Raw genomic sequence first — 1,153,433 nt, forward strand, 5'->3', positions numbered from 1 at the left:
GCCAAGTGTGAATGACGCGCCCCCTGGGCCATGTTCAAGGGATTACCCGGAGCCGGATCTGGATAGGGGTAGTAGTCCTTGTGGCGGTGACCCGGTCCGTGCCCAGGGTGTCAAACTAAGCGGCAGTCTATGGCAGTAGATGTTAACTTGATCGACTACGCCACCCGTTGAGTGCGGCTTTGAAGCCGCCGCTGCAGAACAGTCCACTAAGGCCAGGTGTATGAGGATGTGCAGCGTGGTGGTATAACCCCCAACGGGAGGGGTATGGCCTCAGGGCAGCAGATGAAGATGATAGGGGTTGTGACGGTGCAGTAAGAAGAGTCAGAGTCAGGAGATGCAGTTTCAGGGGTTTTACTCACAAGTTTTCTCTCAGTCACTCTGGCCTTGAGTGACCACCCGAGCCGTGCTGCGTCCACCAGGTCCTGGACTCGGCTAACCCCAAGGCAGTTCTGGAGCGTGGTCCTGAGCTCCCTTCTCCCTCTCTGTCTCTGGCCATTCCCACCAGGGATCCACCTTTAGCCGGCTCCCTCGGGTCTCTTAGTGGTCAAACCTCCTCTGGGTTCCCTGACCCTATGCTTGGTGTGCCTTTCTGGTGGATTTGGTGAGGGTCGTGGCAAATCTTGACCACGACCTCTGGTTCCTGGCTGAGGATAAGTGGCCTCCACCAGTTCGGGTTCCGGTACCCATGTCCGCCAACCCTTCACCCTTTTTGGTCTGATTCTGGGTTCTTAGGGTTCCCTCTGATCTTCCACTCTGGGCCTTTCTTTCTCCTCTCTCCTCTGCAGGCTTGGCTCTGGAGCTGGGCCCAGCCGGAGCCACAGCTCCCTGTCAGCCCTCCTGGCTAAGCTCCTCTGCTCTGCTCCTCCTCAGACTGACTGACCCTGTCCTAAGATGGTGCCCACCTTATATACTCCCTCTATGTGTGAGCCCAGGTGACTAGCACCCAATGAGCTCCTAGCTTTACCCAGAGTACTCCCCCTATCTGCCCCTACACTACTGGGATGTTCCACCCCCCTCCCACTCCAGCCAGGGACAGACGCTGTCGTACCTGCACATATACTTGGTGGGAGTACCGTAGTTCTGTCCCCCGGAAATGGGATGTATGTAGTGCATGCAGCCTACTGAGCTCAGTCCCACACTCCATCCTTACCCGGGAGTGGAATACCACACCTCTGGGTCGAGGTGCAATACCCCTGTAGCAGCCGAGTCCTCAGGGTGCTACATGAATACTTTAGCAAACCACTGTATCAGGATCTTCTACCACACAGAGGTTGAAAGTGTGTTGTTTGGTGTACTAATTTTATGGTATGTGCCTGCATATCATTTGTTTAGCTGTATAGTAAAGAGCAGCAGACTACACTTTTATATATACACATGGACAAAATAGTTGGTACCCTTCTGCTAAAATAAGAAAAACCCATAGTGGTCACTGAAATAATTTGAAATTGACAAAAGTAATTTTAAATTTAAATTTACTCAATATTAACTGATGAAAATAAGACCAATGTTTTTGAATTATGGTTCAACAAAAAAAAAAATGAAAATATCCTGGCCCTTAACTTAATGTTTTGTTGCACAACCTTTTGAGGCAATAACTGCAAATAAAAGTTTTCTGTAAATCTCAATGAGACTTTTGCACCTGTCCACAAGTATTTTGGCCCACTCCTCATAAGCAAACTGCTCCAGCTGTCTCAGGTGTGAAGGGTGCCTTCTCCAGACTGCATGCGTCTTCTTGTTCCACAGATGTTCAATAATAGTTAGATCAAGGCTCAAAGTAGGCCATTTCAGAATAGTCCAATTCTTTGCTCTTAACCATTCTTAGATGTTTTAGCTGTTTTTGGGTCAATGTCCTGTTCAGCAGCACATTTCTGCCAAAATGCCTTAATAGTCTTGAGATTTCACTGTACACTGTATAGATCCAAGACATTGTGCCAGATGCAGCAAAACAGCTCCAAAACATAACTGAACCTCTCCATGCTTCACAGAAGCTACAATGTTCTTTTCTTAGTATGCTTTATTTTTGCATCTGTGAACATAGAGCTGATGTGACTTGCCAAAAAGCTCCAGTCTTGTCTGGAAGATGGTCCAAAGAACATTCTCCCAGAAGCTTTGTGGCTTGCCAATATGCATTTTGACAAATTCCAGTCTCGCTTTTTTATGATTTGGTTTCAACAGTTTTCCACTCATTGGTCATCTTCCATGAAGTCCACTTCATTCAAGACAGAGATGGATGGTGCGAACTGACACTGATTTACCTGCACTTTGGATTTCACTTCTAATCTTTTTGAAAGATGTATTGGGCTCTTTGGTTACCTTTCGTATTATCCATTTCTTTAATTTTTCATTAATTTTCTTCTTGTGACCACGTCCAGGGAGGTTGGCTACAGTCCCATAGACTTTAAACTTCTGAATAATATGTGTAGGGAAAATATATATTCTTGTACCGCGTTAGCCAGTAGATAGAAAAATATTTAGATTTGAGAGTCCTCAGTGGTTGATACCTTTAAATGGCTAGCCGAAAAGATGGTAACAAATTGCAAGCTTTCGAGACTACTCAGGTCTCTTCATCAGGCATAGTATACCACAATATTTGAAGAGTCACATATTTATACACAATTCATATAGACAAAAATGATGTAAACGAACATATTCTATTCAAAAAGCTGTTAAATTTATTAGTACATATTAGTAAAAAGACAAGATATTCATTAGGAAAGTAGCACAACTACATAAATAATGAGTCATAACAAGGATGCCGGCGCTGACACAACTACACAACAAATAAATATATATAGCAGATAGAAAAATATGTATGTATGTATATACGTATATAAATATATAGGTCGCAAACCTCAACCCACCCATACAATACAAGCACAAAGCTAGAGCTATAAATATAAAAGTGCACAGTGCACATCCAAACAGAGAATATGATGGAAGTAGGTGTAGGTCTAAATATATAACTCACATGTCCCCATCCCAACTATAAGTATATATACCAAGGCATCAAACTTTCCAACTACCAGTAGAAAAACAAAAAGGCTTTAAAATAAGCCCTAAGATGCATGAAGACTGCTCCAAGAGGTCAGGTTTGTTAGACACCTAAGGTCCTATATAATAGTTAAGTGGGGATAGAGCATTACTCACTTATTGTAGTGTTATGTCAGCACAGGCGTCCTCAACCCTACGCGCGTTTCGGCGCTGTGCCTTCTTCTGGGGGAAACTTTTTTTCGGCAGCAGGGACAGGAAAATGGTTTGAGTTGCGGGGAAGATGGATGGTGCAAAATAAAGGAATCTTCTTGAGTAAATCCTGTTTCAGTCTGTCAGTTATTTGAGACTGGGACCAACGTTCACCCTCCAACAAGGCAATAACCCAAAGCATACTGCTAAAGCAACACTCATGTGCCTTAAGGGGAAACATGTAAATATTTTGGAGTGGCCTAGACAAAGCCCAGACCTTAATCTAATTGAGAATCTGTGGTCAGACTTGAAGATAGCTGTTCACCAGAGGAAATCATCTAACTTGAAGAAGCTGAAGCAGTTGTGCCTTGAGGAATGGACAAAAATCCCAGTGGCAATGTGTAGTAAGCTCATAGACACCTATCCAAAGCGACTTGCAACTGAAATTGCTGTAAGAGGAGGCTTTACAAAGTACTAACTTTAGGTGGGTGAATAGTTTTCAGTTTTTTTTGTCCTATTTGTTGTTTGCTTCACAAAAAAAAAGAAAACTAAATGTTCACAGTTGTAGGCATGTTCTTTACATGAACTGATGCAAACCCTCAAAAAAAACAGTAAAATTCCAGGTTGGGAGGTAGCAAAACACGAAAATGCCAAGTGTGAATACTTTAGCAAACCACTGTATCAGGAACTTCTACCACACAGAGGTTGAAAGTGTGTTGTTTGGTGTTCTAATTTTCTGGTATGTGCCTGCATATCATTTGTTTAGCTGTATAGTAAAGAGCAGCAGACTACACTTTTATATATACACATGGACAAAATAGTTGGTACCCTTCTGTTAAAAAAAGAAAAACCCATAGTGGTCACTGAAATAATTTGAAATTGACAAAAGTAATTTTAAATTTAAATTTACTCAATATTAACTGATGAAAATAAGACCAATGTTTTTGAATTATGGTTCAACAGCAAAAAAAAATGATGAAAATATCCTGGCCCTTAACTTAATGTTTTGTTGCACAACCTTTAGAGGAAATAACTGCAAATAAAAGTTTTCTGTAAATCTCAATGAGACTTTTGCACCTGTCCACAAGTATTTTGGCCCACTCCTCATAAGCAAACTGCTCCAGCTGTCTCAGGTGTGAAGGGTGCCTTCTCCAGACTGCATGCGTCTTCTTGTTCCACAGATGTTCAATAATAGTTAGATCAAGGCTCAAAGTAGGCCATTTCAGAATAGTCCAATTCTTTGCTCTTAACCATTCTTAGATGTTTTAGCTGTTTTTGGGTCAATGTCCTGTTCAGCAGCACATTTCTGCCAAAATGCCTTAATAGTCTTGAGATTTCACGGTACACTGTATAGATCCAAGACATTGTGCCAGATGCAGCAAAACAGCTCCAAAACATAACTGAACCTCTCCATGTTTCCCAGAAGCTACAATGTTCTTTTCTTAGTATGCTTTATTTTTGCATCTGTGAACATAGAGCTGATGTGACTTGCCAAAAAGCTCCAGTCTTGTCTGGAAGATGGTCCAAAGAACATTCTCCCAGAAGCTTTGTGGCTTGCCAATATGCATTTTGACAAATTCCAGTCTCGCTTTTTTATTATTTGGTTTCAACAGTTTTCCACTCATTGGTCATCTTCCATGAAGTCCACTTCATTCAAGACAGAGATGAATGGTGCGAACTGACACTGATTTACCTGCACTTTGGATTTCACTTCTAATCTTTTTGAAAGATGTATTGGGCTCTTTGGTTACCTTTCGTATTATCCATTTCTTTAATTTTTCATTAATTTTCTTCTTGTGACCACGTCCAGGGAGGTTGGCTACAGTCCCATAGACTTTAAACTTCTGAATAATATGTGTAGGGAAAATATATATTCTTGTACCGTGTTAGCCAGTAGATAGAAAAATATTTAGATTTGAGAGTCCTCAGGGGTTGATACCTTTTAATGGCTAGCCGAAAAGATGGTAACAAATTGCAAGCTTTCGAGACTACTCAGGTCTCTTCATCAGGCATAGTATACCACAAAATTTGAAGAGTCACATATTTATACACAATAAGACACAAAAATAATGCAAGGTAAGACAGGTGATGGAAAGCAGAGTTATTATGTAAGAGATAAACAGTTCTGGCTATAAATATTTTAGCAGTTAATAGATAAGGAGTGTGAAGGTTTTATAACTGAACTTTAAAACCTTCACACTCCTTATCTATTAACTGCTAAAATATTTATAGCCAGAACTGTTTATCTCTTCCATAATAACTCTGCTTTCCATCACCTGTCTTACCTATTGCATTATTTTTGTGTCTTATTGTGTATAAATATGTGACTCTTCAAATTTTGTGGTATACTATGCCTGATGAAGAGACTTGAGTAGTCTCGAAAGCTTGCAATTTGTTACCATCTTTTCGGCTAGCCATTAAAAGGTATCAACCACTGAGGACTCTCAAATCTAAATATTTTTGAATAATATGTGCAACTGTAGTAACAAGAAAATCAAGCTATTTTGAGGTGGTCATATAGCCTTTACCTGTAACAAGTTTGTATATAATTTTATACATATTCTTATATATAATCTCTTGAGACAACTCTCTTCTTAGCTTTCTTTTGTCCCTGTTCAGTTTGGTACATGCCATGATAAACTGCACAATGACTACTTTTCACCCTTTAAATAGTCTGACTGACTGATCACAAGTAGTGATGGGCGAGCACTAAAATTCTCGGGTGCTCGTTGCTTGGGTCGACCACATTGGCATACTTTGGTGCCCGACCCAAGCAACGAACTCAATGTAAGTCTATGGGAAACTCGAGCATTTTTCAGACGGCTCCCACCGGTGGTCTGCAGAGGGCCTAAAAATTGCCCAAATCGATGGGAACAGTGCCCAAATGACATGGGAACAGAATGGGGAAGACCCCTGAAAGCATTTCTGACTCCCAGGTCACTGCTGTCAACAATGTTGTCAGAGGTATTACGCCACTTTTACGGACTCACAATAAAACATAGAAAAACGAAACCAAAATGAATTTTCCTGGGAAATATGTTAAGGAACATCCTTTCCAGGGTAATGACTTGTACATAAGGCAAAATAAATAAACCAAAACAAAAATATTCCTCCACACCTTGCACTATGTTCACACGTAGCGTTTTTGATGCATTTTTGCACTTTTGCATTGCTTTCAACCGTGACCAATGCATTCACCGGGAAATGTAATTTTAACATTTTACAACCTTATTTGGCCTTGTGGTGTGTGAGACATGATCAGGCACATCGTGTTTCATTTATGAAGGAGGGACTCTGAAAGTCACAAAGCCTATTTTTATAGGGCCATCAGACGGCCTTTACTATTCTTAGAGAGCCATCAGCTGGCTATGCTTTGTTGTTCCCATTACTAAAGAGTGCGTCTCCTATACTGTTATTACATATACAGTGAGTGGCAGGGCTGCCCAAAATTTGGATGCACCCCAATACCACTTTCAAAAGTTGGAGGCACTCCAATGCCCCTTGGAAGAGACGTGGAGGTCAAAGAGCCTCTTGAAAACAATGTTCCCATTATTAGGAAGTGGGTCTCCCATTGTGTTTGCCTATGCAGTGAATGCAAGGGCTGCCAAAAATTTGGAGGCACTCCAATGCCCATTGGAAGAGACGTGGAGGTCAGATGGCCTTTTAAAAACAATGTTCCCATTATTAGGAAGTGGGTCTCCCATTGTGTTTGCCTATGCAGTGAATGCAAGGGTTGCCAAAAATTTGGAGGCACTCCAGTGCCCCTTGGAAGAGACGTGGAGGTCAGAGGGCTTCTTGAAAACAGTGTTCCCTTTATTAGGAAGTGGGTCTCCCATAGTGTTTGCCTATGCAGTGAATGAAAGGGGTTCCAAAAATTGGGAGGCACTCCAATGCCCCTTGGAAGAGACGTGGAGGAGGGCCTCATAAAAAAATGTTCCCATTAGAAAGGAGCGGGTCTCCTATACTTGTAATGCCAATGCACTAAGTGTATGGGCTGACAAACTTTTACCCCTGGGGGGTATACATGAACATACTGTATAAAAAAATTTTTTTATGGGCATCATAAACACCCTTTAAAAAAATTATGTGGGTGTTCCATCACGGACCACGGTCACCCTGGTGATATGGTGGTGGAGGATGAGGATGAGGAGAAGGAGGAGGATAAGAGCAAAAAGCCAAACTCAGGAAGTGTATACCCATGTGTGGGGGGGGTGAAAAGGTGCATGGGAATACACCTCCCAAAAAAAGACACTGGATTTGAGTTTATGCTATGCTGCTATCATTTGGTGGTGTTGAGAAGTCTGGCCCAATCAAGCCCTTGTTCATTTATATAAGAGTCAGCCTGTCAGCATTTTCAGTTGACAGGTGGATGCGCTTATCAGTTATAATTCTCCCAGTGGCACTAAAAACCCGCTCTGATAAAACGCTAGCGGCAGGGCAGGCCAGGACCTCAAAGGTGTAGAGAGCCAGTTCATTCCACGTATCCAGCTTGGATACCCAATAATTATAAGGCACAGAGGAGTCACGGAGGATGTTGGTACGGTCGGCAAGGTACTCAGCATCTTCCCAAACTTTGCATTCCTTGTGAGAGTATCCCGTGTCTCAGGGCCTGTGCGATGGGAGGGGCTGAGAAAATTCTCCCAGAACTTTGACAGTGTTCCCCTAACTCTGCTGGATTGGAGTTGTGTCTCTCTTGCCTGTAGTCCTTGGTTGTCCAACGAACTGTGACCTCTGTCGCCAGCATTTACAGATTGGAATTTTTTTAATAGTTCCGCAACAATGGCCTTCTTTAACAGCCCCATTTTTGTAGACCTGTCCGCCTCAGGAATAAGAGATAGAAAGTTCTCCTTGTAGAGTGGGTCTAGAAGTGTCACCAACCAGTAATGACTGTCACCCAAAACACACACCAGTCTGTGAGCCGGAAGCTGCAAACGCTGCTAAAATATGGCAAGGGCGGTGGAAGCTGTAGGTGACTTTCTAAAATGGCACACAGGCGGCGTACTTTAACAAGCAGATCCGGCTGCTCTTGGTAGGATTTGAGAAACCGCTGAACCACGAGGTTAAGCACATGGGCCAGGAATGGTACATGTGTGAGCTCGCCTTGCCTGAGAGCCGCCACTATGTTCCAACCACTGTCACACATGACCATGCCTGGCTGTAGATTCATAGGTGTGAGCCACAGATATGTCTGCAATTTCAGAGCTGTCCACAACTCTTCAGCATTGTGCGGTTTGTCACCTACGCATATTAGCTTCAGCACAGCCTGTTGCTGCTTGACCGAGGCAGTGCTGCAGTGCTTCCAGCTTGTGACTGATGTGGTCATTTTGGAGATGGAGGCTGAAGAGGAGTCTGATGAGGATGAGGTGTAGGAGCTGTAGATCGTGGGGGCAACCCTGATTGACCTAGGGCCCGCAATCCTTGGCGTCAGGAGGACCTGTTCTGTCCCAAGGTCCGACTGGGTACCGGCTTCCACTATGTTAACCCAGTGTGCCGTCCGTGAGATGTACCATCCCAGCCCAGAATCACTTGTCCACGTGTCCGTGATTAGGTGGACTTTCCCGGTAACAACGTTGTTGAGGGCACGGCTAATGATTTGGGACACGTGCTTGTGTAATGCGGGGACGGCACACCAGGAGAAATAGTGGCGACTGGGGACCAAGTACCGAGGGACGGCCGCCGCCATCAGGTTGCGGAATGCTTCCGTCTCCACGAGCCTTAAAGGCAACATTTCAAGCGCAAGCAGTAGTGAAATGTGGGAATTTAGTAGTGTGGCCTGTGGGGCGTTGGCTGCGCTTGCATTCCAAGGACTGGGGTATGGACAACTGAACGCTGCGCTGGGACAAGGACGTGCTTCCTGATGCTTCTAGTTGAGCAACGACACTTGCAGGGCAGAAGGCATCTTCGCATGCACCATGGACAGGGGATTGGCTTTCATGCACAACAGCAGAAGATGCAGTGGTGCCACCCGCAGACAGTGTTCCTGGACCCTGGGGTTCAGCCCACAAAGTCGGGTGCTTTGCTGCCATGTGCCTGATTATGGTGGTGGTCAGGCTGGTCGTTTTGCCACCCCTGCTGATGCTGGCCTAGCAGGCAGTGCAAATGGCCTTTTTGGGGTTATCGGCAGAGTCTTTAAAAAACAACCAGACTCGGGAAGACCTAACAGTTGTACTAGCAATTTCCTTCATGATGTTATTACGGGGAATGGTTGCCTGCTTTCTGTCTGCGGTCACCACACTGCTTCTTCCTGCCTGTTGGGGTGCTCTGCCTCCCTCCCCCTGTGTGCTGCTGTCCTCGCTCTGCTTGTCCTCCTGCCAGGTTGGGTCAGTTACTATATCATCCACCACCTCATCTTCCACTTCCGCACCCTGGTCCTCCTCCTGACTTTCTGGCAATTGTGTCTCATCATCGTCCACCTTTTGTGACACTTTCACACCGTCGCCTTTGTGTGACCGTGGCTGCTCAAATATTTGTGCGTCGTTTCATGCGATCTCCTTTTGCCCCGCTTCAAGTGGACCAGGCGAGAGGCCCGAACCTATAAATTGAAAAGTGAACAGCTCTTCGGAGTGTCCAAGTGTGGGATCAGTTGTCTGTGGGCACTCGGCATGGTGGGAGGAAGGAAGTTCAGGGTGAGGAATATGCGGTCCAGATTCACGGCTACTGAGACTTGACCGTGTGGAAAACAGGATGGTGGTGGTGGTGGCTAAGTGACTGTAAGCATTATCTGCTATCCAAAAAATAACCTTTTCACACTGCTCTGTGTTCAATAGTGGTGTGCTGCTGTCCCCTACAAATTGGGACAGGATGTTCGGGTGAGAAGATGTGGGTGTTTGTTGTGGCACAATTTCAGCTTGCCCATGGGACAGGATGTTCGGGTGAGAAGATGTGGGTGTTTGTTGCGGCACAATTTCAGTTTGCCCATGGCCTCGGCCTCTGCTTGCACCATCACCATAACATCCAGTTCCCCATCCCGTGCCTTGCCTATTTTAAATGGAGGACAATATCTTCCACGCTCACTACTAATGGCTGAATTTGGAGCGAACTTATATGTGATCCGTGTGACGGAGAAAACACAGTTTTAAATACCTGGCCTGTAGGTAACTAGTTTGAACAGCAAACAGGTGTCAATAGCTTCACTGACACACTGAAATTTTTTTTAATATAGGCCAGAAATGGCAGTATTTTCTGAAAACATATATGTGATCCATGTGACGGAGAAAACACAGTTTTAAATACCTGGCCTGTAGGTAACTGTTTTGAACATCAAACTGGTGTCAATAGCTTCACTGACACACTGAAACAAAATTTCAATTGAGGCCTGAAATGGCAATATTTTCAGCACAATTATATGTGATCCGTGTGACGGACAAACCAAAGTTTTAAATAGCTGGATTTTTAGCGCTGTAATATGGAAAGGACCTGGCTGTATTCTGCATTGCCAACAAGCAAATGGCGCAGAAAAACTGTGTTCTCTGGATTGCTTTTTAAGAAAATAATGAGGATTAAGATCCAAAAAAATGATTCCTGGCCCCTTAGACCTGGGCCGGCCTATGTCTAGAAATATCTAACAGCAGCAGCAGCAGCAGACAAAACTGGAATGGAGCCTCTTATGCTATATGCACTGCAGTCTGCTATATGCCCTGCCTGCATGCCTATATACACTGCCTGCTTGATATCTCTGCAGATGGATTAGTCCTCAGAAGGACTGTTTGTTGAGATGAATATGTGTCTCTAATATATTATGGTATACCTACACTAACTAGAAACAAGCAAATCTCTCCCTAGCTCAGCAGCACCTCTCCCTACACTGCCTGATTCTGGAGTGACTATGACGAGCACAGCCGCGGCCAGGTCTGATATAGACCTGATGACGCCATGCAGCCAGCCAATCACTGTAATGCCACAACCAACATGGCTGCGGCACTACAGTGAGTGGCAGACAATCCCTGCATGTTCATTGGCACTGTAAAGAGCGCCAAGCATACAGGGAGGGGACCAGAGCTCCCGCCGAGCAATCCCGGAAATACTCGGCTAGTGCCTAGCATCCTGTGCAGTGAGATGCTCGGGTGAGCTCCGAGCAGTAGCGAGCATGCTCGCTCATCACTAATCACAAGTTGTAGACACCTGAGATGCTAATTATATTACTAGTTTAACATGTCCATATGGTCAAAATATTTTCAGTCTTTTCTAGCGGTACCCTCCAGATCATTTCGATTATTTTTTTTCTGTTAAGCCACAATACAAAAGCAATGTCTGATTTTCATTACTTGGTATTCAATCAATTTAAATTGAAAATTACTTTAGTCAGTTTTAAATTATTTCAGTTGCCATTGTGAGTTTTTCCTACTTTAACAGAAAGGTAGCAACAATTTTGTCCATGTGTGTAGATGACCACTGAAAAGAAATGTATGCCATGTGGTAAAGGTTTCTTTACATTCAGTCACTATGGCGAACAAGTTCATTGGTGTCCCATCCTTACAGTGGACACTGTCGGGCACATACCTCCTGATTGTTTGATTTTATGAACCCTTCACATGACCACACAGCTCCAGAACTTATGCCTCCAGAACCACCCCACACCAAATGCTCTAAAAGACTAAGAGTTTATCCTCTGAACTCATCCCTCTCTACAGGTGTTTAATCAACCTAACGCTAAACATGGCTGATTAACCCCTCTTTACACTTCGTATGCTGGAACATTTTTTCTATGTTTATTTTACTGGAGCTATCAATCTGAAAGATATCTCCCCTCCAGTATTTTGACAGTGACTTTGTCACTTATCCCTCCCTCTGCCCAAAGTCATAGAGCTAGCACCTTCAGTCACCAAACAGGGGAGTCTAAACAGGGCATCTGCATTACCGTGCAGCTTCACAGTCTCCAGATGAAAGTTGAGGAACCGTGAGGACTCTTGACGATGGGTTGTGAGCTTACGTATTTTGGCCATAATATTAACTAATGCACTTTTTTTTATCTGTCAGGGCGCAGCCAGGTCCGTTAATGGTGACTTTGTGAGTTGGGGCTTCGCACCTCTGCAATGCACGGATAGGGTGCCGGGCATCCCGCCTAATCAAATAGTAGGGGCGTGTAATAGGTTGCTGACTAGGCACGGTGCCGCGAGTGTGTGAATTGCACCCTACTGCAAGTTTCATCTGTGTGCAGCTTTAGTGCTAGGCAGTCGCTCCTCCAGTTAGAGTGGGTGAGAGTGATTGTTCATCAGCATTCTGCACCTGTATTACCTCCTTCTAACAAAAGGGGTCCGGCTGCGTCCTGGTGTGCATTTTTCTTGAAACCTTGGCTGGTGAGTACCATTGCCTTTTGCTATTTTCTAATTTGACTTTGGGATTTTTAAAAAAATTCTGTTTATTGTTCTGGCTATGCTGTCTGTTTTTAATGTTAGAGTAGGGACTCGCAAAACCGTGAGGAACCTTGACGATGGGTTGCGAGCTCACGTATTTTGGCCAAAATATTAACTAATATATGATATTTTTGCACTTTTTTTATCTGCCAGGGCGCAGCCAGGCCCATTAATGGTGACCTTGTGAGTTGGGGCTTCGCACCTCTGCGATGCATGGATAGGGTGCCGGGCATCCCGTCTAATCGAATAGTAGGGGCGTGTAATAGGATGCTGATTAGTCACGGTGCTGCGAGTGTGTGAATTGCACCCTACTGCAAGTTTCTTCTGTGTGCAGCTTTAGTGCTAGGCAGTTGCTCCTCCAGTGAGAGTGGGTGAGCGTGATTGTTCATCAGCATTCTGCACCTGTGTTACCTCCTTCTAACAAAAGGGGGCCAGCTGCGTCCTGGTGTGCATTTTTCTTGAAACCTTGGCTGGTGAGTACCATTGCCTTTTGCTATTTTCCAACCCATTTCTTACCCAAGCAATCAAGATTTCCACCCCTCTCCCACAAGTCCCACAAACAACACAAAGTCCTGACCTATGATAACTGGGTTTCAATAAATCCTGGACCACGCCGACATCATGGGACTCAGTGCCTCGAGCCGTTTCAATGATAAATTTGGCCACTGGATAGTCTTTAGCATCCTCGTGAATGCAGCGGACGCCCACCTTCTTCCTGGGGATCAATTGGAGAGGGAATGTGGCCCTCACGAGGGTCACCAAACTCCCTGAGTCTAGTAGTCCTTTCATTTGCAGGCCATTTGTTTTTACAGGCCAAGTTTGGGGCCCTTTTCCGGATAGACAGGCCACACTGCAAGCTGGATATGCATAGAATGAACACCGGCTTCCCATGCTATAGTCCATTTGCTCGGTGGTCAGGGGACAATGGGCAGCTATATTTCCTAAGCAAAAAAGGACAGGGGGGTTCCAGCATCCGCTTAATACATGGGGTTAAAACATGACTTTCTATCCTGAAAACTGCCTTGTACCTCCATGCAATGCTCTGCAGCCTATCACTGGTATATATTTCTCACTCCTATGTGTGATCTATCCTGAAAACTGCCTTGTACCTCCATGCAATGCTCTGCAGCCTATCACTGGTATATATTTCTCACTCCTATGTGTGATTTATCCTGAAAACTGCCTTGTACCTCCATGCAATGCTCTGCAGCCTATCACTGGTATATATTTCTCACTCCTCTACATTGTTTAATCCATGATACTTTAAGGTCATCACACTTACTTTAACATTTTATGATCCATGTAGAGTTGCCAGTCTGTTTTTTTTTCTGCAGTTTTATGGTCTCCTGTTGTCTTAAGCTAGTTGATTGATTGCTAACGAGTTAAATCTGTGTAGATCTAAGCAGATATGTCCCTATATATTGAGACATAGTCAAGGGGCAGCATTTATGTGGGGGCATTTATGCATATAGCATTTATGCATACTTTATCGTAGTGCCATAATTTATCAAAGTGCCGCGGCAGATAGAAAATGGCAGTTGGACAGGGCTGGAGACAGGTAAGACATGCAAGACAATTAAACAAACTTGCTTCCAGGTCATCTGTTTTGCAAACAGTATTCATGATTTGTATCTGTGCCATTTATATTCTGGCTGCTACAATCATCCACATTCACCGTTCTCCCACAAATTCGGAACACTTCATCCATATTAACCCCTCTCTCCTCTCTTCTCCTATGTACAGTTGTCATGCTCTCTTCACAATGTTATACCACGCAGATCCATTCATTCCCACCATACAACACAGGAAACGCTCTCACAAATCACTCAACCATCTCCTCACTCTCTGTATCTTCTTTCTATTAGTCGCAGGTGATATTTCTCCCAACCCAGGACCCTCCAGTAATAATAACACTAACTCTTTCCCTGTTACATTCAGAAACACTGCTAATCTCATTAATATTCCCTGCATATCTTCTGTCTCATTCAACTGTGCCCTTTGGAATGCGCTCTCAGCTTGTAATAAACTCTCTTACATCCATGACTTTTTTCTCTCTAATTCCCTCAACCTTCTGGCTCTCACTGAAACCTGGATCCAGCAGTCGGACACCACCGCCGCTGCAGCTCTTTTCTATGGTGGTCTACATTTCTCTCATACCCCGCGACCTGAAAACAGATCAGGGAGAGGTGTTGGTCTGCTTCTTTCAACAAAATGTACTTTTCAGGTTATCCCCCCTGTATCCTCCCTTATCTTCCCGTCTTTTGAGGCCCACACAGTCAGACTCTACCGGCCCTTCTCCCTGCAAGTGGCGGTTGTCTATCGCCCTCCAGGTCCCCCTCCGTCAATTCCTGGATCACTTTGCTGCCTGGCTTCCAAATTTTCTATCCTGCGACATCCCCACAATAATCATGGGAGATTTTAACATCCCAATTGGCGATTCTCTTTCCCCATCTGCCACGCATCTTTTATCACTAACCTCCTCCTTCGGCCTTTCACAGCTTGCTAATTCTCCTATCCATGAAGACGGGAACACATTGGACCTGATCTTCTCCCGGCTTTGCTCAGTACATGACTTTACTAACTCTCCCCTTCCACTCTCTGACCATAATCTTCTTTCATTCTCTATCAAGAACTGTGACTCTACTCAAGACACTCCCACCGTCCACACTTATAGAAATTTACGCGCCATTAACACCCAGAAATTTATAAAAAGGTTGCAATCATCATTGGCCCCAATCTCCTCCCTCTCATGTCCCGACTCTGCATTGAAGCATTATAACAAAATAATGCTATGCGCCCTGGATGAAGCCACACCTCCTACACAAAGAAAAATTCAGCATAGACGGCGACAACCCTGGCACACCCTCAAACACGTCTTCTCCAGAGGTACTCCAGGTGCGCTGAACAGCTGTGGAGAAAATCAAATCGGCCCCAAGATTTCCTCCATTATAAATTTATGCTGAAAACATATAATTCTGCCCTTCACCTCTCCAAACAAACCTACTTTAACAACCTTATCATCTCACTTTCCAATAATCCTAAACGACTCTTTGACACGTTTCATTCTCTCCTCAATAAAACAACACAGGCCCCGACCACCGACCTCAGTGCTGAGGATCTGGCCAATTATTTCAAAGAAAAAATTGACCATATCTGACAGGAAATTTTCTCCCAAACCCTAAATGTTATGCATGCTCTCCCCCGCCACATTGTATCTTGCTCACTTTCTGACTTCGAACCAGTCACGGAAGATGAAGTGATCAGGCTCCTTGCATCTTCTCGCCTTACCACCTGCACCAGTGACCCTATGCCCTCACTTCTCCTTCAGTCCCTTTCTCCAGCTGTCACCACTCACCTAACTAAAATTTTCAACCTTTCCCTCTCATCTGGTATCTTTCCCTCTTCTTTTAAACACACCTGCATACAACCATTACTTAAAAAAACATCCCTTGACCAGAACTGCACGGCCAACTACAGACCTGTTTCCAATCTTCCCTTTATCTCTAAACTACTGGAACGCCTGGTCCACTCCTGTCTCATCCGCTATCTCTCAGACAACTATCTTCTTCACCCTTTACAATCTGGTTTCCGCTCTTTACATTCTACTGAAACTGCCCTCACTAAAGTCTCTAATGATTTACTAACAGCTAAATCTAATGGTCACTACTCCCTGCTGATTCTCCTGGATCTCTCTGCAGCATTCGACACTGTGGATCACCAGCTCCTCCTCACTATGCTCCGCACTATTGGCCTCAAGGACACTGTTCTCTCCTGGTTCTCCTCCTATCTCTCTGACCGCTCCTTCTCCGTGTCTTTTGCCGGCTCCTCCTCCTCCCTACTTCCCCTTACTGTCGGGGTTCTTCAAGGATCAGTCCTAGGCCCCCTTCATTTCTCCTTATTCACCGCTCCTATTGGACAAACAATCAGTAGATTCGGTTTTCAGTACTATCTCTATGCTGATGACACCCAATTATACACCTCTGCTCCGGACATCACCCCTGCATTACTACAAAAGACCAGTGATTGTCTTTCTGCTGTGTCTAACATTATGTCCTCCCTCTACCTAAAACTGAATCTGTCAAAAACTGAACTACTCGTCTTTCCTCCCTCCACTAACCTATCTGTGCCCGATATTGCCATTTCCGTCTGTGGCTCAACCATTACTCCCTGGCAACAAGCCCGCTGTCTTGGGGTCATTTTTGATTCAGATCTTTCTTTCACTCCTCACATCAAATCACTCGCTCGTTCATGTCATCTACACCTCAAAAACATCTCAAGAATCAGGACTTTTCTCACCTTTGAGAAAAAACTCTTACTGTAGCTCTTATTCATTCTCGTCTTGACTATTGCAACGCTCTACTAATCGGTCTCCCTCTTACTAAACTCTCCCCTCTCCAATCCGTCCTTAACGCAGCAGCCAGGATCATATTCCTCGCCAACCACTACACCGATGCCTCTTCCCTGTGCCAGTCATTGCATTGGTTGCCCATCCAATATAGAGTTCAATTTAAACTTATCACACTTACCCACAAAGTGCTCCATGCTTCAGTACCCCCCTACATCTCCACTCTTGTCTCAGTCTACCACCCTACACGTGCCCTCCGTTCTGCAAATGACTTAAAACTAAAATCCTCCATAATCCGAACTTCCCATTCCCGTCTCCAAGATTTCTCGCATGCTGCGCCAATTCTTTGGAATGCACTACCCAGGACAGTTCGATTAATTCCCAATACCCACAGTTTCAAGCGAACCCTAAAAACAGATTTCTTTAGACTGGCGTATCGCCTAAACACACTCTGTCCGTCCCAGTTTTCCCCCATATTAAAAACCTTCTTCAACTTCAGGTTCCTACCAACCATGCACTTAATAGCCTCTGTCAGAACTGTACACATACTGGCTGGCGACCAGTCCATGTATTATTATTTATCCTATTTAGTATATCAAGGCTGCATTATACAATATATGTACTTTTTACCTTTTGTGTCTCCCCCATTTCCTCATAGACTGTAAGCTTGCGAGCAGGGCCCTCACTCCTTTCGATATGAGATATGCTTATTCTGTACTGTCTGTATATGTCCCCCCTAAAATTTGTAAAGTGCTGCGGAATATGTTGGCACTATAAAAATAAAAACTATTATTATTATTATTATTAATTACAAAAGATTAAAAATCCACAAGCAAACACATGCCAAAAAATGGTAGGGAAAAAAGTGGATGGGTATACATGGGAAGGGGGGAAAGTAAAAGGACACCGATCTACGCGTTTCAATCTGTAAAGCTCTTAGTCATGTTTTAACTCCATATATTAAGCGGATGCTGGAACCCCTCTTTCTTTTTTCCTGTGATTATTGCCCAGCCGACGGTCTGAAGTCCGTGCACCTCATTCTCTTGATGAAGGCTTCAATTTTGCTGCACTTGGTGAGCTGAATATTCCCTCTCCCCTTCCTTGTTTTAACTCTAACTATATGACCTAGGCCTTGACATCTCCAGCAAATTACATCCCCCGATGAGGCCTTGACATGACCTCTGCCGCCCCCTTGGACTTTGGACACCCCACCCGCTTTTTAACCTCTGTTCCCCAGTGTGGAATGGGTTGTCTCCCTAAGGACCCGTCGACACCCAGATAACTTTTCGACCAGTCCAACCAAGTCATCGGCGCTCCTGGGATCTCCCTGAGCAAACCAAGTCTGCATCAAACTCAGAAGGGAGTGCACAAACTGGTCCATTACAACTCGCTTTACCATTCGCGCTGGTCTAGAGAACTCCGGCTGTAAACGCTTTTGGACGAGGTGCAGTAGATCAACATTTGGGAGTAAGAGGGTTTGTCACTGTGATTTAATAGCTGTGTTCCTCTTGTTCTGTAAACCGCACCCCTGAAGCCATACACTACCTTTAATGGGTTTCCAATCAGCCTTTGTAAAAGATTCGTGTTGGGTAGAGATGGGCAAACACAAACAGTAAAGTTCAGGGTCCGTACTAAACGTCTACTGTTCGGCACGGATCCCAAACACTGAATTCTTCAGGAAGTCCATGTTGCTATTTGGGTGTTTCCTGCACTGGCATCTGTGTGACATCGCCGTAAACAGGGTCTTCGATCGGTGGGTCAGAGCACTGCTGGATCACGCTGTCAGATGACAGTGTGATCCCGCAGCTGTGAGAGTGACCCATGGTAAAAAGCTTACCGCGGTTGACAAGCGCCGGCTGATGAGACTACTACCCCATCAGCCGGTGCCTGTTGTCACTGTAAATAACAAGCGCATGTGCTGCTGGATGGGAGCAGTAGTCTCTCATCTGCTGGCTCCTGTGCTGAAAATAAAAAAATGTTAAAATGAATAAAAAAAACAAAAAAAACAAAAACAACACATTATACTTATCCACACCTAGTCCCCGATGCCCTTGTCCCCTGAAAAAAAGTAAAAATAATAAACCACCATAAACCTCACCTATTTGCCATAATCCTGAATGTCCCAAGCAGATCTCATTAATAGAACAGCCACATCGTTAGATGTGACCGCTCTATTCAGCAGCCAGGGATACACTGACAGGAGCATAATCGCTCCCGCAGTGTATAACGCTGAGCTGCCAGGAGTGAGGTCACAGCAGTTCATCAGCTGATGAAGCTCCGGTGACCTCACTTATGGCATCACCCCTGCGTGAGAAAATTCAGTAACCTCACTCCGGGCAGCTCAGTGCTACACGCTGACACAGGAGTGATTACACTGCTGCGTCAGTGTATAATGCCCAAGGCCCACACCGCCTGCTCCTGAACATCTTCATACTCAGAGTTTAGCAACTGGATAAAGATTGGCACAGCTCCTGCTTCTATCGAAATCTTCACAGCCTCGTCCATTCCTCATTAGTCAATTGCATAACTGCCCTGACAACTAGAGGCAATACAGTGCATATATATATATATATATATATATATATATATATATATATATATATAGTAGGGTTTTACTCACTCAGTTGCTTTCGAGATAGGCACAGGAAACAGTTTCTTTAAAATGTCCAAGGTAGGTGTTAGGTGTTTTCTGGATCTGAAATGGGTTCAAAATCATCAGTGGATTCTGTGGTCTCCCATTCCAGTCCAGCCAGGGCAGATGCTGCTCAGCATCATTGTCAGTCCCAACGCCTAGCTGGTGCACGAGATGTACAAGTTGTCTCTTGGGTCTTTGTTCCTAGCAATGTGAAGGATAGGTTGTGGAGGGAAACAGGGCTGCCACAGCCTAAGTCCAGGATTCACTGCACTGAGCATGCACGTGATATGGTGGACCGTGATTGGTGGTTTGGCAGTCAGCTGATCCGGTGACCTGGCACCGCCTGATTGGTCGCGGGTGACATCACCAATAATGCGATGGTGGGCAGGGCTTAATCTTTAAATAGCCCACCCACAAACCTGGTGGCGCGCTCTGATCATTGAGCTGTGATAGTGGTTTTGTGTGGACGCTTGGTCGTTTGCGCTCCACGTGTGCTATTGCTGTTATAGCTTCTGACAGGCAGGTTTAGCGGGGGATAGGCAGCCTTAGATGGAGGGAGGCAGGTAGCTTCATCTAACAGTCTGGCTCTGACAAGTGGGTCGCCATACACCCCGAGCAGATTGCAGATTCCGTATTCCCGGCACCGCCTGTTAGCCACGTGGAGAGATACGCCTCAGTCCGGTAGCACGCCGGCTGGGAGCACGTATACGCCAGTGTGAATCACACATGCATCCTAGCACCTGCTGCGTAGTCCCTGTGCAGTAAACAGGGCTACGGATACATTATTTGTCGCACACCTCTCGTGCAGTTAACGGAGATAGTGCGAATCCCTATTCCCGTTCCAGTGTGCAGTAACACGGAAGGGATTGTTATTTCAGTTGGTTGTTTTACCTTCTTACCTGGAAGGTGTTCGGCCGCAGTCCTCCAGGCTGCATCGCGGACCCCGGCTTCGGTGGCTTTCCATTATTAATAAAGTAGTTTGCAACCGTCCCCTTAACAGCAGGTTTATTATAACTTCATACACCGCACTTTAGAAGTAAACAAAACACAGCCTTGTCCGGCACAAAGTAACAAAACAGAAAACAAACAGTCCATACAATAGTGTGGGTTCGCCCGCTCATGGTCAGTGTCCTTTAGCACAAACAAACTGGAGGTCTCCACTCCTCCAGCCACAGACACTGAATGAGACACTTGGTCTCCATTTCCTTAACAAAAAAACGTAAAAAAAAAAAAAGTAAAACCGGGAAAGCATGCTCCAGCACACATAGTGCTGAGAGGGTTAATAGGGTGTATCAGGGCCGGTTTTTACAAGCAATCATAAGAGATGGGTGGGAGTGGCTGCTCACATATCCCCACCCCGGGACATGGTTTGTTGCAAATAAAATGGAGGCCAAGTGTCTCATTTGGTGTCTGTGTCTGGAGACATGTGGATCTCCAGTGAGTTGGTCTGTGCTAAAGCTGTAAGAACTGGACACTGACCTGTAGTGGGTGAACCCGCACCATTGCATGGACATTTTGCTTGTGTTTTCCCTTTATGCAGGAAAAGGCTGTCTTTTTGTTTGCCTATGCTAAGCGGTTTATGAAGCCCGAGTAAACCTGCCTGAACATTTTTATGGAAACGTTTCCTGTTCCTACCTGAACCACAGCTAAGTGAGTATCAAACCCCTACAATATATATATATATATATATAATTATATATATACATATATATATATATATATATATATATATATATATATATATATATACAGTGCTGGCCAAAAGTATTGGCACCCCTGCAATTCTGTCAGATAATACTCAGTTTCTTCCTGAAAATGATTGCACTCACAAATTCTTTGGTATTATTCTCTTCATTTAGTTTGCTTGCAAGGAAAAAACACAAAAGAGAATGAAGCAAAAATCAAGTCATTGATCATTTCACACAAAACTCCAAAAAAGGGCCGGACAAAAGTATTGGCACCCTCAGCCTAATACTTGGTTGCACAACCTTTAGCCAAAATAACTGCGAACAACCGCTTCCGGTAACCATCAATGAGTTTCGTACAATGCTCTGCTGGAATTGTAGGCCATTCTTCTTTGGCAAACTGCTCCAGGTCCCTGATATTTGAAGGTGCCTTCTCCAAACTGCCATTTTGAGATCTCTCCACAGGTGTTCTATGGGATTCTGGTCTGGACTCATTGCTGGCCACCTTAGAAGTCTCCAGTGCTTTCTCTAAAACCATTTTATAGTGCTTTTGGAAGTGTGTTTTGGGTCATTGTCCTGCTGGAAGACCCATGACCTCTGAGGGAGACCCAGCTTTCTCACACTGGGCCCTACATTATGCTGCAAAATTTGTTAGTAGTCTTCAGACTTCATAACGCCATGCACACGGTCAAGCATTCCAGTGCCAGAGGCAGCAAAGCAACCCCAAAACATCAGGGAACCTCCGCCATGTTCGACTGTAGGGACAGTGTTCTTTTCTTTGAATGCCTCTTTTTTTTTCCTGTACACTCTATGTTGATGCTTTTTCCCAAAAAGTTCTACTTTTGTCTCATCTGACCAGAGAGCATTCTTCCAAAACGTTTTAGGCTTTCTCAGGTAAGTTTTGGCAAACTCCAGCCTGGCTTTTTTATGTCTCGGGGTAAGAAGTGGGGTCTTCCTGGGTATCCTACCATACAGTCCCTTTTCATTCAGACGCTGACGGATAGTACGGGTTGACACTGTTCTACCCTCGGACTGCAGGACAGCTTGAACTTGTTTGGATGTTAGTCGAGGTTCTTTATCCACCATGTGCACAATCTTGCGTTGAAATCTCTTGTCAATTTTTCTTTTCCGTCCACATCTAGGGAGGTTAGCCAGAGTGCCATGGGCTTTAAACTTCTTGATGACACTGCGCACGGAAGACACAGGAACATTCAGGTCTTTGGAGATGGACTTGTAGCCTTGAGATTGCTCATGCTTCCTCACAATTTGGTTTCTCAAGTCCTCAGACAGTTCTTTGGTCTTCTTTCTTTTCTCCATGCTCAGTGTGGTACACACAAGGACACAGGACAGAGGTTGAGTCAACTTTAATCCATGTTAACTCGCTGCAAGTGTGATTTAGTTGTTGCCAACACCTGTTAGGTGCCACAGGTAAGTTACAGGTGCTGTTAATTACACGAATTAGAGAAGCATCACATGATTTTTCAAAGGACGCCAATACTTTTGTCCACCCCCTTTTTTAGGTTTGGTGTGGAATTATATCCAATTTGGCTTTAGGACAATTCTTTTTGTGTGTTTTTTATTGAAGACAAATTAAATGAAGAGAATAATACCAAAGAATTTGTGATTGCAATCATTTTCAAGCAGAAACTGAGTATTATCTGACAGAATTGCAGGGGTGCCAATACTTTTGGCCAGCACTGTATATATATATAAACATATTCATATACATATACACGTACATAATAGAAGTCAGCGTCTCTTGAAAATTGCGCTCATAAGCAGCTGAAGATCAGGAAACAGTTTCACAGTAGTGTAAAATAATGCATTTTCAGGAGATTAAATAATAAGATATTAATTTACAATGCAATAAACAGCAAGGATTGCTGCAGTTTCTGTTACTCTAACTTTCCTATCTCAATCACCCTTTTGTTTCTGTTACTTACATTTTTTATTATTACATATGGTTTCAAATGCAGATGTTCAGATGTTATATAAAACATGTTTTTAAACAGGTCCTACATGTACATCTGGGTTAGGTGTAAAATTGTATTCATTCTTCTAAGTGCCAGATGGGCTGATGGATCATACTGCCTCTGTAAATTTTAATGTTTGGCCTAGTACATATAAAGAGTCATAGCGTTGTCATTCTTGAAAAGATAAAAATAAATGCATCTGATTCTTTGCTATATCTCGTCCATATTTGAAAAGCCTCAAAGTAGTTTTCTATATGGGTAAAAGCATACTTTAAGATTGTGCAGACATACATCAAAGGACCAGAAACATTCTTTACGTGTTGGTAAAAGGCAATTTCAGCAGTCAAACAGGAATGGGTTCCTTACAGTTAGAGTAGTTATACTGTGAAATGTCCTACCGCAAAAGGTAGTAATGGCAGACACTATGGTCCTCAATTCATCACTTGCAGTCCTTTTGAAATCATTCTCCTTTTTTCTCTTGTAGTATTAGTTGCTGTTTTTACATATTCTTCAAAATGGTGCATGCAATTAATGGATTTGGTGCAATGTCAAAAATGCTTTTTTATTGTCTTGAACTGATTTTGCAACTATTTGATACCAAAAGTTGCACATTTCACAAAAGGCATAAAAATTGTGCTAAAGTACTGGTGTACTCAAATATACACAGGATAGAGTAGAGTTGCACCAAATTTTGTGACCCTGAACCCCTTCACGACCGATGACGTATAGATAGATCATCGTTCGCATCCCTGCATTTCATGAGGGCTCTGGCACTGAGCCCACATCTCTCCCTGCACATGACAGCTGATTTGATCTGCTTGCTGTCATGTGCATCTAACAGCCGTGGGTGGATTCGCGATCCACCCGCATCAGCTCTCACACCAACTGCCTGTTTTTGGAAGACACTTTCTTCAAGCAGTAGTTCTGGAAAAAGTCTGTATCTTTCAAGAAATCCAGCATTTTTATGCAGGACAAAGCTTCATCGCATGCATGGAAGTACTCCACTGCTCAGCTAGCTAGTAAAGGCACTATAGATGAAAGAATAATGACATGGCCCCTTCCCCACCTGACCAAACCCTATTGAGAACTTGGGGTTCTTCTTGTATGGGACATTTAGCGTGAAGGTAAAACAGTACACCTCTCTGAGTAGTGTCTGGGAGGCTGTGGTTGGAGCTGCCCAAAAAGTTGAATATCAACATATTAAGAAACTGACAGACCCCATGAATGAAGGATTATAACTGTTATTGAAAAGAAGGGTCATTGATATATATTTTTTAAAATGTCAGAAAAGTATTTTTGGACATTTTGAGTTGTTTGGTTATTATTGTCACTTTAACAGATATAAATAAACAATTGAGATGGGACAATTTACCTTTTTCATTTAATTGTTTAATAATTTTTCAAACTAATAGCTGCCCAATATTTCTAGATATTGTCTTAGAAAGACAAAGCCTCATTATTACTTCCTTAAATATTCAGGCTTATTACCCTTTTGTATTGACTGACAGCATTGTAGTTGTTCAATAATAAAAATGAACAACAATGATACAAATTGCCTAAAAATTATGCACATGGCGCAGTATTTTCTTTAGGTTAAAATCACACAATGAGTTTTTTTGCGTTTTTGCCAAATTTTGCAGCGTCTTACAGTTCTGACAAAAATGTATAGGATTTATAGAAATCTCACGCTTTTTTTTTTTTATGCAGTGTTAACTGACCTGCGGTGCGCGTTTCAAATCTGCAACATATCAATTTCTCTTGCAAGTGTGCTGAGTTATATTTACACATTTTTACCATAAAATTACATTAGATGTGGAAAATCTGCTGAGAAAAACGCATGTGCGTTTTTTGTGCATTTCTGTTTCGGAAAAGGAGTAAAAATGCATGTAATCCTCACATGACTGTATCAATAAAGTTTTATCAATGTTAAGTACCAAGAAGTATGAAAAACAAGGCAGCTTTATTTAAGACCTGACATACCAAAAAGAGACAAAAATCATAGCGTCAAAAACGAGATAAAAACTTATGTAAGAAAAACGCAATGAAAATAATGCAAGTAACCTAATTTACCTAGCAGGTGCAGAAATGCTAAAGATAATCTGCAACATTAAAAACTTTCCAAGTACTCATCATGGGAATGTAGCCTTAAAAGGTTTGCAGGCTTTTTTAATCATTGCAATTCAAGAACTATATTATTACAATAATACTCACGTGTACTCGATCCTCAAGGAACCAAACATTAAAGCAGCAAGTGGAAATATACACCCCTGTAGGTATATATGAAAACAAAGATTGTAGAAAAAGGCAAAATTACCACTGCGCTGAAAAAGCTATAGGTACACACTAGTGATGAGCTAACGTGCTTGGATAATGTGTTATCCGAGCATGCTCAGGTGTTATCTGAGTATCTTTGGTGTGCTCGTCTAATATGTTTGACTCCCTGTAGCTGCATGTTTTCCAGCGGTAGACAGATGCAACACATGCAGGGATTGCCTGTTTGTTAGGCAATCCCTGCATATGTTTCATCTTTCTATATCTGCAAAACATGCAGCCGCAGGGAGTCAAACATATTAGACGAGCACACCGAAGATACTCAGATAACACCCGAGCATGCTCGGATAACAGGTTATCCAAGCACGTTCGAGCAGCACTAGTACACATACTCACCCAATAAAAAGAAACTGCTCAAATGGACACTGAGGGAGCAAGCAACCAATAATTGATAAAATTACAGAAAAGTGAAACACTGTGTTTCAGTGTATTTTAATTATACTGCTAGCACTGGCAAAACTGGATGAACGCTCGCAACTGAATATTATTGTTTCACTTTTCTGTAATTTTATCAATTATCGGTTGCTTGTTCCCTCAGTGTCTATTTGAGCAATTTATTTATTGGGTGTGTACCTATAGCTCTTTCAGCGTAGTGATAAACTCTTTTTTTATTACATCGTTGATATAGCCTGTGAAGGCATGTTTTTAAGTGGGAAAAGATGTATTTTTTAATGGCACCATTTTGGCCTGCACATAACATAACTTCTGGGGAAAAATATAAAGAAAAACAATTATAGCACTTTATTATAGCGCCTGAAAATATGGATAAATATTACAGCGGGAGCATAACCAAAAAAATATGGGCTCTATTTTAAATAAGGGTGAGACTAAACCACAATATTAATTCAGAGCCCTGATCGGATCCCAAAATTTATTTAGATCTCAGAAAAAAAACTAAAATAATCAAATTCCATTACAGACTAGTACATTGGTTCACACCTCCAAACAGATACATGAATCAATTCAGATCCCAGACTAGACCCCCAAATAATTTCAGACCTTAAAACAGTCCTCTAAATATATGCACCAGGCTCAAAAATAATTCAGACATCAGAGCAAACCTTTGATCAATACTCTTTTTCTCTTGCTCTCTTGCACAGACAGCTCAGCCATGTCCTAACTCTATCAAAAAACTGCCTCCATTGCCTCCTATCTCACACAAACTTCTTCTCCATGCCAACCCTCTAGTAGACTGCTTCACATGGACCCCTTCTTTTACACAGCCTGGTCTTTATTGCCCCCTTCGCATAGATACCGCCAATGCCCTCCTACAACTTCAATAGACTTCTCATCATGCCCTCATCTCTAACCAGGACTGCATTCACAAGCTACTGATTGAACTCTTTTTGACACTGAATGGTATAGACAGGAAGCTGTCAATCAATGGTGAGGGGTAGGTGGAACTAGAGCTCCTACGTACTTAGGACTTCCCAACACACACTCATCAATGAGCAGACAAGCAATACAGCAGCATATAAAACAGTATTTTTTTTTATAAAAAGTACTTTAAGAACAAGCCCAATAAGTGCTAGATATAAAATTTGGGACTTGTCCTTGTTTTATGAAGACCTCAGATTAAGCAGCATGAACCTAGTGGCAGATTTACTTTAGTTAATAACTCCAGCTCAAATTTATAAAGCAAGTGGGAAGGCGAGAAAGATGGCTTGTGTTCTGTCCCTATTTCTAAGAAGCTTTAGCAAGCAGAACCCAATCTTCCAATTTCACTGTAGATTAGTTTTTACTCTTCAGGACTGAACACACCAGGCCCCTCTACAGACTTCAGAACAGCCAATCTTCCTCTACACGTCTGCGTACTACATGCAGTCATTACATGCTATCTCAAGGTCAATACATGGGTACATACTCTTTATATTTACACATACCTTACTAAATTGCTTATTGAATGTAGTAGTCTGTGGGAATTTAGAAAAGTTTTCGAGTAGAGGACAACCACTTCAAGGATGGGTTTACACTTTAAGATTATGTAATTCCTGTAAACTTACTAATGCAAATTATTTGGGCCTCATAAACAAGTGACATAAATCTAATATTCTTTTCATATGCATTAATCCACAGGTCATATGTGGGAATAACACTTTGTGCCTGGTGAAAAGATATTCATCATACAGAGCCAGCAAAATGGGCTTGATGTGGCACACAAGCCACAGTATGTCATTGTGTACCTTAAGCCCATCAAGCTGACTGGTAGTGAACGTAGGAAACTGATTGTTCCTCTCTCTTCCACCTGGCGCTCATCCGTTTCACTTTTTCCAAACACAACATGACCGAGTCTTGTGATATAATGCTTTTTGGGGCACACCTATTAAGCTAGTGCCCCAAAAATGCTATGGTACTATATGTCCCTGTGTGCTTTGTTATCTGAGGCTTGAGAGGGCTATATTCTGAGAAGTAGCAGTCCCTCACCTGTACGTAACATGCGAGACTTAGGGTTAGTGAGTTAGGGGTTAGTATGCGAGGCTAAGGGTTAGTAGTATGTGTGAAGGTATAGAGATGATTCAGCATCCAGCCAGAGGCCACAGTCACATACATCAAGCATATATTGAGGATGAGGAGGAGCACACAGACACTCATTGTGAGTAAATGAAACTCTAAAATATACAGTGGGGAAAATTAGTATTTGATACACTGTCGATTTTGCAAGTTTTCCCACCTACAAAGAATGGAGAGGTCTGTAATTTTTATCATAGGAATGTGGCGCCCCTGAGGGTTCAGTCGCCACAGAGGTACTGCACCTCACCCCAGGGGTGTGGTGTCTCCCTTCTCTCAGGTAAGGAGGGAGTGCTGCACGGGACCCCAACACCAACATCCAACACTACACTACCCAAGGCCAGCAGGAGGGGCAAGACTCAATGTAGTCTTCTGCTGAGCCCTGACCCTGGCTGTGGTGGGGGGAACCCAAAGTTAAGGGGGAACCAGTAGTGGGTGTGGGTGGAGGAAGTAGTTTATGGGAGCACTCATATAGTAGATATATAAAAGGTAGACATCTTAGAACAGGGGTGAGTCGAGGAGTGTGGTTCAGAGGAACAGTCTGGGAGCAGAGTCTCTGTCAGAGCTCTGCTCCACTACAAGGGCCCAGGACTGTGGCCCAGGAGGGGAGCAGGGAGTAGGCTCCGTTATGTAAAAGGGATCCTAGGGGAGTACGGCGAATGCAGGTGGCACCCGTACACCCTGAACCTGCCAAGTGTCAAGAGGATCTAGACCACAAGAAGGGGACCGGCCCCTGACCCAGTCATGCAGCTTCAGGCCTCGGCTGGAAAAACCGGAGGCTTCTGACTTCTATAGCCAGGAGCCAAACCCCCACTTCAATCCAAGTAAGGTCAAGTCGGTCTGTGCAACTCCGACGGACAGAGGGGGGACCTCGCAGCACCCAAACAGGATTCACAGTGGGAAGCGCAGGGCAGGAGGGAGTAAAAGACCCAGCGTGAAGTCAGTCTAGTGAGGTACATAAGAAAGTGGGGTTCTGCCAGGTACACCCGAACTGCCTGAGGAAGGACTGAACCCCTGCTCGGTGAACGCAGCGTGACGCGGGAGGCTTGCACCAGTACAGTGCACCTGTGGACTGTCTAAGAACTGTGAGTAAATCTTGGATGACTGCACTGAGCTGCCTCCGCTCCATTATTTCGCTGGTGCCATTTCCCTCCCTGAACTACAACGCCCAGCGCACCCCTCCATTCATCTTCACTGCCCTGAGGCCCGCTCAACCTGTGGGGAGCCATTCCATCACAAGCTGCCCTACCATCTGCCTCAGAGGACTGTTGCAGCGCTGGTGATCCTCACCAGACACCACAGGTGGCATCACGAAAAATCCCAAAAACCCCAAATAGAAGTTTCCCCTTTTCACTGACCGCCCTCGGTCACGGACCGGGCCAGCCACCGTGATATCCCCCGGCAACCAGAGGCCCAGCTGCCGAGTACCCCACGGCCCTGGGGGTGAGTCAGGTACACTTCAACTGTGAGAGACAGAATCTAAAATTAAAAAACAGAAAATCCCATTGTATGATTTTTACATAATTAATTTGCATTTTATTGCATGAAACAAGTATTTGATACAATAGAAAAACAGAACTTAATATTTGGCACAGAAAACTTGCAATTACAGAGGTCAGATGTTTTCTGTAGTTTTTAACAAAGTTTACACACACTACAAAAGGGATTTTGGCCCACTCCTCCATACAGTTCTCCTCCATACAGCCTTCTCACCAAGCTGCTTGCATATTGTCATGTAGCCCATCCCAGCCTTGTGCAGGTCTACAATTTTGTCCCTGGTGTCCTTAGACAGCTCTTTGGATTTGACCATGATGGAGAGGTTGGAATGTGACTGATTAATTGTGTGGATAGATGTCTTTTATACAGGTAATGAGTTCAAACAGGTGCAATTAATACAAGTAATGAGTGCAGAGTAGTAGGGCTTCTTAAAGAAAAATAACAGGTCTGTGAGAGCCAGAATTCCTGCTGGTTGGTAGGTGATCAAATACTTATTTAATGCAATAAAATGCTATTCAATTATTTACATTTGTCTGATTTCCATCCAGTAAAAAAACTGATGATTTTTCATCTGTATTGTCATCCAAATGCAATCTGCAGGGCATTCGCTTTTGTACATCAGCAGTGAATAACATTTTACAAGACAAAAATTATTTTTTTATGTTAAGAATTTCAATGTATCTATTAAAATCGGATGTTATATGATTGATCTGTACGGGATCCAATTTTTTTGCGCAGCATCAACTTGAATAGGCGAGTCTCATTTGACTAACTAGTAAGTAACTAATGTATGCTGCAATCTATTTCATGCATACTTTCAGTCTGTGTTAAAAAAAAAAAAAAAAAAAACATCATCTGAATTGTCCAATTGAATAAATTGTCCCAAGAGCTGTCATTTCCAGACCAAATATACAATTGCGTGAATGTAGCCTTACAGTCATTGGCAAAGATAGCATATTGAGTAAAATAATGAAATGTAGGTATTTTATTTGCATTCATTTACTTATAAATGAATTTAATCCATAATGGGTAAGGTGTATGTATATATGTACAGCAGTGTGAAAAAGTGTTTGCCCCTTCCTGATTTCTTATTCTTTTGCATGTTTGTCACACTTAAATGTTTCAGATCATAAAGCAAATCTTTAGTAGATCTTTTGGTCTACTTCACTTTGTCAGGCAGGTCCTATTTAAGCGATTTCTGGATTGAGAACAGGTGTGGCAGTAGTCAGGCCTGTGTGTGGCTAGGAAAATTGAACTCAGATTCACAAAGATGTGATAAACCACAGTTAATTTATGTTTTAAGAGAGGGGGTGATCACTTTTTCACACAGGGCACTGCAGGTTTGGATTTCTTTTTCCCTTAATAATTAAGACCTTCATTTAAAAACTGCATTTTGCATTTACTTGTTTTATCTTTGTCTAATATTTAAATTTGTTTTGTGATCTGAAACATTTATGTGTGACAAACATGCTAAAGAATAAGAAATCAGGAAGGGGGCAAACACTTTTTCACACCACTGTATATATAAAGATAAAGACTGAAGATTACCATGGCTAAAGATGACAGTGCCTGATATTGAGCGTCCATTGTTGAAAAAAAAAATCAAAATATCAGATTCAATGCATTGGACATTCCTTTGATCTAGGCACAAGACTGATAATGATGAACCTGCATTTTCATTCAGTTTTTTTTTTGTGATTCATGGGCATTACATTCAGATCATGTCATGGAGGTAGATTTATTAAAATGGATAGAGTTTATGCCCATAAATTTTTTGTCTATCCATGATATTTAGTCATGTTGTCCCAAAAAAATTGAAGAGTAGGTTGGCAACTTTGATCTATTGGTGCAGGGCATGAGAATAAGCTGAACAGTATCTAAATAGATCTCCTCATGCTGCAGGTCCTGTAAAAGCTTAGGACCAAAAGCGCAGCAGGGCAGATCAAAGGTTCTAACTAGATTTGATTGAATCTTTTGAAATTCAAATTCACCAACTTTGCAAAATTTTCCCAAACGTTTGGATTGGAGGTGAATAAATTTGCACAAAGCTCAATACTGGAAACTTCTAATTGCTCAGAAAATACAGGCAGGGAAGAGGAGAGACAAAAACAACCTCAGTGACTATAAGAACACTTTATAAGAGGGAGAGATGACCTCACTGATAATGAAAAGCTTACACTCTACAGTTTAGAGACAGCGAAGACCCCGGTAATTATAAGAACTTACACGCTAAAGGAAAGAGGACTATATTGACCATAGAAGCTTACACTCTATTAGAGACAGTGACGACCTTGGTGATCATAAAAGTTTACACTCTACAGGGGAGAGAGAACCCTGATTAACCATAAGAGCTTACACTCTACAGAAGAAACGTAACCAGTGACTCTGAGATGGAAATGATTCTGTCATACAAACTGTGCTTCACTTGGAACATGCAAAATAAAAAGAACAGTCCAGCTCGCCCAGTTTGAAGTAGCCAGCCATCCTTGGCACGGATAAGCACCACTCCCGCTTTTATGTGGTGAGAATTAGCATAAAAAAGAGAAATCTAGATGTTTTCTGTATAAAAAAAATGCAAACAGCTTTAATCCAAAATAGATTAAAAAATAGGCAATCCCGATACTGCATAATTGTAAGAATAAATCCCAAGTGTTTCAGACTAAAACGTAGTCCTTATTCATGGATTCCAGCCTTCTCAGTTTAAATGTCCCTTGCTTTGCAGGATCCATCTTCTTCCCCCCATAGCCTAGGTCATTGTGTCTGTAATCCACAATCTCCCGATCTAATCATTTTTTACATTATAGCTGTTAATATTTCTTTTTCTTTGTTAATTTATTAACAGTTTCCTAAGGAATTCAATTTCATGCAAATTGCAGCGGCTTTCATTATGAGAAAGTTTGATTGAGGAAGCAGACGCGCATACCAGGATCGGTGTTGGCATATTGCTTCTGGCCTCTTTGAGTTCGCTTATTTTTATGTTTGCCCATCTCCTATGGTTAGAAGTAAAGCTTTTATCGACTTCCGTGTCTTTTTTTTCTGTGCATGGGGCAAAGGAGTATGCCATGGTTGCTAGGTCTGCACAGTCTGTATGCTGCATAAAAACACTTACTTTTAACTATTGCTTTCCTGTTTACCCTTAGAGCAGTGGTCTCAAACACACGGCCCATGGGCCGTGTGCGGCCCCTCCGGCTGCTTCTTGCGGCCCGCAGGCACAGACCCCGTAGTGATTGCGGCTCTCTCCAGCAGCCGCCGACACCAGAGCTGTAATGCAGTGTATTGCTGTGCAGAGACTGGCAATACCAGTGTCAGCCGCCGGCCTATCAGAGGCCAGCAGCTGACATCTGCGTCCCAGCACAGCGGCGTATGATGTCACTGCCATGCACAGAGGTCAGCTGCTGGCCTGATAGGCCGGCGGCTGACACTGGTACTGCTGCACAGAGACGGTCTCGGCGCAGCAATACACTGCATTACAGCGCTGATGTCGGCGGCTGCTGGAGAAAGCCGCGATCATTACGCGGTCTATGTGCCTGCGGGCCACAGGTCCAGAAAGGACACCGAGGGAACGGAGGACAGGTGAGAATCCTTTTTTTTTTTTTTTTTTTCTCTGTCATGTGAAATACAGCACAGGGGACCTGTGCTCAGTATATGGGGGGGGGGCACTGTGCACAGTATGGGGGATGGGGACCCTGAGCGCAGTATGGGGGGACGGGGACCCTGAGCGCAGTATGGGGGGACAGGGACCCTGAGCACAGTATGGGGGGACGGGGACCCTAAGCGGAGTATGGGGGAGGATGGGGACCCTGAGCACAGTATGGGGAGGGGGACGGGGACCCTGAGCGCAGTATGGGGGGGGCGGGGACCCTGAGTGCTGTATGGGGGGGATCCTGAGCGCAGTATGGGGGGGATGGGGACCCTGAGCACAGTATAGGGGGACGGACCCTGAGCGCAGTATTGGAGGATGGGGACCCTGTGCGCAGTATGGGGGGATGGGGACCCTGTGCGCAGTATGGGGGGGGCGGCCTGGGGTACATGTCTGCAACATGTGGGGGACCTAGATGGGGGACATGTCTGCAATATGGGGGACCTGGAGGGGAAACCATGTCTGCAATATGGGGGACCTGGATGGGGGATCATGTCTGCAATATGGGGGACCTGGATGGGGACCATGTCTGCAATATGGGGGACCTGGATGGGGGACCATGTCTGCAATATGGGGGACCTGGATGGGGGACCATGTCTGCAATATGGGGGACCTGGATGGGGGACCATGTCTGCAACATGGGGACCTGGATGGGGGACATGTCTGCAACATGGGAAACCTGGAGGGGACACCATGTCTGCAACATGGGAAACCTGGAGGGGACACCATGTCTGCAATATGGGGGACCTGGAGGGGAGACCATGTCTGCAATATGGGGGACCATGTCTGCAATATGGGGGACCATGTCTGCAATATGGGGACCATGTCTGCAATATGAAGACCATGTCTGCAATATGGGGGACCATGTCTGCAATATGGGGGACCTGGATGGGAGACCATGTCTGCAATATGGGGGACCTGGATGGCGGACCATGTCTGCAATATGGGGGACCTGGATGGGGGACCATGTCTGCAATATGGGGGACCTGGATGGGGGACCATGTCTGCAATATGGGGGACCTGGATGGAGGACCATGTCTGCAATATGGGGGACCTGGAGGGGAGACCATGTCTGCAATATGGGGGACCTGGAGGGGAGACCATGTCTGCAATATGGGGGACCTGGATGGGGGACCATGTCTGCAATATGGGGGACCTGGATGGGGGACATGTCTGCAACATGGGAAACCTGGAGGGGACACCATGTCTGCAACATGGGAAACCTGGAGGGGACACCATGTCTGCAATATGGGGGACCTGGAGGGGAGACCATGTCTGCAATATGGGGGACCATGTCTGCAATATGGGGGACCATGTCTGCAATATGGGGACCATGTCTGCAATATGAAGACCATGTCTGCAATATGGGGGACCATGTCTGCAATATGGGGGACCTGGATGGGAGACCATGTCTGCAATATGAGGGACCTGGATGGCGGACCATGTCTGCAATATGGGGGACCTGGATGGGGGACCATGTCTGCAATATGGGGGACCTGGATGGGGGACCATGTCTGCAATATGGGGGACCTGGATGGAGGACCATGTCTGCAATATGGGGGACCTGGAGGGGAGACCAAGTCTGCAATATGGGGGACCTGGAGGGGAGACCATGTCTGCAATATGGGGGACCTGGAGGGGAGACCATGTCTGCAATATGGGGGAGTGGGAGGGGAGACCATGTGACGCGCCCCCTGGGCCAGTGTTGTTGGGGATACCCGGAGCCGGATCAGATGGGGGTTGTAGTCTCCGAGTGGCTGTGACCCGGTCCGTGCCCAGGGTGTCAAGCTCAGTGTGTGGCAGTCCTTACTGATGTTACTAAAGTTCTTTATGTCGACTACGCCACCCGTTGAATTGCGGTCACTACGGCCGCCGCTGCAGCAGGGTCCGCTGAGGCTGATGGTGTTTGTGCAGCTTAGGTAGTATAACCCCCAACGGGAGGGGTATAGCCTCAGGGGGTCAGGTGCAGAGGATGGTGGTTGTGGAAGTGCAGGGAAGATGGTAATGAGAGTCAGAGTCGGGTTGTGCAGTTCAGGGTTCTTTACTTACTGCTGTTCTTGTACCGGTCACTCCGGCCTTGAGTGACCACCCGAGCCGCGCTGCGTCCACCAGGTCCTGGACTCGGCCAACCCCCAAGTAGTTCTGGAGCGTGGTTCTGAGCTCCCTTTCTGTCCTGTCCTCGTCTCTGGCCTTCCCCACCAGGGATCCACCTATGTCCGGCTCCCTCGGGCCTCTTGTTGGTGAACCCTTGTCTCTGGGTTCCCTGACCCTATGCGTGGTCTGCCTTCCGGGTGGATTTAGTGGGTGGTCGTGGCAGATCCTGCCCACGACCTCCGGTTCCTGGCTAAGGTGTGCTGTAGCCTCTGCCAGTTTGGGATCCGGTACCCTGTTGCCAACTCTTCACCCTCTGGTCTAATTTGGGCTCTTGGAGTTCCTTCTTTCTCCCCCTCTGGGTCTTTCTTTCTCCTCTCTCTCTCTGGGCCTTGGGGCTGCTCTGCTCCTCTGCTTTCCTCCACTCCTCTGCAAAGACTTACTGACTGACTTCTCACAGACTGACCCTGATCTTAGATGGTGCCCACCTTAAATACTCCCTCTATGTGTGAGCTCAGGTGACCAGCACCCAATGAGCTCCTAGCTTTACCCAGGCTGCTCCCCCTATCTGCCCCTACACTACTGGGATGTACCACCCCCCCTCCCACTCCAGCCAAGGACAGACTCGGTCGTACCTGCACATTATTAAGTGGGAGTACCATTGGTCTGTCCTCCGGAAATGAGATGTGTGTAGTGCATGCAGCTAACTGAGCTCAGTTCCACACTCCATCCTTACCCGGGAGTGGAATATCACACCTCTGGGTTGAGGTGCAATACCCCTGTAGCAGCCGAATCCTCAGGGTGCTACATTCCCCCCTGGTAAATCACAGCACGTCCTCGGGCTGTAAGATATAAACATCCACAAACATACATTTTTTTTTCATAAACATAAACATGTAAAACATATAAAACATCATCAGCAGCAATAAACTTTTCATATAAACATTCTTGTCTTCTGGTTCCTCCGGTCACGGTGCAACTTGTGACCGGGCAAAGTGCGACAGTCTCTTGAAGAAACATGGTTTCCTATAAAACCGGTAGGGGGCGCTTTAGGAAGCGCAACTATATACAAGGGAAGGTGGCCGCTCTCAGTCCTCGGCCAGGTATTAGGGAGGATTGACCGCTCTCAGTCCTCGGTCAGTGGGGAAATGGGACACACTGGAACAGTTCACACTTGTCTGGTCCCAACGGGGACTATATTTAAATTAGCAGCATGGCATATACCCTAACGGGTAACTTTATACAGTCTCTTTCTACCGTACTCAACGACGGCGTCCTCCTGCTCCTTCTTTGTGGACAGTTTCAGTTTCAGACCCGTCCGGGTCCTCTTGCTCCTCCTCACACCGCAGCTCCTCCTCCGTCAGGCGATGCACATGGAGGGCGTAGGGTCCTTTGGCACACTTGTGCCGGGTGAAGGTGACCTCGTCCCCTAAATACAGGTCACGACCTCTGTGTCCCTCCGGTAGGTGGGACTCAACGTCTCTCCTGGTCACGAAGACGTCGCCTGGGGTGCGGTGATCCCTGATGAAACCCCACCCATGCTGCAGATTGAACTTTATCACAGTCCCGATGGTACGGGGACCATGCGCTGCACGGGGGTTTCTCCTGGTCCGGCTCTTCTGCTCCGCGCTCCTTATTTGGGCTTGTTGTTCCCGGACCCGCCTCTCTCTCCGCTCCCTCTCAAAGACCTCGAGCTGCTGGCGGCAGCACTCTGCACGCTCCGCTGCGGCTGCCCGAGTCTCCTGAGTGAACCCCATGAGGTCTTCTCCGGTGGGATCCCACTCAAACTGGGTCTCTTCTAGCGGGGGCGAGATCCTCTTCATGGGCTTTGGAGCCGGGATCAGGGGTTCGCACATGGCCCTTTCTTTTTGCAGCTCCAGCTGGATGTATTCCTGGGGCCATACGAAGGGCTGCCCATCCGGGCACGTATGCTGGGCGAACAGGTCTTCACCCAGGTGCGGCACTCTTGTTCTTATGGGCGCAGTGGTGGTAGCGGCGCCCGGGTTGCCCAGGCCTTGCGACCAGGCTTGGGGCACCTTAAAAGTAAAGGGCACCGTAAGAACGGCGGCGCCCTGTGTTACTTGGCCCTGCGACCAGGCCGGGGGCTCCGCGGAGGTAGGGGGCGCTGTTGGTATTGCGTCGCCCGGGGGTACTAGGCCTTGCGACCAGGCCGATGGTACTTCCTGCTTGGCCACGCTCGAGGTCGAGGCGTGTGACGTCACAGGGGTCGCGGCTTCCGTTTGAGGCCTAGTCTGCGGCGGTGACGTTGCAGCGACGGGCACGGCAGGGAGTACTTCGGGCTCTGCGACGGGGAGCTGGGGCAGGCACGCGGTTTCTCGGATCGGGGTAGTGACGTCCCCTTTACCTGCCTCCATTCGTTCGGCTCCCTTCTCGGCGCCGTCTCCGGCCTTCAGTCCTCCTGCGCCATCCTCAGAGGCGGTCTGTCTCCTCATCTCAGGTGGCGTGCTCCGCTGATGAGTCTCGGTCTGCTGGGCCATCTCTCGGCTCCACTCCGCCAACGTCTCCCGCTGCACCCGGGCCAACCTCTGTGCGAGGCTCTCCAACGCGGTCTGTGCACACTCCCGGTCTCGGGGGAGCTGTGTTAGGATCTCCAGCAGGCCTTCTGGAGTGGCGACCTGCAACAGGCTCCTGACCACTGGGTCGGTGCTGCCTGGAGTGGCGGCCCGCATCAGGCTCCTGACCACTGGGTCGGTGCTGCCTGGCTCTTCCTCCATCTCCGGGTGTGCTTTCTCTGGACTCTTCTCCAGGCTTCTCGTCTCCGGGTGCGCTCTCTCCAGACTGCTCCAGGCGACACCCATCTTTGTTCTCTTCTTCTGTCTCCGCCCACATCGAGGGTGGTCCCGGGGCAACTTTGTGATTGTCAGTTCCAGGGGCAGTTCTCTTACGCTGATGGACACTTCCAGCATCACAGTCTCTGTTGGTGGGCGCGGTTTCCGCTTTTGGCGCCATTCTTCGACCTGGCCCACGATGGGAGGTGGCCTCTTGCCACCCTCTGGCACGCCCATAATGGCGTCCGCTCTTCCAAGGCGGGAAATCTTCGGAAATGGCGGGAATCGTCTCCCAGTGGCGGGAAACTCCATGGATGGCGGGAAAAAGCTGCAAATGGCGGACAACCGGCGGGAAACGACCTGTGATGGGGCCCGATGGCGGGGACCCTCCGGAACCGGCAGGAGACTTCTTTTTAAGGTAACGATGAACTTTTCTTCAGGCACGCAGTACCCGGTTGTTGCGGGCACGTAATCCTGACGACTACGCCAAAGTTGACGCGCCCCCTGGGCCAGTGTTGTTGGGGATACCCGGAGCCGGATCAGATGGGGGTTGTAGTCTCCGAGTGGCTGTGACCCGGTCCGTGCCCAGGGTGTCAAGCTCAGTGTGTGGCAGTCCTTACTGATGTTACTAAAGTTCTTTATGTCGACTACGCCACCCGTTGAATTGCGGTCACTACGGCCGCCGCTGCAGCAGGGTCCGCTGAGGCTGATGGTGTTTGTGCAGCTTAGGTAGTATAACCCCCAACGGGAGGGGTATAGCCTCAGGGGGTCAGGTGCAGAGGATGGTGGTTGTGTAAGTGCAGGGAAGATGGTAATGAGAGTCAGAGTCGGGTTGTGCAGTTCAGGGTTCTTTACTTACTGCTGTTCTTGTACCGGTCACTCCGGCCTTGAGTGACCACCCGAGCCGCGCTGCGTCCACCAGGTCCTGGACTCGGCCAACCCCCAAGTAGTTCTGGAGCGTGGTTCTGAGCTCCCTTTCTGTCCTGTCCTCGTCTCTGGCCTTCCCCACCAGGGATCCACCTATGTCCGGCTCCCTCGGGCCTCTTGTTGGTGAACCCTTGTCTCTGGGTTCCCTGACCCTATGCGTGGTCTGCCTTCCGGGTGGATTTAGTGGGTGGTCGTGGCAGATCCTGCCCACGACCTCCGGTTCCTGGCTAAGGTGTGCTGTAGCCTCTGCCAGCTTGGGATCCGGTACCCTGTTGCCAACTCTTCACCCTCTGGTCTAATTTGGGCTCTTGGAGTTCCTTCTTTCTCCCCCTCTGGGTCTTTCTTTCTCCTCTCTCTCTCTGGGCCTTGGGGCTGCTCTGCTCCTCTGCTTTCCTCCACTCCTCTGCAAAGACTTACTGACTGACTTCTCACAGACTGACCCTGATCTTAGATGGTGCCCACCTTAAATACTCCCTCTATGTGTGAGCTCAGGTGACCAGCACCCAATGAGCTCCTAGCTTTACCCAGGCTGCTCCCCCTATCTGCCCCTACACTACTGGGATGTACCACCCCCCCTCCCACTCCAGCCAAGGACAGACTCGGTCGTACCTGCACATTATTAAGTGGGAGTACCATTGGTCTGTCCTCCGGAAATGGGATGTGTGTAGTGCATGCAGCTAACTGAGCTCAGTTCCACACTCCATCCTTACCCGGGAGTGGAATAACACACCTCTGGGTTGAGGTGCAATACCCCTGTAGCAGCCGAATCCTCAGGGTGCTACACATGTCTACAAGATGAGGACCAGTTCAAAAGGTGTATAGAAAATAAAATGGTATCACTAAAAATGTCACTTTGTCATGCAAATAATGCGGCCCCCCAAATTAAATGTTATTCCGTGTGCGGCCCATATGCCCAGCTGAGTTTGAGACCCCTGCCTTAGAGGATGAAAATTCATGGAATTCACCCCTCCACTAATTTACACCACCAATGAAATTTTAATTAGTAGGAAACATGTGTTCCTATCTTCAGATATCTAAATCTGGGTTGCGTCTTAAGGTAAGATGTCAATGGTTAAGAGTTCAGTGTTGTAGCTTGAAATGTATCTTTTATATGAAACCACACTGTTTAGCGTTTCAGCAGAAGTTACTTAAGTAAAATTTTAATTAAGTCAAATTTTAAAGGATATCTGGAAAGCTGGCCATTTTACTTTGTTTTGCATCTAGTAGTAGGGTATGTCCCATAGCCTGAAAAATATGTTAAAGGAAACCTATCAGCAAGTTTTCCCATTATAAACTAAAGCCACCTCCTTTATCTGCTCTATTACAGCAGTCAAAATATACCTTTTATACTTCTCAGATACTATGCAGTTCAGTTTGATTGCCATTTTTTTCCTTTTAGCTCCTCCTCTATGTGCCAAATCACTGTCCTCCTGGCTTGATTGATGTAGATGACGATTCCTACATCATACATAGATCACCGTGAATCTTGTACCTGTTAAGTTGAAGCATGAGCCTCTGCAGGTGCACTTTCCTCTGACCCACTAAGGGAAGAGAGAAATCCTGTATTGCACATGCAACAGCATCTACTTCACATCCGGGTTGATAGGTGCCAGCACTGGCACATTATAGGACTCTGCTCTGTCCTTAGTAGCAGATCAGAACATAGAGCACCTGTATAAACCTACACTTCGACTGCGCAGGTACAAAATTTAGGGCGAACTATGGATGATCTAGGATGCATCATCCACATCATTCAAAGCAGTAGGCCGGTGATTCTGCACATAGAAGAGGCACCAAGAAAAGACGCCCATCAGACTGGGCTGCGCAGTATGACAGAAGTATACAAGCTATTTTTTGCCATATGCTGGGAGAGTTCAGGGCTTAGATTTAAATCGATAAACTACAGTAATAGAGCAAATAGCGGTAGTGGGTTCAGTTTATTTTGGGAAAACCTGGTGACAGGTTCCCTTTAATTCATAAATCTTTGTTTTATCAGTCCAGTTTATAGCATTCATACTGTGATTATTTTTTCTTCATTTTGTTCCTTGCATATCACTAAAATATTTACAATGTAGCAATGAATGTCTGTAATAATAGTACTGAATATATTGCAAAAAAATGTGTATGTTACTGTGAAATTATTCCAGGCTCTACAGTGACTTGGACGCCAGGAGTCTGACTAGTCGAACTGATGGACTCTGATTATTTTTGTACTTTGTTTGACAGACACTTCTGGAAATATCTTCTTGTTTTACATCGTCAGCACAGCTTCCAGGCAGAGTTCCTTACGTGTCTTTAAATACTGCTAAGCTAATTGGCATTTACTCGCCCCCTCTGTATAAGAATCATAGGTTCTGCCTTGGCAGGGGCAGTTACTTTTTTTTTAACAGAACAGCTGACATCAACTAATTTGCTTTATAAATACTAATAAGCAGAAATAATAGACTAGCATTTGCCAATCTAAGGACATTTGATGTCTTCTGGGCTGGTGTTTACACAATGAGTTTACTTGCTTACATGGCTCTTAGACTTGTGTTCTTTTTTTATGCGGCATATGTTCTCTGCCAAGTTCTCGCTTGGACGTGCTGCGAGTGGTTTTTGGATCAGCAGTAGCTCCTTCTATTTTAGGCTGTGACACAGCTTGAAGTTTCAATTTATTTTGATGATCCTGTCAATCACGTTGCGACAGTTCTTGTTTCTGCTTAAGAACATTTTCTAGCAGAGGAAATCACAGTAGATTTAGTGGTGTCATAACATTAGGCTGTAATGAATCTTTCAGTGGACAGGAGAGCATCACACATTATCGCTTTCTCTGCAAGATTTATTATTTTATTTTTATTAACTAGCTCTGTACATAAGACAAGAGGGAGCTCATCTAGAGAAGCAAACAATAACTAAAATCAATTGTTACTTAATTCCAACAGTGTTTAAAATATGAAAATTAATAGAGCATAATGGTAATAAATTGCACTACCTTTTCATCAAAGGAAAATATTTATCATTTAAATGCTAAGAGGTTAAATGGGGAAACTGCTATGATAACCTCAGATTTCAGAAAACCCATTGTTTCACCAAATTTTTGTTGTTTGTTTGCAAATAACCATTAATCCAGGAAATAATTCCGGTGGTCGCACATTGTTCAGTATCCTGCTCTAGGAACCAATAACAGAATTATGTAGACTGCGGTGTTACGAATTCTTAATTAATTATAGTGATCACATTGATGCAAAATTGTGACCCCCTTCAGATTTTTTTTTTGTTTACTGGAGGACCAAGTGAGCAAGGGTTAAAATATCAAAAGGTATGTTTTTGTAAAAAAAATAAAAATAAAAAGGACATTGCTGAAAATTTTGTACAATTCTGTCTCAATTTGTGATCATACAGTTCTGCTTATTGTTATTGGTACCCATGAAGTTTAAGTGCATAATGTGAAATATCTCCTGAAAAAAATGAATCAAGTGAAACTATTTTTTTGTATAGAGCACTCGTGTTAAGTGCAAAAGAGCAAATCATAAGTAATAATTTAAAACGAAAGACAATGGGAAGGAAAAATAGAAAAATATAAACCTTGCAGTGTCACTGATAGTCACCCTTTACATTAATTTAGTATGGAAACAAATTTTGACTCGTCTGTGGTAATTCACAAAAGAGATTCTCCTGTAATTAATTGTTGTGCCCATGTGACATGAATTAGCCAATGAATGATGACTTCAGTGTTTTAAAAAGCCACATGGTAAGCCCTGTTACTTTGTTGCGATGGTAAAGACAAATAAACTGTCTGAGGACATCAGAATTGGTATTATTAGTAAACACAAGACTTCCAAAGGGTATAAGGCCATCTCCAAAGACCTTAGTATCCCAGTTTCAACAGTGTGCAATGATATTAAGAAGTTTGCCAAGCATTGAACTGTCAAGAACCTCCCTGGATGAGGGGGAAAGTGGAAAATTGACAAGCAATGTCTTCGAAGGTTGGTGCAAATGGTGGAAAACACACCACATCAAACATCCAAAGGCTTGAAGGCCTACCTGGAACAGTCTGGGGTCATGGTTTCAAAAAGTACCACACTCTGCACACTAAACCAAGCAGAGCTTTATGGGCGGAGGCATAGGAGGAAACCATTGCTTAAGAAAAGAAATGAAAAGGAAAGACTAATCTTTGCCAAAGAGTGCCTTGACAAACCACAATCCTTCTGGGAAAATGTTCTGTGGACAGATAAAACAAAAATAGAACATTTTGGCAATATAAAGCAACAGTTTATTTACAGAAGGCGCAATGAAGCTTATAAGAAAAAGAACACCTTACCGAAAGTTAAGCATGGTGTAGGAGCCATAATGCTGTGAGGTTGTGACGCACCCCTGGGCCTGTGTCGCGCATCGTTGCGCACGCGGGAGCTTACCCGGAGCCGGATCTGTTGAGGGTTGTAGTCTCGTGGCGGTGACCCGGTCCGTGCCCAGGGAGTCAGACTACATGGCGCTGTATTAGCGGTAGATTTTGGACGACTACGCCACCCGTTGAATGCAGCGAAGGAGCTGCCGCTGCAGGGCAGACCACTGAGGCCGGTGGTATGATTGTGCAGCGTGATAGTATCACCCCCAACGGGAGGGGTATGGCCTCAGGGCAGCCGACGTGGATGATGGGGGTAGCAGGAATCACTCAGAGACGATGCGGTGTAATTCAGGGTCTTTACTGGTGATAAAGATAGACCCTCCCGGAGTACTGGCTAGCGATCGGGGCCTGGTCAGTCCTTGAGCAGATGGGATCTCCCCTGGCCAGGCGGAGTTGTAGGCCTCCCAAACTGACTGTACTCTTCTGGCTACCTTGCTGGAGGCGGGTATAAGTAGCCCACGTCCCTGAGTGTACCGTGTGGTGCTCACCCGTGTGGCCGGTGACTCGGGGCCTTCTAGTGGCGTCCGCTCCACGACGGCGGTGCTGGTCCCACGCGTGCGACCGTGCCTTCGGGTTTCTTGGCCAGAGGACCTGAAATCCCCTGCCGGGCGGTTTCTGCTGCTGGGTAAAGATTAGTCCCCACAGCCTCGGACTCCGGGTCCGGTGATAGCTTCTCAGTCAGGGCGAGCTCTGCAGCTGCCAGCCCCTGACTCCTTATAGCACTGCTCCCACAGAGCTCCTGATGTTCTTTTCCTAGATCTGCTTCTCTTCTCTGTCTCTACTTCTTCTCTACTCTAACCCTGCCTCAGCCCTAGGTTTATATAGGGGAAGTTCTTCCCCTCCCAGGACTGGGCAGGAGGTGTGGCATGCACAGGATCCCTGACCAAGAGACCTCCCACCTGCTCTCAGACATAACATTGCTGTTACTGTGGAAACCAGACCCCTGGGGTGCCACATTCCCCCCTAGTGAAATTTAGTACTCCGGGACTAAACATATTTTTAGAAAAACATAACAAGGTATAAACAATAATAATAGTACAATAAGAAAAACATATAAAGATGGTCACGGCGTGTCCGCAACCGGGTGCAGTTTTTGAAGCAAAGCAAGGTGTCCATTTCACCAAAACAGGGAGACGTAACCAGGTAGGGGTCTGTCCTGCCCCGAGTCCTTAACAGTCTTTAGTCCGTCCTGGGTTACGCTCCAACTATACACAAAGGATTCCCGGTAAATCCACCAAAGACTCCTGTAAATAACTAGAAACACAAAATTATACACAAGCAACAATAACAGATAAACATTAATAAAATAACTTAAACACTTAGATCCTCCAACGTGCGGGTAACTGGCCTCTAGTGGCCCTAGTGGACCTACGGAGCTGACTGTCTAGCCCTGAACTACAGGGTGTAGGAGCTGTCAAGGGTAAACTGGGCAGCTGTCTACCGGCTCTTTGGCTCACTAGGGGTACGGCAGGCTCATTATAAGCAGAGGGTTGATCCTCCTGTTCTGCTTGTGTGGAGTCTTCTGCCTCCTGGACCGGCTGCTCTTCCAGCTCTACCTGTTGCTCCGTAGGCACTTGGGATGCTGGTTGGAGGAACGTGAGGACGGGTACCACAACTGCACCATTGACTTGAGTCCAGGACCGAGGGAAGTCTCCGAGCACAGTACTAACCATATCTTCCCTTTCCTCTACGGGTCGATGGTCTTCTTGTTCCTCTTCAGGGTTCCGTAGCTGTTCAGGACACTTCTTCAGGTGATCCCGGGATACAATGGCTATGGTCTCCCCTCCGTCTTTACTGATGGTACAGACTTTCGGGTTCTCGTGGCTTGAGGGCAGTACGGTGTACGGGTCCTTCTCCCACTGGTCGTCCAACTTGTGGAGCCGTCTTTTCCTCTTCAAGACCTGCTCTCCGGGTACCAGGGGAACAGCGGGAGCATACTGGTTGTAAGTTTTCTCTTGTCTTTCCCTAGCCTGACAGAGACTTCGCTCCACGCTCTCCTGTACTTTCCGGCACTGCTGCTGCCTCTCTGTGTCCCAGTCTGCCTCTGGTGAAGTGTCCTCGGGTGTCAGGACTCCCATTTCCAGGTCAACAGGTAACTTACCAGGTCTCGCCCTCATTAGGTAAGCCGGGGTACAGTTGGTGGAACCTACCGGGATGTGGTTGTATAGGTCCACCAGATCGGGCAGCTTCTCAGGCCACAGACTGCGTTCTTCCAGGGGCAACGTTTTCAGGAGATCCATTACCACCTGGTTCATTTTCTCACAAAGTCCATTAGTTTGCGGATGATAGGGTGTCGTCCTTATCTTCCGGCAGCCATACAGATTGCAGAATTCCTGGAAGACCTCCGCTTCAAAGGCAGGTCCCTGGTCCGTCAGCACTTGGTCCGGGTACCCGTGTGGACGGCAGAAGTGCTGCTGGAAGGCTCTAGCTGCTGTTTGAGCCGTTAAGTCCTTAACGGGGACGACAACCAAGAACCGGGAGTAATGATCCACAATGGTTAACGCGTAGACGTAGCCACTTCTGCTTGGGGTCAGTTTTACATGATCCAAGGCTACCAGTTCCAACGGCTGCCGGGTGACGATGGACTGCAGGGGAGTCTTCTGGCTGGCACGGTCCTTCCTTCTTAGGTTGCACGGGCCACAGTCTCTGCACCACCTCTCGATGGTTCCCCTCATGCCTACCCAGTGGAACCGCCCACGCAGCTGGAACTCCAGCTTCTTCCATCCGAAGTGTCCAGCCCCGTCGTGGTATGCCTCCATCACCATGGCTGCGTCTCTCCGTGGCACCACTGCTTGCCAGATTAGTTCATGCGTCCGGGAGTTAACCATTCTGCGGCACAACTTCCCCTTGTAAAGGAACAGTCGACTCTTCTCAGCCCACAGTTGCTTGGCTTCCTCCGGAGCGTCTGGGTCAAGGCGAGCCTCTGGCCGAGTCAGCATCTCCTTTACCAGCCGGACGGCAGGGTCACTGTCTTGCGTTTCCTCCCAGTTGTAGTGAGGCAAGGGGTTAAACGTAGCGGCTTGCTTACTCCTTACCCGATGGGAATACTGGATAGTCCCATGACGGTGGAACGCGGGGAGTTCGACTTCTTCCAGTCCCTCTGGATCTTCTCCTACGTCCGGTAGGTTTGGCATCCTGGACAGGGCGTCCGCGTTGGTATTGGAGCGTCCTGCCCGGTATTTGATTGTGAACTCGTAGTTGGACAGACGGGCCATCCATCTCTGCTCTAGGGCACCGAGTCTTGCCGTGTCCAGGTGTGTCAACGGGTTGTTATCCGTGTACACGGTGAACCGGGAAGAAGCGAGGTAGTGCTTAAAGCGTTCAGTGACTGCCCACACCACTGCCAGGAACTCTAGCTTAAATGAGCTGTAATTCCCAGGGTTTCTTTCGGTGGGTCGCAGTTTTCGGCTAGCGTAAGCGATTACTTGTTCTTTCCCCTGCTGGATCTGGGACAGTACGGCTCCTAGCCCGATGTTACTTGCGTCGGTGTAGAGGATAAAGGGCTGGCTGTAATCAGGGTACGCCAGGATTTCATCCCCCGTGAGGGCCATCTTCAGCTGGCGGAAGGACTCTTCTTCTAACTTCTCCCATTTGAAGGGCGGCTTCTGGTTCTTGGCCTTCCGGGACTGGCCTATCAGGAGGTCCTGCATAGGAGCTGCTTTTTTGGTGAAACCGGGGATGAATCTGCGGTAATAGCCTACCAACCCGAGGAACTGCCGCACTTCCTTTACACTGGAGGGACTTGGCCATTCCTTAATTGCGGTGATCTTATCAGGGTCGGGAGCCACTCCGTCAGCGCTCACCACGTGTCCCAGGTACTGCACCTTTGGTTTCAAGAGATGACACTTGGAGGGTTTTACCTTTAAGCCGTAGCTTGCCAGAGCTTCGAACACTTCCGCCAGGTGTTTCAGGTGGTCCTCATAAGTCTTGGAATATACGATGACATCGTCCAGGTACAACAGGACCGTCTCGAAGTTTCTGTGGCCCAGACAGCACTCCATTAATCGTTGGAAGGTTCCCGGTGCGTTGCAGAGTCCGAACGGCATGGAGGTAAACTCGCTAAGTCCCATCGGGGTGGTGAATGCGGTCTTCTCCCGGTCCGCCTCTGCTACAGGAACCTGCCAGTACCCGCTAGTGAGATCCAAGGTAGAGAAGAAGTTAGCAGATCTTAAAGCAGCCAAAGACTCCTCTATCCTTGGTAAGGGGTACGCATCCTTGTGTGTGATACGGTTAATTTTCCGGTAATCTACACACATCCTCATGGTGTTGTCTTTCTTTTTGACTAAGACTAGTGGAGCTGCCCAGGGGCTACAGCTATCCCTGATCACCCCAGCCTCCTTCATGTCCCTAAGCATCCCCTTGGCGTGTTGGTAGTGTGCAGGGGGTACGGGTCGATACCTCTCTTTTATGGGAAGATGGTCTCCCGTGGGGATGTGGTGTTCTACCCCTTTGACTCGCCCGAAGTCTAACTGGTGTTTACTAAACACTCTCTCGTACTCTTGAACCACCCGATAGACTCCCTGTTTCTGGTGTGAGGGAGTGGAGTCAGTACCCAAATGTAGTTGCTGACACCAGTCCTCCATTGTTTCCTTAGAGCCGTTACCTTCCTCCGGGGAAGATGGAGGCAAGGGTTCTACGGACTGTATGGAATTTTGATTGATGGTATACAATTTGGCTAGCGTGGCATACCGGGGCAGGTACACTTCCCTCTTCCCGATATTTATTATGCGAACGGGCACCCTCCCATGGCGTACATTGACCACCCCCCGTGCTGTCAAAATGGTGGGCCTACTGTCTGAGTAAACTGGTTCTACCATTGCCTGGTAATCTCTACCTCTCAGACCAATAGCTGCCCGGCACCAAATCATCATTTCACTTTTTGGGGGCATGGCAATAGGGAAAGGGTCACACATTCTTACGCTACCAATCACACCACCGGAGAGTTCTATCTGTTGCCGTCGCATCAGTGCCCGGATCTCTTTCTGGAGCACTCGCTGCTGGCCGGAGCTGGCGTTCTTGGCAACCTGTTGTAAAAGGAAAATCACCTCTGCAAGACAATTTTCAATTACATTAGTTCCTAGAATTATCTTTGGGTGACTCTCGTGTTTGTCAATGTCTACAATGATCAGTCCCTGTGCTGCCAGTTCGACTCTACCAATTTTAATGGTCACCTCTTTAAATCCAATCTGTGGCACGGGCTGACCATTGCTGGCGATGATACTCAAGTCGTCGTCAGGGTAGCGGGTGATATCCGAGTCATTCCAGTACTGCTTGAAGAGCACGTACGGGATAGTGGTGACCTGTGACCCGGTGTCCAATAGGGCACTCATAGGGATGCCATCCAGTACCACAGGCAAGACTGGACGTCCTCCCACATATCTGTCGCGCCAGTTCGATGGGCCTGATGATCTTTTTCCTGGGGGTTGGCCCTCTACCCCAGGTTGTGCCAGTTTAAAGGACAGTACCTTGCCATATGTCCGGGTTGATTGCAGCGGCGGCAGATGGGTTGTCCGTCCTCGTTGTATCGGTCGCTGGGTCTTCCTCTGGCCGGTGGGGTCCTCTTTGGTCGACGCCACGGGATGTCCTCCGGTCCGGATGCCAGCTGGATCTTCCCTGGAGTGGAAACCTGTAAAGACTGCACAGTTCGGGTTAGCGCAGCAACGCTTTTAGCTAGCTCTTGGACCTGATGGTGCAGGTCTGGAGCCGGGTCATTGTTCAAAGCCTGCGCATCAGCTCCCACAGGCCCTGCCGACAAGGGCGCCGCCTCCTGGTGGTAAGTGGTAGTGGGGCGTCTGTGGGTCACAACACCACCTGGTGCTGGTTCTCGGAGCACCCGGATGGCTCTGTCCTTGAACTGTGCAAATCCCAGATGAGGGTCCTGTAAGGCCATTGCCCGCAACTGGGTTCGGTGGGCATTGCAATATAAACCCTCTATAAATTGTTCAGTCAACAGCCTGTACTCGTCTCCCACGCCATCAGGGTCGGTCTGCTTAATGGCTCTCAGGGCCTCTTGTAGGTTCAGGGCATAGTCCCTTATACTCTCATGTGCCCGCTGTTTGCACCCGTAGAATCTAAGCTTGATCTCGGCTGAGGTGCGGGTATCAAAGGTGTCCCTCAGCCGGGTTAGTATCTCTGCGACAGTCCTCCTCCCAGGTGTCCAGGACTTTACCTCCCTTTGGGCTGCCCCGGTTAATTAGGCCACCAGGATGCTCACTTTTTGCTCCTCTGTGAGGGGATACACCTGGAAGAGGCTATCCAGCTTTTCTCTAAAGTCATGCAGGGTATGTGACTCCCCTGAGTACTGGGGTAGCCAGGCTGCCCCCGGGATATAGGGCATGGTGAAAGGCATGACCGCAACAGCGGTGGCGCTGGCGGGGGTTGAAGCGGTGAAGCTCTCCTCCGTATCCGACATCCTTCTCCCCCCTAGTGGACCGTGGCCTACCTTGCGATGATCCTCTTCCGTAGGCCGCGGCTCCGCAGTGGATCGTCAGGGTTGAGGACCTTCCGTCGCGCTCCTGTGACGTCGGCGTCTGCTGGGCTCCTTCCAGGACCTTACGCAACGTCCAGACGTGAGGCGGGGCTTCAGTTCTCGCGAGCTTTCGGAGTCCACGCCCCTCTTCTTCCCGCGCGGCGTCCTCAAGATGGCGTCCAATGGCGGGAAAACTCCACGGCTGGCGGGAAGAAGGCCGAAGATGGCGCCGAATGGCGGGAAAACTCCACCGATGGCGGGAAGGAAGCGGAAGATGGCGCCGGATGGCGGGAATCTTCACCACAGGTAAGTTTGAACAGTCTTTTTCAGGCACGCAGTACCCGGTGGTTGCGGGCACGAGATCCTGCCGACTACGCCAAAAGTTGACGCACCCCTGGGCCTGTGTCGCGCAGCGTTGCGCACGCGGGAGCTTACCCGGAGCCGGATCTGTTGAGGGTTGTAGTCTCGTGGCGGTGACCCGGTCCGTGCCCAGGGAGTCAGACTACGTGGCGCTGTATTAGCGGTAGATGTTGGACGACTACGCCACCCGTTGAATGCAGCGAAGGAGCTGCCGCTGCAGGGCAGACCGCTGAGGCCGGTGGTAGGATTGTGCAGCGTGATAGTATCACCCCCAACGGGAGGGGTATGGCCTCAGGGCAGCCGACGTGGATGATGGGGGTAGCAGGAATCACTCAGAGACGATGCGGTGTAATTCAGGGTCTTTACTGGTGATAAAGATAGACCCTCCCAGAGTACTGGCTAGCGATCGGGGCCTGGTCAGTCCTTGAGCAGATGGGATCTCCCCTGGCCAGGCGGAGTTGTAGGCCTCCCAAACTGACTGTACTCTTCTGGCTACCTTGCTAGAGGCGGGTATAAGTAGCCCACGTCCCTGAGTGTACCGTGTGGTGCTCACCCGTATGGCCGGTGACTCGGGGCCTTCTAGTGGCGTCCGCTCCACGACGGCGGTGCTGGTCCCACGCGTGCGACCGTGCCTTCGGGTTTCTTGGCCAGAGGACCTGAAATCCCCTGCCGGGCGGTTTCTGCTGCTGGGTAAAGATTAGTCCCCACAGCCTCGGACTCCGGGTCCGGTGATAGCTTATCAGTCAGGGCGAGCTCTGCAGCTACCAGCCCCTGACTCCTTATAGCACTGCTCCCACAGAGCTCCTGATGTTCTTTTCCTAGATCTGCTTCTCTTCTCTGTCTCTACTTATTCTCTACTCTAACCCTGCCTCAGCCCTAGGTTTATATAGGGGAAGTTCTTCCCCTCCCAGGACTGGGCAGGAGGTGTGGCATGCACAGGATCCCTGACCAAGAGACCTCCCACCTGCTCTCAGACATAACATTGCTGTTACTGTGGAAACCAGACCCCTGGGGTGCCACAGTTGCATTACTGCTTCTGGTACTAGAAGCCTAGACTGTATCACATGAATTATGAAATCAGAGAATTATCAAGAGATTTTAAATGGAAATGTCCTACCCAGTGTAAGAAAACTTGGTTTGAGTCGAAGATCATGGGTCCTCCAGCAAGACAATGATCCAAAGTTAACAGGAATGGTTGAAAAAGAAAAAAAAAGACTTTTAAAATGGCCAGCAAAGAGTTCTGACCTCAATCCTTTTGAAAATCTTTGGGATGAGCTGAAATCTGCCATTAGGAAAAAGAACCCTGCAAACATTCAAGAGCTTGAACAAACTGCAAAGGAAGAGTGGAAGAAACTTTCAGCTAAGAAGTGCAAGAAGCTTATAGATGGCTACAAGAAATGTTTGGAGGCTGTCCACAATGCCAAAGGGTGTGCAACCACGTATTAATTAGGGGTGCCTTTATTGCTGCACACATGCTGTTGATTCTGTTTCTTCTTTGAAATTGCAACATGGAAGTTGAAAAACAATGTTTTATTGTTGCATTACATAGTAACATAGGTTGAATAAAGACCTAAGTCCTTCAAGTTCAACCTTTCTCCCCCAATTGTACTCCCTACACTAACACTACACTAACTTACTAACTTACTGGGACTAGGCCTCACAAATGTATTGCCATTTTTATTATTACTGCACTATTACAATTACAAATGAACCAGTTTATAATTTTTTTAATTAGTTTTATTTTTGTATTAATTTTATGATTCTAAAATGGTATTAGTAAAATCTATATACCTAAATCTGTTGATCCAGAATAAGACAAAAATCCCAGGACACATTCAATCAATTTGCATCATGGGGAAAAATTCCTTCTTGACCCCGAGAAAAGGCGATCAGTACAAGAACCCTAGATCAAATGTACTTCTATAGGTGTAACATTTTGTCTAATTTAACTGTAACCCACAATGTTACCTGTATCGAGGAAATCGTCCAGAACTTTTTTGAAAGCTGTTATAATGTCTGCCATTACTACCTCTTGTGGTAGGGCATTACACATTCCGACTGCTCTGACTATAAAGAACCATTTCCTGTTTAGGAGCCGGAATCGCCTTACTTCCACCTGTAATGAATGTCCCCTGGACTTTAGTATAGTCTTTGGAAGCAATAAGTCATGTGTTAGTCCTTTGTACTGACAACGCATATATTTATACATGTAAATGAGATCCCCTCTGAGGCATATTAAACAAGCTCAACTTTTCCAACCTCTCATCATGTGAGAGGCCTTCCATCCCTTGTAATAATCTAGTTGCCGCCTTTGAACTGACTCTAACTTCTGAATATCCTTTTTAAAATGTGGAGCCCAAAACTGGATCCCATATTCCAGATGTGGTCTCGCTAGTGATTTATGAAGGGGTATTAATATGTTGGGATCAGAGGATTTTATTTCTCTTTTTATACATCCTAAAATCTTGTTTGCTTTTGCGGCTGCTGCTTGACATTGAGTACTGCTGCTCAGCTTACTTGTAACCAGAATACCCAAGTCCTTCTCCTGTTCTCTAGTCCCGAATATACACCCATTTAATGTATATGCAGCCATCGGATTACTCCGTCCTAGGTTCATTACTCTACATTTATCTACATTAAACCTCATCTGCCAAGTGTTTCCCATTCAGTCATCTTATCCAGATCGTTCTGCAATATCGTAATGTCAAAATCAGATTTTATTATCCTACATTGTTTGGTATCGTTAACAAAGACTGACACTTTACTCTCAATCCCGTGCTCAAGGTCATTAATAAAGAGGTTAAATAGAATCGGTCCTAGCACAGATCCCTGCGGCCTCCACTGCTGACTATGTCCCATTTAGAGAATGTACCATTTATGACAACTTTGCTTCGTGGTATGGTACAGTATCAAATGCCTTTGCAAAGTCCAGATAAATCACATCAGCCACATTACCAACATCCAGATTTGAACTTACCTTCTCATAGAACACCACTTACTTTGAAACACTAATTAAAAACTCCTGAAGATATAACTTTGGTACATTTCCATTTATTTCTGAAGATATTGTGCAGTCTATGAAAAAAATGAAGCGGTGCCAATAATGGTGAGCAGCACTGTACATTCCATGTGACAAATTTATTATATATTTTTGCACCTCACTAGACAGTTTTTCTAGGAGTCTGCAAAAGGGACCTGGCATAAAATGTAGCAAAACTAGGTCAAAACTGCATTAAAATTTGGCATAAAATATTGATGTGAAGTAAACCAATGAAGGGATAGAATAAGGAAGTGGAAAGATTGTAACTGTCTGTCTAGCAAGATGTGCCAAATCTATCACACAAATATATTTGGACCACAAATTGATCCAGGCCTTCTTCTGCAAATTCCTATGCTAACATGTTATGGATTTCAAGACCAGAAGTTGATCCTTCAACTAATATGCAGCTCGTCTTAGAGTGCCTCCTGCATATATTGCTTTTGAAAAGTCACCTCTAGTTACTCCAATTTGGGGAACAACTTCAAAAAAATCTTTGATTAATTGTGTTAAGATTCTTTGATTGTTTTCAAGCCCCTTGCACCTCATACAAAACCAACAAATCATTAGACAATATGGAGTAGAAGTTTACTCTAAAGCATAAATTAGGAGGAACAATAAAGTCCTTAGTACAATCTTTTGGCAAATCCAGAGTTGATTAAGGGTAGCCAGAGCATTGGGTAGTTCAGACTGTGGGCCCCCTTGTTACGTTATTTGTCACCTGATCATAAAACCCTCTAGAAAAAGTGTCATGCATTGCCCTACATACCGAATCTTACCACTCTAAATGAATACAGATCATTCCCAAGATTAATGAAAAGCATCCAACGAGGCATTAATTACTATTTTCAGTAAGGGAAGACCCCATATAATGACATTATAATTGATAAGGGATGGCACTCAGAGAAGAAATTATGTAGCAAGGGAAGGTGCTGTGCATAATAAAAGAGGACACAATGTAATAAAAGACGGCTCTAAAAATAAGGCAGGATATTATGTCATAAATCACCGTGCTATACATAATGAGAGAGGATGCTATGTAATAACGGACAATGCTAAATATAATAAGAGGTTACATTAAGTAATAAAGGATGGTGCTATACATAAAAAGAAAAGCACTACTTCATAAAGGGTGGCACTATACAAAATAAGAGAGGACACTGTACTAATATATATATGTGTATTTTTTTACTAAAATACAAATAAAATACAAAGGAAATGTGTCATCTTTAACTTTAGACCTTTTAGAGATCATTTCATCTTCAACTTGCTTAACTGTTCACAATAACAGTAATTGGGGTGCCAAACTTTTACATGCCACTGTATGGGAGTATTTTGCAGTATGATAACCCATAAAAAATGTTTAGAGTATTCTGTGTACTAAGGAATAATGCTATACATAAATACATGAGTTCATAATATATAAAGGTTGGCACTATACATAATAAGGGAGTTTTTCTCGAATAATCTCTCTACAAGTCATGCAAAGTAAATGTTTACATCCAGTTACTTACATCTCATATGATACATTTTCATTTGCTTTTTCTTCATCTGCTCAGACTGTAATGTTGACATGTTCCAATCATGACTCATTTTATAGCATTGATCACAATAGCCCTGAAAATAATAAGATCACGTTTATCATAAAAATGCTTTTGGCTTCTGAACAAAAAATCTCCCACACCAGGTCTCTGAATATAAATATGTACCACCGCAAAAATGTTTGATTAGCCATGCACCATTCAACATAAAATATTAATAAGCGGCCTTGTGCCCCTTATTAATTCTAATTAGCCACATCTACGCCCCCAGTAATTTTAAATTAATAAGCCACTGCGACTTTCTCATTAAATTCATTACAAATCACTATCTTGTGTCCTCTCTCCCAGCATTCCAATTTTTTATAAGTCTCTGTCCTTTGTCCTTTCTCCCACTTCACAATTTCTTATAAGTCAGTGTATTATGTCCTTTCTCACACCCCCAATTAATTTTAAATCCCTATGCTGTTTCCCTTTTCCCACCCCCTACTTTGATATAAATCTCTGTATAGTGTTCTCTCCTCACCTCCACAATTCAATATAAGTCTCTGTATATTTTCCTTTCTCCCATCCCAATTTATCATAAGTCACTGTATTATGTCCACTCACACACCCCCAATTCAATATGTTTCTTTCCCTTCTCCCCATTATGCTCTCCCCCAACTGTATTGTTAGATAAATAAAGAATAATGACTCACTTCTGTAAATGATTCTCCATAGCTCCGCTGCCTTCCTTTTCTCGACTTGCACCTGCCAGATGATACAGGTGGTGCAATAACATCATCGCACCAGCTAAGAGAGAAAGCATTGGGGTGGAAGATGACAACAGTTTCCTGCAGCTTCACTTGTTTTTTTTCTGTTGCCAGCAGTGGAGTTGAATAAATGCTGTTTGCCCAGTAATGCTGCCCGCAGTGGTGAGGTAAAAGAGCATGATGAGGGCAATATGGCCTTTGGCCTCCTTAGCCTTGAGTACTGAGTGGTAGGCCAGATTGCCTTCATAATAATCTGCCCCTGCATACCTATCATGGGCCTCCTTCCACCTCTTGGCCTATGTGCAGCTGAATTGGCTGCATCATTGGTATGTCTGCTTTCGGTGATACTGTTTTTTGACTTAAACCAATACATTTTTAGCAGCACAATTGCCTGCTTATGGATAATTACCTTGACAGCACTCCTGTGGCATATAGAAGCAGATGAGATTAGTAGGCATCCAACACTCAGCACCCCCAATCTGTCGGCTGGTATCTGCTTTGGGAGCAGACAGATGTATGGAATGTATGCCGCAACTCCGCACATTGTTTATAGGCTGTGGCCAAATACTGCAGTTTATCTCCCATTCAACTGTAACTTAGAACAATGGCTTATGGGCTAGAGTGAGCTGCAGTGACATGAGCAGGTGTGACAATCTTCCACGAATAAAACATTTATGATTTTATTTTTTATTCTGGACAATCCTTTTAATATATTGCATAACTTTTGACACTAGTGTATATATGTCAAACTTTGGCCCATGGTTTTATTTGACCCTCGACACCAGAACCACTACCCCTATGTGGGGCCCATTATTCTGTATGGAGGACTATGTGGTGCCCATAATACTGTATGGAGGACTATGTGGGGCTCATTATTATGTATGGAGGACTATGTGGTGCCCATAATACTGTGTGGAGGACTATGTGGGGCCCATTATTTTGTATGGAGGACCTTATGGGGCCCATTATACTGTATGGATGACTATGTGGAGCCCATTGTACTGTATACTGGTTGGCCCACGACTTTGTCCAAGTTTTTCATTTTGGCCCTCTGTGTGTTTCAGTTTGACATCTCTGCACTAGTGCATTGAGCTATCTGTTAGTCCCTGCTCTCTGAAGTTAGAACTAAAATGGCGTTGCCATAAATAGTAGATCCCATAAACCTAGGTCCTAAATATTCTTAAATAAGCAAGAAAGTAGCTACCTTGGTGGGCTAAGCAACTTGTGCAGTCAATTGATAGCAAAGGTCTGCAATGCATGATATTCTCTATTGTTGATAATATTATGGATATGTTGTGGAGGGTGACTTAGTGGTTTAATAAAAGTATGCATTTTCTGTTAAATCGCAAACACACCTTCACTATATTAGAATATTTCACGAACCCACATGCACTGTCTGTTTATTACTCTATATAAATCTAAGCAGAAGTGCGGTAACTATATTATGAAATTATTATTTTTTTAGTTTTCCCAGTTATTGTAAATATAATATTCCAGTAATTAAGTTTTGTATTTTTATTTGCAGAGTGGCATTAAAAATATTGCTGGAAATGTATAGCTAAGGCAATGTTTTAATGGAAGCAAATAAGTTACTTTAGAAAAAAACTATGAAGAAAAATTATTAAATCTCATGATCCATTATGTTTGACCATGCACAGAGATTAAATAACATTTTTGTTGAAAGACAAAAGCAAAGGTCTTGGTGCCAAGAGGAAATGATCTCTCAGAAAGGAAATGATACATTGAATAGCTGCAGTTGTACTTTCACCTTTGGGAACTTGGTTTAAAGCCATCGTTGCTCTACTTGACAAGTAAAAGAATCCATTGAGAGTGAAAACTACTGTGGGACTGTTGTGGTATTAGCTCATATCCTAAAGGGGTAACTAGACACATGAAGAAATGCACAACACAGACACTGTGAATTGACATCTCTAAATGCAGTGTGTATTTCAGCTCGATGCATTCTTACCTACTTTTTTTAGTTTTATATTTTTTATTATAGTTTGTGTGTTAAATTGCATTATACATTTCCTTTAAAAATTAAAAGAGATTGTTAGAAAAATACTAGATGAAATTGAATTCAAAAGGGTGATTTCAGAAGATAACTTTCCATTTGCACTATTACTTCTTGTTGATGAGACGGGGATGCACTGCTTGATATCCTCCCGTGCCAGGTCAAAAGTTACCAGATTTCCCTTTTATTTTATTCCCACTTCTCACAGGTATTTTTTTTTCTATAAATTCACCAAATAATACACCAAAAAATATGGCCTTTTTAGTTAGTTCTGATTTTTATGGTTTTTACCAAGGGGGCGGTTCTCTCAGGATTCTCTTGGGTATGACTTTAGACTGCTTTGCATAATTACCGGGTGAGTACTAATGCAACCTTTGTAACGACCACAAATATTAGCACAGAATGAAAATTACCAAATTTCTGAAACTGTATGGTAGATTTAAAAAAATGGGATACTCGGGAGCAGCGAGAATAAAACAAGAAGAACAAACAGCAATTGTTTTGTCAAAATGCTGCTCAGCATTTTGTTTGAGTGCGCACATGTACTACAATATTTCCTGCAGCAGGGGAAACGTATGGCGCTACAAGGCTTCATCTGATGATAACAGCTAATCACAAGGGATCAGAGAGGCCAGACCCATGGTGATCAACTGGTCACTTGGCTGGTTTCTATTTAAAATATTCTATGTATGATAACTTTTTCATCTCAGGCTAGCTATAATTGTAGATTCTATGCCATTTTTCTTAGTGTTGAAGAAATGTCTTATGACTTCTTACAGGAGTTGTCATACACATTAATTATGGGGGGACACTCATATGTAAGTTTATTCATATTGTCTTGCACAATAACTCAATGTTACTATAATGACATAGAGTTATCATTTATCCTTTATGATGGAATTTTATCTTGAAACTAATAAATACCTTTTTAAAGGATTTCTCACTCAAAAATATTCAGGACAATGTGCAATTTGATTAGAGTTTTTCTAAGGTCATTTAATACGAGCTTTAAGTCCTTGAGCTGTGGTACACTTAGAAAAGCACTCCCATAAATGTTCTATTCCCTAAAACTGTGAAAATGTGTATGTAATGCAGTGTTAGGGCAGGGACACAGGGCCGTATGACTCATGCGATGATAGCATCGCACTGAATGGACTGGCCCAACACCTCTCCTGACCTGAGCATGACAACATGATGGATTTCTATGGAGCTGTCAAAGGCAGGTCAGGAGAGGTGCCAGCCAGTATGAGGTTTACCATGCGATCCTCTCAGACATGAAATACGGCAGTGTGTCCCTGGCCTTAGTGTGTTAATATACCCACACTGAATGCGGTCTTATCTGGTTTCCTGCACAGTGCAGGATCACACTGGGTCTATGCTTGAGCCAGAAGTCACTTTTACAGTGTAAGCCTATGGAGCTTCAGAATGTGACTCCTTGGGCTTTCATTGTAAAAGCTCACATGTAAAACCTACTGTGATCGAGCAAGTCAAAATTACAGTCAGGTGAGTCAGAAGACTTGATTGGCACTGGAAAGCAGAGAAAATGTCGATTAGTGAGTATATTAACATAATTACACCACATTACTTTCACATTTACACAGGTTTAGGCTGCGTGCCCACAATGCGTTTTTTATGCATTTTCGCCGCGGAATTTCCGCAGCGGAAACGCATCAAAAACGCTTGGTAATCCGCACCCCATGGTCCCCAATGGCATTCCGCAATGTCAATGCACATACTGCGGATTTTTCCGCAGCGTTTCTGCAGCGCTCATAAATCCGCAGCATGTTCATTAATTTTGCGGAAGCTCAGCGGAAGCGCCGCCATTGACTTGCAGTGAGACGCATATAATCCGTGTCTGTACATTTGTATTAGCGGATTTTATGCGTCTCTATGTGCGGATGGTACCCAGTTCTGGAGGAGAGGAGACTCTCATCCAGACCTGGGTACCATTGTACCTGTAAAAGAAAGAATAAAATAATAATTAAAGTTTATATTCACCTCTCCGGCGGCCCCTGCAGCGCTTCTCCTTCCAGGACCTGAGATGTCGTCGCGGTCTTGTGACCGCAGGCTGTCTCGCGAGATGCCGGCAACCCGGAAGAAGCCAGGACGAGCGCGAAAACACACGCGGCGGGGGATCGGGGGTAAGTATAGCTTTATTTTTTTATTTTTACGGTCACACTATATAAATCCATGCTGTTTGCATGGATTTATACAGTGTGACCTAGTTGTCAAGCACTTTCCAAGTGATGCTATCGCCTGGAAAGTGCTTGTCAGTCCACATGCGGAAACACATGCGTTAACGCATGTGGATACGCATGTGAATCCGCATGTATTCCTCATGTATTCTGCAGGAAAAATGCATGCACAATCTGCATGCGTTTTTTATGCCAGGGAGATGCAGAAATGCTGCAGAAATTTTCTGCTTCATTTCTGCATCGTGGGCACATAGCCTAAGGGAATAAAAGATTTGATGGGAGTGCTACTTTAAGAAGAGTCAATTAAAAAATGGAGTGAAGCAAATAATCAGCTGTTAGACCATTCTGGCAGCAGTTAAGCAGCTAATTTCTTGTGGGAACAAAGGATCAAGCATGTTGAAATAAATTGTGCTTGTTCCCTGTTTCCTGAGACATCTGTGATTAGGGGATGGTTGAGAAGCTACTATGCAAACGAGATTATTGCCCAATCTATGGTTGGGTTGGTGACTCAGGATTTATTACTCGGCTTATAGTGGTGCACCATCCTTAATAATAGGGTGAAGAAAAGTTTCTGACGCGCCCCCTGGGCCGTGGGGCACCCGGAGCTGGGCCAGTAGACGCTGGGGGTTGTAGTCAAAGTGGCGGTGACCCGGTCCGTGACCCTGAGCGGTCAATCCACGGGGTTATTTGTATATTTGGGTTTTATAATGTCCGACTACGCCACCTGTGGAGTGCGGCCAATGAGGCCGCCGCTGCGGAACAGCCCTCTGAAGCTCATGGTTTGGCAGCATGGGTGGTATAACTCCCCACAGGAAGAGTGTAGCTTCAGGGCAGTGTGTGTGGATGATGGTGGTTGAAGTGCAGGGAGTCAGTAATGAACACAGAGTCCGTATGATGCAGTCCCAAGATCTTTACTCACAGTTATTGCAGTTCTGGTTACAGGGACCCGTGTAACGGCCCTCGTCGTCCTGTGCTCACTCAGTGAGGGGTTCAGCCGACCCCCAGGTAACTCCAGAGTATTTAGCAGGACCCCCTTCTGTGTGTCCTTTCTCTAGCCTTCTCCCTGCACATCACACCCAGTGACACTTCTATCCGGTATCCTCGGGCCTTGGCGGGCAACGTGTGTTCCGTCCCCTGGGTCCTATGTGGCTACCTTCTTAGTGACACTGGTGTGGACTTTGGCCTGCAGTACATGAAATGCTGCAGCCTCCGGTTTCTAGTTGAGCCTTGCTGTTTCTCCACTAGTTGAGGGACCGGTTCCCCTTATCTGGCCTGACCCCTCTACCTCCTGGTAGCAGCGGGCGTACGGGTGACCTTCTGCACGGCCCGTACCCCTAGGGTCCCTTCGGTTCCTGGAGCCTTCTTGCTCCCACTCCTCTCTTCTCTCCTTCAGTCCTGGGCCTCACAGGCTAGGCCCGCCTCCGGAGCAGAGCTCATGCAGAGCCTCTGCTCCTGTCACTTCTCCTCCTCTGACTGGACTGACTGAACTCCACCTTGATCTAAGATGGTATCTCTATTTTATACTTCCTTCTGAAGTGCTCCCTTGATCTACGTCCTCCACCCCATCCACTACATGGTTCCCCCTCTCTAGGTGATTCCCTCCACTCTAGCCAGGGACCAGGGACTGTGCTCTCCCGTAGGAGCAATCTCGCCCTGTCCCCCGGAAATGTGGTGTAATGAATGCTGGTGTTAGGGTCCTGAGCCATACTCCTTCCTTACCTGAGAGTGAGATACCACACCTCTGGGTGAGATGCAGTACCTCTGTGGCGACTGAACCCTCAGGGGCGCCACATTTCCATAAATTCACACTGACCCATTTTAAAAAATTAAGGCCCAATTCTTTGGTTTATTGTTAATTTAGAATGCCCACTGATCATATAAAAATGGACTATTCTTAGAAATACCCTTTAAAGAGCAGTAAAATGATCTAATTTTGAATATTTTTAAATAAGACTTGTTTAGACAAACTAATAAAATTGGAGCACATTACAAAGCAAATATACCTAGAATAAATGTATCTCTTTTACTAAAAAAAGAAACAAAACAAAAGCAAACTAAAGTTTCATGTACCAGAAGATCAGACTAAAGAGGTTGTCCAAGTATATCACAAATGTCTGCTGTCAATCTCTGTGACTGCAGACTTGAGGATCCTCACATCACACGCAGAGTGCTCTGCAATTATTCTCTGGTGCCTGCCGCGAAACCAAGAGGTGTCCCAGCCACATTTCAACTAGAAGTGCATGGCCTTTCTCAATTTTTTCTCATGCTGCACATAACAGATCTGCATCTCTGGCTGCTATGGGCATAAAAGGGGACAAACTTATGGTGTGGCACCCATGCTCCCCTGACCTCAACCCCATTGAGAACCTCTGGAGCATCATCAAAAGGAGTGTCTATGATGGCGGGAGGCAGTTCACATCTAAGCAACAGCTCTGGGAGGGTATTCTGTCCTCATGCAAAACAATTGGAAACAGAAGCCATCCAAAACCTGACAAATTCAATGGACGAGAGAGTTCAGAAGCTCCTTTCGAACAAGCGGTCCTATGTGCAAATGTAACATCACCTAGAATAAAGTTTTGAGTTGAAAACTGTTTGATTTCAGTTTGTAATAACCTGCTAATGTGTGAAGCCCAGCTGTGCTTGGTATCACAAATCCCAGAAGGGTGTATTGAAGGATTCCTCCACAAGAGGCCCCCTTAACTATTCACACATCTCCACCTTCCACCTCAGACCACCAGAGGGAGCCCGTTAGGGAGATATAAAAGGGAAGGTGGAGCCAGGCAGCAGTTAGTCTGTTGATGAGTTCCTGCAGAGAGAGAACCAGAAACAGGTCAGTCTGCAGTGGAGCTCAGTGACTTAGCAATTCCTCTGAGAGTTCAGTTGGTGCAAGCCTGAATACAGAGTGGAGTCCAGACTCCGTGTAGCTCAGAGAGGTGAGCTTTAGGTGTGCCGGTGCCATAAGATCGGTGAAACGCGGCACGCTGCCGTTAGTGTGAGTAGCCTATTGAGGGTCCGAGTAGGCCGAAGGCGAAGGAGTAGAGAGTTAGCTCATAGGGGGCAGAGGAGCTTAATTAGCTCACCCCGAAGAAGAAGCAGTTACCGGACACCGGGTCCGAAGCTTGCCGGGATCTCCACGACCCAGTAAGATAAACTGGAATCCCTGGAGAACTACAGGTCCCAGGATCGCTAAAGTGCTGATACGTACCAGAGCCAGGAGACACATAGGCCCCGTAGGTCGGGAGCGTGCACTCCAAGAAAAGGCCCTACCACAAGGTCAGCCAGCACAGGACAGAGACAAAGTTAGGCCTAGCTCCAGGCAGGTCAGAAAATTATTACGCTGCAGCAAGAACCAGGAGGCCCAAAACCTGCTCATTGGGGAGGATCCGGACATACACCCTACAGTGCTCCGGGGAGTGCCTGAAGGTACTGAAGTGACTTTTGTGTCCATCCCTGTTCTTGCTCTGACCTGGCAGGGTCTTCTTGTCCTGCATCCCTGTTCTTATACTGCCCTGAGGCCCAGCTCCACCTGTGGGGAGCTATACCATCTAGCTGCCTTATCACCGGCCTCAGTGGACTGCGCAGCGCTGGTGAATATCATCAGAAACCATAGGTGGCGTCACGAACATTTTTATAAACTTAACATCTATCAACGCCTTTTTAAAGAGTGACCCCAGAGTACGGGCCCGGGAGCCGACCACCGCGACCTCCTTAAGGCTAAAGGCCTAGGTAACCGAGTCATCCCCTTCCCCTGGGCTTGTCATCTCTTCTGGCGTCACGAACAGGATTGCGTGCCCGCTGCAACGACGAAGTGTTTTGCCTGTTGCCACCAAGTACTGTTCGTCTTTATTTTGAGCTGTGTACGTAAAGTTGTGGTGAAGATAGCCGCCATTGTTGGGCCGTTGAGCGAGAAGAAGGGCATAACCGCGGGAAAATAAGGGGCATACCTGCAAAAGAGCGCGAAGTCCCGGACACGCCCCACACCTCGACGTCAAATCAGGAAGCGCCAGGTCCTGTACGGAGCGTCGCTGAACGCTATGGCGTAGGACGCAAGCGACGCAAGGTCCTGATGACAACCGTCACCTGCGGAGCTGCGGCCTACCGGAAGAAAAACCAGAAGGTAGGCCACGGTTAACTAGGGGGGGCGCTAAGATGTCCGTCGAACAGCAGAACGCCGACCTGCCGGTCAACGTCCCTGAAGTTCAGCCCGCACCCGATAATGAGCAGGCCGAAGCCGCCGCTCCACCGGCAGCTCCTGTAACACCTGTAATTCTTATGACTTTACCGTACATTCCTGGAGCAAAGTGGCTCCCTCAGTACAACGGCAAACCAGATACCCAGTCTGAATTCAAGCGGAAGATATGTGGTATCTTAGACATGTACTCTATGACCGGCAAACAAAGAGCTGCCGTTGTATTAGGACAACTGACCGGTGCTGCGGAGCGGGAAGTGGAAACATGGTCAGCCGCAGACCAAGAGTCAGTGTCCGCCATATTCCAAAAACTACAGACTGTATTTGAGGACCGTACTGAAGCGGACCTCCGAATAAGGTTTTACAGCTGCTCCCAACAACCAGAGGACAATGTTCGGGACTACGCCTGGCGTCTCCAAGGGGCCCTGCGGGCTCTGAACCAGGTTAGTCCAACCAGCGTTGAGAATGAGAACAGAATGCTGAAGGAACAGTTTGTCCGGGGACTGAAGTCTCCAGAGGAGAGCAGGACTGTGTGTTGGTGGTCCCTGGATCATCCAGATGCCACCTTTGACAATCTTAAGGACATGGCTATAAAAGGACTGCAGCCCCTGGAGACAAATGCCATCCAACGTTACCAGGGTGGGGCTACTTCAGTGCCTGCTACACCCACCTTATCCCCAGTGGCAGCTGAAGTTAAAGTCCCAGCAACGTCCCCTAAAGAACTGGACAGTCTGCGCTCTGAGGTGCGTCAGTTGAGCAAAACTCTGACCACCGTGCTGAATGCTCTTCAGCTGCGGACGGAGCCCGAGGAAGGAGGGAAGATCCTGCTAGCTGATAGCCCTGAGGATGTCCCCTGGATGCTGAGGAGGAGGAGGCCAACACCACCCTCGCCAAGGACCAGTGACCAGCGCCGCCCATCAAGGGAACCAACCTGCTACCGATGCCGTAAGACCGGACACCTCGCCCAGAAGTGTCCTTTAAACGAGAAAACCCTGGGTCCAAGGGCCGACACCCAGGAGTAGACTCACCAGGCCCATCAGACTGGTACAACAGGTTCGTCGGAGGAAGACCTTTCCTGTCCATTGTATTGGACGGGATCCCGACGCATGCCCTGCTGGACTCAGGATCTCAGGTAACCATCATGCCTGAAGTCCTCTACAAGAGGTTCTGGTCCATGGACGATCTACGTCCACCAGCTCCAAATTTGTCTGTATATGCTTCAAATGGGCTCCCCCGTAACCTACTCGGGGTTAAGAATGTGACTGTAAAGGTGGGGAGGGTGGAGCTGAGGGACCAGGGACTAATTGTAATGGAGACTAACCCTGATGACAGCAACCCATATATGGTACTAGGCACTAATGTTGTTGGTAACTGTTTGGGAGAGGCTGAGTTCTTGCTCTAACAGATTGCTGACACTGCCAGACCGAGACAGAGGAGGGCGCTGCAGAGAGAGATCTGCGTCCTGATGTATCAACAGCAAGTAAAGTTAACAGATGGTGAAATCGGTAACGTGAGGGTAACAGACCCAATACCCATTGTCGTACCCCCAATGAGTGAAATGCTCATCTGGTGTAGAGCTGCCATAGGTCTTAGAGGACAGAGCTACCAGGCGGTAGTAGAACCCCTTTGCTCCGAGCATAGACCCACGCTCTTAACCGCCAGGGGAGTGGTAGATGTACGTAATGGGAGGGTGCCCGTCCGTCTTCTTAACCTAGGGGAAGAGGAGGTTAAACTGCCACGTTATGCCACTGTTGCCAAATTACATGCTGTCAATAATAACTGCATTCATGAGGCGGAGTCCTTTACCTCACCAGATGAAGTAGAGGATAATGACCCTGCAACCCAGGTGGAGGATTGGTGTCAACAGCTCCATGTTGGGACCGACACCACTCCTGCCCATCAAAAACAGGGTGTACACCTGGTGGTTCAGGAATACTCGCTGGTGTTCAGTAACCATCCACTAGACTTCGGGAGGATTAAGGGGGTTCAACATCATATCCCCACAGGCAGCCATTCCCCAATCAAAGAACGCTATAGGCCTATACCCCCAGCTCACTACCAGAAGGCAAAAGAAATGCTGCATGACATGAGGAAGGCGGGAGTGATAAGGGATAGTTGTAGTCCTTGGGCGGCTCCCCTAGAGCTGGTTAGGAAAAAGGACGGGAGCATGAGAATGTGTGTAGATTACGGTCAAGTAAATCGCATTACACATAAGGATGCATACCCTTTACCACGCATAGAGGAGTCCCTAGCTGCCTTAAAGTCTGCAAATTACTTTTCCACCCTTGACCTCACTAGTGGATACTGGCAAGTAGCTGTGGCTGAGGAGAATCGGGAGAAGACGGCCTTCACCACCCCGATGGGACTCTGCGAGTTCAACAGAATGCTGTTTGGACTCTGCAATGCCCCCGGAACATTCCAGAGATTGATGGAGTGCTGCCTGGGACACCGCAACTTCGAGACTGTGTTACTTTACCTGGACGATGTAATTGTGTACTCCAGAACGTACGAGGACCACTTGAAACACCTGGCAGAGGTATTTGAGTCACTGTCCCGGTACGGGATGAAGTTGAAGCCCTCAAAGTGCCACCTGCTCAAGAAAAAGGTACAGTACCTGGGGCACATTGTCAGTCCAGAAGGGGTAGCACCAGACCCGGAGAAAATCACAGCCATCCAGAAGTGTCTGGAGCCGAAGAACCTCAAGGAGGTGCGTCAGTTCTTGGGACTAGTAGGATATTACCGGAGGTTCGTAAAGGACTACACGAAGAAAGCAACTCCTCTGCAAGACCTCCTGGTAGGGCAGTCCCCCAAAGGCAAAAACCCTCCATTCCACTGGGGTAAGGAGCAAGCAGAGTCGTTTCAGGAAATGAAGGAGATCCTGACAGGTGGTAAGATCCTAGCCTACCCTGACTACAGCCAACCGTTCCTGCTGTATACGGATGCCAGCAACGAAGGCCTGGGCGCTGTCTTAAGTCAGAAGCAGAATGGGCAAGAGAAAGTCATCACATACGCAAGCAGGAAGCTCCGTCCGACTGAGAGGAACCCAGAGAAATATAGCAGCTTCAAGTTGGAGTTCCTGGCCTTGGTCTGGGCCATCACTGAAAGATTCAAGCACTATCTTGCCTCCAGCAAGTTCACTGCCTTTACTGATAACAACCCCTTGACCCATCTTGAAACAGCTAAGTTGGGGGCTCTGGAACAACGATGGATGGCGCGGCTGTCAAACTACCAATTTACAATTAAATACCGGGCGGGCCGCAAGAATTCCAACGCCGATGCCCTGTCTAGGATGCCTCACCAGGCAGACACAGAAGAAGAAGTGGATGACCTGGAAGAGATAGAGCTACCTGCCTTTCATTGGAGTGGGATGATCCATGAGCAACGAGCCTCCAGGAAGCAGCATGGAAAGACGTTAAACCCCCTGCCTCACCACAGCTGGAAAGAGACCCAGGACAGTGACCCGGTTGTCAGCCGCATCAAACAGCTGATAACCCAAGAAGGTGCCTCCCTGGAGAAAGATGCGTCTCTGCAAGCAAAGCAGCTGTGGAATGAGAGAAGCCGGCTGTTTATCTACCCTGAGAAGCTGTGCCGGAGGTACGTTAATCCAAGAACCCATGAGATGGTATGGCAGATAGTGGTCCCGAACACAGACATCCAGATGGTATTGGAAGCTTATCACGATCAAGCGGGGCACTTTGGCTGGAAAAAGCTAGAGACCCTGCTGAAGTGTCGATTCTACTGGGTAGGAATGCGCAGCTCCATTGAAAGGTGGTGCAGGGACTGTGGACCCTGCGGCCTAAGAAGGAAAGACTTCAGCAGCCAGAAGGCACCCCTGCAGCCCATCAAGACGACTCGGCCCCAGGAGATCGTGGCCCTGGACCATGTCAAGCTCTCCCCCAGCAGGTCAGGGTACTCCTATGCTCTGACTATGGTGGATCACTACTCACGTTTCCTGGTGGTCGCCCTCGTCAAAGACCTGTCGGCAGAGACAGCAGCAAAAACGTTCCAAGCGTATTTCTGCAGACCCCATGGCTACCCTGAGCAGGTGCTGACGGACCAAGGCCCGGCCTTTGAGGCTGAGTTGTTTAAGGAGTTCTGCCATCTCTACGGGTGTAAAAAGATAAGAACTACACCTTACCACCCACAAACAAACGGTCTCTGCGAAAAGATGAACAACATCATCATCGACCTGCTAAAGACCATACCACTTGAAGAGAGAAACCAGTGGCCAGACCTACTACCAGACCTAGTGGATCTGTACAATCATATACCAGTCAGTTCCACCAATTGCACTCCGGCATATCTCATGCGGGCAAGGCCAGGAAAGCTGCCCATGGATTTGGAGCTAGATGTTGTTGAACCTGAAGCTGATATGACCACTGAGGACTGGGACACCACCAGACAAGAGCAGTACAGAAGGGTACAAGCTTGTGTCAAGGACAGTCTTACTCGGGTGAGAGAAAAGCAGGAAATGCACTACAACAAAAACGCACCAGCAGAACCCTTTACACCTGGTGAGACAGTATTGAAAAGGAAAAGACGCAACCACAAACTCGATGACCAGTGGGAAAAAGACCCTTACACTGTGTTACCGTCAAGATTTGACAACAAAAAGACCTGCATAATCAGTCGTGATGGAGGAAAAACATCTGCTACAGTGTCCAGGGACCACTTAAAGTTGTGTCCAGAATTACTGAAACCCCAAGAAAAAGTGCCTCTCACAACCCAGGAGGAACCTAAAGAAACAGTGATCCACACTGACCTAGGAGACTTCCCAGCGGATTGGCCTGAAATAGGAGGTGCAGTAATCATTCCAGTACTCCAATTCTATGCACAGCCAGAAAACCCTCCACAGCAAGTTGAACCTGTAAGTGCTGCAGAAGAGCCAGCTCAAGAAGTATCCCCGGATGAAGGATCCCTGGCAGGAGCAGAGCAAGAAGGCCCAGCCAATGGTAGACTTGCCAGTCCAAGAGAGAGGTTAAGACAGTTTTACAACATGGTCACACGTAGAACTGATAGAGTAACTGAGGATACAGATACTGACACTCCACCAACCACAGCACTACGCAGATCAGTACGCAGCACGAGAGGTAAACCTCCTGCTAGGTACACTGAGCAAAGTAGCAAAATTTCAGAGAGTGTAGATAGTTACCCCTGGGGTATTGTATATTAAATTGTAATGTACTGCATAATTGTGTATTTTCATGCATGTTTATCAATTTGTGCTTTACCTCATTAATTACTGTCTTATTTACCAAAGGACTTCGTGGCTGAGGACTGTGTGCAGCCCAAAAACTTTTATTGTATATAATTGCACTCCCTGGAGTGCCCTTTAGGTGACCTCAGAAGGAAAACCTGTCTGGAGTGGCATGTGTGGAGTAGAGATGAGCGTTGTTCTACTCGAACTGTTCGCCAATCTCAAATTCGAGCTGTTTTGGGCGGTGTTCGAGCCGTTCGGCGAACACGAACAATTTGAGAAAAATTCGGCTGTTCGAAGTTATGTTCGATAACTGTTCGTGCACCAAAATCATAACTGGATTTTTTCTCAGTAATGATGAAAATTAATGTTAATACGCAGTTTGAGTGTACAGCGGGGTGGGGGGAGGGGCAGGGGATGGATCTCTGCAGGAACAATGAAGATCTCCATTTTTTTTTCTCTTTCCCGCATTTGCAGTGGGGAGGTGCAATCTGTCAGCCTATCAGCAGCGCACACACGGAGCGAAGTGCTTTTTTTCACACAAGCAAGGGCATGTGTCATTGGCAGTGTATGTCACATGTCCTTGCCCTATAAGACCAAGCCATTTTCCCCGTCGCCTCCATTTTCTCACTGCTGCAGCTGCGTGTTAGACGGCACCGCTGTTGCTGTGTGCGCTATACCTTGTTAATTTCAAGCCAATTTTCGCACAAATATACAGATAGCTTGGGAGTAGGGAATAGTTGTGATTGCAGTCCTTTTAAGGACTAGGTTACAGCATTTCCTATGACTTTTATCAGGGAGGTCTGTGCTCTTAAATAGATAGATTGTGGGAGTAAAGACTAATTGTAATTGGAGTCCTTTTCAGGACTAGGTTACATCAGTTCCTATCAGTTTTTGCCAGGCAGGTCTGTGCCAGTGCTGTGCAAGTTTTTTTCACAGCATTTGGCTGAATCTAGCAAAGCTAATCCTTTTTGGCCTATTCCAGAGTGTGTTAGTCAGTGGAGTAGCCTATCTGTGTTGCAAGATATACCACCTGTGTATAGAATACCAATTTTTTTACTGCACCTAGTGAAGTAAAATCTTTTGGGCATAGCATCATTCTATTAGTCCATCTACACTGACCTCCATCAGGTTGCAAACTGAATATAATTTTTTTCTGCATCTAGCTCTGAAAAAATATTTGGCCTTCTAGCAGTGTGTCGGACTTTCTCTATTAGTCCATCTATACTGACCTCCATCAGGTTGCAAATTAAAAATAATTTTTATCTGCATCTACAGTACCTCTGAAAAAATATTTGGGCTTCTAGCTGTGTGTGGGACTTGTTGTATTAGTCCATCTATACTGACCTCCATCAGGTTGCAAACTGAATATATTTTTTTCTGCATCTACCTCTGAAAAAATATTGGGCTTCTAGCTGTGTGTGGGACTTGTTGTATTAGTCCATCTATACTGACCTCCATCAGGTTGCAAACTGAATATATTTTTTTCTGCATCTACCTCTGAAAAAATATTGGGCTTCTAGCTGTGTGTGGAACTTGTTGTATTAATCCATCTATACTGACCTCCATCAGGTTGCAAACTGAATATATTTTTTTCTGCATCTACCTCTGAAAAAATATTGGGCTTCTAGCTGTGTGTGGGACTTGTTGTATTAGTCCATCTATACTGACCTCCATCAGGTTGCAAACTGAATATATTTTTTTCTGCATCTACCTCTGAAAAAATATTGGGCTTCTAGCTGTGTGTGGGACTTGTTGTATTAGTCAATCTATACTGACCTCCATCAGGTTGCAAACTGAATATATTTTTTTCTGCATCTACCTCTGAAAAAATATTGGGCTTCTAGCTGTGTGTGGGTCTTGTTCTATTAATCCATCTATACAGACCTCCATCAGGTTGCAAACTGAATATAATTTTTTTCTGCATCTAGCTCTAAAAAAATATTTGGCCTTCTAGCAGTGTGTGGGACTTTCTCTGTTAGTCCATCTATACTGACCTCCATCAGGTTGCAAACTGAATATAATTTTTTTCTGCATCTAGCTCTGAAAGAATATTTGGCCTTCTAGCAGTGTGTCGGACTTTCTCTATTAGTCCATCTATACTGACCTCCATCAGGTTGCAAATTAAAAATAATTTTTATCTGCATCTACAGTACCTCTGAAAAAATATTTGGGCTTCTAGCTGTGTGTGGGACTTGTTGTATTAGTCCATCTATACTGACCTCCATCAGGTTGAAAACTGAATATATTTTTTTCTGCATCTACCTCTGAAAAAATATTGGGCTTCTAGCTGTGTGTGGGTCTTGTTCTATTAATCCATCTATACAGACCTCCATCAGGTTGCAAACTAAATATAATTTTTTTCTGCATCTAGCTCTGAAAAAATATTTGGCCTTCTAGCAGTGTGTGGGACTTTCTCTGTTAGTCCATCTATACTGACCTCCATCAGGTTGCAAACTGAATATAATTTTTTTCTGCATCTAGCTCTGAAAAAATATTTGGCCTTCTAGCAGTGTGTCGGACTTTCTCTATTAGTCCATCTATACTGACCTCCATCAGGTTGCAAATTAAAAATAATTTTTATCTGCATCTACAGTACCTCTGAAAAAATATTTGGGCTTCTAGCTGTGTGTGGGACTTGTTGTATTAGTCCATCTATACTGACCTCCATCAGGTTGCAAACTGAATATATTTTTTTCTGCATCTACCTCTGAAAAAATATTGGGCTTCTAGCTGTGTGTTGGACTTGTTGTATTAGTCCATCTATACAGACCTCCATCAGGTTGCAAATTGAATATAATTATTTTCTGCATCTAACCCAGCCAATAGTTTTGGCCTAATACCACAGTTTGGCCACTCAGCTCTGCTCGGTTACTATCCATTGTTTTTTTGTGCAAACAACTCCAGAGTTGTGAATTAGTTAACCACCAAAATGAGTGGAAAAAGGCCTGCTGCTGGTGGAAAGGGGAATAGGCGTGTTGGGAAGGGGAAAAAAGGTTGTGTCCGTGGGGTAGGTGTTAAAGCAACAGTAACATCTGCAGAAGAAAGACCATCTTCCAGCCAAACTAAAATGTCTACTTCTTTTAGCGGACAATGTGATAAGATCCCTTTCTTACGGCCACGCCAATCGCTACAAATTCCAGATGAGGCACAAAAACAGCAGGTGCTTCAACGGATATCAAGTGCTCCTTTAAGTGGGCTCTCCTCCACATCAACTTCAACATCACAAATACTCCAGTCCTCAAAGGTGTCACCCCAATCGCACTTGCTTCCTCACAGCTCCCAAATCTCCAGCTGCCTGTCTGAGTATGAGGTAGAACAGATGGTTGAGTCTGCAGAGCTGTTTACTCATACTATAGCCTGGGAATCAGAGGTCGACTCCAGCGCTTCTGTGAATCCAGACGAGGAAATGATCTGCACTGATGCCCAGAATCTTTATGAGTCGGATCCAGGACCAGACGCAGAAGGTTCTGACCATAATGTAGACCCTCATTCCCAAACTGTAACTCCTGTTGGTGGAGACAATGAGGAAGACGATGATAAGACTCAAATACCTGATTGGAGCGACAACTTTAGTTTTTTGTCAGGGCAGGAACAGGTTGGCACTGAGGACGACGGGTGTGATAACGCACAGGGTGATGATGATGAGGTTGGAGATCCCACTTACTGTCAACCCACAGTCAGCCAAGAGATGAGGTCAGCAGAGGAGGTGGAGGAAGATGCTAGTGACGACGAGGTCAGGTTGCGCCTTCCTGGACAGAGACGTAGTACTGGAAGCACGTCAACAACTGCATCCACAAACACAACTCTGCCTCTCACCACAAGTCGTGGTGGCTCTTCAGGTCGCATGGGTGCTAAGCCTTGCATAGCCTGGGCATTTTTTCAGATCGATAAAGATGACCCAACTCGTGTTATCTGTAACATTTGTCAGCAAAAGCTAAGTAGAGGCCAAAAAATACATAGTTTGAGTACTTCATGCATGAACCGGCACCTGGACATGAAGCATAAGTTGCAGTGGGAAGCTCAGTGTGCTACAATGCGGCCTAGCCGGCCGGGCCAACCACCGTCTGCCATATCTTGTGCATCCGCGGCCTCTTCATCCTCTGTGACTGGGGGGACAGCAGTCACACCTGTTTTGGGGCGCAGACCTGCCACCTCTTTACCCGCAACAGCCAGCGTGATTGGCAGGTCATCATTTTCTTTGGAGGTGGGAACACCAGCTGGTGTTTAGCGCTGTCCGACATCGATAGCACCACCTTTGGATCAAGGCAACCTAACATGTCCGCCTGCATCTTCCTCACAGACCGGCAGTTTGCCGGGGACACCCTTATCAACCCCGTCTAAGCACAATAGCCAGCCCTCGGTCCCTCAGATGTGGACAAGTAAAAGACCATTTCCTCCTAGCCATGAGAAAGCTAAGAGGTTGAATTTCACCATCTGCAAGCTCTTGGCTACAGAAATGCTGCCTTTCCGCCTGGTGGACACAGAGGATTTTCGAGACCTTATGTCCGTCGCAGTGCCCCAGTACCAGATGCCCAGTCGGCACTACTTCTCAAAGAAAGGTGTGCCTGCGCTCCACCAGCATGTCGCACACAACATCACCGCTTCTTTGAGAAACTCTGTGTGTGACAGGGTGCATTTCACCACAGACACTTGGACGAGTAGGCATGGACAGGGGCGTTACATGTCGCTGACTGGGCACTGGGTAACTATGGTGACAGCAGGACAAGGGGCTGCTGTCCAAGTCTTGCCGTCCCCACGAGTTGTGCGTCAATCCTCTTTATGTCAAAGTTCCTCCACTGCTTCTGCCTCCTCAACCTCCTCTCGGTCTTCCACCTGCACCCAAAGCCTGTCTGGTCATGCTACAAGCTTTCTAACTGTGCAGAAGGGATCCTGCACACCTCCTTACTATGCTGGCAGTAGGGCTCAACGTCATCAGGCGGTTTTTACATTGAAATGTCTGGGAAATGTGAGTCACACAGCTGAGGAGTTGTGGTCAGCTCTGGAGAACCAATTTCATGAATGGTTGTCTCCACTGGACCTGAAACCAGGGAAGACCGTGTGCGACAATGCTGCAAACCTGGGTGCGGCCCTTCGCCGGGGCAATGTCACACACGTGCCTTGTATGGCTCACGTGTTGAACCTGGTTGTCCAGCAATTTTTAGCCCACTATCCCAGACTAGATGGCCTTCTGCAGAGGGCACGGTCGCTGTGTGCTCACTTCCGCCGTTCGCATCCCGCAGCTCAGCGACTTACATCTCTACAGAAGTCGTTGGGCCTGCCACTTCACCGGCTAAAATGCGATGTGCCTACCCGGTGGAATTCAACTCTGCACATGTTGCAGCGACTGTGGCAGCACCGACAAGCCCTGGTGCAATACGTTCTGACGTATAGCCTGGGCCAACGAGATTCAGAGGTGGGGCAAATCACGCTGGAGGAGTGGTCTCAGATCAGGGACCTATGCACCCTTCTGCACAGTTTTGAAATGGCGACGAAGATGTTTAGTGCTGACGATGCCATTATCAGCATGACTATTCCGGTGATTTACATGCTGGAGCACATGTTAAACAGAATTCGGAGTCAGGTGGTGGCACAAGAGGAGGTGGAGGAAGTAGAGGAGGAGGAGTTATATGCGGAAGGGCTAACATCTGCAAGGTCCAGACGGTCGGCAGCACCAAGGCGGCAGGCATGTGAGGGTGGGGGAGATGGTTTTACCAGGGCGCATGGTAGCAGCCAAACTAGTGAGGAAGGTGCAGGAGCCCAGGAAGAAGTGGAGGACGAACTGATGGAAGACTCATCAGATGAGCGAGACCTTGATCACATTTCTGTTGTGCGAGGTTGGGGGGAGAGGACAGAGGAAGAAAGCATGATTGTTACCTCGCCACCAACACAACAGGGACTTGGTGCTCCTGGATGCGCAACACACATGAGTGCCTTCTTGCTGCACTACCTGCAACATGACCCTCGAATTGTGAGAATTAGAAATAATCCTGACTACTGGGTTGCCACACTGTTAGATCCCCGGTACAAAAGTAAATTTGCAGAAATTATTCCTGCCATAGAAAGGGATGCACGCATGCAGGAGTATCAGCAGAGACTGTTGCAGAATCTTACATGTGCTTTTCCACAAAATACCAGTGGTGCACGTAGTGAATCTCACAGTTCCAACTTGCCAACCGTGGGACCGTCAAGTGTTCAGCACTCAAACCGTAACAGAACCACAGTATCTGCTGGTAACATCAATTTTGCGGAATCATTTCACCACTTTTTTAGCCCATCCTTTGCAAGGCCACAGGAGACAAGAAGTCTGACACATAGTCAACGCCTAGAGACGATGGTACAGGAGTATCTCCAAGTAAACATTGAAGCCACGACTGTGTCACTGGACCCTTGCTCTTTTTGGGCTTCCAATCTGGATAAATGGCCGGAGCTAGCCACTTACGCCCTGGAGATCTTGTCATGCCCCGCAGCCAGCGTTCTGTCTGAACGTGTGTTCAGCGCTGCTGGTGGTGTGCTGACAGATAAGCGCACACGGCTCTCCACTGATAATGTAGACAGACTCACGTTCATAAAGATGAACAAATCATGGATCCGAAACGACTTTTCTACCCCTGTGTCATCCTGGGGAGAGTAAAAGCTTGATGATTGGTTAAAATCACCCTACCAACCATTTTAAGCTTTCAAATTACTAATCATGTTTATCTGTATCTTGACTGGAAAATAATTTGGGCTTTGTAGCAGTGTGCAGCACTGATCCTATTAGGCCATCTATACTAAAGCTTCACCAGATTTAAAATTAAAAATAATTTTTAGCTGCATCTAGCCCGGAAAATAATTTTGGGGCTCCGAGATGCGCAAGACACATAAGTGCCTTCTTGCTGCACTACCTGCAGCATGACCCTCATATTGTCAGAATTCGAAGTAATCATGACTACTGGGTTGCCACACTCTTAGATCCCCCAAACTTTTCGATCAACCTTTTCATTTTAATAAAGACCAAAAAAATGGTCATTTTTGAAATTATAAGCATTAGCAGGTTGTTAGAAACTGAAATCAAACAGTTTTCAACTCAAAACTTTATTCTAGGTGATGTTACATTTTCACATAGGACCCCTTGTTCGAAAGGAGCTTCTGAACTCTCTCGTCCATTGAATTTGTCAGGTTTTGGATGGTTTCTGCTTCAATTGTTTTGCATGAGGACAGAATACCCTCCCAGAGCTGTTGCTTAGATGTGAACTGCCTCCCGCCATCATAGACACTCCTTTTAATGATGCTCCAAAGGTTCTGAATGGGGTAGAGGTCAGGGGAGCATGGGGGTCACACCATAAGTTTGTCCCCTTTTATGCCCATATCAGCCAGAGATGCAGATGTTTTATGTGCAGCATGAGATGGTGCATTATCATGCAGAAAAATGATCTTGCTGTGAAATACACGGTTCTTCTTCTTGAACCATGGCAGGAAGTGCTGTTTGAGAAAATCCACATACATTATGGAGTTCATCTTTAGCGCCTTCAGGGATCCTAAAGGGGCCGACAATCTCTCTCCCCATGATTCCAGCCCAAAACATTACTCCACCTCCTCCTTGTTGGCGCTGTAGCCGTGTTTGTGTGGGGTGTCCATCAACCAGCCATCCTCCACTCCATCCATCTGGACCATCGAGCGCTGCACGGCACTCATCCGTGAACAAAACTGTTTTGAAATCAGTCTTCATGTAATGTTTGGCCCACTGGAGCCGTTTCTGCTTGTGTGAAGTGGATAGAGGAGGTCGACAGGATGGCGTATGCACAGCTGCAAACCTCTGAAGGACCCTGCATCTTGTTGTTCGGGGGACGTTGGAGGCACAAGCAGCTTCAAAAACTTGTCTGCTGCTATGACAAGGCTTTTTTGCCGCTGCTCTTTCAACCTGACGTAATTGCCTGTAGGAAAGAGTCCTCAATTTGCCCTTATCAGCACGCACACGTGTGTACTGTGAATCAGCTACATACTTCTTGATTGCCAAGACACTTCATCCTGATCATCGCACAATGTTGATTGTAGTCATGCCTTGACCTAAACACTCCACAATTTGTTGCTTCTCAGCAGCCGACACATCCTTTTTCTTTCCCATTTTGGCAGAAAATGTAGGCTGCTTAATAATGTGAGAGAGCCTTCTTAAGTAGTCTTGCCTTTCATTGGACACACCTGCCAAACTAATTAGCACAGGTGTCTGCAATTGCTTACAGTGATATAAAGAGCCCTGACACACATCACCATCAATGAGTTTAACTGACAAACAAACAAATTCTTCCCTTATCACTCCTAAACACTTTTTGCATAATAATTTGGAACGCAGTGTACATGTGCTTTTCCACAAAACACCAGCGGTTCACGTAGTGAATCTTACAGTTCTAACTTGCCAACCTTGGTCTGTATGGAGTTGTTCAATAAAGGGCCCAAAATTAAGATAACATAGATGGGAGAGGTCTCTATGAATAGGAATTCCTAAGTATTTGATACCCTGTGAGGGCCAGGCAAAGGGAAAGTTGGACTGGATGGAATCCTATATGGATTTGGGGAGGGAGACATCGAGGGCCTCAGACTTCGCTGCATTGATTTTAAAATTTGACCATGTAACAAAGTAATCTATTTCAGCCATAACAGCATGGATGGATATATGTGATTGAGTGATATATACTAGGACATCATCAGCAAATAGAGAGCACTTGTACTCGGTGCCTCCCACCTCAATCCACCTAATATTGGGGTTATGGCGAATTGATGAGAGCAGGTGCTCCGTCACTAGGATGTATAAGAGAGGGGACAGAGGACATCCCTGCCTTGTCCCATTGGTGATTGTGAAAGGTGATGAAAATGTTCTGACGCACCCCCTGGGCCTTGGGACACCCGGAGACGGACCCTTTTTGGTGGATGCTGGTGGGTGTAGTCTTCGTGGCGGCGACCCGGTTCCGTGGCTCAAGGCGGTCAAACCAGTGGCGGAACTATTTATGTGGTTTTGATGTTTAAATGTACGACTACACCACCCGTGGATTGCGGTCAGAGTGAACTGCCGCTACAGGGCAGACCGCTGAGGCTGGTGTTGTGGGTGCAGCAGAGCGTAGCATAACTCCCCACGGGAGGAGTATAGCCTCAGGGCAGTGTATGCGGAGGATGGGGGTGATGGTGCAGGGCAGCAGCAGTAACGAGACGGAGTCAGTGATGCAGTTCAGGGCCTTTACTCACAGTTCTTATTATCTAGACCACGTCTGCAGGTAACGGCTGCCCACGTCGTACTGTGCTCACCAGGTGAGGGGCTCAGACAACTCCCAGATAACTTTGGAGCACTTCACAGGACCCCCTTTGTGTGTCCTTTGTCTGGCCTTTCTTACCAACACTTCTGTCCGGCTGCCTCGGGCCTCCTCTTGGTAAACTTGGCGCCAGTTTCCCTGACCCTATGTGGTGCCTTCCTAGCGGGTGTAGCGAGGGGCTGCGCCACATAAAATGTCAGAGCCTCCGGTTTCTAGCTGAGGGTCGTTTCCTGCCTCCACTAGTTTGGGGACCGGTCTCCCCCTTTGGCCTGACCCCTCCACGCAGGTGGATTCGGGCGTGCGGTGGCGACTCGCCCGTCCGCACCCCTGGGATCCCTTCATTCATCGTTCCTGGAGCCTTCTCCGCTCCTCTTCCTTCCTTCTCCCTCTTCCAGGCCTGGGCCTCTGTTACTAGGCCCGCCTCCGGAGCAGAGCTCATGCAGAGCCCCTGCTCCCTGCCACTTCTGCTCAGACTTCTCTGCACTGAACTAAGATGGTGCCCACCTTTTATACTCCCTTCTCAATGCACCCAGGAACTGCTTCCTCCCTGCTCCTGCACTACAGGGTTCCCCTTCCTCAGTGTTCCCTCCCCCCACTCCAGCCAGGGACAGGGACTGTCGTGCCCATCTCAGGGGCATATTGGTCGCCCTGCCCCACCGCAATGTGGTGTAATGCATGCAGGTGTCGGGTCCTGATCCACACTCCATCCTTACCTGAGAGTGAGATATCACACCTCTGGGTGAGGTGCAATACGTCTGTAGCAACCGAGCCCTCAGGGTGCTACAGTTCCATTTATCTTCAGCCTAGGTGACGTATTGTGATACAGGGCCGTGATTTTGGCTATAAAAGGGTCCCCTAGACCCCTACCCCAAGCTTTTTAAGAGAATCATATATGGCGTGCCAGGAGACTCTATGGAATGCTTTCTCAGCATCCAACGAGAGTATCTAATTACAAATTTTTAACTGCATCTAGCCCAGGAAATACTTTGCGCCTAGTAGCAGTGTCTGCTAGTCAGCGGATTATCCCGGCTGTTAAGCAAGCTACACCACCTGTAGTTTAGACACTTAATTTTTTCAAAGGAAATGCTTCGGGACCATGGGATACTTAGTGAAGAGCATCAGGAGGCACCCCAAGGCATAGGGGCTGGGACTGGCAGTAGGATGCCTTGCGGTGGACAGCCGAGCTCGATCCTTATAAAAGCTTTTTAACTGCAGCAGCTTTAGTGGACGCTACTGGAGCTGGAATTACGCGGCTGCTGGCATGAGACTTGCCCTCCAATAGATCCTTGTAAATGGATTTAAAGTGTATTCATTCAAATTAGAGAGACAATTTAAATTAAAAAGCTTAGAGCTGCCTCCACCACAGGGGGGCTCGCTCGACCCACCAGCGGACAGGCACCAGTATTGGGAGAGGGGGGCTGGCCATCAGGGTTCACCGCAGCTCTGGCACAAACCCGGCGACACGGAGGTGGCACGGGCAGGAGCGGACTGGCCGTGTCGGCTTCTCACTTTTTGGATTTTAGAAGGGCATGACATGCCTATATCTGTGTCTCCCCCTCCTTTTACTCCTCCACCTCTTTTATTTTCGCATGACTATATGTACTTGTCACTTTTCCATGTGTTAGTTATGTCTTCTGAGCAGTTTGTCAGCTTTTGGACACCTTTGAAGGTGTTTTCTATGTGTTTCTATGTGTTTTTGTTTGCCTGCCATTGGTTTTAACGGTGTTCGAAGGTGTTCGACGAACAGTTCGACGAACAGTTCAGCGAACACACGGGTGTTCGACGAACCGAACCGAACTCGAACACTACGGGGGTGGCTCAACACTAGTGTGGAGGTCCAACACGGGATCTTCATGCCCTGCAGTCACCCCAGGACCTATGTAGAGGGTTTAGGACAGGTCCGTCAAAAACACCAAGTACTCTACTTTGTGAGATGGACATCCTTTTTGGGAACCTCACCACCAGAGACTTGGATTCTGAGGACACTCTGTATTAGTTTAATTGTTTTGTTATGAAAAGTTTAAGCTTCGTGCCTCCCATAAAGGGAAGATTGTTTAGTATTGCTTATGTTTCCTATTGTTACTGTTTTAATAAAATGTACTTCAGCCCGGGAGTGCTGAGTTTAACTAGGGGGGAATGTGAAGCCCAGCTGTGCTTGGTATCTCAAATCCCAGAAGGGTGTATTGAAGGATTCCTCCACAAGAGGCCCCCTTAACCATTCACACATCTCCACCTTCCACCTCAGGCCACCAGAGGGAGCCCATTAGGGAGATATAAAAGGGAAGGTGGAGCCAGGCAGCAGTTAGTCTGTTGATGAGTTCCTGCAGAGAGAGACCCAGAAACACGTCAGTCTGCAGTGGAGCTCAGTGACTCAGCAATTCCTCTGAGAGTTCAGTTGGTGCAAGCCTGAATATAGAGTGGAGTCCAGACTCCATGTAGCTCAGAGAGGTGAGCTTTAGGTGTGCCGGCGCCATAAGAGCGGTGAAACGCGGCACGCTGCCGTTAGTGTGAGTAGCCTATTGAGGGTCCGAGTAGGCCGAAGGCGAAGGAGTAGAGAGTTAGCTCATAGGGGGCAGAGGAGCTTAATTAGCTCACCCCGAAGAAGAAGCAGTTACCGGACACCGGGTCCGAAGCTTGCCGGGATCTCCACGACCCAGTAAGATAAACCGGAATCCCTGGAGAACTACAGGTCCCAGGATCGCTAAAGTGCTGATACGTACAAGAGCCAGGAGACACATAGGCCCTGTAGGTCGGGAGCGTGCACTCCAAGAGAAGGCCCTACCACAAGGTCAGCCAGCGCAGGACAGAGACAAAGTTAGGCCTAGCTCCAGGCAGGTCAGAAACTTATTACGTTGCAGCAAGAACCAGGAGGCCCAAAACCTGCTCATTGGGGAGGATCCGGTCATGCACCCTTCACCCTACAGTGCTCCGGGGAGTGCCTGAATTTCCATCAGTAAAAGGTACTGAAGTGACTTTTGTGTCCGTCCCTGTTCTTGCTCCGACCCGGCAGGGTCTCCTTGTCCTGCATCCCCGTTCTTATACTGCCCTGAGGCCCAGCTCCACCTGTGGGGAGCTATACCATCTAGCTGCCTTATCACCGGCCTCAGTGGACTGCGCAGCGCTGGTGAATATCATCAGAAACCATAGGTGGCGTCACGAACATTTTTATAAACTTAACATCTATCAATGCCTTTTTAAAGAGTGACCGCAGAGTACGGGCCCGGGAGCCGACCACCGCGACCTCCTTAAGGCTAAAGGCCCGGGTAACCGAGTCATCCCCATCCCCAGGGCTTGTCAAATGCTTATAATTTCAAAAATGACCATTTTTTGTTCTTTTTTAAAATGAAAAGGTTGAAAACTCTGCTGTGCATAATAATTTGGAACATGCATTTTGAGTGCAGTTTGAGTTTTTTATTTTTTAAAAAATATACTGTTATCATAGGCAGTTTGTACAAAAACTTTTCAATTGTACTCTATAGTTATTTGGCTGGAAAATTACAATGACTGCAATTCATATAGGTAATTTGGGAAAATCTGAGAAAATATTATTTGCATAATAATTTGGAACACAGTGTAGTGCTAAAGGACTTTTGGCCCACTCCTCTTTACAGTTCTGTTAAGGTCCTGCCACAGCATTATAATTGGTTAGCGTCTGGACTCTGACTGGGCCATTGGTTCTTTTCTCAGCTATTCTGATGTAGATTTGCTGGTGTGCTATGGGACATTGTCCTGTTGACACACTTTCGGACAAGCTTCAGTTTTTGGATAGATAGCCTCATTTTTGGCTCTGCAGTCTGCAATATTTTGTATAGAGGAGTTCATGGTCAACTGCAGGGTGCTCATGTCCTGTGGCGGAAAAAACAATCCCAAACCATCATCTGTCCTCCACTGTGCTTGACAGCTGGTATGAGCTGTTTAAGCTGAAATGATGTAATTTGTTTTAACCAAACATGGTGCAAGGAGTTATGACCAAACATCTCCATTTTGATCTCATCTGTCCAAAGGACATTCTTACAGGGATCTTGTGGTTCATTCAAATACAACTTTGAAACCTTTAGCAGTGCTGCCATATTCTTTTTAGAGAGAAGAGGCTTTCTCCTGGCAACAAAAACAAGTCTTACTTGTTCGCTAATTATCCTAATTCTATTGTCATAAACTTGAAACTTTAACATGCTGAGTCATTTAGACTCTGAGCTGTGGTCTTGTGTGTTTTGCAGTATTTTTGACTATTTTATGCTCTGATATTGGGGTGAATTTGTTTGGAAGATTGTCAACTGTCTTGTATGTTTTCCAGTTGTAAATAATCTTTCTCACTGTAAAATTATGGAATACAGATAGTTTGAAAATGGCCCTGTAAACCACGTATTCACATGCGTTTCCGCATGCAGATTGACAAGCGCTTTCCAGGCGATAGCATCACTTGGAAAGTGCTTGACAACTGGGTCACACTATATAAATCCATGCAAACAGCATGGATTTATATAGTGTGACCGTAAACAATGCTTAAAATAAAGCTATACTCACCCCCGATGCCCAGGCGTGTGCTGCAGCGCTCGTTCCTGTCTGGTTCCTGGCTGCCGGCATATCGCGAGACACAGCGGTGAAGGGCCTGTGGTCACACGACTGTGACGTCACCGAAGGTCCTTCAGCGCTGCCGGCATGCAGAGAGAGCCGTCGGAAAGGTGAATATAAACTTTATTTGTTATTTTATTCTTTTTTTTACAGGTACAATGGTACCCAGGTCTGGATGTGAGTCTTCTCTCCTCCAGACCTGGGTACCATCCGCACATTGAATCGCATATTATCCGCATGTACAAATGTACAGACACGGAATCTATGAGTCTCAATGCAAGTCAATGGCGGCGCTTCCGCTGCGCTTACGCAAAATTAATGAACATGCTGCGAATTTATGAGCACTGCAGAAAATCTGCGGAAAAATCCGCAGCATGTGCATTGACATTGCGGAATGCCATTGGGGACCATGGGGTGAGGATTACCATGCGTTTTTGATGCGTTTCCGCTGCGAAGAAATCAACTGTGGGAGCAATAATTAGAAAATGATAGACATACAAGACCACTGTTAATCTCCCCCCGATCTGGGGCTCCACACAAGATCTCACCCCGTGGGGTCAAAATGATGTCAAGAATAGTGATGAGCAAGTACCGTAATATTCATAATCGCTATACTCGTAACGAGTACTTTGCAATAATCGCGTATTCATTCCGAATAGCGAGTACAATGTAAGTCAATGGGAAATGCAAGTAATTTTCTGCTGGACCCTGCAAAGGGCTCTGGGGGCCTGAGGAAAAGGCTGAAATGCATGGGAAAGTGATGGATGAAACAGAATGGGAAAAGTTTGGAGAAAGTGCCTGCATGCATTTTGGACTCACATATGGTTTCTGGGAATAAGTTTGTCGCAGTATTACGCCACTTTTACAGACACACAAGAACAACTACCAAACCTTACCTAAATTGCATTTAACAGGCCAAAAAGGTTAAGAAACAGTTTTTCCTGTATAATCACTTGTATATAAGGCTAAATAAACCAGAGAAACACCAAAAATATCCCTTTTTAGCCTTTGCTCATACATACTGTTGCGGCTTTTTTACAATCGCCTTTTACAATTGGGAGGGCCCTGACATACATTTTGTAGGTCCCTCTGTCATACATCATTTTTAGTTCACTATTGCCCAGCACTTTACACAGCTAGAAATCACTAGTAGGTATGTTGATCTTTGACCTGAGAGTCCTCAGTTGGCTCTGTAACATGCGTTTTGGAGGGACAGCTGTTACTTAGACATTGCCCACAAGCAGCGGTTGCTCACACACAACAAACATAAACCACATCCACTTCCTTGTGCCAGCAAAGCGTCCAATTGTCCATGCCTGAGAGCTTGGAAAGAAAGCGTAAATACCCACCCACGCACCCACAGGCACAAATACTAAACTCGCACATTGCCAAATTGCTGGCTGTGGAGATGTTGCCGTTTAGGCTTGTGGGAGCACAGTCTTCCGTGATCTCTTGGCTGTGGCTGCCCCACGATACAGTGTTCCCAGCTGCCACTATTTTGCCTGGTGTGCCGTCCCTGCATTACACAAGCACGTGTTAAACAATCTGAACCGTGCTCTCACCAACACCGTAACCCGGAAGGTCCACCTAACAGACACCTGGACAAATTGTTGTGTACAGGGACAATACATTTCTGTCATGGCACACTGGTGGAACCTGGTGGAGGGTGGGACAAATGGGCAAACTGGAACATCGCACATCACACCCATGCTAAGAATAGCGGGCCCAACTTCTGTCAGGGTTTCCAATTCTTCATATTCCACTTCCTCTCTCCCCTTCTCCTGTTCCTCATACTGAATTACCCTGCCCAAGCTGGGACCTGTGCAGCAGCACATCGGCAAAGTGACAAGACACTCTGCTGAAGCTGATCTGCTTAGGTCAGAAAGCACACATTACAGCAGAGCTGTGGCAAGCTTTAAAACAACAGACCAATCAGTGGCTCTCCTCCAACCCGGTCTGGTCATCTGCGATAATGGGTGTAACCTGGTGGCGGCTTTAAAGATCGGCAAGCTGGTACACGTGCCATGCATGGCTCACTTGCTGAACCTAGTTGTTTAGAAATTTCTGAAAACTTTCCGTGACTTGCCGGACCAACTTGAGAAGGTGCGCCGTGTTAGCACCCATTTCCACCATTCCTCTACTGATTTTGCAGCTTTTACAGTGCTGCAAAAGCGCTTGAATTTGCCAAGTCACCGACTCATTTGCGACCAGCCCACATGGTGGAACTCCATCTATCATATGTTGGCGACAGGGTCGGACTGGGGTGTCTGGGGCCCACAGGGAGAACTGACTCTAGGGGCCTACCTACAGCCATATGCAAATATCTGTTATCTGCTATCCCTGTTATAGTGGAGCATTGACTGGCAGCTCCTGCACATCTACTGTGCGAAACTAACTGGGATGTACAATTACGGTAGTTTGCATTAAAGGGCTTCTTTGGTTAAAACAAGTTATCACCGATCCATGGGCTCTAGAGGATAGGTGATAACTTATTGATCGTTTGGGTCCGAACATTGGAAAACGCACCTATCGGAAGAATGGGGAAGTTTTATCCCTGACAGGACACTTATCCCCATTTTAAAATGCAGCGACAGCTGGGACGTCTGACCGCAGCTCCATTCATTCTCTTGGGGGCTTCCAAAACAGAGCAGCGCTCACAGTCACTGAGGGAATGAATGGATCAGTGGTCGCATCTCACATGCTGCTCCAGTCTAATGGGGAGAAAAGCTCCACATTCTGCCGATTGTGTCCCAGCAGTCAGGCCCCCACCAATCAATATTATCACTGATCTTGTGGAGAGGTGATTACTTGTTTTCACCGGAGAACCCCTGTAAGTGCATCTCTGCTGCTCTAGTCCAAGTATTTAAACTCTAAAGCCACGGCCCCACTATCAGTATTTGGTCAGTATCTGGTCAGTATTTTTTTTCAGGAGTGGGAGCCAAAACCAGGTGAGGAACAATCAGAGAAAAGGTAGAATAGAAACAAGTCACCAATTCTGCATTTATCACCCACTACTTGTTTTGGCAGCGACTCCTGAGAAAAAATACTAACCAAATACTAATGGTGGGGCTGTGGCCTAATGGAAAAAAATCTTTTCCTAGTTAATATCAGCAAGAGCAAAATGACCGCCATACACAACACAGTTCACTATATCAAGACCAATAATACCACATACAAAAGGGACAAATATCGCCACACCATGACTAGATCACATATTACCACCACATAGTGACCGAATAATACCACATACAAGGAACAAATACGGCCACACCATTACCAGACCACATACTACAATACTGATCATGAATACAAACCACAATACTAACAACACTGTTATTACCACCTGCAACATTATACACAGGAGCTCTGTATATAGTGTCAGTGTACAGGTAACACAGTGATCACCAGTGACATTATACACAGGAGCTCTGCATATAGTGTCATTGTACAGGTAATACAGTGATCACCAGTGATATTATACACAGGAGCTCTGTATATAGTGTCAGTGTACAGGTAACACAGTGATCACCAGTGACATTATACAAAGAAGCTCTGTATATAGTGTATACGTAATACAGTGATCACCAGTGACATACACAGGAGCTCTGTATATACTATATACACACGTGGTCAGAATTGTTTGTACCCCTCGTTTAATGAAAGAAAAACCCACAATGGCCACAGAAATAACTTGAATCTGACAAAAGTAATAATAAATTAAAAATCTATGAAAATGAAGAAATGAAAGTCAGACTTTGCTTTTCTGCTTCCACAGAATTTAAAAAAAATTAAACTCATGAAACAGGCCTGGAAAGAAATTATTGTACCCCTGAAAATAATGTGACAAAAGGGACATGTTAAATCAAGTTGTGTCCACTAATTAGCATCACAGGTGTCTACAATCTTGTAATCAGTCAGTGGGCCTGTATATAGGGCTACAGATACTCACTGTGCTGTTTGGTGGCATGGTGTGTACCACACTTAACATGGACCAGAGGAAGCAAAGGAAAGAGTTGTCTCAGGAGATTAGAAAGAAAATTATAGAAAATCATGTTAAAGGTAAAGGTTATAAGACCATCCCCAAGCAGCTTTATGTTCCTTTGACTACAGTGTCACATATTATTCAGAAACTTAAGATCCATAGGACTGTAGCCAACCTCCCTGGACGTGGCCGCAGGAGGAAAATTGATGACAAATCAAAGAGACGGATAATATGAATGGTAACAGAAGAGTCCAGGAAAACTTCTAAAGAGATTAAAGGTGAACTTCAAGCTCAAGGAACATCAGTGTCAGATCGTACTATCCATCGTTGTTTGATCCAAAGTGGACTTCATGAGAGACGATCAAGGAGAACACCATTGTTGAAAAAAATAATAATAAAAAAGCCAGACTGGAATTTGCCAAACTACATGTTGACAAGCCACAAAGCTTCTGGGAGAATGTACTATGGACAGATGAGACAAAAATGGAAGTTTTTGGCAAGGCACATCAGCTCTATGTTCACAGACGGAAAAATGAAGCATATCAAGAAAAGAACACTGTCCCTACTGTGAAACATGGGGGAAGCTGTTATGTTCTGGGGCTGCTCTGCTGCATCTGGCACAAGGTGTCTTGAATCTGTGCAGGGTACAATGAAATCTCAAGACTATCAAGGGATTCTGTGTCACCCCAGGCCTGGATGCCACAAACTTGTAAGGCTGTGTCTGAGAGCAGGAGGGAGCTTCTCTGGTCATGGACCATTTGCATGCCGCACCTCCTGTCCCAGGCCAGTAGGTGGAGCAGGCTGCCCCTATAAAAACTGGTACTGAGGGCAGGGTTAGAGAGACCAGGACCCGCTTCTGAAGTCTGCAGAAGGGTTCCCAGAAGCAGAGGGACAGGTCAGCCGCAGCTGAGGAGTCCAGGAGGCATAGGAGGAACACCAAGCCAGGGACAGAGGCGACGAGAGCTGGTCCTGGCAGAGAGGAAACTGCATACCGGACACTGGGGTCCGAGGCTATCAGGATTGCAAGTCCTGCAGCAGATCATCTACCTGCGAGGGATTTTAGGTCCCTTGGCCTAAGAAGCCTGGAGGCTCCGCCACACAGAGGGACCGGTACAGCACGGAGAAGCTACAGGTACCTAAGGCCCGAGTCGCAAGCCATACAGGCGTAGTACACGGCAGGCTCAGGGACGTGGGCTATCATACCACTAAAGGGGGAGATAGTCAGCAAGGGCAGAGAGAGAACGGTAGGCCTACCCACTCACCCTGACCAGCGGAGCTCGCCTGAATGCCCTCAGACACCCAGGTCCATTCCTACCCTGTACTCCTGTTGGGTCTATGATAAGATCAGTAAAAGACCCTGGACTGCATTATTGGACTCTGTGTGGTTACTGCTGCGCCTGCACCATCACCCCCAGCATCCTATTACCTGCCCTGAGGCTACACTCCTCCCGTGGGGAGTCGTACTATTCCCTGCTGCATCCCTAACACCAGCCTCAGCGGTCTCCCTGACCGCAATCCACGGGTGGCGTAGTCGGACATTACCTACAGCACATCATAGACTACCACTGGTCTGACCACCCTGAGCCATGGGACCGGGTCGCCACTACTACTGCCAGCATTGCCCTGAAGTCCGGTCTCGAGTGCCCCACAGCCCAGGGGGCGAGTCAATTCTAGTGAGAAATGTGCTGCCCAGAGTCAGAAAGCTTGGTCTCAGTCGCAGGTCATGGGTCTTGCAACAGGATAATGACCCAATAATGGCTAAGAGGAAAACATTGGACTATTCTGAAGTGGCCTTCTATGAGCCGTGACCTAAATCCTATTGAGCATCTTTGGAAAGAGCTGAAACATGATGTCTGGAAAAGGCAATCTTCAAACACGAGACAATTGGAGCAGTTTGCTCATGAGGAGTCGGCCAAAATACCTGTTGAGAGGTGCAGAAGTCTCACTGACAGCTACAGGAATCAATTGATTGCAGTGATCGCCTCAAAAGGTTGTTCAACAAAATATTAAGTTAAGAAGAACCATCATTTCTGTCCCGGCCTATTTCATGAGGTTAATTTTTTTTAAATTCTGTGGAAGCAGAAAAGCAATGTCTGAAAATTTGTAATTTATCAGATTCAAGTTATTTGTGTGACCATTGTGGGTTTTTCTTTCATGAAACAAGGGGTACCAACAATTTTGACCACGTGTGTAGTGTAAGTGTACATGTAATACACTGACTCACCAGTGGCATCTCTAGGTGAAGTCCTTCATCTTCGCTTCTGGTACAGACGACCATCACTTCTTCCAGCCAGGAATCGTCTCTGCAGAAAATAACTCACAGTTACCAATAACTGATCTCTTCTAGAGAATATTCCCACTCCCCCCCCCCAGACTTCTACACTATACCAGTTGAAGAAAAAAAGCAACATAGTGCCTTCCTACACAGTAACAGGACTCCTCTTTTGTGCCACCCCATGGAAAACAGTTTCCTAAAAAGTAAATTATATTGCAGAAGTAATAATGTAATAATAATAATTGGAATCTAAAGTAATAATGTTCCCCACTGGCCACCATAAACTAATAAAGTATGTTCCTCAATCTGGCCCCCAAGCAGTAATTAAGTCCCTTGTCCAGCCAGGCACCCCCATATGTCCCTTCTGGCCCCATATGTCCAGGGTGGCCTCTCCATATATTTATCCTAGCCCACATGTATCAAGCCTGCCCTCCCCCCCATATATCCATCCTAGACCCCCATGTGGCCAGTCTGCCCCCCACATATCCATCCTTGCCTCCATGTTTCCAGCCTGCCCCCCCATATATCCATCCTGGACTCATGTATCCATCCTGACACCCCCCTGCATATATCCCTTCTGGCCCCCATTTGTCCAGTGTGACCCCTCCATATATTTATCCTAGCGCACGTGTATCGAGCCTGCCCCCTCCCATATACCCATCCTAGCCCCCCATGTGGCCAGCCTGCCCCCCCCCACATATCCATCCTTGCCTCCATGTTTCCAGCCTGCCCCCCCATATATCCATCCTGGACTCCATGTGTCCAGCCTCCCCCCATATATCCATCCTGCCCTTCCCCCCTGCATATATCCATCCTGACACCCCCCCATATATCCATCCTGGACTCCATGGGTCCTGCCTGCCCCACCCATATATCCATCCTGGCCTCGATGTGTCCAGCCTGCTCCCCCTACATATCCATCCTGGCCTCCATGTGTCCAGCCAGCCCCCCCTATATCCATCCTGGCCTCCATGTGTCCAGGCTGCTCCCCATACATATCCATCCTGGCCTCCATGTGTCCATCCTGCCTCCTCAAATATCCATCCTGCCCTTACCCCCTGCATATATCCATCCTGACACCGCCCATATATCCAGCGTGCCCCTCCATATATTTATGTTAGCCCATGTGCATCGAGCCTGCCCCTCCACATATCAATCCTAGCCCCCAATGTGTCCAGCCTGCCCCCCCCATATATCCATCCTGGCCTCCATGTGTTCAGCCTGCCCCCCCCATATATCCATCCTGGCCTCCATGTGTTCAGGCTGCCCCCGCAATAGATCCATCCTGGCCTCCATGTGTCCAGCCTACTCCCTCCCATATATCCATCCTGGCCTCCATGAGTCCAGCCTACCCCCCCATATATCCATCCTGTCCTCCATATGTCCAGCCTGCCCCCCATATATCCATCCTGGCCTCCATGAGTCCAACCTGCTCCCCCATATATCCATCCTGGCCTCCATGTGTCCAGCCTGCCCCCCATATATCCGTCCTGGCCTCTATGTGTCCAGCATGCCCCCCCATATATCCATCCTGACCTCCATGTGTCCAGCATGCCCCCCATATATCCATCCTGACCTCCATGTGTCAAGCCTGCCCCCCCATATATCCATCCTGGCCTCCATGTGTCCAGCCTGCCCCCCCCATTTATCCATCCTGGCCTCCATGTGTCCAGCCTGCCCCCCATATACCCATCCTGCCCACCCCCCTTTGCCTGGGTCCAGCCAGGGTCCCCCCTTGTGTGTCCAGCCAGGGCTCCCCCTTGTGTGTCCAGCCTGGGCCCCCCCTTGTGTGCCCAGCCAAGGCCCCCCCTTGTGTGTCCATCCAGGCCCCCCTCTTGTGTGTCCAGCCAGGGTTCCCCCTTGCGTGTCCAGCCAGGGCCACCCTTGTGTATCCAGCCAGGGCTCCCGCCTCGTGTATCCAGCCAGGGCTCCCCCCTCGTGTGTCCAGCTTGGCACCCCCTCGTGTGTCCAGTTTGGCCCCCCCTCGTGTGTCCAGCTTGGCCCCCCTCATGTGTCCAGCTTGGCCCCACCTCATGTGTCCAGCCAGGGTTCCCCCTCGTGTGTCCAGCTGGGCCCCTCTTGTGTGTCCAGCCAGGGTTCCCCCCTTGTGTGTCCAGACAAGACCCCCCCTTTTGTGTCCAGTTGGCTCCCCCTTGTGTGTCCAGCCTGGATACCCCCTTGTGTGTCCAGCTGGGCCCCCCTTGTGTGTCCAGCCAGGGTTCCCCCTTGTGTGTCCAGCCAGGGTTCCCTCCCTGTGTGTCCAGCCAGGGTTCCCTCCCTGTGTGTCCAGCCAGGGTTCCCTCCCTGTGTGTCCAGCCAGGACCCCCCCTTTTGTGTCCAGTCGGCTAACCCCTTGTGTGTCCAGCCAGGCTACCCCCTTGTGTCTGTCCAGCTGGGCCCCCCTTGTGTGTCCAGCTGGGCTTCCCCTTGTGTGTCCAGCTGGGCCCCCCCTTGTATGTCCAGCCAGGGGCCCAGACCATTACACACACACACACCTCTTACTTTCCTGCGCTCCCGTGCGGTGTCCTCCTTCTCCTGAGTTGCGCGCCTCCTTCACAGCAGGTGCATGACGATGACATCATACGCCGGCCGGCGAAGGGAGACGCGCAGCTTCAGGTGCTTCACTGGGACGTGCGCCGCGATGGTTCAGGTAATGAACGCCGCGTGCGCGCATCCCTGTATACACTGTGCCTGCGCTTTTAAAGGGCCCGTGCCCCTTAAAGCCGCAGGATTTTTTTTTTTGCTCTCTTCTCCCCCCTCTCCTCTGCAGCAGGGTGCGGGGCCCACCGGGAAAATTCCGGGTATCCCGCCAGCCCAGACCAACCCTGGTTGGTGAGGATTAGTGAACAGCAGAGGGCTGTAGCTGAATACCAGTTTCAGCATGCCGGTCAGACTGAGAGTCAACCACCACACATAACAACTATCGAGTGGGTGTGAATCGCTGACATTTGTGAGATTCTTGAGAACTTTGAGTACTGCACCAACCTTGTGAGCGGTGATCAGGCTATTATCAGCGTAACCATCCCGCTGCTGTGTCTCTTGAAACAATCACTGCATAAAATCAAAGAGGAAGCTTTGAATGCCCAGCATGTTGGTTATGGAGCCAGATTTCCCAATGGGTGATACTACCCAGCATAGCCAATAGCAACATTGGGTGATGAGGCAACATTGGGTGATGAGGAGGAAGATGAGGAGGGAGAGGACTAGTTTTTCTGTGCTACCGAGGGGACTCGTAATGCTACAGAAGGGACACCCAACCCAAGCTTCATGTCTGTGCAACCTGGATGGGTTGGAGAGGAGGAGGAGGAGGCAAGACAGCGTGAGGAGAGGATGGGTACTGTTTCTACTGTTGGGGACACAGAACATTTGCCTTTTTGCAGCTTGGCCCACATGGCACCATTCATGTGTAAGTGTCTGTGGCAAGACCCTCTTGTGATACACATTTTATCCAACAGTAATAATAATAATAATTTTATTTATATAGTGCCAACATATTCCGCAGCACTTTACAATTAAGCGGAGACATGCACATACAATAAATTCAGTTTAAACAGTTACATTAGGAGTGAGGTCCCTGCTCGCAAGCTTATATTCAACAAGGCAATGGGTGGACACAATAGATGAAAAGTGCTTGTTGTTTCAGGTCAGGCAATTATAATAAGTAGGGATTTTCATATAAGACTGCATGATCCGGTCATCAGCCAGTATGTTTAAGTGCAATAATCAAGTATCGAGTGTAGTTATCGTGTGCATGGAGGGTGTGGAGACAGATGAATAGTAGGGTGCAGATTCAGAATAATATTTAAAAGGAGGGAACAGAGGAAAGTTAGTTTACTGAGTAGTTGAGGTGGTAGGCTTGTTTAAAGAGATGGGTTTTTAAAGCGCGCTTGAAGACGTGGTGGCTAGGCATCAGTCGGATCGTCTGGGGTAGAGCATTCCAGAGAACTGGTGCAGCCCAAGAGAAGTCTTGGAGACGGAGGTGCGAGGTTTGGATTATGAGGGATGTTAATCTTAGGTCATTTGTAGAACAGAGGGCATGTGTAGGGTGATAGACAGAGATGAGAGAGGAGATATAGGACGGTGCAGAACTGTGGAGAGCTTTGTGGGTTAGAGTGATGAGTTTATATTGGCCCATGTAGCAAATGGGCAACCAGTGTAACGACTGGCACAAGATCGGTGAAATGGCCACATCGGTGAAGCAGCTGGACAGAAATACGACCCTGGCTGCCAACGACCCTCGCTGCCGCATTGAGGATGGATTGAAGTGAAGAAAGTTATGTAAGAGGGAGACTGATCAGAAGAGAGTTGCAGTAGTCCAGACGAGATTTAATAAGACCGACAGTAAGAGTGAGAAAAGGTCGGATTCTGGAGATATTTTTAAGGTGCTGGTGACAACAGTGACCTATACTGGTTGGCCACCTTTCTCGATCCACGGTACAAGGAGAAATTTCCTTCTCTCCTTTTGGAGTCAACAAAGAGTTTTACAATGGAATCGTTCAAGAGGGCTGTTGTAGATCAGTTGCTGAAAACATCACCCTCAGACAATGCTGGTGGCAGAGGTACCGGCTCTTTTCAACAACAAGGGATAATAGGGAGAGACAAGAACACCAGCTCCAACAGAGGTGGGGGGAAAATGTGCACAAATTGGGCTATTTTCAATAGAACAGCACAAGAGTAAAGGCTATCTGTGCCTGTAACAATGCCAAGGAGGGATAAATTGCAGAACATGGTCAAGGGGTACTTAAGTGACCATACGTGCATTCTTTCTGACACTTCAGTTCCCTTTAATTATTGGGTGTCTAAGCAGAACAGTTGGCCTGACCTCTCCTTATATGCCTTGGGGGTGCTGGCCTGCCCGGCTGCTAGTGTGGTGTCTGAGCGTGTTTTCAGTTCCGTTGGGGCAATCGTCACTGATATTCGCACACGCCTCTCCACAGAAAATGCAGACAGACTTACTCTGATTAAATTCAACAAGGACTGGGTATCTCCACAGTTTGTAATCCCTCCAGATGAGAGCAGGCCAACCTAAATTCACCAAAAATGCAGATTCATGCTACTGCTATTAACCTCTGGCTTAAATGAGTCTGTTAGCTTCAAGTCCTTTTTATAATTCTTCTATAATTCCCTAGTATACTACTGTTATCAAAAAATTCATGATGGGCACCTATATACTCGGTTTTTAAATTTATTTTTGTTTTCTTATTTTATCTATGTCTAATGTTACGTCTTCTGATATCTTTAGTATGCTCGATCTCTACTGGCTGTCATCCTACTGCTGCACCCATCTATCTCCATCTGAAGATCTGATATCTTATTAAGCTCCAGAATAATTGCTATGTAATTTCTGAGGAAACTGCATCATTATGGATCTCCTATCAAGAATCGGATCTATCTTTATTCGTCTATATTTATTATTGAATATTATTTCCTGCTATGGTTATATGTGCATATCTATCGTACTGTATAGATTTTTTGTTTTTCTATTAGTCCACTATTATTAGCAGGATATATTGATAACGAATTGTCGAACTTATATGGGGGTCTATATATTGTTATGATGTACGAGATTTTTGTCATTAATGTTGTATAATATATCAACAATTACTGCTGGTCTATTATCCTTTAAGAAGTCTTGTTATATCCCTTTCTTCCCTCTATTCATCTTGAGTTGTCCTCATTGTTGGCGCGGGACTGGCCACCCCCCGTCCTCATTGACGCCACTTACGGGAATAGCTTATTTGGCTCTGCAACTCTTTCATCCATCCGGACTTCCCCTCTTCTTATGTGGACGCGCTCTCTCCCGTGCACTGCGGTGCCCTAGTGGCGTCGCGGCCTGTGCGTCGTTGCCCGGGTGATGGGGGGGATGACGTTGTTCCTCCTCCTCATCCCGCGGGCTGCACGCCGGGCCACGCCGTCACGGGGGGCGTGGCATCGCGGGAGTTTGCGCACCGATTGGTGCTTTACACATCTCACTCACATAAATAGGACCCATTACTAAGTATAACCACGCCTCCTGACGAAGCTGAGGCGAAACGCGCGTCGAGGCATCAGACAGGCTCTTTTTGCCAGTCCGCAGCCACTATGACTCAAGGTATTCATGCTGACCTCACTGGGTAGTCTCTTTAGGGTCTGCTTGGATATGCCTGGTCAACCGTTATTATAGGTCCCCGGTCTCTTATTGTGACCGTAGGTACTCACACCACGACTAAACGAGCAGACTATATCACCAGATGATCACTTGATATTCATTGACACATGGTGTTATGAGCCCCATTATGGAGCATTAATTTTGTATAATTATCTTATTGCTCATTCTGTGATCTCTACCCACAGCTTGACTTTTATTGTGATCACTTTACTTAATATTATTACATCATCAGTGAACTATCATTTATTTATGTCTGGGGACTGTTTTTATGGCCCTGTTGTTGTCTGTTGGGACTATTATATCTTGCTCTCCTTACTGCTCTAGCTACTTTCTCCCCATTACCTACTATGTAATGTTTATATAGCATAATAATTTCTGAATAAAATTATATTTTATTTATATCTCCGATGTGTCCTGGGTATCCATTTCTATCTCTTTTTGGGTATATTTTTACTTATATAGTGACCTCGTGATACCTAGTAGACGTTAGTGTGGTTTTGTTGTTTATTTATTTGGAGATGGCATCTCACCTTGTGTGATTTGTCCTTGGTTAGGCTGTTACTGCTATTAACGTTAACCTCTTCCCATAAGAACCCGTTTCCTTCCTGCGTCAACCATGACTCAGCCCATAGGGCTAATTTTTAGAAACCATATGCACATTGTGCAGTGGACAAACCAGGACAGTATTCCTACTCCAGCCTAACAACTATTTGTGATTGGAGGCCCTTGGGATGGTGTCTTCCTGCGTCATCCATGACTCAGCCCATAGGGCTAATTTTTACAAACCCTACGCAGATTGTGTAGTGGAAAAACCAGGACAGTATTTCTACTCCAGCCTAACTGTTATTTGTGATTGGTGGCCCTTGGGATGATGGCTTCCAAAATAGTGGTTAAAATGGCCTGGTGCTTACTTTGTAGCAGGCAATAGGAAATGTTTGGACTACTGTTTTGTACAGGGCAATCAAAGATTTTTTACGTAGACTAATACAGACAGAAGGCATGCTGACACCCCAAAATAGTGATTAAAATGGCCTGGTGCTTTTTTGTAGCAGGCAGTAGGAAATGTTTGGACTACTGCTTTGTGCAGGGCAATCAAAGATTTTTTACGTAGACTAATATGGACAGAAGGCAGGCTCTGACCCCTAAAACAGCAGGGGAAATATACCAGTGCTAAAAAAAAGGCAGCACACACTGCTAATTCTGTGTGTGCAGGAAAAATATTGCTTTGCCTCTGACAAGAGCTGTTTTAAGATGAACACTGGAAGAATATTTTATCCTCTCCCTAGCTAATACACAAGCTCTCCCCTGTACTTTAACTTTGTTGTGAGTCTTCAGCTTTGAAAAAAGCTATTTTTTGGTGGTATTATGGAGCTAGTGAGCGGCTCCTTTAAACACAGAACTAGCACACACTGCACGTAGCCCTTACAAGGGCTTTTGTTTGATCAAGAGGCCTAAAAACTTTCCGTAGCAGCTCAGCGATCTCTCCCTATGCTTATAGAATGCAGGCTCCAGACGCAATGTGCACAAAATGGCGACGGCAGGGCTTAAATAGACATGTCTGCGGCATTACTGTGATTGGTTAAGAAGCCCAGCATGTTTAGTGGCTGAAAAAGAGGCAGTAAAACTGCAGGGCAGGACATCCGAATATAACGAGGCGAGTACACAAATACTCACCGAATAACGATTAACCCGAATACCGTAGTATTCAAGCGAATAGCAACGAATAGACTCGCTCATCACTACTTAAGAACGGTGAGCAAAAATCCCTGAAACACATGGGGGGACCTAGTGAATGACCTGCAGAGAGCTGGGACCAACGGTACACAGGCTACCATCAGTAACACACTGCGCCACCAGGGACTCAGATCCTGCAGTACCAGACGTATCCCCCTGCTTAAGCCATTACATGTCCGGGCCCATCTGAAGTTTGCTAGAGAGCATTTGGATGATCCAGAAGAGTATTGGGAGAATGTCATATGGTCAGATGAAACCAAAGTATAACTGTTTGGTAGAAACATAACTCGTCGTGTTTGGAGGAGAAAAAATGCTGAGTTGCATCCAAAGAATACCATACCTACTGTGAAGCATGAGGGTGGCAACATCATGCTTTGGGGCTGTTTCTCTGCCAAGGGACCAGGACTGACTGATCGGTGTACATGAAAGAATGAATGGGGCCATGTATCGTGAGATTTTGAGTGCAAACTTCCTTCCATCAGCAAGGGCATTGAAAATGAAACGTGGCTGGGTCTTTCAGCATGACAATAATCCCAAGCAAATCACCAGGGCAACGAAAGAGTGGCTTCGTAAGAAGCATTTCAAGGTCCTGGAGTGGCCTAGTCTGTCTCCAGATCTAAACCCTATAGAAAACCTTTGGAGGGAGTTGCCCAGCGACTGCCCCAAAACATCACTGCTCAAGAGGAGATCTGCATGGAGGAATGGGCCAACATACCAGCAACAGTGTGTGTCAACCTTGTGAAGACTTACAGAAAACTTTTGACCTCTGTCATTGCCAACAAAGGATATATAACAACGTATTGAGATGAACTTTTGTAATTGACCAAATACTTATTTTCCACCAAAATTTGAAAATTTCTTTCCAAATCAGTCAATGTGATTTTCAGGATTTGTTTTCTCATTTTGTCTCTCATAGTTGAGGTCTACCTATGATGTCAATTACAGGCCTCTCTCATCTCTTTAAGTGGGAGAACTTGCACAATTGGTGGCTGACTAAATACTTTTTTTCCCCAATGTATACTGGGGACTACAGAACAGTAAAATAACTTGGGCCTTCTGGTTGCAAGTAAGCTGAGCAGCAGTATTCCATGATCCCAATGTATTGTTAGCCCTCCATAAATCACTTATAAGAGGACATCTAGAATTAAGGATACAGTTTTGGGTTCCAAATGATAAAAAAGTTATTGGAAATTTAGTCAGTTAAAATGTGGGCAATTAGATTATTACATGGGTTAGAAGACCTCTCCATTATGAGAGGTTAGAAAAGTTGGGATTGTTTAGTTTAGAAAAAAGATGCCTCATAGGAGATCTCATTTATATGTGTAAATACTAGTGATGAGTGCGCACTAAAATGCTCGGGTACTCGTTGTTCGAGTCAAGCAAATTTCAATGCTCGAGTGCTCGATCCGAGCAACGAGCCCAATGTAAGTCTATGGAAAACTCGAGCATTTTTCTGGCACCCACCCTCTCCCCCCAGAGTTCTGCAGAAGGTCTAAAAATTGCCCAAATTGATGGGAACAATGCTCAAATGACAATTGGAACAGCATGGGAAAGACCCCTGGAAGCATCTCTGACTCCCAGGTCACTGCTGTCAACAATGTTGTCAGAGTATTACGCCACTTTTATGGACTGACAATAAAACATACAAAACTAAACCAAAATGGATTTTCCTTGGAAAAATGTTAAGGAACACCCTTTCCAGGGTAATGACATATATAAGGCAAAATAAAATATAAAAAAATAAAAATGTTCCTCCACACCTTGGGCTATGTTCACACGTAGCGTTTTTGATGTGTATTTGCACTTTGGCATTGCTTTCAACCATGAAAAATACATTTACCAGTAAAAGGCATTTTAACATTTTACTACCTTTTCTTCCCATGTGGTGTGTGAGACATGATCAGACACATCCAAACAGTGCTGAAAGGTCATGGGAACAGCATGGGTAAGAACAATGGAAGCACTTCACACTCCCAGGTCACTGCCTAAAACTGTGGTCATCAGACGTGATCCTATATTACTGTGGTAATAATACAGACATGTTTGGCAACGTGACAAATATTAAACTCCATTTGAAATGGGCAAGGTGTGTGGCATGGGATGGGGAAGTAGATGTTAAGGTGATGGCACACAGAGACCGAGGCCGTGGCCAAGATGAAACTGTGCTTGCTGAGGGAGCACAACAAACACCCACATCATGTCGAATTACCTTTCTGTCCAAAATTGGTGGGGGGCCAAGAAGCACCATTATTAAAGCCAGAACAGTGTGAAAAGGTTGTTGGTTGCATAGCAGATAATGCTTCAAGTCAGTTTGCCACTACCCCCACCCTGTCTTCCACATGGTCCAGTCTCATGAGTCTGGACCAAATTATTATTAGTACTTTAGCCCAATTTATTCCATGGCGCTTTACATGTAATAAAGGGGTATACATCGCAAAAACAATTACAATGATCTTGAACAAAAATATGACAGCGACTGGTACAGGAGAGGAGAGAACCCTGCACGCGAGGGCTTACACTGTACAAGGGATGAGTGAGGATAGAGTAGGTGAGGATAGAGCTGGACGTTCAGCGGTATGGTGGAGTGAAGGTTACTGCAAGTTGTCCGCTTGTGGGAAGAGGTGGGTCTTCAGGTGCCTTTTGAAGGTTTCAACAGTAAGCGAGAGTCAGAAATGTGGGGGTAGAGAGTTCCAGAAAGAGGGGTATGCACGGGAGAAATCTTGTATGCGATTGTGGGAAGAGGAGATGAAAGGGGAGTAGAGAAGGAGATCTTGTGAGGATCAGAGGTTGCGTGCAGGTAAGTACCGGGAGACTAGGTATCAGATGTATGGAAGAGACAGGTTATGGATGGCTTTGCATGTCAAGGTTAGAGTTTTGAACTGGAGTCTCATGGCAATGGGGAGCCAGTGAAGGGATTGCCAGAGAGGAGAGGCCAGGGAATAGCAAGGGGACAGGTGGATTAGTCGGGCAACAAAGTTTAGGATAAATTGGAGGAATGCGAGAGGTTGCAGGAAGTTGCAGTCACCGAGACGGGAGATGATGAGGGCGTGCACTAGTGGTTTTTTTATGTTCTTGGTTGAGGATTGTGCGGATCCGAGAGATTTTTTTTACTTGGAGTCGGCATCCTCCTCACCCTGATCCTCCTCCTTCTTCCTGCCATTCTAGTGCCCTGAGACAACTGATCCCATGCTTGTGAGGCGCCCCCTGGGCCGTGGGGCGCCCGGGACCGGACTTCAGGGCAATGCTGGGAGTAGTAGTGGCGACCCGGTCCCGTGGCTCAGGGTGGCCAGACCAATATTGTGGCAGTCTCTGTATCAGTATAATGCAATGTCCGACTACGCCACCCGTGGATTGCGGTCAATAAGAACTGCCGCTGCTGAGCAGACCTCTGAGGCTGATGTTGGGAGGGCAGCAGAGTGTGGTATAACTCCCCACGGGAGGAGTATAGCCTCAGGGTAGTGAGCGTGGATGATGGGAGTGATTGTGCATGAGCGCAGCAGGAACGACTCGGAGGCTTTGCAGTGCAGTTCAGGGTCTTTACTGATGATGATAAGGCAGACCCTCCCGGGAGTACTGGCTAGCATAAGAGGCCTGGTCAGTCTGTGAGCAAACTGGAGTTCCCCTGGCCAGGTGGAGTTGTAGGCCTCCCCGTCTATCTGCACTCTTCCTGGCTACCTTGCTGTAAGCGAGTGGAAGTAGCCCACGTCCCTGAGTGTACCGTGTGGTGCTCACCCGTATGGCTGGTGACTTGGGGCCTTCTGATAGCCCCCGCTCCTCGATGGCAGTGCTGGTCCCTTGCTCGTGACTGAGCCTCCGGGCTTCTATGGCCAGAGGACCTGAAATCCCCTGCCGGCGGGTTTCTGCTGCTGGGTATATATGAGTCCCCGCAGCCTCGGACTCCTGTGTCTGGTTTTTAGCGTCTTCTGCCAGGACGAACTCCGCTTAGCTCAAGACCCTGGTCTTCAGCTCCTGCTCCTACAGAGCTCCTCGCTGTTACTTTCCCTGTGTCTGGAACAAACTCCAGGCTCTGACTCTACTAACCCCGCCCCATTTCCTCCCCTATCTGGTCGGGGACAGGAGGTGTCGCATGTTTAAGGGCTCCTGACCAGGAGACCTCCCACTTGCTCTCAGACGTAATATTTCTATTACTGTGGTAACCAGACCCCTGGGGTGCCACATTCCCCCCTAGTGAAAATTAGTACTCCGGGACTAAACACATTTTTAAGAAAAACACAAATACAAGGGTATAAATAATAACAGGAAAAAGTACGTTTTGTCTTGATGGTCACGACATTTCCGTAACCGGGTGTCCATATCACCCAAGGTGAAGTCGTAGAACAGAGTAGGGGACCTGTCCAAAGCAAACCCCAAACGTTGGCTCTGGGCGTGGCTGCAAGGCGAAGCAAACTATTTTGAACCACACGGGACCACGCCAGACAGGTTTTTCTTCCGTGGCCGTCTTCGCAAGAGGCACCAAGTGCAACTATCTACAATGTAGTTCCGGTTATTCAACGTCCGTAACCTGTCAGTCCAAATAAACCTGCAGGGTAACTAGAGAAACATAATCAATAAACAGGCAACAAAAACATAAACTATTTTCAACATTTGTTGTTTACAGGTAAATTCACATTATAGTTTAAGTTCTCCAGCGAGCAGGCATCTGTCCTCTAGTGCTCCTGGTGGACCTACGTAACCCACTATCTGGTTCTGCACTACAGGGTGTAGGAGGTGTTGCGGGTAGGCCTGGCAGCTTTCTGCGTACTCTTTGGCTTACTAGGGGCACGGCAGGCTCACTACTAGCAGAGGGATGATTCTCCTGGGCTGCTGGTATGCATTCTTCTGCCTCCTGGGCCGGCTGCTCTTCTGACACTCCCTGCTCTTCTGTAGGCCCTTGAGGGGTTGGCTGGAGAATGGTGAGGACGGGTACCATGACTGCGTTGTTGATTGGAGTCCAGGACCGGGGAAAGTTTCCGAGTACGGTACTGATCATTTCTTCCCTTTCCTCTGCGGGTTGAGGGTTCTCTTGATCTTCGTCAGGGCTTTGCAGCTGCTCGGGACACTTTTTCAGGTGGTCTCTGGAGACAATGACTGTAGTCTCTCCTCCATCCTTACTGATTACACAGACTTTTGGATTATCATGACTTGAAGGCAGTACTGTGTACGGGTCCTTCTCCCACTGGTTGTCCAACTTGTGGAGCCGCCTCTTTCTTTTCAAGACCTGCTCTCCAGGTACCAGGGGAGCAGCGGGAGCATGCTGGTTATAAGTCTTCTCTTGCCTTTCTCTTGCTTGAGACAGATTTCGCTCGACGCTCTCCTGTACTTTCCGATACTGCTGCTGCCGTTCTGAATCCCAGTCTGCCTCTGGCGAGGTGTCCTTGGGTGTCAGGACTCCCATATACAGGTCAATAGGCAGCTTACCAGGTCTTGCTCTCATTAGGTAAGCCGGGGTACAGTTGGTGGAACCTACGGGGATGTGATTATACAAGTCCACCAGATCAGGCAGTTTTTCAGGCCACAGACTGCATTCTTCCAGGGGCAACGTTTTTAGCAAGTCTATCACCACCTGGTTCATTTTCTCACATAGTCCGTTGGTCTGAGGGTGATAGGGCATTGTTCTTATGTTCCTGCAGCCATACAGATTGCAGAACTCTTGGAAGACCTCCGCTTCGAAGGCTGGCCCTTGGTCAGTCAACACTTGCTCCGGATACCCGTGTGGATGGCAGAAGTGCTGCTGGAAGGCTCTAGCTGCTGTTTGAGCCGTTAAGTCCTTGACAGGGACCACCACCAGGAACCGGGAGTAGTGATCTACGATGGTGAGGGCGTAGACGTACCCAGATTTGCTTGGAGCCAGCTTCACATGGTCCAGGGCTACCAGTTCCAGTTGCTGCCTGGTGATGATGGGCTGCAGGGGAGTCTTCTGACTGGCACGGTCTCTTCTCCTAAGGCTGCACGGGCCACAGTCTCTGCACCACCTCTCGATGGCTCCTCTCATGCCTACCGAGTAGAACCGTCCACGCAACAAGAACTCCAGCTTCTTCCATCCGAAGTGTCCTGCTCCGTCGTGGTATGCCTCCAGAACCATAGCCGCGTCTCGTCTTGGGACCACTACCTGCCAGGTCAGCTCATGTGTTCTAGAGTTGACCATTCTCCGGCACAGCTTCTTTTTTGTAAAGAAACAGTTTACTTTTCTCCTTCCACAGTTGCTTGGTCTCCTCCGGAGCGTCTGGGTCAAGACGGGCATCAGCCTGTGTCAGCATTTCCTTCACCAGACGGACTGCGGGATCACTGTCTTGTGTCTCCGCCCAGCTGTAGTGGGGTAAGGGATTGAACGTAGCAGAGCGCCTGTCCCTTACACGGTGGGAATACAGGGTAATCCCATGATGGTGGAACGCAGGGAGTTCGACTTCTTCCAGTTCTTATGGATCTTCCCCTACGTCCGGTAAGTTTGGCATTCTGGACAGGGCTTCCGCGTTGGCATTTGAGCGTCCCGCCCGGTATTTGATGGTGAATTCATAGTTGGACAGGCGGGCCATCCATCTCTGCTCCAGGGCACCAAGTTTTGCAGTGTCCAGGTGTGTCAACGGGTTGTTATCCGTGTACACGGTGAACTTGGAAGAGGCAAGGTAATGCTTGAAACGTTCGGTCACTGCCCACACCACTGCCAGGAACTCTAGCTTGAATGAGCTATAATTTTCAAGGTTTCTCTCTGTGGGCCGTAGTTTTCGGCTGACGTAAGCGATTACCCGTTCTTTCTCCTGCTGGATCTGGGACAGTACGGCTCCTAGCCCGATGTTGCTCGCGTCCGTGTGGAGGATAAAGGGCTGGCCGTAGTCAGGGTACGCCAGGATTTCATCCCCCGTGAGGGCCATCTTCAGCTGGCGAAAGGACTCCTCTTCCAGCTTTTCCCACCTGAAGGGCGGCTTCTGGTTATTAGCCTTCCTGGATTGACCTATCAGGAGGTCTGCATAGGAACTGCCATTTTGGTGAAACCGAGAATGAATCTTGGGTAGTAGCCTACCAACCAGAGAAACTGCCGCACTTCCTTTATGCTGGAGGGTCTTAGCCAGTCTTTAATCACGGTGATCTTATCGGGGTCGGGAGCCACTCCGTCAGCACTCCCCATGTGTCCCAGGTACTGCACCTTTGGTTTCAGCAGGTGACACTTGGAGGGTTTCACTTTTAGGCCGTAGCTTGTCAGGGCGTCAAACACTTCTGCCAGGTGTTTCAGATGGTCCTCGTAGGTTTTGGAATAAACGATGACTTCGTCCAGGTATAACAGGACCGTCTCGAAATTCCGGTGTCCCAGACAGCATTCCATCAACCGCTGGAAAGTTCCTGGTGCGTTGCAGAGCCCGAACAGCATACAGTTGAATTCGCTGAGACCCATCGGGGTGGTGAATGCAGTCTTCTCCTTGTCTGCCTCTGCTACAGGAACCTGCCAGTACCCTCTAGTAAGATCCAAAGTGGAGAAGAAGTTAGCAGATTTTAATGCAGCTAAAGATTCTTCTATTCTAGGTAACGGGTACGCATCTTTGTGTGTGATACGGTTGACCTTTCTGTAGTCTACACACATTCTCAGTGTGTTGTCCTTCTTTTTCACTAGAACTAGTGGAGCTGCCCAGGGGCTACAGCTGTACCTGATTACCCCAGCCTCCTTCATGTCCCCCAACATCCCCTTTGCATGCTGATAGTGTGCAGGGGGTACAGGTCGGTATCTTTCCTTTATGGGTGGATGGTCTCCCGTGGGGATGTGATGTTCTACCCCCTTTACTCGCCCGAAGTCTAGCGGGTGTTTACTAAAGACTCTTTCGTACTCCTGAACCACCCGGTAGACTCCCTGTTTTTGGTGTGAGGGAGTGGAGTCAGTACCCAAATGCAGTTGCTGACACCAGTCCTCCATTTGTTTCTTAGAGCCATTACCTTCCTCTGGTTGAGATGGAGGCAAGGGTTCCACTGCCCTTACAGAATTTTGGTTTATGGTGAACAATTTGGCTAGCGTGGTATACCGGGGCAGGTATACTTCTCTCTCCCCGATAATTATGATGCGGACAGGTACCCTCCCATGGCGTACATCGACCACCCCCCGTGCTGTCAAAATGGTGGGCCTATTGTCTGAGTAAACGGGTTCCACCATTGCCTCTACCTCTTAGACCAATAGCTACCCGGCACCAGATCATCATCTCACTTTTCGGGGGCATGGCAATAGGGAACGGGTCACACATTCTCATGCTACCAATCTCACCACCAGATAGTTCCACCTGTTGCCGTTTCATCAATGCCTGGATCTCCTTTTGTAGGACACGCTGCTGGCTGGAACTGGCGTTCATGGCAACCTGCTGTAAAATGAGAATTATATCTGCAAGACAATTTTCAATCACGTTAGTACCCAAGGTTATTTTAGGGTGACTCTCACGACGGTCAATGTCCACAATAATCAGTCCTTGTGCCGTCAGTTCAACTTTACCAATTTTAATGGTCACCTCTTTGAATCCCACCTGCAGCATGGGCTGACCATTGCTGGCGATGATACTCAGGTCGTCATCTGGGTAGCGGGTTATGTCCGAGTCATTCCAGTACTGCTTAAAGAGCACATAAGGGATGGTAGTTACCTGTGACCCGGTGTCTAGTAGGGCACTCATTGGAATACCATCCAGTACCACAGGCATGACTGGACGTCCCCCTACATATTTATCACGCCAGTTTGAGGGGCCTGATGATCTTATGCCTGGGGGTTGGCCCTCTGCCCCAGGTTGTGCCCGTTTAAATGACAGTACCTTGCCATATGTCCGGGTTGATTGCAGTGGCGGCAGATGGGTTGTCCGCCCTCATTGTATCTGTCGCTGGGTCTTCCTCTGGACGTTGGGATCCTCCTCTGTCGGCGGCACGGTACGTCCTCCGGTCCGGACGCCAGCTGTGTCTTTCCTGGAGGAGAGACCTGTAAAGACTGCACAGTTCTGGTTAGCGTGGCTATGCTTTTAGTCAGCTCTTGGACCTGATAGTGCAGGTCTGTAGCCGGGTTGTTGTCCAAAGCCTTCGCACCAGCTACTACAGACTCTGTAGACAAGGGCGCCGGTGGGTTACAGCGCTACCCGGTGCCGGTTCTCGGAGCACCCGGATGACCCTGTCTTTGAACTTTGCAAAGTCTAAACCAGGGTTCTGCAAGGCCATTGCACGTAACTGGGTTCGGTGGGCGTTGGACAGCAGACCCTCAATGAATTGCTCAGTTAACAGTTCATCTGCATTCCACACACTGTCAGGTTCTGCCTGTTTAATGGCTCCCAGGGCCTCTTGCAAACTCAAAGCATAGTCTCTTATACTGTCTTGGGCCCGCTGCTTGCACCCATAAAATCTCATTTTGATCTCGGCTGAGGTGCGGGTATCAAAAGTGTCCTTCAGACGGGCCAAGATCTCCTTTACGGTCTCCTTGTCCTGGACTGACCAGGACTTTACTTCACGCTGGGCTGCGCCGGTTAACTGGAATATCAATATGCTCACTTTCTGTCCCTTCGTCAGGGGGTATACTTTAAATAGGCTGTACAGTCTCTCTTTAAAGTCGCTTAGGGTATGCAGCCAGGCCGCTCCGGGGATGTATGGCATTGTGAACGGCATTACTGCGGCAGTGGCCGCGCTGGTGGTAGAGGTTCCCTCCGTATCCGTCATCTTCCTCCCCCCTAGTTAAGTGTGGCCTACCTTCCGTCGATCCTCTTCCGTAGGCCACGGCTCCGCTGGTGCTGCTCCGGGCGAGGACCTTGCATCTCGTCCTGGTGACGTCAGCGTCACTCTCTCTCCTTCCAGGACCTTGCACAGCATTGCTGCGTAGGGCGGGGCTTCAGGTCTTGTGCGGTTTGAAGTCCATGCCCCTCTTCTTCCCGCGTGGCATCCCGAAGATGGCGCCCGATGGCGGGAAAGCGGCCGAGGATGGCGGGAAAGCGGCTGAAGATGGCTGGAAACGGCTCCGGACGGCGGGAAAACTCTTTTTCAGGTAAGTATGAAGTCCTTTTCAGGCACGCAATACCCGTTTGTGGCGGGTTGGTCACAATCCTGCTGACTACGCCATAAAGCTGACGCGCCTCCTGGGCTGTGGGGCACCCGGGACCGGACTTCAGGGCAATGCTGGGAGTAGTAGTGGCGACCCGGTCCCGTGGCTCAGGGTGGCCAGACAAATACTGTGGCAGTCCCTGTATCAGTATAATGCAATGTCCGACTACGCTACCCGTGGATTGCGGTCAATAAGAGCCGCCGCTGCTGAGCAGACCTCTGAGGCTGATGTTGGGAGGGCAGCAGAGTGTGGTATAACTCCCCACGGGAGGAGTATAGCCTCAGGGTAGTACATAGTGTGCACCCCCGGCACTGACTGACAGCCGGCTTAGCACTCATGCACTATAGAGCTGGCTGTCAGTCAGTGCTCGGGATGTGGTTACAGCCACTGCTTCATATGAACTGAGCGGTTACTGACACCACACCGGACGCACCTCTATAAATTAGAGCGCAAGGCCATAGGGAGGATTAAAGTTAATTTCCTTCTAGTAACCGGGCTTTCAGTGCGACGGCCACACAGCTTCAGAACACTATTAACCTACAGATTAACCTGACATCTGTAGGTAAATAGCGTTTTTTCACATGGCAAGTTCCATTTAACCTTCTGACTCTCTCTATCAACTAAATTTATATTATTCTCTTTTCCTCACAGACTAATCTTCACTGCAGTGCTGTCACACACTATCTGTATGGTTTGTTTAGTGTTTAATGGTTTTCTCTCCCTTTCTTTGTGGCTAAGCTGATAATTGTGATGTCTTCTCACCATACAGATTCACCACAAAATGGCTAATGCATTTTCTGCTTTTATAAAGTCTATCCTAGTCCATCCTGATTGACAGTGATATACCATGTGATCTAAGGGGTAACATTTCTCCTTGTGGAGAGTGACAAGCCAGGCCTGGCATGTCAGAGTGAGGAGACTAATATACATCATGCATGTTCCTCTGGGAAATTAAATATGCAACTTGTCTCTTCAGAGAGGAAGAGAACTAGGAGTCTAGTGCCACCTATTGGAAGTAGCAATCATATAAGTCAACATCGACCTTTTAACGAGTCTTACCATGAAACCAGAATCTTAATTTGCAGACACAGTGTTTTGGGGTATTGCCCCTCGTCCGTGATGTGGTAGCTGCAAGGAATTATGGGGAAAGCCCACCCTACATTGCCTGATGTTATATGATCCTTCATTGGCTGATGCAATCTTCTGCAATGCGTAAAATAGTGGTGACCATTTTAGTCAATTAGCACAAAAGCAATTTGCAAATTGTTCAAAATTGAGGATATTTCAAACTGAGTAGACAGGTCACTGAAAAACAATGACTTGTTATTTACAGACCGGAGGCAGGCAGATGAATCACAAAAAGGGAGGAGAAGACTCAGTGTAGAGTCCAGCCCCTGTGCACCGAAATCTAAGGAGCAGAAAATTTCAAATGGTGAATAAAGAAGAACCACAAAGATGGTTTCTTCACCAAAGGTATCAATTTAATCTGTATCACAGCGCCAATACAGCCATGTCTTTACTTTACAAAATTGTGTTGAAAGGTTCTCGTTAAGCTAAAACTCTACTGGTATTATAAACTTGTAAAATTACGAATTTTATATGCGGAAAATCTGCATAAAAAATTTACATCAAATAAGCAATGTGTGAACTCAGCCTTGTTCAGATATCTGGATCTTTGTTTTTAGAATCTCTATACCTTTTATATTATTACTGTAATCTATACAACTATTTAGAAACCCACATTTATTTAATAGAAGTTTCACCCCTAAATTTAATTTCTGAGTTAACCACACTATTTAATAAATGAATAATGACCTTGTTCTTTGAAAAGAAAATTAAAATATATATATTTTTTACTGCAGATCTGAACAATGTACTAACCACAACCATCTAAGTAAAAACTATATATATACAGAATTTAAGTGGGGGCAGCTTTAATTCAAATTCCTAAGTTTATGCTGTTTTTGTTTCCATGATCCACTGTCACATATGTGAGGTAAAGTTCACTGTTTTGGGGAGGTATTCATATATAATAAAGTTAAAGATAAATAGCCAATATAAAATTATTTTACAAACACTAAGGCAGAAGGCCAACCTATAGTGGTTAATGTCTGAGAAACACCCACAACATAAACTAGCCAGAAAGGCAGTCTGTTAAATAAAGTATTCTAAAATATGTTTGAATATTCAGAATGAGGTCACAAGTCTTGGGAAATTGCTCCAAAATGAAATGTGTACTTGTCAGTGATCATAACTGATCAAATAGGTTACAAACACAAGCAAATTAGCTTGGAATGCAATCAAGTGTATTTATTAAAAAAGAAGAATGTGCAATTTATCTATACGTATAAATAACCCCCAAAGGACCTTGCTTTTTTCTGCTTAAAGACTCATTTGGAATTTGGTATCATAGAATTTCTTTTGTGTTTAGAATATTTCTGTTAACCCATTTTCCCCTCACCGGTTCTAGATATTTTATAGTTCGGATGTTTTATCTTCTTGGGGAAATTGAAAATGTAGGAATTATTGTCCATATAGATTTAATTAAACAAATATATTTTGCATCTTTTTTTCCCTATTTTGTTACATTTTAGTGATATATAGGGGCTGTGGGGTTTGGTACTCACTTAGCCGCGTTAGAGGCAGGCACTGGACACTGTCTCTTTAAAATGTCCAAGGCAGGTTTATTATGCTGCATAAACCGCACATTCAGCAGTAAGGCACTGTGCCTTGTCCGGCACAGTGTAACAAAAGCAGAAAATAAACAGTCCAATACAATATGGCGGGTTCACCTGCTCACGGTCACGGTCAGTGTCTTTTTGGCACAAACACTCTGGAGGTCTCCACATCTCCAGCCACAGACACTGAATAAGACACTTGGTCTCCATTTTATACACACGCCCTGGGGGTGGGGATATGTGAGCAGCCAATCCCCCCCATCCATTATGACTGCTCGAAAAAAACAGCCCTAATACACCTAATTAACCCTCTCAGCACTACTTGTGCTGGAGCATGCTTTTCTGGTTTTACATCACTGAAGTTGCCAACCTCAGTGATACATATCTCCCTTCAAGGACATATCTGGTGGCCATTTTACAGGGCTTTAGTTTTTATTCTAATTTTCTTAATTAACAATATATTAATGCAATACTTCTATATGACAACATATTGCTCCAGTGCTTAGAAATATGCAGAATAACTTATTACTCTAGATGTAGGATCTAACTGGCATTTACAAAAATGTGTAACATTGGACATTTTCAGATGCTTGACTCGCTGCAGTGACAAAAAGTTAGAAATTGTATATATTAAATAACTATCATCAGGAACTTTTTAGAAACTATTCTAAGGCTCGACTTAAGTTCATTTTTGGGGAAATATAATGGAGTCATACAGTGGGGAAAAAAGTATTTAGTCAGCCACCGATTGTGCAAGTTCTCCCACTTAAAAAGATGAGAGAGGCCTGTAATTGACATCATAGGTAGACCTCAACTATGAGATACAAAATGAGAAAACAAATCCTGAAAATCACATTCTTTGATTTGGAAAGAAATTTTTTTCAAATTTTGGTGGAAATTAAGTATTTGGTCAATTACAAACCAGCAACATTTCTGGCTCTCACAGACCTGTTACTTCTTCTTTAAGAGGCTCCTCTGTCCTCCACTCATTACCTGTAGTACTGGCACCTGTTTGAACTTGTTATTAGTATAAAAGACACCTGTCCGCAACCTCAAACAGTCACACTCCAAACTCTATGGTGAAGACCAAAGAGCTGTCGAATGACACCAGAAACAAAATTGTAGCCCTGCACCAGGCTGGGAAGACTGAATCTGCAATGGTCAAGTAGCTTGATGTGAAGAAATCAACTGTGGGAGCAATAATTAGAAAATGGAAGACATACAAGACCACTGATAATCTCCCTCTATCTGGGGCTCTACACAAGATCTCACCCCGTTGGGTCAAAATTATCTCAAGAACGGTGAGCAAAAATCCCAGAACGACACGGGGGGACCTAGTGAATGACCTGCAGAGACCTGGGACCAAAGTTACACAGGCTACCATCAGTAACACACTACGCTGCCAGGGACTCAGTTCCTGCAGTACCAGACGTGTCCCCCTGCTTAAGCCATTACATGTCCGGGCCCATCTGAAGTTTGCTAGAGAGCATTTGGATGATCCAGAAGAGTATTCGGAGAATGTCATATGGTCAGATAAAACCAAAGTAGACTTGTTTGGCAGAAACACAACTCGGCGTGCTTGGAGAAGAAAGAATGCTGAGTTGCATCCAAAGAACACCATACCTACTGTGAAGTATGGGCGTGGCAACATCATGCTTTGGGTCTGTTTCTCTGCCAAGGGACCAGGAAGACTGATCTGTGTACAGTACAGACCAAAAGTTTGGACACACCTTCTCATTTAAAGATTTTTCTGTATTTTCTTGACTATGAAAATTGTACATTCACACTGAAGGCATCAAAACTATGAATTAACACATGTGGAATTATATACTTAAAAAAAAAGTGTGAAACAACTGAAAATATGTCTTATATTCTAGGTTCTTCAAAGTAGCCACCTTTTGCTTTGATGATTTCTTTGCACAATCTTGGCATTCTGTTGATGAGCTGCAAGAGGTAGTCACTGGAAATGGTTTTCACTTCACAGGTGTGCCCTGTCTGGTTTAATAAGTGGGATTTCTTGCCTTATAAATGGGGTTGGGACCATCAGTTGTGTTGTGCAGAAGTCAGGTGGATACACAGCTGATAGTCCTACTGAATAGACTGTTAGAATTTGTATTATGGTATTATGTATTATGGCAAGAAAAAAAGCAGCTAAGTAAAGAAAAACGAGTGGCCATCATTACTTTAAGAGATGAAGGTCAGTCAGTCCGAAAAATTGGGCAAACTTTGAACGTGTCCCCAAGTGCAGTTGCAAAAACCATCAAGCGCTACAAAGAAACTGACTCACATGAGGACCGCCCCAGGAAAGGAAGACCAAGAGTCACCTCTGCTTCTGAGGATAAGTTTATCCGAGTCACCAGCCTCAGAAATCGCAGGTTAACAGCAGCTCAGATTAGAGGCGAAGTCAATGCCACACAGAGTTCTAGCAGCAGACACATCTCTACAACAACTGTTAAGAGGAGACTTTGTGCAGCAGGCCTTCATGGTAAAATAGCTGCTAGGAAACCACTGCTAAGGACAGGCAGCAAGCAGAAGAGACTTGTTTGGTCTAAAGAACACAAGGAATGGACATTAGACCAGTGGAAATCTGTGCTTTGGTCTGATGAGTCCAAATTTGAGATCTTTGGTTCCAACCACCGTGTCTTTGTGCGATGCAGAAAAGGTGAACGGATGGGCTCTACAATGATCCCAAGCACACCACCAGGGCAATGAAGGAGTGGCTTCGTAAGAAGCATTTCAATGTCCTGGAGTGGCCTAGCCAGTCTCCAAATCTAAACCCTATAGAAAACCTTTGGAGGGAGTTGAAAGTCGGTGTTGCCCAGCGACTGCCCCAAAACATCACTGCTCTAGAGGAGATCTGCATGGAGGAATGGGCCAACATACCAGCAACAGTGCGTGCCAACCTTGTGCAGACTTACAGAAAACGTTTCACCTCTGTGATTGCCAATAAAGGATATATAACAAAGTATTGAGATGAACTTTTGTAATTGACCAAATACTTATTTTCCACCAAAATTTGAAAAAAAATTCTTTCCAAATCAGACAATGTGATTTTTAGGATTTGTTTTCTCATTTTGTCTCTCATAGTTGAGGTCTACCTATGATGTCAATTACAGGCCTCTCTCATCTTTTTAAGTGGGAGAACTTGCCCAATTGGTGGCTGACTAAATACTTTTTTTCCCCACTGTATATAAATGTGTGTCTTTCATTTATGATGATCTCGGACATTGTTCCAAATTATTGGTATATTCTTCGTAAGACAATAATAGGCATATATTTTTTCAATATCCATCTATTTTATGTTCAGTGCAGAAACTAATAGTTTTGTGAATAGGAGGAAAACAATCTATCTTACTAGACACATTTTCTGCTACTGGTATATTAAAAATCCAGAAGTGGTGCTACAGATCCGGGAGGTGGAACCTCTGTGCTGTGATACAAGGAGGGACCAGAGGGGCGTAACTAAGTGACTACCCGGACCAATCCAGGCCTCACGGCGGCTTAGTCGAGCTTTGTCGACTACGTGAACCAAGGAGGGACCGGGAAGGTGAATCAGGTGTCACTCTGGCACCAACCTTGTGTGAAAGCAGGCGACTCCCACGGGACTGATGGCCGAGGCTGACAGGCACAGCAGAAGAGCACGGCTGGTAGACAGGCAGGTGATGCGGGTAGACACGCATGGCCGATAGGCAGGCTGGTGGGCACGGCTGATAGACAGACAGGCGGGCACAGCTGATAGACAGGCAGGCGTGCACGGCCGAAAGACAGGCTGGCGGGCACTGGAACCTGAGGACTGAGGAGAGTGTTAGCACACAAATAACAATCTTGCACAGGCACCTCCATTTTGGAGGACGTGCCTTATATAGGGGAAGTACTCCGGCCATTGGCCGGGGACTCTTTAGGATGGTGCGCACGGCCCCTTTAAGAGGGAGGGAGCGCACGTGTGCACGCCCTAAGCACAGTGCCTGGGGAACTGCATGCTGTGCGCGCACCCCGGGCAGACGCAGGAGGGAAGCCGGAGGACGCTGGACCGGGACTGCGGCGGTGAGGGGATCAGCGTCTCTGCCCGGCCGGAGGCAGGAACGCCAATGCTACAAGTGGTAGATGGAGAGATTTGTCACTGGAAACCTTAGAAATCTGGATTTTACAGCAAATTAACAATTTATGATGATAATTATCCTCAAATGAAAGCTACATATTAACAAAAATTATATTTTGCTAAATTTATACCCTGTCCTAAAACACTTGGTACCTCTCCCAAAGAACATAGAAACATTGTTGCTAGGGCAAACATTGCTTAAGCACTGGCTCTTTTTTTCTCTGCTTGCCAGTTTACAAGATTTCTCCAGGTGAGATATACATTCAGAGAAGATAATTTTGGCCAAAAATTTTTCTTTACTCTAGCGATATGGACAAGCCTAAAGGCCCCGTCACACATAACGAGATCGCTAGCGAGATCATTAGTGCGTCACGGTTTTGGGATCGCTGGAGAGTCGTTTCGTGATCGCTGGGGAGATGTCAGACATGCAGAACTTACCAACGATTTCGGCCGCCCCAGTGATCTAACTAACAATCTCGGCGGTTGTTGGGACGCTTTCACACAGCAGCTATTTCAACGATCCACACCTTGATAGGGACTGTACTGTGTCACAAAGGCGTGCATAAAATTACTTTTCCGCGCCCCCTCATCTCCCATTGGTGGACGCTACTGCGTTCTGATTGGGCGTCCTTGGTTTAACATCGCTACTGCGCATCCGGTCAGACGGGAACACTGGTGTGTGCATTGTTCCTGTACAGATGTATGGATGTCCATATATTTATATGAATATATATGGAGGGATGTAAATGGCCATTTATGTGTATGCATATCTGTATGTTTGAGAGTATGTATGTGTATATATAGTTATCTGTATACGTATGTGTATATGAGTATGTGTGTATATATTTATGTACTTAAAAATATGTATGAGTACATGGATGAATCTGCTTACATACGAGTACACAAATGTATATGTATGTGTGTATGTATGTATGTATGTATCTGTATACGCATGTGTATATATATATATATATATATATATATATATATATATATATATATATATGGACTGCTTACTGCGGTGACTACTGCTACTACTGAAAGAATGAGAAACAAAGCTTTTGCATAGTAGAACACACAGTTTATTAGACACATCAGTACAGAAATGTCAGTAGTGTAGAAACATGAATAGTTGCCCACTATAGGTTCTGATGCTGCCAAGGAACAGCACCAGGACCGTTAAAATACTGGCTGTCTTCGCATCATGGGTGTTTCTGCCATGTCCCACTGGTTGAAGGCCTGCAATTGCAGGATCATTTGCACGCCATTCACCGAGCTCCACTTCCCCATTGGCTCGGTCCACAGAGTCCACGAAGCCAGGCGGACAGTACGTAATTGCATCACGTCGACGAAGAAAGTTGTGAAGCGTGCAACAGGCCAAAGCTACAGTCTATTGATTTAAGCTTCATGTTAATTGGCGTGTGAAAAACTCTGAAGCGGTTGGCCAGGACAGCGTGTCAGAAAACGTGCTGTGTGGGTGTGTGTGCACGAGACCCCTAAAATATCTGCCCATGCAAAAGCATATATATACAGATAGAAGCCAAGCCCTCCCTCCCTGAAGAGCAATGATAGCAGATAATTGGTAGATGTCCTATAAATGAATTAAAAAATGGAAACTCATTTGAGACCCCAAACAATATCTACCTCACTAAAGATGTCTGATTTCTTCAAAGTGGAGTCACAGCCAGAGAACGCTGGTGGGATCCGATAAACAAGGACGCAGTAGTGACCACCAATCGGGGACGAGGGGCGCGGAAAAGTCCAATTTATGCACGCCTACGTTTCTCAGTTCTGAATCGCTAACAAGGTCGTTGATAAGGTGTCAAATACAGCGATACACACTGCCCAGCGGGAGCGCAATGACCCAGGAATGGTCCAGAAAGCTTTGTAACGATCAGCAATCTCACAGCAGGGGCCTGATCGTTGCTACCTGTCAGACATAACGAGGTCACTGGCGAGATCGCTATTGCGTCACGAAAACCGTGACGCATCAACAATCTCGCTAGCGATCTCGTTATGTGTGATGGGGCCTTAAAGGTAGAGAGATTCCAAATATGTTTGCTGGAAGAATTACCATTAGGTAGGCTTTTCTAACTAGTGGAGGTGAAATCTTTATCAATTGACCAAAATAGCCAAGTAATCGGCTATACTTTTCAAGAAGCATCTTTATTACTTAAAACATATAAAACTTAAAAGCTGCAACGTTTGAGACACACAAGGCCTTTTACAAGCCATAAATTGGAAACATTTTCCAAATTATGACTCATAAAAGTCAATGTGTGGCCAAAATGTTGTCGCTTTTAGGTTTTCTATGTTGTAAACAATATAGGAGCTTCTTGAAAAATATACCTGGTGCCTTGGATACTTTTATTTGGATTTACTAGCAATAGTGTGAATTGTTGACTCACGAAAGCACAGGTCTGATATAGTGGTGCATGGAATTCCTTTACAATGAACTGCCCTTTATCAGTTGGGTAGAGGGAGAAAAACTGGGTATTTACCAGTCAGAGCATGGCATACTTAAAGGGGTTTTCCCACAAACAAAATTTTGTTTTAATCAATAGATCTTGTAATGATAATAACTTCCACAATTGGATGTATTTAAATAAAATATTCCTGTGCTGAGATAATCTTATAAATGTGCCCCTGCTGTGTACTGTGTTATGGCTGTGTCTGACCGTGCAGGAACATGGTCTGATCATACCACAGCTCCAGGGCAGGGGGGACGCAGAGGACTATACAGACATTATAGCACAGGGTCACAGCTGATTCTTTTTGTGAGGTAAAACATTTCCCTGTCTGATTTGAAATAATATTTTACTTCAAAGAAAGAATCATCTGTGATCCTGTGCTCTCCTGTCTGTATACTCTTCTGCTTCCTCCCCTGCCCAGGAGCTGTGGTATGATCAGACCATGTCCTTGTACGGTCAGACACCGCCATTACACAGTACACAGCGCGGGCACATTTATAAGATTATCTCAGCACAGGGACATTTTATTTAAACACACCCAATTGTGGAACTTATGAGTATTCCAAGATCTATTGATTAAAATGAAATTTTGGAGGGAAAACCTCTTTAATATTCAAGAGTTATTCTATTTTCTTTGCAATATGTTTTATTGAAGCAAAAAAGAAGAAAAAATAAACAGTATTATTGTTTTCAGAGCTAATGGCTTACGAGTGGTCACCTCATCAATGAACATATTTTGGATTATGTGCATCATTAGAAGCAGATAGTTCCCTCAAAATCCTAGTACTTGCCTTTGGATACATTGGCAATAAACATAGTTACATAGGTTGAATAAAGACTGGGGTCCATCAAATTTAACCTTCGTCCATCATTTGTACAACATAGAAAGATATACCAGCAGATTAATTTTAAAACAATGGACAGGCAAAAAAAATTGATGTTATATTTACTTGTTGGAGAATTGTGCTTGTCCTCATGTGGAAACAATTGCCATTTTGATGCTTACAAATAATTCCCCTTCATTATTTGAAAACTCGCTGCTTCTACATTTTCCACACAGCTCTATAGACATACCTAAGGATAAATTGGTTGGCCCATAATGCACTAAAGTACATTTTAATTAAAATAAATGTGCACATCCAGCGCTAACAAAAGTTAATGAGTGTTTTAATGCCTTTAAGTAGTGTACTGTGGTAGTAGCTATAGCTGCATTAAGTCACTCTGGTTATGACTTGTATTATTCTCTGCTCTAACTGAAGTAACCTTAAGTGCTTATTGTAGGATAAGTTACCATATGGACATAATTGTGTTATAATGCAAGAGCATTCAAGAGCCACTAAGTGACTATTGGATTCCTTGACTAATTGATTGCTTGGCTGTATGAATAGGTTTTTAAAATGTATATATTTACAGGGACACTAAATATAAATTATGCCATATCTTCATTTACCATACTGATGATTACAATCCATGGTTATTCCATAACTAGCCATTTCAAGTTGGAGCCAGGCTGTAGTAGGGGATTCCACAAAGTATGTCCGCATTCCCGATGACTATGCTATCTTAGTTAGCAGCTGGGGTAAGAAGTAATTGTAGAAGCCCTAGTAAAGTACATTGTAATACTGCTTGTAGAGGATTCTTAATAGAAAATTAGCCAATGGATGGAGTACATATCCAAAATATGGAATAAGAGAGACCAACATGTTTAACTGCTCCACTTTGCAGTATATTTCATTGGATAGACCCCCACATTTTGCAAATGTAGTAGATGCTCAAAAACAAGAAATAATATTTTACAGCTTTGCATATTCTCCCAAATCCTGTTTCTAAGTATATTAGCTTTTTTATTATGAATATATTGGGTAAATATATTAAATCATAATAAAGAAAACACTAAAGACTTATTTGAAAATTAAAAGGGTTTTACATAAATTTTAGCTGTACTAATATAATACAAACTCAAACACCACTCCCAATTGACTATCTGGTACTTATGGTTAGTGACTCTCCAATAAGACCATCACTTCCATATGACCATTATGGTTAGTGACTCTCCAATTTATCTACCACCCTGGTGATGTCACAATTGGTTTCCTAAGTGGTGAGACCTAGTCATATGAATAGGTCTAGCATTTATATATCAGCCTTAGCTACATGGTCACAGGTTCAGTCAAACAGGCCAGTCCAATATTTGCAGAATAGTTTTACCAGCTAAATAATCTCCTTTCCAGAGGGTTTGTTATTGCTCATGTCACCTATTATACTTTTATTAGATAAAAAATGTGACTGTCTACTACATATTGATTGTTTATGCTCATTATTATTGTTACTTAACTAACCAATTATTAAAACTGCACATGCATTGTTTTCCATAGTGTGTGCATTATTGTTTTGAATTGTCTCTAGTTGTGAATATCTACATGTGTAAAGTTATATGGGCTTTTAATCTAAGATCCGAGGAAGGCCACATTTAGCTTTCAACAGTTCTAAGTGTCCTTACAAGCAATTCATTTTCAGCTGTTTGATACGATTGTTAAAACTTCTTTGCAGTGAAGTTTCTTGAAGGAATAGTAATGCACATCAGACTGAATTTTATTTCCATTTCCGCACTGGCATCTAGTGGAGAGGAAAGAAAGGTAAATGTTCTACAATAACGTTCTACAGATAAAATGACTTATTTGTATCACACGGCTGCAGATGTGAGCACACAAGAACATATAGCAGTGTAAAGAGCAGGGCAGAGAGCTGTGCACTGTCACAGGCTGGTAATGTGAGAGACCATCAGTAGAAAAAGAAGCAGAAAGGGGGAAGGAGGGCGAGAGAATTCCTGAGGACTTGTACTTGGTGTGCTGCACTCAGACTCTGTGTGGGAAGAAAAAACACCAGTGTAAACCTGACCAGAAGGAACTACTCTACTTAAACACATGCTACACACAGCAAAGGAGCCAATGACAACCGGCAGCTATCTCCTCTGAAGACCAACATGAGCTCATCAGAGTCTTCAACACCAGCAGAAACACCTCTGTGCTGAGCAGCATTTCACGTGGGATTCTACCCAAACCCTTGAGTTCTCAGTGGTCTCTTTCCTTCTGATAACTTTATGTTCTGCAATCTTCTTGAAGTGAATACTGCTGGAGTAGAACTGGAGCTGCTGCTCTTCTGATTGCTTATGTGATCTGAAACTGTTGCATAGGGGAAAGTCACTCTCAGTAGTGGGAACTTGAACTTCAAGGAGCCACCTCCAGTAACTGTCAGGAGGAGCAAGGATAAGGTAGCAGGATTGTAACAGAAGGTGAGTTATTCTATCCCAGACTAGCTCTCGTCCAGCAAAAGAAAACTAGAAAATGTGCTGGTTGCTATCAGATCACCAGTTATGGGTGGTGTGTGGGTTAAGGGATCAATCAGTGACAGAAGTCTGGGAAGGAGCCTCCTAATGTCAAGAAGGAAAAGTTTTAGGGGGAGGTGTCCTGTTTGTTTGGGGTCATCTCTGCCTCCTGTGCTTTTTTTCTTTTTAAATCACAGCATTGTGTTTCTCACTGTACTATTCTGCTGTATTACCACTTTGCGCAGTTTAATAAAGGAAGTTGTTGTCAATGATATTACTATGGTTAATGGAATTTCATAGGAACTTTTACACTTATATCTCATAGGTTTAGTATTCTATAGATTTAATTTTAGTTTAAGATATGTTATAGTTTATTCATTTATAATTCTTATTTTAAACTAAAATATATTATTATTTTATTACATTCCCATTATAGTGTTAAGTATTTTGTTTTTCAAGGAATTGCAATAAAAATGATGATATATATATATCTATGCAGATATACATAATATATGTTTTACATATTTACATGTACTTCTGTTAACGACACACTTCAATACCTATAGATATATATATTTTAAATTGTATCCCATGTTGTTAACAGAAGTATACGTTACCATAAAAAATGCATATATACATTATTTTCATATATATATATATTAGACATGTATCATAACACATATATATATATATATATATATATATATATATATATACACAGACACACACACACATATATATATATATATATATATATATATATATATATGTATATATTATAACCCTTTTTGCTGTTCTCCTTTGGATTCTTTCCTAAATGTCTGAGGCTTCCTCTTCCTTGATAGAGACACTAAGCATTGCTCCTGGCTCTTGTGTTTTGGTATGGAGACAGTTCCACGTGGAGACTGTGTGTGTATGTGTTTGCATTCGATCAGTGTGAAGGCAACAAGATTCTCTGTTTTCAAACCAAATGGGCTTTCGGCCATATGTTTGCCGATCTGGCCGTCTTTCTCAGCTCTTCGAAAACTTGATACCCTAAGAAAAATGCTTTAGCTTGAATTTCACACATTGGCCCTAAATACTTAACACTTCTGCTTGTCACATCATTGTACTTTCAATAATAAACACTTTATTATCAAATACCATGAGGATACACAGATGGAGTTGTTTTTAGATTTTTGTACAATTTAGCAATTAACATTATTTCTTTCACTTTTTAAGAGATACCGTTCAGAATAGTTTGGATTATGTATGCGATTTCTTTATCTAGTTACAGCACATATAACTATAAAAATATTAACAGTAGCAGAAATTATTAATAATGCAAACAATACATAGAAAAACATTAATAAAACATCATTAATCTAAAATATTGTGCAGAAAACGAGCACTAAATAAAACTGAATATTAAAGTTATTCGTGCAGCGTTATTATACGCTACAGACAATAATATGGCCTTTGGCAGAAGTAGGAAAAATTGATTAATGATAACAGGCAGTTACATTAGTGTGATATAGTTCCTATATAAGTTACTATTTATACAGGTGAATAAAATTGATTGCATTTAGTGCATGGCCTTCATATAAAAATTATATAATTATGTATTTGTGATATTAGGTAATTTTGTGTTGTGACTTTTTTTTACACAAAGGTATTAATTATTATACTAAACAGTGGTGTCGTCCTTCCTTTTTTTCATTATAGTAATATTTTGGCATTACTCCATACAAGTACTGTACTTATTTAGTATCTCACTTGTATCAATGTGGTCAATTGTGGTCTTTTTATACACTTTGTGTTTTGATCAAATTTTATGCAATCTTGCAATTAATTTATATTTATGTGTAGTATTGTCTGTAGATCTACAATACATGGTACAAATAATACAAGCTAAAATATAATTATTATTACCATAATGATATTTCTCTACCATCACCATGTTGTCTATCTATTATAGAACAGGGAATATACTAATAATAATAATAATAATAATAATAATTGTATGCTTATTCTGGCAAGTGAACATATAAAATATTATATAGTGTAAACCCCAATTTAATTATGATCTATAAAATGCGAGTGTCAGTAAATGTTGAAGGTTCATGTTAAGGATCAGAATGGCCTGTTCGTCAGAGAGAGATTGTCTCATTCTGCATGATGCCTGAATAGCTGTGATGCATTCAGCATACTTCTGTGTTGCAGCTGCTGATCGTATTTCATAGAACTGGTAAAGCACTTAAAAACTAAAATTAGGCACTGTCTGGTTGTAAATATTTCAGATTGCAACATGAAGAACTAAACAGGGAGGCTTTCCCAATGAAGCAGAATATGTCAGGTTCTAGCTGCTTCTATAATTGTTTTTGTGAGGCCATTTCATGTCTACACTAAAACATGCTGTTACCTAGAAATGTACTTTTAAGTGAATTTATAGGGATTTTAAAGTCACTGCTTTCATTGCTTCTACACAAATATTACCGATAAACCCGTAGTCATTTACAAGATCTTACTGATACAAAATATTCATATTATTGCAATAAATCATTCAATTATACATAACTTTTTGTCACTCTGTTGTTTTCTGTTGTGTTTATTGCTTTGCTTTTGGGGAATCCTATAGTCATTAATATAATAAAGCAACCCTATTCCCTTTATTTTATTAAAAGGCCTAAGCATTTTCAAACCATAATTATTATTTTTTAAATTATAATTATATATTTCTTTTTTTTTTACTTTATTTAGTGTATTATTAGTCACTAATGTACAATATACAGTTTATTGGTTTATTGTAGAGTGTTGTCCCTATTGTTACTATTTGCAGTTACATATCTACATAGGGTACTATTATAGCTGGAAAATGCAGCGTTAAATAGATTTACAGGGCTTCCTAATCAGTCCCTTTTCATATTTTACATATAATACTTTTTCAGAATTTTTGCCATCCTCAGTGAAACAAAATCCTATAAATTAAAAAAAAAAAACGCAGATGAACAGGCTCTTAGACTAAATAATTATTCTCGCTCATCAATGAAAGCTTTAAAGGGCACTTGGTTGAGGTTCTTGCACTTCTCATGTTATGGTTTCTAAATCTGAAAAAGTGTAAAATAAACTAAAACAAGATTAACATTTTGGAAGTTTGTTAGAGACAATTCTATGCGCTGTGTAGGTTCTCAGGGGCTCGCTGCTCTCTTGAAACCACATTTTGTCACAAGGGATGTGATATAAATGAGCCTGACTGTAACCTTTCATGTCATTGAAATGTGCTAATTGATCGCAGAGACCCTGACAGAATAGCATAGTTTGATATTTGAAACCTTTCAGCATTGGCATGGCTCTGTTGCCCCAGAGATTTCGGGGCAAGGTTTCGCCGATGAAGTAAAATATTTTACTACTGTTGAAGTGCAAAGGAAAGGAGCTTATGAAAAATAAACATTATTAATGTAGGTGAACATACTCTGATACTATTTGCGGACAGCTCTCTATTTTGATTGGCATACACTTTTTCTGAAAATTTACTTTTTAATGTTAATTTGCTTTTACAGACACAGAAGTCTATTTAGAAATTACTTATTTTTTATCATATATCATAGTATCTGGCTATGCGACAGATGTACATTTTGGTTAACTCAGATCGATTTTTTTTCTAATTTGTAGGTGCCAAATACCTGATATCGATGTTTTGTTAATAAAATGTAGTCAGTATCGTAAAGAAATACTGCAATTAATAATTATATTAATTATTAAATATAATTAATTATAAACTATTTTATTCTAGGTTTTTTAAAAAAAAAACACAAAATGTCAAAACATAATTTTAGTAAATATTGCGACGCTCATAACTCAAATAAATTTTGAGCTAAATTGTAAAAGTTGCAAAATTATGTTTGCACATGCAGAATACTGTAAGGTGATGAATGTATGTATATTAATGTATGTGATCATTGTCATTTTCGTTTAACATTGATTATACGCTCACAAATTATGCTAATGCAATTAAGCAAATAACAGAAAAAATATACCCCCTCCCAAGAAAAACTGGTGTTTGCTTCAACATAGGTATGGTAGTAAGGTAGCTATACTCATATGTGATAATGGAGTGTGACAGAATTGCATGAACTTCTATATACCCGCGTGTATGCTGTGTAAGTGGAGCAAAGTTTATCAAACGGACTATTTACATGCGGCAAAAATAACGACCTGTGACTACGTCATGTAATGTATCAGATGGGTTTGTGCCCTGCCTCTCTCGATATACATTTTCTATGATTTAACATTTTGGCATTAATTACAGCCAAAGTCAATGTAAATACAATCTAATCTATAAAGTAATATGATTATATTACATTGCATATTCGTGCAGTGATGATTTTGTAGAACGATTATGTCACATGAATTAAATGGCACTTATGTATGTTATGGTTGCAACATAACCATTTTCTTAAAAAAAGTTTGAAAATATATATTTATTTTAACTTTATAAACTTAAATTCATAGGATACATTTGGGTTGGGTGTTATTGTCTAAGAAATTTCCCAGGACAGATTGCTGTATTGCATTTAGTTTTTTTATTTATTTTGTTTTTTTCTGAAATTAATAATGCTACATTAGGAATGTGACATCCATGCATGTCCATGCACAGTTTTAATGTCAGGGCACTGTCAAATCACAAGACCATAATTGTTATAAATTAGATTTTTGCTGCTTATATTGCCTGCAGTGTGCAGGTTTATGCATGTGGACTATGGTTTCTTAGTGAAGCAAATTCACTCAATGTGCCAACAGCTGTCAAACACTGAACTAGACATTTAGAGACACTTAAGCCACGTTCACACGTTCAGTATTTGGTCAGTTTTTTATCTCAGTATTTGTAAGCCAAAACCAGGAGTGGGTGATAAATACAGAAGTGGTGACGTGTTTCTATTATACTTTTCCTCTGATTGTTCCACCCCTGATTTCGGATTACAAATACTGATGTAAAAAACTAACCAAATACTGAACATGTGAACATGGTTTTTTAGGACTACTTTCCCTATTATGCATTCTTTGCTTAATGATATTATCAATTACAATTACATTTTTGGTTTTTGAAACTTCATCTCCAAGGATGTAATGAGTAACCATGGAGTCCCGTAGCAAAACTTATGTTGGGCCTTTTCTCAAAAGAACAAGAAAGATGTATGATTTTTTCGCTCTCCAAAAGGTCTCCCATGTTATTTCCCATTTTTTTGGCTTTCATCATCCATCGCTATCTTCAAGTGGACTTTACTTTTTTGGGGGCCTTGTAGCACCTGCTATGTCAGCTACACATGATTAGAATTGATCAAATCACAAAGATTCGAAGTAGCTAAATTCCATGGATTTTACAGGGAAATTCAAATTGCATTGAACTTATTTACTGTGAATTGATTGTTCCTTTTTATGGTCTGGAGTCTCTCCAGACCCCAGACCACAATAAACAGAGGATGTGAAAAAAAAAACAATATTCACCTCTCCGCTCGCCAATCCAACCATTAAACTGTCCGTCTGCTCCTGGAGCCTGTCATCTGTTTCTCCATGACTCTTTCTCCTCACAAACATCCTCTTTAGCATGTTTTACTCTATGCTGGGTCTTCAGAGTGACTAGGCCTCTGATGTCACTGTGTGCCATGTCGTAACATCATGATATTACAATGTGCGTTGCTGAAGACATATTCAGTGTACAGTAACATCAGAGGCCTCCTAGGTGCCAGAATACCCAGCATAGAGTAAAACAGGCCAAACAGGATGCGGGTGATGGAGGAAGACAAAAAGAAGAGTCCCGGAGGACCGGTCTGCCGGGGCAGCAAGACAGGTGTGCGGTGAGGTGTTATTCTTTTTTTTTTTTTTAACCTTTTGCCAGCCCTCTACAGTTCATCAAAATGGTGAACACAGCTAGAGCCATATTGCTGAATTCACGAGGCGAAAATGACAAAAAAAAATTGCTTTCTGGAGAAATCATTTTTTGTGAGATTGAAGGAGAATTAACTTTCCACTCAAATACATTTGCTCATCTCCATTCATGATTATGCAAATATTATGTTGATCTTGTCACAGTATGTTGTCAAACAGAAAGGTTGCTAGGAACATGAGGATTATGTATTTCAGTGACAATTATGGCTTCTGTCACAACCATCAGTACATTGTACAACCATCAATAGTACATTTCCAAAACTATCAAATGTCATTGTTTTGTTCCCCTATAATATTTTGCATGGGAATATATCACATGTAAGATAAAATGAAGCATCATCCACAAACCTTTCCCAATAATATCTGTAGGGATACACTCTCTTTGGCAGACAGTAGCATACACAGGCAATGCCTCTCATCCAACAAGGCAAGGTTTATTGTCTCCATAAACTTCCACAGGACTCAAAACAAGAAAGCAGTCTTATTCGGCACAAATGTAAATAAAAGGAAAACAGCCCATACACTGGGGGACAATGTCCAGCAATGCAGCAATATTAAATCAAAGTCCAGCTCATTCAGAAAGTGGCCAAGTCTGTAAAACACTAGAGGGCTCTCCTCCTCCCAAATGCAGACATCTCTGAGAAAACTCAGCTGCAATAAATAGGATCTGGAAAACCTGGACTGGATCATTGGGAGCGACCCTTCCCTTCTAAGCTCTTATGGTCATTCCTAATAGCCTAAAATCTGGTCCCATTAAAAACTTCTCAGTAACCTTCTGTTGCTGGCACCTTTCATCTGCCGGACTTACCTCACCAAAGCTAACCACCTCAGTGACACATAGCTTAGGACCTTACCAGCTGCTTTTCTACACATCATAGCTTAAATATCAGCATTGATTATGGCCAATCCAAGTAAGATAGTCCACACCATACCACAATATTACTGTCAGCATGATTCAATGTCTTAAACAAGCCACAATAAAAAGTGACAGTAATGTATCACTGCTCCCGTTTGCCTTGGATGGGTGCCTCTATTCTGCTTTCTCTGTTTAAGCATTTGCCACAGACAACACACACTGTCTCTTAAGCCTCATTCAGAGCCATTTTTGACATACGTGTTCTATCTGTGGTTTTCAAGGTTAGAACACGTATCCATTATAGTCTAGGGGGCTATGTCCGCGTGTTTTTTGTGGAAAGTGTATCTGTGCAAAATCAGGGAGACATGTCCATTTTTTATTGGCATCACAAAGTAGCAATACAAGTATATGGGTCCAGGAAAATCGAGAACAGCACACAGATGGCATCAGTTTGAAGTCCGTGTGCCATTCCTGATAACGTTGAATTGGTAGAAGAAGATTTATAATTTATTTATTATCCTATACATGAAAAATACTGCAGAACACTTCTGATAAAACCACTGACCAAACACTGATGAAACTCGGATACTAAACACTGATGACACTTGTCCCACTTTTTTGATTACGTGAACTAACATTGAGGTCTGAATGGGGCAATAAGCTTACTATGAAAACCTTCAGATGCCTAACATCCTCAAAAAGCAAAGTATCTCATAAGGCTTTAATACACATCAGTATTTTTGATCAGTATTTGTATGCCAAAACCAGGGGTTTCTACAAAACACAGAACAGTTTTCGTTCTTTTATTAGGCTATGTGCCCACGATGCAGAAATAAAGCAGAAAATTTCTGCAGCATTTCTGCATCTCCCTGGCAGAAAAAACGCATGCAGATTGTGCATGCGTTTTTCCTGCAGAATACATGCGGATTCACATGCGTATCCACATGCGTTAACGCATGTGTTTCCGCATGCAGACTGACAAGCACTTTCCAGGCGATAGCATCACTTGGAAAGTGCTTGACAACTAGGTCACACTATATAAATCTATGCAAACAGCATGGATTTATACAGTGTGACCGTAAAAATAAAAAAATAAAAGCTATACTTTCCTCTGATGCCGCCGCGTGTGCCGTCGCGCTCCTTCCTGGTTCCTTCCAGGCTTGCCGGCATCTCGCGAGACAGCCTGCGGTCTCATGACCGCGACGTCATCTCAGGTCCTGGAAGGAGAAGCGCTGCAGGGGCCGCCGGACAGGTGAATATAATCTTTATTTATTATTTTATTCTTTTTTTCACAGGTATAATGGTACCCAGGTCTGGATGAGAGTCTCCTCTCCTCCAGACTTGGGTACCATACGCACATTGAACCGCATAAAATCCGCTTGTACATATGTACAGACACGGATTCTATGCGTCTCAATGCAAGTCAATGGCGGCGCTTCCGCAAAATTAATGAACATGCTGCGGATTTATGAGCGCTGCAGAAACGCTGCGGAAAAATCCGCAGCATGTGCATTGACATTGCGGAATGCCATTGGGGACCATGGGGTGCGGATTACAATGCGCTTTGATGCGTTTCCGCTGCGGAAATTCCGCAGCATAAATGCATGAAAAACGCATCGTGTGCACGCAGCCTTATAGTTTCTCTCTGTAAGTTAAAATCCTGGTTTTGGCATTTGGCAAACACTGATAAAAATACTGACCAAATACTGACTTGTGAATAAGCCCTAAGACAAAGTCTTTTGATCTCAATCTACACTAATGCCAGGAAAACCATGAGTGTAAAAGGACACATTGCGTGGTTCCGGATTATTTTGCTACTGACTTTATTACACTCACTATGCTGATTCTAGTTTCAGAACATTAAAAATCATAGATGATGCCTGACTAGTTTCACCTCCCAGAATTGCCACTTTCTTTTGTGGTTCTGTAAGATATTGATTAAAGGGGTCATCCGGGACTTACTGTACATATTGATGACCTATCCCAGAGTCATAAATATGTATGTCCCAAAAAAAACCTTAATGAATACAGACTGATTTTTTTTAGAATAATGTGGTAGACTATCCTACTTGAATAGAATCAATGCTGATATTTAAGCTGTGATATATATTTTGAAAAGATTTGTTGATATTTTCTTTTTATGGTATATATGACTTTATTAATGCTATTTTTATGGAATATTACAGGGGAAAATTAGAATAGCAATGAATAACTCTGGGAACCTACTTGAACTCCATTACTTATCCATATGTGGAGAATGGATTTATCCTATTGTAACTTAGCGGATAAACTTTGCACTACTTATTAAAATATATATAGGCACACTGTGGCATCATCCCTAACCCCTATGTGGCTGCAATGTGATATTATAATTACAGTTATTTCCTGCTTGTATTGCTGACTATACAGAAGGGCGTTGGGGCATCACTAGGAAAGAGAAGAAGGAAGAATTAATTGTTAGTGCAGATTAGTTTCCCTCTCATTAGCCGTCTCTCTTGTTTGCATTTAATGCACAAAGTTCACCCAAAGCAGAAGGGAACAGAAATGCTATGCTGTTTTTTTAGAAAGGACATGACATAAAGAAAAATATATACCTAATACAGTAATAAATCATAGGGTGAGCTCTGTGAAGAAACATTATATTAAAAAAATCATTTGAGTTGACAGACTTGATCTCTGTGGGCAGAGACATAACTAAAAGCTCCTATACCCCAGTGAAAATTCTGTAACAAGGGCCGCCCAAGGCTACCATGTGCCATTTATAATACTAATGTTTTGTTTTATTGCCCTCTGTCTCTCCCACGGCCAGGTGTGATAGCTACATTTTCAGCACTATTGCTCCCCTTCCTCATGTGTATTGACTTTAAAAGTCCTTTATACAAATATTGAATTAGTAAATTAAAATTTGATTTCAATTTATTTTTATTGATGTGCAGTAATTGAATAGACAAGACCAGTGTGGACAGAATCTTAGGGTCCTGCAAAAAAAATAAAATAAATAAATAATAAAGTAACATATATTTACATTACTTTATTCTTTAGTTTTTGAAATCAGTTTGTTTCAAATGTAAGAAAAATTAAGTTTAGAAAGCTACAAAAGGTGATGATAAAAACATTATTGAGAGACCAGCTTCACTTGTGCATGTTTGGTTAAACTACAGTATAACTAGAGATGGGCAAACCCGAACTGTAAAGTTCGGGGTCCATACCAAACACCTACTGTTTGGGCACCGACCCCGAATGTGGACTTCACCAGGAAGTCCATGTTACTGTTTGGGTTCAGCACCCCAAACGCACTGTCATCTGCATGACAGCATGAGAAACACCGGCGTATCTGATTGGTTTTAAAATTAATACCACGGGTCAGAGCGCTGCGGTTTCAATGCTGTCAGATGACATTGTGGGAAAGGGGGGCCCGAAAATCGGGTGTTCACCATGCTTTCATGTGCATGACAGCGCAGGAAACACTGCCTATGATCGGTGGTAAGATTAATACCACCAGTCAGAGGGCTTCGGTTCCCACGCTGTCAGATGACAGTGTGAGCCAGCAGATGTGACCAGAGTTAAAAAGTTTACCTCCGGTCACAGGCATTGGCAGATGGGACTACAACACCCATCAGCCTATGCCTGCTGTCACAGATAAAAGCAAGGGCAGGCACGGCTGATGGGAGTATTTGTCTGTCAGTGCCTGTGCTATAAATAAATAAAAAATACCTGCAACCCTCAGCTGTCAGCTTTAGACAGGTTATATATCAAGTATAGAGGGGTCCCCACGCCGTTTTTTAAATTAACTAAATAAATAATTTAAAAAAAAGGTGTGGGGTCCTCCCCATTTTTGACAACTTGCCAAGCTAAAGCAGTCAGCTGGGGGTTGGTATTCTCAGGCTGGTAATATTTGTGGGGTTGATATCCTATACTATATCCTATACTAATCCTATAGTTGTACTGTAAATAAAAACAAACACCCACATGTAATTTTCATGGGTAATTGTCATGCTAGGTATGGGAAGCACCCATCATACGACGAGGAGAAAAGGAGAGGAAGCCCAGCAACTAGGAAAAGGGAGAATGGAGACTCCTAGTTAAATCTTACTACACCCTGGCTTCCCTATTGCCAAGCAGGATACCTTAGCCCTGACTGACCCTGGAGCTAGGCCCTAGGTAGGAAGGGGGAAGGGTGAGCACTAGTCAACCCCACTGCAACTAAAGACAAACAAGATAAACAGACAAGGGGATACACTTAGCTTTGAGAAGACACCAGAGCGATCATGACAACGATCCAAGAAGAAACAAGTTGACTGCTAGAACTCCAGACCAGGACAGAGGAATATACTTCTATCATCAGTGATTCTCTGGAGAGACTGGGTGTTATTTAAAGGTCCAGCAAGGGTGTGTTAATTAGCTGCAAAAAGTGGAGCTCACTGCTGGGTCATAGAGAGGGAAGTATGGTGAAAGGATCAAGAAGGTGTCTGCACCTTCTACAGCCGGATCCAGAATGACTGTCTGTCACACCTGACACACCCGTGACAGTAATTTTCATAACTACTACTAGTACAGGGAAATTACTAGCCAGTGAAAGGGCCATTAGCTTAAAATGTTCCCTGGCTATTAATAACAACTCACAGATGTTTGATTAGCCTTTACTGGCTAGATTACAGGGGGACCCCATAAAATCTAACCAGCAAAGGCTAAACAGACAGCTGTGAGCTGATATTAATAGTCAGGGAAGGGGCCATTGATGTTGGCCTCCATCGAGGCTAATAATATCAGCCCTCAGCGGCCCCAAAAATTGTGCTAAATGTACCAAATCTGGCACTTAGCCTTGCTCTTCCCACTTGTCCTGTGGTGGTAGCAAGTGGGGTAATAAGGTTGGGGTTCCTTTCAGCCTTGTATTGGAAGCTAACATGAAGCCCAGGTTAGTAATGGAGAGGGACACCCCCATTACTAAACCCATAGTCAAATTGTAAAAAAAAAACACCCAGAATAAAGTACTTTATTTGAAATAATGACACAGATTCCTTTATTTATGATTCTTTATTTACACATTTAATTTTACCTAACAGCCACTCCACTGAAGCCAATGTCTTATGTAAAAAAAACAAAAATAAAAAACAACAATATCCCTCACCTGTCCAAAGTTTAGTTCCACACCGTAAGCCAAGTCTGGGATAAATTGTTTTCAACCTGGACAGTGCCAAGATGCGACCGTCCCCGCTGTAAAGCACTGAGGAATGCACGTACCTGCTGCCAGCTCAGCCTTAGTGACTAGCAGTGACATCACAGAGTTCACCAATGGTCATTGAGGCTGCGTTCCCAGCGGGACAATGAACACTGGTAACCTCAGAGAGATCACCACTAGCGGCCCGGCTAGGAACGCAGCTTCAATGACTGGCGGTAAATTGAAGGCCTGCTATTTAAAACTGTGGTTCTCTGTCAGACATATCACCTATAGTGTTCCAAAATCAGACATTTCTTCCATTTTCATTTTGTTGCGGTGTGTCGGTCAAGCTATTCATACTAGGTCTCTGTGTAGAATAATATTAGTAAATTACTGGCCTGCTATTTAAAATCGTTATTCTCTGTCAGACGTATCACATATAACTGCATTCCAAAATCAGCCATTTCTCGTGAATGTGGAAAATATTGTCCTCCATTTAAAATGGGCAAGGTGCGTGGAAGGGACGGGGAAGTGCATGTTATGGTGATGGTGCATGCAGAGGCCAAGGTCGATGATGTGGCCATGGGCAATCTGAAATTGTGCCACAACAAACAACCACATCTTGTCACTCGACCTTTCTGTCCAAATTACTAGGGGACCGCAGAACACCACTATTGAACACAGAGCAGTGTAAAAAGGTTGTTGGTTGGATAGCAGATAATGCTTCCAGTCACTTTACTACCACCACCACCATCACCCTGTCTTCCACACGGTCAAGTCTCAGTAGCCGTGAGTGTAGAACGCATATTCCTCACCCTGATCCTCCTTCCTCCCACCATGCCTAGTGCCCAGAGACAACTGATCCCACACTTGGACACTCAGAAGAGCTGTTCACTTTTCCATTTGTAGATTCGGGCCTCTCGCCCAGCCAGCTTCAAGCGAGTAAAGAGGAGAACGCTTGTAGCAATGCCCAAATAATGGAGCAGCTATGGTCACACAAAGGTGACAATGGGAAAGTGAAATTACTGTCGCAAGAGGTGGATGATGATGAGACACAATTGCCAGAAAGTCAGGAGGAGGACCAGGATGCGCAATTGGAAGATGAGGTGGTGGATAATATAGTAACTCCCCCAACCTGGCAGAGGGACAAACAGAGTGCGGACAGCAGCATACAGGGGGAGGGAGGCATAGCAACACAACAGACAGGAAGAAGCAGCATGGTGGCCGCAGACACAAGGCGGGAAAGCGTTCCTCATAACGCCAACACAACGGAAGTTGCCAGTACAACTGTTAGGTCTTCCCGAATTGCAGATAACCCCAAAAAGGCCATTTGCACCACCTGCCAAGCCAGAATCCGTAGAGGTGTCAAAACAGGCAGCCTGACCACCACCACCATGATCAGGCACATGGCAGCAAAGCACCCGACTAAGTGGGCCAAATCCCAGGGTCCAGAAACAGTGTCTGTGGGTGACACCACTACTTGTTCCACTGTTGTGCGTGCACGCCAATCCCCTGTCAATGGTCGTGCCCATGCCAAGATGCCTCCCGCCCTGAACCTGTTGTTGAACACTCTCAACTAGCACCATCAGCAAGCACGTCCACATCCTTGTCCCAGCGCAGTGTTCAGTTGTCCCTACCCCAGTCCTTGGAACGCAAGCGCAAATACGCAGCCAATGTCCCAATGGCCACACTACTAAATTCACACATTTCACGAATGCTTGCACTCGAAATGTTGCCTTTTAGGCTCGTGGAGAAGGAAGCTTTCCACAACCTGATGGCGGCGGCCATCCCTCGGTACTCGGCCCCCAGCCCCCATTATTTCTACCAGTGTGTCGTCCCCACATTACACGAGTACATGTCCCACAACATTAGACGTGACCTCAACAATGCAGTTACTGGGAAAGTCCACCTAACCACGGACACGTGGACAAGTGCTTGTGGGCTGGGATGGTGCATCTTGCTGACAGCACACTGGGTTAATATAGTGGAAGCCTGGACCCAGTCGGACCTTGGGATGGAACACGTTCTCCCGACACTGAGGATTACGGGCCCAGGGTCAATCAGGGTTGCCCCCACATTCTACAGCTCCAGCACTTCCTCCTCTTCAGCCTCCTTCTCCAAAATGACCACATCAGTCGCAAGCTGGAAGCACTGCAGCACTGCCTCGGCCAAGCGGCAACAGGCTGTGCTGAAGCTAATATGCTTAGCTGACAAACCGCACAACGCTGAAGAGATGTGGACAGCTCTGAAAGAGCAGGCAGATCTGTGGCTGATACTGCTGACCCTACAGCAAGGCATGGTCGTGTGTGACAATGGCCGGAACATGATGGCAGCTCTGAGGCGAGGCGAGCTCACTCACGTACCATGTCTGGCCTATGTGTTTAACCTCGTGTTTCAGTGGTTTTTCAAAACCTACCCGGATCTGCCAGATCTGCTTGTCAAAGTACGCTGCCTGTGTGCCCATTTTAGAAAGTCAGCTACAGCTTCCACCGCTCTTGCCGTGCTTCAGCAGCGTTTGCAGTTTCCAGCTCGCCGACTGATCTGTGATGTCCCCACGCATTGGATCTCTACATTGCAGATGTTGGGAAGGGTTTGTGAGCAGAAGAGGGCAGTTGCTGACTACCAGAATCAACAAGGCCGTCTATATTTTTTCAGACTCCACACATAAGACCTCAGGAGTGGACATGAATGTCAGACAAATGTACCATCCTCCAAAACTTTGAGGACTCCACCAAGATGGTGAGCGGTGAAGACGCCATAATTAGTGTCACCATCCCGCTTCTCTGTCTTCTGAAACGCTCTCTGCTCACAATTAAAGAGGATGCATAGCAGGCGGAGTATGATGAGATGGAGCAAGGAACCATACAGGGTGATTCCATACAGCCCAGCCTCATCTCATCCTAACGTGGATTGGGTGACAATGAGGAAGAGGAGGAGGAGGAGGAAGATCAATAGCTAGTTTCCTGCGCTATAGACGGTACTACCTGCACAGCTGTCATACCCTCTGTTCAGCATGGATGGCCTGAGGACAGGGAGAAGGAGGAACAGGAGGAGGAGGAGAGCATGGTCAGTCTTTCTGTTGGGAAGGACACAGAAGTCTTGCCTCTTTGCAGTTTGGCACACATGGCTGAGTTTATGTTACGCTGCCTTTCCTGTTAACCCTCGCGTTGTCCAAATTTTGGGTGACAGTCATTATTGGTTGGTGACACTTCTAGACCCACGCTACAAGAAGAACTTTCTGTCTCTTATTCTCGTGCAGGACAGGCCTAATAAAATGGGGCAGTATGAGAAGGCCCTTGTTGCAGAATTATTAAAAAAATTCACATCTGAAAACGCTGGCGGCAGAGGTCACAGTTCGTTGGACAACCAAGGAGTATTGATGAGCGAGTATGTTTGGTTAACCCTTTCGCCGAGTATACTTGGCCGTGCACCGAGTATTTATAGAATGCTCGGGCTTTAAGTTTTCGTCGCTCCGTGAACATGATTTGCAACTGTTTGACAGATTTAATACATGTGAGGAATGCTGGAAAAACAGGCATTCCTCACATGTATTAAATCTGTCAAACAGTCGCAAATCATGTTCAAGGAGCGACGAAAACTTAGAGCCCGAGCATTCTATAAATACTCGGTGCTCGGCCGAGTATACTCGGCGAAAGTGTTAACCGAGCATACTCGCTCATCAATACCAAGGAGCACTGGTGAGAGAGACACAAATGCAATCCAGCAGAGGCAGAGGAACACTGTCAAAGTTCTGGGACAGTCTTCTTAGGTCCTCCCATCGCACAAGTCCTGATGCGTGGGGTACTCTCCCAAGGAGGAAAAAGTTGCGGAGCTGCTGAGGGAGTACCTTGCCGACCGTACCAACGTCCTCCGTGATTCCTCTGTGCCTTACAATAATTGCGTATCCAAGATGGACACGTGGCATGAACTGGCTCTTTACGCCTTGGCGGTCCTGGCCTGCCCAGCCGCTAGCGTTTTGTCAGAGCGGGTTTTCAGTGCTGCTGGTGGAATTAAAACCGATAGGCGCATGCACCTGTCAACTGCAAATGCTGACAGACTGACTCTTATAAAAATGAACAAGGGCTGGATTGCGCCAGATTTCTCAACACCACCGAATGATAGCAGCATAACATAAACTCAAATACAGTGTCTTTTTTTGGGAGGCCTAACTCTATTCCCATGCACCTCTGTCTTCACACCCAGACATGGGTATATGCTTCCTGATTTTGTTTATTTTCTTTTGTCCTCCTCCTTCTCCGCATCCTCATCCTCCACCACATCACCACCATATATACCATAGCAACATATCTACGTCTCTTGCAAGAGGCATTGGAGTTCCTCCAAATTTTTGGCAGCCGTTTGCCTATGCTTTGCTGCATAGGCAAATAGTATGGGAGACCCACTGCCTAATAATGGGAACATTGTTTTCAGGAGGCCCTCTGACCTCTACATCTCTTGCAAGGGACATTGGAGTGCCTCCAAACTTTTGACAGCCATTGCATTCATTGCATAGACATACAATATGAGAAACCCTCTCCTTTCTAACAGAATATGTCATTACTGAGGCCCACCTCTATGTGTCTTTAAATTGTTAGTGGGGTTTTTCCTAAATTTTGGCAGCTGTTGGACTCCCTGAATATCCTATAACTGAATAGCAGACCCTCTCCTTTCTAATGGGAACATGTCATTGCTGTGGCCTAGCTCTATGTGTCTTTAAATTGTTAGTAGGATTTTTCCTAAATTTTTGCAGCCGTTGCACTCACCGCATACCCTATAACTGAATAGCAGACCCTCTCCTTTCTAATGGGAACATGTTGTACTCGTTACTGTGGCCAAACTGTCTGTGACTTACCCTCTCCTTTCTAATGGGAACATGTCGTTACTGTGGCCCTGCTCTATGTGTCTTTAAATTGTTAGTAGGGTTTTTCCTAAATTTTGGCAGCCGTTGCACTCACTGCATACCCTATAACTGAATAGCAGACCCTCTCCTTTCTAATGGGAACATGTCATACTCATTACTGTGGCCCAGCTCTATGTGTCTTTAAATTGTTACAGCATGGGCATTACAACTATAGGAGACCCGCTCCTTTATAATGGGAACATTTTTTCTACTGAGACCCTCCTCTATGTCTCTTCAAAGGGGTATTGGGTTGCCTCCAAATTTTTGGCAGCCATTGCAGTCACTGCATGCACAATAACAGTATAGGGGACCGACTTGTTAATAATGGGAACAACAAAGCATAGCTCTCTAACAATAGTAAGGGCCGCCTGATGGCCCTATAAAAATAAGCTTTGTGACTTTCAGAGTCCCTCCATCATAAATGAACAGGATGTGTCTGATGATGTATCACACACCACATGGCCAGATAAGGCAGTAAAATGTTAAAATTACATTTCCTTGTGAATGCATTTTTCACTGTTGAAAGCAATGCAAAAGTGCAAGAATGCAACAAAATCGCTACATGCGAACATAGCCCAAGGTGTAGAGGAGCATTTTTGTTTTTGGTTATTTATTTTGCCTTATATACAAGACATTATCCTGGAAAGGATGTTCCTTAACATATTTCCCAGGAAAATCCATTTTGGTTTCTTTTTTGTATGTTTTATTGTGAGTCCGTAAAAGTGGCATAATACCTCTGACAACGCTGTTGACAGCAGTGACCTGGAAGTCAGGAATGCTTCCAGAGGTCTTCCCCATGCTGTTCCAATGTCATTTGAGCACTGTTCCATTTGAGTTGGGTAATTTTTAGGCCCTCTGCAGACCGCCAGGGGGAGCCGCCGGAAAAATGCTCGAGTTTCCCATAGACTTACATTGGGCTCATTACTCGGACCTAGCACTCGAGCATTCCAATTTGCTCGACTCGAACAACGAGTACCCGAGAATTTTAGTGCTCGCTCATCACTAGGCGTAATGCCTCTGACAACATTGTTGACAGAATTGACCTGGGAGTACCCGAGCATTTTAGTGCTCGCTAATCACTAGTGGCCACATTTTTGAAACTACACCCCTTAAAGAATTTGTCTGGATGTGTGCTGAGCACTTGGAATCACAGGTGATTCACAGAATTTTATAATGTTGAGCCCTGAAAATGAAAGAATCACATTTTCTCACAAAAATGTTGCTTTAGTCCCAATTTTTTTATTTTCATAAAGGATAAAAGAAGAAATACCCCATATGTGGTAGAAAACTACTGTTTGAGTGCACGGCACTACTTGGAAGGGAAGGGAATCCATTTTGAAAATACGTTGCGGACGCCATGTCACATTTAAAGAGCCCCTGACATGTCAAAGCGGCAGATACCCCCACAAATGACCCCATTTTGGAAATTACACGTCTCGAAGAATTAATCTAGGAGAGTAGTGAGTTTTTTTAATCTTCAGGCGATTCGCAGAATTGTATAATTTTGGGCTGAGTAATTTAAATATTAACATTTTTTCCACTAAAATGTTTCTTTGGCCTCAAGTTTGTAATTTTCAAAAGAGGTAATTGGAGAAAATGAATAGTATAATTTGCTGTGCAATTTCTTCTGAGTACGTCAATACCCCATAAGTGGTCAAAAATTACTTTTGAGGAAGAGTGCAAAGCATAGAAGGGAAGGAGCCCCATATTGGAGTGCTGATTTTGCTGTTATCGTTTGAGAGTGCCATGTCACATTGGCAGAACCCCTGAGGTCCCAGAACAGCAGAAACTCCCATAAGTGACCTTATTTTACAAACTACACATCTCAATTAATTTATCTAGGAGTGCAGTGATCATATTGACACCTCTGGTGTAAAAAAAAGAATTTAATTTTTTCAACAAAAAAAAGTTTTAGCCCCAGATTTTACATTCTCACAAGGGGAAATAGCAAAAAATGTAATTAGACAACTTGATTCTCCGGGTAGGTGCGATTACCGTGATACCAGATTTATATTGTTTTTTTTTATGTTTGACTGCTATCATACGCTAAAAAACGCTTTTTATACAAAAAAAAAGGTTTTGCATTGCCGTATTTTGAGAGCTATAATTTTTCTATATTTCAGCCACCAGAGTCATGTGAGATCTTGTTTCTTGCGGGATGAGTTGTCATTTTTATTGGTACCATTTTCAGGTACATTACATTTTTTGATCGCTTTATCGCTTTCTATTCCGATTTTTGGGAGGCAGATTGAACAAAAAACAGCAATTCAGGATTTGTTTCTTGAGGGTTTTTTAATGCTGTTCACTGTGTTGTGAAAATGATCAGGCAGCTTTATTTTTCGAGTGAGTACGATTACAGCGATACGACATTTATATATTTTTTATGCTCTGGCGCTTTTATACAATAAAGACTATTTTATAAAAGAAAGAATTATTTTTGCACCACTAAATTAAGAGCTATAATTTTCTAATTTTTCCGCTGATGGGAGCTGTATGGCAGCTTTTTTTAAGGGATAAGATGACCAGTTTCACTTACCGTATTTTTCGGACTATAAGACACACTGGACCATAAGACGCACCTAGGTGTTAGAGGAGGAAAATAGAAAAAAAAATGTAAGCAAAAAATATGGTCATGATGCACTGTTAAGGGAAAGGGGGTCTGCTGCTGACACTGTTATAGGGGTGGGTCTGCTGCTAACACTGTTATAGGGGTAATGTCCCCCAATTCTGTTGATATCCCGATCCTGGTATATATGACCCCCTCCTTCCTATTATACGTGGCCGCCATCCCCATCCTGGTATGCATGGCACCCCTGATCCCCATCCTGTTATACATGGAACCTCTTATCCCCATTCTGTTATGCATAGCACCCCTGATCTCCATCCTAGTATGCATGGCACCCCTCCATTCTGGTATGCATGGCACCCCTCATCCCCATCCTGTTATGCATGGCACCCCTCATCCTTATCCTGGTATGCATGGCACCCCTGATCCCCATCCTGTTATGCATGGCACCCCTGATCTCCATCCTGGAATGCATGGCATCCCTCCATCCCGTTATGCATGGCCCCCTCATCCTTATCCTGGTATGCATGGCACCCCTGATCTCCATCCTGGTATGCAAGGCACCCCTCATCATTATCCTGGTATGCATGGCCCCCTTCATCCCTATCCTGGTATGCATGGCACCGCTCATCCTTATCCTGGTATGCATGGCACCCCTGATCCCCATCCTGTTATGCATGGCACCCCTGATCCCCATCCTGTTATGCATGGCACCCCTGATCTCCATCCTGGAATGCATGGCACCCCTCCATCCCGGTATTCATCGCACCCCTGATCCCCATCCTGGTATGCGTGGCACCCCTGATCTCCATCCTGGTATGCATGGCACCCCTGATCTCCATCTTGGTATGCATGAGACCCCTGATACCCATCCTGGTATGCATGGCACCCCTGATCCCCAATCCTGCTATGCATGGCACCCCTCATCCCCAATCCTGGTATGCATGGAACCCCTCATCCCCAATCCTGGTATGCATGGCACCCCTGATCCCCATCCTTGTATGCATGGCACCCCTGATCCCCATCCTTGTATGCATGGCACCCCTGATCCCCATCCTGGTATGCATGGCACCCCTCATCCTGGTGTGCATGGCACCCCTCATCCTAGTATGCATGGCACCCCTCCTTCTAGTATGCATGGCACCCCTGATCCCCATCCTGGTATGCATGGCACCTGTGATCTCCATCCTGGTATGCAAAGTATCCCTCATCCTTATCCTGGTATGCATGGCCCCCCTCATCCCTCTTCCTGGTAAGCATCTTCCTGGGATGCATGACACCCCCATCCTGGAATGCATGGCCCCCCTAATCCCTATCATGCTGCACACAAAAAAAACACGTCTACTCACCTTTCTTCCCTCTGCTCCAGCACTGCGTCCCATTCTGCTGCCAGCACTGATCTCACCTTGTGAGCCACGCATGACGTTACTGCCATGCGCCCTCACAAGGTGAGATGATCTGTCGGAATAATTACTGCACCCCACGCCAGGACTGTGTGCGTGGGGAGCAGTGACATCACTCACCTTAATAGCTGGCACACAGTGTAACCGCAGCACCCACTATTAAAAAGCATGAATATTCACCCTTCTCCATGCTCATGGGAGTGGAGAGGGGGTGAATATTCATGCTCTATAATAGCGGGCAGAAGCGATCGCCCGGCGGCAGCAGCACGAGCCACGCTGCCGCTACACTGTGTGCCTGCTATTAAGGAAAATGAATATTCACTATTCCACACGCCTATGGGCATGGGGAGCAGCGAACATTCATTTTCTTTAGCAGCGGGCACATGCAGGAGCTGCAGCAGCGCTCCTGCTTCCTATGCCCCACTCATCCGCCGCTGCCTCTCCCCCCACACCACCCACCAGCCACAGTGTGTGTGTGTGTGTGTGTGTGTGTGTGTGTGTGTGTGTGTGTGTGTATATATATATATATATATATATATATATATATATATATATATATATATATATATATACAGTGGTGGCCAAAAGTATTGGCACCCCAGCAATTCTGTCAGATAATATTCAGTTTCTTCCTGAAAATGATTGCAATCACAAATTCTTTGATATTATTATCTTCATTTAATTTGTCTTCAATGAAAAAAACACAAAAAGAATTGTCCTAAAGCCAAATTGGATATAATTCCACACCAAACCTTAAAAAGGGGGTGGACAAAAGTATTGGCACTGTTTGAAAAATCATGTGATGCTTCTCTAATTCGTGTAATTAACAGCACCTGTAACTTACCTGTGGCACCTAACAGGTGTTGGCAATAACTAAATGACACTTGCAGCCAGTTAACATGGATTAAAGTTGACTCAACCTCTGTCCTGTGTCCTTGTGTGTACCACATTGAGCACGGAGAAAAGAAAGAAGACCAATGAACTGTCTGAGGACTTGAGAAACCAAATTGTGAGGAAGCATGAGCAATCACAAGGCTACAAGTCCATCTCCAAAGACCTGAATGTTCCTGTGTCTTCCGTGCGCAGTGTCATCAAGAAGTTTAAAGCCCATGGCACTGTGGCTAACCTCCCTAGATGTGGCCGGAAAAGAAAAATTGACGAGAGATTTCAAAGCAAGATTGTGAAGATGGTGGATAAAGAACCTCGACTAACATTCAAACAATTTCAAGCTGCCCTGCAGTCCGAGGGTACAACAGTGTCAACCCGTACTATCTGTCGGCGTCTGAATGAAAAGGGACTGTATGCTAGGATACCCAGGAAGACCCCACTTCTTACCCCGAGACATAAAAAAGCCAGGCTGGAGTTTGCCAAAACTTTCCTGAGAAAGCCTAAAACGTTTTTGAAGAATGTTCTCTGGTCAGATGAGACAAAAGTAGAGCTTTTTGGGAAAAAGCATCAACATAGAGTGTACAGGAAAAAAAAAGAGGCATTCAAAGAAAAGAACACGGTCCCTACAGTCAAACATGGCGGAGGTTCCCTGGTGTTTTGGGGTTGCTTTGCTGCCTCTGGCACTGGATTGCTTGACCGTGTGCATGTTATTATGAAGTCTGAAGACTACCAACAAATTTTGCAGCATAATGTAGGGCCCAGTGTGAGAAAGCTGGGTCTCTCTCAGAGGTCATGGGTCTTCCAGCAGGACAATGACCCAAAACACACTTCCAAAAGCACTATAAAATGGTTTGAGAGAAAGCACTGGAGACTTCTAAGGTCGCCAGCAATGAGTCCAGACCTGAATCCCATAGAACACCTGTGGAGAGATCTCAAAATAGCAGTTTGGAGAAGGCACCCTTCAAATATCAGGGACCTGGAGCAGTTTGCCAAAGAAAAATGGTCTACAATTCCAGCAGAGCATTGTAAGAAACTCATTGATGGTTACCGGAAGTGGTTGTTCGCAGTTATTTTGGCTAAAGGTTGTGCAACCAAGTATTAGGCTGAGGGTGCCAATACTTTTGTCTGGCCCATTTTTGGAGTTTTGTGTGAAATGATCAATGACTTGATTTTTGCTTCATTCTCCTTTGTGTTTTTTCCTTGCAAGCAAATTAAATGAAGATAATAATACCAAAGAATTTGTGATTGCAATCATTTTCAGGAAGAAACTAAGTATTATCTGACAGAATTGCAAGGGTGCCAATACTTTTGGCCACCACTGTATATATATATATATATATATATATATATATATATATATATATATATATATATATATATACTGCTCAAAAAAATAAAGGGAACACTTAAACAACAGAATATAACTCCAAGTAAATAGAACTTCTGTGAAATCAAACTGTCCACATAGGAAGCAACACTGATTGACAATCAATTTCACATGCTGTTGTGCAAATGGAATAGACAATAGATGGAAACTATTGGCAATTATCAATACACCCTCAATAAAGGAGTTTTTATGCAGATGGGGACCGCAGACCACATCTCAGTACCAATGCTTTCTGGCTGAGGTTTTGGTCACTTTTGAATGTTGGTTGTCCTTTCACACTCGTGGTAGCATGAGACGGACTCTACAACCCACGGAAGTTGCTCAGGTAGTGCAGCTCATCCAGGATGACACATGAATGCGAGCTGTGGCAAGAAGGTTTGCTGTGTCTGTCAGCATAGTGTCCAGGGGCTGGAAGCGCTACCAGGAGACAGACCAGTACACCAGAAGATGTGGAGGGGGCCGTAGGAGGGTAACAGCCAAGCAGCGGGACCGCTAGCTCCGCCTTTGTGCAAGGAGGAACAGGAGGAACACTGCCAGCGCCCTGCAAAATGACCTCCAGCAGGCCACAAATGTGAATGTGTCTGCACAAACGGTTAGAAACCGACTCCATGAGGGTGGTATGAGGGCCCGACGTCCACAGATGGGGGTTGTGCTCACAGCCCAACACCGTGCAGGACGCTTGGCATTTGCCACAGAACACCAAAATTGGCAAAGTCGCCACTGGTGCCCTGTGCTCTTCACAGATGAAAGCAGGTTCACACTGAGCACATGTGACAGACGTAACAGAGACTGGAGATGCCATGGAGAGCGATCTGCTGCCTGCAACATCCTTCAGCATGACCGGTTTGGCAGTGGGTCAGTAATGGTGTGGGGTGGCATTTCTTTGGAGGGCCGTACAGCCCTCCATGTGCTCACCAGAGGTAGCCTGACTGCCATTAGGTACCGAGATGAGATCCTCAGACCCCTTGTGAGACCATATGCTGGTGTGGTTGGCTCTGGGTTCCTCCTAATGCAGGACAATGCCAGACCTCATGAGGCTGGAGTGTGTCAGCAGTTCCTGCAAGATGAAGGTGTGGCGCACAGTTGCGCTTGGTACCACAGATCCTAGAGGGGTGCATTACCAGATTTATCCAAAAGAGGCCCCCACAGCATACACACACCTCCACCTTCCAGCTCAGACCACCAGAGGGAGCCCGATAGGGATATAAATAGGGAAGGTGGAGCTAGGCAGCTCAGTGATTCAGCAGTTCCTGCAGAGTGAGACACAGAAACAGGTCAGTCTGCAGTGGAGCTCAGTCTAGTTTAGAGAACTCAGCTAATAGTTCAGCAGTGGAGTACGAGGCTCCTGCTAGCTAGATTCAGGGAACTCGGTCAGAGTTAAAGGTGTGCCGGCGCCATAAGATCGGTGAAGCGCGGCAAGCTGCCGTTAGTGTGAGTAACCTAGTGAGGGCCCGAGCGTGGCCGAAGGCGAGTGGAAAGTGAGTAGCAGTGGGGGCAGAGGAGCTTACCCAGCTCACCCCGAAACATATACCGGACACCGGGTCCGAGCTTACCGGGATCTCTACGACCCAGTAAGGCATAACCAGAATCTCTGGAGAACTACAGATCCCAGGTTCACCAGAGAGCTGATACGTAACAGAGCCAGGAGACACATAGGCCCCGTAAGTTGGGAGCGAGCACTCCAAGAGAAGGCCCTACCACAACGTCAGCCGGTGCAGGACAGAGATAAAGTTAGGCCTGGCTTCAGGCAGGTCAGAAACTTACTACGCAGAGGCATGAAACAGGAGGCCCTACATCCGCTCATTGGGGAGGATCCTGATATGCACCCTTCACCCTACAGTGCTCCGGGATGTGCCTGAATTTCCATCAGTAAAAGGTACTGAAGTGACTACCGTGTCCGTCCCCGTTCTAGCTCTGACCCGGCTGGGTCTCACTTGTCCTGCATCGCCCCCTCTCCGTACGCTGCCCTGAGGCCTAGCTCCACCTGTGGGGACCTATACCATCGAGCTACCTTTTCACCAGCCTCAATGGACTGCCGCAGCGCAGGTGGCATCACGAACTTTCAAAGAGTTAACAAATAATCCCCTTTTAAAAGCTGACCCCAGGATATGGGCCCGGGAGCCGACCACCGCGACATCCCCAACGCCAGGCAAAGGCCCGGGTACGGAGTCGTCCCCATCACCCTGGGTTAGTCAAAGGCATTGAAGCTATGGACTGGCCCACCCATTCCCCAGACCTGAATTCGATTGAGCACATCTGGGACATCATGTCTCGCTCCATCCACCAACGTCACGTTGCACCACAGACTGTCCAGTTGGCGGATGCTTTAGTCCAGGTCTGGGAGGAGATCCCACAGGAGACCATCCGCAACCTCATCAGGAGCATGCCCAGGCATTGTAGAGAGGTCATACAGGAACATGGAGGCCACACACAATACTGAGCCTCATTTTGACTTGTTTTAAGGACATTACATCAAAGTTGGATCAGCCAGTAGTGTGTTTTTCCACTTTAATTTTGGGGGTGGCTCCAAATCCAGGCCTCCAGTGGTTAATAAATTTGATTTCCATTGATGATTTTTGTGTAATTTTGTTGTCAGCACATTCAATTTTGTACAGAACAAAGTATTCAATGAGAATATTTCATTCATTCAGATCTAGGATGTGTTCTTTGAGTGTTCCCTTTATCTTTTTGAGTAGTGTGTATATATATATATATATATATATATATATATATATATATATATATATATACACCCACACATCACATTCGGACTATAAGACGCACCTCCCATTTTCCTCCAAATTTTTGGAGGAAAAAAGTGCGTCTTATAGTCCGAAAAATATGGTACGTTTGTCTTTGTAATCGTGTTTTATTCCACTTTTTTGCTAGGCAGTATGATAAAAAAATTGTTTTTTACCACTTTCCTTATGGTGTTCACTGAAAAGGTTAAGTTGTGTGTCGTTCTGGATGTTGTGATACCATATATGTGTACTTTTTTTTGTTTATTTTTGTTTTTACTTAACTATACTTATTTATTGGTTTCATATTTTTTCATTTTATTTTATTTATTTTGTGATTTTTTTAAATAGTTTTACATTACATTTAGTTTTTTTAACAATTTTATTTAGTTCTTCTATGGGACTTCAAATTTTATTTCTCTGATCGCTGGTCTCATGCATTTCAATACATACTGTGTGTACTGCAATACATGGGAACTGTCAACTTTACACTGAGAGAGCGCCTGTTAGACCCTGCTGCTAACTGGGTCTAGCAGGCCACTGTAGCTGGCAGATCTGGAGGTCATCATTTGACCTCCAGCTGCCATACCAACCCTTGGCTCCCACGTGATCATGTCACGGGGGTGGCGGTGGGGTGAGAGAAGGAGCCCTCTCTCATACATTTCTAAATGTCGCAATCGCTATTGATCACGGCATGTAGAAGTTAACACAGGGTTAATATCATTGTGACCTGAGCCAATCAGGTCCCTATTATGTCGCCGGTCAGAGATATCACTCTGCATCGGAATCCCAGCACGTGCACGATTCTGGGGATCCTGAGCACTATAAGACCGCCTACCATAGAGAAATGTCAGAGCTGTACAAAGCCCAGTAAATGTCAACATTTATCTACCATCGGCGATCGTGAAGGGGTTAAAGTACCATCTATTCAAAAGAATTGCTGTCCATAGGACCTATAGTATTAAAACATATGGACATCATAGATATTAGTTAGTAATTCATGCGCTCATTTTGTTAGAGACTGTTAGATGCCTCCAATTATGACAACTGATTAAGAATTTTAAAGTCAGCAATCAGATTTAAAGGGGGTGTTCAAGAAAATAAAATTTTGCCCAGTGGATGAGATATGTAAAAATGATCAATCTCAGCCATTCTCACCTATTTGCACTCACCTGGATCCAGTGCATGCTGCTTCTTAATCTGCACAAAGACAGGAATTGGTGATGTCACCCTTCCACCAGACACCGGACCACTGATATTTGTGATTTGCTGCAACAGTGAGGTTACTTTAAATAACACAATATTATATAATAGTCAATAATAAGCTGCTCAAGTCTGGTGCAGCCTGTCAAGGGTCGCAAGTGAGTATGGCTGAATTTCTTATTTTTTACATATTCCGTCCTCTGGGCAAAGTTTTATTTTGCCCGGATATCTCCCTTATTCATCATGCTAGATTAGATTTTCAGCAGTTTTGGTCAATTTTGTCAATTTTTTTCGTCAGTGATTCATCAGTGTTGCTCATATTCCATAAAAGATGAAAATTTCTCATGCATCTTTTACTAAACAGTCAATGGAAAGCTGACCCATTCACTTGAATCTGTGAGTTTGAGCCAAAAATCGGATCAAAATTAGACATATTTCCATTTTTTTATGGGTTATGGGTCTGAATAGAATGGAAATGTGAACAAACCCAAAATCTATGATACGCAAGAAAATAAAATGACATCTGCATGGAGCCTAAATATTAACACCACTTATACGAGCTTGAATGGGGCTGTATTACTTCATTAACTTCTTCATAACCTTGCAATTTTCCGGTTTTGCGCTTTCATTTTTTCATCTCCTTCCAATAGCCATAACCTTTTTATTTTTCTGTCAATATAGCTGAATAAGAGCTTGTTTTTTTGCGGGACGAATTCTACTTTTCACTGACACCATTAATTTTACCATCTAGTGTACTGGAAAACAGGAAAAAAATTCTAATTTCAAAAAAGTGCAATTACACAATGGTTTTTTGGGATTTTTATTTACCGTGGTAACTATATGGTAAAACTGACATGACAATTTGATTCCCCAGGTCAGTATAAGTATGCAGATAACAAACATGTATAGTTTTTTTTTAACTTAAGTTGTGAAAAAAAAATCTGAAATTTGAAAAGAAAAAAAGAGTTTGCTTATGTCACCATAACCCATAGCGTTTCATTTTTTGGGATCTGGGCTTGAGTGATGGCTTATTTTTTTAGCCCTGAGCTGACATTTTTATTGATACCATTTTGTGGTAGATACAATGTTTTGATTGTCTCTAATTGCATTTTATTGCAATGTTGCTGATGCAGATCTCCGCCTGTCATGACAACCCACTGGTGCCACGAGATTCCGTGACATGGGTGCTGATGGAAGGGATTTGTGATGTGCTTCTGGCTGGCTCATGTAAAATCACGCTGTCAGTGATTAACGCCCATCATGTCCCTGACTGTGATGCGGGATCAGCGTATGAGCCCGCATCACAGTCAGGGACATGATGGGCGTTAATATACATCAAAGGTCTGAACTGGTTAAAGGGTTGGTCCATGATCCAAAGTAATTTTCATCCTAAATCCCAATCTATTTAGTGGGATAATCTGAACTCATTTCTAATATACTTCAATGAAAAATTCATTGATCAGCAGTAGAGAGACGGCAACAGGATGCACTATCAGTGTGCGGTGTCAGAATACCCAGCGTGCAGAGACCAGTGTCCTCACTTGCAGGGGTGACGCTTTGCAGGGGTGATGCTGGTCTTCGCACTCAGCTTTGACAGCTAGCAGTCGTCCCCATGTTATTCTATGAGTCCGCGCACATGTCCATTTCAGCATGCACGATTTGCATCCGATTATTGGATTGGACTCAGCCACTCAGATCTATGGGTCAGTGAAAAAAAATTGGTCAGCACTCCGAGTGCGGTTTAATTTTCACAGGCTACCATAATAGAGAAGATGGAGACTTTCATTCTCCTCATCCAAGAAAATCGCATCATACTCTAATTACACTCTGATCAAACTCTGAATTGATTTTGTCAGGTGTGAAATAAATGGTCATGCTACCGTAGCCTAAGGAAAGTTCATTTTCCGAAGGAAGCTGCATAGGGCTAATTGGAGACGCTAGCAGAGAGACAAGTTTGCCCAACAGGAGACCACACTCGTAATGTTTCAGGGATGTCCCCCTTTCTCAAGCATGTGCTCTGTACTCAGTGCATTGAATATATACAGGTAACAATTAGCCACATCAAGTAAATCAAATGAGAAGCAAAACAGCATGACAATATAGATTATATTCACAATAGAACACATATATCAACTATAATACTTTTCAATGCACTTAATATAATATTTAAAATATTATATTGTACCATTAACAACATTATCAAGTAGAAATATTAGACTATATTTGATCTAGCACCTGTAGATAAAAATGGTGCATAAACAGAATTAGTATGTTCAGACAAAGAATGGATGCTGCGAGCTCACACATGCACTACTCACAAAAAGTTAGGCATATTTGGCTTTCGGGTGAAATTTATGGACCTTAAATCCCTATCTGTTTAGTGGCATAATCTGAACTAATTTCTAATATACTTGAGTGAAAACTCTTTGCACTGATTGGGGGCTGCACCCCAAAGCAGTGTCTGCAAATTGAGTTTCTGGTTCTGGCTTGTATCCTAAGTCATGTGATAAGGCTCATAAAAGGGTCACTATTGACTGTTAGGATTGCTACTTGCTGTAGGTGGCACTAGAGTTCAGGTACCTCTCTGAAGAGACAATTTGCAAGTAGAAGCATGCAAAGGTGATTTCGTCATCTCAAACAATTTATTGAAACAAAAGCCAACACCAGTGGTGGGTATATCCTCCCAAAGAATGTCAATGTCTCAATAACTTGTCACGTGGCCTTGAGCATTAATTACAGCTTGACAACGATGTCTCATGCTGTTCACAAGTTGAGTTATTGTCTGCTGAGGAATGGCATCCTACTCTTTTTGAAGGGCGGCCCTCAGGTCATTGAGGTTCTGGGGTACATTGTTACGAGCCTCTACACAGCAACTCAGCTGATCCCATAGGTTTTCTATGGGATTCAGGTCTGGAAAAAGTGCAGGTCACTCCATTTGAGGTACCCCAGTCTCCAGTTGCCCTTCCCTAATGATGCAACTTCAATGAGCTAGGGCGTTGTTGTCCATGAAGATGAAATTAAGCCTGTGTTGTTCATGCAAAGGTACAATGACTGGATTAATGATGTTATTCAAGTAGTAGGGGCTTGTCACTGTACCATTCCCAAAGTGTAGGGCAGTTTTGTATTGACTGGACACACTTGCCCACACTGTAACACCACCACCACCACCAAAGGCTCATCTGTTGATAACATTGGCTGATGCAAAGTGATCTTCTTGACATCTCCAACCCATCATTTCTGCTCAGCGTGGATCGACTTTCATCAGTGAACAGCACTGAACCTCACCGATCTCCCTCATCCAGCGTAGATGCTCCCTGGCCCATGCAAGACATTGGTGGTGTGGTCAGGTACGCTTGCATATCATCTAGCACGCAGACCACACTGATGTAAATATATCGAATGGTCTAAGGTGACACTTGGGTGCCTCTCACCTCCTTTAAATGTGCCTGGAGTTGTGTGGCATCCATCATCCGGTTCCTAAGATCATTGTTCACAGTGAAGCAGTCATCAGTGCAAGATGTGGCCAAAGGACATCGACTTCTCTGCCTTTCTCTTACTCTTCCAGTCTCTCTATCTCTGTTGCAACCTGTTGTTGACACTTTGTGACACTCAAAGCTCAGTTGGCACTTCCGCCTGAGAACATCCTGCTTGAAGCCACGCAATGACGAGGTACTGTTAATCAATTGTTAGGTGTCATCTTGGTCTCATGATGTCAAAATGTAAACAGTATGATGAGGAGGGCTGTTTTAATACCAATGCTAATTGAATCCCGAAATGTATTGCGGCGATTTATGGATAAAACACTTGTAGTGAATTTTTCCATTAAATTCCTTGTTAAAGAATAGCATGTTGTGCAAAAAGTACTGAAACATTGAATATTTGGACATATGTATTCAAAAGTTTAGAGATGATCACATTAGTTTCACCTGAAAAAGTTAGAGAAAATTACAATATTTATTTAATACCACAGGACATAAAGTACCCAGTGTAGATGTCCAAAATACTTCACGTTGAGGTAACCTATTTTTAAAGTTTTCACTATTGGTGCTCTCACTTCCTCCAAATTAAGACTTCAATTGAAGTTTTCCTGAATGTGTTGTTTTCTAGATCTTGTTTCTTTATAGCATGTTTTTTTTTATCACTGCTACTCTTTTCCCTAATTTTCTTTTTATAAAAACCAAATAGCCAATTTATGTTAATCTATTCATATTTTGCATGCTCGTGAGGTTTGGCTCACATAAGCTTTCCCACATGGACATTTCAAAAGATAAACAACGTTGGGTGTCTAACAGGTGAAAACTAAATCTTTCATATCAATAGAGAAGCCCTTACTATGATGCTGTTCTGTTTCACCTTTAATAATAGCTATTCAATTCTAGCACATTAAGTACAGAAACTTACCATTTTTTTCTTGTCTGTAAAAACATCTGTTTAGACATTTTTTTCTGTTTTAATGTGAATATTTTCATTCTGTTTTACATTTTATTTGATTTACTTGATTTGGCTAATTGTTATCTGTATATATTCAACACACTGAGTCCAGTGCACATTTTTGAAAATGTCTCTTGCCGGACCCAACTGTGCCTATACTAGCGCCTTCACTTAGTCCTGTGCAACTTCTTTCAGAAAGAGGACTTTTCTTACTTCCACTAACTGATGATGGATGCAAAATATGTATAAGTAATTCACTATTTTGATATGCAAAATTGGCTGTTATATTCAAGTTCATAGGGGAAAATATATACAACAAAATTTAAATAGTGCCATGTCCTTGCATTTTTTTCTTTTTTAACTCCTCTCATATAAGTCAGCTATATCCAGTTCATTGATTTCTATATAGCAATTAGCTACTCACTTCCCTCACCTTCTCTCTCTGCTCCTGACATGGTGCTGTTATAAATCTTGCAAAATCACTAGCCTGCAGCATTGGCTTCTCCCAGATCAGGTCTCTTATCCCGAGCTGTGTGCTTCTTCAAACGCCCTGCTATTTCTCTTTGTAACTATAGTGATAGCAGAGTACAGGACTCCAGGACAAACCACTGCTATCTGTATGTGTTATAGCTGAACTTGTGCTGAGCTTTATAGTTCTACTAATACTACAGCTCTACTTATTACCTGAACTGTCAATCAAGGAGAAGAGACCGCCTGTCAGAAACCAGGGAATAAAGAAACTGCAGAATTGTGAGCTGCTGAAGGGAACACTTGAAAACACATTATTCAAAGAAAAAAAATAGGGCTGTCTCTAATAGTGGTGGCAGTTTAGAGATCATGAAAGTTTCCCTTTAAAAATAGAGGCAGTTTTTTATTGACTCATTATCAAGCCTCATTATATTACATTGAGTAAAGATAATCCCAGTCTGCAATTATTGTCTACACATAAGTTTGTGTTTAGAGAATGTCCAAACAGCTCATGTGAATATCAAGAGACGTGAATGCAGTATGTTTGAATGTTTTATCTTCATGATTATAACATGCTTTGTATAGTTTTGGCAAAGTTTTCGGCTACCTGTCAAGTGCTTCCATCTGTCAGATCCAGGTGTCAGAAACTTCTTACATGTATGGATGCCACCAAACTTAGATATCTAAAAATTACCTCATGCTCTCTCTAGGTCAACAGGAAAGTAGCAGAGTCAGCATTTAGCTCACTTTGTTTGCTAATTATTTTAACAGACTTATATGTTTAAATGAACATTTTAGGCTTATTTGTTGTTACTTTCAGATTATGTCTCTCTCTCACAGTTGAAGTGTATCTACGATAAAAAAATTACAGACCTCTCCTTTCTTTGCAGGTGAGAAAACTTGCAAAATCAGCAGTGTATCAAATACTTATTTTCCACACTGTATATACAGTACAGACCAAAAGTTTGGACACACCTTCTCATTTAAAGATTTTTCTGTATTTTCATGACTATGAAAATTGTACATTCACACTGAAGTCATCAAAACTATGAATTAACACATGTAGAATTATATACTTAACAAAAAAGTGTGAAGCAACTGAATATATGTCTTATGTTCTAGGTTCTTCAAAGTAGCTACCTTTTGCTTTGATGACTGCTTTCCACACTCTTGGCATTCTCTTGATGAGCTTCAAGACGTAGTCACCAGAAATGGTTTTCACTTCACAGGTGTGCTCTATCAGGTTTAATAATTGGGATTTCTTGCCTTATAAATGGGGTTGGGACCATCAGTTGTGTTGTGCAGAAGTCTGGTGGATACACAGCTGATAGTCCTACTGTATAGACTGTTAGAATTTGTATTATGGCAAGAAAAAAGCAGCTAAGTAAAGAAAAATTAGTGGCCATCATTACTTTAAGAAATGAAGGTCAGTCAGTCCGAAAAATTTGGAAAACTTTGAAAGTGTCCCCAAGTGCAGTTGCAAAAACCATCAAGCGCAACAAAGAAACTGGCTCACATGAGGACCGCCCCAGGAAAGGAAGACCAAAAGTCACCTCTGCTTCTGAGGATAAGTTTATCCGAGTCACCAGCCTCAGAAATCGCAGGTTAACAGCAGCTCATATTAGAGACCAGGTCAATGCCACACAGAGTTCTAGCAGCAGACACATCTCTACAACAACTGTTAAGAGGAGACTTTGTGCAGCAGGCCTTCATGGTAAAATAGCTGCTAGGAAACCACTGCTAAGGGCAGGCAGCAAGCAGAAGAGACTTGTTTGGACTAAAGAGCACAATGAATGGACATTAGACCAGTGGAAATCTGTGCTTTGGTCTGATGAGTCCAAATTTGAGATCTTTGGTTCCAACCACCGTGTCTTTGTGCAATGCAGAAAAGGTGAACAGATGGACTCTACATGACTGGTTCCCACCGAGAAGCATGGAGGAGGAGGTGTGATGGTGTGGGGGTGCTTTGCTGGTGACACTGTTGGGGATTTATTCAAAATTGAAGGCATACTGAACCAGCATGGCTACCACAGCATCTTGCAGCGGCATGCTATTCCATCCGGTTTGCGTTTAGTTGGACCATCATTTATTTTTCAACAGGACAATGACCCCAAACACACCTCCAGGCTGTGTAAGGGCTATTTGACCAAGAATGAGAGTGATAGGGTGCTACGCCAGATGACCTGGCCTCCACAGTCACCAGACCTGACCCCAATCGAGATGGTTTGGGGTGAGCTGGACCGCAGAGTGAAGGCAAAAGGGCCAACAAGTGCTAAGCATCTCTGGGAACTCCTTCAAGATTGTTGGAAGACCATTTCCGGTGACTACCTCTTGAAGCTCATCAAGAGAATGCCAAGAGTGTGCAAAGCAGTCATCAAAGCAAAAGGTGGCTACTTTGAAGAACCTAGAATATAAGACATATTTTCAGTTGTTTCACACTTTTTGTTAAGTATATACCGTAATTCCACATGTGTTAATTCATAGTTTTGATGCCTTTAGTGTGAATGTACAATTTTCATAGTCATGAAAATACAGAAAAATCTTTAAATGAGAAGGTGTGTCCAAACGTTTGGTCTGTACTGTAAATGTTATATAATAAGACATATAATATGATATATAATATATATAAGACCTTTTCACCTTTGTGGACTATATGCAAATAAAATCTTTCACTCAGCTTCAAAAAGTATTGGAATTATTCAAAATTCAATCTGTTGACCAGTACAAATTGCCAACATATCTTTAAAGAATGATGCAACATATTAGTCACTAGGATGCTTACAGTCCTCCTCATTGTTATTGGCACCCATGAAGTTTAAGTACATAATGTGGTATATCTTCTGAAAAAAATGAATCAAGCGAAACCTTTTTTTGTATAGAGCACTAGTGATAAATAAAAAAGAGCAAATGATAAACAATAATTAAAAAAAAAAATGGGAGGGAAAAGTAGAAAAACCTATAGCTTGCTGTGTCACTGGTATTGGCACCCTTTATATTAATTTAGTATGGAAACACATTTTTACTTGCCTGTGGTAAATCACAAAACAGGTTCACCTGTGATTAATTGTCGATGCCCATGTGACATGAATTAGCCAATGAATGATGACTTCAGTTTTTAAAAAGCCACATGGTAGACCTAATTCCTTTGTCACAATGGTTAAGTCAAAGGAGCTGTCTGGTGACATCAGATCTGCTATTAGCAAACACAAGACTTCCAAAGGGTATAAGGCCATTTCCAAAGACCTTGGTATCCCAGTATCAACAGTGCACAATATTATTAAGAAGTTTTCCAAGCAAGAAGCCGTCAAAAACCTCCCAGGATGTGGGTGAAAGTGGAAAATTGACAACAGATGTCTTCAAAGGTTGGTGCGAATGGTGGGAAAAGCACCACGTCAAACATTCAAAGACCTGAAGGCCAACTTGGAACAGTCTGGGGTCATGGTTTCAAAAAGTACCATATGCCGCACACTAAACAAAGCAGAGCTTTATGAGAGCAAGCCAAGGAAGAAACCATTACTGAAGAAAATACATAAAAAGGAAGGACTGATCTTTGCCAAAGAGTACCTTGAAAAACCACAATCCTTTTGGAAAAATGTTCTGTGGGCAGATAAAACATAAATAGAGCTTTTTGGCCATGCAAAGCAACAGTTTATTTCCAGATGGCACAATGAAGCTGATAAAGAAAAGAGCACCTTACCAACAGTTAAGCATGGTGGAGGATCCATAATGCTGTATGGTTGCTTGGCTGTGTCTGATACTGGAGGCCTTGACTGTATCACAGGAATCATGAAATCTGAGAATTAAGAGATTTTAGAGTGAAATGTCCTACCCAGTGTAAGAATACTTGGTTTAAGTCGAAGATAATGGGTCCTCCAGCAAGACAATGACCCAAAAGCACACATCCAAAAGTACACAAGAATGGTTGAAAAAGAAAACATGGACTGTTTTAAAATGCCCAGCAATGAGTCCTGACCTCAATCCCATTTAAAATCTTTGTGGTGAGCTGAAATTTTCCATTGGGAAAAAGAACCTTGCAAGCATTCAAGAGCTTGACCAAACTGCAAAGGAAGAGTGGGAGAAAATTCAAGCTGAGAAGTGCAAAAAGCTTATAGATGACTACAAGAGATGTTTGTAGGCTGTCAGCAATGCCAAAGGGTGTGCAACCAAGTATTAATTAGGGGTGCCTTTATTGCTGCACATGCTATTCATTCTGTTTCTTCTTTGAAATTGCAACATGAAAGTTGAAAAACAATGCTTTATTGTTGTATTACTTTGGACCACTAATTAAAAAATTCCGAGGATATAACTTTGGTACATTTCCATTTATTTCTGAAGATATTGTACAGTCTGGGAAAAAAATGAAGGGGTGCCAATAATGGTGAGCAGCACTGTAGTGTTAGCATATTGGGTAAGGTATGACTATAATTGGCAAAAAAATGAGATTTGAATAAATAAAAGAGCATATCTATGACCAATCTTTATTGAAGAAAAACGGTCACCAGATTTTTGCTACTACATCTGAGAGCAGCATAAAGTAGGAAAAAGAGACGCTGAATCCAATGATGTATCACCTAGTTTACTGGGTGCAGCAGTTGTGACACAATCAGAGTTTTTAGATGTAGCATGAAGCAGAGCTCAGAAAGCTAATCCCACCCACACCATGCTCTTATGTGAGCTGCTTATCAGAGGAGGGGGCAGAGTCAAATCAGGGCTTGTGTCAAGGCAGTGATAATCCCCTGGTGATAAAACCTTCATTATAAGTAAACAAGAACACACAGCCTAATAAGTTACACATGCCTGAATTCTGTGTCTCAGCTGCTCCATTATACTGTCTTCAGATTACATAGCAAAAACCTGCTGACAATTTCCCTTTAATGGTGTCCCATTATTTATGCTAGCCTTGAAAAACAAAATCTGAATTGTGAAATAAGTGACTTTAGTGTAGCATCTCAGTGTAGGCAAATTTATTGTCCATGGACAACATTTTAAACTGTATGTTTTGATATTGTGCTCTCATACCAGTCATTTTTTCTTAGAATATAATTTTAGACTTTACAAATACAGCAACATTCTTATACATTACTGAGACGCAGATACACACAGATGTCAGCTGGAAAGTTTCTCTTATAACCTAGTTCTGTGACGAGAAACCACTAATGCATTATTTGAGCACTATACTACTTCACACCATATTAAATACAGACCCAGGAGTCAACATAGTGCCAAATTTAGTTTAACTTGATGAGATGTTGTTCCTAAACCTGTTGATATATGTATACAGCATACAAAGCTGTTTTATGTATATGGCTAGACCAGATCTGATCAAATTGTCTACGTGAGATGTAAATGCATTATATATGAACCAGTACATTGTACTAGACAAGTATCAGCAGTGAGTTAATGTATGTTTCCAGGTTCAAAAGAAGTCTCAATAAACGGCTGGCTTTTAATTATGCTTTTAAGATGTCAGTGGAAAATATAAGAAAATCTAATAGCCATCAAATCAAATGCTAGCATTTCACAGGAGAGGATGCTCAGCTTGGGTCACTTATAAAGACAGTGAAATCATTCAGCATAGAAATATGCAACCAATTAATTAAAATGACATTATATCCACTGTTATTGCATTGACCAGGAGGTACAAATTGAAAAAGCAGGACAACAGCTCAACTTTACACTGTATGAACTGCTTATGTAAATATGTATATATCTGATTATATTATTTCATTTTTGTATGAACTACAGAAAATGAGGCAAATAGGCTGCTGTATCCAGAATCCCAACCTTTTTAAGTTCTGTTTCATCAGAGCTGAAATGGAATTTACTAGAGATGAGCGGATCAGGCAAAATTTGACTTTGTCTGTTAGCGCAGATTTCTTTGGGAAATATGACTTGCAGAGAAGATTTAGTTTCACTCATTATGCTCTGCGATCTCTGCAGACCCCAAAGCATAATAATTGGAAGATGTAAAAAATGAAAAAATTACTTATGCTCACCTTACTGCTCAACTCTCTGGTCCCTCTGCCCCCTACCACCACCCGGCTGGTCCTTTTTATATCATCTGATTACAACTGGTCATGCTGAAATCTGAGAGGGTTCTGCGCAAGCATGCAAAAGATTAAGACATCAAGACGTTGCTATGGATGTGTCAGGTTTGACAGACAGTCATATGGGGTCTGGCTGTAGAAGGTCGCTGCATTTGGCCTTGCAAACATCTTCCTGATCCTTTCATGATCCCTCTCTCTCTAGGACCCAGTGGTGATCCTCACCTTGCTTGGGGATTATACATTTAGGACCCAGCGATGATCCTCGCCTTCTGCTGCTAATTATCACATGCTTGCTGTATCCTTAAATGCACTCAGTTTCTCCAGAGAGTTGCTGGTGATAGAGTGTTCTTCTTGTTCTTCTTCTATTCAGTCCTTCAATTCTAGTAGTCAGCTAGAATTTCCTTGGAGTTTCTTTCTGGATTGTTGTTGTGTTCTCTCTGGTGTCATCGTAAGGCTAAGTATATTCCCTTGTTTGCTTCCCTTGTGTGTACTTTAGTTTGCAGTGGGGCTTGCTAGTGCTCACCCCTCCCACTCCCTACCTAGTGCCTTGCTTTAGGGTTAGCTAGGGCCAGATTTCCTGCTTGGCGATAGGTGAATAACTTATATAGGGTCCATAGAGGAGTCAGGGTTTGTCGTTTGAGCTGTCTAGGGGTCTCCACTCCTCCTTTCCCTACTTGTAGGGCATCCTTCCCTTTTCCTGTTTTTATATGCTGGTTTCTACCCATATCCAGCGTGACAGACGTGCACTTTGACCTTACACGTACATGCACAAAACCATATCAGCGATGATGATAAGAAGATACGGAGAGGACCGGACGGGTGACAATGAGGAGTGAAAGGCCAAAGGGGTGAACATTGAGGTGAGTACAAGGATTTTTTAAGAAATATTTTAACCTGCCTTTTTATGGTTAAGAAAATTGCTGGCCAGCGATTTCCATATTGCTGTATCTGTGTGGAAGCAGATCACACAAAAAAAATCCACATTTTGGCAAATACAGATATTTTTAAAATTAGAATAAAATTCAATTAGACTGTAGTATATTTGCTCAACTCTTATCTTTACAGTTGAAACCAGAAGTTTACATACACTATATAAAAAGACACATCTGCAGGTTTTTCTCAATATCTGACATGAAATCAGAATAAACCTTTCCCGTTTTAGGTCAATTAGGATTACCATAATTTTTAATATTTGCCAAATGCCAGAATAATGAGAGAGAATGTTTTAAGGCATTTTTATTACTTACAGCAAAGTCAAAAGTTTACATACACTAAGATTACTATGCCTTTAAACAATTCTAGACTGCCCATATGACGATGTCATGTGCTTGGAAGCTTCTGATAGGTTCTTTGGCAACATCTGAGTTAATTAGAGACACACCTGTGGATGTATTTTAATACAACCCTGAAACACACTGCTTCTTTGTGTAGCATCATGGGAAAGTAAAGAAATCAGCCAAGATACCAGAAAGAGAATTGTGGACTTGCACAAGTCTGGCTCATCCTTGGGTACAATTTCAAGAAACCTGAAGGTGCCTCGTTCATCTGCACAAAAAATTATACGCAAGTACAAACAAGATGGGAATGTCCAGCCATCATACCGCTCAGGAAGGAGATGGATTCTATGCCCCAGAGATGAATGTGCTTTGGTCCAACATGTGCATATCAACCCAAGGACAAAAGAAAAACACCTTGTGATGATGGTGGAAGCTGGTAAGATTGTGTCAATAACCACAGAGAAACGAGTACTGCATCAACATGGGCTGAAAGGCCACTCTGCCAGGAAGACACCGTTACTCCAAAAGAAACTTAAAAAATTAAAGTTTGCAGATGTACACAGGAACGCAGACCTTAATTTTTGGAGACATGTCCTGTGGTCTGATGAAACTAAAATTTAACTTTTTGGCCATAAGGAACATTGTTACATTTGGAGGAAAAAAGGGAGAAGCTTGGAAGCCTAAGAACACCATCTCAACTGTGAAACATGGGGGTGGCAGCATCATGTTGTGGGGTTGATTGCTGCAGGAGGGACTGGTGCACTTCACAAAATAGATGGCATCATGAAAAATGAATATTATGTGGCAATACTGAGGCAACATCTCAAGACATCAGCCAGGAAAGTTAAAGCTTTGATGGAAATGGGTCTTCCAAATGGACAATGACCCGAAGCATACTGTCAAAATGGTAACAAAGTGGCTTAAAGATAACATAGTCAATGTTTTGGAGTGGCCATCACAAAGCCCTGATCTCAATCCTATTGAAAATTTATGGGCAAAGCTTAAAAGGCAGGTGTGAGCAAGGCAACCTACAAACATGGATAAGTTACACCAGTTTTGTCAGGAGGAATGGGTCCAAATTCCGACCAACTATTGTGAGACGCTTGTGGAAGTATATCCCAAATGTTTGAACCAAGTCATTCAGTTTAAGGGCAATGGTACCAAATACTAATGAAATGTATGTAAGCTTTTGACTTTGCAGTAATAGAAAATGCCTTAAAACATTCTCTCTCTCATTATTCTGGCATTTGGCAAATATTAAAAATTATGGTAATCCTAATTGACCTAAAACGGGAAAGGTTTATTCTGATTTCATGTCAGATATTGAGAAAAACATGCATATGTGTCTTTTTATATAGTGTATGTAGACTTTTGTTTTCAACTGTATCTAGCAAAATACTAGCTTGCTCGCTTTAGTCCTGTAAAGCCATTGTCATTGTTTTCAATATATTAGCTAGTTATATTCATTAACTAATTTTCACATGCTGGACATTTTATTCTGCAGCTCAAATCTCTTCACCCAGTGCCTCAGTGGGTAGGATGTTTTGACAGTATATAGACACTATTTTGTCAGGTAAAGAAATTTATCAGTCTGCCTCCATTGAGAAAATTTTAAGCAGCTCTTCTGAGCTCATTCTCAGCAATCAGGGCACAAAAGATCAGCTTTCTAAACTCCTATATTACTTAGGAGGAGGGGGATATTAAAGGGGCTATCTGGGGCTAACATACTGATGATCAATATAAGATCAGTTGGGGTCCTGCATCGACATCCCCACATCTGGAATCAGTTGTTATCTGCGTTTGTGGTAGCTGGATAGGAACAATGTACAGAGCCAGAACAACACAGCTCCATACATTGTTTAGCGGCCACTCCCAGGTACTGCCAATCAGCAATGCATTGTTCTGTACATTGTTTTCATCCAGCAAACCCAGATCAAAGCAGAAAGCAGTTGATTGGTGGGGGTGTCAGGCATTGGACCCCCACAGTTATAACATTGCTGAATAATTAAGAAGATGAGTCATCAATATATAGGCTCCAGACAACCAATTTAAGTTTGTCAAATCAAAGCTTCATATTGTAGGGCACTGTGTGGGTGTGTGTGCTTCAATATAGGAGAGCACAGGGGCCTATATTTTCATTGTAACTATTGGCCTACCGCAACATTCATCCTACAGCGATTCTTCCCGTCTCCCCCATACATATGTATGCTTGTCTCATTATGTATGTTTTCTAAGTGGGGAACAAGGAATAGGCCACTGCTATATGTGTTAACAAAAAATTATTCATGTTAAAGCCCAACATGCTGAATCCCCTAACATTTGACATGGGATACCCCCATAAACAAAAGCTTTAAAACAGGAAGCTTCTCTTACTTTCCCGTAATGTGTATAGGCACATTTACTCTTATGTTAAGAGTTCATTGCAAGGTCCTTCCAGCACTCATGTGCTTGCTATTAGGCCTTTGTGGTAATCTCTGAATTATCGCTAAAGAATTTCATTTGATTGGACACATCATAATTGTTACAGTGTACTTCACATGTAAAGAAGAAATTATAAGAACCAAACTTTAAATATTTAACTGGATTGCCAGCAAATTGCTCTGTTTTAACCTTTATGTCCAATTAAGGCAATACAGTCTCTTCAAGAAACATATTTAATATCAAGTGATTCATTAAATTGATCTCCATTGAGCCTTCATTATATCTGTAGTCAAGTAAAATTAAAAAAAAATGTTACAATAAACTTTTTTTTATGTCAATAGCATTTTCAGAGAAAAAGAGGATAGAAAATCTACTGCCATCTATTGAAATTAACAATCCTAAAAGTCAATATTGACCCTTTGCCATGTTACTTAGGAAAGGAAACATACAGGAAACTTAATTTGCAGATATGTGTTTCAGGGTGTTTGCATCTCATCAGTGCAAAGCAGGAGAACTGATTTGTCTGGGATAGAGGCATCTGACATGGGGTCAGAGCAAAGGTTTCTTCATATAGAGACTGCCATGCTGACGTCAGGAAACTTATAAACCATGCAATGCTGCTCTGGGAATTTAAATATGTAAATGGCCTTTTCAGAGAGGAAGAGGAAAGGAACCCTAGAGCCATCTATTGGAAGTGGCAATCCTAAAATGTTAATATTGACCCTGCCATGAGGCTTTGGATAAAAAGCCAAACCAGAAATTCCATTTGTAGACATGTTTCATGTTGTTTGCCCCGATCAGTAAATATATTTTTTTTTGTAATGCTCTCGAACTTCTAATTGTATTTTTAATAAAAGTTTTCTAAAATTTGGAATTCAGTGAAGCAGATTTTGCCTTTTGTAGCTCAAATAACTGGTCATTGTTGCTTTTTAAATGTTTTCATTTTCTCTTATCGCAATGATTGTAAACCTTTGTTTTTTTCCATTGCAAAACCCTTTACTGATGAACTCTGCCTCTGTGAGGGAAAATATGCAGTTTCTGCTTCGTAAATCTAAGACTAATGAAAAAGTGGTAACTTTTCATATCAGGAGACCATTATATGATGGGTTCTGCTGTACTTAAAGGATCTGGAACAGATTTTGCACGGCTACAGGTAGCCCATCTGTTCTTCATATTCTTGTATAATGTATTTTGAAGCCTATATTTAGTTCAGTAATCATTGTAGGCTTAATAGTCCCTTTGTTCAAAAATTGTATTACTTTATTTATTTCATAAAGAAGATGTGTATAAAATTAACATTAAAATATTTGCTTCATTGCTGTCATTATAATGAGAACATTGGTGATATACTGCATTGATGCGTAAGCATTTTCTAGTGTAGTTATGTATATCCATCTCAAGCACTCTTCAACTCTTTTGACTTTTTTCGCTACTCAATTATTAATTTTTCTATCCTTCTCTAAGTGTATTGCTTGTTTTCTCATGTTGCTGTACAGAGTAAAAATTAGGAAAAACGCTGATAAATCTAAATATTTTTATTTATTAGGTTTTAACAGTTAAAATGGTTGTGGTTTCAATGAACTTTGCATAATCAATGGTAAAAGCAAAAATTAGAAACTCTTTGTTAGCAGAGAAATATTCTTTCTCTACTTCCATGACACTTTAAGTGCTCATTCACTAAAATACAACTAAAATCCATCTTGCTAAAGAAAAGCTGAATTGCCATCTCACTTAGGGATCAGATGACACCTGCATCTGATCTTGAAACCTGTTGACAGGGATAAGGTCGAGTAGGGAGGAGCAGTGTTAGAGAAAGGCAGAAAAATTGTGATGAAGAGGTTTATCTCACCCCAGAGTTGGATTCAAAGCTACTCTGCTCAGTACTGCTAAATAATATTCTCCATGCTGAAGTATATTGCCTTGTATACTACTATTGCTTCTGAACATATATTACATAGAGGAAGAAGAACAGGAACCTTTCAGGACTCTGCAGTGCATATGAGAGATCATAGTAGCTAGCATTCCCCCACTAGCTCAGAAAACTGAGACTGAGCCTCAGAAGACAAAACTGGTAGGAAATGCAAGATGCAAGTCGTGTAGTGACCAGAAATATGGTTATTCCTCAAATAGAAACACTTGATAGCTTATTCTGAAAGTCAGCTGAATAGACACGTACATTTTAATAAGGGCTTTCTTACAAAGAAATTTCAGCTACCCATTTTTTTTTTCAAATCAACAACAAATGGAGACAGTGGGTAGAAAAGACGAAAGGTTGCAGGACAACAGTTTATTGGTTGGAATGATTCAACCAAGCTGATATTGCAACAAGGGATGCTAGAGGTAGTATGGAGGGTAGATTAATGAGTAATAATGAATGATAAAACTGTAACACAAGGTTTCAAAGTTTTTAATATGTGGTGTTAGCTGTGAGAGGGTTTCATTTTATTTATCATTAGAGATGAGCGAACCTGAACTTAAAAGTTCGGGGTTCATTCCGGACAGTTAGTGTCCGGTGCTAAACTCCAAACACAGACTTCTCTCACAAGTCCATTGCAATGTTCAGAGTTCCCGGGGCAGTCCTTTGCAGAGAGAGAGATTTTTCCCAGCTCAAAAGTTAGGGTCCCCATTATATTCAACAGGTTTTGGATTCAGATTCAAGTACAGGGACATTTCTGGTACCTGAACCTAACTTTGGAATGAAGTTTGAGTCGGTTACCAGAACTCGAACTTCCCTGGGTCCGCTCATCCCTATTTATCATTTACTAAAATATTACCCACAGAGTGAAAATACCGATAAGATTGTTGAAAAGGTTAATGTAAGAACTTTACCTCAAGAAAGGGTGTCTCTTTGTAGATTTTTCTCTATTAATCCAATAATAGTGCCTGATAATAGAAATAAATACATAAAATACATACATTGACACTTCCCACCCATCTGGCTCTAAGCTTCTATCCCTCACTTCCTCCTTTGGCCTTGCTCAATGGTCTTCAGCCCCCACTCACAAAGATGGCCATACTCTGGACCTCATCTTCACCTGCCTCTGTTCCCTATACAACCTCTAACTCTCCTCTCCCTCTTTCTGACCACAACTTACTTACATTCTCTCCCCTCTCCTCTCCAGGTCCACAATCCCCCATCCAGAAACTTGCACACCCTTGCAGAAATCTAAACCTACACTCACTCTCTGAATCCCTCCTCCCTCTTACAGACATAAATTCCTTAAACAACGCAGATGCTGCTGCCGCCTTATATAACACCACAACAGCTGTAGCTCTTAAATCAGTCTCCCCACTCATACATACCAAAGCACGCACAATCAACAGGCAACCCTGGCACATCAGCTTGACTAAAGAACTGAGACGGGCTTCCAGGGTTGCTGAGAAGAGATGGAAAAGGTCCCACTCCAACGAGCACTTCATCGCATTCAAATAAGCCCTCACTACTTTCAGGTCCACACTCACTGCAGCAAAACAAACATACTTCTCATCTCTTATATCCTCCCTGTCTCACAACCCTAAACAACTATTCAGTACTTTCAATTCCCTCCTCCATCCCCCAGCATCTTCTACCTCTCCACTCATCTCAGCCGATGACTTTGCCTCATTTTTCAAGCAGAAGATTGACACCATCAGACAAAGCTTTTGCCTTAAGTCCCCACAGTCCCTCCTCATATCTACTCAACTCTCCTCCACCAAAACCAGCTTCTCCACCATCACGAAAGATCAACTTTCCTCTTTACTCTCCAAGTCACATCTCACCACCTGCGAATTTGACCCAATCCCATCCCACCTTATACCAAACCTTAGCGCACTCTTCATCCCAACCCTAACCCACCTCTTCAACCTGTCACTAGCAACTGGTGTCTTCCCCTCATGCTTCAAACATGCCTCGATCACACCCATCCTCAAAAAGCCCTCCCTTGACCCATCCTCTCTGTCTAGCTATCGCCCCATATCACTTCTCCCCTATGCCTCAAAACTACTGGAACAACACGTTCATCTTGAGCTATCCTCCCACCTCTCCTTCTTTGTCCACCTATAATCTGGCTTCCAACCCCACCATTCTACTGAAACTGCCCTGATTAAAGTCACCAACGACCTACTGATCGCCAAATCCAAGTGACACTACTCTGTCCTTTTTCTGGAACTGTCATCTGCCTTTGACAAAATAGAGTCTATTGAATAGACCATTCCTTCCTACCACAGATTCTCTCATCTCTCGCCATCACAGATTTGGCCCTATCTTGGATTTCATCATACCTAATAGACCGGACATTCAGCGCATCCCACTCACACCACCTCCTCTCCTCGCCCCCTATCTGTCAGTGTTCCCCAAGGCTCAGTTCTAGAACCCCTGCTCTTCTCCATCTACACCTTTGGTTTGGGACAGCTCATAGAGTCTCACGGCTTCCAGTATCACCTCTATGCTGATGACACACAGATCTACCTCTCTGGACCTGATATCACCTCCTTACTAACCAGAATTTCTCACTGCCTGTCCGATATTTCATCTTTCTTCTCTGCTAGATTCCTAAAACTTAATATGGATAAAACTGAATTCATCATCTTTCCACCATCTCACTCAACTCCCCCCATCTGACCTATCTATCAAAGTCAATGGCTGTCCACTCTCCCCAGTCTTGTAAGCTCACTGCCTCGGGGTAACCCTTGACTCTGATCTCTCCTTCAAACCTCATATTCAAGTCCTTTCCACTTCCTGTCGACTCCAGCTCAAAAAATATTTCCCAGATCTGCACATTCCTCAACCACACATCTGCAAAATCACTAGTGCATGCCCTCATCATCTCCCGCCTCGACTACTGCAACCTCCTGCTCTGTGGCCTCCCTTCTACCACTCTCGCACCTCTCCAATCTATCCTAAACTCTGCTGCCTGACTAATCCACCTGTCTCCTCCATACATCTGCGACCTAGTCTCCCGGTACTTTCCTGCATGCAACCTCCTTCTCTACTCCCCTCATATCTCCTCTTCCCACAATCGCATACAAGATTTCTCCCATGCATCCCCCCTACTCTGGAACTCTCTACCCCAACACATCAGACTCTCGCCTACCATGGAAACCTTCAAAAGGAACCTGAAGACCCACCTCTTCCGACAAGCCTACAACCTGCAGTAACCCTCGCTCCACCATACTGCTGCATGACCAGCTCTACTCTCACCTACTGTATCCTCACCCATCCCTTGTAGATTGTGATCCCTCGCGGGCAGGGTCCTCTCTCTTCCTGTACCAGTCGCTGACTTGTTTTTGTTCAAATTATTGTACTTGTTTTTTGCTATGTATACCCCTTTTAAACATGTAAAGCGCCATGGAATTAATAGCGCTATAATAATAAATAATTCTTAAAATTACTGAGAAGCTATTTTTTATGCATTTTGTATATTAGCTTGCAAGTGCCAAATAGTTGTTTGCAAGCAAGGGAAGAGCATTAACTCTGGCTCTATGACTCCTCTTTGTGTTTACCGACTAGTCCAGCATTTGTTGTAGCACTGACCCAACATTTTGGAGGAAGTTCATTAGCAGTGACTTTCTCAGTTTCAAGAAATTGCCACACTATCACACATGCCAATAGACTGCATGATGTAGCCACAAGATTTCAGGGTATAAAATGAAGGCAAAGTTTCCTAGTTTATATATCACTTTAGGGTTCACTATCCTGCCTGTGCCCTAATCGCCCCAATGAGGTAGTAGAAACAGTACCATGGCCCGATTTAATAAACCTGAGATTTTGCAACTTGAGGTTTTTTTGGAATATCCCTTTTAATCTACCAACACTGTTATTGGTTCAGTGAAAAATCTACTGACAGACTGCATTTAATATTTCATATATTGATTGAATTATGTGCAGACTATTCAGTTTTACACAGCTGCAGCTTCCAAGATCACAGTGATAATGTATTTTAGATACTTGAGGCACAAGTTTACTTGCACAAGGTCACAGTTATTTCGATGACAGGAATAAAATATTAGAAAAGAAGAACGCACAATACTTTTTGCAGTAGATTAAAAAAAAACAGAAGAACTCTGAAAATAGTAATTACTTGATATAATACACAATTTAACACACTATACAATATAATTATGTACTCATATAGAATAAATAAATTTTTCTTTTGCTAAAATAAATTTTTAAATCAGGGGAAAACAGGCTTATAACAAACATGTCCCAAATACGGTCACCATGACGTGGTGGGGTGGCTTTGACTTTTTTGATCAAAATTATGTTAACCAAATACCTTACATTATTTTCATGCACTATTGCTATTCATTTATTTACAGCCGGGTATTTGCTCATTTTGTTTTTATTTTAGGTTTTGTCTGTTTAGTGGCCAGTGCGAACATGCGCCTACACGCTGCATGCATACCAACTTATATTCCAGTTAATTGCTTTTGTTTTTTGTTTCAATTTTTATACTCTGCGCAAATAAGGGCATGGCCTCCCTTTTATTTGAGCTGGACATTATGTTTTTTAGCTCCCATCTGCTGGGTGTCCATTAGTCTTGGTTTCGGTCCTTCTCAGCCCTTATTCACATTTACGCCATTAGAGACATGGTAAGCTTTTAATACTAGAGGTTAGGACTGTACCGAATAGGGTCATTGTGACGTTGTGGAATGGCTTTTACGTTTTTTTGATCAAAATTATTTTAACCAAGTACCCTACAGTGGGGTGAAAAAGTGTTTGTCCCCTTCCTGATTTCTTATTCTTTTGCATGTTTGTCACACTTAAATGTTTCAGATCACAAACCAAATTTAAATATTAGACAAAGATAACACAAGTAAACACAAAATGCAGTTTTTAAATGAAGGTCTTAATTATTAAGCGAAAAAGAAATCCAAACCTACAGGGCCCTGTGTGAAAAAGCGATTGCCCCCTAAACCTAATAACTGGTTGGGCCACCCTTAGCATCAACAACTGCAATCAAGCATTTACAATAACTGGCAATGAGTCTTTTACAATGCTCTAGAGGAATTTTGGCCCATTCATCTTTGCAAAATTGTTGTAATTCAGCCACATTGGAGGGTTTCCAAGCATGAACCACCTTTTTAAGGTTATGGCACAGCATCCCAATCGGATTAAGGTCAGGACTTTAACTAGGCCATTCCAAAGTCTTAATTTCATTTTTCTTAAGCCATTCAGAGGTGGACTTGATGTGTTTTGGATCATTATCCTGCTGCATAACCCAAGTGCGCTTCAACTTGAGGTCACAAAGAGATGGCTGGAAATTCTCCTCCAGTACTTTTTGGTAGACAGCAGAATTCATGGTTCCATTTACCACAGCAAGTCTTCCAGGTCCTGAAGCAGCAAAACAGCCCCAGACAATCACACTACCATCATCACTATGTTTTACTGTTGGTATGATGTTCGTTTTCTGAAATGCTGTGTTACTTCTAAGCCAGATGTATTGGGACATACACCTTCCAAAAAGTTCAACTATTGTGTCATCAGTCCACAAAGTATTATCCCAAAAGTCTTGGCGATCATCAAGATGCTTTTTGGCAAAACTGAGATGAGCCTTTATGTTCCTTTTCCTCAGCCGTGGTTTTCATCTTGGAACTCTGCCATGCATGCCATTTTTACCCAGTTTCTTTTTTATGGTGGAGTCACAAATATTGACCTTAACTGAGGCAAGTGAGGCCTGCAGTTCTTTGGATGTTGTTGTGGGATCTTTTGTGACGTCTTGGATGAGTCGTTGCTGTGCTCTTGGGGTAATTTTGGTTAGCCAGCCACTCCTGGGAAGGTTCACCACTGTTCCATGTTTTCGCCATTTGTGGATAATGGCTCTCACTGTGGTTTGCTGGAGTCTCAAAGCTTTAGAAATGGCTTTATAACCTTTTCCAGACTGATAGATCTCAATTACTTTGTTTCTCATTTGTTCCTGAATTTCTTTGGTAGACATCATGATGTCTAGCTTTTGAGGATCTTTTGGCCTACTTCATTTTGTCAGACAGGTCCTATTTAAGTGATTTCTTCATTGAGAATAGGTGCGGCAGTAATCAGGCCTGTGTCTGGCTAGGGAAATTGAACTCAGCTTCCCAAAGATGTGATAAACCACAGTTAATTTATGTTTCATGGTAGGGGGCAATCACTCTTTCGCACAGGGCCCTATAGTTTTGGAATTCTTTTTCCCTTAATAATATTTAAATTTGTTTTGTGATTGAAACATTTAAGTGTGACAAACATGCAAAAGTATAGTAAATCAGGAAGGGGGCAAACACTTTCACACCACTGTATTATTTTCATGCACTATTGCTATTTTTTATTACTGCAGGGTATTTGCTAATTTTGTTTTTATCTTAGGTTTTGTATGTCTATTTATAAGCCTGTTTTGTATATACAGAACTATGCAAAAGTTTTAGGCAGGTGTGGAAAAAGTGCTGCAAAGCAAGAATGCTTTTAAAAATAGAAGTGTTACTATAATAGCAAATGTACAAAAAAAGAAATCTAAATCAAGTCAATCATACATTGAGACCAACATTTGCCTTCAAAACAGGATCAAATAATCACTTTTTTGGGTACATTTGCAAACCGCTTTTGGAGAAATTCAGCACGGAGGTTGTTCCAAACATCTTGGAAAACTAACCACAGATCGTCTGTTGACGTAGGCTTGTGCACATCCTTCTGTCGCCATGTGATTATAACAAATTCAGTGAATTTGACATTAGTGCTCTGTGGAGGATATTCCATCATTTTCAAAGATTCTTGTTCTTCTTTGCACTGAAGATAGTTTTTAAATACATTGGGTGTGTTTTTGGGGTCATTGTTCTTTTGAGAAATAAAGTTGGAGCCAATTAGATGCATCCTTCATGTTATTGCATGGTGGATAAGTATCTGCCTGTGTTTCTCAGCATTCAGTACACCAAGAAATGGGCAATATTGAAAATTGTAGATGCAATGTCTGACAAAAGAAACTTTGTATAGCAGATGATAGACTCACCATTACTTCCCTTTGATGATATCCTGCAGTGCCATCAACTAAAAACAGACAACAACCAGCGGGACCCAGCTACACCCATCTACAGTTTGATGATGTACATTGTATATCAATATCCCTTATTCTCTTGGATTTTTCTAGAAAATTAATGTCTTTTATTATGATCTGGGGTCAATCCATACCTAAGAGCAAGATAAATGCAATATGTAAAAAATAAACAACAGAAAATCTTATAATCACCTCACCAGTCTCTCCTTTCCCCACTAAAACCCATCCGGTCCTTGTCATATGTTCTGATCTCCACTGCTCTTGCCTTAAACCCTGGGCCTCTTACCCTGAGACAGGACTTTTGGCTCTAATGATTCCAGGGAGGGTTTTGCACAAGCAAGAAAGAGTCATGACATCATAATGTCACGATGTGTGCTGTAACCATATGCATGCATGGGCAAAACCATCCCAAGCCTCATCAGAGCCAGAAGTCCCAGCTGTAGCATCGGCGTCTCTGCCTCCTGCCGAGCAGAGATGCCGTTTACCAGGTGGTCTCTCATCAGAGATCCCAGCAGGAGACTATCCTGTCCTATCTGCGGACAGTCAACTCCCGCCTGGACATGCTGTCTACTCCGATGGTGTCCGTCTCTAATCGAGCGGCACCCACCCCGGTGGTACCCACTCCAGCGGCACCTCAACCCTGTGGCGCTGTGGCACCCGGCTTTGGACCCCGGCTTTCTGCGCCTCCACGTTTCGATGGTGACCGTGTCCTATGTCGGGGCTTCATAAATCAGTGCACGCTGCACTTTGAACTTCTGGCACACCAGTTCATCTCTGACCGGGCCAAGGTGGCATTCATCATGTCTCACCTCACCGGAGAGGCATTGGCGTGGCTTAACCCTCTGTGGGAGAGAGGGGATCCTCTGGTGTCCGATCTCCAGGCCTTCCTCGCAGCTTTCCAGAAGGTGTTCGATGAACCTGGACGAAGATCTTCTACTGCTTCCTCACTTCTCTGACTCCATCGTTGGAGCCTTTCTGTGGAATGGTATGCAGTGCGTTTCCGCACCCATGCATCTGAACTGGCCTGGAATAACGAGGCACTGGTGTCCACCTTTTGGGAGGGCCTTTCTGGACGGATCAAGGATGAGCTAGCCTGCCGAGACATACCTCCCACCCTGGACGACCTGGTGTCTTTAGCTACCCGGATCGACATCCACTTTCTGGAGCGTGCTAAGGAGACGACCCGGGAGAGAAGACCTCCGCGTCTCGCTCCAACCTTCCAAAGGCCAGTCTTGCAACCAGCAATCTCCCGGGTGTCTTCTCCAGAGCCAATGCAAATTGACCAAGCCAAGATGGTCAAGTCTCGCCAGGAGACACGGCGCGCCGAGGGGAATTGCTTCTACTGTAGCAGTATAGAGCATCTGATCCATTCCTGCCCGGAGAGACCGGGAAACTCCAGTGTCTAGGACCACTCGGAGAGGTCGTCCTAGGCAAGTGTTCTTCCTCTCCGTCCGTTTCTGTCACCAGTGGTGAGACCCACTTCTTCGAGACTGCCTTTCTGGATTCCGGAGCCGCTGGGAATCTCATTCAACAGGCCGTTGTGGAACGTTATCAGATTCCTACCATACGTCAGGCTGAACCTTTGGAGGTTTCGTCAGTGGATGGGAAGCTTATTCCAGAAACCATCTTGCTGGTCACTGAGCCTGTAACTCTTCAGATGGGAATGCTGCACTCGGAGAACATCTTCTTACATGTGCTGTCCGGCCTCTCTCATCCCCTCTTGCTTGGTCTGCCCTGGTTACAGAGACATGAGCCCGTCCTGAATTGGAGATCTGGTGAAGTGCTCCTTTGGGGTCAGGAATGCCATGAATCCTGTCTGGTTCCAGTTCATCCTGCTCGACCCCCGTCTACATCGGCTAACCTACCTGGCTTGCCGTACCCTATTGGTCCTATGTGGACGTCTTTGACAAAAAGGAGGCTGAGATACTACAACCTCATAGGCTGTATGATTGCCCCTTCGACCTAATACCTGGTGCCTCACCTCCTCGTGGGCGAATCTATCCCCTGTCATTCCCCGAGACCCGCGATATGTCTGAGTACATTGAGGAGTATCTTGCTAGGGGATTTATCTGGAAATCCACCTCTCCGGCTGGAGCAGGATCCTTCTTCGTCAAGAAGAAAGACGACTCGCTTCGTCCTTGTATTGACTATAGGGGTCTAAACCAGATTACCATCAAAAATAAGTACCCCCTGCCTCTCATCTCGGAGTTGTTTGACCACCTAAAAGGCACGAAGATCTTCACCAAGCTTGATCTTCGGGGGGCGTACAATCTGGTCCGGATTCGACAGGGAGATGAGTGGAAGACGGCATTCAACACCCGGGACGGTCACTATGAATACCGCATGATGCCCTTCAATCTCTGTAATGCTACAGCCGTCTTCCAGGAGCTAGTTAATGACATCTTCCCAGATCTCCTGTATTCCTGCGTGGTGGTGTACCTTGACGACATCATGGTGTTCTCCCTGGATCTGTCTTCACACCGGAGGGATGTTCGTCAGGTTCTGCTGAGGCTCCGGAAGAATTGCCTGTATGCTAAATATGAGAAATGCCTCTTTAAGCAGACCTCTTTGCCGTTTCTTGGTTACATAATTTCTGAGACCAGTTTGCGCATGGATCCCGAGAAGGTGTCAGCCGTCTTAAAGTGGCCCGACCGGAGGGATTGAAGGCTATTCAACGGTTTCTGGGCTTCGCGAACTATTACCGCCTCTTCATTCCTCATTTTTCCTCCCAGACTGCTCCCATCTCTGCTCTCACCCATAAAGGAGCAAATTCCAGGGAGTGGTCTTCCGAGGTGGAGAAAGCATTCGCCTCCCTAAAACAAGCCTTCTCCTCCGCTCCAGTGCTATACCGTCCGGATTGCAACAAGCAGTTCATCCTGGAGGTTGGTGCCTCCTCCTCCGGGGCAGGAGCATTGCTCACCCAGAAATTCTCGTCCGGGAAAATGGTAACCTGCGGCTTCTTCTCCAAGCTCTTCTCCTCGTTCAGGAAAATGGCAGACAGGATTTACAAATTACTATTAATCCACATTGTGGTTAAAGCAGATCTTTTTAAAATTAAAGAAGTAGTAAATTCCACTCAAATGTATACACTCATCTCTAGACAGAAGTAACCTTTATTGAAGTATTGTGGACAAAAAACATAGCATTGACAGAGAAACAAAGCACTATACACGAAACATGAAAATATGAATTGATTAGATTGCAGAAAAATGCAGGTGCTCTAGACTGATGAGTCAAAATGATGTATAAGGATATACGTCGCTCTGTGTAATGCGGTGCTCAGATAGGACACCACGCCAAAAACAGTGTAGGAATGCTATCTGGCACTCGTATGATGCAAGTGGAAAATGTGATTTATAAGAAATCCTTTGGGCTGCTACTCTCTTAATATTGTGCTATTTTCACTGGAGTCTTTACTCCCTTAGCTATCCATTGGATGAAGCTCTAAGATACAGACCGAAATGTCACGTTTGTTGAATTGAATTTACTAATAAATAATTTTCCACTTGCATCATACGAATGCCAGATTGCATTTCTACATTCAAAATGTCAAATACTTGTTCACTGTAGGGCTGGAGAGTGGTACAATATTGAATGTCTGCAGGCAACAATGAATCATGGTGGAGGTTCATTCAAAGTTTGGGTCGGCATTTCTGCAAATCGTGTTGGGGATGTGTTCAGGATCAATGGTGTCTTCAATGCTGAAAAATACATGCAGATACTTATCAATCGTGCAATACCATCAGGAGGCATCTGATTGGCTCCAAACTTATTCTACAGCAGTACAATGACTCCACACATACAGCTAATTTCATTACGAGCTACCTACAGTGTAATGAGGAACAATGGGCCCTTGTCATGATGATATGACCCACATTGAGCCCTGATCTCAACTTCATCAGGTCTGTCTGTGATTAGAGAGTTTTCCACAAGCCTACCTTCACGGGACATCTGTGGTTAGTTTTCCAAGATGTTTGGAACAACCTCTCTGCCTAGTTCCTGCAAAAATGTATGCAAGTGTTCCAAAAAAAACTGATACTTTGCTGCTGTTTTGAAGGTAAAGGTGGTCATTAGAGATGAGCGTTGTTCTACTCGAACTGTTCGCCAATCTCAAATTCGAGCTGTTTTGGGCGGTGTTCGAGCCGTTCGGCGAACACGAACAATTTGAGAAAAATTCGGCTGTTCGAGGTTATGTTCGATAACTGTTCGTGCACCAAAATCATAACTGGATTTTTTCTCAGTAATGATGAAAATTAATGTTAATACGCAGTTTGAGTGTACAGCGGGGTGGGGGGAGGGGCAGGGGATGGATCTCTGCAGGAACAATGAAGATCTCCATTTTTTTTTCTCTTTCCCGCATTTACAGTGGGGAGGTGCAATCTGTCAGCCTATCAGCAGCGCACACACGGAGCGAAGTGCTTTTTTTCACACAAGCAAGGGCATGTGTCATTGGCAGTGTATGTCACATGTCCTTGCCCTATAAGACCAAGCCATTTTCCCCGTCGCCACCATTTTCTCACTGCTGCAGCTGCGTGTTAGACGGCACCGCTGTTGCTGTGTGCGCTATACCTTGTTAATTTCAAGCCAATTTTCGCACAAATATACAGATAGCTTGGGAGTAGGGAATAGTTGTGATTGCAGTCCTTTTAAGGACTAGGTTACAGCATTTCCTACGACTTTTATCAGGCAGGTCTGTGCTCTTAGATAGGTTGTGGGAGTAAAGACTAATTGTAATTGGAGTCCTTTTCAGGACTAGGTTACATCAGTTCCTATCAGTTTTTGCCAGGCAGGTCTGTGCCAGTGCTGTGCAAGTTTTTTTCACAGCATTTGGCTGAATCTAGCAAAGCTAATCCTTTTTGGCCTATTGCAGAGTGTGTTAGTCAGTGGATTAGCCTATCTGTGTTGCAAGATATACCACCTGTGTATAGAATACCAATTTTTTTACTGCACCTAGTGAAGTAAAATCTTTTGGGCATAGCATCATTCTATTAGTCCATCTATACTGACCTCCATCAGGTTGCAAACTGAATCTAATTTTTTTCTGCATCTAGCTCTGAAAATATATTGGGCTTCTAGCTGTGTGTGGGTCTTGTTCTATTAATCCATCTATACTGACCTCCATCAGGTTGCAAACTGAATATAATTTTTTTCTGCATCTAGCTCTGAAAAAATATTGGGCTTCTAGCTGTGTGTGGGTCTTGTTCTATTAATCCATCTATACTGACCTCCATCAGGTTGCAAACTGAATATATTTTTTTCTGCATCTACCTCTGAAAAAATATTGGGCTTCTAGCTGTGTGTGGGACTTGTTGTATTAGTCCATCTATACTGACCTCCATCAGGTTGCAAACTGAATATATTTTTTTCTGCATCTACCTCTGAAAAAATATTGGGCTTCTAGCTGTGTGTGGGTCTTGTTCTATTAATCCATCTATACTGACCTCCATCAGGTTGCAAACTGAATATAATTTTTTTCTGCATCTAGCTCTGAAAAAATATTGGGCTTCTAGCTGTGTGTGGGTCTTGTTCTATTAATCCATCTATACTGACCTCCATCAGGTTGCAAACTGAATATAATTTTTTTTGCATCTAGCTCGGAAAAAATATTTGGCCTTCTAGCAGTGTGTGGGACTTGTTCTATTAGTCCACCTATACTGACCTCCATCAGGTTGCAAACTGAATATATTTTTTTCTGCATCTACCTCTGAAAAAAATATTGGGCTTCTAGCTGTGTGTGGGTCTTGTTCTATTAATCCATCTATACAGACCTCCATCAGGTTGCAAACTGAATATAATTTTTTTCTGCATCTAGCTCTGAAAAAATATTTGGCCTTCTAGTAGTGTGTCGGACTTTCTCTATTAGTCCATCTATACTGACCTCCATCAGGTTGCAAATTAAAAATAATTTTTATCTGCATCTACAGTACCTCTGAAAAAATATTTGGGCTTCTAGCTGTGTGTGGGACTTGTTGTATTAGTCCATCTATACTGACCTCCATCAGGTTGCAAACTGAATATATTTTTTTCTGCATCTACCTCTGAAAAAATATTGGGCTTCTAGCTGTGTGTGGGTCTTGTTCTATTAATCCATCTATACTGACCTCCATCAGGTTGCAAACTGAATATAATTTTTTTCTGCATCTAGCTCTGAAAAAATATTGGGCTTCTAGCTGTGTGTGGGTCTTGTTCTATTAATCCATCTATACTGACCTCCATCAGGTTGCAAACTGAATATAATTTTTTTTGCATCTAGCTCGGAAAAAATATTTGGCCTTCTAGCAGTGTGTGGGACTTGTTCTATTAGTCCACCTATACTGACCTCCATCAGGTTGCAAACTGAATATATTTTTTTCTGCATCTACCTCTGAAAAAATATTGGGCTTCTAGCTGTGTGTGGGACTTGTTGTATTAGTCCATCTATACTGACCTCCATCAGGTTGCAAACTGAATATATTTTTTTCTGCATCTACCTCTGAAAAAATATTGGGCTTCTAGCTGTGTGTGGGTCTTGTTCTATTAATCCATCTATACAGACCTCCATCAGGTTGCAAACTGAATATAATTTTTTTCTGCATCTAGCTCTGAAAAAATATTTGGCCTTCTAGTAGTGTGTCGGACTTTCTCTATTAGTCCATCTATACTGACCTCCATCAGGTTGCAAATTAAAAATAATTTTTATCTGCATCTACAGTACCTCTGAAAAAATATTTGGGCTTCTAGCTGTGTGTGGGACTTGTTGTATTAGTCCATCTATACTGACCTCCATCAGGTTGCAAACTGAATATATTTTTTTCTGCATCTACCTCTGAAAAAATATTGGGCTTCTAGCTGTGTGTGGGTCTTGTTCTATTAATCCATCTATACTGACCTCCATCAGGTTGCAAACTGAATATAATTTTTTTCTGCATCTACCTCTGAAAAAATATTGGGCTTCTAGCTGTGTGTGGGTCTTGTTCTATTAATCCATCTATACTGACCTCCATCAGGTTGCAAACTGAATATAATTTTTTTCTGCATCTACCTCTGAAAAAATATTTGGCCTTCTAGCAGTGTGTGGGACTTGTTCTATTAGTCCACCTATACTGACCTCCATCAGGTTGCAAACTGAATATATTTTTTTCTGCATCTACCTCTGAAAAAATATTGGGCTTCTAGCTGTGTGTGGGACTTGTTGTATTAGTCCATCTATACTGACCTCCATCAGGTTGCAAATTGAATATAATTTTTTTCTGCATCTAACCCAGCCAATAGTTTTGGCCTAATACCACAGTTTGGCCACTCAGCTCTCCTCGGTTACCATCCATTGTTTTTTTGTGCAAACAACTCCAGAGTTGTGAATTAGTTAACCACCAAAATGAGTGGAAAAAGGCCTGCTGCTGGTGGAAAGGGGAATAGGCGTGTTGGGAAGGGGAAAAAAGGTTGTGTCCGTGGGGTAGGTGTTAAAGCAACAGTAACATCTGCAGAAGAAAGACCATCTTCCAGCCAAACTAAAATGTCTACTTCTTTTAGCGGACAATGTGATAAGATCCCTTTCTTACGGCCACGCCAATCGCTACAAATTCCAGATGAGGCACAAAAACAGCAGGTGCTTCAACGGATATCAAGTGCTCCTTTAAGTGGGCTCTCCTCCACATCAACTTCAACATCACAAATACTCCAGTCCTCAAAGGTGTCACCCAAATCGCACTTGCTTCCTCACAGCTCCCAAATCTCCAGCTGCCCGTCTGAGTATGAGGTAGAACAGATGGTTGAGTCTGCAGAGCTGTTTACTCATACTATAGCCTGGGAATCAGAGGTCGACTCCAGCGCTTCTGTGAATCCAGACGAGGAAATGATCTGCACTGATGCCCAGAATCTTTATGAGTCGGATCCAGGACCAGACGCAGAAGGTTCTGACCATAATGTAGACCCTCATTCCCAAACTGTAACTCCTGTTGGTGGAGACAATGAGGAAGACGAAGATAAGACTCAAATACCTGATTGGAGCGACAACTTTAGTTTTTTGTCAGGGCAGGAACAGGTTGGCTCTGAGGACGACGGGTGTGATAACGCACAGGGTGATGATGATGAGGTTGGAGATCCCACTTACTGTCAACCCACAGTCAGCCAAGAGATGAGGTCAGCAGAGGAGGTGGGGGAAGATGCTAGTGACGACGAGGTCAGGTTGCGCCTTCCTGGACAGAGACGTAGTACTGGAAGCACGTCAACAACTGCATCCTCAAACACAACTCTGCCTCTCACCACAAGTCGTGGTGGCTCTTCAGGTCGCATGGGTGCTAAGCCTTGCATAGCCTGGGCATTTTTTCAGATCGATAAAGATGACCCAACTCGTGTTATCTGTAACATTTGTCAGCAAAAGCTAAGTAGAGGCCAAAAAATACATAGTTTGAGTACTTCATGCATGAACCGGCACATGGACATGAAGCATAAGTTGCAGTGGGAAGCTCAGTGTGCTAAAATGCGGCCTAGCCGGCCGGGCCAACCACCGTCTGCCATATCTTGTGCATCCGCGGCCTCTTCATCCTCTGTGACTGGGGGGACAGCAGTCACACCTGTTTTGGGGCGCAGACCTGCCACCTCTTTACCCGCAACAGCCAGCGTGATTGGCAGGTCATCATTTTCTTTGGAGGTGGGAACACCAGCTGGTGTTGAGCGCTGTCCGACATCGATAGCACCACCTTTGGATCAAGGCAACCTAACATGTCCGCCTGCATCTTCCTCACAGACCGGCAGCTTGCCGGGGACACCCTTATCAACCCCGTCTAAGCACAATAGCCAGCCCGCGGTCCCTCAGATGTGGACAAGTAAAAGACCATTTCCTCCTAGCCATGAGAAAGCTAAGAGGTTGAATTTCACCATCTGCAAGCTCTTGGCTACAGAAATGCTGCCTTTCCGCCTGGTGGACACAGAGGATTTTCGAGACCTTATGTCCGTCGCAGTGCCCCAGTACCAGATGCCCAGTCGGCACTACTTCTCAAAGAAAGGTGTGCCTGCGCTCCACCAGCATGTCGCACACAACATCACCGCTTCTTTGAGAAACTCTGTGTGTGACAGGGTGCATTTCACCACAGACACTTGGACGAGTAGGCATGGACAGGGGCGTTACATATCGCTGACTGGGCACTGGTAACTATGGTTACAGCAGGACAAGGGGCTGCTGTCCAAGTCTTGCCGTCCCCACGAGTTGTGCGTCAATCCTCTTTATGTCAAAGTTCCTCCACTGCTTCTGCCTCCTCAACCTCCTTTCGGTCTTCCACCTGCACCCAAAGCCTGTCTGGTCATGCCACAAGCTTTCTAACTGCGCAGAAGGGATCCTGCACACCTCCTTACTATGCTGGCAGTAGGGCTCAACGTCATCAGGCGGTTTTTACATTGAAATGTCTGGGAAATGTGAGTCACACAGCTGAGGAGTTGTGGTCAGCTCTGGAGAACCAATTTCATGAATGGTTGTCTCCACTGGACCTGAAACCAGGGAAGGCCGTGTGCGACAATGCTGCAAACCTGGGTGCGGCCCTTCGCTGGGGCAATGTCACACACGTGCCTTGTATGGCTCACGTGTTGAACCTGGTTGTCCAGCAATTTTTAGCCCACTATCCCAGACTAGATGGCCTTCTGCAGAGGGCACGGTCGCTGTGTGCTCACTTCCGCTGTTCGCATCCCGCAGCTCAGCGACTTACATCTCTACAGAAGTCGTTGGGCCTGCCACTTCACCGGCTAAAATGCGATGTGCCTACCCGGTGGAATTCAACTCTGCACATGTTGCAGCAACTGTGGCAGCACCGACAAGCCCTGGTGCAATACGTTCTGACGTATAGCCTGGGCCAACGAGATTCAGAGGTGGGGCAAATCACGCTGGAGGAGTGGTCTCAGATCAGGGACCTATGCACCCTTCTGCACAGTTTTGAAATGGCGACGAAGATGTTTAGTGCTGACGATGCCATTATCAGCATGACTATTCCGGTGATTTACATGCTGGAGCACATGTTAAACAGAATTCGGAGTGAGGTGGTGGCACAAGAGGAGGTGGAGGAAGTAGAGGAGGAGGAGTTGTATGCGGAAGGGCTAACATCTGCAAGGTCCAGACGGTCGGCAGCACCAAGGCGGCAGGCATGTGAGGGTGGGGGAGATGGTTTTACCAGGGCGCATGGTAGCAGCCAAACTAGTGAGGAAGGTGCAGGAGCCCAGGAAGAAGTGGAGGACGAACTGATGGAAGACTCATCAGATGAGGGAGACCTTGATCACATTTCTGTTGTGCGAGGTTGGGAGGAGAGGACAGAGGAAGGAAGCATGATTGTTACCTCACCACCAACACAACAGGGACTTGGTGCTCCTGGATGCGCAACACACATGAGTGCCTTCTTGCTGCACTACCTGCAACATGACCCTCGAATTGTGAGAATTAGAAATAATCCTGACTACTGGGTTGCCACACTGTTAGATCCCCGGTACAAAAGTAAATTTGCAGAAATTATTCCTGCCATAGAAAGGGATGCACGCATGCAGGAGTATCAGCAGAGACTGTTGCAGAATCTTACATGTGCTTTTCCACAAAATACCAGTGGTGCACGTAGTGAATCTCACAGTTCCAACTTGCCAACCGTGGGACCGTCAAGTGTTCAGCACTCAAACCGTAACAGAACCACAGTATCTGCTGGTAACATCAATTTTGCGGAATCATTTCACCACTTTTTTAGCCCATCCTTTGCAAGGCCACAGGAGACAAGAAGTCTGACACATAGTCAACGCCTAGAGACGATGGTACAGGAGTATCTCCAAGTAAACATTGAAGCCACGACTGTGTCACTGGACCCTTGCTCTTTTTGGGCTTCCAATCTGGATAAATGGCCGGAGCTAGCCACTTACGCCTTGGAGATCTTGTCATGCCCCGCAGCCAGCGTTCTGTTTGAACGTGTGTTCAGCGCTGCTGGTGGTGTGCTGACAGATAAGCGCACGCGGCTCTCCACTGATAATGTAGACAGACTCACGTTCATAAAGATGAATAAATCATGGATCCGAAACGACTTTTCTACCCCTGTGTCATCCTGGGGAGAGTAAAAGCTTGATGATTGGTTAAAATCACCCTACCAACCGTTTTAAGCTTTCAAATTACTAATCATGTTTATCTGTATCTTGACTGAAAAATAATTTGGGCTTTGTAGCAGTGTGCAGCACTGATCCTATTAGGCCATCTATACTAAAGCTTCACCAGATTTAAAATTAAAAATAATTTTTAGCTGCATCTAGCCCGGAAAATAATTTTGGGGCTCCGAGATGCGCAAGACACATAAGTGCCTTCTTCACTACCTGCAGCATGACCCTCATATTGTCAGAATTCGAAGTAATCATGACTACTGGGTTGCCACACTCTTAGATCCCCCAAACTTTTCGATCAACCTTTTCATTTTAATAAAGACCAAAAAAATGGTCATTTTTGAAATTATAAGCATTAGCAGGTTGTTAGAAACTGAAATCAAACAGTTTTCAACTCAAAACTTTATTCTAGGTGATGTTACATTTTCACATAGGACCCCTTGTTCGAAAGGAGCTTCTGAACTCTCTCGTCCATTGAATTTGTCAGGTTTTGGATGGTTTCTGCTTCAATTGTTTTGCATGAGGACAGAATACCCTCCCAGAGCTGTTGCTTAGATGTGAACTGCCTCCCGCCATCATAGACACTCCTTTTAATGATGCTCCAAAGGTTCTGAATGGGGTAGAGGTCAGGGGAGCATGGGGGTCACACCATAAGTTTGTCCCCTTTTATGCCCAAATCAGCCAGAGATGCAGATGTTTTATGTGCAGCATGAGATGGTGCATTATCATGCAGAAAAATGATCTTGCTGTGAAATACACGGTTCTTCTTCTTGAACCATGGCAGGAAGTGCTGTTTGAGAAAATCCACATACATTATGGAGTTCATCTTTAGCGCCTTCAGGGATCCTAAAGGGGCCGACAATCTCTCTCCCCATGATTCCAGCCCAAAACATTACTCCACCTCCTCCTTGTTGGCGCTGTAGCCGTGTTTGCGTGGGGTGTCCATCAACCAGCCATCCTCCACTCCATCCATCTGGACCATCGAGCGCTGCACGGCACTCATCCGTGAACAAAACTGTTTTGAAATCAGTCTTCATGTAATGTTTGGCCCACTGGAGCCGTTTCTGCTTGTGTGAAGTGGATAGAGGAGGTCGACAGGATGGCGTATGCACAGCTGCAAACCTCTGAAGGACTCTGCATCTTGTTGTTCGGGGGACGTTGGAGGCACAAGCAGCTTCAAAAACTTGTCTGCTGCTATGACAAGACTTTTTTGCCGCTGCTCTTTCAACCTGACGTAATTGCCTGTAGGAAAGAGTCCTCAATTTGCCCTTATCAGCACGCACACGTGTGTACTGTGAATCAGCTACATACTTCTTGATTGCCAAGACACTTCATCCTGATCATCGCACAATGTTGATTGTAGTCATGCCTTGACCTAAACACTCCACAATTTGTTGCTTCTCAGCAGCCGACACATCCTTTTTCTTTCCCATTTTGGCAGAAAATGTAGGCTGCTTAAAAATGTGAGAGAGCCTTCTTAAGTAGTCTTGCCTTTCATTGGACACACCTGCCAAACTAATTAGCACAGGTGTCTGCAATTGCTTACAGTGATATAAAGAGCCCTGACACACATCACCATCAATGAGTTTAACTGACAAACAAACAAATTCTTCCCTTATCACTCCTAAACACTTTTTGCATAATAATTTGGAACGCAGTGTACATGTGCTTTTCCACAAAACACCAGCGGTTCACGTAGTGAATCTTACAGTTCTAACTTGCCAATCGTGGTCTGTATGGAGTTGTTCAATAAAGGGCCCAAAATTAAGATAACATAGATGGGAGAGGTCTCTATGAATAGGAATTCCTAAGTATTTGATACCCTGTGAGGGACAGGCAAAGGGAAAGTTGGACTGGATGGAATCCTATATGGATTTGGGGAGGGAGACATCGAGGGCCTCAGACTTCGCTGCATTGATTTTAAAATTTGACCATGTAACAAAGTGATCTATTTCAGCCATAACAGCAGGGATGGATATATGTGATTGAGTGATATATACTAGGACATCATCAGCAAATAGAGAGCACTTGTACTCGGTGCCTCCCACCTCAATCCACCTAATATTGGGGTTATGGCGAATTGATGAGAGCAGGTGCTCCGTCACTAGGATGTATAAGAGAGGGGACAGAGGACATCCCTGCCTTGTCCCATTGGTGATTGTGAAAGGTGATGAAAATGTTCTGACGCACCCCCTGGGCCTTGGGACACCCGGAGCCGGACACTTTTTGGTGGATGCTGGTGGTTATAGTCTTCGTGGCGGCGACCCGTTTCCATGGCTCAGGGCGGTCAAACCAGTGGCGGAACTATTTATGTGGTTTTGATGTTTAAATGTCCGACTACGCCACCCGTGGATTGCGGTCAGTGTGAACCGCTGCTACAGGGCAGACCGCTGAGGCTGGTGTTGTCGGTGCAGCAGAGCGTAGCATAACTCCCCACGGGAGGAGTATAGCCTCAGGGCAGTGTATGCGGAGGATGGGGGTGATGGTGCAGGGCAGCAGCAGTAACGACACGGAGTCAGTGATGCAGTCCAGGGCCTTTACTCACAGTTCTTATTATCCAGACCACGTCTGCAGGTAACGGCTGCCCACGTCGTACTGTGCTCACCAGGTGAGGGGCTCAGACAACTCCCAGATAACTTTGGAGCACTTCACAGGACCCCCTTTGTGTGTCCTTTGTCTGGCCTTTCTTACCAACACTTCTGTCCGGCTGCCTCGGGCCTCCTCTTGGTAAACTTGGCGCCAGTTTCCCTGACCCTATGTGGTGCCTTCCTAGCGGGTGTAGCGAGGGGCTGCGCCACATAAAATGTCAGAGCCTCCGGTTTCTAGCTGAGGGTCGTTTCCTGCCTCCACTAGTTCGGGGACCGGTGTCCCCCTTTGGCCTGACCCCTCCACGCAGGTGGATTCGGGCGTGCGGTGGCGACTCGCCCGTCTGCACCCCTGGGATCCCTTCATTCCTCGTTCCTGGAGCCTTCTCCACTCCTCTTCCTTCCTTCTCCCTCTTCCAGGCCTGGGCCTCTGTTACTAGGCCCGCCTCCGGAGCAGAGCTCATGCAGAGCCCCTGCTCCCTGCCACTTCTGCTCAGACTTCTCTGCACTGAACTAAGATGGTGCCCACCTTTTATACTCCCTTCTCAATGCACCCAGGAACTGCTTCCTCCCTGCTCCAGCACTACAGGGTTCCCCTTCCTCAGTGTTCCCTCCCCCCACTCCAGCCAGGGACAGGGACTGTCGTGCCCATCTCAGGGGCATATTGGTCGCCCTGCCCCACGGCAATGTGGTGTAATGCATGCAGATGTCGGGTCCTGATCCACACTCCATCCTTACCTGAGAGTGAGATATCACACCTCTGGGTGAGGTGCAATACGTCTGTAGCAACCGAGCCCTCAGGGTGCTACAGTTCCATTTATCTTCAGCCTAGGTTATGTATTGCGATACAGGGCCGTGATTTTGGCTATAAAAGGGTCCCCTAGACCCCTACCCCAAGCTTTTTAAGAGAATCATATATGGCGTGCCAGGAGACTCTATGGAATGCTTTCTCAGCATCCAACGAGAGTATCTAATTACAAATTTTTAACTGCATCTAGCCCAGGAAATACTTTGTGCCTAGTAGCAGTGTCTGCTAGTCAGCGGATTATCCCGGCTGTTAAGCAAGCTACACCACCTGTAGTTTAGACACTTAATTTTTTCAAAGGAAATGATTCGGGACCATGGGATACTTAGTGAAGAGCATCAGGAGGCACCCCAAGGCATAGGGGCTGGGACTGGCAGTAGGATGCCTTGCGGTGGACAGCCGAGCTCGATCCTTATAAAAGCTTTTTAACTGCAGCAGCTTTAGTGGACGCTACTGGAGCTGGAATTACGCGGCTGCTGGCATGAGACTTGCCCTCCAATAGATCCTTGTAAATGGATTTAAAGTGTATTCATTCAAATTAGAGAGACAATTTAAATTAAAAAGCTTAGAGCTGCCTCCACCACAGGGGGGCTCGCTCGACCCACCAGCGGACAGGCACCAGTATTGGGAGAGGGGGGCTGGCCGTCAGGGTTCACCGCGGCTCTGGCACAAACCCGGCGACACGGAGGTGGCACGGGCAGGAGCGGACTGGCCGTGTCGGCTTCTCACTTTTTGGATTTTAGAAGAGCATGACATGCCTATATCTGTGTCTCCCCCTCCTTTTACTCCTCCACCTCTTTTCTTTTCGCATGACTATATGTACTTGTCACTTTTCCATGTGTTAGTTATGTCTTCTGAGCAGTTTGTCAGCTTTTGGACACCTTTGAAGGTGTTTTCTATGTGTTTCTATGTGTTTTTGTTTGCCTGCCATTGGTTTTAACGGTGTTCGAAGGTGTTCGACGAACAGTTCGACGAACAGTTCGGCGAACACACGGGTGTTCGACGAACCGAACCGAACTCGAACACTACGGGGGTGGCTCAACACTAGTCATATCCCATATTGATTTGATTTAGATTTCTCTTGTGTTTCCTCACTTTGAATTTTGTTGATAGAAATAACCTACTAACTCTTTTACTTATATTTTTTAAAGCATTTTTTATTTGCAGCAGTTTTTTCACTCCCGCATAAAACTTTTGCACACATCAGGATTTGCCACTTTATCAGGATATGGCATTATCAGGAATGTGCTTTTTTATCTCAATAGTATATTATGTAGTGTTCATGGCAGTAAGAAACATTAGATAGAATACATATAAATTGGAATAACGGACAATATACTTTGAATTCCACTGTGCATCTGGTTCAAAGCTTAGAATATACAGCACATTTATATATAATATTCATTATTTATGCCGCTGAGTTGATGAACCTAAATAAATGGTCCATAAGTCTACCTATATGGAAAGACAGATATGAGAGCAATATGACCCTTAAAATTTATATCTATACTATGCTTTTAAGAAACACAAAACATTAAGAAATATAATATATAAATTTACAAGAAATTGTGGTGAATTATGGGGGGAAAAATTTTGCAGAAAGTTTATTTAATTTCCAGTGAGAAATATTTCCCTGCAGAGAGGTGCACTACACTGCACAATTATTAGAACACTGTGAATTATTGTAAAACTCTAATAGCATTGCTTGTTGTTTTAATGGATTGCTCTTATAAAAACAGCTTTGGAGGCCCACTTAAAAACGGAACTTTCCAAAGAGCAGAATGTTTTTATTATACAAATTGCTTCCATGGGAAGGAACAAATTTAAGATTTATAAGTGGAATGTACTTATAGCAAAAATTAAAGTTTGTTAAAACAAGGTATAAAAGAACACTTCAATGAGCCTGTTTAAACATACTATGATACATTGCATAATATGTACAATACTTTGGTGTATATACTGCAGATGAACAAAGTTCTGACCAAATTAAAGAAGTTTGCCTATAAATATGCTCGTAAAATACAGCATGAGAAAAATTTTATTTATATATCAGGCAATATGAAATCAATTTCTTCTGTTATGATCCATTCCCTTCTGGTCAACAGATGCTCAGGGTATAGCTATAATGGGTGAAGGGGTTACAGTTGCATTTGGGGTCTCTAAAGTCTAGAGAGGGGGATCAAAATATCTTTTTGGCCCATAGAAGAAGACTAATACTATTACTAAGAGGTTGTCTGGAACTTTAAGATTGATAGCCTATCATTAGGATAGGTCATCAATGTCTGATCAGTGGGGTGCGACACCCGGCACCCCGGCAATCAGGTGTTCCCGCTGTCAGCTGTAACTGTTCAGTTACAGTGCTGCACAGCTCCATCAACTGTATAGTTTCCGCAGCCGGGTATTTCACATCCGCCAAAAGAATAATGGGTGGATGTGCAGCATCCATCTGCGGACACTATTCTGCTGACTGAGCTATGCAGCTCTGTAACTGAGCAGTTCCAGCCACCATCGACACCGGGGACAAGAGTGCCAGGTGTCACACCTCCAATGATCAGACATTGTTGACCTATTCTAACGAAAGGCCTCAATGTTAAAGTCCTGGACAACCCCTTTAAATACTTGTGATTGTTGGGAAACCTATTGGAGATTTTGCAATAGAGCCCAAATGCTCCAAGTTGGTACACTACAGATATTCCCGTTGAGGTGATCGGCCATACCCTACCTATGACCCCCAAGCATACATATTACATGAAGGAATGGAAACAGACATATATGGGCCCGTGCACAAGAACACTATATGTTCCCTGTGCAACCATTATGCACCCCTATACCTGTCTGTGACATAAGTTGGTTGCTTACTTAGAGGTGAAAGTGGGTTATTTTACTATTTGTCCCAAGTGTGACTGCACAGGTAGCAACAATAGTATCTCTGTCCCTGATTGTATGCTAACACTGTAGTTTTTCAGAAAAGAGAGAGTTCCGCACTCCAATTGTTCAATTTTAAGGACTTTGTTACCAACTTGGAATGGACTCCATCTTTTGAAGGGCACTGCATAAGTGTACATTTTGGCTTAAAGTAATTATTTTAATTCTCCAATTGAACTTAGAAAGTCATACAGAGTATCTAAATATTTAGCAGGCAATGAGAGCAAGAGAATGCTTCCAAGGAGTAAAAATAATTCTGAAGGCATGGTATATCCAGGGGCAAGATGGGAGCGCACTTCAGTGTATCAAATGTCTAAACTAAGTATTTAATGCATATTCCGGTTTCAACAAATCAAAGAAGTTATACTCCAAAGACATACTGATAGGGAATGTAGCTTGTGAGCCCCAATGGGGACAGTGCTGATAACATCTGAAAGTCCATTTAAATGGATTAAGTGCAGTGAGCAATCTCTGGTCAATGCAGTTAAAGGCAGATGCTGGCTATGCTGCACATATGAATCATGCTCCATTCCTGAGCTGGCTACATACACCCCTTAGCCAGATCTGACAAAAATGTATGTAATGAGTTATTAAGTGGTTACATTTTTTGATGCTGATTTTGAAGTGGTTTGGATACGGTTTATGAAGCATTCCTTTCCCATACATTTTTTGCATTCTTTTTAGGTGAAAATATTAAAGGTAATTGTCAATAGGATCAACCCTCCTGAGCTGTCTATATGGTCACGCAGGTCATAAAAAATTGAAAAAATTACACCATGATATCTGCAATCTGATGTCTTACTACCTAGAAATCCATGTTTTTCTTGAATATAAAAATGAGCTGTTAAGATCCATGGGCCAGACATAAATCGCCCTGAGAATTTACCTCCCGAGCTTATTTTAAATGAAAGGGGGCATTAACAGTGTAAGCCCCCCAAGCAATATAATGTCCCAACAGTCTATCACACAGTAAAATATATCCACATACCCACACACAGTATAGTAACACCTACAAATATTATGATGTTCCCACAGCTCCCCTCACAGTATAGTGCCCTCATAGTTCCACACACAATATCATGTACTCAAAGCCCCCAACACAGTATGATTCTCCCACACAATATGCTATTCCTACAGCTTCTTACAAAGAATGATGACATCCACAGCCCCTCCATAGAAAGTATGATCCCAACAGCCCTAACACGCACACAGTATGATGCCACCAGCCCTACCACGCACACAGTATGTTGCCACCACAGCCCCTCCAGGCAGTATGATCCACAACAGGAACCCAAACACTATATTCCTCAACAGCCCCCAAACAGTGTGATAAACCCCACATCTCTAGTAATATTCCACCGACACGCTGCTCCAGTCAGTACTGTCTGTGGACTGAGGCTCTGCAAAGAAGGCGCTGGTGATGTCATTGCACCTGCTGTGCTGGGATTCAGACGCACAGGCCGAATGGTAAAAAAGGGAGCACATGGCTTTATTTTACCAATGTTGAAATCCAGGCACCTAATGTTGGGACTATAGTGGGCTCCCCAATCTCACCGGATGTATGCCACTGTTTCCAGCCTTTTGGCTGTCCTGATCTGGTTCACAAGATTGATTTACTCATCTCAACATATTACTTTTGTTGTGCTCTATACTGCAGTTCCATAGGTAAACTCAATTAGCTGTGTCATAAAAAGTCTCTATAATGGAGGAAAAATGGAAGAACTCTGTAAATGACCCAGAATTGACGTTTCTGTATAATTATTTTGTAAAATACACGGAAAGAAGATAAATCATTTAAAAATTATGTGACACAAAGATAATATCTTATTTGATGACTTCTTTAGATGACGACAGAGTCTTGTGAACTAAACTGTCCTATACTGTACAGTACACTAGAAATGAATTGATAAATCCGCTAAGAATCTTCCCAGTAAAGTCAGGCAATTTGTTATTCGAATCACAAAAAAAAAAGGTTCAAGCACCATTTCTCACATTGCTGAAGATTACATCAGCCAGAGAACAGGCTCATAACATTAGTCGTGGCACTGTTGGCTTCACCATAATGCCTTGCATGCTATCACATCACATGTTCCAGCAGAGCCAATCAGGAGGGACGATCATAGGGACTATAATGATGAGGGGAAGGAAAGCAACAGACATTTTAGGATTTTACAGCCCATGGATAGGATATTGAAGTGCAGAGAAAGGCCTAAATCTAATTGTGGTATACTACTGCAGCACTAAAAAATAGCAATGATAGTCTCAGTCTGTGAATAATAATACAAAGATTCAATTGATAGGAAGGTGTAGCACCTGAAGTGTCACTGTGACTTTGAATTCATGGTACATGAAGTTCTACAGTAAAGCACCTTAATATTATAACTTATTTTTTCTTGATGCACTGAAACATGGAGTGCAGTTTAATTATCACTCTGTCCTTAATTTGCAACCCTAATTTTGCTTATTCTTTTGTTACCTATTTTTTGAGGAACAATACTGCTGGCAGTTGCTGCAACCTTTTTACTGTGCATGCCTAGCAAAGTAATTGTTTAGGGTTATAGAATTTTTGTTAAAGGGGTGGGAGCGTCTTTAAAACAAAAAAATAGACATAAGAAATAAAATAAAGTTATGTTTTTGCATAACTGTATTACTAGTACAATTTAACAAGTATAAGTAACACAGTACTATTGGCTGTTGCTGCAACTTCCTTTTTGTTAATGTACCTACCAACCAACATAACATTCGAGGTTACATTATTTTGTTCTGGGGGGGAGGTGGTGTAATAATGTTTTAAAATATATTTATATGTTTTAAATGTTATACACATTTTACTTTTTGCATATCTGTTTCAATATTTCAATTTGTCAACTGTACACCCCACATATACTGTGGGGTGTTGCAGCATTGCAGCATTTTTATGCCATGTTCCTAACGCCTTACATTTGTTGGTATGTCATTCTTTTTGGGCTGTGAGAATTAATCTACTTAATAAAAACTTTTTAAATATATTATTACACTAAATGGTCTGTTTTGCAATACCTGTTTAAGTTGACAAATTGGAGACACACCATATCAATATTACAGGTAGCTTTTGTTGCTTTAGCCTCTTTGGCTGTCACAAATAACCCTACCTAACATTTCTCATTGATTCCATACTTTTCTAGTATTGGGTAAGTGTGGCAAAAATATTTTAAACATTATAATTGCATCTGAAGGGTATGTTAAATGAAAAAGTGCCACTGGTAACGGCTTTGGTAGTATGACAATAATATACATATGTTATTTTAAGCAATTTCCCTATCCATATTTGTTTGCGCGGCAATTGTCCTGCGCTTACCCCCATGTTGCTTCCTTTTTCAGCCCCCTAGCCCTTACCACAAACATTTCACAGCCATTTAACAGCACCAAAGTTTGGGCCTCAACTGACTTCTATAGGGTTTGGGTTCAAGTTCAGGTAGAGTTCTGATACCCGAACTGAACTTTGGATGGCAAACCCGAACATCAATGGGTCCGATCATCCATAAATGTACTGTTTATTTTTCACTGATTGCCCAGAACCAAACAAAACCATGAAGATAAATCCCTAGCCTTGTCCAGGCACTAAATAAACAACAGAGACCCTGGTTACTCATACATGGCTGAGCTAGTACCAATCCGATCAAATAAAACAGCTATCGTCCATAACCATCAATTATACAGTACTTGCAGTTTGGTGCACATGGCCTGTGCAGCCTCTTCTCAGAGAGTTTCTGGCTTTTCTCTCTCTATATCTCCAACACAAATCCACTCTGGTCAACTTTTCCAAGCTGACTGATTAATGTTAACACCTAACCTGGTTTTAAGCAGAGCCAGCCATGTGAAATAATCAGAGCCTGTAGAGCTAGGATTTAATCCTAGCCTTCCTAGCTTTGCTACACTTAGCAAGCAGAAATTAATAATTTAATGCATTAATACAATATAATTTAACAAACTTCCTCTTAGTAGGATAAGCAGTGTTCTTTACTCAATGAAATTAAAACTGTAGACCTGCTAGCTGCATATCTGACCCCTCTCCACTACTTGAAGGGTCAATGCTCCCCAGTATGTGTCAGCACTACAACAACAAATGACCGAGACAGGAGGTGCAATTGCAGTATACAATGAGGAAAATAAGTTTAATACACTGCCGAGTTTGCAAGTTTTCCTACCTACAAAGAATGGAGTGGTCTGTAATTTTTATTGTTCATTTCAACTGTGAGAGACAGAATCGAAACATTTTCCAGAAAGTCATATGGTATGATTTTTAAATAATTACTTAGCATTTTATTGCATGATATAAGTATTTGATCACCTACCAACCAGCAATTCTCGCTCTCACAGACCTGTTAGTTTTTCTTTAAGGAGCCCTACTACTCTATACTCATTACCTGTATTAATTGGACCTGTTAGAACTCATTACCTGTGTAAAAGACACCTGTCCACACACTCAATCAATCACAGGCCAAACTCTCCACCATCGTCAAGACCAAAGAGCTGTCTAAGGACACCAGGGAAAAAATTGTAGACTAGCACAAGGCTGGCATGGGCTATGGGACAATAGGCAAGCAGCTTGTTGAGAAGGCAACAACTGTTGGTGCAATTATTAGAAAATGGAAGAAACACAAGATGACTGTCAATCTTCTTTGGTCTGGGGTTCCATGTAAGATCTCGCCTCATGGGGTAAGAATGATTCTGAGAAAGGTCAGGAATCAGAACTACGTGGGAGGACCTGGTCAATGAGAAAAGAGCTGGGACAACAGTCTCAAACATCACCTTTAATTACACACTATGCCGCTATGGATTAAAATATTGCAGGGCACGCAAGGTCCCCCTGCTCATGCCCGCACATGTCCAGGCCCATTTGAAGTTTGCCAATGACCATCTAGATGTTCCAGAAGAGGCATGAGAGAAGGTCATGTAGTCATATGAGACCGAAATAGAACTTTTTGGTATCAACTCCACTCACTGTGTTTGGAGGAAGAAGAAGGATGAGGACAACCCCGAGAACACTGTCCCAACCATGAAGCATGGTGAGGGAAACATTATACAATAAGGGTGCTTTTCTGCAAAGAGGACAGGGTGACTGCACAGTGTTGAAAGGAGGATGGATGGGGTCATGTATCGCAAGATTTTGATCAACAAACACCTTCCCTCAGTAAGAGCATTCAAGATGGGTCATGGCTGGATCTTCCAGCATGACAATGACCTGAAACACACAGCCAGGGCAACTAAAGAGTGGCTCCTTAAGAAGCATTTCAAGGTCATAGAGTGGCCTATCCAGTCTCCAGACCTGAACCCAATAGAAAATCTTTTGAGGGAGCTGAAACTCATTGTTGCCCAGAAAAACCCCAAAACCTGAAAGATCTGGAGAAGATCTGTATGGGGAAGGAGAGAGCCAAAATCCCTGTTGCAGTATGTGCAATCTTGGTCAAGAACTACAGGTAACATCTGACCTCTGTAATTATTAACAAAGGTTTCTGTACCAAATATTAAGTTCTGTTTTTCTATTATATCAAATACTTATTTCATGCAATAAAATGCAAATTAATTATGTAAAAAATCATACAATGTGATTTTTTGGATTTTTTTAGATTGTCTCTCACAATTGAAGTATATCTATGATAAAAATTACAGACCTCTCCATTCTTTGTAGGTGGGAAAACTTGCAAAATCGTCAGTGTATCAAATACTCATTTTCCCACTGTATATGACATGATAGACCATTTATTTTACCTGCCACTACACCAACCTGATGCACATCAGGAAAAAGAGTCTCAATGCCTGAAAAGTGAGGTTCACTCATACATGGACTGTGTCTTTCTCCAACAGATACCCCAAGCCCAAATCCCATGGACTTTTTGATCAACAAACAGGACTAATGAAAAAACAAGTCCAGTTTGTTATCAGGCACAGATCAGTGCTGTCTTTCATTTACCTAAGTCTTATTCCAATTATTATATTGGCTGTACGATCTGCCTGTCCATTGTCTGAGATGTACACTGTACTGCTGCTGCCTGAACTGCTGTTGTTAGCCCGACACTGCCAGATACATCCTTCACTGCTCCGTCTCTTCTTCTGCTGCCACTGCCTCTGCACAGCCATGCTGGCCACACAAATCCTGCCTGCACACTGTGCTTTATAATGCTATATTGTTCTGCCACTGAATTGGCTTTCATTGTTGGCCCTACACTGCCAGACACCTAATTGCCTATGCCATAAGATATTTATACTGTGTGGCTTCTGCTGCCCTGCCACTTCACAACCGTGCCAGCCACACATCTCCTGGCTGCACCCCCTATTTTATAGTGCTATACGTTTCTGCTGTCGCTGTTGGCCTTCACTGCCAGACTTTTCCTTGCCTGCCAAACCAAATTTGTATACTGCTAGACACCCACACACACATATGCAGCGCTTATCCAGTGTGTTGTATAGTTGCTAGGAAGCATACCCTCTTCACTATGCACAAACATGAAATGGTTCCCAAAATAGAGATAATATCACTGGCAACCCATCTCCACCTCATCCTCAAATCCTGATCCAGTTGCTTTGCTCCTCCCCCCACCAGGGGCTTTACAGTGATGCAGAATTGTAATTCTAGTGATGACTCACACAGGAAAAAAAGACCTCCTGTTTCTATATAGAGCTTAGAAGGATTCAGCTAATCTCTTTTTAATCACCTGCTATAGACCTTATGGAAAAGAGAATAATTAACTGGGTAAAAGGGCAAAATGAGCAATTATAAGTACACAGTGCTATATAATATGATGAATACAATATATTAAGAGGATAAAAACTTTGATGGGAGGGCTTCTTTAATTCTTCTGCAGAAAGTCACAAAAAAATTCAGATTCGTATGAGCCAAGTTTTGGGGAAAATTCAAGATGAATTTCATTCACCTTGAAATTATTTTCTCATCTCTACTCAAGAACTAAAATGTGTATCATGTGACATTTGTACTAATGTATTCTTAAGTACCATTCAGCAGGATCTATGTACTAAAAAAAGCACCGTTGGTCATAATTGTCTAACCACAAAATCCTTCTAGTTTTATTTCTTGTAAGCTGAATGTTGACTGATCGGCTATAAACAACCACTGCATTTCCATCCTTTTACTCAAGGTGTTTTGCAGAGAAGTAATAAGTAGCCAAAGTAATGCACATATTCTTATTGGAATTGCACCATATCAGAGATGAAGATCAATGTCTTTGTTTGCTTTATTTATTTTTTAAATAATGTACAGTACAGACCAAAAGTTTGGACACACCTTCTCATTTAAAGATTTTTCTGTATTTTCATGACTTTGAAAATTGTACATTCACACTGAAGGCATCAAAACTATGAATTAACACATGTGGAATTATATACTTAACAAAAAAGAGTGAAACAACTGAAAATATGTCTTATATTCTTAGTTCTTCAAAGTAGCCACCTTTTGCTTTGATGACTGCTTTGCACACTCTTGGCATTCTCTTGATGAGCTTCAAGAGGTAGTCACCGGAAATGGTTTTCACTTCACAGGTGTGCCTTGTCAGGTTTAATAAGTGGGATTTCTTGCCTTATAAATGGGGTTGGGACTAGTGTTGAGCCACCCCCGTAGTGTTCGAGTTCGGTTCGGTTCGTCGAACACCCGTGTGTTCGCCGAACTGTTCGTCGAACTGTTCGTCGAACACCTTCGAACACCGTTAAAACCAGTGGCAGGCAAACAAAAACACATAGAAACACATACAAAACACCTTCAAAGGTGTCCAAAAGCTGACAAACTGCTCAGAAGACATAACTAACACATGGAAAAGTGACAAGTACATATAGTCATGCGAAAAGAAAAGAGGTGGAGGAGTAAAAGGAGGGGGAGACACAGATATAGGCATGTCATGCCCTTCTAAAATCCAAAAAGTGAGAAGCCGACACGGCCAGTCCGCTCCTGCCCGTGCCACCTCCGTGTCGCCGGGTTTGTGCCAGAGCCGCGGTGAACCCTGATGGCCAGCCCCCCTCTCCCAATACTGGTGCCTGTCCGCTGGTGGGTCGAGCGAGCCCCCCTGTGGTGGAGGCAGCTCTAAGCTTTTTAATTTAAATTGTCTCTCTAATTTGAATGAATACACTTTAAATCCATTTACAAGGATCTACTGGAGGGCAAGTCTCATGCCAGCAGCCGCGTAATTCCAGCTCCAGTGGCGTCCACTAAAGCTGCTGCAGTTAAAAAGCTTTTATAAGGATCGAGCTCGGCTGTCCACCGCAAGGCATCCTACTGCCAGTCCCAGCCCCTATGCCTTGGGGTGCCTCCTGATGCTCTTCACTAAGTATCCCATGGTCCCGAAGCATTTCCTTTGAAAAAATTAAGTGTCTAAACTACAGGTGGTGTAGCTTGCTTAACAGCCGGGATAATCCGCTGACTAGCAGACACTGCTACTAGGCACAAAGTATTTCCTGGGCTAGATGCAGTTAAAAATTTGTAATTAGATACTCTCGTTGGATGCTGAGAAAGCATTCCATAGAGTCTCCTGGCACGCCATATATGATTCTCTTAAAAAGCTTGGGGTAGGGGTCTAGGGGACCCTTTTATAGCCAAAATCACGGCCCTGTATCGCAATACGTCACCTAGGCTGAAGATAAATGGAACTGTAGCACCCTGAGGGCTCGGTTGCTACAGACGTATTGCACCTCACCCAGAGGTGTGATATCTCACTCTCAGGTAAGGATGGAGTGTGGATCAGGACCCGACAACTGCATGCATTACACCACATTGCCGTGGGGCAGGGCGACCAATATGCCCCTGAGATGGGCACGACAGTCCCTGTCCCTGGCTGGAGTGGGGGGAGGGAACACTGAGGAAGGGGAACCCTGTAGTGCTGGAGCAGGGAGGAAGCAGTTCCTGGGTGCATTGAGAAGGGAGTATAAAAGGTGGGCACCATCTTAGTTCAGTGCAGAGAAGTCTGAGCAGAAGTGGCAGGGAGCAGGGGCTCTGCATGAGCTCTGCTCCGGAGGCGGGCCTAGTAACAGAGGCCCAGGCCTGGAAGAGGGAGAAGGAAGGAAGAGGAGCGGAGAAGGCTCCAGGAACGAGGAATGAAGGGATCCCAGTGGTGCGGACGGGCGAGTCGCCACCGCACGCCCGAATCCACCTGCGTGGAGGGGTCAGGCCAAAGGGGGACACCGGTCCCCGAACTAGTGGAGGCAGGAAACAACCCTCAGCTAGAAACCGGAGGCTCTGACATTTTATGTGGCGCAGCCCCTCGCTACACCCGCTAGGAAGGCACCACATAGGGTCAGGGAAACTGGCGCCAAGTTTACCAAGAGGAGGCCCGAGGCAGCCGGACAGAAGTGTTGGTAAGAAAGGCCAGACAAAGGACACACAAAGGGGGTCCTGTGAAGTGCTCCAAAGTTATCTGGGAGTTGTCTGAGCCCCTCACCTGGTGAACACAGTACGACGTGGGCAGCCGTTACCTGCAGACGTGGTCTGGATAATAAGAACTGTGAGTAAAGGCCCTGGACTGCATCACTGACTCCGTGTCGTTACTGCTGCTGCCCTGCACCATCACCCTCATCCTCCGCATACACTGCCCTGAGGCTATACTCCTCCCGTGGGGAGTTATGCTACGCTCTGCTGCACCCACAACACCAGCCTCAGCGGTCTGCCCTGTAGCGGCGGTTCACTCTGACCGCAATCCACGGGTGGCGTAGTCGGACATTTAAACATCAAAACCACATAAATAGTTCCGCCACTGGTTTGACCGCCCTGAGCCACGGAACCGGGTCGCCGCCACGAAGACTACAACCACCAGCATCCACCAAAAAGGGTCCGGCTCCGGGTGTCCCAAGGCCCAGGGGGTGCGTCAGAACATTTTCATCACCTTTCACAATCACCAATGGGACAAGGCAGGGATGTCCTCTGTCCCCTCTCTTATACATCCTAGTGACGGAGCACCTGCTCTCATCAATTCGCCATAACCCCAATATTAGGTGGATTGAGGTGGGAGGCACCGAGTACAAGTGCTCTCTATTTGCTGATGATATCCTAGTATATATCACTCAATCACATATATCCATCCCTGCTGTTATGGCTGAAATAGATCACTTTGTTACATGGTAAAATTTTAAAATCAATGCAGCGAAGTCTGAGGCCCTCGATGTCTCCCTCCCCAAATCCATATAGGATTCCATCCAGTCCAACTTTCCCTTTGCCTGGCCCTCACAGGGTATCAAATACTTAGGAATTCCTATTCATAGAGACCTCTCCCATCTATGTTATCTTAATTTTGGGCCCTTTACTGAACAATTCCATACAGACCACGGTTGGCAAGTTAGAACTGTAAGATTCACTACGTGAACCACTGGTGTTTTGTGGAAAAGCACATGTACACTGTGTTCCAAATTATTATGCAAAAAGTGTTTAGGAGTGATAAGGGAAGAATTTGTTTGTTTGTCAGTTAAACTCATTGATGGTGATGTGTGTCAGGGCTCTTTATATCACTGTAAGCAATTCCAGACACCTGTGCTAATTAGTTTGGCAGGTGTGTCCAATGAAAGGCAAGACTACTTAAGAAGGCTCTCTCACATTATTAAGAAGCCTACATTTTCTGCCAAAATGGGAAAGAAAAAGGATGTGTCGGCTGCTGAGAACCAACAAATTGTGGAGTGTTTAGGTCAAGGCATGACTACAATCAACATTGTGCGATGATCAGGATGAAGTGTCTTGGCAATCAAGAAGTATGTAGCTGATTCACAGTACACACGTGTGCGTGCTGATAAGGGCAAATTGAGGACTCTTTCCTACAGGCAATTACGTCAGGTTGAAAGAGCAGCGGCAAAAAAGCCTTGTCATAGCAGCAGACAAGTTTTTGAAGCTGCTTGTGCCTCCAACGTCCCCCGAACAACAAGATGCAGGGTCCTTCAGAGGTTTGCAGCTGTGCATACGCCATCCTGTCGACCTCCTCTATCCACTTCACACAAGCAGAAACGGCTCCAGTGGGCCAAACATTACATGAAGACTGATTTCAAAACTGTTTTGTTCACGGATGAGTGCCGTGCAGCGCTCGATGGTCCAGATGGATGGAGTTGAGGATGGCTGGTTGATGGACACCCCACGCAAACACGGCTACAGCGCCAACAAGGAGAAGGTGGAGTAATGTTTTGGGCTGGAATCATGGGGAGAGAGATTGTCGGCCCCTTTAGGATCCCTGAAGGCGCTAAAGATGAACTCCATAATGTATGTGGATTTTCTCAAACAGCACTTCCTGCCATGGTTCAAGAAGAAGAACCGTGTATTTCACAGCAAGATCATTTTTCTACATGATAATGCACCATCTCATGCTGCACATAAAACATCTGCATCTCTGGCTGATATGGGCATAAAAGGGGACAAACTTATGGTGTGACCCCCATGCTCCCCTGACCTCTACCCCATTCAGAACCTTTGGAGCATCATTAAAAGGAGTGTCTATGATGGCGGGAGGCAGTTCACATCTAAGCAACAGCTCTGGGAGGGTATTCTGTCCTCATGCAAAACACTTGAAGCAGAAACCATCCAAAACCTGACAAATTCAATGGACGAGAGAGTTCAGAAGCTCCTTTCGAACAAGGGGTCCTATGTGAAAATGTAACATCACCTAGAATAAAGTTTTGAGTTGAAAACTGTTTGATTTCAGTTTCTAACAACCTGTTAATGCTTATAATTTCAAAAATGACCATTTTTTTGGTCTTTATTAAAATGAAAAGGTTGATCGAAAAGTTTGGGGGATCTAAGAGTGTGGCAACCCAGTAGTCATGATTACTTCGAATTCTGACAATATGAGGGTCATGCTGCAGGTAGTGCAGCAAGAAGGCACTTATGTGTCTTGCGCATCTCGGAGCCCCAAAATTATTTTCCGGGCTAGATGCAGCTAAAAATTATTTTTAATTTTAAATCTGGTGGAGCTTATTATAGATGGCCTAATAGGATCAGTGCTGCACACTGCTACAAAGCCCAAATTATTTTCCAGTCAAGATACAGATAAACATGATTAGTAATTTGAAAGCTTAAAACGGTTGGTAGGGTGATTTTAACCAATCATCAAGCTTTTACTCTCCCCAGGATGACACAGGGGTAGAAAAGTCGTTTCGGATCCATGATTTGTTCATCTTTATGAACGTGAGTCTGTCTACATTATCAGTGGAGAGCCGCGTGCGCTTATCTGTCAGCACACCACCAGCAGCGCTGAACACACGTTCAGACAGAACGCTGGCTGCGGGGCATGACAAGATCTCCAAGGCGTAAGTGGCTAGCTCCGGCCATTTATCCAGATTGGAAGCCCAAAAAGAGCAAGGGTCCAGTGACACAGTCGTGGCTTCAATGTTTACTTGGAGATACTCCTGTACCATCGTCTCTAGGCGTTGATTATGTGTCAGACTTCTTGTCTCCTGTGGCCTTGCAAAGGATGGGCTAAAAAAGTGGTGAAATGATTCCGCAAAATTGATGTTACCAGCAGATACTGTGGTTCTGTTACGGTTTGAGTGCTGAACACTTGACGGTTCCACGGTTGGCAAGTTGGAACTGTGAGATTCACTACGTGCACCACTGGTGTTTTGTGGAAAAGCACATGTAAGATTCTGCAACATTCTCTGCTGATACTCCTGCATGCGTGCATCCCTTTCTATGGCAGGAATAATTTCGGCAAATTTACTTTTGTACCGGGGATCTAACAGTGTGGCAACCCAGTAGTCAGGATTATTTCTAATTCTCACAATTCGAGGGTCATGTTGCAGGTAGTGCAGCAAGAAGGCACTCATGTGTGTTGCGCATCCAGGAGCACCAAGTCCCTGTTGTGTTGGTGGCGAGGTAACAATCATGCTTCCTTCCTCTGTCCTCTCCCCCCAACCTCGCACAACAGAAATGTGATCAAGGTCTCCCTCATCTGATGAGTCTTCCATCAGTTCGTCCTCCACTTCTTCCTGGGCTCCTGCACCTTCCTCACTAGTTTGGCTGCTACCATGCGCCCTGGTAAAACCATCTCCCCCACCCTCACATGCCTGCCGCCTTGGTGCTGCCGACCGTCTGGACCTTGCAGATGTTAGCCCTTCCGCATACAACTCCTCCTCCTCTACTTCCTCCACCTCCTCTTGTGCCACCACCTGACTCCGAATTCTGTTTAACATGTGCTCCAGCATGTAAATCAGCGGAATAGTCATGCTGATAATGGCATCATCAGCACTAAACATCTTCGTCGCCATTTCAAAACTGTGCAGAAGGGTGCATAGGTCCCTGATCTGAGACCACTCCTCCAGCGTGATTTGCCCCACCTCTGGATCTCGTTGGCCCAGGCTATACGTCAGAATGTATTGCACCAAGGCTTGTCGGTGCTGCCACAGTCGCTGCAACATGTGCAGAGTTGAATTCCACCGGGTAGGCACATCGCATTTTAGCCGGTGAAGTGGCAGGCCCAACGACTTCTGTAGAGATGTAAGTCGCTGAGCTGCGGGATGCGAACGGCGGAAGTGAGCACACAGCGACCGTGCCCTCTGCAGAAGGCCATCTAGTCTGGGATAGTGGGCTAAAAATTGCTGGACAACCAGGTTCAACACGTGAGCCATACAAGGCACGTGTGTGACATTGCCCCGGCGAAGGGCCGCACCCAGGTTTGCAGCATTGTCGCACACGGCCTTCCCTGGTTTCAGGTCCAGTGGAGACAGCCATTCATGAAATTGGTTCTCCAGAGCTGACCACAACTCCTCAGCTGTGTGACTCACATTTCCCAGACATTTCAAAGTAAAAACCGCCTGATGACGTTGAGCCCTACTGCCAGCATATTAAGGAGGTGTGCAGGATCCCTTCTGCGCAGTTAGAAAGCTTGTGGCATGACCAGACAGGCTTTGGGTGCAGGTGGAAGACCGAGAGGAGGTTGAGGAGGCAGAAGCAGTGGAGGAACTTTGACATAAAGAGGATTGACGCACAACTCGTGGGGATGGCAAGACTTGGACAGCAGCCCCTTGTCCTGCTGTCACCATAGTTACCCAGTGCCCAGTCAGCGACATGTAACGCCCCTGTCCATGCCTACTCGTCCAAGTGTCTGTGGTGAAATGCACCCTGTCACACACAGAGTTTCTCAAAGAAGCGGTGATGTTGTGTGCGACATGCTGGTGGAGCGCAGGCACACCTTTCTTTGAGAAGTAGTGCCGACTGGGCATCTGGTACTGGGGCACTGCGACGAACATAAGGTCTCGAAAATCCTCTGTGTCCACCAGGCGGAAAGGCAGCATTTCTGTAGCCAAGAGCTTGCAGATGGTGAAATTCAACCTCTTAGCTTTCTCATGGCTAGGAGGAAATGGTCTTTTACTTGTCCACATCTGAGGGACCGAGGGCTGGCTATTGTGCTTAGACGGGGTTGATAAGGGTGTCCCCGGCAAACTGCCGGTCTGTGAGGAAGATGCAGGCGGACATGTTAGGTTGCCTTGATCCAAAGGTGGTGCTATCGATGTCGGACAGCGCTCAACACCAGCTGGTGTTACCACCTCCAAAGAAAATGATGACCTGCCAATCACGCTGGCTGTTGCGGGTAAAGAGGTGGCAGGTCTGCGCCCCAAAACAGGTGTGACTGCTGTCCCCCCAGTCACAGAGGATGAAGAGGCCGCGGATGCACAAGATATGGCAGACGGTGGTTGGCTCGGCCGGCTAGGCCGCATTGTAGCACACTGAGCTTCCCACTGCAACTTATGCTTCATGTCCATGTGCCGATTCATGCATGAAGTACTCAAACTATGTATTTTTTGGCCTCTACTTAGCTTTTGCTGACAAATGTTACAGATAACACGAGTTGGGTCATCTTTATCGATCTGAAAAAATGCCCAGGCTATGCAAGGCTTAGCACCCATGCGACCTGAAGAGCCACCACGACTTGTGGTGAGAGGCAGAGTTGTGTTTGAGGATGCAGTTGTTGACGTGCTTCCAGTACTACGTCTCTGTCCAGGAAGGCGCAACCTGACCTCGTCGTCACTAGCATCTTCCTCCACCTCCTCTGCTGACCTCATCTCTTGGCTGACTGTGGGTTGACAGTAAGTGGGATCTCCAACCTCATCATCATCACCCTGTGTGTTATCACACCCGTCGTCCTCAGAGCCAACCTGTTCCTGCCCTGACAAAAAACTAAAGTTGTCGCTCCAATCAGGTATTTGAGTCTTATCATCGTCTTCCTCATTGTCTCCACCAACAGGAGTTACAGTTTGGGAATGAGAGTCTATATTATGGTCAGAACCTTCTGCGTCTGGTCCTGGATCCGACTCATAAAGATTCTGGGCATCAGTGCAGATCATTTCCTCGTCTGGATTCACAGAAGCGCTGGAGTCGACCTCTGATTCCCAGGCTATAGTATGAGTAAACAACTCTGCAGACTCAACCATCTGTTCTACCTCATACTCAGACGGGCAGCTGGAGATTTGGGAGCTGTGAGGAAGCAAGTGCGATTTGGGTGACACCTTTGAGGACTGGAGTAATTGTGATGTTGAAGTTGATGTGGAGGAGAGCCCACTTAAAGGAGCACTTGATATCCGTTGAAGCACCTGCTGTTTTTGTGCCTCATCTGGAATTTGTAGCGATTGGCGTGGCCGTAAGAAAGGGATCTTATCACATTGTCCGCTAAAAGAAGTAGACATTTTAGTTTGGCTGGAAGATGGTCTTTCTTCTGCAGATGTTACTGTTGCTTTAACACCTACCCCACGGACACAACCTTTTTTCCCCTTCCCAACACGCCTATTCCCCTTTCCACCAGCAGCAGGCCTTTTTCCACTCATTTTGGTGGTTAACTAATTCACAACTCTGGAGTTGTTTGCACAAAAAAACAATGGATGGTAACCGAGCAGAGCTGAGTGGCCAAACTGTGGTATTAGGCCAAAACTATTGGCTGGGTTAGATGCAGAAAAAAATTATTTTCAATTTGCAACCTGATGGAGGTCAGTATAGATGGACTAATACAACAAGTCCCACACACAGCTAGAAGCCCAATATTTTTTCAGAGGTAGATGCAGAAAAAAATATATTCAGTTTGCAACCTGATGGAGGTCAGTATAGATGGACTAACAGAGAAAGTCCCACACACTACTAGAAGGCCAAATATTTTTTCAGAGCTAGATGCAGAAAAAAATTATATTCAGTTTGCAACCTGATGGAGGTCTGTATAGATGGATTAATAGAACAAGACCCACACACAGCTAGAAGCCCAATATTTTTTCAGAGGTAGATGCAGAAAAAAATGTATTCAGTTTGCAACCTGATGGAGGTCAGTATAGATGGACTAATACAACAAGTCCCACACACAGCTAGAAGCCCAAATATTTTTTCAGAGGTACTGTAGATGCAGATAAAAATTATTTTTAATTTGCAACCTGATGGAGGTCAGTATAGATGGACTAATAGAGAAAGTCCGACACACTACTAGAAGGCCAAATATTTTTTCAGTGGTAGATGCAGAAAAAAATATATTCAGTTTGCAACCTGATGGAGGTCAGTATAGATGGACTAATACAACAAGTCCCACACACAGCTAGAAGCCCAAATATTTTTTCAGAGGTACTGTAGATGCAGATAAAAATTATTTTTAATTTGCAACCTGATGGAGGTCAGTATAGATGGACTAATAGAGAAAGTCCGACACACTACTAGAAGGCCAAATATTTTTTCAGAGCTAGATGCAGAAAAAAATTATATTCAGTTTGCAACCTGATGGAGGTCAGTATAGATGGATTAATAGAACAAGACCCACACACAGCTAGAAGCCCAATATTTTTTCAGAGGTAGATGCAGAAAAAAATATATTCAGTTTGCAACCTGATGGAGGTCAGTATAGATGGACTAACAGAGAAAGTCCCAGACACTACTAGAAGGCCAAATATTTTTTCAGAGCTAGATGCAGAAAAAAATTATATTCAGTTTGCAACCTGATGGAGGTCTATATAGATGGATTAATAGAACAAGACCCACACACAGCTAGAAGCCCAATATTTTTTCAGAGGTAGATGCAGAAAAAAATATATTCAGTTTGCAACCTGATGGAGGTCAGTATAGATGGACTAATACAACAAGTCCCACACACAGCTAGAAGCCCAATATTTTTTCAGAGGTAGATGCAGAAAAAAATATATTCAGTTTGCAACCTGATGGAGGTCAGTGTAGGTGGACTAATAGAACAAGTCCCACACACTGCTAGAAGGCCAAATATTTTTTCAGAGCTAGATGCAGAAAAAAATTATATTCAGTTTGCAACCTGATGGAGGTCAGTATAGATGGATTAATAGAACAAGACCCACACACAGCTAGAAGCCCAATATTTTTTCAGAGGTAGATGCAGAAAAAAATTATATTCAGTTTGCAACCTGATGGAGGTCAGTATAGATGGATTAATAGAACAAGACCCACACACAGCTAGAAGCCCAATATTTTTTCAGAGCTAGATGCAGAAAAAAATTATATTCAGTTTGCAACCTGATGGAGGTCAGTATAGATGGATTAATAGAACAAGACCCACACACAGCTAGAAGCCCAATATTTTTTCAGAGCTAGATGCAGAAAAAAATTAGATTCAGTTTGCAACCTGATGGAGGTCAGTATAGATGGACTAATAGAATGATGCTATGCCCAAAAGATTTTACTTCACTAGGTGCAGTAAAAAAATTGGTATTCTAAACACAGGTGGCATATCTTGCAACACAGATAGGCTACTCCACTGACTAACACACTCTGCAATAGGCCAAAAAGGATTAGCTTTGCTAGATTCAGCCAAATGCTGTGAAAAAAACTTGCACAGCACTGGCACAGACCTGCCTGGCAAAAACTGATAGGAACTGATGTAACCTAGTCCTGAAAAGGACTCCAATTACAATTAGTCTTTACTCCCACAACCTCTCTATTTAAGAGCACAGACCTGCCTGATAAAAGTCGTAGGAAATGCTGTAACCTAGTCCTTAAAAGGACTGCAATCACAACTATTCCCTACTCCCAAGCTATCTGTATATTTGTGCAAAAATTGGCTTGAAATTAACAAGGTATAGCGCACACAGCAACAGCGGTGCCGTCTAACACGCAGCTGCAGCAGTGAGAAAATGGTGGCGACGGGGAAAATGGCTTGGTCTTATAGGGCAAGGACATGTGACATACACTGCCAATGACACATGCCCTTGCTTGTGTGAAAAAAAGCACTTCGCTCCGTGTGTGCGCTGCTGATAGGCTGACAGATTGCACCTCCCCACTGTAAATGCGGGAAAGAGAAAAAAAATGGAGATCTTCATTGTTCCTGCAGAGATCCATCCCCTGCCCCTCCCCCCACCCCGCTGTACACTCAAACTGCGTATTAACATTAATTTTCATCAGTACTGAGAAAAAATCCAGTTATGATTTTGGTGCACGAACAGTTATCGAACATAACCTCGAACAGCCGAATTTTTCTCAAATTGTTCGTGTTCGCCGAACGGCTCGAACACCGCCCAAAACAGCTCGAATTTGAGATTGGCGAACAGTTCGAGTAGAACAACGCTCATCTCTAGTTGGGACTAGTGTTGAGCCACCCCCGTAGTGTTCGAGTTCGGTTCGGTTCGTCGAACACCCGTGTGTTCGCCGAACTGTTCGTCGAACTGTTCGTCGAACACCTTCGAACACCATTAAAACCAATGGCAGGCAAACAAAAACACATAGAAACACATAGAAAACACCTTCAAAGGTGTCCAAAAGCTGACAAACTGCTCAGAAGACACAACTAACACATGGAAAAGTGACAAGTACATATAGTCATGCGAAAAGAAAACAGGTGGAGGAGTAAAAGGAGGGGGAGACACAGATATAGGCATGTCATGCCCTTCTAAAATCCAAAAAGTGAGAAGCCGACACATTCAGTCCGCTCCTGCTCGTGCCACCTCCGCGTCTCCGGGTTTGTGCCAGAGCCGCGGTGAACCCTGACGGCCAGCCCCCCTCTCCCAATACTGGTGCCTGTCCGCTGGTGGGTCGAGCGAGCCCCCCTGTGGTGGAGGCAGCTTTAAGCTTTTTAATTTAAATTGTCTCTCTAATTTGAATGAATACACTTTAAATCCATTTACAAGGATCTATTGGAGGGCAAGTCTCATGCCAGCAGCCACGTAATTCCAGCTCCAGTAGCGTCCACTAAAGCTGCTGCAGTTAGAAAGTTTTTATAAGGATCGAGCTCGGCTGTCCACCGCAAGGCATCCTACTGCCAGTCCCAGCCCCTATGCCTTGGGGTGCCTCCTGATGCTCTTCACTGAGTATCCCGTGGTCCCGAAGCATTTCCTTTGAAAAAATTAAGTGTCCAAACTACAGGTGGTGTAGCTTGCTTAACAGCCGGGATAATCCGCTGACTAGCAGACACTGCTACTAGGCACAAAGTATTTCCTGGGCTAGATGCAGTTAAAAATTTGTAATTAGATACTCTCGTTGGATGCTGAGAAAGCATTCCATAGAGTCTCCTGGCACGCCATATATGATTCTCTTAAAAAGCTTGGGGTAGGGGTCTAGGGGACCCTTTTATAGCCAAAATCACGGCCCTGTATCGCAATACGTCACCTAGGCTGAAGATAAATGGAACTGTAGCACCCTGAGGGCTCGGTTGCTACAGAGGTATTGCACCTCACCCAGAGGTGTGATATCTCACTCTCAGGTAAGGATGTAGTGTGGATCAGGACCCGACACCTGCATGCATTACACCACATTGCCGTGGGGCAGGGCGACCAATATGCCCCTGAGATGGGCACGACAGTCCCTGTCCCTGGCTGGAGTGGGGGGAGGGAACACTGAGGAAGGGGAACCCTGTAGTGCAGGAGCAGGGAGGAAGCAGTTCCTGGGTGCATTGAGAAGGGAGTATAAAAGGTGGGCACCATCTTAGTTCAGTGCAGAGAAGTCTGAGCAGAAGTGGCAGGGAGCAGGGGCTCTGCATGAGCTCTGCTCCGGAGGCGGGCCTAGTAACAGAGGCCCAGGCCTGGAAGAGGGAGAAGGAAGGAAGAGGAGCGTCGAAGGCTCCAGGAACGAGGAACGAAGGGATCCCAGGGGCGCGGACGGGCGAGTCGCCACCGCACGCCCGAATCCACCTGCGTGGAGGGGTCAGGCCAAAGGGGGAGACCGGTCCCCGAAACTAGTGGAGGCAGGAAACGACAGTCAGCTAGAAACAGGAGGCTGTGACATTTTATGTGGCGCAGCCCCTTGCTACACCCGCTAGGAAGGCACCACATAGGGTCAGGGAAACTGGCGCCAAGTTTACCAAGAGAAGGCCCGAGGCAACCGGACAGAAGGGTTGGAAAGAAAGGCCAGAAAAAGGACACACAAAGGGGGTCCTGTGAAGCGCTCCAAAGTTATCTGGGAGTTGTCTGAGCCCCTCACCTGGTGAGCACAGTACGACGTGGGCAGCCGTTACCTGCAGACGTGGTCTGGATAATAAGAACTGTGAGTAAAGGCCCTGGACTGCATCACTGACTCCGTGTCGTTACTGCTGCTGCCCTGCACCATCACCCCCATCCTCCGCATACACTGCCTTGAGGCTATACTCCTCCCGTGGAGAGTAATGCTACGCTCTGCTGTACCCACAACACCAGCCTCAGCGGTCTGCCCTGGAGCGGCGGTTCACTCTGACCGCAATCCACGGGTGGCGTAGTCGGACATTTAAACATCAAAACCACATAAATAGTTCCGCCACTGGTTTGACCGCCCTGAGCCACGGAACCGGGTCGCCGCCACGGAGACTACAACCACCAGCATCCACCAAAAAGGGTCCGGCTCCGGGTGTCCCAAGGCCCAGGGGGCGCGTCAGAACATTTTCATCACCTTTCACAATCACCAATGGGACAAGGCAGGGATGTTCTCTGACCCCTCTCTTATACATCCTAGTGACGGAGCACCTGCTCTCATCAATTCGCCATAACCCCAATATTAGGTGGATTGAGGTGGGAGGCACCGAGTACAAGTGCTCTCTATTTGCTGATGATGTCCTGGTATATATCACTCAATCACATATATCCATCCATGCTGTTATGGCTGAAATAGATCACTTTGTTACATGGTCAAATTTTAAAATCAATGCAGCGAAGTCTGAGGCCCTCGATGTCTCCCTCCCCAAATCCATATATGATTCCATCCAGTCCAACTTTCCCTTTGCCTGGCCCTCACAGGGTATCAAATACTTAGGAATTCCTATTCATAGAGACCTCTCCCATCTATGTTATCTTAATTTTGGGCCCTTTATTGAACAACTCCATACAGACCACGGTTGGCAAGTTAGAACTGTAAGATTCACTACGTGAACCACTGGTGTTTTGTGGAAAAGCACATGTACACTGTGTTCCAAATTATTATGCAAAAAGTGTTTAGGAGTGATAAGGGAAGAATTTGTTTGTTTGTCAGTTAAACTCATTGATGGTGATGTGTGTCAGGGCTCTTTATATCACTGTAAGCAATTGCAGACACCTGTGCTAATTAGTTTGGCAGGTGTGTCCAATGAAAGGCAAGACTACTTAAGAAGGCTGTCTCACATTATTAAGCAGCCTACATTTTCTGCCAAAATGGGAAAGAAAAAGGATGTGTCGGCTGCTGAGAAGCAACAAATTGTGGAGTGTTTAGGTCAAGGCATGACTACAATCAACATTGTGCGATGATCAGGATGAAGTGTCTTGGCAATCAAGAAGTATGTAGCTGATTCACAGTACACACGTGTGCGTGCTGATAAGGGCAAATTGAGGACTCTTTCCTACAGGCAATTACGTCAAGTTGAAAGAGCAGCGGCAAAAAAGCCTTGTCATAGCAGCAGACAAGTTTTTGAAGCTGCTGGTGCCTCCAACGTCCCCCGAACAACAAGATGTAGGGTCCTTCAGAGGTTTGCAGCTGTGCATACGCCATCCTGTCGACCTCCTCTATCCACTTCACACAAGCAGAAACGGCTCCAGTGGGCCAAACATTACATGAAGACTGATTTCAAAACTGTTTTGTTCACGGATGAGTGCCGTGCAGCGCTCGATGGTCCAGATGGATGGAGTGGAGGATGGCTGGTTGATGGACACCCCACGCAAACACGGCTACAACGCCAACAAGGAGGAGGTGGAGTAATGTTTTGGGCTGGAATCATGGGGAGAGAGATTGTCGGCCCCTTTAGGATCCCTGAAGGCGCTAAAGATGAACTCCATAATGTATGTGGATTTTCTCAAACAGCACTTCCTGCCATGGTTCAAGAAGAAGAACCGTGTATTTCACAGCAAGATCATTTTTTTGCATGATAATGCACCATCTCATGCTGCACATAAAACATCTGCATCTCTGGCTGATATGGGCATAAAAGGGGACAAACTTATGGTGTGACCCCCATGCTCCCCAGACCTCTACCCCATTCAGAACCTTTGGAGCATCATTAAAAGGAGTGTCTATGATGGCGGGAGGCAGTTCACATCTAAGCAACAGCTCTGGGAGGGTATTCTGTCCTCATGCAAAACAATTGAAGCAGAAACCATCCAAAACCTGACAAATTCAATGGACGAGAGAGTTCAGAAGCTCCTTTCGAACAAGGGGTCCTATGTGAAAATGTAACATCACCTAGAATAAAGTTTTGAGTTGAAAACTGTTTGATTTCAGTTTCTAACAACCTGCTAATGCTTATAATTTCAAAAATGACCATTTTTTTGGTCTTTATTAAAATGAAAAGGTTGATCGAAAAGTTTGGGGGATCTAAGAGTGTGGCAACCCAGTAGTCATGATTACTTCGAATTCTGACAATATGAGGGTCATGCTGCAGGTAGTGCAGCAAGAAGGCACTTATGTGTCTTGCGCATCTCGGAGCCCCAAAATTATTTTCCGGGCTAGATGCAGCTAAAAATTATTATTAATTTTAAATCTGGTGAAGCTTTAGTATAGATGGCCTAATAGGATCAGTGCTGCACACTGCTACAAAGCCCAAATTATTTTCCAGTCAAGATACAGATAAACATGATTAGTAATTTTAAATCTGGTGGAGCTTATTATAGATGGCCTAATAGAATCAGTGCTGCACACTGCTACAAAGCCCAAATTATTTTCCAGCCAAGATACAGATAAACATGATTAGTAATTTGAAAGCTTAAAACGGTTGGTAGGGTGATTTTAACCAATCATCAAGCTTTTACTCTCCCCAGGATGACACAGGGGTAGAAAAGTCGTTTCGGATCCATGATTTGTTCATCTTTATGAACGTGAGTCTGTCTACATTATCAGTGGAGAGCCGCGTGCGCTTATCTGTCAGCACACCACCAGCAGCGCTGAACACACGTTCAGACAGAATGCTGGCTGCGGGGCATAACAAGATCTCCAAGGCATAAGTGGCTAGCTCCGGCCATTTATCCAGATTGGAAGCCCAAAAAGAGCAAGGGTCCAGTGACACAGTCATGGCTTCAATGTTTACTTGGAGATACTCCTGTACCATCGTCTCTAGGCGTTGACTATGTGTCAGACTTCTTGTCTCCTGTGGCCTTGCAAAGGATGGGCTAAAAAAGTGGTGAAATGATTCCGCAAAATTGATGTTACCAGCAGATACTGTGGTTCTGTTACGGTTTGAGTGCTGAACACTTGACGGTCCCACGGTTGGCAAGTTGGAACTGTGAGATTCACTACGTGCACCACTGGTATTTTGTGGAAAAGCACATGTAAGATTCTGCAACAGTCTCTGCTGATACTCCTGCATGCGTGCATCCCTTTCTATGGCAGGAATAATTTCTGCAAATTTACTTTTGTACCGGGGATCTAACAGTGTGGCAACCCAGTAGTCAGGATTATTTCTAATTCTCACAATTCGAGGGTCATGTTGCAGGTAGTGCAGCAAGAAGGCACTCATGTGTGTTGTGCATCCAGGAGCACCAAGTCCCTGTTGTGTTGGTGGCGAGGTAACAATCATGCTTCCTTCCTCGGTCCTCTCCCCCCAACCTCGCACAACAGAAATGTGATCAAGGTCTCCCTCATCTGATGAGTCTTCCATCAGTTTGTCCTCCACTTCTTCCAGGGCTCCTGCACCTTCCTCACTAGTTTGGCTGCTACCATGCGCCCTGGTAAAACCATCTCCCCCACCCTCACATGCCTGCCGCCTTGGTGCTGCCGACCATCTGGACCTTGCAGATGTTAGACCTTCCGCATACAACTCTTCCTCCTCTACTCCCTCCACCTCCTCTTGTGCCACCACCTGACTCCGAATTCTGTTTAACATGTGCTCCAGCATGTAAATCACCGGAATAGTCATGCTGATAATGGCATCGTCAGCACTAAACATCTTCGTCGCCATTTCAAAACTGTGCAGAAGGGTGCATAGGTCCCTGATCTGAGACCACTCCTCCAGCGTGATTTGCCCCACCTCTGGATCTCGTTGGCCCAGGCTATACGTCAGAACGTATTGCACCAGGGCTTGTCGGTGCTGCCACAGTCGCTGCAACATGTGCAGAGTTGAATTCCACCGGGTAGGCACATCGCATTTTAGCCGGTGAAGTGGCAGGCCCAACGACTTCTGTAGAGATGTAAGTCACTGAGCTGCGGGATGCGAACGGCGGAAGTGAGCACACAGCGACCGTGCCCTCTCCAGAAGGCCATCTAGTCTGGGATAGTGGGCTAAAAATTGCTGGACAACCAGGTTCAACACGTGAGCCATACAAGGCACGTGTGTGACATTGCCCCGGCGAAGGGCCGCACCCAGGTTTGCAGCATTGTCGCACACGGCCTTCCCTGGTTTCAGGTCCAGTGGAGACAACCATTCATGAAATTGGTTCTCCAGAGCTGACCACAACTCCTCAGCTGTGTGACTCACATTTCCCAGACATTTCAATGTAAAAACCGCCTGATGACGTTGAGCCCTACTGCCAGCATAGTAAGGAGGTGTGCAGGATCCCTTCTGCGCAGTTAGAAAGCTTGTGGCATGACCAGACAGGCTTTGGGTGCAGGTGGAAGACCGAGAGGCGGTTGAGGAGGCAGAAGCAGTGGAGGAACTTTGACATAAAGAGGATTGACGCACAACTCGTGGGGACGGCAACACTTGGGCAGCAGCCCCTTGTCCTGCTGTCACCATAGTTACCCAGTGCCCAGTCAGCGACATGTAACGCCCCTGTCCATGCCTACTCGTCCAAGTGTCTGTGGTGAAATGCACCCTGTCACACACAGAGTTTCTCAAAGAAGCGGTGATGTTGTGTGCGACATGCTGGTGGAGCGCAGGCACACCTTTCTTTGAGAAGTAGTGCCGACTGGGCATCTGGTACTGGGGCACTGCGACGGACATAAGGTCTCAAAAATCCTCTGCGTCCACCAGGCGGAAAGGCAGCATTTCTGTAGCCAAGAGCTTGCAGATGGTGAAATTCAACCTCTTAGCTTTCTCATGGCTAGGAGGAAATGGTCTTTTACTTGTCCACATCTGAGGGACCGAGGGCTGGCTATTGTGCTTAGACGGGGTTGATAAGGGTGTCCCCGGCAAACTGCCGGTCTGTGAGGAAGATGCAGGCGGACATGTTAGGTTGCCTTGATCCAAAGGTGGTGCTATCGATGTCGGACAGCGCTCAACACCAGCTGGTGTTACCACCTCCAAAGAAAATGATGACCTGCCAATCACGCTGGCTGTTGCGGGTAAAGAGGTGGCAGGTCTGCGCCCCAAAACAGGTGTGACTGCTGTCCCCCCAGTCACAGAGGATGAAGAGGCCGCGGATGCACAAGATATGGCAGACGGTGGTTGGCCCGGCTGGCTAGGCCGCATTGTAACACACTGAGCTTCCCACTGCAACTTATGCTTCATGTCCATGTGCCGGTTCATGCATGAAGTACTCAAACTATGTATTTTTTGGCCTCTACTTAGCTTTTGCTGACAAATGTTACACATAACACGAGTTGGGTCATCTTTATCGATCTGAAAAAATGCCCAGGCTATGCAAGGCTTAGCACCCATGCGACCTGAAGAGCCACCACGACTTGTGGTGAGAGGCAGAGTTGTGTTTGAGGATGCAGTTGTTGACGTGCTTCCAGTACTACGTCTCTGTCCAGGAAGGCGCAACCTGACCTCGTCGTCACTAGCATCTTCCTCCACCTCCTCTGCTGACCTCATCTCTTGGCTGACTGTGGGTTGACAGTAAGTGGGATCTCCAACCTCATCATCATCACCCTGTGCGTTATCACACCCGTCGTCCTCAGAGCCAACCTGTTCCTGCCCTGACAAAAAACTAAAGTTGTCGCTCCAATCAGGTATTTGAGTCTTATCATCGTCTTCCTCATTGTCTCCACCAACAGGAGTTACAGTTTGGGAATGAGGGTCTACATTATGGTCAGAACCTTCTGCGTCTGGTCCTGGATCCGACTTATAAAGATTCTGGGCATCAGTGCAGATCATTTCCTCGTCTGCATTCACAGAAGCGCTGGAGTCGACCTCTGATTCCCAGGCTATAGTATGAGTAAACAGCTCTGCAGACTCAACCATCTGTTCTACCTCATACTCAGACGGGCAGCTGGAGATTTGGGAGCTGTGAGGAAGCACCTTTGAGGACTGGAGTATTTGTGATGTTGAAGTTGATGTGGAGGAGAGCCCACTTAAAGGAGCACTTGATATCCGTTGAAGCACCTGCTGTTTTTGTGCCTCATCTGGAATTTGTAGCGATTGGCGTGGCCGTAAGAAAGGGATCTTATCACATTGTCCGCTAAAAGAAGTAGACATTTTAGTTTGGCTGGAAGATGGTCTTTCTTCTGCAGATGTTACTGTTGCTTTAACACCTACCCCACGGACACAACCTTTTTTCCCCTTCCCAACACGCCTATTCCCCTTTCCACCAGCAGCAGGCCTTTTTCCACTCATTTTGGTGGTTAACTAATTCACAACTCTGGAGTTGTTTGCACAAAAAATCAATTGATGGGAACCGAGCAGAGCTGAGTGGCCAAAACTATTGGCTGGGTTAGATGCAGAAAAAAATTATATTCAATTTGCAACCTGATGGAGGTCAGTATAGATGGACTAATAGAACAAGTCCCACACACAGCTAGAAGCCCAAATATTTTTTCAGAGCTAGATGCAGATAAAAATTATTTTTAATTTGCAACCTGATGGATGTCAGTATAGATGGACTAATAGAGAAAGTCCCACACACTGCTAGAAGGCCAAATATTTTTTCAGAGCTAGATGCAGATAAAAATTAAATTCAATTTGCAACCTGATGGAGGTCAGTATAGATGGACAAATAGAACAAGTCCCACACACAGCTAAAAGCCCAAATATTTTTTCAGAGGTACTGTAGATGCAGATAAAAATTATTTTTAATTTGCAACCTGATGGAGGTCAGTATAGATGGACTAATACAACAAGTCCCACACACAGCTAGATGCCCAATATTTTTCCAGAGGTAGATGCAGAAAAAAATATATTCAGTTTGCAACCTGATGGAGGTCAGTATAGATGGAGTAATAGAACAAGTCCCACACACAGCTAAAAGCTCAAATATTTTTTCAGAGGTACTGTAGATGCAGATAAAAATTATTTTTAATTTGCAACCTGATGGAGGTCAGTATAGATGGACTAATAGAGAAAGTCCCACACACTGCTAGAAGGCCAAATATTTTTTCAGAGCTAGATGCAGAAAAAAATTATATTCAGTTTGCAACCTGATGGAGGTCAGTATAGATGGACTAATAGAGAAAGTCCCACACACTGCTAGAAGGCCACATATTTTTTCAGAGGTAGATGCAGAAAAAAATATATTCAGTTTGCAACGTGATGTAGGTCTGTATAGATGAATTAATAGAACAAGTCCCACACACAGCTAGAAGCCCAATATTTTTTCAGAGGTAGATGCAGAAAAAAATATATTCAGTTTGCAACCTGATGGAGGTCAGTATAGATGGACTAATACAACAAGTCCCACACACAGCTAGAAGCCCAATATTTTTTCAGAGGTAGATGCAGAAAAAAATATATTCAGTTTGCAACCTGATGGAGGTCAGTATAGATGGAAAAATACAACAAGTCCCACACACAGCTAGAAGCCCAATATTTTTTCAGAGGTAGATGCAGAAAAAAATATATTCAGTTTGCAACCTGATGGAGGTCTGTATAGATGGATTAATAGAACAAGTCCCACACACAGCTAGAAGCCCAATATTTTTTCAGAGGTAGATGCAGAAAAAAATATATATTCAGTTTGCAATCTGATGGAGGTCAGTATAGATGGACTAATACAACAAGTCCCACACACTGCTAGAAGCCCAATATTTTTTCAGAGCTAGATGCAGAAAAAAATTATATTCAATTTGCAACCTGATGGAGGTCAGTATAGATGGACTAATACAACAAGTCCCACACACAGCTAGAAGCCCAATATTTTTTCAGAGGTAGATGCAGAAAAAAATATATTCAATTTGCAACCTGATGGAGGTCTGTATAGATGGATTAATAGAACAAGTCCCACACACAGCTAGAGCCCAATATTTTTTCAGAGGTAGATGCAGAAAAAAATATATTCAGTTTGCAACCTGATGGAGGTCAGTATAGATGGACTAATACAAGTCCCACACACTGCTAGAAGCCCAATATTTTTTCAGAGCTAGATGCAGAAAAAAATTATATTCAATTTGCAACCTGATGGAGGTCAGTATAGATGGACTAATACGACAAGTCCCACACACAGCTAGAAGCCCAATATTTTTTCAGAGGTAGATGCAGAAAAAAATATATTCAGTTGTCAACCTGATGGAGGTCTGTATAGATGGATTAATAGAACAAGTCCCACACACAGCTAGAAGCCCAATATTTTTTCAGAGGTAGATGCAGAAAAAAATATATTCAGTTTGCAACCTGATGGAGGTCTGTATAGATGGATTAATAGAACAAGTCCCACACACAGCTAGAAGCCCAATATTTTTTCAGAGGTAGATGCAGAAAAAAATATATTCAGTTTGCAACCTGATGGAGGTCAGTATAGATGGACTAATACAACACGTCCCATACACAGCTAGAAGCCCAATATTTTTTCAGAGGTAGATGCAGAAAAAAATATATTCAGTTTTCAACCTGATGGAGGTCTGTATAGATGGATTAATAGAACAAGTCCCACACACAGCTAGAAGCCCAATATTTTTTCAGAGGTAGATGCAGAAAAAAATATATTCAGTTTGCAACCTGATGGAGGTCAGTATAGATGGACTAATACAACAAGTCCCACACACTGCTAGAAGCCCAATATTTTTTCAGAGCTAGATGCAGAAAAAAATTATATTCAATTTGCAACCTGATGGATGTCAGTATAGATGGACTAATACAACAAGTCCCACACACAGCTAGAAGCCCAATATTTTTTCAGAGGTAGATGCAGAAAAAAATATATTCAGTTTGCAACCTGATGGAGGTCTGTATAGATGGATTAATAGAACAAGTCCCACACACAGCTAGAAGCCCAATATTTTTTCAGAGGTAGATGCAGAAAAAAATATATTCAGTTGGCAACCTGATGGAGGTCTGTATAGATGGATTAATAGAACAAGTCCCACACACAGCTAGAAGCCCAATATTTTTTCAGAGGTAGATGCAGAAAAAAATATATTCAGTTTGCAACCTGATGGAGGTCAGTATAGATGGACTAATACAACACGTCCCATACACAGCTAGAAGCCCAATATTTTTTCAGAGGTAGATGCAGAAAAAAATATATTCAGTTTGCAACCTGATGGAGGTCTGTATAGATGGATTAATAGAACAAGTCCCACACACAGCTAGAAGCCCAATATTTTTTCAGAGGTAGATGCAGAAAAAAATATATTCAGTTTGCAACCTGATGGAGGTCAGTATAGATGGACTAATACAACAAGTCCCACACACTGCTAGAAGCCCAATATTTTTTCAGAGCTAGATGCAGAAAAAAATTATATTCAATTTGCAACCTGATGGAGGTCAGTATAGATGGACTAATAGAATGATGCTATGCCCAAAAGATTTTACTTCACTAGGTGCAGTAAAAGAATTGGAATTCTATACACAGGTGGTATATCTTGCAACACAGATAGGCTAATCCACTGACTAACACACTCTGCAATAGGCCAAAAAGGATTAGCTTTGCTAGATTCAGCCAAATGCTGTGAAAAAAACTTGCACAGCACTGGCACAGACCTGCCTGGCAAAAACTGATAGGAACTGATGTAACCTAGTCCTGAAAAGGACTCCAATTACAATTAGTCTTTACTCCCACAATCTATCTATTTAAGAGCACAGACCTGCCTGATAAAAGTCGTAGGAAATGCTGTAACCTAGTCCTTAAAAGGACTGCAATCACAACTATTCCCTACTCCCAAGCTATCTGTAGATTTGTGCGAAAATTGGCTTGAAATTAACAAGGTATAGCGCACACAGCAACAGCGGTGCCGTCTAACACGCAGCTGCAGCAGTGAGAAAATGGTGGCGACGGGGAAAATGGCTTGGTCTTATAGGGCAAGGACATGTGACGTACACTGCCAATGACACATGCCCTTGCTTGTGTGAAAAAAAGCACTTCGCTCCGTGTGTGCGCTGCTGATAGGCTGACAGATTGCACCTCCCCACTGTAAATGCGGGAAAGAGAAAAAAAAAATGGAGATCTTCATTGTTCCTGCAGAGATCCATCCCCTGCCCCTCCCCCCACCCCGCTGTACACTCAAACTGCGTATTAACATTAATTTTCATCATTACTGAGAAAAAATCCAGTTATGATTTTGGTGCACGAACAGTTATCGAACATAACCTCGAACAGCCGAATTTTTCTCAAATTGTTCGTGTTCGCCGAACGGCTCGAATACCGCCCAAAACAGCTCGAATTTGAGTTTGGCGAACAGTTCGAGTAGAACAACGCTCATCTCTAGTTGGGACCATCAGTTGTGTTGTGCAGAAGTCTGGGGGATACAGACTTCTACTGAATAGACTGTTAGACTGTTAGAATCTGTATTATGGCAAGAAAAAAGCAGCTAAGTAAAGAAAAACAAGTGGCTATCATAACTTTAAGAAATGAAGGTCAGTCAGTCCGAAAAATTGGGCAAACTTTGAATGTGTCCCCAAGTGCAGTTGCAAAAACCATCAAGCGCTGAAAAGAAACTGGCTCACATGAGGACCGCCCCAGGAAAGGAAGACCAAGAGTCACCTCTGCTTCTGAGGATAAGTTTATCCGAGTCACCAGCCTCAGAAATCGCAGGGTAAAAGCAGCTCAGATTAGAGACCAGGTCAATGCCACACAGAGTTCTAGCAGCAGACACATCTCTACAACAACTGTTAAGAGGAGACTTTGTGCAGCAGGCCTTCATGGTAAAATATCTGCTAGGAAACCACTGCTAAGGACAGGCAACAAGCAGAAGAGACTTGTTTGGGCTAAAGAACACAAGGAATGGACATTAGACCAGTGGAAATCTGTGCTTTGGTCTGATGAGTCCAAATTTGAGATCTTTGGTTCCAAAGACCGTGTCTTTGTGCGACGCAGAAAAGTGAACGGATGGACTCTACATGCCTGGTTCCCACCTTGAAGCATGGAGGAGGAGGTGTGATGGTGTGGGGGTGCTTTGCTGGTGACACTGTTGGGGATTTATTCAAAATTGAAGGCATACTGAACCAGCATGGCTACCACAGCATCTAGCAGCGGGCATGCTATTCCATCCGGTTTGCGTTTAGTTGGACCATCATTTATTTTTCAACAGGACAATGACCCCAAACACACCTCCAGCCTGTGTAAGGGCTATTTGACCAAGTAGGAGAGTGATGGGGTGCTACGCCAGATGACCTGGCCTCCACAGTCACCAGACCTGAACCCAATCGAGATGGTTTGGGATGAGCTGGACCGCAGAGTGAAGGCAAAAGTGCCAACAAGTGCTAAGCATCTCTGGGAACTCCTTCAAGATTGTTGGAAGACCATTTCCGGTGACTACCTCTTGAAGCTCATCAAGAGAATATCAAGAGTGTGCAAAGCAGTCATCAAAGCAAAAGGTGGCTACTTTGAAGAACCTAGAATATAAGACATATTTTCAGTTGTTTCACACTTTTTTGTTAAGTATATAATTCCACATGTGTTAATTCATAGTTTTGATGCCTTCAGTGTGAATGTACAATTTTCATAGTCATGAAAATACAGAAAAATCTTTAAATGAGAAGGTGTGTCCAAACTTTTGGTCTGTACTGTATATTAGTGGAGAACATATAGGCCCTGATTCATCAAGATTGGTGATTTTGTCACAGGTCTTGAGTAGGGGCATTGTTGGAGTCAGATTCTCCTGATTCATTAAGAGGCACATGACTTAATGAATCAGTAACGTCTGATGAATGGTGGGCACCTCCGTGCACCTCGTCACAAGTCTTACTCCATTCAGGGACTGGAGTAAGTTTTTTGGTGAAAAGGACGCCGCAGCTCATCATGATTAGAAAAGCAATGGTGTTATATCTCCATGGTGCCCTCATCCCGCCAAGGCTCCTTTTAGTAGGAAAGTTGAATTTTCTTTTGCAACCCCAAATTGGGCAAACATTTTGTGACTTTTTAAAAGTATTTACACCAGAATTCTGAGATAAATGCTTTGATGATTTGGGGCCTTAATGTTTAATGACTTCAATGAAAAGGAAGCATGGCTGCTTACTAAATAATACACAAATAACAGTTATTCTTTTTTGGTCACCCTGTAATATTAGACTTCACTGCTGAGCAAAATTTATTTTCTTGTCCTCTCTCATTGCAGGAATTATATTGTGTTTACAAGGTGAGATCACTTAAAAATTTGGACCTTATAGAGAAACCTTAATGGACGACGCTCAAGACTTGAATGAGCAATCAGTAAGTACTCATCTACAAATGCTACATATTTCAGTACTGTTAATTTGTAATTCTTGACATCAGCAGAAAATATTTTTTCCCGGTGCTTATTCTTTAGAATCCATATTGAATATTTTGTATTTTTCTAGGCACTATTTTTATGCATTGGCCTGAAAATGTTTAACAATTTATACCTCTAGGATTTGTTGACTCTTTTCACTAATTCTATAAATCCAGCAATGCAAGACACTATAAGATACTACAGCATGCTCGAAAAGTTCTAGGGATGATTTTTTTATTTAATTACCCAAAGGATTTCAACAGCCTAGTGGGCAAGTGGGTAACAGAGCACTAGTCCTCAGCACTGGATGTAGAGGGACAAGGCATCCAGTAGGGAACCAAATATGTCCATGCCATGTTCTTCTTTTAATTTGCACTGTATTTATAAAATATCTTATGATAAGCATCTGAAGCATATTCTATTTAGAAATGGGATATTAAGAAAAAATTTTCAACTAAATTAATTTGTGGCCATTTTTTTGCATTTGGTACATAAATATTTAATAGGAAGAAAATATTAAATTGTTTGCTGTATCTAAACTCATTAACCATAACCATGTTGGTCCTCACCATGCCTCCTTCATAAAAAGAAGTATGTACTAATATTAAAGATGTTGCCCACTACTTTCACATTGATGTCCTTTCCTTGGGATAGGGCATCAATGTATGATCGGCCGGGGTCCAGCATCCGGCACCCATGCCAATCAGCTGTTATCGGTGCCAGCGGCAGCAGCTGTGGGCCAAAGTCCTTACCTGCGGTGCTTGGCCGTCAAGTTGTAGTGGCCTGCGCTTGTTACTGCACATCCACCTCCTATTCAATTCAATGGGAGGCGGATGTGTAGTACCCTGCGGCGGCCACCACAGATGGATGGCCAAGCACCGCAGGTATGCACTTCCGGATAGGGCATCAATGTGAAAGTAGTGGACAACTCCTTCAAGTAGCAACTAGTGATGATCGAGGATGCTTGTTGCTCGAGATATATGAGCATGCTCGGGCGAGCACATATTATCTTCAGCGTGCTTGGACTTTAAGTTTTCGTCCCTCCGTGAATATGATTTGCGACTGTTTGACAACTTTAATACATGTGAGGAATGCTGGAAAAACAGGCATTCCTCACATGCATTAAAGCTGTCAAACAGTCGCAAATCATGTTCACGGAGTGACGAAAACTTAACACCCGAGCACGCTGAAGATAATAGGTGCTCGCCCTAGCATGCTCGTATATCTCGAGCAATGAGCATGCTTGATCATCACTATTAGCAACATATGAAAGGACTGGTTAGCCAAATATTGATTTAATTTTTCCATCTTCCCATGGTTCCTGACATTAAGTTTTCCAACAGAAGGCATTTTAATACATGGACTCCCAAATTCCAAATTCTAAGAGCCCTAAGATCCATTCTGCTAGTGGAACCTGCAAAGTGAAAAACAACTGTCTACATGTTACAACCTCATGTGAAGGTCATACTTGGTATTTTGCTATCACATGAATTTTTAGGTTTTGCAAAAGTTTCCAAAAATTATAAGAACAAAGTATAACGTGTAAGAACTGCTGCAGTTGTGAAATGAATTTGAATTTCTTTTAATGAGACAAAACGCTATAAAATATGTTATATAAGGTTCTCAGATGTGGTTTCTGGGAACTGTACTGGGAACATCAATTTGGTGGTTGATTACAACAGTTATCACAACCAATATGCAATTTTACTGCTGCTAGACTGCGCAAAATGTGATTCCAGTTGTACCAGTTGCATAATAAATGTATTTTATTGTGAAAGTGATTAGGTATACTCACCTCCTATTTTTATTGGTTGAGTTGCAGCCTTTTTTTACGCTGTTTGTTTTCTTGGGATTAACTTGGAGCAATTTCTGTAGATTGTATGTTCTGTATATCAATGGTATTTCTATTGCCCAAACATAGTCCCTTTGAGTTTTGTACTATTGTAATACAAGATTAAGATTTGATAAATCCCCACCTTGAGTCGGTGATGGCTTGACAGGTTGTTGTAGTTTCCTGGTGTAATTTCATCCTGTGAATCTCTTGTACTTAGAGCTGTGTTTTTTGTTTATTGTGGCGTTAAGAAAGCATTAAACAATGGACTAAACAGATGGCACTAAAATATTTGGTTTAGTTTATAAAAACGAATACATCGTCCAAAGAGGGATTATCTTCTCCTTCATTAAATAATGCAAAAGCTTTTAACCCACTTTACTGGTGGTACTGCAATTACAATGTAACCCCTACTACAAGAACGATCCCACTGAATGTCGCTTGAAAGTTGTTAATATGATATTTGTGATTTATTCTTAATTTTATTTGTAGTCAGAAGAAAATTTATGATGAAGTGACTTTTTTAAAATTTTACTTTGATTTTAGTCAGTTAAAACTTTCATCCTTAAGTATAGGGGGTTGCAGGCTCTCAATGAGGAAATCCAAGTGGTTTATGTGACTTAAAGGTCACCAAAGCATCATGCCAGAATTATGTCATAAAAACTTTGAAAAGTCGGAAAATTTAGGCTCATTTTGGAGTTGTGCCAAAATGTTTCAACTTTTGGCGTCTTTACTCAAGTTTCTTCCGGCTCCACCAAAATGGTGTGCGGCAGGGGCATGGATTTATATAGTGTGACCTTAAAGAATGGTAAAAAATAAAAAATAAATATATACTTACCTTTGATGCCCCCACAGTCTTTATTCGCTCCGTCCTGGCTTGCCGGCAGCTCGTGGTACACTGAAGGACCTGCCGTCACATGACTAAATGATGTCAGCGCAGGTCCTTCAGTCCACCACGATCTGCTGGCAAGCGAAGACAAGGAGTCCGGGGGCCATCAGAAGGTAAGTATAATATTTATTTTTTATTTTGTTCTTTTTTTTACAGGTTCTATGGTACCAGGGTCCGGGGGAGAGTCTCCTCTCATCCAGACCCGGGTACCATCCACACATTGAAAAGCTTGGATTCTGCATGTACAGATCCAGTAATGCGGAATCCAAGCGTTCCAATGCAAGTCAATGGCGGCGAAAATGCAGTGCTTCCGCAAAATAGTTGGTAGTGCTGCGTTTTTTCCGCAATGATAATCGGCAGCGGAAATTTCCACAGCATGTGCACAGCACATGCGGATTATCATTGGGGAACATGGCAGACCTTCTACCATGCATTTTTTAAGCATTTCTGCAGCGTTTTTGCCGCTGCGGAAACGCTTAAAAAACGCATCGTGGGCACACAGCCTAAATCTGGCTGTGGTGTGCTACAGCAATCCTGAAAAATATGGATGAACAATGGGAATGGTAGTCTCATTCTGTGAATAATAATACAAAGATTCAAGAGACAGGGAGGTGTAGGACCTTGAGGGTCAGCGTGACTGTGAATTGATTGATCTGTGAGATACAGCACCTTAATGACAACATTATTTTCTTTGTTGACACACTGCAAACAAGGAGGGTAGTTTAATACCCCTCTGTCCTAATTTTGTGTTTGTATTATAGAGCTCAAATGGGTTTAACAAGTTATCAGGATACCTTAGAGTGTTATATATGTGTTTTCCAGGCAACTCGAGGCTTTGCAATATTGAGATTCAAATTGATTTTTTGGGTAAAATTGAGTGAAGGTGGCAAATTTGAGTTTCAAGAGATCCCTTTATCTCCAGTGGCCAATAATTGATTATACTGGGATGATCATATGGCGTCTAAAAGAGACAGAAATTGTGTTGTTTGAATTGGAAATGTAGAGCATTTTGTAGTATGAAAATGTCATGCAGTGAATTATTAATTCTTTTGCTGGTTTAATATGTTAACAATGATTAATACCCATGTCTTTGTTAGTGTATAGCTTAGGTATATTGCATGTCATTTCTAGAAGGTTGCATATCGGAAGGAATAGCTGGGAAGCAGACCTCCATGTCTAGACTGCGACAGATTTGGCTTGCAGCCCAGAAAATCTAGACTTTAGTTATGAGAGCAAATGTGTAATTAGAAAAAAACTATTTATCAACATAGGTTTACTCATACATTGTCAGCTGTGTCTATATTTCCATATCCAATTTGATTATGCCTTATATTTAATTAGCCCCTAAGGTTTTCCTTTTATTGTTTAATTATTTATTTCCCAAGGTCTGTTTCCTTCCTTTCCTGCCGTCTCCCAAGTTCCTCAGATATACTTGCTGGAACAGGAATTTGTCCCCCATTCAGCTTTCCACTTTCAGTATATGCCAGATGTTGGAAGCAAATTTTACAATACAGCGCAGAATAAGCCACACATCTGAATGGAGTGGATAAGTGGCGGTTTCATATTCATTTAATGCAATAATAAGTCACTGTTATAAAATGTTTTGGTTCATTTGGGAAAAGGGTTAAGTGTAGGATCCAAATGATGCTTAACACTTGTGCACCCTGCCACAAATTATTGGAACATAATTAGTACCTTTTTATGTATCCCAGATGGATTGTCGAGAAGGTTTTAAGTAACTGACTGTGATGAACATTGGACGCTCCATATAACCGGTCACTGTTTTCAATTCTTGTTTAATGTGGCAGTATAGCACTTTATGATGCACACGTGTATCTCGAAGCTTCCTGTGGCTCTGCTTTGGTGCTGCAAAGGAACAAAACAAAAATGTAATTATTTTGACTTACTGGAATAATCACTTCAAAATGGAACACAAACTTTGAAGCTTCTTTGCTGAATATTAAATAGCAATTTGTTTAGAATCTGGTAGATTTTATGTATTTATTTTTTACTAAAACTAAGTATTCCAAATAAGTTATTGTTAGTTTCTTTCTCTTGGAAGCAATATATATGATCATGGTGTGTCTCAGCAGCCAATCAGCCCAGAGTTGGTGCATTTTTACTCCAAACATAAAGAGTGTTATTGATTCACAAAAAAATAATAAGAATTCAATTTGAAATTAACTGAATGATTACACAATTGCCTAGCTATTCCATGCATGTGCATAAAGTAAAAAAAACAAGCACATATGTTCTTTATAGTTAAAGAACTTATGTAACAGTATGCCTATACTGCGTCATACAAGTGTTAGGCTAACCAGGTTAGGTGGACCCACTAAGCTCAGGTTCGGGTGGGTACACTGTCCCTGGGCATTGGTGCAGCTGGCAGTATGGCATATGAGGAGAGAGGAGGAGGCACACTCAGGAATCTGCAGGGCAGCAAAGTCCGCAAGGCAGCAGAGGTAGCAGAAAACAGGAGAGGACCAGGAAAGAAAACAAACTAAGGTCTTGAAAAACAATCCAAATACACAGAAGTGTGTCCTAATGATTATTAAGTAGGTCTAGGGAGTTGATGTCACACACTGAGCAACCTGCAAGCCCACAGGGAACACAACACAGTTTGACAGACCAGGGTGAAGGGAGCAAAGCCTGAGCCCGGGACAAGTGTACAACAGCATTGATAGCCTTCCATTGGTGGTATATGTTCTGAAATCCTACTGATGTATACCTCTAAATAAAAGCAAAGACAAATTTTAAATGAGGATCTGACATATATATAATTTACAGGAGCTTTTTAACCTACAGATGTAGGTTCTGATTCATCAACGCAGAAAACTGACGTAAATAGATACAACATTTTTACACAATGCGAGGTTCTGCAAACTTTTAGCAACTCTTGATGTTTTCACACCATCTTTATCCAGCTCCAAAAGAGTGAGCATAACTGGGGTGGGAAGGGGGGTGTGATGAGATGTGGTAAGATTTGTGGCGGGGCGCACATAGAGGCACATGCCACTTTGCGCCTCACCTCATTCATTAAGAGGCACCTCGCACTATACTCCGCCCGCTCATCAAGACCTATGAGAAAAGCGTCTGTCTTGATGAATCGGAGTCAGATTTTGCCAGAAAGTGAGTGATGGGTATAGTAGTGTTGCATCACAGTTTTTAGTTGCCATTAACTTTTGGTCTAAAATATTACACCCTAATATAGCCGACAGAGACTAGTTTCAAGTCAGTAACCGAAAGCAAGAAAATTCTTTGGAACAAACCAATGACATTGCAAAAGAAAATCTGGACAGAATTACTGCACATAAAGAATTAGGAGCTCAGTCAAATGTTCAATTTTGGCCGGAGGTATACTCCACCCGTAACAGTACACGTCTAACGAAGTGATTGCAACCTCAATGTTCTTCTGACGGTAAACTTATTACAACTGATCCATCAAAGCACAGGACAGGAAGGGTAAAGTGAACATTGTATGTTATAATACTTATAAAGTATCATTTGTTTCAATGTATATCATTTGTAATGAAAATAAAAGCATTTAAGCAGAAAGTGAACAGAATGAGGTCCATACATTTCAGTTACATCTTGGCATATGGCTTTCCCACAAATTATGGATTGCACGACATGGGACCAGTCTGCCCAATGTGGTATGAATAGTGCAAAAATAAATTTTTTGCTTGAAAAGAATTCCCAACCAGACTACATTACTTTATGCAAATAATTCTCACATGCCACCTTTCAGGAACTGATCACAAGCTACAGTATAAATGGGAATATTTCCATTACTCTCCATCCTGATCACATGCACTCATGAACAAAGTGGGAGGACTATATTAACAGGAGCAGGGTTAATAGCAATATAAAAAATAACATGTACACACATATTAGACTGGCATCCCTTCATTGTATTCAGTGTATCCCCAACAGTCTTCTGGTTTCCTCTTCTGGTGGAGATATCAGGCAACACACCACATCGAATCTGTGACCGCAGACTGCCGCACTTGACACCACCTGCCAAAACAGGAAGCCAGGAGAATAGCAGTTGGCATAGTATGGAATACAGAGGATTGGCACCAGTCTGGTAGGAGAGTATGGGTTATTTTTTATTTTAACAACTTCCTGGGCCCGTTAAGATATTAATCAAATGTGGTGTACAAACCTTTAGCTTTTCTTTTTAACCCTGTTTCATAATAGGCAAACATTTTTTAATTAATAATTATTTTTTTACCACCAACATTTATGTCGACTTTATGAGGACTTTTTATTTATGGGACAAAATGCATTTTTAATGGCAAAAATTATTGTAAAATATAAATGTATTGAAAACCTGTGTTTGCCTGTATAAGGTTTATTTGTAGAGTGCAATCTGTAGCTTTTATTGGTACCTTTTTGTTGCACATATAACTTTTATTATATTTTTGGGGGAGAAACAATCCTGGTATTTTTATAGCATTCACATGCGATATGGAATAAAGAATCCACTTCTATCTGCTGCTCCAGGAATAAGTGAATATTACTACTGGTTACACAGGCTTCAGAGGAAGCTGGGAAGGCAAAACTTGGCTCAGGCTGCTTATAATGTTTGTTACATGAATTTTATTGACTGAAAAACTTTTTTAACTTTGCATTTGTCAATAAAAATAAATAACCAGGAAATAACTTTACTAGTACAAGACATTATTGTACTAGTACAAGACATTATTGCCATATGTCCTTATGTTTTATCTCCTGTACCTAAAAGTGAGAAAAATTACATAGTTACATAGTTACATAGTTTATAATGCAGAAAAAAGACAAGCGTCCATCCAGTTCAGCCTATTTCTTGTGCACTGCAGCTATTCCACAGCGTTGATCCAGGGGAAGGCAAAAAAAAACCCATGCGGTATAGGCCAATTTACATCATTGAGGAAAAATTCACTTCCCGACTCCTATCTGGCAGTCAGATTAAATCCCTGGATTAATTAACTATCACTAAGCATAAGATGTAATTTTATTGTTCTCAAGAAAGGCACCCAGGCCTCTCTTGAACTCATTAAGTGAGTTGGACATCACCACTTCCTCTCCCAGAGAGTTCCAGAGTCTCTCGGCTCCGACCGTAAAGAATCCCCTTCTATGCTGGTGCAGGAACCTCCTTTCCTCCAGACGCATAGTGTGTCCCCTCGTCTTTGTCACAATCCTTGGTATAAACAGGTCATGGGAGAGATCTCTGTACTGCCCCCTGATGTATTTATTCATGTTTATGAGGTCTCCCCTAAGCCTTCTCTTTTCCAACGAAAATAGGCCTAATTTTGACAACCTCTCTGGGTATTCTAGTCCCTCCATTACCTTTATTACCTTAGTCGCCCTCCTTTGTACCCTCTCTAGCTCCAATATGTCTTTCCTGAGCACGGAAGCCCAGAACTGTGCACAATATTCTAAGTGCGGCCTTACCAGCGCTTTATACAGAGGAAGAACAATGTTCTCATCATATGCCTCTATTTCTCTTCTGATGCATGCCATGACTCTTATTTGCCTTCACAGCTGCTGCCTGACACTGGGCACTCCAATTTAATTTGCTGTTAACCAAGACGCCCAGGTCCTTCTCCATGTCAGATTTCCCCAACGGTTTCCCATTTAATATGTATGGGTGACTGCTGTTTTTCTTTCCCATGTGCATGACCTTACGTTTATCGGCATTGAACCCCATTTGCCATTTTTTGGCCCAACTCCCCAATTTATCTAAATCCTCCTGTAGCTGTGCCCTATCCTCATCTGAATTAACTACTTTACAAAGTTTAGTATCATCTGCAAATATTGCTATTTTACTATGCAACCCTTCCACTAGATCATTAATAAATATATTAAATAATATAGGGCCCAAGACAGACCCTTGAAGCACCCCGCTAGTAACCCTGACACACCCTGAGCTTACTCCATTGATAACCACCCTCTGCTTTCTATCACTCAGCCAGCTATTTACCCACTTGCACACATTATCCCCCAGACCAAGCATTCTCATTTTATATACCAACCTTTTGTGTGGCACGGTATCAAACACTTTGGAGAAGTCAAGGTATACAACATCCACTGACTCTCCCCGGTCCAGCTGTGAGCTCACCTCCTCATAGAAGGCGATCAGGTTTGTTTGGCAGCAGCGATCCCTCATGAATCCATGTTGATATGGAGTTAGACAGTTATTATCATTAAGATATTCTACAATAGCATCTCTAAGAAATCCTTCAAACAATTTACCCACAACAGACGTTAAGCTGACTGGTCTATAGTTCCCAGGGTCACTTTTAGACCAGTTTTTGAATATTGGTACCACATTTACTTGGCGCCAGTCTAGTGGGACAGTCCCTGTCCATAAAGAGTGCTTGAATATAAGATACAGCTGTCTGTCTATCACATTACTTAATTCTTTTAGTACCCGGGGGTGTATGCCATCTGGGGCTTGTGACTTGTCAATTTTGATATTATTTAGGCATTTCTGAACTTCCTCCTGGGTTAGGTGGGTAATATTTAGCGGAGGGTTTACTTTATCACTCTGCATTTCCTCCGATAAATTGTTTTCTTTTCTGAAAACAGTGGAGAAGAAGCTATTGAGTAGGTTTGCTTTACCCTCATCGCCCTCTATGATTTTACCCAGGTTATTTTTCAATGGGCTAACTCCATCAGTTTTAATCCTTTTACTGTTTATATAGTTAAAGAACAGTTTGGGATTCGATATACTTTCCTTGGCAATTAGTCTCTCTGCGTCCTCTTTTGCTATTCTTATTTGTTTCTTACAGATTTTGTTTTTTTCCCTATAAGATATTAGCGCTTCCTCGCTGCCTTCTTGTTTAAGTTTACCGAAAGCTCTTTTTTTGTTTTTCATTGCCCTCTTGACTTCCTTATTTAGCCACATTGGCTTCCTCCTATTCCTAGCCCTTTTATTCCCATAAGGTATGTACCTTCTACAGTGACTATGTAGGACTGTTTTGAAAATTTTCCATTTTCTATCCGTGCTCCTATTACTGAAGATACTATCCCAGTCTATAAGGTGAAGGGCATCTCTTAGCTGATCAAACTTTGCCCTCCTGAAGTTCAGTGTTTTTGTGACTCCCTTGCTGGGCACCCTACTGAAGCACATGTGGAATTGTATAATGTTGTGGTCACTATTTCCCAGGTGCCCCCCGACCTGCACCTCAGTTATTCTGTCTGGTCTGTTAGTTAATATTAAGTCTAAAAGGGCCGTCCCTCTAGTTGGTTCCTGCACAAGTTGTGACAAATAATTGTCTTTGATAATTGACAGAAACCTGTTTCCTTTCTGAGATCTACAGCTTTCGGTTTCCCAGTCTATATCGGGGTAGTTGAAGTCCCCCATAATAATCACCTCGTTATTTTTTGCTACTTCGTCTATTTGTCTCATTAATAGACTTTCCGTGGCTTCTGCTATATTTGGTGGTTTATAACAGACTCCTATGATAATTTTATTATTGTTTTTTGCCCCATGTATCTCCACCCATAAGGACTCGACCTCCTCATTTCCCTCCCATACATCCTCCCGTATTGTAGGCTTTAGACACGACTTTACATATAGACAGACTCCTTGAACATCTCACTGGACGGAAAATGGATTACCAGTGAAAGTAACAGAGATCACTCTCTCTTTTGGGAAAAATGTCAGTTTGCCTGGGTTCACATTTGCATCGAAACCTCCAGTGAAGGTGATCAATGAGTGGAACAGGCTTCCACGAGAGGTGGCGAGTTCTCCTTCAATGGAAGTCTTCAAATAGAGGCTGGACAGACATCTGTCTGAGATGGTTTAGTGAATCCTGCATTGAGCACGAGGTTGGACACAATGACCCTGGAGGTCCCTTCCAACTCTAACATTCTATGATTCTATGCTTTGGATCGAACTTTGCAAGTTTCCCCCTGTATTTTCAGAAGAAAACACACAACATAATATAAATGATATAGTCTGGTGCTATTCATGCTCATCATAGGACGGATAAGTCTCATGTAAGATCCCCAATTTTCTGACTGTTGAGTAGAAAGGAAGAAAAAAATAAAAAATAAAAAAAAAATAAAAGTTTTTTACTGAGATATGAATTTTATACATGACATTGGATTTTTTTTTTTTTATTGGATTCATTCAGATTAGTTTTTAATGTTTATACTTCTATGCTTCTAAAGCTCTTGATAAAATGGGAGTGAAAGAGTTAAAACCTTGGTAAAACACACACCCAAAAATGATATGCACTGACTTTCTTTATTTATAAAATGCACAAAGCAGTAGTAGCCTATATGAAATACCTGAAGAAGGCTCATAAGAGCTGAAACGTGCTGTATGCTATGTTAATAAAATTTGGTTATTTAATATATCACTGCATCCTACCTAATGTGTTCAGGGAGCGCATACCACCTGGAGAATATTTACATATGTAATTTTCTATTCCTATGATGCAACGGAAAAAAAATGGAACACAGAACACTGGTGTGAACCCAGTCTTACAAGGTTGTTAGACTGTATGGGAAGTGGAAGATAGATTACATTTTTCTCTTGTGTGTCTAAAGGTCTATTGTCTAAAATTTGTAATATTACACATATACAGATGTAGAATTATTTAACTTAACATAAAATACGTTAGGTATACTATGTCACAGAAAGAGATCACAATGCAGAAAACTCAAACTGGACACTTAACGTGGGAAAAGCTATTGAACATGTCAAGTTAGGTGTCAACTTAGGTGGCATCATTTTCTGTGTCTTACTGCATCAACATATGCATCATGGTAGGAAATATTACCTCTGTAATACATAAAGCACACAATAGCCCAAGAGAAAACATGGATATATCTTTTATATACAGTAGATATTTTACTTTGTCTGGCAGAGAAACAAAATAGAAAAGAGGGGTTATTTAAGAAAAATTTTAAATAATCCCGATCCCACAATCACAATCTGTGATACTATTTTAAGAAATTATCAACATTATATTGGAGACTTTGCGAGAGCATTTGAAGGGTTGTACTGTATTTGTTGAATTCAGTAGTTTTACAAGATAGTATACAAATAACACACTTTGGACCATTTTTTTTTTCCATTTGCAAATCTGATCAAATTACATTAAAATATTAAATATTAATATATTAAAAGTGGATCTAAATAGTGATGTCTATCAACCAGGTTGGAATGGAATGTATCAGGGCTCTTAATAGTGACTGTGGGTAATGGTGGCTAAAGTAATATCAAATATCTAACTGAGCAGCAAAATTTGAGCAGCAGTTTGATAGAAAATGTTACATAAAGCTTATATTGCAGTTGGGCAAAGGTCCCAGATGTCACACGTGTAAGAGTAAGAGATTGTTTGGTGATAGTGTACCTTTTTAAGAATGTAGGATACAATTGCCCTTGCTGATAGTGTGGCTTCCCCACCCCGGGATGATGGAAGGAATGCAGACATACACATATGACAGGTCAGAAAATGCTTTACTCAGAAAAAGCAAGTGAGATTTTGATGATTACAGATTCCTTCAGGGGCAGATAGGTACATAAAATCTCAAGAGTCCAGTAAAAAATGTTCTCCAAACAAGGGGCTACCCTTCTCATCTAACCACTTAGGCCCCATGGTCACTGTTCACCGCAGAATCTAAGTGATTAAACTGCTGTGATCAGAGTCTATTTCAGATGCATAAGTTACCAACATATGTCTGCTGTGTAAAACAGCTGGCATCCAAAGACATACTGATAGAGAATGTAGATTGTGAGCCCCAATGGGGACAGTGCCACTAATGTCGGTAAATTGTCTGAATTGTAAAGCGCTGCGGAATATGTTGGCATAATAATAAATATTAAAAAGATTATTATTATTATTATTATTATCCCACTCCATTCAAATCTTACCATCTCACAGGCCACATAGCATTTTAGTGGCTTGCTTCCATTGGAAGAACATCTTTGCTTAAGAAGCAAGCTTGATTGTTAAAACAATCTGACATTAAACAAATGTTTTAAAAGAAGTGGATATTTGATACAGTATTTGCACCAAAAGTGAACTTATAGTATGCTGAGCAGTTTTTTCTTTACTTTGGCTAGGTCTTTTGTACTACTGCAAATGTAAAACAGCACACTTTCTCAATACTTGACTCAGCGTCCTTTCTATCACTTCCCTCAACAGCATTGTACTGCTGTAAGTTGTCTCAAGCTTGCACACTTCTACGGCCTACTCAATCATTTATTGTGTATCAGTCCCTCACACTGAGGCCACAGGCATCAGGCTCTACAGTCATGACCAAAAGTTTTGAGAATTGAATAATTTTCTTTTTTCACAAAGTTTGTGGTTTCAGTTTTTATAGTGACAATAACCATTAACTCTAGATTGTTCGGAAGAGTCATCAGATGAACTGCAATTGTAAATAAACCATTTATTAGATAATCAAGAACTTCAAAGAGAGAGGTTAAATTCCTGTGATGTAGGTTTCAGGGTACCAAAAAAAAATCAAGCATGTGCCAGGTTCATCTCTTAAAGAAGATTCAACTATGGTATCAATTCAACACCAATGCAGAGCTTGCTCAGGATTGGCAGCAGGCAGGTGTGAGTGCATCTGCACACACAATGAGGCAAAGACCTTTGGAGGCTGGCCTGGTGCCAAGAATGACAGCAAAAGAGCCACATCTCTCCAGGAAGAACTTCAAAGACACACTGCCATTCTGCAGAAAGTACAACGATTGGACTGCAGGGGATTGGGGTAAAGTTATTTCCTCCAATGAAGCCCCCTTCAGACTATTTGGGACATCAGGAAGTATGATTGTTTGGAGAACAAAGGTGAGTGCTACCATGAGTCCTGTGTCATGCCAACAGTAAAGCATCTTGAAAACATTAATATGGTTCATTGCTTTTTACCTAATGAATTGAATTTACTCACAATTTTGAAAAAGAATACTGACATGAATAAAGAATAGTATCTGAATTATCCAGGAGCAATTTGGCATTGAACAATTATTTCTCCAGCATGATGAGGAGCACCATGTCACAAGGCAAAAGTGATAATTATGAGGCTCGGTGAACAAAATATTGAATTTTGTGTTCATTGCCAGAAAAATACCCAGACCTCAATCCCATTTATAACCCATGGTCAATCCTAAAAAAGTGGGTGGACAAACAACAGTGACATTTTTATTACCTCCAAGCACTAATTATTTAAATATTGGTTGCCATCAGTTAGGATTTGGCCCAAATGCTTATATCCAGCATGGCAGCGGGAGTTGCAAAAGTCTTGATAAATGAGGCTCAACATTTTAAATATCAAATTTGGCAGCTTTATCCAAAAAAATATGGTTCTCATCAATTGATTCGATGTGAATTGCAATACTACAAAAATTCTAATTCTCTAATTGCCCATAAAAGCACGTGAAACACTGTGAGGTATCCTAGAACTGCATTGGACCATTAGCAGTGTCCAAATGACCTTATCATATATGGCAATGGGTGAGCAGATGAGATGATGGTAACAAACAGTCCTTTAAATAACAAACTGTGCTGACAGTATGTAAAAATTCTGAAAAAATACACTTTTGGGGGGACAGATGACTTTTGTACTGGTTTTTATCCACAAGCAATGTACAGGGAAGAATCCATAACTTTTGGCAAGTGGTAGTCCAAAAATTATCCCTGTTTTCGGGCATAACAACAGCTTTTTTATTTGTTAAATTAAAGAGCTATAGTTTTTAACAAGCCTCAAAAAATTATCATCTCTTTTTGGGAGTAGCTTTTTGTTGTTAGAAAAGAGAAGAAGCAATGCATTTTGTTTTTAACCCCTTCACAACCGGGTGATTTTTCAGTTGTTTTTTTTTTGTTATTTCCTCCCTTCCTCTGAGAGCTATAACTAATTTATTTTTCTGTCCACATAGCCATGTGATGGCTTATTTCTTGCAGAATGAGTTACACTTTTGAATGACATCATTTATTTCATCATGTAATACATGAGAAAGCAGGAAAAAAAACTCCAAGTGCGTTGAAATTGCAAAAGAAGTGCAATTCCATAATTGTTTTTTGTTTTTTTTTACATATCATGTTGACTATATGGTAAAACTGACCTAGCAATATGATTCTCCAGGTCAGTAGGATTATGCAGATACTAAATATGCATTTGTTTATTTAAGTGGCGGAAAAAATGTGGAAATTTGTAAAAAAAAATTGTGTCACCATTTTCCCACACCCATAATACTTTAAATTTTTGGGTTTTGGGGCTGTGTGTGGGCTAATATTTTGCACCCTGAGCCGACATTTTTACTGATACCATTTTGGGGTAGAAATGATGTTTTGATCATCTTTTACTGCATTTTATTGCAATGTTGCGGCAGCCAAAAAAAACGTAATCCTGGCATTTCGAATTTTATTTTCTCGTTGCACTGTTTACCGATTAGATTATTATTATTTTTTTTATAGATCGGACTTTTACAGTGATACCAAATATTTATTTTTCTTGTTTTTCTAATTATTTAATCCCTTCCCAACATTTGTGGTATATATACGTCATTATCGGGAATGACTTCCCGACCCATGCAATATATATATGTCCTGGCGATCGCCTGAGCACAGGGGACTGTACTCGGGCGATCGCCGCCGGGTGTCAGCTGATTCTGACAGCTGACACTCGAGATTCAGTGCCCTTTAACCCGCTAAATGCTGCTATTGCTGTGATCGCAACATTTAGCATGCAAGCAGAGAAAACCCCTCTGTCTTTGGATCGGAGACCGAGCAACGTCATCGCCGTATCCCAATCGTTGCCATGGTGACATCCGGGTCACCAGAGCTAGTAAAGTTGCCAGATCATATGTAGTGCATGATCTGGCAACTTTGTGTGTCAGTGCAGTACTGACAGTTTGTGTACAGTCATGGCCAAAAGTATTGAGAATGAGACAAATGGTAATTTTTCCAAAGTTTACTGTTTCATTTTTTGTAATGGCAATTTGCATATACTCCTGAATGTCAAAGAGTGATCAGCTTAACAGCAATTACTGTACTTGCAAAGTCAATATTTGCCCAGAAAATGAACTTTAACCCCCAAAACACATTTCAACATCATTGCAGTCCTGCCTTAAAAGGAGCAGCTAACATCGTTTTAGTGATTGATCCATTAACACAGGTGTGGGTGTTGATGAGGACAGGGCTGGCGATCAATCAGTCATGATTAAGTAAGAATGACATCACTGGACACTTTAAAAGGAGGCTGGTTCTTGGTATCATTGTTTCTCTTCAGTTAACCATGGTTATCTCTAAAGAAACACGTGCAGCCATCATTGCACTGCACAAAAATGGCCTAACAGGGAAGAGTATCGCAGCTACAAAAATTGCACCTCAGTCAACAATCTATCGCATCATCAAGAACTTCAAGGAGAGAGCTTCCATTGTTGTCAAAAAGGCTCCAGGGCGCCCAAGAAAGACTAGCAAGCGCCAGGACCGTATCTTAAAACTGTTTCAGCTGCGGGATCGGACTACCAGCAGTGCCGAGCTTGCTCAGGAATGGCAGCAGGCTGGTGTGAGTGCTTCTGCACGCACTGTGAGGCGGAGACTCTTTGAGAAAGGGCTGGTTTCAAGGAGGGCAGCAAAGAAGCCACTTCTCTCCAGAAAAAACATCAGGGACCGACTGATATTCTGCAAAAGATACAGGGAGTGGACTGCTGAGGACTGGGGCAAAGTCATTTTCTCTGATGAATCCCCTTTTCGATTGTTTGGGACATCTGGAAAACAGCTTATTCGGAGAAGAAGAGGTGAGCGCTACCACCAGTCTTGTCTCATGCCAACTGTAAAGCATCCTGAAACCATTCATGTGTGGGGTTGCTTCTCAGCCAAGGGAATCGGCTCACTCACAGTCTTGCCTAAAAACACAGCCATGAATAAAGAATGGTACCAGAATGTCCTCCAAGAGCAACTTCTCCCAACCGTCCAAGAGCAGTTTGGCGCCCAACAATGCCTTTTCCAGCATGATGGAGCACCTTGCCATAAAGCAAAGGTGATAACTAAATGGCTCATGGAACAAAACATAGAGATTTTGGGTCCATGGCCTGGAAACTCCCCAGATCTTAATCCCATTGAGAACTTGTGGTCAATCATCAAGAGACGGGTGGACAAACAAAAACCAACAAATTCTGGCAAAATGCAAGCATTGATTATGCAAGAATGGACTGCTATCAGTCAGGATTTGGTCCAAAAGTTGATTGAGAGCATGCCAGGGAGAATTACAGAGGTCTTGAAGAAGAAGGGGCAACACTGCAAATATTGACTTGCTGCATTAACTCATTCTAACTGTCAATATAACCTATTGGTACTCATAATATGATTGCAATTATATTTCTGTATGTGATATAAACATCAGACAAACACTAATAAAAACCAGAGGCCAACAGATCATGTGAAAATATAATTTTGGTGTCATTCTCAAAACTTTTGGCCATGACTGTAGTATAGGAATGCTCCTGCATCCCTATACTATACAAGCAATCAGCGTGCAATTAGTGGAAGTCCCATAGTGGGACAAAGTGTAGAAATAAAAAAAAATGAAAAAAAAAGTTGCAAAATCTTAAAAAAAAAATAAATCACAAAATAGTGATAAAAAAATATATATTGTACCAATAAATAAATATTTTTTGAAAAAAAAAAAATAGACAAAAAAAGTACACATATTTGGTATCACCATGTCCGGAGCAACCTGACCTATAAAATTGCCCCACTAGTTAACTCCTTCAGTGAACCCTGTAAAAAAAAAAAAGTGAGGCAAAAAAACTATGCTTTATCATGATACTGCCGAACAAAAAGTGGAATAAAACGAAAAAAAAAACGAATATAAAAAATAGTATCTATAAAAACGTAATCTTGTCCCACAAAAAACAAGCTGCCATAAAGCTCCATAAGCGGAAAAATAAAAAAGTTATAGCTCTCAGAATAAAATGATGCAAAAATAATTATGTTTCTCTAAAATAGTTTTTACTGTGTAAAGGTGCCAAAACATAAAAAAGCTATACTTGTGGTATTGCCATAATCATACTGACCTGAAGAATAAAGCTGCCTTACCAATTTTACCACACACTGAACAACATAAAAAATAACCCCAAAAAAATATTTCTGAATTGCTGTTTTTTTTTTATTATGCCTCCCAAAAATCAGAATAGAAAACAATCAAAAAATGTCACGTGCCCGAAAATGGTACCAATAAAAACGTCAACTAATCTCGCAAAAAAAAAGCCGCCACATGACTCTGTCGGACGAAATATGGAAAAAATATAGCTCTCAAAATATGGCGATGCAAAACCTAGCTTTTGCAATAAAAAGTGCATTTTAGTGTGTGACAGCAGTCAAACATTAAAACCCGCTATAAATCTGGTATCGCTATAATCGCAATGACCCGAAGAATAAAGTCGCCTAATCACTTATACTGCATGAGGAATGGTGTAAAAAAATAATTAAAACCAATTCTTCACCTGCTATTGATTTGTTCATTCAGCCTCCCAAAGAACGCAGTAAGGCTCAGCGCACATTTATGCTGCGCTCTGCGCTGAGTGCTTACACCAGAGTTTCCGTGTAAATCTCTGTAATACGTGATTCAGACAAAATCCCCAGCGGAAGATTCCCTACAATGAGGCAGATGGAGGCACTGTGGACGTCACCTGGCCTATGATCTGTCGGTGTCCGTCTTTTTATTAGGCGTGCATAAAAGTGCCATAGGACATAGTTTTGTGCACTTCTGAAAAGGACAATGCTGAACAGAGGCCAAACGGAGTCCAGAGTAACTCTGCTGCCTCATTATAATGAATAGATCCCTTGGGGGTTCATCTGAATCATGTCACTTGGAGATTTAGATAGAAACCCCAATATACAGTACAGACCAAAAGTTTGGTCACACCTTCTCATTTAAAGATTTTTCTGTATTTTCATGACTATGAAAATTGTACATTCACACTGAAGGCATCAAAACTATGAATTAACACATGTGGTATTATATACTTAACAAAAAAGTGTGAAACAACTGAAAATATGTCTTATATTCTAGGTTCTTCAAAGTAGCCACCTTTTGCTTTGATGACTGCTTTGCACACTCTTGACATTCTCTTGATGAGCTTCAAGAGGTAGTCACCGGAAATGGTTTTCACTTCACAGGTGTGCCCTGTCAGGTTTAATAAGTGAGGAGGTAAAGGTGGCTGGGACCCTAGGAGGCAGCGATCATGCTATTATAGAATTTTCGATAACTAGAGGAGGAAGACATGTGAAGACTCAAACTTCAAGGTTAGATTTTAGAAAGGCAGATTTTAAGAGACTCAGAAAGAGAATAGGAGGCATCCAATGGCTGGATGTCCTTAAGGACAAAAATGTCCAGGAAGGATGGGAAATTTTTAAAACTGAGATTCTCAAAGCACAATCGTTAACAATCCCGAAAAGTAGGAAGAATGGGAAGCATTTAAGGAAACCAGGATGGATGAACACAGAACTTAAACACATGCTAAAAAGAAAGAAAGAAATGTTTATTAAATGGAAAGAGGGAGGCATATCTAAAGAAGATTATAATGCAGTCTGCAGATTCTGTAGGGCACGTATCAGGTTAGCTAAAGCTGACAATGAATTAAGGCTTGCAAGAGATGTCAAAAGCAACAAAAAAGGATTTTGGGGGTATGTCAAAAGTAAAAGAAAAGTCAAAGATGCTATAGGATTTTTACAGGATGAAAATGGAGAAATGGTAAGAGAGGATGTTGAGAAGGCCGAACTTTTTAATTCCTATTTTGCATCTGTTTTCTCTCAGAAAGAAAATGTATCATCAACTGATCTTCACTGTCGTTTTAAAGGAATAGAAGAATCCAAGTTATCTGTAAACAGAAAGATTGTGAGGGAATATTTAGCTAACATAAATGAGTTCAAGTCTCCAGGTCCAGATGAATTACACCCCAGAGTACTGAAGGAGATCATAGAAGAAATTTTAGAACCACTCTCCATAATCTTTGAAAATTCTTGGAGAACAGGAGAAGTCCCAGAAGACTGGAGAAGAGCAAATGTTGTTCCTATCTTCAAAAAGGGGAAGAAGGTGGACCCAGGGAACTATAGGCCGGTGAGTCTGACTTCTATACCAGGAAAGATCTTTGAACAAATTATTAAACAACATGTAGGTAAGTACATGGATAAGAATGAAGTGATTAACCAGAGTCAGCATGGGTTTGTAATTAACAAGTCATGTCAGACAAACTTAATTTCCTTCTATGACAGAATCACTGACTGGGTGGATCAGGGAAATGCTGTAGATATAGTATATCTTGACTTCAGCAAAGCATTTGACAAAGTATCTCACACCATCCTTATTGAAAAAATGACCAAGTATGCAATGGACCAGGCAACTGTTAGGTGGATTCATAACTGGCTTAGTGATCGGACTCAAAGGGTGGTTGCAAATGGCTTCACATCCAGCTGGATGAATATCTCAAGTGGGGTACCACAGGGCTCCGTCCTGGGACCTGTATTGTTCAACATCTTTATCAATGATTTAGATGAAGGAATTGAGGGTAAACTGATTAAATTTGCTGATGACACAAAGCTAGGAGGGATAGCTAATACTAGAGAAGAGAGAGAGAGGATTCAAAAAGACCTAAATAAACTGGAGCAGTGGGCAGCAACCAACAGAATGGTTTTTAACAGGGAAAAATGCAAAGTACTACATCTGGGCAATAAAAATGAAAAAAGCATATACAGAATGGGAGGAATAGAGATAAGCAACAGTACATGTGAAAAAGACTTAGGTATACTAATAGATCATAGACTGAACATGAGTCAACAGTGTGATGCAGCAGCAAAAAAGGCAAATACAATTCTGGGATGTATTAACAGAAGCATACAGTCTAGATCACGTGAAGTCATTATCGGACTTTACTCCTCTTTGGTCAGACCTCATCTGGAATACTGTGTACAGTTTTGGGCACCACATTTTAAAAAAGACATAGACAAACTGGAGCAAGTTCAGAGAAGAGCGACCAGAATGGTGACTGGTCTGCAAACCATGTCCTATGAGGAACGGTTGCAGGATTTGGGAATGTTTAGCTTGCAAAAAAGAAGACTGAGAGGAGACTTAATAGCTGTCTACAAATATGTCAAGGGCTGTCACATTGTAGAAGGATCATCTTTATTCTCATTTGCACAAGGAAAGACTAGAAGCAATGGGATGAAACTAAATGGGAGGAGACACAGATTAGATATTAGAAAAAACTTTTTGACAGTGAGGGTGATCAATGAGTGGAACAGGCTGCCACGAGAGGTGGTGAGTTCCCCTTCAATGGACGTCTTCAAACAGAGGCTGGACAGACATCTGTTTGAGATGATTTAGTGAATCCTGCTTTGAGCAGGGGGTTGGACCAGATGACCCAGGAGGTCCCTTCCAACTCTACATTTTATGATTCTATGATTCTATGATTCTATGAAGTGGTAATTCTTGCATTATAAATGGGGTTGGGACCATCAGTTGTGTTGTGTAGAAGTCTGGTGGATACACAGCTGATAGTCCTACTGAATAGACTGTTAGAATTTGTATTATGGCAAGAAAAAAGCAGCTAAGTAAAGAAAAACGAGTGGCCATCATTACTTTAAGAAATGACGGTCAGTCAGTGCGAAAAATTGGGCAAACTTTGAAAGTGTCCCCAAGTGCAGTTGCAAAAACCATCAAGCGCTACAAAGAAACTGGCTCACATGAGGACTGCCCCAGGAAAGGAAGACCAAGAGTCACCTCTGCTTCTGAGGATAAGTTTATCCGAGTCACCAGCCTCAGAAATCGCAGCTCAGATTAGAGACCAGGTCAATGCCACACAGAGTTCTAGCAGCAGACACATCTCTACAACAACTGTTAAGAGGAGACTTTGTGCAGCAGACCTTCATGGTAAAATAGCTGCTAGGAAACCACTGATAAGGACAGGCAACAAGCAGAAAAGACTTGTTTGGGCTAAAGAACACAAGGAATGGACATTAGACCAGTGGAAATCTGTGCTTTGGTCTGATGAGTCCAAATTTGAGATCTTTGGTTCCAACTACCGTGTCTTTGTGAGACGCATAAAAAGGTGAACGGATGGACTCTACTTGCCTGGTTCCCACCGTGAAGCATGGAGGAGGAGGTGTGATGGTGTGGCTGTGCTTTGCTGGTGACACTGTTGGGGATTTATTAAAAATTGAAGGCATACTGAACCAGCATGGCTACCACAGCATCTTGCAGCGGCATGCTATTCTATCCGATTTGCGTTTAGTTGGACCATCATTTATTTTTCAACAGGACAATGACCCCAAACACACCTCCAGGCTGTGTAAGGGCTATTTGACCAAGAAGTAGAGTGATCAGGTGCTATGCCAGATGACCTGGCCTCCACAGTCACAAGACCTGAACCCAATCAAGATGGTTTGAGGTGAGCTGGACCGCAGAGTGAAGGCAAAAGGGCCAACTAGTGCTAAGCATCTCTGGGAACTCCTTCAAGATTGTTGGAAGACCATTTCCAGTGACTACCTCTTGAAGCTCATCAAGAGAATGCCAAGAGTGTGCAAAGAAGTCATCAAAGCAAAAGGTGGCTACTTTGAAGAACCTAGAATATAAGACATATTTTCAGTTGTTTCACACTTTTTTGTTAAGTATATAATTCCGCATGTGTTAATTCATAGTTTTGATGCCTTCAGTGTGAATGTACAATTTTCATAGTCATGAAAATACAGAAATTTCTTTAAATGAGAAGGTGTGTCCAAACTTTTGGTCTGTACTGTAAGTACTCAGCGTAATGCACAGGATAAATGTGATCCAAAATGTTTTGAAAAATGTTCCCAACAAAAGCTCCAACTAAATCCACAAAAAAAGCAAATCCACACTCAGGTCCGTCATCTGTTATCAGAAATATAGGGGCTTCCACATTACTGGTAGCAGAAAGGCTCTGGAAAAGCGACATGGCTTATCGCCCCCCAAAAGAAATTGAACAAATTCTGCACTCCCAAATCCAAATGCCCCCTTCTCTGCCTAAACCGCAGTTAGCGTCCACATGTTGGGCATTTCTGTAGCAATGAGAGCCCATCTAATTAATAGGTGCGTGCCTCCATAAGCATGAACTGAGCGCAACGTACTGGTCACTACAATGGCAGTTTGCAATTTTGACTCAGCAACATTCGCTGCTGCTTGTTTCTGGAAAAGACCCATGGAGTTAAAATCGTCATTACACCTGTTGATAAATTCCCAAAGGGGGTCACTTGAAGGGGTATTTTGCTATTCTAGCTCTTAGGGGCTCTGTATATGGAGCATGCATACTATTCTAGAAAAATATGCTCTCCAGGAGGCAAATAGCGCTCGGTCCGTTCCGAGTCTCACCATGTGGCTAAACAGTACTGAACAGCCACATATGGGGTATTGTCATTTTCAGCCGAAATTGTGGGAGAAATTTTGGTGCCATTTTTACCAATTTCCCAGTGTGGAAATGTAAAATCTTGGGCCAAAACAAAATTTTGGTGGTAAAAATGTAATTATTTTTTTCTTCACTGCCCAATGGTATAAGATTCTGTGACCCACCTGTGCTCACTGCACCGCAAGATTAATTCATTGAGAGGTGTAGCTTGCAAAATGGGGTCTCTTATGGGATTATGCTGTTCTAGCTCCTCAGGGGCCCTGACAATATGACATGGCACGCTCAAGCCAGTCCAGCTAAATCTGAACTTCAATATTGTGCTTCTTCCTTTCAGAGGTTTGCACTGTGCATCAAAAGTAGTTTTTGACCATATATGGGATATCGGTGTGCACAGGAAAAATTGTACAACAAATTTTGGGGTCCATTTTCTCCTGCTCTCCTTGTAAAAATGAAAAATTTGGGGCTAAAACAATATTTTTTGGGAAAACGTTATATTTTTTTATTTTTCCAGATCCACGTTGTAAAATTCTGTGAAGCACCTGTGCGTTCAAGGAGCTCAACGCACTTCTAAATAAATTCCTTGAGGGGCCTAGCTTCCAAAATGGTGTCACTTGTGTTATTTTTCTACTGTTAGACACATCAGGGGCTCTCCAAACACGATATGACACCCGCATACCATTCCATCAACGTCTGCATTTCAAAATGTCACTCCTTCCTTTCTGAGCCCTGCTGTGTACCCAAACAATAGTTTTCTCCCACATATGGGGTATCTACGTGCTCTGGAGAAATTGAAAACAAATTTTGGGGTCCATTTTCTCCTGTTACCCCCTTTAAAAAAAAACTTTTGGCTAAAAAAACATTTTTGTGGAAAAAATGGGATTTTTTCATTTTCGTGCCTCCACGTTATAAACAACTGTGAAGCGCTTAGGGGTTGTAGGTGCTCACCACACATCTAGATAAGTTCCCTGAAGGGTCTAGCTTCCACAATGGTGTCACTTGTCAGGGGTTTCCACTGTTTTGGAACATCAGGGGCTCTCCAAACGCTTTTTTTTCCAACAAATTTTACATTCAAAAAGTCAAATGACACTTCTTCCCTTCCAAGCAAACCTGTACACCCAAACAGTGGTTTTCCCCGATATACTGGGTATCAGCATACTCAGGAGAAATTGCGCAACGAACTGTATGGTGCAATTTCTGCTGTTACCCTTATAAAAATGCAAAATTTGGGGCTAAAAAACATTTTTGTGGGAAAAATGTGAAAATTTTATCTTTATGGCTCAATGTTATAAACTTCTGTGAAGCAGATTGGGGTTTAAGGTGCTCACCACACATCTAGATGAGTTCCCTGAGGGGTCTAGTTTCCAAAATGGTGTCACTTGTGGGGGGTTTCTACTGTTTAGGCACATCACGGGGCCTCCAAACACGACATGCTAATTATTCAAGCAAATTTTGCAATCAAAAAGTCAAATGGCGCGCCTTCCCTTCCGAGCCATGACATACACCCAAAAAGTGGTTTTCCCCCACATATGGGGTATCAGCATGCTCAGGAGAAATTGAATAACAAAGTTTGGAGTCCATTATTTCCTGCTATATTTGCAAAAATATTAAAAAATGGTGTCTAATGTAACATTTTTGTGAAAAAAAAGTTAAATGTTCATTGTTTCCTTCCACATTCCCTTAATTCCTGTGAAGTGCCTGAGGGGTTAATAAACTTCTTTAATGTGGTTTTGAGCACCTTGAGGGGTGCAGTTTTTAGAATGGTGTCACTTTTGGGTATTTTCTGTCATATTGCCCCCTCAAAGTCAATTCAAATGTGATGTGGTCCCTAAAAAAAAGGTTTTGTAAATTTTGTTGGAAAAATGAGAAATCGCTGGTTAACTTTTAACCCTTATAACTTCCTAACAAAAAAAAAGTTGGGTCTAAAATTTTTCATATATAAAGAAGACATGTGGAAAATTTTATTTATTAACTATTTTGTGTGACATATCTCTCTGATTTAAGGGCATGAAAATTCAAAGTTTGAAAATTGCAAAATTTTCAAAATTTTGGCCAAATTTCTGTTTTTGACACAAATAAACGGCAGTTTTATCAAATACATTTTACCACTATCATGAAGTACAGGATGTCTCGAAAAAATAATATCAGAATCAGGGGGATCCGCTGAAGCGTTCCAGAGTTATTACCACATAAAGTAACACTGGTCAGAATTGTAATATGGTCATGAAGGTGAAAACAGGCGTGGGGTGAAAGGGTTAATTTTTAATGGAGGTAAAGGGGGATAATTTGAACTTTTTTTTTCCATATTTTTTAAAACTTTTTTTTACTTTTTACTGTATTTAAAGGGAATCTGTCACCCCCTTGGACGTACCTAAGCTATTAATATGGGCATACAGGTTCTAGAATACTTAAAATAGTCATAACTTTATGACTCATATCTGCGGTCCTATTCTTCAGAAATCATAATTTAATCCTGCGTTATTCCAGGCTCTGGGGAGTGCAGTGCCTGGAAGGAAACTTGGCCTCCGGTCTTTATTTGCGTTCCTGTCGCCTCCTATCAGTGTCACAGGGGCCTGTGATGCCTAGTGCTTGCCCCGCTCCTGTTCCCTGCAATTGTGATATTCCACATTACTTTTCCACCCTTTTATGGGCTCTGTATGCCCATATTAATAGCTTAGGTACATCCAAGGGAGTGACAGATTCCCTTTAATAGTCCCATTAGGGGACTTGAAGCTGTGATCATCTCATTGCTTGTGCTATACATCACAGTGCACTAGCATTGCTACTGTATATATAGTTAAAATCACAATCTTGTATGATCTCCTACATTGGGGACTTTGTATTTTATGAGATTTACACGTAAACTTCAATGCAAGCGCTCAGCATAGAGTTGAGCCTTACTGCGATCTTTGGGAGGCAGAATAAACAAATCAACAGCAAATGAAGAATTGGTTTTATTTACTTTTTACGCCATTCACCCTGTGGTACAAGTGATAAGACGGCTTATTTTTCAGGTCAGTGCAAATACAGCAATACCAGATTTATATAGTTTTTTTTATATTTGGTTACTATCACACTAAAAAAATGCTTTTATTTTCACAAAAAAAAGGTTTTGCATCTACATACTTTGAGACCTATAGTTTTCTATGTTTTCTTTGTTTCTGTTGCCAGAGTCATGTGAGTGCTTATTTTTTGCAGGATGAGCTGAAGTTTTTTTGGCACCATTTTCAGGCACATAACATTTTTTCATTGCTATCTATTCTGATGTTTGAGAGGCAGAATTAGCAAAAGACAGCAACTCAGGAATTGTTCATTGGGGTTTTTCTTGTATGCCATTCACAGTGTGGTAAAATTGATAAGACAGTTTTATTCTTCGGATCAGTACAATTACAATGATACCACATTTATATAGTTTTTTTAAGCGCTTTTACATAATAAAAACAATTTTCTAGAAAAAATAATTGTTTTTTGCATTGCTATATTCAGAAAGCTATTGCTTTGTTATTTCTCCTCTGACTATGCTGAGTGGAGGCTTGTTTTTTTGTGGGATAAGATGATGTTTTCAGCGATACCAAATATGTATACTTTTTTGTCTTTTTTTGTTTTTAAATAAATATGCATATTTATTGGCATAATATTTTTTTGGTTCTTTATTTTGGGATTTTGTTTTTAACTATTTTTACAATTTTTTTTAAACTTTTAGTTTTAACTCCCTCTATGGGACTTTTTTTTAGTCTGATCACTGGTCTAATGCATTGCAATGCAGATTTTGTCAGTATTTTACCTCAGTATTTTGTAAGCCAGGAGTGGGTGAAAAATGCAGAAGTGGTGACGTGTTTCTATTATACTTTTCCTGTGATTGTTCCACTCCTAATTTTGGCTTACAAATGCTAATGTAAAATATTGACCAAATACTGAATATGTATCAGGATATGTGCCCACGTTGCGGACCTGAAGCATATTTTTTACGCTTCTCCCTGGCGGGAAAATCGCATGCGGATATTACATGCGGTTTTCCCGCCAGGTAGAAGCGTTTGTGAGGCGTCTTTGCATGCATTTCCGCATGCGGGTTATCAAGCACTTCTCCAAGAATCACTTGGAAAAGTGCTTGACAACTTGTTCAGAATGGTAAAAAATAAAAAAATAAACTTTATACTCACCTTCTGATGCATTCTCTGCCCCGTCCGGAGGCTTGAGCGGCTCACGCTGTTGTGTGCAGGACCTGCGGTGACGTCATTGAGTCATGTGGTGGGTCACATGACTCAATGACGTGGCAGGTCCTTCAGACAACAGCGCGACGGAGGGAAAACATCAGAAGATAAGTATAAACTTTATTTTATTCTTTTTTTTACAGGTTCTTTGGTACCCAGGTCTGGATGAGAGTCTCCTCTCATCCAGACTTGGGTACCATCCGCACATTGATTCCGCTGCGCTTCCGCAAAATTAATGAACATGCTGCGGATTTTTGACCGCAGCATATACGCTGCGGAAAAATCCGCAGCATGGGCATTGACATTGCGGAATGCCATTGGGGACCATGGGGTGCGGATATACATGCGTTCTTCAAGCGTTTACGCTGCGGAAATTCCGCAGCATATACGCTTGAAAAACGCTACGTGGGCACACAGCCTCAGAGGCCTTACACTGACAAAACGCTTTTTAGACCATGCTCCGGGAATGGTCTAACAGGCCACTGTAGCTGGCAGACTGGGAGGTAATTTTTTGACATCCTGCTGTCAATGCAACCATCGGCCTCAAAGATCATGTTGCAGGGGTGTTGATCGGATGGGAAGGCCCCCTCACTCTCTCAACCTTCAAAGTGTGGCGATTGCTATTAATTGCAGCATTTATAGGGTTAAGCAGCCGAAGCTCGGCTATCACTTAGGCCGAGCTCCTTGCAGCGATTGTGCATGCACAGCTCCTGTGCCAGGATAACCGCCATGATGTATCGGTATGTCATATGTCAGCAAGTCATTGCAAAATGTGATGAAACTGTACGTCATATGTTGGGAAGGAGTTAAAGCACCACTCCAGCGTTTTTTTTGTATTGCAGCCCTGGAGTGGTGCTACCAATCTAAGTTCCCTGCACTTTTTCTCATACTTACCAGCCTCCATCTTCATCTCTTCTCAGCGCCACTCGGGTTGGTCTACAGCAGTTTGTGGCCTGTCAGATCGCTCAGGTGTTTGCTGACTGATTCGGAGGTCACTTCTCAATGTATGTCTATGAGAGTCAGAACGAGGCTCTTAAATATTTACATTGAGAGCTTGTGACCGTTACCTCGAACTTACAATTCTTTTGAAGTTGTGATCACAAGATGGCGGCGGAGCATCTGAGCGGGACCATGAAGAGCTGAAGACAGCGGCTGGTAAGTATATTACTAAGTGCAGGGAACTTAGATTAGTAGCAGCACTCAAGTGTTAAAAAAATATGCTGGAGTAGTGATTTAAATAAAAATAGAATTTTAGTTAACATTGAGTTAATATGCTATAACTGAAGAAAAAAGTCAAAGTAATGGACTTATGTGGCGCCCCTGAGGGTTCAGTCGCCACAGGGGTACTGCACCTCAGTTCGAGATGTGGTATCTCCTCTTCCAGGTAAGGATGGAGCATCGCCCAGTACCCCACTTTACCACTCAACACTACACCATTCCAGTCCTGTGGGGGGCCTAAATGCACCAGGGTGTTGCCCCGGCCCAGGATAGAGAAGATGGGGGGGAACCATGTAGTGGGTGAGGGTGGAGGACACACTTACAGGAAACACTTATAGCAACATATTTAATCTTCGGCCATCTTAAGTTCAAGGTCTTTTGATTGTGGTCTTCTGTCAGGGTCCAGCAAGTGTCTGCAGCTGGCTGAAGATACACGGTCCTCGTACTCTGGCTTTGAGACGAGGAGCGGGTCTGAGTTAACCACTGTCTCTACCCGGTCAAGGTCCTTACCTAAGAAGGCCTGGAGGGGAGCGGAGGAGATAGGCTCCACAGGCAAATGGATCCCAGGGGGATACAGACAGAGCGGCATACGCCACCTGTATTTCTTACTCTGGCCTAGTCAGAGGGATTCCTGCTGCAAGAGGGGTGACCGGCCCCCGATATCCGACTTTGTTACTTCACGTCTCAGTCGGAAAAGCCAGGAGGCTTAGTGGATCCCAGGGGGATATGGACGGAGCGGCCTACGCCACCTGCATCTCTCACACTGCGTTCACCCAGTGGGACCCAGCCTTACACTACGTTCGCACCACGCATACAGTCAGGAGAAGACTTAGTGGGAGAACTTGCCAAGGAGAGGAACACACACCAGAGGGGTCTCAACAGGTGATCCTGATCTACCTGGAAAGTGCTGAACCCCCTTCCTGGTGGCCGCAGTACGCCGCGAGGAGCAGAGGGAAGCTTTGCGGCTAAAGTTCATCTGAATGTGAGTAAAAACCCTGGATGACTTCACACCCCACTTCAGCCTGTTATTTACTGCGCGGCACTGCACCCACCATTCCTCCTCACACTGCCCTGAGGCCCTCTCTGCCTGTGGGGAGCCGTCCCATCTTAGCTGCCCATAACACCAGCCTCAGTGGACCGTTGCAGCGCTGGTGGCCCTCACCAGACACCACAGGTGGCGTAGTCGAAATACCACTCATCCTAAAAGAGGCCCATTATTTTTAATGTGACAGCCCTGGGCATGGAACGGGTCACGGCCACGACTGCATCCCCTCAACATCAGCAAGGCCCGGCTCCGAGTAACCCCATTTCCGAGGGAGGGCTGTGAGCGTCACATACTTGCCGTAGTCGGCTGGATTGCGTGCCCGCTGCAACGGAATAAGAAAATCCGATTGCCGTCGGGTACTGTGCGCCTTTTCACTAAAAGACTGTCGTTACACACTCCATGTGGCGCCCGCCCAAGAAGAACGGATGCCATTATGTTCCAAAACAACAGTCACTCAAAACCTCCCATTGGAGGCCTGGCTACACAATGGCGCCAAAAGCTAAGACCGCCCCTTGTATTAGAGACTGTCCGCATAGTTGTGCCCGTCAAGACGGATGGGACTTCCCAAGGAGTGCCCATCAGCCAGCTGCCCATGAGCCGCCCCAAAAGAAGGAGGAGAAAGAGACCACACCTTGCAGCGAAGATAGAAGCAGCAAAGGAGAAGTCTTCTGAGGCCTCCGACGCTGGCCCACAAGCTGCCACCTTCCTCGGAATGGAGGGAATCCACCTTACCCCGGAGGAGGCCGAGTTCCCCCGAGGAGAATCGCAGGACCTGACCCGGAGTGTCGAAGAGGCCCAGAGAATGGTCGCCACAGAGTGGAGAGAGGACGTGTTGCAGAGGATCAGGGACCGCTGCCAGAGCTCGTTACGCCTGATAAGTGAGGCTCCAGCCCAGGCGGAGGAAACCCAGGAGGCCCCGTGCAGCCAAAGTTCGGGTAAGGCTAAAACCCCTATCCCGGGCGTGGGGCGCACTGAAGACCTCCTAAGCATCCTGCCGGCACCCCTTTCCCCGGGCGCCGTCGTATGGGAGCTGCTCCTGGCTCCAGAAGCCGAGGCCCAAGCCACCGCCACACCCGGGGGCCTGCTATGCCTCCAGATCCCCGATCAGGAAACGCCTGCGTTAACCTGGGTGTCCACCTGCCCCAACCCGGACTGGTCCACACCAGTAGAGTGTCCGCAGCGGCCTCCGCTTTTTCCACTCCCTGCACCTCCAGTCATCTGCCAGAGGCAGAAGAGTATGCCTGGGACAACCAGGGGGGTGACCTGATGTGCTTCCCCTTGGAGACCCGGGCTGAAGCGTGGAGGAGGGAGGAGTTCTGTTGGAGTGAACTCCGCCAGCTCTTCAAGGAGCATCGCCAGAGGGAGTTCCGCTGCGAGTGCTTGGAGGTGCGCACCAAGGCCGCAAAGTTGCGGGCCCGCCAGACAGAGGCAACCCATCCAAGCCCCCGGGAGGAAGGCCTGATTGTGCGCTTCCACCACTAGGTCGGATGGGGCTTCATTCGCAGCCCACAGTTCCACCGAGACGTCTTTGTTAATCGGCGGAACGTCGAGCAGCGGCTGGAGCAGGGCCACCCAAACCGGAACCTCTACCCGGGTGACCTGGTGTCCTACACCCGCCACCATGGGGAGCGTGGGTGGTACGCCCTGGACGTCCACAGGGTGTTCAAAGAGGATGCCCCCACATATCAGCCAACAGAGGATCGGTCAGGCTCTGTCGGCAAAAATGAGCCTTTATCCCGATGGGGATACTTTGACTAAGCGGCCCAGGAGGCTAAACCTCCATGTAAACAGTTAACTTTTATTTGTTTCTTTGTCTTCAACCGGATTTCAGTTAAGAGAGACATTTGTCCCTGCGGATACTGGCAGTAGACAGATTTCTTCTGTATATAGTTTTGCACCTATTTAGGTGCTCCCTATTGGTTTTATGCAAAAAACACTTCTACTTCTACCTCAGACCTCAGAAGCAAAACCTGTCTGGTGTGGCTCTAATGGAGGTCCAACTCAAGATCTCCATGCCGTGCAGCCACCCCAGGGCCTACGTTGAGGGTTTGGGACAGGTCCCTCATGCTGCTGAACTGACACTTTCTGCTGTATTTTCTATTTATCTGTCTACATGCATAATGTCTCTTCAATGTTTTTCTACATTTATACTAATTGTATATATCATGCAACGTTAAAGTGTCCTTACCTCCCATAAAGGGAAGATTGTTATTGTTATACAAAAATTTGAATGTTTGTACCAATTCTTTACTCTTTTGCAGCCCGCGGACGTGATGTGTTTCACCAGGGGGGAATGTGGCGCCCCTGAGGGTTCAGTCGCCAAAGGGGTACTGCACCTCAGTTTGAGGTGTAGTATCTCCTCTTCCAGGTAAGGATGGAGCATCGCCCAGGACCCCACTTTACTACTCAACACTACACCATTCCTGTCCTGTAGGGGGCCTAAATGCACCAGGGTGCTGCCCCGACCCGGGATAGAGGAGATGGGGGGGAACCAAAGATAGGGGGAACCATGTAGTGGGTGACGGTGGAGGACACACTTACAGGAAGCACTTATAGCAACATATTTAATCTTCGGCCATCTTAAGTTCAAGGTCTTTTGATTGTGGTCTTCTGTCAGGGTCCAGCAAGTGTCTGCAGCTGGCTGAAGATACACGGTCCTCGTACTCTGGCTTTGAGACGAGGAGCGGGTCTGAGTTAACCACTGTCTCTACCCGGTCAAGGTCCTTACCTAAGAAGACCTGGAGGGGAGCGGAGGAGAGGCTCCACAGGCAAAAGGATCCCAGGGGGATACGGACGGAGCGGCATACGCCACCTGTATTTCTTACTCTGGCCTAGTCAGAGGGATTTCTGCTGCAAGAGGGGTGACCGGCCACCGATATCCGACTTTGTTACTTCACGTCTCTGTCGGAAAAACCCGGAGGCTTAGTGGATCCCAGGGGGATACGGACGGAGCGGCCTATGCCACCTGCATCTCTCACATTGCGCTCACCCAGTGGGACCAAGCCTTACACTACGTTCGCTCCACGCATACAGTCAGGAGAAGACTTAGTGGGAGAACTTGCCAAGGAGAGGAACACACACCAGAGGGGTCTCGACAGGTTCTCCTGATCTACCTGGAAAGTGCTGAACCCCCTTCCTGGTGGCCGCAATACGCCGCGAGGAGCAGAGGGAAGCTTTGCGGCTAAAGTTCATCTGAATGTGAGTAAAAACCCTGGGTGACTTCACACCCCGCTTCAGCCTGTTATTTACTGCGCGGCACTGCACCCACCATTCCTCCTCACACTGCCCTGAGGCCCGCTCCACCTGTGGGGAGCCGTCCCATCTTAGCTGCCCATAACACCAGCCTCAGTGGACCGTTGCAGCGCTGGTGGCCCTCACCAGACACCACAGGTGGCGTAGTCGAAATACCACTCATCCTAAAAGAAGCCCATTATTTTTAATGCGACAGCCCTGGGCACGGAACGGGTCACAGCCACGACTGTATCCCCTCAACATCAGCAAGGCCCGGCTCCGAGTAACCCCATTTCCCAGGGAGGGCTGTGAGCGTCACACTTAACATCTAAAAATAATACATTGATCTATTGTGGCTAAGCAAAAATTTACAAAATTGAACATGGGGTTCTTAGATTAGCATCTGATTAGACTGGGTGAAGCCCACTGCCACATCACAGTAAACCATTCAGTGGGTCCCTGACCTAAAAAGTGTGGCACCATACGCCCATCACCGCTGAAGTGACAGTGCACCAGCAGGGAGAGTGATCTGATGTCCCTCAGTGCCTATGCTACATGGATGCTCCCATGACTCTAGGTCTTAACACCCCACAAGCACAGCAGCACAGCAGGAATGGCCGCTACACAGCACCAACGCTAAGTGAAAGGAGCTGAAAAACTTACTACGTACCAACAAAGATATGTGAAACCCCTCTTGCCATCTCCTGCTAAGGCTGGGGTCACACTATCGAATCACATCCAATGTGAGAGCATCGGATGCAATATGCTAATGGCACTCTGCTCCTGCTCTGCTGTGAGCGTGAACCGAGTGTCAGTGCACCGATCCTCTCGCATGAGAGGATCGCAGCACAGCTGCGGGGGAGATGGAGAAATTAACTTCTCCATCTACTCTGTTGCTGGCGTCGACGGGTATTGCACTGCACTCAGGTGATATCCGAGGGGAGTGCGAGGTTTCACACGCACCCATAGACTTATATGGGTGCGTGTGATCCTAATTGTGAATGCAATCACAGCTTGCTGCTGTTTTTTTTCCATCCGATCGAGATCCGATTGGAGCAGGAAAAAAAAAACACCACTGACAACACAAGCATAGGATTAAATTGGTATGAATGCAATCAGATTTTTAATCAGATTGCATTCGTCCGACTTAATCAAAAGTGGGAGCGAGCTCTAATAAAAAAAATCTTGGTCAAACGGTAGAAAAAATGGTTCAAGTAAAAAAAAAAAGGGGACGGGTCAGTATGCATACTGTTCCCTCGTCTTTTTGATCTTTGCTCACAGTCTGAGAACATGTGGAAGGTGATGAAAGTCTGATCAGAATATTAAATTAAGAACTTCATGTTCAGTTTGTAAATTTTTGTTTAGCTGCAATAGATCAATGTGTGATTTTTGGATGTGTGGTCCATGTCTTTTTTCTATAGCTTTCTGTCCCTTCTCTTTTTTTTGTTTTACTTGGACCAGCACGCCTCGCATTTGACCCAGGTGTTTTTAATTAGCAGGAGACTGCACTAGGGGTGCCACCTATTTTTGCTTTTAGCTATTAATCTGTGAACATGTGGAAGGTGAATTTTTCATCCCCTTTCACTTGGTGTTGCTGTGATGATGTGCCTGTGGGGTGGTATGGCATGGTGTGGCATGGTATGGTATGGTATGGTGTGTCCTGGAGGCTCAGCCTCAGCCTCGCATTATCAGTGCTGTGTGGCACAAGGTTGCTCCCCCTGCTGGTGCTTTGGTGGTGTTCGGCGCATGGTGTTACACTTTTTAGGTCAGGGAACCAATGAGAGGTTTGATATGACGTGTCAGTGGGCTTCATATAGTCTGATCAGAATCTTAAACTAAGAACCTCATGTTCAGTTTTGTAAATTCTTGCTTACCTACAATAGATCAATGTATGATTTTTAGATGTGTGGTAAATGCTTTTTTTTTCAGTTATAGATTAAATACTAAGTTAAACTGAAGGGAGGGGGGTGAACTGGGGGAGATATGTGCGGGGGTGAGATGTGCAGGGGCAAAACATCCTGGGGGCCAAATGCTGGGGACGAAATGTGCGGGGGCGAAATGTACGCTGGGGCGAACTGCTGGGGGCAAACCACTGGGGGCAAAATATCCAATTCCCGCTTTCAGGAGTATGTTCATGACAGGAACAGGCGTCTTAAGCAGAACCTGGGCAGTCATGGGGAAACCATAGGCGCCCTGAAAATATTTTTCAGGTGTGCCAAGCTGTAAATGCCACTTTAACATCTTTGCTTTACCCACGACTGCTAGAGGCCGAGGATTGCTGCTTACCACAGCCATCATCTTTCGGCAAAGATACGAGCTCGATTTGCAAGGCGGCTATTGACAAGTATAATCAGTGTGTCACATGTCAGTAAGGGGTTAAATAAGCAGGGAAATGTTTTACTTCAGAAAAAGCAGTGTCTGTGATCCCGTGCTGTAATGTCTGTATACTCTTTTGTGTCCTCCTCTGCCCAGGAGCTGTGGTATGATCAGACCATGTTCCTCCACGGTCATTACACAGAACATAGCAGAGGTACATTTTTAAGATTATCTCAGCACAGAAACATTTCTTTAAAACATTATATTGTGGAACTTATTATTATTTAAAGATATATTGACTAAAATGAACTTTGTTAGTAGGACAACAACTTTAAATTACTCTTTAAATGTTTAATAGTGATACTGCTTGCCTACGTTTTAATCTGTACTGTGAATCCTATAGTCGGCAGTCTGATGAAAGCTGTTAAGGGCTCCCATCATCTCCTTACCATTGTTAAATGGATTATGTCAGCACAGGATGACTGTTCAAATTAAGGGCAGTTTCACAAGTCCGTATATTTCGGGTACCGGAGATGTCCGTGTGTGGCAACTGTGTGCTGCCCATGTGAAGCATCAGGAATAGTGTTGAGCGAATTTGGGCTCATGTTCGGGATTCCGGCTTGTTTGTGACAAAAAATCTGCTCCGCCCATGAACATCCCTGATTTGCCACTCTGTCACGCAGATGTTATCTGTGTGACAGCGTGGCAAATCAGGGATGTTCGTTGGCAGAGCTGATTTTTCTTGGCGCGAACAAGCCGGAACCTCGAACACGAACCCGAATTTGAAATGCCGAATAAATTCGCTCAACACTAACCAGGATCACACACACCAGCACCTGGCAATCAGTGCTACAGTTAGTGCTGTTCCCAAGCGCCGGGTGTTGAATGCTGCCCACATCATTGTTCCTTGCTCATGCTGTGATCAGCACGAGCAAGAGACAATGTTTGGAGTAATAGTATCTGCTCACACAGTGTCCCTGTGTAAAAATAAGAATAAAATAATAAAATCCTTATACTCGTCTGTCCGGAGAGGTCCCCCGCTATAATCCTCTGACCATTGATGCTGAGGAGCCAGGGAGATTGAGCCGCTCCAGCGAGCGGGTCCCGGAGTTGCATTGGGCTCAGGAGCAGGGCCCCGTTCACTGGAGCTGCTCATTCTCCTCGGCGTATGAATATTACAGTGGGGACATCTCCGGACAGGTGAGCATAAGGATTTTATTATTTTATTCTTATTTTTACACAGGGAGACTGCGAGACCAGACACTACTACTCCCAACATTGTCTCTTGCTCGTGCTGATCACAGCGCAAGTAAGGAACAATGATTAGGGCAGTGTTCTGCACCCGGAGCTTGGGTACATCGCTAACTGTAGCGCTGATTCCCAGGTGCCGGTGCGTGTCACACGGATGTCATCCGTGTGTTCAGCGTGAGACGTTTTGCAGACCGTGCATTCAGATAAAAACAGACATGTCGGTGTGTGGAGCACACAAACACACGGTCCATGGAAACACACTGACATGTGCACAGACCCATAGATTTGAATGGGTCTGCATGTGTCAGTGTCTCCGGTATGTTTGGAAACTGTCACCACACGAATCAGAAACACTGACGTGTGAAAGAGCCTTCAGTCGGTGCTTCATGGCATGGCCAATCATTTTAAATACACCTTCTCATCTGCTTGTTTTTCCTCTATCTCCACCTCCCCTTCTAATTTGATTGATGGCTCTGGCTTCATAGAGACAGAGAAGGGTGGAGAGAGATGGAAACCAAGCAGGTGGAAAAGTGTATTTAAATGATTGGTCCTGCCGTGAAGCACTGAGTGCCTGTACTTGGTTTGAACAGTCGTTCTGTGCTGAAAGTCACTTTAAAAACATACTGGGAGTTGCCGTTTAACGTGAAAAATTGTACAATCAGAGTGCTGACCTGACATTGCAATTAATCTCTAAACTATGCATGGATTTGTTTTCATGTACTCATGATGGTTATGGTCAGGGGCGCACATAGAAATCATGGGGCCCCATAGCAGAAGCTCTAATTGGGCCCCCCAAATAAATAAATAAATATTTGTCTGTGTCACAGAAGAGCATATGTCACAACTTTCCAGCCTTTACATATTAATTTTCCTCCTGCTAAAGTCCTAGATCCCTCTTTCATTTCCCCATAAAGTATGATGCCAACAAAAGTGCCCCCCAAACACAGTATGATACCCCCATGGTGCATTCCTCCACATTAGCCTCCACATGCACAGTATAATGACCCTACAGTACCCCACTTCAACTCCCAAGGCAAAGTATGGTGACTCCAACACAGTATGATCCCCCAACTGTGACCCCCACAGAGCTCTCCATACACTATAATGGGCTTACATACAGTATAATGGCCTGCACTAGCCCACCAAACAGTATAATGGCCCCCACATAGCCCTCAAGATATTATAATGGCCCCACATAGCCTTCCATATAGTATAATACACCACTGATAATCCTCCATATCCTTCCTCTTGTGTTAGGGTCGTGACAGACCCGTTTTAGGTTTTAAATGCATACAAATTCTACATACATTTGTTTATTGCATCAAGACTTTTTGACTTTTTCAGGAATTTATTTTTAAACAAAATACAATAAATAAAACTATTTTACTAAATTATAAAAATGCTCTTATTAAAATTATAACATTTGTGTTGCTGGGGTCAATTTCGACCCAGGTCTAATATAAGAGTAAAAAAACAATAATAAGTCCCAAAACTGAACTCATAAACACAATATAAACCAACAGCCCACAGCCAGCTCTATCTCCAACAACTTGAGTTAGGGACATGTCCAGGCATGTATGGCCAAATCAGCTTAGAGTTGGTACTTTGCAGAGTATACATCTCCAGTTTACACATGCAACAATGAGGAGAAGATTTGATGTAAGCCAAATTCTGGATTATATCTTAGATGATAATGAATCAGAGGACACACAGCAGCAAACTGATACAGATGAACAGGTTTCTGAGGAGGAAGATGATGTGGAGTGTCAACCGGAAGACACAGACAGTTCTGATCAGTCTGATGAGGAGGTCACTGGTGCTGAAGCTGCTCCCGCTGAAAGATTCAAATCCAAAAGTGGCAAAATCAGTTGGAGCTCAGTACCTCCAGATGTACATGGCAGGGCCGATGCTGCAAATCTCATAAAAACGACCCCTGGGATCACAAGGTTTGCTGTGTCAAGAGTAAGTGACATCAAGTCATGTTTTGATCTGTTTATGCCATTGTCAATAAAAAAAGTCATTATTGCTATGACAAACCTTGAAGGAAAAAAAGTCCATGGCAACATGTGGAATGACCTTCATGATGATATCCTGGATGCCTACATTGGTGTTCTTCTCCTTGCTGGAGTGTACAAATCCTGCAATGAGGCCACTGATAGTCTCTGGGACGCATCGACAGGCAGGAATATTTTCCGGGCAACAATGTCACTTCAAAATTTTCAAATGATATCAAGAGTCCTCAGATTTGACAACAGAGACACCAGAACAAAATCTGACAAACTTGCTCCCATCAGGGATGTTTGGAAGAAATGGGTGCAGCTCCTTCCACTGATGTTCAACCCAGGGCCAGAGGTGACAGTAGATGAACGTTTTCTCCCTTTCCGCGGAAAATGCCCCTTCCGGCAATACATGCCAAAGTAAGCCAGGCAAATACGGCATAAAAATTTGGGCAGCCTGTGATGCAAAAACTAGCTATGCATGGAATCTACAGATTTACACAGGCAAGTCTGCAAGCGGCAACCCTGAAAAAAAACAAGGAAAACGTGTAGTCCTCGATATGACTACTGGACTGCAGGGTCACAACATTACTTGTGACAATTTTTTTACCAGCTATGACCTTGGACAAGAACTTTTCAGGAGGAAAATCACCATGGTGGGCACAGTGAAAAAAAACAAACCTGAGCTGCCTGCTGAATTGTTGCAGATGAAGGACAGGGCTTCACTTTCCTCAAAGTTTGTTTTTACAGACACCACCACTGCTGTTTCATACTGCCCCAAAAAACGACGGAATGTGGTACTGATGTCCACACTTCACAAAGATGCAGCTGTGTCATCAGGAAGTGACAAAAAGCCCAGAATCATCCTGGACTATAAAAAAAACAAAGGAGGAGTGGACAACCTGGACAAGCTAACTGCCACCTACACTTGCCAGCGAATGACTAGGAGATGGCCAATGGTTGTATTTTACAACATCCTTGATGTGTCAGCATGCAATTCATTTGTGTTGTGGACCCACATTCACCAAGGATGGAATTCAAAGAAAAAACACAAGTGGAGGATGTTTCTTGAGGAACTAGGAAGATCCCTTGTCAAGGCGCACATTGACCAAAGGGAACGAGTGCCCCGAGACCCAGCCGCTGCAGCCTTGGTCCGACAACTCCAGAGCTCAACAAGTGCTTCGTCCACACCCACAGCAACAAAAAGAGCATCATCACCAGCATCCTCCTCAACCAGGCCTGCCTCAACATCAACCACAACAGCCACAATCCCAGTGAGACCACCTGATTCTAAAAGAAAGAGGTGTCAGGTCTGCCCTAGCAATAAGGACAGAAAGACAAACACATCGTGCTTCGGCCGCAAAAAATACCTCTGCAAAGAGCACACAAAAAGTGTCACTTTTTGCCATACATGCATCTAAATACTAATGCATCTAAAAACTAGTACTTGATTTCTGTTGATTTGCTTGATTGCTTGTTGTTTGTTTGTTTGACCTAGAAAAGCTACTTTTTATTATTATTGCTATTAATGTTAATATAATTTTCATCTTTTATTTGTATTAAAGTTCTATAAAAAAAAAAATCTGTTTTTTGCCTTTTTCATAAAGTAGTTAGATATGGGTCAAAATTGACCCGTAACACCATAGATGTTACTAGAGTTAATAATATAAAATATATATATGTACTGTATACTTTTTTTTACATTTAAGAAATGTGTTCTAAAACCCTTCAGTAACAGTCAGGTAATATAACAAACTTTTTTAAGTTTATATTATTCTCTTGAGGTTCATTTGACAATATTTTTATATTGAAAATGAAGGGTATTCTCTCAAATGAAAGGCCCAGGTGGCCACAACAAAAATATTAAAATCAATCCTTCCATGGATGAGAAACCCTAACAAGGTAACTAAGAGGTAAGAAACAAATTGGATCATAAATAACTGTTTTTAGGGTATCCTACGGGTGATTTAAGACACGGGTCAAAACTGACCCGTTAACATAAGAAAGAGTAACAGAAAGCTAACACAAGAGGAAGGATATAGTATAATGCGCCCCCATAATCCTCCATATAGTATAATGCGCCCCCCATAATCCTCCATATAGTATAATGAACTTCCCATGGTCCTCCATAGAATATAATTCACTCCCCACAGTCCTCCATACAGTATATTACACACCCCATAGGGTAAAATGCAGCCCCCATATAGTATAATGCACCCCACAGTCCTGCAGTATTATGGGCACCACATACTCACTGATTTTTATAATACCGTATATTATAAATAAGCCGACCCGAGTATAAGCCGAGTGTTATGTTCTGCTACCAAAGCTAAGGAAAGAGAGGAGATCTGTCCCTACTATGAGACTCAGCTGAATCCCTACGATGTAACAGGGAACCTGATCCTGCGATCAGACCTGCTAAAGTCCTAATCTAGTCTGTACGAAGACCTATAGATGTGGGGAGGGAATCCCTACAAGTACTAAGGACTGGGAGGAATATGGGACACCTCCTAACAGAAATAGTAGCAGACAGACGAACAAACAAAATAGATAGAACAAAGAGGTCCGTAGACCAAGCAAACTAACAGAGTTAGATACAGAGCACAGGCTAGCTAGAAAGTAGATATACAATGAAGTCCAGCAAAGCCAGAAGGGCGGAGCAGGACTAAATAGGCCAACAAGGTCATGTGACCAGCAAAGGAAAAAAAAACTAACAGCAAGGTTCTAACAGTACCCCCCCTTCTAAGAGGATCCTCCGGATCCCCTAGGACCAGGCTTATCAGGAAATCTCCTGTGAAACGCTCTGATAAGTCTGGACGCGGAAACATCATCTGACCTCACCCAAGAGTTATCCTCGGGTCCGAAAGCTTTCCAGGCCACAAGATACTGCAAACTACCTCTATACCGTCTAGAGTCAAGGATGCGAGAAATTTCATATTCCCCGTCCTCCACCACCGGAGGAACAGAGGCAGAGGCGTCACCATCCGACACAACAGCTTTTTTTAACAGAGAGACATGAAAGACCGGATTAATTCTCCAGGAGGTAGGAACCTCCAACCTAACAGCAGATTGGTTGACAACCTGAAGCACCTTAAAGGGCCCTACAAACTTGGGACCCAATTTCTTAGAAGGAATCCTCAACCGCAGATTCCTAGAGGACAACCAAACCATGTCACCAACAGCGAACAAAACCTCCTGTCGTTTCCTATCAAAGTAGTCTTTAGATTTTCTGTTGGCCTCCTGAAGATTGCCACGCACATCCGTCCAAACTCTTTCCAAATCACCTCAGGCACGGCAGATCCCAACTTGGAGAACGACCCAAACGACGGATGTCTCCCAGAACAACAAAAAAAAGGCGAACAACCAGCAGAAGAAGATGTATGATTGTTCAGAGCAAATTCGGCAAGTGGCAGAAACTCAGACCACCCCTCTTGATTGTCTGCCACAAAACAACGCAAGAACTGCTCAACATCCTGGTTTTTCCTTTCTGTCTGGCCATTAGATTCAGGATGATATCCGGACGAAAACGACAAATGAATTCCCAACCTGTCACAAAAGGCACGCCAAAAACGAGCCACGAACTGAGGACCCCTATCAGAAACAATGTCAGTAGGAACGCCATGAAGTCTGACAATTTCCTTGACAAAGGCCTTAGCGAGAGTTTTAGCGCAGGGCAGTTTGACGAAGGGAACCAAGTGACACATCTTGCTAAAGCGGTCCACGACCACCCAGATGACAGTAAAACCCTCAGAGGGGGGAAGGTCAGTTATAAAGTCCATAGCCAAATGTGTCCAAGGAGCACTGGGGACCTCCAAAGGACAAAGCAACCCCGCAGCAGGAGTATGTGAGGACTTAGATCTAGCACATATAGTACATTGGCGCACCCACTTAATGACTTCCTTCTGCCATCCAGGCCACCAAAAACTGTGACCCACCAGTCTCTTGGTCTCAGAGATTCCGGGATGACCTGCCAACTGAGATTCGTGACACTCAACAAACAAATCTCTCCTAAAGGTCTCAGGCACAAACAACCTCCCATGAGGAGTGTTAGATGGGGCATTCTCCTGAGCTTTAAGAATCTCATCTTCCAAAACGGAGTCTAAAGCAGCTATCACAACACCTTCTTGTAAAATGCTTTCCTCTTTCTCAGCACCGACTATGGGAGAAAAACTGCGAGACAAGGCATCCGCCTTTACATTCTTAGTACCAGGGATGTAAGTAACGGAGAAATTAAACCGCGAGAAAAACAGTGCCCACCTAGCCTGACGGGCATTCAGGCGCTTGGCAGCATCAAGATATATCAGATTTTTATGATCCGTAAGAACCTGAACGGGAAATTCCGCACCTTCCAAGAAGTGGCGCCAGTGTTCAAATGCGAGTTTAATAGCCAATAATTCCCGATTACCAATATCGTAATTCAATTCAGTCTCCGAAAATTTTTTTGAAAAAAAGGCACAGGGATGTAATCCATCCCCGTTATCCTGAGACAATACTGCGCCAACCCCCACAGAGGAAGCATCAACCTCAACCAAAAACGGCCTAGTAACTAGAGATGAGCGGTGTTCGACTAGAACTGTTCGCCAATCTCAAATTCGAGCTGTTTTGGGCGGTGTTCGAGTTGTTCGACGAACCCGAACGATTTGCAAAAAATTCGGCTGTTCGAGGTTATGTTCGATAACTGTTCGTGCACCAAAAGCTTGTCCTGCATGTCTGGCGCTATTTAGAGCACCAATCATGCAGGGATTGTCTGTCACTCACTGTAATGCCACAGCCATGGTGGTTGTGGCATTACAGTGATTGCCCAAATCGATGGGAACAGTGTCAACAGTGAAACATGAAAAGCCGGCAATTCAGCAGCGGCATACACCGGTACCCGACAATTTAGAACCGAAAGAATAGAGCTTCACACATAGATTAGATAGATATAAACATGTCAGCCACATATATACGAAGTACAGTGAAAGTGCTGCTTACTGTACTTGTCATTTAGCGTAAAGGTTTTATCAAAAAAAATAATAGTGTTTTCATGCACCGTCTCTTTAAAAAAGCCGGCCGGCAATTCAGCAGCGGTACCCGACAATTTATAACAGACAGAATAGAGCTTCACACATAGATTAGATAGATAGAAACATGTCAGTCACATATATATGAAGTACAGTGATAGTGTTGGTTACTGTACTTGTCATTTAGTATTAAAATAAAGGATTTATTATTAAAAAAAATGGCGTGGGGTTCCCCTTAATTTTAGGCTCTAGCGGAGGTTAAGCAGACGGCTGGGGCAGATGTTTGAAGCCTGGGAAGGGGGTAATACCCACGGAGCTTCCCAGGCTACTAATATCAGCCCCCAGCTGAATACATAGCCTTTACTAGCTATTAAAATGGGGGACCCCCCAAAAAAAATGACGTGGGGTCCCCCCTAATTTAATAGCTAGCAAAGGCTAGGCAGACAGCTGTGGGCTGATATTAATAGCCCAGGAAGGGAGCCATGAATATTGGCCCCCTCCCAGGCTAGAAACACCAGCCGTCAGCCGCCCCAGAAATGGCGCATTCATAGGATGCGCCAATTCTGGCACTTAGCCTCGCTCTTCCACGCTGCCCTGGTGCGGTGGCAGGGGGTAATAGGGTTGGGGTTGATGTCAGCTTATAATGCCAGCTGACATCAAGCCCAGGTTAGTAATGGAGAGGCGTCTATAAGACACCCCCATTACTAACCCCATAGTCAAAGTTAAAAAAAACACAAACACCCAGAATAAAGTCCTTTAATTGAAATAAAGACACAATCCTTTATTGTTCTAAATTAAACCATACTTACCGTCACGCCCATTCCAGCTGAAGCCAACGATCTCCTGCAATAAAAGAAAAATAATAAAGCAACCTCATCCTTACCTTTCCATGGTTCCCACGACAGCTTCAGCTCTGCTACATCGAGATGACAGGCTGGACCGCAGCAGAACGCTGCCATCCAGCCTCTCATCCCGCAGACACTGAGAAGCGCAGGCTTACTTGCGCTGCTCAGCGTCTCTCTGTGACGACATCCAGATGAGCCGAGTTCATGTCCAATGAACTCAGCTCACCTCCTGCACGTCACTGACAGCGTGGGAGAATTCTCCTGCACTCAGTGCTTCAGCGTGAGAATTCTCCCGCTGAAGCGCTGAGTGCAGGAGAATTTTCCCACGCTGTCAGTGACGTGCATAAGGTGAGCTCATGTCCAATGAACTCAGCTCACCTCCTGCACGTCACTGACAGCGTGGGAGAATTCTCCTGCACTCAGCGCTTCAGTGTGAGAATTCTCCCACGCTGAAGCGGTGAGTGCAGGAGAATTTTCCCACGCTGTCAGTGACGTGCATGAGGTGAGCCGAGTTCATTGGACATTAACTCGGCTCATCTGGATGCCCTCACAGAGAGACACTGTGGAGCGCAAGCAAGCCTGCGCTTCTCAGTGTCTGCGGGATGACAGACTGGATGGCAGCGTTCTGCTGCGGTCCAGCCTGTCATCTCGATGTAGCAGAGCTGAAGCTGTCATGGGAACCATGGAAAGGTAAGGATGATGTTGCTTTATTATTTTTCTTTTATTTCAGGAGATCGTTGGCTTCAGCTGGAATGGGCGTGATGGTAAGTATGGTTTAATTTAGAACAATAAAGAATTGTGTGTTTATTTCAATTAAAGGACTTTTTTCTGGGTGTTGTGTTTTTTTTAAATACTTTACTAGAAATTCATGGTGGTCATGTCTAATATTGGCGTGACCCCATGAATTTCGGGCTTAGGGCCAGCTGATAATGCCAAGCTGGCCCTAACCCCTTTATTACCCAGTGAGCCACCGCATCAGGGCCCTGGATGAGTTGGGTACAGCGCCAGAAGATGGCGCTTCTATGAACGCGCCATTTTCCGGGGTGGCTGCGGACTGCAATTTGCAGCGGGGGTGGCCCAGAAAGCTTGGGCCTCCCTGCGCTGCGGATTCCAGCCCCCAGCTGCCTAGTTGTACCTGGCTGGACACAAAAACAGGGCGAAGCCCCACGTCAATTTTCTTTAAATTATTTCATGAAATAATTAAGAAAAAAAGGGCTTCCCTATATTGTTGTGTCCGGCCAGGTACAAATAGGCAGCTGGTGGTTGGGGGCAGCCCGTTCCTGCCTGCTGTACCTGACTGGACACAAATATAGTGCGAAGCCCCACGTCAATTTTTTTTAAATTATTTCATGAAATAATTAAGAAAAAAGGGCTTCCCTATATTGTTGTGTCCGGCCAGGTACAAATAGGCAGCTGGTGGATGGGGGCAGCCCGTTCCTGCCTGCTGTACCTGGCTGGACACAAATATAGTGCGAAGCCCCACGTCAATTTTTTTTAAATTATTTCATGAATTTCCTGAAATAATTTAAAAAAATTGAAGTGGGGCTTCGCACTATATTTGTGTCCAGCCAGGTACAGCAGGCAGGAACGGGCTGCCCCCATCCACCAGCTGCCTATTTGTACCTGGCCGGACACAACAATATAGGGAAGCCCTTTTTTTCTTAATTATTTCATGAATTTCATGAAATAATTAAAAAAAATTGAAGTGGGGCTTCGCACTATATTTGTGTCCAGCCAGGTACAGCAGGCAGGAACGGGCTGCCCCCATCCACCAGCTGCCTATTTGCACCTGGCCGGACACAACAATATAGGGAAGCCCTTTTTTTCTTAATTATTTCATGAATTTCATGAAATAATTAAAAAAAATTGAAGTGGGGCTTCGCACTATATTTGTGTCCAGCCAGGTACAGCAGGCAGGAACGGGCTGCCCCCAACCACCAGCTGCCTATTTGTACCTGGCCGGACACAACAATATAGGGAAGGCCTTTTTTTCTTAATTATTTCATGAATTTCATGAAATAATTTAAAAAAAAGTACGTGGGGCTTCGCCCTATTTTTGTGTCCAGCCAGGTACAACTAGGCAGCTGGGGGCTGGAATCTGCAGCGCAGGGAGGCCCAAGCTTTCTGGGCCCCCCCCCGCTACAAATTGCAGTCCGCAGCCACCCCGGAAAATGGCGCGTTCATAGAAGCGCCATCTTCTGGCGCTGTACCCAACTCATCCAGGGCCCTGGTGCGGTGGCTCACTGGGTAATAAAGGGGTTAGGGCCAGCTTGGTATTATCAGCTGGCCCCAAGCCCAAAATTCATGGGGTCACGCCAGTATTAGACATGACCGCCATGAATTTCTAGTAAAGTATTTAAAAAAAACACAACACCCAGAATAAAGTCCTTTAATTGAAATAAAGACACAATTCTTTATTGTTCTAAATTAAACCATACTTACCATCACACCCATTCCAGCTGAAGCCAACGATCTCCTGCAATAAAAGAAAAATAATAAACCAACCTCATCCTTACCTTTCCATGGTTCCCACGACAGCTTCAGCTCTGCTACATCGAGATGACTGGCTGGACCGCAGCAGAACGCTGCCATCCAGTCTGTCATCCCGCAGACACTGAGAAGCGCAGGCATGCTTGCGCTCCTCACTGTCTCGCTGTGACGGCATCCAGATGAGCCGAGGTCATGTCCAATGAACTCGGCTCACCTCATGCACGTCACTGACAGCGTGGGAAAATTCTCACGCTGAAGTGCTGAGTGCAGGAGAATACTCCCACGCTGTCAGTGATGTGCATGAGGTGAGCTCATGTCCAATGAACTCAGCTCACCTCCTGCACGTCACTGACAGCGTGGGAAAATTCTCCTGCAATCAGCGCTTCAGCGTGAGAATTTTCCCACGCTGTCAGTGACGTGCATGAGGTGAGCCGAGTTCATTGGACATGAACTCGGCTCATCTGGATGTCGTCACAGAGAGACGCTGAGCAGCGCAAGCAAGCCTGCGCTTCTCAGTGTCTGCGGGATGACAGGCTGGATGGCAGCGTTCTGCTGCGGTCCAGCCTGTCATCTCGATGTAGCAGAGCTGAAGCTGTCGTGGGAACCATGGAAAGGTAAGGATGAGGTTGCTTTATTATTTTTCTTTTATTGCAGGAGATCGTTGGCTTCAGCTGGAATGGGCGTGATGGTAAGTATGGTTTAATTTAGAACAATAAAGGATTGTGTCTTTATTTCAATTAAAGGACTTTATTCTGGGTGTTTGTGTTTTTTTTAACTTTGACTATGGGGTTAGTAATGGGGGTGTCTTATAGACGCCTCTCCATTACTAACCTGGGCTTGATGTCAGCTGGCATTATAAGCTGACATCAACCCCAACCCTATTACCCCCTGCCACCGCACCAGGGCAGCGTGGAAGAGCGAGGCTAAGTGCCAGAATTGGCGCATCCTATGAATGCGCCATTTCTGGGGCGGCTGACGGCTGGTGTTTCTAGCCTGGGAGGGGGCCAATATTCATGGCTCCCTTCCTGGGCTATTAATATCAGCCCCCAGCTGTCTGCCTAGCCTTTGCTAGCTATTAAATTAGGGGGGACCCCACGTCATTTTTTTTGGGGGGTCCCCCATTTTAATAGCTAGTAAAGGCTATGTATTCAGCTGGAGGCTGATATTAGTAGCCTGGGAAGCTCCGTGGGTATTACCCCCTTCCCAGGCTTCAAACATCTGCCCCAGCCGTCTGCTTAACCTCCGCTAGAGCCTAAAATTAAGGGGAACCCCACGCCAATTTTTTTAATAATAAATCCTTTATTTTAATACTAAATGACAAGTACAGTAACCAACACTATCACTGTACTTCATATATATGTGACTGACATGTTTCTATCTATCTAATCTATGTGTGATGCTCTATCTTTCTGTTCTAAATTGTCGGGTACCGCTGCTGAATTGCCGGCCGGCTTTTTTAAAGAGACAGTGCATGAAAACACTATTATTTTTTTAAATAAATCCTTTACACTAAATGACAAGTACAGTAAGCAACACTATCACTGTACTTATTATATATGTGACTGACATGTTTCTATCTATCTAATCTATGTGTGAAGCTCTATTCTTTCTGTTCTAAATTGTCGGGTACAGATGCTGAATTGCCGGCCGGCTTTTTTAAAGAGACGGTGCATGAAAACACTAATATTTTTTTTAATAAATCCTTTACACTAAATGACAAGTGCAGTAACCAACACTGTCACTGTGCTTCTTATATGTGTGACTGACATGTTTCTATCTATCTAATCTATGTGTGATGCTCTATTCCTTCTTGTCTAAATTGTCGGGTACCGGTGTATGCCGCTGCTGAATTTGCCGGCCGGCTTTTTTAAAGAGAGTGTCTTCTGAGCAGTTTGTCAGCTTTTGGACACCTTTGCAGGTGTTTTCTATGTGTTTCTATGTGTTTTTGTTTGCCTGCCATTGGTTTTAACGGTGTTCGACGGTGTTCTAAGGTGTTCGACGAACAGTTCGACGAACAGTTCCTCGAACATCCCGGTGTTCGACGAACCGAACCGAACCCGAACACTACGGGGGTGGCTCAACACTACTAGTAACATCAGGCTGCATAAGGATGGGAGCAGAGGTGAACCTCTCCTTGAGATACACAAAAGCTTCAATGGCCTCAGAAGACCACTGAACCGCATCAGCACCTTTCCTGGTGAGATCAGTCAGAGGTTTGACAATACTAGAAAAAATTTTTATGAACTTTCTATAGTAATTGGCGAAACCCAAAAACCTCTGTATCGATTTCAAACCAATAGGCCTAGGCCATTCCTGCACAGCCTGAACCTTAACCGGATCCATCTCAAAACCTTTGCTGGAGATAATGTAGCCCAAAAAACTAATTCTCTGTACAGCGAACTCACATTTCTCCAGCTTAGCAAAAAGCGAATTGTCCATTAATAACTGTAATACCTCACGCACGCTCCGCCAATGAGACTCCAGATCTGGCGAATAAATCAAAATGTCATCCAAATACACAACCACATTTTTACCGATCAAAGGTCTAAGGATGTCATTAATCAGATTCTGAAAAAATGCAGGAGCATTAGTGAGACCAAAAGGCATAACCAGATTCTCAAAATGACCCACAGGAGTGTTAAAAGCAGTCTTCCATTCATCACCCTCCTTCATGCGCAACAGATTGTATGCCCCCTTAAGGTCAATTTTAGAGAACCACTTGGCCCCCAATAACTGGTTAAACAGATCAGGAATCAATGGCAGTGGGTAAGGATTGCGTACCGTAATTTTGTTAATCTCACGAAAATCCAGACAAGGACGTAAACCGCCGTCCTTTTTTTTTACAAAAAAAAATCCAACCGCCACAGGAGACTTAAAGGGCCTAATGTGACCGGCGGCCAAACTTGTCTGTATGTATTCCTCCAAAGCCTTCCTCTCAGGAATGGTAAGGTTAAATAAACGACTTTTAGGAAGAGTCGCTCCAGGGACAAATTCAATAGAACAATCATAGTCTCTATGGGGAGGCAAAACCTGCGATTCCTTCTCAGAAAAAACTCTCCAAAAATCCTGAATAGGAACAGGCAATTCTCCCCTATCCAAAGCTGCAATACACCCGTTACAACACTTGTCATAACATTTATGGCTCCAGGATTTAATTTCACTGGTAGACCAATCCAGTACAGGATTGTGAAATTTTAACCAGGGCAAACCCAATATTACTGGAGAAGGCAAGTTATTCAACACTACCAAATCCAATTTCTCATGGTGAACACCATTAATAGTGAGAGGAAATTCACTGACCTTGAGAGTAATATTCTTCAAAGGGGAGCCATCCACAGAAACCACAGCAATGGGGGATGACAAAGGTTCAGGTTTTAAATTGAGTTTTTCCACGAATCCCCCATCAATTACATTCAGTGTAGACCCGCAATCAACAAACACCCGAAATTCCATTAATTTTTCCTGAGCAATCGTGGAAGCAGCTAAAAATATACCCTTGGAATTTAAACAGGCAATACGGGCGTGACTGACCATTTTTTTTTCTTTCTTCATACGAAGCTCACAGCCTTTAATCAAATGACCAGATTTTCCGCAGTAGAAACACAAGCCTTGCGAAAAACGACGGTCTTTTTCTTGAGAGCGAGGTGCCACCGATCCAATCTCCATCGGTTCACCACTGTTAGTACACACATTATCATAACCAGAAACTGACATAGCAGAGGATTTGCTCTCATTAACCCTAGCACGCAGTCTTCTATCCACCCGTATAGCTAATTGCATAGCCTGTTGCAAATCTTCAGGTGTAGGATAAGCAATTAGCAGGTCTTTAACCCTTTCACTGAGCCCAGCAAGAAATAGACTTTTCAGAGCAGAATCGTTCCACCCTGTTTGAGTGGACCAACGACGAAAATGTGTACAATATTTTTCCACATTACCCGATCCTTGTTTTAGACGTCTAAACTCAGTCTCAGCTGATGCGACACGGTCAGGATCATCATATAATAGTCCCAAAGCAGAAAAAAAACTATCCACTGATCTGAAGCATGAATCACTAGGTTGCAAAGAAAAGGCCCACTCCTGAGGCTCTTTGCGCAAAAGTGACATTATGAACCCTACGCGCTGGGATTCATCCCCAGAGGACTTAGGTCTCAAACGAAAATACAATAAGCAAGCATTTTTAAATGAAAAAAATTCTCGGTGTTCACCAAAAAACAAATCCGGCAAACATACCTTAGGCTCCAAGAAATGTGCTCCAGGACAGTTACTCACGTGCTGACGGAGCTCGGCCACCTCCAGAGAGAGTCCCTGCAGGCGATGAGCCAAATCCTGAACCGACACCATGATGGAACAAAAAAATCTTTCCTTAGAGAATTTGCTGGCTGGACTTACTGTTATGTTCTGCTACCAAAGCTAAGGAAAGAGAGGAGATCTGTCCCTACTATGAGACTCAGCTGAATCCCTACAATGTAACAGGGAACCTGATCCTGCGATCAGACCTGCTAAAGTCCTAATCTAGTCTGTACGAAGACCTATAGATGTGGGGAGGGAATCCCTACAAGTACTAAGGACTGGGAGGAATATGGGACACCTCCTAACAGAAATAGTAGCAGACAGACGAACAAACAAAATAGATAGAACAAAGAGGTCCGTAGACCAAGCAAACTAACAGAGTTAGATACAGAGCACAGGCTAGCTAGAAAGTAGATATACAATGAAGTCCAGCAAAGCCAGAAGGGCGGAGCAGGACTAAATAGGCCAACAAGGTCATGTGACCAGCAAAGGAAAAAAAACCTAACAGCAAGGTTCTAACACCGAGGCCCCTAATTTTACTACAAAAAAGCTGGAAAAACGTATTGACTCGAGTGTAAGCATAGGGTGGGAAATGCAGCAGCTAATAGTAAATTTCCCAATCCTGGTATGTGTGGCCTACTCAATCCCCCAATCCTGGTATGTGTGGCCTCTTCAATCCCCCAATCCTGGTATGTGTGGCCTCCTCAATCCCCCAATCCTGGTATGTGTGGCCTCCTCAATCCCCCAATCCTGGTATGTGTGGTCTCTAGTGTTGAGCGATTATGTTCTGTTAACCCTTTCGCAGAGTATGCTCTGGCGAGCACCGAGTAGTTACAGCTGTTCGGTGTTATGTTTAAATCACTCCCATGTGCATGATTTGCGACTGTTTGACAGCTTTAATACATGTGAGGAATGATTGTTTCTTTTGCATTCCTCACATGTAATAAAGCTGTCAAACAGTCGCAAATCATGCACATGGGAGTGATTTAAACATAACACCAAGCAGATTTAACTACTCGGTGCTCATCCGAGCATACTCGGCGAAAGGGTTAACAGAACATACTCGCTCAACACTAGTGGTCTCCTCAATCCCCCAATCCTGGTATGTGTGGTCTCCTCAATCCCCCAATCCTGGTATGTGTGGCCTCCTCAATCTCCCATCCCTGGTATGTGTGGCCTTCTCAATCACCCAATCCCCCAATCCTGGTATGTGTGGCCTCCTCAATCCCTCAATCCTGGTATGTGTGGCCTCCTCAATCCCCCAATCCTGGTATGTGTGGTCTCCTCAATTCCCCAATCCTGGTATGTGTGGCCTCCTCAATCCCCCAATACTGGTATGTGTGGCCTCCTCAATCACCTAATCCTGGTATGTGTGGTCTCCCAATCCCCCAATCCTGGCATGTGTGGCCTCCTCAATCACCCAATACTGGTATGTGTAACCTCCTCAATCCCCTAATTCTGGTATGTGTGGCCTCCTCAATCCCCCAATCCAGGCATGTGTCGCCTCCTCAATCCCCCAATCCTGGTATGCGTGGCCTCCTCAATCCCCCAATCCTGGTATGCATGGCCCCCTCAATCCCCCAATCCTGGTATATGTGGTCCCCTCAATCCCCCAATCTTGGTATGTGTGGCCCCCCAAACCCCCAATCCTGGTATATATGGCCCCCTTATCCCCCAATCACTGCACACACACAAAAAATAAACACTAATATTCACCTTCCTTCCTCACCTCTCCTCCAGCGCTGCGTCCTGTCTGCTGCAGCTCATGTCGGCATCTGAGCAATGCGCATTCTCAGATCCCGAGGTGAGCTGCTGCTGCCGGCATATTCACTCCTCTCCACGCCAGGACTATGGGCGTGGAGAAGCGTGAATATGCATTCTCTTTAGTAGCAGGCACTGTCAGCAGGAGCTGCGACTCAGCGCTCTTCCTTGCCCACTACTAAAGAGAATGATTATTCCCTCTTCTCCACGCCCATGGGAGTGGAGAAGAGGGAATATTCATGTCCCTTTAGCAGCGGGCACACGTGATAGCTGCTTCAGCGGCTACTGTGTGTGCTCCGCTCCGCCGCAACCTCCCTCCCCTCACCACTATCCACCAATACTCACCTATACAAATCGTCCCCATGCTGCTTGGGGCCCCTCGGGTCACGGGCCCCCCACGGTCACGGGCCCCATAGCAGTGGCGCAGTCTGCCGTTGTCTATTACTGATGATGATTCCGAGAGTAGTGCCGTATGGTGCCGTAGTCTTGTACTGATGGTGATTCTGATAGAGTAGCCATGTCCTATTGACGGCCTTGGTGTTGTAGATATATACTGATGAGTCTGGTGATGAAGTCATGTACTAATGGTGGTTCTTGTAATCTATCTGTGTATTGATTTTGGTTCTTATGATGTATTAGTGTAATAATCTTTAATTTATTTGACTTAATACTAGATGTTCATAGGGTCAGTGTGCAGCCCATTGCACACATGAAAAACACAAAGACTGCAAATACATATGTCTAAATGAGTCCATATGTCAGTTTAAGTATTTGATGAAAACCCCCAAACATTGTAAACAGCTATCCAATTATTCCGATGGCTGCTATCTTGCCCGACTCTCCCATACACAGGACCACTTACTCTGCCAAGCGCTCCTGTGTTCTCTATGAGAAAGTCATTGCTAGACATCACTTGCAGACGTTATCGTTAAGAACAAAAGAATCTGCAGTTTGAAATTGGATATTTTAGATCCCTATCCCCCACCCCCGACAATCATTAGTTATAGGAACTCATACACATTTGAATGTCGGCTGAACCTGTAGATATTAGCGAGTTTCTCTAACTTTAGTCTAATGGCCCTCAACTACCATCAAAAACGGGCACTTACAGGATATGTGCACCCAATGTCTTCTAGATGTCTTTTAACTCCGCATGGTTTCCAGGTGGAAGACGTTTCAGGACTTGCTATCATCTTATCCTGAAGCAACCTTTTTTCTGTTTTTTTTTTCAACTTTTTTTTATTTTATTTTCAATTATGTTCAATAAACTAGTAAGCGGCTTCCAAGTGGAAGCCACCCAAAGAATGGCCAAGTCACTTCTTCTATCTGCTTTGCTTCTTTGGAAACCTAAACAGGTTAAAAGCTCAAAAGGCTGAATACATGAACAGCAAGTTGTCTTTACTTTGCAATGCATATGTTCATGCCTTTTTGAAGCAGGTGATGAAGTGGATCCTCTTGAAAAAACTATAGTGCGTACATACCCTTTAGGGAAGAGTCAGACTGCTGTATAAGTTGGATGAGGATCACAATGCAATGCTCGGCCTTGCTAGTGACTCTCCTGACCTGAGCATGACAGCTGCACAGAAATATATGCTGTCATACTTTTGTTGGGAGAGCCGCTTGCCTGTCTGAGCGTTGCAATCCTCGTCCGAGTTATATGGCTGTCTGACTTACCAGTAGGGGACATGACAACTTAAAGGTCTAGGACAGTAGGAATGCCAAATATGGCTTCATATATAGGCTATGATAGTCCCTCTTGATGGGCTGCACTATATCTTGTGATGTGACGTGACAGTTGCAAGACATTATTGAGAAGCCCACATGGTTGCCAGTTTTAGGTAAGAGTGATAAGTTACCAAACACCTATACTACTAACCAGTCTTGGCAAGTGCAGACAAGCGTATTTTCGGTTCAAGTGCAATCTGACAAAATATTGGATCACACTTGGACCAATGTTAGTCTGTGCACATGTACACATCTGACTTTTTTTATTTTTATTTTTCTATGCATTCCAAAGAAAAAATCATGATGTGCTTGACTTAGATTCGATATTCAAACTGCACTTGACCATGTAAGTCAATAAAAAAAAAAATAGACTGCACTTGGATGACATCTGATTGCAGTCCAATTTCCACAGATTGACAAAATGGAGAAGATGGAGACAGAGAAAAAATGTCTTCTCCTTATCCAAGAGAATCATATCACACAATGCTCTCTGATTAGTGTGTGATTTGCATAATCAACGCAATTCTCTCAGATGAGAGAATTCTCGGTCGTCTGCACCTAGCCTCATACTTGCTTCCAGACATAGCAGACATCATTAATGTCATGCTAAGTAGTGGAGAGGAACATCACAGTATTCCATTTAACATCTGACCATCTGAAATAAAAGCAGGTTGGCAGTTGTGAGGGACACCTCATGCTGTTAGGAAATGCCAGTGTCAACACTATAAATTAGTGGTTTATCACTTGCCTGAGATTTTCCCATTCAATTTAAAAAGCACTTGCCATACTACAAAATGTTTGGCCTGCTGCATGGGAGCCAATATCACTAAATAATTATTATAACAGGATATAAAAAATATTTCTGTAACAAGAAATCACTCTGCATAGATGACGGCAAGACCACAATGTCATGTAATGTCAATCTATATCAAAGTATATGCATTTTTTGAGCATTAACATTAATCTCAATAATTTAAAGGGGCTGTCCTGGAATAATCTGTTGATACAGGAATTGTTCATTTTTACACTTTTGTATTTTCTTGCTCTGCCAACAAGACCCATAACTTTTATTTTTCAGTTGACATATCAGTATGAGGATTTTTTTGTTTTTTCTTTTCCAGGACGAGTTGTAGTTTTGAATGACTACATTCATTTTATGCTAATAATCAATATCAGACTGAGGTGGCAAGGGCCCACTATTAAAATTGCCTTTAGCTTTCTACTATTCAACTGCATATCACAAATTTACTCTGCTTCTATAAAATAATAAACTGGTGAGTTTGTTAACCCCTTAAGGATGGAGCCAATTATGTCCTAAATGACTGAGCCAAATTTTACAATTCTGGCCACTGTCACTTTATGAGGTAATTACTCTGGAACGCTTCAACGGATCCTACTGATTCTGAGGCTGTTTTTAGCGACATATTGTACTTCGTGATAGTGGTAAAATTTCTTTGATAAGACTTGTGTTTACTTGTAAAAAAAAAAAACAGAAATTTGGCAAAATTTAGAAAATGTTGCAATTTTCAAACTTTGAATTTTCATGCCCTTAAATTTTTGTCTGAATTGTGGTTTTGGTGAATTTACACGGAAACCCCAACATAAGCGCTCAGCAGAGAGCGCAGGATAAACGTGAGCTTGGCCTTATTCCGTTTTTTTTGTTTTGTTTTGTTTTTTTTTGAGTCAGAGTGAAGAAATAGACAGCCGTACCAGAATAGTTCTTATATTTTTTTTTTCGCGGTTCACCGTGAGGTATACGTGAGAAGGCAGATTTATTCTTCGGGTCAGTGTGATTACAGCGATACCAGATTTATATTGTTTTTTCTTTTTTGTTTTTTTAGGTTTTGTTGCTATCACACAGTTAAAATGCTTTTTTTTTAATATAAAAAGTAGTTATTTTCATCACGATATTCTGAGAGCTGTAACTTTATTTTTTAGTGAGCAGAGCTGTTTGATGGCTTATTTTTTGCGGGACGAGTTGCAGATTTTTTTGGTACCATTTTGGGGCACATAGTAAGTCATTTTTGATCGCTTTTTATATTCTGATTTTTCTGACACAGAATGAACAAAAAACAGTAATTCAGTTATTATTTTTTTATTTTTTTGCGCATTCGCCGTGCGGTAAAAGTGATAAGACCAATTTGTTCATCAGGTCGGTACGATTACAGTGATACCAGATTTATATATTTTTTCTGCTTTGCTTTTTTTACAGACTAAAAACAGTATTTTACAAAAAAGAACTTGATTTTGCATTGTCACATTCTGAGAGCAGTAACTTTTTAATTTATTTTTGCCAAATGAGCCATATTATGGCTTGTTTTTTGCGGGACAGTTTGGCGTTTTTTATTTATATAATTTTTTTTACATACGACTTTTTGATCTGGATCGCACAGGCCACCGTACCCTGGGATCATCACATGATCTCAGGGTACCAAGGTAACCATCAGGACCCGCGATTCTCATCGCGGGCTCCGATGGTTACTAAGAGGGTCTTACAACCCCCCTGATGAGCACTTCAATATCGCTGTCACGATTGACAGCAGTATTTAAGGGGTTAATCGGGCCTGATCAGCATCAAGACCAGCCGGGGCCGATATTTCAGGGTGTCAGCTGTCACACGCAATGAATTACAGTGATCTCAAAAATTATGAAATCTGTGGGGAAAATATAAAAAAAAAAGTTTGAAGATTCATTGAGACATGAAACTTTTTTGTTATGTCACTTGTAATTGCTTTCTACGCGCTTTACTGATATTTCTATTGATACCATTTGGTGTACATATGGAATTTTGATCACTTTATTGTATTTTTGAAGGAGAGTGTGGAGGCAATTATGGCATTTTGAGTTTTGTTTTTTTTCCTTCCTCTTTTCTATTGTGGAGATATTGGCAATCAAATTATTTGGCCCCTAATGATCTCACAACAGTGCACATACAAGTTGCCCTAAACACCGCAGATAAAATTGTGATAACTGATACATCTTAAACAGTGAGGGGAGGGACATTACAGCAGAGGTGACATTGCTATAAAAGGAGCTGATAGAAGGGTATTTAATGTGACTTAGGGGTCTTTAATACGTCCGTGTTTCAAGTATGTGTGGTGTCCGTTTCCACATGTACTGGAGACACTGACACACATAGACCCATTCAAATGAATAGGTCTGTACACGTCAGTGTGTTTTCATTGTCCATGTGTCCTTGGGCAAAAGACGCTGACATGTCTGTTTTTTACCCGCAGCACGGGCCACAAACTGTCCCCAACACTGACGCATGGATGACATCTGTGTGTCATCACTGTGACATGTACCGGGGCCTGGGAATCAGCGGAACAGTTAGTGCTGTACCCATACTTCAGGTGCTGGAGGCAGCACTCATCATTGTCCCCTGCTTACACTGAGATCAGTGTGAGCATGGGACAATGTTGACAGTTGTATTTTACCTCTGCTGTGTCCAGCAAGTGTAAAATAAGAATAAAATAAGACATTTTACTTTTACACCTAATTCCCTGAAGCCATTGTCTCCTGTAAAAGTAAAATAAAAAAAAACAAAAACATAATACTCACCTGTCCGACATACTGTCCCACGCTGTAATCCATCTGACCGACAATTCTACATAAGCATCTGCGGTGGGTTGAGGCTACCACACTCGCTGAGGAGCAGAGGAGAATGACTTGCTGCAGCAAGTGGGCCCCTGAACTCCACTGAGCACACTGAGTGACAGGACACCACTCCTTGAGCTCAGCGTTGTTCTGGGGCCCGCTAGCTGGAGTGTGTCATTCTCCTCTGCTCCTTAGTGTGTGCAGTCAAATGGATTACAGCGTGGGAACTTATTTCATCATTGGACAGGTGAGTATAAGGATTTTTTCAATTTTATTCTTATTTTTTACATTAGGAGACAACAGGAGCAGAATACTACTCTCAACATTGTCCCCTGCTGGTGCTGATCGCATCACTGGCAGGGGACAATGATGAGGGCAGCATTCAGCAACTGGTGGTTGGGAACAGTACTAACTGTACCACTGATTCCCAGGTGCTGGTACGTGTGATAGCGATGTGGCACACGGCTGCCACACATATACCACACGTATCATACACACGGCCATGGATATCTCTGGGGCTGGTTTTTCCAGTATCAGAAATATCTGGAAGAGTGAAAGAGAGCTTATGCAGGTGGTTGGACAAGGAGATCAGAGCTGTCTGATATTAGGCATCTCAAAAACTGAGAAACCTGCTTTAAACCATTGTGGGGATGGTTCACGTTCCCTTGAATGATGATGCCAAATTATGCAAAAGACAGCAACACTCAAGGAGAGTACACGCCCGCTTAGACTTATCGAAAATCAACTCCTTAGGGGACAAACACTTCGAATGCTAATATTTCAATCCACTTTGCAGCCACAACTACATCCTGTGTCCAGTTTAAGATGAAAAATTTGGTTAAAGGTCCTATTTAACCCCTTCATGACCTTTGACGTAAATTTACGGCAAAGTTCGTGTTACTGCCTTTTGATGCGGGCTCAGACGTGAGCCCACATCTTTCTTCTCACATAATAAGCCATCGTGTACCTTAACAGTTGTGTCTGTTACCAGTAAAACCTCTTTGTAAGTGATTTGAAAGTTGGATTTAACATGAATCATGTCATTCATCCCGCCTACTGGTGCCCCTGTCACGTGATCGTGGGGTACCGATGGGTTGTTATGACAGCCAGGGTTCTGGTGGTGATCCCTGTGTCTGTAATTACGATCCTCCTATAAATGCCGGTCACACTGATTTCTGCTATACAAAGCAGTGTTGATGCACTGTTATATTTAGCACAAGCGATCAGACGATTGCAGCTTCAAGTCCCTTAAGAGGACTATTTTAATACAGTAAAAAGAAAGAAAAAAAGTTTTCAAAAATATGAAGAAAATGTAAAAAACACAAGATCAAATCCCCCTTATTTTGGCCTATTGTCCCTTTCACAACATATGACATAAGCATACGTCATGGTAAGATAGAGGTTTCCGATCAATTACATTTATTTATTTTTCTCACTGATCTAGCACCATTAATTCCACAGTGCATTACAGACATTATGGGCACTGTACCAATTTCCTATCAGTATGTGTTTGGAATGTGGGAGGAAACCGAAGTTCTCGGAGCAAACCCACGCAAACACGGGTAGAACATACAAACTCCTTGAAGATGTTGTCCTTGGTAGAATTTGAATGCAGGACCCCCATGCTGCAAGGCTGCAGTGCTAACCACTGAGTCACCATGCTGCCCATGTATATGTACATCATGGTGATCGTGCGCCACGCAGGAGCTGTCTCACAGTCAGGAGCAGTGCCTGCTGTTTAACCCCCTAAATTCCGCTATCGATATCGATCGCAACATTTAGAAGGCTAGGAGAGGGAGGGGGCTCCATTTCCCATCTGATCAGAGCCCCCACGACATTATCGCAAGGGACCAATCATCGTCATGGGAACCCAAGGTCGTCATAACAGCCTACAGGTCTGCCAGCTATGGCAAGCCTGTTGGACAAAGCTGAGAGCATGGTCTAAAAAGCTTCTGTCAGTGGAGCACTGAAAGGTATAATGCATTATGCTGATTCATTGTAATGCATTATACTAAGACATCAGACAAATAAAAGCTAAAGTTCTCTATAGGGACTAAGTAAAAAAGCAGAAAAAAAAGTTAAAATTGTAAAAAAAAAAGATTAAAATTTGAAATAAATCACAAAATAAATTGAAAAATATTATACTCGTAAGTATTTTTCTGCAAAAACAAAAATAAACAAAGTGCACATATTTGGTATTGCTGCGTCTGGTACAATCTGATTTATAAAACTGTCACACTAGTTAACCCCTTCAGTGAACATCGTTAAAAAAATAAAAAACTATGCTTTTTCATCATACTGCCAAACAAAAGGAGGAATAAAATGCGATCAAAAAGATTAATGTAAATAAAAATGGTATAGCTGAGTGTTGTTTTTCCCCCAAAAATACAAGCTGCTGTACAACTCAATCAGTGGAAAAAAATAAAAGCTATAGCTCTCAGAATACAGCGATGCAACAACAATTTTTTTTTTTTTATAATAGTTTTTATTATGCAAAAGCAGCAAAAATTAAAAAGCTGTAATCGTACTGACCCGAAGAATAAAGCTGTCTTATCACTTATACCACATGGTCAATGGCATAAAAAAATTCCTGAATTGCACTTTTGTTCATTCTGCCTCCCAAAAATCAGAATGGAAAGCAATCAAACAATGTTATGTTCCCAAAAAACGTCAACTCGTTCCACAAAAAGCAAGCAGTCATGTGACTTGTTGGCAGAAATACACAAAAATTATAGCTATCAAAATATGGCGATGCAACAACTTGTTTTTGCAAAAATCAAAAAATTAGTGTGTGATAGTTTCCAAACATAAAAAAATAATATAAAACTGGTATCGCTGTAATCGCACCAACCCGAAGGATAAATTAGCCTAATCACTTATACCGAACAAGGAACGGCGTAAATAAATAGAACAAACTCTTGACCTGTGGTTGATCTGCTTATTTTCCCTTCCAAAGATTGCAGTAAGGCTCGGTGCACATTTTTCCTTAGCGCTAAACCGAGCACTTATACCGGGGTTTCCGTGTAAACCTCTGAAATACTTGATTCAAACAGAATCCCCTATAATGAGGCAGATGAAGACAATATGGATGCCATCTGGCCAATGAGCCGGTGGTGCTGGTGTTTTTAAGTGTGCATAAAAGCGTATTCGGGTCACTATTTTGTGCACTTCTGAAAAGGACACCGCTGAATAGAGGCCAAGACAAAGTCCAGAGTAACTCTACTGCCTCATCATAGTGATTGGATCCATTGGGGGTTTCATCTGAATTAGGTAATTCAGAGGTTTAGATGCCAATCCCATTATAAGTGCTCAGACTAGAGCAGAAGAGACATGTTATGGAAAATGTTCCCAATAAAAGCTTCAACTCAATCTACAAAAAAAGCAACTCTGCACTCAAGTCCATCATCTGTTAACGGAAAAATAGGGGGCTTCCACGTTACTAGTAACACTAAGGCTCTGGAAAATTGAAAGGTCTTCTGCACTTCCAAATACCCCCTCCCCTCCCTTCTGAGCCCCAGTGTGCCTAAACGACATTTAGCGTCCACATGTTTGGCATTTCTGTAGCAAAGAGAACCCGCTTAATTTACGGGTGTGTGTTTCCAGAAGCATGAGCTGGGCACAATGTATGGGCACTACACTGGCAGATTTGCAATTTTCATTCAGCAACATCCATTGCTGCTTGTTTCTGTAAAACACCCATAGAGTCAAATCTTCACAACATATGTAGATAAGTTCCCAAAGGGGTATAATTTCCAAAATGTTACTCTAACTTGAGGTGGAATTCGGCTTTTCTAGCACTCGGGAGCTCTGTATAAGGAGTCTGCAAACTGTTGTAGGAAAATCAATGCTCAAGGAGTCAAATTGATCTCCTTCCCTCTCGACTCTTGCCATATGGCTAAGCGGTACTGTTCAGCCACATATGGAGTATTGTCACATTCAGTAGAAATTGTTTGACAAATATTGGTGACATTTTTCCCTATGTGAAAATGTACTGTAAAATCTGAGGCTAAAACTATTTTTTTTTTTTTGGTGGTAAAAATTTAATTATTTTTTCTTCACTGCCCAATGGTATAAAATTCTGTGACACACCCGTGGTGTCAATATGATCAATACAACCTTAGATAAATTCAATGAGAGGTTTAGTTTATAAAATGGCATCACTTATTGGGGGCTCTGCTGTTTTGGTACCTCAGGGGTCATGCCAATGTGACAAGGCACCCTCAAACCATTGCAGCAAAATCTGAACTCCAATATGGCACTTCTTCCCTTCTGAGCTTTGCACTGTGCCTCAAAATTAGTTTTTGACCACGTTTTGACATACTCAGAAGAAATTGTGTAACAAATTTTACCATTTAATTTCTCCAATTATTCCTTTTAAAAATTAAAAACTTGGGGCCAAAGCAACATTTTAGTGGAAAAAATTGTAATTTTCCATTGACTCAACCCAATGTTATATGATTTTTTTGAATCGCCTGTGGCTTAAAAATGCTCTCTACATCCTTAGATAAATTCCTCATGAGGTATAGTTTCTAAAATTTGGTCACTTGTGGTGGTTTATGCTTTCTTGGCATCTTCAAATGTGACATGGCACCCTCAATCTATTCCATCCAAAATTAAACTCCAGAATATAATTGGCGCTACTTACTTTTTGATCCCTGCCCAAACAGTAGTTTTATGCCACATATGGGGTATCTATTTACTTGGGAAAAATTGCACAACAAATTGTATGGTCCATTTTCTTCTGTTACCCTTGTGAAAATGAAAAATTTGAGCTGAAGCAACATTTTTGGGCGAAAAATAGTTTGTTTTTTTTACTGCTTAATATTATAAATTTCTGTGAAGCCCCTGTTGCTTTAAAGTGCTCCCCTCTAGATAAGTTCTTTGAGGGGTGTAATTTTAAAAATGTGGTCACTTGTGTGGGGTTTCCAATGTTTAGGCACATCAGGGGCTCTGAAAACATGACATGGCATCTGGTATAGATTCCATCCAATTTTACGCTCCAAAATGATGATCTTTTCCTTCCACCGTGCGCCCAAACAGTAGTTTTCCAACACATATGGGGTATCGGTTTATTCAGGAGAAATTGCACAACAAACTGTTTTGTCCCTTTTTACCTGATACCCTTGTGAAAATGCCAAATTTGGGGCTAAAGCAAAATTTTTGTTTGAAAAAGTAACATTTTCAATTTTTTTATGCCCCTCAAACTCACTTCAAATGTGATGTGGTCCCCAAAAAAAAGAAAAACAATGTTGGAAAAATTGCGATATAACTATATGGCTTAAGGGCATAAAAATTTAAATTTAAAAATTTTAGCCAAATTCCAATATTTTTACAAATGAACGCAAAAAATAACAACCTTATTTTACCACTACCATAAAGTACAATGTGTCATGAAAAAACGTGACACTAGTCTGAATTGTTAAATTTGGTCTGGTCTGGAAGATGAAAATAAGCTCGAGGATGTAGGGGTTAAAATTCTAACAAAAAACCCCACATGTTTGGTATCGTTGTGTGCATATAAGTCTGATCTAACAAAATACAAAATAAATTTATCAGTAAATAGCGTAACAAGAAAAAAAAAAAAAAAAGAAAAATGCCAGAATTACAGGATTTTTTGCCCGCCACAACATTGCATTAAGAGATGATCAAAACATTGTATCCACCCCAAAATGGTATCAATAAAAATGTCAGAGAATCAATGCGAGATGCATGTAATAAGGAGAAAGAGCGCCATCTGGTGAGCATTTCAAGTTTGCACGCTGGACCTGGTCAGGTGACCTCCAGCAGAAGATTTCAAAATTTAACGGTCGAGCGTGCAGTGCCTGAGGTGATTTTGGCGCGAGACACTGATAGAGACGTGACGCAGGCCGGACGCGCTGAAGGAACCAGCGAGAGAGACCGGGGTGAGAGACCCATAAGGCAAGATGGGTGGCTGCCGATGAACGAGCGCGATATTCAGAGCAGCGGTCCCTGGGGTGTCATGGCTACGGAAGAGGACTGGGACTTGGATACAACATTAAGGAAATGTACAAGACCCTCCTACCCAACGACATGGTAACCCGCCCCGATTGACAAGTCTAAGAGAGGATAGATACTAGTCATGCCAGAGAGATCTCGTCAGCAGAAGCCGACGAGTGTCATCACTGAACAGGGCTGTCACTTCAACCACTCCCTCACGGTACCGGGAACAATCAGGTTTAGGGAATCAGGTTGGGAGGGGGACGGGTGAGATAGAACAAGCCAAGCAGGATCTAATTGACTTTGTCAGAAAAAGACTTAAAGTCCTAGCTGGAATAACCAGAGACCCCCGCTAAGGCCATTTGCAGAACCAATGGACTTCAGTGCTAATCCCATATATGGGCTAGATACAGTATTTTAGAGAAGGATTTTATTGCTGTTGTTATTGCTATTGTGATGTATTGTGTGTAATTGCTATTGTGATAGTGTTCTCATTACTAACCCCTGTTGCAATCCCTGTCAGCTTGTATAACATAATATATATATCTCATTTTGTGACTCTGCGCGTTGCATTCTGACACCTGCATTACAATCTCATAACGTGACATTAATCTGAATTGTTAAATTTGGTCTGGTCTGGAAGATGAAAATAAGCTTGAGAATGTAGGGGTTAAAATTCTAACAAAAAAAAACACGTTTGGTATCGGTAAATTAATCGGTAAATAGCGTAACAAGAAAAAAACAAAAAAATGCCAGAATTACAGGATCTTTTTCCCACCACAACATTGCAATAAGAGGTGATCAAAACATTGTATCTACCCCAAAATGGTATCAATAAAAATGTCAGTTCAGGGCACAAAATGTAAGCCCTACCACAGCCCCATATCCCAAAAATTAAAAGTGTTACGGTTACATAGTGGAACATGGCAACATAAGTTAAAAAAAAATATTCTTACAGATTTCCGTGTTTTTTTTTTGTTTGTTTGTTTTTTGATTCTTTATAACTGCTTTCCCACTTGTAGAATCATATTGACAGGTCAGTTTTTCCATTTAGTGAACATCGTAAATAAAAAAAATAAAAATAAATAAAATAAACCCCCAAATTGTGGAATTGCACTTTTTTTTGCAATTACAACGCACTTGGAATTTTTTTTCCTGCTTTCCAGTGGATCACATGATAAAATTAATGGTGTCATTCAAAAGTACATGTCATCACACAAAAAACAAGCCCTCATATAGCTTTGGGGCTGTAAAAAAAAAAAAAAAAGTTAGGGCTCTTGGAATAAGGGGAGGAAAAACAAAAAAACCAAAGCGCAAGAAAATGGAAAGGTTATGAAGGGATTATTCAATTATCATTCGTATAACAAAACACTATGTTGGGGGTTATATAGCAACCCAAAAACTATAAGGTCCCATGGCTGCAGTAAGTACAGAGTGTATGAATCCAATCCAAGACACAACTCTGTACACCGTGTAGTGGCTGTTCGGATCTCCTGAAATCGGTACCGATGAACAGCCTCTACACATTCTATGGAGCTGGGATTTTTAAGGCTCTCTACACTTCTCCTTGCTGCCACAGAATCTACTAATAGCTCTTTGCTAGAGGTGGCCAGTGGTGAACTCCCACTGACTGGATATTGGTGGCCTACCCTAAGAATGTGTCATTAATAATATCTTATGTCTAGTCATCCCCTTTGGAATTTTGAAGTTAAATGTTAAAATATACTTATCTAATTCTATTGAAAGCCCTTTTTTATAAACCCAATGCTTGATCTGCACGTGAAGCATTTCTTATATTACTATGTATTGATCAGTATTAGTGTTGAGCAAACATGCTCGACACTGCTCGGTACTCGCCCGAGCATCACGCTACTCGGGATGTTCGGCGAGCACCGAGCATTTCCGGGTTACTCGGGCGGGAGCTCGGGTCTCCGCCCTGTATGTTTGGCGCTCTTTACAGAGCCAATGAACATGCAGGGATTGCCAGCCAGTCACTGTAATGCTGCAGCCATGTTGGTTGTGGGCATTACAGTGATTGGCTGGCCGCACAGCATCACCTCGAGTATTTAAAACCGGGCGCCGCCATCTTGGATACAGTCGCTCCGGATTAGACAGTGTAGGGACAGCGCTGCTGATTTAGGGAGAGATATAAACTGCGAAATAGTTAGTGTAGGGTCTGTAAAGGCTGCCAGAACAAACAAACAGTCCTTTTCAGGACTAATATCCATCCCCGATACCAGGCAGGCAGGCTGTATAGGAGACACAGTGGTTATACCAGCAAACGCTGCATTACAGTCCTACAGTGTGCTCCTGTTGCTGAAATTGCTGGACTTAGCACCTGGTGTTGGGGGCCAGGAAAAATCCTTTTTTTTTTCATCTAAATCCTCCTTTTTTTTTCCTCCTTCACACTGTATAATTACCCGTCTTATTAACCTTTTGGTGTGTCCCCCCCCCCCAAAAAAAAAGCGTGTCTCTGATTTTTCAGACACAAATATAACTGTTGAAAATAGTCTGGTGTACGCTAGAGAAACAGAAGTGTTGTTTTGCACTTACACGGTTCAAACCTCTGTATTATCCATTTTGGGCCATTTGTATCTAAAAAAAAAAAAACAGTTTGAGTGTGTCGCTCACTGTTCAGCCGCAAATCTATGTATTTAAAAAAGTCTGGTATACCCCAGTAAACAATAACTGTGGTTTTGCCATCCCACGGTAAAAAATCTCTATTATTCAGCTTTTGGTAGTTTTTTCCGTAAAGAAAATCAGTAGTGTCTCCTGACTGTTGTGACACAAAAATATACCTGTTGAAAATAATCTTGTGTAGGCCCGACATCCCAGTGTGGTTGCGCAGTTCCATGGGTCAAATCACTGTTCTATCCAGTTTTGGGCCTTTGGAATCTAAAAAAAAGCAGTTTGAGTGTGTCGCTCACTGTTCAGCCGCAAATATCTCTATTTAAAAAAGTGTGGTATACCCCAGTAAACAATAACTATGGTTTTGCCTTCCCACGGTAAAAAATCTCTATTATTCAGGTTTTGGTATATTTTCCGTAAAGAAAAACAGTAGTGTCTCCTGACTGTTGTGACACAAAAATATATCTGTTGAAAATAGTCTTGTGTAGGCCCAACATCCCAGTGTGGTTTCGCAGTTCCACGGGTCAAATCGCTGTACTATCCAGTTTTGGGCCTTTGGTATATAAAAAAAAAGCAGTTTGAGTGTGTCGCTCACTGTTCAGCCGCAAATATCTCTGTTTTAAAAAGTGTGATGTACCCCAGTAAACAATAACTGTGGTTTTGCCATCCCACGGTAAAAAATCTCTATTATTCTGGTTTTGGTATATTTTCCGTAAAGAAAAACAGTAGTGTCTCCTGACTGGTGTGACACAAAAATATATCTGTTGAAAATAGTCTTGTGTGGGCCCGACATCCCAGTGTGGTTTCGCAGTTCCATGGGTCAAATCACTGTACTATCCAGTTTTGGGCCTTTGGTATCTAAAAAAAAAGCAGTTTGAGTGTGTCGCTCACTGTTCAGCTGCAAATATCTCTATTTAAAAAAGTGTGGTATACCCCAGTAAACAATAACTGTGGTTTTGCCATCCCACGGTAAAAAATCTCTATTATTCAACTCTTGGTATTTTTTTCCGTAAAGAAAAACAGTAGTGTCTCCTGACTGTTGTGACACAAAAATATATCTGTTGAAAATAGTCTTGTGTAGGCCCGACATCCCAGTGTGGTTTCGCAGTTCCACGGGTCAAATCGCTGTACTATCCAGTTTTGGGCCTTTGGTATCTAAAAAAAAAGCAGTTTGAGTGTGTCGCTCACTGTTCAGCCGCAAATATCTCTATTTAAAAAAGTGTGGTATACCCCAGTAAACAATAACTGTGGTTTTGCCATCCCACGGTAAAAAATCTCTATTATTCAGGTTTTGGTATATTTTCCGTAAAGAAAAACAGTAGTGTCTCCTGACTGGTGTGACACAAAAATATATCTGTTGAAAATAGTCTTGTGTGGGCCCGACATCCCAGTGTGGTTTCGCAGTTCCATGGGTCAAATCGCTGTAATATCCAGTTTTGGGCCTTTGGTATCTAAAAAAAAAGCAGTTTGAGTGTGTCGCTCAATGTTCAGCTGCAAATATCTCTATTTAAAAAAGTGTGGTATACCCCAGTAAACAACAACTGTGGTTTTGCCATCCCACGGTAAAAAATCTCTATTATTCAGCTCTTGGTATTTTTTTCCGTAAAAAAAACAGTAGTGTCTCCTGACTGTTGTGACACAAAAATATATCTGTTGAAAATAGTCTTGTGTAGGCCCGACATCCCAGTGTGGTTTCGCAGTTCCACGGGTCAAATCGCTGTACTATCCAGTTTTGGGCCTTTGGTATCTAAAAAAAAAGCAGTTTGAGTGTGTCGCTCACTGTTCAGCCACAAATATCTCTATTTATAAAAGTGTGGTATACCCCAGTAAACAATAACTGTGGTTTTGCCATCCCACGGTAAAAAAATCTCTATTATTCAGGTTTTGGTAGTTTTTTCCGTAAAGAAAAACAGTAGTGTCTCCTGACTGGTGTGACACAAAAATATATCTGTTGAAAATAGTCTTGTGTAGGCCCGACATCCAAGTGTGGTTTCACAGTTCCACGGGTCAAATCGCTGTACTATCCAGTTTTGGGCCTTTGGTATCTAAAAAAAAAGCAGTTTGAGAGTGTCGCTCACTGTTCAGCCGTAAATAACTATATTTAAAAAAGTGTGGTATACCCCAGTAAACAATAACTGTGGTTTTGCCATCCCACGGTAAAAAATCTCTATTATTCAGCTTTTGGTATTTTTTTCCGCAAAGAAAAACAGTAGTGTCTCCTGACTGTTGTGACACAAAAATATATCTGTTGAAAATAGTCTTGTGTAGGCCCGACATCCCAGTGTGGTTTCGCAGTTCCATGGGTCAAATCGCTGTACTATCCAGTTTTGGGCCTTTGGTATCTAAAAAAAAAGCAGTTTGAGTGTGTCGCTCACTGTTCAGCCGCAAATATCTCTATTTAAAAAAGTGTGGTATACCCCAGTAAACAATAACTTTGGTTTTGCCATCCCACGGTAAAAAATCTCTATTATTCAGCTTTTGGTATTTTTTTCCGTAAAGAAAATCAGTAGTGTCTCCTGACTGTTGTGACACAAAAATATATCTGTTGAAAATAGTCTTGTGTAGGCCCGACATCCCAGTGTGGTTTCGAAGTTCCACGGGTCAAATCGCTGTACTATCCAGTTTTGGGCCTTTGGTATCTAAAAAAAAAGCAGTTTGAGTGTGTCGCTCACTGTTCAGCCGCAAATATCTCTATTTAAAAATTGTGGTATACCCCAGTAAACAATAACTGTGGTTTTGCCATCCCACGGTAAAAAATCTCTATTATTCAGGTTTTGGTATATTTTCCGTAAAGAAAAACAGTAGTGTCTCCTGACTGTTGTGACACAAAAATATATCTGTTGAAAATAGTCTTGTGTAGGCCCGACATCCCAGTGTGGTTTCGCAGTTCCACGGGTCAAATCGCTGTACAATTCAGGTTTGGGCCTTTGGTATCTAAAAAAAAAAGCAGTTTGAGTGTGTCGCTCACTGTTCAGCCGCAAATATCTCTATTTAAAAAAGTGTGGTATACCCCAGTAAACAATAACTGTGGTTTTGCCATCCCACGGTAAAAAATCTCTATTATTCAGCTCTTGGTATTTTTTTCCGTAAAGAAAAACAGTAGTGTCTCCTGACTGTTGTGACACAAAAATATATCTGTTGAAAATAGTCTTGTGTAGGCCCGACATCCCAGTGTGGTTTCGCAGTTCCACGGGTCAAATCGCTGTACTATCCAGTTTTGGGCCTTTGGTATCTAAAAAAAAAGCAGTTTGAGTGTGTCGCTCACTGTTCAGCCGCAAATATCTCTATTTAAAAAAGTGTGGTATACCCCAGTAAACAATAACTGTGGTTTTGCCATCCCACGGTAAAAAATCTCTATTATTCAGGTTTTGGTATATTTTCCGTAAAGAAAAACAGTAGTGTCTCCTGACTGGTGTGACACAAAAATATATCTGTTGAAAATAGTCTTGTGTGGGCCCGACATCCCAGTGTGGTTTCGCAGTTCCATGGGTCAAATCGCTGTAATATCCAGTTTTGGGCCTTTGGTATCTAAAAAAAAAGCAGTTTGAGTGTGTCGCTCACTGTTCAGCTGCAAATATCTCTATTTAAAAAAGTGTGGTATACCCCAGTAAACAATAACTGTGGTTTTGCCATCCCACGGTAAAAAATCTCTATTATTCAGCTCTTGGTATTTTTTTCCGTAAAAAAAACAGTAGTGTCTCCTGACTGTTGTGACACAAAAATATATCTGTTGAAAATAGTCTTGTGTAGGCCCGACATCCCAGTGTGGTTTCGCAGTTCCACGGGTCAAATCGCTGTACTATCCAGTTTTGGGCCTTTGGTATCTAAAAAAAAAGCAGTTTGAGTGTGTCGCTCACTGTTCAGCCACAAATATCTCTATTTAAAAAAGTGTGGTATACCCCAGTAAACAATAACTGTGGTTTTGCCATCCCACGGTAAAAAAATCTCTATTATTCAGGTTTTGGTAGTTTTTTCCGTAAAGAAAAACAGTAGTGTCTCCTGACTGGTGTGACACAAAAATATATCTGTTGAAAATAGTCTTGTGTAGGCCCGACATCCAAGTGTGGTTTCACAGTTCCACGGGTCAAATCGCTGTACTATACAGTTTTGGGCCTTTGGTATCTAAAAAAAAGCAGTTTGAGAGTGTCGCTCACTGTTCAGCCGTAAATATCTATATTTAAAAAAGTGTGGTATACCCCAGTAAACAATAACTGTGGTTTTGCCATCCCACGGTAAAAAATCTCTATTATTCAGCTTTTGGTATTTTTTTCCGCAAAGAAAAACAGTAGTGTCTCCTGACTGTTGTGACACAAAAATATATCTGTTGAAAATAGTCTTGTGTAGGCCCGACATCCCAGTGTGGTTTCGCAGTTCCATGGGTCAAATCGCTGTACTATCCAGTTTTGGGCCTTTGGTATCTAAAAAAAAAGCAGTTTGAGTGTGTCGCTCACTGTTCAGCCGCAAATATCTCTATTTAAAAAAGTGTGGTATACCCCAGTAAACAATAACTGTGGTTTTGCCATCCCACGGTAAAAAATCTCTATTATTTTGGTTTTGGTATATTTTCCGTAAAGAAAAACAGTAGTGTCTCCTGACTGTTATGACACAAAAATATATCTGCTGAAAATAGTCTTGTGTAGGCCCGACATCCCAGTGTGGTTTCGCAGTTCCACGGGTCAAATCGCTGTACTATCCAGTTTTGGGCCTTTGGTATCTAAAAAAAAGCAGTTTGAGTGTGTCGCTCACTGTTCAGCCGCAAATATCTCTATTTAAAAAAGTGTGGTATACCCCAGTAAACAATAACTGTGGTTTTGCCATCCCACGGTAAAAAATCTCTATTATTCAGGTTTTGGTATATTTTCCGTAAAGAAAAACAGTAGTGTCTCCTGACTGTTGTGACACAAAAATATATCTGTTGAAAATAGTCTTGTGTAGGCCCGACATCCCAGTGTGGTTTCGCAGTTCCACGGGTCAAATCGCTGTACTATCCAGTTTTGGGCCTTTGGTATCTAAAACAAAAGCAGTTTGAGTGTGTCGCTCACTGTTCAGCCGCAAATATCTCTATATAAAAAAGTGTGGTATACCCCAGTAAACAATAACTTTGGTTTTGCCATCCCACGGTAAAAAATCTCTATTATTCAGCTTTTGGTATTTTTTTCCGTAAAGAAAATCAGTAGTGTCTCCTGACTGTTGTGACACAAAAATATATCTGTTGAAAATAGTCTTGTGTAGGCCCGACATCCCAGTGTGGTTTCGAAGTTCCACGGGTCAAATCGCTGTACTATCCAGTTTTGGGCCTTTGGTATCTAAAAAAAAAGCAGTTTGAGTGTGTCGCTCACTGTTCAGCCGCAAATATCTCTATTTAAAAAAGTGTGGTATACCCCAGTAAACAATAACTGTGGTTTTGCCATCCCACGGTAAAAAATCTCTATTATTCAGGCTTTGGTATATTTTCCGTAAAGAAAAACAGTAGTGTCTCCTGACTGTTGTGACACAAAAATATATCTGTTGAAAATAGTCTTGTGTAGGCCCGACATCAAAGTGTGGTTTCGCAGTTCCACGGGTCAAATCGCTGTACAATTCAGGTTTGGGCCTTTGGTATCTAAAAAAAAAAGCAGTTTGAGTGTGTCGCTCACTGTTCAGCCGCAAATATCTCTATTTAAAAAAGTGTGGTATACCCCAGTAAACAATAACTGTGGTTTTGCCATCCCACGGTAAAAAATCTCTATTATTCAGCTCTTGGTATTTTTTTCCGTAAAGAAAAACAGTAGTGTCTCCTGACTGTTGTGACACAAAAATATATCTGTTGAAAATAGTCTTGTGTAGGCCCGACATCCCAGTGTGGTTTCGCAGTTCCACGGGTCAAATCGCTGTACTATCCAGTTTTGGGCCTTTGGTATCTAAAAAAAAAGCAGTTTGAGTGTGTCGCTCACTGTTCAGCCGCAAATATCTCTATTTAAAAAAGTGTGGTATACCCCAGTAAACAATAACTGTGGTTTTGCCATCCCACGGTAAAAAATCTCTATTATTCAGGTTTTGGTATATTTTCCGTAAAGAAAAACAGTAGTGTCTCCTGACTGGTGTGACACAAAAATATATCTGTTGAAAATAGTCTTGTGTGGGCCCGACATCCCAGTGTGGTTTCGCAGTTCCATGGGTCAAATCGCTGTAATATCCAGTTTTGGGCCTTTGGTATCTAAAAAAAAAGCAGTTTGAGTGTGTCGCTCACTGTTCAGCTGCAAATATCTCTATTTAAAAAAGTGTGGTATACCCCAGTAAACAATAACTGTGGTTTTGCCATCCCACGGTAAAAAATCTCTATTATTCAGCTCTTGGTATTTTTTTCCGTAAAAAAAACAGTAGTGTCTCCTGACTGTTGTGACACAAAAATATATCTGTTGAAAATAGTCTTGTGTAGGCCCGACATCCCAGTGTGGTTTCGCAGTTCCACGGGTCAAATCGCTGTACTATCCAGTTTTGGGCCTTTGGTATCTAAAAAAAAAGCAGTTTGAGTGTGTCGCTCACTGTTCAGCCGCAAATATCTCTATTTAAAAAAGTGTGGTATACCCCAGTAAACAATAACTGTGGTTTTGCCATCCCACGGTAAAAAAATCTCTATTATTCAGGTTTTGGTAGTTTTTTCCGTAAAGAAAAACAGTAGTGTCTCCTGACTGGTGTGACACAAAAATATATCTGTTGAAAATAGTCTTGTGTAGGCCCGACATCCAAGTGTGGTTTCACAGTTCCACGGGTCAAATCGCTGTACTATCCAGTTTTGGGCCTTTGGTATCTAAAAAAAAAGCAGTTTGAGAGTGTCGCTCACTGTTCAGCCGTAAATATCTATATTTAAAAAAGTGTGGTATACCCCAGTAAACAATAACTTTGGTTTTGCCATCCCACGGTAAAAAATCTCTATTATTCAGCTTTTGGTATTTTTTTCCGCAAAGAAAAACAGTAGTGTCTCCTGACTGTTGTGACACAAAAATATATCTGTTGAAAATAGTCTTGTGTAGGCCCGACATCCCAGTGTGGTTTCGCAGTTCCATGGGTCAAATCGCTGTACTATCCAGTTTTGGGCCTTTGGTATCTAAAAAAAAAGCAGTTTGAGTGTGTCGCTCACTGATCAGCCGCAAATATCTCTATTTAAAAAAGTGTGGTATACCCCAGTAAACAATAACTGTGGTTTTGCCATCCTACGGTAAAAAATCTCTATTATTTTGGTTTTGGTATATTTTCCGTAAAGAAAAACAGTAGTGTCTCCTGACTGTTATGACACAAAAATATATCTGCTGAAAATAGTCTTGTGTAGGCCCGACATCCCAGTGTGGTTTCGCAGTTCCACGGGTCAAATCGCTGTACTATCCAGTTTTGGGCCTTTGGTATCTAAAAAAAAGCAGTTTGAGTGTGTCGCTCACTGTTCAGCCGCAAATATCTCTATTTAAAAAAGTGTGGTATACCCCAGTAAACAATAACTGTGGTTTTGCCATCCCACGGTAAAAAATCTCTATTATTCAGGTTTTGGTATATTTTCCGTAAAGAAAAACAGTAGTGTCTCCTGACTGTTGTGACACAAAAATATATCTGTTGAAAATAGTCTTGTGTAGGCCCGACATCCCAGTGTGGTTTCGCAGTTCCACGGGTCAAATCGCTGTACTATCCAGTTTTGGGCCTTTGGTATCTAAAAAAAAAGCAGTTTGAGTGTGTCGCTCACTGTTCAGCCGCAAATATCTCTATATAAAAAAGTGTGGTATACCCCAGTAAACAATAACTTTGGTTTTGCCATCCCACGGTAAAAAATCTCTATTATTCAGCTTTTGGTATTTTTTTCCGTAAAGAAAATCAGTAGTGTCTCCTGACTGTTGTGACACAAAAATATATCTGTTGAAAATAGTCTTGTGTAGGCCCGACATCCCAGTGTGGTTTCGAAGTTCCACGGGTCAAATCGCTGTACTATCCAGTTTTGGGCCTTTGGTATCTAAAAAAAAAGCAGTTTGAGTGTGTCGCTCACTGTTCAGCCGCAAATATCTCTATTTAAAAAAGTGTGGTATACCCCAGTAAACAATAACTGTGGTTTTGCCATCCCACGGTAAAAAATCTCTATTATTCAGCTTTTGGTAGTTTTTTCCGTAAAGAAAAACAGTAGTGTCTCCTGACTGTTGTGACACAAAAATATATCTGTTGAAAATAGTCTTGTGTAGGCCCAACATCCCAGTGTGGTTTCGCAGTTCCACGGGTCAAATCGCTGTACTATCCAGTTTTGGGCCTTTGGTATCTAAAAAAAAAGCAGTTTGAGAGTGTCGCTCACTGTTCAGCCGTAAATAACTATATTTAAAAAAGTGTGGTATACCCCAGTAAACAATAACTGTGGTTTTGCCATCCCACGGTAAAAAATCTCTATTATTCAGCTTTTGGTATTTTTTTCCGCAAAGAAAAACAGTAGTGTCTCCTGACTGTTGTGACACAAAAATATATCTGTTGAAAATAGTCTTGTGTAGGCCCGACATCCCAGTGTGGTTTCGCAGTTCCATGGGTCAAATCGCTGTACTATCCAGTTTTGGGCCTTTGGTATCTAAAAAAAAAGCAGTTTGAGTGTGTCGCTCACTGTTCAGCCGCAAATATCTCTATTTAAAAAAGTTTGGTATACCCCAGTAAACAATAACTTTGGTTTTGCCATCCCACGGTAAAAAATCTCTATTATTCAGCTTTTGGTATTTTTTTCCGTAAAGAAAATCAGTAGTGTCTCCTGACTGTTGTGACACAAAAATATATCTGTTGAAAATAGTCTTGTGTAGGCCCGACATCCCAGTGTGGTTTCGAAGTTCCACGGGTCAAATCGCTGTACTATCCAGTTTTGGGCCTTTGGTATCTAAAAAAAAAGCAGTTTGAGTGTGTCGCTCACTGTTCAGCCGCAAATATCTCTATTTAAAAATTGTGGTATACCCCAGTAAACAATAACTGTGGTTTTGCCATCCCACGGTAAAAAATCTCTATTATTCAGGTTTTGGTATATTTTCCGTAAAGAAAAACAGTAGTGTCTCCTGACTGTTGTGACACAAAAATATATCTGTTGAAAATAGTCTTGTGTAGGCCCGACATCCCAGTGTGGTTTCGCAGTTCCACGGGTCAAATCGCTGTACAATTCAGGTTTGGGCCTTTGGTATCTAAAAAAAAAAGCAGTTTGAGTGTGTCGCTCACTGTTCAGCCGCAAATATCTCTATTTAAAAAAGTGTGGTATACCCCAGTAAACAATAACTGTGGTTTTGCCATCCCACGGTAAAAAATCTCTATTATTCAGCTCTTGGTATTTTTTTCCGTAAAGAAAAACAGTAGTGTCTCCTGACTGTTGTGACACAAAAATATATCTGTTGAAAATAGTCTTGTGTAGGCCCGACATCCCAGTGTGGTTTCGCAGTTCCACGGGTCAAATCGCTGTACTATCCAGTTTTGGGCCTTTGGTATCTAAAAAAAAAGCAGTTTGAGTGTGTCGCTCACTGTTCAGCCGCAAATATCTCTATTTAAAAAAGTGTGGTATACCCCAGTAAACAATAACTGTGGTTTTGCCATCCCACGGTAAAAAATCTCTATTATTCAGGTTTTGGTATATTTTCCGTAAAGAAAAACAGTAGTGTCTCCTGACTGGTGTGACACAAAAATATATCTGTTGAAAATAGTCTTGTGTGGGCCCGACATCCCAGTGTGGTTTCGCAGTTCCATGGGTCAAATCGCTGTAATATCCAGTTTTGGGCCTTTGGTATCTAAAAAAAAAGCAGTTTGAGTGTGTCGCTCACTGTTCAGCTGCAAATATCTCTATTTAAAAAAGTGTGGTATACCCCAGTAAACAATAACTGTGGTTTTGCCATCCCACGGTAAAAAATCTCTATTATTCAGCTCTTGGTATTTTTTTCCGTAAAAAAAACAGTAGTGTCTCCTGACTGTTGTGACACAAAAATATATCTGTTGAAAATAGTCTTGTGTAGGCCCGACATCCCAGTGTGGTTTCGCAGTTCCACGGGTCAAATCGCTGTACTATCCAGTTTTGGGCCTTTGGTATCTAAAAAAAAAGCAGTTTGAGTGTGTCGCTCACTGTTCAGCCACAAATATCTCTATTTAAAAAAGTGTGGTATACCCCAGTAAACAATAACTGTGGTTTTGCCATCCCACGGTAAAAAAATCTCTATTATTCAGGTTTTGGTAGTTTTTTCCGTAAAGAAAAACAGTAGTGTCTCCTGACTGGTGTGACACAAAAATATATCTGTTGAAAATAGTCTTGTGTAGGCCCGACATCCAAGTGTGGTTTCACAGTTCCACGGGTCAAATCGCTGTACTATACAGTTTTGGGCCTTTGGTATCTAAAAAAAAGCAGTTTGAGAGTGTCGCTCACTGTTCAGCCGTAAATATCTATATTTAAAAAAGTGTGGTATACCCCAGTAAACAATAACTGTGGTTTTGCCATCCCACGGTAAAAAATCTCTATTATTCAGCTTTTGGTATTTTTTTCCGCAAAGAAAAACAGTAGTGTCTCCTGACTGTTGTGACACAAAAATATATCTGTTGAAAATAGTCTTGTGTAGGCCCGACATCCCAGTGTGGTTTCGCAGTTCCATGGGTCAAATCGCTGTACTATCCAGTTTTGGGCCTTTGGTATCTAAAAAAAAAGCAGTTTGAGTGTGTCGCTCACTGTTCAGCCGCAAATATCTCTATTTAAAAAAGTGTGGTATACCCCAGTAAACAATAACTGTGGTTTTGCCATCCCACGGTAAAAAATCTCTATTATTTTGGTTTTGGTATATTTTCCGTAAAGAAAAACAGTAGTGTCTCCTGACTGTTATGACACAAAAATATATCTGCTGAAAATAGTCTTGTGTAGGCCCGACATCCCAGTGTGGTTTCGCAGTTCCACGGGTCAAATCGCTGTACTATCCAGTTTTGGGCCTTTGGTATCTAAAAAAAAGCAGTTTGAGTGTGTCGCTCACTGTTCAGCCGCAAATATCTCTATTTAAAAAAGTGTGGTATACCCCAGTAAACAATAACTGTGGTTTTGCCATCCCACGGTAAAAAATCTCTATTATTCAGGTTTTGGTATATTTTCCGTAAAGAAAAACAGTAGTGTCTCCTGACTGTTGTGACACAAAAATATATCTGTTGAAAATAGTCTTGTGTAGGCCCGACATCCCAGTGTGGTTTCGCAGTTCCACGGGTCAAATCGCTGTACTATCCAGTTTTGGGCCTTTGGTATCTAAAACAAAAGCAGTTTGAGTGTGTCGCTCACTGTTCAGCCGCAAATATCTCTATATAAAAAAGTGTGGTATACCCCAGTAAACAATAACTTTGGTTTTGCCATCCCACGGTAAAAAATCTCTATTATTCAGCTTTTGGTATTTTTTTCCGTAAAGAAAATCAGTAGTGTCTCCTGACTGTTGTGACACAAAAATATATCTGTTGAAAATAGTCTTGTGTAGGCCCGACATCCCAGTGTGGTTTCGAAGTTCCACGGGTCAAATCGCTGTACTATCCAGTTTTGGGCCTTTGGTATCTAAAAAAAAAGCAGTTTGAGTGTGTCGCTCACTGTTCAGCCGCAAATATCTCTATTTAAAAAAGTGTGGTATACCCCAGTAAACAATAACTGTGGTTTTGCCATCCCACGGTAAAAAATCTCTATTATTCAGGCTTTGGTATATTTTCCGTAAAGAAAAACAGTAGTGTCTCCTGACTGTTGTGACACAAAAATATATCTGTTGAAAATAGTCTTGTGTAGGCCCGACATCAAAGTGTGGTTTCGCAGTTCCACGGGTCAAATCGCTGTACAATTCAGGTTTGGGCCTTTGGTATCTAAAAAAAAAAGCAGTTTGAGTGTGTCGCTCACTGTTCAGCCGCAAATATCTCTATTTAAAAAAGTGTGGTATACCCCAGTAAACAATAACTGTGGTTTTGCCATCCCACGGTAAAAAATCTCTATTATTCAGCTCTTGGTATTTTTTTCCGTAAAGAAAAACAGTAGTGTCTCCTGACTGTTGTGACACAAAAATATATCTGTTGAAAATAGTCTTGTGTAGGCCCGACATCCCAGTGTGGTTTCGCAGTTCCACGGGTCAAATCGCTGTACTATCCAGTTTTGGGCCTTTGGTATCTAAAAAAAAAGCAGTTTGAGTGTGTCGCTCACTGTTCAGCCGCAAATATCTCTATTTAAAAAAGTGTGGTATACCCCAGTAAACAATAACTGTGGTTTTGCCATCCCACGGTAAAAAATCTCTATTATTCAGGTTTTGGTATATTTTCCGTAAAGAAAAACAGTAGTGTCTCCTGACTGGTGTGACACAAAAATATATCTGTTGAAAATAGTCTTGTGTGGGCCCGACATCCCAGTGTGGTTTCGCAGTTCCATGGGTCAAATCGCTGTAATATCCAGTTTTGGGCCTTTGGTATCTAAAAAAAAAGCAGTTTGAGTGTGTCGCTCACTGTTCAGCCGCAAATATCTCTATTTAAAAAAGTGTGGTATACCCCAGTAAACAATAACTGTGGTTTTGCCATCCCACGGTAAAAAATCTCTATTATTCAGCTCTTGGTATTTTTTTCCGTAAAAAAAACAGTAGTGTCTCCTGACTGTTGTGACACAAAAATATATCTGTTGAAAATAGTCTTGTGTAGGCCCGACATCCCAGTGTGGTTTCGCAGTTCCACGGGTCAAATCGCTGTACTATCCAGTTTTGGGCCTTTGGTATCTAAAAAAAAAGCAGTTTGAGTGTGTCGCTCACTGTTCAGCCGCAAATATCTCTATTTAAAAAAGTGTGGTATACCCCAGTAAACAATAACTGTGGTTTTGCCATCCCACGGTAAAAAAATCTCTATTATTCAGGTTTTGGTAGTTTTTTCCGTAAAGAAAAACAGTAGTGTCTCCTGACTGGTGTGACACAAAAATATATCTGTTGAAAATAGTCTTGTGTAGGCCCGACATCCAAGTGTGGTTTCACAGTTCCACGGGTCAAATCGCTGTACTATCCAGTTTTGGGCCTTTGGTATCTAAAAAAAAAGCAGTTTGAGAGTGTCGCTCACTGTTCAGCCGTAAATATCTATATTTAAAAAAGTGTGGTATACCCCAGTAAACAATAACTTTGGTTTTGCCATCCCACGGTAAAAAATCTCTATTATTCAGCTTTTGGTATTTTTTTCCGCAAAGAAAAACAGTAGTGTCTCCTGACTGTTGTGACACAAAAATATATCTGTTGAAAATAGTCTTGTGTAGGCCCGACATCCCAGTGTGGTTTCGCAGTTCCATGGGTCAAATCGCTGTACTATCCAGTTTTGGGCCTTTGGTATCTAAAAAAAAAGCAGTTTGAGTGTGTCGCTCACTGATCAGCCGCAAATATCTCTATTTAAAAAAGTGTGGTATACCCCAGTAAACAATAACTGTGGTTTTGCCATCCTACGGTAAAAAATCTCTATTATTTTGGTTTTGGTATATTTTCCGTAAAGAAAAACAGTAGTGTCTCCTGACTGTTATGACACAAAAATATATCTGCTGAAAATAGTCTTGTGTAGGCCCGACATCCCAGTGTGGTTTCGCAGTTCCACGGGTCAAATCGCTGTACTATCCAGTTTTGGGCCTTTGGTATCTAAAAAAAAGCAGTTTGAGTGTGTCGCTCACTGTTCAGCCGCAAATATCTCTATTTAAAAAAGTGTGGTATACCCCAGTAAACAATAACTGTGGTTTTGCCATCCCACGGTAAAAAATCTCTATTATTCAGGTTTTGGTATATTTTCCGTAAAGAAAAACAGTAGTGTCTCCTGACTGTTGTGACACAAAAATATATCTGTTGAAAATAGTCTTGTGTAGGCCCGACATCCCAGTGTGGTTTCGCAGTTCCACGGGTCAAATCGCTGTACTATCCAGTTTTGGGCCTTTGGTATCTAAAAAAAAAGCAGTTTGAGTGTGTCGCTCACTGTTCAGCCGCAAATATCTCTATATAAAAAAGTGTGGTATACCCCAGTAAACAATAACTTTGGTTTTGCCATCCCACGGTAAAAAATCTCTATTATTCAGCTTTTGGTATTTTTTTCCGTAAAGAAAATCAGTAGTGTCTCCTGACTGTTGTGACACAAAAATATATCTGTTGAAAATAGTCTTGTGTAGGCCCGACATCCCAGTGTGGTTTCGAAGTTCCACGGGTCAAATCGCTGTACTATCCAGTTTTGGGCCTTTGGTATCTAAAAAAAAAGCAGTTTGAGTGTGTCGCTCACTGTTCAGCCGCAAATATCTCTATTTAAAAAAGTGTGGTATACCCCAGTAAACAATAACTGTGGTTTTGCCATCCCACGGTAAAAAATCTCTATTATTCAGCTTTTGGTAGTTTTTTCCGTAAAGAAAAACAGTAGTGTCTCCTGACTGTTGTGACACAAAAATATATCTGTTGAAAATAGTCTTGTGTAGGCCCAACATCCCAGTGTGGTTTCGCAGTTCCACGGGTCAAATCGCTGTACTATCCAGTTTTGGGCCTTTGGTATCTAAAAAAAAAGCAGTTTGAGTGTGTCGCTCACTGTTCAGCCGCAAATATCTCTATTTAAAAAAGTGTGGTATACCCCAGTAAACAATAACTGTGATTTTCCTCTTCCACGGTTCTAATCTACTCTTTATTACCCTTTTTCCATTGATAGTGCAAGTGTAAGCTATTTTACTTCATTTACAATGGGCAAGGCGCGTGGCAAGTGACGTGGAAGTGGACGTTCCGGTGATGGTTCGTGCAGAGGACGGGGCCGTGGCCAAGGTGAAAATGTGCCACAACCAACAGCCACATCTTCTCGCTCCCACTTCTTGACCGAATTACTAGGGAAGCACAGAACAACACCAGTGTGAACAGGTTATTAATTGGATAGCAGATAATACTTCCAGTTACCTGGGCACCACCACCTCCGGTCTGTCTTCCACACGGTCATACTCCTCCTCACCCTGATGCTCCTTCCTCCCACCATGCCGAGTGTCGTCAGACAGCAAGTGATCCCACACTTGGACACTCTGAAGAGCTGTTCACTGGTTCATTTCCATATTTGGGCCCCTCGCCTGATACGCTTGAAGTGGTGGAAGAGGAGATCCCATGTTGCGATGCCCAAATATTTGAACAGCCACGGCCACAGGAAGTCGACGTTGGCAATCTGTCACAAGAGGTGGACGATGACGAGACACAATTGCCAGGAAGTGAGGAGGAGGATCGTGGTGCGCAAGTGGAAGAGGAGGAGGTGGTGGATGATCTAGTAACTGACCCAACGTGGAAGGAGGACATGCAGAGTGACGCCAGCAGCACACAGGGGGAGGGAGGCAGAGTACCCCAACAGGCAGGAAGAAGCAGTGTGGTGGCCGCAGACAGAAGGCGGGCAACCGTTCCCCGTAACACCAACACGAGGGATGTTGCCAGTACAACCTGTAAGTCTTCCAGAGTCTGGAATTTTTTTAAAGACTCTGCTGATAACCCCAAAAAGGCCATATGTTCCACCTGCCATGCCAGCATCAGCAGGGGTGACAAAACTACCAGCCTGACCACCACCAGCATGATCAGGCACATGGCAGCAAAGCACCCGACTTTGTGGGGCGAAACCCAGGGTCCACGACCAGTGTCAGCGGGTGTCACCACTGCTTCTTCCACTGTTGTGCGTGCAATAGAACCCCCTGTTGTGTGTGCAAGGCAATCCCCTGTCCATACTGCATGTAAAGATGCCCCCTCCTCTCAGTCTTCACTTGTTATGGCAGTTTCTCAAGAAACAGCATCAACGTCCACGTCCCACCGCAGCGTTCAATTGTCCATATCCCAGACCTTTGAACGAAAGTGTAAATTCGCAGCTAAAGCCCCACAGGCCACAGTCCTAAATTCGCACATTTCACGACTGCTTGCGTTGGAAATGCTGCCTTTTAGGCTGGTGGAGATGGAATCCTTCCCCAATCTTATGGCGGTGGCGGTCCCTCGGTACTCAGTCCCCAGCCGACACTATTTTGCCTGGTGTGCCATCCCCACACTACACAAGCACGTGTCCCAAAGCATCTGCCGTGCCCTCTACAACGCAGTTACTGGGAGAGTCCACCTGACAACGGACACGTGGACAAGTGCTTGTGTCCAGGGACGGTACATCTCTCTGATGGCACACTGGGTAAACATAGTGGAAGCCGGGACCCAGTCGGATCTTGGGACGGAACACATCCTCCCCACACTGAGGATTGAGGGCCCCATGTCAGTCAGAGTTGCCCCCACAGTGTACAGCTCCTGCGCATCCTCCTCCTTCTCCTCATGTTCAGCCTCCATCTCCAATATCACCACATCAGTTACAAGCTGGAAGCATTGCAGTACTGCCTCCACCAAGCGGCAACAGGCTGTGCTGAAACTCATAAGCTTAGGTGATAAACCTCACACTGCTTGTGAGTTGTGGACAGCTGTGAAAGAGCAGGCAGATCTGTGGCAGAGACCGCTGAACCTACATCCCGGCATGGTCGTGTGTGACAATGGCCGTAACCTGGTGGCGGCTCTGAGGCGAGGTGAGATCACACACGTACCATGCCTGGCTCATGTGCTTAACCTCGTGGTTCAGTGGTTTCTTAAATCGTACCCCGAGTTGCCAGATCTGATCGTGAAAGTACGCCGCCTGTTAGCTCATTTTCGCAAGTCGCGGAAGCTGTAGCCGACTTGCGAAAATGAGCTAACAGGCGGCGTACTTTCACGAGCCACGTCCATGCTGTGTTGCAGCAGCGTTTGCAGCTTCCGGCACACCGACTGGTGTGTGATGTCCCCACACGTTGGAACTCTACCCTCCACATGTTGCAAAGGATTTGTGAGCAGAAGAGAGCAGTTGTGGAGTACCAGCTGCAACTAGGCCGTTGATATTCAGGTCAGACTCCACACATAAGACCTCAGGAGTGGACCTGGATGTCTGACATATGTACCATCCTGACAAACTTTGAGGAGGCCACCAAGATGGTGAGTGGTGATGACGCCATCATTAGTGTCAGCATCCCCCTTGTCTGTCTTTTGCAACGCTCTCTGCAGAGAATTAAAGAGGAGGCATTGCAGCCAGAGTATGATGAGATGGATCGAGAAGCCGTAGCGGGCGATTACACACAGCCCAGCCTCATCTCATCCCAACGTGCATTGGGGGACAATGAGGGAGAGGAAGAGGAGGAGGAGGAGGAAGAACAGGAGCTGCTATCATGCGTTGTAGACGGTAGTACCTGTACAAGTGTCATACCGTCGGTTCAGCGTGGGTGGCCTGAGGACAGGGGGGAGGAGGAAGAGGAGGAGGAGGAGAGCATGGTCAGTCGTCATCTTGGTGAGGACACGGAAATCTTGCCCGTTACCAGTCTGGCACGCATGGCTGACTTTATGTTACGCTGCCTTAACCATGACCCTCGCGTTGTCAAAATGTTGGGTGACAGTCATTACTGGTTGGTGACACTTGTAGACCCCCGCTACAAGGAGAACTTTCACTCTCTTATTCCTGAGGTGGAGAGGTCAACAAAAATGGGGCAGTACCAGAAGGCACTTGCTGCAGAACTCTTAAAAAAATTCCCATCTGAACACGCTAGCGGCAGAGGTCACAGTTCATTGCCCAACCAAGGCGTACAGGCGAGAGAGATGCAACTCCAATCCAGCAGAGGCAGGGGAACACTGTCAACGTTCTGGGACAGTTTTCTGACACCCGCTCAGCTTACAGGCCCTGAGGCGCGGGGTACTCTCACAAGGAGTGGAAAGTTTCAAAAGATGGTGAGGGAGTACCTTGCCGACCGTACCAGCGTCCTCCGTGATTCCTCTGTGCCTTTTAATTATTGGGTATCCAAGCTGGACTCTTGCAATGAACTCGCTCTGTACGCCTTGGAGGTCCTGGCCTGCCCTGCCGCTAGCGTGTTATCGGAGCGTGTTTTTAGTGCCGCTGGGGGAATTATAATTGATAAGCGCACTCGCCTGTCAACTGACAATGCTGACAAGCTGACCCTTATCAAAATGAACAAGGGCTGGATTGGGCCAGACTTCTCATCACCACCAAATGACAGCAGAGTAACATAAAGTCAAATCCACTGTGTTATTTCGGGAGGTGTATTCACATGCACCGCTTCACACCCACACATGGGTATACGCTTCCTCGTTTCGGCTGTTTTATCTTCCTCTCCTTATCCTCAGCCTCTACCACCACTATACCACCAGGGTGCCAGCATTGCAAGTTCCTCCGTCGTTATTTTTGGCAGCTTTTGCTTGCAAGGCATAAGCAAATACTATGGGACACCCACTCCCCAATAATGGGACTTATGTTTGTAATATGCTGTACTGCATGGCTCTTGTAAGGGGCATTGCAAGTTGCTCCGTCCTAATTTTTGGCAGCTTTTGCTTGGAAAGCATAAGCAAATACTATGGGAGACCCACTCCCCAATAATGGGACTTATGTTTGTAATTTGCAGTACTGCATGGCTCTTGTAAGGGGCATTGCAAGTTGCTCCGTCCTAATTTTTGGCAGCTTTTGCTTGGAAAGCATAAGCAAATACTATGGGAGACCCACTCCCCAATAATGGGACTTATGTTTGTAATATGCTGTACTGCATGGCTCTTGTAAGGGGCATTGCAAGTTGCTCCGTCCTAATTTTTGGCAGCTTTTGCTTGCAAGGCATAAGCAAATACTATGGGAGACCCACTCCCCAATAATGGGACTTATGTTTGTAATATGCAGTACTGCATGGCTCTTGTAAGGGGCATTGCAAGTTGCTCCGTCCTAATTTTTGGCAGCTTTTGCTTGGAAAGCATAAGCAAATACTATGGGAGACCCACTCCCCAATAATGGGACTTATGTTTGTAATATGCTGTACTGCATGGCTCTTGTAAGGGGCATTGCAAGTTGCTCCGTCCTAATTTTTGGCAGCTTTTGCTTGCAAGGCATAAGCAAATACTATGGGAGACCCACTCCCCAATAATGGGACTTATGTTTGTAATATGCTGCACTGCATGGCTCTTGTAAGGGCCATTGCAAGTTGCTCCGTCCTAATTTTTGGCAGCTTTTGCTTGCAAGGCATAAGCAAATACTATGGGAGACCCACTCCCCAATAATGGGACTTATGTTTGTAATATGCTGTACTGCATGTGACGCGCCCCCTGGGCCGTGTGCACATGTGTGTGGGATACCCGGTGCCGGGTCTCTGGGGTCTGTAGTCTCCGTGGTGGTGACCCGGTCCCGTGGCTCAGGCTGGTCAAACCAGTGGCAGTCTTTCTTAGGTTTTGAGGTTAATTGTCCGGCTGCGCCACCCGTGGATTGCGGTCAGGGAGTACCACCGCTGCGAGGCAGACCGCTGAGGCTGGTGTTGTGTGCGCAGCAGAGAATGGGATAACTCCCCACGGGAGGAGTATAGCCTCAGGGCAGTGAGTGTGGATGATGGGGGTGATGGTGCACGAGCGCAGCAGGAACGACTCAGAGTCTTTGCAGTGCAGTTCAGGGTCTTTACTGATGATTATAAGGTAGACCCTCCCAGGAGTACTGGCTAGCATAAGAGGCCTGGTCAGTCTGTGAGCAAGCAGGAGTTCCCCTGGCCAGGTGGAGTTGTAGGCCTCCCCGTCTGTCTGCACTCTTCCTGGCTACCTTGCTGTAAGCGGGTAGAAGTAGCCCACGTCCCTGAGTGTACCGTGTAGTGCTCACCCGTATGGCTGGTGACTTGGGGCCTCCGCTCCATGACGGCGGTGCTGGTCCCTTGCTTGTGACTGAGCCTCCGGGCTTCTATGGCCAGAGGACCTGAAATCCCCTGCCGGCTGGTTTCTGCTGCTGGATATATAAGTCCTCACAGCCTCGGACTCCTGTGTCCGGTTCCTTTTGTCTTCTGCCAGGGCGAGCTCTGCTCAGCTTCCAGCCCCTGGTCTTTAGCTCCTAGCTCCTACAGAGCTCCTTGCTGTTACTTTCCCTTGCTCTCACTCTGACTCTGACTGTTCTCTGTTCTCTGACTCACGCAACCCCGCCCCAGATCCAGTTTATAAGGGCAGAATTCTCCCCTCCCAGGACTGGGGCAGGAGGATGTTGCATATTTAAGGGATCCTGATCAGGAAACCTCCCACCTGCTCGCCGACGTAATATCTCTATTACTGTTGTGACCAGACCCCTGGGGTGCCACACATGGCTCTTGTAAGGGGCATTGCAGTTCCTCATAATTTTTGGAAAGCCTTCCATTCACTGCTTAGGCCTACTGTGCACAGGAGACCCAGTTGCTATAAATGGAAAAAAAGGTTTAGTTAACGCCCTCTGACCTCCATGTCATTTCCAAGGGGCATTGGAGTGCCTCGAAATTTTTGGTAGGCATTGCACTCACTGTATGGCCTATAACTGTGTAGACGAACCGCTCCTTTTGTTACAGAAACATATCCTACAAGACATATCTGGTTGACTGGCCTGATATTGATGTGAATGGTCCCTGTTCCTCCTGCTCTTTCTCCTTTGCCACTACCTCATCCATCATTTATCACCTGAAGCTTTGTTTTAACGGGAGTCATAGAACTGGGATAGTAGCAGGAAAACATCCAGCAATCCTCGGAGGAGGTAGGATATGCGCCAAAATGCTGACCACCTCAGGCCTAGCCGCTACTACGTACATGAGCTTGCATTACAACAAAACAAAGCAGATGCTAACTTCTATCATCCTCATCATGCTCCTCACCTTGGCACTCTCAACTCCCCTGGTGGAGAAGCCAGGGCCCACCGGAGGAGTCTGATAGTCCGGTGGGCTCGGCCAATGCTGCCCTAAAGCAGGGGGCGGCTGGGGACCGTTTATGGACACCCGGCTGCCCCCAGGCGGCTGGGGACCGTGTGTGGACACCCGGCCGCGGGGCGGCTGGGGACCGAGTATGGACACCCGGCCGCCGGGTGGCGGGGACTGAGTATGGATTCCAGGCCGCCAACACAGCCATGACGTGGTGGCCAGATTCCACCTCCACATGCCTAAAAGGCCCAATTTCAAGTTCAAGCAAGCAAGCAGTATGGTATTGCAGCCTGGGGGTGGGTGGGTGGCAGGTTGCATACTTGCGCTTGTATTGCAAGGAATGGGGGAGGTACAATTGAACACTGCCCTGGGACTAGAACTTGCATGGGGATAGTTGCAAGTCTGCATCTTCTGATGCGGCAAGGATCACTTATGATGGGCACACTTTTAGACAGTGACCTGGGAGTCAGAGATGCTTCCAGGGGTCTTCCCCATGCTGTTCCCATGTTATTTCAGCACTTTATGCATGTGTCACACAGCACATGGCCAGATAAGGTTGTAAAATGTTAAAATGACATATCCCGGTGAATGCATTTGTCATAGTTGAAAGCAATACAAAAGTGCAAAAACGCATAAAAAATGCTACTTGTGAACATAGCCGAAGGTGCGGAGGAGTATTTTTGTTTTTGGTCATTTATTTTAACTTATACACAAGTCTTTTCCCTGGAAAGGATGTTCCTTAACATATCTCACAAGAAAGCAGTTTCAGTTTCGTTTATGAACGTTTTATTGTGAGCCCGTAAAAGTGGCTTAATACCTCTGACCATGTTGTTGACAGCAGTGACCTGGGGGTCAGAAATGCTTCCTGGGGCGATCCTCATGCTGTCCCCATGTCATTTGAGCACTGTCACTATCGTTTTGGGCACTTGTTAGGCTTTTAAAAGACTGCCGGTGGTGCCACCGCAAAAATGCTCGAGTCTCCCATAGACTAACATTGGGCTCGTTGCTCGGGTCGAGCACCCGAGTATCACGGCGAGCTCGGCCTGAGCTTCGAGCACCCGAGCATTTTAGTGCTCGCTCAACACTAATCACTACATATTATCTATAGTTAGTTATAGAACTAGCAGCAATAGTATGCGAATTTAAAGCTCATGACTTATTCAATGTAAAGTCTCTTCTTTACAACTTTGCATCCTGTCATGTTCGGGTGCTGGGAATTGTTAAGTTCAGCGATGATTCAAACTTCTTTGTTTCACCTCGACATCTGATAGCCCATGTTTTAGTCTTAGTGGTAATTGTGGTCCATGTCCTTTCAGGTGAAATAGGATATGCATTTCTGACTATGCACAACACCCACAGGGTAACTGTCAACATGCAGGTGTCATTGTCTTATGGTGAGTGGACATCTAAGAAATATTGCATCTTACCTAGCAACAACTTAATTCCATTTACCATAAATATTTGTAATTTTTGAGTTTATCATGCAAAAAAAGCTAAGATAATCCGACTACATTTACAGTGGACATAAAAATTCAACTCATCCCTGTTAAAATGCCAGGTTGTTGTCATGTAAAAAAAATCATACCAATAAGAACCATTTCAGAACTTTTCCCTTTTTTAATGTCACCCATAATCTGTACAAATCCATTGAGAAACAAAGTAAAATAATTTTAAGGATGGATAATAAAAATAACAAAATTTAAAATAATGTGGTTTCATAATTAACACTCTTTTAAAATTAGGGATGTGGTAATTTTCAGAAGTGGACAATCAAATTTAAATTCACGTTAAGTAGTAATCAGTACATAGCTACCATCATTTTAAAGTGATTGATTAACCCCATATAAAATTTAGCTGTGCTAGTAGGATTTTTGACATTCATAGTTGAATTTTAACACAGTAGCCATGCTCCATAATCAACTTACAACATAGCAAAGGGATCTCATTGCTAAAAGTTCAGCCAGAAGGGTACAAAAATGACCAAGACATTAGATATACCGTACTGTGGAACAATGTAAAAACAGTCATCAAGAATTAATGTAAAATTAGCCACGGAGGCTGCCAAGAAGCCTGCACAGCACTAAAGGAACTCTAGGTATTTTTTGGCAAGTACTGGATGTGACAACAATATCCAATATTTCTGATGTCTGGCTTGTGGGGTAGGGTGGTAAGATGAAAGCCTTTTCTTAAAAAGAAAAGCCTAGAAGCCCTACTATGTTTTGACAAAATCTATATCAAGTATGTAGGAAAATGTGTCTATGGTCTGATGAGATTAAGGTTGAACTTTTCGCTCATAATTCCAAAAGGTATGTTTGGCGCAAAACCAACAGTGTGCATCACCAAAAGAACACTGTGTACAAAGTGAAGATGGTGAAGGCATTACCTTTTTTGGGTTGTTTTTCAGAAGCTGTAATTTAGGGTTTTAGTTAAGGTGCAGGGAATTAAAATCAGGCCTCTGCTAAAAAGATGAAGAGGACTTTCACCTTTCAACATGACAATGGGTCCAAATAAACATAAGTATGGCATTGCCAAAGGAAGATTGAGGTTTTGGATTGGCCAAGCCAGAGCCCAGACCTGAATCTAGCTGAAAATCTGTGGGCTGACCTGAAGAGGGCTGTATACAGTGATGCTCGCAATGTGAGAGATTTGGAGCACTATTGCAAGGAAAAGTGGGCAAAGATTAACAATTCTAGATGTGCCATGATAGACTCCTATCCTAAAAGACTGAATGCTGTCATAAATCCTAAGGTTTTTTTAACAAAGTATTAGTTAAAAAGTGGTGCGTATTTATGTAACTTTTGTTTTTAGTTCTTTATTTATTTTTATTTTTCCACCAGAAAAGATTTCAGTATGTTTTTTCAACTGAATTATACAGGTTATGGGTGCCATTTAAGGTAGTTTTGAATTAATTTTTCTTTGTATGTATTTGTGTTATTGTTATTTTTTTCCATGACAAAATCCTGACATTTTAACAGGGGTGTGTAAACTTTTTATATCTACTGTAAATAGAAGGTATATACGGAAAGTTACATAAATTTGTGTTATACAATAAATTCTCTATTGACTGAAGGCAATAAACAACAAACCAGTTTACTTTGCTTGCAGTGTTCATGTACCATCTATGCACATGGCTACTGCAAGCAATCCCTTGATTAAGCAGTCTCCTGCCATCCAACTCAACATTACAGCTCAGGCCAATGATTGGCTGCAAAATTTACAAGGGTACATAGCACATAACCACTACAAGGAAGTAAATAGAAACCGAGCATCAGGGCAACAGTGCTGGATAGACAGGGCGTCCATCATGTAAGTAATAATAGTATAAAAACAATGCCAGACCACTGGCATAGTAGTGAAAAATAAGTAGCATGGAGATGGGTAACTTGTAGTGTTAAGCGAGCACTAAAATGCTTGGGTGCTCGAAGCTCGGGCCGAGCTCACCGTGATACTCGGGTGCTCGACTCGAGCAACGAGCCCAATGTTAGTGTAACGGGTCTGGGAGGCGGAACCTCTGAGCTACTATACAAGGGGGCGGTCCTTGTAAGGGAGCAGGTGGCGACCAGGGAAGACGGGCACGCAGTCACAGCAGGTGACCGGAACAGTCTCTGGGTGAACGGGCAGGAGGTCACGGCAAGTGACCGGGGCAGTCTCTGGATGAACGGGCTGGAGGTCACGGCAAGTGACCGGGGCAGTCTCTGGATGAACGGGCTGGAGGTCACGGCAAGTGACCGGGGCAGTCTCTGGATGAACGGGCTGGAGGTCACGGCAAGTGACCGGGGCAGTCTCTGGATGAACGGGCTGGAGGTCACGGCAAGTGACCGGGGCAGTCTCTGGGTAAAGGGTAGGTACGACCTGTGATGGCTGAACCTCCAGGTAGGCTAGCAGGCAGATGGAAGATGTGTGCTCCCAGGTGAGCAAGCGAGAGTCTCTGGAAGAACGGGTGGTCACAGCATGTGACGGCGGATCCTCCAGGTAGGCAAACAGGCAGGTAGTGGAGGAGCGCTCCCAGGTGAGCGGGCAGGAGTCTCTGGAATAGCAGGTGGTCACAGCACGTGACGGCGGAGCCTCCAGGTAGGCAAGCAGGCAGGTAGCGGAGGAGCGCTCCCAGGTGAGCGGGCAAGAGTCTCTGGAATAGCAGGTGGTCACAGCACGTGATGGTGGAGCCTCCAGGTAGGCTTGCAGGCAGGTAGCAGATGTGCGCTCCCAGGTGAGTGGCCAAGCTGGTCCATAGACAGACTGACAGGAGTAGGAAGGCAGACCGTCGGACCTCAGGCTAGCAAGCAGGTAGCAGGAATATAAGGCAGGAAACAGACAGCAAACTGGCAGGACTCTGGCAGGAATCAGGCAGGTAACTGACAGGTAACTGGCAACGGGACCTGAGGGCTGAAGCAGAGTAGTGAACAGTGCAACAACATTGCTCGGGCACCTCCAGTTTGGAGGAGGTGCCTTATATATGGTGAAGTCCTCCGGCCATTGGCCGGGGACTCCTTAGGACGGCGCGCGCGGCCCCTTTAAGAGGGAGGGAGCGCGCGCGCCCTAAGCACAGTGGCCGGGAAGGAGCGCGCGCTGCCAGCAGAGCGGGAGGAGGACGCCGGGCTCGGAGCAGAGAGGTGAGGGGAACAGCGTCCCTGCCTAGCAGAGGGCAGGGACGCCGACGCTACAGTACCCCCCCTTTAGGCCCCCCCTTTTTTAGGCCAGACAGAAATTTAGCAAGGATGAGAGGGGCAGGGATGTTCTCCCGGGGCTCCCACGTTCTCTCTTCAGGACCAAACCCCTTCCAATCTACTAGAAAAAAGGTCTTCCCTCTTACCCTTTTGGTGGCCAGAATGTTCTCTACCTCAAATTCGTTTTCAGCGGAAACCGGAGCAGGAGGCGTACCTGTAGACTTGGAAAAAGAGTTAAGTACCACGGGTTTGAGGAGAGATACATGGAAGGAGTTAGGGATCCGCAAGTTGGCCGGGAGTTTCAATTTATAGGCCACCGGGTTGATCTGACTGATGACCTCCAGAGGACCGATGAACCGAGGCCCTAACTTATAGGAAGGAATCTTGAGCCGGACATACTTGGACGAGAGCCAGACCTTATCCCCAGGATGGAATTGAGGAGGATCCAGACGTTTTTTGTCAGCATGTCTTTTCATACGCTCGGATGACAGAAGGAGTGCGGACCGGGTACTCTCCCATATGGAGGAAAATTTGTTAACAAGAGATTCCGCAGCCGGATTGTCCACCGAGGTGGAGACGGGAAACGGGATCTCAGGATGCTGACCGAAGACTACAAAAAACGGGGATTTGGAGGAAGATTCGCTCTCGTGATTGTTGTACGAGAATTCGGCCCATGGCAGGAGATCCACCCAGTCAGAATGGTGGGCATTAACGAAGTGCCGGAGGTAACTGGTCAGGATCTTATTGATCCGCTCCACTTGACCATTAGACTGTGGGTGGTAAGCGGAGGAGAAGTCCAGGGTGACGTCTAGCAATTTACAAGTGGCTCTCCAGAAACGAGAAGTGAACTGTACCCCACGATACGACACGATGTGACGGGGCAGGCCATGAAGATGGAAGATGTGGCGGATAAAGTCTTTAGCCAGCTCGGGTGCAGACGGGAGGCCTGGCAGGGGAATGAAGTGAGCCATCTTGGAAAAGCGGTCAGCGACCACCCAAATGACCGTACAACCGGCAGAGACGGGAAGATCAGTTATGAAGTCCATCGCTATATGCTGCCAGGGGGCAGCAGGTACTGGCAGAGGAAGGAGGCGACTGGCTGGCAGGTGTTTCGGAACTTTGTTGCGGGCGCAGGACACACAGGCAGAAACAAAGTCTATTACTTCCTTGTGCAGGTTAGGCCACCAGTAGTGCCGGGTAATAAGCTGGAGGGTCTTTTTCTGACCGGCGTGGCCAGCTAGTTTAGACGAATGACCCCAGTGTAGGATCTTCTCCCGATCAGGTACCGATACGAACGTCTTACCGGGAGGGAGACGATTTAGACTCACGGGAGCCACCTGCATTACTCTGGCGGGATCGATGATATGTTTAGGTTCTTCCTCGAGGTCAGATACCAGAAAGGATCGGGACAAGGCGTTCGCTTTGATGTTCTTGTCAGCCGGGCGAAAATGTAGAACAAAATCAAAGCGAGCAAAAAACAAGGACCACCGGGCTTGGCGCGGGTTAAGTCTCTGGGCATGCTGGAGATAAGCCAAGTTCTTGTGGTCAGTGTAAATTATTACCGGATGAAGAGCCCCCTCGAGCAGGTAATGCCTCTCCTCCAATGCCAGCTTGATGGCCAATAACTCTCGGTCTCCTATGGAATAATTGCGCTCAGAAGAGGAGAAGAGTTTGGAGAAGAAGCCGCAAGTTACCATCCTCCCGGAAGATGATTTTTGAGTAAGTACAGCTCCGGCTCCAGAGGAGGAGGCGTCAACCTCCAGGAAGAACTGCTTGTTGCCATCCGGACGATGCAGCACCGGGGCGGAAGAGAAGGCCTGTTTTAAGGAAAGAAAGGCCTCCTCTGCTTCGTACGGCCACTCCTTGGGATTAGTACCCTTACGGGTGAGCGCGGAAATTGGGGCAGTCCGGGAAAAGAAGTGTGGTATGAAGAGGCGGTAGTAGTTGGCGAAGCCCAGGAACCGCTGAATGGCCTTCAACCCCTCCGGTCGGGGCCATTTCTCGATGGCAGACAGTTTCTCTGGATCCATTCGTAGGCCGGTCTGAGAAATAATGTAGCCCAAAAACGGAAGCGAGGTCTGCTCAAAGAGGCACTTCTCATATTTAGCGAAGAGGTGATTCTGCCTGAGCCTGAGCAGGACCTGACGAACGTCCCTCCGGTGAGTCTGGAGATCCGGAGAGAAGACCAAGATGTCGTCCAGGTACACCACAACGCAGGAGTAGAGAAGGTCCCAGAAGATGTCATTGACCAACTCTTGAAAGACAGCAGGAGCGTTACAGAGACCAAAGGGCATTACCAGATATTCATAGTGGCCGTCCCGGGTGTTGAATGCAGTCTTCCATTCATCCCCTTGACGGATACGGACCAGGTTGTACGCCCCACGGAGGTCCAGTTTGGTGAAGACTCTAGCCCCCCTCAGGCGATCAAATAATTCTGGAATGAGCGGAAGGGGGTACTTATTCTTCACCGTGATCTGGTTAAGGCCTCTATAGTCTATACAGGGACGGAGAGAGCCGTCCTTCTTTTTTACGAAGAAGAATCCTGCTCCCGCCGGGGAGGTAGATTTCCGGATGAATCCCCTGGCCAAATTCTCCTCAATATATTCGGACATCGACCGGGTCTCTGCAGCGGACAATGGGTAAATACGCCCACGGGGAGGAGTAGTACCGGGTAACAGGTCGATAGGACAGTCGTATGGTCTATGAGGGGGTAATGTCTCTGCCTCCTTTTTATTAAAGACATCAGCAAATGACCAATAGGGAATCGGAAGTCCAGATAGATTAGTTGGGGTAGGAGAAGGACGGACGGGATGAACAGGAACCAAACAAGTCTTATGACAGTCCTGTCCCCAGCGAAGGACTTCTCCGGTCTGCCAGTCAAGCACGGGTGCATGTCTCTGGAGCCAAGGTAGACCTAGTAAGAGGGCGTGAGAGAGTCCAGGCAGAACATGAAAAGAGATGCTCTCAGAATGCAGCATTCCCACCTGCAGAGTTATGGATTCGGTGATGAGTTGGATGGGACGTGGTAAGAGGCCCCCATCCACAGCAGCGACAGATAATGGTACAGCCAGAGGTTTGGTGGGAATGCGGTATTTTTCTACCAGGGACTGTGAAATAAGATTCCCGGCCGCTCCAGAGTCAAGTTGGGCTAGTTCGAAATAACGATTCTCCCCGCAGATAATAGAGACTGACAGTAGCAGAGATGGAGAGGATTTATTCTTGTCTAGGTCGACCTCTCTGAGCGAACCTAGACACAGGCGTTTCCCGACCTCTCCGGGCAGGTACGGATCCGGTGCTCCTTACTGCCACAGTAGAAGCAGCTCCCTTCGGCACGGCGTAAGTCCTGACGGGTTTTGACCATCTTGGTCTGGTCGACCTGCATAGGCTCAGGAGAGTGTACCTGGGGAGAAACGGAGGGAGTGACGGGTTTCTGAAAAGTAGGAGCTAGACGTGGAAACCTCCTCTCACGGGTGACCTCTTTGGCACGCTCCTGGAACCGTAGGTCAATCCGGGTGGCAAGAGTTATTAAGTCATCGAGAGTGGTAGGAATGTCCCGACCGGCGAGTTCATCTTTAATACGGCCGGACAGACCCTCCCAGAAGACAGATACCAGAGCGTCGTTATCCCAAGCCAGCTCCGAGGCAAGGGTACGGAACCGTATGGCATATTGGCCCACGGTGAGATTTCCCTGGTGGAGGCGTAGCAGAGATGATGCGGATGAGGTCTTCCGTCCGGGTTCGTCGAAGACTTTCCGGAAAGCCGTGAGAAAGGCAGGCAAGTCGGACACCAGGGGGTCTCCTCTCTCCCATAGAGGATTTAGCCAGGCCAGGGCCTCCCCGGTGAGATGGGACATGATGAAGGCAATTTTGGCCTGGTCGGAGTTAAACTGGTGGGACAGGAGTTCAAAGTGCAGGGTGCACTGATTTATGAAGCCCCGAGCCTGAGCGGAGTCGCCTCCGAAGCGAGGAGGTGCAGATAGCCGGGGTCCGGGGTAGGATACCATGGTATTGGTGGGCAGCGGAGCTGCCGGGTTGCGAGTCATGGCACTGGCGGTGGTTGCTGGTGGAGCAGTCATAGTGTCCAGGCGAGAATTGACATTCCGCAGGTGACCCAGGATGGACTCCTGTTGGGACCTCTGACGGGACAGTTCATGACAGAGGTCCGAGAGCGAGGGAGCTTGGGTGCCACCGGGTTCCATGGCCCGAGCAAACTGTAACGGGTCTGGGAGGCGGAACCTCTGAGCTACTATACAAGGGGGTGGTCCTTGTAAGGGAGCGGGTGGCGACCAGGGAAGACGGGCAGGCAGTCACAGCAGGTGACCGGAACAGTCTCTGGGTGAACGGGCAGGAGGTCACGGCAAGTGACCGGGGCAGACTCTGGATGAACGGGCTGGAGGTCACGGCAAGTGACCGGGGCAGTCTCTGGATGAACGGGCTGGAGGTCACGGCAAGTGACCGGGGCAGTCTCTGGATGAACGGGCTGGAGGTCACGGCAAGTGACCGGGGCAGTCTCTGGATGAACGGGCTGGAGGTCACGGCAAGTGACCGGGGCAGTCTCTGGGTAAAGGGTAGGTACGACCTGTGATGGCTGAAGCTCCAGGTAGGCTAGCAGGCAGATGGAAGATGTGTGCTCCCAGGTGAGCAAGCGAGAGTCTCTGGAAGAACGGGTGGTCACAGCATGTGACGGCGGATCCTCCAGGTAGGCAAACAGGCAGGTAGCGGAGGAGCGCTCCCAGGTGAGTGGGCAGGAGTCTCTGGAATAGCAGGTGGTCACAGCACGTGACGGCGGAGCCTCCAGGTAGGCAAGCAGGCAGGTAGCGGAGGAGCGCTCCCAGGTGAGCGGGCAAGAGTCTCTGGAATAGCAGGTGGTCACAGCACGTGACGGCGGAGCCTCCAGGTAGGCTAGCAGGCAGGTAGCAGATGTGCGCTCCCAGGTGAGCAGCCAAGCTGGTCCATAGACAGACTGACAGGAGTAGGAAGGCAGACCATCGGACCTCAGGCTAGCAAGCAGGTAGCAGGAATATAAGGCAGGAAACAGACAGCAAACTGGCAGGACTCTGGCAGGAATCAGGCAGGTAACTGACAGGTAACTGGCAACGGGACCTGAGGGCTGAAGCAGAGTAGTGAACAGTGCAACAACATTGCTCGGGCACCTCCATTTTGGAGGAGGTGCCTTATATATGGTGAAGTCCTCCGGCCATTGGCCGGGGACTCCTTAGGACGGCGCGCGCGGCCCCTTTAAGAGGGAGGGAGCGCGCGCGCGCCCTAAGCACAGTGGCCGGGAAGGAGCGCGCGCTGCCAGCAGAGCGGGAGGAGGACGCCGGGCTCGGAGCAGAGAGGTGAGGGGAACAACGTCCCTGCCTAACAGAGGGCAGGGACGCCGACGCTACAGTTAGTCTATGGGAGACCCGAGCATTTTTGCGGCGGCACCCCCGGCAGTCTGTAGAATGCCTAAAAAGTGCCCAAAACGATAGTGACAGTGCTCAAATGACATGGGGACAGCATGGGGATCGCCCCAGGAAGCATTTCTGACCCCCAGGTCACTGCTGTCAACAACGTGGTCAGAGGTATTAAGCCACTTTTAAGGGCTCACAATAAAATGTTCAAAAACGAAACCGAAACTGCTTTCCTGTGAAATAATAATAATAATAATAATAATAGTTTATTTATATAGCGCCAACATATTCCGCAGCACTTTACAAATTTTAGGGGGGACTTATACAGACAATACAGAATAAGCATATCTCATATCGAACGGAGTGAGGGCCCTGCTCGCGAGCTTACAGTCTATGAGGAAGTGGGGGAGACACAAAAGGTAAAAAGTACATATATTGTATAATGCAGCCTTGATATACTGAATAGGATAAATAATAATACATGGACTGGTCGCCAGCCAGTATGTGTGCAGTCCTGACAGAGGCTTTTATGTGCATGGTTGGTTTGAACCCGAAGTTGAAGAAGATTTTAATATGGGGGAAAGCTGGGATGGACAGAGTGTGTTTAGGTGATACGCCAGTCTAAAGAAATGTGTTTTTAGGGTTCGCTTGAAACTGTGGGTATTGGGAATTAATCGAACTGTCCTGGGTAGTGCATTCCAGAGAATTGGCGCAGCACGCGAGAAATCTTGGAGACGGGAGTGGGAAGTTCGGATTATGGAGGATTTTAGTTTCAAGTCATTTGCAGAACGGAGGGCACGTGTAGGGTGGTAGACTGAGACAAGGGAGGAGATGTAGGGGGGTACTGAAGCATGGAGCGCTTTGTGGGTAAGCGTGATAAGTTTAAAACGAACTCTATATTGGATGGGCAACCAATGCAATGACTGGCACAGGGAAGAGGCATCTGAGTAGCGGTTGGCGAGGAATATGATCCTGGCTGCTGCGTTCAGGACGGATTGGAGAGGGGAGAGTTTAGTAAGAGGGAGACCGATTAGTAGAGCGTTGCAATAGTCAAGACGAGAATGAATAAGAGCTACAGTAAGAGTTTTTGCCGAGTCAAAGGTGAGAAAAGTCCTGATTCTTGAGATGTTTTTGAGGTGTAGATGACATGAACGAGCGAGTGATTTGATGTGAGGAGTGAAAGAAAGATCTGAATCAAAAATGACCCCAAGACAGCGGGCTTGTAGCTGGGGAGTAATGGTTGAGCCACAAACGGAGATGGCAATATCGGGCACAGGTAGATTAATGGAGGGAGGAAAGACGAGTAGTTCAGTTTTTGACAGATTCAGTTTTAGGTAGAGGGAGGACATAATGTTAGACACAGCAGAAAGACAATCACTGGTCTTTTGTAGTAATGCAGGGGTGATGTCCGGAGCAGAGGTGTATAATTGGGTGTCATCAGCATAGAGATGGTACTGAAAACCGAATCTACTGATTGTTTGTCCAATAGGAGCGGTGTATAAGGAGAAAAGAAGGGGGCCTAGGACTGATCCTTGAGGAACCCCGACAGTAAGAGGAAGTAGGGAGGAGGAGGAGCCGGCAAAAGACACAGAGAAGGAGCGGTCAGAGAGATAAGAGGAGAACCAGGAGAGAACCGTGTCCTTGAGGCCAATAGTGCGGAGCATAGTGAGGAGGAGCTGATGATCCACAGTGTCGAATGCTGCAGAGAGATCCAGGAGAATCAGCAGGGAGTAGTGACCATTAGATTTAGCTGTTAGTAGATCATTAGAGACTTTAGTGAGGGCAGTTTCAGTAGAATGTAAAGAGCGGAAACCAGATTGTAAAGGGTCAAGAAGAGAGTTGTCTGAGAGATAGCGGATTAGACGGGAGTGGACCAGGCGTTCCAGGAGTTTAGAGATAAAGGGAAGATTGGAAACAGGTCTGTAGTTGGCCGTGCAGTTCTGGTCGAGGGATGGTTTTTTAAGTAATGGTTGTATGCTGGCGTGTTTAAAAGAAGAGGGAAAGATACCAGATGAGAGGGAAAGGTTGAAAATTTTAGTTAGGTGAGAGGTGACAGCTGGAGCAAGGGACTGAAGGAGATGTGAGGGAATAGGGTCGCTGGTGCAGGTGGTAGGGCGAGAAGATGCAAGGAGCCTGATCACTTCATCTTCCGTGACTGGTTCGAAGTCAGAAAATGAGCAAGATACAATGTGGCGGGGGGGAGCATGCATAACATTTGGGGATTGGGAGAAAATTTCCTGTCGGATATGGTCAATTTTTTCTTTGAAATAGTTAGCCAGATCGTCAGCGCTGAGGTCGGTGGTCGGGGCCTGTGCTGTTTGATTGAGGAGAGAATGAAACGTGTCAAAGAGTTGTTTAGGATTATTGGAAAGTGAGATGATGAGGTTGTTAAAGTAGGTTTGTTTGGAGAGGTGAAGGGCAGAGTTATATGTTTTCAGCATAAATTTATAGTGGAGGAAATCTTCGGGCAGATTTGATTTTCTCCACAGCCGTTCAGCGCACCTGGAGTACCTCTGGAGAAGACGTGTTTGAGGCGTGTGCCAGGGTTGTCGCCGTCTATGCCGAATTGTTCTTTGTGTAGGAGGTGCGGCTTCATCCAGGGCGCATAGCATTATTTTGTTATAATGCTTCAATGCAGATTCGGGACATGAGAGGGAGGAGATTGGGGCCAATGATGATTGCAACCTTTTTATAAATTTCTGGGTGTTAATGGCGCGTAAATTTCTATAAGTGTGGACGGTGGGAGTGTCTTGAGTAGAGTCACAGTTCTTGACAGAGAATGAAAGAAGATTATGGTCAGAGAGTGGAAGGGGAGAGTTAGTAAAGTCATGTACTGAGCAAAGCCGGGAGAAGATCAGGTCCAATGTGTTCCCGTCCTCATGTGTAGGAGAATTAGCAAGCTGTGAAAGGCCGAAGGAGGAGGTTAATGATAAAAGATGCGTGGCAGATGGGGAAAGAGGATCGCCAATTGGGATGTTAAAGTCTCCCATGATTATCGTGGGGATGTCGCAGGATAGAAAATTTGTAAGCCAGGCAGCAAAGTGATCCAGGAATTGACGGAGGGGACCTGGGGGGCGATAGACAACCGCCACTCGCAGGGAGAAGGGCCGGTAGAGTCTGACTGTGTGGGCCTCAAAGGACGGGAAGATAAGGGAGGGTACAGGGGGGATAACCTGAAAAGTACATTTTGTTGAAAGAAGCAGACCAACACCTCCACCTGATCTGTTGTCAGGTCGCGGGGTATGAGAGAAATGTAGGCCACCATAGGAGAGAGCTGCAGCGGCGGTGGTGTCCGACTGCTGGATCCAGGTTTCAGTGAGAGCCAGAAGGTTGAGGGAATTAGAGAGGAAAAAGTCATGGATGTAAGAGAGTTTATTACAAGCTGAGCGTGCATTCCAAAGGGCACAGTTGAATGAGACAGAAGATATGCAGGGAATATTAATGAGATTAGCAGGGTTTCTGGATGTAACAGGGAAAGAGTTAGTGTTATTATTACTGGAGGGTCCTGGGTTGGGAGAAATATCACCTGCGACTAATAGAAGGAAGATACAGAGAGTGAGCAGATGATTGAGTGATTTGTGAGAGCGTTTCCTGCGTTGTATGGTGGGAATGAATGGATCTGCGTGGTATAACATTGTGAAGAGAGCATGACAACTGAACATAGGAGAAGAGAGGAGTGAGGGATTAATATGGATGAAGTGTGCCGCATTTGTGGGAGAACGGTGAATGTGGATGATTGTAGCAACCAGAGTATAAATGGCACAGATACAAATGGTGAATACTGTTTGCCAAAAAGATGACCTGGAAGCAAGTTTGTTTAATTGTCTTGCATGTCTTACCTGTCTCCTGCTCTGTCCAACTGCCATTTTCTAACTGCCAGGGCACTTTGCTAAATTATGGCACTTCGATAAAGTATGCATAAATGCTATATGCATAAATGCCCCCGCATAAATGCCTCCCCTTAACTAAGTCTCAATATATAGGGACGTATCTGCTTAGATCTGCACAGATTTAACTCATTAACAATCAATCACTAGCTTAAAAGACAACAGGAGACCATAAAGTGCAGGGAAAAAAAAAAAAAGACTAGTAAACTCGGCATGGATCATAAACTCTTAAAGTAAGTGTGATGACCTTTAAGTATCATGGAATAAAAAAGCTAGAGGAGTGAAAAAATATATATCAGAAATTGATAGGCTGCAGAGCATTGCATGGAGATATAATGCAGTTTTCAGGACAGATCACACAAGCAGTGAAAAATATATACCAGAAATTGATAGGCTGCAGAGCATTGCATGGAGATATAATGCAGTTTTCAGGACAGATCACACAAGCAGTGAAAAATATATACCAGAAATTGATAGGCTGCAGAGCATTGCATGGAGATATAATGCAGTTTTCAGGACAGATCACACAAGCAGTGAAAAATATATACCTGTAAGAAGAGAAGAAAGATGAATATTAGCAATGCCATTTTCTAACTGCCAGGGCACTTTGCTAAATTATGGCACTTCGATAAAGTATGCATAAATGCCCCCGCATAAGGAACTTCCTTTCCAGGGTAAAGACTTGTGTATAAGGTAAAATAAATAACCAAAAACAAAAATACTCCTCCACACCTTGGGCTATGTTCACAAGTAGCATTTTTTATGCGTTTTTGCACTTTTGTATTGCTTTCAACCGTGACAAATGCATTCACCGGGAAATGTCATTATAACATTTTACAACCTTATCTGGCCATGTGCTGTGTGACACATGCATACAGTGCTGAAAAGACATGGGAACAGCATGGGGAAGACCCCTGGAAGCATCTCTGACACCCAGGTCACTGCCTAAAAGTGTGCCCATCAGAAGTGATCCTTGCCGCATCAGAAGATTCAGACTTGCAACTATACCCGAGCAAGTCCTTGTCCCAGGGCAGTGTTCAATTGTACCTCCCCCATAACTTGCAATGCAAGCGCAAATATGCAGCCAACCACCCACCCACCCGCAGGCTGCAATACTATACTGCTAGCTTGCACTTGAAATGGGGCCTTTTAGTTTGGAGGAGGCCAAAGCCGGCCACTACCTCATGGCTGCGTCGGCGGCGAGGTCTCCATACTCAGTCCTCAGCCGCCACTATTTGTCCCGGGACCCTTCCCCACACTTTTTTTAGCCTGGCCTGCTTTAGGGCAGCATTAGACGAGCCCACCAGCCAAGCAGAGACTCGTCCGGTGGGCCCTGGCTTCTCCATCAGGGGAGTTGAGAGTGCCAAGGTGAGGAGCATGATGATGATGATAAAAGTTAGCATCTGCTTTGTTTTCTTGGAATGCAAGCATAAGTGTGCAGCCTGCCACCCGCCCACCCCCAGGCTGCAATACTATACTGCTTGCTTGCACTTGAAATGAGGTCTTTTAGGCTTGTGGAGGCAGTCACCGGCCACCATGTCATGGCTGCGTTGGCTGCCTGGTATCCATACTCAGTACCCAGCCGCCCCTATTTGTCCCAGTGCGCCTTATACACAAGTGCGCATACCAAAACATTACCTGTGCCCTTACCAGTGCATTTAGTGGGAAGGACAGCCTAACCACAAACACGTGGACAAGTGAATGTGGCCAGGGATGGTCCATCTCCCGGACGCCTTCACACTGGGTTAATATTGTGGAAGCCGGGACACAGTTTGACACTGGGATGCAACACGTCCTCCAGACATAGAGGATTGCGGGTCCTGGGTCAATCAGGCTTCAACACAAAGTTCAGAAGGTAGACAGCAGCAGTGCTTGGCCTCCTACACAACAAGTAAATTATTCATGATCATGAGGCCATCCATCTCCTTAGCTTTCTGTTCCTTGGAATGCAAGCGCATGTATGTAGTAGCGGCTAGGCCTGAGGTGGTCAGCGTTTTGGCGCATATCCTACCTCCTCCGAGGATTGCTGGATGTTTTCCTGCTACTATCCCAGTTCTATGACTCCCGTTACAACAAAGCTTCAGGTGATGAATGATGGATGAGGTGGTGGCAAAGGAGAAAGAGCAGGAGGAACAGGGACCATTCACATCAATATCAGGCCAGTCAACCACACATGTCTTGTAGGATATGTTTCGGTACCAAAAGGATTCGGCTACACAGTTATAGGGCATACAGTGAGTGCAATGCCTACCAAAAATTTCGAGGCACTCCAATGCCCCTAGGAAGTGACATGGAGGTCAGAGGGCCTTAAATAAACCGTTTTTTCCATTTATAGCAACTGGGTCTCCTGTACACTGTTGGCATAAGCAGTGAATGAAAGGCTTTTCAAAAATTATGAGGAACTGCAATGCCCCTTGAAACAGACGTGGATTACAGCATACTAAAAACCTTCTACCCATTATTGGGGAGTGGGTCTCCCTTAGTGTTCACCTATGCATTGAAAAGCAAAAGCTGACTAAAATTAGGAGGAAATGCAATGCCCGTTGGAAGAGTCGTGGAGGTTAGGGGCAATTAAAAACAACATTTCAATGCCCCTTGGAAGAGCTGTGGAGTTCAGAGTGGTTTAACAAGACTATTTTAATGCCCCTTGGAAGAGTGGTGTAGGTCCCATTGGAATAATAAGACAATATCAATGCCCCTTGGAAGAGTGGTGGAAGTTACAGTGGAATAAAAAGACAATATCAATGCCCCTTGGAAGAGACGTGGAGGTCACAGTAGCATAACAAGACTATTTTAATGCCCCTTACAAGAGTACAGCATATTAAAAACATTATTCCCATTATTGGGGAGAGGGTCTCCCATAGTCTTTGCCTATGCCTTCCAAGCAAAAGCTGCCAAAAATTAGGATGGAGGAACTTGCAATTCTGGCAACATGAACCACAGTCACCCTGGTAGTATAGTGGTGGTGGAGGCTGAGGATAAGGAGAAGAACAAAATGAGGAAGCGTATACACATGTGTGGGTGTGAAGCGGTGCATGGGAATACACCTCCCGAAATAACACAGTGGATTTGACTTTATGTTACTCTGCTGTCATTTGGTGGTGATGAGAAGTCTGGCCCAATCCTGCCCTTGTTCATTTTGATAAGGGTCAGCTTGTCAGCTTTATCAGTTGATAGGCGAGTGCGCTTATCAGTTATAATTCCCCCAGCGGCACTAAAAACACGCTCCGATAACACGCTAGCGGCAGGGGAGGCCAGGACCTCCAAGGTGTACAGAGCGAGTTCATTCCAAGTGTCTAGCTTGGATACCCAATAATTAAAAGGCACAGAGGAATCACGGAGGACGCTGGTACGGTCGGCAAGGTAATCCCTCACCATCTTTTGAAACTTTCCACTCCTTGTGAGAGTACCCCGCGCCTCAGGGCCTGTAAGCTGGGCGAGTCTCAGAAAACTGTCCCAGAATGTTGACAGTGTTCCCCTGCCTCTGCTGGATTGGAGTTGCGCCTCTCTCGCCTGTACGCCTTGGTTGGGCAACGAACTGTGACCTCTGCCGCTAGCGTGCTCAGATGGGAATTTTTTTAACAGTTCTGCAGCAAGGGCCTTCTGGTACTGCCCCATTTATGTAGACCTCTCCACCTCAGGAATAAGAGAGTGAAAGTTCTTGTAGCGGGGGTCTAAAAGTGTCACCAACCAGTAATGACTGTCACCCAACATTTTGACAACACGAGGGTCACGGTTAAGGCAGCATAACATAAAGTCAGCCATGCGTGCCAGATTGGTAACGGGCAAGACTTCCATGTCCTCACCAAGATGATGACTGACCATGCTCTCCTCTTCTTCTTCCTCCCCCAATGCACGTTGTGTGTAATCGTCCGCTACGGCTTCTTGATCCATCTCATCATACTCTGGCTGCAATGCCTCCTCTTTAATTTTCTGCAGAGAGCATTGCAAAAGACAGACAAGTGGGATGCTGACGCTAATGATGGCGTCATCGCCACTCACCATCTTGGTGGACTCCTCAAAGTTTGTCAGGATGGTACATATGTCAGACATCCAAGTCCACTCCTGAGGTCTTATGTGTGGTGTCTGACCTGAATATCAACGGCCTTGTTGCAGCTGGTACTCCACAACTGCTCTCTTCTGCTCACAAATTCTTTGCAACATGTGTAGGGTAGAGTTCCAACGTGTGGGGACATCACACACCAGTCGGTGTGCCGGAAGCTGCAAACGCTGCTGCAACACAGCAAGGGCGGCGGAAGCTGTAGCCGACTTCCGAAAATGAGCTGACAGGCGGCGTACTTTGACGAGTAGATCTGCCAGCTCGGGGTATGATTTAAGAAACCGCTGAACCACGAAGTTAAGCACATGAGCCAGGCATGGTACATGTGTGATCTCGCCTCGCCTCAGAGCCGCCACCAGGTTACGGCCATTGTCACACACGACCAGGTTCAGCGGTCTCAGCCACAGATCTGCCTGCTCTTTCACAGCTGTCCACAACTCACAAGCAGTGTGAGGTTTATCACCTAAGCTTATGAGTTTCAGCACAGCCTGTTGCCGCTTGGCTGAGGCAGTACTGCAGTACATCCAGCTTGTAACTGATGTGGTGATATCTGAGATGGAGGCTGAACATGAGGAGGAGGAGGATGATGCGCAGGAGCTGTACACTGTGGGGGCAACTCTGACTGACATAGGGCCCGCAATCCTCGGTGTTGGGAGGATGTGTTCCGTCCCAAGGTCCGACTGGGTCCCGGCTTCCACTATGTTTACCCAGTGTGCCGTCAGGGAGATGTACCGTCCCTGGCCACAAGCACTTGTCCACGTGTCCATTGTCAAGTGGACTCTCCCAGTAACTGCGTTGTTGAGGGCACGGCAGATGTTTTGGGACGCGTGCTTGTGTAGTGTGGGGATGGCACACCGGGCAAAATAGTGTCGGCTGGGGACCGAGTACCGAGGGATGGCCACCGCCATTAAGGTTGCGGAAGGATTCCATCTCCACCAGCCTAAAAGGCAGCATTTCCAACGCAAGCAGTCATGAAATGTGCGAATTTAGGACTGTGTCCTGTGGGGCGTTGGCTGCGAATTTGCACTTTCGTTCAAAGGTCTGGGATATGGACAATTAAATTCTGCGGTGGGACGTGAACGTTGATGCTGTTGTCTGAGTAACTGCCATAACAAGGGCAAACTGAGAGGAGGGGGCATCTTTGGATGCAGTATGGACAGGGGATTGCTTTACATGCACAACAGCGGAAGAAGCAGTGGTGACACCCGCTGACACTGGTCGTGGACCCTGGGGTTCGCCTCACAAAGTCGGGTGCTTTGCTGACATGTGCCTGATCATGCTGGTGATGGTCTGGCTGGGGTTGGCTGCGAGGTGTTTTTCACACAAGCTGCTTTACATACAGGTATGCCATTCATCTTCGGAACGGTTGTTTGCTGTCACCTTTGATATGCAGCATTGGTTGTCCAGATGTATTGGGTATGGATTTGGTCAGAATTATTGTACACATGGTACCTTTACTTTATATATATTAGTTGGCCATCCATCTGCTATATACTCTGGACCCTTAGGTGACCCGTACGATAAGTGATATGTATATCCATTAATACTGCTTGGTATATGCACCTGTTGTCTTACTACGATAGATTTTATTGTGCAGCACAAAATGCAACTATTATTGTGTGATTTATTGTTGTGTTTGGACACTGCAATGCGGCTCTCCTTCTGCATGTAGTGCCACATTTTACCTAAACACTAATAAAGGCTATTTATTCATATTCTTTGTCTCATTGGACCTATCATTCGGTGGTTCTCTCTTGTTTCGTTTTTTTTGGTGGTCAGGCTGGTAGTTTTGTCACTACTGCTGGCCTGGCAGGTGGTACAAATGGCCTTTTTGGGGTTATCAGCAGAGTCTTTAAAAAAATTCCAGACTCTGAAAGACCTACCGGTTGTACTGGCAACGTCCCTCGTGTTGGTGTTACGGGGAACGGTTGCCCGCCTTCTGTGTGCGGCCACCACACTGCTTCTTCCTGCCTGTTGGGGTACTCTGCCTACCTCCCCCTGTGTGCTGCTGGCCTCGCTCTGCGTGTCCTCCTGCCACATTGGGTCAGTTACTAGATCATCCACCACCTCCTCCTCTTCCACTTCCGCACCACGGTCCTCCTCACTTCGTGGCAATTGTGTCTCATCATCGTCCACCTCTTGTGACAAATTGCCAGCGTCGCCTTCCTGTGGCCGTTGCTGTTCAAATATTTGGCCATCTCTACATGGGTTCTTCTCTTCCACCACTTCAAGCGGAGCAGGCAAGGGGCCCAAATATGGAAAAGGACCAGTGAACAGCACTTCAGAGTGTCCAACTGTGGGATCAGTTGCTGTCTGACGACACTCGGCATGGTGGGAGGAAGGAGTATCAGGTTGAGGAGGAGTATGCAGTCGAGACTCACGGCTACTAAGACTTGACCGTGTGGAAGACAGACCGGAGGTGGTCGTGCCCAGGTGACTGGAATTATTATCTGCTATCCAATTAATAACCTGTTCACACTGATCAGTTCACAATAGTGGTGTTGTTGTGTGCTTCCCTAGTAATTCGGTCAAGAACTGGGAGCGAGAAGATGTGGCTGTTGGCTGTGGCACATTTTCACCTTGGCCACGGCCCCGTCCTCTGCACGTACCATCACTAGAACATCCAGTTCAACGTCCCTTGCCATGCGCCTTGCCCATTGTAAATGAAGAAAAATAGCTTACACTCGCACTGTCAATGGCAAAAGGGTAATAAAGAGGAGATTAGAACCGAGGAAGAGGAAAACCACAGTTCTAGTTCTCTGGCCTACACCAGAATCTTTTAAACAGATTTTAAACAGACACTCAAACTGTTTTTTTTTATGGAAAAAGGCAAAAAGGTGGATAACACCCAGATTTGAACTGTGGAAGAGGAAAACCACAGTTCTAATTTCCTGGCGTATACCAGACTTTTTCAAATAGATATATTTGTGTCTGAACACTCAGATACACTCAATTTTTTTGGGTGGGGGGAGAAAATACCAAAAGGTTAATAAGATGGGTATTTGTACAGTCTGACTGAGGGGAAGAAAAAAAAAAGAGGATTTAGATGAAAAAAAAAGGATCTTTCCTGGCCCTGAGACCTGTGGCTAAGTCTAGCAATTTGAGCAGCAGCAGTACACAAGACTGTAATGCAGCGTTTGTTGGTATAACCACTGGGTCTCCTATACAGCCTGCCTGCCTGATATCTGGGATGGATATAAGTCCTCAGAAGGACTGTTTGTTTGATTTTGCAGGCTTTAGAGACCCTACACTACCTATTTCGCAGTATAAATCTCTCCCTAGCTCAGCAGCACTCTCCCTACACTGTCTGATCCGGAGCGACTGTGTCCAAGATGGCGGCGCCCGGTTTTAAATACTCGAGGTGACGCTGTGCGGCCAGCCAATCACAGTAATGCCCATAACCAACATGGCTGCGGCATTACAGTAACTGGCTGGCAATCCCTGCATGTTCATTGGCTCTGTAAAGAGCGCCAAACATGCAGGGCGGAGACCCGAGCTCCCGCCCGAGTAACCCGAAAATGCTCGGTGCTCGCCGAAGATCCCGAGTAGTGAGATGCTTGGGTAAGTACCGAGCAGTGTTGAGCAAGCTCGCTCAACACTCGTAGCTTGATAAGTAAAGGACATGTTAATTAATCAATTCTATTTAAATATCTCTTCAATGTATTCCGTGCGTCAGTTTAGCTACAAAAATGTTAAACTTTTTTTTAATCCCTTCATGACGTATATTTTACATCATTGGCCGTGTGTCTGCTTTTGATGTGGGCTCACACTGAGCCCGCATGTTTCCCTGCCCTTGATGGCTGATTTAATAACCCATTAAGTGCCTCTACCAGCCGCGGGTGGCTCTTGGCCAGCGTTTATAAGAAATAGTGATGTTTGCTATACATGGCAGTGTTGAAGCACTGCTATGTATAGGACAGCCGATCATATGATCGCAACTTCAAGTCTCCTGAGGAGACTATTAAATGCAGTAAAGATTAAAGAAAGTTTAAAAATGAAAAACACAAGTTTAAATCACCCCCCTTTTTCCCCATTAAAAATAAAACAAACAAAAAAAATACACATTTGGTATCGTTGCATTCAGAAATGTCCGATCTATCAAAATATAAAATTAACTAATATGAAACATAAATGGTGTAACAAGAAAAATAATCAAAATACCATAATTACGTATTTTTGTGTAGCATCAACATTGCATCAAAAGGCAATCAAAACATTGTATCTACACCAAAATGTTATGTTTGGTGCAAGGGTTAAAGAATAGTTGACTTAATTTTATTTCTTATGTTTTCTTATTCTTTTTAACATTTTTGAAACTATTTTTTTCAACATTCTTCTACTTCCCTTAAACCTGCGAACACTTGAAGAAAGGGCTCGGTGGTGACCATAAATGGGGACAGTTACTGATGTGTCAGCTGTGTACCAAAGCTTGTACCCATTGTGCATGCAGCAGGATCATGTTGGGTAGCAAATGGTTGAGACCAAATGTTTGCTGCTTCAGTGTTTAGATCTTTTAGTTACTTGTTTTCAGAATATACTAGAATAAAATTATAAGCATTTCTTAAGTTTTTAAACTTTAATTGACAAATACAAGACTCAAAGACTCAGTATTCTCAGTTCACAAGATGTTTTAAGGCTGTGTGCCCACTATGCGTCTTTTAAGCGTTTCTGCAGCGGCAATTCGAATGCAGAAACGCTTAAAAAATGCTTGGTAGAAGGTCTGCCATGTTCCCCAATGATAATCCGCATGTGCCGTGCACATTGTGCGGAAATTTCCGCTGCAGACTATAATTGCGGAAAAATACGCAGCACTACCAATTATTTTGCGGAAGAGCGGCGTTTTCGCCTCCATTGACTTGCATTGGAATGCATGGAATCCGCATCACTGCATCCGTACATGCGGATTCCATGCGTTTCAATGCGCGGATGGTACACTGGTTTGGAGAAGAGGAGACTCTCCTCCAGACCCGGGTACCGTAGTACCTGTAAAAAAAAAAAGAATAAAATAAAAAAGAAGTATTATACTTACCTTCTGATGGCCCCCGCTGTGCTTGTCTCGGCTTGCCGGCAGCTTGGGGTGGCCTCAAGGACCTGCCATGATGTCATTTAGTCATGTGACTGGTCACGCAACCGCTGACATGGACAGGTCCTTTAGTCTACCGCGAGCTGCCGGCAAGCCAGGACGCATTGGATAAAGACACCGGGGGCCATCAGAAGGTAAGTATATATTTATTTTTTATTTTTTACCATTCTTTCGGTCACACTATATAAATCCATGCCGGTTGCATGGATTTATAGAGTGTGACCAAGTTGTCAAGCACTTTCCAAGTGATGTTAAAATCGCTTGGGAAGCGCTTGACAACCCGCAAGCGGAAATGCATGTGAAGAATGCTTCACTTCCGCTTGTCCCTGGCAGGAAAAACACATGTACAATCCACATGCATTTTTTCTGCCAGGGAGATGCAGAAACGCTCAGGAAAAAATCCGGAGCATTTCTGCATCGTGGGCACATAGCCTTACTGTTGGCATGACATGGGACTCTTTGCAGTGGTCACACTTTCTTCTCCAGACCTTCTTCAACATGTCGCAAACTGTCTATATGGCAGTTCAGCAGAGAAAATAACTTTGTAGATTGCTTTCTTACGCAAGTTTTGCACTGATGCTGAATCCTCTTTAGAATACATTCCTGGCACTTGCTGGACTTTCTTGGAACCTTGAAGCTTTCTTTACAGCAGCTGAACCTCTCTCACTGAAGTTCTTGATGACCAGTAAATAGTTGATTTAGGGGCAATCTTACAAGCAACAATGGTCTGCCTTGTAAATAGTGTTGAGCCACCCCCGTAGTGTTCGAGTTCGGTTCGTCGAACACCCGTGTGTTCGCCGAACTGTTCGTCGAACTGTTCGTCGAACACCTTCGAACACCGTTAAAACCAATGGCAGGCAAACAAAAACACATAGAAACACATAGAAAACACCTTCAAAGGTGTCCAAAAGCTGACAAACTGCTCAGAAGACACAACTAACACATGGAAAAGTGACAAGTACATATAATCATGCGAAAAGAAAAGAGGTGGAGGAGTAAAAGGAGGGGGAGACACAGATATAGGCATGTCATGCCCTTCTAAAATCCAAAAAGTGAGAAGCCGAGACGGCCAGTCCGCTCCTGCCCGTGCCACCTCCGTGTCGCCGGGTTTGTGCCAGAGCCGCGGTGAACCCTGACGGCCAGCCCCCCTCTCCCAATACTGGTGCCTGTCCGCTGGTGGGTCGAGAGAGCCCCCCTGTGGTGGAGGCAGCTCTAAGCTTTTTAATTTAAATTGTCCCTCTAATTTGAATGAATACACTTTAAATCCATTTACAAGGATCTATTGGAGGGCAAGTCTCATGCCAGCAGCCGCGTAATTCCAGCTCCAGTAGCGTCCACTAAAGCTGCTGCAGTTAAAAAGCTTTTATAAGGATCGAGCTCGGCTGTCCACCGCAAGGCATCCTAGTGCCAGTCCCAGCCCCTATGCCTTGGGGTGCCTCCTGATGCTCTTCACTAAGTATCCCGTGGTCCCGAAGCATTTCCTTTGAAAAAATTAAGTGTCCAAACTACAGGTGGTGTAGCTTGCTTAACAGCCGGGATAATCCGCTGACTAGCAGACACTGCTACTAGGCACAAAGTATTTCCTGGGCTAGATGCAGTTAAAAATTTGTAAGTAGATACTCTCGTTGGATGCTGAGAAAGCATTCCATAGAGTCTCCTGGCACGCCATATATGATTCTCTTAAAAAGCTTGGGGTAGGGGTCTAGGGGACCCTTTTATAGCCAAAATCACGGCCCTGTATCACAATACGTCACCTAGGCTGAAGATAAATGGAACTGTAGCACCGAGGGCTCGGTTGCTACAGACGTATTGCACCTCACCCAGAGGTGTGATATCTCACTCTCAGATAAGGATGGAGTGTGGATCAGGACCCGACACCTGCATGCATTACACCACATTGCCGTGGGGCAGGGCGACCAATATGCCCCTGAGATGGGCACGACAGTCCCTGTCCCTGGCTGGAGTGGGGGGAGGGAACACTGAGGAAGGGGAACCCTGCAGTGCAGGAGCAGGGAGGAAGCAGTTCCTGGGTGCATTGAGAAGGGAGTATAAAAGGTGGGCACCATCTTAGTTCAGTGCAGAGAAGTCTGAGCAGAAGTGGCAGGGAGCAGGGGCTCTGCATGAGCTCTGCTCCGGAGGCGGGCCTAGTAACAGAGGCCCAGGCCTGCAAGAGGGAGAAGGAAGGAAGAGGAGCGGAGAAGGCTCCAGGAACGAGGAATGAAGGGATCCCAGGGGTGCGGACGGGCGAGTCGCCACCGCACGCCCGAATCCACCTGCGTGGAGGGGTCAGGCCAAAGGGGGAGACCGGTCCCCGAACTAGTGGAGGCAGGAAACGACCCTCAGCTAGAAACCGGAGGCTCTGACATTTTATGTGGCGCAGCCCCTTGCTCCACCCGCTAGGAAGGCACCACATAGGGTCAGGGAAACTGGCGCCAAGTTTACCAAGAGGAGGCCCGAGGCAGCCGGACAGAAGTGTTGGTAAGAAAGGCCAGACAAAGGACACACAAAGGGGGTCCTGTGAAGCGCTCCAAAGTTATCTGGGAGTTGTCTGAGCCCCTCACCTGGTGAGCACAGTACGACGTGGGCAGCCGTTACCTGCAGACGTGGTCTGGATAATAAGAACTGTGAGTAAAGGCCCTGAACTGCATCACTGACTCCGTGTCGTTACTACTGCTGCCCTGCACCATCACCCCCATCCTCCGCATACACTGCCCTGAGGCTATACTACTCCCGTGGGGAGTTATGCTACGCTCTGCTGCACCCACAACACCAGCCTTAGCGGTCTGCCCTGTAGCGGCGGTTCACTCTGACCGCAATCCACGGGTGGCGTAGTCGGACATTTAAACATCAAAACCACATAAATAGTTCCGCCACTGGTTTGACCGCCCTGAGCCACGGAACCGGATCGCCGCCACGAAGACTACAACCACCAGCATCCACCAAAAAGTGTCCGGCTCCGGGTGTCCCAAGGCCCAGGGGGTGCGTCAGAACATTTTCATCACCTTTCACAATCACCAATGGGACAAGGCAGGGATGTCCTCTGTCCCCTCTCTTATACATCCTAGTGACGGAGCACCTGCTCTCATCAATTCGCCATAACCCCAATATTAGGTGGATTGAGGTGGGAGGCACCGAGTACAAGTGCTCTCTATTTGCTGATGATGTCCTAGTATATATAACTCAATCACATATATCCATCCCTGCTGTTATGGCTGAAATAGATCACTTTGTTACATGGTAAAATTTTAAAATCAATGCAGCGAAGTCTGAGGCCCTCGATGTCTCCCTCCCTAAATCCATATAGGATTCCATCCAGTCCAACTTTCCCTTTGCCTGGCCCTCACAGGGTATCAAATACTTAGGAATTCCTATTCATAGAGACCTCTCCCATCTATGTTATCTTAATTTTGGGCCCTTTATTGAACAATTCCATACAGACCACGGTTGGCAAGTTAGAACTGTAAGATTCACTACGTGAACCACTGGTGTTTTGTGGAAAAGCACATGTACACCGCGTTCCAAATTATTATGCAAAAAGTGTTTAGGAGTGATAAGGGAAGAATTTGTTTGTTTGTCAGTTAAACTCATTGATGGTGATGTGTGTCAGGGCTCTTTATATCACTGTAAGCAATTGCAGACACCTGTGCTAATTAGTTTGGCAGGTGTGTCCAATGAAAGGCAAGACTACTTAAGAAGGCTCTCTCACATTATTAAGCAGCCTACATTTTCTGCCAAAATGGGAAAGAAAAAGGATGTGTCGGCTGCTGAGAAGCAACAAATTGTGGAGTGTTTAGGTCAAGGCATGACTACAATCAACATTGTGCAATGATCAGGATGAAGTGTCTTGGCAATCAAGAAGTATGTAGCTGATTCACAGTACACACGTGTGCGTGCTGATAAGGGCAAATTGAGGACTCTTTCCTACAGGCAATTACGTCAGGTTGAAACAGCAGCGGCAAAAAAGCCTTGTCATAGCAGCAGACAAGTTTTTGAAGCTGTTTGTGCCTCCAACGTCCCCCGAACAACAAGATGCAGGGTCCTTCAGAGGTTTGCAGCTGTGCATATGCCATCCTGTCGACCTCCTCTATCCACTTCACACAAGCAGAAACGGCTCCAGTGGGCCAAACATTACATGAAGACTGATTTCAAAACTGTTTTGTTCACGGATGAGTGCCGTGCAGCGCTCGATGGTCCAGATGAATGGAGTGGAGGATGGCTGGTTGATGGACACCCCACGCAAACACGGCTACAGCGCCAACAAGGAGGAGGTGGAGTAATGTTTTGGGCTGGAATCATGGGGAGAGAGATTGTCGGCCCCTTTAGGATCCCTGAAGGCGCTAAAGATGAACTCCATAATGTATGTGGATTTTCTCAAACAGCACTTCCTGCCATGGTTCAAGAAGAAGAACCGTGTATTTCACAGCAAGATCATTTTTCTGCATGATAATGCACCATCTCATGCTGCACATAAAACATCTGCATCTCTGGCTGATATGGGCATAAAAGGGGACAAACTTATGGTGTGACCCCCATGCTCCCCTGACCTCTACCCCATTCAGAACCTTTGGAGCATCATTAAAAGGAGTGTCTATGATGGCGGGAGGCAGTTCACATCTAAGCAACAGCTCTGGGAGGGTATTCTGTCCTCATGCAAAACAATTGAAGCAGAAACCATCCAAAACCTGACAAATTCAATGGACGAGAGAGTTCAGAAGCTCCTTTCGAACAAGGGGTCCTATGTGAAAATGTAACATCACCTAGAATAAAGTTTTGAGTTGAAAACTGTTTGATTTCAGTTTCTAACAACCTGCTAATGCTTATAATTTCAAAAATGACAATTTTTTGGTCTTTATTAAAATGAAAAGGTTGATCGAAAAGTTTGGGGGATCTAAGAGTGTGGCAACCCAGTAGTCATGATTACTTCGAATTCTGACAATATGAGGGTCATGCTGCAGGTAGTGCAGCAAGAAGGCACTTATGTGTCTTGCGCATCTCGGAGCCCCAAAATTATTTTCCGGGCTAGATGCAGCTAAAAATTATTTTTAATTTTAAATCTGGTGAAGCTTATTATAGATGGCCTAATAGGATCAGTGCTGCACACTGCTACAAAGCCCAAATTATTTTCCAGTCAAGATACAGATAAACATGATTAGTAATTTGAAAGCTTAAAACGGTTGGTAGGGTGATTTTAACCAATCATCAAGCTTTTACTCTCCCCAGGATGACACAGGGGTAGAAAAGTCGTTTCGGATCCATGATTTGTTCATCTTTATGAACGTGAGTCTGTCTACATTATCAGTGGAGAGCCGCGTGCGCTTATCTGTCAGCACACCACCAGCAGCGCTGAACACACGTTCAGACAGAACGCTGGCTGCGGGGCATGACAAGATCTCCAAGGCGTAAGTGGCTAGCTCCGGCCATTTATCCAGATTGGAAGCCCAAAAAGAGCAAGGGTCCAGTGACACAGTCGTGGCTTCAATGTTTACTTGGAGATACTCCTGTACCATCGTCTCTAGGCGTTGACTATGTGTCAGACTTCTTGTCTCCTGTGGCCTTGCAAAGGATGGGCTAAAAAAGTGGTGAAATGATTCCGCAAAATTGATGTTACCAGCAGATACTGTGGTTCTGTTACGGTTTGAGTGCTGAACACTTGACGGTCCCACGGTTGGCAAGTTGGAACTGTGAGATTCACTACGTGCACCACTGGTATTTTGTGGAAAAGCACATGTAAGATTCTGCAACAGTCTCTGCTGATACTCCTGCATGCGTGCATCCCTTTCTATGGCAGGAATAATTTCTGCAAATTTACTTTTGTACCGGGGATCTAACAGTGTGGCAACCCAGTAGTCAGGATTATTTCTAATTCTCACAATTCGAGGGTCATGTTGCAGGTAGTGCAGCAAGAAGGCACTCATGTGTGTTGCGCATCCAGGAGCACCAAGTCCCTGTTGTGTTGGTGGCGAGGTAACAATCATGCTTCCTTCCTCTGTCCTCTCCCCCCAACCTCGCACAACAGAAATGTGATCAAGGTCTCCCTCATCTGATGAGTCTTCCATCAGTTCGTCCTCCACTTCTTCCTGGGCTCCTGCACCTTCCTCACTAGTTTGGCTGCTACCATGCGCCCTGGTAAAACCATCTCCCCCACCCTCACATGCCTGCCGCCTTGGTGCTGCCGACCGTCTGGACCTTGCAGATGTTAGCCCTTCCGCATACAACTCCTCCTCCTCTACTTCCTCCACCTCCTCTTGTGCCACCACCTGACTCCGAATTCTGTTTAACATGTGCTCCAGCATCGAAATCACCGGAATAGTCATGCTGATAATGGCATCGTCAGCACTAAACATCTTCGTCGCCATTTCAAAACTGTGCAAAAGGGTGCATAGGTTCCTGATCTCAGACCACTCCTCCAGCGTGATTTGCCCCACCTCTGAATCTCGTTGGCCCAGGCTATACGTCAGAACGTATTGCACCAGGGCTTGTCGGTGCTGCCACAGTCGCTGCAACATGTGCAGAGTTGAATTCCACCGGGTAGGCACATCGCATTTTAGCCGGTGAAGTGGCAGGCCCAACGACTTCTGTAGAGATGTAAGTCGCTGAGCTGCGGGATGCGAACGGCGGAAGTGAGCACACAGCGACCGTGCCCTCTGCAGAAGGCCATCTAGTCTGGGATAGTGGGCTAAAAATTGCTGGACAACCAGGTTCAACACGTGAGCCATACAAGGCACGTGTGTGACATTGCCCCGGCGAAGGGCCGCACCCAGGTTTGCAGCATTGTCGCACACGGCCTTCCCTGGTTTCAGGTCCAGTGGAGACAACCATTCATGAAATTGGTTCTCCAGAGCTGACCACAACTCCTCAGCTGTGTGACTCACATTTCCCAGACATTTCAATGTAAAAACCGCCTGATGACGTTGAGCCCTACTGCCAGCATAGTAAGGAGGTGTGCAGGATCCCTTCTGCGCAGTTAGAAAGCTTGTGGCATGACCAGACAGGCTTTGGGTGCAGGTGGAAGACCGAGAGGAGGTTGAGGAGGCAGAAGCAGTGGAGGAACTTTGACATAAAGAGGATTGACGCACAACTCGTGGGGACGGCAAGACTTGGACAGCAGCCCCTTGTCCTGCTGTCACCATAGTTACCCAGTGCCCAGTCAGCGACATGTAACGCCCCTGTCCATGCCTACTCGTCCAAGTGTCTGTGGTGAAATGCACCCTGTCACACACAGAGTTTCTCAAAGAAGCGGTGATGTTGTGTGCGACATGCTGGTGGAGCGCAGGCACACCTTTCTTTGAGAAGTAGTGCCGACTGGGCATCTGGTACTGGGGCACTGCGACGGACATAAGGTCTCGAAAATCCTCTGTGTCCACCAGGCGGAAAGGCAGCATTTCTGTAGCCAAGAGCTTGCAGATGGTGAAATTCAACCTCTTAGCTTTCTCATGGCTAGGAGGAAATGGTCTTTTACTTGTCCACATCTGAGGGACTGAGGGCTGGCTATTGTGCTTAGACGGGGTTGATAAGGGTGTCCCCGGCAAACTGCCGGTCTGTGAGGAAGATGCAGGCGGACATGTTAGGTTGCCTTGATCCAAAGGTGGTGCTATCGATGTCGGACAGCGCTCAACACCAGCTGGTGTTACCACCTCCAAAGAAAATGATGACCTGCCAATCACGCTGGCTGTTGCGGGTAAAGAGGTGGCAGGTCTGCGCCCCAAAACAGGTGTGACTGCTGTCCCCCCAGTCACAGAGGATGAAGAGGCCGCGGATGCACAAGATATGGCAGACAGTGATTGGCCCGGCCGGCTAGGCCGCATTGTAGCACACTGAGCTTCCCACTGCAACTTATGCTTCATGTCCATGTGCCGGTTCATGCATGAAGTACTCAAACTATGTATTTTTTGGCCTCTACTTAGCTTTTGCTGACAAATGTTACAGATAACACGAGTTGGGTCATCTTTATCGATCTGAAAAAATGCCCAGGCTATGCAAGGCTTAGCACCCATGCGACCTGAAGAGCCACCACGACTTGTGGTGAGAGGCAGAGTTGTGTTTGAGGATGCAGTTGTTGACGTGCTTCCAGTACTACGTCTCTGTCCAGGAAGGCGCAACCTGACCTCGTCGTCACTAGCATCTTCCTCCACCTCCTCTGCTGACCTCATCTCTTGGCTGACTGTGGGTTGACAGTAAGTGGGATCTCCGACCTCATCATCATCACCCTGTGCGTTATCACACCCGTCGTCCTCAGAGCCAACCTGTTCCTGCCCTGACAAAAAACTAAAGTTGTCGCTCCAATCAGGTATTTGAGTCTTATCATCGTCTTCCTCATTGTCTCCACCAACAGGAGTTACAGTTTGGGAATGAGGGTCTACATTATGGTCAGAACCTTCTGCGTCTGGTCCTGGATCCGACTCATAAAGATTCTGGGCATCAGTGCAGATCATTTCCTCGTCTGGATTCACAGAAGCGCTGGAGTCGACCTCTGATTCCCAGGCTATAGTATGAGTAAACAGCTCTGCAGACTCAACCATCTGTTCTACCTCATACTCAGACGGGCAGCTGGAGATTTGGGAGCTGTGAGGAAGCAAGTGCGATTTGGGTGACACCTTTGAGGACTGGAGTATTTGTGATGTTGAAGTTGATGTGGAGGAGAGCCCACTTAAAGGAGCACTTGATATCCGTTGAAGCACCTGCTGTTTTTGTGCCTCATCTGGAATTTGTAGCGATTGGCGTGGCCGTAAGAAAGGGATCTTATCACATTGTCCGCTAAAAGAAGTAGACATTTTAGTTTGGCTGGAAGATGGTCTTTCTTCTGCACCTACCCCACGGACACAACCTTTTTTCCCCTTCCCAACACGCCTATTCCCCTTTCCACCAGCAGCAGGCCTTTTTCCACTCATTTTGGTGGTTAACTAATTCACAACTCTGGAGTTGTTTGCACAAAAAAACAATGGATGGTAACCGAGCAGAGCTGAGTGGCCAAACTGTGGTATTAGGCCAAAACTATTGGCTGGGCTAGATGCAGAAAAAAATTATTTTTAATTTGCAACCTGATGGAGGTCAGTATAGATGGACTAATAGACCAAGTCCCACACACTGCTAGAAGCCCAAATATTTTTTCAGAGCTAGATGCAGAAAAAAATTATTTTTAATTTGCAACCTGATGGAGGTCAGTATAGATGGACTAATAGACCAAGTCCCACACACTGCTAGAAGCCCAAATATTTTTTCAGAGCTAGATGCAGAAAAAAATTATTTTTAATTTGCAACCTGATGGAGGTCAGTATAGATGGACTAATAGAACAAGTCCCACACGCTGCTAGAAGCCCAAATATTTTTTCAGAGATAAATGAAGAAAAAAATTATTTTTAATTTGCAACCTGATGGAGGTCAGTATAGATGGACTAATAGACCAAGTCCCACACACTGCTAGAAGCCCAAATATTTTTTCAGAGCTAGATGCAGAAAAAAATTATTTTTAATTTGCAACCTGATGGAGGTCAGTATAGATGGACTAATAGACCAAGTCCCACACACTGCTAGAAGCCCAAATATTTTTTCAGAGCTAGATGCAGAAAAAAATTATTTTTAATTTGCAACCTGATGGAGGTCAGTATAGATGGACTAATAGAACAAGTCCCACACGCTGCTAGAAGCCCAAATATTTTTTCAGAGATAAATGAAGAAAAAAATTATTTTTAATTTGCAACCTGATGGAGGTCAGTATAGATGGACTAATAGACCAAGTCCCACACACTGCTAGAAGCCCAAATATTTTTTCAGTGCTAGATGCAGAAAAAAATTATTTTTAATTTGCAACCTGATGGAGGTCAGTATAGATGGACTAATAGAACAAGTCCCACACGCTGCTAGAAGCCCAAATATTTTTTCAGAGATAAATGAAGAAAAAAATTATTTTTAATTTGCAACCTGATGGAGGTCAGTATAGATGGACTAATAGACCAAGTCCCACACACTGCTAGAAGCCCAAATATTTTTTCAGAGCTAGATGCAGAAAAAAATTATTTTTAATTTGCAACCTGATGGAGGTCAGTATAGATGGACTAATAGACCAAGTCCCACACACTGCTAGAAGTCCAAATATTTTTTCAGAGCTAGATGCAGAAAAAAATTATTTTTAATTTGCAACCTGATGGAGGTCAGTATAGATGGACTAATAGAACAAGTCCCACACGCTGCTAGAAGCCCAAATATTTTTTCAGAGATAAATGAAGAAAAAAATTATTTTTAATTTGCAACCTGATGGAGGTCAGTATAGATGGACTAATAGACCAAGTCCCACACACTGCTAGAAGCCCAAATATTTTTTCAGAGCTAGATGCAGAAAAAAATTATTTTTAATTTGCAACCTGATGGAGGTCAGTATAGATGGACTAATAGACCAAGTCCCACACACTGCTAGATGCCCAAATATTTTTTCAGAGCTAGATGCAGAAAAAAATTATTTTTAATTTGCAACCTGATGGAGGTCAGTATAGATGGACTAATAGAATGATGCTATGCCCAAAAGATTTTACTTCACTAGGTGCAGTAAAAAAATTGGTATTCTATACACAGGTGGTATATCTTGCAACACAGATAGGCTACTCCACTGACTAACACACTCTGCAATAGGCCAAAAAGGATTAGCTTTGCTAGATTCAGCCAAATGCTGTGAAAAAAACTTGCACAGCACTGGCACAGACCTGCCTGGCAAAAACTGATAGGAACTGATGTAACCTAGTCCTGAAAAGGACTCCAATTACAATTAGTCTTTACTCCCACAATCTATCTATTTAAGAGCACAGACCTGCCTGATAAAAGTCGTAGGAAATGCTGTAACCTAGTCCTTAAAAGGACTGCAATCACAACTATTCCCTACTCCCAAGCTATCTGTATATTTGTGCGAAAATTGGCTTGAAATTAACAAGGTATAGCGCACACAGCAACAGCGGTGCCGTCTAACACGCAGCTGCAGCAGTGAGAAAATGGTGGCGACGGGGAAAATGGCTTGGTCTTATAGGGCAAGGACATGTGACATACACTGCCAATCACACATGCCCTTGCTTGTGTGAAAAAAAGCACTTCGCTCCGTGTGTGCGCTGCTGATAGGCTGACAGATTGCACCTCCCCACTGCAAATGCGGGAAAGAGAAAAAAAAATGGAGATCTTCATTGTTCCTGCAGAGATCCATCCCCTGCCCCTCCCCCCGCCCCGCTGTACACTCAAACTGCGTATTAACATTAATTTTCATCATTACTGAGAAAAAATCCAGTTATGATTTTGGTGCACGAACAGTTATCGAACATAACCTCGAACAGCCGAATTTTTCTCAAATTGTTCGTGTTCGCCGACCGGCTCGAACACCGCCCAAAACAGCTCGAATTTGAGATTGGCGAACAGTTCGAGTAGAACAACGCTCATCTCTACTTGTAAAGCCCATTTGATGCAAAGCAATGAAGATTGTAGTGTTTCCTTGGAGGTAAGCACTGTTAACAGAAGAAGGTGATGATTTCAAGCAACCACTCTGCTCTTATAACTCTGTCATGCTCCTCCATTAATAATTGAAGCGATTTCTCATTGTCACTTGGCCTTCTTTCCACGTTGAAAGTATGTAATTTTGGTCATATTCTTTCATGGAGACCACTTCTGATTAGACTTCTCCAAACCATAGATGGGTATAGATGGGTGTAGCTGGGTACCACTGGTTGCTGCCAATTCTGAGCCGATGACACTGCTGGACATATTCTGATTTTGAACGAAAGAAAGCATGATGTGTCTTTCATCTGATGTTTTTTTTTAACGACCATTGAGTTTTTGGTCCTCACTGTTGCCCATGTTTTGGTAGTTCTTCAAAAGATCTTAAGCAGCACATCTTGAAACTCCAGTCTCCTTTGAAATCTTTGCCCGAGATGGACCTTGCTGATGCAGTTTAATACCTTTTCGTGTCTTGTTATTGTCCTCAATCTTGCCATGGTGTATGACCTGTGACAATTAAACTTTCATCTAAAACCTCACATTTTGCTGTTTTTCATTCAGTTTTAAGTCTCATGCACAACTGTGTCTGTTTGAGTTAATGATTGTTGTAAGGAAGCAGCTGGCAAGATCCTGGATGGGGGATATGTATCACAGAGGTGGCTAGCCTCAGTGATGTAAAACCCGGTAAGAAGGCTCCAGCACTGATGGTGCTGAGAGGGTTTTTAACTTAATTACCGGGGACGTATTAGTACGCATATTTGCGTACTGCCCGTTCAGTGAGGGCTGCTGCGCTGAGCCCTCACTGAACGGAGCACATGTCAGCTGATTATTACAGCTGACATGTGCCCGCAACAGCCGCGGGTGAAATCGCGATCTACCCGCGGCTGTTAACATGTTAAATGCCGCTGTTAATCTCTGACAGCAGCATTTAACGCGCGCTTCCGGGTAGCGCGTCATAAGCCCCGCCCACCGGCGACCCCGTCACGTGATCGCGGGTCGCCGATGGGTGGGCATGACAACCCAGGGTCTGCATATTTGGTATCGCCGCGTTCAGAATCGCCCGATCTATCAATATAAAAAAAGAATTAATCCGATCGGTAAACGGCGTAATGAGAAAAAAATTCTAAACGCCAGAATTATGTTTTTGGTCGCCGCAAAATTGCAATAAAATGCAATAACGGGCGATCAAAACATCGGATATACCCCAAATGTTATCAATAAAAATGTCAGCCCGGTGCGCAAAAAATAAGCCATCAACCAGCCCCAGATCACGAAAAATGGAGACGCTACGGGTCTTAGAAAATGGCACTATATTTTTTTTTTTTACCAAATTTTTGAATTTTTTTTCACCACTTAAATATAAAAGAACCTATACATGTTTGGTGTCTATGAACTCGTAATGACCTGTAGAATAAGAAGGGAAGGTCAGTTTTAGCATTCAGTGAACGTGGTAAAAAAAAAATAAAAAACAACTGTGGTATTGCACTTTTTTTGCAATTTTACCGCACTTGGAATTTTTTTCCCGTTTTCCCGTACACAATATGGTAAAACTAGTAATGGCGTTGAAAAGTACAACTCGTCCCGCAAAAAATAAGCCCTCACATGGCCATATTGACCAAAAAATAAAAACGCTATGGCTCTGGGAACAAGGGGAGCAAAAACAAAAATCCAAAAACGGAAAATGCTCCGGGGCTTAAGGGGTTAATGGGCTGGGATTTGGGGTCTGGGTTTTAAATACGATTGGAAGAGTTAGGTGGGATTGGTTGTTGCCATCCTCCAATCTAGGATATACAGCTGATATAAAAGGGCAGCTGCGCTACTCCACAAGGGTCTGTGTGTGGAGAGGTGAAAAGACTGTATGTGCTAGTCAGTCTTGGCCTGAAGCTAAGAAACCATGAATTTATCCAAATGTGTGAGGCCATACTGCTGTATGGACTATTTTGTTTTTCTACTTTCATGCTGTAGAAAGGCTATTTATTTTATTCATTTTTTTTATGCTGGAAGTTTATGGTCTTTAATAAAACTTCTTGTTGGAACCAAAGCTACCTTGCGCCCATACCTACGTTAACCACTGCCAGAGTGCATGCTCTCTTACACTGTGTTTCAAAATACATATAAAAATTATCAATATTGCCAGTTTGGTCTAATTGGTTGGTTACTCCTTTCCCACACTATAATGCTATACTCACTGCCTTCACTATAATGCTACACTGTAAAACCCTGCCTTTGTGCAATGACTTCTAGTAGAGTTGATTTGTATTTTGAAGCAAAGGTCACACCAAATATTGAGTGGCTTACATTTCACTTTGCTTTCAAATACAGAAGTGTTTATTTTTTTCAGTTAACAAAATGCATTCTTATTTTGCAGCAATATTCCCACACCACTTAATAATTTTGCACAGTACTGTATGCTCTAGTAGTTACATTGATAGCAAGTACGAGATTCACATATATTTTACAACTTTACAACTCTAAGTGTGAAAAATTGTGTGAAATGTGAAAGGTGGACGAGAGATGGCCTCAGGATGAGGGGTACAGCAGCAATCAGCAGACATGCACAAAGATTAGATATTATAATTTGAACATTTACTGACCAGTTTATAAAATAAAGGAAAGGATGGTACGTAAACAGCGTATATATAACAAATACAATGACAGCAGTTATTCTAAATAACACAGACTAAGAATATACACAGGTACAGTTAACAGAATTAACAGTTATATGCCAGCAAAAATACATGTGATTAATAGGGTTGAGCGAGTTTGTTCTGTCCGAGTATGCTCGGGCCGAGCTCCGAGTATTTACAGCTGCTCGGTGATAAGGTTAAGTCGCTCCCGTGTGCATGATTTGCAACTGTTTGACAGCTTTATTACATGTGAGGAATGTGTAAGAAATAGACATTCCTCACATGTAATTAAGCTGTCAAACAGTTGCAAATCATGCACACGGGAGCGATTTAACCTTATCACCGAGCAGCTGTAAATACTTGGAGCTCGGCCCGAGCATACTCGGCGAAAGGGTTAATAGAACATACTTGCTCAACACTAGTGATTAACCCTTTCAAAGCATATATCCATAACATGACAGTGTTCTGATAGTGCTTTAGTAATCGCATACTCGGAGCAGTTTTTGAAGTGTTTCTTACAGAAGAGGCCTTTTCTTCTAACTAACTAGACCTCCATAAAGTTGTTTATATATGCGCATATATATAGCTGTAAATAGTACCAGTACATCCTGAGACTGAAGTGTCCTTGCTGGGCTGAGTCCTGAATAATCAGAAATGCTGACTTGAATCTCTTAGAGAATGCTGGTTTCTCAAAGTCCTTAGAAATAAGGCCTCACGTGGCCTAGCCCAAGATGCTGTGTCGTTGGTTGTCCTCACTGAGTCGGCTCATGTCAAACCAAGCAACACATGTCCCAGAGTCAACAAAAACACATCAGAGTCACACCGCTGTATCCAGACCTTTTTCCAATGGTGCATAGATTCACTCTCTCCTTGAACTCCCCAACAACAGTCACAGACTGCCTCACCCCTGCGCTGCAACTCTGGCCTCTCTGCTGCTTTCTACTGGCCAGGTCATATATTACATCACAAATCTCCAACAATCTTTTCCACAACACATCCTTTAGCAGAGTTTAACAGGATGTTATCCTATATGTATGTATATGTGTGTGTGTATGTATGTATGTATGTGTGTGTATATATATATAATATATACTTACTTTTAAATGGGCTGAGGACATCAAATTATTAAAATAATCCTTATTTATTTAATTCCTCATTGCTTAACCCCTTTCTGATATGAGGCGTAATAATACGTCCCTGTGACCAGGCACGTATTATTACTCACGCCCGCACAGCCTCTGATTCTGACAGCTGACACCCGGCACTCGGTGCCAGGAGCAGTCTCGCACCGCTCCCGGCACAATAACTCCCGAAATGCTGTGAGCGTAGTCTATTGCAGCATTTCGGGAGCAGGCAGAGGTAAGAGAGCCCCTGTTACCTTGGATCATTGCCATTGTGACCTGATGTCGTCATGATGACATCCGGGTCACCAGACACCAACAAGTTAGTTAGCTCATGCACTGCACATGATCTATCTAACTTGTGTCCGTGCAGCGCTGACAGCCCGTGATGCATAGAGACACGTGAGGAGTCACGTGCTCCGTCTCCCTGGAAAAGCGGTCACGTGGGGTCACGTGACCGCAGGTCCTACGCCACATAGAGACGCAGGCCCGGGCAAACGCCGGAGCGCGCAAGAGAGACTCACGCACATCTGCTCATCAGCATGATGGTGAGAGGGAACATGCGAGGATATATATGTACACATGTGAATGTAGACGGGGAGCTGGAGACTAAATAATCAATATAACAACGTAAAAGCTACAGACAATACACCAAATCTACGAACATAGATAGTATAATGAGTATTAAAATAAATAATTAAATAGTGAAAAGTATGACACAAAACATAAGAAAAAACATAAGAAAATACATATACATAAATATCCAAATCATCACAGGTCAATGCAGACACATAATGGATAAAACCATGTGCAAAAAACGCTAATAATAAGTGTATAAATAAATAAACAACATGTATATAAATATATATAGTTATATACACATGCACATGTACACATACACACACATATACATAAGTATAAATACGCCAACACATACACATACCCCATGTATACCTAAATAACCCACTAAACATGATAAATATGAATACGAATATAATAAAAAGTGATTGTAAGCGGAATAGTGTGGCATGTAAAAATGTAGTGACCATAAAATATTTAATAGATAAAAAAAGAAGAGAAGGGGGACATAAATGAACTGAAATAAATAGTAATATACATACATACATCAATTAAGATACACAACACAAAAAATTGTATATATATAAAAGTGTATAAGGGAGACCCAATATTATGGACAACTATGTGTAAGCAATATAGATCATGACATGAAAAGTGATAAAGTGCTAAAAAAGAGAAAAGTGCAAAGCGTGCAAAAGTGCAAAGGAATGCATGAATGGAACACCATTCATACATTATATCGAAAAATATGTGTATCAGTTGAATAAACAAATCCCAGTTGTGTAATGGCGTATGAAATAGCCCTTAATGATTTTATAATAGCCATAGTATAAAAAATAAGGCACCCAATTAATCACCATAATTAACACAACTTGCAAACATATATCAAAGTAAATGTGCATGTATAAATATAATATCAGTAATGAATAATAAATAAAAACACCAAGAATAAAATAATATAATATAATACACCTAACACTATACGTGTAACATAAAAAATACAATTGTTAGACAAATACACAAAAAATAATAATACATCATACATCATAGTGGTGCATAGACGTTAGAATTCACATCTGTAGCTTCTCTATGGAACCTTCCAACAGCTTCTTCAGAAAATAAGAGGCCCATGATGAGATTTCACGTTCAACCAGCCCATCAACCAAGACACACATACGCATATAGGAATATAGAAGTAGAGTCCTCTTCACCAAGATGCACATAAGAACGCATAAAATGCATAACAGCTGTGAGTAAAAAGTATAAAAAATAATTAAAACCAATAAAAACACATATGGAGAATGTCATCCGGACATATTAGACAAAAATATGATGGAACAGCTTCATAAAAATGAGGTAAAGCATAAACTCTCATTGAGACCCAAGGGGTGAACCATGTCAAGGGTCCAGATCCATTTAGTTTCTAATCTGGCAAGGCGATTGCTCACATTCCCACCACGTATATTTGAAATGATCCTGTCAATCCCTCTGACCTTGAATCCAGAGGCATCACAGTCGTGAAAAATTTTAAAATGCCTCGGGATTGTTTTCAATGTGAGAGGGTCCTCAATCTCCTTAGCTGCATTTATCCCATTAATATGCTCCCTAATTCTAACTTTTAACTGGCGTGTTGTTAAGCCCACGTAGATTTTATTACAGGGGCATGTCGCAAAATAAATGACAGCTGTGGTGGTACATGTGATGTTATGCGTTATGTTAAACGTTTTAGTATTTGTACTATTGTAGAAGGTTTTTGTACGGACAATATTAGGGCACGCGACACATTTGCCACAAGGTGTGCATCCCCAAGATGGTCTTGCGGCATTCAAAAATGTTAACTTGTCATTCACATAGTGGCTTTTCACAAATGTGTCACGTAAATTATTGGCCCGTCTGAAAGTAATACTTGGTTTTTTTCCCAGGTATTTTGCCAAGATTGGATCGGCCAACAATATTGGCCATGATTTCTCTACATATTTACGTGTAATATCGGAATTGGCATGATATTGGGTTATAAGTCTAACCACGTTCTTTTTAACCTTCTGTTTCTCATTATTAGAATATAGTAACTCATGCTTTGAAGTATGCCTAGCTTGATTGTAGGCCTTTTTTATGGACCTCTTACTGTAGCCCCTGTTCAAAAATCTTTCTTTAAGGTCCTTGGATTGCTGTTCAAAATCATCCTCGCTAGAACAGATCCGTTTCAAACGTAGGACTTGACCAATGGGAATCGATTGAATCATCCTTGGGGGGTGGGATGTCAAGGCATGGAGAAAATAATTTACAGATGTAGGTTTTCGAAACAAATCAGTCTGTAAGCAATTCTGATTGTCCCTATATACCTTCACATCTAGAAAATCAATTTTATTAATATCACAGCGATGGGTGAGATGAATATTATATTCATTGTTATTCAACTCAGTCATAAATTGGATTAGATCTGTTTCCGAATCCTGCCAGACAAAAAATACATCATCGATGTACCGCGTCCAAAAGGGGATGCGGTCCATCGATGTGTATCTGTCAGACAGGAAGAGGTGATCATGCATGAAATGATCTCGATGGTCCAGATGGATGGAGTGGAGGATGGCTGGTTGATGGACACCCCATGCAAACACGACTACGGCGCTAACAAGGAGGAGGTGGAGTAAGGTTTTGGGCTGGAATCATGGGGAGAGAGATTGTCGACCCTTTTAGGATCCCTGAAGGGGTAAAGATGAACTCCATAATGTATGTTGAGTTTCTCAAACAGCACTTCCTTCCATGGTTCATGAAGAAGAACCGTGCATTCCACAGCAAGATCATTTTCATGCATGATAATGCCCCGTCTCATGCTGCACATAACACATCTGCATCTCTGGCTGCTATGGGCATAAAAGGGGACAAACTTATGGTGTGGCATCTATGCTCCCCTGACCTCAACCCCATTGAGAACCTCTGGAGCATCATCAAAAGGAGTGTCTATGGTGGCAGGAGGCAGTTCATATCTAAGCAACAGCTCTGCGAGGGTATTCTGTCCTCATGCAAAACAATTGAAGCAGAAACCATCCAAAACCTGACAAATTCAATGGACGAGAGAGTTCAGAAGCTCCTTTCGAACAAGGGGTCCTATGTGCAAATGTAACATCACCTAGAATAAAGTTTTGAGTTGAAAACTGTTTGATTTCAGTTTGTAATAACCTGCTAATGCTTATAATTTCAAAAATTACCATTTTTTTGTTCCTTATTAAAATGAAAAGGTTGAAAACTCTGCTGTGCATAATAATTTGGAACATGCATTTTGAGTGCAGTTTGAGTTTTTTATTTTTTTAAAAATATACTGTTATCATAGGCAGTTTGTACAAAAACCTTTCAATTGTACTCTAATAGTTATTTGACTGGAAAATTACAATGACTGCAATTCATATAGGTAATTTGGGAAAATCTGAGAAAATATTATTTGCATAATAATTTGGAATACAGTGTATATACTTACCTTATGATGGCCTGCCGACGTCAGCGGTCGCATGACTAAATGACGCCACCACAGGTCCTTTAGTCTACCGCGAGCTGCCGGCAAGCCAGGATGCATTGGATAAAGACACCGGGGGCCATCAGAAGGTAAGTATAATATTTATTTTTTATTTTATTCTTTTTTTAACAGGTTCTATGGTACCCGGGTCCGGAGGAGAGTCTCCTCTTCTCCAGACCCGGGTACCATCCGCGCATTGAAACGCATGTTATCCGCATGTACAGATGCAGTGATGCGGATGACATGTGGTCTAATGCAAGTCAATGGCGGCAAAAACGCAGCACTTCCGCAAAATAATTTGTAGTGCTGCGGATTTTTCCGCAATGATAATCTGCAGCGGAAATTTCCGCAGCATGTGCACAGCACATGCGGGTTATCATTGGGGAACATGGCAGACCTTCTACCAAGCGTTTTTTAAGCGTTTCCTCAGCGGAATTGCTGCTGCGGAAACACTTAAAAAATGCATAGTTGGCACACAGCCTAAAAAGAATTATTATAATTAATATATTAATATTGTGCCAAATTAATTTCACGTGAACTATCACATGATCTATCGCAGGAGATCATGTGACATGTGATACATCAGGTGTGTGTGTGTGTGTGGGGGGGGGGACGTGCCTTCTAAACTGCCCGGGGCCCTCGCTACTCTTAATCCACCCCTGTATCGTTGTAAACATACTGACCAGAAGAATAAAGCTGCCTTACAAATTTTACAACACACGGAACGACATAAACATAAAATCCTGAGTTGTTAGTTTTTGTTTATTCTTTTAATGTCTGACAGCTGTCAATCATAGAAACCCAATGTGACTCTCGTAACGCTGTAATCACACCGACCCGAACAATAAAGTTGTCTAATCACTTAAACCGCACGAGGAACGGCGTAAAAAATAAACTCTAGGGTTGGGGTTGGAGTTAGGGTTCGGTTAGGGTGGGGTTGGGGTTAGGGTTGGGCTAGGGGTTGGTGTTAGGGTTGGGCTACAGTTGGGGTTGCATTAGGGTTGGGATTTTTCAAACATTAAAAAAAAAAAAGATGACTATATGGCGACTAGTGTTGAGGGCAAGTATTCGCTACTTGAGTTAGCATCGGGTACTCAGGTTTGCACCATGGATCGCGCGTGCTAGAGTGATATGCTCAACTTATTCAATATGATGACCTAATGTTATCAAATTCTGTCGTACCTCTGGGTTCAAAATGTTCACTATACCCCTTGATAAAATCCTTGAGAGGTATAGTTTCCGAAATGGGGTCACGTGTGGGGGGGTTTCCACTAATTTGGCACATCAGGGGCTCTCCAAACGTGACATGGCGTCCACTCTCGATTCCACCCAATTTTGCATTCAAAAAGTCACACAGTGCTCCTTCCCTTCTGAACTCTGCCGTGCGCCCAAACACTGTATTTTCCCCACATATGGGGTATTGGTGTACTCAAGAGAAATTGCATAAAAGTTTTTGGGGTCTATTTTCTCCTTTTACCCTTGTGAAAATAAAAAAATTGGGGCTAAAACATCATTTTTGTGGAAAAAGTTTGATTTTTTTATTTTCACGGCTCCATGTTATAAACTTCTGTAAAGCACTTGGGGGTTCAAGGTGCTAACCACACATCTAGATAAGTTCCCTGAGAGGTCTAGTTTCCAAAATGCTGTCACTTGTGGGGGTTTTCCACTGTTTAAGCACATCAGGGGCTCTCCAAACGCAACATGGCATTCGCTAATTATTCAAGCAAATTTTACATTCAAAAAGTCTAATGGCGCTCCTTCCCTTCTGAGCCCTGCCGTGCGCTCAAACAGTGGTTTTCCCTCACATATTGGGTATCGGCATGCTCAGAGGAAATTGCACAACAAATTTTGGGGTTGATTTTTTCCTGTTACCCCTGCGAAAATAAAAAAAATTGGGTCTAAATTAACATTTTTGTGAAAAAAAGTTAAATGTTAATTTTTTTTCTTCTACATTCCAAAAATTCCTGTGAAGCACCTAAAGGGTTAATAAAGTTCTTGAATGTTGTTTTGAGCACCTAGAGGGGTGCAGTTTTAGTATGGTGTCACTTTTGGGTATTTTCTGTCATATAGATCCCTCAAAGTGATTTCAAATGTAATGTGGTCCCTAAAAAAAAAAAAAAAAAAAAATGGTTTTATACATTTTGTTGGAAAAATGAGAAATTGCTGGTCAACTTTTAACCCTTATAGCTCCCTAATAAAAAAAAATTTGGTTCCAAAATTATGCTGATGTAAAGTAGACATGTGGGAAATGTTATTTATTAAATATTTTGTGTGACATATCTCTCTGATTTAAGGGCATAAAAATTCAAATTATGAAAATTGCTACATTTTCAAAATTTTTGCCAAATTTCAGTTTTTTTCACAAATAAACGCAAGTGATATCAAAGAAATTTTACCAAAATCATAAAGTACAATATGTCATGAAAAAACAATCTCAGAATCTCAGAATCAGGGGGATCCATTGAAGCGTTCCAGAGTAATTACCTTATAAAGTGACAGTGGTTAGAATTCTAATAATTGGCCATGTCATTAACGTGCAAACCACCTTGGATTATAAAGGCCTGAAAATTCAATTAAAATTTCTGATTTTTTTTTTCCACAAATAAATGCAAGTCATATAAATTTTACCACCATCATTAAGTACAATATGTCACAAAAAAACATTCTCAGAATTAGTGGGATATGTTGAAGCATTACAGAGTTGTTTCCTCATAAAGTGACACTGGTTAGAGTTGCAAAAATTGGCCTGGTCATAAACGTGCAAACAGTCTTCGGGGGTAAAGGGGTTAAACACCTCAGCCCCTAAGGTCCCTGGGAGTTCTTCAGCTGTGATGTCATGTACACTTAATTCACAGGACAGCTGCAGCATATCCATGACCTCAGAAGTGAAGCTGCAGCCAATCAGTGACCATAAAGGTGATGTTTGATTTTATAAAACATAACTGTCAAGGCTAGTGATTTGTTGCACTGGCCACATGAAGATTATACTGTATATGACATCATTGCTACTGGATTTGCTGGAACTACTGGAGCATTGGCAGATTGAGAAGGTGAGTAATGATTGTTGCTTTTTTTTGTTTGTTTTTTAACATACACGCTGCTCTTAGACCAATTTTGGAAATCTTCAGACAACTTTTTTTTATTTTTTTTTATGGTGGTAAGTAACATCTTTCCTATGGCAATATTTTCATATAATGTGTTTAAGCTAAGCTCCTGTACTTTGCAGCTGTGGTGTCATTTATCATAGTGACTGACCTCACCAAATAATTGCTGTCCTTGTTGAGAATTTTAAAGAATCTGCTAAATAATGCACCTTCGACAGTCTGGGTTAAAACCCCTTCAAATCCCTGTGTCATCATCAGCATTATTTAAAAGATGGCATCTGGAAGCCAGTGCATCATTTAATTAAATTATCCTGTAATGAAATCTCTCATAATGAGATTAATTTTAATTATTAATTAGGAGCTGACATGGGCACAAGACATTATACATAATAAATGAGGGCTTTGTCTTTTTTTTTTTTTGTACGGCATGGCTTCACAGTGCTATGCAGCCGTTCAGTTTAGCAGGCCAATGCACATTGGCTTTATACAGGACTAGTTGTCAGAGCTGAATTTTTTACATTCCGTTAGCTTTAGTAATTATATAGCAATAGCATAATTTTAGGTGCAGCATAGGGGAAATATTTCAATATTGACTAATGGCTAAAGATGAGCAGATTGTTTAAAATTCGAATTTGCTAGCTTCACTTTGCCCCCCCCCCAAAAAATTAAAATTACAGAGAATAAATTTAGTGCAAATCGAACTGTGAACCCTCTATTTGCATGTAAAATAGGTGTATAGCATTTGTAGGTCTCCCTCTAGGACTGTATTGAACCCTTTTTAGCTCTTTTATGCAAAATCTTTTTATTAGGGCTCATACTCCTCTGTGTGAAAAACTGACGCGCACAATCCAATAAAACATAGGATTGCACTCGGACCAATGTTAATCAATGAGTGACATCTCATCTCCAATTTTTTTTTCTCAGCTGAAATTGGGCTGAGAAATGCCACATATTTTGGACGAGACTCGCCAATGCAAGTCAACGGGTGCGTGAAAAAAAACGCACGGCACTCGGACCATGCGAGTGCCGTCCGATTTTCACGCACCCGTTTCTTTAAAAGCCGGCAATTCATTAGTCGCATACAGTTACAATACAGCGGTACCTGACAATTTAGAATATAAAGAATAGATCTACACACATAAGAAAGATGTCAGTTTTATATATATATATATATCTCTTGATGAGCTTCAAGAGGTAGTCACCGGAAATGGTCTTCCAACAATCTTGAAGGAGTTCCCAGAGACGCTTGGCACTTGTTGGCCCTTTCACCTTTACTCTGCGGTCCAGCTCACCCCAAACCATCTCGATTAGGTTCAGGTCTGGTGACTGTGGAGGCCAGGTCATCTGGCGTAGCACCCCATCACTCTCCATCTTGGTCAAATAGCCCTTACACAGCCTGGAGGTGTGTTTGGGGTCATTGTCCTGTTGAAAAATAAATGATGGTCCAACTAAACGCAAACCGAATGGAATAGCATGCCGCTGCAAGATGTTGTGGTAGCCATGCTGGTTCAGTATGCCTTCAATTTTGAATAAATCCCCAACAGTGTCACCAGCAAAGCACCCCCACGCCATCACACCTCCTCCTCCATGCTTCACGGTGGGAACCAGGCATGTAGAGTCCATCCGTTCACCTTTTCTGCATCGCACAAAGACACGGTGGTTGGAACCAAAGATCTCAAATTTGGACTCATCAGACCAAAGCACAGATTTCCACTGGTCTAATGTCCATTTCTTGTGTTCTTTAGCCCAAACAAGTCTTTTCTGCTTGTTGCCAGTCCTTAGCAGTGGTTTCCTAGCAGCTATTTTATCATGAAGGCCTGCTGCACAAAGTCTCCTCTTAACAGTTGTTGTAGAGATGTGTCTGCTGCTAGAACTCTGTGTGGCATTGACCTGGTCTCTAATCTGAGCTGCTGTTAACCTGCGATTTCTGAGGCTGGTGACTCGGATATACTTATCCTCAGAAGCAGAGGTGACTCTTGGTCTTCCTTTCCTGGGGCGGTCCTCATGTGAGACAATTTCTTTGTAGCGCTTGATGGTTTTCGCAACTGCACTTGGGGACAGATTCAAAGGTTGCCCAATTTTTCAGACTGACTGACCTTCATTTCTTAAGGTAATGATGGCCACTCGTTTTTCTTTACTTAGCTGCTTTTTTCTTGCCATAATACAAATTCTAACAGTCTATTCAGTAGGACTATCAGCTGTGTATCCACCTGACTTCTGCACAACACAACTGATGGTCCCAACCCCATTTATAAGGCAAGAAATCCCACTTATTAAACCTGACAGGGCACACCTGTGAAGTGAAAACCATTTCCGGTGACTACCTCTTGAAGCTCATCAAGAGAATGCCAAGAGTATGCAAAGCAGTCATCAAATCAAAAGGTGGCTACTTTGAAGAACCTAGAATATAAGACATATTTTCAGTTGTTTCACACTTTTTTGTTAAGTATATAATTCCAAATGTGTTAATTCATAGTTTTGATGCCTTCAGTGTGAATGTACAATTTTCAAAGTCATGAAAATACAGAAAAATCTTTAAATGAGAAGGTGTGTCCAAACTTTTGGTCTGTACTGTGTATATATATATATATATATATATATATATATATATATATATATTAGTACAGTGACTGGTTACTGTACTTGTCATTTATTATTAAATTAAAGAATTTATTTAAAAAATTGGCATTGGTCCCCTGTAATTTAATACTCTAGCAGAGGTTAAGCAGACAGCTGGGGCTGATGTTTGAAGCCTGGGAAGGGGGTAATACCCACGGAGCTTCCCAGGCTACTTATATCAGCCCCCAGCTGTATACTTAGCCTTTACTGGCTATTAAAATGGGGGACTCAAAAAAAATAAAATAAAAAAATGACGTGGGGTCCCCCTATTTTAACAGCTAGCAAAGGCTAGGCAGACAGCTGGGGACTGATATTTATAGCCTGGGAAGGAGCCATGAATATTCTCTCCCTCCCAGACTACAAACACCAGCCCTCAGCCGCCCCAGAAATGGCGCAAAGCCTCGCTCTGCCCATTGCCCTGTGGTGGTGGCAAGTGGGGTTATAAGGCTGGGGTTGATGCCAGCTGACATCAAGCCCAGGTTAGTAATGGAGAGGCGTCTATAAGACGCCCTCCATTACTAACCCCATAGTGGAAGTGAAATAAATAAACCCATACCCTGATTAAAATATTTTAATGTGAAATAAAGATACTGACTCATTTAATATTCTAAATTAAACCCTACTTACTATTATGCCTATTCCATCTGAATCCATTGTCACCTGTAATAAAAGTAAGATAATAAACCAACCTCATCCTTATCTTTCTGATGTGAAGGACAGAATCCATGTGTCCCGCGGCGGCTCCAGCTCTGCTACATCTAGAGGGCAGGCTGCATAGTAGTTGGACGTGACCATCCAGCCTGCCATCCTCCAGAGACACTGAGGAGCGCCCATTCCATCTGAATGCATTGTCACCTGCCGGTGCCGACAAGGCGTCAGCTCATGCGCGGTGAGAATTCTCCCACGGTCGCGCTGATGTCAATGAGGTGAACTGAGTTAATTTGACATGAGCTCAGCTCATCTTGATGCTGTCACAGCGAGTCACTGAGGCGCACTCCTCAGTGTCTGTGCATGATGGCAAGCTGGATGGCCGCGTCCAGCTACTATGCAACCTGCCATCTTGATGTAGCCATGCTGGAGCTGCCGCGGGACACATGGATTCTGTCCTTCATGTCAGAAAGATAAGGATGAGGTTGGTTTATTATCTTACTTTTATTGCAGGTTCAATGGATTCAGATGGAATGGAAGTAATGGTAAGTAGGGTTTAATTTAGAATATTAAAGGAGTCAGTATCTTTATTTCAAATAAAATATTTTATTCTGGGTGTATTTATTTTATATTTCACTTTCAGTATTGGGTTAGTAATGGGGGTGTCTTATAGACGCCTCTCCATTACTAACCTGGGCTTGATGTCAGCTGGCATTATAAGCTGACATCAATCCTAGCCCTATAACCCCACTTGCCACCACAGCAGTGGGGGGGGGGGCTCCCATTTTAATAGCCTGTAAAGGCTAAGTATTCAGCTGGGGGCTGATATTAGTAGCCTGGGAAGCTCCATGTGTATTACCCCCTTTCCAGGCTTCAAACAGCTGCCCCAGCTTTAACCACTGCTAGAGTATAAAATTACAGGGGACCCCACACCAATTTTTTTTTTTTTTAATAAATTCTTTAATTTAACAATAAATGATAAGTACAGTAACCAACAGTCACTGTACTAATTATATATATGACTGCCAACTTTCTACCTATTCTATGTGTGTAGATCTATTCTTTCTATTCTAAATTGTCGGGTACCGATGTATTGTAACTGTATGCATCTGATTAATTGCCGGCTTTTAAAGAGATGGGTGCGTGAAAATCACATAGCACTCGCATGACACTCGTCCGTTTTATTCGGTCCAGAAAACGGAACATTTTTGTTTTTTTTTCACATATATGGGTATGAGCCATTAATGTTCAAATGACGTCAGCCTGCTTGGCTAGGGAAAGACTGTGGTAACCATTAGGGGCATTTTGATTGAAGCAAGAAAATTAGTGGTATTGCATCAATCTTGACAGACTTCCCAATGAAGCTACTGCTGTTTCAGCGATCCGTCTTTGAATCCAATAAAATAGACTGGTGAAATAGTAATTAAACCCACTGCTACAACATTATGTAGAGTTGAAATGAGAGATAATAAACTTCACAGTTCAGATGGAATAAATCCGAGTGACAAGGTTCCTATGCCGATAAGAACGGAATGGATGGGTCCAGTAGATTGAATTAACAGTAAGAATTGTATTTATTATACTCTCAAAGGTTGTTAAAAACAGTACTAAATGTCATGAAAACAACTGTATTGAGAAATGCAGCTTGTGGCATATGCTGAGTGTGCAGCCTGACCCAGGGTTTAGCCCTACAAATGATTGCTTCTTCCAGGGTGTCGCTTCTTCTGTAACGGTATTCAGATGACATGAACAACTATGTGAAAAAATTATTTTTTTTACAGCATGCCCACTTTTTGAGGTAGTCAGTTGTGTTTAAAGTTCTTGTTTATGGATATATATTTTTTTTAGTCTTCAAAAAAGAAAATATATGGGTTGTCCGACTCACAATGCATGAAGAGCACATTTTGTGACATACAAGCTTTGTAGCAAAACTAGGCAAAAGGGGTATTAAATTGCCCTCCTTATTTGCAGTGTGTGAAGATTAACAAAAATTGCTCAATTCACAGTCAGACTGACTTTCCATGATATCTGTGCGTGTCCCTTCTATTTCTGCTTCAATTGTCGGTCACTATTTGGAAGGCCTGTTTTGCTATATGGCCAGTCTGGAAGCATTGGGGTTAAATAGCTGGAATGACTTTCTTCTCATAAGCCTTTTATGGGGTTGCTTGCTATTTAAACCCCTGAGAATCAGTTCCCATTGCTACGTATAGCCTAACTAGCTCTTCTATGTGTCTCTGCTCCTATTCTTAGTGAATATCCCTGATTCTGACATTGACTGACTTATTTACTGACTATTCTCCTGCCTCACACATTAGCTGGTCAGGTAATTTCTGCATCTGTGCAATTACATTTAAAGCACTTGCCCTGTCAACATTTCACTACCAATCTGTCACCAAGCGCATGCGTGGGTACTTAGCATGTGAAGTCATATATTTTGCCTTCCTGAGTAGAGATGAGCGTTGTTCGACTCGAACTGTTCGCCAATCTCAAATTCGAGCTGTTTTGGGCGGTGTTCAAGCCGTTCGGCGAACACGAACGATTTGAGAAAAATTCGGCTGTTCGAGGTTATGTTCGATAACTGTTCGTGCACCAAAATCATAACTGGATTTTTTCTCAGTAATGATGAAAATTAATGTTAATACGCAGTTTGAGTGTACAGTGGGGTGGGGGGAGGGGCAGGGGATGGATCTCTGCAGGAATAATGAAGATCTCCATTTTTTTTTCTCTTTCCCGCATTTACAGTGGGGAGGTGCAATCTGTCAGCCTATCAGTTTTTGCCAGGCAGGTCTGTGCCAGTGCTGTGCAAGTTTTTTTCACAGCATTTGGCTGAATCTAGCAAAGCTAATCCTTTTTGGCCTATTGCAGAGTGTGTTAGTCAGTGGAGTAGCCTATCTGTGTTGCAAGATATACCACCTGTGTATAGAATACCAATTTTTTTACTGCACCTAGTGAAGTAAAATCTTTTGGGCATAGCATCATTCTATTAGTCCATCTATACTGACCTCCATCAGGTTGCAAATTGAATATAATTTTTTTCTGCATCTAGCTCTGAAAAAATATTTGGGCTTCTAGCAGTGTGTGGGACTTGTTCTATTAGTCCATCTATACTGACCTCCATCACGCTACAAATTCAAAATAATTTTTTGTCTGCATCTAGCTCTGAAAAAATATTTGGCCTTCCAGCAGTGTGTGGGACTTTCTCTATTAGTCCATCTATACTGACCTCCATCAGGTTGCAAATTAAAAATAATTTTTATCTTCATCTACCTCTGAAAAAATATTTGGGCTTCTAGCTGTGTGTGGGACTTGTTCTATTAGTCCATCTATACTGACCTCCATCAGGTTGCAAACTGAATATAATTTTTTTCTGCATCTAGCTCTGAAAAAATATTTGGCCTTCTAGCAGTGTGTGGGACTTTCTCTATTAGTCCATCTATACTGACCTCCATCAGGTTGCAAATTAAAAATAATTTATATCTGCATCTAGCTCTGAAAAAATATTTGGCCTTCTAGCAGTGTGTGGGACTTTCTCTATTAGTCCATCTATACTGACCTCCATCAGGTTGCAAATTAAAAATATTTTTTTGTCTGCATCTAGCTCTGAAAAAATATTTGGCCTTCTAGCAGTGTGTGGGACTTTCTCTATTAGTCCATCTATACTGACCTCCATCAGGTTGCAAACTGAATATATTTCTTTTCTGCATCTACCTCTGAAAAAATATTGGGCTTCTAGCTGTGTGTGGGACTTGTTCTATTAATCCATCTATACAGACCTCCATCAGGTTGCAAACTGAATATAATTTTTTTCTGCATCTACCTCTGAAAAAATATTTGGGCTTCTAGCTGTGTGTGGGACTTGTTCTATTAGTCCATCTATACTGACCTCCATCAGGTTGCAAACTGAATATAATTTTTTTCTGCATCTAGCTCTGAAAAAATATTTGGCCTTCTAGCAGTGTGTGGGACTTTCTCTATTAGTCCATCTATACTGACCTCCATCAGGTTGCAAATTAAAAATAATTTATATCTGCATCTAGCTCTGAAAAAATATTTGGCCTTCTAGCAGTGTGTGGGACTTTCTCTATTAGTCCATCTATACTGACCTCCATCAGGTTGCAAATTAAAAATAATTTTTTGTCTGCATCTAGCTCTGAAAAAATATTTGGCCTTCTAGCAGTGTGTGGGACTTTCTCTATTAGTCCATCTATACTGACCTCCATCAGGTAGCAAACTGAATATATTTTTTTTCTGCATCTACCTCTGAAAAATACTGGGCTTCTAGCTGTGTGTGGGACTTGTTCTATTAATCCATCTATACAGACCTCCATCAGGTTGCAAACTGAATATAATTTTTTTCTGCATCTACCTCTGAAAAAATATTTGGGCTTCTAGCTGTGTGTGGGACTTGTTCTATTAATCCATCTATACAGACCTCCATCAGGTTGCAAACTGAATATAATTTTTTTCTGCATCTACCGCTGAAAAAATATTTGGGCTTCTAGCTGTGTGTGGGACTTGTTCTATTAGTCCATCTATACTGACCTCCATCAGGTTGCAAACTAAATATAATTTTTTTCTGCATCTAGCTCTGAAAAAATATTTGACCTTCTAGCAGTGTGTGGGACTTTCTCTATTAGTCCATCTATACTGACCTCCATCAGGTTGCAAATTCAAAATAATTTTTTGTCTGCATCTAGCTCTGAAAAAATATTTGGCCTTCTAGCAGTGTGTGGGACTTTCTCTATTAGTCCATCTATACTGACCTCCATCAGGTTGCAAATTCAAAATAATTTTTTGTCTGCATCTAGCTCTGAAAAAATATTTGGCCTTCTAGCAGTGTGTGGGACTTTCTCTATTAGTCCATCTATACTGACCTCCATCAGGCTGCAAATTAAAAATAATTTTTATCTGCATCTACCTCTGAAAAAATATTTGGCCTTCTAGCTGTGTGTGGGACTTGTTCTATTAGTCCATTTATACTGACCTCCATCAGGTTGCAAACTGAATATAATTTTTTTCTGCTTCTAGCGCTGAAAAAATATTTGGCCTTCTAGCAGTGTGTGGGACTTTCTCTATTAGTCCATCTATACTGACCTCCATCAGGTTGCAAATTAAAAATAATTTATATCTGCATCTAGCTCTGAAAAAATATTTGGCCTTCTAGCAGTGTGTGGGACTTTCTCTATTAGTCCATCTATACTGACCTCCATCAGGTTGCAAATTAAAAATAATTTTTTGTCTGCCTCTAGCTCTGAAAAAAATGTTTGGCCTTCTAGCAGTGTGTGGGACTTTCTCTATTAGTCCATCTATACTGACCTCCATCAGGTTGCAAACTGAATATTTTTTTTTTCTGCATCTACCTCTGAAAAAATATTTGGGCTTCTAGCTGTGTGTAGGACTTGTTCTATTAGTCCATCTATACTGACCTCCATCAGGTTGCAAACTGAATACAATTTTTTTCTGCATCTACCTCTGAAAAAATATGTGGGCTTCTAGCTGTGTGTGGGACTTGTTCTATTAGTCCATCTATACTGACCTCCATCAGGTTGCAAATTGAATATAATTTTTTTTTGCATCTAACCCAGCCAATAGTTTTGGCCTAATACCACAGTTTGGCCACTCAGCTCTGCTCGGTTCCCATCCATTGTTTTTTTGTGCAAACAACTCCAGAGTTGTGAATTAGTTAACCACCAAAATGAGTGGAAAAAGGCCTGCTGCTGGTGGAAAGGGAAATAGGCGTGTTGGGAAGGGGAAAAAAGGTTGTGTCCGTGTTGTAGGTGTTAAAGCAACAGTAACATCTGCAGAAGAAAGACCATCTTCCAGCCAAACTAAAATGTCTACTTCTTTTAGCGGACAATGTGATAAGATCCCTTTCTTACGGCCACGCCAATCGCTACAAATTCCAGATGAGGCACAAAAACAGCAGGTGCTTCAACGAATATCAAGTGCTCCTTTAAGTGGGCTCTCCGCCACATCAACTTCAACATCACAAATACTCCAGTCCTCAAAGGTGTCACCCCAATCGCACTTGCTTCCTCACAGCTCCCAAATCTCCAGCTGCCCGTCTGAGTATGAGGTAGAACAGATGGTTGAGTCTGCAGAGCTGTTTACTCATACTATAGCCTGTGAATCAGAGGTCGACTCCAGCGCTTCTGTGAATCCAGACGAGGAAATGATCTGCACTGATGCCCAGAATCTTTATGAGTCGGATCCAGGACCAGACGCAGAAGGTTCTGACCATAATGTAGACCCTCATTCCCAAACTGTAACTCCTGTTGGTGGAGACAATGAGGAAGACGATGATGAGACTCAAATACCTGATTGGAGCGACAACTTTAGTTTTTTGTCAGGGCAGGAACAGGTTGGCTCTGAGGACGACGGGTGTGATAACGCACAGGGTGATGATGATGAGGTTGGAGATCCCACTTACTGTCAACCCACAGTCAACCAAGAGATGAGGTCAGCAGAGGAGGTGGAGGAAGATGCTAGTGACGACGAGGTCAGGTTGCGCCTTCCTGGACAGAGACGTAGTACTGGAAGCACGTCAACAACTGCATCCTCAAACACAACTCTGCCTCTCACCACAAGTCGTGGTGGCTCTTCAGGTCGCATGGGTGCTAAGCCTTGCATAGCCTGGGCATTTTTTCAGATCGATAAAGATGACCCAACTCGTATTATCTGTAACATTTGTCAGCAAAAGCTAAGTAGAGGCCAAAAAATACATAGTTTGAGTACTTCATGCATGAACCGGCACAAGGACATGAAGCATAAGTTGCAGTGGGAAGCTCAGTGCGCTACAATGCGGCCTAGCCGGCCGGGCCAACCACCGTCTGCCATATCTTGTGCATCCGCGGCCTCTTCATCCTCTGTGACTGGGGGGACAGCAGTCACACCTGTTTTGGGGCGCAGACCTGCCACCTCTTTACCCGCAACAGCCAGCGTGATTGGCAGGTCATCATTTTCTATGGAGGTGGTAACACCAGCTGGTGTTGAGCGCTGTCCGACATCGATAGCATCACCTTTGGATCAAGGCAACCTAACATGTCCGCCTGCATCTTCCTCACAGACCGGCAGTTTGCCGGGGACACCCTTATCAACCCCGTCTAAGCACAATAGCCAGCCCTCGGTCCCTCAGATGTGGACAAGTAAAAGACCATTTCCTCCTAGCCATGAGAAAGCTAAGAGGTTGAATTTCACCATCTGCAAGCTCTTGGCTACAGAAATGCTGCCTTTCCGCCTGGTGGACACAGAGGATTTTCGAGACCTTATGTCCGTTGTAGTGCCCCAGTACCAGATGCCCAGTCGGCACTACTTCTCAAAGAAAGGTGTGCCTGCGCTCCACCAGCATGTCGCACACAACATCACCGCTTCTTTGAGAAACTCTGTGTGTGACAGGGTGCATTTCACCACAGACACTTGGACGAGTAGGCGTGGACAGGGGCGTTACATGTCGCTGACTGGGCACTGGGTAACTATGGTGACAGCTGGACAAGGGGCTGCTGTCCAAGTCTTGCCGTCCCCACGAGTTGTGCGTCAATCCTCTTTATGTCAAAGTTCCTCCACTGCTTCTGCCTCCTCAACCTCCTCTCGGTCTTCCACCTGCACTCAAAGCCTGTCTGGTCATGCCACAAGCTTTCTAACTGCGCAGAAGGGATCCTGCACACCTCCTTACTATGCTGGCAGTAGGGCTCAACGTCATCAGGCGGTTTTTACTTTGAAATGTCTGGGAAATGTGAGTCACACAGCTGAGGAGTTGTGGTCAGCTCTGGAGAACCAATTTCATGAATGGTTGTCTCCACTGGACCTGAAACCAGGGAAGGCCGTGTGCGACAATGCTGCAAACCTGGGAGCGGCCCTTCGCCGGGGCAATGCCACACACGTGCCTTGTATGGCTCACGTGTTGAACCTGGTTGTCCAGCAATTTTTAGCCCACTATCCCAGACTAGATGGCCTTCTGCAGAGGGCACGGTCGCTGTGTGCTCACTTCCGCCGTTCGCATCCCGTAGCTCAGCGACTTACATCTCTACAGAATTCGTTGGGCCTGCCACTTCACCGGCTAAAATGCGATGTGCCTACCCGGTGGAATTCAACTCTGCACATGTTGCAGCGACTGTGGCAGCACCGACAAGCCCTGGTGCAATACGTTCTGACGTATAGCCTGGGCCAACGAGATCCAGAGGTGGGGCAAATCACGCTGGAGGAGTGGTCTCAGATCAGGGACCTATGCACCCTTCTGCACAGTTTTGAAATGGTGACGAAGATGTTTAGTGCTGACGATGCCATTATCAGCATGACTATTCCGGTGATTTACATGCTGGAGCACATGTTAAACAGAATTCGGAGTCAGGTGGTGGCACAAGAGGAGGTGGAGGAAGTAGAGGAGGAGGAGTTGTATGCGGAAGGGCTAACATCTGCAAGGTCCAGACGGTCGGCAGCACCAAGGCGGCAGGCATGTGAGGGTGGGGGAGATGGTTTTACCAGGGCGCATGGTAGCAGCCAAATTAGTGAGGAAGGTGCAGGAGCCCAGGAAGAAGTGGAGGACGAACTGATGGAAGACTTATCAGATGAGGGAGACCTTGATCACATTTCTGTTGTGCGAGGTTGGGGGGAGAGGACAGAGGAAGGAAGCATGATTGTTACCTCGCCACCAACACAACAGGGACTTGGTGCTCCTGGATGCGCAACACACATGAGTGCCTTCTTGCTGCACTACCTGCAACATGACCCTTGAATTGTGAGAATTAGAAATAATCCTGACTACTGGGTTGCCACACTGTTAGATCCCCGGTACAAAAGTAAATTTGCAGAAATTATTCCTGCCATAGAAAGGGATGCACGCATGCAGGAGTATCAGCAGAGACTGTTGCAGAATCTTACATGTGCTTATCCACAAAACACCAGTGGTGCACGTAGTGAATCTCACAGTTCCAACTTGCCAACCGTGGGACCGTCAAGTGTTCAGCACTCAAACCGTAACAGAACCACAGTATCTGCTGGTAACATCAATTTTGCGGAATCATTTCACCACTTTTTTAGCCCATCCTTTGCAAGGCCACAGGAGACATGAAGTCTGACACATAGTCAACGCCTAGAGACGATGGTACAGGAGTATTTCCAAGTAAACATTGAAGCCATGACTGTGTCACTGGACCCTTGCTCTTTTTGGGCTTCCAATCTGGATAAGTGGCCGGAGCTAGCCACTTACGCCTTGGAGATCTTGTTATGCCCCGCAGCCAGCGTTCTGTCTGAACGTGTGTTCAGCGCTGCTGGTGGTGTGCTGACAGATAAGCGCACGCGGCTCTCCACTGATAATGTAGACAGACTCACGTTCATAAAGATGAACAAATCATGGATCCGAAACGACTTTTCTACCCCTGTGTCATCCTGGGGAGAGTAAAAGCTTGATGATTGGTTAAAATCACCCTACCAACCGTTTTAAGCTTTCAAATTACTAATCATGTTTATCTGTACCTTGGCTGGAAAATAATTTGGGCTTTGTAGCAGTGTGCAGCACTGATTCTATTAGGCCATCTATAATAAGCTCCACCAGATTTAAAATTACTAATCATGTTTATCTGTATCTTGACTGGAAAATAATTTGGGCTTTGTAGCAGTGTGCAGCACTGATCCTATTAGGCCATCTATACTAAGCTCCACCAGATTTAAAATTAATAATAATTTTTAGCTGCATCTAGCCCGGAAAATAATTTTGGGGCTCCGAGATGCGCAAGACACATAAGTGCCTTATTGCTGCACTACCTGCAACATGACCCTCATATTGTCAGAATTCGAAGTAATCATGACTACTGGGTTGCCACACTCTTAGATCCCCCAAACTTTTCGATCAACCTTTTCATTTTAATAAAGACCAAAAAAATGGTCATTTTTGAAATTATAAGCATTAGCAGGTTATTAGAAACTGAAATCAAACAGTTTTCAACTCAAAACTTTATTTTAGGTGATGTTACATTTTCACATAGGACCCCTTGTTCGAAAGGAGCTTCTGAACTCTCTCGTCCATTGAATTTCTCAGGTTTTGGATGGTTTCTGCTTCAATTGTTTTGCATGAGGACAGAATACCCTCCCAGAGCTGTTGCTTAGATGTGAACTGCCTCCCGCCATCATAGACACTCCTTTTGATGATGCTCCAGAGGTTCTGAATGGGGTAGAGGTCAGGGGAGCATGGGGGTCACACCATAAGTTTGTCCCCTTTTATGCCCATATCAGCCAGAGATGCAGATGTTTTATGTGCAGCATGAGATGGTGCATTATCATGCAAAAAAATGATCTTGCTGTGAAATACACGGTTCTTCTTCTTGAACCAGGGCAGGAAGTGCTGTTTGAGAAAATCCACATACATTATGGAGTTCATCTTTAGCGCCTTCAGGGATCCTAAAGGGGCCGACAATCTCTCTCCCCATGATTCCAGCCCAAAACATTACTCCACCTCCTCCTTGTTGGCGCTGTAGCCGTGTTTGCATGGGGTGTCCATCAACCAGCCATCCTCCACTCCATCCATCTGGACCATCGAGCGCTGCACGGCACTCGTCCGTGAACAAAACAGTTTTGAAATCAGTCTTCATGTAATGTTTGGCCCACTGGAGCCATTTCTGCTTGTGTGAAGTGGATAGAGGAGGTTGACAGGATGGCGTATGCACAGCTGCAAACCTCTGAAGGACCCTGCATCTTTTTGTTCGGGGGACGTTGGAGGCACCAGCAGCTTCAAAAACTTGTCTGCTGCTATGACAAGGCTTTTTTGCCGCTGCTCTTTTAACCTGACGTAATTGCCTGTAGGAAAGAGTCCACAATTTGCCCTTATCAGCACGCACACGTGTGTACTGTGAATCAGCTACATACTTCTTGATTGCCAAGACACTTCATCCTGATCATCGCACAATGTTGATTGTAGTCATGCCTTGACCTAAACACTCCACAATTTGTTGCTTCTCAGCAGCCGACACATCCTTTTTCTTTCCCATTTTGGCAGAAAATGTAGGCTGCTTAATAATGTGAGACAGCCTTCTTAAGTAGTCTTGCCTTTCATTGGACACACCTGCCAAACTAATTAGCACAGGTGTCTGCAATTGCTTACGGTGATATAAAGAGCCCTGACACACATCACCATCAATGAGTTTAACTGACAAACAAACAAATTCTTCCCTTATCACTCCTAAACACTTTTTGCATAATAATTTGGAACACAGTGTACATGTGCTTTTCCACAAAACACCAGTGGTTCACGTAGTGAATTTTACAGTTCTAACTTGCCAACCGTGGTCTGTATGGAGTTGTTCAATAAAGGGCCCAAAATTAAGATAACATAGATGGGAGAGGTCTCTATGAATAGGAATTCCTAAGTATTTGATACCCTGTGAGGGCCAGGCAAGGGGAAAGTTGGACTGGATGGAATCCTATATGGATTTGGGGAGGGAGACATCAAGGGCCTCAGACTTCGCTGCATTGATTTTAAAATTTGACCATGTAACAAAGTGATCTATTTCAGCCATAACAGCATGGATGGATATATGTGATTGAGTGATATATACTAGGACATCATCAGCAAATAGAGAGCACTTGTACTCGGTGCCTCCCACCTCAATCCACCTAATATTGGGGTTATGGCGAATTGATGAGAGCAGGTGCTCCGTCACTAGGATGTATAAGAGAGGGGACAGAGGACATCCCTGCCTTGTCCCATTGGTAATTGTGAAAGGTGATGAAAATGTTCTGATGCACCCCCTGGGCCTTGGGACACCCGGAGCCGGACCCTTTTTGGTGGATGCTGGTGGTTGTAGTCTTCGTGGCGGCGACCCGGTTCCGTGGCTCAGGGTGGTCAAACCAGTGGCGGAACTATTTATGTGGTTTTGATGTTTAAATGTCCGACTACGCCACCCGTGGATTGCGGTCAGAGTGAACCGCCGCTGCAGGGCAGACCGCTGAGGCTGGTGTTGTGGGTGCAGCAGAGCGTAGCATAACTCCCCACGGGAGGAGTATAGCCTCAGGGCAGTGTATGCGGAGGATGGGGGTGATGGTGCAGGGCAGCAGCAGTAACGACACAGAGTCAGTGATGCAGTCCAGGGCCTTTACTCACAGTTCTTATTATCCAGACCACGTCTGCAGGTAACGGCTGCCCACGTCGTACTGTGCTCACCAGGTGAGGGGCTCAGACAACTCCCAGATAACTTTGGAGCGCTTCACAGGGCCCCCTTTGTGTGTCCTTTGTCTGGCCTTTCTTACCAACCCTTCTGTCCGGCTGCCTCGGGCCTCCTCTTGGTAAACTTGGCGCCAGTTTCCCTGACCCTATGTGGTGCCTTCGTAGTGGGTGTAGCGAGGGGCTGCGCCACATAAAATGTCACAGCCTCCGGTTTCTAGCTGAGGGTCGTTTCCTGCCTCCACTAGTTTCGGAGACCGGTCTCCCCCTTTGGCCTGACCCCTCCACGCAGGTGGATTCGGGCGTACGGTGGCGACTCGCCCGTCCGCACCCCTGGGATCCCTTCATTCCTTGTTCCTGGAGCCTTCTCCGCTCCTCTTCCTTCCTTCTCCCTCTTCCAGGCCTGGGCCTCTGTTACTAGGCCCGCCTCCGGAGCAGAGCTCATGCAGAGCCCCTGCTCCCTGCCAATTCTGCTCAGACTTCTCTGCACTGAACTAAGATGGTGCCCACCTTTTATACTCCCTTCTCAATGCACCCAGGAACTGCTTCCTCCCTGCTCCTGCACTACAGGGTTCCCCTTCCTCAGTGTTCCCTCCCCCCCCTCCAGCCAGGGACAGGGACTGTCGTGCCCATCTCAGAGGCATATTGGTCGCCTTGCCCCATGGCAATGTGGTGTAATGCATGCAGGTGTCGGGTCCTGATCCACACTCCATCCTTACCTGAGAGTGAGATATCACACCTCTGGGTGAGGTGCAATACCTCTGTAGCAACCGAGCCCTCACGGTGCTACAGTTCCATTTATCTTCAGCCTAGGTGACGTATTGTGATACAGGGCCGTGATTTTGGCTATAAAAGGGTCCCCTAGACCCCTACCCCAAGCTTTTTAAGAGAATCATACATGGCGTGCCAGGAGACTCTATGGAATGCTTTCTCATCATCCAACGAGAGTATCTAATTACAAATTTTTAACTGCATCTAGCCCAGGAAATACTTTGTGCCTAGTAGCAGTGTCTGCTAGTCAGCGGATTATCCCGGCTGTTAAGCAAGCTACACCACCTGTAGTTTGGACACTTAATTTTTTCAAAGGAAATGCTTCGGGACCACGGGATACTCAGTGAAGAGCATCAGGAGGCACCCCAAGGCATAGGGGCTGGGAATGGCAGTAGGATGCCTTGCGGTGGACAGCCGAGCTCGATCCTTATAAAAGCTTTTTAACTGCAGCAGCTTTAGTGGACGCTACTGGAGCTGGAATTACGCGGCTGCTGGCATGAGACTTGCCCTCCAATAGATCCTTGTAAATGGATTTAAAGTGTATTCATTCAAATTAGAGAGACAATTTAAATTAAAAAGCTTAGAGCTGCCTCCACCACAGGGGGGCTCGCTCGACCCACCAGCGGACAGGCACCAGTATTGGGAGAGGGGGGCTGGCCGTCAGGGTTCACCGCGGCTCTGGCACAAACCCGGCGACACGGAGGTGGCACGGGCAGGAGCGGACTGAACGTGTCGGCTTCTCACTTTTTGGATTTTAGAAGGGCATGACATGCCTATATCTGTGTCTCCCCCTCCTTTTACTCCTCCACCTCTTTTCTTTTCGCATGACTATATGTACTTGTCACTTTTCCATGTGTTAGTTGTGTCTTCTGAGCAGTTTGTCAGCTTTTGGACACCTTTGAAGGTGTTTTCTATGTGTTTCTATGTGTTTTTGTTTGCCTGCCATTGGTTTTAATGGTGTTCGAAGGTGTTCGACGAACAGTTCGACGAACAGTTCGGCGAACACACGGGTGTTCGACGAACCGAACCGAACTCGAACACTACGGGGGTGGCTCAACACTATTCCTGAGTGTAAGGCTACGGCCCCACTATCAGTATTTGGTCAGTATTCGGTCAGTATTTTTTCTCAGGAGTGGGAGCCAAACCACTCTTGACTGAATACTGACCAAATACTGATAGTGGAGTCGTAGCCTTAGACGCATGCACTAGCACTTAGACTTTAATCAAAAGCCTGTATTGTTATATTTACCAAATGGGGAAACTCCATATAATACCCCTCAGTAAAGACTATAAAATTTAACTTTTATTAAATATTCAATTAAAATGCACACTGGGTATTATAAAACATCCCTGAGCTACCTTAACTTTCTATTATAATCACTCATATGTTTGTTCTGATGGCCTCATAGGAAGCCACCATTCGTGGTAGAATAGGAAGGTAATTTATACTAGCACATGTCCCCCCAACATGTTTCTCTGCATCAGCGGCATCGTCAGGGGATGGAACATTGGCTTGAATGGCTTCCAGCCAGACACACCTTCTATATATAGCCTCTGTATACATCCATAACCAATCAGAGGGCCTGCAGTAGGCAGTAAAAGCTGAATTTTGTGAGAGCCCTCGTGTGGCGCTGTAACATACATTTTGAAGTGCCCTCCTCTAGAGATTTTAGAGGTCCCTCTTGTGTACAATACATTTGAGAGTGCCCTCACTTATTCATATTGTAGCGCCCTCACTCTATTATTTAGCTCATTTAAGGGCAGAGACTACAGCGAAATAGGCCAAGAGGCATGAAGTACTAGAAGGTAGCAGTGAGTGCGGCCTGCGATCCTCAGGTATACCTGAACTCTGTGAACAGGAAAAATAAAGCTGCACTAGTCAACTGGATGACGAACTCAAATATATCACTTGTGCAAGTCAAAGGACAAAGGATATATGGTGCCCCCTCTCCAGGATGGGTTGGAGTAGCTTCTCCAAATGGCTCAGATTTTGATTGTCAACATTCCCCAGATTATATAGGAAGAGAAGACTACTTGATACTGTATTTCTTAGTCCAGTGCAGAATGTGCATCGTATTTTCAAAAATTACTCCTGGGGGCTGTGTCATAGGTGCAGGAAGATTCCATGACAAGAACCTTCCTTGAGAAACATTATCTGCCATGGAGTACTGTAGTAGTTGTGGCCTTCAATTAAAGTTTTCAGAGGGTCATCAGTCGGTCATCAACAGTCAGTGTAAATTTCTATTGAATATGTATCCCTTATCTCAGTCACAATGTGTTATGCACACGCCCGGGCTAAGCGGCGTGTGCGTGTGATTGGTAGTGATTCCACTGGACCGTGCCGGAGAGTGAATGCCTGGAGGGGCGTGACTAAGTATTCACCCGATCCGACCAGGGTCGCACGACGGCATACGACGCCAGTGCACCAAGGAGGAACCGAGCAGAGGGACCAGGTGCTACTCCAGGACAGACCCCGGACACGGCTGTTGACCCACACAGGGAAATACAGGAACAGGCTGGTAGGCTGGCACACAGACTGGAGGGTATAGGCAGGCACGACTGGTATGCAGGCAGGCGGGTATGCAGGCAGGGGGGTAAAGGCAAGCACAGCTAGAGTGCAGACAGGGAGGCACTAGCAGGTAGGAACACAGGCGGGATAGGACCCAGTACACACCGGGACTCAGGAACAATACAGGCAGAGGGTTACAGGCAAGCACAGCTAGAGTGCAGACAAGGCTGAGCAGGGAGGACAGGGCTCTGTTCACACGGAACAGACAGGAAGGGAAAGACAGAGCCAGATACTCACACAGTACTTGCAGAGACAACAAGCAGGAGTTAGGTACGAGTTCAGACTCTGCAGAAAAAGGAAGGGAACGGACATAGAGGCAAAACAGGTAAAGGACAGGAGAGAGTTCAGACTGGAACTGAGTGTACGGAGGAGACCGACACTGCAGAGGGATACAGGAGCGGGTCTGGGAATACGGCCCCCAGAGAGGCGGAACGAACAGGCAAGGAGCGTGTTCAGACAGGACAGACCAGACACAGGAGCGGGTCTAGGAAATCGGCCACTAGAAGGCGAGAGGAACAGGCTAGGAGCGTGTTCAGACAGGACAGAAAAGAGAACACAGAAAGGAGTCAGTTCAGACACGGGAGCTGATACCGCAAAGCAGGAGACATACAGGACTCAGTTCAGACACGGGAGCTGATACCGCAAAGCAGGAGACATACAGGACTCAGTTCAGACACGGGAACTGATACAAAAAGCAGGAGACAAGAGACGGGACCTGGCACCTTCAGAGTGCAAGCACACACTGAAGGAAACACTATGCTCAGGCAGGGATAGAAGGGAGCTGCTGAGCTATATACCAAGTGACAGACAGCAATAGGCTGAGGACGCACAAGGGGTGTGACCCACAGCAGGTACAAAAGGCAGGAAGTGATCGGGCGCCGCCCTTAAGCAGCAGAAACAGACACAAACAGACAGCATGGAGGGAAGCCAGAGAGACATTCTGGACAGGAGATCAAGTGCGCCCTCTTGCACAGTGGGAGATGGACCACCATGCAAGGACGCCGCCAGGTATGTTACAGTACCTCCCCCCTTACGCCCCCTCTTCTTCAGGCCTGCCAGAATCTTCCGCAGGGAATTCGAGGGCCAGTCGTTCACTGGGTTGGAGGGGGACAGAGACTTAAGGGTAATCTCTGCTTCGAGGTACATCTTGTCAAGCTCACAGGAAGAAATAGACGGGTTATCACGTACATAATGAGGAAAAGTCACTGTCTCTTTGTTATCTGGTGGTATCCCGGAGGATTCAGGAAACAACTGGAGGTCCTCCGCCGGGTCAGAAGAGTGCAGAGGCTCAGAGAAAACAACTGCTTCAGAGTACACTAGGTCGGACTCACTGGAGGAAGCAGGCGAGGTATCGGGTACCGAGTATAGGAAAGTCTCTGTCCATTCACCACCAGGTGGCACCCCGAAGGGTTCTGGAGACAGCTGGCGGTCCTCCGCCTGGTCAGAGGGGTGTAGAGACTCACGGGTAACCTCTGCTTCAGAGTACACTAGGTCGGACTCACTGGACGAAGCAAGCGAGGTATCAGATCCAGGATATAGGAAAGTCTCTGTCCATTCACCACCAGGTGGCACCCCGAAGGATTCTGAACACAACTGGAGGTCCTCCGCCTGGTCGGAGGGGTGTAGAGACTCAGGAGTAACCTCTGCTTCGGAGTACACTAAGTTGGTCTCACTGGACGAAGCGAGCGAGGTATCAGGTACAGAGTATAGGAGAGTCTCTGTCCTTTCGCTACCAGGTAGCACCCCGAAGGGTTCAGGAGACAACTGGAGATCCTCCGCCTGGTCGGAGGGGTGTAGAGACTCGGAGGTAACTACCACTTTGGGGTACCCATTGTCAGGCTCACAGGACGAAGCGGACAAAGTATTGAGTACCGGGTGTAGAGAAGTCTCTCTCCATTTGTCATCGAGTGGTATCCCGGAGGGTTCAGGAGGCAACAGGGGATCCTCCGCCAGGTAGTAGAGGTGCACAGACTCTGAGGTAACCACAGCTTTGGAGCATCCTTGGACATGCACACCGGTTAAAGAGAAAGAAGCATCTGATGCCGGGTGCAGGAAGTTCTCCTGTGTGGAGTCTGGATGGGCAGAAGTCTCTTCGGCCAGGAGAACTGGTGCACTACCCACGCACATTACCCATTGGGGTTTCTCCGGGATACAGGGAGATGAAGCTTCAGTGGGGACTTCAAGGTTGGGGTCAGGAGGTCTCAGGGAGGACAGACCCTGGCGTGACGGCTTGCCTCTAAGTCTAGCACGTCTGGACTGCCTCTTGAGGTTGAGAGAAGTATTCCGGAAAGCGTAGTCACCCTGTGAGGATTCTGGGTGGGCAGTAGTCTCATTGGGCTGGAGGACTATTGCGCTACCCACACACATTACCCGTCGGGGCTGCTCCGGGATATTGGGAAGTGAAGCTTCAGCAGGGGCTTCAGAGTTAGGGTCCTCGAAGACCATACAAAAGGCCACCAGGAAGGCCTGCAGGTCAAGGATGACAGGATCCCATGCTTCCCATAGGGGGGTGACCCATTTCAAGGCATCACCCGCTAGGTAGTCAAACATAAAGGCCACTTTAGCCCAATCGGAAGGAAAATAGAGAGGGTAGGCCTTAAAGTGTAGCATGCATTGCTCCACAAATGCACGACACTGTCTTGGATCCCCATAGTAACGTGGCGGATCCGCAGGAGCGAGGGCTGATAGATCCATCTGGACGGGTGCGTAACCCGCCTGGAACTCAGCTAAAGGGGGAAAAAAAATTATTTATTTTATTTTAATGCATGTATTCGCTGGAAAAACTTCTCAAAGAGCGAAGGCCGTGGGGCTCAACGGGAACCATGGCCTGAGCATGCTGTTATGCACACGCCCGGGCTAAGCGGCGTGTGCGTGTGATTGGTAGTGATTCCACTGGACCGTGCCGGAGAGTGAATGCCTGGAGGGGCGTGACTAAGTATTCACCCGATCCGACCAGGGTCGCACAACGGCATACGACGCCAGTGCACCAAGGAGGAACCGAGCAGAGGGACCAGGTGCTACTCCAGGACAGACCCCGGACACGGCTGTTGACCCACACAGGGAAATACAGGAACAGGCTGGTAGGCTGGCACACAGACTGGAGGGTATAGGCAGGCACGACTGGTATGCAGGCAGGCGGGTATGCAGGCAGGGGGGTAAAGGCAAGCACAGCTAGAGTGCAGACAGGGAGGCATTAGCAGGTAGGAACACAGGCGGGATAGGACCCAGTACACACCGGGACTCAGGAACAATACAGGCAGAGGGTTACAGGCAAGCACAGCTAGAGTGCAGACAAGGCTGAGCAGGGAGGACAGGGCTCTGTTCACACGGAACAGACAGGAAGGGAAAGACAGAGCCAGATACTCACACAGTACTTGCAGAGACAACAAGCAGGAGTTAGGTACGAGTTCAGACTCTGCAGAAAAAGGAAGGGAACGGACATAGAGGCAAAACAGGTAAAGGACAGGAGAGAGTTCAGACTGGAACTGAGTGTACGGAGGAGACCGACACTGCAGAGGGATACAGGAGCGGGTCTGGGAATACGGCCCCCAGAGAGGCGGAACGAACAGGCAAGGAGCGTGTTCAGACAGGACAGACCAGACACAGGAGCGGGTCTAGGAAATCGGCCACTAGAAGGCGAGAGGAACAGGCTAGGAGCGTGTTCAGACAGGACAGACAAGAGAACACAGAAAGGAGTCAGTTCAGACACGGGAGCTGATACCGCAAAGCAGGAGACATACAGGACTCAGTTCAGACACGGGAGCTGATACCGCAAAGCAGGAGACATACAGGACTCAGTTCAGACACGGGAACTGATACAAAAAGCAGGAGACAAGAGACGGGACCTGGCACCTTCAGAGTGCAAGCACACACTGAAGGAAACACTATGCTCAGGCAGGGATAGAAGGGAGCTGCTGAGCTATATACCAAGTGACAGACAGCAATAGGCTGAGGACGCACAAGGGGTGTGACCCACAGCAGGTACAAAAGGCAGGAAGTGATCGGGCGCCGCCCTTAAGCAGCAGAAACAGACACAAACAGACAGCATGGAGGGAAGCCAGAGAGACATTCTGGACAGGAGATCAAGTGCGCCCTCTTGCACAGTGGGAGATGGACCACCATGCAAGGACGCCGCCAGGTATGTTACACAATGTGGCACAAGCCAGGCATGTTTTTGCCAAATAGGTTGACTGATAGGGGATACAGATGAAGTGACCGCGGGCAAGGCCGCGCGTTGATATCCATGATCTGGCCCAGCAAGATCCCCACACACAGACTCTACCTTGATAACCGTATCTTTACTTGTATACATTTTTAACACAGCAGAACACAGTAAATGACAACCGTAAATGTTCACAGCAATAACGTGTACTTATAAGCTGACCCTCACTGTCCCTACTCACACGTTACCAGTCCTTTACTCCAGAAGGATGTGTCCCCCGTCGCAGGCCTGTCAGTCTTTGCAGGAAGGCATCCCAGCCGAAGAAAACAGGAACAGCAGACTTCGCTGAAAGGAAGGAATACTTCGGCCTCTCGCCAGAGGTCCCGCTTACAGTCTCTCTGATCCGGGTAGTAGCTCTTATGGATTCCCTTATGTGGTTCACACTCCAGTAGCGGGGAGTGTAACAGATGAATCCTTCAGGAGTGCGGAAGATGGGGAAAACTCTGAGGATAAGGTGTCAAATAACAGAAACCACGTTGAGAGTATCCTCTACGGCACACACGAGGACCTGCACACCGTCCTGGTTCTTTTTTACAGACCACCTCCGACTCTCCGCGAGCTTTTTTTCACTTTGCTCACGTGACTCTCCAGGGAGGGACACAGGAGTCTCAGTCTTTTCCTCTGTCATCACATCCTGCGCAGGTGCAACATCTGGCCACAAGGTGGCAACACCATCCTGCGTTATCATTTCTGTCACAGGCTCTATCTCAATTATCACAGAACAGCCAGAGCCTGCCAGCTCACTACACATATTCAATAGAAATGTACTATCTCAGTCACACTATGGCACAACCAGTGACAAGGGCCTCCAAAGACAAATATTTCTTTGGTACGACCACTATACATTCCAGATTTGTCCACTGCACAATGTACATAGGGTTTGTAAAAATGAAACCTATGGGCTGAGTCATGATTGACGCAGGAAGCCACCATCCCAAGGGCCTCCAATCACAAATAGTAGTTAGGCTGGAGTAGGAATACTGTCCTGGTTTGTCCACTGCACAATGTGCATAGGATTTGTAAAAATTAGCCCTATGGGCTGAGTCACGGTTGACAAAGGAAGGAAATGGATTTTTATGGGAAGGGGGTGACATTAACAGCAGTAGCATGAATCTGCATTTTTGGTGAATTTAGGTTGGCTTGCTGTCATCTGGAGGGATTACAAACTGTGGTGATATCCAGTCCTTGTTGAATTTAATCAGATTAAGTCTGTCTGCATTTTCCGTGGAGAAGTGTGTGTGCCTATCAGTGATGATTGCCCCAGCAGAACTGAAAACACGCTCTGACACCACACTAGCAGCCGGGCAGGCCAGCACCTCCAAGGCATATAAGGAGAGGTCGGGCCAAGTGTTCAGCTTAGACATCCAATAATTAAAGGGAACTGAAGCGTCAGAAAGGACGCACGTATGGTCACTTAAGTATCCCTTGACCATGTTATGCAGCTTATCCCTCCTTGGTATTGTTACAGGCACAGATAGCCCTTGCTGTTGTGCTGGTTTATTGAAAATTGCCCAATTTGTGCACATCCCCCCCCCCCACTTCTGTTGGAGCTGGTGTTTGTGTCTCCCCATTATCCCTTGGTGTTGAAAAGAGCTGGTACCTCTGCCACCAGCATTGTCTGAAGGTGATGTTTTCAGCAACTGATCTACAACAGCCCTCTTGAACGATTCCATTGTAAAACTCTTTGTTGACTCCAAAAGGAGAGAAGGAAATTTCTCCTTGTACCGTGGATCGAGAAAGGTGGTCAACCAGTATAGGTTGTTGGATAAAATGTGTATCACAAGAGGGTCTTGCCACAGACACTTACATATGAACTGTGCCATGTGGCCCAAGCTGCAAAAAGGCAAATGTTCTGTGTCCCCAACAGTAGAAAAAGTACCCATCCTCTCCTCATGCTGACTCGCCTCCTCCTCCTTCTCCACTTCCTCGTCCTCCTCTCCAGCCCATCCAGCCTGGAAAGACATGAAGCTTGGATTGGGTGTCCTCTCTGTAGCATTATGAGTCCCCTCGGTAGCACAGAAAAACAAGTCCTTTCCCTCCTCATTTTCCTCCTCATCACCCATTGTTGCCTCAGAATATTGGCTCGCCTGGGTAGTAACACCCATTGGGAAATCTGTCTCCATACCAACATGCTGGGCCCTTAAAGCTTCCTATTTGAGATTATGCAGTGATTGTTTCAAGAGACACAGCAGCAGGATGGTTACGCTGATAATAGCCTGATCACCACTCACGAGGTTGGTGCAGTACTCAAAGTTCGCAAGAACCTCGCAAATGTCAGCGATCCACACACACTCGACATGTGTGGTGGCTCTCAGTCTGACTGGCATGATGAAGCTGGTATTCAGCTACTGCCCTCTGCTGTTCACTAATCCTCGCCAACATATGATAGGTGGAGCTCCACCGCGTGGGCAGGTCTCAAATGAGTCGGTGACTTGGCAAATTCAAGCGCTTTTGCAGCGCTGTAAGAGCAGCAAAAGTGGTAGAGGAATGGTGGAAATGGGCGCTAATACGGCGCACATTCTCACATAGGTATGGAAAGTCACGGTAAGTTTTCAGAAATTCTGAACAACTAGGTTCAGCACGTGAGCCATGCATGGCACGTGTACCAGCTTGCCAACCTTTAAAGCCGCCTCCAGGTTATGCCCATTATCGCAGATGACCAGACCGGGTTGGAGGTGCAGCTGGGGGAGCCACTGATTGGTCTGTTGTTTTAATGCTTGCCACAGCTCTGGTGTGCGTGCTGCAGTGTGTGCTTTCTGACCTAAACAGATCAGCTTCAGCAGAGCGTGTTGCCGCTTTGCCGATGCGCTGCTGCACAGGTCCCAGCTTGGCAGTGATGGGGAGTGTAATTCAGCAGAGGATGAGGAGCAGGAGGAGGGGAGAAAGGAAGTGGAATATGAAGAGGCAGAAACCCTGACAGAAGTTGGGCCCGCTATTCTTGGCGTGGGTAGGATGTGTGATGTTCCCGTTTATGCCTTTGTCCCACCCTCCACCAGGTTCACCCAGTGTGCCCTGACAGAAATGTATCGTCCTTGTCCACAACAACTTGTACAGGTGTCTGTTGTTAGGTGGACCTCCCCGGTTACGGCATTGGTGAGAGCACGCTTCAGATTGTTTAACATGTGATTGTGTAACACAGGGATGGCACACCAGGCAAAATAGTGGCGGCTGGGAACACTGTATGGTGGAGCAGCCACAGCCAAGAGATCATGGAAACACTGTGTTCCCACAAGCCTAAATGGTAGCATCTCTACAGCTAGCATTTTGGCAATGTGCAAGTTTAGTATTTGTGCCTGTGGGTGCATGGCTGGATATTTACGCTTTCTTTCCAAGCTCTCAGGCACGGACAATTGGACGCTTTGCTGGGACAAGGAAGTGGATGTGTTTGATGTTTGTTGTGTGTGAGCAACCTCAGCTTGTGGGCAGAAGGTATGAGCCCCTGCTTCCTGAACAGCAAATTCTGATGGACATAGCCCAGGGACATGGCATTGGTTTGACATGCAGATTTGGTACCCTGGTGTTCCGCCCACCTACTGGGGTGCTTGGCTGCCATGTGGTTTCGCATACTGGTGGTGCTTAGTTTGCCTTTGCCCTGGCCTCTGCTCAACTTGGTATGGCAGATGCTACAGACTACAATGTTTTTCTCGGAAGGACTTTCAGAAAAAAAATTCCACACAGCAGCTGAAAGCCCCCTTGCCCTGACTTGGCGCACAGCAGGGGTGCTCTAGGGAACAGTTGACCCAGTTCTCACTCTGAGTAAACCACGACCCTTTGGTGCCTGTGTTGGTGTGTGGCGCACCTGAGGGTTCAGTTGCCACAGCGGTACTGCACCTCAGATGAGGTGTGGTATCTCCTCTTCCGGGTAAGGATGGAGCATCTCACAGGACCCCACTTCACACTCAACACTACACCACTCCTGTCCTGTAGGGGGCCTAAATGCACCAGGGTGCTGCCCCCTCCCGGGATAGAGGAGATGGGGGGAACCAAAGATAGGGGGAACCATGTAGCGGATGAGGGTGGAGGACACAGTTTTAGGAAGCACTTATTGCTTCATATTTAATTCACGGCCATCTTAAGTTCAAGGTCTTTTGATTGTGGTCTTCTGTCAGGGTCCAGCAAGAGTCTGCAGCTGGCTGAAGATACACGGTCCTCGTACTCTGGCCTTGAGACGAGGAGCGGGTCAGAGTTAACTACTGTCTCTACCCGGTCAAGGTCCTGTCCTAAGGAGGCCTTGGAGGGGAGCAGAGGAGATAGGCTCCACAGGCAAAAGGATCCCAGGGGTATATGGATGGAGCGGAGTCGCCACCTGTATTCTTTACTCTGGCTTAGCCAGAGGGATTCCTGCTGCAAAAGGGGTGACCGGCACCCGATATCTGACTGTGTACTTCACGTCACTGTTGGAAAGGCCCGGCGGCTTGGTGGATCCCAGGGAAGGACACAAGCAGGAAGAAAAGGAGAAGGAGAGGAACACACTGATGGGGTCTTGACAGGTGCTCCTGATCTACCTGAGAAGTGCTGAACCCCCCTTCCCGGTGGCCACAGTATGCCGTGTGTAGCAGAGAGAAGCATTGCGGCTGAAAGTTCACCTAAAGTGAGTAAAGACCCTGATGACTTCATTCACCACCTCCGCTTGGTTATTCCTGCGCGGCACTGCACCCACCATACCTCCTAACAGTTCTTCAACTACTGCCCTGAGGCCTACTCCACCTGTGGGGAGTAGCACCAACCGAGCTGCCCAAAACACCGGCCTCAGAGGACTGTTGCAGCGCTGGTGGCCTTCATCAGAAACCACAGGTGGCGTAGTCGAGCAAACCACTCATCCTCAAAGAAGCCCATTATTTTCATGTGACAGCCCTGGGCACGGAACGGGTCGAGGCCACGACTGCATCCCCCGCAACACCTACACTGACCCGGCTCCAAGTAACCCCACCGCTCAGGGAGGGCGTCACAGGTGCTACATATCCATCTTCCTCTGTGTTGCTGTCATGGCTATGCATGCCAACGGTCCAGGTTGGATCAGTGGACTCCTCATCGACCACCTCATCTTCCATCTCATCCTCCTTCCCAGCTGACATTGTAGGCTGACCTGATGGCAACTGTGTCTCATCATCATCAGCCTCCACCTCTGGAGACAGTAAATGACGTTCCGCCAAGTGGCTTTATTCTGGCCGTAGGTCCTCAAATAATTGAGCATCAATGCACACCACCTCCTCTTGTTCCTCTTCAGTGCTACACGGTGATAGGCCAGAGCCAACCAAAGGATACGTACAGGGTCGGTCTGGGCTGGCGGGATACCGGGAAATTTCCCGGTGGGCCCCGCCCCCTGCTGCAGAGTAGAGGGGGGAGAAGAGAACAAAAAAAAATCCTGCGGTTTTAAGGGGCACGGGCCCTTTAAAAGCGCAGGCACAGTGTATGCAGGGACGCGCGCACGCAGCGTTCATTACCTGAACCACCGCGGCGCACGTCCCAGTGAAGCAGCTGAAGCTGCGTGTCTCCCTTCGCCGGCCGGCTTATGACGTCATCGTCATGCGCCTGCTGTGAAGGAGGCGCGCAACTCAGGAGAAGGAGGACACCGCACGGGATCGCAGGAAGGTAAGAGGTGTGTGTATGTGTGTGTGTGTGTGTGTGTGTGTAATGGTCTGGACACACAAGGCGGGGGCCAGCAGGACACACAAGGGGGGGCCCAGCTGGACAGACCGACAAGGGGGGGGCCCAGCTGGACAGACACACAAGGGGGGGCCCAGCTGGACAGACACACAAGGGGGGGCCAAGTTGGACAGACACACAAGGGGGGGGCCCAGCTGGACAGACACACAAGGGGGGGCCCAGCTGGACAGACACACAAGGGGGGGCCAAGTTGGACAGACACACAAGGGGGGGGCCCAGCTGGACAGACACACAAGGGGGGGGCCCAGCTGGACAGACACACAAGGGGGGGCCCAGCTGGACAGACACACAAGGGGGGGCCCAGCTGGACAGACACACAAGGGGGGCCCAGCTGGACAGACACACAAGGGGGGGCCCAGCTGGACAGACACACAAGGGGGGGCCCAGCTGGATAGACACACAAGGGGGGCCCAGCTGGACAGACACACAAGGGGGGGCCCAGCTGGACAGACACACAAGGGGGGGCCCAGCTGGACAGACACACAAGGGGGGCCCAGCTGGACAGACACACAAGGGGGGGCCCAGCTGGACAGACACACAAGGGGGGGCCCAGCTGGACAGACACACAAGGGGGGCCCAGCTGGACAGACACACAAGGGGGGGCCCAGCTGGACAGACACACAAGGGGGGGCCCAGCTGGACAGACACACAAGGGGGGCCCAGCTGGACAGACACACAAGGGGGGCCCAGCTGGACAGACACACAAGGGGGGTCCAAGTTGGACAGACACACAAGGGGGGGCCCAGCTGGACAGACACACAAGGGGGGGCCCAGCTGGACAGACACACAAGGGGGGGCCCAGCTGGACAGACACACAAGGGGGGGCCCAGCTGGACAGACACACAAGGGGGGGCCCAGCTGGACAGACACACAAGGGGGGGCCCAGCTGGACAGACACACAAGGGGGGGCCCAGCTGGACAGACACACAAGGGGGGGCCCAGCTGGACAGACACACAAGGGGGGGCCCAGCTGGACAGACACACAAGGGGGGGCCCGGCTGGACAGACACACAAGGGGGGCCCAGCTGGACAGACACACAAGGGGGGCCCAGCTGGACGGACACACAAGGGGGGGCCCAGCTGGATGGACACACAAGGGGGGCCCAGCTGGATGGACACACAAGGGGGGCCCAGCTGGACGGACACACGAGGGGGGGCCCAGCTGGACGGACACATGAGGGGGGGCCCAGCTGGACGGACACACGAGGGGGGGCCCAGCTGGACGGACACACGAGGAGGGGCCCAGCTGGACGGACACACGAGGGGGGGCCCAGCTGGACGGACACACGAGGGGGGGCCCAGCTGGACGGACACACGAGGGGGGGCCCAGCTGGACACACGAGGGGGGGCCAAGCTGGACACACGAGGGGGGAACCCTGGCTGGACACGCAAGGGGGGGGCCCTGGCTGGACACGCAAGGGGGGGAGCCTTGGCTGGACACGCAAGGGGGGAGCCCTGGCTGGACACGCAAGGGAGGGGAGCCCTGGCTGGACACACAAGGGGGAGCCCTGGCAGGACACACAAGGGGGAACCAAGGTGGACCCAGGCAAAGGGGGGTGGGCAGGATGGGTATATGGGGGGCAGGCTGGACACATGGAGGCCAGGATGGATATATGGGGGGCAGGATGGATATATGGGGGGGGGCAGGATGGATATATGGGGTGGCAAGATGGATATATGGAGGCCAGGATGGATATATGGGGGGGGCAAGCTGGACTTATGGAGGCCAGGATGGATATATGGGGGAGGGGGGCAGGCTGAACACATGGAGGCCAGGATGGATATATGTGGGGGGACAGGCTGGACACATGGGGGGCTAGGATGAATATGTGGGGGGGGCGGGCTCGATACACATGGGCTAGCATAAATATATGGAGGGGCACGCTGGATATATGGGGGGTGTCAGGATGGATATATGCAGGGGGTAAGGGCAGTATGGACATATGAGGGGAGAGGCTGGACACATGGAGGCCAGGATGAATATGTAGAGGGCAGGCTGGACACATGGAGGATATATGGGGGGGACATATGGGGGCGCAGGCTGGAAACATGGAGGCAAGGATGGATATGTGGGGGGGCAGACTGGCACATGGGGGGGCTAGGATGGGTATATGGGAGGGGGCAGGCTCGATACACATGTGCTAGGATAAATATATGGAGGGGTCACACTAGACAAATGGTGGCCAGAAGGGACATATGGGGGTGCCTGGCTAGACAAGGGACTTAATTACTGTTTGGGAGCCAGATTGAGGAACATACTTTATTAGTTTATGGTGACCAGTGGGGAACATTATTACTTTAGATTCCAATTATTATTACATTATTACTTCTGTAATATAATTTACTTTTTAGGAAATTGTTTTCCATGGGATGGGACAAAAGAGAGGTCCTGTTACTGTGCAGGACGGCACTATGTTGCTTTTTTTCTTCAACTGGTGTAGTGTAGAGGTCGGGGGGGGGAAAGTGGGAATATTCTCTAGAAGAGATCAGTTATTAATAACTGTGTGTTATTTTCTGCAGAGATGATTCCTGGCTGGAAGAAGTGATGGCTGTCTGTGCCAGATGAAGAAGAAAAGCGAAGATGAAGGACTTCACCTAGAGACATCACTGGTGAGTCAGTGTATTACATGTACACTTACACTACACACGTGGTCAAAATTGTTGGTACTCCTCGTTTAATGAAAGAAAAACCCACAATGGTCACAGAAATAACTTCAATCTGATAAATTACAAATTTTTGAAAATGAAGAGATGAAGGTCAGACATTGATTTTCTGCTTCCACAGAATTTAAAAAAAAATTAACCTCATGAAATCGGCCTGGACAGAAATGATGGTTCTTCTTCTTAACTTAATATTTTGTTGAACCTTTTGAGGCAATCACTGCAATCAAACGATTCCTGTAACTGTCAATGAGACTTCTGCGCCTCTCGACAGGTATTTTGGCCGACTCCTCATGAGCAAACTGCTCCAGTTGTCTCGTGTTTGAAGGTTGCCTTTTCCAGAATGTTTCAGCTCTTTCCAAAGATGCTCCATAGGATTTGGGTCAGGGCTCATAGAAGCCACTTCAGAATAGTCCAATGTTTTCCTCTTAGCCATTCTTGGGTGTTTTTAGCTGTGTGTGTTTTGGGTCATTATCCTGTTTCTAGACCTGCGACTGAGACCAAGCTTTCTGACACTGGGCAGCACATTTCTCTCTAGAATCCCTTGATAGTCTTGAGATTTCATTGTACCCTGCACAGATTCAAGACACCCTGTGCCAGGTGCAGCAAAGCAGCCCCAGAACATAACAGAGCCTCCACCATGTTTCACAGTAGGGACAGTGTTCTTTTCTTGATATGCTTCATTTTTCCATCTGTGAACATAGAGCTGATGTGCCTTGCCAAAAACTTCCATTTTTGTCTCATCTGTCCATAATACATTCTCCCAGAAGCTTTGTGGCTTGTCAACATGTAGTTTGGCAAATTCCAGTCTGGCTTTTTTACTATTTTTTTTTTCAACAATGGTGTTCTCCTTGGTCGTCTTACATGAAGTTCACTTTGGATCAAACAACGGTGGATAGTACGATCTGACACTGATGTTCCTTGAGCTTGAAGTTCACCTTTAATCTCTTTAGAAGTTATTCTGGGCTCTTTTGTTACCATTCATATTATCCGTCTCTTTGATTTGTCATCAATTTTCCTCCTGCACCCACGTCCAGGGAGGTTGGCTACAGTCCCATGGATCTTAAATTTCTGAATAATATGTGCACCTGTAGTCACAGAAACATCAAGCTGCTTGGAGATGGTCTTATAACCTTTACCTTTTAACATGCTTTTCTATAATTTTCTTTCTAATCTCCTGAGACAGCTCTTTCCTTTGCTTCTTCTGGTCCATGTTGAGTGTGGTACACACCATGTCACCAAACAACACAGTGAGTATCTGTAGCCCTATATACAAGCACAGTGAGTATCTGTAGCCCTATATACAAGCACAGTGAGTATCTGTAACCCTATATACAGGCACAGTGAATATCTGTAACCCTATATACAGGCACAGTGAGTATCTGTAACCCTATATACAGGCACAGTGAGTATCTGTAACCCTATATACAGGCACAATGAGTATCTGTAGCCCTATATACAGGCACAGTGAGTATCTGCAGCCCTATATATAGCACAGTGAGTATCTGTAGCCCTATATACAGGCCCACTGACTGATTACAAGATTGTAGACACCTGTGATGCTAATTAGTGGACACAACTTTATTTAACATGTCCCTTTTGTCACATTATTTTCATGGGTACCATCATTTCTGTCCAGGCCGATTTCATGAGTTTAATTTTTTTTTTAAATTCAATGGAAGCAGAAAAGCAATGTCTGACTTTCATTTGTTCATTTTCATAGATTTTTAATTTATTATTACTTTTGTCAGATTCAAGTTATTTCTGTGACCATTGTGGGTTTTTCTTTCATTAAACGAGGGGTACCAAAAATTCTGACCACGTGTGTATATAGTATATACAGAACTCCTGTGTATGTCACTGGTGATCACTATATTATGTATACACTATTTACAGAGCTTCTGTGTATAATGTCACTTGTGACCACTGTATTACCTGTGCAATATATACAGAGCTCCTGTGTATAATGTCACTGGTGACCACTGTATTATCTGTACACTATATACAGAGCTCCTGTGTATAATGTCACTGGTGACCACTGTATTACCTGTGCACTATACACTATGTACAGAGCTCCTGTGTATAATGTCACTGGTGACCACTGTATTACCTGTACACTATATACAGAGCTCCTGTGTATAATGTCACTGGTGACCACTGTAATACCTGTACACTAAATACAGAGCTCCAGTGTATAATGTCACTGGTGATCACTGTATTACCTGTACACTGACACTCTATACAGAGCTCCTGTGTATAATGTCACTGGTGAACCCTGTATTACCTGTACACTGACACTATATACTGAGCTCCAGTGTATAATGTCACTGGTGGTCACTGTATTACCTGTACACTGTACACTATATACAGAGCTCCTGTGTATAATGTCACTGGTGATCCCTGTATTACCTGTACACTGACACTATATACAGAGCTCCTGTGTATAATGTCACTGGTGATCCCTGTATTACCTGTACACTGACACTATATACAGAGCTCCTGTGTATAATGTCACTGGTGGTAATAACAGTGTTGTTAGTATTGTGGTTTGTATTCATGATCAGTATTGTAGTATTTGGTCACTTTGTGGTGGTAATATGTGGTCTGGTCATGGTGTGGCCGTATTTGTTCCTTGTATGTAGTATTATTCGGTCACTATGTGGTGGTACTATATGATCTAGTCATGGTGTGGCGATATTTGTCTCTTTTGTATGTGGTATTATTGGTGTTGATATAGTGGACTGTGTTGTGTATGGCAGTCATTTTGTTCTTGCTGATATTAACTAGGAAAAGATTTTTTTCCATTAGGCCACAGCCCCACCATCAGTATTCGGTCAGTATTTTTTCTCAGGAGTAGCTGCCAAAACCAGGAGTGGGTGATAAATACAGAATTGGTGACTTGTTTCTATTATACCTTTTCTCTGATTGTTCCTCACCTGGTTTTGGCTCCCACTCCTGAGAAAAATTACTGACCAAATACTGATAGTGGGGCCGCAGCCTTAGAGATTAAATACTTGGACCAGAGCGGCAGAGATGCACTTACAGGGGTTCTCTGGTGAAAACAAGTAATCACCTCTCCACAGGATCAGTGATGATATTGATTGGTGGGGGTCTGACTGCTGGGACACAATTGGCAGAATGTGGAGCTTTTCTCCCCATTAGACTGGAGCGGCATGTGAGATGCGACCACTCATCCAGTCATTCCCTCAGTGACTGTGAGCGCTGCTCTTTTTTGGAAGCTGCATTTTAAAATGGGGATAAGTGTCCTGTCAGGGATGAAACTTCCCCATTCTTCTGATAGGCGCCTTTTCCAATGTTCGGACCCAAACGATCAATAAGTGATCACCGATCCTGTGGATCCCATGGATCGGTGATAACTTGTTTTAACCAAAGAAGCCCTTTAATGCAAACTACCGTAATTGTACATCCCAGTTATATTGGTGCACAGTAGATGTGCAGGAGCCGCCAGTCAATGCTCCACTATAACAGGGATAGCGGATAACAGATATTTGCATATGGCTGTAGGTGGGCCCCTAGAGTCAGTTCTCCCTGTGGGCCCCAGACACCCCAGTCCGACCCTGGATACGTACCAAACAGATCCTCGGAGTGGCCAAGCTTGGGGTCATATGTCTCCAGTGATTGATGATGGCGGGAGGAAGGAGAACCAGCTTCAGGATTGGATGGGCCAGCCTTCTGTGTATCCACAGTAGACTGTGTGGTCGTGGAAGATTTGTTGCTGCTTGACAAATGCGTAGAGGCCTTGTCTGCTATCCAAGATAGAATCTGCTCTCGCTCTTCTGGCTTCCACACACGTTTATGTTCCAGACCGGGAAATTTTTCCAGGAGCATAGTGGATGCATCAAGCTACTTCTGACCTGACACAGACTGAGTGCCTTCTCGCACACAACTGATAACACCACGTCCCTTAGCAACAGACTTTTTTGGCATTTTGGGTTTTGTTGACAGATTTTCAGATGTTGATGGCACAAGCCAAGCTAGCTGCCATAGCCAAAATAGTGGGTAAAATGGCCTGGTGCGTGCTTGGTAGCAGGCAATAGGAAATGTTTGGACTACTGCTTTGCGTAGGGCACCAAATGCCTTTTTAAGTGGACTAATGTGGACAGCAGAAGCCAGGCTCTGACCCCTAAAACAGCAGGGAAAATAGACTGGTGCTAAAAAAAAAAAAAAAAAAGCAGCACAAAATGCTATTTCTGTGCGTGCTGGAAAAATATTGCTTTGCCTCTGACAAGAGCTGTTTTAAGATGGACACTGGAAGAATACTTTAACCTCTCCTTACCTAATACGCAATCTCTCCCTCCCTGTACTCTGACTTTGTTGTGAGTCTTCAGCTCTGAAAAGAGCTATTTTTTGATGGTATTATGGAGCTAGTGGTCGGCTCCATTAAAAACTGAACTAGTACACACTGCAGGTAGCCCTTAAAAGGGCTTTTGTTTTATCAAGAGACCTAAACACTCTCCCTAGCAGCTCAGCGATCTGTCTTTATGCTTATAGAACGCAGGATCCGGACGAAATGAGTATCCATACATATGAATTAAAGGGGTTTTCCCACGAACAAAAGTTCATTTTAATAATTGTCTGTGTCTGACCATGTATGGAACATACAACAGCTCCAGGGCAGGGGAGGAAGCAAAAGACAATACAGATAATACAGCAGGGGATCGCAGAGTATTAATTTTGTGAGGTAAAATATTTCACTGCCTGTTTTTAAACAATATTTTACCTCACAAAATGAATTCTCTGTAATCCCATGATGTAATGTCTGTATACTCTTTTACTTCCACCCCTGCCCAGGAGCTGTGGTATGTTCCGTAAACGGTCAGACACAGACAATTTTTAAAATTAACTTTTGTTCGTGGGAAACCCCTTTAAGAATTTCACCAGTCACATTTTATTTGGGGGGAGATTTTTCACAATTTTAGTACGATGGTCAATGATAACAAAATAGGCAGAGATTTACCTCTGACATTCATGAACACACCTTGGCTTTTCTTGATTAAGAATATCTCTGGATCCTGGTAGCAGTGTCTCCAAAGATGTTTGGCTAATTATAGTTTCATTGGCACAGATGGCACCCCAATTCCCTTTCAAAAAGGATTTCTATTAAGGCAATAGAGGAACTATGACAATTTTTTCAAAAAAGAATGTAATCTTTTGTACCAAAAGTTTCTAAATCAAGGCTACCCTAATAAAAAGCACTCCATCGAGTATATGCCAAGGCTTCTGACAAGTGGCGTGCCCCTCTGTTTGCTTCCCCACTAGTCTTATTCCTGTAATGGACTGGAGTAAAATTTTTGACACAAGGTATGCCACAGCTCATTGTGAATTAGAAAAGCTGTGACCTCAAGACCCCTATCCTGCACCAGCTCTGTAACATTACACAAACATTTTGAGATTTTCAAAGTGAATTACTCCAGAATTATAATTTAATCACTTTTATAAATAAGGGCCGTTGTATGTCTATATGGGATTCTGGAAAACGTTGTTTCAAATCAGGGAACTTGGTTTGTTTCTAAATTTTGGAGGGCATTTCATAATAAGATCAACACTGAGTTTGTGGTAGCCAATTTTATAGTTGTCATTTAACCGTGAACAGTGCCCACGTAACACTATGCAGGTACAGCACCTCCCTATCACTTGAATCTTTGGATTATTATTCACAGACTGACACTTCCACTCTAATTTTCAATCTGCTTCAGCACTGCAGTAGTTCACCACAATTAGGCCTTTGTCTATCCCTATGTGAAATGAGCTGTGCACTCTGACCTCCTTTCTCTACGCTGTAAAGGTGTATAATGTCACTCAGCCTGCCCCCATCTTTTATAGTCCCTTTAATAGGTTCCCGCCCAAATTGGCTGCATTAGACATATCCAATGTGGACAGTGCCAATAATGTCTGTAAATTGTCTGAATTGTAAAGCGCTGCGGAATATGTTGCCGCTATATAAATAAAAAGATTATTATTATTATTATATGATGTGCTAGCTGCAAGCCATTATGGGTAAGCCCTCACAGCCTTGTCAAGTGTTATTAGCCTGTTATATTAGTTTTCAGCACTGCGAGAAATGTTGCTGGCATTCTCTTTTGTTCCTCATGAATTGAATCAAAGTGTTCAAATTCGCAGGGACTGCAAATTTGGGGAAATTCAACTCAAAATAGATCCTCCATGGATTGATCTGATCATCACTACTAATGCCTATAAGAATATTATTATATACTTAGGCTCCCAAATATGTTTTCACCCATTAGATTGTGCTGTATTTGCATACATGCATTGGATGGTCAGATTTTATTATAACATTAAAATCTATTGCTGAAATCTTTGGGTATTTACAGTGTGATATAGCCACAAGTTCGAAGTCTGGAGCATCACTCAATGTTTTAGTATCTTTTTAAAGTCCCAAAAGCTTCATGTTATTTTCTAATGGTGTAATAAACAAATTGGCATGTACTTGCCTATTAGATCTCCTACTGCTCCATAGGCCAGAGGTGTATCTAGGGATTTAGGACAAGGAGAAACAAAACACATCTGAGTGGGCCCCTAACTTGGCTAACCATGTTGACCCATGCAGATTACTATGCTGTTAATGGGAAAAAAACACTATACAAAGACCAGGACCGATATTACCGCCATGCAGTGGTAGATACCAGTTCTGCAGAACATATTAAGAGATTACAGTAGAGCAATACTGTAGATCATGATTTACAGCTGATGTTCTTTCTGATGGGCTCCCTCACTTTTCCTATCCTTTCCATTTGGTCCAGAACAGCAATTTTTTTGTAACTTCCCCCAAGACACTAATTGTTTACAGCATAGACCTATTTGACTTCTCACATTTATAGCTCTAATCCCAACATGCATAAACTTCCCCTCCTGCTGATGGCCCCAATGCTGCCATATTTGTCTCCATTACTGGACCTGCTTTATGGCATGGTAACAGTACTCCTCTTAGTTCCCACATAGTAATAATGCCCATCACTGTGCACCTTGCATAGTAAAATGCCCTCTAATTGGTAAAATTGGCCCCTAGAAAATATTAATGCCCCCTGTGAATCTGTAAAGGTGCGACGGAATGGTCATGTTCCTCTCCTCTTCTGTCTGCAAAATATAACATGATCTATTGAATATATATTGATGAACATGCATGTGACAATTGACGGACATGTTAGTTACAGGGTTAGTATAGGTTAGGTATAGAAGGAGTAATAGATTAGGAATTGGGTACAGTGCAGTGGTGGGCACAACAGTTTAGGATAGAAACAGTTAATGAGTTTAGCAATAGCTGCAGTGTAGAAGGAGCTGGGGTAGTAAAGGAGTAGTATGCCCAGCAACCAACGGAGACACTTGATGATTGGTCCAGTTGAAAAAGGGGGAGGAGCTTGGGCCAGGTCAGAGTAACATTTTTTCCTGTTAGAGTCTGAGGGACAGATGAGACAGTTACAGCACGGCCGGTTCAGCAGCTGAGATCCGTCGGTCTGTAAATCTGACAGACTTTCCTGTAGTGTCCGGGACGTCAGGTCCACAAGCGGTAGCAGTGAAGCCTTCCTCAATAATTTTCCTAGGCTGGAGGGGGAATAGTCGCATGGGGTTTAGTCCAGAGAAGACTGAGCGGGATTCATAAAGCTGCAGGTGTCTTAAGCATCTCAAGGGCCAAGGCGGCCACTCAAGGAAGGGACAGCTTAGGACAAACGGACAGTGAACATCAATACGTGCTGTACAATGAATTGTGAACCTGGAAAAGTATGTACCCAATGCTGCATGCTGTATGAAGTTGATGACAAACGTTTAAGTAAAGTTCTTTTATATAAAATGGAATGGAAGTCCCTTAATGTGCCTCTGGCGGTTCCTGTGATGGAAGGACCAGAGCCAGCAGCAGAGATCTGCAAACAGAACATGAGTGACATGCAAGATTGGGACACTTGAATTTGTTCCGAAGCCAGGGTGAGGGAGTACTGCCTTCCCTCGCCATCACAGCCAGCCTAGGTCCTTTACAAATCCGATAGAAGGTAATCTGCCAATATTTTGACCTCTAGAAAATAATGGTCCCTTTGATAGCTTCAACACCCTGAGTGCTACTATAAGGCAGTAATTGCTCTTAAGTTGTCCCATGAGTCCTCCTAAAAATTAATCATGTCCCGAATGTACCCATAGCAATGAAAAATTCCCTTAGTGCTTCAACAAAAATAATAATGCCCCTGAGTTCCCTATGTATAGTAATAATTCTCCTCAGTCCCAATGTATATTAAATATCCCCCTTGAGTCCCTCTACACATAGCAATAATGCCCACTGAGTCCATTGACATACTGAAATAATGTACCAAATTCCTGCAAATACAGTTTTAACATCTTTAAAGTTTCACTATGTATAGTAAAAATTCCCCATGAGTCTCCCACACATACAGTAATAATGACTTTGAGCTCTTGCACACAGTTGTAATGTCCCTAGTGTCATGCTTCCCACATACAGTAATGCCCACTGAATCCCCCTCCCCCCACATAAAATGATAGTCACTAAGTCCCCCAAACATGCAGCAATAATGGCATGTGAGCCCCCTACACATGCTAATAATGCTTCCTGAGTTCAACCACAAAAAAGTGTGTGAGAAAACGAAAAAAAAAAAAAAAAGATACATACTCCCCTAACCCCAAATCGTGGAGCTACCTGTGCGGGAGCTCTGAAGTCCTGGGCATGCTTTTGCTGTTCGGTTAGCCGTAGGCCTAAAGCAACCTGCAGCCTACAGAGAGTGGTAAGGCCAATACAGTTAACAGTGGTAGTCACTCCAAACGGGCCCCCACATGCTGTACGTGGCTTTGGGGCAATAACAACAATTTAACAAGAGGTTTACCATTTTATAAATTGGTAAATCTCTAAACATGTGATCACAGCGGGACAAGGATGTCATGCGCTGCTGTGTATTGATGCCGTGTTGTTTGTCCCTCCTTCTCTGTATCATGTGAGGTCACGTTGAGATCCCATTGGCCACCAATGTATATTTAATCAGGGCAGCACCCCTTATGCCACAAGCTCTCTGAGGAAGTGGAGGCACGAAACGCGCATTGGGGCTACGAGGCATTAGACCATAGCATGCATAGGTGATGCACGATCATTCTACATTAGCAATAGTAAGTTCCCATATGACGATCTGTGACTCCATGATTCCCTATTAGCACTATTGTTGCTTGCTGGCTTACTGAGCTTTATAATATATTAGAGGAGTGGAGCAGCAGCCTACAGAAAGTGGCAATGCCAATACAATTAACAGTGGTAGTCACTCCAAACGGGCCCCACATGCTGTACGTGGCCCTGGGGCAATAACAACAATTTAACAAGAGGTTTACCATTTTATAAATTGTATACATTTTATTGAATTTGCAATGAAATGAAGACTGCTAACTATCCTGGCCAAAATATAGGCTGGGAAATACAAAGTTTATTCTGCTGTATATATAGATAGATAGATAATGTGTATGTATGTATGTATGTATATATCTATCTATCAGAAATGTACAGTAAATTAGTAAACCTTTGTACAGTATTTTATAGTAGAATCGGCTGTTTCAGAAGAATCAGCAATGATTCCTAAAAGTAACTGATCTGAAAGCTAATGGGGCTCAAGGGGTTCAGCAAAACCGGAATCCTCAAAGATAATATCCTGAATTGGTGTGCAAATTGCTATTTCTTGTGGACAAGCTAATCTTTTTCTATCTAATTTTGCTTGCTAGAGAGTGCCAGGAATAAATCCAAGTCTTATATTCAGTAAGCTACTCTGTAGTTTCTTGAGTATCCCTTTCCCTGACTTTACACTTGACTGTTAAATTGAAAAGCATATAATAAAAGACGACAAACTGCTTCCAGATCAGTTGATAAGCATGCTTAGAATAAGGCAAGTGACACTTGATACGTTGTGTTGAACTTTTGGCTATTTTTACATACTTTTTTAGTGAATAGTCTCTTATTTTATTAATGTCACCTTTTGTTAACTGTGTCATGTCCCAAGTATGCCTCTAGAATGTATTTTTGGAAAAAAAAAACAACATTTTTTGAGTTATTTTTCCATTTGGTCATTCAGTATTTCATTTTAAAACATTAAATGTCTACAAAGTGATGACCCAACTACAGTAGATAACAGGGATAAAATAGTTGATTAGAGCAGAATATGCCATAGAAAGCACATTGTAATATGCAATATTTACTCTGTATTCACGGATAAACATTGAGCACTAGACTCGTCTGACAATAAAGAAGTGATTATGCTTTTTTTTTTAAGAAAGACCGCAGATGATAAACTGAGCACATAGTGTCTTGCTGCTGCTGTCTGTACTGAAAGCAGGTGTTCATTTTCATGCAGCACCACCATAGGAGAAATGAAGCATTACACAGAGTATATGGAAATCAATGGGTTGTCTGTGTGAAGCACCTACTTGCTAGGTGTAACTTCTCCACCTAGACCTGCTTCTGCTACGTCTGCTTGTCACCGGGTCTTTCGATATTCATTCTGTAGGCAGCATTCATGATGGAGGACTCATCTTGACCAGAAGCTCTGGGTAGCACAGGCTCTGTCCAGCGAAAGATGCAAGCATAGCTGGGATCTATAATGCCACTTAGTCTGGCAGAATAGCTGTGTGTGCTATCCAGTAGGATTAATCAGTTCCCTGCTATGGCCAATGGGACAGCACTCACCCTTCTTAAACTCCCAGTATTCAAACTACCCTAGATCCTGAACTCTTGGTACCATTCTGACCATCCACTGCCACTTGCTCCACCGGCCAACAACCCCTCTGAGAATGTAATTTAAGGTCTAGTTCCCTACACAGGAGTTAAAAGGAGAATGCCAAGGATCCTCTGGAATCTATAGAGTGTCCTACACAACAAAGCTTGTTTGTTGAAGTCCTTATAAGAGCTGTCCACCTTCCATAAATAGTAGAATACCGATTTACAAGGAGTGCAAATATTAAGTATGTGTGGGACGTTAACCATGTAACCTACAAGAAGAAACACCACACTTGAATGGAAATTTTAAAATGGAATATTTATTAAATACAAAATGTAAATTTTATACAGAATGTGAAGATAAAAAGTAGTGAGCACCATATATCAGTTGAGGGCAAAAGTGATATACTGTTTGCATATCAGTTGATATATGTATATCAGTTGAGGGCAAAGTGATATTTCAGGTAATAATCATTACCATAACGGTCTAATATACACAGAATACAATAAAAATAAATGCAAATGGTTATCAATAAATAGCTATAAACAGGTAGAGGAAATGGGTAAATTACAGGTGCAGAATCACACACGTTTCCTTATACTTAATAGTGCAAAAAGAAAATAAAACATAAGGAATGCAATGAAAGCGTGTACACAGAGCAAAATTATCACAAGTTAGGTATATTCTAATGATATTCCAGACAATAATTACCCAAGTCAAACAATGAGTATTTGCGCCCCGATGCTCGTTTTGCACATTTGCTTCCTCAGAGGGTCCCTATACTCAAATTAATTTCTTCTCCCTTTTCATAGCTATTTAATGATCACCATTTTGTCTTTACATTTATTATATTCTGTGTATACTAGATCATTATTGTCAGGATTATTGCCCTAAATATCACTTTGCCCTCCACTGTCTATGGATGAGCAAAGTGATCCACTGTCACTGAAGTGAGGGTCATCTGTTTATGGTGCTCACTACTTCCCTGTAATTTTTATATTCCACTGACAATGACACACCCATGACTTCTTACTGTACGGATGTCTTACTGTTTGGGTTCAGCAGATTAATAATGCTTGTTGAAAAGCTTCAGTGCAGTCAATCAACAAGCTTTTCTGGTGTGGGCACTTCTGGCACCATCACATCTATGCCAAGTATTGTCATGAGACAATTGGCCGACACACCATGTGAGAAAAAAATAATTAAAAAAAGATGTGGGGTTTCACCTATCTTTGATAAGAAGCGCAGGTAAACCAGAAAATTGAGGCTGCAGCCCTCAGCTGTCTGCTTTATCTTGGTTGGTTATCAAAAATAGAGGGGACCCACATCATTTTTTCAAATTATTTAAAAAAATGGCTTGGGATCCCCTTCATTTTTGATAACCATCAAAGCAGACAGCTAGGGGCTGGTATTCTCAGGCTGAGAAGGTCCATGCATAGTTGTGGACATTACACAGCTGACATGAACCCCAAATATTACCCCGCTTTGCAGGAACCAGGGCAATCAGGAAGAGCCGAGGCAAATGCTAGAATTGGTGCATCTAATGGATGCGCCATTTCTGGGGCTGCTGAAGGCTGGTCTTATTAGTCTGGAAAGGGGCCAATATCCATGGACCTTCCCAGCCTATTAATATCAGCTCACAGCTGTCTGCTTTGCCTTAGCTTGTTTTTAAAAATAGGGGGAAACCCACATCATAATTCTTTTTTTTTGGAGGGGGTGGGATGGTCCCACCATTTTTAATAAACAGCAAAGGCATAATAGACAGCTGGGGATTAATATTAATAGGCTGTGAAGCTTCATAGTTATTGATCCTTTCCCAGCATAATAGGAAGTTCACAGCTGTCTGCTATCCTTTGGATGAGTAATAAAAATAGGGGGGATCATACATCATTTTTAATTTACTTATAAACAAGTACTACACATGCAAGGCACTGCTCCACTCCTCCACTTGAACCTTCACCTCCTGATTCAAGATTAATATTTTTAATATTTTTTTTATGTTATTTTAAGTTAAATTAAAATAACATAATAAAAAAATATTTTGCTTAGTATTTTGCTTAGTTTTGCAGCCCCCAGCCCTTACTACGACCATTTTATAGTCATTTTACAACACCAAAGTTTGGGTCTCCATTGACTCATGTGAGGTTCAGGGTCAAATTCTGGTACCCGAACCGAACTTTGGACAACAGTTTGGACGAACCCGAACTTCCTCGGGTCCACTCCTTCCTAGCTCTGAGAGCCAGTATGTGGGACTTTTCACTTGCGTGCTGCTGAATGAACCCCAACGTTAGAGCCAAATGCCTACCCCATAATATCAAGATCTCTCCAGTTGACTCTTTCTTTGAGTTCCTTGGACGCAGAACGTAAACTGGCATTCCTGCGCCAAGTGCGATGTACAAAACAAAAATAATTGTTATTTGAAAGGGAACTTCATTTTTGTTTATTTGTATCAATCCCTTAAGGTTTTTAAAATAATTAAATGGGAAATTTTTTTTATGGTTTTCTTTCAGAAGATCAGAGGATAATGATCTATCTTGCTTATGTTTTGGATACAAACTTACACTACTCATTATGCAACAGAGTCTCATTTTGAGCAACTAGGGGAATAGAATTGTACACTGCTCAAAAAATAAAGGGAACACTTAAACAACAGAATATAACTGCAAGTAAATCAAACTTCTGTGAAATCAAACTATCCACTTAGGAAGCAACACTGATTGACAATAAATTTCACATGCTGTTGTGCAAATGGAATAGACAATAGATGGAAATTATTGGCAATTATCAAGACACACTCAATAAAGGAGTGGTTCTGCAGGTGGGGACCACAGACCACATATCAATATCAATGCTTTCTGGCTGATGTTTTGGTCACTTTTGAATGTTGGTTGTGCTTTCACACTCGTGGTAGCATGAGACTGGCTCTACAACCCACAGAAGTTGCTCAGGTAGTGCAGCTCATCCAGGATGGCACATCAATGCGAGCTGTGGCAAGAAGGTTTGCTATGTCTGTCAGCGTAGTGTCCAGAGGCTGGAGGAGCTACTCATGATCATTGTGTTTAAGTGCATAGAATGATATTATACATGCCTCGCTTAGTACTTTATAAATTTGTCATAATTATTGTAGGCACACCTCCTGAAAAACACTTTGTTAGTTCATCAATATCAGATTGGTGGGGTTCTGACAAGGGGTCTGATTACAGCACGAGATCACAACTGATTCTATTTGTGAGGTAAAACATTTCGCTGCCTTTTTAAACAATGTTTTACTTCAAAGAAAGAATCAGCAAGAAATGATCTTCAGAACTTTGCAGTGGCTGCTTCATAATAACAGCTGATCGACAGGCAAGAGGTCGGCAGATGGTGATTATAAGACTCAGGACAGGGACCTTAAATTCTTAAATTACTAGCACGACTCCAGCGAGGCAATAAAAAAATGCATGACTGGTGATTAAAATTTGTAGTAATATTAGGGATGGGCGAACCAGAATGGTAACGTTTTGGGTCCGTCAGTACCAGACACCTAGTGTTCGTGCACAGACCCCGAACAAGGACTTCTTCCACAAGTCCGTGTTACTGCTCGCGTTCAGCAGCCTGAACAAAGCTTTTCTGGTGTGGGAACTTCCGGCTCCATCAAAGCAATGCCAAGTATTGGCATGGCTGTGATTGGCCGGAGCAATATGTAAAAAAAAAAATAAATAAATAAATAAAAAATAAGACATGGGGTCCTTTCTATTTTTGATAACAAGAACAGGTAAAACAGACACCTGACAGCTGTCTGGTTTATCTTGGCTGGTCATCAAAAATAGAACGGCCCCTATGTGGGATTTTAAAATTATTTATATAAATAATTTAAAAAAATGGCGTAGGGTCTCTCCTATTTTTCATAACCAGCCAAGGTAAAGCAGACCGCATCCATTAAATGCGCCAATTCTGGCATTTTGCCTGGCTCTTCCCGCTTGCCCTGGTGCGTTGGCAAGCGGGGTAATATTTTGGCGTTGATGTCAGCTGTGTAATGTCCGGTGACATCAAACCCAGGGGTTTGGAAAGGAGAGGCTTCTATCAGACACCCCCAGTACTAACCCTGTAGTGAAAAGTAATAAACACACACACAGAAAAGTCCTTTAATTGTACAAAACACTCCCCCACCCTCTATTACCCATGTATTACCTTTAAAAAATAAAATAATCTAAAGGGGTTATTACCCGAACATTTATGGGTGCGCCCATCAGTAAGTAAGATATTATTAATATCATGCAGTATTAGATGTCTTTTTTTTCCCTAGTAAAATTATGCTATACCCAACCTACAGAGAGATGATGCTCCTCTTTAACTTAAACTTTGTTCACCACTTGAAAAAAATCTTTTTGCTAGCAAAGAAAGGGATGAGCAGAGGTTTCGAGGTTGCAGCCTTAACCTTCTGTCTGAATGCAGTAGTATTGGAGAACCAGGGCGGGCATATCACTGGTGCAACCTTTGCAGCTGCACAGCAGACCAAGAGGCAAGGGAGACCACTTCTACCTAAAAAAAAAACAGGTGGAACTCCGTATCATGATGAGCTTTTGGATTACAAAGGGCCCATATACTGTTCTTGCACAGGGTCCCTCTTCTGTCTGTGTTTGCCAGTGTGGAGAACCTCTTTAAATGTAGAAACCAATGAAGTTTCCCCTACTTAAATGATGCCATTCCAGAGGTCTCCTGCTGCCCCCCAATAAGGCAGTGCTGTGATAAGAAAAACAACAAAAATATACTCAAACAGGCTCACATAATTTTGCAATGTTGACTAGCACAATTTCAGGATGCTAATAAAAAAACAGTGAAGTCTATTGTCCTAATAATCTTGAAACTGAGTGTTAACATGATGAGAGACGTTAAATAATTTCTAGGTAATGTAATGCTGCAGTCATGCAGTCTCACGCTTTTATTTTCCCCTTCTTCATACTAGCTTACATTTGGTAGGTTAACCAGAAGTGCCAGAGAACTGATCAGAGGGAATATGACTGAAGGATATTACTGTACAGAGTTTGTATGTTGCTATTGAGATGCTTAGTCTTCATAGGAGATGTAGAAACTAAATGGCAGAAAGTTTCTAATCAAGACTAATTGCAAGGTAGATTAACTTCTGTATTCATGGAAAAAAATGGAAACATTTTTTTTACGATGGTGGATATAACCTTTAAATATAAACATGCATCTATGGCATTTAGTTTTGTGCACCTTCCTAATATGCATGTGTAACACGGGTACTTTAGATGCTGTGACACAGAAACACAGAGCAGCCAATACAGGGTTAATAAACAGGGGAAGTTTATAATAACAGGGTAAATCTCCACGCAGGGAGTATCAGGGGAAAATATGGGGGAAAACAAGGAAAGTAGCAGGTAAAAAGTCTTTAACTGACAGTTCACAGTTTAACTAGATATAGCAGAGTCAAATCGGTTGTAAACAACAGTTTTTACACTTAGCTGACTCTTTTCCTCCACAAGTCAGTTGCCAGCTGAGGCGGGTGTTGATTTCTTCAGGCTTCCCTGCAAAAACAATGCTCCATCTTCTGGCGACAGCGGGTGGTCTCCGGTTTTACCCTCTGAGCCCCTAGTCCATAACACGGCACCTCACGTGCCCGGCTCCACTGACCCTGCGTCACTTCTCTAGTCGGCTTGACTCCTCCGGTCCACTGCACTCGGCTCTTGCTCCCAGTCCTGGAGCCAGGAGCCTGGACCCTCTCCCACTGCTCTGCTGAGCAGGACCCAGCTCCGCTTTCCCGCGCAAAATGTCCTCGTCTCTTCCTCTCTCTACCCACGTCACCAGTCTCTCGATCACCTGACCTCCCAGCTTTCACTCTGGACACACCCCCAGCTTCCCAGTCACCTGACTCCTGTGCTCGCAGTCTGTCTTCTCCCTGCAACCAGAGGCACGGCCCCGGCGGTTCTGGATCCCTTGCTCTGAAAGTACTTACACCCCGGTCTTCCCTCTTACACATGTTAGTAAAGGTATTAAGAAGACTTGGCTGAACCTGATGACAACTCCACTGGATAGGTGATAAGTGGCTGATCACTAGTGATGAAAACACTATAATCCTCATGATCCCAAGGCTCCTGCTGAATTGAGCCAGAGTCTGGCATGCTCACCATTATATTATCTAGGCACAGATGTCAACTTAGGAGTGGGAGAGCCCTGCGCAGAGTGATACTAAATCAATTTTCATGCTGCAAAAATGGGTGTAGTTTTTAAAAAGGGTGTAGCTTATAAAAAAAAAATAATTAACTATTTAAAAATTTACAGATCTATTATATGTAATGGCATTGTAGACTACACTGTTGTATCCAGACAAAAGGATATAAACTGCTGGAAAGAAGGTCAAGTATCGTCCAATGTGTTTACATTTTCGACTTCTTTAGCCTAATTGATGCCAATGACTTTTTGGGGGCAGATGTGATTCCTATTTTTTTGAGGATTCAGATGAAAGCCTGCAATGGAGTCATGAATGGATACACAGTGCTAACACTTTGTTGTACTGCAGCAATATATATTTGCACCACAAAACTGCATGCGTTTTTTTTAATCAAAAATGCTTTTATAGTGGTGTGGCCTGAACATTGGTGGTGCTATCTGATTAGTATCACAGCTGCATGCTAGCTACTATACAATGACTCAAAATGATTGCCCGATCTAGCAATCTTGATTCCTAAGGTTGTCCACACATCATTGATTAGAGACATATCCAGAAAGAGGCCTTCTTCAGCAAAGGTAACAGTTCTTTCCCCAAAACTCTGCATAGTCACCTCCCCTTACTAGTATGGTGCCTTCTGAATCTGTTTTGTCTCCAGCATCTAACAGATGCAGACTATCAGACCCTTTTTCAATGGAGGAAGGAGGTGAGCTAATTGAAATACCATGAACTAAGCTAACTATACAGAGATTGTTGATTCAGGTATGGTGTGTCTGTATCTGCGCTGCTGATGGAAATTCCAGGACATCAAAAAATTCTTACGAGAATTTTATTTTATTTGTACAGGTTTTAAAGTCAACACATTTCAAAGTCACACAGACTTCTTTCTCAGCAGAAATATTAGGTTGCGTCCTGAGGAAGAAGTCCTGTGTGACTTTGAAACGCATTGACTTTAAAACCTGTACAAATAAAATAAAATTCTCGTAAAAATTTTTTAATGTCCTGGAATTTCCATCAGCAGTGCAGATACAGACACATACCTGGACCAACAAGCTCTTTGGTCTCTCTGACAGATGTCCTGCAGCAGCTTTCTCATGCTTTAAAATGTTGCAAATGTGCAACTTTATCACGTGAGCATACTACTTCCCTTTTTCTTCTTTTATGTAACCAGTTAAGACCCTATTTTGCGCTTGTTTTGCCCCCCATTATTCTCGACTACTATATGCAGAGATTGTCACTCTCTTTTTATTTATCTGTACAAGAAGATTTTAAATGTAAGCTAGTTGAGTAAAACTCCTGACAAAGCTGTATTGTATTGTTTTTTTTTCATTTTTGTGTTTCAACCACATATCTGTACCCATTATTTTTTGTTTGAGGACATGGTCTATTCTTGCTCTTTATCTTGGGCTGAGTTATGTTTAGTGTTGAGCAAATTTGTTCGGCATTTCAAATTCGGGTTCCTGTTTGGGGTTCCGAATTGTTTGCGCAAAAAATCGGCTCCGCCCATGTTTTTTGGTGACTGTGAAACGTTGTTAGACTTGACATGAGCTGACTCGGTGAGGACAACCAAGGACATTGCATCTTGGACTAGGCCACAAGAGGCCTTATTTCTAAGGACTTATGTGTTTGAGAGATCAGCATTTTCTAAGAGATTCATGTCAGCATTTTTGATTATTCGGGACACAGCTCAGCAAGGACACTTCAGTCTCAGGATGTATCTGTACCCTTTACAACTGAATATATATGCGCTGAAAGGTGGCTAATGGTCGCGTAGTCGATGGGAGATATGTATCACGGAGATGGCTGGTCTCTGTAATGTAACCCGGAGTATTTTCTCTAGTGCACACACGCTCTAAGAGGACTAATTGGTGCACCTGGGACCAGGTTACGGGTAGCTGTGAAGAGTTGGGTGGGTCTAACTACCCACAAACCTCACCTCTGGGTGTGGTTACCAGCCTATATAATGGAGGCCATTGTTTGACACATGGTCTGTGTTTAGAGGGAGAAGGCCTCCTGTGTGTTGTATCCAGACTGAGCTGTGTGCTGGATGCTTACCAGCCTGTGTGATCACAGGTCCAGTTTACCAGAGACTTTGCTAAAAGGACTGCTTTACATTTGCTTTTGCTTGCACTAAAGGCTGTTTCTTTGCATTTTTCTTTTGACGGTTTATGAAGCCAATAAACCGCTATTTACATTTAAAGAAACATGCCTCCTTTTTGTCTCTCATCGCACCTGAGTGAGTACAATCCCTACAGCGCATACATAAATAACTTTATGGAGGTCTAGTTAGTTAGGGGAAAGGCCTCTTCTGTAAGAGACACTTCAAAAAACTGCTCAGAGTATGCGATTACTAAAAGTACTGGCACTACACTGTCGTTTTATGTGCATAGAAATGGTTAGTTGCATGTATTTTTGCTTGCATATAACTGTTAAGTCTGTTAACTGTACCTGGGTATACTCTTAGTATGTGTTATTTAGACTAATTGCTGTCATTGTATTTGTTGTATACGCTGTTTACCTACCATATTTTCCTTTGTTTTATAAACTGGTTAGAAAATGTTCATATTATATTATCTAATCTTTGTGCGTGTCTGCTGATTGCTGCTGTACCTCTCATCCTGTGGCTGTCCCTCGTCCACGTTTCATGAGTATGAGAGTAACTTAAAAAACGTAGAGCTAAATTTTATACATATGGGGACAGAAGCTGTGCCTTCCCAACATGTAGAGCTACAAAATTAAAAAAATCCAGAATTAAGTATTTAGCTGATAAATCAGAGCAAATAAGATACCCAACAAAAATAGCTGTGACCTTTGCATCCTATCATGTGTTGCTAAATAACCTTTAAGTTAATGCCCTTACTCACACACATACTACCTCTGAAATGTATTCCATTTAAAAAAGGAGTTATTTATCTACTGTGACGGGGTTTGTGACCGAGCACGCAGGGACATGTGACATGCAGAAGTAGTGCTTTAGCGGAGTGTGACGTGCAGAAGTAGTGCTGGTGCTTTGAAAGCATCCCGCAATTAGAGGGGCTAACAGTCACAGGAGAAGGGGAGTGTTTTAGCAGATGCCCAGGGGGATTGTGTGGAAGTTGTTTACCGTCTGGCTGGAGCCAAAGAGAAAGGTGGTGTGTCTGTTCTGTATCTCATAGAAGCACCCCTGCAAGTGAAAAGGATTCAAGTCAGGAGTGAAGGTAAGCACAGGTCAGGTAGAGCTCCTGAACTAGCAGTGCAGATTATTGTCAGACATAAAGATAAGGGCTGGAAGAAATGGTGTCACAGGGATAATCTCCCCGAGCAAACCCTCCCCCCCTCCATCTCACTGTGCTGTAAAGAATGCTGTGTTCATTAATGTGCCTTTGCATTAGAACTGTGCTGTCCTGTGTTACTGGGAAGACTGTGAACTGCTGTGCTGCTAAGGAAACTGTACTGTTTGTCACTGGAGCCTGTTGCTCATAAGACTTAACTTGCACTGGCTGTGCGGCTTCTTATTGAATGCTACTTTTCTACCGTTTATGAGAACTCTTGTCAAGTGTGTCTGGTCAGCAAGTGAAACAACCTACGTGTCTGTGCCTGAGGGTCAAACTCAATACCCCTGTGTTCCTGAGAGAAGCTGCAGCACATGGTCTATGGTTGCCATGAGTAACGGTTCCCCTAGGATTCCAAAGAATTCATGGAATCTGTCTCGACCCTATCAGAACCTAGCGGCGTGCGCATAACAGACAACAGACTGATGAATAATCCAAAAAACTCTCATTGGGTTTGGGATAATATTCCACTGCACATAAATATGATTCCTTAGAGTCTGCAATGTGGCTGCAACAAAAGGAACAAACCCGGGGAAACCATGGTACTTTGACACCCAAAAAAATGCAACACTGGTCCTTTTGAATAGCACCTCTAATCCAGTAGGATATCCAACCTAGATGACAAAAGTACATGACAGATGATCTCCAGTGTCTAAATGTTCAAGTAGTGACACCAGGATCTGATCTAAGCAGTAGATCCTAGTCCTTCCAAGACACAGCACAACGAAAACCCAAACATACAGTGGTGGCCAAAAGTATTGACACCCCTGCAATTCTGTCAGATAATACTCAGTTTCTTCCTGAAAATGATTGCAATCACAAATTCTTTGGTCTTATTATCTTCATTTAATTTGCTTGCAAGGAAAAAACACAAAAGAGATGAAGCAAAAATCAAATCATTGATCATATCACACAAAACTCCAAAAATGGGCCAGACAAAAGTATTGGCACCCTCAGCCTAATACTTGGTTGCACAACCTTTAGCCAAAATAACTGCGAACAACCGCTTCCGGTAACCATCAATGAGTTTCTTACAATGCTCTGCTGGAATTGTAGACCATTCTTCTTTGGCAAACTGCTCCAGGTCCCTGATATTTGAAGGGTGCCTTTTCCAAACTGCCATTTTGAGATCTCTCCACAGGTGTTCTATGGGATTCAGGTCTGGACTCATTGCTGGCCACCTTAGAAGTCTCCAGTGCTTTCTCTCAAACCATTTTATAGTGCTTTTGGAAGTGTGTTTTGGGTCATTTTCCTGCTGGAAGACCCATGACCTCTGAGGGAGACCCAGCTATCTCACACTGGGCCCTACATTATGCTGCAAAATTTGTTGCTAGTCTTCAGACTTCATAATGCCATGCACACGGTCAAGCAGTCCAGTGCCAGAGGCAGCAAAGCAACCCCAAAACATCAGGGAACCTTCGCCATGTTTGACTGTAGGGACCGTGTTCTTTTCTTTGAATGCCTCTTTTTTTTCCTGTACACTCTATGTTGATGCTTTTTCCCCAAAAGCTCTACTTTTGTCTCATCTGACCAGAGAACATTCTTCCAAAACGTTTTAGGCTTTCTCAGATAGGTTTTGGCAAATTCCAGCCTGGCTTTTTTATGTCTCGGGGTAAGAAGTGGGGTCTTCCTGGGTATCCTACCATACAGTCCCTTTTCATTCAGACGCCGATGGATAGTGCGGGTTGACACTGTTGTACCCTCGGACTGCAGGGCAGCTTGAACTTGTTTGGATGTTAGTCGAGGTTCTTTATCCACCATCCGCACAATCTTGCGTTGAAATCTCTCGTCAATTTTTCTTTTCCGTCCACATCTAGGGAGGTTAGCCACAGTGCCATGGGCTTTAAACTTCTTGATGACACTGCGTACGGAAGACACAGGAACATTCAGGTCTTTGGAGATGGACTTGTAGCCTTGAGATTGCTCATGCTTCCTCACAATTTGGTTTCTCAAGTCCTCAGACAGTTCTTTGGTCTTCTTTCTTTTCTCCATGCTCAATGTGGTACACACAAGGACACAGGACAGAGGTTGAGTCAACTTTAATCCATGTTAACTGGCTGCAAGTGTCATTTAGTTATTGCCAACACCTGTTAGGTGCCGTGCCACAGGTAAGTTACAGGTGCTGTTAATTACACGAATTAGAGAAGCATCACATGATTTTTCATACAGTGCCAATACTTTTGTCCACCCCCTTTTTTAGGTTTGGTGTGGAATTATATCCAATTTGGCTTTATGACAATTATTTTTGTGTTTTTTCATTGAAGACAAATTAAATGAAGATAATAATACCAAAGAATTTGTGATTGCAATCATTTTCAGGAAGAAACTGAGTGTTATCTGACAGAATTGCAGGGGTGCCAATACTTTTGGCCACCACTGTATGCCTTTCCTTTTCTACCATTTTCTTGAGATCAGCCCCTGTTTGGGTAGAAATAATTACACTCCATCCCCTTTAACACCTGGTACTTTGAATTCAAAGGGTGAAAGAAAGTCCATGATGTCCATTCTCCAGCCAGTCTGTAATGTTGGGTGTCAGTGAGGCCCCCTGCAAAGAGGAACAAAGACACACCTTCCCTCCATGAAATGCAGGGCAGGAAATGCTAATGGAGGCTTAATTACACTATGATCCATGGAGGTTGACTAGGGATGACACACGATTACACCTACCATTTCAGAGGATAATTTACATTTTTTGAATGGCCCATTCACTATTGGCAAAGTACTCAAACTCATTAAAACTATGAAGCCAAACAGGTCCTCCTGCCCACAAGGTCTTCCTAATGAAAATTATAGAACATTCCAGACATACTTTCTCAATATTTACTACTGGTATTTCAGTTTTGGCAGAGCAGAGTCTGTATTGCTCATACTAATCTAGAAGCCATCATCAGTACGTTGCCCAAACCTGGTAAACCAATTATTAAACCAGAACATTTTTCATCAGATCTCAATATTGAATTGAGATCTAAAACTGTATTGCAAACTATTAGCACAATATTTAAATACAGTCCTGTCTTCTCTAGCCTCACATGATCATGTGGGATTTGTTGCTGGTTATCAGGCAAAGGATAGAACTAAATGAATGACTGACCCAATACATGTAGCACAGTTCTTTAAATCCTTCAATACCATTTTATTCCTAGATGTTGTTAAAAATGTTTTATAGGGTCATTACGTGGTATCTGCAATGCTCATTTAATTTGGATTTGAGGGACCTATTTCATATGCTAGAATGTTGCTAGACACGCTCCCAAATGCTAAGGTCATGGTGTTTAGTTTTCTTTCTTTTGGATTCCAAATAGACAATGAAGAACGCCAAGGGTGTCCCTTTTTTCCAATCGTCTATGTCTTTATGATGTATGCAGACTATGTTATAATAGTCATCACAAATTTCCATTCTTTGTTTCCAGCCATTATGATGTCAAGCACAATTTTCTTAAATATATTTTAAACTAAATGCAAACATGCTCTTGGCCTTGCCTATCAAGGTCACTATTGAAGTTGAAACTTGTCTTTCAAAAACCTTTTAATTTTACTTGAATTTTTTAGTGATATACCTTTCTTTGCAGTCATTCTGACTAACTTTTGAGTGTGAATTTGATGTCCTATATAAAACTAATCTTCCCGAGATGGAGAAAATTGGCAAACACAAATTTTTGTGGGTCATTTGAAATACTTTATGCACTTTCTTGCTAATGCATACCCTTTAATTTCCCAAATTTCTTCGGGTTAAATTGCAATCAGCCATTATGCATTTTATTTAGGCAAGCCAAAGCCAGAGAACTTCTATTTCAATTCTATTTTACACTTTTCAAACTGGGAGGCATAAGAGTTCCAAATGTTAATATTTACCAGAAAGCTGTTTTATTTTAGATGTTTGCAGAGTGATGGGATCCAAACTCTTCACAAAAGTAGATACAGGTTGAATGGCTTTTCATCAAGCACAATTTTATGTGATCATTGCTAGCGGGGAATATTTGAAACCCATCTCCTTTTACCCCTTTTCATCTGTCCATGGGTTACTTCTACACTCTGGAGAGAGTAGGTAGTGAAATTAAAACTTCCCTTGAGGCTATGTGCCCACATGCAGAATTGAAGCAGAAAATTTCCGCAGCGTTTCTGCATGTCCTTGGCAGTATAAACACTTGCGGATTTTACACTCGTTTTTTAAGCGTTTTTGCAGCATTTTTACATGTGGATTTGACTTGCGTTTTTCAAATGCATTGTGACCTCGAATCCGCATGCGGAAATGCACAAATAATGGACATGCTGCGGATATTTCTGCAATGACAATCCGCAGTGGAAATTTTCGCAGCATGTGCACAGAACATGCGGATTTTCATTGGAGACAATGGGGCACGTATTACCAAGCATTTTTAAAGCGTTTCCGCTGCGGAAATTCCGCATAAAAAATGCTTGAAAAACGCATAGTGGGCACGCAGCCTTAAATACCCTGTTAATCAAAGCTTTGGAATATGATATTCCCCGCTGCTCTTTGATAGATTGGCAGACAAATCAAATAATAATGACCCTAGCCGACTTGACCAACAAATCCTTCAATAAGGACTAAATATGAGAATGATATGAAGCGTTTATATACACATAATCATCAATGGTAGCAAGCAATAACACGGACCATTAAAATCACTTTTTGTATTAATCACGTTGAACAAATTAAAAAAATTCCTCGAAGAATTTTAATAGACTTGCCCGTAATAATCTTAATTATCCTTCCACTTATAGGAAACAATATGGGGAGATAGGCTCCATGCTTCATACTCTTTTTGGGCAGAAATTTTTAGGCTCATCTTTAATATGGCTGCCTTACCTCTAAACAACACTCTTGCTCTCCATAACTAGAACCTACCCTCGTTACCTTATAATTGGAGATTGCCATTTTCACATATTTTGACATCTGCTAGGCAATACACAGCTTCAAAATGGAAGTCCACTACTATGCTTCCCTGTCTAAGTGGAGTGCCAAAATTTACTCCCATACACATCAAGAGCTTATTCTCTCTAATTTCTAATGTGATTTCTGTCTGGATGGTCTTTGAGGAAGAATTTCTCTTTGACCCCCTTCACCCATACAATTATAATTGTAAGAGGATTTAATTTGTTTGTAAGATAGTGATGACTAATATCTTATGTTTTTTATTATTCTCAGTTCTGTTTGAAAAATATACTGTGGTATTTTATCTTCACAACAAACCCTCACTCCAAAAATGAGGCAAAAAACTATGCTTTATCATCATACCGCCAAACAAAAAATGGAATAAAACGCGATCAAAAAGACAAATGTAAATAAAAATGGTACTGATGAAAACGCTATCTTGTCCCGCAAAAAAACAAGCCGCCATAGAACTCCATCAGCCGAAAAATAAAAAAGTTATAGCTCTCGGAAAAAAGCGATGCAAAAAATATTTTTTCTGTAATAATTTTTATTGTGTAAAAGCGCCAAAACATAAAAAAACAATATAAATGTGGTACCGCTGTAAACGTACTGACCTGAAGAATAAAGCTGCCTTATCAATTTTACCACACACAGAACGGCATAAAAAAAACTCCAAAAAAACTATTCCTGAATTGATGGTTTGTATTTATTCTGCCTCCCAAAAATTGGAATAGAGAGCGATCAAAAAATGTCACGTGCCTGGAAATGGTACCATTAAAAACACCAACTCGTCCCACAAAAAACAAGCCGTGACATTACTCTGTCGGCCGAAATATGGAAAAATTATAGCGTTGTGTTGGGGTTGGGATTTTTTCAAAAGTAAAGAAAAAAAAAGTGACGATATGGCGACCAGTGTTGAGCGCAGGTGCTCGCTACTTGAGTTTGCATCGGGTGCTCGGGTATGCACCGAGTATCGCGAGTGCTCGAGTGACATGCTCGAGTCTCCGCCCCATATGCTTCGTGGCCAAAAAAAACTGGCGGGGTTTGCCTGCCATACACAAGCGATCTCCGCATGTTTCTTTTTGGGTGTCTAACAACCATGAAACATGCGGGGTAGGGACTCGAACATTTCACTAGAGCACTCGCGATACATGGTGCATACACGATTACCCGATGCAAACTCAAGTAGCGAGCACTTGCGCTCAAGAATAATGACAACTTAATCAATATGATGACCTAATGTTATCAATTTCTGTGTCGTACCTCTGGGTTCAAAATGTTCATTATACCCCTTGTTAAAATCCTTGAGGGGTCTAGTTTCCAAAATAGTGTCACTTGTGAAGGATTTCCACTGTTTAGGCACATCAGGGGCTCCCCAAATGCAACATGGTATCTGCTAATTATTCAAGCAAATTTTACATTCAAAAAGTCAAATGGCGCTCCTTCTCTTCCACACCCTGCCATGCGCACAAACAGTAGTTTGCCCCCACATATGGGGTATTGGCGTACTCAGGAGAAATTGCACAACAAATGTTATGGCTCAATTTCTCCTATTACTCTTATAAAAATGCAAAATTGGGGCTGAAAAACAATTTTGTTGGAAAAATGTGAAAATGTTATTTTTACGGCTCAATGTTATAAACTTCTGTGAAGCACCTTGAGTTTAAGGTGCTCACCACACATCTAGATATAGTCCCTGAGGGGTCTAGTTTCCAAAATGGTGTCACTTGTGGGGGGTTTCCACTGTTTAGGCACATCAGGGGTTCTCCAAACACAACATGGTATCCGCTAATTATTCAAGCAAATTTTACATTCTAAAAGTCAAATGGCGATCCTTCCCTTCCGAGCCCTGCCGTGCGCCCAAACAGTGGTTTGCCCCCACATATGGGGTATTGGCGTGCTCAGGAGAAATTGCACAACAAATTTTGGCGTCCATTTTTTTCTTTTACCCTTGAAAAAATAAAAAAATTGGGGTCTAAAGTAACATTTTTGTGAAAAAAGTTAAATGCTCATTTTTTTCTTCCACTTTCCAAAAATTCCTGTGAAGCACGTGAAGGGTTAATAAACTTCTTGAATGTGGTTTTGAGCACCTTGAGGGGTGCAGTTTTTAGAATGGTGTGACTGTTGGGTATTTTCTGTCATAAAGGCCCCTCAAACTAACTTCAAATGTGATGTCCCTAAAAAAATGGTTTTGTAAATTTTGTGGTAAAAATTAGAAATCGCTGGTCAACTTTTAACCCTTATAGCTCCCTAATAATAAAAAATGTTGGTTCCAAAATTGTGCTGATGTAAAGTAGACATGTGGGAAATGTTATTTATTAACTATTTTGTGTAACATATCTCTCTGATTTAAGGGCATAAAAATTCAAAGTTCGAAAATTGCAAAATTTTCAAAATTTTCGTCAAATTTCTGATTTTTTTCACAAATAAACGCAAGTGATATCGGAGAAATTTTACCACTATCATGAAGTACAATATGTCACGAAAAAACATTCTCAGAATCAGCGTTCCAGAGTAATTACCTCATAAAGTTTAAAAATTGACCCGGTCATTAACGTGCAAACCACCCTCGGGGGTAAAGGGGTTAAATGTGTTTCAAAAAGTGGGTTACTATTAGAGACACCCTGTCTCCTAGTTGCTTATCCTCAAATGTTGCCAAATCTAACACCTGGTTGACATTACATGTTTTCAAATGTGGTAGCAGCAAATGCAAGGTCTGTCAATGTGAAAACAAAACAAACTCTTTTTCCACAAGCAGTAGAGTGACGAATATAATTCGATCCATCATAAACTGTGACACCACACATACAGTTTATATTTTGCAACACACCTGTTGCAGCCTTAAATATATTGGTGTAACGATATGAAAAATCAAATAAATTGTTGAACATATAGCTGAAATAAATAAATAAAAAGAAAACTATATGTATCGGATGTCACTTTTTAGACAAACATAATGGAAGCTTCCAATTTTTTTTCTTTTGTGTGGGACAGAACAGTTTAATAAACCCAAAGATCAACTGGCGTAAGATCCTTCTTAAAAGGGAGGCATTTTGGATATTGCAGTTCAATACTCACTCTCCTAACAGCATGAATTTCAATAATGATTTATTATGTATTGGTTATAGTAGAGCATTCTCCATATATTTGATATATGATCACTCAATGTTATATGAGATTTCATTTAGTTTATTCATATCTAAATATTTGTGACATAACTTGAGGGGGAAATGGCTTTTACTTTTAAAAAGGATTTCCTGTCTGCATTGTTTATGATATGACTTTGACCGTTTAACGGTCGAAACGCGTCATTTGTTACAGATTTTCCCTGACATGAATTTTAAATGATTAAATAAAGGATTCATTTTTTTATGTAAATGCAGCAGCACTTTTTCTATTTTCAGAACCACTCCAACGCTGCAATAAAAAATAACCCTCCGAAATGGTGCTTTAACCTTACTTTTATGTTATAAGTCAAAAATATGTTCAATGAAACTCAAAGTCTTGTCAACATTTTGGAAATTGTTCTATTGTTCAGTGAGATATTGATTAAAATCATACTTTTCAAAGGGGGTGTACTTATTTATGCTGAGCAATATGTGTATGTATGTGTGTGTGTGTATAGATAGATAGATATGCACCAGCTTGCATTTGTATATATTGTATACGCATACATGCTGGTGCATATATGCACTATATATAGGACATATGCATGCAAGCACATATATTACAACTAAAATACTCTCTGGTTAGTATACCAATTACTGTATTTTTCGAACCATTAGACGCACATTTTTTTTCCACCAAATATGGGAGGAAAATGGGTCCGAACATAGCGCTTACCTGATAGCTACGGTGGTGGTGGAGAGGAATTGCAGGGCCCTCCCTTCCCTCCCTCCTGCAGGAACCCAGCGGTGGTAGCAGAAGAGATGAGATGCTGCGGGCTGGTGTCTGGCTATGGGCCAAGCTGTGAGCTACAGGAAAATGGCCACTCGAGACGGCACATGCGCACACTGATAGCTCGGGCGGCCATTTTCCTGTACATCACAGCTTCAAGAAGATGGCCGTGCACACCAAAAAGCCACGCACACCGCTCTGCCACGCCGCTCACCGGCTTTCCCAGCCAGACACCGGCCTTCACAGCCAGGCACCGGCCCCCCGCCAGGCACCGGGCCTCAGCCATCTCACCTCTTCTGCTGCATCCTGGAGGGAAGGGATGGCCCTGCAATCCTGCTCCACCACCACCGCAACTCCCCAATGCTGGAGCACCAGCTTCCTGTAGGACCCTGCCTCCTGTGACCCCCTCCCCCCGCTCCACCACCCTCAAAGGTAAGATACCTATTCAGACTATAAGACGGACGCCCATCTTCTAAAAAATATTTTTTTCCTATATTCCACACCAAAATTTGGGGTGCGTCTTATAGTTAGAAAAATATGGTATACCAAAAACATAAAACTTTATAGTGTACTGTTGACAGAAAACAAATGTAATAGCAGCCATTAATATTGATATAGGGCAGTGTGCACTATGCAACAAATTGTCTCAAATGCATCAAAAACAATATATTATGTGTATAAAATACAGTATATCTAGCAATTCCTCATAATTGCAGATTTCATTAATATGTAACATGCAAAAAAACATGGCAAAGTTGCCACAATATGCTTAAGACACTGCTAAGCACCACAATTGCCCATTGCACATGTGAATTTTTAATATGGCACATGTCAAAAACTGCCTTCCCTCCACAATTGGCATTTCAGATGGCATACTACATGTGTTTGAACACCCAATTTTCCTTAATTATGCCATCAGATTAGCCCATTTGGACAAGCATCTGGTTAATATGCAAGAGACATATTAGATCCTGACTGGATTTTTGGGCAAAAAACCTAAATGTATAACACCATCCTTAACCCCTTACCAATATGATAATTTTTCAATTTAGAGCTTTCATTTGTGACTCGCCTCCTTCCAAGAGCATGACTTTTTTATTGTTTCATCCACAAGCCATATGAGGCCCTTTTCCTTGGAGGACGAATTGTAGTATTGAAGAACACTATTCAAGTTATCATTCAATGTACTGGCAATCAGTAAAATTACTGGCAATCAGTAAAATAAATCTGAATGTGGTGAAATTGCTCAAAAATGCAAATTCTGCAACTAGTTGATTGTTTTTTATAGCATTCATAGGTCAGTACAATTATGGCAATATTAAAAATGTGTAGCTTTTTTATTTTTTATTCAGTGTTGAAAAAAAACTGTAAATTTGTAAAAGCTACACATTTTTAATATTGCCATAATTGTACAGACCATTAAAGACCATTTTCATTCATTTTACAAGAGCTTTGTTAAGGGCTTATTTTTTGATCTGATGATTTTATTTATACCATTTTGAGGTAGATATGACATTTTGATTGATTATTTCATTTTTCTGTAGTGTGGAGAAAAAAATAAATTCTGATGTTTTAATTGTTTTTCTTTTAATGGCATTTACTGTTCGGGTTACCGAATTTTATATGGTGATACATTAGATGACATCAATAACACATTTTATTTTTTTATTTTTATTATTTCTTTATTTTTAACCGGGAAAAGGTAGTTAGGTCAATTTTTTTTCAAATCTTTTATTTTGAACTGCATTTTTTTAGTCCCTTTTGGGACTGTGATTGTCTTATTGCTTGTTCTGTATATTGCAGTGCCATTGCAAAGCGAGCCCTCCAGACAACACAAATTAAATGCCACCGTCAGAGATTTAAGAGGGCAACAACAGCAGGCTGAGCTCCGTTCCACCTGCTGCTGTTAGAGGTAGATGTTGGCTGAATAAAACATTTCATTCCCAGTGTCACTACTTTATTGATATCAGCCATGAACCATCTCTTCAGTCTATCACTAATTAAACAGAATAGTGATTTCCCTTCCTCTTTTAACCCTTCACGGGCCAATTGATCTTTCATTTTTGTGCTTTTGTTTTTTCCATCCCTTCTAACTTTTTAATTATTGAATATGTCTATTCTTATTGTGGGAAAAGAGAGGGGGGTGATTCAAAATATGTTTTTCTACTTTTTAAAGAAAAAAAAAATAAAACCATATTAATTTCTGAACTGTTCCTGAGTTAAAACATGAGTAATTTGAGGTCTGGAAGCACTGTTTCTTTTTTAGTATTTTGACGCTTTATCATTTGCTGCAAATAAATACTAAATTTTTAGCTTTGAATTACAGAGATATGTGGTCAGTAGTTTATAGACTAAAACAACAATGTACATTTTACTAAAAAATATACAGCACAGACCAAAAGTTTGGGCACACCTTCTCATTTAAAGATTTTTCTGTATTGTCATGATTATGAAAATTGTACATTCACACTGAAGGCATCAAAACTATGAATTAATACATGTGGAATTATATACTTAACAAAAAAGTGTGAAACAACTGAAAATATGTCTTATATTCTAGGTTCTTCAAAGTATCCACCTTTTGCTTTGATGACTGCTTTGCACACTCTTGGCATTCTCTTGATGAACTTCAAGAGGTAGTCACCGGAAATGGTTTTCACTTCACAGGTGTGCCCTGTCAGGTTTAATAAGTGGGATTCCTTGCCTTATAAATGCCACATAGAGTTCTAGCAGCAGACCCACCTCTACAACAACTGTTAAGAGGAGACTTTGTGCAGCAGGCCTTCATGGTAAAATAGCGGTTAGGAAACCACTGCTAAGGACAGGCAACAAGCAGAAGAGACTTGTTTGGACTAAAGAACACAAGGAATGGACATTAGACCAGTGGAAATCTGTGCTTTGGTCTGATGAGTCCAAATATGAGATCTTTGGTTCCAACCACCGTGTCTTTGTGCGACACAGAAAAGGTGAATGGATGGACTCTACATGCCTGGTTCCCACCGTGAAGCATGGAGGAGGAGGTGTGATGGTGTTGTGGGTGCTTTGCTGGTGACACTGTTGGGGATTTATTAAAAATTGAAGGCATACTGAACCAGCATGGCTACCACTGCATCTTGCAGTGGCATGCTATTCCATCCGATTTGCGTTTAGTTGGTCCATCATGTATTTTTCAACAGGACAATGACCCCAAACACACCTCCAGGCTGTGCAAGGGCTATTTCACCAAGAAGGAGAGTGATGGGGTGCTACACTAGATGACCTGGCCTCCACAGTCACCAGACCTGAACCCAATCGAGATAGTTTGGGGTGAGTTGGACCGCAGAGTGAAGGCAAAAGGGCCAACAAGTGGTAAGCATCTCTGGGAACTCCATCAAGATTGTTGGAAGACCATTTCCGGTGACTACCTCTTGAAGCTCATCAAGAGAATGCCAAGAGTGTGCAAAGCAGTCATCAAAGCAAAAGGTGGCTACTTCGAAGAACCTAAAATATAAGACATATTTTCAGTTGGTTCATACTTTTTTGTTAAGTATTTAATTCCACATGTGTTAATTCATAGTTTTGATGCCTTCAGTGTAAATGTACAATTTTCATAGTCATGAAAATACAGAAAAATCTTTAAATGAGAAGGTGTGTCCAAACTTTTGGTCTGTACTATATATATATATCTATATATATATATATTGCAACATATACTAAAAATCATGATCTCCTGACACCGTCTTTAGCAGACACTGACTGTAATTGCAACTTATTGACACTCCAGGACCATGTCTTGGGGCCGGTGGGCACTTGGAACAGTGCTCCCCACCATAAGCTGTAAATACCACGGGCAGAGACTGACTGACCATCCCTTAACGCTTCCTCTATGTCCAGCTTTTGCCACATATTATTTCTCTTGTTTGCCTCAAAACTTTGTAAACAGCATGTCCACCTTGACCTGACCTTTGATCATCTCACCCAACACACTATTTGACCAGCTACAATCTGACTAATCATTTAGTGTCTCCCACTCACATATCATTTCTTTGTCTCACCCTTTGGCGTCACTCAAGGTTCTGTCCTACTTTTCTCTATCTACTGTTCACCTATGACCTGGGAAAACTTAAAGTCCTATGGCGTCTAATACCACTTTTATGTTATACCTCCTAGCGTAAAATATTTCTCAAATCCATTCTTTATTCGATCTAGACAAAAATGTTAGTACATGCCTTTGTCATCTACTCCCTAGACTATGGCAAAATCCTTTCCTGTGACCCATCATCTTGCCCACCTGCACCTCTCCAATCAATCTATAACTCTGCTACCTGAATTATTTGTCTCTCTCCTCACTACTTCTACTTTTCTGCCAATCCCATCACTTTCTACCCATTATCCAGAGAATTTAGTTTAAAATAACCGTAAAAAACTAGACTGTCATCAGTCTGACACTTTTATACATTTCCAACCATACCATCTAATAATTTCCTACATGAATTCTCCTTCTTTGCTATCTTCTTGTCTCCTCCTAACACAATCCTCTCCAATATTTATGCTGTGCATCCTCCATACTACAGAACTCGCTACCATATCACATCAGATTTTTGCTAGTGATTAAAGTCTGCAATGACAATATGAAAACCTCTCTTTTCAGAATGGTTTGCAACTTTCAATAACTCTACTACAGTATCATTTATCCTTGTATTCCAGGCTTCTAGTGTATAAAAACCCTGAGTGTTTTATTTCTCTCTGTCTAGGATTCACTTTGTGACATTTTCCCACAAAAAACATTTACTGTATCACCAATCTCAAGGCATTCTCACAGCCAAATTATATATGTGGTATGTGTGCATTTACTGGTTGATACCGACATGTAGTGCATTAAAGATGTAGATTGCTAGATTTTTTGCTGGTTAGAGAATGCTCATTTTCCATCTCCTATACCACATTCACTAGCTCTGTGTTACATGCAGAATGAGACTAGCAGAGTGTGGGTGGCTCTAGGTGTTTTACTCAGCTTCTCATGGAACAATGCATTTATTCATAACACAATAGGAACCATTCTCTTTCAGTCAATAGTTATCAGATGAGCTGCTGCAGTGGCTAGTGTCATTGCATTTCACTCCTTTCCCATCCCCAGTGACATCCTCCTTCCAGCTAAAAGCGGGTATACAATGCAATTGTTTCTTTTGAAGTCGTTTTCAGTATCAGTTGATTGTGGGAAGAAGTGTACACTCACAAAAAAAGTTCTATTCTCAATTAATAGGCATATGATTGGATCTATCACAGTTGCAAGTTCATTAAATATTGTGTGTTATTGCTTTACTGGGAAGGCGGATATTGATTTATGAAAAATTGTTTTTTTTCAATTAAAATTATTTCTTTGCTAAATTTGGTTGTTACTAATACATGAAGAATACCTTCATGATGGTTTATGATTTATTTGTATGTCTTATCGTAAGCACCATGTTTCACTTTAGACAAAATGCATTTAGAAAAATGCATGGTGCCTACAGTTAAACATGGTGGTGCCGGTGTCCTTATGTGGGGCTGCATGAGTGCTACTGGTATCAGGGAGCTACATTTCATTGATGGTATCATGAATTCACAGATGTACTGCTCTATATGGAAAGAGGAGATTCTACCATCACTCTGTGCTCTGGTTAGACATGCACTTTTCCAACATGACCATGATCCAAAACACACATCATTTGTATTTCTGAAGAACAGGGTGAAATTGATTTAGTGGTCAAGTATGTCTCCTAATCTGAACCTCACCAAAACACCTTTGGGAAATTCTGAAGAGGCAAGTTGAGCATCACTCTCCATCCAAGATCTTAGAGAGGCAATTTTTGAAGAATAGAAAAAGATGTTCATTCCATACCTTGAAGACTTGGTGCTATCCCTAAAAATCATGGAGATCATACAAAAAACTAGATGAAGTCATTTTTTTATGTAGGATGCATCCCCTTTTGCATCAACTAATTTGAGAAAAACTAAAGATTTTGAAATGAAAGTTATATTATTAACCTTTCATTTTATGGGTTCAAAAATGATCTATAAAACTCAGTCTTGTCAAAATTTTGGAAATTGTTCTAATGTTCAATGAGATACTGATTAAAACCTTACTTTTCAAAGGGGGTGTACTTATGCTGAGCACTATATATATAATATTTCTATGTCTTTTAAAACTAGTTCTTGTGTGGCTTCTGCATCATTCTGTGAACTTCAAAAACCATTGCACAATGACATTTTAGGATACTACTATATAGCATTTTGCTGACGGCAAACAGAAATTTAATGCACATTACAAAGGATAAAATGGGGCACATTTTCATGAAAATACTTGTTGCAGGCAGTTTTTTGTAAGAAAAGTCAAACATAAAGTATGCATATTTAGACGCTGGAGATAGATCGTTGAACAAGGCATTTATTCTGAAATATTTGCAGTCAGGAAGGAATTTTTGCTCCTCCTGATAAATGATATCTGTCTCACTGTGTATGATTTTCTCTGGATCAACACTGTAGGACAAGTTGAACTTAATGAACAAGTGTCTTTTTAAAGGAGGGTGCTCATAGGAATAGAAAACGAGTTTCAGACATAGCTTACTATATGTCATATTCATGTCTCCATCATTATTTATTCTTTCCTTGTAGTCGGCAGTTTGTTGTCAAAATGCATTAAAAAGGTAGTAAACCTACAGGATACACAGATCAAATACGTCATACGTTGTAGTGTTTTTTTGTTGTTATAGGGTAGTACTTTACATTTTGTGAACTGGATACTTATCACATGCCATTTATGCCCTTTGTACACATCTAATTATGGTTTACTATTCCTGCTTCTTCCTCCAGTGTGTTTTTAATAATATACAAAGTTTTATACACCATACTGTATATATTTTACAAAGGAAATGTGTGATATCATGCAATTAGTTAGGGCTATAGAGAGCATCTTCATTGTGCAAACCCTCAGTCAGAAGCCTCTCACCCAACCAAATCTTCCTGCTTTGCACTGAGGAGGGGCAAACATCCCAAAACATGTGTCTGCAAATTAAGTTTTTGGTTTGGCTTTTGTCCTAAGTCATAGGCTCATTATAGGGTCAAAATTGACTTTTAGGATTGCTAAATCCATTAGGTGGCACAAGAGATCACGTCCTCTGCCTTCTAAAGAGGTTATTTGCATAATACAAGGGCAAAAAAGGAAACTTTTGCTCCTATATTTTACACTACTCTCTTCCAGACCTGTCCGCAGTTGTGACTGACAACATTGATATAGTTATACTTCTCCATTACATGTTTACTGATGATTATAGATTTAATTTACTGACATTTAGCTAGTGCTTGCATTATATACAGTATAATGTGCTTTTTTCTTGGAAGTCTCTTGCTGTATCGCTATATCCTTCTCCCTACAGACTGAACAAATGATGCATCTTCAACGTTTGTACAGTGAAGGACAATAGGAATCCAATTTGCAGATAATGTTAGCCTGTTATGCACAGTATCTCTTTACATATATTGCATCTAATTTTAACCCTACTATTAATCTACACTAGCTGTCATTAAAGATTTTAAAGCCCCCAAGAATAGGATGCCAGAACATAAATATTTTATTAATGACTCCCACAGTTCTAAGAGATGGGGCTAAGAATAAAGCTGTGGGATAGTAGTCTTGTCAGAGGATGGCACTCACTTTTTAATCTGAACTGCCATAGCTTACTCACAGAGTTCATCAATCATGTTTTATGAGTTTTAACCCAAGTCAGACGCCGATCTGTCATTTCAACATTGTAGTGGTGACAAAAACTGGTGCCGCCGAAAATGTGTTGCAGGTGTAACTTTCACTCAGACTATTTCTGGGCTTGTGAAGTTGTCTGGACTCATCTAGGTAAAGAGCGCCACCTTGAGACCTAAATCAGCAGTTCATGTTTCATGCTGCAATAGACTGATCTGGCATGGAAGGCTTGGCGGCATTGTGTGTCTGTGAAACCTCTGAGGGTGTCGATTGCGAGGCAATTTGCTAAAAACTGTCATTCACAGGAGCTGGTACAGTGACAACTTATTCTTCTAGAAGTGTTTTTTTTGGAGAGAATAAACTTAAGATCCAATGTATTATAACAGAAATTGAGAATATTTCCATGTTACAACTCACTCCATAGATCTTATTGCTAAAGTATATAGTTGTAACATGACTAGTGCATTCATTCTCTCTCCCTCTCTCAAAATATATATATATATATTTTAATGTATGTATGATTTAATACAAACACATACATGAAGAATTTATTATGTTTTCTTTTTGAATTTGAATAATATTGATGTGCCGTGGTTGTAGTTGTACTAGGACACAGATCCTAAGAGGGGCCCTATATGTTGCTCTGTCTCTAAATGAGGTGCCTTGTGCTATAAATGATGTGATTATGCAGGGGGGATTACCGATTTAGAGCATATATGTGTAGTATTGCCGCAAAATAAAAAAAAAAAGGATAACATTTCAATTATTATGCTGTCTAACACCTAATATTGATGAAGAGCTGATTCCATGCCGCGTAATAAGACAGCTGTTTATAAACCATGTCCAGAAACTTTCAGCATCAGACTTTTGGAGATATTTTTTAAAGCCCATCCTTCTTTTTATTTTTTTGCATACAGTTGACTTGCATATATACTGCATTACTTTGTGATAATTTAAGAATTTCTATCGTGTATGTTTTTTCGCGATCATGGTATTAAAGGACACTTTTAGGCATCTGCTCAACCAGTCGGGGCTGACTATTGGGTTTCCATTTGTCATGTTGTGACAGGTCTGGTGCTAACAAGATACTAGACACATACTCGTGGGGTAGATGAAGCTTCGTAGAAATGCTACCACATGCCAGGGCAGATTTAGAAAGACCAGCACAAAATAAGGTTGAAGCAGATTTTTATGACATTTTTTTATAGTAAAAAAGCAACCTTATTTTATGCTTATATGGATGATATATAATATATTTATGAAGTTGCATTCTTAAAAAAAAACAGGTCGATAATTACCATAACGGCAACAAAGACTGAAAATGAAATGTATGTTATCCAGTTGCTGACAAGTGAAGTTAGTCATGTGTTCTGCTGATAGAATTACAGCTCCATTGTAGTTCCCATCATGATGAGTATGAAAATGGATCTTGTCTTTGCTGCCAAATTGATTGAGAACTATCCTGAAAGCCTCCTTTATTTAACCCTACAATATGACTGTCCTTTATTAGTAGGTCACATTATATAAAGGTGTAACATTTTCTAGCCTGGAGCTTTATGCACCTGTCACGGTGAGTCATGCTACCCGTAACCAACACTTATTGTAGCTGCATACTGCCACAAAGTCATCGATATAATGGTGCATGCCGTTCAGGGCACACACATGGGTGAAAATGTACATTTAAATTTTATGGGAATGCTAGAAAAGAAATAATCCTGATAAAGGCTGAGAAGTCCATTGCAATGTTTCAGGGAGTCAATGGGTTAAGAAGGCTTCCTGGGTGGCTTCTGAATCGGCACTGGGCCTCCTTTGCTCTTTGACATCTCTTGAGTCCCCAGTCTCCTCTTCTTCCTGCAGCAAAACCTAAAGCTATAATAGCTATCTGGTTTCTAGTAGCAGACAAGCATATTTCATATGATTGGTGAAATTTTAATGAAGGATAGATTGTAATGTTCTGATCAGAGATAGTGATAGCTAGAATAATTGCAGAAGACTTGTACAAATGTGTAAAGAATTACATACACATGTAAAGCACCATGGAATAAATGGCGCTACAATAATAAATATTAATACACACAGCTTGATTTTACATGTGATTTTATATTCTTTATTTTTTAACTATTGTAATATGAACATCATGCATATTTTGTTCTATCTTAGTGTTGTCATCAACTTTTGTAGAACTTCATTTAGTAATATTTTTATCACCTAAAGGCTATATTCACATGTTGCGTTTTTGAAGCATTATTTTCTGCAACCAAAACCTGCTTTCTTGGCAGTAAAGAATCTGCATTCAAAATGCATTGTCTGCTGTTTATTTTGTTGCATTTGTGTTTTTACATTTTTTTATTGATTATGTTGCATTTTGACAGTTTTTTTTATGTGTGTTGTGTACAGCACATGTTTATAACGTTAGTTTTATTTACCAAAAACGCAGCAAAAAATGCAGTATTTTTCCACTTTCTCATTGTTTCCTATGGGTGAAGAATGCGGCAAAAATGCTGAAAGAATAGAAATGTTGCAGCGCTCCAATTCAGTCAGGAATAAAAAAAAACGTGCACATGGGATTTCTGAAAATCTCATTGCTTTTGCTGGTACTGTAAACAGCTTCTTTTCTGCAGAAAGAAAAGCACAGCAAAACCTCTGCGTGTGAACATAACCTTAAGTTTTCATTATGTTCTTGTAGGATCCAATACAGGCTGAAATTTGTTTAGTGTTCAATATGCTATTTCTGAAAGAAGAAATTATTTTTGGACAAATTCTACTACTACTTTTGTGACCATTATTGATTACCCAATTTTCATATTTGTAGCATATAAGTATTTCAATAATGTGTAACAATTTAACACAGTAAACATACAAAATTCCAAAAACAGGAGCAGACCTATGTAACAGTTTCTTGTACTTACTACATGTACAGTGACAACACTTACTCATAGAGCTCATTCCCATTTTCGAGTAATCTTGAACAATAAGGAACAGATGCGTCACTGTGACAGCCGGTGAGCAGAGTCTCGGGAAGGTGGCTTGATAAAAAGAGCCTTAGGGTATATGCAGCACACTAGATACCCAGAGCAAGGCAGGAGCTGCTGGTGGCAGTGACCTCTGCGCACAAGTCATCCTACTATAAACAGAAGGGTGTGGAAAGCCATTGGCTTGCACAGGACTTGTTTACTATCCTGATCACCTCTTTAGTTAACTTAAAGAACTGCAGGGAGCTGGCAGCAGAGTGACAGCTCAAGGGAGGACATGTTTCAGTGCTGCTCAATTCCAGATAATACTGACAGCCAACACAGGATCCTATAATACAGAAATTCACTACCTGCTCCATTACTCCCGCCGTTTACTGGGATTGTGTTCTTCGTCAATGGACTACTGGATATAATCGTTTCCTGATGACAAGTTTTTGGTTTCTTTTCAATCTTTTGAAATTTTAAACGGTGAGTTTATCATCGCACATTTAATAATGTGTTATTGCTTCACTGCTGCTTATGTATGATGATATAACCTGGCCTTTATGATAGATTCTACATTAATTGATTCTACTTTTTAGAGGCGGTATAAAAATGTAGCAGAGCGATATCCTTAATTATTAGAGCAAACAGGTTTTCAGTGCATTGTGATTTAGAAAAAGTTTTGGCAAAAGGCAGATACATCTATTCTAGGCTACTAAGGACAAATTAAGGTCTGTTACATCTAAGAAACTCGCTCCTGCAACTTTTAAGTCAATGTTAATATAACACTTCTAGTTGTACTCATGGTGATGTTGCAGTTTTTATAATATTCTGCTCTTGTCTCAGTCATTAATATGTAATCCCGCCTGATGAAGGAGCCTCTGTGCTCAGAAAGCTGCAAATATCATTTTTCTGGTTAGCCAATAAAGATATCACTCCTAGAATACTTTTGTCATTTTTGGGCATAAAAGTTTTTACATCAAAAACCATAATCTATTTGCTTCATAGTGGTATTTTCTTGTGTAATTTGGAATACAAGATGCAACTTATTTTATATACTTTTACTGTGCTGGAGCATACAAGTTCAGAATTATGATGCAAATCAAGTAATTTTAAGCAATAGTTCATGTAGTTTTATATCTTTGTCTTTTGGATCTGAGCTATATTTCATTTATAATATCCTCGATGTATGTTTAAAGCTTCCCCACTCTGCATAGAAGTCAATACCGCAGCTTGTAAGGATGCAAAACAGCATACCACGGAGTAAAGCTTGTAGAAAAACATTTTACGTTATGACAGCCAGTAATGCTTTGGTCTGGTTTCTCGTGTCTGATGAGCGGCGAGCAGTTAGATTCTGTTACATGCTTGTTTTCTATGGTTTGTGCTCTAGTAGTTACCTGTAGTGAGCCAGTCTTATCAGTTTACAGCATCTCACTAAGTGGAGATCATTATGTGTATCCAGATACAAAGTGAGTGAGGATAGCAACAGTCTACATTATATTTCATCTTCTGCATAATACATAATTTACACTGTATTTTCAGATATTCCATTCTTTGATTTTCCTTTTAATTTGGACTATGTTTTTTTTTTTCCTAAGGACCAAATACCTAAATGTAAGACTGGATTCTTTACAAATTATTGAGGTGTAATTTGTGTGATTAGTCCTTAATGATCGATGTAGTAAATTAAGTACAAATAAAATAATTTGCAGACCTCTGATTCAACGACATCATTGTTGAAACTAAATGAAGAAAGTATTACGATATGCTTAATGTAATACAAAGAACCATATTTAATATTGAATTATAATAGTATAACATCCTTTAGTGTTAGAAAGTAGAATTTGCATCGTGCTAGGTTTCCTTTATTTTAAGTACGGAAACATTTTCCAGGCTTTCAGGAGTAGGGAAGACAACCTACTTCTACATTTACAGTTCTAAAAAAGGGTTAAGAAAGTTCTATAAATACCAGGAGTCAGTGTGGCTAGCTGTGAAAGATAAGATCTGTGGCTAGTAGTAAATCAAAATGCCTCAATAAAATACTTTGACATACAATGCAAAACTAATATTACGTTACATGGTATTAGTTTTCTTCTGCACGCCTATTTTCTACGTGAACGCATTTCTTTTTGCAGAACTTCTACACATAGTGTCTTAACTGCTGGATATATAAAAAAGATTGTAATATTCTATTTATTAATAATGGAGTCTATGATAAAAGTATTACCCCTGCCTGGAAGTTCAGACACTACCTGTCTGCCCATTATTTGATGCCGGCTCGTTTTCTAGTGACTGACATCTAATGTGCGCCTGTGGGGTATATACTCTTTGAAGTGTGACAGTTGTGATGAGCACTGTTATTAGGGCTTAAGGAGTCTGTAAAGTTTGCTGATAATACTATAGTTAATCTGGATTTTGTGACATGTAAAGGAAGACATAAAGGACTTGGATTTGGTGTTTTGTTCACTTGAAACGCGTAGATCTAGCTACTCATTTAATTAGGCATTAAAAGGATCTCTGAGGTGCTGGATTATCATATTTTATACCACAAGCCAAAATATTGGGTTATTAGTAATTATTTGCCTTATCTTGATGATTTTGGGAAATTAAAAAATGTTCACATACTGAAAAATGTATTGTTTCGCTTCTCGGTAAATTAAATTTGACAGATGTGGTTTTCCCCCTTTTGATAATAGCATTACTAAGGAAATACTGTATGTTTTTATTTAGATTCTGATCTCTTACTGCATGTGTATAATTAAGTGATAATTACAGTGGAAATATTTCTCTAATTTTGACACTAATCCCAAATGAACCTCAACCCTAAACCTTGGAATATACATGAGATAAATGTTATCTAAAGAGGACAGTTTGGTTGTCATCTCCCTTTCTCATCCACCAATTGTTCAAATTTATTTGTGGAAATAAGTACATGAAAATCTGTTAATTAATATCTGACATATTGTAACCTGGAGTATATGCAACAATCAGTAGTTGTGATAGGGTTATAGCTATTCTTTTTACTACATTTCTTAATTTTTTATGAAATGTTTATAACGTCAAAAGATGGACAACCAGTCAGTTACATGTCTGATGGCCATTTTTAATATTTTACTGTTGCCATATGCATTAGATTGGTGCTTCTCCATCTATGAGGCAGGCCTGATCGGTGGGCTGCAGCTCTAGAAGTAGTTTTGACAGATATGTTTTATATGCTACCCATGCTTTTCTGCAGTTGCACCAATTTCTGGTTTGTCAACAAATGTTTCAATGTCCAGGAGCATGCATGGCTGATAAGTCTCCTCACTCTGACATGCCAGGCTTGGCTTGTCACTCTCCACAAGGAGAAACATGACCTCTTAGACCACAGTGTTCAGGAGAGAAATTATTACATATAACAAGGTGATTCTCATAATATTTGGCATGGAATATGACCAGTGATGATACACAGGCATCGCTATCTTCTGCATCATGAGGCCCGAAAAGAAAAACATTAAGCCAATAATTATATAACTGTTAGCATAACCTGCTAGATCTAATAGTAATCTATGTAAGGATAAAATTACAATATTGGATAATATTTAGACAATTGGGCTATCCTAAGAAATCAGAAAAAAAAACAATTATATCAGAAATTGGGAAAATATTAAGTTGGTCTGAATCTGTGTCCTGAACCCTAACTGGTGAAAAGCAATGAGAAGAGAACATTAGGAGACTGAGGCAGAATTTTGTTTTGGATTCAATAGGGAACTGAACAATTATCAAGGTTGACCCAAATGAAAAGTAGAAAATCAAAGCAGTTAAAAGTAAAACCCTGAAAGACAAATGATTTGTGCCATGGTTTTTACAGAAAACATGTTACCTTTGCATTGTTCTGCACATAAACTGTTTTGTGTGTGTTTAGGCTGCCCAGCTTCTAGAGAAAAAGCTGGGAATGCTGAGTGTTTTTTTTTTTCTGCCAAGTCTGGATTGTTTGAAAAAAGGTGGGTCACATTTCATGCTAATAATAGGCTCTAAAAACACAGCTCTGGATATTATTTAAGAAAAAAATAGTATATTGTGAATAGGTTCTCCTTGCTTCAAAGGAGCACTTTAGAAGTTTTTTTATTGCACCCTTCTTTAGACATTATTAATGTTTCCAGTGTGTGCATTAAAATACTTGCCTATTACTGTCTTCTGCAACATCCAGCACTTCTTTGGTCCTCTCCTGGATGTTATGCCAGTCACTCGCACACCTACTAAGCACCGCCCCACTCACCACTTGTTTCGTTCAGCTCCACCTAGTACCTGAGCTGCTTTGCGCTATCTTCCAGCTTGGCTGGTTGTGAGCTATAGGGGGGCATGTCCAAACTCTGCAGGAATTTGTATCCACCCTGTCATGCAAAGATTTGCTTCTCCGGCCTATCACCTGCCAGCAGGTGATATGTCATGTGACTTCATCCTCCATTTCTTGCCTGAATTTAGGTTCTTAGTAGCTCAGTCTCTAGTTCCTGTATGCGTATTCCTGTTTAGTCCCACCTGTTATCGACCCAGCTTGCCTTCTCGTTTTTCCTGAACTCTCTGGTCCTGACCTCGGCTACGAATTCTGAACTTGTGCTGCCTGCTCTGACCTCGGACCGTCTGACCTTGCTTTTGTCTCACCCACCTATACCCCGTACCAGTGTCTCTGGCCCTCCGGTCAGCTGCTGCAGTCCCGGGGACAGCTCTGGAGTGCTACTTGGATTCTAACAGTGGCCCAGCCTATCCTCACCATCTGAGGCTCTACCTGGTAAATGCTTAGTCACACCCCTCCAGGGTTAGCCAGGCCCGTGGTGCAGTGGGTCCACACCCACCAACATTACACTGGATCATGTGACCGCAGCACTTTCCATGTGGACCAAAAGTCACTTTCTCATTGTAAGTCTATGAGACTAATAACAAGGCTCTCATAGGATTACATTAGGAAGGGAATTACCAGTCTTCAGTGTGAGGCAGCAAGTGAGAACTGTGGTAACATGATGCAGAAAAGCACTGTAGCAGCGCTGGAAACGACAGAAGACAGCAATGGGTAAGTATTTTAATGCACACATTGTAACACAATATTGATGGCTAATGGATAGAGCAGTAAAAAAACAACTGCTGGAGTGCTCTTTTAAGGGTATGTTCATCTGTGAGAAATGGACTGCACAAGGACCAATGTTTGCCTATATGCTAGTGTACATGGGCTATTTTCCACACGAACCACAGGTTCATGTGAAAAATAATCACAGCATGCACTAGCCTCGTCCAATTTACAACCTAGAATAGTGGATGAAAGTAATAGGCAGCTCCTGCATCCATCCACTATGTGGACAAACCTAGTCACGAGCCAGTCATGGCCACAATTTGCTGAACTGACTTGTCCGCTAAGTCGAGCGCTCATCTAAACTTTTCTTAAGACTCAACCGATATTGAAAATATATTTTAGATCCATTACTTCAGTGATGCCAGCTTTTTGAATGTCAAGTTAATTTCTTTGCTTTTCATTTCTTCCACATTATGATACATAGACCAGAGTTTGTGTTATGGAAACCTTCAAAGACACTTAAACCTACATTCTGCTTTTATCCTGGTGATCAAATAATCATTCACATAATTACCAGAACCAGACACCAGGACACTTAACACTGCTTGAAGTGATGTCATGAGCTGGCAGGTCATTAGTATGAAGGCATGCTCCTTCTGCTGAACCCTCTAATACCAATACACTCAGGAAAAATACAATATTGGGCATAGCTAATTTTGGATACATTCAGTAGACAAAAGAATAGGCAGAATATCTGTGACTGTGTGTATGGATAGAGTTTATATATGTACAGGTGCATCTCACAAAATTAGAATATCATCAAAAAGTTAATTTATTTCAGTTCTTCAATACAAAAAGTGAAACTCATATTATATAGAGTCATTACAAAGAGAGTTATCTATTTCAAGTGTTTATTTCTGTTAATGTTGATGATTATGGCTTACAGCCAATGAAAACACAAAGTTCATTATCTCAGTAAATTAGAATACTTTATAGCAACAGCTTGAAAAATGCTTTTAAAATCCGAAATGTTGGCCTACTGAAATGTATGTTCAGTAAATGCACTCAATACTTGGTCGGGCTCCTTTTGCATCAATTACTCCATCAATGCGGCGTGGCATGGAGGCGATCAGCCTGTGGCACTGCTGAGGTGTTATGAAAGCCCAGGTTGTTTTGATTGCAGCCTTCAGCTCGTCTGCATTGTTGGGTCTGGTGTCTCTCATCTTCCTCTTGACAATATCCCATAGATTCTCTATGGGGTTAAGGTCAGGCAAGTTTGTTGACCAATCAAGCACAGTGATACTGTTGTTTTTAAACCAGATATTGGTACTTTTGGCAGTGTGGACAGGTGCCGAGTCCTGCTGGAGAGTGAAATTTCCATATCCAAAAAGCTTGTTGGCAGAGGGAAGCATGAAGTGCTGTAAAATTTCCTGGTAGAAGGCTGCGCTGACTTTGGTCTTGATAAAACACAGTGGACCTACACCAGCAGATGACATGGCTCCCCAAATCATCACTGATTGTTGAAACTTCCCACTAGACCTCAAGCAGCTTGGGTTATGTGCCTCTTCACTGTTCCTCCAGACTCTGGGAACTTGATTTCCAAATGTAAATTGGAACTCTGGGACCTTGTGGAGTGTGCCAATGACTGCCTTCTGGACATCTGTCAATTCAGCAGTCTTCCCCATGATTGTGGAGCCTATTGAAAGAGACTAAGGGACCTTTTTAAATGCTTAGGAAGCCTTTGCAGGTGTTTTTTGTTAATTATTTTAATTTACTGAGATAATGACTTTTGTGTTTTCATTGGCTGTAAGACATAATCATCAACATTAACAGAAATAAACACATGAAATAGATCACTCTGTTGCAATGACTCTATATAATATGAGTTTCACTTTTTGTATTGAAGAACTGAAATAAATTAACTTTTTGATGATGTTCTAATTTTGTGAGATGCACCTGTATTTAAATATCTTTACTTATATTCAAAATTAGTTGGTTGCTGCATGTATCCCATACCCATATGTCTGCTGGACCATACTCGTGGATAAACCAATCCATGATTGAACTAGACAAGCCAAAAGAAGAAAAACCTGATATAAGGTCAAATAAATACGTGAACCATATATGGTGAAAATACAAAATACTTTATTAGAATCAAGAATTGGTGTACAACGGTGATGCAGAAAAAGAGAGATATGCGCCCACACTAAAAAATGGTGACCTGTCATAAAAACATGGTAGATAAAATATATACAAAGGAACGGCCTGTTTTGTATATAAAATAGCAGTGACCATCAAATCATATACTGGGATGAAATTCCATAAACATGGTAATATATACAGTACAGACCAAAAGTTTGGACACAGCTTCTCATTTAAAGATTTTTCTGTATTTTCAGGACTATGAAAATTGTACATTCACACTGAAGGCATCAAAACTATGAATTAACACATGTGGAATTATATACTTAACAAAAAAGTGTGAAACAACTGAAAATATGTCTTATATTCTAGGTTCTTCAAAGTAGCCACCTTTTGCTGTGATGACTGCTTTGCACACTCTTGGCATTCTCTTGATGAGCTTCAAGAGGTAGTCACTGGAAATGGTCTTCCAACAATCTTGAAGGAGTTCCCAGAGATGCTTAGCACTTGTTGGCCCTTTTGCCTTCACTCTGCGGTCCAGCTCACCCCAAACCATCTCAATATGGTTCAGATCTGGTGACTGTGGAGGCCAGGTCATCTGGCGTAGCACCCCATCACTCTCCTTCTTGGTCAAATAGCCCTTACACAGCCTGGAGGTGTGTTTGAGGTCATTGTCCTGTTGAAAAATAAATGATGGTCCAACTAAAAGCAAACCGGATGGAATAGCATGCCGCTGCAAGATGCTGTGGTAGCCATGCTGGTTCAGTATGCCTTCAATTTTGAATAAGTCCCCAACAGAGTCACCAGCAAAGCACCCCCACACCATCACACCTCCTCCTCCATGCTTCATGGTGGGAACCAGGCATGTAGAGTCCATCCGTTCACCTTTTCTGCGTCTCTCCAAGACATGGTGGTTGGAACCAAAGATCTCAAATTTGGACTCATCAGACCAAAGCACAGATTTCCACTGGTCTAATATCCATTCCTTGTGTTCTTTAGCCCAAAAGAGTCTCTTCTGCTTGTTGCCTGTCCTTAGCAGTGGTTTCCTAGCAGATATTTTACCATGAAGGCCTGCTGCACAAAGTCTCCTCTTAACAGTTGTTGTAGAGATGTGTCTGCTGCTAGAACTCTGTGTGGCATAGGTCTGGTCTCTAATCTGAGCTGCTGTTAACCTGCGATTTCTGAGGCTGGTGACTCGGATAAACTTATCCTCAGAAGCAGAGGTGACTCTTGGTCTTCGTTTCCTGGGGCGGTCCTCATGTGAGCCAGTTTCTTTGTATCGCTTGATGTTTTTTGCAACTGTACTTGGGGACACTTTCAAAGTTTCCCAATTTTTCGGACTGACTGACCTTCATTTCTTAAAGTAATGATGGCCACTCGTTTTTCTTTACTTAGCTGCTTTTTACTTGCCATAATACAAATTCTAACAGTCTATTCAGTAGGACTATCAGCTGTGTATCCACCAGACTTCTGCACAACACAACTGATGGTCCCAACCCCATTTATAAGGCAAGAAATCCCACTTATTAAACCTGACAGGGCACACCTGTGAAGTGAAAACCATTTCCGGTGACTACCACTTGAAGCTCATCAAGAGAATGCCAAGAGCGTGCAAAGCAGTCATCAAAGCAAAAGGTGGCTACTTAGAAGAACCTAGAATATAAGACATATTTTCAGTTGTTTCACGCTTTTTTGTTAAGTATATAATTCCACATGTGTTAATTCATAGTTTTGATCCCTTCAGTGTGAATGTACAATTTTCATAGTCATGAAAATACAGAAAAATCTTTAAATGAGAAGGTGTATCCAAACTTTTGGTCTGTACTGTATATAGGACCACAACTCAGTACCTTGTGGTATGTATGATTAATTGATATAAATAGATGTAACAATAACTGAGTCCAAAGTAAAACAGATGGTAATATACCTGAACAGGACCTCCTGAATGAGAGTGGCCCCCACCCTCACATGTGTTTTGGTTGTTACCTTTGTCGGGTGACAAACCCCTGGTGAAGGTAACAACCTTAGTGACCTGCATACTGCATTTTGATAAAATCACTGTTTTTTCTGCTGCAGATCTACCAGTTATCTGAATGCTGAGCTTTGTATAACCCTGCCCACACTACTGATTGGCAGCTTTCTGCCCATGTAAAGTGTACACAGACTGCTGTCACTCAGTGGTGTGGGTGAGGTTGTACAGAGCTTAAGAATATGAGGGACACTGATAACAGTGATTTTATCACAACTACACTAAGAATAACAATAAGTGTTACATCAATGGAATCAGGGTATCTGGGCCTATTTCAATTGAAATTAATTTAAAAAAAATTGTTATTTTGAGTCTCGCTCAGAAAGTGCACCTTAAGTACCTAAACTAGTGGTCACAAGTTGACTTAAAGGGGTATTCCCATCTTCAAGATCCTATCTCAATATGTAATAAATGTAAAAATAATAATATTAGCAAATACCTTCAATTAGAAATGTAGTATAGTATTTCTGATTCGCTATGTCTCTTTCCTCATCTGTAGGCATTGCAGGACCTTACATTAGCATGGTTACGACCACTGATATAGTGACAGCTAGATGCTAGTGGTCATAACCATGGATACGTAAGGTCCTGCAATGCCTGCACATGAGGAAAGAGACAAAGTGAATCAGAAAAACTATACTACATTTCTAATTGGAGATATTTGCTAATATTATTATTATTATTATTATTATTATTATTACACTTATTACATATTGGGATAGGATCTTGGAGATGGGAATACCCCTTTAAATTTTAATCTTTAGATAACCAGTTTGAAGGAGTTGGACTGTTTTTATGCTATATTATTAGGATAGTACATAAAGCTTAAATAAATATAAATATATTTTACTTTTTAAGAAACTTTTAAGACTATTATTAAAAATAGTATACATGATCATGTCTGAATATAAAAGGGGCACATTCAGGCAAAACTGATAAAACTGATACCTTAAAGACGACTTAACACTCATGTTTTATAAATGTATAAATCAATTAAGATAAAAAGATCCTATGTAGCAATTTGCTCCAAATTTAGTAAAAGCATAAGCCACTTACTAAATTTGGTGCATGTTTAGACAGTCCTAATGTGAGAAAATGAAATCTACACCAATGAGCAGTTAGAGATTTATTCAACTACTAGATGGTGGCCTGATTCTAACGCATCGGGTATTCTAGTATATTTATGTAGTTTCGGGCGCGAACAATCCGCGAAGCAGGGTTTAAATTGCGCACCAATATCGCTGATTGGTCGCACCCGGCCGACCGCGACCAATCAGCGAAGCGGGGTTTAAAGGGGTTGTCCACTACTTTAAATTAACCCCCCAATGTATCCCCCCGGGGCCCCTAATGAATTTCGTAAATACCTCATGTTGCCAATACTGCCTGTGCGCGGCGCTATCGCTGACTGCGCACAGGCAGCACGTGACCCCTGGCTGCAGCCGGCTCTTGCTTCCACTTACGTCACGACTATTTGCAGCTGCAGCCAGGGGTCTCCTGTTCCGCGTTCCATGGTGAGTGACAGGTTGTGGGCAGACCAATCAACGAAGCGTGATTCAAATCCCGCGCCAATTCGCGGCCGGACTGTGCCTGTCGCTGATTGGTCGCAGGGGGCTGGCGCGACCAATCAGCGACGCGAGATTCCCATCACAGACAAACAGACAGAATTAGATGATTATATATATAGATTTGCAACATTTTCTTGTGCAAATGTATGTCAAATAAATCTGTTTAAAAGTTGGACTTGGCTTCCACTTGTTAATGTAATGGCCACAAGCTGTATGTAAAAATGAAAAAAATGTGCAACTTGCAACTTTGCACGCTATTTTTTTTTAAATTTGCAATTTTTTTGGACTTCAGATTATGCCAAAAACTAACGTAAACAGATTATTTTCTTTATATTGTAAATGTAAAAGTTGATCATTATTAAACAGCTTATGTTTGCTGGAGCGGTTCCCTGAGAGACAATTTAAATACTAAATAGAGAAGGTATTGTCAGAACACTTCCATGCCTGAAAGAAGCCTTTACAGCTATGAGGCTATTATTTTGATGTATTATATCATTAGAAATTGTTTCAATTATGAAACATTAAGGTACCCCAAGTACCAATGACATACTGCATATACATGTTATGTAAATCAATAGAAAATTAACCTACGGGATAAGAAAAGTAATCAAAAAGAAACCCGATGCCTGACCTTAAGTAAAAAGTTAATTATTCACAACACTGAATACCCTATGACAGCTTCACTGTGGAGAACAGTAACTGTACATCAATAGCCTTGTACCCCACTGGTAGTGCTTCTGTTTTATTGGTTATATGCATATTCTATATAATATATATGTATTATATTAAACATTTTTTTTATGTATGTGCGTATATTTACAATTGAAATCAGAAGTTTACATACACTATATAAAAAGACACATATGCATATTTTTCTCAATATCTAACAAGAAATTAGAATAAACCTTTCCCGTTTTAGATCAATTAAGATTACCATCATTTTTAATATTTGCCAAATGGCAGAATAATGAGAGAGAGAGAACGTGTTAAGGCATTTTTATTACTTACTGCAAAGTCAAGAGTTTACATACATTTCATTAGTATTTGGTACCATTGCCCTTAAACTGAATGACTTGGGTCAAACCTTTGGGATATCCTTCCACAAGCTTCTCACAATAGTTGGTCAGAATTTGGGCCCATTCCTCCTGACAAAACTGGTGTAACTGATCCAGGTTTGTAGGTCGCCTTGCTCGCACCTGCCTTTTCAGCTTTGCCCATAAATTTTCAATTGGATTGAGATAAGGGCTTTGTGATGGCCACTCCAAAACATTGACTTTGTTATCCTTAAGCCACTTTGTTACCATTTTGGCTGATTTCTTTAGACTTTCCCTTGATGCTACACAAAGAAGTAGTGTGTTTCAGGTGTGCATTAAAATACATCCACAAGTGTGTCTGTAACTAACTCAGATGTTGCCAAAAAATCTATCAGAAGCTTCCAAACACATGACATCATCATATGGGCAGTCCAGAATTGTTTAAAGGCATAGTAATCTTAGTGTATGTAAACTTTTGACTTTGCAGTAAGTAATAAAAATGCCTTAAAACATTCTCTTTCTCTCATTATTCTGGCAAATATTAAAAATTATGTTAATCCTAATTGATTATATATTTTAAATATATTGAGTTATAGATTTTTATATAGTGTATGTAAATTTCTAGTTTCAAATGTATGTGTATATATATGTATATGTATGTGTGTGTGTGTATATAAATACATATATATATATATATATATATGCATGCCATATATACAGTATGTGTGTGTATGTGTATATATATATATATATATATATATATATATACGTATATATATATATATATATATAGTACAGACCAAAAGCTTGGACACACCTTCTCATTTAAAGATTTTTATGTATTTTCATGACTGTGAAAATTGTACACACACTGAATGCATCAAAACTATGAATTAACACATGTGGAATTATATACTTAACAAAAAAGTGTGAAACAACTGAAAATATGTCTTATTGTCTAGGTTCTTCAAAGTAGCCACCTTTTGCTTTGATGACTGCTTTGCACACTCTTGGCATTCTCTTGATGAGCTTCAAGAGGTGATCACCGGAAATGGTATTCCAACAATCTTGAAGGAGTTCCCAGAGATGCTTAGCACTTGGTGGCCCTTTTGCCTTCACTCTGCGGTCCAGCTCACCCCAAACCATCTCGATTGGGTTCAGGTCTGGTGACTGTGGAGGCCAGTTCATCAGGCGTAGCACCCCATCACTCTCCTTCTTGGTCAAATAGCCCTTACACAGCCTGGAGGTGTGTTTGGGGTCATTGTCCTGTTGAAAAATAAATGATGGTTCAACTAAACGCAAACCGGATGGAATAGCATGCCGCTGCAAGATGCTGTGGTAGCCATGCTGGTTCAGTATGCCTTCAATTTTGAATAAATCCCCAACAGTGTCACCAGCCAAGCACCCCCACACTATCACACCTCCTCCTCCATGCTTCACGGTGGGAACCAGGCATGTAGAGTCCATCCGTTCACCTTTTCTGCGTCACACAAAGACATGGTGGTTGGAACCAAAGATCTCAAATTTGGACTCATCAGACCAAAGCACAGATTTCCACTGGTCTAATGTCCATTCCTTGTGTTCTTTAGCCCAAACTTGTCTCTTCTGCTTGTTGCCTGTCCTTAGTAGTGGTTTACTAGCAGCTATTTTACATGAAGGCCTGCTGCACAAAGTCTCCTCTTAACAGTTGTTGAAGAGATGTGTATGCTGCTAGAACTCTGTGTGGCATTGACCTGGTCTCTAATCTGAGCTGCTGTTAACCTGCAATTTCTGAGGCTGGTGACTCGGATAAACTTATCCTCAGAAGCAGAGGTGACTCTTGGTCTTCCTTTCCTTGGGCGGTCCTCATGTGAGCCAGTTTCTTTGTAGCGCTTGATGGTTTTTGAAATTGCACTTGGGGACACTTTCAAAGTTTTCCCAATTTTTCGGACTGACTGACCTTCATTTCTTAAAGCAATGATGGCCACTCGTTTTTCTTTACTTAGCTGCTTTTTTCTTGCCATAATACAAATTCTAACAGTCTATTCAGTAGGACTATCAGCTGTGTATCCACCAGACTTCTGCACAACACAACTGATACTCCCAACCGCATTTATAAGGCAAGAAATCGCACTTATTAAACCTGACAGGGCACACCTGTGAAGTGAAAACCATTTCCGGTGACTACCTGTTGAAGCTCATCAAGAGAATGCCAAGAGTGTGCAAAGCAGTCATCAAAGCAAAAGGTGGCTACTTTGAAGAACCTAGAATATAAGACATATTTTCAGTTGTTTCACACTTTTTTGTCAAATATATAATTCCACATGTGTTAATTCATAGTTTTGATGCCTTCAGTGTGAATGTACAATTTTCATAGTCATGAAAATACAGAAAAGACTTTAAATGAGAAGGTGTGTCCAAACTTTTGGTCTGTACTGTATATATATACCATATATGTGTGTTTGTGTGTGTGTATATATGTATGTATGTGTGTGTATATATATATATATATATATATATATATTTATATATATATATATACATATATACATATAGTAAAGACTTCCCTCATTACAGAAAGAATCATGGAGAGGCCAAACCTCAGCTTAACCCCTTTTACAGCCTTGGGTTTTTCCGTTTTTGTTTTTTGCTCCCCTTCTTCCCAGAGCCATAACTTTATTTTTTCGTCAATATGGATATGTGGGGGCTCATTTTTTGTGGGACAAGTTGTACTTTTGATTGTCACAATTTATTTTGCCATATAGTGTACTGGAAAATGGGAAAAAAATTCCAAGTGCGATGAAATTGCAAAAAAATTGCAATTCCACAATTGTTTTTTGCTTTTGTTTTTTTACCATGTTCACTAAATGCTAAAACTGACCTGCCATTATGATTCTCCAGGTCATTACAAGTTTTTAGATACCAAACATGTATAGGTCCTTTTTTATTTAAGTGGTGAAAAAAAAATCCAAAGTTTGTCCAAAACAAAAAATGGCACCATTTTCCTAGAACTGTAGCGTCTCCATGTTTTGGGATCTGGGGCTCGGTGAGAACTTATTTTTTTTGCACACCAAGCTGACATTTTTATAGATACCATTTTGGGATAGATACAATGTTTTGATAGCCCATTATTGCATTTTATTTTAATGTTGCAGCGATCAAAAAAACGTAATTCTGGCATTTTGATTTTTTTTTTCTCATTACGCCATTTACCGATAAGATTAATTCTTTAATATTTTGATAGATCGGGTGTTTCTGAACTCGGCGATACCAAAAATGTGTATTTTTGATTTTTTTTAAATTGTTAAATTTTGAATGGTGCAAAGGGGGGGTGATTTGAACTTTTTAGATTGATTTTAATTTTTTTAATATTTTTAAATACTTTTTTTTCTTACTTTCTACCTGCTTCGCTGCTTAGCTGCGACGCGTAACAAAAATTCTCATCTGCTATGAGCGCCGGACACTGGGCGGTGCTCACAGCAGTTCGGCAATGACAACCACAGGGGCCTTCTGCAGACCCCGATTTGTCATGCCAACCCATTGGCGCCCGGTGATCATGTGACATGGGCGGAGCTAATGAAGCTCATCTGGTTTGGGCGAGTTAAATGCAGCTATTGGAGATTGTAGTGGCATTTAACATGTTAACTGCAGTGTGTGGATCGCGAGTGGGTGGATTGTACCTGACCACCACATAGGTGAGTATAATAAGTATAATAAAAGGTGTTTTTTTTTTATCCAGGCCGGATTGGGGGCATATATACAGCATATTGGAATGCTGTACTGTGGGGGAAATAAGGATTTGATCCCTTGCTGTTTTTGTAAGTTTCCCCACAGACAAAGACATGAACAGTCTATAATTTTAAGGGTAGGTTAATTTTAATATTGAGAGATAAAATATCCAAAAAAAATCAAGAAAATCACATTGTATAATTTAGATAATTTTTTTTGCATTTTTCAGTGAGAAATACGTATTTGATCCTCTACAAACTATTGAGTTCAGGCTCCAACAGACCAGTTAGATGCTCCTATTCAAGTCGTTATCTGCATTAGACACCTGTCTTACATAGTCACCTGTGTAAAAGACTCCTGTCCACAGACTCAATTAATCAGTCAGACTCTAACCTCTACAACATGGGCAAGACCAAAGAGCTTTCTAAGGATGTCAGAGACAAGATCATAGACCTGCATAAAGCTGGAATAGGCTACAAAACCATAAGTAAGACCCTGGGTGAGAATAAGACAACTGTTGATGCAATAGTAAGAAAATGGAAGAAATACAAAATTCCTGTCAATCGACATCGATCTGAGGCACCATGCAAAATCTCACCTCGCGGGATATCCTTGATCATGAGGAAGGTGGGGAAATTGTTAATGATCTCCAGGTAGCTGGGACCACAGTCACCAAGAAAACCATTGGTAACACATTACTCCTTAAAGGTTTAAAATCCTGCAGTGCCCGCAAGGTCCCCCTGCTCAAGAAGGCATATGTGTAGGCCCGTCTGAAGTTTGCCAATGAACACCTGGATGATTCTGTGAGTTATTGGCAGAAGGCGCTGTGGTCAGATGAGACAAAAATTGAGCTCTTTGGCATTAACTCAACTCCCTGTGTTTGGAGGAAGAAGAAGGATGAGTACAACCCTAAGAATATCGACCCAACCGTGAAGCATGGTGGGGGAAACATTATACTTTGGGGGTGCTTTTATGCAAAGCGGACATGATGACTGCATTGTACTGAAGGGAAGATGGATGAGGTCATATATCACAAGATTTTGGCCAACAACCTCCTTCCCTCAGTAAGAGCATTGAAGATGGGTCATGGCTGGGTCTTCCAGCAAGACAATGACCCAAAACATACAGCCAAGGCAACAAAGGAGTGGCTCAAAAAGAAGCACAGTAAAGTCATGGAGTGGCCTAGCCAGTCTCCATACCTTGATCCCATAGAAAACTTATGGAGGGAGTTGAAGCTCCAAGTTGCCAAGTGACAGACTCAAAATCTTAATGATTTAGAGATGATCTGGAAAGAGGAGGGGAACAAAATTCCTCCTGAGTCTGACATGTGCGCAAACCCCATCATCAACTACAAAAATCTTCTGACTGCTGTTCTTGCCAAGGGTTAAGTGTTGTTTGCCAGTGGGATCAAATACGTATTTCTCACTGCAAAATGCAAAAAAAGTATCTAATTCATACAATGTGATTTTCTTGACTTTTCTTTACATATTCTATCTCTCAATGTTAAAATTAACCTACCCTTAAAATTATAGACTGTTCATGTCTTTGTCAGTGGGAAAACTTACAAAAACAGCAAGGGATCAAATTCTTATTTCCCCCACTGTATATGAGGGATGAAAGATACTGTTCTGATCTCATATGGGACAATGAGACAAATCTGGTGGCAGGTTCCCTTTAAATCCACCATTATTAAAAAATGTTAATTTGGCATATTAAAAGGATATTAAATCTTTAGCAAATCATATTTAATATTGTTTCTTGTAGTTTACAATCAGCCATTTCATTAGTGAGTGAGGCCAAATAGAATGTTAATTTTCAGTCCCATTATACTACTTTTAACTCTCATGTACGAACCCCCAGGAGTATAAATAGTATATTCACTGCTCAAAAAAATAAAGGGAACACTCAAATAACACATCCTAGATCTGAATGAATGAAATATTCTCATTGAATACTTTGTGCTGACAAGAAAATCACACAAAAATCATCAATGGAAATCAAATTTATTAACCAATGGAGGCCTCGATTTGAAGTCACCCCCAAAATTAAAGTGGAAAAACACACTACAGGCTGATCCAACTTTGATGTAATGTCCTTAAAACAAGTCAAAATGAGGCTCAGTATTGTGTGTGGCCTCCATGTTCCTGTATGACCACCCTACAACGCCTGGGCATGCTCCTGATGAGGTTGCTGATGGTCTCCTGTGGGATCTCCTCCCAGACCAGGACTAAAGCATCCGCCAACTCTTGGACAGTCTGTGGTGCAGTGTGACGTTGGTGAATGGAGCGAGACATGATGTCCCAGATGTGCTCAATCGTATTCAGGTCTGGGGAACGGGCGGGCCAGTCCATAGCTTCAATGCCTTCATCTTGCCGGAACTGCTGATACACTCCAGCCACATGAGGTCTGGCATTGTCCTGTATTAGGAGGAACCCAGGGCCAACCGCACCAGCATATGGTCTCACAAGGGGTCTGAGGATCTCATCTCTGTACCTAATGGCAGTCAGGCTACGCTCTCCATGGCGTCTCCAGACTCTGTCATGTCTGTCACATGTGCTCAGTGTGAACCTGCTTTCATCTGTGAAGAGCACATGGCGCCAGTGTCGACGTTGCCAATTCTGGTTTTCTGTGGCAAATGCCAAGCGTCCTGCATGGTGTTGGGCTGTGAGCACAACCCCCATCTGTGGACGTCGGGCCCTCATACCACCCTCATGGAGTCGGTTTCTAATTGTTTGTGCAGACACATGCACATTTGTGGCCTGCTGGAGGTCATTTTGCAGGGCTCTGGCAGTGCTCCTCCTGTTCCTCCTTTCACAAAGGTGGAGGTAGTGGTCCTGCTGCTGGGTTGTTGCCCTCCTAAGGCCCCCTCCACGTCTCCTGGTGTACTGGCCTGTCTCCTAGTTGTGCCTCCAGCCTCTGGACACTACCCTAACAGATACAGAAAACCTTCTTGCCACTTCTCGCATTGACGTTCCATCCTGGATGAGCTACACTACCTGAGCAACTTCTGTGAGTTGTAGAGTCCGTCTCATGCTATCACGAGTGTGAAAGCACAACCAACTTTCAAAAGTGACCAAAACATCAGCCAGAAAGCATTGGTACTTAGATGTGGTCTATGGTCCCCACCTGCAGAACCACTCCTTTATTGTGGGTGTCTTGATAATTGCCAATAATTTCCATCTATTGTCTATTTCATTTGCACAACAGCATGTGAAATTGATTGTCAATCAGTTTTGCTTCCTAAGTGGACAGTTTGATTTCACAGAAGTTTGATTTACTTGGAGTTATATTCTGCTGTTTAAGTGTTCCCTTTATTTTTTGAGCAGTGTACAATAGGTAATGATTCAATTCAGGCTGTAGCTCTTACATATATTTTAATGTATATTCATGCATATATACTGTGTGTATATGTGTGTGTGTATGTGTGTATATATGTATGTTTGTGTGTGTCTATTTACTATATACAAAGGGTGAAATAAGTATTAAACACGTCACCAATTTTCTAAGCATATCTCTAAAGGTGCTATTGGGATGAAATTCTCACCAGATATCAGTTAACAACCCATCCAATCCACACAGGCAAAGAAATAAAACCATAGATGTACATGAATTAAGTTATATGTAATTATAAGAAATAACACAGAGAAAAAGTATTGAACACACTTAGGGAAATGTATTTAATACTTTATACAAAAGCCTTTGTTGGTGATGACAGCTTCAAGACGTCTCCTCTGTGGAGAAACTAGTCGCATGCATTGCCCAGGTGTGATTTTGGCCCATTCTTTAACACAAATACTCTTCAAATCCTAAAGGTTCTGTGGGCTCCTTCTATGAGCTCAGAGCTTTAGTTCTTTCCATAAATATTCTATTGGATTCTGGTCAGGTGATTAGTTGGGCCATTCTAGCAGCTTTGCTGTCTTTCTTTGAAACCAATTGAGAGCTTCCTTGGCTGTGTGTTTGGGATCATTTTTTTGCTGAAATGTCCACCCTTGTTCAGTCTTCATCATCCTTGTAGATGGCAACAGATTTTTATCAAGAATGTCTTGGTACATTTGTCCATGCCGTATGCTGAAATACAGCCCCACACCATGATGTTCCCACCTCTAAACCTCACTGTTGGAATGATGTTTTGGGGTGATATGCAGTGTTTTTTGGCCTCCAAACATGGGGAGCATTATGGAATCCAAAGAGTTTAATTTTGGTATCATCTGACCAGACTATATTCTCATAGTGTTTTACAGTCTTGTCTAATTGTTGTTGAACAAACTTTAAATGTGCTTGAACATGCTTTTTGTTCAGCAATGGAGTAATGTGTGGATAGCATTCATATAGGCCATGGAGGTTGAGTGCATTACTTATTGTTTTCTTTGAAATAATTGTACCTGCTGATTCCGAGTCTTTCTGTAGCTCTCCACAGATAGTTTTTGGCTCTTGCACAACTTTTCTGATAATACTTTTCACTCCTCTGTCTGAAATATTGCAGTGAGCACCAGGTCGTAGCTAGTTTATGGTGAAATTATGTTATTTCCACTTCCGGTTTATGGTCCTATCTGTGCTCATTGGAACCTTCAGTAGTTTAGAAATTCTTCTGTAGTCAATGCCATCAGTATGTTTTTCAACAATAGGGTTGTGAAGGTCTTGAGACAGCTTGCTAGTTGTACACATCAGGAGATGTTTTTTGTGTGGCACCTGGGTAATGAGACACCTTTTTATAGGCCATCAGTTTAACAAGCTGATACTATTTTTCACTAAGTGGCAGGACTGCTTTCTAATTACTGGTATAATGACTTTCCATGGCTTTTTGCACTTCTCTTTCTTCATGTGTTCAATACTTTTCCCTGTGTCATTTCTCATTATTACACACAACTTAATTTCTGGATATCTATGGTTTGATTTCTTTGTCTGTGTGGATTGGATGGCTTGTTACCAACATCTGGTGAGAATTTCATGTCCATAGCACCTTTATAAATTTATTTACTTAGAAAATTGGTGACGTGTTCAATACTTACATACACACACATACACACAGCGGGTGAAGTATGTATGTATACAGTGTCTTGCAAAAGTATCCACACCCTTTGCATTTTACCTATTTTGTTACATTACAATCTGTATTTAAAGGGAATATTTCACTCCCTGGAACATATATAACCTATTAATATGGGCATACAGGTGATAGAAATGTTAAACTAGTCCCACCTGTATGCCTCATATTAATGGTCTTGTTGTGAAATCGTATTTTACATCTTTATGCTAATGATTTCTTCCAGGCCTCGGAACGTAGGGGGCCTGGAAAAAATCCCCGCCTCCTCTCTTCATTGTAATGCGACCCCCCTCCCCTTCTCGTCACAGTGCCCTGTGACATGCAGTTGCGGCGCTGGAATTCCGTGCCTGTGCCCTGGACTCCCTCCACGATCTGTACCTCTTCCTGTCTTCTGTGGGATGAAATCACAGTGAATCACCGGCGCCTGTGCAGAAGATCACGGAATAGTGTATTCCGTGATCTTCTGCGCAGGCACTGGCGACTTCCTCCCATAGAAGTCCCATGAAGAGAGGAGGCGGGGATTTCTTCCAGTTCCACTACATCCTGGGGCCTGGAAGAAATCATTACCATAAAGATATAAAATACTATTTCACAACAACAAGACCATTAATATAAGGCATACAGGTAGGACTATTTTAACCTTTCTATCACCTGTATGCTTATATTAATATGTTATATACATCCCAGGGGATGACAGATTTTTCTTCTATTTCTTTAATACAAATAGAATTTTATTCCTATACTTTTACTTTTGTACTTTTATTTTCAGTTATTACAAGTAAACAAAAAAAACACTTTATGAATATGCATCCTGTAAATTTATAAATATAAATGACATTCATTTTCTTTTTCCCACATAAGATTTCAATAGGTGGTGTGGGAGTTTATGCCTTTTTTACAATAGTTTATCTTTGTAACTTTATCAATAGGGGGAAACTTCCATAAAAAAGAGATTTTATTCCAATTCGCACCAAGGCAACATATCCACTTTGAACTGTGCTATCCACTTCTCATTTAACTCGACTTTCAACTTTTTGAGCTCCCAAACCCATTACATTATGGAAACCTCTTGAGCCAAAGTCACTAAAATGATCTGATCACTGTCAAAGTTTTACCATATTGCTTTGTCCACCTCCTTCTAGACATGTCCTCCCCCTTTAGCACAGTTGATTACTCCTTCCTTTTGCAAACTGACTCATCCTTGGTAACAGAGACTTGGCCCTTTCTAAATCTCCTTATGTCACCAAATTATCTTGTCCATGTCCTCAAGGTTCTGTTCTGGAGTACCTGTTCTTCTCCATCTAGCCCTTTAACTTGAGACAGTCGCCTTGGCTGAGTCTAAGCTACGTAGCCTTCAGCAGGGGATTCGGTCAGTGGAAACGTACAGTTCGGAATTCCGTAGATGGGCAACTGATTCCAAATGGAATGACTCAGCCCTTTAAAAGTCAATTTTGTGAGGGGCTTACTGAAAAGTTGAAAGATGGCTTGGCTGTATATGATACCACTCAGTCCTTGGAGGCTGCCATGTCTTCGGCCATATGTCTGGATAGGCGCCTTCGGGATAGACGGGTGCAACCTTCTTCTCAGGGGCCTTCTTGTCGGGGTTGTGTACCTTTGCCAAGAGAGCGGTCTGGGGGTGAACCAGTACTGGGGGGAGGTGGAGGATCCTATGCAGTTAGGGGGTGTCTCTACAACATACATCTCCCCAGAGATTCACAAGAAAAGAGGCGTATGTTTTTTGTGGGAAAAAGGGACACTTTGTTGGGACCTGTCCTTCAATTTCTAAACAAAAGGAGACTCGTTTAACTCTCGGTAGTCTGGAGCTGGATAAACAAGGGGTGCATTTGTGGCCAAACTGCAGTTCCCGCTTTGTCCTGACAGCAGAGGTGGTGCTAGAGAGCAAAATCGATAAAATTTCAGTGTTTGTTGACAGTGGAGCCGGAGTCAGCATGGTTAATGCTGAGTTTGTGAAAACTCATGGTATTGCTTGCTGTGCTTTAGTTGAACCTATTCCCATCTTCGCCATTGACTCGGCGCCACTTGCACAGAAAGCATTTACTCAGATTGTACATAATGTAAAACTGAGGGTGGCGTCAGTTCATTGTGAAATCATCCCTTGCTATGTTTTGGAAAATCTCCCTACTCCGATTGTTTTAGGTATCCCCTGGCTTGTTAAACATAATCCATTGGTGGATTGGCAAACCGGGGAGATTACTGAATGGGGAGATTACTGCCATGAGAACTGTCTGAATGTTTCTATTGCTGCTTGCTGTCTCTACGGGGATACTGCCTGCTTTTCTGTCTGGTTTTGAGGATGTTTTTTCTGAAAAGGGGTGTCAGGATTTGCCTCCTCATCGTGCTTATGACTGTCCTATTAACCTAACCCCCGGAGCTAAACTACCAAAGTCCAGACTAATCTTTCTGGCCCTGAGAGACAAGCCATGAAGGTTTTCATTGTGGAAAGTCTGGAGAAGGGACATAACAGACCCTCATCTACGCCCGTGGCGGCAGGGTTTTGCTTTTTTTGAAGAAAAAAGATGACGGTCTACGTCCCTGTTTAGATTTCCGATAATTAAATCAAATTACCATCCTTGATCCATACCCTCTTCCTCTGATTCCTGATTTGTTCAGCCAGGTTGTGGGAGCTAAGGTATTCTCCAAGTTGGATTTAAGGGGAGCCTACAATCTGGTTAGAATCAGAGAGGGGGACGAATGGAAGACAGCGTTCAATACCCCGGAAGGTCATTTCGAGAGTCTGGTTATGCCTTTTGGTTTGACCAATGCACCTGCGGTATTCCAGCATTTCATAAATTATATTTTTCATCATTTGGTAAGGAGGTTTGTGTTGGTCTATCTGAACGATATTTTGGTTTATTCACCTGATTTTAAGACCCATCGGGGGCATGTTAAGCAGGTGCTCCAGATATTAAGGGATAACAAACTTTATGCCAAACTAGAGAAATGTGTTTTTGCTGTTCAGGAGGTGCAGTTTTTGTAGTACTTGTTGTCATCTTCAAGTTTTCAGATGGATCCAGAGAAGATCTGTGCAGTCCTTGACTGGGAACGTCCCGAGAACCTGAAGGCCCTACAACATTTTCTGGGATTTACTAATTTTTACAGGAAATTCATCGAAAATTACTCTGGGGTAGTGAAACCCCTTACTGACATGACTAAGAAGGGGTCTGATTTTTACAACTGGTCGGAGGCTACCCTCCAGGCTTTTTCTTCCTTAAAGAATCATTTTGCCACTGCAAATATTCTCAGTCAACCCGATATTTCTCAACCCTTTATTGTGGAGGTCGATGCTTTGGATGTCGGGGTTGAGGCTGTGTTGTCTAAGGGTTCGTCCCCTGGTAAATGTGCCTTCTTTTCTAAAAAATTATCTTCATCTGAGAAAAATTATGACGTGGGTAATAGGGAACTTTTGGCGATCAAATTGGCATCGAGGAATGGCGACACTGGTTGGATGGGGCTGTCCATCCTATTACTGTTATTACTGACCATAAGAACCTGCCATATCTCCAGTCAGCTAAACGTCTCAACCCTAGGCAAGCCAGATGGTCCCTGTTTTTTACTAGGTTCAATTTTGTCACTTTTCGTCCAGGGGTAAAAAAATGTCAAGGCTGATGCTTTGTCCCGGAGCTTCCCTGGTGGTGGTAACCATGAGAACCCTGCCCCGATATTACAGAAAGGGATAATTATTTTGGCTCTTTTTCCTGAACTAGAGGGTGAGGTGCTGGAGGCTCAGGGAGACGCCCCTGCCTCCTGCCTTTCAGGAAAGTTATTTGTACCACCTGATCAGCGCCGTAAAGTAATCAAGGAACATCATAACTCTGTGCTTTCTGGGCATCCAGGTGGTAAGGCAACCGCGGACCTCTTCTCTCGTCGTTTTTGGTGGCCGGGGTTGCATCGGGATGTAATCAAACACGTAGCTGCTTGTAGTATTTGAGCTCGTTCTAAGGTTTCGCACACCCATCCTTCTGGTACTCTTCTTCCGCTACCTATCCCTAGCAGGCCATGGGGTGGTTTTGGTAGTAGTAGATAGGTTCAGTAAAATGGTTCACTTCATCGCTTTACCTGCACTTCCCAATGCTAAGACTCTTGCTCAGGTGTTCATAAATGAGATTGTGAAGCTTCAAGGGGTTCCCTCCGATGTGGTGTCTGATCGGGAGACCCAGTTTGTTTCCAAATTCTGGAAGGCATTCTGTTCATGACTGGGGGTGCAGCTGTCCTTTTCCTCTGCCTTCCACCCTCAGTCGAATGGTCAGACCTAGTGGGTCAATCAGAACTTGGAGACATACCTCAGGTGTTTCGTCTCCTAAAATCAGGAGGATTGGGCATCCTACTTACCGCTGGCAGAATTTGCCATCAATAATAATTGTCAAGAACCCACTGGCAGGTCACCGTTTTTCAGTGCATACAATTATCATCTACAGTTTGGTACTTTCAGTGGGGGAGGAGCTTTAGGAGTTCCTGAAGAAGAACGGTTTGCTTCGTCGCTCTCCTCAGTGTGGCATGGTGTTCTGTGTAATTTGAAGACCATGGGTGAAAGGTATAAACGTATGGCTGACAGAAAACGCTTGCAAGGTCCGGACCTGAATGTGAATGACTTTGTGTGGTTGTCTACCAAGAATATAAGATTGAAAGTTCCTTCTTGGAAACTGGGACCTAGGTTTATTGGTCCCTACAAAATTACCACCAACATTAACCCAGCAGTGTTTCGTCTTGAACTTCCTCGGGCCCTTAAGGTTCACAATGTGTTCCACAGGTCCTTACTCAAAAGGTATGTAGAACCTCTTGAGCCCTCACCTCTACCACCACCCCCAGTAATGGTTGATGGTAATTTGGAGTTCGAGATTTCGAGGATAGTAGATTCTCGTCTCCAACGTCGTTCTCTGCAATACTTGGTGCACTGGAAAGGCTATGGTCCGGAGGAGAGGACGTGAGTTTCAGCGTCAGAGGTGAACGCTCGCAGATTGGTTCGCTCTTTTCACATCTCTTTTCCTGAGAAACCCAGTCCTGAGTGTCCGGAGGCCACTTGTAGAGGGGGGGGATACTGTCACGGGTGTGTCAGAGGTGACAGGCAGTCACCTGCAGTGGTTTGCAGGAGATATCTATGTTTGGCAATGCAGAGAGCTGTCTAGATAGGAGGCTGTGTTTAGGACCCAGCGACTATCTCCCTTTAGTCTGGGTTTTATATATACCTGGTTTGTCTAGGTGGGCGTTGCCGGTTATACTCATTTCTACTTGGAACTTGGCTGAAAAAGCATCACGTCCTTTCTGGAGTCTTGAGGCCATGTGCCCTATTGGAGTTTTTCTAAAGCTAAGTTGTTATTCCCCTGGGTTGTCTTCCCCATCTGTCTTTAGAGTGCTAGCGGAGGTTGACTAGTGCTCATCTTCTTCCAGTCCCAGCTATAGCCTTACGCCAGGGATAGTAGTGTGAGGCACGTGATCAGCAACAGCTGCGGAGGCTGTATAGGGATGTTAGGGGGAGACTGGGTGACGCTAGTCCAGATTGGGAGGTCACCTCGTCCCCCTTTCCCTAGTGTCTGTGCTCCCTTTCCCTTTCCCCTCTGTGTTGCACTCACTCCTGGCATGACTCTGTGCTGCACTCACACCTGGCGTGACAGTATGGTGACTGCCTCAGCCTTCTACACACAGTATGATAGCTTCCAATAGTACCCCACATATAGTATCATGGCCCCAAACACCCCAACACACAGTATCATTGTAACTACAGCCACCCAAAGACAGTGATGGTCCAGTTTCCAATACCAACAACATTAAAAATAACATTACTCACCTAATCTTGCTCTGTACAGCATTTGGACTGACGCTTCACGCAGCAGGCACATTCTAATATCTTTATTTCATCTGCTGTGTTGAGCCTCAGATTCATAGGCTCAATGGTGGCTCTCTGTTCCACCACTGAATTCAACTGAATATGCATTATGAATCAAGGGCCGCTCCATAGCAGCCGCATGGGCTACCGTTATTAGTGGTACACCACCAGGGGCGGACACAGACTGTAGTGGGCCCCTGTGCAAGAAATTTTTGGGGGCCCCCCCCCCTGCGCTTCATAAGGCAACAAAGTTATGTAAACATAACCCCCCCATGTGCAGCTCTCATGCCCCCCATGTGCAGCTCACCCCCCCGATGCATCTCTCATCCCCCCCGTGCATCTCTCATCCCCCCCGTGCATCTCTCACCCCCCCATGTGCATCTCTCACCCCCCCATGTGCGTCTCTCACCCCCCCATGTGCATCTCTCACCCCCCCATGTGCATCTCTCATCCCCCCCATGTGCATCTCTCATCCCACCCATGTGCATCTCTCATCCCCCCCATGTGCATCTCTCACCCCCCCCATGTGCATCTCTCACCCCCCCTCATGTGCATCTCTCACCCCCCCTCATGTGCATCTCTCATCCCCCCCACTCCTAGTTAATTAATTGTATTTAAGAAAAATAAAACTTGTTATACTTACCCCCATGCGATCCCTGCAGAATCCTGGCACTCGTCCACGTCGCTGCCACCAGGCTCTCCTGACGTTCGGCCATATGACGGTGCCACATACATAGCCAACAGCTTTTGTTTTGGCCAAAAGATTTTTAAAGCTGCCACTACGATAAGGTAGACTCTTCTGGCCGGGCCCTACTCTAACCTATTAAAATTTTCTTAAAATATCCAATACTCTTTTTAGATATATTTTTATTTAGTTTTCTTTAAGGGAATGTGTCATATACATTTTTTTTTTAAATGACCAATAATACCACATACAGGGAATACCGCCACACCATCACCAGACCACATATTACCACAACATAGTGACCGAATAATACCACACAGAAGGGAGAAAAACTGCCACACCATGACCAGACCACATATTACCACCACATTACTAATATTACCACCACATTACTAATATTACCATAAGTGTCATTATACACAGGAGCTCTATACATGGTATGTATAATGTAAGTGTCCAGGTAATCTAGTGATCACCAGTGACATTATACACAGGAGCTCTGTATATAGTGTCAGTGTACAGGTAATACAGTGATCACCAGTGACATTATACACAGGAGCTCTGTATATAGTGTACAGGTAATACAGGGATCACCAGTGACATTATACACAGGAGCTCTGTATATAGTGTACAGGTAATACATGGATCACCAGTGACATTATACACAGGAGCTCTGTATATATTGTCAGTGTACAGGTAATACAGTGATCACCAGTGACATTATACACAGGAGCTCTGTATATAGTGTCAGTGTACAGGTAATACAGTGATCACCAGTGACATTATACACAGGAGCTCTGTATATAGTGTACAGGTAATACAGGGATCACCAGTGACATTATACACAGGAGCTCTGTATATAGTGTACAGGTAATACAGGGATCACCAGTGACATTATACACAGGAGCTCTGTATATATTGTCAGTGTACAGGTAATACAGTGATCACCAGTGACATTATACACAGGAGCTCTGTATATAGTGTCAGTGTACAGGTAATACAGTGATCACCAGTGACATTATACACAGGAGCTCTGTATATAGTGTACAGGTAATACAGTGATCACCAGTGACATTATACACAGGAGCCCGGTACATAGTATATAGTGTAAGTGTACATGTAATGCACTGACTCACTGGTGACGTCTCTAGGTGAAGTCCTTCAGCTACGCTTTCCTCCTTCATCCAGCACAGACCGCCATCACGTCTTCCAGCCAGGACTCGTCTCTGCATAAAATAACACAGTTATCTAGAGCACATTCCCCAACTTCTACATTACGCAGCTGAATACAGACGTGCATCCACCATCAATATATGGTTAGTTATTATGCAACCTACCATTCCAAATATAAATTGTAATCCACCACGGTGCCCCCATTAACTGTAAATAGGCACTTAATATATAATTTAATTAGAACCTCTACTCTATACTTCCTGCTCCCCGCATTCATTATTTACATGCACCCCCTGCCCCAATTCATTATATCATGTCCGTGCTCTCCCCACCCCATCGTCATTTATCATTTACTCTCCCCCACCCCACATTCATTATGTGCAGCTCATTATCCCCCTACTCCTAATTCCCCCATGTGCAGCTCATTTTCTCCCAATTCCCCCATGTGCAGCTCTCACCCCCCCATGAGCAGCTCTCACCACCCCCCCATGTGCACATCTCTCATCCCCCTCCCCCACATGTGCCCCTCTCTCATCCCCCTCCCCCACATGTGCCCCTCTCTCATCCCCCTCCCCCACATGTGCCCCTCTCTCATCCCCCCCATGTGCATCTCTCATCCCCCCCATGTGCATCTCTCATCCCCCCCACATGTGCACATCTCTCATCCCCCTCCCCCACATGTGCCCCTCTCTCATCCCCCACATGTGCCCCTCTCTCATCCCCCCCATGTGCATCTCTCATCCCCCCCACATGTGCCCCTCTCTCATCCCCCTCCCCCACATGTGCCCCTCTCTCATCCCCCCCATGTGCATCTCTCATCCCCCCCATGTGCATCTCTCATCCCCCCCACATGTGCACATCTCTCATCCCCCTCCCCCACATGTGCACCTCTCTAGTCCCCCGCCATGTGCATCTCTTATCTCCCCCCATGTGCATCTCTTATCTCCCCCCATGTGCATCTCTTATCTCCCCCCCATGTGCATCTCTTATCTCCCCCCCATGTGCATCTCTTATCTCCCCCCCATGTGCATCTCTTATCCCCCCCCCACATGTGCACCTCTCTCATCCCCCCCACCCCATGTGCATCTTTTATCATCTCCCCCCACCCCATGTGCATCTTTTATCATCTCCCCCCCCATGTGCATCTCTTATCTCACTCACACACACACACACACACACACACACACACACACACACACACACACACACACACACACACCTCCCATTCCCCCCACTCCTAGTAAATTGTATTTTGAAAAAAACAAAACTTGTTATACTTACCCCCATGCGATCCCTGCAGAATCCTGGCGCTCGTCCAAATCGCTGACACTAGGTTCTCCTGACTTCCGGCCATGTGACGGCGCCGTCACATGACCGGAAATCAGGGGAATCATGAAGGCGCTGCCGCAGGAGCGCAGCGCAGCGCTGAGATGTCCCGGACCCGGCGCTTAGCATGGGGCCGGGGGCCCCATGAGGAGAGAGACTCACAAGAGGGGGCCCCCAACGGGGCTCCAAGGGGGCCCCTACCGGCTGGGCCCCACACTGGAGTCAGGGCAGACATGCCCTGATGGCGGCCCTGCTGGAGGCTGGAGGGGCCCCCTCTCCCTCGGGGCCCCCGTTCAATGAACCGGCTGCACGGGCGGTAGTTCCGCCCCTGTACACCACTGCATCATACCTTTCCCAGTCTCAAGTCTTGTATCTTAGAATAACATTTTGATTCCATCTCTTCGTTCAAACCACACATCTAGGCCATTACCACCTTCTCTTACTTCTAGGTTAACAACATTTCTACAATTTACTCCTTAAACTTCCAGTTAACAAAAATACTTTTACTTACCCTACACGACCATATGAATAACTTCTACCCTCACTTACAGAATCCTTTTTTTTATTCACTGCCTCATCTCTTTAGATTTTAATGATCCTCTGTCCCTCTGTACCTACCTATCATAATTTATTTCATGTTAATTATATCAGTTTTTGTCTAATATGATGTGTATCAATGCTTTTCAAACTGTGATGCTGGCCTCACCAGTGAGATGCCCTTTTGAGGAACAGATGAGAAGGCAGATATCTTAGACTTGATCATATGCTGTTCTATTATGCTGCAGCAATCTCCAGTTTGCTAATTATATTGACTCTTTCTGCATTTATTTTAATGTTATACTAGGTTCAAGAAGTAAAAAATGGAAAGTTTAAAATGTTTAATCGGAGCATGAATTTTCACTACTGATGGTGAGACTCCGACATTATCTTAGTCAGTTTGTGAGGTCCCAGTATATATAGCTTAAAGAGGATCTTTCATGTTGTACATGTTAGCCCGATCTGTGGACAGTATGGTATAGGAAGGAGAAGCTTAGCGGAATAATATGTATTTTAGCTGGAAAAGATTCAGTAGAACTTGTATCTTATTCATTGAAATCTCTCATCTTTTTAACCATATTAGTCCAGAGGGTGGTCATTCTAGTGACTGGCTGCTATCTCTGCGTTCAAAGTAATAAAGGGAAGATGGTCAGTCATTAAATAGTCCCGCCCACTGGACTCATATGCATACTTACATCAGGGATTTCAATTAACAAAATGCAAGTTTAGCTGAAACTTTCCCCACAAAAATGTATGTAAATCTGATCTGCTCCTCCTCCTCTATAACATCATACTGCAACATTTTCTACAAGACAGATTAGCTTTAAGAAGCCATGATGTAGATAAACCTCTATTATATGTACAGTGCCTTGGCTTTAAACAGCTTGAGCAACTTACAAAAGAATTTTAGAAAAGACAGAGGATGTATAAAATAATAGAAGGAATACTCTGTGACTTTGACCTTGCTCGCGCCTGTTCCCATCTAAACAGGAAGCGATAGCACCTCTTTCTTTGGTCACCTGTTGGCTGTAACCAATAACACGTATTAACAGTCAGTTGACCAAAGAAAAGGATGAAGTCACTTCCTGTGGTGATGGAAACTACAAGAGCACCCTGTGATGGGGCGGTGGGGGCCTTTTTAAAAAATTTGTGCAAGTTAGATAGCTTTTTTAATGGTACTTTAATGTAAATAATAATCTCTATTTTTATGCAATGGTTAATGATTACTACATAAGCACAACGCATTAGCACAATATATTTATTCAGAACAATGTATGTACCAATAGAAGGCCGCAGGCTGTACCTCTCATAGGTTTCCACTGTATGATGGCAGTGGTCTGAATTAAGTGTTTATGATTGGAAACTTTAGCAGTAAGTCAACAGACAAATCCGTTTAGTGTAGTCTTCATTTTCTTCTCGGATAATTTTCCTGTTCTTAGGATAAGCAGTGCTCAGATATCTGAAATGTCAAAATTTGCTTCCGTCTGTGAATACATGTTATTAGTATTATGAAAATACAAAGCTACTTAAAACTTTTTAAAAACTTGAATATAAAGGGATTCTCCCACCACAAATAATTGTACCCTAGTGTCAGGGTATGGCATAATGGGGAACTAATGACTGGAGTTTCCATTAAAGGGGTTGTCCACTACTTTAGACTACCCCCCCAATGTATCCCCCCGGGGTCCCTAACACTTTTTGTAAATACCTTCCGTTGCAGATAATGCCTGTGAGCAGCGCTATCACTGGCCGCTCACAGACATCATGTGACTCCCGGCTACTGCCGGCTTTAACATCCGCTGATGTCACGACAAGTGCTGGCAGCAGCCAGGGGTCTCTGTCTTCTGCGTTCCACGATGGATACCAGGCTGTGGGCGGGGTTACACCCCCGCGTCACACTCGGCATCCACCGTGCACTCTGCCTCTGCCCATTCATTGGGAAAGCGCGCGGTGGATGCTGGGTGCGATGCGGGGGGTTACCCCAGCAGCCACTGCGGGGATCCCAGCGCTGAGTCACGCCTCACTTGTCGTGACGTCAGCGCAGGGTCACGTGATGCCTGTGACCTGCCACCGATAGCACCGCTCACAGGCAATATCTGCAACGGAAGGTATTTACAAAAAGTCTTAGGCTCCCCGGGGGATTACATTGGGGGGGTAGTCTAAAGTAGTGCCCAACTTTTTTAATCCTGGGAAGGAGGATCCTATTTCCAGAGGAGAGGTGTCATGCATTCATAGGAAATCTATAATACTTGATTGAAAATACAAAAAAATCTGAGAATACTATGGTTTTGTTGATAAAACTCTGATATATTCATTTTGTATTGGTATTGAACACATATATAATATAGTATAAAATAATAAGCCTTTTCACTTTTGCAGATTAAGAAATCGTGCACAGAATCAGATGTTCCTGAGCCTCAGAATTCCAGGTAACTGTCTTTAAAATACTTCACGATGGAGCAGATGGAGTACAAAAGTGATTTGTGAGGAGGTGGTGTGCTTTCACGAGAAAATCATATCCAAGGACCATGAGTGTGAAAGAAAACAGAGGCAGAAAAGACCTGGGCGTATGGCATATGGGCTAGGCGCACATGCTTTGAAATGTAACTCACACCAGGCATGTTAATGGTGTTAATGGCTTTTACAATTAATACGAGACTGGGATGGAGAAGACGGGAGGAGATAAAAGCAGAAACACTTTACAGGAACAATATTGCCAACTTGTCACCTGTTACACATCAGAAGGAATAGTTATTCTCTAACTTTCAGCTGAAATAGGCGACTTATGCAAAATTAATAGTACTTTTTAATTCTTAGGTGATGCTGGAAACATGGAAACACCTAGTCAATCACATACATACTACGTCTAGGAGTGTATAGGTTGAATTTTGCAGAACTGTTGTTTATATTTTTATCTATATATTTATGTAATGAAAATACTTACATTTTAAGCATGTTCTACAATATAAATGCTGAAAATGTTAGCGAAAATTTAGAGTATTTTTCCTGGCTTCTTTGTGGTGTAGCAGTAGCTTATATTACTGTGTAGAGTACTCAGCGATTGTTTGTCTATTGCCGTTCCTAAAGATATTGATTTCTTCATTCTAAAACATTATAATTGAAGGATTTTTTAGGACCAGATTAACTATTCTGAACCTTGGATTGGTGTGCATAAAAAAAGATTTAAGTCACTTCCCAAGATATAAACCCAATAATGAAATTTTAAGGAGTATTCAAGAACAATTATCACCTAAATTGTTAGATAATGTGTTGGTCCCAGAGGTTGCTCTATTCAATTCCTTGTGGTCATAGTCTTTTAACCAGGGGATAATGGGGAGATTCTGTAGACTGGAATACCTATTTAAAAGAGTTTTCCACTTTCACAATAATAGTGCCCAAACAATTGCATAGCTGTAAAACAACAAACACTGATAGCACTCAATCTTCCCAGTTCAAGTGCCAGCTTTCAGCGGCTGCTCTGGTCTTTGTGTTTGGCTATGGCCCCACTATCAGTATTTGGTCAATATTTGGTCAGTATTCGGTCAGTATTTTTTCTCAGGAGTGGGAGCCAAAATCAAGTGAGGAACAATCAGAGAAAAGGTATAATAGAAACGAGTAACCAAATCTACATTTATCACCCACTCCTGGTTTGGCTCCCACTCCTGAGAAAAAATACTGACTGAATACTGACCAAATACTGATAATGGGGTCGTGGCCTTTCTCTGCAACATGACAACTACAGGAACATCATCACAACTACAGGAACATCATCGCTGCAGTGCCCATGACTGAGCTCAGCAGCTCTGCTCATGTAGATGACTGCTGAGATCAGTGATTGGCTGCAGCAGTGATGTGCTCTGCAGCTGTGATATCACTGCTGCAGCCAAAACATCAATTGAAACAGCAGCGAAAAGTCGGCAGCGTACCTGCCTAGGTGAGTGTGTTTTTATATGAAATCATTCAGTCGCCACTTTTGTAAAACTGGAAAACCTTTTAACTTTTTTTTCCTGCTATTTTTGTTTTATTTATCATCCCATTTTTCTACTTTATAGACAGAACTACCAGATGATAATTAGAAACCACTCACAATTAGACTAGACGCTGTTGCCACAGCTTATTGTTATTTTTGTTTCTATTTTGTGTCTGGCTTTAAAATTGTGCATAATGTTATAGTGTTCTCAAGGGTTAAAGAACATTGTAACATTATAGTATTTTCCTTGTTTTTATCAAGTTGCCCATTTGACTCAGTCATGGTAGTACTCAACTGTATTGTTATAACTGCTATAATTGCTATATTTTTACAAATAAATACATATACACAGAGAACCTTTTTTAAAGTAGAACTATCAAAAGTAGTTACTGATTTATCAGAACACTAAAACCACTGACAGGAAAAGTGAATGACATTGATTATCTGTGAAAATTGCATATTCAGAAAGGAAGAGGACTTGAACTCTAGTGCAACCTATTAGAAGTAGCAATCCTAAAAATCAATATCGACCCTTTAACGAGCCTTGTCACCTGACTTAGGATAAAAGCCAAGACCAGAATCTCCATTTGCAGACCATGTTTTTTGGGGTATTGCCCCTCGTCAGTGCAAAGCATGAGATCTGATTTGGCTAGGTGAGAGGCTTAAGACTGGCATCTAAGGGGTAATGTTTCTCCTTGTGGAGAGTGACATGCCTGGCCTGGCAAGCCAATTTGAGGAGGCTTATAAGCCTTGCAGTGCTGCTCTTGGAAATTTAATTTGCAAATTGCCCCTTCAGAGAGGAAGAGGACTTGAACTCTAGTTCTACCTATTGGAAGTGGCAATCCTAAAAGTCAATATCAACCCTTTAACAAGCCTTGCAAATAGGTGACACTAAAATGTTTCTGGAAAAGTTTCCCGGGGCCCTCACTCTCTTAGGGGCCCCTAGCATTTCAATTCTGAGGTTTACACCGCTCAAGGACCATTAGTGACATCACGATCATGGGACCATGATTGATGTCACCAAATGTCCGTTAACTGCAGGATCTAGAGGAACTGAAGAGAAGATAGGCTGCTATGTACTTTTTGTGCAGTGTTTGTATATTTACATGTGTATGTGCAGTCTGTGTATACATGTGCATGTACAATGTGTGTATGTACATGTGCATGTGCATTGTGTGTGTGATGAATGGATTATATTTGAATAAATGTTGATTTTCTTTTGTTCAAGAATAAATCTGGATTGTTGCCCATGGAAATAATAAGACATTCCCTGAAAATAAGCCGTAACCGTAACCCATCTTTTGGAGCAAAAAATTATATAAAACCCTGTCTTATTTTCGGAGAAACACTGTATATTGAATAAGAATTGTTTGTAGGATACACATGCTACAAGTATAATTTTTATATGAAACTTCTCTGCTGAAAACATTTATCCTTATCCTATGGAAGTTTGTTAGCCTCAAGAATCAGTCAATCAATCAATCAGATTTATTGTTTGTGCTTTGTACTAGAAACATGAAATCTGAATTCTAATTTGTCTTTAATGTCAGAAACCGTAAAATACTATGATTAAGTATTTTTATCTTGACGAAATTACAGACGATCTCCTCATGGGAAGATTTATCCTATGGATGTGAATGACAGTTTAGTTAATCAAAAACAGATATTTGACAAGTTTAAAGTTATTCATATGTTAAAATAAAACTCACCTGCACAAAAAAAAAAAAAAAAACATGAAATGGGAAAAAAAAAAACAGCGCATGCTGCAATTTTTTTGACGCATAGATTCGATCCATGAAAAAAAAACCACATCTGAACCATTAAATAACATTGCTCAGGTTTTTTTTTTCTAAGGAAAGCAATTGGACCAAAAATATGGTCATTTGAACTTGACCTATAAGTCACTACCTATGTAAGTGAATATGTTGAAAAACTAGATCTATAAAAATTTGCTATGTATAGCATTATTGCACTTTCCTCAAATATATTAATAAACCTTTTAGTCTAACTCTATACTCCATGATGTCGACATTTGGAAGAGAATAGCCTGTGTCAGCAGGAGTATTAGATATCATCATTTCTCTGGAAAAAGGAATACCTATAGTATTAGCAGAAAATGAAACTATATAGTGCAACCTGACATACTGTATCTACATTGTCTGCTTGCTGATGGTTAATTGATTGAAAACATTTAAAAACGATAAATTCATCATAAAATAATGAAATCCTGATCATGAAGATGAGAAGCTGAAATACAAACATTGTAATAATTATACATTTATTACAATTACCCTATGTAATGACTATTGTGGAATAGTACTTGTCACCAGGTACAAAGTGGCCAGATTTTGTGCTTATTTTATTCCCGTACCTTCCCTAAATATTCAGTTTTTTCTGTGTTGTCTTTAAATACAATTTGAGCGATATGGGCATTTTTATTTATTGATAAATTTTAAGGATTCTCTGTGGATGTGTCCTTAAATGTGTTTACAAATGAACACTAGCGCTCCTACAATATAATAACACTACAGAAGGGTAAGATGTGTCTGTACGCACCCTAAATAAAATCACAAAAAAAGAGAGACCCAAAAGAGACCAGTACATGTACCTCCTGTGGTAATGTCTTCATATCAGAATGAAAAAGAAGCAAAAAAAAAAAATAATAATAATAGATGAGCACTTAACCCTAGGAATTCTGCACATTCAGGCCCGATTCATCAAAGCGATTATACCAGAAATATGTCATGAAACACTTTGAAGTCGCAAAATTTTATGTGAAACACAATTATTTTGGGTGCATATTGTAGAATAACTAGACTAAATTTCAGCCCTGGATAAATTACCAGTAATAATAGATAATTTCATTTAAGGTATATGATTGATTATAGATCAGATTTGTAAGTAGAATCAGAACTAATGAAACTAAATTCTCTTTATTCTAAAGTTGTCTTTACATATAAAGAGCTCCATATGCAATAGATGGCTGTTGGCTGAACGATGGATTGAGTGCCGTATTTTTCAGACTATAAGACTCACCGGATCATAACACGCACCCCAAATTTAGAGAAGGAAAATGGGAAAAAATTATTTTTTAATGTTAAAATGTGGGTCCATCTTATAGTCCAAATTTAGTTTACCGGGAGGGGGCGGCAATGGAGTAGGGTCATAGGAGGCAGGGTCACCGCTTCAGGAAGCCGACAGCGGCAGTAGTGGGGCAATGCTATGGGCCCTGGGCTGGGAGGAGGGTATGCCCAGGCAGTGTGAGGCAGGAGCCATTGATCTCCCGGCATGGGCTTCAGGAAAATGTCAGTGGTGTGAGGCAGGAGCGTAGGGCTTTAGGAACATGGCGCAGATCTCAATCTGCATATACGCAGCCACTGCTGCCATTTTTCTGAAGCCCACTGCCAGGAGATCAATGGCTCCTGCCTTGCACCACCGACATTTTCCTGAAGGCCACCGCTAGGGGATAAATGGCTCCTGCCTCGCACCACCGGGACACCCCCCCCTTCTCCCAGCCCAGGGCCCACAGCACTCCTGCCGCTGCCAGCTTCCTGCAGCGGCGACCCTGCCCCCTGTGACCATGCTACGCAGCCACCACCACCCCTGTTAAGCTGCATTCGGACTATAAGATGCACCCCTATTTTCCTCCCAAATTTTATAGTCCGAAAAATACGGTAATTGGTCTGCTGACAGCTATCTCTCCCAACAACTCTGTGCAGAGAAGTGCTCACCCTGCTGAGCATTCCTCTGCTGTCTCCCAGAGACTATGCCACACATCACTGACAGCGGCTTATCTCGCCAAAAATTAAAGGTTCTGCAGTGCAAAATGAGACACACGGGAACCTGCTTATCTCCCTGACAATCATCTGTCAGGGAAAATGCATATCAGGGTGATGGCCAAGCCTGGCAATATTGGTAGTTTTGATCTTTGTTAGTCTAAAGTATTTGGAGGCCATAACATTAATTCCAGATTCCAGATTCTTGACTGCCCCTATTGTATGGAACAAGTATTGGTTTGATGGCTTTCAGCATGATTGATCCAATGTTTTGCCAGGAGATAATCTATTATCATGTGTCTGGCAACATCTTGTCTCCCTTTTTCCTTTGAAATAATATGGATACTTCTCAGCCAGCTATGATTATGGGGCGTTCAACAAGCAGAATACATTTATAAAGGGTTTAGGGGGATCGTTTGGCTGACTGCTTATCTTATGTGTATGACTGGCTTAATTCGATTTAATTCTAAAAATGCAAATTTAACTGCAGTGAAACCGGCTATCCGTTCTTTGTTCTTTGTCACACTCAAAGTGATCCAGGAAGATACTGTAAGCTTCAATATGGAGAGTTTTTGGTGTCGTCCTCTCAAGGTTATAAGTTGTTGCGATCTATTTTACCAAGCAATTTAGTGGTACAGAAATAACTACGTATGTATATTTCTACCACATAACATATTGATGAATATTTATATATATATACTGGCTGTATATATGAAAATCCTGCCACTGAAACAATGCATTTTATCACACTGTGTACATTTTGGCTTTTCAGCTTAAAAAAAATAGCTAAATATTGCAGTGTTGAAGCGCACTCTAGTGGTTCATGTAGTTATTACCCTCAATAATTACCACACTTTCTACGTGCATAGAATTTGTTTACTCACAGATTGTGGGTATATCATATACACTAGATACATTATATGCCATGTAATTGATCATAAGAATACATCATCTCCATACAGTTAGTATACATTTCTGTATTTATTGTCTGTTTTTCAGATAAATATATTTTGCATGTAGTTTAGTCAGAAGGTAGAACACATGGAAGCCATTATAGGTAAGCAGAACAGTAGCCAATTCAGGAGTCATTTAGCAGAATTAGAGCCAAATGAAGCTATAGCTTCAAAAGAATAGCTACAATGCTCCATGTTTTTTTTTCTGTCTGAGGAACACTTGAAAAAAGAACAAACTAATATTTATTTTCAGGCTTTAGGGGTCTACACATTGGGCATAACAGGTGCCCATAATGAAAGGGATCACGGCAGATCTCCTGATCCATGAAACTTGTGACCATCATGAATCCCAATATTAATAAATACCAGTTATATTCAGACATTATATATATCCGGTTCTAGATTGCTTTATGCATGGAGCTGTTATTTGATACTATATGTTGGTATTAGGCTAGGTTCACATTAATACACTGCTCTCCGGCAAGCACTATGTTGGGTTTTCTGTCGGAATCCCTGAAAATCTGCAATCTGACTGGAATCCTGACAGTCATGGTGAAGACCAGTGTCCACAGTGACTCCAGTGGCTTTATTCAAGTGAGTAGCTCTATCACAGCTCTGTCTGGGTTCCTGTCAGAGTACAGTCTATCAGAGATTCCTTTGGAAACTCTAAATGCTCGGCAAAGAGTACTGTATCAATGTGAACCCAGCCTTATTTGAGAACGTTGTGGTAGTATTTACTGCACCTATATAGTAGAGTTTAGTAGCACATTCCAAGTCCCATAGTTACTGTACATGCAGATATCAGGTGTACAGTGTCCATTTTAGGACATGATCAGATATCAAAATCAAACATCAGAATGATGTCAGTTTGAGGCTACATACCCTGTCTGAGAACTGATTTTGATAAGTGATTTTGACTAGTGACTCTGACAAGTGACTTTTACAACTATAATAATAATAATAATAAAAAAAGTAACTGTTCGCTGATGGGGCTTGAACCCAAAATTCTGTGTCCCAAAGCCAGTGCACTAACCACTAAGCTAAACTCAGTTGTAAAACTCTAGGAGTTCTATTTGGTTATATGATTTTCAGTGCAAACTTGTCTAGAACTCATTGGGACTTATGCACAGACTGCAAGCAAGCCAAATTCAAATGATGTTTGATTTTGATGTGTAAGTCTGATGTGTGACTTTCTTCAAACATCAGAATCAGAATCATAATGACTTTTAGTCACCTTGAGTATTTTCATGATTGATCTCATAAGACAAGAAAAGCTATCTGTTAGTATCCCTTGACTGGATAGTGCACTGGTAAGGCATCAGCCTCTGAGACTACAGTGTTAAGAGTTCAAATTCTGATAGGAATAAGAATTATTATTTTTTTAATTATGCCTATTTAGCACACAAACTACAAATTTTTATTTCCATCCACCCAAGTACTGGCTGCAAACTCCCAATTTACTTTGGCTATGTAATTTACCATACAAATAAATGGCGTGTCTGAAACTCTTAACACATCAGGATGACAATCAGAGTGTCAGATATTAAAAGTAAAACACCCCTGTAGTTTGTGTGCTAAATAGGCATAATTAAAAAAAATAATAATAAGAGTTCAAATCCTGATAGGAAAAAGAATTAACACTGTATTGTCATAGGCTGATGCCTTACCATTAAGCTATCCAGTCAAGTGATACTAACTAATAGCTTTTCTTGTCTTATGAGATCGACCAAGAAAATACTCAGGGTGACTAAAAGTCATTGTGATTCTGATGCTGATTTTTGAAGAAAGTCACACATCAGACTCACACATCAAAATCAAACATCATTTCAATTTGGCTTGCTTGCAGTCTGTGCATAAGTCCCAATAAGTTTTAGACAAATTTGACTGAAAATCATATAACCAAATAGAACTCCTAGGTTATTACAACTGAGTTAATGGCTCGGTGGTTAGTGCCCTGGCTTTGGGACACAGAATTTTGGGTTCAAGTCCCATCAGCGAACAGTTACTTTTTTTATTATTATTACATTTGTAAAGTCACTTGTCAAAGTCACTTGTCAAAGTCACTCGTCAGGATCACTCGTCAGGATCACTTGCCAGACAGGTTATTTAGCCCCAAACTGACATCATTCTGATGTTTGATTTTGATATCTGATCATGTCCTAAAATGGACAGGTGAACTCAAAAAACTATTTTTAATTAAAAAAAGCTGAGAAAATCACAACTTTTCAACTTATGAGAGTGTTTAGTAAGCTTGACAAAGACCCCAAGGGTTTGAAACATTGCATCCCAACTAATGAGTGGACAAAAGAGCTCACAATTTAGTTTGGAGCGCTGGGGTCTTCTTTGTTTTTTTTTTGTTTATAGGCATTGTGTGCTGCTCCTTTTTTAGCACTGTAAAGTATGATGGTTGAGGACCAGTGTCAGATTGCGGTGCCAATGGTCAACCAGTGACGTTCATTCTGGGGACCTACTGTTCAGCTGCATGAAACATTACCTGACTCTTGTTCACAGATTTGTCTATGCTTTCATATATTTATAGACTGGGTAGTTTGTTAAATGAATGTTTAGATGCTTCCCTTGTCTGTTCATGTTGCATTAAGTGTACTGTGCCAAACATTGATGATGTACAGGTTGGATGGCCTATCCCAGCACAGGGGCCCACAGGTAAATTCAGCTGCTCTCCAGTGGGACAGTCCAAGCCTATTGAGGACTGTATAATGGTAATTATCTACTATGTGGCAGATAATATAATATATTAATGTTGCAGTGTTTGAGTCACTGTATTTCATAGCTTTGATTCTTGGACAACTGAAATATTATCCCTATGTATGTAGGATAGTTAGCCAGTCCCATCAAGAGAAAGTTTTCTGTAATGTAGATGAGCACCGTTAGAAAATTATTTTGTTATCGGCATAGACATACTGTATAGACATTGTTTCAAAAAGCTATGATCCTGTACATGTGCATTCTATGCCTTCATACAGCTAGCAGTGTTATCCATTTTATATGTAATTTTACAGCCCCATACTTTAACTGCAATACATTTACAAGGTCAGCTACCCTTATAGATTTATGCTTTTAATGCAAATGAATACCATAAGTAGAGTTATATATAATAAAGCCAATTGCAGTTATTGATGTTTCAATGGTCAGTGCTATCTTTACATTACTATGTGACAAATTTGGCGCATGCTATAAGAAAACTCCCAACACATACATCGAATGATGTCTGATGAAGGGCAAAAGAACCCCTTGTCAGTGTGGTGTAAATTGGCATACCTTTTTAAAGACTACAATTTCCTAACCGGTAAACAAATAAAAAAAAGGATAAAGCTTTTCTAAAATTGTGATCAATGGCTAACGGACAATATATCACTGTATGAGTATATGAGATGTTTGAGAATTCAATAGAATTAAGATGATGAAACTGCTGTATATGTCAGTATTATGAAGACTCTTTAAAACAGTTGTCCTCAAGTATTTTTAACCTTGAGAACCTCATTCAGCTCTGGGAGATCGTCGCGAGCCATGTTCTGTGCGAAGAAATTATAGAAGCTATATTGTGACTGATAACTAGTAATGAAAGGGTTATTCTGGCTCCAGCTCATTTCTGTATTAGGAAGGCAAGCAGTACTAGTAATATACTGTCACGTCTACAGATACCTGTCGATGGTGCACACATCCCAGCACGCATTGTGACATCACCAGTACCTCTCACCTCTCCATATGGAAGTGAATGGAGCCAGATAATACATTAAAGCTGTCCAAATGGCACAGAACTTACAATAAACTCAGATTCATGTTTAAAAGTATTATTCAGGGTCTTCTCACTTCTGTATTGGGTGACGTCACGTCTACAGATGTCTGTCGAGATGAATATGCCATAGGCAGATGTTGTACACCTGTCCTGATAAATAGGAGAGATGAAGAATACCTGCTGATCACACTTGCATCTCAGCAGGGATCTGTAAACTTGATGCACCACTGGTGCCATAATAATCTTTTAACAATTAGCAGTAATTATGTAAAATCACCATTCTTATGACCTCCCTTCCTTTCACTCACTAAATAACTGTTGCTGGATTTTGGGAGAGGGTAGGATTGGGTAGCAGCTATCTGTATGAATGGTTGATACTCATACAGTAGATGAGCATGCAGTTTGGAGCAGGTAGGGAAGTGGCCAGGGGGCCTGCAGTGCTAAGGACGATGGCATGAAACAAGCAAGGAGGAGGAAGCAGCCGCATACACTAAAGTGGATGGTATCAACAGTAAGGAAGAGGAGACAGTCGCAGCGCTGCCAATCTACAACTTTTAAATGGCTTTTCCTCCATCTCCACTTTGTGCAGCTCGAGCCTGTCTGCTCTACCAGCAACAGGGGCATTTCTTGGGTCACAAAAGCTCAAGGGCCCAAGGTCCGAAACATGTTTAGATGCCACCAATCCCCTTTCTCCCCTCAAAGAAAAATTGAACACCACAGATAACACAGCAATAGCTCTCCAAGTACAGATAATAGTACACATAATAATGATAAGATACACTCAAGACTGGTGGCTCTTGTGAATTCACTAGTGAGCTCCACGCTGTATGCAAATTGCATTTGTGCAGGCACTGAAAGAGAGTAAAAAAAACTTTAGGCTGAGGCTACACAACAACTTTGGCTATGACACATGTCACAGTGTCAATACGAGTAAATGGGGATGCATTGCAATACCTAGGGTACCGCTACTTTGACAAACAAGTCACAGAAATCAGACCCAGACAGATTTTTTGTGACATTATTGTTGCAGTACTCAAGGGGTCACAAACAATGCAACCCTATTTACCTGTATTACGCTGCAATGTAGCAGTGACACATACACTGGGGCTATACGGCAACCTGTTACGGCCAAAGTCTCCCTGCACCCCAGCCTTGTTTTTTAAAAAAAGCACAAACTAAATAGATTGGAGCATTACACTTATAATAAGGAGCACAAGCCCTGGAATTAGATGCCTAGTGAATCTTCTGGTATATGCTATACCTTTATGTCTTTGGCAATTACTTTGTATTTATATATCATACAGGTACAGTGTGTGTATATATGTGTATGTATGTATTTTCTTATTCCTCTAACCTTCCTCTTACTATCGAGGTTTCACAAGGATCAGTCCTAGGCCCCCTCCTCTTCTCTTTGTATACTTCCCCTATTGGAGAAACCATCTGAAGAAACCATCTGCAGATTTGGTTTCCAGTATCATCTCTATGCTAACACCCAATTATATACCTCATCTCCTGACATCACCCCCACTCTAATACAAAATACCAGTGCTTGTCTGTCTGCTGTCTCGAACATCATTTCCTCCCTCTATCTGAAACTGAATCTCCAAAACTGAACTCCTTATTTTTCCTCTCTCTACTAACCTACCTATAGATGACTTTGCAATTTCCTTGTGTGGTGCCACCATAACTCCCAAGCAGCAAGCTTGCTGTCTTGGGGTCATATTTGACACACAACTTTCCTTTATTCCCCATAAGCAATCACTCGCTCGTGTCACCTGCACCTTAAAAACATCTCCAGAATCTGACCTTTTCTCACCTTTGATACTACAAAAACTCTTACTGTCGCTCTTATTCTCTCTCATCTGGACTCTGCAACTCTCTTCTAATCGGTCTCCCTCTAAACAACTCTCTCCTCTCCAGTCCATTCTGAATGCAGCAGCCAGGGTCGTATTTCTATCAGGTCGCTTCACTGACACCTCTACCCTGTACCAGTCATTACATTGGTTACTCATTTATTACAGAATACAATAAAAACTCATCTCTCTCACCCACAAAGCTCTTCACAGTTCTACACCGCCCTATATCTCTTCCCTCATTTCTGTCCATCACCCCTCCCGTGCCCTCCATTCTACAATTGATCTAAGACTAACACCCTCCTTAATCCTAACCTCACACCTCCGTCTCCAAGACTTCTCTCCTGCTGCACCAGTTTTCTGGAATACACTACCTCAAGCGATTCAATTAATATCTTGCCCCCATGTTTTTAAACATGCTTTAAAAACACATCTGTTTAGACAAACCTATCCTCTCAACTCACTAACCTAACTCTCCCCTGTTCCCCCCTAAATCTTAATCTTAATCTGCTCCTGCCTATTCATCTGACTCCACATCCTCCATGCACCCAATAGCACACGTTACCTGCACTTAGACAAATACTGGCTGATGACCATGTTCTATCTATTGTGTCCCCCTATTTCCATAAAGATTGTAAGGATGTGAGCAGGGCCCGCACTTCTCATGTGACTGTTGAACTGTGATACATTGTATTGCTTTTATTGTCTGTACATGTCCCTGCTTAATTGTAAAGTGCTGCGGAATATGTTGGAACTATATAAATAAAAATTATTATTATTATTGTGTATTATTATATATGTATTAATAAATATATAAATAAAGTACAGACCAAAAGTTTGGACACACCTTCTCATTTAAAGATTTTCATGACTTTGAAAATTGTACATTCACACTGAAGGCATCAAAACTATGAATTAACACATGTGGAATTATATACTTAACAATAAAGTGTGAAACAACTGAAAATATGTCTTATATTCTAGGTTCTTCAAAGTAGCCACCTTTTGCTTTGATGACTGCTTTGCACACTCTTGGCATTCTCTTGATGAGCTTCAAGTGGTAGTCACCGGAAATGGTTTTCACTTCACAGGTGTGCCCTGTCAGGTTTAATAAGTGGGATTTCTTGCCTTATAAATGGGGTTGGGACCATCAGTTGTGTTGTGCAGAAGTCAGGTGGATACACAGCTGATAGTCCTACTGAATAGACTGTTAGAATTTGTATTATGGCAAGAAAAAAGCAGCTAAGTAAAGAAAAACGAGTGGCTATCATTACTTTAAGAAATGAAGGTCAGTCGGAAAAATTGGTCAAACTTTGAAAGTGTCCCCAAGTGCAGTTGCAAAAACAATCAAGCACTACAAAGAAACTGGCTCACATGAGGACCGCCCCAGGAAAGGAAGACCAAGAGTAACCTCTGCTTCTGAGGATAAGTTTATCCAAGTCACCAGCCTCAGAAATCGCAGTTCAATGTCACACAGAGTTCTAGCAGCAGACACATCTCTTCAACAACTGTTAAGAGGAGACTTTGTGCAGCAGGCCTTCATGGTAAAATAGCTGCTAGGAAACCACTGCTAAGGACAGGCAACAAGCAAAAGAGACTTGTTTGGGCTAAAGAACACAAGGAATGGACATTAGACCAGTGGAAATCTGTGCTTTGGTCAGATGAGTCCAAATTTGAGATCTTTGGTTCCAACCACCGTGTCTTTGTGCGACACAGAAAAGGTGAACGGATGGACTCTACATGCCTGGTTCCCACCGTGAAGCATGGAGGAGGAGGTGTGATGGTGTGGGGGTGCTTTGCTGGTGACACTGTTGGGGATTTATTCAAAATTGAAGGCATACTGAACCAGCATGGCTACCACAGCATCTTGCAGCGGCATGATATTACACCCGATTTGCGTTTAGTTGGACCATCATTTATTTTTCAACAGGACAATGACCCCAAACACACCTCCAGGCTGTGTAAGGGCTATTTGACCAAGCAGGAGAGTGATGGGGTGCTACGCCAGATGACCTGGCCTCCACAGTCACCAGACCTGAACCCAATCGAGAAGGTTTGGGGTGAGCTGGACCGCAGAGTGAAGGCAAAAGGGCCAACAAGTGCTAAGCATCTCTGGGAACTCCTTCAAGATTGTTGGAAGACCATTTCCGGTGACTACCTCTTGAAGCTCATCAAGAGAATGCCAAGAGTGTGCAAAGCAGTCATCAAAGCAAAAGGTGGCTACTTTAAAGAACCTAGAATATAAGACATATTTTCAGTTGTTTCACACTTTTTTGTTAAGTATATAATTCCACATGTGTCAATTCATAATTTTGATGCCGTCAGTGTGAATGTACAATTTTCATAGTCATGAAAATACAGAATAATCTTTAAATGAGACGGTGTGTCCAAACTTTTGGTCTGTACTGTAGATATATATATATATATATATATATATATACACTGCTCAAAAAAATAAAAGGTATACTCAAATGACACAACCTAGATCTGAATGAATGAAATGTTCTCATTGAATACTTTGTTCTGTACAAAGTTGAATGTGCTGACAAGAAAATCACTCAAAAATCATCAATGGAAATCAAATTTATTAACCAATGGAGGCCTGGATTTGGAGTCACCCCCAAAATTAAAGTGGAAAAACACACTACAAGCTGATCCAACTTTGATGTAATGTCCTTAAAACAAGTCAAAATGAGGCTCAGTATTGTGTGTGGCCTCCACATGCCTGTATGACCTCCCTACAATGCCTGGGCATGCTCCTGATGAGGTTGCGGATGGTCTCCTGTGGGATCTCCTCCCAGTCCTGGACTAAAGCATCTGCCAACTCCTGGACAGTCTGTGGTGCAACGTGACATTGGTGGATAGAGCGAGACATGATGTCCCAGATGTGCTCAATCAGATTCAGGTCTGGGGAACGGGCGGGCCAGTCCATAGCTTCAATGCCTTCATCTTGCAGGAACTGCTGAAACACTCCAGCCACATGAGGTCTGGCATTGTCCTGCATTAGGAGGAAACCAGGGCCAACCGCACCAGCATATGGTCTCACAAGGGGTCTGAGGATCTCATCTCGGTATCTAATGGCAGTCAGGCTGCCTCTGGTGAGCACATGGAGGGCTGTGCGGCCCTCCAAAGAAATGCCACCCCACACCATTACTGACCCACTGCCAAACCAGTCATGCTGAAGGATGTTTCAGGCAGCAGATCGCTCTCCACGGCGTCTCCAGACTCTGTCACGTCTGTCACATTTCTACCAGTTGTCTGTTTCATTTGCACATCAGCAGGAGAAATTGATTCACAATCAGTGTTGCTTTATAGCTGGACAGGTAGATTTCACAGAAGTGTTATTGACTTGGAGTTACACTGTGTTGTTTAAGTGTTCCCTTTATTTTTTTCAGCAGTGTATATATTTATATATATATATATATATATATATATACATATATATATATATATGTATATATATATATATGCTCCACTGAAGGGGGGGGATAGGGTCAGGGGCCAGTTAGAACTTGGATTCATGAGAGCATTGATGACATGAGGCATCTCTGTCAGAGATTACAAGCAGTGATTTAGTGACTGTGTGCTTGGAGCTCTGTGATCATTGGTCGGTACTGTGTGTTGCTGAGAACCCTTATCCTGCACCAACCAGTGAGCACAAAGCATCGGAATCACAATCATTAAAGAGGTTGTTCAAAGATTTTTCATTAATTACCTATCCTTAGGTCCTATGGATAAGTCTTTTGTATAGGAATGTCTGATTGGTCTGGGTCCGACACCCTGCACCCCCCACCAATCAGTTGCTCTCGGTGACGGCAGCGACAACTTCTGACCGGAATTGCTCAATTGTGGAGCTGCTCTGTCTTCTGATAGTGGCCACGACTGGGTACAGCACATTCGCTGTCACAGGGATACCGTGATAGAGGGGGGCCAGAAGATTGCAGCATCTGGTTACACAAACCCCTGCATGTATTAGATCTGCTTCACCTTTCTTTTAGCAGTACAGGTCTTCCTTGCTCTGTTATTGCAAGGGTTAATCAGTTAAATCTCCTGGAGCTTTCTGTCCTGAATTAAGGCTATTTTATGTTGGCCACTCCTCTCAGGTACATATGCTCACCTTTTGCACTGGGGAATTGCTGGTGATGGTTACAACTTCCTGATTTGGTAGTGAAGGAGAGTTCTGAGTTAGTAGCAGTCGTTTGGTGCAGTTTACAGGAGATATCTGTGTGGATTTGGTATTGTGTGTTTATCCTAATCCTCTGCTCATTTGGTTTACCCTTCCTACTGTTCCCTTGATTTCCACTCTGTTGTTTTGTAAGTGTATTTGTATGATTGTAGTTTTCTTTTATCCCTGTCTGTTCCTCAGTCTATCAAGTTTGTGTTATCTATACACTTCTGTTCCATACCTCCCTGAGTGGGTTAGTAAACCGATCAAAGTGCATATAGGAGCATCTAAAGGTACGAGACCCCAGCATATTCACCATCAGGGGTAATCTTGGGAACAGGGATAGTCTAGGGTCCTCCTAGCTTGAGAGACTGGGAAGAAGCCCATTGACCCTGGAAATACTGCTACAGTTTCTTGACATTCGCCTCTTATTCAAATTAATAGGAGGCGAATGTGCAGTACCCTGACGTGGCCACTATTAGAAGATGGAGCAACTCCACAATTGAGCATTTCTGGCAGGCGGCCACCGACACTGAGAACAGCTGATCAGCGGGGGTAGCGAGTGTAAGACCCTGAATCTCTTTAAATCACTGCTTCAAATCTCTCACTGCACTTTTTCCTGTCATTAATGCTGTGATTAATCTGACAGGCAGCAGTTGGCGTCCCAGGGCAGTTCCTCACATCCTGCTCTGGAAGAAAAGTCACAGGGTCAGTAAGATCCGTCGGCATAGAGTTTACCTAGTGGTGCCTCTACGTTTGATCCAGCCCTGTATGTGCACATGCCCTTCTAGAAGCAGAGAGCGGGAGAATACTATTCGCGAGGAAGAGTTACGCTGCCCAGCAACCTTTGTGTGTGCCCTAAGTAGCTTTTGTAGAATATAATAAATGTTATTTAAAATTGACTAAATTGCAGCCCTAGAAATTCTGGACAATGCACTTATGGTTCAGGGTGCAGGCCCTGAATCAAAGTGCTTAGTGGCGCTGCTTGCCCAGCACTAATGCACCAAGCTCGTAGATCGCCACAAGCCACACAGCAACAGCAGGCAAGCCACATGTGGCTTGTGAGACACAAGGTGGAGAACACTGCTATAAAGAGTACTTATTGTCAATCTGTGGCTGCATTTTTTTTAATAGGTGATATTTTGTAAAGTCATCAATCTGTGGTTGCCCATTGTTTAGTTAAATAAAAAGGGCAGCCACAGATAGGTATTCTTTAATGGAGCATTATTTGCATAGCGCATAGTTCTTGGACACTGCATGATGGTATTATGTATACTATTGAAAAGCGGCAGCATCTTTAATACCTGTGTACTATTTATGGCCATACACACGTTTTATAGGACCGGACTGTACTCCGGTTTTACAGAATATCAGAATCAAGAATCCAGTAGTCCAATATTTTGACTGACTCTTTGTGTAGTGTAATACAAATATAAATTGTATGAAGAAGATCCTACTACTGCAGTTACTCCTGCTGCTGTACTGCTGCTACTACTATTGCTACCTTTTCTAGTACTATTTTCTAATAATAGTTGAAACTACCCCAGAGTTGTTATTAACTTGCTGTTTTGATTCTCACTGGATTGGCAGCATTGACAAGGACAGGTTGTGTGAGCTGTCTGAGATTTGAGTCTACTTCTTTCTATAGTCAAAGTGAAAGGTGAAGGTATCCTAAGAATGATTTGCCATTAGCTGGCTCACACGAACATGTCAACACTCGGAGCTACAGTTTTAGAAATGCAGGATGCTTTTAATGGAGAGGCAAAAATATCCTGATAAATGTAGCTATTCTTGTTTAAAAATCAGTAATGTAAAAGAAGAGTTTTGATTATGTTTCCATCATACTGATATTTTAATAGTGGGCGATATAATTATTATTATTTTTTTAGGCAAAATGTAAAAAAGTACAATTCTGTCATTTTTTTTATTTTTTTTCTCTGTAGTTCTCTGAACATCCCATCTTTTATATTTTTTTTTTCTATTTAATATATGGGTTGTAATGAATGAACAGATTTCTAACATACAGTGGATGAAAAAGGCATTGAACAGTCACCAATTTTCTAAGTAAATATATTTGTAAAGGTGCTATTGACATGAAATTCTCACCAGATGTCAGTAACAACCCATCCAATCCACATAGGCAAAAAATCAAACCATAGCTGTCTTTAAATTAAGTTGTGTAATAATGAGAAATGATCGAGGCAAAAAGTGTTGAACACATGAAGAAAGAAGGTGCAAAAAGCCATGACACCACCTGAAATCTATCAGTAATTAAAAAGCAATCCTGCCACTTAGTTAAAAATAATATCAGCTTGTTCAACTGATGGTCTATAAAAAGGTGTCTCATTACCAAGGTGCTACATAATAAATATCTCATGATGGGTAAAACCAGTGAGCTGTCTCAAGACCTTCACGACCTTACTGTTTGCAAAACATACTGATGGCATTGGTTACAGAAGAATTTCTAAAGAACTGAAGGTACCAGTGAGCACAGTTGGGGCCATCTGGAAGTGGAAAGAACATCATTTCACCATAAACTGGATATGACCAGGTGCTCCCCGCAAGATTTCATATAAAGCCAAGGACCACCTGTAGAAAGCTACAGACAGTCCTGGAATTAGCAGGTACAATTGTTTCAAAGAAAGCAATAAGTAATGCACTAAACCTCCATGGCCTGTATGCACGCTCAGCACGCAAGACTCCATTGCTGAAAAAAAAGCATGTTCAAATGCGTTTAAAGTTTACTCAACAACATTTAGACAAACTTGTGAAATTCTGGGAGAATATAGTCTGGTCAGATGAGACCAAAATTGAACTCTTCGAATGCCATAATACACACCATGTTTGGAGACCAAAATGCACTGCATATCACCCCAAAAACACCATACCAACAGTGAAGTTTGGAGGTGGCAAACTTCATGTAAATGAAGTAAGGAAGGATGAATGGACAAATGTACAGAGACATTCTTGATAAAAATCTGCTGCCATCTACCAGGATCATGAAGATAAAATGAGGGTGGACATTTCAGCAAGACAATGATCCCAAACACACAGCCAAGGGAACTCTCAATTGGTTTTGGAGAAAGAATATAAAGCTGCTAGAATGGCCCAGCCGATCACCTGAGCTGAATCCAACAGAAAATTTATGGAAGGAACTAAAGCTCAGAGTTAATAGAAGGAGTCCACAGAACCTTCAAGATTTGAAGAGTGTTTTGTGGGAGAATGGGAAAAACACGTGATTAGTTTCTCCATACAGGAAGCGTCTTGAAGCAGTCATCACCAATAAAGGCTTTTGTACGAAGTATTAATTACATTTCAGTAAGCGTGTTCAATACTTTTTCCCTGTGTCATTTATTGTTATTACATATAACTTAATTTATGGACGTCTATTGTTTGATTTCTTTGTCTGTGTGGATTGGATGAGTTGTTACTGACATCTGGTTAAAATTTCATGTCAATAGCACCTTTAGAAATATATTTACTTAGAAAATTGGTGATATATTCAATACTTATTTCACCCGCTGTATGTATGATTTATAAAGAACTATTTAGGGTTTTTTGCATTTTTTTTAAATCAAATTATTTGATTCAACTTAATGCTCAATTCTTGGTACACAAGGGGCTTTAACTTTCCATTTTTTTCTTATTAATTATAATGTGTTTACAGTCTAATCAATACTTCTGTTTTCCAATCCATTACTGCCAGGAATTCCTCAGCTATGCCGTAGCAGAGTACAACACAGGTGGGAACTAAGGAACTTTTTTAGGCTCACGTCTGTTCCCTAAAACCACCTGTATCTGTCTACTTCTAACAAACTAGCCCTTCTTTATCATGCTGAAATCATTATTTGGTAGGAGCATTAAAAGGTTTATACCTCCAAGATCAACCTGTATGAAAGATCATGTATTTATAATCATTGTGTCCCTTTCTACGAGTACAATTAATGGATGATGCAGGGGGCTAATTATTAGGTTCCAGTCGCTGACATATTTGGCCAATGTCCCAGATGGACAATATACATTTTTTTAAAGTTACAGCTTTGGTTTAGTATTTAATAAAGTACAACATAAAGATCTAATGATCTAAAATGTTGCCAACCTAAGTTCCTAAAATGTTTCTTAATCAGCGGCCTTCATGTCACTGCCAAATCACAGAATCTGGCTCTTGAATGACATGCAGTAAAGCCTCTCCATCTGACCATCACTTTGAGACGACCATTTATGTATACAGACCATATTTTTTGTCACTGTATACTGTACATTTTTGAGAAAATAAACATAAAAAAGCCCTTTTTAATGCAATTTTGGGTGGTCATCTCAAAGTGGTTTCAGTGCATTAATTATATAACAATGGTCACTAACTTGCTTTCTTCAGCTACTGCAAACCATGGCACAGAATGTAGCCTCCAGGGTGTGTTGGTAGTGGTTTTTACAGCAGGTTGGACACCACTGGTACATAAAGTTTTCTTGGTGTAAATCTATCACTGATTGTCCCATCTGGGACATTCTCTTCATGGTCAATAGTAGTAAACCTCTGGACAATAATAGTGCCATATTGTGAAGGCTGAAAACACCAATTTCTGGCTTCATTCTTGGTGATGTGTCTGCATGGTTCTCATGTACATGAATCATCTGATTCTTCTTACTTTCTCCCTTTGACTAGTAATTAGAGGATTCAGATGACAACCTGTGGAAGATATCGCTCAATGCTTAGCAGCATCTGGCTCTTTGGCAGATTTTCCTGGCACTTCTGTTAATGGTTTTGAATGTGCCCATGGGTCTTTCATGTGGTTGAATTGCAGATGGGCTGTCTGTACTGCCTTGTTCTCCTAGGTGCTTTATGTTTTGCTCCTCACTCATTTTAGGAAAACATGCCATTTTAAAAAGGTAAAATAAAATCTTTCATTGCTTTAGAAGGTCCTATATGCATAGCCTTCCTTTCCAGAGTAGTCTAAAAGATTTCTTTGAAAGCAAACACATGTGGCCTTCTATTCAAATCCAGAGCTGTGAAGTGATAAAATTAGGCATTTAATGGAGTGTCTGTGAAATTTAGCATTTTCTCGTACCCTTTGCAAAGTACCTTAACAATAATATAACAGACCTTTTATTTTTCTCATTCCTATGACTCAAAAACATGCTTTTGTATGTTCTTTGGGAGATCTGCTATCTATATCCACTTTAGCCTGTTATCGTATTACGTAGTCTTAGAATCCAGTAATGCAATACTACCGAGAAATAAATAAATTGACTTACTAGTCATACTCATGAACAAGACAAACTATCTCAGGCAGGGAGTCTAATAGCACCAAATATGTTGCTTCAGAACCAAAATACCTATAGAATAATTAGAGTAAGGCCACGGCCCCACTATCAGTATTTGGTCAGTATTCGGTCAGTATTTGTTCTCAGGAGTGGGAGCCAAAACCAGGTGAGGAACAATCAGAGAAAAGGTCTAATAGAAACAAGTCACCAATTCTGCATTTATCACCCACTCCTGGTTTTGGCTCCCACTCCTGAGAAAAAATACTGACCGAATACTGACCAAATACGGATAGTGGGGCCATGGGCTGTGGGAGAAGACTGGGATTCACTCTAATCAATCACAGAATGAGGACAATTATGGTCAAAATAGGCACTGATGTTAAACATTGCAAGTGAAATTTTCAATATAAATGTATGGATTGTGTAATATGATATGCATAGTCCAAATAAATAGTACCAGATTTAGAGATTGTTAAGTATAGAGAATCCTTGTACATATGGTCAGATATTTATTTAAATAACCATAAAATAATGCTACATGATCAAACTAAATGACCAAACAAAACTGAATACTAAGGGCTTCAGATTGATTTATCACCACACCAACACATTTAAAGGAGTGATCCACCCATGAATTTGACGGTATTTTTTAAAAACAATCAAGAATGCACTAAAGTAATAAAATATAGTCGTGTTACCAACCCTCACTGCTCTTTAAAGGATGTCTATATCCTTCACCAATTTCCAATGTACATGTACTGATGGGCTAATGATGACCACTGCAGCCAATCAATGTCTGGAGCGGTGACCAACCTGCCACTACTGCAGCCAGTGATTGGCTGCATCAGTCAGATGCTTGTAAGTTCAGAATAAGAAGTATAAACACTGGCACAAGAACACAGGCAGTATTGGAGAGCAGCGGCAGAGGACTAGTGAGGAGAGTATACTTTATTCTATTATTGTATCCCATGGCTTGACAACTTCTTCAATATTGAAATAAAACAAACTTAGCTGACAATCCTTGATAACCACAATAGTATTATTTATGTAATTTTATAAAGAAAAAAAAAATATTTGTTGTTTTATACAGTATTGTGCAAAAAGTTTTAGGCAGATATGGAGAAAATGCTGCAAAATAAGAATGCTTTCAAAAATACACGTGTTAATAGTTTATTTTCATCAAAATGCAGAGTGAGTACACAAAAGAGAAATCTAAATCAAATCAATATCTGGTGTGACTAACTTTTGCCATCAAAACAACATCAGAACATCAGTTCTTCTAGGTACAATTGCACACAGTTTTGTTTTTTTTTAAGAAGCTCGGTAGGGCAATTGTTCCAAACATAATGGAGAACTAACCACAGATCTTCTGTGGAGGTAGGCTCTCGCAAATCCTTCTGTCCCTTCACGTAATCCCAGACAGACTCAATGATCTTGAGGTCAGGGATCAGTGGCCTCCATATCATAACTTATAGAACCTTGCTCTTCTTTGTACTGTATATAGCTCTTAAGGATGTTGGCTATATGTTTGGGATTATTGTCCTGCATCAAAAAACATTCGGAGCCAATCAATACTTCACTGATGGTATTACATGTTGAATAAGTATCTGCCTGTAAATCTGAGCATTAAGGACACCATTAATCCTGACCAAATCCCCAACTCAATTTACTGAAAAGCAGCTCCAAGCTGAAACTTGTAAGGACCGTCCACAATGCTTCACTGTTACCTGTAGACATGCATTATTGTGCTGCTTTCCAGCCAGTTGCGAATATACTGCTTTTCACTACAGCCAAATATTTAAAATGATGACTCGTCTGTTCAGAAAATCTGCTACCGTTTTTGTTACTAGTTGAATTGCTTGGACTTGTTTCCATGTTGAAGATATGTTTTTTGGCCACAATTCCTCCGTGAAGACCATTTTTGGCCAGACTTGCCAAACTTCTCCAAACAGTAAATGGGTGTAGCTGGCCCCAGTGCTTGCTGTCAGTTCTGAGCGGATGGCACTGCTGCTCGTCTTCCGATTTCAGAAGGAAATGAATATGATGTGTCTATTATCTGCTGCACAAAGTTTCCTTAGCCGACCACCATGTCTACTGTCATCAATGTTGCCCATTTCTTGGAGTCCACATGCTGAGAAATAAAGGCAGATAATTATCCATACTGCAATATCAGGGAGTGGCTGATTGGCTCCAAACTTTTCTATAGAACAATATCCCTAAACATGTAATGAAGAACTATCTTCAGTATAAAGAAAGATAAGGAGACTTGAAAGTAATGATCTCAACATCATGAAGTCAGTGTGGGATTACATGAAGAGACACTAGGTTTTGCACCAACCTACATCTACCTGTGGCTAGTTCTTTAAGATGTGTGGAAAAACCTCCGTGCGGTGTTACTTCAAAAACTGCAAGTATACATAGAAGAATTTTTATTGTTATTTTTTAAAGCATTGTTCGCAGCATTTTTTTACACCTGCTTACATGTTTGATCAGTACTGTGGATATTTAAATTAGTATTTTGTTTTATTTAATTTGTTTTTTGGCAAAAATAAAATCTTGCAAGAATAAGAAACTGGCACAATATCAAAGAATTTCAAATGTACTTGATGCAATTGCTGAAGTGTGGCCACCTGACCCCAATCCATCCTATAGTCGGTGTGCCACCCATTCTCTCTAGAAATGAACTTTTTCTTGCTCTGTCCTTCACTATTCTTATACTCCCATACTGATGATGAACATTTTAAAGAAGCACAATTCACTGATTGGCTCTGTACAGTATACATACATACAGTTAGGTCCATATATATTTGGACAGAGACAACATTTTTCTAATTTTGGTTCTAGACATTACCACAATGAATTTTAAACAAAACAATTCAGATGCAGTTGAAGTTCAGGCTTTCAGCTTTCATTTGAGGGTATCCACATTAAAATTGGATGTAGGCTTTTGGAGTTTCAGCTCCTTAACATGTGCCACCCTGTTTTTAAAAGGACCAAAAGTAATTGGACAGATTAAATAATTGTAAATAAAATGTTCATTTCTAGTACTTGGTTGAAAACCCTTTGTTGGCAATGACTGCCTGAAGTCTTGAACTCATGGACATCACCAGACGCTGTGTTTCCTCCTTTTTGATGCTCTGCCAGGCCTTCACTGCGGTGGTTTTCAGTTGCTGTTTGTTTGTGGGCCTTTCTGTCTCAAGTTTAGTTTTTAACAAGTGAAATGCATGCTCACTTGGGTTGAGATCAGGTGACTGACTTGGCCATTCAAGAATATTCCACTTCTTTGCTTTAATAAACTCCTGGGTTGCTTTGGCTTTATGTTTTGGGTCATTGTCCATCTGTAGTATGAAACGACGACCAATCAGTTTGGCTGCATTTGGCTGGATCTGAGCACACAGTATGGCTCTGAATACATCAGAATTCATTCGGCTGCTTCTGTCCTGTGTCACATCATCAATAAACACTAGTGACCCAGTGCCACTGGCAGCCATGCATGCCCAAGCCATCACACTGCCTCCGCCGTGTTTTACAGATGATGTGGTTTGCTTTGGATCATGAGCTGTACCACGCCTTCGCCATACTTTTCTCTTTCCATCATTCTGGTAGAGGTTGATCTTGGTTTCATCTGTCCAAAGAATGTTCTTCAAGAACTGTGCTGGCTTTTTTAGATGTTTTTTTTAGCAAAGTCCAGTCTAGCCTTTTTATTCTTGATGCTTATGAGAGGCTTGCACCGTGCAGTGAACCCTCTGTATTTACTTTCATGCAGTCTTCTCTTTATGGTAGATTTGAATATTGATACGCCTACCTCCTGGAGAGTGTTGTTCAATTGGTTGGCTGTTGTGAAGGGGTTTCTCTTCACCATGGAGATTATTCTGCGATCATCCACCACTGTTGTCATCCGTGGGTGCCCTGGTCTTTTTGCATTGATGAGTTCACCAGTGCTTTCTTTCTTTCTCAGGATGTACCAAACTGTAGATTTTGCCACTCCTAATATTGTAGCAATTTCTCGGATGGGTTTTTTCTGTTTTTGCAGCTTAAAGATGGCTTGTTTCACCTGCATGGAGAGCTCCTTTGACTGCATGATTACTTCACACCAAAACCTTCCAAATGCAAGCACCACACCTCAAATCAACTCCAGGCCTTTTATCTGCTTAATTGAGAATGACAAAATGCAGGGATTGCCCACACCTGTCCATGAAATAGCCTTGGAGTCAATTGTCCAAGTACTTTTGGTCCCTTTAAAAACAGGATGGCACATGTTAAGGAGCTGAAACTCCTAAACCCTTCATCCAATTTTAATGTGGATACCCTCAAATGAAAGCTGAAAGTCAGAACTTCAACTGCATCTGAATTGTTTTGTTTAAAATTCATTGTGGTAATGTGTAGAACCAAAATTAGAAAAATGTTGTCTCTGTCCAAATATATATGGACCTAACTGTACATTGACATGGGTCTGATTCATACGTGTGGTAGTATTCAGGACTGTATTGAAAGCAATGGGCTATCAGCATCACTAGAAATGTTGCTTGTGCCTTAAAATCTTATCTTGACATAAAAATGATGACTCTTTGAAAAATGTAAAGGGAAATATACACTGCTCAAAAAAATAAAGGGAACACTCAAATAACACATCCTAGATCTGAATGAATGAAATATTCTCAATGAATACTTTGTTCTGTACAAAGTTGAATGTGCTGACAACAAAATCACACAAAAATCATCAAGGAAATTAAATTTATTAACCAATGGAGGCCTGGATTTGGAGTCACCCCCAAAATTAAAGTGGAAAAACACACTACAGGCTATCCCAACTTTGATACAATGTCCTTAAAACAAGTCAAAATGAGGCTCAGTATTGTGTGTGACCTCCACGTGCCTGTATAACCTCCCTACAATGCCTGGGTATGCTCCTGATGAGGTTGCGGATGGTCTCCTGTGGGATCTCCTCCCAGACCTGGACTAAAGCATCCGCCAACTCCTGGACAGTCTGTGGTGCAACGTGACGTTGGTGGATGGAGCGAGACATGATGTCCCAGATGTGCTCAATCGGATTCAGGTCTGGGGAACGGGCAGGCCAGTCCATAGCTTCAATGCCTTCGTCTTGCAGGTACTGCTGACACACTCCAGCCACATGAGGTCTGGCATTGTCCTGCATTAGGAGGAACCCAGGGCCAACCGCACCAGCATACGGTCTCACAAGGGGTCTGAGGATTTCTTCTCGGTACCTAATGGCAGTCAGGCTACCTCTGGTGAGCACATGGAGGGCTGTGCGGCCCTCCAAAGAAATGCCACCCTACACCATTACTGACCCACTGCCAAACCGGTCATGCTGAAGGATGTTACAGGCAGCAGATTGCTCTCCACAGCGTCTTCAGACTCTGTCACGTCTGTCACATGTGCTCAGTGTGAATCTGCTTTCATCTGTGAAGAGCACAGGGCGCCAGTGGCGACTTTGCCAATCCTGGTGTTCTGTGGCAAATGCAAAGCGTCCTGCACGGTGTTGGGCTGTGAGCACAACCCCCATCTGTGAATGTTGGGCCCTCATACCACCTTCATGGAGTCAGTTTCTAACCGTTTGTGCAGACACATGCACATTTGTGGCCTGCTGGAGGTCATTTTGCAGGGCTCTGGCAGTGCTCCTCCTGTTCCTCCTTGCACAAAGGATGAGGTAACGGTCCTGCTGCTGGGTTGTTGCCCTCTCATGGCTCCCTCCACATCTCCTGGTATCTGCTCCATGCTCTGGACACTGTGCTGACAGACACAGCTACCCTTCTTGCCACAGCTCGCATTGATGTGCAATCATTGACAAACTGCACTACCTAAGCAACTTCTGTGGGTTGTACTGTAGACACCACCTCATGCTACTGTACCTCTAGGGGAGAGAGCAATGGCAAAATGAAAAAGTGACCAAAACAACAGCCAAAAAGGATGATAACAGAGAAATGGTCTGTGGTCACCACCTGCAGAACCACTCCTTTATAGGGGTATCTTGCTAATTGCTGATCATTTCTACCATTTGTCTGTCCCATTTCCACAACAGCAGGAGAAATTGATTCACAATCAGTGTTGCTTCATATGTTATGTTCTGCTACCAGAGCTAAGGAAAGAGAGGAGATCTGTCCCTACGATAGAACTCAGCTGAATCCCTACGATGTAACAGGGGACCTGATCCTGCGATCAGACCTGCTAAAGTCCTAAGCTAGTCTGTACGGAGACCTATAGATGTGGGGAAGGAATCCCTACAAGTACTAAGGACTGGGAGGAAAATGGACACCTCCTAACAGAAATAGTAGCAGACAGACGAACAAACAAAATATATAGAACATAGAGGTCCGTAGACCAAGCAAACTAACAGAGTTAGATACAGAGCACAGGCTAGCTAGAAAGTAGTAATACAATGAAGTCCAGCAAAGCCAGAAGGGCGGAGCAGGATTAAATAGGCCAACAAGGTCATGTGACCAGCAAAGGAAAAAAAACCTAAGAGCAAGGTTCTAACAGTACCCCCCCTTCTAAGAGGATCCTCCGGATCCCCTAGGACCAGGCTTATCAGGAAATCTCCTGTGAAACGCTCTGATAAGTCTGGACGCGGAAACATCATCCGACCTCACCCAAGAGTTATCCTCGGGACCGAAACCTTTCCAGGCCACAAGATACTGCAAACTACCTCTATACCGTCTAGAGTTAAGGATGCGAGAAATTTCATATTCCCCGTCCTCCACCACCGGAGGAACAGAGGCAGAGGCGTCACAATCCGATACAACAGCTTTTTTCAACAGAGAGACATGAAATACCGGATTAATTCTCCAGGAGGTAGGAACCTCCAACCTAACAGCAGATTGGTTGACAACCTGAAGCACCTTAAAGGGCCCTACAAACTTGGGACCCAATTTCTTTGAAGGAATCCTCAACCGCAGATTCCTAGAGGACAACCAAACCATGTCACCAACAGCGAACAAAACCTCCTGTCGTTTCCTATCAAAGTAGTCTTTAGATTTTCTGTTGGCCTCCTGAAGATTACCACGCACATCCGTCCAAACTCTCTATAAAATCACCGGAAAAATTCTCCTCCTCAGGCACGGCAGATCCCAACTTGGAGAACGACCCAAACGACGGATGTCTCCCAGAACAACACAAAAAAAGGCGAACAACCAGCAGAAGAAGATGTATGATTGTTCAGAGCAAATTCAGCAAGTGGCAGAAACTCAGACCACCCCTCTTGATTGTCTGCCACAAAACAACGCAAGAACTGCTCAACATCCTGGTTTTTCCTTTCTGTCTGGCCATTAGATTCAGGATGATATCCGGACGAGAACGATAAATGAACTCCCAACCTATCACAAAAGGCACGCCAAAAACGAGCCACGAACTGAGGACTCCTATCAGAAACAATGTCAGTAGGAACGCCATGAAGTCTGACAATTTCCTTGACAAAGGCCTTAGCGAGAGTTTTAGCGCAGGGCAGTTTGATGAAAGGAACCAAGTGACACATCTTGCTAAAACGGTCCACGACCACCCAGATGACAGTAAAACCCTCAGAGGGGGGAAGGTCAGTTATAAAGTCCATAGCCAAATGTGTCCAAGGAGCACTGGGAACCTCCAAAGGAAAAAGCAACCCCGCAGCAGGAGTATGTGAGGACTTAGATCTAGCACATATAGTACATTGACGCACCCACTTAATGACTTCCTTCTGCCATCCAGGCCACCAAAAACTGCGACCCACCAGTCTCTTGGTCTCAGAGATTCCGGGATGACCTGCCAACCGAGATTCGTGACACTCAACAAACAAATCTCTCCTAAAGGTCCCAGGCACAAACAACCTCCCATGAGGAGTGTTAGAAGGGGCATTCTCCTGTGCTTTAAGAATCTCATTTTCCAAAACGGAGTCCAAAGCAGCTATCACAACACCTTCTTGTAAAATGTTTTCCTCTTTCTCAGCACCGACTATGGGAGAAAAACTGTGAGACAAGGCATCCGCCTTAACATTCTTAGTACCAGGGATGTAAGTAACGGAGAAATTAAACCGCGAGAAAAACAGTGCCCACCTAGCCTGACGGGCATTCAGGCGCTTGGCAGCATCAAGATATATCAGATTTTTAGGATCCGTAAGAACCTGAACGGGAAATTCCGCACCTTCCAAGAAGTGGCGCCAGTGTTCAAATGCGAGTTTAATAGCCAATAATTCCCGATTACCAATATCGTAATTCAGTTCAGTCTCCGAAAAAATTTTTGAAAAAAAGGCACAGGGATGTAATCCATCCCCGTTATCCTGAGATAATACTGCGCCAACCCCCACAGAGGAAGCATCAACCTCAACCAAAAATGGCCTAGTAACATCAGGCTGCATAAGGATGGGAGCAGAGGTGAACCTCTCCTTGAGATACACAAAAGCTTCAATGGCCTCAGAAGACCACTGAACCGCATCAGCACCTTTCCTGGTGAGATCAGTCAGAGGTTTGACAATACTAGAAAAATTTTTTATGAATTTTCTGTAGTAATTGGCGAAACCCAAAAACCTCTGTATCGATTTCAAACCGATAGGTCTAGGCCATTCCTGCACAGCCTGAACCTTAACCGGATCCATCTCAAAACCTTTGCTGGAGATAATGTAGCCCAAAAAACTAATTCTCTGTACAGCGAACTCACATTTCTCCAGCTTAGCAAAAAGCGAATTGTCCATTAATAACTGTAATACCTCACGCACGCTCCGCCAATGAGACTCCAGATCCGGCGAATAAATCAAAATGTCATCCAAATACACAACCACATTTTTACCGATCAAAGGTCTAAGGATGTCATTAATCAGATTCTGAAAAAATGCAGGAGCATTAGTAAGACCAAAAGGCATAACCAGATTCTCAAAATGACCCACAGGAGTGTTAAAAGCAGTCTTCCATTCGTCACCCTCCTTCATGCGCAACAGATTGTATGCCCCCTTAAGGTCAATTTTAGAGAACCACTTGGCCCCCATTAACTGGTTAAACAGATCAGGAATCAATGGCAGTGGTTAAGGATTGCGTACAGTAATTTTGTTAATCTCACGAAAATCCAGACAAGGACGTAAACCGCCGTCCTTTTTTTTAACAAAAAAAAATCCAACCGCCACAGGAGACTTAGAGGGCCTAATGTGACCGGCGGCCAAACTTGTCTGTATGTATTCCTCCAAAGCCTTCCTCTCAGGAATAGTAAGGTTAAATAAACGACTTTTAGGAAGAGTCGCTCCAGGGACAAATTCAATAGAACAATCATAGTCTCTATGGGGAGGCAAAACCTGCGATTCCTTCTCAGAAAAAAACTCTCCAAAAATCCTGAATAGGAACAGGCAATTCTCCCCTATCCAAAGCTGCAATGCGCCCGTTACAACACTTGTCATAACATTTATGGCTCCAGGATTTAATTTCACTGGTAGACCAATCCAGTACAGGATTGTGAAATTTTAACCAGGGCAATCCCAATATTACTGGAGAAGGCAAGTTATTCAACACTACCAAATCCAATTTCTCATGGTGAACACCATTAATAGTGAGGGGAAATTCACAGACCTTGAGAGTAATATTCTTCAAAGGGGAACCATCCACAGAAACCACAGCAATGGGGGATGATAAAGGTTCAGGTTTTAAATTGAGTCTTTCCACGAATCCCCCATCAATTACATTCAGAGTAGACCCGCAATCGACAAACACCCGAAATTCCATTAATTTTTCCTGAGCAATCGTGGAAGCAGCTAAAAATACACCCTTGGAATTTAAACAGGCAATACAGGCATGACTGACCATTTTTTTTTCTTTCTTCATACGAATCTCACAGCCTTTAATCAAATGACCAGATTTTCCGCAATAGAAACACAAGCCTTCAAAAAGTCTACGGTCTTTTTCTTGAGAGCGAGGTGCCACCGATCCAATCTCCATCGGTTCACCACTGTTAGTACACACATTCTTATAACCAGAAACTGACATAGCAGAGGATTTGCACTCATTAACCCTTGCACGCAGTCTTCTATCCACCCGTATAGCTAATTGCATAGCCTCTTGCAAATCTTCAGGTGTAGGATAAGCAATTAGCAGGTCTTTAACCCTTTCATTGAGCCCAGCAAGAAATAGACTTTTCAGAGCAGAATCGTTCCACCCTGTTTGAGTAGACCATCGACGGAAATGAGTACAATATTTTTCCACATTACCTGATCCCTGTCTCAAACGTCTTAACTCAGTCTCAGCTGATGCGACACGGTCAGGATCATCATATAATAGCCCCAAAGCAGAAAAAAAACTATCCACTGATCTGAAGCATGTATCACTAGGTTGCAAAGAAAAGGCCCACTCCTGAGGCTCTTTGCGCAAAAGTGACATTATGAACCCTATGCGCTGGGATTCATCCCCAGAGGACTTGGGTCTCAAACGAAAATACAATAAGCAAGCATTTTTAAATGAAAAAAATTCTCAGTGTTCACCAAAAAATAAATCCGGCAAACATACCTTAGGCTCCAAGAAATGTGCTCCAGGACAGTTACTCACGTGCTGACGGAGCTCGGCCACCTCCAGAGAGAGTCCCTGCAGGCGATGAGCCAAATCCTGAACCGACACCATGATGGAACAGAAAAATCTTTCCTTAGAGAATTTGCAGGCTGGACTTACTGTTATGTTCTGCTACCAGAGCAAATGAAAGAGAGGAGATCTGTCCCTACGATAGAACTCAGCTGAATCCCTACGATGTAACAGGGGACCTGATCCTGCGATCAGACCTGCTAAAGTCCTAAGCTAGTCTGTACAGAGACCTATAGATGTGGGGAAGGAATCCCTACAAGTACTAAGGACTGGGAGGAAAATGGACACCTCCTAACAGAAATAGTAGCAGACAGACGAACAAACAAAATATATAGAACATAGAGGTCCGTAGACCAAGCAAACTAACAGAGTTAGATACAGAGCACAGGCTAGCTAGAAAGTAGTAATACAATGAAGTCCAGCAAAGCCAGAAGGGCGGAGCAGGATTAAATAGGCCAACAAGGTCATGTGACTAGCAAAGGAAAAAAAACCTAAGAGCAAGGTTCTAACATCATAAGTGGACAGTTTGATTTCACAGAAGTGTCATTGACTTGGAGTTACATTGTGTTGTTTAAGTGTTCCCTTTATTTTTTTGAGCAGTGTATTTTGCAGGATTCAACACAAACCTGACTTTCCTGTAGATGTGGTTTGTTGAACTTTTTTAGAAGAAAAATTGCAGACATTTCAGGTATGTGTTCTTTTTCATTTCGGAGCTAAACCATGCACAAATTTTGTGCCATGGAAAGCAGTGGGGAACATTTTGATGGATTACAGGATACCATAGTTTTTGCTACTGATTTTGTTCTGAGAATCATGCAGTTCTTAAAATAAAAATTGCATACAAAATTTAATTGTACCCCTGACAAACTGCAGAAGTTTTCTATCAATTCTAATGAGTGTGTATAAAATGTAAGAAAAATCAATGATATAAGGAGTTCCTTGTTATTAGGAATCTCATTGGATCTCCTAATCAATAGATTTAGCAATGCAGAACCTCAATAGGTTTGTTGGTAGTTTGGTAACTTCTCTTTTGGTGTTAACAACTAAAGAAATCTTTCTGGTCCTATTGTGATCTGGACAGAGTAAATCAGTATAGATCTCATAAGCTTATGGTGCAAATGTTAACCCCCTGCCCTTTAGAGGCTCTGGAGGGATGAAGCTTGGAACCTGATTTACTAAAACTGTCAAAAGTGTTCTCCCAAGTTGTGTGCTATGGAAAAGACTACTTACATGAATTTAAATGAATGTGTTTTAATGAAATCTGCAAACTAAATAGGCATTGTACCTTTATTCAGAATGTTTAAAGGGAGTTGTTCAGCCCAAACTGACAGTAAATCTCAGCATGTAGCATTGTAGGGGATATAGCCCCCATAAAAATATAACTGTTCAATCATTAATCTCTGCCTCTCATCTGCAGAAACTAAATTTTAAAAGTGTTGTCTAATGATGAACAAAGTACATTTTAATTAATAGAGATTGGAATAAAAAAGTTCCACAATTGGATGTATTAAAAAAAATGTTCCTGTGCTGAGATAATCTTATAAATGTGCCCATGCTGTATACTGTGTAATGGCTGTGTCTGACCGTACAGAAACATGGTCTGATCATACCACAGCTCCTGGGCAGGGGAGGATGCAAAAGAGTATATAGACATTACATCATGGGATTACAGCTGATTCTTTCTGTGATGTAAAATATGTTTTTAAACAGGCAGTGAAATGTTTTACTGCAATCTGTAATCCCCTGCTGTAATGTCTGTATACTCTTTTGCATCCCCCCCTGCCCAGGAGATGTGGTATGATCAGACCATGTTCCTGCACGGTCAGACACAGCCATTACACTGTACACAGCAGCGGCACATTTATAAGATTATCTCAACATTTTTTTAACACATTCAATTATGGAACTTATTAATACACAAAGATCTATTGATATATTTTAATAAAATATGCTAGTAGGGGTGCCAAGTGTACTCTAAGTGTGGCAAAGAGACAAAGTGCACCATTCTGTCCAATGTTTCTGCATGCCCCCGGCCTCCCTCTCTGGTGAATTATTGCTCTTGCTTGCCTGTTCTTTCACTGCAGACAATGGTTGTTCTAGGTAAGCCAATGGTGTCAATTTGATTTCTGCTTCACAGAGGCAGAGTTTAGATCACTAAAATGTTTCCTCTAGTATAGACCTATTGTACATACTTTTAGCATGAAGCATTGCTGCAAAGAATAATTTAACCATTGCAGCATTTATACTATGAGAATTAGTAATTTTATGTTTCTTGTAATAGAGACATTTTGCTGTATATCTTTGTAATTTATATATACTTCAATTGTTGAACAAAATGACTTTCAATGCTATTACATGTATATCACAGATAAATATTATGTGATTATTCTAGCTAGTAACATATTTTCCCAATAGGTCTATGGAAATGCAGGACCTAGCTAGTCCGCATAATCGTGTTGGAAGTGGAGATGCCTCAGCCTCCAAGCTGGATAAGTCAAACATCAGCAGCAGCATCACAACTAATGGTACAGGAGGTAAGTCGACTTGTTTGAGTAGTTTCCTTTCATGAATAATGACTTAATACATTTTCATTAGCTTTTAACCTTTATTTTTTCTAGTTTGGCTCTATACTTTAAAATGTATTAGAAGTATATCAGACCGTGTGGAATGATATATGTTAATAATGGAGAGACTATTACACAAGGTACTGTCGTTCATGTGATTTTCTGTAGTAAGGATGACCTGGAGCTTAGGTTACTCATGCATGGAAATGGGAACACAGCAGATTTTTCAGAATTAAAGTTCACCTGAGACTTCTTGTTATCCTGCCTGTACCTCCAAATCCAAGCTCTGTGAGTGCACAGTTCTAATGATGCCTATGACATCAATTAATTATTTAATCTGTATTACTTTAAGAAAAGCCTTCTTCACCCTAGGGACACACAGAAGTTCAAGAAGTATAGCAGCGCCAGCACAGTAAAATCAATGGAGAATTTTACTTAGCACAAAACACTACCTATAAGATTTAACCAGTTACATAGTAATGTGAAAAAAATATTACATGATAGACCTTGACTTTAAAGGTGAACCGATATTTTTGTATGCAATACATATATTGCCCTCATTTTCTATATATGTAATTTGATCAGAAAATTATTAGCATCTTGAATAAAAACGTCAGAGATTCAGCAGCACAATATCCAGCAATCTATAGTATGTGAGTGCAGTGAAAATCACTCCTGGTCCCACAGGACTCACAAAGCCTATAGGAGAGAACCATTGGTGAAACTTGAAGCTCATGGACATCATAGCAAAATTTCCAACAGGGCCCCCAGTACCACTGGTCTTTTATAGTATTGGGGTTCTCAAATGGCCAAAGGGCCCCTTTGGGTCCCTCAAGGCTCAAAAACTGGGAGGGTAGGAGAAGGCGTCATTCTTGCACCTATTATAGCCATGAAGAGAACATGGCACTCTAAGGATCATTTCAAACTGGATGAATGTTTTTTTTCATCAATCCTATAAGCTCCTTGGATAACACTTTTTTCTTTTACTGTAGTACCAGTACATTAGAAATCAGCAATGTAATATTCCTTGTGCAGAAGCGATCTACAAACCATCTATTTTACTAGGTTGGCTGCATGCTATTGGGTCTCAATGGCGACCAAAATTTAAAAAAAAAAAAAAAAGATATAATATTTTTCACGTGATTGAGAATTAACAAATGCCAAATAAAATAATTCTTTGAGCTGTATTTGTTTCTCTTGCCATATTGCAGCCACCCTAATTCAATATAAAAATGTCCACACTTCTATATAACTATTACATATGGCTATAGTAGTTTCTCAGTTCACTTATAATTTACTGTTCTTTAAGGTGGCAATTCACATTAGATTAATGTTGGCCTAACCTGATGATTTTTGTGGGCCCAGCAGACCATCTTATTTGTATGGTGAGGAAGTGACCTCACTTGACATGACATGTTGGAGATATAAAGATTGGGCTGTTGGATTTTGGCAAGATGATCCTTTTACTTTCATGTGAGATAAGCCAGAGGTTTACTCCCCATTCAATATTGAGAACACATGCATGCTAAACCAAGCAGAGTAATGCGTTTATTTAGTAAATCATCTCCTCAAAGAAGAAGAGAGCAGGGTTTCAAGTGCCACCTATTGGACGTAGCAAGCCCGTAACTTAATATTATTCATTGCCCCATAGCTTGGGATATGAATCCAAACCAGAATCTTTTCCAAAAGAAAATGAACTCTTTTCGGGGAGAAATGTTTCTGGGTTTTTGCCCCTTGTCAGCGCAAATATGATGACTAGTTGGGTGAATGAGAGGCATTTAGCATGAACCTCAAAGCAGCTTTCTCAAGCTCTTTTCTATTTCTGATTTGGCTTTATATCCTAAGTCACGTGGCAAGTTTTTTTAATCAATGTTGAGTTAATGTTGACTTCTAAGATTGCCACCTTCAATACAGTATGTGGGACTTGAGTTCCTGTCCACTTTTTCTTTGAAGAGCCTATTTGCATAGCTTTTTTACCCAGGGACCACTTCCTGGCCTATAAGTCTTCCTCAAGGAGAAACTTTACCCCCTAGAGTGGTTAAGAGGAATGACTGTACAACAGCCATTTAGAGTGTATGGCCAGCTATTTATTAGTGGCCATTTACATTTTCTGGTTTATTCCATATTAATGTATTTTATTTGGCAACATTTTTATGCTAAAATAATAAGAATAGTAGAGTTTTTATATCTACATATCAATGCAAAATTAATGCAATATTTTTAAATTAACTAATAAAACTATTATTAAATTCCAATTCTCAGGGGAGAGTATGACTGTCCTAAATACTGCTGACTGGCTGCTCAGTTGTAGCACACCCTCTTCTGCAACAAGTAGGAACTATATTAGTATTTTGCATGGTGTTTGACAGGTTTTCTGGTTAAGGTGTTTATTTCCAACTACAATCATGTGTGGTTTGCAGTGTCTCCATCTATAATCTCAATTTCAGACTTTTTTCCATGATTTGAAAATTGATTGTATTGTACATACATATTTTCTGCAATGTAGAATTATTATCTTTGCTATTCAAGTGTTGCACTCCTGCGTGTTCTTTTGCAAGAACTTGAATTATAGTTGCACCATTTTTGAGCCTTCTCTTATTTAAAAGGGATCCTGTTTGTAAAGGAGAGATGTCAAAGAATTCTGGAAATGATACAAAAACACACTTAACATGTGCAAATTGCCTCTGCAGGGAGGAAGAGGACTTGAACTCTAGCTCCATCTATTGGAAATAGCCATCCTAAAAGTCAATATCGACCCTTTAATGAGTCTTGCCAGAAAAGTTGCCTTTTCTCAGTGCAAAGCATGAGATCCGATTTGGCTGTATGAGAGGCCTGTGCCTGGCCAAATCAGATCTCTTGCTTTGCACTGAGGAGGGGCAACACCCCGAAACACATGACTGCAAATTTAGATTCTGGTTTTGCTTTTATCCTAAGTCATATGGTAAGGCCCATTAAAGGATCAATATTAACTTTTAGGATTAATACTTCCAATCGGTGGTTCTAGTCCTCTTTCTCTCTGAAGAGGCAATTTGCATATTTAATTTACCAGAGGAGCATAGCATGGCCTATAAGTATCCTTACACTGGCATGTCACTCTCAACAAGGACAGACATTACCCTTTAGACCAAACTCTACAGACACATTTATCTGTAATTGCTTGTGTTGACCTTATAAGTATGCCGTCCACTATTGGGAATATTTTTTTTACTGAAATGCATATAATTTTGGGGAAAAATATCATTTTTTGCTATTGGCTTTCATTAAAAATGTTTCACCATTAACCTTCTACAGCCTCTGTCTATTGTGGGCATCAGAATTAGTTAGCTAAGATTCCATCAGTCAGCCAGCTATGATGGTCTAACAGGGAGTTTGTAATTTATCTGTCTTTTTTTAGCTCTTCTCAGCTGATTTAGGACCACAGACAACATCAAAATTGAATTTACAGGGAAACAAAGAGCCTGTAAGAGTCAAAAGGTGCCAAATTTTTAATGAAACCCATTTTAAAAAAATATTTTAGCCCCAAATATATGTATTTAAGTAAAAAGAAAAAACTGTTGATAATGGTGGACAAACCATTTAAAGGGAATCTGTCAGCAGGTGTTTGCTATGTAATCAGAGGACAGCAAGAGGTAGGGACTGATACAGAGATTTTAGGGATGTCTCACTTATTAGGTTGTGTGCTTTTGTTTCCATACAATGAATGATTTATCACCTGGAGATTATCACTACCCAGACTAGCTCCCTCTTGACAATTAGTCTGACCACGCCCTCTCCTCTCATAAGCAGCTCACTGTCAATAGACAATGTACATAGACAGCTGTGGTGTGGGCGGGGCTAGCTTTTTGAGCTCTGCTGAATTTTACATCTAAAAACTCTGATTGTGTCTCAACTGCTGCACCCAGTAAACTAAGTGATATATCATTGGAATCAGGGTCTCTTTTCCTAGATTATCCTGCTCTCAAATGAGTTGGCAAAAGCCTGATGACAGGTTCCCTTTAAGTCTTTCGTTTTCAGATTACTCCACTTAGAGGGAACACTGCTATGAAGTGTCTCATTGCTGAATCAGTGGCGGCTTCTTTTTTAAAATTGGCAGGGGTCCTAGATATCAGAACTTCATTGATATTAAAGTGATGGCATATCCTAGCAATATGCCATCACATTATGAAATGAGAATGTCCAGTTACATATAGTACTAGAATCAAGACGAACTTATTCTTGTATTTCTTCTTTCCAAATATTCTCTTTATGTTATTTAATCAACTTTAAAGAGAATATACAAGTAGTAGTATGGCAGTATAGGTATTATCCCGCAATAAAAATTATACAAGTTTTGTAGAGATTTACTGTGACAGTCATGAGAAATCTAGTGTAGAAGCAATATGCATATCAGGCTGGTGGTGCATTGAGGGGTGAGTCAATGCTCTTAGGTGAAGCCTTCCAAGTGATTCACACACCTTCAATACACGCCCAGCTAGATTTGTCATATCTGTCTCATTGAATCTCTACACAAAAAAGTATAATTTTTATTTGGGGACAAGAACCATTAAAGCTATTCTATATGTAAAACAGTTCTGGCGTAAATGATGATCAGAACATGTGTAAACTATATAACATGCCAGTGAAAATTTTGTATCACCGACATGATCCATGTCTTCAAATAATGTAATTTACATCAACAAAGGAGGAAAGCCACAGATTAAGGTGCTGTTATTTGATACAGGAAGAAGAGCGTAATGCAATACTGTTTTTTTCTGATAAATTAGTCTAAGTAAGAGCAATTAATATTTAATGTGTCTTTGTTCACTTAAGTATTTTAAACTATTTAATTTGTCTCAGTGAAATATTCCCACAGATGATATACATTACAAACATTATCCTAATATGGATTTTATACATATATTGCTCAAGGGGCTGTTATTTACTGCAGATAGAATTCATTGCATCTGATGGAAATCTAAATAACAGATTCTTCCATAATAGAATTTTAAAGCTTTTTTTCTTACAGTACTAAATAATGGCTAGGGTCAGGATTGCCTATCCATTTTCCAAGCTGTACCAGAATATATATTATATTTGTAGCTGATTTTTGAATCAATCACTTGATAGATTCACACCTAACTTAGACTTCTCTGATGATATGTATACATGTTCAATAATGGCAACAAAAGCCATAATAAACTTAAAAATAGCCAGCACAACAGCAGAAAAGTCATCCAGACCTTAGGACGGTTATGAAGGACTAACATATTTATGGCCTATTCTCATGGTAGGCTACCAATATCAGATCAGTGAAGGTCTGACAAAACACCCCCACAATTGACTGCTCCAGTGATAGTAGGATGTAAACAATGTAAGGAGCTGGAAAAGCGTGACTCCATACATTATTTAGTGGTCACTCTCATGTACTTCACCTTATCTCATCTTCAAGAGAACTGGCGATAAGGTGCAATACCTGGGAACAGGTGAGTCCACTATATTTTTCATCTATATTTTTCTCTTGTTTCTATTAGCCAAATTATATAATTTCTTGTGCCATTTTGGTTCATAGGAATACATATCTGTAGCTGTAATATGCTGTGCTTACATAGCTCAACATGTTCACTGGAATCTTCCTCTTTAATATGAAGCTCTTTAAAGGGAGTCAGTCACAAGTCAGCTAGCAGCTTGGTGATACATTGGGGTCTCTACACTTACATCATGCTGCTCTCAGATTTGGTAGCAAAAACCTGCTGACAGATTCCCTTTAATCTTGTTTTGTATTTACAGTTGTGGTCGAAATTATTAGCACCCAGAAAATGATTGCAATAACACGTTTTGTTATACACATATTTATTTCCTTTGTGTGTATTGGAACAATAAAAAAAAGGAAAAAAGGCAAATTGGACATCATTTTACACAAAACCCCAAAAATGGACAGGATAAAATTGTTGGCACCCTCAATTTAATATCTCGTTGCACACCCTTTGGAATAAATAACTGCAATTAATTGCTTCCTATAATTATCAACAAGCTTCTTACACCTCTCAACTGGAATTTTGTACCATTCTTCTTTTGCAAACTGCTCCAGGTCTCTCATTTTTGAAGGGTGCCTTCTGCCAATAGCAATTTTAAGATCTCTCCACAGGTGTTCAATGGGATTTAGATCCTTAGATTGTTTCCATCCATTTCTGGGGCTTCTTGAAGTATGTTTGGGGTCATTGTCCTGCTCTAAGACTCTTGACCTAGGACGCAAACACAGCTTTCTGACACTGAGCACTACATTGAGACCCAAAATCCTTCGGTAATCTTCATATTTCATGATGACTTATACACAGTCTAGACACCCAGTGCCAGAGGCGGCAAGACTGACCAAAAAAATCATATTTGACTATAGGTGCTGTGTTTTTTTCTTTGTAGGCTTCATTCGGTTTTCGGTAAACAGTAGAATGATGTGCTTTACCAAAAAGCTCTATCTTGGTCTCATTTGTCTACAAGACTCTTTCCCACAGGATTTTGGCTTACTCGTGTACATTTTGTGCTGACACTGATGCTCCCTGAACCTGCAGGGCAGCTTGAATTTCTTTGGAACTTGATTGGAGCTGTGTATCCACCATCCAGACTATCCTGCGTTGCAACCTTTCACCAATTTTTCTCTGCAATCCACGTCTAGGGAGAATAGTTACACTTGTAAACTTCTTGATTATGTTGCTTACCATGGACAAAGGAACATCAGAGATGGACTTGTAACATTGAGATTGTTGATATTTTTTAACAATTTTTGTTCTCAAGTCCTCAGACAGTTCTCTTCTCCACTTTCTGATCTCCATGCTTAATGTGGCACACACAATGCAAAGATTGAGTTAACTTCTCCCCTTTTTATCTGGTTTCAGGTATAATATTGCCCACACCTGTTACTTGCCACAGGTGAGTTTGAATGAGCATCACATGCTTGAAACAAAGTTGTTTCCCCACAATTTTGGAAAGTTGCCAACAATTTTCTCCTGCCATTTTTGGGGTTTTGCATGAAATTATGTCAAATGTGCCTATTTTTCTCAGTTTTTGTTGTGTTGTTCCAATACACATAAAGGAAATAAACATGTGTATAAAAAAGTATAATTGCAATAATTTTCAGGGAGAAATACTTCATTTTCTGGAAAAATTTCAAGAGTGACAACACTTTTGGCCATGACTGTATATGTGCATAGATATCGTTGGGCTAACTATCTACTATTAACAAAAGTCAGATTAAAATCAATTAATGTTTCTGATGACAATTTAGAAGACTTTAAATCCTGCATAAGGTATACATGCTATTTGCATTCATTATAGTGGGACAGACACTGCTTTGGCCAGGAGAGATGGTAAAGCAGGTTTAGTGTGTCATAAATTTAAATCTACGGGCATGAGAGAATGTGTACTCAGTCTCCAGCTCAAAACGGTCACAATATCATTGATTTTAGGGCAGTCTCTGTTCCTTACCTGACACCACAGGGTTTGTCTGGCAGCCAGATAGTCTCCTGGACAAACACACATGGCGTTCCTATATGACATGCAGAAATAAAGACAACAGTAGTGCTGAGAAAAAGATTTCCAAGATGGTGCTGGCTCCATGGCAGTGACAAGTAAAACAAGTAGCTTTGAAGACTGAAGCTCAGTAATGTCTTCAAAATTTGTAAGCTTTCCTAGCTCCATACCTGCTTTAACCCCATAGAAACATAAAAGAGTTACAGGGTTGTTCATGCAGGCAGCAGATATGTCATCATATCTATGTAGATATAGAAGAACTGCTTGTTGAAAAGAGAGGGTGCAGTGATTGTGCCTGCACTGTTTCACTCGAGATATCACTGTCTCCTGAAGGTTCTAACACTCTGTTGTGCTCACTCTTATAAATGCGTTTCTAATTACCACATGTGATATTACTTTAACCTCTCAATCTGAGCAAGTTGGCTATAAAAATAAGGAAATGGGGATTATAAGAAACAAAGAAATATGAACGCATATTGGCTGTGGAAAGTCGCATCAGTGATCTAGAGGATAAGGTGGCACTAATGCAAAATAGACATCCATAGGCACAGTCAACTAACTGAGACCTGCAGAGCAAAGTTGATGAACTTGAAAACAGATTACGACCAGATAATTTGCAATTGGCGGGGGTCCCTAAGAGCGATAGAAGCACTAGAACTGATGAACGTTTTGGTCACTGGTTGAGAACTACCTTTGGGAAAGATCTATATTCTTTAAGAAAGAGCACACAGGGTTCCCATCCATTCTCTTCTCTCTACGCACAGAGTCAGTTACATTTCTGTACTACAAAGACAGTGACACAATACTTCGCTAGCGAGAGGATGTAAGTAACCAATGATGGCCATATAGTTGAATTTTTTCCCATCTACTCTGCTGAAATACAAAAGAGGAAAGCCAAGTTTCAAGATATTAAGAAGAGATTGTATGCCTTACAACTCTCGTTTGCAATACTGTACACAAGGTGGCTGAGCATTGCCTGTTGTTGGCAAAATGCATTTTTTTTTTACTAAGCCAAAAATGCAGCACAATTGTTGGATTTGAATCAAAGAAGTTTAGGAGATTGAAATACCTGATGTTTCGAGACTCTAAAGGGCATAAATGTGCCTCTGCTCATTGTTATTAAGTTGCCCATGAAACATTATCCAGTTTGGGTCATCATAGGCTGGGGCGTTTCATCCTGTCCTGTTAGATCTCATCAGGATACTTTGGAGTTTCTGATGCATATGTTCCTATTATATTCACCACCATTAGAAATTGTGGACTCATTTACTCCTACTTCACATTGTTTGGCTTCAAATACAACCGGTACCTTGACTTGCTGCAGGAGGTGCAAGTATTTTAAAAATTTTAGGAACTCTTCTTTTACTCTTGTTAAAATGGACTGTTTTGTAGGTTGTGTGAATGTATAAGTATAATGAGCCAATGTTCATTCTGTCCAGTGGATAGATGTGGCGCCCCTGAGGGTTCAGTCGCCACAGAGGTACTGCACCTCACCCAGAGGTGTGGTGTCTCCCTTCTCTCAGGTAAGGAGGGAGTGCTGCCCGGAACCCAAAACACCTGCATCCAACACTACACTGCTCCAGGCCGGCAGGAGGGGCAAGACGCAATGTATGTTTCTGCTGAGCCCTGACCCTGGCTGGAGTGGGGGGGGACCCAAAGGTAGGGGGAACCAGTAGTGGGTGTGGGTGGAGGAAGTAGTTAGGGGGAGCGCTTTGGTAGGAGTATAAAATAGGGAAGCCATATTAGGGTGGCAGTTTTAGAGATAGGTTCAGATGAGTAGTGAGGAGAGCAGTTCAGAAGATCAGCTCGGTACAGTTCAGAAGAACAGTCCGGGGACAAAGTCTCATTAGGAACTCTGCTCCACAAGTAGGGCCAAGTCTGGAGGCCCAGGAGGGGAGCAGGGAGAAGGCTCCGTTCTGTCAAAATGGATCCTAGGGGGTACGGTAAGTGCAGGAAGGCACCCGTATGCCCTGAATCTGTCAGAAGAAAGAGGGATCGTAAGCCGCATTCTAATCCCCAGGAGGGTCAAGCAGGTCCGGGATCCGACGTACAGGAAGGACTTCAGAGCACCCGAGCAGGATTGAGAGTGGGCAGCGCAGGGCAGGAGGGAGAAAGACCCAGTGTGAAGTCGGTCTAGAGAGGAACATGAGAAAGTGGGGTTTTGTCAGACATTCCTAACTCCCCTGAGTAAGAGCTGAACCCCTGCCTGGTGAACGCAGCGCGATGTGGGAGGCTGTAAGCTGACAGTGCACCCTGTGGAACTAAAGAACTGTGAGTAAAGACACGAATAACTCCACTGCACCGCCTCTGTCCAATTATTTCATCCTCACCAGCATTCCCTCCCTGCACTACAACGCCCAGCGCAACCACCATTTACCTACACTGCCCTGGAGCTAGCTCTATCTGTAGAGAGCCACATTATCGCTGCTGCCGTAACACCAGCTCCAGAGGACTGCTCCGCAGTGGCGGCTCCCTTTAGCCGCATTCCACGGGTGGCGTCGCAAACATTTAAATCCCCTATAAACTATTCCCTTTTAAGAGACCGCCCTCGGCCACGGACCGGGCAAGCCACCGTGATATCCCCCGGCAACCAGAGGCCCGGCTGCCGAGTACCCCACGGCCCTGGGGGCGCGTCATAGACAATTCACCTTTTTATCATGGTATGTTGGGGGTCCATAGGACCCAGTGAAACAAACAGCAATTTTTAGTTATCTAAAAGCCTACCTGCCTGTTGTGGTGTTTTTACAAGAATGTGCATGTCAAATGTAAAATGTCAGGGGCTGCACAAAGCTTAGATTGGTAATGCTATACACACTGGACATTGCAGAGGGGTTAGGATGCTAGTGCATTGGTCTAACCCATTTGAGGAGATACACATGAAAATAGATACTGAGGCTAGATAAATATGTTTACACTGTAATATTTCTAAATCGTTTGCCATAGTGAATATATATATTGCCCCTCCTTTAACTATAATATAACACAAATAATAAAAGCTTTTAGGGCAGAGAACGTGTATCCCATTGTTATTTTGGAGACTTCAACAATTATATCCTCAATTTTCCAACAACATTTGGCAGATGTTTACAGGAACTTATGTTGCAAGATCTCTGGCGATGAAACATGTTATAGACAGGAAATTTTCTTGTTCTTTTTCACACCAGGGTTTTGGGCTCTTTATCGACTGCTAAGGAAGTTCGTAGGATAATATATTTAGCCAGAGCCTTGTCAGATCATTCCCCCATGTTATTACAGTTAAACAAATTGCGGAACGGCTCTCTGGGAATTAGTTTGTGGAAATTGAATGCTTTATGGTTGAATATCATAGACAAATCAATTTTTACTATGACTGTCATGGAGTTCTTTGCCTTTAACAATGAAACTGCTGACCAAGATGTTATTTGGGATCCTATGAAAACTAAACTGTGGGGATACTTTATGCAACAAATCAGTGCCTTTAAACATAGAACTAGATAACTGGATGATTTATTGAAAAATAGGGTACAGGATATGGAGACTGGTAGTGAATAATCCCTGAATCCCTGGAACAGTGGCAAAGTGCTCCTGCAGAGCTTCTGCTCCTTTCACTGTCCTCCTCTGACTGAACACACACCCAAGATGGCTTCCCTTTTATATATCCTCCTTCTCAGGTGCTCCCCTGATCTGCTTCCTCCACCAGCACCCACTACATGGTTCCCCCTCTCTTGATTCCCCCCACTCCAGCCAGGGGCAGGACTCAGCAGCGGAGCAGTGCATCTTGCCCATCCTGCTGGTCTGGAGTGGTGTAGTGTTAGATGCAGGTGTTTGGGTCCCGGGCAGTACTCCATCCTTACCTGAGAGTGAGATACCACACCTCTGGGTGAGATGCAGTACCTCTGTGGCGATTGAACCCTCAGGGGCGCCACACATTCTCCTCCTCTCGTCATACTTTGTTCTCCACCCACTGGGGTGAGTTCAGCGACCAGAGCAGTGCCCATACAGTGGATTCACTATCAAAGTTGATCCGCACGCAACCATCCAGGTGAGCGGCTAATTGTCAATTCACCCCCACATAATACTAAGCGATATCACACAGGGAGCGCCCCTTTTCTTCCTTCCTCAAAGCAAAAAAATTCTTGCCAGGAAAAAAAATTAAGTTAGGAATGTCTATCCTTGGTAAAAGCAAATTTCTAAAGTAAATTAACAAAAAATAAACTTTATTAGTTTTTGTAGGAAACTGAATTTTTGTTAAGATTTTAATTATTCGAGAAAAGAAATTTTACTACTCAGAATCTCATATATGAAATAAAATGTAGGAAATATCTAACTTTTTTTTCTTTTTTTGGTGAGCAAAAAGCGATTTTAATATTTATTTGGATGTGGTCAGAGATCAGGAAACTTATCAGGAGACTATTGATAAGGTCAGCCAGTTTTTACTGTCAGTTCTGTAAGCTTATGAAATGCTTATTGTTGAATGCTACTGTATTTTAGACCCTGACATTGGATAAAATCAAAGTATATAAAATGATATTAGGATACTCAAAGCATCAGCTCATTTCTCCTTTTTCATGTTGTAACGACTAAAAATAAATCATTCTGATCTAGCACTAAGTAATTTAGTAAAGTATTTATGCCCCGCAAAAATATGGGCAGCTTGTGATTAGCACCAGTCTAATGAATCAGATGTGAAAGACTTCACAAGGTTGTATTTCAAAACAAGGCAATAGACACTGGCATCATTTTATCTTACCCATCACATAAAAATAAGTATGGCTTATGTAAATGTTCCACACTATGAGACACGTTTCCTAATTATCCACACAATTAGGTTTACTGGGTGGATATGAGATTGAGGTCCAATGAAGACTAATTTGTCAAGTTAACCAACATAGAACAGCAGAAATGGATATACAAAGACAGCCAAAGATGAGCGGAACTGCCAAAATTTCAATTTAACCAGTTAGCTTAAATTCGGCTGGGAAATTTGATTTGATCAAATTTATTTGATGTGAATTGAATGATCCCCTTATTGTTTTTAATAAAGCTGTTATAGGAGATCTTCCAACCCCAAGGCATAACAAATGCAAGGGCTAGGAATGGATTAAATACAATAAAATATCATATACACCAAGCCTCACATCTATTCATGCCATCCGCAGCTCATGGCAGATCTTCTGGCTGCTTCCTAAGGCACCATCTCTGCTTCAATGCCAGTCTCTTCTTCAGTCATAACACACATCCAGGTCTAGCTGGTGAAAAGTGAAGAAGAGACTGGTGCCAGAACCAAATAGGTGCCTTAAGAAACTAGGACAAGTGTAGAGCTGCAGCATCATTGACAGATTAGGGGCTAGGTGAGTATGATATTTCATTGATTTATTACCCCCTTAATGGCCCATTTGAATCCACCAAAATGGTCGGCCACTTTTTTTTATGGATTTGTGCAAATTGAATTCTCAAAAATTCGAATAAGTTAGAATTTGTGAATTTTGGAAAATTCTAAACAAATTTGATTCGCTCATCCTTAGAAACAATAAAAAAGTAAAAAGACACCTTCATTTTTCAACATTGTCTTATATTTCACAGTATCCTCATTAGGGATGATCAGGTCTGGTGAGATCGGAATTTGCCACATTGCACTGATTTTACCAAGAAATTTTATTTGCAGCAAAGTTATTCTCCATTAATTGAATGTTCCCTTTTATGCTCTGGGAATCCCAAAGCATAGTAAACGTAACATGTAAGAAAAAAAACCTAATACATCAACACTCACCTTTACCCACTACTTGTCCTGTTCTCAGGGCCTCTTCATTCTGAATACACGCACTAGTGTATAGTGTATACATTCTAGAATAGGACTTCCAGCTGTGATCAGGCCTCAGAGTTCAGGGTTGGACTGAAGCTCTGACCTAGAGTGAAGACACTGATAATAATAATAATAATTTTTATTTTTATAGCGCCAACATATTCCGCAGCACTTTACAATTTTAGGGGGGACTTATACAGACAATACAGAATAAGCATATCTCATATTGAAAGGAGTGAGGGCCCAGCTCGCAAGATTACAGTCTATGAGGAAATGGGGGAGACACAAAAGGTAAAAAGTACATATATTGTATAATGCAGCATTGATAGACTAAATAGGATAAATAATAATACATGGACTGGTCGCCAGCCAGTATGTGTACAGTCCTGACCGAGGATATTAAGTACATGGATGGTATGAACCAGAAATTGTAGAAGATTTTATTATGGGCTAAAACTGGGACAGATAGTGTGTTGAGGCGATACGCCAGTCTAAAGAAATGGGTTTTTAGGGTCCTCTTGAAACTGTGGGTATTGGGAATTAATCAAACTGTCCTGGGTAGTGCATTCCAAAGTATTGGCGCAGCACGCGAGAAATCTTGGAGACGGGAGTGGGAAGTTCGGATTATGGAGGATTTTAGTTTTAAGTCATTGGCAGAACGGAGGGCACATGTAGGGTGGTAGACTGAGACAAGGGAGGAGATGTAGGGGGGTGCTGAAGCATGGAGCGCTTTGTACGTAAGCGTAGTAAGTTTAAATTGAACTCTATATTGGATGGGCAACCAATGCAATGACTGACACAGGGAGGAGGAATCGATGTAGCGGTTGGCGAGGAATATGATCGAGGCTGTTGCGTTATGGACGGATTGCACTGATGCGCAACAGTGTAAAGAAGAGGCCCTGAGGACTGGACAGCAGGAAGCAAGCACCGGGGATGCCAGGACAGGTGAGATGAGTATTATTTTTTTTTTTCTTTCTTAAATTTTTGCTGGTCCTCTGCACTTTAGCAGAATGGCAGCCACAGTTGGCCACCATTTTTCTGAATTTGTACAACAAAAATTATAAAAATTCCATATTTTGGAGAATACAGATTTGGTAAAATTTAAGTAGAATTCATTTCCACTCAAATGAATCCACATATCTCTTATCCTCCTAACACAAATGCAAAATATGCATATTAAAAAAGTTATCCCACCAATTGCATTCTTCAAAAACTCAACTCAGGACATGAAAGCCATGAGTTCTGCTATCTTGACCTGTGAGATATTGGTCCAATTGGCATACACACAATGTCAAAGCCCTCTACGAGAAGCAGGTTTTTGCATTTGTTTTTTCATTGCACAATCATACATAGTCCAGACATTTTCTATGGGATTCATATAACATGACTGACCGGTCTATGAAAGCTACTGGAAGCTTTTTATTTGCAACCAATCTTGGACCTTTGTACCAGTGTGTCAAGGAGCTTCATCTTACATGAACAGAGTAGTAACAGTATCTTATTCTGCACAGAAGACCTACTTATTTATGTAGCTGTAATTACCATATTTTTTTGGACTTTAAGATGCACCAGACCATAAGACGCACCTAGGTTTTAGAGGAGGAAAATAGAAAAAAAATGTAAGCAAAAATTGTTGTCATGATGCACTGTTATGGGGGAGGGGATCTGCTGCTGACACTGGTATAGGGGTAATGTCCCCCAATTCTGTTAATATCCTCTATCCTGGTATATATGGCTCCTCCTTACTGTTATACGTGGCCCCCATCCCCATCCTGGTATGCATGGCACCCCTCATCCCCATTCGGATATGCATGGCACCCCTGATCCCCATCCTGGTGTGCATGACACCCCTCATCCCCATCCTGTTATGCATGGCACCCCAATCCACCATCCTGGTATGCATGGCACCCCTGATCCCCATCCTGGTATGCATGGTACCCCTCATCCCTCATCCTGGTTGCATGGCACACCTCATCCAAGTATGCATGGCCCCCCTCATCCAAGTATGCATGGCACCCCTGATCTCCTCCTGATATGCATGGCACCCCAATCCCCCATCCTGGTATGCATGGCACCCCAATCCCACATCCTGGTATGCATGACACTCCTGATCCCCATCCTGGAATGCATGGCACCCTTGATCCCCATCCTGATGTGCATGGCACCCCAATCCACCATCCTAGTATGCATGGCACCCTTGATCCCCATCCTGGTATGCATGGCACCCTTGATCCCCATCCTGGTATGCATGGCACCCTGGATCCCCATCCCCCTTCCTGGTATGCTTACACCGCTCATGCCTCTTCCTGGTATGCTTGGCACCCCCCATCCCATGCTGCACACAAAAAAAAGTCTACTCACCTTTCTTCCTTGTGTTCCAGTGCTGCGTCCTGCTCTGCTGCCAGCACAGCATGTCACAGTGTGAGCTACGCATGGCGCCCTCACACTGTGAGATGCTGTGCCGGAAGAGTCACTGCTCCCCACGCCTGGACTGTGTGCGTGGGGAGCAGTGACCATTCATTCTCCCTAATAGCGCTCACACTGTACCCGCAGCGCGGCTCCTGCAGCCTCTGGTGGACTGTGTGCCCGCTATTAAAGTGCATGAATATTCACTTCAACCCATGGTAATGGGTTGTACTGAATATTCATGGACTTTAATAGAGGGCACACTGACCGCCGGCCGCTGCAGGAGCCACGCTGCGGGTACAGTGTGAGCGCTATTAAGGAAAATGAAAATTCACTACTCTCCATGCCCAAGGGCATGGGGAGCAGTGAATATTCATTTTCTTTAGTAGCGGGCACAGTGTAGGCTGCAGCAGGTGGCTCCTGCCTCCTGTGTCTGCTCCTCCCACTCACAATCACCATATAGAGCCATACCCCCCACTTTCCTCCAAAATCTTGGAGGAAAAAAGTGCGTCTTATAGTCCAAAAAATATGGTAAATGTCTAGTCTACATATTGGTTTAACACTTGAAATGGATGTAGAGCCCAGAATTTTTTTTCAGTTCCTGCTTCTTTCGATTAGTATTCAGAACTTTTTTATTTTACATTGGATATTGATGTATAAGGCTTTTCTGTGAGATATTTTTTTTTTATTTAGTCATAATGTTTTGTATTCTATAGTAAAATAAGTCACTGACATAGCGGATCTGTTCTAATAGGACCCAGGAGCACTGCTATGCAATGCAGACATCCAGCAATCATGTGACCCTGTATCCAATAGCAGCATCTAAAGCACACATCACTAGATGATGCCCATTTTAGATCTGTGGAAACAACAAAATAGGACAGAAGCAGTAATAAACTGCATCTGTCTTTTCACAGTTCCTGGGTGTGTCTGATAGAAGGAGGCCTGACCTGCTTCCACTGGATTGCAGCAGTATGAACTTTAATTCTGTAATTCTGTAATTTTATAGCTATGCAGAATTAGAGCCCATGATCAAGTGCTATATCTTTTAGGTGTTTGGTCGTTATGAGGTTAAAAAAGCACTTTCCACTACCTTGTTTTTTCATTAAATGTGTGTGTGCATGCATGTTATGTAGTGTAAGTGTATTGATGTGCTCTCCTACCACTGCTCTTTCTGATGTCCAGCGCCATTCTTCTCTGGGTCTGAGTGACATCACTGCAATTGCAACTAGCCGGCTCGTTCGGTACGTGAGCCAGAAGTCGCTGTTACAATGAACGTCATTCTGATGCTCCATAGGCTTTCATTATAATAGAGAATTCCAGGTCAGGCAAAGCAAAGCAGGACCTGGCCAGTCTGCAGAGTGCTGATGTCTTAGAGAAGTGGAGAAGAATGGCGCTGGACAATGGAGAGAGCCGCTGTAGGTGAGTATATTAATACACTCACACTGCATTACATGCACATACACACAGTTAATGAAAAAAAGCTAGTGGCAGTGCTTCTTTATAGAAAAAAATTCAGTTAGAGCCAAAAGTAAAATAAGTGACTTAGAGTAAACTACAAACCAGCATTATAACTAAAAAAGGCAAAAGAAATAAATAATGCAAGTATTTGATTTTGTCAAACGTGTATCTTATTTTGCTACTTAAGACATGAATATGAATTTTAATATAAAAAGCAATCAAAACAAAATGCTTAAAAATTATTTGCAAAAATAAAAACATTAATGATATTTTGTTACCTGAATGCACAGATCTTTGACTGTATAGCATTTTTGAATCATGGTTTCCTTATAAGTTTTGGACCAATTGGCCTTCTGCATGCTCTACTTTGATTTGGTCATAAATCTGCTTGGAAAATGATTTAGGAAAGGAAAGACCCAGCGCTTGGATGAGCTGATAGATTTCACTGTTAAAGAGGACCTTTTAACAGTTTTTTACTTATAAATTGCACATAATAACGAGAATATACATGAAAACGTTATTGTTTTGGTTTTTTCATTATTTTGTTTTTTTCTGCTCAGAGTGCCGAAATTACTGTGTTAATTTTTTATCATTCAACTGGGCGTTTAGTTTTGTTCAGCTATGTGGGCCTCTAAATTCATCTTATTATGATGCTGTTCAATCATAAAAAAGCAGCATCCATTGGAAGGAAAAAGTTGACGTCTACAGTATTGACCTAAATGAAATGCCGATGAATGTACAATTCATAAGACAAAAAATTGGTGAAAGGTACTCTAACCCATTCTGCAGCTAGCTATGTGCTGGGCTACAGAGGTCAGATGATGGTTTAACATTTTTAATAAAGTGCCACAGCAAATTTGTTATACTACGACGAATACACGCATTTAAGTAATTTTTAAAAGCCACCAAAGTTGCCCTTATCCAGTAGAGATCACAACTTCGAATGAAGTAGTGATTTCTACATAGCAAAATCCTCATATCAATTCTTTACAAAGAGGAATAAACTGAGAACTAGAATAGAACTATAAAGGGACACATTTTTACATTAAATCGGCACTCAAGAAAAGTTTACTTTTTGCCTGTGTAACTGGTGCATAGGCAACTATTAAAGAATAATAAGGAAGCTCAAATATATACCTCGTATACATCTGTTTCAGTTCATGTTCTATTTCAAGGCTGTCGTCCATGTTGATTCTGTCTTCCCTTTTGACATGATTTCCCTAATGCAGACCACATTTCCGATAATGCCTCTGTCTCATTGCACTGCACTTGTTCTACTCTGAGACCTATCTAAGGGCAGAAAGATAGAACTGCTGCACCCTAACTCATACTACAGAATCTCAGTATATCCTATTTGATGCAGCTTCAGCCTGTCTCCTCTGTCTTCTGCTTGTAAGACTGTTCACCTGTCAACTCTTCTAAGCAGGAGCCAGGGGAGAGAAATCTGACCTACATTACATAGGATACACAGGACATCCTACACACTATACATCAATACTAAAGTTAGGCAGTGCAAGTCAGGGTGAGGTTTATATCATTGTATGGACTCAAAATATCACTACTCTTTTCATAAAGCAAAGTTATTCATGAAATGGGAGGGGGAAACAACTACATAAAATAAATGGTACACACAACATATATATACTCTCATACCACACATACAGTATACTGTGTATGCATGTGTGTATGTATGTGTGTGTGTATATATATATATATATATATATATAAAGTACAGACCAAAAGTTTGGACACACCTTCTCATTGAAAGATTTTTCTGTATTTTCATGACTATGAAAATTGTGCATTCACACTTAAGGCATCGAAACTATGAATTAACACATGTGGAATTATATACTTAACACAAAAGTGTAAACAGCTGAAAATATGTCTTATATTCTAGGTTCTTCAAAGTAGCCACCTTTTGCTTTGATGACTGCTTTGCACACTCTTGGCATTCTCTTGATGAGCTTCAAGAGGTAGTCACCAGAAATGGTCTTCCAACAATATTGAAGGAGTTCCCAGAGATGCTTAGCACTTGTTGGCCCTTTTGCCTTCACTCTGTGGTCCAGCTCACCCCAAACCATCTCGATTGGGTTCAGGTCTGGTGACTGTGGAGGCCAGGTCATCTGGCGTAGCATCCCATCACTCTCCTTCTTGGTCAAATAGCCCTTACATAGCCTGGAGGTGTGTTTGGGGTCATTGTCCTGTTGAAAAATAAATGATGGTCCAACTAAACGCAAACCGGATGGAATAGCATGCCGCTGCAAGATGCTGTGGTAGCCATGCTGGTTCAGTATGCCTTCAATTTTGAATAAATCCCCAACAGTGTCACCAGCAAAGCACCCCCACACCATCACACCTCCTCCTCCATGCTTCACGGTGGGAACCAGGCATGTAGAGTCCTTCCGTTCACCTTTTCTGTGTCGCACAAAGACACGGTGGTTGGAAACAAAGATCTCAAATTTGGACTCATCAGACCAAAGCACAGATTTCCACTGGTCTAATGTCCATTCCTTGTGTTCTTTAGCCCAAACAAGTCTCTTCTGCTTGTTGCCTGTCCTTAGCAGTGGTTTCCTAGCAGCTATTTTACCTTGAAGGCCTGCTGCACAAAGTCTCCTCTTAACAGTTGTTGAAGAGATGTGTCTGCTGCTAGAACTCTGCGTGGCATTGACCTGTTCTCTCATCTGAGCTGCTGTTAACCTGCGATTTCTGAGGCTGGTGACTCGGATAAACTTATCCTCAGAAGCAGAGGTGACTCTTGGTTTTCCTTTCCTGGGGCGGTCCTCATGTGAACCAGTTTCTTTGTAGCGCTTGATGGATTTTGCAACTGCATTTGGGGACACTTTCAAAGTTTTCCCAATTTTTCGCACTGACTGACCTTTATTTCTTAAAGTAATGATGGCCACTCGTTTTTCTTTACTTAGCTGCTTTTTTCTTGCCATAATACAAATTCTAACAGTCTATTCAGTAGGACTATCAGCTGTGTATCCACCAGACTTCTGCACAACGCAACTGATGGTCCCAACCCCATTTATAAGGCAAGAAATCCCACTTATTAAACCTGACAGGGCACACCTGTGAAGTGAAAACCATTTCCAGTGACTACCTCTTGAAGCTCATCAAGAGAATGCCAAGAGTGTGCAAAGTAGTCATCAAAGCAAAAGGTGGCTACTTTGAAGAACCTAGAATATAAGACATATTTTCAGTTGTTTCACACTTTTTTGTTAAGTATATAATTCCACATGTGTTAATTCATAGTTTTGATGCCTTCAGTGTGGATGTACAATTTTCATAGTCATGAAAATACAGAAAAATCTTTAAATGAAAAGGTGTGTCCAAACTTTTGGTCTGTACTGTATATATGTGTGTGTGTATGTATATATATATATATATATACACACATACAGTTTACTATGTATGTGTATATATATGTATATATAATATGTGTGTGTTTATATATATATGTATAGTATATATGTGTACAGTATAACAGTATAATCATTAAATACTATGCAAAAAATATGAAGTATTCATAAATCTAATTGATTGTCATATTGACTTTTACATATGATTTTTACCATTACTGGTATCTATTTTCACAAAATATATTTTTTTATTTGCGTGACAAAGTTTTCTAAAAAATTATAATATATAATAGCTCGTCCTAAAATTTACCTCAATTTCATTGAGGAGACTGAAAAAATGCAAACACAATTGTATTTTTCAGTACAGAATCTCAATATTTTTCCAGATTTAGATGGCGTATTTTGATATGCATGTTGCCTAAAGGTAAGAACAGACTAAGCAGCCATCATTTCAAGTTGCTCATTAAAGTTATTGTCCTATCAGGTAATATTGATTACCTATCCTTAGGATAGATCATCAGTACCAGATTAGTTGGGTTGCAACACCCGGCACCACTGCCAATCAGCTGTTTCCAGTGCTGGCAGCGACCGGATATCTTGAGCTGTGGAACGGAACAGTATACCTCTGTCAACTGTATAGTGACTGCAAGAGGGTACTGCAGATCTTGAATAGGGGGCAGATGTGTAGTACCCAGCCATGTCCACTATGCAGCTGCCAGAGCTGTTCTATGCAGCTCTGTAACTGATCTTATCTGGCCACCGCTAGAATTGGAAACAGCTGATCGGTTGGGATGCTGGGTGTCACATCCTCACTGATCTGGAATTAATGACCTATCATAATGATAAGCCATCAATATTAAAGTACAGGACAACCCTTTAAAATAATTAGCTGCTCCCCTGCAAAATCAATTTTTCATGTACTCCTCTTAAAAATTAGTTTCAACTTTGATTTTTGGAGTAAATTATAGTAAATCTGTGGACGGCTCGTCCCCTCAGTTTTTATTAAAAAAGTGTCACGTGTGATATAAAATGGGAAAAAAAAATTTTTTTTTCAACCCAACACTGGTGCAAATGGCTTTTAGGCTATGTTCACATACATGCATTTTTCAGTGCTGTCCATGGAAAAAACTGACTGCACAATGTTATTCAATCATGTATACAGTGTGAAAAAATGATTACTAGTCTCTTCTGTATTTCAGATGAGACTCGTCTATTCAATTCTTTGGGTGGAGTAAAAAAAGCGGATCCTATACAGATTAATGTGTAAATCATCCTATTTTTACGGATATATTGCCATCATTAATATAGGAAATTAATGAATAGAAACAAATGCCATACAGGTGCTATACAGATTCCATGAGTATGACAATACAGATAAAGAATAGTCTTTTTTTATTGAAAATTGGACAATTTTTATATGCTCATGTGAACTTAGCCTTAAACCTCCCTATAGTCACAAAGACGTCAGCTTAAGACTATAAGGTTCCAATAAAAAGATTTGCTTGCAATATGTCTAGTTTTAGAATTCTTTATTACTTTCTATTTTTCCCAAATTTCCTAATCTTTGTACTGCATGAAAATTGAGTTTTGGCTGTTTCTAGTTAAAATTGGGTATGAGGCCTCATTTTGAAAACTTAGAAAAAGAAACTTATCTCTGCTTATTCTTCTATGTAGTGTCTCTTCTTGCAGTCAAAACAGAGCCAATGAACAGCAGTGAAACTACCACAACAACGGGAGATGGATCGCTTGACACTTTTACTGGGTCAGGTAAAGCAATCTGATGACATATTACACACACTAAAGAAGCAGAAAATGTGTAATCCAGACTAATGCACACATCCTCTGAAACTTCAAGTCTGGCAACAGCCTTGTTAAATTTTGTGAAAGTTTCAAAGTTTAATAGGTCCAAAATGTCATGCCTGCAAATGTCTGCAATTAGTTATCAAGCATACATTTTCTTTAACAGTTAAGACATTGCAGGGAACTTGAGATTTATCAAATGGAAGGTTTTTGGTCTGAGGCTCTTGTAGATGTCATTTTCTTAATAATATAGACATTTAATTGTGATGCCTTTGGTTAATATTAATTCAGTACTTACAATCTTATAGCTGGAAACATTATTATGTATATAGCACTGGTAGCAACTAGCATGCCAAACGGGATCTGTTATGTGGAAATGCATCATCCGAAATTAAAAAGAAATTCCATTTAATATATAGGTATCCATGGAAACTATAAACATAGCAATTTTATAATTACTAAATTGGGTATATTAAAAAATTCCATTTATCTTGAAAATTGGGCCAAGAGAAATCCATTTACCTACTCTAAGAGACACAAAGGCCCGATTCATTAAAGTGCTTATGCCAGTGGATTGCTTTGAAAAGTCGCAATTTAGAATGCGGAGTTGCAAAAAAAAAATTGTGACTTTTGGTGTTTTCACAACAGTTTTCCCTTGCTCCTCTATAATGAGTAGAGCTAGGGCGGGATAAAGGCATGAAGCCACAACCCGTCTAATTCATAAAGAACTGTGGCATAACTTAAGTCAGAAACCTTACTCCAGTAAGATTTGTGGTGAAGTGCAAGGTGGCGCTCACCAACTTTCAAATGTGCCTCATTTATTAAGAGGCATTCGCTTGTTAATGAATCAGGCACCTCTGACTATAGCACATCCCCTCATGAAGACCAGCATGAACAATGACGGACTTGATGAATTGGGGATGAAATGTCACTAAAAATATGGCCACCACTATAGACCACACCGAAGTGCTTTATATGTCGGGGACATTTTGAACATTTGAAGTATGCCTGTACTATCCTATGAGCAGGAAGCATGTCATATAATAAGGAACTAGGGAGATTGACATGTAATATTGTGGTTCATAGACTAAATCTAACTTATAAAAGTTAAAGAGGACTTGCCAGTCCTCCTAACATCTTACTTACCCTTATTTTAATAAGCAGAATAAGTACACTTAAAGGGAATCTATCACCCCCTGGCATTTATCTGACCTCTAATATGGGCATACAGGTGATAGAAATGTAAATCTATTCCTACCTGTATGCCTCATATTAGAGGTCTAGTTGCTGTGAAATGTCTTTTCATTCAATCAAGTTTCTGATGCTTGCATGCCCGGGAACTGGAAGAAATCCCTGCCTCCTGTGGTAATTATAATGTTTCCCCCTCCGCTGCACGTCACAGTGCCCTGTGATGTGCAGTTACCATGGCCAAATCCAGGCACTGTGACATGCAGGAAAGGGGGGAAACATTATAATTACCACAGGACGCAGGGATTTCTTTAGGGCCCCAGGCCTGAAGCATCAGAAACTTGATTGAATAAAAAAAAAATTCACAGCAACAAGACCCCTAATATGAGGAATACTGGTATGAATAGATTTACATTTCTATCCCCTGTATGCCCATATTAGAGGTCAGATAAGTGCCAGGGGGTGACAGATTCCCTTTAAGCTCTCCTATGGGAATGCCTCCCAAGTTTTCCAAAACATGGCCTAAATCCTGTCCCTTTTATGCACTGGTTTGCTGAACAGTCCGGGCAAACCCATCACTGTTGGCAAGTATGTGATATGTCTATTTTACTAAATTATTATTTTCCCCAAACTGGAGGCTAGTTGGCAATTGTTAGCCCATGGGAAAGCCCAAAGCCCTGAACCATGATTGGCATGGCCCATCTTTAGGCGTGGGTTATATGAAACACTCAGGAAGAAATGAATCACAAAGTGATAACTTATTGTTAATGGCTGCATGATTTCAGCAAAATTATGCAGCCATTAATAATAAGCAAGCATTTTTTTCACTTAATTTCTAATCATGCTATGAAAATATGCTGCGATTTGAGGCACCCACTGTCATAATCACATAACCTCTTGCAGTAATAATCACCCTCATTATATAATAATACATAATTCCCTTACTCCCACCTCAATAATATCATACCCCTTGGTAATCATCACTTATAGTATAATAACTAATCCCCCCCATGCAGGTTATAACATCCCAGCCCCAGCAGTAATCAGGCACCCTTAACCTTGGATTATAATCACATAAACCCTTCAATCATTCTTCTTCCTGTGGGATTATTCTACACATTCTGTAAAAAAATAATTAAAGGGTTATTCCCCAAAAATGAATATATGCCCCAGTCTATAGTTTGTAAGATGCACCATGTCTGATACCCATAGTGATGCAACTGCAGGTGATTTAAAGGTAAATGCTGCAACGCTGCTGAAGCACATAAGGGCAGGGCAGTCTTAAACAGTTACAAGGGGACCGGCATGGGGGTATCTATCACTCTGTAGGTGACCCAGCCTGCCCCTGCCCATAACATAATAGCTAGATATGAGAGAATAAATTTGAGTGGAATTGAATTTACTCGACTTTTACAAGAATCCTCATTTTGTAATTTGCTTCCACATGGATTCAGCAAACTTGGAAGCTATTGGCTGCCATTTTTCGAAACTTTAAAAGGCCATAAAAATGTTAAAAATAAAATCCTTATACACACCTTACCGCTCACTTGTCTGGCCCCTCGGCATCACCTGTAGGTCTTGGCTGTATCTTCAGATGGATGTTGCTCACGCTGAAATCCCCAGGCTTCTCACGCTGGGCCGGTACTTCCAGCTTTGAAGAATGCTCGGGATGGGAACTGTTCAAGAGCACAAAGGCCACAGAGTCATGACCTTGCGCATATGCAAAACTCTCTTGAGCTCCAGCCATCCCCAAAGTTCCAACCCAATGAGAGAGATCTGAGGAATTCAGCAGGAGCAGTGGTGATCTAAAAATACTGATTGGTCTCAGTTTGGGGGTGGTCCTAGTCAGTGACTCAAAGCTATCTGTATATGTAAATTTAAAGAGGCTGTTCCTCCATAATTAACATTTTAATATTGATTTGGTAAATTAAAAAACAAACAAAGCTATACTCATTTATGGGCACTTCCCGGGATTTAGCACAGACCACTCTCTTGTCTTTGTTAACACTGGCAAGAAGTCATCACTATTCAAAGGAGCAGCAGACCCACTGGGACTTGTGATTGGCTTCCATAGTGGGGTGTTTTCAGATGATGTGCTGCTTAAGTCACCGGACCACAACAACCAATCACAAGTCCCAGGGGTTCTGCTGCCTCTTTAAATGGTGACCACTAAATGCCGGTATAAACACAGATCACGGATCAACCTGCTATGGATGCCTGGATGCCTGGAAGTGTTGGTAGGTGAGCATAGTTTAATTTGTTGTTTATTAATTTATAAAGCCAGCAGTAAAATTTAAATTTTGCCCAAACAACCCCTTTAAGCAGAGAAGGATTTCAATGATTTAGTAAGCTAGCAGGGATCTAACAATTCACATAAACTGTAACAGTATATTAACTTTTTAAAGAGATTATTTCAGGTTGGATAAAAATATTAACCTGCAGATATAGGGTTAAGCTGCGAATTAATAGCATTTAAAAGGTGCCCAGCTGCCAAACCACAAGAGCACCCAGGAGAAAATTAACTATTTTTCTTTTGGTAGCCACTGACTTTAATCAGGTAGGCGTGCCAGCATGGTTTCAGTCATTGCTCACTATACTGTGGGCGGCGGCTCTAAGCACTCTCTAGCACTTTGACTGACAGCTGCCTCTCCACTGATGCACTGCGGAGTCAGGTGCCTCACTTTCAGTACAGCCGCCAGGCACCTTAATAACGCTATTAACCTGCAGATTAACCATATATCCACAGACTAATAGTGTCATCTAACCTGACAGGTAACGTTTTACTGCTTTTTTTCATGCCACCTGCAGACAGAGCAGCATGTTCAGTGTGAAAGAGGTGCAGTAGAGGATTTAACTTCTAAGGCATAGAAAACAATGGAGTCTCCCTATAGCGAGCACAGTCATCACAATTCATCAATTCAACGAAAACCTATCATAATAAAAAAAAAATCTAATTTGTTAAGCACAGTATATTATTGAGACAGATTTATTAAAACGATCAGTAATAAAAAAATCTTTACTTCTTATAGTAAAGATTCACATGGCAGATTACATTTTAGCAAAGTTGACCTCTATCTGGTTTCTATTGGCAACAAAGACCGCCGTTGTTCTTTTAGGGTATGTGCACACATTAAGCATTTGCTGCAGACATTTCTGCACACAAAAAATGTCTAATGGCAGGGATCCAAGGGGAAACGTTTCTCCTTGTGGAGAGTGACAAGCCAAGTCTGGCATGCCAATATGAGGAGGTTTTTAAGCCTTGTAATGTTCCTCAGGGAAATTAAATATGCAAATAGTCTCTTCAGAGAGGAAGAGGACTAGAACTCATGTGCCTCCTATTGGAAGCAGCAATCCTAAAAGTCAATATTAACCTTTAATGAGCCTTGCAGCATGACTTAGGATAAAAGCCAAACCAAAATCTCAGTTTGCAGACACTGTGTTTCAGGGTGCTGCCCCTCATCAGTGCAAAGTGTGAGATCTAGTTTGGCTATCTGAGAGGCATATGACTGGGATCTTGGCAGGAAAACACTGCATAAATACCACACGTTTTTGATGCTTTTTTTTTGCGTTTATTATATTCATTAGAATAGGTGAAAAATGCTGAAAGAATGACAAGCTACTTCAACCTACTTGAAACTTCAAATCTGCCAGGAAAATATAAGTAGCATGTGCATCAGATTTCATAAATTTCATTCACTTTACTGGGACAGTAAAATGCTGCATTTTCATGGCACAAATGCACAGAAATAACAAAAACGCAATGGGTGAACACACCCTTAGATAGTTATTATAAATAAGCCCCAAAATATACTATTTAGGTTTAAGAATATCAGCTCAAAAGAAGAATAACCATGACCATGGCAACAAATTTAGGCATTGCTTTCATTTTACTCATGAAAGGTGGAATTTGCTTGGTTTTTATGATTATTTAAATTTAAATTTTTGTTTGTATCTAATAATGTAGAGCAAGCGATTTTAATAATCTTTCAAATATACCTTCTAAATGAAATATGAAAAAACTTTTTAAAAACCTTTAGAAGATGTCTCCCTCCCTATGCTGTTTCTGAAGAAAATCCGTATTCAGTCCCACACACACTGAATACGGCTTTCTAAGGGTGAGGTCGGAGCTTACACTGCATGCGCTCCAGGCTGAATCCCATAAACTGTGCTTTAAGTAATCCTAAAAACCAAGCAAATTCCACCTTTCATTAGCACAATGAAATTAATGTCTAAATTTGTTGCCATGGTCATTTACTACTATTTACTACACTTCTCCTTTGCACCTGTTATACTTCTTTTGAGCTGATAATCTTAACCTAAAATAGTACATTTTTAGGGCAGCTTCTACAAGGTTTTTTTTTTCGGATTTAATTGATAAAATATAAGCTATATTATTATTTAATTAAAATTAAAATGACAGTTATGCTTTAAGTTTTCCCTTGTGCTAGTTTTGGTTCCCCAATGAAAAATTATGAAAAACTTAGGTTCTCAATCTTATGGGAATAATGCTGAAAAATAAGCTAATATTGCTATACATGAATGGATACTATATCATGCAAGAAATAGATCATGTATATATTTTGTCTACAATATATCATACATCACAGGAGCTATACAATGAAAAAAACAAACGATAGGTGATAAGTAGAGATGAGCAGTTATCGATCTGCGCAGGATCAACTTCAAGTCAAATTTCCTGAAATGCGCAGGTCCCCACAAAATCGATTACTTTATGATTTGATTTGCCTGGAGTGCCCCAAAAAAAAGAAAAAATAACTAGTAATTTCATACATTGCTGAAGACTATGAGAGAACTCTAATGATGTCAAGCGGGGCAGCGCTGGCTTACCCATAATGCCTTGCAACTATCAAATCATATGGTCTAGCACAGCCAATAAGGGGAGCTATTACAGCCAGTAAAAAGCCACAGCCCTACTATCAGTATTTGGTCAATATTCGGTCAGTATTTTTTCTCAAGAGTGGGAGCCAAAATCAGGTGAGGAACAATCAGAGAAAAGGTATAATAGAAACAAGTCACCAATTCTGCATTTATCATCCACTCCTGGTTTTAGCTCCCACTCCTGAGAAAAAATACTGACCGAATACTGACCAAATACTGATAGTGGGGCCGAGGCCAAAAAGTTGGGTGCTGGCCAAGGATCATCAATTTTATGCTTGTGCAGTGTAGGGATAGAATGTCAGATCCCACAGCTCATTCCACCTATGTAAAGAAAAAAGCCTAATCTGATTGTGTTGTACTACTTTTAGTGTTGAAACAGATTGAAAATAGGAGTGGTAGTCTGAGTCTATGAATACTAATCCAAAGATCCAAGGGATATATAGTACATGTATAGTCACACCGTGTGACTGTGAATTGAATGATCTGTGATACACTGCATTAACAGCCTTATATATTTTTTTTTATTCTTCACACACCGCAAACAAGGAGGGCAGTATTAAACCTTTCAGTGCTATTTTTTCTACAAAAACAAAATACAGAACCCAAGGTTTGTTTGTAACAGAAAGTGTGTATTCTGCATTGTAAGACAGGCAATAGATTTTTTTTTACATCCTTAAGAAAAATCTCTGTTTAGAAACAACTGTTTACCTCACAAAGTGGCGTGTGTGTTTTAAAATAAGTTATATTTTTTGTTTACTTGATTGTTGTAATAGTTCATTGTAAGGCAGAGGCTTTCACGACTGTGTGGTAATGGGGCAGTGACCTAGGATAGTTCAACTTAAATGTCTTTATTTAGGCACCTTACAAAAATATCTCAAATGTTATACTCTGGGTCGCAGCAAGATCGTCCGTATCAATCCGTTGACTTGGGCCATTGCATCATTATATCACTGTGGATGCATCAACGTCTTTGCTTTCTCTGACTTCAGTCTCACACAGACCTGTCCTACACAGAGCTCCTGCTCTGATGCTTGCAAACCAAAACTGACACACCCAAACTTTAACTGAAAGTTTAAATGGAAATGATGGACCCGGGCCACTCCCAAGACCCGGAGTGGAGGGAGAGATCTGACCCACTATCTTCCTACAGATCTCTCCAAAAATAAAAGCCCATGTCAGGTTTTCCTAAATCTGACTTGGTCAAATAGCCTGACCAAGTTCACACTCTTATTTTGCATTGTAACCACAGCTGTGACTGTAATTATAATGCTCTCCATTGAATTCAGTATGTTTTTATGCACATCCTGGGGGACACTTATCAACCCTCGTATATGATCCCCCTCACTACCTCACATCAGTATTAGACCTGTACACATGCTTCTTGAATGCAGCTGCCTGTTGCAGATGCTTGCTTTTGGGACATTAATCTACCTAGCTTTTTTTTGTGTTATATTTTGCAAAGGCATGTAATCGTGTTTTTTTTTATTTTTTAAAAAAGGTCACTTTTTAATTTTTGAATACCAGTTTTATTTAATTTATCAACCATACACCCACTATAATAGTGCATGTTGTTGCGGCATATTCACATCGAGTCATGAAACTACATATAGCTTCCCACCATTGGCATATTAGTGTTCTGTAACTTATATCACATTTTTGTTGAAGGAGTTAGTTATTTTAAAAAAATAAAAAGGTCTTAAAGTTTTGCAACTGTCTTACTAGATGAATTTAACAATCGTAGGCGCCACAACAATACTGCTGGCTGTGCAGCAAATTACTTTCCGTGCCAGAAATTACATAACAACCTAGTTTTTTGTTAAAAGGGGGTGGAGATGGAGGAATTTAAAACAAAAAATATCTATAACCTCCAAAAGAGTGTGAAAATAATTATCCACAGTTTCACACTTTTTGTTTTGCATACCTATTTTAATAATACAGTTTTGCAAGGGTAAAACACACAACTATACTGTTTTCTGTTGCAGGATTTTAGGTGTTCTCATCATCTGATATTTGTTTTTACTTGATCCATTTTGGCAACGGAAAATTAATCTGCTTTAATCCAAAGTTTGCAAACAAATAAATGCAGTAAATCGAGACATTTGACAATGCAGGTCTGATTTGCTTTACCTCTTTAAATTGTCAAATTGGAGGCACATGCGTACCACACTGATAATATGGGCATGCTGTTGTTGAATTATTCCTTTTTTCCATCATGTGGCTCCTTTCTAGCATATCTGGCTGAGGTCATATTTTAATGTGTTTGTAACAAAGTTTTAGGCGCAAATTAAATATTACTTGTGTCTAAAATGTATGCTAAACCAAAAAGTGGCACAGGAGACATACATGGTAATGTAATAGAAAAAAAACTTCATGGAGAAAATGTGGGAACCGCTGACACCAGCAATACCACCAGCACTGCTGGCAGCAACCACCTGCTGGGCAGTAGTAGTACTAAACGCAGGTCACACTCATGCTCCTTTGCCTCTGGCAAGCATATTAACTTAGAGGAATAATGAAATATTTGTCACATCACTCATAGCATACAGAGGAATGAATTACCTCTGACACTGACACTATTAGCTGAAGTCAGTGTTCTGCTTAGTCCACCTAATCTGCCACCAAAACATTTAATGTTGTTCATAGTGGAATTTTCCACTTCGTCAATGATATCTGGTTCTTTTCTGTGACATAGTCCCCTAATCCACAGCACACTGGGGGATAAGGAACATATTACACCAGAATAATGCCTTCCAGTCTATTTATCGGAAGAGATAAACAGTCAGCCTTTATGCATGAATGACGTATGGAGATGGAGAACATGACTTTAACACCAAGCTCTGTTGCTGGATCTGTTAGCAAGATGGTAGGGGCATTGGAAGCGGTAGTAGTCCTCTGGGACAGGACAAATATTGAGGTGGGAAAAAGGCAGGGGGAAAGGAGCTCAGACCAATTCCCACACAGAGGCAACTGTCAGCTGAATTAGGCATGACGATGATGATGATAATTCTGTGGTTGACAAAACCTGTGAACTGGGCAGAGATGCTGAGGAGGTGAGGTTATCAAAGGATGAGGGTGTTGCCCTTGGTGATACATAGCATTGGCAACATGTAGCTAAAAGAACTTCTGGGGCTACATCAGCATTTTTGTGGTAAATAAGGAGCAGGTGATGGATGTTGCTTGTGCTTTTGGTGGAGGAGGCTCAACAGAACATGAAAGGTCAATACAAGATGGTGGCAAGTCGTACATGCAGGCATCTCGTGCATGTGATTTCTTTTTCAACTTTGTTGCCAGATGAGTCTTTGGCAGTCTGCAGGCTATAGATTAGTAAATATGGTTCTCCTGCAGCATGTGAAATAAAATCATCTGCACCTCGGGCTAAGTCCAGCTGGCCAGCAATCAGAGCAAGCCTCAAGTTGTCCTCCTACCCTTTCTCTCCACATTAGTCCTTATGTCAGTCAGGCAGCATCCTCTATTACGAAGTGGTCAGTGTCATCACCAATATTATCATCATCCACCACTACTGCTTGTTGTACTCAGAGTACGCCCCCTATCCATACCTGATTGTGTGTCAAGGAAACAAACATATACACTGTCATTCGCTGGTTTGCCAACTAAATGATCACTTGGTCATGTTTCTAGTGATGCAGTTGATACCATACAACCTTGTGGAGTCTACTGCCTTTCTAGAAATGATTGCATGTGCTCAGCCTCACTGGAAGATACCCAGTTGCCATTATTACTCACAGAAAAGGGTGCCTATCTTTCTTTTTTCAAGTGCAGGATATTTTAGACCGCTCTCTTAACTTGTTTTTTGAGCTCCAAAGTGCAATGCACTGTAGATACAGAGTAGCAACTATGGCCAGGGACAATACATGAGTTTCATGGCTTACTGGGTGAATGTTTTTCACAGAAGTGATGCAGTATCACAACTGGGACAGGTATTGTAGTCGCAATGACTGTGAGCTACGTCTGTTTCCACCACTATGTGATGGTTCTCATTCTCCTTCTACACCTCTTTTGTATCCTGCTAAACTAAAATTACACTATCCTGAGCAGGCATAGAACATATCATTGATTTCATTTACTGCTTTGATTCTTTTCGCTTATGCAAGTGATTCCAAGTGGTTTAACAGGTTGAAAACCATGCGGCGGATGAATTGCTACTGAGCAAAAAGTTTAACTTCAGCTATTGCCTGCCTTCTCATGAACTGCAACTCGGAATTGTCATGAACGACTATGCGCACAACCTTCTGGTTGCCTTACAGTCAGGCAAAGTATTTCATGCTCAATGCATTGCCCACATTCTTCATTTAAATGTACAATACTTATTTCACAAATATACCTGCTTGAGGAAGGTGGTGGCTATGGCCAAGATAGTGTCAGCTCATTTCAAACGATCTTATATGGCAAAGTGTACCCTCCTAGCTTGTCAAAAGCAAAATGATCTGTCACAGCAAAATTTAGTTTATAATGTTGCAACCTGCTGAAATTCAATGCTTTAGATGATGCAGCATCTTTACAAGCAGCGTAAAGTGGTGACTAACTACAGTTGAAACCAGAAGTTTACATACAATATATAAAAAGACATGTCTGCATGTTTTTCTCAATATCTGACATGAAATCAGAATAAACCTTTCCCGTTTTAGATCAATTAGGATTACCATCATTTTTAATATTTGCCAAATGCCAGAAAAATGAGAGAGAGAGAATGTTTTAAGACATTTTTATTACTTACTGCAAAGTCAAAAGTTGACATACATTTCATTAGTATTTCGCACCATTGCCCTTAAACTGAATGACTTGGGTCAAACGTTTGGGATATCCTTCCACAAACTTCTCACAATAGGTGGTTGGAATTTGGGCCCATTCCTCCTGACAAAACTGGTGTAACCGATCCAGGATTGTAGGTCGCCTTGCTCGCACCTGCCTTTCAGCTTTGCTCATAAATTTTCAATAGGATTGAGATCAGGGATTTGTGATGGCCACTCCAAGACATTGACTTTGTTATCCTTAAGCCACATTGTTACCATTTTGGCAGTTTGCTTCGGGTCATTGTCCATTTGGAAGACCCATTTCTGCCCAAGCTTTAACTTCCTGGCTGATGTCTTGAGATGTTGCTTCAGTATTGCCACATAATCTTCTTTTCTCATGATGCCATCTATTTTGTGAAGTGCACCAGTCTTTCCCGTGTTTCACAGTTGGGATGGTGTTTTTAGGCTTCCAAGCTTCTCCCTTTTACCTCCAAATGTAATGATGGCCATTTGGCCCAAAAGTTAAATTTTAGTTTCATCAGACCACAGGACAGGTCTCCAAAATGAAGGTCTTTGTTCCTGTTTGCATTTGCAAATATTAACCTGGCTTTTTTATGCTTCTTTTGGAGTAATGGCTTCTTCCTGACAGAGTGACCTTTCAGCTCATGTTGATACAGTACTCGTTTCATTGTGGTTATTGACACAATCTTACTAGCTTCCGCCATCATCTTCACAAGCTCTTTTGCTTTTGTCCTTGGGTTGATATGCACATGTCTGACCAAAGCACGTTCATCTCTGGGACACAGAACCCATCTCCTTCCTGAGCGGTATGATGGCTGGACATTCCCATCTTGTTTGTACTTGCATATAATTGTTTGTACATATGAACGAGGCACCTTCAGGTGTTTTGAAATTGTACCCAAGGATGAGTCAGACTTGTGCAAGTCCACAATTCTCTTCCTGATATCTTGGCTGATTTTTTTAGACGTTCCCATGATGCTACACAAATGAGCAGTGTGTTTCAGGTGTGCATTAAAATACATCCACAGATGTGTCTCTAATTAACTCAGATGTTGCCAAAAAATAGAATCAGAAGCTTCTAAACATGTGACATCATCATATGGGCAGTCCAGAATTGTTTAAAGGCATAGTAATCTTAGTTTATGTAAACTTTTGACTTTGCAGTAAGTAATAAAAATGCCTTAAAATATTCTCTCTCTCATTATTCTGGCATTTGGCAAATATTAAAAACAATGGTAATTCTAATTGACCTAAAATGGGAAAGGTTTGTTCTGATTTCATGTGAGATATTGAGAAAAACATGCATATGTGTATTTTTATATTGTGTATGTAAACTTCTGGTTTCAACTGTACATCATGCAGCAGGCAAACTGAAGCATGAGTTACTTTGCTAACCAACATTGGCAGCTAAAGAAGTATGTGTGTCTTCTACTGTCCTTCAAAGGGATAAAAAATTGTCAGTAGCACCACGTGTGTAATAAATCTTCATCCTTATAAAAAAATGGAAAAAATACTTACCAGAGTGCCAATTAGGATGGAGGAATAACAGCAGCTTGCACCTGTTCATTGCTTCCATGTGTCTGTTATGGACCCTAAAGGTCCATGTTACGTGCTCCAGAATTTGGAGGAGGAGCAGTAGCTGGTTGTTGTGAAGGGGACATAGACTTGGCACATGCAGGGAAAGAGGGTGACAGTCAGAGTGAAAATGATGATGTTGAAATTCTGGGCGTTAAAACCAAGGCCCTCAGTTGTGTGGATTAGTATGGCAAGCAGTATGCTGGAATGCTTGTGGAATGACTTCAAACAAAGTGATGATTATTGGATTGCCATGGCTTTAGATCCTCATTATAAAAGCAAAATGAGTATTTTTTTTCTGACTTCTGAAAGGAAGAAGGACAGAAAGGAAGCCCAAATTGGCTTATTAACAGGATAAGATATGTTACCTTCTTTGTGCAACCCAATAATCCCCCGGCTGTGCCAGCATTAAGGCTATAACAGGTAGCTGAGGCTGCAGTAACAGCTACAATACATTTGACTGTAGAGACTAGATGTTTAATCTGCCAAGCCATTACTTCTTTATTTTGAAAACAGCTAGCGTGTTCCTACTCACTAAAAAAAAAGATTAATTTTTGGACAGCTTGATAAAAAGCCTTTATAATTGCTTACTCCTTTTGTGTATAGCCAACCTGTTGCTAATTCCAAAAAAATTATATTTTTTTCACTCCTAGTTGAGAAATCCTTACTACTTCATGTTCAGAACAGTACAACTCTTCTCTTTTGTCTCCATAAATAAAGAGATAATTTTTTGATGGCTTGTAAAAAAAAAAAGCTATCGCTACTTCATGTAGCAAAAAATATAACCTAAAAGCTCTTGATACTGCCCAAACAGGGATAATTTTTTCATTTGCTGTGTGAAAAAGCAATTACTTCTTCGATTTGTACCACATTTGTATAAATACTAGCAAGGCAAGCACCTTACCCTAAAGATAGGATAATTTTTAGTCTACTTGACCCATTTAAGTAGCCTAAAAAGTCTAAAACTGTGATGTGTGGTTAAATAGGTTGCTGGTTACCAACGCTTCCTATCTGTTTACTCCTAGTGAGATTGAGGTCACTTGGTCATTAAAATTACTCTGTTTTCATTTCAAAGACCAAATGGGTTCTATTCACATCTAGGAAACGCCAATTACATGCATATTTTCCGAGTAATTAGAGGCTTCGCAGTATTGCGATTTTTTTTTTTTAGGACTTTCTGGGAAAGTTTGGTGAAGCCGACGAATTCTAATCTAAGCACATCCGCTCATCTCTAGTGATAACATAGTGATAGATGATATCTTATTGATCTATGGGGATCTAACCTACGGACCTGCATTGATCGTCAGAATGGGAAAATTTTATCCATGATGGGGCACTTTTATCCATGTTACAAAATGAAGAGGCAGGACGACCTCTCCATTCATTCTCTATGGGGCTGCAGGGAAAATGCCAAGCTAAGCACTCGCCAGCCTTGTAGAAAATGTATTGAGCAGCAGTTAAGCATGCTTACCACCTCTCCATTTTAATGGGTATAAATGTGCCGATGGATACTTGTCCCTGCAGTCCATCTCTCCCTACTGATCAATACGTACATGTCCTGTGTATAGGAATAACTTATTTTCACTGGACACTTCCTTTAATAAAGAATTTATGCTATACCGAGTATGTTATGGAAGAATTTCCATTGTCTTTTTGTTCAATGTTCCTCAATCCTCAAGTGAAGTCACAAATTTTCAAGGTGACACTCACTTGCGAAATGAATACACCCTTGAATCTATATGAATATAATATATATATTCACAACTCTGTCTATAGATGTGCATCGCATTGATTGCTTTAGTATCTATATCTACCATTCTGGTAAAGAATGAGAAAAATCCAAGAAGGGACATAATGTCAAACAGTAGAACAAGAAGTGATGGTTTCTAGGGAGATGACTTTGCTATGAGAAATATAAAGGTCATATCACCAGCACAGTTGTGCAGATCCCCAACGCCACTCGATGCCTGTGTAAAATTATTCTCCTTGCCTTTGTGCTATCACATGGAGCATTACCAAAGTAAATACTGCATCCCCATGTTCATTTAATCTAGTCTCACCGATGTTCTGATGAAGGCCATGCTATTGTCCGAAACATCAATGTTTACACAGTGGATGAGTCTGTATTAATAAATATGCATATTTTCATTTACTTTGAGTGCCGGATTTATATTTTTACATAATGTTGCGGAGTGGAATCCTACCCATGCACCCTTACAACAGAGAGTGCCGCACAGCCTATTTTTTCTGCCATGAGAAAGCTATGAGAGATTAGAAATGTTATCTTACCCCATAGAATAGAGATTTATTCTGAAGGACAGAGTTTTCAAAAATTCTCAAGTGGAAAGTGTTATATTAAAGGTTTTAATTTTATCTTAATTTGATTATTATGAGTGAGTTGTTAAATGTAGACAAAAGGGACAAGAGAAAGCTGGTATTTAAAAACCTAAATACAATATGATAATATAGATTAATCTACAAATATTATAGATACTATTAAGTCATTGAAAATTGGCTTGAACTATAATTATGATGTGTTTTTTTATTTTTAACAGAGTAGTTTCATGCAGTTAATAACAGACAAAAAAAATTGATAAAAGCAAAATAAAAGAACAGCTGGGTGACATTGAACTATTGAAGAAACATGATATTATACCATTAGATAGTACAGCAATTATGAAACCCAAATAGTCATCTTTTATTTAAAATAATTTCATATATATGGCTCAATCAACTTTCAATAATTCTGATTTTTTTATTTAAAGAGGTATTCCCATCTCCAAGATCCTATCCAAATATGTAATAGGTGTAATAATAATAACATTAGAAAATACCTCCAATTAGAAATGTAGTATAGTATTTTTGATTCGCTATGTCTCTTTCCTCATGTGCAGGCATTGCAGGACCTTAGGTATCCATGGTTACGTCCACTGATAAAGTGACAGTTAGTTAGCTAGCTGCTAGTGGTCGCAACCATGGATACCTAAGGTCCTGCAATGCCTGCACATGAGGAAAGTGACCTAGGAAATCAAAAATACTATATTACATTTCTAACTGGAGGTATTCGCTAATATTATTATTATTATTAGTACACCTACTCCATATTGGAATAGGATCTTGGAGATTGGAATATCCCTTTAAAGAAGAGACTATTTTGCATCAACACCAAAAATATTATACAATATTACATGACAATAAAGGAAAGAAAAAATAATTACTACCCTGGTTTTGCTAATTGTTCTGTACTTGCCAGATATTATATCCAAGGGTTCCAGCAGACAAAATTCTATCTCTCCACTGTTTTTAAAAGTGTTAATATTTTGTTATTAAATATAATATTGCATTGTATGTAGCCAATATAGAGAAGGTCACCATCTGATTAGATAATCAGGGTAAAGGAAAACCTAAAATCACTATGATCTCCAAGAAAATGGCATTTGCCCATACTCAAGGCTTAAAAAAGATCCCACCTGCACAGTTGTGAGACACTGTCCAGTCCAGAGGCACTGCAGGCCATGGTAGCACATTTAAGCCACACAGGCAGCTACAGCCAAATGTGCCTGAAATAAAGATTAGAGAGATCTGGCTACCGTGCATTATGCCACTTACCACCATAATCTCAGATGTAAAACAGGTATAAAGTTCCCTCCTAAAGGCCTCTTTATTTGAGTCCTTCGGTGCACTAACAATAAAAAGAGAAAAAATAAACTAAAATTTGCTCCCCTCCCATAACGAGTAGTGATGTTGTAAGGAAATGTAAAAATGAGAAGACTCATACAGTGAATGTCTAACAGAGTGTCTGCAAAAGAATACCGCCATGTGCTGGTCAAAGATGATAGGAAAAGGGAAAGTAGAGAGAATTGCATCAGCAGGAACTGAAGAATGAAGTGCATGTTCCCTGGAGAAGAAGATTGGAGGAGACACCAGGTCAGTTGATAGCTGTGGAGCAGTTAGTAATTATAAAAGGCCCAGGAGGGCAGTGAAGGGAAGGAGTTGGCATCTGAACCTGTAGCAGGATGGATGGATTTATAGCCATCATTACGAGTGACCAGACCTGAGTGAAAAATTGAATGACCAGATCTAAGTAGGCAACAGAGTGACTAGACTGGAACCCAAACCAATAGAAGAAGAATGTAACCAGAACCGGAGACAAAAGACCAGAGCGAAGAAATCCAAGTAGAGAGGGCAGAGCCAGAACCGAAAGAGAGATGACCAGGCCGTTGAAGAAGAACATTCATTTAGCTTTGACTTCTGGTGTAGACGTGCGGTACACAAGGGACCAGGGCTGTGCTTCATGGAACAAAGGCAGCCAGCGTAACTGGTTTACAAAGTGACTCATTGATAAGGGACTTGTGGCCTAACGGTGTGGCATCATAGGCCTCCATTTTGGCCTGTATTACGGCTCATATTGCCTAGGGAGTGACAGAGAGTTGGCACTAAGGGGCCCAAAAGTGACAATAATTCACCGCAGATTAAGGTAATAGGCTCAAGACATATTAAAGACAATATTTTGCTTATTTGTAGTGATTGGCGAACCTGTGGATGTTTGGGTTTGGCCGAACATCTAAATAAAGTTAGGCTCGAGTACCAAAACGGTATCCAAACCTGGGTCCAATTCAGATGAATAGGGGGCCCGAACATTCGCTGAGCACCGTGCTGTCATCTGTGTGACAGCACAGCAAACACGGGCTCTGATCAACGGTAATTTCCTCCGGTAAGAGAGCTGCTGTTCCCATGTTATAAGATGACAGCATGAGCCAGCAGCTGTGACAGGTGGTATAAAGGTTACCGCCAGTCATAGGAGTCAGCTGATGAGAGAGTACTACTCTCATCAGCGTACTCCTGCTGTTGCTGATAACAGCGAGAGTAGTCACTGCTTATGGGAGTACTGATAAGCTGGTGCCTGTGCTATAAATAAATGTAAAAAAAAATGAAGTGGGGTCTCCTCTATTTTTAATAACCAGCCATGATAAAGCTGATGGCTAAGGGTTGCAGCCCGCAGCTGTCGGTTTTGCCTGCACTGGTTATCAAGAATAGAGGGGTCCCCACGCAGTTTTTTTAAATTATTTAAATAAATAATTTTTAAAAAGTGTGGGGTCCCCCCCATTTTTGACAACCGGCCAAGCTTAAACAGACAGCTGGTGGCTGGTGTTCTCAGACTGGAAGGGGTCATGGATTTTGGCCCCCCCAGCCTAAAAATAGTAGCCTGCAGCCGCCCCAGAAAAGGGTGCGGTGGCAAGTGGAGTAATAGGTTTGGGGGTTGATGTCAGCTGATTTATGGTGGCTGACATCATGCTCAGAGCTTAGTAATGGAGAGGCATGCATAAGGTGCCCCCATTACTAATCCCATAGTTAGATTGTAAAAAAAAACACAGAGCCAGAATAAAATGCTTTAATTTAAATAGTGACACAGACTTTTATAAAAATAAAAAAGCAAAGTTATACTCACCTTTACATCTAATCCACTGAAGCCCATGTAACTGTAAAAGACATAAAATAATAAACAAAAATAATACTCACCTTTACGTCTAATCCACTGAAGCCCTTGATCCCTGTAAAAGAAAAAAAATGATAAACAACCATTTTCCTCACCTGTCCGACGTGAAGTTAATCCATATCTGTCCCACAAAGATCCGAATGATTTGGATAGTGATCACATCAGTGATGTGATCACTATCCACGTCAGTCAACCCACACTGAGACAGTGGCATAATCACGCTCCTGCAGTGTGTGGCGCTGAGCTCCGATGAGAAAGGTCACTGGAGTTTATAGCCAATGAACCCCAGTGACCTCACTTATGGCACCGCTCGCTGCGAGAAAATCTCACACCGTGAGTGGTGCTGTAAGTGAGGTCACCGGGGTTCATCAGCTATGAACTCTACTGACCTTTCTCAGGGAAGCTCAGGTCTACACACCGCAGGAGCGCGATTACACTCCTGTCTTAGTGTTAGCTGGCTGGCGTGGATAGCGGTCACATCAGTGATGCAACCGCTATCCAAATCATCCGGATCTTCGTGGGACAGATATGGGTTATCGTCGGACAGTTGAGAAATATGGTTGTTTATTATTTTTCTTCTTTAACAGGGGACATGGGCTTCAGTAGATTAGGCATAAAGGTGAGTATTATGGCTGTTTATTATTTTAAGTCTTTTACAGGAAAAATGGACTTCAGTGAATAAGGTGTAAAGGTAAGTATAACTTTGCTTTTCTGGGGTGGCTGTGGGCTGCTCTTTTTAGGCTGGGGAGGGCCAATATCCATGGTCCCTTCCCAGTCTGGGAATACCAGACCCCAGCTGTCTGCTTTAGCTTAGCTGGTTGTCAAAAATGGGGAAGACCTCACGCCATTTTTTTAAATTATTTATTTCAATAATTTAAAAAAAAAGGAGTGGGGATCCCTCCATTCTTGGTAACCAGTGAAGCTGACAGTGCTGGGGTTGCAGCCCACAGCAGTCGGTTTTGCATGCGCTGATTGTCAAAAATAGAAGAGATCCCACGTCATTTTTGTTTATTATTTAATTATTTATAGCACAGGCGCCAGCTGATGAATACTCCCATCAGCTGTGCCTGCTCTAGCTGCTATCAGCGACAGCAGGCGCACGCTGATGAGTATAGTACACTCATCAGCTGACGCCTGACTGGAGGTAGCTTTTTTTCCACCATTCACAGATGCTGGCTCACATGCTGTCATCTGACAGCATGGGAACCGCAGCTCTCTGACTGGCAGTACCGATCAGAGCCACCTGTGTTTCTTGTGCTGTCACAGAGGTGATGCATCACTTATATTTGTGTCAAATAAATATTTGTTGGTTAAGTTACCACTGCGTCCTCATCCTCTGTGCTGTTGCATCCACGTACCTGTTTACAATGTCCTCCTACTCTTCACTGCAGTCTAAGTATATGATCTGATGTAGACAGTGCAGTAACATGATGTCTTTGCACCACCTGATGTTCCTTGCATTATCCCAATTTGACAGGCCATAGAGGTTGTCCAAGTTTAGGACAAAAGTCTGCAGTCACTCTATGTGGCTGCAGACTGCTGATAGGTGACAGCATGCGGTACACCCAGTGCGAATGGGCGGTCATGTGACTAAATGTGCTGACTAGTCTCATCCAGCTTGAATTCTCTTCCATTGAGAAATGCACCAAATACCCATTGTGGGAGCCTCTCCTTAGGCTGTGTTGCCACAATGAGTCTTTGGTGAGTTTTTGATGCTGTATACTGTATATTCACTGCATCAAAAACGCAGTCACAGAGGAATTTAGCCTAAGACACTTTTATCTCATTTTTGATGCTGCATTTTTTGTCTCTTTTTGGGATATCATGCTTTAAATAAAGCTGCTTTGTTTTTGATACTGCTTTTTATTTGGCTTTGTCAAAACGTTAGTGAGTAATGCAATCATGTGCGGATTACATGTGTTTTTAGTCTGGAAACACACATGCATTTTTTAGTTGCAGATTTTACGCATCTAATGCAAGTCTATGTGAAAAATTTGCACACAAAACTCAGCGTAAGCGCAAGAGAAATTGACATGTTGCAAATTTGAAACACTCATCGCAGGTCAGTTTACTGTGCTTAAAAAAAAAAGCACAGTGGAGGTGAGATTTTTATAAATCCCATCCATTTTGCTGGAATTGTAAGATGCTGTATTTTGCCTGATCAAAGATATGCAGTGTCAAAAACTCACCAAAAACTCATTGTGGGAACGTATTCTCAGGCAAAGTTCCCCTAATGAGTATTTTCTGTATTTTTTACGCTGCATATTTTTGTTGTTCAAAACAAGTAGCATCTTAGGTTAAGTTCTCAAAATGAGCTTTGGTGAGTTTTTGACTTTGTGTGTTTTTTCGTTGTGCAAAAAATACTTTGTGTTCCAGTTCCAGTTAAGTGGATTTCATTATAGAAATCACATGCCTGTTTTTTTTTTTTTAACGCAGTGCAAACTGACCTGCAGTGTGTCTTGGAAATCCACAATGTGTAAATTTTTCGTGCGGGTACACTGAGTTTTATGTGTGGATTTTCCCCATAAAATTGTTTAAAATTTCATTTATTATCAGTAAAGTTTTATCAAGGCTAAGTAATAGAAAATATAAAAAAACTGTTTTGTTTTAAACATGATATTGCAAATGGAATCAAAACTGCAGCTGAAAAAAACACGATAAAACGTATGTAAAGAAACGCACTCTGAAATGCAACAAAAAAATCCAAGTAGCCTAATTTAGCTAATTGGTGCAGAAATGCTGCAGAGAATCAGCAACATCAAAAATTCATCAAATATTAATCATGGAAACTTAGCCTTATGGTATGTTCACACTGTTTTTTTTTTGGAGATATTTGGGCCGTTCCCCACCCAAAAGCTTGAAAGACATTTCCAATTGATTTCTTATATAAACTGACTTTAAGTTTCCAGAAATGCCAAGCAGTTAAAAGATGTAAGTGCATCATTCTTCATACATTTTGTGTTATGAAGATGCTCCATGGTTTTTAACAGAAGTTAATGGCAAGGCTAAAAAATGTCCAGGATATGCCTGGGCATATTTTTGAGTATTTCATAAATTTTTAAACCTAAAAAAATGCTAGCTTAATTTATGCCATAAAAAAACGAAATCGCCCCAAAAATGCTTACTAAACACTAGAAAAACCTTTAAAAAATGCTTAAAAATTTTACAGAATACACTAAGGAAACGTAAGAAAAACACATCAGGAAATGTTAACAAGATGTTATCAAAAATGCTTTGGGACAAAAAAAGCAATATTTCTTTAAGAGGTTTCCAATTGAAAAACTTGTTTTTGACAGCTGGGAAAAAGGAGCTGTGTAAAAATACCCTTAAGGCTATGAGCACTCTGCGTTTTTTGAGAATTTTTTTGGGAGATCATCTCCTCTGAAAAATGGCTAAAAATCACTAGAAAGATGCTTAAATAATTCCTCTTATTCATTTGTATTATAAAACTACTTTGCTGGTCTCGTTCACTCTTTTTAAGTGTTTTTATTCCGCTTGAGGTTTACAATAACGCCTGGTGGAAAAAAACAAAGTGCATGTCACTTCTTTGAAGCACTTACTTATGGTAAACGTTTCAAACTAGGTACTGTCCAATAAAAAAAACTAAAAAAATGATTCCAGAGAAAAAATCTGCAAAAATGCTTGAAAAAATCTTCAGAACTGCTTCAGGAAACAAAAAAAATCCTCAAAGAAAATTCCTGAAGTGAAATCTATTCATTTTTGATTACTTAACCCTAGAACGCATGACCATAAAAATCTACTGACGCGCCCCCTGGGCCAGTGTTGTTTGGGGGATACCCGGAGCCGGATCGGATGGGGGTTGTAGTCTCCGAGTGGCGGTGACCCGGTCCGTGCCCAGGGTGTCAAGCTCAGTGTGTGGCAGTCCTTTTAGATGTTACTAGATGTTCTTTTATGTCGACTACGCCACCCGTTGATTTGCGGTCACTACGGCCGCCGCTGCAGCAGGGTCCGCTGAGGCTGGTGGTGTGTGTGCAGCTCAGGTAGTATAACCCCCAACGGGAGGGGTATAGCCTCAGGGGGTCAGGTGTAGAGGATGGTGGTTGTGGAGGTGCAGTGAGGATGGAAATGAGACTCAGAGTCGGGCTGTGCAGTTCAGGGTCTTTACTTACTGCTGTTGTTCTGGTCACTCCGGCCTTAAGCGACCGCCCGAGCCGTGCTGCGTCCACCAGGTCCTGGACTCGGCCAACTCCCAAGTAATTCTGGAGCGTGATCCTGAGCTCCCTTTCTGACGTTCCTTCTCTCTGGCCTTCCCCACCAGGGATCCACTTAAGTCCGGCTCCCTCGGGCCTCTTGTTGGTAAACCCTTGTCTCTGGGTTCCCTGACCCTATTCCTGGTCTGCCTTCCGGGTGGATTTAGTGGGTGGTCGTGGCAGATCCTGCCCACGACCTCCGGTCTCTGGCTGAGGATTAGTGCCCTCCACCAGCTTGGGATCCGGTACCCTTGTGCCAACTCTTCACCCGCTGATCTAATCTTGGGTTCTTGGAGTTCTCTCTTCTCCCCCTCTGGGTCCTTCTTTCTCCTCTCTCTCTCTGGGCCTTGGAGCTGCTCTTCTCCTCTGCTCTCTTCCTCTGACTCAACTCTGACAGACTGACAGACTGACTGACTGACTGACCTCTACAAAAGACCCTGTTCTAAGATGGTTCCCACCTTATATACTCCCTCTATGTGTGAGCTCAGGTGACCAGCACCCAATGAGCTCCTAGCACTACCCAGACTGCTCCCCCTATCTGCCCCTACACTACTGGGATGTTCCACCCCCCTCCCACTCCAGCCAGGGACAGACACTGTCGTACCTGCACATTTCTCTAGTGGGAGTACCATTGGTCTGTCCCCCGGAAGTGGGATGTATGTAGTGCATGCAGCCTACTGAGCTCAGTTCCACACTCCATCCTTACCCGGGAGTGGAATACCACACCTCTGGCTTGAGGTGTAATACCCCTGCAGCAGCCGAATCCTCAGGGTGCTACATTCCCCCCTGGTAAATCACAGCACGTCCTCGGGCTGTCAAAGATAAAAACATCCAAAACATACAATTATTTTTTATAAACATCAACATATAAACATATAAAACATCATATATATATCAGCATAAACTTTTCCATATAAAACTTTTCATAAATAACAGTCTTGTAAACACTCTTGCTCCTCCGGCCACGGTGCAACTTGTGACCGGGAAAAGCGCGACAGTCTGTTAAAGAAAATGGCTTCCTATAAAACCGGTAGGGGGCGCCTTAGGAAGCGCAACTATATACAAGGGGAGGTATGGCCGCTCTCAGTCCTCGGCCAGGTAATGGGAATAGGGACACACGGGTTAACAGTTCACTCTTGTCCCAACGGGGACATATTTAAATCAGCAACAGTTCTTGGTACCCCGACGGGCAACTTTATACAGTCTCTCTCTACCGTACTTCAACGACGGCGTCCTCCTGCTCTTTCTTGTTGGTTGGTTTCAGTTTCAGACCCGTCCGGGTCCTCTTGCTCCTCCTCACACCGCAGCTCCTCTTCCGTCAGGCGATGCACATGGAGGGCGTAGGGTCCTTTGGCACGTTTGTGCCGGGTGAAGGTGACCTCATCCCCTACATACAGGTCACGACCTCTGTGTCCCTCCGGCAGATGGCTTTCTACGTCTCTGCGGGTCACAAAGACGTCGCCGGGGGTATGATGGTCTCTAATGAAGCCCCACCCATGCTGCATGTTGAATTTTATCACAGTCCCGGTGGAAGGGGGACCATGAGCTGCACGGGGATTCCTCCTGGTCCGGCTCTTCTGCTCCGCGCTTCTTATCTGCATCTGCTGTTCCCGGACCCGCCTCTCTCTCCGCTCCTTCTCGAAGACCTCGAGCTGCTGGCGGCAGCACTCTGCACGCTCCGCTGCGGCCGCCCGAGTCTCCTGAGTGAACCCCATGAGGTCTCCTCCGGTGGGGTCCCACTCAAATTGTGCCTCCTCTAGCGGGGGCTGGGTCCTCCTGACGGGCTTCGGAGCCGGAATCAGGGGCTCACACAGGGGCCTCGCCCTTTGGAGTTCCAGTTGGTAGTACTCCTGGGGCCATAGGAAGGGCTGCCCATCCGGGCACGTATGCTGGGCGAACAGGTCCTCACCCAGGTGCGGTACTTTGGGTGTTATGGGCGCTGTGATGGTAGCGGCGCCCTGGTTGACCAGGCCTTGCGACCAGGCTTGGGGCACGCTAAAGGAAAAGGGCACCGTAAGAACGGCGGCGCCCGTGGTTACTCGGCCCTGCGACCAGGCTGGTCGCTCCGCGGAGGTAGGGGGCGCTGTTGGAATGGCGGCGCCCGGGTGTACTAGGCCTTGCGACCAGGCCGATGGTATTTCCTGCTTTGCCGTGCTCAGGGTCGAAGCGCGTGACGTCACAGGGGTCGCGGTCGCGGTTTCTGGTTGAGGCCTAGTCTGCGGCGGTGACGATGCAGCGACGGGCACGGCAGGGGGAATTTCGGGCTCTGCGACGGGGAGCTGGGGCAGGCACGCGGTTTCCCGGCTCGGAGTAGAGACGTCCCCTTTACCTGCCTCCATTCGTTCAGCTCCCTTCTCGGCGCCGTCTCCGGCCTTGAGTCCTCCTGCACCATCCTCAGAGGCGGTCTGTCTCCTCGTCTCGGGTGGCGTGCTCCGCTGACGGGTTTCGGTCCGCTGGGCCATCTCTCGGCTCCACTCCGCCAACGTCTCTCGCTGCACCCGGGCCATCCTCCGTGCGAGGCCCTCCAGCGCAGTCTGTGCACACTCCCGGTCTCGGGGGAGCTGTGCCAGGACCTCCACTAGGCCTAGTGGGGTTGTGGCTTGTAGCAGGCTCCTGACCACTGGGTCGGTGCTGCCTGACTCTCCCTCCATCTCCGGGTGGGCTCTCTCTGGACTCTCCTCCAGACTTCTTGTCTCCGGGTGCGCTCTCTCCAGACTGCTCCAGGCGACACCCATCTTTGCTCTCTTGTTCTGTCTCCGCCCACATTGAGGGTGGTCCCGGGGCAACTTTGTGATTGTCAGTTCCAGGGGCAGTTCTCTTACGCTGATGGACACTTCCAGCATCACAGTCTCTGTTGGTGGGCGCGGTTTCCGCTTTTGGCGCCATTCTTCGACCTGGCCCACGATGGGAGGTGGCCTTTTGCCACCCTCTGGCACGCCCATAATGGCGTCCGCTCTTCCAAGGCGGGAAATCTTTGGAAATGGCGGGAATCGTCTCCCAGTGGCGGGAAACTCCATGGATGGCGGGAAAAAGCTGCAAATGGCGGACAACCGGCGGGAAACGACCTGTGATGGGGTCCGTTGGCGGGGACCCTCCGGAACCGGCGGGAGACTTCTTTTTAAGGTAACGGTGAACTTTTCTTCAGGCACGCAGTACCCGGTTGTTGCGGGCACGTAATCCTGCCGACTACGCCAAAGTTGACGCGCCCCCTGGGCCAGTGTTGTTTGGGGGATACCCGGAGCCGGATCGGATGGGGGTTGTAGTCTCCGACTGGCGGTGACCCGGTCCGTGCCCAGGGTGTCAAGCTCAGTGTGTGGCAGTCCTTTTAGATGTTACTAGATGTTCTTTTATGTCGACTACGCCACCCGTTGATTTGCGGTCACTACGGCCGCCGCTGCAGCAGGGTCCGCTGAGGCTGGTGGTGTGTGTGCAGCTCAGGTAGTATAACCCCCAACGGGAGGGGTATAGCCTCAGGGGGTCAGGTGTAGAGGATGGTGGTTGTGGAGGTGCAGTGAGGATGGTAATGAGACTCAGAGTCGGGCTGTGCAGTTCAGGGTCTTTACTTACTGCTGTTGTTCTGGTCACTCCGGCCTTGAGCGACCGCCCGAGCCGTACTGCGTCCACCAGGTCCTGGACTCGGCCAACTCCCAAGTAATTCTGGAGCGTGATCCTGAGCTCCCTTTCTGACGTTCCTTCTCTCTGGCCTTCCCCACCAGGGATCCACCTAAGTCCGGCTCCCTCGGGCCTCTTGTTGGTAAACCCTTGTCTCTGGGTTCCCTGACCCTATTCCTGGTCTGCCTTCCGGGTGGATTTAGTGGGTGGTCGTGGCAGATCCTGCCCACGACCTCCGGTCTCTGGCTGAGGATTAGTGCCCTCCACCAGCTTGGGATCCGGTACCCTTGTGCCAACTCTTCACCCGCTGATCTAATCTTGGGTTCTTGGAGTTCTCTCTTCTCCCCCTCTGGGTCCTTCTTTCTCCTCTCTCTCTCTGGGCCTTGGAGCTGCTCTTCTCCTCTGCTCTCTTCCTCTGACTCAACTCTGACAGACTGACAGACTGACTGACTGACTGACCTCTACAAAAGACCCTGTTCTAAGATGGTTCCCACCTTATATACTCCCTCTATGTGTGAGCTCAGGTGACCAGCACCCAATGAGCTCCTAGCACTACCCAGACTGCTCCCCCTATCTGCCCCTACACTACTGGGATGTTCCACCCCCCTCCCACTCCTGCCAGGGACAGACACTGTCATACCTGCACATTTCTCTAGTGGGAGTACCATTGGTCTGTCCCCCGGAAGTGGGATGTATGTAGTGCATGCAGCCTACTGAGCTCAGTTCCACACTCCATCCTTACCCGGGAGTGGAATACCACACCTCTGGCTTGAGGTGTAATACCCCTGCAGCAGCCGAATCCTCAGGGTGCTACACTACACTTTCACATACCTGGGGCCTTTTAGGCCCGTGTACAAATAACATGGAATAACTCAAAAAAAATGACAAACAACTATATACTTGAGGAATACCTAGAGTTTCAAAATTCAAACTAAAGTAATCTTGCAGAAAATAGAAAACAATTAACAGGGCGAGCCTGCGAGGCCCCAGGTATGCGTTCTAGGGTTAAAATAAACTCAGTGTGCACATTCCCTTACGCCATGTGTGACGGAGTTTTTTGAATCAATCAAAAACTATGGAGGTTTTTAAGGGGAATCTGTCTGAAAAAGTGCTACAAAACCACCCCAAAAATAAAAGTAGTAGTACAAGTTGCATGTTCACACATAGAAGATAGACAGCAGATTTTTTTTGTGTAGCATTTTAGGCTTTCCCCCTATAGGAAGACATAAAAGTGAATGTTCCATACTCCACACATTAGGTGCTGCTAACAATCTGTCCTTAGTTTATTTGCATTTTCGCCGATAATTAAGATTTATTTTCCCTTGAAGCCCAGATGATTGTAATTGGATTTAATACATGTTTGCTATACCAAAAGTGTCTTCCATTAATCATTTTGAAAGAGAAACCTGAGCACTCGGCCTAGCATTACCCTGTATGTTTTCTCTATGGATTTTCTATGATGGGATGGGTTCACCATCATGCTGAATGTATATTTGGCATGCATCTGTCTTGATAGAAACAGATGGTTGAGCGAAAGGAAAAAACGTCTGCACTAAGTTTGGAGTTAGTCCACATAAGATAAAGATTTAGGATGCCATGTCGAGAAGATGAACTGCAGCAAGTCGATGATGCTGAGCCCCAGTACCAGCCTCGCATGCTACACCGTTAGTATTCATATATGGATGAGAAATGGATGCTTGTAATGTAAGGTACTAACCAGCTGAACAGACTGTGATGATGACTTTTAGGCGAATCCTTTAAATTAGCCGTCAGATCAGTACATTTTATATATCGGTATACTTTTCTATCAAATACATGTGGACAGTGAGGTATTACATATATGTGGTGGACTTATTTTTAGTGCTTAGGACTTTAAGGTTCTCCGGCAGAGAAGGCCCCCAAATAATTTCTGTTGCCAACATGTCGATTTAGTTCCGTACCGAATACTTCCACACTTTGTAGTCCTATTTTACACAAAAATAACTCATTTTGTCAGCATTTATGATCTATGCTAAAGCTGTTAGAGCGTGAATTCAGGTTATTTATGGTACTAAGTTTTGTAAGCGTATTTTATGTTTTACAGTAATAACAAGCAGTGGCTACAGTCCAAGATCAGCACACCAGTACTCGCCTCAGCTTTATCCCTCTAAGTAAGTGACAAGTTCTTTAACTTATGGGACAAACTGTATACAGTTGCGTTAAGCAGCGGGGACCATTTATATATGCATGTTTAATTCTTTTGAACTGCTCCATTTTTTTTCATTTTTATCAGTATGTAAATAGTTAAAGTCCCATGTATCCTGACATGAAAAGTTATGCTTCATCTCTGAAAATCTATATGTACTATTAAAACCCAGCATGAGAAGATTGCGGTAAAGTTAAACAGCTGCAAAGAATTTCATGCTCCGTAATGCGACCATGTCATCCCTAACCATAAACTGTAAAACTGCCTGGACCGTGTTCACCCTGTTATTAACAGTGGTACGCTAGTAATAATGATGTTTGTTTTATTCTTTTAAAATTTAACATAAATTCAAAAAAATATGTTTTCCCTCATGTAACTTGTATTTATGCAATCTTATGTTACCTTTAATTTTTATACATGCGTAGTTAGCTGTACGAAGCCATAATAAGACACTCATAGACTTTTATAGGTGCACACTGAACCTACGCCAAGGTGGTAGCAGAAGTGGCTACGGCTCTATAGTACAGAGCCACAAGGACTATGTCGATCTACATTGAGGCTTTCTAGTCTTAAATGTGTTGAGAAATAAGTAATATGTGGTAGAGCGTTCTTTCTTTTAAGCCCTCGTTTATCTGACAGTATAATGATGCAGTGTTACAGCACCTCAGCATTATGTTACAAAATTTAATTATTGATGAATTTGTGGGATGTGCTCCGTTAACATGAATAAATTGCAGGACTGTTTTCATCATTAGCTGTGAAGCTTGTTTTGGCAACCATGTATGTTGTGTGCAACCAAAATACATTCTCATTAGCATAAAAAAGATGTTAGGTAACATGTTCAGTTCTACCACCACTGCATATAGCACAGAATAGCCCATTGGCTAAGGTAGGCAAAGTATGTTAAGTATGTGGTGTATGGAGACATGAAAACCTCAGCACCGAAAAGGATGAAGAATAGAAATTCTTGCTCTAATAAGTGAATTTTATTGATCCAGCAAGTCATAAATAAGGTCCAACGTTTAAACCGACACCAATCTTTATCAAGGACATCTATTAGAAGAGTCGGGATAGGGTACGTGGATGAGGCAACGTCGAAACATTGGACCTGATCTATCACTTGCCAGATCAATAAAATTCACTTATAGAATTTTTATTCTTCATCCTTTTCAGTGCTAAGATTTGCAGGTCTACGTTGATTCATGACTGTGATCCTTTCCTCGAACACGCACTCCTTCAGAGCAGTGGTGCCTGTCTTTTCCTCCATTATGTTATGACAAAGGCTGGAAGATAAGATCATAAAGTGTCAACATCTTGTTTTCCAGTCTTGCCATGATGATATATTAATGAACTTTGAGTAAAACAAATTATTTTATTGGAACCTCCAGTACTTTCTTTTCTTTGTATGTATGAAGTTCTTCTTATAACTTCTCAGATTGTGATTCTACAGCATTGATAAAAAACAGCTTGCCAAGAGCTGAGAGAGAAGGGAGGGAGGTGAGGAGCTAACCACTGTATATAAATAATGCCCTGGAGAGAGCTGACTAGTATGTTAAGAGTTAATCCCTCTCTTGGCATGTAATTACTGCGCACACTCGGCCAGGGTCTGGACAAGCACTGTTTTTTAATTCCCATGAAAACCAGCTGTACATTATGAAGAATAAAAGCTTTTATTGCACTAAAATGAAAGCAGAAATACAAAGCAAATTGCAAACTATTCTGTCTTACTTATTAAATCAATTTAGTAACTTGAGAATACTCCTTTAATAGCTGATTACAATACTAATCAAATGCTGACAGCCCTGCAAATCTATTTTTATAAACCAGCCTGGGTTCGTAGTGATTGGGTATGTAAATGGACAAACCACTATTCTCTTCTAAGAATTAGTGCACATTCCCTTCAGTAGAGTGCTGAATATAGGATTGTGTGTATTTGCAGCAGTCAAAATAACAGTGGGTTTATTGGTTTTAGGCATAATGCCCACAAGCATGTTACTGTTCAATAAAACCTCTCAGACGTATGAAGGTGTGATACACTGGCATATAGACATTTTTGTCTTTGGGCTTTCATACATGTCATGTTGATTTGGTTGCGGTAATACAGAGCTTTCCTTTTCTGGAACACACTTACATTGCACATTTGCCACTTTTTTTAGCTAGACCTTTAATGCTGGAATAATACATTTTGATTTTGATACAGATTTTGTTGCCATTTCTAGAAGTGAATCTAACAGGAAGGAGACCTGTAAGGCTCTGGTCGTATAAGGGGTTTTGCAGGATTGGACAAAAATTGCCCAAGGTGGGGAGATGGGATAAAATATTAATAGACTAAGTATTAACCGGTAAAAATTCTTGTTATTCGGGACTGCTGCTATGGTCCTCTTCATTGGTCGCTGTTTTCCTGAATGCAAAGTTGACATGCTGCTTACCACACGTGTACAGTACCTCACATAACACTACATGATGGCCTTAGTGCTCGATCTTCTTGTCTTTTATTTTATATCATATTATTCATCCCATATTTTGCCCAATTCTAAAAGATCCCTATATCCATTTTATTATTAATAAATGTTGATAATAAAATATATAGTAATTCAAGGAACAAAAAACAGGAACTAATTATACAAGTATCTTGGTTATCAATCTAAATCAAGAATCAAAGCAAAATTAAGCCTTAAGACTTCACTTTTACTGAATGTGTAATAAAACTATCCTACTTCAAAGATAATCACAAAACATTAGGTAATGGCTCTTACCCTGCCTTGTGCCTTGTGTAATGCCAACAGTAACCAAAGCACAAAGGAGTAAAAAATAGACAATTAAAGCACCTATTCACTGAATCAATCAGATGTCTCAAAAAATTATGATTCATGGGTGGATTCGTAGGTAAATCCAACAGTAATCAGCAAGTAGTGGCAATATGACCAACGGTACTTGAATGGTCTTTCTTTTTTTACCATTTTATGCTTTAGTAGCACCCTAGGTTCTGTTACATCTTTATTTTTATTCATCCCAGACGTGTTTCTGTTAGTGGTACAACTAACTTCATCAAAGGGATACAAAGCATTACAGAGCATTTTTTTGGGGAGGACCCTACTGCTCTATATTCCACTGAAGAAGTTGGTTATACCAATATAAAAATGTATCGGAGAAAAGTGAAAAAAATATGTAACGAGAAAAGTATCACAAAAAAGGGCAATCATCAGATTGTTATATAAAAATATATATGGTACTTTCTAGCACAAAGGGTATATGTTTAAAAAGTTAAAAAGTTTAAAACATGGGTTAGATGCTGAAAAAGAGTCAAACAGCCAGAGAACATACACCATGCATAAAAACATGAAACAATGATAAGTGGCAATCATGAATAATGTAATTAACGATAAACAAATAGCACACAATGAATAATGTGTATTACATAGCATGTTATGTCGCATTTAGTTGTGTGTCCTCTCCTGATATTTGACTCCATTTCAGTGTGTAGTCCACGTTTTACACTTTGTAACTTTTTCATTGTGTATTATTTTTGCTATAAATAATGCTGTATACTTTTTTTTATCCCGATCTAATTGACTTTTGTTTTATTGAGATTTTGAATTTGGTTTATGTTTCATTTGGCCACCACATGTGCATTGTCAAACTGTTAACCCAAGTGTCAACTTATCAACACTCATACGGTTGTTTGTCTTTATAGTGGTACACCATTCCTGTTGGTCAGATCTTATATTGTTGATAAAGCCCAGACAGTCTACTTAAAAGACCCATTGAATCTATGATTGTTTGTTTGTTTTTTCCTGCATAATTTCTATGCTTGAATATTTATACTGTACTATTATTTCATCTATTCAATTAAATTTGCTATTTTGAACAATGGGAGATAAAGCAGCCTTCTATAATGAAATAGTATAGAATTACGATAAGGAAAACAAATTAATAAATATCATATTTGCTACATAGTAAAGCTAAATTAATTTTGTTTTGTTTTTTATTTTGACATTAGACCCTATCCACATATTCTCTCAACACCTGCAGCTCAGACTATGTCAGCCTATGCAGGTCAGACCCAGTACTCGGGAATGCAGCAACCTACAGTTTACACAGCGTACTCACAAACTGGACAGCCTTACAGTTTACCAACATACGGTATGTTTTTTTTTTCTTGCACTACACTGTTTGTGGTCATTTTTGAGCGCTCTTCATCCATTACGTAACTGCTATCAAGAAATATTTGTATTTATCTGGTGCAGATCTAGGAGTAATGCTTCCTGGTATCAAGACAGAAGGTGGTCTCCCACAAACACAATCTCCATTGCAGAGTGGTTGCCTCAGTTACAGTCCCGGATTTTCTACACCTCAACCAGGCCAAACACCTTATTCATACCAAATGCCAGGTATAGAATTGATGCTTTAAAATATGATAGATCATTGTGATGAAACAGCTTATAATCTTAATCAACCAGATGGTTAGATTTGTTAAGCCAAGAGAAATACACTATTGTGTGTGTGTTGACTTTAGAACTTCGGTGTGTTTCTTTGGTTGGTCAAGAAGGACAGACCAGAATTTGTATATCCCTGATTGTTTTCTTCTCTTGGGTCTGTGAACAATGATGTTTGTTACTATGTTAATTGCATATTATACTAAGCTAGCTAGTTTATTTACAAGAGCCCCCTGCTGTACCATAGAATTGATGTTTTAAAATATGATAGATCATGCTTTCAAATATGATAGATCATAAATAAATATCTATGGTTTAGATAACCTTAGATGGTTTACCTTCCTGTTTTATATGGCTATTTTCATAAATTATTATTAAATATTATTTTAACATTTGAATAAGTATTTGTATTTCACATATATTGCAATTTCTGGATATTATTCGCCTACGGCTCTGTATTGCACCCATCCTTTGTTGATTATTTAAAAATATGTAAGGCTATTTCACATAAATTACACATTCCACTGCATGGAGAATGGTATCATTAATTGTCATGTGTTTTCCAGGAATAGCAAAGAAACAGCCTAATGCAGTATGCACAGTTTTTCATAGTACATAGCTCCTCCTATACAAGTCGCCGTCACGTTTTGTTAAATATCATTGTAATTGTTCATGTATGTATACCCCTTTTTCACATATAAAGCACCATGGAATAAATGGCGCTATAATAATTATTAATAATAATAATAACAATAGTAGAAGTATTTGGAGTTGACAGTTGACCTATGCATATAATAAATGGTCACAAAGAGATGTGACCATTGACTGAGCATGACAGCAGGTGCTCAGATTTGCTTTTTTTTAAAGAAGTTGTACAGATTTGATATCCTTTTGAAGTTCAAGATAGATTTTTTTGTTTATCTTTTACCTAAAATAAATCAAATAATTATTTTATTCAACAATAAATAGTCATATTGAACTTTTTTTACAGGTTCAAGTTTTACCCCATCATCAAGTATTTATGCAAATAACTCAGTAACCAACTCAACAAACTTTAGTAATCCTCAGCAGGTAAGAAAAACTATATTCAAGTGTAAAATGAACACAATACTTATAATACCTATTGAACACCTTCTCATCAGGGGTTTTCAAGAATGTGATAAAGTGGCCTCCTCTACATAATTCAAGCTGCAGCCTCTTCTAGTCATGTGTCAAGACAGATTGCAGTTTGAAGAAACATGGTCACTAACGTGTGTCTCAACTGACAGGAGAGTGGTATCACACATACCTCACTCAGTGAGGAGGACTGTGACATGAGATGAAATTAATCTTCTCCTTCCTGATTGAGCACAAAAGATTTTTCTCCATCCCCTGTCCTCTTTGAGCAGTAAGTCAGCAAGATTTATTTCTTCTCATGTCACAGCCCTGTTCTGACAGTTCACTGAGGTATGTGTGTTTATAATACTGCTCTTCTGTTAGTTAAGACACAGGTCTCAAGCTGTGTTTCTACAGACTGCAACCCATCTTGACTTGTGACAAGGATGGACTGCAGTTTGAATTATGTGATGGAGGTATTTTATCACATTCTTAGAGAACTCCTTTAAAATAAACTCTCCAATAATATTATCTCTTTTTTTCTCATGAAGTCAAACTGCTAAAGTGATTTGCTAATCATGATCACCTTTAATAGTAACTTTTCTTGCATAAATCGTATAAACAGTCTGTTCAGATCATAATTTCAGCCTTCTGTAGTTGTACTATATAGGTACCTTTGTTGAATAACATATTTTAATACATTAATGCATATCTCCTCGCTGTATGTTAAATGTACTTTTTTGGTATATGTTGGATCAGTATGACAATTTTAATACATTCGGAGCATGTCACCTGAATTTTAGTGCAACATATGCCAAACAAAGAGTTGAAACATGTTATGAAGAGAGTCTTGTAAATCCACCATTATCCAGTAATGGCTGGCTGATCCATAAACAGTATGTGTGTAGGTTTCATTGCAGTGATTTCACTTCTGCATTTTAATTTTGGGATTTGTACCACAAATCATCAATCATTGTACAGTACGTAAAAGAGAGTCTGAAAGCAACAAATCCTATGTTCAGCATATCTCTGTAATATTAAAAGCATACATGGAATGAAGATATGTTGACTTCCTTTTATTATTTGGAAAAATTACCAAAGAAAATATGTTTGGAATGGAAGTCATGGAAGAAAATAACTTGATATATGGTTTTAAGGTTAAAGTGACAGATGCCATCTCCAAATAACTATCTGCCATTCTCTGGATCTGAGGGTGACCCTCCGCTGGATAACCTCTTGTTTCCTAAATATACCTGTGAATGTATTATGCTTCTAACCTTCTTCTGGTGTCACTTTTATTAACACTTACAGATGAAAATATTATGTTTTATTTGCTAAAATAGTTTAGCAATTTAGTTCATTCATTGACATGACATTTCCGATGTGAGCGATTTGCTTTCAACAGGCAGACCTCCAGTTAGTAAATATTATACGAGATATTCATCAGGGGAAAAATGTATGTATGAGATGGATGAAAAGGCTAAGAGTATGCCTTTTTAGAATACCTCATAGCCACCTGTGGAAAAGGCTTTCAGGAATGCTCTGTAATGATAGGCTTCAGCACAGCTCTGAATGTGACTAAGATTTTAAGACCAAGCATTTTGTAAGCGATTTTCTTTGGTTATGTGCTAATTCAATGTTAAATGTACCTGAAGTAACAGGATATCGGCTTCAACCTAGTGTTAAGTGCTAATTAATCCTTCCTCCTACCAGATCTCAAATAATCATTTTACTACTTCACTTAATAAATTGTTCCTACTGTTCTAGGATTATCCCTCTTACACAGCTTTCGGCCAAAACCAATATGCACAGTATTACTCAGCATCAACATATTCAGCCTACATGACCCCAAATAACACGGTGGATGGCACCTCATCATCATCAACGTATCAGTTACAGGATTCGCTTTCTGGCCTGACTACCCAACCAGGTACAGATCTTCATACAGGTAAATTGTAGATAGAATTGCTCTAAATTTACTGAGAGATTTATGTGTATTATATACTTTATATCAAGCTGCAGTTTTGACAGTTATAGAAGATACATTTTGGCTTTGATTATTACGCAAAAATTTTTTCTTCCTCTGTTGTCACATTCAATGTGAAAAGGTTGTGCTGAGCAGCTTATTAGTTATTAATGAAAATAAAATACCTAGTCATATATATATTATTTAACACTTGGATAGCATTAAACATGAGTGCCCAAGGGGAGTCCACAGGCCACGCTTGCCACACTGTTCTTCAAGGTAAAATATATATTTCACCAGATCAGCACATTGTCAGATTATCTCTGTAGTGGTGCGGTAGCTCACATCTCTGGGTACTTTGTTCCTTGTTGCTGCTAACCTCCTGCATCACAATGCAATACTTGTGGGGTCATGTGCAGATACTAAGTCCTGACCTCTAAAAGGATCAATGAGAATGAAGTTCCAAATTGATCTATGTCTAGCCAAAGCTCAAGTGTGTCAGGATTTTAGGGTCCTTTCATCATCTCTATGGGCCGACTAATAAGGTCTTTTGAGTTTCTAGTCCTCTGCGCTGTGAGTCTAAGGGGGAATGTTTCTCCTTGCGGAGAGTGCCAAACTGGCGTGAGGAGACATAAAAGCCATGCAATGGCCCTCTGAGAATTTAAATATGCAAATAGCCACTTCAGAATTGGCTACCTGCATAGTCTTCTACAATCTCAAAATTTATTTATCAAAATATCACAAAAAAGAAACATAGGGAACCGTGGACAGACAAATAAAATGGCAGAATAAATATTGAGGTGTGAGGTGCTATAATACTGTTACGTGGTATTTTGACATATTTAGTTCCTTTGGTGTGGTGTGGCGTTGTGGCCCCAATATTTATTCTGCCATTTTATTTGTCTGTTCACGGTTCCCTGTTTGTTTTTTGTGATATTTTGATAAATAAATTTTGAGAATCTTTCATTGCGCTCTTTCCTTTATATGTATATCTAGAAGGGATCATTTGATATCCATTGAGGGTGTTTGTTTTGTTAAGATTGTCTTCTACAATGTCTTTGCTACTGTTTCCTATGGTTTTTGAATAGTTTGATTTCCTAACCTCAGTCACTTGTTTGCTGCCTGTTATTGTTATTATTTATTATTATTATTATTATAGCGTCATTTATTCAATGACGCTTTACATGTGAAAAGGGGGTATACATAGCAAAAACACTTACAGTAATCTTGAACAATACAAGTCAGTGACTGGTACAGGAGGAGAGAGGACCCTACCCGCGAGGGCTCACAATCTAGAAGGGATGGAGGAGGATACAGTGTGTGGGGGTAGAGCTGGTCGTGCAGCAGTGTGGTGGAATAGTGGTTACTACAGGTTGTAGGCTTGTCGGAAGAGGTATATCTTCAGGTTCCTTTTGAAGGTTTCCACGGTAGGCGAGAGTCTGATGTGTTGGGGTAAAGAGTTCCAGAGTAGGGAAGATGCGCGGGAGAAATTTTGTATGTGATTGTGGGAACAGGATATAAGAGGGGAGCATAGAAGGAGATCTTGTGAAGAATGTAGGTTGCGTGTAGGTAAGTATCGGGAGACTAGGTCGTGGATGGCTTTGTATGCAAGGGTTAGGGTCTTGAACTTGAGCCTCTGGCAATGGGGAGCCAGTGAAGGGATTGACAGAGGGGAGAGGCTGGGCAATAGCGGGGGGACAGGTGGATTAGTCAGGCAGCAGAGTTTAGGATAGATTGGAGGGGCGCGAGGGTGTGAGAAGGGAGGCCACAGAGCAGGAGGTTGCAGTATTCGAGACGGGAGATGATGAGGGCATACACTAGTGTTTTTGCAGAGTCTTTGCTGAGGAATGAGTGAATCCAGGAGATATTTTTGAGTTGGAGTCGGCATGAAGTGGAGAGGGTTTGGATATGAGGTTTGAAGGAGAGATCAGAGTAAAGGGTTACCCCAAGACAGCGAGCTTGTGGGACTCGGGAGTGTGGGAAGCCATTAACTTTGATGGATAGGTCAGATAGGGGGGTTGAGTGAGGTGGGGGAAAGATGATGAATTCAGTTTTATCCATGTTAAGTTTTAGAAACCTAGCAGAGAAGAAGGATGAAATAGCGGACAGACATTGTGGGATTCTGGTTAGTAAGGAGTTGATATCTGGTCCAGAGAGGTAGATCTGTGTGTCATCAGCATAGAGGTGATACTGAAAGCCATGAGACTTTATGAGCTTTCCCAGGCCAAAGGTGTAGATGGAGAAGAGCAAGGGTCCTAGAACTGAGCCTTGAGGGACACCGACTGACAGGGAGCAAGATGAGGAGGTGGTGTGTGAGTGGGAGACGCTGAATGGCCGGTCTGTTAGGTATGAAGAGATCCAAGATATGGCCAAGTCCGTCATGCTAAGAGATGAGAGAGTCTGTAGTAAGAGGGAATGGTCCACTGTGTCGAAGGCAGATGATAGGTCCAGGAGTAGGAGGACGGAGTAGTGTCGCTTGGATTTGGTGGTTAGTAGCTCATTGGTAACTTTAGTCAGGGCAGTTTCAGTGGAGTGATGAGGTCAGAAGCCAGATTGTAAGCAGTCAAAGAGGGAGCATGAAGAGAGGTGGGAGGATAGTACAAGGTTTACGTGTTGTTCCAGTAGTTTTGACACATAGGGGAGAAGTGATATTGGGAGATAGCTAGTCAGAGAGGATGGGTTGAGGTAGGGATTTTTGAGGAAGGATGTGATTGAGGCATGTTTGAAACATAAGGGGAAGACACCGGTTGTTAGTGACAGGTTGAAGAAGTGAGTTAGGGTTGGGATGAAAACTGGTAAGGTTAGGGATGAGGTGAGACGGGATTGGGTCAAGTTCACAGGTGGTGAGGTGTGATTTGGAGAGTAAAAAGGAAACTTTTTCCTCTGTAATGGTGGAGAAGTTGATTTTGGAGGAGGAGGGTTGAGTAGATATGAGGAGTGTAACGGGTCTGGGAGGCGGAACCTCTGAGCAACTATACAAGGGGGCGGCCCTTGTAAGGAAATGGGTGGCGCCCAGGGAAGACGGGCAGGTAGTCACAGCAAGTGACAGGGACAGTCTCTGGGAAAACGGGCAGGTGGTCACGGCAAGTGACCGGGACAGTCTCTGGGAAAACGGGCAGGTGGTCACGGCAAGTGACCGGGACAGTCTCTGGGTAAATGGGCAGGTGGTCACGGCAAGTGACCGGGACAGTCTCTGAGTAAACGGGCAGGTGGTCACGGCAAGTGACTGGGACAGTCTCTTGACAGGCGGGTGGTCACGGCAAGTGACGGCAGAGCCTCCAGGTAGGCAAGCAGGCTGGTAGCAGGTGGACGCTCCCAGGTGAGCGGGCAAGAGTCTCTGGACAGGCAGGTGGTCACAGCACGTGACGGCGGAGCCTCCAGGTAGGCTAGCAAACAGGTAGAAGGTGAGCGCTCCCAGGTGAGCGGGCAAGAGTCTCTGGACAGGCAGGTGGTCACAGCACATGACGGCGGAGCCTCCAGGTAGGCTAGCAGACAGGTAGAAGGTGAGCGCTCCCAGGTGAGCGGACAAGAGTCTCTGGACAGGCTGGTGGTCACAGCACGTGACGGCGGAGCCTCCAGGTAGGCTAGCAGGCAAGTAGCAGATGTGCGCTCCCAGGTGAGCGGGCAGACGGATCCATAGACAGACTGACAGGGCTGGTAGGCAGACTGTCGGACCGCAGGAATAGTAGCAGGTTGACACGAGACAGGCAGGTATCAGACAGGAAACTGGCAGGAAACTGGCAGGTACCTGGCAGGTAACTGGAAACGGGACCTGAGGGCTGAAGCAGAGTGATGAACTGTGCTACAACATTGCTCGGGCACCTCCATTATGGAGGAGGTGCCTTATATATGGTGAAGTCCTCCGGCCATTGCCGGGGACTCCTTAGGACGGCGCGCGCGGCCCCTTTAAGAGAGGGGGAGCGCGCGCGCCCTAAGCACCGTGGCCGGGAAGGAGCGCGCGCTGCTAGCAGAGTGGGAGGAAGACGCCGGGCACGGAGCGGAGAGGTGAGGGGAACAGCATCCCTGCCTAGCAGGAGGCAGGGACGCCGACGCTACAGTACCCCCCCCTTTAGGACCCCCTTTTTTAGGCCAGACAGAAATTTAGCAAGGATGAGAGGGGCATGGATGTTCTCCCGGGGCTCCCACGTTCTCTCCTCAGGACCAAACCCCTTCCAATCTACCAGAAAAAAGGTCTTTCCTCTTACCCTTTTGGTGGCCAGAATGTTCTCTACCTCAAACTCGTCTTCAGCAGAAACCGGAGCAGGAGGCTCACCTGTAGACTTGGAAAAAGAGTTAAGGACCACGGGTTTGAGGAGAGATAAATGGAAGGAGTTAGGGATCCGCAAGTTGGCCGGGAGTTTCAATTTATAGGCCACCGGGTTGATCTGTTTGATAACCTCCAGTGGGCCGATGAACCGAGGCCCTAACTTGTAGGAGGGAATCTTGAGCCGGACATACTTGGACGAGAGCCAGACTTTATCTCCAGGACGGAATTGTGGAGGATCCAGGCGTTTTTTGTCAGTGTGTTTTTTCATCCGCTCGGACGACTGAAGGAGTGCGGATCGGGTACTCTCCCAAATGGAGGAAAATTCGCTAACGAGAGATTCCGCAGCCGGATTATCCACCGAGGTGGAGACGGGAAATGGGATCCGAGGATGCTGACCGAAGACTACAAAAAACGGGGATTTGGAGGAAGATTCGCTCTCGTGATTGTTGTAAGAGAATTCGGCCCATGGCAGGAGATCCACCCAGTCTGAATGGTGGGCATTAACGAAGTGCCGGAGGTAACTGGTCAGGATCTGATTGATCCGCCTACTTGACCATTGGACTGTGGATGGTAAGCGGAGGAGAAGTCCAAGGTGACGTCTAGCAGTTTACATGTGGCTCTCCAGAAGCGTGAGGTGAACTGAACCCCATGATCCGACACGATGTGGAGAGGCAGGCCATGAAGACGGAAGATGTGGCGGATAAAGTCTTTAGCCAGCTCGGATGCAGACGGGAGGCCTGGCAGGGGAATGAAATGGGCCATTTTGGAAAAGCGGTCAGCGACCACCCAAATGACTGTACAACCAGCAGAGACAGGGAGGTCTGTTATGAAGTCCATAGCTATATGCTGCCAGGGGGCAGCAGGTACAGGAAGCGGAAGGAGGCGACCGGCTGGCAGGTGTCTCGGAACCTTGTTGCGGGCGCAGGACACACAGGCAGAAACAAAGTCTATTACGTCCTTGTGCAGGGTAGGCCACCAGTAGTGCCGGGTAATAAGCTGGAGGGTCTTTTTCTGACCGGCGTGGCCAGCAAGTTTAGACGAGTGACCCCAGTGTAGGATCTTCTCCCGATCAGGTACAGTGACGAACGTCTTACCGGGAGAGAGACGATTTAGACTCACGGGAGCCACCTGCATTACTCTGGCGGGATCGATTATATGTTTAGGTTCCTCCTCGAGATCAGACACCAGAAAGGATTGAGACAAGGCGTCCGCTTTGATGTTTTTGTCAGCCGGGCGAAAATGAAGAGCAAAATCAAAGCGAGCAAAAAGCAAGGACCACTGGGCTTGGCGCGGGTTAAGTCTCTGGGCACTCTGGAGGTAAGCCAAGTTCTTGTGGTCAGTGTAAATTATTACCGGGTGAAGAGCCCCCTCGAGCAGGTAACGCCACTCCTCCAAAGCCAGCTTAATGGCCAATAACTCTCGGTCTCCAATAGAATAGTTGCGCTCAGAAGAGGAGAAGAGTTTGGAGAAGAAGCCGCAAGTTACCATTCTCCCGGAAGATGATTTTTGGGTAAGTACCGATCCGGCTCCAGAGGAGGAGGCGTCAACTTCCAGGAAGAACTGCTTGCTGCCGTCCGGGCGATGCAGCACCGGGGCAGAAGAGAAAGCCTGTTTTAAGGAAAGAAAGGCTTCCTCTGCTGCGGGCGGCCATTCTCTGGGATTAGTGCCCTTAAGGGTGAGCGCGGAAATTGGGGCAGTCCGGGAAGAGAAGTGCGGTATAAAGAGGCGGTAATAGTTGGCGAAGCCCAGGAATCGCTGAATAGCCTTCAACCCCTCTGGTCGAGGCCACTTCTCGTTGGCAGACAGCTTCTCAGGATCCATTCGTAGGCCAGTCTGAGAAATTATGTAGCCCAAAAACGGAAGTGAGGTCTGCTCAAAGAGGCACTTCTCATATTTAGCGTAGAGGTGGTTCTGCCTGAGCCTGAGCAGGACCTGACGAACATCCCTCCGGTGAGTCTGGAGATCCGGAGAGAAGACCAAGATGTCGTCCAGGTACACCACTACGCAGGAGTAGAGAAGGTCCCGGAAGATGTCATTGACCAACTCTTGAAAGACGGCGGGAGCGTTACAGAGACCAAAGGGCATTACCAGATATTCATAGTGGCCGTCCCGGGTGTTGAATGCCGTCTTCCATTCATCCCCCTGACGGATACGGACCAGGTTATACGCCCCACGGAGGTCCAGTTTGGTGAAGATTCTAGCCCCCCTCAGGCGGTCAAATAATTCAGGAATGAGCGGGAGGGGGTATTTATTCTTCACTGCAATCTGGTTAAGGCCTCTATAATCTATACATGGACGGAATGAGCCGTCCTTTTTTTAGACGAAGAAGAAGCCTGCTCCCGCTGGGGAGGTAGATTTCCGGATAAATCCCCGGGCCAGATTCTCCTCAATATATTCAGACATGGACCGGGTCTCTGCTGCGGACAAAGGGTAGATACGCCCACGGGGAGGAGTAGAGCCGGGTATCAGGTCGATTGGACAGTCATATGGTCTATGAGGGGGTAATGTCTCTGCTTCTTTTTTATTGAAGACATCCGCATAAGACCAATAGGGAGCCGGTAGACCGGGTAGATTGACTGGGGTAGGAGAAGGACGAGCAGGATGAACGGGAACTAGACAAGTCTTATGGCAGTCCTGTCCCCAGCGAAGGACCTCTCCGGTCTGCCAGTCAAGCACGGGTGCATGTTTCTGGAGCCAAGGTAGACCCAGCAAGAGTGCGTGAGAGAGTCCAGGTAGAACATGAAAGGAGATGCTCTCAGAATGCAGCATTCCCACCTGCAGAGTTATGGATTCTGTGATGAGTTGGATAAGATGTGGTAAGAGGCCCCCATCCACGGCGGCGACAGATAAAGGTACGGCCAGAGGTTTAGTAGGAATGCGGTACCTCTCTACCAGGGATTGAGAGATGAGATTACCAGCAGCTCCTGAGTCAAGTTGAGCCAGTTCGAAATAGCGGTTCTCTCCGCAGGTGATAGAGACCGACAGCATCAGGGATGGAGAGGGTTTACTTTTGTCTAGGGCGACCTCTCTGAGCGACCCTAGACACAGGCGTTTCCCGATCTCTCAGGGCAGGAACGGATCCGGTGCTCCTTACTGCCACAGTAGAAGCAGCTCCCCTCGGCACGGCGTGAGTCTTGACGGGTTTTGACCATCTTGGTCTGGTCGACCTGCATAGGCTTAGGTGAGTGTGCCTGGGGAGTAACGGAGGGAGTGACGGGTTTCTGGAAAGTAGGGGCTAGACGTGGAAACCTCCTCTCACGGGTGACCTCTTTGGCGCGCTCCTGGAACCGGATGTCTATCTTTGTGATTGGCTGCAGCAGACCATTGAACAAGGCCGAAGGAGGAAGTGAGGAATATGGGTTTAAAGACAGATGAGTGGGAAGTGTCAATGGGGATGTTGAAGTCACCCATAATGATAGTGGGGATGTCAGTGGAAAGGAAGTGAAGCAGCCAGGTGGAGAAGTGGTCGAAGAAAGTGATGTCTGGCCCTGGGGGGCGGTAGATGACAGCCAGTTGGAGATTGGAGGGGGAGTAGATGCGCACACAGTGCACCTCAAAAGAAAGGAGAGTACCAGAGGGCGTTAGTGGGATTTGGGTGAAGGCGCAGGTATATGACAGGAGAAATCCACCTCCACCATGTTTGCTGCTGGGGCAGGGGGTGTGAGAAAGATGGAATCCGCCATACGAAAGTGCGGCTGGAGAAGCCGTGTCAGAGGGGGTGAGCCTGGTTTCGGTGATGGCGAGGAAGGAAAGTTTGTTAGTAATGAAAAGATCATGGATGTAGGAAAGTTTGTAGCAGACTTCTTTCTGACTTTCTTTCTGATCTCTGCTAATGACTGAACTCCATCTACCTCAACCATTGCTCCATGTGAGCACTGTAGTTTACTTCTTCAGCTTGTTTTTGTCAGACATTGCTAACTGAAACTACTTTCTTGTGGGAAAGTCCACACCCTTTAGTGGAGTCTAAGGCTATGAGTTTTTGGTGAGTTTTTTTATGCTGCCTATTTTTGAAAAAATGCAAGTAACCTATTTTACTTAATGGGTGCAGAAATGGTACAGTTAACGGCAGTGTCAAAAACTGACCAAAAGATCATCATGGGAACGTATCCTAAGGGAAAAGAGCACACAATCGCCTAAATTCTGCTATCTAGTTTAGCCCTAAGTCAAACATGTTAGTGACTTGGATATCCCACCTAGTCAGTTAGCCATTGTTATGATATTTAGAATTGTTGCTGCCTGCTTATGATTGGTCATCCTCATGCATGAGAAAAAGTACACTCCTCTGTGAAAAATCCCTGGTAATGCCCCTTTAACTTAACATAACTTTACAAGCCAATATTTCTGCAATGTAGAGGAGAAATTACAACATAAAAACTATGTTTTACTCACCTCTGCAGCCACAATTCCATGATGCGTCCAGATTAAAATGCTCAAACTGGCGAAAGGTCCTCTTTAAAGAGAATATATCATCATAAATACATAAATGGCCCTGATCTACTATAATGTGTGGATAGAAAAAAAGACAGATTTCAAGGAGGTATTTCTTCTCTGAACTCCCTTTCACCCCTCCACAGTACACTGGTATCCCGCATTATAGCGCTTCAAAGTCATTTTGCATGATGCTAAATGCAGCAAGAGAATGGAACTAAGTGATCTTATTACAATGAAGGCTGTTATGGGGTACTGATTTGAATACTTTGGCAAGACACTTTTTGTAGGCACTGTTGATGGTGCAGTTGAAGGCACTTAGGTTGGACCTGTTATGAGGCTATTGTGGCAAACGCTATTCTGGAGACACCTATGGATGTAATTTTTAGATCAACAATGTGGCTGAGTCTGCTAAGGTAACACACTGGCTGACATTGTTATGGGGTCACAGTGGTTATCACTTTTATGTGGAAACTGAGGCTCAAAATATGGTGCATTTCTTAAATGAGTATTCTAAAGTTCGTAGTTTATCCCTGAAAAGTGGGGTAATTTTCAGAATGCTGGAACTTCATCCGATTCCAAAAATTTGGTCTCTAAAGAGCCCCATGTGAATTGTGCTTTGGCAAATCATTTGCTATCCAAGCATGGTGCTCTGAATGATCCTGTGTTCAATCATATGCACTGCCGCTCCAAGCACTAGTCAAGCACAGCTCTCAGACTTCTCCAGTGGTCCCTTTAAGAATGAATGAAGCGGCAGTGCATATGATTGACCGCAGGATCATTCAGCGCACCATGCTTGGATAACTTACAAACTTGAGGATACCCCCTTAAGAAGTGAAACAAATGTTAAGCTTTAGTTTCCTCATATAAGTGACAGCCACTGTGACCCCATAACAATGTCAGGCAAGGTGTTACTTTAGAATTGTGAGGTTTGGTAGCCTGTAGACTATACTATTAGGATTTCTTTTTTTCTTCTTTATTCTTTTTGCAATGGTAGCTTAACATACAGCTGCTGGAGAGAAGAGCTAAAATGAGGCACCATATAGCTACACGCAAATAGTGTTCTTGTCTGGACCAGTAAAAAGTATGAATTATGGAGGAATAAATGTAGACTTGGACTATACATTTAATGGTCTGCAATGTCACCTCTATAAAAGTATAGTTTGACTCTACAATTATATCTCTGTACACACACTATATAGACAAAACCATTGGGAAATCTACAAATTACACCCAGGGCCGGCTCCAGGTTTTTGTGGGCCCTGGGCGAAAGAGTCTCAGTGGGCCCCTTTAGCACATACCACGATTCATGATGCACAGATACCACAGAGAAATATATATATATATATATATATATATATATATATATATATATATATATTACAATCTAAAGATTTCACTTACTACATTACATGAGTGATATCTATTGTAAATTCTACAATAGCTCAGAAACCGGCGAATCCTCACAGCGCACAGTGCAGACCGGACAGTATAGTCCTCCATACAGTATAATGGACCCCATATAATGCTCCCTACAGGATACTGACCTCCATAAAATGCTCCATACAGGATACTGGTCCCCATATAATGCTCCATACAGGATACTAGCCCCCATATAATGCCCCATACAGGATACTGACCCCCATATAACGCTCCATACAGGATACTAGTCCCCATATAAAGCTCCATACAGAATACTGACCCCCATAAAATGCTCCATACAGGATACTGGTCCCCATATAACGCTCCATACAGGATACTGGTCCCCATATAACGCTCCATACAGGATTCTGGTCCCCATGTAACGCTCCATACAGAATACTGGCCCCCCATAAAATGCTCCATACAGGATACTAGTCCCCATATAAAGCTCCATACAGGATACTGGTCTCCATATAACGCTCCATACAGGATACTGGTCCCCATATAACGCTCCATACAGGATACTGGTCCCCATATAACGCTCCATACAGAATACTGGCCCCCATAAAATACTCCATACAGGATATTAGTCACCATATAAAGCTCCATACAGGATACTGGTCTCCATATAACGCTCCATACAGGATACTGGTCTCCATATAACACTCCATACAAGATACTGGTCCCCATATAATGCTCCATACAGGATACTGGTCCCCATATAACGCTCCATACAGAATACTGGCCCCCATAAAATGCTCCATACACGATACTAGTCCCCATATAAAGCTACATACAGGATACTGGTCTCCATATAATGCTCCATACAGGATACTGGTCCCCATATAACGCTCCATACAGGATACTGGTCCCCATATAATGCTCCATACAGGATACTGGTCTCCATATAACGCTCCATACAGGATACTGGTCCCCATATAACGTTCCATACAGGATACTGGTCCCCATATAATGCTCCATACAGAATACTGGCCCCCATATAACGCTCCATACAGAATACTGGCCCCCATATAACGCTCCATGCAGGCTGTTCCCCCCTTATAATGCCCCATGCAGCATGTCACCCCCTTATAATGCCCCATGCAGGATGTCACCCCCCTTATAATGCCCCATGCAGGATGTCACCCTCCCCCTTTTAATGCCCTTGCAGGATGTCACTTCCCCCCCTTATAATGCCCCATGCAGTATGTCACCCACCCACCCTCCTTATAATGCCCCATGCAGGATGTCACCCCCCCTATAATGCCCCATGCAGGATGTCACCCCCCCTCATAATGCCCCATGCAAGATGTCACTTCCCCCCTCCCCTTCTTATAATGCCCTATGAAGGATGTCGCACCCCCCCTCACCTTATAATGCCCCATGCAGGATGTCACACACCCCTCCTCCCTTATAATGCCCCATGCAGGATGTCACACCCCCCCACCATATAATGCCCCATGCCCCCATACATGAAAAAAATAAAAAAATCCAATACTCACCTCACTTCTTACCTGCTGCTGGCGCTGTTCCAGACTCCAGCGTCGCCCGCGTCTTCCCGCTCTGCACTGTGACAGGTCAGGAGAGAGCGCGCGCTGTGTAAAGACATCACCGCGCCCTCTGACCTGAGACGTCACAGTCAGAGCACGCGGAAGACGCTGTGGAGGCACGGGGAGGGGTAAGTATTGTGCCGGCTGCCGGGGCCCTGAGCAAGCGGGGGGGGTTGCGGGCGCTGACACCGGCACCGCACCGCTCACGGGTCCCATAGTGTGGCGGGTGCCCAATGGCAGTGGGCCCCTCTGCCTGCTCAGGGCCCCGGCACTTGCCCGGGTGCGCCGGGTGCTGACGCCGACCCTGACTACAGAAACTTTAATGGCATCCCATTCTAAATCCATAGAGGTTAATATGGAGTCGATCCCGCCCTTTTGCAGCTAAAACATCATGTACTCTTCTGGGATGGCTTCCTACATGATTTTGGAGTGTGTCTGAGGGAATGTTCATCACATTCGGAAGAGCATGACTGAGGTCAGACACTGATTTTGAACGAGATGACCATACAAAAGTATTCAATAGGGTTGAGATCACAGTATGCTGAAACATTATAATTTTCCTTCACTATTACTATGAATTCTAAGCCAATTCTAGAAAAACAACCCCGTAGCATTACCCCTATACCACCCAAAGTTTGCACAATGCAGTCAGGCAGGTAAGGTTCTTCTAACATTTATTGAACCTAATTTCTTAGATTGGATTGCCAGATGGTGAAACATGAGTTGTTACTTTATAGACAACATTTCCATTACTCCAGAGTCTAGTAGCAGAGTACTTTACTTTAGACCACTCCATCCTTAGCTTTGTGTTTGGTGGTGTTAGTCGTGCATGCAGCTGCTTGGCAATGCCATAAAGCTCCCAGTGCAAAATTTTGTGCTGATGTAAATGTCAGAGGTGGGTTGGAACTCTGCAGTTATTGAGGCAGCAGAGCGTTGGCAAGTTTTATGCACTATGGGCCTCAGAAATTGGTGATCCCACACTGTAGCTTTACATGGTCTGCCGCTTTGTGGATAATTTGCTGTGGTTCCCAAACACTTCCACTTTTTAATAATATAACAGTTGATCCTGGAATACTTAGGAGGGACTAAATTCTGCAAACTGATAGGATGCCACCATGGTAACTTAATACAAGACCATTGTGGAATTCAGTGAGGCCCTAAGAACAAGCAATTCCTTCACAAATGATAGAGAAGGTGGACTGCACGACTATGCCACTGGTGTATAATCAATGTGACTGATGAAAAGACTGAATTCTCATGTTAAAAGTTGTGTCCTAAAATTATATCCATACTATATAGTGTGTATTTATTTATTGATTTTACCCACTGATATAGCACCATTAATTCTACAGCGCTTTATAGACATCAGTGTATATGTATATATACACAAATATATACATAGGAACACAAACTTACTATACTGTATGTACAGAAGTTTTGGAACACAAGTTTTTAGAGATGAATACAGGTTTTTTATTCAATCACAGTGAGAGACATATACGTGTGTGCGTTTGTGGGTGTATGTGTATATATATTTCTTTACCAAGAAATGAAGACAGCATTCTTTTTCAGCTGAAGTTGAATTGTGATTTGATAGCTCACGTGGGCTTCGGGAGACGTTTCGGCTCCAAATGTAAGCCTTTCTCAAGCCTCTATTGCTTGATAGTGCTGCTTTATATATTTATATATATATATATATATATATATATATGTGTGTATATATATATATATATATATATATATACATAATATTTATGTAATGAGTCACCAATTTACATATCCATACACAGATCTGATGAATAATGTTGTTGTTCAACTGACTCAACAGTACGATGCGAATGGAACCACCTGAGGAGCATCTGATACAATCTCTGGAGCCTTGCAAAGTATTGTAACCAGCTCTACTCTCAAATTTAAAATATGTTGACCTCAATGAGTTCCCCTGTGTTGTAATAAAAGATATATGGTCAAGTATACATTGTGAAACTTAGTATAGGTTATGTACAAATGACAAATACTTGTTTTCATTTTATAATCTCCATTTCTTTAATGAAAATCTTTAGGTACTAAAGGTTTGTCTAATTTGCAGAATTTATTTTATACATATAACATACAAAACTTTGATTAATTTGGGCTTTGAAAAATTCTAAGGACAGAAACAAATCTGTTCCTACTGGAAGAAATGACTGTAAACAGTGTAATATATCTGAGTATATATCTGAACACACATTCATGCTTACAAAAGGTTAATGCAAATCAGTATTAGGAAAACCAGACAGTTGTTCAAAAACCATGCAGTGCTGACTTATGCAATTCTAAAATAGATGCATACCTTACGTTCAACAGGACAGCTGCTCATTCTGAATTAGAGATTAGCTTAATGAAATAAAGTTGGTTCTGAAGAAAGAAACAGTGAAGTGAAGGGCACAACAGTTGAGGTTCACTTACAAAGTGGCTGGGCAAAACCCCAAGAATATTAGTGCTAGGAAGACTGAACATTGATATACAGCTACATCACAAATTTATATTAGCGATGCACAAACATCTCCCAAATAAAATACATTTGAATGTATGTATATGCTCTAATGTACAGTATATAACAGAAATCTTGATGTGAAATATTCTATAGTTTGTGAAGTATCGATAAAAATTGCATTAAGGAATAGTAGTGGTTGACATATGGATCTGTGCATTAGTTCTATATATAAATATTGAAAGTTGCTTAAAGTCATTTTGCATCATTTTTTTTAAAGGAAAGCACTGCCCCCCACCTTCTGGCTTTCTGCTTGCCAGTGGTGGTGCACATATGTTTCATTGACAGTTTGGACCAGCGTCATGATTGTACTGCTGATCTGGACTGCAGTTTTGCCTCTGCAGCAACAGAGGAGAGCAGGGGTACTATAGCTGACCAAGATCCAGCAATTTGGCCAGGTTCAGACAAGCATTTACAAGCTCTATATTAAAGAGCTTGCAAGCACTGTGCTACTTAATTAAAATACCTTAGACAATGAGAAGCACACAATAAAAAAAAAAAAAAACTCCATTCTTGATATTGGTGAGGTTTTTTAACAATAATTAAATTGTAAAATTGTTTGATTGTTTTTACAAGTTCTTTGTAATTTTAGCATTTAAAGAATTTAAGATTGAATCACTCACTACAATATTTTGCGATTACTATGTAATGCCAAAGCACTTTTCAACTGACCCTTTACAAAATTACTTTCTAGTTAAGGGGTGAAACCTTTTGATTGCGCCACTTTCAGGAAGTATATTAGAAAATAGCTAAGATTATGGCATTGAATAGGTAGGGATTTAGATAAAATTGACTTTCTCCTTTGGGCCACCCCTTTAACGTGTTTTCAATAGGGGGTGTGGTGAAAGCCACTGCAAAACACTTGTGATCAATGGCTTACCTAGAGGGAGAACCACATGATTGAGTGTATGAATTCAACAATCAGGGCTGTCACAAAGCCTTCATACATACTAGATGGTCATCTTCTTCAGAAATCGGTGGGTTCAGTAGGCTCTTACCTAATGTGTATGATGGCCTTTACTCAGTTACCTAATTCAAATGTCCTGCAGCCAGATTTTGGCTTTCTTTATTTTATTAAAGAGTCAGTCTTTTTCCATTCCCAGAAAATAATAATTTATATTTGCACATTAGTGTTTTTAGTAGAAGAATACATTTGTTGAAGTTCTATGCCAGCTAGTAAGGCCCACCCTAAGATAAGGCCTTACAGAAGACCACTTTACCCTAAAAAGGACTAGCACAGGAACTAATATATTTCCTCCAACACATGTATAAATAAAAAATGTCATATGCAGCTAATCATAATGCCCATATATTCTCACTTCAGTGCTGGGAAGTGGTGGCCATCAAAGTTCGCTATCATTGGGGAAGAAGTGTGGAAACATGTATCCATAAACTTTCAGCAGTCAGTCTTAACATTGCAAGATGATTTTGTTTTGTTTTTAGTTTTTTTCTTTACATTTAATAGATAAATACTGTAAATTTTAAGGCATTGAAAAATATTTAGATTTGAGAGTCCTCAGTGGTTGATACCTTTTAATGGCTAACCAAAAAGATGGTAACAAATTGCAAGCTTTCTAGACTATTAGGGTCTCTTCATCAGGCTAGTATAATGCAAAATCTGAAGAGTCAACAATAACCAAGGCATTGAAATAAACCTCCCTTACAAAAAAATATGTTTAACAATACATAATATTCTAGTTTATCATTTCACTTGAGAAAAAAAAAACGTGCCCTCATTTTCCTTGTAATATTCCGCTCCATCCAGTGTCTGCAATGCCGTGTTAGGCAGCACCACAGCAGAAATGGTACAGAACAGCTGCCTCTTCTATAATGCCCTTTTGGCTTGTAATGATTTGCTTTTTTTCCAACAGCCCAAGAAGCAGATGTGGTAAAGTGTGATCAGTATATGTTTGAAAACTATAAAAAAAAAAAAAATGATGCCAGAAGTGGTCAAAGGGATTGTAAAAATCTTGGAGTCTTGATTATAGGAGAGGAAATGGATTTATGGACAGCTGGGGAATGCAGAAATAAGGGATTCTGCCATTCAGAAAAACACAAAGGTTATTGTAAATTTCTCAAGTCAATCGGTATTTAGTCCCCAAACAAAAACCCCATTAAATATACGTATGAATTCACTGCTCCTGGTTCCTTACTATTTATATATGAGAAAGGATTTTCTAATTTTTCCCACATGCCATTTAAAAAGTGAAACTGGGATTTGCATGTAACAACGTCATGTTTGTTTTTAAGTAGGATGCTGTGCAGTGTTTCGTACCGAGTCACCGAGGTACATTTAAAGTGCACTGTGCAATTGTAAAACCCTATTGCACTGCAGAACAGGATGAAACTGCATTTTATTATGGGAGAAAACATGTATAAACAACGTGATCTAGTAAATTATTCCTAGCATATAGTAAATGTACATTTTGTTGGGTGTAGTGTCTGGCATATTTTGATTAGCACATAGAAACATAGTGTTATGGGCTATATTCCAAGCAGCCATATGCAACCAACTATGCCAGGCATTAACTGAAATGATGTCAGCACAACAACTCTTAATGCACCAATTGTGCCTGAACTAAAGGTACTATCACCTCTTTAACTATACTTTTGTGCTGTGAACACACGAAACAATAAAACGCATAAATCTAAAACCAGAAAAGTTTTCTCTGAGCAAATATGAGATTACTTTAGATTTTAATATTTTATTTGTTCTGAAATTTCAGCTTTACAGTAGGCTGAGATACCGCATCTAGTTATATCACTGTTGTGTTTGGAAACCTGTAGAAGCATAAACTTACATACAGGGGCTTCTCACAAAATTAGAACATCATCAAAAAGTTAATTTATTTCAGTTCTTCAATACAAAAAGTGAAACTCATATATTATATAGAGTCATTACAAACAGAGTGATCTATTTCAAGTGTTTATTTCTGTTAATGTTGATGATTATGGCTTACAGTCAATGAAAACACAAAAATCATTATCTCAGTAAATTAGAAAAGAACACCTGCAAAGGCTTCCAAAGCATTTGAAAAGGTCCCTTAGTCTGTTTCAGTAGGCTCCACAATCATGGGGAAGACTGCTGATTTGACAGATGTCCAGAAGGCAGTCATTGACACACTCCACAAGGTCCCAGAGTTCCAATTTTCATTTGGAAATCAAGGTTCCAGAGTCTGGAGGAAGAGTCAAGAGGCACACAATCCAAACTGCTTGTGTGAAGTTTCCACAATCAGTGATGATTTGGGGAGCCATGTCATCTGCTGGTGTAGGTCCACTGTGTTTTATCAAGACCAAAGTCAGTGCAGCCATCTACCAGGAAATTTTAGAGCACTTCATGCTTCCCTCTGCCGACAAGCTTTTTGGAGATGGAAATTTCATTCTCCAGTAGGACTTGGCACCTGCCCACACTGCCAAAAGTACCAATACCTGGTTTAAAAACAACAGTTTCACTGTGCTTGATTGGCCAGCAAACTCGCCTGACCATAACCCTGTCTGCTCTGACAAGGCTCGGACAAGGCTCCCTTCTAGACAGGAGACAGTCTCTAACTATCAGTTATTAGTTCATTTTCAAGCTAGACCTGGTCTCCTTGGTCCTGTATGATTTTCTATATGCTGTTGTCTGATCTTGGCCTGTATTATGACCATCCGTTTTCCTCCTGATTTTGTCCCTGATGTGACTTTTTGGTATTGACCCAGGATGATGATGACGACCCCTTGCCTCTGGTTTGCTCCTCCAGCCAGCAACCATTCCATGGAAGTAATCCAGTGGACCACATTGTAAGTCCAGATCCCTTTACTGTGGTTGCTCTGGAATCTGCCAGATGGCATGGCTTGCTCCAAGTCTGTCCAAGGTAGCCCTTTTTGAGCCTGAGGCCTCTGACAGACGTAACCAAAAATTTAACATAATAAAGTAAACTATACAACAAAGAGTAAAATAATCTCCTTTCTGGGTCTGTACCAGGTCAACATTTTACTTTCTTAAAACAAGTAACCCTGGATTTCTTAAATCTAAATATTTCTATCTGTATATGACAAACTACTTTTTTGTGATCGCTATACCTTTGTACACTACAATCTTGAGAATGTCCTCAATGCTGGTGTTATGCTATCTGTCTAGACTTGGGTACAAATTCTGCTACTTAATCTAAAAAATAAAAAAATTCTATATTTATGAATGCATTGCTCAAAGATTCAACATTTAAGCAAAATATCATAGGTGCAATGACAAAATCAGATAGTATGCTAAATGAAAGTGAGCTTCAATACTATTAACTGGTTCCCACTGTACATAAACGTCCACGCTGCCTGGGCTCTGTGCAGCGCGGACGTTTAAAAACGGTGGGTGGTCTCGCAGCGCTCAGAACCCCCAGGGTCCTGCAAGCGCTGCGATTCCGGTGCAGAGCGTTAGCTCTGACAGGGAACATCATTGGGACCTGATTGGATCAGGTCCCAGTGATGTTAACCCTTTGCTGTCTTCTATATGCTGCGATCTATAGTGATAGGAGACAGCAGGAGGAGAGGGGGTCATCTTACTTACCTCCGAAGACCTCCGATTCCTTCCAGGACCTGGGGTTGCTATGGCAGCTGGAGGTCACATGACCGCCTCCAGCTCTGCCATATATGGTGTCCTGTCTGGCTCAGCCTGCAAGCTGAGCCAGACAGGAGACTCTGACTGAAACAGGGAAGATCTCATGTAATGTAATGTAATATATGTCTATTACATTACATGAGATCAGTGATCAGAAAAATAAAAATTAATGTACCATACAGGGACTAAGTAAAAATGTAAAAAAAAGTAAAAAAAAAAGTTTTTAAACTGTTAAAAAAATAAATCACAAAATAAATAAAAATAGATAAATAAAATATTAAACCAATAAATCCGTATATTTTTACAAAACCAAAAAAAAGAACACATATTTGGTATCGCCACGTCCAAAACAACCCGAGCTATAAAACTGTCACACTAATTAACTCCTTCTGTGCATACCGTAATAAAATAAATAAAAAACGGAGCAAAAAAATATGCTTTTTCATCATATCGCCAAACAAAAAGTGGAAAAAAATGCGATCAAAAAGCAAAATAGAAATAAAAATGGTACCGATGAAAACGTCATCTTATTCCGCAAAAAACAAGCCGCCATACAGCTCCATCAGTCGAAAAATAAAAAAGTTATAGTGCTCAGAATAAAGCAATGCAAAAAAAATATTTTTTTCTATAAATTTGTTTTATTGTGTAAAAGCGCCAAAACATAAAAAAATATACAGTAAGTGTAGTATCGCTGTAAACGTACTGACCCGAAGAATAACACTGCCTGATCACTTTTACCACACGCAGAACGGCATAAAAAAAACCCTCAAAGAGCAATTCCTGGATTGGTTTTTGTTAATTTTACCTCCCAAAAAACGGAATAGAAAGCGATCAAAAAATGTCACGTACCCAAAAATGGTGGCAATAAAAATGTCAACTCGTCCCGCAAAAAACAAGCCATCACATGACTGTCGGCCGAAATATGGAAAAATTATAGCTCTCAAAATATGGTGATGCAAAAACTAGATTTTGCAAAAAAAAGCGTCTTTTAGTGTGTGACAGCTGTCAATCATAAAAACCCGATATAAATCTGGTATCTCTGTAATCGCACCGACCCGAAGAATAAAGTAATCTCATCACTTATACCGCACGAGGAGCGGCGTAGAAAATAAATCAAACCAATTCTTCTCCTGCTACTGATTTGTTTATTATGTCTCCGAAAGATCGCAGTAAGGCTCTGCTCACATTTATCCTGCGCTCTGCGCTGAGCACTTACACCAGAGTTTCCGTGTAAATCTCTGAAATACGTGATTCAGCCAGAACCCATGATGGAAGATTCCCTGTAATGAGGCAGATATAGACCACTGTGGACGCCGTCTAGCCTGAGATCCCACGGTGTCATTTGTTTTAGGCGTGCATAAAAGTGCGGTTGGCCAGTTTTGTGCACTTCTGAAAAAAAGGACACCGCTAAACAGAGGCCAGATGGAGTCCAGAGTAACTCTGCTGCCTCATAACAGTGAATGGATCCCGCAGGGGTTTCATCTGAATTACATCACTTGGAAATTTAGATGGAAACCCCGATGTAAGTGCTCAGCCTAGAGCGCCGGATAAATGTTACATAAAATGTTTCCAATAAAAGCTTCAACTCAGTACTCAAAAAAAGCTAGTCCCCACTCAGGTCTGTCATCTGTTAAAAATATAAGGGACTTCCAAGATACTGGTAGCAGAAAGGCTCTGGAAAAGTGAAATGGCCCTTGCCCCCCAAAAGAAATTCAGAAAATTTTGTGCTCCCAAATCCAAATGCCTATTCTACAATAATTTGTTCTCCAATTGTCAAATAGCACTCCGTCCCCCCCAGATCACGCCGTATGGCTGAGCGGTACGATACAGCCACATATGGGGTATTGCCACTTTTAGAAGAAATTGTGTGACACATTTCGGCACCATTTTTACCCATTGCCCTGTGAGAAAATGTAAAATCTGAGGGTAAAACATTTTTTTGTGGTAAAAATATAATTATGCTTTTTTCACTGCCCAATGGTATAAATTAAAAAATTAAAAAATACTCACTATTTCCCTAGATGAATTCCTTGAGAGGTGTAGTTTACAAAATGGGGTCACTTGTGGGGGTTTCTGCTGTTTCGGCATGTCAGCGACTCTTCAAATGTGACATGGTGTCTGCCACCTATCCCAGCCAACATAGCGCTCCTTTCTCTTCCGAACCCTGCCGTACACCAAAGCAGTGGTTTTCCCCCACATATGGGGTATCGGCGTACTCAGGAGAAATTACACAACAAATTTCATGGTGCAATTTATCCTATTACCCTTATGATAATGCAAAATTAAGTGATGAAAAACGGTTTTGTGGGAAAAATTAGAAAATTTTATTTTTACAGCTCAATATTATAATCTTCTGTGAAGCACCTTGGGATTCAAGGTGCTCACCACACATCTAGATAAGTTCCCTAAGGGGTCTAGTTTCCAAAATGGTGTTACTTGTGGGCGGTTTCCACTGTTTAGGCACATCAGGGGCTCCCCAAATGCAACATGGCATCCGCTAATTATTCAAACAAATTTTACATTCAAAAAGTCAAATGGCGCTCCTTCCCTTTCAAACCCTGCCGTGCACCCAAACAAAGGTTTGCCTCCACATATGGGGTATCAGCGTGTTCAGGAGAAATTGCACAACAAATTTCATGGTGCAATTTTTCCTATTACCCTTATGATAATGCAAAATTAAGGGATGAAAAACGTTTTTGTGGGAAAAATGTGAAAATTTTATTTTTATAGCTCAATATTATAAACTTCTGTGAAGCACCTTGGGGTTCAAGGTGCTCACCACACATCTAGATAAGTTCCCTAAGGGGTCTAGTTTCCAAAATGGTGTCACTTGTGGGGGGTTTCCACTGTTTAGGCACTTCAGGAGCTCTCCAAACGCAACATGGCGTCTGCTAATTATTCAGACAAATTTTATATTCAAAAAGTCTAATGGCGCTCCTTCCCTTCCGAACCCTGCAGTGCGCCCAAACAGTGGTTTTCCCTCACATATGGGGTATCAGCACGCTCAAGAGAAATTGCACAAAAAAATTTGGGGTCCATTTTTTCCTGTTACCCCTGTGAAAATAGAAAAAATTGGGTCTAAAGTAACATTTTTGTGAAAAAAGTTAAATGTTAATTTTTTTCTTCCACATTCCAAAAATTCCTGTGAAGCACCTGAAGGGTTAATAAAGTTCTTGAATGTGGTTTTGAGCACCTTGAGGGGTGCAGTTTTTAGAATGGTATCACTTTTTTGTATTTTCTGTCATAAAGACCCCTCAAAGTGACTTCAAATATGATGTGGTCCCTAAAAAAATGTTTTTGTAAATTTTGTTGGAAAAATGAGAAATCGCTGGTCAATTTTAACCCTTATAGCTCCCTAACAAAAAAAAATTTTGGTTCCAAAATTGTGCTGATGTAAAGTAGACATGTGGGAAATGTTATTTATTAACTATTTTATGTGACACATCTCTCTGATTTAAGGGCATGAAAATTCAAAGTTAGAAAATTGCAAAATTTTAAAATTTTTGCCAAATTTCCGATTTTTTCACAAATAAACATAAGTTATATCGAAGAAATTTTACCAGTATCATGAAGTACAATATGTCACGAAAAAACAATCTCAGAATTAGGGGAATACGTTGAAGCGTTCCAGAGTAATTACTTCATAAAGTGACAGTGGTCAGAATTGAAAAAATTGGCCCGGTCACGAATGCAAAAACAGGCTCTGGTGCGAAGTGGTTAAAGGACACAACAAAATGTGTGAAGCTGTTCCGGTTCCTGTGTGCTGAAACTCCTTCAATCAGATGATGGGGTGGTGAGGTTTGGAGGCTGATTGCCTGCTAATCTGATATTGTTGGCCTAACTTCAGGTTAAGTCATCAATATTAAAGTCCTGAAATAAAATCTTAATAGTTTATCACATGTATTAGTGTGTGTATCACAAGATGGGGAACTATAGAACTGTTTTTTTTTAATCTAATATGTGTTTCCCTTTTTTTAGGGGATTTTGACACAGTACAGAGTCCCTCAACGCCTATCAAAGATCTTGATGACAGGACGTGTAGAAGTGTTGGGTCAAAGTCTCGGGGAAGAGGAAGAAAAAATAATCCGTCACCTCCACCTGACAGCGATTTGGAAGTAAGAACGTATTTATGAATACACTGAAATTTCAATTGCTTATGAAGTTTCTGTTTTAGCTGAGGTGTATGAGCATGGCTGTCAAACAACTATCCCTGGTCAGGTCTTTAAGCCTGTAGTCAGGGTATTTGCTGTCTGGCTCAAGAATAAGGAATAGGTTATTTTTTACTTGTACATATTTATTTTTATAGACCGTTGTTGCCAACATTTAGAAAATTCCAAGTTTACTTTCAGCTATGAAGATTCTGAGCTGGCTACTGTCCCAGATACTATTGAATATGGATTTACACGTGCATTTTAGTAGTTTAATATTAGGGGTTTTGAGCAGTTTTAACATGCCAAAATAACTGTCCTGTGTTTCATTGCATGTAGGAGTTCTTTTCAAAGGAAGTTGCTGATTTAGTAGATGTGGACGTGTGCTGTGCTTCTTATAAAATATTCAATTTAGTCTACGTATAAAGCACCCTTTCTACTCAATGTCATCTCGCATCACATTGAGGTATCAAACAACTGAGCACACAAATAGGTACATTTCTTGCTGCTTCATCAACACCATTACCAAAAAATACTATAGGATAGTACAAAGTGCTGATATTCTGGTATATGGAACCCAAACTAAAACCATCTCCCGGTATTCACCCTATGCTCTCGGCTTGTAGTCCACAGGTTATTCAGCCACTACCCAAAATTAGTCTTATTCTGTTTTAGAGTTTCTAGAATTAATTAAAAAAAAAATATATATATATATGAAGTCCTATTTCATTTTAAAAGGAGCACAACTTACACCTCTCCAGTTTAGAATTTTACCAGTTACATTTTTGCTTCCATGAGCTTTGAGAATCCTCCTTCAAGGAGGTAAAATGGATTTTTGATAACTCAAAAACTTGTGAGCATCCTTGTAAATATTTATAATAACATTTTCTAAAATCTATTCATCCCCGTTCTTTTATACCCACAACTTACAGTGGAACTTTTTCTTGTTATCTCCACTCTTTATTTATTTCTTTTGTTATCTCACAAACTCTTGGTTTAAGCGGCTGCAGAAGATGGTTACGAGAAGCACAGCACTCATACAGAGGACAAAACAGATGCTGAATCTTTCACTGCCATCATCTGTACTCCAAATCAGTACTTTCTGATATCAATACAGCTGAAGGCAGGCAAATAGACCGGGGATACAGAGGGGTGTTGAAGCCACTTGCATTCAATTTTTTACAAGAATGAAGACAAATTCTCTAATAAAGTGCTTTGCTAAGTGTCATAACGTTCCATGGAGAACAAAAGTATTAAAAAAAATATGAAAGCTTAGTTGCCCTTTCAACAGTAGCACCAAATTCTATACCAAGTACAATATTAATACAACGGCCTCATTGTATATGCTGTGCAACAGACACTGTTTATTTTTTGTTGGAACTTCTACTTCATTTCTATAAAACTTAGTGGTCTTGAAAGGATTATTTAGTAATTGAAATGTCTACTCAAGTGTATCTGTGCACAAATAAAACAAAGAGGGAACCGAATGGCGAACAGGAGCTCAGTCCCATATCCCATACAGCTGCATGTTCTTACTGTTAATACACATGGAAGGAAAAAGTTGCCAAGATGCATAATGTGACTCAATAAACAGAACCGGCATTGAGGGAACAGTTCCATATATTAGCCAACTTTGAGAAAACCTGCCAATACTGTTCCAAATTCACTTGATAGTTTACATTACAGTAAAGTAATATAAATAACATCATAAAAGTATAATATTAAAGACAAATGCAGACAATGTACTAGCAATTATATTTTCCATGTGCATCCTGTATCCTAGCCATATTGAAGATGCATGCATTTAAAGTAGGAACCTACTCATCTCAACTTTCTTTTTTCATATAGAGTTTAAGAGTTAGAAATATAAAGAGATTAGATTCTTAAAAGGAAAATTCTGACCAGTTGACATGTTTTTCTTAGCCAACAAATGTCACACATCCCAGCATTTAAAGTGGTCGAAGAGGAACACTTGAGGTGGTTATGAGCTAAAGCAAACACTATTTTTAACGCTTGCTGCCCTAAAATAGTAGTGGAACTTAACGTGGTCTGTGTACTAAAGCAGCTGCATTCTTAGACAGTTAATACACTTTAATAGAGTAGATCTTAACTTTGTACATTTCCACTGTATTTGCATGTATAACTGGCAGTACGTTTGGACATAAACATACAAAGTCAAGTGTTTTAGTTTAAAGACAATCCTTTGTCTAATCACAATTGCTAGAATGATCAGCTAATTTCTAGGAGTCTGTTTCATGGAATCTTCATCTTAACAGAGTTTTACTGCTATACATTTCACTTGCAATGGAAACATGAATGGCCATCTATGCTTTATATGGATCGGCTGGGTCCATCCAAGCTTTTACATAGCAGCTGTCTACTCTAAATGACAATTGTTGAGGGGCCTCAAATGAACACCACCTCAAAAAGCTCCATACACTATATTAAGGAAGTTATTAACATCATATCTTTGCGCACAGACACATTAAATATTTAAAGAATAAGCAAATGATTAAATTAATTAATTAGTGTCATATATTTACAAAAATGGATCTGTTATGAATTTGACAGATCAGCTAGAGTTTTTGGCTGTATATTTGCTCCACAATTGGGATGAAATCAAAGCTATTATATCTAGTATCTTTGTGCAACTTCTGCTTATACCTCAAGATACAATGACTGTACTGCTTGAGACAATTCAACAGAATCTCTGTTCACATCTCCTATGTCCATAATTCTAGATCTATTTGATAAAATTATGGCTGAGCAAAACTTAACTCAGAGATTGGATCTGATCACCAATGATCCAGGAGCTGGTAAAATTTTAAAGAGGTTTTCCAGGACTAACATCCTTAGTAGTGGTCAATATCAGATCAGTGTGGGTCTGAGAAACAGTGCCCCTACAATTGAACTTTATCTGCTCTAGCAGTGGCTGGATATAACCAATGCAGGGAACAGTAACAGCATGAATTTGCTCTGCACACTGTTTAGTGCAGGGGTCTCCAACCTTTCTGACCTTGACAGCCACATAAAACTCTGAGATAGAGTTACAAGCCACATCCAATCCCGTGAGTAGTGACATCCAGCTCCCACCCCGCCCATCCTCAGAGTAGTGACACCCAGAGTTGCCATGAGCAGTATAATGAGAGCCAAAGCTTTCCCAAAGAAATCACCAAGGAAAAATACTTACATTGAGGGATTCCCATCTTACCCCCATTTAGTATTCTTGCATCAAGAACTACCACTACACTGTCCAGTGGCGTAACTAGAGTCTGATGAGCCCCTTCTTGGTATAATGTCCCCAAATCTGGGCCGCTTCCTGGTACAATGTTCCCTGTCCTGGGCCCCTTACTGTAACAATGTTCCCCATCGTGACCCCTTCATCTATCAATGTCCCCCATCCTGGTATAATGTCCCATATCATGGGCCCCTTCAAGGTATAATTTTCCCCATCCTGGGCTCCTTCCTGGTATAATATCTATTCTGCCACTCTTTTGCAATACATTAAAAAAATTAAACAATTCTTTTTACCTTAAATATCTCAATGGTGAAATCACAACTAATATCATATAAAATATTTTTTTTCAGTGTTCATGAAAATTCCATAAAATAACAGAACAAACATTACTTCCTGATGATTTCCCTGTCGCTCTAAAATTGCTGCTCTGGTGCTACCTGTATCTCTTTACTTTTTTTACAGTGGTCATGTCCTTTCTACACAAGTGACCACTGCAGCCAATCTCTGGCTGCAGAATTCTTGTGCTTTCCACTGCAGCATCAAAATTTTGGTCAGAGATTGGCTGCAGCAGCCACGTTTGTGATAGCATGTGAGCGCTAAAGACAGACAGGGTGCACTGGAGAATTCAGATTTCATCAGGTAAGTAACATTTGTTTTGATTTGTTATTTTAGGGCATTTACTGTCTTTCGGCAAATTTTCATCAACCTGGGAAAATAATTTCAATATAAAAGGAATACGTAGAAGATCTTTAAAAGGAAAACTATCAGCAATAACCAATACACTCTTCACCAAAGCCTATGGAGGTCATTTCTGTGCAGTGGCATGGATTCTGTAGTAATGTTACAAAAATGCTATGGATCAGTGTTAAAAAAACAAAAACAAAAAAAACATTTTTAAATAAAAATTTAAAATTTAAATAACACTGACATCTGTCACTTGACATATTATAAACGTGTTTTTATATTCCGTGTACTAACTGCAATGTCAGGGAATATTTCAGTAAAAGTGAGTATTAACTTGATGATCTAAATCCAGTAAAATTGACACTTTGTTACTGTCACTTGCCATAATTATACATTTCTTTTGCTTGGTGTAAGTGCAATTGTTCTAATAAATCTGGTATTTTTTTTCTTTTGTTCCTGGACCTTTCTGTACCTGAGATATGGTCCTTTCTTCTTTGTATTTATAGTAGAAATAAGCAATTTTTTTTTTAATTCAAATACGCCAACATTGACTAATTTTCCCAAAAAATTCTATTAGTGGTGAATAAATTCTCCACAAATCTCAATATCGCAAATCTTCTAATTTACCAGAAAAAAAATAAATGACACTGACATCTCCTAGAGCTGTATTGAACCCTTTTTTAGGTCTTTAATAGTGATGCGCAAGCATGCTCGCTACTGCTTGGTGCTCGCCCGAGCATCTCACTACTCGAGATGCTCGGCGTTCGCCGAGCATTTCCGGGGTTGCTCGGTGGGATCTTGGGTCACCTCCCTGCATGTTTGGCGCTCTTTAGAGCGCCAATCAACATGCAGGGATTGCCTGCCAATCACTATAATGCCGTAGCCATGTTGATTGTGTCATTACAGTGATTGGCTGGCCGCACAGCGTCATCAGGTCTATATCAGACCTGGCGCCGCCATTTTCGTCACAGTCACTCTGGAACTAGACAGTGTAGGGAGAGCTGCTGCTGCGTCAGGGAGAGATTTGCTTGTGTATTAGGTAGTGTAGGGAGAAAAACCATACATTACACATATCCATCTTAACAAACAGTCCTTTTGAGTAGAGATCTCCTGCAATAAAAATAAAATAATAAACCAACATCATCCTTACCTTTCCATGGTTCCCAGGACGGCTTTAGCTCTGCTACATTCACATGACTGGCTGGATCGCAGCCGAAAGCTGCCATCCAGCTTGCAATGCCGCAGACACTGAGAAGTGCAGGCATGCTTGCGCTCCTCAGTGTCTGGCTGTGATGGCATTCATGAAATGATTAAAAAAAAAAAAATTGACGTGGGGCTTCACCCTCTTTTTGTGTCCAGCCAGGTACAGCAGGCAGTAATGGGCTGCCCCCATCCCGCAGATGCCTATTTGTACCTGGCTGGATACAACAATATAGGGAAGCCCTTTTTTTTTAATTATTTCATGAATTTCATGAAATAATTAAAAAAAAAATACGTGGGGCTTCGCCCTATTCTTGTGTCCAGCCAGGTACAACTAGGCAGCTGGGGGCTGGAATCCGCAGCGCAGGGAGGCCCAAGCTTTCTGGGCCACCCCCTGCTGCAAATTGCAGTCCGCAGCCACCCGAGAAAATGGCGCGTTCATAGAAGGGCCATCTTCTGGCGCTGCACCCAACTCATCCAGGGCCCTGGTGTGGTGGCTCACTGGGTAATAAAGGGGTTAGGGCCAGCTTGGTATTATCAGCTGGCCCTAAGCCCAAAATTCATGGGGTCACGCCAATATTAGACATGACTGCCATTAATTTCTAGTAAAGTATTTAAAAGAAACACAACACCCAGAATAAAGTCCTTTAATTGAAATAAACACACATTTTTTTAATGTTCTAAATTAAACCATACTTACCATCACGCCCATTCCAGCTGAAGCCAACGATCTCCTGCAATAAAAGTTAAATAATAAACCAACATCATCCTTACCTTTCCATGGCTCCCAGGATGACTCCAGCTCTGCTGCATTCACATGACAGGCTGGATCGCAGCCGAAAGCTGCCATCCAGCTTGCCATGCCGCAGACACTGAGAAGCGCAGGCATGCTTGCGCTCCTCAGTGTCTGGCTGTGACGGCATCCAGATGAGCCAAGTTCATGTGCAATGAACTCGACTCACCTCATGCACGTCACTGACAGCGTGGGAAAATTCTCCTGCGCTTGCCGTGAGCTTGAGAGAATTCGCCATCTTCTGGCGCTGCACCCAACTCATCCAGGGCCCTGGTGCGGTGGCTCACTGGGTAATAAAGGGGTTAGGGCCAGCTTGGTATTATCAGCTGGCCCTAAGCCCAAAATTCATGGGGTCACGCCAATATTAGACATGACTGCCATTAATTTCTAGTAAAGTATTTAAAAGAAACACAACACCCAGAATAAAGTCCTTTAATTGAAATAAACACACATTTTTTTAATGTTCTAAATTAAACCATACTTACCATCACGCCCATTCCAGCTGAAGCCAACGATCTCCTGCAATAAAAGTTAAATAATAAACCAACATCATCCTTACCTTTCCATGGTTCCCAGGACGACTCCAGCTCTGCTACATTCACATGACAGGCTGGATCGCAGCCGAAAGCTGCCATCCAGCTTGCCATGCCGCAGACACTGAGAAGCGCAGGCATGCTTGCGCTCCTCAGTGTCTGGCTGTGACGGCATCCAGATGAGCCAAGTTCATGTCCAATGAACTCGGCTCACCTCATGCACGTCACTGACAGCGTGGGAAAATTCTCCTGCGCTTGCAGTGAGCTTGAGAGAATTCTCCTGCGCCCACGGCAAGCGCAGGAGAATTTTCCCATGCTGTCGGTGACGTGCATGAGGTGAGCTGAGTTCAATGAATGTAGCAGAGCTGAAGCAGTCCTGGGAACCATGGAAAGGTAAGGATGATGTTGGTTTATTATTTTATTTTTATTGCAGGAGATCTTTGGCTTCAGCTGGAATGGGCGTGATGGTAAGTATGGTTTAATTTAGAACATTAAAGAATTGTGTGTTTATTTCAATTATAGGACTTTATTCTGGGTGTTTGTGTTTTTTTTTTAACTTTGATTATGGGGTTAGTAATGGGGGTGTCTTATAGACGCCTCTCCATTACTAACCTGGGCTTGATGTCAGCTGGCATTATAAGCTGACATCAACCCCAACCCTATTACCCCACTGCCACCGCTACAGGGCAGTGGGAAGAGCAAGGCTAAGTGCCAGAATTGGCGCATCCTATGGATGCGCCATTTCTGGGGCGGCTGACGGCTGGTGTTTCTAGCCTGGAAGGGGGCCAATATTCATGGCACCCTTCCTGGGCTATTAATATCAGCCCCCAGCTGTCTGCCTAGCCTTTGCTAGCTATTAAAATAGGGAGGACCCCACGTCATTTTTTTGGGGGGTCCCCCATTTAATAGCTAGTAAAGGCTAGGTATTCAGCAGGTGGGCTGATATTAGTAGCCTGGGAAGCTCCGTGGGTATTACCCCCTTCCCAGGCTTCAAACATCTGCCCCAACCGTCTGCTTAACCTCCGCTAGAGACTAAAATTACGGGTAACCCCACGCGAATTTTTTTTTTAATAAATCCTTTATTTTAACACTAAATGACAAGTACAGTAATCAACACTATCACTGTACTTCTTATATATGTGACTGACATGTTTCTATCTATCTAATCTATGTGTGATGCTCTATTCTTTCTGTGGCGCCCCTGAGGGTTCGACCGCCAAAGGGATGCTGCACTTCTCTAATGGAGTGTAGTGTTCCTCTTCTGAGGTAAGAACAGTGTGATGGTCAGGACACTTCCTTCAAATTCAACACCACACTACTCCCACCAGAGGGAGCTAGAATGCACTAGGTGCTGCCCCTCCTGGTTATTGGGAGACAGGGGAACCAAGAGATAGGGGAACCATTTAGTGGGTGAGGGTGGAGGACTCACATTTTAGTGACACTTAATAATTCATATTTAATACACAGCCATCTTGGTCTTTGGTCTCTTTTGTCTTTTGATGGTTCTTTGACTGTTCCTTATCGTGATCTCTCCTCCCTGAGCGTGGATCCTGTGTGGACATGCAGAGGACTGGGACACAGCCCCTCGTACCTTGGCCTTGGGTCGAGGGGCAGGCTGCAGATAATGTTTGTCTCAGCCCGGTCAGGGACCATGACCAAGAAGGCCTGGAACTTTAGAGTGTAGCTCCACCGCAAATGGATCCCAGGGAAGATGCAGACGGAGCGGTGTACGCCACCTGTTCTCGCCAACCTGATCTATTCAGAAGAATTCCGGCTGCAAGAGGGGTACTGGCCCCCGACACCAAACCTTACTACTCCACGTTCTGGTCGGGAAAGCCCGGTAGGCCCTGAGGATCCCACCGGGTAACGGAAGGAATGGCATTGCCACCCATACCCTTTTTCTGAGTGAAGTTCAGAGGGAGACCCGGCGTTTCTACACACACACAGACAGGAAAGGACCAGGTCTGAAGTCTAGGAACACTCTGGTGCAGGGTCCTGATTTAATACTGGACTTACTCGGAGGTTGTCGGACCCCCTTCGTCTCTGGTGACCGCAGAACCCCGTGAGGAGCAGGGAGTCGCCTTCCTACTGCCATCTCTTCCGTGAGTAAAGCCTTGGAAGTTCACCCCTATGGCCTCTGGACTCTTTATTCTGCACTACACCGCACTACGCAGCACCAGACCTCCTGGACTACTACCCCCTCGGTCCTGTTCCTCTGCCCTGAGGCCCTGCTCTGCCTGTGGGGAGTAGTAACAACGTTGGCTGCCATAACACCATGCCTCAGCGGACTGCAGCAGCGCTGGTGGCCTTCACCAGGTGCCACAGGTGGCGTAGTCGTAATCAGCCACTGAACCCGGATACCATCCTTTTTTTTCATGTGACGGCCCTGGGCACGGAGCGGGTATGGGCCACGGCTGCACCCCATCTCTCCATCACAGGACCCCATCTCCCAGGGTAAGGGGCTTACAGGAGGCTTTGAGGCGTCACATTTCTATTCTAAATTGTCGGGTACCGATGCTGAATTGCCGGCTGGCTTTTTTAAAGAGACGGTGCATGAAAACACTATTATTTTTTTTAATAAATCCTTTAACACTATATGACAAGTACAGTAACCAACACTGTCACTGTAATTCTTATATATGTAACTGACATGTTTCTATCTATCTAATCGATGTGTGATGCTCTATTCTTTCTGTTCTAAATTGTCGGGTACAGCTGCTGAATTGCCGGCCGGCTTTTTTAAAGAGAGTGTCTTCTGAGCAGTTTGTCAGCTTTTGGACACTTTGAAGGTGTTTTCTTTGTGTTTTTATTTGCCTGACATTGGTTTTAACGGTGTTCGACAGTGTTCTAAGGTGTTCGACGAACAGTTCCACGAACATCCCGGTGTTAACATAGTAACATAGTTTGTAAAGCCGAATAAAGACTTGCGTCCATCAAGTTCGACCTGTTAGTTCTGTAATTGCTAAAGTTGATCCAGAGGAGGGCAAAAACCCCAAATGATTTGGCCAATCTTCACCTGAGGAAAAATTCCCTCCCGACTCTGAAACCAGCAGTCAGAATAAATCCCTGTATCAACCTACTATTTTATTTTATTTTTAAGTATATGCTGAAATCTGCCTGGTATCTAGAAATGCATCCAGTCCCCGCTTGAACTGGTGTAGTGAATCCGACATTACCGTCTCCTCACTCAGTGAATTCCATATTCTCACTGCTCTTACCGTAAAGAACCCCTTCCTATGCTGGTGCTGAAACCTTTTCTCTTCCAGTCTTAGTGAGTGCCCTCTTGTTACCGTAATATCCCTCCTTTTGAACAAATCCCGGGCAAGATCTCTATACTGTCCCCTAACATATTTGTACACATTTATTATGTCCCCCCTCAACCTTCTCTTTTCCAGGCTGAATAGTTCTAGTTTTGCCAACCTCTCTGGGTATTGCAGTCCCTCCATTCCCTTTATTAATTTTGTTGCCCTCCTTTGTACCTTTTCAAGCTCATTTATATCCTTTCTATATATTGGGGCCCATAACTGAGCACAGTATTCCAAGTGTGGTCTGACCAGTGCTTTGTACAGTGGAAGAACAATGTTCTCATCCTTTGCAGCTATACCTCTTCTGATACATCCCATTACCCTGTTTGCCCTTACAGCAGCGGCCTGACTTTGGGCACTCCAATTTAGTTTGCTATCAATCAAGATGCCTAAGTCCTTCTCCATCTCTGAATTCCCCAATGATTTCCCATTCAGTGAGTACTGGTGACTTCCATTTTTCCTTCCCATATGTATGACCTTACATTTCTCCTCGTTAAACCTCATTTGCCATTTAATGCTCCACCTACCCAGCTTATCCAAATCCCTCTGTATGTCTGCACTGTCCTCTTTTGTATTAATTGTTTTACATAACTTTGTGTCATCTGCAAATATTGATATTTTACTATTTATCCCGTTGACTATGTCGTTAATAAAGATATTAAATAACATTGGGCCTAGTACAGACCCCTGTGGTACCCCACTAGTGACGCTTACCCAATCTGAGTATATTCCTTTTATAACCACCCTCTGCCTTCTATCCTTTAGCCAGTTAGCTACCCACTTGCAGACATTTTCGCCCAGCCCCATCATTCTCATTTTGTATACCAACCTATTATTTGGCACGCTATCGAACGCTTTTGAGAAGTCGAGATACACGACATCCACTGGTTCCCCCTGATCTACTCGAGAGCTAACCTCCTCGTAGAAGTCAATCAGGTTTGTTTGGCAGGAGCGATTCCTCATGAATCCATGTTGGTTCGGGATTAAAATATTATTAGCATCAAGATGCTCCGTAATTGCCTCTTTAATGAAGCTTTCAAAAATTTTGCCCACAACGGACGTCAGACTCACCGGCCAATAGTTTCCGGCGTCACTTTTCGCTCCCTTTTTGAATATTGGCACTACATTCGCCTGTCGCCAATCAAGTGGTACAGACCCAGTCTCAACAGAGTCCTTAAATATAAGATATAACGGTCTGTCTATCACACTACTTAGTTCCCTTAGTACCCGTGGGTGTATGCCATCAGGTCCTGGTGATTTGTTTATTTTAATGTTATTGAGGTGTTTCTGTACCCCAGCTTGGGTTAGATTTGTCATACTTAGTGGAGGATTAAGTTTGTCACTTCTCATTTCTCCTGTTAGTTCGATTTCCTTTGTGAAAGTTGTCGAAAAAAAATTATTTAATAGATTAGCTTTATCCTCATCTTTCTCTATGATTTTGCCTTCCTCACTTTTTATCGGTCCAATATTATCCGATTTAATCCTTTTACTATTTATATATGACGCGCCCCCTGGGACATATTCCTTTTTGAGGGGAATACCCGGCACCGGATCAGATGGGGGGTTGTAGTCTCCGAGCGGCTGTGACCCGGCCCGTGCCCAGGGCGTCAAGCTCAGTGTTATGTGGCAGTCCTACAGATGTTATTAAGAGTTCTTTTGTGTCGACTACGCCACCCGTTGTGATGCGGTCACTGTGGCCGCCGCTGCAGCAGGGTCCGCTGAGGCTGATGGTGGGTGCGCAGCTTGGTGGGATAACCCCCAACGGGAGGGGTATAGCCTCAGAGGGGACAGGTGCAGAGGATGGGGGTTGTGGTGGTGTAGTGCAGACGGCAGTGAAGACAGAGTCGGGTTGTGCAGTTAAGGGTGTTTACTTACTGCAGATGTTGTACTGGTCACTCCAGCTGCGAGTGACCACCCGAGCCGTGCTGCGTCCACCAGGTCCTGGATCCGGCCAACCCCCAAACAAGTCCGAAGCGTGGCCCTGAGCTCTCTTTCTGTCCCGTTCTCTGGCCGTCCCCACCAGTGATCCACCTAGGTCCAGCTCCCTCGGGCCTTCTGTTGGGACACCCTTGGCCCTGGGTTCCCTGACCCTTCATGTGGTGTGCCTTCGGGGTGGATGTGATGGGTGACCGTGGCAAACGCTGCCCACGGTCTCCGGTCTCTGGCTGGGGAATGTTTTTACCCCCACCAGCTTGGGTTCCGGTACCCTGATGCCGACTCTTCACCCGGTGCTTTTAGTTGGGATCTCAGAGTCCTTCTCTTCTGTGCTCTGGGTCTCTCTCTTTTCTCCTCTCTCACTCTGGGTCTTTCTTCTCTCCTCTGCTCCTGACTTGTTCTCTGCAGCTGACTCTCTGCATCTGACTCTCTGCATCTGACCCTCTGCATCTGACCCTGATCTTTGTTGGTGCCCACCTTATATACACCCTCTATGTGTGAGCTCAGGTGACCAGCACCCAATGAGCTCCTAACTTTACCCAGGCTGCTCCCCCTATCTGCCCCTACACTACATGGGATGTACCACCCCCTTCCCACTCCAGCCAGGAACAGACTCGGTCGTACCTGCACATTTCTAAGTGGGAGTACCGTCGGCCTGTTCCCCAGAAATGGGATGTGTGTAGTGCATGCAGCCTACCGAGCTCAGATCCACTCTCCATCCTTGCCCGGGAGTGGAATATCACACCTCTGGGTTGAGGTGCAATACTCCTGTAGCAGCCGAATCCTCAGGGTGCTACATTCCCCCCTGGTAAATCACAGCACGTCCTCGGGCTGTAAGACATAAGTAACACCAAAAACATACATTTTTTTTTTTCATAAACATATAAAACATTATATATATATATAAAACTTTTCAGATAAAACATTCTCGTCGTCTCTTGCTTCAGGTTCCTCCTCCGGACACTGTGCAACGTGTGTCCGGGAAAAGTGCGACAGTCTCTTAGAAAAACTGGTTTTCTTATAAAACCGGTAGGGGGCGCTTTAGGAAGCGCAACTATATACAGGGGAAGTTGGCCGCTCTCAGTCCTCGGCCAGGTAGAGGGAAGGGAATGGCTGCTCACAGTCCTCAGCCTGTGGGATGAAGGGGTTAACGGGTAAACAGTTCACTCAGCTGGTCCCAACGGGGACTATATATATGTACCAACAGTTTCTTTATACCCCGGTCGGGTAACTATTTACATCACTGCTCTGCCGCACTCAACGGCGTCTTCCTCCTGCTCTTTGCTTATAGCTGGTTGTTACTTCAGACCCGTCCGGGTCCTCTTGCTCCTCCTCCCCGCACTGCAACTCCTCCTCCGTCAGGCGGTGTACGTGGAGGGCATAAGGTCCTTTGGCACACTTGTGCCGGGTGAAGGTGACCTCATCTCCGATGTAGAGGTCACGACCTCTGTGCCCCTCCGGCAGATGGGACTCCACGTCTCTGCGCGTGACAAAGACGTCGCCGGGGGTGTTGTTGTCTCGAATGAAGCCCCACCCGTGCTGCTGGTTGAACTTTATTACAGTCCCGGTGGTACGGGGACTGTGCGCTGCACGGGGGTCCCTCCTGGTCCGGCTCTTCTGCTCGGCGCTCCTTATTTGGGCCTGTTGTTCCCGGACCCGCCTCTCTCTCCGCTCCCTCGCGAACTCTTCGAGCTGCTGTCGGCAACACTCAGCGCGCTCTGCTGCAGCTGCCCTAGTTTCCTGAGTGAACCCCATTAGATCTTCTCCGGTGGGGTCCCACTCAAACTGTGCTTCCTCTAGCGGGGGCGAGATCCTTATTACGGGCTTCGGAGCCGGAATCAGGGGTGCACACATGGCCCCAACCCTCCTCTGGTGCTCCAGTTCGTAATACTTCTGGGGCCAGATGAAAGGCTGCCCGTCCGGCCACGTGTGCTGGGCAAACAAGTCCTCTCCCAGACGCGGCACCCTTGGTTTTACGGGTGCGGGCGCGGTGGTGGTGGCGCCCGGGTTGCCCAGGCCTTGCGGCCAGGCCTGGGGCACCTGGAAGGTAAAGGGCACCGTTAATACGGCGGCGCCCTGGGCTACCTGGCCTTGCGACCAGGCCGGAGGCTCCGCGGAGGTAGGGGGCGCTGTTGGTGTTGCGGCGCCCGGGAATTCTAGGCCCTGCGACCAGGCTGGTGGTACTTCCTGCTTGGTCACGCTCGGGGTCGAGGCGTGTGACGTCACAGGGGTCGCGGCGGCTGCTTCCGGTTGGGGCCTAGTCTGCGTTGGTGACATGGCGTTTTCGGGCACAGCAGGGGGACTTTCGGGCTCTGCGACGGGGAGCTGGGGCAGGTAAGCGGTGTCACGGCTTGGGGTATAGGCGTCCCCTTTACCTGCCTCCATGCGTTCGGCTCCCTCCTCGGCGCCGTCTCCGGCCTTGGGTCCTCCCGCGCCATCCTCAGAGGCGGTCTCCTTCCTCATCTCGGCTGGCGTGCTCCGGGTCTTGGTTTGCTGGGCCATCTCCCGGCTCCACTCCGCCAATGTCTCTCGCTGTACCCGGGCCATCCTCCGTGCGAGGCCCTCCAGGGCAGTCTGTGCACACTCCCGGTCTCGGGGGAGCTGTGCAAGGACCTCCACTAGGCCTAGTGGGGTCGTGGTGTCCAGCAGGCTCCTGACCAACGGGTCGGTGCTGCTCTGCTCTTCTTCCAGCAGGCTCCTGGCCAGCGGGCCGGTGCTGCTCTGCTCTCTGGACATCTCCGGGTGAGCTTCTCTGCTACTCTTCGTTAGACCTCTTGCCTCCGGGTGCGCTCGCTCCAGACTGCTCCAGGCGGCACCCATCTTCGTTCTTTTCTTTCGTCTCCTCCCACTTCGAGGGCGGTCCCGGGGCAACTCGGTGACTGTCAGCTCCAGGGGCAGTTCTTTCACGCTGACAGACACCTCCAGCATCACAGTCTCTGTTGGGGGGGGCGGTTTCCACTTTTGGCGCCATTTTCTGTCCTGGCCCACGATGGGAGGCGGCCTCCTGCCCTCCTTTGGCACGCCCATAATGGCGTCCGCTGCTCTTCCAAGGCGGGAAATCTGCGGTTTTGGCGGGAAGCGTCGCCCAGTGGCGGGAAACTCTGCAGATGGCGGGAACAAGCTGGAAATGGCGGACAATCGGCGGGAAACGACCTGTGATGGGGTCCGATGGCGTGGACCCTCCGGAACCGGCGGGAGACTTCTTTCTGAGGTAAACTTGCACTTTTCTTCAGGCACGCAGTACCCGGGTGTTGCGGGCACGTAATCCTGCCGACTACGCCAAAGTTGACGCGCCCCCTGGGACATAGTCCTTTTTGAGGGGAATACCCGGCACCGGATCAGATGGGGGGTTGTAGTCTCCGAGCGGCTGTGACCCGGCCCGTGCCCAGGGCGTCAAGCTCAGTGTTATGTGGCAGTCCTACAGATGTTATTAAGAGTTCTTTTGTGTCGACTACGCCACCCGTTGTGATGCAGTCACTGTGGCCGCCGCTGCAGCAGGGTCCGCTGAGGCTGATGGTGGGTGCGCAGCTTGGTGGGATAACCCCCAACGGGAGGGGTATAGCCTCAGAGGGGACAGGTGCAGAGGATGGGGGTTGTGGTGGTGTAGTGCAGACGGCAGTGAAGACAGAGTCGGGTTGTGCAGTTAAGGGTGTTTACTTACTGCAGATGTTGTACTGGTCACTCCAGCTGCGAGTGACCACCCGAGCCGTGCTGCGTCCACCAGGTCCTGGATCCGGCCAACCCCCAAACAAGTCCGAAGCGTGGCCCTGAGCTCTCTTTCTGTCCCGTTCTCTGGCCGTCCCCACCAGTGATCCACCTAGGTCCAGCTCCCTCGGGCCTTCTGTTGGGACACCCTTGGCCCTGGGTTCCCTGACCCTTCATGTGGTGTGCCTTCGGGGTGGATGTGATGGGTGACCGTGGCAAACGCTGCCCACGGTCTCCGGTCTCTGGCTGGGGAATGTTTTTACCCCCACCAGCTTGGGTTCCGGTACCCTGATGCCGACTCTTCACCCGGTGCTTTTAGTTGGGATCTCAGAGTCCTTCTCTTCTGTGCTCTGGGTCTCTCTCTTTTCTCCTCTCTCACTCTGGGTCTTTCTTCTCTCCTCTGCTCCTGACTTGTTCTCTGCAGCTGACTCTCTGCATCTGACTCTCTGCATCTGACCCTCTGCATCTGACCCTGATCTTTGTTGGTGCCCACCTTATATACACCCTCTATGTGTGAGCTCAGGTGACCAGCACCCAATGAGCTCCTAACTTTACCCAGGCTGCTCCCCCTATCTGCCCCTACACTACATGGGATGTACCACCCCCCTCCCACTCCAGCCAGGAACAGACTCGGTCGTACCTGCACATTTCTAAGTGGGAGTACCGTCGGCCTGTTCCCCGGAAATGGGATGTGTGTAGTGCATGCAGCCTACCGAGCTCAGATCCACTCTCCATCCTTGCCCGGGAGTGGAATATCACACCTCTGGGTTGAGGTGCAATACTCCTGTAGCAGCCGAATCCTCAGGGTGCTACATATACGTAAAGAACAGTTTGGGATTTGTTCTACTTTCCCTAGCAATACGTCTCTCTGTTTCCTCCTTCGCTATTTTTATTTGTTTTTTACAGGTTCTCGTTTTTTCCTTGTAACACATTAGTGCCTCCTTACTGTTTTCCTGTTTTAATCTCTTGAATGCCTCTTTTTTGCCATTTAACGCCCCTTTTACGTTCCTGTTCAACCATATTGGTTTCCTCTTATTTCTGGCCCTTTTATTCCCATACGGTATATATCTCTCGCACTGAGTATTCAGAATTCTTTTGAAGGTTTCCCATTTACTATTCGTATTCCTTTGATTAAGAACTTTGTCCCAGTCAATAAGTTGAAGGCTTTCTTTCAGCTGATCAAACTTCGCCCTCCTAAAGTTTAATGTTTTTGCTGTTCCCTTATTGATAACCCTGCTGAAGGGCATTTTGAAGTCGATAATATTATGGTCGCTATTACCTAGGTGCCACCCTATCTGTACCTCAGTTATTCTATCAGGCCTATTAGTCAATATTAAGTCCAACATGGCCTTCCCTCTCGTTGGTTCCTGCACTAGTTGGGAGAGATAATTATCCTTAATATTTGTCAAGAACCTTTTTCCTTTCTGAGATCTACAGGTTTCTGTTTCCCAGTCAATATCCGGGTAGTTGAAATCCCCCATTACAATCACTTCATTATGTTTTGCTACTTTGTCTATTTGTCCTAATAGCAGATTCTCATTCTCCTCTGTTATATTGGGTGGCTTATAGCAGACCCCCAGTAATATTTTATTATTATTTTTAGTTCCCTCTATCTCTACCCACATGGACTCGACCCCCTCTTCTCCCTCTCCTATATCTTCCCTTAGTCTGGGTTTTAGACATGACTTTACATATAAGCAGACTCCTCCACCTTTCCCCTGTTTCCGGTCCCTTCTAAATAAACTATAATCTAATAAATTTACCGCCCAGTCGTAGCTATCGTCTAGCCAAGTCTCTGTTATACCTACGATGTCATACCTCTCCTCCGATATAAGCGCCTACAGCTCATCCGCCTTATTGGTCAGGCTTCTTGCGTTGGTCAGCATGCAAGATAAAACTTTGGGGTTATTTAGCATCCTATTCTTCTCTAACGATCTAACTGTACTATCCCCACCCCCCTCTCCACCCTCATTATATTCACTTCTCCCCTTCCCCCTTGCTTGCCTCACATCCCACCTATTTCCTTGGTTTCCCCCCCCCCGAACCCGAACCGAACCCGAACACTACGGGAGTGGCTCAACACTACTTTTGAGGACTAACTAATCCATCTGCAGAGATAACAGACAGGCAGGGTATATAGCAGACTGCAGTGATTATAGCACAAGAGGCTCCATTCCAATTCTGCCTTCTGCTGCTGTTAGATATTTCTAAACAAAGGCCCAGGTCTCAGGGGCCAGGAATACTTTTCTTTGGATCTTAATCCTAATTATTTTCTTAAAAAGCAATCCAGATAACACCATTTTTCTATGCCATTTGCTTGTTGGCACTGCAGAATACAGCCAGGTCCTTTCCATATTACAGTGCTAGAAATCCAGCTTTTTAAAATTGTGTTTTCTCCATCACACAGATCACATATATGTTATAAGAAAATACTGCCATTTCTGGCCTCCATTAAATATTTCTTTCAGTGTGTCAGTGAAGCAATTCACCGCAGTTTGCTGTTCAAACTACTTACCTACAGGCCAGGTATTTAAAACTCTGTTTTCTCCATCACACGGATCACATATACGTTGTCAGAAAATACTGCCATTTCTGGCCTCCATTAAAAATTTCCTTTAGTGTGTCAGTGAAGCAATTCACAACAGTTTGCTGTTCAAACTACTTACCTACAGGCCAGGTATTTAAAACTCTTGTTTTTTCCATCACACGGATCACATATACATTGTCAGAAAATACTGCCATTTCTGGCCTCCATTAAAAATTTCTTTCAATGTGTCAGCGAAGCAATTCACAGCAGTTTGCTGTTCAAACTACTTACCTACAGGCCAGGTATTTAAAACTCTTGTTTTCTCCGTCACACGTATCACATATAAGTTCACTCAAAACTCAGTCATTTGTAGTGAGCGTGGAAGATACTATCCTCCATTTAAAATGGGCAAGGCACGTGGCAAGGGACAAGGAACTGGACGTGATGGTAATGGTGCATGCAGAGGCCGAGGACAAGGCCGTGGGCAAGCTGAAATTGTGCCACAACAAACACCCACATCTTCTCGCCTGACCTTCCTGTCCCAATTTCTGGGGGACCGCAGCACACCACTATTGAACCCAGAGCGGTGTCAAAAGGTTGTTGGTTGGATAGCGGATAATGCATCCAGTCACATAGCCACCACCATCACCACCACCCTGTCTTCCACACGGTCAAGTTTCAGTAGCCAAGAGTCTGGACCGCATATTCCTCAGCCTGATCCTCCTTCCTCCCACCATGCCGATTTCTCAGAGACAACTGATCCCACACTTGGACACTCCAAAGAGCTGTTCACTTTTCCATTTATAGATTTGGGCCTCTCACCCGGTCCACTTGAAGCGGGGCAAGAGGAGATCGCATGTAGTGATGCCCAAATATTTGAGCAACCACGGTCACACGAAGGCAACGGTGGGAAAGTATTACAAGAGGTAGACGATGATGAGAAACAATTGCCAGAAAGTCAGGAGGAAGAATAGGGTGTGGAAGTGGAAGACGAGGTGGTGGATGATATAGTAACTGACCCAACCTTGCAGGAGGACATGCAGAGCGAGGACAGCAGCACACAGGGGGAGGGAGGCAAAGCACCCCAACAGGCAGGAAGAAGCTGTGTAGTGGCCGCAGACAGAAGGCAGGCAATCGTTCCTCGTAACACCAACACAAAGGAAGTTGCCAGTACAACTATTAGGTCTTCCCAAGTCTGGTTGTTTTTTAAAGACTCTGCCGATAACCCCAAAAAGGCCATTTGCACCACCTGCCAGGCCAGCATCAGCAGGGGTGGCAAAACGATCAGCCTGACCACCACCAGCATGATCAGGCACACACATGGCAGCAAAGCACCCGACTTTGTGGGCCAAACCCCAGGGTCCAGGAACAGTGTCTGCAGGTGGCACCATTGCTTCTTCCGCTGTTGTGCATGCAAGCCAATCCCCTGTCCATGGTGCATGCGAAGATGCCTCCTGCCCTGCACCTGTTGTTGCGCACTCTCAAGTAGCAGCATCAGGAAGCATGTCCATGTCCTTGTCCCATCGTTCAGTTGTCCATACCCCAGTCCTTGGAATGCAAGCTCAAATATGCAGCCAACGCCCCACAGGCCACACTATAAAATTCTCACATTTCATGACTGCTTGCTCTTGAAATGTTGCCATTTAGGCTCGTGGAGATGGAAGCATTCCACAAACCAATGGCGGCATCCGTCCCTTGGTACTTGGTCCCCAGCCGCCACTGTTTCTCTTGGTGTGCCGTCCCCATGTGTCACCCCTATGGGTTCAGTCACCACAGAGGTACTGCATCTCACCCAGAGGTGTGGTATTTCACTCTCAGGTAATGATGGAGTACTGCCCGGGACCCTAACACCTGCATTCATTATACCACACTTCAGATTGCAGGGTGAGATTGCTCCTATGGGAGAGCATACTCCCTTGTCCCTGGCTGGAGTGGGGGGGGAACCTAGTGAGGTGGAACCATGTAGTTGGTGCGGGTGGAGGACGTAGATTATGGGAGCACTCGTGAGGGAGTGATATAAAAAGGGGAACCATCTTGGGTGTTAGGTCAGTCCAGCCAGTTAGAGGAGGAGAAGTGAGGGGGGGGCAGAGGCTCTGCAAGAGCTCTGCTCCAGGGTGGGCCTAGTGAGAGGCCCAGGACTGAGAGAGGAGAAGGAGAGAGAGAAGAGGAGAGGGAGCAGGAGACAGGCTCCAGGAACAGAAGGGATCCCAGGGGTATGGGCAGTGCTGGAGGCCACCTGTAGGCCCGAATCTGCCAGGCGGTGGAGGGATCGAGCTGCAAAGAGGACCGGCCCCTTAACTAGTGGAGAACTGCAAGGCTCAGCTAGGAACCGGAGGCTGCTGTACTTGCAAGGTGCAGTGGCCACGTCCGCAATTATATCTCCGAGAAGGTGGCCACAGAGGGTCCAGGGGACTGCAGGTCGCCCGACAAGACCCGAGGTTACCAGACTGGGACACTGATTGCGAGGCGCAGGGCAGGAGGGTGAGAGCCAGTGCAGGAAGATGATACAGAAAGGGGTCCCGTTAAGTGCTCCTGAATTATCTGGGGGATTGCTGAACCCCTGCTTAGTGAATGCAGCGCGACGTGGGAGGCTGTATTCTGGACAGTGCAACCTGAGGAACTTAACAACTGTGAGTAAACTCGGAAGACTGCACCCCACTGTCTCTGTGATTATTGTCTGCGCCATCACCCCCTGCACTGCAATGCCCAGTACAACCTATAACATCTACACTGCCCTGGAGCTAAGCTCTACCTGTGGAGAGCCACACCATCCCTGCTGCAATAACATCAGCTCCAGAGGACCTGCTCTGCAGCGGCGGCTCCCTTAGCCGCATACTACAGGTGGCGTCACGAACATTGTACATAATTTCCCTGTAAATAATTCCCTATTGAATGACCGCCCTGGGTCACAGACCGGGTCACCGCCACTGTGACATTCCCCAGCATCTACCGGCCCGGCACCGGGTGCCCCACGGCCCAGGGGGCGCCTCATCTTTGGCATCACGAACAGGATATGAACCCACCCGTTATCATCGGGTATTGTGCGCCTAGAGACTGTGTTCTATACTGAATGTAGTGCCCGCCTCAGAAGAATGGGCGCCATTATGTGCGCGATCAAAGACAACAATACAGAACCTCCCATCGTGAGCCGGGTCCCAGAATGGCGCCAAAAGCGCAACCCGCCCCCTGCAACTGTGGCCATACACATAGATGTGTCCATCAAGGTGGGGAAGATGCCCCCAGGTGAGACCGACAGCAAGCAGCCATGGGATCGCCCCAGAAAGGGGAGAGGGGAAAAGAAAACTGGGAAACAGGGAATGGTCTCCAGCAGACCAGACATACCACACCCAGCAGGCAAGATGGAAGGAGGTGAGCCTAAGACCCCGGCCCGCGGCCTGCAGCCAAGCGAGGACCTGCTCCGCAGCGATGGCTCCCTTTAGCCGCATACCACAGGTGGCGTCACGAACTTTGTACATAAATCCCCTGTAAATATTTCCCTTTTGAATGACCGCCCTGGGTCACGGACTGGGTCACCACCACTGTGACATATCCCCGAGTAATGACCAGCCCGGCTCTGGGTACCCCACGGCCCAGGGGGTGCGTCACCCGCATTACACAAGCACGTGTCCCAAAACATTAGCTGTGCCCTCAACAACACAGTTACCGAGAAAGTCCACCTAACCACGGACACGTGGACGAGTGCTTGAGGGCAGGGATGGTACATCTCGTTGATGGCACACTGGGTTAACATAGTGGAAGCCGGGACCCACTCGGACCTTGGGGCGGAACACGTCCTCCCGACGCCAAGGATTGCGGGACCTAGGTCAATCAGGGTTGCCCCCATGGTCTAAAGCTCCTGCACCCCATCTTCCTCAGCCTCCTCCTCCTCTTCAGCCTCCATCTCTGAAATGACCACATCAGTCACAAGCTGGAAGCACTGCAGCACTGCCTCGGCCAAGCGGCAACAGGCTGTGCTAAAGCTAATATGCTTAGGTGACAAACCGCACAATGCTGAAGAGTTGTGGACAGCTCTGAAACAGCAGGCAGATCTGTGGCTCACACCGCTGAACCTACAGTCAGGCATGGTCGTGTGTGACAATGGCTAGAACCTGGTGGCAGCTCTGAGGCGAGGCGAGCTCACACACGTACCATGCCTGGCCCATGTGCTTAACCTCGCGGTTTAGAGGTTTCTCAAATCCTACCCGGATCTGCTTGTTAAAGTACGCCGCCTGTGTGCCTATTTTAGAAAGTCAGCTACAGCTTCCGCCGCCCTTGCTGTGTTTCAGCAGCATTTGCAGCTTCCGGCTCACAGACTCGTGTGTGATGTCCCCACGTGTTGGAACTCTACACTGCAGATGTTGGGAAGGATTTGTGAGCAGAAGAGTGCAGCTGTTGAGTACCAGCATCGGTCGGTATTCAGTTCAGACTCCACACATAAGACCTCAGGAGTGGACATGGATGTCAGACATATGTACCATCCTCCAAAACTTTGAGGACTCCAACATGATGGTGAGTGGCGATGATGCCATAATTAGCATCACCATCCCTCTTCTCTGTCGTCTGAAACGCTCTCTGCTCAAAATCAAAGAGGATTCATTGCAGGCGGAGCATGATGAGATGGAGCAAGGAATCATACAGGGTGATTACTCACAGCCAAGCCTCATCTCATCCCAACGTGGATTGGGTGACAATGAGGAAGTGGAGGAGGAGGAAGGACAGGAGCTAATTTCATGCACTATAGACGGTACTGCCTGCACAGCTGTCATACCGTGTGTTCAGCGTGGATGACCAGAGGACAGAGAGGAGGAGGAGGAGAGCATGGTCAGTCATCCTCTTGGTGAGGACACGGAAGTCTTGCCTGTTAGTAGTCTGGCACACATGGCTGAGTTTATGTTACGCTGCCTTTCCCATGACCCTCGCGTTCTCAAAATTTTGGGTGACAGTCATTACTGGTTGGTGACACTTCTAGACCCAAGCTACAAGGAGAACTTTATATCTCTTATTCCTGAGGCGGACAGGTCTACAAAAATGGGGCTGTACCTGAAGGCCCTTGTTGCGAAACTATTTAAAAAATTCCCATCTGAAAATGCTGGCGGCAGAGGGCACACTTCGTTGGACAACCAAGGAGTACAGGTGAGAGAGACACAACTTCAATCCAGCAGAGGCAGGGGAACACTGTCAAAGTTCTGGGAGAGTTTTCTCAGACCCTCACATCGCACTGGCCCTGAGGCGCGGGGTACTCTTACAAGGAGTGCAAAGTTTTGGAAGATGCTGAGGGAGTACCTTGCTGACTGTACCAACGTCCACTGTGATTCCTCTGTGCCTTATAATTATTGGGTATCCAAGCTGGATACGTGGAATGAACTGGCTCTCTATCCCTTGGAGGTCCTGGCCTGCCCTGCCGCCAGCGTTTTATCATAGCGGCTTTTTAGTGCCGCTGGTGGAATTATAACTGATAAGTGCATCCGCCTGTCAACTGAAAATGCTGACAGGCTGACTCTTATAAAAATGAACAATCAACAACACAGAATGATAGCAGCGTAACATAAACTGAAATCCAATGTCTTTTCTTTTTAGCTTCCTGATTTTGGCTATTTGTTCTTGTCCTCCTCCTTCTCCTCATCCTCCACCACCATATCACCAGGGTGACCGTGGTCCGTGATGCAACACCCACATCATTTTTTTAAAGGGTGTTTATAATGCCCGTAAAAAAAATTTTTTATACAGTATGTTCATGTATACCCCCCAGGGGTAAATGTTTGTCAGCGCATACACTTACTGCATGGGCATTACAAGTATAGGAGGCCCGCTCCTTTCTAATGGGAACATTTTTTTATGAGGCCCTCTTCCACGTCTCGTCCAAGGGGCATTGAATTGCCTCCAAATTTTTGGCAGTCCTTGCATTCACTGCATAGTCCAACACTATGGGAGACTCTCTACTTTCTAAATGGAATTTGTCGTTACCGTGGCCCTGCTTTGTGTGTTTTTAAATTCTTAGTGGGGTTTTTCCTAAAATTGGTCAGCCGTTGGACTCACTGCATACCCTATAACAGTATAGCAGACTCTCTCCTTTCTAATTTTAATTTGTCATTACTGTGGCCCTGCTCTATGTGTCTTTAAATTCTTAGTGGGGTTTTTCCTAAAATTAGTCAGCCGTTTGACTCACTGCATACCCTATAACTGTATAGCAGACCCTCTCCTTGCTAATGGGAACATGTCATACTTGTTACTGTGGCCCTGCTCTATGTGTCTTTCAGAGTCCCTCCATCATCAATTAAACAGGATGTGTCTGATGATGTGTCACACACCACATTGCCAGATAAGGTTGTAAAATGTTAAAATGACATTTCCCGGTGAATGCATTTGCCTTAAAAAATAACGTAAAAAACACAAAGCAATAGGATCTTTCTTTAGTATAAAAAATAGCGTCACCAATTTAACCTCAATGTAATCACATTGTTCAGCTCCTGCACCTCCCCCTCCATCTCCGAAATGACCACATCAGTCACAAGCTGAAAGTACTGCAGCACTGCCTTGGCCAAGCGGCAACAGGCTGTGCAGAAGATAACATGCTTAATGCTTAGGTGACAAACCGCCCAGCGCTGCAGAGTTGTTGAAAGCTGTAACACAGCAGCTTGATCTGTGGCTCTCACCGCTGAACATACAGCCAGGCTTGGTCGTGTGTGACAATAGGCAGAACCTGACATAATGGACAGAAAGTAGATGCGTTTCTAGGTATAGGCCATTGACACAAGTAGCAACAGAGTAATGCAGAAGACAACGAACAGGAAGGCAGATGGTATGGCCAACCTAGTTGTTGGCATCAGTCGTAAGTGAATAAATGTTGTCACTCATCCATGCCTGATTCATTTTAAAAAACATAAGGTTTTCCATTCTTGGAGTGGATAATTTGGGCTCTTTTGAGTGAGAAAGCCACCGGCCATGTTGGAATCCCTCTCTGACAGGACAGTATACTGGTACCTGATCATGTCACATGTGTCAAATTGAGTCAGGTCATGCCACTAATCTAATCTGCTGAGCCAGAAGTCAATGGGATCAGGGCTCTGGATATCTACCAGAAGTATGATTAAACCTGACTGTTCAGTCAGTGCATCTGTTTGCTGAATTGCATCAGGTTGCCCAGTGGCAGAGACAACATGTGGTCCTACATGTCAAAATATACTGTAGCTGTTGCTGCTTCCTTGGCTACTTGTTGTAGCCATAATTTTGGGCACAGGTTTGCAGAGAGGGGTCTCTTGGTCAGGCATGAAGTCAGCAGGCGTCCATTTTGTGAAAGGCTTGCCAGGGGAACACAGCTTATCCTGGTATTACACAAATTTGGAATCTTTTTTGGAAGCTGTAAAAGTTCCTCTGTTATGCATTTGTAGAAAGGGTATAAAAACATGGCTATCCAACAATTATCTTATTGATATCAATAATACACCTGTCATCCTAAAAGCAATTCAAGTTCACTTTCATCAACCTGGAATGGTTGTTTTTCCTTATCAACTTTGTTGTTGCTCTCATTCTGTCAGTCTTGTCACCTGATTGAGCCAAATCAATGTTAACTGCACATCCACCTGCTTCTGCTCCTCCTTCACCTCTCCTTCCTCCAAATCCTGCAGCATGTAACATGGACATAGAAGGTGCCCAACAGACTAGGGATGGCAATCATGTACAAGTTCTGTTATAACTCCATCATCTGTTGCATTCTGGTGCATATTTTGTCTACGATAAATATGAGGGAGATGATATTGTTGATTCCACAGTTTTCCCTACTTACAAATATTGAAGCCTTTTCAATGGCCTTCAGTAGGTAACATGATTCCCTCATCAGCTGCCATTGTCAGATCTCAAAGAAACCCATGCTCCAATTTAGCTGCTATACAGTATAATATCGTACATTACTAGAGAAGTAGGTGTATGACAAGCAGTAATGATAGGTGATGGTGATGAAGACACTGACCAGTTACTACTTCAAGGTGTGGCTTGGCTGACAAAGAGATGGATGCAAGGATGGGGAAGGAAGATAACTTGGGGAAGTGATGTTACTTCATGTACTGATAGATAGCTGTAGTTCCAAGTCTATACTATCTGAGCCATTCAAGCCTTATTTTCCTCTTATAGATTCTGCAGACTGCCAAATAATCATTTGGCATCAAGATGTAAAAGAACACCCACACACCGCCCACATGTATGACTCACAAAAATAGTGACCAGACACTGTTGAGCCTTCACTATTAACAGCACTTGAAGCATGACCTAATTTAAAGTTGACCACAGAACAAGCGGATTTTTCCTAAGAGGATATTTTAGTTACACATCACTGTGCTGTTTATTGCCATGGCCAATGCCCACCTCCTTAAATGACACATCACCTCCTCGACACCCCTGCCTTTTTCCAAGTTCTTTTTCCCCTCAGAATCATCATCATCATCATCTCTGATTTGACTATCAGTTTCTTCTTTATGGGAAATTGCTGAGCTGTTTGTTGCCTTGCTTGGTTTTTATCTTGAGACTTGCTCTTGCTCAGAGAACGACTACCATTGCCAGTGCACCTAACACGATGGCTTGCAGAGCCAGCAACGTCTTGATATTAGAATCATGTCCTCCATCTCTTCTGGCCCCATGATATTCAAGAACATATAATGACCAGACATCTCTTGTAATAAATAAAATGGAAGAAGTTGTTCTGGCAAAGTACCTTTGTTAGACCTAGGTTGCTATGAGTTAGGGAACTACAAGGTAAAAGAGAAATAGGTGTCATTGATGGAATTGAAATTCCACTATGTACAAGACTGAGTGTTATGGCAGTGGATGAGGTTCAATGAGCTGATGGTGTTGCTGTCAAAGGCTACATCATTATGCCCTCTGCTTCCTTCCCACTAATATACTTGCTTCAGGCAATAGAGGCCAAGTGTGACCTGCATTTCACACTGCAAGTGCTTGGATGCTTGCTATCAGCCGTGCAAGTGATAATGTGGCTCCTACATTTTTTGCTGTTATATTTTTTTTCTCACGCAACTACATCCATTGCCAGTACCACTTTTCATTATATATTTTGGACACAAATAACATTTACGTCATTTACAAAAATTTTTTACCACTTTTATCCAACCCTTTAATTATATGGAATCAACAAGAGCTAAGGCAACACTAGCCTGTCTATAATTTCAGTGTCTGCATATGGGTCTTCAATTTCACAATTTGAACAGATGTGCAAAAACTGGTCTGCACAGTTAAAAGTTTCGATTTGGTGTATCAATTTATTTTCAGATTTATGGTTAAACAGATTAATTCTCCCTATTCAAAAACGACGACATAACAACAAATGACAGGAGATCATCATGAATATGCCCCAATAGATCACAGTATAGCTGTGTGATGTACGGTTAACAAATTGAAATATTAAAACTGGTATGCAAAAATTAAAATGTGTGCATAATGTTTAAGAGTATTTTTTTTAAAAAGCTATATTAACCCAATGACAAAAAAAATGTAACCCAGAATGCTACTTTGGTTGGTAAGTATTGGTGTGGCGCATACTCTTATTAAATTGTACTATCAAGAAAGTTATGCAAAAACTTAACCTTTTTATGAAGTTTTATATATTTATTGCATACAAAAATATATATATATTTTTTTTTTCAAATCCTCATTGCCACTTAATCAAATTCTTGTAACTCTAAAAACAATATTGCTTGGTAGATTTTTTTTCTTTGACTAACACCCCCAGAGTATTTACTAAAAAGGACATTACAAGAAAAGCTAGATAGGTTCACATCCTAAAAGCAAGCACATGCAACAGACTGCTGTTTTTGGGTGGCTTGTGTTCATCTAATATTGGACAATTACAAGGAAGTATGCAAAAATATATATTTTTAACAATATACACTCTGCAAGGTAGACAGTTGCATTTTACTTTCTCGAATGTCGAGATTTTTCTTTGGTCTTTTTTCTTTAAAGATTCAAATTAAAAAGGCATAGGAAGTGCAAAAAATATAGCTTATGGCTTGCCGGTCACACAAGCCAGGACACTCACTTTCTAAGATAGACAAGCCTTGTTTTCATCATTTCTTTTCAGTAGCAAAATTAGGACAAAGGGTATTAAACTGCCCTCGTTTGCCATTTGTCAACAATAAAAACTACAAAATTATTATTTTGTTTCTCTTACTGAGAGTGATCAATCATAAAATAATAAAAATTGTTATATTACAGTGCTGCTCTGCAGTATATCACAGATGGAACAATTCAGTGTCACACTGAGTGACTATGCATGTCCAGCACCTCCCTATAACTTCAATCTTGGTATTAGGACTCATGCAGACAAACATATGAAAATTTGTCTGCATTTCATCCAGAAAACTCAGACAATTTTCTATTAATTTTCATCCATGTACCATCTGTGTTTGCATTTTTTACATCCGTGTGATGTCCATGTGCAATCCATTTTCATACAACTGCATTATTAGAAATGTATCCATAAAAACCGGATGCCACTTGGATGTTCTGTGTATGGTCCGATTTTTTTTTTTTTAACTCACCCATAGATTCAAATGGGTGAATCTCATCTGATATACTCAGAAAAGTAGTGCAATTTTTTTTCTCATGGACAGTAGAACCGAGAAAAATCATTCATCTCAACAACCCAATTGAATAACATGGGTCAGTGTTCTGTCCGTGTGCTATCCGATTATAATTTGGACAGCCCACATTCGATTTATATACTTGTCTGCATGAGCCCTAATTCACAAACTGAGACTACCACTTCCATTTTTAGGCCACGGCCCCACTATCAGTATTTTGTCAGTATTTTTTCTCAGGAGTGGGAGCCAAAACCAGGTGAGGAACAATCAAAGAAAAGGTATAATAGAAACAAGTCACCAATTCTGCATTTATCACCCACTCCTGGTTTTGGCTCCCACTCCTGAGAAAAAATACTGACCGAATACTGACCAAATACTGATGGTGGGACATGGCCTTAATGTTTTAAGCACTGCTGTAGTATACCACACTCCGATTTAGGTTTTTATATCCCTATTTGTAAGGATGTGCTCTAGACAAGTTTTGCATACAGAAAAAATATAGCATTTACACTAGATAAAAAAAAATCCTTCTTTATGTCAAGTGACAGGTTCTCTTCAAATCAGTTAAAAAGGTCCAGGAAATAAAAAAATGTTTTAAAATTACTTAGATTAATTGAAAAAAAGTATTAATACTTAATAAGTTATTTTCTGATGCTTATCTGGTCCCCTCGGGTCTCTACTTCCTAGTTCTGTCTTCACATACCAGATAATGACAGTCAATCATTGGTTGGGATTGGTCAATGTTGTAATAATTTCAACCTGAGTTTCAACTTCACTGACATTTTAAGATCTCTGTCATATGACACAAGTATTTTAAATCACCCCTTATCAAATATAAAAGATGTATTTTATGTATTTTGATAGCATCTACATATGTAGCCAAATTTACTTTAACACAGATAGCATTTGGATTTCACAGTACAAAAAGATGTAATTTAACCCCTAACATGACATCAGTCAAGGGCTTGTGCAATGCTAAATTATTTTAATCCTCTTAAATGAGATAGCCTTCTGTGACAACATATGATGGTGCATTATTTGTTAAGTTAGACTTGGCTTCATCTGTATGTAATATGTTATGTATCACTATATGCAACTATGTGATCTGGCATCTAATATACCTGTATTGTGGTATGTTTATTTCTAGCGAGTTTTCGTTTGGGATCTGGATGAAACAATAATAATTTTTCATTCGCTGCTAACTGGGACATTTTCACAAAAGTATGGAAAGGTAAGAAATCTTCTATTGATACAATATTTTGTCACTAAATATTTTACACAATGTATTAGTGAATTTGATCAAAAAATGTTATGATCTTTCAAAGAGTGCTTAAGAATAAGGTAATAAAAAAATATAAATACAGTTTGGCTGAGAGATCTTCACTATTGTTGCATTCATTTTCTCAGTAATTACAGTGCCCTCAAAATGTCATTGAACTTGGGCAGAAGTTGATATTGCAGTGTTCAAGTGAATAGTACTGAAGAATACATTGACGGTATATAATTAACCAATAGCAGACACAGCTTTTTGAAAATAACAAGTAATGGTAATACATATTTTAGTTTTAGGAATATTTGATACATTTTATGCTCCTCCTTTGGCTTCTAAAAAGGATATGAACATTTTCAGTGGGTCTTTTCTTAATCACATACATTTTTAGTATGGACAGCATTTTAGCAATTGGGTTTAATAAAAAATGAAAATCTACAAAATGATAAATAGCCACTCAAAGAATAAATGCAACTTGAATTTCATTAAACAATTGAACATACAAAAATATGACGTTAAAAACGTTTAACATTAAAAAAAATGTGGGGAGGATAATACAAAAGAAAGAAGACTCCTTGAGAAAGCTAAAGCTGAAATGTAAAGTAGACTTCTTGGGGAAGCTAAAGGCGAAACATATGTCAGAGTTCTGGGTCATTCACTTCTTGTCAATTTCTCTTCTCATATATGGAACACTTGCACTTGACAGTTATACTTATTTATCTATACACTATCCTATTGTGATATATTATGTATACTTGCATTATCACTTTATCTTTATTAACTTTATATGTCTAATGCACAGCCATTTTATTTATTACTGAGTTTAATACTGACCATTTACACTATATCCATTTTATCATATGCTATCCATAACTTACTTCTGTATGATCCTCACCACATTTTCTAATGTTAAACGTTTTTAAAGTAAATTTTCTGTATGTTCAATAGTTTAATGAAATTGAAGTTGCCTTTATTCTTTGAGTGGCTATTTGTAATTTTAGAAATTTTCATTGCTCAATATCTACTCATTTTCTATACATATGATTTAGTTATTTTGTAGGTGTCTTTTATAAAAAAAAATGTAAATAAATTGGCTTCGACAGCCTCTATGTACTTTGCAGAGCGAGTTACCGATGAATCCATTATTGTTCTCGTTTTGATCAGTGTTTCTAACACTTACCTGTCCTTGCCTGAACTCAAAACGTATGATGGAATGAAAGTTGGGTGAACCTTTCTATGCTAGTGCAGTGGCCGTGACGGCCTAGGGTACTCAGTAGCCGGGCCGGCGGTCTACCAGGGAGGTCACGGTGGCAGTGGCCCAGCACCGTGGCCCTGGCCGAGCAGATGAAGGGAGTATTTACAGGAGATTTGTAGTCTTTATGTTTAGTGTTTGTGACATCACCTGTGGTATGCAGCTAAAGGGAGCAGCCGCTGCAGAGCAGGTCTTCTGGAGCTGTTGGTAATGAAGCAGAGTTGGTTCAGCTCTCCACAGGTAGAGCTAAGCTCCAGGGCGTTGCTGTGGTGATTCTAGATGAGGCAGATGTTGTTGTGCTGTGTGGTGCAGAGGATGATGGCGCAGCAATAATTCACAGAGACAGTGGGGTGCAGTCTTCAGGGTTTACTCATGGTTATCAAGTTGCTCCTGGTTACAACGGCCAATTATCACCACCCACGTCGTTCTGCGTTCACCGAGGCAGGGGTTCAGCAATCCCTCAGGTATGTCAGAAGTACTTAATGGGACACCGTTCTGTGTGCCTTTCTCAGTCGTCTTCCTGCACTGGCTCTCAGCCTCCTGCCCTGCGCCTCACAATCAGTGTCCCAATCCGGTAACCTCAGATCTTGGTGGGCAACCTGGAGTTCCCTGGATCCTGCGTGGCTACCTTTTTGGTGAGTAATTGTGGCTGTGGCAACTACGCCCTGAAAGTGCAGAAGCCTCCGGTTTCTAGTTGAATATGCAACCCTCACTAGTTAGGGGCCGATCCCCTCTGCGGCTTGATCCTTCCACTCCTGGTAGATTCGGGCGCACGGGTGGCATCCGCACTTCCCGTGCCCCTAGGAACCACTCTTTCCTTCTGGAGCCTTTCTCCCTGCTCCTCTCCTCTCTTCAGTCTCACCTCCTGGACCTCTCTCACTCATGCCCGCTCCTCCTAAGCAGAGCTCCAGCAGAGCTCCTGCTCCCTTCACTGTCCTCCTCTGACTGAGCACCCACTGAACTCCCAAGATGGCTTACCCTTTTTATATCCTTCTTCTCTAGTGCTCCCCTGATCTGCTTCCTCCATCCACACCCACTACATGGTTCCCCCTCTCTTGGTTCCCCCCACTCCAGCCAGTGTAAGTAGTTGTGGGCTATTATTATTTATCTTGAACTGGTCTATAAAGGGGTTTTCAACTGCTTTGATATTGAGCTCAAATAAATAGGAGCTGATCAGCTGTACATGGCAGCGTTCACTAATGTGTGACGGGTGCGGATGTTCCACTCCATACACTGTTTATATCTGGATGCTGATTGGTGAAAGTGTCGGCTGTCGAACCACCACCATTCTTATATTGATTACCTATCCTATTAATAGTAGTAGAAAGCCCCTTAAATTACAGTCTGCATTAAATAAACCAGAGTTGCATTTATAATTTTGCTGGCTTTAGAGATGAAATCTTCTTGTATTCTTTGTTCAGTTTGTTTTTTTGGAATCTAAGTAATATGTTCTGAGATGGAAGGTTTCTTTATAGAACTTTTAAATAGGTAGGAAAATATATGTACAAAATGACATTGAGTAAAAATGGCAACAAATATTACACTAATCACACCATAAACAAAATACTTTGCATTTTTAATTTTGAGATGACAGAAACAAATACTGTGTGAAGAAGTCTCTAGTCTAACTAATAGCTCCAGCTAAAGTGTGAATACTTTGTTGAATATTTAATCAAAAGTTGTAATCTGCTTAACTTTACTTCAATGTCCTGGTCATCCAGCTAGAAAAGCCTTGCCAGTTTTTGACAAACCCTACAAATGATACTTTATCCACTGACATGTATGCTATGGTGGAATGCCTGGAAGCGCAGCTCTTGGCACAGTGACTGTGGTATGTTTCTGGAATGATGGCCATCAGAACTCCAGAGACACTCTTCTAGGAAGCCTGCAGTGTTTGACACCTGCTGTTTTTGCGTGGTGTGTCTGTGTATAATTTAACTCTTTAATTTCAACTTGGTCAGTCAGCATGGTGTCCAAGTAAAAGTAAATAGAAACTTTTCATCATATAGGGAGTATACCCTATTTATTGTGTAAGGTTATTAATCATATAAAGCAAAAACTGTGCTTCGTGCATTAGTAGTCCATCAGTAATTTATTGATTAAAGTGAAAAATATTTAGATTTGAGAGTCCTCAGTGGTTGATACCTTTTCATATTGGTATTAAAAGGTAATTTCAAATCTCAGAGAGACAGAAAAGTTTGGGAATATAAACTCATGGTGACCTTTGACACCTTCAAAGCAGGAATGAATGCGTGGCATGGATTTATGTCATTCTACATCAACTAAGGAATGTGGTCCTCAGAACTGCGGGGGGGTCATCACAACCCTGGACCAGACCTCAGTCACATGACAATAAAACTTTCACACTCCTTATCAATGAACTGCTAAAATATTTACAGCCTAAACTGTTTATCTATCTCCCATAGTTATACTATACCTGATGAAGAGACCTGAGTAGTCTTGAAAGCTTGCAACTTGTTACCATCTTTTCAGTTAGCCATTAAAAGGTATCAACCACTGAGGACTCTCAAATCTAAATAATTTTCTATCTACTGGCTAACACTGTACAAAAAAATACATATTTTCCTCGATTAAAGTGGTAAAGCAAATTTAAGATAAGTTATTAGATAAACAGAATGACATTCACATGATTAATATTATGCTAATGAAATATCACCGTTTTCAAGTTAACGATTTTTCATTGGTGCTCAGAAATAGTGTTGAACAAATTTGTTCATCATTTCAAATTCGGGTTCGTGTTCATGGTTCTGGCTTGTTTGCGCAAAAAAAATCGGCTTTTCCCATGAACATCCCAGATTTGCCACGCTGTCACACAGATAACAGATTTAATTCCATAGGAATCAAGCTCTGTAAAAATTAAGGAACATGGTGGTAAAGTATAAACCACAATATTATGAATTCAATATTATAGAAATGTACAGAGTTCAGTAGATTAAATAGATAGCATTGACCATGAGACCTTGCAATATTTGACATCTCAGTGTACACGATTATTAATATTCAATTTCAGTCTGCTTATTTTTTCTAAAAGTGTAACCATCATCTTTATTTTTATCACATAAATCAATATTACACATAAAAATAAGAGCCTTAGTAATATATCTTATCAGAGAAATCATTCATTTTCACAATGAGTAAAATCTGTATTCAGTGAAGGCAGACAGTTACATTACTGAGATAGATGACAGTTGCTGCTGATGAGTTCCATTGATATGGAAGAGGGAGGAGAAAGAGGAGGGGGATCTAGAGGCTGGGCTCATCCTTCTTCCTACCCCTTCATCTACATAGAATTGTATCAATAATAATTGCCATTTCCTATCTCAGTAAAATAAAATTTTGTCTTCACAGAATACAGATTTTACTTGTTAACTGAGAATTTTGAGAATGAATGATCAGTCCCGGAGGAGAAAGAAGCAGATTTCTCTGATAAGATATATTACAAAGTTTCTTATTTTCATGCATACTATTTATTTATGAAATAAGAATTAAAGCATCTGTTACCCTTTAATAAGCAATCTATCCAGTATGGGTCTAGGGTATGGATGTGTATATGTGTACTGAATGGCAACTTTATACAAAAAACCTGCCCTTTCACTATTGGAGCTTCCATGTTCGGAAAGTAGATATGTGAATCCAGAATGCACAACAAAAGCAAGTGAATGGGTTTATCATGGATAAATTTCAGTTTGAATCCACATTGAAATGGGAGAATCAATTGATCCTAGTCACCGGGAATTAGGTAGGGTTTGACCCCACTCAGCAGGGAGTCCTCATCCACTTCTTATAGTTCAGTAAGTACAGCCCCTACTATCTTTCATTTAAACTTTCACTGACACTTTACCTTGGGCACTTTTGTACTTTGTCACCAGTGATTTATGTGAGACATGCCACATTTGATTATTATATATCTTACGCATAGATTTGTACAATTACTGGCATTATACCTTATTATGTATAACTGACTACCTGTGACACGCTGCTTTTTACTAATTCCTGGTGTGCGCCCCTGTAACTTGTGGAATTCTTATTGGTGCTTTTTTGATCTTTAATAAAGTTCATTCATATTTTAATACATTTTTATCTATATTGAGCTTGAATAGTTGGTTGGTTTTTGTCCTCTTTCCAGTTTGGAGAGGATACCAAGAATGGTGTAATTGATGAAAAACACCCATCAAAAGGGGATTCTGTGGACGTAAACAATTAATTGACAAAAGGGGTCAGAGAAGGATGTCAAGAGTCGCCCTGACAAACAATCAAGCATTTCACTGCTGAAACAACACTGGTGCTCCAACTCATGTGTCCAAATGCACAACTTATCGTTTGTAAGCACAGATGGGCTATAACAGAAAATGACCAGTTCTAATACAATTGTTATCCAAGAGTAATTGAAAAGCAAAACTCCGGTGGGAAAAAGAGAACAAAATCAGATCTGAGAGTAGTTTGAAACATTGCCTGGTCAGATGAATCCAGAATTCTGTTGCACCGTGCTAATGGATGGGTTAGAATCTGTCACAAACAGCATGAACCGATGGACCTTCCCTGCCAGATGTCAACAGTTTAGGCTGGTCAAGATGGAGTTACGTTGTGGGGAATGATATTTTTGGTTTCTCAAAGAAGTTGTCCACTACTTGTACATTGATGCCCTATCCGTAGGATAGGGAATCAATGTATGATCAGCCGGGGTCCCGCACGGGGCACCCACGACGATCAGCTGCTATCGGTGCCGGCCGCCGGCCGGAAGTGCTCATCTGCGGGGCTCCACCGTCAAGTGGTAGTGGCCGCCGTGGTGTACTGCAGATCTGCCTCCTATGCAATTGAATCGGAGGCGGATCTGCTGTACACCAGTACACCGCGGCGGCCACTACCACTTGATGGCGTAGCCCCGCAGGTGAGCACTTCCAGCCGCGAGCACGGGTAACAGTTGATCAGCGGGAGTGCCGTGTGCGGGACCCCGGCCAATCATACATTGATGCCCTATCCATAGGATAGGGTATCAATGTAAAAGTAGTGGACAACCCCTTTAATTGCAGACACTTTTTGTTGAAATATTTTAATAAGTTAGACCCTCAAGCTTTGTTTTTCATTTTCCTTAATCACCATTCATCATCTAAAGAGGACCTGTCAGCAGGCTTTTGTGAAATAAACCAAACACATCTATGTTAGGCCAGTATAGTTCAGATGAAATATACTGTATACCCTTTTTTGTAATCCTTTGTAAATGAGGCCTTGCACTTACCATCTGAAGTTTTCGACATGGGAGGCTGGTCACTCAAAGTGACCTGTCAGACAAGTAGCTTCAAACAGTGGAGGCGAGCGGGGGAAGATGGAAAGAGGATGGAGAGCTGCAAGACCCCTGTATTTGTTACTTTTCCTTTGGAATAAAAGCAAGGATTACAAAAAGGAAGTTATTGATTTAATCTGAGTTACAGTGATCTACCATAAATGCGTTTGGTTTACGGTACAAAAAACATCTCAAAAGTTCCCTTTAAGCTGCCCATATATATTTTTGCTTGTCTGGCATGTGGCTGACCAATTTTTCATCAAACCATTTGAACAAAATGCTTCAACTTGACAGATAACAACATTTTTTGTAGTAGGAAATCTGCCGTTGGCAGTGCATAATATTTAGTAACAATGATTTGACCAACTTTTTCGTGTATGATAGATTATGAAAGCAGTAACTTCATGTAAGGGCATGGAATAGGTCACCATGAATTTAGTAATATGAATCTAAACTCAATTTTTCTAACTAGACTTCCCACAGTACTAGTTAAAGGGAATCTGTCAGTAGGATTAACTCTTTTAAGCTGTCTATATTGGTATGCAGGTCCTAAGAAACTGAATAAAACGATAACTTGATATCTGCGATTAGAAGTCTTATTCCAGAGAAATCCATGTTTTTCTTATATGTAAATAAGCTGTTCCAGGCTATGGGCTGGACACTGATCTGCATGAGAATCTGCTTCTAAAGCTTATTTTAAATAGAAGGAGGTGTTACCAGTGGGATGTGTAATGGCTCTCTGCTCTCCTGATCTCACTGCAGAGCTGTGTGTGATTATAACTGACACATCTGCAGGTTTCTCTAAGAGCTGTGAGGGCTGCAGCAAATGCCTTTGTAAGGAGACAAAGTTCAGTTCTACTGTTCTGAGTTAATTACTTGTCTAAAGGCCCCGTCACACTTAACGATGCTGCAACGATCCCGACAATGATACGACCTGTCAGGGATCGTTGCTGCGTCGCTATGTGGTCGCTGGTGAGCTGTCAAGCAGGCAGGCTCACCAACGATCAGGGGAGCAGCGACATCGTGGAAAGAATCTTTCCACGATGTCCTGCTCCTGGTTACCAGCATGCTGAGGCAGGAGCAGGCTGGTAACTATGGTAAACATTGGGTTACTAGGGGCACACGCGCTCCTAGTAACCCGTTGTTTATCATGGTTACCACTCTGCTACAGTGAGCGGGAGGTTACCGCTCACTTTAGCAGGCTCGTAACCATGATAAACAATGGGTTACTATGTGCACGTGTGCCCCTAGTAACCCGATGTTTATCATGGTTACCAGCTTGATTGCTGCTCCCGCTGGTCACACACAGTGATGTGTGCTAACCAGCGGGAGAGCAACGACCAAAAAATGGTCCAGGACACTTTGCAGCGATCAGCGACCTCACAGCAGGGGCCTGATCGCTGCAAAATGTCACACATAGCGACATCGCTGGTGAGGTCGCTGTTGCGTCACCAAAACCGTGACACAGCAGCGATCTCGCTAGCGATCTCGCTATGTGAGACGGGGGCTTTACACTGGTAACGCCACCTTTTATGTAAAATAATCTGGAGGCGGATTTTCATGCAGATCATTATCTTGCCCATAGCCCTGAACAGCTCATTTACACATAAGAAAAAAGTAGATTTCTCTTGAATAAGACATCAGATTGCAGATATTTTATTCAACTTCCTATGACCTACTTGCCCTTATAGATGGCTTTGAAGGGTTGGTCCTACTGACATATTCCCTTTAAGCTCCACTTATTTGAGGAATCAATCCAAAAATGGTGGAGATGATTAAATCAACATACTACTATTGTCCTTTTTAGTTGTCAGTTAATTTCAGGTTATGTGGCCCTTTAAGAATTCAACCTGTTTTTTTTAACTGGATTAACCTAGTTTCTGGAGTGGATTTGAATGTTTCATGTATTAAGGCTTCACAAAAAAGCATCTGTTGTGAGTAAGGGTGATGTCATTGGATGAACTGGTTTTCGGTTTGACAGAGAATGAAGTTCTGAGCACATGTTATTTCAAATTAGGAAAACTCAAATTAATCTAGAATTGCGGTAAACTTCATGGTGCATGGTGTTTCATCTGCTGTTTGAGTTACAGAGAAGCATGACTGAACACCTCATTTATCTTCATCATTCAACAGTATAAACCACATCCTAATAGTTTGAGTTGGTCCAGCTCATCATAATTTGTCCCCATTCATACAATATGTGCAAATTTTACCAACAGTAAATTGTGCAAATCACACAACTGCTATGTTGTCTACCCTGAATAATAATAATCACAACTAAAACAGCTGCACTTGTATTCAATAGTGAACTCTACACAAGCAAGGAACAGCAGTGGAAAAGTGCACAAAAGAACTGCTCCCAAAAGGGTGATGAAGCAAACCACAAAAAAAAATTGGGGACCTCAATTATAACATTTTTTCTGTAGAATCTCCTTCCTCCTGAATAACCAATCTAAACCAGAATGTATAATACTTGTATTAGTCCTTCATGCAAATGATATAAATATTTGAAGATCAAATACAGAGTAATTTATTCTTTTCTTTGGACAAAACAGGGTACATGTTTTGCTTACCTTATAATACCGTGCTACAAAACCAGAAGTCGTACACATTTAAACTATGTCAGACATCCTAAAAATTACCTTGTGCAATATATATCCCAGGCAACTTAAAATATAGCCTTCTTTAGAATGAATGTTCGTCATTTATAATATAATATTAATGCAATGACTGGAGCATTGACCGTGATGACACCATAAGGCTTCCACACGTCTATTTTTAGATATCTACTGAAGTGACAAATTTTCACACTGGTATGTGACCTGTCATTGGTGATGATTTTCGCAGATGTGATTGCATGAATCGTATCATTCATATTTAGATAATGTTAAAGAGATGGCTTTCCAAACCTAAAGGCAGGGGCGTTATCATTTTCTTAACATTTTAGCAAAAACGGACCAAAAACCTTTGTATGTCAATGCAACAATAGAGGAAATGCTTTTTCCAGATTGCTGTTTTTTTTTTGTTCTTTACATTTTCAAGGTGTAGTCTGACCTCGCTGTGCACTATGTAGGGCTAGGATTCCCCTTCTTTTTTCCACCAAACCACATTTGTGGTGTAATGATTTAATCTATATTGTAAAGTGTAACAGTCAGATCCAGCAGTGACAAAAATGTGACTCATTACCTAAACGATAACAAAAAACTAAAGTAGTTATTAATTACACCAATTTATAAAGCAGATGTTCTTTTCATTACTGTAATACTGTATATACAGTTGTGCTCAAAAGTTTACATACCTCGGCAGAATTTTTCCTTTCTTGGCCTTGTTTCAGAGAATATGAATGATAACAAAAAACTTTTCTCCACTCATGGTTAATGGTTGGGTGTAGCCATTTAATGTCAAACTACTGTGTTTTCTCTTTTTAAATCTTAATGACAATCAAAAACATCCAAATGACCCTGATCAAAAGTTCACATGCCCTGGTGATTTTGGCCTGATAACATGCACAGAATTTGACACAAATGGGTTTGAATGGCTACTAAAGGTAAAATCCTCATCTGTGACCTGTTTGCTTGTAATCAGTGTGTGTGCATAACAGCTGAGTGAGTTATTGGGATCCAGACAGACTCTTGCATCTTTCATCTGGCCACTGACATTTCTGGATTGTGAGTCATGGGGAAAGCAAAAGAATTGTCAACGGATCTACTGAAAAAGGTAGTTGAACTGTATAACACAGGAGAGGGATACAAAAATATATCCAAGGAATTGATAGTCAGCATCGTTCAAACTGTGATTAACAAATGGAAAATCAGGGGCTCTGTAAAAACCAAACCACCGTCAGGTAGACCAACAGAGATTTCGGCCACAACTGCCAGGAAAATTGTTCAGGATGCAAAGAAAAACCCACAAATAACATTAGCTGAAATTCAGGACTCTCTGAAAACTAGCGGTGTGACTGTTTCAAATGCACAATAATTAGGCACTTGAATAAAAATAGGATGCATGGTCGAGTCGCCAGAAGAAAGCCATTACTGTGCAAATGCCACAAAGTAATCTCGCCTACAATACGCCAAACAGCACAGAGACAAGCCTCAAAACTTCTGGTACAAGGTAATTTGGAGTGATGAGACCAAAATTTAACTTTTGGCCACAACCATAAACGTTACATTTGGAGAGAGGTCAACAAGGGCTATGATGAAAGGAACACCATTCCTACAGTAAAGCACAGAGGTGGATCGCTGATGTTTTTGGGATGTGTAAGCTACAAAGGCACAGGAAACTTGGTGAAAGTTGAAGAAAAGATGAATGCAGCACGTTATCAGCAAATACTGGAGGCAAATTTGCACTCATCAGCCCGGAAGCTGCGCATGGGACGTACTTGGACTTTCCAACATGACAACGATCCAAAACACAAGGCCAAGTTGACCTGTCATTGGCTACAGCAGAACAAAGTGAAGGTTCTGGAGTGGCCATCTCAGTATCCTGACCTCAATATCATTGAGATACTCTGGGGAGATCTCAAGTGCGCAGTTCATGCTAGACAGCCCAGGAATTTACAGGAACGGGAGGCTTTTTGCCAAGAAGAATGGGCAGCTTTACCATCTGACAAATTAAAGAACCTCATCCACAACTACCACAAAAGACTTCAAGCTGTCATTGATGTTAGAGGGGGCAATACACGGTATTAAGAACTGGGGTATGTGAACTTTTTATTAGGGTCATTTGGATGTTTTGGTTGTCATTAAGATTTAAAAAGAGAAAACACAGTAGTTTGACAATAAATGGCTTCACCCAACCAATAACCATGAGTGGAGAAAGTTTTTTCTGTTATCATTCATATTCTCTGAAACAAGGCCAAGAAAGGAAAAATTCTGCCGGGGTATGTAAACTTTTGAGCACAACTGTATGTATGCATGTGTATATATACATATATATATATATATATATATATATATATATATATATATACTGCTCAAAAAAATAAAATAAAAGGAACCCTCAAATAACACATCCTAGATCTCAATGAATGAAATATTCTCATTGAATACTTTGTTCTGTACAAAGTTGAATGTGCTGACAACAAAATCACACAGAAATCATCAATGGAAATCAAATTTATTAACCAATTGCTTTTGCTTTTGGAGTCACGCCCAAAATTAAAGTGGAAAAACACACTACAGGCTGATCCAACTTTCATGTAATGTCCTTAAAACAAGTCAAAATGAGGCTCAATATTGTGTGTGGCCTCCACGTGCCTGTATGACCTCCCTACAACGCCTGGGCATGCTCCTGATGAGATTGCGGATGGTCTCCTGTGGGATCTCCTCCCAGACCTGGACTAAAGCATCCGCCAACTCGTGGTTTCTAACCGTTTGTGCAAACACATGCACATTTGTGGCCTGCCGTAGGTCATTTTGCAGGGCTCTGGTAGTGCTCCTCCTGTTGCTCCTTGCACAAAGGCGGAGGTAGCGGTCCTGCTGCTGGGTTGTTGCCCTCCTACGGTCCCCTCCACATCTCCTGGTGTACTGGCCTGTCTCCAGGTAGTGCCTCCATCCCCTGGACACCACGCTGACAGACACAGCAAACCTTCTTGCCACAGCTCGCATTGATGTGCCATCCTGGATGAGCTGCACTACCTGAGCAACTTCTGTGGGTTGTAGAGTCCGTCTCATACTACCACGAGTGTGAAAGCACAACCAATATTCAAAAGTGACCAAAACATCAGCCAGAAAGCATTGGTACTGAGATGTGGTCCCCACCTGCAGAACCACTCCTTTATTGATGGTGTCTTGATAATTGCCAATAATTTCCATCTATTGTCTATTCCATTTGCGCAACAGCATGTGAAATTGATTGTCAATCAGTGTTGCTTCCTAAGTGGACAGTTTGATTTTGCAGAAGTTTGATTTACTTGGAGTTATATTCTGTTGTTTAAGTATTCCCTTTATTTTTTTGAGCAGTGCATATATAAATATACACATATATATATATACGGTACAGACCAAAAGTTTGGACACACCGTCTCATTTAAAGATTTTTCTGTATTTTCATGACTATGAAAATTGTACATTCACACTGAAGGCATCAAAACTATGAATTAACACATGTGGAATTATGTACTTAACAAAAAAGTGTGAAACAACTGAAAATATGTCTTATATTCTAGGTTCTTCAAAGTAGCCACCTTTTGCTTTGATGACTGCTTTGCACACTCTTGGCATTCTCTTGATGAGCTTCAAGAGGTGGTCACCGGAAATGGTTTTCACTTCAGAGGTGTGCCCTGTCAGGTTTAATAAGTGGGATTTCTTGCCCTATGAAAGGGGTTGGGACCATTAATTGTGTTGTGCAGAAGTCTGGTGGATACACAGCTGATAGTCCTACTGAATAGACTGTTAGAATTTGTATTATGGCAAGAAAAAAGCAGCTCAGTAAAGAAAAACGAGTGGCCATCATTACTTTAAGAAACTAAGGTCAGTCAGTGCGAAAAATTGGGCAAACTTTGAAAGTGTCCCCAAGTGCAGTTGCAAAAACCATCAAGCGCTGCAAAGAAACTGGCTCACATGAGGACCGCCTCAGGAAAGGAAGACCAAGAGTCACCTCTGCTTCTGAGGATAAGTTTATCCGAGTCACCAGCCTCAGAAATCTGAGTAACCAGCCTCAGGTTAACAGCAGCTCATATTAGATACCAGGTCAATGCCACACAGAGTTCTAGCAGCAGACACATCTCTTCAACAACTGTTAAGAGGTGACTTGTGCAGCAGGCCTTCATGGTAAAATAGCTGCTAGGAAACCACTGCTAAGGACAGGCAAAAAGCAGAAGGGACTTTTTTGGGCTAAAGAACACAAGGAATGGACATTAAACCAGTGGAAATCTGTGCTTTGGTCTGATGAGTCCAAATTTGAGATCTTTGGTTCCAACCACCGTGTCTTTGTGCGACGCAGAAAAGGTGAACGGATGGACTCTACATGCCTGGTTCCTACCGTGAAGCATGGAGGAGGTGTGATGGTGTGGGGGTGCTTTGCTGGTGACACTGTTGGGGATTTATTCAAAATTGGAGGCATACTGAACCAACATGGCTACCACAGAATCTTGCAGCGGCATGCTATTCCATCTGGTTTGCGTTTAGTTGGACCATCATTTATTTTTCAACAGGACAATGACCCCAAACACACCTCCAGGCTGTGTAAGGGCTATTTGACCAAGAAGGAGAGTGATGGGGTGCTACGCCAGATGACCTGGCCTCCACAGTCACCAGACCTGAACCCAATCGAGATGGTTTGGGGTGAGCTGGACCGCAGAGTGAAGGCAAAAGGGCCAACAAGTGCTAAGCATCTCTGGGAACTCCTTCAAGATTGTTGGAAGACCATTTCCGGTTACCACCTCTTGAAGCTCATCAAGAGAATGCCAAGAGTGTGCAAAGCAGTCATCAAAGCAAAAGGTGGCTACTTTGAAGAACCTAGAATATAAGACATGTTTTCAGTCGTTTCACACTTTTTTTGTTAAGTATATAATTCCACATGTGTTAATTCATAGTTTTGATGCCTTCAGTGTGAATGTACATTTTTCATAGTCATGAAAATACAGAAAAATCTTTAAATGAGGTGTGTCCAAACTTTTGGTCTGTACTGTATATATATATATATATATATATATATATATATATATACACAGTATATTGTGAGAAAATTATATTGTGAGAAAGCGATACTCATTTTGCATCCCAAATGAACTAAGGGTTAACTATCATATAAGTATTGAATTTGCCATCTGTCCTGGGCGCTGAGTGTGGGGGAATGGAATATTTTTCCTGAGTGAACGAAAGTCTAGTGGTGTTCCTGTTGTTCTCGATCTTTCGCTCTCCAAACATCATCTGGGGAATTCCGTATAGGCAACAAATTGTTGACTGGGTCAGACGACACGCAGATGTGCACAATAATGCCACAACCATTAAATGCATATCTCCTGACTTCCCTTCAATCGTTAATTTCTTTAATGACATTGACAATTTAATCTTAACCATCATAGTTCATCTGATCAACAGGACGATTAGCCATTGGCATCCATGACTCCAAATGATTATTTGGAAACATTATACTACCCATAAAAGCAGGCAACAAGCCAGCTAAATGAGCCATTAGTATGTGATGAATAACTACACCTGCAGGACATATCTTCTGATAATGGCCTGGCCATCACATATTAGCACTTGACTCCAGAATCGCCTTATCTCCTTTTGTAGTCGTATGAAGTGGATCACAATTTGGAGATGTAATATAAGATAGAATACAAATCTTTTCTCAGTGGGGAGTGGGGTTCAATAAACTTTGGTTGATGAGACAGCATGTGTGTTGGAAGTCTAGCATCATCTGTTAAGTTTATATAGTACATTCCAATTCCCTGTTTAACAACAGTTTTTTCATCACCCTGTGACATTGATCTCCTGTTGACATGTGTCAGTTAATCTTGTTTTAAGATTTTGCATATAATAGAGACTTGGGTTTCAGTTTTTCTTTGAACACATAGGAAAACAAAATGTTAAAGGAATTGATTGTTTCTAGAGACACAGTTGGAAACATGGTTTGCAAGTTCAAGGTTTAAAGAACAATACCTGGACGTAGCAGAAAGAGGAAGCGATCACCAGCTGATACCACAAAAATGAGCAAGTGACTGCAAAATAACTATAGCAAGATTTTGTGGCAGCATGTACTGAGGATTTTAGTTTGCGCAGTAAGGCACATACTAAATACTGAAGGTCTCCATGCCAGAACTCGAAGAAATACACCTCTACTGAGACAAAAGCACAAAAATTCATCTCATATATGCTCAAAACCATATAAATAAGCTACAGAAGTTCTTTCAATAAGCAGTATGTCGGGAGAAAGTACAATGAAGCATACACTGGAAAGTAAACCCTGTGTATAGTGAAGTATGGAGGTTGACAAGTAATGGTCTGTGACTGCTCTGCTTCCTCTAGCACTAGAAATTTGAAGTGTGTGGACGGCAAAATGGATTCAATCAAGTATCAGGAAATCCTAAGAGATAACCTCCTATAAGAAAGTTAAATCTTGAGCATCCTCTAACTTTTAAAAAAAATAAAGACAATAAGCACACTTAATAGTCCATCAAGGCGTGGTTTGAGAAGATGTCCAGCAAGATTCTCGAGTAGCCATCAGGCATCTGACTTGAAATACACAAAATCTTTGGTGGAAATTGTTGAAGGCAGTTGCAACATGCAAATCCAATCCAAGGGTGCTCTACTGAGTACTAAAAAATGTTTGACATAAAAGGTGTTGAATAATTGTGAAGACAGAGAAAAAAAATGGAAAACACGGTGTTTGCAGGTGTTGCCAGGTCCAGAGGAAACAGGGTGACCAGGATATTAGAAAGAGGGAAATTTAATTGACAATGCATTTTGGAGTTGTTGTAACTCCATCAGGTACCTCTGAAACACATTATTAATAAAACTCCCCACCTTTCTAAACTCCTGGGCACCCTGCTTCCTCTGGACCCAGTAGCACCCTTCAAACACTGTGTTTTCCTTTATTTTTTTCTGTCTTCAAGTTGCGTGCCTTACTTTGTCAGGGTCAGCAGGTGGAGCAGCAGCCACATCTTACCATTTCTCAAGTCCTATGCAGTGTTGTTCTTGCAATTTGCACAACCTTAGCAGGTAAGTGGCTACCTTGAGTCCCTCTGATTTCACAAATGTAGCGCCCCTGCTTCTAATTCTTGAATAATTCTGCAGTAGCCAGTAAAAGTGTTATTTTGTGTTGAATTTGGAGAAACCATGTTTTATATTAGTTGTGTTGACCTATCTAAATTGTTCTTGTATGACTGGTTTATTGCAAACAGCAGAAAGTTTGTAAATTTTTCTAATAATAATAATTTAAATAGCAATAATTTTATTTATATATCATCAACAAACTCCACAGCACTTTACAATTAAGTGGGGACATGTACAGACAATAAAGACATTACAAAGTAACACATAGTTCAACAGTTACAGGAGGAGTGAGGTCTCTGCTCGCAATCTTAAAATCTATAAGGAAATAGGGTGGACACAATAGGTAAAAAGTGTTTGTCATGTAAGGTCCAGCCATCAATATAATAAATAGGGCAGTTCAAATAAACTACATGGTCCAGTCAACTGCCAGTATCTGTCTAAGTGCAGTTACTAAGTGATATTGGGTGCATGGAGGATGTGGAGACAGATGAGTAGGAGGGGTCAGAGTTTGAGAAAAAATTATAGAAAGGAAACATTTAAGATTTAAGCTTATCACCGCACTTCACAAATCTATCTAAAGAGAAGTGTTTTTAAAGCAAGCTTAAAAACGTGGGGGCTAGGTATTAGTTGGAATGAATGAGGTAGTGCATGCCAAAAAACTGGTGCAGCATGAGAAAAGTCTTGGAAATGGAACTGGGATGTTTGGATTATGGAGGATGCTAGTCTTAGATCAGTTGCAGAGTAGAGAACACGGATAGGGTGATAAACAGAGATGAGGGAGGAGATATAGGGTGGTGAAGGACTATGGAGAGCTTTGTGGGTGAGAGAGATAAGTTTGCATTGTATTTTGTAGCAAATAGGTAACCAGTGCAATGACTGGCAGACAGTGATGTAGGTAACGTGAGTAAGTGATCGGCTATAGGGAATAAAGCAAAGCTCTGTGTCAAATATGACCACAAGACAGCGAGCGTGCTTTTTGGGAGTTATGGTTGAACCACTGAAGGCAATTGCAATATCGGGTAGGTTAGTAGATGGAGGAAATACGAGAAGTTGAGTTTTGGAGAGATTCAGTTTCAGATAGAGGAAGGACATGATGTTAGAGACAGCCGAAAGACAATCTCTGTCAGGAGAAGAGCTGTATAATTGGTACATTGAGGCTGAGGCTGTGAAATCATCTGCAGTGTGGTGAGCTTTTTTTCTTCTGTTTTTTATATAATTGGGTGTCATCGGCCTAGAGATCATACTGGAAACCGAATATGCTGATGGTATGTTCAATAGAGGCAGCATATATAAAAGGGGGCCTGGGACTGATCTTTGAGGAACCCCGATAATAAGGGAAAGATTAGAGGAATAAGAGCCAGAAAATGATACAGTGAAGGAGCGGTCAGAGAGGTAGGAAAAGAACCAGGAAAGAATGGTGTCCTTGACGCTGATAGAGTGGAGCATAGTGAGGAGCAGTTGATGTTCGACAGTGTTGAATGCTGCAGAGAGATCCAGGAGAATCAGCAGGGAGCAGTGACCTTTGGATTTAGCTGTTAGTAGATCATTAGAGACTTTAGTGAGGGCAGTTTCAGTAGAGTGTAAAGAGCAAAAACCCGATTGTAAAGGATCAAGAATAGAGTTATCTGAGAGATAGCGGATTAAATGAGAGTGGACTAAGCAATCCAGGAGTTTAGTGATAAGAGAAGGGAAGATTAGTGGCAGATCTGTAGTTAGCAGTGCAGCTTTGGTCGAGGGATGTTTTTTTAGTAAAGGGGTTATGATGATGTGTTTGAATGAAAAGGGAAAGATACAAGAAGAAAGAGAGAGGTTAATAATTTTACTTAGGTGGGCAGTGACAGCCAGGGAGAGGGACTGCGGACTGAATGAGATGTGAGGGAATAGGGTCTCTTGTGGAGGTTGAAGGTCAAGACAAAGCGAAGAGCCTGTTAACTTCTTCATCCATTACAGGTTCAAAGTTGGAAAGTGAACTTGAGGTGTGGGAGGGAAGTGGATCCTGGATCTGAGTGGATTGTGTGAAAATGTCTTGATGGATGAGGTTGATTTTTTTAAATTTTTTTCTAGGAAAGTTGCCAGATCATCAGCGCTGATTTTGGTGATGGGGGGTCTGTACTTAAGGGCTCAGGAGGGAGAGGAAAGTTTTGAAGAGTCGTTTTGGATAGCCAGCAAGTGATGTTTTGAGGGTGGTGAAATAGACTTGTTTGGCCACATGGAAAGTAGAGTTAAAATTTATGAGCATAAGGTTATGGTGGATGAAGTCTGCTGCTGAAAGTGATTCTCTCCATTGACGCTTGGTACACCTTGCGCAACGCTGGAGAAAATGTGTTTGCAGCATGTGCCAGGGTAGCCGTTGTCTGTGCCGGGTGCTAATCTGTGCTAATGAACTTAATCTGCAATAGGGGTTAAATACAACTGTGTGTATCATTAATATTTGTTAAATAACTAATTTATTAAATAGCTAATAACATTAATTATTTATGTAGGCTTAGCATTAGTTAAGCGAGTTATCTTAAGTGTATGTTCATATGTTCATAATCTGCAGCATATTCTCAATATATGAATTAGACAAACTTTTTTATCTGTATACCCTATTGTTATATATGGACGTAAGGACACTAACGGACAGTATTGACTGTTACTTTGAATATTCGCATATTCAACCCAACAATCTTGAAGAGGGAAGGGGAGTGTTCTGAATCTGGGCTACAGCCAAATATTTTTTAATGGTGGCATCCACTTTTAGTTTCATTAAATCAGCTAGAAATTGTATTTTACTTCATCAAAGGATTGAAGACATTTTGGCTGCCTTTTTTTATTTTTGTTTTTTTTGTTTTTATTATAGCTAAACTGTTGTTTTAGATATCCTGTACATAATTTATTAATCTCATTGAAAGTTAACCTCCTTGTCAAAATTTTCGTCTAACTAATGACAGGGTGTCCTGCTATACTTTTTTATTTTGGCACTGACAGTTTATCTTTATTAGGACATTGTCTGTAACCATCTTGCTACTAATATTTGATGATGTGTACTTAGCGGTAAATATTCAATAGCATTGTAATAAACAGACAACAGTGAAAATCAAGAGTGCAGCCAGTGGCAGAAAGAACATTGTGCCAATGCTGGTGTTGACACAAGTCTGGAAAGCACTTTACCGCCTTCTAAAGTATAGAGATTTCAAAGAAAAGGAATAAGACAAATGCGATGAAAACCCTGATGTGAATTATTTTAGTCAAGTTACATATCTCATTGAGACTTTGTAATACTTCATGTTTTAAAGGATTCACCAACAGCTGTGACTCTTGGACTGCGGATGGAAGAAATGATTTTCAACCTCGCCGATGCACACTTATTTTTTAATGATTTGGAGGTAAGCCAGAATCTTTGGTGTATGTGTTACTAAATTTGGGCTGGGAGTGCTCTCCAAACAGCTGTTGCTTTCTCATTTCATGAGTGGAGATATAAAACTAAAATGTTTACCAAAGTCTCTTATATGTATGTAGGCTTTGGTAAGCTTAATAAGAACATTTCATACAAGTGAGTGCCTAATGGTATATTTCAGAATGTGTTGTTTTTGGAAGACAGTAGACCTGATAGTCTAGTGGCATTATTTTGCTGTATTTTAAAGTTGCAGAAAAAATGTCACATAAAAATGGATAAATGTACACGCACCCCAATAGAGGGTTAAAAATTAGAGCCAATTATATATTTTGAAGCTACATTCTATGTATGTATCACTTGTTCAAGGTGTAATTATGTAATGCAGGGAGCAAAACCACAACTATTATAATACAGATAAACAGAATTAAACTATTAACATTGTACAATTACATTCTACGTAAAGTATGATTTGCATGTTATGCAAATATGCTGTAGCATTTATCTTCAATCATGTCTTCAGAATCTGCATTCCAATTTCTGCTGCTTACTAGTGATGAGTGAGCACTAAAATGCTCGGGTGCTCGATGCTCGGGTCAAGCAAATTGGAATACTCGGGTGCTCGAGCCAAGCAACGAGCCCAATGTAAGCCTATGGGAAACTCAAGCATTTTTCAGGCAGCTCCCACCGGCGGTCTGCAGAAGGCCTAAAAATTGCCCAAATCGATGGGAACAGTGCTCAAATGACATTGGGACAGCATGGGCAAGACCCCTGGAAGCATTTCTGACTCCCAGGTCACTTCTGTCAACAACGTTGTCAGAGGTATTACGCCACTTTTACGGACTCACAATAAAACATGCAAAAACAAAAACAAAATGTATTTTCCTGGGAAATATGTTAAGGAACATCCTTTCCAGGGTAATGACTTGTATATAAAGCAAAATAAATAACCAAAAACAAAAATGATCCTCCATACCTTGGGCTATGTTCACTCTTAGCGTTTTTGATGCGTTTTTTCACTTTTGCATTGCTTTCAACTGTGACAAAAGCAATTTAACATTTTACAACCTTATCTGGCCATGTGGTGTGTGAGATATCATCAGACACATCGTGTTTCATTTATGAAGGAGGGACTCTGGAAGTCACAAAAGCATATTTTTATAGGGCCATCAGGCGACCTTTACTATTCTTAAAGGGCCAGCAGTCGGTCCTCACTATTCTTAGAGAGCCATCAGCCGGCTATGTTTTATTGTTTCCATTACTAAAGAGTGGGGCTCCTATACTGTTATTGCTTATGCAGTGAGTGGCAGGGCTGCCCAAAATTTGGACGCACTCCAATACCACTTTGAAAATTTGGTTACACCCCAATACCCCTTTGAAGAGACTTAGAGGAGGGCCTCCTGAAAACAATGTTCCCATTATTAGGAAGTAGGTCTCCCATTGTGTTTTCCTATGCAGTGAATGCAAGGGTTGCCATAAATTTGGAGGCACTCCAATGCCCCTTGGAAGAGACATGGAGGTCAGAGGGCCTCCTTAAAACAATGTTCCCATTATTAGGAAGTGGGTCTCCCATTGTATTTGCCTATGCAGTGAATGCAAGGGCTTGGGAATACACACATATATATATATATACAGCTCTGGCAAAAATTAAGAGATCACTGCACAGTTTTCTAAAAATCACCATTTCTACATGTCTGACAGCCATTCCATTCCAGTGTCAGTTGAATTCCAACCAAAGTACACCTCATTCTACTTAATGTGCTTCTGATTAGGTGATCACCTGAACCAAATCTTATGTAATGAGGGAAAGTATAAAAAACACTGCTGAGGTCTTCACAATCCTCTTGCAATAGGACAAGGTGGATGACAAAAGTGCTAGGAATAGCCAAAAGTAATTTGAATGAAAAAATAACTTTTAACCATGCCAAAGGAGTTGAAAAGAAAAGTCTTGAGTGAGGAAAAAGGCTCATTTCTGGCTTTACTAGAAGAGGGATACAGCGAGCGTCATGTTGCCTCCATCCTAAAAATTTTGAAGACGGCAGTCCATTAAAACAAGGTCAAGCAGCAGACATTGGAGACAACAAAGCTACAGACCGGCAGAGGGTGAAGGCGACTCTACACTGACCGGGATGACCGTAATCTTATTCGAATGTCACTCAGCAACCTCAAGATGACATCAAGTGACCTAAAAAAAGAATGGCAAATGGCAGCTGGGGTGAAGTTCACGGCAAGAGGAGTTTGTAACAGGCTCCTAGGGGCAGGACTCAAGTCATGTAAAGCTAGAAAAAAGCCTTTCATCAATGAGAAGCAAAGGAGAGCCAGGCTGAAGTTTGCCAAAGACCATAAGGATTGGACCATAATGGACTAGAGTAAGGTAATCTTCTCTGATGAGTCTAATTTTCAGCTTTGCCCAACACCTGGTCATCTAATGGTTAGACAGAGTCCTGGAGAGGCATATCGGCCACAGTGTCTTGCACCCACTGTGAAATTTGATGGAGGATCGGTGATGATCTGGGGATGCTTCAGCAAGGCTGGAATTGGGCAGGTTAATCTTTGCAAAGGATGTATCAATCAAGCCGCATACAAGGTTATCCTTGAAAAACGTTTGCTTCCTTCTGCTCAGGCAATGTTCCCCAACTCTGAGGACTGTTTTTTCCAGCAGGACAATGCCCCATGCCACACAGCTAGGTCAATCAATGTTTGGATGAAGGAGCACCACATCAAAACCCTGTCATGGCCAGCCCAATCTCCAGACCTGAACCCCATTGAAAACCTCTGGAATGCTATCAAGAGGAAGATGGATAGTCACAAGCCATCAAACAAAGAAGAACTGCTTAAATGTTTGTGCCAGGAGTGGGATAACATCACCCAAAAGCAGTGTGAAAGACTGGTGGAAAGCATGCCACGACGCATGAAAGCTGTGATTAAAAATCATGGTTATTCCAACAAATATTGATTTCTGAACTCTACCTGAGTTAAAACTTGAGTATTGTTGTTTCTAAATGAATAAGAACTTGTTTTCTTTGCATTATTTGTATATAAATATACATAAATATACATGTACATATACATTCACAGGCAAACGTTTTGGCACCCTTGAAATTGTTCCAGAAAAGGAAGTATTTCTCCCAGAAAGTCACTGCAATTACACATGTTTTGTTATGCATGTTTATTTCCTTTGTTTTGTTTGTGTATCTTCAATACACACAAAGAAAAAAAAGGCAAATTGAACATACTTTCAAACAAAACCTCAACTTAATATTTGGGTGCACACCCTTTGGAATAAATAACTGCAATCAATCACTTCCTATAACCATCAACAAGCTTCTTACACCACTCAAATGGAATTTTGGACCACCCTTCTTTTGCAAACTGCTCCAGGTCTCTCATATTTGAAGGGTGTCTTCTCCCAACAGCAATTTTAAGATCTCTCCACAAGTGTTCAATGGGATTTAGATCCAGACTCATTGCTCTCCACTTCAGAATACTCCAGCACTTTGTTTCCATCCATTTCTGGGTGCTTCCTGAAGTATGTTTGAGGTCATTGTCCTACTGGAAGCCCCTTGACCTAGGACACAATCCCAGCTTTCTGAAAATGAGCACTACATTTCGACCCAAAATCCTTTGGTAATCTTCAGATTTCATTATTCCTTGCACACAGTCAAAGCATCCCAGTACCAGGAGCATCAAGAAAACCCGAAAACATCTTTGAACCTCCACCATATTTGACTGTAAGTACTGTGTTCTTTTCTTTGTAGGCCTCATACCATTTTCGGTAAACAGTAGAATGATGTGTCATACCAAAAAGCTCAGAAACGTCTATCTTGGTCTCATATGTCTACAAGACGCTTTCCCAGAAGGATTTTGGCATACTCACTTACATTTTGGTAAACTGCAGTCTATTTTTTTATCTCTATGTGTCAGCAGTGGGGTCCTCCTGGGTCTCCTGCCATAGAATTTAATTTCATTCAAATATTGACAGATAGTTCGGCTGACACTAATGCATCCTGAGCCTGCAAGATAGCTCGAATTTCTTTGGAACTAGATTGGATCTGCTTATCCACCATCTGGACTATTCTGCATTTCAACCTTTCATCAAATTTCTTTGCCATCCACATCCAGGGTAATTAGTTGCAGTGCCATAGGTGTAAACTTCTTGATTATATATGTTGCGCACCATGGACAAAGGAACATCAAGATCTGTAACCTTGAGATTGTTGATATTTTTCAACAATTTTGGTTCTCAAGTCCTCAGACAGTTCTCTTCTCCTCTTTCTGTTCTCCATGCTTAATGTGGCACACACAATGCAAAGACTGAGTCAACTTCTCCCATTTTTATCTGGTTTCAGGTGTGATTTTCATATTGCCCACACCTGTTACTTGCCACAGGTGAATTTGAACAAGCATCACATGCTTGAAACATAGTTGTTTACCCACAATTTTGGAAAGGTGGCAACAATTTTGTGTGGCCCATTTTTAAGGTTTTGTGTGAAATTCTGTCCAATTTTGTGTTTTTTGTTTCTCATTTTTTGTGTTGTTCCAATACACACAAAGGAAATAAACATGCCAATAACAAAATATGTGTAATTGCAATAATTTTCTGGGAGAAATACTGCCTCTTCTGGAACAATGTCAAGGGTACCAACACCTTCGCCCATGCTGTGTGTGTGTCTATAGGAAAGAGCTTGTGAGCATAGCACATGTTTGAACATCACTGGTAAACTGCAGCAGTGGCCAGTACCTTGGACAATGTGCACAATAAACTTAATATACATAAAACATATAACATAAGCATAATAGTAAACAATAAATAATAATACAATTCTAAATCCCTTTGCTGTTAAGAACAAAGAGTTTATAATTACAACTATATTTCATAGTTGCTTGTTTTTTACAAGCACTTTTTACTTTAACGATTTCCGATTGTGAGAATAATCCTTTAAGATGTTGTTTAAAACTAGCAAGGAAGGTCCATGGGCACAGGCAATAGCTTAATGTATGAATTTTAAATGTCTTCAAGACTGCATGACCTGTGCACTGGCAACTGATTATTATCAGAAGGATTTATGGTTTTATATATACTTATGGTAAAAAATAAAATCGGGAATATGCTAGAACTTAGTTAAAAGAGCTTCTTATGAGAAACCCCTGAAACATAAAAAAAGCTATTTTGTAGAAATTACGCTTTGCTGGATTTGAGGTATTCAACTTGTAAAAGCTATCGCTAGAAAATTTTCTATTGCTGAAGAATGTTTTGTGGTATTTTTTTTTTTTTTTACATCTAATTCACATCATATTCTGTAATAAAACTAAAAAAAAATAAAAAACTTGCCCTCTTCACACTGGTCATTGGGGATTTTATAGACTCTAACTTGCTACTGTTTCAGGAAACAACAAATGTACATAGCTACAATGATCGGAATGATCGGACCCAGCCCAATTTTTTGTATTCAATTATGGTGTCTAATGACCCTTTGCATAGGCCCTTGTGAAGTAACGGGGAGCAGGGTCAACTGCTACATAATTTATTGTAATTGGTGGATCCTTTGTTATCAACAGTGTATAGGGGTGTTTCCTATCATTATAATTCTGCTTCTTATATTTTGGAGCCCTGCTATATGCTTCCTGAAAGGATAGGAAGAATTAATCTAAAAAGCTAAAGTGGCCAGTGTGAAAATCATATTATTTAGTAAAGATAATGACATGAAAAAAATCATTGCCAACATTAAAAAAAATATATGTAACTCAAAAGCCTGATTTAAACAATGAATCATTTTCTAATCTTAGCTTTCCTTTAATGTAATACAATCTACATGTGTATCCCTACCATTTAAAAGTGTGTATAACATTCCGTTTTAATAAGCAAATCCCATTTAAGACATTTTTCATGCAACAGATGTGGACTATTATGTAGTAAATAGTTTGGCATTAGTTGGCTTGTCATATCCCTTCAGTTCTAATAAAGCAAGCATGACACAGATTACCCATACATCAAAAGGCTATAAGGCTAAAAAAAGATTCTTATTACAGTTATCTTATGCCCTTGGGATGTTAAAATTCAACTGATGTGGATCTATATGACCGAAACAATATGTCTTTTTGGGGGGTTTAGTAATTTGTTATAGCTATGTGGAATATTTTTCTTTTCTGCTTGGTTGAATGAGTTTTATTTTAAATAACAAAATATATTTTCATTGAGCAGTTACTATGATGTCTAAAATGTTAAACCTGAAAGGCTTTCATGACATGCCAACAAATTAATCAATATATATATATTTTTTTTAGGACCCCAATAGTTACAATTATAGCACTAATAGTTCCAAGGAGAATCTTGGAGGCTTTTGCTGTGACAATTAAAAATAAGCAGAAGTGAACAAAACTATAGAATCAGCCTTGTCAGTGCCTTTATGGAGGAAAAAATGCAGTTTTACAACCACATAGCTTTACATGTTGCATAAAATAGCATTATTAGAAAATTCACAGTACTCCACATTGCTTGCATATAGTTATAATACAATAACTATGCCTTAACACCCCCTTAAAAAAATAAAATAGAGAACAAAAACAAACTAAAAGCAGTTGTAATATTAGTATGAATATATTAGTAACATAGTATGAGTAGGAATAAAAAGTGGATATTGGTGCCATCTTCTGGCCAAAAGTTGTTATACATAGTCAAAGTCAACTTACTGTTCAATTGTAACATAGTAACATAGTAACATAGTTTGTAAAGCCGAATAAAGACTTGCGTCCATCAAGTTCGACCTGTTAGTTCTGTAATTGCTAAAGTTGATCCAGAGGAGGGCAAAAACCCCAAATGATTTAGCCAATCTTCACCTGAGGAAAAATTCCCTCCCGACTCTGAAACCAGCAGTCAGAATAAATCCCTGTATCAACCTACTATTTTATTTTATTTTTAAGTATATGCTGAAATCTGCCTGGTATCTAGAAATGCATCCAGTCCCCGCTTGAACTGGTGTAGTGAATCCGACATTACCGTCTCCTCACTCAGTGAATTCCATATTCTCACTGCTCTTACCGTAAAGAACCCCTTCCTATGCTGGTGCTGAAACCTTTTCTCTTCCAGTCTTAGTGAATGCCCTCTTGCTACCGTAATATCCCTCCTTTTGAACAAATCCCGGGCAAGATCTCTATACTGTCCCCTAACATATTTGTACACATTTATTATGTCCCCCCTCAACCTTCTCTTTTCCAGGCTGAATAGTCCTAGTTTTGCCAACCTCTCTGGGTATTGCAGTCCCTCCATTCCCTTATTAATTTTGTTGCCCTCCTTTGTACCTTTTCAAGCTCAATTATATCCTTTCTATATATTGGGGCCCATAACTGAGCACAGTATTCCAAGTGTGGTCTGACCAGAGCTTTGTACAGTGGAAGAACAATGTTCTCATCCTTTGCAGCTATACCTCTTCTGATACATCCCATTACCCTGTTTGCCCTTACAGCAGCGGCCTGACTTTGGGCACTCCAATTTAGTTTGTTATCAATCAAGATGCCCAAGTCCTTCTCCATCTCTGAATTCCCCAATGATTTCCCATTCAGTGAGTACTGGTGACTTCCATTTTTCCTTCCCATATGTATGACCTTACATTTCTCCTCGTTAAACCTCATTTGCCATTTAATGCTCCACCTACCCAGCTTATCCAAATCCCTCTGTAGGTCTGCACTGTCCTCTTTTGTATTAATTGTTTTACATAACTTTGTGTCATCTACAAATATTGATATTTTACTATTTATCCCGTTGACTATGTCGTTAATAAAGATATTAAATAACATTGGGCCTAGTACAGACCCCTGTGGTACCCCACTAGTGACGCTTACCCAATCTGAGTATATTCCATTTATAACCACCCTCTGCCTTCTATCCCTTAGCCAGTTAGCTACCCACTTGCAAACATTTCCCCCCAGCCCCATCATTCTCATTTTGTATACCAACCTATTATGTGGCACGCTATCGAACGCTTTTGAGAAGTCGAGATACACGACATCCACTGGTTCCCCCTGATCTACTCGAGAGCTAACCTCCTCATAGAAGTCAATCAGGTTTGTTTGGCAGGAGCGATTCCTCATGAATCCATGCTGGTTCGGGATTAAAAGATTATTAGCATCAAGATGCTCCGTAATTGCCTCTTTAATGAAGCTTTCAAAAATTTTGCCCACAACGGACGTCAGACCCACCGGCCGATAGTTTCCGGCGTCACTTTTCGCTCCCTTTTTGAATATTGGCACTACATTCGCCTGTCGCCAATCAAGTGGCACAGACCCAGTCTCAACAGAGTCCTTAAATATAAGATATAACGGTCTGTCTATCACATTACTTAGTTCCCTTAGTACCTGTGGGTGTATGCCATCAGGTCCTGGTGATTTGTTTATTTTAATGTTACTGAGGTGTTTCTGTACCTCAACTTGGGTTAGATTTGTCATACTTAATGGAGGATTAAGCTTGTCACTTCTCATTTCTCCTGTTAGTTCTATTTCCTTTGTGAAAGTTGTTGAAAAAAAATAATTTAATAGATTAGCTTTATCCTCATCTTTCTCTATGATTTTGCCTTCATCACTTTTTATCGGTCCAATATTATCCGATTTAATCCTTTTACTATTTATATACGTAAAGAACAGTTTGAGATTTGATCTACTTTCCCTAGCAATACGTTTCTCTGTTTCCTCCTTCGCTATTTTTATTTGTTTTTTACAGGTTCTCGTTTTTTCCTTGTAACACATTAGTGCCTCCTTACTGTTTTCCTGTTTTAATCTCTTGAATGCCTCTTTTTTGCTATTTAACGCCCCTTTTATGTTCTTGTTCAACCATATTGGTTTCCTCTTATTTCTGGCCCTTTTATTCCCATATGGTATATACCTCTCGCACTGAGTATTCAGAATTCTTTTGAAGGTTTCCCATTTACTATTCGTATTCCCTTGATTAAGTACTTTGTCCCAGTCAATAAGTTGAAGGTTTTCTATCAGCTGATCAAACTTCGCCCTCCTAAAGTTTAATGTTTTTGTTGTTCCCTTATTGATAACCCTACTGAAGGGCATTTTGAAATTGATAATATTATGATCGCTATTACCTAGGTGCCCCCCTATCTGTACCTCAGTTATTCTATCAGGCCTATTAGTCAATATTAAGTCCAACACGGCCTTCCCTCTCGTTGGTTCCTGCACTAGTTGGGAGAGATAATTATCCTTAATATTTGTCAAGAACCTTTTTCCTTTCTGAGATCTACAGGTTTCTGTTTCCCAGTTAATATCCAGGTAGTTGAAATCCCCCATTACAATCACTTCATTATGTTTTGCTACTTTGTCTATTTGTCCTAATAGCAGATTCTCATTCTCCTCTGTTATATTTGGTGGCTTATAGCAGACCCCCAGTAATATTTTATTATTATTTTTTGCCCCCTCTATCTCTACCCACATGGACTCGACCCCCTCTTCTCCCTCTCCTATATCTTCCCTTAGTCTGGGTTTTAGACATGACTTTACAAATAAGCAGACTCCTCCGCCTTTCCCCTGTTTCCGGTCCCTTCTAAATAAACTATAATCTAATAAATTTACCGCCCAGTCGTAGCTATCGTCTAGCCAAGTCTCTGTTATACCTACGATGTCATACCTCTCCTCCGATATAAGCGCCTGCAGCTCATCCGCCTTATTGGTCAGGCTTCTTGCGTTGGTCAGCATGCAAGATAAAACTTTGGGGTTATTTAGCATCCTATTCTTCTCTAACGATCTAACTGTACTATCCCCACCCCCCTCTCCACCCTCATTATATTCACTTCTCCCCTTCCCCCTTGCTTGCCTCACATCCCACCTATTTCCTTGGTTTCCCCCCCCCGTCTGTATATATATACAGTTCAATGCAAAGAAAAATTAGGCAGGTGTAGAAGAAATTATGCAAAGTAAGAATTCTTTCAAAAATAGAAGTGTTAATGGTTTTTATCTTTATCATTTAACAAAAGATTAGTATGTGATCCCCCTGAGGACCAATAATGTGTCTGTGATAGAGGCTGCTTTAGAGGTGGATATGGACCCTACAACTTTTGGGCCTCTATTCAGCTGCACAGGTTGCACTAATAGTAGATATTAAATGAGGGATAAGTATCTGCCTGCCTTTTTTAGCATTGAAGATGCCTTCAATCCTGACCAAATCCCCAACTGTATTTGCTGAAATGCAGACCCAAACTTGCAAGGAACCCCATGCTTCACTAAAGCCTGCAGACTGTCATTATTGTACCACTCTCCAGCGATGAACAAACTGCCTTCTATTGCAAGCAAATATTTAAAATTTTGACTTGTCTATCCAGAGAATTTGCTGACATATTTCTGAACCCTGGTTCTTATGTTTTCATGCATATCAAAATCACCTGGCCTTGTTTCTTTATTGAAAGTATAGTTTTTGGCCACAATTGTTCCCTGAAGACCACTCCTGGCCAGACTTCTTCAAATTGTTGTTGCGTGTAGCTGGATCCCAATCCCAATGCTGGCAATGATTTGCCCATTTTTGGATGTTTCTTCAAAAGAGCTTAAAGCGCACCTGTCAGTAGCATTGTGCTCAGTAAACTACATACACTGTCAGGTGGGTGACATTACACTGATTAAAATGATACCTTGGCTGATGAAGTCCATCCTGTGGTTCTCGTGTAATCTTTACTTTCAGCATATCATTATCTCCAAAGTGAAAGTAAAGATTACACAAGAGCCACAGGATGGATTTCATCAGCCAAGGTATCATTTTAATCAGTGTAATGTCGCCCACCTGACAGTGTATGTGCTTTACTGAGCACAATCCTGCTGACAGGTGCGCTTTAAATAACACATCTTCAAATCACAGTCTGTTTTAAAATCTTAACCTGGGAGAGACCTTGCTGATGCAATATAATGCCTCATGTTTTGTTGTTGTGCTCAGTCTTGCCATGTGTATTACCTATGACATGAAACTTTATTCTACAACTGCACCTTTGTAGCTGAGTTTGACGGCTCCTCACCCAGTTTTAAGCCTCCTACACAGCTATTTCTACTTCAGTCAATGACTATCTTTCAACCTAAATATGAATTTGATGTAATCTGTTTGGTATAATTTGTTACTCATATACCTGATTTATAATCCTACAAAATCCTGACTTTCTCTGCAAGTGTGCCTAGAATAATTGATGCCATTTTGAATGCAAAGGCTTGTCACACCAAATATTGATTTGATTCAGTCTTCTCTTTTATTGATTTTGTTAATTGATAAAAATAAACTATGAGCGCACATATTTTTAACCTTAATATATATATAAATATATTACGTGTATATGTATATTTTTAAGTGTATCATGTCCGTACCATACTGCTTTCTATTAATTTTCTCCACTTTTTTATTAGGAATGTGATCAGGTTCATGTTGATGATGTCTCTTCAGATGATAATGGCCAAGACTTAAGGTATTTTGTTGTTCACATTAGAGCTTTGAAATATTTATTAAAATAATAAATGCCCTAAAAAACATTTTCCTATCACGTATGGTAATGTTGTAAAAGTATCCTGAAAACTGTCTCAGTTGGTTTATTACATGTTGGACACTTAAAAGACCTGAGGTTTTAGCTTTCAAAGGGACATGGCAGGGAAATAATGAAACTTGATTTTTTTCTATCAGCAGAACATTTTCACATCAGGTTGCAATGGCAATCTCTTTGTGGTTCTGGTTGTATGTCAATGCAATTGCTCTGCCCAAATTGTGTGTATCTACATGCATCTTTGTTGCAGTGAAATATTGAGACAAGTCTCCGGTTCCCCTTTATCCTCCCATGTGAAAATACCCTTATGAGTCTTCACATTACCTTTTATCTGCAGTATATTTTCTCAAATAAATAAATACAATCTATGTCAGATTTTTTCTCTTTGTAAGCAAGATATTTAAGAATTTTTACCCCTTGGGAAAGATTGAAGATGTAGCCTGAGTTGTGGTTATACTTATGTGTGACTTTGTGCCATTGTACATCTCTAATTTTCTAGGGAACAGTTATAATTGTTTATTATTCTTTTTTTCACTATTCTAAAGATAAAAATATGCCAGGTACCACTTCAGTTATTTGCTACAGCGTTATATACTTTTTGCATATTTTGTTTAGAATAAAACATAGCATTCCTAGTTTATCATGTTTTCACACATTATCTTCTCAGAGTTCTGCTCTTTCCTTTAAGGAGTTGTTAATTTTATCTTCATTTTAACAAATGTGTTGGAGAAGTGATTTTGAGGCATTCGATAATATATAAGTATTTTGGTTTATCCTGTACTTGGTAATGCAGTTTTCACCACAGATTACACAGCTTTACTGTACTTTAAAAGGCTGCTAATGGAGGAGCTCGTGACCAGATCTGTCCATTTTTGTTCAGAGAAGACTGATGGACAGGTCTGGACAAATGATATCAACTTCTTTAACTATGCCTGGAACTTTAGAAAGCCCTCCCATGAAGATTTTATTTAAATAAATCTGTGTTCATGTGCATGTAGTGTGGTGTTTGTATGTTAATATACTCACTTACCGCCGTCGTCTCTGGTATCCTGCGCCGGTCTACTCCTCTTCTCAATGATGTCACCACTCTTCAGACTATCTGGCTCACTCAATACTTGAACTAGAAGTTTCTTTTGCAATGTAAGTGACGCGCCCCCTGGGCCTGTGCTGTGCAGGGGGATACCCGGAGCCGGATCGCTGGGGGTTGTAGTTCTCCGTGGCGATGACCCGGTCCGTGCCCAGGGCGGTCAAACCAGTGGCAGTCTATTGGTATTGTAATTGTCCGACTACGCCACCCGTGGATTGCGGTCAGTGGGGACCGCCGCTGCGCTGCCGACCGCTGAGGCTGATGTTGTTTGCGCAGCCGAGTATGGGATAACCCCCCACGGGAGAAGTATTGCCTCAGGGCAGCTAGAGTAGATGATGGGAGTGATGGTGTGAGCGTCCCAGTACTGATGGTGCTGGTGCGGCGATGAAACACAGAGACTTGTAATTGCAGTTTCCAAAGCTTTACTCACGGTTGTGATTCTGGTCCCTTGTGCACATGAGGGACCGCCTGAGCCGTGCTGCGTCCACCAGGTGAGGGACTCGGTCAACTCCCAGGCAATTCCAGAGTGTGGTTCAGAGCTCCCTTCTCTTTCCTTTCTCTGGCCGTCCCCACCAGTGACCCACCTTTGTCCAGCTTCCTCGGGCCTTCTGTTGGCGAAACCTATCTCCGGTTTCCCTGACCCTATGCGGTATGCTTTCCTGGTGGATGTAGTGAGGGGTCGCACCAAGATGTGGTAACAACCTCCGGTCTTTGGCTGAGGAATCTGTTGCCTCCACCAATTTGGGTTCCGGTACCCTGTTCTGCCAACCCTTCACCCTGTATCTCCTCTGGGCATATGGGGTTCCTTCTGTCCTCGTGTCTCTGGGCCTTTCTCTGTGTTCCTTGCTTCCTTTCTCCTCTGTTCCAGTTCCTTTCCTACTTTCCTTTCTGTTCCTTCTTCTCTCTCTCTCTCTCAGGCTCCAGCCTCCTGACAAGGCCTGCCTGTAGAGCAGAGCCCATGCAGGGGCTCTGCTTCCTGCCTTCTCCTCAGACTGTCTCCACTGAACTGAACTCTGATCTAAGATGGTGCCCACCTTTTATACCTCCTTCTGACACCCGAGCCCAGGTGACTAGCAACCAAGGGGCTCCTATCTATGCCCAGAGACCCACCCCTATCTGCTCCTACACCACTGGGTATTCCTTTCCCCGCCCCACTCCAGCCAGGGACAGAAGCTGTCGTGCCTGCACTTCTGTCTAGTGGGAGCACCGTTGAGCTGTCCCTTGGAAATGGGGTGTGTGTGCTCTATGCAGCTAACTGAGCCCTGGTCCATACTCCATCCTTACCTGGGAGTGGAATATCACACCTCTGGTCTGAGGTGCAATACCCCTGTAGCAGCCGAGCCCTCGGGGTGCTACATAAGCCTATGGAACCTCATTCTCACGCTCAATAGGCTTACGTTGTAAAAGCGATGTCGAGTGCAGAGCGCAGCATGACTGGGAGAATCTGAAAAGTGGGGATGTCTCTGAGAAGAGGAAAAGAACGACACTGGACAGTGGAGAAGGCAGCGATAGATGAGTATATTAATGCACACACTACATTACATTATTAAAGAAAAACCTTCATGAGAGGGCTTCGATCAGTCAAATCATTAATTCTCATGGTATCGCAACTCCGTCTGTCATGTTCTGATCTTAGTCTTTGTCTTTTCCAAGTTTTTGATGCTTCTTTTCATGCTCGTGTTCAAACACAACAAATGACCGTGTTCTGTCTTATTCACTCATTTCTATTTTTACACTTCACTTTTTGTAATTTGATTCTGTGCAGATTTAGCAAAGTGGTGGCTACTGTCTGACATTTTTCTGAACCACAAAAGGCCTTCAAAATATTAAAACAACAAACAAAAAAGTCATTATCACCTCTCTGGACCCTTTGCTCCTCACTGACACCCATTTAGTTCTCGTCACATCTTTGGATCAGTGTCGGCAGTGGTGTGAAATCCCCAGGTCTCTGTCGCCAGACCAAGGCTTCAAGGTTTGGTAGGCCCAAGAGTGTTATGTGCATGTGCCCTCAAAGATTGTGGCCCACACCAAGACTTATCATGTCACACCATGTGCCACAATCTATCCTGGGCCAAGTAAACTCAGAAGCTTCGCTTCGGCCTGGGGATTCACCGCTGCCGACGCCAATCCGAAGAAGCGACGAGGACCGAATGAGTGGCAGTGAATAGTGAAGAGATCCCACATCATAAGTACTTTAAATTTGCAAATCTCGCACAAACAGGTGAATTTGAATTTTGACTGATCCTCTCATCCCTACTCTTCCAATCTGGGAATTTCATATGTTTTTTTTTTTTTAGAGACAGTCTTGTCATTCTGCTACTTTTCAAACTGCACATTACAACCTATGAATTCACTTCTTAAAACAAGCGTTTATAAAGTAATCTTTGTCATTTCACTAGTTTCTATATCTCCATCCTTTTAGATGATAACATCATGTACTGTATGTAAAACTGCTGTTGCTTTCCGATAAATTACTACTACATATATAATTTATTAATACCTCAGTGGTAATCAAATATCTATATTTTAAATAATTTTTTCATTTCCAGTTCTTACAGTTTTGCCACTGATGGCTTCCGGGCAGCAGCAAGCAGTACAACGCTCTGCTTGCCGACTGGTGTTCGAGGCGGTGTGGATTGGATGAGAAAGTTGGCTTTCCGATACAGAAGAGTAAAAGAGCTGTACAATACTTACAAGAACAATGTAGGAGGTACTTTACATTTTATTATTAGGATCCCACCAACATGGCTACTTATTATAAGCAAGTATTTCTGCAGGGAGTTTATATGTACTGTTACTTAGTAGTTTATAGCATTACACTTCTGAGAAAATTAGACAATTTGACACAATAGATTTGTTCCCACTTTGGCTAAAGGCAAAATAATTATTTATTCGGCAATCATGTGAGCTTCACATTAACACATAAACATATTCTTGTATCACTGTAATATATTTTACCAAACAAACAACTTCTAATTGGCTATTTACAACAGTTCTGAAACTACCTGACCATCTTCAACAAGATTATAGAAGATGAAAAAGATGCAGTTGAGGCTTGTTTGCTCAGTCTGTTACCCAAAGTTTAACTACTAGACATATATTGTCATATTAACTTACATCTGAAATGCAAAATTCTGGATATGTAAGCCCTGTACCAAAGAATTGGCAGAAAAGCTCCCAAAATGCCCACTTTTGGACATCATTTTGAAAAAACTCACCCTTATTGTGGCCCAGTACACAGGATTGCCAATGCAAAATTGGGAATTTTGACAATTATATACTGAAAACAATGTTGTAGCAGAGAAAATGTCGGTTTCAGCAAAATCTGGGTACATACTGGGTCTTGAAGGGCATTTAGGCCCATGGCAATCTGAAAAACAAACAAAAAATATGAAAAATAAGCCACTAAATTTATGCAAAATAATCAAAATTTATTAAGTTGTAATAACTAGTGATGAGCGAGCATGCTCGCTACTGCTCGGTGCTCGCCCGAGCATCTCACTACTCGAGATGCGCAGCGCTCGCCGAGTATTTCCGGGGTTGCTCGGCGGGAGCTCGGGTCCCCTCCCTGCATGTTTGGCGTTCTTTAGAGCGCCAATCAACATGCAGGGATTGCCTGCCACTCACTGTAATGCCGCAGCCATGGTGATTGTGGCATTATAGTGATTGGCTGGCCGCACAGCATCATCAGGTCTATATCAGACCTGGCGCCGCCATGCTCGTCACAGTCACTCCGGAATCAGGCAGTGTAAGGAGAGGTGCTGCTGCATCAGGGAGAGATTTGCTTGTGTATTAGGTAGTGTAGGGAGAAAAACCGTACATTACACATATCTATCTTAACAAACAGTCCTTTTGAGGACTAACTAATCCATCTGTAGAGATATCAGGCAGGCAGTGTAAATAGGCAGGCAGGCAGGCAGGGTATATAGCAGACTGCAATGCACATAGCACAAGAGGCTCCATTCCAATTCTGCCTTCTGCTGCTGTTAGATATTTCCATACAAAGGCCCAGGACTCAGGGGCCAGGAGTACTTTTTTTTGGATCTTAATCCTCATTATTTGCTTAAAAAGCAATCAATAGAACACGATTTTTCTGAGCCATTTGCTTGTTGGCACTGCAAAATGCAGCCAGGTCCTTTCCATATTACAGCGCTGGAAATCCTGCTATTCAAAACTGTGTTTTCTCCGTCAAATGGATCACATATACGTTGTCAGAAAATACTGCCAATTCTGGCCTCCATTAAAAATTTCCTTTAGTGTGTCAGTGAAGCAATTCACACCAGTTTGCTGTTCAAACTACGTGCCTACAGGCCAGGTATTTAAAACTCTGTTTTCTTCATCACACGGATCACATATAAGTTTGCTCCAAACTCAGTCATTTGTAGTGAGCGTGGAAGATACTGTCCTCCATTTAAGATGGGCAAGGCACGTGGCAAGGGATGGGGAACTGGATGTGATGGTGATGGTGCATGCAGAGGCCAAGGACAAGGCCGTGGTCAAGCTGATATTGTGCCACACAAAACACCCATATCTTCTCACCTGACCTTCCTGTCCCAATTCCTAGGGACCGCAGCACACCACTATTGAACCCAGAGCAGTGTCAAAAGGTTGTTGGTTGGATAGCGGATAATGCAACCATCACCACCCTGTCTTCCACACGGTCAAGTCTCAGTAGCCATGAGTCTGGACCGCATATTCCTCACCCTGATCCACTTTCCTCCCACCATGCCGAGTGCCCGGAGACAACTGATCCCACACTTGGACACTCTGAAGAGCTGTTCACTTTTCCATTTATAGATTCGGGCCTCTCTTGAAGTGGGAAAAGAGGAGATCTCGTGGAGCGATGCCCAAATATTTGAGCAGCCACGGTCACACGAAGGCGACGGTGGGAAAGTGTCACAAGAGGTGGGCGATGATGAGGCACAATTGCCAGAAAGTCAGGAGGAGGACCAGGGTGCGGAAGTGGAAGAAGAGGTGGTGGATTATAGAGTAACTGACCCAACCTGGCAGGAGGATATGCAGAGTGAGGACAGAAGTACACAGGAGGAGGGAGGCAGAGCACCCCAACAGGCAGGAAGAAGCAGTGTAGTGGCCACAGAAAGAAGGCAGGCAACCGTTCCCCGTAACACTAACACGAAGGAAGTTGCCAGTACAACTGTTAGGTCTTCCCGAGTCTGGTTGTTTTTTAAAGATGCTGCCGATAACCCCAAAAAGGCCATTTTCACCACCTGCCAGGCCAGCATCAACAGGGGTGGCAAAATGACCAGCCTGACCACCACCAGCATGATCAGGCACATGGCAGCAAACACCTTACTTTGTGGGCCGAAACCCAGGGTCCAGGAACAGTGTCTGCAGGTGGCACCATTGCTTCTTCCGCTGTTGTGCATGATGCAAGACAATCCCCTGTCCATGTTGCATGCGAAAATGCCTGCTTCCCTGCACATGTCGTTGCGCACTCTCAAGTAGCAGCATCAGGAAGCACGTCCATGTCCTTGTCCCAGCGCAGCGTTCAGTTGTCCATACCCCAGTCCTTGTAACGCAAGCGCAAATATGCAGTCAACGCCCCACAGGCCACACTACTAAATTCTTAAATTTCAGGACTGTTTGCGCTCAAAATGTTGCCTTTTAGGCTCGTGGAGACGGAAGCATTCCACAACCTGATAGCGGCGGCCATCCCTCGGTACTCAGTCCCCAGCCGCCACTATTTCTCACGGTGTGCCGTCCCCGCATTACACAAGCACATGTCCCAAAACATTAGCCGTGCCCTCAACAAGGCAGTTAATGGGAAAGTCCACCTAACCATGGACACGTGGACAAGTGCTTGTGGGCAGGGACGGCACACTGGGTTAACATAGTGGAAGCCAGGACCCAGTCGGACCTTGGGATGCAACAAGTCCTCCCGACGCCAAGGATTGCGGGCCCTATGTCAATCAGGGTTGCCCCCATGGTCTACAGCTCCTGCATCCTCCTCAGCCTCCTCCTCTTCTTCAGCCTTCATCTCCGAAATGACCACATCAGTCACAAGCTGGAAGCACTGCAGCATTGCCTCGGCCAAGCGGCAACAGGCTGTGCTGAAGCTAATATGCTTAGGAGACAAACCGCACAATGCTGAAGAGTTGTGGACAGCTCTGAAAGAGCAGGCAGATCTGTGGCTCACACCGCTGAACCTACAGCCAGGCATGGTGGTGTGTGACAATGGCCGGAACCTGGTGGCGGCTCTGAGGCGAGGCGAGCTCACACACGTACCATGCCTGGCCCATGTGCTTAACCTCGTGGTTCAACGGTTTCTCAAATCCTACCCGGAGCTGCTGGATCTGCTTGTTAAAGTACGCCGCCTGTGTGCCCATTTTAGAAAGTCAGCTACATCTTTCGCCGCCCTTGCCGTTTTTCAGCAGCGTTTTCAGCTTCCGGCTCACAGACTGGTGTGTGATGTCCCCACGCATTGGAACTGTACACTGCAGATGTTGGGAAGGATTTGTGAGCAGAAGAGGGCAGTTGTTGAGTACCAGCATCAACAAGGCCGTCGGTATTCAGTTCAGACTCCACAAATAAGATCTCAGGAGTGGACATGGAAGTCAGACATATGTACAATCCTCCAAAACTCTTAGGACTCCACCAAGATGGTGAGCGGTGATGACGCCATAATTAGCATCACCATCCCACTTCTCTGTCTTCTGAAACGCTCTCTGCTCACAATCAAAGAGGATGCATTGCAGGCGGAGCACGATGAGATGGAGCAAGGAACCATACAGGGTGATTACACACAGCCAAGCCTCATTTCATCCCAACATGGATTGGGTGACAGTGAGGAAGAGGAGGAGGAGGAAGGACAGGAGCCAGTTTCATGCACTATAGACGGTACTACCTGCACAATTGTCATACCGTCTATTTAGCGTGGATGGCCAGGGGACAGAGAGGAGGAGGAGGAGAGCATGGTCAGTCATCCTCTTGGTGAGGACACAGAAGTCTTGCCTGTTATCAGTCTGGCACGCATGGCTGAGTTTATGTTACGCTGCCTTTCCCATGACCCTCGCGTTCTCAAAATTTTGGGTGACAGTCATTACTGGTTGGTGACACTTCTAGACCCACGCTACAAGGAGAACTTTATATCTCTTATTCCTGAGGCGGACAGGTTTACAAAAATGGGGCTGTACCAGAAAGCCCTTGTTGCGGACCTATTAAAAAAATTCCCATCTGAAAACGCTGGCGGCAGAGGGCACACTTCGTTGGACAACCAAGGAGTACAGGCGAGAGAGAAACAACTTCAATACAGCAGAGGCAGGGGAACACTGTCAAAGTTCTGGGAGAGTTTTCTCAGACCCTCCCATCGCAGAAGGCCCTGAGGCGCAGGGTACTCTCACAAGGAGTGCAAAGTTTTGGAAGATGCTGAGGGAGTACCTTGCCGACCTTACCAACGTCTTCCGTGATTCCTCTGTGTCTTATAATTATTGGATATCCAAGCTGGATACGTGGAATGAACTGGCTCTCTATGCCTTGGAGGTCCTTGTCTGCCCTGCCGCCAGCGTTTTATCAGAGCGGGTTTTTAGTGCCACTGGTGGAATTATAACTGATAAGCGCATCCGCCTGTCAACTGAAAATGCTGACAGGCTGACTCTTATAAAAATGAACAAGGGCTGGATTGGGCCAGACTTCTCAACACCACAGAATTATAGAAGCGTAACATAAACTTAAATCCAGTGTCTTTTCTTGGGAGGTGTATTCTCATGCACCTTTTCACACGCACACATGGGTATACGCTTTCTGATTTTGGCTATTTGCTCTTGTCCTCCTCCTTCTCCTCATCCTCCACCACCATATCACCAGGGTGACCGTGGTCCATGATGCAACACCCACATAATTTTTTTAAAGGGTGTTTATGATGCTCGTAAAAAAAATATATATACAGTATGTTCATGTATACCCCCTGGGGTAAATGTTTGTCAGCCCATACACTTAGTGCATGGGCATTACAAGTATAGGAGGCCCTCTCCTTTCTAATGGGAACATTTTTTTATGAGGCCATCCTCCACGTCTCTTCCAAGGGACATTGAAGTGCCTCCAAATTGTTGGCAGCCCTTACATTTACTGTATAGGCCAACACTATGGGAGATTCTCTCCTTTCTAATGGGAATTTGTCGTTACTGTGGCCCTGCTCTATGTTTCTTTAATTTCTTAGTGGAGTTTTTCCTAAATTTGGTCAGCCGTTGGACTCACTGCATACCCCATAACTATATAACAGACTCTCTCCTTTCTAATGGAAATTTGTCATTACTGTGGCCCTGCTCTATGTGTCTTTAATTTCTTAGTGGAGTTTTTCCTAAATTTGGTGAGCCGTTGGACTCACTGCATACCCTATAACTGTATAGCAGACTCTCTCCTTTCTAATGGGAATTTGTCGTTACTGTGGCCCTGCTCTATGAGTCTTTAAATTTTTAGCGGGTTTTTCCCTAAAATTGGTCAGCCGTTGGACTCACTGCATACCCTATAACTGTATAGCAGACTCTCTCCTTTCTAATGGGAACATGTCGTACTCGTTACTGTGGCCCTGCTCTGTGTCTTTCAGAGTCCCTCCATCATCAATGAAACAGGATGTGTCTGATGATGTGTCACACACCACATTGCCAGATAAGGTTGTAAAATGTCAAAATGACATTTCCTGGTGAATGCATTTGCCTTAAAAAATACCGTAAAAAGAAAAAAACAGTAGGATCTTTCTTTAGTATAAAAACAGAGTCGCCAATGTAACCTCAATGTAATCACATTGTTCAGCTCCTGCACCTCCTCCTCCATCTCCGAAATGACCACATCAGTCACAAGCTGAAAGCACTGCAGCACTGCCTTGGCCAAGCGGCAACAGACTGTGCTGAAGATAACATGCTTAATGCTTAGGTGACAAACCGCCCAGCGCTGCAGAGTTGTTGAAAGCTGTAACACAGCAGCTTGATCTGTGGCTCTCACCACTGAACATACAACCAGGCATGGTCGTGTGACAATGGGCAGAACCTGGTGACGGAGAAATGACAGCCGGAGTAGATACAGTCTCCCTCTATGCCAGTCCTTTCACCGAGCTAAAGAATATGGCTGTGGTGAAATACAACTCCCACTGAGAAGCTGTTTCAGATTGAAAAACATTGGGCCCACCAGAGGATTTTATTCTGAGGGCTCACCTTTCTCCCCCTCTCAAGAGCCCCATAGCAGCTGCTAAGTTAGCTCTATCAAGAGATCTCCTGATGCAGAAGCCAGGGCACACCAGGGGATTCTCTGGTGGGACCGTCCAACCCTGCAGAGAAGCAGTCCTGGCTAAGAAAAGTGTGTGTTAAGGTTCCTGGACACTCTATGGCTGCTTTTTTATTGAGGTGGAAACCTACGCAAACACGGGGAGAACATACAAAAATCCTTGATGCTGTCCTTGCTGGGATTTGAACCCAGGATCCCAGCTCTGCAAGGCTTCAGTGCTAACCACTGATACAATGTGCTGCAGTTCATCCTCTGATAGCTAACAGGCTGGAGAAACTTACACCTACTGCCACTCTATCTTCAGCTCCATTGTGAGAAACGAATGTATTTGGGCAGCCACTCAGTCTACCAAATAAAATTCCTGAGAAGGAAATTTGGGAAGGCTTCACTACTGGTACTGGGGGCAGTGCTAATACCATAGCGTTGTATCATAGTTTACTGGAAATATTCCAGGCTGGTAGGAGGCAAGCAGATTCCCAGAGAAAAGGACCAGCAGTAACGTTTAGGGACCCGCGCTTGTAGAAGGCGGAGACAACACCGGGAGAAATAGTGGCGGCTGGGGACCGACTATCGACACGAGGCATGAGGTTGTGAAAAGCTTCTGCCTCCATGAGCCTAAAAGGCCACATTTCAAATGAAAGCAGCTTTAGAGGACTTCCTGGGAGAAATGACAGCTGGGTAGATATGGTTTCTCATTCCTTTCACCAAGCTAAAGAATATGGCGAAATACAACTCAGCAAAAAAAGCTGTGGACTGGCTCCGTACCATCCCTAGCCACATTCACCTGTCCACGTGTTTGTGGTTAGGCAGTCCTTCCCAGTAAGTGCACTGGGGAGGGCACGGGTAATGTTGTGGGACCCGTGCTTGTGGAAGGTGAAGACGACACCGGGAGAAACAGTGGCGGCTGGGGACCGAGTATGGACACCCGGCCGCCGCCAGCATGAGGTTATGAAAAGCTTCCGCCTCCACGAGCCTAAAAGGCCACATTTCAAGTGCAAGCAGCTGTCAAAAATTTGGCAGTATAGTATTGCAGCCTGTGGGTGGGTGGCTGGCTGCATACTTGCGCTTGCATTCCAAGGAATGGGGTAGGGACAACTGAACGCTGGATTGGGACAAGGACATGGGCGGTGATTGTTGCAAGTCTGCAACGACAGGTGCATGGCGGGAGGCATCTTCGCATGCACCAAGGATCACTTATGTTGTGCACACTTTTAGGCAGTGACCTGGGAGTCAGAGATGCTTCTAGAGGTCTTACCCATGCTGTTCCCATGTCTTTTCAGCACTCTATGCATGTTTCTAATGATGTGTCACACACCACATGGCCAGACAAGTTGTAAAATGTTAAAATGACATTTCCTGGTGAATGCATTTGTCTTGGTTGAAAGCAATGCAAAAGTGCAAAAACGCACCAAAAACGCTATGTGTGAACATAGCCCAAGGTGAGGAGGAGTATTTTTGTTTTTGGTTATTTATTTTGCCTTATATACAAGTCATTACCCTGGAAATGATGTTCCTTAACATATTTCCCAGGAAAATCCATTTTGGTTTAGTTTTTGAATGTTTTATTGTGAGTCCGTAAAAGTGGCGTAATACTCTGACAACGTTGTTGACAGCAGTGATCTGGGAGTCAGAGATGCTTCCAGAGGTCTTCCCCATGCTGTTCCCATGTCATTTGAGCACTGTTCCCATCGATTTGGGCAATTTAAGGCCCTCTGCTGACCGCCGTGGGGAGCCGCCTGAAAAATGCTCGAGTTTCCCATAGACTTACATTGGGCTCGTTGCTCAGGTCGAGCACCCGAGTATTCCAATTTGCTCGACCCGAGCAGCGATGCGAGTACCCGAGCATTTTAGTGCTCGCTCATCATCACTAGTAATAACAAGCACAAGAGGGGGGCAAAGTGCAAAGTGCAGAAGGTGAAAACCATAGAGATAGCACCACGCGGCAGCTGCCATAAATAATATTTATATGATTATACCCAATTTGCAAGCATGCTTGATGGGTGGTACAAAAATCAGATTTATAATCAAAGGCGTGTGTATCAATTAATACATATTATCCAACTCGATGTACCAGAGAGTATTACCTATGAAGCCCTGTATGAGTGCCTAAATAGTAGGAGACATGATATATTGTAAGCCTAGCCCTAAATAATTGATTTTGCATAATTCATAGTCCCATCTACACACATGTCAAAATAGTAGAGGGGTCACCATAGCCCTGTATATACATACCAGGGAATAAAGCGTGGAAAGGCATGGCAGGTACAGCGACATAAGATGTAAGCTGCACACGTGGAACTATCGCCCCGGCGCGCGTTTCAGTTTCCCTTCGTCAGGAGGCATGGGGAGGTGCACAGTGCAGGAGTATATAAAGGTGCCAGAGGACGCCGCGGACTGGAAGTGACGCATAGCGTAGCCATAGAGACCGGGACGCCAGCCGACGTCCGCGTCACATGACAACCAACGGCAGGGCACACGAGCATGTGACCTGACGTCAGACGCCACCTAAGATACGGAGTTCAGACGGGCACCCCGGAACACATGGCACGCATGCGTCAAGGTCACAATCACAGTATGTAGCAATCTACATGCTAGACCCGTGCTTTCATTATAGATCAGCAAAATGAATTAGAATGAATATATATGTACCAGAATGCAGAAACAGAGGAAGAGAACACAATCCCTCAACCATATATGCACATTATTATTATTCCAAAACAATGACATGTAGACCCCATCTTAATTACTATCAAAAGATGCAAAAACATGATGAATAACAATTATATTAAAAATTTGCATACAGATAGCAGCAAATAATGAAATCCTTATTCAGAGAAGTACCATAGGGTAAACAACAAACCTGTAATACATCACATGATCATTTAATAAAAACTAAGGAACAATATATAATGTGCATAGAGTTTCCACGGGCCATATAGTGACAGCAATGTCCATACATTATAATATGAAGTTGTTTCAGATTGTTCAAGGTAATGTCCAAGGTAATGTCCAAGGTAATGTCCAAGGTAATGTCCATGGCAATCTGAGCAAACCATGATGTTCATTACATGATCGCACAAAGTTAAAATGTGTCCAGGTTAGAGCTACTGAGATAAAAGTAAATTGTAGACCTATATATTTAAAATAAAACATAGGCTATTATTGATCGAATCGTACTAAACACAAATCTCATATTAAATAATTAAGTAATAAAATTAATATTGCATTGAGAGTTTTCCTCTTGATCATATAACTGGTTGCTTTGCATGCTGGTTTGCATTGCACAAAGGTATCATTCAGTTCTAGACTTTTGCATGTAATAAATCAGTAACTTTCCTAAAACGAGAGGTTTTATATCATTTTGTAAAAAATTGGGGGAAAATTTAATGGAAGAAAACATTTCACATTTCCATGAAAGCAGTATTTAATCTATGATTTCCTGCCTGTTTGTGCTGAAGGACTTTTTGGCCCAGCTAAGAGAGAAGCCTGGCTTCAATTGCGAGCAGATCTTGAAGTCCTGACAGACTCCTGGCTCTCAAATGCACTTAAATCACTATCACTCATTAGCACAAGGTAAGCCGAAATGTATGCTTATATTTCATCACTAAATGCACAGTTATAATGTCACTTTAGACTTGTTTTTGCAATTCATTTCTTTGCCAACCTAATTTAAAGCAGATACAAATGTGGTCAAAGTATGCAATAGTAGGCAGTGTTCTCACTCCATTGCTGCGCATATTCTTTGTGTCCAAATGTGGCCTGAGAAGGTGTCACCAGCAGACCTTAATAGCTATTCCATACTGTACACTGCTCAATTCACACACACACAAAGAATCACTAAAATATTTAGAAGAACTTACTTAGGGAGTTTGTTCATGGTCTGGTTCATATGCTCTTCAACATTAAAATTGCAACATCAAGAGCGAAAATGATATGAAAATGAAAAATAGAAATAAAACTTTCAAAACATTTCAAAGCATAAGCGCCATCCACAGATTTACATACACTTACATTCCTTGGCATGCTATCGATTAGGTTATTAATGGACGTTTGAGGAATATTCTGCCACGTTGAATGCACTTGGGTACACAAATCATTAAGATCTGCTGCTAGCAGCTGCCTTTACAATTGCTAATCAATATTGTCACAGAAATGCACAATGCGTGAAACGTCCAGAGAAGCTGCTGGCCATGGTAACTTGTTTAGGCCACATTTACTACTAACAGTAGCATGAGCTACATGCTGTCTGGCATTGTCACATTGAAAACGGGCTCCTGGGATACTTTGGTGAAATGGCCATACCACTGGTTCCACGACCGAAATACTATAATGCTGAGCTGTCAATATATCTGGAATGAAGACTAGAAGGGTCTGGGTAGCCTACACTATGCCATTCCATAATCCAGGGGATGAGACCGCTGTACAGTTCCTTCATGAAGGCATTCTCATTGTATTGCCCAAGTGGTTGTCTGTCCAAACTTTGGCTATTATTGCATTCAAGACAAAAGCAAGACTTATCACTGAAGAGGATAAACCTCTATCGCAGCCTCCATTTCTCAATTCCAACCTCCAGTCTATATCTAGAGATGAAGTGGGGAACACCATGAATGGCCTTCACAACGGAAAGTCACACCTGTCAAACTCCCAGGATTATGATGTGAGAAGGCATAATAAATGGTAGCCGGAACCCCTTTAGTCTTCAATCCAGGTACAATAACAGCTTAGAGTTACACTGATTTGAACATTGTACCACATGTATAGACATTTCTCCAATGTGTCCTAGGACATTTTTTAGCACAACAATGCTAGGCCGCATGTAATACATGCTTTTGTGAGCATCTTGCATAGTCTAAATTTGCTATCTTAACCTACAATATCTACTGACCTGTCTCCCATTGAGTATATCTGGAATGTCAATGATAAGCTAATGTAAAGGATGCTGCCAGGAGTGGATCTTCGGGATGTACATGCCCAAAGTACATACAGAGTGACAGAACATTTCTCAGATAACCATTAATAACTTCATTTATAGCATACCAAGGTGTGCAATTACATGTATTTCTGCGCATGGTGCTCATACTCAATTTTGGATTTTTAACAATTTTGTTTCCATTTTTTCAAAATGTGCATATCATTAACATGTCTATCAATCTGGTAATTTCAATAATTCCACAACTATTCCTTCTTGGTGTTGCAATTTCAGCGTGAAGTGTGTAGTTATGCATAATTAGCTTGGAAATTTGATATATTAGAATTACACTGATATAATAAATATGGTTGTAATAATAATTTAGACCTATAGTATACTTCCAAGTGTACATATTTTATTTATCTTATAGCTAATCAAGGATATCTAAGGGAATTCATTTGCTTTATATGTAACTTGTAGGGATGAGAGAATAAATTAATTGGAAATCAAATTCATGTCAAATTTTATGAAATTTGGAGGTGACTGTAAATTCAAAACAATTTGTGATTCAATTAGCCTGAATCTAAAAAAAATGCCTGCCTACAGAAAATTGCTTCAGTTACAGAACCATGATTTTAGGATTTAGTGCTCACAGCTCAGTAGTAGAGACAGAAACAGAATGCCCTAAAACATTAGACAGATACTGCAGACAGTAATGTGTTGTATAAATGAAGCACTGAATAATTCAAAGTAGTAGTCTGCAAATAATATAGATATTTAATTGATAGGCAGAGAGAGATATATAGGAGAAGTGTTAGTAGCAGCAGTGCCAGACTCAGTGAGATTGAACAGTGATATAGCATAGCTGCCATTTGTCTTACAGAAATTGAATCACACAGTTTATTCTTCATTCTTAATGCACTAGAAAGCAGCCGCAAATCAACATAATATATTTTCAGGAAAATAAATCTGAAATAGGCGTCAGTCAAAGAAGATGTGCTTGATTGTCACAAGCAACTGTACTGAGCTTTTGCATTTCTTGTGCAATCCTTTTTGTAAAGAGGGGATATTTTTTTTTTTAAAAATGCAAAAGAAAATCCCCTAAAATCCAGATATTTAGCTGCTACCTTCTATCTCACAAAGTGTGCGTATTGCAATATTTTTTTTTGCACACCTGTATTACTAGTGGAACATCCATACACGCCACCTGGATAAAGTGCCTTATTAAAGGTTTTATAGTTTCAGGCTGAAAGAAAACATAATCTATGAAGTTCAACCTATAACCTAATATTGTTGATCCAGAGGAAGAGCAAAACCCTATGACACAGATGGTAAATGCATCTTATTAGAGGAAAAAAATTATTATCAACTCCACATATGGCAATCAGACTAGTTCTCTGGAATGATGTCCCATTACAGAATACAGTACCCATAATACCTTATACACTGCTCAAAAAAATAAAAGGAACACTTAAACAACAGAATATAACTCCAAGTAAATCAAACTTCTGTGAAATCAAACTGTCCACTTAGGAAGCAACACTGATTGACAATCAATTTCACATGCTGTTGTGCAAATGGAATAGACAATAGATGGAAACTATTGATCATTATCAAGACACCCTCAATAAAGGAGTGGTTCTGCAGGTGGGGACCACAGACCACATCTCAGTACCAATGCTTTCTGGCTGATGTTTTGGTCACTTTTGAATGTTGGTTGTGCTTTCACACTCTATAACCCACAGAAGTTGCTCAGGTAGTGCAGCTCATCCAGGATGGCACATCAATGCGATCTGTGGCAAGAAGGTTTGCTGTGTCTGTCAGTGTAGTGTTCAGAGGCTGAAGGTGCTACTAGGAGACAGGCCAGTACACCAGGAGACATGGAGGGGGCTGTAGGAGGGAAACAACCCAGCAGCAGGACTGCATGGAGGGCCACACAGCCTTCCATGTGCTCGCCAGAGGTAGCCTGACTGCCATTAGGTACCGAGGTGAGATCCTCAGACCCCTTGTGAGACCATATGCTGGTGCGGTTGGCCCTAGGTTCCTCTTAATGCAGGACAATGCCAGACCTCATGTGGCTGGAGTGTGTCAGCAGTTCCTGCACAATGAAGGCATTGAAGCTATGGACTGACCCGCCTGTTTCCCAGACCTGGATCCGATTGAGCATATCTGGGACATCATGTCTTGCTCCATCCACCAACCACAGACTGTCCAGGAGTTGGCAGATACTTTAGTCCAGGTCTGGGAGGAGATCCCACAGGAGACCATCCGCAACCTCATCAGGAGCATGCCCAGGCATTGTAGGGAGGTCATACAGGCACGTGGAGGCCACACAATACTAAGCCTCATTATGACTTGTTTTAAGGACATTACATCAAAGTTGGATCAGCCTGTAGTGTGTTTTTCCATTTTAATTTTGAGGGTGACTCCAAATCCAGGCCTCCATTGGTTAATTAATTTGATTTCCATTGATGATTTTTGTGTGATTTTGTTGTCAGCACATTCAACTTTGTACAGAACAAAGTATTCAATGAGAATATTTCATTCATTCAGATCTAGGATGTGTTATTTGAGTGTTCCCTTTATTTTTTTGAGCAGTCTAGTACCTGTAATATTATATTTTTCAGGTGCTGGCTTTTTGGATATGTACCTACCTAATAAACTTATAGCATTGTTGAGAAGGTGATTGAATTTTGCTAAGAAAAAATAGAAATAGAATGTAAAAAGATCTTGACATTGTACTGTGCATGTGTGCTTTTGCACATCTATTTTACTAGTCTAATTTAAGACTCACACATGAAATACATATACTATGGCCTGTTGTTAAATGTTGTTTACTGTACTTTTACAACAACTCAGCATTTCTTGTTCTGACCTTTTTGGGAACGGGGTTGAATTTCATTAAAAAAAATAGAATTGTTATTATTTTAAATCTAGACTTTGACTATATTTGTCGGTTTATGCACACTTGTTTTTCTAGCACAGTTTGATCACCGTAGATATCGTGCCATACATTTTGTTTTCTGTTTGTGTACCTACCTAACTAGGACCCTATTGTTACATCCTTTTTGACAAGGGTTAAATAATTGGAGTGGAAAGATTTTCACAAATAATTATAATGTTGTACAATATGTATGCTTAAAGAAAAAGTTGCAATGGAAAAGGCGGGGATAGTGTAAAACACAAAAAAAATTATAACGCAGTTAAGAATGTGAGAGCCGCTAGCAGCAGCACCACCACCACCACTGGCACCTGCAGTCCGGGTAGTAGTACTACCAAACACAGATCACAATTATCCTCTTTTGCTCTTGTATTATTGGTAGAGAAAATAGAGGATGTTATGGAATATGTGGCACTACACTCGACTCATTCACAAGTTGGATGATATTACCTCTGACAGCGAAGCTGTCAGTTGATGTCAGTGATCAGCAAGGTCATCCTCCTGTAACAGTTAGCCTTTTACAATGTGGACTTTCAAATTCACCTCTATCTGACCCTTAATTCCCAAAACAAAGCATTCCAAGGACTAAGAAAGATATTTCTCAACATCTTCTTCTTGATTTACTGAATGAGATGAAGAAGCAGTTTTTTTCCTCAAATGACATGGGTCCAGTAGAGATTGAGGATATGATTCAAACACCCAGCTGGGTTGTTGGCTCTGTCAGCCATGGTGGTAGGGGCATTGGTTATGGGAGCAAAGTTGGTAGTGGCACCTTGAGTCATAGTTGTATGGTTGGAAGAAAACGCAAGTCCATTGAGTTAATCCTATAATCTTACATGTTGATTCAGAGTTAGGCAAAAACCCATTAGATAGATGCTAACTACCCCATGTTAGGGGAAATATTCTTTCCCGCATCCACATATGGCAATCAGACTTGTTCCCTGAATCAACGTCCCATCTCATAATTTAGTACACATATCCTGTAATATTTTTCAAGAAAAACATCCAGGTTCTCCTTGAACTTTTTCAGTGCATGAACCATCACAACATCATGTGGTCGAGAGTTCCATAGTTTCTTTGCTTGTATAGTAAAGAATCGCCATCCGTGATGATGCTGCCTTTTCATTGTTGCATACCTAGGTGTAAAAAGATCATTAAAATATCTCTGCACTCTCCATCCATATATTTGTAAATTGTAATAAGATCAGCTATATTATTGGCATCCATCTATGGCTCTTTAAATCACTCGTCACTAAGGTTAAGTTTGCCCATGCACCCAAGTAATTTTCAACTTCAAGCTTATCCATCGATTTACCATTGGGTACATAATTGTGCATTTTATTTCCTCTGCCCAAGTTCATGACCTTACATTTATACATTAAACATCAATTGCCATTCCTCCACTAAAGACTCCAGCTTACATAAATCACTCTGTAGTATTAATTTTTTCCCTTTGTGTTGACTACCTTGCAGAGTTTAGTATCCCCTGCAAATATTGAAATTCTTCTCTCCATGTCCTTTACAATGTCAATAATAAGCATATTAAAAAGAACAAGGTCCAATACTGATCCTTGCAGTAACCTACTAACTGTACCCCATTCAGAGTGTGTTTTTCATTGATAACCACTGTTTGTTTCCTATCATTAAGCCAGTTGGTAACCCCGTTATTCATGTTTTTTCTTAGTCCCATTATTTTCATTATATTCATTAATCTTTTATGTGGTACGGTATTAGATGTCTTTGAAATGTTTTGATGGATGGCTTTATCCTGGTCTAGACTGGAACTTACCTCCTATTAGAAATATAACAAATTAATGTAATATGACTGACCTCTCATAAATCCATGTTGATACTGGGTTATGAGGTTATTTGTTAGTGAGATACTCCAGAGTAGCAACTGTACCCTCAAAGATTTTGCCCACATTAGAGGTTAAATATACAGGTCTATAGTTTACAATCTATTCCAAAGGGTTAGCAACCAAATATTAAGTTGAGGGTGCCAACAATTTTATCTGGCCCAGTTTTGGAGTTTTTTGTGAAATTATGTCCAATTTGCCTTTTTTTCTCAAAGGAAATAAACGTGTATAACAAAACGTGTAGTTGCAATAATTTTCTGGGAGAAATACTTCATTTTCTGAAACAATTTCAAGGGTCCCAACATTTTCAGAAAGACTATGTGTTTCATGGCTAAGTGGGTGTATGTTTTGAATGGCAGCAATATACCACTGCAACCTATCCATGTAAATGAATCCTCTACAGGTTCCACTGCCAGGTCGTGATTATCCACCTCCACCTTCATTGTCGCCAATAAAATTATAAAAGTAAATCTCCTATCAAACTATGGTGCCCTATGTATCGATGGCATAGTATAGGGACAAGTCTGCTTTCCTATTTGACAAATCAACACAAAAATATTCTGTCTTTTGATTAATAGGAGCAAACAAAAATACACCGGACCGGTAATTGAGTCAATTTATACCCTGAGGCATGGGAGTCGGCTAAGAGAAGTGGGGAAACACTCCCCTCATAAGAACACTTGATTCGATTCACTAACTGTGTTCCGTTAAGTGTCTGATTTTCTCAATGAGCAAAATGGCAGAATATTATTTTTCCATGTTAGTTAATGGGTTAGTAACTCTGGCCCTACATTATGCTTCTGATATATAAAGCATCATTTGTTGATAGATCTGCTTCAAAGCTTTCTTTTACTATGTCCACTGTAAAATAATGAATCAGTAGACAGACTGTTTAGTAATTGTTTTTATATATTATCTTTTTTTTCTATGTTTTTTTCCCAACAGAAGTAATAGTGTAAATGTCTTGGTGACAACAACGCAACTTATTCCAGCACTTTCCAAAATCTTGCTGTATAGTCTAGGAGGAGTATTTCCAATTGAAAACATCTATAGTGCAACTAAAATAGGTAAGAGTTTCTATTTAGTTGACAAGAAATATGCTACAGAGAATGAGTTTTTCAATATAATATATGCAGAATGCGTAGGCTTACTATCAAAACTCTGTTTCTGTATACGCAATCCTCTTTATATTTTCTGGTAATGCAATTTCATTCACATATTTTTCACCAAATCTAATGAACACAGACCCAGAAGCTTTTACTATAACTGACCCTATACAAATTCTTAAAAGTATTGTACTTGTATTGAATTTAATGATATTTTATGTATAATTAAACCCTATTCGTTGGGGTCTGAATCTCATCAATGTACCTCCCAGACTGAGCTTCAGATTAGATTTAAGTGGTTATCCTTATTTTAACAGATTTTTTGGCGATATCTATTTGTGGCACTTACTAATATATAACTATTACAGGACCACCTCTTGCACTTGTTACTCCAGCCTTATTCACGGACTGTACAACTCTTATGTTCTCAAAACGGTTGCTGATGGAGAAGCATGAGACCAGACTCATGTGCAGTGTTTTTCAACTGGAGGAAGCTGATGGATAGGTCTGGTCACATGCCATCCATCAGCAGCCATTTTGAAAATTGTGCAGTCAATGAGGAAGGCTTCAGTTACAAATGCAAGAGGAGAACCTGTGCTACTTGCATATTAGTAAGTGTCAAAAAATCATGTCTTTAACAAATATGTTAAAATAAAGTGGTTAACCCATTAAGGACATATCCACTGGAAGAGAAGCACGGTAAATAGGAAAGTGGATCAAGACCCACCAAGGTAAGTGTAAGCAGGTGACCGCCTGCAGCGCACAGACTAGCATGAGGCAGAACAGACAACAAAACTATTTATTGCTTCCGGTATGGTGAGAATTTGTGGAACTGGGGAAGCAATTTAACAATAGGAAACAGCACAAACACAAGTGGGTTATACAATGCAAAACACAGAATAAGTTTTACAGTTGAATTAGAATAATCTGAGAAGTCTCTTAAAAGATTATACTAGTGTTTCTTCAGCAGGGGTTGATACACCCATTCCTGAGAGAGCTAATATACTAGTTCCTCTGGGCACAATGGCCATAGCTGGGGTCACTGGGTATTCCCGCAAAGCCGCAAGTCCTCCGAAGTCGATCAAGGACCTGTTGTCCTAACCCAGGCTGACCCTTGTTGGTGTAGGAAGTGACGGTCCGTCTCACTTGTGTCTCCCTTGTTTCACCACAAGTGTCCTCCTTTGATCAAAGTCTCCTCTTGGATCTTTGGTGCTTGACCAACGGCGGGTGTCTCCTAGGCCTAGGGAAAAGAGGGCTGGACTCCGACTATCGACTAGCATCGCCTGGCCTCTGGATCTTGACCGGCATTGATTGGAGGTTCGGGCCTTGATCGGTGCAGTCTGGGTTCTGGGTCTTGACCGGCATGAATCTCATCCTCTGGTCTTGACCGGCATAGTTAGGCCTCCGGATCTCACTGGGCATCATCTGGGCTCCGTCTGAGAGTGGCCAGTACTCTGCGGCACACACTCTTCACTTAGTCCTGTCACACTGGCATCAGCATTGTCTTTGGCCCATGTCCTCACTACTCCTCTCCTAGGCATCAACTTTCTTCGCGGTTTTGCATGCAGGACCTTTATATGTGGGAACTTCGTCACCCAATGCACTTGACCGTGTACTTCCCTCAACTTTTCAAATGCCGGTTGGTTCAACATGGTTCTGTCTAGCCAGTAGATGGTGGTCTTTCTTCACTAATGCCACATCACGCAGGGTCTCTTTAGGGGTACCATCGCCTCCTCTTACATAAGTACTGCTTCACGTGTGGGTTTTTTTCTCTTGGCAGGTGCAAAACTTGAGCTTTGGCCATAATATTTCAGTTAGAAAACCTCAGAGGCTGAGATTATAGTTTCTGCTACCCTTGAGAATTGTAGCACTTTATATGTAATGCCTCTTCTAAGAAACATTAGATCAATGATTTCTGCTTTGCTTCGGCTTACTTTATCCTGGGCAGATAGTTGTACTAATTAAAAAAGTGTTTTTTTGCTCATTTTTATAATTCAGTTCTAGCACATGGTAGCATTAAATAGTCATATTTATTTAATTCTTAGAGTGAAGATGGTGTTTCCCTTCTTTATTTTAGAGGATACTTTGTAGCTATTCAGTTCCAGATTCTTTTGGACTGGAGGGAATTAGCTAGTGTAGGGCATTTGGTTGATTATATCTTAGGGGATTGTAGAATCCATTTTTGAGTTACTGGAATCTGGGCACTTAGCCTTGGGTAGTTGTAAATCATGGCATATTTTTAAGTTACTGTAGAAAACATGGAAAAATATTAAGATTTTGAGAGTAATATTTTTATATCTACTAGCTAACACTGTGCAAAGATATATATTTTTCCTGGATGAAAGATGGAAATTTTATAAAAATATTCTTGGGCTTAAAGATGCTCTTGATTGTACTCCTTTGGTATCACTTCGTGGAAAAAACATTTCCCACACTGCTGAAGCATCAGGGAGCAGGTTAACATCATATTGCATTGCAGCACGGGCCTCTCCATAAAGCCCTGCAGCTATGACATGTTAAGAATTGTCATACCTTGTATAGTGGAGGTCAGTACCTGGGCCATTTGAGATTACCGGTTCCCATTGGAGCACAATTTGTATAGCAGAGTCATTTTCTATCTCCAAAGTCACTCTGTCTTCTGTAGAGTATAAGATCATATAGACAACAGGGTCCTCTCTCCCTCACTTGTAAAGTGTAAGTTCTTATGGTCAGCTGGGTTCCATCTCTCCTTTTAGCTACTGTAGGGGTTTGATACTCACTTAGCCGTGGTTCAGGTAGGAACAGGAAATGTTTTCATAAAAATGTTCAGGCAGGTTTATTCAGACTTCATAAACCGCTTAACATAGTCAAACAAAAAGACAGCCTTTTCCGGAATAAAGGGAAAATACAAAGCACAATGTCCATGCAATGGTGCGGGTTCGCCCACTAAAGGTCAGTGTTCAGTTCTCAAGGTCTTAGCACAGACCAGCACACTGGAGATCCACACGTTTCCAGACACAGACTGCAAATGAAACACTTGACCTCCATTTTATTTACAACAAACCACGCCCCTGTGTGGGGATATGTGAGCAGCCACTCCCACCCATCTCTTATGACTGCTCGTAAAAAACGTCCCTGATACCCCTATTAACCCTCTCAGCACTATGCGTGCTGGAGCATACTTTTCCGGTTTCACATCACCGAAGCCACCAACCTTGGTGATACATATATCCCGTTAAGGACCTGTCCGGCGGTCATCTTACATACCCCCCTCTGCCCAAAGCTGGGGGGCTTGGCACCTTCTTCTAGCAAACAGTGGACCCTTGGTAGTGCGTCAGCATTGCCATGCAGTTTCCCGGGCCTATGCTCTACATGGAAGCTGAAATCCTGAACGGCTATGAACTACCTGGTCACTCGGGCATTGTTCCTCTTCTTCTCGTGCATCAATCTGAGTAGGGGCATGGTCTGACACCAGCCTGAACTTCCTGCCTAAGAGGTAGTATCTCAGGGTGTCCAACGTTCACTTGATTGCCAAACATTCCTTCTCCACTATGGAGTAATTATTTTCACAAGAGGTCAGCTTCCACTTTAAGTACATTATAGGGTACTCTTCCCCGTTAATCTCTTGTGATAGAACAACCCCCAACCCGACATCTGATGCGTCCGTCTGGACCACAAACTCCTTTGAGAAATCTGGTGCCACCAACACTGGTTGTTTACACAGGGCTTGCTTGAGTTCCTGGAAGGCCGTCTCAGCTTCTGGAGACCACTTAGCCATAGCCGATTTTGTCCCTTTAAGGAGGTCTGTCAAAGAGGCAGCTGTCATGGCGAAGTTAGGTATGAGTCGGCGGTAGTAGCCCATGATGCCCAGGAACGCTCTGACTTGCTTTTTTGAGAGAGGTTGTGGCCACCTCCGGATTGCGTCATCTTTATTTGGGGCTTTATTACGACTTTGCCTACGACAAAACCCAAATATTTGGCTTCTTCCATGCCCATGGCACATTTCTTTGGGTTTATGGAAAACCCCGCCTTCCGTAGAGTATAAAGTATCGCCTTGACTTTGCTCAGATGGCTTCCCCAATCCTGACTGTAGATCACAATGACATCCAGGTAGGCCGCTGCATACTTCTTGTGAGGAGCTAGGATCCAGTCCATGGCTTTCTGGAAGGTGGCTGGTGCTACTTGTAACCCAAACGGCATCCTTGTGTACTAGAAGCATCCATCTGGCATTGAGAAGGCAGTCTTCTCCTTGGCATCTTGGGACATAGGAATTTGCCAATACCCTTTTTTGAGGTCAAGAGTGGTAATGTATCTGGCCGGTCCTAACCTCTCAATCAGTTCATCTTCCCTGGGCATTGGGAAGGTGTCGAACTTTGAGACCTTGTTGAGTTTCCGATAGTCTTTGCAAAACCACCATTCTCCATCTGGTTTCATCACCAAGACTATGGGACTGGACCAGCCACTCTTGGACTCCTCAATGACTCCCAGGCTCAGCATCTGCTTCACTTCCTTCCAAATCACCTTTTGACGGGCTTCCGGAATCCGATGTGGCTTCATGTTTACTCGGACATGAGGCTCCGTAAGAACCTCATGCTCTATGATTTGGGTACAACCTGATGATTCAGAGAACAGATCTCTGTTCCAATGTAGCAACTCTCGGCACTGTTGCTTCTGGGCACGTGGCAGTGACTCTGCCACCTTGACTACCTCCATGTCGGCTTCAGTCTTCACCACCAAACACTGAGCTTCCACGGGCTCCCTATCGCACCAAAGCTTAATCAGGTTGAGGTGGTACACCTGGTAGGGCTTCCTTCTCCCTGGTTGGTGGACTCTATAGTTGACGTCACCAACCATTTCGACTACTTCATAGGGGCCCTGCCACTTGGCCAGGAATTTTCTCTCCACTGTAAGTACCAGTACTAGAACCCGATCTCCAGGGTTGAAGTGTCTCACCCTCGCCAATCTATTGTACACCCTCCACTGTGCCTCTTGTGCTTTGAGGAGGTGTCCTTTCACAATGGGCATCACCTCTGCAATCCTTTCTTGCATCTGGGCCACGTGTTTGATTACTCTCCTGTAGGGTGTAGACTCCACCTCCCAGGTCTCCTTTGCTATGTCCAGGAGTCCGCGGGGGTGTCGGCCATATAACAGCTCAAATGGGGAGAATCCAATAGAGGACTGTGGGACTTCTCTAATGGAGAACAGAATGTACGGCAGTAGACAGTTCCAGTCCCAGCCGTCTTTCTCTATGACCTTCTTCAACATGGCCTACAAGATTTTATTAAACCTCTCCACCAAGCCATCTGTGGGTGGTAGACAGAGGTCCCGAGTTGTGTGATTGGCAGGGTTTTGCACAACTCCCTCATGATCCTTGACATAAATGGGGTCCCTTGGTCCATTAGGATCTCCTTAGGCAACCCCGCTCTCGAAAAGATGTGGATAAGCATCCGGGCTATGCACTTGTGGCAAAAGAGTTTCGTAGTGGTACAGCCTCCAGGTACTGGGTAGCATAGTCCAGTACCACCAGGATATACTGATGTCCACTGGCGGACTTGACCAGGGGCCCCACTAGATCCATGGCAATGCAATCAAATGGGACCTCAATGATGGGTTGTGGCACTAAGGGGCAAAGGAAATGAGCCACAGGGGAGGTCAGCTAACAAGTGGGACAGGAACTACAATAATTCATGATCTCTCGGTGACAATCGGGCCAGTAGAACCTCTGGAGGATCCTTTCCTGGGTTTTTTCTACCCTCAGATGCCTACCTAAGGCATGTGTATGGGCCATATCTAACATCCTGCGTCTGTACGGCCCTGGCACTAGTAACTGCTCGATTACCTCCCCTCTGAGCTTGGTGACCCGATATAGCAACTCCCCATTCACAGCAAAGTACGGATATTGAGTATCAGCCCTTGGCTCTTGAGCAACCCCATTAAGAATAGTGACATTATCAAATGCCCCTTTTAGAGTTAAGTCCCTGAGTTATCCCCTGGACACTTCTGCTCAGGGATATTGGCCTCCAGGGATGATGCCTCATCCCCAACAAGCACACACAAAGGAAATCCGTCGGTGGTGGTCAGCGTTGAGATTTCTTCAGGAGCGACCTGGTTGTTGTCCGGACAACCCGGCTTCCTCCCTTTCTCCCACAAGTCCCAAAACAAGGCAAAGTCTCGCCCTATTATCACCGGGTGCAACAGGTCCTTGACTACACCCACCTCATGGGACTCAGTACCACAGATTGAGTCTATGACTACTCGGGCCACAGGGTAGTCCTTGGCATCCCCATGGATACAACGGACACCGACTTTCTTCCCCGGAATCAGCCGATAAGGAATTGTGGCCCTCACTAGGGTTACCAAACTCCCCGAGTCCAACAGAGCAGTCACTCCATTCACCGACATGAGGCAAATCTGCGGTCCCTCGCCTGACTGAGGAACAGCACTACAGGCAGGATAAGCAAAGTATGAACAGCGCCGTCCTGTGCTGCAGTTCATTGGCTCGTTGGTGATGGGGCAACGGGCGGCTATGTGACCTGGGGTATGACATCTCCAACATACTACGCTATGGAGCGGGACCTTGGGCAGCAACTCAGACCCCTCCTGGACTCTAGGTCTCCCCTCAGATGTGGCTCTAGTTCCCCTCTTTTGGGTGTCCGCCCCCTTTTAGGATACCCAGTATAGAGACGCTGCGACCCCTGGCTTCCCCAAGGAACTCTCTACTGCCTGATACCTTTCCACCATTCCCACCAGGTCATCAGCATTATGGGGACCTCCTTGGGCAACCCAGGCTTGCGCCGACCTCGGAAAGGAGTGGATTAACCGGTCCATGTAGACCCTCTCCACCATCTGTGCTGGGGAGGAAGACTCAGGTTGCAACTAGTGTTGAGCGAGTATGTTCTATTAACCCTTTCGCCGAGTATGCTCGGGCCGAGCTCCAAGTATTTACAGCTGCTCGGTGATAAGGTTAAATTGCTCCCGTGTGCATGATTATCAACTGTTTGACAGTTTTATTACATGGGAGGAATGTCTATTTCTTACACATTCCTCACATGTAATAAAGCTGTCAAACAGTCGCAAATCATGCACACGGGGGCGATTTAACCTTATCACCGAGCAGCTGTAAATACTCGGAGCTCGGCCAGAGCATACTCGGACAGAACATACTTGCTCAACCCTAGTTGCAACCACTTTTGGGCCAGATGTAGGAGGTCGAACATTTGGGACCAGGGAGGTTTGTCACTGCAATAAGCCCAGTGGTGCACCCGTTGCGCCCTGACAATCATGGTCACACCCAAGCATGCCAATATCTCCATTTTTAACTTGGCGCACTGTTTTGCATCCTGCAAAGCCAAGTCATAATAGGCTTTCTGCGGCTCACCTGTTAAATATGGCGCCAGAACCTCCACCCACTGCTCCGGAAGCAATTTCTCTCACTCTGCCACCCTCTCAAAGACCGTCAGGAACGCCTCAATGTCATCACCCAGGGTCATCTTTTGTAATGCTCTTCTTACTGTCTTCCTCATGTGAGAGTCATCACCTGAAGTAGGGGGTGGGGCGGTTGCCCTGCTATGGATCACCTCGGCTACACTGTGTTCCAAATTATTATGCAAATAATATTTTCTCAGATTTTCCCAAATTACCTATATGAATTGCAGTCATTGTAATTTTCCAGTCAAGTAACTATTAGAGTACAATTGAAAGTTTTTTGTACAAACTGCCTATGATAACAGTATATTTTTTAAAAAAATAAAACACTCAAACTGCACTCAAAATGCATGTTCCAAATTATTATGCACAGCAGTTTTGAACTGTTTTCAACAGTTTTCATTTTAAAGAACAAAAAAATGGTCATTTTTGAAATTATAAGCATTAGCAGGTTATTACAAACTGAAATCAAACAGCTTTCAACACAAAACTTTATTCTAGGTGATGTTACATTTGCACATAGGACCCCTTGTTCGAAAGGAGCTTCTGAACTCTCTCGTCCATTGAATTTGTCAGGTTTTGGATGGTTTCTGCTTCAATTGTTTTGCATGAGGACAGAATACCCTCCCAGAGCTGTTGCTTAGATGTGAACTGACTCCCGCCATCACAGACACTCCTTTTGATGATGCTCCAGAGGTTCTCAAATGGGTTAAGGTCAGGGGAGCATGGGGGCCACACCATAAGTTTGTCCCCTTTTATGCCCATAGCAGCCAGAGATGCAGATATGTTATGTACAGCATGAGACGGTGCATTATCATGCATGAAAATGATCTTGCTGAGGAATGCACGGTTCTTCTTCTTGAACCATGGCAGGAAGTGCTGTTTGAGAAACTCAACATACATTATGGAGTTCATCTTTACCCCTTCAGGGATCCTAAAGGGGCCGACAATCTCTCTCCCCATGATTCCAGCCCAAAACATTACTCCACCTCCTCCTTGTTGGCGCCGTAGCCGTGTTTGCATGGGGTGTCCATCAACCAGCCATCCTCCACTCCATCCATCTGGACCATCGAGCATTGCACGGCACTCATCGGTGAACAAAACAGTATTGAAGTCAGACTTCATGTATTGTTTGGCCCACTGGAGCCGTTTCTGCTTGTGTGCAGTGGATAGAGGAGGTCGACAGGATGGCTTGCGCACAGCTGCAAACCTCTGAAGGACCCTGCATCTTGTTGTTCGGGGGACGTTGGAGGCACCAGCAGCTTCAAAAACTTGTCTGCTGCTATGACAAGGCTTTTTTGCCGCTTCTCTTTTAACCTGATGTAATTGCCTGTAGGAAAGAGTCCTCAATTTTCCCTTATCAGCACGCACACGTGTGTACTGTGAATCAGCTACATACTTCTTGATTGTGCGATGATCACGATGAAGTGTCTTGGCAATGTTGATTGTAGTCATGCCTTGACCTAAACACTCCACAATTTGTTGCTTCTCAGCAGCCGACACAAGCTTTTTCTTTCCCATTTTGGCAGAAAATGTAGGCTGCTTAATAATGTGAGATAGCCTTCTTAAGTAGTTTTGCCTTTCATTGGACACACCTGCCAAACTATCTAGCACAGGTGTCTGCAATTGCTTACAGTGATATAAAGAGCCCTGACACACATCACCATCAATGAGTTTAACTGACAAACAAAAAAATTCTTACCTTATCACTCCTAAACACTTTTTGCATAATAATTTGGAACACAGTGTAGGAGCTACATCTGCTGTTTGTGCTGCATCTGTTCCATCTGTTCATGCTGTTGCCACTGCTGCTACTGCTGTTGATGCTGCTGGAAGTTAGCTTGCACCAGTTGCTTTATCACCTCCTCCATGCTGCTGGACATCCCTTGCTGGCTTGAGGCCTTCACCCAGGACATAAATAGTTTCCTGTAGCAGTCACACTGCCCCCTGGGATTCGTGCCCATGCTTCTAGCACCAATTGTAGGGGTTTGGTACAGGCAGGTTTATTTCTACTTCATAAACCGCTTAGCATAGGCAAACAAAAAGACTGCCTTTTCCAGAATGAAGGGAAAACACAAAGCGAAATGTCCATGCAATGGTGCGGGTTTGCCCACTACAGGTCAGTGTCCAGTTCTCAAGGCCTTTGCACAGACCAACACACTGGAGATCCACACGTCTCCAGACACAGACAGCAAATCAAACACTTGACCTCCATTGACCTCCAAATGTACCACCATGGCCTTATAATTAGGCCATGGTGGTACATTTAGGTCACACAGGCTGATCACAATGCCAGCCTGCATGTTGCTCGTGCCATTATTGTGTAGAAAAACTGCTCCTGGGTCATTTTAGAGAAATGGTCATACCACTAGTTTCAGAATTGATCCATTCTGTACTGCAAGTGAAATTGGACGCCACATATCAAGCTTAAGGTGTCAAACAGTGTCTATAATACAATAGCAAGGAAAAAAAGGGTTTCATTTCTGCACTGCCACGACACACCTTCCTGAGAAAGTCCTTGTGGTTTGCCCTGAGGAAGAAGTTTGTTATACTTTGAAATGCGTTGACAATAAACCATATTCCTTCATCCTGGATCCTGATTCTTTCTCTGGAATATCCACTGGTATTCGTGACAGTGCAGAAATTAGACCCCTTTTTTTCTTTGCTATTTTATAGTGAACATCCGTGCAGGTCTGCAGCAGCCATATCAAGCGCGTTGTATATTGTGGTTTCACAACCCGACCCAGTGAGCAATGCCTGTAGCTAATATACTAGTTACCGGGATAAGACACTTTTGTGCTATTGTTTTTTCAGCTTCTCCACATTAAACAGTGTCTATACAAATTGTCAGCTGACGTTTGCACAACAATGGGCTACGAGCCAGGCATCCTGCTATAGGTTTTCCATTGACCGCATGCAACCATTCTGAAAGGTTATCATAGAGGAAGAGTGTAATGGAGGCTGGAATGGCAGCCTATCCTCTTTACTGATGAGACCTGCTTTGTCTTGGGTGTAATGATAGCCACAGATTGTTCTTGAAACCACATGGGCAAAATCAATAGACCTTCACGATAAAAAGTTACACCAATCCAACTTCTGGGGTTATGGTGTAGGATGACATAATGTACGGTAGCCAGATTAGTCTTCATTACAGGTAAACCTGTAATTAAACTAACAGCTGGAAGTTACATTTATCTGGTGATGGAACTAGTGTTATGGCCATTTCTCCATAGTGTCCCATGAGCCATTTTTCAACAGAGCAACACGCGACCACATGTTGTTTATGCTCCTGTCAGCAGCCTGCATGGTCAAAACATGGTTCCCTGGCCTTCTGCATATCTGAGTTTGCTTCTCATTGTGCACATCTGTAATGTCATTGCTCAGCAATAGCAAAAGGAGCTGCCAATAGTGAATCTTGATGATTTGCATGTCCAAGTGCATTCAGAGTGAAAGAATATTTCTTAGACAAACATAACTAACTTCATTGATAACATGAAAAAGCATGTCAATGTGTCTATCTCTGCACATGATGCTTATACTTGATACTGAATAAATTGAGATGATTTGAAAATTTTAATTCCATATTTTCATCATTTGCATGTCTATAAATTTCATAAGTTACATAATTCCATAACTCTTGCTTCTTGTTGCAATTGTAGTGTTGAGAAGTGTATGTTCTGTGTGTATTATATTTACTTATTTATTTGTATGTGTTAACTTTGTGATGATTTTAATTTGTATATTGCTTTATTACCAATGATGTACATACCTATGAATACATTAAAAAAAAATTTTTTTGTTTAAAGTGCTAACCATTTATTAAAAAAGCACTAGAAGGTGAATACATGATTGGAATATTCCATCTAATACTTGTGTCAACTGCTGATCCAAGAACATCAATGAGGAATCCTATAGGTACCAATCTTCACGTACATGATCACAGAGTAGTTAGATGAGGAAGTAAGCCTTGCATTGTTTTTCAGGCAAAGAAAGCTGTTTTCAGCGTATAATGTCCAGATTTGGCTCTCATGTTACTTATGTTGTGGTGGGGGATGCCCAAGATGAGGAGCATGCTGCTAATCAGGTAACTGAAACTTGCTCTCATTTATCTTTCAGGGAAAGAAAGTTGCTTTGAACGCATAATACAAAGGTTTGGCAGAAAAGTAGTATATGTTGTAATTGGGGATGGTGTAGAAGAAGAACAGGCAGCAAAAAAGGTAAAATATGTTCCAGTGTGCCATGAAAATGTGTGCTCACATGTCTGTGTATTTTTCTGTATAGTGTAGGTTAATTTACATATTTAGCTTTTTCATTTTTATCCCTTTAAGGACAGAGATATTTTTTGCTTTTGCCCTTTTGTTTTCTTCCTCTCCTTATTCGAAGGTCCATAACTTTTTATTTTTCCGTTGACATACAGTACAGACCAAAAGTTTGGACACACCTTTTCATTTAAAAAATTTTCTGTATTTTCATGACTATGAAAATTGTACATTCACACTGAAGGCATCAAAACTATGAATTAACACATGTGGAATTATATACTTAACAAAAAAGTGTGAAACAACTGAAAATATGTCTTGTATTCTAGGTTCTTCACAGTAGCCACCTTTTGCTTTGATGACTGCTATGCACACTCTTGGCATTCTCTTGATGAGCTTCAAGAGGTAGTCACTAGAGATGAGCGTTGTTCTACTCGAACTGTTCGCCAATCTCAAATTCGAGCTGTTTTGGGCGGTGTTCGAGCCGGTCGGCGAACACGAACAATTTGAGAAAAATTCGGCTGTTCGAGGTTATGTTCGATAACTGTTCGTGCACCAAAATCATAACTGGATTTTTTCTCAGTAATGATGAAAATTAATGTTAATACGCAGTTTGAGTGTACAGCGGGGCGGGGGGAGGGGCAGGGGATGGATCTCTGCAGGAACAATGAAGAACTCCATTTTTTTTTCTCTTTCCCGCATTTGCAGTGGGGAGGTGCAATCTGTCAGCCTATCAGCAGCGCACACACGGAGCGAAGTGCTTTTTTTCACACAAGCAAGGGCATGTGTCATTGGCAGTGTATGTCACATGTCCTTGCCCTATAAGACCAAGCCATTTTCCCCGTCGCCACCATTTTCTCACTGCTGCAGCTGCGTGATAGACGGCACCGCTGTTGCTGTGTGCGCTATACCTTGTTAATTTCAAGCCAATTTTCGCACAAATATACAGATAGCTTGGGAGTAGGGAATAGTTGTGATTGCAGTCCTTTTAAGGACTAGGTTACAGCATTTCCTACGACTTTTATCAGGCAGGTCTGTGCTCTTAAATAGATAGATTGTGGGAGTAAAGACTAATTGTAATTGGAGTCCTTTTCAGGACTAGGTTACATCAGTTCCTATCAGTTTTTGCCAGGCAGGTCTGTGCCAGTGCTGTGCAAGTTTTTTTCACAGCATTTGGCTGAATCTAGCAAAGCTAATCCTTTTTGGCCTATTGCAGAGTGTGTTAGTCAGTGGAGTAGCCTATCTGTGTTGCAAGATATACCACCTGTGTATAGAATACCAATTTTTTTACTGCACCTAGTGAAGTAAAATCTTTTGGGCATAGCATCATTCTATTAGTCCATCTATACTGACCTCCATCAGGTTGCAAACTGAATATAATTTTTTTCTGCATCTAGCTCTGAAAAAATATTTGGGCTTCTAGCAGTGTGTGGGACTTGGTCTATTAGTCAATCTATACTGACCTCCATCAGGTTGCAAATTAAAAATAATTTTTTTCTTCATTTAGCTCTGAAAAAATATTTGGGCTTCTAGCAGTGTGTGGGACTTGTTCTATTAGTCCTTCTATACTGACCTCCAGCAGGTTGCAAATTGAATATAATTTTTTTCTGCATCTAGCTCTGAAAAAATATTTGGGCTTCTAGCGGTGTGTGGGACTTGGTCTATTAGTCCATCTATACTGACCTCCATCAGGTTGCAAATTAAAAATAATTTTTTTCTGCATCTAGCTCTGAAAAAATATTTGGGCTTCTAGCAGTGTGTGGGACTTGGTCTATTAGTCCATCTATACTGACCTCCATCAGGTTGCAAATTAAAAATAATTTTTTTCTTCATTTATCTCTGAAAAAATATTTGGGCTTCTAGCAGCGTGTGGGACTTGTTCTATTAGTCCATCTATACTGACCTCCATCAGGTTGCAAATTAAAAATAATTTTTTTCTGCATCTAGCTCTGAAAAAATATTTGGGCTTCTAGCAGTGTGTGGGACTTGGTCTATTAGTCCATCTATACTGACCTCCATCAGGTTGCAAATTAAAAATAATTTTTTTCTGCATCTAGCTCTGAAAAAATATTTGGGCTTCTAGCAGTGTGTGGGACTTGGTCTATTAGTCCATCTATACTGACCTCCATCAGGTTGCAAATTGAATAAAAAAATTTTCTGCATCTAGCTCTGAAAAAATATTTGGGCTTCTAGCGGTGTGTGGGACTTGATCTATTAGTCCATCTATACTGACCTCCATCAGGTTGCAAATTAAAAATAATTTTTTTCTGCATCTAGCTCTGAAAAAATATTTGGGCTTCTAGCAGTGTGTGGGACTTGGTCTATTAGTCCATCTATACTGACCTCCATCAGGTTGCAAATTAAAAATAATTTTTTTCTTCATTTAGCTCTGAAAAAATATTTGGGCTTCTAGCAGTGTGTGGGACTTGTTCTATTAGTCCTTCTATACTGACGTCCAGCAGGTTGCAAATAGAATAGAATTTTTTTCTGCATCTAGCTCTGAAAAAATATTTGGGCTTCTAGCGGTGTGTGGGACTTGGTCTATTAGTCCATCTATACTGACCTCCATCAGGTTGCAAATTAAAAATAATTTTTTTCTGCATCTAACCCAGCCAATAGTTTTGGCCTAATACCACAGTTTGGCCACTCAGCTCTGCTCGGTTACCATCCATTGTTTTTTTGTGCAAACAACTCCAGAGTTGTGAATTAGTTAACCACCAAAATGAGTGGAAAAAGGCCTGCTGCTGGTGGAAAGGGGAATAGGCGTGTTGGGAAGGGGAAAAAAGGTTGTGTCCGTGGGGTAGGTGCAGAAGAAAGACCATCTTCCAGCCAAACTAAAATGTCTACTTCTTTTAGCGGACAATGTGATAAGATCCCATTTTTACGGCCACGCCAATCGCTACAAATTCCAGATGAGGCACAAAAACAGCAGGTGCTTCAACGGATATCAAGTGCTCCTTTAAGTGGGCTCTCCTCCACATCAACTTCAACATCACAAATACTCCAGTCCTCAAAGGTGTCACCCAAATCGCACTTGCTTCCTCACAGCTCCCAAATCTCCAGCTGCCCATCTGAGTATGAGGTAGAACAGATGGTTGAGTCTGCAGAGCTGTTTACTCATACTATAGCCTGGGAATCAGAGGTCGACTCCAGCGCTTCTGTGAATCCAGACGAGGAAATGATCTGCACTGATGCCCAGAATCTTTATGAGTCGGATCCAGGACCAGACGCAGAAGGTTCTGACCATAATGTAGACCCTCATTCCCAAACTGTAACTCCTGTTGGTGGAGACAATGAGGAAGACGATGATAAGACTCAAATACCTGATTGGAGCGACAACTTTAGTTTTTTGTCAGGGCAGGAACAGGTTGGCTCTGAGGACGACGGGTGTGATAACGCACAGGGTGATGATGATGAGGTCGGAGATCCCACTTACTGTCAACCCACAGTCAGCCAAGAGATGAGGTCAGCAGAGGAGGTGGAGGAAGATGCTAGTGACGACGAGGTCAGGTTGCGCCTTCCTGGACAGAGACGTAGTACTGGAAGCACGTCAACAACTGCATCCTCAAACACAACTCTGCCTCTCACCACAAGTCGTGGTGGCTCTTCAGGTCGCATGGGTGCTAAGCCTTGCATAGCCTGGGCATTTTTTCAGATCGATAAAGATGACCCAACTCGTGTTATCTGTAACATTTGTCAGCAAAAGCTAAGTAGAGGCCAAAAAATACATAGTTTGAGTACTTCATGCATGAACCGGCACATGGACATGAAGCATAAGTTGCAGTGGGAAGCTCAGTGTGCTACAATGCGGTCTAGCCGGCCGGGCCAACCACCGTCTGCCATATCTTGTGCATCCGCGGCCTCTTCATCCTCTGTGACTGGGGGGACAGCAGTCACACCTGTTTTGGGGCGCAGACCTGCCACCTCTTTACCCGCAACAGCCAGCGTGATTGGCAGGTCATCATTTTCATTTCTGGTAACACCAGCTGGTCTTGAGCGCTGTCCGACATCGATAGCACCACCTTTGGATCAAGGCAACCTAACATGTCCGCCTGCATCTTCCTCACAGACCGGCAGTTTGCCGGGGACACCCTTATCAACCCCGTCTAAGCACAATAGCCAGCCCTCGGTCCCTCAGATGTGGACAAGTAAAAGACCATTTCCTCCTAGCCATGAGAAAGCTAAGAGGTTGAATTTCACCATCTGCAAGCTCTTGGCTACAGAAATGCTGCCTTTCCGCCTGGTGGACACAGAGGATTTTCGAGACCTTATGTCCGTTGCAGTGCCCCAGTACCAGATGCCCAGTCGGCACTACTTCTCAAAGAAAGGTGTGCCTGCGCTCCACCAGCATGTCGCACACAACATCACCGCTTCTTTGAGAAACTCTGTGTGTGACAGGGTGCATTTCACCACAGACACTTGGACGAGTAGGCATGGACAGGGGCGTTACATGTCGCTGACTGGGCACTGGGTAACTATGGTGACAGCAGGACAAGGGGCTGCTGTCCAAGTCTTGCCGTCCCCACTAGTTGTGCGTCAATCCTCTTTATGTCATTTTTCCTCCACTGCTTCTGCCTCCTCAACCTCCTCTCGGTCTTCCACCTGCACCCAAAGCCTGTCTGGTCATGCCACAAGCTTTCTAACTGCGCAGAAGGGATCCTGCACACCTCCTTACTATGCTGGCAGTAGGGCTCAACGTCATCAGGCGGTTTTTACATTGAAATGTCTGGGAAATGTGAGTCACACAGCTGAGGAGTTGTGGTCAGCTCTGGAGAACCAATTTCATGAATGGTTGTCTCCACTGGACCTGAAACCAGGGAAGGCCGTGTGCGACAATGCTGCAAACCTGGGTGCGGCCCTTCGCCGGGGCAATGTCACACACGTGCCTTGTATGGCTCACGTGTTGAACCTGGTTGTCCAGCAATTTTTAGCCCACTATCCCAGACTAGATGGCCTTCTGCAGAGGGCACGGTCGCTGTGTGCTCACTTCCGCCGTTCGCATCCCGCAGCTCAGCGACTTACATCTCTACAGAAGTCGTTGGGCCTGCCACTTCACCGGCTAAAATGCGATGTGCCTACCCGGTGGAATTCAACTCTGCACATGTTGCAGCGACTGTGGCAGCACCGACAAGCCCTGGTGCAATACGTTCTGACGTATAGCCTGGGCCAACGAGATTCAGAGGTGGGGCAAATCACGCCGGAGGAGTGGTCTCAGATCAGGGACCTATGCACCCTTCTGCACAGTTTTGAAATGGCGACGAAGATGTTTAGTGCTGACGATGCCATTATCAGCATGACTATTCCGGTGATTTACATGCTGGAGCACATGTTAAACAGAATTCGGAGTCAGGTGGTGGCACAAGAGGAGGTGGAGAAAGTAGAGGAGGAGGAGTTGTATGCGGATGGGCTAACATCTGCAAGGTCCAGACGGTCGGCAGCACCAAGGCGGCAGGCATGTGAGGGTGGGGGAGATGATTTTACCAGGGCGCATGGTAGCAGCCAAACTAGTGAGGAAGGTGCAGGAGCCCAGGAAGAAGTGGAGGACGAACTGATGGAAGACTCATCAGATGAGGGAGACCTTGATCACATTTCTGTTGTGCGAGGTTGGGGGGAGAGGACAGAGGAAGGAAGCATGATTGCTACCTCGCCACCAGCACAACAGGGACTTGGTGCTCCTGGATGCGCAACACACATGAGTGCCTTCTTGCTGCACTACCTGCAACATGACCCTCGAATTGTGAGAATTAGAAATAATCCTGACTACTGGGTTGCCACACTGTTAGATCCCCGGTACAAAAGTAAATTTGCAGAAATTATTCCTGCCATAGAAAGGGATGCACGCATGCAGGAGTATCAGCAGAGACTGTTGCAGAATCTTACATGTGCTTTTCCACAAAATACCAGTGGTGCACGTAGTGAATCTCACAGTTCCAACTTGCCAACCGTGGGACCGTCAAGTGTTCAGCACTCAAACCGTAACAGAACCACAGTATCTGCTGGTAACATCAATTTTGCGGAATCATTTCACCACTTTTTTAGCCCATCCTTTGCAAGGCCACAGGAGACAAGAAGTCTGACACATAGTCAACGCCTAGAGACGATGGTACAGGAGTATCTCCAAGTAAACATTGAAGCCACGACTGTGTCACTGGACCCTTGCTCTTTTTGGGCTTCCAATCTGGATAAATGGCCGGAGCTAGCCACTTACGCCTTGGAGATCTTGTCATGCCCCGCAGCCAGCGTTCTGTCTGAACGTGTGTTCAGCGCTGCTGGTGGTGTGCTGACAGATAAGCGCACGCGGCTCTCCACTGATAATGTAGACAGACTCACGTTCATAAAGATGAACAAATCATGGATCCGAAACGACTTTTCTACCCCTGTGTCATCCTGGGGAGAGTAAAAGCTTGATGATTGGTTAAAATCACCCTACCAACCGTTTTAAGCTTTCAAATTACTAATCATGTTTATCTGTATCTTGACTGGAAAATAATTTGGGCTTTGTAGCAGTGTGCAGCACTGATCCTATTAGGCCATCTATAATAAGCTTCACCAGATTTAAAATTAAAAATTATTTTTAGCTGCATCTAGCCCGGAAAATAATTTTGGGGCTCCGAGATGCGCAAGACACATAAGTGCCTTCTTGCTGCACTACCTGCAGCATGACCCTCATATTGTCAGAATTCGAAGTAATCATGACTACTGGGTTGCCACACTCTTAGATCCCCCAAACTTTTCGATCAACCTTTTCATTTTAATAAAGACCAAAAAAATGGTCATTTTTGAAATTATAAGCATTAGCAGGTTGTTAGAAACTGAAATCAAACAGTTTTCAACTCAAAACTTTATTCTAGGTGATGTTACATTTTCACATAGGACCCCTTGTTCGAAAGGAGCTTCTGAACTCTCTCGTCTATTGAATTTGTCAGGTTTTGGATGGTTTCTGCTTCAATTGTTTTGCATGAGGACAGAATACCCTCCCAGAGCTGTTGCTTAGATGTGAATTGCCTCCCGCCATCATAGACACTCCTTTTAATGATGCTCCAAAGGTTCTGAATGGGGTAGAGGTCAGGGGAGCATGGGGGTCACACCATAAGTTTGTCCCCTTTTATGCCCATATCAGCCAGAGATGCAGATGTTTTATGTGCAGCATGAGATGGTGCATTATCATGCAGAAAAATGATCTTGCTGTGAAATACACGGTTCTTCTTCTTGAACCATGGCAGGAAGTGCTGTTTGAGAAAATCCACATACATTATGGAGTTCATCTTTAGCGCCTTCAGGGATCCTAAAGGGGCCGACAATCTCTCTCCCCATGATTCCAGCCCAAAACATTACTCCACCTCCTCCTTGTTGGCGCTGTAGCCGTGTTTGCGTGGGGTGTCCATCAACCAGCCATCCTCCACTCCATTCATCTGGACCATCGAGCGCTGCACGGCACTCATCCGTGAACAAAACAGTTTTGAAATCAGTCTTCATGTAATGTTTGGCCCACTGGAGCCGTTTCTGCTTGTGTGAAGTGGATAGAGGAGGTCGACAGGATGGCATATGCACAGCTGCAAACCTCTGAAGGACCCTGCATCTTGTTGTTCGGGGGACGTTGGAGGCACAAGCAGCTTCAAAAACTTGTCTGCTGCTATGACAAGGCATTTTTGCCGCTGCTGTTTCAACCTGACGTAATTGCCTGTAGGAAAGAGTCCTCAATTTGCCCTTATCAGCACGCACACGTGTGTACTGTGAATCAGCTACATACTTCTTGATTGCCAAGACACTTCATCCTGATCATCGCACAATGTTGATTGTAGTCATGCCTTGACCTAAACACTCCACAATTTGTTGCTTCTCAGCAGCCGACACATCCTTTTTCTTTCCCATTTTGGCAGAAAATGTAGGCTGCTTAATAATGTGAGAGAGCCTTCTTAAGTAGTCTTGCCTTTCATTGGACACACCTGCCAAACTAATTAGCACAGGTGTCTGCAATTGCTTACAGTGATATAAAGAGCCCTGACACACATCACCATCAATGAGTTTAACTGACAAACAAACAAATTCTTCCCTTATCACTCCTAAACACTTTTTGCATAATAATTTGGAACGCGGTGTACATGTGCTTTTCCACAAAACACCAGTGGTTCACGTAGTGAATCTTACAGTTCTAACTTGCCAACCGTGGTCTGTATGGAATTGTTCAATAAAGGGCCCAAAATTAAGATAACATAGATGGGAGAGGTCTCTATGAATAGGAATTCCTAAGTATTTGATACCCTGTGAGGGCCAGGCAAAGGGAAAGTTGGACTGGATGGAATCCTATATGGATTTAGGGAGGGAGACATCGAGGGCCTCAGACTTCGCTGCATTGATTTTAAAATTTTACCATGTAACAAAGTGATCTATTTCAGCCATAACAGCAGGGATGGATATATGTGATTGAGTGATATATACTAGGACATCATCAGCAAATAGAGAGCACTTGTACTCGGTGCCTCCCACCTCAATCCACCTAATATTGGGGTTATGGCGAATTGATGAGAGCAGGTGCTCCGTCACTAGGATGTATAAGAGAGGGGACAGAGGACATCCCTGCCTTGTCCCATTGGTGATTGTGAAAGGTGATGAAAATGTTCTGACGCACCCCCTGGGCCTTGGGACACCCGGAGCCGGACCCTTTTTGGTGGATGCTGGTGGTTGTAGTCTTCGTGGCGGCGATCCGGTTCCGTGGCTCAGGGCGGTCAAACCAGTGGCGGAACTATTTATGTGGTTTTGATGTTTAAATGTCCGACTACGCCACCCGTGGATTGCGGTCAGAGTGAACCGCCGCTACAGGGCAGACCGCTAAGGCTGGTGTTGTGGGTGCAGCAGAGCGTAGCATAACTCCCCACGGGAGGAGTATAGCCTCAGGGCAGTGTATGCGGAGGATGGGGGTGATGGTGCAGGGCAGCAGCAGTAACGACACGGAGTCAGTGATGCAGTTCAGGGCCTTTACTCACAGTTCTTATTTTCCAGACCACGTCTGCAGGTAACGGCTGCCCACGTCGTACTGTGCTCACCAGGTGAGGGGCTCAGACAACTCCCAGATAACTTTGGAGCGCTTCACAGGACCCCCTTTGTGTGTCCTTTGTCTGGCCTTTCTTACCAACACTTCTGTCCGGCTGCCTCGGGCCTCCTCTTGGTAAACTTGGCGCCAGTTTCCCTGACCCTATGTGGTGCCTTCCCAGCGGGTGGAGCAAGGGGCTGCGCCACATAAAATGTCAGAGCCTCCGGTTTCTAGCTGAGGGTCGTTTCCTGCCTCCACTAGTTCGGGGACCGGTCTCCCCCTTTGGCCTGACCCCTCCACGCAGGTGGATTCGGGCGTGCGGTGGCGACTCGCCCGTCCGCACCCCTGGGATCCCTTCATTCCTCGTTCCTGGAGCCTTCTCCGCTCCTCTTCCTTCCTTCTCCCTCTTGCAGGCCTGGGCCTCTGTTACTAGGCCCGCCTCCGGAGCAGAGCTCATGCAGAGCCCCTGCTCCCTGCCACTTCTGCTCAGACTTCTCTGCACTGAACTAAGATGGTGCCCACCTTTTATACTCCCTTCTCAATGCACCCAGGAACTGCTTCCTCCCTGCTCCTGCACTGCAGGGTTCCCCTTCCTCAGTGTTCCCTCCCCCCACTCCAGCCAGGGACAGGGACTGTCGTGCCCATCTCAGGGGCATATTGGTCGCCCTGCCCCACGGCAATGTGGTGTAATGCATGCAGGTGTCGGGTCCTGATCCACACTCCATCCTTATCTGAGAGTGAGATATCACACCTCTGGGTGAGGTGCAATACGTCTGTAGCAACCGAGCCCTCGGTGCTACAGTTCCATTTATCTTCAGCCTAGGTGACGTATTGTGATACAGGGCCGTGATTTTGGCTATAAAAGGGTCCCCTAGACCCCTACCCCAAGCTTTTTAAGAGAATCATATATGGCGTGCCAGGAGACTCTATGGAATGCTTTCTCAGCATCCAACGAGAGTATCTACTTACAAATTTTTAACTGCATCTAGCCCAGGAAATACTTTGTGCCTAGTAGCAGTGTCTGCTAGTCAGCGGATTATCCCGGCTGTTAAGCAAGCTACACCACCTGTAGTTTGGACACTTAATTTTTTCAAAGGAAATGCTTCGGGACCACGGGATACTTAGTGAAGAGCATCAGGAGGCACCCCAAGGCATAGGGGCTGGGACTGGCACTAGGATGCCTTGCGGTGGACAGCCGAGCTCGATCCTTATAAAAGCTTTTTAACTGCAGCAGCTTTAGTGGACGCTACTGGAGCTGGAATTACGCCGCTGCTGGCATGAGACTTGCCCTCCAATAGATCCTTGTAAATGGATTTAAAGTGTATTCATTCAAATTAGAGGGACAATTTAAATTAAAAAGCTTAGAGCTGCCTCCACCACAGGGGGGCTCTCTCGACCCACCAGCGGACAGGCACCAGTATTGGGAGAGGGGGGCTGGCCGCCAGGGTTCACCGCGGCTCTGGCACAAACCCGGCGACACGGAGGTGGCACGGGCAGGAGCGGACTGGCCGTCTCGGCTTCTCACTTTTTGGATTTTAGAAGGGCATGACATGCCTATATCTGTGTCTCCCCCTCCTTTTACTCCTCCACCTCTTTTCTTTTCGCATGACTATATGTACTTGTCACTTTTCCATGTGTTAGTTGTGTCTTCTGAGCAGTTTGTCAGCTTTTGGACACATTTGAAGGTGTTTTCTATGTGTTTCTATGTGTTTTTGTTTGCCTGCCATTGGTTTTAACGGTGTTCGAAGGTGTTCGACGAACAGTTCGACGAACAGTTCGGCGAACACACGGGTGTTCGACGAACCGAACCGAACTCGAACACTACGGGGGTGGCTCAACACTAGTAGTCACTGGAAATGGTTTTCACTTCACAGGTGTGCCCTGTCAGGTTTAATAAGTGGAGTTTCTTGCCTTATAAATGGGGTTGGGACCATCAGTTGTGTTGTGCAGAAGTCTGGTGGATACACAGCTGATAGTCCTACTGAATAGACTGTTAGAATTTGTATTATGGCAAGAAAAAAGCAGCCAAGTAAAGAAAAATGAGTGGCCATCATTACTTTAAGAAATGAAGGTCAGTCAGTCCGAAAAATTGGGAAAACTTTGAAAGTGTCCCCAAGTGAAGTTGCAAAAACCATCAAGGGCTCCAAAGAAACTGGCTCACATGAGGACCGCCCCAGGAAAGGAAGATCAAGAGTCACCTCTGCTTCTGAGGATAAGTTTATCCTAGTCACCAGCCTCAGAAATCGCAGGTTAACAGTAGCTCAGATTAGAGACCAGGTCAATGCCACACAGAGTTCTAGCAGCAGACACATCTCTACAACTGTTAAGAAGAGACTTTGTGCAGCAGGCCTTCATGGTAAAATAGCTGCTAGTAAACCACTGCTAAGGACAGGCAGCAAACAGAAGAGACTTGCTGGGCTAAAGAACACAAGGAATGGACATTAGACCAGTGGAAGTCTGTGCTTTGGTCTGATGAGTCCAAATTTGAGATCTTTGGTTCCAACCACCATGTCTTTCTGCAACGCAGAAAAGGTGAACGGATGGACTCTACATGTCTGGTTCCCACCGTGAAGCATGGAGGAGGAGGTGTGATGGTGTGGGGGTGCTTTGCTGGTGACACTGTTGGGGATTTATCCAAAATTGAAGGCATACTGAACCAGCATGGCTACCACAGCATCTTGCAGCCGCATGCTATTCCACCCGGTTTGCGTTTAGTTGGACCATCATTTATTTTTCAACAGGACAATGACCCCAAACACACCTCCAGGCTGTGTAAGGGCTATTTGACCAAGAAGGAGAGTGATGGGGTGCTACGCCAGATGAACTGGCCTCCACAGTCACCAGACCTGAACCCAATCGAGATGGTTTGGGGTGAGCTGGACCGCAGAGTGAAGGCAAAAGGGCCAACAAGTGCTAAGCATCTCTGGGAACTCCTTCAAGATTGTTGGAAGACCATTTCCGGTGACTACCTCTTGAAGGTCATCAAGAGAATGCCAAGAGTATGCAAAGCAGTCATCAAAGCAAAAGGTGGCTACTTTGAAGAACCTAGAATATAAGACATATTTTCAGTTGTTTCACACTTTTTTGTTAAGTATATTATTCCACATGTGTTAATTCATAGTTTTGATGCCTTCAGTGTGAATGTACAATTTTCATAGTCATGAAAATACAGAAAAAAATCTTTAAATGAGAAGGTGTGTCCAAACTTTTGGTCTGTACTGTAGTTGTGTAGGGGCATGTTTTTTTTTGCGGGATGAGGTTTACCTTTGAATGACACCATTCATGTTATCATATGATGTAATGTAAAGCGTGAAAAAAATTTTAAGTGTGGCAAAATGGCAAAAAAAGTGCAACTCCGCAAATGTTTTTTGGGGGTTTTATTTTCAGTGTTCATTTTATTGTAAAAATGACCTGGCAACATGATTCTCCATGTCAGTATGATTATGCGGGTATCAAACATGCATAGTTTTTGTTTTATTTAAGTGGTGAAAAAAATTCAGAAATTTGAAAAAAAAAAATTTGCCTGTGACGCCATTCTCTGAGAGCTGTAATGTTTTCAATTTTCAGGATATGGGGCTGTGTTTTTTATAACTTGATCCAATGTTTTTAATGATATCGTTTTGGGGTATATACAATGTTTTGATCACCTCTTGTTGCATTTTTTTGTTGTTGCGGAGGCTGAAAAACGACAATTATGGCATTACAATTTTTTTCTCAATACGCTGTTTATCAATCAGATTCATTTATATTTTGATAGATTTGACTTTTATTAATGCAGCGATACCCAATGTGTATTTTTTAAAATTAATTTTAATGTGGTAAAAGGGGGACGATTTGAACTTACATATTTTCTTTATATCTTTCATATTTTCTAAAACTTTTTTTTTACTTTTCACTGTAATTTTTAGTCCCCTTAGGGGACTTGAAGCTGAAATCATCTGATAACTTTTACTATGTATACCTAAAATCATGGACTCCTATGAATGCCTGTCACAGGCTGGTTTTCACTGGAGTACCGTGATGACAAACACACGGATCTTCAGCAGACCCCTGGCTGTCATGCCAAACCTTCAGCATCCTTCAATCAGGTTACCTGCACGCCGATGAGCAGTTAAAACAGTTCGCCCCTATGCCAGTGCATTTTAAATGTCGCTGTCACAGATTGACAGTGGCATTTAACAGGTTAATAGCCACGTGCAGACCTCTTCTCCACCCGCAGCTGTTAGAGGCAGATGATGGCTGATTAAATCAGCCATTATCTGCTGGGGAAGATGCGAGCTTGGTGTGCGGGCCCGCATCAAACGCAGGTAGACGATTTGTGACGGACATAGTACGTCATACGTCATTAAGGGGTTAAGACATTTACTGAACCATCTGATTTGTCATGCCTATTGAAGGACAGTAGCTCAGATGGTAAGTATTAATTTATTTTATTTTGTTTTGCAGGCTGGTTCTATTACTAAGGGGTTGTCAATATGGACCAACCCCTTTAAACAAGTTGTAATCAAACCGTAGAAAATGTAAATAAATAATAGATTATCAGAAGTCTATTAAGATAAGACCATTTAAGTGCTGAAAATAGCTTAGTCCCCAAAGAGTTAGCAGAGACTGTTTATTAAAGTCTTTGCTTTTTCAATTGCTGTATAAACAGCACTAAAGAAGTGCTATGTGTACAGGAATATGAGGCGCTTCCTCCTCCAATTTTTCTTTTGTTTACAAACTTATGACATTTTTTTTTCTCTACATGAATGGAAAAAACATATTTGCAAGTTTGGTATCAACATAGTTGCACTTATCTGAAAATCTGTGATTCAGAGTAATTTTTGCCAAAGAATGAAAGCGATAAAAACAAAACCCAAGAAACTATGGCGGCCTGCACTTTTTTCACAATTTCACCAAACTTGGAATTATTTTCTATTTTCCAATACAATGAATTTTAAATTGAATTGTGTCATTTAAAACTATATCTTGTCCCTCAAAAAACAAGCCCTTATTCAGCTATAGTGAGACAGAAAGTAAAAATCTTGGAGGAAAGAGAGGGAAAAACGAAAGCACAAAAATCATCTGGTCTTTAAGGGGTTTAATACAACTGCACGTTAAAACAACTTGAAGGGAGAATCCTAGAATCCATAGAAAATTAACAAATGGCAGCATTAATGATATTTGATCCATTGTATCAACATATAGAAAAGGGCAAAATATGGATGCATTTTTAAATAATCTCTGATCTGAAATGATACTAATAAGGTTTGGTTCAGACACAGCTGAATTTTCTCTGGATTTGCATTATGGCAAAGGTTAAAAGGGTAAACTCTATAGCAAAAAATCATGGCAAAACCTATTTTAACCATGTCCACATAGTTCAGGATACTGTTGAAGCTGTTGGATTCAATGTCTAAGCTACACAGCTAATGAAAGAACATTTTGAATGAAAAAGCCATGAAATACCCAGTTTATAGAGGGGTTGTCAAGGTTTATCATGAAAGTCTGCAGTCACTCTGTGACTGCAGACTTGTGAATCCTCACATCGTGTATACTGCATGGTGTGAGGATTCTATGGCGCAGCTGGTGACACGGAGCAGTCAAGTGATGACAAGTTTGCAATATGTATACTCCCTACCACATTCCTACTAGTCATGCATGGCTTCGCTCAATTCACTTCCATAGAGCGAGGCTGCTCATGTCTAGTCAAAATGTGGCAAGAAGTATGCATATTGTATACTTGCCATCACATGACTGCTTGGTCTCACCGCAGACACTGGAGAACCCTAACAGCGTGCACAGCTGTTGTGAAAAACCTGGACAATCCCTTTAAGTTACAATGGAACTAATCCATTTATGGATCTGATAGCAAACTCATTGTACAAATCCTTAGATTCTGTCAATATGTTAATTCAGATTCTCCGGAAATATAAATTCAGATTTATTGAAAATATGTGGTATTATCGATAACTTTGTGGTGCATTTTATTGGGAAATCAGCCAGGCACCATTTAATTTTAGAGGTGATGCAAAATGTAAAGGGATATATCTGGTCAGACACACATTATTTTTAAAATATTTTTGGAGTTCTAAATTGAAGGGAAAATATCATTAAGGGGAATATATCATTAGAAAAAAAGAACTACTGTTTAAAGCAAGTTTTTGTGTTATATCTAGAAATAGCATTTATTAATCAGAGATTAATATATATATCCAATTATTGTGAAGAAGTTATGGGTAATTAAATTGGATTGATATATTAATATACAGGGGATTTATAGAGGTATTCATTTTGTGTTATTCATTTTTAGCATCCCTTTTCTGGTCCCCCCCTCCTGAGCTGTATTTTAATTATGTTTTTAAATGATTTTAATCTTTCTTGTTGTCTGTCCTGAGATGTTTAAATTAAAATAAAATTAATATATGATGAATAGTGAGTATTGTGTTATTCCTTTATACCTTTTTTTGTGCGGTTGTTATCTTAAAATGAGCTAGGACTGTTTCTTTTGTATATTTATGTCCTAGCTCAGTGGTTCATATTTATTGTATCATTTGTTTTAGGTTGCTTTTTAATTCGTCTTTAAATTTAAACCTTCTTTTGTCCTGCAGAATAATATGCCTTTTTGGAGAATATCAAGTCATTCAGATCTTTTGGCTCTTCACCAAGCACTGGAACTAGAATATTTGTAACTATTTGCAACTTGGACGGCCTTTTATAATATGTACATAAATATATATAAATATATTTTAAGTACACACTGAATTTTTATGTGTGGTTTAATGCCTCAGGCTTTTTACACACATGGACTGTCTTAAACAAAGGAAAATCAACAGTGATGATTGATGACAAAGAATTCAGACTGCTAGATGAAGGAAAATGAAGACGCTGAGTGCTGCAGAGTGATTCTTGTGGTAACCTTGGACAGTTAACAGTATCGGTCAATGGAAGGCCACGGTGAAGAGCAGATGTGCGGAACTCTTGATAAGCATAGGCACATGTTTTCCGACCGAAGAGGTGGTGTTCAACATTCCTCATAATGGGATCTCATTCTCAGCACTGAGGTGTGAATCAGACATAAACCTACCTAACCCGGAAAATCTGAATATAGAATGCACTCCATCTTTATGATGACAATCATGTCTAGACCTGTAATTTTGTGTAAATTATTGACAAAACAAATAATAATTTACTGTGATTTTATTAGCAGCTGATTTTGAAAGTGGATGTAACGTTTCTATTTTTCTTTTTTTGGGAGGGTGGGGGGGTGACTGGGCAGTGGGTGGTGAGATCTAAAAAAAAATTAACATACTGTCTCTTTTATAGGTTTGGCAATAAGAATGTGGATAATGATGTGTTGTGCCTTAAAGACAAGACAGTGTTTGAGTGTTACAATGTAATTTTGGTTAAGAGAAAGGTAGTTACATGAAATCTTCATTTGGGATGATTTCTTCATTCATGACCAAATTGATCTATGAAACAGAAAAAAGGCTGCAGTCAGCAGCTGGTATTTGTTGCAGGAATAAATAAAAAATACTAATATTATGAATGCCTCCTTTTATTTCTAAATGTGATATTAAATAGTTTACAGTGCTTTGAAAAAGTATTCTTACTCTGTGAACTTTTCTAAATTTTTTCATGTTACACGCACAATTTTTGGGGGATTTTATGTGATATACAAACACAAAGTAGCAAGTATTTGTGAAGTGTAGAGGAAATGATACATGGTTTTCTAATTATTTAAAAATATAAAACTGATGTTGATTTGTATCCAGCTACATGTAGTCTGACACCCCTAAATAAAATCCTGAGTGATCAATTGCCTCCAAGTCACATGATTAGTAAATTATGTCCACCTCTGTGTAATTTATTCTCAGTATAACTAAAGCTGTTCTGTGAAGGCCTCAAAAGTTTGAGAACATTATGCTTATCATCACGTTGAAGGAGCTGCAGAGACCCACAGCTCAGGTGGGAGAATTGATCCACGGGAAAACTATTAGTCGCATTCTCTACAAATCTGGTCCTTGTGGAATTGTGGCAAGAGGAAAGTAATTTTTTAAAGCAAGCCATAAGAAATCCCGTTTGCAGTTTGAAAACAGCCATGTAGGGGACACAGCTAAGATATGGAGGAAGGTGATCTGGTCAGATGAGACTAAAGTAGAACTTTGCAAAACACTATTTCTGGCGGATAACTAACATTGCACATCCCCTTGAAAACATCATCCCCACCTTCAAACATGGTGGTGGCAGCCTCATGCTGTGGGGATGCTTTTCTTCATCAGTGACAGGAAAGCTGGTCAGAGTTGATAGGGGCATGGATGGAGCTAAATAAAGGGCAATCTTGGAAGAAAACCTGTTAGAGGCTGGAAAAGACTTGAGACTGAGGTGTAGATTTAACTTCCTGCAGGACAACGACCCTAAACATACTGTTAGAGCTACAATGGAATGGTTTAGATCAAAGCATATTAATGTGTGAATGGCTCAGTCACAATCCGGACCTAAATCCCATTGAGAATCTGTGCTAAGACTTGAAAAATGCTGTTCACAGACACTCTCCATCCAATCACACTGAGGTAGAGCTAGTGTTCAAAGAACAATGGGCAAAAATGTCAGCTTCTAGATGTGCAAAGCTGGAAGAGCCATAACCCAAATGACTTGCGTTGGTAATTGTAGCAAAAGGTGGTCTTACAAAGTATTTACAAAATGCGGCTCAATACAAATAAACGTCACAATTTTCAGATTTATATTTTTAAAATATTTAGAAAACTATGTATCATTTACTTTATACTTCACAAATACTTGCTACTTTCTTTGTGTTGGTATATCACATAAAATTCCAATAAAATATGTTTAAGTTTGTGAATATAACGTGAAAAAATGTGGAAAAATGTACAGGGTATAAATACTTTTTCAAGCACTATATATACCATGTATTAATATTACCATTCTATGTCCATCTAAATACAGTTGTGCTCAAAAGTTTGCATACTCCGGCAGAATTTTTCCTTTCTTGGCCTTGTTTCAGAGAATATGAATGATAACAAAAAACCTTTTTCTCCACTCACGGTTATTGGTTGGGTGAAGCCATTTATTGTCAAACTACTGTGTTTTCTCTTTTTAAATCTTAATGATAACCAAAAACATCCATATGACCCTGATCAAAAGTTGACATACCCCGGTGATTTTGGCCTGATAACATGCACAGAATTTGACACAAATGGGTTTGAATGGCTACTAAAGATAACATCCTCACCTGTGACCTGTTTGCTTGTAATCAGTGTGTGTGCATAAAAGCTGAGTGAATTCCTGGGATCCAGACAGACTCTTGCATCTTTCATCCAGCCAGGGACGTTTCTGGATTGTGAGTTATGGGGAAAGCAAAAGAATTTTCAACGGATCTACAGGAAAAGGTAGTTGAACTTGCAGGACCCAACAATGCAAACGAGCTGAAGGCTGCTATCAAAACAACCTGGGCTTCCATAACACCTCAGCAGTGCCACAGGCTGATCGCCTCCAAATATGAGATTGCAGTGAATAAATTTGCGTGGCTTTAAATACTCATAATATACACTAGAGGGAAAGGAAAGAGAGAGAACCTTGCTGACCACAAGGGCTTACACTTTATAGGCGAGAGAGATAGAGGACAAAGCTGACCATAGGAACTTACACTCTACAAAAGAGAGAGACAGGACCCTTCTGGCCATAAGAGCTACACTCTACTGAAGAGAGAAAGGACCCCACTCACCATAAGAGCTTACACTCTTCAGAACAAAGAGAGAGAGGACCCTGCTTATCATAAAAGCTTACACTCTACAGGATTGAGAGAGGACCTTGCTGACCATAAGAGCTTGCACTCTACAGAAGAGAGAGACTTATCCAGTGGCTCTAAGATAGAAAGCGACTCTGCGATACAAACTATTCTCCACTGGGAATCGCTGATCTATGATAGCCCAGGTGCTGACCACCACAATGCTGCAGGGTATTATGGGGAGGCCGGCACAGTAATGCAAAATAATGCTTATCTGTTATCTGATGCTTCTGTAGTGTGGAAAATGGTGTTGGGTAAGTTTTATTATTTTGCTAATCGAATCTCAAAATGTTTCAATTTGCGTCAAACAGCGAATTTCAGGAAATTCAACTTAAACTCGATCATATCCGCTCATCTCTAATGACAATAACATAGATTTTGTTGAAGTGTAGTCTTTATTTCAGTCAGTAGTGTGACACTATAAATTATTTCATAAAAATTGTGCTATTGTCATCATATAATGTCTGGTACTTATGACATCATAAATATGCTCTTCAATAAAAATTAGAGTTTTAGGTATTTACAGCTCAGAATATGAAAGCAAGGCAAGGAGAGGAGGCTGTGTATAAGTAACTCCAGAGCTTTCTTGAACTCATAGAGCTAAATGAAAAATAAGATAAAGTGAAATTTCATTACACTGTTTTACACTGACGAGCAGAAAGGGTAACAATGTTTTGAACTTTTGACTTTCAGGCTCCATATCTCATCATCTGTAACACGGGTACTTTAGATGCAGTGACACAGAAACACAGAGCAGCCAATACGGGGTTAATAAACAGGGGGGGTTATAAGTAGAGATGAGCGGTGTTCGACTAGAACTGTTCGCCAATCTCAAATTCGAGCTGTCTTGGGCGGTGTTCGAGTCGTTCGACGAACGTGAACGATTTGCAAAAAATTCGGCTGTTCGAGGTTATGTTCGATAACTGTTCGTGCACCAAAAGTGTAACTGGATTTTTTCACATCATGCAGGGATTGTCTGCCACTCACTGTAATGTCACAGCCATGGTGGTTGTGGCATTACAGTGGTTGCCCAAATCGATGGGAACAGTGCTCACAGTGAAACATGAAAAGCCAGCAATTCAGCAGCGGCATACACCGGTACCCGACAATTTAGAACAGAAAGAATAGAGCATCACACATAGATTAGATAGATAGAAACATGTCAGTCACATATATAATAAGTACAGTGATAGGGTTGATTACTGTACTTGTCATTAAGTGTTAAAATAAAGGATTTATTTAAAAAAAAATTGGCGTGGGGTTCCCCGTAATTTTAGTCTCTAACGGAGGTTAAGCAGACTGCTGGGGCAGATGTTTGAAGCCTGGGAAGGGGGTAATACCCACGGAGCTTCCCAGGCTACTAATATCAGCCCCCAGCTGAATGCCTAGGCTTTACTAGCTATTAAAATGGGGGACCCCAAAAAAAAATGACGTGGGGTCCCCCCTATTTTAATAGCTAGCAAAGGCTAGGCAGACAGCTGGGGGCTGATATTAATAGCCCAGGAAGGGTGCCATGAATATTGGCCCCCTCCCAGGCTAGAAACACCAGCCATCAGCCACCCCAGAAATGGCGCATCCATAGGATGCGCCAATTCTGGCACTTACCCTCGCTCTTCCCACTGCCCTGTAGTGGTGGCAGTGGGGTAATAGGGCTGGGGTTGATGTCAGCTTATAAAATAATAATAAAAAAAGGCTTCTCTATATTGTTGTGTCTGGCCAGGTACAAATAGGCAGCTGGTGGTTGGGGGCAGCCCGTTCCTGCCTGCTGTACCTGGCTGGACACAAAAATAGGGCGAAGCCCCACGTCACTTTTTTTTAAATTATTTCATGAATTTCATGAAATAATTAAAAAAAAAATACGTAGTGTTTCACCCTATTTTTGTGTCCAGCCAGGTACAACTAGGCAGCTGGGGGCTGGAATCCGCAGCGCAGGGAGGCCCAAGCTTTCTGCCCCCCCCCCCCCGCTGCAAATTGCAGTCTGCAGCCACCCCAGAAAGTGGCGCGTTCATTGAAGCGCCATCTTCTGGAGCTGTACCCAACTCATCCAGGGCCCTGGTGCAGTTGCTCACTGGGTAATAAAGGGGTCAGGGCTAGCTTGGTATTATCAGCTGGCCCTAAGCCCGAAATTCATGGGGTCACGCCAATATTAGACATGACCGCCATGAATTTCTAGTAAAGTATTTTAAAAAAACACAACACCCAGAATAAAGTCCTTTAATTGAAATAAATACACAATTTTTTAATGTTCTAAATTAAACCATACTTACCATCACACCCATTTGAGCTGAAGCCAATGATCTCCTGCAATAAAAGTAAAATAATAAAGCAACATCATCCTTACCTTTCCATAGTTCCCAGGATGGCTCCAGCTCTGCTACATTCACATGACAGGCTGGATCGCAGCCGAAAGCTGCCATCCAGCTTGCCATACCGCAGACACTGAGAAGCGCAGGCATGCTTGCGCTCCTCAGTGTCTGGCTGTGACGGCATCCAGATGAGCCAAATGCATGTCCAATGAACTCAGCTCACCTCATGCACGTCACTGACAGCGTGGGAAAATTCTCCAGCGCTTGCGCTTGCCGTGAGCGCAGGAGAATTCTCTCACGCTCACCGCATGCGCAGGAGAAATCTCCCACACTGTCAGTGATGTGCATGAGGTGAGCTGAGTTCATTGGACATGAACTCGGCTCATCTGGATGCAGTCACAGCCAGACACTGAGGAGCGCAAGCATGCCTGCGCTTCTCAGTGTTTACGGCATGGCAAGCTGGATGGTAGCGTTCTGCTGCTGTCCAGCCTGTCATCTCGATGTAGCAGAGCTGGAGCCGTCCTGGGAACCTTGGAAAGGTAAGGATGATGTTGGTTTATTATTTTACTTTTATTACAGAAGACATTGGCTTCAGCTGGAATGGGTGTGATGGTAAGTATGGTTTAATTTAGAGCAATAAAGAATTGTGTGTTTATTTCAATTAAAGGACTTTATTCTGGGTGTTTGTGTTTTTCTTTAACTTTGAATATGAGGTTAGTAATGGGGGTGTATTATAGATGTCTCTCCATTACTAACCTGGGCTTGATGTCAGCTGGCATTATAATCTGACATCAACCCCAGCCCTATAACCCCACTTCCACCGCTACAGGGCAGTGGGAAGAGCGAGGCTAATTGCCAGAATTGGTGCATCCTATGGATGCGCCACTTCTGGGGCGGCTGACTGCTGGTGTTTCTAGCCTGGGAGGGGGCCAATATTCATGGCACCCTTCCTGGGCTATTAATATCAGCCCCCAGCTGTCTGCCTAGCCTTTGCTAGCTATTAAAATAGGGGGGACCCCAGGTCATTTTTTTGGGGGGTCCCCCATTTTAATAGCTAGCAAAGGCTAGGTTTTCAGCTGGGGGCTTATATTAGTAGCCTGGGAAGCTCCGTGGGTATTACCCCCTTCCCAGGCTTCAAACATCTGCCCCAGCCGTCTGCTTAACCTACGCTAGAGACTAAAATTACGGGGAACCCCACGCCAATTTTTTTTAATAAATCCTTTATTTTAAAACTAAATGACAAGTACAGTAATCAACACTATCACTGTACTTATTATATATGTGACTGACATGTTTCTATCTATCTAATCTATGTGTGATGCTCTATTCTTTCTGTTCTAAATTGTCGGGTACCGATGCTGAATTGCCGGCCGGCTTTTTTAAAGAGTGTGTCTTTTGAGCAGTTTGTCAGCTTTTGGACACCTTTGAAGGTGTTTTCTATGTATTTTTATTTGCCTACCATTGGTTTTAACGGTGTTCGACGGTGTTCGACAGTGTTCTAAGGTGTTCGACGAACAATTCCTCGAACATCCCGGTGTTCGACGAACCGAACCAAACCCGAACACTACGGGGGTGGCTCAACATTATTTATAAGAACAAGGTCAATCTCCACGCAGGGAGCAACAAGGAAAATATGGGGGGGGGGAAACAAGGAAAATAGCAGGTGAAAGTCTATAACTAACAGTTCACAGTCTGACAAGTTGTAGCAGAGCCGAACCGGTTGTAAACGTCAGTTTGTACACTTAGCTGACTCTGGCTTCTCACAAGGCAGTCGCCAGCGGACGCAGGTGATGATTTCTTCAGGCTTCCCCGCCCAAACAATGCTCCGTCTTCTGGCAGCAGCGGTCGGTCTCCGGTTTTACCCGCTGAGCCCCTAGTCCATAACATGGCACCTCACGTGCCTCGGCTCCACAGACCCTGCATCCCTTGTCTCTATAGTCGGGCTTGACTCCTCCGGTCCACTGCACCCGACTCCTGCTCCCAGTACTCGAGCCAGGAGCCTGGACCCTCTCACACTGTTCTCCTGCGCAGGACTCAGCTCCGCTTTCCCGCCTAAAACGTCCTCGTCTCTTCCTCTCTCCATTCACACCAGGAGTCCCTCAGTCACCTGACTTCCCAGCTCTGTCTCTGGACACACCCCCAACTTCCCAGTCACATGACTCCTGTGCTCGCAGTCTGTCTCCCCCCTGCAACAGGAGGTACGGCCCTAGCAGTTCCGGATCCCTTGCTCTGAAAGCACTTACACCCCGGTCTTCCCCCTTACACATCCACTACTGCTTCAAGCATGAGACTACCATCATTTTATAGACAATTATTGCGAAGAAATGGCAGCAGGGAGACACCGCAGAATCTCGCCGCTGCCACTACTTGTGATGAAATGGCACCAGAGGTACCCTGCAAAATCCCACTGTTGCCACCAATGTAATGGATCCACACCCCGCCACCCGCCCAACATCACAATTACGTCAAACGAAGCTTGTGGTATTGATCTGCCATTTGCACCACTGTGACGTTCCACACCCCCTCGAGGGTGCTTAAGATCAGATTGGTGCAGTTCTGCACAGACACCCCCTGTCCACACGGGTAGAGGAAGGCACCAGGGAGTGAGAAGAGGTGGCCCACTCAGTCACTGACATGGCACCACACTTGCACACACCCCTGACAGGCTGAGGGGCCCCTTCACTAGCCCCAGTGAAGCAGAGCCTGGTCAGCCTGGTAGAGCTGCCACCAGTTTCTATTAGATATAACGGACTAATATTGGGCTAGAAACCCGCCTGGTAGCATGTTCGTTGGACCGAACCTAAGATGTAAGAGTTTGTGGATCGAGATAAAAGAACAGCCCAGGGTTAAATTATATATTTAATACACGTGAGGGTGCACCAGACATTACACTATATACATAAGGGTTATACATAGAAAATGGTCAGAGTTACAAATACAAAAGCTATAAAGCAGTTATTATGAGTCAGTTACCAGTTAGATGGAAAGGCCTGGATTGTGGGGGAAGGGCTGCCCATGGGAGGCTTGTGGGTCCTCTCTTGGTTGATGGACTCCTTCCACAGGAGGTGACGTCACAGTCTCCCCAGGAAAAAAGACACTGGGATCTGGCAGCAGGGACTGTTAAACTCTCCAGGTCACTCCCACTCCTGCCTACTGGCTGTGCCCAAATCTCCACCCCTGTTCTCTCTCAGCTAAAATCCCCAAAAACTACAATGGGCTATACCTCCTTACAGGACGGTCCTAGGGAGCTGGTCCTTGTGTCATCAGACCCAGCTGGGCCCCTGCTACACATGGATACCAAACACCAGGGCCCTATGGGTCCCTGCAGGCTGTGTCAGGTATCTCCCTTTCTTTATGCGCTGGACTGTGTTTAAAGCTAGGGTGACATTCCCCATTCCCTCAGGTTCCCAAAAATCTGGTTGGTTTATCACGGAGATGCATCGTATTCCCATAACTCAATGTTGAATTATAGTATCTCACACAATACAGCACATGGCTTGGGGGAAGGGAATTCCTGTGCAGCTTGCAGCTGCTGTGGGATTTGTCACTCCCTGTGACGCGCCCAGGGGATGGGGACGACTCGGCGCCCGGGCCTTGTTGTTGCCTGACCTTGGGGGATGTCGCGGTGGTCAGCTCCCGGGCCCGTACCCTGGGGTTGCTCTTAAAAGAAGGGGGAAGTTATATGGGATAGGGGAATGTTCGTGACGCCACCTGTGGTGTTTGGTGAGGATCACCAGTGCTGCGACAGTCCTCTGAGGCCGGTGTTCGGGCAGTTTAGTTGGTGCGGCTCCCCACAGGTGGAACGGGGCCTCAGGGCAGTGTAAGAGAAGGGATGCAGGACAGAGGGGACCCAGCCGGGTCAGAGGAAGGATAGAAGAATAGGCACGCACACCGGAGTTCACTTCAGTACCTTTACTGGTGGTGTTTCTGGCACGGTCCAGGGTACTTCAGGGTGAAGGGTGCATATCAGGACTCTCCTCAGTGAGCGGGTGTGGGGCCTCCTGTTTCATGCCTTTCCTCGATAAGTTTCTGACCTGTCTGGAGCTAGGCCTAACTTGGTCTCTGTCTTGCACCTGCTGACCTGGTGGTAGGGTCTTCTGTTGGAGATCACACTCCCTGGTCTCTTGGGCCTTCGTGACTCCTGACCCTGGTATAACAGTCAGCTTTTTGGTGTTCCTGGAACATATAGTTTGCCAGGGGTTCCAGTTATTCCTGATGAATGTAAGGAATCCCTGCAGACGCGGACCCGGTGTCCGGTATATGCTATTGGGGTGAGCGGGTAAAGTTCCTCTGCCCCCTATGTTACTCTCTTTCCTCTCGCATTCGGCAACGCTCGGGGCCCTAACTAGGCTTCATACTGCAGCAGGCACACTGTTCTTCGCCGCTCTTTTGGCGTCAGCACGCCCTAAGCTCACTAATCTGAGCTCACTGAGTCTGAACTGACCTGACAACCTCTCTGGCTGCAGCAGACGGACACACAGACTTCACTCTCTGTGGACTGCAGACTGAACTGCCTAGCTCCACCTTCCCATTATATATCCCTAACGGACTCCCTCTGGTGGTCTGAGGTGGAAGGTGGAAGTGTGTGAATGCTATGAGGGCCTCTTGTGGAGGAATCTGTCCATGCACCCCTCTGGGATCTGTGGCACCAATGCGCAGCAGGGCGCCACACCTGCTTCTCAGCCCCCTCCCTTCTGCTTGCTGCAAAAAGTGTTGGATTACACTATGCATAGAAGATCCCTATAAAACCCGCCAAACAGTGCACAGTGATTGACATGGGATTATCTTGAATATTCTTCAAAATCATCTTGACTATCTCATACATAAATTTGACTTAAAACTATTTTGCATATAATTAGTTATGCTGATTCTTCTCATGTCACTGCAGTGTTACGGTTTTGCTCCTTGAGGTGGAAAACCTTTTTCTTCTTGTATACTACAATCACACCCTTTTCAACATCTGAGTCTACAAAAGGGAGAAAAATTTGAGAAAGAAACAATGCTGATATGTGGGAGCCAGTAAAGGCAACAGCATCCTGGACACACAAACTGTCCATATAGCGTTTCTGAATGGTAAGGACAGTTCAACTCCTATAATAAAAGAAAGCCCATTTCATTTACTTCTCCAGAAGTGTCAAAAGATGCATGCATTTAGGAATCAGTGAAAATGACACACAGCCTGACTAATTTATAACTATGGTGTATATTTGGTAAAAATAAAGAAAATAAAATAAAAACTGTTAAACTTCATTATATATATATATATATATATATATATATATATATATATATATATATATATATACAGTACAGACCAAAAGTTTGGACACACTTTCTCATTTTAAGATTTTTCTATATTTTCATGACTATGAAGCTCATCAAGAGAATGCCAAGAGTGTGCAAAGCAGTCATCAAAGTAAAAGGTGGCTACTTTGAAGAACCTAGAATATAAGACATATTTTCAGTTGTTTCACACTTTTTGTTAAGTATATAATTCCACATGTGTTAATTCATAGTTTTGATGCCTTCAGGGTGAATGTACAATTTTCATAGTCATGAAAATACCAAAAAATCTTTAAATGAGAAGGTGTGTCCAAACTTTTGGTCTGATATATTCTAGGTAGAAATGAGCAGTGTTCGACTCGAACTGTTCACCAATCTCAAATTTGAGCTGTTTTGGGCGGTGTTTGAGTCATTCGACGAACTCGAACGATTTGCAAAAAATTCGGCTGTTCGAAGTTATGTTCGATAACTGTTCGTGCACCAAAAGCGTAACTGGATTTTTTCACAGTAAGGCTGTGTGCCCACGATGCGTTTTTAAGCGTTTCCACAGCGGCAAAAACGCTGCAGAAATGCTTAAAAAACGCATGGTAGAAGGCCTGCCATGTCCCCCAATGATAATCCGCATGTGCTGTGCACATGCTGTGGAAATTTCCGCTGCGGATTATCATTGTGGAAAAAAATGCAGCACTACCAATTATTTTGCGGAAGTGCTGCGTTTTCGCCGCCATTGACTTGCATTAGAACGCGCCAATTCTGCAAGACCGCATCTGTACTTGCGTAATTGGCGCGTTCTAATGTGCGGATGGTACCCGGGTGTAGAGGAGAGGAGAGTCTCATCCACACCCAGGTGCCATTAAAAAAGCTGTAAAAAAAGAATAAAATAAAAAATAAATATGTACTTACCTTCTGGCGGCCCGCGCTGCCCTCCTCCTTGCTTCCCGGCACTTCGCGATGGAATGAAGGACCTGTGCTGACGTCAGAGTCATGTGACGGGTCATGCGGCGCTGATGACGCGCCCCTGGGCCTGTGTCGCGCTGCGTTGCGCACGCGGGAGCTTACCCGGAGCCGGATCTGTTGAGGGTTGTAGTCTCGTGGCGGTGACCCGGTCCGTGCCCAGGGAGTCAAACTGAGCGGCGATGTATCAGCGGTAGATGTTGGACGACTACGCCACCCGTTGAGTACAGCTAAGGAGCTGCTGCTGCAGGGCAGACCGCTGAGGCCGGTGGTAGGATTGTGCAGCGTGATAGTATAACCCCCAACGGGAGGGGTATGGCCTCAGGGCAGCCGACGTGGATGATGGGGTTAGCAGGAACCACTCGGAGACGGTACGGTGTAGTTCAGGGTCTTTACTGGTGACAAAGATAGACCCTCCCGGAGTACTGGCTAGCGATTGGGGCCTGGTCAGTCCTTGAGCAGATGGGATCTCCCCTGGCCAGGCGGAGTTGTAGGCCTCCCAAACTAACTGTACTCTTCTGGCTACCTTGCTAGAGGCGGGTATAAGTAGCCCACGTCCCTCAGTGTACCGTGTGGAGCTCACCCGTATGGCCGGTGACTCGGGGCCTTCGGGTTTCTTGGCCAGAGGACCTGGAATCCCCTGCCTGACGGATTCTGCTGCTGGGTAGGAGTTAGTCCCCACAGCCTCGGACTCCGGGTCCGGTAAGAAATCTTCTCAGTCAGGGCGAGCTCTGCAGCTGCCAGCCCCTGACTCCTTGTAACACTGCTCCCACAGAGCTCCTGATGTTCTGTTCCTATATTTGCTTCTTTTCTCTGTCTCTACTTCTTCTCTACTCACTAACCCTGCCTCAGCCCCAGTTTTATATAGGGGAAGTTCTTCCCCTCCCAGGACTGTGCAGGAGGTGTGGCATGCATAGGATTCCTGACCAAGAGACCTCCCACCTGCTCTCAGACGTAATATCTCTATCACTGTGGCAACCAGACCCCTGGGGTGTCACACTGACGTCGGCAGGTCCTTCACTCTACCGCTGCCGGCAGACGGGACCGAGCGAAGCAAGACAGCGCGGGCCATCGGAGGGTAAGTATATATTTATTTTTTTATTTTTTGACATTCTCTCGGTCACACTATATAAATCCATGGCTTTTGCATGGATTTATATAGTTGTGACCAAGTTGTCAAGCACTTTCCAAGTGAGGCTAAAATCGCGTGGGAAGCGCTTGACAACCCGCATGCGGCAATGCATGTGAAGAACGCTTCATTTCCGCATGTCCCTGGCAGGACAACGTTTTTTTCTGCCAGGGAGATGCAGAAACGCTCAGGAAAAAATCCTGACCATTTCTGCATCGTGGGCACATAGCCTAATACTGTTAATCAATGTTAATAGACAGTTTCAGTGTAGAGTGGGCGGGGGGGGGGGGCAGGGGATGGATCTCTGCAGAAATAATGCCGATCTCCATTTTTTTTTTCTTTCCCACATTTACAGTGGGGCGGTGCAGTCTGTCAGCCTATCAGCAGCGCACACACGCAGCAAAGTGCTTTTTTTCACACAAGCAAGGGCATGTGTCATTGGCTGTGTATGTCACATGTCCTTGCCCTATAAGACCAAGCCATTTTCCCCGTCGCCACCATTTTCTCACCGCTGCAGCTGAGTGTTAGAAGGCACCGCTGCTGCTGTGGGCGCTATACAGTATAACTGTGTGAATTGCGAGCGAATTTCCAGTTACATAGAGAGATAGGTTTAGGGAGTAGGGACTAGTTCTAATTGCAGCCCTTTTGAGGGCTAGGTTACAGCAGTTCATAGCACTTTTTGCCAGGCAGATCTGTGCCAGTGCTGTGCAAGTGTTTTTCACAGCATTTGGCGAAATGTAGCTCAACCAATCCCTTTGGGCCTGTAGCAGTGTCTGTTAGTCATTGGAGTAGCCTATCTGTGTTGCAAGCTACACCACCTGTGTATTTAATACTAATTTTTTACTGTATCTAAGCCTGCCAATCCTTTTGGGCCTGTAGCAGTGTCTGGTAGTCAGTGGAGTGGCCCATCCGAAGCAAGCTACACCACCTGTGTATCTGTAATGCACACGCCCGGGCTGAGCGGCGTGTGCGTGTGATTCCACTGGACCGTGCCGGAGAGTGAATGCCTGGAGGGGCGTAACTAGGTATTCACCCGATCCGACCAAGGTCGCACGACGGCATACGACGCCAGTGCACCAAGGAGGAACCGAGCAGAGGGATCAGGTGCTACTCCAGGACAGACCCCGGACACGGCTGTTGACCCACGCAGGGGAATACAGGAACAGACCGGTTAGGCTGGCACACAGACTGGTGGGTATAGGCAGACACGACTGGTATGCAGGCAGGCGGGTATGCAGGCAGGGGGGTACAGGCAAGCACGGCTAGAATGCAGACAGGGAGGCACTAGCAGGTAGGAACACAGGAGGGATAGGACCCAGTATACACTGGGACTCAGGAACAGAACCACAGATGTGGTGGACAAACACAACAGAGTAAGGCCGCCCAGATTGGTGAGCGAGAGCAGGGCAAGACGAGACCGCCTAGAGCGGTGAGCGAGAGTAGAGCAGGACGAGGCCGCCTGGAGCGGTGAGCAAGAGTAGGGCTGGACGAGGCCGCCTGGAGTGGTGAGCAAGAGTAGAGCAGGACGAGGCCGCCTGGAACGGTGAGCAAAAGTAGTCAGAGCAGAGCGAGACTGCCGGAGCAGTGAGCAAAGGGTAAGAGCGGAGCGAGACTGCCGGAGCAGTGAGCAAAGGGTAAGAGTGGAGCGAGGCTGCCGGAGCAGTGAGCAAAGGGTCAGAGCGGAGTGAGACTGCCGGAGCAGTGAGCAAAGGGTAAGAGTGGAGCGAGACTGCCGGAGCAGTGAGCAAAGAGTCAGAGCGGAGCGAGACTGCCGGAGCAGTGAGCAAAGGGTCAGAGCGGAGCAAGACTGCTGGCTCAGTGAGCAAAGGGTCAGAGTGGAGCAAGACTGCCGGAGCAGTGAGCAAAGGGTCTGAGCGGAGCAAGACTGCCAGAGTAGTGAGCAAAGGGTCAGAGCGGAGCAAGACTGCCAGAGCAGTGAGCAAAGGCAGAGCAGGCTAGAACTGCCGGAGCGGTGTGCAAGGCAGAGCAGGCTAGAACCGCCAGAGCGCTGAGCAACGCAGAGCAGGCTAGAACCGCCGGAGCGGTGAGCAAGGCAGAGCAGGCTAGAACCTCCGGAGCGGTGAGCAAGGCAGAGCAGGCTAGAACCGCCGGAGCAGTGAGCAAGGCAGAGCAGGCTAGAACCGCCGGAGCGGTGAGCAAGGCTGAGCAGGCTAGAACCGCCGGAGTGGTGTGCAAGGCAGAGCAGGGGAGTACTTGCAGTGAAGTAGCGAGTGGACCACAAACTCACAAATGGAAGTACAGTGACAATGAGCAGGAGTTAGGTATGAGTTCAGACTCTGCAGAAAAAGGAAAGGTACAGACATAGAGAAACACAAGAACCAGGCTAGAAGAGTATACAGACAAGAACAGACACAGTAGCAAGATACAGGAGCGGGTCTAGGTATGCAGCCCCTAGAAGGCGGGAGGAACAGGCCAGGAGCGTGTTCAGACAGAACAGACAAGATACGGGAGCGGGTCTAGGTATGCGGCCCCTAGAAGGCGTAACGAAAAGGCAGGAGCGTGTTCAGACAGGACAGACAAGATACGGGAGCGGGTCTAGGTATGCGGCCCCTAGAAGGCGGAACGAACAGGCAAGGAGCGTGTTCAGACAGGACTGGAAATACAGCCTACAAGAAAAGCAAGCAAGCAAACACAGAAAGGGACCTGGCACATTCAGAGTGAAAGAGCACACTGAATGAAACACAATGCTCAGGCAGGGATTCATTGGAGCAGCTGGGTTAAATACCCGGTGACAGACAGCAATAGGCTGAGAACGCACAAGGGGTGTGCCCGCAGCAGGTACAAGAAACAGGAAGTGATCGGGCGCCGCCCTTAAGCAGCAGACACAGAGGCAAGCAGACAGCATGGAGGGAAGTCAGGCTAGCAGACTGGACTGGAGATCAAGTGCGCGCTCTTGCACAGTGGGAGATGGACCACTATGCAAGGACGCCACCAGGTATGTTACAGTATCTAATAACAATTTTTTGCTGCATCTAACCCAGTAAATCCTTTTGGGCATAGTAGCAGTGTCTCGTAGTCAGCGGAGTAGCCCACCTGTGAAGGAAGCTACACCGCCTGTGTATCTAATTCTAATTTTTTACTGCATCTAACCCAGGAAATCCTTTTGGGCCTAGTAGCAGTATCTGGTAGTCTGTGGAGTAGCCCATCTGAAGCAAGCTACACCACCTGTGTATCTAAGTATCTAATAACAATTTTTTACTGCATCTAACCCAGTAAATCCTTTTGGGCATAGTAGCAGTGTCTCGTAGTCAGCGGAGTAGCCCACCTGTGAAGGAAGCTACACCGCCTGTGTGTCTAATTCTAATTTTTTACTGCATCTAACCCAGGAAATCCTTTTGGGCCTAGTAGCAGTGTCTGGTAGTCAGTGGAGTAGCCCATCTGAAGCAAGCAACACAACCTGTGTATCTAATAACTATTTTTTACTGCATCTAACCTAGTAAATCCTTTTGGGCATAGTAGCAGTGTCTCGTAGTCAGCGGAGTAGCCCACCGGTGAAGGAAGCTACAGGGCTGGGACTGGCGGTAGCACGACTTGCGGCGGACCGCCAAGTCGATCCTTATAAAAGCTTTTTAACTGGAGCAGCTTTAGTGGATGCTACTGGAGCTGAAACTCTTTTTTTATTTTATATAAAAGTACAAAACACAACAAAAACAACAACATACAAATATAAGCCCCAGTAAACAAATCCCCAAGGAAACCCAAAAAAAGCCCAAAACACAAAGTCCAGCAATCTTTAGCAAGAAAAATGTCAACTAGAGCAATACGTCTTGCTCAAAACCCCCCTCAGCAGGGGAAGGCCTTGACCCTCCTTTTGTTAGAACTCTCCTGTTAGGTTTTTTCTATTTTGCTGGTCACATGACCTTTTTGCCTATTCAATCCTGCTCCGTCCTTCTGGCCATGCTGGACTTCATTGTAATTTCTACTCTTAAGCTAGCCAGGTGCTTTGTAACCTTTCTCAGTCAGTTTAGCTAGGTCTTTTTGACCTTTATGTTCTATGTTGTGTGTTTGTCTTTTTACTGCTACAATTTCTGCAAGGAGGTGTCCATCTTTCTCCCAGTCCCTAGTTCTTGTAGGGATCCCTCCCTCACATCTATAGGTCTTCGTTCAGACTAGCTGAGGACTTTAGCGGGTCTGATCGCAGGATCAGGTTCCCCGTTACATCATAGGGATCTAGCTTAGTTCTATTGTAGGGACAGATCTCCTGTCTTTCCTTATTGCTTGTAGCCTATCATAACACCTTTGTCCTTTTTTCCTTTTTTTCCTTTACCCCTTCATAACATACACACATTCACTCTTATGCACTCATGCCAAACCACAAAAAAGAGAACTAAAAACCTGGCCCACTGCCAAAAAAGAGAAAAGTAGGCTTCTTGGCCGACACAACATTGCACGCAAATTTTTATTTTTTTTTTTACATTTTTTTTTTAATAATATAACAAAACCTGAACTAAATATACACACCCGACACCCAAGGTCCCACAAGAGTTTGTGGCCTTATCACATCACACAAGGGTCCCACTAAAGTTTGTGGCCCGAAAAAAAACAGGTCCTTTTGCCTTTTCATGCACTTCAGAACGTCCATGATACCACACCCCCCTCCACCGAACCCCAACCCCCCACCCTCCCCTCCGAAACCCCCCACCCAACCTAAACTAATCCCCCCACACACTTCATAATACACATACATACATGAATAATATACATGATAACCATAAACATACAAAATAATATACACAACTTTACAGCATCTTATAACAACACCTATTACATTATCATAAACCAGAATCAGACCCAAGTTTGGTGCCTGAAAGCCCTATATACGAGTTCAAATACCAAAAACAAAAAGCTACAAAGTGAGGGTAACAGCCCACCACCGGGAAACTGGAAACTGCGGAGGCCCTCACCCTGACCTACTTCACAACACCCTGACCCTCTCTAATAAAGAAAAGAAAAATCTGTCCTTACCACCCTACCAATCTTTCCCTACCTATCCCTACCTGTCCCTCACTGGCCCTCACTACCAACCTAATACTAACTGCCTGACCCTAAAACACACAGGACCCTAACTATCCCTAGGGCACCATAAATGAGAACCCCTTCCATAGAAGGGAGGGCCTCCCTCCACCCAGCCTCTCGTACTCCAGCGAGCGCACCTTCGCAAGTTCACCCAGGATGTTCCTAATCACCTCCTCCCTGGTGAGGGCTTTCTGCTGGGTGGACACTAAACACCGTGCATTCCACGTGTAAAACCTAGTCACTAAGCTAACTAACAAAACCGTGCCCCGATCTCAGCCATCAAGGGACCTGAATGCCCCATAGGCCCACTCCGCATAGGAAAGGCTTGCCAGCCGAGGCCAGCCAATGGAAGCAACCACCCTGCAGTAGACCTCTGTATTAAAGGGACACCGAAACAGGACGTGCTCCATGCTTTCAAGCATGCCGCCACACTCCTCGCGGGGACAATCCCGGTCATCAGAGTTCCTGTACTTCAGGTTGTCCCTCACATACAGTCTCCCATGGAAGCAGCGCCAAGCCAAGTCCCAAAACTTCACAGGGATCTGTTTTGAGTTCAAAAGCCCGAGCCCCACCTCCAGATCCCAGCTTGGGCAATCCTTGAGTACCAGGGGCTTCTGGAAGTGGGTCAACAGAACCCTATTGTCAAGTAGTTTTCTCGACAAGGCCCTGATCTCCCTCACTCCCAGACCCCACCAGCGGATCACTTTCAGAACCGGGGAAGCGTAAGCCGGAAGATACCCATGAGGCGTTCGCAGGTCCTTCACCTGCCCTCCCGTCTTCCATTCCTGGAAGAAAGGCCGAAACCACCCCCTACAGGAGAATACCCACGGAGGAGCCCTCCCTAACCAGAGGTTGGCGATGTTAGCCTTAAGAAAGGTGTTTACTAAAAACACCACTGGGTTGACCATACTCAACCCTCCTAGTCTCCTCGTGCGGTACGTGACCTCCCTCTTGATTAGGTTCAGCCTATTTCCCCACAATAGCTGGAAGAACAGGCTGTAGACCCGTGTCCAAAGAGGCTCTGGCAAGATGCAAACGCTGCCCAGGTATATTAGTAAAGGGAGCAAATACCTCTTGGCCAGGCTAACCCTTTCCCCCAGGGTCAAGGACCAACCCTTCCACTGATCCACTTTCTTGGCGGCAATCTTCAGTCTGCCAAATTTTGCTGAGGATAATCCCCCGGGCCGAAACTGATACCTAGAATTTTTGCTGTGGTCTGAGGCCCTGATCAAAACTTGGATCTCCCCCTCCCAGCCAGAGACTCTCACACTTATCCCGGTTGATCATGGACCCGGATGCCACCGAGTAGCGCTCAACCTCAGACAAGACCCAATCCGCCTCCTCTCTCGAGGATACAAAAAGGGAAACATCGTCGGCGTACGCCACTACCCTCAAGGTGGCCTCTGACTCCGCTCGATCCATCCCGACTCCCACCAACGGTCCGCGCTCCACCCGCCTTAGAAGGGGGTCGATCGCGAACACGTATAACAGTGGGCTCAGAGGACAGCCCTGGCGGACACCAGACTTCACCTCAAAAGGGTGTCCAACCCAACCGTTCACAAGTGGAAAAGTCTCTGCCCCATTGTATAACACTCTTAACCAATCAACAACAGACCCAGTAAAGGAATTGAAGCAAAGCCCCTGCCTCTGTCCGTTACTTCTGCTGCGCCATCGCTCCCCCTGCACCACAACACCCAGTGCAACCTGTATCGTTTTCACTGCCCTGAGGCCTGCTCCACCTGTGGGGAGCCGTTCCCTCTCAAGCTGCTCTAACACCTGCTTCTGAGGACTGTCACAGCACTGGTGATCCTCACCAGACATCACAAGTGGCGTCACGACAAATCCCCTATAAATATCCCCTTTTTGCACTGACCACCCTGGGTCACGGACCGGGCTAGCCACCGTGATCTCCCCCAAAAGCAGCCATAAGGCCCGGCCGCCGAGTACCCCACGACCCTGGGGGCGAGTCATTATACTATGTTTCTGTATAATTTTTTTCAGACAGTGAATAAAATCACTCCTCTGCATTGCCCCACGGACAGCACTCTCAGAAAAAATACAGTCGTGTGAACAAGCCCTAAGAGTGGCTCCTGCGCTGTCAAACGTTACCCATCCATGCATTCTAATATCATTCAGTTTAATGGCTGTCACTTAATGGTACATTACATGGCCATATACCCAGCTTCCCAAGCTGTCATCCTTTGAGGTTAAAGAGGGTTGCTTCAGTGCACACAGGGCTATGTTCAATTTTTTCAGAAAATAAGAAAAATGCTAAAATTAAATATAAAATGATCTTTATCACTTGACAAAAAATGTAAGAATTATTAAAATGATTAGAAATAAGAAATATTATATGTTTCACAAACCTGCAAGTACAAAAAAACTCAATGTGTCTACTCATTAACAAAGGAAATCTGCTCGCTTTGAACTGGTAAAGCATCGGTCATATAATAGTACTGGTTCAACGTCACCAAAAGAGCAACAATCCAAACGCTTTGATAATCCTCCAAGTGAATCCAAGTGCACAGACAGATGATTTATTACATAAAAATAAATTGTATTTTATGAAGTGTCTAGAAGAGAAGTATTAAACTCTTCTGTAAATATTTTTATGTGCTTTCATCTGCAAGTTTACATTACCTGTAAGCTGCATTCACACGATAAATGTATTCACTGCCATCTTATATGTGGATGGGAATTTGCTTTGTGTATAAGAAGTGTTAATGATCATACACTTTTTAAGGGCATGTCCTGGTCAAGAAAAGGACTGTCTTGGGAGTGGGACTTTAACATCCTCATCATTTTTTCAAATATGTTGGTAATTTGAATTACTAGGGAGAGCTACCTGCAGATGATTAAATACATATTGTAAGTATTGAAATTAAACACTTCCACTAAGTTTTTTATTCATTAAATATGTGTGTAGGTGAATGTAATGTAGTGTGAGTTTATTAATGTATTAGTGGATTGCATCCCCTGCCGCCGCTCTCTACGGTGTTCAGCGCTGTTCTTCTCTTCTGAGTGATGTCATGTCAATTTTGACTAGCTGGCTTGTTCTAAGCTCTGTGCATGAACCAGAAGTCTGTTTTATAAAGAAAGCCTATGGAGCCTTATTCTGCCACTCCATAGGCTTGCATTGTGAAAGTCACTTCTGGGTCACGCAGAGCACAGTGTGACTCAGACAAGCTGCAAGAGCGATGACGTCACTCATGAAATGTGGGCGAGGGACGGACACAGGACGAGGGGTACAGCAACAATCAGCAGGCAAGTGTGGCACCCCAGGGGTCTGGTTTCCACAGTAACAGCAATGTTATGTCTGAGAGCAGGTGGGAGGTCTCTTGGTCAGGAATCCTATGCATGCCACACCTCCTGCCCAGTCCTGGGAGGGGAAGAACTTCCCCTATATAAACCTGGGGCTGAGGCAGGGTTAGAGAGTTCAGAGGGAGAGTTCAGCCAGGAGGGCTGACAGGGAGCTGTGGCTCCGGCTGGGCCCAGCTCCTGGGCCATGCCAGAAGTAGAGACAGAGAAGAGAAGCAGCTATGGGAAGAAACAACAGGAGCTCTGTGGGAGCAGTGTTACAAGGAGTCAGGGGCTGGCAGCTGCAGAGCTCGCCCTGACTGAGAAGAGTTATCACCGGACCCGGAGTCCGAGGCTGTGGGGACTAACTCCTACCCAGCAGCAGAAACCGACCGGCAGGGGATTTCAGGTCCTCTGACCAAGAAACCCGAAGGCACGGTCACACGCGTGGGACCAGCACCGCCGTGGTGGAGCGGAAGCTACTAGAAGGCCCCGAGTCACCGGCCATACGGGTGAGCACCACACGGTACATTCAGGGACGTGGGCTACTTATACCCGCCTCTAGCAAGGTAGCCAGAAGAGTACAGTTAGTTTGGGAGGCCTACAACTCCGCCTGGCTAGGGGAGATCCCATCTGCTCAAGGACTGACCAGGTCCCAATCGCTAGCCAGTACTCCGGGAGGGTCTATCTTTGTCACCAGTAAAGACCCTGAACTACACCGTACCGTCTCCGAGTGGTTCCTGCTACCCCCATCATCCACGTCGGCTGCCCTGAGGCCATACCCCTCCCGTTGGGGGTTATACTATCACGCTGCACAATCCTACCACCGGCCTCAGCGGTCTGCCCTGCAGCAGCAGCTCCTTAGCTGTACTCAACGGGTGGCGTAGTCATCCAACATCTTCCGCTAATACAGCGCCACTTAGTCTGACTCCCTGGGCACGGACCGGATCACAAGCACAAATATTAAATAATATACTATAAATATTTACTAAACAGTTTATAAAAAAAAAGTGTAGGCTGGTAGGTAAACAGCGAATAAATAACAAATACCATGACAGCTATTCCTCTCATTAACACTGAATTACAGTATACAGCATTAACAGCTATATGCCAGCAAACATACATGCGATTAACCCTTTCTATGCCTAAAGCCACAACACGACTGTGTTCTGCCAGTACTCTAGTAATCACCTACTCAGATCAGTTTTTGAAGTTTCTCTTACAGAACAGACCTTTTCTCCTAACTAACTAGACCTCCCTAAAGTTATTTATATATGCGCATATTTATTCTCAGATATAAGATGGCGGCGGTACATCCTGAGACTGGAATGGGCGGTTCCTTGCTGGGCTGAGTACCGAATAATCATAAACATTGAATGAAATCTCTTAGAGAATGTCAATCTCTCTAACGCAGGGCTTCTCTAAGTCCTTAGAGATAAGGCCTCACATGGTCTAGCTCAAGATGCTGTGTCCTTGCCCTCTTCTGGGCAGTTCATATATTACATCACAAATCTACAACAACACAGTAAACTGTGATTAACCCTTACATTCCACCCCAGTAACATTTTGATGTCTCGACAAAAACAGCACCAACCAAGATCTGGCCCCACTCAAAATCATTTTGGAGGTACCTTTGTGGGGGGACGCTCGATGTGGGATGCTCTGACCTACACAAGCCAGCAGGGTCCAAGGACTCTATAGGGCCCTCGGCTTCTCTCAGTTGCGGCTCTGGTTCGGTTGCCACAGCTGTACTGTCTGTTAAGCTTGACGTGACCGGTACAGTCCACCATTCGTCATCATCATAATCTTCCACTTGGGATATATTGTTCCTGCTGGACTCAGGCCGAGGTTGTCTCGGGGGGTCAATGGAATGACAGTGGCGAAGCATGTTCCGATATAGTGGGCGTAACAGATCAGATTTGTCTTCTTGCTTCACATCGTACACTGGTCCATTCGAAATTACCTGCTTCAACACCTTGTAGGGGTTACGACTCCCAGCAAACATCCAACTTTACAATGGTAGTCATTACACGGACAAACACTCTGTCCCCAGGTTTAAATGGTTCAGTTTTGACTGGACCATGGTCTTGGGGTAACTGATTTTGTTGCTTGTCTTCTAAAAACTGGTGGATAGTTTTCAGTCTGATTCGGTGCTCCTGCACCCATAAGTCTGGAGTGCAGTGTTTTTCTTCGGTTGGAGTACTCATGTTAAGTTTGGACACTTCTCTTCCCGACTGTCCAAATAATAACATGCAGGGAGTATAGCCAGTGGCGCTATATGCTCAGTTATTGTAGGCCCAGAGCAGTTCAGGCAAATAATCTGGCTACCGTAATTTCTTGTCTCCCTCAAGGGTTCGAAGCATCTGCAGCAGTGTTCAATAAAATCACTCACAGGCGCCATTTCCCTGTGGGTGATACAGTGTTGTTCGGGACCTTTGAATCCCATAGATCTCATAGAGCTTTTTCATGACTTTTCCGTGAAAGCATTCTCCTTGGTCAGAGTGAATCATCCTCGGACATCCATATACCTGAATGAAGTGTCTACACACAACCCTTGCCGTCGTCACTGCAGTTTGATTGCGAGTCGGTACGGCCACCACAAACTTTGAAAAGTGATCCATCATTACTAAACAGTACTGTAATCCTCCTGCGGCAGGCCCGACCAGTAGATAATTGATCATCAAGATCTCCAGAGGTGCAGTTGACCAGATGACTTGAGTCGGCGCCCTCTGCTCCGGTGTCTTCGCCAGCTCGCAAGCTCTGCATTGCTGGCAGACTTCTCTGACGATCTGCTCCAGCTGAGGACAGTACACAAATCACTGAATCCATTTGTAAGTTTTCTCTGGACCAAAATGTGCACTTTTCTCATGGTCTTCCTTAGCCACACTCCCAGCTAGGCTTATAAGAATCACGACTTGCTACTTCTTTTCTCTCTCTGACGGCAAATACACTGGTATATTATGCCATCTTTATCACAGAGTCTTTCCCACTGGTGCAGGATCTCCAGCCATGTGAGGATAAGCCATCACTGAAGGTCATTTCCCTTCTAGTAGCCTGCCCTTGATCATCTGGTATACAGGGTCGTCATTTTGGGTCTGGTCCCATTCGGCCGGTGTACTGCTGACCAACACCATCTGGCCTGCTGTTACTCCACTAGTCTTGGCTACAGAGGCCACAGGTTTCACACAACCTAGGTCTCTCCATCTCTTCTTCTTCTTCATTTACCTCTCCAGAGGAAATGGGAAGGGTGACTCGAGAGAAAGCGTCAGCATTAGCATTCTCTTTGCCAGAATGGTACTTGATGGAGTAATTAAACTTCGCCATTCGGGCGACCCACCTCTGTTCCAGGGCCACCAGTTTCTCACTTTGCTGATCAGCTAATGGATTATTGTCAGTCTGAACCAAGACCTGTGCTCCAGTGAGGTATTCGGCGAACTTCACGGTCATGGCCCAGACGAGCGCCAACAGCAGGAACTGTAGTTATCTGGGTTTCGTTTGGAGTCACTAAAGGACCAACTGCCGTATGCTATTACTCGTTCCTGGCCCATTTGCTACTGGGCCAGCACTGCTCCCAATCCAAGAAGACTTCCATCCGTATATAGAATGAATGGCCAAGCATATTGGACGTATGCCAACACCGGAGCATTGGTCAAGGATTCTTTCAACTGATCCAAGGCTCATTATTGCGAGGGTCCTCAGGCAATGAGCAATTCTTTGGGCCTTTTGCAGTCCCCTTCAGTAACTTGTGAAGAGGCTCAGCTATCTTAGCAAAGTTCAAGATGAAGCATCGGTAATATCCCAGGAAGGCTCACAGCTCTTGAAGGGTCTGTAGCTTCCATTTTGCTTACTACCGGACGGACACCACCCGAAGACACCATGTGCCCCATATATTAAATTTCTGTCTGAAACAAATGACACTTTCAGGGTTTTAACTTCAGACAGTTGGCCTGAAGACAGGTCAGCACTTGTCGTAGTCTTCATATATGTTACTCAAATGTGGGTGATTGAATAATGTCCAGATAGATCAAGATGGATTCAAAATTCAGCTCACTCAAACAGTGTTCCATTAACCGCTGAAACATCCCAGGTGCATAGGTGAGTTCAAAAAGGCATTCTATTGAACTCTTACAGGCCCATTGGTAAAATGAAAGCTGTCTTTGGCTTGTCTCTTTCAGCCACTGGAACCTGTCAGTAGCCACTTGCCAGATCTAACATGGAGAAATACTTGGCCTGTCGAAGCGCTATCAGGGACTCTTCAACTCTAGGCAAAGGATAAGCGTCTCATACGGTGCCACTATTCAACTTGTGATAGTCGACATAGAATCTCAGGATTCTGTCCTTCTTTTGGACAAGAACTATTGGTGCGGCCCATGGACTCTGACTCTCCCGCACTACTCCACTACTCAGCACCTGTGATGGCATGGCTTTAACTCAGTCTTGGGAACACCTTCTGTGTAGGCCGATGTTTTGTGACTCTCTGCCAGTATCTCGGGCCATCTTTTTGGAACATCAACCGGTCCAGATCACGCAGAACATTCATTCCTAATACAATCGAGGTCTGACCATGAATCTCCATCCACCAGCATGATCCCTTTTTGACCCACATCTAGGTCTCCAATCTTTATGTGCATCCACGCTATCCCATGGACTGGAATCTTCATCTAGTTATCGGAAGTCAGCTTAATCAGTTTTCCATGCTTGGCTTTAATAAAGTGACCGAAATGAGTTTCGAAGTACTCCAGTGGCATTGTGGAAACTCTCCACTAGGCCATGCATGATCTTGTCTTCAATCAGTATGTCCATAACTGGACTTGGGGACACCAGGTTCTTATGGCATTTCAGGCCTTGCCTACATGGGTTATTCCCTCCAGTGCACCCTACCACTGGAGGTGATCTAGTTTAAATGTCCTGACTCGCACTCTACCATCCGTTGTCTGGGCTGGGGCAGTTTCAGGAAACATGTCATCTTTGTCGGCACCTCTAGCATATTGGGACCTGGGGTTGAGAGTGTTTAAGTGTTCTTGGGTTTGATCCTGGTTTGGATGAGATTGTCCTTGGGGGTGGGTCAGTCCACGCTGGGGTCATCCGGTCCTGGGTCTCTTCTGGTGACCTCTATAAAGGGATGTTTGTCTGATGTCTCAGTTCTTCCCACCCCATCTGTCGGGGCAATGTGTCAATATATAGGGAGAAGAGGAGGGGGCCTAGAACTGAATCTTGAGGGACCCCGATAGAAAGGGGAAGAGGAGAGGAAGAGAAGCCAGCAAAAGATACAGTGAAGGAGCAGTCAAAGAGGTAGGAGGAGAACTAAGAGAGAGCAGTATCTGTGTGCCCGAAAGAGCAGAGCATAGTGAGGAGGATCTGGTGATCCACGATGTCAAATGCTGCAGAAAGATTCAAGTGAATCGGCAGCTAGTAGTGATCATTAGATTTAGCTGTTAGTAGATCATTAGATACTTTAGTGAGGACAGTTTCAGTAGAGTGTAAAGAGCAGAAACAGGATTGTAAAGGGTCAAAAAGAGCATTATCTGAGAGATGGCAGATTAGATGAGAGTGGACAAAACTTTCCAGAATTTAGAAATGAAGGGGAGATTACAAACCAGTCTCTAGTTAGTTGTGCAGGTCTGGCCGAGGGATGTTTTTTTAAGTAATGGGTGTATGTGTTCCAAGAGTCTTTAAAGCTTTCATATTGAATTGTATTGTAAAGTATACAGTGTTCTTAGAATAGAAAATGCCTAAAAAGTGGTCAGCTCATTTCTTTGAACTGCATTGTGTCTTTGAATACATGAAGTGGTTAAAACATGCTCAAAAGATTGAACATATGAACAGCAATTAGTTTTTACGCAGAAATGCATATATTCATTTTTTTAATGTTTAGTTAGTACTTTGACAGGCAGTTTTTGGAGCCTTAAAAATGTCATGCACACATATCCTTACAGTGTCAAGGAAAGGAGGGAAAGCAATTCTGTGACTGGCCCCTAGGAACAAGGGACACATAGTCACATGCTCTACCTCTTTAATAGGAATGCCATTAGGGAAAGGTAACCACTATTATACAACCAAAATTCCAAAACAGTTAGGACACTTTGTAATATTTGTAAAGAAAACAAGAATACAATGATTTGGAAAGCTGTTAAAGTCATATTTTATTCAAAACAGGACATAAAACACATATCAGAAGTTAAACATTAGACATTTTTCCATGTCATTTGAAAAAACTAACTAACTTAGAATTTGATGGCAGCAACACATCGCTAAAAAGTTCATACACACCATGTCTACCATTGTGTACCATCCACTCTTGCTGGAGTTTTGGTAGATGCTCTGGTAGATCGGCTCACTCGGCTGCTTAACAAGGTAGTCACAGAAACGCTTCTAATTTAAATCTACAACTGGTTTATTAAAAAAGGCTTCCTACAAACAAAATAAAATAGATATATTCATTCTTCTTGACATAAACTGAACAGCACTCACTATAGTCCTTATGACTGTGGGGTTCGACCGCACAGGAAACAGCATTCAGCTCTGTTTACCAAGAACCCAGCTCTGGAGATCAGCTAACTTGCAGACTACACAGAACAATCATTAAGTCCAAAGGATTCACTTTTGCCTCCTAGATCGCTCCCTATGGTAGAGATATGGTGAACAGCTGTCCCACCCACCCCTTCAGCTGTTCATAATAGACTTGGGCCTGCCATGGCCGATTAACTCCTCTCAGCACATAACATGCTGGAGCAAAACTTCCAGGTTTATATCACTGAAGCTAATAACCTCAGTGAAACATATCTCCCCTCCAACACATTACCAGTGATCCTTATACAAGACATGTTGTCCCATACTTGTCTGATCTAGGATTCTAGCTTCTCAATAGTCCTGGGTCTTTACTGGATTTTTTGTTTTATTATGTGCCAAATGTATTCTATTTGTGAAAAGTCTGGACTGCAAACAGCCACTTCATCACCTGCACTCTTCTTCTCTGAAGCCATGATATTGTGAAGTACGCAGTATGAGCTTTAGCATGGTTTTGTTCAAATATGCAAAGCCTTTCCTGAAATAGACATTGTCTGGATGGGAGCATATGTTGTTCTAAAACTTCAGCATTGATGATGCCTTTCAAGGTGTGTAAGCTGACAATGTCATAAGCAATAATGCAACCCCATACCATCAGCGCTTTTTGAATTGTGCGCTGATAACAAGCTGGATGGTTCTCATCTTGAGTCTGCAGGACACTGTGTCTGTGATTTCATTAAAGAATTTCAAATTTTGATTCATCTGACTACAAAACAGTTTTCTATTTTGTAGTCCATTCTGTTCCGAAAAAATATGGCTTCAAATGATTTCCAAATCATTGTATTCTTGTTTTTTATCTTTTATATTTTTCACAGCGTCTCAACCTTTTTGCAATTGGGAATGTAGATGTTACCAATAAATTAATACATTTTTCTGGAAAAAAATAATCTTAAATGGTGATAAAAAAGCGGGAAAGTGCAATTACTGTCGCAAGAGGTAGATGATGATGAGACACAATTGCCAGAAAGTCAGGATGAGGACCAGGATACAGAAGTGGAAGACGAGATGGTGGACGATGAAGTCACTGACTTAACCTGGCAAGGTGACATGCAGAGCAAGGACAGCAGCACACAGGGAGAGGGAGGCATAGCACCACAAAAGGCAGGAACAAGCAGTGTGGTGGCCACAGACACAAGATGGCCAACTGTTCCCCGTAACATCAACACGACGGAAGTTGCCAGTCCAACTGTTAGGTCTTCCCGAGTCTGGTTCTTTTTTAAAAACTGTCCAAATAACCCCAAAAAGGCCATATGCAACATCTTCCAGGCCAGCATCAGCAGGGGCAGCAAAACTACCAGCTTGACCACCACCAGCATGCTCATGCACATGACAGCAAAGCACCCGACTAGGTGGGCTGAAGCCATTGTCCAGAAACAGTGTCTGCGGTTGACACCACTGCCTGTTCCGCTGTTGTGCATGCATGTCAATCCCCTGTCCATAGAGCAGGCGAAGATGCCTCCCGCCCTGCACCTGACATTGCACACTTGCAACCATCACCACCACCGTCCATGTCCTTGTCCCTTTGCAGCTTTCAGTTGTCCCTATCACAGTCCTTGGAACTCAAGTACAAATACGCAGCCAATGCCCCACAGGCCACACTACTAAATTCACATATTTCTTGAATGTTTGCGCTTGAAAGGTTGCCTTTTATGCTCGTGGAGATGGAATCAGTACACAGTCCCCAGCCGCCACTATTTCTCCTGGTGTGCCATCCCCGTATTACAGAAGCACGTGTCCCAGAACACTAGCTGTGCCCTCAGCAGCGCAGTTACTGGGAAGGTCCACCTAGCCACGGATACATGGACAAGTGCTTGTGGCCAGAGATGGTACATCTCGCTGACAGCACATTGGGTTAATATAGTGGAAGCCCGAACCCAGTCGGACCTTGGGACGGAACACGTCCCCCCGACGCCAAGGATTGCGGGCCCTGGGTCAATCAGGGTTGCCCCCACATTCTACAGATCCTCCACCTTCTCCTCCTCTTCACCTTCAGCCTCCATCTCCGAAATGACCACAATAGTCTCAAGCTGGAAGCACTGCAGCACTGCCTTGGCCAAGTGGCAACAGACACTGCTGAAGCTAATATGTTTAGGGGACAAACCGCACACCTCTGAAGAGTTGTTGATAGCTGTAACAGAGAAAGTAGCTCTGTGGCTGTCACCGCTGAACCTACAGCCAGGCATGGTCATGTGTGACAATGGCTGGAATCTGGTGGTGGCTCTGAAGCTACGCAACTTCACACAAATACCATGCCTGTCCCACGTGCTCAATCTGGTGTTTCAGCAGCTTCTCAAAACCTACCCAGATCTTCCTCAGCTTTTTGTCAAAGTATGCCGCATGTGTACCCATTTCAGAAAGTCATCTACAGCTTCCGCTGCCCTCGCCATGTTTCACCAGCATTTGCAGCGTCCAGGTCAACGACTGGTGTGCATGTCACCATGCGTTGGAACTCAACCTTGCAGATGTTGGGAAAGATTTGTGAGCAGCAGAGGGCTGTAGTTGAGTACCAGCTTCAACACGCCCGTTGGCATTCAGGTCAGCCTCCGCACATAAGAACTGAGGAGCACGCATGGATGTCAGACATCTGTACCATCCTCCAAAACTTTGAGGACTCTACCAAGATGGTGATTGGTGATGACACCATAATTAGCATCACCATCCCGCTCCTCTGTTATCTGAAATGCTCGTTGCTCACAATTAAAGAGGAGGCATTGCAGGCGCAGCATGATGAGATGGAGCAAGGAACCATACAGGATGCCACACAGCCCAGCCTCATCTCATCCCGATGCGGATTGGGTGCTAATGGGAAGGAGGAGGAAGAGGATGAGGAGGAACAGGAGTTGGTTTCCTGCGCTACAGACGCTACTACCCACACATTTATACCATCTGTTCAGTGTGAATAGTTTGAGGAAAGGGAAAAAATGGGGAAAAAATTCCCATCTGAAAACGCTGGTGGCAGAGGTCACAGTTCCTTGGACAACCAAGGAGTACAGGCAAGGGAGACACAAATATGATGCAGCAGAGGCAGGGGAACATAGCTCCATCAGCAGGAAAATAAAAAATCTCTCAGAATAAAGCTATGCAAAAATAATTATTTTTTCTGTAAAATAGTTTTCATTTTGTAAAAGCGCCAAAACATACAAAAAAAAACTATATAAATGTGGTATCGCTGTAATTGTATTGACTCAAAGAATAAAGCTGCCTTATAAATTTTACCACATGCGGAATGGCATAAAAAAACAAACAAAATAAAACAATTCCTGAATTGCTGTTTTTTGTTCATTCTGACTCTGACGAATAGAAAGTGAGCAAAAAATGTAATTTACCCAAAAATGTTACAAATAAAAACGTCAACTGGTCCCTTCCAAGCCCTGCTGTGCACACAAACAGTTTTCCCCCACATACAGGGTATCGGCATGCTCAGGAGAAATTGTTCATCAAATTTTGGGGTCCATTTCTTCCTGTTATCCTTGTGAAAGTAAAAAAAAATGGATCTAAAGTAACATTTTTGTGAAAAAAAGTTAAATGTTTATTTTTTCCTTCCACATTCCATTAATTCCTGTGAAGTGCCTGAGGGGTTAATAAACTTCTTGAATGTGGTTCTGAGCACCTTGCGGGGTGCAGTTTTTAGAATGGTGTCACTTTTGGGTATTTTCTGTCATATAGAACCCTCAAAGTCTCTTCAAATGCGATGTGGTCCCTAAAAAAATGGTTTTGTAAATTTTGTTCGAAAAATGAGAAATCGCTGTCCAATTTTTAACCCTTATAACTCCCTAACAAAAAAGAATTATGTTTCAAAAATTGTGCTGATGTAAAGTACACATGTTGGGAATGTTATTTATGAACTATTTTGTGTGACATATCTCTATGATTTAAGGGCATAAAAATTAAACGTTTGAAAATTTCAAAATTTTCCAAATTTTCGCAAAATTTCCATTTTTTTCACAAATAAATGCAAGTGATATCGAACAAATTTTACCACCATCATGAAGTACAATATGATACACAAAAAACATTCTCAGAATCAGCAGGATCCGTTGAAACGTTCCAAAGTTATTACCTCATAAAGTGACACTGGTCAGAATTGTAACATTTGGCCTGGTCATGACGATGAAAACAGGATTGGGGGCTGAAGGGATTAAAGTTATACAGTATAAACTTATCCACAGTTATACACAATTATTATCATGACTAAATCATAAAAATTAAGTAGATTTAGTTAATTCAATACATTAAGGTTCTTTTGCTCAACATGCTTAATCAAAATGTGGGAGTATATATTGCCCTCTTCTGTCTTCCATCAGAACTGCAGTTACAAATTAAAACATTCATGTTAAAGTACAGAAAAAATGATAGTTACCAATAGAAAAGTGCACCCAAGGCTGATTTTAGAGAAAGTATGAATCTAGGCAAAAATGAAAAAGTGCTATCATATGGCATCATCACACAGAAGCATTTAGGGTGCATTTACATGAGCCTAATTCAGACTGTTAAAGGAGTGCTTGAATATGGGCCTCTTTTCACAGGCTGATGAACAATGATGCGAACAGAATGAATGATATTAGATACAGCATCATGTTATGGGCAGTAAATAATGTTTACACAGGCCGATGTGCTGATGAGAACAATGATTTGGGTTCCAGCAAAAACAATACATCCAAGAATGAGCGTTTTGCTCATTTATTGGGTGAGTGCCAACATCTTTACACTTACAAATGCTTATCTGCAGTGTTGGGTATTTTTTAATTGTAACATGCTGCCTATACATATATATAAAAAAGGAGGAAAAGCAGGTTCCAGCCAAGGTATGAATCACCTCTGGCAACATTGGAAACTAGTACACCTCTAAATAGAATCATAATCATGAACCACCTACAAAATAAATGTTCAGATTATAAAGGTAGCAACAATAAATCTAGGATCCTAACAGACGCTCTTAATACAGCAGAGGATCACTGCTACAGCGTCAAATGGATCACAGAGATACCAAATATCCAAATCTACGGTCAACAAAAGTGATTGGACAATGTACATCTTGTCAATAATATCAACAGATAATAATAATATATCAAGTTCCTTTAGGCAAGACAGACATTCAATGAATGACTGACAGTGGTCATACAGAGTACGATTACAAATCAAAAGGACAATAGCTATGATAAAATCTATGATTAGCCAATCTTAATACCCTGAATAGGTTAGACGAAAAGTAATTAAACATAGAATGTTCTCACCCATTAGTAGTCAGGGAAGGGAGTAATAACAGTCCTGCTCGTTCCATCGAGGAAGAGGGTGAGTAGTCTAGCCCTATAGATCCCTATTTGGGCTACATAAACTCATTCCCCAAACTCCCACCCTGACAAGGGCAAGCTACATCTAACGCTAGTGTGGAGGCCCTCCACTTTCCCTGCATGCGTTCCGATGCGTTTCTTCACACTCGACTCCTCAGGGGACTAATGGCACATCTCATTTTTGGGGGGGAAAAGTGTGTCTTATTATCCAAAAAATATGGTAATCTCAAAACTAGTGCCAGCTATAATATAATATTTTCTACAGCATATAGTAATAATTACAAACAAGTCACTAAAATAGTGAAAAATTACTAGCAGTTTTAAAATGTAACCACCAACTTTATAAAATTACAAATTTTATTAGAATGATATGAAGCACAATAATAAACAGAGTGATAATAAAATCCCCCCAAAAAATCAAGACTAAGAGTTAAGAAAAAACACCAAGGCACAATGCACAGCGTATAGAGGGAGAAGCAAGACGACGCACTCGGCCGCTTCCGGAAGTAGACTCAGGAACCGGGTTTTCTATGCAGGCTTTATTATATGGCATAAAGCCCTGCAACTCCAGCAAGAATAAACACGGTCTTACTGGCAAAATGACAAAACAAAAGATAAAGGATAGCACAGTCCATATGTATGAGGAATACGCCCACACAGGGTGCAATCCCAGCCTTCAGCTCCATCCTGAGATGAAGCTTTCCTAGTGTGGACACCTTGCCTCTCCTGACCACAACACAGAAAAAAAAACAGGACTGAACATTTAAACCATGCTCAGCCACAGTAGGTCTCAGTTCACACAGGAGAGCAACCTGAGTGACACATACCTCCCCTCATATATTACACCAATGACTCTGTCACATATTCCCCCCCTCTGCCCAAAGCCGGGGGTTTGGGAACCTTCAGACACCAAGCAGGGAATTCTGGAGAGGGCATCAGCATTAGCGTGTAACTTCCCGCGTCTATGCTATACGTGAAATTTAAAGTTTTAGAGACCTAAGAACCATCTAGTTACTTGGGCATTCTTACCCTTCTTTTCCCTCAACCATCTCAAAGGGGCATGGTCTGACACCAATTTAAACTTTCGGACAAGTAGGTAATATCTTAGCATTTCTATGGCCCATTTTATGGCTAAACATTGTTTCTCCACAATGCCATAATTTTCTCGCAGGACAAGGGCTTCTGGCTCATATACAGGATGGGATGCTCTTCCCCATTAATCTCTTAAGACAGTACAGCTCCTAGGCCAACTTCTGAGGAGTCTATCTGGAGCATAAACTCTTTAGTAAAGTCTGGTACGACCAGGACCGGCAGTTACAGAGCGGCAGCTTCAGCTGTTGGAGTACAATCTCAGTTTCAACCGTCCATTTCGCCATCGTTGATTTTGTGCCTTTAAGAAGGTCCGTCAGTGGTGCGGCAGTCATAGCAAAATTTGGGATAAACCGCCAGTAATATCCTACAATTCCAAGAAATTGTAACATCCCTGGCGGCGTGCTGGCATGGCTTACCACCTCCCACCATGCAAGACCGCCATCTTACCTATCAATCCAGGCTACACACTTTGCTCCAGTACCTGCTGTGTCTCTTGTCTGATTGCTTGGGGCGGCGGTGCGGCTACTGCCTGATTCTTATAGTTACTGTGTGCGCACTCCTAATGCCTCCCCAGCCTATTGCTGTGAGTCACTGGATACTTAAACCCCCTCCACCCAGTAGGGGGTGCCTGAGCAACACTTTCATTCAGTGTATTCTGTGCAACTGAGTTGCCAGGTCCTGTCCTGTATCTTGTCTGTTTCCGCCCCTGGGGCTGTATACCCAGGCCTGTTACCTGTATCTGTGACTTCTAGTCTGTCTCCGCCACCCTGGGGGCTGAGTTCCCAGGCTCGTTCCTGTATATTATTCCTGGTTTAGTTCCTGTCTGAAATGTGTCCTAGCCTGTTACCTGTTTCTCTCCATGTCCGAACCTTCCCTTTTCCTGCAGTGTCTGAACCTGAACTTAACACCAACTCGTTGTCTCTGAACTTCTGTTTGTGAGTTTTGTGTACACTCGCTACTTCATTGTAAGTACCTTGTGTGTATCTGGTTCTGCTTGTTCACCGCACCTGCGGTTTTGCTCTGCTCTGCTTATTCACCGCATCTGCAGTTTTGCTCTGCTCTGCTTGTTTACCGCAACTGCGGTTTTGCTCTGCTCTGCTTGTCCACTGCACCTGCGATTTTGCTCTGCTCTGCTTGTTCACCGCACCTGCGGTTTTGCTCTGCTATGCTTGTTCACCGCACCTGCGGTTTCGCTCTACTCCCCTTTGCTTGTTCACCGCACCGGCGCTTTTCGCTCTGCTCAGCTTGTTCACCGCACCTGCGGTTTCGCTCTGCTCAGCTTGTTCACTGCACCTACGGGTTTTGCTCTGCTCTGCTTGTCTACCGCACCTGTGGGTTTTGTTCTGCTCTGCTTGTCTACCGCAACTGCAGATTTTGCTCTGCTCTGCTTGTCTACCACATCTGCGGGCTTTGCTCTGCTCTGCTTGTCTACCACATCTGCGGGTTTTGCTCTGCTCTGCTTGTCTACCGCATCTGCGGGTTTTGCTCTGCTCTGCTTGTTTACCTCATCTGCGGGTTTTGCTCTGCTCCGCTTGTCTATCGCATCTGCCGGTTTTGCTCTGCTCTGCTTGTCTACCGCATCTGAGGGTTTTGCTCTGCTCTGCTTGTCTACCGCATCTGAGGGTTTTGCTCTGCTCTGCTTGTCTACCGCACCTGCGGGTTTTGCTATGCTCTGCTTGTCTACCGCACCTGCGTGTTTTGCTCTGCTCTGCTTGTCTACCGCACCTGTGGCTCCGTTCCTGTGTCCCAGACGGTGCTGGTCCCTATCTTGCCTGCGTTCCAACCTGCCAGTACCCGCATGTCTGCATACCAGCCGTGCCTGCCAATGCCCACCTCTCTGCATACCAGCCGTGCCTGCCAGAACCCACCTGTCTGTATGCCAGCCTAACCTGCCTGTTCCTGCATTCCCTGGTGTGGGTCAACAGCTGTGACCGGGGTCTGACCTGGAGTAGAACCTGGTCCATCTGCTCGGTTCCTCCCTGGTTCACGGAGTCGACTGAGCTGCCATGTGACCTTGGTCGGACTGAGTTGATACTTAGTTACGCCCCTCCAGGCACTCCTCGGTTCATGGTCCTGTGGGATCACTAATCATGCTCACGCCAGTCAGTCCGGGCATGTACGTAACAGAAATACTCTCATCTGCTTCTTGGAGAGTGGTTGCGGCCAGTTCTGAATTGCCTCAATCTTATTGACCTGCTGGTAATATACAGCTCTGGCAAAAATTAAGAAAATGTGGCGCCCCTGCGGGTTTAGTCGCCACATAGGTACTGCATCTCACCCAGAGGTGTGGTATCCCACTCTCAGGTAAGGATGGAGTGCTGCCTGGGACCCTAACAGCTGCATCCAACACATTCCACTTCAGTGGGGGCAGGGCGAGATTGCTCCTAAGGGAGAGCACAGTCCCTGGTCCCTAGCTGAAGGGTGGAACTATGTAGTGGGTGTGGGTGGATGACGTAGTTCAGGGGAGCACAGGAAAGGAAGTGATATAAAGGAGGGACCCATGTTGGGAAGTCAGATCAGTCAGAGGAGGAGAGTGTGTGGAGCAGGAGCTCTGTAGGAGCTCTGCTCAGGAGGAGGGCCTAGTGAGAGGCCCAAGACTGAGAAGGAGAGGAGGAAGGAGAGAGGCTCAGGAGAGACGGCTCCAGGAGGAACGAGGGGATCCTAGGGGTACGGGCAGTGCTGGAGGCCACCCGTATGCCCGAATCTACCAGGACGTGGAAGGATCAAGCTGCAGAGGGGACCAACCCCTAAACTAGTGGAGAACTACATGACTCAGTTAGAAACCGGAGGCTTCTGTACTTTTAGGGTGCAGTTGCCACAGCCACAATTACATTGCCGAAAAGGTGGCCACAGAGCGTCCGGGGGACTGCAGGTCACCCAAGACCCGAGGCTACCGGATTGGGACACTGATTGTGAGGCGCAGGGCAGGAGGGTGAGAGCCAGCCCAGGAAGACGACTGAGAAAGGCACATAGAACGGGGTTCTGTCAGGCACTCTTGAATTACCTGAGGGATTGCTGAACCCCTGCCTGGTGAACGCAGCGCGACGTTGGAGGCTGTAATCTGTACGGTGCAACCTGAGGAACTGAACAACTGTGAGTAAACTCTGAAGACTGCACCCCACTGTCTCTGTAAATTACTGCTGCGCCATCACCCCCTGCACTACACTACCCAGTATCATATACAACATCTATAACAACTCAGCACAGCCCTGGAGCTAAGCTCTACCTGTGGAGAGCTAAACCAACTCTGCTGCATTTACACCAGCTCCAGAGGACCTGCTCCACAGCGGCGGCTCCATATAGCCGCATACCACAGGTGGCGTCACGAACATTATATAAAAACTATAAATCCCCTGTAAATGTCCCCCTTTTGATTGAGCACCCTGGGTCACGGACCGGGTCACCGCCACTGTGACATCTCCCCTAGCAACGACCGGCCCGGCAACGAGTACCCCATGGCCCAGGGGGTGCGTCAAGAACACTGCACAGTTTTCTAAAAATCACCATCTTTACATGTCTGACAGCTATTCTATTCCAGTGTCAGTTGAATTCCAACCAAAGTACACCTCATTTTACTTAATGTGCTTCTGATTAGGTGATCACCTGAACAAAATCTTATGTAATGAGGGAAAGTATAAAAAACACTGCTGTGGTCTTCAAAATCCTCTTGCAATAGGACAAGCTAGATGGCAAAACAAGTGCTAGGAATAGCCCAAAAGTAATTTGAATGAAAAAATAACTTTTAACCATGCCAAAGGAGTTGAAAATAAAAGTCTTGAGTGAGGAAAAGAAAGGCTCAATTCTGGCTTTACTAGCAGAGGGATACAGTGAGCGTTATGTTGCCTCCATCCTTAAAATTTCGAAGACGGCAGTACATTACAACAAGGTCAAACAGCAGACATTGGGGACACCAAAGCTACAGACCGGCAGAGGGCGAAAGCGACTCTCCACTGACAGGGATTACCGCCATCTTATTCGAATGTCACTCAGCAACCGCAGGATGACATTAAATGACCTACAAAAGGAATGGCAAATGGCAGCTGGGGTGAAGTGCACTGCAAGAACAGTTCGTAACAGGCTCCTAGAGGCAGGTCTCAAGTCATGTAAAGCTAGAAAAAAGCCTTTCATCAATGAGAAGCAAAGGAGAGCCAGGCTGAAGTTTGCGAAAGACCATAAGGATTGGACCATAGAGCACTGGAGTAAGGTAATCTTAACTGATGAGTCTAATTTTCAGCTTTGCCCAACACCTGGTCGTCTAATGGTTAGACGGAGACCTGGAGAGGCATACAAGCCACAGTGTCTTGCACCCACTATGAAATTTGGTGGAGAATCGGTAATGATCTGGGGATGCTTCAACAAGGCTGAAATTGGGCAGGTTAATCTTTGCGAAGGACGTATGAATCAAGCCACATACAAGGTTATCCTTGAAAAACACTTGCTTACTTCTGCTCAGGCAATGTTCCCCAACTCTGAGGACTGTTTTTTCCAGCAGGACAGTGCCTTATGCCACACAGCTAAGTCAATCAATGTGTGAATGAAGGAGCACCATATCAAGACCCTTTCATGGCCAGCCCAATCTCCAGACCTGAACCCCATTGAAACCCTCTGCAATGTAATCAAGAGGAAGATGGAGAGTCACAAGCCATCAAACAAAGGAGAAAAATAAATTTTTGTGCCAGAAGTGGCATAAGGTCACCCAAAAGCAGTGTGAAAGACTAGTGGAAAGCATGTCAAGACGCATGAAAGCTGTGATTAAAAATCATGGTTATTCCACCAGATACTGATTTCTGAACTCTTCCTGAGTTAAAACATGAGTATTGTTGTTTCTAAATGAATAAGAACTTGTTTTCTTTGCATTATTTGAGGTCTGAAAGCACTGTTTCTTTTTTATTATTTTGACGATTTCTCATTTGCTGCAAATAAATGCAAAACTTTTATCTTTGAATTTCAGAGACATGTTGTCAGTAGTTTATAGAATAAAACAACAAAGTACATTTTACTCAAAAATATACCTATAAAGAGAAAAATAAGAGAAAATGAAAATTTTGCAGTGGTCTCTTAATTTTTGCCAGAGCTGTGTCTCGCAGATCCAAGCCTCTCGATGAGTTCACCGACGCGGGCATCGGGTATGCGTCACAGATGGATACCTCATTCAGCCTGCGGTAGTCATTACAAAATCTCCATTCCCTGCTGGGCTTCAGCACGAGAATGATGAGACTCGACCATCCACTCTTTGATTCCTCTAGCATGCCGAGGTCCAGCATCCTCTTCACCTCGGCTGAGATTACCTCACGTCGGGCTTCAGGAATCCTATAGGGTTTGAGGTTTACCCAAACATGCGCTTCCGTCTGCATGTCATGTTTGACCACCTTCGTACGCCCCAGCAACTTCGAGAACAGGTCACGGTGCTGTTGCAGCAGCTCTCTACATTGTTGCTTCTGTGCCGGCGATAGTCTCTGCTATCGTGACGTCCTCGACCTTGGCTTTCAGACTGGCTCCCAAACAAGAAGCCCCCAATATTTCTCGATCTCGCCATGGCTTGAGCAAGTTCACATTGTACACTTGGTGCGGTTTTCTTTGGCCAGGCTGGTGAACTTTGTAGTTCACTTCACTGAGTTTCTCCTCCGCCTCATACGGGCCTTGTCACTTGACCAGGAACTTTCTCTCGACGGTGGAAAGAAGCACCAGAATGCAGTTCCCAGGCTGGAACTGTCTTAGCCTTGCTGACCGGTTCTAGATCCTTGCCTGGGCCTCTTGTGCCTGGAGGAGATGTGCCTTCACAATAGGCATCACTTTCGCTATTCACTCCTGCATCAGGACATATTCTGTGATGCTCCGGTGGGGCATAACCTCGGCTTCCCAGGTTTCCTTGGCAATGTACAGGAGCCCTCGCAGATGTCGTCCATACAATAGCTCAAACGGGGAGAAACCCGAAGAGGCTTGTGGGACCTCTCTTACCACGAAAAGCAGTAACGGTAGCAGGTAGTCCCAGTTATGGCCATCCTTCTCTATGACCTTTTTGAGCATTGCTTTTAAGGTTTTATTAAAGCGCTCCACCAGGCAGTCTGTTTGTGGATGGTAAACGGAGGTTCACAGCTGGGTAATCTGAAGGACTTTACACAGCTCCTTCATTACCTTGCTCATGAATGGGGTTCCTTGGTCCGTTAGTATCTCCTTCGGCTGTCCGGTCCTGTCAAATATATGGACAAGCTCCCGGGCTATGCTCCTACTCGATGAGTTCCTCAGTGGTACCGCTTCCGGGTACCGGGTCGCATAGTCCATGACCACCAGGATGTATTGGTGGCCCCGGGCCGATTTGACTAAGGGCCCCACTAGGTCCATGGCAATCCTCTCAAAGGGGATTTCTATCACAGGTAGGGGGATTAAAGGACTACGGAAGTGGGAAGAGGGTGCGGTTATCTGGCAGGTGGGGCAGGACCTACAATAGTTCAGGATCTCCTGGTAACACCCTAGCCAATAAAACCTCCTCAACATTCTCTCCTGAGTCTTCTCGACCCACAGGTGTCCCCTCCAGAACATGTGGATGGGCCATATCTAATACCCTCTGTCGGTATGGCCCTGGAACTAATAACTGCTCCACTATCTCATCACCCCTTAATTTGGTCACCCGATATAATAACTCCCACTTAACTGCGAAGTGTGGGTACCAGGTGTCTGCCCCCAGCTCTTGAGCAACCCCATTACAGACAGTAACATTGTTCCAACCCCCTTCAAGGTCAAGTCCTGAACTTGAGCAGACCCAAAGTTCTCGCCTGTCACCTCTAACTCAGGGAGGTTGGCCTCCTCAGTCACAGTCTCATCATCGTCACCAGCAAGGACACACAACGGGAACTCATCCCCTTCAGATGTCGATGCAGGTATTTCCCTAGGGACCTGGACTTTGTCCATGCGACTCAGTCCTTTCCCCCACAAATCCCAGAACAATGGAAAATCGAGCCCCAATATGACGGGATGTATCAGGTCCTTAACCACCCCGACCTTGTGGGATTGGGCACCACAGTCTGTTCCCACTGTCACTCTGGCCACAGGGTAGTCCTTGGCATCCCCATGTATGCAGTGAATGCTCACAGTCTTGGCAGAGATCAGCTGGTGGGGAAGGTTGGCACTGTTTAGGGTCACTAGACTCCACAACAGTCCAAGCACTATCACCCCATTAACACTAGAACTACTGATGGAGTCATTTTGACTCCTTTCGTTTTTTATTTCTCTTCTGTGACTACATTTTTCAGAATTCCGGCTTGAAACTCGGTGACTTTTCCTCAAATATGATGTGAAAAAAGATTTTGTGAGAATAAATAATTTTGGTGAAAAATTTGCGCGTTTTTTTCAAAATTTACCAAGAACTACTGAAGGGAGTCATTTTGACTCCCTACTATATTTTGAAGTCCTTTTGTCACTAAATGTTGCTATAAAGTTTTGTGCATAATTTTTTCACTCTGTCTTATTTACCCTGATGTTCATATAGATGTAGTTCAATTTACATGTCAACTTTTCACATTTTCCTTGTGTTTTACCTGCTTGTATTACTGTGTAATGCTGAACAAAATAGCTTGTTTACTCTAGGCTCTTATCTTATGCTAATGAAGGGTGGTGTTTTTCTAAGGTCCTAGCAGGAGACAGTATTCTGGATAGTAACTTTACTTTCAGTTCAGCTGAAGAGACAAAGAGAACAGACGCAGACATACGAGCTCTGAAGACTCATACAGGTATGAATTGTTATGAAATAGTTTAGCTGTCTGTCAACTGATTCAGCCCACCTACTTTTGAAGGTGGCAGAACAGTTATTATTTCTTTTAGTTTTCATTTCATTTCTATTTTTCAGCAGGGAACTATATAGAATTATGGAATTTGTGAGGAATATGGAGAGAAGACGTTTGATAAAGCCTCAGGATATTCTGGCTACTTTGCAATCCATACCGGAGGATGAATCGGAATCCAAATTGCAGGAACATGTATTTGATTCTGACAGTGATGAAGATTTCATTCCTCAGAACATATCAAGTGAATCTGAAGACTCAGAAGGAACAAATCCAGAAGGTAAGTAGTTATGTGTATTTATTTGTTCTTCCACACACTGAGTTAGGGCCTGTGCACACTAGCAGAATTCTGGCTGAATAGCCATCTGGATATTCTTGCCGCAATACAGGTCGTACCTGCCCGCTCATGCCTGAAGCTCCGCTCCGAACCCCGGGCTGGAGCCGCTGTCAGGGACAGAGCAGCGCTTGCTTACGCGCGAGCACGGCTCCGTCCCAGACAGCGGCTCCAGCCCGGGGTTCGGAGCGGAGCTTCAGGTATGAAGCTCCGCTCTGTACCTGAGCGGGCAGGTACGGGCCGGATTGTGGTGAGCATATCCGGTCGGATATTCCGCCGCTAATCCAGCCAGTGTGCACGGACCCTTACAAAACAAAAATTCTAAATATTCATCAACTTTTTTACAGATATTCCAAGCACATCAACTGGGGATCGGGCTCATGCAGTTATGTTGCCTCGTGACCATCCTCCTGGTCGTGGACAGAAAAAATCAGCAAAACGTCCCAGAAATGAAAGAACAACAGATAACGATGGCGGCGAAGGTAATGCAACAACAAACACCAGAGAAGGCGAATCTGAAGGAATACTAGTTTCAGCGGATGGTATTCAATGGAAACCTGTTGAAATTGGAGAACACTTGCCTGGTAGGCGTGACAGCCAAAATATTCTTCGAGAAGCACCTGGCCCTACAGGATACGCCAGAAGAAATATCATTATCGATAGTCCTTTGAGCGCATGGCGTTTATTTTTTGATTCATATATATTGACACATATAAAGAACTGTACGCTTGCAGAAGCATGCAGGAACAATAATTTACAGTTTACTCTATCTGATGAGGAGCTAGATGCATTCATTGCGATATTCTATGCTCGTGGAATATCTGGCACGAACCGTCACTCGATTAGCAGTATTTGGTGTAATGACTGGGGAATACCGTTTTGCAAAGCGACAATGTCTAGGGACCGCTTTGTTGAAATTATGAGGTTTCTCAGATTTGATGAGAAATCTACTCGATCGGAGAGACTGCAAACGGACAAGTTTGCTCTATTTTCTACTGTGTGGGACAGGTTTATTGAAAATTGTATTGCGTGTTACAAACCTGGCCCATACATAACGGTGGATGAGCAACTTTTCCCAAGCAAAACTAGGTTTCCATTCACGCAGTACATGCCTTCCAAACCAGATAAATATGGCCACAAATATTGGCTAGCTGTTGATAAGAGGAGCAAATATCTGGCAAATGGCTTCCCTTATCTAGGCAAAGATGACACACGCCGTGCTGAGGACCGTTTAGCTGACCATGTGGTAATGAAGTTATTGGACCCGTTTTTGAAAAAAGGTCGCAATGTTACAACCGATAATTATTTTACTTCAGTAAAATTAGCTAAACAGCTAAAAAGCAAAGGAACAACCATCGTGGGAACACTGAACAAGATAAGGCGAGAAGTGCCTAAAGAAATAAAATCCATGAAAGAGGAATTGTACAACACTAAAGTGTTTAGAAATTAAGACAATTTTACACTTACAGTATATCAAGGAAAGCCCAACAAAAATGTTGTCATTTTGAGTTCCGTCCATACAGATGTTGTTGTTGCGTCTGATTCCGCTAAAAAAACTCCAGAAACGGTAAAGTTTTACAATGAAACAAAATATGGAGTGGATCAGATGGCACGAAAATATACCACACGAACATGCACAAGGAGATGGCCTGTTCATGCATTTGAAAATGCCTTAGACTTTGCGGGTATAAATGCATGGATAATATTCAAGGAGATTACCCACCAAAAAATGTCACGCAAGGCATTTTTGCAAACGCTTGTGAGAGAGTTGAGTGGTCCTTATGTCACAGATAGGGAAAAGGGTTCCACGTCCCAAGTTTCTACATGCTCAGAAGTGATGGTTCAAACAAAATTTTGCCAGATCAAAGAAAAGTGCAAGAAAAATAGATCTGTCGGAAATTGTAAGACTTGTGGTAAGTCTTTGTGTGGGCAATGTACTGCCATAAATCAAAGGCAATGCCTAAAATGCGAAACACCAAATGTTTAGAAGGTGAATTCTGCGCCATATTTTCATTTTTATGCTCCTCCACCTACATTTTCTCTGCTTTTTGTTCTTCAGTTGTTGTTTATATGTGTGCACTTGAATAAAAAAAAATGTTTGAAAAACGTCTATTAGAATTATTGTTATTTTCTGTAGAAAAATAAGAAAAGCAGAAAAAAAACAATCAAAAGCATTACTATTGGATCTCACAATAATAATACATTACAAAAAATATAATTATTAATAAATAACCACAAATGAAACTCTAAAAATAAACGAAAACAAGCAAGGAGTCAAAATGACTCCTTTCAGTAGTTCTAGGCGGGGTCACGAGTCCAGTAGTCCTAGTGTTAACGGACACGGCACATGTCTGTGGCCCCTCACCATCCACGCTAGAGGCCGGATAGGCATAATAGGAACAACGCTGTCCTAGACTGCAGTCCATTGGTTCAGGGGACATATGACAGCGGGTGGCTATGTGTCCAGGATTATGACACTGTCAACATACCACATCCCTCACAGCAGTCTTTGCAGGGCCCTCAGTGGGAGTGGGACGACCCCTGTTTGTGACTCTAGACCACTTACATGGTGAGCCTGCCCCTCTTTAGGTACTCCAGTACGGGGAATTCACTATGTCCGGTTTCCCAAGAGATTTTTCGACCACTTGGTACCTCTCTACCAGGCCCACAAGGTTGTCCGCCTTCCGAGTGTCGCCCTGGGCAACCCAGGTCTGCACCGGCCTGGGTAGGGAATGGATGAACCTGTCCATCACCACTCGTTCAACCATCTGGGCAGGAGAGGATGACTCTGGCTGCAGCCATTTCTGGACTAGATGTAACAAGTCAAACATCTGCGAGTGAGGAGGTTTGTCGCCAGCATACGCACAGTGGTGGTGACAGACATAGTCACTCCCGAGCGTGCCAGTATCTCAGTCTTTAACTTGGCATACTCCTGTGCATCCTGTAGGGTCAGGTTATAGTAGGCCTTTTGGGGTTCACCCGTTAAATAGGGGGCCAGCACCTCCGCCCACTGCTCCGGTCGCAGTTTTTCCCGCTCTGCTACCCTTTCGAACACAGTCAGAAATGCCTCAACATCATCCCCTGGATTCATATTTTGTAACGCATGCCTTACCGCCTTCCGGACGTATGAGACATCACCTGGAGTTGGGGGAGGGGCGGCCTCTCTGCTGCCAACTTCCCCTGCTAGAAGTTCAATCTGCCTTTGTTGTTGATGAATCTGCTGCATCAGGAGTTTATTGGTCTCTTGTTGTGCTTGCTGGCTCTGCAACTGCTGCTCTTGTTGCTGCTGTAGTAGCTTTCGCTGCTGTTGTAGGCTCTGCTGGCTCTGCAAGTGCAGTTGATGTTACTGTTGTTGGCTCTGAAGCAAGTGCTTGAGGAGTTCCTCCATGTTTCTGTACATCTCTGGCTGGCGGCCTTTACCCAGTACATCCACTGATACCTGTGGCAGGTACACGTGTTCCTGGAATCGTGCTCGCACTCTCACACCATCTGTGGCAAGACGACTCACTTGGCCGCTTCCGGAAGTAGACTCAGGAACCGGGTTTTCTCTGCAGGCATAAAGACTGCAACTCCAGCAAAGGTAAACATGGCCTTACTGGCAAAAGGACAAAACAAAAGACAAACAATAGAACAGTCCAAATGTATGGGGAATACGCCCACACAGGGTGTAATCCCAGCCTTCAGCTCCTTCCTGAGCTGAAGCCTTCCCAGTTTGGAGACCTTGCCTTTCCAGACCACAACGCAGAAAAAAAACCAGGACAGAATATTTAAACCATGCTCAGCCACACCCTGAGGGGAGGTATGGTGAATGACGTCCTTCCCATGCTGGCAGAAATTCAGTAGGTCTCAGTTCACACAGGAGAGCAACCTGAGTGACACATACTGTACCTCCCCTCTTATATCACACCAGTAACTCTATTGTGGCACCCCAGGGGTCTGGTTCCCACACTAATAGCAATATTACGTCTGTGAGCAGGTGGGAGGTTTCCTGGTCAGGCATCCTATGCATGCCACACCTCCTGCCCAGTCCTGGGAGGGGAAGAACTTCCCCTATATAAAGCTGGGGCTGAGGCAGGGTTAGGGAGAAAGAGCAGAGAACACAGACAGAGACACAGTCTGGTCTGGAGTGGAGCAGCTTTAGGAAAAAGAAAGATCAGGAGCTCAGTGGGAGCAGTGCTAAAAAGAGATCAGGGGCTGGAAGCTGTAGAGCTCGCCCTGATTGAAGAGTTCTTACCGGACCCGGAGTCCGAGGCTGTGGGGACTAATCCTTACCCCGCAGCAGAAACCGCCCGGCAGGGGATTTCAGGTCCTCTGGCCAAGAAACCCGAAGGCACGGTCACACGCAAGGGACCAGCACCGCGACGTGGAGCGGAAGCTACCAAAAGGCCCCGAGTCACCGGCCATACGGGTGAGCACCACACGGTACACTCAGGGACGTGGGCTACTTTTACCAGCCTCTAGCAAGGTAGCCAGAAGAGTACGATTAGTTGGGGAGGCCTACAACTCCGCCTGGCCAGGGGAGATCCCATCTGCTCGCGGACTGACCAGGCCCCGATCGCTAGCCAGTACTCCGGGAGGGTCTACCTTTGCCACCAGTAAAGACCCTGAACTACACCGCACCGTCTCCGAGTGTTTCATCATCCACGTCCGCTGCCCTGAGGCCATACCCCTCCCGTTGGGGGTTATACCATCCCCGCTGCACAACCGTATCACCGGCCTCAGCGGTCTGCCCTGCAGCGGTGGTCTCATGACCGCATTCAACGGGTGGCGTAGTCGAACATTCTAACATCTACTGCTAAATACTGCCGCTCAGTTTGACTCCCTGGGCACGGACCGGGTCACCGCCACGAAACTACTACCCCTCTCAGATCCGGCTCCGGGTAGGCCCCCGCGTGCGCAACGCTACTCAGCACAGGCCCAGGGGCGCGTCAACTTTGGCGTAGTCGGCAGGATTTCGTGCCCGCAACCACCGGGTACTGCGTGCCTGAAAAAGAGACTTTTCAACTTACCTGTGGTGAAGATTCCCGCCATCCGACGCCATCTTCTACCTTCTTCCCGCCATCCGTGGAGTTTTCCCGCCGTTGGACGCCATCTTCTGCCTTCTTCCCGCCATCTGTGGAGTTTTCCCGCCGTTGGACGCCATCTTGAAGACGCCGCGGGGGAAGAAGAGGGGCGTGGACTCCGAAAAGCCCGCGAGAACTGAAGCCCCGCCTCACGTCCGGACGTTGCGTAAGGTCCTGGAAGGAGCCCAGCAGACGCCGACGTCATAGGAGCGCGACAGAAGGTCCTCGACCCTGACGATCCACTGCGGAGCCGCGGCCTACGGAAGAGGATCATCGCAAGGTAGGCCACGGTCCACTAGGGGGGAGGAAGATGTCGGATACGGAGGAGAGCTTCACTGCCGCAGCCACTGCCAGCGCCACCGCTGCTGCGGTCATGCCTTTCACTATGCCCTATATCCCGGGGGCAGCCTGGCTACCCCAGTACTCAGGGGAGTCACATACCCTGAATGACTTTAGAGAAAAGCTGGATAGCCTCTTCCAGGTGTACCCCCTCACAGAAGAGCAAAAAGTGAGCATCCTGGTGGCCCAACTAACCGGGGCAGCCCAAAGGGAGGTAAAGTCCTGGCCACCAGGGAGGAGGACTGTCGCAGGGATATTAACCCGGCTGAAGGACACCTTTGATACCCGCACCTCAGCTGAGATTAAGCTTAGATTCTACGGGTGCAAACAGCGAGCACATGAGAATATAAGGGACTATGCACTAAACCTACAAGAGGCCCTGAGAGCCATTAAGCAGACCGACCCTGACAGCGTGGGAAACGAGGACAGGCTGTTGACCAAACAATTTATAGAGGGACTATATTGCAATGCCCACCGAACCCAGTTGCGGGCAATGGCCTTACAGGATCCTCATCTGGACTTTGCACAGTTCAAGGACAGAGCCATCCGGGTGCTCCGAGAACCGGCACCGGGTGGCGTTGTGACCCACAGGCGCCCTACTACCGCTTACCACCAGGAGGCGGTGCCCTTGTCGGCAGGGCCTGTGGGGGTTGATGCGCAGGCTTTGAACAATGACCCGGCTCCAGACCTGCACCATCAGGTCCAAGAGCTAGCTAAAAGCGTTGCTGCGCTAACCCGAACTGTGCAGTCGTTACAGGTTTCTGCTCCAGGGAAGATCCAGCTGGCATCCGGACCGGAGGACATCCCATGGCGTCGACCAAGGAGGACCCCACCGGCCAGAGGAAGACCCAGCGACCGATACAACGAGGACGGACAACCCATCTGCCGCCGCTGCAATTAACCCGGACATATGGCAAGGTACTGTCCTTTAAACTGGCACAACCTGGGGTAGAGGGCCGACCCCTAGGAATAAGATCACCAGGCCCATCGAACTGGCGTGACAAATATGTGGGAGGACGTCCAGTCTTGCCTGTGGTACTGGATGGCATTCCTATGAGTGCCCTACTTGACACCGGGTCACAGGTCACCACCATCCCGTACGTGCTCTTCAAGCAGTACTGGAATGACTCGGATATAACCCGCTACCCTGACGACGACTTGAGTATCATCGCCAGCAATGGTCAACCCGTGCCACAGATCGGATTCAAAGAGATGACCATTAAAATCGGTAGAGTCGAACTGGCAGCACAGGGACTGATCATTGTAGACATTGACAAGCGCGAGAGTCACCCAAAGATAACGCTAGGAACTAATGTGATTGAAAATTGTCTTGCAGAGGTGATTTTCATTTTACAGCAGGTTGCCAAGAACGCCAGCTCCGGCCAGCAGCGATTGCTCCAAAAAGAGATCCGGGCACTGATGCGACGGCAACAGGTGGAACTCTCCGGTGGTGAGATTGGAAGCGTGAGAATGTGTGACCCTTTCCCTATTGCCATGCCCCCAAAAAGTGAAATGATGATTTGGTGCCGGGCAGCTATTGGTCTAAGAGGTAGAGACTACCAAGCAATGGTAGAACCCGTCTACTCAGACAGTAGGCCCACCATTTTGACAGCACGGGGGGTGGTTGATGTACGCCATGGGAGGGTGCCCGTTCGCATAATAAACATCGGGAAGAGAGAAGTACACCTGCCCCGGTATGCCACGCTAGCTAAATTGTTCACCATAAACCAGAATTCTGTACAGGCCGTGGAACCCTTGCCTCCATCTCAACCAGAGGAAGGTAACGGCTCTAAGAAAACAATAGAGGACTGGTGTCAGCAACTACATTTGGGTACTGACTCCACTCCCTCACACCAGAAACAGGGAGTCTATCAGGTGGTTCAAGAGTACGAGAGAGTGTTTAGTAAACACCCGTTAGACTTCGGGCGAGTAAAGGGGGTAGAACACCACATCCCCACGGGAGACCATCCTCCCATAAAGGAGAGATACCGACCCGTACCCCCTGCACACTACCAACACGCCAAGGGGATGCTTAGAGACATGAAGGAGGCTGGGGTAATCAGGGATAGCTGTAGCCCCTGGGCAGCTCCACTAGTCTTGGTTAAAAAGAAAGACAACACTATGAGAATGTGTGTAGATTACCGGAAAATCAACCGTATCACACACAAAGATGCGTACCCCTTACCAAGGATAGAGGAGTCTTTGGCTGCTTTAAAATCTGCTAACTTCTTCTCTACTTTGGATCTCACTAGCGGGTACTGGCAGGTTCCTGTAGCAGAGGCGGATCGGGAGAAGACCGCATTCACCACCCCGATGGGACTTAGCGAGTTTACCTGCATGCCGTTCGGACTCTGCAACGCACCAGGAACCTTCCAACGGTTGATGGAATGCTGTCTGGGACACCGAAACTTCGAGACGGTCCTGTTATACCTGGACGATGTCATCGTCTACTCCAAGACCTACGAGGACCACCTGAAACACCTGGCAGAAGTGTTCGAAGCCCTGGCAAACTACGGCCTAAAGGTGAAACCCTCCAAGTGTCACCTCCTGAAACCAAAGGTGCAGTACCTGGGACACGTGGTGAGTGCTGACGGAGTGGCTCCCGACCCTGATAAGATCACCGCAATTAAGGAATGGCCAAGCCCCTCCAGCGTAAAGGAAGTGCGGCAGTTCCTCGGGTTGGTAGGCTACTACCGAAGATTCATTCCCGGTTTCACCAAAAAGGCAGCTCCTATGCAGGACCTCCTGATAGGCCAGTCCAGGAAGGCCAAGAATCAGAAGCCACCCTTCAGATGGGAGAAGCTGGAAGAAGAGTCCTTCCGCCAGCTGAAGATGGCCCTCACGGGGGATGAAATCCTGGCGTACCCTGATTACAGCCAGCCCTTTATCCTCTACACCGACGCAAGTAACATCGGGCTAGGAGCCGTACTGTCCCAGATCCAGCAGGGGAAGGAACGGGTAATTGCTTACGCCAGCCGAAAACTGCGACCCACCGAAAGAAACCCTGAGAATTACAGCTCATTCAAGTTAGAATTCCTGGCAGTGGTGTGGGCAGTCACCGAACGCTTTAAGCACTACCTCGCCTCTTCCTGGTTCACCGTGTACACGGATAACAACCCGTTGACACACCTGGATACGGCAAGACTCGGTGCCCTGGAGCAGAGATGGATGGCCCGCCTGTCCAACTATGAGTTCACGATCAAATACCGGGCAGGACGCTCCAATACCAACACGGATGCCCTGTCCAGAATGCCAAACCTACCGGACGTAGGGGAAGATCCAGAGGAATTGGAAGAAGTTGAACTCCCCGCGTTCCACCGTCATGGGACTATCCAGTATTCCCACCGTGTAAGGGGTAAGCAATCCGCTACGTTCAACCCCTTACCTCATTACAACTGGGCGGAAACGCAAGACAGTGACCCCGCCGTCCGACTGGTGAAGGAGATGCTGACTCAGCCAGATGCCCGCCTTGACCCAGACGCTCCGGAAGAGACCAAGCAACTGTGGGCTGAGAAGAGTCGACTGTTCCTTTACAAGGGGAAGTTGTGCCGCAGAATGGTTAACTCCCGGACGCATGAACTGATCTGGCAAGTAGTGGTGCCAAGAAGAGACGCGGCTATGGTACTGGAGGCATACCACGACGGAGCTGGGCACTTCGGGTGGAAGAAGCTGGAGTTCCTGCTGCGTGGGCGGTTCCACTGGGTAGGCATGAGGGGAACCATCGAGAGGTGGTGCAGAGACTGTGGACCGTGCCACCTAAGAAGGAAGGACCGTGCCAGCCAGAAGACTCCCTTGCAGCCCATCATCACCCGACAGCCACTGGAACTGGTAGCCCTGGACCATGTGAAACTGGCTCCAAGCAGATCTGGGTATGTCTACGCCCTCACAATCGTAGATCATTACTCCCGGTTCCTGGTGGTGGTCCCGGTCAAGGACTTAACGGCTCAAACAGCAGCTAGAGCCTTCCAGCAGCACTTCTGCCGTCCACACGGATACCCGGAGCAGGTGCTGACGGACCAGGGACCTGCCTTTGAAGCGGAAGTCTTCCAGGAGTTCTGTACTCTGTATGGCTGCCGGAAGATAAGAACAACACCCTATCATCCGCAAACCAATGGGCTCTGCGAGAAAATGAACCAGGTGGTGATAGATCTTCTGAAAACATTGCCCCTGGAGGAACGCAGTCTGTGGCCTGAGAAACTGCCTGATCTGGTGGACCTATACAACCACATCCCGGTAGGTTCTACCAACTGTACCCCGGCTTACCTAATGAGAGCAAGACCTGGTAAGCTTCCTGTTGATCTGGAGATGGGAGTCCTGACACCCGAGGACACTTCACCAGAAGCAGACTGGGACACAGAAAGGCAGCAGCAGTACCGGAAAGTACAGGAGAGCGTGGAGCGAAGTCTCTGTCAAGCTAGAGAAAGACAGGAGAAGACTTACAACCAGTATGCTCCCGCTGTTCCCCTGGTACCTGGAGAGCAGGTCTTGAAGAGGAAGAGACGCCTCCACAAGTTGGACGACCAGTGGGAGAAGGACCCGTACACCATACTGCCCTCAAGCCATGAGAACCCGAAAGTCTGCATAATCAGTAAGGATGGAGGAGAAACCACAGCCATTGTATCCCGAGATCACCTGAAGAAGTGTCCCGAACAGCTACGAAGCCCTGAAGAAGAACAAGAAGACCCTCGACCCGCAGAGGAAAGGGAAGATATGGTTAGTACTGTGCTCGGAGACTTCCCTCGGTCTTGGACTCAAGTCAATGGCGCAGTTGTGGTACCCGTCCTCACCTTCCTCCAACCAGCATCTCAAGTACCTACGGAGAAACAGGTAGAGCTGGAAGAGCAGCCGGTCCAGGAGGCAGGAGACCCCACACAAGCAGACCAGGAGGATCAACCCTCTGCTTATAGTGAGCCTGCCGTACCCCTAGTGAGCCAAAGAGCCCGTAGACAGCTGCCCAGTTTATCTTTGACAGCTCCTACACCCCGTAGCTCAGGACCAGTCAGTCAGCTCCGTAGGTCCACTAGAGCCACTAGAGACCAGTTACCCGTACGTTGGAGGATCTAAGTGTTTAGACTGTTTATTTGTATTTACCTGTTTTCTGTTACTTGTAAATAATTGTGTATTTCTAGTTAGTTTATAGGTGTCGTTTATGGATTATCCAGAATCCTTTGTACATATGTTTGGAGCGTAACCCAGAAATGGACTAAAGACTGTTAAGGACTCGGGGCAGGACAGACCCCTACCTGGTTATGGCTCCCTGTCTCTTGGTGAAATGGACACCTTTGTTTTCTTCAAAGACTGCACCCTGTTGCGGACATGCCGTGACCATCCTAATGTGTTTTTCTTTATTGTACTGTTTCTGTTTTTTACTTGTTATGTTTTACAAAAATATGTTTAGTCCCGGAGTACTAAATTTCACTAGGGGGGAATGTGGCACCCCAGGGGTCTGGTTCCCACAGTAATAGCAATATTACGTCTGTGAGCAGGTGGGAGGTTTCCTGGTCAGGCATCCTATGCATGCCACACCTCCTGCCCAGTCCTGGGAGGGGAAGAACTTCCCCTATATAAAGCTGGGGCTGAGGCAGGGTTAGGGAGAAAGAGCAGAGAACACAGACAGAGACACAGTCTGGTCTGGAGTGGAGCAGCTTTAGGAAAAAGAAAGATCAGGAGCTCAGTGGGAGCAGTGCTAAAAAGAGATCAGGGGCTGGAAGCTGTAGAGCTCGCCCTGATTGAAGAGTTCTTACCGGACCCGGAGTCCGAGGCTGTGGGGACTAATCCTTACCCCGCAGCAGAAACCGCCCGGCAGGGGATTTCAGGTCCTCTGGCCAAGAAACCCGAAGGCACGGTCACACGCAAGGGACCAGCACCGCGACGTGGAGCGGAAGCTACCAAAAGGCCCCGAGTCACCGGCCATACGGGTGAGCACCACACGGTACACTCAGGGACGTGGGCTACTTTTACCAGCCTCTAGCAAGGTAGCCAGAAGAGTACGATTAGTTGGGGAGGCCTACAACTCCGCCTGGCCAGGGGAGATCCCATCTGCTCGCAGACTGACCAGGCCCCGATCGCTAGCCAGTACTCCGGGAGGGTCTACCTTTGCCACCAGTAAAGACCCTGAACTACACCGCACCGTCTCCGAGTGTTTCATCATCCACGTCCGCTGCCCTGAGGCCATACCCCTCCCGTTGGGGGTTATACCATCCCCGCTGCACAACCGTATCACCGGCCTCAGCGGTCTGCCCTACAGCGGCGGTCTCATGACCGCATTCAACGGGTGGCGTAGTCGAACATTCTAACATCTACTGCTAAATACTGCCGCTCAGTTTGACTCCCTGGGCACGGACCGGGTCACCGCCACGAAACTACTACCCCTCTCAGATCCGGCTCCGGGTAGGCCCCCGCGTGCGCAACGCTACTCAGCACAGGCCCAGGGGCGCGACACTATCACAAGGGGCAAAAGCAAAAAAATACCTAGTATACGTCCATATCAAAGAATAGACCCATTGTAATGTCCACAGTGAGAAAAAGGACAAAAAATGATCAATTCTCAGTAGATAATATGGTAAGAAGTTAACATGAAAATTCAAAGAGACAGTATATGGTCAAGGACTTTTGCTTACCATTGCCCTGTGTGCAAGAACCAAGTGTACACAACCCCGATGCGCGTTTCATGTGAGGTCGTCATATATTGTGTGCAGGGCCTTTGTTAAATAGCATCCCCTCAGGTGTCATTCGTTTTAGTTACGTTATCTTTAATAATCTCAGGATGACTGCTGTGACCCCCCTTCTACTGATCTAAATGGCAGACTTGAATGGAATGGCATGGACTACCATATTACTATATATCAACATCATATAATATTGTCTCATGTAATCTATTAATAGCTTATGTATTTTATGTATGTTGGTTACATTTATCTGTGATCTGGGCAATCTGTGATATTTGGCGTGGTCTCATAGCTATGTATTCTACTTTGATTCTTCTTTTCACTTGTATTCATCACTTGTATTTTTTTTTCATTTTGTCTTCCCCTCTCCTTTTTTTGTTTTTCATTATGTACTTATTCTTGATTTTTTGGGGAGTGGGTTCACTCGCCCCAATTACAGTAACATATTTATTGTATTTTTGTTTTTATAAAAAAGAACCTATACCTGTTTGGTATCTACAAACTCGTAATGACCTGGAGAATAATAATGGCAGTTTTAGCATTCAGTGAACGTGTTAAAAAAAAAAAAAAAAAAACATCTGTCGTATTGCACTTTTTTTGCAATTTCACCGCAATTGGATTTTTTTCCGTTTTACATGATATGGTAAAACTAGTAATGGTGTTGAAAAGTACAACTCGTTCCGCAAAAAACAAGCCCTCACACGGCCATATTGATGAAAAAATAAAAACACTATGGCTCTGGGAACAAGGGGAGCAAAAAACGAAAATGCAAAAATGGAAAATCCCAGGGTTGTGAAGGGGTTAAAGGAACCAAAGGTGTGAAGACCTGGGGTCTTCTGTGGGCATAACACTACTCATACAACAAAGGGTGAGGGTAAAACAGTGTGGCAAAGCAGACAATAAACACGTAGAACAGTCCCAGCAAATATCCAAGATGGTACAACATTACACAGTCTAATCCTTCCGCTCCGCCCGCCTGGGATAGAACAGCTGCGACTTTGGGACTTCCAGGGCCAACTACCTCAACCAGTGGCCCCCCGCTTCTGGCACAGAAAGAAGGTATCGGCAAGCTTAGGAAGCTAGCAGTCCATCGAGGTACATGGCCAGGAGACCCGAGAGTCCGACGTTGGCCTATTCGAGAGTTTCTTTGGGGCCAGATGACCGGCGGGTCCCAATCTGGCTTCTCTGAATGTCTCCATGAGTTTCAGGTGACTGGTGGGTCGCTCCTGGCAACCCCAAACAACATATCCATGGGGCCAGGTGACTTCATCGTCCCAACCTGGTCTCCCCAAAATGTATCTATGGGCTCTCTGATGGTTAATGGAGCAGATCTGAATCTTTCCAGTCAGGGCCGGTACCCTTAGACCAGAATCATGTAGAATCCAAATCTTTGGATGGAGCCACCATGCAATCCATCTACTGTCCTGAAAGATGTCTCTCATTCTCCTTGTAAAGTCTTTCTGATGCTCCTTGATTCTGCTTGCAGCACTACAGACATCCCTGTTTATATTTACATCTGTGTAAGGTCATCAGTCACAGGTTGGGGGAAAGGGCAGCACTCAGATCTCATTGTTTGAGCTAATCAATTTATACAGTTGTTTACAATGGGCTCTTTAAATCGACATCATTGTTTACAAACGAAGATAAGTCAACATTCAGTTTTATACAAATAGTATGACATAATAGTGTATTTCTCTTGACTTAACAAATCTGAATGTCCGGTTTATTAAGATTATAGACTGTATTGTCACAAAAGGTAATTGGACAATTATCTCAAAAGCTCTTTAATGGGCTGCATAAGCTTTCCTTCATCAATTTATTATCACTTAAGCAGGTCAATTAAAAGGTCTGGAGATGATACCAGGTGTGGAATTTGCATTTGGAAGCTGTTGCTGAGAAACCACAACAAAGGTGGTCAAAGCAGCTCTCAATGGAAGAGAAACAGACCATCGTTAATCTGATAAAAAAAAGGAAGAAATCCATCAGAGAACTAGCAGAAATGTTAGGAGTAGTGTTGAGCCACCCCCGTAGTGTTCGGGTTCGGTTCGGTTCGTTGAACACCGGGATGTTCGAGGAACTGTTCGTCGAACTGTTCGTCGAACACCTTAGAACACCGTCGAACACCGTTAAAACCAATGGCAGGCAAACAAAAACACATAGAAACACATAGAAAACACCTGCAAAGGTGTCCAAAAGCTGACAAACTGCTCAGAAGACACTCTCTTTAAAAAAGCCGGCCGGCAAATTCAGCAGCGGCATACACCGGTACCCGACAATTTAGACAAGAAGGAATAGAGCATCACACATAGATTAGATAGATAGAAACATGTCAGTCACACATATAAGAAGCACAGTGACAGTGTTGGTTACTGCACTTGTCATTTAGTGTAAAGGATTTATTAAAAAAAATATTAGTGTTTTCATGCACCGTCTCTTTAAAAAAGCCGGCCGGCAATTCAGCATCTGTACCCGACAATTTAGAACAGAAAGAATAGAGCTTCACACATAGATTAGATAGATAGAAACATGTCAGTCACATATATATGAAGTACAGTGATAGTGTTGCTTACTGTACTTGTCATTTAGTGTAAAGGATTTATTTAAAAAAATAATAGTGTTTTCATGCACTGTCTCTTTAAAAAAGCCGGCCGGCAATTCAGCAGCGGTACCCGACAATTTAGAACAGAAAGATAGAGCATCACACATAGATTAGATAGATAGAAACATGTCAGTCACATATATATGAAGTACAGTGATAGTGTTGGTTACTGTACTTGTCATTTAGTATTAAAATAAAGGATTTATTATTAAAAAAATTGGCGTGGGGTTCCCCTTAATTTTAGGTTCTAGCGGAGGTTAAGCAGACGGCTGGGGCAGATGTTTGAAGCCTGGGAAGGGGGTAATACCCACGGAGCTTCCCAGGCTACTAATATCAGCCCCCAGCTGAATACATAGCCTTTACTAGCTATTAAAATGGGGGACCCCCCAAAAAAAATGACGTGGGGGACCCCCTAATTTAATAGCTAGCAAAGGCTAGGCAGACAGCTGGGGGCTGATATTAATAGCCCAGGAAGGGAGCCATGAATATTGGCCCCCTCCCAGGCTAGAAACACCAGCCGTCAGCCGCCCCAGAAATGGCGCATTCATAGGATGCGCCAATTCTGGCACTTAGCCTCGCTCTTCCACGCTGTCCTGTAGCGGTGGCAGGGGGTAATAGGGTTGGGGTTGATGTCAGCTTATAATGCCAGCTGACATCAAGCCCAGGTTAGTAATGGAGAGGCGTCTATAAGACACCCCCATTACTAACCCCATAGTCAAAGTTAAAAAAAACACAAACACCCAGAATAAAGTCCTTTAATTGAAATAAAGACACAATCCTTTATTGTTCTAAATTAAACCATACTTACCATCACGCCCATTCCAGCTGAAGCCAACGATCTCCTGCAATAAAAGAAAAATAATAAAGCAACCTCATCCTTACCTTTCCATGGTTCCCACGACAGCTTCAGCTCTGCTACATCGAGATGACAGGCTGGACCGCAGCAGAACGCTGCCATCCAGCCTCTCATCCCGCAGACACTGAGAAGCGCAGGCTTGCTTGCGCTGCTCAGCGTCTCTCTGTGACGACATCCAGATGAGCCGAGTTCATGTCCAATGAACTCGGCTCACCTCATGCACGTCACTGACAGCGTGGGAAAATTCTCACGCTGAAGCGGTGAGTGCAGGAGAATTCTCCCACGCTGTCAGTGACGTGCATAAGGTGAGCTCATGTCCAATGAACTCAGCTCACCTCCTGCACGTCACTGACAGCGTGGGAGAATTCTCCTGCACTCAGCGCTTCAGCGTGAGAATTTTCCCACGCTGTCAGTGACGTGCATGAGGTGAGCCGAGTTCATTGGACATGACCTCGGCTCATCTGGATGCCGTCACAGCGAGACAGTGAGGAGCGCAAGCAAGCCTGCGCTTCTCAGTGTCTGCGGGATGACAGACTGGATGGCAGCGTTCTGCTGCGGTCCAGCCAGTCATCTCGATGTAGCAGAGCTGAAGCTGTCGTGGGAACCATGGAAAGGTAAGGATGAGGTTGGTTTATTATTTTTCTTTTATTGCAGGAGATCGTTGGCTTCAGCTGGAATGGGTGAGATGGTAAGTATGGTTTAATTTAGAACAATAAAGAATTGTGTCTTTATTTCAATTAAAGGACTTTATTCTGGGTGTTGTGTTTTTTTTAAATACTTTACTAGAAATTCATGGCGGTCATGTCTAATACTGGCGTGACCCCATGAATTTTGGGCTTGGGGCCAGCTGATAATACCAAGCTGGCCCTAACCCCTTTATTACCCAGTGAGCCACCGCACCAGGGCCCTGGATGAGTTGGGTACAGCGCCAGAAGATGGCGCTTCTATGAACGCGCCATTTTCCGGGGTGGCTGCGGACTGCAATTTGTAGCGGGGGGGGGCCCAGAAAGCTTGGGCCTCCCTGCGCTGCAGATTCCAGCCCCCAGCTACCTAGTTGTACCTGGCTGGACACAAAAATAGGGCGAAGCCCCACGTACTTTTTTTTAAATTATTTCATGAAATTCATGAAATAATTAAGAAAAAAAGGCCTTCCCTATATTGTTGTGTCCGGCCAGGTACAAATAGGCAGCTGGTGGTTGGGGGCAGCCCGTTCCTGCCTGCTGTAACTGGCTGGACACAAATATAGTGCGAAGCCCCACTTCAATTTTTTTTAATTATTTCATGAAATTCATGAAATAATTAAGAAAAAAAGGGCTTCCCTATATTGTTGTGTCCGGCCAGGTACAAATAGGCAGCTGGTGGATGGGGGCAGCCCGTTCCTGCCTGCTGTACCTGGCTGGACACTAATATAGTGCGAAGCCCCACTTCAATTTTTTTAAATTATTTCAGGAAATTCATGAAATAATTTAAAAAAAATTGACGTGGGGCTTCGCACTATATTTGTGTCCAGCCAGGTACAGCAGGCAGGAACGGGCTGCCCCCAACCACCAGCTGCCTATTTGTACCTGGCCGGACACAACAATATAGGGAAGCCCTTTTTTTCTTAATTATTTCATGAAATAATTTAAAGAAAATTGACGTGGGGCTTCGCACTATATTTGTGTCCAGCCAGGTACAGCAGGCAGGAACGGGCTGCCCCCAACCACCAGCTGCCTATTTGTACCTGGCCGGACACAACAATATAGGGAAGCCCTTTTTTTCTTAATTATTTCATGAAATAATTTAAAGAAAATTGACGTGGGGCTTCGCCCTGTTTTTGTGTCCAGCCAGGTACAACAAGGCAGCTGGGGGCTGGAATCCGCAGCGCAGGGAGGCCCAAGCTTTCTGGGCCACCCCCGCTGCAAATTGCAGTCCGCAGCCACCCCGGAAAATGGCGCGTTCATAGAAGCGCCATCTTCTGGCGCTGTACCCAACTCATCCAGGGCCCTGATGCGGTGGCTCACTGGGTAATAAAGGGGTTAGGGCCAGCTTGGCATTATCAGCTGGCCCTAAGCCCGAAATTCATGGGGTCACGCCAATATTAGACATGACCACCATGAATTTCTAGTAAAGTATTTAAAAAAAACACAACACCCAGAAAAAAGTCCTTTAATTGAAATAAACACACAATTCTTTATTGTTCTAAATTAAACCATACTTACCATCACGCCCATTCCAGCTGAAGCCAACGATCTCCTGAAATAAAAGAAAAATAATAGAGCAACATCATTCTTACCTTTCCATGGTTCCCATGACAGCTTCAGCTCTGCTACATCGAGATGACAGGCTGGACCGCAGCAGAACGCTGCCATCCAGCCTGTCATCCCGCAGACACTGAGAAGCGCAGGCTTGCTTGCGCTCCACAGTGTCTCTCTGTGAGGGCATCCAGATGAGCCGAGTTATTGTCCAATGAACTCGGCTCACCTCATGCACGTCACTGACAGCGTGGGAAAATTCTCCTGCACTCAGCGCTTCAGCGTGGGAGAATTCTCACACTGAAGCGCTGAGTGCCGGAGAATTCTCCCACGCTGTCAGTGACGTGCAGGAGGTGAGCTGAGTTCATTGGACATGAGCTCACCTTATGCACGTCACTGACAGCGTGGGAGAATTCTGCTGCACTCACCGCTTCAGCGTGAGAATTTTCCCACGCTGTCAGTGACGTGCATGAGGTGAGCCGAGTTCATTGGACATGAACTCGGCTCATCTGGATGTCGTCACAGAGAGACGCTGAGCAGCGCAAGCAAGCCTGCGCTTCTCAGTGTCTGCGGGATGAGAGGCTGGATGGCAGCGTTCTGCTGCGGTCCAGCCTGTCATCTCGATGTAGCAGAGCTGAAGCTGTCGTGGGAACCATGGAAAGGTAAGGATGAGGTTGCTTTATTATTTTTCTTTTATTGCAGGAGATCGTTGGCTTCAGCTGGAATGGGCGTGACGGTAAGTATGGTTTAATTTAGAACAATAAAGGATTGTGTCTTTATTTCAATTAAAGGACTTTATTCTGGGTGTTTGTGTTTTTTTTAACTTTGACTATGGGGTTAGTAATGGGGGTGTCTTATAGACGCCTCTCCATTACTAACCTGGGCTTGATGTCAGCTGGCATTATAAGCTGACATCAACCCCAACCCTATTACCCCCTGCCACCGCACCAGGGCAGCGTGGAAGAGCGAGGCTAAGTGCCAGAATTGGCGCATCCTATGAATGCGCCATTTCTGGGGCGGCTGACGGCTGGTGTTTCTAGCCTGGGAGGGGGCCAATATTCATGGCTCCCTTCCTGGGCTATTAATATCAGCCCCCAGCTGTCTGCCTAGCCTTTGCTAGCTATTAAATTAGGGGGGACCCCACGTCATTTTTTTTGGGGGGTCCCCCATTTTAATAGCTAGTAAAGGCTATGTATTCAGCTGGGGGCTGATATTAGTAGCCTGGGAAGCTCCGTGGGTATTACCCCCTTCCCAGGCTTCAAACATCTGCCCCAGCCGTCTGCTTAACCTCCGCTAGAGCCTAAAATTAAGGGGAACCCCACGCCAATTTTTTTAATAATAAATCCTTTATTTTAATACTAAATGACAAGTACAGTAACCAACACTATCACTGTACTTCATATATATGTGACTGACATGTTTCTATCTATCTAATCTATGTGTGAAGCTCTATTCTGTCTGTTATAAATTGTCGGGTACCGCTGCTGAATTGCCGGCCGGCTTTTTTAAAGAGACGGTGCATGAAAACACTATTATTTTTTTTGATAAATCCTTTAGGCTAAATGACAAGTACAGTAAGCAGCACTGTCACTGTACTTCATATATATGTGACTGACATGTTTCTATCTATCTAATCTATGTGTGATTCTCTATTCTTTCTATTCTAAATTGTCGGGTACCGCTGCTGAATTGCCGGCCGGCTTTTTTAAAGAGACGGTGCACGAAAACACTATTATTTTTTTTGATAAATCCTTTACGCTAAATGACAAGTACAGTAAGCAGCACTTTCACTGTACTTCGTATATATGTGACTGACATGTTTATATCTATCTAATCTATGTGTGAAGCTCTATTCTTTCGGTTCTAAATTGTCGGGTACAGGTGTATGCCGCTGCTGAATTGCCGGCTTTTCATGTTTCACTGTTGGCACTGTTCCCATCGATTTGGGCAATCACTGTAATGCCACAACCACCATGGCTGTGGCATTACAGTGAGTGGCAGACAATCCCTGCATGATTGGTGCTCTGAATAGCACCAGACATGCAGGACACGCTTTTGGTGCACGAACAGTTATCGAACATAACCTCGAACAGCCGAATTTTTTGCAAATCGTTCGGGTTCGTCGAACAACTCGAACACCGCCCAAAACAGCTCGAATTTGAGATTGGCGAACAGTTCTAGTCGAACACCGCTCATCTCTAGTTAGGAGTGGCCAAATCAACAGTAAAAAAAGAATGCACTAGTGAGCCTGGGAGTTCAGAAAGGCCTGGATGTCCAAGGAAGCCAACAGTGGTAGATCATCGCAGAATGTTTTCCATGATAAAGAAAAACCCCTAAACAACATCAACCCAGGTGAAGAACTTCCTCCATGAATTAGGTCTCTCAGTATATAAGTCTACCGTAAAGAGAAGACTTTATGAAAGCAAATACAGAGGGTTCACCACAAGGTGCAAACCATTAATGAACTTAAGAGAATCTGTTGCTATATTTGATCTATCTAAGCTATTAATATGGCATACAGGTTATAGATTGCTGAAAAAAGTCCTATCTATATCTTATATCAGATGCCTTGTTGTTGATAAATCATCTTTTATCATTTATGTAAATGACCTCTTCCAGGCTATGGGGAGGACGCTGCCTGGAAGATATCTCCACCACCAGAGCTTTTTTAAATAGCAGACATTACCAGTGATGTGTAATGGCCGCTCTCTGTTCTCTTGATCTCACTGCAGAGCTGTGTGTGATTATACCTGACACATCTGCAGGTTCCTCTTAGCTTCAGCTTCCAGCTCACAGGCAGCCAGTGTTGCCATATTGTTCCAATACAGCAGAGCTCAGAGAGAAGCAGAAAATGTGTTTGCAAGAAGACAAAGTTAACTTTTCCGGTTGTGCTTTAGCTACATGTCTCACACTGATAACTTTCCCTTCTATTTAAAATAAGCTCTGGAGCGGGGTTATCTTTCAGGCAACATCCCTCCCAGAGCCTGGAAGAGGCCATTTGCATATAAGAAAAATGTGGATTTCTCTGGAATAATACATCAGATTGAAAATATCAAGGTATCTTTTTATTCAGCGTCCTATGACCTATATGACAATATAGACGGCTTAGGAGGGTTGATCCTGTTGACAGATTCCCTTTAAAATTAGAAAGGCCAGATTAGACTTTGCCAAAAAAAAAACATCTAAAAAAGCCAGCCCCGTTCTGGAAAAGCATTCTTTGGACAGATAAAACTAAGATCAATCTGTTACAGAATGAAGGCTTCCAATGGCACTGGATCACTAGTGTTTATTGATGATGTGACTGAAGGCAGAAGCAGCCAGATGAGTTCTGAAGTGTACAGGGCTATATTTTCTACACAGATCCAACCAAATTCAGCAAGGTTTGACTGGACGGCGTTTTACAGTACAGACGGACAATGACTCAAAACATCCTGTGAAAGCAACCCATGAGTTTTTTAAGGCAAAGAAGTGGAAAATTCTGCAATGGCCGAATCAATCACCAGATCTTAACCCCATTGAGTATGCATTTCACATGCTTAAGGAAAAACTTTACGGCAGAAAGACCCAAAAGCAAGAAAGAACTGAAGTCAACTGCAGTAAAGGCCTGCAAAGTATCACAAAGGAGAAAACTCAGCGTTTGGTGACGCCCATGGCTTCCACACTTCAGGCAGTCATTGCCTGCAAGGAATTTTCTACAAAGGAATAAAAATAAACATTTTATTTATGGTAAAGTTAATTTGTCCAATTATTTTGAGCCCCTGAATGAGGATGCTTTGTAGCAAAATGTTAACAACTTCTAAACGTTTCACAGGATATTTTTGTTCAACCCCTTTAATTAAACCTGAAATGATGCACTTCATTTGCATCTCAGTTGTTTCATTTTAAATAAAAAATAGTGGCTTGCAGAGTCCAAATCACGAAGATTCAGTCACTGTCCATATATTCCTAGACCTACAGTAACTGTAAGACTGCCCATTCAATTATTTGAAGGTGGGTGCACATAGGGACAGATAGAGATGAAAAAAATACACATAGGTACAATAAATAAATTTTATGATGGGTTTAATCTGTACATTAACAATTAATATGCATTTACTATGCCTTAAGAAAAATAATACAATAGTGGAAATAACACTTTTAAGTAAAAAAAAAACTCTTTGAGATTCTCAGGTTGGCCTATTGTATCCTTAAGGCTAAACTTACAGATATTAAGTAATGTATATTATACCATTGCACCACCAAACATATGCTAAAATATCATGCCATAGTGTTCTCATCATTCATCATTCACTGCTCACTATTGTACCATAGTATAATTCATAAAAACAAACAGTGACAAATTAATACTCCAAGTTTATGGTCAAATTCACTTCTGGGGATACTCAGAGTAGAGGTAATCCAGTAGATTGAATAGAGAAATGTTCTAATACCAAGCAAATAGTAGAATAAATCCTAGCTTTTATTGCGTCCAATTTTTCGATTTTGAAAATTTGGATGCAATAAAAGCTAGATTTTATTCCACTATTTATCTATTATTTATATTTGTGATCTATGTGATTTGTGATCATTTAAATTGAGCAGACTCCAACACAGGATACTTTATACTACAAGCATTGCTATCTTTATTAAGCACAATTTTCTATTTTTCTGTTTTGTTTAAGATGTTTACACAAAGCAATCTGCATTTTTCAGTAGATAAAAGCATTTGTAGTGTTACATTTTTACAAAGAACTTAAAATGCTGTGTACTATACAACCAGCTGGGGGTGCAATTGTCCTGATCATTGTTAATCTTCACTAAGCATATTCACAGGAATGCATCTGAATCGTCAAAGTATTTTCATTTATTTCTATTTATATAGATTAGCATAAATCCTATCCAAATCCATAACATGTTCAGGGTATCATGTTTTACTAAAGATAAGAATATTAAAATACTACATTGCAATACCCCAAAGCTGAAGCTATGGAAAAGCAACATAAAAAAAAGCAACAAAAATATCACCCGCTGCATCTAACTTGAAAATGTCGTTAAATGAGTATTGTGTATTTTGCTATTTTACTAAATGGATACCTAATTCTAAAAATGAAAAGTAAAAAAAAAATACTATATTACTATTTTACTGTATTCACCAAATGAATGACATGCAAAATATGTAAAAGAAAATCAAAAGCTATTACAACTGTATGAATATTTGTGCTAGCCACTGGTCTAAGCAGAGTATTTTCTAGGTAATCCGACTAATAGGTCTAACATCAGAAAACAACCACATGCCAAGGAAGCAGAAACCATGTTGCCCAAGGAGTCTCCAGACAGAGAATGGAGGTGAGATTGGAGCATAAGAGGCTGAACTGGATGTCTATCTTTTCAGGGATGAGTCTTGCTTTGTCTTGGATGCAATGATAGCCAGAGATTGGTCTGGATACTACGTGGGCAACGCCATGAAGAAACCTTTGTGAGGAAATGTCACATCGCTGCTACTCTAGAGATTACGGTGTGGGATGTAATGTACAGTAGCAGGACCCCTCTAGTTTGCATTCTAGTTACATTAACATCTCAGTGAATTATTGAACCAGTGGTATGGCCATTTCTCCATACTTTCCCAGGAGACATTTTTCTACATGACAATGCCAAGAAAGCAACATGTTGCTTGTGCTACTATGGTCAACCTACATGGCTTAAACACACTGTTATGGACTGCAAAGGTCTCCGGAATTGTCTCCAGTCAAGCACTTCTGGAACATCATTGGTCGGCAATTGCAAATGTAGCTGCCAGCAGAGGATCTCAATGATTTGCTTGCCCAAGTGCATTTACTGTTGCAGAACATTCATCAAGCAATCATTAATACCCTCTTTGCTATCGTGTCAAGGTATGTAAATGCGTTAATTTCTGAGTGTGATGTTCATACTCGTTACTGAATAAATTGACATATTTTGAAAATTGTGTTTACATTTTTTCATAATTTGCATGTCATTTACATATCTATTGATATCTATTGTCATGTCTTTTCCTTCTTAGTGTTGCAGTTGAGTGTTTTATCACCATATTGTTACTGAACAAAACCCAGTACATTGAGACCAATTTTACCAATATTACCACTATATACCACTATATAAAGGATAAATAATACTGTTAGACCATGACCATGTATTAAAACCTAATAGTGAGCAAATAATACAAGTACATGATGCAAGCATATGCGGTATTCGGGTATCTGTGCTACTGCTGCTGAATGAAACAGTTGTCTTGTGGCAGTAGATTTGTTCCAGTATGCCAGAGCTACTTTGGACAATGTGAGTTAGGAGATGTATAATACATTGCATGTGCATACAATGAGCATTCATAAATATGCATTGTAATTTGTACTTTGCTGTCATCTACTGGTCAATGTATGCTTATGAAAGTTAGCTGTTTCATTTCCTCACAACCATCTGCCATAGAAATGGCAGCTCAGTTCTAATACACTTTCTGTGAGCTGGTACATACTAATCTAGTCCTGTCTAGTCAAGGAAGAGCAAGGAAGCTCCCCTGCTCCCTGAATCCATTCCAGTACACACTGAGGGGACATCATTCTCCACATAATCTCCTACACAAAGGAAGGAAGCCTCATACAGTCAGGAGAGATAACGCTGAACAAGTGCTCTTCTGCCTACTAGTTTTCTTATGTGTTTCCAGCCGGAAAACAGTTCCACGTGTCTGCCACGTCACAAACTTTGTCTGAACTACCCTTTACAATAGGGAATGGTAGGGCCAAAACCATGAGTACTTCCAAACCACAAGTGTGTCTCCACGGGGGTTCCTTCATCAGAGTAGCATTACTTAGACTGTACATATTTCCTACAATAGCAAGTGAAAAGAACTGTGATCCAGCCACCCTGAGAGACCGTAAACTTGCTTTTTTCGTAAAGAGAAGACACCTTATTTCATACAAGTAGCATGTAAATTTTGGCCACCCCTGGTCAAAATTACTGTTATTGTAAACAGTTAAGCAAGTTGAAGAGGAAATGATCTCTAAAAGGTGTAAAGGTACATTTCCTTTGTATTTAAGGCAAAAAATATATACACTGCTCAAAATATAAAGGGAACACTTAAACAACAGAATATAACTCCAAGTAATTCAAACTTCTGTGAAATCAAACTGTCCACTTAGGAAGCAACACTGATTGACAATCAATTCCACATGCTGTTGTGTAAATGGAATAGACAATAGATGGAAATTATTGGCAATTATCAAGACACCCTCAATAAAGGAGTGGTTCTGCAGGTGGGGACCACAGACCACATCTCAGTACCAATGCTTTCTGGCTGATGTTTTGGTCACTTTGGAATGTTGGTTGTGCTTTCACACTCGTGGTAGCATGAGACGGACTGTACAACCCACAGAACTTGCTCAGGTAGTGCAGCTCATCCAGGATGGCACATCAATGCAAGCTGTGGCAAGAAGGTTTGCTGTGTCTGTCAGCGTAGTGTCCAGAGGCTGGAGGCGCTACCAGGAGACAGGCCAGTACACCAGGAGACGTGGAGGGGGCCATAGGAGGACAGCAACCCAGCATCAGGACCGCTACCTCCGCCTTTGTGCAAGCAGGAACAGGAGGAGCACTGCCAGAGCCCTGCAAAATGACCTCCAGCAGATCACAAATGTGCATGTGTCTGCACAAACGGTTAGAAACCGACTCCATGAGGGTGGTATGAGGGCCCGACGTCCACAGATGGGGGTTGTGCTCACAGCCCAACACCGTGCAGGACGCTTGGCTTTTGCCACAGAAGACCTGGATTGGCAAAGTAGCCACTGGCGTCCTGTGCTCTTCACAGCTGAAAGCAGGTTCACACTGAGCACATGTGACAGACGTGACAGAGTCTGGAGACACCGTGGAGAGCGATCTGCTGCCTGCAACATCCTTCAGCATGACTGGTTTGGCAGTGGGTCAGTAATGGTGTGGGGTGGCATTTCTTTGGAGGGCCGCACAGCCCTCCATGTGCTCGCCAGAGGTAGGCTGACTGCCATTAGGTACAGAGATGAGATCCTCAGACCCCTTGTGAGACCATATGCTGGTGCGGTTGGCCCTGGGTTCCTCCTAATGCAGGATAATGCCAGACCTCATGTGGCTGGAGTGTGTCAGCAGTTCCTGCAAGATGAAGGCATCAAAGCTATGGACTGGCCTGCCCGTTCCCCAGACCTGAATCCGATTGAGCACATCTGGGACATCATGTCTCTCTCCATCCACCAACGGCACGTTGCACCACAGACTTTCCAGGAGTTGGCGGATGCTTTAGTCCAGGTCTGGGAGAAGATCCCACAGGAGACCATCCGCAACCTCATCAGGAGCATGCCCAGGCATTGTAGGGAGGTCATACAGGCACGTGGAGGCCACACACAATACTGACCCTCATTTTGACTTGTTTTAAGGACATTACATCAAAGTTAGATCAGCCTGTAGTGTGATTTCCCACTTTAATTTTGGGGGTGACTCCAAATCCAGGCCTCCATTGGTTAATAAATTTGATTTCCATTGAAGATTTTTGTGTGATTTTGTTGTCAGCACATTCAACTTTGTACAGAACAAAGTATTCAATGAGAATATTTCATTCATTCAGATATAGGATGTGTTATTTGAGTGTTCCCTTTATTTTTTTGAGCAGTGTATATATAGTTATTTTTTATATTTTAAAAATTATAAAATGGAAAATGGGCCAATGCAAAGGTTTGGGCACCCTTGGAGATTTGTGCTCAGATAACTTTGACCAAGGTTTCAGACCTTAATTAGCCTGTTAGGGTTATGGCTTCTTCACTAGCATCGTTAGGAAAGTCCAGGTGATGCAAATTTCCCATCTTTATAAAAACCTAGTCTCCTCTAACCTTGTGCCAAAAAAAGCAGCCATATGTTCTTCTAAGCAACTGCCTAGCTCTATGAAAATGAAAATGGTAAAGACTCATAAAGCAGAAAGCTATAAGAAGATAGAAAAGCATTTTCAAGTTGCCCTTTCCTCAGTTTGAAATGTAATTAAGAAATGGCAGTTAACAGGAAAAGTGGAGGTCAATATAACGTTTGGAAGACGTGATACTCGGGTGCTCGACCCGAGCAACGAGCCCAATGTTAGTCTATGGGAGACCCGAGCATTTTTGCGACGGCACCCCCGGCAGTCTTTTAAAAGCCTAACAAGTGCCCAAAATGATAGTGACAGTGCTCAAATGATATGGGGACAGCATGGGGATCGCCCCAGGAAGCATTTCTGACCCCCAGGTCACTGCTGTCAACAACGTGGTCAGAGGTATTAAGCCACTTTTAAGGGCTCACAATAAAACGTTCAAAAACGAAACTAAAACTGCTTTCCTGTGAAATATGTTAAGGAAGTTCATTTCCAGGGTAAAGACTTGTGTATAAGGTAAAATAAATAACCAAAAAAAAAAATACTCCTCCACACCTTGGGCTATGTTCACAAGTAGCATTTTTCATGCGTTTTTGCACTTTTGTATTGCTTTCAACCGTGACAAATGCATTCACTGGGAAATGTCATTTTAACATTTTAAAATCTTATCTGGCCATGTGCTGTGTGACACATGCATACAGTGCTGAAAAGACATGGGAACAGCATAGGGAAGACCCCTGGAAGCATCTCTGACTCCCAGGTCGCTGCCTAAAAGTGTGCCCATCAGAAGTGATCCTTGCCGCATCAGAAGATGCAGACTTGCAACTACAGTGGTGGCCAAAAGTATTGGCACCCCTTCAATTCTGTCAGATAATACTCAGTTTCTTCCTGAAAATGATTGCAATCACAAATTCTTTGGTATTATTATCTTCATTTAATTTGCTTGCAAGGAAAAAACACAAAAGAGAATGAAGCAAAAATCAAATCATTGATCATTTCACACAAAACTCCAAAAATGGGCCAGACAAAAGCATTGGCACCCTCAGCCTAATACTTGGTTGCACAACCTTTAGCCAAAATAACTGCGAACAACCGCTTCCGGTAACCATCAGTGAGTTTCTTACAATGCTCTGCTGGAATTGTAGAACGTTCTTCTTTGGCAAACTGCTCCAGGTCCCTGATATTTGAAGGGTGCCTTCTCCAAACTGCCATTTTGAGATCTCTCCACAGGTGTTCTATGGGATTCAGGTCTGGACTCATTGCTGGCCACTTTAGAAGTCTCCATTGCTTTCTCTCAAACCATTTTATAGTGCTTTTGGAAGTGTGTTTTGGGTCATTGTCCTGCTGGAAGACCCATGACCTCTGAGGGAGACCCAGCTTTCTCACACTGGGCCCTACATTATGCTGCAAAATTTGTTGGAAATCTTCAGACTTCATAAAGCCATGCACACGGTCAAGCGGTCCAGTGCCAGAGGCAGCAAAGCAACCCCAAAAAATCAGGGAACCTCCGCCATGTTTGACTGTAGGGACCGTGTTCTTTTCTTTGAATGCCTCTTTTTTTTTCCTGTACACTCTATGTTGATGCTTTTTCCCAAAAAGCTCTACTTTTGTCTCATCTGACCAGAGAACATTCTTCCAAAACTTTTTAGGCTTTCTCAGGTAAGTTAAGGAAAACTCCAGTCTGGCTTTTTTATGTCTCGGGGTAAGAAGTGTGGTCTTCCTGGGTATCCTACCATACAGTCCCTTTCATTCACATGCCGACGGATAGTACGGGTTGACACTGTTGTACCCTCGGACTGCAGGGCAGCTTGAACTTGTTTGGATGTTATTCGAGGTTCTTTATCCACCATCCGCACAATCTTGCAATGAAATCTCTTGTCAATTTTTCTTTTCCGTCCACATCTAGGGAGGTTAGCCACAGTGCCATGGGCTTTAAACTTCTTGATGACACTGCGCACGGAAGACACAGGAACATTCAGGTCTTTGGAGATGGACTTGTAGCCTTGAGATTGCTCATGCTTCCTCACAATTTGGTTTCTCAAGTCCTCAGACAGTTCTTTGGTCTTCTTTCTTTTCTCCATGCTCAATGTGGTACACACAAGGACACAGGACAGAGGTTGAGTCAACTTTAATCCATGTTAACTGGCTGCAAGTGTGATTTAGTTATTGCCAACACCTGTTAGGTGCCACAGGTAAGTTACAGGTGCTGTTAATTACACAAATTAGAGAAGCATCACATGATTTTTCAAACAGTGCCAATACTTTTGTCCACCCCCTTTTTTAGGTTTGTTGTGGAATTGTATCCAATTTGGCTTTAGGACAGTTCTTTTGTGTTTTTTCATTGAAGACAAATTAAATGAAGATAATATTACCAAAGAATTTGTGATTGCAATCATTTTCAGGAAGAAACTGAGTATTATCTGACAGAATTGCAGGGGTGCCAATACTTTTGGCCACCACTGTATCCCCGTGCAAGTCCTTGTCCCAGGGCAGTTTTCAATTGTACCTCCCCCATTCCTTGCAATGCAAGTGCAAATATGCAGCCAAGCAATCACCCACCCACCCGCAGGCTGCAATACCATACTGTTAGCTTTCACTTGAAATGGGGCCTTTTAGTTTGGAGGAGACCGGAGCAGGCCACTACCTCATGGCTGCTTCGGCAGCGAGGTATCCATACTCAGTCCCCAGCCGCCCGGCGGACGGGTGTCCACGCTCGGTCCCCAGCCACCAGGGGGCGGCCGGGTGTCCATACTCGGTCCCCAGCCGCCCCGTGGCCAGGTGTCCACACACGGTCCCCAGCCGCCTGGGGGCGGCCGGGTGTCCATAAACGGTCCCCAGCTGCAGCTATTTCTCCTGTTACCTTCCCACACACTTTTCTTAGCCTGGCCTGCTTTAGGGCAGCATTGGACGAGCCCACCAGAGAACCAGACTCCTCCGGTGGACCCTGGCTTCTCCATCAGGTGAGTTGAGAGTGCCAAGGTGAGGAGCATGATGATGATAGAAGTTAGCATCTGCTTTGTTATCTTGGAATGCAAGCGCATGTATGTAGCAGCGGCTAGGCCTGAGGTGGTCAGCGTTTTGGCGCATATCCTACCTCCTCCGAGGATTGCTGGATGTTTTCCTGCTACTATCCCCGTTCTATGACTCCCATTAAAACAAAGCTTCAGATGATAAATGATGGATGAGGTGGTGGCAAAGGAGAAAGAGCAGGAGGAACAGGGACCATTCACATCAATATCAGGCCAGACAACCACACATGTCTTGTAGGATATGTTTCTGTACCAAAAGGAGTGGTTCGGCTACACAGTTATAGGGCATACAGTGAGTGCAATGCCTACCAAATATTTAGAGGCACTCTAATGCACCTTGGAAGTGACATGGAGGTCAGAGGGCCTTAACTAAACCATTTTTTCCATTTATAGCAATGGGGCTCCTGTGCACTGTTGGCCTAAGCAGTGAATGGAAGGCTTTCCAAAAATTATGAGGAAATGCAATGCCCCTTGAAACAGACGTGGATTACAGCGTACTAAAAACCTTCTACCCATTATTGGGGGGTGGGTCTCCCTTAGTGTTCGCCTATGCATTGAAAAGCGGTGGAGGTCATCGTAGCTTAACAAGACGGTTTTAATGCCCCTTGGGAGAGTGGTGGCGTTCACAGTAGCTTAACAAGACGGTTTTAATGCCCCACAGAAAAGTGGTGGAGGTCACAGTAGCTTAACAAGACCGTTTTAATGCCCCTCGGAAGAGACTTGGAGGTCCCAGTAGATTAACAAGACGGTTTTAATGTCCCTCGGAAGGAACGTGGAGGTCTCAGTAGCTTAACAAGACGTTTTTAATGCCCCTTGGAAAAGTGGTGGAGGTCACAGTAGCTTAACAAGACGGTTTTAATGCCCATCGTAAGAGACGTGGAGGTCCCAGTAGCTTAACAAGACGGTTTTAATGCCCCTCGGAAGAGACGTGGAGGTCGCAGTAGCTAAGCAAGACAGTTTTAATGCCCCTTGGAATTGTGGTGGAGGTCACAGTAGCTTAACAAGACGGTTTTAATGCCCCTTGGAAAAGTGGTGGAGGTCACAGTAGCTTAACAAGACGGTTTTAATGCCCCTCAGAAAAGTGGTGGAGGTCACAGTAGCTTAACAAGACAGTATTAATGCCCCTCGGAAGAGACGTGGAGGTCCCAGTAGATTAACAAGACGGTTTTAATGCCCCTCGGAAGAGACGTGGAGGTCACAGTAGCTTAACAAGACGGTTTTAATGCCCCTTGAAAAAGTGGTGGAGGTCACAGTAGCTTAACAAGACGGTTTTAATGCCCCTTGGAAAAGTGGTGGAGGTCACATTAGCTTAACAAGACAGTTTAATGCCCCTTGGAATAGTGGTGGAGGTCACAGAAGCTTAACAAGACGGTTTTAATGCCCCTTGGAAAAGTGGTGGAGGTCACAGTAGCTTAACAAGACGTTTTTAATACCCCTTGGAAAAGTGGTGGAGGTTACATTAATTTAACAAGATAGTTTTAATGCCCCTTGGAATTGTGGTGGAGGTCACAGTAGCTTAACAAGACGGTTTTAATGCCCCTCGGAAGAGACGTGGAGGTCGCAGTAGCTTAACAAGACGGTTTTAATGCCCCTCGGAAGAGACGTGGAGGTCGCAGTAGCTTAACAAGATGTTTTTAATGCCCCTTCGAAAAGTGGTGGAGGTCACAGTAGCTTAACAAGATGGTTTTAATGCCACTTGGAAAAGTGGTGGAGGTCACAGTAGCTTAACAAGACGCTTTTAATGCCCCTTGGAAGAGACGTGGAGGTCGCAGTAGCTTAACAAGACAGTTTTAATGCCCCTAGGAAGAGACGTGGAGGTCGCAGTAGCTTAACAAGACGGTTTTAATGCCCCTTGGAAAAGTGGTGGAGGTCACAGTAGCTTAACAAGACGGTTTTAATGCCCCTTGGAAAAGTGGTGGAGGTCACAGTAGCTTAACAAGACGCTTATAATGCCCCTCGTAAGAGACGTGGAGGTCGCAGTAGCTTAACAAGACAGTTTTAATGACCCTTACAAGAGCCATACAGTACAGCATCTTAAAAATATTATTCCCATTATTGGGGAGTGGGTCTCCCACAGTCTTTGCTTATGCCTTCCAAGCAAAAGCTGACAAAAATAAGGACGGAGGAACTTTCAATGATGGCAACACGGACCATGGTCACCCTCGTGGTATAGTGGTGGTGGAGGCTGAGGATAAGGAGAAGAACATAAAACAGCCGAAATGAGGAAGCATATACCCATGTGTGGGTGTGAAGCGGTGCATGTGAATACACCTCCCGAAATAACACAGTGAATTTGACTTTATGTTACTCTGCTGTCATTTGGTGGTGATGAGAAGTCTGGCCCAATCCAGCCCTTGTTCATTTTGATAAGGGTCAGCTTGTCAGCATTGTCAGTTGACAGGCGAGTGCGCTTATCAGTTATAATTCCCCCAGCGGCACTAAAAACACGCTTCGATAACATGCTAGCTGCAGGGCAGGCCAGGACCTCCAAGGAGTACAGAGCGAGTTCATTCCAAGTGTCCAGCTTGGATACCCAATAATTAAAAGGCACAGAGGAATCACGGAGGATGCTGGTACGGTCGGCAAGGTACTCCCTCACCATCTTTTGAAACTTTCCACTCCTTGTGAGAGTACCCCGCGCCTCAGGGTCAGTCCGAAGGGAGGGTCTGAGAAAACTGTCCCAGAACGTTGACAGTGTTCCCCTGCCTCTGCTAGATTGGAGTTGCGTCTCTCTCGCATGTACGCCTTGGTTGGGCAATGAACTGTGACCTCTGCCGCTAGCGTGTTCAGATGGGAATTTTTTTAACAGTTCTGCAGCAAGGGCCTTCTTGTACTGCCCCATTTTTGTAAACATCTCCACCTCAGGAATGAGAGAGTGAAAGTTCTCCTTGTAGCGGGGGTCTAAAAGTGTCACCAACCAGTAATGACTGTCACCCAACATTTTGACAACGCGAGGGTCACGGTTAAGGCAGCATAACATAAAGTCAGCCATGCGTGCCAGACTGGTAACGGGCAAGACTTTCGTGTCCTCACCAAGATGACGACTGACCATGCTCTCCTCCTCCTCCTCCTCCTCCCCCTTGTCCTCAGGCCACCCACGCTGAACCGACGGTATGACAGTTGTACAGGTACTACCGTCTACAGCGCATGATATAAGCTCCTGTTCTTTCAACTCCTCTTTCTCTCCCTCATTGTCCCCCCAGTGCACGTTGGGATGAGATGAGGCTGGGCTGTGTGTCATCGACCACTACGGCTTCTTGATCCATCTCATCATACTCTGGCTGCAATGCCTCCTCTTTAACTCTCTGCAGAGAGCGTTGCAAAAGACAGACAAGTGGAATGCTGATGCTAATGATGGCATCATTGCCACTCACCATCTTGGTGGACTCCTCAAAATTTGTCAAGATGGTACATATTTCAGACATCCAGGTCCACTCCTGAGGTCTTATGTGTGGAGTCTGACCTGAATATCGACGGCCTTGTTGCAGCTGGTACTCCACAACTGCTCTCTTCTGCTCACAAATCCTTTGCAACATGTGGAGGGTAGAGTTCCAATGTGTGGGGACATCACACACCAGTCGGTGTGACGGAAGCAGCAAACGCTGCTGCAACACAGCAAGGGCGGCAGAAGCTGTAGCCGACTTGCGAAAATGAGCTGACAGGCGGCGTACTTTGACGAGCAGATCTGGCAACTCGGGGTACAATTTAAGAAACCACTGAACCACGAGGTTAAGCACATGAGCCAGGCATGGTACGTGTGTGATTTTGCCTCGCCTCAGAGCCGCCACCAGGTTACAGCCATTGTCACACACGACCATGCCTGGATGTAGGTTCAGCGGTGTCAGCCACAGATCTGCCTGCTCTTTCATAGCTGTCCACAACTCACAAGCAGTGTGAGGTTTCTCACCTAAGCTTATGAGTTTCAGCACAGCCTGTTGCCGCTTGGCGGAGGCACTACTGCAGTGCTTCCAGCTTGTAACTGATGTGGTGATATCTGAGATGGAGGCTGAACATGAGGATGAGGAGGAGGATGATGCGCAGGAGCTGTACACTGTGGGGGCAACTGTGACTGACATAGGTCCCGCAATCCTCGGTGTGGGGAGGATGTGTTCCGTCCCATGGTCCGACTGGGTCCCGGCTTCCACTATGTTTACCCAGTGTGCCGTCAGGCAGATGTACCGTCCCTGGCCACAATCACTTGTCCACGTGTCCATTGTCAGGTGGACTCTCCCAGTAACTGCGTTGTTGAGGGCACGGCAGATGTTTTGGGACACGTGCTTGTGTAGTGCGGGGATGGCACACCGGCAAAATAGTGTCGGCTGGGGACCGAGTACCGAGGGACGGCCACCGCCATAAGGTTGCGGAAGGATTCCGTATCCACCAGCCTAAAAGGCAGCATTTCCAACGCAAGCAGTCGTGAAATGTGCGAATTTAGGACTGTAGCCTGTGGGGCGTTAGCTGCGAATTTCCGCTTTCGTTCAAAGGTCTGGGATATGGACAATTGAACACAGCTGTGGGACGTGGACGTGGACGTTGATGCTGTTTCTTGAGAAACTGCCATAAAAAGTGAAGACTTAGAGGAGGGGGCATCTTTGCATGCAGTATGGACAGGGGATTGCCTTGCACACACAATAGGGGGTTTTATTGCACGCACAACAGCGGAAGAAGCAGCGGTGACACCCGCTGACACTGGTCGTGGACCCTGGGGTTCGCCCCACAAAGTCGGGTGCTTTGCTGTCATGTGCCTGATCATGCTGGTGGTGGTCAGGCTGGTAGTTTTGTCACCGCTGCTGATGCTGGCCTGGCAGGTGGTACAAATGGCCTTTTTGGGGTTATCAGCAGAGTCTTTAAAAAAATTCCAGACTCTGGAAGACCTACAGGTTGTACTGGCAACGTCCCTCGTGTTGGTGTTACGGGGAGCTGTTGCCTGCCTTCTGTGTGCGGCCACCACACTGCTTCTTCCTGCCTGTTGGGGTACTCTGCTTCCGTCACCCTGTGTGCTGCTGGCCTCGCTCTGCGTGTCCTCCTGCCACGTTGGGTCAGTTACTAGATCATCCACCACATCCTCCTCTTCCACTTGCGCACCACGATCCTCCTCCTCACTTCCTGGCAATTGTGTCTCGTCATCGTCCACCCCTTGTGACAAATTGCCAGCGTCAACTTCCTGTGGCCGTGGCAGTTCAAATATTTGGCCATCGCTACATGGGATCTCTTCTTTCACCACTTCAAGTGGAGCAGGCGAGGGGCACAAATCTGGAAATGGACCAGTGAACAGCTCTTCAGAGTGTCCAAGTGTGGGATCAGTTGCTGTCTGACGACACTTGGCATGGTGGGAGGAAGGAGCATCAGGGTGAGGAGGAGTATGCGGTCGAGACTCACGGCTACTAAGATTTGACCGTGTGGAAGACAGACCGGAGGTGGTGGTGCCCAGGTAACTGGAAGTATTATCTGCTATCCAATTAATAACCTGTTCACACTGATCAGTTCGCAATACTGGTGTTGTTCTGTGCTTCCCTACTAATTCGGTCAAGAAGTGGGAGCGAGAAGATGTGGCTGTTGGTTGGGGCACATTTTCACCTTGGCAACGGCCCCGTCCTCTGCACGCACCATCACCAGAACGTCCAGTTCCACGTCCCTTGCCACGCGCCTTGCCCATTGTAAAGGAAGTAAAATAGCTTACACTCTCACTATCAATGGAAAAAGGGTAATAAAAAGTAGATTAGAACTGTGGAAGAGGAAAACCACAGTGCTATTTCTCTGGCCTACACCCGACTCTTTTAAACAATCTGAACAATCAGGGAGAAACTATTACTGTTTTACTTTACGGAAAAAATTCCAAAAGCTGGATAATAGAGATTTTTTACTGTGGGACGGCAAAACCAGTTATAATTTACTGGTGTATACCAGACTCTTTTAAACAGATATATTGGTGTCTGAATAATGAGGAGACACTATTACTGTTTTTCTTTACGCCAAAAAAATCCAAAAGCAGGATAATACAGAAATTTGACCCGTGGAACTGCAAAACCACAGTTCTATTTCTCGGGCCTACACCAGACTATTTTCAACAGATATATTTGTGTCTGAACAATCAGTGAGACACTATTACAGTTTTGTTTTTACGGCAAAAAATGCCAAAAGCAGGATAATAGAGATTTTTTTTACCATGGAACAGCAAAACCACAGTTATAATTTACTGGTGTATACCAGACTTTTTTAAATATATATATTTGCGGCTGAACAGTGAGCGACACACTCAAACTGTTTTTTTTTAGATACAAATGGCCCAAAAGTGGATAATACAGAGGTTTGAACTGTGGAACTGCAAAACCACAATTCTGTTTCTCTGGCCTACACCAGACTATTTTCAACAGATATATTTGTGTCTGAACAATCAGAGAGACACTATTACAGGTTTTTTTTACGGCAAAAAATGCCAAAAGCAGGATAATAGAGATTGTTTTACCGTGGAATAGCAAGACCACAGTTATATTTTACTGGTGTATACCAGACTTTTTTAAATAGATATAATTGCGGCTGAACAGTGAGCGACACACTCAAACTGATTTTTTTTAGATACAAATTGCCCCAAAGTGGATAATACAGAGGTTTGAACCGTGGAACTGCAAAACCACAGTTATAATTTACTGGTGTATACCAGACTCTTTTAAACAGATATATTGGTGTCTGAACAATCAGGAGACACTATTACTGTTTTTCTTTAAGGAAAAAATACCAAAAGATGGATAATACAGAGATTTGACCCGTGGAACTGCAAAACCACAGTTCTATTTCTTGGGCCTACACCAGACTATTTTCAACAGATATATTTGTGTCTGAACAATCAGGAGACACTACTACTGTTTTTCTTTACAGCAAAAAATGCCAAAAGCAGGATAATAGAGATTTTTCACCGTGTAACGGCAAAACCACAGTTATAATTTACTGGTGTATACCAGACTCTTTTAAACAGATATATTTGTGTCTGAACAATCAGTAGACACTATTACTGTTTTTCTTTACGGAAAAAATACCAAAAGCTGGATAATAGAGATTTTTTACCGTGGAACTGCAAAACCACAGTTCTATTTCTTGGGCCTACACCAGACTATTTTAACCCCTTAACCCCCGAGGGTGGTTTGCACGTTAATGACCAGGCCAATTTTTACAATTCTGACCACTGTCACTTTATGAGGTAATTACTCTGGAACGATTCAACGGATCCCCCTGATTCTGAGATTGTTTTTTCGTGACATATTGTACTTCATGATTGTGGTAAAATTTCTTCGATATCACTTGCGTTTATTTGTGAAAAAAATGGAAATTTGGCAAAAATTTTGAAAATTTTTCAATTTTCAAAATTTGAATTTTTATGCCCTTAAATCAGAGAGATATGTCACACAAAAGAGTTAATAAATAACATTTCCCACATGTCTACTTGACATCAGCACAATTTTGGAACCAAATTTTTTTTTGTTAGGGAGCTATAAGGGTTAAAAATTGACCAGTGATTTCTCATTTTTCCAACAAAATTTACAAAACCATTTTTTTAGGGACCACATCACATTTGAAGTCACTTTGAGAGGTCTTTATGACAGAAAATACCCAAAAGTGACACCATTCTAAAAACTGCACCCCTCAAGGTGCTCAAAACCACATTCAATAAGTTTATTAACCCTTCAGGTGCTTCACAGGAATTTTTGGAATGTGGAAGAAAAAAATGAACATTTAACTTTTTTCACAAAAATGTTACTTTAGACCCAATTTTTTTATTTTCACAGGTGTAACAAGAAAAAATGGACCCCAAAATTTGTTGTGCAATTTACCCTGGGCACACATATAACCCATATGTGGGGAAAAAACACTGTTTGGGCGCACGGCAGGGCTCGGAAGGGAAGGAGCGCCATTTGACTTTTTGATTGTAAACTTTGCTTGAATAATTAGCGGACGCCATGTTGCGTTTGGAGAGCCCCTGTGTGCCCAAACATTGTAGCTCCCCCACAAGTGACCCCATTTTGGAAACTAGACCCCCCAAGGCACCTATCTAGATGCATAGTGAGCACTTGGAACCCCCAGGTGCTTCACAAATTGATTCGTAAAAATGAAAAAGTATTTTTTTTTTTACTGGGGGTTCCAAGTGCTCACTATGCATCTACATAGGTGCCCTGGGGGGTCTAGTTTCCAAAATGGGGTCACATGTGGGGGAGCTCCAATGTTTGGGCACTCAGGGTCTCTCCAAATGCAACATGGTGTCCGCTAACAATTTGAGCCGACAATTTGTTAGCGGACACCATGTTGCATTTTGAGAGTCCCTGTGTGCCCAAACATTGGAGCTCCCCCACAAGTGACCCCATTTTGGAAACTAGACCCCCCAAGGCACCTATCTAGATGCATAGTGAGCACTTGGAACCCCCAGGTGCTTCACAAATTGATTCGTAAAAATGAAAAAGTGAAAAAAAAAACACTTTTTAATTTTTATGAATCAATTTGTGAAGCACCTGGGGGTTCCAAGTGCTCACTATGCATCTAGATAGGTGCCTTGGGGGGTCTAGTTTCCAAAATGGGGTCACTTTTGGGGGAGCTCCAATGTTTGGGCACACAGGGGCTCTCCAAACGCAACATGGTGTCCGCTAACAATTTGAGCCGATTTTCCATTCAATTTGTTAGCGGACACCATGTCGCGTTTGGAGAGCCCCTGATGTGCCTAAACATTGGAGCTCCCCCACAAGTGACCCCATTTTGGAAACTATACCCCTCAAGGATTTTATTAAGGTGTATAGTGAACATTTTGAACCCAGAGGTACGACACAGAATTTGATAACATTAGGTTATCATATTGAATAAGTTGTCATTAGTCTTGAGTGCAAGTGCTCGCTACTTGAGTTTGCATCGGGTACTCAGGTATGCACCATGTACTGCATGTGCTCGAGTGACATGCTCGAGTCCCCGCCCGGATGTTTCACGGTTATTAGACACCCAAAAAAAAACATGCTGGGATCGCTCGTGCAAGGCAGGCAATCCCCGCAAAGTTTTTTGGGCCGTGAAGCATATGGGGCAGAGACTCGAGCATGTCACTCAAATACCCACGATACTCAATGCATACCAGAACACCCGTTGCAAACTCAAGTAGCGAGCACTTGCACTCAACACTAGTCGCCATATCGTCATCTTTTTTTATTACTTTTGAAAAAAATCCCAACCCCATCACAACCCCAACCCCAGCCCTAACCCTAACACAGCCCTATCCGTAGCACAACCCTAACCGTAGCACAACCCTAACCGTAGCACAACCCTAACCTGAGAGTTTATTTTTCACGCCGTTCCTCATGCGGTATAAGTGATTAGACGACCTTATTCTTCGGGTCTGTGAGACTACAGCGATACCAGAATCATATGGGGTTTTTATGACTGACAGCTGTCACACACTAAAAGACCCATTTTTTGTAAAATCTAGTTTTTGCATCGCCATATTTTGAGAGCTATAATTTTTCCAGATTTTGGCAGACAGTCATTTGACGGCTCGTTTTTTGCGGGATGAGTTGACGTTTTTATTGGTGCCATTTTCAGGCACGTGACATTTTTTGATCGCTTTCTATTCCGATTTTTGGGAGGCAGAATAAACAAAAACCAACAATTCAGGAATTGTTTTTTTTTATTCTGTTCCGCGTGTGGTAAAATTGCTAAGGCAGCTTTATTCTTCGGGTCAGTACGTTTACAGTGGTACCACATTTATATCGTATTTCTATGTTTTGCACTTTTACATAATAAAAGCAATTTTATAGAAAAAATTATTTTTTAGCATAGCTTTATTCTGAGAGCTATAATTTTTTTATTTTTCGGCTGATGGGGCTTTATGGTGGCTTGTTTTTTGTGGGACGAGATGACGTTTTCAGCGGTACCATTTTTATTTATATTTGTCTTTTTGATCGCGTGTTATTCCATTTTTTGTTTGACGGTATGGTGATAAAGCATTGTTTTTGTCTTAGCTTTTTATTTTTTTTTTTTACCGTGTTCACTGAAGGGGTTAACTAGTGGGACAGTTTTATAGGTCAGGTTGTTCCGGACGTGGCGATACAAAATATGTGTACTTTTTTTTTTTTTATATATATATAATAATATTTATTGATGGGTACATTATATTTTTATTTTTGGTGGATTATTTTTATTTATTTTTTTTAATATTTTTACAATTTTTTTTTTTTTTCACTTTCTGATAGTTTTAATACTTTATTACTTTGTCCCACTGTGGGACTTTCACTTTTTTTCCTCCGATCGCCTGCATGGAACAGGAATGCAACACCATCCCTGTGTCATGTAGGCTGTCAGCGCTGGACAGGGAGAAGATTGTTTGGAGATGCAATGCGCATGTCCAAAAAATCTTCCTGCTGTCTGGTGACCCGGATGTTGTCATGACGACATCGGGTCATCATGGCAACATCCTGGAAGCCACGGCAGTCAGCGCTGGAAGCCGGAAGAGGAGGTGAGTATCTGCGATCACCTCCCCTTGCCACCGCAATGCTGCGATCGACTTCGATCGCAGCATCGCGGGGGTTAATGTGATGGGAGCGGTGCAGGACCGCTCCCTGCACATAGTACCGGGTGTCAGCTGTGACAATCAGCTGACACCCGGCGGCGATCGCGCCCACATAGCCTGTGTGCGTGCGCGATCGCCATGACGTACTAATACGGGTCTGGCTCTTAAATCCCAGGGCACAGACGCGTATTAGTACGTCAAATGTTGTTAAGGGGTTAAACAGATATATTGGTGTCTGAACAATCAGGAGACACTATTACTGTTTTTCTTTACGGAAAAAATACCAAAAGCTGGATAATAGAGATTTTTTACTGTGGGACGGCAAAACCACAGTTATAATTTACTGGTGTATACCAGACTCATTTAAACAGATATATTTGTGTCTGAACAATCAGGAGACACTATTACTGTTTTTCTTTATGGCAAAAAATGCCAAAAGCAGGATAATACAGAGATTTGACCCGTGGAACTGCAAAACCACAGTTCTATTTCTCGGGCCTACACCAGACTATTTTTAACACATATATTTGTGTCTGAACAATCAGGAGACACTATTACTGTTTTTCTTTACGGCAAAAAATGCCAAAAGCAGGATAATAGAGATTTTTCACCGTGGAACGGCAAAACCACAGTTATAATTTACTGTTGTATACCACACTCTTTTAAACAGATATATTGGTGTCTGAACAATCAGGAGACACTATTACTGTTTTTCTTTACGGAAAAAATACCAAAAGCTATATAATAGAGATTTTTTTACCATGGAACGGCAAAACCACAGTTATAATTTACTGGTGTGTACCAGACTTTTTAAATAGATATATTTGCCGCTGAACAGTGAGCGACACACTCAAACTGTTTTTTTTAAGGTAAAAATGGCCCAAAAGTGGATAATGCAGAGGTTTGAACCTTGGAACTGCAAAACCATACTTCTATTTTTCTGGCCTACACCAGACGACACACTTTTTTTTTTTTTTTTTTGGGGGGGGGGGGCGACACCAAAAGGTTAATAAGATGGGTATTGGTACAGTGTGAAGGAGGGAAAAAAAAAAAAGGATTTAGATTAAAAAAAAAGGATTTTTCCTGGCCCCCGAGACCTGGAGCTAAGTCCAGCAATTTCAGCAACAGGAGCACACAGGAATGTAATGCAGCGTTTGCTGGTTTAACCACTGCGTCTCCTATACAGCCTGCCTGCCTGCCTGACATCTGGGATGGATATTAGTCCTGAGAAGGACTGTTTGATCTGGCAGCCTTTACAGACCCTACACTAACTATTTCGCAGTATATATCTCTCCCTAAATCAGCAGCGCTGTCCCTACACTGTCTGATCCCAGCCGTCTGTGTCCAAGATGGCGGCGCCCGGTTTTAAATACTCGAGATGACGCTGTGCGGCCAGCCAATCAATGTAATGCCCACAACCAACATGGCTGCGGCATTACAGTGACTGGCTGGCAATCCCTGCATGTTAATTGGCTCTCCCGCCCGAGTAACCCGGAAATTCTCGGTGCTCGCCGAACATCCCGAGTAGCGTGATGCTCGGGCGAGTACTGAGCAGTGTCGAGCATGTTCGCTCAACACTAATAATAAAAAATCAATGTTGCCAATAATGTTGACTACAACTGAATATGAAGCCCAAGCTGGGAAGCTAGAGAATTTGCGGTTACCTACCTTCCATACTTGCAGAAATTTGATTAAATAAACTTCTTGGAGTCCAATGAACACCACGTTATTAATTAAAGGTTAATGGCTTAGATTGGGCCAGCTGATTCTTTCACAAAACATTATACTTGAAGTTAAACCCTTGATTACCAAGACTTCTGTAGTCACTTTTATACTGTGACGAACTGGTTATACCTGCGTCAGTAGTTTATGCATTTCTTGACATGTTTAAATACATATTGTGAGGCAGTGGCTGGGATCGTATACGAGGGACGTTATATATCCCCCAGAATGTGTACATTGACCTATTAAACCCATTGAAGTGCATTGCAGTCACAAACTCACCTGCGGCTGCAATGCAGGAATGAAGGTGAGCATTGACCTGGTCAGGCTATCTGGCTAAGGCAGATTAAGTAAAACGCGACAGGGAATTCATTTCTTGGAGGAGGCTACAGGAAGGCAGTGGGGCGGCCTCCTCCCTTCAACCCGGTTTTTCCAGTGGCTCTTGCCACAGGTCCTTTAAAAATCCTGCATTAAGGATTAGTGTTGTTCAGTGTTGGGACCTGCTAGGAGCATAGCAGGAAAGCTTGGCGGATCTGTGAGTAGCTGAACCCACGCCTGGGAAGGCACTGCACCCGTCAGGCTCTGAGGGACCGGCGCAGCCGTTGCCCCCGGCAACCGTTGTTATGGACTTGTGTTAACCCGGCTGTGAACCGGAGGACTTTCTGTTTACCTGTGAGTTTTTGCTGAATAAAAGCTGCTTATGTTGGACTTGCTTGGGTGACTGCCTCAGGTACTGCACGGTGTGAACACCTCCGCCTTACAGCTTGGTGGAGAATGCGGGCATAGTGACTAAGGCTTACCCCAGCGGCAGCATGACCACAATCCGGCCGGACACTTTTCAGCCCAACCCCGTGGACAAAATGGAGGAGCTGTTAAGGCAATTGTTCCTCACGCAGCGGCAGCAGCAGGAGCAGTCCAAGTAGCAGGAGCAGCTCAAGCAGCAGCAGCACACCAATGAACTGATCGTGCAGCAGCTCACAGACCTGAGGGAGATGCCGATGGCACCAGCCCCGGAACATCGAGAGGCCCGGGACAAGGTTCGCTCAGCATTGAGGAAGATGGGACAGTAGGTAGACGTGGAAGTCTTCCTGTCCATCTATGAATGCACAGCAGAGCGGGAAAACCTACCAGCCGGCCAGTGGGCAAAAGTGGTGGCTCTGTTTTTGGTCGGCGATGCCCAAAAGGCCTACTTCAACATCAGTCGGGAGGACACCTAGGACTACTAGACGCTCAAAGGTGAGATCCTTGCCCGGCTGGGGGTCAATGCGTACATGAGGGCTCAGAGTGTATTTTCATGGGCCTTTGTGGAGACCCGACCCGCTCGGTCTCAGGCTTATGACCTTTTGCAGCTGGTAAAGAGGTGGCTCCAGCCTGAGTCTTTGACTCCAGCCCATATGGTGGAGAGGGTGGTGATCGAGCGGCTGGTGAGGACTCTGCCGGCCGCTATCCAATGTTGGGTGGGGCAAGGGGAGCCCAGCACCCTCGACCAGGTGGTCAGCCTGATCATGCTCTACTCGGCCACTCAGGACTTTATCCGGGACTCTGCCCCCTCGCGGCCATCACGCCGATCCCTGCCAACCCAAGAATCGGTAAAGGGGTCGTGTCCCTCTGCTGAGGACAGTCAGCACCATACCCGTGCTAGAGGGGTACCCCGGAGTGAGGGTGGCAGGAGAACGGTTCTCTCCCAAATGGTCATAAGAACTAACAGTACACCCACCATTAGATGCTGGCGGTGTCAGGGGCTGGAACATGTGGCTGCTAACTGGCCCCTGACTATGGAGCCCATGGACTGCGGGTATAACCGCCGGGTCTCAATGTATGCCCAAACTGTCTGCACTGCGAGTGCCGACCCCCCCGGACAGTGAGCCCCAACTGTGCCAGGTACTGGTTAATGGGTACCCCACGGAGGCCCTCCTAGACTCGGGGAGCCTAGTGACTTTGGTACATGGGTCGCTGGTGGCAGGAGACAACCCCAGTGGACGGTCAGTCGGAGTTGTGTGTATCCATGGGGACCTCCGAGAGTACTCAACCGCGGAGGTTGTTTTGTTCACGTCATGTGGCAACATAAAACATGCGGTGGTGGTGGTGGTAAAAACTCTTCCCTATGGGACTGTGTTGGGAAGAGAGTTGCCCCTGTTCTGGACTCTGTGGAAAAATAAAATCCACCCTCCCAAGGTAAAGGGTGTTAGAGGTAAATGGCGTAGTTCAACAGCCCGGTGCAGATACTGTATTTCCACTCATGGTGGTCAACGATGAGTTGCTCTATAGGGTAGACAAAATCAGGGACGAGGTTGTGGAACAGTTAGTGGTACCTCAGTCGTACCGTAGGGCGGTTCTGGAGTTGGCACACACACACCTTCTGGGTGGACACTTAGGGGTTAAAAAGACGCAAGAGCGTATCTTGCAGCGGCTATTTTGGCCGGGGATTTACACGGAGGTCCAAAAGTACTGCGAATCCTGCCTCGAATGTCAGTTGACCACACCCACCGCTAGTTTCCATAGTCCATTGGTACCCCTGCCAGTGATAGAGGTACCCTTTGAACCGATTGCAATGGACTTGGTAGGGGTCATTGCAAAATCCGCTCATGGCCATCAACATATACTGGTGGTCGTCGACTATGCCACCCGGTACCCGGAGGCTATACCGCTACGCCACACCTCAGCGAAACTGATTGCACGGGAGCTGTTTGCCATGTTCTGTCGCCTTGGACTACCTAAGGAGATCCTGAAGGATCAAGGGACCCCTTTTATGTTCAAGGTGACAAGGGAAATGTGCAAACTGCTAGAAATAAAACAATTGCGCACCTTGGTGTACCACCCTCAAACCGACGGGCTAGTAGAACGGTTCAATAAAACCCTCAAGTCCATGCTAAAAAAGGTGGTTTCTAAGGACGGAAGGGATTGGGACATGTTGCTACCCTATTTGATGTTCGCCATCCATGAGGTACCCCAGGCTTCCACAGGGTTCTCTTCCTTTGAGTTATTGTACGGCAGACACCCTAGGGGTCTGTTGGATGTAGCCAAAGAGACATGGGAACAAGAGCCGACTCCACATAGGAGTATAATTGATCATGTGGCTAGTATGCAGAACTGGATCGTGACGGTCATGCCCATCGTGAAAGAACATCTGTTAGATGCCCAGGCAGCACAGGGGTGCACATATAATAAAAGAGCCACGGTCAGGTCTTTTAACAAGGGCGATCTGGTGTTAGTACTGGTACCCACAGCCGAGAGTAAGCTCATGGCCAAGTGGCAAAGGCCATATGAGGTTCGAGAAAAGGTGGTGGAGGTAAATTACTGGCTGTATCAGCCCGGAAGGAGGAAAACCTGAGAAGCTTTATCATGTAAACCTACTAAAACCTTGGAAAGATCGAGAGTGTTTAGTTACAGACGTCACTCCAGGCATATCGCTAGAGAGTTCTCTACCTTCAGCCAGGGATGTGTCCGGGGAAGAGGTCAGGATAAGTGATGCTCTCACTAAACAGCAGCAACGGGAGGCTCGCTCGCTGGTGGAGCAGAATACCAATGTGTTCTCAGAGCTACCAGGTAGGACTATGGTTCTCCAATATGACATTGTCACCAAACCTGAGGTAAGGTTACGAATGAGACCGTACCGGGTACCCGAAGCCCGGAGGCAAGCCATCACGGCTGAGGTAAAACAAATGCTCCAGTGAGGCGTCATCGAGGAATCATGGAGCGAGTGGGCTAGCCCCATTGTACTGATTCCGAAACCAGACGGATCGTTACGCTTCTGTGTCGAAGTTTGATTTTTATCCAATGGCCAGCGCGGATGAGCTGATTGAGAGACTAGGGCAGGCTCAGTACTTTACCACACTCGATCTCAACAAGGGTTACTGGCAGGTACCTCTCACGGAATCAGCGAAGGAATAGACCGCCTTCATAACTCCGGAGGGTCTATATCACTATGTGGTCTTACCTTTTGGGTTACACGGGGCCCCTGCTACATTCCAGAAGCTAATGGACAAGGCTCAAGCCTCATCAGGAGTACGCGTCCGCGTATCTAGATGATATTATCATCTTCAGCATCGACTGGCATACGCACCTATCCTAGGTACAAGCGGTGCTGGATTCTCTCAGAGCCACGGGGTTAACGGCAAACCCCCAAAAAATGTGTGATAGGGCTAGAGGATGCCCGATATTTGGGGTATGTGATTGGCCAAGGAGTTATCAAGCCCCAAATCAATAAAGTTAAGGCCATTAAAAACTGGCCTAAACCGTTAAGTACAAAACAGATGAGGGTGTTCCTTGGCATCCTTGGGTATTAGCGCCGGTTAATACCTAATCTCTTGAAAGGAAAAAAATCGGTAATGGTTCGGTGGAATCCTCAGGCAGAAGAAGCCTTTCAGTCCATGAAATTGGCCCTGTGTGGACAGCCGCTTCTCATCAGCCCCAACTTCAAGGAAACCTTTATTGTACAGACAGATGCCTCGGAGGTAGGCCTTGGGGCGGTATTATCACAAAAAGTGAATGGTGAAGAGCACCCGGTCACCTACTTGAGTAGAAATCTTATCCCGGCAGAGAAAAACTATAGCGTGGTAGAGAAGGAGTGTTTGACTATTAAGTGGGCCTTGAAATCGCTACGTTATTATTTACTTGGGCGTCAGTTCCGCTTGGTGACGGACCACTCACTCTTGGTATGGATGAGGAACGCCAAGGAGAGGACTGCGCGAGTCACCAGCTGGTTCCTGTCACTGCAAAATTTCAGTTTCTCTGTAGAACATCGGAAGGGGAAGTCGCAGGCAAACGCGTATGCCCTGTCCCGGGCACCCTGTATGGTGACAAATGTTCAACCTCACAAGTTTGAACAGAGGGGGGGGATATTGCTACTATTTACAGCAGAGGCACTAGCAGTTTGTATGGGGTCATCACCATTGTTATTGGTATTGTTTTCCTAGTTTATTTATATGGTGTAACCGGACTGATGCTATTTTGGGCTGGTATGGGTTTCCTGAGCAATACAATATTATAGCATCAGGTACAACAATAAAATACCTTATTTCTCTTATTTATACTGTGCACAGATCACTTTAGCTACAGTGCATTCCTGGTATTATTGGTGGCTATTAGCCATTTATTCATTGTGCAATATTGATCAGCAGGGTTAGCCTGCGCTTAGATTATATATAATTTTTTCTATCATGTATGTAATTTATTGTGATCATGTTTTGGGATGGTTTCTGAAGTAGATGGGTTGTCCACTAGTAGGTAATTCCACTATATATATTTTTTACTTGTATTTTAATGAATTTATGTCTGTGACGTTGTTATGTGTATTGATATGAATAAAATTTATATATACTGTATATATACTCTTTATATACCATTGATATATTCTTTATATTGGGTGATCACTGCACTTTAACATACCTCTTTTTTCTTTTGGTTATTGGTTATATTGGGTTGGTATGTTACATGTTGATCCCAAAATAGATTGGATGGTGCCCTCCATAGCTTGTACTCTGTGAACTAGTTTATTTGGAAGTGGTCCTGCCTGGGTCCTATTGTCTTCCAAACTTCTGGAGTGTTGGCACATCTCTGGCCTCATGGATCTTTCAGCTAGGGAGATGGCCTAGGTAACCGGGCGCTAGGTGTTTTTGAAGCTGGACCGCAGCAGAATTCTGGTGCAGATGCGTGTGACTCAGATTTTCATATACTTACTAAGGAGTTGACCAATCTGCATAAATCCCTAACTAAAGTATGGTGGAATGTGAGGAGTCTGGAGGAATATAAGAGATTGGGGTTAGTACCCCGGGGCCTTCGGGTGCAGATTTTCCCAGCTTGGGAAACAACTGAACCCTTCCAAAAGATCTGGGAAACAGGGCTCCTGAGATGTTCTACCATCCTGATGGATATGCTAATTGAGCATGACCAAGTGGTGCTCAATAAACTTAAAGATGATATTAGAGGGCATGAAGACATACTGATGAACTTTATCAATGAGGACTTGGATGCACCGTTTAAAGAGCGCCTGAAAGTGTCCATTGACCAGTTTAAGAAAGAGATTATCAATAGGAAGAAACATAAATTTCAGAGAGATAGGATGGACTTTGACAGTGGGAGAAGTGGGTCACAAGGGCAATAGACGCCATGGCACAGTAGAGACAAGACCCCCGGTGGACTCAAATACACGACAGGAGTTATCTTCGAGTGATTTTTTTATCCTCAGACCCAAGCGACATCGAAGGGGCTGCCGGAGGACAACAGGTATTACCAGTCACAAAAGGAAAAAGGAACAGAGGATACAGGGTTTGGTCCCCATCCTAAAAGCGGTAAACCCGGAACAACAGGAAACATCAGACATAAATCTGAGTAACCCAGGTATGGACAAAACAGGTGAATTACAAATCATCAACTTATCTACATATGTACACTGTGTGCAGAATTATTAGGCAAGTTGTATTTTAGAGGATTATTTTTATTATTGATCAACAACTATGTTCTCAATCAACCCAAAAGACTCATAGATATCCAAGCTTAATATTTTTGGAAGTTGGAGTGGGGTTTTTTTTAGATTTGGCTATCTTAGGAGGATATCTGTTTGTGCAGGTAGCTATTACTGTGCTGAATTATTAGGCAACTTAATAAAAAACAAATATAATCCCATCTCACTTGTTTATTTTCACCAGGTAAACCAATATCAGTGCACAAAATTTAGAAATAAACATTTCTGACATGCAAAAACAAAAAACAAAAAAATTAGTGATCAATATAGCCACCTTTCTTTATGATGACACTCAACAGCCTTCCATCCATAGATTCTGTCAGTTGTTTGATCTGTTTTCGATCAACATTGCGTGCAGCAGCCACCACAGCCTCCCAGACACTGTTCCGAGAGGTGTACTGTTTTCCCTCCCTGTAGATCTCACATTTTATGATGGACCACAGGTTCTCTATGGGGTTCAGATCAGGTGAACAAGGGGGCCATGTCATTATTTTTTCTTATTTTAGACCTTTACTTGCCAGCCACGCTGTGGAGTAATTGGATGCATGTGACGGAGCATTGTCCTGCATGAAAATCATGTTTTTCTTGAACGATACCGACTTCTTCCTGTACCACTGCTTGAAGAAGTTGTCTTCCAGAAACTGGCAGTAGGTCTGGGAGTTGAGCTTCACTCCATCCTCAACCCAAAAAGGTCCCACGAGTTCATCTTTGATGATACCAGCCCATACCAGTACCCCACCTCCACCGTGCTGACGTCTGAGTCGGAGTGGAGCTCTCTGCACTTTACAGATCCAGCCTCTGGCCCATCCATCTGGCCCATCAAGAGTCACTCTCATTTCATCAGTCCATAAAACCTTTGAAAAATCAGTCTTAAGATATTTCTTGGCCCAGTTTTATCTTATGTTTCTTGTTCAAAGGTGGTCGTTTTTCCGCCTTCCTTACCTTGGCCATGTCCCTGAGTATCGCACACCTTGTGCTTTTTGATACTCCAGTAACGTTGCAGCTCTGAAATATGGCAAAACTGGTGGCGAATGGCATCTTGGCAGCTTCACGCTTGATTTTCCTCAGTTCATGGGCAGTTATTTTGTGCCTTTTTTGGCCAACACGCTTCTTGCGACCCTGTTGGCTATTTGCCATGAAACGCTTGATTGTTCGGTGATCACGCTTCAAAAGTTTGGAAATTTCAAGACTGCTGCATTGCTCCGCAAGACATCTCACAATTTTGAACTTTTCAGAGCCCGTCAAATCTCTCTTCTGACCCATTTTGCCAAAGGAAAGGACGTTGACTAATAATTAAGCACACCTTATATAGGGTGTTGATGTCATTAGTCAACACCCCTCCTCATTACAGAGATGCACATCACCAGATTTACTTAATTGGTAGTTGGCTCTCAAGCCTATGCAGCTTGGAGTAGGACAACATGTATAAAAAGTATCATGTGATCAAAATACTCAATTGCCTAATAATTCTGCACACAGTGTATTGTCTGACATTGAGATCTCTGTCTTGACACGAGGTCTCTCTTTTTCACCGATGAATACTTTAAATAAGTTTGATGTGATCAAGGATACATACCTTTTTTGTCGACAACTTACCATCAAACTTTTATATTCTCAGCCCTCCCTTATCGATGGTCTACCGCTTGGACCTCCTGCAGGAAAATGAGGATCCTAGGCTTCGGAATAGATTTTCAGGTAGACTCCTTTCTCAGGCAACACCACTGTTCTCGATGTTCCCTGCGATACAAATTTTCTTTGACAACATGTGCAGGGACATCAATAACCTAAAGCCCGACCCACATAAATATAACAACTTGAGTTGTGAGGAAAGGGATGCATTGATTAAGCTAACGACAAATCAGGAGTTTATCATCCGAGAGGCGGACAAGGGCAGCAATATTGTTTTGTGGCCGAATGTATTGTACATTAAGGAAGCCAACCGCCAGTTATCAAATACTTCCTGTTATCACAGGAAGAGGAATAGGGGCATATGATGAGAACATTGTTCTTCCTCTGTATAAAGCGCTGGTAAGGCCGCACTTAGAATATTGTGCACAGTTCTGGGCTCCGGTGCTCAGGAAAGACATATTGGAGCTAGAGAGGGTACAAAGGAGGGCGACTAAGGTAATAAAGGGAATGGAGGGACTAGAATACCCAGAGAGGTTGTCAAAATTAGGCCTATTTACGTTGGAAAAGAGAAGGCTTAGGGGAGACCTCATAAACATGTATAAATACATCAGGGGGCGGTACAGAGATCTCTCCCATGACCTGTTTATACCATGGATGGTGACAAAGACGAGGGGGCACACTATGCGTCTGGAGGAAAGGAGGTTCCTGCACCAGCATAGAAGGGGATTCTTTACGGTCAGAGCCGTGAGACTCTGGAACTCTCTGGGAGAGGAAGTGGTGATGTCCAACTCACTTAATGAGTTCAAGAGAGGCCTGGACGCCTTTCTTGAGAACAATAAAATTACATCTTATGCTTAGTGATAGTTAATTAATCCAGGGATTTAATCTGACTGCCAGATTGGAGTCGGGAAGTGAATTTTTCCTCATTGATGTAAATTGGCCTATACCGCATGGGTTTTTTTTTTTTTGCCTTCCCCTGGATCAACGCTTCGGAATAGCTGCAGTGCACAAGAAATAGGCTGAACTCGATGGACGCTTGTCTTTTTTCGGCCTTATAAACTATCACATGTTGCCATCTGATCCTACTTCCTTCTTTAAGGACAAATTGGACACATTGATTCGGAGGGCTGGATACAACAATATTCTGAATAAGAAAGAAATGGACTTCCTCACCACTTCCCATCTGATTGTGCCGACTTTCTATCTGCTGCCCAAGGTGCACAAGTCATTGGTGGAGCCACCAGGTAGGCCAATTGTTTCGGGTATAGGTGGTCTGTTGGAACGCCTGTGCATTTATTTGGACTATTTTCTTCAGCCATTGGCTCAGACCTTGAAATCATTTGTGAGGGATTCTTCTCATCTTATCCAACATCTTAAGGGTGTGACTATACCTGAAAATACTATTCTTGTATCATTGGATGTTGAGGCTCTGTACACAAGTATATCCCATGATCTGGGTATACAAGCTGTCTCTTATTTTCTAGACCAGCACACCACGGGAGATCGTAGACAGGACTCGTTTATCCTGGAAATACTTCATTTTGTCCTGGACAAAAATTACTTTGTCTTCGACAGAAAATTCTATCGTCAGATAGCTGGCACTGCGATGGGCGCACGTTGTGCGACCTCGTATGCAAATCTGTATTTGGGGTGGTGAGAGGAGACTACAGGCTATAGACATGAGGCTTTCTGTAACAATGTGTTCACATGGCTCAGGTTCATAGATGATGTGTTTTTGCTATGGACCGGTACCCAGGTGGATTGTGAGGCATTTATTGTGGATCTTAACAAAAATGCCTTGAATATCAAGTTAACGTCTAATCTCTCTGATCTAGAAATTGATTATTTTGATCTGAAATTATGCAAGGCGGGTAGTCAAATCTATACCACTCTCTTTAGGAAGGAAACAGCTACAAACAACTTGCTGCACTACACGAGCTTCCATCCGAGACACCTGCGAAATGGCATCCCGAAGGGGCAGTTTCTCCGACTTAGGAGAAACTGCACCACACTTGAGGAGTTCCAATGACAATCTAAGTACTTGACCCAAAGGTTCATCAAGAGGAGCTACCCACATCTCTGGTGCATTCCAAGAAGCAAGAGGTAGAAATCGGGATGAGTTATTACAAACACAGGTATGCATGTCTACCAGGCCATTAAGCCTGATCACGACATTTAATAACCAGTGGTGAGATATCCAGGATATTCTCACAAAAAATTGGGGAATATTACTCAGTGAGTCGAAACTGACAAGACACATTTCAGCAACCCCCAGTTTGGTTGCTCGGAGGGCTAAAAACTTTAACCCCTTTAAAGCCCATGACGTACTAATACGCATCTGTGCCCTGGAACTTAAGAGCCTCATCCGCATTAGTACGTCATCGCGATCGTGCGCGCACACAGGCTGTGCGGGCGTGATCGCCGCCGGGTGTCAGCTAATTGTCACAGCTGACACCCGGTACTATGTGCAGGGAGCGGTCACGCACCGCTCCCGGCACATTAACCTCCACAATGCTGTGATCGAAGTCGGTCGCAGCATTGCGGTGGCTAAGGGGAGGTGATCGGCATACTCACCTCCTCTTCCGGCCTCCATCGCTGTCTGCCGCGGCTTCCCGGGTATTGCCATGACGACCCGATGTCTTCATGACAACATCCGTGTCACCAGACAGCAGGAAGATTGTTTGGTCATGCACAGTGCATGACCAAACAATCTTCTCAGTGTGCAGCGCTGACTGCCTGCATAGCACAGGGATGGTGCTCCATCCCTATGCTATGCAGGCGATCAGAATAAAAAAAGTGAAAGTCCCACAGTGGGACAAAGTAAAAAAGTAAAAAAAACTCTCAGAAAGTGAAAAAAAAAAAAAAAAAATTGTAAAAATATAAAAAAAAATAAAATAATAATAATCCACCAAAAATAAAAATATAATGTACCCATCAATAAATATTATTATGAAAAAAAAACAAAAACAAACAATAAAAGTACACATATTTGGCATCGCCACGTCCGTAACGACCTGACCTATAAAACTGTCCCACTAGTTAACCCCTTCAGTGAACACGGTAAAAAAATTCAATAAAAAACGAAGCAAAAAACAATGCTTTATCATCATATCGCCAAACAAAAAATGGAATAACACGCGATCAAAAAGACGAATATAAATAAAAATGGTACCGCTAAAAATTTCATCTTGTCCCGGAAAAAACAAGCCACCATAAAGCTCCATCATCCGAAAAATCAAAAAGTTGTAGCTCTCAGAATAAAGCGATGCAAAAAAATATTTTTTTCTATAAAATAGCTTTTATTGTGTAAAAGCGCCAAAACATAGAAAAACAATATAAATGTGGTACTGCTGTAAACGTAATGACCCGAAGAATAAAGCTACCTTATCAATTTTACCACACGCGGAGTAGAATAAAAATTGAAAAAAAAAAAAAACAATTCCAGAATTGTTGGTTTTTGTTTATTCTGCCTCCCAAAAGCTGTAATAGAAAGCGATCAAAAAATGTCACATGCCTGAAAATGGCACCAATAAAAACATCAAAAAACAAGCCGTCACATGGCCAAAATATGGAAAAATTATAGCTCTCAAAATATGGCGATGCAAAAACTAGATTTTACAAAATATGTGTCTTTTAGTGTGTGACAGCAGTCAATCATAAAAACCCGATAAGATTCTGGTATCTCTGTAGTCGCACCGACCCGAAGAATAAGGTCGTCTAATCACTTATACCGCACTAGGAACAGCGTAAAAAATAAACACTAGGGCTGGGGTTGGGGTTAGGGTTGTGCTAATGTTAGGGTTGGGGTCAGGGTTGGGCTAGGGTAGGGTTAGGGTTGGGGTTAGGGTTTTTTTTTTTTTTCAAAAGTAAAAAAAAAAAAGGATGACGATATGGCAACTAGTGTTGAACACAAGTGCTCGCTACTTGAGTTTGCATCGGGTGCTCGGGTATGCATTGAGTATCGGGGGTGCTCGAGTCTCCGCCCCATATGCTTCGCGGCCAAAAAACCTTGTGGGGATTGCCTGCCATGCATGTTTTTTTTGGGGTGTCTAATAACCGTGAAACATGCGCGCGGGGACTCGAGCATTTCACTTGAGCACCCGTGATACATGGTGCATACCTGAGTACCCGATGCAAACTCAAGTAGCGAGCACTTGCGCTTAAGTCTAATGACAACTTATTCAATATGATGACCTAATGTCATCAAATTCTGTGTCGTACTTCTGGGTTCAAAATGTTCACTATACCCCTTGATAAAATCCTTGAGGGGTGTAGTTTCCAAAATAGGGTCACTTGTGGGGGATTTCAACTATTTAGGCACATCAGGGGTTCTCCAAACGTGACATGGTGTTCACTCTCGATTCCAGCCTATTTTGCATTCAAAAAGTCACACAATGCTCCTTCCCTTCTGAACTCTGCCGTGCACCCAAACACTGTATTTTCCCCACATATGGGGTATTGGCGTACTCAGAAGAAAATTGCACAATAGTTTTTTGGGTCCATTTTCTCCTCTTACCCTTGTGAAAATAAAAAAATTGGGGCTAAAACATCATTTTCGTGGAAAAACTTTGATTTTTTTATTTTCACGGCACCATGTTATAAACTTCTGTAAAGGACTTGGGGGTTCAAGGTGCTCACCTCACATCTAGATAAGTTCCCTGAGGGGTCTAGTTTCCAAAATGGTGTCACTTGTGGGGGGTTTCCACTGTTTAGGCACATCAGGGGCACATCCGCTAATTATTCAAGCAAATTTTACAATCAAAAAGTCAAATGGCGCTCCTTCCCTTCCGAACCCTGCCGCGTGCCTAAACAGTGGTTTTCCCCCACATATGGGGTATCTGCTTACTCAGGAGAAATTGCACAACAAACTTCATGGTGCAATTTCTCCTGTTACCCTTATGAAAATGCAATAGTGGGGGCTGAAAAACATTTTTGTGGGAAAAATGTGAACATTTTATTTTTACAGCTCAATGTTATAAACTTCTGTGAAGCACCTGGGGGTTCAAGGTGCTTACAACACATCTAGATAAGTTCCCTGAGGGGTCTAGTTTCCAAAATGGTGTCACTTGTGGGGGGGTTTCTACTGTTTAGGCACATCAGGGGCTCCCCAAATGCAACATGGCGTCCGCTAATTATTTGTTATGATAGGCTACAAGCACTAAGGAAAAACAGGAGATCTGTCCCTATAATAGAACTAAGCTAGATCCCTACGATGTAACGGGGAACCTGATCCTGCGATCAGACCCGCTAAAGTCCTCAGCTAGTCTGAACGAAGACCTATAGATGTGAGGGAGGGATCCCTACCAGAACTAGGGACTGGGAGAATGATGGACACCTCCTAGCAGAAATTGTAGCAGTAAAAAGACAAACACACAACATAGAACATAAAGGTCAAAAGACCTAGCTAAACTGACTGAGAAAGGTTACAAAGCACCTGGCTAGCTTGAGAGTAGAAATTACAATGAAGTCCAGCATGGCCAGAAGGGCGGAGCAGGATTAAATAGACAAAAAGGTCATGTGACCAGCAAAATAGAAAAAACCTAACAGGAGAGTTCTAACAGTACCCCCTCTTCTAAGAGGATCCTCCGGATCCCCTAGGCCCAGGCTTATCCGGAAACCTCTTGTGAAACGCTCTGACAAGTCTGGAAGCAGAAACATCATCCGCCCTCACCCATGAGTTATCCTTGGGACCGAAACCCTTCCAAGCGATGAGATACTGCAAACTCCCTCTATACCGTCTAGAATTAAGGATGCGGGAAATTTCATATTCCCGGTCCTCCACCACCGGAGGAACAGTGGCAGTGGCGTCTCTATCTGATACATCAGCTTTTTTCAATAGAGAAACATGAAACACCGGATTAATCTTCCAGGAGGTAGGAACCTCCAACCTAACAGCAGATTGGTTAACTACCTGAAGCACCTTAAAGGGCCCTACAAACTTGGGACCCAATTTTTTAGAAGGAATCCTCAACCGCAGATTCTTAGAGGACAACCAAACCATGTCACCAACCGTAAACAAAACCTCTTGACGTTTCCTGTCAAAGTACCTCTTAGATTTTTTGTTAGCCTCCTGAAGATTACCACGCACATCCGTCCAAACTCTCTCCAAATCACCGGAAAAACTCTCCTCCTCAGGCACAGCCGATACCAATTTGGAGAATGACCCAAAAGACGGATGTCTCCCAGAACAACAAAAAAAAGGCGAACACCCAGCAGAAGAGGATGTATGGTTGTTAAGAGCAAACTCAGCAAACGGCAGAAACTCAGACCACCCCTCTTGATTGTCTGCCACAAAACAATGCAAGAACTGCTCAACATCCTGATTCTTCCTTTCTGTCTGGCCATTAGACTCAGGATGATATCCGGATGAAAACGACAAATGAACTCCCAACCTGTCACAAAAGGCACGCCAAAAACGAGCCACGAACTGAGGTCCCCTATCAGAAACAATGTCAGTAGGAACACCATGGAGTCTGACAATTTCCTTGACAAAGGCCTTAGCGAGTATCTTAGCGCAGGGCAGTTTGATGAAGGGAACCAAGTGACACATCTTGCTAAAACGGTCCACGACCACCCAGATGACTGTGAAACCCTCAGAGGAGGGAAGGTCAGTAATAAAGTCCATAGCCAGATGTGTCCAAGGTGCACTAGGAACCTCCAGAGGGCAAAGCAACCCCGCAGCAGGAGAATGAGAAGACTTAGATCTAGCACACACAGTACATTGACGCACCCACTTAATGACTTTCTTCTGCCATCCAGGCCACCAAAAACTTCGACCCACAAGTCTCTTGGTCTCAGAAATTCCTGGATGACCTGCCAACCGAGACTCATGACACTCAACAAACAAATCTCTCCTAAAGGTCCTAGACACAAACAACCTCCCATGGGGAGTGTTAGATGGGGCATTCTCCTGTGCTTTAAGAATCTCATCTTCCAAAACGGAGTCCAATGCAGCAATCACAACACCTTCGTGTAAAATGCTCTCCTCCTCCTCAGCACCAACCATGGGAGAAAAGCTGAGAGACAACGCATCAGCTTTAACATTCTTGGTACCCGGGATGTAAGTAACGGAAAAATTAAACCGCGGAAAAAAAAGTGCCTACCTAGCCTGACGGGCATTCAAGCGCTTGGCAGCATCAAGATAGATCAGATTTTTATGATCAGTGAAAACCTGCATGGGAAATTCAGCACCTTCCAAGAGATGACGCCGTGTTCAAATGCGAGTTTAATAGCCAGCAATTCCGATTACCAATATCGTAATTAAGTTCAGTCTCAGAAAAAATTTTTGAAAAAAAGGCACAGGGATGTACTCCATCCTTGTTTTCCTGAGACAACACCGCACTGACCCCCACAGAAGAAGCATCAACCTCAACCAAAAACGGCTTAGTCACATCAGGCTGCATAAGGATGAGGGCAGAGCTGAACCTCTCCTTTAGAAACACAAACGCTTCAATGGCCTCAGTAGTCCACTGAACCGTATTAGCACCTTTCCTGGTGAGATCGGTCAGTGGTTTAACAATAATAGAAAATTTTTAAATGAATTTTCTGTAATAATTGGCGAAACCCAAAAACCTCTGTATCGATTTCAAACCAATAGGCCTAGGCCATTCCTGCACAGATTGAACTTTCACCGGGTCCATCTCAAAGCCCTCGCTGGAGATAATGTAGCCCAAAAAACTAATTCTCTGTTCAGCGAACTCACATTTCTCTAGCTTAGCAAAAAGCGAATTGTCAATTAATAACTGTAATACCTCACGTACGCTCCGCCAATGAGACTCCAGATCAGGCGAATAAATCAAAATGTCATCCAAATACACAACCACATTTTTGCCGATCAAAGGTCTAAGGATGTCATTAATAAGATTCTGAAAAAATGCTGGTGCATTGGTAAGACCAAAAGGCATAACCAGATTCTCAAAATGACCCATAGGAGTGTTAAAAGCAGTCTTTCATTCATCACCCTCCTTCATGCGCAACAAATTGTATGCCCCCCGGAGATCAATTTTAGAGAACCACTTGACCCCCACTAACTGGTTAAACAAATCAGGAATCAATGGCAGTGGGTAGGGATTACGTACAGTAATTTTATTAATCTCGCGAAAGTCCTGACAAGGACGTAAACCGCCGTCCGGAGCAGGATTAAATAGACAAAAAGGTCATGTGACCAGCAAAATAGAAAAAAACCTAACAGGAGAGTTCGAACAGTGTTCAAGCAAATTTTACATTCAAAAAGTCAAATGGCGCTCCTTCCCTTCCGAACCATGCCGTGAGCCCAAACAGTGGTTTTCCCCCTCATATGGGGTATCTTCTTATTCAGGAGAAATTGCACAACAAATTTTGGGGTCCATTTTTTTCTGTTACCCCTGCGAAAAAAAAAAATTGGGTCTAAAGTAACATTTTTGTGAAAAACAAATGTTAATTTTTTTCTTCCACATTCCAAAAATTCCTGTGAATCACCTGAAGGTTTAATAAAGTTCTTGAATGTGGTTTTGAGCACCTTGAGGGGTGCAGTTTTTAGAATGGTGTCACTTTTGGGTATTTTCTGTCATAAAGACCCCTCAAAGTGACTTTAAATATGATGTGGTCCCTAAAAAAATGGTTTTGTAAATTTTGTTGGAAAAATGAGAAATTGCTGGTCAACTTTTAACCCTTATAGCTCCCCAATAAGAAAAAAAATTAGGTTCCAAAATTGTGCTGATGTAAAGTAGACATGTGGGAAATGTTATTTATTAACTATTTTGTGAGACATATCTCTCTGATTTAAGGGCATAAAAATTAAAATTTTGAAAATTGCAACATTTTAAAAATTTTCGCCAAATTTCCATTTTTTTCACAAATAAACGCAAGTGATATCGAAGACATTTTACCACTATCATGAAGCACAATATGTCACGAAAAAACAATCTCAGAATTAGGGGAATCCGTTGAAGCGTTCCACAGTAATTACCTCATAAAGTGACAGTGGTCAGAATTGTAAAAATTGGCCTGGTCATTAATGTGCAAACCGCCTTGGGTTGTAAAGGGGTTAAGGATAGTCTTTGTCGCAGTCACTATACGCATTCTGCTGTTAGGCTTGATCTTTGGAACATATCTCTGTGGTGGTTGTAATATTTGCCAGTACACAGTGGCATAGGATGGTATTACACTTCGAATTGCTCCCCACCAGATTCGACCCAAGGCTTATTTTAATTGCAGATCGCGTAATTTGGTGTATGCTCTGATCTGTGGTTCCCCGAAGGTGTATGTTGGTCAGACAACACAGGAATTAAGGAAAAGGACTCAACAACACCTCTCAAACATTTCAACGGCCAAGAGGGATTGGGATAAAAATAAGCCTATTACATCGGTGGCTGCATATTTCCTGGAGGTCCATAATTGCAGATTGGCCGGACTACAGGTAATGGGACTGGAGCATATACGAACAAACATTAGGGGGGGGTGACCTTACCAAGGCACTCCTGACATGTGAATCGAAATGGATCTATAATCTACATAGCCTTGCCCCTCAGGGCCTTAACGGAGAGCTATTGTTTACAGGATTTTATAAACAATTGTGAGCTGATTGTATTAATGCTCCCCCATTTAACTCTCCTTTTTGTAGGGGTGGTCTCTTGGAGGTTCCTGGGGCTCTGTTTGGAGATCTGGGAGGCTGTCTTTTGCTCATCACATCGATGGGTTGTTGACTACGCAAATGATGAAATAGGGTCATTGGCACGTAAATGAGGAGCATTGAAAGGACTTCTGGACTCTACCGTTTATGGAGCAACTGCTGGTTGTGATCTCGTTCGGAAAAACACCCTGGAAGGGGGACGGATGGACTTATGGGACTCCTATGGGACATTCATCTCTTTGTGTAGTGCATATTCAATAGTTTGGACTAAGAATTTGATTTGTGTGCGCACTTGGTGTGTGTGGGGTGGTGTAACTATATTTGGATATATATTTCTGCATGTATATTTATATATATTTATATTATCATGTTTTGGTCTGATATCAGCATTAAAGGGTCCCTGGTGTTCAATATTGCTACCTATTATAGGGCTCCCCCTCATTGGATATAAAGGGCATAAGCAATGTCTTTCTAACGTACCATTATTTGTAAAGGAACGCACATATTTTTGTGTGGCCCCTTTTTTTGTGGCTTATTTTGTATTGAGATGTGTTGAAATTTGTCCCTATTGGGTTGCATTCACAATCCATAATGCTCTGGGGGCCTGTGTGTGGTAAGCTGTGCTGGTTTTTGGACTCTTTCCCTAATGGAGCTCTGCACACATTGCTGTATGCATGATTATATGGGGACTTAGACGTATGGATGAGACTTGTGTTTGTGAGTATACATATAACAGAAAAAGAGGGTGTAATAATGAATAGGAGGTTGTCTGGCCTTGCTTGACATATTGTCAAATATCCGTGTAATTGTCAGCAATAGATTATGCCCTTTTACTGTGTTTGCATAGTGTGATACATCCATTATAATTAATCTGGAGAGGTTGTCCCTAACTGCATGTGTATGTGTCTTAATGGATAAAATTTGGCCTGATGTAACACTGTGGGTGTATTTTTCCGGGGTCATCTTTCTCCTCATGTATATCACAGTGGTCAGTATGGCCACTATTGGGTTATCTTTACCTGATTTTGAAATTTACCAATTGTGAGAGTGAGTCAATTTGATGATACTCGAGGTTTGGTGGTAATGGTTTTTCTGTCAAGGCCAGTGGAGTGTGGAGTGGTATATGTAACACACCTTAGACTATCATATTGGTCCTTATAGCCACTTTCTTAGCTGATATGACGCTGTTTTAAGATCTACACATCAATTCTGTAAGCGGATCAGGAACGATCTGTTTACGTAGGCATATTGCCTTGAACGTCGCGGTCGCCATGGTGAGGAAAGTGTTCTCTCCACTACATCTAGGACTGCCATCTGCGCATGCGTTGTTTGGAGCACTTCCGGGTAAGGGGTTGCGTCTCTGCTTCAGCCGCACGTGGTCTCGGGCGGTCTCAGCTGTTCTATCAGTAATTAGGCTAGGTATTGTAACTATGACGCGCCCCCTGGGCCGTGTGTGCAAGTGTGTGGGTTACCCGGAGCCGGGTCTCTGGGGGTTGTAGTCTCCGTGACGGCGACCCGGTCCCGTGGCTCAGGGTGGTCAAACCAGTGGCAGTCTTTATAGGGTTTTTGTGGTTTAATGTCCGACTACGCCACCCATGGATTGCGGTCAGGGTGTACCGCCGCTGTGAGGCAGACCGCTGAGGCTGGTGTGGTGTGCGCAGCAAAGGATGGGATAACTCCCCACGGGAAGAGTATAGCCTCAGGGCAGGGAACGTGGATGATGGGAGTGATGGTGCACGGGCGCAGCAGGAACGACTCAGAGTCTTTGCAGTGCATTTCAGTGTCTTTACTGATGATAATAAAGCAGACCCTCCCGGGAGTACTGGCTAGCATAAGAGGCCTGGTCAGTCTGTGAGCAAACAGGAGTTCCCCTGACCAGGTGGAGTTGTAGGCCTCCCCGTCTGTCTGCACTCTTCCTGGCTACATTGCTGTAAGCGAGTGGAAGTAGCCCACGTCCCTGAGTGTACCGTGTAGTGCTCACCCGTATGGCTGGTGACTAGGGGCCTTCTGATAGCCTCCACTCCTCGATGGCGGTGCTGGTCCCTTGCTCGTGACTGAGCCTCCGGGCTTCTATGGCCAGAAGACCTGGAATCCCCTGCCGGCTGGTTTCTGCTGCTGTACTTAAAGATCCTTGCAGCCTCGGACTCCGGTGTCTGGTTCTTAGATTATTCTGCCAGGACAAACTCCGCTTAGCTCAAGTCCCTGGTCTTCAGCTCCTGCTCCTACAGAGCTCCTCGTTGTTACTTTCCCTGTGTCTGGAATAAACTCCAGGCTCTGACTCTCTAACCCTGCCCCAGATCCAGTTTATATAGGGCAGGTTCCTCCCCTATCTGGTCTGGGACTGGAGGTGTTGCATGTTTAAGGGCTCCTGACCAGGATACCTCCCACTTGCTCTCAGACGTAATATTTCTATTACTGTGGTAACCAGACCCCTGGAGTGCCACAACTACATATAATGACGCCACAGTATGTGTCTTAGAAGCCCCTGATGAAGCCACCGTGTGTGGCGACACGCGTTGGGCATTGAACACCCTTCTACACCATCCCATTGTTGGGCTCTCCCGCATTTGGGGAATACTGGTCTTATTGCTACTATTTACAGCAGGGGCACTAGCAGTTTGTATGGGGCCATCACCATTGTTATTGGTATTGTTTTCCTTGATTATTTACATGGTGTAACCGGACTGATGCTATTTTGGGCTGGTTTGGGTTTCCTGAGCAATACAATATTATAGCGTCAGGTACAACAATACAATACCTTATTTCCCTTATTTATACTGTGCACAGGTCACTTTAGCCACAGTGCATTCCTGGTATTATTGGTGGCTATTAGCCATTTATTCATTGTGCAATATTGATCAGCAGGGTTAGCCTGCGCTTAGATTATATATAATTTTTTCTATCATGTATGTGATTTATTGTGATCATGTTTTGGATGGTTTCTGAAGTAGATAGGTTGTCCACTAGTGGGTAATTCCACTATATACAGTACAGACCAAAAGTTTGGACACACCTTCTCATTTAAAGATTTTTCTGTATTTTCATGACTTTGAAAATTGTAAATTCACACTGAAGGCATCAAAACTATGAATTAACACATGTGGAATTATATACTTAACAAAAAAGTGTGAAACAACTGAAAATATGTCTTTTGCTTTGATGACTGCTTTGCACACTCTTGGCATTCTCTTGATGAGCTTCAAGAGGTAGTCACCGGAAATGGTTTTCACTTCACATGTGTGCCCTGTCAGGTTTAATAAGTGGGATTTCTTGCCTTATAAATGGGGTTGGGACCATCAGTTGTGTTGTGCAGAAGTCTGGTGGATACACAGCTGATAGTCCTACTGAATAGACTGTTAGAATTTGTATTATGGCAAGAAAAAAGCAGCTAAGTAAAGAAAAACGAGTGGCCATCATTACTTTAAGAAATGAAGGTCAGTCAGTGCAAAAAATTGGGCAAACTTTGAAAGTGTCCCCAAGTGCAGTTGCAAAAACCATCAAGCGCTACAAAGAAACTGGCTCACATGAGGACCGCCCCAGGAAAGGAAGAGCAAGAGTCACCTCTGCTTCTGAGGATAAGTTTATCCGAGTCACGAGCCTCAGAAATCACAGGTTAACAGCAGCTCAGATTAGAGACCAGGTCAATGCCACACAGAGTTCTAGCAGCAGACACATCTCTACAACAACTGTTAAGAGGAGACTTTGTGCAACAGGCATTCAGGGTAAAATAGCTGCTAGGAAACCACTGCTAAGGACAGGCAGCAAGCAGAAGAGACTTGTTTGGGCTAAAGAACACAAGAAATAGACATTAGACCAGTGGAAATCTGTGCTTTGGTCTGATGAGTCCAAATTTGAGATCTTTGGTTCCAACCACCGTGTCTTTGTGCGATACAGAAAAGGTGAACGGATGGACTCTACATGCCTGCTTCCCACCGTGAAGCATGGAGGAGGAGGTGTGATGGTGCTTTGCTGGTCACACTGTTGGGGATTTATTCAAAATTGAAGGCATACTGAACCAGCATGGCTTCCACAGGATCTTGCAGCGGCATGCTATTCCATCCGGTTTGCGTTTAGTTGGACCATCATTTATATTTCAACAGGACAATGACCCCAAACACACCTCCAGGCTGTGTAAGAGCTATTTGACCAAGAAGGAGAGTGATGGGGTGCTACGCCAGATGACCTGGCCTCCACAGTCACCAGACCTGAACCCAATCGAGATGGTTTGGGGTGAGCTGGACCACAGAGTGAAGGCAAAAGGGCCAACAAGTGCTAAGCATCTCTGGGAACTCCTTCAAGATTATTGGAAGACCATTTCCAGTGACTACGTTGTGAAGCTCATCAAGAGAATGCAAAGAGTGTGAAAGCAGTCATCAAAGCAAAAGGTGACTACTTTGAAGAACCTAGAATATAAGACATATTTTCAGTTGTTTCACACTTTTTTGCTAAGTATCTAATTCCACATGTGTTAATTCATAGTTTTGATGCCTTCAGTGTGAATGTACAATTTTCAAAGTCATGAAAATACAGAAAAATCTTTAAATGAGAAGGTGTGTCCAAACTTTTGGTCTGTATTGTATATTTTTTACTTGTGTTTTAATGAATTTATGTCTGTGACGTTGTTATGTGTATTGATATGAATAAAATGGATCTATATACTCTTTATATACAATTGATATATTGTTTATATTGGGTGATCACTGCACTTTAACATACCTCTTTTTTCTCTTGGTTAGGAGAGGGGGGTATATGTGAGGCAGTGACTGGAATGGTATACGAGGGACATTATATATCCCCCAGAATGTTCACAGAGACCTATTAAACCCATTGAAGTGCATTGCAGTCACAAACTCACCTGCGGCTGCAATGCAGGAAAGAAGGTGAGCATTGACCTGGTCAGGCTATCTGGCTAAGGCAGTTATATATCCCACATTCTGGGGGATATATAACGTCCCTCGTATACGATCTCAGTCACTGCCTCACAATAGTTGTGAGGAATCCAATTTCTCCATCATTCCTTTATAGACTAAACCCTGGCTAGTCATTTTGTTCTAGTTGTTTGTTTGTAGTTTAATACATTTGTCTATTTGTATGACATATACTAAAGCAGAGTCGGTGTTTTGCAATTGACTGAGGATTTTTAAAGCTTGTTGGCAATTACGATATGTGAAAGCGCAGCACAGAAAAATTTGTTACGAGAAACAAACATAAACATTTTGCTTTCTAATGTGGAAAATTATCTTGTCAACTTAACAAAAGCTTTGCGTAGCTCCCATTCCCTAACTCCAGATAATTTAGTTTATTTTCAGCTCTAGTTATAACATATGGAGAAGCAGTGCTTTCCTAAGAATTACAAGGCAATATGTTTAAATAAACTTGCTCCTGTGATTAGGCTTCCCCATGTGAACACGGATTTCCAGATGTTTCTCATGGGTAAGATTTTGCTGAAAGTGACATCAGAAAAAGTTTCTACTGATGGACCACCAACATTGGTTGGAGTTGAAAGCAGCATGTAAAGTGTTTGTTTTGGGTTATTATAATGACATTTTGTGACAATGTTTATACTCAGTAGATAACTTACAAATTTGGTTTCTATGCAACCTTACCAATATCTATAGTATGTAGTGTTGAGCGAGCAGTAAAATGCTCGGGTGCTCGAAGCTCGGGCCGAGCTCACCATGATACTCAGGTGTAGTGTTGAGCCACCCCCGTAGTGTTCGAGTTCGGTTCGTCGAACACCCGTGTGTTCGCCGAACTGTTCGTCGAACTGTTCGTCGAACACCTTCGAACACCGTTAAAACCAATGGCAGGCAAACAAAAACACATAGAAACACATAGAAAACACCTTCAAAGGTGTCCAAAAGCTGACAAACTGCTCAGAAGACACAACTAATACATGGAAAAGTGACAAGTACATATAGTCATGCGAAAAGAAAAGAGGTGGAGGAGTAAAAGGAGGGGGAGACACAGATATAGGCATGTCATGCCCTTCTAAAATCCAAAAAGTGAGAAGCCGACACGTTCAGTCCGCTCCTGCCCGTGCCACATCCGTGTCGCCGGGTTTGTGCCAGAGCCGCGGTGAACCCTGACGGCCAGCCCCCCTCTCCCAATACTAGTGCCTGTCCGCTGGTGGGTCGAGCGAGCCCCCCTGTGGTGGAGGCAGCTCTAAGCTTTTTAATTTAAATTGTCTCTCTAATTTGAATGAATACACTTTAAATCCATTTACAAGGATCTATTGGAGGGCAAGTCTCATGCCAGCAGCCGCGTAATTCCAGCTCCAGTAGCGTCCACTAAAGCTGCTGCAGTTAAAAAGCTTTTATAAGGATCGAGCTCGGCTGTCCACCGCAAGGCATCCTACTGCCAGTCCCAGCCCCAATGCCTTGGGGTGCCTCCTGATGCTCTTCACTGAGTATCCCGTGGTCCCGAAGCATTTCCTTTGAAAAAATTAAGTGTCCAAACTACAGGTGGTGTAGCTTGCTTAACAGCCGGGATAATCCGCTGACTAGCAGACACTGCTACTAGGCACAAAGTATTTCCTGGGCTAGATGCAGTTAAAAATTTGTAATTAGATACTCTCGTTGGATGCTGAGAAAGCATTCCATAGAGTCTCCTGGCACGCCATATATGATTCTCTTAAAAAGCTTGGGGTAGGGGTCTAGGGGACCCCTTTATAGCCAAAATCACGGCCCTGTATCACAATACGTCACCTAGGCTGAAGATAAATGGAACTGTAGCACCCTGAGGGCTCGGTTGCTACAGAGGTATTGCACCTCACCCAGAGGTGTGATATCTCACTCTCAGGTAAGGAAGGAGTGTGGATCAGGACCCGACACCTGCATGCATTACACCACATTGCCGTGGGGCAGGGCGACCAATATGCCTCTGAGATGGGCACGACAGTCCCTGTCCCTGGCTGGAGTGGGGGGAGGGAACACTGAGGAAGGGGAACCCTGTAGTGCAGGAGCAGGGAGGAAGCAGTTCCTGGGTGCATTGAGAAGGGAGTATAAAAGGTGGGCACCATCTTAGTTCAGTGCAGAGAAGTCTGAGCAGAAGTGGCAGGGAGCAGGGGCTCTGCATGAGCTCTGCTCCGGAGGCGGGCCTAGTAACAGAGGCCCAGGCCTGGAAGAGGGAGAAGGAAGGAAGAGGAGCGGAGAAGGCTCCAGGAACGAGGAATGAAGGGATCCCAGGGGTGCGGACGGGCGAGTCGCCACCGCACGCCCGAATCCACCTGCGTGGAGGGGTCAGGCCAAAGGGGGAGACCGGTCCCCGAAACTAGTGGAGGCAGGAAACGACCCTCAGCTAGAAACCGGAGGCTGTGACATTTTATGTGGCGCAGCCCCTCGCTACACCCGCTAGGAAGGCACCACATAGGGTCAGGGAAACTGGCGCCAAGTTTACCAAGAGGAGGCCCGAGGCAGCCGGACAGAAGGGTTGGTAAGAAAGGCCAGACAAAGGACACACAAAGGGGGTCCTGTGAAGCGCTCCAAAGTTATCTGGGAGTTGTCTGAGCCCCTCACCTTGTGAGCACAGTACGACGTGGGCAGCCGTTACCTGCAGACGTGGTCTGGATAATAAGAACTGTGAGTAAAGGCCCTGGACTGCATCACTGACTCCGTGTCGTTACTGCTGCTGCCCTGCATCATCACCCCCATCCTCCGCATACACTGCCCTGAGGCTATACTCCTCCCGTGGGGAGTTATGCTACGCTCTGCTGCACCCACAACACCAGCCTCAGCGGTCTGCCCTGCAGCAGCGGTTCACTCTGACCGCAATCCACGGGTGGCGTAGTCGGACATTTAAACATCAAAACCACATAAATAGTTCCGCCACTGGTTTGACCACCCTGAGCCACGGAACCGGGTCGCCGCCACGAAGACTACAACCACCAGCATCCACCAAAAAGGGTCCGGCTCCGGGTGTCCCAAGGCCCAGGGGGTGCATCAGAACATTTTCATCACCTTTCACAATCACCAATGGGACAAGGCAGGGATGTCCTCTGTCCCCTCTCTTATACATCCTAGTGACGGAGCACCTGCTCTCATCAATTCGCCATAACCCCAATATTAGGTGGATTGAGGTGGGAGGCACCGAGTACAAGTGCTCTCTATTTGCTGATGATGTCCTAGTATATATCACTCAATCACATATATCCATCCATGCTGTTATGGCTGAAATAGATCACTTTGTTACATGGTCAAATTTTAAAATCAATGCAGCGAAGTCTGAGGCCCTCGATGTCTCCCTCCCCAAATCCATATATGATTCCATCCAGTCCAACTTTCCCTTTGCCTGGCCCTCACAGGGTATCAAATACTTAGGAATTCCTATTCATAGAGACCTCTCCCATCTATGTTATCTTAATTTTGGGCCCTTTATTGAACAACTCCATACAGACCACGGTTGGCAAGTTACAACTGTAAGATTTACTACGTGAACCACTGGTGTTTTGTGGAAAAGCACATGTACACTGTGTTCCAAATTATTATGCAAAAAGTGTTTAGGAGTGATAAGGGAAGAATTTGTTTGTTTGTCAGTTAAACTCATTGATGGTGATGTGTGTCAGGGCTCTTTATATCACTGTAAGCAATTGCAGACACCTGTGCTAATTAGTTTGGCAGGTGTGTCCAATGAAAGGCAAGACTACTTAAGAAGGCTGTCTCACATTATTAAGCAGCCTACATTTTCTGCCAAAATGGGAAAGAAAAAGGATGTGTCGGCTGCTGAGAAGCAACAAATTGTGGAGTGTTTAGGTCAAGGCATGACTACAATCAACATTGTGCGATGATCAGGATGAAGTGTCTTGGCAATCAAGAAGTATGTAGCTGATTCACAGTACACACGTGTGCATGCTGATAAGGGCAAATTGAGGACTCTTTCCTACAGGCAATTACGTCAGGTTAAAAGAGCAGCGGCAAAAAAGCCTTGTCATAGCAGCAGACAAGTTTTTGAAGCTGCTGGTGCCTCCAACGTCCCCCGAACAACAAGATGCAGGGTCCTTCAGAGGTTTGCAGCTGTGCATACGCCATCCTGTCGACCTCCTCTATCCACTTCACACAAGCAGAAACGGCTCCAGTGGGCCAAACATTACATGAAGACTGATTTCAAAACTGTTTTGTTCACGGATGAGTGCCGTGCAGCGCTCGATGGTCCAGATGGATGGAGTGGAGGATGGCTGGTTGATGGACACCCCACGCAAACACGGCTACAGCGCCAACAAGGAGGAGGTGGAGTAATGTTTTGGGCTGGAATCATGGGGAGAGAGATTGTCGGCCCCTTTAGGATCCCTGAAGGCGCTAAAGATGAACTCCATAATGTATGTGGATTTTATCAAACAGCACTTCCTGCCATGGTTCAAGAAGAAGAACCGTGTATTTCACAGCAAGATCATTTTTTTGCATGATAATGCACCATCTCATGCTGCACTTAAAACATCTGCATCTCTCGCTGATATGGGCATAAAAGGGGACAAACTTATGGTGTGACCCCCATGCTCCCCTGACCTCTACCCCATTCAGAACCTCTGGAGCATCATCAAAAGGAGTGTCTACGATGGCGGGAGGCAGTTCACATCTAAGCAACAGCTCTGGGAGGGTATTCTGTCCTCATGCAAAGCAATTGAAGCAGAAACCATCCAAAACCTGACAAATTCAATGGACGAGAGAGTTCAGAAGCTCCTTTCGAACAAGGGGTCCTATGTGAAAATGTAACATCACCTAGAATAAAGTTTTGAGTTGAAAACTGTTTGATTTCAGTTTCTAATAACCTGCTAATGCTTATAATTTCAAAAATGACCATTTTTTTGGTCTTTATTAAAATGAAAAGGTTGATCGAAAAGTTTGGGGGATCTAAGAGTGTGGCAACCCAGTAGTCATGATTACTTCGAATTCTGACAATATGAGGGTCATGTTGCAGGTAGTGCAGCAAGAAGGCACTTATGTGTCTTGCGCATCTCGGAGCCCCAAAATTATTTTCCGGGCTAGATGCAGCTAAAAATTATTATTAATTTTAAATTTGGTGGAGCTTAGTATAGATGGCCTAATAGGATCAGTGCTGCACACTGCTACAAAGCCCAAATTATTTTCCAGTCAAGATACAGATAAACATGATTAGTAATTTTAAATCTGGTGGAGCTTATTATAGATGGCCTAATAGAATCAGTGCTGCACACTGCTACAAAGTCCAAATTATTTTCCAGCCAAGATACAGATAAACATGATTAGTAATTTGAAAGCTTAAAACGGTTGGTAGGGTGATTTTAACCAATCATCAAGCTTTTACTCTCCCCAGGATGACACAGGGGTAGAAAAGTCGTTTCGGATCCATGATTTGTTCATCTTTATGAACGTGAGTCTGTCTACATTATCAGTGGAGAGCCGCGTGCGCTTATCTGTCAGCACACCACCAGCAGCACTGAACACACGTTCAGACAGAACGCTGGCTGCGGGGCATGACAAGATCTCCAAGGCGTAAGAGGCTAGCTCCGGCCATTTATCCAGATTGGAAGCCCAAAAAGAGCAAGGGTCCATTGACACAGTCATGGCTTCAATGTTTACTTGGAGATACTCCTGCACCATCGTCTCTAGGCGTTGACTATGTGTCAGACTTCTTGTCTCCTGTGGCCTTGCAAAGGATGGGCTAAAAAAGTGGTGAAATGATTCCGCAAAATTGATGTTACCAGCAGATACTGTGGTTCTGTTACGGTTTGAGTGCTGAACACTTGACGGTCCCACGGTTGGCAAGTTGGAACTGTGAGATTCACTACGTGCACCACTGGTGTTTTGTGGAAAAGTACATGTAAGATTCTGCAACAGTCTCTGCTGATACTCCTGCATGCGTGCATCCCTTTCTATGGCAGGAATAATTTCTGCAAATTTACTTTTGTACCGGGGATCTAACAGTGTGGCAACCCAGTAGTCAGGATTATTTCTAATTCTCACAATTCGAGGGTCATGTTGCAGGTAGTGCAGCAAGAAGGCACTCATGTGTGTTGCGCATCCAGGAGCACCAAGTCCCTGTTGTGTTGGTGGCGAGGTAACAATCATGCTTCCTTCCTCTGTCCTCTCCCCCCAACCTCGCACAACAGAAATGTGATCAAGGTCTCCCTCATCTGATGAGTCTTCCATCAGTTCGTCCTCCACTTCTTCCTGGGCTCCTGCACCTTCCTCACTAGTTTGGCTGCTACCATGCGCCCTGGTAAAACCATCTCCCCCACCCTCACATGCCTGCCGCCTTGGTGCTGCCGACCGTCTGGACCTTGCAGATGTTAGCCCTTCCGCATACAACTCCACCTCCTCTACTTCCTCCACCTCCTCTTGTGCCACCACCTGACTCCGAATTCTGTTTAACATGTGCTCCAGCATGTAAATCACCGGAATAGTCATGCTGATAATGGCATCGTCAGCACTAAACATCTTCGTCGCCATTTCAAAACTGTGCAGAAGGGTGCATAGGTCCCTGATCTGAGACCACTCCTCCAGCATGATTTGCCCCACCTCTGGATCTCGTTGGCCCAGGCTATACGTCAGAACGTATTGCACCAGGGCTTGTCGGTGCTGCCACAGTTGCTGCAACATGTGCAGAGTTGAATTCCACCGGGTAGGCACATCGCATTTTAGCCGGTGAAGTGGCAGGCCCAACGACTTCTGTAGAGATGTAAGTCGCTGAGCTGCGGGATGCGAACGGCAGAAGTGAGCACACAGCGACCGTGCCCTCTGCAGAAGGCCATCTAGTCTGGGATAGTGGGCTAAAAATTGCTGGACAACCAGGTTCAACACGTGAGCCATACAAGGCACGTGTGTGACATTGCCCTGGCGAAGGGCCGCACCCAGGTTTGCAGCATTGTCGCACACGGCCTTCCCTGGTTTCAGGTCCAGTGGAGACAACCATTCATGAAATTGGTTCTCCAGAGCTGACCACAACTCCTCAGCTGTGTGACTCACATTTCCCAGACATTTCAAAGTAAAAACTGCCTGATGACGTTGAGCCCTACTGTCAGCATAGTAAGGAGGTGTGCAGGATCCCTTCTGCGCAGTTAGAAAGCTTGCGGCATGACCAGACAGGCTTTGGGTGCAGGTGGAAGACCGAGAGGAGGTTAAGGAGGCAGAAGCAGTGGAGGAACTTTGAGATAAAGAGGATTGACGCACAACTCGTGGGGACGGCAAGACTTGGACAGCAGCCCCTTGTCCTCCTGTCACCATAGTTACCCAGTGCCCAGTCAGCGACATGTAACGCCCCTGTCCATGCCTACTCGTCCAAGTGTCTGTGGTGAAATGCACCCTGTCACACACAGAGTTTCTCAAAGAAGCGGTGATGTTGTGTGCGACATGCTGGTGGAGCGCAGGCACACCTTTCTTTGAGAAGGAGTGCCGACTGGGCATCTGGTACTGGGGCACTGCGACGGACATAAGGTCTCGAAAATCCTCTGTGTCCACCAGGCGGAAAGGCAGCATTTCTGTAGCCAAGAGCTTGCAGATGGTGAAATTCAACCTCTTAGCTTTCTCATGGCTAGGAGGAAATGGTCTTTTACTTGTCCACATCTGAGGGACCGAGGGCTGGCTATTGTGCTTAGACGGGGTTGATAAGGGTGTCCCCGGCAAACTGCCGGTCTGTGAGGAAGATGCAGGCGGACATGTTAGGTTGCCTTGATCCAAAGGTGGTGCTATCGATGTCGGACAGCGCTCAACACCAGCTGGTGTTACCACCTCCAAAGAAAATGATGACCTGCCAATCACACTGGCTGTTGCGGGTAAAGAGGTGGCAGGTCTGCGCCCCAAAACAGGTGTGACTGCTGTCCCCCCAGTCACAGAGGATGAAGAGGCCGCGGATGCACAAGATATGGCAGACGGTGGTTGGCCCGGCCGGCTAGGCCGCATTGTAGCACACTGAGCTTCCCACTGCAACTTATGCTTCATGTCCATGTGCCGGTTCATGCATGAAGTACTCAAACTATGTATTTTTTGGCCTCTACTTAGCTTTTGCTGACAAATGTTACAGATAACACGAGTTGGGTCATCTTTATCGATCTGAAAAAATGCCCAGGCTATGCAAGGCTTAGCACCCATGCGACCTGAAGAGCCACCACGACTTGTGGTGAGAGGCAGAGCTGTGTTTGAGGATGCAGCTGTTGACGTGCTTCCAGTACTACGTCTCTGTCCAGGAAGGCGCAACCTGACCTCGTCGTCACTAGCATCTTCCTCCACCTCCTCTGCTGACCTCATCTCTTGGCTGACTGTGGGTTGACAGTAAGTGGGATCTCCAACCTCATCATCATCACCCTGTGCATTACCACACCCGTCGTCCTCAGAGCCAACCTGTTCCTGCCCTGACAAAAAACTAAAGTTGTCGCTCCAATCAGGTATTTGAGTCTCATCATCGTCTTCCTCATTGTCTCCACCAACAGGAGTTACAGTTTGGGAATGAGGGTCTACATTATGGTCAGAACCTTCTGCGTCTGGTCCTGGATCCGACTCATAAAGATTCTGGGCATCAGTGCAGATCATTTCCTCGTCTGGATTCACAGAAGCGCTGGAGTCGACCTCTGATTCCCAGACTATAGTATGAGTAAACAGCTCTGCAGACTCAACCATCTGTTCTACCTCATACTCAGACGGGCAGCTGGAGATTTGGGAGCTGTGAGGAAGCAAGTGCGATTGGGGTGACACCTTTGAGGACTGGAGTATTTGTGATGTTGAAGTTGATGTGGAGGAGAGCCCACTTAAAGGAGCACTTGATATCCGTTGAAGCACCTGCTGTTTTTGAGCCTCATCTGGAATTTGTAGCGATTGGCGTGGCCGTAAGAAAGGGATCTTATCACATTGTCCGCTAAAAGAAGTAGACATTTTAGTTTGGCTGGAAGATGGTCTTTCTTCTGCAGATGTTACTGTTGCTTTAACACCTACCCCACGGACACAACCTTTTTTCCCCTTCCCAACAAGCCTATTCCCCTTTCCACCAGCAGCAGGCCTTTTTCCACTCATTTTGGTGGTTAACTAATTCACAACTCTGGAGTTGTTTGCACAAAAAAACAATGGATGGGAACCGAGCAGAGCTGAGTGGCCAAACTGTGGTATTAGGCCAAAACTATTGGCTGGGTTAGATGCAGAAAAAAATTATATTCAATTTGCAACCTGATGGAGGTCAGTATAGATGGACTAATAGAACAAGTCCCACACACAGCTAGAAGAACAAATATTTTTTCAGAGGTAGATGCATAAAAAAATTGTATTCAGTTTGCAACCTGATGGAGGTCAGTAAAGATGGACTAATAGAACAAGTCCTACACACAGCTAGAAGCCCAAATATTTTTTCAGAGGTAGATGCAGAAAAAAAATATATTCAGTTTGCAACCTGGTTGAGGTCAGTATAGATGGACTAATAGAGAAAGTCCCACACACTGCTAGAAGGCCAAATATTTTTTCAGAGCTAGATGCAGACAAAAATTTTTTTTTAATTTGCAACCTGATGGAGGTCAGTATAGATGGACTAATAGAGAAAGTCCCACACACTGCTAGAAGGCCAAATATTTTTTCAGAGCTAGATGCAGATATAAATTATTTTTAATTTGCAACCTGATGGAGGTCAGTATAGATGGACTAATAGAGACAGTTCCACACACTGCTAGAAGGCCAAATATTTTTTCAGAGCTAGATGCAGAAAAAAATTATATTCAGTTTGCAACCTGATGGAGGTCAGTATAGATGGACTAATAGAACAAGTCCCACACACAGCTAGAAGGCCAAATATTTTTTCAGAGGTAGATGCAGATAAAAAATTATTTTTAATTTGAAGCCTGATGGAGGTCAGTATAGATGGACTAATAGAGAAAGTCCCACACACTGCTAGAAGGCCAAATATTTTTTCAGAGCTAGATGCAGACAAAAAAATATTTTTAATTTGCAACCTGATGGAGGTCAGTATAGATGGACTAATAGAGAAAGTCCCACACACTGCTAGAAGGCCAAATATTTTTTCAGAGCTAGATGCAGATAAAAATTATTTTTAATTTGCAACCTGATGGAGGTCAGTATAGAAGGACTAATAGAACAAGTCCCACACACAGCTAGAAGCCCAAATATTTTTTCAGAGGTAGATGCAGAAAAAAATTATATTCAGTTTGCAACCTGATGGAGGTCTGTATAGATGCATTAATAGAACAAGTCTCACACACAGCTAGAAGCCCAAATTTTTTTTCAGAGGTAGATGCAGAAAAAAATTATATTCAGTTTGCAACCTGATGGAGTTCTGTATAGATGGATTAATAGAACAAGTCCCACACACAGCTAGAAGCCCAATATTTTTTCAGAGGTAGATGCAGAAAAAATATATATTCAGTTTGCAACCTGATGGAGGTCAGTATAGATGGACTAATAGAGAAAGTCCCACACACTGCTAGAAGGCCAAATATTTTTTCAGAGCTAGATGCAGACAAAAAATTATTTTGAATTTGCAACCTGATGGAGGTCAGTATAGATGGACTAATAGAGAAAGTCCCACACACTGCTAGAAGGCCAAATATTTTTTCAGAGCTAGATGCAGATATAAATTATTTTTAATTTGCAACCTGATGGAGGTCAGTATAGATGGACTAATAGAGAAAGTCCCACACACTGCTAGAAGGCCAAATATTTTTTCAGAGCTAGATGCAGAAAAAAATTGTATTCAGTTTGCAACCTGATGGAGGTCAGTATAGATGGACTAATAGAATAAGTCCGTCCCACACACAGCTAGAAGGCCAAATATTTTTTCAGAGGTAGATGCAGATAAAAATTATTTTTAATTTGCAGCCTGATGGAGGTCAGTATAGATGGACTAATAGAGAAAGTCCCACACACTGCTAGAAGGCCAAATATTTTTTCAGAGCTAGATGCAGACAAAAAATTATTTTTAATTTGCAACCTGATGGAGGTCAGTATAGATGGACTAATAGAGAAAGTCCCACACACTGCTAGAAGGCCAAATATTTTTTCAGAGCTAGATGCAGACAAAAAATTATTTTTAGTTTGCAATCTGATGGAGGTCAGTATAGATGGACTAATAGAGAAAGTCCCACACACTGCTAGAAGGCCAAATATTTTTTCAGAGCTAGATGCAGATAAAAATTATTTTTAATTTGCAAACTGATGGAGGTCAGTATAGGTGGACTAATAGAGAAAGTCCCACACACTGCTAGAAGGCCAAATATTTTTTCAGAGCTAGATGCAGAAAAAAATTATATTCAGTTTGCAACCTGATGGAGGTCAGTATAGATGGACTAATAGAGAAAGTCCCATACACTGCTAGAAGGCCAAATATTTTTTCAGAGGTAGATGCAGATAAAAATTATTTTTAATTTGCAACCTGATGGAGGTCAGTATAGATGGACTAATAGAGAAAGTCCCACACACTGCTAGAAGGTAAAATACTTTTTCAGAGCTAGATGCAGACAAAAAATTATTTTGAATTTGCAGCGTGATGGAGGTCAGTATAGATGGACTAGTAGAACAAGTCCCACACACTGCTAGAAGGCCAAATATTTTTTCAGAGCTAGATGCAGAAAAAAATTATATTCAGTTTGCAACCTGATGGAGGTCAGTATAGATGGACTAATAGAACAAGTCTCACACACTGCTAGAAGCCCAAATATTTTTTCAGAGCTAGATGCAGAAAAAAATTATATTCAATTTGCAACCTGATGGAGGTCAGTATAGATGGACTAATAGAATGATGCTATGCCCAAAAGATTTTACTTCACTAGGTGCAGTAAAAAAATTGGTATTCTATACACAGGTGGTATATCTTGCAACACAGATAGGCTACTCCACTGACTAACACACTCTGCAATAGGCCAAAAAGGATTAGCTTTGCTAGATTTAGCCAAATGCTGTGAAAAAAACTTGCACAGCACTGGCACAGACCTGCCTGGCAAAAACTGATAGGAACTGATGTAACCTAGTCCTGAAAAGGACTGCAATTACAATTAGTCTTTACTCCCACAATCTATCTATTTAAGAGCACAGACCTGCCTGATAAAAGTCGTAGGAAATGCTGTAACCTAGTCCTTAAAAGGACTGCAATCACAACTATTCCCTACTCCCAAGCTATCTGTAGATTTGTGTGAAAATTGGCTTGAAATTAACAAGGTATAGCGCACACAGCAACAGCGGTGCCGTCTAACACGCAGCTGCAGCAGTGAGAAAATGGTGGCGACGGGGAAAATGGCTTGGTCTTATAGGGCAAGAACATGTGACATACACTGCCAATGACACATGCCCTTGCTTGTGTGAAAAAAAGCACTTCACTCCATGTGTGCGCTGCTGATAGGCTGACAGATTGCACCTCCCCACTGTAAATGCGGGAAAGAGAAAAAAAAATGGAGATCTTCATTATTCCTGCAGAGATCCATCCCCTGCCCCTCCCCCCACCCCGCTGTACACTCAAACTGCGTATTAACATTAATTTTCATCATTACTGAGAAAAAATCCAGTTGTGATTTTGGTGCACGAACAGTTATCGAACATAACCTCAAACAGCCGAATTTTTCTCAAATCTTTCGTGTTCGCCGAACGGCTCGAACACCGCCCAAAACAGCTCGAATTTGAGATTGGCGAACAGTTCGAGTCGAACAACGCTCATCTCTACTCAGGTGCTCGACCCGAGCAACGAGCCCAATGTTAGTCTATGGGAGACCCGAGCATTTTTGCGGCGGCACCCCCGGCAGTCTGTAGAAAGCCTAAAAAGTGCCCAAAATGATAGTGACAGTGCTCAAATGACATAGGGACAGCATGGGGATCGCCCCAGGAAGCATTTATGACCTCCAGGTGACTGCTGTCAACAACGTGGTCAGAGGTATTAAGCTACTTTTACGGGCTCACAATAAAACGTTGAAAATCGAAACTGAAACTGTTTTCCTGTGAAATATGTTAAGGAACATCCTTTCCAGGGTAAAGACTTGTGTATCAGGTAAAATAAATAACCAAAAACAAAAATGCTCCTTCACACCTTGGGCTATGTTCACAAGTAGCATTTTTTTTTGCGTTTTTGCACTTTTGGATTGCTTTCAACCGTGACAAAGGCATTCACCGGGAAATGTCATTTTAACATTTTGCAATCTTATCTGGCCATGTGCTGTGTGACACATGCATACAGTGCTGAAAAGACATGGGAACAGCATGGGGAAAACCCCTGGAAGCATCTCTGACGCCCAGGTCACTGCCTAAAAGTATGCCCATCAGAAGTGATTCTTGCCGCACCAGAAGATGCAGACTTGCAACTATCCCCGTCCAAGTCCTTGTCCTAGGTCAGTGTTCAATTGTACCTCCCCCATTCCTTGCAATGCAAGCACAAATATGCAGCCAACCACCCACCCACCCACAGGCTGCAATACTATACTGCTAGATTGCACTTGAAATGGGGCCTTTTAGTTTGGAGGAGGCCGAAGCTGGCCACTACCTCATGGCTGCGTCGGCGGCGAGGTCTCCATACTCAGTCCCCAGCCGCCACTATTTGTCACGGGAACCTTCCCCACACTTTTCTTAGCCTGGCCTGCTTTAGGGAAGCATTGGACGAGCCAACCAGACAAGCCGAGACTCGTCCGGTGGGCCCTGGCTTCTCCATCAGGGGAGTTAAGAGTGCCAAGGTGAGGAGCATGATGATGATGATAGAAGTTAGCATCTGCTTTGTTTGCTTGGAATGCAAGCGTAAGTTTGCAGCCTGCCACCCACCCACCCCAGGCTGCAATACAATACTGCTAGCTTGCTTGCACTAGAAATGAGGACTTTTAGGCTTGTGGAGGCAGACGCTGGCCACCATGTCATGGCTGCGTCGGCGGCCTGGTATCCATGCTCAGTCCCCAGCCGCCCGGCGGCCGGGTGTCCATACTCGGCCCCCAGCCGCCCCTATTTGTCCCGGTTCGCCTTATACACAAGCGCATACCAAAACATTACCTGTGCACTCCCCAGTGCATTTAGTGGGAAGGACAGCCTATTCCGCTGTAGTGTGTGAACGCCAACCCCCTGTTCATGGCACATGCGAAGATGCCTCCTGCCCTGCACCTGTCGTTGCAGACTTGCAACTATCCCCGTTCAAGTGCTTGTCCCAGGGCAGTGTTCAATTGTACCTCCCCCATTCCTTGCAATGCAAGCGCAAGTATGCAAACTGCCACCCACCCCCAGGCTGAAATGCCATTCTGCTTGCTTGCACTTGAAATTGGGCCTTTTAGGCATGTGGAGGCGGAATCTGGCCACAACGTCATGGCTGCGTCGGTAGCCTGGTATCCATACTCGGTCCCCAGCCGCCCCGCGGCCGGATGCCCACACACGGTCCCCAGCCGCCTGGGGCGTCCGGGTGTCCATAAACGGTTCTCAGCTGCCCCTATTTGTCCCAGTGCGCCTTATACACAAGCACGCATACCAAAACATTACCTGAGCCCTCCCCAGTGCATTTAGTGGGAAGGACAGCCTAACCACAAACACGTGGACAAGTGAATGTGGCCAGGGATGGTCCATCTCACTGACGCCTTCACACTGGGTTAATATTGTAGAAGCCGGGACACAGTTGGACACTGGGATGCAACAAGTCCTCCAGACATAGAGGATTGCAGGTCCTGGGTCAATCAGGCTTCAACACAAAGTTCAGAAGGTAGACAGCAGCAGTGGTCGGCCTCCTACACAACGAGTAAATTATTCATGATCATGAGGCCATCCATCTCCTTAGCTTTCTGTTCCTTGGAATGCAAGCGCATGTATGTAGTAGCGGCTAGGCCTGAGGTGGTCAGCGTTTTGGCGCATATCCTAACTCCTCCGAGGATTGCTGGATGTTTTCCTGCTACTATCCCAGTTCTATGACTCCCGTTAAAACAAAGCTTCAGGTGATAAATGATGGATGAGGTGGTGGCAAAGAAGAAAGAGCATGAGGAACAGGGACCATTCACATCAATATCAGGCCAGTCAACCACACATGTCTTGTAGGATATGTTTCTGTACCAAAAGGAGCGGTTCGGCTACACAGTTATAGGGCATACAGTGAGTGCAATGCCTACTAAAAATTTCGAAGCACTCCAATGCCCCTTGGAAGTGACATGGAGGTCAGAGGGCCTTAACTAAACCATTTTTTCCATTTATAGCAACTGGGTCTCTTGTACACTGTTGGCCTAAGCAGTGAATGGAAGGCTTTCCAAAAATTATGAGGAACTGCAATGCCCCTTGAAACAGATGTGGATTACAGCGTACTTAAAACCTTCTACCCATTATTGGGTAGTGGGTCTCCCTTAGTGTTCGCCTATGCATTGAAAAGCAAAAGCTGACTAAAATTAGGAGGAAATGCAATGCCTGTTGGAAGAGTTGTGGAGGTTAGAGTTAATTAAAAACAACATTTCAATGCCCCTTGGAAGAGCTGTAGAGTTCAGAGTGGCTTAACAAGACTGTTTTAATGCCCCTTGGAAGAGACGTGGAGTTCAGAGTGGTTTAACAAGACGGTTTTAATGCCACTTGGAAGAGACGTGTAGGTCCCAGTGGAATAAAAAGACAATATCAATGCCCCTTGGAAGAGTGGTGGAGGTTACAGTGGAATAAAAAGACAATATCAATGCTCCTTGGAAGAGTGGTGGAGGTCGCAGTGGAATAAAAAGACAATATCAATGCCCCTTGGAAGAGTGGTGGAGGTCCCAGTGGAATAAAAAGAAAATATCAGTGCCCCTTGGAAGAGATGTGGATGTCCCAGTGGAATAAAAAGACAATATCAATAACCCTTGGAAGAGACGAGGAGGTCACAGTAGCTTAACAAGACAATTTTAATGCCCCTTACAAGAGCCAATTATTGGGGAGTGGGTCTCCCATAGTATTTGCCTATGCCTTCCAAGCAAAAGCTGTCAAAAATTAGGACGGAGGAACTTGCAATGCCCCCTACATGAGCCATGCAGTACAGCATATTAAAAACATTATTCCCATTATTGGGGACTGGGTCTCCCAAAGTCTTTGCTTATGCATTCCAAGAAAAAGCTGCCAAACATTAGGACGGAGGAACTTGCAATGCCCCTTACAAGAGCCATGCAGTACAGCATATTAAAAACATTATTCCCATTATTGGGGAGTGGGTCTCCCATAGTCTTTGCCTATGCCTTCCAAGCAAAAGCTGTCAAAAATTAGGATGGAGGACCTTGCAATGCCCCTTACAAGAGCCATGCAGTACAGCATATTAAAAACATTATTCCCATTATTGGGGACTAGGTCTCCCATAGTCTTTGCTTATGTATTCCAAGAAAAAGCTGCCAACATTAGGACGGAGGAACTTGCAATGCCCCTTACAAGAGCCATGCAGTACAGCATATTAAAAACATTATTCCCATTATTGGGGAGTGGGTCTCCCATAGTCTTTGCTTATGACTTCCAAGCAAAAGCTGCCAAAAATTAGGACAGAGGAACTTGCAATGCTGGCAACATGGACCACAGTCACCCTGGTGGTATAGTGGTGGTGGAGGCTAAGGATAAGGAGAAGAGCAAAAAACAGCCGAAATGAAGAAGCGTATACCCATGTGTGGGTGTGAAGCGGTGCATGGGAATACACCTCCCGAAATAACACAGTGGATTTGACTTTATGTTACTCTGCTGTCATTTGGTGGTGATGAGAAGTCTGGCCCAATCCAGCCCTTGTTCATTTTGATAAGGGTCAGCTCGTCAGCATTGTCAGTTGACAGGCGAGTGCGTTTATCAGTTATAATTCCCCCAGCGGCACTAAAAACACGCTCCGATAACACACTAGCGGCAGGGCAGGCCAGGACCTCCAAGGCGTACAGAGCAAGTTCATTCCAAGTGTCCAGCTTGGATACCCAATAATTAAAAGGCACAGAGGAATCACGGAGGACGCTGGTACTGTCAGCAAGGTACTTCCTCACCATCTTTTGAAACTTTCCACTCCTTGTGAGAGTACCCCACGCCTCAGGGCCTGTAAGCTGGGCGGGTCTCAGAAAACTGTCTCAGACCGTTGACAGTGATTCCTTCTCTCTGCTAGATTGAAGTTGCGTCTCTCTTGCCTGTACGCCTTGGTTGGGCAACGAACTGTGACCTCTGCCACTAGCGTGTTCAGATGGGAATTTTTTTAACAGTTCTGCAGCAAGGGTCTTCTGGTACTGCCCCAGTTTTGTAGACCTCTCCACCTCAGGAATAAGAGAGTGAAAGTTCTCCTTGTAGCGGGGGTCTAAAAGTGTCACCAACCAGTAATGACTGTCATCCAACATTTTGACAACGCGAGGGTCACAGTTAAGGCAGCGTAACATAAAGTCAGCCATGCGTGCCAGACTGTTAACGGGCAAGACTTCCGTGTCCTCACCAAGATGACAACTGACCATGGTCTCCTCCTCCTCCTCCCCCTGTCCTCAGGCCACCCACGCTGAACCGACGGTATGACAGTTGTACAGGTACTACCGTCTACAGCGCATTATACCAGCTCGTGTTCTTCCTCCTCCTCCTCCTCCTCCTCTCCCTCATTGTCCCCCAATGCACGTTGGGATGAGATGAGGCTGGGCTGTGTGTAATCGACCGCAATGGCTTCTTGATCCATCTCATCATACTCTGGCTGCAATACCTCCTCTTTAATTCTCTGCAGAGAGCATTGCAAAAGACAGACAAGTGGGATGCTGACGCTAATGATGGCATCATCGCTACTCACCATCTTGGTGGACTCCTCAAAGTTTGTCAGGATGGTACATATATCAGATATCCAGGTCCACTCCTGAGGTCTTATGTGTGGAGTCTGACCTGAATATCTACGGCCTTGTTGCAGCTGGTACTCCACAACTGCTCTCTTCTGCTCACAAATCCTTTGCAACATGTGGAGGGTTGTATTCCAATGTGTGGGGACATCACACACTAGTCGGTGTGACGGAAGCAGCAAATGCTGCTTCAACACAGCAAGGGCGGCGGAAGCTGTAGCCGACTTGCGAAAATGAGCTGACAGGCGGCGTACTTTGACGAGCAGATCTGGCAACTCGGAGTACAATTTAAGAAACCGCAGATCCACGAGGTTAAGCACATGAGCCAGGCATGGTACGTGTGTGATCTTGCCTCGCCTCAGAGCCGCCACCAGGTTACGGCCATTGTCACACACGACCATGCCTGGATGTAGGTTCAGTGGTCTCAGCCTCAGATCTGCCTGCTCTTTCACAGTTGTCCACAACTCACAAGCAGTGTGAGGTTTATCACCTAAGCTTATGAGTTTCAGCACAGCCTGTTGCCGCTTGGCTGAGGCAGTACTGCAGTGCTTCCAGCTTGTAACTGATGTGGTGATATCTGAGATGGAGGCTGAACATGAGGAGGAGGAGGGGGTTGATGTGCAGGAGCTGTACACTGTGGGGGCAACTCTGACTGACATAGGGCCCGCAATCCTCGGTGTGGGCAGGATGTGTTCCGTCCCAAGGCCCGACTGGGTGCCGGCTTCCACTATGTTTACCCAGTGTGCCGTCAGGGAAATGTACCATCCCTGAGCACAAGGACTTGTCCACGTGTCCGTTGTCAGGTGGTCTCTCCCAGTAACTGTGTTGTTGAGGGCATGGCAGATGTTTTGGGACACGTGCTTGTGTAGTGCGGGGATGGCACACCGGGCAAAATAGTGTCGGCTGGGGACCGAGTACCAGGGGACGGCCACCGCCATAAGGTTACGGAAGAATTCCGTCTCCACCAGCCTAAAAGGCAGCATTTCCAACGCAAGCAGTCGTGAAATGTGCAAATTTAGGACTGTGGCCTGTAGGGCGTTGGCTGCGAATTTGCGCTTTCGTTCAAAGGTCTGGGATATGGACAATTGAATGCTGCGGTGGGACGTGGATGTGGACGTTGATGCTGTTTCTTGAGAAACTGCAATAACAAGTGAATATTGAGAGGAGGGGGCATCTTTTCATGCAGTATGGACAGGGGACTGCCTTGCACGCACAACAGGGGGTTCTCTTACACGCACAACAGCGGAGGAAGCAGTGGTGACACCTGCTGACACTGGTCGTGGACCCTGGGGTTTGCCCCACAAAGTCGGGTGCTTTGCTGCCATGTGCCTGATCATGCTGGTGGTGGTCAGGCTGGTAGTTTTGTCACCGCTGCTGATGCTGGCATGGCAGGTGGTACAAATGGCCTTTTTGGGGTTATCAGCAGAGTCTTTAAAAAAATTCCAGACTCTGGAAGACCTACCGGTTGTACTGGCAACGTCCTTCGTGTTGGTGTTACGGGGAACGGTTGCCCGCCTTCTGTCTGCGGCCACCACACTGCTTTTCCTGCCTGTTGGGGTACTCTGCCTCCCTCACCCTGTGTGCTGCTGGCCTCACTCTGCGTGTCCTTCTGCCACGTTGGGTCAGTTACTAGATCATCCACCACCTCCTCCTCTTCCACTTCCGCACCACGGTCCTCCTCCTCACTTCCTGGCAATTGTCTCGTCATCGTCCACCTCTTGTGACAAATTGCCAGCGTCAACTTCCTGTGGCCGTGGCTGTTCAAATATTTGGCCATCACTACATGGGATCTCCTCTTCCATCACTTGAAACGGAGCAGGCGAGGGGCCCAAATATGGAAATGGACCAGTGAACAGCTCTTCAGAGTGTCCAACTGTGGGATCAGTTTCTGTTTGACGACACTCGGCATGGTGGGAGGAAGGAGCATCAGGGTGAGGAGGAGTATGCGGTCGAGACTCACTGCTACTAAGACTTGACCATGTGGAAGACAGACCGGAGGTGGTGGTGCACAGGTGACTGGAAGTATTATCTGTTATCCAATTAATAACCTGTTCACACTGATCAGTTCGCAATAGTGGTGTTGCTGTATGCTTCCCTAGTAATTCGGTCAAGAACAGGGAGCAAGAAGATGTGGCTGTTGGTTGTGGCACATTTTCACCTTGGCCACGGCCCCGTCCTCTGCATGCACCATCACCAGAACATCCAGTTCCTCGTTCCTTGCCACGGGCCTTGCCCATTGTAAATGAAGTAAAATAGCTTACACTCGCTCTATCAATGGCAAAAAGGGTAACAAAAGGAGATTAGAACCGTGGAAGAGGAAAACCACAGTTCTATTTCTCTGGCCTACACCAAAAACTTTTAAACAGATATATTTGTGTCTGAACAGTCAGCGAGACACTCAAACTGTTTTTTTTATATATAAAAGGCAAAAAGGTGGATTACACTCAGATTTGAACCGTGGAAGAGGAAAACCACAGTTCTAGTTCTCTGGCCTACACCAGAATCTTTTCAACAGATATATTTGCGTCTGAACAGTCAGCGAGACACTCAAACTGTTTTTTTGTATGTAAAAAAGGCAAAAAGGTAGATAACACCCAGATTTGAACCGTGGAAGAGGGAAACCACAGTTCTAGTTCTCTTGCCTACACCAGAATCTTTTAAACAGATATATTTTTGTCTGAACAGTCAGAGAGACACTCAAACTGCTTTTTTTATGTAAAAAAGGCAAAAAGGTGGATTACTCCCAGATTTGAACCGTGGAAGAGGAAAACCACAGTTCTAGTTCTCTGGCCTACGCCAGAATCTTTTAAACAGATATGTTTGTGTCTGAACAGTCAGCGAGACACTCAAACTGTTTTTTTTTTTTATGGAAAAAAGGCAGAAAGGTGGATAACACCCATATTTGAATCGTGGAAGAGGAAAACCACAGTTCTAATTCTCTGGCCTGCACCAGAATCTTTTAAGCATATATATTTATGTCTGAACAGTCAGCGAGACACTCAAACAGTTTTTTTTATGGAAAAAAGGCAAAAAAGTGGATAGTACAGAGATTTGAACTGTGGAACTGCAAAACCACAGTTCTAGTTATCTGGCCGAAACCAGACTCTATTAAACAGATATATTTGTGTCTGAACACTCACAGACACACTCAATTTTTTTTTTGGGGGGGCGGAATACCAAAAGGATGATAAGATGGGTATTTGTACAGTCTGACTGAGGAAAAAAAAAAAAGAGGATTTAGATGAAAAAAAAAGGATTTTTCCTGGCCCCTGAGACCTGGGGCTAAGTCTAGCAATTTGAGGAGCAGCAGCACACAGGACAGTAATGCAGTGTTTGTTGGTATAACCACTGCGTCTCCTATACAGCCTGCCTGTCTGCCTGATATGTGGGATGGATATTAGTCCTCAGAAGGACTGTTTGTTTGATTTTGCAGGCTTTAGAGACCCTACACTACCTATTTCGCAGTATAAATCTCTCCCTAGCTCAGCAGCACTCTCCCTACACTGTCTGATCTGGAGCGACGGTGTCCAAGATGGTGGCGCCCGGTTTTAAATAATCGAGGTGACGCTGTGCGGCCAGCCAATCACTGTAATGCCCACAACCAACATGGCTGCGGCATTACAGTGACTGGCTGGCAATCCCTGCATGTTCATTGGCTCTGTAAAGAGCAACAAACATGCAGGGCAGAGACCCGAGCTTCCGCCCAAGTAACCCGAAAATGCTTGGTGCTCGCCGAACATCCCGAGTAGTGAGATGCTCGGGCGAGTACCGAGCAGTGTGAGCATGCTCGCTCAACACTAATAGTATGATCTAAAGAATAATTTTGCCTATAAAATCAGTTAATGTGTGGGTTTTGATCCTTTGCTTGATCTGCTATCTTCCTGCTATTTTGACCCCTGGACCATGACCTGACTATTCTTTTGTCTTATCACTCTGCCTATGATGTACCCTCCTGGTTTTTGATTCCTGGACCATGACTTAACTATTCTTTTGTATCACCCCTCTATCTATGACGTACCCTCCTGGATTCTGGCTTTCAACCTTTTGATTACCCAGTCTCGCTGCTTGTCTGTGAGTAGTGACAAGCGTTACATACTCTTTGAATGTGCTTCCTATCAGTGTTACTGCAAAATATTTAAAATAATGTGTTAAAATAGCACTATGGGCATTAGCAGTGATATAAAGAAGGATGAAAGGGGAGACAAGGAGCGCAGAGTCTAAGTGAAGATGAATATGTGAATTTGCCACAACAATTTTTGTTTTTTTTGCACTCACCCTTTAGATGTCTTGTATTTTCACTCAAATGATCCTTATTAGTGTTGAGCGAACATGCTCGACACTGCTCGGTGCTCGCCGAATATCCCGAGTAGCATGATGCTCGGGCGAGTACCGAGCATTTCCAGGTTACTCGGGCGGGAGCTCGGGTCTCCGCCCTGCATGTTTGGCGCTCTTTACAGAGCCAATGAACATGCAGGTATTGCCAGCCAGTCACTGTAATACCGCAGCCATGTTGGTTGTGGGCATTACATTCATTGGCTGGCCACACAGCGTCACCTCGAGTATTTAAAACCGGGTGCTGCCATCTTGGACACAGACGGCTGGGATCAGACAGTGTAGGGACAGCACTGCTGATTTAGGGAGAGATATATACTGCAAAATAGTTAGTGTAGTGTCTGTTAAGGCTGCCAGATCAAACAAACAGTCCTTCTCAGGACTAATATCCATCCTAGATATCAGGCAGGCAGGCAGGCTGTATAGGAGATGCAGTGGTTATACCAGCAAACACTGCATTACAGTCCTGTGTGCTCCTGTTGCTGAAATTGCTGGACTTAGCTCCAGGTCTCGGGGGCCAGGAAAAATCCTTTTTTTTTCATCTAAATCCTCTTTTTTTTTTTCCTCCTTCACACTTTACTAATACCCGGCTTATTAACCTTTTGGTGTCCCCCCCCAAAAAAAAAAAAAAAAAGTGTGTCTCTGATTTTTCAGACACAAACATATCTGTTGAAAATAGTCTGGTGTAGGCTAGAGAAACAGAAGTGTGGTTTTGCAGTTCCACGGTTCAAACCTCTGCATTATCCACTTTTGGGCCATTTGTATCTAAAAAAAACAGTTTGAGTGTGTCGCTCACTGTTCAGCCGCAAATGTATATATTTAAAAAAGTCTGGTATACACCAGTAAATTATAGCTGTGGTTTTGCTGTTCCACGGTAAAAAATCTCTATTATCCTGCTTTTGGCATTTTTTGCCATAAAAAAAAACGAATAGTGTCTCCCTGATTTTTCAGACACAAATATATCTGTTGAAAATAGTCTGGTGTAGGCCAGAGAAACAGAAGTGTGGTTTTGCAGTTCCACAGTTCAAACCTCTGTATTATCACTTTTGGGCCGTTTGTATCTAAAAAAAACAGTTTGAGTGTGTCGCTCACTGTTCAGCCGCAAATATATATATTTAAAAAAGTCTGGTATACACCAGTAAATTAAAACTGTGGCTTTGCTGTTCCACGGTAAAAAAATCTCTATTATCCTGCTTTTGGCATTTTTTGCCGTAAAAAAAACTAATAGTGTCTCCCTGATTTTTCAGACACAAATATATCTGTTGAAAATAGTCTGTTGTAGGCCAGAGAAACAGAAGTGTGGTTTTGCAGTTCCACGGTTCAAACCTCTGTATTATCCACTTTTTGGCCATTTGTATCTAAAAAAAACCCAATTTGAGTGTGTCGCTCACTGTTCAGCCGCAAATATATATATTTAAAAAAGTCTGGTATACACCAATAAGTTATAACTGTGGTTTTGCTGTTCCATGGTAAAAAATCTCTATTATCCTGCTTTTGGCATTTTTTGCCGTAAAAAAAAAACTAATAGTGTCTCCCTGATTTTCCAGACACAAATATATCTGTTGAAAATAGTCTGGTGGAGGCCAGAGAAACAGAAGTGCGGTTTTGCAGTTCCATGGTTCAAAGCTCTGTATTATCCACTTTTGGGCCATTTGTATCTAAAAAAAACAGTTTGAGTGTATAGCTCACTGTTCAGCCTCAAATATATATGTTTAAAAAAGTCTGGTATACACCAGTAAATTATAACTGTGGTTTTGCTGTTCCACGGTAAAAAATCTCTATTATCCTGCTTTTGGCATTTTTTGCCGTAAAAATAAAACTAATAGTGTCTCCCTGATTTTTCAGATTGTTTAAAAGAGTTGGGTGTAGGCCAGAGAAATAGAACTGTGGTTTTCCTCTTCCACGGTTCTAATCTACTTTTTATTACCCTTTTTCCATTGATAGTGCGAGTGTAAGCTATTTTACTTCCTTTACAATGGGCAAGGCGCGTGGCAAGGGACGTGGAACTGGACGTTCTCGTGATGGTGCATGCAGAGGACGGGGCCGTGGCCAAGGTGAAAATGTGCCACAACCAACAACCACATCTTCTCGCTCCCACTTCTTGACCGAATTACTAGGAAAGCACAGAACAACACCAGTATTGCGAACTGATCAGTGTGAACAGGTTATTAATTGGATAGCAGATAATACTTCCAGTTACCTCTGCACCACCACCTCCGGTCTGTCTTCCTCACAGTCAACTCTTAGTAGCCGTCTCGAGTCTCGACCGCATACTCCTCCTCACCCTTATGCTCTTCCTCCCACCATGCCGAGTGTCGTCAGACAGCAACTGATCCCACACTTGGACACTCTGAAGAGCTGTTCACTGGTCCATTTCCAGATTTGTGCCCCTCGCCTGCTCCGCTTGAAGTGGTGGAAGAGGAGATCCCATGTAGCGATGCCAAAATATTTGAACAGCCACGGCCACAGGAAGTAGACGCTGGCAATTTGTAACAAGAGGTGGACGATGATGAGACACAATTGCCACGTAGTGAGGAGGAGGATCGTGGGGCGCAAGTGGAAGAGGAGGAGGTGGTGGATGATCTAGTAACTGACCCAACGTGGCAGGAGGACATGCAGAGTGAGGCCAGCAGCACACAGGGTGAGGGAGGCAGAGTACCCCAACAGGCAGGAAGAAGCAGTGTTGTGGCTGCACACAGAAGGCAGGCAACAGATCCCCGTAACACCAACACGAGGAACGTTGCCAGTACATCCTGTAGGTCGTCCAGAGTCTGGAATTTTTTTAAAGACTCTGCTGATAACCCCAAGAAGGCCATTTGTACCACCTGCCATGCCAGCATCAGCAGGGGTGACAAAACTACCAGCCTGACCACCACCAGCATGATCAGGCACATGGCAGCAAAGCACCCGACTTCGTGGGGTGAACCCCAGGGTTCACGACCAGTGTCAGCTGGTGTCACCACTGCTTCTTCCGCTGTTGTGCGTGCAATAGAACCCCCTGTTGTATGTGCAAGGCAATCCCCTGTCCATACTGCATGTAAAGATGCCCCCTCCTCTCAGTCTTCACTTGTTCTGGCAGTTTCTCAAGAAACAGCATCAACGTCCACGTCCACGTCCCACCGCAGCATTCAATTGTCCATATCCCAGACCTTTGAACGAAAGCGGAAATTCGCAGCTAACACCCCACAGGCCACAGCCCTAAATTCGCACATTTCACGAATGCTGCCTTTTAGACTGGTGGAGGCGGAATCCTTCCGCAACCTTATGGAGGTGGCCATCCCTCGGTACTCGGTCCCCAGCCGACACTATTTTGCCCGGTGTCCCATCCCCGCACTACACAAGCACGTGTCTCAAAACATAGTTACATAGTTACATAGTTACATACTTTATAAGGCTGAAAAAAGACAAGCGTCCATCCAGTTCAGCCTATTTCTTGTGCACTGCAGCTATTCCGCAGCGTTGATCCAGGGAAGGCAAAAAAACCCATGCGGTATAGGCCAATTTACATCATTGAGGAAAAATTCACTTCCCGACACCAATCTGGCAGTCAGATTAAATCCCTGGATTAATTAACTATCGCTAAGCATAAGATGTAATTTTATTGTTCTCAAGAAAGGCGTCCAGGCCTCTCTTGAACTCAATAAGTGAGTTGGACATCACCACTTCCTCTCCCAGAGAGTTCCAGAGTCTCACGGCTCTGACCGTTAAGAATCCCCTTCTATGCTGGTGCAGGAACCTCCTTTCCTCCAGACGCATAGTGTGCCCCCTCGTCTTTGTCACCATCCTTGGTATAAACAGGTCATGGGAGAGATCTCTGTACTGCCCCCTGATGTATTTATACATGTTTATGAGGTCTCCCCTAAGCCTTCTCTTTTCCAACGTAAATAGGCCTAATTTTTGACAACCTCTCTGGGTATTCTAGTCCCTCCATTCCCTTTATTACCTTAGTCGCCCTCCTTTGTACCCTCTCTAGCTCCAATATGTCTTTCCTGAGCACCGGAGCCCAGAACTGTGCACAATATTCTAAGTGCGGCCTTACCAGCGCTTTATACAGAGGAAGAACAATGTTCTCATCATATGCCCCTATTCCTCTTCTGATGCATGCCATGACTCTATTTGCCTTCGCAGCTGCTGCCTGACACTGAGCACTCCAATTTAATTTGCTGTTAACCAAGATGCCCAGGTCCTTCTCCATGTCAGATTTCCCCAACGGTTTCCCATTTAATATGTATGGGTGACTGCTGTTTTTCTTTCCCATGTGCATGACCTTACATTTATCGGCATTGAACCCCATTTGCCATTTTTTGGCCCAACTCCCCAATTTATCTAAATCCTCCTGTAGCTGTGCCCTATCCTCATCTGTATTAACTACTTTACAAAGTTTAATATCATCTGCAAATATTGCTATTTTACTATGCAACCCTTCCACTAGATGATTAATAAATATATTAAATAATATAGGGCCCAAGACAGACCCTTGAGGCACCCCGCTAGTAACCCTGACACACCCTGAGCTTACTCCATTGATAACCACCCTCTGCTTTCTATCACTCAGCCAGCTATTTACCCACTTGCACACATTATCCCCCAGACCAAGCATTCTCATTTTATGTACCAACCTTTTGTGTGGCACGGTATCAAACGGTTTGGAGAAGTCAAGGTATACAACATCCACTGACTCTCCTCCGTCCAGCTGTGAGCTCACCTCCTCGTAGAAGGCGATCAGGTTTGTTTGGCAGGAGCGATCCCTCATGAATCCATGTTGATATGGAGTTAGACAGTTATTATCATTAAGATATTCTACAATAGCATCTCTAAGAAATTCTTCAAACAATTTACCCACAACAGACGTTAAGCTTACTGGTCTATAGTTCCCAGAGTCACTTTTAGACCCCTTTTTGAATATTGGTACCACATTTGCTTGGCGCCAGTCTAGTGGGACAGTCCCTGTCCATAAAGAGTGCTTGAATATAAGATACAGCGGTCTGTCTATCACATTGCTTAATTCTTTTAGTACCCGGGGGTGTATGCCATCTGGGCCTGGTGACTTGTCTATTTTGATATTATTTAGGCGTTTCTGAACTTCCTCCTGGGTTAGGTGGGTGATATTTAGCGGAGGGTTTACTTTATCACTCTGCATTTCCTCCGCTAAATTGTTTTCTTTTGTGAAAACAGTGGAGAAGAAGATATTGAGTAGGTTTGCTTTACCCTCATCGCCATCTATGATTTTACCCAGGTTATTTTTCAATGGGCCAACTCCATCAGTTTTAATCCTTTTACTGTTTTACTGCCGTGCCCTCAACAACGCAGTTACTGGGAGAGTCAACCTGACAATGGACACATGGACAAGTGCTTGTGACCAGGGATGGTACATCTCCCTGACGGCACACTGGGTAAATGTAGCACCCTGAGGATTCGGCTGCTACAGGGGTATTGCACCTCAACCCAGAGGTGTGATATTCCACTCCCGGGTAAGGATGGAGTGTGGACCTGAGCTCGGTAGGCTGCATGCACTACACACATCCCATTTCCGAGGAACAGGCCGACGGTACTCCCACTTAGAAATGTGCAGGTACGACCGAGTCTGTTCCTGGCTGGAGTGGGAGGGGGGTGGTACATCCCAAGTAGTGTAGGGGCAGATAGGGGGAGCAGCCTGGGTAAAGATAGGAGCTCATTGGGTGCTGGTCACCTGAGCTCACACATAGAGGGTGTATATAAGGTGGGCACCAACTAAGAACAGGGTCAGTTGCAGAGAGAAAGTCAGAAGCGGAGGAGAAGAGAGACCCAGAGTGAGAGAGGAGAGAGAGAGACCCAGAGGGGGAACCAGAAGAAAAGGACTCCAAGAACCCAACTTAAATCCCCGGGTGAAGAGTCGGCACAGGGTACCGGAACCCAAGCTGGTGGGGGTAAAAACACTCCCCAGCCAGAGACCGGAGACCGTGGGCAGCGTTTGCCACGGTCACCCACCACATCCACCACGAAGGCATACCACAAGGAGGGTCAGGGAACCCAAGGCCAAGGGTCTCCCAACAGAAGGCCCGAGGGAGCTGGACCTGGGTGGATCAATAGTGGGGACGGCCAGAGAAAGGACTGAAGGAGAGCTCAGGGTCACGCTCCGGACTTATTTGGGAGTTGGCTGGATCCAGAACCTGGTGGACGCAGCACGGCTCGGGAGGTCACTCGAAGCTGGAGTGACTAGAACATCAGCAGTGAGTAAACATCCTAAACTGCATAACCCGACTCTGTCTCTGATTGCCGTCTGCACTGCATCACCACAACTCCCATCCTCTGCACCTGATCCCCCTGAGGCTATACCCCACCCGTTGGGGGTTATATCACCAAAGCTGCACCTACACCACCAGCCTCAGCGGACCCTGCTGCAGCGGCGGCCACAGTGACCGCAACACAACGGGTGGCGTAGTCGACAATAAAGAACTTATAACATCTGTATGACTGCCACATACAACTGAGTTTGACGCCCTGGGCACGGACCGGGTCACGGCCACTCGGAGGACTGCGGCTCCCATCTGATCCGGCTCCGGATATTCCCCCTAAAGAATATGGCCCAGGGGGCGCGTCAACTTTGGCGTAGTCGGCAGGATTACGTGCCCGCAACACCCGGGTACTGCGTGCCTGAAGAAAAGTGCGAGTTTACCTCAAAAGGGAGTCTCCTGCCGGTTCCGGAGGGTCCCCGCCATCGGACCCCATCACCAGTCGATTCCCGCCGGTTGTCCGCCATTAACAGCGTTTTCCCGCCATCTGCAGAGTTTCCCGCCACTGGGAAGCGATTCCCGCCATTTCCAAAGGTTTCCCGCCTTGGAAGAGCGGACGCCATTATGGGCGTGCCAGAGGGTGGCGAGAGGCCACCTCCCATCGTGGGCCAGGACCGAAAATGGCGCCAAAAGTGGAAACCGCCCCCACCAACAGAGACTGTGATGCTAGAGGTGTCTGTCAGCGTGAAAGAACAGCCCCTGGAGCTGACAGTCACCAAGTGGCCCCGGGACCGCCCTCGAGATGGGAGGAGACGAAAGGAGAGAACGAAGATGGGTGCCGCCTGGAGCAGTCTAGAGCGAGCGCACCCGGAGGCAAGAAGCCGGGAGAAGAATATCGGAGGAGCTTACCCGGAGATGGCGAGAAAGCAGAGCAGCACCGGCCCGTTGGCCAGGAGCCTGCTAGAAACAGAGGAGGGAGAGCAGAGCAGCACCGGCCCGCTGGCCAGGAGCCTGCTGGAAACAACAGAAGGAGAGCAGAGCAGCACCGACCCGCTGGTCAGGAGCCTGCTGGAAGCAACGACCCCACTAGGCCTAGTGGAGGTCCTAGCACAGCTCCCCCGAGACCGGGAGTGTGCGCAGACCGCTCTGGAGGGCCTCGCAAGGAGGATGGCCCGGGTGCAGCGAGAGACGTTGGCGGAGTGGAGCCGAGAGATGGCCCAGCAAACCAAGACCCGGAGCACGCCAGCCAAGATGAGGAGACAGACCGCCTCTGAGGATGGCGCGGGAGGACCCAAGGCCGGAGACGGCGCCGAGAAGGGAGCCGAGCGCATGGAGGCAGGTAAAGGGAACGTCTATACCCCAAACCAGGACACCGCTTACCTGCCCCAGCTCCCCGTCGCAGAGCCCGAAAGTCCCCCTGCTGTGCCCGAAAACGCCATGTCACCGACGCAGACTAGGCCCCAACCGGAAGCCGCCGCCGCGACCCCTGTGACGCCATGCGCACCGACCCCGAGCGTGGCAAAACAGGAAGTAACACCAGCCTGGTCGCAGGGCCTAGAATTCCCGGGCGTCGCATCACCAACAGCGCCCCCTACCTCCGCGGAGCCTCCGGCCTGGCCGCAAGGCCAGGTAGCCCAGGGCGCCGCCGTCCTGACGGTGCCCTTCACCTTCCAGGTGCCCCAGGCCTGGCCGCAAGGCCTGGGCAACCCGGGCGCCACCACCACCGTGCCCGCACCCGTAAAACCAAGGGTGCCGCGTCTGGGAGAGGACTTGTTTGCCCAGCACACGTGGCCGGACGGGCAGCCTTTCATCTGGCCCCAGAAATATTATGAACTGGAGCACCAGAGGAGAGTTGGGGCCATGTGTGCACCCCTGATTCCGGCTCCGAAGCCCGTGATAAGGATCTCGCCCCCGCTTGAAGAGACCCAATTTGAGTGGGACCCCACCGGAGAAGACCTAATGGGGTTCACTCAAGAAACCAGGGCAGCTGCAGCGGAGCGTGCTGCGTGCTGCCGACAGCAGCTCGAGGAGTTTGCGAGGGAGCGGAGAGAGAGGCGGGTCCGGGAACAGCAGGCCCAAATAAGGAGCGCCGAGCAGAAGAGCCGAGCCAGGAGGGACCCCCGTGCAGCGCACAGTCCCCGCACCACCGGGACTGTAATTAAGTTCAACATGCAGCATGGGTGGGGCTTCATCAGAGACCACAACACCCCCGGCGACGTCTTTGTCACGCGCAGAGATGTGGAGTCCCATCTGCCGGAGGGGCACAGAGGTCGTGACCTTTATATCGGGGACGAGGTCACCTTTACCCGGCACAAGTGTGCCAAAGGACCTTACGCCCTCCATGTGCATCGCCTGACAGAGGAAGAGCTGCGGTGTGAGGAAGAACAAGAGGACCCGGACGGGTCTGAAGCTAAAGGTAACAATAAAGAAAGAGCAGGAGGACGTCGTCGTTAAGTACAGCAGAGTACAAGCTGTATATAGTTGCCCGTCGGGGCACAGTGAACTGTTGCTAATATAGTCCCCGTTGGGACCAGTGTGTGTGAACTGTTTACCCGTTTATCCCTTAAATCCCACTGACCGAGGACTGAGAGCGGTCATTCCTCCCTAATACCTGGCCGAGGACTGAGAGCGGCCATATCCTCTTGTAAATAGTTGCGCGTCCTAAAGCGCCCCCTACCGGTTTTATAGGAAAACCATTTTTCAAGAAAAGACTGTCGCACTTTACCCGGTCACGCGTTGCACAGTGACCGGAGGAGGAGCCAGAGGCGACGAGAATGTTATTTATATGAAAAGTTTTATTGATGTACATATATATAATGTTTTATATGATGTTTTATATGTTTATGCAAAAATTGTATGTTGTGGATGTTTATCTCTTACAGCCCGAGGACGTGCTGTGATTTACCAGGGGGGAATGTAGCACCCTGAGGATTCGGCTGCTACAGGGGTATTGCACCTCAACCCAGAGGTGTGATATTCCACTCCCGGGTAAGGATGGAGTGTGGACCTGAGCTCGGTAGGCTGCATGCACTACACACATCCCATTTCCGAGGAACAGGCCGACGGTACTCCCACTTAGAAATGTGCAGGTACGACCGAGTCTGTTCCTGGCTGGAGTGGGAGGGGGGTGGTACATCCCAAGTAGTGTAGGGGCAGATAGGGGGAGCAGCCTGGGTAAAGATAGGCGCTCATTGGGTGCTGGTCACCTGAGCTCACACATAGAGGGTGTATATAAGGTGGGCACCAACTAAGAACAGGGTCAGTTGCAGAGAGAAAGTCAGGAGCGGAGGAAAAGAGAGACCCAGAGTGAGAGAGGAGAGAGAGAGACCCAGAGGGGGAACCAGAAGAAAAGGACTCCAAGAACCCAACTTAAATCCCCGGGTGAAGAGTCGGCACAGGGTACCGGAACCCAAGCTGGTGGGGGTAAAAACACTCCCCAGCCAGAGACCGGAGACCGTGGGCAGCGTTTGCCACGGTCACCCACCACATCCACCACGAAGGCATACCACAAGGAGGGTCAGGGAACCCAAGGCCAAGGGTCTCCCAACAGAAGGCCCGAGGGAGCTGGACCTGGGTGGATCAATAGTGGGGACGGCCAGAGAAAGGACTGAAGGAGAGCTCAGGGTCACGCTCCGGACTTATTTGGGAGTTGGCTGGATCCAGAACCTGGTGGACGCAGCACGGCTCGGGAGGTCACTCGAAGCTGGAGTGACCAGAACATCAGCAGTGAGTAAACATCCTAAACTGCATAACCCGACTCTGTCTCTGATTGCCGTCTGCACTGCATCACCACAACTCCCATCCTCTGCACCTGATCCCCCTGAGGCTATACCCCACCCGTTGGGGGTTATATCACCAAAGCTGCACCTACACCACCAGCCTCAGCGGACCCTGCTGCAGCGGCGGCCACAGTGACCGCAACACAACGGGTGGCGTAGTCAACAATAAAGAACTTATAACATCTGTATGACTGCCACATACAACTGAGTTTGACGCCCTGGGCACGGACCGGGTCACGGCCACTCGGAGGACTGCGGCTCCCATCTGATCCGGCTCCGGATATTCCCCCTAAAGAATATGGCCCAGGGGGCGCGTCATAAACATAGTGGAAGTCGGGACCCAGTCGGACCTTGGGACGGAACACATCCTCCCCACACCGAGGATTGCGGGACCTATGTCAGAGTTGCCACCACAGTGTACAGCTCCTGCGCATCATCCTCCACCTCCTTCTCATGTTCAGCCTCCATCTCAGATATCACCACATCAGTTACAAGTTGGAAGCACTGCAGTACTGCCTCCGCCAAGCGGCAACAGGCTGTGCTGAAACTCATAAGCTTAGGTGAGAAACCTCACAATGCTTGTGAGTTGTGGACAGTTGTGAAAGATCAGGCAGATCTGTGGCTGACACCGCTGAACCTACATCCAGGCATGGTCGTGTGTGACAATGGCCGTAACCTGGTGGCAGCTCTGAGGTGAGGCGAGATCACACACGTACCATGCCTGGCTCATGTGCTTAACCTCGTGGTTCAACGGTTTCTTAAATCGTACCCCAAGTTGCCAGATCTGCTCGTCAAAGTACGCCGCCTGTCAGCTCATTTTCACAAGTCGGCTACAGCTTCCGCTGCCCTTGCTGTGCTGCAGCAGCATTTGCAGCTTCCGGCACACCGACTGGTGTGTGATGTCCCCACACATTGGAACTCTACCCTCCACATGTTGCAAAGGATTTGTGAGCATAAGAGAGCAGTTGTGGAGTACCAGCTGCAACAAGGCCGTAGATATTCAGGTCAGACTCCACACATAAGACCTCAGGAGTGGACCTGGATGTCTGAAATATGTACCATCTTGACAAACTTTGAGGAGTCCACCAAGATGGTGAGTGGCGATGACGCCATCATTAGCGTCAGCATTCCACTTGTCTGTCTTTTGCAATGCTCTCTGCAGAGAATTAAAGAGGAGGCATTGCAGCCAGAGTATGATGAGATGTATCAAGAAGCCGTAGCGGTCGATTACATGCAGCCCAGCTTCATTTCATCCCAACGTGCATTGGGGGACAATGAGGGAGAGGAGGAGGAGGAGGAGGAAGAACACGAGCTTGTATCATGTGCTGTAGAAGGTAGTACCTGTACAACTGTCATACCGTCGGTTCAGCGTGGGTGGCCTGAGGACAGGGGGGAGGAGGAGGAGGAGGAGGAGAGCATGGTCAGTCGTCATCTTGGTGAGGACACGGAAGTCTTGCCCGTTACCAGTCTGGCACGCATGGCTGAATTTATGTTACGCTGCCTTAACCGTGACCCTCGCGTTGTCAAAATGTTGGGTGACAGTTATTACTGGTTGGTGACACTTTTAGACCCCCGCTACAAGGAGAACTTTCATTCTCTTATTTCTGAGGTGGAGAGGTCTACAAAAATGGGGCAGTACCAGAAGGCCCTTGCTGCAGAACTGTTAAAAAAATTCCCATCTGAACACGCTAGTGGCAGAGGTCACAGTTCGTTGCCCAACCAAGGCGTACATGCGAGAGAGACGCAACTCCAATCCAGCAGAGGCAGGGGAACACTGTCAATGTTCTGGGACAGTTTTCTCAGACCCTCCCTTCGGACAGACCCTGAGGCGCGGGGAACTCTCACAAGGAGTGGAAAGTTTCAAAAGATGGTGAGGGAGTACCTTGCCGACCGTAACAGCGTCCTCCGTGATTCCCCTGTGCCTTTTAATTATTGGGTATCCAAGCTGGACACTGGGAATGAACTCGCTCTATACGTCTTGGAGGTACTGGCCTGCTCTGCCGCTAGCATGTTATCGAAGCGTCTTTTTAGTGCCACTGGGGGAATTATAACTGATAAGCGCACTCGCCTGTCAACTGACAATGCTGACAAGCTGACCCTTATCAAAATGAACAAGAGCTGGATTGGGCCAGACTTCTCATCACCACCAAATGACAGCAGAGTAACATAAAGTCAAATCCACTGTGTTATTTCGGGAGGTGTATTCACATGCACTGCTTCATACCCACACATGGGTATACGCTTCCTCATTTTGGCTGTTTTATGTTCTTCTCCTTATCCTCAGCCTCCACCACCACTATACCACCAGGGTGACCGTGGTCCATGTTGCCATTATTGAAAGTTCCTCCGTCCTTATTTTTGTCTTCTTTTGCTTGGAAGGCATAAGCAAAGATTGTGGGAGACCCACTCCCCAATAATGGGAATAATATTTTTAAGATGCTGTACTGTATGGCTCTTGTAAGGGGCATTAAAACCATCTTGTTAAGCTACTGTGACCTCCACCACTTTTCCAAGGGGCATTAAAACCGTCTTTTTAAGCTACTGTGACCTCCACCACTTTTCCAAGGGGCATTAAAATGTCTTGTTAAGCTACTGTGACCTCCACCACTTTTCCAAGGGGCATTAAAACCGTCTTGTTAAGCTACTGTGACCTCCACCACTTTTCCAAGGGCCATTAAAACCATCTTGTTAAGCTACTGGGACCTCCACGTCTCTTCCAAGGGGCATTCAAACCGTCTTTTAAGCTACTGCGACCTCCACCACTTTTCCAAGGGGCATTAAAACTGTCTTGTTAAGTTACTGCAACCTCCACCACTTTTCCGAGGGGCATTAAAAGCATCTTCTTAAGCTACTGTGACCTCCACGTCTCTTACAAGGGGCATTAAAAGTGTCTTCTTAAGCCACTCTGAACTTCACAGCTCTTCCAAGGGGCATTAAAATGTTGTTTTTAATTACCTCTAACCTCCATGACTCTTCCAACGGGCATGGCATTTCCTCCTAATTTTAGTCAGCTTTTGCTATTCAAAGCAAAGGCGAAAACTAACGGAGACCCACTCCCCAATAATGGGTAGAAGGTTTTAAGTATGCTGCAATCCACGTCTGTTTCAAGGGGCATTGCAGTTCCTCATAATTTTTGGAAAGCCTCCCATTCACTGCTTAGGCCAACAGTGTACAGGAGACCCAGTTGCTATAAATGGAAAAAACTGTTTAAGTAAGGCCCTCTGACCTCCATGTCATTTCCAAGGGGCATTGGAGTGCCTCAAAATTTTTCGTAGGCATTGCACTCACTGTATGCCCTATAACTGTGTAGCCGAACTGCTCCTTTTGTTACAGAAACATATCCTACAAGACATATGTGGTTGACTGGCCTGATATTGATGTGAATGGTCCCTGTTCCTCCTGCTCTTTCTCCTTTGCCACCAGAAGAGGAATAGGGGCATATGATGAGAACATTGTTCTTCCTCTGTATAAAGCGCTGGTAAGGCCGCACTTAGAATATTGTGCACAGTTCTGGGCTCCGGTGCTCAGTAAAGACATATTGGAGCTAGAGAGGGTACAAAGGAGGGCGACTAAGGTAATAAAGGGAATGGAGGCACTAGAATACCCAGAGAGGTTGTCAAAATTAGGCCTATTTACATTGGAAAAGAGAAGGCTTAGGGGAGACCTCATAAACATGTATAAATACATCAGGGGGCAGTACAGAGATCTCTCCCATGACCTGTTTATACCAAGAATGGTGACAAAGACGAGGGGGCACACTATGCGTCTGGAGGAAAGGAGGTTCCTGCACCAGCATAGAAGGGGATTCTTTACGGTCAGAGCCGTGAGACTCTGGAACTCTCTGGGAGAGGAAGTGGTGATGTCCAACTCACTTAAAGAGTTCAAGAGAGGCCTGGACACCTTTCTTGAGAACAATAAAATTACATCTTATGCTTAGTTAATTAATCCAGGGATTTAATCTGACTGCCAGATTGGAGTCGGGAAGTGAATTTTTCCTCAATGATGTAAATTGGCCTATACCGCATGGTTTTTTGTTGCCTTCCCCTGGATCAACGCTGCGGAATAGCTGCAGTGCACAAGAAATAGGCTGAACTGGATGGACGCTTGTCTTTTTTCGGCCTTATAAACTATGTAACTATGTAACCACCTCATCCATCATTTATCACCTGAAGCTTTGTTTTAACGGGAGTCATAGAACTGGGATAGTAGCAGGAAAACATCAAGCAATCCTCGGAGGAGGTAGGATATGCGCCAAAACACTGACCACCTCAGGCCTAGCCGCTACTACATACATGCACTTGCATTCCAAGAAATCAAAGCAGATGCTAACTTCTATCAACATCATCATGCTCCTCACCTTGGCACTCTCAACTCCCCTGATGGAGAAGCCAAGGCCCGCAGGAGGAGTCTGGTTCTCTGGTGGGCTCGTCCAATGCTGCCCTAAAGCAGGCCGGGCTGAGGAAAGTGTGTGGGGGGAAGTTGACAGGAGAAATAGGGGCGGCTGGGGACTGAGTATGGACACCCGGCTGCCCCCTGGCGGCTGGGGACCGAGTGTAGACACCCGGCTGCCTGGTGGCTGCGGACTGAGTATGGATACCAGGCCGCCAACGCAGCCATGACGTGGTGGCCAGATTCTGCCTCCACATGCCTAAAAGGCCCAATTTCAAGTGCAAGCAAGCAGTATGGTATTGCAGCCTGGGGGTGGGTGGGTGGTAGGCTGCATAATTGCGCTTGCATTGCACGGAATGGGAGAGGTACAATTGAACACTGCCCTGGGACAAGGACTTGAACGGGGTTAGTTGCAAGTCTGCAACGACAGGTGCATGGTGGGAGGCATCTTCGCATGTACCATAAACAGGGGTTTGGCATGCACACACTATAGCGGAATAGGTTGTCCTTCCCACTAAATGCACTGGGAAGGGCACAGGTAATGTTTTGGTATGCGTGCTTAATCTTATGTATAAGGCACACCGGGACAAATAGGGGCGGCTGGGGACTGAGTATGGATACCTCGCTGCTTAACAGCCATGAGGTAGTGGCCAGCTTCGGCCTCCTCCAAACTAAAAGGCCCCATTTCAAATGCAAGCTAGCAGTATGGTATTGCTGCCTGGGGGTGGGTGGGTGGCAGGCTGCACACTTGCGCTTGCATTCCAAGAAAACAAAGCAGATGCTAACTTCTGTCATCATCATCATGCTCCTCACCTTGGCACTCTCAACTCCCCTGATGGAGAAGCCAGGGCCCACCGGAGGAGTCTGGTTCTCTGGTGGGCTCGTCCAATGCTGTCCTAAAGCAGGCCAGGCTAAGAAAAGTGTGTGGGAAGGTGACAGGAGAAATAGGGGTGGCTGGGGACCATCTATGGACACCCGGCCGCCCCCAGGCGGCTGGGGACCGTGTGTGGACACCCGGCCGCGGGGCGGCTGGGGCCCGAGTATAGACACCCAGCTGCCCCGTGGTGGCTGGGGACCGAGCGTGGACACCCGGCCGCCGGGCGGTTGGGGACTGAGTATGGATACCTCGCTGCCGAAGCAGCCATGAGGTAGTGGCCAGCTTCGGCCTCCTCCAAACTAAAAGGCCCCATTTCAAGTGCAAGCTAGCAGTATAGTATTGCAGCCTGGGGGTGGGTGGGTGGGTGGTTGGCTGCATATTTGCGCTTGCATTGCAAGGATTGGGGGTGATACAATTGAACACTGCCCTGGGACAAGGACTTGCACGGGGATAGTTGCAAGTCTGCATCTTCTGATGCGGCAAGGATGACTTCTGATGGGCACGCTTTTAGGCAGTGACCTGGGTGTCAGAGATGCTTCCAGGGGTCTTACCCATGCTGTTCCCATGTGTTTTCAGCACTGTATGCATGTGTCACACAGCACATGGCCAGATAAGGTTGTAAAATGTTAAAATGACATTTCCCGGTGAGTGCATTTGTCACGGTTGAAAGCAATCCAAAAGTGCAAAAATGCATAAAAAATGCTACTTGTGAACATAGCCCAAGGTGTGGAGGAGTATTTTTTTTGGGGTTATTTATTTTACCTTATACACAAGTCTTTACCCTGGAAAGGAACTTCCTTAACATATTTCACAGGAAAGCAGTTTCAGTTTTGTTTTTGAACGTTTTATTGTGAGCCCTTAAAAGTGGCTTAATACCTCTGACCACGTTGTTGACAGCAGTGACCTGGGGGTCAGAAATGCTTCCTGGGGCAATCCCCATGCTGTCCGAATGTCACTTGAGCACTGTCACTATCGTTTTGGGCACTTGTTAGGCTTTTAAAAGACTGCCGGGGGTGCCGCTGCAAAAATGCTCGGGTCTCCCATAGACTAACATTGGGCTCGTTGCTCGGTTGAGCACTAGAGTATCACGGCGAGCTCGAGCCGAGCTTCGAGCACCCGAGCATTTTAGTGCTCGCTCAACACTAATCCTTATAGTGGATCAGCTCTTTGCAATACTCCGGTCTGCAGCTCAAATGCGGGAACTATATCAGCCATGGTATAAGGCTTGCATGTTGGATATTGTAGTGGATGTATATTATACCTGATGAAGGCCGTTGCTGGCTGAAACGCGTTGTTTGTTCTTAGTATAGTGTCCGAATAAATCTGATTTTGAGAAAAATAATTCATCTGTAACCATCCTTATCCTCCGGAAGTGCCGAAAAAGGGAAATCTTCTCTCCACTACACTATGGGCATTAAGGTAGCTTTTTCCATTAAAATCAGTCGGAAACTTATTTGAAACAGTTTTTGATGTGGATGTAAAAGCAGAATCTATTTCTAAATCTTCGTAAAAAAATCATTGTCAACGTACTATTAAAATAATGATTTTTGGAGGTAAGAGACCAGTTAGTAGAATTTGTTCCTATCAGACATTTATGCTATATAGTTTCAATATGCCAAAGAAGGTAATAACACTTTAATTCTTTGTGCAGAATCTGGATTAGTTCAGTATGAAAATGTTACATTTGGACCAAAAAATGTTATGCACTCCTGCTCTAGTGGCTCTTTCTGCCACCTTTCAATGTTCTGTGAAGTCTTGTTGGCACCTGACCCAATTATGTTTCTGTCACACAAAATCTTATAAGAGAAACACCCAAATTGCTAATATATCATTGAAGATATATGTAGGTACATTTTAGCCTCATGTACTATTTGTGCCGTATTGCATGCTGACATACATTATATCCATGGTTATACAAAACGGTAATACATCCATGGACATTAGTTCTCCTAGTGTTTGTGTGAGTATTATCCCACACTCCAAAAATTTACTGATTATTTAAAGGGGTTGTCCACTACTTTTAATTATTCCCCCAATGTATTCAGCCGCTGCCCGTAAAGGTTTTTGTAATTACCTTCTGCTGTCCTTACTGCCTGTGAGCGGCGCTATCACTGGCCGCTTGCAGGCATCACGTGACCCCCGGCTGCAGCCAGCTCTGACATCCGCTGATGTCACGTCAAGTTCTGGGTGAAGCCGGGGGTCTCTCTCTGCTGCGTTACACGGAGGATGCTGGGCTGTGGGTGAGGTTACCCCTGTGTGACACCCAGCATCCACCGCACGCTTTCCATCTCCTCATTCATTGGGAAAGCACGAGGTGGATGCTGGGTGTGACGCACGAGGTAACCCCACCCACAACCCAGCAGCCACCGAGGGACCACATCAATGATGTCACGCCTCACTTGACATGACATCAGCGGGGGGTCACGTGATGCCAGTGAGCGGCCCACATTAGCGCAGCTCACAGGCAAAAAGGACAGCAGGAGGTAATTAGAAAAACACTTATGGGCACCGGCTGAATACATTGGGGGGATAATAAAAAGTTGTGGACAACTTCTTTTATTGATTTCCATACACCATGTCATGGAGAAATTAGATTGGACAATCTCAGTACCACGATGCGGAATATGTTTACGTTATTAAAGCAAAAGAAAAAAAACTATGAAAGTGTGAATCGGTTTGTCACATACAGTACAGACCAAAAGTTTGGACACACCTTCTCATTTAAAGATTTTTCTGTATTTTCATAACTATGAAAATTGTACATTCACACTGAAGGCATCAAAACTATGAATTAACACATGTGGAATTATATACTTAACAAAAAAGTGTGAAACAACTGAAACTATGTCTTATATTCTAGGTTCTTCAAAGTAGCCACCTTTTGCTTTGATGACTGCTTTGCACACTCTTGGCATTCTCTTGATGAGCTTCAAGAGATAGTCACCGGAAATGGTCTTCCAACAATCTTGAAGAAGTTCCCAGAGATGCTTAGCACTTGTTGGCCCTTTTGCCTTCACTCTGCGGTCCAGCTCACCCCAAACCATCTCGATTGGGTTCAGGTCTAGTGACTGTGGAGGCCAGGTCATCTGGCGTAGCACCCCATCACTCTCCTTCTTGGTCAAATAGCCCTTACACAGCCTGGAGGTGTGTTTGGGGTCATTGCCCTGTTGAAAAATAAATGATGGTCCAACTAAACGCAAACCGGATGGAATAGCATGCCGCTGCAAGATGCTGTGGTAGCCATGCTGGTTCAGTATGCCTTCAATTTTGAATAAATCCCCAACAGTGTCACCAGTAAAGCACCCCCACACCATCACAGTTCCTCTTCCATGCTTCACGGTGGGAACCAGGCATGTAGAGTCCATCCGTTCACCTTTTCTGCGTCGCCCAAAGGCACTGTGGTTGGAACCAAAGATCTCAAATTTGGACTCATCAGACCAAAGCAGATTTCCACTGGTCTAAAGTCCATTCCTCATGTTCTTTAGCCCAAACAAGTCTCTTCTGCTTGTTGCCTGTCCTTAGCAGTGGTTTCCTAGCAGCTATTTTACCATGAAGGCCTGCTGCACAAAGTCTCCTCTTAACAGTTGTTGAAGAGATGTGTCTGCTGCTAGAAATCTGTGTGGCATTGACCTGGTCTCTAATCTGAGCTGCTGTTAACCTGCGATTTCTGAGGCTGGTGACTCGGATAAACTTAGCCTCAGAAGCAGAGGTGACTCTTGGTCTTCCTTTCCTGGGGCGGTCCTCATGTGAGCCAGTTTCTTTGTAGCGCTTGATGGTTTTTGCAACTTCACTTGGGGACACTTTCAAAGTTTTCCCAATTTTTCGCACTGGCTGACCATCATTTCTTAAAGTAATGATGACCACTCGTTTTTCTTTACTTAGAATTTGTATTATGGCAAGAAAAAAGCAGCTAACAGTCTATTCAGTAGGACTATCAGCTGTGTTTCCACCAGACTTCTGCACAACACAACTGATGGTTCCAACCCTATTTATAAGGCAAGAAATCCCACTTATTAAACCTGACAGGGCACACCTGGGAAGTGAAAACCATTTCCGTGACTGCCTCTTGAAGCTCATCAAGAGAATGCCAAGAGTGTGCAAAGCAGTCATCAAAGCAAAAGGTGACTACTTTGAAGAACCTAGAATATAAGACATATTTTCAGTTGTTTCACACTTTTTTGTTAAGTATATAATTCCACATGTGTTAATTCATAGTTTTGATGCCTTCAGTGTGAATGTACAATTTTCATAGTCATGAAAATGCAGAAAAATCTTTAAATGAGAAGGTGTGTCCAAACTTTTGGTCTGTACTGTATTTCTGCCTAATTTAATGGCGTGCATGAGAGATAAAGTCTTTGCCTTTCTGATATAAAGTTTTACATGTAACCACTAGTATTCTTTTGTGGGACCATTCCCTGGATAAATTTGATGTTTTCCTAACAAATACCATGGTTGACATTGCTCTTCCTCCTGAGAAGACGGGTCAGAGAGTCAACATAGACCATTGATGCAGACAAGAGGATCCCAGATTTACCATCTAATCATCAAGAGTTAAACAAAATATCTGAACTCTGTTCAGCAAAAGACATTTATGATGTTTACTTAAATTTTCTGGACCATTTAGTTGAAGTGACATGAGTTATTGCATGTGATATCTGGCCAGAAATCTTACTGAACAGTCAACGTTTTTACTACTGTGTAAGCTGCCAGCATCCCCTCTTAAAATAAAAACAAAACTGGTCAAATCTCACTTTTCTCATAAGATCTGGATGAAATAATGGATGATTTTGCCAGCGAGTACCTTTTGAAGTTTACATTTCCATGGATATTTATTTATTATTCTCTAGTAACAATGACAGTGGTTGCGATAAACTATATAGCTCTAAATAGAAAATACATCTGCTACATCTGCTACATATGCTGCATTGCTTGTGGTTGCTGGAGTGTTAGCAAGCTAAACCAAGTAGCAAACAGGACATTTTAAGTGAGATGTTGTATGATAATTTGCATCTGCCTTACAACTTCATATGCAAAATGTTTGTTACATTCTGTTCCTCATTACAATGTTGCTTCACTGCTTTTCAGTACACTGAAATCAGCTGTTATCGGTGCCAGCACCGGAAGCCGCCAGCCAGAAGTTCTTACCCTGGGTGCCTGGCAATCAAGTTGTAGTGGCCGGCGCTTGATACTTGATACTTTTTACCGCCTGCACCGATAACAGCTGATCAGCAGGGGTGCCGCGTGCGGGACCCAGGCCAATCATATATTGATGCCGGACATCAATGTCAAAGTAATGGACAACTTCTTTAATCTGTCCATTCTGTAATATGGCTCCATTTGGCTACTTTCCGCTTCGTTCATCCCTCTCATGTCCCACTACCTGTAACCACTCTGAGGACCTAAGGACATGCATCATCCAAAATACGTCAGAGATTTTACATTTGTGATGTTTTTCAAGTTACGTGAAGATTACTTAAAAACAGAATTTTCAACAGAAGTAACATAGAACTGTAATTTTTCTTATCTGAGGATCTAAGTGGTTAAGGGGGTTGTCCACCCTTGATGTAATTTTTTTTCTTACTTAAATGGAACCTGTCAGGTCCCCCATGCCCTTCAACCAGCAGCATTCACCTATGTATGAGTAAATTCGCTGCTTTAGCAGCCCTGTATAATGTTATTGTCACGGGTGTGTAAGAAATGACAGACAGTCACCCTGCAGTTGGTTTCAGGAGATCTCTACATTTGGCATTACAGACATCTTCTTAGAGGCTAAATACAAGTATAAATACTTGTTGTGTTTCAGAGGGAGGTGCCAGCGATATTTATTACTACTTGTGAAGGCTTTAGCAAGAGAAGTACTTCGTCCTCTCTGGAGCTTGAGGACGTGTGCGCATTTGTCTGGAGTCGTCTAAAGCTAAGCAATTTCCCCCTGTTTGTGTACCCTTGTTGTCTATAGTATTCAGTGGAGATCGACTAGTGCTCATTTCCTTCCTTCCCTAGCCTTAGCCATACGCAAAGTCAAGACAGGGTGAGGCACGCATGCGGCGATTGGTTAAGAGCCAATACAAGGATGTTAGGGGAGACAGGGCGATGCTAGATACCTAGGAGGTCTCCACTCCCCCACTTTCAATAGAGTCTGGGCTCCTTTTCCCTCTTCCTTTTGTGTTGCACTAATTCTTTCCCACACCTTATGTGACATTATCGTCGGCCGAGCACATTTTGAAAAGGGAAAAAAAAAGACTGAAACTTTTTTTTCACCCCTCTGTGTGCTTTTGGGAGTGGACTTTTTTTTTTCCTTTCTCCCTTGGTATAGGTACTGTTGCAGAGCTTGCAGAGCAGTTCCGCTGTCTGTCCCTGGAGGTGAATGACCTCCGCTGTGAGGTTCAGCAGCAACATCAGCGGCTACAAGTCGCTAATGTGGGGGTCTCTGCAGGTAGGCCTGCCCAGCCTTAACCCAAGGTTGCCCTCCCGGACAGGTTTTCAGGGGGTAGGGACAAGTATTTTGCATTCAAGGAGGCCTGAAATCTGTATTTTAAACTTCGTCCTTACTTCTCTGGAAATGAGGAGCAACGGGTTGGTATTGTGATCTCTCTATTGCAGGGAGATCCTCAGTCGTGGGCATTTTCTTTACCACAGGATTAAGTTTGTCTCCAGCCTGTGGACATGTTTTTTGGTGCTCTGGCCCTCATCTATGATGACCCTGACCGAGTCACCTTGCATGAGTCTAGGCTACGTCGCCTTCAGAAGGGAAATCGGTCAGTGGAGACGGAGAGTTTGGAATTCCGTAGATGGGCAACGGATTCCAAATGGAATGACTCAGCCCTTAGAAGTCAATTTTGTGAGAGGCTTACTGAAAGGTTGAAAGATGCCTTGGCAGTATATGAAACACCTCAGTCCTTGGAGGCTGCCATGTCGTTGGCCATATGTCTTGATAGACGCCTTCGGGATAGATGAGTGAGACCACCTTCTCTGGATCTGTCCAGCAATTCCTAAACAAAAGAAGTCTCAATTAACTCTTGGTAGTCTGGAGTTGGATAAACAAGGGGTGCATTTGTTACCAACCTGCAGTTACCGCTTCTTCCTGTCAGCAGAGGTGGTGCTAGAGAGCAAAACTGAGAAAATTTCTGTGTTTGTTGACAGTCGAGCCGGAGTCAGCATGGTTGATGCTGAGTTTGTGAAAACTCATGGTCTTGCTTGCTGTGCTTTAGCTGAACCTATTTCCATCTTTGCCATTGACTCGGTGCCACTGGCACAGAAAGCATTTACTCAGATTGTATATAATGTAAAACTGAGGGTGGGGTCAGTTCATTGTGAAATAATCCCTTGCTATGTCCTGGACAATCTTCCCATACCGATTGTTTTGAGTGTTCCCTGGCTTGTTAAACATAATCCGTTGGTGGATTGGCAAGCCGGGGAGATTATTGAATGGGGAGATTACTGCCATGAGAACTGTTTAGATATTTCCCTTGCTACTGTCTCTACAGAAATACTTTTCTGTCAGGTTCTAAGGACGTTTTTTCTGAGAGGGGGTGTCAGGATTTGCCTCCTCATCATGCATATGTCCTATTAACCTGACTACTGGAGCTAAACTACTGAAATCCAGACTGTATAATCTTTCTGGCCCTGAGAGACAAGCTATGAAGGATTTCATTGCGGAAACTCTGGAGAAGGGACATATCAGACCCTCATCTTCGCCCATGGCGTCAGGGTTCTTCTTTGTGAAGAAAAAAGATGGTGGTCTATGTCCCTGTTTAGATTTTCGATAATTAAATCAAATTACCATCCATGATCCATACCCTCTTTCTCTTATTCCTGATTTGTTAAGCCAGCTTGTAGGCGCTAAGGTATTCTCTAAGTTGGATTAAAGAGGAGCCTACAATCTGGTTAGAATCTGAGAAGAGGACGAATGGAAAACAATGTTCAATACCCCGGAAGGACATTTCAAGAGTTTGGTTATGCCTTTTGGTTTGACAAATGCACCTGCGGTATTCCAACGTTTCATAGATTATATTTTCCATCATTTGGTGGGGAGGTTTGAGGTGGTCTATCTGGATGATATTTTGGTTTACTCACCTGATTTTGAGACTCACTGGGGGCATGTTAAGCAGGTGCTCCAAATATTAAGAGATAAACTTTTTGCCAAACTGGAAAAATGTGTTTTTGCTGTTCAGGAGGTACAGTTTTTGGGGTACTTGATGTCATCTTCAGGTTTTTGGATGAATCTGGAAAAGATCCGCACAGTCCTTGACTGGGAACGTCCCGATAACCTGAATGCTCTACAACATTTTCTGGGCTTTACTAATTTTTACTGGAAATTCATCCAAAATTACTGTTATTGTGAAACCCCTTACTGACATGACTAAGAAGGGGTCTGATTTTTCCAAATGTTTGGATGCTTCTCTCCAGGCTTTAACTTCCTTAAAGAATCATTTTGCCACTGCACCTATACCAAGTCAACCTGATGTTTCCAAACCCTTCATTGTGGAGGTTGATGCGTTGGATGTCAGGGTTGGGGCTGTGTTGTCTCAGGGTTCGTACCCTGATAAATGGCGTCCATATGCCTTCTTTTCTAAAAAATTGTCTTCAGCTGAGAGAAATTATGACGCGAGTAATAGGGAACTTTTGGCAATCAAATTGGTGTTCGAGGAATGGCGACATTGGTTGGAGGGGGCTGTCCATCCTATTACTGTTATTACTGACTATAAGAACCTGTCATATCTTCAGTCAACTAAACGTCTCAACCCTAGGCAGGCCAAATGGTCCCTGCTTTTTACTAGGTTCAATTTTGTTGTCACTTTTCGTCCAGGGGTCAAAAATGTCAAGGCTGATGCTTTGTCCCGGAGCTTCACTGGTGGTGGTGACCATGAGAACCCTGAGCCAATATAACAGGAAGGAATAGTCATTTTGGCAGTGAACTGGAGGGTGAGGTGTTGGAGGCTCAGGGGGACGCCCCTGCCTCCTGCCCTTCAGGAAGGTTATTTGTACCATCTAATTTGCGCCGCAAAGTAATTAAGGAATATCATAACTCTGTGCTTGCTGGGCATCCAGGTGGTAAGGCAACCACGCACCTCCTCTCTGGTCATTTTTGGTGGCCGGGGTTGCATCGGGATGTGATTGAACAAATAGCTGCTTGCAGTATTTGCACGTTTTCTAAAGTTTCGCATACCCGTCCATCTGGTACTCTTCATTCGATACCTATCCCTAGTAGGCCATGGACACACTTGTCCATGGATTTTATTACTGACCTACCAATTTCTTCAGGCAAAATGGTGATTTTGGTGGTAGTAGATAGGTTCAGTAAAATGGTTCACTGCGTCGCATTGTCTGCACTTCCAAATGCCAAGACACTTGCTCAGGTGTTCATAAATGAGATTGTGAAGCTTTACAGGGTTCCCTCCGATGTGGTGTCAGATCAGGGGACCCAGTTAGTTTCCAAGTTCTGGAAGGCATTCTGTTCTTGACTGGGGGTGCAGCTGTCCTTTTCCTCTGCCTTCCACCCTCAGTCCAATATCAGACCGAGCATGTCAATCAGAATTTGGAGACTTACCTCAGGTGTTTCGTCTCCAAAAATCAGGAGGATTGGGAATCCTACTTGCCGCTGGCAGAATTTGCCATTAATAATCATCATCAAGAAGCCACTGGCAGGTCACCATTCTTTGATACGGTTATCACCCACTGTTTGGTACCTTTAGTGGAGGAGGAGCTTCAGGAGTTCCAGAGGAGGAACGGTTTGCTTTATCGCTCTCCTCGGTATGGCAGGGTGTTCTGAGTAATTTAACGATCATGGGAGACGGGTATAAACATATGGCTGACAGAAAAAGCTTGCCAGGTCTGGACCTGAATGTGAATGACTTTATGTGGTTGTCTACAGGAATATAAGATTGAAAGTTCCTTCTTGGAAGCTGAGACCTAGGTTTATTGGTCCTTATAAAATAACCGCCATCATTAATCCAGCACTGTTTCATCTTGAACTTACTCAGGCTATAGGATTTTTACAGGATGAAAATGGTGAAATGGTAAGAAAGGATGTTGAGAAGGCCGAACTTTTTAATTCCTATTTTGCATCTGTTTTCTCTCAGAAAGAAAATGTAACATCAACTGATCTTCACTGTCCTATTAAAGGAATAGAAAAATCCAAGTTATCTGTAAACAGAGAGATTGTGAGGAATATTTAGTTAACATAAATGAGTTCAAGTCTCCAGGTCCAGATGAATTACACCCCAGAGTACTGAAGGAGATCGTAGAAGAAATTTTAGAACCACTCTCCATAATCGTTGAAAATTCTTGGAGAACAGGAGAAGTCCCAGAAGACTGGAGAAGAGCAAATGTCGTTCCTATCTTCAAAAAGGGGAAGAAGGTGGACCCAGGGAACTATAGGCCGGTGAGTCTGACTTCTATACCTGGAAAGATCTTTGAACAAATTATTAAACAACATGTATGTAAGTACCTGGATAAGAATGAATTGATTAACCAGAGTCAGCATGGGTTTGTAACTAACAAGTTATGTCAGACTAACTTAATTTCCTTCTATGACAGAATCACTGACTGGGTGGATCAGGAAAATGCTGTAGATATAGTATATCTTGACTTCAGCAAAGCATTTGACAAAGTATCTCACACCATCCTTATTGAAAAAATTACCAAGTATGGAATGGTCAAGGCAACTGTTAGGTGGATTCATAACTGGCTTAGTGATCGGACGCAAAGAGTCTACAAATATCTCAAGGGCTGTCACATTGTAGAAGGATCATCTTTTTTCTCATTTGCACAAGGAAAGACTAGAAGCAATGGGATGAAACTGAATGGGAGGAGACACAGATTAGATATTAGAAAAAACTTTTTGACAGTTAGGGTGATCAATGAGTGGAACAGGTTGCCACGAGAGGTGGTTAGTTCCCCTTCAATGGACGTCTTCAAACAGAGGCTGGACAGATATCTGTCTGAGATGATTTAGTGAATCCTGCTTTGAGAGGGGGGTTGGACCAGATGACCCATGATTCAATGATTCTAGGCCCTTAAGGTCTACAACGTATTCCACATGTCCTTACTCAAAAAGTATGTGGAACCCCTTGAGCCCTCACCTCTACCACCGCCCCTAGTAATGGTTGATGGTAATCTGGAGTTCCAGATTTCGATGATTGTAGATTCTCGTCTCCAATGTCACTGTCTACAATACTTGGTGCACTGGAAAGGCTATGGTCCAGAGGAGAGGATGTGGGTTGGGAGTCAGAGGTGAACGCTCCCAGGTTTGTTCGCTCATTCCACACTTATCCTGAGAAACCCATTCCTGAGTGTCCGAAGGCCACTCTTAGAAGGGGGGTACTGCCACGGGTGAGTCAAAAGTGACAGACAGTCGCCCTGCAGTTGGTTGCAGGAGATCTCTACGTTTGGCATTGCAGACATCTTCTTAGAGGCTGTCTCTAGGACCCAGCGGCTACCTTCTTCTGGCTAATTAACACCCTGCCTGGGTGTATAAATACTTGTTGTGTTTCAGAGGGAGGTTCCGGCGATATTCATTACTACTTATGAAGACTTTAGCAAGAGAAGTACTTCGTCCTCTCTGGAGCTTGAGGACATATGTGTGCATTTGTCTGGAGTCGTCTAAAGCTAAGCAATTTGCCCCTGTTTGTGTACCCTTGTTGTCTATAGTGTTTAGTGGAGATCGACTAGTGCTCATTTCCTTCCTTCCCTAGCCTTAGCTATATGCAAGGTCAAGACAGGGTGAGGCACGTGTGCAGCGATTGGTGAAGAGCCAATACAGGAACTTTAGGGGAGACAGGGTGCCGCTAGATACCTAGGAGGTCTCCACTCCCCTCCCTTTCCCTAGAGTCTGGGCTCCCTTTACCTCTTCCCTTTGTGTTGCACTAAGTCTTTCCAACACCGTGCGTGACAGCTACTCAGCGAAAATAAGGTATAAAAAAAGCATTTATAATGTCACCGTTTGCTTTTCTATGCTAATGAGGGCTTTGACTAGTCAATGAGGCATTAGTTGCCCCTGACTAAACAGCCCTCTTTCCATGATATTATGACCATGTGGGCATGATAGCATAATTTGCCAGAGCTGGCATCATCGAGACAGTCAAGGAGTGCGAGGTCAATAGCCAGGAGGGTACGTCATAAACAGAAAAAAGAGACAAAGTCGTAGTCAGGTAACGGTCCGAGGTCAAATTACCAGGGATATAGTGGGTCAGAGCAAAGGGGTTAAACAGAAGAATGGTCAGGACGAGGTCTAAGGTCAGGCATGGTCACATGTTCCTCTTCTACCAACCATTTTATGGACTGGTGAGCTGTGCAATCAATGAGGAAAGCTGCACTAACAAGAGCAGGAGTGTGAGGGGGTGGTTGAAGATTCCCTCTCCACTCCCATCTAAAGCTGTTTTACTAGATATGATTACCTGTTTAAACATAAGAGATGTTATTTGGGTTTTGGCCATTAGATGGCAGCGGTTTTCACAATCATTCTACTGTCACCTGTGTGTCAGTTGGTTCACAGGAAAATAACCAGTTTAAGTGGCCTTAAGCGACAGTTGAGAACTGAAGGATTTCTGAGGGTTGAAGGCGGCCATCTTTGAGCACAGTTGTAAGAGACAGTGAATAGAGACAGACATGAGAGAGTTCCTGTCAGAGACAGTCTGTTCCTGTAATTCCTGTCAGTGAAGAAGAAACACGTTGAGGGGATGACTACGGTTGGATGCAGAGTTGAATTCCTCCCAAACCCTTGGCAGTGACGTGAATGGTATACTGCTAACCTGTCAGGCTAAAACTGCACTTCAGGTGACAAGCCCAGGATCCACTCCACGGTCTCCCAGATAAACGGCCGTTCGGACAATCAGACAGCCTTTTCAGTAATCAGTTAACGGCTCGTAAGTCCTGAGCTCAGGCCCCACCACAGGGATCCTGGTGGGCATATGCATGCAGTCTGTAGAGAGAGTTTGGTGCCAAACATAAATTCTCATTTAGAGACATTGTTTGCCAAAAGGGCTGTGTGAATATTAGCTAGATACTCCCCTCAGTGGGTGAGCTTGTGTATAGAGAGCATAACTGAATTTTAATTTTAGAGAATTGTTAAGTTTCTGAATCTCTGCGCTGCATCACTGTAGGGACTGCCTCTTGCACTCATCTAATTGCACCCATGCTCTGGGAAACTCCCTGTTACCGCATTAGGCATAACCACAGGTCAGGAAAATTATAGTGTATCTGATAGAACATACTGGGCCTATCGGTTGTGCAGCGCAGGGGTCCTAGCTGATCTGGGCTAGGTGTGTGTGATATTTATCTGTGTTTCTTTCTTACGCTTCCGGGGTAACACTGTTTTTGTTGTTAGTAAAAATTAGTTTCTTAACAAATTGCTTGGTCGTGTTCTTTGCCCTTGGCCCGCTGTATTCTGAGAGAGACCACTCCGGTACATGGTCTACAGGAGAACCAGTCATACCTATATAATATTGAGTGCCTCAAAATCGTGTCCTCAACACATCTGACATAATAAAGATAATGTGAACATCCTCATTACCTCATTCTGCAGCCAGCAATAGACAGAGACCCTTTTCTTTCTTTGTTTGCTCCTGGTCCATGTCAGAACAAAGTTGATGTTTATCTAATGGGTTACTGAACAAGTTTTGCAACCTAAATGGATTGAACAAATGATGACTACTTAACTATACTTTGACACACCTGAGTGTGGAGTCTAAAGAATATCGTCTTCACACTAAATCCCCACAAAGAAGCATGGACATTACTGCAGGCAACTAAACACCACTCTACAAGAAGAGGAGAAGACAACAGGCTGCTGAAAAAGTCAGAAGTTAGAGCACAAGTAGAACAAGTCTCCATTTGCCTAGCAATCGGACACTTTGGTTAGAGTGAGCTGCAGCTATTCACCAGAGCATGGCACTGAACAAGTGGAAAAAGTAAGTAACAATTCACTTTTAAATACATGTACAGTGTAAAAGTTTTAGACATATGTGGAAAAATGCGACACAGCTTCCAGAAAAGAGGTATCTTTATCACTAAACAGACTGCAAAGTGAATGAGTGTAAATGATATCCAAATTAAATTAATATTTGGTGTCACCAATAGTGATGATCGAGCGTGTTCTATAAACCACTTCGGAGAGCATGCTTGGGTTCACGTCGAGTATTTTGGCGTGCTCGGCATTTCTTTTAATGTCGCCACACCTGCAAGTGTCACGGCTGTTTGACAGCTGTGACACATTCAGAGATTGCCTGTCAGACCGGCTATCTACGCATGTCTCACAGCTGTCAAACAGTTGTGACACTTGGAGGTGCGGCGACATTATAAGAAATGCCGAGCACGCCAAAATACTCGGCGAGCACCCGAGCATGCTCGTCGAAGGAGTTAATAGAACACGCACGATCATCACTAGTTACCACCTTTAACCTTCTAAACAGCATCAAAGCATTGATTCTTATAAGTGCTCTTGGTAAATTTTTTGAAGTAAACTGACAAGAGGGTTGTTAATTCTTGGAAAACTAACTACAGATCTTCTGTGGATGTAGATTTGCTTCAATCCTTCGGTCTTTTCATGTAATCCCATATAAACTGGTGTTTATATCAGGGCCCGATCATGTTTATATCAGGGCTCTGTGAGGGCCATATCATCATTTCCAGGACTTTATATTCTCCATTCTCCCTTACGCTGAAGATAGTTCTTAATGACATTGGCTGTATGTTTGCAGTCATTATTCTGCTGCAGAATAAATTAGAACTAATCAAACGCCTTCCTGATTTTATTGCATAATTGAATTATCTGCCTGTATTTCTCAACATTGTGGAAACCATTAATCTTGATCAAATAGCACACTCATTATTGTACCACTCTCCAACCCTTCAAGAACAAACTGCCTTTTTTTACCATCAAATATTTCCTATTTAGACTCATGAGTCCAGAACAGCTATTGCCATTTTTCTGCAACCCAGTTCCTATATTTACATACATATTTGAGTTGCCTGGCCTTATTTCCATGTTGAAGGAGTAGTTTTTGGCCACAATTCTTCCATGAAGACCACTTATGACCAGACTTCTCAAAATAATAAGTGGATGTAGCTGGTTCCCAATTGTTTCTGCCAGTTCTGAGCTTATTTCACTGCTAGGCATTTCCCAATTTCAAACAGAAGTATGCATGATGTGTTTTTCATCAGCTGCATTAAGATTCCTTAGCAGGCCACAGTCCTCAATGTTGGCCATTTTCTTGGTGTCTTTAATGCTGAGAAATGCAAGCAGATACTTACCCATCATGCAATAATATAAGGAAGGTGTTTAATTGACTTTTTTTTGTAGCAGGGCAACAACCATAACGTACCAAACTTCCAGTGTCATTAAGAACTATCTTCAGCATACAGTGACTTACAAAAGTATTCACCCCCCATGGATTTTTACCTATTTTTTTTACATTACAACCTGTGTTTAAATTTATCTGTAATCCGATTTGTGTATGATGCATCAGCACTAAGTAATCTAAGTTGGTGAAGTGAAGTAAGAAAAATATAGGCATAAATAAAATTTATGGGATCAAATAGCTAAAAATTGGCATGTGCATATTGTGAGTCTCTGGTGTGATAAACGAGGGGAAGTATGTGTCACTCAGGTTGCTAGTCTGTGTGAACTAAAACCTGCAAAATTTCTGCCAGCATGCTATATGCTAGTGTGGCGCACCTGAGGGTTTAGTCGCCACAGAGGTACTGCACCTCACCCAGAGGTGTGGTGTCTCCTTCTCTCAGGTAAGGAGGAAGTGCTGCCCCGGAACCCCAACACCTGCATGCAACACTACACTGCTCCAGGCTGGCTGGAAGGGCAAGACGCAATGTGTTTCCTTCTGAGCCCTGACCCTGGCTGGAGTGGGGGGATCCCAGAGGTAGGGGGAACCAGTAGTGGGTGTAGGTGGAGGAAGCAGTTTAGGGGAGCACCATAGAAGGAGATATAAAAAGGGAAGCCATCTTAGGGTGGCAGATCAGTAGTGAGAAGACAGTTCAGAAGAACAGTCTGGGAGCAGAGTCTCAGTAGGAGCTCTGCTCCACAGCTAGGGCCTAGTGTCAGAGACCCCGGAAGGGAGCAGGGAGTAGGCTCGTTCTGTTGAAGGGATCCTAGGGGGAACGGCGAGTGCAGGAAGGCACCCGTACGCCCCGCATCTGTCAGAAGACACAGGGATCGTAGGCCGCAAGAAGGGGACCGGCCCCTGGCCCAGTCGTGTACTTCAAATCTCGGCTGGAAAAACCGGAGGCTTCTGGCTTCTATAGTCAGTTGCTGAAGCCTCATTCTAATCCCCGTAAGGGTCAAGCAGGTCCAGGAACTCCGACGGACAGGAGGGACTTCAGAGCATCCGAGCGAGATTGAGAGTGGGAAGCACAGGGCAGGAGGGAGAAAGACCCAGCGAGAAGACGGTCTAGTTAGGAACATGTGAAAGTGGGGCTCCGCCAGGTACTCCTGATCTACATGAGGAAGTGCTGAACCCCTGCCTGGTGAACGCAGCGCGACGTGGGAGGCTGACACCTGTACAGTGCACCAGTGGAACCCTCACAAGAACTGTGGGTAAAAACTCGGATGACAGCACCGCACTGCCTCCGTCCATTCTTTAATCTGCGCCATCATTCCCTCCCTGCACTACAACGCCCAGCGCAACCACGTTACAAATCCTACACTGCCCTGGAGCTAGCTCTACCTGTGGAGAGCCACACCATCCCTGCTGCCGTAACACCAGCTCCAGAGGACTGCTCCGCAGCGGCGGCACCCTTTAGCCGCAATCCACAGGTGGCGTCATGAACAATCCCAAAAACCCCATATAAAAGTACCGCCTTTTTGCACTGACCGCCCTGGGTCACGGACCGGGCCAGCTACCGTGATACTCCCCTACCAGCATACACAGGGGCCCGGCTGCCGAGTACCCCACGGCCCTGGGGGCGCGTCACTGGGGGTTAACTCACTAAAGGGTGTGTGGTTTTATATGAATGGCAAAAATGGTACCTTCCTACCTTCCCTCAGGGTGTGGCTGAGCAAGGTTTAAATGCTCAGTCACCATTTTTTTTTGTTGTTGTTGTTTTCTGTTTTTGTGTCTGGAGAGGCAAGGTCTCCAGACTGGAAAAGCCACAGCTCAGAGAGGAGCTGAAAGCTGGGACTGCAACCTCTGTGGGCGAACCCCACACTGCTATGGACTATACTATCGTTTATCTTTTGTTTGTTGTTTTGCCATTAAGGTTGTGCTTATTTTTGCTGGAGCTGCAGGGCTTTATGCCACATAATAAAGCCTGCAACGAAAACACGGTTCCTGAGTCTACCTCCGGAAGCAGCCAAGTGAGGCGTCTTACCACAATATGTATTTACAACTTTTGCTGTGAATCCTCTAAATATTTCTGATGCAAGAAATTACCATCATACAGTGGCTTGAAAAAGTATTCACCAACTTGACCTTTTACCTATTTTGTTACATTACAATCTGTGTTTAAATATATTTTAATCCGATTTGTGTGTGATGCATCAGCACTAAATAGTCTCCGTTGGTGAAGTAAAGTAAGAAAAATATAGGCAAAAAATACATTTATTGGATGAAATAAATACAAATTGGCATGTGGATATTAGTGTTGAGCCACCCCCGTAGTGTTCGAGTTCGGTTCGGTTCGTCGAACACCCGTGTGTTCGCCGAACTGTTCGTCGAACTGTTCGTCGAACACCTTCGAACACCGTTAAAACCAATGGCAGGCAAACAAAAACACATAGAAACACATAGAAAACACCTTCAAAGGTGTCCAAAAGCTGACAAACTGCTCAGAAGACACAACTAACACATGGAAAAGTGACAAGTACATATAGTCATGCGAAAAGAAAAGAGATGGAGGAGTAAAAGGAGGGGGAGACACAGATATAGGCATGTCATGCCCTTCTAAAATCCAAAAAGTGAGAAGCCGACACGTTCAGTCCGCTCCTGCCCGTGCCACCTCCGTGTCGCCGGGTTTGTGCCAGAGCCGCGGTGAACCCTGATGGCCAGCCCCCCTCTCCCAATACTGGTGCCTGTCCGCTGGTGGGTCGAGCGAGCCCCCCTGTGGTGGAGGCAGCTCTAAGCTTTTTAATTTAAATTGTCTCTCTAATTTGAATAAATACACTTTAAATCCATTTACAAGGATCTATTGGAGGGCAAGTCTCATGCCAGCAGCCGCGTAATTCCAGCTCCAGTAGCGTCCACTAAAGCTGCTGCAGTTAAAAAGCTTTTATAAGGATCGAGCTCGGCTGTCCACCGCAAGGCATCCTACTGCCAGTCCGAGCCCCTATGCCTTGGGGTGCCTCCTGATGCTCTTCACTGAGTATCCCGTGGTCCCGAAGCATTTCCTTTGAAAAACTACAGGTGGTGTAGCTTGCTTAACAGCCGGGATAATCCGCTGACTAGCAGACCCTGCTACTAGGCACAAAGTATTTCCTGGGCTAGATGCAGTTAAAAATTTGTAATTAGATACTCTCGTTGGATGCTGAGAAAGCATTCCATAGAGTCTCCTGGCACGCCATATATGATTCTCTTAAAAAGCTTGGGGTAGGGGTCTAGGGGACCCTTTTATAGCCAAAATCACGGCCCTGTATCACAATATGTCACCTAGGCTGAAGATAAATGGAACTGTAGCACCCTGAGGGCTCGGTTGCTACAGAGGTATTGCACCTCACCCAGAGGTGTGATATCTCACTCTCAGGTAAGGATGTAGTGTGGATCAGGACCCGACACCTGCATGCATTACACCACATTGCCGTGGGGCAGGGCGACCAATATGCCCCTGAGATGGGCACGACAGTCCCTGTCCCTGGCTGGAGTGGGGGGAGGGAACACTGAGGAAGGGGAACCCTGTAGTGCAGGAGCAGGGAGGAAGCAGTTCCTGGGTGCATTGAGAAGGGAGTATAAAAGGTGGGCACCATCTTAGTTCAGTGCAGAGAAGTCTGAGCAGAAGTGGCAGGGAGCATGGGCTCTGCATGAGCTCTGCTCCGGAGGCGGGCCTAGTAACAGAGGCCCAGGCCTGGAAGAGGGAGAAGGAAGGAAGAGGAGCGGAGAAGGCTCCAGGAACGAGGAACGAAGGGATCTCAGGGGTGCGGACGGGCGAGTCGCCACCGCACGCCCGAATCCACCTGCGTGGAGGGGTCAGGCCAAAGGGGGAGACCGGTCCCCGAAACTAGTGGAGGCAGGAAACGACCCTCAGCTAGAAACAGGAGGCTGTGACATTTTATGTGGCGCAGCCCCTCGCTACACCCGCTAGGAAGGCACCACATAGGGTCAGGGAAACTGGCGCCAAGTTTACCAAGAGGAGGCCCGAGGCAGCCGGACAGAAGGGTTGGTAATAAAGGCCAGACAAAGGACACACAAAGGGGGTCCTGTGAAGCACTCCAAAGTTATCTGGGAGTTGTCTGAGCCCCTCACCTGGTGAGCACAGTACGACGTGGGCAGCCGTTACCTGCAGACGTGGTCTGGATAATAAGAACTGTGAGTAAAGGCCCTGGACTGCATCACTGACTCCGTGTCATTACTGCTGCTGCCCTGCACCATCACCCCCATCCTCCGCATACACTGCCCTGAGGCTATACTCCTCCCGTGGGGAGTTATGCTACGCTCTGCTGCACCCACAACACCAGCCTCAGCAGTCTGCCCTGGAGCGGCGGTTCACTCTGACCGCAATCCACGGGTGGCGTAGTCGGACATTTAAACATCAAAACCACATAAATAGTTCCGCCACTGGTTTGACCGCCCTGAGCCACGGAACCGGGTTGCCGCCACGGAGACTACAACCACCAGCATCCACCAAAAAGGGTCCGGCTCAGGGTGTCCCAAGGCCCAGGGGGCGCGTCAGAACATTTTCATCACCTTTCACAATCACCAATAGGACAAGCCAGGGATGTTCTCTGTCCCCTCTCTTATACATCCTAGTGACGGAGCACCTGCTCTCATCAATTCGCCATAACCCCAATATTAGGTGGATTGAGGTGGGAGGCACCGAGTACAAGTGCTCTCTATTTGCTGATGATGTCCTAGTATATATCACTCAATCACATATATCCATCCATGCTGTTATGGCTGAAATAGATCACTTTGTTACATGGTCAAATTTTAAAATCAATGCAGCGAAGTCTGAGGCCCTCGATGTCTCCCTCCCCAAATCCATATAGGATTCCATCCAGTCCAACTTTCCCTTTGCCTGGCCCTCACAGGGTATCAAATACTTAGGAATTCCTATTCATAGAGACCTCTCCCATCTATGTTATCTTAATTTTGGGCCCTTTATTGAACAACTCCATACAGACCACGGTTGGCAAGTTAGAACTGTAAGATTCACTACGTGAACCACTGGTGTTTTGTGGAAAAGCACATGTACACTGTGTTCCAAATTATTATGCAAAAAGTGTTTAGGAGTGATAAGGGAAGAATTTGTTTGTTTGTCAGTTAAACTCATTGATGGTGATGTGTGTCAGGGCTCTTTATATCACTGTAAGCAATTGCAGACACCTGTGCTAATTAGTTTGGCAGGTGTGTCCAATGAAAGGCAAGACTACTTAAGAAGGCTGTCTCACATTATTAAGCAGCCTACATTTTCTGCCAAAATGGGAAAGAAAAAGGATGTGTCGGCTGCTGAGAAGCAACAAATTGTGGAGTGTTTAGGTCAAGGCATGACTACAATCAACATTGTGCGATGATCAGGATGAAGTGTCTTGGCAATCAAGAAGTATGTAGCTGATTCACAGTACACACGTGTGCGTGCTGATAAGGGCAAATTGAGGACTCCTTCCTACAGGCAATTACGTCAGGTTGAAAGAGCAGCCGCAAAAAAGCCTTGTCATAGCAGCAGACAAGTTTTTGAAGCTGCTTGTGCCTCCAACGTCCCCCGAACAACAAGATGCAGGGTCCTTCAGAGGTTTGCAGCTGTGCATACGCCATCCTGTCGACCTCCTCTATCCACTTCACACAAGCAGAAACGGCTCCAGTGGGCCAAACATTACACGAAGACTGATTTCAAAACTGTTTTGTTCACGGATGAGTGCCGTGCAGCGCTCGATGGTCCAGATGGATGGAGTGGAGGATGGCTGGTTGATGGACACCCCACGCAAACACGGCTACAGCGCCAACAAGGAGGAGGTGGAGTAATGTTTTGGGCTGGAATCATGGGGAGAGAGATTGTCGGCCCCTTTAGGATCCCTGAAGGCGCTAAAGATGAACTCCATAATGTATGTGGATTTTCTCAAACAGCACTTCCTGCCATGGTTCAAGAAGAAGAACCGTGTATTTCACAGCAAGATCATTTTTCTGCATGATAATGCACCATCTCATGCTGCACATAAAACATCTGCATCTCTGGCTGATATGGGCATAAAAGGGGACAAACTTATGGTGTGACCCCCATGCTCCCCTGACCTCTACCCCATTCAGAATCTTTGGAGCATCATTAAAAGGAGTGTCTATGATGGCGGGAGGCAGTTCACATCTAAGCAACAGCTCTGGGAGGGTATTCTGTCCTCATGCAAAACAATTGAAGCAGAAACCATCCAAAACCTGACAAATTCAATGGACGAGAGTTCAGAAGCTCCTTTCGAACAAGGGGTCCTATGTGAAAATGTAACATCACCTAGAATAAAGTTTTGAGTTGAAAACTGTTTGATTTCAGTTTCTAACAACCTGCTAATGCTTATAATTTCAAAAATGACCATTTTTTTGGTCTTTATTAAAATGAAAAGGTTGATTGAAAAGTTTGGGGGATCTAAGAGTGTGGCAACCCAGTAGTCATGATTACTTCGAATTCTGACAATATGAGGGTCATGCTGCAGGTAGTGCAGCAAGAAGGCACTTATGTGTCTTGCGCATCTCGGAGCCCCAAAATTATTTTCCGGGCTAGATGCAGCTAAAAATTATTATTAATTTTAAATCTGGTGAAGATGTAGTATAGATGGCCTCATAGGATCAGTGCTGCACACTGCTACAAAAGCCCAAATTATTTTCCAGTCAAGATACAGATAAACATGATTAGTAATTTTAAATCTGGTGGAGCTTATTATAGATGGCCTAATAGAATCAGTGCTGCACACTGCTACAAAGCCCAAATTATTTTCCAGCCAAGATACAGATAAACATGATTAGTAATTTGAAAGCTTAAAACGGTTGGTAGGGTGATTTTAACCAATCATCAAGCTTTTACTCTCCCCAGGATGACACAGGGGTAGAAAAGTCGTTTCGGATCCATGATTTGTTCATCTTTATGAACGTGAGTCTGTCTACATTATCAGTGGAGAGCCGCGTGCGCTTATCTGTCAGCACACCACCAGCAGAGCTGAACACACGTTCAGACAGAACGCTGGCTGCGGGGCATGACAAGATCTCCAAGGCGTAAGTGGCTAGCTCCGGCCATTTATCCAGATTGGAAGCCCAAAAAGAGCAAGGGTCCAGTGACACAGTCATGGCTTCAATGTTTACTTGGAGATACTCCTGTACCATCGTCTCTAGGCGTTGACTATGTGTCAGACTTCTTGTCTCCTGTGGCCTTGCAAAGGATGGGCTAAAAAAGTGGTGAAATGATTCCGCAAAATTGATGTTACCAGCAGATACTGTGGTTCTGTTACGGTTTGAGTGCTGAACACTTGACGGTCCCACGGTTGGCAAGTTGGAACTGTGAGATTCACTACGTGCACCACTGGTATTTTGTGGAAAAGCACATGTAAAATTCTGCAACAGTCTCTGCTGATACTCCTGCATGCGTGCATCCCTTTCTATGGCAGGAATAATTTCTGCAAATTTACTTTTGTACCGGGGATCTAACAGTGTGGCAACACAGTAGTCAGGATTATTTCTAATTCTCACAATTCGAGGGTCATGTTGCAGGTAGTGCAGCAAGAAGGCACTCATGTGTGTTGCGCATCCAGGAGCACCAAGTCCCTGTTGTGTTGGTGGCGAGGTAACAATCATGCTTCCTTCCTCTGTCCTCTCCCCCCAACCTCGCACAACAGAAATGTGATCAAGGTCTCCCTCATCTGATGAGTCTTCCATCAGTTCGTCCTCCACTTCTTCCTGGGCTCCTGCACCTTCCTCACTAGTTTGGCTGCTACCATGCGCCCTGGTAAAACCATCTCCCCCACCCTCACATGCCTGCCGCCTTGGTGCTGCCGACCGTCTGGACCTTGCAGATGTTAGCCCTTCCGCATACAACTCCTCCTCCTCTACTTCCTCCACCTCCTCTTGTGCCACCACCTGACTCCGAATTCTGTTTAACATGTGCTCCAGCATGTAAATCACCGGAATAGTCATGCTGATAATGGCATCGTCAGCACTAAACATCTTCGTCGCCATTTCAAAACTGTGCAGAAGGGTGCATAGGTCCCTGATCTGAGACCATTCCTCCAGCGTGATTTGCCCCACCTCTGGATCTCGTTGGCCCAGGCTATACGTCAGAACGTATTGCACCAGGGCTTGTCGGTGCTGCCACAGTCGCTGCAACATGTGCAGAGTTGAATTCCACCGGGTAGGCACATCGCATTTTAGCCGGTGAAGTGGCAGGCCCAACGACTTCTGTAGAGATGTAAGTCGCTGAGCTGCAGGATGCGAACGGCGAAAGTGAGCACACAGCGACTGTGCCCTCTGCAGAAGGCCATCTAGTCTGGGATAGTGGGCTAAAAATTGCTGGACAACCAGGTTCAACACGTGAGCCATACAAGGCACGTGTGTGACATTGCCCCGGCGAAGGGCCGCACCCAGGTTTGCAGCATTGTCGCACACGGCCTTCCCTGGTTTCAGGTCCAGTGGAGACAACCATTCATGAAATTGGTTCTCCAGAGCTGACCACAACTCCTCAGCTGTGTGACTCACATTTCCCAGACATTTCAATGTAAAAACCGCCTGATGACGTTGAGCCCTACTGCCAGCATAGTAAGGAGGTGTGCAGGATCACTTCTGCGCAGTTAGAAAGCTTGTGGCATGACCAGACAGGCTTTGGGTGCAGGTGGAAGACCGAGAGGAGGTTGAGGAGGCAGAAGCAGTGGAGGAACTTTGACATAAAGAGGATTGACGCACAACTCGTGGGGACGGCAAGACTTGGACAGCAGCCCCTTGTCCTGCTGTCACCATAGTTACCCAGTGCCCAGTCAGCGACATGTAACACCCCTGTCCATGCCTACTCGTCCAAGTGTCTGTGGTGAAATGCACCCTGTCACACACAGAGTTTCTCAAAGAAGCGGTGATGTTGTGTGCGACATGCTGGTGGAGCGCAGGCACACCTTTCTTTGAGAAGTAGTGCCGACTGGGCATCTGGTACTGGGGCACTGCGACGGACATAAGGTCTCGAAAATCCTCTGTGTCCACCAGGCGGAAAGGCAGCATTTCTGTAGCCAAGAACTTGCAGATGGTGAAATTCAACCTCTTAGCTTTCTCATGGCTAGGAGGAAATGGTCTTTTACTTGTCCACATCTGAGGGACCGAGGGCTGGCTATTGTGCTTAGACGGGGTTGATAAGGGTGTCCCCGGCAAACTGCCGGTCTGTGAGGAAGATGCAGGCGGACATGTTAGGTTGCCTTGATCCAAAGGTGGTGCTATCGATGTCGGACAGCGCTCAACACCAGCTGGTGTTACCACCTCCAAAGAAAATGATGACCTGCCAATCACGCTGGCTGTTGCGGGTAAAGAGGTGGCAGGTCTGCGCCCCAAAACAGGTGTGACTGCTGTCCCCCCAGTCACAGAGGACGAAGAGGCCGCGGATGCACAAGATATGGCAGACGGTGGTTGGCCCGGCCGGCTAGGCCGCATTGTAGCACACTGAGCTTCCCACTGCAACTTATGCTTCATGTCCATGTGCCGGTTCATGCATGAAGTACTCAAACTATGTATTTTTTGGCCTCTACTTAGCTTTTGCTGACAAATGTTACAGATAACACGAGTTGGGTCATCTTTATCGATCTGAAAAAATGCCCAGGCTATGCAAGGCTTAGCACCCATGCGACCTGAAGAGCCACCACGACTTGTGGTGAGAGGCAGAGTTGTGTTTGAGGATGCAGTTGTTGACGTGCTTCCAGTACTACGTCTCTGTCCAGGAAGGCGCAACCTGACCTCGTCGTCACTAGCATCTTCCTCCACCTCCTCTGCTGACCTCATCTCTTGGCTGACTGTGGGTTGACAGTAAGTGGGATCTCCAACCTCATCATCATCACCCTGTGCGTTATCACACCCATCGTCCTCAGAGCCAACCTGTTCCTGCCCTGACAAAAAACTAAAGTTGTCGCTCCAATCAGGTATTTGAGTCTTATCATCGTCTTCCTCATTGTCTCCACCAACAGGAGTTACAGTTTGGGAATGAGGGTCTACATTATGGTCAGAACCTTCTGCGTCTGGTCCTGGATCCGACTCATAAAGATTCTGGGCATCAGTGCAGATCATTTCCTCATCTGGATTCACAGAAGCGCTGGAGTCGACCTCTGATTCCCAGGCTATAGTATGAGTAAACAGCTCTGCAGACTCAACCATCTGTTCTACCTCATACTCAGACGGGCAGCTGGAGATTTGGGAGCTGTGAGGAAGCAAGTGCGATTGGGGTGACACCTTTAAGGACTGGAGTATTTGTGATGTTGAAGTTGATGTGGAGGAGAGCCCACTTAAAGGAGCACTTGATATCCGTTGAAGCACCTGCTGTTTTTGTGCCTCATCTGGAATTTGTAGCGATTGGCGTGGCTGTAAGAAAGGGATCATATCACATTGTCCGCTAAAAGAAGTAGACATTTTAGTTTGGCTGGAAGATGGTCTTTCTTCTGCAGATGTTACTGTTGCTTTAACACCTACCCCACGGACACAACCTTTTCTCCCCTTCCCAACACGCCTATTCCCCTTTCCACCAGCAGCAGCACTCATTTTGGTGGTTAACTAATTAACAACTCTGGAGTTGTTTGCACAAAAAAACAATGGATGGGAACCGAGCAGAGCTGAGTGGCCAAACTGTGGTATTAGGCCAAAACTATTGGCTGGGTTAGATGCAGAAAAAAATTATATTCAATTTGCAACCTGATGGAGGTCAGCATAGATGGACTAATAGAGAAAGTCCCACACACTGCTAGAAGGCCAAATATTTTTTCAGAGCTAGATGCAGAAAAAAATATATTCAGTTTGCAACCTGATGGAGGTCTGTATAGATGGATTAATAGAACAAGTCCCACACACAGCTAGAAGCCCAATATTTTTTCAGAGGTAGATGCAGAAAAAAATATATTCAGTTTGCAACCTGATGGAGGTCAGTATAGATGGACTAATACAACAAGTCCCACACACAGCTAGAAGCCCAATATTTTTTCAGAGGTAGATGCAGAAAAAAATATATTCAGTTTGTAACCTGATGGAGGTCTGTATAGATGGATTAATAGAACAAGTCCCACACACAGCTAGAAGCCCAATATTTTTTCAGAGGTAGATGCAGAAAAAAATATATTCAGTTTGCAACCTGATGGAGGTCAGTATAGATGGACTAATACAACAAGTCCCACACACAGCTAGAAGCCCAATATTTTTTCAGAGGTAGATGCAGAAAAAAATATATTCAGTTTGCAACCTGATGGAGGTCTGTATAGATGGATTAATAGAACAAGTCCCACACACAGCTAGAAGCCCAATATTTTTTCAGAGGTAGATGCAGAAAAAAATATATTCAGTTTGCAACCTGATGGAGGTCAGTATAGATGGACTAATACAACAAGCCCCACACACAGCTAGAAGCCCAATATTTTTTCAGAGGTAGATGCAGAAAAAAATATATTCAGTTTGCAACCTGATGGAGGTCTGTATAGATGGATTAATAGAACAAGTCTCACACACAGCTAGAAGCCCAATATTTCTTCAGAGGTAGATGCAGAAAAAAATATATTCAGTTTGCAACCTGATGGAGGTCAGTATAGATGGACTAATACAACAAGTCCCACACACAGCTAGAAGCCCAATATTTTTTCAGAGGTAGATGCAGAAAAAAATATATTCAGTTTGCAACCTGATGGAGGTCTGTATAGATGGATTAATAGAACAAGTCCCACACACAGCTAGAAGCCCAATATTTTTTCAGAGGTAGATGCAGAAAAAAATATATTCAGTTTGCAACCTGATGGAGGTCAGTATAGATGGACTAATACAACAAGTCCCACACACAGCTAGAAGCCCAATATTTTTTCAGAGGTAGATGCAGAAAAAAATATATTCAGTTTGCAACCTGATGGAGGTCAGTATAGATGGACTAATACAACAAGTCCCACACACAGCTAGAAGCCCAATATTTTTTCAGAGGTATATGCAGAAAAAAATATATTCAGTTTGCAACCTGATGGAGGTCTGTATAGATGGATTAATAGAACAAGTCCCACACACAGCTAGAAGCCCAATATTTTTTCAGAGGTAGATGAAGAAAAAAATATATGCAGTTTGCAACCTGATGGAGGTCAGTATAGATGGACTAATACAACAAGTCCCACACACAGCTAGAAGCCCAATATTTTTTTCAGAGCTAGATGCAGAAAAAAATTATATTCAATTTGCAACCTGATGGAGGTCAGTATAGATGGACTAATAGAATGATGCTATGCCCAAAAGATTTTACTTCGCTAGGTGCAGTAAAAAAATTGGTATTCTATACACAGGTGGTATATCTTGCAACACAGATAGGCTACTCCACTGACTAACACACTCTGCAATAGGCCAAAAAGGATTAGCTTTGCTAGATTCAGCCAAATGCTGTGAAAAAAACTTGCACAGCACTGGCACAGACCTGCCTGGCAAAAACTGATAGGAACTGATGTAACCTAGTCCTGAAAAGGACTCCAATTACAATTAGTCTTTACTCCCACAATCTATCTATTTAAGAGCACAGACCTGCCTGATAAAAGTCGTAGGAAATGCTGTAACCTAGTCCTTAAAAGTACTGCAATCACAACTATTCCCTACTCCCAAGCTATCTGTAGATTTGTGCGAAAATTGGCTTGAAATTAACAAGGTATAGCGCACACAGCAACAGCGGTGCCGTCTAACACGCAGCTGCAGCAGTGAGAAAATGGTGGCGACGGGGAAAATGGCTTGGTCTTATAGGGCAAGGACATGTGACATACACTGCCAATGACACATGCCCTTGCTTGTGTGAAAAAAAGCACTTCGCTCCGTGTGTGCGCTGCTGATAGGCTGACAGATTGCACCTCCCCACTGTAAATGCGGGAAAGAGAAAAAAAAAATGGAGATCTTCATTGTTCCTGCAGAGATCCATCCCCTGCCCCTCCCCCCACCCCGCTGTACACTCAAACTGCGTATTAACATTAATTTTCATCATTACTGAGAAAAAATCCAGTTATGATTTTGGTGCACGAACAGTTATCGAACATAACCTCGAACAGCGGAATTTTTCTCAAATTGTTCGTGTTCGCCGAACGGCTCGAACACCGCCCAAAACAGCTCGAATTTGAGATTGGCGAACAGTTCGAGTAGAACAACGCTCATCTCTAGTGCATATGTATTCACCCCTTTTTCTATGAAGTTTCTAAAAATTTATGGTGCAAGCAATTACCTTTGTAAGTCACATGCATAAAATGAAAAGAACATGGTACCACAACAAACCAGCCAAGAGAGGGCCACCCAAAAAAACTCTCAGAATAGGCAAGGAGGGCATTAATCAGAGAGGCAGCACAGAGGCGAAAGGTAATCCTGAAGGAGCTGCAGAGTTCCCAAGCAGAGACTGGAGTATCTGTCCATAAGACCACAATAAGCTATATTCTCAATAGAGGTGGACTTTATGAAAGAGTGGGCAGAATAAAAGCCTTTACTTACACATAAAAATGGTAAGGCTCATTTTGAGTTTGCCAAAAGACATGTGAGAGACTCCCCAAATACATGGAGGAAAGTGCTGTGGTCAGCTGGGACGAAAATTGTAATTTTTGGTCACCAAGGTAAATGCTATGTCTGGCGCCAAACCAACAAAGCTCATCACCCCAAGAACACCATCTCCACAGTGAAACATGGTGGTGACAGCACCATGCTGTGGGGATGTTTTTTGTCAGCAAGGATAGGGAAAATGGTCTGAGTCAAAGGAAGATGGATGGTGCAAAATACAAAGATATTTTTGAGTAAAACCTGTTTCATGATTTGAGACTAGGACGGAGTTTCACCTTCCAACAAGACAATGACCCAATCTATACTGCTAAAGCGACACTTGAGTGATTTAAGGGGAAATGTGTAAATGTTTTGGAGTGGCCTAGTCAAAGCCCAGACATTAACCCAATTGAGAATCTGAGATTAGACTTGAAGATTGCTATTCACCAAAGGAAACCGTAAAACTTGAAGGAGCTGGAGCAGTTTTGCCTTGAAGAATGGGCAAAAATCCCAGTGGCAAGATGTGGAAAGCTCATAAAGACTTATCCGACTCGCAGCTGTAATTGCTGCAAAAGGAATCTCTGCAAAGTATTGAATTTAGGGGAGTGATGAACACTGAAGCTTTCAGTAATTTTGTCCTATTTGTTGTTTGCTTTACAATAAAAAGAAAACCAAATGTTCAAAGTTGTAGGCATGTTCTTTACATGAACTGATGCAATTTTCAAGGCTGTGAGGTAGCAAAAAAACAAAAAATGCCAAGGGGGTGAATACTTTTGCAAGCCACTGTAAAGAAGAACAAGGAGTTCTGGAAGTTGTGATATGGCCCCATCAGAGCCCTGATCTCAACATCAAGTCTGACTCGGATTACATGAAAAGACAGAAGTATTTCTGAAATAACCCCCCCCCCCCGTATAAAGACCATAAAAATTAGCACAAAATAAAATGGTCCATATCTCTGGAACCGTACGGCGGATTTGAAAAACAAAAGAACTTGATACTCTTGGAAGTAGTGACAATAAAATAGAAGCTAAAACTGGACACTTTTGACCTGATGCAAGTCCTCTTTAATTTTAAAAACGGCATTTAATTCTGGACATTCATTTTAAAGGGAATCTGACAATAGGATCAACCCTCTTAAACTGTCTATATGAGCACAAACGTCATTGCCTCCCAGAAAAAATCTGCCAAAAGTGAGACTCAATTTAGAGGAAAATATCTCTTTATCCCCTCAATCTGAAATGCATTTGATTGTTATATAAAGGGGACTATCCTTTTTTTCCAATTGAGAAAGTTGATTGGTTTAAGATGTACATAAATTTAAATTCGTTCTTTTGGAGGTTATGTTTGAAATAAATTTTGGCATGCAGGTAGAGACAGTTTATTTTAAAGGAGATCTGTCAGCAGAATATGACCCCTAAAGAATGCGTCACTGAGCGGGAAAAAGAGCTGTAGTAACAGAGGGTTTAGATCTAACAAAGCCCTTCAGTCTCATTTGCATAGCAATTTAATTGCTGATTTCTCAGCAATGGATCAGATTGATCATGCAAAGGTTTTGATGGACTTGAAAGAGCTATATGTGCATATACAGTGGGTAGTGTAAAACTGTTAGAACTCTCCTGTTAGGTTTTTTCTATTTTGCTGGTCACATGACATTTTTGCCTATTTAATCCTGCTCCGCCCTTCTGGCCATGCTGGACTTCATTGTAATTTCTACTCTTAAGCTAGCCAGGTGCTTTGTAACCTTTCTCAGTCAGTTTAGCTAGGTCTTTTGACCTTTTTGTTCTATGTTGTGTGTTTGTCTTTTTACTGCTACAATTTCTGCTAGGAGGTGTCCATCTTTCTCCCAGTCCCTAGTTCTTGTAGGGATCCCTCCCTCACATCTATAGGTCTTCGTTCAGACTAGCTGAGGACTTTAGCGGGTCTGATCGCAGGATCAGGTTCCCCGTTACATCGTAGGGATCTAGCTTAGTTCTATTGTAGGGACAGATCTCCTGTCTTTCCTTAGTGCTTGTAGCCTATCATAGCAAAATCTACATCAGAGGTAGTGATGGGCGAGTATGTTCGGATAACCCTTTTGGCGCGTATGCTCGGGCGAGTACCGAGTATCTTCAGCGTACTCAGTGATATGTTTGAATCACTCCCGTGTGCCTGATTTGCGACTGTTTGGCAGCTTTTATACAAGTGAGAAATGTTTGTTTCTTTCATATTCCTCACATGTATTAAAGCTGTCAAACAGTCGCAAATCATGCACACAGGAGTGATTCAAACATATCACCAAGTACGCTGAAGATACTCGCACTCGTCCGAGCATACTCGCCGAAAGGGTTATCCGAACATACTCGCTCATCACTAATCAGAGGATATGATCACATTAAAAGGGTTTGGTCTTTTTATGTACAGTATGTATATTACAACATTTATATATTAATACCTAGATTGAAACATATGCAGAATTGGTGGAGAAAATGATCAGTGCATTTAAGAGAAAATTAAACTACAATATTAGTGATAACCTAAACAAAGCAGAAAGGGAAGCATTGAATGATTTGAATAATTGTACAGAAATCACTATTAAACATATGGCTGAGAGGGGTGCCATATGGACACCAACCTTTACAGAAATAAGATTCGCAGACAATTAAATCAACAAGGCCTATATAGGAGATTTGATATGGAACCTAATTTTGTATTAATAATGTGATGAGATAGTGAACATAGCCAATGATGAGGGGATGATTGAACAGAAATTGTTTGAGCTTTTGGTAGTAGAGTTGCCTGTTACCCCAGTAATATATATTCGGTCCAAAATTCATAAATGTTTAACTAATGCCCATTTGTCTCAGCGAGGGAGTTGATTTTCATCGTATGTGAAGGATATGTATAATTTCCTTGCTAAGATCAAATATATCCCCTATAGTAATGACATGGTTTTGCTGTCCTTTGATGTGAATTCATTATACATGCTGATAGAACATGAAAAGGCATTTCATCAGTATATGTGTGGCGCCCTTGAGGGTTCAGTTGCCACAGGGGTACTGCAACTCAGTTCGAGGTGTGGTATCTCCTCTTCCAGGTAAGGATGGAGCATTTCTCAGGACCCCACTTTACCACTCAACACTACACCACTCCCATCCTGTAGGGGGCCTAAATGCACCGGTGTGCTGCCCCGTCCCGGGATAGAATTGATGAGGGGAACCAAAGATAGAGGGAACCATGTAGTGGGTGAGGGTGGAGGACACACTCTAAGGAAACACTTATTCATTCATATTTAATCTACGGCCATCTTAAGTTCAAGGTCTTTGATTGAGGGTCTTCTGTCAGGGTCCAGCAAGAGGCTGGAGCTGACTGAAGGTTCGCGGTCCTCGTACTCTGGCCTTGAGACGAGGAGCGGGTCAGAGTTAACCACTGTCTCTACCCGGTCAAGGTCCTGACCTAAGAAGGCCTTGGAGGGGAGCAGAGGAGATAGGCTATTTGAAAACTGTTTGATTTCAATTTCTAATAACCTGCTAATGCTTATAATTTCAAAAATGACCATTTTTTTGTTCTTTATTAAAATGAAAAGGTTGACCGAAGAGTGTGGGGGATCTAAGAGTGTGGCAACCCAGTAGTCAGGATTATTTCGAATTCTGACAATCTGAGGGTCATGTTGCAGGTAGTGCAGCAAGAAGGCACTCATGTGTCTTGCACATCTAGGAGCCCCAAAATTATTTTCTGGGCTAGATGCAGCTAAAAATTATTATTAATTTGAAAGCTGGTGGAGCTTAGTATAGATGGCCTAATAGAATCAGTACTGCAAACTGCTACAAAGCCCAAATTATTTCCCAGCCAAGATACAGATAAACATGATTAGTAATTTTAAATCTGGTGGAGTTTAGTATAGATGGCCTAATAGAATCAGTACTGCACACTGCTACAAGGCCCAAATTATTTTCCAGCCAAGATACAGATAAACATGATTAGTAATTTGAAAGCTTAAAACGGTTGGTGAGGTGATTTTAACAAATCATCAAGCTTTTACTCTCCCCAGGATGACACAGAGGTAGAAAAGTCGTTTCGGATCCATGATTTGTTCATCTTTATGAACGTGAGTCTGTCTACATTATTAGTGGAGAGCCGCGTACGCTTATCTGTCAGCACACCACCAGCAGCGCTGAACACACGTTCAGACAGAACGCTGGCTGCGGTGCATGACAAGATCTCCAAGGCGTAAGTGGCGAGCTCCGGCCATTTATCCAGATTGGAAGCCCAAAAAGAGCAAGGGTCCAGTGACAAAGTCATGGCTTCAATGTTTGCTTGGAGATACTCCTGTACCATCGTCTCTAGGCGTTGACTATGTGTCAGACTTCTTGTCTCCTGTGGCCTTGCAAAGGATGGGCTAAAAAAGTGGTGAAATGATTCCGCAAAATTTATGTTACCAGCAGATACTGTGTTTCTGTTACATTTTGAGTGCTGAACACTCGACGGTCCCACGGTTGGCAAGTTGGAACTGTGAGATTCACTACGTGCACCACTAGTGTTTTGGGGAAAAGCACATGTAAGATTCTGCAACAGTCTCTGCTGATACTCCTGCATGCGTGCATCTCTTTCTATGGCAAGAATAATTTCTGCAAATTTACTTTTGTACCGGGGATCTAACAGTGTGGCAACCCAGTAGTCAGGATTATTTCTAATTCTCACAATTCGAGGGTCATTTTGCAGGTAGTGCAGCAAGAAGGCACTCATGTGTAGTGTTGAGCCACCCCCGTAGTGTTCGAGTTCGGTTCGGTTCGTCGAACACCCGTGTGTTCGCCGAACTGTTCGTCGAACACCTTCGAACACCGTTAAAACCAATGGCAGGCAAACAAAAACACATAGAAACACATAGAAAACACCTTCAAAGGTGTTCAAAAGCTGACAAACTGCTCAGAAGACACAACTAACACATGGAAAAGTGACAAGTACATATAGTCATGCGAAAAGAAAAGAGGTGGAGGAGTAAAAGGAGGGGGAGACACAGATATAAGCATGTCATGCCCTTCTAAAATCCAAAAAGTGAGAAGCCGACACGGCCAGTCCGCTCCTGCCCGTGCCACCTCCGTGTCGCCGGGTTTGTGCCAGAGCCGGGGTGAACCCTGATGGCCAGCCCCCCTCTCCCAATACTGGTGCCTGTCCGCTGGTGGGTCGAGCGAGCCCCCCTGTGGTGGAGGCAGCTCTAAGCTTTTTAATTTAAATTGTCTCTCTAATTTGAATGAATAAACTTTAAATCCATTTACAAGGATCTATTGGAGGGCAAGTCTCATGCCAGCAGCCGCGTAATTCCAGCTCCAGTAGCGTCCACTAAAGCTGCTGCAGTTAAAAAGCTTTTATAAGGATCGAGCTCGGCTGTCCACCGCAAGGCATCCTACTGCCAGTCCCAGCCCCTATGCCTTGGGGTGCCTCCTGATGCTCTTCACTGAGTATCCCATGGTCCCGAAGCATTTCCTTTGAAAAAATTAAGTGTCTAAACTACAGGTGGTGTAGCTTGCTTAACAGCCGGGATAATCCGCTGACTAGCAGACACTGCTACTAGGCACAAAGTATTTCCTGGGCTAGATGCAGTTAAAAATTTGTAATTAGATACTCTCGTTGGATGCTGAGAAAGCATTCCATAGAGTCTCCTGGCACGCCATATATGATTCTCTTAAAAAGCTTGGGGTAGGGGTCTAGGGGACCCTTTTATAGCCAAAATCACGGCCCTGTATCGCAATACGTCACCTAGGCTGAAGATAAATGGAACTGTAGCACCCTGAGGGCTCGGTTGCTACAGACGTATTGCACCTCACCCAGAGGTGTGATATCTCACTCTCAGGTAAGGATGGAGTGTGGATCAGGACCCGACACCTGCATGCATTACACCACATTGCCGTGGGGCAGGGCGACCAATATGCCCCTGAGATGGGCACGACAGTCCCTGTCTGGAGTGGGGGGAGGGAACACTGAGGAAGGGGAACCCTGTAGTGCAGAAGCAGGGAGGAAGCAGTTCCTGGGAGCATTGAGAAGGGAGTATAAAAGGTGGGCACCATCTTAGTTCAGTGCAGAGAAGTCTGAGCAGAAGTGGCAGGGAGCAGGGGCTCTGCATGAGCTCTGCTCCGGAGGCGGGCCTAGTAACAGAAGCCCAGGCCTGGAAGAGGGAGAAGGAAGGAAGAGGAGCGGAGAAGGCTCCAGGAACGAGGAATGAAGGGATCCCAGGGGTGCGGACGGGCGAGTCGCCACCGCACGCCCGAATCCACCTGCGTGGAGGGGTCAGGCCAAAGGGGGAGGCCGGTCCCCGAACTAGTGGAGGCAGGAAACGACCCTCAGCTAGAAACCGGAGGCTCTGACATTTTATGTGGCGCAGCCCCTCGCTACACCCGCTAGGAAGGCACCACATAGGGTCAGGGAAACTGGCGCCAAGTTTACCAAGAGGAGGCCCGAGGCAGCCGGACAGAAGTGTTGGTAAGAAAGGCCAGACAAAGGACACACAAAGGGGGTCCTGTGAAGTGCTCCAAAGTTATCTGGGAGTTGTCTGAGCCCCTCACCTGGTGAGCACAGTACGACGTGGGCAGCCGTTACCTGCAGACGTGGTCTGGATAATAAGAACTGTGAGTAAAGGCCCTATGACTATGTGTCAGACTTCTTGTCTCCTGTGGCCTTGCAAAGGATGGGCTAAAAAAGTGGTGAAATGATTCCGCAAAATAGATGTTACCAGCAGATACTGTGGTTCTGTTACGGTTTGAGTGCTGAACACTTGACGGTCCCACGGTTGGCAAGTTGGAACTGTGAGATTCACTACGTGCACCACTGGTATTTTGTGGAAAAGCACATGTAAGATTCTGCAACAGTCTCTGCTGATACTCCTGCATGCGTGCATCCCTTTCTATGGCAGGAATAATTTCTGCAAATTTACTTTTGTACCGGGGATCTAACAGTGTGGCAACCCAGTAGTCAGGATTATTTCTAATTCTCACAATTCGAGGGTCATGTTGCAGGTAGTGCAGCAAGAAGGCACTCATGTGTGTTGCGCATCCAGGAGCACCAAGTCCCTGTTGTGTTGGTGGCGAGGTAACAATCATGCTTCCTTCCTCTGTCCTCTCCCCCCAACCTCGCACAACAGAAATGTGATCAAGGTCTCCCTCATCTGATGAGTCTTCCATCAGTTCGTCCTCCACTTCTTCCTGGGCTCCTGCACCTTCCTCACTAGTTTGGCTGCTACCATGCGCCCTGGTAAAACCATCTCCCCCACCCTCACATGCCTGCCGCCTTGGTGCTGCCGACCTTCTGGACCTTGCAGATGTTAGCCCTTCCGCATACAACTCCTCCTCCTCTACTTCCTCCACCTCCTCTTGTGCCACCACCTGACTCCGAATTCTGTTTAACATGTGCTCCAGCATGTAAATCACCGGAATAGTCATGCTGATAATGGCATCGTCAGCACTAAACATCTTCGTCGCCATTTCAAAACTGTGCAGAAGGGTGCATAGGTCCTGGATCTGAGATCACTCCTCCAGCGTGATTTGCCCCACCTTTGAATCTCGTTGGCCCAGGCTATACGTCAGAACGTATTGCACCAGGGCTTGTCGGTGCTGCCACAGTCGCTGCAACATGTGCAGAGTTGAATTCCACCGGGTAGGCACATCGCATTTTAGCCGGTGAAGTGGCAGGCCCAACGACTTCTGTAGAGATGTAAGTCGCTGAGCTGCGGGATGCGAACGGCGGAAGTGAGCACACAGCGACTGTGCCCTCTGCAGAAGGCCATCTAGTCTGGGATAGTGGGCTAAAATTTGCTGGACAACCAGGTTCAACACATGAGCCATACAAGGCACGTGTGTGACATTGCCCCGGCGAAGGGCCGCACCCAGGTTTGCAGCATTGTCGCACACGGCCTTCCCTGGTTTCAGGTCCAGTGGAGACAACCATTCATGAAATTGGTTCTCCAGAGCTGACCACAACTCCTCAGCTGTGTGACTCACATTTCCCAGACATTTCAATGTAAAAACCGCCTGATGACGTTGAGCCCTACTGCCAGCATAGTAAGGAGGTGTGCAGGATCCCTTCTGCGCAGTTAGAAAGCTTGTGGCATGACCAGACAGGCTTTGGGTGCAGGTGGAAGACCGAGAGGAGGTTGAGGAGGCAGAAGCAGTGGAGGAACTTTGACATAAAGAGGATTGACGCACAACTCGTGGGGACGGCAAGACTTGGACAGCAGCCCCTTGTCCTGCTGTCACCATAGTTACCCAGTGCCCAGTCAGCGACATGTAACGCCCCTGTCCATGCCTACTCGTCCAAGTGTCTGTGGTGAAATGCACCCTGTCACACACAGAGTTTCTCAAAGAAGCGGTGATGTTGTGTGCGACATGCTGGTGGAGCGCAGGCACACCTTTCTTTGAGAAGTAGTGCCGACTGGGCATCTGGTACTGGGGCACTGCGACGGACATAAGGTCTCGAAAATCCTCTGTGTCCACCAGGCGGAAAGGCAGCATTTCTGTAGCCAAGAGCTTGCAGATGGTGAAATTCAACCTCTTAGCTTTCTCATGGCTAGGAGGAAATGGTCTTTTACTTGTCCACATCTGAGGGACCGAGGGCTGGCTGTTGTGCTTAGACGGGGTTGAGAGCGGTGTCCCTGGCAAACTGCCGGTCTGTGAGGAAGATGCAGGAGGACATGTTAGGTTGCCTTGATCCAAAGGTGGTGCTATCGATGTCGGACAGCGCTCAACACCAGCTGGTGTTTCCACCTCCAAAGAAAATGATGACCTGCCAATCACGCTGGCTGTTGCAGGTAAAGAGGTGGCAGGTCTGTGTCCCAAAACAGGTGTGACTGCTGTCCCCCCAGTCACAGAGGATGAAGAGGCCGTGGATGCACAAGATGTGGCAGACGGTGGTTGGCCCGGCCGGCTAGGCAGCATTGTAGCACAGTGAGCTTCCCACTGCAACTTATGCTTCATATCCATGTGCCGGTTCATGCATGAAGTACTCAAACTATGTATTTTTTGGCCTGTACTTAGCTTTTGCTGACAAATGTTACAGTAACACGAGTTGGGTCATCTTTATCGATCTTAAAAAATGCCCAGGCTATGCAAGGCTTAGCACCCATGTGACCTGAAGAGCCACCACGACTTGTGGTCAGAGGCAAAGTTGTGTTTGAGGATGCAGTTGTTGACGTGCTTCCAGTACTACGTCTCTGTCCAGGAAGGCGCAACCTGACCTCGTCGTCACTAGCATCCTCCTCCACCTCCTCTGTTGACCTCATCTCTTGGCTGACTGTGGGTTGACAGTAAGTGGGATCTCCAACCTCGTCATCATCACCCTGTGTGTTATCACAACCGTCGTCCTCAGAGCCAACCTCTTCCTGCCCTGACAAAAAACTAAAGTTGTCGCTCCAATCAGGTATTTGAGTCTCATCATCATCTTCCTCATTGTCTCCACCAACAGAAGTTACAGTTTTGGAACGATGGTCTACATTATGGTCAGAACCTTCTGCGTCTGGTCCTGGATCTGACTCATAAAGATTCTGGGCATCAGTGCAGATCATTTCCTCATCTGGATTCACAGAAGCTCTGGAGCCGACCTCTGATTCCCAGGCTATAGTATGAGTAAATAGCTCTGCAGACTCAACCATCTGTTCTACCCCATACTCAGACGGGCAGCTGGAGACTTGGGAGCTGTGAGGAAGCAAGTGCGATTGGGGTGACACCTCTGAGGACTGGAGTATTTGTGATGTTGAAATTGAGGTGGAGGAGAGCCCACTTAAAGGAGCACTTGATATCCGTTGAAGCACCTGCTGTATTTGTGGCTCATCTGGAATTTGTAGCGATTGGCGTGGCCGTAAGAAAGGGATCTTATCACATTGTCCGCTAAAAGAAGTAGACATCTTAGTTTGGCTGGAAGATGGTCTTTCTTCTGCAGATGTTACTGTTGCTTTAACACCTATCCCACGGACACAACCTTTTTTTCCCTTCCCAACACGCCTATTCCCCTTTCCACCAGCAGCAGGCCTTTTTCCACTCATTTTGGTGGTTAACTAATTCACAACTCTGGAGTTGTTTGCCCAAAAAACAATGGATGGGAACCGAGCAGAGCTGAGTGGCCAAACTGTGGTATTAGCCCAAAAGTATTGGCTGGGTTAGATGCAGAAAAAACTTAGATTGAATTTGCAACCTGGTGGAGGTTAGTATAGATGGACTAATAGAACAAGTCTCACACACTGCTATAAGCCGAAATATTTTTTCAGAGCTAGATGCAGAAAAAAATTAGATTGAATTTGCAACCTGGTGGAGGTTAGTATAGATGGACTAATAGAACAAGTCCCACACACTGCTACAAGCCGAAATATTTTTTCAGAGCTAGATGCAGAAAAAAATTAGATTGAATTTGCAACCTGGTGGTGGTTAGTATAGATGGACTAATAGAACAAGTCCCACACACTGCTATAAGCCGAAATATTTTTTCAGAGCTAGATGCAGAAAAAAATTAGATTGAATTTGCAACCTGGTGGAGGTTAGTATAGATGGACTAATAGAACAAGTCCCACACACTGCTACAAGCCGAAATATTTTTTCAGAGCTAGATGCAGAAAAAAATTAGATTGAATTTGCAACCTGGTGGAGGTTAGTATAGATGGACTAATAGAACAAGTCCCACACACTGCTATAAGCCGAAATATTTTTTCAGAGCTAGATGCAGAAAAAAATTAGATTGACTTTGCAACCTGGTGGAGGTTAGTATAGATCGACTAATAGAACAAGTCCCACACACTGCTACAAGCCGAAATATTTTTTCAGAGCTAGATGCAGAAAAAAATTAGATTGAATTTGCAACCTGGTGGAGGTTAGTATAGATGGACTAATAGAACAAGTCCCACACACTGCTACAAGCCGAAATATTTTTTCAGATCTAGATGCAGAAAAAAATTAGATTGAATTTGCAACCTGGTGGAGGTTAGTATAGATGGACTAATAGAACAAGTCTCACACACTGCTATAAGCCGAAATATTTTTTCAGAGCTAGATGCAGAAAAAAATTAGATTGACTTTGCAACCTGGTGGAGGTTAGTATAGATGGACTAATAGAACAAGTCCCACACACTTCTACAAGCCGAAATATTTTTTCAGAGCTAGATGCAGAAAAAAATTAGATTGAATTTGCAACCTGGTGGAGGTTATTATAGATGGACTAATAGAATGATGCTATGCGCAAAAGATTTTACTTCACTATGTGCAGTAAAAAAATGTGTATTCTATACACAGGTGGTGTAGCTTGCAACATAGATAGGCTTCTCCACTGACTAACACACACTGCAAGAGGACAAAAAGGATTTGATTTGCTAAATTTAGCCAAATGCTGTGAAAAAAACTTGCACAGCACTGGCACAGACCTGCCTGGCAAAAAGTGATAGGAACTGATGTAGCCTAGCCCTGAAAAGGACTGCAATTACAATTAGTCTTTACTCCCAACCTATCTATTTAAGAGCACCGACCTGCCTGATAAAAGTGATAGGAACTGATGTAACCTAGCCCTGAAAAGGACTGCAATTACAATTAGTCTTTACTCCCAACCTATCTATTTAAGAGCACAGACCTGCCTGATAAAAGTCGTAGGAAATGATGTAACCTAGTCCTTAAAAGGACTGCAATCACAACTATTTCCTACTCCCAAGCTATCTGTAGATTTGTGCGAAAATTGGCTTGAAATTAACAAAGTATAGTGCACACAGCAACAGCAGTGCCGTCTAACACGCAGCTGCAGCAGTGAGAAAATGGTGGCGATGGGGAAAATCGCTGGGTCTTATAGGGCAAGGACATGTGACATACACTGCCAATTACACATGCCCTTGCTTGTGTGAAAAAAAGCAGTTCGCTCCGTGTGTGCCCTGCTGATAGGCTGACAGATTGCACGTCCCCACTGTAAATGCGGGAAAGAGAAAAAAAATGGAGATCTTCATTAATTCTGCAGAGATCCATCCCCTGACCCTCCCCCTGCCCTGCTGTACACTCAAACTGCGTATTAACATTAATTTTCAGCATTACTGAGAAAAAATCCAGTTATGATTTTGGTGCACAAACAGTTATCGAACATAACCTCGAGCAGACAAATTTTTTTCAAATCGTTCGTGTTCGCCGAACGGCTCGAACACCGCCCAAAACAGCTCGAATTTGAGATTGGCGAACACTTCAAGTCGAACACCACTCATCTCTAGTCACAACCTGGCGTAGTCGGCAGGATTGCGTGCCCGTAGCAACGGAAAAATATAATCCCCATTGCCGACGGGTACTGTGCGCCTCTTCACAAAAAGACTGTTGTTACACACTTAAAGTGGCGCCGCCCAAGAAGAACGGACGCCATTATGTGCAAAGACAACAGCAACTCAAGACCTCCCATCGTGGGCCTGGCTCCCCAATGGCACCAAAAGTGCAGACCGCCCCCTCCAGGAGAGACAGTCCACATAGTAGTGTCCGTCAAGACAGATGGGACGTCCCAAGGAGTGCCGGTCAGCCAGCCACCCTGGAGCCGCCCCAAAAGAAAGAGGAGAAACAGACCGCACCTAGCAGCAAAGTTGGAAGCAGCAAAGGAGATGTCCTCCGTCGCTGGCCCACCTGCTGCTACCTCCATCGGTATGGAGGGAATCCACCTGACCGCGGAGGAGGCCGAGTTCCTCTGTGGTGAAATGCAGGACCTGACCTGGAGGGTTGTAGAGGCCCAGCGACCGGCCGCCGCAGAGTGGAGAGAGGAGGTGTTGCGGAGGATCAAGAACCGCCTCCAGAGCTCGTTGCACCTGACAAGTGAGACTCCAGCCCAGGTGGAGGATGCCCAGGAGGCCCCGTGCAGCCCAAGTGTGGGAAAGGCTAAAGCCCCTATGCCGGGCGCGGGACGCACCAAAGCCCTCCTAAGTATCCTACCGGCACCCATATCCCTGGGCGCCATCGTATGGGAGCAGCTCCTTGCTCCAGAGGCAGAGGCCCAAGCCACTGCCACTACCAGTGACCTGCTATGCCTCCCGACTCCTGTGCCAGAACCGCCTGCGCTTACTTGGGTGAACAACTGACCCAACCCGGACTGGGCCGCACCGATAGAGAGCCCGCAGCAAACCCCGTTACAGCTTCTGCCTGCACCACCGGTCGCTTGCCCGGTGGCAGAAGAGTTTGCCTGGGATAACCGGGGGGGGTCGACCTGATGTGCTTCCCCGGGGAAAGCAAGACCGAAGCACGGAGGCGGGAGGAGACCTGTCGCAAAGAACTCCTCCAGTTCGAGAAAGAGTGACGGGAGAAGCGGGTCCGCTGTGAGCGTCTGGAGGTGCGCGCCAAGGCTGCTAAGTCATAGGCCCGTCAGGCGGAGGCCACCCGTCCAAGCCCCGGGGAAGAAGGCGTTATCGTGCGATTCCACCAGGTGGCAGGATGGGGCTTCATCCGCAGCCCACAGTTCAACCGAGACGTGTTCGTCAACCGGCGGGACGTCGAGCCGCGGCTGGAGCAGGGCTACCCTGGCCGGAACCTCTACCCGGGCGATTTGGTATCTTACACTAGCCACCACGGGGAGCGTGGGTGGTATGCCCTGGATGTCCACAGGGTGTTCAAGGAGGGTACCCCCACCCACCTACCTACAGAGGACCGGTCAGGCTCCGTCGGGAAAGATGAGCCATTTCCCCGGTGGGGATACCACTTCTGAGCAGCCCCGGGAGATGCATCTCCCCTTTGCGTGAACTGTTATTTGTTTTTTTTTCCAAGTTCTTCACCCGGACTCAGTTGAAAGAGACATTTGTCCCTGCAGACGCTAAGCAGTAGACAGACTGACTTTGTATATAGTTTTGCACCTATTTAGGTGCTCCCTATTGGTTTTATCCAAAACCACTTCTACCTCAGACCTCAGAAGCAAAACTTGTCTGGAGTGGCTCTACTGGAGGTCCAACTCGGGATCTCCATGCCCTGCAGCCACCCCAGGGCCTACGTTGAGGGTTTGGGACAGGTCCCTCATGCTGCTGAACTGACACTTTCTACCATATTTTCTACAGTACTGTCTACATGCATAATGTCTCTTTAATGTTTTCCAAACATGCATAATGTCTCTTTGATGTTTTTCTATATTTATGTTATATGTATATATATCATGCAACGTTAAAAGTGTCCTAACCTCCCATAAAGGGAAGAATGTTTTACTGTTTACAAAAACTTTTAAAATTTGAATGTCTGTACCAACTCTTTACTCTATTGCAGCCCGCGGACATGCTGTGTTTCAGTGGGGGGGGGATGTGGCACCCCTGAGGGTTCAGTCGCCACAGGGGTACTGCACCTCAGTTCGAGGTGTGGTATCTCCTCTTCCAGGTAAGGATGGAGCATTTCTCAGGACCCCACTTTACCACTCAACACTACACCACTCCTGTCCTGTAGGGGGCCTAAATGCACCAGTGTGCTGCCCCGTCCCGGGATAGAGGAGATGGGGGGAACCAAAGATAGGGGGAACCATGTAGTGGGTGAGGGTGGAGGACACACTTTAAGGAAACACTTATTCATTCATATTTAATCTACGGCCATCTTAAGTTCAAGGTCTTTGATTGAGGGTCTTCTGTCAGGGTCCAGCAAGAGGCTGTAGCTGACTGAAGGTTCGCGGTCCTCGTACTCTGGCCTTGAGACGAGGAGCGGGTCAGAGTTAACCACTGTCTCTACCCGGTCAAGGTCCGGACCTAAGAAGGCCTTGGAGGGGAGCGGAGGAGATAGGCTCCACAGGCAAAAGGATCCCAGGGGGATATGGAAGGAGTGGAGTAGCCACCTGTATTCTTTAATCTGGCCTAGTCAGAGGGATTCCTGCTGCAAGAGGGGTGACCGGCCCCCGATACCTGACTGTGCTACTTCACGTCTCAGTCAGAAAAGCCCGGAGGCCTAGTGGATCCCAGGGGGATACGAACGGAGTGGAGTCGCCACCTGTATCTCTTACACTGCGTTTATCCAGTGGGACCCGGCCTTACACCACGTTCATACCACGCACAGTAAGGAGAAGACTTAGTGGGAGAACTTACCAAGGAGAGGAACACACACCAGAGGGGTCTGGACAGGTGCTCCTGATCTACCTGGGAAATGCTGGACCCCCTTCCCGGTGGCCGCAGTACGCCGTGTGTAGCAGAGAGAAGCTTTGCGGCTGAAAGTTCATCTGAAAGTGAGTAAAGACCCGGATGACTTCACACCGCCACAGCCTGTTATTTCCTGCGCGGGCTGCACCCACCATTCCTTCTCACACTGCCCTGAGGCCTGCTCCGCCTGCAGGGAGCTGTCCCATCTTAGCTGCCCGTAACACCAGCATCAGTGAACTGTAGCAGCGCTGGTGTCCATCACCGGAAACCGCAGGTGGCGTAATCGAAATACCACTCTTACTTGAAAGCCCAATATTTTTATGTGACAGCCATGGGCACGGAACGGGTCCAGGCCACAACTGCATCTCCGCGACAGCTACACTGACCTGGCTCCGAGTAACCCCGCAGCTCAGGGAGGGTGTCACATATGAAACATTGGCCGGCTATGGATGTGTACCTGAATTTGTACTGGAACTCTTAAAATATGTATTGCATAATGATTATCTTTTTTATTTTAGGCTGACTTTTAGTTACAATAAAGAGTAGACTTGTTTATACATCCTCAATGCAATACTTTGATTAAATGTAATAACTTTAGGAACCTTAGAACAGGTAAAATATATTGGTTTAAACATGGAGAAATGTGTGAATTAAAATATGTGTTCTATGTCATTGCCTGCCCTTGTGACATGGCCTATATTGGAGGGACCACTCAGGAAACCAAAATAAGGATAAGTAAACATAAAAGCACCATATGTACAAAAGTTCTGGAAAGAATTGTGGCTGCACACTTTATAAAATAATGGACATGAGCCAATTGAGGTATAGAATTGTTGACCATGTCCTGTGCTTAGAACATGGGGTGACCAAGTGAAGTTGCTTAACCAGAAAGAAATTAGATGGATCTATGAATTCGGTGCACTGGCCCTTTATTGTATGAACTTGGATTACAATACTAATGTATTTAATTAGGTCTGTTACTTTATTATATATTTGGACCTTAGATTAATGATAAGGTAGGTTGCACAATTGCACTGGCTATTCCTCTTTGTGTTTTTCTATTCTTGTTTTTACTGTTAGGGATTTTATGTTTTCCATTATGCTGTTTAATTAATTGTTTCTTTAATTAATTATTTTTTTTTTTAGTTTTTATGATATATAGATCACTTTTCTATAATGTAGGGTGCTCTGTGGGCTTGCTGTGACCAGGATTTCTACATTAATACCATTAAAGTATACATCTATTCTTCGTGCTGTATGACTATTAGCGTTGGGAACTGTCTTTTAATTGCCTCATTACTAAAGATGAGTATCTCGATCCGCAGACACTCCTCACTGTTGAAATATCAGAGAGCAGGCTAATTTTTTTTTTTGCATGGCAATGTGTGCTTCCCCATAATGCCCTACAGCTATGATGCCCTGCAGCTAATGTGCTACATGGCAGCAAGATGGTTTGTTAAGGGAGGGCAAATGGCCCTTCACGGTTGACCAAGTGAGTGACAAATTATTATGTTGATTGCGCAATCCACAGAAAACCAAACGGAGGCAATGCTCTGTATTGGGAGGATTCAAAGAATCTCTGATCCCATTTATTTTGCTTAGCATTTTATATTGTTTTGAGTATATCAAATAGCCAATCAACTCTACAGCCATGCTACAATACTATAGGCTAACTAATGTCAGTACAATTATTACGGAATCACATATATGGTCATATATTCATCGTTAGTTCGAAGCACTATGGAAATTTTACAAGGTCAAACCTGCCCTAAACAAGTTAGATAAGTGTCTGACAAAATGTTCTCTTGAGAACAAGTTAGTGTGAGATAATTTCTATGGGAAGAGAAAGAAAGAATGCATGTTATGCAAGGAGTGATAATAACATGATTTTAAAGCGAGTAGACAAAATGGAGTTGCTCTAGCATGAGTATCAATATGTCCTTTACACTTGGATAGCATGAATATTAATATGTCCTTTACAGGTTCAGTGGTTAGCACTGTTCCTTTGCAGCACTGGGGTCCTGGGTTCAAATCCCACCAAGGACAACATCTGCAAGGAGTTTGTATGTTCTCCCCGTGCTTGCGTGGGTTTTCTCCGGGCTCTCCGATTTCCTCCCACATAATGTCTATAAAGCGCTGTGGATGATCATACCTTGTACAATGGTGGTCAGTACCTGGGCCATCACAGATCAGGGGTTCCCAGTGGAGCACATCTTATACTGCAGAGGCATTTTCCATCTCCAGAGTCACTGAGTAAGTCTCTCTCTTCTGTAGTGTGTAAGCTCTTTTGATCAATAGGGTCTTCTCTCTCTCTTTCTCTTGTAGAGTGTAAGCTCTTATGGTCAGCAAAACCCTCACATTTTATTTTCTATAGTTTATAAGCTCTTATAGTCAGTGGGGGTTCTCTCTCTTTCAACTCTCCACACATTTTTTTTCCGATCAAGCTTTCCAATGTAGAGATTTGTACAAATGACTTGAGACATGCTGGATTGAAATGGTTTAATACAGTATTGGTGTATTATTAGTATTACTTATAAAGCGAGCACTCTTTAGGACTGATTTATGTTCGTTTTGGCCCCTTTATCTATAATAGCCATGATGGCATATACAGAGGTGGCCAAAAGTATTGGCACCCCTGCAATTCTGTCAGATGATACTCAGTTTCTTCCTGAAAATGATTGCAATCACAAATTATTTGGTATTATTATCTTCATTTAATTTGTCTTCAATGAAAATACACAAAAAGAATTGTCCTACAGCCAAATTGGATATAATTCCACACCAAACCTAAAAAAGGGGGTGGACAAAAGTATTGGCACTGTTTGAAAATTCATGTGATGCTTCTCTAATTCGTGTAATTAACAGCACCTGTAACTTACCTGTGGCACCTAACAGGTGTTGGCAATAACTAAATCACACTTGCAGCCAGTTAACATGGATTAAAGTTGACTCAACCTCTGTTCTGTGTCCTTGTGTGTACCACATTGAGCATGGAGAAAAGAAAGAAGACCAAAGAACTGTCTGAGGACTTGAGAAACCAAATTGTGAGGAAGCATGAGCAATCACAAGGCTATAAGTCCATCTTGAAAGACCTGAAGGTTCCTGTGTCTTCCGTGCGCAGTGTCATCAAGAGGTTTAAATCCCATGGCCTGTGGCTAACCTCCCTAGATGTGGACGGAAAAGAAAAATTGACGAGAGATTTCAACGCAAGATTGTGCGGATGGTGGATAAAGAACCTCGACTAACATCCAAACAAGTTCAAGCTGCCCTGCAGTCCGAGGGTCCAACAGTGTCAACCTGTACTATCCGTCGGTGTCTGAATGAAAAGGGACTGTATAGTAGGATACCCAGGAAGACCCCACTTCTTACCCCGAGACATAAAAAAGCCAGGCTGGAGTTTGCCAAAACTTACCTGAGAAAGCCTAAAACGTTTTGGAAGAATGTTCTCTGGTCAGATGAGACAAAAGTAAAGCTTTTTGGCAAAAAGCATCAACAGAGATTGTACAGGAAAAAAAAAGAGGCATTCAAAAAAAAGAACACGGTCCCTACAGTCAAACATGGCGGAGGTTCCCTGATGTTTTGGGGTTGCTTTGCTGCCTCTGGCACTGGACTGCTTGACCGTGTGCATGGCATTATGAAGTCTGAAGATTACCAACAAATTTTGCAGCATAATGTAGGGCCCAGTGTGAGAACGCTGGGTCTCCCTCAGAGGTCATGGGTCTTCCAGCAGGACAATGACCCAAAACACACTTCCAAAAGCACTATAAAATGGTTTGAGAGAAAGCACTGGAGACTTCTAAGGTGGCCAGCAATGAGTCCAGACCTGAATCCCATAGAACACATGTGGAGAGATCTCAAAATGGCAGTTGGGAGAAGGCACCCTTCAAATATCAGGGACCTGGAGCAGTTTGCCAAAGAAGAATGGTCTACAATTCCAGCAGAGCATTGTAAGAAACTCATTGATGGTTACCGGAAGCGGTTGTTCGCAGTTATTTTGGCTAAAGGTTGTGCAACCAAGTATTAGGCTGAGGGTGCCAATACTTTTGTCTGGCCCATTTTTGGAGTTTTGTGTGAAGTGATCAATGATTTGATTTTTGCTTCATTCTCTTTTGTGTTTTTTCCTTGCAAGCAAATTAAATGAAGATAATAATACCAAAGAATTTGTGATTGCAATCATTTTCAGGAAGAAACTGAGTATTATCTGACAGAATTGCAGGGGTGCCAATACTTTTGGCCACCACTGTAGAGTGGGTATTTGACATGCTCAACACTTTAGATGGATCATATATCAGTCTGAGGAGATGGTGCAATGTATTTAACAGGCCAGTTTATATTGCCCGATGCTACTCAGAATGCCTTTATTGCTCCGCCCCTATATAGGACAATTGAATCTGGGTCCTTTTGTACTCTGATAAGTACAGACTTGTGTCTTTATATTTGTGCCTCTTTTTGTTGATATATAGTCTTATGCTTCACCCCTATATTTTACATATCTTTCAGCATCCATCTATATATTTGTATAAATTCTAATAAATCATCCTCTTTATAGTAATATGAGTGTCACAAGTTAATTAGCTCCCTATGATAAGAAGACTATATATTATATAATATTTATGTTATTTGCGATAATAAATCTGAATTTATTTACCTCTGATATCTGTTTCTAGGGCTGTCAATATATATTCCTATATGCATATAGAGATGTGATGATTCATGTCTCAGAATAAACTAGTGAATATGTTTATGATGTTTCTAAGATGATGCATCTAGGTGGGCATGTGTCTATGCACCTAGATAAGTATTGCCAAAAACTGCATATGCACAACATGGCTTCACTGTAAGATTTAAATCTCTGAAATGTACAGTAGAAATCAGGCGTAATAAATAAAAATTGATGATGTTTAGAATTTGTAACCTGGATGGTTATTTAAACTGTTTACATCAGGTGATATTCTCTATTCGACTAAAACCTGTGCTCAATGACGACATTGGGGGAAGCTGCGACAATGTAGAGTCAGTATGGGTAAATGTACATGGGGATGGCAGTAATGGAAAGCTGCTAACTGAAGTTTGCTACAAACCTCCTAACATAGCTGAACAAGTAGAGGATGAAATGCTGCAACAAGTAAAAAAAGGAGCATATAATAATAGGGTCCTCATTATGGGGGATTTTAACTATCCAGATATTCAATGGGACATAGAATCTTCTGGTTGTGCTAAAAGCTGCAAGTGCTTATCCACAGTTCAGGACAATGACCTCTCTCAGCTGGTAGAGGAACCTATCAGGGGAGGTAATCTGCTGGATCTGGTGCTGTCAAATAGACCAGATACAATTTCAGATCTACAGGCTTGCGAGCATATGATAAGTTTCAATGTAAATTCAATAAAACATTTCAAAAAAGAAATGCAAAAACCTGGAGCTTCAGGAAAGCTGATTTCAACAAATTAAGGGAAGAGCTTAATCGTGTAGACTGGGACCATGTCATGGTAACTTGGGATACTGAACATAAATGGGGCATGTTTAAGAAAATACTACTACAATCCTGAAGAAAATGTATATCCTTTGGTAATAAAATGCCCAGGAATAAAAAGAAACCATTATGGATAGATGAGACAGTACAAAGTTTAATAAGGCAAAAATACAGAAAACAGAAATAGCATTTCAGGAGTATAAAGACCTAATGTCATGGTTTCATTACTGACTGTGGCCTTGGGTCGCTGTGAGTGAAAGCTCAGCCGCCCTATGGAATCTGGAAGGCGCTGGGCTGTCAGCATTTTGATTGACAGCCCTGCTGTCCTATCTTCTAAAAGTCTGTGGGTGTTTCCCCCAGGTGTCTCCCATCTTTCAATCATTTGGAAGGTATTTAACTAGTTACTTAGCCACAACCTGCTTAAACCTACGGCAGTATATAGCTTCAGTATTAACAATATAAATCATCTGAGAGGAAAACTCTTAAAATATAACTTTTATTGGATTGTTAAAATAATTTTGTACCTCCAATGTCCAATATAAATCACTCATACACCCCTATTACAATCCAGACATCACAACCAACCCCTCGTATAGTAGAGAGGGCCAGCAAAATTAATTCAGTCCTGATAGATATATTTTCTTATAGCAAATCTTGTTAAGGACATAAAACGACGCGTTTCTTCCTCCTCAAAGAGGATTCATCAGGGGCGTGTAACTCGTATCTTGGGGAGCACTACAAAAAAGTGACTAAGTGCTATAAAGTGCTATGTGGTTTAAAAATATCATCTAATGGACCTCACAATGGTGAGCGTCCATTTTTGTGGTACAGAATGCTGTTACTACCTTCAAAAGTGCAAATATGCAAAGAGAAAGGGGGGGTTCTCCACACCTAACTTCTCTGTTTAAATATACTCTTTTTCCCTCCAATTCTGGGCGTCCCATGTCACTTCCGGGGTGGGGCTTAATTTGCTTTATCATTATCATGATTAACAACCTTTTTTTTACAAGACATTACCCTCCACTATTTTTAGATAATATTACATATTTCATTTTCATAAAGATCTAATTCCGTTTCTGCTTTAAGATAATGCTCGTATCGCGGTGGCATCCTGTTTATCACTGAGAAATGCCCATGTGATCCTTTCCCTCCTATTGTGTTCACATCCTAGGGTCACCAACCTCCCACACGCTAGAATATGGAGGTCACCGGACATATATTTATATCATTTATAGCGTCCGTTGTCTGCCTCTCTCTCTTGCGCTCGGAACGCATACTTCCTCCCCCATTTTCAGACGCCTGGAACTCAAGCCTTCTACGTCATTTCCGGGCGCCCTGCATGTGCGCTCACCGCGTCACTTCCGGGCGTCTGGACCGCAAGTGTACATGTTACCTTAACTATTTCCAGGTGTTTAGAATGCATAGTTCCCATGTCAGCCCGGGGTGGGCACTTCTCATGGCGCTTCCGGGAATCTGGACCGCAAACAATTTTTGGGCATCCCCTATGTCATTGACATCATTTCCGCCTAAACGGATGATTTAATGTATTCTTGTACAGAATTCAATAAACCCATTTTTTAAAAGAGACCAATTTTATATCCAGGTTTCCCTTTTCATGGTAATTGTTACCTTACTTTACCCTCCTTTATTATATTTGGAGTGATCGATTAACGTCACCTTTATTCCAAAAACATTGGGAACCTTCAATATTAAATCTCTATACCAACACTAAATTCAGTACTTTTTAAGTAATAATATCATGATTCTTATTTATAAAGTTGGCCTCTTCTTCAAAGCATCATTACTAAATAATTGCAAAGGTTGTTACCCCAAAATTGCACATTCGAGGTATGTATATGTCGCCCTCTTTGCTATGCAGGGCATATAAACATTTGGCCTCTTTTTTTAAAAAAAATGTAAAAGGCATCCATCTGTTAAAGAAAAAATTTGACTTTTAACTGGTTTCAGTAGGCGGTCCTTCACGTAAAACATGGTTGTCTCGGGATGTTTCAAGGGGATTACTATACAAAGCAGCTATAATTAAGCGGCTCGTTTAGTCCCCTACGGGCCATGGTACCCAACCGGAAAATCCATCTCGTTTCTTTCTGCTGTAGGATTCTGTCCATATTGCCCCTTCTATTGTTAGTCTTCATGCATGCAATTCCCATGAAGGAGATTACTCTAGGATCTCCTCCATGTACCAAATTCACATGTTTCGCGCTTGGCGTTTCTTTTTTGTTTAATATATCATTTAAGTGCTCCCCTATGCGTCGTCTCATCTCCCGAATAGTCTTTCCTACATATTATTTTTTGCAGATGCATGTTGACTTGTATATTACAAACTTAGTTCTGCAATTAATAAAGTTTCTAATCTCAAAAGATTCTCCAGTGACATTGCTCACAAAGGTCTTTGTACTTTTCACGTTTGGGCAAGCTATACAGCCATTGCATTTGTAGCAGTCCTTCGGTCTTTTTGGTAGCCATGATTTATCTTTTTACAGGGGCACATAATGACATAATGACATAATGATTACTCTGAATCTTGCACAGTCTGCATTTTCTTTTTCTTTCCCCAAGATTTTAGGGCTAAGTAAGTTCTCTCTCCTTTGTTTCAATGCAAATTGATACACCCTTCTGAGAACCCAATCAGGGTATCCCGTTCTTTTAAATCTTTCTCTCATCTCTTTTGCCTCCTGTATAAATTCCTCCTCAGTGGAACAATTCCTTCTAAGCCTAATATATTGGCCCTTCGATATTCCCTTCTTCAGGGAGAAAGGATGGTGACTCTCCCACCTAAGAAGGGAATTTGTAGCCTTTGTTTTTCCATAGATGGTAGTGTGTATCTACCCCCCCTTCCTTTTTGCTGATCTGTACATCCAAAAAGGGCAGGCTCGTCTGGTGTATCTCATATGTAAACCTCAGTCCTATCTCATTTTTATTCAAAGCCTCTACAAATTTTTCAAAATCCCTCTTGGGTCCATTCCAGAATATTAGTATATCATCTATATACCTTGTCCACAGTTCAATGCATTTTGTAAAACATTGTTTTTCTTCTGTGAAGACCATGGTTTCCTCCCAACAGCCCAGGAACAGGTTAGCATAAGTGGGCACACAAGAATTGCCCATAGCTGTGCCCCTGACCTGGTGGAAGGTTTTACCATTAAACAAGAAGATATTGTTTGTGAGCACGAATTCAAGAAGGGCAAGTATCAATGCATTGTGGGCTTGAAATTGATTCCCTCGTGACCCTAGAAAGAATTTTACCACCTCAATACCTTTTACATGCGGTATCAAGGAATACAGGGCCTCCACATTGCTATCCAGACATCCTTATCTAAATGTATCCCTTCCAATTTAAGCAAGAGATCCATAGTGTCTCTTGTGTAGGAGGGGAGCGCTTCTACAAAGGGCCGGAGTACTTGATCTAGGTATATACGTACATTTTGTCCCAGACTCTCAGTACGTGATACTATAGGTCTCCCTTTTAGGACTTCAAGCCCCTTATGTATCTTTGGCAATGAATAGAATGTTGCCAGTTTGGGATGTTGGGGTAGGAGAAAGTCTAATTCGTTTTTGCTTACCAAATTCTCTTCTCTAGCCTCTTTCAAGATCCTTTCCAATTTCATTCTCATTTCTACAGTGGGGTTATTTGACAACACAGCATAGTTCTCTTTGTCATCCAAAATTTTCATACACATATTCTCGTACATTTCTACTCCCATAATAACTGTGTTTCCCCCTTTATCCGATTTTTTAATAACTATTTTAGCGTCATTCTCTAGGGTTCAAAGGGCTTGGATTTCTTCCTTTGAACAATTTGGTTTATGAATTTTAGTATCTAACTCTGTCAGATCTGTCAGATCTCTTGTTACCATGTTTACAAAGACGTCTACCGCCGATAGGTCCCCAGTGGGTCGAGGCATTTTATTACTTTTGTTCCTTAACGATGTATGCGGTCTCATGCCATCGGACCTATCTGGGTACTCATCTAATCCAGCTAATTCTTGCACATCAGGTAACAAATCGAGTGGAATATTCAAATTAGAACATAATTGTTTCTCCTACCCCAACATCCCAAACTGACAACATTCTATTCATTGCCAAAGATACATAAGGGGCTTGAAGTCCTAAAAGGGAGACCTATAGTATCACGTATTGAGAGTCTGGGACAAAATGTAGGTATAAACCTAGATCAAGTAATCCGGCCCTTTGTAGAAGCGCTCCCCTCGTCAACAAGAGACACTATGGATCTCTTACGTCAATTGGAAGGGATACATTTAGATAAGGATGTCTGGATAGCAAGTATTGATGTGGAGGACCTGTATTCCTCGATACCGCATGTAAAAGGTATTGAGGTGGTAAAATTCTTTCTACGGTCACGAGAGAATCAATTTCAAGCCCACAATGCATTGATACTTGCCCTTCTTGAATTCGTGCTCGCAAACAATTTCTTCTTGTTTAACGGTAAAATCTTACACCAGCTCAGGGGCACAGCTATGGGCAATTCTTGTGTGCCCACTTATGCTAACCTGTTCCTGGGCTAGTAGGAGGAAACCGTGGTCTTCACAGAAGAAAAACAATGCTTTACAAAATGCATTGAACTGTGGACAAGGTATATCGATGATATAAAAATATTCTGGAAGGAACCCAAGAGGGATATTGAAAAATTTGTAGAATCTTTGAATAAAAATGAGATAGGACTGAGGTTTACATATTAGATCTTTATCAAAATTAAATATATAGTATTATCTAAAATTTGTGGAGGGTAATGTCTTGTAAGAAAAAGGTTGTTAATCATGATTATGATTAACCAAATTAAGCCCCACCCCAGAAGTGACATGGGACGCTCAGAAATGGAGGGAAAAAGAGTATATTTAAACAGAGAAGTTAGGTGTGGAGGACCCCCCCTTTCTCTTTGCATATTTGCACTTTTGAAGGTGGTAACAGCATTCTGTACCACAAAAATGGACGCTCACCATTGTGAGGTCCATTAGATGATATTTTTAAACCACATAGCACTTTATAGCACTTAGTCACTTTTTTGTAATGCTCCCCAAGATACGAGTTACACTCCCCTGATGGATCCTCTTTGAGGAGGAAGAAACGCGTTGTTTTATGTCCTTAACAAGGTTTGCTCTAAGAAAATATATCTATCAGGACTGAATTAATTTTGCTGGCCCTCTCTACTATACGAGGGGTTGGTTGTGATGTCTGGATTGTAATAGGGGTGTATGAGTGATTTATATTGGACATTGGAGGTACAAAATAATTTTAAGGATCCAATAAATGTTATATTTTAAGAGTTTTTCTCTTAGCTGATTTATAAGGTATTTAACTAGCTAGCTTCTAGGAGTCTGTGTCAGTTGTAACTCTGCTTAGCTGGATGTGGTTGCTTAGTTGTGTGTCTCTGTCCCCTGGTCCTGTTGTTGAACCTAGGATTTGTCGTGACTACTCTTATGGATTTCCCCTTCTGCTTTTGAAGTAGCCTCCTGGCATCTGACCCCAGCTTTGTCCCCTGATTATCAGTTTGTTGTATTCCCTGGTTTTGACGTACCCTCCTGGCATTTGACCTAGGGTTGTTTCCTTACCACTCCTTTGACTCTCCTCTCTGTACTACGAGCCCTCCTGGTATCTGACCTTGAACCTCCTGACTACCCTGCCTCATGGCTTGCCCATGAGTAGTGACATCACACATCATCACACCTAAATAAGAAATGTAAAAGAGAAATCAAGCTAGCAAAATTATTCACAGAGAAACAAATCGCCAGTGACATTTAAATAAATCTCAAAAATTTTTAGAACCACATCAATACAAAAAAGAAAAAAACAGATGGTATCGACCCCTTAAAAGATGATAATAACAAGATAACTATAGAGGACAAAGAGAGGGCTGAGATATTAAACAGGCACTTTTCATTCATGGTCAATAACAAACCGTCTGTTCCAGAGATCTATCAACAGGGCAAAAATCAAAGTTCACCACCTGATAGAACTAGTTTAACACAAAAAGAAGTACGCCTGTGTTTGAGCAAATTAAACTTTGACAAGTTCCCCGGCCCAGATGGTATTCAACCATGGATACTGATGGAATTGAGCTCAGTAATTGACAAACCGCTGTATCAGGTGTAATGCCACAGGACTGGAGGATAGCCGATGTGGTATCGATATTTAAGAAAGGTAAGAAGGTGGATCCAGGTAACTACCGTCCAGTAAGTCTGACATCAGTAGTGTGCAAAGTTTTTGAGGGCATCATAAGAGATGACCTGCAGAGTTATATCACAGAGAATAATATAATAAATGATAATCAGCACGGATTTATGAAAAATAGGTCATATCTAACCAACATTTTGGGGTTCTATGAGGAGGTAAGTGCAAATTTGGATGTTGGTAATGCGGTTGATGTGATTTATCTGGACTTTGGAAAGGCATTGGATACTGTACTACATAATAGCTTTATACTGAAGAAACAGAAAAAAGGACTTGGGGGTACTATATGTAGATGGCTAAGGAATTGGCTAAATGATAGGAAACAAAGAGTCATCATAAATGGTACGTTCTCTAAATGGGATATAGTCAGCAGTGGGGACCGCAGGGATCTGTGCTAGGATTGATTCTTTTTAACTTTAACTTTATTAATGATCTTGGGGATGGGATTGAGAGTAAAGTGTCAATCTTTGCTGACGACATAAAACTATGTAGGATATATAAATCTGATCTTGACATTACAATATTGCAGAACGATCTGGATAAGATGACTGAATGGGCTAACACTTGGGAGATGAGCTTTAATGTAGATAAATGTAGAGTAATGCAACTAGGACAGAGTAATCCTATTGCTGCATATAAATTACATGAGAGTATACTCAGGACTACAGAAGAGGAGAAGGACTTGGGTATTCTGGTTACAAGTAAGCTGAGCAGCAGTACTCAATGTCAAGCAGCAGCTGCAAAAGCAAACAAGATTTTAGGATGTATAAAAAGAGAAATAAAATCCCGCGATCCCAACGTACTATTGTCCCTTTATAAATCACTGGTGATGCCACATCTAGAATATGGGATCCAGTTTTGGGCCCTACATCTTAAAAAAGATATTCAGAAGTTAGAGTCAGTTAGAAGGCGGGCAACTAGATCTAATTTACATGTATAAATACAGTACAGACCAAAAGTTTGAACACACCTTCTCATTTAAAGATTTTTCTGTATTTTCATGACTTTGAAAATTGTACATTCACACTGAAGGCATCAAAACTATGAGTTAATACATGTGGAATTATACACTTAACAAAAAAGTGTGAAACAACTGAAAATATGTCTTATATTCTAGGTTCTTCAAAGTAGCCACCTTTTGCTGTGATTACTGCTTTGCACACTCTTGGCATTCTCTTGATGACCTTCAAGAGGTAGTCACCGGAAATGGTCTTCCAACAATCTTGAAGGAGTTCCCAGAGATGCTTAGCACTTGTTGGCCCTTTTGCCTTCACTCTGCGGTCCAGCTCACCCCAAACCATCTCGATTGGGTTCAGCTCTGGTGACTGTGGAGGCCAGGTCATCTGGCGTAGCACCCCATCACTCTCCTTCTTGGTCAAAAAGCCCTGGAGGTGTGTTTGGGGTCATTGTTCTGTTGAAAAATAAATGATGGTCCAACTAAATGCAAACCGGATGGAATAGCATGCCGCTGCAAGATGCTGTGGTAGCCATGCTGGTTCAGTATGCCTTCAATTTTGAATAAATCCCCAACAGTGTCACCAGCAAATCACCCCCACACCATCACACCTCCTCCATGCTTCACGGTGGGAGCAAGGCATGTAGAGTCCATCCATTCACCTTTTCTGCGTCGCACAAAGACACGGTTGTTGGAACCAAAGATCCCAAATTTGGACTCATCAGACCAAAGCACAGATTTCCACTGGTCTAATGTCCATTCCTTGTGTTCTTTAGCCCAAACAAGTCTCTTCTGCTTGTTGCTTGTACTTAGCAGTGGCTTCATAGCAGCTATTTTACTATGAAGGCCTGCTGCACAAAGTCTCCTCTTAACAGTTGTTGTAGAGATGTGTCTGCTGCTAGAACTCTGTGTGGCATTGACCTGGTCGCTAATCTGAGCTGCTGTTAACCTGCGATTTCTGAAGCTGGTGACTCAGAAAAACTTATCCTCAGAAGCAGAGGTGACTCTTGGTCTTCCTTTCCTGGGGCGGTCCTCATGTGAGCCAGTTTCTTTGTAGCGCTTGATGGTTTTTGCAACTGCACTTGGGGACACATTCAAAGTATGCCCAATTTTTCGGACTGACTGACCTTCATTTCTTAAAGTAATGATGGCCACTCATTTTTCTTTACTTAGCTCCTTTTTTCTTGCCATAATACGAATTCTAACAGTCTATTCAGTAGGACTATCAGCTGTGTATCCACGTGACTTCAGCACAACACAACTTATACAACCCCATTTATAAGGCAAGAAATCCCACTTATTAAACCTGACAGGGCACTGTGGAATCCCCTACCACAAGAGGTAGTGATGGCAGACACTAACAGCTTTCAAAAAAGGGCTGAATGACTTCCTCAATAAACATAACATTGTGGGTTACAGTTAAATTAGACAAAATGTTACAACTATAATAGTACATTTAGTACGGTAATAGTAATTACATAACTAGTAATATAATTAGGTTTGGTCCAGGGTTCTAGAACTGAGCACCCTTTCTAGGGGTCAAGAAGCAATTTTTCCCCTGTGACGCACATTGGCTGAATGTGTCTTGGAGTTTTTGCCTTCTTCTGGATCAACAGATTTAGGCATAAGGATTTTAGTAATACCATTATTAGAATCACAAGAGCAATACAAAATATAAAACTAATTAAAAATTATAAACTGGTTAATTTTTAATTGTAAAAGAGCAGCAATATTAAAAATGGTAATAATACATTTGAGAGGCCTAGTCCCAGTTAGTTAATCAGTTAGTGTAGTGTTAGTGTATGGAGTACAATTGGGGGAGGAAAGCTGAACTAGGTCAGAGATGTCAAACTCAAACACACAGAGGGCCAAAGTGAAAAACGTGGACAAAGTCGTGGGCCAACCAGTATACAGTATAATGGGCCCCACATAGTCCTCCATACAGTATAATGGGCCCAGATAGTCCACCAAACAGTATAATGGCCCCACTTAGCTTTCTATACAGTATAATGAGGCCCACAGAGTCCTACATGCAAAGTAATGGCCCCACATAGGGGTGGTGGTTCTGGTGTAGCGGCCAAATATTATCACCCTGCGGGCCAGATTATGCCCACAGGCCAGAGTTTGGCACAAATGAACTAGACGGACCAAGATCTTTATTCAAAGTATGTTACTATGTAATCTTGCGATGAACAAGCGAAATGCTTGTGCATAGGGTGAAAAAAAATTTAAGCTGACTTAAAAATTATAGTTCTCGGCAGCATATCATCCTGTAAACAGGACCTGTTCAGATGAGAATAATGACAGTTTATGTGCACAGAATGTTCTATTACTGATAGTTATGTGTTTATTGGATATGCATTCAGCCTGTCTAAACAAGCTGTTAAAAGACAGCCCATCAGCAAACCAGCAGCTGATTGGCGGACGTTTAATGCCGTAAGGTGGGTGCTGTAAATCCACCCTTGCTTAGGTTCAAAGAAACACTTATCCAGCAAGTTTATTTTTTTTCAGAACTCCCTGGGCAGCTTCAAATTTAGAATTAGATTGCCAGAGATACTTAACTGTTTAGTTGCTCTAATGCATTATTATTTTACAAATACTTCAATTAGAATGGGTTCAGTAAATATGTAAAGCATTTTTTTATTATTTCAAATAAGTCTTTTGCATTTGGAGAGGTGTGTATATGATAATGCTGTCATTACAATAAATATTTATTTTTCTCGTGAATTATAGTAAATGATCAAGACAATCTTTCTTTGGCAAAGTATGAAGTGTCTCATTAGAGCTTATCAGCACATTCCACCCTGTGTGAGTTGTGTGTAACTTTATAATTTAATGTTTCATGGAAAGGCCTCTTAACATAGGGAGACTTGTTGACACAGATATGCATGAAATGAGAGAAGAAAAATAATTTGTGGTTTAATCTTACTACAAGTTAATGGAAGTTCTATGTAGAAGTTATAAGTATATAAACTTAAAAACACCAATCCTAGAGCTTTTGATAAAAGAGGCTCAGGCCACTGATAAAAAATAATGCATTTACTAAAAGTCCACAGTGATGGGGTGTTTGTGTACATTCTCATATTTCACAAGTCGATCAGCTACGATATTCTTATATTTATGTAGGTTTTTAGTCAAACACAGGAGTGGATATAAAAAATGCTCACCCTTTACTTTTCTTTTTGTTTAAAGTCTCCACTGAGTATAAAGAAATGTCATTAAATGCTGTCTGCGAGCCGCACATTATTAATTTGTGAGGGCATTTCTTTTAACATATGCCTATCACTTTTTAACCTTTTAAATTGCTGTTTATTCCATTTTTTGTTTTTCTATAGTTCATACAATAAATATATTATCGGTATCTTCCCTATATCTTCAATGAGCCTGTGCTGGTAAGACACACCTCTGTGCAGAATAAATATTGAAATAATGTTAAGGTAGGTATCTCCATTTTCACCCCTTCACCCTCAGCCTGTTTTCACCCCCATGACCAGGCCAATTTTTACAATTCTGACCAGAGTCAATTTATGTGGTAATAACTCTGGGATGCTTCAATGGATCCCAGTGATTCTGAGATTGTTTTTCGTGACATCCTGATAGTGGTAAAATTTGTTCGATATGACTTGCGTTTATTTGTGAAATTATCTGAAATTTGGTGAAAATGTTGAAATTTTCTAGTTTTTAATTTTTATGCCCTTATACCAGAGAGCTATATGACACAAAATATAGGGTGGGCCATTTATATGGATACACCTAAATTAAATGGGAATGGTTGGTGATATCAACTTCCTGTTTGTGGCACATTAGTATATGGGAGGGGAAAACTTTTCCAGATGGGTGGTGACCATGGCGGCCATTTTGAAGTCGGCCATTATGGATCCAACTTTATTTTTTTCAATGGGAAGAGGGTCATGTGACAGATCAAGCTTATTGAGAATTTCATAAGAAAAACAATGGTGTGCTTGATTTTAACGTAACTTTATTCTTTCATGAGTTTTTTACAAGTTTATGACCACTTAGAAAATGTGTTCAAAGTGCTGCCCATTGTGTTGGATTGTCAATGCAACCCTCTTCTCCAACTCTTGATACGCTAATAGCAACACCACAGAAGAAATGCTAGCACAGGCTTCCAGTAGCAGTGCAGCCGCCGCTCCTGGCTATGAAAGCCAGGTGTAAGCTGTCATGTTAGCCAATTACGCAGGTGCCTTGGAGTCACTGTCATTTTCAGGCGCCTGCACAATAGAAACCTGCAGCGCAGTGCACAGAGAGACGGGGCCGGGATGAAGCAAAGCGCTCTCTATGTGAGTGGTGCTTTGCACATGCCCAGGAAGCCAGGGAGCACAGTGCACGTCACAGGGCCTGTCACATGGCCCTGAGACATGCAGGGGAAGGGGGGAATATGATAATTAAGCATATAGGTGGGGATTTGGGGGAATAATAAGCACATAGGCGGGGATTGCTTGGCGTCCCCCGGACGCCAAGCCTGTACACAATAGAATTGATTAAAGTGCTTTTCTCTGCTATGGGCCATACAGGTATGTATAGATTTACTTTTCTATACCCTGTATGGCCATAGTAGAGGTCTGATATCTCCAAAGTGGTGACAGATTCCCTTCAATACTGCATTCGCATTTATTTCCTTTATCGTTATTTTTTTTTTTAAAGTGCATATGGGGCATTTGAGTTTATCCCAAAGATGTTGACATAGATTTAGGTCAGGAACAAAATTTTAAGACTGTTCTGTTCTGCTTTGCAATTGAAGCAATCTGTATTTTGTAATAAAATTGTGAAGTGTAGCTAGTAAATTTTAATTTTGTCTCTTCAGTTGTACAAATTACCAGCATAAAGTTCTTGCTTCCTCCTTTATGGGCCAAATCGTCAGTGTTAAATTTATTTGTGCACTGAATTATATGTTTTCATTCAGCAGTGTATAGTAGATTACAGTTTGGAGAAATTGGAAAGATTAGCAATATCACAACCAAATATTATCACCCATAGCAACATACATAATATGTGTCACTATGCACAAAAGCACAAAAGGCCAAGCAAATCAATAATGTGCAGAACACAAAAATAAAACAAATATTACTTTACTGGAATTAGAAAAAAGAAAACATAACAAATACACAATAACAAATGGTGGTCAACCAGGTGTTCTGCAAGATAATTACTAGTGATGAGCGAGCACTAAAATGCTCGGGTACTCGTTGCTCGGGTCGAGCACATTGGAATACTCGGGTGCTCGACCCGAGCAAGGAGCCCAAAGTAAGTCTATGGGAAACTCGAGCATTTTTCAGGCGGCTCCCCCATGGGTAAGACCCGTGGAAGCATCTCTGACTCCCAGATCACTGCTGTCAACAACGTGGTCAGAGTATTACGCCACTTTTACGGACTCACAATAAAACATTCAAAAACGAAACCAAAATGGATTTTCCTGGGAAATATGTTAAGGAACATCCTTTCCAGGTTAATGACTTGTATATGAGGCAAAATAAGTAACCAAAAACAAAAATACTCCTCCACACCTTGGGCTATGTTCGCACGTAGCGTTTTTGATGCGTTTTTGCACTTTTGCATTGCTTTCAACCAAGACAAATGCATTCACCAGGAAATGTCATTTTAACATTTTACAACCTTATCTGGCCATGTGGTGTGGGACACATCATCAAACACATGCATACAGTGCTAAAAAGACATGGGAACAGCATGGGAAAGACCTCTGGAAGAATCTCTGACTCCCAGGTCACTACCTAAAAGTGTGCCCATCATAAGTGATCCTTGGCGCATGTGAAGATGCCTCCCGCCATGCACCTGTCATTACAGACTTGCAACAATCACTGTCCACGTCCTTGTCCCAGTGCAGCGTTCAGTTGTCCCTACCCCATTCCTTGGAATGCAAATGTAGTACCCCAAGGGTCCGGTTGCCACAGTGGCATTGCCTCCCTCATAAGAGGTGATGCCATGCCTGGATGCAAGCAGGGGTCCCCTAGTCAGGTATACTAGCATGCAACACTTTCCTGGCTCCAGACCAGCAAGGGGAGCTCCTCCCCTTTGCAACTGGAATCTGGAGGTGGGGTTAGTTAGAGTTAGTGAGAGGAGTTGAAGATAGGACAGCGTAGAGGAAAGACCTGAGGAGTGGAGCAGCACGGCAGTTCACCCCAGAGAGGAGCGTAGAAGAACCGGACACCAGAGTCGAGGTTGTTGGGCACTGAAGGCCCAGCAGCAGAAACCGGAGGACAGAAGACTGCAGGTCTCCTGGCCCCATCAGACACCCGGAGGCTCAGCAGCACATAGGGCCCAGCACCGCCACGTGGGAGCGACGCTCCAGGAATGCCCGAGCTGCCTGCCATACTGGTGAGCACAGGGACGAGGGCCACAGCACAGCAATAAGCAGCAGGGCCAAAGAGATTAGCGCAAATGGATGTCCTCCAACTTCACCTGGCGAGGTGGATTCCCAACTTGCTTCCTGGCCGCCCGGACCGCTACTACAAGCTAGTACCCGTGCCAAAGTCTGCCTAACCACCGCAAGTAAAGATAAGAGGAAACCGCCATTAAGTTGTGGACTGGTTATTATCTGCGCCATCCCCTGCACTATACTGAACAGCAACATCTATAACATCACCATTTCCTGCCCTGGAGCTAAGCTCTGCCTGTGGAGACCTGTCCCAACTCTGCTGCGTCACAATCAGCTCCAGAGGATCTGCACCGCAGCAGCGGCTCCATATAGCCGCATACCACAGGTGGCGTCACGAACATAAAACTATAAAAATAAATATTCCCTTTTATTGACTGCCCTGGGTCACAGACTGGGTCACTGCCACAGTGACATCCCCTGCACCAACCGGCCCGGCACCGAGTACCCCACAGCCCAGGGGGCGCGTCACAAGTGCAAGTATGCAGCCAACCACCCACCAACCCATAGACTGCAATACTATTTTGCCAAATTTTTGACAGCTGCTTGCACTTGAAATGTGGCCTTTTAGGCTCGTAGAGGCGGAAGCTGTCCACAATCTTATGACGGCGGCAATTGGTATCCATACTCTGTCCCCAGCAGCCACTATTTGTCCCGGTGTCATCTCCACCTTCCACAAGCATGGGTCCCACAACATTACCCGTGCCCTCCCCAATGCACTTACAGTGAAGGACCGCCTAACCACAAACACGTGGACAGGTGAATGTGCCAAGGGACGGTACGGAGCCAGTCCACAGCTTTTTTTGCTGAGTTGTATTTCACCACAGCCATATTCTTTAGCTTGGTGAAAGGACTTGGGAAACCATATCTACCCAGCTGTCATATCTCTCAGGAAGTCCTCTAAAGCTGCTTTCACTTGAAATGTGGCCTTTTATGATCGTGGAGGCGGAAGCTTTTCATAACCTCATGTGCCGGCAGCGGCCGGGTGTCCATACTCGGTCCCCAGCCGTCACTGTTTCGCTCGGTGTCGTCTCTGCCTTCCACAAGCACGGGTCCCACAACATTACCCGTGCCCTCCCCAGTGCACTTACTGGGAAGGACCGGCTAACCACATACACGTGGACAGGTGAATGTGGCCAGGGACAGTACGGATCCAGTCCACTACATTTTTTGCTGAGTTGTATTTCACCGCAGCCATATTCTTTAGCTTGGTGAAAGGACTTGGGAAATGATATCTACTCCAGCTGTGATTTCTCCCAGGAAGTCCTCTAAAGCTGCTTTCACTTGAAATGTGGCCTTTTAGGCTCGTGGAGGCGGAAGCATTTCACAACCTCATGCCTCGTGTCCATACTCGGTCCCCAGCCGCCACTATTTCTCCCAGTGTTGTCTCCACCTTCTACAAGCACAGGTCCCTGAACATTACTGCTGGTATTTTTCTGTCGGAATCTGCTTGCCTCCTACCAGCCTGGAATATTTCCTATAAACTATGGTAAGACGCCATGGTATTAGCACGCCCCACAGTACCAGTACCAAGCCTTCCCCAATTTCCTTCTCAGGAATTTTATTTAGCAGACTGAGTAGCTGCCCAAAAACATTAGTTTCTCACAAAGGAGCTGAAGATAGAGTGGCAGTAGGTGCAAGTTTCTCCAGCCTGTTAGATATCAGAGGGTGAACAGCAGCACATTGGATCAGTGGTTAGCACTGAAGCCTTGCAGCGCTGGGATCCTCGGTTCAAATCCCAGCAAGGATAACATCTGCAAGGATTTTATTTGTTCTCCCCGTGTTTGCATGGGTTTCCACCTCAGTAAAAAAGCAGCCATAGAGTGTCCGGGAACCTTAACACACACTTTTCTTAGCCAGGACTGCTTCTCGGCAGGGTTGGACGGTCCCAAGAGAGAATCCTCTGGTGTGCCCTGGCTTCTACATCAGGAGAGTTCATGAAAGTGCTAACTTTGCAGTTGCTATGGGGCTCTTGAGCGGGGGAGAAAGGTGAGCCCTCTGAATCAAATCCTCTGGTGGGCTCAATGTTTTTCAATCTGAAACAGCTTCTCAGTGGGAGTTGTATTTCACCACAGCCATATTCTTTAGCTCGGTGACAGGACTGGCATAGAGGGAAACCGTATCTACTCCGGCTGTCATTTCTCCATCACCAGGTTCTGCCCATTTTCACACACGACCATGCCTGGCTGTATGTTCAGCAGTGAGAGGCACAGATCAAGCTGCTGTGCTACAGCTTTCAACAACTCTGCAGCGCTGGGCAGTTTGTCAACTAAGCATTAAGCATGTTATCTTTAGCACAGCCTGTTGCCGCTTGGCCAAGGCTGTGTTGCATTGCTTTCAGCTTGTGACTGATGTGGTCATGTCAGAGATGGAGGAGGAGGTTCATGAGCTGAACAATGTGATTACATTGAGGTTACATTGGCTACTCTGTTTTTATACTAAAGAAAGATCCTACTGGGTTTTTTTTCCGCTATTTTTTAAGGCAAATGCATTCTCCGGGAAATGTCATTTTAACATTTTACAACCTTATCTGGCAATATGATGTGTGACACATCATCAGACACATCCTGTTTCATTGATGATGGAGGGACTCTGAAAGACACATAGAGCAGGGCCACAGTAACGAGTACGACATGTTCCCATTAGAAAAGAGTGAGTCTGCTATACCTTTATAGGGTATGCAATGAGTCCAACGGCTGACCAAATTTAGGAAAAACCCCAATAAGAAATTAAAGACACATAGAGCAGGGCCACAGTAATGACAAATTCCCCTTAGAAAGGGAGGAGTCTGCTATACAGTTATAGGGTATGCAGTGAGTCTAACGGCTGACCAAACTTAGGAAAAACCCCACTAAGGATTTAAAGACACATAGAGCAGGGCCACAGTAACAAGTACGACATGTTCCCATTAGAAAGGAGAGGGTCTGCTATACAGTTATAGGGTATGCAGTGAGTCCAACAGCTGACCAAATTTGGGAAAAACCCCACTAAGAAATTAAAGACACATAGAGTAGGGCCACAGTAATGACAAATTCCCATTAGAAAGGAGAGAGTCTCCCATAGTGTTGACCTATGCAGTGAACACAAGGGCTGCCAAAAATTTGGAGGCACTTCAATGCCCCGTGGAAGAGACGTGGAGGAAGGCCTCATAAAAAAATGTTCCCATTAGAAAGGAGCGGGCCTCCTATATACATGTAATGCCCATGCACTAAGTGTATGGGCTGACAAACATTTACCCATGGGGAGTATACATGAACATACTGTATAAAAATTTTTTTTTACGGGCATCATAAACACCCTTTAAAAAAATTATGTGGGTGTTGCATCACGGACCACGGTCACCCTGGTGATATGGTGGTGGAGGATGAGGAGAAGGAGGACAAGAGCAAATAGCCAAAATCAGGAAGTGTATACCCATGTCTGGGTGTGAAAAGGTGCATGGGAATACACCTCTCAAAAAAAGACACTGGATTTCAGTTTATATTACGCTGCTATCATTCGGCGGTGTGGAGAAGTCTGACCCAATCCAGCCCTTGTTCATTTTTATAAGAGTCAGCCTGTCAGCATTTTCAGTTGACAGGCGGATGCGCTTATCAGTTATAATTCCACCAGCGGCACTAAAAACCTGCTCTGATAAAACACTGGCAGCAGGGCAGGCCAGGACCTCCAAGGCATAGAGAGCCAGTTCATTCCACTCATCCAGCTTGGGTACCAAATAATTATAAGACACAGAGGAATCACGGAGGACACTGGTACGGTCGGCAAGGTACTCCCTCAGCATCTTCCCAAACTTTGCACTCCTTGTGAGAGTACCCCGCGCCTCAGGGCCTGTGCAATGGGAGGGTCTGAGAAAACTCTCCCAGAACTTTGACAGTGTTCGCCTGCCTCTGCTGGATTGAAGTTGTGTCTCTCTCGCCTGTACTGCTTGGTTGTCCAACGAAGTGTGCCCTCTGCCACCAGCGTTTTCAGATGGGAATTTTTTTAAATAGTTCCGCAACAAGGGCCTTCTGGTACAGTCCCATTTTTGTAGACCTGTCTGCCTCAGGAATAATAGATATAAAGTTCTCCTTGTAGCGTGGGTCTAGTCAACCAGTAATGACTATCACCCAAAATTTTGAGTACACGAGGGTCATGGGAAAGGCAGCATAGCATAAACTTAGCCATGCGTGCCAGACTACTAACAGGCAAGACTTCCGTGCCCTCAGCAAGAGGATGACTGACCATGCTCTCCTCTGGGTCCCGGCTTCCACTATGTTAACCCAGTGTGCAGTCAGCGAGATGTACTGTCCCTGCCCACAAGCACTTTCCCACGTGTCTGTGGTTAGGTGGACTTTCCCGGTTACTGCGTTGTTGAGGACTCGGCTAATGTTCTGGGACACGTGCTCGTGTAATGAGGGGACGGCACACCGAGAGAAATAGTGGCAGCTGGGGACCGAGTACCGAGGGACAGACGCCGTCATCAGGTAGCGGAATGCTTCCGTATCCACAAGCCTAAAAGGCAACATTTCGAGCGCAAGCAGTCGTGAAATTTGAGAATTTAGTAGTGTGGCCTGTGGGGCGTTGGCTGCATATTTGCGCTTGCGTTCCAAGGACTGGGGTATGGACAACTGAACGCTGCTCTGGGACAAGGACATGGACGTGCTTCCTGATGCTGCTACTTGAGAGTGCGCAATGACAGGTGCAGGGCAGGAGGTATCTTTGCATGCACTATGGACAGGGGATTGGCTTGCATGCACAACAGCGAAAGAAGCAATGGTGCCACCTGCAGACACTGTTCCTGGACCCTGGGGTTCGGCCCACAAAGTCGGGTGCTTTGCTGCCATGTGCCTGATCATGCTGGTGGTGGTCAGGCTGGCTGTTTTGCCACCCCTGCTGATGCTGCCCTGGCAGGTGGTGCAAATGGCCTTTTTGGGGATATTGGCAGAGTCTTTAATTAACAACCAGACTCGGGAAGACCTAACAGTTGTACTGGCAACTTCCTTCATGTTGGTGTTATGGGGAACGGTTGCCTGCCTTCTGTCTGCAGCCACCACACTGCTTCTTCCTGCCTGTTGGGGTGCTCTGCCTCCCTCCCCCTGTGTGCTGCTGTCCTCGCTCTGCATGTCCTCCTGCCAGGTTGGGTCAGTTACTATATCATCCACCACCTCGTCTTCCACGTACGCACCCTGGTCCTCCTCCTGACTTTCTGGCAATTGTGTCTCATCATCGTCCACCTCTTGGGACACTTTCCCACCATCGCCTTCGTGTGACCGTGGCTGCTCAAATATTTGGGCATCGCTACACGCGATCTCCTCTTGCCCCGCTTCAAGTGGACAGGGCGAGAGGCCCGAATCTATAAATGGAAAAGTGAACAGCTCTTCAGAGTGTCCAAGTGTGGGATCAGTTGTCTCCGGGCACTCGGCATGGTGGGAGGAAGGAGGATCAGGGTAAGGAATATGCGGTCCAGACTCACCGCTACTGAGACGTGACCGTGTGGAAGACAGGGTGGTGATGGTTGTGGTGGCTAAGTGACTGGAAGCATTATCCGCTATCCAACCAACAACCTTTTGACACTGCTCTGGGTTCAATAGTGGTATGCTGCGGTTCCCTAGGAATTGGGACAGGAAGGTCAGGCGAGAAGATATGGGTGTTTGTTGTGGCACAATTTCAGCTTGCCGACGGCCTTGTCCTCGGCCTCTGCATGCACCATCACCATCACGTCCAGTTCCCTGTCCCTTGCCATGACTGAGTTTAGAGCGAACTTATATGTGGTCCGTGTGACGGAGAAAATAGAGTTTTAAATACCTGGCCTGTAGTTAAGTAGTTTGAACAGCAAACTGGTGTGAATTGCTTCACTGACACACTAAAGGAAATTTTTAATGGAGGCCAGAAATGGCAGTATTTTCTGACAATGTATATGTTATCCGTGTGACAGAGAAAATGGAGTTTTAAATACCTGGCCTGTAGGTAAGTAGTTTGAACAGCAAACTGATGTGAATTGCTTCACTGACACACTGAAGGAAATTTTTTATGGAGGCCAGAAATGGCAGTATTTTCTGACAACGTATATGTGATCCGTGTGACGGAGAAAACAGAGTTTTAAATACCTGGCCTATAGGTAACTAGTTTGAACAGCAAACCGGTGTCAAAAATGTCGCTGACACAGTGAAAAAAAAATTGGAATGGAGGCCAAAAATGGCAGTATTTTCTGAAAACGTATATGTGATCCATGTGACGGAGAAAACACAGTTAAGTAGCTGGATTTGTAGCACTGTAATATGGAAAGGACCTGGCTGTATTCTGCAGTGCCAACAGGCAAATGGCGCAGAAAAACTGTGTTCTCTGGATTGCTTTTTAAGCAAATAATGAGGATTAAGATCCAAATAAAGTATTCCTGGCCCCTGAGACCTGGGCCTTTGTATAGAAATATCTAACAGCAGCAGAAGGCAGAATTGGAATGGAGCCTCTTGTGCTATATGCACTGCAGTCTGCTATATACACTGCCTGCCTGCCTATATACACTGCCTGCCTGATATCTCTGCATATGGATTAGCTAGTCCTCAAAAGGACTGTTTGTTAAGATGGATATGTGTAATGTTTTTCTCCCTACCCTACACTACCTAATACACAAGCAAATCTCTCCCTGACGCAGCAGCACCTCTCCCTACTCGGCCTGATTCCGGAGTGACTGTTACGAGCACAGCGGCGCCAGGTCTGATATAGACCTAATGACGCTGTGTGGCCATCCAATTGCTGTAATGCCACAACCACCATGGCTGCAGCATTACAATGAGTGGCAGGCAATCCTTGCTTGTTGATTGGCGCTCTATAGAGTGCCAAACATGCAGGGAGGGGACCCGAGCAACCCCGGAAATACTCGGCGAGTGCCGAGCATCTCGAGCAGTAAGATGCTCGGGCGAGCACCGAGCAGTAGCGAGCATGCTCACTCATCTATATATATATCCAGTCTGTTGTCTGTCTGTCTGTCTGTCTTGGAAATCCCGCGTCGCTCATTGGTCCGGCAGCGGCCAATCAGCGCCGCGGGATTTCTGAAAAAAGATGGCGGCCGTTAGCGGCTCATCTGCGGGACGGAGCTGAGCGGCGATGCAGCCGGGAGATGACCGGCGTGAGGCGCTCATCTCCCGGCCGGTACCAGCAGAAGGACCTCGACCGCCGGACCCATCTGCGGGACGGAGATGCAGCCTGGGGATGAGCGGCGCAAGGCGCTCATCTCCCGGCCGGTAGCAGCGGATGGACCGCCAGCATCGCTGACCTCCATGCGGAAGGGAGGACCGGGGAGCGGTGCTGCGGGTCGGGATACTTCTGCTGCGAGCGCCCGCTCATGTCCCGGGTTCTCGCAGCGGAAGTACTCGCACAGGCAGCGCCGCTCCTCGGTCCTCACGAAGACGATTCGATGATTGGTCGCGGTCTTCGGACCCGACCAATCACTGATCTTACCGCAAAAGTTAAACACCGCTGTGCTGATTGGTCGCTGCCCGCGACAAATCACCGATTTGGGCGCCACATTTAAATATCGGCCGTGACCAATCACCGATCTTGGCTCCACATTTAAACACCGCTGTGCTGATTGGTCGCCGACGCCGGGCGCGACCAATCACCGATTTTGGCGCCACATTTAAATAGCGTCCACGACCAATCAGCACAGCGGTGTTTAAATGTGGAGCCAAGATCGGTGATTGGTCGCGGCCGATATTTAAATTTGGCGCCCAAATCGGTGATTGGTCGCGGGCAGCGTCCGCGACCAATCAGCACAGTAGTGTTTAACTTTTGCTGCAAGATCAGTGATTGGTCCCGAGCCAAGACCGCGACCCATCCCCGAATTGTGCGGCACATTTAAATAGCGGCCGCGACCAATCGGTCCTCCCTTCACACCCTAGGCGCATGGATGTCAGCGGCGCTGCCTGTGCTGATACTTCCGCTGCGAGAACCCGGGACATGAGCGGGCACTCGCAGCAGAAGTATCCCGACCCGCAGCGCCGCTCCCCGGTCCTCCCTTGATACGCTAGCCGCTGATGTCCCCACAGTATCCGCATGGTGTTACAAAGGTCTGGACATTTGTGTTAAAAATCGCTGATTGGTCGCAGGCGCTGCCCGCGACCAATCACCGATCTTGGCGCCACACTTAAATATCGGCCGCGACCAATCACCGATCTTGGCGCCACATTTAAACACCGCTGTACTGATTGGTCGCGGACGCTATTTAAATGTGGCGTCAAAATCGGTGATTGGTCGCGGCTGATATTTAAATTTGGCGCCCAAATCAGTGATTGGTCAAGGGCAGCGCCAGCGACCAATCAGCGATTTTTAACACAAATGTCCGGACCTTTGTAACACCATGCGGGATACTTCTGCTGCGAGCAGTCACTCATGTCCCGGCTTCTCGCAGCGGAAGTATCCACACAGGCAGCGGCGCTCCCCGGTCCTCACCAATACGATTCCGCTCCCCGTTCCTCACCAATACGATTCGCTGATTGGTCGCGCTCTCCGCCCGCGACCAATCAGTGATCTTGGCGCTAAAGTTAAACACCGCTCTGCTGATTGGTCGCGGCCACTGCCCGCGACCAACCACCGATTTGGGCGCCACATTTAAATAGCGGCCGCGACCAATCACCGATCTTGCCGCCACATTTAAACACTGCTGTGCTGATTGGTCGCGGACGCCAGACGCGACCAATCAGCGAGATTGGCGCCAAATTTAAACAACGCTCTGCTGATTGGTCGCGGACTCCAGCCGTGACCAATCAGCGAGATTGGCGCCATATTTAAACACCACTCTGCTCATTGGTCACGGTTACCGGTCACGAATAACCAGCATTATTGGCAACAAATTTAAACACCGCTCTGCTGATTGGTCACAGCCGTGACCAATCACCATTATTGGCGCCAAAGTTAAACCCCGCTCTGCTGATTAGTCGCGATCGCCGGCCATGACCAATCTGCGATATAGGCGCCAAATTTTAACACCGCTTTGCTGATTGGTCGCGGTTGCCGGCCTCGACCAATCAGCGATTTTGGCGCCAAATGTAAATGTAGCACCCTGAGGATTCGGCTGCTACAGGGGTATTGCACCTCAACCCAGAGGTGTGATATTCCACTCCCGGGTAAGGATGGAGTGTGGACCTGAGCTCGGTAGGCTGCATGCACTACACACATCCCATTTCCGAGGAACAGGCCGACGGTACTCCCACTTAGAAATGTGCAGGTACGACCGAGTCTGTTCCTGGCTGGAGTGGGAGGGGGGTGGTACATCCCAAGTAGTGTAGGGGCAGATAGGGGGAGCAGCCTGGGTAAAGATAGGAGCTCATTGGGTGCTGGTCACCTGAGCTCACACATAGAGGGTGTATATAAGGTGGGCACCATCAAAGATCAGGGTCAGTCTGTGAGTCTTTGCAGAGAAGTCAGAGGAGGAAGAGGAGCAGAGCAGTCCCAGAGAGAGAGAGAGGAGAAAGCCAGAAAGACCCAGAGAGGGGACAAAGAGAGGACTCTGAGAACCCAAATTCAAGCTACGGGTGAAGAGTCGGCATCAGGGTACCGGAACCCAAGCTGGTGGGGGCAAAAACACACCCCAGCCAGAGACCGGAGGCCGTGGGCAGCGTCTGCCACGGCCACCCACCATATCCACCACGAAGGCATACCACGTGGAGGGTCAGGGAACCCAAGGCCAAGGGTCACCCAACAGAAGGCCCGAGGGAGCTGGACCTGGGTGGATCAATAGTGGGGACGGCCAGAGAAAGGACAGAAGGAGAGCTCAGGGTCACGCTCCGGACTCGCTTGGGGGTTGGCTGGATCCAGGACCTGGTGGACGCAGCACGGCTCGGGAGGTCACTTGAAGCTGGAGTGACCGGAACATCAGCAGTGAGTAAATACCCTAAACTGCACAACCCGACTCTGTCTTCCTTTAACATCTATGCTGCACCACCACAACCCCCATCCTCTGCACCTGACCCCCTGAGGCTATACCCCACCCGTTGGGGGTTATACCACCAAAAGCTGCACCTACACCATCAGCCTCAGCGGACCCTGCTGCAGTGGCGGCCATAGTGACCGCAATACAACGGGTGGCGTAGTCGACAATAAAGAACTTATTAACATCTGTAGGACTGCCACATACAACTGAGTTTGACACCCTGGGCACGGACCGGGTCACAGCCACTCGGAAGACTACAACTCCCATCTGATCCGGCTCCGGATATTCCCCCTAAAGAATATGGCCCAGGGGGCGCGTCATAAACACCGCTCTGCTGCTTGCGCCCGGTTGGCCGCATACCTATTCTAGAATACCCGATGCGTTAGAATCGGGCCACCATCTAGTCACTAATAATTACATAAGTAAGTGCACTATACTATATCAAACAGGCACATCAGTAAGACACATTGGAGCTAGTATTAATGCAAATGCAATTGCAGCAGGAAGTGCATAAAGGGAAAGGGGAGAATGCATGGGAAAGCGAGTTATAATAGACAAAATATCATAAATGAATAAAAATAAGCAGCACATTAAGCCATCCAACACACACAATGAGTGTATCGCCAACAGCTTCGTTTGGAGTGGATTATTTTATAAGTATCGAATAGAGATAGATGTGCAGTAATGGCTGACAGTCTGCTCTCCTGATCGGCATAAAAGCAAAGTATTAAAAAGTTATATTGGTGCACTGCCAGTGAAGTTAGTGAGTTATATCAGCATATATGAAAAAAAATTAACTAAAATACCATCTCATGAAAAATAATAAATATTAAAAAATAAATCAAGATATGAATACAAAAACAATGGAAAAATTGATAATAAACATACATATTGTAATGGATAATAATCATATCACCTAAAACATCTCATTAACATTTTATCAAATATACTGTATATAATAAATTTATGCCCCCCACTATTTCCTTTTTGCAATAGTATGTATCTCTCATGTCTGTTTATATGATCAGTGAAGAAATATTTAATGAAATAAATATATCATAATATTGTAGAACCCCGGCTCTAAAGTAAGTTCTTTACTTTTGATCCATTGCAATATGTGTGTTTATTATCAACTTTTTAATTGTTTTTGTATTCATTTTGATGCATTTTGTTATTATTTATTATTTTTTATGAGGAGGCATTTTAGAGATTAGTATAAGTTGTTACATATTCATGGGCCAGTTTCAGGTCCTCCACATGGCTCCATCCCCCCTGCCAGTGGGTCACATTCTTTTTTATAAGACATTCATCGATGATCTCTTTATCATCTGGACAAGGACATATGATGAGGCAGAGCTATTTGTAAAATTAACCTAATGACAATTCTTGGGAATTGTAATTCTCCTTTCCCTTTTCTATGAGTTAGATAGAATTCCTTGAGCTGAAGATCTGTAAAAATGGATAAGGTAATAGAATTATTACCACCACCCACTTTAAGTATGAGGATGTCAACAGCTACTTAGAATATTTAACTGGTCATTATCCTAAATGTATCAGGAATATTCCCTATGGACAGTACTGGCGCATAAGAAAGAGTTGTATCCATGATGCAGATTTCAATGCAGAAGCTCGGCTCTTACAGACAAGATTTGAGGAAAAATCCTAAATGATGCCTATAAACGCACAAGAAAATTAAAACAAATAAAGTGTCTAAATGTGGGTGAACTCTGAAAAAGAAGGTTGCTAAATCAATGGATAACAAAATCAAATACAGTTTTATTACTGTGGCACCCTGCTACACACAGGTACCTCAGGACCCAAAAGGGTGCATGGACGGACTTCTCCACCAGAGGCCCTTAGTACACACAGACACACAGACACCTCCACCCTTCCACCTCATACCACCAGAGGGAGCCCTGTTAGGGATATATATATATACAGAAGGGTAGAGTTAGGTAGAGAGAGTGTGCTTGAGATCAGTGAAGAGGCAGCACCTGTTGAGCTGTGGTTCTGAGGGCAAGCCAAGGCCTAAAGCACGTGCTGAAGCCTTTGGGCTTAGAGCGTGGCTGGAGGCAAGGAGAGGAGAGAGGAGTTAAGGGGGCAGAGGAGCATCTTAAGCTCACCCCAGAACACAAACTGGACACCGGATCCACGCCTACAGGGTCCTCTACGCCCAGTAGGAATAACCGGTATACCAGGAGGATTCCAGACCCCTGGTCAACCTGAAGCTACAATCATCTACAGAATAGGAACCTTGAAGGCCCCAGCATCCAGGGATAGTGGTAGCCAGAGAAAAGTTCTTACTACCAAGCAGACAGGTGAGAGAGTGAAACAGTACAGAAGCTAGGCCTACTTCCAGGTTGGTCAGGAGCTTCAGAGAGAGAGAGGAAGAAATGGATCAGGAGACCTACTACCCGCTCACTGGGGAGAGTCCAGAAGTGCACCCTTCCTACTAAGTACCCTGGACCATACCTGCCGTTTACACCAGTAAAGGTACTGAAGCGAATCCCCCTGTGTGCATGTCCGTCATTCCCCCTGACCCGACCGGGCCACCTCTCACCTGCATCCCTTCCATCAACCCTGCCCCGGGGGCCTGTTCCACATGTGGGGAGCAGAGACATCTCAGCTGCCATCCCATCACCCCCGGAGGTCTGCAGCAGCACTGGTACCCATTACCAGGAACCACAGGTGGCGTCACAAGACAAAACCATTTATCATCCCTTCAAGCAACAACCCCCCTTTTAAGAGTGACCCCAGGGTACGGGCCCGGGTACCGAGTCCCCCATATCCCCCTGGGCGAGTCATCTCCGTCTTCAACCAGTCTCACACGTAAGAACATTAGGGATATCATTTTAAAATATTGGCCCATAATTATTGATGAGCGAGTATATTCGTTACTATTCGCTATTCACACAGATAGTACGGTATTCGGGTTACTCGTTATATTGCCAGTATTTGTGTACTCGCCTCGCTATATTCGGATGTCCCGCCCTACAGTTTTGGTGCCTCCTTTGCAGCCACTAAACATGCTGGGCTTCTTAACCAATCACAGTAATGCTGCAGACATCTTGGTTGTGGCATTACTGTGATTGGCTGGCCGCCGAGCGTCATAGGGTCTATTTAAGCCCTGCCACCATTTTGTACACATCGCGTCCGGAGCCTGCATTCTACAAGCATAGAGACAGATCGCTGAGATGCTAGGAAGAGTGTTTAGGCCTCTTGATAAAACAAAAGCCCTTTTAAGGGCTACCTGCAGCGTATACTAGTCCAGTATAGAGTAGGGAGGGAGAGATACTCGAGCAGGGACAGTTTAAAGGAGCCACTCACTAGCTCCATAATACCACCAAAAAATAGCTCTTTTCAGAGCTGAAGACTCACAACAAAGTCAGAGTACAGGGAGGGAGAGATTGTGTATTAGGTAGGGAGAGGTTAAAGTGTTCTTCCAGTGTCCATCTTAAAACAGCTCTTGTAAGAGGCAATGCAATCTTTTTCCAGCACACAGAGTAGTAGCATTTTGTGCTGCCTTTTTTTTAAAAGCACTGGTCTATTTTCCCCATTGTTTTAGGGGTCAGAGCCTGGCATCTGCTGTCCACATTATTCCACTTAAAAAGGTGGTTAGTGCGCTACACAAAGCAGTAGTCCAAACATTTTCTACTGCCTGCTACAAAGCACGCACCAGCCCATTTTCCCCGCTGTTTTTGGGGTGACAGCCTGCCTTCTGACCATATTAGTCCACTTAATGCGCTTAGTGCCCTACACAAAGCAGTAATCCAAACATTTCCTTCTGCCTGCTACAAAGCACGCACCAGCCCATTTTCCCCGCTGTTTTTGGGGTGACAGCCTGCCTTCTGTCCATATTAGTCCACTTAAAAAGCGTTTAGTGCCCTACACAAAGCAGTAGTCTAAATATTTCCTACTGCCTGCTAAAAAGCATGCACCAGCCCATTTTCCCCGCTGTTTTGGGGGTGACAGGCTGTCTTCTGCTGTCCACATTAGTCCACTTAAAAAGGCGTTTAGTGCCCTACGCAAAGCAGTAGTCCAAACCTTTCCTACTGCTTGTGACGCGCCCCCTGGGCTGTGGGGTACTCGGCAGCCGGGCCTCTGGTTGCCGGGGGATATCACGGTGGCTGGCCCGGTCCGTGACCCAGGGCAGTCAGTGAAAAAAAGGGGATATTTATAGGGGATTTGGGAAAGTTCGTGATGCCACCTGTGGTGTCTGATGAGGATCACCAGCGCTGCAACAGTCCTCTGAGGCAGATGTTAGGGCAGCTTGTGATGGAACGGCTCCCCACAGGTGGAGCAGGCCTCAGGGCAGTGAAGTGAGAGAGCATGGGTACGCTGGGCGTTGTAGTGCAGGGGGAACAATGGCGCCGATGAAAGAATGGACGGAGGCAGTACAGTGCAGTCATCCGAGATTTTACTCACAATTCTTCAGACAGTCCACAGGTGCACTGTACAGGTGCAGGCCTCCCGCGTCACGCTGCATTCACCGGGCAGGGGTTCAATCCTTCCTCAGGCAGCTTGGGGATACCTGGCGGAACCCCACTTTCTTATGTTCCTATTTTGACCGTCTTCACACTAGGTCCTTCTCCCTCCTGCTCTGCCCTGCCCACTCTCAGTCCTGTTCGGGTACTCTGAAGTCCCTCATGTCCGTTGGAGTTACACAGACTTGCGTGACCCTCAGGGGACTAGAATGCAGTTACGATCCCTCTGTCTTCTGGCAGATGCGGGGCGTACGGGTGCCGTCCTGCACGCGCCGTACCCCCTATGATCCCCTCTTAGAACAGAGCCTACTCCCTGCTCCCCTCCTGGGCCTCCTGACTTGGCCCTAACTGTGGAGCAGATCTCCTAATGAGACTCTGATCCCGGACTGTTCTTCTGAACTGTCCCAAGCTGTTCTTCTGAATAGCTCCCTAGAACTCACACTACTACTGAACTGCCACCCTAAGATGGCTTCCCTATTTTATACTCCTACTAAAGTGCTCCCTCTAACTACTTCCTCCACCCACACCCACTACTGGTTCCCCCTACCTTTGGGTTCCCCCCACTCCAGCCAGGGTCAGGGCTCAGCAGCTGCGCTCTGCATGTTGCCCCTCTAGCCGGCCTGGAGCAGTGTAGTGTTGGATGCAGGTGTCTGGGGTTCCGTGCAGCACTCCCTCCTTACCTGAGAGAAGGGAGACACCACACCTCTGGGTGAGGTGCAGTACCTCTGTGGCGACTGAACCCTCAGGGGCTTCACACTTGCTACCAAACACACACCATTTTACTCACTATTTTGGAAGCCACCATCCCAAGGGCCATGAATCACAAATAGTAATTAGGCTGGAGTAGAAATAATGTCCTGGTTTGTCCACTGCATAATGTGCATAGGGTTTGTAAAAATTAGCCCTATGGGCTGAGTCATGGTTGATTCAGGAAGCCACCATCTCAAGGGCCTCCAATCACAAATACACTGTGTGCAGAATTATTAGACAAGTTGTATTTTAGAGGATTATTTTTATTATTGATCAACATCTATGTTCTCAATCAACCCAAAAGACTCATAAATATCCAAGCTTAATATTTTTGGAAGTTGGGGTGGGTTTTTTTTAGATTTGGCTATCTTAGGAGGATATCTGTTTGTGCAGGTAACTATTACTGTGCCGAATTATTAGGCAACTTAATAAAAACCAAATATAATTCCATCTCACGTGTTTATTTTCACCAGGTAAACCAACATCAGTGCACAAACTTTAGAGATAAACATTTCTGACATGCAAAAACAAAAAACAAAAAAATTAGTTATCAATATAGCCACCTTTCTTTATGATAACACTCAACAGCCTTCCATCCATAGATTCTGTCAGTTGCTTGACCTGTTTTCGATCAACATTGCGTGTAGCAGCCATCACAGCATCCCAGACACTGTTCCGAGAGGTGTACTGTTTTCCCTCCCTGTAGATCTCACATTTTATGATGGACCACAGGTTCTCTATGGGGTTCAGATCAGGTGAACAAGGGGGCCATGTCATTATTTTTTATTCTTTTAGACCTTTACTGGCCAGCCACGCTGTGGAGTAGTTGGATGCATGTGATGGAACATTGTCCTGCATGAAAATCATGTTTTTCTTGAGCGATACCGACTTCTTCCTGTACGACTGCTTGAAGAAGTTGTCTTCCAGAAATTGGCAGTAGGTCTGGGAGTTGAGATTCACTCCATCCTCAACCCGCAAAGGTTCCACAAGTTCATCTTTGATGATACTAGCACATACCAGTACCCCACCTTCACCTTGCTGGCGTCTGAGTCGGAGTGGAGCTCTCTGCCCTTTACTGATCCAGCCTCTGGCCCATTCGCCTGGCCCATCAAGAGTCACTCTCATTTCATCAGTCCATAAAACCTTTGAAAAATCAGTCTTAAGATATTTCTTGGCCCATTCTTGACGTTTTATCTTATGTTTCTTGTTCAAAGGTGGTAGTTTTTCAGCCTTCCTTACCTTGGCCATGTCCCTGAGTATCGCACACCTTGTGCTTTTTGATACTTCCGTAACGTTGCAGCTTTGAAATATGGCAAAATTGGTGGCGAATGGCATCTTGGCAGCTTCATGCTTGATTTTCTTCAATTCGTGGGCAGTTATTTTGCGCCTATTTTGGCCAACACGCTTCTTGCGACCCTGCTGGCTATTTGCCATGAAATGCTTGATTGTTCGGTGATCACGCTTCAAAAGTTTGGAAATTTCAAGACTGCTGCATCCCTCTGCAAGACATCTCACAATTTTGGACTTTTCAGAGCCCGTCAAATCTCTCTTCTGACCCATTTTGCCAAAGGAAAGGAAGTTGCCTAATAATTAAGCACACCTTATATAGGGTGTTGATGTCATTAGTCAACACCCCTGCTCATTACAGAGATGCACATCACCAGATTTATTTATTTAATTGATAGTAGGCTCTCAAGCCTATGCAGCTTGCAGTAGGACAACATGTATAAAAAGTATTATGTGATCAAAATACTCATTTGCCTAATAATTCGGCACACAGTGTAGTAGTTAGGCTGGAGTAGGAATACTGTCCTGGTTTGTTCACTGCACAATGTGCATAGGGTTTATAAAAATTAGCCCTAGGGGCTGAGTCATGGTTGACGAAGGAAGGAAGGGGGTGATGTTAACAGCAGTAGCATGAATCTGCATTTTTGGTCAATTTAGGTTGGCTGGCTGTCTTCTGGAGAGATTACAAACTGTGAAGATATCCAGTCCTTGTTGAATATAATCAGAGTATGTCTGTCTGCATTTTCCGTGTAGAGGCGTTTGTGCCTATCAGTGATGATTGCCCCAGCGGAACTGAAAACATGCTCTGACACCACACTAGGAGCTAGGCAGGCCAGCACCTCCAAGGCATATAAGGAGAGGTCGGGACAAGTGTTCAATAATTATTAAAGGGAACTGAAGCATCAGAAAGGACGCACGTATGGTCACTTAAGTACCCCTTTTGCATGTTCTGCAACTTATCCCTCCTTAGCATTGTTACAGGCACATATAGCCTTGCTGTTGTGCTGGTTTATTAAAAATTGCCCAATTTGTGCAGATTTTCCCCCCATCTCTGTTGGAGCTGGTGTTCGTGTCTCTCCCCATTATTGTTAGAACCCTCCTGTTTGTTTTTTCCATCTTGGGTTTTGCGGTCACGTGACCATCTGCCTTTATATTCCAGCTCCACCCTTGTGGCTGTGCTGGACTTCAGTGTTTGACTGTTTCTCTAGCCTGGTGCTTCAGTGCCTTTCTCTGTCAGTTCGCTTGGTCCTCTGGGACCTCTAGTACATTTTTGTCAGTTTGTCTTTTTGTGTTCTGCAACAACTTCTCTGTTTAGGAGGTGTCCCATTTTTGTCCCAGTCCTTAGTTCTTTTAGGGACCCCTCCCTTAATTCTATAGGTCTTCGTTCAGACTAGCCGAGGACTAAGGCGGGTCTGTTTCTAGGAACAGGTAGCCCGCTACATCGTAGGGATTCAGCTTAGTCTTACTGTAGGGACAGATTTACCCTATCTTTCCTTAGTACATGTTGCAGATCATAACAGTAAGTCCAGCCCAAAAAACTAAAAGGAAAGAAAGAACCAGGATGTTGAACAGTTTTTGCGTTATTTTGTGGCGGACAATCAAGAGGTGTGGTCTAAGTTTCTGCCTCTCGCAGAATTTGCTCTTAACAATCATACATCCTCCTCTGCTGGGTGTTCTCCTTTTTTTTGTTGTACTAGGAGACATCCATCTTTTGGTTCGTTCTCCAAATTGGGGTCGGCGGTGCCGGAGGAGGAGAATTTTTCCGGTGATTTGGAGAGAGTTTGGACTAATGTACATTGCAACCTTCAAGAGGCTAACAAGAAGTCCAAGAAGTATTTTGACAGGAAACGTAAGGAGGTTTTGTTTACTGTGGGTGACATGGTTTGGTTGTCCTCGAAGAACCTGCGGTTGAGGATTCCCTCTAAAAAACTGGGTCCTAAGTTTGTGGGTCCATTTAAAGTGCTTCAGGTTGTTAACCCGTCTGCTCTTAGGTTGGATGTCCCTACTTCCTTCAATATTAATCCTGTGTTTCATGTTTCCTTGTTGAAAAAGGCTGATGTATCTGATAGGGACGCCACTGTCACAGTTCCTCCTGGAGTGGAAGACGGCGAATATGAAATTTCTCGTATCTTGAATTCTAGATGGCATTGAGGGAGATTACAGTATCTTGTCTCATGGAAGGTTTTCGGTCCTGAAGACAACTCCTGGGTAAGGACGGATGATGTCTCTGCTCCTAGGCTTGTTAAAGCTTTCCACAGGAGGTTTCCGGATAGGCCTGGGCTTGGAGGATCCGGAGGATCCTCATAAAAGAGGGGGTACTGTTAGAACCCTCCAGTTTGTTTTTTCCGTCTTGTGTTTTGCGATCACGTGACCGTCTGCCTTTATATTCCAGCTCCGCCCTTGTGGCTGTGCTGGACTTCAGTGTTTGACTGTTTCTCTAGCCTGGTGCTTCGGTGCCTTTATCTGTCAGTTTGCTTGGTCCTCTGGGACCTCTAGTACATTTTTGTCAGTTTGTCTTTTTGTGTTCTGCAACAACTTCTCTGTTTAGGAGGTGTCCCTTTTTTGTCCCAGTCCTTAGTTCTTTTAGGGACCCCTTGCTTAATTCTATATGTCTTCGTTCAGACTAGCCGAGGACTAAGGCGGGTCTGTTTCTAGGAACAGGCAGCCCGCTACATCGTAGGGATTCAGCTTAGTCTTACTGTAGGGACAGCTTTCTCCTATCTTTCCTTAGTACATGTTGCAGATCATAACAATTATCCCTTGGTGTTGAAAAGAGACGATACCTCTGCCACCAGCACTGTCTGAGGGTGATGTTTTCAGCAATTGATCTACAACGGCCCTCTTGAATGATTCCATTGTAAAACTCTTTGGGGGCTCCAAAAGGAGAGAAGGAAATTTCTCCTTGTACCGTGGATCGAAAAAGGCCAACCAGTATAGGTCGCTCTTGTCACCTGCACCTTAAAAACATCTCCAGAATCTGACCTTTTCTCACCTTTGAAACTGCTAAAACTCTTACTGTCGCTCTTAGTTACTGTTGTTTGCTCTCTTCTTATCGGTCTCCCTCTTACCAAACGTTCTCCTCTCCAATGCGTCGTGAATGTGGCAGCCAGGGTTGTATTTCTGTCCAGCCACTTCACCGATGCCTCCATCTTGTGCCAGTCATTACACTGGTTACCCATTCGCTAGAGGGTCCAATATAAACTCATCACTCTCACCCACAAAGCTCTCCACAGTTCTGTACCACCTTATATCTCCTCTATCATCTCTGTTTATCGCCCTACACATGCCTTCCGTTCTAAAAATGACCCAAGACTAACATCCCCCATAATCCGAACTTCGCACCTCCATCTCCAAGACTTCTCTCATGCTGCACCAGTTCTCAGGAATGATCTACCCCAGACGATCCGACTTCAAGCGCTCTTTAAACCACATCTCTTTAAACAAGCCTACCACCTCAACTACTCAGTAAACTAACTTTCCCCTGTTCCCTCCTAAATATTATTCAGAATCTGCACCCTACTATTCATCTGTCTTCACACCCTCCATGCACATGATAACTGCACTCAATACTTGATTATTGCACTTAAGCATACTGGCTGATGACTGGATCATGCAGCTTTATATGAAAGTCCCAACTTATTATAATTGCCAGACCTGAAATAACAAGCACTTTTCACCTACTGTGTCCACCCATTTCCTTGTAGAATGCAAGCTTGCGAGCAGGGACCTCACTCCTAATGTAACTGTTTAAACTGTCTTACCTTTTATTGAATTTATTGTATGTACATGTCCCTGCTTAATTGTAAAGTGCTATGGAATATGTGGGTGTTATATAAATAAAAATTATTATTATTGTTGGATAAAATGTGTATCACGCGAGGGTCTTGCCACAGACACTTACACATGAACTGTGCCATGTGGGCAAAGCTGCAAAAAGACAAATGTTGTGTCCCCAATAGTAGAAACAGTACCCATCCTCTTCTCACGCTGACTCGCCTCCTCCTCCTCCTCCATGCCCTCCTCTCCAGCCCATCCAGGCTGGACAGACATGAAGGTTGGGTTGGTTGTCCCCTCTGTAGCATTACGAGTCCCCTCGGTAGCACAGAAAAACAAGTCCTCTCCCTCCTCATCCTCCTCATCTTCCTCCTCATCACCCAATGTTGCCTCAGAATATTGGCTGGGCTGGGTACTATCACCCATTGGGAAGTCTGGCTTCATACCAACATGCTGGGCACTCAAAGCTTCCTCTCTGAGATTATGCAGTGATTGTTTCAAGAGACATAGCAGCGGGATGGTTACGTTGATCATAGCCTGATCACCGCTCACGAGGTTGGTGCAGTACTTAAAATTCTCAAGAACCTCACAAATGTCAGCGATCCACACCCACTCGACAGTTGTTCTGTGTGGTGGTTGACTCTCAGTCTGACGGGCATGTTGAAGCTGGTATTCAGTTAATGCCCTCTGCTGTTCACTAATCCTCGCCAACATATGATAGGTTGAGTTTCACCACGTGGGCAGGTTGCAAATGAGTCGCTGACTTGGCAAATTCAAGCACTTTTGCAGCGATGTAAGAGCAGCAAAAGTGGTAGAGGAATGGCGGAAATGGGCGCTAATATGGCGCACCTTCTCAAGTAGATACAGCAAGTTTTCAGAAATTTCTGAACAACAAGGTTCAGCACGTGAGCCATGCATGGCACGTGTACAGGCTTGCCGACCTTTAAAGCCGCCACCAGGTTACGCCCATTATCGCAGACGACCATGTGGCGCCCCTGAGGGTTCGACCGCCACAGGGATGCTGCACTTCTCTAATGGAGTGTGGTATTCCTCCTCTGAGGTAAGGACAGTGTGATAGTCGGGACCTAACCTTTTGCATCCAACACCACACTTCTCCACCATAGGGAGCTGTTATGCACTAGGTGCTGCTCCCCTGGTTACAGGGAGACTGGGGAACACAAAGTGGTAGGAACCAGTTAGTGGGTGAGGGTGGAGGACTTACAAGTTAGTTACACTTTAGATTTCATATTTAATAGAAAGCCATCTTTGGTCTTGGTCTTTCGGCTGATCTCTGTGCTGTCAAATACTGTGTGTAATGTGACCTCCCTCCGGGAGCGCAGATCCTGTGTGGGCCTGCACCGGCAAGGGACACAACCCTCGTACCCTGGCCTCGGGACGAGAGGTAGGTTGCAGACAAGGAATGTCTCAACCCGGCCACGGACCAGGATCAAGTAGGCCCGGAGCTTAAGAGTGTGGCTCCATAGCAAATGGATCCCAGGCAGGATGCAGACGGAGCGGTGTTTGCCACCTGTCCTCGCCGACCTGATATATTCAGAGGGACTCCGGCTGCAAGAGGGGTACCGGCCCCCAACACCCGACCTTGCTACTTTACGTCCTGGACGGGAAAGCCTGGTTAGGCCCAGAGGATCCCACCGGGTATCGGACGGAGCGGAGCTGCCACCCGTGCCCTTGTTCTGAGAGGAGTTCAGAGGGAGACCCGGCCTATTTGCACACACACGGACAGGAATGGAATTGGTCTGTAGTTCAGGAACACTCTGGTGTAGGGTCCCGACTGACTGCTGGATTTACTCGGATGTTGTCAGACCCCCGTCCCTGGTGACCGCAGGACTCCACGGGGAGAAGGGAGTCGCCTTCCTTTGCCAGCTATGTGAGTAAAGCCTTGGAAGTTCACCCCTATGGCCTCCGGACTGTTATTCCTCCGCCACACCGCACGACGCGGCCTCCGTTCTTCCTCTACTACTACTTTCCCCCATCTTCCTGTCCCTCTGCCCTGAGGCCTTGCTCCGCCTGTGGGGAGCAGTGAGAACTTTGGCCGCCATGACACCGGGCCTCGGCGGACTGCAGCGGCGCTGGTGACCCTTCACCAGGCACCACAGGTGGCATAGTCGTTAATCAGCCACTCAACCCGGACAAGCCCATACCATCTCTTTCTAATGTGACGGCCCTGAGCACGGGTCGGGCCCGGGCCGTGGCTGCATCCCACCTCTCCATCACAGGGCCCGACACCGAGTCCCCTCAACACCCAGGGTAAAACACGGGCTTTACGAGTAGAGGCGTCACAACCAGACTGGCTTGGAGGTGAGCGGGGAGAGCCACTGATGGGTCTGTTTTAAAGCTTGTTGCAGTGTGTGCTTTCTGACCTAAACAGTTCAGCTTCAGCAGAGCGTGTTGCCGCTTTGCTGATGTGCTGCTGCACAGGTCCCAGCTTGGCAGTCATGGGGAGGGTAATTCAGTAGAGGATGAGGAGCACGTGGATCGGAGAGACGAAGTGGAATATGAAGAGGTGGAAAACCTGACAGAAGTTGGGCCCGCTATTCTTGGCGTGGCCAGGATGTGTGATGCTCCAGTTTGCGCCTTTGTCCCACCCTCCACCAGGTTCACCCAGTGTGCCGTGACAGAAATGTATCGTCCCTGTCCACAACAACTTGTCCAGGTGTCTGTTAGGTGGATCCTCCCGGTTATGGCGCTGGTGAGAGCATGGTTCAGATTGTTTAACACATGCTTGTGTAACGCAGGGACGGCACACCTTGCAAAATAGTGGCGGCTGGGAAGACTGTATAGTGGGGCAGCCACAGCTAAGAGATCATGAAAAGACTGTTCCCACAAGCCTAAACGTCAACATATCAACAGCTAGCAATTTGGTTATATGTGGGTTTAGCATTTGTGCCGGTGGGTGCGTGGCTTGATATTTACGCTTTCTTTCCAAGCTCTCAAACACGGACAATTGGACGCTTCGCTGCAACAAGGAGGTGGATGTGGTTGATGTTTGCTGCATGTGAGAAACCATAGCTTGTGGGCAGGAGGTATGAAAGCCAGCTTACTGAACAGCAGATTCTGAAGGACATACCCCAGGCGACATGGCATTGGTTTGACCCTCAGACACAGATTTGGTACCCTGGTGTTCCACCCACCTACTGGGATGCTTGGCTGCCATGTGGTTTCACATACTGGTGGTGCTCAGGTTGCTTTTGCCCTGGCCTCTGGTTAACTTGGTATGGCAGATGCTACAGACTACAATGTTTTTCTCTGAAGAACTTTGAGAAAAAAAATTCCACACAGCAGCTGAACGTCCCCTTGCCCTGACTTGGCGCACAGCGAGGGTGTTATTGGAAACAGTTGACCCAGTTCTCACTCTGGGCAAACCATGACCCCTTGGTTGGTGCTACATATCCATCTTCCTCTGTGTTTCTGTCATGGCTATGCGTGCCAATGCTCCAGGTCGGATCAGTGGACTCATCATTGACCACCTCGTCTTCCATCTCATCCTCCTTCCCAGTTGACATCATAGGCTGACCTGATGGCAACTGTGTCTCATCATCATCAGCCTCCACCTCTGGAGATAGTAAATGACGTTCGTCCAATTGGCTTTCTTATGACTGTAGATCCTCAAATACTTGAGCATCAACACACGCCACCTCCTCTTGTCCCTCTACAATGCTGCACGGTGATAGGCCAGAGCCAACCAAAGGATACGTACCAAACAGATGCTCGGAGTGGCCAAGCATGGGGGCATATGTCTCCTGTGACTGATGATGGCAGGAGGAAGGAGAACCAGCTTCAGGATTGGATGGGTCAGCCTTCTGTGTATCCACAGTAGACTGTGTGGTCATGGAAGATTTGTTGCTGCTTGACAAATGTGTAGAGGCCTTGTCTGCTATCCAAGACAGAATCTGCTCTTGCTCTTCTGGCTTCCACACACGTTTACGTTCCAGACTGAGAAATTTTCCTAGGAGCATAGTGGATGCATCAAGCTTCTTCTGACCTGACACAGACTGAGTGCCTTCTCACGCACCACTGACAACACCACGTCCACGTCCCTTAACAACAGGCTGTTTGTGCATTTTGGGTTCTGTTGACAGATTTTCAGATCTTGATGGCACAAGCCAAGCTAGCTGTCACAGCCAAAATTGTGAGTCAACCATGACTCAGCCTATAGGGCTAATTTTTACAAACCCTATGCAAATTATGCAGTGGACAAACCAGGATAGTATTCCTACTCCAGCCTAACTACTATTTGTGATTGGAGACCCTTGGGATGGTGGCTTCCTGCATCAACCATGACTCAGCCCATAGGGCTAATTTTTACAAACCCTATGCACATTGGCAGTGGACAAACCTGGAAAGTACAGTGGTCCTACCAAACTAATATTTGTCATTAGAGGCCCTTGTCACAGGTTGTGCCACATTGTGACTGAGATAGGGGATACATAATCAATAGAAATGTACTGTCAGTCACCCTATTTGGCAAAAAAACATGTCTGGCTTGTGCCACATTGTGACTGAGATAGGGGATACATATTCAATAGAAATTTACACTGACTGTTAATGACCCACTGATGGCCCTCTGAAAACTTGAATTGAGGGCCACAACTACTATAGTACTCCATGGTAGATAATGTTTGTCAAGCAAGGTCCTTGTCATGGAATCTCCCTGCACCTATGACACAGTCCCCAGGAGTAATTTTTGGAAATACGATGCACATTCTACACTGGACCAAGTAGTACAGTATCAAGAAGTCTTCTCTTCCTATGTAATCTGGGGAATATTGACAATCAAAATCACTGAGCCATTTGGAGAAGCTTCTCCAACCAATCCTGGAGGGGGGGCACCATATATCCTTTGTCCATTGACTTGCAATATTGAAATGTGAAATATTTGAGCTCGTCATCCAGTTGACTAGTGCAGCTTTCTTTTTCCAGTTCACAGAGTTAAGTCAAACCTGAGGATCACAGGCCGCACTCAATGCTACCTTCTAGTACTCCATGTCTCTTGGCCTTTTTCTCTGTAGTCTCTGCCCTTAAATGAGTTAAATAATAGAGTGAGGGCCCTACAATATGAATAAGTGAGGGCACTCTCAAATGTACACAAGAGGGACCTCCAAAATTTCTAGAGGAGTGCACTTCAAAATGTATGTTACAGGGCCACACGAGGGCTCTCACAAAACTCAGCTTTCCTGCCTACTGCAGGCCCTCTGATTATTTGAATTTAGGACCGCAGCATCACATGGTATGGTAGTGGAGGAGGAAGAGGAGGAGGCGGAGGAGTAGGAGGAGGGTCAAGCCCAAAGCTACAATGGGCACATTGTAAACTTCTATGGAATATGTATTCCACTATCTGAGTGTCATTGATGGACGGACCACCCAAAAGTAATAGCTGTCCCTCCAAAACGCATGTTACAGAGCCACCTGAGGCCTCTCAGGTCAAAAATCAACATACCTACAGGTGCGTTCTAGCTGTGCTTTTAAAGTGCTGGGGAATAGCAAAATAAAAATGATTTATGACAGAGGGACCTACAAAATGTATAAGTCAGGGCCTTCCCAATTGTAAAAGGCGAAAAAAAAAACACAACAGTATGTGTGAACAAAGGCTAAAAGGGATATTTATTTGGTTTCTCTGGTTTATTTAGCCTTATATACAAGTGATTGTGCAGGAAAAACTGTTTCTTAACCTTTTTTGGCCTGTTAAATGCCATTTAAGTTAGGTTTGGTAGTTTTACTTGTGTGTCTGTAAAAGTGGCGTAATACTGTGACAAACTTATTCCCAGAAACCATATGTGAGTCAGAAATGCATGCAGGCATATTCTCCAGGCTCTTCCCATTCTGTTTCATCACTTTCTGATCCATTTCAGCCTTTTCCTCAGGCCCTCAGACCCCTTTGTAGGGTCCAGCAGAAAATTACTCACATTTTCCATTGACTTACATTGTACTCGCTATTCAAAACGAATACACGATTATTACAAAGTACTCATTATGTGTATAGCGATTACAAATATTACGGTACTCGCTCATTACTACCCATAATAAAAAATTATCCGATTCTTGCTAATTCCTTACCTGAGAAATCCAATATTACCGCATTTTTCGGACTGTAAGACACACCTAGGTTTCAGAGGAAGAAAATCGAAAAAAAATGTAAGCAAAAAATGTGGTCATGATGCCCTGTTAAGGGGGAGGGGTTTTGCAGCTGACACTGTTATAGGGGTATTGTCCCCAAATTCTGTTACTCTCCACCATCCTGGTATATATGCCCCCCTCCTCTTATTATACGTGGCCCCCATCCCGATCTTGATATGCATGGCACCCACTGATCCACATCCTGGTATGCATGACACCCCTCATCCCAATCCTGGTATGCCTGGCACCCATCATCCCCATCCTGTTATGCATGGTACCCCTGATCTCTATCCTGCTATACATGGCACCACTCCATCTCAGCATGCATGGCACCCCTGATCCCCATCATGGTATGCATGGCAACACTGATCTCCATCATGGTAGGCAAGGCACCCCTCATCCTGGTATGCATGGCAGCCCTCATCCTGGTATGCATGGTACCCCTGCATCCTGGTATGCATGGCACCCCTCCATCCTGGTATGCATGGCACCCCTCAATTCTGGTATGCATGGCACCCCTCATCCTGGTATGCATGTTCCCCCTCATCCTGGTATGCATGGCCCCCCTCATCCCTCTTCCTGGTATGCATGGCACCCCTCATCCCTCATTATAGTATGCATGGTACTCTTCATCCCTCTTCCTGGTATGCATGGCACCCCTCATCACTCATCCTGGTATGCATGGCACCCCTCATCCTGGTATGCATGGCACTCCCATCCTGGTATGCATGGCACTACCATCCTGGTATGCATGGCACCCCTCATCCTGGTATGCATGGCACCCCTCATTCCTCTTCCTGGTATGCATGGCACCCCTCATTCCTCTTCCTGGTATGCATGGCACCCCTCATCCCTCTTCCTGGTATGCATGGCACCCCTCATCCTGGTATGCATGGCACTCCCATCTTGGTATGCATGGCACCCCTCATTCCTCTTCCTGGTATGGATGGCACCCCTCATCCCTCTTACTGATATGCGTGGCACTCCCATCCTGGTATGCATGGCACTACCATCCTGGTATGCATGGCACCCCTCATCCTGGTATGCATGGCACCCCTCATTCCTCTTCCTGGTATGCATGGCACCCCTCATTCCTCTTCCTGGTATGCATGGCACCCCTCATCCCTCTTCCTGGTATGCATGGCACCCCTCATCCTGGTATGCATGGCACTCCCATCCTGGTATGCATGGCACCCCTCATTCCTCTTCCTGGTATGCATGGCACCCCTCATCCCTCTTCCTGGTATGCATGGCACCCCTCATCCCTCTTCCTGGTATGCATGGCACCCCTCATCCCTCTTCCTGGTATGCATGGCACTCCCATCCTGGTATGCATGGCCCCACTAATACCCAGCGTGATGCTGAACACAAAAAAAAATAAACACTTTTACTCACTTTTCTTCTCTGTGCTCCAGCGCTGCATCCTGCTCTGCTGCCAGGACTCATCTCCCCGTGTGAGCATGACGTCACTGCCATGCGCCCTCACAAGGTGAGATGATCTGACGGAATAGTCACTGCTCCCCATGCCTGGGACTGTGTGCTTGGGGAGCAGTGACTTTCTCCATAATAGCGGGCACACATAATAGCGGCTGGGCGATCTCATGTGCCTGCTATTAAAGAACATGAATATTCACCCCTCTCCATGCCCATGGGAGTTTTTTCTATATTTGAGTTTAAGTTTTAGTATTTAAGTTATTTATTTTATTTTTTTTAAAAATGGTGGATCTCAAAACACAAGGATTGTGCTTTCATATACAAACAGAAGAAACCCCTGAATTCAGATTTAGCTGCAAAATCAGCAATAAGTGGTTTAATACTACCCTTGCTTTCTGTGTGACAACCGAAAACAAAAACAAAAAAAACAGCTATTAAGGTGCTATTGCTGCTGTATATCACAGTTGTATTAATTCAAAGTCACAATGGTGGTGATGAGATTGCTACAACAGCTCACTGTATAGCACTTGAATCTTGGATTTCTATTCACAATCTGAGATTATCACTTCTGTTTTCAATCTTGTACACGAGCAGTGAAGTAGTACACCACAATCACATTAGGCCCTTATCTGTCCCTATCTATCTCTCTCCTGGGTGCTCTATCCCTACACAGTACAGGCTTAAAATGGCGTTCCTTGGCTCCTATGTTTTATACAACCTGTGGTAGCCCCCTTGATTGGTTGTGCTACACAATGTGATTGGATTTCTGCAAGGCATTATGGGGAAGCACTCTCTGCCATGCCAGATGCCATTATCCCTCGTACTGAATGTGTGAAATGATACTGGCCATTTTTTTTTAATAAGGAAATACAAATCTTATTGCAGATTGTTCGAATTCACATGAAACCGCAGATGTCAGGAAATTCGACTGAAACTCGAGCTTCCGCGAATCTATCCGTTCATCTCTATTGGTTATTATTTGATGGTAAGGCAGGTATATAATAAATGGTTAGTGTTTTCTACCTTTAGAACAGACATGCAATATTTAGAAAAAAAAAGAACCTTTCAGCATTAGAGGCAATACCAAAGGACTGCACTGATGGCCTGTGAGAGCTCTGCATGTTAAATATGCTTATAGTGGTATTCTCCTGTAGAAGTTTATACTTTTCATTCCTTGCAAGAGTCATATTTATATTAAAACAGTCACCTGTGAATTCCATAGGCCCAAAGTGCTAGGACATAGAAATGCAGGGGCAATGATTTATGAAGTCGTGTGTGAGACCATTCTTTTTGGAATGAATGAGATTTTAGTTTAGAAATGCTTAGACTATTCTCTAAACAAAGATGTGGGAAACTATTAATGTTTATAGAAACGATTCCCATGTTTTCCATGATTATAGTAGGACATCGATAGCAACATTACCATAGTTTTCATGCTAAACTATGCTTTAATTTCATAAATTTGAAAAATGTGTCATACCTGGGTAGAGACTCCTTCAAAAATCCTCACAATTGTATATATTCAGAGAAGAGTGTAGATCCTATCATTTCAATGCAGTATAGAGAAACATGCACTTAGAATACTTCAGACCAAATTCATACAATTTCTTTAGAAATATTTAATTATTTAATATGATTTATCTAAACTAAAATATTCTAGGCTAAAATGGTGCCCGGTGCCTATTGAACTTTTTTGCACCCCAAGCCTCAGTTCCTGTCCACCTGTCCACTATCTGAATAATGTGTGTATATTCATACAGTCATTTTGGAGGTTTCCTCAGCAGCGTATTCAGGTTTACTTTCACATTCCAGAAATAAAAGTACTGGCTTTCTGGGAATTAGGTACTTGAGTATATTTGCAAGTCTACTGGAGGTAAGAAAATGCAGTAATGTTGTGGTGCCTAATAGGGAACCAGGAAAATGTCCAAAATAAAATTAATTATTGTTCCATCTGCTGAAATAAATAGATGATTTGGGTTTAAAAGAATACAAATTACAATAAAATCATGGATCTAAGATGCCATTCTCTAATATAGTACAAAAAAAATGTGTTATAACTCCAATGCAATTTTTTCTAATATGTATGAATATGATCAGTAAATGTGACCAATTTATAAAGATTTTCTGACAATTTTCGAAGTGGACACACCACTATCAGTAACTACATATCTACAGGATCTGTCCATCAAAGGGTTAGTGCAGCCAATGATACTAATTACAGTTACACAGAACAAACGGAACAGCCATATTTGCTTGTTTAGCATTACACCTAAGCTAAGTCTTCTGTCCCATGTCCTGTCTAACCAGCCAACAGCTGTTATTATTATTATTAGGCCAATTTCACACATTCTGAAAACACGGACTGTTCTCAGATTATATGACCCAGCCTGAACACTGGGTCTCCCAACCTGAGCAAACTAACTTTTATTGTATTTCTGGCTTGAAAAAGGCCCTTTTGTGCCGAAATGTGGCTTTGCTCGTCTACCTTAATTGTATTTTACCATATGATTTTTAAGGATGGAATAAAAGTTATGTTTTATCCATATTTTCTCTGGTGCCTCAGTTTTCTAAAACCTGAGCAAAGTGTTTCATATATGCGTATTAAGAAGTTAGCACAGGTAGCGAGAGCCGGTGAGCATGCCAGACATTCTGATCCGAGCAAGGTGGGTATGTCATGGATGTTTGAAGGAAGCCTTACAATAAATATGACAGAGCTAAGCTAGCGTTTTTTTCCTTCTCACCCTTCCATTACCCTCAATCCTCCATAGATTATGTAAATGTAGAAATATAATAATTTATAAGCAATTTCCAAGTTTCTCATTGTCTTCCCTTTCCTGTGTCTGCCTTATATCTCAGCTCATTAAAAAAAGGATGATAATAAAAGACAAGATACTGTTTCCTTTAGAGTTCTGAGCCCAGAAGAGGCTTTGTCCATTTTCATCCATGCAGCCTTTAACTTTAACCTCCTATCTGGAACAGCGTTTATTGTGAGGCATGCAAAATAAACTCAAAGAGTTCATAATAAAATATGACAACTACTTTAAATAATGTTGACTAAATTAAACTTTAAACTTTATTTATATATTTTATGGCTGCAGTGTGAGCTCTTCTCGGATGTTTACCCCAGTGAAGGAATCCATCATGCAAAATCCTTGAAGGAATTAATCCCCCTTTCCCTGGCACAGAACTGAACTCCAACAATTTAGATCTAAATATTTAGTGATGGATGATACATGTTTATAGAACAGAGGGCAGCATGACATTTAAATGGGATGCATAGTAACTAGAGTGTATGTTATGCTGAAAGGATTAGGGAAACTGGAGGTCACTAAAATACCATTGTGAACCATTGGATGATAATGAATTTAGCCCGTCGTAAACGTATTTGTTCCTCCCTTCCAATCTCAGTGTTTGGAATCTTCTTCGCAAAGAGGTTACGTATAAGTTTCAGACATCAAACTGCTGACTCTTTCACATTTGCTTGTACATCCCATGGTTAAACTAATAGCCTTATTGGGTGTCAGCCAAAGGTTATGGGCCTCTCAAAATATTCTTGGAAAAAAACTTTATCACTGAGTTAAAGTTTCTCATGAGTAACCCTGTGTTGTCTAATTCGCAAAATTACATGATTAACTCTTTTTTTCTGGACAGCAAGAGTTGAAAATCGAAATCCCAGAGGAAGTTATTAAATGTATCAACAAGATAGCTCCCTTTATGTACCCTGCCCCATGGGGTAAGGGAAATACATCACTGAACAAGCGCTTAATAGCAGTGCTATATATCACTCACTGTTATTAAACATATGTCAGATCATAGTATTGTGTTAATGTTGAGCCTAGCGGAGTAAAACTGAAACAAACATTTCAATCTGATCTTTCTAAATTTTTTTTGATATTAGAAAGCATGCACAATTGGTGCTGAAGCATTCAGAAAGTGATATCATGTGAAACCCAGCTGATCTATAGTTAAAATGTAATACTTCATGTAATAGATGTGAGATTCAGGTAGTTTCCGATAGTTTCAGATAGTTTCAGATTACTGTATATCACTGTACACAACTGAGAATTCAAACTTGATGCTTCAAATAGTTTTTATCATGACAAAACATTATGACTAGTGTTGAGCGAATTTGTTCGGCGAACGTTCGAAAGTTTCAAATTCGGCATGAATATGGCACATTCGGATTCGTGATCGCAAAGGCGAGCAAATTTTCTTAAAATCTGTTAGACAGTTAGACAAATTTGCATGGGACCGCGAATACAGGGCAACCACGACGTTTTGAACAGTTTTGTTAGCATAGTGCAAGTGTATGATGAGTGGTGACATGTACCAGGTGAGTGTGGGGGCTGTGGAGAGCTTAGAACAGGTCAGATGTTTTTTGTTTTTTTTTGCTGTGGGCGGTAATTTTAACTGAGGAAAGCGCGGCCAGCCAATCAAAGCGCATGAAGCATCTACACTGTGCAGACATAAGGACTTCTGCAATTGGCTGCAGAAATCACATGTCCTCTCAATATAAAAAGCAGCCATGTTCCCTCAGTGCCATTATATCCATGTCACTGCTGGAGACAGACTCAGCTCAGTGTTCTCCTGTGTAATGAGAGATATTAGCTCGATAGATGGGCGCATGTGTGGTAGTCAGATAGTGTAGATAATTCCTGGCCTGTGTACCTCTGCAACCGCAGGTGCAGCACATTTTGGGCATTCTTGTGCAAGTACTGAGATTCTGACAGAAACAGAGGGCCCATGCCATACAATAGTGCTGTGCACCGCTGGTATAGAGCTCCATGTCTCAGTATACCTTGAATCTTTTTTTGCACTTGATAATGTGATCAAGCAATGCAGTGCACCTTTTCATTTAGTGGGGTTGAAATTGTGCTCTGCACTGTCTGCGGAGCTTCTTATTGCAGAGCACAAAATCTGTTTTTTTTTCTGTTGCTATTGTGAAGCTGTGTGCACTAAAGTTTTTGTTTGTGTCAGATACTATTTTAGTGGAGTTGAACTTCAGGTGGTTTCAGAGTAAAAAAATACATTTTTTCTCTTGCTACGCCCAGTCCAAAAAATATTTTTTCCTGTGCCAAAAGTCATACAGTGCTATAAGCCAGTTACTACGTCAGTGGCAGTCAAATTCAGCTTGTACGCACGGTCAAACCTATATATATTTTTGGTTGACAGGCAGAGTCCACCAAAGGTTTTTTACTATGGCAAAGTTGATCCAGTCTGCTAAAAGGCAGATCCTATTTTAGTGGCGTTGAACTTGTCCTGGTTTCACAGTAAAAAAAAAAAAACTTCTCTTAGTAGGCCTAGTCCAAAAAATATTTTTTCCTGTGCCAAAAGTCATACAGTGCTATAAGCCAGCTACTACGTCAGTGGCGGTCAAAGTCAGCTGGACGCAGAGCTTATGCAGAGTAACCCAAAAATATTTTTTGCTCTGAGTAAAGTGATACAGCTGGCTAGATCTGAGTTTGAAATATTTTGGGACATATATGCTATGTCATACTGGCCTCATCCACATTCAAAAAAAAAAATTCCTTATTTTCCTAAAGTAATACAGCAGGGGACATCTCAGTTTGAAATTGTTTGGAGAATATCTCGTAGGTTTTATCTGCCTCATGCACACTAACAAATTTCTTTTGTCTGTTAGTAACGTTATACGACAGGCGATATCTTACCTTGTCATTTAGTGTCGCTGAAATTCAGGTGTGTGCTGAGCTATTGAACAGGAAAAAAACATATTTTTCTTTAGTTAATTGAGTGCTCCTACCACTGTATCTGACCAGCATGAGTGGGAAAAAGAGAGGGTGTGGTGGAAGTGGAAATAGGATTGGTGTTCAAGGTGTACATGGGGTACGTGGTAATGTTAGTGAAAGCACTAGTGAACCAACACAAACAGGTCCTATCCAAAGACAACTGACAACTTATGTTAGTGGATGGCCTACTGCACTCCCTTCCTTTGGCAGCCGCACAGCGATACGACTTGTTAATAAGGCCCAGAAAGAGCAGGTGCTCCAGTGGATGGCAAGCTCTACTTCCAGTGCCCTCTCCTCTTCTTCCTCCACCTCAACATCATACGCAGTACAGTCCACAGAGGTGGCACCCCAATTACCCTTGCTTCCTCCCGCGTCACAACTGGCCAACTGCCCAACTGACTGTAGCGAACCACAGATGGGCGAGTCTGTAGAACTCTTCACCCATTCTACACCATGTGCATCAGAAGTGTACTCTAAACAGTCACAGAGTCAAGGGGAGGAAAGCATTTGCACCGATGCCCAAAATTTTTTTAGCTTGGATTCGGGGCAGGATGAAGTAGGGTCTGAGCAGGTTCCTAACCCTCGTCACCAGACGTTAACCACAGGGAAGGGAGGTGATCCCGATGAGACTCAGATACCTGAGGCTCATGTGGACTGTATTGTGCTGTCAGTGTTAGAACCCTCCTGTTAGTTTTTTTCTATTTTGTTGGTCACATGACTTTCTGCCTATATTATCCAGCTCCGCCCTTCTGGCCTTGCTGGACTTCAGTGTTACATTTACTCTTAAGCTAGCCAGGTGCCTTGTACCTTACTCTGTAGTTTGCTTGGTCTTTTGACCACTAGTACTTTTTGTTTGTTTGTCTTTGCTCTGCTACAATTTCTGATAGGAGGTGTCCAACTATATCCCAGTCCTTAGTTCTTGTAGGGACCCCTCCCTTATATCTATAGGTCTGCGTTCAGACTAGCCAAGGACTTAAGCGGGTCTGTTCACAAGGAACAGGTCCCCCGCTGCATCGCAGGGAATCAGCTTAGTCCTATTGTAGGGACAGTTTTCCTTTCTTTCCTTAGTGCTTGTAGCAGTTCCTAACAGTCAGGGCAACAAGAGGAGAGGGGTCACTCTGAGGGCGAGGAATGGGATAACACATTAGATGATGACTAGGTTGAAGATCCTTCTTGGTGTGAACCCAGAATCACGCAGCCGAGTAGCTCATCTGAGGAGGTGGAGGAGGAAGATGAGGAGGTTACATTTCGACATACGGTGCAGACACAGAGTGATGCAAGCATGAGGAGCACTGCTTCTGTGTCACCCTACTTGGATGCCACAAGTGTAATAAAGCTGTGTCTGAGAGCAAGGGGGAGGTTCTCTGGTCAGGGGAACATTAGCATGCAATGCCTCCTGTCTCAGGCCAGTAGGGGGAGCTGGCTGCCCCTATAAAAGCTGGTACTGAGAGCAGGGTTAGGGAGAACTGGATTGCCTGTCTCAGCTTTGAGACGTGTCCCAGAGTGGAGCAGGGACAGAAAGTTGATTGCACCTAAGAGGAAGTGTGGCAGCAGGAGAGAGCCACAAGCCAGAGACAAGAGGCGAAGAGAGCCTGTCTTGGCAGAGAAAGACTTAGCTTTACCAGACTTTGGTGTCTGAGGCTGGAAGGATTCCACATCCCCCAGCAGATAACCAGTTCGCAGGGGACTGTACTTTCCTTGGCCTAAGAAGCCTGGAGGCCCTGCCACAACCGAAGGGACCAGTAAAGCCGTACAAGGCTGGGAGCAGAAAGGAACCCACGTCGCAGGCCATACAGGCGAGAATACACGGAAAGCTTGGAAACGTGGGCTGTTACCCTATAAAGAGGAGATAGCCAGAAGGAGCGCAGAAAGCACGGTAGGCCTACACCCTCACCCTGACCAGGGCCAATTTCCCTGTTGCTCTCAGACATCCAGGTCCCCTCCTAGCTGGGACTGTTTGTGGGTCAGTTTACCTGTTTAGTAAAGACCCTGGACTGCAACCTGTTGTCTGTGTGCTCCTTGCTCCTCCAGCACTACCATCACTCCCACCATCCACTATACTGCCCTGGGGCCGCACTCTTCCCGTGGGGAGTCACACTACCATAGCTGCACACCTCATCAGCCCCAGCGGTCTGCATGCAGCGGCGGTTCCTAATAACCGCAATCTACGGGTGGCGTAGTTGGACATAATCAATATAACGGACTACCACTGGCCTGACCACCCTGAGCCACGGAACCGGGTTGCCACTACTACTCCCATCGTTTCCCTAATTGCCCGGATCCGAGTGCCCCACGGCCCAGGGGGCGAGTCAGCTTTGGCGTAGTCGGCAGGATTTCGTGCCCGCAACCACCGGGTACTGCGTGCCTGAAAAAGACTTTCGTAACTTACCTGTGGCAAAGTTTCCCGCCGTCCGGAGTCGTTTCCCGCCATCCGGAGCCGATTCCCGCCATCAGACGCCATCTTGGACCGTTTCCCGCCGTCTTCTGCCGTCTTCCCGCCATCTGCAGCTGTTTCCCGCCATCGGACGCCATCTACAGGACGCCGCGCGGGAAGAAGAGGGGCGTGGACGTCAAAACCGCGTGAGATCCGAAGCTCCGCCCCACGCACCGACGCTGCGCAAGGTCCTGAAAGGGAGAGAGAGCGACGCTGACGTCATCGGAGTGCGACGCCAGGTCCTCGTCCAGAGCAGCAGCGGAGCCGCGGCCTACAGAATAGGATCGTCGGAAGGTAGGCCACACTTCACTAGGGGGGGAGGAAGATGTCAGACACAGAGGCGCCCACTACCAACAACGCAGCTGCAGCAGCGGTTATGCCCTTTTCCTTACCCTACATCCCGGGAGCGGCCTGGCTGCCCAAGTACTCAGGGGAGCCCCATGCCCTAACTGACTTCAAGGAAAGACTGTATAGTTTGTTCCAAGTTTACCCCCTGACAGAGGAACAGAAGGTCAGCATATTGACAGGGCAGTTAACAGGCGCAGCCCAAAGGGAGGTAAAAACATGGCCCATTGAGGAGAAAGGGACTGTGAAGGGTATTTTGGCCCGGCTGCGGGGTACCTTTGATACACGTACCTCCGCTGAAATTAAAATGAGGTTCTATGGGTGTAAGCAGTGGGCACAGGACAGCATCAGAGACTATGCCTTAAATTTACAGGAAGCCTTGAGGGCTATTCAACAAACTGACCCTGGCAGTGTGCAGGAAACCGATAAGCTGCTAACAGAACAATTCATAGAGGGTCTGCTGTCCAGCGCCCACAGGGCCCAGCTGCGCCTCATGTTCTTCCAGAACCCCGACCTGACCTTTGCCCAATTTAAGGACAGGGCCATAAGGGTGCTCCGTGAATCTGCAACCAGTGGCGCTATAAACCCCCGGCGCCCTGCTATCACCTACCACCAGGAGGCGGCGCCCTCCTCTATGGACTCCGTGGAGGCTGATGCACAGGCCCTGAACCAAGCCTCGTCGAAAGGCCTGCACCACCAAGTCCAGGAGCTGACCAGGAGCATCGCGGCGTTGACCAGGACCGTCCGGGCGTTGCAAGTGGACCCGTCAAGACCCATCGAGCTGGCTTCAAGTCCGGAGGATGACCCGTGGCGTCGACAGAGGAGGATCCCGTCGTTCCGAGGGAGGCCCACAGACCGCTACGCAGAGGATGGACAGCCCATTTGCCGTCGATGCAACCAGCCCGGACACATTTCCAGGTACTGTAATTTAAACGGGTCCAACCTGGGGCAGAGGGCCAACCCCCAGGCATAAGATCACCAGGCCCTTACAATTGGCGTAATAAGTACGTTGGGGGGCGCCCGGTTTTACCCGTGGTGCTGGACGGTATCCCCATGAGCGCCTTGCTGGATACTGGGTCACAAGTAACCACTATCCTTTATGTACTTTTTAAGCAGTATTGGACTGATGCTGATATCACACGGTATCCAGACAGTAACTTGAGCATCATCGCCAGTAATGGCTTACCCGTGCCGCAGATGGGATTCAAGGAGATGACCATTAAAATTGGTAAAGTTGAACTGCCGGCACAGGGAGTGATTATTGTGGACATTGACCGTCATGAAAGTCACCCTAAAATAACTGTGGGTACTAACATAATTGAAAATTGTCTTTCAGAAGTAATTGTAATTCTACAACAGGTGGCGGTGAATGCTAGTTCCAGCCAACAGAGAGTCCTCAACAATGAGATAAAAGCCCTGATGAGACGGCAGCAGGTAGAACTGTCTGGTGGTGAGATCGGTAGCGTAAGACTCAGTGATCCATTCCCCATTTCCATGCCTCCCAAAAGTGAAATGATGATCTGGTGTCGGACTGCAATCGGGTTGAGAGGTAGAGACTACCAAGCCATTGTAGAACTCGTGTACTCAGACAGCAGGCCCACCATTTTGACAGCCCGGGGGGTGGTTGATGTCCGTCATGGGAGGGTGCCCGTCCGCATCCTCAACATTGGGGAGAGGGAAGTACACTTACCCAGGTACGCTACACTCGCCAAACTGTTTGTCGTCGAACACAAACCTATCAGGGCCGTGGAACCCTTGCCTCCAACTCCTCAGGCGGAGGGTAATGGCTCCCAGAAACAAAAGGAGGACTGGTGCCAGAAACTCCACGTGGGTGCTGACTCCACTCCCCTGCACCAAAAACAAGGAGTCTACCGGGTGGTACAGGAGTACGAGAGAGTCTTTAGTAAGCACCCGCTGGACTTCGGCAGAGTAAAAGGGATAGAACACCACATCCCCACAGGGAGCCACCCACCAATAAAAGAGAGGCACAGACCTGTACCCCCTGCACATTATCAGAACGCCAAGGGTATGCTAAGGGAGATGAAAGAAGCTGGGGTCATAAGAGACAGCTGTAGCCCCTGGGCAGCCCCCTTGGTTCTGGTCAAAAAGAAAGACGGCACCATGAGAATGTGCGTGGACTATAGACAAATCAACCGTATCACTCACAAAGACGCATATCCGCTGCCTAGAATAGAAGAGTCTTTAGCCGCACTAAAATCTGCTAACTTCTTTTCTACTTTGGACCTTACTAGTGGGTACTGGCAGGTTCCTGTGGCAGAGGCTGACAAGGAGAAGACGGCCTTCACCACCCCGATGGGACTGAGCGAATTCAACTGTATGCCTTTCGGGCTCTGCAACGCACCAGGGACCTTCCAGCGGCTGATGGAATGCTGTCTAGGGCACCGAAACTTCGAGACGGTCCTCCTTTACCTGGACGACGTGATCGTCTATTCGAAGACCTACGAGGACCATCTCAAGCACCTGGCCGAGGTGTTCGAAGCCCTGGCAGGCTATGGCCTGAAGGTGAAACCATCGAAGTGCCACCTGCTGAAACCAAAGGTCCAGTACCTAGGGCACGTGGTAAGTGCGGAAGGAGTGGCCCCCGACCCTGACAAGGTCACGGCAATCAAGAGCTGGCCAAGCCCCTCGAACATCAAAGAGGTGAGACAGTTTCTCGGGTTGGTAGGCTACTACCGAAGGTTCATCCCCGGGTTCACTAAGAAGGCAGCTCCTATGCAGGACCTCCTGATCGGACAGTCCAAGTCCAGAAGTCAAAAGCCACCCTTCAAGTGGGATAAACCGGAAGAGGAGTCCTTCTGCCAGCTAAAGTTGGCCCTCACGGGGGATGAGATCCTGGCCTACCCTGATTATGGCCAGCCTTTCATTCTCCACACAGATGCCAGTAATGTGGGACTGGGAGCCGTACTGTCCCAAAACCAACAGGGCAGAGAACGGGTGATCGCATACGCCAGCCGGAAGCTGAGGCCCACCGAGAGGAACCCGGAGAATTACAGCTCCTTCAAGCTAGAATTCTTGGCAGTGGTGTGGGCCGTGACGGAACGCTTCAAGCATTACCTGGCCTCCGCAAAGTTCACCGTGTACACGGACAACAACCCGTTGACGCACCTGGACAATGCAAGACTGGGTGCCCTGGAACAGCGGTGGATGGCCCGTCTCTCCAACTATGACTTCGTGATCAAGTACCGGGCAGGCAAAACCAACGCCAATGCGGACGCCCTATCAAGGATGCCTCACTTACCTGAAGGTGATGAAGACCCAGAAGAGCTGGAGGAGGTAGAACTCCCCGCCTTTCACCGGTATGGAGCCGCTCAACACTCTCACCGCGTGAAGAAGGAGGATCTAACAACTGTGATGATGAATCCCCTACCTCACCACAGCTGGGCCGAGACCCAAGATAGTGACCCTGCAGTCCGCCTGGTGAAAGATCTGCTGACCCGGGAAGACGCCCGCCTAGACCCAGATGCCCCAGAGGAAGCCAAGCAGCTATGGAAGGAGAAGAGCAAGCTGTTCCTCTACGAAGGCAAGTTGTGCAGAAGGATTGTTAACCACCGGACTCACGAGCTGACCTGGCAAGTCGTGGTCCCAAGGCGAGATGCAGCCATGGTCCTGGGAGCTTACCATAACAGAGCGGGACACTTCGGTTGGAAGAAACTGGAGTTCCTACTAAGAGGAAGGTTCTTTTGGGTCGGCATGAGAGGAGCAGTAGAAAAGTGCTGCAGAGACTGTGGCCCTTGTCACCTGAGGAGGAAGGACTGCATCAGCCAGAAGACACCCTTGAGGCCCATCGTCACCACGCAGCCTCTTGAGCTGGTAGCTCTGGACCACGTCAAATTGGCTCCAAGCCGGTCTGGATACATCTATGCCCTGACAATCGTGGACCACTATTCCCGTTTTCTAGTGGTGGTCCCGGTAAAGGACTTGACAGCCCAAACAGCGGCCAGAGCCTTCCAGCAATATTTCTGCCGTCCACACGGGTATCCGGAACAGGTCCTGACAGACCAGGGTCCAGCGTTCGAAGCTGAAATCTTCCAGGAGTTCTGCAACCTCTGTGGCTGTCAGAAAATACGGATAACGCCTTACCACCCCCAAACCAACGGGATGTGTGAGAAGATGAACAATATAGTCATTGATCTCCTGAAGACGTTGCCCCTGGAGGAACGCAGCCTGTGGCCAGAAAAATTGCCGGACCTGGTAGACATGTACAACAACATCCCGGTGAACGCTACAAACTGCACCCCGGCTTACCTGATGCGAGCCAGACCGGGTAAGCTGCCCGTAGACCTGGAGATGGGAGTCCTAATACCTGAGGACACCTCCCCGGATGCGGACTGGGATACGGAAAGGCAACTGCAGTACAAGAAGGTACAGGAGAGTGTGGAGAAGAGCCTGGCCCAGGTGAGAGAGAAGCAAGAAAGACTCTTCAATCAACACGCCCCTGCTGGTCCCCTAGAACCTGGTGAGCAAGTCCTAAAGCGAAAAAGAAGGCTACATAAGTTGGACGACCAGTGGGAAAGGGAACCCTACACCGTATTTCAGTCTGACCACGACAACCCAAAGGTGTGCGTAATCACCAAGGACGGAGGAGAAACCACTAGTGTGGTCTCCAGAGACCACCTCAAAAGGTGCCCCGAGCAACTCCGTAGTGCAGAAGAGGATCAGAGTGACCTTGAACCCGCAGAGGACAAGGAAGAAATGATCAGCACCGTTCTTGGAGAGTTCCCTCAGTCCTGGACTCGCATAAATGATGCCATAGTGGTACCTGTCCTGCATTTCCTGCAACCGGCCCAGCAACAACCAACACCAGAGCCGGAAGGTGAAGAGGAGCAAGCGGTTCCAGAGGCAGAAGAGCCTGTTCCAGCAGCCCAGGAGAGTCAACCCTCTGCTGACAGTGAGCCTGCCATGCCTGCGGTAAGCCAAAGAACCCGCAGACAGCTGCCTGCCCTACCTGTACACCCAGCTGGTAGCTGTACCCCTAACGCTAGTGGGGAAAGCCAGGTTGGTCCACCACCAGACAGTGGGTTAAGGAGGTCAACCAGGAGCACAAAGGGGCAGATACCCGCTCGCTGGAGAATATAGGATGCACTAAATTGTAAATAACCCTGTTGCCAAATGTTGAAATGTTTGCCAAGTTACCTGCATGTTTATTAATAGTGTGTTTCAGTTTCTTGCAGCTACCGTAAGGACTCAAAGGTTATGGACTTTGTATAACCGGGACCTTGTATGGACTGCATTCTGAGCCTAACCCAGGAATGAACTAAGACTGTGAAGGACTTGGGGTAGGACAGACCCCCACCTGTTTAAGGCTCCCGTTGTTTTGGTGATATGGACACCCGGTCACAGGCCACACTGTGACCTAAAGAACTCAATTTGTGCGCCGTCTGTCTATTAATGTTTTATTGTTATGCATATTGTCTTTGTTTATTGTTTAGTCCCGGAGTACTAAATTTCACTAGGGGGGAATGTGTCACCCTACCTGGATGCCACAAGTGTAATAAAGCTGTGTCTGAGAGCAAGGGGGAGGTTCTCTGGTCAGGGGAACATTAGCATGCAATGCCTCCTGTCTCAGGCCAGTAGGGGGAGCTGGCTGCCCCTATAAAAGCTGGTACTGAGAGCAGGGTTAGGGAGAACTGGATTGCCTGTCTCAGCTTTGAGACGTGTCCCAGAGTGGAGCAGGGACAGAAAGTTGATTGCACCTAAGAGGAAGTGTGGCAGCAGGAGAGAGCCACAAGCCAGAGACAAGAGGCGAAGAGAGCCTGTCTTGGCAGAGAAAGACTTAGCTTTACCAGACTTTGGTGTCTGAGGCTGGAAGGATTCCACATCCCCCAGCAGATAACCAGTTCGCAGGGGACTGTACTTTCCTTGGCCTAAGAAGCCTGGAGGCCCTGCCACAACCGAAGGGACCAGTAAAGCCGTACAAGGCTGGGAGCAGAAAGGAACCCACGTCGCAGGCCATACAGGCGAGAATACACGGAAAGCTTGGAAACATGGGCTGTTACCCTATAAAGAGGAGATAGCCAGAAGGAGCGCAGAAAGCACGGTAGGCCTACACCCTCACCCTGACCAGGGCCAATTTCCCTGTTGCTCTCAGACATCCAGGTCCCCTCCTAGCTGGGACTGTTTGTGGGTCAGTTTACCTGTTTAGTAAAGACCCTGGACTGCAACCTGTTGTCTGTGTGCTCCTTGCTCCTCCAGCACTACCATCACTCCCACCATCCACTATACTGCCCTGGGGCCGCACTCTTCTCGTGGGGAGTCACACTACCATAGCTGCACACCTCATCAGCCCCAGCGGTCTGCATGCAGCGGCGGTTCCTAATAACCGCAATCCACGGGTGGCGTAGTTGGACATAATCAATATAACGGACTACCACTGGCCTGACCACCCTGAGCCACGGAACCGGGTTGCCACTACTACTCCCATCGTTTCCCTAATTGCCCGGATCCGAGTGCCCCACGGCCCAGGGGGCGAGTCACTTCCTTAACCACAATGAGTGTGAACGAGCTGAGTGTGACCGGAGCGTAAGTGCAAACGGAAGTAAGTGTGTGCCTTGTTTTTCAGTAACTTTGGATTTAGGAAGCTTGGAAGGGAGGAATTTGGACTGAATTGCTGTCTATATTTTATTAATTTTTTACATTTCTTTTTACTTAACATTTCTGTCTATTGCAATCCCCATTAGGATATGAGCTCCATTATTGACAATGATATCCAGTGTACATCTTGCCACATGTATGCAATCCTTGAGCAGCCGGTCGTGGGTGCATACTGCTGTGCGAGGTGTGAGCACGTTGTACGTTTGGAAGCCCAGGTACTGGATCTAAATGAGCAGCTGGCAACACTGATATCCATTGACAATATGGAAAGGAATCCGCTGCTCACTGAGCAGCTGCTCACTGGGGTAGATGTGGGGACAGGTGGTAGTAGGGAGCTGCAGGACAGCGAGGAAGCTAGCTGGGTGACAGTTTGAAGGGGGGGTAGAGGGAAGAGTGCCAGGTGGGCTAGTCCTGATCTGGCACACTCCAATAAGTTTGCAAAGTTGGCAGATGAGGGCAGTGTCAGTACAGGGGTAGCACTGCTGCAGCAAGGCATGTCCTCTGAAAGCCAGAGGAGTGTCAGCTCCAGTAAGGGGGGAAATAGGGGAGAAGGGCAGGCCAGGCAGGTTCTGGTAGTGGGGGACTTAATTATTATGGGAACAGATAGGGCAATCTGTCACAAAAACAGGGATTGTCGAACAGTGTGCTGCCTACCTGGTGCTCGAGTCCGGCACATCGCTGATCGGGTTGCCAGATTACTGGGAGGGGCTGGTGTGGACTCAGCGGTCATGGTGCACATTGGCACAAATGACAAAGTTATAGGTAGGTGGAAGGTCCTTAAACATGATTTCAGGTAATTAGGCTGCAAGCTTAAAGCAAGGACCTCCAAGGTGGTATTCTCTGAAATACTGCTTGTACCACGTGCCACGCCAGAGTGGCAACAGGAGATTAGGGAGATAAATAAGTGGCTTAGGAATTGGTGTAGGAAGGAGGGGTTTTGGTTCCTGGAGAACTGGGCCGACTTCTCAGTTGGCTACAGCTTCTACGCTAGGGACGGGTTGCACCTCAATGAGGAGGGTGCAGCTGTGCTGGGGGAGAAAATGGCTAGAAGGTTGGAGGAGTGTTTAAACTAGGGATTTGGGGGGGTATTCATTTTATAGGTGGGGAAGATAGTGCAGATAGTGACCTGGGCACAAATAAAGAAATTGAGGGTGAGGTTAGAACTGTCAATATAGTAAGAAGGAATAGAGGTACAGAGAGATACATAAAATGCATGTACAGTAATGCCAGAAGTCTCACCAACAAAATGGAGGAATTAGAATTAATTTTGTTGGAAAATAATTATGACATGGTGGGGATATCTGAGACATGGCTGGACGATAGACATGACTGGGCAGTTAATTTACAGGGCTATAGTCTGTTCAGAAATGACCGTACAAACAAGCGAGAGGGGGTGTGTGTTTATATGTAAAATCATCCTTAAAACCCATCTTGCGTGAGAATATATGTGAATCTAATGAAAATGTAGAGTCCCTGTGGGTGGAGGTAAGGGGAGGGGGAAAAGATAATAAATTACTGATAAGGGTTTGTTATAAGTCTCGAAAAATAATGGAAGCAGCGGAGAATATCCTCATAAAGCAAATAGATGAAGCAGCGACTCAAGGAGAAGTCATTGTTATGAAAGACTTAAACTACCCTGAAATACATTGGGGAACAGAAACCTGTAGTTCCAGCAAAGGTAATAGGTTTTGGACAACTATGAGAGACAATTACCTTTCACAACTGGTTCAGGACCCAACAAGAAGGGGGGCACTGCTAGACCTAATTTTAACAAACAGGCCAGACCGCATATCAAATATATGAGTTGGGGGTCACTTGGGTAATAGTTATCACAAAATAATAAGTTTTCATGTATCCTATAATAAGATGTCTCAGATGAGTTACAAGTACACTAAACTTCAGGAAGGCAAATTTCCAACGGTTGAGAGATGATCTTAGTGCAATAAACTGGGATGATATTCTGAGACATAAAACTACACAAAGCAAATGGGAGACATTTGTTAGCATCCTGAATAGGACCTCTGCACAATATACAGTGGGTACGGAAATTATTCAGACCCCTTTAAATTTTTCACTCTTTGTTTCATTGCAGTCATTTGGTAAATTCTAAAAAGTTCATTTTTTTTCTCATTAAAGTACACTCTGCACCCCATCTTGACTGAAAAAAAACAGAAATGTAAAAATTTTTGCAAATTTATTAAAAATGAAAAACCAGAAATATCACATAGTCATAAATATTCAGACCCTACTTTTATTGAGTAGAAGCCCCCTTTTGAGCTAGTACAGCCATGAGTCTTCTTGGGATTGATGCAATAAGTTTTTCACACCTGGATTTGGGGATCCTCTGCCATTGTTCCTTGCAGATCCTCTCCAGTTCCGTCAGGTTGGATGGTGAACGTTGGTGGACAGCCATTTTCAGGTCTCTCCAGAGATGCTTAATTGGGTTTAGGTCAGAGCCCAGGCTGGGCCAGTCAAGAATGGTCACAGAGTTGTCCTGAAGCCACTCCTTTGTTATTTTATCTGTGTGCTTAGGGTTGTTGTCTTGTTAGAAGATGAACCTTCGGCTAAGTCAGAGGTCCAGAGCACTCTGGAGGAGGTTTTCATCCAAGATATCTCTGTACTTGGCCGCATTCATGTTTCCTTCAATTGCAACCAGTCGACCTGTCCCTCAGCTGAAAAACACCCCCATAGCATGATGCTGCCACACCTTGTTTCACTGTTGGGATTGTATTGGGCAGGTGATGAGCAGTGCCTGGTTTTCTCCACACATACCGCTTAGAATTATCACCAAAAAGTTCTATCTTCATCTCATCTGACCAGAGGAACCTTTTTTCATAGTCTGGTAGTCCTTCATGTATTTTTGAGCAAACTCTATGCGGGCTTTCATATGTCTTGCACTGAGGAGAGACTTCCGTCGGGCCACTCTGCCATAAAGGCCTGACTGGTGGAGTGCTGCAGTGATAGTTGACTTTGTAGAACTTTCAGTTTTTCTTTTTTAATAAATTTGCATACATTTCTACATTTCTGTTTTTTTCAGTCAAGATGGGGTGCAGAGTGTACTTTAATGAGAAAAAAATGAACTTTTTAGAATTTACTAAATGGCTGCAATGAAAACAAGAGTGAAAAATTTAAAGGGGTCTGAACACTTTCTGTGTCCATTGTATACCCTATGGGAATAAGCATTCTAGAAATAGGAGGAAACCACTATGGCTAAATAGAGCTGTAAGGGGCGCAATAAGTGACAAAAAGAAAGCATTTAGAGAACTAAAGCAAGTAGGTAGTGATGAGGCATTAAATAAATACAGAGAATTAAATAAATTCTGTAAAAACCAAATCAAGGCAGCAAACATTGAGATAGAGACTCATTGCCAGAGAAAGTAAAAATAATCCCAAAATATTCTTTAACTACATAAATAGTAAGAAACTAAAAAATGATAGTGTTGGCCCCCTTAAAAATAGTCTGGGTGCAATGGTGGATGAGGATGAGGAAAAAGCCAGTACGCTCAATGATTTTTTTTCAACAGTATTTGCACAAGAAAATCGCATGACAGAAAACATGATCATGATCAGAGCTAACAAAAATTCTCCATTAAATGTCACTTGCTTAACCCAGCAGGAAGTATGGCGGTGTCTAAAAATCACTAAAGTTGACAAATCCCTGGGCCCGGATGGCATACACCCACGAGTACTGCAGGAATTAAGTAACGTCATAAATAGACTATTATTTTTAATCTCTAAAGATTCCATAATAACAGGAATCTGTACCACAGGACTGGCGTATAGCAAATGTGGTGCCAATATTCAGAAAGGGGACAAAAACCGAACTTGGAAATTATAGGCCAGTAAGCTTAACCTCTACTGTGGGTAAGATCCTGGAGGATTTTCTAAGAGAATGCTATACTAGAGTATCTGAAGAAGAATAACCTCATGACCCAATCTCAACATGGGTTGACGAGGCACCGTTCCTGTCAAACTAATCTGATCAGCTTTCATGAAGAGGTAAGTTCCAGACTGGACCAAGGAAATGTAATGACCGGAACGCCGGTCGAATGTGTATGAGGAATACGGCGCTGCTATGAATGACTCCAACCTTGTATAGTGGCAAATAACTTTCTTTATACTGGTCACAAAAATGACAGGGTTAAACAATTCTACAAAATATGGGCCACAACAGCCACTAACACAAAATACAAGTTATGCAGCCCGAGAGAGCCCAAGTGCCAATCTCGCGGGAATGAGCCAAACTACCCCTGGGCTATGCAGCTCCCACCCTTATTCAGTACAGGGCCTACCCAGGATGTTACTGCGGACGTGGCACGTGGTCCTCCCAGGAATATAACCTTACACCCCCCTCCCACACTAATACAATGGGTTCTGGGTACCCTTGTTTTCCCCTTAGAGAACACTCATATATATTTAACCAACACATTACCTATGCAGTGTACAGTTTCTCTTCTTACAAGAGCAAAGAGAAATCTCTCAGACTTAATACATATACAAACAGTTCACAAACTAAACCTTTAATTAGACCCTGATCTCCGGCCACAGGGTTTGATCAGCTTCTCCTTCTCACCAAGCTCTCCAGCACATCCAGGTGTAAGCAAGAATTAGAATCAATATCAGTCTCAAAGTGTAGTTCACAACAGGGCTCCTTTGTAGTATCCACGTGCACAGAGTCTTAGAGTACCAGATCCTTCACAATCTCTGGATCAAGCCTGATCAGTCCATCAGCAGTGATATACACCAGGCAGTTCTCAGCACTACTGGAATCACTAACTAGCTTTCCCTAACTGACTACACAGTTGGTGACCGGTCACATATCTCAGTTACTCACAAGGCACAGCTTCTTCTTGGACACACCGTCTGGCTGCAGTCTGTACAAGCTCTCCAACGTCACTCAGCATTCAGACGCATGTCGCCTTCTCACAGGACTTCCAGGATCTCTCTTTCCCGGGCTTTTTTACAGATTCCTGGGCTTTTTCTTTACTTGTTTCTTGCTGACCCCTAATGGCCGGACTAAGTCATTGCAGGAGAAATTTACACTGTCATAAATATGAGCTCATTGCTAGAAAGACATGTCAACATGTTACAGAAATGCAGTGGATGTTGTGAATATGGACTTTTCAAAGCTTTTGATACGGTTCCACATAAAAGGTTGATACATAAAATGAGAACAATTGGGATAGGGGAAAATATATGTATGTGGGTTAAGAACTGGCTCAATGATAGGAAACAAAGGGTGGTTATTAATGGAAGGCACTCAGACTGGGTCACAGTTAACAGTGGGGTACCACAGGGGTCAGTATTGGGCCCACTTCTTTTTAGTATATTTATTAATGACCTTGTAGGGGGCATACAGAGTAGTATTTCAATATTTGCAGATGACACTAAACTCTGTAGGGTAATCAATACAGAGGAGGACAATTTTATATTAAAGGAGGATCTATGTAAACTAGAAGTGTGGGCTGATAAATGGCAAATGAGATTTAATGGGGATAAATGTAAGGTAATGCACTTGGGCAGAGGAAATAAAATGTATAATTATATGCTTAATTGTAAAACATTGGGCAAAACTGTTACTGAAAAAGACCTGGGTGTATTGGTGGACGAGAAGCTCACGTTTGGTGGCCAGTGTCAGGCAGCTGCTGCAAAGGCAAATAAAATAATGGGATGCATTAAAAGAGGCAAAGATGCTCATGAGGAGAACATAATTTTACCTCTATACAAGTCACTAGTGCGACCACACTTAGAATACTGTGTACAGTTCTGGTCTCCGGTGTATAAGAAAGACATAGATGAACTAGAGTGGGTGCAGAGAAGAGCGACCAAGGTTATTAGAGGACTTGGGGTCTGCAATACCAAGACAGGTTATTACACTTGGGGTTATTTAGTTTGAAAAAACAAAGGCTTAGGGGTGATCTTATTACTATGTACAAGTATATGAGGGGACAGTACAAAGACCTTTCTACTGATCTTTTTACTCTGAGGCCTGAGACGGGGACAAGGGGGCATCTTCTACGTCTGGAGGAAAGAAGGTTTAATCATAATCACAAACGCGGATTCTTTACTGTAAGAGCAGTGAGACTATGGAACTCTCTGCCGCATGATATTGTAATGAGTGATTCACTACTAAAATTTAAGAAGGGCATGGATGCCTTTCTTGACAAGTATAATATTACAGGTTATATATACTAGATTCCTTGATAGGGTGTTGATCCAGGGAACTAGTCTGATTGTCGTATGGAGTCAGGAAGGAATTTTTTTCTCCAATGTGGGGCTTAGTGTTTGCCACATGGGTTTTTTTTTGCCTTCCTCTGGATCAACATGTTAGGCTATGGGTTGAGCTAGATGGACTTAGTCTTCCTTCAACCTTAAAAACTATGTTACTATGTTACAACCGTGGCTGTGGCCAGCAGTGGTCACGGGTCTGCAGCTCGCTGGGGCAGCAAGGGTTGCCTAGCATGGGCCTTTTTTGTCACTGCAAAGGATGAGCCAACTCACGTTATCTGCAAACTTTGCGATAAAAAACTCAGTAGAGGGAAAAACTGCAATAATTTGACTACTACATGCATGCACGTTCACATGCTCAAGCAACATCCTTTACGCTGGGAATCTTACCTCGCTGAAATGCGGACCAGCGCACCTCAACAACCATCAGCTGCCCCATCAAACGCATCCGCTGCTTCTTCCTCCTCTTCTGTTACCATGCCAAGTATTGTCATGCAGGACTCCCATTGCAGAAACTCCGGTTCTTTACCAGCTCCAGTCAGGCTGAGTGACAGCCCGTCAGCTTTAATGGAAGCGGACACGCCTGCTGTGTTTGTTTCACCGAGCACACCGCATGTTTCTCAGTCCACCGTAACATCTGCACCTCACTCAAGTTAAACCAGTTTTTCCGGTTCACCATACTCCGCCCTCTCTCAGCACCTTAGCCAGCCCTCAGTCCCGCAGTTGTGGTCACGTAAAAGATTATTTTATCCTATGCATGACAAAGCTAAGAGGTTGAACTCCACAATCTTCAATCTGATGGCCACAGAAATGCTGCCTTTCCGCCTGGTAGATACAGACGGTTTCCGAAAACTGATGGCCGTCGCAGTCTCCCAGTACCAATTGCCCTGTCGCCATTACTTCTCTAAGAAAGCTGGGCCTGTGCTACACCAACATGTCACAGACAACATCACCCATTTCTTGTCTAAATCTACGTGTGCCAGGGTGCATTTCACCACAGACACCGGGACGAGTAAGCATGGCCAAGGGCGTTGCATCTGGCTGACTGGGCACTGGGTGACTCTGGTAGCTGTGGGGGCAGGTGGGGAAGGGGCTGCTCAACAAATCTTGGAATCTCCAAGGCTTGCAGAAGAAAACTCTGTATTTTTCACTTCCTCCACTGCTTCTGAGTCCTCCACTTCCTCTATGGCCTTCACCTGCACACTCAACCTCTGCCTTAATGAGAAACGCGTTCCAAGGTTGCGGAGCGAATACACACCATGACTCGCCCAGGGTGATGGGGGGCGACTCGGTACCCAGGCCTTTTGCCTGGCCTTGGGGATGTCGCGGTGGTCGGCTCCTGGGCCCGTACTCTGGGGTCAGCTTTTAAAAAGGGATAGGTTTGTTTTATTAGTTTTATAAATGTTCGTGACGCCACCTGTGGCTTCTGGTGAGAATCACCAGCGCTGCGCAGTACACTGAGGCCGATGATAAGGCAACTCGATGGTATAGCTCCCCACAGGTGGAGCTAGGTCTCAGGGCAGTGTACGGAAAGGGGGATGCAGGGCAGGCGAGACCCAACCGGGTCAGAGCAAGAACAGGGACAGACACGATAGTCACTTCAGTACCTTTCACTGATGGAAAATCAGGCACATCCCGGAGCACTGTAGGGTGAAGGGTGCATATCAGGATCCTCCCCAATGAGCAGGTGTAGGGCCTCCTGTTTCTTGCCTCTGCGTAGTGAGTTTCTGACCTGCTTGGAGCTAGGCCTAACTTTGTCTCTGTCCTGCGCTGGCTGACCTTGTGGCAGGGCCTTTTCTTGGAATACACGCTCCTCAGCTTGCGGGGCCTATGTGTTTCCCGGCTCTGTTACGTATCAGCACTTTAGCAACCCTGGGACCTGTAGTTCTCCAGGTATTCCGGTTATACCTTACTGGGTCATAGAGATCCCGGTAAGCTCGGATCCGGTGTCCGGTAAATGCTTCGGGGTGAGCTAGGTAAGCTCCTGTGCCCCCTATGTACTAACTCTCCACTCGCCTTCGGCCTACTCGGGCCCTCACTAGGCTATACACACTAACGGCAGCTTGCCGCGCTTCACCGATCTTATGGCGCCAGCACACCTAAAGCTCTAACTGAGCTCCCTGAATCTAGCTAGCAGGAGCCTCGTGCTCCACTGCTGAACTATTAGCTGAGTTCTCTAAACTAGACTGAGCTCCACTGCAGACTTACCTCTCTCAGGCTTCTCTACTGCAGGAACTCTTCAGAGGAACTGAACTGCCTGGCTCCACCTTCCCTATTTATATCCCTAACGGGCTACCTCTGCTGGTCTGAAGTGGAAGGTGGAGATGTGTGAATGTTTATGGGGGCCTCTTGTGGAGGAATCCATCAATGCACTCTTCTAGGAACTGTGATACCAAGCGCAGCTGGGCGTCACATTCCCCCCTAGCAAAGCTCAGCACTCCCGGGCTGAAGTACATTTTAAAACAACAACAATAGGAAACATGAACAATCTTCCCTTTATGGGAGGCACATTTCTTAAACGTTGCATAACAATATAAACGAATACAAAGTGTCCTCAGAGCTCGAGTCTCTTATGGTGAGGTTCCCACACAGGATGTCCATCTCACATTGTAGAGTACTTGGTGGTTTGAGGTACCTGTCCCAAACCCTCAACGTAGGCCCAGGGGTGGCTGCAGGGCATGGAGATCCTGCATTGGACCTCCAATAGAGCCACTCCAGACAGGTTTTTCTTCTGAGGTCACCTAAAAGGGGCACTCCGGGGAGTGCAATTATATACAAAAAGCAGTTTTTGGGCTGAACACAGTCCTCAACCACGAAGTTATTTGGTAAGCAATAAAGGAATTAATAAGGTAAAGTGTCCATGTCACTTGAACTGTTCAATAATAAAGCAAGCACAAAATAATATACATTTGCATGAAAATACACAATAATACAGTACAATAATACACAATACCCCAGGGGTAACTATCTACATTTTCAGAAATTTGACTCTTTTGCTTTTTGTACCTGACACGGGGCTGACACGTATCTGCGTAGTACCGGTATGAGTGAAGTACTAGTAGGTACACTACCTCCCAATGTGTCAGTACTAGGTGTGGAGGGGCCACAAGGCTGCATTGACCTCACTACTGGACTAGCAAGCATACCATTGGCTGGGCCTTCTTGCTCTGTTCCAACCCGGGATCCTTCTTCCGGGGATTCTGCTTGAGCAGGCTCTTCTGCAGCACTTATAGGTTTTTCTTGCTGTGGGTAGAAGGTAATTGCAGGGATGACTACTGCTCCTCCTAGTTGGGGCCAATCTGCCGGGAAATCTCCTAAGTCAGTGTGGATCACTGCTTCTTTAGGCTCCTCCGGGATTGTGAGAGGCGCTTCTTCTTGGGGTTTCAGTAAGTCTGGACACAACTTTATGTGGTCCCTGGACACTGTTGCAGACGTTCTTCCTCCATCTCGACTGATTATGCAGGTTTTCTTATTGTCAAACCTTGAATTCAACACAGTGTAGGGTTCTTTTTCCCACTGGTCATCAAGTTTGTGGTTTCGTCTTTTCCTTTTCAATACTACTTCACCAGGTGGGAAGGGTTCTGCGGGCGCATTTTTGATGTAGTGCGCCTCCTGCTTTTCTCTCACCCGAGAGAGACTGTCCTCGACACAGGCTTGTACTCTTCTGTACTGCTCTTGTCTGGTCATGTCCCAGTCCTCAGTGGTCATATCAGCTTCAGGCTCAACAACACCAAGCTCCAGATCCATGGGCAGCTTTCCTGGCCTTGCCCGCATGAGATATGCCAGAGTGCAATTGGTGGAACTTACTGGTATATGATTATACAGATCTACTAGGTCAGGTAGTAGGTCTGGCCACTGATTTCTCTCCTCAAGTGGTATGGTCTTTAGCAGGTCGATGATGATGTTGTTCATCTTTTCGCAGAGACCATTGGTTTGTGGGTGATACGGTGTAGTTCTTATCTTCTTACACCCGTAGAGATGGCAGAACTCCTTGAACAACTCAGCCTCAAAGGCCGGGCCTTGGTCCGTCAGCACCTGCTCAGGATAACCATGGGGTCTACAGAAATATGCCGTCAGGTCTTTGACGGGGGCGACCACCAGGAAACATGAGTAGTGATCTACCATTATCAGAGCATAAGAATACCCTGACCTGCTGGGGGACAGCTTGACATGGTCCAGGGCCACGATCTCCAGGGGTCGAGTCTTTTCTTCTTAGTCCACAGGGTCCACAGTCCCGGCACTACCGCTCAATGGAACTGCGCATTCCTACCCAGTAGAATCGACACTTCAGCAGGGTCTCTAGCTTTTTCCAGCCAAAGTGTCCTGCATGATCATGGTAAGCTTCTAATACCATCTGGATGTCTGTCTTCGGGACCACTATCTGCCATACCATCTCATGGGTTCTTGGATTGACGTACCTCCGGCACAGCTTCTCACGGTAGATAAACAGCCGGCTTCTCTCGTTCCACAGCTGCTTTGCTTGCAGAGATGCGTCTTTTTCCAGGGAGGAACCTTCTTGGGTTATCAGCTCCTTGATGCGGCTGACAACCGGGTCACTGTCGTGGGTCTCTTTCCAGCTGTGGTGAGGCAGGGGGTTTAACGTCTTTCCGCGCTGCCTCCTGGAGGCTCGCTGCTCGTGAATCATCCCATTCCGGTGAAAGGCAGGTAGCTCAATCTCTTCCAGGTCATCCACTTCTTCTTCTGTGTCTGACTGGTGAGGCATCCTGGACAGGGCATCGGTGTTGGCGTTCTTGCGGCCCGCCCGGTATTTAATTGTGAATTGATAATTTGACAGCCGAGCCATCCATCGTTGTTCCAGTGCTCCTAGCTTAGCTGTTTCAAGATGGGTCAAGAGGTTGTTATCAGTGAAGGCAGTGAACTTACTGGAAGCCAGGTAGTGCTTAAACCTTTAAGTGATGGCCCAGACTAAGGCCAGGAACTCCAACTTAAAGCTGCTATAGTTCTCTGGATTCCTCTCGGTCGGGCAGAGCTTCCTGCTTGCGTATGCGATTACCTTCTCTTGGTCATTCTGCTTCTGACTTAGAACAGCGCCCAGCCCTTCATTGCTGGCATCTGTATACAGCAGGAATGGTTGGCTGTAGTCAGGGTAGGCTAGGATCTCATCGCCTGTCAGGATCTCCTTCATCTCCTGAAACGACTCGGCTTGCTCCTTACCCCAGTGGAATGGGGGATTTCTGCCTTTGGGGCTTTCTTAGTGTAGTCTTTTACGAACCTCCGGTAGTATCCTACTAGTCCCAAGAACTGACGCACCTCTTTGAGGTTCTTCGGCTCCGGCCACTTCTGGATGGCAGTGACCTTCTCCGGGTCTGGTGCTACCCCTTCCGGACTGACAATGTGACCCAGGTACTGTACCTTTCTCTTGAGCAGGTGTCACTTTGAAGGCTTCAACTTCATCCCGTACCGGGACAGTGACTCAAATACCTCTGCCAGGTGTTTCAAGTGGTCCTCGTACGTTCTGGAGTACACTATTACATCGTCCAGGTAAAGTAACACAGTCTCGAAGTTGCGGTGTCCCAGGCAGCACTCTATCAATCTCTGGAACGTTCCGGGGGCATTGCAGAGTCCAAACGGCATACTGTTGAACTCGCAGAGTCCCATCGGGGTGGTGAAGGCTGTCTTCTCCCGATCCTCCTCAGCCACAGCTACTTGCCAGTACCCACTAGTGAGGTCAAGGGTGGAAAAGTAATTTGCAGACTTTAAGGCAGCTAGGGACTCCTCTATGCGTGGTAAAGGGTATGTATCTTTATTTGTAATGCGATTTACTTGTCGGTAATCTGCACACATTCTCATGCTCCAGTCCTTTTTCCTAACTAGCACTAGGGGAGCTGCCCATGGACTACATCTATCCCTTACTACCCCCGCCTTCCTCATGTCGTGCAACATTTCCTTAGCCTTCTGGTAGTGAGCTGGTGGTATAGGCCTGTAACTGTGATGCCTCTTCTCGGAAGCCCTTTTCTTTACCCTGGGAGATGGGGGACTCGGAGTCAGGTCCTGTGATGGAGAGATGGGGTGCAGCCGTCGCCCGGACCCGACCCGTGCTCAGGGCCGTCACATTAAAAAGGATGGTGTGGGCTTATCCGAGTTGAGAGGCTGATTCCGACTACCCCACCTGTGGCACCTGGTGAAGGCCACCAGAGCTGCCGCAGTCCGCTGAGGCCTGGTGTTAGGGCAGCCGTCGTTGTTACTACTCCCCACAGGCGGAGCAAGGCCTCAGGGCAGAGAGACAGGAAAGAGGGGGTAGTAGTAGAGGAGAACGGGTGCCTCGTCGTGTGGTGTAGCGCAGAATAAACAGTCCGGAGGCCATAGGGGTGAGCTTCCAAGGCTTTACTCACACTAGAGATGGCAGTAGGAAGGCGACTCCCTGCTCCCCGCGGAGTCCTGCGGTCACCGGGGACGGGGATCCGACTACCTCTGAGCAAGTCCAGCGTTCAATCGGGACCCCGCACCAGAGTGTTCCTGAACTACAGACCGTATCCTTTCCGGTCTGTGCGTGTAGATAGGCCAGGTCTCCCTCTGAACTCCTGTCAGAGCAAGGGCACGGGTGGCAGCTCCGCTCCTTCCGATACCCGGTGGGATTCTCAGGGCCTACCGGGCTTTCCCGACCAGGACATAGAGTAGCAAGGTCAGGTGTCGGGGGCCGGTAACCCTCTTGCAGCCGGACTCCCTCTGAATATATCAGGTTGTGAGGACAGGTGGTGTACACCGCTCCGACTGCATCCTCCCCGGGATCCATTTGCTGTTGAGCTACACTCCTAAGCTCCAGGCCTTCTTGGTCGCGGTCCTTGACCGGGTTGAGATATTCTTTGACTACAACCTGCCCCTCGACCCAAGGCCAAGGTACGAGGGCTGTGTCTCCATCCGCAGCAGGCCCACACAGGATCCACTTTCAGGGTGGGAGATCACAGTAGAACAGTCAAAAAGGAACCCAGAACCAAGATGGCTTTTTATTAAATATGAATTTTAAAGTGTCACTAAATTGTAAGTCCTCCACCCTCACCAACTAACTGGTTCCCCTAACTCTTGGTTCCCCAATCTCCTTGTAACCAGGAGGGCAGCACCTAGTGCATTCTGGCCCCCTCTGGTGGAGAAATGTGGTGTTGGATGCAAGGGTTGGGTCCCGACCATCACGCTGTTCTTACTTCAGAGGAGGAACACTACACTTCATTAGAGAAGTGCAGCATCCCTGTGGCGGTCCAACCCTCAGGGGCGCTACATTCCCCCCTGGTGAAACACAGCACGTCTGCGGGCTGCAAAAGAGTAACATCCAGGACATTTTTCTATTTATATAACCATAAACTATCTTCCCTTTATGGGAGGCACATCTTCTTAAACGTTGCAAATATAACAATACATTACAAAAATACAAAAGTATAAAATTATAAAATTATAAAAGTGCTAGCATTTTCCAGAGACATTTTGTACAGACAGAAGGGTTAAGGTGCAAAGGCGCAGAGTTAGTTCAGAAGTGCGAGGGACCTGTCCCAAACCCTCAACGTGGGCCCTGGGGTGGCTGCAGGGCATGAAGATCCAGAGTTGGACCTCCCGGAGAGCCACCCTGACAGGTTTTCCTTCTGAGGTCTTGAGGTAGAAGTGTCCGCGGTTTTACATAAAACCAATAAGGAGCACCTAAAGAGATGCAAACTATATACAAGGTAGGAGTCTGTCTGCTGCAAGTCCGCAGGGACACATGTCTCTAGAAACCAGGGTAGAAGAAAATCAAAACTTAAATGTCAACATTTTAGCTATAAACAAGTTGCAACCACCGGGGCTGCTTAAACCTCGGGTTCCCTCCTGGGAATAGGCTCGTTCCTCCCGACGGAGGCTGACCGGTCCCCTGAGGCTGAGCGCGAGGGGGCGTCACTCCCGGACACTTTGTGGACATCCAGGGCGTACCACCCCCGCACCCCCTGGTGGCGAGAGTAAGTCACTATATCGCCCGGGAAGAGGTTCCGGCCAGGGTTTCCCTTCCTTAGCCGAGGCTCGACATCCCGCCTGCTGACAAACACGTCGTCCTCGTGCTGGGGACTCCTGATGAACCCCCACCCCGCCTCATGGTGGAAGCGTACGACTTGCCCTTCCACACGGGGACTGGGAAGGGTGGCCTGTTCCTGACGAGCCTGGGATTTTGCAGCTTTGGCCCGTACCTCGAGGCGTTCGCAGCGGAGCTCCCGTTGATGTTGCTCCCGAGCGAGCTGGAGTATCTGCTCGCTGCACCGCTGGCTCCTCCTCTGCGCTTCAGCCCGGGTCTCCCGGGGGAAGCCCATCAGGTTCCCCCCCTGGTTGTCCCAGGCCCACTCTTCAGACTCCGGCCAGGTGGCTGTTGGTGTGGGTAGCGGTGTCATTAGGGGTTGCTGCAGGTCCTCTGCAAGCGTGGACCAATCCGGGTTTGAGCCACTGGACACCTCTGCAGCTTCAGGCACTTCGGGTTCGGGAGTAGGGCGGCATCGCAGGTCCCCACCTATAGCTGCCACTTGCAGCTCCGGAGCCAAGACCTGCTCCCAGGTGACTGCGCCGGGTATGAGATATTCAGCCATGAGGTCCAGGATAGGAACGGAAGGCTCTGCAGCCGGGGCAGGGGTAGCACACTCACCCGCCGCTGGACCGCTCACGACCTCTGTCACCGTGTCTCCTTGGGCTTCAAATCCTTGGCAGCGGGCCCGGATACGTAGCAACATCTCTTCCCGCCATGCAGCCGTCGCCGTCTCCTGGGCCTCTCTCTGTCTCCGCATGAGACCCGGGGCTTCCTGTCGGAGAAATTCCATATCTCCCACTGTTAACATGCTGCCGCCTCGCTCCCTGCGGGGTGAAGGGCCTGAACCGGGTTCAGAAGGTTCGGTGGGCTGCGCTCAAGAAGCGTCCATGTCTGCCTCTGAAGATTGCCAACCTCCGACTGCAATGGCCACACCTCGTTACTTTTCTTCTTCCTCCTCTTTCGGGGCGGTTCCTGGGCGGCATGTTGACAGGCCTGCCTTCGTTCAGCCCATCCGGTTTGACGGGCATTACCCCGCGGACAGTCTCTGATGGAAGGGGCAGTCCACACTTTTGGCGCCAAGCGGGAGCCCAGCCCACGATGGGAGGTGTTTGAAGACCGTCTTTTCGCAGCATTATGGCACCTGTTCTTCTTGGGCGGGCGCCATTTTAAGTGAAAACGACAGTTCAAGGTGTAAGGCACACAGTACCCGGTAGCAATGGGTAATTCCTTCCTTTGCTGCGGGCATGCAATCCTGCCGACTACGCCAGGTTGTGACGCCTCTTCTCGGAAGCCCTTTTCTTTACCCTGGGAGATGGGGGACTCGGAGTCGGGTCCTGTGATGGAGAGATGGGCTGCAGCCGTGGCCTGGACCCGACCCGTGCTCAGGGCCGTCACATTAAAAAGGATTGTGTGGGCTTATCCGGGTTGAGTGGCTGATTCCGACTACCCCACCTGTGGCACCTGGTGAAGGCCACCAGCGCTGCCACAGTCCGCTGAGGCCTGGTGTTAGGGCAGCCGTCGTTGTTACTACTCCCCACAGGCGGAGCAAGGCCTCAGGGCAGAGAGACAGGAAGGAGGGGGTAGTAGTAGAGGAGAACGGGTGCCTCGTCGTATGGTGTAGAGCAGAATAAACAGTCCGGAGGCCATAGGGGTGACCTTCCAAGGCTTTACTCACACTAGAGATGGCAGTAGGAAGGCGACTCCCTGCTCCCCGCGGAGTCCTGCGGTCACCGGGGACGGGGATCCGACTACCTCCGAGCAAGTCCAGCGTTCAATCGGGACCCCACACCAGAGTGTTCCTGAACTACAGACCGTATCCTTTCCTGTCTGTGCGTGTAGATAGGCCAGGTCTCCCTCTGAACTCCTGTCAGAACAAGGGCACGGGTGGCAGCTCCGCTCCTTCCTATACCCGGTGGGATCCTCAGGGCCTACCGGGCTTTCCTGACCAGGACATAGAGTAGCAAGGTCGGGTGTCGGGGGCCGGTACTCCCTCTGAATATATCAGGTTGTGAGGACAGGTGGCGTACACCGCTCCGTCTGCATCCTCCCCGGGATCCATTTGCTGTGGAGCTACACTCCTAAGCTCCGGGCCTTCTTGGTTGTGGTCCTTGACCAGGTTGAGACATTCTTTGTCTACAACCTGCCCCTCGACCCAAGGCCAAGGTATGAGGACTGTGTCTCCATCCACTGCAGGCCCACACAGGATCCACTTTCAGGGTGGGAGATCACAGTAGAACAGTCAAAAAGGAACCCAGAACCAAGATGGCTTTTTATTAAATATGAATTTTAAAGTGTCACTAAATTGTAAGTCCTCCACCCTCACCCACAAACTGGTTCCCCTAACTCTTGGTTCCCCAGTCTCCTTGTAACCAAGAGGGCAGCACCTAGTGCATTCTGGCCCCCTCTGGTGGAGAAATGTGGCGTTGGATGCAATGGTTAGGTCCCGACCATCACGCTGTTCTTACTTCAGAGGAGGAACACTACACTCCATTAGAAAAGTGCAGCATCCCTGTGGCGGTCCAACCCTCAGGGGCGCCACATAACGTTCTTTGATTGGGGGATGGTCGCCTGTGGGGATATGATGTTGAACCCCCTTAATCCTCCCGAAGTCAAGTGGATGTTTACTGAACACCTCCGAGTAATCTTGAACCACCCGGTGTACACCCTGTTTTTGATGGGCAGGAGTGGTGTCTGTCCCAACATGGAGCTGTTGACACCAATCCTCCACCTGGGTTGCAGGGTCATTATCCTCCACTTCATCTGGTGAGGTTAAGGACTCTGCCTTGTGAATACAATTGTTATTTACAGCATGTAATTTGGCAACAGTGGCATAACGTGGCAATCTGACTTCATCTTCCACACAGTTGAGAAGACGGACGAGCACCCTCCCATTGCGTACATCTACCACTCCTCTGGCGGTTAAGAGCGTGGGTCTGTGCTCGGAGCAAAGGGGTTCTACTACCGCTTGTCCTCTAAGACCTATAGCAGCTCGACACCAGATGAGCATTTCACTCATTGGGGGGATGACAATGGGTGCGGGGTCCGTTACCCGCACACTACCGATTTCACCTTCTGTTAACCTTACTTGCTGTTGGTACATCAGGACTCGGATCTCCTTCTGCAATGCCCTCCTCTGTCCTGGTCTGGCAGTGTCAGCTATCTGTTGGAGCAAGAACACAACTTCTCACAAACAGTTACCAGCAATGTTAGTGCCAAGTACCATATACGGATTGGTGTCATCAGGATTAGTCTCTACTACAATTAGCCCCTGGTCCTTCAGCTCCACTCTCCCCACCTTTACAGTCACATTCTTAACCCTGATTAGGTTAAGGGGGCATCCGTTCGAGGCATTAACAGAAAGATTTGGAGCTGGCGGACGTAGGTCATCCATGGACCAGAACCTGTTGTAGAGGACGTCAGGCATGATGGTTACTTGAGATCCTGTGTCCAGCAGAGCGTGCGTCGGGATCCCGTCCAACACAATGGACAGGAAAGGTCTTCCTCTGACGAACCTGTTGTACCAGTCTGATGGGCCTGGGGAATTTACTCCTGGGTGTTGGCCCTCGGCCCCAGGGTTTTCTCATTTAAAGGACAATTCTGGGCGGTGTGTCCGGTCTTGCGACAGCGGTAGCAGGTAGGGTCCTTTTGTGGATGGCACTGGTCACTGGTCCTCGTCAAGGGTGGTGTTGGCCTCCTCCTCCTTCGCATCCAGGGGACATCCTCAGGGCTATCGGCTAACAGGATTTACCCTCCTTCCTCGGGCTCCGTCCGCAGCTGCAGGGCACTCAGCACAGTGGTCAGGGTTTTACTCAACTGGCGCACTTCAGATCGCAGGCTGTCCAGCTCTCTGGGGGACGTTGCTGGAACCTTGGCTTCAGCAGCCACTGGGGAAAAGGTGGGTTTAGCGGGCACTGGGGTAGCCCCACCCTGGTAACATTGGATAGCATTTGTTTCCAGGGGCTGCAGTCCTTTTATAGCCATGTCCTTAAGATTGTCAAAGGTGGCATCTGGATGATCCAAGGACCACCAACGTACAGTCCTGCTCTCCTCTGGAGACCTCAGTCCCCGGATAAACTGGTCCTTCAGCATTTTGTTTTCGTTTTCGATGCTGGTCGGACTAACCTGTTTCAGAGCCCGCAGGGCCCCCTGTAGACGCCAGGCGTAGTCCCGAACATTGTCTTCCGGCTGTTGGGAACAATTGTAGAACCTCATCCGGAGGTCCGCCTCAGTAAGATCCTCAAAGACAGTCTGTAACTTTTGAAAGATTGCAGACACTGACTCCTTGTCTGCGGCCGACCATGTTTCCACTTCACGTTCCGCAGCACCAGTCAGTTGTCCTAATACAACGGCGGCTCTTTGTTTGCCTGTCATAGAGTACATGTCTAAGATACCGCATATCTTCCGTTTGAATCCAGACAGGGTATCTGGTTTGCCGTTGTACTGGGGGAGCCACTTTGCTCCAGGAATGTACGGTAGTGTTATGGGAATGACAGGAGTTATAGGCGCTGCTGGTGGAGCGGCCGCCTCGGCCTGCCCGGCGTCGGGCGCGGTTTGAACATCAGGGACGTTGACCGGTATCCCGGCGTTGTGCTGTTCGTCGGACATTCTAGCGCCCCCCTAGCTAACCATGGCCTACCTTCTAGTTTTTCTTCCGGTAGGCCGCAGCTCCGCAGGTGACGGTCGTCTTCAGGACCTTGCGTCGCTTGCGTCCTACATCAGAGCGTTCAGCGACGCTCCTTATAGGACCTGGCCCTTCCTGGTTTGATGTCGAGGCGTGGGGCGTGTCCGGGGCTTCGCGCTCTTTTGCAGGAGCGCCCCTCAGTTTTCCGCGGTTATGCCCTTCTTCACGCTCGGCGGCCCAGCAATGGCGGCACTCTTCACCACAGTCAAATATACAGTTCACTTCAATAAAGGCGCACAGTACCCGGTGGCAACGAGCATAACACTCAGTCGTTGCAGCGGACACGCGTATCCTGTTCGTGACGCCAGAAGAGATGACTCGCCCAGGGTGATGGGAGATGACTCGGTACCCAGGCCTTTTGCCTGGCCTTGGGGATGTCGCAGTGGTCGGCTCCCCGGCCCGTACTCTGGGGTCAGCTTTTAAAAAGGGATTGGTTTGTTTTATTAGTTTTATAAAAGTTCGTGACGCCACCTGTGGCTTCTGGTGAGAATCACCAGCGCTGCGCAGTCCACTGAGGCCGATGATAAGGCAGCTCGATGGTATAGTTCCACACAGGTGGACCTAGGCCTCAGGGAAGCGAACGGAAAGGGGGATGCAGGGCAGGCGAAACCCAGCCGGGTCAGAGCAAGAACAGGGACAGACACGATAGTCACTTCAGTACCTTTTACTGATGGAAAATCAGGCACATCCCGGAGCACTGTAGGGTGAAGGGTGCATATCAGGATCCTCCCCAATGAGCAGGTGTAGGGCCTCCTGTTTCTTGCCTCTGCGTAGTAAGTTTCTGACCTGCCTGGAGCTAGGCCTAGCTTTGTCTCTGTCCTGCGCTGGCTGACCTTGTGGTAGGGCCTTTTCTTGGAATACATGCTCCTCAGCTTGCGGGGCCTATGTGTTTCCCGGCTCTATTACGTATCAGCACTTTAGCGATCCTGGGACCTGTAGTTCTCTAGGGATTCTGGTTATACCTTACTGGGTCATAGAGATCCCGGTAAGCTCGGACCCGGTGTCCAGTAAATGCTTCGGGGTGAGCAAGGTAAGCTCCTCTGCCCCCTATATACTAACTCTCCACTCGCCTTCGGCCTACTCGGGCCCTCACTAGGCTATACACACTAACGGCAGCTTGCCGCGCTTCACCGATCTTATGGCGAAAGCACACCTAAAGCTCTAACTGAGCTCCCTGAATCTAGCTAGCAGGAGCCTCGTGCTCCACTGCTGAACTATTAGCTGAGTTCTCTAAACTAGACTGAGCTCCACTGCAGACTAACCTCTCTCAGGCTTCTCTACTGCAGGAACTCTTCAGAGGAACTGAAATGCCTGGCTCCACCTTCCCTATTTATATCCCTAACGGGCTCCCTCTGCTGGTCTGAGGTGGAAGGTGGAGATGTGTGAATGTTTATGGGGGCCTCTTGTGGAGGAATCCATCAATGCACTCTTCTAGTATCTGTGATACCAAGCGCAGCTGGGCATCACAACCACCTCCGTACTGTGCAGTCAGAGCTCACCTTAATCAGGCAGTCTTCAAATTAATATGCATTGGAGATCGCAGTCATACAGGTGAAGAGTTGTGGGCAGCACTCCAGGCTCAGTTTGAGCTATGGCTGTCTCCACTGAACCTAGAGCCAGGGAAGGCCGTGTGCAATAACGGTGCGAACCTGTTAGCAGCCCTAGGCCAAGGCAAGCTCGCACATGTGCCTTGCATGGCTCATGTTCTCAACCTGATGATACAGCGATTTCTCTGCCGCTATCCTGGCCTGGATGAGCTGCTTCACAAAGTAGGGAAGCTGTGTGTTCACTTCCGCCGTTTGCACCCCTCATGTCATCGACTTGCATCGATACAGAGGTCTTTGTCTGTGCCAGTTAACAGGTTGATCTGTGATGTTCCGATGCGGTGGAATTTCACTCTGCACATGTTGCAGTGACTGTGCCAGCAACAACGAGCACTGACACAGTATGTCATGACTTATAGCTTGTGGCAACGTAGTACAGACTTGGGACATATCACGTTTGCGGAGTGGGAACAGATTAAGGACCTCTGCACCCTTCTGCATGGTTTTAAAATGGCTACTAAACTGGTTAGCACTGACGATGCCATCATCAGCATCACTATTCCAGTCATATACATGCTGGAGCAAACTTTGAATAACCTGCAGCAAGAGGTGGTGGCCCCAGAAGAAGAGGAGGATGCGGAAGGGATACCAATGTTTCAAATTTCCAGACTGTCGTCACACATGCGGTTGTCAAGTGACAATGGATTACAGCGATTGAGGGGGTTTGGTGATACCAGGCAAACTGTTAGGGAAGGTGCAAGAGCCGAGGAACTAATGGAGGATGAAGAGGTGATGGGCAAGTGACTCGCCCCCTGGGCCGTGGGGCACTCGGATCCGGGCAATTAGGGAAACGGTGGGAGTAGTAGTGGCAACCCGGTTCCGTGGCTCAGGGTGGTCAGGCCAGTGGTAGTCCGTTATGTGCTATTGATAATGTCCAACTACGCCACCCGTGGATTTGCGGTCATTAGGTACCGCCGCTGCAAGGCAGACCGCTGGGGCTGATGAGGTGTGCAGCTGGGATGGTGTGACTCCCCACGGGAAGAGTGCGGCCCCAGGGCAGTGTAGTGGATGGGGGGAGTGATGGTGGTGAGAGTCCCAGTACCGGTAGTGCTGGAGGCGCGAAGGAGCACACAGACAATAGGTTGCAGTCCAGGGTCTTTACTGAAACAGGTAAACTGACCCATAAACAGTCCCAGCTAGGAGGGGACCTGGATGTCTGAGAACAACGGGGAAATTGGCCCTGGTCAGGGTGAGGGTGTAGGCCTACCGTGCTTTCTGCGCTCCTTCTGGCTATCTCCTCCTGATAGGGTAACAGCCCACGTTTCCGAGCTTTCCGTGTATTCTCGCCTGTATGGCCTGCGACGTGGGTTCCTTTCTGCTCCCAGCCTTGTAGGGCTTTACTGGTCCCTTCGGTTGTGGCAGGGCCTCCAGGCTTCTTAGGCCAAGGAATATACAGTCCCTTGCGGACTGGTTCTCTGCTGGGGGATGTGGAATCCTTCCAGCCTCAGACACCAAAGTCTGGTAAGGTCAGTCTCTGATTTGCCAAGACAGGCTCTCTTCGCCTCTCGTCTCTGGCTGGTGGCTCTCCTACTGCCGCACTTCCTCTTAGGTGCAATCAACTTTCTGTCCCTGCTCCACTCTGGGACACATCTCAGTGCTGAGACAGGCCATCCAGTTCTCTCTAACCCTGCCCCCAGCACCAGCTTTTATAGGGGCAGCCAGCTCCCCCTACTGGCCTGAGACAGGAGGCATTGCATGCTAATGTTCCCCTGACTAGAGAACCTCCCCCTTGCTCTCAGACACAGCTTTAATTACACTTGTGGCATCCAGGCCAGGGTGACACATTCCCCCCTAGTGAAATTTAGTACTCCGGGACTAAACAGCAAACAAAGACAATATGCATAACAATAAAACATTATCAGGAAAGTGACGCACAGATTGAGTTCTTAAGGTCACAGTGTGGCCTGTGACCGGGTGTCCATATCACCAATACAACGGGGAGCCTTAACCAGGTGGGGGTCTGTCCTACCCCAAGTCCTTCACAGTCTTAGTTCATTCCTGGGTTAGGCTCCGAACGCAGTCCATACAAGGTCCCGGTTATAAAAAGTCCATAACCTTTGAGTCCTTACGGTAGCTGCAAGAAACTGAAACACAGAATTACCAAACAAGCATGTAACTAGGCAAACATTTCAACAGTTGGTAACAGGGTTATTTACAATTTTAGTACACTCTATATTCTCCAGCGAGCGGGTATCTGCCCCTTTGTGCTCCTGGTTGACCTACGCAGCCCACTGTCTGGTGGTGGACTAACCTGGCTTTCCCCACTAGCGTTAGGGGTACAGCTACCAGCTGGGTGTACAGGTAGGGCAGGCAGCAGTCTGCGGGTCCTTTGGCTTACCGCAGGCATGGCAGGCTCACTGTCAGCAGAGGGTTGACTCTCCTGGGCTGCTGGTACAGGCTCTTCTGCCTCTGGAACTGCTTGCTCCTCTTCACCTTCCGGCTCTGGTGTTGGTTGTTGCTGTGCCGGTTGCAGGAAATGCAGGACAGGTACCACTATGGCATCATTTATGCGAGTCCAGGACTGAGGGAACTCTCTGAGAACGGTGTTGATCATTTCTTCCTTGTCCTCTGCGGGTTCAAGGTCACTCTGATCCTCTTCTGCACTACGGAGTTGCTCGGGGCATCTTTTGAGGTGGTCTCTGGAGACGACACTAGTGGTTTCTCCTCCGTCCTTGGTGATTACGCACACCTTTGGGTTGTCGTGGTCAGACTGCAGTACGGTGTAGGGTTCCCTTTCCCACTGGTCGTCCAACTTATGTAGCCTTCTTTTTCGCTTTAGGACTTGCTCACCAGGTTCTAGGGGACCAGCAGGAGCGTGTTGATTGAAGAGTTTTTCTTGCCTCTCTCTCACCTGGGCCAGGCTCTTCTCCACACTCTCCTGTACCTTCTTGTACTGCAGTTGCCTTTCCGTATCCCAGTCCGCATCCGGGGAGGTGTCCTCAGGTATTACGACTCCCATCTCCAGGTCTACGGGCAGCTTACCTGGTCTAGCTCGCATCAGGTAAGCCGGGGTGCAGTTTGTAGCATTCACCGGGATATTGTTGTATAGGTCTATCAGGTCCGGCAGTTTTTCTGGCCACAGGCTGCGTTCCTCCAGGGGCAACGTCTTCAGGAGATCAATGACTATATTGTTCATCTTCTCACACATCCCGTTGGTTTGGGGGTGGTAAGGTGTTGTACGAATCTTCTTACAGCCATAGAGGTTGCAGAACTCTTGGAAGATTTCAGCCTCGAACGCTGGACCCTGGTCTGTCAGGACCTGTTCCGGATACCCATGTGGATGGCAGAAGTATTGCTGGAAGGCTCTGGCCGCTGTTTGGGCTGTCAAGTCCTTTACCGGGACCACCACTAGAAAACGGGAATAGTGGTCCACGATTGTCAGGGCATAGATATATCCTGACCGGCTGGGAGCCAATTTGACATGGTCCAGAGCTACCAGCTCAAGAGGCTGCGTGGTGACGATGGGCCTCAAGGGTGTCTTCTGGCTGGCACGGTCCTTCCTCCTCAGGTGACAAGGGCCACAGTCTCTGCACCATTTTTCTACAGCTCCTCTCATGCCGACCCAAAAGAACCTTCCTCTTAGCAGGAACTCCAATTTCTTCCAACCGAAGTGTCCCGCTCTGTCATGGTAAGCTCCCAGGACCATAGCTGCATCCCGCCTTGGGACTACGACTTGCCAGGTCAGCTTGTGCGTCCGGTGGTTGACAATCCTTCTGCACAACTTGCCTTCGTAGAGGAACAGCTTGCTTTTCTCTTTCCATAGCTGCTTGGCTTCCTCTGGGGCATCTGGATCTAAGCGGGCGTCTTCCCGGGTCAGCAGATCTTTCACCAGGCGGACGGCAGGGTCACTATCTTGGGTCTCGGCCCAGCTGTGGTGAGGTAGGGGATTTATCATCACGGTTGTTAAATCTTCCTCCTTCACACGGTGGGAGTGTTGGGCGGCTCCATACCGGTGAAACGCAGGGAGTTCTACCTCTTCCAGCTCTTCTGGGTCTTCGTCACCTTCAGGTAAGTGAGGCATTCTTGATAGGGCGTCCGCGTTGTCATTGGTTTTGCCTGCCCGGTACTTGATCACGAAGTCATAGTTGGAGAGACGGGCCATCCACCGCTGTTCCAGGGCACCCAGTCTTGCATTGTCCAGGTGTGTCAACAGGTTGTTGTCCGTGTACACGGTGAACTTTGCGGAGGCCAGGTAATGCTTGAAGCGTTCCGTCACGGCCCACACCACCGCCAAGAATTCTAGCTTAAAGGAGCTGTAATTCTCTGGGTTCCTCTCGGTGGGTCTCAGCTTCCGGCTGGCGTACGCGATCACCCTTTCTCTGCCCTGTTGGATTTGGGACAGTACGGCTCCCAGTCCCACATTACTGGCATCTGTGTGGAGAAAGAAAGGCTGGCCATATTCAGGGTAGGCCAGGATCTCGTCCCCTGTGAGGGTCATCTTTAGCTGGCGGAAGGACTCCTCTTCCGGTTTATCCCACTTGAATGGCGGCTTTTGACTTCTGGACTTAGACTGTCCGATCAGGAGGTCCTGCATAGGAGCTGCCATCTTAGTGAACCCCGGGATGAACCTTCGGTAGTAGCCTACCAACCCGAGAAACTGTCTCACCTCTTTGATGTTCGAGGGGCTTGGCCAGCTCTTGATTGCCGTGACCTTGTCAGGGTCGGGGGCCACTCCTTCTGCGCTTACCACGTGCCCTAGGTACTGGACCTTTGGTTTCAGCAGGTGACACTTCGATGGTTTCACCTTCAGGCCGTAGCCTGCCAGGGCTTCGAACACCTCGGCCAGGTGCTTTAGATGGTCCTCGTAGGTTTTCGAATAGACGATCACGTCGTCCAGGTAAAGGAGGACCGTCTCGAAGTTTCGGTGCCCTAGACAGCATTCCATCAGCTGCTGGAAGGTCCCTGGTACGTTGCAGAGCCCGAAAGGCATACAGTTGAACTCACTCAGTCCCATTGGGGTGGTGAAGGCGGTCTTCTCCTTGTCAGCCTCTGCTACAGGAACCTGCCAGTACCCGCTAGTAAGGTCCAAAGTAGAAAAGAAGTTAGCTGATTTTAGTGCAGCTAAAGACTCCTCTATTCTAGGCAGCAGATATGCGTCTTTGTGAGTGATACGGTTGATTTGTCTATAGTCGACGCACATTCTCATGGTGCCGTCTTTCTTTTTGACCAGAACCAAGAGGGCTGCCCAGGGGCTACAGCTGTCTCTAATGACCCCAGCTTCTTTCATCTCTCTTAGCATGCCCTTTGCGTTCTGGTAGTGTGCAGGGGGTACAGGTCTGTGTCTTTCTTTTATCGGTGGGTGGCTCCCTGTGGGGATGTGGTGTTCTATCCCCTTTACTCTGCCGAAGTCTAGCGGGTGCTTACTAAAGACTCTCTCGTACTCCTGTACCACCCGGTAGACTCCTTGTTTTTGGTGCAGGGGAGTGGAGTCAGCACTAGTGTTGAGCCACCCCCGTAGTGTTCGAGTTCGGTTCGGTTCGTCGAACACCCGTGTGTTCGCCGAACTGTTCGTCGTAATTCCAGCTCCAGTAGCGTCCACTAAAGCTGCTGTAGTTAAAAAGCTTTTATAAGGATCGAGCTCGGCTGTCCACCGCAAGGCATCCTACTGCCAGTCCGAGCCCCTATGCCTTGGGGTGCCTCCTGATGCTCTTCACTGAGTATCCCGTGGTCCCGAAGCATTTCCTTTGAAAAAATGAAGTGTCCAAACTACAGGTGGTGTAGCTTGCTTAACAGCCGGGATAATCCGCTGACTAGCAGACCCTGCTACTAGGCACAAAGTATTTCCTGGGCTAGATGCAGTTAAAAATTTGTAATTAGATACTCTCGTTGGATGCTGAGAAAGCATTCCATAGAGTCTCCTGGCACGCCATATATGATTCTCTTAAAAAGCTTGGGGTAGGGGTCTAGGGGACCCTTTTATAGCCAAAATCACGGCCCTGTATTGCAATACGTCACCTAGGCTGAAGATAGATGGAACTGTAGCACCCTGAGGGCTCGGTTGCTACAGAGGTATTGCACCTCACCCAGAGGTGTGATATCTCACTCTCAGGTAAGGATGTAGTGTGGATCAGGACCCGACACCTGCATGCATTACACCACATTGCCGTGGGGCAGGGCGACCAATATGCCCCTGAGATGGGCACGACAGTCCCTGTCCCTGACTGGAGTGGGGGGAGGGAACACTGAGGAAGGGGAACCCTGTAGTGCAGGAGCAGGGAGGAAGCAGTTCCTGGGTGCATTGAGAAGGGAGTATAAAAGGTGGGCACCATCTTAGTTCAGTGCAGAGAAGTCTGAGCAGAAGTGGCATGGAGAAGGGGCTCTGCATGAGCTCTGCTCCGGAGGCGGGCCTAGTAACAGAGGCCCAGGCCTGGAAGAGGGAGAAGGAAGGAAGAGGAGCGGAGAAGGCTCCAGGAACGAGGAACGAAGGGATCTCAGGGGTGCGGACGGGCGAGTCGCCACCGCACGCCCGAATCCACCTGCGTGGAGGGGTCAGGCCAAAGGGGGAGACCGGTCCCCGAAACTAGTGGAGGCAGGAAACGACCCTCAGCTAGAAACAGGAGGCTGTGACATTTTATGTGGCGCAGCCCCTCGCTACACCCGCTAGGAAGGCACCACATAGGGTCAGGGAAACTGGCGCCGAGTTTACCAAGAGGAGGCCCGAGGCAGCCGGACAGAAGGGTTGGTAAGAAAGGCCAGACAAAGGACACATAAAGGGGGTCCTGTTAAGTACTCCAAAGTTATCTGGGAGTTGTCTGAGCCCCTCACCTGGTGAGCACAGTACGACGTGGGCAGCCGTTACCTGCAGACGTGGTCTGGATAATAAGAACTGTGAGTAAAGGCCCTGGACTGCATCACTGACTCCGTGTCATTACTGCTGCTGCCCTGCACCATCACCCCCATCCTCCGCATACACTGCCCTGAGGCTATACTCCTCCCGTGGGGGAGTTATGCTACGCTCTGCTGCACCCACAACACCAGCCTCAGCGGTCTGCCCTGGAGCGGTGGTTCACTCTGACCGCAATCCACGGGTGGCGTAGTCGGACATTTAAACATCAAAACCACATAAATAGTTCCGCCACTGGTTTGACCGCCCTGAGCCACGGAACCGGGTTGCCGCAACGGAGACTACAACCACCAGCATCCACCAAAAAGGGTCCGGCTCCGGGTGTCCCAAGGCCCAGGGGGCGCGTCAGAACATTTTCATCACCTTTCACAATCACCAATGGGACAAGGCAGGGATGTTCTCTGTCCCCTCTCTTATACATCCTAGTGACGGAGCACCTGCTCTCATCAATTCGCCATAACCCCAATATTAGGTGGATTGAGGTGGGAGGCACCGAGTACAAGTGCTCTCTATTTGCTGATGATGTCCTAGTATATATCACTCAATCACATATATCCATCCATGCTGTTATGGCTGAAATAGATCACTTTGTTACATGGTCAAATTTTAAAATCAATGCAGCGAAGTCTGAGGCCCTCGATGTCTCTCTCCCCAAATCCATATAGGATTCCATCCAGTCCAACTTTCCCTTTGCCTGGCCCTCACAGGGTATCAAATACTTAGGAATTCCTATTCATAGAGACCTCTCCCATCTATGTTATCTTAATTTTGGGCCCTTTATTGAACAACTCCATACAGACCACGGTTGGCAAGTTAGAACTGTAAGATTCACTACGTGAACCACTGGTGTTTTGTGGAAAAGCACATGTACACTGTGTTCCAAATTATTATGCAAAAAGTGTTTAGGAGTGATAAGGGAAGAATTTGTTTGTTTGTCAGTTAAACTCATTGATGGTGATGTGTGTCAGGGCTCTTTATATCACTGTAAGCAATTGCAGACACCTGTGCTAATTAGTTTGGCAGGTGTGTCCAATGAAAGGCAAGACTACTTAAGAAGGCTGTCTCACATTATTAACCCCTTAATAACATTTGACGTACTAATACGCGTCTGTGCCCTGGGACTTAAGAGCCAGACCCGTATTAGTACGTCATGGCGATCGCGCGCGCACACAGGCTGTGCGGGCGCGATCGCCGCCGGGTGTCAGCTGATTGTCACAGCTGACACCCGGTACTATGTGCAGGGAGCGGTCCTGCACCGCTCCCAGCACATTAACCCCCGCTATGCTGCGATCGAAGTCGATCAAAATCGATCGCGGCATTGCGGGGGCAAGGGGAGGTGATCGGCGATACTCACCTCCTCTTCCGGCTTCCAGCGCGGACTGCAGCGGCTTCCCGGGTGTTGCCATGACGACCCGATGTCGTCATGACAACATCCGGGTCACCAGAGAGCAGGAAGATTGCTTGGACATGCGCAGTGCATCTCCAAGCAATCTTAACACTGTGCACTTCTGACAGCCTGCATGGCATAGGGATGGTGCTCCATTCCTATGCCATGCAGGCGATCAGAAAAAAAAAAGGGAAAGTCCCAGAGTGGGACAAAGTAATAAGGTGTACAAACTGTCTGAAAGTGGAAAAAAAAAAAAAAATGTGCAAAAATATTATAAAAAAATAAAAAAAAAAATACACCAAAAATAAAAATATAATGTACCCATCAATAAATATTATTATAAAAAAATAAAAAAAAAACATTAAAAGTACACATATTTGGTATCGCCGCGTCCAGAACAGCCTGACCTATAAAACTGTCCCACTAGTTAACCCCTTCAGTGAACACGGTAAAAAAAAAAAAAAAAAAACGCAGCAAAAAACAATGCTTTATCACCATACCGCCAAACAAAAAGTGGAATAACACGCGATCAAAAAGACGCATATAAATAAAAATGATACCGCTGAAAACGTCCTCTCGTCCCACAAAAAACAAGCCGCCATACAGCTCCATCAGCCGAAAAATAAAAAAGTTTCAGCTCTCAGAATAAAGCGATGCTAAAAAATATTTTTTTCTATAAAATAGCTTTTATTGTGTATAAGCGCCAAAACATAGAAAAATTATACAAATGTGGTACCGCTGTAAACGTACTGACCCGAAGAATAAAGCTACCTCATCAATTTTACCACACGCGGCACAGAATAAAAAAAAACAAAAAAAAACAATTCCTGAATTGTTGGTTTTTGTTTATTCTGCCTCCCAAAAATCGGAATAGAAAGCGATCAAAAAATGTCACGTGCCTGAAAATGGCACCAATAACAACGTCAAGTCATCCCGCAAAAAACGAGCCATCACATGACTGTCTGCCAAAATCTGGAAAAATTAAAGCTCTCAAAATATGGCGATGCAAAAACTAGATTTTACAAAAAATGCGTCTTTTAGTGTGTGACAGCTGTCAGTCATAAAAACCCCATATGATTCTGGCATTGCTGTAATCACACCGACCCGAAGAATAAAGTCGTCTAATCACTTATACCGCACAAGGAACGGCGTCAAAAATAAACTCTTGGGTTAGGATTGTGCTAGGGTTAGGGCTGGGTTTGGGGCTAGGGTTGTGCTGGGGCTAGGGTTGTGCTGGGGCTAGGGTTGTGCTGGGGCTAGGGTTGTGCTGGGGCTAGGGTTGTGCTAGGGCTAGGGTTGTGCTAGGGCTAGGGTTGTGCTAGGGCTAGGGCTGGGGTTGGGATTTTTTTCAAAAGTAAGAAAAAAAGATGACGATATGGTGACTAGTGTTGAGAGCAAGTGCTCGCTACTTGAGTTTGCATCGGGTGCTCTGTTATGCATTGAGTATCGTGGGTATTTGAGTGACATGCTCGAGTCTCTGCCCCATATGCTTCGCGGCCAAAAAACTTTACGGGGATTGCCTGCCATGCACGAGCGATCCCCGCATGTTTTTTTTTGGGTGCCTAATAACCGTGAAACATGCGGAGCAGGGACTCGAGCATGTCACTCAAGCACACGCTGTACATGGTGCATACCTGAGCACCCGATGCAAACTCAAGTAGCGAGCACTTGCGCTCAAGAATAATGACAACTTATTCAATATGATGACCTAATGTAAACAAATTCTGTGCCGTACCTCTGGGTTCAAAATGTTCACTATACACCTTAATAAAATCCTTGAGGGGTATAGTTTCCAAAATGGGGACACTTGTGGGGGAGCTCCACTGTTTAGGCACATCACGGGCTCTCCAAACGCGACATGGTGTCCGCTAACAAATTGAATGGAAAATCGGCTCAAATTGTTAGCGGACGCCATGTTGCGTTTGGAGAGCCCCTGTGTGCCCAAACATTGGAGCTCCCCCACAAGTGACCCCATTTTGGAAACTAGACCCCCCAAGGCACCTATCTAGATGCATAGTAAGCACTTGGAACCCCCAGGTGCTTCACAAATTGATTCATAAAAATGAAAAAGTGAAAAAAAAAACACTTTTTCATTTTTATGAATCAATTTGTGAAGCACCTGGGGTTCCAAGTGCTCACTATGCATCTAGAAAGGTGCCTTGGGGGGTCTAGTTTCCAAAATGGGGTCACTTGTGGGGGAGCTCCAATGTTTGGGCACACAGGGACTCTCTAAATGCAACATGGTATCCGCTAACAAATTGAATGGAAAATCGGCTCAAATTGTTAGCGGACACCACATTGCGTTTGGAGAGCCCCTCTGTGCCCAAACTTTGGAGCTCCCCCACAAGTGACCCCATTTTGGAAACTAGACCCCCCAAGGCACCTATCTAGATGCATAGTAAGCACTTGGAACCCCCAGGTGCTTCACAAATTGATTCGTAAAAATGAAAAAGTGAAAAAAAAAACACTTTTTCATTTTTATGAATCAATTTGTGAAGCACCTGGTGTTCCAAGTGCTCACTATGCATCTAGATAGGTGCCTTGGGGGGTCTAGTTTCCAAAATGGGGTCACTTGTGGGGGAGTTCCAATGTTTGGGCACACAGGGACTCTCCAAATGCAACATGATATCCGCTAACAAATTGTCGGCTCAAATTGTTAGCGGATATCATGTTGCATTTGGAGAGTCCCTGTGTGCCCAAACATTGGAGCTCCCCCACAAGTGACCCCATTTTGGAAACTAGACCCCCCAAGGCACCTATCTAGATGCATAGTGAGCACTTGGAACCCCAGGTGCTTCACAAATTGATTCATAAAAATGAAAAAGTGTTTTTTTTTTTCACTTTTTCATTATTACGAATCAATTTGTGAAGCACCTGGGGGTTCCAAGTGCTCACTATGCATCTAGAAAGGCACCTTGGGGGGTCTAGTTTCCAAAATGGGGTCACTTGTGGGGGAGCTCCAAAGTTTGGGCACAGAGGGGCTCTCCAAACGCAATGTGGTGTCCGCTAACAATTTGAGCCGATTTTCCATTCAATTTGTTAGCGGATACCATGTTGCATTTAGAGAGTCCCTGTGTGCCCAAACATTGGAGCTCCCGCACAAGTGACCCCATTTTGGAAACTAGACCCCCCAAGGCACCTATCTAGATGCATAGTGAGCACTTGGAACCCCTAGGTGCTTCACAAATTGATTCGTAAAAATGAAAAAGTGTTTTTTTTTTCACTTTTTCATTTTTACGAATCAATTTGTGAAGCACCTGGGGGTTCCAAGTGCTCACTATGCATCTAGAAAGGTGCCTTGGGGGGTCTAGTTTCCAAAATGGGGTCACTTGTGGGGGAGCTCCAAAGTTTGGGCACACAGGGGCTCTCCAAACAGAACATGGTGTCCGCAAATTATTCAAGCAAATTTTACAATCAAAAAGTCAAATGGCGCTCCTTCCCTTCCGAGCCCTGCCGTGCGCCCAAACAGTGTTTCTTCCCCAAATATTGGGTATCTGCGTGCCCAGGGGAAATTGCACAACAAATTTTGGGGTCCATTTTTTCTTGTTACCCCTGTGAAAATTAAAAAAAATTGGGTCTAAAATAACATTTTTGTGAAAAAAGTTAAATGTTCATTTTTTTCTTCCACATTCAAAAAATTCCTGTGAAGCACCTGAAGGGTTAATAAAGTTCTTGAATGTGGTTTTGAGCACCTTGAGGGGTGCAGTTTTTAGAATGGTGTCACTTTTGGGTATTTTCTGTCATAAAGACCTCTCAAAGTGACTTCAAATGTGATGTGGTCCCTAAAAAAATGGTTTTATAAATTTTGTTGGAAAAATGAGAAATCGCTGGTCAATTTTAACCCTTATAGCTCCCTAACAAAAAAAAATTTTGGTTCCAAAATTGTGCTGATGTAAAGTAGACATGTGGGAAATGTTATTTATTAACTCTTTTGTGTGACATATCGCTCTGATTTCAGGGCTTAAAAATTCAAATTTTGAAAATCGCTAAATTTTCAAAATTTTCGCCAAATTTCCGTTTTTTTCACAAATAAACGCAAGTGATATCGAAGAAATTTTTCCACAATCATGAAGTACAATATGTCACGAAAAAAATATCTCAGAATCAGGGGGATCCGTTGAAGCGTTCCAGAGTAATTACCTCATAAAGTGACAGTGGTCAGAATTGTAAAAATTGGCCCGGTCATTAACGTGCAAACCACCCGCGGGGCTTAAGGGGTTAAGCAGCCTACATTTTCTGCCAAAATGGGAAAGAAAAAGGATGTGTCGGCTGCTGAGAAGCAACAAATTGTGGAGTGTTTAGGTCAAGGCATGACTACAATCAACATTGTGCGATGATCAGGATGAAGTGTCTTGGCAATCAAGAAGTATGTAGCTGATTCACAGTACACACGTGTGCGTTCTGATAAGGGCAAATTGAGGACTCTTTCCTACAGGCAATTACGTCAGGTTGAAAGAGCAGCGGCAAAAAAGCCTTGTCATAGCAGCAGACAAGTTTTTGAAGCTGCTTGTGCCTCCAACGTCCCCCGAACAACAAGATGCAGGGTCCTTCAGAGGTTTGCAGCTGTGCATACGCCATCCTGTCGACCTCCTCTATCCACTTCACACAAGCAGAAACGGCTCCAGTGGGCCAAACATTACATGAAGACTGATTTCAAAACTGTTTTGTTCACGGATGAGTGCCGTGCAGCGCTCGATGGTCCAGATGGATGGAGTGGAGGATGGCTGGTTGATGGACACCCCACGCAAACACGGCTACAGCGCCAACAAGGAGGAGGTGGAGTAATGTTTTGGGCTGGAATCATGGGGAGAGAGATTGTCGGCCCCTTTAGGATCCCTGAAGGCGCTAAAGATGAACTCCATAATGTATGTGGATTTTCTCAAACAGCACTTCCTGCCATGGTTCAAGAAGAAGAACCGTGTATTTCACAGCAAGATCATTTTTCTGCATGATAATGCACCATCTCATGCTGCACATAAAACATCTGCATCTCTGGCTGATATGGGCATAAAAGGGGACAAACTTATGGTGTGACCCCCATGCTCCCCTGACCTCTACCCCATTCAGAACCTTTGGAGCATCATTAAAAGGAGTGTCTATGATGGCGGGAGGCAGTTCACATCTAAGCAACAGCTCTGGGAGGGTATTCTGTCCTCATGCAAAACAATTGAAGCAGAAACCATCCAAAACCTGACAAATTCAATGGACGAGAGAGTTCAGAAGCTCCTTTCGAACAAGGGGTCCTATGTGAAAATGTAACATCACCTAGAATAAAGTTTTGAGTTGAAAACTGTTTGATTTCAGTTTCTAACAACCTGCTAATGCTTATAATTTCAAAAATGACCATTTTTTTGGTCTTTATTAAAATGAAAAGGTTGATCGAAAAGTTTGGGGGATCTAAAAGTGTGGCAACCCAGTAGTCATGATTACTTCGAATTCTGACAATATGAGGGTCATGCTGCAGGTAGTGCAGCAAGAAGGCACTTATGTGTTTTGCGCATCTCGGAGCCCCAAAATTATTTTCCGGGCTAGATGCAGCTAAAAATTATTATTAATTTTAAATCTGGTGAAGCTTTAGTATAGATGGCCTAATAGGATCAGTGCTGCACACTGCTACAAAGCCCAAATTATTTTCCAGTCAAGATACAGATAAACATGATTAGTAATTTTAAATCTGGTGGAGCTTATTATAGATGGCCTAATAGAATCAGTGCTGCACACTGCTACAAAGCCCAAATTATTTTCCAGCCAAGATACAGATAAACATGATTAGTAATTTGAAAGCTTAAAACGGTTGGTAGGGTGATTTTAACCAATCATCAAGCTTTTACTCTCCCCAGGATGACACAGGGGTAGAAAAGTCGTTCGGATCCATGATTTGTTCATCTTTATGAACGTGAGTCTGTCTACATTATCAGTGGAGAGCCGCGTGCGCTTATCTGTCAGCACACCACCAGCAGCGCTGAACACACGTTCAGACAGAACGCTGGCTGCGGGGCATGACAAGATCTCTAAGGCGTAAGTGGCTAGCTCCGGCCATTTATCCAGATTGGAAGCCCAAAAAGAGCAAGGGTCCAGTGACACAGTCGTGGCTTCAATGTTTACTTGGAGATACTCCTGTACCATCGTCTCTAGGCGTTGACTATGTGTCAGACTTCTTGTCTCCTGTGGCCTTGCAAAGGATGGGCTAAAAAAATGGTGAAATGATTCCGCAAAATTGATGTTACCAGCAGATACTGTGGTTCTGTTACGGTTTGAGTGCTGAACACTTGACGGTCCCACGGTTGGCAAGTTGGAACTGTGAGATTCACTACGTGCACCACTGGTATTTTGTGGAAAAGCACATGTAAGATTCTGCAACAGTCTCTGCTGATACTCCTGCATGCGTGCATCCCTTTCTATGGCAGGAATAAATTCTGCAAATTTACTTTTGTACTGGGGATCTAACAGTGTGGCAACCCAGTAGTCAGGATTATTTCTAATTCTCACAATTCGAGGGTCATGTTGCAGGTAGTGCAGCAAGAAGTCACTCATGTGTGTTGCGCATCCAGGAGCACCAAGTCCCTGTTGTGTTGGTGGCGAGGTAACAATCATGCTTCCTTCCTCTGTCCTCTCCCCCCAACCTCGCACAACAGAAATGTGATCAAGGTCTCCCTCATCTGATGAGTCTTCCATCAGTTCGTCCTCAACTTCTTCCTGGGCTCCTGCACCTTCCTCACTAGTTTGGCTGCTACCATGCGCCCTGGTAAAACCATCTGCCCCACCCTCACATGCCTGCCGCCTTGGTGCTGCCGACCGTCTGGACCTTGCAGATGTTAGCCCTTCCGCATACAACTCCTCCTCCTCTACTTCCTCCACCTCCTCTTGTGCCACCACCTGACTCCGAATTCTGTTTAACATGTGCTCCAGCATGTAAATCACCGGAATAGTCATGCTGATAATGGCATCGTCAGCACTAAACATCTTCGTCGCCATTTCAAAACTGTGCAGAAGGGTGCATAGGTCCCTGATCTGAGATCACTCCTCCAGCGTGATTTGCCCCACCTCTGGATCTCGTTGGCCCAGGCTATACGTCAGAACGTATTGCACCAGGGCTTGTCGGTGCTGCCACAGTCGCTGCAACATGTGCAGAGTTGAATTCCACTGGGTAGGCACATCGCATTTTAGCCGGTGAAGTGGCAGGCCCAACGACTTCTGTAGAGATATAAGTCGCTGAGCTGCGGGATGCGAACGGCGAAAGTGAGCACACAGCGACCGTGCCCTCTGCAGAAGGCCATCTAGTCTGGGATAGTGGGCTAAAAATTGCTGGACAACCAGGTTCAACACGTGAGCCATACAAGGCACGTGTGTGACATTGCCCCGGCGAAGGGCCGCAGCCAGGTTTGCAGCATTGTCGCACACGGCCTTCCCTGGTTTCAGGTCCAGTGTAGACAACCATTTATGAAATTGGTTCTCCAGAGCTGACCACAACTCCTCAGCTGTGTGACTCACATTTCCCAGACATTTCAATGTACAAACCGCCTGATGACGTTGAGCCCTACTGCCAGCATAGTAAGGAGGTGTGCAGGATCCCTTCTGCGCAGTTAGAAAGCTTGTGGCATGACCAGACAGGCTTTGGGTGCAGGTGGAAGACCGAGAGGAGGTTGAGGAGGCAGAAGCAGTGGAGGAACTTTGACATAAAGAGGATTGACGCACAACTCGTGGGGACGGCAAGACTTGGACAGCAGTCCCTTGTCCTGCTGTCACCATAGTTACCCAGTGCCCAGTCAGCGACATGTAACGCCCCTGGCCATGCCTACTCGTCCAAGTGTCTGTGGTGAAATGCACCCTGTCACACACAGAGTTTCTCAAAGAAGCGGTGATGTTGTGTGCGACATGCTGGTGGAGCGCAGGCACACCTTTCTTTGAGAAGTAGTGCCGACTGGGCATCTGGTACTGGGGCACTGCGACGGACATAAGGTCTCGAAAATCCTCTGTGTCCACCAGGCGGAAAGGCAGCATTTCTGTAGCCAAGAACTTGCAGATGGTGAAATTCAACCTCTTAGCTTTCTCATGGCTAGGAGGAAATGGTCTTTTACTTGTCCACATCTGAGGGACCGAGGGCTGGCTATTGTGCTTAGACGGGGTTGATAAGGGTGTCCCCGGCAAACTGCCGGTCTGTGAGGAAGATGCAGGCGGACATGTTAGGTTGCCTTGATCCAAAGGTGGTGCTATCGATGTCGGACAGCGCTCAACACCAGCTGGTGTTACCACCTCCAAAGAAAATGATGACCTGCCAATCACGCTGGCTGTTGCGGGTAAAGAGGTGGCAGGTCTGCGCCACAAAACAGGTGTGACTGCTGTCCCCCCAGTCACAGAGGATGAAGAGGCCGCGGATGCACAAGATATGGCAGACGGTGGTTGGCCCGGCCGGCTAGGCCGCATTGTAGCACACTGAGCTTCCCACTGCAACTTATGCTTCATGTCCATGTGCCGGTTCATGCATGAAGTACTCAAACTATGTATTTTTTGGCCTCTACTTAGCTTTTGCTGACAAATGTTACAGATAACACGAGTTGGGTCATCTTTATCGATCTGAAAAAATGCCCAGGCTATACAAGGCTTAGCACCCATGCGACCTGAAGAGCCACCACGACTTGTGGTGAGAGGCAGAGTTGTGTTTGAGGATGCAGTTGTTGACGTGCTTCCAGTACTACATCTCTGTCCAGGAAGGCGCAACCTGACCTCGTCGTCACTAGCATCTTCCTCCACCTCCTCTGCTGACCTCATCTCTTGGCTGACTGTGGGTTGACAGTAAGTGGGATCTCCAACCTCATCATCATCACCCTGTGCGTTATCACACCCGTCGTCCTCAGAGCCAACCTGTTCCTGCCCTGACAAAAAACTAAAGTTGTCGCTCCAATCAGGTATTTGAGTCATATCATCGTCTTCCTCATTGTCTCCACCAACAGGAGTTACAGTTTGGGAATGAGGGTCTACATTATGGTCAGAACCTTCTGCGTCTGGTCCTGGATCCGACTCATAAAGATTCTGGGCATCAGTGCAGATCATTTCCTCGTCTGGATTCACAGAAGCGCTGGAGTCGACCTCTGATTCCCAGGCTATAGTATGAGTAAACAGCTCTGCAGACTCAACCATCTGTTCTACCTCATACTCAGACGGGCAGCTGGAGATTTGGGAGCTGTGAGGAAGCAAGTGCGATTGGGGTGACACCTTTGAGGACTGGAGTATTTGTGATGTTGAAGTTGATGTGGAGGAGAGCCCACTTAAAGGAGCACTTGATATCCGTTGAAGCACCTGCTGTTTTTGTGCCTCATCTGGAATTTGTAGCGATTGGCGTGGCCGTAAGAAAGGGATCTTATCACATTGTCCGCTAAAAGAAGTAGACATTTTAGTTTGGCTGGAAGATGGTCTTTCTTCTGCAGATGTTACTGTTGCTTTAACACCTACCCCACGGACACAACCTTTTTTCCCCTTCCCAACACGCCTATTCCCCTTTCCACCAGCAGCAGGCCTTTTTCCACTCATTTTGGTGGTTAACTAATTAACAACTCTGGAGTTGTTTGCACAAAAAAACAATGGATGGAAACCGAGCAGAGCTGAGTGGCCAAACTGTGGTATTAGGCCAAAACTATTGGCTGGGTTAGATGCAGAAAAAAATTATATTCAATTTGCAACCTGATGGAGGTCAGTATAGATGGACTAATAGAGAAAGTCCCACACACTGCTAGAAGGCCAAATATTTTTTCAGAGCTAGATGCAGAAAAAAATATATTCAGTTTGCAACCTGATGGAGGTCTGTATAGATGGATTAATAGAACAAGTCCCACACACAGCTAGAAGCCCAATATTTTTTCAGAGGTAGATGCAGAAAAAAATATATTCAGTTTGCAACCTGATGGAGGTCTGTATAGATGGACTAATACAACAAGTCCCACACACAGCTAGAAGCCCAATATTTTTTCAGAGGTAGATGCAGAAAAAAATATATTCAGTTTGCAACCTGATGGAGGTCTGTATAGATGGATTAATAGAACAAGTCCCACACACAGCTAGAAGCCCAATATTTTTTCAGAGCTAGATGCAGAAAAAAATATATTCAGTTTGCAACCTGATGGAGGTCTGTATAGATGGATTAATAGAACAAGTCCCACACACAGCTAGAAGCCCAATATTTTTTCAGAGGTAGATGCAGAAAAAAATATATTCAGTTTGCAACCTGATGGAGGTCAGTATAGATGGACTAATACAACAAGTCCCACACACAGCTAGAAGCCCAATATTTTTTCAGAGGTAGATGCAGAAAAAAATATATTCAGTTTGCAACCTGATGGAGGTCTGTATAGATGGACTAATACAACAAGTCCCACACACAGCTAGAAGCCCAATATTTTTTCAGAGGTAGATGCAGAAAAAAATATATTCAGTTTGCAACCTGATGGAGGTCAGTATAGATGTACTAATACAACAAGTCCCACACACAGCTAGAAGCCCAATATTTTTTCAGAGGTAGATGCAGAAAAAAATATATTCAGTTTGCAACCTGATGGAGGTCTGTATAGATGGATTAATAGAACAAGTCCCACACACAGCTAGAAGCCCAATATTTTTTCAGAGGTAGATGAAGAAAAAAATATATGCAGTTTGCAACCTGATGGAGGTCAGTATAGATGGACTAATACAACAAGTCCCACACACAGCTAGAAGCCCAATATTTTTTCAGAGCTAGATGCAGAAAAAAATTATATTCAATTTGCAACCTGATGGAGGTCAGTATAGATGGACTAATAGAATGATGCTATGCCCAAAAGATTTTACTTCACTAGGTGCAGTAAAAAAATTGGTATTCTATACACAGGTGGTATATCTTGCAACACAGATAGGCTACTCCACTGACTAACACACTCTGCAATAGGCCAAAAAGGATTAGCTTTGCTAGATTCAGCCAAATGCTGTGAAAAAAACTTGCACAGCACTGGCACAGACCTGCCTGGCAAAAACTGATAGGAACTGATGTAACCTAGTCCTGAAAAGGACTCCAATTACAATTAGTCTTTACTCCCACAATCTATCTATTTAAGAGCACAGACCTGCCTGATAAAAGTCGTAGGAAATGCTGTAACCTAGTCCTTAAAAGGACTGCAATCACAACTATTCCCTACTCCCAAGCTATCTGTAGATTTGTGCGAAAATTGGCTTGAAATTAACAAGGTATAGCGCACACAGCAACAGCGGTGCCATCTAACACGCAGCTGCAGCAGTGAGAAAATGGTGGCGACGGGGAAAATGGCTTGGTCTTATAGTGCAAGGACATGTGACATACACTGCCAATGACACACGCCCTTGCTTGTGTGAAAAAAAGCACTTCGCTCCGTGTGTGCGCTGCTGATAGGCTGACAGATTGCACCTCCCCACTGTAAATGCGGGAAAGAGAAAAAAAAAATGGAGATCTTCATTGTTCCTGCAGAGATCCATCCCCTGCCCCTCCCCCCACCCCGCTGTACACTCAAACTGCGTATTAACATTAATTTTCATCATTACTGAGAAAAAATCCAGTTATGATTTTGGTGCACGAACAGTTATCGAGGATAACCTCGAACAGCCGAATTTTGCTCAAATTGTTCGTGTTCGCCGAACGGCTCGAACACCGCCCAAAACAGCTCGAATTTGAGATTGGCGAACAGTTCGAGTAGAACAACGCTCATCTCTAGTCAGCACCCACATGGAGTTTCTGGCACCAGTCCTCCTTTTGTTTCTGGGAGCCATTACCCTCCGCCTGAGGAGTTGGAGGCAAGGGTTCCACGGCCCTGATAGGTTTGTGTTCGACGACAAACAGTTTGGCGAGTGTAGCGTACCTGGGTAAGTGTACTTCCCTCTCCCCAATGTTGAGGATGCGGACGGGCACCCTCCCATGACGGACATCAACCACCCCCCGGGCTGTCAAAATGGTGGGCCTGCTATCTGAGTACACGGGTTCTACCATGGCTTGGTAGTCTCTACCTCTCAACCCGATTGCAGTCCGACACCAGATCATCATTTCACTTTTGGGAGGCATGGAAATGGGGAATGGGTCACTCAGTCTTACGCTACCGATCTCACCACCAGACAGTTCTACCTGCTGCTGTCTCATCAGGGCTTTTATCTCCTTGTTGAGGACTCTCTGTTGGCTGGAGCTAGCATTCACCGCCACCTGTTGTAGAATTACAATTACTTCTGAAAGACAATTTTCAATTACGTTAGTACCCACAGTTATTTTAGGGTGACTTTCACGACGGTCAATGTCCACAATAATCACTCCCTGTGCCGGTAGTTCAACTTTACCAATTTTAATGGTCATCTCCTTGAACCCCATCTGCTGCACGGGTAAGCCATTACTGGCGATGATGCTCAAGTTATTGTCTGGATACCGTGTGATATCAGCATCAGTCCAATACTGCTTAAAAAGTACATAAGGGATAGTGGTTACTTGCGACCCAGTATCCAGCAAGGCGCTCATGGGGATACCGTCCAGCACCACGGATAAAACCGGGCGCCCCCCAACGTACTTATTACGTCAATTGTAAGGGCCTGGTGATCTTATGCCTGGGGGTTGGCCCTCTGCCCCAGGTTGGACCCGTTTAAATTACAGTACCTGGAAATGTGTCCGGGCTGGTTGCATCGACGGCAAATGGGCTGTCCATCCTCTGCGTAGCGGTCTGTGGGCCTCCCTCGGAACGACGGGATCCTCCTCTGTCGACGCCACGGGACATCCTCCGGACTTGAAGCCAGCTCGATGGGTCTTGACGGGTCCATTTGCAACGCCTGGACGGTCCTGGTCAACGCCGCGACGCTCCTGGTCAGCTCCTGGACTTGGTGGTACAGGTCTTTCGACGGGGCTTGGTTCAGGGCCTGTGCATCAGCCCCCACGGGGTCCATAGAGGAGGGCGCCGCCTCCAGGTGGTAGGTGAGAGCAGGGCGCCGGGGGTTTATAGCGCCACTGGTTGCAGATTCACGGAGCACCCTTATGGCCCTGTCCTTAAATTGGGCAAAGGTCAGGTCGGGGTTCTGAAAGAACATGAGGCGCAGTTGGGCCCTGTGGGCGCTAGACAGCAGACCTTCTATGAATTGTTCTGTTAGCAGCTTATCCGTTTCCTGCACACTGCCAGGGTCAGTTTGTTGAATAGCCCTCAAGGTTTCCTGCAGATTTAGGTCATAGTCTCTGATGCTGTCCTGTGCCCGCTGCTTACATCCATAGAGCCTCATTTTAATCTCAGCGGAGGTACGTGTGTCAAAGGTACGCCAGAATACCCTTCACAGTCCTTTTCTCCTCAGTGGGCCATGATTTTACCTCCCTTTGGGCTGCGCCAGTTAACTGCCCTGTTAATATGCTGACCTTCTGTTCCTCTGTCAGGGGGTAAACGTGGAACAAACTGTATAGCCTTTCCTTGAAGTCAGTTAGGGCATTGGGCTCCCCTGAGTATTTGGGCAGCCAGGCCGCTCCAGGGATGTAGGGCAGGGAAAAGGGCATCACCGCTGCTGCAGCTGCGTTGGTGGTAGTGGGCGCCTCTGTATCCGACATCTTTCTCCCCCCTAGTTAAGCGTGGCCTACCTTCCGACGATCCTCTTCTGTAGGCCGCGGCTCCGCTGCTGCTGCTATGGACGAGGACCTGGCGTTGCGCTCCGATGACGTCAGCGTCGCTCTCTCTCCCTTCCAGGACCTTGCGCAGCGTCGGTGCGTAGGGCAGAGCTTCGGATCTCGCGCGGTTTTGACGTCCACGCCCCTCTTCTTCCCGCGCGGCGTCCTGAAGATGGCGTCCGATGGCGGGAAGCAGCTGCGGATGGCGGGAAGATGGCAGAAGACGGCGGGAAACGGTCCAAGATGGCGTCAGATGGAGGGAATCGGCTCCGGATGGCGGGAAACGACTCTGGACGGCGGGAAGCTTCGCCACAGGTAAGTTACAAAAGTCTTTTTCAGGCACGCAGTACCCGGTGGTTGCGGGCACAAAATCCTGCCGACTACGCCAAAGCTGACTCGCCCCCTGGGCCGTGGGGCACTCGGATCCGGGCAATTAGGGAAACGGTGGGAGTAGTAGTGGCAACCCGGTTCCGTGGCTCAGGGTGGTCAGGCCAGTGGTAGTCCGTTATGTGCTATTGATAATGTCCGACTACGCCACCCGTGGATTTGCGGTCATTAGGTACCGCCGCTGCAAGGCAGACCGCTGGGGCTGATGAGGTGTGCAGCTGGGATGGTGTGACTCCCCACGGGAAGAGTGCGGCCCCAGGGCAGTGTAGTGGATGGTGGGAGTGATGGTGGTGAGAGTCCCAGTACCGGTAGTGCTGGAGGCGCGAAGGAGCACACAGACAATAGGTTGCAGTCCAGGGTCTTTACTGAAACAGGTAAACTGACCCATAAACAGTCCCAGCTAGGAGGGGACCTGGATGTCTGAGAGCAACGGGGAAATTGGCCCTGGTCAGGGTGAGGGTGTAGGCCTACCGTGCTTTCTGCGCTCCTTCTGGCTATCTCCTCCTGATAGGGTAACAGCCCACGTTTCCGAGCTTTCCCTGTATTCTCGCTTGTATGGCCTGCGACGTGGGTTCCTTTCTGCTCCCAGCCTTGTATGGCTTTACTGGTCCCTTCGGTTGTGGCAGGGCCTCCAGGCTTCTTAGGCCAAGGAATATACAGTCCCTTGCGGACTGGTTCTCTGCTGGGGGATGTGGAATCCTTCCAGCCTCAGACACCAAAGTCTGGTAAGGTCAGTCTCTGATTTGCCAAGACAGGCTCTCTTCGCCTCTCGTCTCTGGCTGGTGGCTCTCCTACTGCCGCACTTCCTCTTAGGTGCAATCAACTTTCTGTCCCTGCTCCACTCTGGGACACGTCTCAGTGCTGAGACAGGCCATCCAGTTCTCTCTAACCCTGCCCCCAGCACCAGCTTTTATAGGGGCAGCCTGCTCCCCCTACTGGCCTGAGACAGGAGGCATTGCATGCTAATGTTCCCCTGACTAAAGAACCTCCCCCTTTCTCTCAGACACAGCTTTAATTACACTTGTGGCATCCAGGCCAGGGTGACACACAAGCAGCTGTCAGATGATGAAGAAGATAATCATCCCCTCTCGTTTGAACGTGGTTTGCAGGAGGGGACGGAGGAAAGAAGCATCAGTGTTACGCAGCCCACAATACAGCCTGGCTTTAGACCTCCTGGGAGAGCCCGACCTATGAGTGCATCAAGAAGGCACTATCTGCAACATGATTCCCGTATAGTTAAGATTCGAAATAATGCTGACTACTGGGTTGCCACTCTGTTAGATGCACTTTAGAAGAGTCAATTTTGCCAGATGCTTCCCGCCCTAGAAAGGGACCCGCTTATGATGGAGTGTCGAAACAAGCTTTTAAGCAACCTTAATAGAGGTTTTCCCCAAGATAACAGTGAGGCACACAGTGTGCATCGCAGCTGTAGTCTTTCAATCTCCGGCATGTCAGTTCTTTAATGCCAAAACATTAGTAGCAGCAACAGAGTAAGTGGTAGAAGCAATTTCTTGGAGGCTTTTCACACATTTTTTGCACCAGCTCGTGCACCAGCACAACAGAGTACAAGTCTGACACGGGGTGAACGACTGGAGAGGATGGTGCAGGAGTGTCTAGAGTTCAATATCAATACCATCAGGGAGGGTTTGGACCCTTTTACATTTTGGTCTTCAAAAATGGATGAGTGGCCTGAGCTTGCTTCTAATGCCTTGGAGGTTGTATCATGCCCGGCAGCCAGCGTTCTCTCTGAACGTGTCTTCAGTGCTGCTGGTAGTGTCTTGACAGATAAGCGCACGCGGCTGTCCCCTGAAAGTGTAGACCGCCTAACTTTCATCAAGATGAACAAGTCATGGATCTCCAAGGACTTTTTCACCCCAATTGCAGACTGTACAGAGTAGGCGATGTTGTCGTTTTGAGTGTGCTGCATTGATCTCTTGACATTGCAGTTTGTGATATGGCTTCTGTGCCTGCTCTTGCTGCTGCTGTTGCTGCAGGCTTTAGGCCCTAATTTTAGGAAATGTGGAGAATTCTGATTGTGTCTCCATCCATTGGGTTAGCTATAGTGGGACAGGTTTGGGTCTGCATTAAACTACTTGTAGTCGAATGACATTGATGCCACTTCAGTGGTGTTAGGCCCTCATTTAGGGCAATGTGAACACTGCTGGTTAGATATCTATCTCCTGGGTTGGCTGTACTGGAAGAGGTGTGGGTCTTATTTACACTATTTCTACAGTAGTGAAATTGATGCCACTTTGCTGGCGTCTGCCACAAATTTTTTTAAATGTGGGGAATCCTGATTGGGTCTCCATCTATTGGGTTGGCTGTAGTGGAACCTTCCTGTTCTGCAGTCTAAGTTGTGTAAGGTTGCGTACCAGTCCTTGCTGCACTCCTGATACAGATGACGCGCCCCCTGGGCCGTGTGAGGAACCCAGAACCGGGCCTTTTTGTAGATGCTGGGGGTTGTAGTCACCGTGGCGGTGACCCGTTCCCGTGGCTCAGGGTGGTCAAACTAAATGGCAGTCTATATACTAATGTCCGACTACGCCACCCGTGTATTGCTGTCAGGGTGAACCGCCGCTGCAGGGCAGACCACTGAGGCTGGTGTTGTGGGTGCAGCAGAGTGTAGTACAACTCCCCACGGGAGGAGTATAGCCTCAGGGCAGTAAATGGGGATGTTGGTGGTGATGGTGCGCGGGAGCAGCAGTAACCACACGGAGTCTGTCATGCAATTCAGGGTCTTTACTGTTGGTGGTATTGAGGGACCCGTCCGGAATACATGTTAACAATGGAGGCCTGGTCAGTCTGAGAGGGGGGAGTTTGTAGGCCTACCGTGCTGACTTCACTCTTTCTTGGCTATCCTGCTGTAGTGTAGTGGTAGCCCACGTCTCTGAGTGTACCGTGTTGTTCTCACCCATATGACTGGCGACTCGGGCCTTCCGTGCTTCTCACCCCTCCAGGGCAGTAGTGGTCCCTCTCGTGTGGCTGAGCCTCCGGGCTTCCTTGGGCCAGAGAACTTGAAGTCCCCTGCGTGGTGGTTTTCTGCTGCTGGGCTTATAACCCTCACAGCTTCAGACTCCAGTGTCCGACTTTTCAAGTCTCTAGTCAGGATGAGCTCTTCTAGCTCCCCTCCTGGCCTCGTGTTCCTCCTCTGCCTACAGGGACTCCTCAGCCTGCTGCTGACCTGTCCCTATCTCTAGAACTAGACTGGAAATTGTCTCTGGCTTCACTAGACTGGACTGGACTGGACTCGACTCCCTAACCCCGCCCCAGATCCAGTTTATAAAGGGCAGGTTTCTCCTCTCCCTGGACTGAGGCAGGAGGTGCTGCTTGCTAATTGTCCCCAACCAGGGAACCTCCCACCTGCTCTCAGACATGACATTGCTGCCACTGTGGCAACCAGACCTCGGGGTGTCACATTCCCCCCTAGTGAAATCTAGTACTCCGGGACTAAACATATTTGAAGAAAACACAAATACAGGGTATAAGCGATAACATAAACATATATACAAGTACATTTTGTCCTTAAGGTCACGGCGCTTCCGTGACCGGGTGTCCATATCACCCAACAAGGTGAAGTCTTGAACGGTGCGGGGACCTGTCTCCATAAACCACAAGTTCCTGACCTTGGGCGTGGCGACAGGGCTGAGCTATCTACTTTGGGCCACAAGGGGGCAACGCCGGACAGGTTTTTCTTCTATGGCCATCTTCGCAGGAGGGCACCAGGTACAACTATCTACAAGACAGTTCCGGTCATTCAGTGTCCATGACCTGTCAGTCCATTGAACTAGGAAAAACTGGAAAAACATTATTACTGTCCAGGTCACACAAACATTAAACATTTTTGACATTGGCAATATACAGGTAAATATAACATATTAGATTCTCCAGCGAGCGGGTACCTGACCTTTAGTGCTCCTGGTGCACCTATGTAACCCACTGTCTGGTGGTACTCTATTTGGGTCCCCTGTTTCCACCCCCTGTGTACTGGGTGTGCTAGTGGCTGCATTAGAGGTACTTGCAGATGTTACGGGTAGGCTGGGCAGCTTTCTGCGTACTCTTTGGCTCACCACGGGCATGGCAGGTTCGCTACTAGCAGAGGGTTGATTCTCCTGGGCTGCTGGTATGGACTCTTCTGCTTCCGGGGCCACTGGCTCTTCCAACACTGCTTGCTCTTCTGCAGGCACTTGAGGGGCTGGCTGGAGAAAGGTAAGGACGGGTACCACTATAGCGTTGTTGATTTGTGTCCAGGACCGGGGAAAGTCTCCGAGCACTGTACTGACCATTTCTTCCCTTTCCTCTGCGGGTTGAGGGCTATCTTGGTCTTCATCAGCGCTTTGCAGCTGCTCGGGACACTTCTTCAGGTGGTCTCTAGAGACAGTGGCTGTGGTCTCTCCTCCATCCTTACAGATAACACACACTTTTGGGTTCTCATGGCTTGACGGCAATACAGTGTACGGGTCTTTCTCCCACTCATCATCCAACTTGTGGAGCCATCTCTTTCTCTTCAAAACCTGCTCTCCAGGTGCCAGGGGAGCAGCTGGAGCATGCTGGTTGTAATCCCTCTCTTGCCTCTCTCTGGCTTGAGACAGACTTCGCTCAACGCTCTCCTGTACTCTCCGGTACTGCTGCTGTCGTTCTGTGTCCCAGTCTGCTTCTGGTGAGGTGTCCTCGGGTGTCAGGACTCCCATCTCCAGGTCAATTGGCAGCTTACCAGGTCTTGCCCTCATTAAGTAAGCCGGGGTGCAGTTGGTAGAACCCACTGGGATATGGTTATACAAGTCCACCAGATCTGGCAGTTTCTCAGGCCACAGGCTGCGTTCCTCCAGGGGCAACGTCTTGAGCAGGTCTATTACTACCTGATTCATTTTCTCACACATCCCGTTGGTTTGGGGGTGGTAAGGCATTGTCCTTATCTTCTTGCAGCCATACAGGTTGCAGAATTCCTGGAAGACTTCAGCCTCGAATGCTGGACCTTGATCAGTCAACACTTGCTCCAGATACCCGTGTGGACGGCAGAAATGCTGCTGAAAGGCTCTGGCGGCCGTCTGAGCTGTTAAGTCTTTGACAGGGACCACCACTAGGAACCGGGAGTAGTGATCTACGATTGTGAGGGCGTAGACTTATCCCGATCTGCTTGGAGCCAGCTTTACGTGGTCCAGGGCCACCAGCTCAAGGGGCTGCTTTGTGATGATGGGCTGCAGGGGAGTCTTCTGGCTGGCGCGGTCCTTCCTCCTTAGGTTGCACGGGCCACAGTCTCTGCACCATCTCTCTATAGCCCCTCTCATGCCTGCCCAGAAGAACCGCTCACGCAACAGGAACTCCAGCTTCTTCCATCCAAAGTGCCTTGCGCCGTCATGGTATGCTTCTAGGACCATAGACGCATCCCGCCTTGGGACCTCTACCTGCCAGATCAGCTCATGTGTTCGAGAGTTGACGGTTCTGCGGCACAGCCTACCCTTGTAGAGAAACAGCTTGCTCCTCTCCTTCCACAGCTGTTTGGCCTCTTCCGGAGCATCCGGATCAAGGTGGGCATCAGCCTGGGTTAGCATCTCTTTCACCAGGTGGACTGCGGGATCACTATCTTGCGACTCGGCCCAGCCGTGGTGGGGTAAGGGATTGAACGTAGCTGTGGCAGAGCACCACTCCTTTACGCAGTGGGAACACTGGGTGACCCCATGACGGTGGAATGCAGGGAGTTCAATTTCTTCCAGTTCTTCTGGATCCTCTCCCCCATCCTGCAAGTGAGACATTCTGGACAATGCATCTGCGTTGGCATTTGCGCGCCCTGTCCGGTATTTAATGGTAAATTCATAATTGGACAGCCAGGCCATCCATCTCTGCTCTAGGGCACCAAGTCTTGCAGTGTCCAGGTGTGTCAGCGGGTTGTTGTCCGTGTACACAGTGAACTTAGAAGAAGCCAGGTAATGCTTGAAGCGTTCGGTGACTGCCCACACCACTGCCAGGAACTCTAGCTTGAAGGAGCTATAATTCTCAGGGTTTCTCTCTGTGGGTCTCAGCTTTCTGCTAGCATAAGCAATTACCCGTTCTCTGCCCTGCTGGATCTGTGATAGTACGGCTCCTAGCCCCACGTTACTGGCATCGGTGTAGAGGATAAAAGGCTGGCCGTAATCAGGGTAGGCCAGGATCTCATCCCCCGTGAGGGCCATCTTCAGCCGGCGGAAAGACTCCTCCTCCAGCTTGTCCCACTTAAAGGGCGGCTTCTGACTTTTAGTCTTTGACTGACCTAACAGAAGGTCCTGTATAGGGGCTGCCATTTTGGTGAACCCGGAGATGAACCTTCGGTAGTAGCCTACCAACCCGAGGAACTGCCGCACTTCCTTTATGCTGGAGGGTCTTGGCCAGTCCTTAATCACCGTGACCTTGTCAGGGTCAGGGGCTACTCCATCAGCACTCACCACGTGTCCCAGGTACTGTACTTTTGGCTTCAGCAGATGACACTTGGAGGGTTTCACCTTTAGGCCGAAGCCTGCCAGGGCATCGAACACCTCTGCCAGGTGCTTTAGATGGTCCTCATAGGTCTTAGAATATACGATGACATCGTCCAGGTAGAGTAGGACCGGCTCAAAATTTCTGTGCCCCAGACAACACTCCATCAGCCTCTGGAAGGTCTCTGGTGCGTTGCAGAGTCCGAACGGCATACAGTTGAATTCACTGAGACCCATCGGGGTGGTGAAGGCGATCTTTTCCTTGTCCGACTCTGCTACAGGAACCTGCTAGTACCCGCTAGTGAGATCCAAAGTAGAGAAGTTAGCAGATTTTAATGCAGTCAAAGACTCCTCTATCCTAGGTAACGGGTACGCATCTTTGTGTGTTATTCTGTTGACCTTTCTATAATCTACACACATCCTCATCGTGCCATCTTTCTTTTTTACAAGAACTAGAGGAGCTGCCCAGGGGCTACAGCTATCCCTGATCACCCCAGCCTCCTTCATTTCTCATAACATACCCTTGGCATTCTGATAGTGTGCAGGGGGTACAGGCTGGTATCTCTCTTTTATGGGTGGATGGTCTCCTGTGGTGATTTGGTGTTCTACCCCCTTTACTTGCCCAAAGTCTAGCGGGTGTTTACTAAAGACTCTTTCGTACTCCTGAACCACCCGGTAGACTCCCTGTTTTTGGTGTGAGGGAGTGGAGTCGGTGCACACATGCAGTTTCTGACACTAGTCCTCCATTTGCTTCTTGGAGCCGTTACCCTCCTCTGGTTGAGATGGAGGCAAGGGTTCCACGGCCTTTATAGAGTTCTGGCTAATGGTGAACAATTTGGCTAGAGTGGCATACCAGGGCTATGTGTACTTCTCTTTCCCCAATATTTAGGATGCGGACTGGTACCCTCCCATGGCGTAAATGGGTTCTACCATTGCTTGGCAGTCTCTACCTCTTAACCCGATTGCAGACCGGCACCAGATCATCATTTCACTTTTTGGAGGCATGGCGATAGGGAATGGGTCACTCATCCTAACGCTTCCAATCTCACCACCAGACAGTTCTACCTGTTGCCACTTCATCAGGGCTCTGATCTCCTTTTGTAAGACACGCTGCTGGCTGGAGCTGGCGTTCATTGCGACCTGCTGTAATATAACAATTATCTCTGAAAGACAATTTTCAATAACGTTAGTACCCAAGGTTATTTTAGGGTGACTTTCACAACTGTCAATGTCCACAATAATCAGTCCTTGTGCCGGCAGTTCAACTTTACCAATCTTGATGGTCACCTCCTTGAACCCCACCTGCGGCACGGGCTGACCATTGCTGGCGATGATGCTCAAGTCATTATCTGGTTAGCGGGTAATATCCGTGTCATCCCAGTACCGCTTGAAAAGTACATAGGGGTTGGTGGTTACCTGTGACCCGGTGTCCAACAGTGCACTCATGGGAATGCCATCCAGTACCACAGGCAAGACTGGTCGTCCCTCCACATACTTGTCACGCCAGTTTGACGGGCCTGATGATCTTACACCTGGGGGTTGGCCCTCTGCCCCAGGTTGGGCCCGTTTAAATTACAGTACCTCGCAATATGTCCTGGCTGGCTGCAGCGGCGGCAGATGGGTTGTCCATCCTGGTCGTAGCGGTCCGTTGGCTTCCCTCTGGATGGCAGGATCCTCTTCTGTCGGCGCCACGGGACATCCTCCGGACTGGTAGCCAGCTGGATCTTTCCTGGAGAGGATACCTGTAAAGACTGCACAGTCCTGGTTAGTGCGGCAATGCTTTTGGTCAGTTCTTGGACCTGATGGTGCAGATCTGTAGACGGGGTACAATTCTGTGCGTTGGCTCCTGCAGATTCTGTAGACTGGGGTGCCGCCTCTTGGTGATAAGTGATAGCAGGGCACCTGGAAGCCGTAACGCCACCGGGTACGGGTTCTCGGAGTACCCGGATGGCTCTGTCCTTAAACTGTGCAAAGTCTAACCCAGGGTTGTGCAGGGCCATCAGGCGTAACTGGGTTCGGTGGGCGCTGGACAGCAGACCCTCAATGAATTGTTCAGTCAGCAGTTCATCTGCATTTCTCACCCTGTCAGGGTCTGCCTGCTTGATGGCTCTCAGGGACTCTTGCAAATTCAAAGCATAGTCTCTGATACTGTCTTGGGCCCGCTGCTTGCACCCTTAAAATCTCATTTTGATCTCTGCTGAGGTGCGGGTATCAAAAGTGTCCTTTAGACGGGCCAAAATCTCCTTCACGGTCCCCTTGTCCCTGACTGACCAGGACTTTACTTCTCGTTGGGCCGCACCGGTTAACTGGCCTATCAGTATGGTCACTTTCTGTTCTTCCGTCAGCGGGTACACCTTGAATAGGCTATATAGTCTCTCTTTAAAGTCGCTCAGGGTATGCGACTCCCCTGAGTACTGGGGCAACCAGGCCGCTCCGGGGATATAAGGCATCGTGAACAGCATTACTGCAGAAGCGGCTGCGCTGGCGGTGACAGTTCCCTCCGCTTCCGTCATCCTCTTCCCCCCTAGTCAACCTGGCCTAACTTCCGTTGCTTTTCTTCTGTAGGCCTCGGCTCCGAAGGCGACCGTCGGGGTTGAGGACCTTGCGTCGCGTCCTGGTGACGTCAGCGTCCGCTCGGCTCCTTTCAGGACCTTGGGCAGCGTCTGTGCGTAAGGCAGGGCTCCAGTTCTCGCGCGCTTTCTTCGTCCACGCCCCTATTCTTCCCGCGCGGCGTCCCGAAGATGGCGCCCGATGGCGGAAAAAAGGCTGCGGATGGCGGGAAACTCCACCAAGGTAAGTTTTACAGTCTTTCTTCAGGCACGCAGTACCCATTGGTGGCGGGCACAAAATCCTGCCGACTACGCCAAAAGTTGACCCGCCCCCTGGGCCGCATGAGGAACCCGGAACTGGGCCTTTTTGTAGATGCTGGGGGTTGTAGTCACCGTGGCGGTGACCCGTTCCCGTGGCTCAGGGTGGTCAAATTAATGGCAGTCTATATACTAATGTCCGACTACGCCACCCGTGGATTGCGGTCAGGGTGAACCGCCGCTGCAGGGCAGACCACTGAGGCTGGTGTTGTGGGTGCAGCAGAGTGTAGTACAACTCCCCACGGGAGGAGTATAGCCTCAGGGTAGTAAATGGGGATGTTGGTGGTGATGGTGCGCGGGAGCAGCAGTAACCACATGGAGTCTGTCATGCATTTCAGGGTCTTTACTGTTGGTGGTATTAAGGGACCCGTCCGGAATACAGGTTAACAATGGAGGCCTGGTCAGTCTGAGAGCAACTGGGAAATCCTGCTGGTCAGGGGGAGTTTGTAGGCCTACCGTGCTGACTTCACTCTTTCTTGGCTATCCTGCTGTAGTGCAGTGGTAGCCCACGTCTCTGAGTGTACTGTGTTATTCTCACCCGTATGACTGGCGACTCGGGCCTTCCGTGCTTCTCACCCCTCCAGGGAAGTAGTGGTCTCTCTCATGTGGCTGAGCCTCCGGGCTTCCTTGGGCCAGAGGACTTGAAGTCCCCTGCGTGGTGGTTTTCTGCTGCTGGGCTTATAACCTTCACAGCCTCGGACTCCAGTGTCCGGCTTTTCAAGTCTCTAGTCAGGATGAGCTCTTCTAGCTCCCCTCCTGGCCTCGTGTTCCTCCTTTGCCTACAGGGACTCCTAATCCTGCTGCTGACCTGTCCCTATCTCTGGAACTAGGCTGGAACTTGTCTCTGGCTTCACTAGACTGGACTGCACTGGACTCGACTCCCTAACCCCGCCCCAGATCCAGTTTATAAAGGGCAGGTTCCTCCCCTCCCTGGACTGAGGCAGGAGGTGCTGCATGCTAATTGGCCCCAACCAGGGAACCTCCCACCTGCTCTCAGACATGACATTGCTGCCATTGTGGCAACCAGACCTCGGGGTGCCACACAGACTTTGCCTGCTGCACTCCTGATACAGACTCTACCTGCTGCACTCCTGATACGGACTCTGCTTGCTGCACTCTGATACAGACTCTGCCTGCTGCACACTGATACAGACTCTGCCTGCTGCACTCCTGATACAGACTCTGCCTGCTGCACTCCTGATACAGACTCTGCCTGCTGCATTCTGATACAGACTCTGCCTGCTGCACTCCTGATACAGACTCTGCCTGCTGCACTCCTGATGCAGACTCTACCTGCTGCACTCCTGATACAGATTCTGCCTGCTGCACTCCTGATACAGACTCTGCCTGCTGCACTCTGATACAGACTCTACCTACTGCACTCCTGATACAGACTCTGCCTGCTGCACTCCTGATACAGACTCTGCCTGCTGCACTCTGATACAGACTCTGCCTGCTGCACTCCTGATACAGACTCTGCCTGCTGCACTCTTGATATAGACTCCGCCTGCTGCACTCTGATACAGACTCTGCCTGCTGCACTCTGATACAGACTCTGCCTACTGCACTCCTGATACAGACTCTGCCTGCTGCACTCTGATACAGACTCTGCCTGCTGCACTCTGATACAGACTCTGCCTGCTGCACTCCTGATACAGACTCTGCCTGCTGCACTCCTGATACAGACTCTGCCTGCTGCACTCTTGATATAGACTCCGCCTGCTGCACTCTGATACAGACTCTGCCTGCTGCACTCTGATACAGACTCTGCTTGCTGCACTGCTGATTCAGACTCTGCCTGCTGCACTCCTAATACAGACTCTGCCTGCTGCACTCCTGATACAGACTCTGCTTGCTGCACTCTGATACAGACTCTGCCTGCTGCACTCTGATACAGACTCTGCCTGCTGCACTCTGATACAGACTCTGCCTGCTGCACTCCTGATACAGACTTTGCCTGCTGCATTCCTGGTACAGACTCTGCCTGCTGCACTCCTGATACAGATTCTGCCTGCTGCACTCTGATACAGACTCTGCCTGCTGCACTGATACATATATACAGTGGCATGTAAAAGTTTGGACACCCCTGGTCAAAATTACTGTTATTGTGAACAGTTAAGCAAGCTGAAGATGGAATGATCTCTAAAAGGCCTGAAGTTAAAGATAACACATTTCCTGTGTATTGAAGGCAAAAAATATATCTATATTTCTATCTTTTACATTTTATAAATTACAAAAAGGAAAATGGGCCGAAGCAAAAGTTTGGGCACCCTGCATGGTTAGTATCTAGTAGCCCCCCTTTTGCAAGTGTCACAGCTTATAAACGCTTTTTGTAGCCAGCCAAGAGTCTTTCAATTTTTGTTTGAGGGATTTTCATCCATTCTTCCTTGGAAAATTCTTCTAGTTCTGTGAGATTACTGGGTCGCCTTGCATGCAGTGCTATTTTGAGGTCGAGCCACAGATTTTCAGTGCTGTTTAGATCAGAGGACTGTGAGGGCCATTGTAAAACCTTCAGCTTGCGCCTTTTGAGGTAGTCTATTGTGGATTTTGATGTGTGTTTAGGATCATTATCCATTTGTTGAAGCCATCCTCTTTTAAACTTCAGCTTTTTACAGATGGTGTTATGTTTGCATCAAGAATTTGTGGAAATTTAATTGAATCCATTCTTCCCTCTACCTGTGAAATGTTCCCCGTGCCATTGGTTGCAACACAACCCAAAATAATTATTGATCCACCCCCATGCTTAATGGTTGGATAGATGTTCTTTCCTGAAATTCTGTGCCCTTTTTCTCCATATATACCTGTGATCATTGTGGCCAAAGAGTTCTATTTTAATCTCATTGGTCCACAAGACTTGTTTCCAAAATGCATCAGGCTTGTTTCGATGTTCTTTTGCATACTTCTGATGCTCAATTTTATGGTGAGGAAGCAGGAGAGGTTTTCTTCTGATAACGCTTCCATCAAGGCCATATTTGTGCAGGTGTCTCTGAACAGTAAAACAATGTACCACAACTCCAGAGTCTGCTAAATCTTTCTGAAGGTCTTTTGCAGTCAAGCGGAGGTTATGATATGCCTCTCTAGTAATCCTACGAGCAGCTCTCACTGACATTTTGCCTGGTCTTCAAGACCTTATCTTGACCTCCACTGTTCCTGTTAACTGTCATTTCTAAATTACATTTAGAACTGAGGAAAGGGCAACTTGAAAATGCTTTGCTATCTTCTTATAACCTTCTCCTGCTTTGAGGGCCTCCACCATTTTCATTTTCAGAGTGCAAGCCAGCAGCTTAGGAGAACCTATGGCTTCTGTGGCCTTTCCTAACGATGATATTGATAGTGATGAAGTCATAACCCTAAAAGGCTAATTAAGGTCTGGAACCTTGGTCAAAGTTATCTGAGCACATAAATCTGCTAGGGTGCCCAAACTTTTGCAATATAAAAAATGACAATATAAATATATTTTTGACTAAAATACAAAGGAAATGTGTCATATTTAATTTTAGGCCTTTTAGAGATCACTTAATCTAAAACTTGCTTAACTGTTCACAATAACAGTAATTTTGACTAGGGGTGCCCAAACTTTTACATGCCACTGTACATATATTTTTCCCTGTGTGCTATCCCCACCTTACACCAGCACATGTCCCATAACATCACCCGTGCCCTGAACAATGCAGTTAATGGGAAGGTCCACTTAATGACCGACACATAGAAAAGTGCATGTGGCCTCGGGTGCTACATTTCACTGATGGCACACTAGGTGAACCTAATTGAGGCTGGGATTGGGTTGTACCCAGGGACGGCAGACATGCCACCAACTCCAAGGATTGCAGGCCCTGGTTCCATCAGTGTTTCCTCCACCTCCTACAGCTGTTCCTACGCCCCCTCCTCCTCCTCATCCTCCATCTCCGAATTGTCATTCATATAAGTCGCAAGCTTGAAGCACTGCAGCACAGCCTCGGTGAACCGGCTTCAGGCTCTGCTGAAACTAATTTGTTTAGGATATAAACAGCACACCACTGATGATTTTTTGAATATTATAACAGATCTGTGGCTGTCTCCGCTGAACCTACAATCAGGAATGGTTGTGCGTGATAATGGCAGTAACCTGGTGGCAGTTCTGAAGCTTGGCAAGCTCACACACGTACCATGCTTGGCCCACATGCTGAACTTAGTGGTTTAGCAGTATCTGAAAACCTACCCAGATTTGCCTGAGCTAATTGTGATGGTATGCCACATGGTCCTCCTGACTTGTTGACTTAATAACAGCACTTGTTGGTAACTGTGTCTCATCATCATCTACCTCTTGAGACATTAATTTCCATTTCCCACCGTTATCTTCTTCTGACCGTGGCTGCTCAAATTTTTGGGCATCACTACACACAAGCTCCTTATGTCCCTCTTGAATCGTGCAGAGTAAGAGGCTAGAATCAATAAATCGAAATGTAAAGAGCTCCTCGGAGTGTCCGAGTGTGGGATCCCTTGTCTCTTGGGACTCGACATGGCCGGAGCAAAGAGGATTAGAGTGAAGGTTATGTCATCCAGACTCTTGACTAGCAAGACTGGACCATGTGAAAGGCTGGGTGGTGCTGGAAAACATACTGAAAGCATTATCTGCCATCCAACCAACCACCTGTTCGCACTGTTCTGGATTCAAGACTGGTGTCGTGCACCCCACTTCAAAGTGGGACAGGAAGCTTGGTCTCGTAGATGAGCATGATTGTTGTGCTCCCGCAGCAGGCGCAGTTTCACCTGGCCCACGGCCTCTTCATGCACCATCAGCAGGTCGTCCACTTTATCGACCCTTAATGCATGCCTTTTCCTCGTCTCATTGAAGTCTGCAAATGATATTCATTTTTCAAAAACCCACCACAAGTCAGTTTTTGCAATGTAAAAAAAGTGCATTGGGCATGAGATTTCCATAAATCCCATACACTGGAATTGTAAGATGTTTTTTTTCACAGCCGAATTATTCAGCATCAGAAATGCACCAAATCCTCTTGCTGGGAACTTAGCATAAGATGAAGTTTGCAGTAAGTATATGGACTTCAAAATGGTACCAATGAAAACTACAGCTTGATACACAGAAAATTATCTTTTACATAGTTCTGTAAACAGAAAAATAAAAGAGCTAGGACAGTTAGAATATAAAGATAAAAAAAGAACAACAAAAAAATATTTATTTTTTTTTAAAAGCTTTTTTTTGGGAAAAAGTACTAAAACATGAATAACTATCGTATATTTCGGACCACAAGACGCACTTTTTTCCCACAAATTTGGGAGGAAAATGGGGGGTGCATCTTATGGTCCAAGCATTACTTTACCGGATAGTTGCGGTGGTGGTGGAGTTGGATCTCAGGGCCCTCCGTGCCCTCCCTCCTTCAGGAAGTCGGTGGCAGCAGCAGCAGAAGAAGAGGTGAGTTGCTGCGACTGTCGGCGGCGAGGCAGAGAGGCATGCGCGGCTTTCCGGTGGCTGCGGCCATCTTCCTGAAGTTGTGATCTACAGGAAAATGGCCGCCCGAGCCAGCGAATATGACCCGCCCCCTGGACCGTGGGGTACTCGGTAGCCAGGCCGGTCGGTGCTGGGGGTGTCACAGTGGCAGTGACCCGGTCCGTGACCCAGGGCGGTCAATAAAAGGGGACTAAAGTTTTTATATATAATGTTCGTGACGCCACCTGTGGTATGTGGCTATATGGGGCCGCCGCTGCGGTGAAGATCCTCTGGAGCTGATGGTGACGCAGCAGAGTTTGTTCAGCTCTCCACAGGCAGAGCTAAGCTCCAGGGCAGTGTAGGGATGATTTTATGAGTTAAATGTTGCGGTGCAGTGTAGTGCAGGTGATGGCGCAGGTAATAATTCTAGGACACAGTGGGGATGCAGTCTTCAGATTAACTCACAGTTGTCAGACTCCAGGTTACCAGCACCAGGGTAACCTCCCACGCCGTCCTGTGTTTACCAAGGCAGGGGTACAGCAATCTCCCAGGTGTTTCAGGAATACATAACGGGACCCCATTCTGTGTGCCTTCCTCGGTCGTCTTCCTGCGCCGACTCTCACCCTCCTGCCCTGCACCTCGCAACCAGTGTCCCAAGCCGGTAGCCTCGGATTTTGGCGGGCAAAGTGCAGTCCCCTGAATCCTCCTGATGAGGTTGCGGATGGTCTCCTATGGGATCTCCTCCCAGACCTGGACTAAAGCATCCGCCAACAACTGGACATTCTGTGGTGCAACGTGACGTTGGTGGATGGAGCGAAACATGATGTCCCAGATGTGCTCAATAGGATTCAGGTCTGGGGAACGGGCGGGCCAGTCCATAGCTTCAATGCCTTCATCTTGCAGGAACTGCTGACACACTCCAGCCACATGAGGTCTGGCATTGTCCTGCATTAGGAGGAACCCAGGGCCAACCTCACCAGCATATGGTCTCACAAGGGGCCTGATGGTCTCATCCCGGTACCTAATGGCATTCAGGCTACTTCTGGCGAGCACATGGAGGGCTGTGCGGCCCTCCAAAGAAATGCCACCCCACATCATTACTGACCCACTGCCAAACCGGTCATGCTGAAGAATGTTGCAGGCAGCAGATCGCTCTCCACGGCATCTCCAGACTCTGTCACGTCTGTCACATGTGCTCAGTGTGAACCTGCTTTCATCTGTGAAGAGCACAGGGTGCTAGTGGCAACTTTGCCAATCCTGGTGTTCTGTGGCAAATGCCAAGCGTCCTGCACGGTGTTGGGCTGTGAGCACAACCCCCATCTGTGGACGTCGGGCCCTCATACCACCCTCGTGGAGTCGGTTTCTAACCGTTTGTGCAGACACATGCACATTTGTGGCCTGCTTGAGGTCATTTTGCAGGGCTCTGGCAGTGCTCCTCATGTTCCTCCTTGCACAAAGGCGGAGGTAGCGGTCCTACTGCTGGGTTGTTGCCCTCCAACGGCCCCCTCCACAGCTCCTGGTGTACTGGCCTGTCTCCTGGTAGCGCCTCCAGCCTCTGGACACTACACTGACAGACACAGCAAACCTTCTTGCCACAGCTCGCATTGATGTGCCATCCTGGATGAGCTGCACTACCTGAGCAACTTCTGTGGGTGGTAGAGTCCGTCTCATGCTACCACGAGTGTGAAAGCACAAACAACATTCAAAAGTGACCAAAACATCAGCCAGAAAGCATTGGTACTGAGATGTGGTCTGTGGTCCCCACTTGCAGAACCACTCCTTTATTGAGGGCGTCTTGATAATTGCCAATAATTTCCATCTATTGTCTATTCCATTTTGCACAACAGCACGTGAGATTGATTGTCAATCAGTGTTGCTTCCTAAGTGGACAGTTTGATTTCACAGAAGTTTGATTTACTTGGAGTTATATTCTGTTTAAGTGTTCAATTTATTTTTTTGAGCAGTGTATAATTTGCTAGTTTTCGTGTTCAAGTTGCCTCAAAAATCAAAAAATCAAAAGTGATCAAAAAGTCATATGCACTATAAAATGGTACCAATGAAAACTACAGCTTGTCACAATAAAAAAGTCTTCATATAGCTCCACTGATGGAAAAAGTGATTTTTTTTTTTTCAAACGGTGTTTTGTACAAAAGTAATACAAAATAAATAGACCTATTGGACTCTGGGATTGGCATAATTATATAGTGTCCTAAAGCTTAACGTCAACACTTTATTTGTGCAGCACAGCGAATAGTGTCAATTTTAAAACAAAAAATCTGTGGCAGAATTGTTGGTTAGTTTATATTCGTTCCAACTAAGAGTTAATAAAAGTTTGATAATAATTTATATGCACCCTAAAATGATGCCACTGACAAGCACAACTCTTCCTAAAAAAACAAATATTCATATTACTATGTCACCAAGAAAATAAAAAAACTATGCCTTCAGCAATGCCAAAATAAAAAAGTGAAAAAAAGGTCTTGTCATATAGGCCAAAAATGGCTGTTATGCCAAGGGGTTAAATACAAAGGAGTGGTGAATCACAACAGGCATAATTAAATCATTAATGCAATCTGTCAGCAAATTTTTTCTACCCCATCTGATAGCAGCATACTGTAGGGGCAGAGACCCTGGGTATTAAAGAGTTAATAAATATGGAAGTACTACCCTGCAGCTGGTTTACTTGTCCTCTGATAATAATCTCCTGAAGGTAAAACAGTGATTTTATCAAAACTACTCTAAAGAGGCCAGTAAGTGACACATCACTGGAATAAGGGTCTTTGTCTGTACATCATGCTGCGCTTGTATTAGGTGGTAATAACAGATTCACTGATTTAGGTAAGTCATGTTTGAAAAGCTTGTTTGTCTACCACCTGATTCTCTGATGTGTAACGTGGTAGCCGTGGGCGAGGAACTCGTATGTGGAGCCCCCGCACATTACATGAAATTGGAGGTCCTGGCTGGTTGTGTAGACTTGTGCTGTGAGGGCATTACGCCCATACAGGTCACATGCAACCATTGCTGTATGTTTGCCAGGACCAGATGTTTCACAGTTTAATGAGGGAGACCACCATTCCAAAATAAACTCTTTACTGAACAGTAACTTGGTAAGGGTTATATACAAGGGATAACGGGTACACAGTGCTATGAGGCTATGTGCCCACGATGCAGAAATGAAGCAGAAAATTTCTGCAGCATTTCTGCATCTCCCTGGCAGAAAAAATGCATGCAGATTGTGCATGCGTTTTTCCTGCAGAATACATGCGGAATAAATGCGGATTCACATGCGTACCCACATGCGTCAACGCATGTGTTTCTGCATGCGGACTGACAAGCACTTTCCAGGCGATAGCATCACTTGGAAAGTGCTTGACAACTAGGTCACACTATATAAATCCATGCAAACGGCATGAATTTATATAGTGTGACCGTAAAAATAAAAAAATAAAGCTATACTTACCCCCGATCCCCCGCCGCGTGTCACATGATCGCGACGTCATCTCAGGTCCTGGAAGGAGAAGCGCTGCAGGGGCCGTCGGACAGGTGAATATAACTTTATTTGTTATTTTATTCTTTTTTTCACAGGTACAATGGTACCCAGGTCTGGATGAGAGTCTTCTCTCCTCCAGACCTGGGTACCATCCACACATAGAGACACATATAATCCGCTTGTACAAATGTACAGACACGGATTCTATGCGTCTCAATGCAAGTCAATGGCGGCGCTTCCGCTGCGCTTCCGCAAAATTAATGAACATGCTGCGGATTTATGAGCGCTGCAGAAACGCTGCGGAAAAATCCCCAGCATGTGCATTGACATTGCGGAATGCCATTGGGGACCATGGGGTGCGGATTACCATGCTTTTTTGATGCGTTTCCGCTGCAGAAATTCCGCAGCGGAAACGCATGAAAAACTCATCGTGGGCACGCAGCCTAAATGTTTCCTTTGCAACTCAAAGCATTTTCCACACAGTTTCCTCCTGTTGTAGTTACTAATGCCCTCTATGGCCTCTATTTTGCACTACTTCATCACAACCCATCTTTAACATTACAGTCCAGATTATAAAGTTCCGATTGGCTGTGCTATCCCAATGCAAGGCATTATGGGGAAGCCAGCCCAGCCGTGACTAAGGTCATCTGAGCATTCTCTAGCTCATGCAATCGTCTACACTTTGTAAAATGATGGTGGGAATCCTTGTTGATTCGTACAATGCAAATCACAAGTTCTTCAAATATTCCCGGTCCATCGATTCTTTTGTGAGATAGGCTGAAGATGTAGTGTGAACTAATCCTGAACTTCTTTATTCTCTCTTAAGTTCATTTTTTGCTACATTTTCATTAAAATGTAAAATTCTGTATTTCCACTTATAAGATTTTTCTCAGGTTCCCAGAAATCTAATTCTGAAATATGTTTCTCTTGGAATCTAATAAACGTTCTGAGTTAAAATGTTGTAAATTAGTATTTGGATGAAATATTAATTTGCTCTGTAATCAGTTCTTCTTTGTTGTTTTTGTTTTCTTGGTGCATAGAGTTTTCTTATTTTACAAAAGTGATTTCAAATAAATTATATCCACTGGTAAGACATCAAAGACTGTCTGCAGAATCTTAATTTCTTGAAGTTCAGTCTCCCTGAACTCTAGAAAGAGTTCAGTTCATCCTCACTAACTTATCATCTGTAACCCTGGTGTTCTACCAACCAAAACAGCCAGATATGAGTAATGGCCATTATCTATGATAGATTGTAAGATGTCTTATAAAATGTTGGGGCAGGCTATAATTACATGTTACAGGAGCAGTTGTTGCTATATTTACAGCATCAAAGCCTCTTAATAAGACATTACGGTTTATTGAATTACAGAATGTTACAAACTGTGACTTGTAGGCTTAGGGTATGTGCACACGATGCAGAAATGAAGCAGAAAATTTCTGCATCATTTCTGCATCTCCCTGGCAGAAAAAACGCATGCAGATTGTGCATGCGTTTTTCTTGCGGAATACATGCGGATTCACATGCGTTTCCACATGCGTTTCCGCATGTGGATTGACAAGCGCTTTCCAGGCGATTTTAGCATCACTTGGAGAGTGCTTGACAACTAGGTCACACTATATAAATCCATGCAAACAGCATGGATTTATATAGTGTGACCCGAGAGAGTGTATATACTTACCTCCGATGGCCCGCGCTGTCCTGCTCAATCCGTTCTCCCTCGCCGGCAACTTTGAATTGAAAGACCTGCCGACGTCAGCGTCACGTGACCCGTCACATGACTCTGACGTCAGCGCAGGTCCTTCAACTCACTGCAAAGTGCCGGGAACCAAGCAGGAGTGGTGTGCGAGCCGACAGAAGGTAAATATACATTTATTTTTTATTTTATTCTTGTTTTACAGCTTTTTTAATGGTACCTGGGTGTGGATGAGACTCTCTTCTCCTCCACACCCGGGTACCATCCGCACATTAGAACGCGCCAATAGCGCAAGTACAAATGCAGTCTTGCGGAATTGGCGCGTTCTAATGCAAGTCAATGGTGGCTAAAACGCCGCGTTTACGCAAAATTAATTGACATGATGCGGATTTTTGAGCGCAGCGTTTACGCTGCGGAAAAATCCGCATCATGGGCACAGCACATGCGGATTTCAATTGGGGAACATTGCTGCCCTTTTACCATGCGTTTATAATGCATTTCCGCGGCGTTTACGCAACTGCAAAAATGCCGCGGAAACGCATTAAATACGCATCGTGTGAACTCAGCCAAAGGCTAAGTTCCCACAATGAGTATTTGGTGCGTTTTTGATCCTGCAGATTTAATTATTGCACCAATTAGCTAAATTAGGTTACATTCTGGAAAGTACTTTTGTTCACCTTTTTATTTATTTTTTTTTCACAAATACAGCAATTATGGCATAATTTTTCGTATTACTCCATAAAATACTAATTTTTTTATATTTATTTGTCTGTTTTCTGATTATTATGGAGTATGTATATGATATTTTAAGCTTGCTCTATGTTCTCTCATTTATAATGGAATAACCTTTTGTATTATAGGTTTCCTTTATTTTAAATGCATTCACCATAAGGGATGAAAAATCTTAAAATAGTATAGTACGGGTGTTTACAAACGCAGTGATACCGAATGGATTGGGAGACATGCCATATATATTTTTTTTAAAGACTAATCTCTATAATGCAGAAATATACACACAACTATATATCTTACAAAGTGTGCATGTTGTAAAAAATATTTTTTGCACCATTTTGTCATAATAGTCCAATATTAGACCCATACACACCACCCAAATGAAGCTGGTGGGTACCACCGGTTACCACTAGTCAGATAGGTTGAGGACACTTGGATATTAATAAGGCTTTATTTGCATTAAAGAGGTTGAGAAGGATCAAATACAGTGTTAGAAGAGCGCTTAGTGTTATGCACATTTTTTCTCAGCAATTTGAGGCTTTTCAGAATTGTCATTCCTGACGAACCTATTCACCGAAAATCAAATGCAGCGGAGCTGGCAAATCTGAATTTCAAACCATCCGATCATGTCAACCTGTTGAATCATTCTTTCATTGTTTCAGTCATAGTTTAGAGGCAAATGCGTTATTATTTTTCTAGACAGCCAGTTGATCAAAGGAAAAGTTTTTGCCTTGCATGTTATATGCATCATTGATAGAATGTTTAGTTGCAAAATGCTATATGGTGAAGGCTTGGGTGCTTATCCTGACACATCAGCAGCCAATGTCAGCTGTAACATATGTGGTTTGTCCTGATGAAGAAGTCAGATGACCCTTTAAACGAGCACGTTCGGATGCTCGCCAAGTATTTTGGCGTGCTCAGCATTTCCTTTACTGCCGCTGCGGCTACAAGTGTCACGGCTGTTAAACAGCTGTGGCACATGCATGGATTGCCTGACAAACAGGCAATCCCTGCATGTGTCACAGGTGTATGACAGATGTAACACATGCAGGAGCGGCAACACTTTCATCAATGTCGAACATGCCGCAAATACTCGACGAGCACTCTCGGGTGTTAAAAATTCATGCTCGCTCAACACTAATAATTATATAACATTTTTCAAGTGTTCGACATAGCCATTTAGATTCTTAGTATTGTTCAAAACATTAAGCAGAAAATCAGATATTCAAGAAGTTCTTTCTTCTTGACCACAAGTTGACCACAACCCATTTTGAACTTATTTGGAGAAAATTATCTGCTGTTTAGGACCTATTTCATTCTTGTATAACCTATTATATTATATTACTGATATGACTCCTCTTCACAATAATAACAATATAGTTTAAGATGTAGATAACAGGGGAAGGTGCATGTCTTCTGCATAAATTAATGGCGGTCCATCAGTAATTTTCACATGTGGCCTAAAGGAAGCTCTTGCCCAACATTGGCTACTGGTGTGCCTTGTATGCTTTATTCTCAGAGATTACTGCTCCAGGATAACATTTTATTAAAAACGAAATGTTTCCATCCATGAAACATTGTTTGTTTTTTTCCAGTGGTGCATTTTAGTTGTTAATGTTAGACAGCTTGTCTATTCACCTCACAAAGTAATGCAGCTGATCCAAGGAATTAATGGGATATTACAGATGTTCAGTCCAGATAATGTTTCCCAAGGGTGAACAAATCCCAAGGAAGTGAAATATTTGTCTCTGTGGGCATCATGTTTTATAGTGGAGGAGTAAAAAGAGGAGGCTAATTGTCCCAAGCACCTCTTATTCCAGAGATAACATAAGCTTAATTGGAAACAAATGCAGTACAATAATCCACTTTGTGCCTTGGCTGAGAATGTAATGGACAAAAGAAGAATCTTAGTTGAAAACTCTTTGCCAAATGGATGTGATTACAGTCATGGCACTGTTCCAGTCAATCAAAACTGAAGTTTGTTTTTATCGGGATCCTTTACAACTGCCATTAAGATGAATTCTTCAACAAATCTCATTTTTATTGGTCTTTTCTACCAATTTTTTTCTAGTTCCCAGCCTGTTATATCTGTAAAATAAATAAGATCCTAAAAATGTCTTGGTTGAAGACTTGCAGGAAAGATTGTGCACTTTAGACACAGATAAGACAACCCCTGTATTTGCTTCATAGTGGTTGTATTTTACTATAAACAGAGCGTTAGTATAAACATGGTAGTAACAACCTAAATTAACTCCTCTGTAATACGAAAGTCTCGTTTTATAATGCTGTAATTTGGTGCTTTACCTGAGGTGCTCCAGTCTGAAATTGTAAGCAGTGAGAACTGTGGGAACTATGGTAATACCAAAATATGTATTCTGTGTTTTGATCTGTATGCATTTTTATATGAATCTGGGTTAAATCCAAACAGTGGCACAGCATGACTTTCTAGCTCCCTGCCCAAGGCAAGTATTTTGTGTTCCCTATACCTCATGCCATCTATTACCCATAATTTTTAACTTTTAAAAATATCGTTATAGAGATGTCTTTGCTGCGCGAATGTGACGACATAGCATTTAATCTTAATTATCCAGACGTCTATTTTCAGTAGGCCAGGAGACATAGGCTGTTGTCTGAATGTTGACTATTGAATCTATGTGTTTTTTTCTTCGGTTGGTCAAGACACATGGACTTTTGTCATATGAGTCTGAATGTTGATTCTTCTTGTAAGTTGAATTGATGCTTGTAAATTGTTGAAGGGCTGCTGTTTGCCGCTTATATCAGCTCCTGCACCAAACACACCATAATAATGGAAAATTCCATGTAACAGAGTTATTATGCGTGCATCGCAAGGACACCATGTGAGTAACATGACATGAGGGAAAAATGCTGCTGTGGGACAGGTTGTAACATGGAAACCAAAAAATGAATGCTTACTCATAAAGTGCAATGTGCCTGTGTGCGTCAAAAGCCTCGATGTGCATTTCATGTAGGCTTCCTCAGGGGGAGTTTTTATTCAAATATTTTTTTTCCTGTATGCTTGCATGTCTTTTTATTTTTAAATATGGAGTTAGTAATGGGGGTGTCTGATATACTCCTCTCCATTACTAACGCCTGAGCTATTAAAACTAGGGGACCCCACGTCATTTTTTTGGGTCCCCCCATTTTTAGTAACCAGCAAAGGCAAAGCAGACAGCTGTGGGCTGATATTCATGGATATTGGCCCTTTCCCAGTATAATAAGACAGGCTCACAACTGTCTGCTTTCTCTTAGCTCATTAAAAATAGGGGGGACCCCATTTCATTTTTTCATTTATTTATTAACAAGTACAGTAAACTACACAGGCAAGGCACTGCTCCACTCCTCTACTTCGACCTCCGCCTCCTGGTTCAAGATTATTATTTTTTATATATTTTATTCTATGTTATTTTAAGTAATTTCCCTATCCACATTTGTTTGCAGGACAATTGTCCTGCTTTTACCCCCATTTTGCTTCCTTTTACTGTCTGTTAACCCTTACTATGGCCATTTTACAGCACCAAAGTTTGGGTCCCCATTGGCTTCTATGGGATTTGGGTTCGGGGTCAAATTCTTGTTTGAATCAGACGAACCTGAACATCCACGGGTCCGCTCATCCCTAGTGATGACATCAACTACTGCTTCAGAAGACTTTATTAGCTCTATTGCAATATTTTTCACATCCAGGCATTGCTTGACAGAAGCTTTATCGCAGGAACGACTTCGTCTTTCAGGATGTTCGGCTATCTATCATTTCTCAGTTTCTTCCTATATCACTGAGCCATACTTGTAGAGGTGCTCCATGTACTCTTTCCATCTTTCCATGATTTGTTCTGGCTCAGTTAATTTGTTCCTGTTGGCGTCTTTCAACATGCCTACTCTTGGTTGAAAATTTTCGTTATATCTCTTTGATCTTTAGGTATGCCTTTCTGATCCTGCCCCTCAGATGTTTGCTTTCTGTCTCGGCACATACTGTATCTTCTAATAGTAAAGTTCTTTGTCTGCTCGAATGGCTCTATATAGTCATTTACTGATGTTGTCTGTGTCTTGCTTGTTACCTTTTGCTTTTGCCCTTCATCTTTGTTTGATGATCTTTAGAGTCTCTTCTGTTAACCATGGCTGTGTGGGTGTCTGATCAAAAATACTGATTTGTGAATAATGCTTTAGGCTGTGTGCCCACAATGGTTTTTTAGTGAGCTTTTCATGCTGCATAGCAATTGCAGAGTCTTACAATTCCAGCAAATTGGATAGGATTTATAGAAATCTCATGCCCACTGTGCTTTTTTCTTTAACACAGCGTAAACTGACCTGCGATGCGAGTTTCAGATCCACTACATGTCAAGTACGTTGAGTTTATGTGCAGATTTTCCCCATAGAATTGCATCAGATGCGGAAAGTAAAAAACGTATATGCATTTTTAGCACATTTCCACTGTAGTTTCAAAAACAAAGCTTCTTTATTTAAAATATCTAAAAGAGACAAAAACTGCTGAATCAAAAACGCCATAAAAATGAAAGTAAAAAAGTGCACAGAAAAATGCAATTAAAAAACACAATCAACCTAATTCCCATAATAGGTACAGAAATGCTGCAGAAAATCTGCAACACAGAAAACTCACCAAATACTCTTCATGAGAACATAGTCAGAGGCCTGAAAAAGTGCTGAAAAAGAAAGAATGAACATAATGCATAGGAATCTAAAAACGACTTTCAGTGCAAATGTGCTATCTTTTGTCACTTCTTTTAACTGCTTCAGAATCTGAAAGCTGGAAAGTGATTAAAAGAAGTAGAGTGATCATTGTTTGGGCAACTCCCGCTTGGCATTTGATCACTATTTAAAGTGTTTATTTAAAAAAAAAAAAGATTACTGCAATGCTGCAAAAACTGCAACAAAAACAATGAAGAGGCTCTAGGAAAGACACTGACAGCGTTTTCCTGAAGCATTTTCACTTTAGATATTGTCGTATCCACTGAGTTTTTACATACCCTTATGGTAGAATTTATTTGTGTCCTCACAGCTTTTCCAAAAACACATAGAAAGGCATTAAGTGACAAAAACATCCTCATTTAAAGTTTATATAGGCAGGACCGGCATCAGCACCCGGCGCACCTGGGCAAGTGCTGAGGTCTGAACCATCAGAGGGGCTCACTCACTGTTGGGGGCCCGGCTGCTTCCCCAGCATCTGTGCAGGATCACCGGAGCTGCTTGATTGCTGGCACTTTACCAGACATGGCCATGCGCAGTGTGCTGTGCGGCTGTGTCTGGTAGTAATGACACAGCAGGGGCAACACTGTACCTTTAATTTTGCTTGTGTGTCACGCCTGCCGCATCATTACTACCAGACACAGCCATACAGCGCACTGTGTGTGGCCATGTCTGGTGAAGTTCCGGCAATCAAGCAGTGCCGGCGGTCCTGCACAGATGCCGGGAAAGCGGTCCGGGCCCCGACAGCGAATGGGCCCCTCTGAAGGTCCAGGGCCCCATGTCTGTGATGGCCATCAGACACAAGCTAGTGGCCCTGCACAGCCACATGCCAGAGGAGCTGGATGAGACACAAGCCGGGGGAAGGTGAGTGAGGCTTGTTGCCAGCTTCCCAAATCCGCATATTAAAAATATTTGTAATGTGTCTGTGCATGTGTGTGCGCGCATGTATGATGTGAATACATGTGTATGTCAGTGTGTATGACTGTGTATATATATTTATGTCCATTTTACATGTGTTTTTAAGAATTCGTGCTCAAATATATGCATATGTCTGTATATGTATGTATCTGTGTATGTGCGTGTCTGCGTATTGCATGTGTGCATATCTGTGTACCATGTGTGTATATGTGTGCATGCCTGCATGTGTGCGCATGTCTGCATACTGTGTGCGTGTGCATGTCTGCCTATGGAGTGTGCATGTGTGCATGTCTGCAGGGCCAGCGTCAGCACCTGACGCACCCGGGCAAGTGCCGGGGCCCTGAGCAGGCGGGGGGGCCCACTCGCTGTCGGGCACCCTGCCGCGCTATGGGACTTGTGAGCGGTGCGGTGCCGGTGTCAGCACCCGCTCCCCTCCTGCTTGCTCAGGGCCCCGGCAGCCGGCACAATACTTACCTCTCCCCGTGCCTCCGCAGCAGCTCCAGTCTCTTCCACGGCTGCTGCACTGTGACGTCTCAGGTCAGGGGGCGCGGTGAGGTCTTTACACCGTGCTCTCTCCTGAGCAGTCACAGCGCAGAGCGGGAAGATGCCGGTGACGCTGGAGCCCAGAGCAGTGGCAGCAGGTGAGAAGTGAGGTGAGTATTTGATTTTTTTTTATTGTATGGAGGCATGGGGCATTATATGGGGAGTGGTGTGGAGTGGGAGGGTGTGACATCATGCATGGGGCATTACAGTATAAGGGAGGGCGAGGTATGTGTGACATCCTGCATGGGACATTATAAAGGAGGAGGGGGGTGTGACATCCTGCATGGGGCATTATAAGGGAGGGGGGAGTGTGTGACATCCTGCATGGGGCATTATAAGGGAGGGGGTGTGTGTGACATCCTGCATGGGGCATTATAAGCGAGGGGGGATGTGAAATCCTGCATGTGGCATTATAAGGGAGGGGGGGTGACATCCTGCATGGGGCATTAAAAGGGAGGGGGGAGTGTGACATTCTACATGGGGCATTATAAGCGAGGGGGGATGTAACATTCTGCATGGGGTATTATAAGGGAGGGGGGGTGTGACATCCTGCATGGGACGTTATAAGCGAGGGGGGGATGTGACATCCTGCATGGGGCATTATAAGTGAGGGGGGATGTGACATCCTGCATGGGGCATTATAAGGGGAGGTGACATCCTGCATGGGGCATTATAAGCGAGGGGGGGGATGTGACATCCTGCATGGGGCATGATAAGGGAGGGGGGGTGTGTGACATCCTGCATGGGACATTATAAGCGAGGGGGGATGTGACATCCTGCATGGGGCATTATAAGCGAGGGGGGGATGTGACATCCTGCATGGGGCATTATAAGGGAGGGGGTGTGTGACTTCCTGCATGTGGCATTATAAGGGAGGGGGGGTGAAATCATGCATGGGACATTAAAAGGGGGGGTGACATCCAGCATGGGGCATTATTAGGGGGGGTGACATCCTGCATGGGGCATTATAAGGGGGGTGACATCCTGCATGCGGCATTATATGGGGGAACAGCCTGCATTGGGCATTATGTGAGGGGAACAGCCTGCATGAGGCATTATGTGGGGAGAACAACCTGCATGGAGCATTATGTGGGGGCACAGCCTGCATGGAGCATTATATGGGGGCCAGTATTCTGTACGGTGCGTTATATGGGGGACAGTATCCTGTATGGAGTGTTATATAGGGGCCAGTATCCTGTATGGAGCGTTATATGGGGGTCAGTATACTGTATGGAGCGTTATATGGGGGTCAGTATTCTGTATGGAGCGATTTGCCGGTTTCTGAGCTATTGTAGAATTTACAATAGATATCACTCATGTAATGTAAGAAGTGAAATCTTCGGCATTGTACTATATATATATTTCTCTGTGGTATCTGTGCATCATGAATCGTGGTATGTGTGAAAGGGGCCCACTGATACTCTTTCGCCCGGAGCCCACAAAGACCTGGACCCGGTCCTGCATGTCTGCCCACTGTTCGTGTGCATGCATATCTGCCTAATGTGTGTGTGTGCGCATGTCTGTATATGTGAAGGATGAGGGGACAGCCTGGACCCTGTGTTGTATACCTAGATTTCTCCGCCGTATCTGTGCATCATGAATGGTAGTATGTGTTAAAGGGGCCCACTGAGACTCTTTCACCCAGGACCCACTAAAACCTGGAGCCAGCCCTGTTTATAGGACAACATTTCCTTCCAGAATGAGAGGACTCTCGGACAGGACCACTACAAGGACATAAACACCAGCAATTGGAGAGAGGAAAGCAAGGCTTTCATAACAGTGTGCTGATCCCAGATGCCCTTTAACAATAACACAGACCTACACATTGCTATAACCGTGTGCCATGCACAGATACCTCTGTAAATCCAAAAATATAGGGGCTGATATAGGAGAATGACCACAACAGATTCAGCTTTAACAGTGCCCTAGCCTCAGATGCTTTACTTGTATGTAGAATACAAGCTGTTGATGCCTGATCGCATCATACATGCTTCTAATCTCAGATTCTATATGGGAGGAGACACAGATTAGATATTAGAAAAAACTTTTTGACAGTTAGGGTGATTAATGAGTGGAACAGGCTGCCACGAGAGGTGGTGAGTTCCCCTTCAATGGACGTCTTCAAACAGAGGCTGGACAGACATCTGTCTGAGATGATTTAGTGAATCCTGCTTTGAGCAGGGGGTTGGACCAGATGACCCAGGAGGTCCCTTCCAACTCTACCATTCTATGATTCTATGATTCCTTTTGTGAGATTGTTAGACATAATGAATGCTAGCCAATGATGACCCACAGGTGTCATGCAAAGGCATGGACGTCAAACTCAAACACACAGTGGGCCAAAATGAAAAACTTGGACAAAGCCGTGGGCCAACCAGTATACAGAATAATGGGCCCCACATAGTCCTCCATACAGAATAATGAGTCCCACTTAGTCCTCCATACAACATAATGGGCCCCACATAGTCCTCCATACAGAATAATGGCCCCACATAGTCCTCCTACAATATAATGGGCCCCACATAGTCCTCCATACAGTATTATGGGCACCACATAGTCCTCCATACAGAATAATAGCCCCACATAGTCCTCCATACAGAATAATGGCCTAATATACGGGTGATGGTTCTGGTGTCACGGGCAAAATAAAACCACCCTGCAGGCCAGATTTGGCCCATGGGCCAGAATTTGACATGTATGTGCAAAGATGTCCCAAAACACATACAACCACAGATGCTGTCATAAATGCCAACTACAGAAGGCACATGTGCTAGCCACAGATGTGTCCATAATAATATCAAAGCCACAGCTTCCCAGTCAAGTACATAGCTCTGTGATAGGATGTTTAAATTCAGCATTTCTTTTTCAAATGACCACATCCAAAACACAACTGAAAACTGATGACAAAAAGTTTCCTGGTTCATCTTTGGAGTAGAAAAAAAAACAGAGCAGTTACCCACAGTAACCTATTCATGTGTTTTATTTCTTAACCTGCATCATGAAAATTAAAGGGAACCTGTCACCAGGGTCGGCTTCAGGTTGTAGTGGGCACCGGGCGAAAGAGTCTCAGTGGCGCCTTTAACACATGCCACCATTCATGATGCACAGATACAGTGGAGAAATATAGGTATACAACACAGGGCCCAGGCTGTCCCCTCATCCTTCACATATGCAGACATGCACACACACGCACAGTAGGCAGACATGCACAAACGCACATGTGGCATCCCAGGTCTGGTTGCCACAGTGGCAGCAATGTCATGTCTGAGAGCAGGTGGGAGGTTCCCTGGTTGGGGACAATTAGCATGCAGCACCTCCTGCCTCAGTCCAGGGAGGGGAGAAACCTGCCCTTTATAAACTGGATCTGGGGCGGGGTTAGTGAGTTCCAGACAAGTTGCAGATAGGGACAGGTCAGCAGCAGGCTGAGGAGTCCCTGTAGGCAGAGGAGTAACACAAGGCCAGGAGGGGAGCTAGCAGAGCTCGTCCTGCCTAGAGACGTACAAAGCCGGACACTGGAGTCCGAGGCTGTGAGGGTTATAAGCCCAGCAGCAGAAAACCACCACGCAGGGGACTTCAAGTCCTCTGGCCCAAGGAAGCCCGGAGGCTCAGCCACACGAGAGGGACCACTACTGCCCCGGAGGGGTGAGAAGTACGGAAGGCCCGAGTCGCCAGTCATACGGGTGAGAACAACACGGTACACTCAGAGACGTGGGCTACCACTACACTACAGCAGGATAGCCAAGAAAGAGTGAAGTCAGCACGGTAGGCCTACAAACTCCCTCTGACCAGCAGGATTTCCCAGTTGCTCTCAGACTGACCAGGCCTCCATTGTTAACCAGTATTCCGGACGGGTCCCTTAATACCACCAACAGTAAAGACCCTGAGTTACAAGACAGACTCCGTGTGGTTACTGCTGCTCCCGCGCACCATCACCGCCAACAACCTTAGTTACTGCCCTGAGGCTTTACCCCTCCCGTGGGGAGTTGAACTATCCTCTGCTACACTCACAACACCAGCCTCAGCGGTCTGCCCTGCAGTGGCGGTTCACTCTGACCGCAGTCCACGGGTGGCGTAGTCGGACATTCAGCTTATAGACTGCCATTTGGTTTGACTGCCCTGAGCCACGGGACCGGGTCCCCGCCACGCAAGGACTACAACCCCCAGCATCCACAACGGGTCCGGTTCCGGGTATCCCGCCAAACACACGGCCCAGGGGGTGTGTCAACTTTGGTGTAGTCGGCAGGATTTCGTACCCGCCACCAGCGGGTACTGGGTGCCTGAAGAAAGACTGTAATACTTACTTTGGTGGAGTTTCCCGCCATCCGCAGCCTTTTCCCGCCATCCGCGGCCATTTTCCCGCCATCGGGCGCCATCTTTGGGACGCCGCGCGGGAAGAAGAGGGGCGTGGATGACGAAAGAGCGCGAGAACTGGAGCCCCGCCTTACGCATGGACCCTGGGCAAGATCCTGAAAGGAGCCGAGCGGACGCTGACGTCACCAGGATGCGACGCAAGGTCCTCAACCCCGACGGTCGCCTGCGGAGCCGCGGCCTACAGAAGATAAGCAACGGAAAGTAGACCACGGTTGACTATGGGGGAAGAAGATGTCGGAAGCGGAGGGAACTGCCACCGCCAGCGCAGCCGCAGTAATGCCGTTCACAATGCCTTATATCCCTGGAGCGGCCTGGTTGCCCCAGTACTCAGGGGAGTTGCATACCCTGAGCGACTTTAAAGAGAGACTGTATAGCCTATTCAGAGTGTACCCCCTGACGGAGCAACAAAAAGTGAGCATACTGATAGGCCAGTTAACCGGCGCGGCCCAACGAGAAGTAAAGTCCTGGTCAGTCAGGGACAAGGTAACCATGAAGGAGATTTTAGCCTGTCTAAAGGACACTTTTGATACCCGCACCTCAGCAGAGATCAAAATGAGATTTTATGGGTGCAAGCAGCGGGCCCAAGACAGTATAAGAGACTATGCTTTGAATTTGCAAGAGGCTCTGAGAGCCATTAAGCAGGCAGACACTGACAGTGTGCGGAATGCAGATAAACTGCTGACTGAACAATTCATTGAGGGTCTGCTGTCAAGCGCCCACCGAACCCAGTTACGCCTAATGGCCCTGCAGAACCCTGAGTTAGACTTTGCACAGTTTAAGGACAGAGCCATCCGGGTACTCCGAGAACCCGCAACCGGTGGCGTTGCGGCCTCCAGGCGCCCTGCTATCACTTATTACCAGGAGGCGGCGCCCCAGTCTATAGAACCTGCAGGAGCCAATGTACAGACTACGAATAGTACCCCGTCTACAGACCTGCACCATCAGGTCCAAGAACTGACCAAAAGCGTTGCCGCACTAACCAGGACTGTGCAGTCGTTACAGGTATCCTCTCCAGGAAAGATCCAGCTGGCTACCAGTCCGGAGGACGTCCCATGGCGCCCACAGAAGAGGATCCCACCGTCCAGAGGGAAGCCAACAGACCGCTACGACCAGAATGGACAACCCATCTGCCGCCGCTGCAGCCAGCCAGGACATATTGCGAGGTACTGTAATTTAAACGAGCCCAACCTGGGGCAGAGGGCCAACCCCCAGGCGAAAGATCATCAGGGCCGTCAAACTGGCGTGACAAGTATGTGGGGGGACGACCGGTCTTGCCTGTGGTACTGGATAGCATTCCCATGAGTGCACTGTTGGACACCGGGTCACAGGTAACCACCATCCCCTATGTACTTTTCAAGCGGTACTGGAATGACACGTATATTACCCGCTACCCAAATAATGACTTGAGCATCATCGCCAGCAATGGTCAGCCTGTGCCGCAGCTGGGGTTCAAGGAGGTGACCATCAAAATTGGTAAAGTTGAACTGCCAGCGCAAGGACTGATTATTGTGGACATTGACCGTTGTGAAAGTCACCCTAAAATAACCTTGGGTACTAACGTTATTGAAAATTGTCTTTCAGAGATTATTGTTATATTACAACAGGTTGCAATGAATGCCAGCTCCAGCCAGCAGCGTGTCTTACAAAAAGAGATCAGAGCCCTGATGAAACGGCAACAGATAGAACTGTCTGGTGGTGAGATTGGTAGCGTTAAGATGAGTGACCCGTTCCCTATCGCCATGCCCCCAAAAGTGAAATGATGATCTGGTGCCGGGCTGCAATCGGGTTAAGAGGTAGAGACTACCAAGCTATGGTAGAACCCGTTTACTCAGACAGTAGGCCCACCATTTTGACAGCACGGGGGTGGTTGAGGTTCGCCATGGGAGGGTACCTGTCCGCATTCTAAATATTGGGGAAAGAGAAGTACACTTGCCCCGGTATGCCACTCTAGCCAAATTGTTCACCATTAACCAAAACTCTGTAAAGGCCGTGGAACCCTTGCCTCCATCTACCCCAGAGGAAGGTAACGGCTCCAAAAAACAAATGGAGTACTGGTGCCAGAAGCCGCACGTGGGCACTGACTCCACTCCCCCACACCAGAAACAGGGAGGTGGTTCAGGAGTACGAAAGAGTCTTTAGCAAACACCCGCTAGACTTTGGGCAAGTAAAGGGGGTAGAACACCAAATCCCCACAGGAGACCATCCACCCATAAAAGAGAGATACCGGCCTGTACCCCCTGCACACTATCAGAATGCCAAGGGTATGTTACGAGAAATGAAGGAGGCTGGAGTGATCAGCGATAGCTGTAGCCCCCGGGCAGCTCCTCTAGTTCTTGTAAAAAAGAAAGATGGCACGATGAGGATGTGTGTAGATTATAGAAAGGTCAACAGAATAACACACAAAGATGCGTACCCGTTACCTAGGATAGAGGAGTCTTTGGCTGCATTAAAATCTGCTAACTTCTTCTCTACTGTGGATCTTACTAGCGGGTACTGGCAGGTTCCTGTAGCAGAGTCAGACAAGGAGAAGACCGCCTTCACCACCCAGATGGGTCTCAGTGAATTCAACTGTATGCCGTTCGGACTCTGCAACGCACCAGGGACCTTCCAGAGGCTGATGGAGTGCTGTCTGTGGCACAGAAAATTCGAGACGGTCCTACTCTACCTGGACGATGTCATCGTGTATTCCAAGACCTATGAGGACCATCTAAAGCACCTGGCAGAGGTGTTCGATGCCCTGGCAGGCTTCGGCCTAAAGGTGAAACCCTCCAAGTGTCATCTACTGAAGCCAAAAGTGTTAGAACCCTCCTGTTAGTCTTTTTTCTATTTTGTTGGTCACATGACTTTCTGCCTATTTAATCCAGCTCTGCCCTTCCGGCCTTGCTGGACTTCAGTGTTTCATTTACTCTTAAGCTAGGCAGGTGCCTGGAACATAACTCTGTAGTTTGCTTGGTCCTTGGACCACTAGTACTTTTTGTTTGTTTGTCTTTGCTCTGCTACAATTTCTGCTAGGAGGTGTCCATCTATATCACAGTCCTTAGTTCTTGTAGGGACCCCTCCCTTATATCTATAGGTCTGCGTTCAGACTAGCCGAGGAATTAGGCGGGTCTGTTCACAAGGAACAGGTCCCCCGCTGCATCGTAGGGTATCAGCTTAGTCCTATTGTAGGGACAGTTTTCCTATCTTTCCTTAGTGCTTGTAGCAGTTCATAACAGTAAGTCCAGCCCAAAACTAAAATAAAACACTCTAAGGAAAGAAATCCTGATATCAGCATGGTGTCAGTTCAGGACTTGGCTCATCGCCTACAGGGATAGTCTTTGGAGGTGGCCGAGCTCCAGCAACACGTGAGTAGCTGTCCTGGAGCGCATTTTGTGGAACCGAAGGTAGGACTGCCAGATTTTTTTTATGGTAAACAGCATGATTTTTTTTCCTTTAAAAACGCTTGTTTATTATATTTTCGTTTAAGACCCAGATCCTCTGGGAATGAATCACAGCGCATTGGGTTTATAATGTCACTTTTGCGCAAAGAACCACAGGGATGGGCCTTTTCTCTCCAACATAATGATCCGTGTTTTAGATCAGTGGAAGATTTTTTTTCTGCTATGGGGTTGTTGTATGACGATCCTGATCGAGTCTCATCTGCTGAAACTGAATTAAGACGTTTGAAGCAGGGATCAGGTGATGTGGAAAATTATTGTACATACTTCAGAAGATGGTCGGCCGAAGTGGAATGGAATGACTCGGCATTAAAATGTCTGTTTCTTGCTGGTCTAGGTGAAAGGGTTAAGGATCTGCTGATTGCCTTCCCAACACCTGGAACCTTGCAGGAGGCAATGCAATTAGCTATACGTGTGGACAGGAGACTGCGTGCTAGGATTAATGAAGAGAAATCTACTGCTATGGCAGCTCCTAGTTTTCAGAGGGTCTGCTCGGAAGGTGGAGAACCGATGGAGATTGGGGCGATGTCACCCCATTCTCAGAAAAAAGACCGCAGGTTTGCTAAGGGATTATGTTTTTATTGCGGTAAATCTGACCACTTTATTATGAACTGTGTGCTTCATTTGAACAAAGAAAAAAAAAAGGTCAGTTACGCCCGTATAGCTTGTTTAAACTCAAAGGGAGTATTTCTTTCTGGGAGCACCTAATTTCAGGAGGAGTTGATTGAATTTCGGGTATTTGTGGATTGTGGTTCTACACTCAATGTGATTGATAAGGGATTGTTGGAAAAATTTAAATTAGAATTCAAACCTTTGTCATCTCCTATTTCTGTGGTTGCTGTTGATGGCTCTCCTTTGAAATATATTACTAACAAGGTTTTCAAATTTCCCCTCACCATTAATGGTATTCACCAAGAGAATTTGGATTTGGCGGTATTAAATAATTTGCCTTCTTCAGTGGTTTTGGGGTTACCTTGGTTAAAATTGCACAATCCTGTACTGGACTGGTCTACCCATGAAATTAAGTCTTGGAGTCCTAAGTGTCATGATAAATGTTGTAACTGTCGCATTGCTGCTGTGGAAAAAGGGAAATTACCTGTACCTATTCAGGATTTTTGGAAGGTTTTTTCTGAGGAGGAGTCGCAAGTTTTGCCTCCTCATAGGGACTATGATTGCACCATTGAGTTTGTCCCTGGAGATACTCTTCCCAAGAGTTGCTTATTTAATCTGACTATCCCTGAGAGAAAGGCCTTGGAGGAATACATACAGACAAGCTTGGCCGCCGGTCACATTACACCTTCTAAGTCTCCTGTGGCTGTTGGATTTTTTTTTGTAAAAAAAAAGGACGGCGGTTTACGTCCATGTCTGGACTTTCGTGAAATTAATAAAATTACCGTACGCAATTCTTACCACTACCATTAATTCCTGACTTGTTCAACTAGTTAGTGGGGGCCAAGTGGTTCTCTAAAATTGATCTCCGGGGGCATACAATTTGTTACGAATGAAGGAAGGTGATGAATGGAAAACTGCATTTTACACTCCGGTGGGTCATTTTGAGAATCTGGTTATGCCTTTTGGTCTTACCAATGCACCAGTGTTTTTTCAGAACCTTATTAATGACATCCTAAGACCGTTGATCGGTAAGAATGTGGTGGTGTATTTGGATGACATTTTGATTTATTCGCCGGATCTGGAGTCTCATTGGCAGAGCATACGTGGGGTATTGCAGTTGTTAAGTGACAATTCACTTTTTGCTAAGCTGGAGAAATGTGAGTTCGCTGTGCAGAGAATTAGTTTTCAGGGCTACATTATCTCCAGCGAGGGCTTTGAGATGGACCCGGTGAAGGTTCAGGCGGTGCAGGAATGGCCTAGGCCTATTGGTTTGAAATCGATACAGAGATTTTTGGGTTTCGCCAATTATTACAGAAAATTCATTAAGAATTTTTCTATAATTGTTAAACCGCTGACTGATCTCACCAGGAAAGTTGCGAATACGGTTCAGTGGACTACGGAGACCTTGAAGCTTTTGTGTAACTCAAGGAGAGGTTCATTTCTGCCCCCATCCTTATGCAGCCTGATGAGACCAAGCCTTTTTTGGTCGAGGTTGATGCTTCTTCGGTGGGGGTCGGTGCTGTTTTGTCTCAGGAAAACAAGGATGGAGTACATCCCTGTGCTTTGTTTTCAAAAAAAAATTTCTGAGACCGAACTTAATTACGATGTTGGTAATCGGGAATTGCTGGCTATTAAACTCGCATTTGAACATTGGCGTCATCTCTTGGAAGGTGCTAAATTTCCCATTCAGGTTTTCACTGATCATAAGAATCTGATCTTTCTTGATGCTGCCAAGCGCTTGAATGCCCGTCAGGCTAGGTGGACACTTTTTTTTTCGCGGTTTAATTTTTCTGTTACTTACATCCCGGGTACCAAGAATGTAAAAGCTGATGCTTTATCTCGCAGCTTTTCTCCCATGGTTGGTACCGAGGAGGAGGAGAGCATTTTACAGGAAGGTGTTGTGATAGCAGCATTGGACTCCGTTTTGGAAGATGGGATTCTGAAAGCCCAGGAGGATGCCCTGTCTAACACTCCCCATGGGAGGTTGTTTGTGCCTAGGAACTTTAGGAGAGATTTGTTTGTGGAGTGTCATGAGTCTCGGTTGGCAGGTCATCCAGGAATTTCTGAGACTAAGAGACTTGTAGGTCGCAGTTTTTGGTGGCCTGGGTGGCAGAAGGAAGTCATTAAGTGGGTGCTTCAATGTACTGTGTGTGCTAGATCTAAGTCTTCACATGCTCCTGCTGCGGGGTTGCTTTGCCCTCTGGAGGTTCCTAGTAGAGATGAGCGTTGTTCTACTCGAACTGTTCGCCAATCTCAAATTCGAGCTGTTTTGGGCGGTGTTCGAGCCGGTCGGCGAACACGAACAATTTGAGAAAAATTCGGCTGTTCGAGGTTATGTTCGATAACTGTTCGTGCACCAAAATCATAACTGGATTTTTTCTCAGTAATGATGAAAATTAATGTTAATACGCAGTTTGAGTGTACAGCGGGGCGGGGGGAGGGGCAGGGGATGGATCTCTGCAGGAACAATGAAGATCTCCATTTTTTTTTCTCTTTCCCGCATTTGCAGTGGGGAGGTGCAATCTGTCAGCCTATCAGCAGCGCACACACGGAGCGAAGTGCTTTTTTTCACACAAGCAAGGGCATGTGTGATTGGCAGTGTATGTCACATGTCCTTGCCCTATAAGACCAAGCCATTTTCCCCGTCGCCACCATTTTCTCACTGCTGCAGCTGCGTGTTAGACGGCACCGCTGTTGCTGTGTGTGCTATACCTTGTTAATTTCAAGCCAATTTTCGCACAAATATACAGATAGCTTGGGAGTAGGGAATAGTTGTGATTGCAGTCCTTTTAAGGACTAGGTTACAGCATTTCCTACGACTTTTATCAGGGAGGTCTGTGCTCTTAAATAGATAGGTTGTGGGAGTAAAGACTAATTGTAATTGGAGTCCTTTTCAGGACTAGGTTACATGAGTTCCTATCAGTTTTTGCCAGGCAGGTCTGTGCCAGTGCTGTGCAAGTTTTTTTCACAGCATTTGGCTGAATCTAGCAAAGCTAATCCTTTTTGGCCTATTGCAGAGTGTGTTAGTCAGTGGAGTAGCCTATCTGTGTTGCAAGATATAACACCTGTGTATAGAATACTAATTTTTTTACTGCACCTAGTGAAGTAAAATCTTTTGGGCATAGCATCATTCTATTAGTCCATCTATACTGACCTCCATCAGGTTGCAAACTGAATATAATTTTTTTCTGCATCTAGCTCTGAAAAAATATTTGGGCTTCTAGCGGTGTGTGGGACTTGGTCTATTAGTCCATCTATACTGACCTCCATCAGGTTGCAAATTAAAAATAATTTTTTTCTGCATCTACCTCTGAAAAAATATTTGGGCTTCTAGCAGTGTGTGGGACTTGGTCTATTAGTCCATCTATACTGACCTACATCAGGTTGCAAATTAAAAATAATTTTTTTCTGCATCTAGCTCTGAAAAAATATTTGGGCTTCTAGCGGTGTGTGGGACTTGGTCTATTAGTCCATCTATACTGACCTCCATCAGGTTGCAAATTAAAAATAATTTTTTTCTGCATCTAGCTCTGAAAAAATATTTGGGCTTCTAGCGGTGTGTGGGACTTGGTCTATTAGTCCATCTATACTGACCTCCATCAGGTTGCAAATTAAAAATAATTTTTTTCTGCATCTAGCTCTGAAAAAATATTTGGGCTTCTAGCAGTGTGTGGGACTTGGTCTATTAGTCCATCTATACTGACCTCCATCAGGTTGCAAATTAAAAATAATTTTTTTCTGCATCTAGCTCTGAAAAAATATTTGGGCTTCTAGCAGTGTGTGGGACTTGGTCTATTAGTCCATCTATACTGACCTCCATCAGGTTGCAAATTAAAAATAATTTTTTTCTGCATCTAGCTCTGAAAAAATATTTGGGCTTCTAGCGGTGTGTGGGACTTGGTCTATTAGTCCATCTATACTGACCTCCATCAGGTTGCAAATTAAAAATAATTTTTTTCTGCATCTAGCTCTGAAAAAATATTTGGGCTTCTAGCAGTGTGTGGGACTTGGTCTATTAGTCCATCTATACTGACCTCCATCAGGTTGCAAATTAAAAATAATTTTTTTCTGCATCTAGCTCTGAAAAAATATTTGGGCTTCTAGCGGTGTGTGGGACTTGGTCTATTAGTCCATCTATACTGACCTCCATCAGGTTGCAAATTAAAAATAATTTTTTTCTGCATCTAGCTCTGAAAAAATATTTGGGCTTCTAGCAGTGTGTGGGACTTGGTCTATTAGTCCATCTATACTGACCTACATCAGGTTGCAAATTAAAAATAATTTTTTTCTGCATCTAGCTCTGAAAAAATATTTGGGCTTCTAGCGGTGTGTGGGACTTGGTCTATTAGTCCATCTATACTGACCTCCATCAGGTTGCAAATTAAAAATAATTTTTTTCTGCATCTAGCTCTGAAAAAATATTTGGGCTTCTAGCAGTGTGTGGGACTTGGTCTATTAGTCCATCTATACTAACCTACATCAGGTTGCAAATTAAAAATAATTTTTTTCTGCATCTAGCTCTGAAAAAATATTTGGGCTTCTAGCGGTGTGTGGGACTTGGTCTATTAGTCCATCTATACTGACCTCCATCAGGTTGCAAATTAAAAATAATTTTTTTCTGCATCTAGCTCTGAAAAAATATTTGGGCTTCTAGCAGTGTGTGGGACTTGGTCTATTAGTCCATCTATACTGACCTCCATCAGGTTGCAAATTAAAAATAATTTTTTTCTTCATTTATCTCTGAAAAAATATTTGGGCTTCTAGCAGCGTGTGGGACTTGTTCTATTAGTCCATCTATACTGACCTCCATCAGGTTGCAAATTAAAAATAATTTTTTTCTGCATCTAACCCAGCCAATAGTTTTGGCCTAATACCACAGTTTGGCCACTCAGCTCTGCTCGGTTACCATCCATTGTTTTTTTGTGCAAACAACTCCAGAGTTGTGAATTAGTTAACCACCAAAATGAGTGGAAAAAGGCCTGCTGCTGGTGGAAAGGGGAATAGGCGTGTTGGGAAGGGGAAAAAAGGTTGTGTCCGTGGGGTAGGTGCAGAAGAAAGACCATCTTCCAGCCAAACTAAAATGTCTACTTCTTTTAGCGGACAATGTGATAAGATCCCTTTCTTACGGCCACGCCAATCGCTACAAATTCCAGATGAGGCACAAAAACAGCAGGTGCTTCAACGGATATCAAGTGCTCCTTTAAGTGGGCTCTCCTCCACATCAACTTCAACATCACAAATACTCCAGTCCTCAAAGGTGTCACCCAAATCGCACTTGCTTCCTCACAGCTCCCAAATCTCCAGCTGCCCGTCTGAGTGTGAGGTAGAACAGATGGTTGAGTCTGCAGAGCTGTTTACTCATACTATAGCCTGGGAATCAGAGGTCGACTCCAGCGCTTCTGTGAATCCAGACGAGGAAATGATCTGCACTGATGCCCAGAAACAGGTTGGCTCTGAGGACGACGGGTGTGATAACGCAAAGGGTGATGATGATGAGGTCGGAGATCCCACTTACTGTCAACCCACAGTCAGCCAAGAGATGAGGTCAGCAGAGGAGGTGGAGGAAGATGCTAGTGACGACGAGGTCAGGTTGCGCCTTCCTGGACAGAGACGTAGTACTGGAAGCACGTCAACAACTGCATCCTCAAACACAACTCTGCCTCTCACCACAAGTCGTGGTGGCTCTTCAGGTCGCATGGGTGCTAAGCCTTGCATAGCCTGGGCATTTTTTCAGATCGATAAAGATGACCCAACTCGTGTTATCTGTAACATTTGTCAGCAAAAGCTAAGTAGAGGCCAAAAAATACATAGTTTGAGTACTTCATGCATGAACCGGCACATGGACATGAAGCATAAGTTGCAGTGGGAAGCTCAGTGTGCTACAATGCGGCCTAGCCGGCCGGGCCAATCACCGTCTGCCATATCTTGTGCATCCGCGGCCTCTTCATCCTCTGTGACTGGGGGGACAGCAGTCACACCTGTTTTGGGGCGCAGACCTGCCACCTCTTTACCCGCAACAGCCAGCGTGATTGGCAGGTCATCATTTTCTTTGGAGGTGGTAACACCAGCTGGTGTTGAGCGCTGTCCGACATCGATAGCACCACCTTTGGATCAAGGCAACCTAACATGTCCGCCTGCATCTTCCTCACAGACCGGCAGTTTGCCGGGGACACCCTTATCAACCCCGTCTAAGCACAATAGCCAGCCCTCGGTCCCTCAGATGTGGACAAGTAAAAGACCATTTCCTCCTAGCCTTGAGAAAGCTAAGAGGTTGAATTTCACCATCTGCAAGCTCTTGGCTACAGAAATGCTGCCTTTCCGCCTGGTGGACACAGAGGATTTTCGAGACCTTATGTCCGTCGCAGTGCCCCAGTACCAGATGCCCAGTCGGCACTACTTCTCAAAGAAAGGTGTGCCTGCGCTCCACCAGCATGTCGCACACAACATCACCGCTTCTTTGAGAAACTCTGTGTGTGACAGGGTGCATTTCACCACAGACACTTGGACGAGTAGGCATGGACAGGGGCGTTACATGTCGCTGACTGGGCACTGGGTAACTATGGTGACAGCAGGACAAGGGGCTGCTGTCCAAGTCTTGCCGTCCCCACGAGTTGTGCGTCAATCCTCTTTATGTCAAAGTTCCTCCACTGCTTCTGCCTCCTCAACCTCCTCTCGGTCTTCCACCTGCACCCAAAGCCTGTCTGGTCATGCCACAAGCTTTCTAACTGCGCAGAAGGGATCCTGCACACCTCCTTACTATGCTGGCAGTAGGGCTCAACGTCATCAGGCGGTTTTTACATTGAAATGTCTGGGAAATGTGAGTCACACAGCTGAGGAGTTGTGGTCAGCTCCGGAGAACCAATTTCATGAATGGTTGTCTCCACTGGACCTGAAACCAGGGAAGGCCGTGTGCGACAATGCTGCAAACCTGGGTGCGGCCCTTCGCCGGGGCAATGTCACACACGTGCCTTGTATGGCTCACGTGTTGAACCTGGTTGTCCAGCAATTTTTAGCCCACTATCCCAGACTAGATGGCCTTCTGCAGAGGGCACGGTCGCTGTGTGCTCACTTCCGCCGTTCGCATCCCGCAGCTCAGCGACTTACATCTCTACAGAAGTCGTTGGGCCTGCCACTTCACCGGCTAAAATGCGATGTGCCTACCCGGTGGAATTCAACTCTGCACATGTTGCAGCGACTGTGGCAGCACCGACAAGCCCTGGTGCAATACGTTCTGACGTATAGCCTGGGCCAACGAGATTCAGAGGTGGGGCAAATCACGCTGGAGGAGTGGTCTCAGATCAGGGACCTATGCACCCTTCTGCACAGTTTTGAAATGGCGACGAAGATGTTTAGTGCTGACGATGCCATTATCAGCATGACTATTCCGGTGATTTACATGCTGGAGCACATGTTAAACAGAATTCGGAGTCAGGTGGTGGCACAAGAGGAGGTGGAGGAAGTAGAGGAGGAGGAGTTGTATGCGGAAGGGCTAACATCTGCAAGGTCCAGACGGTCGGCAGCACCAAGGCGGCAGGCATGTTAGGGTGGGGGAGATGGTTTTACCAGGGCGCATGGTAGCAGCCAAACTAGTGAGGAAGGTGCAGGAGCCCAGGAAGAAGTGGAGGACGAACTGATGGAAGACTCATCAGATGAGGGAGACCTTGATCACATTTCTGTTGTGCGAGGTTGGGGGGAGAGGACAGAGGAAGGAAGCATGATTGTTACCTCGCCACCAACACAACAGGGACTTGGTGCTCCTGGATGCGCAACACACATGAGTGCCTTCTTGCTGCACTACCTGCAACATGACCCTCGAATTGTGAGAATTAGAAATAATCCTGACTACTGGGTTGCCACACTGTTAGATCCCCGGTACAAAAGTAAATTTGCAGAAATTATTCCTGCCATAGAAAGGGATGCACGCATGCAGGAGTATCAGCAGAGACTGTTGCAGAATCTTACATGTGCTTTTCCACAAAATACCAGTGGTGCACGTAGTGAATCTCACAGTTCCAACTTGCCAACCGTGGGACCGTCAAGTGTTCAGCACTCAAACCGTGACAGAACCACAGTATCTGCTGGTAACATCAATTTTGCGGAATCATTTCACCACTTTTTTAGCCCATCCTTTGCAAGGCCACAGGAGACAAGAAGTCTGACACATAGTCAACGCCTAGAGACGATGGTACAGGAGTATCTCCAAGTAAACATTGAAGCCACGACTGTGTCACTGGACCCTTGCTCTTTTTGGGCTTCCAATCTGGATAAATGGCCGGAGCTAGCCACTTACGCCTTGGAGATCTTGTCATGCCCCGCAGCCAGCGTTCTGTCTGAACGTGTGTTCAGCGCTGCTGGTGGTGTGCTGACAGATAAGCGCGCGCGGCTCTCCACTGATAATGTAGACAGACTCACGTTCATAAAGATGAACAAATCATGGATCCGAAACGACTTTTCTACCCCTGTGTCATCCTGGGGAGAGTAAAAGCTTGATGATTGGTTAAAATCACCCTACCAACCGTTTTAAGCTTTCAAATTACTAATCATGTTTATCTGTATCTTGACTGGAAAATAATTTGGGCTTTGTAGCAGTGTGCAGCACTGATCCTATTAGGCCATCTATACTAAAGCTTCACCAGATTTAAAATTAAAAATAATTTTTAGCTGCATCTAGCCCGGAAAATAATTTTGGGGCTCCGAGATGCGCAAGGCACATAAGTGCCTTCTTGCTGCACTACCTGCAGCATGACCCTCATATTGTCAGAATTCGAAGTAATCATGACTACTGGGTTGCCACACTCTTAGATCCCCCAAACTTTTCGATCAACCTTTTCATTTTAATAAAGACCAAAAAAATGGTCATTTTTGAAATTATAAGCATTAGCAGGTTGTTAGAAACTGAAATCAAACAGTTTTCAACTCAAAACTTTATTCTAGGTGATGTTACATTTTCACATAGGACCCCTTGTTCGAAAGGAGCTTCTGAACTCTCTCGTCCATTGAATTTGTCAGGTTTTGGATGGTTTCTGCTTCAATTGTTTTGCATGAGGACAGAATACCCTCCCAGAGCTGTTGCTTAGATGTGAACTGCCTCCCGCCATCATAGACACTCCTTTTAATGATGCTCCAAAGGTTCTGAATGGGGTAGAGGTCAGGGGAGCATGGGGGTCACACCATAAGTTTGTCCCCTTTTATGCCCATATCAGCCAGAGATGCAGATGTTGTATGTGCAGCATGAGATGGTGCATTATCATGCAGAAAAATGATCTTGCTGTGAAATACACGGTTCTTCTTCTTGAACCATGGCAGGAAGTGCTGTTTGAGAAAATCCACATACATTATGGAGTTCATCTTTAGCGCCTTCAGGGATCCTAAAGGGGCCGACAATCTCTCTCCCCATGATTCCAGCCCAAAACATTACTCCACCTCCTCCTTGTTGGCGCTGTAGCCGTGTTTGCGTGGGGTGTCCATCAACCAGCCATCCTCCACTCCATCCATCTGGACCATCGAGCGCTGCACGGCACTCATCCGTGAACAAAACAGTTTTGAAATCAGTCTTCATGTAATGTTTGGCCCACTGGAGCCGTTTCTGCTTGTGTGAAGTGGATAGAGGAGGTCGACAGGATGGCGCATGCACAGCTGCAAACCTCTGAAGGACCCTGCATCTTGTTGTTCGGGGGACGTTGGAGGCACAAGCAGCTTCAAAAACTTGTCTGCTGCTATGACAAGGCTTTTTTGCCGCTGCTCTTTCAACCTGACGTAATTGCCTGTAGGAAAGAGTCCTCAATTTGCCCTTATCAGCACGCACACGTGTGTACTGTGAATCAGCTACATACTTCTTGATTGCCAGGACACTTCATCCTGATCATCGCACAATGTTGATTGTAGTCATGCCTTGACCTAAACACTCCACAATTTGTTGCTTCTCAGCAGCCGACACATCCTTTTTCTTTCCCATTTTGGCAGAAAATGTAGGCTGCTTAATAATGTGAGAGAGCCTTCTTAAGTAGTCTTGCCTTTCATTGGACACACCTGCCAAACTAATTAGCACAGGTGTCTGCAATTGCTTACAGTGATATAAAGAGCCCTGACACACATCACCATCAATGAGTTTAACTGACAAACAAACAAATTCTTCCCTTATCACTCCTAAACACTTTTTGTATAATAATTTGGAACGCAGTGTACATGTGCTTTTCCACAAAACACCAGTGGTTCACGTAGTGAATCTTACAGTTCTAACTTGCCAACCGTGGTCTGTATGGAGTTGTTCAATAAAGGGCCCAAAATTAAGATAACATAGATGGGAGAGGTCTCTATGAATAGGAATTCCTAAGTATTTGATACCCTGTGAGGGCCAGGCAAAGGGAAAGTTGGACTGGATGGAATCCTATATGGATTTGGGGAGGGAGACATCGAGGGCCTCAGACTTCGCTGCATTGATTTTAAAATTTTACCATGTAACAAAGTGATCTATTTCAGCCATAACAGCATGGATGGATATATGTGATTGAGTGATATATACTAGGACATCATCAGCAAATAGAGAGCACTTGTACTCGGTGCCTCCCACCTCAATCCACCTAATATTGGGGTTATGGCGAATTGATGAGAGCAGGTGCTCCGTCACTAGGATGTATAAGAGAGGGGACAGAGGACATCACTGCCTTGTCCCATTGGTGATTGTGAAAGGTGATGAAAATGTTCTGACGCACCCCCTGGGCCTTGGGACACCCGTAGCCGGACCCTTTTTGGTGGATGCTGGTGGTTGTAGTCTTCGTGGCGGCGACCCAGTTCCGTGGCTCAGGGCGGTCAAACCAGTGGCGGAACTATTTATGTGGTTTTCATGTTTAAATGTCCGACTACGCCACCCGTGGATTGCGGTCAGAGTGAACCGCCGCTACAGGGCAGACCACTGAGGCTGGTGTTGTGGGTGCAGCAGAGCGTAGCATAACTCCCCACGGGAGGAGTATAGCCTCAGGGCAGTGTATGCGGAGGATGGGGGTGATGGTGCAGGGCAGCAGCAGTAACGACACGGAGTCAGTGATGCAGTTCAGGGCCTTTACTCACAGTTCTTATTATCCAGACCACGTCTGCAGGTAACGGCTGCCCACGTCGTACTGTGCTCACCAGGTGAGGGGCTCAGACAACTCCCAGATAACTTTGGAGCACTTCACAGGACCCCCTTTGTGTGTCCTTTGTCTGGCCTTTCTTACCAACACTTCTGTCCGGCTGCCTCGGGCCTCCTCTTGGTAAACTTGGCGCCAGTTTCCCTGACCCTATGTGGTGCCTTCCTAGCGGGTGTAGCGAGGGGCTGCGCCACATAAAATGTCAGAGCCTCCGGTTTCTAGCTGAGGGTCGTTTCCTGCCTCCACTAGTTCGGGGACCGGTCTCCCCCTTTGGCCTGACCCCTCCACGCAGGTGGATTCGGGCGTGCGGTGGCGACTCGCCCGTCCGCACCCCTGGGATCCCTTCATTCCTCGTTCCTGGAGCCTTCTCCGCTCCTCTTCCTTCCTTCTCCCTCTTCCAGGCCTGGGCCTCTGTTACTAGGCCCGCCTCCGGAGCAGAGCTCATGCAGAGCCCCTGCTCCCTGCCACTTCTGCTCAGACTTCTCTGCACTGAACTAAGATGGTGCCCACCTTTTATACTCCCTTCTCAATGCACCCAGGAACTGCTTCCTCCCTGCTCCTGCACTACAGGGTTCCCCTTCCTCAGTGTTCCCTCCCCCCACTCCAGCCAGGGACAGGGACTGTCGTGCCCATCTCAGGGGCATATTGGTCGCCCTGCCCCACGGCAATGTGGTGTAATGCATGCAGGTGTCGGGTCCTGATCCACACTCCATCCTTACCTGAGAGTGAGATATCACACCTCTGGGTGAGGTGCAATACGTCTTTAGCAACCGAGCCCTCAGGGTGCTACAGTTCCATTTATCTTCAGCCTAGGTGACGTATTGCGATACAGGGCCGTGATTTTGGCTATAAAAGGGTCCCCTAGACCCCTACCCCAAGCTTTTTAAGAGAATCATATATGGCGTGCCAGGAGACTCTATGGAATGCTTTCTCAGCATCCAACGAGAGTATCTAATTACAAATTTTTAACTGCATCTAGCCCAGGAAATACTTTGTGCCTAGTAGCAGTGTCTGCTAGTAAGCGGATTATCCCGGCTGTTAAGCAAGCTGCACCACCTGTAGTTTAGACACTTAATTTTTTCAAAGGAAATGCTTCGGGACCATGGGATACTTAGTGAAGAGCATCAGGAGGCACCCCAAGGCATAGGGGCTGGGACTGGCAGTAGGATGCCTTGCGGTGGACAGCCGAGCTCGATCCTTATAAAAGCTTTTTAACTGCAGCAGCTTTAGTGGACGCTACTGGAGCTGGAATTACCCCGGCTGCTGGCATGAGACTTGCCCTCCAATAGATCCTTGTAAATGGATTTAAAGTGTATTCATTCAAATTAGAGAGACAATTTAAATTAAAAAGCTTAGAGCTGCCTCCACCACAGGGGGGCTCGCTCGACCCACCAGCGGACAGGCACCAGTATTGGGAGAGGGGGGCTGGCCGTCAGGGTTCACCGCGGCTCTGGCACAAACCCGGCGACACGGAGGTGGCACGGGCAGGAGCGGACTGGCCGTGTCGGCTTCTCACTTTTTGGATTTTAGAAGGGCATGACATGCCTATATCTGTGTCTCCCCCTCCTTTTACTCCTCCACCTCTTTTATTTTCGCATGACTATATGTACTTGTCACTTTTCCATGTGTTAGTTATGTCTTCTGAGCAGTTTGTCAGCTTTTGGACACCTTTGAAGGTGTTTTCTATGTGTTTCTATGTGTTTTTGTTTGCCTGCCATTGGTTTTAACGGTGTTCGAAGGTGTTCGACGAACAGTTCGACGAACAGTTCGGCGAACACACGGGTGTTCGACGAACCGAACCGAACTCGAACACTACGGGGGTGGCTCAACACTAGTTCCTAGTGCACCTTGGACGCATCTGGCTATGGATTTTATTGCTGACCTTCCTGCCTCTGAGGGTTTCACTGTCATCTGGGTGGTCGTGGACCGTTTTAGCAAGATGTGTCACTGGGTTCCTTTCATCAAACTGCCCTGCGCTAAGACACTCGCTAAGGCTTTCGTTAAGGAAATTGTCAGACTCCATGGCGTTCCTACTGACATTGTTTCCGATAGGGGACCTCAGTTCGTGGCTCGTTTTTGGCGTGCCTTTTGTGACAGGTTGGGAGTTCATTTGTTATTTTCATCTGGATATCATCCTGAGTCTAATGGACAGACAGAAAGAAAGAACCAGGATGTTGAACAGTTTTTGCATTGTTTTGTGGCTGACAATCAAGAGGGGTGGTCTGAGTTTCTGCCACTTGCTGAATTTGCTCTTAACAACCATACATCCTCTTCTGCTGGGTGTTCTCCTTTTTTTTGTTGTACTTGGAGACATCCGTCGTTTGGGTCATTCTCCAAATTGGTATCGGCTGTGCCAGAGGAGGAGAATTTTTCCGGTGATTTGGAGAGAGTTTGGACTGATGTGCGTGGTAATCTTCAGGAGGCTAACAAAAAATCTAAGAGGTACTTTGACAGGAAACGTCAAGAGGTTTTGTTTACAGTTGGTGACATGGTTTGGTTGTCCTCTAAGAATCTGCGGTTGAGGATTCCTTCTAAGAAATTGGGCCCGAAATTTGTAGGGCCGTTTTAGGTATTTCAGGTAGTTAACCAATCTGCTGTTAGGTTGGAGGTTCCCACCTCCTGGAAGATTAATCCGGTGTTTCATGTTTCCTTATTGAAAAAAGCTGATGTTTCGGATAGGGACGCCACTGTCTCTGTTCCTCCGGTGGTGGAAGACGGTGAATATGAAATTTCTCGCATTCTTAATTCTAGATGGCATAGAGGGAGATTGCAGTATCTCGTCGCTTGGAAAGGTTTCGGTCCCGAGGATAACTCCTGGGTAAAGGCGGATGATGTCTCTGCTCCTAGACTTGTCGGAGCGTTTCACAGGAAGTTTCCTGATAGACCAGGGCCTGGAGGATCCGGAGGATCCTCATAGAAGAGGGGGTACTGTCAGAACCCTCCTGTTAGTCTTTTTTCTATTTTGTTGGTCACATGACTTTCTGCCTATTTAATCCAGCTTCGCCCTTCCGGCCTTGCTGGACTTCAGTGTTTCATTTACTCTTAAGCTAGCCAGGTGCCTTGTACATAACTCTGTAGTTTGCTTAGTCCTTGGACCACTAGTACTTTATGTTTGTTTGTCTTTGCTCTGCTACAATTTCTGCTAGGAGGTGTCCATCTATATCCCTGTCCTTAGTTCTTGTAGGGACCCCTCCCTTATATCTATAGGTCTGCGTTCAGACTAGCCGAGGACTTAGGCGGGTCTGTTCACAAGGAACAGATCCCCCGCTGCATCGTAGGGTATCAGCTTAGTCCTATTGTAGGGACAGTTTTCCTATCTTTCCTTAGTGCTTGTAGCAGTTCATAACAAAAAGTACAGTACCTGGGACACGTGGTGAGTGCTGACGGAGTAGCCCCAGACCCTGACAAGATCACGGTGATTAAGGACTGGCCAAGACCCTCCAGCATAAAGGAAGTGCGGCAGTTCCTCGGGTTGGTAGGCTACTACCGAAGATTCATCTCCAGGTTCACCAAAATGGCAGCCCCTATGCAGGACCTCCTGTTAGGTCAGTCAAGGACTAAAAGTCAGAAGCCGCCCTTCAAGTGGGACAAGCTGGAGGAGGAGACTTTCCGCCAGCTGAAGATGGCCCTCACGGGGGATGAGATCCTGGCCTACCCTGATTACGGCCAGCCTTTTATCCTCCACACCGACGCCAGTAACGTGGGGCTAGGAGCCGTATTGTCACAGATCCAGCAGGGCAGAGAACAGGAAATTGCTTATGCTAGCAGAAAGCTGAGACCCACAGAGAGAAACCCTGAGAATTATAGCTCCTTCAAGCTAGAGTTCCTGGTAGTGGTGTGGGCAGTCACCGAACACTTCAAGCATTACCTGGCTTCTTCTAAGTTCACTGTGTACACGGACAACAACCTGTTGACACACCTGGACACTGCAAGACTTGGTGCCCTAGAGCAGAGATGGATGGCCCGGCTGTCCAATTATGAATTTACTATCAAATACCGGATAGGGCGCGCAAATGCCAACGCAGATGCATTGTCCAGAATGCCTCACTTGCAGGACGGGGGAGAGGATCCAGAAGAACTGGAAGAAATTTAACTCCCTGCATTCCACCATCATGGGATCACCCAGTGTTCCCACTGTTTAAAGGAGAGGTGCTCTGCCACCACTACGTTCAATCCCTTACCCCACCATGGCTGGGCAGAGACACAAGATAGTGACCCCGCAGTCCGCCTGGTAAAAGAGATGCTGACCCAGGATGATGCCCACCTTGATCCGGATGCCCCAGAAGAGGCCAAACAGCTCTGTAAGGAAAGGAGCAAGCTGTTTCTCTACGAGGGGAGGCTGTGCCACAGAACCGTCAACTCTCGAACACATGAGCTGACCTGGCAGGTGGTGGTCCCAAGGCGGGATGCGGCTATGGTCCTAGAAGCATACCATGATGGAGCAGGGCACTTTGTATGGAAGAAGCTGGAGTTCCTGCTGCGTGAGCGCTTCTTCTGGGTATGCATGAGAGGGGCTATAGAGAGATGGTGCAGTGACTGTGGCCTGTGCAACCTAAGGAGGAAAGACCGCACCAGCCAGAAGACTCCCCTGCGGCCCATCATCACAAAGCAGCCCCTTGAGCTGGTGGCCCTGGACCACATAAAGCTGGCTCCGAGCAGATCGGGATACGTCTACGCCCTCACAATCGTAGATCACTACTCCCGGTTCCTAGTGGTGGTCCCTGTCAAAGACTTAACAGCTCAGACGGCCACCAGAGCCTTTCAGCAGCATTTCTGCTGCCCACACGGGTATCCAGAGCAAGTGTTGACTGATCAAGGTCCAGCGTTCGAGGCTGAAGTCTTCCAGGAATTCTGCAACCTGTATGGCTGCAAGAAGATAAGGACAACGCCTTACCACCCCCAAACCAACGGGATGTGTGAGAAAATGAACCAGGTAGTACTAGACCTGCTCAAGATGTTGCCCCTGGAGGAACGCAGCCTGTGGCCTGAGACACTGCCGGATCTGGTGGACTTGTATAACCATATCCCAGTGGGTTCTACCAACTGCACCCCAGCTTACCTAATGAGAGCAGGACCTGGTAAGCTGCCAATTGACCTGGAGATGGGAGTCCTGACACCCGAGGACACCTCACCAGAAGCAGACTGGGACACAGAACGACAGCAGCAGTACCAGAAAGTACAGGAGAGTGTGGAGCGAAGTCTGTCTCAAGCAAGAGAGAGGCAAGAAAGGAATTACAACCAGCATGTTCCTGCTGCTCCCCTGGCACCTGGAGGGCAGTTCTTGAAGAGAAAGAGACGGCTCCACAAGTTGGATGACCAGTGGGAGAAAGACCCGTACACCGTACTGCCGTCAAGCCATGAAAACCCAAAGGTATGTGTTATCAGTAAGGATGGAGGAGAGACCACAGCCACTGTCTCCAGAGACCACCTGAAGAAGTGTCCCGAGCAGCTGCAAAGCGCTGATGAAGACCAAGATAGCCCTCAACCCGCAGAGGAAAGGGAAGAAATGGTCAGTACAGTGCTCGGAGAATTTCCCCGGTCCTGGACACAAATCAACAACGCTATAGTGGTAACCGTCCTTACCTTTCTCCAGCCAGCCCCTCAAGGGCCTGCAGAAGAGCAAGTAGTGTTGGAAGAGCAAGTGGCCCCGGAGGCAGAAGAGTACATACCAGCAGCTCAGGAGAATCAACCCTCTGCTAGTAGTGAACCTGCCATGCCAGTGGTGAGCCAAAGAGTACGCAGAAAGCTGCCCAACCTACCCATAAAGTCTGCAAACACCTCTAGCGCAGACACGAGCTTACCCAGTACACAGGGGGTGGAAACAGGGGACCCGAGTAGAGTATCACCAGACAGTGGGTTACGTAGGTCCACCAGGAGCACTAGAGGTCAAATGCCGCTCGCTGGAGAATTTAAAAATGTGATATAAATGCCTGTAAATTGCAAATGTTAAAATGTTTGTTGCTTGTACACTAATTATGTTTTTCTAGTTACCCGACAAGGTTCATGGACTAACAGGTTATGGACAATGAATAGCCGGAACTGTACCTTGTACATAGTTGCACCTGGTAAGGTGCCCTCTTTTGAAGACGACCACAGAACACAAAACCCGTGGAGGTGGCTGAAGACATGGTCCAACTCTGGATCATCAAAGCCCTGTAGCCACCCCAGGGCCTACGTGGAGTGTTTGGGACGGGTCCCCCAAAGTGCATCATGGGTGACAAGGACACCTGGTTACGGGAGGGCCGTGACCTAAAAAGACTAAACTTCTTGTATATATGTTACTGTATTGTTATTATCTGTTGTGTTTTTGCAAAATGTGTTTAGTCCCGGAGTACTAAATTTCACTAGGGGGGAATGTGGCACCCCAGGTCTGGTCGCCACAGTGGCAGCAATGTCATGTCTGAGAGCAGGTGGGAGGTTCCCTGGTTGGGGACAATTAGCATGCAGCACCTCCTGCCTCAGTCCAGGGAGGGGAGAAACCTGCCCTTTATAAACTGGATCTGGGGCGGGGTTAGTGAGTCCAGCCAGAGACAAGTTCCAGACAAGTTGCAGATAGGGACAGGCCAGCAGCAGGCTGAGGAGTCCCTGTAGGCAGAGGAGGAACACAAGGCCAGGAGGGGAGCTAGGAGAGCTCGTCCTGCCTAGAGACTTACAAAGCCGGACACTGGAGTCCGAGGCTGTGAGGGTTATAAGCCCAGTAGCAGAAATCCACCACGCAGGGGACTTCAAGTCCTCTGGCCCAAGGAAGCCCGGAGGCTCAGCCACATGAGAGGGACCACTACTGCCCCAGAGGGGTGAGAAGTATGGAAGGCCCGAGTCGCCAGTCATACGGGTGAGAACAACACGGTACACTCAGAGACGAGGGCTACCACTATACCACTAAACTACAGCAGGATAGCCAAGAAAGAGTGAAGTCAGCACGGTAGGCCTACAAACTCCCCCTGACCAGCGGGATTTCCAAGTTGCTCTCAGACTGACCAGGCCTCCATTGTTAACCTGTATTCCGGACAGGTCCCTTAATACCACCAACAGTAAAGACCCTGAGTTACAAGACAGACTCCGTGTGGTTACTGCTGCTCCCGCGCACCATCACCACCAACATCCCTAGTTACTGCCCTGAGGCTATACTCCTCCCGTGGGGAGTTATACTATCCTCAGCTGCACCCACAACACCAGCCTCAGCGGTCTGCCCTGCAGCGGCGGTTCACTCTGACCGCAATCCACGGGTGGCGTAGTCGGACATTCAGCTTATAGACTGCCATTTGGTTTGACCGCCCTGAGCCACGGGACCGGGTCCCCGCCACGCAAGGACTACAACCCCCAGCATCCACAACGGGTCCGGTTCCGGGTATCCCCACACACACGACCCAGGGGGCGCGTCACACACACAGTAGGCAGACATGCACACACACAGTACGCAGATATGCACACACACACATACAGTACGCAGACATGCGCACACATGCAGGCATGCACACACATACACACACATGTGCATGGTACACAGATATGCACACATACAATACGCAGACATGCACGTACACAGACAGATACGTACACAGACATACATACATATTTGAACACAAATTCTTAAAAACACATATAAAACGGACATAAATATATATACAGAGATATACACATTGACATACACAGATATTCACATCATACATGCGCGCACACACACACATTAGAAATATTTTTAATATGATGATTGGGGAAGCCGGCAACAAGTCTCACTCACCTGCCCTCGGCTTGTGTCTCGTCCAGCTCCTCTGGCATGTTGCTGTGAAGGGCCGCCGGTGTGTGTCTGATGGCCATCACAGACATGGGGCCCTGGACATCAGATGGACCGTCTCGCTGTCGGGGCCCAGGCCACTTCCCCGGCATCTGTGCAGGACTGCCGGCCCTGCTTGATAGCCGGCACTTCACCAGACATGGCCGCACACAGTGCGCTGTGCGGCTGTGTCTGGTAGTAATGACGCGGCAGGGGCGACACACAAGAAAAATGAAAGGTGCAGTGTCGGGGATGTCGGGGAAGCGGTCCGGGCCCCGACAGCGAGTGGGCCCCTCTGATGGCCCAGGGCCCCGGCACTTGCCCGGGTCCGCTGGGTGCTGTCGCCGGCCCTGCCTGTTACATCGGCTATTGCTACTTACCTGCATAAAGGTGCTTGGCTGTCATACTGGCTATCAGAGGAAAAGTAAATTTATTACTCCCGGGAGCCGTCGGCTTTCAGTCACACAAGAGTGACGGCATGGCTACAGTTATTGTTCACAGCACAATAGGCAGCCACTGTAAGCACGTCACGGCACTTTAATTGACAACTGGCTTTGCTGTGCTTATGGTGGAGGTGCACCTTTCTTATTCTATTAATCTGCAGATATACCCTACATCTGCACGTTAATAGCAGTATGTTGATATGACAGATTCCCTTTAAAGATGGATTTTAACTGTTATGAGGTTCATAGTATCTTCCGGTCTTATATAATGATGTAGCAGTATGATCCTTTCTGTCAAATGGTATTAGGTATGTGGCACAGAAGGCAACACTTGAAGGAAAAATGTTGTCACCAAGTGTTTTTATTGACTCACAGAAAAATATACTTACCGGGATGACGTATATAGGTTGTTTTCAATGTGACCATACTCATTGCAAATGTCATCAACTTTTGCCAGTTTCTCAATTTTTTTAATCTTGTGTTACAAAGAGAATATACAAAATAAAACAATTTATCAATTGTAACACAGTTTACTTGGCTTAAAGTGAATATTATGTGAAAAAATGCTATTAACCTGCAGATATGGGGTTAATCTGATTATTAGCGTTCTAAAACAGTGCGTCCTCCGCCCTAAAAGCCCTGCTACCAGGAGGAAATTAACTTTATTCCTCCTGCAATCTCTAGCTTTCAGTCATAGAGGCGCGGCTTCAGTCACCACGCCCCGGCCACTGGCAGACAGCCGGCTCTACAGAGCACCAGTGCGGAGATGGCTGTCAGTCAGTGTTGGGGTGTGATTACAGCAGCTGCTCACTATGTACTATAAGTATATACTGTATGTCCACCAAACAATGTAAATATGGCACTTCTCAAAGCAATATATCAACCTTTCACAGGATGAAAGAAACTCTTGAAAAAATGAAAAGATCCAAATAATACCTCAATTTAATCTTTATTTAAACATTAACAAAAACAGGAAGTGATCACAGTGATCAACATTAAAAAACAGGAATGCCTCAAGAGGGCAATAGGTACTATGTATATACTGAGCGGTAGCTGAAGCTGCATCTCTGACTGAAAGTCCGAGGCTGCTGGGGAGAATAAAGTTTATTTTCTACCAGTAACCAGGCCTTCAGTGTGCTATTACCTGCAGATTAACCCTATATCTGCAGGCTAGTAGTGTGACAGGTTGCCTTTAAGCACACGTTGTTGGGAGCAATATGCTAAATGAGCAAAATGCACATTAAAGATCAGAATTAGGATGCTAGCATAAAATAAATCAGTATATCAGCTGGATCTTTGCACTTTACAAATATTCATTCAAATGATATTTCCAATTTAATTCAATGGAATGAGTTATAAAACTTGTCAGAGGTAGAGATTACCAAAGGAAACTACTAAACAGGGAATCCTGCTTTGCCATTGGTTTGAACATCAGACACAATATATTATAATTCTGCAATATTAACTGTATTAAGATGTCATTAACACTGTTTAGCTATTGTGCTACTAAAGGTCTATTTACACTACACAATTATTGTGAACAAATAAAAAGCTGTGTGGAGTGTGGTACGAGTGTCAACTAATTTTCTGGTACTTGGAAAAATGAAGAAAAAAATTAAATTACTGTATTATACAGTCATAGTACATAGAGTACACATAGTGTTTACCCAACATAGTATCTGGCTGTGCAGTGCATCAGAAAGGCTACAGGTGTTAGCTTTCACATCTATCTTAACCCCTACCAATTTGGAATTTACAATGGCACTTTACTCTCAATATTGTCTGTTTATCCACTTACTGTACTTCTGCAGTACTACAAATTTTAAGGATATACTTTCATAAACACAACTCGATATCGAAAATGTGACAAGTAATGAGTTAAACCTTAATTTGTGGTCCTTGAAGGAAATCCACAAATCATGCATTGTTGTAACTCTCCCGGACAAGTATGAGAACTTGCAAACCTGATAAAACAGCCATAAGGCGTGGAATGCAGCTAGGTGTTTTGAGTAATTGTAAATTACACTATTTGTTAAACATAAATCATTGCAAAGCACTGGATCTTGGATCTGATGCAAAATATAAAAGTTGTATTATAATTTTCTAAAATAAATGACACATTTTTAACATAGATTGGTCAGAAAAAAATAAAGAACTATGTGCATTATTTAAACCCTTAGTGCCTCAAATAAATATTTCCCTGCAATATTTTTTTTTCAGTATTTCTCTTAACTTTATATTTATATATGGGTAGTTTCACATACATCATATACAGAAGTTATGTTTTTGGTGGTTTTCTTTTGCATTTTTGGTTCAGAAATACTGGGGCTAGATATATTGCTTTAAAGACTAAACTACAATTATTGTGGTGACGAAATATGGAAATAATAACCAATTCTGATTAAAAGTTTGCACACCTTTAGTTTTAAATATCATGTATTGACTCATGATTTGCAGTTTTTCATGATTGTTGTGAATGTGGCCCTTAAAGAGATAGTCTAGGCGTATATAATTGGTGACTGAACCTTGGCATAAATAATCAATATTAGATTGGTGGGAGTCCAGCATCAAGCACCCCTACAATCTGGTGTTATTAACTCCAGTGGCAGCCAGATGTAAACACTGAATGCAGCTGAGCAGCACGGCTTCATTCAATATGTAGCAGCCACTGCCGGGTACTGCAGTTCAGCTCATATTCAGGAGAACAATTTTTATATCCAGCTGACACCTAAGTTAATGACAACTTATCAGTGGGGTTGCCAAGTGTTCGGCTCTGCTCTTAATGTTCCGATATTGATGACTTAAGTATAGATTATTGTCACAAACAGCACTCCGCTTGCCAATAATTATCAGGACAATCACACAATTGACTGACGATTGATGGACGAGGCAAGGTTATTGGGTGCTTCCCAGAGAACGTATAGAATGTACACAACCAATTCCAACACATGGATATATATACTTCATTACAGTCACTGCCAAGCTCTGCAATAACCAAAGGAAAACTAGCTGCTACCACTAGTGATGAGCAAACGTGCTCGCCACTACTCAGTACTCACCTGATTATCACTGTGCTTGGCGAGTATTTCCTGGTTGCTCTGGCGGGAGCTCGGGTCCCCCCCTGCATGTTTGGTGCTCTTTAGAGAGCCAATGAACATGCAGGGATTGCTTGCCATGCACTGTAATGCCGTAGCCATGTTTGTTGTGGGCATTAAAGTGAATTGCTAGCAGCACAGTGTCATCAGGTTTATATAAGACCTGGCGCCACTATGCTCATCATAGTCTACCTCGGAAACAGGCAGAGTAGGGAGAGCTGCTGCTGAGTCAGGGAGAGATTTGCTTGTTTATAGTTAGTATAGGTATTCCACAACATGTATATATATGTCCATCTGAGCTAACAGTCCTTCTGAGGACTAATCCAGCTGCATATTTTCAGTGGTAAAGGTGATAGTAGGAGTTAGGCAGGCAGGCATGGTATGTTACAGACTGCTGTGCATTATACAGCACAAGAGTGTCCATTGCATGTTCAACATCTGACTGATCCTGCTGTGACAAATATTTATAGGCATAGCCCCAGGTATCAGGGGCCAGGGCTATTTTTTTTATCTTAATCCTGGTTATTTGCTTAAAAAGCAATCCAGAGTACACCATTTTTCTGCTCCATTTGCTTGTTAGCACTGCAGAATACAGCCAGATCTTTTCAATATTACAGCAATAAAAATCCAGAAATTTGAACTGAACGTGGAAAATATTGGCCTCCATTTCCATTTTGTTGCAGTGTGTCAGTGAAGCTATTCACACTAGGTCTCTATGTAGAATAATATTAGTAAACTACAAGCCTGATATTTAAAACCGTGGTTCTCTGTCAGACCTAACACATATAACTGCATTCCAAAATCAGCCATTTCTGGCTTCCATTTTTATTTTGTTGCAGTGTGTCAGTCAAGCTATTCACACTAGGTCTCTGTGAAGCATAGTATTAGTAAACTACAGGCCTGCTATTTAAAACCGTGGTTCTCTGTCAGACGTATCACATATAACTTCATTCCAAAATTAGCCATTTCTGGCTTCTATTTTCATTTTGTTGCAGTGTGTCCGTCAAGCTATTCACATGAGGTCTCTGCGAAGAATAGTATTAGTAAACTACAGGCCTGCTATTTAAAACTGTGGTTCTCTGTCAGACATATCACATATAACTGCATTTCAAAATCAGCCATTTCTAGTAAACATGGAAAATATTGTCCTACATTTAAAATCGGCAAGGTGCATAGCTAGGGACGGGGAAGTGGACATGATGGTGATGGTGCATGCAGATGTGGCGCCCCTCAGGGTTCAGTCGCCACAGAGGTACTGCACCTCACCCAGAGGTGTGGTGTCTCCTTCTCTCAGGTAAGGAGGAAGTGCTGCCCGGACACCCCAACACCCACATTCAACACTACACTACTCCAGGCCAGCTGGAAGGGCAAGACGCAATGTATGTTCCTGCTGAGCCCTGTCCCTGGCTGGAGTGGGGGGAACCCAAAGGTAGGGGGAACCAGTAGTGGGTGTGGGTGGAGGAAGTAGTTAAGGGGAGCACTTTGGTAGGAGATATAAATAGGGAAGCCTTCTTAGAGTGGTAGAACAGTAGTGAGAGGACAGTTCAGAAGAACAGTCTGGGAGCAGAGTCTCAGTAGGAGCTCTGCTCCACAACTAGGGCCTAGTGCTAGAGGCCCAGGAGGGGAGCAGGTAGTAGGCTCCGTTCTGTTGAAGGGATCCTAGGGGGAACGGCGAGTGCAGGACGGCACTCGTACGCCCCGATTCTGCCAGAAGACAGAGGGATCGTAGGCCGCAAGAAGGGGACCGGCCCCTAGCCCAGTCGTGTACTTCAAGTCTCGGCTGGAAAAAGCGGAGGCTTCTGGCTTATACAGTCAGTTGGCAGAGCCTCATTCTAATCCCCGTGAGGGTCAAGCAGGTCTGTGAACTCCGACGGACAGGAGGGACTTCAGAGCACCCGAGCAGGATTGAGAGTGGGCAGCGCAGGGCAGGAGGGAGAAAGACCCAGTGTGAAGTCGGTCTGGCTAGGAACACAAGAAAGTGGGGTTCTGTCAGGTACTCCTAATCTGCCTGAGGAAGAGCTGAACCCCTGCCTGGTGAATGCAGCACAACGCGGGAGGCTGTAAGCTGACAGTGCACCCTGAGGAACTAAAGAACTGTGAGTAAAAACTCGGATGACTGCACCGCACTGCCTCCGTCCATTCTTTATCTGCGCCAACTTTCCCTCACTGCACTACAACGCCCAGCGCAACCTTCACCGACTTACACTGCCCTGGAGCAAGCTCTACCTGTGGAGAGCCACACCATCCCTGCTGCCGTAACACCAGCTCCAGAGGACTGCTCCGCAGCGGCGGCTCCCTTTGGCCGCATTCCACAGGTGGCATCACGAACTTTCCAAATCCCTTATAAACATAATCCCCTTTTGCACTGACCGCCCTGGGTCATGGACCGGGCCAGCCACAGTGATATTTCCCCCACCGGCATACGCAGAGGCCCGGCTGCCGAGTACCCCACGGCCCAGGGGGCGCATCACAGAGGCCGAGGCCATGGCCGTGGGCAAACTGACATTGTGCCACAACAAACAATCACATCTTGTCGCTTGACCTTCCTGTCCCAATTACTAGGGGACCGCACAACACCATTATTGAACACAGAGCAGTGTCAAAAGGTTGTTGGTTGGATAAAAGATAATGCTTCCAGTCACTTTGCCACAAACACCCAGCCTTTCACACCATCAAGTCTCAGTAACCGTGAGTCTGGACTACATATTCCTCACCCTGATCCTCCTTCCTCCCACTATGCCAAGTGTCCAGAGACAACTGATCCCACACTTGGACACTCAGAAGAGCTGTTCACTTTTCCATTTGTAGATTCGGGCCTCTTGCCCAGGCAGCTTTAAGTGAGTCAAGAGGAGAATGCATGTAGCAATGCCCAAATATTTGTGCAGCCACAATCACACAAAGGCAATGGTAGTAAAGTGCAATTACTGTCGCAAGAGGTGGATGATGATGAATATGATGATGAGACACAATTGCCAGAAAGTCAGGAAGAGGACCAGGATGCAGAAATGGAAGACGAGGTAGTGGATGATATAGTAGCTGACCCAACCTGGCAGGGGGACATGCAGAGCAAGGAAAGCAGCACACAGGGGGATGGAGGTTTAGCACCACAACAGGAAGGAAGAAGCAGTGTGGTGGCCGCAGACACAAGGCAGGAAAGCGTTTCCTGTAACGCCAGCACGACGGAAGTTGCCAGTATAACTGTTAGGTCTTCCCGAGTCGGATTGTTTTTTAAAGACACTGCAGATAACCCCAAAAAGGCCATTTTCACCACCTGCCAGGCCAGCATCAGCAGGGGTAGAAAAACTAGCAGCCTGACCACCAACAGCATGATCAGGAACATGGCAGCAAAGCACCCGACTAGTCGGCCAAACCCCATGGTCCAGAAACAGTGTCTGCGGGTGACACCACTGCTTCTTCCGCTGTTGTGCATGCACGCCAATTCCCTGTCCATGACACATGCGAAGATGCCTCCCGCCCTGCATGTGTCATTGCATACTCTCAACTAGCACCATCAGCAAGCACGTCTACATCCTTGTCCCAGTGCAGCGTTCAGTTGTCCCTACCCCAGTCCTTGGAATGCAAGCGCAAATAAACAGCCAACACCCCACAGGACACAATACTAAATTGACACATTTCTCGAATGCTTACACTTGAAATGTTGCCTTTTAGGCTCGTGGAGATGGAAGCTTTCCGCAACCTCATGGTGGTGGCTGTCCCTCAGTACTTGGTCCCCAGCCACCACTATTTCTCCCGGTGTGCCATCCCCACATTACACGAGCACGTGTCCCACAACATTAGCCGTGCCCTCAACAATGCAGTTACTGGGAAAGTCCACGTGGACAAGTGCTTGTAGGCAGGGATGGTGCATCTCGCTGACAGCAAACTGGGTTAATATAGTGGAAGCTGGGACCCAGTGGGACCTTGTGATGGAACACGTCCTCTTGACGCTGAGGATTGCGGGCCCTGAGACAATAAGGGTTCCCCCCACATTCTGCCGCTCCTGCACATCCTTCTCTTCCTCTTCAGCTCCATCTCCAAAATGACCACATCAGTCAGAAGCTGGAAGCACTGCAGCACTGCCTCGGCTAAGCGGCAACAGGCTGTGCTGAAGCTAATATGCTTAGGTGACTGCATGGGCATTACCACTATAGGAGACCCACTCCTTTATAATGGGAACACTTTTTTTACTGAGGCCCTTCTCCATGTCTCTTCAAAGGGGTATTCGGGTTCATCCAAATTTTTGGCAGCCCTTGCAGTCACTGCATACCCAATATAGTAGACACACTTATACCCAATATAGTAGACACACTGCATACCCAGTATAGTAGACACACTCTTTAATAATGGGAACAACATAGTATAGCCGACTGCTGGCCCTTTGACAATAGTAAGGGTCGCCTGATTGACCTATAAAAATAGTCTTTGTGACTTTCAGAGTCCTTCCTTCATAAATGAAACAGGATGTCTCTGATCATTTCTCACACACCACATGGCAAGATAAGGTAGTAAAATGTTAAAATGACATTTACCGGTGAATGTATTTTTCACTGTTGAAAGCAATGCAAAAGTTCAAAAATGCATTAACAACGCTATGTGTGAACATCGTCCAAGGTGTGGAGGAGTATTTTTTGTTTTTGTATACTTATTTGGCCTTATATACAAGTCATTACCCTGGAAAGGATGTTCCTTAATATTTTTCCCAGGAAAATCCATTTTGGTTTCTTTTTTGTATGTTTTAATGTAAGTCCGTAAAAGTGGCGTAATATTCTGACAACATTGCTGACAGCAGTGACCAGGGGTCTTCCCCATGCTGATCCCATGTTATATGAGAGCTGTTCCCATCGATTTGGGCAATTTTTAGTCCCTCTTCAGACCGCTGGGGGGGGGGGGGGTTGCCGGAAAAATGCTCGAGTTTCCCATAGACTTACTTTGGGCTTGTTACTCGGACCAAGCACTCGAGCATTCCAATTTGCAACGAGTACCCGAGCATTTAAGTGCTTGCTCATCACTATCCACCACCAATCATTCTTACAGACTGATTGGATGCCCATTACTGGTAACGTGGAGCCTCATGAGGCTTCAAGGGTGCTGTTTATAGAGCAAGAGGAACTAAGGTATTACATTTTATATATTTAATCCAAAAATTAGTCAGTACTTATAAAAATATACAAGAGATGTTACAAAGGGGACAATATAATACAGTATATACAGTCACATAAAAATAAAAAGTGATAACATAGGAAAGTTAATAGACCTGTTGTCATAGGAATGGCACAGATATTACAAAGGGGAACACGCCGTTTAGGAAATGGTATAGTTCGCACGGCGAGCTGTGTTTCGCAAGTACAGAACAATGGCTCTAAGTCAGTATCTGATTTTACCAGATACAATCAACCCCTGGTGACCTCAGATGGGGGCCAGTGAATGAGATGCGGGCTCAGGTACAGCAAATTATGAGATCCTCGATCATAAGGATATATGCTGCCCAGGAGGTCCAAGGCGGGAGAAATTAATGCCATATTTTCAATATTTTAGCTTGCTATACATATGAGAAATAGCATATGCAATTTTATCCATATGACCGATATTAATTATGGACTGATTGGCAAGCCGCACAGCAATACAAGTTTATGCGTTGTGTTCAGCCCTGCGCTACAATGCCGAAAATATGTCTCGTAATCTCGATACAACCTAAACCTGTCACAATAAACCAAATAATCCTATATGGCATTTGGCTCTGTCCCTGCTAAGCCCTTGCTTTGTTATATACTATTCACACTGACCACTTCACAGTAGGTAGCTACATCACAGTGGGGAGTGAGACAGAGCAAAAGTGGTCAAATGGAGACCAATTCACACTGACCAATTCAACTCCCTCGCTGTTACATTTGTAATTGCGTAATTTTTCATGGAACTGAATCTGATTAACTTTTCTGTTCAGAATAGTCACTATTTTTTCAGACATAAATCTTTTTCCACTAAATAATTTGATCAAATGGAGCAACTTCCCTACCGATTTCCTTCAAAAACCATGTGGAAGTATATGAAGAATTACTGTTGTTTTGAAGGCAAACAGTGGTAACACCAAATGTTGATTTGATTTAGATTTGTCCTTTGCTCCCTCACTTTGCATTTTGTAAACGGCTAAAAAATAAACTATTAACACATTTTTAAAGCATTTTTACTTTGCAGCATTTGTTCTACACCTGCTTAAAACGTTTGCACAGTACTGTGTATGGATAGTAAACATATTTAAAAACACTTTCCTAAGGAAATTATTAAATTTGATGGATAAACTATGTTATAGATTGGTACATTTTAATAAAGCAAAAGCTTTTCCTGTTAATAATCTAGACTAGGTAAATGAAAGCACTGGGGGTAATTTAAAGTTACCTCTGAATTATATAATGAAGTCATATGGAGTGAGACAACTCCCCCTGACATTTTTATTAAGGTTATGTATATGGCTCTTCATCTCCAATCACATGGTGCTAATTGCTGTCTGCTGGACTGATTGCTACTGTGTACAGGGACCACATGCTCTCTCACTGACATGACCATTGCAGAAGGTGCACTGATTTTCATTTGCTGTCCTCTGACATAAACCTGCTGGTGCAAGGATGAACAGCTGGAAATATTCTGCTTTTAAAAGCTTATCTTGTTGATACTTAAATTGAACTATTACAGAGAGGAACAAGCAAACAGAGCGAACAAACCCTTTGTGGGCAACTTGTAGGAACAATAAGAGCCTGAATGTGTTTGCAGATTCATCTCATGTCTAAGTGATGACGATGATGTTTAACAATGATACTGGCCAAATTCATTCACAGCAAAGGAACTAACCAGATGTGGGGAGCAATAAGTACGCAAGACCTGGAAGTTGACTTCTACGTAGATAGCTAACAGCTGTTTAGTGTGCTGCTGTATAGGAATAGGAAATAGTTTCTTTTTTTTAAACCTGAACAAGATAAATATGAATGTATGTAGACAGTTTCCTTTTTTTTATCAATTCATTATTTGTAGAATCTAAAAAGTCTGTTCAGACATTGCCATGTGATTCTGCTTGCGGGGAAACCAAAACATCTTTTACATTGGAGTGATTATTCCATTAGGATACTAAATTATTTCATTAGTAACATTAGTATTATTGAAATGTATAGGTTTATTTAAAACTGGTTACTATATTTAATTTTTCTAAGAGTATTAAGGTAAAATTTGAGCCTTCTTGTGTGTAACAAGTGGTACTAGTCTTCTAAAAAAATAGGGTCCTGTTTAGTGATGAGCGAATATGTTCGAAATCCTATCTCAAAAGTTAAATTCGGCATGAATGTGGCACATTCGGATTCGTGATCGGAAAGGCGAGCATTTTTACTTAAATTTGGGAAAATCAGTAACGTTCGGCGAATAAGTGCGGGAACATGATTGTGGGGCAACTACAGCTTTTTTAACAGTTTGACTAGCATAGTGCTTGTGTATGATGAGCGAGGGGATGTCTTAGATGAGTGGAGGGGCTGGTGAGAGCTCAGAAGAGGTCAGATCAGTGGCGGGCTTGCAATATTTTTTTTTTTCCTGTAAATTTAAGTGAGGAAAGCGCGGCCAGCCAATCAGAGCGCAGGAAGCATCCACACTGTCCAGATACAAGGGCTTCTGCCATTGGCTGCTGAAATCACATGACCTCTCTATATAAAGAAAGGGCCATGTTCCCTCAGTGCCATTTTATTCTTGTCACTCGTGATAGATGCTGCTGCTCAGTGTGCTCCTGTTTAATGAGAGATATTAGCTAAATAAATGGGCGCTTGTTTGGAAGTCACATAGTCCTCTGCTGTGTACCTGTGAAATCGTCCTTGCAGCACATTTGTTTTTCTTGTGCAATTACTGAGATTCAGATAGAAATAGCAGAGCCCATGGCATAGAACTGTGTTGTGCACCGGTTGCACTGTGCTCCATGCAGGAGTATACCTTCAATCTATTTTTTTCATTTGCTAATGTGACAGTGCAAGCTATAGTATCCCACTTTGTTATTTTTTGGAGGGTGAAATTCAGCTGTATGCACAGTAAAAAATATATTTTTTCTGTTGCTAGGCGGACTACAAAAAGTATTTTTATCTGTCGCAAAATGTGATACACTCTGCTAAAAGCCACCTACTACTTTAGTGGCATTGAACTTCTGCTGTTTTCAGAGTAAAAAATAGATTTTTTCTGTTGCTAGCCACAGTCCACAAAATATTTTTTTCTGTCTCAAACGTGTTACACTCTGCTATAAGCCACCTAGTCCTTTAGTGGCAGTGAAATTCAGCTGTATGTAGAGCTTATGCAGAGTAAAAAAAATCTATTTTTTGCTGTGACTAACGCAATACAGCAGGCTAGATCTGAGTTTGAAATATCTTGGAGCATATACTCTATGTTATATAGGCCTCATCCACAGTAAAAAAAAAATACTTTCTTCTGCTACTAATGTGATACAGTAGGGGACATCTCATTTTGAAATTGTTCATAGCATATCTCCTATGTTATACAGGCCTCATCCTCAGTAAAAAAAAAATACTTTCTTAAATTACTAACGTCATACATTTCTCAGGGTGCCAAGGGAGGGTGTTTCACTGCGATCGAGGGGGGTTGGTGATACCAGAAAAACTGTTAGTGAAGGTGCAAGAGGCGAGGAACAAATGGAAGAGAAAGAGGTGATGGGCGAGCAACAGTCAGAATATGAAGAGGATAATAATCCCCTCCCTGTTCATGTTTGGCAGGAGGAGACAGAGGAAACAAGCATCAGAATTACCCAGCCACCAACATAGCATAGGCTTGAACCTCATGGAAGAGCCTGACATATGAGTGCCTCCTTGCTGCACTATCTGCAACATGATCCCCGTATAGTTATGATTCAAAATAGTGCTGACTACTGGGTTGCCACTCTGTTACATCCACATTATAAGAGTCAATTTTGCCAGATGCTTCCTGCCCTTGAAAGGGACCCGCTAATGCTGGAGTATCGAAACACATTTATACACGACCTTAAGATAAGTTTTACCCAAGCCAGCAGTGAGGTACACAGAGTGCATAACAGCTCTACACTTCCAACCTCGGGCACGTAAATTCGTCAACTCCAAAATATTAGCAGCAGAAGTGTAACTGGCAGAAGCAATTTCTGTGAGTCCTTTCACACATTTTTTAGACCAGCATGTGCACCAGCACAACAGAGTACAAGTCTGACACGTGGTGAATGACTGGAGAGGATGGTGCACTCCTGATTAACTCTCCATCTGCTGGGTTGGCTGTAGTGGAAAGGTGTCATTCCTAATTCTACTATTTCTACTGTACTGAAATTTATGCCACTTTGAGGGTTTGGGGCCCTAATTTTTTGTTATGTGGAGAATCCTGATTGGGTCTCCATCTATTGGGTTGGCTGTAGTGGAAGAGGTTTCGGTCTCCATTAAACTACTTGTACTCTGGTGAAATTGATGCCACTTTGGTGGTTTTAGGCCCTAATTTTTAGAAATGTGGAGAATCCTGATTGGGTCTCTCCATCTATTGGGTTGGCTTTAGTGGAAGAGGTGTCATTCTTAAGTCTACTATTTCTTCTGTACTGAAATTGATGTTATGATCTGCAACATGAACTAAGGAAAGATAGGTGAAAGCTGTCCCTACAGTAAGACTAAGCTTTATTCCTACGATGTAGCGGGCTGCCTGTTCCTAGCGAACAGACCCGCCTTAGTCCTCGGCTAGTCTGAACGAAGACCTATAGCATAAGGGGAGTGGTCCCTAAAAGAACTAAGGACTGGAACAAAAATGGGACACCTCCTAAACAGAGAAGTTGTTGCAGAACACAAAAAGACAAACAGACAAAAAGGTACTAGGGGTCCCAGAAGGACCAAGCAAACTGACAGAGATAGGCACCGAAGCACCTGGCTAGAAAGACAGTCAAACAACACTGCAGTCCAGAACAGCCAGGAGGGCGGAGCTGGAATATAAAGGCAGGTGGTCACGTGACCGCAAAACACAAGATGGAAAAACAAACAGGAGGGTTCTAACAGTACCCCCTCTTTTATGAGGATCCTCCGGATACTTCAGGCACAGGCCTATCCAGAAACCTCCTGTGGAAAGCTCTAACAAGCCTAGGAGCAGAGACATCATCCGCCCTTACCCAGGAGTTATCTTCGGGACCGAAACCCTTCCAGGAGACGAGATACTGTAATCTCCCTCTATGCCATCTAGAATTCAAGATATGAGAAATTTCATATTTGCCGTCTTCCACCACAGGAGGAACTGTGACAGTGCAATCCCTATCTGATACATTAGCCTTTTTCAACAAGGAAACATGAAACACAGGATTAATCTTCCAGGAAGTAGGGATATCAAACCTAACCGCAGACGGGTTAACAACCTGAATCACTTTAAATGGACCCATAAACTTAGGACCCAGTTTTTAAGAGGGAATCCTCAACCGCAGGTTCATAGAGGACAACCAAACCATGTCACTCACAGTAAACAAAACCTCCTTACGTTTCCTGTCAAAATACTTCTTGGACTTCTTGTTAGCCTCTTGAAGGTTGCAACGTACATTAGTCCAAACTCTCTCCAAATCACCGGAAAAATTCTCCTCCTCCAGCACAGCCGACCCCAATTTGGAGAACGAACCAAAAGACGGATGTCTCCCAGTACAACAAAAAAAGGAGAACACCCAGCAGAGGAGGATGTATGATTGTTAAGAGCAAATTCTGCGAGAGGCAGAAACTCAGACCACACCTCTTGATTGTCCGCCACAAAACAACGCTAAAACTGTTCAACATCCTGGTTCTTTCTTTCAGTCTGTCCATTAGACTCAGGATAATACCCAGACGAAAATGACAAATGGACTCCCAACCTGTCACAAAAAGCACGCCAAAAGCGAGCCGCAAACTGAGGTCCTCTATCACAAACAATATCCGTGGGAACGCCATGAAGCTTGACAATCTCCTTAACAAACGCCTTAGCAAGTGTCTTGGTGCAGGGCAACTTAATGTATGGAACCAAATGACACATCTTACTAAAACGGTCCACGACCACCCAGATGACAGTAAAACCCTCGGATACAGGAAGATCAGAAATAAAGTTCATTGTGAGATGCATCCAAGGCACACTAGGAACCTCCAGAGGGCAAAGCAACCCCCGCAGCAGGAGTATGTGAAGCCTTTGACCTAGCACACACCGTACATTGACGCACCCACTTGATGACTTCCTTCTGCCATCCAGGCCACCAAAAACTGCGACTGATAAGTCTTTTAGTCTCCGAAATTCCTGGATGACCTGCCAACACGAGACTCATGACACTCCACAAACAAATCTCTCTTAAAGGTTCTAGGCACGAAAAACCTCCCATGGCGAGTGTTAGATGGAGCATCATCTTGAGCTTTCAGAATCCCATTCTCCAAAACGGAGTCCAATGCCGCCACCACAACTCCTTTCTGTTAAATGCTCTCCTCCTCCTCGGCACCGACCGTAGGAGACAGAGACAATCCCTGCAAGCGTTGAGCCAAATCCTGGACGGAAACCATACTGATCCCCGAATTTCTTTCCTTTTAGTTTTTTGAGCTGGACTTACTGTTATGATCTGCAACATAAACTAAGGAAAGATAGGGGAAAGCTGTCCCTACAGTAAGACTAAACTGAATCCCTACGATGTAGCGGGCTGCCTGTTCCTAGCGAACAGACCCGCCTTAGTACTCGGCTAGTCTGAACGAAGACCTATTGCATAACGGGAGGGGTCCCTAAAAGAACTAAGGACTGGAACAAAAATGGGACAACTCCTAAACAGAGAAGTTGTTGCACAACACAAAAAGACAAACAGACAAAAAGGTACTAGAGGTCCCAGAAGGACCAAGCAAACTGACAGAGATAGGCACCGAAGCACCTGGCTAGAAAGACAGTCAAACAACACAGCAGTCCAGCACAGCCAGGAGGGTGGAGCTGGAATATAAAGGCAGGTGGTCACGTGACCGCAAAACACAAGATGGAAAAAACAAACAGTAGGGTTCTAACAATTGATGCCACTTTGCTGGTGTCTGCCACTAATTTTTGGAAATGTGGAGAATTCTGATTGGTTCTCCATCTGCTGGGGTGGCTGTAGTGGAAGAGGTGTCGTTTCTAATTCTACTATTTCTACTGTACTGAAATTGATGCCACTTTGGTGGTTTTAGGCTCTAATTTTTTGAAATGTGGAGAATCCTGTTTGGGTCTTTCCATCTATTGGGTTGGCTGTAGTGGAAGAGGTGTCATTCCTAATTCTACAATTTCTACTGTACTGAAATTGATGCCACTTTGCTGGTGTCTGCCACAAATTTTTGTAAATGTGGAGAATCCTGATTGAGTCTCCATCTACTGGGTTGGCTATAGTGGAAGAGGTGTCTGTCCCCATTATACTAATTCTAATCTACTGAAATTGATGCCACTTCGGTGGTGTCAGGCCCTAATTTTGTTAATGTGAACACTCCTGGTTGGGTCTTCATTTTTTGGGTTGGCTATAGTGGAAGAGGTGTCATTCCTAAGTCTACTATTTCTTCTGTACTGAAATTGATGTTATGATCTGCAACATGAACTAAGGAAAGATAGGGGAAAGCTGTCCCTACAGTAAGACTAAGCTTTATTCCTACGATGTAGCGGGCTGCCTGTTCCTAGCGAACAGACCCGCCTTAGTCCTCGGCTAGTCTGAACGAAGACCTATAGCATAAGGGGAGGGGTCCCTAAAAGAACTAAGGACTGGAACAAAAATGGGACACCTCCTAAACAGAGAAGTTGTTGCAGAACACAAAAAGACAAACAGACAAAAAGGTACTAGAGGTCCCAGAAGGACCAAGCAAACTGACAGAGATAGGCACCGAAGCACCTGGCTAGAAAGACAGTCAAACAACACTGCAGTCCAGCACAGCCAGGAGGGCGGAGCTGGAATATAAAGGCAGGTGGTCACGTGACCGCAAAACACAAGATGGAAAAACAAACAGGAGGGTTCTAACAGTACCCCCTCTTTTATGAGGATCCTCCGGATATTTCAGGCACAGGCCTATCCAGAAACCTCCTGTGGAAAGGTCTAACAAGCCTAGGAGCAGCGACATCATCCACCCTTACCCAGGAGTTATCTTCGGGACCGAAACCCTTCCAGGAGACGAGATACTGTAATCTCCCTCTATGCCATCTAGAATTCAAGATATGAGAAATTTCATATTTGCCGTCTTCCACCACAGGAGGAACTGTGACAGTGCAATCCCTATCTGATACATCAGCCTTTTTCAACAAGGAAACATGAAACACAGGATTAATCTTCCAGGAAGTAGGGATATCAAACCTAACCGCAGACGGGTTAACAACCTGAATCACTTTAAATGGACCCATAAACTTAGGACCCAGTTTTTAAGAGGGAATCCTCAACCGCAGGTTCTTAGAGGACAACCAAACCATGTCACTCACAGTAAACAAAACCTCCTTACGTTTCCTGTCAAAATACTTCTTGGACTTCTTGTTAGCCTCTTGAAGGTTGCAACGTACATTAGTACAAACTCTCTCCAAATCACCGGAAAAATTCTCCTCCTCCAGCACAGCCGACCCCAATTTGGAGAACGAACCAAAAGACGGATGTCTCCCAGTACAACAAAAAAAGGAGAACACCCAGCAGAGGAGGATGTATGATTGTTAAGAGCAAATTCTGCGAGAGGCAGAAACTCAGACCACACCTCTTGATTGTCCGCCACAAAACAACGCTAAAACTGTTCAACATCCTGGTTCTTTCTTTCAGTCTGTCCATTAGACTCAGGATAATACCCAGACGAAAATGACAAATGGACTCCCAACCTGTCAGAAAAAGCACGCCAAAAGCGAGCCACAAACTGAGGTCCTCTATCACAAACAATATCCGTGGGAACGCCATGAAGCTTGACAATCTCCTTAACAAACGCCTTAGCAAGTGTCTTGGTGCAGGGCAACTTAATGAATGGAACCAAATGACACATCTTACTAAAACGGTCCACGACCACCCACATGACAGTAAAACCCTCGGATACAGGAAGATCAGAAATAAAGTTCATTGTGAGATGCATCCAAGGCACACTAGGAACCTCCAGAGGGCAAAGCAACCCCCGCAGCAGGAGTATGTGAAGCCTTTGACCTAGCACACACCGTACATTGACGCACCCACTTGATGACTTCCTTCTGCCATCCAGGCCACCAAAAACTGCGACTGATAAGTCTCTTAGTCTCCGAAATTCCTGGATGACCTGCCAACACGAGACTCATGACACTCCACAAACAAATCTCTCTTAAAGGTTCTAGGCACGAAAAACCTCCCATGGCGAGTGTTAGATGGAGCATCATCTTGAGCTTTCAGAATCCCATTCTCCAAAACGGAGTCCAATGCCGCCACCACAACTCCTTTCTGTTAAATGCTCTCCTCCTCCTCGGCACCGACCGTAGGAGACAGAGACAATCCCAGCAAGCGTTGAGCCAAATCCTGAACGGAAACCATACTGATCCCCGAATTTCTTTCCTTTTAGTTTTTTGAGCTGGACTTACTGTTATGATCTGCAACATAAACTAAGGAAAGATAGGGGAAAGCTGTCCCTACAGTAAGACTAAACTGAATCCCTACGATGTAGCGGGCTGCCTGTTCCTAGCGAACAGACCCGCCTTAGTCCTCGGCTAGTCTGAACGAAGACCTATTGCATAATGGGAGGGGTCCCTAAAAGAACTAAGGACTGGAACAAAAATGGGACAACTCCTAAACAGAGAAGTTGTTGCAGAACACAAAAAGACAAACAGACAAAAAGGTACTAGAGGTCCCAGAAGGACCAAGCAAACTGACAGAGATAGGCACCGAAGCACCTGGCTAGAAAGACAGTCAAACAACACAGCAGTCCAGCACAGCCAGGAGGGTGGAGCTGGAATATAAAGGCAGGTGGTCACGTGACCGCAAAACACAAGATGGAAAAAACAAACAGTAGGGTTCTAACAATTGATGCCACTTTGCTGGTGTCTGCCACTAATTTTTGGAAATGTGGAGAATTCTGATTGGTTCTCCATCTGCTGGGGTGGCTGTAGTGGAAGAGGTGTCGTTTCTAATTCTACTATTTCTACTGTACTGAAATTGATGCCACTTTGGTGGTTTTAGGCTCTAATTTTTTGAAATGTGGAGAATCCTGTTTGGGTCTTTCCATCTATTGGGTTGGCTGTAGTGGAAGAGGTGTCATTCCTAATTCTACAATTTCTACTGTACTGAAATTGATGCCACTTTGCTGGTGTCTGCCACAAATTTTTGTAAATGTGGAGAATCCTGATTGAGTCTCCATCTACTGGGTTGGCTATAGTGGAAGAGGTGTCTGTCCCCATTATACTACTTCTAATCTACTGAAATTGATGCCACTTCGGTGGTGTCAGGCCCTAATTTTGTTAATGTGAACACTCCTGGTTGGGTCTTCATTTGTTGGGTTGGCTATAGTGGAAAAGATTTTGGTCTCCATTATAATAGTTATAATGTAGTGAAATTCATTTTTTGGTGCAGATATTGTTCTCCACACAGGGGTACACAAACATGATAAACTCAAAATTGGTTTTCAATAAACAACCATCAGCCGCCCCATCAAATGCATCTGCTGCTTCTTCCTCCTTCTCTGTTACCATGCCAATTTTTGTAACGTAGGTATCTGCTCTAGTCAGGCTGAGTGAGAGCCCGTCAGCATTAAAGGAAGCAGACATGCCTGCTGTGTTCCTTTCACAGATAAAACCACATGTTTCTCAATCCATGGTAACATCTTCGGCTGCACCTCACTCACGTTTCAGCAGTTTGTCCAGTTCACCGTACTCCGCCCTCTCTCAGCACTGCAGCCAACCCTCGGTCCCACAGTTGTGGTCACGTAAAAGATTGTTTCCTCCTAAACATGACAAAGCTAAGAGGTTGAACTCCACCATCTCCAATTAGTTGGCCACGGAAATAGTGGTGTCAGGCCCTAATTTTTTGAAATGTGAACACTACTGGTTGGGTCTCCATCTGCTGGGTTGGCTGTAGTGGAAGAGTTGTCAGTTGCAATTATACAAGTTCTACTCTACTGAAATTAATTCTTTGGTGCAGATATAGTTGTCACAGGGGTATGCATGATATAATAGAAATTGGTTTTCTTAGTACCGTGGTATATAAAGCAGGCTATATTTGATCTTTTAATTTTTCGGTGCTGATATTGTTCTCCATACAGGGGTACACATTCGTAATGAGAGAGCACTAAATGTGCTCAACTTAGTGGTTCAGCAGTTTCTCAAAACCTATCCGGATCTACCGGATCTGTTTGTCATAGTACGCTGCCCATTTTAGAAATTCAGCTACAGCTTCCGCCGCCCTTGCCGTGCTTCAGCATCATTTGCAGCTTCCAGCTCACTGACTGTTGTGCGATGTCCTCAAGTGTTGGAACTCTTCATTGCAGATGTTGGGAAGTATTTGTGAGCAGAAGAGGGCAGTTATTGACTACCAACATCAACAAGGCTGTCAGTATTCAGGTCAGCCTCTGCACATAAGAGCTGTTGAGTGGGCATGGATGTCTGACATCTGTGTTGTTGTCCAAAACTTTGAGGACTCCACCAAGATGGTGAGCGGCGATGACGCCATAATTAGTGTCACCATCCTGCTTCTCTGTCTACTGAAAATCTTGCTGCTCACAGTTAAAGAGGAGGCATTGCAAGAAGAGTAAGGAACTATACAGCCCAGCCTCATCTCATCTTAATGCAGATTGGGTGATAATGAGGATGAGAATGAGGAGGAGAACATGGACAGTCGGTCTCTTGGTGAGGACAGGGAAGTCTTGGCTGTCTTGGAAGTCTTGATACCCCTCTTTCAGTCTGTGGGAAAGCTGTATGAGTTTTGCTTAATGATGACCTTGAGTGGCCTAAACCGTGGCTTTGCTTATCAAGCTATTTATCAAAATGCATTGCAGATCAGGCCATTGCCCAATTCTGTAGTCATGAAATTCAAGGCGCACAAAGAAAGATCTTTGTGTGTCGAAGCACCACCGAGAAGAGTGAGCTGATGTTGGACAGGCTGTCATTGCTTATGGAAGAAGCTGAATGAGAGGACTTTACTGGGAGAATTGACACCGGAGTAGATACGGTTTCCCTCTATACCAGTCCTTTAACTGAGCTAAAGAATATGGCTGAGGTGAAATACAGCTGTCATCAAGAAGCAGTGTAAGACTGAAGAACATTGGGCCCACCAGAGGATTTGATTCTGAGGGCCTACCTTTCTCCCCCACTCAATAGCCCCATAGCAACTGCAAGGTTTGCTCTATGAACTCTCCTGAAGGAGAAGCCAGGGTCCATCGGACGAGTCTCCGGTTCTCTGGTGAGCCCGTCCAACCCTGCCGAGAAGCAGCTCTGGCTAAGAAAAGTCTGTGTGAAGGTTCCTGGACACTCTATGGCTGCATTTTTACTGTGGACTGGCTCCAGCAATCTATAGGATTGCAATCTATAAGATCCCTTCACTGGCTCCCAATTGCCCAGCGTATCCAGGTCAAACTACTAACACTGACCTACAAAGCCATCCATAACCTTACTTGTCCATACAGCTCTGAACTAATCTCCCGATATATTCCCTTATGTAATCTTCGATCCTCCCAATACCTCCTTCTCTCCTCCACACTTATTTGTTCCTCACCCAATTAACTCCAATACTTCTACCAAATATCCCCCATCCTCTGGAATTGTGTGCCTCAACACATCCTTCAGACAGAACCTGAAAACCCATCTCTTCAAGACAGCCTACAGCCTGCCATTGCCTCGCTGCCACCTCAACACCTCCGAAACTAATTCAACTCCACAACCTACTGTCTCCTTCCCCACCATCCTGTAGAATGTGAGGCTGAAAGTGCAGGGTCTATAAGACTTAAGATGCAATGTGGCACCTTGGCAAAGCCCAATTATGTTCTCCCTCTGCTATCTAACAATAACAAAAAGGTCATGCTGGAGAAACTTGCACCTACTGCCACTCAGTGTCTTCAGCTCTTTTGTGAGAAACTAATGTTTGGGCAGCCAGTGTACCAAATAAAATTCCTGAGGTATGGAAATTGTGGATGGCTTTGCTTCTGGTACTGGGTGCAAATACTAAACCATGGCATGCCATTCACTGGATATTCCTGGCTGGTTGGAGACAAACTCATTCCCACAGAAATGTACCAGCAAGCTAAGGAGATTGTGGCTTCTATCAACATGAAGGAGTTTGCTCGTTGTCTTGTAGTCTGGTTTTTATATGAAAGATCCTGCTCATTTTTATAGTTTTAATAAATCTGCGAATATTGCAGGTTCGACGATCGTAATCCGAACTGAATATTGAAACATTCACTCATCTCTAGTCCTGTTCAGCTCCGATAACAAAGTGGGGCCCTGGGCTCTAAAGGCTAAAACATAGGCTAAAAGCAACATTTTCCATACAATACAATTGAATATCTTTACAGAGCTGCCAGCAGTGATCAAATATTGCCAAAAGTAGCCTAAATAGTGAAGGTGTTTGAAGGGAATTGGTCAATAAATTCACGCTGCCTGAAAGACAGGCAGCATTTGTCAGAGGCTGGCTGCGATATTGCAACCAGTTGTACTTAACTCTGAATGGCTGTGGCATTTCAGAGAAAACATACATGCTGACCTGGGATGATGGATAGTGACCTGACCAGTCCGGTGTGGCCCTCGACTGGCTTTTCCCAGTCCAAATCCAGTTGATTGACAAGTGCCTCCCATATGTGCCATTACATTTAAGAGTAAAAAAAACATACCTAGACCCCTCAGAATAAATCGAATCACAGGTTCCCTTTTAGGAGTTTTCCAACTACCTAAAATAGTCTTAATAAAACTACTTTGCAATTTAACTTAAAATATTGCAGTATTTTCTAGATAAAGTAATAACTTTAGACCCAGGGAAACTTCAGGAAATGCATTAACAGCCCCAAGGATGCTGACTCTCTACGGGTCAAGGTTTAATTAAAGTCACTGTAGTTCATGGACGTCCATGAGAAAACTAGTATGTGTAGTAAATAGCAGTTACTGTGCATGCTGGGTAATGACCATATACTTATATAGACTATTGACTTAACAAAAACATAGAAGTCTATGACAAACAGATCATGTGTAAGGTGTAGCGTCGACGTCTCTGCCTCCTGCTCGGCACGCACGCACGCACTCATCTGCCGTGCCTGTCTGCTTCGGCTGTCGGTCCCGTGGGAGTCGCCTGCTCTCACACGAGGCGGGTCTCAGAGTGGCACCTGGACCCTCTTCCTGGTCCCTCCTTGGTTCACGGAGTCGACTAAGCCGCCATGTAGCCAGGGTCGGTCCGGGTAGGCTCTTAGTTTTGCCCCTCTGGTCCCTCCTTTTACCACTGCACAGTGGTTCCACCATCCAGATCCGGAACATAAGGTTCCTGAGCGAGGTAGTTGTGGGTGAGCTGTAGCTTCTGCACACTCTGGCACCCTACAGGAAAATTGCGTCCCGGTTTCAGTGTACTGCTGAGTGTGGGGTGCATCACACTCACTTGTGGCCCATGGGCCTCCACTTGCTCCTGGTTTTCATCTTCTAGAACCTTCACAGCACATAATCCAGGGGACACCAAATATGTCAAAACAATCAAACTTTTACTTTGGAGTATACTTGTCACGGGTGTGTCAGAGGTGACAGACAGTTGCCCTGCAGTTGGTTGCTGGAGATCTCTACGTTTGGCATTACAGACATCTTCTTAGAGGCTGGCTGTCTCTAGGACCCAGCGGCTAACTCTCTCTGGCTAATTAGCTCTTTGGCCTGAGTGTATAAATACCTGGTGTGTCTGAGAGGGAGGTGCCGGCGATATTCATTACTGCTTGTGAGGCTTTAGCAAGAGAAGTACTTCATCCTCTCTGGAGCTTAAGGCCGTGGGCGCATTTGGCTGGAGTCGTCTAAAGCAAAGCAATCCCCCCCACCTGTTTGTCTACCCTTGTTGTCTATAGAATTTAGTGGAGATCAACTAGTAATCATCTCCTCCCTTCCCTAACCTTAGCCATATGCCAGGGAAAGTCAGAGCGAGGCACGCATGCGGCAATTAGTGAAGAGCCAATATAGGAACGGTAGTTGAGACATGGTGACACTAGACCAGACGAGGAGGTCTCCACTCCCCCCTTTCCCTAGTGTCTGGGCTCCCTTTCCCTCTTCCCTCTGTGTTGCACTAAGTCTTTCCCACACCCTGCTTGACAATACTGCTATTACAATAGAGCATGTAGGATAGGGCATAACAGGGTATAATCTTTCCCACAGGTATCAGACATAACTTCAGCCCAGGTTCTCAGTCTGGGTAGAGCATCTCTTGCTAACTTTTCTAGCACAATGAATTCTTCACCACTGGCAGTGCACCCGTATTCCATTACTTCCTGTTTCTTAGAGTATGAGTCCATATTTTCCTCCAGCACCGCAGGCTTAGTGTGCTTAAAGGTCCCGATGTCCATCTCGAGGTCCCCAGGCCGACAGACAGATTGGCACAGAAGGGATCTATAGCAGTCCACTGCCCCAAGTAACGAGCTCCTGTTGCTACTAGCAGCCTACTGTTTATGGCTAGTGTTGAGCGAATACTGTATGTTTGAAAAACGATTGCCAATTTAACATGAGCATTTTTTCTTAAAATCGGCAAAATGCGTTAAGTCGGTAAAAGTGCAGGAAATTATTGTGTTGCCACTAAAGTATTTTTAGCACTTTGGCTAGGGGCATGTTTGATGAGGGGAGGGGGTTGGAGGAACTCAGAGGAGCGGCGTGCTTGTAATCTTTTTTTTCTTTCCTAACTATGTGTGAAAATTGCGGCTAGCCAATTAGTGCGCAGGAACCATCCACAATGTCCAGAAACAAGGGCTTGTCCCATTGGCTGATAAAAATGTCCCTCTCTATATGAAGAACAGACATGTTGTTTTAGCTCCATTTTGTCAGTGGAACAACACAGAGAGGATGCTCCTGGTCTGCTCCTGGATTCATTAGAGATTTTAGCTAGTTAGCTAGGCGGTTGCTTCTAAGTCAGATAGTTTAGGTAGCTAGTGTCCTTTGTGGTTGTGAAATCTTCCTTCCAGCAGATTTTTTTTGTGTGCCATAAGTGAAGTCCAGACAAAGACAGCAGGGTACATTTCATAGAAGTCTGTTGTGCACTGCTTTTACTGTACTCCATGCACGAGTACACCTTTTAAAAATCTATTTCTTTCTGTTACTAACATAATACAGCAGGCCATATCTCAGTTTGTCATTTGGTGGTGGTGAAATTCATCTGTATGCAGAGCTCATGAAGAGTAAAAAATCTATTTTTTTCTGTTACTAATGTGATACAGCAGGGGAGATCTCAGTTTGAAATTGTTTGGAGCATATATTCTATGTTATACATTCCTCATCCACAGTAAAAAAAAAATTATTTCTTCTGTTAGTAGCGTCTGTAGCATCGGCGTCTCTGCCTCCTGTCGGGCAGAGACGCCATTCCCCTCACCGCCGCGGTCCTGGTCCGGCGTCTTCCTGCTCCCCTCTAGCTGCTGCTGTGGCGCGCACCACGCGCAGCTTTCCGGGCACTGTGCTTAGGGCGCGCGCTCCCTCCCTCTTAAAGGGGCCACATGCGCCGTCCTAAAGAGTCCCCGGAGGACTTCCCCTTTATAAGGCACCTCCTCCAAATTGGAGGTGCCTGTGCAAGGTTGTTGTTTTGTGTGCTAACACTTCCCTCAGCCCTCAGGTCGCGCTGCCTGTCAGTCGTGCCCGCCAGTCTGTCTAACAGTCCATCCTGCCAGTCTGTCTAACAGTCCAGCCTGCCAGTCTGTCTATCAGTCCTGCCCGTCAGCCTGTCAGTAACTTGCCGTGCCCGCCAGCCTGCCTACCCGGAGCACCTGTCAGTAACCTGTCGTGCCCGTCAGCCTGCCTACCTGGAGCACCTGCCTTTTACCTGTCGTGCCCGCCAGCCTGCCTACCTGGAGCACCTGCCAGTAACCTGCCGTGCGCACCAGCCTGTCTATCCGGAGCACCTGCCAGTAACCTGCCGTGCCCGCCAGCCTGCCAACCTGGAGCATCTGCCTGTTACCTGTCGTGCCAGCCAGCCTGCCTACCTGGAGCACCTGCCAGTTACCTGTCGTGCCTGCCAGCCAGCCTACCTGGATCACCTGCCAGTTACCTGCCATGCCCGCCAGCTTGCCTACCCGGAGCACCTGTCTGGCTATCAGCCGTACCTGCCTGCTTATCTACCCGGATGACCCACCAGCTTTCCTGCTGTGCTCATCTGCTGTACCGGTCAGCTTCTGTCATCTGACCCATGGGAGTCACCTGCTCTCACACAAGGTCAATCCCAGAGTGGCACCTGGTTCACATGCCTGGTCCCTCCCTGGTTCACGGAGTCGACTAAGCCGCCGTGTGACCTGGGTCGGTCCGAGTATGCACTTAGTTATGCCCCTCTGGTCCCTCCTTGCACCGAAGCACAGAGGTTCCACCACCCGGACCCATAACAGTTTGCACAGGCCATGGAAACCGGTGGCTCCCAGGCTCCTTCGCTTTCTGACCTTTACCAGGAGGTCTCACGTTAGAGATCCCAACAGGAAACCATCCTGTCCAATCTGCGGACAGTCAATTCCCGCCTGGAAACACTGTCCACCCCGTCTGTGTCCGTCTCTAGCTGAGCGGCACCTCAACTCAGTGGCGCTGTGGCACCCGGCTTTGGACCCCGGCTCTCTGCGCCTCCACGTTTTGGTGGTGACCCTGTCCTATGTCAGGGCTTCATAAATCAGTGCACGCTGCACTATGAACTCCTGGCACACCAGTTCACCTCCAACCGGGTCAAGGTGGCGTTCATCATCTCTCATCTCACCGGAGAGGCTTTGGCATGGCTTAACCCTCTGTGGGAAAGAGGGAATCCCCTGGTGTCCGATCTTCTCGCTTTCCTCGCTGCCTTCCGGAAGGTCTTCAATGAGCCCGGACGAAAATCTTCTACTGCCTCCTCACTTCTCCGTCTCCATCAAGGGAGTCTCACTGTGGGCCAGTATGCCGTACGTTTCCGAACCCTCGCATCTGAACTTGCCTGGAACTATGAGGCCCTGGTGTCCACCTTTTGGGAGGGTCTTTCCGTACGGATCAAGGATGAGCTAGCCGGTGGTGACATCCCTTCCACCCTAGACGACCTGGTGTCATTAGCTACCCGGATTGACATTCGTTTTCTGGAGCCTGCTAAGGAGACGACCCGGGAGAGAAGATTTCCGCATCTCGCTCCAACATTCCAAAGGCCAGCCTCGCAACCAGCAATCCCTCAGGCATCTTCGTCAGAACCTATGCAAATTGACCAAACCAAGATGGTCAAGTCTCGCCTGGAGACATGCCGAGCCGAGGGGAATTGCTTCTACTGTGGAAGTATAGAGCATCTGATCCATTCCTGTCTGGTGAGGCCAGGAAACTCCAGTGTCTAGGACCACTCGGAGAGGTCATCCTAGGCAAGAGCAAATCCTCTCCGTCTTTGACTCTGTCTGTTTCCATTTCCAGTGGTGAGACCCGCTTCTTCGAGACAGCCCATCTGGATTCCGGAGCCGCTGGGAATCTCATTCAACAGGCCGTTGTGGAGCGTTATCAGATTCTTACCGTATGTCTGGCTGAACCGTTGGTGGTTGCCTCTGTGGATGGGAAGCTTCTCCCAGAAACCATCTTGCTTGTCACTGAGCCTGTAACCCTTCAGGTGCACTCGGAGAAGATCTCCTTTCATGTGTTGTCCGGTCTCTCTCACTCCCTCTTGCTTGGTCTACCCTGGCTACAAAGAGATGAGCCCGTCCTGAATTGGAGATCTGGTGAAGTGCTCTGTTGGGGTCAGGAATGCCATAACTCCTGTCTTGTTCCGGTTCGTCCTGCTCGACCCCCATCTACTCCGGCTAATCTACCTGGTCCGCCAGCGCCCTACTGGTCCTATGTGGAAGCCTTTGACAAAAAGGATGCTGAGACACTACCACCTCATAGGCCGTATGATTGCTCCATCGACCTGGTACCTGGTACTTCTCCTCCCCGTGGGCGAGTCTATCCTTTGTCGCTGGCCGAGACCTGTGCCATGTCTGAGTACATAGAGGAGAATCTTGCTAGGGGATTTATCCAGAAATCGACCTCTCCGGCTGGAGCAGGATTCTTCTTCGTCAAGAAGAAAGACGGCTCTCTACGTCCCTGTATCGATTACAGGGGCCTAAACCAGATCACCATAAAAAATAAGTACCCCCTGCCTCTCATCTCGGAGCTGTTTGACCGCCTTAAAGGCGCGAAGATCTTCACCAAGCTCGATCTTCGTGGGGCGTACGATTTGGTCCGGATTCGCCAGAGAGACGAGTGGCAGACAGCATTCAATACCCGGGACGGTCACTACGAATACCGCGTGATGCCCTTTGGTCTCTGTAATGCTCCAGCCGTCTTCCAGATGCTGGTCAACGACATCTTCCGAGATCTCCTGTATTCTTGCTTGGTGGTGTACCTGGACGATATCTTGGTTTACTCTCCGGATCTGCCCTCACACCGGAGGGATGTTCGTCATGTTCTGCTGAGGCTCCGGAAGAATCGGCTATACGCTAAATACGAGAAATGTCTCTTTGAGCAGACCTCCCTGCCATTCCTGGGCTAAATTATCTCCGAGACTGGTCTGCAGATGGATCCCGAGAAGGTGTCTGCCGTCTTAAAGTGCCCCGACCAGAGGGGTTGAAGGCGATTCAGCGATTCCTGGGCGTCGCAAACTATTACCGCCTCTTCATTCCTCATTTCTCACTGCTCCCATCTCTGCGCTCACCCGTAAAGGAGCAAATCCCAGGGAATGGACTTCCGAAGCGGAGAAGGCCTTCGTCCCCCTTAAACAAGCCTTCTCCTATGCTCCTGTGCTGCACCATCTGGATTGCAACAAGCAGTTCTTCCTGGAGGTTGATGCGTCCTCCTCCGGGGCCGGAGCAGTGCTCACCCAGAAATCCTCGTCCGGGCGAAGGGTGATCTGCGGATTCTTCTCCAAGCTCTTCTCCTCATCCGAACGCAACTACTGTATAGGAAATCGAGAACTGCTGGCCATCAAGTTAGCGTTGGAGGAGTGACGCTATTTGCTTGGGGGGGCTCTGCACCCGGTGGTCATCTACACTGACCATAAGAACCTCGCTTATTTGCAGAACGCCCAAAGACTAAATCCGCATCAGGCCAGGTGGTCTCTATTCTTTGCCCGATTTTGCTTCACTCTGCACTACCGCCCAGCGGACAAGAACATTAAAGCTGACGCTCTATCCCGCTCATTCCTGTCTTCTGACCAAGAGGAGGAGCCTCAACATATCATTGACCCCTCCAAAGTAATGACTCTTTCTCCGTTTGACCTGTCTCATCTTCCACCCGGTAAGACCTTTGTAGCGGTTCCGGATCGAAAGAAGGTTCTACTCTGGGGCCATTCAGCCAAACTAGCCGGTCATGCTGGCCAGAGGAAGACCTTTCTGCTCATTGCCCAACATTACTGGTGGCCTTCCCTGGGCAAGAATGTTGCGGACTTTGTCGCAGCTTGTTCCTCTTGTGCCAGTAACAAGGTTCCCAGGCACCTTCCAGCCGGCCGTTTCCTTCCTCTTCCCGTGCCTTCTGCTCCATGGCAACACATTGCAATGGACTTCTTCACGAATCTCCCTGTTTCTGCCGGTTGTACTGTCATTTGGGTGGTCGCTGACCGCTTTTGCTAAGATGGTCCACTTCATCCCTCTGCCTGGTCTTCCATCTGCATCTGTGCTGGCTAAGGACTTCATCCATCACATCTTCCATCTCCATGGCCTACCCCTCCACATTGTCTCGGATCACGGAGTTCAATTCACTTTGCGCTTCTGGAGAGCCACATGCTAGCTTCTGGATATCTCTTTGGATTTCTCTTCTGCTTATCATCCTCAGTCCAATGGTCAAGTGGATCGTATCAACCAGATCCTTACCAGCTTTCTTCGGCACTTTCTCAACGCTCACCATAGCGATTGGGTTTAGCTCCTGCCCTGGGCCGAGTTCTCCTATAACAACCATGAGAGCGAGTCTTCTACTAAATCCCTGTTTTTTGTGGTCTGCGGTCGACACCCCCGGATTCTATTTCCCTTCTCCTCTTCAGTGGACAATCCTGCCGCGGAGTCTCTCGTCAGTGAATTTTCGGCTGTTTGGGAAGACACTAGATCTGCGCTTCTTTTGTCCTCCGAGCGGATGAATAAACATGCTGATAAGAGACGTCTGGATCCGCCTCAATTCCGGGAGACAAGGTCTGGCTTTCCTCCAAATATGTCCGTCTCAAGACACCTTCTTATAAGTTGGGTCCGCGGTTCATCGGTCCGTTCGAGGTTCTGAACCAAATTAATCCCGTGGCTGATAAGCTGAAACTCCCAGTCACCTTACGGATTCCCAACTGCTTTCATGTATCTCTCCTCAAACCAGTTGTTCTTAATTCTTTCTCTGACGATCCAGGTACTACCCCAGCTCCAGTCTCCGCTGAGGCATTCTTTGAGGTAGAGAACATTTTGGCCACCAAGAGGGTAAGAGGAAAGACTTTCTTTCTTGTGGATTGGAAGGGGTTTGGCCCAGAGGAGAGGTCTTGGGAACCCAGGGGGAACATTCATGCCCCTCATCTTCTTAAAAAATTTCTCGCGGGCGTAAAGGGGGGGCACTGTAGCATCGGCGTCTCTGCCTCCTGCCGGGCAGAGAAGCCGTTCCCTCACCGCCGCAGTCCTGGTCCGGCGTCTTCCTGCTCCCCCACTGCTGATGCTGTGGCGCGCACAGCGCGCAGCTTTCCGGGCACTGTGCTTAGGGCGCGCGCTCCCTCTCTCTTAAAGGGGCCGTGCGCCGTCCTAAAGAGTCCCCGGCCAATGGCCGGAGGACTTCCCCTTTATAAGGCACCTCCTCCAAATTGGAGGTGCCTGTGCAAGGTTGTTGTTTTGTATGCTAAGACTTTCCTCAGCCTTCAGGTCCCGCTGCCTGTCAGTCCTGCCCGCCAGTCTGTCTAACACTCCAGCCCACCAGTCTGTTTACAGTCCAGCCCGCCAGTTTATCAGTCCTGCCCGCCAGCCTGTCAGTATCCTGCCATGCCCGCCAGCCTGCCTACCCGAAACACCTGTCAGTAACCTGCCATGCCCGTCAGCCTGCCTACCTGGATTACCTGCCTGTTACCTGTTGTGCCTGCCAGACTGCCTACCTGGAGCACCTGCCAGTTACCTGTCGTGCCCGCCAGCCTGCCTACCTGGAGCATCTGCCAGTAACCTGCTGTGCCCGCCAGCCTGCCTACCTGGAGCACATGCCAGTTACCTGTCATGCCCGCCAGCCAGCCTACCTGGAGCACATGCCAGTTACCTGCCGTGCCCGCTAGCTTGCCTACCCGGAGCACCTGTCTGGCTATCAGCCGTACCTGCCTGCTTATCTACCTGGATCACCCGCCAGCCTTCCTGCGGTGCTCATCCCCTGTACCGGTCAGCTTCTGTCATCTGACCCGTGGGAGTCACCTGCTTTCACACAAGGTCAGTCCTAGAGTGGCATCTGGTTCACCTGCCGGGTCCCTCCCTGGTTCACAGAGTCGACTAAGCCGCCGTATGACCTGGGTCGGTCCGAGTAGGCACTTAGTTACGCCCCTCTGATCCCTCCTTGTACCGAAGCACAGAGGTTCCACCACCCGGACACGTAACAGCGTCATACAGCAGGACAGATGTCAGTTTCAAATTTTTGGGTGCTGATATTGTTCTCCACACAGGGGTACACATGATAAAATCAAAATTAGTTTTCTTACTACCATGGTATATAAAGCAGGCTATATTTCATCTTTTAATTCTTTGGTGCAGATATTGTTCTCACAGGGGTACACATGATAAAATCAAAATTGGTTTTCTTACTACCGTGGTATATAAAGCAGGCTATATTTCATCTTTTAATTCTTTGGTGCAGAAATTGTTCTCACAGGGGTAAACATGATAAAACCAAAATTGGTTTTCTTGATACCTTAATATATAAAGCAGGCTACATTTCATCTTTTAATTCTTTGGTGCAGATATTCTTCTCCATACAGGGATTGACATGATAAAATATAAATTTGTTCTGTTACTACCGTGATACAGTAGGCCACATCTGAGGTTGTAATGAGATTCTATTATATCCAAGGCTCGTCCACAGTAAAAAATCAAATTTGGGCTTGGAGCAGTATTTCTTCCTTAAAGTTTGATCAGTAACAGGTGGATGAGTGACCGGTGTAGGCCTGGTGCTCTGAGAGCTCTGCCAAATTGAGGCAACACAAATGAAGGGGATCCAACTTGGAGACCAAATACTTCTATTAATTATGGGCAGATATCACTAAAGTGGCATCAATTTCTATTTATTTATTTATTTTAGTCACTTATATTGCACCAATAATTCCAAAGTGCTTTACAGACATTAGTGGCACTGTCCTCATTGGGTCTCACAATCTAAATTTCCTATCAGTATGTCTTTGGAGTATGGGAAGAAAAATTTGTACCCTGAGGAAACCCTCGCAAACTTGAGGAGAACATACAAACTCCTTGCAGATGTTGTCCTTGGTGGGGTTGGAACCCAGGACCCCAGTGCTGCAAGGCTGCTAATGTTTTTGCGTTGACGACTCAACGTTCTCGGGGTTTGAATCTATCACTGCGATGCACACTGTTTGCCTCACTGCTGTCTTGGGGAAAGCCACTCTCAAGATTGCCTTCAAGCATGTTTTGATACTGCAGCATGGGCGGGTCCCTTTCCAGGGGGAGGAGCAACTGGAAAAATTTATTTTTGTACCATGCATCAAACAGACTGGCAACCCAGTAGTCAGCACTATTTTAAATCCTAACAATACGGGCAACAATCATGTTGCAGATAGTGCTGCAAAAAGGCGCTCATGGGTCGGTTTCTTTCATGTGGTCCAACAAGTCCATAGTGTATTATTGGTGGGATAACACTCAAGCTTGCTTCCTCCATCCTCTAGTGGCAACCACGGATAACAGAGAGAGAATCGTTATCCTCTTCATCTCTTAACTGTTGCACGTCCAACACCTCTTCCTCCTCATCCTTCTCCATTTGTTCCTCCCATGGCAATGGCCTGTGAGGCAAGAGACTGGAACTTAGAGATATTGTTAACAATTCCGCATCCTTCTTAGCTTCCTCCTCTTCCTCCTCTTCCCCTGGGACCACCACCACCTTCTCCCGCAGACTATTCAAAGTGTGCTCCCGCATGTAGATGACCAGAATAGTGATGTTAATGACGGCATCGTCAGCGCTAACAATCTTAATTGCCATTTAGAAAATATGAAGAAGGTTGCAGAGGTCCTTCATCTGTGTCCACTCCGCAAGTTTGATTTGCACCACGTCTGTACTGCGTTTGCCCAGGCTATACGACATGAGATACTGCGTCAGGGCTCGTGGCGGCTGCCACAGTCGCTGTAACATGTGCAGAGTTTAATTACACTATGTCGGCACATCACATATCAACCGGTTAACTGGTAGACTGAAAGATCTCTGTAGCGATGCAAGTCGATGACCCGCGGATTGTGAATGGCGGAAGTGAGCACACAGAGACTGTGGCTTCTGCAGTACCCTGTCAGACCTAAATTTTTTCAAGGAACGGGTGATGTTGTCTGCAACTTGTTGGTGTAGCAAAGGCACAGCTTTCTTAGAGAAGTAATGGCGACTGGGCAACTGGTACTGGAGGACTGCGATGGCCATCAGCTTTTGGAAGCCATCTGTATTCACCAGGCGGAAAGGCAGCATATCCTTGACCAACAGATTGGAGATGGTGAAATTCAAGCTCTTTGCTTTGGCATGTGTAGAAGTAAGCAATCTTTTAAGTGACCACAACTGCGGGACAGAGGGCTGGCTGCTGTGCTGAGAGAGGGTGGAGTAGGGTGAACATGACAAGCTGCTGGACTTTGAGAAAGGTGCAGACGGAGATGTTACGGTGGATTGAGAAAGATGGGGTGTGCTCGGTGTCTGAGATCAGTCAAAAACAGCAGGCATGTCCACTTCCGTAACAGCTGACGGGCTCTCATTCCCCCCGATAGTAGCGGGTAAACAAGTGGAGGTTCTGCGGCCGGAGACCTGTGTGAGAACACTTGCCATGGTGATGGAGGAAGAAGAAGCAGAAGATGCGGTTGATTGGGTGGCCAGTGGTTGTCAAGGCTCGCTAGTCTACATTTTAGCACAGTGAGATTCCCAGATTAACACATGTTGATCGCGCATGTGCCAGTTCATGCATGTAGTAGTCAAATTATTGCATTCTTTTTCATTTTTAACAAAGTTGGCAGATTACGTGAGTTGTCATTTTTTTAAATCTCAAAAAAGACCCAGGCTAGGCAAATAAAGACCCGCAAACGCTGCTGGCCACTGCCAGAGTTGGAGCTGAGGATGCAGTACTTGTCATGGTTGCATAACTCTGAGTCTCTGTGCGGGAAGCCACAACGTAACCTCCTTGTCTTTCTCCTCCTCCTCCATCTCCTCTGCTGAGCTACTCAGCTGCATGCCTCTGGATTCACACCGAGTGGGATCGACAACCTCATCATCATCCTCTCTGTTCTCCCATTCCTTTCCCTGAGAGTCACCCTCCTTCTCTTCCTGCCCTGACAGCACAGTACAGTCTGCGTGTGCCTCAAGTATCTGAGTCTCATCAGGATCACCTCCACCCCCAGGAGTTAACGTCTGGTGACAATTCTGCTTGGACCCTACTTTGTCCGACCCCGGATCAACTGAAAAAAAATTTAGGCATTGCTGCACATGCTTTCCCCTTCTTGAGTCTGTGAAGCTTTGGATCAGACCCAGGGGCGGAACTACCACCCGTGCAGCCGGTTCATTGAACGGGGGCCCCGAGGGAGAGGGGGCCCCTCTAGCCTCCAGCAGGGCCGCCATCAGGGCATGACTGCCCTGACTCCAGTATGGGGCCCGGCCGGTAGGAGCCCCCTCGGAGCCCCCCTCTTGTGCGTCTCTCTCCTCATGGGGCCCCCGGCCCCATGCAAAGCGCCGGGTCCAGGACATCTCATAATTCCTCTGACTTCCGGTCATGTGACGGCGCCGTCACATGACCGGAAGGCAGGAGAACCTGGTGTCAGCGATTTGGACGAGCGCCAGGATTCTGCAGGGATTGCATGGGGGTAAGTATAGCAAGTTTTATTTTTTTTTAAATACAATTAACTAGGAGTGGGGAGAGATGAGAGATCCACATGGGGGGGAGGGGAGAGATGAGAGATGCACATGGGGGGGAGGGGAGAGATGAGAGATGCACATGGGGGGGAGAGGAGAGATGAGAGATGCACATGGGGGGAGAGATGCACATGGGGGAGGGGAGAGATGAGAGATGCACATGGGGGGGAGGGGAGAGATGAGAGACGCACATGGGGGGAGGGGAGAGATGAGAGATGCACATGGGGGGCAGGGGAGAGATGCACATGGGGGGGAGGGGAGATATGAGAGATGCACATGGGGGGAGGGGAGATATGAGAGATGCACATGGGGGGAGGGGAGAGATGAGAGATGCACATGGGGGGAGGGGAGAGATGAGAGATGCACATGGGGGGGAGGGGAGAGATGCACGGGGGGGTGAGAGATGCACGGGGGGGATGAGAGATGCACGGGGGGGATGAGAGATGCACGGAGGGGATGAGATGCACGGGGGGTGGATGAGAGATGCACGGGGGGTGGATGAGAGATGCACGGGGGGGTGAGAGATGCACGGAGGGGGATGAGAGATGCACGGAGGGGGATGAGAGATGCACGGGGGGTGAGCGATGCACATGGGGGGGGTTATGTTTACATAACTTTGTTGCCTTATGAAGGGCGGGGGGGCCCCCAAAAATTTCTTGCACAGGGGCCCACTACAGTCTGTGTCCGCCCCTGATCAGACCTCTGATGCCCCGAAATAGAATGTGTGAACAGCTCTGCAGACTCACCCATCTGTGCTTCCCCACAGTCAGTTGGGCGGTTGGAGAGTTGTGATGTGGGTGGAAACAAGGGTATTTGGGGTGCCACCTCTGAGGACTGTACTGTGTGTTGTTAAGATAGAGAAAGAGAAGCATAGGCCACTTGATGCAGCGCATGTCATCTACTGGAGCACATGTTCTTTCTGGCCCTCATCTACAAAGTGTACTGCTGTTGAAAAAGGAGAAAACATGAGTATAGCGGCACAAAAAACATTATTTTATTCAATAAAGGTTACATAACAAAGTATACCAAAAGTGCATCTGGGTATCAAAGCCTTCTCAATGTATTTTTTCAAGAAATCATGATTCCACCAGGTACGGGTTCTACGTTTTAATAGTGATTTGAACTTTAAAATGCTCTCCTGCAACTCCTGGCCTGAATCCGGCACCATGATACCCCCATCACTTGATAGATCATTAAGTTGTGCGAGCCAGGCAGTGTCCCATGCTCGAAAATCCATTTTAGGCCAATTGGAAGCTGTAAAAATACAGAAAACAATGAATGAACAAACGGTGGCCCACCTTATATTGCTAAACAGACCATGGTACCTGGTCGCAAGTGCCAGACCATGGACCGGTTGTTGCCTACTCAAACAGTAAACATGTTGAAAAAGGAGAAAACATGAGTATAGCGGCATAAAAAACATTATTTTTTTCACTAAAGGTTACATAACAAAGTATACCAAAAGTTTATGTCACAAGATGAGAGATATAAAGTGCAAGGTGCCAGGCATAATAGGGACATACGGGTATTGGGCTAAAGGATGTGCAGATAAATGCAACGCCATGTAAATATTGATGATGAGCATAGGAGCATGTGGCATGGGGATTCCCTAATGCTAGTGAAGCCCAAGTGGGCCAAAGTATACAGGTAATCCCATCTAAAACACAGCATAACACATCCCCCTAGGCATAATTAAATCACTAATGACACTCACCTGAGATTGAAGCTGTAAGGCCCTCCAGACCACTATGTCCCTTATGTGCTCGTGGTGATGATGACAGCACGCCCCAACGCGCGTTTCACCTGTCTTTCCCAAGAGGCGCATGTAGTTGAGCGCCAGAAGGACCTTCTATATGGTCATGTGACCATAGAGTTAGAAACCTATTGGAGGTTAGCGGCGCGTGCGTCCGGAGCCCCAGCCCCCCGCCGCAAGAGTCCAGGTCGTCATGCCTTCCGCGCGCACCCACGAGCGCATCAGATGACGCGCCCCAGGAGCGTGTCGGGGACAGTGAGACAGCCAGGCCCGGGCACGGGGGAGCGGAGGACCGCGACGCATGCCCCTCAAGGTATGTGGCCATGGCAACAGTTAGTGACTCGCCCCCTGGGCCGTGGGGCACCCGGAACCGGGCTTTAGTGCGGTGATGGGGGTAGTAGTGGCAACCCGATCCCGTGACTCAGGGTGGTCAGACCAAATGCTGTGGCAGTCTATTTGTAGAGTTATGAATGTCCGACTACGCCACCCGTGGATTGCGGTCAGGGATGACCGCCGCTGCAAGGCAGACCGCTGAGGCTGATGTTGGTGTGCAGCACAGGGATAGGATAACTCCCCACGGGAAGAATGTAGCCTCAGGGCAATGTAGGTGGATGCTGGGGGTGATGGTGCAGGCGCAGCATAAATCACACAGAGTCCAATGGTGCAGTTCAGGCCTTTTACTCACAGTTGTTATCCAAGTCACTTCCATCGGCAAGGACTGCCTGAGCCGTGCTGCGTCCACCAGGTGAGGGGCTCGGTCAACCCCCAGACAATTCAGGAGTATGGCACAGGATCCCCTTCTATCCTTTCTCTGGCCTCTTGTGCCCCACCAGTGACCACGCTTCTGTCCAGCTGCCTCGGGCCTTCTCTGGTAAAACTTGGCCCCAATTTCCCTGACCCTATGTGGTGCCTTCCTAGCGGGTGTAGCAGGGGGTCGCACCAATAGATGATCACGACCTCCGGTTTTTGGCTGAGGGATGATTTACCTCCACTAACTTGGCAATCCGGTACCCTTCTGCGGCCTGACCCTACACCCGATATAACGCGGGCTTGCAACGGTTGCTGTCCATTCTGCTCTCTTAGGGTCCCTTCTGCCTTCTTGTTTCTGGAGCCTTTCTACTCCTCTGTCTGTCCTCTTTCCTTCATTCTCCTTCTTCTCTCTTACCTCAGGCTCTGGCCTCTGTGCTAGGCCTGCCCAGGGAGCAGAGCCCATGCAGCAGCTCTGCTCCCTGCCTTCTCCTCTCACAGAACTCCCTCCTAAGATGGCCCCCACCTTTTTATCTGCTTCTCTGTGTCTGAGCTCAGGTGACCTGCACCCAATGAGCTCCTTCCTATGCTCCAGAAACTGTCCCCTACTGCTCCTACATCACCGGGTTCTCTCCCCCCTCCCCACTCCAGCCAGGGACATGGTCAGTTGTGCCTGCAATTATATGGGAGCACCGTCGAGCTGTCCCCCGGAAATGGGGTGAGTGTAAGTGTATGTATGCAGCTAACTGAGCCCTGGTCCACACTCAATCCTTACCTGGGAGTGGAATATCACACCTCTGGTTGAGGTGCAATACCCCTGTGGCAACCGAACCCTCGGGGCGCTACATCAGAGCGTTACCAAAAACCATGGAGGGGAGGAGGATCGCACAGGGGGGCAGGTAGGGGGGACACCCCCATAAAAATGAAAGGCACTTAAAAATCAAACATCAGTGCCTGTTGCTGGTGGGTGCGTGCACATGCACAAGGGCAAGGGCACATACGCGTCACCGCCACATCCAGTGAGCGGTGAGAACAATGGGGGTCCCCCACAACAGGAAAAAGACATATGCATATTGGACAAAATGAAAAAATATTAATATGCAGTACATATGAATCTATAATAAGATATCAGCAGTGTCCAATCAACATCGGGCATATCAGAGAGAAGAGAAGACATCTCCTAATCGTCCTCCAAAGCAGTCAGGTCGTGTCCCAAATTCTAACTCCGGGCCGAGGTCAGGCACCAAAGAGCTTGTTGGAATATTGGCACTGATTTCAAGAAGTGAGAAAAAGAAGAAAAAAATCATAAATTAAAAAGATATATAAACAACAAGCTAAAAACTTCACCACGACGGGATCTAAAATCCGGACGGGGAGAAACAGGAGAGCATCAGAGGAACAAATCGATACTAGAGGAAGGATGAAAATCCCAAATTTTCATTTAGGCCACGCGGGGCCATGGTGTCCAAGATGGTGATCCATCAGGCTTCCTTTTGAGCCAAAAGTTGTTTGGCGTTTCCTCCGCGGGAGCCCAAATGTACCACGTCTATGTCACGTATTTTCAACGTACGTGGATCGCAGTTGTGAACCACTCTGAAATGGTGTGGTATCCTTTAGGCCAATACCCATATGTCCCTATTATGCCTGGCACCTTGCACTTTATATCTCTCATCTTGTGACATGAACTTTTGGTATACTTTGTTATGTAACCTTTATTGAATAAAATATTGTTTTTTATGCCGCTATACTCATGTTTTCTCCTTTTTCAACATGTTTACTGTTTGAGTAGGCAACAACCGGTCCATGGTCTGGCACTTGCGACCAGGTACCATGGTCTGTTTAGCAATATAAGATGGTCCACCGTTTGTTCATTCATTGTTTTCTGTATTTTTACAGCTTCCAATTGGCCTAAAATGGATTTTCGAGCACGGGACACTGCCTGGCTCACACAACTTAATGATCTATCAAGTGATGGGGATATCACAGTGCTGGATTCAGGCCGGGAGTTGCAGGAGAGCATTTTAAAGTTCAAATCACTATTAAAACGTAGAACCTGTACCTGTACCGTCTGGTCAGGCAGCACCTGCTTCCGCGGCACCACAACCTAGTCCTATTATGGCATCCGGCTATGGTCCCCGGCTCTCGGCACCTCCACGTTTTGCTGGCAACCCCGCCTTAGCTCGAGGTTTCATAAACCAGTGCACTCTGCACTTTGAACTTTTGGCACATCAGTTCATCTCCGACAGGGCCAAAGTGGCATTCATCATGTCCCATCTCACTGGGGAAGCACTGGCATGGCTAAATCCCCTGTGGGAGAGAGGGGATCCCCTGGTGTCCGACCTTTCGTCTTTCCTCGCTGCTTTTCGGAGAGTCTTCGATGAACCAGGGTGAAAAACCTCCTCAGCCTCCTCTCTGCTACATCTCCACCAAGGGAGTCTCACCGTGGGCCAATATGCCATACGGTTCCATATCCTCGCTTCTGAGCTTGCCTGAGATAATGAGGCTCTAGTGTCCGTTTTCTGGGAGGGTCTTTCCGGTCGGATTAAAGATGAGCTAGCCGGTCGGGACATTCCTACCACTCTGGATGACCTGGTGTCACTCAGTACCCGGATTGACATCCGGTTCCAAGAACGCACCAAAGAGACCACCCGGGAGAGAGAGCTCCTCCGCCTTGCTTCCACTTTCCAGAGACCTGCCTCTCAACCAGTCACTCCCCGGGCGCACTCACCTGAACCCATGCAGATCGACCAGACCAAGATGGTCAAATCACACCAAGAGTCACGTCGAGCCGAGGGGAGCTGTTTCTATTGTGGCAGTAAAGAGCACTTCATCCGTTCCTGCCCGGAGAGGCCGGGAGACTTCAAGTGTCTAGGACCGCTCGTCCTAGGCAAAAGTAAGCCCTCTCCATCCCTGACTTTGTCTGTCTCTATCTCCTGGGGAGAGAACCGTCTCTTTGAAATTGCTCATCTGGATTCTGGAGCTGCTGGGAACCTAATCTCCCAGTCCTTGGTAGAGAGATACCCTATTCCCACCAAGCCTCTCGCTGAACCTTTGTCAGTTGCCTCCGTGGATGGAAGACTCCTTCCAGAGACCATCCTGCTCGTCACTGAACCCTTAACTCTGCAGGTGGGAATGCTGCACTCTGAGAAGATCTCCTTCCATGTGCTATCCGGACTCTCTCACTCCCTGTTGCTAGGTCTACCCTGGCTCCAGACACATGAACCCGTATTGAACTGGCGATCCGGTGAAGTACTTTGGTGGGGTCCAGACTGCCACAAGACCTACCTGGTTCCGGTCCGCCCCGCTCGCCCTCCGCCTTCTCCAGCTAATCTACCGGGTCTCCCGGCTCCATACTGGCCCTTTACGGACGTCTTCGGTAAAAGGGAGGCAGAGACATTGCCACCCCATAGGCCATATGATTGCCTGATCGACTTGGTACCTGGCGCCACTCCACCCCGTGGGCGTATCTACCCGTTGTCCGCGGCCGAAACCCGGGCCATGTCTGAATACATTGAAGAAAATCTGGCTAGGGGATTTATCCGAAAATCTACCTCCCCGGCTGGAGCCGGATTCTTGTTTGTCAAAAAGAAAGACTGCTCGCTACGTCCCTGTATTGACTACAGAGGACTCAATCAAATCACAGTAAAAAACAAATATCCCCTGCCGCTCATCTCCGAGTTGTTTGACCGTCTCAAAGGTGCCAAGATCTTCTCCAAGCTGGATCTACGGTGAGCATATAACCTGGTCCGTATTCATCAAGGGGACGAGTGGAAGACAGCATTCAATACCCGGGACGGTCACTATGAATACCGTGTGATGCCCTTCGGACTCTGTAATGCCCCCGCTGTCTTTCAAGAACTGGTCAACGACATCTTCCGGGACCTCCTGTACTCCTGCGTGGTGGTGTACCTGGACAATATCTTGGTCTTCTCTCCGGATCTCCCCACACACCGGAGGGATGTTCGTCAGGTCCTGCTTAGGCTTCGGCAGAACCACCTCTATGTCAAATACGAGAAGTGCCTCTTCGACCAGACCTCCCTTCCATTCTTGGGCTATGTTATCTCCCAGACAGGCCAGCAAATGGATCCCGAGAAGCTCTCTGCTGTCCTAAAGTGGCCCCGTCCTGAGGGGTTGAAGGTGATACAGCGATTCCTGGGCTTCGCCAATTACTATCGTCTTTTCATCCCACACTTCTCGTCCCGGACTTCTCCCATATCTGCGCTTACCCGTAAGGGGGAAAATCCCAAGGTATGGTCGCCCGAAGCCGAGGAGGCCTTCCTTTCTTTAAAGAAAGCCTTCATCTCTGCCCCCGTCCTGCACCGTCCGGACTGCAATAAACAATTCTACCTGGAGGTTGATGCCTCCTCCTCCGGAGCCGGAGCGGTACTCACCCAAGAATCTTCTACCGGGTGAATGGTAACCTGCTCCCTCTTCGCCAAAATCTTCTCCTCGTCTGAGCACAACTACTCTATAGGAGACCGTGAATTGCTAGCCGTCAAATTAGCACTGGAGGAGTGGCGCTATCTGCTTGAAGGGGCTCTATACCCGGTGATCATCTACACGGATGACAAAAATCTGGCATATCTTCAAAATGTCCAGAGACTTAATCCTCACCAGGCCCGGTGGTCTTTGTTTTATGCCCGCTTCGACTTCATCCTTCATTTCCGTCCGGCGGACAAGAACGTCAAAGCTGATGCCTTGTCCCAGTCCTTCCTGTCCTCCGATCAAGAGGAGGAGCCTACGCACATCATTGACCCCTCCAAGGTAATGAAGGTGGCCCCCCTGGATCTGACTCGTCTCCCACCCGGCAAGACGTTTGTAGCAGTACCAGATCAGGAGAGGGTTCTTCGTTGGGGCCATTCTTCTAAACTAGCTGGCCATGCTGGCCAAAAGAAGACCTTCCAGCTCATTACCCGGCATTACTGGTGGCCTACCCTGCGTAAGGACCTTGTAGACTTCGTCGCGGCCTGTTCATCTTGTGCCCGTAACAAAGTGCCCAGACACCTACCAGCCGGCCATCTCTTGCCCCTTCCCATACCTGCTGCTCCATGGCAGCACATAGCTATGGATTTTATCACCGATCTTCCTGTTTCTGCCGGGTGTGCAGTCATTTGGGTGGTCGCTGACCGCTTTTCGAAAATGGCCCACTTCATTCCCCTGCCTGGTCTACCATCTGCACCCGAACTGGCTAAAGACTTTATCCACCACATTTTCCGTCTCCATGGCCTACTCCTCCACATCGTGTCGGATCGTGGGGTTCTGTTCACCTCATGCTTCTGTAGAGCCACATGTAAGCTGCTAGACGTCACCCTGGATTTCTCCTCTGCTTACCACCCACAGTCCAATGGTCAAGTGGAGCGGATCAACCATATCCTTACCAGTTACCCCCGGCACTTCGTTAATGCCCACCATTCCGATTGGGTGGATCTCCTACCTTGGGCCGAATTCTCTTATAATAACCATGAGAGCGAATCCTCTTCCAAGTACCTGTTCTTTATAGTCTGTGGCCAACATCCCCGGATTCCAGTTTCCGTCTCCGCTTCTGTGGACAACCCTGCCGCGGAGTCTCTTGTCAGCGAATTTTCTACCATTTGGGAGAGTACCAGGTCCGCTCTTCTTCAGTCCTCCGAGCGGATGAAGAGATATGCTGATAAGAGACGTCTGGATCCGCCTCAATTCCGTCCTGGAGACAAGGTTTGGCTCTCCTCCAAACATGTGCGGCTCAAAGTACCCTCCTACAAGTTAGGCCCTCGATTCATCGGACCCTTCGAAGTTCTCAGGCAAATTAACCCAGTGGCCTACAAATTAAAACTCCCGGCCACCCTACTCATTCCCAACTCCCTCCACGTATCCCTCCTCAAACCCGTTGTCCTTAACACTTTTTCCGATAGTCAAGGTACACCTCCTGCTCCGGTTTTTGCTGAGGACGTCTTTGAGGTGGAGAGTATCCTGGCCACCAAGAGGGTAAGGGGGTGAACCTTTTTTCTGGTGGATTGGAAGGGGTTTGGTCCTGAGGAAAGAACTTGGGAACCCAGGGAGAACATCAACGCCCCGCTTCTCCTTGAGAAATTTCTCTCTGGCCTAAAAAAGGGGGGGGGGGTACTGTAGCATCGGCGTCTCAGCCCCCTGCTAGGCAGAGACGCCGTCCCTCTCACCTTCCTGTTCTGGGCGCGGCATCCTCCAGCGCTCCTTCCCTCGCTGTTGCCGGCGCACGCTCCTTCCAGGGCACTGTGCTTAGGGCGCGCGTGCTCTCCCCCTCTCTTAAAGGGACCGCGCACGCCGTTCTAAGGAGTCCCCGGCCTATAGCCGGAGGACTTCCCATATATAAGGCACCTCCTCCAAAATGGAGGTGCCTGTGCAAAGTTGTTGCAAAGCATACTCACCTCTGCTTCTGCCCTTAGGTCCCGTTGCCAGCCTGACTCCCAGTCCAGTCTGCCTGCTTGTCTGCTCTTCAGCCCGACAGTCGGTCTCAAGCATCCACCAGTCTGTCTATGGGCAAGTCCACCTATGGACCAGGAAGCACCTGCCAGTTACCTGCCTGCTACCTGCCGTACTTGCTAACCCGCTCACCTGGGAGCACTCACCTGCTGCCCGCCTGCTAGCCTACCTGGAGGCTCTGCTGTCACTTGCCGTGACCATCTGCCTGCCAGCAAAGAGATTCTTACCTGCTCTGCTGTCACTTGCCGTGACCACCTGCCTGCCAGCCAAGAGACTCTTACCTGCTCTACCGTCACTTTCCGTGACCACCTGCCTGCCTGCCAAGAGACTCTTACCTGTTCTGCTGTCACTTGCCGTGACCACATGCCTGCCTGCCAAGAGACTCTTACCTGCTCTGCCGTCACTTTCCGTGGCCACCTGCCTGCCTGCCAAGAGACTCTTACCCGTTCTGCCATCACTTGCCGTGACCACCTGCCTGCCTGCCAAGAGACTCTTACCCGTTCCGCCGTCACTTGCCGTGACCACCCGCCTGCTCACCCAGAGACTGCTACCCTTCTGTTGTGTCCACCCGCTACACCGGTCAGTCCCCGCTATCTGACCCGTGGGAGCCACCTGCTCAATTACAAGGTCGTCCCCAGACTAACACCTGCCCCTCGGGGTCCCTCCTTGTTCCAAGGCACAGAGGTTCCACCACCCTGACCTGTAACAAAGGCTTTGATACCCAGAGGACTACGCATACAAATTTTTCCTTCCGTCACAATCGATGACGATTCCTTTAAGGACAAATGGGAAACACTAGTTGACACCTGTTCCCTGGGGTTTCTTAATCTCTTAAAAGAGCACAATGAAGCATCATTCCATGAGATGGAGACGGAAATTGACTCACTTAGGGTCAGATTAAGAAAGATATGTCTAATGATGAGATTAAGAAACTAAATGAGGAGATTTTACCCAAAAATGGGTAAAAGAGATACAAGCCACTAAGAGTAAGAAATTTCAATGGGACATTCAAGAAAAGCATCTTCATAAAGTCTATAAATGGAGATCACCAGCAGAGAGATCTGGACCGAGATTTAGGAACTCCTATTGCTTCAGGGACCTCTAACGAGGACCCTGCATTAACCAGCAGGACTGACTCCCATGCTGGACCATCTACACAACCACCAGCACAGATCCAGACTAGACCTAATGGCAGGAGGAAACGTACTACTCCATTTCAGGTTGGCGACCCCTGGGGGGGGCTCCGTGTTGTTAATCTGACCACTCACATATTGACCGAGACTCAGATGGGGGTCCTTCGTATGGGCCTTTCTTTTGCACCTATGAATGCATTCAACTATTTTACGGCCCTTAAGGACCTCCATCTGTTTGCTCGTAAATTAATACTAAAAAAGCTTCATTCCAGGTCAGGTGGTGACTCCAGTTCCATGACAGCAGCAGAGAGGGAGGCCTTACAGAATCTGGAGGATCTCCTCCAGGAGCAGACGCCCCCCCCCCACCCCACAGGTGGGTTACCTCAATCAAGGCTTCCGAAATCGACGAGGTTCCCTCCCTTGTCGCTCAGTCCGGCGGTGGAGATTTTTGTACACTTAGATGCGGAGGATTTTAAGAAACTCCCCACACGGAGACGATTTGACAACCTGACATGTGCACAACATGCGGCGATACATCAATTACAATCCCTCCGCGACACTGTAATTAAACCAGCCGATAAGGGAGGGAGCATCGTCTTGTGGCCTTATCAGAAATATAAGAGGGCGGCTTTACGCCAACTTAGAGATAGAGAGACCTACTCTAAGTTATCTTATAATCCAACAGCCTCCTTCTCTTCTGCCCTTCAGGGAATTCTGGCTCATGCCTGCGAGCGGGGTATGATAGACAAGAGGACTGTTGAGGCTTTAACCGTGCGCTTTCCAAAAACAGCAACCTTTTATCTGCTTCCAAAAATTCATAAGGACACCGTCAACCCACCGGGACTTCCGATCGTGTCAGGTCTGGGTGGTCTATGTGGCCCTATTTGCCAATATATTGATAGCCACCTGAGACCTTTGGTGGAGACACTTCCATCATACACCAAAGACACGACGGATGTCATGACCAGGATTGACAGTGTCCTTCTGGAGGCTGGCACTATCATGGTCACGCCGATGTGGAAAACCTCTACACTTGCATCAGTCATGATCTGGGCCTTGCAGCGGTTCACTTGTTCTTGGGGACCTCCGACCTGGACGGCCCATAGCGTGACTTTAGCCTTGAGCTCCTCCACTTTGTCTACTGCCATAACTACTTTTTATTTAAAGACACAGTGTATCTGCAGCGGCGCGGCACGGCCATGGGGATGGCCTGCACGCCCTCGTATGCCAACCTCTTTCTGGGAGCGTGGGAGAGGGACATATTTGGTGATGAGGGCGTGCAGGACGCAGACCGGGTCGTGACGTGGCTCAGATACATTGATGATGTTTTGTTCTTCTGGTGGGGGAAGGTGGGGGAACTCGATGATTTCATGAGGCAGCTTAGCACAAATACCTGAGGGATTACACTAACGTACTCCTATCATCATCAACGTATGGACTTTCTGGACCTCACTCTGGAGGTAGATTCCAACTCCTGCATCCCGACGGACGTCTACAGAAAGCCCACTGCAGTTAACTCTTTGGTTCTTGCTGCCTCTGCACACAACTCATCAACGATTAGGGCCATCCTGGTCGGACAGTTCCTAAGGGTAAGGCGTATATGCTCCACCGACTCCAACTTTGAAAAACAGGCCGCAGATCTGACTGATCGTTTTAGACAGAGGGGGTACAGCAATAGGTGCATCGGCCGTGCCTATGGTAGGGCACGCAGCACACCCCGCAGTCTTCTGTTGTACCCCGCTCGCCAAAATCAACAGCAGACCCTAGAGAGGACCCGATTCATTTCCACTTTCAATCATGAGTGGGGAGCTATGAGGCGGGTCCTCTCCCGACATTGGAATATTCTCAGCACGGAGCCCTCCCTGAGGGATCACGTGGGTGACTACCTACTGATGACGGCCAGACGTACGAACAACCTGGGGGATCTTCTCGTTTCCAGCTATTATGTCCCTCCCCCATCTAATCCCTTTGGCTCACATGGTCCCATGGTGGGTTCCTTCCCTTGTGGGCACTGCGTGGTGTGCGCCAATGTCCTACGCTGTACTTCTTTCATTTCATCTGATGGTTCCCGCACTTTTAAGATCTCTAAATTCATCTCATGTAGCTCAACCCTTGTCAAAAGATCTATGTTGGACTAACCACTAGAGAGTTGAGAATTAGAGTGCGGGAACATGTGTGGGACACTGGCACGGCCAAGTCAGTGACAAATCACCGGGAGCTCAAAACACTACCACGCCATTTCAGAGAGGTTCATAACTGTGATCCACGTACGTTTAAAATACGTGACATAGATGTGGTACATTTGGGCTCCCGGGGAGGAAACGCCAAACAATTTTTGGCTCAAATGGAAGTCAGACGGATCACCATCTTGGAAACCATGGCCCTGTGTGGCCTAAATGAAAATTTGGGATTTTCAGCCTTTCTCTAGTATCGATTTGTTCCTCTGATGCTCTCCTGTTTCTCCCCGTCTGGATTTTTGATCCGGTTGTGGTGATGTTTTTAGCTTGTTCTTTTTATATCTTTTTAATTTATGATTTTTTCTTCTCTATTTCTCACTTCTTGTAATCAGTGCCAATATTCCAACAAGCTCTTTGGTGCCTGACCTTGGCCCGGAGTTATAGTTTGGGACACGACCTGACTGCTTTGGAGGACGATTAGGAGATGTCTTCTCCTCTCTCTGATATGCCTGATGTTGATTGGACACTGCTGATATCTTATTATAGATTCATATGTACTGTATATTAATATTTTTTCTTTTTGTCCTATATGCATATGTCTTTTTCCTGTTGTGGGGGACCCCCATTGTTCTCACCGCTCACTGGATGTGGCGCTGACGCGTGTGTGCCCTTGCCCTTGTGCATGTGCACGCACCCACCAGCAACAGGCACTGATGTTTGATTTTTAAGTGCCTTTCATTATTATCGGGGTGTCCCCCCTTCCACTCCCTCGTGCGATCCTCCTCCTCCCCTCCATGGTTTTTGGTAACGCTCTGACTGTTGCCATGGCCACATACCTTGAGGGGGTGTGCTCGTGTGTCGCGGTCCTCCGCTCCCCCGTGCCCGGGCCCGGCTGTCTCAGTGTCCCCGGCGCACTCCTGGGGCGCGTCATCTGACGCGCTCGCGGGTGCATGCGGGGGGCATGACGGCCTGGACTCGTGGGGCGGAGCTCCAGACGCTAACCTCCAATAGGTTTCTAACTCTATGGGCACATGACCATTAGGGTCATACATATAGAAGGTCCTTCTGGCGCTCAACTACATGCGCCTCTTCAGAAAGACAGGCGAAACGCACTTCGGGGCGCGCTGTCATCATCACCACGAGCACATAAGAGACATAGTGGTCTGGAGGGCCTTACAGCTTCACTGGGTGAGTGTCATTAGTGATTTAATTGTGCCCAGGGGGATGTGTTATGCTGTGTGTTAGATGGGATTACCTGTATACTTCGGCCCACTTGGGCTTCTCTAGCATTGGGGAATCCCCATGCCACATGCTCCTATACTCATCATCAATATTTACACGGAGTTGCATTTATCTGCACATCCTTTAGCCTAATACCCGTATGTCCCTATTATGCCTGGCACCTTGCACTTTATATCTCTCTCCTTCGACATGAACTTTTGGTCTACTTTGTTATGTAACCTTTAGTGAATAAATAATGTTTTTTATGCCGCTATACTAATGTTTTCTCCTTTTTCAACATGTTTACTGTTTGAGTAGGCAACAACCGGTCCATGGTCTGGCACTTGCGACCAAGTACCATGGTCTGTTTAGCAATATAAGGTGGGCCACCGTTCATTCATAAAGTGTACCGCTGTGCGGCTGCCAAAGATAGGGAGTGGAGTCCAGTAACAGAAGTTGTCAAAATGCTGCGCAATTGCTCACTACAGCAAAACAAACCTACAGTTGTGCTCAAAAGTTTACATAACCCGGCAGAATTTTTCCTTTCTTGGCCTTGTTTCAGAGAATATGAATGATAACAAAAAATCTTTTTCCCAACTCATGGTTATTGGTTGGGTGAAGCCATTTATTGTCAAACTACTGTGTTTTCTCTTTTTAAATGACAACCAAAACCATCCAAATGACGCTGATCAAAACTTCACATTCCCCAGTTCTTAATACCGTGTATTGCCCCCTCTAACATCAATGACAGCTTGAAGTCTTTTGTCGTAGTTGTGGATGAGGTTCTTTATTTTCTCTGATGGTAAAGTTGCCCATTCTTCTTGGCAAAAAGCCTCCTGTAAATTCCAGGGCTGTCTAGCATGAATTGCATGCGCATTTGAGGTCTCCTCAGAGTGGCTCAATGATATTGAGGTCAGGAATCTGTGAAACACATATGGAGTAAAAATGTTCACTGCACCCCTAGATGAATTTCTTGAATTAATTATTTCCAAATTGCAATTACATTTGTGAGCAGAATGTGTCAGCGACATTATCTTTATTTTAATGGCTGTATTGAGGAGACCACTTTGCGACACTTACTATTATACAGGTGCATCTCACTAAATTAGAATATCATCAAAAAGTTACCATATTTTTCGGACCATAAGGCGCACATTTTTTCCCCAAAATTTTGGGGGAAAAGGTGGGTGCGTCTTATGGTCCGAATGTACTATTTTTCTGATGTGGGGGGGGCGGCTGGGGCTGCGGCAGGGAAGGCGGCAACACAGAACAGAACAGCGCGCAGTCATCCCCGGACCTGCCTCTTAGTAACATCACTGGAGCGCGTGATCTGAACGGGAGACTGCCCACCTCCTCATGTCTAGCGCGGCCATAGTGAATTCATGGCTGCGCCCACTGAGTGACACTGCTCCATCGCCGCCCCAGCTGCCACAGCCCCCGCCGCAGCCACAGCCCCCTCCGCAGCCCCAGCCACCTTCGCGGCCGCAGCCCCAGCCGTCTTCGCTGCCACAGCCCCCTCCGCAGCCATAGCCCCCGCCACAGCCACTGCCCCCGCCACAGCCCCCTCTGCAGCCACAGCCCCCGCCGAAGCCACTGCCCCCTCCACTGGCACAGCCCCCACTGCCGCCACAGCCCCCTCCACTGCCACAGCCCCCTCCGCTGCCCCAGTCGCCTTCGCTGCCACAGCCCCCTCCGCAGCCACAGCACCCTCCGCAGCCACTGATCCCTCCGCAGCCACAGCCCCCTGCTGGCACAGCCCCCTCCGCTGCCAAAGCCCCCTCCACAGACCCAGGCGCTTTCGCTGCCGCAGCCCCAGCTGCCTCTGCTGCCGCAGCCCCCGGCCAGTGTGACCCCGTTACCTGCCTATCCAGAATGAGAGCCAAGCATTAGAAGGTAGAAGTAAAGTATAAAGTAAAGTGAAAAAGCACATGTCATTAAACACTGTACCACTCCTGTGGTGAACTATAACTCCCAGCATGACATAAAAGCTGAAGGACGTGCTGGGAGTTATAGTCCTCCTCAGAGCAACCACATGACAAATGTGTGGTGAACTATAACTCCCAGCATGGCATAAGAGCTGAAGGACATGCTGGGACTTATAGTTCTCAGCGCAAACACATGACATAAATGTGGGGAACTATAACTCCCAGCATGCCATAGGAGCTTTTTTTTCCCTACTTTCCACCTCTAAAACCTGTGTGCGTCTTATGGTCCGGTGCCTCTTATAGTCCGAAAAATACGGTAATTTATTTCAGTTCTTCAATACAAAAAGTGAAACTCATATATTATATAGAGTCATTACAAACAGAGTGATCTATTTCAAGTGTTTATTTCTGTTAATGCTGATGATGATGGCTTACAGCCAATGAAAACACAAAAGTCATTATCTCAGTATTCAATTAGAATACTTTATAACAACAGCTTGTAAAATGTTTTTAAAATCCGAAATGTTGGCCTACTGAAATGTATGTTCACTAAATGCCCTCAATACTTGGTCGGGGTTCCTTTTGTATCAATGCGGCGTGGCATGGAGGCGATCAGCCTGTGGCAGTGCTGAGGTGTTATGGAAGCCCAGGTTGCTTTGGTAGCAGCCTTCAGCATGTCTGGTCTGGTGTCTCTCATCTTCCTCTTGACAATACCCCATAGATTCTCTATGGGGTTAAGGTCAGGTGAGTTTGCTGGCCAATCAAGCACAGTGATACTGTTGTTTTTAAACCAGGTATGGGTACTTTTGGCAGTGTGGACAGATGCTAAGTCCTGCTGGAGAATGAAATTTCCATCTCCAAAAAGCTTGTTGACAGAGGGGAGCATGAAGTGCTCTAAAATTTCCTGGTAGATGGCTGCGCTGACTTTGGTCTTGATAAAACACAGTGGACCTACACCAGCAGATGACATGGCTCCCCAAACCATCACTGATTGTGGAAACTTCACACTAGACCTCAAGCAGCTTGGATTTTGTGCCTCTCCACTCTTCCTCCAGACTCTGGGACCTTGATTTCCAAATGAAAATTGGAACTCTGGGACCTTGTGGAGCGTGTCAATGATTGCCTTCTAGACATCTGTCAAGTCGGCAGTCTTTCCTATGATTGTGGTGTAAAGTGCCTCAGCAAGGTAGTCGTGGGCGAGCTGTAGCCCCTGCTCGCCCTGGCACCCTACAGATAATACGTGTCCTCCTTCTGTGTGGCTGTGTATGTGGTGCTCTCCACTTACTTCGGACCATCCGATCGTGGCTGTTTCCAGGCATTTCTCTTCTGGGACCAGGGCAGCAATAAATTCAGAGGATACGAGGTTCTTAACCATAACTTGGACTTTACTTGGGGAAGAGGAATATGTACAATATTTAAAGGCAGATATAATGGATAAGGCCCGACAGGTTATCATCTCCCTCACAGGCGCTGGCAAGATCTTCAGCCCTGGTTCCCTCTTTAAGTGAAGCATCTCTGTGACTCTAATCTCTAGCCCAAAAGAATCTTCCTCAATATCAACAGTGTATCCGGATCCTATATCTCCCCCACGTCTTAGTCCTATCTTCCCCTGCTGCCTGCAGACTGAAAGTGCCCTGGGTCCTCAATACCTCCACTGAGTTTCTGCCGCCGGCTAACAGGACTCTTGCTTAAGGAGATCTTCACACTGGTGATCCTACTGTCTGAGGGTACAGAGCTCCCGTCTACCCTAGCAGCCACCATATAATCAGGCTGCCCGTACAGTTCACTGTCCCAACTCTCTCTGAATCTTTACTTCCTGCTTCTGGAAACAAAGCAGAGATTTTCCTGATGTGCCCACCCTCTGCGGGCTGTCATCACACACCATTAACCCCTTCACTGTCTGCAATACTGCTGGCAGACTCAACCTGGCATCTGCACCCGGGACTGTGGCATCTTGTGGCTGGTTACCAATACTACAGCCCACAAGGAATTATAGCAGAAACAAGCTTTATAAACACTCTATGCTTGATCATGGCAGTAAGTTCCCCCTCTACTCTACTGATTGGACCACTGCAGCTAACCCCTTAGCTTGGCCTAACAACAGTTCAGAGAAGTCTAACTCCGGGAACATTCTCTTTTAACTACATCAGTGCCAAAGGAAGGCTACGTCCTTCCCCACTATTACAGTGGAGCCTACTGAAACAGAATAAGGGACCTTTTTAAACACTTAGGAAACCTTTGCAGGTGTTTTTTGTTAATTATTTTCATTTACTGTGATAATGACATTTGTGTTTTCATTGGCTGTAAGCCATAATCATCAACATTAACAGAAATAAACACTTGAAATAGATCACAATGTTTGCAATGACTCTATATAATATATGAGTTTCACTTTTTGTATTGAAGAACTGAAATAAATTACCGTATTTTTCGGACTATAAGAGGCACCAGACCATAAGACGCACACAGGTTTTAGAGGTGGATGATATTCTAATTTAGTGAGATGCACCTGTATATACTGTATATGACAGGTTCTCCTCCTGCTCTTGTTATTTCACATTTCCTCACACACTCCACAGCTCTCCAGTCCATAAAATGGTTGCTGCTGGAGGAGTATGAGACCAGACCAGTCCATCGGTCTCCTCCAATAGAAAACTTCATATGGAAAAAACTGCTCTTCTATTGGAGGAAACTGATGGACACATCTGCAACCACCTGCAACCATTTTATGGACTGGAGAGCTGTGCAATCTGTGAGGAAATCTGCAGTAACAAGAGGAGGAGGAGAACCTGTCATACCAATATAATTGTAAGGCCATGCTCATATGTTCAGTATTTCGTCAGTATTTTACATCAGTATTTGTAAGCCAAAACCAGGAGTGGAACAATTAAAGGAAAAGTATAATAGAAACACGTCACTACTTCCACATTTATCACCCACTCCTGGTTTTGGTTTACAAATACTGATGTAAAATACTGACCAAATATTGAATATGTGAACGTGGCCTAAGTGCCACAAAATCATGTCCTCAACACATCTCATAAAATAAAGATAATGTGGACAACCCCGGTAACGCATTCTGCAGCCAACAATAGACAGAGTAATATAGTGGGTATAGGAAGCAAATGGTGCAAAATTTTTAATGAAGCCCAAATGCAAAAATGATTTTTAGCTCAAATTACATTCATTTAACTATGAATAAAAAATTTGTCCCCAAAGGTGGACAACCCTTTAATGGAATACTGTTGCCATAATGGGGTATACTTGATCTGCAGCTATGTTTATTTGTCAAAATAACATCCACATGACTGACAGAGCCTAACGTTTCTCATACCATTGCATAGCCTCACACAGCTTTCCTTCTTCCCATGATTGATATAAACTTGAGTTTCAGAGCAGGGTACTTTCTCAGCTAAATTCACAGTGGAATTTACCCTTTTGTTTTTTGTATTACATTCAGCTGATTTTTTTTACTCCACAATTTAAGTATTTTCTGAGTTTTAAAAATTATTACAGTGGAATAATGTCCAACCAGTAACCGGCATGGTAATTTTAGAGAGATAAAGCTGAGGAAACCTTTATACATTCATAACAGCTATCTATAATTCATAAGGGTGTGTTACATGCAAAATGGACCAAGTTAAGCGGGTCGATTTTCCAAATATTCAGCAGAAAATAAAGCTATTATAAAAACTTTACACACAATTAATAAGTATTTGACAAGCAATAATTTGTAAATAAAACACATACATTACAATGTGTCTGGGATTCATTACCCAATTATTTTGACACATATCCCAAATTCCTTTATATCATTAAATATTTGTTCCAAGAAATACATAACACATCCACTAATGTGGAATGTTTGTAAAGAGGTCTTCCAAAACTTGGCAATGAACTTGACCAAATTGGTAACCATGCAAACCTGACAAATTCAATGGACGAGAGAGTTCAGAAGCTCCTTTCGAACAAGCGGTCCTATGTGCAAATGTAACATCACCTAGAATAAAGTTTTGAGTTGAAAACTGTTTGATTTCAGTTTGTAATAACCTGCTAATGCTTATAATTTCAAAAATGACCTTTTTTTTTGCTATTTATTAAAATGAAAAGGTTGAAAACTCTGCTGTGCATAATAATTTGAAACATGCATTTTGAGTGCAGTTTGAGTTTTTTATTTTTTAAAAAATATACTGTTATCATAGGCAGTTTGTACAAAAACCTTTCAATTGTACTCTAATAGTTATTTGAATGGAAAATTACAATGACTGCAATTCATATAGGTAATTTGGGAAAATATGAGAAAATATTATTTGCATAATAATTTGGAACACAGTGTAGTGGGCACACAGCCTAACAATACACTTCTTCCATACAAAGGTGAAAATAATGGAAATGGCCCGTAACCCTCCTTCTCTTCCAGATCGCTTCAATAATATATGCTTATTCGTCAATCTATCTGCGACCACCTTTCCAAGGAGAACAGCATTTTCCAGCACCACAAAAGTTTTCAGGGATCAACGAGTACAATAAAAATGGGGATTCCCAGTAAAACAATTAATAGCCAAAAATTGACCCAAACATGTGGCGTATTCTTTGCAAGAAGCTCTCTAATACAGCAAGGATTGGAGCCTGATTCTTGTTAGCAACAGCGAGGGCCATATTTGCCACTAGGCACCCGAGAACAAATACTGTGGGTTGGTGAAGGCGGCACCACCATGAAGGGGAAAAAATATATATGTTTTTTAATTTTCCCTTTTTTTTACATCCGCTTAACTAAATAGGGAAACCACTATCTTTATTGGGGGGAGAGGAGGGCATGGGCACAAGAGCACCGATCAGTTCCCTGCCCTGACAAAGAAGATAAATCATTCAGGTGAAGGACATGTGTTGACATCATGCCCAGGTTACTCCTATGGCTGGAGCCATGTTTCAGATTGCAAGTGACACATTTTCCTTGGCATTACCAATGGAAAAAGGAGCACTGGTGGCAGCTAGTGATGAGCGAACATGCTCGCCACTATTTGGTAATCATCCAAGCATCTCAGTGCTCGAGATGCTGGGTGCTCGGCGAGTATTTTTGAAATGCTAGGGAGGGAGATCGAGTCCCTGCCCTGCATGCTTGGTGTTGTTTAAACTGCAAATTAACATGCAGGGATTGCCTGCCAGTGACTGTAATGCCACAGTCATGTTGGTTGTGGCAGTACAGTGATTGGCTGGCCACATAGCATCACCGGGTCTATATAAAACCCAGGACCCTATGCTCGTCACAGTCTACCAGTCAAAGACACAGAGTAGGGAGAGCTGCAGCTGTGCGAGGGAGAGAATTGGCAGTTATTTTAAACAGAGATTCCACACCACTATTAGAAATCTACTCTAACAGTCCTTCTAAGGACTAATTCTGATGTATATCAATCCTGGTGATCGCAGGAGTTAGGCAGGCAGAGTTTGTGGAGAGCGTATACAACAGAATAGGGTACATTGTATATTCTCTCTGCTGCGGTTACTCATATCCATAGCCCTAGATATCAGGGCTAATAATGTTTTTGCTTTTAATCCTGATTATTTTGGTGAAAAGCAATATAATACACAATTTTTACTGCTCCATTTGCTTGTTAGCAGTATGCAGCCAGATTTGGTTGATTTTAATAGCATTGCTGCATTGTGGAAGCAGAGAAACTTGTCCATCATCTCAGCAGGTCAAATATTACTGTGGTAATAATCCTGACATATCATACTCCATTTAAAGTCTGCCAGTTGTGTGTTTAAACCGATTCACACTCGGTCGCTGACCAATACCATATCTATAAGGCCACTGCCTAAAACCGTGGTCATCAGACGGGATCCTATATTACTGCGGTAATAATCCTGACATTTTTGGGAACGTGACAAATATTCTATTCCATTTAAAGTCTGCCAGTTGTGTGTTTAAACCTATTCACACTTGGTTGCTGACCAATACCATATCTATAAGGCCACTGCCTAAAACTGTGGTCATCAGACGGGAGCCTATATTACTGCGGTAATAATCCTGATATGTTTGAGAACGTGACCAATATTCTACTCTATTTAAAATGGGCAAGGCGCGTGGCAAGGGATGGGGAAGTGGACGTGATGGTGCATGCAGAGGCCTAGGCCATGGGAAAGTTGAAATTGTGCCTGCTGAGGGAGCACAACAAGCACATCATGTCACCCTACCTTCCTGTCCCAGTTTCTAGGGGGCCACGGAACACTACTCTTGAAGCCAGAGCAGTGTGAAAAGGTTGTTGGTTGGATAGCAGATAATGCTTCCTGTCAGTTTGCCACCACCATCCTGTCTTCCACACGATCCAGTCTCAGCAGTCATGAGTCTGGACCACATATACCTCATCCTGATCCTCCTTCCTCCCACCATGCCGAGTGCCCAGAGACAAGTGATCCCACATTTGGACACTCCGAAGAGCTGTTCACATTTCCATTTATAGATTCTTGCCTCTCACTCGGTCCGCTTCAAGCGGGGCAAGAGGAGATCACATGTAGCGATGCCCAAATATTTTAGCAGCCACGGACACACAAAGGTGACGATGGGTAAGTGCAATTACTGTCTCATGAGGTGGATGATGATGATGAGACACAATTGCCAGCAAGTCAGGAGGAGACCCAGGGTGTGTACGTGGAAGATGAGGTGGTGGACTATGAAGTCACTGATCCAACCTGGCAAGGTGACATGCATAGTGAAAACAGCAGCGCAGAGAGGGAGGGAGGCATAGTAACACAACAGCCAGGAACAAGCAGTGGGGTGGCCACAGACACATGGCGGGCAACTATTCCCCAGAACACCAACATGGGGGAAGTTGCCAGTCCAACTGTTAGGTCTTCCCGAGTCTGGCTCTTTTTTAAAGACTGTTTAGATAACCCCAAAAAGGCCATTTGCAATATCTGCCATGCCAGCATCAGCAGGAGCAGGAAAAACTACCAGCCTGACCACCACCAGCATGCTCAGGCACATGTCAGCAAAGAACCCGACTAGTTGGGGGTCTGCGGGTCTGTCCATAAACAGTGTCTGCGGGTGACATCACTGCCTGTTCAGCTGTTGAGCGTGCATGCCAATCCCCTGTCCATGGCACAGGCGAAGATGCCTCCCACCCTGCACCTATCATTGCACACTTGCAACCACCACCATCAGGAACCACGTCCGTGTCCCAGCACAGGGTTCAGTTCTCCCTACCCCAGTCCATTGAACCCAAGCGCAAATACGCAGTCAACAACTCACAGTCCATAATACTAAACTGCCACATTTTTCGACTGCTTGCACTGACGGAATCTTTCCGCAACCTCCTGGTGGCAGCCGCCCCTCGTTCCCCAGCCACCACTGTTTCTCTCGGTGTGCCGTCCCCGCCTTACACAAGCACGTGTCCCAGAACATTAGCCGTGCCCTCAACAACGCAGTTACTGGGAAGGTCCACCTAAACACGGACACGTGGACAAGTGCTTTTGGCCAGGGACGGTACATCTCACTGATGGCACACTGGGTTAATATAGTGTAAGCTGGGACCCAGTTGGACCCTAGGATGGAACACGTCCTCCTGATGCCGAGCATTGGGGACCCTGGGTCAATCAGGGTTGCCACCACATTTTACAGGTCCTGCATCTCGTCCTCCTCCTCCTCTTCAGCCTCCATCTCCAAAATGATCACATCAGTCGGAAACTGGAAGCACTGCAGCACTGCCTCATCCAAGTGAAAACCGGCTTTGCTGAAGCTAATATGCTTAGGTGACTAACCGCACACCGCTGCAGAGTTGTTGAAAGCTGTAATAGAGCAAGCAGATCTGTGGCTGTCATCGCTAAACCTACAGCTAGGCATGGTCATGTGTGAAAATGGCCAAAACCTTGTGGAGACTCTGAGGTTTGGCAACCTCACACACGTACCATGCCTGGCCCATGTGCTCAACCTAGTGGTTCAGCGATTTCTCAAAACCTACCCGGATCTGCTAAGCTGCTTGTGAAAATATGTTGCATGTGTGCCCATTTCAGAAAGTCAGCTACAGCTTCCACCACCCTCACCCTGCTTCAGCAGTGTTTGCAGCTTCCAGCTCACTGACTGGTGTGCGATGTCACCACGCATTGGAACTCAACATTGCAGATGTTGGGAAGGATTTGTGAGCAGCAGAGGGCAGTTGTTGAATACCATCAAGTACCCACTCATCGATATTCAGGTCAGTCTCCGCACATAAGAGCTGATGAGTGGGCATGGATGTCTGAAATTTTGAGGACTCCACCAAGATGGTGAGCGGTGATGACGACATAATTAGCATCACCATCCCACTTCTCTGTCTACTGAAATGTTTGCTGCTCACAATTCAAGAGGAGGCATTGCAGGTGGAGCAAGATGAGATGGAGCAAAGAACTATACAAGGTGATGCTACACAGCCCAGACTCATCTCATCTCAATGCGACTTGGGTGATAATGAGGAGCAGGAAGAGGAGGAGAAGGAACAGGAGTTTGTTTACTGCGCTACAGATGGTAGTACCCACACAACATTCATAATACCTGTTCAGCGTGGATGGCTTGAGGAGAGGGAGAATGAGGAGGAGGACGAGGAGGAGGGTGAGGAGGAGGAGAGCATGGACAGTCATCCTCTTGGTCATGACAGGGAAGTATTGACTGTTGACAGTCTAGCACACATGGCTGACTTTATGTTCCGCTGCCTTTCCCGTGACCCTCGCGTTGTACATATTTTGGCCAACACTAATTACTGGTTGGTCACACTTCTAGTCCCACGCTACAAAGAGAACTTTCTGTCTCTCATTCCTATGGTGGAGAGTTCTAATAAAATGTTGCAGTAAGAGAAGACCCTTGTTGAAGAATTCTTAAAAAATATTCCCATCTGAAAATGCTGACGGCAGAGGTCACAGTTCCTTGGACAACCAAGGAGTACAGGTGAGGGAGACACAAATACGATGCAGCAGAAGCAGGTAAACACTGTCAAAGTTCTGGGACAGTTTTTTCAGACCCTTCCAGCGCCAAGGCCCTAATGCGCGGGTTACTCTGACAAGTAGGGAAAGTTTTGGAAGATGCTGAAGGAGTACCTTGCCGACTGCACCAGCATCCTCCGTGATTCCTCTGTGCCTTATAACTATTGGGTATCCAAGCTGGACACGTGGCATGAACTGGCTCTCTACGCCTTGAAGGTCCTGGCTTGCCCTGCCGCTAGCCTTATGTCAGAGTGGGTTGTTAGTGCAGCCGGGGGTATTATAACCAATAGGCGCATCCGCCTGTCAACTGAAAATTCTGACAGGCTGGCTCTCATCAAAATGAACAAGGGTTGGATTGGACCAGACTTCTCGACACCACCAGATGATAGAAGCAGAACATAAAGTCAAATCCAGTGTTTTTTTGGGGGGGTCTATTCCCATGCAGCGCTTCACACTCAGACATGGGTATACGCTTCATGATTTTGTCTATTTTATGTCATCCTTCTCCTTCTCCTCATAGTCCACCACCATACCAACAGGTTAACCATCATTCAACACCCACCTATTTTTTTTAAGGGTGTTTATGATCTGTATGTTTTAAAGTATGTTCATGTATACCCCAAGGGGTAAATATTTTTCAGCCCATGCACTTAGTGCAGGGGCATTACCAGTATAGGAGACCCACTCCTTAATAATGAGAACATTTTTTTTAATGAGGCCCTTCTCTACGTCTCTTTAAAGGGGTATTGGAGTGCATCCTAATTTTTGGCAGCCGCTGAAGTCACTGCCTACGCAATAAGAGTATTGTTATGATCTGCTACAAGCACTAAGGAAAGAAAGGAGATCTGTCCCTACAATAGAACTAAGCTAGATCCCTACGATGTAACGGGGAACCTGATCCTGCGATCAGACACGCTAAAGTCCTCGGCTAGTCTGTACGAAGACCTATAGATGCAAGGGAGGGATCCCTATAAGAACTAGGGACTGGGATAAAGTTGGACACCTCCTTGCAGAAATTGTAGCAGTAAAAGACAGACACACAACATAGAACATAAAGGTCCGAAGACCTAGCTAAACTGACTGAGAAAGGCAACTAAGCACCAGGCTAACTTAAGAGTAGAAATTACAATGAAGTCCAGCAAGGCCAGGAGGGCGGAGCAGGATTAAATAGGCAAAAAAAGACATGTGACCAGCAAGATAGAAAAAAACTAACAGGAGAGTTCTAACAGTACCCCCTCTTCTATGAGGATCCTCCGGATCCCCTAGGTCCAGGCTTATCAGGAAACCTCTTGTGAAACGCTCTGACAAGTCTGGAAGCAGAAACATCATCCGCCCTCACCCATGAGTTATCCTCGGATCCGAAACCCTTCCAAGCGACGAGATACTGCAAACTCGCTCTATACCGTCTAGAATTTAGGATGCGGGAAATTTCGTATTCCCCGTCCTCCACCACCGGAGGAACAGTGGCAGAGGCGTCTCCATCCGACACATAAGCTCTTTTCAACAGAGAAACATGAAACACCGGATTAATCTTCCAGGAAATAGGAACCTCCAACCTAACAGCAGATTGGTTAACTACCTGAAGCACCTTATAGGGCCCTACAAACTTGGGACTAGTGTTGAGCCACCCCCGTAGTGTTCGAGTTCGGTTCGGTTCGTCGAACACCCGTGTGTTCGCCGAACTGTTCGTCGAACTGTTCGTCGAACACCTTCGAACACCGTTAAAACCAATGGCAGGCAAACAAAAACACATAGAAACACATAGAAAACACCTTCAAGGGTGTCCAAAAGCTGACAAACTGCTCAGAAGACATAACTAACACATGGAAAAGTGACAAGTAAAAGGAGGGGGAGACACAGATATAGGCATGTCATGCCCTTCTAAAATCCAAAAAGTGAGAAGCCGACACGGCCAGTCCGCTCCTGCCCGTGCCACCTCCGTGTCGCCGGGTTTGTGCCAGAGCCGCGGTGAACCCTGACGGCCAGCCCCCCTCTCCCAATACTGGTGCCTGTCCGCTGGTGGGTCGAGCGAGCCCCCCTGTGGTGGAGGCAGCTCTAAGCTTTTTAATTTAAATTGTCTCTCTAATTTGAATGAATACACTTTAAATCCATTTACAAGGATCTATTGGAGGGCAAGTCTCATGCCAGCAGCCGCGGTAATTCCAGCTCCAGTAGCGTCCACTAAAGCTGCTGCAGTTAAAAAGCTTTTATAAGGATCGAGCTCGGCTGTCCACCGCAAGGCATCCTACTGCCAGTCCCAGCCCCTATGCCTTGGGGTGCCTCCTGATGCTCTTCACTAAGTATCCCATGGTCCCGAAGCATTTCCTTTGAAAAAATTAAGTGTCTAAACTACAGGTGGTGTAGCTTGCTTAACAGCCGGGATAATCCGCTGACTAGCAGACACTGCTACTAGGCACAAAGTATTTCCTGGGCTAGATGCAGTTAAAAATTTGTAATTAGATACTCTCGTTGGATGCTGAGAAAGCATTCCATAGAGTCTCCTGGCACGCCATATATGATTCTCTTAAAAAGCTTGGGGTAGGGGTCTAGGGGACCCTTTTATAGCCAAAATCACGGCCCTGTATCGCAATACGTCACCTAGGCTGAAGATAAATGGAACTGTAGCACCCTGAGGGCTCGGTTGCTACAGACGTATTGCACCTCACCCAGAGGTGTGATATCTCACTCTCAGGTAAGGATGGAGTGTGGATCAGGACCCGACACCTGCATGCATTACACCACATTGCCGTGGGGCAGGGCGACCAATATGCCCCTGAGATGGGCACGACAGTCCCTGTCCCTGGCTGGAGTGGGGGGAGGGAACACTGAGGAAGGGGAACCCTGTAGTGCAGGAGCAGGGAGGAAGCAGTTCCTGGGTGCATTGAGAAGGGAGTATAAAAGGTGGGCACCATCTTAGTTCAGTGCAGAGAAGTCTGAGCAGAAGTGGCAGGGAGCAGGGGCTCTGTATGAGCTCTGCTCCGGAGGCGGGCCTAGTAACAGAGGCCCAGGCCTGGAAGAGGGAGAAGGAAGGAAGAGGAGCGGAGAAGGCTCCAGGAACGAGGAATGAAGGGATCCCAGGGGTGCGGACGGGCGAGTCGCCACCGCACGCCCGAATCCACCTGCGTGGAGGGGTCAGGCCAAAGGGGGAGACCGGTCCCCGAACTAGTGGAGGCAGGAAACGACCCTCAGCTAGAAACCGGAGGCTCTGACATTTTATGTGGCGCAGCCCCTCGCTACACCCGCTAGGAAGGCACCACATAGGGTCAGGGAAACTGGCGCCAAGTTTACCAAGAGGAGGCCCGAGGCAGCCGGACAGAAGTGTTGGTAAGAAAGGCCAGACAAAGGACACACAAAGGGGGTCCTGTGAAGTGCTCCAAAGTTATCTGGGAGATGTCTGAGCCCCTCACCTGGTGAGCACAGTACGACGTGGGCAGCCGTTACCTGCAGACGTGGTCTGGATAATAAGAACTGTGAGTAAAGGCCCTGGACTGCATCACTGACTCCGTGTCGTTACTGCTGCTGCCCTGCACCATCACCCCCATCCTCCGCATACACTGCCCTGAGGCTATACTCCTCCCGTGGGGAGTTATGCTACGCTCTGCTGCACCCACAACACCAGCCTCAGCGGTCTGCCCTGTAGCGGCGGTTCACTCTGACCGCAATCCACGGGTGGCGTAGTCGGACATTTAAACATCAAAACCACATAAATAGTTCCGCCACTGGTTTGACCGCCCTCAGCCACGGAACCGGGTCGCCGCCACGAAGACTACAACCACCAGCATCCACCAAAAAGGGTCCGGCTCCGGGTGTCCCAAGGCCCAGGGGGTGCGTCAGAACATTTTCATCACCTTTCACAATCACCAATGGGACAAGGCAGGGATGTCCTCTGTCCCCTCTCTTATACATCCTAGTGACGGAGCACCTGCTCTCATCAATTCGCCATAACCCCAATATTAGGTGGATTGAGGTGGGAGGCACCGAGTACAAGTGCTCTGTATTTGCTGATGATGTCCTAGTATATATCACTCAATCACATATATCCATCCATGCTGTTATGGCTGAAATAGATCACTTTGTTACATGGTAAAATTTTAAAATCAATGCAGCGAAGTCTGAGGCCCTCGATGTCTCCCTCCCCAAATCCATATAGGATTCCATCCAGTCCAACTTTCCCTTTGCCTGGCCCTCACAGGGTATCAAATACTTAGGAATTCCTATTCATAGAGACCTCTCCCATCTATGTTATCTTAATTTTGGGCCCTTTATTGAACAATTCCATACAGACCACGGTTGGCAAGTTAGAACTGTAAGATTCACTACGTGAACCACTGGTGTTTTGTGGAAAAGCACATGTACACTGCGTTCCAAATTATTATGCAAAAAGTGTTTAGGAGTGATAAGGGAAGAATTTGTTTGTTTGTCAGTTAAACACATTGATGGTGATGTGTGTCAGGGCTCTTTATATCACTGTAAGCAATTGCAGACACCTGTGCTAATTAGTTTGGCAGGTGTGTCCAATGAAAGGCAAGACTACTTAAGAAGGCTCTCTCACATTATTAAGCAGCCTACATTTTCTGCCAAAATGGGAAAGAAAAAGGATGTGTCGGCTGCTGAGAAGCAACAAATTGTGGAGTGTTTAGGTCAAGGCATGACTACAATCAACATTGTGCGATGATCAGGATGAAGTGTCTTGGCAATCAAGAAGTATGTAGCTGATTCACAGTACACACGTGTGCGTGCTGATAAGGGCAAATTGAGGACTCTTTCCTATAGGCAATTACGTCAGGTTGAAAGAGCAGCGGCAAGAAAGCCTTGTCATAGCAGCAGACAAGTTTTTGAAGCTGCTGGTGCCTCCAACGTCCCCCGAACAACAAGATGCAGGGTCCTTCAGAGGTTTGCAGCTGTGCATACGCCATCCTGTCGCCCTCCTCTATCCACTTCACACAAGCAGAAACGGCTCCAGTGGGCCAAACATTACATGAAGACTGATTTCAAAACTGTTTTGTTCACGGATGAGTGCCGTGCAGCGCTCGATGGTCCAGATGGATGGAGTGGAGGATGGCTGGTTGATGGACACCCCACGCAAACACGGCTACAGCGCCAACAAGGAGGAGGTGGAGTAATGTTTTGGGCTGGAATCATGGGGAGAGAGATTGTCGGCCCCTTTAGGATCCCTGAAGGCGCTAAAGATGAACTCCATAATGTATGTGGATTTTCTCAAACAGCACTTCCTGCCATGGTTCAAGAAGAAGAACCGTGTATTTCACAGCAAGATCATTTTTCTGCATGATAATGCACCATCTCATGCTGCACATAAAACATCTGCATCTCTGGCTGATATGGGCATAAAAGGGGACAAACTTATGGTGTGACCCCATGCTCCCCTGACCTCTACCCCATTCAGAACCTTTGGAGCATCATTAAAAGGAGTGTCTATGATGGCGGGAGGCAGTTCACATCTAAGCAACAGCTCTGGGAGGGTATTCTGTCCTCATGCAAAACAATTGAAGCAGAAACCATCCAAAACCTGACAAATTCAATGGACGAGAGAGTTCAGAAGCTCCTTTCGAACAAGGGGTCCTATGTGAAAATGTAACATCACCTACAATAAAGTTTTGAGTTGAAAACTGTTTGATTTCAGTTTCTAACAACCTGCTAATGCTTATAATTTCAAAAATGACCATTTTTTTGGTCTTTATTAAAATGAAAAGGTTGATCGAAAAGTTTGGGGGATCTAAGAGTGTGGCAACCCAGTAGTCATGATTACTTTGAATTCTGACAATATGAGGGTCATGCTGCAGGTAGTGCAGCAAGAAGGCACTTATGTGTCTTGCGCATCTCGGAGCCCCAAAATTATTTTCCGGGCTAGATGCAGCTAAAAATTATTTTTAATTTTAAATCTGGTGGAGCTTATTATAGATGGCCTAATAGGATCAGTGCTGCACACTGCTACAAAGCCCAAATTATTTTCCAGTCAAGATACAGATAAACATGATTAGTAATTTGAAAGCTTAAAATGGTTGGTAGTGTGATTTTAACCAATCATCAAGCTTTTACTCTCCCCAGGATGACACAGGGGTAGAAAAGTCGTTTCGGATCCATGATTTGTTCATCTTTATGAACGTGAGTCTGTCTACATTATCAGTGGAGAGCCGCGTGCGCTTATCTGTCAGCACACCACCAGCAGCGCTGAACACACGTTCAGACAGAACGCTGGCTGCGGGGCATGACAAGATCTCCAAGGCGTAAGTGGCTAGCTCCGGCCATTTATCCAGATTGGAAGCCCAAAAAGAGCAAGGGTCCAGTGACACAGTCGTGGCTTCAATGTTTACTTGGAGATACTCCTGTACCATCGTCTCTAGGCGTTGACTATGTGTCAGACTTCTTGTCTCCTGTGGCCTTGCAAAGGATGGGCTAAAAAAGTGGTGAAATGATTCTGCAAAATTGATGTTACCAGCAGATACTGTGGTTCTGTTACGGTTTGAGTGCTGAACACTTGACGGTCCCACGGTTGGCAAGTTGGAACTGTGAGATTCACTACGTGCACCACTGGTATTTTGTGGAAAAGCACATGTAAGATTCTGCAACAGTCTCTGCTGATACTCCTGCATGCGTGCATCCCTTTCTATGGCAGGAATAATTTCTGCAAATTTACTTTTGTACCGGGGATCTAACAGTGTGGCAACCCAGTAGTCAGGATTATTTCTAATTCTCACAATTCGAGGGTCATGTTGCAGGTAGTGCAGCAAGAAGGCACTCATGTGTGTTGCGCATCCAGGAGCACCAAGTCCCTGTTGTGTTGGTGGCGAGGTAACAATCATGCTTCCTTCCTCTGTCCTCTCCCCCCAACCTCGCACAACAGAAATGTGATCAAGGTCTCCCTCATCTGATGAGTCTTCCATCAGTTCGTCCTCCACTTCTTCCTGGGCTCCTGCACCTTCCTCACTAGTTTGGCTGCTACCATGCGCCCTGGTAAAACCATCTCCCCCACCCTCACATGCCTGCCGCCTTGGTGCTGCCGACCGTCTGGACCTTGCAGATGTTAGCCCTTCCGCATACAACTCCTCCTCCTCTACTTCCTCCACCTCCTCTTGTGCCACCACCTGACTCCGAATTCTGTTTAACATGTGCTCCAGCATGTAAATCACCGGAATAGTCATGCTGATAATGGCATCGTCAGCACTAAACATCTTCGTCGCCATTTCAAAACTGTGCAGAAGGGTGCATAGGTCCCTGATCTGAGACCACTCCTCCAGCGTGATTTGCCCCACCTCTGAATCTCGTTAGCCCAGGCTATACGTCAGAACGTATTGCACCAGGGCTTGTCGGTGCTGCCACAGTCGCTGCAACATGTGCAGAGTTGAATTCCACCGGGTAGGCACATCGCATTTTAGCCGGTGAAGTGGCAGGCCCAACGACTTCTGTAGAGAAGTAGGTCGCTGAGCTGCGGGATGCGAACGGCAGAAGTGAGCACACAGCGACCGTGCCCTCTGCAGAAGGCCATCTAGTCTGGGATAGTGGGCTAAAAATTGCTGGACAACCAGGTTCAACACGTGAGCCATACAAGGCACGTGTGTGACATTGCCCCGGTGAAGGGCCGCACCCAGGTTTGCAGCATTGTCGCACACGGCCTTCCCTGGTTTCAGGTCCAGCGGAGACAACCATTCATGAAATTGGTTCTCCAGAGCTGACCACAACTCCTCAGCTGTGTGACTCACATTTCCCAGACATTTCAAAGTAAAAACCGCCTGATGACGTTGAGCCCTACTGCCAGCATAGTAAGGAGGTGTGCAGGATCCCTTCTGCGCAGTTAGAAAGCTTGTGGCATGACCAGACAGGCTTTGGGTGCAGGTGGAAGACCGAGAGGAGGTTGAGGAGGCAGAAGCAGTGGAGGAACTTTGACATAAAGAGGATTGACGCACAACTCGTGGGGACGGCAAGACTTGGACAACAGCCCCTTGTCCTGCTGTCACCATAGTTACCCAGTGCCCAGTCAGCGACATGTAACGCCCCTGTCCATGCCTACTCGTCCAAGTGTCTGTGGTGAAATGCACCCTGTCACACACAGAGTTTCTCAAAGAAGCGGTGATGTTGTGTGCGACATGCTGGTGGAGCGCAGGCACACCTTTCTTTGAGAAGTAGTGCCGACTGGGCATCTGGTACTGGGGCACTGCGACGGACATAAGGTCTCGAAAATCCTCTGTGTCCACCAGGCGGAAAGGCAGCATTTCTGTAGCCAAGAGCTTGCAGATGGTGAAATTCAACCTCTTAGCTTTCTCATGGCTAGGAGGAAATGGTCTTTTACTTGTCCACATCTGAGGGACCGAGGGCTGGCTATTGTGCTTAGACGGGGTTGATAAGGGTGTCCCCGGCAAACTGCCGGTCTGTGAGGAAGATGCAGGCGGACATGTTAGGTTGCCTTGATCCAAAGGTGGTGCTATCGATGTCGGACAGCGCTCAACACCAGCTGGTGTTACCACCTCCAAAGAAAATGATGACCTGCCAATCACGCTGGCTGTTGCGGGTAAAGAGGTGGCAGGTCTGCGCCCCAAAACAGGTGTGACTGCTGTCCCCCCAGTCACAGAGGATGAAGAGGCCGCGGATGCACAAGATATGGCAGACGGTGGTTGGCCCGGCCGGCTAGGCCGCATTGTAGCACACTGAGCTTCCCACTGCAACTTATGCTTCATGTCCATGTGCCGGTTCATGCATGAAGTACTCAAACTATGTATTTTTTGGCCTCTACTTAGCTTTTGCTGACAAATGTTACAGATAACACGAGTTGGGTCATCTTTATCGATCTGAAAAAATGCCCAGGCTATGCAAGGCTTAGCACCCATGCGACCTGAAGAGCCACCACGACTTGTGGTGAGAGGCAGAGTTATGTTTGAGGATGCAGTTGTTGACGTGCTTCCAGTACTACGTCTCTGTCCAGGAAGGCGCAACCTGACCTCGTCGTCACTAGCATCTTCCTCCACCTCCTCTGCTGACCTCATCTCTTGGCTGACTGTGGGTTGACAGTAAGTGGGATCTCCAACCTCATCATCATCACCCTGTGTGTTATCACACCCGTCGTCCTCAGAGCCAACCTGTTCCTGCCCTGACAAAAAACTAAAGTTGTCGCTCCAATCAGGTATTTGAGTCTTATCATCGTCTTCCTCATTGTCTCCACCAACAGGAGTTACAGTTTGGGAATGAGGGTCTACATTATGGTCAGAACCTTCTGCGTCTGGTCCTGGATCCGACTCATAAAGATTCTGGGCATCAGTGCAGATCATTTCCTCGTCTGGATTCACAGAAGCGCTGGAGTCGACCTCTGATTCCCAGGCTATAGTATGAGTAAACAGCTCTGCAGACTCAACCATCTGTTCTACCTCATACTCAGACGGGCAGCTGGAGATTTGGGAGCTGTGAGGAAGCAAGTGCGATTTGGGTGACACCTTTGAGGACTGGAGTATTTGTGATGTTGAAGTTGATGTGGAGGAGAGCCCACTTAAAGGAGCACTTGATATCCGTTGAAGCACCTGCTGTTTTTGTGCCTCATCTGGAATTTGTAGCGATTGGCGTGGCCGTAAGAAAGGGATCTTATCACATTGTCCGCTAAAAGAAGTAGACATTTTAGTTTGGCTGGAAGATGGTCTTTCTTCTGCAGATGTTACTGTTGCTTTAACACCTACCCCACGGACACAACCTTTTTTCCCCTTCCCAACACGCCTATTCCCCTTTCCACCAGCAGCAGGCCTTTTTCCACTCATTTTGGTGGTTAACTAATTCACAACTCTGGAGTTGTTTGCACAAAAAAACAATGGATGGTAACCGAGCAGAGCTGAGTGGCCAAACTGTGGTATTAGGCCAAAACTATTGGCTGGGTTAGATGCAGAAAAAAATTATATTCAATTTGCAACCTGATGGAGGTCAGTATAGATGGACTAATACAACAAGTCCCACACACAGCTAGAAGCCCAATATTTTTTCAGAGGTAGATGCAGAAAAAAATATATTCAGTTTGCAACCTGATGGAGGTCAGTATAGATGGACTAATACAACAAGTCCCACACACAGCTCGAAGCCCAATATTTTTTCAGAGGTAGATGCAGAAAAAAATATATTCAGTTTGCAACCTGATGGAGGTCAGTATAGATGGACTAATACAACAAGTCCCACACACAGCTAGAAGCCCAATATTTTTTCAGAGGTAGATGCAGAAAAAAATATATTCAGTTTGCAACCTGATGGAGGTCAGTATAGATGGACTAATACAACAAGTCCCACACACAGCTAGAAGCCCAAATATTTTTTCAGAGGTACTGTAGATGCAGATAAAAATTATTTTGAATTTGCAACCTGATGGAGGTCAGTATAGATGGACTAATAGAGAAAGTCCGACACACTGCTAGAAGGCCAAATATTTTTTCAGAGCTAGATGCAGAAAAAAATTATATTCAGTTTGCAACCTGATGGAGGTCTGTATAGATGGATTAATAGAACAAGACCCACACACAGCTAGAAGCCCAATATTTTTTCAGAGGTAGATGCAGAAAAAAATATATTCAGTTTGCAACCTGATGGAGGTCAGTGTAGATGGACTAATACAACAAGTCCCACACACAGCTAGAAGCCCAAATATTTTTTCAGAGGTACTGTAGATGCAGATAAAAATTATTTTGAATTTGCAACCTGATGGAGGTCAGTATAGATGGACTAATAGAGAAAGTCCGACACACTGCTAGAAGGCCAAATATTTTTTCAGAGGTACTGTAGATGCAGATAAAAATTATTTTTAATTTGCAACCTGATGGAGGTCAGTATAGATGGACTAATAGAGAAAGTCCGACACACTACTAGAAGGCCAAATATTTTTTCAGAGCTAGATGCAGAAAAAAATTATATTCAGTTTGCAACCTGATGGAGGTCAGTATAGATGGACTAATACAAGTCCCACAAACAGCTAGAAGCCCAATATTTTTTCAGAGGTAGATGCAGAAAAAAATATATTCAGTTTGCAACCTGATGGAGGTCAGTATAGATGGACTAATACAACAAGTCCCACACACAGCTAGAAGCCCAATATTTTTTCAGAGGTAGATGCAGAAAAAAATATATTCAGTTTGCAACCTGATGGAGGTCAGTATAGATGGACTAATACAACAAGTCCCACACACAGCTAGAAGCCCAAATATTTTTTCAGAGGTACTGTAGATGCAGATAAAAATTATTTTGAATTTGCAACCTGATGGAGGTCAGTATAGATGGACTAATAGAGAAAGTCCGACACACTGCTAGAAGGCCAAATATTTTTTCAGAGCTAGATGCAGAAAAAAATTATATTCAGTTTGCAACCTGATGGAGGTCTGTATAGATGGATTAATAGAACAAGAGCCACACACAGCTAGAAGCCCAATATTTTTTCAGAGGTAGATGCAGAAAAAAATATATTCAGTTTGCAACCTGATGGAGGTCAGTATAGATGGACTAATAGAGAAAGTCCGACACACTGCTAGAAGGCCAAATATTTTTTCAGAGCTAGATGCAGAAAAAAATTAGATTCAGTTTGCAACCTGATGGAGGTCAGTATAGATGGACTAATAGAATGATGCTATGCCCAAAAGATTTTACTTCACTAGGTGCAGTTAAAAAATTGGTATTCTATACACAGGTGGTATATCTTGCAACACAGATAGGCTACTCCACTGACTAACACACTCTGCAATAGGCCAAAAAGGATTAGCTTTGCTAGATTCAGCCAAATGCTGTGAAAAAAACTTGCACAGCACTGGCACAGACCTGCCTGGCAAAAACTGATAGGAACTGATGTAACCTAGTCCTGAAAAGGACTCCAATTACAATTATTCTTTTCTCCCACAACTTATCTATTTAAGAGCACAGACCTGCCTGATAAAAGTCGTAGGAAATGCTGTAACCTAGTCCTTAAAAGGACTGCAATCACAACTATTCCCTACTCCCAAGCTATCTGTATATTTGTGCGAAAATTGGCTTGAAATTAACAAGGTATAGCGCACACAGCAACAGCGGTGCCGTCTAACACGCAGCTGCAGCAGTGAGAAAATGGTGGCGACGGGGAAAATGGCTTGGTCTTATAGGGCAAAGACATGTGACATACACTGCCAATGACACATGCCCTTGCTTGTGTGAAAAAAAGCACTTCGCTCCGTGTGTGCGCTGCTGATAGGCTGACAGATGGCACCTCCCCACTGTAAATGCGGGAAAGAGAAAAAAAAATGGAGATCTTCATTGTTCCTGCAGAGATCCATCCCCTGCCCCTCCCCCCACCCCGCTGTACACTCAAACTGCGTATTAACATTAATTTTCATCATTACTGAGAAAAAATCCAGTTATGATTTTGGTGCACGAACAGTTATCGAACATAACCTCGAACAGCCGAATTTTTCTCAAATTCTTCGTGTTCGCCGAACGGCTCGAACACCGCCCAAAACAGCTCGAATTTGAGATTGGCGAACAGTTCGTGTAGAACAACGCTCATCTCTACTTGGGACCCAATTTTTTAGAAGGAATCTTCAACCGCAGATTCTTAGAGGACAACCAAACCATGTCATCAATAGCAAACAAAACCTCTTGCCGTTTCCTATCAAAGTACCTCTTAGATTTTTTGTTAGCCTCCTGAAGATTACCACGCACATCCGTCCAAACTCTCTCCAAATCACCGGAAAAACTCTCCTCCTCAGGTACAGCCGATACCAATTTGGAGAATGACCCAAAAGACGGATGTCTCCCAGAACAACAAAAAAAAGGCGAACAACCAGCAGAAGAGGATGTATGGTTGTTAAAAGCAAACTCAGCAAGTGGCAGAAACTCAGACCACCCCTCCTGATTGTCTGCCACAAAACTACGCAAGAACTGCTCAACATCCTGATTCTTCCTTTCTGTCTGCCCATTAGACTCAGGATGATATCCGGATGAAAACGACAAATGAACTCCCAACCTGTCACAAAAACGAGCCACGAACTGAGGTCCCCTATCCGAAACAATGTCAGTAGGAACGCCATGTAGTCTGACAATTTCCTTTACAAAGGCCTTAGCGAGTGTCTTAGCGCAGGGCAGTTTGATGAAAGGAACCAAGTGACACATCTTGCTAAAACGGTCCATGACCACCCAGATGACTGTGAAACCCTCAGAGGGGGGAAGGTCAGTAATAAAGTCCATAGCCAGTTGTGTCCAAGGTGCACTAGGAACCTCCAGAGGGCAAAGCAACCCCGCTGCAGGAGTATGTGAAGACTTAGATCTAGCACACCCCGTACATTGACGCACCCACTTAATGACTTCCTTCTGCCATCCAGGCCACCAAAAACTGCAACCCACAAGTCTCTTGGTCTCAGAAATTCCTGGATGACCTGCCAACCGAGACTCATGACACTCAACAAACAAATCTCTCCTAAAGGTCCTAGGCACAAACAACCTCCCATGGAGAGTGTTAGATGGGGCATTCTCCTGTGCTTTAAGAATCTCATCTTCCAAAACGGAGTCCAATGCAGCAATCGCAACACCTTCTTGTAAAATGCTCCCCTCCTCCTCAGCACCGACCATGGGAGAAAAGCTGCGAGACAAAGCACCAGCTTTAACATTCTTGGTACCCGGGATGTAAGTAACGGAAAAATTAAACCGCGAGAAAAAAAGTGCCCACCTAGCCTGACGGGCATTCAAGCGCTTGGCAGCATCAAGATAGATCAGATTTTTATGATCAGTGAAAACCTGAATGGGAAATTCAGCACCTTCCAAGAGATGACGCCAGTGTTCAAATGCGAGTTTAATAGCCAGCAATTCCCGATTACCAATATCGTAATTAAGTTCAGTCTCAGAAAAAATTTTTGAAAAAAAAGCACAGGGATGTACTCCATCCTTGTTTTTCTGAGACAACACCGCACCGACACCCACCGAAGAAGCATCAATCTCAACCAAAAACGGCTTAGTCACATCAGGCTGCATAAGGATGGGAGCAGAGCTGAACCTCTCTTTTAGAAACACAAAAGCTTCAATGGCCTCAGTAGTCCACTGAACCGCATTAGCACCTTTCCTGGTGAGATCGGTCAGTGGTTTGACAATAATAGAAAAAGTTTTAATGAATTTTCTGTAATAGTTGGCGAAACCCAAAAACCTCTGTATCGATTTCAAACCAATAGGCCTAGGCCATTCCTGAACCGCCTGAACCTTCACAGGGTCCATCTCAAAGCCCTCGCTGGAGATAATGTAGCCCAAAAAACTAATTCTCTGTACAGCCAACTCACATTTCTCCAGCTTAGCAAAAAGTGAATTGTCAATTAATAACTGTAATACCTCACATACGCTCCGCCAATGAGACTCCAGATCCGGTGAATAAATCAAAATGTCATCCAAATACACAACCACATTTTTGCCGATCAAAGGTCTAAGGATGTCATTAATAAGATTCTGAAAAAATGCTGGAGCATTGGTAAGACCAAAAGGCATAACCAGGTTCTCAAAATGACCCACAGAAGTGTTAAAAGCAGTCTTCCATTCATCACCCTCCTTCATGCGAAACAAATTGTATGCCCCCCGGAGAACCACTTGGCCCCCACTAACTGGTTAAACAAATCAGGAATCAATGGCAGTGGGTAAGGATTGCGTACAGTAATTTTATTAATCTCACGAAAATCCAGACAAGGACGTAAACCGCCGTCCTTTTTTTTAACAAAAAAAAATCCAACAGTCACAGGAGACTTGGAAGGCCTAATGTGACCGGCGGCCAAGCTTGTCTGTATGTATTCCTCCAAAGCCTTTCTCTCAGGAATAGTAAGATTAAATAAACGACTTTTAGGAAGAGTCGCTCCAGGGACAAATTCAATGGTACAATCATAGTCTCTATGGGGAGGCAAAATTTGTGACTCCTCCTCAGAAAAAACTCTCCAAAAATCCTGAATAGCTACAGGTAATTCCCCTTTTTCCACCGCAGCTATACGTCCGTTACAACACTTGTCATAACACTTAGGGCTCCAGGACTTAATTTCATTGGTAGACCAATCCAGTACAGGATTGTGCAATTTTAACCAGGGTAACCCCAAAATTACTGGAGAAGGCAAATTATTTAATACCACCAACTCCAAATTTTCTTGGTGAATACCATTAATAGTGAGGGGAAATTCACAGACATTGTGAGTAACACTCTTCAAGGGGGAGCCATCGACAGAAACCACAGCAATAGGGGATGACAAAGGTTTGGGTTTTAATTTAAGTTTTTCCAAGAATCCCCCATCAATCACATTCAGAGTAGAACCACAATCCACAAATATCCGAAAATCAATTAATTCTTTCTGAGCAGCAGTAGTAGCAGAAAGAAATACCCCCTTAGTATTTAAACAGGCAATACAGGCGTAATTGACCTTTTTTTTTTCTTTGTTCATACGAAGCACACAGTTCTTAATAAAATGGTCAGATTTCCCGCAATAAAAGCACAAACCTTCAGAAGATCTGCAGTCTTTTTCCTGAGAGCGGGGTGCCATCGCCCCAATCTCCATCGGCTCTCCAAAGTCAGTACAGACCCTCTCAAGACTTGGAGCTGACAAGGCAGAGGATTTATTCTCATTAACCCTTGCACGCAGTCTCCTGTCCACCCGTATAGCTAATTGCATTGCCTCCTGCAAGTTTCCAGGTGTGGGATAAGCAATCAGCAAATCCTTAACCCTTTCACCTATCCCCGCAAGAAACAAACTTTTCAAAGCTGAATCGTTCCACCCCACCTGGGCAGACCACCGACGGAAGTGAGAACAATATTTTTCCACATTACCTGCCTCAAACGTCTTAATTCAGTCTCAGCTGTTGAGACACGATCAGGATCATCATACAACAAACCCAAAGCAGAAAAAAAACTATCCACTGATCTAAAGCATGGATCACTAGGTTGGAGAGAAAAGGCCCATCCCTGAGGTTCTTTGTGCCAAAGTGACATTATGAACCCTATGCGCTGTGATTCATCACCAGAGGATCTGGGTCTCAAACGAAAATACAACAAACAAGCATTTTTAAAGGAAAAAAATTCTTCTTGATCACCAAAAAATAAATCAGGCAAATGTACCTTTGGCTCCTCAAAATGTGCTCCAGAACAGCTACTCACATGTTGTTGGAGCTCGGCCACCTCCAGAGAGAGTCCCTGCAGGCGTTGAGCCAAATCCTGAACCGACACCATGATGGAAACTGGAAGTCTTTCCTTAGAGATATTTTTGGGCTGGACTTACTGTTATGATCTGCTACAAGCACTAAGGAAAGAAAGGAGATCTGTCCCTACAATAGAACTAAGCTAGATCCCTACGATGTAACGGGGAACCTGATCCTGCGATCAGACCCGCTAAAGTCCTCGGCTAGTCTGTACGAAGGCCTATAGATGCAAGGGAGGGATCCCTACAAGAACTAGGGACTGGGATAAAGTTGGACACCTCCTAGCAGAAATTGTAGCAGTAAAAGACAAACACACAACATAGAACATAAAGGTCCGAAGACCTAGCTAAACTGACTGAGAAAGGCAACTAAGCACCAGGCTAACTTAAGAGTAGAAATTACAATGAAGTCCAGCAAGGCCAGGAGGGCGGAGCAGGATTAAATAGTCAAAAATGGTCATGTGACCAGCAAGATAGAAAAAAACTAACAGGAGAGTTCTAACAAGTATAGGAGACCCACTCCTTTATAATGGGTACTTTTTTTTAATGCGGCCTTCTCTACGTCTCTTCAAAGGGGTATTAGAGAGCTTTCTAATTTTTGGCAACCCTTGCAGTCACTGCATATGCAATAACAGTATAGAATACCCTCGCCTTAAGAAGGGAAAAAAAAAGTACTGCAGCCCTTCATAACGTCTATTCAAAGTGGTATTGGAGTGCATCCTAATTTTGAGCTACCCTTGAACTTTTCTGTTCAGTATAGGAGACCAACTCCTATGTTGTATTTTGCAGTACCAGATGGCCTTTGTTGAAGAGTTACTAAAAAAAATCCCATCTGACAACACTGGCGGCAGAGGTCACAGTTTCTTGGACAACCATTGAGTACAGTGGAGGGAGAAACAAAGCAGATGCAGCAGAAGCAGGGGAATGCTGTCAGAGGTCTGGCACCCTGATGCGTGGGTTACTCTGACAAGGAGGGGAAAGTTTTGGAAGATGGTGAAGGAGTACCTTGCCAACCGTACCAGCGTCCTCCGTGATTTTCCTGTGCCTTACAACTATTGGGTATCCAATGTGGACACGTGACATGAACTGTCTCTCTACGGCCTGGAGGTCCTTGCCACTAGTGTTTTGTCACAGACGGTATTTAGTGTCACCGGGTGTATTATAACATATACGCAATAACAGTATAGGAGAGCCACTCCTTAATATTGGGAAGGCCAATTCAAATTGATTCTATATTCTACAATTTTACCTCTCTTAGCTCACCCATAAACAAATTTCAGATATTGCAGTATGGATAGCATATTACACCAATCCAGCCAGGTATTATTGCCTTATACTGCATACTGCTTCTGCTGCAAAAAAAAATTATCTATTTTATTCCCTATTGATACCGCTGTTAGCTGCATTTGTAATAGGGACAGGTGCAAGGTATCATCAGCTGGAGATGAGTGTTGTTCATTGTCGTCGAATACATCTCTTCCACAGTGCATTACTTGATATTTTCCATGCACTCATTGACCCATTCATATTTTTTAACGGTGATCTTTACTCACAAATTCATGAAAGCAGGCAGGGTTCCTTGCATTCTTTCACAGTTTGGTGGTGCAACGTACCAAAAAAAACTCTTCGAAGCCGAATTCTATTTTCTATTGTACTACATTACTTCTCTTATCTGAGATACTGGTGACCTATAGCAGTTGGAATAGCGTCTTACAGGCATCTACAGTCATGGCCAAAAGTATTGAGAATGAGACAAATAGTAATTTTTCCAAAGTTTACTGCTTCATTTTTTGTATTGGCAATTTGCATATACTCCTGAATGTCAAAGAGTGATCAGCTTAACAGCAATTACTGTACTTGCAAAGTCAATATTTGCCCAGAAAATGAACTTTAACCCCCAAAACACATTTCAACATCATCGCAGTCCTGCATTAAAAGGAGCAGCTAACATCGTTTTAGTAATTGATCCATTAACACAGGTGTGGGTGTTGATGAGGACAGGGCTGGCGATCAATCAGTCATGATTAAGTAAGAATGACATCACTGGACACTTTAAAAGGAGGCTGGTTCTTGGTATCATTGTTTCTCTTCAGTTAACCATGGTTATCTCTAAAGAAACACGTGCAGCCATCATTGCACTGCACAAAAATGGCCTAACAGGGAAGAGTATTGCAACTATAAAGATTGCACCTCAGTCAACAATCTATCGCATCATCAAGAACTTCAAGGAGAGAGCTTCCATTGTTGTCAAAAAGGCTCCAGGGCACCCAAGAAAGACCAGCAAGCGCCAGGACCGTATCTTAAAACTGTTTCAGCTGCGGGATCGCACTACCAGCAGTGCCGCGCTTGCTCAGGAATGGCAGCAGGCTGGTGTGAGTGCTTCTGCTCGCACTGTGAGGCGGAGACTCTTTGAGCAAGGGCTGGTTTCAAGGAGGGCAGCAAAGAAGCCACTTCTCTCCAGAAAAAACATCAGGGACCGACTGATATTCTGCAAAAGGTACAGGGAGTGGACTGCTGAGGACTGGGGCAAAGTAATTTTCTCTGATGAATCCCCTTTTCGATTGTTTGGGACATCTGGAAAACAGCTTATTCGGAGAAGAAGAGGTGAGCGCTACCACCAGTCTTGTCTCATGCCAACTGTAAAGCATCCTGAAACCATTCATGTGTGGGGTTGCTTCTCAGCCAAGGGAATCGGCTCACTCACAGTCTTGCCTAAAAACACAGCCATGAATAAAGAATGGTACCAGAATGTCCTCCAAGAGAAACTTCTCCCAACCGTCCAAGAGCAGTTTGGCGCCCAACAATGCCTTTTCCAGCATGATGGAGCACCTTGCCATAAAGCAAAGGTGATAACTAAATGGCTCATGGAACAAAACATAGAGATTTTGGGTCCATGGCCTGGAAACTCCCCAGATCTTAATCCCATTGAGAACTTGTGGTCAATCATCAAGAGACGAGTGGACAAACAAAAACCAACAAATTCTGGCAAAATGCAAGCATTGATTATGCAAGAATGTACTGCTATCAGTCAGGATTTGGTCCAAAAGTTGATTGAGAGCATGCCAGGGAGAATTACAGAGGTCTTGAAGAAGAAGGGGCAACACTGCAAATATTGACTTGCTGCATTAACTCATTCTAACTGTCAATATAGCCTATTGGTACTCATAATATGATTGCAATTATATTTCTGTACGTGATATAAACATCAGACAAACACTAATAAAAACCAGAGGCCAGCAGATCATGTGAAAATATAATTTTGGTGTCATTCTCAAAACTTTTGGCCATGACTGTAGTCAGATTATTGTATTACAGTTATATGAAAAAGTTTGGGCACCCCTATTAATTTTAAGCTTAATGTTTTATAAAAATTGGTGTTTTTGCAACAGCTATTTCGGTTTGATATATGTAATAACTGTTGTACACAGTAATGTTTCTGCCTTGAAATGAGGTTTATTGTACTAACAGAAAATGTGCAATCTGCATTCAAACAAAATTTGACAGGTGCATAAGTATGGGCACCCCTATCATTTTCTTGTTTTAAATACTCCTACCTACTTTTTACTGACTTACTAAAGCACTTTTTTTGGTTTTGTAACCTCATTGAGCTTTGGACTTCATAGCCAGGTGTATGCAATTATGAGAAAAGCTACTTAAAGTGGCCACTTGCAAGTTGTTCTCCTGTTTGAATCTCCTCTGAAGAGTGGCATCATGGGCTCCTCAAAACAACTGTCAAATGATCTGAAAACAAAGATTATTCAACATAGTTGTTCAGGGGAAGGATACAAAAAGCTGTCTCAGAGATTTAACCTGTCAGTTTCCACTGTGAGGAACATAGTAAGGAAATGGAAGAACACAGGGACAGTTCTTGTTAAGGCCAGAAGTGGCAGGCCAAGAAAAACATCATAAAGGCAGAGAAGAAGAATGGTGAGATCAGTCAAGGACAATCCTCAGACCACCTCCAGAGAGCTGCAGCATCAACTTGCTGCAGATGGTGTCACTGTGCATCGGTCAACTATACAACGCACTTTGCACAAGGAGAAGCTGTATGGGAGAGTGATGCGAAAGAAGTCGTTTCTGCAAGCACGCCACAAACAGAGTCGGCTGAGGTATGCAAAAGCACATTTGGAGAAGCCAATTTCTTTTTGGAAGAAGGTCCTGTGGACTGATGAAACCAAGATTGAGTTGTTTGGTCATACAAAAAGGCGTTATGCATGGCGGCAAAAAAACACAGCATTCCAAGAAAAACACTTGCTATCCACAGTAAAATTTGGTGGAGGTTCCATCATGCTTTGGGGCTGTGTGGCCAATGCCGGCACCGGGAATCTTGTTAAAGTTGAGGGACGCATGGATTCCACTCAGTATCAGCAGATTCTTGACAATAATGTTCAAGAATCAGTGATAAAGTTGAAGTTACGCAGGGGATGGATCTTTCAGCAAGACAATGATCCAAAACACCGCTCCAAATCTACTCAGGCATTCATGCAGAGGAAGAATTACAATGTTCTGGAATGGCCATCCCAGTCCCCAGACCTGAATATCATTGAACATCTGTGGGATCATTTGAAGAGGGCTGTCCATGCTCGGCGACCATCAAACTTAACTGAACTGGAATTGTTTTGTAAAGAGGAATGGTCAAAAATACCTTCATCCAGGATCCAGGAACTCATTAAAAGCTACAGGAAGCGACTAGAGGCTGCTATTTTTGCAAAAGGAGGATCTACTAAATATTAATGTCACTTTCAGGTGAGGTGCCCATACTTATGCACCTGTCAAATTTTGTTTGAATGCAGATTGCCTATTTTCTGTTGGTACAATAACCTCATTTCAAGGCAGAAACATTACTGTGTCCAACAGTTATTACATAAATCAAACTGAAATAGCTGTTGCAAAAACACCAATTTTTATAAAACAATAAGCTTAAGATTAATAGGGGTGCACAAAGTTTTTCATATAACTGTATACTCCGTGCTGGAAAAAAAATCTATTCCCTATTGATAATGCTGGATTGATGGTATTATCAGCTGGAAATGAGTATTCATTCTGGTCACATACATCCCTACAACAATCCATAGCTTGATAGATTTTTTCCATGCACTCAATGACTGATTCATAATTTTGAACGGTGATCTGTAATTAGAAATTGATGAAAGCAGACAAGTTTGCTTGCGTTCCTTCACAGTTTGGTGGTGCAACATACCAAACAAACCTCTTCGGAGCCGGTTAAATTCTATTTTCTATTTTACTATATTACCTCTCTTATCTGAGATTTGTGTACTGGTGACCTATAGCAGTTGGGATAGCATCTTACAGGCATCTAGTCGGATTATTGTATTATACTCCGTGCCGAAGCAAAAAATATTTTCCCTATTGATAAAGCTGTTAGCTGCTTTTAAAATAGGGATAGGTGCTAGATAGTATTATCATCTGGAAATGAGTGTTCATTCTGGATGTCTCTGATTATGTCTCACACACCACATGGCCAGATAAGGTAGTAAAATGTTAAAATTACATTTACTGGTGAATGTATTTTTCACCGTTGAAAGAAATGCAAAAGTGCAAAAACGCATCAAAAACTCTACTTTTGAATATAGCCCTGGGTGTGGAGGAGCATTTTTGGTTTTGTTTATTTATTTTGCTTTATATATGTCATTACCCTGGAAAGAATGTTTCTTAACATTTTTTCCAGGAAAATACATTTTTGCTTCAGTTTTGCATGTTTTATTGTCATTCCGTAAAAGTGGCGTAATACCTCTGACAACATTGTTCACTGCAGTGACCTGAGAGTCAGATGCTTCCAGGGGTCTTCCCCATGCTGTTCACATGTCATTTGAGCACTGTTTCCAACGATTTGGCCAATTTTTAGACCCCCTCCAGACTTCTGGGGGGGCTCTGGAAAAATGCTCGAGTTTCCTACTGACTTGTATTGGGCTCAATACTCGGGTCGAGCAACTGAGCATTACGATTTGCTCGACCCGAGCAACGAGCACCCAAGCATTTTATTTTTACTATTTATCATCAGTATTTTCAAACATAATAAAATTGATAGTTATGTCTAAATAATGTTGCTCACTCGGCATCTTTTGCCTTTTTAGAGATTTATATTTCTCACTTTGCACATTGCACTTTTAACGACAATTGTTGCACTTTTATCACTTTTTAATAAACTCAATATTTTGAACTTTGGAATATATTTATTCTAGCACTTATGCACCTTTTAATATAATAATTATTAGTGATGAGCGAGCACTAAAATGCTCGGGTGCTCGAAGCTCGGGTCGAACACATTGGAATACTCGGGTGCTAGACCCGAGCAACGAGCCCAATGTAAGTCTAGCATTTTTCTGGCGGTACCCCCCGGCGGTCTGCAGAAGGTCAAAAATTGCCCAAATAGATGAGAACAGTGCTCAATTAAATGTCAGGCAGGCATAATATATAGGCAGACAGGCAGGCAGGGTATATAGGAGGGTGCATGAAAAACATAGCAGGGCACTTGGAACACACTAGTGCCCTCCGATTTCCATGCACCCGTCTCTTTAAAAAAGCCGGCCGGCAATTCCTCAGCGGCATACATTGGTACCCGACAATTTAGAACAAAAAGAATAAAACATCACACACAGATTAGATAGATAGAAACATGTCAGTCACATTTATAATACGTACAGTGACAGTGTTGGTTACTGTACTTGTCATTTAGTGTTAAAATAAAGGATTTATTATTAAAAAAATTGGCGTGGGGTTTTAGTCTCTAGCGGAGGTTAAGCAGACGGCTGGGGCAGATGTTTGAAGCCTGGGAAGGGGGTAATACCCACGGAGCTTCCCAGGCTACTAATATCAGCCCCCAGCTGAATACCTAGCCTTTACTAGCTATTAAAATGGGGGACTCAAAAAAAAATGACATGGGGTCCCCCCTATTTTAATAGCTAGCAAAGGCTAGGCAGACAGCTGGGGGCTGATATTAATAGCCCAGGAAGGGTGCCATGAATATTGGCCCCCTCCCAGGCTAGAAACACCAGCTGCCCCCGAAATTCTGGCACTTAGCCTTGCTCTTCCCACTGCCCTGTAGCGGTGGCAGTGGGGTAATCGGGTTGGGGTTGATGTCAGCTTATAATGCCAGCTGACACTAACCCCATAGTGAAAGTTAAAAAAAACCACAAACACCCAGAATAAAGTCCTTTAATTGAAATAAAGACACAATTCTTTGATGTTCTAAATTAAACTCTACTTACCGTCACGCCCATTCCAGCTGAAGCCAACAATCTCCTGCAATAAAAGTAAAATAATAAAGCAACATCATCCTTACCTTTCCATGGTTCCCAGGACGGCTTCAGCTCTGCTACATTGACATGACAGGCTGGATCACAGCAGAACACTTCCATCCAGCTTGCCATGCCGCAGACACTGAGAAGCTCCTCAGTGAAGCTCCTCAGTGTCTGGCTGTGACGGCATCCAGATGAGCCGAGGTCATGTCCAATGAACTCAGCTCATCTCATGCACGTCACTGACAGCGTGGAAGAATTCTCTTGCGCATGCGGTGCTGGCAAATGACGTCACCGCTTGAACAGGAGAATTCTCCCACGCTGGGACGGCATTGAGATGGCAGGCTGGATGGTAGCAGAACGCTGCCATCCAGCTTGTCATCCTTCAGAGACACTGCAGAGCGCAAGCATGCCTGCGCTCCTCAGAGTCTTTGGATGCTAAAAAAAGAATTTGACCTATGGCATCCTTTTAACATAGACTATTGTTGTTAATGGGGAAATGGAATTTATTTAAAGTATAGCAATTGAATATATTTATCACTAGACCTTGTTGTAGAAGAAAAAACTTTGTTATTAAAATCATTATATTTATGTGATTTATACTGCCACAGTGCCCTCTTGAGGCATTTCTACTTTTTTAATTATGAGATGGTTTTTATTAATATAAATAAAGATTAATGTTTTAAATGTATATATGGAATGCTTCTTTTTTCTTCGGGACTGTAATTAGTCTTGAGGAAAGTTGATTTATTTTACATTACTGTCGGATGTTCATTAACAACAGACTGCAAACTGTCTCTTTAAAAGCACTAACTATCACTTACAAAGCGCCAGGATAACATCCAGGCCAGTACCTGTCCCCTCTGTTTCCACTTCGGTCCCTAGGAGGTGTCCCACCTTTTGTATTTTTGTGCTACTCAGTCAGAGAGCTATTGGGATAATCCCTGGTTTCTTTCTGTGAGACATGGTCAGGGTTGTCGTCTATTTAAACCCCTGACCTCTGACTTCCACTGCCAGTTAAAGTTCCTCTCTGGCTCTGTCAAGTGCTATCTGCTCCTGTGTTGATTGTTGAATTCCTGTTGTCTGATTGTGGCATGTTTACTCACAAAAATTTGTCTGCTGATTTTGTACATTTGCTGCCCTCCTGGTTCTGACCTAGCCACCTTGACTTCTCTAGCCTTTAATTGACTCCTCTGGCCAGCAGCCCTCCCATGGAAGCAATCCAGTGAACCATTTGCAAGGGTTAAAGGGTGAATGCAAGGGTCCTCTGGAATCTGCTAGATAGAGTGTTTAGCTCTAAATCTGTCCATGGTAGCCTATGTGAGCCTGCGACCTCTGACAGACATTACAAGCAGCTTTTATTCTGCTGCAAAGGAGCAACTGTCATAGTTTTACACAATGTGCAACAACTATTGACAGAACTAAGGCACTTATCTAACTGAAAATGTTTCATTAGGCTATGTTCACATGGCGTCTTTTAGATGTCGCATAAGACGAAAGCGGTTTAAAGACCTGACATAAGACTCAACACAGCAATGTCGCATTCACATTGCTGTGCATCATGTTCATTTTATGGGATGCTTTAATAGCGCTTTTTCAGGTGGATTATGGGCTGAAAAAGCCTAATTGCAACAAGATACCTTATCTATAATTCAACAAAAATCTTTTTTAATTAATTGGTAAACATGGTTTTATTTAACACAATTAATGTGTTTTTAATGTTTTACTTTTTTGTGATGGCAATTACTTACATGAAAATTCTAGATTTTGATGAAGTGATCAGAAGGAAAAATAATGCTTTATGTAGTTCTTGAATGTAGAGCATGTTGTTATTGCATTCCACGGCACAACACATCACAACGCTAACACTAAACATATGAAAATTTAACTATCTTCTTAAAATGCTTCAAAAATTCATTGCACTTTTTTGTTAGGATGCAGAGACTATCAGAAAAAGAATTGATTCTACATTGCCACCTGTTGGACATATGTGATACAGCAAAACAAACAGACAGAGATATACCAATCTCCCTATTTATTTTACATTTTTTATAAATTTAATTTTTATTGAACATTTTCCATTTTTCAAAATAATAAGCAAATGAGTACATCAGAAAAGAAGAAAAGCAGAAGTCATGGTAGTATTATGTAACAAGAATATTAAACAAGTGAATTTATATAAAGTCCCTCATCAAACTGAGAGCAGTAATATAACAATGTACAATCACTACAAAAATCAAACACATATGACAATAAAAGACAAAAAGACAAACATAAGGAAAGAGAGTGGGGAATAAAATATTAATTATAATCTCTATATTTAACAAGCAGTCCAATAGATCCCATGTCTTATTGAATAAATCTATCTCATCATTACATAAGGAAGTATGGTAGTCTAAGTTTCTGATGTCCTTGATTGTAGTATTCTGGTGAAATACAGAACGGGGAAAAGTCTTTTTCCATTAAGAAGCAATTAGGCAGTGTGCTGCTGTTAAATTGTGCAAGTGTATTCTGGTAGTTACCTTCCCAACAACCATAGGAAATAAATTTAGGAGATAGGACCGAGGATCCAGAGGGAGAATTATAGACAGGACTTGATGGATAAGGGATCTTACCTGTAGCCAAAATGCTGTTAGTAAAGAACAGTCGCAGTAAAGATGGAACAATGACCCTCCAGGGGAGCCACATCTCCAATAAACTGCAAAAATAACAGGATTTAGCCTATGTAAAACTTCGGGGGTATGATACCGAAAAATTTAATTTTGTATTGATTGTCTCTATTGATAATACATATGGAAGTTTTAGATGCTCTTCTCCAAATGAGGTGCCATTTATCATCAGAAAGGAACCCATCTAAAAATTCCTCCCATTTAGACATATATGGCTGTCGAACTAAGTATTCTGGTGAGGGATTAAGTAATATACCATCGGTAGCTGAGATTAGACCCTTAGTCGAGAATCCCACTCTGCATATTCTCTCAAACCTAGCTGGAATAGAAACTTGAGTACCATGAAATAAAGAGGTAGTGAAATGGTGAATTTGAAAGTAGTGATAGCTACATAGGTTTGGGAGGGAATATTTGGACTGAAGATCCTCAAAGAAGTGGAGGGAACTGGATGGACCTGTAGTTGTTTATGTCTGCAAAGATATGCAGGCCCCCTTGGGACCATATCTATCAATCTTTAATCTCATTTTATTTATTCTTGTTTGTGAAGAGTAGCGATTCCAACCTAATATCTCTAGGTGGCAAATACACATTTATGTTTTCCACTTATAATCAAAACAACAATTTAGTAGAGATTTAACTTCTCGCAAAATCCATTTGACACTTAAATGAATAGAATGTGATTCATATTTTGTTAATATATATGAAGAGAAACCCTAAATAATCTCTGATATTCAATACATAAGAGGGATTGCAAGCAAAACAGGGACATTTATCTGGTCTTCACTATAAAGCAGATGTTCATATATTTATTGCTTATATCTCATACTGTTCTTTTTCCTCTTGTGCCAATAATATATTTAGCTTGTAACACACTCTTGAAGAGTTGTATACATGTCCGATAGCGAAATGTGTGGCTGTGTGGGCTTCAAGCATACACATAAAGATAAACTTTTAAGATAAGAGTGAGAAATATTCATGAACTTAAGTCTATAACCCCAAAATGAACTTTAGTCTTGAAATGTTAAACTAGACAATGACACTACAATGAATAGTCAGAGACCTTAAACTAACATTCTTGCCGAGGCTTCCCATTAAAGTTACTGTGATGAAACGGCAAGCCTCAGACCTACTAACAGGCCTCAGACCTACTAACAGGCCTCAGACCTATTAACAGGCCTCAGACCTACTAACAGGCCTCAGACCTACTAACAGGCCTCAGACCTATTAACAGGCCTCAGACCTACTAACAGGCCTCAGACCTACTAACAGGCCTCAGACCTATTAACAGGCCTCAGACCTACTAACAGGCCTCAGACCTACTAACAGGCCTCAGACCTACTAACATACTTCTGTTTCTGATATCTAAATTCTTCAACATGACTGTAAGAGGAAGAAGACAACACTTTGGCTAGAGCCCGACCACCACCAAACATAATCTCCTTATCCTTCTTCATGAAACTCTAAAATCTGACTTAATGAAAAGACAGAAACTTATATTAAGTTTCTGTCACAGATTTTTTTTTTTAGATAAGGATCTTTAAAAAAAATGGAGGCGTTCTTACCTACTTGTAACTTTTCCTTTTATTTAAAATAATCTCTGGAGGCAGATTCTCATGCCGATCAGTGACCGGCCCATAGTCCTGAACAGCTCATTTACATACAAGAAAAATGTGGATATCTCTGGAATAAGGCATCAGATCACAGATATCAAGGTATCATTTTATTCAGCGTCCTATGACTTACATGCCCATATAGACGACTTTAGAAGGGTTGATCCTACCGAAAGATTCCTTTTAACATTATTCCCTTCAGCCAAAAGCACTGATTCAAAAGCATCAATATGCTATATAGTTCCTGAAAACAGCAGCCCAAGTAGAAATCCCATTCCAGTTGTATATTACACAGTTATACAACTGTCCCCCATTGTGTCCCCTTCAAAACGTAATCCAGAATATTTTATTCCCTCTTAAGAACCCATTAATCTATCAAATTGACCCTGCAAATAAATTAAACCTAGCACTGAAATTATGGGACACTTGTGGTATTACCTAAGCAAATACATCCCCTTTGTCTTTGCACCCAAAGTTTCTAAGCTGCTCTTTTCCCTTAAAGGCCTCTTTCCTTCTAAATATAATGGACTTTATGACCCTATCATTTTCATTTGGATCAACAGCTACATTACCTCCATAGATTTTTCTCTTCCCCCAATTAAATAGGTTGTCCGCTACTGGGCAAAACTTTATTAATGGGTTTAAAGAAAAAGAAAAAAAAACAAAAAAAAAACAACCTGTATTCACCTCTCAACCAGCACTACTAGTTCGTACTCAAAGCTGTATCCTGATATCAGCATTGGGTGGTGGGGTGTCATGTGTATGCTTGCTGTCAATCAGCGACTTCACATTTTGTCTGAGTGGAAGAAACACTGATTCTTCCGTTTTGGATGAAATGTAAGGCAACTATAATGCAAAATGAAGCAACTATACGATTAGTCTAACCTAATTTAACCTATCAAACTGTACTCTTTAAAGGAAATCTGTCACCCCCTGGGAGATATCAGACCTCTACTATGGGCATACAGGTTATAGAAAAGTAAATCTATACATACCTGTATGGCCATAGCAGAGGTCTGATTGAAGAGAAATGTGTTTTTATCAACTCAGTTTTGCACAGGCTTGGTGTCCCCCAGACGCCAAGAAATCCCCATTTATCTTCTTAGCAATCCACAAAATCCCCACCTATGTGTTTAGTTAGCATATTGCCCCCCTCCCCTGAATGTCACAGGTTCTGTGATGTGCACTGTTCTCCCTCAGTTCCCGCGCATGCGCAAAGTGGCGCTCACACGGAGCGTGCTTTGTTCTCTCCCGTCCCAGTTTGTCTGTGCACTGCGCTGCAGGGTTCTATTGCGCAGGCCCCAGGGAGTCACTGTGACTCCCCGGCGCCTGCGCAATAGAACCCTGCGGCGCAGAGCACAAAGAGACAGGCCAGGATGAAGCAAAGCGCGCTCTATGTGAGCAGCATGTTGCGCATGCCGGGGAAGTAAGGGAGCACAGTGCAAGTCACAGGGCCTTGTGACTTTCAAGGGAGGGGGGCAGTATGGTAACTAAACACATAGGTGGGGATTTCGGGGATTACTAAGAAGATAGGCGGGGATTTCTTGGCGTCCGGGGGACACCAAGCCTGTGCAAAACCGAGTTGATAAAAACACATTTCTCTGTGATCAAACCTCTACTATGGGCCATACAGGTGTGTATAGATTTACTTTTCTATAACCTGTATGCCCATAGTAGAGGTCTGATATCTCCCAGGGGGTGAAAGATTCCCTTTAAAGATATGGGGTACAATCACACTAAAAAGGATTCATTTGTAGCTTATAACCATGTAGACTCATAGGTCTTAGTAGGAGCTGTTGACATAGATATATTTAATGAAGAATATTTGAAAGTTGCTTAATTTTTTATTTTTGGAAGCATTTCGACTATATAATGATTATAAATATGTTTATACACTTATTATTTTTATCATTTTTATAATACAGTTCCTTTGATTATGGTTTACTTCCTAACCCTCAATCACACACTTTTCTCTATCGTACTCCTCCATAGGCTATAATAGACATACTACATGGAACATAATGTCCTGGCATATCTTTGGCAGTATCCATTGTCAGTGTAATCTTTTTTTTTTCACTGTATGGGATAACATGGTCGACTGGGCTTTTATATATAGGGGAATTTTGTAAAAGAAGTTTACTGCATCTTATATATTTATTTTTCTGATGGTGCTCAATGAGCAATGTATAGAACTGCCTGGCATATAGTTTCATGTGTCAGGGGTATGTTCAGCATGTATATAGGGAAATTTTCCCTACTTCCAAGAAAGAATCAATAATTTCAAAAACTTTTCAAGAAGGAAATCAGCTACTTATTTTAAGAACATAAATGATAAAAACTAACCACTTTAAATCATTATTTCTATATCATGACTGTATATATGATTAGGCCCGAAGAGCTATACAAATTCAACTACTAGCTTAGAAATTGAAAACGTTTTCCTGTACATAGATATTAGAAGATGCTGCAATAAGACTAAAAATGAAATATGATATAGCGTTAATGCATTATGGTAACGTCTCATTATGCATCCCCTGAAGCTAAAAGAATAATGGTCTTGGACAGTAGCGTGTCTGGACTGACAGATCTGTTATGTCTACACTGACCAAACAGAGCGTCTGGTTTTTGTATCTGTTTGTGCAAATCCCATTAAAGGAAGTGTTGCAATATCATTACATATTAAATGAAAATCCATATTTTATGATGAAAGGGAGCATTACCTAAAAGGCACATGGCATGGTAAAGTATTTATTAGTATACTAAAGTAACCTCAAAATGATCAACAATAGTAATATAAGTGGTATGTTACTATGAATGTACAGTGAAAGTGTGTGTATATTTTAAAACACCACTCTAGTGGTTTGGTTTTTTTCAGTGCTGGAGTGGTGCTTTTAATGTAAGGTCCCTGAACCTACTCTTATACTCACCTGCCAAAGTCTTCACCTTTTTTCAGCGCCACTCTGGTCCCTTGCCGCCATCTTGTGACCGCAACTTCTGAGTGGCCGGAAGTCAGAAGTTACATCACAAGCTCTCAATGCAAGTCTATGAAAGCCAGAATGAGGCTCTCATGGACTTGTATTCAGTTGCGACCTCCGGCTCACTCCAGCAAACACTGGAACAATCCAGCAGGTCACAAACTGCTAGAGACTGGCGGGAGTGGCAGTGATAGACGGTGAAGATGGTGGCTGGTAAGTATGAGAGTAGGGTCAGGGACCTTGCATTAAAAGCACCACTCCAGCGCAGCAATAGAGAAAATGCTGGAGTGGTGCTTTATGTGTAAATGAAAAAATGAAAAAGCAACAAATGAATACAGTTATGCATATTTCTTAGATGGGTTGAGATAAGGAGTCCACTACACATCCAAAAAGATTACTAAATCAGGGGAGATGCAGATTACATAGTAAAATGCTGTTACAGGGGGTGGGAGGTCTAGACTACTTTGTCACAGAGCTGATTAGAAAAATACAGACTACATATATTGTTGTTACAAGGAGACATTAAAATAGCATGCCAAGACTAATTTTATAAAGAGGTAATTGAAAGTTTGTGAACCCTTCAAAATTTGACAGATTTCGTAAATCTAACTAAATCAAATTTTCACAAAAGTCCAAAAGTCAGATTAAAAAAAACTAATCAAACGTATAAGTCAAAAATATGAGGCTTTGTCATTTTGTATTGTGGAAAATTGTTCAATGTTACATGTTTGGGAGTGACAAAAGTATGTGAACCTTTGTTTTCAGTATCTTGTGTGACATTCAACCCGTGCACAGCAACAATTTTAACACCTCATATGGGAAAACTGCTTTTCTATTGGAGGAAGCTGATGGACTGGTCTGGTTACATGCTCCTCCGTCAGCAGCAATTATATGGAGAGAAATACTAGACAGTCTGTGAGGAAAACTGCACTAACAAGAAAAAGTAGTCAATCCTATGGATTTGGCTATTACATAACTTTAACTTTTTTCTCCTTTAACCAGTCCACTGAGGAAGTTAGGATGCAAAACACAAGTTGGGGTCGGGAGGATCGCACAGCACTATATCACTCATGAGTAAGCACTTTATCATTAGATCTTGCTGCTGTAAAAAAAAAAATTGGGGGTTTAGATTAGTAATGTATCAATAGAGCCATTCAAACAATACAGTGTAGTTTTTTTTATCAACAAGGATACAAGAGTGATACATATAGTAGCCCTCACCTATTGCTTTGTACTTTGTTGATTACTAACTGATCCACTTTATGTTGATCGTATCTATAATATAACGGGAGATGCGTATCTCTGTCAGAAGCCTTTATAGGCTGCGCATGTGCGACGCGCAGTCTGGCTCCAGACAAAAGCACGCATCCAGCCATTACAGGTAAGAGGAGTGTATGGCGCCGGAGATCGCGGTTTGCGTAGACACTGAACACATACCGCGATCTCCGGCGTCATATTTACATACTTATCTGAACGGGAGGAGGGTTGCCACGGCGCCTCTCTTCGACGGAGACCGGGCCAGGAGTGAGGCGTTGGATCGGCGCATGCGCATAGCGCTATCTGGCACCATTTTACTGAAGACACATTTGCAGTGTGTCTTCAGCAAAATGGCACCGTACAGAGCGGTATGGGCACGCGCGTACTCCGGCACCACACTCCTCCCCCGGCCACTTGCAGAACAGGACACAGCAGCCCTGGAGCACAGGGAAGAAAGGTGAGTATAAGTGTTTATTTTTTTGTATGTGTGTACAGTGTGAAAGGAATGAGGGGGCCACACATACCAGGATTGAGGGGTGAGGGGGCCACACATACCAGGATTGGGGGGATAAGGGGTAGCACACATACCAGGATTGTGGGGATGAGGGGGACACACATACCAGGATTGGGGGATGAGGGGTGCCATACATACCAGGATTGAGGGGTGAAGGGGCCACACATACTAGGATTGTGGGGATGAGGGGGCCACACATACCAGGATAGTGGGGATGAGGGGGCCACACATACCAGGATAGTGGGGATGAGGGGGCCACACATACCAGGATTGTGCGGTAAGGGGACCATGCATACCAGGATTGTGGGGTGAGGGGATCATGCATACCAGGATGAGGGGTACCACATATACTATTATTGGGGGATGAGGGGACCATGCATAGCAGGATTGGAGGGTGAAGGGACCATGCATACCAGGATGAGGGGTACCACACATAACATTATTGGGGGATGAGGGGACTATGCATACCAGGATTGAGGAGTGAGGGGACCATGCATACCAGGATTGGGGGGTAAGGGGTGCAATGCATACCAGAATAGGGATGAGGGGTACCATACATACCAGGATGGGGATGAGGGAGCCATGCATACCAGGATTGGGGATGAGGGGTGCCATGCATACCAGGATTGGGGATGAGCGAGCCATGCATACCAGGATTGGAGATGAGGGAGTCATGCATACCAGGATTGGGAATGAGGGGTGCCATGCATACCAGGATTGGGGATGAGTGGTGCCATGCATACCAGGATTGAGGATGAGGGGTGCCATACATACCAGGATTGGAGATGAGGGGTGCCATGCATACCAGGATTGAGGATGAGGGGTGCCATGCATACCAGGATTGGGGATGAGGGGTGCCATTCATACCAGGATTGGGGATGAGGCGTGCCATGCATACCAGGATTGGGGATGAGGGGTGCCATGCACAGCAGGATTGGGGGTGAGGGGTGCCATGCATACCGGGATTGGGGATGAAGGGTGCCATGCATACCGGGATTGGGGATGAGGGGTGCCATGCATACCGGGATTGGGGATGAGGGGTGCCATGCAAACCGGGACTGGGGATGGGGGGTGCCATGCATACCGGGATTGTGGATGAGGGGTGCCATGCATACCAGGATTCGGATGACGGGTCATGCATATCAGGATTCGGATGACGGGCCATGCATGCCAGGATAGGGATGAGGAGTGCCATGCATAACAGTATGGGTGTGAGGAGGCCATGCATACCAAGATTGGGGATGAGGGGTGCCATGCATACCAGGATTGGGGATGAGGTGTGCCATGCATACCGGGATTGGAGATGAGGGGTGCCATGCATACCGGGATTGGGGATGAGGGGTGCCATGCATACGAGGATTCAGATGACGGGTCATGCATACCAGGATTCGGATGACGGGCCATGCATGCCAGGATAGGGATGAGGAGTGCCATGCGTAACAGGATGGGTGTGAGGAGGCCATGCATACCAGGATTCGGGATGAGGGGTGCCATGCATACCAGGATTGGGGGTGAGTATTGCCATGCATACCAGGAATGGGAATGAGGGGTGCCATACATACCAGGATTCGGATGATGGGCCATGCATACCAGGATTGGGGATGAGGGGTGCCATGCATACCAGGATTGGGGATGAGGTGTACCATGCATACTAGGATTGGGGATGAGGTGTACCATGCATACCAGGATTGGGGATGAGGGAGCCATGCATACCAGGATTGGGGATGAGGGACCATGTATACCGGGATTGGTGATGAGGGAGCCATGCATACCAGGATAGGGGATGAGGGATGCCATAAATAGTAGAATTGGGTATGAGGGGTGCCATGCATAGCAGGGTTTGGGATGAGGGGTGCCATGTATAGCAGGATTGGGGATGAGGGGTGCCATGCATACCGGGACTGGGGATAAGGGGTGCCATGCATACCATGACTGGCGATGAGGGGTGCCATGCATACCGGGATTGGGGATGAGGGGTGCCATGCATACCAAGATTGGGGATGAGGTGTGCCATGCATAACAAGATTGGGGATGAGGGGTGCCATGCATACCAGGATTGGGGAAGAGGGTTGCCATGCATACCAGGTTTGGGGATCAGGGGTACCATGCAAACCAGGATTGGGCATGAAGGGTGCCATGCATAGAAGGATTGGGGGTGAGGGGTGCCATGCATACCGTGATTGGGGATGAGGGGTGCATGCATACCAGGATTGGGGGTGAGGGCTGCCACACATAACGGGATTGGGGGTGAGGGGTGCCATGCATACTAGGATTGGGGATGAGGGGACCATGCATACCAGGATTGGGGATGAGGGGTGCCATGCATATCAGGATTGGGGGGTGAGGGGACCATGCATACCAGGATGAGGGGTACCATACATAACATTATTGGGGGATGAGGGGACCATGCATACCAGGATTGAGGAGTGAGGGGACCATGCATACCAGGATTGGGGGGTAAGGGGTGCCATGCATACCAGAATAGGAATGAGGGGCACCAAACATACCAGAATGGGGATGAGCGAGCCATGCATACCAGGATTGGGGATGAGGGGTGCCATGCATACCAGGATTGGGGATAAGGGGTGCCATGCATACCAGGATTGGTGATGAGGGGTGCCATGCATACCAGGATTGGGGATGAGGGGTGCCATGCATGCCAGGACTGGTGATGAGGGGTACCATGCATACCAGGATTGCGGATGGAGGGTGCAATGCATACAGGGATTGGGGATAAGGGGTGCCATGCATACCGGGATTGGGGATGAGGGGTGCCATGCATACCGGGATTGGGGATGAGGGGTGTCATGCATACCAGGATTCGGGATGAGGGTTGCCATGCATACCAGGATTGGGGATGAGGGGTACCATGCATTCCAGGATTGGGCATGAAGGGTGCCATGCATAGAAGGATTGGGGGTGAGGGGTGCCATGCATACAAGGGTTGGGTGTGAGGGGTGCCATGCATACCGGAATTGGGGATGAGGGGTGCCACGCACACCAGATTGGGGGTGAGGGGTGCCACACATACCGGGATTGGGGGCGAGGGGTGCCATGCATACCAGGATTGGGGATGAGGGGACCATGCATACCAGGATTGGGGATGAGGGGACCATGCATACCAGGATTGGTGATGAGGGGTGCCATGCATATCAGGATTGGGGGGTGAGGGGACCATGCATACCAGGATGAGGGGTACCACACATAACATTATTGGGGGATGAGGGGACCATGCATACCAGGATTGAGGAGTGAGGGGACCATGCATACCAGGATTGGGGGATAAGGGTTGCCATGCATACCAGAATAGGGATGAGGGGCACCATACATACCAGGATGGGAATGAGGGAGCCATGCATACCAGGATTGGGGATGAGGGGTGCCATGCATACCAGAATTGGGGCTGAAGGGTGCCATGCATACCTGGATTGGGGATGAGGGTTGCCCTGCATACCAGGAATGGGGATGAGGGGTGTCATGCATGCCAGGATTGGGGATGAGGGGTGCCATGCATACCAGGATTGGGGATGAGGGGTGCCATGCATACCGGGATTTGGGATGAGGGGTGCCATGCAAACCGGGACTGGGGATGAGGGGTGCCATGCATACCAGAATTGGGGATGAGGGGTGCCATGCATACCGGGATTAGAGATGAGTGGTGCCATGCATACCGGGATTGGGGATGAGGGGTGCCATGCATGCCAGGATTCGGATGACGGGTCATGCATACTAGGATTCGGATGATGGGCCATGCATGCCAGGATAGGGATGAGGAGTGCCATGCATAACAGGATGGGTGTGAGGAGGCCATGCATACCAGGATTGGGGATGAGGGGTGCCATGCATACCAGGATTGGGGATGAGGGGTGCCATGCATACCAGGATTGGGGTTGAGTAGTGTCATGCATACCAGGAATGGGAATGAGGGGTGCCATGCATACCAGGATTCGGATGATGGGCCATGCATACCAGGATTGGGGATGAGGGGTGCCATGCTTACCAGGATTGGGGATGAGGTGTACCATGCATACCAGGATTGGGGATGAGGTGTATAATGCATACCAGGATTGGGGATGAGGGAGCCATGCATACCAGGATTGGGGATGAGGGAGCCATACATACCAGGATTGGTGATGATGGAGCCATGCATACCAGGATTAAGGATGAGGGATGCCATAAACAGTAGAATTGGGGATGAATGGTGCCATACAGAGCAGGATTGGGGATGAGGAGTGCCATGCATACCAGGATTGGGATGAGGGGTGCCTTGCATACCGGGATTGGGGGTGAGGGGTGCCATGCATACCAAGATTGGGGATGAGGGGTGCCATGCATACCAAGATTGGGGATGAAGGGTGCCATGCATTCCAAGATTGGGGATAAGGGGTGCCATGCATACCAGGATTGGGGATGAGGGTTGCCATGCATACCAGGATTTGGGATGAGGGGTACCATGCATACCAGAATTGGGCATGAAGGGTGCCATGCATAGAAGGATTGGAAGTGAGGGGTGCATTCATGCATACCGGGGTTGGGGGTGAGGGGTGCCATGCATACCAGGATTGGGGTTGAGTAGTGCCATGCATACCAGTAATGGGAATGAGGGGTGCCATGCATACCAGGATTTGGATGATGGGCCATGCATACCAGGATTGGGGATGAGGAGTGCCTTGCATACCAGGATTGGGGATGAGGTGTACCATGCATACCAGGATTGGGGATGAGGTGTACCAAGCATACCAGGATTGGGGATGAGGGAGCCATGCATACCAGGATTGGGGATGATTAAGCCATGCATACCAAGATTCGTAATGAGGGAGCCATGCATACCAGGATTGGGGATGAGGGATGCCATAAATAGTAGAATTGGAGATGAGGGGTGCCATGCATAGCAGGATTGGGGATGAGGGGTGCCATGCATGCCAGGATTGGGGATGAGGGGTGCCATGCATACCAGGATTGGGGATGAGGGGTGCCATACATACCAAGATTGGGGATGAGGGGTGCCATGCATACCAAGATTGGGGATGATGGGTGCCATGCATACCAAGATTGGGGATGAGGGGTGCCATGCATACCAGGATTGGGGAAGAGGGTTGCCATGCATACCAGGATTTGGGATGAGGGGTACCATGCATATCAGGATTGGGCATGAAGGGTGCCATGCATAGAAGGATTGGGGTTGAGGGATGCCATGCATACCGGGGTTGGGGGTGAGGGGTGCCATGCATACCGGGATTGGGGATGAGGGGTGCCATGCATACCAGGATTGGGGATGAGAGGTGCCATGCATACCGGGATAGGGGATGAGGGGACCATGCATAGCAGGATTGGTGGTGAGGGGTGCCATGCATACCAGGATTGGAGATGAGGGGTGCCATGCATAGCAGGATTGGGGTTGAGGGGTGCCATGCATACCGGGATTGGGGATGAGGGGTGCCATGCATACCAGGATTGGGAATGAGGGGTGCCATGCATGCCAGGATTGGGGATGAGGGGTGCCATTCATACCAGGATTGGGGATGAGGCGTGCCATGCATACCAGGATTGGGGATGAGAGGTGCCATGCACAGCAGGATTGGGGGTGAGGGGTGCCATGCATACCGGGATTGGGGATGAAGGGTGCCATGCATACCGGGATTGGGGATGAGGGGTGCCATGCATACCGGGATGGGGGATGAGAGGTGCCATGCAAACCGGGACTGGGGATGGGGGGTGCCATGCATACCGGGATTGTGGATGAGGGGTGCCATGCATACCAGGATTCGGATGACGGGTCATGCATATCAGGATTCGGATGACGGGCCATGCATGCCAGGATAGGGATGAGGAGTGCCATGCATAACAGTATGGGTGTGAGGAGGCCATGCATACCAAGATTGGGGATGAGGGGTGCCATGCATACCAGGATTGGGGATGAGGTGTGCCATGCATACCGGGATTGGAGATGAGGGGTGCCATGCATACCGGGATTGGGGATGAGGGGTGCCATGCATACGAGGATTCAGATGACGGGTCATGCATACCAGGATTCGGATGACGGGCCATGCATGCCAGGATAGGGATGAGGAGTGCCATGCGTAACAGGATGGGTGTGAGGAGGCCATGCATACCAGGATTCGGGATGAGGGGTGCCATGCATACCAGGATTGGGGGTGAGTATTGCCATGCATACCAGGAATGAGAATGAGGGGTGCCATACATACCAGGATTCGGATGATGGGCCATGCATACCAGGATTGGGGATGAGGGGTGCCATGCATACCAGGATTGGGGATGAGGTGTACCATGCATACTAGGATTGGGGATGAGGTGTACCATGCATACCAGGATTGGGGATGAGGGAGCCATGCATACCAGGATTGGGGATGAGGGAGCCATGTATACCAGGATTGGTGATGAGGGAGCCATGCATACCAGGATAGGGGATGAGGGATGCCATAAATAGTAGAATTGGGTATGAGGGGTGCCATGCATAGCAGGGTTTGGGATGAGGGGTGCCATGTATAGCAGGATTGGGGATGAGGGGTGCCATGCATACCGGGACTGGGGATAAGGGGTGCCATGCATACCATGACTGGCGATGAGGGGTGCCATGCATACCGGGATTGGGGATGAGGGGTGCCATGCATACCAAGATTGGGGATGAGGTGTGCCATGCATAACAAGATTGGGGATGAGGGGTGCCATGCATACCAGGATTGGGGAAGAGGGTTGCCATGCATACCAGGTTTGGGGATCAGGGGTACCATGCAAACCAGGATTGGGCATGAAGGGTGCCATGCATAGAAGGATTGGGGGTGAGGGGTGCCATGCATACCGTGATTGGGGATGAGGGGTGCATGCATACCAGGATTTGGGGTGAGGGCTGCCACACATAACGGGATTGGGGGTGAGGGGTGCCATGCATACTAGGATTGGGGATGAGGGGACCATGCATACCAGGATTGGGGATGAGGGGTGCCATGCATATCAGGATTGGGGGGGTGAGGGGACCATGCATACCAGGATGAGGGGTACCATACATAACATTATTGGGGATGAGGGGACCATGCATACCAGGATTGAGGAGTGAGGGGACCATGCATAACAGGATTGGGGGGTAAGGGGTGCCATGCATACCAGAATAGGGATGAGGGGCACCAAACATACCAGAATGGGGATGAGCGAGCCATGCATACCAGGATTGGGGATGAGGGGTGCCATGCATACCAGGATTGGGGATAAGGGGTGCCATGCATACCAGGATTGGTGATGACGGGTGCCATGCATACCAGGATTGGGGATGAGGGGTGCCATGCATGCCAGGACTGGTGATGAGGGGTACCATGCATACCAGGATTGCGGATGGAGGGTGCAATGCATACAGGGATTGGGGATAAGGGGTGCCATGCATACCGGGATTGGGGATGAGGGGTGCCATGCATACCGGGATTGGGGATGAGGGGTGTCATGCATACCAGGTTCGGGATGAGGGTTGCCATGCATACCAGGATTGGGGATGAGGGGTACCATGCATTCCAGGATTGGGCATGAAGGGTGCCATGCATAGAAGGATTGGGGGTGAGGGGTGATATGCATACAAGGGTTGGGTGTGAGGGGTGCCATGCATACCGGAATTGGGGATGAGGGGTGCCACGCACACCAGATTGGGGGTGAGGGGTGCCACACATACCGGGATTGGGGGCGAGGGGTGCCATGCATACCAGGATTGGGGATGAGGGGACCATGCATACCAGGATTGGGGATGAGGGGACCATGCATACCAGGATTGGTGATGAGGGGTGCCATGCATATCAGGATTGGGGGGTGAGGGGACCATGCATACCAGGATGAGGGGTACCACACATAACATTATTGGGGGATGAGGGGACCATGCATACCAGGATTGAGGAGTGAGGGGACCATGCATACCAGGATTGGGGGATAAGGGTTGCCATGCATACCAGAATAGGGATGAGGGGCACCATACATACCAGGATGGGAATGAGGGAGCCATGCATACCAGGATTGGGGATGAGGGGTGCCATGCATACCAGGATTGGGGCTGAAGGGTGCCATGCATACCTGGATTGGGGATGAGGGTTGCCCTGCATACCAGGAATGGGGATGAGGGGTGCCATGCATGCCAGGATTGGGGATGAGGGGTGCCATGCATACCAGGATTGGGGATGAGGGGTGCCATGCATACCGGGATTTGGGATGAGGGGTGCCATGCAAACCGGGACTGGGGATGAGGGGTGCCATGCATACCAGAATTGGGGATGAGGGGTGCCATGCATACCGGGATTAGAGATGAGTGGTGCCATGCATACCGGGATTGGGGATGAGGGGTGCCATGCATGCCAGGATTCGGATGACGGGTCATGCATACTAGGATTCGGATGATGGGCCATGCATGCCAGGATAGGGATGAGGAGTGCCATGCATAACAGGATGGGTGTGAGGAGGCCATGCATACCAGGATTGGGGATGAGGGGTGCCATGCATACCAGGATTGGGGATGAGGGGTGCCATGCATACCAGGATTGGGGTTCAGTAGTGTCATGCATACCAGGAATGGGAATGAGGGGTGCCATGCATACCAGGATTCGGATGATGGGCCATGCATACCAGGATTGGGGATGAGGGGTGCCATGCTTACCAGGATTGGGGATGAGGTGTACCATGCATACCAGGATTGGGGATGAGGTGTATAATGCATACCAGGATTGGGGATGAGGGAGCCATGCATACCAGGATTGGGGATGAGGGAGCCATACATACCAGGATTGGTGATGATGGAGCCATGCATACCAGGATTAAGGATGAGGGATGCCATAAACAGTAGAATTGGGGATGAATGGTGCCATACAGAGCAGGATTGGGGATGAGGAGTGCCATGCATACCAGGATTGGGATGAGGGGTTCCTTGCATACCGGGATTGGGGGTGAGGGGTGCCATGCATACCAAGATTGGGGATGAGGGGTGCCATGCATACCAAGATTGGGGATGAAGGGTGCCATGCATTCCAAGATTGGGGATAAGGGGTGCCATGCATACCAGGATTGGGGATGAGGGTTGCCATGCATACCAGGATTTGGGATGAGGGGTACCATGCATACCAGAATTGGGCATGAAGGGTGCCATGCATAGAAGGATTGGAAGTGAGGGGTGCATTCATGCATACCGGGGTTGGGGGTGAGGGGTGCCATGCATACCAGGATTGGGGTTGAGTAGTGCCATGCATACCAGTAATGGGAATGAGGGGTGCCATGCATACCAGGATTTGGATGATGGGCCATGCATACCAGGATTGGGGATGAGGAGTGCCTTGCATACCAGGATTGGGGATGAGGTGTACCATGCATACCAGGATTGGGGATGAGGTGTACCAAGCATACCAGGATTGGGGATGAGGGAGCCATGCATACCAGGATTGGGGATGATTAAGCCATGCATACCAAGATTCGTAATGAGGGAGCCATGCATACCAGGATTGCGGATGAGGGATGCCATAAATAGTAGAATTGGAGATGAGGGGTGCCATGCATAGCAGGATTGGGGATGAGGGGTGCCATGCATGCCAGGATTGGGGATGAGGGGTGCCATGCATACCAGGATTGGGGATGAGGGGTGCCATACATACCAAGATTGGGGATGAGGGGTGCCATGCATACCAAGATTGGGGATGATTGGTGCCATGCATACCAAGATTGGGGATGAGGGGTGCCATGCATACCAGGATTGGGGAAGAGGGTTGCCATGCATACCAGGATTTGGGATGAGGGGTACCATGCATATCAGGATTGGGCATGAAGGGTGCCATGCATAGAAGGATTGGGGTTGAGGGATGCCATGCATACCGGGGTTGGGGGTGAGGGGTGCCATGCATACCGGGATTGGGGATGAGGGGTGCCATGCATACCGGGATTGGGGATGAGGGGTGCCATGCAAACCGGGACTGGGGATGGGGGGTGCCATGCATACTAGGATTGTGGATGAGGGGTGCCATGCATACCAGGATTCGGATGACGGGTCATGCATATCAGGATTCGGATGACGGGACATGCATGCCAGGATAGGGATGAGGAATGCCATGCATAACAGTATGGGTGTGAGGAGGCCATGCATACCAAGATTGGGGATGAGGGGTGCCATGCATACCAGGATTGGAGATGAGGTGTGCCATGCATACCGGGATTGGAGATGAGGGGTGCCATGCATACCGGGATTGGGGATGAGGGGTGCCATGCATACCGGCATAGGGGATGAGGGGTGCCATGTGTACCGGGATTGGCGATGAGGGGTGCCATGCATATCGGGATTGTGGATGAGGGGTGCCATGCATACCAGGATTCGGATGATGGGTCATGCATATCAGGATTCGGATGACGGGCCATGCATGCCAGGATAGGGATGAGGAGTGCCATGCATAACAGGATGGGTGTGAGGAGGCCATGCATACCAGGATTGGGGATGAGGGGTGCCATGCATACCAGGATTGGGGGGTAAGGGGTGCCATGCATACCAGAATAGGGATGAGGGGCACCAAACATACCAGAATGGGGATGAGCGAGCCATGCATACCAGGATTGGGGATGAGGGGTGCCATGCATACCAGGATTGGGGATAAGGGGTGCCATGCATACCAGGATTGGTGATGAGGGGTGCCATGCATACCAGGATTGGGGATGAGGGGTGCCATGCATGCCAGGACTGGGGATGAGGGGTACCATGCATACCAGGATTGCGGATGGAGGGTGCAATGCATACAGGGATTGGGGATAAGGGGTGCCATGCATACCGGGATTGGGGATGAGGGGTGCCATGCATACCGGGATTGGGGATGAGGGCTGTCATGCATACCAGGATTCGGGATGAGGGTTGCCATGCATACCAGGATTGGGGATGAGGGGTACCATGCATTCCAGGATTGGGCATGAAGGGTGCCATGCATAGAAGGATTGGGGGTGAGGGGTGCCATGCATACAAGGGTTGGGTGTGAGGGGTGCCATGCATACCGGAATTGGGGATGAGGGGTGCCACGCACACCAGATTGGGGGTGAGGGGTGCCACACATACCGGGATTGGGGGCGAGGGGTGCCATGCATACCAGGATTGGGGATGAGGGGACCATGCATACCAGGATTGGGGATGAGGGGACCATGCATACCAGGATTGGTGATGAGGGGTGCCATGCATATCAGGATTGGGGGGTGAGGGGACCATGCATACCAGGATGAGGGGTACCACACATAACATTATTGGGGGATGAGGGGACCATGCATACCAGGATTGAGGAGTGAGGGGACCATGCATACCAGGATTGGGGGATAAGGGTTGCCATGCATACCAGAATAGGGATGAGGGGCACCATACATACCAGGATGGGAATGAGGGAGCCATGCATACCAGGATTGGGGATGAGGGGTGCCATGCATACCAGGATTGGGGCTGAAGGGTGCCATGCATACCTGGATTGGGGATGAGGGTTGCCCTGCATACCAGGAATGGGGATGAGGGGTGCCATGCATGCCAGGATTGGGGATGAGGGGTGCCATGCATACCAGGATTGGGGATGAGGGGTGCCATGCATACCGGGATTTGGGATGAGGGGTGCCATGCAAACCGGGACTGGGGATGAGGGGTGCCATGCATACCAGAATTGGGGATGAGGGGTGCCATGCATACCGGGATTAGAGATGAGTGGTGCCATGCATACCGGGATTGGGGATGAGGGGTGCCATGCATGCCAGGATTCGGATGACGGGTCATGCATACTAGGATTCGGATGATGGGCCATGCATGCCAGGATAGGGATGAGGAGTGCCATGCATAACAGGATGGGTGTGAGGAGGCCATGCATACCAGGATTGGGGATGAGGGGTGCCATGCATACCAGGATTGGGGATGAGGGGTGCCATGCATACCAGGATTGGGGTTGAGTAGTGTCATGCATACCAGGAATGGGAATGAGGGGTGCCATGCATACCAGGATTCGGATGATGGGCCATGCATACCAGGATTGGGGATGAGGGGTGCCATGCTTACCAGGATTGGGGATGAGGTGTACCATGCATACCAGGATTGGGGATGAGGTGTATAATGCATACCAGGATTGGGGATGAGGGAGCCATGCATACCAGGATTGGGGATGAGGGAGCCATACATACCAGGATTGGTGATGATGGAGCCATGCATACCAGGATTAAGGATGAGGGATGCCATAAACAGTAGAATTGGGGATGAATGGTGCCATACAGAGCAGGATTGGGGATGAGGAGTGCCATGCATACCAGGATTGGGATGAGGGGTTCCTTGCATACCGGGATTGGGGGTGAGGGGTGCCATGCATACCAAGATTGGGGATGAGGGGTGCCATGCATACCAAGATTGGGGATGAAGGGTGCCATGCATTCCAAGATTGGGGATAAGGGGTGCCATGCATACCAGGATTGGGGATGAGGGTTGCCATGCATACCAGGATTTGGGATGAGGGGTACCATGCATACCAGAATTGGGCATGAAGGGTGCCATGCATAGAAGGATTGGAAGTGAGGGGTGCATTCATGCATACCGGGGTTGGGGGTGAGGGGTGCCATGCATACCAGGATTGGGGTTGAGTAGTGCCATGCATACCAGTAATGGGAATGAGGGGTGCCATGCATACCAGGATTTGGATGATGGGCCATGCATACCAGGATTGGGGATGAGGAGTGCCTTGCATACCAGGATTGGGGATGAGGTGTACCATGCATACCAGGATTGGGGATGAGGTGTACCAAGCATACCAGGATTGGGGATGAGGGAGCCATGCATACCAGGATTGGGGATGATTAAGCCATGCATACCAAGATTCGTAATGAGGGAGCCATGCATACCAGGATTGGGGATGAGGGATGCCATAAATAGTAGAATTGGAGATGAGGGGTGCCATGCATAGCAGGATTGGGGATGAGGGGTGCCATGCATGCCAGGATTGGGGATGAGGGGTGCCATGCATACCAGGATTGGGGATGAGGGGTGCCATACATACCAAGATTGGGGATGAGGGGTGCCATGCATACCAAGATTGGGGATGATGGGTGCCATGCATACCAAGATTGGGGATGAGGGGTGCCATGCATACCAGGATTGGGGAAGAGGGTTGCCATGCATACCAGGATTTGGGATGAGGGGTACCATGCATATCAGGATTGGGCATGAAGGGTGCCATGCATAGAAGGATTGGGGTTGAGGGATGCCATGCATACCGGGGTTGGGGGTGAGGGGTGCCATGCATACCGGGATTGGGGATGAGGGGTGCCATGCAAACCGGGACTGGGGATGGGGGGTGCCATGCATACTAGGATTGTGGATGAGGGGTGCCATGCATACCAGGATTCGGATGACGGGTCATGCATATCAGGATTCGGATGACGGGACATGCATGCCAGGATAGGGATGAGGAATGCCATGCATAACAGTATGGGTGTGAGGAGGCCATGCATACCAAGATTGGGGATGAGGGGTGCCATGCATACCAGGATTGGAGATGAGGTGTGCCATGCATACCGGGATTGGAGATGAGGGGTGCCATGCATACCGGGATTGGGGATGAGGGGTGCCATGCATACCGGCATAGGGGATGAGGGGTGCCATGTGTACCGGGATTGGCGATGAGGGGTGCCATGCATATCGGGATTGTGGATGAGGGGTGCCATGCATACCAGGATTCGGATGATGGGTCATGCATATCAGGATTCGGATGACGGGCCATGCATGCCAGGATAGGGATGAGGAGTGCCATGCATAACAGGATGGGTGTGAGGAGGCCATGCATACCAGGATTGGGGATGAGGGGTGCCATGCATACCAGGATTGGGGGGTAAGGGGTGCCATGCATACCAGAATAGGGATGAGGGGCACCAAACATACCAGAATGGGGATGAGCGAGCCATGCATACCAGGATTGGGGATGAGGGGTGCCATGCATACCAGGATTGGGGATAAGGGGTGCCATGCATACCAGGATTGGTGATGAGGGGTGCCATGCATACCAGGATTGGGGATGAGGGGTGCCATGCATGCCAGGACTGGGGATGAGGGGTACCATGCATACCAGGATTGCGGATGGAGGGTGCAATGCATACAGGGATTGGGGATAAGGGGTGCCATGCATACCGGGATTGGGGATGAGGGGTGCCATGCATACCGGGATTGGGGATGAGGGCTGTCATGCATACCAGGATTCGGGATGAGGGTTGCCATGCATACCAGGATTGGGGATGAGGGGTACCATGCATTCCAGGATTGGGCATGAAGGGTGCCATGCATAGAAGGATTGGGGGTGAGGGGTGCCATGCATACAAGGGTTGGGTGTGAGGGGTGCCATGCATACCGGAATTGGGGATGAGGGGTGCCACGCACACCAGATTGGGGGTGAGGGGTGCCACACATACCGGGATTGGGGGCGAGGGGTGCCATGCATACCAGGATTGGGGATGAGGGGACCATGCATACCAGGATTGGGGATGAGGGGACCATGCATACCAGGATTGGTGATGAGGGGTGCCATGCATATCAGGATTGGGGGGTGAGGGGACCATGCATACCAGGATGAGGGGTACCACACATAACATTATTGGGGGATGAGGGGACCATGCATACCAGGATTGAGGAGTGAGGGGACCATGCATACCAGGATTGGGGGATAAGGGTTGCCATGCATACCAGAATAGGGATGAGGGGCACCATACATACCAGGATGGGAATGAGGGAGCCATGCATACCAGGATTGGGGATGAGGGGTGCCATGCATACCAGGATTGGGGCTGAAGGGTGCCATGCATACCTGGATTGGGGATGAGGGTTGCCCTGCATACCAGGAATGGGGATGAGGGGTGCCATGCATGCCAGGATTGGGGATGAGGGGTGCCATGCATACCAGGATTGGGGATGAGGGGTGCCATGCATACCGGGATTTGGGATGAGGGGTGCCATGCAAACCGGGACTGGGGATGAGGGGTGCCATGCATACCAGAATTGGGGATGAGGGGTGCCATGCATACCGGGATTAGAGATGAGTGGTGCCATGCATACCGGGATTGGGGATGAGGGGTGCCATGCATGCCAGGATTCGGATGACGGGTCATGCATACTAGGATTCGGATGATGGGCCATGCATGCCAGGATAGGGATGAGGAGTGCCATGCATAACAGGATGGGTGTGAGGAGGCCATGCATACCAGGATTGGGGATGAGGGGTGCCATGCATACCAGGATTGGGGATGAGGGGTGCCATGCATACTAGGATTGGGGTTGAGTAGTGTCATGCATACCAGGAATGGGAATGAGGGGTGCCATGCATACCAGGATTCGGATGATGGGCCATGCATACCAGGATTGGGGATGAGGGGTGCCATGCTTACCAGGATTGGGGATGAGGTGTACCATGCATACCAGGATTGGGGATGAGGTGTATAATGCATACCAGGATTGGGGATGAGGGAGCCATGCATACCAGGATTGGGGATGAGGGAGCCATACATACCAGGATTGGTGATGATGGAGCCATGCATACCAGGATTAAGGATGAGGGATGCCATAAACAGTAGAATTGGGGATGAATGGTGCCATACAGAGCAGGATTGGGGATGAGGAGTGCCATGCATACCAGGATTGAGATGAGGGGTGCCTTGCATACCGGGATTGGGGGTGAGGGGTGCCATGCATACCAAGATTGGGGATGAGGGGTGCCATGCATACCAAGATTGGGGATGAAGGGTGCCATGCATTCCAAGATTGGGGATAAGGGGTGCCATGCATACCAGGATTGGGGATGAGGGTTGCCATGCATACCAGGATTTGGGATGAGGGGTACCATGCATACCAGAATTGGGCATGAAGGGTGCCATGCATAGAAGGATTGGAAGTGAGGGGTGCATTCATGCATACCGGGGTTGGGGGTGACGGGTGCCATGCATACCAGGATTGGGGTTGAGTAGTGCCATGCATACCAGTAATGGGAATGAGGGGTGCCATGCATACCAGGATTTGGATGATGGGCCATGCATACCAGGATTGGGGATGAGGAGTGCCTTGCATACCAGGATTGGGGATGAAGTGTACCATGCATACCAGGATTGGGGATGAGGTGTACCAAGCATACCAGGATTGGGGATGAGGGAGCCATGCATACCAGGATTGGGGATGATTAAGCCATGCATACCAAGATTCGTAATGAGGGAGCCACGCATACCAGGATTGGGGATGAGGGATGCCATAAATAGTAGAATTGGAGATGAGGGGTGCCATGCATAGCAGGATTGGGGATGAGGGGTGCCATGCATGCCAGGATTGGGGATGAGGGGTGCCATGCATACCAGGATTGGGGATGAGGGGTGCCATACATACCAAGATTGGGGATGAGGGGTGCCATGCATACCAAGATTGGGGATGATGGGTGCCATGCATACCAAGATTGGGGATGAGGGGTGCCATGCATACCAGGATTGGGGAAGAGGGTTGCCATGCATACCAGGATTTGGGATGAGGGGTACCATGCATATCAGGATTGGGCATGAAGGGTGCCATGCATAGAAGGATTGGGGTTGAGGGATGCCATGCATACCGGGGTTGGGGGTGAGGGGTGCCATGCATACCGGGATTGGGGATGAGGGGTGCCATGCATACCGGGATTGGGGATGAGGGGTGCCATGCAAACCGGGACTGGGGATGGGGGGTGCCATGCATACTAGGATTGTGGATGAGGGGTGCCATGCATACCAGGATTCGGATGACGGGTCATGCATATCAGGATTCGGATGACGGGACATGCATGCCAGGATAGGGATGAGGAGTGCCATGCATAACAGTATGGGTGTGAGGAGGCCATGCATACCAAGATTGGGGATGAGGGCTGCCATGCATACCAGGATTGGAGATGAGGTGTGCCATGCATACCGGGATTGGAGATGAGGGGTGCCATGCATACCGGGATTGGGGATGAGGGGTGCCATGCATACCGGCATAGGGGATGAGGGGTGCCATGTGTACCGGGATTGGCGATGAGGGGTGCCATGCATACCGGGATTGTGGATGAGGGGTGCCATGCATACCAGGATTCGGATGATGGGTCATGCATATCAGGATTCGGATGACGGGCCATGCATGCCAGGATAGGGATGAGGAGTGCCATGCATAACAGGATGGGTGTGAGGAGGCCATGCATACCAGGATTGGGGATGAGGGGTGCCATGCATACCAGGATTGGGGGTGAGTAGTGCCATGCATACCAGGAATGGGAATGAGGGGTGCCATACATACCAGGATTCGGATGATGGGCCGTGCATACCAGGATTGGGGATGAGGGGTGCCATGCATACCAGGATTGGGGATGAGGTGTACCATGCATACCAGGATTGGGAATGAGGTGTACCATGCATACCAGGATTGGGGATGAGGGAGCCATGCATACCAGGATTGGGGATGAGGGAGCCATGTATACCAGGATAGGGGATGAGGGATACCATAAATAGTAGAATTGGGGATGAGGGGTGCCATGCATAGCAGGATTGGGGATGAGAGGTGACATGCATAGCAGGATTGGGGATGAGGGGTGCCATGCATACCGGGACTGGGGATGAGGGGTGCCATGCATACCACGACTGGGGATGAGGGGTGCCATGCATACCGGGATTGGGGATGAGGGGTGCCATGCATACCAAGATTGGGGATGAGGTGTGCCATGCATACCAAGATTGGGGATGAGGGGTGCCATGCATACCAGGATTGGGGAAGAGGGTTGCCATGCATACCAGGATTGGGGATGAGGGGTACCATGCATACCAGGATTGGGCATGAAGGGTGCCATGCATAGAAGGATTGGGGGTGAGGGGTGCCATGCATAACGGGGTTGGGGGTGAGGGGTGCCATGCATACCGGGATTGGGGATGAGGTGTGCCGTGCTTACCAGGATTGGGGGTGAGGGGTGCCACACATAACGGGATTGGGGGTGAGGGGTGCCATGCATACTAGGATTGGGGATGAGGGGACTATGCATACCAGGATTGGGGATGAGGGGTGCCATGCATACAAAGATTTGGGGGGTGAGGGGACCATGCATACCAGGATGAGGGGTACCATACATAACATTATTGGGGGATGAGGGGACCATGCATACCAGGATTGAGGAGTGAGGGGACCATGCATACCAGGATTGGGGGGTAAGGGGTGCCATGCATACCAGAATAGGGATGAGGGGCACCATACATACAAGAATGGGGATGAGGGAGCCATGCATACCAGGATTGGGGATGAGGGGTGCCATGCATACCAGGATTGGGGATGAGGGGTGCCATGCATACCAGGATTGGTGATGAGGGGTACCATGCATACCAGGATTGCGGATGGGGGGTGCCATGCATGCCAGGATTGGGGATGAGGGGTGCCATGCATACCAGGATTGGGGATGAGGGGACCATTTATACCAGGATTGGGGATGAGGGGTGCCATGCATACCAGGATTGGGCATTAAGGGTGCCATGCATAGAAGGATTGGGGGTGAGGGGTGCCATGTATAGCAGGGTTGGGTGTGAGGGTTGCCATGCATAGAAGGATTGGGGGTGGGGGGTGAGATGCATAGCAGGGTTGGGCGTGAGGGGTGCCATGCATACCGGAATTGGGGATGAGGGGTGCCACGCATACCAGATTGGGGGAGAGGGGTGCCACACATACCGGGATTGGGGGCGAGGGGTGCCATGCATTCCAGGATTGGGGATGAAGGGCCATGCATACCAGGATTGGTGATGAGGGGTGCCATGCATACCAGGATTGGGGGGTGAGGGGACCATGCATACCAGGATTGAGGAGAGAGGGGACCATGCATACCAGGATTGGGGGATAAGGGGTGCCATGCATACCAGAATAGGGATGAGGGGCACCATACATACCAGGATGGGAATGAGGGAGCCATGCATACCAGGATTGGGGATGAGGGGTGCCATGCATACCATGATTGGGGATGAGGGGTGCCATGCATACCTGGATTGGGGATGAGGGTTGCCCTGCATACCAGGAATGGGGATGAGGGGTGCCATGCATGCCAGGATTGGAGATGAGGGGTGCCATGCATACCAGTATTGGGGATGAGGGGTGCCATGCATACCGGGATTTGGGATGAGGGGTGCCATGCATACCGGGACTGGGGATGAGGGATGCCATGCATACCGGAATTGGGGATGAGGGGTGCCATGCATATCGGGATTAGAGATGAGGGGTGCCATGCATACCGGGATTGGGGATGAGGGGTGCCATGCATGCCAGGATTCGGATGACGGGTCATGCATACTAGGATTCGGATGATGAGCCATTCATAACAGGATAGGGATGAGGAGTGCCATGCATAACAGGATGGGTGTGAGGAGGCCATGCATACCAGGATTGGGGATGAGGGGTGCCATGCATACCAGGATTGGGGTTGAGTAGTGTCATGCATACCAGGAATGGGAATGAGGGGTGCCATGCATACCAGGATTCGGATGATGGGCCATGCATACCAGGATTGGGGATGAGGGGTGCCATGCATACCAGGATTGGGGATGAGGTGTACCATGCATACCAGGATTGGGGATGAGGTGTACCATGCATACCAGGATTGGGGATGAGGGAGCCATGCATACCAGGATTGGGGATGAGGGAGCCATGCATACCAGGATTGATGATGAGGGAGCCATGCATACCAGGATTGAGGATGAGGGATGCCATAAACAGTAGAATTGGGGATGAATGGTGCCATGCATAGCAGGATTGGGGATAAGGGGTGCCATGCATACCAGGATTGGGAAGAGGGGTGCGATGCATACCGGGATTGGGGATGAGGGGTGCCATGCATACCAAGATTGGGAATGAGGGGTGCCATGCATACCAAGATTGGGGATGATGGGTGCCATGCATTTCAAGATTGGGGATGAGGGGTGCCATGCATACCAGGATTGGGGATGAGGGTTGCCATGCATACCAGGATTTGGGATGAGGGGTACCATGCATACCAGGATTGGGCATGAAGGGTGCCATGCATAGAAGGATTGGGGGTGAGGGGTGCATTCATGCATACCGGGGTTGGGGGTGAGGGGTGCCATACATACCAAGATTGGGGTTGAGTAGTGCCATGCATACCAGGAATGGGAATGAGGGGTGCCATGCATACCAGGATTTGGATGATGGGCCATGCATACCAGGATTGGGGATGAGGAGTGCCATGCATACCAGGATTGGGGATGAGGTGTACCATGCATACCAGGATTGGGGATGAGGTGTACCATGCATACCAGGATTGGGGATGAGGGAGCCATGCATACCAGGATTGGGGATGAGGGAGCCATGCATTCCAAGATTCGTAATGAGGGAGCCATGCATACCAGGATTGGGGATGAGGGATGCCATAAATAGTAGAATTGGAGATGAGGGGTGCCATGCATAGTAGGATTGGGGATGAGGGGTGCCATGCATACCAGGATTGGGGATGAGGGGTGCCATGCATACCGGGATTGGGGATGAGGGGTGCCATACATACCAAGATTGGGGATGAGGGGTGCCATGCATACCAAGATTGGGGATGATGGGTGCCATGCATACCAAGATTGGGGATGAGGGGTGCCATGCATACCAGGATTGGGGATGAGGGTTGCCATGCATACCAGGATTTGGGATGAGGGGTAACATGCATACCAGGATTGGGCATGAAGGGTGCCATGCAAAGAAGGATTGGGGGTGAGGGGTGCAATGCATACCGGTGTTGGGGGTGAGGGGTGCCATGCATACCGGGATTGGGGATGAGGGGTGCCACGCATACCAGGATTGGGGGTATGGGGTGCCACACATACTGGTATTGGGGGTGAGGGGTGCCATGCATACCAGGATTGGGGATGAGGGGACCATGCATACCAGGATTGGGGATGAGGGGTATCATGCATACCAGGATTGGGGGGTGAGGGGACCATGCATACTAGGATGAGTGGTACCATACATAACCATATTGGGGGATGAGGGGACCATGCATACCAGGATTGAGGAGTGAGGGAACCATGCATACCAGGATTGGGGGGTAAGGGGTACCATGCATACAAGAATAGGGAAGAGGGGCACCATACATACCAGGATGGGGATGAGGGAGCCATGCATACCAGGATTGGGGATGAGGGGTGCCATGCATACCAGGATTGGGGATGAGGGGTGCATGCATACCAGGATTGGGGATGAGGGGTGCCATGATTACTATGATTGGGGATGAGGGGTGCCATGCATGCCAGGATTGGGGATGAGGGGTACCATGCATACCAGGATTGGGGATGAGGGAGCCATGCATACCAGGATTGTGGATGAGGGAGCCATGCATACCAGGAATGGGGATGAGGGAGCCATGCATATTAGGATTGGTGATGAGGGAGCCATGCAAACCAGGATTGGGTATGAGGGGTGCCATGCTTACCAGGATTGTGGATGAGGTGCCATGCATACCAGAATTTGGGATGAGGGGTGCCATGCATACCAGGATTGGGGATGAGGGGTGCCATGCATACCAGGATTGGGGATGAGAGGTGCCATGCACACCGGGATTGGGGATGAGGGAGCCATGCATACCAGGATTGTGGATGAGGGAGCCATGCATACCAGTAATGGGGATGAGGGAGCCATGCATATTAGCATTGGTGATGAGGGAGCTATGCATACCAGGATTGGGTTTGAGGGGTGCCATGCATACCACGATTTGGGATGAGGGGTGCCAAGCATGCCAGGATTGGGGATGAGGGGTGTCATGCATACCAGGATTGGGGGGTGAGGGGACCATGCATACTAGGATGAGTGGTACCATACATAACCATATTGGGGGATGAGGGGACCATGCATACCAGGATTGAGGAGTGAGGGAACCATGCATACCAGGATTGGGGGGTAAGGGGTACCATGCATACAAGAATAGGGAAGAGGGGCACCATACATACCAGGATGGGGATGAGGGAGCCATGCATACCAGGATTGGGGATGAGGGGTGCCATGCATACCAGGATTGGGGATGAGGGGTGCATGCATACCAGGATTGGGGATGAGGGGTGCCATGATTACTAGGATTGGGGATGAGGGGTGCCATGCATGCCAGGATTGGGGATGAGGGGTACCATGCATACCAGGATTGGGGATGAGGGAGCCATGCATACCAGGATTGTGGATGAGGGAGCCATGCATACCAGGAATGGGGATGAGTGAGCCATGCATATTAGGATTGGTGATGAGGGAGCCATGCAAACCAGGATTGGGTATGAGGGGTGCCATGCTTACCAGGATTGTGGATGAGGTGCCATGCATACCAGAATTTGGGATGAGGGGTGCCATGCATACCAGGATTGGGGATGAGGGGTGCCATGCATTCCAGGATTGGGGATGAGAGGTGCCATGCATACCAGGATTGTGGATGAGGGAGCCATGCATACCAGTAATGGGGATGAGGGAGCCATGCATATTAGCATTGGTGATGAGGGAGCTATGCATACCAGGATTGGGTTTGAGGGGTGCCATGCATACCAGGATTTGGGATGAGGGGTGCCAAGCATGCCAGGATTGGGGATGAGGGGTGTCATGCATACCAGGATTGGGGGGTGAGGGGACCATGCATACTAGGATGAGTGGTACCATACATAACCATATTGGGGGATGAGGGGACCATGCATACCAGGATTGAGGAGTGAGGGAACCATGCATACCAGGATTGGGGGGTAAGGGGTACCATGCATACAAGAATAGGGAAGAGGGGCACCATACATACCAGGATGGGGATGAGGGAGCCATGCATACCAGGATTGGGGATGAGGGGTGCCATGCATACCAGGATTGGGGATGAGGGGTGCATGCATACCAGGATTGGGGATGAGGGGTGCCATGATTACTAGGATTTGGGATGAGGGGTGCCATGCATGCCAGGATTGAGGATGAGGGGTGCCATGCATACCAGGATTGGGGATGAGAGGTGCCATGCACACCGGGATTGGGGATGAGGGAGCCATGCATACCAGGATTGTGGATGAGGGAGCCATTCATACCAGTAATGGGGATGAGGGAGCCATGCATATTAGCATTGGTGATGAGGGAGCTATGCATACCAGGATTGGGTTTGAGGGGTGCCATGCATACCAGGATTTGGGATGAGGGGTGCCAAGCATGCCAGGATTGGGGATGAGGGGTGCCATGCATACCAGGATTGGGGATGAGGGGACCATGCATACCAGGATTGGGGATGAGGCGTGCCATGCATACCAGTATTGGGGATGAGGGGTGCCATGCATACCAGGATGGGGATGAGGGGTGCCATGCATACCAGGATTGGGGATGAGGGGTGCCATGCACACTAGGATTGGGGATGAGGGGTGCCATGCATACACGGATTGGGGATGAGGGGTGCCATGCATACCAGGATTGGGGATGAGGGGTGCCATGCACACCGGGATTGGGGATGAGGGGTGCCATGCATACCGGGATTGGGGATGAGGGGTGCCATGCATACCAGGATTGGGGATGAGGGGTGCCATGCATACCAGGATTGGAGATGAGGGGTCCCATGCATACCGGGATTGGGGATGAGGGGTGCAATGCATACCATGATTCAGAAGACGGGCCGTGCATACCAGGATTCGGATGACGGGCCATGCATACCAGGATAGGGATGAGGAGTGCCATGCATACCAGAATGGCTGTGAGGACACCATGCATACCAGGATTGGGGATGAGGGGTGTCATGCCTACCAGGATTGGGGATGAGGGGTGCCATGCATACCAGGATTGGGGATGAGGGGTGCCATGCATACCAGGATGGGGATGAGGGGTGCCATGCATACCAGGATGGGGATGAGGGGTGCCATGCATACCAGGATAGGATGGTGGGGGCAGCACATACCTGCATGGGAGACCCTACCAATAAAATGCTCTCAATAGCTAGTCTATAATATATCCGGGGATGCGTGTCTCTGTCTGAAGCCTTTATAGACTGCGCATATGCGATGCATTGGGGGGTGAGGGGGCCACACATACCAGGATTGTGGGGTGAGGGGACCATGCATACTAGGATTTGGGGGTGAGGGGGCCACACATACCAGGATTGTGGGGTGAGGGGACCATGCATACCAGGATTGGGGGGTGAGGGGACCATGCATACCAGGATTGGGGGAGTGAGGGTACCATGCATACCAGGATTGGGGGGTGAGGGGTGCCATGCATACCAGAATAGGGATGAGGGGTACCATACATACCAGGATAGGAATGCGAAGCACATTGCATACCAGGATGAGGGATGGGGTTCCAGGCATACCAGGATGAGGGGTACCATGCATACCAGGATAAGGATGAGGGGTGCCATGCATACTAGGATGAGGGATTGGATGCCATGCATACCAGGTTTCTGGGATGAGGAGGCCATAGATACCAGAATAGGGATGAGGGATGCCCTGCATACCAGGATGAGGGGTACCATACATACCAGGATAGGGATGAGGGGTGCCCTGCATACCAGGATGAGGGGTACCATACATACCAGGATAGGGATGATGGAGCCATGCATACCAGGATTGGGGATGAGGGGGTACCATGCATACCAGGATTGGGGATGAGGGGTACCATGTATACCAGGATTGGGGGTGAGGGGTGCTACGCATACCGGGATTGGGGATGAGGGGTGCCATGGATACCGGGATTGGGGATGAAGGGTGCCACGCATACCGGGATTGGTGGTGAGGGGTGCCATGCATACCGGGGTTGGGGGTGAGGGGTGCCATGCATACCGGGATTGGGGATGAGGGGTGCCACATATACCAGGATTGGGGGTGAGGGGTTCCACACATACCGGGATTGGGGGTGAGGGGTGCCATGCCTTCGAGGATTGGGGTTTTGGGGTGCCATGCATAACGGGATTGGGGGTGAGGGGTGCCATGCCTTCGAGGATTAGGGTTTTGGGGTGCCATGCATAACGGGATTTGGGGTGAGGGGTGCCATGCATACCAGGATTGGGGGTGAGGGGTGCCATGCATACCAGGACTGGGGGTGAGGGGTGCCATGCATACCAGTATGGGTATGAGGGGTGCCATGCATACCAGGATAGGATGGTGGGGACAGGATGGGGGCAGCACAAATACCAGGAGGGGGGCAGCACATACCAGCATGGGAGATCATATACCAATAAAAATGCTCGCCACCCGGGCATAGAACGGGTTCAATAGCTAGTTTATTATAACTAGTGATGAGTGAACGAGCTCGCCACTGCTCGGTACTCGCCTGAGCATCACTGTGCTCGACAATCTCGGCGAGTATTTCCGGGTTGCTCAGGCGGGAACTCAGGTCCCCTCCCTGCATGTTTGGCACTCTTTAAAGAGCCAATGAACATGCTGAGATTGCCAGCCAAGCACTGTAATTCCGTAGCCATGCTGGTTGTGAGCATTACAGTGATTGGATGGCCACACAGCATCATCAGGTCTATATAAGACCTGGCGCCTCTATGCTCGTCACAGTCACTCCGGAATCAGGCAGTGTAGGGAGAGGTGCTGCTGCATCAGGGAGAGATTTGCTTCTTTATAGTTAGTATAGGTATTCCACAACATATATATATCCAACTGAACTAACTGTCCTTCTGAGGCCTAATCCAGCTGCATATACTCAGTGCTAGGCAGGCAGGCACTGTATGTGGCTGACTGCAGTGTATGATACAGCACAAGAGGGTCCCAGATATAGCCCCAGATATAAGCGGCAGGGCAATTTTTTTTTAATTTTAATCCTGGTTATTTGCTTAAAAAGCAATCCAAAGTACACCATTTCTCCATTTGCTTGTTCTCACTGCAGAATAAAGCCAGACCTGTTCCATATTTCAGCAATAAAAATACAGAAATTTAAACTGAACGTGGAAAATATTGGCCTCCTTTTCCATTCTATTGCACTGTGTCGGTCAAGCTATTCACACTACATGTCTGTGAAGAATAGTATTAGTAAATTACTAAATTACAGTTAGTAAATTACAGGCCAACTATTTAAAACCGTGTTTCTCTGTCAGACATATCACCTATAAGAGTGTTCCAAAAGCAGCCATTTCTTCCATTTTCATTTCGTTGCAGTGTGTCGGTCAAGCTATTCACACTAGTTCTCTATATAGAATAGCATTAGTAAATTACAGGCCTGCTATTTAAAACCGTGGTTCTCTGTCAGACATATCACCTATAAGACTGTTCCAAAATCAGTCATTTCTTACATTATCATTCTGTTGCAGTGTGTCGGTCAAGCTATTCACGCTAGGTCTCTGTGTGAAATAATATTAATAAATTATGTATAAATCAGCCATCTCTCGTGAACATGGAAAATATGGTCCTCCATTAAAAATGGCCAAGGTGCATAGCAAGGGACGGAGAAGTGGACGTGATGGTGCAGGTGCATGCAGAGGCCGAGGCCAAGGACGTGGCCAAGGGCAAGCTAAAATTGTGCCACAACAAACACCCACATCTTGTCGCTCGAACTTCCTGTCACACTTACTAGGGAACCGCAGTACACCACTATTGAACCTCAGAGCAGTGTCAAAAGGTTGTTGGTTGGATAGCAGATAATGCTTCCAGTCACTTGGCCACCATCACCACCCTGTCTTCCATACAGTCAAGTCTCAGTAGCCATGAGTCTGGACCGCATATTCCTCACCCTGATCCTCCTTCCTCCCACCATGCCGAGTGCCTGGAGACCAGTGACCCCACACTTGGACACTCAGAAGAGCTGTTCACTTTTCCATTTGTAGATTCGGGCCTCTCGCCAGGCCAGCTTCAAGTGAGTCAAGAGGATAACGCATGTAGCGACGTCCAAATATTGGAGCAGCCACGGAAATACGAAGGCGACAGTAGGAAACTGCAATTACTGTCGCAAGAGGTGGATGATGATGAGACACAATTGCCAGAAAGTCAAGAGGAGGACCAGGATGTGGAAGTGGAAGACGAGGTGGTGGATGATATAGTAATTGACCCAACCTGGCAGGGAGGCATACAGAGTGAGGACAGCAGCACACAGGGGGAGGGAGGCGTAGCACCACAACAGTCAGGAAGAAGCAGTGAGGTGGCCACAGACACAAAGCGGGAAAGAGTTCCTCGTAACGCCAACACGACGGAAGTTGCCAGTCCAACTGTTACATCTTCCCGAGTCTGGTTATTTTTTGAAGACTCTGCAGATAACCCCAAAAAGGCCATTTGCACCACCTGCCAGGCCAGCATCAGCAGGGGTAGCAAAACTAGCAGCCTGACCACCACCAGCATGATCAGGCACATGGCAGCAAAGTACCCGATTAAGTGGGCCTAACCCCAAGGTCCAGCAACAGTGTCTGCGGGTGACACCACTGCTTGTTCCGCTGTTGTGCGTGCACGCCAATCCCCTGTCCATGGCGCATGCGAAGATGGCTCCCGCCCTGCACCTGTCGTTGAACACTCTCAACTAGCACCATCAGCAAGCATGTACAAGTCCTTGTCCCAGCGCAGCATTCAGTTGTCCCTACCCCAGTCCTTGGAACGCTAGTACAAGTATGAAGCCAATGCCCCACAGGCCACACTACTAAATTTACACATTTCGTGAATGCTTGGGCTCGAAATGTTGCCTTTTAGGCTCGTGGAGACTGAAGCGATACTCGGCCATTCCGCGATACTTGGTCCCAGCCGCCACTATTTCTCCCTGTGTGCCATCCCCGCATTACACAAGCATGTGTCCCACAACATTAGACGTGCCCTCAACAACATAGTTACTGGGAAAGTCCACCTAACCACGGATACGTGGACAACTGCTTGTGGGCAGGGACGGTACATATCGTTGATGGCACACTGGGTTAATATAGTGGAAGTCGGGACCCAGTCAGACCTTGGGACGGAACATGTCCTACCGACGCCGAGGATTGCGGGCCCGGGGTCAATTAGGGTTGCCCCCACATTCTACAGCTCCTGCACCTCCTCCTCCTCTTCAGCCTCCATCTCTGAAATGACCAGATCAGTCGCAAGCTGGAAGCACTGCAGCACTGCCTCGGTCAAGCGGCAACAGGCTGTGCTGAAGCTAATATGCTTAGGTGACAAATCGCACAATGCTGAAGAGTTGTAGACAGCTCTGAAAGAGCAGACAGATCTGTGGCCAACACATGTGCTTAACCTCGTCGTTCAGCGGTTTCTTTAAACCTTCCAGCTCACCGACTGATCTGCGATGTTCCCACACTTTGGAACTCTACATTGCAGATGTTGCGAAGGATGTGTGAGCAGAAGAGGGTAGTTGTTGAGTACCAGCATCAACAAGGCCATCGGTATTCAGGTCAGACTCCACACATAAAATCTCAGGAGTGGACATGGATGTCAGACATATGTACCATCCTCCAAAACTTTGAGGACTCCACCAAGATGGTGAGCGGCGATGACGCCATAATTAGCATCACCATCCCGCTTCTCTGTCTTCTGAAATGCTCTCTGCTCACAATTTAAGAGGATGCATTGCAGGCGGAGCACGATGAGATGGAACAAGGAACCATACAGGGTGATTCCACACAGCCCAGCCTCATATCATCCCTACGTGGATTGGGTGACAATGAGGAAGAGGAGGAGGAGAAAGAAGAACAGGAGCTAGTTTCCTGCACTATAGGTGGTACTACCTGCACAACTGTCATACCATCTGTTCAGCGTGGATGGCCTGAGGACAGGGAGGAGGAGGAAGAGGAGGAGGATGAGGAGGAGAGCATGGTCAGTCGTCCTCTTGGTGAGAACACGGAAGTCTTGTCTCTTTGCAGTCTGGCACACATGGCTGAGTTTATGTTATGCTGCCTTTCCCTTGACCCTCGCGTTGTCCAAACTTTGGGTGACAGTCATTATTGGTTGGTGACACTTCCAGACCCACGATACAAAGATAACTTTCTGTCTCTTATTCCTTTGCAGGACAGGCCTAATAAAATGGAGCAGTACGAGAAGGCCCTTGTTGCAGAATTATTAAAAAAATTCCCATCTGAAAACTCTGGCGGCAGAGGTCACAGTTCGTTGAACAACCAAGGAGTACAGGCGATAGAGACACAAATGCAATCCAGCAGAGGCAGAGGAACACTGTCAAAGTTCTGGGACAGTTTTCTCAGACCCTACCATCGCACAAGCCCTGATGCGCGGTGTATTCTCTCAAGGAAGGAAAAGTTTCGGAAGATTCTGAGGGAGTACTTTGCCGACCATACCAACATCCTCCGTGATTCCTCTGTGCCTTATAATTATTGGGTATCCAAGCTGAACACGTGGCATGAACTGGCACTCTACGCCTTGGAGGTCCTGGCCTGCCCTGCTGCTACCGTTTTGACAGAGCGGGTGTTTAGTGCCTCTGGTGGAATTATAACCGATAGGTGCATCCACCTGTCAACTGAAAATGCTGACAGGCTGACTTTTATAGAATTGAACAAGGGCTTCATTGGGCCAGACTTCTCAACACCACGGAATGATAGCAGCATAACATAAACTCAAATACAGTGTCTTTTTTTGGGAGGTCTAACTCTATTTCCATGCACCTCTGTCTTCACATCCAGACATGGGTATACGCTTCCTGATTTTGTCTATTTGCTCATATCCTCATCCTCAGCCACCATATCACCACCATATGTACCATATCAACATATCTCTTGCAAGGGGTATTGGAGTTCTTCCAAATTTTTGGCAGCCGTTTCTTCACTGCTTAGGCAAACAGTATGGGAGACCCACTTCCTAATAATGGGAACATTGTTTTCAGGAGGCCCTCCGACCTCTACGTCTCTTGCAAGGGGCATTGGAGTTCCTCCAAATTTTTGACAGCCATTGCAGTCACTGCATAGGCAAACAATATGGGAGACCCTCTTCTTTCTAATGGGAAATATGTTGTTACTGAGGCCCACCTCTATGTGCCTTTAAATTGTTAGTGGGGTTTTTCCTAAATTTTGGCAGCCCTTGCAGTCACACATGGTCATTATCACTATAGGACACCCGGTCCTTTATAATGGAAATATTTTTTTTACTGAGACCCTCCTCTATGTCTCTTCAAAGGGGTATTGGGTTGCGTCCAAATTTTTGGCAGTCCTTGCAGTCACTGCCTACCCAATAACAGCATAGGAGACCCACTCATTAATAATGGGAGCAACAAAGCATAGCCGCCTGATGGCTCTCTAACAATAGCGAGGGCCGACTGCTGGCCCTTTAACAATAGTAAGGGCCGACTGATGGCCCTATAAAAAATAGGCTTTGTGACTTTCAGAGTCCCTCCATCATAAATGAAACAGGATATGTCTGATGATGTGTCACACACCACATGGCCAGATAAGGTTGCAAAATATTAAAATGACATTTCCTTCTGAATGCATTTGTCTTGATTGAAAGCAATGCAAAAGTGCAAAAATGCATCAAAAACACTACGTGTGAACATAGCCCAAGGTGTGGAGGAGTATTTTTGGTTTTGGTTATTTATTTTGCCTTATATACAAGTCATTACCCTGGAAAGGATGTTCCTTAACATATTTCCCAGGAAAATCTATTTTGGTTTTGTTTTTGTATGTTTTATTATGAGTCCGTAAAAGTGGCGTAATACCTCTGACAACATTGTTGACAGCATTGACCGGGGAGTCAGAAATGCTTCCAGGGGTCTTCCCCATGCTGTTCCCATGTCATTTGAGCACTGTTCCCATCGATTTGGGCAATTTATAGGCCCTCTGCAGACCGCCAGGGGGAGTCGCTGGAAAAATGCTCGAGTTTGCCATAGACTTACATTGGGTTCGTTACTCGGATCGACCACTCGAGCATTCCAATTTGCTCTACTCGAACAACGAGTACCCGAGCATTTTAGTGCTCGCTCATCACTAATTATAACCATGATATCTATTACATTACATGTTTTTGTAGCTTCTTGTAATAGAATACATTATGTTTGCTATCACGATTTCAAGTTTTCACATAACATTAGTAACATATTTCAATAATGAACTATATATTTTTAGTAAAATTGTATACTTTTCATGATCCTGTGTGTTTGTAGGTATTACATTTCTGAAGTTTTTTCACATTTTAAAGTGCACCTGTCAGCAGGATTGTGCTCAGTAAACTACATACACTGTCAGGTAGGCGACATCACACTGATTAATATGATACCTTGGTTGTCGTTTCATTTTTACTTTCAATTTGGAGATAATTATATTCTCGTGCTCTGGGGCGGGACTGTGGAGTGGGTTCTATATGGTGCTCTGCTTACATATTCAGCTACATGCTCTTATGACAGGTCAGTGAACGATCAGTGACCTGTCATAAGAGCATACATATGAATATGTAAGCAGAGCCCCAGAAAGAGCGCCCCCCCACAGGCCGTCCCGGAGCACGAGCAGATCATTATCTCCAAACTGAAAGTAAAGATTACACATGAACCACAGGACGGATTTAATCAACCAGGGTATCATTTTAATCAGTGTAATGGTGCCCACCTGACAGTGTATGTAGTTTACTGAGCACAGTCCTGCTGACAGGTGCGCTTTAAGTTTTAAAATCAATTAGGCGAGCTGATACTGTTTTTTATCTCCTAGCCAAAATGACTACCATATTTTTCAGACTATAAGAAGCACTTTTCAGCAAAAAAAACCTTGCTGAAAAGTGCCTACGTCTTATAGTCAGAGGCGTTCAGAAAGTTGCTCCTTCCACAATCACTAAGAGCAGAGAAAAGCAATACATGCAGCCATGCAAAGCTTTCTCTCCCTGCTAAACACTTAACTGTTTCGTTACTTGTATATATGTAGTTTGCTGTGTGCTACAAGATGTAGATTTCATTACACACAGCTCAGCTCTGCTACACCTGTCTAGTATGTGAATTAGCTGTTCTAGTTAATTATTTAAAAGTCACAGTAAATAGTCATTTTGCTTCATTGAAAGACATGTCACCTAATCCCCTAGACTAGGGGTGGGAAACCTGTCAGTGTCTCCTATGTTATGTATATGCAGCAGTCTCAATGTTTCCTATGTGATGTATATAGAGCAGTCTCAATGTCTTGTATGTGATGTATATACAGTAGTCTTGGTATCTCCCATGTGATGTATACAGCAGACTGTGTCGCCTATGTGATGTATACAGCAGTCTTTGTGTCTCCTATGTGATGTACATACAGCAGTCTCTGTGTCTCCCATGTGTTGAATACAGCAGACATCCCAGTGCTTGAGTTCTATAAATGTAACGTGAGCAATGATGAATTTCTCACTGACGAGATATGCCGTGAATATACATCTGTGAACAGAACAACTTACTGATGCGAGTTCTTTACAAAACTTATCGAAAAACTTGAATGTGCTCCAGACCGACGCAATCCTGGAAAATCAGTTGCAAGTAGCAGTATCATTACTACCACCTAACATCACAAGAGAAGCAGTTCTAGCCATCACATTAGGGGTGAGTTAATTAAATGTTTGACAAAATATAACAGAATACATTTCAAGTTGATATTTTTGTACAGCCCCTGAATGATGTTATCAATATCAGTGTTATCAATATCAATATCTCTTGGCAGAAAAATGGTTCCTCACCCCTGACCTAGGCAAAATGACCTGATGCAATGTTTGTGCAGTTACATTAAACCCTACACTTCCTTTTTTTAAAGGGAATCTGTCAGCAGATTTTTGAAGACAGCAGGATATAGAGGGTGAAACACAGAATTCAGGGATGTGTCACTTGTCAAAGTGCATGCTGTTGTTTACTAACTGTGAAGAAGTTGTCACTAAGAAATTAATTGTCACGGGTGTGTCAGAGGTGACAGACAGTCGCTCTGCAATTGGTTGCAGGAGATCTTTATGTTTGGCATTTCAGACATCTTAGAGGCTGGCTGTCTCTAGGACCCAGCGGCTACCTCCCTTTGGCTAATTTGCTCTCTGACCTGAGTGTAAATACCTGGAGGGTCTGAGAGGGAGGTGCCGGCGATATTCATTACTACTTGTGAGGCTCTAGCAAGAGCAGTACTTTGTCCTCTCTGGAGCTTGAGGCCGTGAGTGCTTTTGTCTGGAGTCGTCTAAAGCTAGGCCATCCCCCCCGTTTGTCTACCCTTGTTGTCTATAGAGTCTAGTGGAGATCGGCTAGTGCTCATCTCCTGCGTTCCCTAGCCTTAGCCATACGCCAGGGAATGTCAGGGTGAGGCATGCGTGCAGCGATTGGTTAAGAGCCAATATAGGGACGGTAGTTGAGACAGGGTGACACTAAACCAGACTAGGAGGTCTCCACTTCTCCCTTTCCCTAGTGTCTGGGCTCCCTTTCCCTCTTCCCTCTGTGTTGCACTAAGTCTTTCCCACACCCTGCGTGAGATTAACATTGCCGGAATACAATAGTCCGGCAATGCCCTCGCTCCCTGTGAGAAGCACCTTACTGTCTATGGACTTTGTACATGGAAAGCCCGGTGTAGGCACGTTTAGCTTTCTCAGCTCTGCTTCATTCTAAATCTAAAAGCACTGATTGTGTCAGAACTGCTGCATCCAGTAAACTAAGTGATACATCGCTGGATTCAGGGTCTCTTTGCCTACATTGTTCTGATGTCAGATGAGTGATTTTGTGTTTTTTCTTTCTAGAGCTGGATAATACATTTAAAGCTTCCCTAGGCTGGTGTTCACAGTTTAGGACCCAGTCCTTTGTCTGCTCTTATTCACGCATTGAGGTCAACTTTGACACATGGTAAG

The 1,153,433-nt window shown here is 44.8% G+C and overlaps 1 protein-coding gene across 10 annotated transcripts; it reads left to right on the top strand.

The window, feature by feature from the left end:
* Window positions 1-118,967: 118,967 nt before the first annotated feature.
* EYA4 (EYA transcriptional coactivator and phosphatase 4) lies at window positions 118,968-682,030 on the top strand. Of its 10 annotated transcripts, none has more exons than XM_073671270.1 (20): window positions 118,968-119,666; window positions 220,438-220,532; window positions 456,901-456,950; window positions 491,211-491,329; window positions 493,622-493,690; window positions 513,551-513,643; window positions 541,514-541,580; window positions 545,616-545,758; window positions 545,863-546,006; window positions 547,043-547,122; window positions 548,914-549,076; window positions 571,882-572,018; window positions 601,705-601,788; window positions 621,385-621,474; window positions 632,859-632,917; window positions 636,626-636,786; window positions 646,772-646,886; window positions 653,965-654,086; window positions 665,646-665,746; window positions 681,410-682,030. In XM_073671270.1, exons 2-20 carry the CDS (start codon window positions 220,500-220,502, stop codon window positions 681,488-681,490), a joined length of 1,911 nt encoding a protein of 636 aa, XP_073527371.1. In that variant the 5' UTR covers window positions 118,968-119,666; window positions 220,438-220,499; the 3' UTR covers window positions 681,491-682,030. The 10 variants fall into 10 exon arrangements, with proteins under 10 accessions (XP_073527371.1, XP_073527375.1, XP_073527378.1 ...); XM_073671269.1 differs by having other exon boundaries at window positions 118,969-119,666; window positions 513,566-513,643; window positions 548,914-549,094; XM_073671267.1 differs by having other exon boundaries at window positions 118,970-119,666; window positions 548,914-549,094.
* Window positions 682,031-1,153,433: the final 471,403 nt, after the last annotated feature.

The sequence above is a fragment of the Phyllobates terribilis genome, unplaced genomic scaffold, assembly GCF_046119375.1.
Source record: "Phyllobates terribilis strain yellow unplaced genomic scaffold, ASM4611937v1 Scaffold_3__8_contigs__length_932513732, whole genome shotgun sequence".
Classification (NCBI taxonomy): Eukaryota; Metazoa; Chordata; class Amphibia; order Anura; family Dendrobatidae; genus Phyllobates; species Phyllobates terribilis.

Excerpts from the sequence above, each read along its gene's own strand:
- EYA4 (XM_073671267.1), top strand. The coding sequence starts at position 220,500 with ATGGACGACGCTCAAGACTTGAATGAGCAATCA. Across the intron at positions 549,095-571,881 it reads AGGTACAGATCTTCATACAG|GGGATTTTGACACAGTACAG; the intron begins GTAAATTGTAGA and ends CCCTTTTTTTAG. Across the intron at positions 654,087-665,645 it reads CTATAGTGCAACTAAAATAG|GGAAAGAAAGTTGCTTTGAA; the intron begins GTAAGAGTTTCT and ends TTTATCTTTCAG.